Source organism: Myotis yumanensis, unplaced genomic scaffold (assembly GCF_028538775.1).
Source record: "Myotis yumanensis isolate MYYU_CA2020_CCGP unplaced genomic scaffold, mMyoYum1.0.hap1 SCAF_1, whole genome shotgun sequence".
In the NCBI taxonomy this organism is placed as follows: domain Eukaryota; kingdom Metazoa; phylum Chordata; class Mammalia; order Chiroptera; family Vespertilionidae; genus Myotis; species Myotis yumanensis.
Window position 1 is genome coordinate 159,491,323 of NW_027223752.1, and position 1,153,433 is coordinate 160,644,755.

Genomic DNA, 1,153,433 nt, shown 5'->3' on the forward strand with positions numbered 1-1,153,433 from the left:
GGTCAATTTCTGGGGTCTCTGTTCTGTTCCACTGATCTATATGACTGTTCTTGTGTCAATACCAGGCTGTTTTGATTACAATGGCTTTGTAGTGTAGTTTGATACCCAGTTTTGTGATCCTCCAGCTTTGTTCTTCTTTCTCAAGATTGCTGGAGCTATTCGATCAAGGTCCTTTTTGGTTTCATATAAATTTTGGAAATTATTTTTTATATCTCAGATAAATGATCTAACCCTACAACTAAAAGGACTGGAAAGGTCTGTAATGTTGTGAACTTCCCTCTAAGGCAGTGGTTCTCAACTTCTGGCCCTTTAAATACAGTTCCTCATGTTGTGACCCAACCATAAAATTATTTTCATTGCTACTTCATAACTGTAATGTTGCTACTGCTATGAATCGTAAATATCTGATATGCAGGATGGTCTTAGGCGACCCCTGTGAAAGGGTCGTTCGACCGCCAAAGGGGTCGCAACCCACAGGTTGAGAACCGCTGCTCTAAGGACTGCTTCCCATAGATTTTGGGTTGTTGTGTGTTCATTTTCATTTGTTTCTAGGAAGTTTTTTATTTCATCCTTTTTTTTTAAAATATATTTTATTGATTTTTTACAGAGAGGAAGGTAGAGAGATAGAGAGTTAGAAACATCGATGAGAGAGAAACATCGATCAGCTGCCTCTTGCACATCTCCCACTGGGGACGTGCCCTCAACCCAGGTACATGCCCTTGACCGGAATCGAACCTGGGACCTTTCAGTCCGCAGGCCGACGCTCTATCCACTGAGCCAAACCGGTTTCGGCTTTTATTTCATCCTTGATCCCATTGGTAACCCATTCATTGTGTAATGGGAGCAAATATGGATTAGTCCATGTGCCAGGGATGAATGTGAACTTGGGTCTATAGTCATGGACTGTTTAGGTGTAGTAGGTACCCAGGCAGGTAAACCACTGTGAAGGTGATGAGTCTTGCTGACCCTCCTTTTATGGGACTTTCCTTCCACCTGATATTATCCTTCCTTTTTGCAAAGACTAAGTTAGGGCTGCCTGCCCACCTGGCATCTTTCTCGGGTCCGTTTTCCCAGCACACTGCTCAGTCCTCAAGAGATCATTGCACCAGCCTCCAAACCTTCCAACAGTCGCAGACCCAACAGCTAGAGGGACCTGACTCAGAGTCCACAGAGGGTTAGAGCCACTGGCTTTGAAAATTACGGATAATCTTAGACTGTCAGTATGTGTGTGTACCTTAAAAATCATTTAAAGAACTGAAACCTAAATAAACAGAAAATCTGAACAGACTAATTAGTAGTAAGGAGATTGAAGCAGTAACCAAAAACCTCCCAACAGTCCTGGCAGGTTGCTCAGTTGGTTGGAGCATTGTCCCATACACCAAAAGGTTGTGAGTTCGATTCCTAGTCAGGTCACATACTTAGGTTGTGGGTTCGATCCCCAGTCAGGGCATGTACGAGAGGCAGCCAATTGATGTTTCTCTCTCACATTGATCTCTTTCTCCCCCACCCCCTCTCTTTCCCCTCCCTTACTTGCTCTCTAAAAATCAATAAACATATCTTTGGGTGAGGATTTTTTTAAAAATACCTCCCAACAAACAAAAATCCAGGATCAGATGGCTTTACTGATAAATTCTACCAAACATTTAAAGAACTTCATATGACAACTATGCTTTCATAAAAAATAAGATTAAAAACATTTAAAGAAGAAACTCCCCAAATAATTGAAGAGAAAGGAGCACTTAAAAATTCATTTGACAAGGTCAGCATTACCCTGATACCTAAACCAGGAATACAAGAGAATCAGAAGCCAATATCCCTAATGATTTCATATGCAAAGTTCCTCAACAAAATATTAGCAAACTGAATTCAGCAATATACTAAAAAGATCATACACCATGATCAAATGGGATTTGCTTCTGGGATGCAAGAATGTTTCAACATACGCAAATCAATAAATGTGATTCACCACATTAACAGAATGAAGGATAAAAATCATATGGCCATCTCAATAGATGCAGAAGCAGCATTTGACAAAATACAGCATCCATTCATGATAAAAACTCTCAGCAAAGTGGGCATACAGGAAATGTACCTCAACATAATAAAGGCCATATGTGATAAGCCCACAGCCAACATTATACTCAACAATGAAAAGCTGAGAGCTTTTCCTCTAAAATCAGGAAAAAGACAAGAATGTCCACTTTTACACAAACATAGTACATACTGGAAGTCCTGGTCACAGCAATCAGAGAAAAAAAAGAATGAAAAGGCATCCAATTGGAAAAGAAGTATAACTGTTTTTATTTACACATAACATGATACTATATATAGAAAACCTTAAAGACTACACCAAAAATAAAAATAAAAAACCCTGTTAGAGTTAATAAATGAATTCAGTAAAGTTGCAGGACACAAAATCAATATACAAATATCAGTTTTGTTTCTATACTCTAACAAAAACTATCATAAAGAGAAACTAAGAAGAAAATCTCATTTATAAATGCATCGAATAAAATACCTAGGAACAAATTTAACAAAAGAGGAATAACACCTGTACACTGAAAATTATATGACATAGATGAGAGGAAATGAAACTGGAAATAAGTGAAAAGACATTTCATATTCATTGATGGGAATAATTATTATTATTTAAATGTCCATATTATCCAAAGCAATCTACAGATTCATTACAATCCCTATCAAAATTCCAAGGGAGTTTTTCACAGAAGTAGAACAAACAGTCCTAAAATTTGTATGATACTACAAATACCCCAAATTGCCAAAGCAATGTTGTGAAAGAAGAACAAAGCTGTAAGCATCACACTCCCTGATTTAAAACTTTATTACAAAGTTAGAGTAATTAGAACAGTATGGTATTGACATAAAACAAATACACAGATCAATGGAACAGAATAGAGAGCCCAGAGCCAAGAATATACAATGGGGAAAGAAGGGCGATTTTAATAAAAGGTGTTGGGAAACTGGAGAGCCAAATGTACAAGAATGAAACTGGATCACTCTCTGATAAAGCACACAAAAATTAACTCAGAATGGATCAAGAACTTGAAAGTAAGACCTGAAACCATAAAATTTCTAGAAGAAAACATAAACAGTAAGCTCATTGACATTGCTTTTGGCAATGATTTTTTAGATTTAATGCCAACGGTAAAGGCAACAAAACCAAAAATAAACAAATGGGACTACAGAAAACTAAAAAGCTTCTACACAGCAAATGAAACCATCGAGGAAATGAAAAGGTGACCTATGGAATAGGAGAAAATATTTGCAAATTATATATCTGATAAGGGCTTAATGTACAAAATATAGGAAGAACTCAGACAACTCAATGGCAAGAAAAAAAATATTTTAAAATGAGCAGAGAAACTAAATAGATATTTTTTTTCAAAGAAGAAAAATGACCAACAGGTACATGACAAGATGCGCAACATCACTAATCTAGTCATCAGGGAAATGAAAGTTCACACCACATTGAGGTATCACCTCATACCTGTCAGAATGCCTATTATAAAAAAAAACAAGAAATAACAAATGTTGGTGAGGATGTGGAGAAAATGGAACTGTTGTGCACTGTTGGTGGAATTGCAAATCGGTGCAGCCATTATGGAAACAGTATGGGTGTTAAACTGAATTATCATGTGATCTAGCAATTCCACTTCTGGGTATTTATCTGAAGAAATCCAAAACATTAATTCAAAAAGATATATGCATCTCTATGTTCATTGCAGCATTATTTACAATAGCCAAAATATGGAAATAACCTAGATATCTATTAATGGATGAATGGATAAAGAATTTATGATATATAATCATAACGGAAAATTACTCAACTATAAAAAGAAGGAAATCTTGCCATTTGTAACAACATGAATGAAATAAGTCAGGCATAGGAAGACAGATGCTGGGTGGTCTCACTTATATGTGGACTATAAATAAAAACTAAACTCATAGATACAGAGAACAGATTGGTGGTTGCCAGAGGTAGGGGAGAGGGTGGGCAAAATGGGTGAAGGCAATAAAAATAAAATAAGTCTGGAGAAGTGATGTCCAACACGGTGACTATAGTTAACAATTCTATACAGTAGTCCCCCATTATCCACATTCTAGACCCCCAGTGAATGCCTGAAACCACGACAGTACTGAACTCCATAGATACTGCTTTTTCCTATACATGCATACACTTCATTGGCCTCTCTGTGGCATATCCAAGTTGCCAGCATCACTAGTCTTGTGCTTCGGGGCCATTACTAAGTGAAATCAGGGTTACCTGGACTCAAGCACTGTGACAACGTGACAATCGATGTCATGACTGAGGTGGCTACTAAATGACTAAGGGGCAGGGAACGTAAGCAGCATGGATATACCAGACACAGGAATGACTTACGTCCCATGGGGGCTGGAGTAGGAATGTGCATTAAGCTACTCAGAACAATGCACAATTTAAAATTTATGAATTGGTTATTTCTAAAATTTTCCATTTAACATTTTTGGACTACAGTTGACCATGGTAACTGAAGCCACAGAGGTTGAAATCTCCCATAAGGGGCACTATGGTATTGAATACAATAAGTCTTTACTTAACGTCATTGAAGTAGGTTCTTGGAAACTAAGTGAAACGACTTGTCAGGAAACCAGTTTTGCCCTACGAAAGTGATTTTCAACCTTTTTCATTTCATGGCACATATAAACTAATTACTACAATCTTGTGGCACACCAAAATATCTATAATAATAAAAGTGTAATATGCTAATTAGACTGGACGTCCTTCCGGACAACCTTCCAGATGAAGCCGGGGCTGCGAGGGAAGCCCGGATCCTGTGTGCCTGTCCGCAGCCGGAGGGAAGCCCAGGTCCCCTGTGCCAGAGGGAAACTGGTACTGGCAGCTGGGGGAAGGCCTACTCTTGCATGAATTTTGTGCATCAGGCCTCTAGTATATTCTATTTTTGGCCAATCTGACAAAGAAAATAGGTATATTTTGATTCATTCACACTGGACGACTATTGTTTGCTATTGTCATTTCTTTATTTGACAATCTAAGGGAAAAGTGGTCAGTGCCCCTGACTAATAGTAGGTATTGCATGTTTTAAAAATTCTCACGACACACTGGTTGAAAATTGCTGCCCTGGGAGAATTGCTATAAACAAGAGTTAAGCTCCTACCTATGACATATTTCTGATCACAAAAACATCATCAAATTTCTGAATAAAGACTCTCAAAACTTCAATATTAAACATTGAAAGAAATGTAGCTGCACATACATTTAAGAAAAATGAATTAAAACAAATTGGATTATTATTTTCCACCCCACTGATCCCAGTGCAGGGTCAGGGAGGCAGGAGCCTCTCCTGGCAGCTCGGGGCACAAGGAGGGACCCACCCTCACAGGACACCCTGCAAGGCAGGGCCACTCACACCCACACTCAGATGGGGACACTGTGTTCACGACGTTCGCCTCACATGCGCATCTTTGGGATGTGAGAGGAAATCGGGGTCCCCAGAGAAACCCCTGCAGACATGGGGAGAATCTGCAAACTCTGCACAGACAGCAGCCCCACTGGGAAGCGATATTTTTTCCTCATCAGTGTTACAACAGAACAGCATTGAACAAAACAATGTTGTTTAAGGTTCTGCTGTATTTGAAAGTTGCCAAGAGAGTAAATCTTAATTATCACACACAAAATTTGTTAACTATGTGATATGATGGAAGTTACCTAGACTTATTATGGTGACTGTTTCACAATATACACAACTATCAATGTTGATGTCAATTATATCTCAACTTGAAGAAAGGAACCCTTTAGTTCCCCCTCTTAGGAAATGTGGTCTCAGGGGTCACCCTCACACGGACAGTCACACAGCCACCTCAAGTATGGTGCCACCTCCCGTTATTTTCCTCATGAATTCTCCCTTTCCAGGCTGGCTCACCAAGCCTTGCACCCACGTCTGAGGATCTGGGCTGGACCTCCCCCAGCTGCCCTCAACCCTAGAGTTCCCGAGGTCATGCCACCCTGCGCCCCTCATCTGAGGCCCGGCCACTACTGGGGGTGCTCCAGAGCTGCTGTGGCCGGCCAGGGTGTGAATCACCAAGTCCCCAGAAATACTGTTGGCTCAGAGATGGGCCCTTACCTGCTGGCAATGGTGTCTGTGTCGCTGGGAGCCAGGACTCCAGGTCTCACAAGACACACTCTGGCCAGGCTCAGGGACAGACAGGGAGGCTGATAGCCTCGGGTCCACCAGTCCGTGGGGAGCTGTTTTTCTCGTTGATGGTTCAACCCAGCTGGTCTGGGACCTCCAGGATCCTAGGGAGCTAGCCTGGGGAGCTGCTGTGAGAGGCCTGCACGTGATGTGTGAGCCTTCATGCAGGGAAAGGAAGGGTGAGGACACTGAACTGTCAGCGGAGCTGCAGGCACAGAGGGAGCAGCCTGCCAAGGAGCCTGCAGGACCCCCTGCACCGGGCTGAGTGCGCCAGGCTCCTGGGCAACTCAGTGCCTGGTGATCCTGGTACTTCCAGCATGGAGCTCCTCCATATTAGGCAATGCTGCGGAGGGCACAGGAAGCCTATGTGCGTGCCTGTGCGTGTGTAAAGGTGTGTGTGTGTGTGTGTGTGTGCATGTGTGCACGTGTGCATGTGTGCATGCATGTGCAGGCACCATAGCTGTCTCAACAGACTTGGTTGGGTCACATCCACCATGAATGACACAGTGCTAGACAATAAACCTGAATGCCTGTCTCAGGCCGGAGCCACTATCTCAGCGTCAGAACCAGGTGAGGTTCAGGATCCTGAGCTCCCACAAAAGCTCTGGGTGATCCCATGAGGCTGAAGGTGAAGAATGCAGGGTGGAAACCTCAAACGATGACACCCAGCACTACACACAACCCTATTGAGAAAGTGGGAACACCTGTGGTCCTCGGGCTGGACAGAGCCAGGCCCAGGCTGCACAGGGCAGGATGGCTCCTTGGAAGGCGGCTGTGGCTTCATGGTCCCACCCACTGGCATAAGTATGAAAAATAGAAGTATGTTTTAAATATTTAAACATTAAATTTTGAAAAGTGGATCTTTCTTTTCATTTAAGGGCTTTTTAAACATTTCCAGGCTCTGGAAAAACAGCACTAAACAAAATAGACACCTCCTCTCCCCCCACTGCCCCCAAATTCACTCTGTGACCTAAAGAAGTGTGTATTCTCAGGGAGGCCAGCAGACAGCAAACAAGACCCAGAAACCTTCTGTTTGGCAGTGATGGGCACTTCTCCCTCCCTGAGTGGGCAGGGAGAAGTTAATCAGTGGTCAGGAGGCTGGATGCACACAGATCCCTGGCTGGATGCACGCAGGGCCCACTGAATCTGAGGACTCTTCATGTCATCCAGGTCATGCCAGGAGGTGGGCTGTGGTGCGTGAGGAAGGACAGGAGGGCCAAGCGTGAAAGCGGCACTTACTGCATCGATCCACAGGAGGCAGCTCATGTCCTGATTTCCTGATGTGGGAGAGAGAGCAGTGAAGGGGGAGTCCTAGGTTTGGGTCCAAGGAGTGGACTGATAGGGCCGTCACCGCCTGAAGGGAGATTGTTGAGGAAGTGTCAGAAATTCAGCTGTGTTGCCTTTTAGACGCCTGCATAGTGACAGTAAGCTGACAGTTTAAGGTCTGGGGCACATGAAACTTTGGTGGCCTTAAGCATGCAGGTGTCAGTGTGTGGGACAACACAGGTTTTGTCACCGGACTGCTGGCTTAATACATGAATGGATTTATGAGACACCCATAGTGGGCAGAACCACTCTCCAGACATTGGGGAGACAGGGAATTTGGGCCAAAAGTAAGTAAACAAATTAGATGAGATGCAAGTAAGATAGAGGTGCCTTTGGGCTGGGCTCAGGGACAGGCTCTGTGAAGAGCCAACATGTGAACAGAACTTATGTGATAGAAGAGCAGTCAGCCAGAGGCAGGAGAAGGGTTCCAAGCCAGGGAAACACTGAAGTGGAGCAGCTGGGTGTGACGAGCAGCTGGAGACCAAGTGCAGGGATTAAGGGCCAACCAGCGGCAGACCTGAAATTGGGCAGCTCACTGGAGAGTGACCTGGACTATGCTGTTTGGACTTCACTTTGCACCATGGGATCAGTCACAGGGTTTATGCCAGGGAACACTTGAGGAGGATCCCTGTGGCTGAGGGGGGCTAGGGGTGTCAGTGGACTGGAGGCCAGTTAAGAGGCTTTTAAGAGATGACAATGGCCCTGACCAGTTTGGCTCAGTGGATAGAGCGTTGGCCTGCAGACTGAAACGTCCCAGGTTCGATTCCGGTCAAGGGCATGTACCTTGGTTGCGGGCACATTCCCAGTAGGAAGTGTGCAGGAGGCAGCTGATCGATGTTTCTCTCTCCTTGATATTTCTAGCTCTCTATCCCTCTCTCCTCTCTGTAAAAAATCAATAAAATATATATTTTTTCAAAGAAGAGGTGACAATGACTAAGCAGAACGATGGGAGGCTCAGGGTGTCTTATGAATGTAGAGGTGGTGACAGGAGTGTTGGATTAGATATAGGAAGAAATGGTTACTCCAGCTGTTGAGTGGAGTAACTGGTACCAGCTGAGATAGTGCATTGTTCAGGAAACAAGAGATCTACCTTGAATGTGGCAAGTCTGAAATATTGACTAAATGCACATGGCCATACAACACGAATGTGATACAGAAACCTGGAGCCTGAGGGGCTGCATTCAGTGGGCAGGTTGGTGGCTGCCTCCCCTTTCCTAACAGAGTGAGTCCCAACCTGTCTGGGGCCCCGCCCTCCCTGACCTACCTGACCTAAATGGTCTGAAAGCAATCAGTTTCAAGAATAGACACAGGTCCCCAGTCTGGCCAATGAAATGTGAAATTTACGGTTGGTTTGGCGTAATTCCTAAATGCCACAGAATAGCCTTTTCCTCCCTAGGTATTAACATGGCTCCTGCAGCATCCTGTTCCGAGGACGAAGCTGGCCCTGAGACGGCAGGAGAGCGAGGACAGGGCACAGGTCCCTGGGGACATCCTGAGCTTCCTCTTCAGTGACATGATTGTTGCTGGTCCCCAGGTAGGCTTGGATTTCAGGTGCTGTGGAATCACCCACATTTGATGAAGTGGAGTTATGGACCTGCAGGAGTCTGCCCTATAAGGGCAGATATAGACAAGAGAACAAGAGGACATGCCTCCCTGCTGGCCCAAAGACAAAATGCAGAGGTGAATAGCAGTGTGTGATCCTCACCCCCACAAAAAGGCCCAGAGCAGCCCATGCACACACCTGTGAGCAAGTGCAGCCTTACCGAGGCCACATCAGCCAAATCCCCATGTATGACTGTCATTTTAAGCCACCGAGTTTTGGTGTGGCTATACTGAAATAGCAATTAATACATCACCCTATTTTTTTTTTTTTAATTTCGTAGGCCGGTGCTGCGCATGGAGAATACATACTCAATAAATATTTCATAAATTTGACAAATATTTATTGAGCATCTACTATGTCACAGTGTACAAAGGACAGGGGACACAATGGTGATCCAGATGGGCCTAATTCCTGCCTTCACAGAGCACATTTTGTTGTCATTATGATGGGTTCTACAAAGGAAATACTTAGGAACACAGAATAATGGGTGAATGGTATTCTATGGTGTCAGCAAGGAAACAGAACATAGAATGAGAGCCAAGTAAAGATGCATGCATATGTGGGAACTCTGTAACAAGAGTGGCTTTACACATCAGTGGAGAAATAAGGAACTAATTAATGATACAGGAAAAAGAAACTTTCCATGTGATGGAAAAGTGAAGTTGGGTTCTTACCTCAGACCATACACACACATACACACAGATCAATGAACTCCAGATGGACCAAAGACATAAATATATATAAAAAGAGATTGACTCTGAAGTGAGGAAAGATTTCATAAACAAGACCAAGATGCTTGAACCTAAAGGAGAAGATTGATACATTTACATAATTAAAAAACTGTAAAATAAGAAATACTCTAAAATAAAGTTAAGACAACTAGTATAGACTGAGAACATATTTATAACATATAAACAGACAAAGAATAGCCAGAACAGATAAAAAAAAACACCCAAGTCAATAAGAAAAAGATAACCTAGTAGAAAAATGAAAAAGGATATGAACAGGCAATTCGTGAAAGAAAATTGGTCAATTAACATCTAATCGACTGTCTGTCCACTAAAGTAATAATATACTTAGAATTTTCATCTACCTTCAGCCTTTTACTAGTGTTGGTATCACCACTGTTTAAGCACATACCAACTACTTTGTTTTTGAGGCTCACTTATGGTTTGAAAACCACACAACTACAACATCGACTCTGAGTGACTTTATGAACACAACTCATGAGACATGGCCCTTTAACACAAGAAACAAAAGATCCTGACACAGGGATATTTACTTTTATGGTAAATCTTGGGCTTAATGAACAGTTTCCTCATGAATAGTTGATTTCAACGTTCGCTCTGAGTACCTTCAAACATTGAGCCGACCCTCATGCTGCAGATCACTCACATGTGTGCTAAGAAGCCTTTATAATTCAAACACAAGTTGGAACAAACTTGTATTTCATTCTCATGTACACAGATGGGAATTCAGAAAAAGTTATTTTTAAAAAGATACACTCAAAGAATATTTTAATTTTTTAAAAAAATCAAAAGAAAAACTGAACAGAGCCTAAATCTTTATTTTTCATAACCTACATTTTTTCAAATTAGACAGTTTTACACTGAATGACACAAAAGGAAACTTAAATTACCAATAGTTACACATAAGCTTGATTCCAGTCTTAATGAAAATAGAACAAACAAAAATCCTAAGAAAGCTCCTGTTTTGTGAACTGGCATCTGTTGGCTCTCCTTCAGTCTTCGATTGTCTGCTGCTTTCTGTGTAACCTCTACTGACAGCTCACACCCTCCTCACCTGCTTACCTTGTGAGAAACATAACCTGCAGCGCTCCTGACTACAGCTAGTGACAGCTGGTGATGAGCCTACAGGGGAGGGCCTGATCAGAAACATCATGACACTAACTCTTTAAGAAGCAACTACAATACTTGAAATTCATATCTGTAGAAACGGGGCCAGATTCCTGTATTTCCAAAGTATCATCATCACACGATTGTACAAGTTAAAATGTCATTTGTGATCGTTGTATCTCTGATTCTATACCTCAAAATACTGCTGGGGAAAAAGAGTTACATTTTTTTAAATGTACAAAGCCATATACTACTAGCCATTTGCATCACAGCTTCCTGTTGTGCCAACTCTCATTCTTTTCTGTGTAGAAAATCTAAAGGATAGTATCAGGAAGGTTTTTAGGACATTATACAGTTATTTGGCATATCACTTTGCTTAATTAAAATGGATGTTATAAAAATCCATCAGAGCAACGTTTCAATTCTGGACGCCATAGACTGGCTGTGGGAGCGGTCGCTGCAGCGCACGCCTCACCACGCTGTGACTCGTCAGTGACCACCTTCATCCTGCATGCAGCTGCTGGGCTCTCCACTCACCAGCAGGCACTGCCTCACAGAAAGGCTTTGTCATTATATCATTTGGGGATGACTGTGGTTCCCTCCTCCAGCAAAGATCACAACACTCAGAATTCCTAGGCTTGGAGCTTGCCTTTCCAACTCTCTTTATGGGACTCATTAGTTCGGGCAGAAGAGGTCAGTTATTTCTGATTTTTTCATCAGCTATCTGGCAACCACAAAGAAATAATTTCCACGTTCCTTTTACAGGCATTTGCACAATATTAGCACTGCGGTGTACTTCTAGGTGTATAAAGGATGCTGGCTGCTCTGAGGAGGGCGTTTTCCTCTGGCAAAGTAAATCAGGCTGGGCTATCTGTGATTTTCAGTAGTAGATTATTTTTCACTTCCCTGGAAGATACTGCCAGTTTCTGCTTTCTACATTACACTTCAAAAACCCTTTCACACCAGCTATGATTAACACATATTTACATACTTTTAGGAAGAGCATGGACACATCCAAAGGCTTTCATGAGACTGTCCACTTCCCTCTGCAGTAGCAAAGCGGCAGAATCAGCTCAACACACCAGTTTAAATGGGAAGAAAAACCTCAACAAATTAAAATAATATTCAAACCACAACATTTAGTTTATCTACATCCAGCTCAATAGCAACATTTATAATATATCAATAATTTTTATCAGATTTTTCTCTTTAGGGTACCTTTTTAATATGTTCTGATTATTTACAACTGTACAAGCAAAGCACACACTCCCAAGTGCACATATTTAATACAGTATCGACTATTTGCATTTACAGGATTTTCAACAATCTGAAAAAAGATCAACTGTGTAAGATCTTCAAGGTATATTACAAACATGACGGCTAGTTCTCATACTCCAGTACGTTTACTCAGTAAAACTAGTGCCAGTAGATCCCACATCACTGAGTAACTGCAATCCACTCACGCCAACCCAGGGGCCGGTCTCCAGGAACTCTACGCTGTCTTATACAAAAGTTAAGGCAAAGTCATTTTCAAGTTTAAATAAAATTCAAGTCTTTAAATATTGGATGGAAATAACTTTTTTTAAAAAAAACCCTCAGTCTTGTTAAATAACATTTTGTGGAATAAACTTGTATGGTTACATTTAGCAGGAAAGACTCTTAGTTTATTGTCTGCTGCTCAGAATACTTAAAGAAAAAATTTAGGCATTTTAAAAGAAAATAATTTATATTTAACTTTATTATAAACTGCTAGCTTTAGTGCATGCGGGTTCAGAGTGCAGCACTTCCAGAAGGGAATCAGTGAGACCCTCATCTTGGAGGTAAAGAGCGCGGGAATTCTTATCCTCCACCACCACAGGGCACCACAAACACATTCTCTCACGATTTAGTAATGTTCAGTTCGTGTGCCGATGCGGAGGTACAGGGAGACGCCCATGGAAGCCGGCTAATGTGTGGGAGACTTGGGAGCCCTGTGGGCTTCCAGCCCTCCCGCCAGCTCATGGGAACAAACCACCACCAGGGTACAATGTCATGGTAACATGTCAGTGGGCAACAAAGTTTATGTTTTCATTTAAGTTCTATTCACAATGTGCTTTGAATTTATCTTACATTAATAGCCACTGAGACTGGAGTGAGGAGCTGGTTACTTGCTTGCAGTGCATCGAAACTCAAGGTTTTAGGCTCTCAGGGGCTCTCTGCAGATTTATTCTGCCCAGTAGATAAAAAAATGGACTGTACTTTTTACAAAAAGTTAGGATCACTTGTTAGGATTCTGAATAAGTACACGGCCCAGGCCAGTGTGTGGTATCCTCTGACCCATCCCTTCTCCAGGCTACACCCACAGCCCTCAGCTTCGCCCGTTTGCCTGTTGGTTTGACATCCTTAGAGATATGTACTTGCTAACCAGTTATTTTAAAAAATAAAGTAGCACAGTTCCGCTTAATTTAGAAAAACTCACTATTTATAGCTTGCATTCATAGCCACATGGAGGCTTAATAAAAAATATCAATTTGTTAGGATAAATGCATTTTCTATCCTGAAAAAAAATCAGACTTATGCATCACCTCCAGTTAAGCACCAACCTAAAATAAGGTTTATATTAATTATATCCTGAAAAATAGATTTTTTCAAGAGGGGGGAACATCCGACTGAGAAGAAAATAACTTGCAGGCATCTCATGGGCCTTGTCTACACTGCAAGCTCCTAACCAGCGGCTCATTCTCGGTACCGAGTGGGACAGTGCTTAGTTGTGGCGACCTCAGCTCCTCACAGCCCTCCCTGACCTCGGCGCTCACTGAGGGGACCTGGGAGGGGAGCTCTGTTCTCTGTGTGAATGCTTCCCTGCAGGCGGGGGTGAGGGCCGGCGGCCTGGTGGCCTTCTCTGGTCACTGGGTAGTCCTTGGTTGGACTTGGGGACAGGGAGCTCTCTCTCCACCAGCTTCTTTTCTTCCTTCCCACAACCAACAGTGTTTGGCTTTTGTTCTTTTGGGGGTGGCAATGGGGAGGATGAAGGCTCTCTACTTGTCCTCTGGCAAATCTCGGCGTAGCTGGGTTTTCGCAGTTCCTGGGAAAAGACACAGCTCTGGGATTAATTACACGCAGAACAAGACATTTCATCTCTAGGGGCAACAGGTGAAAATACTGTTCTTCTAAGGTAAAAAAACATTGTTTTTGCCCTGGTCAGTGTTGCTCAGTGATTAGAGCGTCGGCCTGTGGACCAAAGGGTCAGAGGCTCAATTCCCTGTCAAAGGCACATGCCTGGGTTTCGGGTTTGATCTCCGGCCCCAGGTCGGGTGGCAACCAATCAATGTGTCTCTCTTATATCAATGTTTCTCTCTCCCCCACCCTCCCTCTGAAAGTCAATGGAAAAAATATCCTTAGGTGAGGATTAAAAAAAAAAGAACAAAAATGTTTTCAACTGTAACCAATTCCCACATTCAAAAATATTTTTATTTTTAAAGATGTCATAAATTTTAAAAAATGTAGTTTCCCCTGCAGCACAACTTTTCCACTAAGAAATTCTAGAAATATCTTATAAAAATAGGCAAAACTAGGAAAGGCATTGATGTGTAAAGTTCTGACTGAACTCCTTCCAACTTGAAGCATTCTTGAGCCACATGAGGCCCCAAAGGAGGCCTAGAAAACCAGGTGCCCCAAGAAGACATGAACAGCACCAGCTTTCTCTGCCCTTGCTTCCTACAAATAGTCCAAATTACAAATGAACGTCAGAATTGTCTTTAAAATTTTTGCATTCATTTCTAACTATAGACTGGTCATGTGGGTTTAGGACAGGGAGAGTTAAAAAGTTGGAAAAAAACTTAGTAGGTTTTCAGGTAAGTGAAAGCATTAAGGCTAAATAACCAAAGAACAGTTAAAATTATTTGTTAAATAAATCATTTGTTAACTTGAAAATAATTTTAACCTAAAAAAAGGTCTTTTCTTTAGAGTCAAAATAGTGGACAGTAAGGGTTTAACTCCTTAATCTAAATGACAAAGCTCACCAAGATCTAACTGAGGAAACACAAAACAGAATAGGCTGGGTCCACCAGGAGGGGAGAAGAGGGGAGGAGAGGGGAGGGGAGGGGAGGGGAGGGGAGGGGAGGGGAGGGGAAGGGAAGGGAAGGGAAGGGAAGGAGGGGGTGGACTGGGCATGATGGGTAGGGCGAGGTGCCTCTGTGTTCTCAGTGCCCGTGAGCAACGGCCACACTCAGATGGAGCATGTATCCTATGGGGAACAGGAGCTGGAGTTCTGGGATTACTCAAAAGGCCAAGCCCCCTCAACTGACACTAGAGAGCCCATGGCAGTGGTGACAAGAAATAAGCAATTAGCACATATCCAAGGTATCCTGCACAGGAAGCACACTGCACACAGCAGTAAAAGCCCACCAAATCAGACTGCTGACAATGAGCTGATTTGAGAAGGAGCTGCTTTCCTCCGGCCCCGTGCCCCTGGCACCTACCGTGGTGGTGCCGTTCACCTGCACCGATTTGCTGGCGGTGGTGGAAGTAAGTCTGTCTGTACTCAGGGCTTCCCTTGGCTTCTCCACCACCTTGGGGTCCCTGTGAAAAGGCCACGGAACACATGAGTCACACATAACAGCAATCACAGCGGATCAGGAGGAGGCAGCAGGATTATACTTACTCGGGCAGGTGGGCGGGGGAAGGGGTTCGTTCATGGGCCACAGACAAGGTGCAGGAGACTGGCCCTGAGGGCTCTCTGGAGGTTGCTGTGGGAAGAGTGCTCGTGCCTGCGTCTGCGCTGAGGCTCTGAAAATCATTGGAGTCAGAGTTTACAGTCAGGTAGAGAAGCATGGGTCACATCTCTCATCTACAACACACCAACAGGGGTACCAGCCCAACTGACTCAGACAGCTGCCTACCCTCATTCCTGTGGCACCAGGTAGGTGCTGTTGTGCAGGGTGGGCAGTCAGGAAAGGAAACAGAGACCAAATCTGCCCTCCCAGCAACTCATTCGTAGTCTTTGGCCCTCTTCTGTGCTTCCATCGTATTATCTGCCAGCTTGTTTTTCCAAAACACCTATTCATCTCCAACACCCCCGTGCCTAGCACAGCCTAGTACATAATACAGATACCTGTTAAATGTAGACTTCCTAGCACAATTCAATAAAAACAACAAAAACCCAAAACACCAACACCTCCATATCAACGTAATTTGGAGTGTCTTGAGGTGAGTGCAGGTGCTGACAGTTGACTCCACCTGAATTAAAAAAAAAAAAAATTCCAGGGAAGATGGGATTACAACCAACACCCAGCTGACATGGCTCAACAGTTGAGCAGTTACCTATCAATCAGTCATGGTTTGATTCCCCGTCAGGGCACATGTCCAGGGTTCCAGGTTCAATCCCCAGTGTGGGCAGAAGGCAGCCCATCAATGATTGTTTCTCATCATTGATGTTTTTCTCTCTCCCTCTCCCTTCCTCTCTGAAATCAATAAAAAAAATGCTTTAAAAAAATTCTAACTAAAATACAGAACCACCATCATTCATTCAGAACCACCTGAAAGCTGGATGAATCGAAATCCTACAAGTAGAGAAGTAAAGAAGAAAGCACACTGAGACTGGTAGGAGGGGAGGAGGTGTGGACCAAGCAGGTAACACCTAAATGTGCAGTTTATGTAATCGGGAGGGCCTGTGGAGGCAGCCCATAAGGAGCAAGGGGTCCCAGCCCAGGGTTCCCCTAACTTTGGCTGTAAAAACCAATGGGGATAGTGGCTGAGGGACATGGAGGCTGCTGGACACCCAGATGTTCTTAAAGGACCAGTGCATGAACTTACTCAGATTCTGAACTCCAGCACCAGGCAGCTTTGGGGAATCCAGACACATTCGGGGAGGAACTGGATTATCTGGCATCAGGATGGCACCAGGAACTGGGGGCAGTTTTCTCCCAGACAACAGTGCTCGCAGGGGTCACTGTTCCTGTGCTGGGACCTCAGAGCTGACTGGCAGCCATATCTGAGTCTCCATCAGCCTGGCTCACAATGTTCACTCCACCCCGGTGACTCCCTGAGACCCTGCCCCATCCAATTTGTAGCCCCACCCAAGCTTGTTTGCAGCCACTTTTCCATATGAATGGCCTGTCCTGGCTCAGGCTTCAGACTTCCACAAAATCCCTCAAAAAAGCTACAGCTGGTGTCAGCATACCTTAAAGTATCAATAGAAGACCCAGCACTAGCATCAGCCTGACTTACTTCACAGCTGAGCCTCGCCTTGGCACTTCTAAACCCAATACAATTGCAGATCTCCCTGTAGCTCCTGTCAGATGGCTCCAGAGCCAGTGCACCTGGTGGAAAGCTTCAGACCACACCAGATTACAACTCTACACATCCACAAGCAAAACACTCAAGGGGCAGACTGAGTGGTTTCTCCTGCACAGCAGCTCTCCCACTGTAGTTGCAGCTGGTCCTCACAGCCAATTGGCCTGGAGGTCAATTCCTCCCAGTGATGCCAACAGCAATTAAGACTCAACTACAAGACTGTGCACACAGCCCACACAGGGGCACACCTAGAGTGCTCGGCTCAGGTGACTGAGGAGGCTAAGCCACTGGGCCCTACAGGACACCCACTATATAAGGCCACTCCACCAATTCCAAAAGATATAGCAGCTCTACCTAATACACAGAAACAAATACAGGGAAGCAGCCAAAATGCAGAGACAAAGAAACAGGTCACAAATGAAAGAAATGGAAGAAAGCAAATGACTAGATTCAGAGTTCAAAATCACAGTTATAAGGTTGCTCAAAGATCTTCATTAGAGCTTCAAAGGACTTAGTGAGACTTTCAAGGATCTTATGAGAATGTCAAAGACATGAAAAAGGACCAGTCAGAAATTAAGTATACACTAACTGAAATAAAAAATAATTTACAGGGATTAAATAGTAAAGGATTCTGAGAATCAAATCAACAATCTGAAATATGAGAAACCAAAAACATCCAATAAGAAAAGAAAAAAGAATAAAAAAAAATGAAGATAGTCTCTGGGACAACTTTAAGCATACCAACATTCAATTATGGGGGTGCCAGAAGAAGAGAGAGAACAAGATATTGAAAACCTATTTGAAGAAATAATGACAGAAATTTTCCTCTACTTGGTGAAAGAAACAAATTTATAAGCCTAGGAAGTGCAGAGAATCCCAAACAAGAGGAACCCAAAGAGGACCATACCAAGACAAATCATAATTAAAATGCCAAGGGTTAAAGACAAAGACAGAATCTTAAAAGTAGCAAGAGAAAAGCAGTTAGTTATCTACAAGGGAGCACCCATAGGACTGTCAGCTGATTTCTCAACAGAAACTATGCAGGCCAGAAGGGGGTGGCAAGAAATATTCAAAGTGATGAATAGCAAGAACCTATAACCAAGATTACTCTATCCAGCAAAGCTATCATTTAGAATCGAAGGTCAGATAAAGAGCTACACAGACGAGAAAGCTAAAGGAGTTCATCACCACCAAACCAGTATTACATGAAATGTTGCAGAGTATTCTTTAAGAAGAAGGAAAACAAGGTAAAAAATATGAACAATAAAATGGCAGTAAATACATATCTATCAACAACTGAACCTAGAAAACAAAATAAATGAACAAGAAACCTAATGAATAAAATTAACTTGTGAGAGAAATAGAATCAGAGGCATGGAAACATGGAACAGACTGATGAATCTCAGAGGAAAGGGGGGAGGGAAGGCAGGAAGAGATTAACCAAAGATCTTATATGCATATATACATTACCTATGGACACAGACAATAGGGTGGTGAAGGCCTGGGACGGGGCAGGAACTAGGTGGGGGGCGGGGGGGGGGGAAGCAATGGTGGGAAAGAAGAGGGACATCTGTAATACTCTCAACAATAAAGATTTAAAAAGTAAGAAAATAAAAAATTTAAAAAAAAAAAAAATAACAACACAAAAACAATCCCAGGGAGTGATGTGTTAACTTTCTCAATTAACAGGGGAATAAACTGAACTCAGAACTTTTAAATTAATCATCCCTGGTCATAAAGCAAAGCCTGATACCAGATCTCCAGCCACTGACACCCACCCGACCCCTGTACACAGTGACAGCTCATACACGCTGTCTTCTTCATGATGTGCAATTAATAAGAAAGGCAAGAGAGTAAATAAATAATTGGAAGGGAGATCAAGTGTAAAAAGACATTTCCTAAAATTGTACTTTTCAAAGTAGACAAAAGGTTCAGAACTAAACTAAACAGAAAAGTGCTGAGGGAGATGAATAGAACAGTAACATCTATACTCCTCTGCCTCCAGCAGGGGTGAGCAGGCACGTGCAGCCTCCCTGAGAACCATCATCTTTTATTACTTTGTATTCAAGGTTGGTGGAAATGTGGGAAAGGGAAATACCTCCTTTTTTGGAAAATCTGTTATCAAGGATCTGTCTGATCCTGACACACTGGAATGTAAGGAGTCAGAATGTGACCAGCACATCAAATGTGAGGCCTTCCCCAAGCTCCTGCACAGTTGCTAAGTCCCCTCCCCACCAGCTCTGAATCTCAAGGGTCACAGAGATAGAAAAAACTATTGTAGGTGCTCCCAAAATAAGCAGGGATGCCGGCTCTCACCTGGCCTTGGAATCAGGCTCTGACTTTTTTAAAGTAGCAATTCTTTCTTCCAAAGAAATCTTACACAGAAACTTAAATATAAGAATAATTGATAGGCCAGCTTGCTCTGTCCACCACTGGGGGCAATAAAGTCAGTCTGAAAACTAGACCACAATCTTTAAAATGCACTTCATTCTATGAGGCACTTAGAACGCAGAAATTACTATTTAAAAGTTTAGAACAATGCACCTGGCTGGTGTGGCTCAGAGGACTTAGCATTGTCCCATGGACCAAGAGGTCCTGGGCTCAATTCCTGGTCAGGGTACATGCCCAGGTTGTGGGCTCAATCCCCAGTAGGGGGCATGCAGGAGGCAGCTGTTTAATGTGCCTCTCTCATCAATGTTTCTATCTCTCTCTCCCTCTCTCTTCCTCTCTACCCAAAAATCAATACGAACATATTTTTTTAAAAAGTTTAGAATAATGCACAAAACATTATTCTAAAAGTTTAGAATAATGCACAAGTTTAATATGTGATTGATATTATAACCTTAAAGGTTAAAAACAGGAGCAGTAATCACATACCAGCATAAAGAGGACTGAAAAAACTGGCTATAAATCCCATGTAAGCCTCAGCTTGGTGACTGATGGGTTTCAAGGTTGCCCTGAGTGTAGATAGTCTAGATGCAGCCTTCTCCAATCCAAGGGGCAGGGTGTTCTGATGCCTGACATCTGGGAATGATATGGAATGGGTTTCCATTGGAAAATACATAAGGGGATTACTCCTGGCAGCAGCACAAAGCTCTCTGTACCTCATTAACTATAGCAGATCCCAGGAGGAGTGCTGGAAAAGAATTCTGTGTGACTTCAGTAGCACAAGCTGATTCCTGGGATCCTAATCACATAGGACTGAAAGCAGCTTGTCTGGAGCCTACAGAGCTCACCAAAAGCCACCAGTATTAAAGTCGTTCCAGGCTTCTTGTTATTCATGTAGTTTACTAAAAATTATATTACTTCTGGTATAATCCAGGTTTTTCTGTTTTATTCTTCTGAAAAAATGCAAGTCCTGAATAGCAATAATAAAAATGCAATCTGAGTTTCTGGGTGAGAGAAAGCATCTAAACTGCACACCATGGCACAGGTTTCTCCCTTGAACCTTGGCAGACTGGGAACTAAGAGGCAGGCTCCAGTCCTGGGTTCAGCTTTGACCCTACCATTCAAAATTTGTGTGGCCTCTGAAAATCCTTTACCCTCTCTGAACCTCCTCTGCCTGTGAAAAAAATTGTGTGTGTAAAGAGCTCAGCCCAGTGCCTGTTAGGAAATTAATGCTTAGTAAATGCTAGCAACAATTAAGCTTGTGACATGTATCTTACCCTTTCCTTTGATCCTAGCAGCAAGCTAGACAGCCTGTTTTCAAACAAGTCCTCAGTCTTCAAGTGGCCTGCTGCCCCAGGCAGCGGGGGAAAGTTAGACAGCCCCAATTCAAAACTTGGGGATGGAGGTTTTGGTGGCGTTGGAGATTGGGTCTGACTCCTCTGAAAAAGAACAACACCACAAAGTCGCACAAGTGTAGACAGTACAGAGCTAAGAAACACACCAGAATAGTAAGGCAATAATCTGTTCTCTAATCTTCTGATTTCCACAACTATCTGAAAAGACAAACATAATCTGACCACAACAACTTTGTCACCTAATCAAAGGTCACTTAGTAGGTCAAGTCACTTAGAAGGCAACTTCCACCACTGAGAGCATAGCTGTAAAGCTGAACCCTTAAGGCTTAAAGGTTACTGCTGTGCGAAGCTGCTTCTCTATGACCAATACCCTCTGGTCCCTGGTACAGTGGGCCGACACAGACTGTGCAGGACACAGGTAAGCCGCAAAGTGATAGCTATGGACAAGGAAGACGCTGTGGAACAAGTGGACCCCACTGTCAAAAATCAGAGTAGCCTGAGTCTAGACCAGCCGTGGGCAGTAGTTTGAAATGAATAAAACTAAAAAAAAAAAAAAAAAAGACCGTACCCTTTTATGTAATGATGTTTACTTTGAATTTATATTAGTTCACACAAACACTCCATCCATGCTTTTGTTCCGGCCCTTCGGTCCAGTTTAAGAACCCATTGTGGCCCTCGAATCAAAAAGTTTGCCCACCCCTGGTCTAGACATTAACCTATTCATCTCCATACAAATTTTGTATTATGAAACAGTGTGTAATTTAGGTCATAAAAGACAGTAAAAAACAAAAAACAAAAACAAAAAATAAGGCCACTCTTCCAACTTTCTACAACTTATGTATGAAAGATTTCCATTAGGGAAAAAAAAAATGGTTTAACAAAAAAAAAAGGGGGGGGTGGGGGAGGAGGTCAGTTATCTATATAATAAAAGGCTAATATGCAAATTGACCAAACAGTGGAGCAACCAGGTGCTATGATGTGCACTGACCACCAGGGGGCAGATGCTCAATGGAGGAGGGCGAGCGCCACTCAGCTAGAAGCCAGGCTCACGGCTGGCGAGCACAGTGGCAGGAGCCTTTCCCGTCTCCGCGGCAGTGCTAAGGATGTTCAACTGACAGCTCCCGGAATGAGGGAGGACGCAGGCCAGGCTGAGCGAACGCCCCCCCCCCCCCCCCCCAGTGCACGAATTTCATGCACCGGGCCTCTAGTCTGAAAATAAACTTATGGAAACACTGTATTTTTAAATCCCTAAGTAAAAATATGGTATTATTACATTCCTGACTTCAAGAAAGTAAATTCAGCAGAATAATATCCAAGTGTAAATCATAAGCCCAAGCTCTCAGGAAAAAGGCAATGATATAATTTTATTGAAAAACAACAATCAACCTGTTTTAATAAGCTAGAAGTAATTTTGTAGGTATTCAGGTCCTTGGCTGAAGGCATAAAGGAACAGAAAGGAAATGAAGTTTCTATTTAGGTGGTATTTTTGTTGAATGTTAGCCACTTTGGATACAATGCTCTCATGGGGCTCACTTAACTTCAAAGGGCTGATACTCCCCAGAAACTTATACTAATACTAATAGGAAGATCATTTCCTCCAGAAGCAGAATCTGGAGAAAATCTGTTAAAACTCATGTAAGAGCAGATTAAGGATGACATGGATACGAGGTGGCAGCAATCCCATGACTCCTCTGGGCAGCCTGCCAGCCACTCTCCTTCATTACAGTGCAGGCACTGAGTCGAGCCTCACTCTGCTCAGTCATGAGTCCTTGGAGTAGAGCTTGCACTAACTAACAGGAGCCATGATGGTCTCTGTAATTCAGCAAACCTAGAAGGCTATGCATAGACACCATGATCTCAAAGCAATTTTCAGGTTTTTATAGATCTTCATGTTTTCAGAAGATAAGCACTTCTAAGGAGAAAGACTTCACAAAAATTTACATCACTATTTTTAGGGACAAAAGAGACAGGCAACTGCCCAGACACAAGAGGTATACAATGACAGGACCTAAGGATGGGATTTCCTCTGGAAGGTAGGTGTCTAACATTTTTTAGCATTTGATGGGCTTTACGTGAAGTATGAATGCTGGCCCAGTCCTATGGGTTTGGTCAGGCCAACACTCACCTGTATGTTATGTTTCTAGATTTCTGAAATCATCAGAATGTGCAACAACAGGTGCAATCTCTTTAACAAGTATAACTGTGTTACGTGCCTGGGCTTCTAAGAGGTTCCCAGGTATGAACAAGTGAATCAGGAACATGGAACAAAATGAAACAGAAATGGCAACGAGAGAAAATTTCACCTTTTTAGGTGATATAGTGAGTGAGCAATGGGAGTAACTCATGTAAGATAACTAGACTCTGAAGAGATACAGATGAGTCTTATTAAACATAACAGCAAGGGTGGGGAACCTTTTTCTGCCAAGTGTCATTTGGATACTTATAACATCACTTGAGGCCCAGTGCATGAAATTTGTGCATGGGTATGGTCCCTAGGCCTGGCCTGCCATCAGGGCCATCTTCCCTGGCTGCTGGCAGCCAGCCCCATCCCCCACCCCCAGGTCCCTGTTCACATCGGGCGATCAGAGCCTGCTGGTCAGGGGGAGGGACCAAGACGTTGGCCATTCCCGCCCACTTGCCAGCCCTGTCCCTGCCGTGAATTGCCCTCTATGTGTGAGGCAACGGGGGAGGGGGGGGTTTGGCGTGGTGCCACCAGCGTCCACTGCCACCCATCCCCGGTTCCCTGTTCGCCATTAGGCGATCGGAGCCTGATGGCCAGAGGAAGGAACCTGAGAGGTTGGCCGGCAGGCCCCAACTGGGCAATTGGGGCCTGCAGACAGCTCCTATGTTGAGTATCTGCCCAGTGGTGGTCAGTGCGCATCATAGCGACCAGTCATTCCACTGTTCGGTTGATTTGCATATTACCCTTTTATTATATAGGATTCGAAGGCCATACAACATGGTTAGCTTAAAAATTAGTCTGCTATATTTGGTCAAACATTTAATTAACTCACCCCTAATGCCTTGGCAGGGACAGACCAAATGATTTCGAGGGCCTTATACATTCCCTATCCCTGCATTACAGGAATCATTAATTCCAACTGAAATCAGCTGATATAAATTGCCTCACCAAAGGGTTCACTAAAAACTAGACTAAATCAGCTATAACACAGAATTATGGAAATTATGACAAATTTGCACTTTCTAAGTTCCAAAGAAAACACATCTTCTGTAATGGGAAAGTACATACTTGATGACTCAGGGGACTGGACCAATAATTTTCCTGTCTTTGCCAAGTGTGGAGTTTATTCTACACCTGCAAGTCTAGGAAACACCATTCCTTCCCTCATGTCTTCCTGCGTACTGCCAAGATGTTCTCCACCACTTGTGTGGAAACGCACCATATTAGCACTCCACAAAGCTCAGTAGAGAACTATGCATAGGCTGAACTGTCATCACCCAAGAAGACAGGACCCGCCTCACATGCCCACCACCATAAGTTACAGCAGAGGCAATGATGCCTTCTGCATAGTGTTTTGAAGGAAAAAGATGGGTGAAGTATTTTCCACATGGGAAAAGTTTATTTTGTTTGCCAAACTGAACAAGCCCAGTTACTTTAAATTATCTATACTAAAAGGGTAATATGCTAATTAGATAGCCACGGTGGTGGGGGCTGAGGCAGAGATGGTTAGGGGCGACCAGGCCAGCGGGGGTGGGGGGGTGGCAGCAGTTAGGGGCAACCAGGCCGGCGGGGGTGGGGGGGTGGCAGCAGTTAGGGGGCGACCAGGCCAGCAGGGGGGCCAGTTAGAGGGCAACCAGGCCGACAGGGGACCAGTTAGGGGGTGACCAGGCCAGCAGGGGGGCAGTTAGGGGCAATCAGGCCAGCAGGCAGAGGCGGTTAGGGGCGATCAGGCAGGCAGGCAGGCAGGCAGGCGAGCGGTTAGGAACCAGTGGTCTCAGATTGCAAGAGGGATGTCTGACTGCCAGTTGTCTAAACTGGCAGTCAGACATCCACCGAGGGGTCCAGGATTGGAGAGGGTGCAGGCCAGGCTGAGGGACAACCCCCCTTCCCGTGCACGAATTTCGTGCACTGGGCCACTAGTACTATATAGTTAACCACACGCAAGGACTCATGTGGACGCCTGCTGACAGACTACATCATGTGCATAGTATGTTCTGGCTGTACCTACTGCACAATACATGCACATACATGCACCATGTACTACCTCAGAAAACTAGCTACCATCTTCTCCCCATTAGAACATCAAAAATATCAGCTATCACTTCATGGATATGACATAAAAAGAAAACTTCTTTTAAAATGCTCCTTATTACATCTTAACATTTATTCTTAATGTAACTGCAATTACATTTCATGCTTGCTTAATATAAATTATATTTAAATGTCTTGCAAAAATACCACAAGCTTGATGTACTCACTGTAAACTTCTCCTCTCTTTTCTTCCGGTAACCAAAGGAATTTTTCCTAGAGGAGAGAAAAGCAAAACAAGTTAATTTTTTCCCACTTGGAGCTTTTTTTGTTGTTGACACTATTACACATGTCCCTCATTCCCCACCCCATGTTGCCCACCTGCATCCCCCTCTCCCTTGGCCTTCACCACTGTTGTCTGTGTCTATGGGCTATGAATGTATGTTCTTTGGCTAATCTCTTCACCTTCTTTTATCCAGTAACTCCCACCTCCCTCCCCTCTGACATTTGTCAGTCTGATCCATGTATCCATGCCTTTGTTTCTATTTTGTTCATCAGATTGTTTTGTTCATTAGATGCCACATACTAGTGAGATTATATGGCATTTGTCTTTCTGAATGGCTTATTTTGCTTAGCTCAATAATCTCCAGGTCCATCTATGCTGTTACAAGAAGTTAAGAGTCCTTTTTTTTCAATAGCCACATAGTATTCCATTGTCTAAATGTACCACAGTCTTTTCATCCACTTATCTACTAATGGGCACTTGTGCTGTTTCCAGATCTTGGCTATTATAAATAACACTACTATAAACACAGGCGTGAATATATTCTTTTTGACTGGTGTTTTGGGATTCTTAGGATATATTCTCAAAAATGCAATGGTTGAGCCAAATGGCAGTTCCATTTTTAATTTTTTGAGGAAACTCCATACTATTTTCCACAGTGGCTGCCATCAGTCTGCATTCCCACCAAAAGTGCACTAGGGTTCCCTTCTCTTCACATCCTCACTAGCACTTGTTTGTTGATTTATTGATGGTAGCCATTCTGGTAAGGTGTGAAGTGATACCTTATTGTAAGTTTGTTTTTTAATTTAAAAACCATTTTTTAAATTTGATTTTAGAGAGAAAGGGAGAGAGAAAAAGAGAGTGTGAGAGAGAGAAAAATTGATGCAAGAGCAGAACATTAATCAGCTGCCTCCTGCACGCCCCCTTGTCAGGGAGTGAGCCCTCAACCCTGGCATGTGCCCCAACCAGAAATTGAACCAGTGACCTTTTGGTGCACAGGACAACATTAAACCATTTGAGCCACAACAGCCAGGGCTCACTATAGTTTTAATTTGCATCTCTCTGATGATTCCCACTTGGAACATTTTTCATTGGGCACATGTAAGAGCACACATATTTAATCTTAATGATTTTGTATTCTTTTATAATGACTTTTGATTCAAAATCCCAACCTTAAGAAGTATAAGCAAAAGAAACAAAAACTATATAGTAAAGGACTAAAAATGATGTCTAGATTGGAAAATAAAAATATTAAAAGAATATTCCTAGTGGCTATTTCAAATTTTTGTTATGATTATCAATCTTGAACATCCATTCAGTTGGAATGATAGGATGTGTAAAATCTGACACTGAACTACACAGGTGAATTGTTAGAGAATGATGATAAAATGTATTAGATTTATCATCAAAATGGAACTGGCTCCTAGTAGAGCCTAAATGCCTGACTGTAGCCTGGCTGGTGTGGCTCAGTGGTTGAGCATTGACCTATAAACTAGGAGGCCACAGTTCAATTCCCAGTCAGAGCACATGCCCAGATTTCAGGCTTCATCACCAGTAGGGGGCATGCAGGAAGCAGCTGATCACTGATTGTCTCTCATCATTGATATTCCTCTTTCTCTTTCTTTCTCTCTCTCTCTCTCTCTCTCTCTCTCTCTCTCTCTCTTTCTCTCTCTCTCTCTCTCTCTCCCCCTCTCCCTCCCTCTCTGAAATGAATAAAAATGTATTTAAAATAAAATAGAAGCCTGACTGTAGACATCAGTGACCATGGACTTGAGCCACCCATCATGATGGGGCACTGAGCCATGGAGATAGGCACAAGCACTAGCACCCACTAGCAGCAGAAGTAGCACATCAGAACCAGGGCTCCAGTTCTGTGCATCAGTCCCTTGTGGGGAGTCCTTCAGCACAGGGACAAGTGGGGAGGAGTTTCACACCTGGCCATACAGTGTCAAATCGCCTCAGGAGTGTCTCCAAAACCTAGGGTACAGGGGGATCAACTACGGAGGGCAGAACTTCAAGCAACATATTTGTTATCCACTGTGTCTGGTTACAGAAATGAAAATACAGATGTTTATTGGTTCTTGAGCAGAGGAGCTAAGGATCTGGCTGTATGATAGACCCACAAAGTCCAAGACTCAAAGTCTGGTGACAGAAGACCTTGGCAGTCTTATGGAAGGAACACTGTGAAGGCATCTGTGTTGAAATCATCCACTTTAGCAGAGACCTCTGACAGCTGGGAGAAAAAAGGTGGTGACCAGCCAGCCTCTTCCTGGTCACCCCAGGTACACAATAGTCACACTTGGGATCCTGGTGCCAAGGCTAGCCTGTTTATCATCCTCTTAGTGGTGCTGGCCCTGCCCCATCCTGGAGGAGGCAGCATTTCTGCCTGCCATCGCCCCATCAGCACCACTCAGTGGACCTAAGGAGATGCCACCTTAGTGCCCATGCAGTGCTAGTCAGACCCAGAGGCCCATTCCATAGCAACAGAAGTGGTGCGTGCCCCAATATGGGGAGCAGGCTAGTTGAGTGAACACTCAGCTGCAAGGCTAGGGGCCAGCAGCACCCTCAGAGGATGGCCCTAATTCAGGAGAGCAGCATATGCTTTGCATATGACCAAGCTTAGGCCATGGCAGCACATAGGTCCAGCCACCAGAGAGCACAGCCAATATTCTACCAGCACAATTTCTACTTCCTGTGCCCACAACTTTGAATTCTGGTGGTTTGGCTGTGTTGGTCAACAGAGCAGAATGCTCTCACCAGTGACATAACAGTCAGCGTCTGCTCAGCTGGGATTCCTCCTGCCACTGCACCTGACTGGGTGACTGCTCTGCAGGCTGTTGCTACAAAGGGGGTTGAAGAACCATGCGTGGTCCTTGGGATGCCTTGCACTGCTCCTTAAGCCCAACACATAAAGTTAATGGGAAACAAAACAAAAACCAGAAAAAGGAGAGCACTAATGGGGGACACAGCCACCATGGCTCAGGAACTACAGGATCACCCTCCAGTTGAAGCACTGAGTGCCGGAAGGCTTGTCTAGAGACAAAGGAAATGTTGAGGAAGAGGAAGGAGCCACCTATCAGTATAACCAGGGCTTCCTGACTGGCTTTTCCTTGTGTGCCATGTGTACTGCTGCACACTAGCTCAACTCCTTTCTCCTGATGTCTTGCTAGTGGTAGTCGCAGTCCTTGGGGTACAGAGGATTTGTATGGGAGTCTCTAATTGTTGGGCAAAGACATTAACTCATCACTGCTGTGGTTTGGAAGTTGAGTGCTGTGGGAGGATTATACGTATTCGTGTGGCCACAGTTGGATAGCACTGGTCAACCAGATCATCTCAGCTCCAGGTCCCTTTAACCTGTGTATGACCCCGGGCAGGTGTTCCTCAGGCCCTGCCTTTCCATTGCCAGGAGCTTTTCTTAACAGTAAGCATTACAGGTAGACAGAAAAGGAGAGGAGCTGGAAACCTGTCTATCTGGTGGCATTTTTTTGCATTGTCCCTCTAGCAGCATGATAGGCCCCTCATTAGGGTCTGGCTTCAGCTCCACAAGTCCTGCTCCAAGCTTCTCAGTCTGATAAGCCCAAACACTCCCAATGTCCCCCTGCCCTATGGGTAGCAGCTGCTTCCTGAAGTCTGTATTTCCTCAGTGTCCCTCTTTGCCTTTCGGCCCTCCAATACCTGCTGAACTAACTTTATATCAAATTTCTTGAAGATATGCAGTCCCACGACAGTTCTGCAGCATGCTGTCATCAGCCATTCTAACTCTTATCCTATAACCCCTCCAAGGCCTAGCCATACGGATTAACCACCATAAATACAATGGACTGCCTCTGGTCCCTCACACCCTGAACCTGCACTGGAGGCAACTGTTGAGTCAAGAAGAAAGAGGAACCAATGTCACTGGAGTCTTTGCATGTCAGACACTATTGTACATGCTGTATGAAACACTTAGAAATATGTTCATCTAAAGTATTCAAAGTAGTTTAAAAAAAAAACACCTTAGGCAAGTAGAGCTAGTTATCTGTAAGAGGGGGTTTCCTTCCTGACATCCTGTATCAAATAAACCACTGAGAGAACAAACTGGATAAAGCCAGCTTCAATCTGCCAGTCTCGGGCAAGAGAGTAGTGACTGAACACACACCCTGGACTCACTTCCATCTTTTTAATCTCACCCCTCTAATAGAGTGCAAGTGGCAGAAGGTAAGACAGCAAGCAGCAACAAGCTGCATGCATCAAAGGAAAGGAGAAAAGAGAGTGGACACAGCCCACTGTTAGGATGCGGTAACGATCCAGATAATAATCACAGACATTGTGGGACCAACATTACCTGACTGAACACCCAGGGATGGAAATCACCCCTAAATATGACCAACAGGCAAATAAACTTAGTACTAATGGAATCTAAACTCTTGTCTGCCTGGCTACACAACTCATTATCTGTCTATTGTGTGATCCTGTTGGCTGAAAAAGGAGCAAGACTAGAACAGAAAATGTGGACCCTTTGAATGGGCAGGAATGGAAGGAGACTAGAGGCTCACATATTGTGGGGTCTGGTATCTACTCTGCTTGAACATCTCCACAAATAATGACTGTAACCTAACATGGTTCCATTCCATCCATAGTTTACATTACAACAAAGATGTGACCAGTTAGGTCTCTGCTCTAAAAGTAACCCCTCTGGCCGTAGCTGGTTTGGCTCAGTGGATACAGCCTTGGCCTTGACCAGAATCAAACTTGGGAGCCTTCGGTTTAAAAAAAAACACCAAAACACCTTAAGCAAGTTCAGCTAGTTATCTGTATAAGGGAGTTTCCTTCCTGACATCTTGTATCGAATAAACCACTGAGAGAACAAACTAATTCCCCAGGGGAGGCCTGCAGGAGGCAGCAAATTAATGATTCTCTCATCATTGATGTTTCTATCTCTCCTGTCCTCCATGAAGTCAATAAAAAAATATATATCTTTTAAAAAACTAACCTCTCCGAGTAACTATATGAAACCTTTGATGGTTAGAGCCTTCAATTTAATTTTCTGTGATGTATTTGAAAGTAATGATTATAAAAAACATCTCAATTAATGGAATTTAAAAATATTAACAGTTTATCATTACATAGTACCCATCCAACAACAGTTCTGAGTAACTCACCTGCCTCGACCTAAACCAGGAGAGGATTCAAGACTGCTCTGCTCCACCCGCCCGGTTCCTGTATCTCTCTTGGCATAAGCTGGAGGGTTCTGTATGCGGGTTCTAGGTTGGCCTGTCTGCCTTGCTTGTGGGCTCCGCACACCGTTAATTAACCGATCCGCGGTGAAGTTAAATATTGATGGACTTTCTAACAGCCCAGGTCCTCTCTCTGCACTAGGAATGGCGTGGCGCAGATGGGATTTACTAGGATTCCTGCGAATGAAATGTTTATAAAGGTTCAATTATGAATGATCACAGCATGATGAAATGAGCATGCTCACACAGGAATGTCTAAGGTAAAATGTGCTCTCTATTTAGAAAAAATATTAAAGTGGTAAGAATAGTTGACGCATGGTATGTTGGATGGTGCTGACAGTGCAAACCTATAACTACAGTATCAATTTTCAAATGAAAAGCAGGCTCACATGGTTGCACGCTGCCCCCAGAAGACTTTGTCTAAAGAGAACCCCCTGTATGTAGGCACTACAGCATCATTTTGAGTAATCATGTTTCAAGTAGTTTTATCTTGGATGAACATTACTACAGTGGTCAAGTATATCATTAGCAATCATCAGGAACAGCCTCTTAGTTAAACAGGAGTCATGCACATGGTTAGAACGACCAAGGTTTAATACATTTTGTTTTGCTTTGCTTTTAAAATATACAGTGTGGCAGTGACCTGTTATTACAAATGGTAGAAAAACAGCATTTTAGTGACTCACGCAACTTGCCTGCTTCTCGGAGGGTATTGTCTGAGTGAAGCCAGAGGAGTTGCTGCGGGTTTGAAGGTTGGAGACGTAAATCCATTTATAAATCCAGTATTTGGAAATGGAGTTACCTAGATTCATTAAAAACAAAAACAAGTCAACAAACCATAACCAGACTTCGAGTTGGTTAACACTGCCTAAGATGGTAACACATGTCATTCCTTGATGTGTCAAGGAGTCTATGTTCCATTTTATACTTAAGATTCCTTTAGGAAAAGCACTGTGTAAGATTATTGCTAATGGCCAAAGTCAGGCTGGGGCTAAGACCTTTTCCAAGGCTGTTTCAAATGATCCTCCCAGCAAGCCTCCAGGAAGAGGATCCCCACACATAGAAACTGACAAGAGAGGGAAGCACCTGCCAAGACCCCACATGCTTGTCTGTAAACACTAAGTGCTCAACCTAATGACTGCAACACTATCTCCAGACTGATAAGAAGTCAGAAAATTTCTCCTTAACCCCAACGACTTTAATGGAATTCCTCAAAACGCTGGTGGAGAGAGACAGACTTGAAACTTTGACAGAATCCCCAATGCAATAACGAGAAATTCCGCAATTTGAAAGAATCATACTATTTAGAAATATGTCAATCACCCCAAAACTAGATTCTGATGATTGTTTTTCATCGGAAGACTCATCAAGAGGAATACTTTCACGTATGAACTTTTACATGTAGAACTCTGGTATTTAAACAATTTTGCTCAAGAGTTTAAAAATAAATTGCTTGCTAACACAGTAATTTAACATAACTTTCTGAGAACTAATAAGCATCATCTCTTCATTTCTGCTCAAAAATGCAGTGTTTTAGAGTAAGCAAAGAGCCTCACATATCAGACCAGGAGCCATCCCAAATGGCCAGACAACTGATCTAGAATCCCAAAGCACCCCACTCTGGATGGGGATACGTATTACTATATAAAGTAGAAACACAATCTAACTCAAGAACTAAACAGCATAAGCATGGCGGTGGCATCTTTTGGAGAAATTATTCAACACAAGAGGTTACGGACTTTCTTTCCTTTTACAGGTCTCCCATGACATATTAACTATATGGCTAGCAGTACACTTGTATAGAATATAGTAAATACTTCAAAAAAGTAGTACATTTTCTTAACATTAGGATTCATTCAGAGGCAGACACAATTTTGCACGTTAGCACTTATCTGCCACTGTCTTTCACTGAGTGGTTCTAGACTTTAGGAGCTCAGCGCCCATAAGGACCTCTCCTGACTCGTCTCTCTCCCCATCTGTCTTGCTCATGTCCCACACACCACAGATGCAGTCCACACACCTCAAGACACATTTAAGAACCTGTACACGTAGAGCTTACAAAGCTCATCTACCCAGTCCCCATCTCAGCTCAGAAACACTCACCACGCCACAACCACCCCAGGAACCTCTGCACATGCCATTCTCATGCAGCTTCCTTCCCCTTCCAGCCCTTCTGATATGCTCCACTTAGAGGATGACATTATATCTGATAAACCCCTACTTATAAGTTTCACAGAATTCTGCCTCTGTTCCATTTTTGCAATAATCACCTGCTTTACACATTTGTTTTTTCCACACTATTCCTTCATGAACACACATCTTTACATTCTAGGAGGTAATAGGCACCCACCATCCAGCTGAGTCTACCCTCCTTCTCTCAGGCTCACCCTTTTCAGTTACCACCCTCCTTGCATCCATCAATCAGTGTTAACAAGCCTCAGGTAATATCCCATATGATTGGGCATGGCTCACATCCTTCATTTCCCACACAGCTGATGGATCATCCCAATTTTCCTTGATGTGGTCCACAGCCATATCCCTGAAATTTTAAACTCAATTCTTGCTTCTGACCACAACCTTCCACACACACTACTCTTCCATCGCTATGGTTCCAACAAAACCTGCTGGCAACCCAATGCAAACCTCCCTCCAACCAACCTACTCTACCTCCCAGGCAGGGGGGCAATGGCCACTTCTTTTCCTGCTGTAGATTAGCCCTGACACATCCACTACATCAAACTCATGCCCAGAGCCTACCCAATCTTTCTAACATCTGCACCAGAACAGCTTAAGAAAAAAGACTGGATCCATTGCAAATCTATGAATTCTAACCACAGGCTTTAACAGCGCTCAAAATATGTAAAAATTAATTATACCAAGTGACTATAGGGAGGATGTGAGAAGTAACACTTACAAGATGGCTTGTCTTCTACGCATCCTTGACTGTTAGAAATCTATGAGAACACTGTTCTCCTTAAAGCCATCCCCCCAGGCCACCCCGTGCTCACAGCTCCCCTGCTACCCAACCCAGAGCTTGCATCATACTTTGTTTTACTAGGTATACATTTCCTTACATTTAGGAAAAGAAATGCTAGACAGGAGGGCAAGCAAACTGGGCAAAGGACTGAGTACAATGTTTGAAAGTTTTTAAATACACATGGCTCCTTATTTATCTCCCAATTAAATTTAAAACCCACCACAGAACGAGAAGGTGTTTTTCTATAGCAAGCTGTAGACGTTATCTGGTTCACTATCCTTCAAAGCATCTAGTGCAGTGTCCACAACACAACTGTCACATAAGGGACAAGAAAAGACAGGACTCACCAAGGGTGGATCGAGATAGCTGTGTGCTGCTGACCACGTCTGGGGAGCAATCAGGCTATAGAGAGGGAATTGCTGCTGGGGGCTATAGATGGGAGGTAAGTAAAAGGACGCTGTGTAACGGTGCTGCGTATAAAGGCTCATGTCCAGGGGCCTAAATCCATTCTTTGGCAAAAATGTGTTTATAGCTATTGCCTTTGCTTTTATCCGTGCCTGTGTGAAAATATAATAAGTGTCTATTAGAATACTTTAAAATATGGATTTACAAATAAAGTATAACCAGTGGTCTTGCTTACCTTAATTGGTTTTCCTTGAAAAGTTTTGACTTCTTCTCGCAGATATTTGTAAGCCTAAGGATAAAGTCATCCAAAATACCATTGTTAATCTTACAAATAAGATGAATTGACAGTTAATACCTCAGACAAGGAATTATATCGTTAAAATGCAATGGACAAAACCTAGAACTGTGATTCTTAACCTTCTTTGGGCCACAGATTCCTTTTAAAAAAAACAACCTGATAAGATCTATGGAATCTCTACCCAAAATTCTCACAAACAACATCTGTATACATTTTGTAAGTATTAATAGATAACATGAAAGGCTCCCAGAGACCACAGGCTAGAATCCTAACCCAGAGGAAATAACGAATGGGTGCTAAATTCCTAATAACTACAATTTGAAACTGGGATTACAGTTTGGAAAAGGAAAAATCTAGGATTGCAATATTCAAAAATCCTTATTCTTGTCCGGCTGGTATGGCTTAGTGGTTGAGGGTCATTGACCTATGAACCAGGAGGTCATGGTTCCATTCCCAGCCAGGGCACATGCCCAGGTTGCAGGCTTGATCCCCAGTATGGGAGCGTGCAGGAGGCAGCTGATCAATAATTCTCTCTCATCATTGATGTTTCTATCTCTCTCTCCCTCTTCCTTCCTCTCTGAAATAAAGAAAATATTTTTTTAAAGTCTTTATTCTTTTCCAAATCCTACTCCATAACACTGAAAGCTCTGACCCACTTGCTACCTGCTCCTCCTAGTAACCCCACCCCCGAATCCAATTATAAGTCCACCTTTCAGATGCTTGTTTCTGTCCTCTGAACCCCCTGCATTGAAATCATTTAACACTGAGAGCTTCCTTTATACATGCTACTGTTTCCCCAGAGAAAAGTCTTCCTTTCAGGGCAGGGAGACCATCCTAACTCCTGTGTCTCCTCCCAGAGCCTTGGTGCTCTTTCAAGTATCTTTTAACACATGTGATGCCAAGTGAAAGATAAGGTCAGGTTCAAATTTCCCAAAACACTTGCCAACTAGTAAGACCTGTCTCTGCCCAGATACAAGAACAGAACTAATGTTCTAGGCTGCTTGTCTTACATATCCTGAGACTATAATGTCACTTGCTTTTCATATTTCTATAAAACTATCTACAAACACACACCTATTTAAGTTGCTACAACTTGATTTCCTCTGCACTTTATATTCAAAGTTAACCCTGAAATGTGATAGCAGTATCACTGCCCAAATTTAGTCCCTATGTACCTAATTGTTAAGTATTGGTAAACTTTGTACTTCTTGAGGGAGAGAAGCTTACCTGTTGGGCATCAGCTTCTGTTTCAAATGTAATAAACCAATTATCATTATAGGCAAATTCACAGTTTATAAATTTTGGTAAATTATCTCCTTTAAATAGTGCTTCTACTTCCTATGGGAAATAGAAAGGTTAGAAATTAATTTTCAACCATGCCACCTTTTGTCCACATGAAATACAAATGATGCAATGCTCTCAAGACAGATCCTTAGACAGAGTCTAACACACTGATATCCAGTGAATTGCTCCTTCAAAATGGCTCAGGAGGTTCAGTGTGGCTTCCAGAATTGAGGTCTCACTGCTATAGGAACATAAGTCCACAACTTATTGACAGCTTTCTCTACTCCCAAGATACCATTAAGCTAAATTAATGTGAAAATATAATTTAATTTTACCAGTAGGCTGGGGATTTAAGAAATTTGAAAATTAGCTGGATTTTTGCTTCTGGCCAAGATAAGCCAGATTTAGCCTCCCACATGAAACAAAAATAAAAGACAAAATACGTGGAATAAAAGTTTTCAGACAATGGACCTCAGGCCATGCAACACAGGTGAGCATGGGAGAACCTAGCTCACACCTGGAGTTAACAGGCCGCAGTGCTAGGAGGGTGAGCTGAGCTGAGCACAGCCTAACTCAGTCCAGCCCCTCCAGGGCCCTCTTCAGGGTATGCAGAGGGTGCTGCCTCAGTCAGCATTGAGAAATCAGCTCTAGAAGAAAGGCAGCTTTGCTCCCACCTAACCATTGCCCCTAAGGACGAAACTGCTTCCAAGTCAGACAACTGAATCTCAAAACAAAGCTTAAGAATATTCAAGAGGAAGGACTATAAAACAATACAGTCCAAAATGCCTGGCATCCATTCAAAGTTTACCAGGTATGGAAAAAAAAAATGATGTAACCTATAATGAGAAAACTCCAATCAAATAAAAAATATTCTTAATGCTCTATAGGAAGACTTTTCTTCATTCTCTCAAGGCACGACCATCAGTATGTTTTACTACACACATGCAACTCAAATTAAACATTCGGATATGTCACAGATATTATAGCAATTCTCTAACATTACTTTTCACAACTCAATCAAATGCTGTGGTTTTCTAAAATTATTACCTAAGTTAGAACTTCTCAAATTATGATCTCTACTCCATTTACATAAAAAAGATGCCTTTATGCCCTAGCCAGTTTGGCTCAGTGGATAGAGCACTGCCTGAGGACTGAAGGGTCCCAGGTTAGATTCCAGGCAAGGGCATGTATGCTGGTTGCAGGCTTGATCCCTGGTCCTAATCGGGGTGCATGCGGGAGGCAACCAATTGATGTGTCTCTTTCATATTGTTGTTTTTCCCTCTCTCCCCACCCCACCCCCTTCTTCCACTCTCTCTAAAAATCAATGGGAAAATACCCTCAGGTGAGGATTAAAAACATTTATTACTTTTTTAAAAGATGCCTTTGCCTTTTTACTAAGACAACATCTGCACTGATGTGGGCCCAACAGCTGGAATGAAGCACAAGCTAATCTTGCTCACTGCACTCTTTGCAGTGTATCCTTGTTATGAAAATATTTGTTTTGAAAAGTGAAGTTCTTTATCTTGTGGGTTTATTATTATTAAAGTAAATAAATATTTAAAACTTTTATTTTAATTTCTCAATACTGAAATCACCATTAATTATTTTTTAAAATGTAAAGTTTGTAGTGAAGTCCTGAGACCAAACACTTTGAGAACCACTCGCACATATGAATCATATTGAAATCATCAGCGTGTAAATCCTGGGAAAAGTGTTACTGTACATATGCATTCTTTAAAATACACTCCTCAAAAAACACAGAAGTAAACAAAAAACCACACAAAAAAACTTCAAAGTAGCCTTGTGAGGAGAAATTACTTACTTCTATAGGGGTGGATTCAGAAATTTCACGTAATATTACTATGCAACGATTTTGATTTGGCCTTACTTTTTCTCCCTTCTCATCCACTTGGACTAAAGGTAAAGCTATAAAGAGAAGAAAAATGCATGGTAAAACAAAATATTAAAACACACCAGTCATTTACATTCCATTATGATATAATATAGATACTCCAATAAATGTTACACTATGGAACTAAACACATTGAAAAGAAACCTGTATACACTGTAAATTAGTGAAAGGTTTTAAACTACTCTTGCATATTACATTTCTCAGAACTATAGAACATGATTTAAAAGTCCTATAAGAGCTATAATCAATGTTAACACTATGAAACAAAGGTTCTAAACAGCTCAAATAACTAACAATTCAGGGTTAATGGCTTTTCCTTTCTACAAGTCCCCCCAAATAAAATAATTTTCTGTCTTATTATGACTTTTCATTTTGAATTCATAAGAAGTAAAGATTAAGAAAGTTGCTGATGCCTGGCTGGCTTGGCTCAGTGGTTGAGCATTGACCTATGAACCATGACATCATGTTGCGATTCCCGGTCAGGGCACATGCCTGGGTTGCGAGCTCGATCCAGTGTGGGGCGTGCAGGAGGCAGCCAATCAATGATTCTCTCTCATCATTGATGTTTCTCTCTCTTTCCCTCTCCCTTCCTCTCTGAAATCAATACAAAAATGTATTTTAAAAAAGAAAAAAAGAAAGCTGCTGGCCTTTACAAGTGGGTCAGGTGGAACCAATCTCAACTAATATGTAAAATAGGTTCCTGTTCTAAGTGAACATTCCAAAACAAAAGCAATACTGGAAAACACAACACTAGTTTTCAGAATTCAAACTTCATGAATTATGTTTTTGCCAGTTTCTTCATTATTTGTTTCAATAATTTAATGACCTTATGACATTTGCCTAGGAACAGAAAATAGAAGAAAACCTTCATTTGTGAATAGAAAATCCAACTATGTTTGTAAGATAAAATGTTCTTCTTTGTCTACTACTAAATGGACACAAGAAAAAAAAAATCTTCACTGGCTGTCCACAGTACAACTAAACCAGGGAGAGAATATGTAAACACTTTTGTGTAAGAGTCAGATGGATAGTCATGGCAGTAACTCAGAGAAATGGGGCTTTAATTCGGGCACAGTGATGACCCATCATCATTTAGAAATATTTGGGTGGGGTGGGGGAGCACATCGTACTGTGTTCTTTGTGGACACCCATCAGAGCTACTCAGTAGAGCAGTCCTGAGGAGGGAAATTATAGAAATTATTCACCCAGTACTTGTAAACAATATTATAAACTGAATTTTTATAATTAAAAATAATCCCATTTTAAAAAAATCAGACATATCATACACTTAATATAAAACTAATTCCCACTGAAGCCATTCTGGGTAGGAGGGGATAGATAGAAATATTACAAAGGGCACCAGGAAACTTTGGGCAGTGGTGGACATGTTTGTAATCTTGATCACGGTGAAGATTTCACTGATGCATATGTATGTCCAAACTGATTCAACTGCACATTTTAAATATGCACAGTTCACTATATGTCAATTATACCTCAAAAAAGTGGTTTCAAAAAAATAAATACAATGGTTAGGTTGCAGAAAACTCAATCTGCAAAACAAACCAGGGCACCAGCAAACTATACTTTTTTATTTTATCCTCACCCGAGATTATTTTTTTCATTGATTTCTAGAGAGGATGGAAGGGAGGGAGCAGGGTGGGGAGAGGGGCGTGAGGAAAAAGAGAGAGAAAGAAACATCAACACAAGACACACACATCGATTGGTTGCCTCCCGCACTGGCCGGTGCCATGGAACCTCTAACAGAGGTGTGATCTTGACCAGGAATCAAACCCACGACCCTTCAGACGCACATGGCAGGTAACTATTTTTATTCACATTTCCTGAATCACTGTGGGCCTCTGATGTACCCATTTACACCTTCCTTTGATGTTGCCAAATGTCTAAAAAACAACCTCATTCACAAAATCCTATAAGGAAAAACACAATTCCACCAAACTTCAGTAGGAAGGTGAAATTTGAAAGGAACTACTTTAGTGACTAGAATGCTAATTAAAATGTATTTTACTTTACACTAAAATAGCACCATTTATTTTACTTTTCCTTCATGTCACAGCTTCTTTTCATTTCTCCACGGGCCTTTTCCACTCCCTAGATCTATGATCAATTATGAAGCCCATCAACGCCCAGTGCTGTGAGCACTTCACCACAATGGGGACTGGTCAGAAACGTCCATATTTCAGGGAAGACTCCAATTGCCATGAAGGACCTTAGCACTGAATGGCTATGGATCTAGCAGTCACACTGGTAAAAAAAAATGTCAACACCAGGTACAATGCATCCTAGACTGTCATTCACTTACATCTCAGCACTTCGACAATCAAGTCCAGGTCAGTGCTGAGCTTCTTGATGTGGTCCAGATTAGCCACTGTAGTGATTGGCACATACTGATCACTATCCATCTGCGATATAAGGTACATGTCACTAGCAAGATTCTCCCTGCAGAAAGAAGACAATCTCTCTTAATTAACACTTCTTTAAGAGGAAGCCTTGCAAGGATATGAGTGTGGCGTGACGTCACTTCAGAGTTAGTTTAGACCCAACCCCACCTGTTACTTGCCGTAGGTTAATTTTTTTCAAAGACATTTGGGGAGCAGAGAGAGTAAAAGTAAAAGTATACTGCATTTTATACAACCAAAACTAATGAGCGAGTAAATCTTTACAAAATATATTTTATAGCTATCTGTTCTAAAGAGTATTTAAGTAGCTTATTAAAAACACAAACACAATTTTTTAAAGGAAATACAATTGAAAGAACAAGAAAATAAGAAAAATAAGAAAAGACCAGGAAAGGTTGGTGACCAAAGTGCTTGCTGTTCAGTCTGAAACACTTCCCAGCACTTTCTAGCAACCAGGATTAAAAAGAAGAAAACCTGATCATAACATGACTTACAGGATCACAAGCTAAGTCAACAGATAACCAGTCTGGGTGAATATGAGCTACTTCCTGGTATTTTGGCCTATGATGAACATTCTCAAGTATTAAGGCAGGCCCAGAGAAAAAACTGAAAAATCACTAATACTGATAAAATTTTACACGTGCCAAACGGTTATCTTCTCACTCAAAAGATTACATTTAACTCAATTACATCTTCTTATTTGGCCCGTTCTTCCATTTGAACTTTAAATGTTCTACTCTACTTTTCTTTTTCTGTCAGAAACAGAAGAAATTTTATTATTAAAGAGTGCCTCTACTTTTCAATAGAAAAAATATTTGGGGGGCGGGGGGAGGACACACCTAAAAATATGAATGCTGCATGAGTAAAACAATCTCCTATTGCGACGTTTGGCATATTTTAAAAACTAGTACAGGAAATGTGTTCTCAAACTTTAGTGTGCTGAAAAATATCTTTGTAAGACAGACAACCTAAGGCCCCGTAACTCAGAGTCTGGGTATGGAGGGGGCCCAGGAATCAAAATTTCAAAAAGCAAACCAGATAATGATTCAAGATAAATTTGTGGATAACTGTGGAGGGCTCTGGCCTAGAGTTCTTCAACATGTCGGAGGTTGTTATTTACTCACTATTCCAGATTTCCTGTTAATAGACATATACAGACATAGATAGTGCTGACCACCAGGGGGTGGCACAGAATGAAGGAGGGCCCTGGCCGGCACCTCTAGGGACGCTACCCGTGCATGAATTTTGTGCACTGGGCCTCTAGTCTGTATATAATAGCCAGTACACAATACCACAAGTATTAGGTACTAGAAACACTACTACCGTCCTTACCTGGATAAGCAGAATTCCAATGTTTTTTTAAGTACTTCTCGGGGGTCTTCCTGGCTTTCTGATTGAGACTCATTTCCTCCTATACAAAATAATCAACTCAGGAAAAATGGCTTAAAATTTACCAAGCAGATGATACAGTACAGCAATTCTAATGTTTTCAATATACATATTAAGTCATCTATTGTATAGAGAATATAAGAAAAATGCTGTTCTACCCATTAAAAAAGGAAAGCAGAAGCAAAAAAGAAAAAGAACACAAACCCTCACCCCAAAGAAAAACACAGTTTCAAAAAATAATCTGAGTATCAGACTTATACCAAAGTTTAGCAGATGGTTTTTATCACATAACTAGTGGCCCGGTGCATGAAATTCGTGCACATTAAAAGGGAATTAATTAGAGGAAATATTTTAATACTGCTATTTGCCCGTTCTCTATAATAGAAGTGTCTGGCCAGCCACACCTCCACTGGGCGACACCAATACCTGGCTGGGCCCACCCACATCAAGCTCCGCTGAGCACAGCCTCACGTCCCGGCATCAACCTCAGGGGGGACGCAGCCTCAGGTTCCCCGGCGCTGGAGCAGGGGGCACAGCCTCAGGTCCCCTGGCCCTGGCCTGGCACCACGCAGCCTCAGGTCCCTGCTGATCAGTCCTTAACATGATAAGCACCCAGCCTGTTTTGTCTTCCAGGCGGAAAGTATAGTGTCAGTCACAGGTGACTGACAGGGCGCTTAATGTGTTAATGCATCATGGCATTACGGCATAATGACTATTTGCATATTAGCCTCTTATTATGATGATATGTACAAGTTTATGCTTTGTCTCAATTCTAAAAAAAATTGTCAGACAGCCTACAAGCACACAGACAATAAAGCAATAATAAAATATAAAGAAAGAATCAAAATAAGGAAAAAATAAATACAGGCCAAAAAAATCAAGGATGAGGATAATAAACATACAGGCTGTAAAGACCACATGATTCCTACACGAGAGCCTTATAAATGCACCTTTAAAGTTTGAGACAGTCGAAGTCACAAGTGAGAAATTGTGGAGTCACAGGGATGCTACCGAAAACACTAAGTAAACAGATGCTTAAGAGAAAACTTTAAGATTGAGAAAACTAATAAGCCTACTTCAGGCAGGTGGTCATGGTCAATATCACAGTGATAAATCATGCTGATACTAAGTATTCTGAACATGATGGGATAAAAATGGCACTTAATCTCTGTGGTCTTTTTATCTTCCAAACCCATAACTCTGGTAAGATCACGAAAAAAAAAATCAAACAAATTCCACCAGCAATAGAAGAGCATCATACAAAATAATTCAGCTCTAGCTGGTATGGATCAGTGGATAAAGCGTTCCAGGTTCAATGCCAGTAAAGGGCAAATGCCTGGGTTGTGGGCTCGATCCCCAGTAGGGGACGTGCAGGAGGCACCTAATCAGTGACTCTTTTTTTTTTTAAATGTATATATTTTGATTTCAGAGAGGAAGGGGGAGGGAGGAAGGGAGAGAGAGAGAAACATCAATGATGAGAGAGTATCATTGATCGGCTGCCTCTTGCACGCCCCCTAGTGGGGATCGAGCCCACAACCCAGGCATGTGCCCTTGACCAGAATCAAACCCGGGACCCTTCAGTCCACAGGCCGACGCTCTATCCACTGAGCCAAACCAGCTAGGGCTAATCAGTGATTCTCATCATTGATCTTTCTCTCCCTCTCCCTTCCTCTCTGAAATCAATAAAAAAAAAAAGTATATATATTAAAAAAAACACACACAAAATAATTTACCAGTTCTTCTTAAGACTATCAAGGTCATCAAAGGCAAGCAAAGTCTAAGAAATTGTTACAGCCTAGAGGAGCCTAAGAAGACATGACAACTAAATGTAATTTGGTATCCTGGAATAGGTAAAATGTACCAATACTGGATTAGAATTTGTGGCAGATATATCATACTAATAATGTAAGATTGTTAAGAATAGAAGGTACTGTCCCACAGGTGTGGCTTAGTTGGCTGGAGTGTTGTCCAGTAAACCAAAAGGTCTCCAGGGTTTGATTCCCAATCAGGGCATATACCTGGGTTGCAAGTTCGATTCCCAGAGAGGCAACCAATCCATGTCTGTCTGTCTGTTTGTCTGTCTCTCTCTCTCTCTCTCAAAAGAAAAAATAAATCAATAAACACATGTACTCAGGTGAGGATTTAAAAAAATAGAAGGAACTGAGAGCTCTCCGTACTCAATCTTCTCAATTTTTCTGTAAGTCTAAAACTATTCTTAAACAAATGGCAAGGTGAGAGACCCAAAGCTAACCATAACAAATACCACAGAAAACGTTAATGTTCTAAACATTTGAATTTAAAGCAGAAATCATTAAGACTTGACTTTTTGTAAAAACAAACAAAACTCAACTGTTATGTTATCTATAAGAAATGTACTTTAGTAAATATAAATACCTAAATAGGTTAAAAGTAAAAGGATGGAAAAAGATATACCATGCTAGCACCAGTCAAAATAAAGCTGAAGGACTATATTATTAAATTCAGAGCAAAGACAATTAATTACCAGGGATAAAGAAAGTCATTTCACAATGACAAAGGAGTCAATTCATCAAGAGTAGTCATAGCAATCCTAATACAGAGCTACAAAATACATGAAGCAAAAACTGGTAGAGCTAAAAGGAAAAACAGACAAATCCAATACTGACAGAATAACTCTCTTAATAACTGACAGAACAAGTAGGCAGAAACCAGAAATATAGTACACTTGAACAAAACCTGACTGATATTTATAGAACACCCCCATACCAACAGCGAAATACACATTCTTCTTTAGTGCAAAGGGAACATTTACTAAGACTACCCATATTTTGGGCCAAAGAGATTCATGTCATACAAAGTATGTCCTTTGACCACAGAGATTAAATTAGAAGTCAATAAAAGAAAGTTCCCTGGAAAATCCCCAAATATTTAGAAACTAAGTTAAATACTTCTAAATTACGTTTGGATTTTTAAAAAAAAATGTAGGAAGGAAATTAGAAAAAATTGGAAACTGAAATTTAAAAGAAAGACACCACAATTTGTGAGATTGTGCTAAAGCAGTACTTAGGAGGAAATTTATAGAAGTAAATGACTACATTAAAAAAAGAAGACATGGCCCCATATCAATGAGTTCAGCTTCTGTCTTAAAAAGAACAAATTAAGGCCAAGTAACCAGAAGAAAGTATATTATGAAGATTAGATTTAAAGCAATGAAAAAAGAAAAGAAAATATTGAGGAAAATCAATGAAACCAAATACTATTTTTTTGAGATCAATAAAATGGACAAACCTCTACCAAATTTGATTGGGGGTTGGGGGGAAGGCACAAATTACCAACAGAAATGAGTGATGTGACAGATTCTATAGATTAAAAGGATATAAATAGAATAATATAAGAAACTCTATCCAATAACTTTGACAATTAATGAACTGGTCCAGATCTTTGGAAGACATAAGTAACAAAAGCTCCCTCAAGAAGAAACAGATAACCTGAGAAGCCCTATATATTAAAAAATAAAAGATAAAAACATGTAAGTAAAAACTTTCCCACAACAAAATTGTAGGTCTGGATGGCTTCATTTCTTAATTTAAGGAAGAAATCATCCAAAATTGAACAGGAAGGAATACATCAAAAAGAAAAATACAGATCAATATTACTCATGGACACAGATGTACAAATTCTAAGCAAAATTTTGACCAATCTAATCCAACAATATATCAAGTATATTACATCATGACCTAGGTGAGGCTTATCCCAGGAATGTAAGTGTGGTTAAATGTTTGAAAAATCAATAATATAATTCACCTTTAAAACACTAAAACAGAAAAAAAATATATGACCATTGCCACAGATGGAGGAAAAGCAAGACATAGTTCAAGAACCATTCTTCATAAAAACTCCCAGGAAAACATAACCCAATAAAGGTCATATAGGTAAAAATAACTAACATTATACTCAATACATAGACTGTTTTCCCCTCTAAGTTCAATCAGATGTCTGCACTAGCTACATATGTTCACCTTTGCAATGGAAGCTCTATCTAGTACAATCAGGCAAGATAAAGAAATAAAGGGTACCAGACTGGCTAGGAAATAAAACTGAATTTATTCACAGATAAGTTCACATCTATGTAGAAAATCCAATGGAATCTACAGAAAAGTTCCTAAAACTAGTAACTGATCTTAATAGCAAGTTTACAGGGTATAATGTCAATTTATAAAAATTAATTATATTTCTATCTACTGATAAACAATTGCTTAACAACTGCTTAATTTGTTTAATAAACAAATTAAAGTTTTCAAAAAATCACTTACAATAGACTAGCACCAAAAAATATAAAAAACTTAAGGATAAGTTGAACAAAAGATGTGAAATATCAGTACACTGAAAAAAACACACACACACAAAAAAAACCTCCACAAAAGCCAAGAAAAATCAAAGACCTAAACACGTGGAAACACATATCTTGTTCATGAATACTGGCTTAAGATATCAATTTTCTCCAATTGATCTATAGATTCAATGCAATTTCAATTAAAAAACCTCAGCGTTTTATAGCTAATAACCATCTTATTCTAATTTGAATGAAAATGGAAATTAGAAAATCCAAAATAAGTGAAAAAGAACAAAATGAGAAGGCTAACATTACCTGTTTTTAAGAATTACTTATAGTAATCAAAATAGTGTGGCAATGCTGTCAAAACGGACTAACAGATCCCCACTGAATGGGAGAACATCTATACATATGAAAGCCTAAGCGACCGTTGGACCGGTAACTATGGCGCGCACTGACCACCAAGGGGCAGATGCTCAACACATAGGCATGGAAACATGGAACAGACTGATGAATCTCAGAGGGAAGCAGGGAGGGGGGAGGCCGGGAAGAGATTAAAGATCTTATATGCATCATAGAGGCCCCATGCACAGATTTGTGCACCGGTGGGGTCTCTCAGCCTGGCCTGCAGGGATTGGGCCAAAACCAGCTTTCCGATATTCCCCGAGGGGTCCCAGATTGTGAGAGGGCACAGGCCAGGCCGAGGGACCCCACTGGTGCACAATTCCGTGCACTGGGCCTCTAGTATTTGATAATGAGACATGTAGTAAGGGGTTAATTTCCAAAATATATAAGGAACTTATACAACAACACAAGAAAGACAAACGACCCAATTAAAAAATGGGCAAAGAACCTGAATAAATACTTCTCCAAAGAGTACATACAGATGGCCAACAGACATATGAAAAAAATGCTCAACATCACTAATCAGCAGAGAGATACAAATTAAAAGCACAATGAGATATCACCTCACACCTGTCAGAATGGCTATCATCAATAAATCAACAAACAACAAGTGCTGGTGAGAAAAGGGAACCTTCTGCACATTTGGTGGGAATGTAGACTGGTGCAGCCACTGTGGAAAAGTATGGATTTTCCTCAAAAAATTCAAAATGGAAACTGCCTTTTGACCCAGCGATCCTACTTTTGGGAATATATCCTAACAAACCTGAAACATTAATTTGAAAGAATAGATGCATTACTATATTCATAGCAGCATTATTTACAATAGCCAAGATCTGGAAACAGCCCAAGTGCCCATCAGTAGCTGAGTGAATAAAAAAAGCTATGGTACATTTACACAATGGAATATGACTTGGCAGTAAAAAAAAAAAAAAAAAGGAAATCTTACCTTTTGCAACAGCATGGATGGACCTGGAGATTATTATGCTAAGTAAAATAAGCCAGTCAGAGAAGAACAAATATCATATGATCTCACTTACATGTGGAATCTAATGAAATAAACTGATGAACAAAATAGAAACAGAGGCATGGATACAAAGAATAGACTGACAGCTGTCAGAGGAAAGGGAGGTTGGGGAACTAGATGAAAGAAGGTGAAGAAATTAACCAAAAAACATATATGCATAATGCACAGAAACAGAAAACAGTATGATGGTAGCAAAGAAAGGGGAAAATGAGGACTGAAAGAGACTTTGCTTGGGGTGATGCGTGCACAATACGGTGTGCAGATGATGTTTTATTGAGTTGTACACTTTAAACCTCCATGGTTTTGCAAACCCATGTCACCCCAATAAATTCAATAAAAAGAAAATATGGCAATGGTTTCCACAGCTCTAGACTGATATCAAACCTTATAAAATTGTACACTTTTAGTATTTTCTACTTTAATAAAATCAAGAGACAGAGATAAACAAAGAAGAGTCTTTCCAGCAAATTTCTACATGTGGGGGAAAAAAGAACTTTGCTCCACACTTCTCAACATATTCAAAAATTAACTTGAAATTGTACACAGGCCTAAAAAATGAAAAAAAATTAAAACCATACAAATAAGATTTCTTAGGTGCAACACCAAAAGCAAGATCCATAAAAGAAAAAACAAATTATACACTGGACTATATTTTTTAAAAATGATAAATTGGACTATATAAAAAATTGCAAATTTCTATTGAAACTATCAAGAGAACAAAAAGACACAGATTGGGAGAACATATTTGCAAATCACGTATCTGATAAGGACTTGTGTCCAAAACATATAAGGAACTCTCAAAACATATTACTAACAAAGCCACTAAGAATGGGCTGCCCTAACCGGTTTGGCTCAGTGGATAGAGCGTCGGCCTGCGGACTCAAGGGTCCCAGGTTCGATTCTGGTCAAGGGCATGTACCTTGGTTGCAGGCACATTCCCGGTGGGGAGTGTGCAGGAGGCAGCTGATCCGTGTTTCTCTCTCATCGATGTTTCTAACTCTCTATCTGTCTCCCTTCCTCTCTGTAAAAACTCAATAAAATATATTTAAAAAAAAAAAAGAATGGGCAAAAGACTTGAACAGACCCCCTTCACTAAAAAATACATGCATATGAAAAGATGCTTGACACCATTGGTCATTAGGGAAAAACAAATTAAAAACACAGTAAGACTCCATTACCTACTTTTTAGAATGGCTAAAATTAAAAAGACTGACCATTATCGGTGTTGGTGAGGGTATGGGGCAGCTAGATCTCTGATCCACTGCTGATGGGGACACAAAGGGAGCCACTATGTGACACAACTTCACCATTTCTTAAGCAGATTAACATATGCCAACAAGATGATTGTCTATTCCGTATCTATGAATTTATCCAAGAGAAACAGACAGGTGTCCATACAAAGTCTTGCTTATAAATGTGCATGGCAGTTTTATTTGGAAACAAACCAAATATTCATCAATAGATGAATGGAAAAACATACTGGAATACTATTCAGCAACAAAAAGGAACAACCTGTGAATGTTACAACATGAATAAACCTCAAAATTTGTAAGCCAACTAAAAGAAGTAGTGATCTTGATTGTGGTGATGGTTTTATAGGTACACCATCGTATCACATTTGGGAGAGGTATCAATGAGGAATGAAGTCAGAAAATCAATTTTATAATGCAATGAATACTGTGCTATAAACTAGGAAAAATAAAACATAGAAAAGCTGGGATATACTTAAAATAGGTGATATTTATTGTATATCAATCATGCTTCAAGAGGCTCTACATCCAAAAATAATGAAGAAGAGGAGAGTGCTGGGTCTGAAGACAGAACAGAAGCTGTGAAACAGCTGTCCAGAAGAATGACTTCCCTGGGCCACTGTGGGCCATGCTAAGGGTCCACCGTAAGTTTGTGATCATGAACTTAAAGCAAAACTATACTTCTATGTAGTTTTGTTCAGCCACATGTATCTATCCGCTCAGGAATAGGCACATAATAGGTAAATTATATTTAAACAAGTTTGAAGCATTTGCTAAGTAAGCAACTATGAAGGAAGTAATGAAATGAAGGCGAAAGGCGGGTCATGGGAGATTACAGAGGTCAGTGGAGACATTCAACAAGTGCTAGCCAAATTAGCAACAGTGCAGACAAGGTCTTCAAAGGTGTGGCCCTTTAAGGCAGCGGTTCTCAACCTGTGGGTCGCGACCCCTTTGACGGTCGAATGACCCTTTCACATGGGTCGCCTAAGACCATCCTGCATATCAGATATTTACATTACGATTCATAACAGTAGCAACGAAAGTAATTTTATGGTTGGGTCACAACATGAGGAACTGTATTTAAAGGGCCAGAAGGTTAAGAACCACTGCTTTAAGGGAAAAAATAACCAAATATATGATGCCAAACACTTACCGTACATGGTGCTGTGTGTGTACCTCTTGTATGTAACATTTGGTAGTGAGAACATAACACAGAAAGGGAGGGTGTGCTTTCTCATTCATGTAACTCACGTGTATCTCTAGACAGAGAGACTGAGCACACTTCACCTCCATCAGCTCTGCTAGCTAACTTAGGATAGTCATTCCTTCTTCTTGAGGTGCCCCTTTCAACTGTCAATGAAAGTACAGCCTACCTCTTAGGTGTCTGGGGGGTTATAGATTATGTCAGAAACAAACTTGGAGGTGAGTTTTGATGTCCCATAACCTGTAGGCACTTCTATATCTACCCATATCCAGGCCCCCCAAGAAGAACTGCTCTCTTTTCCTTGTTCTTTTCTTCTTTTGAAAATAGCTTTAAGTACCTCTTTAAAAAGACCCAACTTCTTTTGGGCTTGACTCTCAATTTCGCACTAATGTTCCCTATTTGTGTTCTCACACTCTGCCCCATGGTAGATCTTCTGCTTCTCTCAGTCCAATGGGACTTGCTTTGCAGGAAGTGCTCAGGTCTCACACTCTTTCTATGATGCCTTCCCAGACCAGAAAGCCTCATCTCTGTCCACCAGAAGTGAATTTAAAATAGATTCAAAAGAAGCACTATCAGGCACACTGTGCAGGGAAAGATTTAAAAAGCTAAATTTCAAAAAGCAACATAAAAAGCCTGTACTCTATATGAAAATGAATTCAGAAAGCAGCTTTACCTGTTTCGCTGTTTTCAGGCAGAGACTCATATTCAGAGTGATCCAGAGCCAAAGTATTCATGGCTGTTTGGTCCAACTCCTGTAACTCTGACAGTGCTGCATTTTCATGACTTTTGTCACCATCACCATTGGCATCCAATTCTGTATTTAGGAATTTTATCCCAAAAGATAGGGTTAGAAGAGTAACTTTCTCTTAAAACAAAACAAAAGCTTATGTATATAGTTAGTTCGATTTTTTTAAGTTGATGGTGAAAGATGGCATAGCTCTTAAATAGTATCACAAACCAGGACACAAATTTTAATTAACAATTTCTTAAAGACAATTTAAAAGGAAACAAAGACCACGCCTAGAGAGCAAAGATGCTCCTCATGGCATTGAGCTCACCACTCACCCTCCTGGCTGTAGTTGGGAAGCTGGCAGGAGGTGTCCTCCCAGGCTGCACTCACACCACTGTCTGCTGCACTACCTGCCTCCAAATGTAACACAGGTGTCCCCCATACTTTTGCATTGGGGTTTAGCTCCGAAACCTTGGCTGTTGGTACCTACGAAAAATTTTGATATATGCATTTGTATCCAAGTTCTAATCAAATGCAATTATACTTAATCAGAGTTAAAATGCAGAAAATTTATGCTAAAAGGGCTGAGCCTATGTACACATACTTTAGGGGTGAAATCAAGGGCAACAGTAACAAAAGTGGATGCATTCAGAACTCAATTTCTCATTAGAATCTAAATTCCTACTGAGTATAAGGCTCTCTAGAGATAGTAACTGATAAATAACTATGGATCCAATTATCATCAATGCTCTAGACTACCCAACAAAATTTGCAGAATTGCAAATCTGAATAGAACATAGATAAAATTTGAAAATAAACCTCAAACACTCATATAAGCAAAGGATGTAGAAAATGAAAGTTCTTCCAGAAAAAAAGGTCTCTAACAGCTCTGTCAGAGGGGTGCTTGATGGGGCACTTCTGGGACCATGCTCACTTCAGGATCACTGGCCTCTTGCTGTCCAGACATACCAGACGCTTCTGCTCCGTTTGTCCCAGGTACTCACACTATCCCAAGTACTCACATGCTACCACCTTCACCTTCTTTAGGGATTGGGGAGGTCTTTTCCGATGAACCTTATTAAACTAACAACCACCCCAATTTTTCTTCTGCTCACCTGAGCGGCTCCACAAGTCTAAAGAAAAGTTAATGTCAAAAATGCTGCTCAAAAAATAAAATGCTGCTCCTCAAATTAACTCCAGTTCTGCTGCCATAATCTTTCAGTAAACCCAGCCAAATTATTCACCTTTTTCCAGGTACTAGAGCCTTGACCCCACTGTACAGGGGTCAGAGCATCTGAAGGAAGGGACCAGAGTCCTGGTCCCAGGAGCCCTTGAGCAATGCCAAGTAGAAGGCCTGAGTTTGGTGTCGTCTCATTGCATTAACCCAGAAAGGTGCACATATTACCCGATGCTCTCCTAATGTAAACAGGGATAGGATAAGTCATCAAAGAAACCACAAGTAAATTAACAACCTTAAAAAAGACAAAATACACCAACTTACACCATACACAAAAATAAACTCAAAATGGATAAAGGACTTAAACTAAGACGGGAAACCATAAAAATATTAGAGGAATCCACAGGCAGCAAAATCTCAGACATATGCCGAAGCAGTATTTTCACCAATACAGCTCCTAGGGCAATGGAAACTAAAGAGAAAATAAACAAATGGGACTACATCAAAATGAAAAGCTTCTGCACAGCAAAAGAAACCATCAACAAAACAACAAGAACGCCCACTGCATGGGAGAACATATTTGCCAATGTCATCACCGATAAGAGTTTAATCTCCATTGTATGTTGATAGTTTCTTTTGCCGTGCAGAAGCTTCCCATTTGTTTATTTTCTCCTTTGTTTCCCTTTTAGGAGATGTATTGGCAAACATACTGCTATGAGAGGTTTCCAAGCTTTGACAAAAGTTATAGGGAACTCATACAACTTAACAAAAGTTAGATAAACAACCCAATCAAAAAATGGTACTTTTCGAAAGAGGACATAGGAAGGCCAAGAGACATATGAAAATATGCTCAAAGTCACTAATCACCTGAGAGATGCAAATCAAAACGACAATGCAGTACCATCTCACACCTGTTAGAATGGCTATCATCAACAAATGACAAGTGCAGGCGAGGATGTGGAGAAAAAGGAACCTTTGTGCACTGCTGGTGGGAAGGCAGACTGGTGCAGCCACTGTGGAGAATAGTAAACTAAAAATGGAATTCCCATTTGACCCAGTGATTCCACTTCTAGGAATATATCCCAAGAAACTAGAAACACCAATCAGAAAGGATATATGCACCTCTATGTTTGAAGCAGCACAATTTACCATAGCTAAGATTGGGAAACAGCTTAAGTGCCCATCAGCAGATGAGTGGATTAAAAACTGTGGTACATATACACAATGGAATACTACGCTACAGTAAAAAAAAAGAAGGAATTCTTACCATTTGCAACAGTATGGATGGAACTGGAGATTATTATGCTAAGTGAAATAAGCCAGTCAGAGAAAGATAAATATCACATGATCTTATTCATTTGTGAAATATAATGAACATCAACTGATGAATAAAAACAGATCAAGAGACAGAGAAATTTGATCAGACCGTCAAACTGAGGGGAGGGTGGGAGTAAGGGGGAGAAATCAACCAAAGGACTTGTATGCATGCATATAAGCCTAACCAATGGACACAGACACCAGGGAGCTGAGGGCATGAGTGGGGGGTGGGGGGGGGGGGGGTGGGGAGAGCAATGGGAGGATAAGGATACATATGTAATACCTTAATCAATAAAGGAAAAAAAAGACAAAATAAATTCACTCTAGTTGGGGTGATTAAAGTTTCAAGTAAAAAACAACTACTTCTAAAATCGACAGTAGAAGCTGATGTGGTTAAAACTATCGTATCTACTTTATTCATATTCAAGAGGCAAGGCAATAAATATGTCCACAAAATAAGATGTCTCAGTGAATGCCTACCTGGAAGTTTCCTCATTGTTTAGGTATTGGTGAATAGGCAAAAAACAGGGTTCCCCTTTACCTTCAAGAAAACTAGACTCAAGCCCTGGCTGTTACACTCAGTGGTTAGAGCACCAGCCTGCGCACAGTGGAGTCACAGGTTCCATTTCCTATCAAGAGCACAAACCTGGGCCCAGCTGGCATGGCTCAGTGGCTGACCATGAACCTATGAACCAAGGGCATGAACCTAGGTTGCAGGTTCGATCCCCAGCCCTGGTCAGGGCATGTGTGGGAGGCAACCAATCAATGTATCTCTCTCACATTGATGTTTCTCACTCTCCCTCACCCCCCTTTCTTCCACTCTCTCTAAAAAGCAATGAAAAAAATAACCTCGGGTGAGGATTAGCAAATAATAATAATAATAATAATAAATAAAAGAATACTATACTCAAGAAGTACTGAGTCTTGAATCCCTCTTTGTATATGGTGCCTACAGTTACAGTTCATCTTGGCCTTTGCTTCTGCACAAAGTGTTTCTCTATTTGTCTCCCATCCCCTGCCCCCATGTCCCCAAAAAATACTCCCCAAATGCTCAGTAAGTGCCAGGCGCAGCACTAAGCCATCAGGATAGAACAATGCAGATACAACCCTCATTGCAAAGAGCAATGCAAAAGGTACTCTGCATCTAATACACCACTACTACCTTCCTCGGCATTCACACCTGTACCATCTGCTTCCCCCCCCCCCCCCCCCTCTTAAATCATGTCTCTATTCTCTTTTTCCTAACACTTGTATAAACCACTATTTCTAATTATAGTGGAACCTTGGTTCTCGAACCAAATTCATTATGGAAGGCTGTTCAAGAAGTGATTCATTCGAAAACCGAATCATTTCTTTCCCATTAGAAATCATGTACGTTGAATTATTCCATTCCAGACCCCCTCCCCCCAAAATGATTCCATTTTTCTTATATACAGTACATTCCTAATGTACTGTTTAATCTATAAATAAACACTTCTGAAATTTTTAGAACCACCCCCTATTAGCCTTATATGAATTTTTCATATAGCACTGCCTCCGAAATGCTCTCACCAGCTAACTGCTTTTTGCTGATCCAATCAACAACTGTTTTCTACCTATTCAATTGCCTTGGGTTGTTGTTTTGTGAGCACTTTCACACACTTAGCAACATTAGTACTCTTGATGGCTTCACTATGTGTTTTTTATTTTTTTTTTAAATCTTAGCAACTCTTTAAAAAAAATCTTTATTGTTGAAAGTATTACATATGTCTCCCATTTTCCCCCATTGACTCCTTCTAGCCCGCCCCCACTCTCCAGGCCTTCACCACCTTATTGTCTGTGTCCATGGGTTATACGCATACAAGTTCTTTGGTTGATCTCTTCCCATCCACCCAACCTTGGCTTTCCCTGAGATTTCACAGTATGTTCCATGCTTCTATGTCACCAGATCTATTTTGTTCATCAGTTTATTCTGTTCACTAGATTCCAGATATGAGTGAGATCATGTGATACTTGTTTTTTCTCTGATTGGCTTATTTCGCTTAAGCATAATACTCTCCAGGTTCCTCCATGCTATCTCAAAGGATAAGAGATCCTTCTTTTTTTTTACTGCTGCATAGTATTCCACAGTGTAAATGTACCACAGCTTTTTTATCCACTCATCTACTGATGGGCACTTGGGCTGTTTCCAGATCTTAACTATTGTAAATTGTGCTGCTATGAACATAGGAGTGCATATATCCTTTCTGATTTCCTAGGATATATTCTTAGAGGTGGGATGACTGGGTCAAATGGGAGTTCCATTTTTAATTTTTTGAGGAAACTCGATACTGTTTTCCTTAATGGCTGCACAAGTCTGCATTCCCACCAGCAGTGTACTAGGGTTCCCTTTTCTCTACAGCCTTGTCAGCAAAATTAACACCCAGAAATCGATGGCATTTTTATATACCAATAATGAACTCTCATAAAGAGAAACTAAAAGAACAATCCCACTTACCATTGCAACAAAAAAATTAAGATACTTAGGAATAAACTTAACCAAGATGTAAAAGACTTTAACTTGGAAAACTATAAGACGTTGAAAAAAAGAGGTAGAGGAAAATATAAAGTGGAAGAATATGCCATATTCATGGATTGCTAGAATCAACATCATCAAAATGTCCATACTACCCAAAATGTCAACACAATCCCTATTAAAATACCCATGGCATAGTTCACCGGTCTAGAACACTCCAAAAATTTATATGGAACCAAAAAAAGACCACAAATACCCGAGCTGGTTTGGTTCAGTGAATAGAGTATCGGCCTGCAGATTGAAGGGTCCCTGGTTTGATTCTGGTCAAGGGCATATGCCCGGGTTGTGGGCCCAATCCCAAGTAAGGGGCATTTAGGAGGCAGCAGATCAATTACTCTCATCATTGATGCTTCTATCTCTCCCTTTCTCCCCTTCATCTCTGAAATCAATAAAAATATATTTTTTTAAAAAACAAAACAAAAATGAATAGCCACAGCAATCTTGAGAAAGAAGAACAAAGTTGGAGAGATCACAATACTAGATATCATGTTATACTACAAAGCCACTGTACTCAAAACAACTTGATACTAGCACAAGAACAGGCATATAGATCAATGAAATAGAACAGAGAATCCAGAAATCAACTCAAGCCATTATGCTCAATTAATATTTGACAAATATTTGGCAAAGGAGGCAAGAGCATACAATGGAGTAAAGACAGTGTCCTCAATAAATGGTGTTGGGAAAATTGGACAGATGCATGCAAAAATATAAAACTAGACCACCAACTTATACCATATACAAGAATAAACTCAAAATGCATAAAAGACTTAAATGTAAGCTGTGAAACTATAAAAATCCTAGAAGAAAACATAGGCAGTCAAAGCTTGGAAACCTCTCATAGCAGTATGTTTGCCAATACATCTCCTAAAAGGGAAACAAAGGAGAAAATAAACAAATGGGAAGCTTCTGCACGGCAAAAGAAACTATCAACAAAATGAAAAGGGAGCCCACTGTATGAGAACATATTTGGCAATGATATATCTGATAAAGGAAATGATATATCTAATATATCCAAAATATATAAGGAACTCATACAACTTAACAAAAGAAAGACAAACAATCCAATAACAAAATGAGTAAATGACCTAAATAGACACTTCTCCAAAGTGAAAATACAGATGGCCAAGAGACATGAAAAAACGCTCAAAGTTACTGATCATCAGAGAGATATAAATTAAAGCGATAATGAGGTATCACCTCACACCTGTCAGAAATGTCTACCATCAACAAATAGCTTCTCTATGTTTTTAACTTTATGTAATTTACTACTTCGTAAGCAGTAGATACTCAAATCCAAATCAACTATTAGGGACTTTATGATTTAGAGCAATTAGCCAGTATTAAAAAGATGTGACAAGGATGAAAAACAGGAGACATAAGTCCTAATGGCATGATAACTAACACTAGAGAGTTGGCTAGGTGCCAGAATATTCTATGTACTTACCTGTATATAATCATGACAAGCCTGTCAGGTAGTAGTAATCACTGCCTCCATTTCAGAAATAAGAAAACCAAGAAAGAGACAGGCTACGCAACTTGCTCCCCGCCCCCCACCCCCGAAAATGATGGTAATAAGAAAAAGTGCTCTAATGTCAGCAAAAACATTTATCAAGAGTTCATTAACTTCTTGCAACTCACATGAAAAATAACTTATTAAAATTATTTCCTTGAAATGTGGTTATTCTTACAATTATACTAGATGCCCAGTGCACGAATTCATGCACAGGTGGGGTCGGGGCAGCCCGGATCCAATTGGGGCAGATCGGGGCCGGGCCTGTTGGGAGGAGGAGATGGCCGGAGGTTGGCCAGCTGGCCGGGACCCAATCAGGGCCAGGATGGCTGGGGGGAGGGGCCATGGGCGATTGGCTGGCAGGCCCTGTATCTGATTGGGGTGGGGGGTCCAATTGGGGGCAGGGCCAGCCATGGGGAGGGGCTGTGGGCAGTGGGCCAGCTGGCCCCACCCCTAATTGGTATGGGGGGAGCCAATCAGGGGTGGAGCTGGTTGGGGGGAGGGGCCGCAGGCTGATCAGGGTGGTGGGGGTCCATCGGGGGCAGGGCCAGTGGGGGGGTGGGGGGGAGGGGCGGTTGGCTGGCCGGCCCCACCTCTGATCGCAGTGGGGGGACTGATCTGGGATGGGGCAGGTGGGGGAAGGGGCTGCAGGAGATTAGTCGGCTGGCCCTGCCCCCTATTGGGGTGAGAGAGGCCTATCAAGGGTAATGCTGGCTAGGGGGAGGGGCCACGGGAGGCTGGCCGGTTGGCTCCACCCCTTGATCAGGTCAGTTCACTGGTTCACTGGCCGCAGTGGACGTCATAGCAACCAGTAGTTCCGCGTTGTGGTCACCAGCTTTTAATATAGATGGATAGAACTTCCAACTGATTATCAACAACTTGACCTGCTTGGCTACCCAAGTCTTATTTTTCCACTGAAAATCATGACTAAGCAATGATCATTAGAACCAGAAATCAAATGACCTTAAAAAACACATTTTGCCCTGGCTGGGTGGCTTAGTTGTTTGGAGCACCATCCAGTACACCAAAAGGTTGCAAGTTCGATTCCTAGTCTGAGCACGTATCTAGGCTGTGGTTCAATCCCTGTTCAAAGCACATATGGGAGGCAATCATTCACTGTTTCTCTCTCACATTGATGTTTCTCTCTCTCTCTCTCTCTCTCTCTCTCTCTCTCTCTCTCTCTCTTCTCTCTCTCTCTCTCTCTCTCCTCCACCCCCTTCCTCTCTCCCTAAAAATCAACATATCCTCAGGTGACAATAAAAAAAAGTTCTAAATCAACATTGCATAAATCACCAATATTACTCTTTGAGGAATACAGCGGCCCCAAATTCTGATGCTCTAAAGAAATTCTTCTGCTCAGCTGGTGTGGCTCAGTGGTTGATTGTCGACCTATGAACCAGGAGGTCAATGTTCCATTCCTGGTCAGGGCACATGCCCAGGTTGTGGTTGCTGGCTCAGTCCCCAGTCAGGGGCACGCAGGAGGCAGCTGATCAATGATTCTCTCTCATCATTAATATTTCTCTCCCTCCCTCTCCCTTCCTCTCTGAAATCAATAAAAATACATATTTTTTTAAAAAAGAAACTCTTGCCCAAGCCGGTTTGGCTCAGTGGATAGAGCATCGGCCTGCAGACTGAAGGGTCCCAGGTTTGATTCTGGTTCAGGGGCACATACCTGGGTTGCATGTTGGGGGCATGCAGGAAGCAGCCAATCAAATATTCTCATCATTTATGTTTCTATCTTTCTCTCCCTCTCCATTCCTCTCTGAAATCAATAAAAATATATTTAAAAAATAAACTCTCTACCCGCCCCAAACACAATATGCCATTTAAAAAATTTACCCCAGCCCTGACTGGATAGAGCGTTGGCCTGCAGACTAAAGGGTCCCAGGTTCGATTCTGGTCAAGGGCATATACCTTGGTTGCGGGCACATCCCCAGTATGGAGTGTGCAGGAGGCAGCTGAATCGATGTTTCTCTCTCATCGATGTTTCTAACTCTCTATCCCTCTCCCTTCCTCCCTCTAAAAAATCAATAAAATGTATTTTTTTAAAATAAAATAAATTAAAAAATTTACCCCTAGCAATTCATAAATTTGTGTTTTTTACAACATGAGATAGAATGGTCCCACTGAAAAGTTACTGAGTAGAAACTAGAGTAACTAATATCAGAGAAAGGGAAAGGCAGGTGGAGAAAATACAACAGTTAAGATAAGGGGGCAAGAGATACACTTATACATTTCTTATTTCAAGTTAGCACAAACTTTCTGGATTTGTCCCTAAGTATGTTTAATAACTCAGAACAATTCACTGGCTTTAGAGTCATGAAGTCTCATACTTCTGGTTCTTGATCTGCAACATGGACTAACAGCTGCTATTTTAAGATTACTGTAAAAAAAGATATCTGGAAGAAACCAAGATGGTGGCATAGGTAAACACCGGAAATTGCTGCCTCCCACAGCAACTTCAAAAATACAACGAAAAGACAAAACGGACATCATCCAGAACTACAGGAAGGCTGGCTGAGTGGAAATTCTACAACTAGAAGGAAAGAGAAAAGGACACTGAGACTCAGAGGAGCTGCGGAAGTAAAGTACAGAGGTACAGAGGCTCGAGCGCGCGCGAAAAAAGTGGCTGGCACTTGAGAACGCGCCTGTCTTTTTGAATCGGGAGGGAGTCACAAGCTCCCGACTGCTCTGAACTCCAGTTCCGGGAAGTCTCTGGGGACCCAGGACTCATATGGGGAGAAACTGGACTGTCTGGCAGCAGGTGGAACTAGGAACTTGAGGGCAGCTTCCCCTCAGAGGTGCTTGCAGCAATTACTGGGACACTGAGACATGGCCCCTTAGAGCAGGGCTGAGGATCAGCCATAGCTGCTTGCTCCGCCCTGTTGATTCCCTGAGACCTCGCCCCACCCAGGCTGTGGCAGAGGCTTTTGCATATGAATGCCCTGGCCCTTTGCAATCTGAAAATTAACTAACAAATTGCAGCTGGGCCAGACAGACCCAGAACTTCCAAGAGAAGGCCCAAGTCCCCACAGCAGCTTGCATTGCTTCACAGCTGGGCCTCATCTGGGCACCTCCAAACTCCAAAAAAGGAAGGGGAATCTGCAGATCTCTTCATAGCTCCTGCTGGGTAGCCTCAGGCAGAGGCTAAATTAGCACCTCCTTAGATCCAAGAGCCAGTGTACCCAGTGGTCAGAGTGGGACCATCCAGATTACAACTCCTCAGATCCATAAGGGACACACTCAGGGGGCAGACTCAGTGAGCACCAAAGCCCCACTGAAGCAAGTCTTGCCTCATAAGGGTGTGTCCAGCACAAAAGTTCTCCCACTATAGACACAGCTGATTCTCACAGCCAACTGGCCTGGAGGTCAATTCCTCCCAGTGATACCTACAACAATCAAGGCTTAACTACAACAAGACTACAACAAGACTGTGCACAAAGCTCACAAAGGGGTGCACCAAGAGTGTCCACCTCAGGTAATTGGGGAGGCTGAGCCACTGGGCCCTATAGGACACCTAGCACACAAAGCCACTCTACCAACACAGGGAAGCATAAAAAATGCAGAGACAAAGAAACAGGTCACAAATGACAGAAATGGAGGAAAGCAAACAACTGGATATAGAGTTCAAAACCACGGTTATAAGGTTTTTCAAGAATTTTCTGGAAACCGCCGATAAATTTAGTGAGACCCTGGAGGATATGAAAAAAGACCAACTAGAAATTAAGCATACACTGACTGAAATAAAGAATAATATACAGAGATCCAACAGCAGACAAGAGGATCGCAAGAATCAAGTCAAAGATTTGAAATAAGAAGAAACAAAAAATACCCAACCGGAAAAGCAAAATGAAGAAAGAATCCAAAAATACGGAGATAATGTAAGGAGCCTCTGGGACAACAACTTCAAGCGTCCCAACATCCGAATTATAGGGGTGCCAGAAGAAGAGAGAGGGCAAGATATTGAAAACCTATTTGAAGAAATAATGACAGAAAACTTCCCCTACCTGGTGAAAGAAATAGACTTACAAGTCCAGGAAGCGCAGAGAACCCTAAACAAAAGGAATCCAAAGAGGACCACACCAAAACACATCATAATTAAAATGCCAAGAGCAAAAGACAAAGAGAAAATCTTAAAAGCAGCAAGAGGAAAAAAAAGTCAGTTACCTACAAGGGAGTACCCATACGACTGTCAGCTGATTTCTCAACAGAAACTATGCAGGCCAGAAGGGAGTGGCAAGAAATATTCAAAGTGATCAATAGCAAGAACCTACAACCAAGATTACTTTATCCAGCAAAGCTATCATTCAGAATTGAAGGTCAGATAAAGAGCTTCACAGATCAGAAAAAGCTAAAGGAGTTCATCACCACCAAACCAGCATTATATGAAATGCTGAAAGGTATTCTTTAAGAAGAGGAAGGAGAAAAAGGTAAAGATAAAAATTATGAACAGCAAATACATATCTATCAACAAGTGAATCTAAAAATCAAGTGAATAAAAAATCTGATGAACAGAGTAAACTGGTGAATAAAATAGAACCAGGGGCATGGAAAGGGAGTGGACTGACAATTCTTGGGGGGAAAGGGGTGTGGGGGTGCAGGAAGAGACTGGACAAAAATTGTACACCTATGGATGAGGACAGTGGGAGGGGTAAGGGAAGAGGGTGGGGTGGGAACTGGGTGGAGGAGAGCTATGGGGGGGAAAAAAGAGGAACAACTGTAATAATCTGAACAATAAAGATTTAATTTAAAAAATAAAAAAAAATATATTTTTTTTTAAAAAAGATATCTGTACAAACACTGTGAAAACTATAGTTATGAAAAGCAAAGCACTATCCTAAATATAGTATGTCAAATTAGGATGCTGTTTGGACGTATCTCATAATTGAAAAGCTAATTCAAAACAGTACACATGTATCTCACTTAGAGGCAGAGAAGAGCAGGACAGCAAAAGAACCCGTGCGCACTCTACACTGTACATTGTACCAAGCACTGAAATTAGCAGCCAATTGTTAATCGTGTTTGCTCATGTAAATGATCATATGCATAGGATTAAAAGGCCTAATTTTATAGTGTTTGCCTTTACAATAACTTAAGAAACAAAACTGATTAACTTCAACTAAACTCTGGTAAAACTCCCAAATGTGGACATGGAAAGGAAAGAAGTTAATGGATGATTCCCTAAATTATAGAATTTCTACTTATTTATTTCCATATAATAGGCATTAATTAACATTTACTCTACATCTATCTCCTTACTATTACCAACCATTTTTCTTGCCTAATGCAACAAAAATGACTAATAAACTACTGTTCAAATAAAATTTCACTATTAAAAGTATGTCCTTTCGATCATACATGTCCAAAAGGACTGCTTTAAGAGAACACTAACTTTCCTGTTTGTGAAATATTTGCATTTATTACAGAATTTCTAGAAAGATGCCCAAATTAGCTGCCCATTGGAAAATCATCTGCGAAGGTTCTTCCAAATGAGCAGGACTTGAGCACTGTGGTCTGAAAAGCTCTGCAGATGTTTCTCACAGAAAGGAGACAGCAAGATTTCAGAGTGAGTTAAAAGCAGCAAATTTTACCTTCCTTAGTCGGTTACCATACAAAAAAGTGGAAAGCACAGATTTAATTCATGTACAAACTGCAAGTAAATTTTTACAAAGGATTTTAAACATCCAATGGGTCAAATGCTTGTTCTGCTCCAGCAAGCTGGTGAGAAGGTCGGGACTGGCATGTCAGCCTGCACGAGCACATGCATAAGAAGTCCACAAACATAAGATGGTCTGCACAAAGCTGCATCTGACCACCTGAGCAGTACAGGTTTAGTGCTAACCAGAGTTGACAAACACTCTGGCTAAATAAAATACACCAAACAATAAAGTGAATTCATGGTCACCAATTTGGAAATGGTTAAATCGATGCTACATTAACTCATAGCTTTACATAAAGATTCAAACTGCCCATTGTTTAGAATAAATCTTTGTTAATTTCAAGTTAAGAGCAATCTAAATGAAAGATTAGTATATCACAGCACAATAAAAACTGATAAAAACACTTACTAACTGTGCACTACTATTCTGCCATCCCCAAATAACACCATCTTCTGCAACTGGTAGCTGATAATGGAGCTTTTCCATCCAAATGGGAGTGATCTTGAAGTCCTGTGGCTGACTGTACAGGTCCCCCATAAGTATTTGTTCATCCTCTAGTTCACCTTTCACAACTGTGTTAGTCCACAGACAGCCCACCGGATATTGACAACCACCACCTGCCAGGCTTTCAGAAAACATCTGACCTGACAACCCTCCCACTGGATAATAGGAAAGTTCATTCAAACACTGGGAATACAATTCCTCTGGGAAGCTCTGCAAATCCTTTTTTGAGGGGTTTTCAGATGTATTTACAGTGTCTTCTGAGATTAATAAAACATGGTCCCCACTACTTGGAACTACCATTTCTTTGCTGCCACCTGGTATGACAGGAACTGCCTGCAGTACATCGTGAGGAACAGTTGTGTGTGTGTCCACTCGGGCCGGATCCACACCGGCCAAACAGGAATTCTCAGCAAGAGTGTCACATAACTCTATTTCTTCAAAATTCACCCTTGAACTTCCCACAAAACCCACTTCATCATTTAAAGCAGGCCCTGTAACTGTGGCTCTGGCATTTCTTTGTGTGAAGTGGTGTGCAAGTCTGCTTGTCCCACATGGACCTCTGCAATAGCTGCTGTTGGAGTCACTGTCTTTCTCACAGGAAAGTCCCTCTTCCACCTCTTCCCCTATCAGTTCCATTTTGTGTCCTGCCACCATACCAGTATCTAAGGTATCAGAGACTTCAGTGGATGTGCAGGAAACCTGCTCCTGTCTTGGATCTCCACCACAGTTAAAAGAGCAGGTCTCCTGTGCTTCTGCCATCTGCACACCTGAACTCAGAGGCGGTACAAGATGAAGATCTTTGTGTTGGCTGTCATTCACTCTGCAGGTTTCATCACATTTTTCTATTTGAAGTATTTCAAAATCAGGGGTTCTTGTTATACTAGAACTAGCACAAACCAATACATCCTGACCGGGCACTGTCTTGCATTTTACTGTATTTGTTTCCCAGTGAAAGATTGTTTTAGAGTCTAACTTGACATTTTCTATGTCATTTTTACTTGTCTCTCTGTGATTAGCCTTTAGGGATTGTTTTTCGGTATTTTCTAGTCTATGAGGGCCACTAACTGAACTCTTCACACATAGTTCATCTTCTGCTTTATGATTCTGGCCTGTTTCACTCTTTTTTTCTTCAGTGCAGGTGAAAATAAATGCAGAGGACAAGAAGTTACTCTGAACACACCTGGGTCCACCAGGAGACTCATCGTTCTGGGGCACTTTCTGTGAACTCCTGAGATCCTGTGTATCTGTTCTTTGACATAAGCCCTCCTCGGTTTTTGCCCACACTGCATGAGTTAAATCACAGATTTGGGCCTGGGCTATGATGGCCCCGGTATCTGCACAGAGATCTTCCTGACTCAAAGATCTTTCAAAAGCCCTCTTATCATGACCGTCATCTTCAAAAATGCTCATTTCATCCTCATCTTGATAAGATGAACTATTTTCAGGTTGCAAAGCCAATTCTCCTTTGCTTGCAAGCTGGATGCTCCCAGTTCCCAGGCTGCGATCACCATTGTACTGCCCCTCTGTCACTGCTGGCCCCAGGTATTCAGGTCTGGGGTCATCACTTCTGTTAGGGGCTGCTTCTCGGAAATCAGCTTGAACAAGAAGACACTCATTTCCAAAGCTCGCTGAAGTGATACATCTTTTTGATCTGTCCGATTTGTTAACATCTAAATTTGAACAATCACTGTCTTTTAGAAATTTTATAAAGTTCTTTCCTCCTTCCTTTTCAGAGTTTAAACTCTGATCTACATTAGCTTTTACAGCCTGGGTTTCACCACTTTGTTCAATACTGGAAGTGTCAATTAGATCAATACCTGAGTCACCCATCGGACTTAATAGTACTGAACTATGGCTCTCTCCTTCTTCACGGATGGCACACATGTATTCTAGTGAGTCAGTGTCTATGTTAGTATTTGATTCAGGTATTATGCCAACATTATGTAATGGATTACTTTCTGTGTAATCTGTAGGGAACCCAGTGTAAGTGTTTGCCCTTAAAGACTGAGCCTGCATGTCACCAGTGTTTCCTTTACAAGATGGGTCACTGTCAGTCAAAACTTCAAGACTAGGCTCAGTTTTTTCATTAGAGACTTCCTTCACTTCACTTGGACCTAGCAGGCCATCTGGGGATAGTTCTTCCTCTAAGTCCCTTGGACCTCCAGCAGTGTTATTTGGTGGCCAGGCCCCTCTGCAAACCCCCTCAAAAGTGACAGCTGAGGGGCTCTCTTCTGTGGCAGCTGCTCCACACCTGTGCACACATAGCTCATCGTCATTGTCCAGGCTTCCAGGATCTATAACACAGATACTGTAAAACTTGCTCTCTCTTGAATTCCAGCATCGTTTGTGATCCACACAAATGGGGTTTGCACCCTCGGTCTCACTACTAGACACATCTAAAGCATTATTCTCATTACCACAACTGATGTGAACATTTACCGTGATTTCTTTTTCTACTACAGCATTTTTACACGTGACAGAGTGATGGTACAGATGGTTATTTACAAGGGCTCCTTCCTGCACACCCTGGTCAGAAGGCCCTGGGACATGTGAAAGACACTCGTCCTCTTCAGAGCCAATACCTGCAGAGAAACTCCGTGTGCTGTCAGTGTCTACACACAGAGTCTTACAGACACTCTCACAGGCCTGCTCAACAGCAGCAGTACCTGAATTCTTGTCAGTCTCATCCAAATTTTTATACCTAGCTAGGAACTTATACATTAAAGAGGTAATAGAGTTAACCGGTGGCCTCGATCTGTGCGCCCATTTGTGCCCAGACCTCACAAACATCCTTGGCCATATATCAGTCCCAGCAGCTGCCCTGCTGGCTCCATATTCAAGATTGTGCAGCTCCTCACCTTCCAGTGTATCAAATAATACAGATAAAGTTTTACTTATCTTGTTCTCCGGGTCCTTCTCCTCCACAGATTTTTGTAACAGGCCAGTTTTTTCATTGTCATTGTCACCACTTAATTCTTTGCTGAAGCAACAACCCATGTTCAAAAGTTCAAACACATCACAATGCCTGTCGGCACTGTCTAAGCTCCAAGTGCACCTCACACTAATTCTCTATGGTTTCTGACGAGAAGCCAACACCCAGACACCAAAAATAGCCCTTTGCACAACAGTCACATGTCCCTGCCACTCAAATCCAAAATCCTAATTACAACAGCCCCTGTTCCACGCACTAAAACCCAAACAACACATGGAACCCAATGACTCAGAACAGCAACAAAATTTTTCATAGTATTCTTCTTATTCTCACAAACTCAATTAAAAAGTAACTAAAATTATTATATCTGCCAGAGAAAGAATTTCCAACCTCTTCTTTTTCTATAGTGTTTCAACATTCTCTGAACTATATTTCATGGAATGATGACAACCAAAGAAGTTAGCTTGTATAGTCTCCAAAGGAAAATAACAAAAATTTGCTCTTTAAAATTTATAAGTACTTATAATTATATCTAATTTTCTGAAAGAAATAACATCTGAGGGAGTTCAGAAATAACAATGCTAAGCACAAAATTAGAATGGTGTCTGTTAGAGAAACATGTTGAAGCTTTATTTAAAGAAGTAAATACATAACGTATTTCTGAAGTGTGCTTGTAGAGGGAATGAAAAGATGAAACAAAGTAACAAGACATACAGAATAATAGTTTTAATAGTCTTCTCTATATAAAAAATATAGTAAAACGTCTTTTTATTTTTAAATGTATTTTATTGATTTTTTACAGAGAGGAAGGGTGAGGGATAGAGAATTAGAAACATCGATGAGAGAGAAACATCGATCAGTTGCCTCTTGCACACTCCCTACTGGGTATGTGCCCGCAACCAAGGTACATGCCCTTGACCAGAATCGAACCTGGGACCCTTGAGTCCGCAGGCCAATGCTCTATCCACTGAGCCAAACCGGTCAGGGCAAACATCTTTTATTTCAAATTTATATTTCAGGCTGTAATTTCTCTACTGAGGTCCAACCAGCCCCACCTGCCCACTTCACTGCTCACTTGAATTTCTGCCAAGTGGATTTTCCCTCAACAAACCTTTACTTCTGCAGTTTCTTCCACCCTAAAATAAATGAAACCAATTGCTCAACTATCCTTGATTTATCTTTCCCTCACCCCAATATCTACAACAGAGTTGTGTGATTGAATCTACCTCCAAAATAAATTTGCAATCCATTTACTCCAAGTCTGAGCCACCATCATTTCTTACCTTCATTGCTTAACAGTTTTTTTATTTGGTTTCTTTGCTTCCATTCTTGACTCACTAAAACTCATTCTGTTAATGAGATCAAAATAATATTCATATATGTTACACTATTCCCCACCTAAAATCCTCCAGCTTTATTCCAAATTAATTTCATCTGCTCAGAGATGATGCAAAGAGTGGCCAGATGACTGACAAGAGCTGGGTTTTGTTTTTGGTATTATTTTCTACTTGTTGTTTCTGCTTTTAAATGCAATAACAGATGCCAATGAGGAAGTATCTCATCTTGAGAGTTTGGATTCTGAAGCCAGGATGCCTGGTTTCAAACCCTGATTCTGCCATATTTTAGTTGAGTAATCTTGGGGAAATTACTTAATCCTCTCCAGGTCTCAGTTCCTCTAGATAGGAACACTTTTTGGTGCTCACTGGTTGGCTAGGCTTGTAGTTACTACTCAAAAATTTTGGGGGACAGGGAGCAGAGGGATGTATGATAAATATGATTGATATTTTGACTGGATAAATGCAAATCTGCTCTTGAATTAGTCAGACATTTATTTGGTCATCATTATGGCAATTCTCCTTTAACTCACACTGTGTCCAACTGGGGGAAAGACTAAACCTTAAAGAGACTGGTTCCTAAATCAAACTGCTAAGCATACTCACTGTCAATCATAACTGCAGACTACTGAGCATCAACACTCAGAGCCACAACACCAAGTAAGATGTCTACACATTTAGTGTGCCATAAGCAGTGCCAGTTAAAAAAAAAATGATCAGAGCAACGCCACTGATAATGGTAGGAAAAAGTGAACAATGCAAATATTCGCCCCTCCCCAAAAACCAAATGCTAAAGAATGCTTATCGACATAAAGAAAACACTGGGGGGTGTGTGGGGGGGAGATAATAAAAATCAATGGGAAAAATATCCTCGAGTGAGGCTTAACCACAAAAAAAGTTCCTTCCTTTAAATAAAGTATAGTAATTTTAAAAGAAGACACTGCATGACAAGTACAAGGGGATATATAGATGATCTCATACTACATGGGAAAAAATGAGGTGAAATATGTATCTACTCATTGTACCGTTCTTTAAAAATGGGTGTAGTCCAGTGATGGCGAACCTTTTGAGCTCGGCGTGTCAGCATTTTGAAAAACCCTAACTTAACTCTGGTGCCGTGTCACATATAGAAATTTTTTTATATTTGCAACCATGGTAAAACAAAGATTTATATTTTTGATATTTATTTTATATATTTAAATGCCATTTAACAAAGAAAAATCAACCACAAAAATGAGTTCACGTGTCACCTCTGACACGCGTGTCATAGGTTCGCCATCACTGGTGTAGTCTCTAATAAGATTTATTTTTTCTGTGAAGATGCTTAAGTTTTATAAATTAAGTTTTAAAGGACACACATACGAGTCAAGATGGTCTCTTATGGTAACTTCCAGCTCAAGTATTTAACGATCCTATGAAAACCTGAAGTGTGCACCACCCTACAAAAGTGTTAAATAGTATATCCCCAATTTACAAAACCCAGCGTCAGAGATGCGATCTGCACAAGGGAAGCCAGGGGTACTGAGTAGCAGGGCTAGAAAAAGAACTAGCCACATGATATTCTATTATAGGCCATTAACTCTTTTTTTTAAAATACATTTTTTATTGATTTCAGAGAGGAAGGGAGAGGGGAAAGAGAGATACGATGAAAATCATTGATCAGCTGCCTCTTGCACACCCGCTACTGGGGATCGAGCCTGCAACCTGGGCACATGCCCTTGACTGTAATCGAACCCAGGACCCTTTAGTCTGCAGGCTGACAAATTGAGCCAAACCAGCTAGGGCAGCCATTAACACTTAAAAATAACAAAAAAGTATGTGCAGGTAGTACTAATTGCAAGTTATTTCTCCACAGAAATGAAATATTGAATTCTTTTTTCGATAGCTCTTAACTCAATTCTCACCCACAAAGTAATTTACAGAAACAAAACAGACCAAAAACCCCCACAGAATCCAAAAGCTAGTTTCATGCCCAGCAACAGGTTTTAAAGACATTTGAATATTATATTAGACTGCAAATCAACCAGAGGAAGATTTGTTGTTTTAAAAAAAATTTTTTGTTTGTTTGTTTTAAAACTCTCAATGATTTCTGTATCATTTCCCTCTTAGACTACCAGAGGTCTTATATTTGGATTTTAAGTTACTAAAGATATTATAAATTTCATTTTTATTAAATCATAACCCCAGGACATGTTTTATTGATTTTTAGAGAGAAAGGAAGGGGGGGGGGGGGACAGGAGAGAGACAGAGAGAGGGAGACAGAGAGAGACAGAGAGAAAGAGAGCAACACATCAATGAGAGAAACACAGATCAGTTGCTTCCTATACATACCCTGACCAGGTATCAAACACACAACCCAGGTATGTGCCCTGAAAGGGAATCAGACCCACCACCTTTTGGTGTATGGGACAACACTCCAATCAACTGACCCACTGGGCCAGGGCTATAAAATTTATTTTTAAAACAATCGATGTAAAATACAATATGCAAAAAAATACAATGAAATATAATTGTTTGGAAGGATCTTTTTTTAAAAAAGCCTTCCTTATTAAAAGAAGATAAACAATTCAATCCCCTCTAATTTCTACAGGAACTGCTTATAATTGGGGGGAATATAGGAGGTTTACCATAAATTTTGTGAGATTACTTTTAAATTTTTACTTTTAAAAAGATTCACTTTTTCAATTTTGTGTAAGATTTATAAGATCACATACAAAATTACAAAGCTAAATCTGGAATAGCTCCAAATGCGCCTGACATATGCAGACCCAAATGGTGTAAAGCAAGATTTAAAAACCAATAGCTGTCCATTTCCATGCTCTTTCATTACTCACAGCTAAAATGTGAACCAATTTTCTTTTTTTCCCATCACCATTTATCCCCTCTATGCCCTTTTCCACCTCCACCTACCCTCTCCACACCCCTCCATCCCCCACTATCACAACAATATTGACTATGTCCATGAGTTCTCTCTCTTTTTTCTTTTTTTGCTCAATCCCTCCACCACCCCACCACCCCAACAGAACTGTCTGCCTGCTCTCTATTAGTCTGTCTCTACTTTGCTTGGTAGTTCAGTTTGTTCATTTAATTCCACATATGAGTGAAATCATATGGTATTTTCTTTCTCTAACTGGTTTATTTCACTTAGTCACAGGACTAGAACAAATGTTTAAAAAATTTCTATGGAACCACAAAAGACACTGAATAGCAACAGTGATCTTGAGAAAGAACAAAGTTGGAGAAATCATGCTACCTTATATCAAACTAAACTACAAGGCCATAGTAATCTAAACAGCATGGTACTAGCATAAAAAGAGACATATAGGGCCTTAGCCAATTTGGCTCAGTGGATAGAGCATCAGTCTGTGGACTGAAAGGTCCTGTGTTTGATTCCAGTCAAGGGTATATATCTCCGGACCCTGGGCACATGCAAGAGGCAACCAATTGATGCATCTCTCTCATCAATGTTTCTCTCTCTCTGTCTCTCCCCCTCCCTTTCACTCTATCTAAAAATCAATGGGAAAATATCCTTGGGTGAAGATTAACCGAGAGAGAGATAGAGAGAGAGATCCCAGAAATAAGCCCATGCCATTACAGTTAACTAAAGGCCCGGTGCACAAAATTCATTCACAGGTAGGGACCCTAGGCCTGGCCGGCTATCAGGGCCGATCAGGGCCTTTTGGCTGCTGGCGGGGGCCTTCCTTCACTCCACACCACCCCCCTGCTGATAAGTGCATGTCATAGCGAGTGATAGAACTCCCAGTCTCCGGTTGAACTCCCAAGGGGACATTTTGTATATTAGCTATATATATAAATATATATATATATATATATATATATATATATATGTATATATATACATATATATGATTAATATTTGACAAAGGAGGCAAAAACACACAATGGACTAAAGATAGTCTATTCAATAAATGGTGTTGAAAAAATTGGACAGATATGTGCAAGAAAAATGAAATTAGACCACCTTTTTACACCATACGCAAGAATAAACTCAAAATGGATTAAAGACTTGAATGCTGGACTCAAAACAATAAAAATCCTAGAAAAAAAAACAGGCAGTAAAATTTTGGACATTTCTCATAGGAATATTTTTCTGAACCAATTTTCTTATACTAAAAGCTTACTCGTGTGCTTTAAAAAGTACAGGATATCAATACGTAAAGTTAATTATAAATACACTAGAGACCCGGTGCACAAAAGTCGTGCACGGGTGGGGGGGGGGGGGGAGTCCCCTTAGCCCAGCCTGCACCCTCTCCAATCTCGGACCCCTCGGGGGATGTCTGACTGCCAGTTTACGCAGGGATCGGGCCTAAACTGGCAGTCGGACATCCCTCTCACAATCCGGGACTGTTGGCTCCTAACTGCTCTCTTGCCTTCCTGCCTGATCACCCCCTGCCAGCCTGATCAACCCCCAAATGCCCCCCTGCCGGCCTGATCTCCTCCAACTGCCCTCCCCCCCCCCCCGCCCCCCCGCCATCCTGGTTGCCCCTAACTGCCCCGCCACCAGCCTGGTTGCCCCTTACTGCCCCCCGCCGGCCTGATCGCCTCTAACTGCACCCCTCTACTGGCCTGGTCGACCCTCACTGCCCCCACTCCCAAGCTGGCCTGGTCGCCCCCAACTGTTCCCCCCCCCCCCCCCCCGCGCTGGCCTGGTCGCCCCACACAGCCTGCTATTCAGTCATTTGGTCGTCTCTCACTAACCCCCCTACCGGCCTGGTCGCCCCACACAGCCTGCTGTTCGGTTGTCCATCTGGTTGTTTCGGTCGTGACAGCCACTGGCTTTTTATATATTAGGAAAATAGATTATCAGTGATCCTTTAAAAACACCTTAATGAATATATGACATCAAATAAATGCACAAGGCACTGTAGAACTATACATTTAACACACACAGAAGCCAGTAGACGACATACAGCACTGACATGTACTATACCCAGATGGGTACCCCCCTGCGCCATTGGAAAACATCAATATTTTCTAATTAGTTTACAATAAATATTTGTTATAAGGCAGTATCTGTGAGCCGACAACGTGATATATCTCAGGACTAAATTACCTGACTCAAAGCTGGGATGGAGCTTGTCTGAGAAGTGGTTTGAGATATGGGACCATTCATCTACAAAATTGAAAACATCAAACATACCATCACTGCAATGTAAAGAAACATATTTTCAAACCACAGTAATTGAGCACAACAAAACCCACTGAGAAAAGCACATTTTTGTATGACAAAGGAAACTCAGGGAGATATTCAGAGCAATATAAGAGCCTTAAAATTTTAAATGTTGAAATTCTGACTGTACACAATAAAGTAAAAATCCTTTACTTTACTAAAGTAGTTTCAATAGGGAAAATTAAGAAAAGCTACTTTTCCCAAAGCCATTTAGAAACTTTAAATATTACTGCTTGACATGATCAAATCTTACAATTAACGAAAGCAGTCAAAATAAAAAATTTAGCCCTAACCGGTTTGGCTCAGTGGATAGAGCATCAGTCTGCGGACTGAAAGGTCCTAGGTTCGATTCCAGTCAAGGGCATGTGCCTTGGTTGCGGGCACATCCCCAGTGGGGGATGTGCAGGAAGCAGCTGATCCATGTTTCTAACTCTTTATCCCTCTCCCTTCCTCTATGTAAAAAGTCAGTAAAATATATTTTAAAAAAATAATAAAATAAAATAATAAAAAATTTATGTTATAATTCTAATTAATTCTTTAACTACATACCACTGCAATGGCTATAATGTTATAAAAGTATTTATAAATCACTGTGTTTTCTTGGTGATTTAATATCCAAGGCTTTGGCCTGGCCAGGTAGCTCAGTCGGTTAGAGCGTCCTCCTGATAATGTCAAGGTTGTGGGTTCCATCCTTAGGACACACAAGAATCAACCAATAAATGCATAAATAAGTGAAACAACAAAGTGATATTTCTCTCTCTCTAAAAGTCAATAATTTTTTTAAAAAAGTTAAAACCCAAGGCTTTAATATCTAGGGCAGTGATTCCCAAAGTGGGCGCTACCGCCCCCTGGTAGGCGCTGCAGCGATCCAGGGGGGTGGTGATGGCCACAGGTGCATTTGGGGGCGATGAGTAACTGCTATTAAAATTTTAAAAAAATTAATTTCCACGGGCTGAGTAATATTTTTTTCTAGAAAGGGGGCGGTAGGCCAAATAAGTTTGGGAACCACTGATCTAGGGGTATTAATTGCCATTTGTTTTCTCTACCTCCTAGTACTTAAGTTTTCTCTACTAAGCTACCCATAAATTTATTGCATGTAAAAATCTGTTACCAAAAGAAAGGGAGATGCACAGACCCATCCTGGCCTCAGGTATGCACTCACCAGATGATCGCTGTCTTTCCCTTCCTGGACTCGCTGGCCCTGCGGTTCAGCCACAACCTTAGCGTCCTGATCAGAAGTCATGAGCTGTTTACTTTGTGGCTCCACCGGGAGAAGTTTAATGTTAACTGTAGGATGCTGTAAAATGACAAAGATAGCAAACTGGTAACTTGAAGTACAGAGTATAACTTATTCTGAAGTCTTAAAATCCTCAAGTTTTCCAGGATATGTTTATCCCTCTGGAGTTTAAGTAGTTTAGAGAAACCTGCCCATAATTTACACCATATGTATTCAAGAAACACCTTGGTTTTTTTAAATAAGTTTCTTCTTCACAATAATTTGATGACCATAATAATGTTTTAAGACTTAGAAACTATGTGTCAAAACATATAAACCCACTCATGCCCAGAACTCATATTTTTAAAACAGAAAATTACAAAATTAATAGAACTCCACCTTGGAATTTGATGACTCCCCAATTTATATATATCGTTTTTGACCAGCCCCATTAATTTCCTTTTGTCCAGGACCGGTTGTCAGAAGAAATAAACAATAATTGGTTAAAAAGAACCCCTTCACAACTCTGAACCATAGTGTAAAGGGGTCTCTGCCATAAAGCACTGGCTCAACTTCACACGTAACACCTCCTGATTTTCCCACGTCTTAAAAAGTAACTCCGGTTTTGAAGAGATGGTGGTTTTTAGGCCTTCGTATTATATAAGTGTCAGACCCAAGATTCCTGGACACCTAGGTCTGACTCCAGGCTTCTCTGCTTCACAACAAGATAAAGACCTTGATTTAACCCACTTATCTTTAGACTCTTCTGAGTGCTTGATAAAGAAATCTAAAAGCTGCCCTAACCAGTTTAGCTCAGTAGATAGAGCATCAGCCTGTGGACTGAAAGGTCCCAGGTTCGATTTTGGTCAAGAGCATGTACCTTGGTTGGGGGCACATCCCCAGTAGGAGGTGTGCAGGAGGCAGCTGATTGATGTTTCTCTCTCATCGATGTTTCTAACTATCTCTCTCCCTTCCTCTCTGTAAAAAAATCAGTAAAATATATTTTTTTAAAAATCTAAAAGCTAACTGTTTTGTTTCCCTGGGTAACCATGTAGCTTATTAGTTTCTATAATGATGCTCCTTACTCTCAATAACCTGTTTATTGTTAATGCTCAAAACCCTTGTTAATGAAATAATCTGATGATCAAAGGTAGTCTCATCCAATTGTCATTGTGTATCATCAATCACAAAGGTACAAAATCCCTTAAATGCTGTAAGATAGATATATAAGTGTAAACTACTCATAAAGAAGAAATGCTTGAAATAAGTTAAATCCGTTTAAAGAGGTCAGTGTTTTCCAAAATGTAGGATAAAGGACAAATACGTTAAATTGTAATAGAGACCGACATCAATTCCCACAAAACTGTTGCATCCAGAAAATATAGACATAAATTGGTATGCAGACTGATAAGTCACAGAAGGTAGTACTATAGATGCTTTTTATCATTATTAACTTCTACACTTTCAAGACTCTCAAAAAAAAATGTTTGGTTGAACATGATACAGTATATGATAACCAAAGGGGAGGAGAGGACAACTAGAAGATATATATATTTATATATACATATACATATACATATACACACACATATATACACACATACACACTAATGGCACGGTGCACGAAATTCAGCCCAGCGTGCACCCTCTACCAGCTGGCCCTCAGCGTCCTGGCAGTTTAGCACCTCTTTCTAGAAGCGCGCCTGCAGGTTGCTCCCAGCCCCTCCTGAGCCCCGGTGCCTCCTAACGGGATCCCAAGGCTGCACCCCCAATCCCGCTGCCCTCTCCTCACCGGGGACAGGGGCACGGTGGGGCAGGGCGCAGGCGTCCCATTTTCATTAAAATGTTCAATCTGCGCCCACTCCACCAGTGACTGCAGGCAGCCCAATGGCAGACAGTGATCCCAAAGGTGCTCGACGCCCCCACCAGGGCTCAGCCACAATGGTCCAGGGTGAGACAGCCCTGCCAGGCCTGGTGGCTGCGACTTGGACCCACTTCCTTAACCAGGGACCTAGCGCTGAGCGGCAGCAGCAGCGCTTCCTCCCCAGCCTGCGCTGGAGCGGGTCCCTGTGGTTTCAGAACTGAACTCCGAGGGCCTCCCTGGGTGGCAGTGGCCCTGAGCCTGCCTATCTACCTACTCCAGGACTTCTGTGAGGAACGAATGAGATGAGGCGCGGGAAAACGCTTCATAGACATTTGGTTAAAGTGTGAAATGTTTGCACCTGGCTATAAAGCAAGTCGTGTTCCTAGGCCAGGGGTCCTCAAACTTTTTAAACAGGGGGCCAGTTCACTGTCCCTCAGACTGTTGGAGGGCCGGACTATAGTTTAAAAAAAAACTATGAACAAATTCCTATGTACACTGCACATATCTTATTTTGAAGTAAATAAACAAAACGGGAACAAATACAATATTTGTATTTGCATGTGGCCCGCGGACCGTAGTTTGAGGACCCCTGTCCTAGGCTGTAGAAACTGAAAGGAGGCTAGTCGTCGCTAGGGAGAGGAAGCCAGATAATGCTATGTGACATCATGACCCAGACAGACACTTAGCATATTAGCCTTTTATATATATAATTTAAAATAGTCAAACAAGTCCTAGTCGGTGATGCTCAGTGATTAGAGTGTTGGTCCTCAAACACCTAATGTTTCTCTCTCCCCATCTCTAAAAAAAATCAATGGGAGCCCGGCCATGTAGCTCAGTGGTTGAACATGGACCTATGAACCAGGAGGTTATGGTTCAATTCCCAGTTAGGGAACATGCCTGGGTTGCAGGTTCGGTCCCAGTGGGGGGGCATGCAGGAGACAGCTGATCAATGATTCCCTCTCATCATTGATGTTTCTACCTCTCTTCTTCCTCTCCCTTTCTCTCTGCGGAAAAAAAAAAAAAAAATCAATGGGAACCAGGCCAGTGTGACTCAATGGTTGAGTTTTTGACCCAGGAACCAAGGGAATTGTGGTTTGAGTCCTACATGGATTAACCAAAAATAAATAAGTAAATTTTAAATAAGTAGAAATAAAAGCAAAGCAAATGAAACTAGAAGAAAATATACCAGATGACTAACAATGTGTATGAACCCTCAAAAATAGTTTTATGCCCTAACCGGTTTGGCTCAGTGGATAGAGCGTCGGCCTGCAGACTGAAGGGTCCCAGGTTCGATTCCAGTCAAGGGCATGTACCTTGGTTGCAGGCACATCCCCAGTAGGGAGTGTGCAGGAGGCAGCTGATCGATGTTTCTCTCTCATCAATGTTTCTCTCTATCCCTCTCCCTTCCTCTCTGTAAAAAATCAATAAAATATATATTTTTAAAAAAATAGTTTTACTTAGTTTCATACGTGCAGTATCAATTTTTTAAATAACTTATTTTTATAATCATATATATATATATATATATATATATATATATATATGAAGAGCCAGGGTCCATAACGTCCACAACGACCGAAGGGACGACCGAATGCCAGGCTGCGCACGCAGCAGGCTCGGGTGGGCGGGGACTGGCAAGCAGGCTGAACTGCTGACCTCTTGGAGGGAGGGAGGGAGAGAGAGAGAGAGAGAGAGAGAGAGGTGGGGCTGATCAGCAGCTGCTGCGGCTGCTGGCAAGGCCCGGGGAGAGAAGCAGGGTCTCATCCACAGCCTCCGTGGCAGCTGTGGATCAGCCCTTGCCTCTCTCTCTTTCCGGGCCTCGCCAGCAGCTGCGCCTCTCTCTCTGAGAGGTCAGCAGTTCAGCCCGCTCGCCTGCAGCCTGAGGCAGCTGCTGATCAGCTCCGCCTCTCTGATCAGGCCCGGAGATGCTGACTGGCATAGAAACTGACCAATCAGAACCTAATCTGGGTGAACTGTGAAGGCAGAACCTAAGGTGGGGATGAGAAGGGGTTTTAAGGGCAATAGCTGTTTGGTGTAAGGTGTAAGACAGCAGTTCAATTTTTTAATGACCAGTTTGGCAGTATAGTGCATATGGCTGGCTATCAGTCCAGACACAGGGATTATGTATTTTTATCTGCCAAGAGCATCTCCTCCTGCTGAAAAAGGCTCCCCTCCCCCCCCATTTAAGCAATCCTATCCTATATAATCTACCTATACTAATAAAAGGGTAATATACTAATTAGACCGGGTCGACCGGCCATCTTCTGGATGTCCGACTTCCTTCCAGACAAAGCCATGGTGGTGGGGGCTGAGGCAAAGGCAGTTAGGGGCAATCAGGCCAGCAGGGGAGGGCAGTTGGGGGCGAGATCAGGCCGGCAGGGAAGGGCAGTGGGGGCAAGATCAGGCAGGCAGAGGCAGTTAGGGGTGATCAGGCCGCCAGGGGAGGACTGTTGGGGGCTAGATCAGGCCGGCAGGGGAGGGCAGTTGGGAGCGACCAGGCCAGCAGGGGAGAGCAGCTGGGGAGCAAGATCAGGCCTGCAGGGGAGGGCAGGGGAGGGCAGTTGGGGGCGAGATCAGGCTGGCAGGGGAGGGCAGTTTGGGGTGAGATCATGCTTGCAGGGGAAAGCAGTTAGGGGCGAGATCAGGCTGGCAGGGGAGGGCAGTTAGGGGCAATCAGGCAGGCAGGCAGAGAGGTTAGGGGCAATCAGGCCGTCAGGCAGAGGGGTTGGAGGCGAGATCAGGCCGACAGGCAGGGGAGGGCAGTTAGGGGCGATCAGGCAGGCAGGCAGGCAGGTGAGCGGTTAGGAACCAGTGGTCCCAGATTGCAAGAGGATGTCCGACTGCCGGTTTATAGCAGTCGGACATCTCCCAAGGCCTCCCCGATTGGAGAGGGTGTAGGCTGGGCTGAGGGACCCCCTCTTCCCCCATGCACGAATTTTGTGCACTGGGCCACTAGTACTTAATAAAACTCACTCAGATTGCTGATTCCATGTTTACCAAGCAGCCCTCTAACCCTTTAGGTCTAGCAGTGTCTTTACTAGAGAAGAGCAAGTACTGACCCAGCAGAAAAGCATTCAAGTCCCTTCCCAGCTGTTCATCAATACAGATAACTGCCATTTAGTCATCACGCCATTTTCTTGTGAAACTGCACTATTCAGCCTTGTTCTCTATGACAAGGGGTCTCAAAGTGTGGCCTGGGCTCTGTCAGAGTTCCCAGAGACCCTTTCTGTGGGCCCACGAAGTCTAAATGATTTTCATTTACCTCATAACAGATCAAGTGCAGAAGCAGATGAGAATCGAGCTGAGATTCTATTAAATCAGACATTAAGGAGATAGACAAAAATATACAACAATGACGCTCTCCCCGTTAAATTACTTTTTGTTTTGGAAAAGACTGCTATCTTTTCATAAGCAATGTTATTTATATGTAATGGGTTTATTATTATTAAAGAAAAAGATATTTTAAAAATGTCTTAACCTTGATTTTTAGAGCTAGGTATATTCAATGTTTAAAAGTGTAAAGAGGTCCTGAGATTAAAATGTTTGAGAACCACTGACATAAAATAGTGGTTTTGGTGAACAGAAAGCTGGTGTTCATGGATGGGAGAGATACCATGTTCACAGATGAGAAAACATGCTATTCTTATGATGGCAACACTCCCCAGAGTGATCTACAGAGTCAAGGCAATCCCTAGCAAAATCCCACATGCCCTTTTTGCAAAATTGATGGAAATTGATCCACAAAAACCTAGGGAAATGCAAGGTACCCAGAACAGCCAAAACAATCTTGGAAAAAACAAAATTGGGAGAGTCATATTTCCTGATTTCAAAACTACAACAATCAATATTGTGTGGTAATGGCAGAGGCATACAGATCGATGGAATAGAACTGAGAATCCAAAAATACTTTACCTTTATGTAAATACTTTACAATTAATTTTCAAAAGGGTGCCAAGACCATTTGATAGGGAAAGAATACTCTTTTCAACAATTGGTGCCAGGACAACTGGACATCCACATGCAAAAAAATGAAGCTGGATACCTATCTCACTCTATATAAAAATTAACTCAAGCCTTAGCTGGTATGACCCAGTGGATAAAGCGTAGGCCTACAGACTGAGGGTCCTGAGTTCAATTCCGGTCAAGGGCACATGCTCAGGTTGGGCTCGATCCCCAGTGTGGGGCGTACAGGAGGCAGCCAATCAATGATTCTCTCATCATTAATGTTTCTCTCTCTCTCTCCCTTCCTCTATGAAATCAATAAAAAATATATTTAAAAAATAAAATAAATAAAAACATATTTTTTTTAAAAAATACCTCAAAGTGGACCAAGCACCTAAATGTAAGAGCCAAAACTACAAAACTCAGAAGAAAACATTGCAGTAAATCTTTGTGAGCTTGCATTAGGCAATGACTTCTTAGGACACCAAAAGCACAAGCAACAAAAGAAAAATGATTTTGTCTTTATCAAGATCAGTAATTTTTGTGCTTCAAAGCACACCATCAAGAAAGTGAAAAAATAATGAACAAAATGGTAGAAAAAATCTACAAATCATATATCTGATAAGGAACATATATCTAGAATAAATAATTCCTGAAACTCAATATAAGAACAGATTCTGAATTGGCATTTCCCCGAAGATACAGAAATGGCGGATAAGCACATGAAAAGATACGCATCATCATCAGGGAAATGCTAATCAAAACAGAAGATACCACTTCTCACTCAATGGGATGGCCATAATAAACAAGACAATAACAAGTGTTGGCAGGGATGTGGAGAAATTGGAACCTTCCTACATTGCTGGTGGAAATGTAAAATGGCACAGCCACTCTGGTAAACAGTTTTAAAATGTTAAACAAAAAATTACCATATGACCCAGCAATTCCACCCCTAGGCATATACCACATTCCTAGATATATCCCCAAGAGAACTGAAAACATATATCTCAACCAAATCTTATATATGGATAGTCATAGTAACATTATTCAGCCAGAAAGTGGAAACAACCCAAATAGTACAGTCATGCACCACCCAACCTAAAGATACTTCAGTCAACCATAGAGGTCCTAAAAGATTATAATCAATTTTAAGCAAAAAGTTTGTGACGTTTAAAGAAAAGGCTGGACATCAGGATGATGAATTCGCTGTTAGCTCTGGTTGATTTATATAGTCAAGGAGGCTCAGCAGGCTGTCCTCACCCTGTGCCCACCCACTGGGCTGGGGCCCACAGTTGTCAAGGGAGCCAGGGGAGAGGGCTGGCTGGAGAGAAGGGGAACCCAGGAGCCCACCCACACCCGCTCCTGAACACACTTCTCTTGAGCACAAACTTGCTTCTCTTCCCTCAGTTACTCTTTATCTCTTTCCTCACAGTCCAACTCTCCTTTCTCTCTCCTTATCCCTCTCTTCTTTCCCTCCTCTCCCCCTCCTCTCCAGCTTTATCTCTCTGGGTCTCTTTATCTCAGGGATCCTTTTTCATCCCCTTCTCTTCCTTCCCTCACTCCTCCTGACATCTACTCTCCCTCCAAGATGCCTACTTCTACAGCCCTGTCCCTCTAACTCAAACACACACACTTTTATCTTTTATGGTTTTCACTGTATTTTTTCTGTTTACATACACAAATACTTATCATTGTGTTACAATTGCCTACAGTATTCAGTATAACCACAGACTATGCCATACAATCTAGGTATGTAGTAGACTATACCTTCTACTCTATGTTTGCACAATGCCACACTTCTCAGAATAACGTATCCCTGTCTTACAGGACTGTAAACTAGTAGAGGTTAAAAGCCTCATTTTCATACATGTGCCTGGTATACTTCAGTGGATTTTTAAATAACAGTGATAGAATCATAGTTTGAGAATTTGATGATTTCTACAACCAAAAGGTATCATTCTCCTAAAGAGCATGAAATCATTTTTCTTGGTACAAAAGGGTGATGTGGAAACATGATTTGTCTCTGGATCAGAAGAGATCAGAATTAGATCTCTGTGTTATAGAACAGAGCATGAGCAAAGGAGAGATATCGTATAAGACACTGCTATACAGACATGTGTTCTAAGAACACCAGCATAACTATTAGGATCATTTTCAAAAAAAACAGTAAATGAACAGTCAACTAGATAAATAAACACAATTTAACTAAAAATGGAAAATGGACTTAGGAACTTTAGAGACTGCCCTGATTAAGTACTGCAGGATCCCCTTTGAAAATCAATTAGAAAAGTCAAAATTTGTTACTTTCAATGTCTAAACATAACTTTGTAGAAAGGTAGCTTATCTTTTAGACCTTTGAAACTAAATAAACCCATTAAAAAAACCAAAATTATCAAAGAAGCTGTATCTAATCATTAAAGCACAATCATAGTATTTGGAGGTTGAAAGGACACTTGTTAATATCTAATAGTAACTTTCTTTAATGAACTCAATATGCCCATTGCTAAAGAGGTGTAAGAAAATAAAATACCATAATAGGAATTATAGCTCCTTATTCATTTGCCTTGTGCTGCTGGTTTGATTACACTGTTTATCTCACAGCTGCTGACATCCTCTTAATAAAAGCTTACGGTGGGGCTTCGTGTGAGTGTGGGTGAGCGGGGGCTTGATGCTGTGTGCGCAGCGCAGAGGTGGGTCCCGAGGCTCCGTGTGGCATGGCTGGGGTCCCGGGGCTCCGCATGGCGCCGGGGCAATCCATCGAGGAGCCCCGGGTGGGTGGGCAGGGTGTACCTCTTGGGGGCGATCGATCACGGGGCTCCCACACTGTGAGAGGGCACAGGCCAGGCTGGGGGACTCCCACGCCCCCCAGTGCACGAATGTCGTGCACCGGGTCTCTAGTCAGTATATAATCTCTAAACTGCATATTCCTGTTTTACAACAGAATAATTTGTATCTAAGGTGCTGTACCTTCCACAGTACTTTACACATTATACAGTTGACCCTTGAACAATGCCAGGGTTAAGGGCACCAACCCCTGCTCTTAAATCCAAGTATAACTCTTGACTCTATAGTCAGCCCTTCACACCTGCAAATTCAACCATGAATCAAAAACAGTATTTTTCATTTGAGATTGGGAATCACAGTTGGGAATGTGAAAACACTATTTTCATTCTGAGGATGTATGACCTGCAGATACAAAGGGCCAACTGTATTTATTGAAAAATTCTGTGCATAAGTGGACCTGTGCAGTTCAAACCTGGTTATTCAAGAGTCACCTTTGTTCAAATGTCACCTGTAGACTCAACTGAATTTGTAGGCTTGAATAGGGGGGATATTTACACAGCAACAGATGGTTGTTTCCAAGAGAAATGTTATTATAGTTCTTTGTGTGTTTTTTTTAGTTCAATATCTCTATGATAGTCAATTCTTTCCACTGAGTATTCTCACAGTAAATATGTCACTCAAAGACACTGACAAATGAAAGAAATCCAATCTCAGTAGTCATTTACATATTTAACTGGCATCCAGTATGGAAATGTTCCTAAGTAGATGCTGCCAATAAACTTCAAGATTAAAATTTTAAATTGCCTTTTATACATACTCATCTGTGCTTCTATTGGAAAAGATAGTAGTGGTAAAAGGGGATTTATTTTTATACCTTTATCTGCTTCTGCTCCTAGGGAGGGCATAAATCAGACACTAGATGCAAAAACTTACTTTTTAGCCTAATATGATTGGAAAAGTATCTATATGCGAAGCAGACCAAAAAAATTCCATTTAAAGAATTTTCCACTAATTGCTTTTAATTCAGAACTTATCTAGTGATTTCACACACAAAAATGAAAAAGGTCCCTTCCAGCTTTAAGCCTTATAATTGGTTTATAACCTATCTTGCCTTCAAGAGGACAATTATTTGGAAAGATCACTTTAGCTACGATTCTTACTAAGATTCCAAACCAAACAAAGAGTTTAGATCATCTCATTAACCTTCTGCTAGAAGTATTTCATCCATTAAATGTCTGACAAACTCTGACAACCACTCCAATACTTGATAATAAAGAAGCGTAAAAAGCCCTGGCCGCGTAGCTCAGTTGGTTAGTGTCATCTCAATATGCCAAAGTTGTAGGTTTGACCCCCAGTTAGGGAACATACAAGAGTCAACCAATGAATGTATGAATAGGTGAAAAACAAACTGATGTTTCTCTCTCTTTCCTTTCCTCTCTTTCTTTAAAAAATATTTGTTTTAAGCCTAAATAAAATGTTATGTGAAACAATACGAAAACTAAAACTCCAACCTCTTAACTCTGCGTGTGGTCATACTGGTTATTTTGTAAAACTAAGTGCAAAGTTGATGTAGGTAATCATATCCTTAGAGAAACAGCCTTTCTGCTCTCAAAGTATAATTTCTTGCTCTTATTGGGAGTCATTCATTTTCCAGGAGAAGAGCACCTCCTGAAGCACCTACACTTTTCCACCAAAGGGAGAAAGAAGCAAATGGAAAGGATAACGACTAATGACCTCCTTAGGTAGATTTTCACAGGGTGCACACCATCCTAAACACTCCCAGGAAGTGCTAGGCCCAAACTTGGAAACTGTATGGGATACAGTGCAGCATGTCTACTTCATTTAACCTAAAATGGAAGAAGTCAAGTATAATAAATATTTTTTACATATGTTTTTATTTATTTTAGAGAGGGAGGGAGAGGGAGAGAGAGAGAAACACTGATATGAGAAACATTGATTGGCTGCCTCTTGCACCCCCACACCCACTGGGGATTGAGCCCACATCCTGGGCATGTGCCCTGACTGGGAATTGAACTGGTGACTCTTAGGTACACAGGAGGATGCCCAAACAACTGAGCCACACTGGCCAAGGTATATAAGAAATATTTTTAACAAAAATGTTCAATTCCATAGCTGAAAAGCTAACTGCTCTCTTCCAGTCTATTTAGGATATATTCTGACCTCTACCTGTCTATCAACATTCGGCTCATTAATAACTACTACTTCCTATGTTGAAAATGACAACCCCTGCCATTCCAGATTTGCAGCATCTCACTCATCAGCATGTCACCCTGAGAGGTCCATCTTTCTTGCCTTATTCAGATCCCCTCACTCCTACCCCCAAGTCTTCTCATTTGTTGCAAAGGCACTTTCCACTGAACAACTGTTCTCTTATTTTTGTCATCTCTTTCTTAGCCACAAACTAACCTCCCTCAGTGGCAGACAAAATGTATCTAGAGTCTAGTGTAGGGGAAAAAACAACTTACTGCTGATATTTCAGATGTAATATCATCTTGTGGACAAAGAGCAGAAGTGCCTGGTTCAGTATCTTCACTTTATCTCATTTATATTTGAAAACAAAAATGCTAATGGCCAAATGTAGCATTAGTATATACCTGTACCAAAGAAAAGTCAGAATACCACAAAAGTCTTAAGAGCCCCAAAAGTCCTCTTCAAAAATGAACTATGGATAGTGCATTAACTCTTCAATGGAAAAATCTCATTCATCTCACCCTTCTAATAATCCTGCTTTTCTTCAAGGATTGCTGATCAAATTCTACTACACGTTCCAATTTATTATCATATAACTATCAGTTTTTCATTTGAAAGCACATAATACTTAAAGAGTAAGATGTGGGTGGTGGTAAGCCAACTTAGAACACAACATTTTAAAGAATGATAGACAGTCTGAGCTGGAAAGCAGCTTAAAGCTGCTTTAACCCTGTGCTGCTGAGATTGGGAGATGCTTATCCCTAGGAAGGCGCTGAAGAACCAGAAGTGGAGGTGGTAAAATGGTCCTGGAGCTATACATAACTAATTTAGTGGGGAAAAAAAAAAAGACAAAAAAACTGAGCCCACCTGACACTGATAGAATATTTTCACTTCAACTTGTAACAAACCAATTTCTTAAAGTACATCCAAGTTTTCACATATATTAAAAACTTTCTTGTTTTTAAATTGGGCCTGGCCAGTTTGCTCAGTGGTTAGAGTCAACCTGCAGACCAAAGGATCATGGGTTCGATTCCTGGTCAAGGGCATGTACCTCAGTTGCAGGTTTCCCAGCCCTGGTTGAGGCACGTGTGGGTAACTTGGGAGGCAACCAATCGATGTGTCTCTGTCACATCGATGTTTCTCTCTCTCTTTCTACTCTTCCCTCCCTTCCATTCTCTCTAGAAATCAATGGAAAAAATACACTCAAGTGAGGATTAAAAAGAAAACATTAAAAAAAAACAAAACTTTGCTGTGGGGAAAAGGTACTTCTGATCTGTATTAACCAAACAGCAAGAACATCTCAAATGTGTAATGTTTCTCCAAATGAAGGACAATGAAATTCAGCAAGTCATGAAGAAATTGTGAAGGGTCTGCAGAGTAAATGGCTGTTTGATGCAACAGATGGTTGTGAGATGTGCAACCTGTCTTCCTCATGTACTGACCAAAGCTCTACTGGGCTCGTAAGGTCTTGTTAATCAATAAGCAAACCACCTTCCTTAAAAATTCAAAGCCACTGATGCCCTGGCCAGGTGACTCAGTTAACTGGAGTGTCACCCCATACACCAAAAGTTTGCAGGTCCTATTCCTGTTCAGGGTACATACCTCCATTGTCGGTTTGACCCCCAGTCAGGGCATTTATGGGAGGCAACCAATCAATGTTTCTCTCTCACATTAATGTCTCTCTTTCTCTCTCTCTCTCAAAAATCAATCAATAGCACTATCTGGTTAGGCTCAGTGGATAGAGTGTCAGCCTGCAAACTGAAGAGTCCCGGTTCGATTCCAGTCAAGGGCACATGCCCGGGTTGCTGGCTCGATCCCCGGTTGGGGGCATGCAGGAGGCAGCCGATCAATGATTCTCTCTCATCACTGATGTTTCTATCTCCCTCTCCCTTCTTCTCTGAAATCAATAAAAAAAATATGTTTTTAAAATCAATAAGCATATCCTCGGGTGACAGCTTTATAAGTGATAATTAAAATATGCCTCATTTCAAGATCTATATGAATGTGCATCATTCCTTTCTTTAATTTAGTATTCCAACAGATACATATTTCTTAACACTTTGGAGAAAGAAAGAGAAGCATTCCATAACAATTATAATCCCATACAGCTCTGGAAAATCAGACCTCAGAAGTCAAGGCAAGAGACCTAAATACAGCCTAGACACATAAGACAACTTGAAAAGATTTTATGAAAAATTATTCCTCAGGAGTTTCTATGTCAAAGAAGGTTTGGAGAGGGAAAAAAAACCACCAGCTGTTAACTGAAGGAGTATTGGTCCTTCATCTGAGGTATGGATCCCATTCCCTCCTCTTGTCCGGTATCATCAACCTCTTCCTCCCTGTCACTGTTTAAACATGCCCCAGCCTCTGCTGTCTCCAAAGACAGAGCCACAGGATAGGGAGAATGGAGGTGTGGGAAGCAGGAACACAAAAGGACAATGCAGTTCCTTTGAAGGGGGCCAATGGCCTCCTTGCTGCTAGATCTATGGGGTAGGTGGGCTTCTACAAGTACCATCTTCTTCCTCCAACTTGGGGTCTGGGCCTTGGGTGATGCTTACTCTTCCCTGCCTGCTTTTGTTCTCCTCCTTTCTCACCTCTTCCTACCTTCATGCTCCTCCTTTGCCCTGCCTGATTGGAAGTTACTGCAAACAATAGGCAATTCTACAAACTGACACACAAATCCTTACCCACTTTAACTGTATGTGCTCCTTCTCTTGTGTCTTTTTCTTAAATTGAGTCAGTCTATTATTATGAGTTCTTATCTCTTTTTCACAAAGATTTTCACTTTGTTCTTTGATACTCAACAAATAATATGAATGGCACAATGCTTCTAGAATGATTATTCCCATTTTTTATTATTCTAACAAACGTACAAAATATAGAAAATAAGTGTATTTGAATCATTTCAGAGAGTAAAGTTTCACACCAGCAGATTTGAGTTTTTAACACCTTTGAAAAGAAATATTCAGAGTTAAGACAAGTGGCAACACAGGCTCTGACCAACTAATTTTTCTGAGTGTATGCAATTCCTAGAACAGTGTAATCATTTGTATTTTTTCCTATATGTTTGAGACACAAATGATGAGAAAGGTGTTCACTGTATTCATGACTGGTGGCTAGAAGGTGGAAGAGAAACGCTGAGACAAAAGGAGAAAGATGACAAGCTGGACAAGGAGATCACACAGACCACAGGCACTGCTGATGAAGTACGTGGTCTTATTCCCCATTAGCAGAGTTGTCCCAGAAGCAAGAACTTGACAGGTATAATCCCACTTTATTCTTTTGCATAATAAAGGTCACAGTGAATTTAAATATTTTTCCCATCTTGGAGAGGTGGCCTAAAGTTTGTTCTACTGCAATCTGTGACCACTGATTCACTCTGCTGTGTGGATAGGCTTTGCCACCGATTGCACTTTCTGTGGCCTCTTTTACAATGTTTCAATGCAACCCGATTATCTCCCATCTTTCCTCCTGCACGTTGCCTCTGCCTTCCCCATCCCCCGATTTTTCATAGTCGTCTTATCCATATACCCCATTTAATAGCAGTTTTCTTAGTAACTTTCTTGTTATCGAGACACTCCAAAAGTTGTCAGATAACTTTTCCTGAGTAACTGCTTTTGTATTACTTTTACCAGTTTATATTAGTTAAATCGTGTAATTGCGCTAATGAGTACAACAGCCCTGATCAAGTTTAGGGAAAAGAAAATTGGCTTTTCTAAACACAACTCAATTTGGTGGAAAGAGAAAAAAAGACAAAGTAGAGAGAGGCTACCAGTCCCAGCACTTCACTGCCATTAGGTAAATACACTCATCAGAAGAGTGAGTCTACCTGCCTCACTGTGCCCCAGTTCTGCTCTTCTACTCTTGGCTTTTTATGGCTGCAGTTAATACCATATGCTGAATTTCAGTGTAAATAAGCAAATTTCTGGTGGATATCTTTTTGACCTACAGAGTCCTCAAAGTCATCCTTCCTTCCCATTTAAAACAAATAAACACGCAAAAACTGACAATCGATCCCTCAATCTCAAGGAAAGACAGCATATCGTCTACCCAGTTGACCAAACCAAAAACCTGCCAATATATTTCTAACCTCTTCCTCTCAACTAAACTCATATCTTTCCTCCCACCTCTCAGCTTACATTTTCAACAAGCAAGGCCAGCTGAGATGTCACTCCCAGTCTTTCCCACAGAGCCTGAGTCCAAAACCCTTTATATATGCCTAGTGACACAGTATGTCAAATGAGTCCTGTTGCTCCAGTATGTCTATCTTCTTTACCACTATATTCCTGACACATACTACTTAACAGAACAGAATCTCAGGAAATACATGTTTAGTAACTTGGTCTTTTGTGCAATAAACATGTCGGAAAAGACTCCTAGTATTTAAATTATAAAGCTCAGAAAATGAGATGAATACAATAGAAAGCCTCTCCTGCTACATATTCCAAATGACCTAACAATGGGGAGGGCAGTATTTTTAGGTTAGGGTAAAATTAAAATTACTTTGAGGTCATTTTCATCTTATTTTAGATATTCTCTAGATTTTGTATATGTATACATGTGTGCATATATTTAAGTGTGCACTTGGGATCTAAATATACAGAACAGTTAAATACAAAGTAGGGGAATAGTAAAGAACTACATTTAATTATCAAAATAACAAATCACTGAAGTTCCTATGTGGCAAACACACGAAAACTGTTATTTGTATTGAAGGGAGAGGTCAAAGATCCTTTTGAAATCTGCTGCAAGCTATAAAACCCTTTCACTAGAAAAAAAGACCCATACTAGAAATGTTAAACACAGACTCACAAGCCCAAGGACACTCTCCCCCTCCCCTATCCTATATAATAAAAGCCTAATACGCAAATCAACCGAACTGCTGAACGACCAGTCGCTATAACGCCCACTGACCACCAGGGGGCAGATGCTCAAAGCAGGAGCTGCCCCCAGCCCACAGGCCTGCCAAGGTGGGTTCCAGCAGGGGCCCCCCTGATCACCCCACTGATCACCCCACAGATCAGCCCTGATCATCAGTCAGGCCTAGGGACCCTACCCGTGCACTCATTTCATGAAACAGACCTCTAGTCTATGAATAACAGGCAGAGTCTGAGGAGAAAGTTAACCCAAACTCCCCACTCTCCAAGTGGTGACCCTGGGCACTCCCATTTTGCCTACTGTGAGCATTTTTAGGGGAAGCACAGCACAGAACATGTACTCTTAAAAAAAAAAATTCAGTCATTACTATTACTAAAGAGCCAGAGGCCAGACCAGGGCAGCTATGAAATACCACACTGTGCTCAGGAAATCATTGCATCTAAGCACAGAATCCAATCCCAATTTTCAAATATTAGAAGGAACAATTGAACATGCCCTTCATTTTTCTAAGATGACAGTGCAAAAGAGTTAATATTAAAATACACGAACACCCTCTAACACAGTGGTTCTCAACCTGTGGGTCATGACCCCTTTGGCGGTCAAACGACCCTTTCACAGGAGTCGCCTAAGACCATCCTGCATATCAGATATTTACATTACGATTCATAACAGTAGCAACATTACAGTTATGAAGTAGCAAGGAAAATAATTTTATGGTTGGGTCACAACATGAGGAACTGTATTTAAAGGGCCAGAAGGTTGAGAACCACTAACAGAAGATGTTGCTTTCAAAAGTGATACTATTTTTAAAAAAGAATTTAAGTTCTGAAGTAATAAATTCAAAAACATATACAAATTTAGAAAATCTTTTTGATATTCCAAAGGCATAATACATCTCCACTTTATAAATAACTGGATCACAATTCCTATACCAATTAGGATTATAGTTCAATAGACAATGGACCTAATAACATCACCATAGAAGTTCAAAGCAAACTATCAGAATCAGCACCAATAATGTTAAACTACTGTTTGGCCTTATGGTGTGGGATACCCCGACCTCAACAATCATCATTATAAAAACTATTAAAACTTTCTAGTCAAAGCCAACATATCTGACCTTTAGCTACGCTGTGTGGCTAGTCCTCACCTCTATCATGTTACTTGGACCCAAGGTGGGTGCTACACAGGACACCTACGCTTTTCCAATGATGCAATCTGCAGTAGTCTTGGAAGCAAGAAGCTAGACAGATCCCATATTCTGCTCTTCCCTCATTCTGCGAACTGTTTCCAGGTCTCAGTTTCCCATACAGCAAAACAGGTGTTCTGAAGAAAAACAAAAAAGGGAAGCAAGGGCTTTGAGTTCTCTGAATTATATGCCAAATATACTGTTTGGGTGGGAACTATAGCAATCTGCATTCATTCCTCAATTCTGTAGTAGAGCTGCAGGCTGTTAAATCTGAAATTAGCAGTTACTGAGTAACAACAGTTGTTGAAGATGGTAAACTAAAGACAAAAGAGGTGTCACGGTGCTCAAAAGTCACTTCTCTCTTTACAGAAAGGCAAAGAGTATGGATGGAGGTGCTAACACTGTCAAGGCCTAAACACAGAGTTCTGCACCAACAGTGTGGACATGAAGGTTTACAACTGTCTGAATGCTTCAGGAAGGAAACCACTGAATTTAATTTCTCTAAGACTATTTCTCAAAGAAAACATGTAAACTGCAGTCTGAATATAAGACAAACTGGAAGACCTGTTAGCACCTTTATAAATAGGTGCTAAAAATTAAATTATCTTAAATGACATAGAAACTCTTAATTTTCCTGGAATATATACTTTATTTCAGTGTTTTAAAAAGCACAGTTTAATAGGTGCTTTAAGAATTTGCTTTAAAAAAATGCCAACCTAAAATCAATAGCATATATAGAATTAACACTTTAACCAATTTCAATTTTTCTTTTGAAATACCACTGTTAAACTATACCTAGAGAACCAAGATGGAGACATAAACACTGGTATTTGCCACCACCCACATTAAAATTATAACTAAAATACATAACAATCATCATTCAGAATGGCCTGAAAGCTGGCTGAATGGAAGTCCTACAACTAGAGAAGTAAAGAAGAAAGTACATCGAGACTGGTAGGAAGGGTGGAGGCCCAGAAGGGGCTAGTCTGACACCCACATGAGGCGTTTTTTTCCAATTGGGAGGGCTATTTTGGCTGCAGAGACCTCCCATGAGAAGTAAGGGGTCCCAGAGCTGGGAAGAGAAGTCCTGGTAACTTCAGGCTGTAAAAACCAGTGGAGATTGTGGCTGATGGTCATGGAGGCTGCTGTAGGCCCAGACAGTTCCTTTTAAAGGGCTGGTGCATGAACTTACATGGTTCCACTACCTCTGAGCTCCAAGCGCCGGGCAGCAGCTTTGGGGAATCCAGGGACTATATTGTATGGCACTGGGCAGGAACTCCAGGGCTTCTTCCTCCCAGATGGGGATGCTCCCAGGTGTCATTGTTCCTGCGCTGGGACCTCCCCTTCCCCTGTTACAGAGCTGATTGGCAGCCATATCTGAGTCTCCATCAGTGTGGCCCACACTGTTCTCTCTGCCCTAGTGATTCCCTGAGACCCTGCCACATCCAATTTTCAGCCCCACCCAAGCTGTTTGCAGCAGCTTTTCCATATGAATGGCCTCTCCTGGCTCAGGCTTCAGAGTTTTCTAAAATCTCTCAAACAAGCAGCAGCTGGTGTCAGCGTGCCCCATACCTATCAAAAAAAGGCCCAAGACCCAGCACTAGCATCATCCTGACTTACTTCAGAGCTGGACGTTGCCTTGGCACTTCTAAACCCAATACAAGTAACAGCCATCTGCAGATCTCTCTGTAGCTCCTGCCAGGTGGCCCCAGGCAGTGGCTGATTTTGCAACTCCTGGCAGGCCCCAGAGCCAGTGCACCCAGTGAACAGCTTCAGACCACACCAGATTACAACTCTACACATCCACAAGCAAAACACTCAAGGGGCAGAGTGAGCACCAAAGCCCCACTGAAGCAAGTCCTGCTCCATAGGGATGTTTCCTACACAGCAGTTCTCCCACTGTAATCCCAGCTTGTCCTCAGAGCCAATTGGCCTGGAGTTCAATTTCTCCCAGTGATACCAAAAGAAATCAAGGCTCAACTACAAGACTGTGCACACAGCCCACAGGGGTGCACCTAGAGTGCCCAGCTCAGGTGACAAGGGAGGCTGAGCCACTGGGCCTTACAGGACACCTACTACACAAGGCCACTCTTACCAATTCCAGGAGACATAGCAGCTCTACCTAATACATAAAAACAAACACAGGGAAGCAGCCAAAATACAGAGACAAAGAAATAGGGCACAAATGAAAGAAATGGAAGCAAGCAAACTACTGGATACAGAGTTCAAAACAATGGTTATAAGACTGCTCAAGGATCTTAATGAGAGCTTCAAGGGACTTAGTGAGACTTTCAAGAATCTTATGAGAATTTCAAAGACATGAGAAAGGATCAGTCAGAAATTAAGCATACACTAAATGAAGTAAAGAATAATTTACAGGGATTCAACAAAGTAAGGATTCCGAGAATCAAATCAATGATTTGGAAAATGAGGAAGCAAAAAACATCCAATCAGAAGAACAAAAAGAAAAAGAATCCAAAAATATAAAGACAGTGTAAGGAGCCTCTGGGACAATTTCAAGCATACCAACATTCAATTATGGGGGTGCCAGAAGAAGAAGAAAGCAAGATATTGAAAACCTATTTGAAGAAAATAATGACAGAAAACTCCCCTTACCTGGTGAAAGAAATAGATTTACAAGTCCAGGAAGGGCAAAGAGTCCCAAACAAGAGGAACCCAAAGAGGCCCATACCAAGACACATCATAATTAAAATGTCAAGGGTTAAAGACAAAGAGAGAATCTTGAAAGCAGCAAGAGAAAAGCAGTTAATTACCTACAAGGAAGTGCCCATAGGACTGTCAGCTGATTTCTCAACAGAAACTATGCAGGCCAGAAGTGAGTGGCAAGAAATGTTCAAAGTAATGAATAGCAAGGACCTATAACCAAGATTACTCTACCCAGCAAAGCTATCATTCAGAATTGAAGGTCAGATAAAGAGATTCACAGACAAGAAAAAGCTAAAGGAGTTCATCACCACCAAACCAGTATTACATGAAATGTTGCAGAGTATTCTTTAAGAGGAAGAAGATCAAAAATATGAATAAAATGGCAATAAATACTATCTATCAACAACTGAATCTAAAAATCAAAATAAACAAGAAATCTAATGAACAAAATAAAATGATGAATAAAATAGAATCAGAGGCATGGAAACATGGAACAAACTGGTGAATCTCAGAAGGAAGGGCGGGCAGGAAGAGATTAACTGAAGATCTTTTATGTATAGTAGTACTAGAGGCCTGGTGCACAGATTCATGCACCAGTGGGGTCCCTCAGCCTGGCCTGTGAGGATTTGGCCGAAACCAGCTTTCCAACTCCCCTGAGGGGTCCCAGATTGCAAGAGGGTGCAGGCCAGCGCAAGGGACCCCACCGGTGCACAATGGGGGCCAGGGAGGGCTCCAGGGCATGTCTAGCTAGTCTCCACCAGTCCCAACTGGCCAGACCCCAGCAGCAAGCTAACCTACTGGTCGGAGCCTCTGCCCCCTAGTGGTCAGTGTGCACCATAGCAACTGGTCAAACAGTCAGATACTTAGCATATTAGGCTTTTATTATATAGGACAGGGGTGGGCAACCCCTGGCACATGTGCCAAACATGGCACGCCAGTAACTTTTGCTGGCATGTGAAACCCTCTTATAATCTTCCATTTACAATTTTTTTTCTTAATATCGACTTTTTTATTTTTCAGATAAATTCAGTGTAGGTGCATCTTAGATAAATAAATAATTTTACATAACAAGTTATCTTAAAAACCATAGACATGGATTGACGAGAGAGGAGAAGAGCAATTTCTATGCCTCTGCCTTAACTCTCCCTGCCTTCCTAGATCCGACCAGTGTTTTGGTTTCATCCACATACTCTTGTGAATCTTTGTTCTCAGTGATGAATTTTTTTAAGTCTCGTAATAGGAGTAGCCTGACGGATGAAAGTAGTAGCTCGTGCATATCTCTGAAGGTCACAAAATATAAACCTGATGTAAAAATCTCTGTCATCAGTGATGCAGCAGCAAAAGTCCCACTGATAATATCAAACGGAGTCATAAAATTTTCTGTCGGACTATCAGTGTACATGTATACATTAAAAAATAAATGCATTTTTCATCATCATATAATGTGTTATTGTCGCTCGAATGAATTTTATTATTTCTTCAAGGTTCTTCACATACGTACACCTTAAGAGATATCAAGTAGGTGTAACATGTTCTCAAAAGATTAGGGTTGGCACGCAGAAGAATTTTGAGTCAGAGATTTTGCTGGTTTTGGCACGCATTCACAAAAAGGTTGCCCACCCCTGATATAGGATATGCATTACCTATGGAAACAGACAGTAGGGTGGTGAAGGCCTAAAATGGGGTAGGAACCGGGTGGAGGAGGGCAATGTAGGGAAGGGAGGAAGAGGAACATTTGTAATACTCTCAACAATAAAAATTTTAAAAAAAAATATTACCTAGCCTTGCCTGGTGTGGCTCAGTTGGTTGGAATGTCGTCCCCATTCCTGGTAGGACACATACCTAGGTTGCAGGTTCAATCCCTGGTGGAGGTGTGTACAGGAGGCAGCCGATTGAGGTTTCTCTCATACATCGAGTTTCTTTCTCCCTTTCTCCGCACCCCTCTAAAATCAGTAAAAACATGTCCTCAGGTGGGAATTAAAAAATAAAAATTTTAAGACTATACCTGGATAAGTACCTAATGTGAATTCCATAACTATAGTGCGATGGAAAACTGAACTCAGAGAAGACACCAATGTTATAGTCTTCACTCTGCCACCAAGTAACTAAGATATTTTTCTAATTAATTTTACCTCTATTAGCTTGTTTCTGAGTCTTTAGAGCTCTAAAATCCTAAGACTGCACTAAGTATTACACTATTTTCTGGCCATTATTTTCAGAAACTAGTTATCAAATCTGTTATAATGTAGACCAAAACTCAAAGTCTCAGAAAATGACTGTCCTACTTCAAAGTGTTATTTCATTCACACCAAACACTACTTGAATAGTCAAAAAGAATGAAAAGTTTCCCTCTCAATTCTATTATTCTAGAGCAGGGGTGGGCAAACTTTCTGACTCGAGGGCCACAATGGGTTTTTAAACTGGACCGGAGGGCCAGAACAAAAGCATGGATGGAGTGTTTGTGTGAACTAATATAAATTCAAAGTAAACATCATTACATAAAAGGGTACGGTCTTTTTTTTTTTTTTTTAGTTTTATTCATTTCAAACGGGCCGAATCCGGCCCGGGGGCTGTAGTTTGCCCACGGCTATTCTAGAGTCTAGACCAGTGATGGCGAACCTATGACACACGTGTCAGAGGTGACACGCAAACTCATTTTTTTGTTTGATTTTTCTTTGTTAAATGGCATTTAAATATATAAAATAAATATCAAAAATATACATCTTTGTTTTAGTATGGTTGCAAATATCAAAAAATTTCTATATGTGACACGGCACCAGAGTTAAGTTAGGGTTTTTCAAAATGCTGACATGCCGAGCTCAAAAGGTTCACCATCACTGGTCTAGACAGATGACAATGGCACTGATAAAAACAAAATACTCCATGCTACTGGATTAAGGCTGATTAAATGTATTGCTAGCTATTATTTTTTTTTTCTCTTCTCTCTTTTTCTTTTTTTTTTTTTTTGCTAGCTATTATTAAACATTTAGTAAGCATATTCTTTACAAATTATCAATAACCTCCACACAGCAAACTGTACACTGGAAGTTAATAATCTACCTTTTATTTGCCCACTCATAAAATGATCTAGTAATACAACTTGTGGCAAAATAATGACTTTGGGAAAGCATCTGATCTATGATTTTTATCTTGAATTGTAATTATCGTGATTTCATAAAAACTTACAATGAGTTACAGATTAAAAACCTCTAACATGACAAACATACTAGTACTCTCAATATTCTGAACTTGAAAGGCATAGTATGCTCAGTGTTGTGGGCTTGACTTCAATACTAAAACTCATGGTCATTTAGGACTTCAAAACACTCTGCCAGAAAGCATTTCACTCCGTGACTGGAGTTCCACCAATCACAGAGACTTAAATGATATGTGCCTGAATGCTCTGCAGTTTTACTTGGGGACTCTATTTTCTCCTTCCAAAGCATAAAATAAGCGGGAGGAGCCATAAAAAAACACAGGTACAGAGACAACTTCTGTCAACTGCCTTACACATTTCGTCCTTTCATCTTCACTGATGGCCAATCCCCTCCCTAGCTATGTAAGGTGTGAAGAAGCAAACATTGCTGATTCATTAGTTACTCATTTGCACAATGGCCTACACTCCAAGTGACCCACTGAAGGGAAACCGGAAACAGATCCTAGTCTGATAGCAAGTACCACTAAAGATTCAGATATTAATCAAAAAGGAACACTGACCTTCCAGAGAAAGTGTCAGCCATAAAGGTTTTCAAATTACGCTTCTGCACTACGTGACAATCAATATATAGTACCAATTGTTTGAATGTTTTTATTTACCTGCTAAAAACACAAAATGCTTTGACTTTCAAATGTCTACATTTTTAAAAGGTAACTTTCCACAGGGATTTCAATTCTACTTTTAAAGATTCCTGGTATTCTCTATGATAAATTGTAATAAACCAGGCAGCAATGGATTACAGTACTATATACAGTTTGTGTGGAAATCATGTGTACATGGCAAGGCAGAAATTATACAGATAATAAAATCTCAACAATGAAACAGATACTATAATGTAAGCAACAAAAAAAATCATGTTCAGAAAGTAGTCTTTTTTTTAATGTTTTTATTGATTTTTAGAACAAGAGATAGAAACATCAATGAGAGAGAAACATCAACATTGATCAGCTGCCTCCTGCACGCCCACTTGCCAGGGAATTGAGTCCGCAACCTGGGCATGTGCCCTGACTGGGAATCAAACCACTGACCTCTTGTTCATGGATCAATGCTCAACCACTGAGCCACACCAGTGGACAAATATAAAGTCTTCAAAGAACAGACTTTAAAGGGCTTGACATTTTCAGAAAAAAACATTTGAAGAAGGAATGTTTAACATGTTCAGAGAAAGATTCAACTTGTAAATCTTAATCAAATTGGTCACTATGTTTTTATCCCAGTATCTTGAGCTTTGACAAAACAAAGGTTTTTGAATCCTGAAAACAGAATGTTCTCGTTTTTCAAAGATGTTTCTAAAAAAGTAATCTTGTTAATTAGTCTGCCTTAATAAAAGCTGAAACAACAAATATACTTTAAGAAACTGACAAATGCTAGCAAATTTAAGGCATAATTTTTTTTAAGGCATAATTTTAAAGCATTTTTTTAAACATACATTATGTGTAATACAAATGAAAAGGGTTCTGAGCAAGCTATTCTTCAATTAAAGTCTTTTCCAACGTGATAAACACAGTTGAAACAAGAGGGCTCTCCACGTTGGGGCCAAGTAATACCCATCTGTGTGTGCCTACTCCTCCCCCTCCATGCTACTCTCCATAAAGCAGAATGATCACTTTAAAAAGGCAATTCTGGTTTTGAAACCCTCCAACTGTTTTTGGAATATAGAACCAATTCTCATCTATGCTGGGACCTTCCAGACCCAGTAGGATGTAGCTGCTACCTCTCCCAGTCTCAGTCTCATTCAAATTAGTTCCTTCAAATCGCTCTGCCTCTCCTCAATTAGAGTTTTTGCACAGTTATCCTTTTTGCCTAGAAAGCCCTCTTCCCCCACCCAACCCTTCCGTAGGGAAGGAGGCCTACAGATCCCTTAAGATCTACTGGATGATCTCAGCACTGCCTACTCTCATATCTGATTACTTAACTGCCTGCCTCAGTGGACAGCAAGTTGCCAAAAGGGGGGCAATATATTCCTTTTGTTCATCATTATAACCCTGAGATTTATTCATAAATTATTTCGTTTATACTGTGTACCACTCTAAGATCTGGGATCATATCAATAAAAAAAAAACAGGCAGAAACCCTCGATCTCATAAAGTTTACATATTCAAGTATGAGAAGGCAGATCATACATAAAAATATGGAAATTATACAAGATATTATAATGTAGCAAGTGCTACAACAGAAAAATAAAGCAAGGAAGGGAGATGAGGGGTGCCTGCCACCAGGTATGCTATAATAAATGCACCTGTCATAACAGAGATGTTCAAGGAAGTGTGGAGTTCAAAGTGATCAAGAAGTTTCATGTAGCCAAAACCGGTTTGGCTCAGTGGGTAGAGCGTCGGCCTGCGGACTGAAAGGTCCCAGGTTTGATTCCGGTCAAGGGCATAACCTGGGTTGCGGGCACATCCCCGGTGGGAGATGTGCAGGAGGCAGCTGATCAATGTTTCTCTCTCATCGATGTTTCTAACTCTCTATCTCTCTCCCTTCCTCTCTGTAAAAAATCAATAAAATATATTTTAAAAAAAAAAAAGAAGTTTCATGTAAGGAAGCTTTGAGAATGCAAATACCAGTCTTTTAAATAAAACAATTCACTCTCCTAATTTCTTCTTGACCACAGCCTTAGAACAAAGTTCTGGTACCATTCATCACTGTATTGCTAGTGTGATTGATCAAAAACATCTGCTCAAGCCCTGCCAGCTAAGCTCAGTGACCTATGAACCATAAGGTCACAGTTCGATTCCTCAGGGAACATGCCCACACTGCGTGCTTGATCCCCAGTGGGGGGCATGCAGGAGGCCGCCTATCAATGATTCTCTCTCATCACTGATGTTTCTCGCTCTCTCTCCCTCTCCCTTCCTCTCTAAAAATCAATAAAAATACATTTTCACTATTGTAACTGCTTTGTTTTGGATTAATAAAATGTCTTTTAACCTTAAAGCAAAATAAAGGTAAAAATATTTGTTATTAAAATGGCAGTTAACATTTTATAAATATAATTTTTAAAATTTCTTGTTAATTATCATTTGAGGATACTTTTTCCATCAATTTTTAGAGTGTGGAAGGGAGAAGGGGGAGAGAAACAGCCATGTGAGAGAGACATACATTGATTCCTCCCCACACCATGCCCCACCAGGCCGGGGATGGAACCTGCAACCCAGATACACCAGGAATCAAACTAGAGACCCTTCATGAGAAGGCTGTCATTCTAACCGCTGAGCAACACCAGCCAGGACTATAAATATAATTTATATGCACTTTCTATTGTACCCTTTTCTAGTGAAAAACTTCATGCTTGTTTATTTCTCTAAAACTGAGGAGGAAGGTCTTTTAGGTATGCCTTTATCCCTCTAGTTGAACAAAGTTTACTAAACATCTATACTGTACCTGGCCCTGGGCTGAGCAAAGAGATTACAAACATAATCTGTCCCATAAGGAACTTCCATTAATTAATTAGGTGCCATGCCTAGGGTACTATGAAAATGGGAAAGCACTCAGCACCACTTTAGAAATGAAGGCAGGGATTCCTGAAGGCCTCCTAAAATAACTTTATAAGGATAGGTTAAAGGAAGGCATTCAACTTCAGGCAAAGAAGCTACTAAGAGCAAAGACAACAGCATGATTTAGGGGTTTGGTGGGAGGGGGAGGCAATGGTCAGTGCAGGCTGACCACAGGTGGCCCTGTCAGCAAGGAGAAGGCAGAGAAGAAAGGCCCCATGGGGCCAGTTCTGCTATGCTCAGGGGCCTGGGCACTTTTTGTTGTTGTTGTTAATATATTGTATTGATTTCAGAGAGGAAGGGAGAGGGGGAAGAGAGATAGAAATATCAATGATGATAGAGAATCATGATCAGCTGCCTCCTACACACTCCCTACTGGGGATAGAGGCAGTATCCCCAGCATGTGCCCTGACTGGGAATTGAGCTCTGACCTCCTGATTCATGGGTCAATGCTCAAACACTGAGCAGCACTGGCCGGGCTGAATTTTGTTTTTGTTTTTAAAAAATATATTTTTTATTGATTTCAGAGAGGAAGGGAGAGAGAGAGAAACATCAATGATGAGAGAGAATCATTGACTGGCTGCCTCCTGGACGCCCCCTACCGGGGATGGAGCCCACATGTGCCCTTGATCAGAATCAAACCTGGGACCCTTCAGTCCTGAGGCTGACGCTTTATCCACTGAGCCAAACCAGTTAGGGCAGTACTTCTTATTTAGGCAGGAGACAGTCACTAAGGAGTTTTTTTTTAAAGGTCCTAATAATCAGGATACACCTCTTTTATTTGATTGATTGATTGGTTTTAGAGAGAGGGGGGGAGAAAGAAAAAGAGAAAGATTGATTTGTTGTTCCACTTAATTATGCATTCATTGGTTGCTTCTTGTATGTGCCCTGACCAGTGATCGAACCCGCAACCCTGGCATGTCAGGATGACACTCCAACCCAGCGGTCGCCAACCTTTTGGACCTCACGGACCCTGACAGAGGCACAAAAGTGGTGGCATCATTCACCTGTAGCCCTTCATGATTAAACAGAAGCCATGACAACTTCACCATAAAAATTGTGAAAAGACAGTGTTTATAAAGACACTGAAGGGATAAAAAGTATGGAGCTTGAGTGAGGGGGAAAGGAAACATAAACTAAGTAAATGGCTTCCTGTTTCTAAGGAAGACATTCATACTCAAAAGAATAAATTGTTAGAACACTAGGAATTATCTTCCTTCTTCTAATAAGAGAACCTAATGGCTTCTACCTTACAATTCCATATGCCAATAAAGAAATTCACTTTCTAATCATGATAATTCCAGAAGTATAGTTCCAAAATCATCAGCCAATACAACAATTAAGAGCAAAAAGTTTAAAATGAACTAAACTAAACTAACATCTTATCTGTTGAGTTTAACCCTTTTAGAAGGCAGTGCCTCATTCACTGTGTACTCTAAAATTAGCTTTCACAGAAAAAGGAGAACTCTTTACAGGAATAAAGTTTTACAAAAGAGCATAAACAAAAAAATTCCTGCAGCAGTGTCTGTTTTTTAACAATGTATTTCGATAAACACAACATCACTGTTTTCTTTTCTCCATTAGTAAAAGGTTGAGTAAATAGTCTTACAGAAAGAATTACAAGAATATACTCTGAGATTTTCTTGATTTATCAATCTGAAAAAGAAAGTCCTTAAGCATGAGAACTCTGCAAGAGTACAAGCATGTGTTAATGAAAGCATATTTAAAACTTGTGCCTTTAACATTAGAACAACAGCAAATGGATTTAAACTAACATATCTATACAGCTTTTTGCAATCTCACGGAAGCATCATAAAGACAACACATGTTAATAAATTAGACCTAGATTATAATCCTAGTTATCATACAAAAAGCATGAACTCCAGCATGACACAGAAATAAGGAGGTTCTCAGCCACTTCTTGGTTAGCAACACCAACCACACAGGTCTATCACTACAAAAACTTGTAAATATTGTTGCAAATCCATTTAGAGTAGTGGGGCTATTTACAGTCACTGTTTATTGTTATTAACACTAACAACATGATGTTCCAACTTGCACTTAAATATTTTAGAATTGTTTTATGACATATGAAGATTGCTTCAAAAAATACAAATGACTGAGTAAAATATTTGTTTCCACAGTTTAACTATATATTTGTCAAAATGTGCTTATTTGTGGAAATCATATTAAGTTCAATAAAATCTCCAAATCTCAGTATTTTTTAAAAACTCAATCCCTAGGAACATTACAAAAAATCAAAGTTCTCCCTGAATGTGCTGTCATTTAATTTCAGCTACTCTTCTACAAAACATGTTAAAATGAGTGTTAAAAACTTTTGCACCCACATTATCACCTATTTTCTCTCTGGCTCCTACTCAAATACTAGTATAGTATGACTATGACTCCTTTCTCCAAATATGCATTCTGTCCTCAGAACCTGATTTCTCTGCCCAGATACATGTGATTAATTTTTTTTAAAAAATCTGTTAATAAAAATTGTCAATCACAGAAAGGATATTGAAAATAGTAATAAGGTAAGCACCATTTTCAAATTTCTTGATAACAATCTCAATAATTAAAAAGAAAAAAAGCCCTAGCTGGTTTGGCTCAGTGGATAGAGCATTGGCCTGTGGACTGAAGGGTCCCAGGTTCGAGTCCTGTCAAGGGCTCATCCCCAGGAGGGGCGAGCAGGGGACAGCTGATCAATGATTCTCTCTCATCATTGATGTTTTTATCTCTCCCTCTCCCTTCCTCTCTGAAATCAATAAAAAATTTATTTTTAAAAAACTGGTACATGCTTTAAAAAAATATATAGTAAAATCAGCCAACACCAATGTGTTACAACAGCCATATGAGGCTGATGTTGTCATCCATTCCCTCTAGAGATGAAAAAAGTGAAGTAATTTCTAATCAATAAGAAACCATGCCATTATTTCATGTAAATAAGGCATCTCACATTAACTTTTCAAAATACAGGATGAAACTTATTTCTAACCAAACTGAAGTTTCAAAGGTAAGTACACAAGTCAAATTTATGGTTAAATAATAATAAACTTGCTAATCTGATGCCTTTCATAAATTATTTCACTTTTTAAGCAACTCAAGCAAACTTCGGTTAAGCCATTTCTTTATAGCTTGATTACAAAACTGCTTTTCAGTATATTAAACACAGAGGAAAGTCGAAAAGCCATAACCATTTCAACTTCTGTAAATTACTGGGACTGTAAATTAGAGGGAGCCGGGCAGGTGGGGAAGCATGGAAATTGCACATTGCACATACTACCTGACCACCCTAGAGAAGTGAACATCACTCTTTCCCAACCCCTCCCCTTGGTCTTTGCAAACTATAACTCAGCACCTATTTCAAGTGTCTTTTAAATACTTAATACAACTTAAGAGACCAAATAAATATCAAAAGAGAAAAAACTTTCAAAAAGGAAAATAACCTGTAGGCTTAACAATATTCGTCTTCAAGTTGGCATTATCTTTTTAAAACACCCTCACACTTAAAATCTAATTTCCCAGTCCAGAAAAATACTTCCATTCTTTCAGTTATCCAAAACTTCAAACTTTCACTTAAGATTAGGACAAGTTACAGTACAGCCGGGAGGGGCTCTCGAAATCCTAAGAGCTACCCTACAGATAATTTCCTCAAGTTTCATGTCACCCATATTAAAGACCATTTCACAAAAGAATAAAACAAAGAGGGGGAAAGTAATATTAGCTGCACAAAGAATTGCAAAACAAAGTTACACTGAAGTCTTAACTCTTCAAAGTTTACATTCTGATTGGACAAGACGGAGAAGCAGGTGAGTAAGAGATTCCTGACCTGTCCCTTTCTCCACCGTGTCTCCTGGCCCTATTTCGAACACCGGATATATGAAGATCTGATTTTTTCCCCCCTCTAATTCCTTCACAATCTGCCTCTGCTCAAACCTATCGAGAGAACCGGAGTTTCCCAAACACACACCGAGCAACAGGATCCCCACTTCCTGGTCCGAATGACCCTGCCCCCTCCCGGCCCGGCCGGCCGCGGCCGCGGCCCCGGCCTCCGGGGCGAGGCCGTCGCAGTGCGGGCCGGACCCGCGGTGGGGCCCAGACCCTGCCCTGTCCTGCCCGGACTCCAGACCACGCTCCTGCCGGAATCCCAGCCCTGCCCGGACCCCGGACTGCTACCCCGGCCCTGCCCGGACCCTGACCTGCGACACAGGCCCTGCCCCTGCCCGACCCCAGACCCTGCCCGACCCCGACTGTCTTAACCAGGCACCCGGCCCAACTCAGACCACCGCCCTGCCTGGACCCTGCCCAGACCCCGACCCCAGCCTGTACTCTGGCCCTGCAAGGCGCCGCCACCCTGCCCGCCTCCCGAACCTCTCCGGCCCGGTCCTGCCCGCCGCCCAGCCGGCCGCGTCCTCCGGGAAGATGGCGGCCTATGACAGGCGGGCACGGCGCGGGTCCGAGGCGGCGGCCGGGCGCCGGGAAGAGAGCGGAGGAAGAAAGAGGGGGCCCTGACCTGCCCGCCCGCCGCGCTCACCTGTCAGCGCCTCCGCCGCCCGGCCGCCGACCGCCGCAGCCCCGGTGCCCGGCGACCGCGCCACACGCGGACGGGCCGTGAGGGAGGGGCGGGAGCAGGGGCGCGGCCGGCCCGGGCGAGCGGCGGGGGACAGCGCGGGGCGGGCTGACGGCGGGCGGCAGCAGCTCCTTCCCGTTTCGGGCCAGAAAAATGTCTCAACCTCGCGACTCCGGGCCCCAACGCTCCTTCCCGTTCGCATGAGAACACACAGCTCCCGCTTCCGGGACTCGGCGGAAGTCCCGCCCCGTTCGCCCGCGCGCCCGCGCACCCGCGCACTCAGCCGCCAGGCCCGCCGCCAGGCCCGCCGACTGGCGCTCACAGCCCGGGAGAGCCTTACGTCATGAAGATGCGGCGGCTCGATTGGCCGCACGAGGCGTCCAGCCCGCCCTCTCCTCCGGGCCTATCCGCGCGCGCGCGCGCACCCCTTCCTTTTGCCCCGGCGCCCGCGATTGGCGCGGGCGCGCACGCAGCCAGCCCCCGCCCCGCGCACACCGCCCCGCCCCGTCCACGCTTCCCGGCCCCACCCCGCCCTCCCCAGCGCCCCCTCCGCGACCTGGCGAAGCGCTGAGATCCGGCTGAGTCCAACCCCCGGCCCCCTCATCCCGGGACCCCCGTTCCCCGGACCTCTCCTCTGGCGGTCTGCATCCCAGATGGAGGTCCGGCACCCCCCTGAGCGGGCTGAGGAGAAGGCGGCCAGGTCGCAGGTGCCTCAGTCTCTCCTCGCTCTTGGGCCTGTCAGCTATTTTCTCTAAGGTTTTAGGGGGAGCGCTGAAAATTCGGGTGTCTTCCCAGACACGACCTTGTCACCCACCTCTGACCATTTTGTGGGAAGAAAAAAACAAAAGAAAAGCATGCACACCTTTTTTTAACTGGCTGCCTGATTTTCTGTACACCTGCTCTAATTGATTATTGATGGTATATAGACATTTATGAATTAGGCCAAATTATAGGATTTGACCCCTGTTACAATGGCTTTCTGGGTCACCCTGCCCAGGCTTTTGGTGCACCCATGCTTCTTATAGGTTCTTCCCGACGTATTCTGCATTCTGCACTTACAGGAATCTATTGGTAGGGTCACAGTATTGCCACCAGTGTGGGGTGCTTCCTGCTCTGTGATGTGTTTTCACATCCTAGCTCTAAGACAACTTGAAAGTTAAATAACGATGTTCATAAGACTGTCTTTAGGGAGAATAATCACATAAGGCTGATATTTCTTCTAACACTGAAATCATGTGTTAGAAGATTTTAGAGGGAAAAAAAACAAAAACGTTGAAAGCTCACTTTCCAAGAGAACCTGCCTGTTGGATATGTTGCAGAGCCCTTCTCAGGTGCCTCCTCTAAGCTTATGTCCACTTGTAACCTTTGAGACGAAGGCCTCTGCTCTTCCCGGTGACATCATCCCTGGGCCCAGTGATGGGGTCCACCTGTGAGAGACCAGGAATAATTCTCTAAAGTTGGTAAGTTAGATTTTCATCTTGCTATACAGTCAAGTTCCTCAATTACAAAAAAGACTACAAACCTAAATGATAGGAGAAAACACTATATTTAAATGGCATCTCTTACTTTCTGTTCATGTCATGTGATCCTTCCTGAACAATCAACACTGGGTGTTTTGTTCCCCTGTGATTGTTGGTGGTGGTTGTTTTTGACACACGATTCAAATGAAACATCCATTTTCACCTTGGGATGTGAGGTTGTAACATAAAACACATGTTTGCAGCATTTCTACTTTAAAAAGTAAGATCAACCTTTTTTTAAAGCAAGCAAGAAGTTATTAAACACAGCAAAAATATACTTAGGACAGTGAAACAAGGAAGGGCAAAGAAGAAGTAGCAGGAGACCCTAGGCAGGGCTGCCGTGGCTCACTGGGAAGTCAGAGAAAGGGAGGAAAAGGTGGCCTTGGAGACAGGTTCAGGGACAAGCTGCCCCTGCCCATTGCTCCCCTGGTTGCGAGTCTCATGGGGTCCCTTAAAGGTTAGAGGGGGGTCCCTTAAAGGTGCGTAGGGGAAGAGTGAGGGGAGGGAGAGTGCCAAGATCAACTTTTAAAAACCATTTTAACAAAAGTTTCTCAAATCATGTCAAGCAGTTACAAGTCCTACCTATCCTACCTAAAACTCTTTCCTTCTCCCTCTGAAGGATGGTTTTACTCCTCTCCCAATTGTTTTCATAGCAAGGAGGCTGGTCTCTGTTCCAGGTCTCCTTACCCCATCACTCATTATGCCAACAGACATTTCCTTAAAAAGACTCCTCCCCTCAAGACTTGTTGTCCGCCCCGAGGGTGAAGTCCACATCATGTTCCATGGACTAGAACAGCCGTGGGCAAACTACAGCCCGCGGGCCAGATCCGCCCGTTTGAAATGAATAAAACTAAAAAAAAAAAAAAGACCGTACCCTTTTATGTAATGATGTTTACTTTGAATTCACACAAACACTCCATCCATGCTTTTGTTCCGGTCCAGTTTAAGAACCCATTGTGGCCCTCGAGTCAAAGAGTTTGCCCACCCCTGGACTAGAAGGACCTAGCCTGCTTCAGTCTGTCCCATCCATCTCCTTTCCAGCCCTAGGTCAGACACCCTCACTTTTCAATCACACTCAAGTAGCAAGTATTTCAAAATCACTGCAGTACTTCCCGGGTGTAGGTAGGAATAATGCACAGGCTTTACGCTATAGGACCTTATTGGTTACTGAAAGGCAAATCAACTGACAGTCGCCATAGTGTGTATTAAAGACCAGAACAAAACAGAATCATGGGTTCCCAGATGTTTGCTGTTCCTGAAGTTGAGTGTGGGGTGTATTTTCGTTCCTGAGCACTGTGGTACTTTAGTGTCCTTTTATCTGTGCTCTTTCCTCTGCTGGAAGTGTCCTTCCCCTACTTCCACTTCTGTTAAAAATCTGGCTAATTTCTCAAACTACAGCTCAAATGTCAACCATAAACCTTTACCAATTCACTCTGGGTCCTCTTAGCAGTCTGTTCATAGCTCTGTTAAAGCTGCTATAACGATATTTACATGACTGTCCGCCAAACAAGGGAGGAGGCTCATAAGAGTGATACCTAGCACCATGTGGGGGGTGGAGGGTGGGGACATAGGACCTCCTTAAAAATGTCTGTTGATTTAACCAATGAGAAAGGCAAGACATTATTATCTTAGGAAAAGCCTAAATTTCAGCTAATATATGGGAACATCCTTTTCTTTTTTTAAAGGAAATTTTAATAATGCCTCTTTTTTAAAAAAATATTTTTATTGATTTTAGAGAGGATGGGAGAGGGAAAGAGAAATAGAAACATCAATGATGAGAGGGAATCATTGATCAGCTGCCTCCTGTATGCCCCACACTGAGGATCATGCCTGCAACCCAGGCATGTGCTCTGACCAGGAGTCAAATCTTCACCTCCTGGTTCATAGGTGGACACTCAACCACTGAGCCACGCTTTTCTTTTCTTTGTTGTGAAAAAAAAAAAAATCTTTATCCATGGTTTATTTCCCATTATTGAAAATTACCTTATTTGTATGTTAGCAAACTCATTTGCTATGCTCACATTTTATTTCTAATGCTGTAGAACTATTCATTTACCCATGAATTAAATACTCAGCAAGTCCCTACTCTACCTCGGAGGGCTGTACTAAGTTCTGGGGAGATGCACAGCACAGACAGGTGAGTGTTGGGATCCAGCCCCAGCAGGTCCAGGGGTCCCCAAGGTGTGGATGGAGTCGGCAAAGAAGGAATGACACAGAGGCAGCGTTCAGTTGACCAGCAGCCTAGCCAGGATCTCCAGCCAAGTTCTGTGTTTTATTGACTTGTTATATCTGTATTTATACCAGTTGATTTTAATCCTGTCAATTTCTATTCCAAAGGTTAGGGCGTTTCTTATCTCCATTCCAGGGAGTAAAGATTATGTAGCTTAAGGGTGATTGTTCATAGTTAAAGTGATTAACTACCCACCTGGCATTTAGTTGAGGGGTTTTATTCCCTCCCTAACTTCAGGGAAAAATCCCTACCTGGGGAAACAACCTTCTCAGAGGTGACCGTGGTTAAAACACATAGTGCCAAGAAGGTGAGCAAACATATTAAGAACAGTATGCCATATACTCCAGGTCCCTTGAAACAATATGCTGTGCAGATGTTTCTTCCCTGCAGCAGCTGTGTCAAGCAGCAAGGATGGACCAGCTTCTGGCAAATTGGCCCCCCCCCTTTTTTTTAAAAAAAAAAAGATGGAAAAATCAGCTCAGAAAGGCCAATTACTTCTTTAATAGATCAGTTTTTGACATAATAACTCACATCAATTTTAAATACTATCACATAAAGCATGGTGGAGAAAAGAAATTTTGCTTCATAATTAGAAACTCACACTAAAACTTGCCAAGAACAAAAACAAACCAAAGAAAAAAGCCATTTTGAAAATAAATACAGTCCATGCCAAAGTAGTATAAAATGAAGCCAGAAGTCTTCAAAAAGAAAACAGTTTTCTTGCCAATATTTTTTTATTTTTTAATGTTTTCTGAAATTGGAGACTTTCAAATTCAAGGGTTACTGAGCTGTTCTGATTTGGCTCCTTTGGTATCTGTTTTTTCACAACTATTATCCTTGGATTTATCTTCTTCCTTAACATCAGCTTTTTTGTCTTCTGTTTCCTTCTTGTCTTCCTCAATTCTAGCTTTCTTTGCTCCTTTCTTATGATCAGCCACATTTCTACGACCTCCTTCTCCTTCATCCTCTGAATCTGAGAATTCTTCATCACAAGCTATCCGTTTGTCTGATGCTCGAATAGAAATTCTCTTGTCTGGGTCTTCTCCATCTTCATCTCCACTGTCTTCATGAACAGTATCTTCTGGAATAGCTTGCATTTGGACACCAGGTGCATGAGGCAACATGCGTAAATTTTCAAATAAACGCTGTTTTATCTTTCCCACATATTCTGGAGTGTTCTGGTTTGTTATATTTGAAGGACTAATATGCAGTTTGAAGTCTGGTCCAAACTTCTCAAAGTAATCATTAGATGGCAATTCATTAGGAATCTCACAATCAAGGGCAACTGCAGTCTCATATGTCCAATAGCGAGCAACGTTACGAATTGTGTATCCACCTCCCCCAAGCATCAGTAATGGTAAATTGAAAGTCTTTACAACTTCTACACATTTAGCATGACCTTTGACTGTCAGGTTGAAGCAACCAAGTCTATCATCAGATAGCGAGTCTGCATCACACTGTAGCACCACAGCACTAGGTTGATACATCTCCATCACTTTTGAGATGATAGGCTTAAATATTTGCCCATAAGATTCATCATCTATACCATCTCTCATTGGAAAATTGACAGCATAGTATTTGCCTTTTCCTGCACCAATATCCCTCAAGTCTCCTGTTCCAGGAAAGTATTCCCCGTATTTATGGAATGATACAGTCATTATACGATCTGTTGTATAAAAAAGCTTCTTCAACACCATCACCATGATGGATATCAATATCAATATATAAGACTCTCTGGTGATACTTTAGTAATTCAAGGATGGCAAGCACAATATCATTAACATAACAGAATCCTGATGCTTCTGATTTCTTAGCATGATGTAATCCTCCAGCCCAATTGACAGCCATATCAGTTTGTTGTCGGTTTAACTTCACAGCTCCAGCCACTGAGCCACCAGTTGAGAGCTGACAAAACTCAAAGAGTCCATCAAACACTGGACAGTCTTCTCCAACATTAAATCTCTTATACTCAGACATGTTATCTGGTCTTATTGAACGTAGAAATTTAATGTATTCATCACTGTGGTATTTTGTCATTTCTTCAGCAGTGGCTTTATGGGGCCTATATATTTCCATTTTTCTATATAAGCCATAATTTAGCAGCAAGTTATGGGTCATGCGGATTCTATGAGGTTTCATAGGATGGCCTTGTCCATAGTAATAGTTTCCAATATCACCATCGTAGTAGTAGCAGACTTTCTTTTTTCTTCCTCCCTGACTGTACACCATGGGCTCCCCGGCCACCGCTGCCTCCGGGCTCCTCCACCTGCTGCTGCCTTCACCACCGCCCCGGCTCCGAGGGGAGAGTAAAGTGCTGTGGTTTAAGTGGGAACGGCTGTCTCTCCGGGGAGGACTGGCCCGAGGGAGGAGAGTAGAATAAGGAACTGGCTCAGTCAGATAGAAACATCAAAATGGATAATGACAGTAATACATTAGAACACATTGGAAAAAAAGAGTGCATGCATTTATACTAAAAATATAAATAAAGGTACCAGAAGGGCTCTTATGGCACAGGCGGAGGGGCCGAGAGCACGGAGCGGGGGAGGCTGCGGCGCCAACTCGCGACACTGGGAAGGGGGGCTTACCTAAGGGTCCCTATTTCCAGCACCAGATGTTGGGGTCCAACCCCAGCAGGTCCAGGGGTCCCCAAGGTGTGGATGGAGTCGGCAAAGAAGGAATGACACAGAGGCAGCGTTCAGTTGACCAGCAGCCTAGCCAGGATCTCCAGCCAGGATCTCCAGCCAAGTTCTGTGTTTTATTGTCTTGTTATATCTGTATTTATACCAGTTGATTTTAATCCTGTCAATTTCTATTCCAAAGGTTAGGGCGTTTCTTATCTCCATTCCAGGGAGTAAAGATTATGTAGCTTAAGGGTGATTGTTCATAGTTAAAGTGATTAACTACCCGCCTGGCATTTAGTTAAGGGGTTTTATTCCCTCCCTAACTTCAGGGAAAAATCCCTACCTGGGGAAACAACCTTCTCAGAGGTGACCGTGGTTAAAACACATAGTGCCAAGAAGGTGAGCAAACATATTAAGAACAGTATGCCATATACTCCAGGTCCCTTGAAACAATATGCTGTGCAGATGTTTCTTCCCTGCAGCGACTGTGTCAAGCAGCAAGGATGGACCGGCTTCCGGCAGGTGAGCAGTGAGGAATAAAGAGAAATAAGGATGACTATGGAGTATGCACAGAGTGCCCGAGTAGCAAGCACATGGCAGGGGCTGCAACCAGCTTGGGAAGGAATCAGAGAAAGTGATAACTAAGCCAAGGTCAGAGAGACAGGAGTGGAGGGGCAGGGCAGGGGCGGGGCGGGGGGGAGTGGGGGGCCCTGCCAGCAAACCTCCCAGCAGGGAGGGAGAGACCAATCCTGGTCAGAGAATAAATGTTTGAACACGGCAAAGCATAAAGCCAAGTTAATGAGGAGGAAGTGGGCACAGGAGGCCAGAGGGGTAAGCAAGGCAAGAACCCCAAGGTCTTGTGAGCCACTTAAAATGTTTGAATTTGATAGTCAAGATTTTATATAATTTTAAAAAAAAGATTTTATGATGAGGCAAGATGGAGTTTGTAAAAGGTTTTAAGCTCTGGAGGCTCTCTGGCCCCCAAAAGCCATGCAAATAAAAATAGAATAAGGAACTGGCTCAGTCAGATAGAAACATCAAAATGGATAATGACAGTAATACATTAGAACACATTGGAAAAAAAGAGTGCATGCATTTATACTAAAAATATAAATAAAAGGGTAAATGACACGAGTATAAGTTATCAACATTTCTATTTTCTATTCTATGTTTTTATTGACTTTAGAGAAAGAGAGAGGGAGGGAGAGATAGAAGCATCAATGATGAGGGAAAATCATTGATTGGTTGCCTCCTGCATGCCCCCCAACTGGAGATGGAGCCCGCAATCCAGGTATGTATCCTGACCGAGAATCGAACCTCCTGGTTCATAGATCTACATTCAACCACTGAGCCACCCCGGTTGGGCACCATTTCCTTTTTATACATAAGGAAAGTGAACATCAGAGACATAAAACAATCTGCCCAAAATTCCCTTGCTAGTGAGTAGAAAGCCAGACTAGAACTCCAGATTGAGTGTGTTTCCCACCACACCATAATGTGCTCCATGTTCTGTCAGTGGAATGGAAGTCTGTTTGGGGAAACTTCACATTTCATTCAGTGGAAATGTTTTCTGCTATACCTTGCTTAACATAGCAAAGTGGAAGACAAATAGCTTTCTATATAAAGACTTATCCAGACTTAATCTATTGCTCCCTTATAAAATACAGTCAGACTGTGACATCTATGTCCAGAAAAGAACAGCTTTAATTCCTCCTGAAGACATTAGAGTGTTGTATGGGTCCAGCTCTGGTTATATAACATTTGTGAATGAAGATATGAGTTATTTTAAGTCTACTTGAAATTAGAATTCTTTTAGTCTTGAAGTCTTGATCCTATCACCATATCCTAGTATGTTTGCTGAAATGCAGGTGGATGTGGCTCTTCTTGATATGCTTCCATACCACCCCTCCCCCCCAAACAGGACTATTCCGTGAATACCTATAAAGAACCTGTTCTGATCTTAAGCATGATGTTATTTGTTAAGGGGTATACAACAAAGTGCTTATTTTTGTAAGTATACAAAAGAAATGCTACGTATGATATAGGCTGTGTTCGCAAGGATATTACAAAGTTTGGGGGGAGATGAGACATTTATGAACAAGACAATGTATAGCAAGATACTAAATCAGAAGACAAAATGTGTTATTCTAAAAATAAGTGCTATAGACACCAAGGGTAGGGAGAAGACTTAGCTTGCAGTGTTGGGACTTCAAGGACTGATGTGTTTCTGGGCCAGGAAGACAGCATAACTTTGATGTGTATGGAGTACAGTCTGAAAACTGGAGTATAGATCAAAGAATGCATAATGGGGAAGCAGTGAGAGGCAATGTGAGAAATGAGAAATTCAGGATAGTCCCAGGTTGTAACTGTCAGCACTAGACCGAGGAGTTTTGACTGCATCCTGAAGGCAATTGGAAGACTTTGAAAAGATAAACTTTCAAAGTTTCACTTACAAGTTGTTGAGTTTAGGTGACAACTAGAGGTCAATCTAAATACTACAGAGAAAGTATTGAATGTTGTATGGAAAGTTGGGCCTTAATATCTTGACTGGACAAAATCATTGGCTCAAGCCTAGCTGGTGTGCGCTCAGCCACTGGAACCAAAAGATCACCAGTTCGATTTCCAGTCAGGCACATGCCCGGTTGTGGGCTTGAACTCCGTGCAGGCAGGACGCGACCAATCAATGATTTTCCTCTCTCATCAATGTTTCTGTCTCTCTATCCCTCTCCCTTCCTCTCTCTCTAAAAATCAGTAAAAAATACATTTTAAAAAAATCGTTGGGTTGGATGGTGAGGTTATTGGTGGCAGAGAATTAGAACCCTGATTCTCTATGGTGAAAGGAGCTCAGGCCCCGGACTTTCGGGTCAGTTCATTTGCTGAAAATGAGGTTAACTAGCAGGTTGGAGAAGTGATGGGGTCTGTAAAAAGTTGTGAGGAATGTGCTTGGGAGAAAATGAATGTTGAAAATGTCCTCTTTACTACTAAGTCACTTTTACAGATTTTAGGAACTTACCCTGTTTTTCTCTCCTGTCCAAGGTTGTTACATATCTTATTGATGGAACTCCTTCTCCTGCCCCCACCTGAGAATAGAGGAACAGAGAGAGCCCCATTTCCCCATGACCTTGCTATTACTTTTAAGTGATTGCAGTTCCAGTTGGTGTTATAGTAATCCAGTATTGCATGATACCTATTTTTGCCTTACTTTATACTCCTTATGTTAACTACTGTGTTTGAGCACCTTCACATATGTTTCTTAGCCATATCTATTTTCCCTTGGCTAGTTTAGATCCAGATTTATTACGAGAAGTATCTGTTGGAGACAGCTTAGGAATGGAATGGAGTGTAATTATGTTAAAGAAAATAGGAGGGTATAGAAGAGGAAACTGGGAGACAAAGGTAGAGAAGAGGAGAAGACTTCTCAGATCAAACTTCTAGACCCTCCTAGGAGCCTGACCCCCTCATTTTTCCAGGATCAGATTCCATAGGCATCATCCCAGCACCTTTTATTCTCTCTGAACCAGATCCATTTCCCTAGGTCCCAATTCCTTCCAAATAATTTATTTAACAAGGTCTTGTTTCTCAAACATCATATTTGTACACACTTAAACCAGAGGTCAAAAAGAGACTTTGGCCCTAACCGGTTTGGCTCAGTGGATAGAGCATCAGCCTGTGGACTGAAGGGTCCCAGGTTCGATTCTGGTCAAGGGCATGTACCTTGGTTGCAGGCACATCCCCAGTAGGGAGTGTGCAGGAAGCAGCTGATCAATGTTTCTCTCTCATCGATGTTTTTCTGACTCTCTGTTCCTCTCCCTTCCTCTCTGTAAAAAATCAATAAAATATATTTTTTTAAAAAGAGAGAGACTTTGTCCTGGTAGTTAATTTTCTTTCAGATGGGACCATCTCTACAAAGTGTAGAAGGTAGTGTGTTAGCAAATCTATAGTGGGAGTATTACTAATATTCAGCTTTGAGTGAGTCATCATAAATGATCATCACAAATATGGGAAGTTCTTTTAATTTCATGATCTAATGACATTTTTGAAACCATGGTCCCCTGTCTTTGGTTGTCACATTGAGGGAAGCCAGCTGACATGGCATAAGGACATCCCAGCAGCTCTAGAGGTACCTGTGGGAGAACTGAGACTCCTGCCAAAGGCCATAGAGGCTCCCTGGGAAGTGGGTTTTCCAGCTCCAGTGCAGCCTTCAGATGAGATCACACACAGCCCAAGCTGCTTCTTGACTCAGCCATGCATGAGAGCTAACCAGGAGTTGCCTCCTGAGCGCCCCCCAACTGGGGATAGAGCCCACAATCCAAGTATGTGTCCTGACTGCTTTTTGAAATGGTAAGCTGGACCTTTGGTTGTGGTGTATTATTCTGAGGCTTGGGCTCAGCCAGCCTCCCTCCTGTAACTCAACTGTGAGATGCATGTTGGTACCTTTTCCCAGGAGAGCATTTTGAACATACTAATACATGAGAATGTGAATCAGAAGCTAGTTTTCAGCCTTAATTCTAAATGAGAGTGATTTCTGTCAAGTGTTCTTCTTAATGAGAGTTGATTGGTTGAGCTAAAGTTGACATTATCTAATAAAAGAGTAATATGTAAATTAACCATCACTCCACAACAAAGATGGAGGCGCCCATAGTGACTGGGGCAGGACGCTGGCTACGTCGCCCCAGTGACTCGAGCCCAGAGTCCGCGCCCAGCCGCGAGGAGGGAGGAGAGGGGAGGGCTCCCAGCCATGCGGAGGGAGGGGAGAGGAGGAGCCTTGGGCTGGAAGCTGGGGCGACACAAGCCCAGCATCCCTGCCCCAGCCGCGTGGGGGGAGGGGAGGGATCTCAGGCCGGAGGCCAGGGCCAGAGATGCTGGCATTGTTGCAGGCCAGGCTGAGGAACACCCCCGCCCCCTGTGCACAAATTTCGTGCATCGGGCCTCTAGAAGAATATAATATTTCTTTTTTTCCTTCACAAAGTTGTTGCAGAAGAAGTGGAAGTGAGGGTGATAGATATTGAGAATTGGTACATAAGATGCTGCAGGAAATCAGGAAAGCAATGGGAGAGCAACACCATTTGTGTAGTAATTGTAGTTGTTTCTGATCTTCTTGCCAACCTGTAAGCCCCATGATTCCAGGGACTCTGTTATCTCTAGCACCTGCAAATGCTTAGCATCTCAACTTCCATGCCCTGAGGAATGTGTGTGGCTGGGTCCTAGGAAAACTTGACTCTTCAACATTCCTGCTGAAGGAGGAAAGCATCCTGAGTAGGAGAGTAGGGTGCAGAGAGGAAAGAGGAAGTATGGGGTGAGAAGACATGCACAAGCTGACTCCAATGCCTCAGAAAACAAGGAAGAATGTTAATAGCATGACCAAAAATCAGTCTTACTGGCATATAATGGGTGTAAATTAGAAAAATATGAACCAAAAGGACAGGAATTCTGAAGTTTGACTTCTCCACCAACACGATTGCCTTTCTTTAGGATTATCAATAACCTTCTGCACATTGGGAACTCTAATTATTCACACACTTAACACCATGTCGCTAAAGACTAAAACTTCCAAATTCGCCTGAAGATGGGCATATGTATTGATCAATGGTTGTCTTACTGCAAGTAGGAAAATCTAGCCCAGCTGGCATGGCTCTCTCTCATCATTGATGTTTCTATCTATCTCTCCCTCTCCTTTCCTTTCTGAAATCAATAAAAATATATAGTTTTTTTAAAGTAGGGAAATCTAAATAGTCTAATTAATACAATTGCATCAGTTTGTCCATCACACTTCCTTTGGTAGGTGGTTGTTTAGTTTTCACAACAAAGGGAATGTGGAAATCTTGTTCAGCATCATCGGCCTAAGGTTACAATCCTTAGAAAACATTGGGAGGGGACATGGGCCTTGGAGTGAGCAGATTTGGATTCGAACCTCAACTTCCACACTAACCCCCTCCCAGTCTGATGGACCCATGCCTGTCATTTATGTTGAGGGGTGGAGGAGAAACAAGTTTCCCTTCCTGCCAACACTATTGCTTTGGATTTTTATTCCTGGCCTCTAGCGTGGTGCTGACCCTGCCCTGCCCCGTCCCTGGAGTTGGCCTACTGGGCATGGCTGACCCTGCACCTGTCCCTGTGTCTCATCTTGAAGTGCTTCTGGTGCTCTTTAATTTCTTATTAAAATCAGTCCATAAACAGTTTGTTAAAAGCTAGTGTCTAAATTTATCTTCTCTTCTGCAATCTCTAATCTGCCCTTAGTCCCATCCAATGTATGTTTTATCTCAGACATTGTAGTTTTTAATGTTAATGTAAAAAAACATTGAAACCTGTGAAGAACTTTTGTGAGTTTATTTGAGCCAAACTGTCGACATATGCCAGGAAGCAGAACCTCAACAAATTGAGATAATGCTCAGGAGATTGGCGGGTTACATCTGTATTTATACATTGCAATCAAAGGAAAGGGATGTGGTGGGTTACGTGAAATCTATTGGTGATAGACTAGAGAGGTGAGAGAAAGCAAAGTGGGGAAACCCCTGGAATTGGATAAAAAGCAAAATGATGGACACATACTTAGGTGGGTGCAGGAACAATTAACATGATAATGAAGGAATTTGTGCTATCTGTCCTGGTGCCCAGCACATTAGGTTGTACCCCAAGGGGTCCAGAAAAAGGGAAGTTACAAGTTACCTAGACATTTCAAAGGGTATGTTATTATAGATGCAAAAAGACAGATAGACTCAGTTAAGGTAAAGGTTGACCTTGTCATTGAAGATGTAACTACCCACCATAACTGCTTTTAGTTAAAGTTTAATTTCAGTAACCATTCTTTGTGGTTACTTTAGGTCTCTGAGTTTGCAAGACTGCTATGCAGGCCTCCCCTGAGCTTTTCAGGTTAGCATGTGGCCCCTTTTGTCCACAACTCTATATAGTTGGGCATTTTTAATTGTATTCAGTTCATTTGTATTTAATATGAGAATTAATGTGATTAGGTTAAATTAATAACATGTGTTCTGTGCTCCCCTTTTCCTCTTTTTCTACCTTCTTTTGTAGTAACTATGTCTTATGATTATCTCCTTTGTTAGCTTATTAGCTATAACTTTGTTATTTAAGGGGTTTCTTGAGTTTATAGCATGCATCATTAGCTTATCAGCATAAGTTCAAGTGTTATTATACCTTTTTATGTATACCAACAGAATGTTATAATAGTGTACTTCTATTTTCTGTAGCAAGATCTGCATATTATTAAATTTGCCTGATCCAAAATTATATTCCTTCTACCATGATCCAGAAAATGTTTCTCAACTTTCTATTGAACACCTAAGCAACATATAAAAAAGATAAATACTTCATGACTACATTGGATTTATCCAAAGAATGCAAAATAGGTTAAAATGTGTCTAATTTTCTATGTGATATAATTTACCAGTATATCTGGGTGCCATAACAAATACCAGAGAGTGGATAGTTTAAATAAAAGAATTATTTAAACTAGAGGCTAGAAGTCTAAGATCAAGGTTCCAAGCAGATTCCGTTTCTGGTGAGATCCTCTTTGTGGCTTGCAGTCAGTTGCCTTCTGTCTATGTCATCACTTGGCCTTTCCTTGGTTTGTTTGCATCTTAATTGACCATTCCCACTGAGCTTCTCTCTAGCCTTAGGCTCAAAGGCCTTAAGGTCTGAACCATCTCTGCCCTTCCTGAGGGGAGATATGGCCTGCATGAGCTTCTCAGGAGCGAAACAGTGTGTGTAGAACCCCTGGAGAATGTTGCACAGTCAGAGCTCAGTGGTTTAAATGGCTTGGAAATGGGGTGACACAGGTGTTTTCAGTAGCTATTGAGCCTTCCTGGGAAAAGTGGGAAAAGGTCTATTACTCCTGCGGTAAAGCAGTAGGTTGGAAAATGGCTGCTCGGGGTAAAAATTCCCTCAATTTGTTGAATCAAAAGATTGAAGTAGAAACTATACTAAGACCAAAGAGAGCAGATGTATAGACAAAAATAAATTTTAAAAACACCCTCAAAAATATTATCTTTTTTTTTTTAATAAAAGCATTCTGGGATGAAGACTTGGGTCAAAGCTACTGGAAATAAGAACTGCCATAACTTTGACTAAATAGTTTTGTCTATTGATCTGCAGAAGTAAACCTTCTCCAGGGTGAAAAGGAAGCAACAGCCCGCATTTCATCACAAAACTGGTAGACCTTCCCAAAAAACAAACAAACAAATGAAAAAAAAAATACACATTCTGTTCTGCTTCTTTCAGGTATGGAAAAAATATGACTCAGTTCGATCCAGTAGTACAATCCACTGAGCAACCCCACCAGAGGTGCTGTGGATTTCCTGGGCAGTGAGTGACATACACATTCCATCAGAGGATATCAGAAGATATCAGCCCTGTCACAGTGTAACAGTGGAACTGTTAGGGTCGCCGAAGGAGGTATGTATGAGGCCAAAAGGAGTAAAGAATTATTAAATTATTAGGTCATCTGGAAAACCAGATGGGCTGAGCCCCAAAATGGCGCCAGCACCCAGAGACGGGGAGTCCAGAGATATTAAAGGACTCTAGGCGGCTTTTTCGGCGGGGAATTCTATGGGCAGGTCTGGATCCTGGGCGAGCCCAGAGGGGAAAGTTACTGGTCTTTGCAAATGGAATGTATCTAAGCAACAGGGAATGTCGGTTGTGAAATGATCAGTTTCCCAGGGGAGGGGATATCCATTTGATTATTTGATCAGACCTACCAGGAATGAGGGAAGCAAGTTTTTAACTTGTTAGAACCCAGAAGGAGATACTCTGTGGCCCTGGAAGAGGAGGTTAAGAAGTCTCAGATTTTCTTGGTTGACTAATGAATATTTGTTTCTTCTTTAAATTGTAAAAGCTCCCCAGATCATTAAATTAATTATACAGTTTCTGAAAATTAATAAACCAGCCCTGGCCTGTGTGACTCAGTTGGTTAGAGCCTCATCCCTGCACCTACGAAGGGTCATGGGTTCGATTCCTGGTAGGAGCGGGATACATACAGGGGGCAATGTTTCTCTCTCTCACATCTATGTATCTATCTCTCTCTCTCTTCCCCTCTCCCTTTCTCTCTCATAATCTGAAAAACATATCCTCTGCTAAAGATTAAAAAAACAAATAAACCAAACCAAGTGGTTTAAAACTTGATATGGTTAAACTCCTGGCAGTGTGAGAGTGGACTTGAGTAGGACCAGACACATCACCAGGGCAAGGACCATCCAGCACATGGTTTCAACAGGCAGTTCTCTCCTCTGCACATGCGGTGCACAATAATACAGTGTGGAAAACATGCCTCCAAATACAGAAGGCAAACTACCTTTTTGAAAATTGATTTTTAGAGAGAGAGGGAAACATGGATGTGAGAAAGAAACATCGATCCGTTGCTTCCCATACACACCCCAACCAGGGATCAAATCCACAACCTAGGTACGTGCCCTGATTGAGAATCAAACCCAAAACCTTTTGGTATATGGAACAGTGCTCCAACCCAAAGAGCCACCCCACCAGGGCTGCCTTGTTTTTTAATTAAACTTTTAATTTTGAGGTAATTATACCTTCATATGCATTGATGAAAAATAATACATAGGGCCACAGGTACCCTCTCCCCTTTTTCCCAGTAATGGCATTGTGCACAATAGTAGTGCAACATCACAACCAGAACACTGCTCTCCCTTCTCCCCCAGCACACAATGGGTTCCTGACGTTCTTATGGCAGGGGAGCACATCCCTACGCCCACGTAGTTTATGGCCATGTTGGACTCTACACATGGACTGGTTGACTTTAATTCACATGGATGCTCTCAATAAACTTTGGTTCCACTAAAAAGCAAACAAACAAAAACAACCAGGACACTGACACTAATACATTCATGATATGGAACACCCACTTCTGCCTTATTCCTGGCAACCACTAATCTGTTTACCATTTCTGATTGTCATTTCAGGAATGTTCTATAAATGAAATCATAGAGTATGTAACCTTTTGGCTTTGGCTTCTTTCCCTCAGCATAATTCTCTGAAGAGTCACCCAGGTTGTGCTTGCGTATTGACATTTTGTTCCTTTTTATTGCAGAGTGCTGTTCTGTGGTGTGGATGGACCACAGCTTAGCCATTCCCTGGTGGAAGACATCTGGTTTGTTTCCACTGTTTACAAATAAAGCTGCTATGAGCATTTGTGTACAGGTTTTTGTGTGAACATAAGTCTTCAAGGAAGTACAATTACTGCCCAGGCAGCATGGCTCAGTGGTTGAGCATCGACCTATGAACCGGGAGATCACAGTTCAATTCCCAGTCAAAACACATGCCCAGGTTGTGGGTTCAGTCCCCAGTGGACGGCGTGCAGGAAGCAGCCCATCAATGATTCTCTGTCATCATTAATGTTTCTATCTCTCCCTCTCCCTTCCTCTCTGAAATAAAAAAAATCCTATATAATAAAGAGGTAATATGCAAATTGACCCTCATGCCATCATGCTATCACAAGATGGCTGCCCTGCCCAGCCCCTCCCCCGACCCTACCCCTGATCAGCCTCTCCCACCCCAATTGAGGGTGGGGGGTTGGCTAGCACAGCCCCTCACCCAGGCCGGCCACAGCCTCACACTTTCCTGAGGCTGGGGGTACCCCAGACAGGCTGTAGGCATGGTGTTGGTCAGAGGTAAAGGTCCTGGCTGTCCCTGGCCTAGAGAGTCCAGAAAACCTCAGCAGTGACCAAAGACCAAGACCGAGTGGAAAGGTCCCTGCTGACGTTTATAACTCAAAATACCAGGAGGAGGTGGAGCATCTTAAACCTGCAACCCTGGTGTCTGCACACCAAGCCTGGGGGCACAACATGCTGGTGGTGCCTGTAGGTGAAAGGGGGGGGAGCAGGGAGCTGGGTGCGGAGCTGGGAGGGGCCTAGAGTCTTCGGGAGCAGCCTGCCTGCCGAGGTTGCTGTGACCTGCATGCTCAGGCTTGGTCAAAGCCCCTGGTCAGCTCTGCTGCTTGCCTTCCAGGGTGGCTAGCCCTGAGCTGGCTGGCGTCGCACTCAGAGAAGCAGCTGTCACTGGGCTCAGTTAAATAAGAGAAATCAAAGAGCCGAGAGTAAATATCCTCCCAGCCCCTTCCTACCCCCTGGGTGAGGAGGGCTGGGGATGGGGGTAATGGAAAATGGCTGCTGCCTTGCATTTTATAATGAAAAGACTCCTGCTATGTAGAGGGGAGAGCTGATTCATTTCCAGCAACACGCTCCTGGGCGTGTTCCCTGCCCCAGCCCTGAAGCCTGACAGCACCTAGAAAAGGTGTGTCCGCACAGCCACATTGGCCTGGCTCCTGGAACATTGGGAGCAAGTTTGAGCTGCATTGATTTAAAAAAAAAAAAAAAAAAAGGTAAAGATTGAAAAACACCTCTTTGTACTCAAATGGCACTATAAAATGCAGATTACAGCATCTGATTTTGTCTTCTGTGTTGATTTTGAGGCAGAGCGCAAATAGGTTCATGGGAAAAGCAGAAAAAAACAAAGGGAAAGGGAGAGGATTCTGCTGTCCACAGCACTGAACGTTGTTTTTTGTTTTTGTTTTTGTTATTTTTCCTTCTGTTCTTCAAATCAGTACATACCATTTAAACCACTTTAGGCATTAGGTAATGAGCTAATGCTTCCTCTATTAAGAGCAAGCAGCAGTGCTTTTCATATGAGTCACATACATTTAATCCATTCAAATGGAGCACACTGAGTGGAGAGAATGGTATGTGCCATTATATAGAGTGTCCCAAAATTCACGCAAGAAGTAATTTTGATAGAAAACACAGGTTTATAATTAAAAATTGTACATTTTTTATTGATTCATAATGTATACAGTATAGGGTTATGTATGGAATAGGACATTGGGTAAATGGCCTCTACGGCTTTGCTGGCACATACGCAAAGCCATGGTCATCATTGGTCTTCATTGTCCCTGCTCCTGGGCCATAATTGGTACTTGGCAATGCTTATCAAATTGAAGGGATTGAAATCAAAGGGCAACAGATATTAGAATCTGATTCAATAAACCAAGTAAAATTAGGCTTTTATTTTTTGTTGTTGTTGTTAATGCTCACGCAAAATTCAAATCTTGCATGAATTTTGGGACACCCTATATAAAGAACTTGGCATTATGATGCTACCGGGCTGAAGATCTTATTTATTTTTTAATTTAGAGAATGTTGACAAATCAGGCATTGGAAATGAATGCGCATGCTTAAATGCATGACTTTATTTTCATCTGTAATGACCAAACGACCGGTCACCAGGAGGTGCATTGGTAGGTCCCTCGACGCGGCGGGTCTGGGGTCTCATGGCACAGCGGGTCTGGGTGAGGCTGCATGGTGCGGGCCAGGGCCAGGGGACCTGAGGCCGCACCCCTCGCCCTGATGCCAGGATGTGAGGCTGCGTTCCCCCACCCAGCGGGGCTTGACAGGGATGGGGCTGACTGGGTCTTGGTGTCGCTCTATGGGGGTGGGGCCGGCCGGACACTTCTATTATAGAGAAAGGGCAAATAGCAATATTAAAATATTTCCTCTAATTAATTCCCTTTTAATGTACATGAATTTCGTGCACCAGGCTACTAGTATATATATTTTAAAAAGTGTAATTACTGAGTTATATGGCAATTGCATGTTTAGTTTGTTAAAAACAAAAACAAAAACAAAAAAAACCTGCCAAACTGCTTTTCATAATGACTGCACCATTTTTCCCCACCCTCCCCAGCATTGGATGTTGTCCTGATTTTATTGTTACTGTTGTTTTTTAAAGCCATACTGATAGGTGTATAGTAATATCTCACAGTGGTTTTAATTTGCATTTTCCTGATGGCTGAATGTTGAATATCATTATGTTGGAGATCTTTTCATATACTTATTTGGCATCTGAATATCCTCTTTGGTGAAATGTCTTTACATATCTTTTTTCCGGGTTTTACTTGGAGTGTTTGTTTTTTATTATTGAGTTGAGTTTTGAAAGTTCTTTATATAGTTGGGATACTAGTTCTTTGTTGGAAATGGGCTTTGTGAACATTTTCTTTCAGTTTATAGTTTGTCTTTCCATCTTCCTAACATGGTCTTTTGCAAAACCATGCAAAAGGTTTTATTTTTGATGAAAACTAATTTATCTGTTTTTTCTTTTAGATATCATGTTAATAATAGTATGGAGTCTAAGAAATCTTTATTTAGCCATAGATCTTGAATATTTTCGGTGTGTTTTTTTTCCTAAAAGTTTTATAGTTTTGTACGCTGAAACCGGTTTGGCTCAGTGGATAGAGCGTCGGCCTGCGGACTGAAAGGTCCCAGGTTCGATTCCGGTCAAGGGCATGTACCTGAGTTGTGGGCACATCCCCAGTAGGAGATGTGCAGGAGGCGGCTGATCGATGTTTCTCTCTCATCGATGTTTCTAACTCTCTATCTCTCTCCCTTCCTCTCTGTGGAAAATCAATAAAATATATTTTTTTAAAAAAGTTTTATAGTTTTGTATTTACATTTAAGTCTGTGATCCATCTTGAAATGGGGTAGACTGATTCCATCACTTTATTCTTCTTTTTCAAAATTGGTTTAGCTAGTCTAGTTCCTTTGTCTTTCTATATATATATTCTAAAATTTTCTATATCTACAAAATATCTTGCTGGCATTTTGACAAGAATTACATTAAATCTGTATTATATCTATGTGGGGAGAATTGGGATTTTTATTATGTTTATTCTTCCAATCTATGAACTCCCTATTTTTCCATTTATTTAGATCCTTTCGATTTCTTTCATTACATTTTGTAATTTTCAGCATACATTCAAATTCTACACATGCTTTGTTAGATTCACACCTAAGTATTTTTTTTCAGTGATTGTAAATTACATTGTATTTTTAATTTTGGTGTTTTTTCATTATTAATATATGCAAATACAGCTAATTTGTATGTTTACTTGTGGATCCTGTGATCCTGCTAAACGCATTCTAGGGCTTCTTTGGTTGATTCCTTTGGATTTTCTATGTAGAGAAGCCTGTCATCTGCAAATGACAGTTTTCTTTCTCCCCTTCTTATAAATATGGCTTTTATTTCCTTTTCTTTGCTTATTATATTGGCCAGGACTTCCAGCACCATGTTGAAAAGAAGGGTGAGAACAGACCTCTTCACCTTGTTCCTAGTCTAAGGGGAAAAGCACTGTCTTTTCCAATAAGTATATTGTTTCTGTAGGTTCATGTGTTTTAGTTGAGGAAGAGCCACTATATTCCTATTTGAGAGTTCACTTTTTTTTTATCACGAGTGCGTGTTAATTTTATTGATATGCTTTTTCTTTTTTAAGTTGTTAATGTGGTAGATTACACAGATTGACAGTTGAAAATTGGGCCAGCCTTCTATCCCTAGAATAAACGTGGTCATGATATAGAATTCTGTTTATATATGCTGAATTCTATTTGCTATTTTGTTATAAAGTTTTGTATCTGTATTTATGAAGATATTGGTCTGTAGGTTTCCTTTTTGGTACTGTCTTTGTCTGGTTTTGTTATCAGAGTCATACTAGCTTCATGAAATAAATTAAGAAGTGTTCTCTCCCCTTCTGCTTCCTGGAAGATTATGGAGAATTAGAGTTAATTCTTTAAAATGTTTGGTAGCATGCTGCAGTGAAATTATCTGGGCCTAGAAGTTTTAATATTTTGGGCAAAGTACTTGCTTTCTACATATGGTTTGATGGTGTGTCAGTGAAAGTCACTCAAAGAAAATGTAAGTTGGTACATATAAACTTGCTAAAACTTTAATGATTTTTCATATTTCATACAGTGATTAGGTATTTATGCATATGTATTTCCTTTGATCATCATACCAATGATGTGAAATCAATGGGGCAGGATTAGTCTCATCTTTCAATTTTATTTCAGTTAAAGATACAGGCTCAAAGGTTGAATGACTCAGCCAAGTTCACTTAGTAAGCTAGGGAGGAGCAAAAACAAGCTTGGCATTCAGATTTTCTGATTCACTTTTTTTTTTCCATGATGGGAAATGTGAGATTTATTTGCTTAGTGTTTTTAAAAAATTAAGCTATCCTAGAAAAGGCAGGAGAACATAAAGTGTGTGAAAACTGATTGTCCCTAGTTATTCATAGAAGCATGAGTTCTCAAAGCACTTAATGGTCCCACAAGCATTTTTTAAAATATATATTGTGAAAGGAGTTTGGGAGAGTTTTTAAGCCCATCAGCAGGGAGACTCTTAAAGACACGGGTCTATATTATGGTCTTATAGTTTTGTTTGCATGTCATCTTTTTGAGACTAAAGGTCCAGACCAGTCTACTACCCATGAAGTATGTCATTAGGTTAACTCCACCTGTAACCATGGCATTCTACCATGTCTAATAAACAGATAGGGCTGTTGGAGTTGGCCAGGAAGTAGGAGGACAAAGCAGCAGGCTTTCCATTAGTTCCCCCACAGACAACCTCTCTTCACCCTGGTATCTGAGTCCCTTGCCAATGCTCAGAGGTAATGAGATAATTAAGAAGAAAAGCAAATAGTCAGTAGTTATATTTATGCCTCACAAAATGAACACACACACACACACACACACACACGCACACACACACGCACGCACGCACGCACACACACGCACACACACACACGCGCACACACACACACACACGCGCGCGCTCAGAAAGTTCTCCTTTCTCCTTTCAGATTATCCAAATCTTACACATCCTTCACAGTATTACTCACATATCATCTCTTCTCAAAGCCTTGTACAAATGGGGTTTCTCCTGCCATCATTAGCATTTTTACACACTTCTTTTTATTTTTTTACAAATTTCTTTGCAGTGTTGCATGCATGTTCACTCTCTGAATAAACAGTAAGCTCTTAATTTCTGGGATCAGATTCTATATGAGCTTATTCACTGCCCAACTCAAGATATTGGATACAGGTGTGCAGGCCACCATTTGGTCAACTGGTCTACTTGCTACACCCTAGGTGGGCCTCGTGCTTTCCCCATTCGTTCCTAACTGGGCTCTTCCCTCTACTTAGTATGTCCTCAGTTGTACTAACTTTGTTCCTGGGCTATTCTACTAAGGGCAAATCTGTTAAGGAGCAGCAGCGGTTGTGGTTTAAAAAGGCGGGAGGGGGATTTATTGTCTCCCCACCCCTTCATATGCACATTTCATACAAGCTGAAGTGCTAAAGGAATCATATCAATGACATCCATATAGCCACCACTCTTGTTCAACTATTTTTATTGTATATTGTTTTGAATGGTTTTACTTACTTTACCTTATAATTCTTTTTTAATTAACAAAAGTAGCAAAATGAAAGTACTTATAGAAAAAGCCATTAGGGCCAGGGTCTGGGCCCAGGCTTGGCAGCTCTGAGTGGCTGGGTGAGAGCTCCCTCCCACCCCCTGTTCTGGCTCTCCTTTGGATCGGCTTCTCTCTTAGCTTCCTGCTGAAATCAGTCTTGCCCAGAAACCTGGCCTATTTGGCTAAACTCTTGACACTCTTTGCCAGTCTTCCTTCCTCTTCCCCTTGTCCTTCCTCTCCTTTCTTTCTGTTCCTGGAACTATGCAGGTGCCTCCCTGCAACTCTGAGTATCATCCACTGTTTATTTTTGCTGCCATGATCCATCTTCTTATTGCATTCTTCCAGGAAGTGGGTTTCTGTCCAGGTCAAGTCTGAATACTGCATATGGGATTGTAGGGCCAGCCCGATCCTCTGGGTTAGAACCCTCCTCCTCAACCCTGGTTTCCTCCCCCTCCTCCCTTTCCCAAGGTCCATGACCCTGTGGTCTTTTTTTTTTTTAAACAGGATTATAGTTCAATGCGAGAAGTTGGAGTTCTTTTTATGTGTATGTATATATAATTTAAATATATTTTATTGATTTTTTACAGAGAGGAAGGGAGAGGGATAGAGAGTTAGAAACATCGATGAGAGAGAAACATCGATCAGCTGCCTCCTGCACACTCCCCACTGGGATGTTCCCGCAACCAAGGTACATGCCCTTGACTGGAATGGAACCTGGGTCCCTTGAGTTCTCAGGCCAACGCTCTATCCGCTGAGCCAAACCGGTTAGGGCGACCCTGTGGTCTTAATACGGGATGTGGTGGGTGAAAGTCACCTCATTCCTCTAAGTGGCTGTAAGCATGTGTCCCATGCTCTGTCTTCTTAAATTATAGTTATCTAAAATCATCTGATTTTCCTTACCAAATTTTAATCTCTAAGTGGCATAAACAATTTCTCACATGCTTTTCCTCAGCCAGTGTCTCTATAAGAAAAGGTGTTCATGTATTTCCTAAATTTATTGAATGAATTTACTGACATAAGAAAGGAATAATTGTGGTAGAGTGGACTTAGAAAGGTTTGGAAGCATCACGGTGATCTGGATTTAAAATAAGGGATGGTCCTAATGAGGAGGAGGGGGGTGGGAGGCTCTGAGCAAAAGCACCAGGAGAGAGGCACCTCCTGCAGACAGAGGAATGCACATGTCAACACACTGGTAAATACAGGTGTGCATGGTGGGGACCAGGGCAGAGCCTGGTGGAGCAGAGGGTCAGCTGGGGAAAGGTGAAGTGTTAGGATAGCTAATGGAGTGTGTGAGGAGGAGGGCAAGGGGTCATTTCAGGAAGGGCTTTGAGCTGCAGGCGAGCATAGCATGATGACTGCTTCTCTGGATAGCAACATGCAGGATATAGGAAGGTAAGGAGGCCGAGATAAGGTCGGAAAATGATTTATGACAAATAGTATTTCACCTTGGACCCTTGTTGTGTTGTGTTGTTTTTGTTTTTTCCATCTTGGACTCTTTGTTCCTTTGGGCAAAGGGGACACACTCTCTCCTCACATTGGCTTGGAAGATGCCAAACTTCAACTTTTAGTTTCGCAAAGAGAAGCCAGTTTTTTTAAGTCAGAAGTTTGGTATGTGCTAAATGTGTTCACAAACTCTTCTAAAGGTAATCAGGAAAGAAATAAAAACAGAACATCTGATTAGGAAGATGTTGAGTAAGACCACACGTATTTGTTATGAGATTCCTTCCTAGAAGTAAAATTGTTCCAGCAAGGTAGATGAATGGGCCAATGCCACCATTCTTTCCTCATTCCGGAAAGTTTAAGAATGTTCTTACTTAGAAAATCACTGGAAAATATGACAGCAAGTACATGGCCTGAATAATTTCCAGGGATTTTATTAGTGGGCGCTTTTTGCAGGAGTCCAGAGTAAGGCCTTTCCTCTGGTTCCACTCGATTGCATCAGTGTTCTTGCTATACTGGATACTGAGGGCGGTAAACAAACTTAATTTCTGTCACTCCCTTCTTACAACTGCTTATGCTTCTTGACTTGAAAACATCTCTCTTCTTATATACTACTAGAGGCCCGATGCATGAAATTCGTGCAAGGGTAGGCCTTTGCAGCCCTGGCTGCCTCGTGGCCCTGGCTGCCTCACAGCCCCGGCTGCCTCATGGCCCTAACCCCTACCTGCACCCACCTTGGCCTGCATCCTCCACCACACACCCCTGGTTCCCCGGTTCTGCGGAGCCCCCCATCAATCACCCTGCAGAGGGTGGCCTGAGCCTCCCTCTTTGGGGCAATCACAGAGCCACCCAATTGATCACCCCACTGGCTGGGGGCCTGGGCCTCCCTCTGCAGGGTGATCATGGGGTGATGGCAGGCCCTCTGACCAATTGTATCGCACCTGCCTTGGCTGGCCTGGCACCAGTGCATGTCCTAGTATCCACCACTTCCCTCAGATTCTGAAAGAGGTCTGAGCCCCCTCAGACATGCTGAGACCCACCAATGCAGGCACATCCCTGAGCATGAAGCACATTACCTACTATCTAAATGTTGCTCACATGACAGGAGGTTGCAGTTCCTCTGTGTCCTAGCATGGTCATCCAGAAGGTCGTCTGGACAGTCGTTCTGCTGTTTGGTCATTTGGTCGATTTGCATATTATGCTTTTATTATTATAGATTGCCCGAAGTCCGGAATAATCTTCAGTTACATATTCTCAAACTTCTTTCCTAACCTTCAAAGAAAACACTCATATTCAGTTCTTCTGGCGAGTCCACAGACAAGGTACAGGGTGTGAACTCCGCAGATATTCCAGAGCCTGACACAGAGGCCCAGCTCTGTGACTGTGACCTCCACAGTCTGCTGCTCTGAGGGCACGTGGATGCCGCTGACAGTTCCTTTGGTCTGTTGGGTCGTGATTACAGTGAGTGTGAGCCTGAAGAACACACTTTAACACAGAGGAACTGCAACCTCCTGTCACATGAGCAACATTTAGATAGTAGGTAATGTGCTTCATGCTCAGGGATGTGCCTGCATTGGTGGGTCTCAGCATGTCTGAGGGGGCTCAGACCTCTTTCAGAATCTGAGGGAAGGGGTGGACACTTTCCCTAGAAAGATGCCCATCAATGTTTGTCATTTAGGGCTGCATAGACAGACCAAAGGCCCTTCCAATGAACCACAGTGTGAATCCCGCCTTAGGGCTTGGACTGTGGCCTCTCTAGATCCACACCCCAAAAGAGCCTGTGACACAGTGAACATTCGACACCCACTCAGCAATAGCAGAGCAAACTAGGAGCTTAGTCATTGTCTTGTCCAAATAAGATTGAAAATCCCAGGAATATTTTTTTCTCCCACTTATTTGTCATATTTTGATTTTAGTTCAGGGGGACAGGTTTATGTTCCACACTGGAGCAGGGAAACATGGGGCCCCAGGGTTCAGTCGGGGGAGGTGATTAGTTCTGGCATTGTATTCAGTGTCTGCACACAGCAGTCTACACCACCCCTGCCTCCCTCTGTGTCCTCACTGACTCCTTGCTACCACAGACCTCCTCTGCCTCTCAGACCAATGGGCTTTCTCCTGTGTTGGGGCTTCTGTGTATGCTGTCATCTCTTCTGAAATACCCTTTCCTGTCATTTTGTATCCAGCAAAAACCAGAGAGCCAGGACTTGCCCTGATATAGGAAACAGAAAGGGGCTGAGGGAGAATAAAATGGGGCAGTTTGGGTGGCCAGGAATGGACTTCCCTGAGGTGGTAACATTTATGTGGAAACTTGAAGGGTTCCAGGCAGATGGCGTAGCATGCTCAAAGGCCCTGCGTGAGAAAGGGCTGGGCAGGGTCCCAAGAGTGAAAGAAGGCTGTACTACTGGTCTCAGTCAACCTGGGCTGCCCAACAGACTAGGGGCTTAGACAGACATTCATTCCTCAGTCTGGAGGCTGGAAGTCCAAGGTCAAGGCAATAGCAGATCTGGTGTCTGCTTGGTTCACAGATGGCGTCTTCTTGCTGTGTCCTCACATGGTGGGAGAGGCAGTGGAACTCTCTGGAGTCTCTTTTATAAGGACACTTATCTCATCATGAGGGCTCCACCCTCATGACCTAGGTCACTCCTGAAAGCCCAGCTCCTACTAGTACTACTGTTACCGTGGGGGTTAGGATTCAGCACATGAATTTGGGGAACTCAGACATTCATCCCATGGCACTAGCTGAAGGTGTGAGTGAAGGGAAAGGTTGGGCCTGTAGGAGATGTGCAGCCATATAAGGAGTTGAGCATCTCATGGTAAAGATTTTGGAGTTTATTCCAATAGGGGATCATTGAGCATTTAAAATCAAGAGATTATCTGAGTAGGATTTAGGAACATCATTGCTCATATTTCTTCTGGGCACAAAATGGGTTGGAAGAGAGTGTTGGTTTTCAACTTGTGAAGATTTTGACCCAGGACATATTTGGCAATGCCTGGATATGTTTTGGACATCAGGGTTGGTAGGGGGCGGCGGGAGCGGCAGCGGCAGCTGTAGGCATTGAATGAGCGGAGGCCAGGAATGCTGCTCAACACCCTACAATGCATAGGTCGGCACTTACCCACACCCCACCCCCACGACAGAGTGTCATCCAGCCCCAAATGTCAACAGTGCTGCTGCTGAGAACCCAAGTGAGGGTGGCAGCTGGCCAGGTGGACTTGAACCAAGCCGGCAGCCACAGAGCTAGGGTGGTGGACAGCTTCCAATAGATCACAAAGATGGAAAGCAGGATTTGCTGACTGATTGCAAGTATGGGGACAGGAGGCAGAAATCGGCAGGAGCCTCATGTCTCTGAGCAACCACGTTAAGAGTGGTTTTACTCCCATGGGAGATACTAGGAGACTATGGGGGTGAGAAAAGCCAAGATTTCTGCTCGGATGTGTTTGGTTGGAAGTAGGCACCAGACATCCAAGTGCAGGTGTCAAGTCAGTTGTCTGAAGGTCAAAGGAAACATGAGGACTAATGGAAAACTGTTGGCATTTTCAATATATGAGTCCAGGAACCTTTGAAACGGATGTGATTGCTTAGGGTCGTGAGAAAAGAGAACTGGAAATGCTGGGTACAGCCCTGGGGTTCCCTAATGTCCACATTATGTTCCACATTAGATGTGCCTTTATGAATTGGTCCTAATCAGAAGAACTCTCCACACTTTGAAATCCTCAAAGTTGACGAAAACTGATATTTGCTACACTACATTCTAACCTTCATTTTCATTTTAAAACAGTATCCTCCTTTTTAAAAGTTGTACTATGATCTTCACCAAATTTCTAATCTTGGAAATGTCGACGTTGTTTATTATCAGAATAACCAGGGACGCCCACTCCAGGAGCCTGTAGGATATGTGGCTCCGGTGGAATGCGGACGAGGCTGAGGTGAGGTTGGCAGAGTTGATGGAAAATTTCTGAGTCAACACATGGGCTCTGATGCTGCAGGGACTCAGCAGAGCAACTGCGGTCCCAAAAGGGCTCTGCTGCTGCTGCGGCCATTGACGCCATCTGCATGCATACCGCTCTCCGCATTATGTGGAGCACACTGGGTTTAACACTGGTCTTGTCGAGACACACAGACATTCGTTCTGAATTATCATGTATACCAGCATCCCATGTGAACGTGTAGTTTTACGACGTTGGTCTGAATATCCTAGCTCTGAACCTCAAACTCTAACTTTAGGCCTAAAAACACAAACAAACAGGTTTGCATGGTAATGGAAGCGAGCACAGTGCAGCCACTAAGAGATAACTGGCATCTAAAAAGATGAGGGTAGATGATAAAGGACAACCAGCACCAAGTGGAGCCAAGACCCCCTAAGTAGGAAGTGGAGCCATTTGCCTTGAATTGGGGTGCTCACAACATTACACAGCTCGGTTTAGAAATGCTGGGGTCCTTATTCACAACAACATCTCACTAGACTCTGAATCCACGTCCTCCAAGGGGCCCTGTTTGTCCAGCTCCTAGACAGAGCAGAATCCAGTATTTTCCATGACCATTGATAGGCAGCCCCTGACTTGTGAACCAGCTTAAAGAGTGGTGCCTGCACTGCCTCAGATCCAGCCACCATCGTGGGCCAATGTGGAACATTAAAAGGATCTGTAGTTTCCAAGAAAACACCAACAAAGTACCTCTTCCTCCGCTGGTTCCTGTCCCACCTCTCCTGGGTGCACTGCCAGCGATTGTAGAGGTTCAGCCTGGTTCACTTGTGGCCACACTTCTAGGAAGGTTCACTCCACTCCTGCTGGGGAAAGGAGATGGTTATTGAGAGGGAAACGGAGCATGTGGGGGTGGGGATGAGCACATGGGGGTGGGGATGAGCACGGCCAGTGTGGAAGGCATTTGGCACAGTGGCCGTGATGCGTCCTGTGAAAGACGTGCACAGAAGGAGGGTCTGGGTGAGACACTGTGACCAAATCCAGCTCTGCCCAAAGCAGGGCAGGAACTTCTCTCCCACGGCCCCTCCTCTTTCTGCAGCTGCATAGCCTGTCCGAAGGACCCCGGAACCAGGCTGGGCCTATCCACAGAATATCGCATACAGCTGAGTAGCAAGGATGACATGGAGGCCTGTCTTGGCAGCCTGACTCCACTGTGAACTCGATTGAGTTGCTTACCCTTTCCAAACCTCAGTTTACTTATCTGTAACATGGGGTCATGCCATCAGAGTTAGGTCACTCAGGAAATAGGGGCTCTTATTTATTCACCCAAAAAGCCACTATTACTATCAAATTCACCAGTGCTAATTCATTATCACTAGGTGTTTGGTGTGATTGAATGCATATAGAGATACTTTGAAAAGACATAGGATTCACCCTCAGTTGTATTTGGTGAGTCAGCTGGGAATTGAAATACCCTGGGTGACATTATTCCAAATGTCAGACATGGATTAGCTTTGGGACTATGATTTATTTATAGCCTGGGGGTCCCCTGAGCCACCTTCAGAGATACTAGTAGAAAGCCTCAAAGAATAATGTAGGTCCCTCATGTTTATCAGAAACTGCATTCAGCACCACTGAAAACTCCTCTGTGTGAAATGACCAAGCAGTCTTCTGCCCTGGGCTGTGTTTGTGTTTATTTCTGGAGAATAGTGACTCACCAAATGCTGAAAATATTGCTACTGGGATTTTTGTGACTGCTACTCTAGGTTTCCCTTCCCACAGTGCCCCTTCACTTAATTACAGCATAATAGTAAACTGCAGTGCTTCGGCATATTCACACTGAGAGGTGCATTTATATTTCTGTTGTCCGTGGGCACATCTTGAAGAAAATCCGTGGTATTCGCTCCTTGGGTTCTTGCAGCTATAGACAAACAACACTGCTATTTAAAGGCCCAAAGTGAGCTCCTTCGGGACAGCCTTCTGTCTTTCCTCTGCCAAGCACTCCAGTTAGCACATTCCCTCTACCCAGGACACAAGTGTGCCCAGTCTGCAGTCCAGCCAGAACAGGCAACATAAATTGTGATTAAGAGTCTCTTCCTGCCCTGGCCAGTGTGGCTCAGTGGTAGAGCATCAGCTGAGCACCGAAGGGTCCCAGGTTTGATTCCAGGTCAAGGGCACATACCTGGATTGCAGGCTCATTCCCCACCCTGGCCAGGGTGCGTGGGGGAGGCAACCCATCAATGTGTCTCTCTTCTTTCTCTCTCCCTCCCCCTCCCTTTCACTCTCTCTAAAAATCAATGGAAAAAATATAGGGTGAGGATTAACAACAACACAAAAAAGAGTCTATTCCTTCTTCATACTTACACTTGCAAGCTACGGCTGTTTTTTGTGGATTTCCTAAGGAGAAGATGAAGTTAGCTCAGGCAGAGAGAATACAGAATGAAAATGTAAACACTGACTCATTCATGATCCAGAAACACTTACCTCATCAGTACACTGAACTCTTATTTTATCTTTGTTTTTTCTGGGGGGGGGGGGTGTTTGTTTTTTGGTCTATTTATGTTTTTATCTCTGCCTTTTGTTGATCTGAGGGATCAATGGAAAGTGACCCTCCAGATGAAGATGAGATATCCTTTGAGACTGGAATGAGGGAAAATGGAGATAGCGGATGAGACAGAGTCATACAACTGTGGAGGACTCCTACGCCAGCTCCAAATACTCATAAACTTGGTTCTTCGTTTACAAACCTGCATAGCCCTCCAGGTACCTCGGGGTCCTCAGACAGGTCAGAATAGAAGGACCACAGGTAGGACTAGAACAGTCAGCCCAGATGTGATGGTACTAATTCAGAAACAGGCAAGAACTTTAAGAAGTATGAAACTAACAGAGCCTTTGGAGACATTCAGGACAATATTATATGCCCAAAATAATACTAGACTGCTCATGGGAGCACCAGTACAAGACAAGTCTGCAGGGAACTTAAAATGTAATTTTTTTACTGAAATGAGTTACAGAATTCAAAGGCCCAGCTGAGTAACAGGATGGACCAAGCATATAACCCACAGGATGTGTTTGAGGAAATCTGGACACACACTAAGAACACAGGGTCAGGATGAGGGGTTTCTGCCTCCGTAGTGCTGGGCAGGGTAATTCTGACTAGAAACATCAAAAGGCGCAGCATATTAAAATCTCCTGGAAAATGAGCAAGGACTGAACAAGATCCCAGGGAAAGATGGGAATCTACTTTAGCTCAGAAGGTATTTGCCTTTGGGGAAGAAGGACTGACCCAGGAGCCTGCAAGGAGGAGTCACTCAGTGACCATGTCCTGGTGAGCCCAGAGTAATCAGCCCTACAGAGACTGTATCCTGGCTGTGCGGCCTTGGGGGCCCAGAGGCTGGAGGACTGGTTTCAGGTGCTGCTGCCCTCCAGAACGTAGCTCCTTTGCTTTGTCATTTGTGGTCACTTTGCATATAGAGAAATAATTGGGAGGCTGAAGCATAAGTATCTCCTTTGCAATATTTCTTATTTTTGTTTTGTCCTGCATTTGGCAACTATACATGAATGACTGATTACACCTGTTCAAAGTGAAAATAGAATGTACTAGTAGATGAATTTGGCTGCTAAAGAAACTGCTCCCAGAATAGTGTGGTTCACTACTGATTGTCATGGTGGTTTTAGCCCTATCACTGTGAATTAAATATTGACTAGTAGAGGCCCGGTGCACAAAATCCGTGCATGGGAGAGGGGTCACTCAGCCTGCCTGCACCCTCTCCAATCCGGGACCCCTCGGGGGATGTCCAACCTGCAATCCAGGACTGCTGGCTCCTAACCACTCACCTGCCTGCCGGCCTGATCTCCCTAACTGCTCTCCACTGCCGGCCTGATCCCTAACTGCTCTCCCCTGTCAGCCTGATCCTCCTAACTGCTCTCCCCTGCTGGCCTGATCCCCCTAACTGCTCTCTCCTGCCACCCTGACCACCCCTAACCACCTCTGCCTCGGTTCCGCCACCATGGCTTTGTTCAGAAGGACGTCCGGAAGGTCGTCCAGAAGATGTCCGGTCTAATTAGAATATTACCCTTTTATTAGTATAGATGTGCCAACATTTAAAGGGTGGCAGATAACTGGTAACCCAGCAGCCAGTTATCACCTGCACATCAGAAGCTGAAGAAGGACATCCCACCTCAGTCTATCAGAGCCCTGCTGAGCATGCCTGCCCCATCCTAAATCACTCCTTTTTTTCTGCAAATAAAAATTACATGTGTTTAAGGTGAACAGTGCAATGCTTTGATATATGTACACACTGTGAAATGATCATCATATCAACCTAATTAATACCTCCATTGCTTTAAATAATTACGTGTGTTTTGTGTGAGTGAACGAGTGTGTGTGTGTGTGTGTGTGTGTGTTGAGCACACTTAAGATTCACCAAATTTCAAGTACACAATATAGTATTGTTAACAATAGTTGCATTGTAGTATATTGGCTCTCCAGGACTTATTCATCCTGCATAACTGAAACTTTGTACCCTTTGACCAATATCTCCCCATTTCCCCTCCCCTCTACCCCCTAGCAACCACCATTCTATTTTTGATACTGTAAGTTCGACTTTTTTAGATTCTATATGTAAGTAAGATCATGCTGTATATGTCTGACTTATCACTTAGCATAATTTCCTCCAGGTCCATTCATGTTGTTTCAAATGGCCAGATTCCTTCATTTTGTTTCTTTTTATTGTTGAAAGTATTACATATGTTCCTATTTTCCCCCATTAATCCCATCCAGCCCGGCCCCATCCCCTACCCCAGGCTTTCACCACCTAATTTTCCGTGTCCATGGGTTATGCATATCTAATCTAATAATAGACAAACATGGTAATTGACCATACCTTCGATACGCCTCCCATAGGCTAATCAGCATGATATGCAAATTAACCGCCAACAAAGGTGGCGGCTAATTTGCATACTGCAGGCAGGGCAGGACAGCGCCAACTGCCAGCGTGCTGCCATCCAGGGCAGGCCAGCTGCCCGGGAAGGCACGCCTGCCCCAGAAGCCCCCAGGAACCGGCCGTGCCTTGCCGTCCCAGAAGCCTCCAGCAGCTGGCAGGGTGAATCAAAAACAAAACCCACTTTAAATATAAAGACACATATAGATTAAAAGTAAATGAATTAAGCTTCAGCCTGTTTTGCTCAGTGGATAGAGCATTAGCCCGTGGACTGAAGGGTCCCAGGTTCAATTCCAGTCAAAGGCATGTACCTCAGTTGCTGGCTTGATCCCCAGTCTCTATCAAAGCATGTGCAGGAGGCAACCAATCAATGTGTCTCTCCCTTTCCCTTCACTCTCTCTAAAATTCAATGGAAAAATATCCTTGGGTGAAGATTAACAAAAACAAAGTAAATGGATTAAGTAACATTAAAGAGATTATAAGAAAAATATATTCCAAATTTTGTTAGTTGTATAATGGTTATGTTTAAATTATTAACACCTAAGAAATTGGGTGAAGGGTACATATAATATGCTGTAGTATTTTATAGTTTTTTTTACATGTTGCAGGCACATCCCCAGTAGGAGATGTGCAGGAGGCAGCTGATGGATGTTTCTAACTCTCCATCTCTCTCCCTTCCTCTCTGTAAAAAATCAATAAAATATATATTTTTTAAAAATAAATAAATAAATGATATAATAGAAAATATATAATAGTGCAGTTATAAGCACTTATCTAAAAATAAAAATTTAAAGAAGTGAATTTAAAGAAGGGATTAGCCAAAGAAAATATATGCACAACTCATGGACACAGACAACAGTATGGTGATGGCCAGAGAGAAGTGGGGGGCAAGAGCTGGGTAGAGGGGGCAAAAGGGGGGAAATAGGGACATCCTATATAATAATAATAAAAGGCTAATATGCACATTGACTGAACGGCAGAATGACTGGTTGCTATGATGCTCACTGGCCACCAGGGGGCAGACTCTCAATGCAGGAGCTGCCCCCTGGTGGTCAGTGCACTTCCATATGGGGAGTGCCACTCAGCCAGAAGCTGGCTCATGGCTGGCCAGCACAGTGGTGGTGGCAGGAACCTTTCCCACCTTCATGGCAGCACTAAGAATGTCCAACTAACAGTTTAGACCCGATCCCTTGGGGGCCTAAGCCTTTAGTCGGACATCCCCCGAGGTCTCCCTGGCTGCCAGAAGGATGTCTGACTGCAAGCTTAGGCCTGATCCCTCACCATCACTTGTTATTTTTTTTTAATATATTTTATTGATTTTTTACAGAGAGGAAGGGAGAGAGATAGAGAGTTAGAAACATCGATGAGAGAGAAGCATCGATCAGCTGCCTCCTGCACACCCCCTACTGGGGATGTGCCCACAACCAAGGTACGTGCCCTTGACCGGAATCGAACCTGGGACCTTTCAGTCCGCAGGCTGACGCTCTATCCACTGAGCCAAACCAGTTCGGCCACTTGTTATCTTTTGTCTTTTTGATAAAAGCCTTCCTAACAGGTGTAATGTGATGACTCATTGTGGTGTGGATTTTCAATTCCTTCACAACTATTAATGTTGAACATTTTTTCATGTGCCTGTTGGCATTTGTTTATCAACTTTTGTGAAATGTCTCTTCAGATCCTTTGCCCATTAAATTTTTTTTCTAGATTTTAAGAAATTATTTTTAGAGGGAGAAGAAGGGAAGAGAGAGGGGAAGAGAGAGGGAAACATCCATTAGCTGCCTCCTGCACACCCCCTACCAGGAATTGAGCTGCCAGGGAATCAAACCAGCTTTCTTTGCTTTCCTTTGCTTTGCTTTCCTTTGCTTTGCCTTGCCTTGCCTTGCCTTTCTCTTCCTTCCTTTCTTCCTTCCTTCCTTCCTTCCTCACCTGAGGATATTTTCCCATTGATTTTTAGAGAGAGTGAAAGAGAGAGGGAAAGACAAAGAGAATATCAATGTGAGAGAAACACCCTGATTGGTTGCCTCCTGCACGCACCCTGACAGGGTAGGGTTGGGAAAGAGCCTGCAACTGAGATGTGTGCCCTTGAACAGCCTGAATTGAACCCGGGCCCCTTCAGTCCGCAAGCTGACGTTCTATCCACTGAACCAAACCTGCTAGAATCAAACCTGCTAGGGTTCTTTCTTCCTTTCTTTCTTTCTTTCTTACTTTCTTTCTTAAATATGTTTTATTCATTTTTTAGAGAGAGAGGAAGGGAGAGGGATAGAGAGATAGAAACATGGATGAGAGAGGAACATCATCTATAGTCTGTCTCCTACAAGCCCCCCAATGGGGGTCAAGCTTACAACCTGGGCATGTGCCCCAACCAGGAATTGAACTGTGACCTCTTGGTTCCTGGGTCAACGCTCAACCATTGAGCCACACCAGTTAGCCATACGGGCTAACCAGTAACCTTTTAGTGCATGGACAATGCCCAACCAACTGACCTACACTGGCCAGGGTGATCTTTTGCCATTTTAATATTAGATTATTTTGTGTCCTGCAACTTTACTAAATTTGTTTGTCAGTTCTAACAATTTTTTGTGAAGCCAGGTTTTTCTACCTATATGATCATGTCGTCTACAAAGAGATCATTTTACTTCTTCCTTTCCAATCTGGATGCCTTTTATTTCTTTTTCTTGTCTGATTGCTCTGGCCAGAACTTCTAGTGCTATATTAAATAGAAGTAGTGAGAGTGGGCATCCTTGTCTGGTATCGAATCTTCGAGGAAAAGCTTTTCCTTCACTGATGATGTTAGCTGTGGTGAGGGCTCCGGTTGTGTCTGGCAGCTGGAGTTTGTGTCAGTCCAGACAGTGGGGTCCTTGGCAGTGCAAGGGCTGCAGGATCCTCAGTGATAAGACTGCTACAGTCCTCCTCCTCTCCTTTTCCCTGTGGGGGACTCACAGTGCAGGGGATTTCTTTTGGCACTGAGGTGTTCCGTCTGGGGGTCAGTGACAGGTGAAATGATTCTGTGATTTTTCTATGTGGTTATCCTCAGTTTTTGCTGAAGTGTTTTAATTGTACCCCAGAGCTTTCCCAGAACTATTATCATCTATGGGTAGTTGTTAAATTGTTTTTTGGGGGAGAGTGGGTGGGGGCAACAAAGGCACTAAGGAGCATAGTCTAAAGTAGAAAATCTTTAACTTATCATTTCCTTCAACCTAAAAGTCCACCATCCTGCTGATATCACCTGCATCTCCACTCCCAGATCAACCTGCCAGTGGTGTAGCCAGCTGGGGAGTCCCACACCACAGGCTGCAGGTGTGCTCCGTGATGGAAGATTAGGCAGGTGCTGAGCATACCGCTCTTATGACTAAATAAGAGCTTTGGCTGAGGTCATGGCCTTTTCAATCAAATATTTTACTGCCTAGGCAGCATGTGTCTTTGCCTGTCTCCTAGGACGTGCGGCTTATGTTTTCTACTCCATGGATTTAAACGAGCTTTTCTAGCCCGCCTGACGTACTGCAAAACCCGAGGAGCTTAATACTCTTTCTGCTTTAAGTTCTAGCAGGAAATAAGCAAAGTAAACACTATTCTGTAAACTTGAATAACTTGAAACTATTTTTTTTTTAAATATAATCCTTTGAAAACCCTGGCAAGGAGGAAACCATGTGAGGGTGTTTGGGTCTTAATTTCTCCCTCTTAATCCGCCCTGACTCAGCGTGTTTCTGGCTGGCTGGGAAATCTCGCTCTGCACTCTGGTCAGCACAATATGCCTTTCATGCTTCACATACACATGGTGCCTGCCAGCCGCCCTACAGAGAGGGGGCTCTCACATACACCGCTCTGCAGGAGAAGAGGCCCAAGTCATGTTTCTGGTTTACCCACCACGCCGGAGCCTGCTTGGTACAGCTGTCCTAGGAGCTGGCTCAGACCAATTGTCTACTCCCAAACTTCTGACCCCATGAGCCCTGACAGGTGAATGAAATTGTGTTTGCACCAGTCCCCACAACAAAGTGTAATGGCAGCTAGGAACTTGATTTGCATCACAAACTACGAACTATGTAGTCACATTACCAGAGTACTGATAGGGCTCCCGTCCACATGCCCAAGGCTATACCTACTTCCAAAAGGCACTGAGGGGCATAGTCTAACGTAGAAAATCTTTAACATATCATTTTGTTCAACCTAAAAAGACAAGAACCAGTCAGGTTCCAACTGGACTGCTTCCCTATTGACGGTGGGCTGAGGGCTGCCTCCCAGAGCTGCTGGTAGAACTGTGACCCCTAGTAGCCAACATGAAAGTCCCTCCTGGGCCTGGGGAGTGTGGCTTGGAGCTAGACATTGAGGGTAAATAGAAAACTTTAAGATGCTCTTTATCTGGGGGAGGGATCACGGAAGGTGATGGAATGGGACTACCATGTAGACAAATATTGAAAGGAGAGCTTGACATTTTCAAGATCTTGGTATTTACTTCTGCCTCATTTGCAGCCTGAGCTGTTGTCTGTTGTCCACGTTTTGCTCCTTAGATTCTCATTTTGTGAAGAGAATAAACTCCAAAACAAATACAACTAAGCCTAAAATCCCAAGCCTAACAACACTTCATTCTGTTTGTAAACATTTTGACAATGGAAGAGAAGTTGGTCCCTTCTGTCGAATCTAAAAATGTTTCTTCTCCCAACTGTTATCTAGTCCTGTCCTCATTCCTCTCTCAGCCACAAATCAACCCTCTGGATCTCTAGCATAAATCAATACATTTCCTATCTTTTTCTGGAAATGATTTTTATTGGGTTTTTCTGGTTACAAAAGCTGTACACATTTATTGCCATGCATATGAAAAATCTAGAAAAGCCCAGAAAATAAGCACTCTTTAATGATGGAGATAAGCCCTTTAACAATGTGTGTGTTTATAAAAGTGGCACTTACTGTGCATATAATGCTCAGAAAGTGGCTTTCCCACTGTTATAACCAAAGGTGAAGTTGTGTGGCGGTTTCTGGAGTTTTTTATTTTATTTTATTTTTAAATATATTTCTTTATTGATTTCAGAGAGGAAGGGAGAGGGAGAGAGAGAGAGAGAGAGAGAGAAACATCAATGATGAGAGAGAATCATTGATCGGCAGCCTCCTGCACACCCCCTACTGGGGATCAAGCCTGCAACCTGGGCATGTGCCCTTGGCAGGAATAGAACTTGAGACCCTTCAGTCCACAGGCTAACCCTCTATCCACTGAGCCAAACCAGCTAGGGCTGTAGTTTTTTAGAAGTCCAGCTTGGACCAGGAGGCCGAGATCACTAAATAAGGATGGAGGGCCATCGAGAGAACCTGGTCCCATCAGCCTAAACTGCCCGCCTCCCTGCTCTAGACCTCCCTGCTCTAGGGTCTGCATTTCTTTCATCACACCTAATCCTAACTCTGTTATACTTACACTCAGGAACACCCACCTGTCCCCAACCCCTCAATTTCTGTGAGCCTCTTCTTTTTATTTATTCAGGTCTTCCTTTGCACATAGGTGACTTTGCCCTCCTCCTGTATAATCCCCTTCCATTGCACGTGGGTGGAACCTGCAATGTAACGCCTATGATCATGCTAGCTACATTATATGGTAAAAGGAATTTTATAGATGTGAACAAGGCTCTGAATCACTTGCCTTTGAGCTAATCAAAAGAAAGATTGCCTTGGGGGGCGGAGGGCGGGGTGAGGGGGCCTGACCTAATTGGATGAGCTCTTTAAGAGCAGAGGGCCTGGGAGGAAGAAAGCAAAGACCTGCGGAGAGAGGTGTCTGCCCGTGGAGGGGGGTCTCTTCTAGGAGCTGAGAGTGATCTAACAGCCAGCAAAACTCAGGGACCTCAGAGAGACCATCACAAGCAATCTGAATGAGCTCAGAAGAGGGTCCCGAGCTCCAGCTGAAACCACAGGCTCTGCCCACAGCTTGAGTGCAGCTTTGTGAGACTGAGGACCGGGCCCAGCTAAGCCAGACCCAGACTTCTGCCTTATCACAGCTGAATGGGTTTTGTTTTCAACACTGGTTAGAGGTAAATTGTTCTGCAGGGATAGAATACTAACGCACACCCTCTCTACCAAAGTCATATTACAAGCGACGTCATTTCAGCTCTTCTTACGGCATCTTCTACTGCCCCGCCCTTGCATCCCTGCATCATCCCTGCCTGGAGAGAAGCCAGTCCAGGACTAACCCCACTACTTCCTGCCCCTGTCCCACTCCGGGGCCCCTGAAGGTGTTGCTGGTGGAAGCCGGTGACCTCAGAGACTCGAGGGTCCACTCAGCCATGCTCTGCAGCCTGTCACTTCCCCCTCCTTCTCCAGGACGCTAGTTCAGACCTCCCCCATTCCTCCTCAAACCACTAAGCTCCCCCCACTCCACCACTCTTCAGTTTCACAGAGAAAATAAAGGCCACTGCACAACAACTCCTTTTGTTCCCTGACACAGACATCTGTGCCTCCTGATTCCTAGGAATAGGCGCGATCTTCCTGGCTCAGGCTGATCACACTCTAGAAAGAATTTTCTATACTTGTCACCCCATCTCCCTCTCCTTAGTCACCCTCTTAGCCCACCAGCTGGCCCACGCCTCCCTCTGTCCATGCAGACCGCACCTGCTGAGTCGCAAACAGCCTCCCGAAGAACAGCCTTCGGTATTGAAACTCTGCCTCAGGGGTCTCAGCCTCCTTCCTGAGCAGTGTCTTCCCTTGGCTTCTGGCCTCTTCTCTCTCTCTGGCAGCCCTTCTCTGTTTCTTTCGTAGGTTCCTCTTCCTCTCTTTTCTAACTTCTGGCGCCTCTGGGGTTTCTGCTGTGTGTCCTCACTCTGCCCACTCTCACTGGGTGACTTTCCATCATCATCTCTGCTTCAATTACTCCCAAAGCAGCCTTCGTGTAGACCAAGCATGTCAAACTCAAAGGCTAACACGGGCCAATTAAACAAGGTTTAAGTTTATGTGGGCCGCAAAAAAACAAAAGCTTCAATTTTCATAGAAACATAGGTTTATTTCAATAGAGACATGCTGAATACAAAGGGCTGAAATAAGTGAGTAATCGTTAACGTAAAATAACAGAACATTTTATTTATTTTTTAAATATATTTTATTGATTTTTTACAGAGAAGAAGGGAGAGGGATAGAGAGTTAGAAACATCGATGAGAGAGAAACATCGATCAGCTGCCTCCTGCACACTCCCTACTGGGGATGTGCCCACAACCAAGGTACATGCCCTTGACCGGAATCGAACCTGGGACCCTTGAGTCCGCAGGCCGATGCTCTTTGCCCTGAGCCAAACTGGTTAGGGCAATAGAACATTTTAATAAAATTAATTTTTTTTTCTTGAACATTAACCTACCAGACACTGAATAACTGCACAAATTAATAAGCATAACGCAAATAAACCTATTTTTCTTGTTCTCTGAAAGATAAATATTTCCTGTTGCGCACACTAAACAAGTCAGTCCAAGACTAATGACGTGGCAATCAGCTGCTAAAATATCTGCTGCTAGTATTAGTGGAGAGAAATGGTGCGCCTGCGTGTAAAGCGCGTAAGGGAAATGAATGCAACATGATTATAGTAATCAGTCATCAGCGAACGTTGTAGTTCGTTATTAATAATTATGTATAACAGGATATTGTAAAAATTAAGTTACGAAGATTTTATTAAAATGTTTCTTTTTTTTTTTTTTTAATTATATTTTATTGACTTTTTACAGAGAGGAAGGGAGAGTTAGAAACATCGATGAGAGAGAAACATCGATCAGCTGCCTCCTACACACCCCTACTGGGGTTGTGCCTGCAACCAAGGTACATGCCCTTGACTGGAACCGAACCAGGGACCTTTCAGTCTGCAGGCTGATGCTCTATCCACTGAGCCAAACCAGTCAGGGCTAAAATGTTTCTTACATGCCGTTATATTGGCTGGGCCGCAAAAATATTCGTTGTGGGCCGTATGCGGCCTGCTGGCCGCGAGTTTGACATGCTTGGTGTACATATATCCTGAACTTAAATGATGTGTCTCTGACTATCTGCCTACTCAGCACTTCCCAGAGGGATGAAGAAAAGCTCACATCAAGTCCAGCGGCTCTCAACCTGTGGGTCGCGACCCCTTTGGCGGTCAAACAACCCTTTCACAGGGGTCACCTAAGACCATCCTGCATATCAGATATTTACATTATGATTCATAACAGTAGCAACATTACAGTTATGAAGTAGCAACGAAAGTAATTTTATGTTTGGGTCACAACATGAGGAACTGTATTTAAAGGGCCAGAAGGTTGAGAACCATTGAGTTAACCGAACTGAATTCTGCCTCTCCCCTCTGCCTTTCCCCTCCCCGCTTCAGCCCTGTGCCCTATCCAGGTGCCCTGTTTTGTAAGCAGTCTCCGTGAGAGGCACTAGTGACCAGTTCTGCTCCTGACGATCACTCATTCCCTCCATGTCCCTCCACAGGTTACTACTAGTTACTAGTCCACCTTCCTCCCCTATCTGATCACAACAATGATCTATTTGTTCTCCCAACATCCATTCTTGCCATACACAAATCTGCTTACAACGCCTGCTCCAAACCCTGCCCGGGTACCCTAACCCCTTTCTTATCTGGTCCTTTTCTTTCTGACCCTTACCCTTCTCACCCCCCTCCTCAAATGTTACACTCCATCCATACCGGGTACTAACCATTTCCTAAGTGGTCGTGCCATAGCTCAACTTCAGTCTTTCACCTGTGCTTTCCTTCACCAATGATGCATCTTTGCACCTGGAGCTTAAACAGGAGCCAACAAGGGCCAATCAGAGCCTCTCCGGCCTGACCGGCAATGGGTGGGGTGGAGAAGAAAGAACAGAGTCGGCAGAGCCGAGGGCTGCAGGGAAGGCAGAAGGCTGCTCAGGGGAGAACAAGAACAATGTCATGGCCAGATAGGATGGTGCCATCCATGCTAAGAGTCGGTACTGACAAGTGAACATTAGAAAGAAGGGCATTCATTCACCAGTAGTGATGTAAAGAGGAGGGGTTGCCACATGAGAAAGAGAGCAGAGACCACACTGGGAACCTGCTTGATCACTCTGGCAAGCAGGCGTCTTTCCTCTTGAACCCGCCTCCGTTGCATCTCTCTGTCTGTGGCATAAATGACACTGACTGCTTTTTCCCCCACATGAATCTTTCTCCTGTAGGAAACAGCACTTGTGCTCCAAAGCAGAAAATACAGCCTTAAATCGTATTTTTTTTGTTCTGTGATACTTCCATATTTCTTAGTCTAAAGCCTCAAACTTCAATCATTCAACAAGTACTTTTTGCGCATCTACAATGTGCCAAACTATGCCTGGGGAGGTTCAGTAAGGAGGGTATGGTCCGAGGTGTTGTGTGTGAGTTAGCGAGGAAGACAGAGACAGAAAACATGCTCTGGATTTAGCAACCACGGGTTCTTGGTGCTGCTGATTGATTGGTGGAGTGATGTCAGGTAAGCAATGAGAAAACACACACACACACACACACACACACACACACCGCTCCTACTGGTTTGGATCAGTGGATAGAGCATCAAACTGAAGGGTCCCGGGTTTGACCCTGGTCAGATCCCTAGTGGGGGGTGTGCAGGAGACAGCCGTTCAATAATTCTCTCTCATAGTTGGTGTTTCTATCTCTCTCTTCCTCTCCCTTCCTCTCTGAAAATCAATAAAAATATATTTTTTAAAAACCATGAGCTTGAAGTTCATGTTTCTAGGCTTGCCTCAGACATACAGACAGAATTGCCTGCAAAGGGTCCTGGGGGTTGCATGTTTTATACGATAAAACAGGGGTGGGGAATGTCCAGCTGCATGCAGTATAATTTGGTCTGGCCCTGCCAAGGCAATCGCAGGCAGCACTCGAAATTCAATAAATCCGGGAGCTTTTTTCATAGCAACATATTTTTTAAGTTGATAACTTTGTATGGCCCTCAAATGACGTTATAAATATACAAATGGCCCTTGGCAGAAAAAAAGGTTCCCCATCCCTGTTTTTATAGTTTCTCCAGGAATCTCTTGAATGTGTGAGAATTCAGTGGTTTCTCCTGTATCTGGACGGAAATGTAGGAGAATAAAGATGATGAGTCATGGTCCCGTGCTCCGGGAGTCCACAAGTCCACCCTGACAATGTCCAGAGTGGCAACGTGTGGAGAACAGAGTGCATCCTATAAAAGGAGCTCTAAGGAAACAAAAATGTAGGTACCCACATTTTTTAAAACAAAGTTGGGGGGCTATTTTGTTTCTCTTTTAAAATATATTTTTATTGATTTCCGAGAGGAAGGGAGAGGGAAAGAGAGAAACATCAACAATGAGAGAGAGTCATTGATCGGCTGCCTTCTGCATGCCTCACTGGGGATCAAGCCCACAACCCAGGCATGTGCCCTTGACTGGAATCAAACCCAGGACCTTTTAGACCATAGGCCAATGCTCTATCCACTGAGGAAAACTGGCCAGAGCTGTACCCACTTTTATAAACTTGTCCACAAGCTAAGAGGGACTTGATTAGTTTTTTTAAAATACAATCTCAGTAACATTCATGACATGCTATGTTTTTGTCATAGCCTAAGTCACAAGCCCCAGAAATCTATAGATTAGGCCAAGGACTGTGAAACAACCAGAAACCAGGATGTCAAATATTTCTGCAGCAAATCATCAATTTGGGCTAAATAAAAACTGACCATCGCTAAAGTGAACCAGAGGCCTGGCTCAGCAGACATGACAGAAGTCAAAAGCCAAGTCAGGGATAAAGGTCACAGGTCACAAAATGCAGGAAATCAAGGTCCAAGCACAGGTGACTCCATTTCCAGGCCCGGCTGAGGCAGTACTGGATAACGACGGCGTTTCCAAGCACAGGTGATGTTGGCCACCTGACCCGGGCTGGGCAGCTGGGGAGAGAGCAGCTTCTCTTGGCCTAAGGCTGAGCCAGAGTAAGAGCTCAGAAAGTTCAGATCCCGGAGAGGAACGGGAAGGAGGAATGACTATAGTAGGAGAGGGAGCGCTGGAAATGAGGGTTGTGGAAGATGGGCACGCACTTGGGGTGGACATCCTGACCAGGAAAAGACGCCAAGCAGACCTTCCATCCCTGGTCGCTGCCTTCCATGCGGAGCCTCTAAGACCGCTGATGCTGGAGAGTCCGAAGTGAAGAGGGCGCCAGACATGTGGAGTGGACGTTTGTGTGACTGTGTACCCCCAGTCCCCGACTCTGCACCCACTGGCTTCCGTGGGAGAATCACTTCCTCCTGGTCTGGTCTTGGTGAGTGCCAGGGCAGTGCAGACGCTGTGACCCAGGAGCACGGGAGACCCACGCTTGCTGCCTCTCGGAGCCAGTGGGAATCTCTCAGGGACAGAAGACAGTGGTGCCGAGGAATTTCTGTGGCGGATGAAAGGCCATGTCTTGTCTGGACTCTGAGCCCGATGGTCTGGGCTCGGTCTTTTCTCTGACCTTTTCTACAACCTCCATTTTCTTCACGTGGCTCATGCTACATGGGCCTCAAGGATGACCTCAGAGATGCTCTGAGTGCTCCTCCCACTTCAAATTATGTAATTCTGAGACAGTCCGTATCTTCAAACAGCTGATGATCCAGCCAGAGCCCCAAAATGCAACAGAAGATGTCGTAAGTGTTTCCCTCCACGTCCTGTGTGGTTCAGGGTTCGGGTCTGGAAGTGGAGCCGCACACAAATGAAATAGAAAAGACACAAGATAATTTGGGAATATGGGGGACCAGGCGAGCAAGTCCAACTCAAGAGGAAGGACTTCCACTGTGCTCAGGCCTCACCAAGCTTTTATAGTGAGAGGTAAACAAGGTAGTGGTTACCATAGTTACACAGTTCTTGTGAGTTTCACTTGTTTTGACCATGGTTACACTTCCTGCACTTCCTCATCCCATTAGCTTTCCCAAATAAGATCTAGGGAGTGTCATAAGGTCAAGCCTAATTATGCTAAGAGGACTGTGCCCTTTAAGCTAGGACTTGTTTGTGACTTTGCCAGCAGGTCAGTCCGAGGCTTAACCCTATATCAGTTTCCCACAAGAAGATATGAGGGAACTAGCAAAGTACAGATATTTGTATGTAAGTAAAACAAGCTAAACAAGAAAAAGGAATAAATATGTCCTTTTGAGTCTTTTCTACATGAATCAGTTATTGAATAGTCAAATAATTGATGAGGCCATTGTTTATTCACCAAGTTGTTCAGCAGACGTTTGTTAAGCACCCGCCAGAGGCTGAACCCTAAAGATAAAAAGGAAATATGTAAACGTTACTGTGTTGAGGCATGACTCTGCTTTGGAAGAGAGATTTATGTCCACTATTAATGTAATAAAGTGTTACAGGAGTGTGACGGATGAAATTTCAGCTCAGTCTTTCAGAACTGCCCATTACCTTATACCATATCACCAACAGAAGGAATTAATCAGACACTCCAGCCCCTCCAATCTGTTGAGGAAAAATGCTTCCTGGTGGGTCCATTTGTTATTTTCATTTGTCCCTAAGTTTGGGGTGTGATGTTGTTTAAGAAAAGGAAGAACTCTTACCATTTACAACAGCATGGAGGGTCCTGGAGAGTATCATGCTAAGTGAAATAAGCCAGTCAGAGAAAGACAAGTAGCACATGATCTCACTCATATGTGGAATCTAATGAACAAAATAAACCAGTGAACAAAATAGATCCAGAGACATATAAGCATGGAATACACTTTTGAACCTCAGAGGGTAGGCAGGTGGATGGTCCTCAAGGATGACCTCAGAGATGCTCTGAATGCTCCTCCCACTTCAAATTATGTAATTCTGAGACAGTCCCTATCTTCAAACAGCTGATGATCCAGCCAGAGTCCAAAAATGCAACAGAAGATACGAGGGAACTAGCAAAGTACAGATATTCGTATGTAAGTAAAACAAGCTAAACAAGAAAAAGGAATAAATATGTCCTTTTGAGTCTTTGGAAGAGATCAACCAAATAATTTGTATGCATATATGCATAACCCATGGACACAGACAATAGGGTGGTGAAGGCCTGGAGTGGGGGCGGGGCGGGCTAGAAGGGGTTAATGGGGAGGAAAGGGGAACATATGTAATACTTTCAACAATGACGATTATTTTTTAAAAAGTAATCACTAATCATCTGAGAGATGCAAATCAAAATGACAATGAGATATCACCTCATACCTGTCAGAATCGCTATCATCAACAAATCAACAAATGACAAGTGCTGGCGAGGATGCGGAGAAAAAGGAACCCTCGTGCACTTCTAGGGGGAATGAAGACTGGTGCAGCCACTGTGGAAAACAGTATGGTGTTTCCTCAAAAAATTAAAAATGGAACTCCCATTTGATCCAGTGATCCCACTTCTAGGACTATATCCCAAGAAACCTGAAACACTCATCAGAAAGGATATATATACCCCTATGTTCATAGCAGTGAACTGCTTAAGTGCCCACCAGCAGATGAGTGGATAAAAAAAACTATGGTACATTTACACAATGGAATACTATGCAGCAATAAAAAAGAATGCTTACCATTTGCAACAGCATAGATGGACCTGGAGAATATTATGCTGAGTGAAATGAGCCAGTCAGAGAAAGATAAATATCGCAGCATGATCTCACTCATATGTGGAATCTAATGAACCAAATAAACTGATGATAAAAAATAGACCCAGAGTCACAGAAGCATGAACAGACTGTTGAACCTCAGAGGGAAGACAGGGGAAAGTGGGTGGGAAGAGATCAACCAATGAACTTGTATGCATATAAGCATACCCTGTGAACAGAGACAGTGGAGTGGTGAGGGCCTAGAGGTGGGGAGGACGGGAGTGGGCTGGAAGAGGTTAAAGGGGATGGGGAGGGGGGGCGGGGGGGGAGGAGGACCTATGTCATACTATAAACAATAACGATTTAAAATAGTAATAATAATAATTTTAAAAGTAGAAAGGAGCTTAGGGGGCTTAGTGAATTGAATGTACAGTTTTTCCTTCATTCCCACCTGAAATCTCTCTGAAATGCCCATTACAGGTGGAGAAGGAAGAGAAGAAAAGGGGGGAGGACATGGGGCAGGAAGGGGAGGGAAGAGTGAGAAGACTGTGGGAGCTGGAAAGGGTGCATGTGGCATCATCATGCTGAGGACATGGAGCCCAGGGACAGCCCAGCCCAGAGGGAAGCCTACTGGCAGCCCTTTGCTTAAAGCACCTCAGGGGCACAGAGACAGGAAGTAGCAGGGACCCGTGAAGATGGGCCTGAAAATGAAAGGCTTGTTGGAAACTTGAAAAGAAGCCCCTCCCTCCACAGCTCACAATAAGGCAACTTGGAAAAGGGTTGGTCCCTGGACGGGGTCAGAGGGAAGATCTCTGTTGAGTGATTTAAGTGAGTAACCACACATTGAGGGGTTAGGCCACCCCACACTCCCTTTCTTTCCGCCGTCAGTCTTGTAGCACTGGAGGCTGGAGGGCAGCATCTTCCAGGCAAGGTGTGGACACCCTTTTTTTATAGAATCTCATTAGCCTTTGAGAGAAGCCCCTTAGATTTTCTCACATAGGAAGCCATAGGATGCACCCCATGACACCCTCCCGCCTCACCACTCTACCAGGCACATACACAGCCACCATCACCCTGTTAGAGACCCGCTTCTACGGGTGGATGGCCCCAACCCACCTGACTCTGGAGGAAAGCGGCCAGTGTTGAATTCACACCAGAACAAACAGAAGGCCATTCAGAGGAAATGGACACAATAATGCTAGGAATTTGCACCCTCAAAGAGAGGAGAGGAGATACTGCACCCAAGAAACAAGAACCAGGATATATCTTGGGTTTAGTGGGTTGATGAAACATTTGAGGGTACACTTGTGGAATGAGGGGTGACCCAGACCTGTCACAGTATTCCAGAACAGGGGGTAAGGGATGGCCCTGAGAGCCACAGGCACAGGGGAGAGCACTGTCATGCACAGAACTGGGAACAAATGCCACTGATGCCTGGAAGGCAACGTTGGGCTGCAGGAGGTGATGGCACAAGGACCCCCTCCCCCCACCACTCTAAGGGCAGATCGCCTCCCAGGAGAGTCCTTATCCAGCCCAATTATTGGACCTGGCCATGGGATAGCCAAGATTCTCAGGCATTCAGGAATCTCAGGAAGCGAGTGGAGATGTGTTCCTATCAAATGAGGGAGTAGACAGAAACACAAGAACACAGGGTCCAGAAAGAAACTCCAACACAGGAGAGAGGGGGAAAGTCCCCAGAGTCCCTTGGTGCACCCTGAACAAACCCGGCACAGACTGGAGAGGAAGACTGAGGCCTCAGGAGCTCAGCACCAGGAGATGGGACAGACTGGACCCGGATGTGATGTGCGTGTCGGGAAGAGGTGTATGTCCAGAGCCAAGAGGGTGGGAGGGGGGATTTATTATAAGTGCATAGAAAGGTAAACAGTAGAAAGACCAAGTTATTCACTTTAGGGGGGCAAAGTGTAGAAGAAAGGAAATGGAAATCAGAGTTTTTTATGAGAACAGTGTTTACATGAATACAAGTCAAACAACCCAGTGTTACGATAGAGCATGTTAAGAATATGAAGGCTGGGAGAGGTGTGCGTGTGTGCACGTATGTGTGCACGTGTGTGCTTGGTGGTGAGCAGCAGCCAGCAGTGAATAGCTAACACCTTGCCACACAAGGTGGGAGTGAATGGATGACCCTAGAGTAAAAAGAGTAGGAGACAGCATTAGGCACACTTTCAGAGATAAATCTGTGAGCTGGACTTATTGGTCCTGGTGTGGCCTGACATCGCATAATTTAGTGTGCAGCTAAGATTAAGGTCCTGTGAGCAGAGATTTCTGAGGGGCCCACGATGCCTATGAGGTTGGCTGCAGTCAGTCTGGGCCATTGTTTCTGGGATGCACCTGCTTCTTCATTAAACTCCTTCAGAGAGAAGCAGAACATCAGGATCTTGGGTGTTGGCTGGGAAAGGAAGGGGCAGAGAAAACCAATGATTTTTAATCTCCTTTATTGTGTCAAGCTTCGTGTTAGGTATTTTGGACACTTAAGAGACATACAGATAAGGGAAATAAGGGATGGGGCCGCCTAGAGACTGATTCAAGGCCAATGCTCAGTGGTACTCACCTTGCCACAGTGCTCTGTGAGCGTTGTGCGCCGTGTGCTTGAGGTGCCACTATATAGTGGGTTAGGGAGAGGGAGTGGGCAGGCAGACCTGTGGCCCTATCCCTGTTCAGGTTACTAGTGTTATTTAGCCTGCAACAAAATATCATCAAAAGAGATGGTTTGTTTTAGGAAGCAAATCTAAAACAGGGGAGGTGGAAATTAACCAGAGGATTTTGGTTCAATTAGAAAAAATTTTCTCTGCCCAGCCAGTGTGGCTCAGTGGTTGAGTGTCGACCTATGAACCAGGAGGTCATATTCAATTCCCAATCAGGGCACATGCCCAGGTTTCGGGCTCGATACCCAGTAGGGGGCGTGCAGGAGGAAGCTGATCAATGATTCTCATCATTGACGTTTCTCTCCCTCTCTCTTCCTCTCTGAAATCAATAAAAATACTTTTTAAAAAACAAGACTAAAGCAAATTCTCTCTCCAGATATTGTACAATATTACTATTATATTAATTATATAATTATATATTACATAACCCATGCTTAGGAGACATCCTCAAGTGGAGGTTTTCAGCAATGGATGGAAATTTAGAGTCAATATCCACTGAGGTTCTGTCTCCAAGACTCTATAATCGTTATGGCATGAAACCCTCATTAAGTTGAAACCTGGTAATTTGCAATAATCATCCAGGGCTCAAGCTATAGTATACCTTTGAGCTAATAAAAGTGTCTTTTAAAGCAAGTCATGCTACTTGAGAGAATTGTGCCACATAATTTATATGTTAATTAAAAGAATTTTTAGAGATAGGTCCCAAAGAATTTTCAAATGTACTTGACTTTTCATTAATTCCATTGGTCTTTCCTCCAATCAGCCTACATTGTTAGGGTTTTGCTCCAGGTGGGCATCTAAACTACACACGCCAAAGGAAGGTTTTAATGCTGTTCCTCTAATCTAGTGAACGTAACAGAGAGGACACTTGGGACGGACACTTCCACTTCCCAGCTGGCTGGTGTGAAGGGACTCCCCTGAAGGCTCGGCACCTGTTCCCTTTGCTTTGTTGGTGCTCTCTCCACAAGCTGAAGTTCCTTGAACCACAAAGAAGAGCTTGGCTATGAACCGAAAGCACTAGGAAGAAGAGACTTCTTCTCTCAGAAACCATGGCATCAGAGGTGAGGCCCTGTCCGCACAGCTGTTCCTGGGTCAGCAGCGTGCTCTGGAGAAGGTGCTCGAAAGAGACCGAGATTCTGTCTTGGCTGCAATTCAATGTCGGTCCACAATGTGGTGTTTGGGGAGAAAACGGACATTACCTTAAGATGTTTGTGCATTGTCTGGACCGAGGGCAGTTCTGGCACTATGATCCTCTGCTGAGGTCAGACCACACCTGGACACCGTGTTCAGGTCTCAGCTCTTTTAGAAAGACTTGGGCAAACAACAGCAGGTTGGGGATGAGGATTTTTTAAAACCCTGGAAACTATGTTTTACGGTGAATTATTCAATGAAATGGGGATAGTTTCTGAATTAAATAGGGTTTTGAGCAAACATAGATATTTTCAAATATTTGGAAGGAAATTAAGAAAATGATTCATTTTCACTAGGTGTGGCTGTAAAAACTTGCAGTTGGTCTTCCCATATTTACCTTCCCTGTTTGTCTTTCCTGCCACCCCACCCCATTGCAGGTGAGGGTTCAGACTAAATTGCATTGCCTGGGGTCTTTGCAGGGAAGTTTGGTGACAAGGGCTCCTCCTGACTTACAAAAACTTGTGAGAAATTAAAGATTTCAAGTGGTAGGCTAGAGACAGTAGTGGTACTTTTATTAGTAGAAAAAGATATATTCTGGGAGTTAGGGAATGGAAGTGGGGTGACTTGCTCCATGATTAGAGGTAACCTGATCCCCTTCCTATGAAGGTGCCCCTGGAAGGTGTGTCAGGGGGCTGCACACCCCACAACAGCCCCAACAGGACAGGAAGTAAAGTGGCTATGAGCGTTCCAGCATGATCAGCCCATGCTCGTTACCACTGCAATGCCCCTGATATTTGGCTCTGTGTGGGCCCCGGTTATTGATTAGTGACTGGGAACTTTATCAACACTTAGATGAAATACTGCCATCACTACTGCCAGAGGCCCAGTTGTGGATGGAAGTTGATTGAAAGAAATGGTAATTTTCTGTACATCTATATTTATGGATAGACTAATGGCCTAGTGCACGGGTTCATGCACATTGAAAGGAGATTAATTAGAAAGTGGCTGACGGGGTGGGACTGGGTGAGACAGGGCCAGACACACCCTGGAGCCAACCTCCCTTGGTCCCTCCCTGGCCAGCCACACCTGGGGTGGCGCTGCAGCTCAAAGGGCATCTGTGGAGTGATCAGGGGTCCCTGAGTGCAAGAAGGCACTCTGCAAAGTTGCTGTGGTACAGGGTGTGGAACGCAAGTGCCCCAGCAACAACATAACCCACAGGCGAAGGTGGAATCGCATGGCCCCACAAGGAATCAGGCTCCCTCCTCTCTGGTTCTGGGGTGCATCACCCGAGAACCACCACTGCCAAGTCACCGCAGCTCGGCAGCTCCTGCATTGAGCATCTTCCCTCTGGTGGTCAGTGAACATCATACTCACCGGCCGGTCAGGCAATCAGAGGGTCAGGCAATTGCTTAGCCTTTTATATATATAGATAACTATACATTTGCATAGCTCAATGACAGAGAAAGGATTAAGTGTAGAGGGTTCTGGAAGGATATTTTAGTTAACACAAGAAAGAACTTTATAAGCATTGGCACTGCCAAGCAATAGGATGGACTGACAGGAGAAACCATAAGCTCTGGTCACAGGTGAAAGCTAGTGTCTTATCCCTCAGGAGTGTTTTATAGGAAAATCTCATGATAGGTGGTACAAATGGGTTAACTGGTCCAGCCCTTCCAAATCTGGGATTTCCTGGCTTCTGAGTCATTGGAATCCTTGGCTCAAAAGTGGGAGTAGGACTGAGAGTCTAAGCAGTGTGTATCTGTTTACACAGGAGGCCTGTGAAAGCAGTGATCACAGCCTGTGTGTAGCATGGTCAGGGACTCTGCACTGCAAACAACTGGGGTGTTTATTTTACTCTGGCTCCTAGAATGAGTGATGGAACTCCTTTTCAAAGAGATAAAAGACAGCTGCGTCAGCTTTGACCGTTCTCAAAGTTGGGGGTGTATTTTTTCTTCTTTGATGGCTATTGTGATAACGATAAGACATGCAGAGAGAAGAGAGTGAAGTAAAGGCTGGAAGTACAACTGGAAGAATTAGGGGCAAAAAAATGACAGATTGAGAAGGAAGAATGGAGACATTGCAAATGCCTTTTCCAAGCCACATTAAAGGTTTATGACAGGATGTGCTGGCACTCCCAGTGTTGGGCTTGGCTCTACTGTCCTCCGGAGATCACTCTGCTGTGTGTCAGATGAAGTTGTTGGTGTTTGCAAAACCAATTAAAGTGGCATTAGTGCACGCATGTGCGCGTGCACACTCTCACACACACACACACACGCTAAGCTGCCCGCGCAGTGTTCATGCCCAGATCCTTGGCAGTTGTTCAGGCCAAGATATCACTTTAGAAAAGAGTTCTTTGGATAAACTTTTGGAACGGAAATTTCTTCTTTAATTTTAATTACTTTTCATTTTATTCAAGAATTCCATTAGTACAAATATTGGTTCAAGTAGCAAAGTATGGAAAAATACCTTTCCTTCCAATTTTTGACAAGGTTATGACAATTATTTTTGTCCCTCTCAAGTGAACTATCAGCACGTTCTATGTAAATGCCACGTACATTAAACAGGGGCAAAGGGAGGCTGTAAATGAGGAAGAAACTACTCTAATTTATTGCTCTTTAAATATAGCATGAGTCAACCAAATTTATAGCTGTTTGTATTACATGATTTAAGGATACTAAAAAGTTGAAGTGACCAAAGTTATTTTGTAATAACAGTGGGAAAATACTTTTGTCTCAATTTATCAGATTCCTGATTCAATTCCACATTATTTGACGAACTGAACACACCTGGCCATCAGGAAAATACTTGGGAAAGTCTGTGTTAGGCCACGGCAAGTTGCTTTTATTGTACCAACTCTCCTGATAATAAACTCTGTATTCAATATTAAGAGCAGTAGTTTGAAGGCATCACAGATGAACAAAAGCAGACGGAAACTGGGAACACAATTCTGGAAGTAGAGTAAGCAGACTAGTGAGTGTAGCTTAGCCATGTTCATCTGACTTTTCCCCTTCGAGAACATTTCCTGTTCTGTCAGGACACCTGAGAACAGAGTTCAAGCAAAAACCTCAGGAGGAGCAGGACTGCTAAGGGCTAGCCAGCTGCACCCCCTGGCCAGTCAGAGCTGGGGGTGGACTCAGGGGAAGGAGCTATAAACACCAGGCCAGGGATCACCCTTGGTCCTCATGGGCCAAGTGAAGCGATGTGTCTGGGTGGATATAAGCTTCTTTATTTGCAATATTTGCCAGGGGATGCCAATGGTGTGGACCTGGTTTAAGAGCCACTGTTCTCTCTAACCTCACACCCCAGCCTGTGGACAGTGAGTTAGTTCCCTGTTCCAGGAGGTGGCCAAAGTAAGAATGGCTAGAAACGCTCATTGGTTCCTCAAGGGTCATCACACATGGTCATCCTCCTCCTGCCTATAGACCTTGCCAGTGAGGAGACAACACAGTGATGCAGGTGAAACCGCTGCTGTCATTCAGAGCATTGTGGATGCTCAATCACACTGACAACATTTATGTAGAAGAGTCATGTGATACAGGCTATGAGTAGATGCTCCAGGCTTAGAAGACCAAGAACCCTGTATCACATTTCCGCTATTGAAGGAGTCCAAGTGTAAGTGACTGGCTAGCCAACTAGCTAATGGTTAGATGCCCATCAACCCTTTAAGGAGGGAATTTAATTCAAACCAGTGTCTCTAGCACCAATTGAACAAAGTCGCCAGGACTCTTGGTGACACTCAATTCCTGCCTTCGTTAGGGTGGGCCAGGTGGATAAAGGGGCTACAATCTCCTGGAAAGCAGTGAGGGAAGAGGAGGCCCAGGCAGCCCCCGCCTCCTCCTACCCGCCCCCCCCCCCCCCACACACACACACACACCAGGACGGGAGGAGTCCCACATCAAGCCCAGGCTGACATGGACTAAATCAAGACAGTGCCTCAGTCAGTACCACACTGCCCACTCAGACACCAATAAATAGCACAGGCTTGATTTAGGGTTATTTTATATAATTTTTTAGAGCCCCAACAGAGCCTCGACCCCCCACACAGTGGGAACTCTGTGGCCAGTCTTGTTTTATATAACTTTATATATATAATCATATATATGTGCTTGTTTTATATAATTTTACGGAAAAGTGCTAAATTCTCTCAGCTCGTTTTCTCTCTGTGACGTTGGCCATGGATTCAGTAACATCCCTGTTCCTTGCAGCTCACAGGATGAGGATGCTTATCCACCCTGGCATGGGGCGATGTTCTCCGTCCTGGAGCGTGAGTGTCGCTCAATGGGCTGGATGTTGACTTTGGATTATAAATTGAGATCTGGCACTAATATTCCAAATAAGGAAGAAGCAGCCTTTGACATAAAGAATAAGGAAGGAGAAGCATGTCCCAAAGCTTGGTGATCATAAGACCTGTTTGAGCATTTTTGCCAAAAATCAGGGGACTTAATTACACAATTGACTGATTAGAGAGAAGGAAGGAACAAACTTTAAGGTGCTTTAGGCTCAATGTTGTTGTCATAAAATAACAACACTTTAGAGTTTCTTGACAAGGGAATATGGAGATGAGTTAGACAAGTTAAATGTAAATAGAATTTACATTCTATTTAAGATATACATTCTTCTTGCAAAATAATGAACATTTACATTTGTCAATCTAACTCCTTAGGAGGGGGCACTTCTCCCAAGTAGATGTCCCTGCTGCCTGGTGCCACCCTTCAGGGAAGGGCATGGTCCAATCCTCCCTCGGCCTGAAGGCACAGGCCATGCTGGCTGGTGGTGACAGTGGTCAATTTACTTCACGGTGGAAGGCTGGCATTTTTTAGACTCCATTTGTCCTGGGCAGACTCCTGTGACTGTGCCCCAATGCATCCTCTCTAGGATGTCGAGCCCGATGGAAGGCTCTTGTGTGAACCCGACATACACTGAGAGGTTGTGAACATGTCACAGCCGGTAAATTCTCACTCACAGTCTTGTGCAGAAGAAAATAAACCACACCAATAAGCTGGTGGGCAGGGAAGGGTAAGACCGCTGACCACCGATCCTATTAACTCAATTGATTCCTCTGCTGAGAACCAGGGAAACTGCTGAGCAAAATGGTAACTGGTGAACAAGGGGAAAAAAATGACTAGAACTGGCAAGCGATGGAGAGTAAGATATAAGATTTTAGCAATGGTTGCCTGTAGGTGTTGACATTATGAATGATTTTAGTTTTCTTAATTGTTTTCTGTGTTTCTATAATAAGTGCATGTATTTCATTTTCAGAAAAAGGAAATGATGTTATTAAATTGTCTATCTTCAAACACACAGTGATTTTTTTACACTATTTGTATTCCTGATACCAAGGAGGCCCTGGAATATGGTGGGTGCACCGCAGGGTCTGCTTAGTGCCTGCAGTGTGGGCAGTTCCTGCAAGCATTCTGAACTCATGTTGGCCTCCCTGACCATGGACAGGTGGTGAGAGCTGAGCAGGTAGGACCAGCAGCCTGTGGACATTTGGCAGGCTGGCCACAGAGCTCCCCCTGGAGCCGAGTGGGGGTCGAGGTTCTGTCAGGGCTCTCTAAGGGGAGTCAGCACTGAAGGCCAGTTAGCTAGTGAGCAGAAGAGGATCCTGGGAGAGAAGTCCAGCCGGGGTTTTTAAGAAGTGCCGACAGCTCTTCACATTTTATGGTGCTGTGTCGTGCCAACAAGACAGTAGGGTACCTTTCTGATGGGACCTGTGAGCATGAGAAGCTTTGCCTTTGGGGGGTGGAAGGAGGCCTAGAGGACCCCGTCTCTAGGGAAAGAGGCATTGGCCTCCTTGCCCCTCCGTTCCCATCACCTAGCGCTGGCTCATCGTCTGTGACATGCATTTCACACTTGATTTCCTTGGACTGAAAAAGGCAAACTGTTCCGATTTCCCTGGAATACAAGAATTCTAGGGATTAAAGACTTGCCATGGGGTTGGAGACGCTGGCACACTCTCGGGGATGAGGCTCAGGACAAAATCATCCCACCTCCGTGGGCTTCGGTTCCTTATTTTCCCTTTCACTTTCAGAAGGGATTTTGAGCATTTTAAAATGGAATCAATACCAGTGGACTCGCCATCCACTCTGAGAAGTAAAACACGGCAGGGGCACAGAAACACCCTCCCTTCCTGCCACAGTGACCGGCTCATCATCCACCCTGCTCCCTTTGTGGCACATCTGCGGAGCCGTGGGTCTTAGGTGGGACAGACATGATACCCCACATGGGTCATGGTGTCTAGTTGAGCTCTGGGCTTCTAACCTACTTCTCCTCTCAATATGGCAACCAGAGGTCTCCCTGTGAAATAGGGGCCAGGTCGGGTCACTTTTCCTGACCCCTGCAGGGTTTCCCATCTCACTGTGGCTGCCCGTTGTTCCAGCTGCAGGGCTGCCCAGTTCACAGGCATGTGCCTCACTCCCACTATTGGTCGAAACCAGCCCCTGGTATCCATGTAGTTTCGCTCCCTCCTTCCCATCAGGTCTTTGCTCAAATATCACTTGTCGCCCTAACCGGTTTGGCTTAGTGGATAGAGCGTCAGCCTGCGGACTCAAGGGTCCCAAGTTCGATTCCGGTCAAGGGCATGTACCTTGGTGTGGGCACAACCCCAGTAGGGAGTGTGCAGGAGGCAGCTGATGGATGTTTCTAGCTCTCTATCCCTCTCCCTTCTTCTCTGTAAAAAAATCAATAAAATATATTTAAAATAGATATATATATCACTTGTCCATGGCGCCCTCCTTGACCTCGGCCCCTGTTCCCCTTCCTGCTCTGTATTTCCTCACCACAGCAGGGATGACTGTCTGACATGCCCTCCACTGGAACGCGGCTCTGTGAGGTGAGGGTTCTGTCTGTTTTGCTCACTTTTGTATCCCCAGAGCCTACACTGGTGCCTGGTATGTTGGGGTTGAATGAAGCTCAGTTGGGAGCTTTAGCTCTGAGCCACCTGCCCCCATCATTGGGCTCCGTTACAAGTCAGGAATGGAAATCCTGTTTCATGACCCCAGAGGAGCCAGTCCTGACACCAGAGCCTAGGCGAGAAATACGGCCACAGCAAGCTCATCCAGTGGCCAGACTATAAATGGAACAGGAAGCTTGAATCACTCCGATGATGCCAATGAACCAGAAGGAGACTCTTCAGATACCCAGGGACAGGAAGCCATGGGGCCCAGTGAGTCACCACTGCCCTCTGGCCTTGTTCCTCAGGCTCCCCTCCACCAGGAGAGGATAAGCACCCACTCTGGAGTATCTTAAGTTGAAAAAGAGCTAGCCTGGCTATGAAGAGACATAGGTTCCAGTTGCAGTTTGTCTCTAACTAGCTTATGTGGCACATTCCATGTCAACTCCATCATAAACATGGAAATGACCAAATACAATACCTGCTTTTAAATAATCCTATATAATAAAAGGGTAATATGCAAATTGACCCTAACAGCGGAACAACCAGTCGACATGACGTGCACTGACCACCAGGCGGCAGACGCTTGATGCAGGAGCTGCCCCCTAGTGGTCAGTGCGCTTCCACAGGGGGAGTGCTGCTCAGCCAGAAGCTGGATCATGGCTGGCCAGCACAGCGGTGGTGGCAGGAGCCTCTGCCACCTCCGCAGCAGCTCTAAGGATGTCTGACTAATGGGGTGGGAGCGGGCCTAAGCCATTAGTTGGATGTGACATCCCCTGAGGGCTCCCTGGATGCCAGAGGGATGTCTGACTGCCAGCTTAGGCCCAATCCCCCAGGGAGTGGGCCTAAGCTGGCAGGTGGACATCCACCGAGGGGTCCCAGACTGTGAGAGGGTGCAGGCCAGGCTGAGGGACCACTCCCCACAAGTGCATGAATTTTAGTGCACCAGGCCTCTGTTGTTTAAATAAAAGGCTAAAAGAGAACATCACTGTGCATTTATTTTTACTTGGTTTTGGTGCCTTTATTTAGTGACTCCATTTACTTTTCTTGCAAATGTCTACTGTATGACCTCACATGTAATACAGGGGTTCAAATGTCTACTCTGTGTCCTTGCATGTAATCCAAGTGTTCAATAGAAATGTTTGCTGATTCCTCACATTCAAACCTATATTGTTTCCTCCACTTCTAGAGTAGACGTAGCTGAATTACTATTCCCACAGTGAGAATACTAATTAATTTGTTCATTAACTTGGCAAATATTTATTGGGAGTAGCTACATCCACACAGATGATGCAAGCCTACAGCAGGCTACAGGTGGTCCCTGTCTATGGGGATGGTGATGGCCTTGTGGGAGGTCCATGGCCTAGACATAGAACTCTTTTTTAAAATTGTGCTTTCTGAGGAGGGCTCTATTTACAGTGATGCTCCAGGGGAATTATAGCAGTACATCTCTCAACCTGAGAGTTATTATAGATCCAATTTAGGGATAGGGAGGAGTGGGACCAGAGGACTGGTGACAACAACACAAACGTAACAGAAATTGGGAGAATCAGATTGTTTGGTTCTCTTCTACTTCTGTATTAACAATTCCATTTCCACTCTTTTGAGAATCCTCGCCACTTTGTATTTTAAGGACAATATTTCTATCATTGTTCCCTTCAGTATATTAAGGCTGTGAATTAGTCCTGAACCACCCGAAGTTTCTCAATCCCCCATCCTGTTGTCACCATCACTCAGTTCAACAGAAGAGAATAGGTGAATCTGTGCTGCACCAGGAATGCTGTGGAATTCCCACCACACTCCCCTCTGGGGGTCTGCATGGACCTGTGCAATCCCAGGCTGTGCTGATGAGTTACTTAATCAGCTCAAAGGATACACAATATCACGGAGTTTTATGTATTGACCCCTTAGATGTCCTGGCCTCATACTACATGGAGATCTCAAACATCAATGTTCGACTCAGGTGGGACCTCTGTTAAGTTTAGAATTACAGCAAACTTTTCTGTTATCTATGGCTTGTACACAAAGAGGAGGAGAAGAAAGAGAGACAGACAGGGAGAGAGACTGAACTCTGATAAAAGAACTGAAATTATAGCTTAAGAAATCACACAAATATTTCTAAACCTCATTTTGGCCTCTTAGATATCTTATTCACCCATTTATCCATTAGTCCGTTCATCCATCTTACCAACACACCCACCCATATATCCACCCATTCACCTGCCCATCCATTCATCAACCATCCACCTATCCACCCACCTGCCAATCTATCCATCCTTACATTCACCCACCTGCCCATTTATCATCCATCCATTCGTCTGTCCATCCACAAACCCACCCTTTCATCCAGTATCTGGTGATTGTTTATCAAAGTAGATCTTTCTATCATCAGAAAGATCCTTTCTAGCTCCAGCATTCTATTATTTTATGGACCCAGCACTGTTCTAGGTACTATGAGGTATACAGGAATACAAAGCATGGGTAGTGTCCCTGGGTTTATAATTGGACTTGGAAGTCACATTGTCTAGTTTGCAGCCAGACAATGGTTCACATTACTGAATTCAGTAAATGCACTAGTGCATTTATAATTGTGAACATGCTCTGACACTTTCTTATTTAAATCACGATAACTAGCAAAGGAAAATACATTACCAAGCATAGTGTCTGGCACGTTGTTGGTATTATAGACAACAACAATAGCTGACATATACATTAGTGGTTCTCAGCTGTGGGTGACTTTGCCTGCCAGGGGAAGTTTTGGTTGCCACACCTGAGTGGAGAGGCTAGTGCTCTCGGTATCTAGTGGGTAGGGCCATGGACGCTGCTGAGCACCCTGCAGTGCACAGGGCAGCCCCCAGCAAGGAGGTGTCAGCCCAGAATGTCACAGGGCCAAGACTGAGAAGCCCATGTGTGTCCACAAGTGCAAGTGGGTGTACTTACTTTTACTTGGCACATGTGACCTCATCCTATGAGGAAGGTGTACACATTTCCTGTGGCTGCTACAACACATTACCATGAACTTAGTAACTTAAAAGGACTCGAATTTCTTACTAGTATATTACAGTTCTGCAGGTTAGCAGCCTGAGATGAGTATCACTGGGCTAAAATCCAGCTGTTGCCAGGGCTGGTTCCTTCTACAGCAGTGATGGCGAACCTATGACACGCGTGTCAGAGGTGACACATGAACTCATTTTTTTGGTTGATTTTTCTTTGTTAAATGGCATTTAAATATATAAAATAAATATCAAAAATATAAGTCTTTGTTTTACTATGGTTGCAAATATCAAAAAATGTCTATATGTGACACGGCACCACAGTTAAGTGAGGGTTTTTCAAAATGCTGACACGCCGAGCTCAAAAGGTTCGCCATCACTGTTCTACAGGCTCTAGGGAAGATTTGTTCCTTTCCCTTTCCAGCTTCTAGAACCATCCCTATTACTTGGACGGTGGCCTCCTCCTCCATCCTCACCCTGGCAACATCTCCTCTCTCAGAACCTATTTTCATGGTCATATTTCTCTCTCTGAACAGCCAGGGATGATCCCCCGTTTTTATGGACTCAGGTAATTAGACAGGGCGCAGATAATCGGGAATAATCTACCTATCTCAAAATTCTGTATAGTCGTAATCACATCTGCAAAGCCCTTTTTGCCATGGAAGAGAACATTCCCAGGTTCTGAGATTTAGGATGTGGACATCTTTGGGCACCATTATGCTTCCTTCCATCATAGATGCTACTATTATGCCCAATTTTATGAAGAGAAAAATTGAGGGACAGAGAAGCAAACAACTCATCTAGGGCTTTATGGAGCGGGGACCTGGGTCCAAATCCAGCCCTTTGGCTCCAGGGGGGCTCCTGTCCCTAAGTCACAACGTCAGATGAACAGATGGACTGACAAAACAAAGGGAACGCTAGAGTTGCACTTACCCTGAGTCTTCTCGAGCACTTCCTGGATAGAAACGCCGGTAAAAAGGTAACCAGTCACAGGTAGGCAGAAGGAGAGGAGAAGGAATGGGGGCTGAGTGATTCACAACCAGTTTCAAAGTTTGCCCTAATGTCTCCAGCCTGCCTTTCTGCCTTGGGGCTGCTCCCCTCCACCTCTCGCGTCCTGAAGGTTCCAGTGTCCTGAGATTCATGCTTACTCTTTAACAGAAGTGATCACGGCACATGTGTTAATTGCATAAGGAGAAACACCGTGGCCTGTGTATATGGGAATGGTGTGGTGGGAGGCGATGGCCTGATGGGCCTGAAGTTCGACCTCCTGTAGACAGGGTTAGAGCACGATTTCTAGGGCAGCTGCAGGGTTAGAAGAGAGCAGACTCTCCTCAGTACCCTCAGCCCTTCCCCTACTTGCTGACAGAGATACTAGGACCTCCGCCTCCTTTTCCTCCCACTGAGCAAACACACCGAGCTTCCTGCCCCACCCCAGCAAGTGTGTGGCCCCAGCCTGATTCCCAGTTTCTGCTCTGGGACCGAGTGGGGGCCCTGTGTGGTGAGGAACAGCACTTGCGTCTCTGGGTGAGGGGCACCTGCGTGATAAATGAAGCTGGGAAAGACAGCTGATGAGACCGGTACCATCTACGCATAATCGTCATCCAGCACAACAGCTGATTAATGCTGGCATGAGTATCAGAATACGTCAACTCTTGACACACTGCCTTCTTAGTTGTGTCATCATTCATTCCCTTGCTCCTCCTGTTAATGAACAGTTTTGATTGATACGAACCACAAAGCTGGATGTTGTGAGTCAGGCACTATCCCTGCCTCCAAGGAGCAAATGTGCGTGGGGGAAGGCGACACACTGTCCCAATCCTGCGTGTGATCAGAGCAGGCCAGGCAGACGGACGCCTGGCTCCTGGGGCGAGGGGAGGGCGTGGCCAGGACGGGGGAGGGGCAGTAAAAAATCAATTGGAGCCCCAACCAACACACAGGGGCAGGCACTCCCTCTGCAAACCAGCGGGTTGCTCACTGCTGGGCCGGTGAGGTGGAAGGCACGCAGGCGCAGTCACCAACACAACTGCCCCTGCCCAGAGGAGCAGCCTAGGCGAGGTGACGGGGAGGCGGAGACCCGCGGAGAACGTCATGCCAGCCCATCTGGGTCTCACGGTCGCATAGGAATGCGACACGAGCGACGGCTGCAATTTTAGTGAGCTGGTAACCACTTTTTCAAACAGTAGAGAGAGACAGGCGCAAATTAAGTTTAATAACCCCACATAACTAAAATGTTCAGTGTGTGAGCAATATAAAAACTGTGAATAAGCCCAGCCGGCGTGGCTCAGTGCTTGAGCCATTGATCTACAAACCAGGAGGTCGTGGTTCGATTCCCGGTCAGGGCACATGCCCGGGTTTGGGGCTTGATCCCCAGTGTGGGACGTGCAGGAGGCAGCCAATGAATGATTCTCTCTCATCACTGATGTTTCTATCTCTCTCTCCCTCTCCTTTCCTCTCTGAAATCAATAAAAACTATATGTTTTTTTAAAAAAGGACTTGTATACCCTATACACTAACTCTTCTGTGTGAGGTGGGTTTGTACCCTGGCACCAGGCCTCGAGTCCCAGGGCAGACAGTCCAGACAAGGTGGGAGCCCAGGTCTGCAGAGGAAGGAAAGGCACCTTCCCCTACTGAGGACTGATTGGGTGGAGGCAGGGGTGATGGAAGGGGAGGAAAGGTGTGATCCCACTTTGAGAGACAGTGATGGTCCTTTAGTGCAGGCGGCAGGCCCTGACCTCCCACCCTGCCCTGGGTGTGCACTCCTGGACCTCGGCAGTTCCCACCCTGGGCTGCATGGGGCCCCAGTTGATGAAAGAAATTCCAAGCCTGAAGAAAGGTTTTAAAGAGTTTTTTAAAAAATATTTTTATTGATTTCAGAGAGGAAGGGAGAGGGATAGAGAGATAGAAACATCAATGATGAGAGAGAATCACTGGTTGGCTGCCTCCTGCACGCCCCCTACTGGGGGGGATCGGGCCCTCAACCCAGGCATGTGTTCTTGGCTGGAATCGAACCTGGGACCCTTTAGTCCACAGGCCAACGCTCTATCCACTGAGCCAAACCAGCTAGGGCTTAAAGAGATTTTTTAAAAAATAAATGAATAGGTGAATAATAATGAGACAGGAAAGGAAAAAACAATTTTAAGTTAAAAACAATCCTAAAGATGTATAATAATGCTAAATGTTATTTGTAGCAAAATAAATAAAAATTTAAAATAATATCATTAAAAATACTTAAATTATTAATAAAGATCTAAAAGTGACAATACAGTGTTGCTGAGGGTCTGATGAGGCAGGGACTGTCATTTTCTGCTGATGGGAGTGTCTATTATTCCATTCTTTAAAAAGTAATAAAAGCCTTAAAAATGTGCTTACCTTTTCTGAAACAATACCAGGTAATTACACGTCTGGTGATATTTTTAAAGGAAATAACTTGAAATACCAAATGTAGTATTTATAGTAGTAAAAAAATGAAAAAAAAAAACTAAATGTTCGAAAATGCTTGAATGGTTACTACATCAATTATAATATATCCCTTTAATGAAATATTTTGCAGCCATTGAAAATAACACTTGTAACTCATGTTTAATAGCATGGAAAAGGAGTATATTTACAATTTAAATTAAAAAGCATGATTAAAATGTAAAAAAAAAAATAGAGTTTTTTTTGAGCTAAGGTTTAGGGGTCAGTCTGAGAAGCAAAATACTAAATGTTCGAAAATGCTCCAGAGAATGGCAGTTATGTGGTTCCTTTCATGCATTTAGAATCAAAGGAGAAGGTGTAAGGAAGGCTACATGAAATCGTTGGTGGCAGGTTAAGGAGGAAGGAGAGAGTGAAGCGGGTCAGTCTATAGAATTGGGCAGAAAGCAAAGTGGAGAGACACACTTCTTTTACACCGGTGGGCACAGGGCGGTTAGCATTTCCCAGCACAGTTGATAGGGATGTGCGGGGAGAGTGACGGGGGCTGCTGCGGCTGTCCGCCCTTACCCTTGCAGTCCTGGAGTAGAGATTGTTCTGACATTTTAAGTATGTTATTCCAGATGCACAAAAACAATGGACAGGCCTGCTCAAGGCAGAGATTAATTTATCACACAGTCCTCAGGGACTTCCCACTGCAACCTGCTCAGTTAGGAATTTTATGACGGAAGCATCCTGTGTGGTTACTTTCAGTTTGTCAGGCCTGCCCGGTAGCCACTGTTCTGTTCACAGCCCAAGAAGCTTCACAAAACTGCCTAGATCCACCCCCAGACCACCTGATCCGATTTGCAGGGGGAGGAGAGGAGGGCAGGGGGTGCATCTGGGTGTAAAATGCTCAGGTGCTGATCACCAGCAGTCCTGGGAGTGTCTCTCATCTCCCAGCCGCACCTCCTCCTCCGGAAACCACCTTTTGCGCTTCGCCTGTAACTTCCCTGTTTAATTTATCATATTTTCTATCGATTTTTGGACTTAGGTATGTATCTTCCCTCATGATACACTTTAATTTTTTTAAAAAAACTACTATCTCTTATCTTTTTAAAATATATTTTTATTGATTTCAGAGAGGAAGGAGAGAGAGAGAAACATCAATGATGAGAATCATTGATCCTTACTGGGGATTGAGCCCACAACACAGGCATGTGCCCTTGACCAGAATCGAACCTGGGACCTTTCAGTTCGCAGGATCAATCCACTGAGCCAAACCAGCTAGGGCCTATCTCTTATTTTTAAAATATAAAATTACTAACAGGTATCAGGTGTGCGAAATGACAAGTCCCATTGCTGAGGGCTTTCGCTCTATGTCAGCGGTTCTCAACCTGCAGGTCGCAACCCCTTTGGGGGTTGAACTACCCTTTCACAGGGGTAGCCTAAGACCATCGGAAAACACATATATAATTACATATTGTTTGTGTGCTTAATCACTATGCTTTAATTATGTTCAATTTGTAACAATGAAAATACATCCTGCATATCAGATATTTACATTACGATCCATAACAGTAGCAAAATTACAGTTATGAAGTAGCAACGAAAATAATTTTATGGTCGGGGGTCACCACAACATGAGGAACTGTATTAAAGGGTCGCAGCACTGGGAAGGTTGAGAACCACTGCTCTATGTGATCTAGTTGGGGACATTTAAATCTGCGGCATGTTAGAGAAGTGAGTGCATAGTAGATGCTTCACCACCACTGGGTTGGGTGGGCTGGGCACCCCACCCCCACACCCACCCCCCCAATCCTCTGGGCTATGTATTGAGGGCTTTGCCTCTAAGCCAACAAGCAGAAAAGGTGAGACACACTCTAGCAGACTGTGAGTTTCCCCATCCTCTGCTCTGGCCTCTGCTCCTTCCTAGTGTCACAGAAAAATTTCTTTCACCTTCCTGGGAGGAGCATCCTAAACACTGGCACTACCTTCCTTCTTTCCAATCAGTGAGCATTCCACACCCACAAGAGGTGTGTCCCTCTAACCACACCTCTCACTGCAGGAAGGAGCGGAAGGGGGAGCCCTGGAGTGTGGAGAAGGTTGCGCTGGGTGGGAGAGCTGCCGCTCTCTGAGGTCCCCTCCCCTGACCACAGGGTGCATGAGGGGGGCGGAGGAGGGCTGCAGAATAGGAAACCCTGCTCTGAGCACCTCTGAAAAGCCAGTGGGAGGGTCAGAGTCTTGGGCCCCAAGTGGACTCAGGGAGCTGGTGGACCAGGTGCTAGCAGCTTTCCGACAATGGGCCCTGTGATGACTAGTCCTCAGGTCCCCGAGAGGCTAGCATGCTGAAGAGTCCCCATCTTTCTCAGGGCCAGGATGTGTGCCAGCATCCCCAGGGAGCAGGTCCTGGGCCAGTCCAAGGATCTCCGGAAACCCTGCCAGCCAGAGTCTAGGTGGCCAGGGGAGGTCCTGACAAGAGTGCAGAGGAAAGGGCACCAGTGGGATTTGTTTTTTGTTTTTTGTTTTTTTAAAATATATTTTATTGATTTTTTACAGAGAGGAAGGGAGAGAGAGAGACAGTTAGAAACATCGATGAGAGAGAAACATCGATCAGCTGCCTCCTGCAAATCCCCCACTGGGGATGTGCCCGCAACCCAGGTACATGCCCTTGACCGGAACCGAACCCAGAACCCCTCAGTCCGCAGGCCGACGCTCTATCCACTGAGCCAAACCGGCTTTGGCACCAGTGGGATTTGGACGGCTGCTAACCACGCCTACAACTGGCTAGCCCAGTGGTCGGCAAACTCATTAGTCAGCAGAGCCAAATATCAACAGTACAACAATTGAAATTTCTTTTGAGAGCCAAATTTTTTAAACTTAAACTATATAGGTAGGTACATGGTTATTAACTTAATTACGGCACTCCTAAACTGGCCTTTGCTAAAAACGTCCTCAATCTGATTGAGGTATGTTTGCTGAGGTCAACCCCTTCCAACTCTCCCATCCACACTCGTCTTGTATACTTGTTTCGTCTATCTCCTTTCGTTCATCCTCTCTCTATATGTCCAAACCATCTCAACATACCTTTCTCAATCCTCGACACTACATCTTCTTTCACTCCACAACGTTCCCTAAAATTAACTTAATAAACTTTACTTAAAGTTTTAAGTCAACTTTGCACCTGCACGTGGTATTTTGTGGAAGAGCCACACTCAAAGGGCCAAAGAGCCGCATGTGGCTTGTGAGCCGCGGTTTGCCGACCACTGGGCTAGATCAACACAGATCTGTCTGCTGCAAGTCCTGAAGAAGAGTCCTCCCACATTCATTCATACTTCAAATTAGATTTGAAAATGGGGTTGTTTAAAAATGAAATTGTATGGGGCGGGCGGAGGAGGGGGGAGAAGAGGGACATATGTAATACTTTCAACAATAAAGATTAAAAAAAATAAATCCCACAAAACATAACGGGCACATTTTCATGGTGACAACTTTGGTGTTTTCCTGGCATTGCCTAGTCTAGCAAAGACGTGGAAGCAGTTAAAAATGCGGTGGCCCTAGCTGGTTTGGCTCAGTGGACAGAGGGTTGGCCTGCGGACTCAAGGGTCCCGGGTTCGATTTCGGTCAAGGGCATGTACCTTGGTTGTGAGCACATACCCAGGGAGGGGTGTGCAGGAGGCAGCTGATCAATGTTTCTCTCCCATCGATGTTTCTGACTCTCTATCCCTCTCCCTTCCCCTCTGTAAAAAGATCAATAAAATATATAGTTTTTAAAATGTGGTGAAGAATGGAATTCCACTACAGCCCCAGGAAAACTAAGGCTGAGGAGACTTTCTGTTCCCTGAGCAGTTCAGCCGGTGGACCTGGACTCCCAGGAAGTGTCTGTCTCTGTTCATGCCACCTCCCCAGACAAGCGAGCAAGACACACACCCGGACACCACGCCGTGGCTTCTGCAACGAGAACTCTGTCCCCTCGTCGTCGAAATCATCAGCGAGAATGTACTAGTAAATACTCTTCTTCTGGGCAGAGGAGAGCAGGGCAGCCCTCTCACCACAGGGGGAATGATGGGGAGCTGCAGAGGAAACCGGGCCCAGCCCTGGCTGAGAGCAGCTCCCACCTACTCTGTCTCTACAGCAACTATCTTGGGTCCCAACAGGATTCACAACGAAGAAAAAGAAAACCCGCGTGCAGACGGTGCCTTTCACTGCCTTTATGTTTAATGTTTCTCTTCTGCTCAGACAACACATCTAAAACTACCCACATGTAAACATGTACAGACTTCTACTGGACAACTGCAATTGGTTGTGAACATGTTTGTCCCTGCAGGTCAGAGTCATGTCTTATCTATTTTTTCTTTAGCAAGAGAACAGTCGGGCCCTGGCTGGTTTGGCTCCGTGGATAGAGCATGAGCCTGCGGACCAAAGGGTCCCGGGTTCGATTCTGGTCAAGGGCATGTACCTTGGTTGCAGGCTCTGCCCCGGCCTGGGCCCTAGTCAGGGCTCCTGCAGGAGGCAACCAATCAATGTGTTTCTCTCACATCGATGTTTCTCTCTGTCTTTCCCTTTCTTTTTCATTCTCTCTAAAAATCAATGGAAAAATATCCTTGGGTGAGGATTAACAAAAACAAACAAACAAAAAATAAATAAATAAAGGTGATTAAATGTTTGAAAAAACAACAACAGTTGGACGAATTGATAGATTAGTGGGTGCCTTTGCTTTCTCTTGCTGCTGCAACAAATGAGCACAAATGTGGTTTAAAACAACACACATTAATTACCTTACAGTTCTTCAGGCTGGAAATCTGCAAAAGGGTTTCCCTGACTGACGTGAACACGTTGGTAGAGCCGCGTTCTTTCTGAGGGTCAAGGGAAGGAGCTCTTTCCTGGACTTTTCCAGCTTCTAGAAGCACCCTCATCCCTGGGCTCGAGGCACCTCCCGCCATCTTAAAGCCAGCAGTGGTGGTGAAGTCCTTGTCACACCGAATGGCACTGTTGCTGATATTCCTCCACCTAAAAGGACCCTGGTGATTACTTGGGCCCACCCCGCAGATGCAGGGTCATCTCCCCACCTTCAGGTCAGCTGGGAGTAAACGTCATCTGTCTCTTGATCCCCTCGCCATGGTGAGTGACACAAAGGTTCCAGGGACTAGGACATGGACATCTTTGGGAAGAGATTAACCAAAGAGCTTATATGCACATATGCATAGCTCATGGACAGACCACAGTGCAGTGAAGGCCCCTGGGAGTGGGCGGGAGCAGGGTGGAGGGGGTTAATGGGGGCAGAAAAAGGGGACATCTGTAATACTTTCAACAATAAAGATAAATTTTTTTAAAAAAGAATTTTCCATGAAAGTTTACTAAATATTTTACCATATCTTTAAAAAATAAATTTATTTATTTATTTTGTTCATTTCACCAGAGGATATTTTTCTTTGATTTTTTTTTTTTTAGAGAGAGTAGAAGGGAGAGGGAGAGAGAGAGAGGAAGAGAGAGAGAGAGAGAGAGAGAGAGAGAAACATCGATGTGAGAGAGACACATCGATTGGTTGCCTCCCGTATGAGCCCAGACCAAGGCCAGGGATAGAGCTTGCAACCAAGGTAAGTGCCCTTGACTGGAATTGAACCCAGGACCCTTCAGTCCACGGGCCGATGCTCTAACCACTGCTCAAACTGGCTAGGGCTACCATATCTTTTAAATCAGCTCCATAGGCTTGTCAATGTTTGCTGAAACAATTTTTTCTATGGCTTTTCCAAGTGTGAGTCCAAATGACTTCATATCTCAGCATGATGATCATTTGTCAATCACTGAATGCTTTCCAAATAGAGTATTTACGAAGGCTGTGAGTCTCTATTTGACCAAAGAAGTGCTCACAGTTCAACGCACTATCAATAGCCTTCAGCTGGCAGAAGCTGCAGGAGCCAAGAAAGTGTCATTGATTAAAGATCAGCATAAAAATTGTGTTTTCCATCATTCCCCAGGTGATTTAATGCCCTCCTTCTTAGGCACCTATATGCCTTTCGTGCGTATGTGCGACGCAGCCACCCAGAGCTGGTGAGGTCCTTTCTGCCTCCACTGGGAGTGACACGAGGAGGCAGGGTCCCATCCCAGAAGGTCCTCAGTGCAGTGGGGAGTGAAGAAGGAAGCCCTGCCCTCAGACAGGCTGGGTTCAGCTCTGCCTCCACTGTCAGGCTTGGGGTGTGAGACAAGGTTTTTATGCTTCATTTCTTTAAGAGCAAAACAGACATAACAATAATTCCCACCCCCAGGTCGTGGCCTCTCCCCCCAGATTGTACCCCTCTCCCCAGGACATGGACCTACCTGCAGGCCTTTGGGAGGATTCTATGAGAGGACACAGCTGGTGCTCAGGGAGAGTGAATATTGTTGAGGCCACAGCAATGACCTTACTTTCAATGCATTTTGTATACAGTGCTTGAAAAACCATTTAACCATCATTTAGTCACCTGCCCGGCATGAGTCAAACGCCTTATCCATTAACCCACACACGGAAGAAAACAGAACCAAGCCAACCTCAGTGAACCATGGTGCCATCTCTTCACCCTTTAGAAGAAGCCACTCCCCTCACCTGGCTTGTCCTCTCTCCTGTTTGAAATAATACCCACCAAGTCTGAATTCATCTTCGTAGAGACACCTTCCTGGTTCCAATAGCCACCACCCCCCCGCCCCCCTTCTTTCTTTCCTGTAACTTTGATAGGTTGTCTACACAGTACTTGTCAACACTCTTTTGCTGTCCTGCACTTCTGCTCAAAATTGTGAGCCTGCGGAAATTCCATTTTTCAGACAAATTAAGTAGTCTGTGGCTTATAATAATTCTTGGAGCACAACCTTTTCTCTCCTGCTTGAGAAGAAATCTCAATAAATGGCATCACAAGGAGAGTTTTCAGTTTGCATATTTCATTAATAAAAAGGAAATCACTGCAAACTTGAGAACTTTATAAGTAGTAACAAGTTGCTTGTAACAAAAGTCTCAAAATGACAGTGATGTCATGACACTGAATTTGAGAACCGCTGGTCTCTATTTCCAATTTGATCTTCAGTGTACAGGCAGTTCTCACCGAATTGTGTTATAATAGGTTTAAAAGTTAGTTTGTCAATTGGCATTTTGTACTTTAAAGCTTGTTTTCCCATATGCAGTGCAATGAAAAACAGAGGTTCTCAGGATATCCCACCACAGACAGGCCATCTGTGTGGAGTGTCTGGACTTAACTCAGGCTACTGAAGTCCACAGTGTCACTGCCTGGTTCACATGGGAGTGTGGAGAAGAAAGAAGGTCACTGTGTATGAAGGTATTAAGTAAATGAGGAGACAGAGAGACATCAGGGAGGGGAAAGCCATCGAATAGGAGAAAGGTGGGTGCAGGGGGAGCTGTGATGTTTGAGGGACAGGAAGAGGGTGAGAATGACCAAGTTATGACTAAATTGTAAACTAGAGGCCCAGTGCATGAGAGTTGTGCACTGGGGGAGGGAGTCCCTCAGGCCGGCTTGCACCCTCTTGTAATCTGGAACCCCTCAGGGGATGTCCGCCTGCCGGCTTATGCCTGATTCCCCCCCGGGTATCTGGCCTAAGTCGGCAGTCAGACATCCCTCTCGCAGGCTGGGGCTCTCGCAGTCCAGGACCCCTTGCTCCTTACTGCCCACCTGCAGCGGAGGCGGGAGAGGCTCCCACAACCACTGCTGCTCTCGCCAGCTGTGAGCCCGGCTTCTGGCTGAGCGGCACTCCCCACATGGGAGCGCACTGACCACCAGGGGGCAGCTCCTACATTGAGCATCTGCGCCCTAGTGGTCAGTGTGTGCCATAGCGAGCAATTGTTCTGCCACTTGGTGGATTTGCATATTAGGGTTTTATTGTATAGCATGGTGCTGGCTTAGACTGTTTTATGTTCAATTTTGTCTTTCTGGCTAAAACGAAACATTTATTGAGCACATAGAAGGTGTCTTTTATGCTACATTATGTTCCACTCAACAACTTACATGTAATAAAACCTTGAACATAGTAGTTTCCCAGGCATGTAAACTGATTGGTGGCATTTCATTATATAGGTGTCCCCAAAACATGTATACACACAATGTCTGTAGATTGTATTACATTTTTAAAATGAAATGTATTTTAATAAACACTGCCTTTATAATTGGTCGTAGTGTGTATACATTCTTTTGGATACCCTGTATTCTTTATCAATCCCTGGAAAATTACGCTGATGAATTCTCAGCATATGTAGACATAATGTCATCTTCATATGTGTAGCTAATGTTTTTGTTGTTACTTTTAAAAGAACTAACTTGGGGTACTACTGTTTAGACCCATGCCTTTCATTTGCTAAGATAAACACTGGTTTTGCTATATAAATTTTTGTTAATTTCCTCATATATGTTTTCTTCCTCTCTCCTTATTGGTTTGATTGTGGATTCATTCTTTGGACCAGGGCTTCAAGAACTGGAACATGTAGTTAACACTTTTAAAATTTATTTATTGAAAAAAATTTATTATGGAATATTTCAGACATATATTAAAGAAAACAGTGTAATAGACCCTCATTTATTGACTGTCATCCCTCCCCCTTTTTTAAACCGGTGTCCCTGCGCTTGAGGATAGAACCAGCGGACTGGAAACCATCCAGGATGAAGACGGGGCACGGAGGGAATCCCCCATTTTTAACAATGATCATCATGGATAAGCCTGTTCTCAGTTTCAAACAGGACATGTTCCATGTTTCCCTCCTGAGTAAGGTGTTTGCTGAGCTTTGTTTCTGTTTGTTTTGTTTCCTTTGGTAGATTCCCTGAAGGACATTCTTATCACTATTCTGCCAAGAGTGTGGTTGGTTTTGTTATGTATGGATGTTGAAGTTTATCAAATACTCTTCTCACATAATCATTTATATAACATTTTATTTAAAATTTTTGTGCTGTACTTTCCTGGTTTGGGTGGAGTTATGACCCTGTGAGGGGCGAGGGGGAGATCGGGAAGCCGGACTTAAGCGCCTCACTGCTTCATAGGGGACAGCCCAGGGCCTGTGCGCCCACCTTCTTGGGAGCACAAGGCCCTCGCCCACGACCCCTATTTATTTACATAAATCCAAAAAAGATTCTATTCCCCTTATGATTCTCCAATGGTGGTTTTATCAACCAAGACTTTGACTGTAATGTCATGTGCCTGAACTCTGGGGGTCACCAACAGCCTTCTCAAAACTGATGGAAGCCAATCAAAGGCAAGAATGGCCTGGTAGGTGCCTTGCCTGTTTGCTTGGTTCACAGCGATCTTTCCAGGTAAGGAATGAAGGTTGCTCTGCTAGGAGATGGCATAGAGAACATCAAGGCATTCTGGGGACCTCAAAAACTTGAGTCTTGGGGTCTCGGGGTTCCTGGTGTCTCCCAGGTCTCGGCGATGCGGGGTTCGTGTGGACTCAAGAGTCCCCAGATCTCAGGGGTTGCGGCGGTCCGGGGTTCTCTGGCGATATCGGGGGTCTTGGGGACCCGGGGTTTGGGGATCTCAGGGGGTTCCGGAGACTCAGGGGTCCAAGGATTCTGGGGACCTTCAGGGTCTGGGTATATGTCTCCAGGGACTCTTTGCCTTCAAGGGTTTAGTTGTAATCCTCGGCCCACGACCCTATTTATTTGCATAAATCCAATAAGATTCTATTCCTCTTATGATTCTCCAATTGTGGTTTTATCAACCAAGACTTTGACTGTAATGTCATGTGCCTGAACTCTGGGGGTCACCGACAGCCTTCTCAAAACTGAGGAGTAAAGGAAGGGTCCTGACGGGCTGAGTCTCCGGAACCCCCTGAGATCCCCAAACCCCGGGTCCCCAAGACCCCCGATATCGCCAGAGAACCCCGGGCCGCCACAACCCCTGAGATCTGGGGACTCTTGAGTCCCCACGAACCCCGCATCGCTGAGACCTGGGAGACACCAGGAACCCCGAGACCCCAAGACTCCCTGTGACTCCCGGATCCCAAGGCCCACCCGAGAATCCCCGGGACCCTGAGTTTCCGGAGACCCCTGGATGGCGGAGACACCAGATCCCAAGGGCAGCCTGTCAGGACCCTTCCTTTGCTCCGCAGGATCTGAACCTCCGGGCCGCTCCACTCCCGGGACCCTCCGTCCCCCGGGCGCCCCTAGCCCACCCGGGCCTGCGACTCCCCTGCCAGGGACCTCCGGCCGGGCGGGGGCGCTGTGTGACCCGAGGGCTGTGCGAGGAAGATCCAGGAACGCCCGGAAGTGACGCGCTGTCGGCGGAAGTCCCGCCTCTGTCACCCACGGAAGTCCCGCCCCCTTCCTCCGCCTGAGTCCCGTGTGTCTGCCGGCTTCCCTCGTGGCCGACCCGCAGACATGGCGCACTACAACTTCAAGAAGATCACGGTGGTGCCGTCCGCCAAGGTGAGCGTCCGGGGACCTTCCGCTCTCGCCTTTTTCCTGCAACGCCCCCCTGCCGGGCCCGCTACCCAGGCCACATCCTCGAAATTAGGGGTCCCCCGGGCTAGGCACCCCCCGCAAAAAGGGTGGGTTTCTTTCTCAGGCCTTCGAGTCCTCTAAGAGACAAGGGATTCCTTCCTCAGTGATTGGAGTCTTTTCTCAGAGAGCAGGGTTTCTCTTCAGACGTTTGAGCCCTCTACAGAGGCCCTTCCCCAGGAGTTGGGGTTTTTCTTCAGACATTAGGGTCCCCCCACCCCCAGAGGTGAGGGGGTCCTTCCTCAGACGTTAGGGGCCTCTCCAGAGGTTGGGGTCCCTCCTCACGACGAATAGTGGTCCTTCCAGCTGTTTGAACTACTCTGTTATTCTTAGTCTCTTATCCAGTAGGTCAACTCTGTTATTTTTAGGCTGTAAAATAACTGTTTTTTGCTTGAATAGAAGAGATAAACTCAATTGTCTGACCTTGGGAGCTAGCCATCTCACTGACAGGTTAGATGCCAGGTGCCTGTGTAGATCGATATGTGCTCAAGGTTACACGCTGTCTACAAACATAACTTAAAGAACTAGAAGGAGATAAAAAGGAAATACTCCCTCCTGTGTTTGTTCAGAATTTGACAGAGGTGATCAGCTCTGAACCTGCTCGCAATGAAGATGTCTCCTAACTAATTGGCTCATGAGGCGTCTTGTCCAGCTCGCTGATTTGCATAAAACTCTCAGACATTAGGGTCCTCCACCGCGAGGAGGGGCGAGGCGGAAAGCTTTCTGAAGCAGTAGCTTTGGAACCGGCCCCTGGAGGGGTCACAAAGGCGGCAGGCGCAGGAGGGAGGAGGGAGTAGCGACCTGGAATCCATCCGACATCTGTATCCCAGCCGGTGCTGTAGGCACCTGCCAGCTGGGGAACTCACACAGAAACCTTTCATGTCCTTGTCTCCGTAACAAGTCCTAGGAAATTATCAACAGTGGATTTTCGTTTTACTCATCCTTTTATGTGCTTTTAATGTTGTAGGATTCTTTTTATTTTATTTTTTTTTAATACTGTGGAGTGTTTTGTTTTTTTTTCCTGGTTTACGCTTGAGTTGTCTACTTACGTTTTCAAAGGTTTTTAGGTGTTTGGGAATTAAAAGAAAGATTTATTTCAGCAGCCATATTTGCTAAGTGTTTTTTAAAGGCCAGAAACTATGAAGATGAACAAGATTGTATATAAAAGATTTAGTTAGAAAAGGTGTCGTTTAAAAAAAAAAGTACTATTGTTAGATACTAGTCTTCCAAGAAAGTTTCAATAAAGTGGATGAAAAGTAGGCGCATTTGGTGTAACTCTTTCTTATTTATTTAATTGCAGGACTTTATTGACCTGACATTATCGAAGACGCAACGGAAGACTCCAACGGTCATTCATAAACATTACCAAATTCATCGCATTAGACATTTTTACATGAGAAAAGTCAAATTTACTCAGCAGAATTACCATGACAGACTCTCACAGATTTTAACGGACTTCCCCAAATTGGATGTAAGTGACTCTAGAGGCCACAGATGCTTATGTAAATGTTAGCTTTTGGGTAATGGGTTTTAACCAGTTTGGTCTACTCGCCTCACAGATTACGAATGGAGTTGTCTAAGTTTACTCAGTGAGTTAGTGGCAAAGTTGGGAACAGAACATGGTTTGTTATTTTTTTGTTGTTGTTTTTAAATTTCTTAATAATTTTACTTTCTGCCAACCAAACCCCGTCTAAGAGGGCCCAACGCTATTTCCAGGTTTTGTAACTTTGAGGCTTGCAGGGTCCAACCCAGGGTCTCTGAAAGCTGTGACTGGATCTGGAAATTCTCGCAGCTCGCCCGCTGGTCTGGTTTCCTCTCCTGCCTGTTTCCAAGGCTCTTTTTCCTGGCCTCAAGTTGGGTCTGTGCCCTGAGGTCTACCACTGTTTGTGATCCTGTTGGTTCATCAGCCAGGGATGGTCAGTTCAGCTCGGACTGCTTTTTTTCACTAGTGGTAAGAAATTGCTCGGGGGGGACTGTGATTTTCCATTCAGTCACTCTTCTGCATAGTGCAGTTTGCCTGTTTGTTTAGTTGTAGAGAGGTAGAGCGACACTGCTTATGAAGTCCTCGTGTAGGATCACATGGTAGCGAGGTTATGTGAGATGATGAAGGATGTGAGAGTGTAAATTTGCCACTGTCCTAAAATAGTCTTTACATTTAAAAAGATAATGATATAAAAAATGAAATAAAAAGATATTGATGGTCCTAGTCAGTTTGGCTCAGTGATAAGAGCATCGGCCTGCAGACTGAAGAGTCACGGGTTCGATTCCTGTCAAGGGAATGTACCTTGGTTGCAGGCCCCAGTCAGGGCGCATGCGGGAGGCAACCAATTTCTGTGTCTTTCTCACATCAGTGTTTCTCTCTGTCTCTACTCCTCCCTTCTACTCTAAAAATCACCCTATCCTTTGTTGAGGATTAACAAAAACAGAAGATGATGGTTTGTTTTTAAAAATAAAGAAATGTTTAAAATAAAATTTAAAGGTTTCTGCTAGAGGAGTGACACTTATATGTCTTTCAATAGATGCTTTTGAATAAGTAATTATTTCTTGAGAAAGAGAGGCTTCCCCTTCTACCCTCTCAGGTGTGCAGCCTAACCTCTAAGGAACCCCACAAGACTTGCAGCCAGCGGAGCAGTGGGCAGTGGCAGCTTGTCCTGAGCTCATCCCCTGAACCTGTCTCCAAGGCCCTCTTTTCTCTGATTTCTCAGTGAGCCGAAGAAGCCTCTCCTAGGCTCTCTCCTAAGTCTTTCCTGTTTTACTGTCCCCAGCTTTAAAAAAGTGCTCTCAAAATTGAAAAACAAACAGGATGAGATTATTCTAAACTAATTTTTTTTTTTAAACATCGATCAGCTGCTTCCTGCACAGTCCCTTCTGGGGATGTGCCCGCAACCAAGGTACATGCCCTTGACAGGAATCGAACCTGGGACCCTTGAGTCTGCAGGCTGACACTCTATCCACTGAGCCAAACCGGTTAGGGCTCTAAACTAATTTGATATTAGGAAATACCTGGTTTGAATGAACAAAATACTTTGGTCTAATTAGTACCAGATTTCTGTGGTTCTTTGTAAGAAGTTTTATCTTCTATGGCATCATTTTTTATACATTAGAGGTTCAGATTTATGAACATTGTATTTGTGTGTGTGTTTAAAGCTAGAGTTAGTTACCTGAGAACAGTTTCAGGGTAGAGGGTCAGAGTAAATTACCATTCATCGAATGATTGCTGGGTCTTGGGTATTGTTCTAGACCAGTGATGGCGAACCTATTACACGCGTGTCAGAGGTGACACACGAACTCATTTTTTTGGTTGATTTTTCTTTGTTAAATGGCATTTAAATATATAAAATAAATATAAAAAACATAAATCTTTGTTTTACTATGGTTGCAAATATCAAAAAATTTCTACATGTGACACGGCACCAGAGTTAAGTGAGGGTTTTTCAAAATGCTGACACGCCGAGCTCAAAAGGTTCGCCATCACTGTTCTAGACCAGGGGTGGGCAAACTTTTTGACTCGAGGGCCACAATGGGTTCTTAAACTGGACCGGAGGACCGTAATAAAAGCATGGATGGAGTGTTTGTGTGAACTAATATAAATTCAAAGTAAACATCATTACATCAAAGGGTTAGTTTTATTCATTTCAAATGGGCCGGATCTGGCCCGCGGGCTGTAGTTTGCCCACGGCTGTTCTAGACACTAGGAATACAGTTGTAATAAAAGAGGTCCCTAACTTCGTCCAGTGTGGGGAAAGACAGTAAATGTGAAAATATGTGGTGTGTCAGATAAATACGGAGAGTAGGGAGGTTGTAAGAGACCTGAAGGAAGTGAGGTGGTAAGCTGGCTCCCTGGGAAAGCAAGTGCCAAGGCTCTGAGGTTCAGAGTGTGGTGTCTTCCCAGAACAGGTGGACCCAGGAGATGGAGGAGAGTACTGGGATGTGGGTCAGAGAGGTAATGGGTGGGGCGAGGTGACTTGTGTAGGGCTTGAATTCTGTTGTTAAGGCGGGAAGCCTTTGGAGCTGAGCCTGTGACGGGCCATGTTCTGGCTTAGCTCTTAGAGGATGGCTGGCCTTTACAGGTAGGAGGCCACTCAGGTCAGCACAGTGACTTAAAGGACATGTGAAGGAGTTGAGAAGTGTTTGGCTTCAGGGTATCCTTTGAAGGAAGAGCTAATGGATTTGCTCATGGAGTAGGTGTGGGCCATAGCCCACAATGGAGTTGCCCTTCACCGAGACGGGGAGGGACACTGGTTTGAGGAGGTGGGGAACAGTCTGTACATGTTAGTTGTGAGATGTCGGTGAGATGTTCAAGCAGAAATGCCGAGCAGTCTGAAGCTCGTGAGTAGTCTGGCCTGGAGTTGGGAAGATATGACTTGTAAAAATGTAGATGTGTGAGAACCTATGGAAGGTCACCTAGGAAATGAGTGTGAGAAGAGTGCTTTGGGGAGTGTGAGTGGTTAGCATTGGAGCTCGAGCCAGCAAGGGGGTTGGAGAAGTAGCCAGTGAAAGAGAAGATCCTAGAGACCAGGTGAATAAACGCATCAGGAAGTGTGGGAAAGGATCTGGTGAGAAAAAGGGAGGACCGGATGTCACTGGTGGTGATGAGCTGTTTAGACGGCCTGGTAGAGACAGTCCTGACTAGTTTGGGTTGTGGGAATGGGGAGAAAGAAAAGACTTGGTACCTTTCTTCTTGACATTTGCCAAGAAGGGGAGCAGAGGAAAGGAAGGATTGGGGGGAGACAAGGGAGTTTTAAAACTTAAAATTTGGGGGAGAAATAATAGGTTTACAGGCTGATGGGAATGGCCAGGTGGAGAGGGAATACTGTCTGGAGCTCAGTTCTTGAATTGTGAGGGGCAGGGTCCAGTGCATGGATGGACCAGGCCTTGGTTGGATCGGAGAACAGTTCTACAGGAGTGGGGATGAAGGTCTGTGGATGGGCAGAGGTGACTGCCAGGCTTACTTCCCTGTAACTCCTGCTCTCTCAGAGAACCAGACAGACGTTAGCCAGGAGAGAGATCTGGGGAGAGATGCTACGGGTGTGGGAAGAGAGGAAAGGTGTGAGGTATTTCCCTAGGAAATTATTCTTCAAGTATTATGTACAATAGGGATGAGAAGCTTGTGCCAAACTGCTTTGCTTTTTTTGTTACAGGATATCCATCCATTTTATGCTGATTTGATGAACATTCTCTATGATAAAGATCATTACAAGTTGGCTCTGGGACAAATAAATATTGCCAAGAATTTAGTGGACAAGTAAGGTATTTTCCTAATATATTATCTTTTAAATTATCAAAAGTGAAAATAACTTATGTGCTTCTTTTTATTTCTTTAAGTGTTGCTAAAGATTATGTGCGGCTTATGAAATATGGAGACTCCCTCTACCGTTGCAAGCAGCTGAAGCGTGCTGCCCTGGGGCGAATGTGCACCATTATCAAAAGACAGAAACAGAGTTTGGAGTATTTGGAACAAGGTATTTGTCATACATAAGCAAAAATGGCCTTGAGTGCATTAAGGTACTTGATCCTTGTCAAAACTTATTTTTGAAATGTTTTATTTTAGAGAGGACAGGGCCAAATTACTTTTCCTAGTCTATCCTATAAGAAATTCTGACAGGCCAGTTATTGAAAAAGCAACTAGCACTTACAATACTTACAAGCTAATAGCAGTCTTAAGAAAACTTATGTTTCTCATATTTAGTAGATAAGACATATAAGACATATACATTATAAAACACGGGAAATACCAAAAATATGTAGGAAAATAAAATGATTCCTAGTTTGTTTTTGTTTGTTTGTTTGTTTGTTTGTTGGTATAGCAAAGGTGGAGATTTGTTGAAGAACAAGTACAGACTCCCACAAGGGGAAGGGGAAAGAATCTTACAGCACAGACTTCCAGGTGGGGAGGGGAAAAGCGTCCCCTGATTCCTAGTTTTACGTATTTTTTTTTAAATGCTTTTCTTTGTAACATGATAGCATCAAATTGCTACTTGTTTTATTACCTGATAGTTTCATGTACTAGGACAACATCTGAATTAACATGGTATGGTTTTTATTAAAACAGTTCTTTCCTTTGTTACGTTCATATAATTTTCATTACAAATGTTTTTAACTCGGGTGGTTTTGTTCCCCCTCTTCCAGCATCTAGCAAATAATTTGCGATAAGATTGCAGTACTTGGCTGCTTTAACCTTCAAGGTAGCCTAGTGGTGTCACTGGTGCTATGAGCACTGCAGACCAGGCCCCTGTGTAGTCATTACATGGAAGCAGCCCTCTGTATAGTCAGACATGATGGATCGCACACTCACTTCAAAAGCGCTTTTCCAAATATTTTTCAGTTAAGAGTCACCTGGACACTTAGACGTGTTTTTGGCCTCACCTTGAACCTGTTAGATAGGAATACCAAGCTGGTACAGCCTAGGAATGGGATTCTTGGAGCAGATGGTCCTTTTTTCATTTGTTTGTATTTTCTTTTTTGTTACTCTCCACCCGAGGATAATTTTCCGTTGGTTTTTAGAGAAAGTGGAAAGGAGGAGGAGAGACAGAGAGAGAGAGAAACATTGATATGAGAGAGACACACTAATTGGTTGCCTAGTATACGAGCTCCGACTAGGGCCGGAGATCAAGCCTGCAACCTAGGCACATACCCTTGACCGGAATCAAATCCAGGCCCCTCAGTCCGCCAGCTGACACTCCACTTAGCCAAACTGGATAGGGGTCATTTGTTTTTTCTTCATCACATTATAAATGTTGGAATGATGTTAATATATCACAATATTGGAGTGTAAGTGAAACAGATCTTAAACAGTTTCTTAATTTTTCTTGTGAAATTAAGCACATTTAATTTGAACTTCTCACAGTGCGTCAGCACCTGTCCCGTCTGCCAACTATTGATCCGAACACGAGGACCCTGCTTCTATGTGGGTACCCGAATGTCGGCAAGTCCAGCTTCATCAATAAGGTTGGTTTGTCTCTGATAATTACTCAGGATACTGAGGACCTGAGGCCAAAGGTCTGCCATGTTCTGACTGCATGGGATGGAGGACGGCTAATTAGTCCTTGAGTTGGTACTGCCCTGGGTTCAAAACATTGTGTCCTCGAAGGGAGGATTGAGTTTGTCTGATCCTAGATATATATATTGCTGTTACAGAAACAATTTTTTGATTCTTGTGTGCTTCTTACAAATTTTAAGAGATTTGAGATATTACAGTACATTTTTGTTAACATACAAGAGCCACTCACAGGACATGTTGTCTTGGCATGTTCTGGGAATAGTGGTGCCAGTGGGCCTGCTGTTCACTGTGACAGGCTGCACTTGCTGAGTGGAACTTCAGTCTCTGAAAGTATTTCTCGGGTACTGTCCCCTTAGTTGCCATGTCAGCTTTCACATAAACTATTTGGTCCATGTAATGGGGAGTACTGAGACATTCTTATTTGAATGAGTTTATTATTTGAGGCTCAAGGGCACTATTTATGTAAGTAACTTGGTGCTTAAGGGTAATTTACCTGACTTTGAGGGACCTGAGCAGAGCAGAAACAGCTATTAAAATGTCATTTCATAAACAGCAACAGCTCATACCAATAAACAGTTGTTAGATTCATACACATCCATGTGGCTGTTTGTTTCCAAGAATACCTTTGCCTTTAAGATTTATGGATTTTGGCCCTAACCGGTTTGGCTCAATGGATAGAGCGTCGGCCTGCGGACTGAAGGGTCCTGGGTTCGATTCCGGACAAGGGCATGTACCTTGGTTGCGGGCACATCCCCGGTGGGGAGTGTGCAGGAGGCAGCTGATCGATGTTTCTCTCAACTCTCTATCCCTCTCCCTTCCTCTCTGTAAAAAATCAATAAAATATATTAAAAAAAAAAAAAAGATTTATGGATTTTGTCCACAAGTTGTGCTGACATAGTGACAAGCCGTTTCTCTTCAGTGTCCTAGCTATGTCTCCAACACTCGAAGGCCAGTTCTGTGGGGCAAAGACGGGACCACTTAAATAATTAAAATTAAACAATAGCCTTGACCACTTTGGCTCGGTTGGAACATTGTCTTGTACAATAAAAGATGGCAGGTTTGATTCCCAATTATGGCGCATACCAGGTTGAGGGTTCTCTCCCCAGTTGGGGTGAGTGCTGGAGGCAGCCGATCGATGTTTCTCTTCTCTCCCCCTCCCTCTCTCTGAGATCAATTAAAATATATATATTTTTAATTAAATAATTTAAAAAATTTAGTTTCTTAGTTGCACTTGACTACATTTCAAGAGTTCATGGACAGTGTGTGGCTAGCAGGCCCCATATGGACTTCGCAGGTGTAGAATGTTTTCTTCGTTAAAGAAAGTTGTTCTGGGCATGGCAGGGGCCGGGGCAGGCAAGGAAAAGCTGGTGGGTGTCCTCCTCCGACTGGGCTTGCCTCACCTCCCTTATCCTTGATTCAGGCTCTTCTCTCTGCTTTGGGCGGTGATGAGGAAGTGGAGACCGTCACCTGTTGAAGCACAGTAGCTCTTGTCCTCAGCAGTTAACCATGGGGGTCTCACTTGAGCTTTTTTCCTTCTACTGTAACAGTCTTGATAACATATCTGGGGTACTTTTACACTGTGTGAGAGGAAATAAAGTGTAGAACACTATGATTGGTTTCAGGTGACAAGAGCAGATGTGGATGTCCAGCCTTATGCATTTACCACCAAATCTCTGTTTGTTGGACACATGGATTATAAGTATCTGCGCTGGCAGGTAAGAGCTCTTATCTTTAAACGGAACAGATGTCCTGGTGGTTTTGTTAATGGAATAAGTTTGATCCCTACAGCACAGGGGATCCAAGTGTCTTATTTAGTGCACTTTTTAGAGTGGGGAGAATGAGGAGGTGGAAGTAGACTCTTAGGGTTGCCAGGAGTGCCCTCATGAAGAAAACTCTGAGCTTTGGGATTGCTTAAAAGCAGTTCTCATTTCTCTACCAGGAGGCTTCTGCATTATGTTAACAGTGGTGCTGCTGAGGAAGTTCTTGTCACTGTTTCTGACCCTAGAAACGGCATTTACTAATTTAAAAGCATGAAGCCGTGTATTTCCACAGTTGAATTTGACTTTATCAATGATGAAGTAGTTCCTCGCACGTGGGCATGTTAGCCAGTTATTCCAGTTCTGTTTCATGATGTCACTAATAGCAGAGAGGCATTTTCTCAAGGTCATTGCTAGTTCCTGAATGAGCTGTGCAGGTGCCTCCATCCCCCGTTTCCCCTTTACTGCTTTATTTTATCATGTTCAGCTGGCAGACCTACGTTTTATTAACTAGTCTTGTCAGTGACCTCTAGGATGTGCTGGACAGCAAGTTTGTGAGCAGTGTGCTTTGGAGTGACAAGTTTGTTAGGTTGTAGATACCCCGGGGATTTTGGACCACCCTTTGGAGGATCGGAACACAATTGAAATGCAGGCCATCACGGCCCTGGCCCATCTTCGTGCTGCGGTGCTGTATGTGATGGACTTGTCAGAGCAGTGTGGGCACGGGCTGCAGGCGCAGCTGGAGCTCTTCCAGAACATCAGACCTCTCTTTGTCAACAAGGTGAGTGGGTATTTGGATATTTTTTAGTTTGCATGATTAATAAGAGAACACAACAGAAAATACAATCTCCAAAGTGATGTTTATCTTGGAATTACCCAATTTAGGTTGGAGAGGTTGTTCACATTTAACTAGATCACTCTAATGTGTACTCTGTAGGTACACTTATGAGCTTAAGACAATAACCTAGTTCCCATTCATCTTGGGTATTCTTGAGTAATGAAAAGTATTTCAGTCTGTAAAGCTAATGCATTCATTAAGTGCTACAAACTTGATCAATAAAAAAACCTCTAAATTTGATTTATGTTCATCATAAACAGTTAAAAGGTAAGGACATCCTCCATCTAAACCTATTTTTCAAAAGGTTTGGAAGCAAAAGGTCCAATGTGATTTAAAAAATTAGAATGTATCATTTCTAGCATCTTAGGTAGATAGTTATATCAGGCTCACTGAAGTCTGACATATTCATTATTTTGATGTCCGTTGTCCACATTCATACAGCTAAATGTAAATTTCTTGAAGACTTCAACCTGAACCTTGTGTTTTCCACAGTGCCCTGCTAAGGATTCTTTGGGGTCCATAGCAGATTCACTATGACACCTGATACTCTGTCCTCAGTAGCCTGATTCAGTAACAGTAAATGCACACCTAACTTGATTTTTGTTCTTTCCTGCCAATCCAGGGTTGCCAGATTTAGTAAATAAAATACGTAATACCAATCAAATTTGAATTTCAGATAAATAACAAATTTTTCAGTATAATTATGTCCCAAATATTGCATGTGACATATGTATAGTAAAAAAATAAAACTAAAAAACTCAGTCCTGGCCAGTGTGGGTCGGTGGTTAGAGCACTGGCCCATGTACTGAAAGGTGACGGGTTCAATTTCTGGTCATGGGCACGTATCTGGGTTGCAGGCTTGATCTCTGGCCCCAGTCGGGGTGTGTACTGGAGGCAACCCATTGATGTGTCTCTCACATCCATGTTTCTCTCCCCAATCCCTCCCTCCCTCTCTCTCTAAAAATCAGTGGGAAAAATATCCTCTGGTGAGGACCAACAACAAATTTCATTGTTTACCTGAAATTCAAATTTAACTAGGCATTCTTTATTTTTATTTGGTGACCTTATCAGTCATTCTCCTACAAAGTTTCCAGGTATTTCTTGTAGCCCCGTTTGTCAGACACATCTACTTAACAGTGGACACTATTATAGCTTTGTCAAGGATACCCATCACTAATATTCTAAGTATCATGGAGGAAGGGACACTCTCATTAGGTGTGTGTGACTGGAGGTGCAGGATTAGCTGAGATGCTGTAACCTCCACTGCAGTTCCAGAAATCAGGAGAGCAGTTCTTCATGGATAGGAACCCAGGGGTTTCACATCTTCACTACTTTTAAACCTGAGAGGAAGCAGCTACATAGCTGATATCCTTAAAATAACCCCTGATTAACTTAGGCTTAAAATTTACTTTAGCATTTTTCCAGAAATGCCTGTATTTCCACAAATAAATAGTGTTTGAGGTGCCAAATAGTGTTGTGAAAGTCACCAGACTGGAAAGCAGACCTGGGGGTACTGTTTTGTTTTCATGAGATCGACATTTATGCTTACAGCACATTTATGGATAAAAATTCAACATATAGTTAAGAAACATGTGCTTCCAGTAAAAGTTTTTTTTTAACCTGTTAGCTACAATTATGTGTGAAAAAGGAAATGATTACTAAAAATAAAGTAGTTGAGCATTTGTACAAAATATTTTATGAGGCACTCATTATGTTGCTGCTATTAAACCATTTTGTACTATATAAGTTTTAAATGATTTAATCATTCTTGTGGAATGAAGGTTTATTTAAAATGTTACAGAAATCCTACAGATAAATATTTGTAAAGCTGCTATTGCCATTGTACCAGTATTAAAAATTTATTCTACCTTGCATCATTTATAATTTTTATGACAGATTGTATATTGTACCCATTTGAGAATCCTGTAAATGTTATGGATTCAATAAACTGTTGCTAAGCATATGTTTATTTTGAGACTAAGTGACAACCAGAAAATATAAACTACCAAGGTGCATCTGGTTATGTTTTTAAATAAAGAGCAAATAAACAAGGTGGTATGACCAGTACCACATTGATGACCTGCAGTATGAAGGTGGTGATCATCTTGTTATTTCTCTTCTTGTTGTAGCCTCTTATAGTTGTAGCAAACAAATGTGATGTGAAGAGAATAGCTGAGCTTCCAGAAGAGGACCAGGTAAGTCAACTTTATGTTTTCAATATTTCTTACCAATTCTAAATCTCATCTCAGATTGCCAGAATTTAGAAAGAATTACAGCAATGCTGGTCTGGCTTTTGGTTTTACAGTTGAGATAGTATCCTTGGTAGTTCAGTCAACATGACATTATAAAAACCTCTTAGTGGTAACTAAACCTGAAATTTCCTGATGGCTGCTCTGTTAGAGGCTGTGGAAGCAAGCATCCATGTGTGCCACCGGTCGGTACATTTAACCTCTGGAAGATTTGCTTACATAGGAAGGGACTGTTCTACACCAGGGCCTTAAAGGGAATGTAGCTCAGGCCTCGGCAGCAGGTGCACAGGAGCAGCCCTTTGCAGAGTAAGTTTCTAGGTAGCGGGGGTTTCATAGTGTTGCCTATGTGTCTGCTGCATGGAGTCTGTGATGAAGTGAGTTTGGAAACTGAGTGACTGAAGGAAAATGAGCATCTGACACTGTAGGACCGGAATCTGTAGTGTCTGCTATAGTTTTCCGAGAGACAGCACGTGAGCCTTGGTTTATCAAACTGATTGAACCCTGCAACCCTCTTCAGTAGCATCTTTCAGGACAGGCGCTGTGAGAAGCTTTGCACTAATACAGTGGTTCTCAGGTTGTGCCCGTGACCATTAGCCAACGTCACTTTCCTGTGGTAATATGTTCTGAATATGTTCTCTGAAGTCAGAAATGGGTGGGGGGCACCCAGCAGACGTGGGCTTGAACAGCCCCCTGGTGATGGGTGCACACTTGAGGTTTGGGAGCTACTGCAGTAGAATGATGACTGCACCTGGCCACATGCCCTGGAGCATGCTCCATTGAGTGGGTCTCGAGGAAGGGGCATGCTGCTCTCTTCCCGGTGCCCCTGGTGTCATGTGGACATATCATGCTTGGTGAGAATTAGAGTTTTTCAAACAGCCATGCTGGTTTCCTTGGGGAACTGTGATATATTCTTTAAATTGCTGATTATATAAACACGCCACCAGATAATTCACTTATTTTTTTTAAAGGCCCATATACCTATTGAATAATCTCAGTTTTTCTGTCTAAAAGCACTGGAGGGTGGAGAAGGTTGGGATGCTCAGGCTCTGATATTACACATGCTTGAGTTCAGCCTCACCACCTAGCAACCCTGGCGGGTGAGGTCACCAACAGTGCCACCATTGGTTTTATACCAGGATATGGTTGGGAAGATTTAGTGAAATCGAGAAGTAGGTGACAGTGGGCACTATTGCGATGGTAACTATCTGGATAACACTCTCTTGTAGCCTGTATTCATCAGTGCTCTGACTCAGCAGCAGCAGCAGGGTAGGTTACTGTGTGATGGACGCTGTCTCCACATACTTAGGTGGATGCAGAGTGTCTTCCTCGGGTCACACGCTAGTCAGTAGTGAGGCTGGCTCTCTGACCCTGGTATTCCTCGGGACACTGCTCTTTGCAGTAGGGAAGCAGGTCTTATTCACACGAAGCTAACTATTGCTGGATTGGTCGACTGTGTCTGAATGAAGTTGTGTATGGGGGAAGGGCACACAAATGAGGTCCTTTCACTTAGAGTCTTAGTGGTTTATAAGGAGCTAGATGCATAAACATTTTTGTGTTGATTTCTAAGGAATTCTCTTAGGCTGTGGAGGTTAAATATTTTTACTAAAAATAGCTTTGAGCCCCAGCTGGGTGGCTCGTTTGGTTGGAGCATCGTACACCAAAAAAGGTTGCAGGTTAGATTCCCAGTCAGGGCACATATCTAGGTGTGTAGGGGAGACAACTAGTCGATGTTTATCTCTATCATACACACACACACACACACACACACACACGCAGTGGCGCCTTGACTTTCGAGTGTCCCGACTAAGGAGTTTTTTGAGATATGGGCCGTCTCTCTGCCAATTTTTTGCTTTGAGTCGCAAGCTAAAATTCAGGTTACAAGCCAGCTTCAGATACCCCACTGCTAGTTGGCGCAGCGAACGTCACAGTGAACACCACAACATCAGCCCAGCATCACCTGTCATTGTAATGGTAAAAATTTATTTGACATACAAGTAATTTGAGTTATGAGCTCCGTCACAGAACGAATTAAACTCCTAAGTCAAGGCCCCACTGTATATATTTCAGAGTGGAAGGGAGAAGAAGAGAGAGAGAGAAACATCAATGATAAGAGGGAATCGCCCTAACCGGTTTGGCTCAGTGGATAGAGCGTCGGCCTGCGGACTCAAGGGTCCCGGGTTCGATTCCGGTCAGGGGCATGTACCTGGGTTGCGGGCACATCCCCCATGGGAGATGTGCAGGAGGCAGCTGGTCGATGTTTCTCTCTCATCGATGTTTCTAACTCTCTTTCCCTCTCCCTTCCTCTCTGTAAAAAATCAATAAAATATATATATTTTTTTTTAATATATTTTATTGATTTTTTACAGAGAGGAAGGGAGAGAGAGAGTTAGAAACATCGATGAGAGAGAAACATCGACCAGCTGCCTCCTGCACATCTCCCATGGGGGATGTGCCCGCAACCCAGGTACATGCCCCTGACCGGAATCGAACCCGGGACCCTTGAGTCCGCAGGCCGACGCTGTATCCACTGAGCCAAACCGGTCCTGGCAATAAAATATATTTTTTTAAAAAAGAGGGAATCATTGATTGGCTGCCTTCTGCACACCGGGGACCGAGCCCATAACCCAAGCATGTGCCCTTGACCGGAATCGAACCTGGGACCCTTCAGTCCATAGACCAATGCTCTATCCACTGAGCAACACCGGCTAGGGCTGTTTATATCTTATCTCTCTCTCCCTTGCTCTCTAGAATAATCAACATATTCTCTGGTGAGGATTTCTTTTTAAAAGCTTTGAAAACATTCTAAAAAAATCTGTATCTTGATCTTGCCAAGTTTGTTTTTGGAAGGTAAGATCTCACAGAAAATTCTAGAAAGCCTCTGGTTTGCTTGCTGTAGTCTGGTTTGATCCTCCTAGTAATTTGTATTTTCTTAATTACAGAATAACAGAGGGAAAAATAAATAACTGTTTTGGGGGAGATGTCCTTCAAAAGAGTTAGAACAAACCACAGATGTTGTGCTAAGCAGCATTTATAACACTCAGTTGAGGAACAGTAAGATTTGTTCATAGGGACTTGGAAATAACATGTCTCTCATTTTTCCTTTATATTCCCAGAAAATATTTACAGATTTGCAGGCTGAAGGATTTCCTGTGATAGAGACCAGCACCCTGACGGAGGAAGGGGTTATCAAAGTGAAAACAGAGGTCAGTGCTTCCTCGTAGGCAGGGGCCGAGCACTTTACTGTCTTTCTCTTGTTTGAGAAAAGTCAGTCGTGAGGAAGGAGTTTTCTTTCCAGGTGAGCGCTTGTGGCTTAGGCAGGAGGCATGAGTGCAGGCACCCTGGCTGAAGCCCTGGTCCCACCCACCCCAATGAAAGGGACGCTTTGGGCGATGCTTTCACTCCCAGCTCGGGTAGTTTTAACTTTGTCCACTGCTGCTGTTTCTCTCAACCTACCAATATTTCCATGGGAGCTGGATGGAAAAGTACTTCCATGGAACCGTTCAGAAGTAGAAGGAAAAAATAGTAAAAGTGGGACCAGCTTAAGGAAGCACTTCTTGTTAGATTTCACATGATTCTAACATTCTTATTTTGTTATTTTTACCTGAAATAAAAAGGGCATCTCTAATACTGTTGATTTTATTCAGGCTCAGTTGCTCTAGTTAGAGTCCTGAGGTGGGATGTGGATCAAGTTAGGGAGCTGTCTGGTTAGCACGGAGTCGCTGGTAGTGGAAGAAGGAAGGACCCAGAACGGGCTGTGGGGTTATTCGGGCCAGCTGTGTGGTGGTGCTGCCTCCGGGTTCTGCCTCAGATTGGGCCTGGGCTGGAAAGGGAGAAAGAGGCAGCCTCCATCCTGGAGAGTAGGGTCTACCCCAGGGGAGGTACTGGACCTTGATGTGGTTTTGGGGACTTAGCCACTAGATGTCACTACTGAGCAGAACACCTTGGAACATACATAGTCTATGGTTGCTGGTTCCTCCCTGGAGGCTGCTGCAGGATGCTTTGTGACTTTCTTGCCTTGTTTTCACACTTTCTTAGGCTTGTGACAGGCTCTTGGCTCATCGAGTTGAAACGAAAATGAAAGGAAATAAAGTCAATGAGGTGCTGAACAGATTGCATTTGGCTATGCCAAACAAAAGAGATGATAAGGTAAGGTTGCTCTTCCAGAGACACTCTGAGATGGAATTATGGTGTTACTGACACAACGGACATGCCACGTGCTTCATCCAGGGGCCATAGATGCAGTTGTACATACGTGCATAAATGGATGTCATGAGCGGGCGTGAGTTCTCACTCAGACTAAATCCTGCCACATATTTTTAAAAAGGCAAAAAATGAGTGTGAGGTGCCAAATTAAAACCTGCTTCTCATTCCACCAGGCCTATTAATGTTAACTCTGTCTTGTTTATCTTTTCAGAAATATATTTGGTATAAAAGCATATTTAAAAAAAAATTTTAAGCACAAATTTTGTGTTCTTTAAGTTTTCATTTAATTGCTAGTAGGCAGTGCTCAAGTGCACATCTTTACATACAGTGTTGTTGTTTTTTAATTTTCAAATCTATCTGTAGAGATTTTAAGGTATGGCATTGAAAATATTGTCCTCCAAAATGCCTTACGTGTATATATTGTGCTGATGGTTCCTTGCACCTTTGGTGTTGACATCTGTTAGTCTAGTGCAGTGGTCGGCAAACTCATTAGTCAGCAGAGCCAAATATCAACAGTACAACGATTGAAATTTCTTTTGAGAGCCAAATTTTTAAAACTTAAACTATATAGGTAGGTACATTGTTATTAACTTAATTACGGTACTCCTAAACTGGCCTTTGCTAAAAACGTCCTCAATCTGATTGAGGTACGTTCGCTGAGGTCAACCCCTTCCAACTCTCCCATCCACACTCGTCTTGCATACTTGTTTCCTCTATCTTTTGTCACCCGCGCGTGATTTGCGGACGCAACCAGCACTAACCACTGCACAGTGAGACTGCTGACTGACTGGCTCACTCAACTCGTGCATGAATCGCGTGTGCCTCCTCCACGCTGCGTATCCCGCGGCCCACCTGCGCCGCCTCTCCCGTCGCCTGACCAACTGACCGACACCCCCCACTTCTAACGCCACTTCTTTATTTTTTTTTTTTTAATATATTTTATTGATTTTTTACAGAGAGGAAGGGAGAAAGACAGAGAGTTAGAAACATCGATGAGAGAGAAACATCGATCAGCCGCCTCCCGCACATCTCCTACTGGGGATGTGCCCGCAACCCAGGCACATGCCCCTGCCGGAATCGAACCCGGGACTCTTCAGTCCGCAGGCCAATGCTCTATCCACTGAGCCAAACAGGTCTTGGCTAACGCCACTTCTTCAAAATAGACTTGCCCAGGCCGAAAACCGACTTCTGTGCATAGGCCACGAAGTTTCAATCGCACTGTACATACGCTCCCGCACGTGGTATTTTGTGGAAGAGCCACACTCAAGGGGCCAAAGAGCGCGTGTGGCTTGCGAGCCGCGGTTTGCCAACCACTGGTCTAGTGGATTACAACTGGTTAAAGATATGGCTGCTAACTGGGTGAACAGTGATCTGACTATGTCATGTATACAAGTATCAAATTATGATGGTGTGCACCTGAAACACATATAATCTTATATACAATTTTTTGAGAGATGGTTCCCTTGTGATGTATTTCTTTAATGATTAGTGCAGGCGAGCAGCATTTTTGATGGGCTGCTTGGCCTTTTCAGTTCTTCAGGTCATTTATATTTTCCTCATTGATTTGTAATTTTTATATTAAGGTAATTAGACTGGTATATATTTTTTTAATTTTTTAAATTACAGTTAATATTTAGTATTATGTGGTATTAGTTTCGGGTGTACAGCTTCGTGGTTAGACAGTTATATACTTTAACACTCCGGTGTGGGGTGAATTTCCCGCCAAAATATAAGCTGGCGCGGGCAATTATTTAGGTTTCCCGCGCAAAATCAGGGATTTTTATGATACCTATTACCCCAATGGGTATGAAACGGTTCGCATACGCAGGTAGGTATCTTTGTGAACGGCAAACAAACAAATATTTGGTAATACGCAGTTACAATCGGCCCGAGTTTACACGTTTCCCGCACTCCACCGCAAATCTATGAACCGAGTTAAGACGGCTCCCGCGGAGTACGCGCAATTCACGCGAGCCGACTTAACTCGTTTCCCCCACTCCAAGTGTTAAAAGGGTTTTGTACTATAAAACTTTTTTTGTTGTTTTTTTTCATCTTATCATTGGAGGATTTTTTTAAATATATTTTTATTGATTTCAGAGAGAGGAAGGGAGAGGGAGAGAAAGAAACATCAATTATGAAAAAATAATTGATTGACTGCCTCTTGCATGCCCCCTACTGGGGATCGAGCCCACAACCCCGAGCATATGCCCTGACCAGGAATCGAACCCTGACCTGGTTCATGGTTTAATGCTCAATGACTGAGCCACTCATGTAGGCTGGAAGATTTCCTTTTTAATCTCAGAGAAAGTACACATATATATGCTATTAGCTTATATTAATATTTTCTCTGTGGTTGCTTGGTTTGGTATCATGCATATCAATGCCCACCACCCATTCCAAAAATAGTTCTTATTCTATACTTTGATGGTTTAATTTATTTTTAATTTTACCTGTTTTGAATAAAAGTCTTCACTTAGTTTTGAATTTATTTTGTTAGGAAGCAGGTGGAGGTAGTTATCCAGCTCTACTTTTCAGCTAGCTAGTCATTTATCTCATGTTTATATCTAAATTCCTTTTGTTCATGATGTGCTTTCTTTCTCATGTTGCTTCCTTTGTTTATAATTGTTCTTGGTAACCTTAATGTTTATTTTTTCTAAATAAACTTTAGAATCGGCTCTTAGTCCTCCTGGCTAACATGCCCAAACTGGCCCTGCACCCTCCCCTCTCCCCATGATTCATCTGTTGGTTTTTCATTGGCCTGGATGTGGTTTTATATATTTTTGCAGATGGAGAATTTACTCTTAGATTTTCATTTGTGTGTTTCTTTCCCATTCAGCACGGTGTTTACATAAATATTTCCCATAATATCTTTTTAGGAGAGGCCCCCTTTCATCCCAGAAGGAGTGGTGGCACGCAGGAAGAGAATGGAGATTGAGGAGGCTCGAAGGAAGAGGGTAGGTCACTGTCGACCTTACTGGGTTTACTTGTGAGGGTGGGCAGAAAGGCTTTGCAATGAGGGATGGAGACTTAGAATATGAACAGGCCAATAGCACCATGACACTCTGTGAGAACATGGCTGTGAAATCCTGCACAGGTTCCCACCCTCGTGTATGTGGCACAACAGCTGTCCTACTGGATGTAGGAGCTGAGTGCCAGGTGTGGAAAGGATTAGTCCTTAGGCTGGAGAGGAGGTTATTTCACAGGAACAAGGAGGAGGGGGCTCAGCTATTCTGGGCCTGAAGGGTCAAATAGAATTGATCATAATTGTGTGTTTTTTTTTATTGCAGGAACGAGATATTGAACTGGAACTGGGAGATGATTATATTTTGGATCTTCAAAGTAAGGGCCTGCATGTATTAGTTATTTTAAAATGCCAGTTTCACGTAAAGTGTTTCAGGAAAGTGTGAAAGGGCTTTAATGAGCACAAATCTTCCAACATTTCGTTAATTTCTTAAAAATGAAAGGTTGCATGCTGGCAGGGCTCTGAGATTTCTTCCTTTCTAGTAGTTTTCTGTCATTTAAGGATGAGAGGTTATTTTTGTAACTTTCATAGCAAGTAAATGTGGAGCCAGGTTGATATTGTCAGTTATCTGTTATTCATGCCTTTTTCCTTTGAGTATATCATACTTGTTTTATTTTTGTTTTCCGTTATGGTCATTTCATCCTGAGGTACTGATAGACTTTGGGAAGTGTTTGGGGGTGAATCTTTAATAAGCAGGTGGCTTTGCTTACATAGTGTCGAATACAAACACTGTTATCTTTAGATAGGGGAATGGCTTGCATAAGGGCACATGGTACTTGAAGATATTAAAAATTACTGTAAATGTAATTTATTTATTTATTTTTTACTTTAGAGTATTGGGACATAATGAATTCATCTGAAAAGTATGATAAGATACCTGAGATCTGGGAAGGCCATAATGTAGCTGATTACATTGATCCTGACATCATGCAGGTTTGTGTCACTTGTTAAATTACAAGGTTTTTATTCCTTTTTAATACAGCTACAAGAAGATACAAACACAGCTTTTAACTGGTCTCATGGTGTAATGGTCTGTGACTCAAGCACAACTTTGGGCTCACCTGCCTCTGTTGCCATCATCCCTTCTACACCCACGAGCCTCCCTATCCCCAGTCACCCACAGCTTGCTCCTACTGAGTCCTGGAGACTCCAGTGCTCTGCCCATTTGCAGGGCCATTCATCCTCTTCCCGCTGAGGCCTTTTCCCTTCTCGGCTCCTTCTCTACTTCCCTTGGCCCATCATAGCAGGTAGCCTGCCTTTGTGAAGAATGTAGAGCCGCCATGGGTGTGAGTGCCCAGGTGCTTCTCGTTGGCAGGTACTTTCGAGTGCAGCACCCCTGGTTCTCAGACCTGGTTCCTTGTCTTCTCCAGAGTTTTGCTCCATCACCAGTATCTGCCTCCTGTTTCATTCCCCTCCCTGTTTGCTTTTTCTTAGCACATAAGTGCCTGCAAATTTCTGTCATCTTTAAAAAGCAAAAGTCCTGTGTCCTCCTTTAGTTGCTATTCTTCTTTTGTCAGGCTTTTTGAAAAAGAAAGCTTTATCAGTATTTGCCATCTACATTTCCCCACTTTCTTCTCCTCAGTTCCCTTAATTAATGGTGCCCTTAATTTATACTTTCAGTCTTCAGATATCAAGGGATTGAACCCTAACATAAGCCCCCTTCACACTTTCTTTTTTTTCCACTTCTAAATAGTCCTATTCTCTGTTGTCTGATGTTCATCCTTGCTGCCTTGGCTTTACCTAGTCTGTTTTCCCACCACTCCCTTCACATTCTGTTGTCCACACTTACACACACGAGAAGTCATGTTGCTCTCCTCTAAACTCTTCCATTGTGCCTCTTGCCTTCATCTCTCATTGCACAGCACCCAGTGTCCTCAGTGTGGATTCTGGGTGGCCTGTGATTAGTCTGGCCATGCCATTCTAGTCTCTGCCCCCACACTGTCCATAAATAGTGATGTAGGCACATCTGACTGCTGGATTCCTGTGAGTTTACTTTTTTGGTTATGATATACCTACATGCATAAGTTCTTCAAGAACGGAGGTTCTTCCATGTGCCTGCTGAGAGAGAGGGGATTGAGGGAGGTGCTGTGTACACTCATTGTTTTTAAAGGAGAAAAAGATCTGGCACCGAGCAATTAATATGTTGTCAGCTCAGCATTTGTGTAGTCTTCATTTTTCCCCCGTAATCTTTGCTAGTAGGTCAGCTCTGACATGTGTATGAGGCCCACATGAGACAACCCTGGCATCCATTGCACACTGAAAGGCTTAGAGGAAACCTAATTCCCATAGAAAGGTTCCTACACTTAATTGAGTTTTTCAATGTTGATTGTGTTTATGACCCTTTTTAAAGAAATTGGAAGAATTAGAAAAAGAAGAAGAGCTAAGAACAGCTGCTGGAGAGTATGACAGTGAATCAGAAAGTGAAGATGAAGAAATGGTGGAAATCCGACAGCTGGCAAAAGAAATCAGAGAAAAAAGGAAGTTGAAAATTCTGCAATCCAAAGAAAAGGACACACAGGGACCCAGAATGCCACGAACTGCTAAGAAGGCAAGTTTTGTGTCCCCTCAAGGTGTGACCCATTTCTTTCCATACTGGATTCTCGTGTATTCATTGCTAGATAAAACATTCTCACCTGTGTGTAGTAATAACATGCTTTTTTTTGTTGGTATGTATTGACTTTCAAGGTTAGTTGAGTCTTGATTTTTTATTTCTGATTATTATGCCTTTCTTGGTGATTTTCAAAGTTCATAAGATCATAATTTAGTCAGACTCTTTTGCAATTTACAGAAACCTAACCCAATCTAACATAAATCTGAGGGCGATTTATTGGTTCCTGTGACCTGTTCAAGCTCGAGTGGGTCAGTAAGGTTGGGGTTCTTTCCAGCTCTCAGCTCTATCTCTGTAGGCATCGTTCTCTACTGTTCTCGTCAGGGTGGCAGGTGAGGTTAGATCCTCTGGTCGCCCCCAAACTGCAGGGCATGATAGAAAAGGTGGAGGCAGCTCCCCAAAGAAAGAAGATGTGCAGGGCAGTTAAAGTTTAGTGGGACAGGAAGGAAATGACAACAGTGCACACACCTCATGGGTATTCCTGTGCTTGACACTTTTCATCTTATAGCAAGTGAGTGGTTCTTGGCAGACGCAGACATCACTGTATCCACCAGTGGTGCTGCAGGGACACTGGCTGGGGGTGTGTCACATGACCTGCCTTAATGACCTCATATGCACACAGGAATCCCCTGCAGAATTGTGCAGAATCCAGGGAAAAAGTGTACACATGGCAAGTGCCCAGGAAATAATAGTTTTCGTGGGATTTAATGAGCTGTCCACAAACATCAGCATGAGCCCAAGTAAAAGATACATAATTTGTAAAAGAGGTGTATCACAGATCGTTATAGAAGTCACATTTTCTCCTGAATTTTTTTTTTTTTTTTTTGACATTTCATCAAACTGGTTTTGCTTAAAAGAAATATACTTTCCCCTCTTTTCAGATTCAGCGGAAAGTCTTGGAGAATGAGATGCGCAGTCTTGGTGTTGACATGGATGATAATGACAATGTGAGTGTGCCGAGATGTTCTCAGATACTTCATAGTTGATTACAGCTTTGTACTCGAAAACCAGGGACTCATAAACCTGTAGGGTCACACAGTTCACTAGAAAAGAAATCAGATCTCCTCACCATGGACGTGTCTGATCCTTGTCCTGAATACTGTCTCACATCTCTGCTGTTCTTGCTTTGGAGGAGTCGTGTCTACATAGGGAGCTGGGCTGAGCCTTTCACAGAGAGGCCCTGGAGTCTCAAAGAATGAGAACAATTAACTTATTTGTGTCTTCTGTTAAGCTTGTATCTCTTGTTTTGACAATGCAGTTTCTTACTAGTTTGAAAAGAAAAGAAATTAGAACCTGCAGATTTTCTGTTGAGGAGCTTCACTAGCCTGGCAGTTTGGTTGGAAGTGGTTGGTTGAGAACAGATAGCGTTAGTCACACTATATTGTCTATTCCCTTCTGGGGAACAGGTTGGGCATTTGGCTCATCCTGTTGGTACAGGATGGTGTTGCCAGAGTCAGTTCTTGCTGTTCCCATTTGAGAAGAATTTAGGAAGGAGACTTGCCCATGCCATCCTCCTCAATGAGAACTCATCCTTGTGGGTGGAAGGTTCCCCTGGATGTCATTCTGGTGTCCAGTTTCGTTAATGTCAGGTGTGCACAGCCACCCTAGAGGCTTTTTATTTACCTTTTTTTCTTTTATTAATGTTTTATTATATTTGTGTATTCATTTAAAAAATTTAAAAAGTTCCTAAAGCTAGAAAGAAAACAATTACTTGTGGTTACAGTGCACAAAAATGAACTAGGCTACCATGTGGTGCATGTCTTTTTATTCAGTGTTTATGCAGAGAGCTTTAATCTTTCTGTTTCTTTCTTTGAAATCTGTTTATACCCACATGCTGCTTGCTGCATCTATGTTTCATTGTGCAACAGGCACTTTCTTTTAGAGTAATAGTCCTTTCATTTTTAAGCCTTTTTGATTGCTTGCAGTTTAAAAAATGCATTTGCGCCGAAACCAGTTTGGCTCAGTGGATGGAGCGTCGGCCTGCGGACTGAGGGGTCCCGGGTTCGATTCCGGTCGGGGGCATGTACCTGGGTTGTGGGCACATCCCCAGTGGGGAGTGTGCGGGAGGCAGCTGATCGATGTTTCTCTCTCATCGATGTTTCTGACTCTCTGTCTCTCTCCCTTCCTCTCTGTAAAAAAGGATCAATAAAATATATTTAAAAAATAAATAAATGAAAATGCATTTGCTGTTGCCTTAAAGAATGTAAGCTGGTGTGTAAAAAATGCACAATTAAAACAAGATTTGTGTCAGTGAAAAATATAAATATAAATTGGAAATGTTAGAACAAAACAATATTGTCCACCCTACACAGTTTTTTTACTGGAACTTTAATTTTGTTCACTAAAGTCTTTACCTGGTGCTTTGATTAGCTTCAGTTATCAAATAACCATGAGGTACTATTGAGTCTCTCAATGGGAGGGAAACTTAGGCTGCAAATCATCCAAAGCTGTGTTCTGAAATCTTAACGACTAGAGGGCATTTCAGGTACCTGTTAGAATTCCAATGTTTTTTCCTTAGTGAGTTATCCCGGCATATATACATCTTTGAATAAAAGAACTTTTCCATATTCTGGATTATTTTCTCAAAACACATTCCCAGAAGTGGAATAATGAAATCAAAGGGTAGTGTTTGTTGAAGTTCCTTTCCAAAAGGGTTCAACTGATTTAGATTTTCATCAGCAATGAGTGAGAACACCCTGCTCACATGGAGTTGTAGTTTAATGTGCATATGTAGCTTCTGACTTTTGGGGGCTTATTAAGTGTTGGGCTTACTGCTTGCCTGCCTTTAGAGGGAGCTGAGTTATCCTTCAGTCCAGATAAGTGGGGAGAACAACCCGTCGGTGGCCATCTGCATGGCTTTGCTGAACCCCAAGGCTGAGCTTTCTGATGTTCATCACAGTGTTGACAGGCTTAACCCAAAATGGAGGAATAAAGAAGTTAAAACTCTGTGTCTAAGATTCAAATTGTGATGCTGAGTTAATGATGTAGGTCAGTGGTTGGCAAACTGCGGCTTGGCAAACCGTAGCTCGAGAGCCACATGCGGCTCTTTGGCCCCTTCTGCCTGGCTCTTCCACAAAATACCGGCTCTTCCACAAAATACTGACTTCTGCGCATGGGCCACGAAGTTTCGATCGCACTGTACATACACGCCCGCACGTGGTATTTTGTGGAAGAGCCACACTGAAGGGGCCAAAGAGCCACATGTGGCTCGCGAGCCGCGGTTTACCGACCACGGATCTAGGTTAAGGGAAAACATTGCTGGATGGGCAACTCTAATTTTTTTTTAATGGAGTAAAATTAGCTTTGTAACCATCAAGTGTTAAATGGAAAAGAATATTTGACAAATAATTAATGTGAAATTAACTTTGTGTATTTTAAAGATCTCTTTTTAGCTTATTTGGTAATGGCTTTGGTAAAAGCTCCTGAGTGCCCTCTCCCCTTGGAGTGATTTCATGTTTGTCACTAAGCCTGAAAGCCAGGCTAGGATCCTGAAGTGTGTTCTTTGTGCTTTTCAGGCCCATTATGCAGCCCAAGCCAGAAGGTCTCGGAGTGTCACTAGGAAAAGGAAGCGGGAAGACTCTGTCCCGCCCACATCTCTTGCCCGGAGTCGCAGTTGCTCTCGAACTCCACGTGATGTGTCTGGTCTTCGGGATGTCAAGGTTAGTCTCTGTCATGTGCAGTTAATAACACGATGGCCTCTGCTTTTGGCTACCTGAACGTTCGGGGTAAACCCTCCCCATTCCTCAGCTGTCCTTTGGAGCAAGAAGGGGCACATGCCCAGGTTGCAGGCTTGATCCCCAGTGGGGGGCATGCAGGAGGCAGCCTATCAATGATTCTCTCTCATCATTGATGTTTCTCTCTCTCCTTCTCCCTTCCTCTCTGAAATCAATAAAAATATATATATTTTTTAAAAAATGGGTTGCCCACAGAACACCATTCTCTCGTGGTGAACAGAAGTATGATGTCATGGGGCACCAGGTGGTCTGAGCCTAGGCCCCAGCCATTTAAGGGTATTCTAGGAAATGGCCCCTGCTGAGCCCCTGGAGGCCTGGGGCCTCACCCACAGTGAGTCATGCTGGGAACCAACCGAGCTTTTTGGTCAGTCTTTTGGGAAATACACTTTGGATGTACATTGTCTCTTGCTGAAACTTGATTTTATTAAATACACCCCAGAATTGTTAGTTTCAGCATTTTGAAAACTCAGGTAAAGTAGAAAGTCTGTACAAATGGGCAAGCAGTCGACTTCATGGAAACCTGAGGTTTCTATTTCACCATGCCATCTCCATCTAGAAATCTGATTTTAATATCAGTCTTGCCACTTGTTTGTCAAGTGTGAATAGTACAATTTCATGGGTCCTAATCTGAGTTTCTTTGTCCAAGAGGGAGTTAGAATAGATACACTCTAATCTTCCACGCTAAATATATTTGCTCCTTGTAGGTACAAAACTTGTCTGGCTGTAATTTTCCTCCTGCCTTCACATGCAGATGTTGGTTGAGTTCCTGCAGGTACTGCAGTGGGTTCAAAATAGCATTGAGTGAGGCTTACCTGGGTTTTCTAGTACTGAGCACACCTACATTGTAAAGACAGACTATTAACGGGTCATGAAAATGCACATGGATATTTGGTCTTCAGTAAGCACCTAATGTGTTTTATGTTTTCTCCTCTTTAGATGGTGAAGAAAGCCAAGACTATGATGAAGAATTCTCAGAAGAAAATGAATCGCTTGGGGAAGAAAGGGGAGGCAGACAGGCATGTGTTTGATATGAAGCCCAAGCACTTACTCTCTGGGAAGAGGAAAGCTGGTAAAAAGGACAGGAGATAGTGTCCTTCTCAGCTGAAGCAGTTTGGCGGGACTGTTGTTTGTTTCTGGTTTGATACGATATGGTTTCACAGAATTGGAGTCATGATCTGTAAACTGGAAATAACAATGAAATAACTAAAGCACCTGTTTTCCTCAAAATTATGGTTAACCCTTAACAATGCAGGTGTGAGAAATTTTTATCACTGCCTAATATTGCGAATACTTTGAGTAGACTGGTTTCTGCTTTTAATGGACTTTCGATTGCATCAGATTTGCAGAACTGGGAAGATTTGTTGGTGTGACTGTTGTTTTTGATGAAGAAAGTCTTATTCTCTTCAGCAAGATGGAACTTTGGTTTGGTTCCCTGCATATAAATAGTCCTTCCTTGCTAAGAAAACCTCTCCACTTGTGGCCATGGGCAGAAGGCTGCCAGTCCTGCTTTGCAGATACAGGTTGAGGGTTTGTCAGGTGCCAGCACTAAATTATTTTCTAGTCTTTTTGTACAATGTACCATTGTAATCTGTCTTCATTATTTTATCCAAAATAAACTTCCTTTAGTTTTGATTATTTTGTTCATGTTTTTCTTTTTTTTTTTTAAGCAAAATACTTTTTTTATGGAGTAAAGAGCAATTAAATGTAGGCATGTCCTGTTTCAGTAGTTCATGACTGAAAATCACAACATAAACACCCCAATACTACCACAAAAGCACCTCCTGGGGAGGGATCTGTTTTCAGTTTTTTTGCTCAGTATAGAGTGTCTGCCTATGGACTGAAGGGTCCCAGGTTCGATTCTGGTCAAGGGCACATGCCAGGGTTGTAGGCTCGATCCCCAGTAGTGGGTGTGCAGGAAGTGGCCAGTCAATGGTTCTCATTATTGTTTCTATCTCTCCCTCTCCCTTCCTCTCTGAAATCAATAAAAATATATTTTTTAAAAAAGAGAGAGAGAGACTCATCCTTCAGTGATAGGGAAGATGGTCGAGAAGGAAGCACCAGGAATTCCTTTGTTCTAGATTATAGTGGCACCAGCAGAACTTGTCCAATGTAACTAACTTAGAACTCTGGAGTCTCTCTGATGCCTAACCTCTTTTAGGGCAAGTCTTGGCCAGTAGATCAGTTAATTTTGATCAATTTTAGCCTCTACGGGTTAGTATTTTCATACCATCCAGTCCCAGCCCTGTTTTTGTGTGTAGGGTGGGTTGTTCAGGACTTTATCCTCCACACATTGGGATTCTATCTTTTGATTGCTGATTGCTGCTCTGATGGCAGAGGTTGACACTCATTCTTCCAGTTCCTATAAACTGAATTGGATTCGGGAAATTTAAAGACTCAGTGCCTTTTATCCCCCCCGCCACCCCCGCTTTTTTTTTTTTTTAAGGGACCAGAGATTTAAGAATTAAGATTTTAAAGACCAACTTCATGTTTAGGGGCATTTAGAAAGCACCCATGCCCAAGGAAAAACACATACTTAGAACTGAGAAGATGTTAAGTTTTTTTTATTTATTTTTTATCCTCACCCGAGGACATGTTTATTGATTTTATTTTTTGTTTGTTTTGTGTTTATTGACTTTAGAGGGGGAGAAAAACATTGATGTGAGGGAGAAAAATTCATAGGTTGCCTCCCACATGCTCCCGGACAGATCAACCCTGCCACTCAGGCATGTGCCCTAACCAGGAATCAAATCCACAACCTTTTAATGTATGGGTGATGCTCCAATCAACTGAGCCACCCAGCTAGGGCACAATCTTAACTTTTTACCTCATGCTGGCACAGATATCCTACAACAAAAAACAAAAACAAAAAATTCAGCCACCCAGGTAAAGGGAGATAATGATTTATAGAATGAGCACATTATATGAGTCAAATACCCAGGTTTGGTTTTGTTTTAAATTATTATTTATTGATTTTAGAGAGAGGAAGGGAGAGAGACATCAATTTGCTGTTCCACTATTTATCATTCATTGGTTGCTTGTATGTGCCCTGACTGGGGATCAAACCCACAATCTTGGTGTGCCAGGACAAAGCTCTAACTTACTGAGCTACCTGGCCAGCGTCCCCAGTTTTCAACAACAAAAACAAGAAGGCATACAAATAAAGAGGAAAGTATGGCCAAAACAGAAACGATCCCTTACTAGACAAAGAATTTAAAAGCTACCTTCTTATTTAAACTTACTGGGTGACAATAGTTAATAAAATTATGTAAGTTTCAAGTATACAATTCTATAATACATCACTTGTATATTTCATTGTGTGTTTTACCACCGAAAGTCAAACATTCCATTAAGCATTTGACTCCCTTTACTATCTTCCACTCCCCTTTTCCTCAGATAATCACCATACTGTTGTCTGTATGAATTTTTGGGGGTTTGTTTGTTTGTTCATTTGTTGCTTTCAGTTTTATATTCCACATGGGTGAAATAAGGTTCTTGACTGACTTAATTTAGCATGATATTCTCAAGATCCATCCATGTTGTTCCAATGGCAGTGCCCTCAGGATTTTGACCAGGAGAATGGGAGTTCAATCACTTGCTATGACGTGCACTGACCACCAGGAGGGTGGCACAGAACATGGCGGGTGACCAGCAGTGGTGGCGGGTCGCTGAGGGAGTGAGGGAAGGAGGAGGCACGGAGGCGGGGAACCTGATCGGCCCTGATTGCCAGCCAGGTCTAGGGACCCTAGCCATGCACTGAGCCTCTAGTTGTATATATGTACCACTTCTTTATCCAATCATGTATTGAAGGACACTTCATTGTTTCCATGTTTAGCCACCATGAATAATGCTGCAGTGAACAGAGGGGTACATATATCTTTATGAATCAATGTTTTCAAGTTTTTTGGCCAGATATCCAGAAGAAGGGATGCTGCATAATACGGTAACTCTATTCTTAATTTTTTGAAGAACCTCCATACTGTTTTACAGAGTGGCTGTACCAGTCTACATTCCCACCAGCAGTGAATGAGAGTTCCTCTCTCCACAATCTCTCCAACACTTACTACTTTGTCTTGCTTATAATAGCCATTCTGACAGGTGTGAGGTGTTACCTCATTTTAGTTTTTTGTTTTATTTTTAAGTGAAGTGTCATTCGCTTCAGCTGAGTTTTTTTTAATATATTTTTATTGATTTCAGAGAGGAAGAGGGAAAGAGAAATAGAAACATCCATGATGAGAGAGAATCATGCATCAGTTGTCTCCTGCAAGTCCTCCAGTGGGGATGGAGCCCACAACCCGGGCATGTGCCCTTGACCAGAATCGAACCTGGGACCTTTCAGTTCGCAGGCTGATGCTCTATCCACTGAGCAAAACTGGCTGGGGCCATTTTAGTTTTGATTTGCATTTCATAATAGCTAGTGAAGTTGAGCATCTTTTTATACACCTGTTGGCCATTTGTATGTCTTTTTGGTATACTAAGTGTTCAAGTTTTTTGCTCCTTTTCTATTTGGATTTTTGTTGTTGTTTAGTTGTACTAATTCTTTATATATTTTGAATAATAACCCCTTATCAGCAGTGTTGTTTGCAAATTTGACCTTCCATTGGGTTGATTGCCTTTTTGTTTTGTTGGTGGTTTCTTTTGCTGTGCATAAGCTTTGATGTAGTCACGTTTATTTATTTTTGCCTTTACTTCCCGTGCCTTTGAGATCAAACTCATAAAATCTTCTCTAAGGACAAGATCCAGTGTTTTCTTCTATGTGATTTTATTGTCTCAATTCTTATATTTAGGTCTTTGATCTGTTTTGAGTTAATTTTTGTACAAGGGAACAAACTAAAACCTAGTTTCATGCTTTTGCATGTGGCTTTCCAATTTTCCCGGCACCATTACTTGAAGAGGCTTTCTTATCTCTATTGTATGTTTTGGGCTCCTTTGTCAAAAATTATTTGCCCATATACATGTGTTTACTTCTGGGCTCTCAGTTCTTTTCCATTGGCCTGTGTGTCTGTTTTTCTGCAAATACCATGCAAAATAATTATCTTAAAGATGCTGAAAGAGCTAAAGGAAGACATGGATGTGGGAAAAACAGTGTGAACATAATAGAAATGTCGATAAAGAGAAAACAAAGGTACCAAGAAAATACTGGAGGTAGAAAGTACAGACAGCAAAAAAAAAAAAAAAAAAAAAGGAAATAAATGAGACTAGGTCAAACAAATTTCTTTACATCAAAGGAAATAGACTGAAAAGACAACTTACAGAATGGAGAAAACATTTGCAAATATCTGTAAGAGATTAATATCCAGAATATAAAAGGAATAACTACAACAACAACACTTATTTAAAAAATGGCCCTGGCCAGTGTTTCTCAGCTACAGAGAAGAGACTAGTGGTTGCCAGAGGTGGGGGCTGGAGTGTGGGCGAGATGAGTGACAGAAGTCAAAAGGTATAAATAAACTCCCCATGTAAGATAACTAAGTCATGGGAATGTAATATATAGCACTAGAAGCCCGGTACACAAAAATTTGTGCACTCGGGGGGAGGGGTCCCTCAGCCCGGCCTTTGCCCTCTCAATCTGGGACCCTCGGGGGATGACCACCTGCTGGCTTAGGCCTACTCCCCGGGGGATTGGGCCTACACTGGCAATCAGACATCCCTCTGGCAGCCCAGCAGCCCTCAGGGGATGTCCACTTGCCAGCGGGGAGCAGACCTAAGCTGCAGTCGGACATCCTTAGCGCTGCTGAGGAGGCGGGAAAGGCTCCCACCACCACCGCTGTACTGGCAGCCATCAGCCTGGCTTGTGGCTGAGCAGAGCTCCCCCATGTGGGAGCACACTGACCACCAGAGGGCAGCTCCTGCATTGAGTGTCTGGCCCCTGGTGGTCAGTGTGTGTCATAGTGACCAGTCATTCCCAGTCTTTTTGCTGTTAGGGTCAGTTTGCATATTACCCTTTTACTGTATAGGATAGAGCCCTGGTGCACGGGTGGGGGCTAGCTGGTTTGCCCTGAAGGGTGTCCCAGATCAGGGTGGGGGTCCCGCTGGGGTGCCTGGCCAGCCTGGGTGAGGGGCTGATGGCTGTTTGCAGCTGGTCACACCCCCTTCAGGGTGGGGGTCCCCACTAGGGTGCCTGGCCAGCCTGGATGAGGGGCTGATGGCTGTTTTCAGGCTGGCCACACCCCCTTTAGGGTGGGGATCCCCACTGGGGTGCCTGGCCAGTCTGGGTGAGGGACTGAGGGCCGTTTTCAGGCTGGCCGGCGACTGAAGCTCCCAGCCTCTCCTTTTCTTCTTTTTTTTCTTTTTTATTCTGGGATTTATTTACCTTCTATAATTGAAATTTTGTTGCCGTCACTGGAGCTGAGAGCCGTGCCACGGCAGGCAGGGAACCTTGGATTCCTCCATCACTGGAGCAAGCAAGCCTCCTGCTCGCTTCAGCTGCGTGGCTGCTGCTGCCATCTTGGTTGGGTTAATTTGCATATCTCGCTGATTAGCCAATGGGAGGCGTAGTGAAGGTATGGTCAATTACCATGTTTGTCTATTATTAGGATAGTGACTATAGTTAAAAATATTATATTTCCCTGGCCAAGGTGACTCACTTGGCTCGAGCATTGTCCCAGTACATCAAAAGTTTAATTCCTGGTCAGGGCACATACCCAGGTTGTGGGTTCGATCCCTGGTTGGGGCATGTACAGAAGGCAACCGATCAATGTTTCTCTCACACATTGATGTTTCTCTTCCTTCCTCTCTCTGAAAACCAATTTTAAAAACACTGTATTACAGCCCTAGCTAGTTTGGCTCAGGTGATAGAGTGTCGGCCTGTGGACCTAAGGGTCTCAGGTTTGATTCCCGTCAAAGGCACGTACCTCAGTTGCAAGCTGCTCCCCAACCGTGGCATGTGTAGCAGACAACCAATCGATGTGTTTCTCTCACATTGCTATTTCTTTCTCTTTCCCTCTCTCTTCTACCCTATCTGAAAATCAATGGGAAACTATATCGGGTGAGAATTAAAAAAGAATCCTGCTGAAACCGGTTTGGCTCAGTGGATAGAGCATCAGCCTGTGGACTCGAAGGTCCCAGGTTCAGTTCCAATCAAGGGCATGTGCCTGGGTTGCGGGCACATCCCCAGTGGGAGATGTGCAGGAGGCGGCTGATCGATGTTTCTAACTCTCTATCTCTCTCCCTTCCTCTCTGTAAAAAAATCAATAAAATATATTTTTTAAAAAAAATAAATAAATAAAAATAAATAAATAAATAAAAAAGAATCCTATCTAATAATAGAGAAACATAGTAATTAGCCATACCTCCGATACCCTTCCCATTGGCTAATCAGGGCGATATGCAAATTAACTGCCAACCAAGATGGTGGCCGGCAGCCAGGCAGCTTGAAGCGAACAGGAGGCTTGCTTGCTTCAGTGATGGAGGAAGCCAACGTTCCCTGCCTGCCTTGCCGGCCTCTGAGCTTGCAGTTTAAGAAACATTGTTACAAATATAGAAGCTAAACAAAACCCCAGAAACCTGCTTTCAGCCAGCCAGGCCTCAGAGCTGGAGTTGAAACAGTGTTTCGATTATAGAACCCAAACAAACCAGATACCTGCTTTCAGCAGCCGAGGTCTCAGAGCTAGAGCCGAGCCTCAGAGAGAAAGCCGGCTCTCAGTTCCAGTGACAGCCATAGAAGGTAAATAAATCCAAGAATAAAAAAAAAGAAAAAAGAAAAAAAGGAGAGGTTTGGAGCTTCAGTCGCCTGCCAGCCTGAAAACGGCCCTCAGCCCCTCACCCAGACTGGCCAGGCATCCCAGTGGGGACCCCCACCCTGAAGGGGGTGTGACCAGCTACAAACAGCCATCAGCCCCTCACCCAGGCTGGCCAGGCACCCCAGTGGGGACCCCAACCCTGAAGGGGGTGTGATCAGTTGGAAACAGCCATCATCCCCTCATCCAGGCTGGCCAGTCACCCCAGTGGGGACCCCCACCCTGAAGGGGGTGTGATCAGCTGGAAACAGCCATCATCCCCTCACCCAGGCTGGCCAGTCACCCCAGTGGGGACCCCCACCCTGAAGGGGGTGTGACCAGCTGGAAACAGCCATCATCCCCTCATCCAGGCTGGCCAGGCACCCAAGTGGGACCCCCACCCTGATCCAGGACACCCTTCAGGGCAAACCAGCCGGCCCCCACCCGTGCACCAGGCCTCTATCCTATATAGTAAAAGGGTAATATGCCTCTCAGCACCGGAATCAGCGGAGCCATGAGGCCTCACGCCCCAGGATCAGCGGAGCAGTGAGGTCTCACTGCCCCTGTGTCAAGCAGAGCTGCGAGGCCTCCCAGCACTGGGATCAGCGGAGTCCCGAGGCCTCCTGGCTTCTGGAGCAGCGTGACAGGGGGCAGAGCCCAAACCCCCTGATCACCCTGCGGCTCTGTGTGTGACAGGGGGCGGGGCCACAACCTCCCTATCCGCCCTGCTCTGTTCATGACAGGGGAAGGCGCCCCAACCCCCTGATCGGCCCTGCTCTGTGCCTGATAGGGGGGAGCTCCCCAACCCCCTGATCAGCCCTGCTCTGTGTGTGACGGGGTGGAGCTGCAACCTCCCCATCGGCCCTGCCCTGAGTGTGACGGGGGGAGCTCCCCAACCCCCTGATCCGCCCTGCTCTGTGTGTGACAGGGGGCGGTGCCCCAACTCCCCTATCGGTCCTACTCTATGTGTGACAGGGGGAGCTCCCCAACCCCCTGATCTGCCCTGCTCTATGGGTGACAAGGGGCGGCGCCCCAACCCCTGATGGGTCCTGCTCTGTGCGTGACAGGGGGTAGTGCGGCAACCTCCCCATCTACCCTGCCTTGAGTGTGACAGGGGGCGGCGCCCCAACTCCTGAATCAGCCCTGCTCTGAGCCCAACCAGGGGCTGCACCTAGGGATTGGGCCTGCCCTCTGCCACCCGGGAGCAGGCCTAAGCCAGCACATTGTTATCTCTCGAGGGGTTCCCAGACTGTGAGAGGGCACAAGTGAGGCTGAGGGACACCCCCCGCTGCCAGTGCACAAATTTTTGTGCACCGGGCCTCTAGTCCTATACAATAAAAGCCTAATATGCAAATCGACCGAATGGCTGAAGGACCGGCAGAATGACTGGTCACTATAATACGCACTGACCACCAGGGGGCAGACACTCAATGCAGGAGCTTTCCCCAGCTCACAGGCCCAGGCTAGCCAAGGCAGGTGCCAGTGGGGGGGCCCCCTGATCAACCTGCTGGTTGCCCCGCAGAGGTGGGGGATGGGACCAGCGAGCAAATGGCGCCAGGCCAGCCAAGGTGGGTGCCAGTAGGCACCCCCTATCTCCACGCCGGTTGCCCCACAGATCAGCCCTGGTCGCCGGCCAGGCCTAGGGACCCTACCTGTGCACGAATTTTGTGCACCGGGCCTCTAGTAAATAAATTAATAAATAAAAGACTAAATCTCGTTTAAAAAATACTGTATGCCAGAACTGGTTTGGCTCAGTGGATAGAGCGTCGGCCTGCGGACTCAAGGGTCCCGGGTTCGATTCCGGTCAAGGGCATGTACCTTGGTTGCGGGCACATCCCCAGTGGGGGGGGGGGGTGCAGGAGGCAGCTGATCAATGTTTCTCTCTCATTGATGTTTCTGGCTCTCTATCCCTCTCCCTTCCTCTCTGTAAAAAATCAATAATATATATTTTTAAAAAAATACTGTATTACGTATTTGAAAATTGCTAAGAGAGTAAAGTTCTCATTATTTATATACTGAATTAAAAAGCACTATCTTATTTTGTACTTGTAATTTGTCTTTGTATATACTCTGTCTTGCCTGCTTTTGGAATGTAATTTTTATCCTTAGTTCCTCTACTGATTGAAATTAATACAATCTGTTTCTATACTTGTTACTCTAGAAATTATGTATATCTATATGAAACTCTATTAATTAAGATGAGCCTCTTTCCAGACTTCACATTTCTCCATTAGTATTGGGAGGCAATTCATTTACCAGATTAAATGAAATTACTCTAGATAGAACTATTTTTTTATATATATAACATTTTTTTAAAAAGCGGCCCAGCCCTAGCCAGTTCAGCTCAGTGGATATAGAGCAGCAGCCTGCAGACTGTAAGGTCAAGGGCATGTACCTTGGTTGCAGACTCCTCCCCAGCCCAGGCTCTTCAGGGCATGTGCAAGAGACAACTAATCGATGTGTTTCTCTCACATCGATATTTCTCTCTCTTTCCCACTCTCTTCCACTCTTTCTAAAATCAATGAAAAAATATCTTCAGGTGAGGATTTAAAAAAAAGCAGCCCATGCACATTAACACTGTCCTTCAGTTTAAAAACAGATTACAGCCCTGCCAGTTGGTGTTGCTTATGGTTGATCATTGACCCACAAAAGAAGAGGGTACTGGTTTGATTCCATTTGGTCGGGGAACTTGCCAGGGTGTGGCATGTGGGAGGCAGCCAACGATGTTTCTCTCTCTAAAATAAACATTTAAAAACAGATTACAGCCCTAACCGGTTTGGTTCAGTGGTAGAATCTTGGCCCTCCTATTGATGTTTTTCTCTCTCCCTCCCTTCCACTCTAGAAAAAAAAAAAAAAAGCAAAGGAAAAATATCCTCGGGTGCAGATTAACAAAACAAACAAAACCTACAAAAAAGATTACAGTTGAATCTAAGCCAATGTTCTGGGTGTGGAACCTGCCCTAACCACTAAGGTTGGCCTTGCTGAAGTAGTAGGAAAAGTCCTTACAACAATCTTGAATGTTGTATGCCACTGATTTTTTTTTAATCACTACGATCTTTCATGTTTATAATTACAAAATTAATCTCAAAATTTAAGAAAGGAAGCTTGGGAAAGAGGGTCTTTGGGTAAAAATCCTCAACTTCAGAGGCTCTGATGAGTAAATTTTGCAATGAATCTACCTCAAATTAGTGTATGTGTATACAAATTCCTATTCTTCGTCTTGAAAAAGTAGCTGATTTCAGGACTTGACCATGGGAAATATACATGGCCCTGAACATCTGATTGTGTCTGGAATGAGAGGTGTAACCTAAAACTGATGGAGAAAGACAAATACAGGAGTGGCTTAAATAGGCTCCCTCAGGCCCTTTCAGGAATTTTTAAATCTCACTTGGATGCATGAGTTGTAAATTCATCAGGTCAAAGAAGGGGCATTCTACCTAACTGGATTGCTGTGATTGGAGCATTAGCCCTTGGACTAAAGGGTCCAGGGTTTGGTTCTGGTCAAGGGCACATACCTCAGTTGAAGGCTTGATCCCCAACCCTGATTGGGGTGTGTGGGGGAGGCAACCAATAGGTGTCTCTCTCACATCGATGTTTGTCTCTCAGTCTCTCCCCATCCTTTCCACTCTTGTATAAAAAAACAATGGGGGGTGGGAGGGGGGCGCAAAGAAGGGGCATTCTATTAACAGTGGAATATGTGACACTTGCTGAGCACTTACAAAGTGCCAAGTGCTGGCCCTGACCGGTTTGGCTCAGTGGATAGAGCATCAGCCTGCGGACTGAAGGGTCCCAGGTTCGAGTCTGGTCAAAGGCATGTACCTTGGCTGTGGGCACATCCCCAGTGGGGGGGTGTGTAGGAGGCAGCTGATCAATGTTTCTCTCTCATCGATGTTTCTCTCTATCCCTCTCACTTCCTCTCTGTAAAAAAATCAGTAAAATATATTACAAATGCTCTAACCTGTTTGGCTCAGTGGACAGAGCATCGGCCTGCAGACTGAAGGGTCCCAGGTTTGATTCCGGTCAAGAGCATGTACTTTGGTTGTGGGCACATCCCCAGTAGAGGGTGTGCAGGAGGCAGCTGATCCATGTTTCTCTCTCATCGATGTTTCTAACTCTCTATCCCTCTCCCTTCCTCTCCATAAAAAATCAATAAAATATATTTTAAAAATATATATATTACAAAGTGCCAAGTGCTGGTCTAAAGACCCATTGTCCAGTATGGCAGCCATTAGCCACTGTAGCTGAGTAACTAGTTACGTGTGGCTTTCAGCTTGAAACCTCCTGGGAAAGAAAACTTAAGAACTAGAAATGTTTGAATATACTTTGAAGCTATATGGCATTTATGTTTATGCTACCATAGGCAGGTTAACCTATTATTGTATTAAAATTTTAACAAAAAAGACAACCGTATTAAAATGTAATTTTTTAATTGTTTTTACTTTTCAGTAAAATTAATACTTGTGACAAATCTTCCCTGAAATTATGAATTAACTGCTCAGAGTTAACAAGAAATGGATTCTTCCATTAAATTTATAAAATATTTAGCTTGTAAGAAACAATTTTTTTATTATTACACAGCATTCAAAGATTATAAAGCTGTCTTGAGATTTCAAACTGAGAAATCTATGCAAGAGTTTTAAAAAGTGCATCAATCAAAGTACAGTTTAAATATTAATATACACATACTCCAGACCCCAACTCCATTTAACACGAATATTAACCTTTCTGTTTAATTCCCTCTGCTCCCCGCAATATGGCATGACTTTGTAGAGCAGTGGTTCTCAACAGGAACACCTTTGCCATCCAGCACACATTTGGCATCAGTAATAACTGTGACTGTGATGGGGGGGTGGGTACCAATGGCAAATAGTGGATAGAACCCAAGGATACTGCTAAATGTCCTTCAATGCACAGGATGAACCCCCACAACCAAGAATTACCCAGCCCAAATGTTAACAGAACCAGCGGTAAGAACCCCTGTGGTAGAGTATGACCCAATTTCCTTTTTACAAATAGTCTGTCCCCTGTAATTCTGAGAACACAGACTGATAGAAATCAGGACATACACCATTTAGTTACCTTCGACCTGCTCCCCTAATTTAATATCTTAATATGGAAAGTTAATTTGAGCTGTTCTGAAGCAGCTAAGCAGACAGTTTCTGTTGCACATTTTTCTGGACTATGATAAAACTTTAATGATATGTAAAGCACCTGGCAAATAAAGTGCTCTACGGGTTCTGAAAATGTCTCAACACATCACAAATAAAGAGCTTCACTTATTTGTTCAAATTTGTCAGGACTGTTTAGTTGATTTGCTTTTTAAAAATAATCTTTCATAAATGTCCTTTACAAATAGGAGTGCATATATGTGGGGTGTGTGATACAAGTAAGAATTGTCAGCATCTTTTCCACACAAATTCGGGTTGTAAAGTACCAGTGTATCCAATGAGAATTCTACTGGGGATCCCAATTTTTAAAAAATCATTTTAAGTTTACTAAGTAGAGACATTTTTCATGTTTTACTAATCATTCATCTCCACATTCACATTCTGTGTATTTTCTCATGGTCAGCAAACTGATTCAAATTATTTAAGTTATCCCACCATGTAAAGAGAAAAGTTTCTGCAATACATTGAAACCATGGAGTTATCTTAATTTCACCGCTGGCTGCCTTTTTCAGCATTTCTTCCACTTCTTCCTTTGACACATAGCAATAGCTTTTAATCTCATTGGGGTCTGGATCCAAAGTCACGTTCTTTCTCACAAACAAGATGTAATCAATTTCATGTTCTCCCCAGATACCATCAGACTGAGCCTTGTAGTGAATTCTAGTCAGATAATTAATTTCTTCTGGAGGAACCTAGGATGAAAATGAAGCAGTAATAAGAATATCAAAAACAAACAAATAATCTAAATTAACTGACCACATTTCAGTACTATCCTGAACAAAAGAAGTAGAGTTTTAATTATGACTTTAAAAATTTAATTTTCTATTGATGATATATGGAAATATTACTATATAGTTTCAAGTACCGAAATTTTTTCCATAGTACCAAAAATAATTTTATTTATTGAAAGAATTGTATTTTTTAATTTTTATTTTATTATTATTGTTTTTAAAATATATTTTTATTGATTTTGGAGAGGAAGGGAGAGAGAGATATCAATGACAGAGAATCATTGATCGGCTGCCTCCTGCACACCACACACCAGGGATTGAGCCTGCAATCTGGGCATGTGCCCTGACGGGGAATCGAACTCTGACCTTCTGCTTCATAGATCCACGCTCAACCACTGAGCCATGCCAGCTGGGCAGAATTATATAATTTTTTAAAAGCAGTCACGGGGGCGGGGGGGCCGCGGCGGAGGGGGAGGGGATGGGGGGATAAGGACACATGTAATACCTTAATCAATAAAGAAAGAAAGAAAGAAAAAAGCAGTCACTCAAATTGGAATTGTATCAGTCTCCCTTTACATCTTAATATTACTTTTTGGGAGAAAAAAATACTTGCTATTTAACTAGATGAGAGATACTTTGTTTATTCAGATATTTTGTCTTACTTAAAGGGGACAATTTGGGAAAAGGGGGGTGATTTTAATTCACCCAGACTTGTGGTTCATAATCTTAAGGACTTCCACAAGAAAATAATTCATCTTTGATATGACCAATTATAAAAATAGTCAACTTTGTACTGGGTTAACAGATCAATCTGTTTCAATACTGAGGTAAATTCTGATAAGTAATATTAAGAAATGAAAATTTCGGAGACAACCAAGATGGCGGCATAGGTAAACACCTGAACTTGCTGCCGCATACAACCACATTAAAACTACAACTAAAAGACAAAACGAATATCATCCAGAACCACAGGAAGGCTGGCTGAGTGGAAATTCTACAACTGGAAGGAAAGAGAAAAGCGCATTGAGTCTGGTAGGAGGTGCAGAGGTGTGGAAGTGTGGAGGTATGGAGGAGCTCGAGAAAGGGGCTGGCAGCTGGGTACGCTGTTGTCTTTTTCAATCAGGAGGGAGATACAAGCTCCTGACTGCTCTGAACTCCAGTTCCAGGCGAGAATCTGGGGACCCAGACTCATACAGAGAGAAACTAGATTGTCTGGCATCGGGCGGGAATGTGAGGGCTGCTTTCTCGCAGAGGTGCTTGCAGCATTCATTGTCCCTGCACGGGCCACAGAGACCCAGGGACCTATCGGGGGAGGGCCTACGGCAACCACTGCTGTTTGCTCCACCCTGGTGATTCCCTGAGACCCCGCCCCACCCAATTTACAACCCCACCCAAGCTGTGAGCAGAGGCTTTTGCATACTAATGGCCTGGACTTTCTCCGCCTAAAAACCTGTCAAACTGCAGCTGGGTCAGAGAAACCCAGAGCTTCCAAAAGGCCTAAAGCTAGTCAGCAGCCTGCATTACTTCACAGCTGCGCCTCACCTCTAAACCCCAAAGAGGAGGAATCTGTAGATCTCTCTGTAGCCCTAGCTGGTTTGGCTCAGTGGATAGAGCATCAGCCTGCAGACTGAAGGGTCCCAGGTTTGATTCTGGTCAAGGGCACATGCCTAGGTTTTGGGCTTAATCCCCAGTAGGGGACGTGCAGGAGGCAGCCAATCAATGATTCTCTCTCATCATTGATGTTTCTATCTCTCTTTCCCTCTCCCTTCCTCTCTGAAATCAATAAAGATATATTAAAAAAAAAAAAAAAAGAATAATATACAGAGACCCAACAGCAGACTAGAGGATCCCAAGAATCAAGTCAAAGATAGGGAATACGAAGAAGCAAAAAACACCCAACCGGAAAAGCAAAAGGAAAAAAGAATACAAAAATATGAAGATAGTGCAAGAAGCCTCTAGGACAACTTCAAGCATACCAACATCCGAATTATAGGGGTGCCAGAAGAGATAAAGATATTGAAAAACTATTTGAAGAAATAATAGCAGAAAATTTCCCCTACCTGGTGAAAGAAATAGACTTACAAGTCCAGGAAGCACAGAGAACCCCCCCAAAAAGGAATCCAAAGAGGACCACATCAAGACACATCATAATTAAAATGCCAAGGGCAAAAGAAAAATTGAGAATATTAAAAGCAGCAAGAGAAAAATAGTTAGTTACCTACAAGGGAGTACCCATACGACTGTCAGCTGATTTCTCAACAGAAACTATGTAGGCCAGAAGGGAGTGGCAAGAAATATTCAAAGTGATGAATAGCAAGAACCTACAACCAAGATTACTCTACCCAGCAAAGCTATCATTCAGAATTGAAGGTCAGATAAAGAGCTTCACAGATAAAAAAAAAAGCTAAAGGAGTTCATCACCGCCAAACCAAGATTATATGAAATGCTGAAGGGTATTCTTTAAGAAGAGGAAGAAGAAGAAAAAGGTAAAGATAAAAATTATGAACAACAAAGTGACAACAAATACATATCTATCAACAAGTGAATCTAAAAATCAAGTGAATAAAAAATCTGACGAACAGAATAAACTGGTGAATAGAATCGAATCAGAGGCATACAAAGGGAGTTGACTGACAATTCTCGGGGGGGAAGGGAGTGTGGGGGGTGCGGGAAAAGTCTGGTCAAAAATCATACACCTATGGACGAGGACAGTGGGGGTGGGAGGGGGTAAGGGCAGGGGGTGGGGTGGGAACCGGGTGGAGGGGAGCTATGGGGGGAAAAAAAGGGAACTAATAATCGGAACTATAAAGATTTATTTTTTGCCAAAACCGGTTTGGCTCAGTGGATAGAGCGTCGGCCTGCGGACTGAAAGGTCCCGGGTTCGATTCCAGTCAAGGGCATGTGCCTTGGTTGCTGGCACATCCCCAGTGGGGGGTGTGCAGGAGGCAGCTGATCGATGTTTCTCTCTCATCAATGTTTCTGACTCTCTGTCTCTCTCCCTTCCTCTCTGTAAAGGAGTCAATGGGATATATTTAAAAAAAAAAAAAAAGATTTATTTTTAAAAAAATTTTTTAAAAATGAAAATTTCAATATTCTTTATTCCAGGTTTTTTTGGGGGGCCAATAACTATAAAGAGGTTACAAAACAGAAACCTACACTTGGGTTTCAAATTTTAATGAAAAATGTTTTAATGTATGTTTAGATTTCACCTTGTAGGGGTTGGTTATACAATCAATTTAGTTACCTGTTCCATGGGAATTCCCAATTCAGCCTTTAAACGCCTCTGTGCTGCTCGCCTAACTCCAATTGCATCATTCTCTTCAAGCTCTCCTGGGTTACTTAAGGGATGACTGCAACAAGTATTGGTAAAACAACCTGGAACATGTTAATATAGCTGTAGATTAACTTTTGCTCAAAGTAGGTCTAAAAGTTCAAAACAACCCAACGTTTTAAAACTAATAGAAAAATTAATCAAATGATTCTTGAAAATTGATTTCTAAATCAGTTATAATGGACTATCAGTCATCATTTTGTGAAACAGACATGTACAGATAAGTTCTTTATTAATGCCTTTTTAACAAAAAAGATCAAAATATAAGATACAGATTTAAAAATACACACACATACAGCTAGCAGTTTTTATCCTTTACTGCTATTTTATTAGGTTGCACTCATTGTATAAGCTTCTTTTATGTAGAATATGAAATTATGTCATTCACAGGATTTCCCTTTTTGACAATGGCTAACCAGAAAGTTCCAAATGACAAAGTCAAATTATATTCCCAACAAAATACTGTACATCGACTGGGCACACTAACCTGGAAAGGTAATTTTAGCATCTGATCTCTGCTGTAGCAGGAGCTTATTGTCAGTGTTGAATAAGAAGACACTAAAAGCTCGATGCAATAATCCTGAAAGCAAAAACAATACTGTTAATATAGTTTTAAAATACCAGTTACGTTTCTGATTCTCTACTTGGAATTCAGGATATTAGTAACTTGCTGGCAGTTCTGCTTTTTTTCCACTGTCTTCTATTTAGTGAGTCTCCAGATGGCTACAATGGAGAAGACCTCTGGCGTACCAGCAAGAAGTTGGCCTCCAAGTGACAGAAATGGAGATATGTCAGCCAGTCTGCTACCAGCCAATCTCCCGTCCAGGGACATTAGGCTTAGTGAGGCTTCTCCTGAGAAAGCTGGGAAGGTATGTGCTTTCATTTACGATACTTGTCTCTTTCTCCATTCACTAGGAAAAAAGCATTATAGGCTTGACAGGTGCTATTTTGCTAGGATTACTATATTTCTTCTTTTTTACAAACCAAATCAATCTTGAAGAAGCTGAGTGAAAGACATAAAGTTGCCTGGCCAGTGTGGACCAGTGGTTGAGCATCAACCTATGAACTAAAACGTCAAGGTTTGATTCCTGGCCAGGGCATATACCCAGGGTTATGGGCTCAATCCCCAGTAGGGGGCGTGCAGGAGGCAATTGATCAATGATGTTTCTATCTCTCTCCCCCTCCTTTCCTTCCTGAATTAAAAAAAATATATATATGTATACATATAAAAACTGAAGCGACCATTATGACTGAACGACTGAAATGACTGGTCGACCAGTCACTATGATGTGCACTGACCACCAGGGGGCAGACCCTCAATGCAGGAGTTGCCCCCTGGTGGCAAGTGCGTTCCCACAGCCAACCAATCTCCCCCGGTCTCTCCACCTCCCCTGGCTGGCAAACCTCCTGTAGTCCCTCCACCCATCTGGTAGGCCCCAACTGGGACTGGGTGAGATGCCCCCATAGGCCCTGATCACCGGCCAGGCCTAGGGACCCCACCCATGCACCAATTTTGTGCACCGGGTCTATAGTCCTCCTATAGAATAGAGGTAATATGCAGATTAACCTCACGCCCTCACAAGATGGCTGACTACAACCAGGCCGGCAGGGGAGTTAGTGAGGAATGACCAAATGACTGACCAGCAAGCTGCATGGGACGACCAGGCCGGCGGGGGTGGGGAGGAGGCAGTAAGGGGCGACCAGGCTGGCAGGGGGGTGGTGGTGTGCAGTTGGGGGCAACCAGGCCAGCAGGGGGGCAGTTGGGGGTGACCAGGCCAGCAGGGGAAGCAGTAAGGGGTGACCAGGCTGGTGGGGGAGGGGAGGGGGGGGGGGAGAGGGGGGCAGTTAGGGGCAATCAGGGAGGTGAGTGATTAGGAGCCAGCGGTCCAGGATTGTGAGAGGGATGTCCAACTGCCAGTTATCCCCCGAGGGGTCCCAGATGGGAGAGGGTGCAGGCTGGGCTGAGGGACCCATCCCGCACCCTCTCCCCCAGTGCACGAATTTCGTGCACCAGGCCTCTAGTATATGAATAAAAGACATGAAATGGAATAGCTGTTAAGCAGGGAAAGCAGCAAGACAGGTTGTATAATTACACCACTCGCCTATCTGGAAGCAGAGATAAACTACGATGTGATTGAAGGTCACACCTTTACCCACATACTTTCCTCGGCTGCCCTGCAATGCCCAGGCGTGTCACTTTCTCACACAGTATTTCAACACAGTACCTTTCTCAATGTTTTCATTCAGGTGACAATTCTTTTTGGTCTCAGCCCCAATTTTGTTGTCATTCTCATCAATAAGAATGCACATCTCTGCCAGGAGCTGAACCTGCTGCTCATCGAGATGGTCGGTGTTGATTTCAGGCATGGTGACAGCGTGTCCGACCTGTCCTAGAATCCTACGAGGGAGGAGAAAGGAAGGCCACGGCATCACAGGTCTGGAACTGTCCTATGAACGCAGTGACACGTCAATTCTGAATCCAGAGCCCAGTGGGCACGTAAGCCATTTCCGAGGGCGGGAACTGGGCCTGCTGCTCCTGGCGTCCCCCCTTCTTGCCCCCAACATGCAGCCCCCTCCTGGCCATCAGCTGGAGAGGTGTGTGCAGACTTCATGTCTGTCTGCACTGATGTCTGTCCAGCCACCCTCTGCACTCCAGAGGCCTGCGGTGCCCCCTCTGCCTCTGCACCCCTTCCTCCCTAGGAGCCTGTCCGCCCCTGACCTAGTCCCCACCGCACGCTCACCCCGCCGCTCACCCCGTCCGTGCTGTCTACGATAACCCACAGAATCCATCACATACACAGAAGTGGCTCAGGTGGCAACCATGTGCCCTCCTAGGCCAATACCCACCTGTTAAAATCCGCTTTTCAACGTCCACTCTACGTGCCCAACACTCAGGGGCCCTTTAACCAACATCCCAGGAAGACTTAACCATTTCTCCGCCGGGACCCGAATGAGACAGTGGCCGCTGCGTCCACTCTCCCAGGTGGAGAGCAAGCAACGCCCCGCGGTGAGGGGCACCCCGCCCGCCCTGGCAGCGCGCGAACTGCGCCTGGGAAACTTCACCCCATCTTCACAAATGCAAAATACCTCCACCCCCGCCCCCGCCCCCGCCAACTACTAACGCGGAAAAAGCATTCCTGGCTCCCAGGACCGACCAGGCAAGGGGCCGGTTAGGTCCTCAGGCTGAAGGCGGTCCCTCCCTACCAAAGCTCACTGAGGGCGGCGCCGAGCCTCCGGGTCTCTCGGGGACCGGCCCCCGGTGTCCCCCTCGCGGACCCCCGTGTCTCTCCCTCAGGACCCCCGGGAGCCCTCAGTGTCTCCCCTCGGGGACCTGTCCCCCGTCCACCCTGGTGAACTCCCCATCTCTCCCTTCGGGGGCCAGTCCCCCTCCTCTGCCTCGGGATACCTGGGAGCCCCTCGTCACCAGCCCTCAGGGACCCCCGACCCCACATCGCTCCCCCTGGAGCCCCTTTTCTCCCCTCGGGGGCGCACTGAACCTGAGGTGCCGACGGTCGGTGGGCTGCCACTCCGCCGCGCGCGCCTCCCCACGGTCCAGGCTCCGCCGGCCGCCGCTCCACCGCGCGCGCCTCCCCGCGGTCCAGGCCCCCGACGCCGTGAGGCCAATCGCCGGCGGCCGCGCCCGCGCCAGAGCGCTCCACATGTCTGCAGGCCAATCGCGCGCGGCCAAGGCCTGACGTCACGTCGCGCGATGGCGCCACGCCCACCTCGCGCGGGGTCTCTCGCGGGACCGGAGGTGGCAGAACCGCTTGGAGCCCAGGTGCAGTGTTTCTCCGTCTCTCGGATCCCGCGGCCGAGGAGCCGCCTGCCGGAGGGCTGCTTCTTATCGAGAAGCCCCGGAGGCCGGCCCTGGGCGGGACTGAGCCTGGAGTCGCGCCTGCGCACTGGGGGCCTGCGCGCTGCAGGGAATGCATTGCGGAGCCGCTCCGCCGGTTTGGCTCGGGCGGGGTCCCTGGCGTGAAGGTGAAGGTACAAGTCCCTGTTGATGTACCAGCTTGGGGGCCACTCACCCCGGGTACATTGTTTGGAATCGTTAAAGAGGGCGCCTCCAGTGGGAAATTTCTGCGAGTTCTGAAGCGGTGACGTCCCAGGGACAGTTGCTGAGCGAGGGAGAGGTAGTTTAAGGAGCAGGTGGCAAGCATTTATTTTACCCATATAGTCATTGAAGGTTTCATGTCAGTAATGCAGACTACATGTGAAATTATCTTTCAGTGTTTAGATAGTGTTAACGTAAAAGACATTCAAGCCTATAAAGAATTTTTGTGAGTTTATTTCAGCCATACAGTTGCCGGGAAGCGGAATCTCAATGTGTTGGGAGAATGCTCTGGAGTCTGGCAGTTTTTCACCTTGTTTCAGACATTACAACCAAAAGAGGAGACGTAAGAGGGTTACATGAAATCCATTGGTGATAGATTAGGGAGACCTGTAGCCTGATAATGGAGTCGGGGAAGCCTCTGGGATTGGATGAAAAGTAAAATGATAGACACATACTTCTTAGGTGGGTACAGGATAGTTAATAGACAACAACTAATATGATAACAATAACAATGAAGGAATTTATGGCACCCATCCTGGCGCCCAGGACATCCGGTTGTGCCCTGAGGGGTCTGGAAAAAGGGAAGTTACAAGTTACCCAGACATTTCAGTATATTATCGTCATGCAAAAAGACAGTAGGCTCAGTTAAGGTAAAGATTGACTATCCACCATAACTACTTTTAAAGTTTTAGAGGGAAGGTAGGGGAGGGTGGGGACAAGAGGGAGAGATCAGGCAAAGGGCTTGTATGCATGCATATAAGCATGACCAAAGGACACAGACACCAGGGGGGTGAGGGCGTGGGGGGGGGGGGAGGTAAGGGGGGAATAAGTACACATATGTAATACCTTAATCAATAAAGAAAAAATATGCCACTAAAAAGGCTTTGATGACAAATACAAAATAAAGGTCTTCAAATGTTAAAAAAAAGATCCATGAAGAAATCCCAAAACAATCTTAAAGAATGAAAACATAACCTTCAGAAATGTCTTCACTGCATATTTGCTTCTATACTTACTGTTCATGAACTGTTGCTATGAATAAGGGTGGAATTCATGTAATATAACTGCTCAATGTGACAACAGGCTGCACTATTGTTTGCTAGGTGATAATTCTTTTACCACTTGTCTGTATTTGCACTATTTGTGAAAACATCATTCACTTAGATATTGAAAGGGCCGGCGTGGCCCCGCAGGCATCCGGCAGGGAGGATGACGGGCAGCCATGGCCGAGGCAGCGCCTGACCAGATAGGCGCAGGCCCGCGGACGCCCAAAAGGACCCGGGCCGCCCTCCTCGGCCTCCGAGTCACTTTCGGGCCGAGCAGCGGGCGACCCAAGGGCCAGGCAGGGTGGTGGGCGGCCCGCCTCCCGGTGACGCCCACGGCGGCAGGCCTTGCATGGGAGCCGAGTGGCCGGCTTCCCATCCATTAAGGGACCTCCATTTTGTATGGAACCATGTGCTCAGCGAAGGCTCCCTCCCCCTCGGAAGGAGCCTCTGCTAGCCACACCCACCATTTCTCTGGACTAACCAATGGTAATCAAGGGAAGTGCACGCCATCGCTATGACCACATCCTGTGTAATGGGTCACCAGCTCGCACCTGGCCAATCGGCGGGGGGCACAGCCCCCTCTCCCGCCCCTACTCCAACCCTCTATGAAACCCCTGGTTCGAGCAGACTGCTTGCTCTTTGCCACCTGCTGCTGCGTCAGTAAGGAAGGTAGAGGAGCTAAGCCCGGGCTTAAAATAAAAGACTCTTTGCTTTTGCATCGGACTGGCTGGCTCCCTGGTGGCTTCTTGGGAATCTTGAAATCTGGGCATAACAGATATTAGACCTTTATTTGTATGGAACCCTTCATTTGTATGTTAGAACTTATTGCTAGGATTCTTTTATCATTGACCTGTAACAAAGTAGTACATGTCTCAAAAAAAAATATATAGAAAAGACAAAAAAATAAATAAAATAAAGTTTTAATTTCAGATCATCCTTTGTGGTTACTTTAGGTCTTTGAGTTTGCAAGACTACCATGCAGGCCTTCCCTGAACTTGTCAGGTTAGCACGTGGCCCATTTTTTGTCCACAATATAAAGTAATTGAAATGATGTTTAGCCTAATAATGGAGAAAATAAAATGGAGTAAGCATTGCTAAGAGAGTCACTTAAAATGTAGTTGGGAGGCTTTTAGGGAAGTGGGGCCTATGCAGATCTTGCCCTCAGTTCCCTTAGCTGCTATTAACTTGGTAAACTCAGCTCAAGGCTGAGCCATAACATAACATCCTGGAACAACCGTTGTATAGACACATGAACTTAAAAAACAAAATTCAGCCCTAGCTGGTTTGGCTCAGTGGCTAGCACATTAGTCTTCGGACTGAAGGGTCCCAGGTTCAATTCCAGCCAAGAGCACATGCCCGGATTGCGGGCTTGATCTCCAGCAGGGTTCATGCAGGAGGCAGCCAGTCAATGATTCTCTCATCATTGATGTCTCTATTTTTCCCTCTCCCTTCCTCTTTGAAATCAATAAAAAATATATTTTTAAAAAACAAAAACAAAATTCAGCCCGGCCAGTGTGGCTCAGTGCTCAACCATAAACCATGACCCATGAACCAGGAGGTCAGAGCTCAATTCTCAGGGAACATGCTGGGGATACTGCCTCTATCCCCAGTACAGGGTGTGCAGGAGGCAGCTGGTCGTGACTCTCTCTGGTCATTGATGTTTCTATCTGTTTCTCCCTTTCTCTCCCTCTCTTTGAAATCAATAAAATATTTTTAAAAATTCAATGTAGTAAATGTGAAGATCTGATACTGTTGCAATTAACCTAGTTACTAATAATAGGAAAGGAACAGCCCTAACCAGTTTGGCTCAGTGGATAGAGCATCGGCCTGCGGACTCAAGGGTCCCAGGTTCGATTCCGGTCAAGGGCATGTACCTTGGTTGCGGGCACATCCCCAGTGGGGAGTGTGCAGGAGGCAGCTGATTGATGTTTCTCTCTCATTGATGTTTCTAACTCTCTATCCCTCTCCCTTCCTCTCTGTAAAAAATCAATAAAATATATTTTAAAAAAATAGGAAAGGAACAGAGGGAAGATAGAGGCATACCAAGTAAAGCTGGGGTGACCTTGGAAAAGTACTTGGCTGTCAGTCACACCTGGGAACAGGTCATTGGCCAGAATGGGCGTGGCCACTGCAAGGGCAAGAAATTTGGGATATTTAATCCTGGGACTCTTATTGCAGGGGGCGGCGCACTCTCTTGGTTTCTCTGCATTTGGCACATGGCCCACCACCATGTGGACCCCACACAGTGGATTAATGGACTGCAACTAGCCTGATGCTGAACTGGACCCAGCTGCAATATGGACTGGAAACTCTGGACACTGGCTTTGTTTCTAGCTCTACTGAAACCCCAGCTACACTTCTAAAGCTGGACTAAGGGAAATGGGTCTTTGGAAACCCAGGGATGTAATTCCATGCAAATATAAATCACTCATCCTCTCATGAAAATCTCAGAAAATTTGTTTTGTCCATATATCATAAAGACTCCAGCCCAGCACTCAACAGGAAAAAGGACACCAATTTCCCTGAGAACAGATCTACTTGATTTTATTAAAACAGTTTATGAGTCTGGCAGCATCCCATGTAGCACCTAGAAGGGAGGGCCCAAGAGTTGTACAAAATGGAAGGATTTTATAGGAAGAAGGGTAGGGCAAGGGAGCTATTAGGGAAAGAAAATAAAGAATTGCTTAGGGGAGCCACTGATGTAGACAGTTCACTGTCTGCAGTGAGAGTCACCCCTCCCTGGCAGCGCAAACGCAGTTGTGGGCCGCATGTGAACTGTTCCAAGGAAACTTCACCGAGGGACAGTGAAACTGGAATTTTGCTCCATTTTCACAAATACAAAATATCTCTCCCTGCTTCACCCCACAAGCAACGAAATTGAAAAACCATTCTTAGCTCACAGGACATAATAGTGGGGCTGGATTTGGTCCACAGGTCCAAATAAACTTTTAAATTGTTTTATAACCTCAGATGTGTATTGGTGGACAGTATTATTATGGCATTAATTTTGACCTCATGGAGTCCCTGGCAGGGTCTGGGAAATGCCAGTGGTCCCTGGACTACTCTTGAGAACTGCTGGGGTAGTGGGAAGTCTACTGAATGTAGAAGACCTTAATTAGTTTTTATCAGGGCTTTGCTACCTGTTATTGAATAATATGGTGCTAAATATTATTCACCTCATCACCCTCATCTGTAATAGGAGAAAGTTTAGATGGTCTTGAAGTTCCCTTCTAGTTTAAACCTGCCTACGGTATTTACTATGCTAGGAGCATTTTATGTATATTTTTTTTCACTTTATCCTTACATGTAAATGGTATCCTTATTGATATGAAGGAACTGAAGTTCAGAGATGACTTATTTTTTTTTATGTTCCCCTTTATAACATTTGTTCATGAGACCAAAGTTCTAGGCTTAACTAACATGGCACAGCATTCACATTTCAATACTTTACTTTGAAACTTCCAAGTTATGAAAATTACTGACATCAGATTGGGGACAGTGATATTCCTATCAAGAAATCTTTGTATATAATTCTGATACATATGGAGAAATTCAGAATGCCCAGCAATGGGAGTTCGTTGTGTATGTGTAAGCCTATTTACAAGATTCAGATTCATAGACTAGTAGTTGTTTGGTTTTAACTTTTTATTTTATTTTTATTTTTTATATATTTTATTGATTTCTTAGAGAGAGGAAGGGAGAGGGATAGAGAGTTAGAAACATTGATGAGAGAGAAACATCGATCAGCTGCCTCCTGCACATCTCCCACTGGGGATGTGTCCGCAACCCAGGTACATGCTCTTGACCGGAATCAAACTTGGGACCTTTCAGTCCGCAGGCCGACGCTCTATCCACTGAGCCAAACTGGTTTTGGCATGGTTTTAACTTTTAAGTACACTCCAGAGCTGTTTGAGTATTTGGTTTTCATCCTATATAATAAAGAGGGAATATGCAAATTGACTGTCACTCCACCACAAAGATGGCTGCACCCACAGCTGAGGCCGAGTTCCCATAACGAGCCTTAAGGAGCAATCAGCAGGGACCTGAGGCTGCGCACCCCCCCCACCCCCCGCCCCGTGGGGCTTGACAGGGGACCTCAGGCTGCGACCCCACCCTGGCGCCAGGCTGGGGGACCTCAGGCCATGCCCCCCACCTGGCAGTGATTGACGGGGGACCTCAGGCCATGCCCCCTGCCCTGGTGCCAGGTTGGGGGACCGCAGGCCACTCCCCCCGCCTGGCCCGGGCTGGGGGACCTCAGGCTGCGCCTTCCCACCCTGGTGCCAGGCCAGGGGACCTCAGGCCACGCCTACCACCCAGCAGGGCTTGACAAGGGTGGGACCAGCCGGTTCTGTATCTAGCCCAATGAGGGGGGGCTGGCTGGGTCTGGGTCTCGCGCGATTTTGAGGCGCACATGGGTGGGTGGGGACTTGACTCTGGGTCCCCTGGTGCACCCCAGACTCTGACAGGAGGAAGATTTTCATATACATTTTACTAATTTTCTTTCATCTCTGACACTTCTATTATAGAGAAAGGGCAAATAGCAATATTAAAATATTTCCTCTAATTAATCCCCTTTTAATGTGCACGAATTTCATGCACTGGGTCACTAGTATTGTTAATATTAACAAAAAGAGAAGAGAGAAGTTAGTTCTAGTTCAGTCTCTTATTTTGTGACCTTGGGCTAGTTACTACATATATTGGAGCACCTCTTCTAAAATATGCGTAACATTAACTAGGCACTGTTATTGTTATGAATGTAAATAGTTGTTGGGTTACAAGTCATACAGTATTGATAAAGAAATAAAAGGATATCAACTGTGTGGCTTAGAGAACAATACAAAGCTCCTTACAGTATTTTAGTTTTCACTCATTTGTATTTGCGATCAATAGAGATACAGTCTTCTACTGTCATCTGGAACAGATTTGCAGTAAATGTTTGGTTGTTCTTTAGAGTTTCCCAACACTTACCACCCTCCCACCCCCAAATAATTACCTTACTTTGTAAGAATCTAGGTGTCATAATGAGAACAACACAGATTTGTTTCTTTATTCAAAATCATCAAAACTGCTGTTCTGGAACTGAAACATATTCCTAAAGACAGCTTGAAGACTAAACATACACCCATTGTGAGATTAGTTGTTCCTTTTCATTCGGCACGTGGACAGCACAACAAGGTAACAAATATGTACTGGGTGAAACAATACAGACTGAAATTTTTTTTTGAGGCAAGAAAGTCAGTACCTGTTCCAGTGTCATGAATGAGGCACAGGTGACATGGGTTAGCAACTCAGTTCTGGTGAAGTTTCATTGTATGGACTGGACTCTTTGGTCCACAAAATTATGAATTAACTTTCCTAGTGAGAGCACTTTTGAATAGGAGAAACTGAGTAGTTGTTCAGGTGTTGTATTCACATGCCATGATTGTGTTTTTCTTAGTTCTCCTGTAGTGCACTAGGCTTAAAGCAAACAAAGTAGCAGTGGGAAAATTTTAGACTTAGCAAAGGTTGAGGTGACCTGTTCCGAGTTCTGAGAATTGACAAGACCAAGGATATGGCTAAGGACGGGTGGCCATGCATGGCCCTGGAAGTTCCCGGTCAACACACCTGTGCATGAGAACCCTGAATAGAGTATTGTAAAAGGATGTTTGTGGCTTGTAGAGCATTGTAACAGTTACGATGGATATCTGTGGTTTGTGCAAATGAAAGCTTGCTTGACCCCAAGGCTGCTGCTGCTGTTTGGGCTTGCTCCCTGCGTGGAGAAGTCCGAGGCAGTCACTGACCAGTTTCAATAAATCCTCGCTTGCTGTTTTAGACCTAATTGGAGTCGGTGGTCTTACTCTCGTGAATGTTGGTCCACAACACTCCTATTGCATAGAGCTAGATAAATTTTGTACATAAAAAGAACTAGAAAACTTGACCTATGCCATTCAGGAGTCTATATACTCTTGAGAAGTACAAATATTTACCCTTTAGTAAACATTTTTAGGTGTATACTGTGCCAGGCACTTTTCTAGGTCTTGGGAATAAAGCAGTGAACAAATTAGAAAAAGTTTTTATAGAGTTTACAATACATGCTAATGGGGGAAACAGTAACAAATACTCAAATAATGTCATAAGAGGTTATAAATACTATGAAGAAAAATACAGGTAAGGGATAATGAGGGATTATGCCATTTAAAGATAAGTGATAAGGTCCTAGTGGGTTTGGCTAAGTGGACAGAGCTTCTGCCTGGGGACTGAAGGGTGCCGGGTTTGATTCCAGTCAAGAGCACGTGCCTGGATTGCAGGCTCCTCCCCAGTAGGGGGTGTGCAGGAACAAACAATCAATGATTCTCTCTCATCATTGATGTTTCTATCTCTCCCTTTCTCTCTGAAATCAATAAAAATATATTAAAATAAATAAGTAAAGATAAGTGATAAGGAGAACATTTCTGAAGTGGTGATATTTGAGCAGAGATCTGAATGAAGTGCTATACATAAAGTTCAAGAAAAAAATGTTTAATTATATATATATATAATATAATGCACATACAGGGTATCCCAAAAAAATGTATACACACTTTAATAGCAGGTAGCTCAATTTTGAAAATGAAATGTATTTTAATAAACACTGCCTTTATAATTATTTAAAGTGTGTGTACACATTTTTTTGGGACACCCTACATACAAAATGACTTGAGACTGATCATGAAGTAACACATTAACCAGCTCAACCCTATAGTATACCTAGGTATTTGAGGCACAGATCAAATAATCAGTGATGAAGCCCATGATTGAATACCCAGCAAACCTCATCTATCTATCAACCATGCTCATAACTGAATGATACTAAATTCAGCTTTATTTCCTTCTTGGTGGGGATAAATTATATGCCTTTGCATTGATGGGCATGTGACAAAATAGGAATTTATTTTATGGGAAGGGTACTCCATACAGTTTCTGCAAGAGCAAATAAATACCAGGATGACAATCACAATTTTTTTTAAAAAAATGGAGGCCAGCTTTTTTTTTTTTCAACTATATAGTTATTTCAGGATACAGCATGTTATGGGTTGAATTGTACCCTCCTCCCAATTCATATGTTGAAATTATAACCCCCAGAACCTCAGAATGTAACCTTATTTGGAAATAGGGTTGTTGTAGATTAGTTAGAATGAAGTCACAGTGGAGTAGGATGGACCCCTAATCCAGTATGATCTTCCAATATGATCTTATAAAAAGAACTAGAGCCCTAACCAGTTTGGTTCAGTGAATAGGGCGTCGGCCTGCGGACTGAAAGGTCCCAGGTTCGATTCCGGTCAAGGGCATGTACCTTGGTTGTGGGCACATCCCCAGTGGGGGGTGTTCAGGAGGCAGCTGATCAATGCTTCTAATTCTATCCCTCTCCCTTCCTCTCTGTAAAAAAAAAAAAAAAAAAAAAAATCAAAAAATATATATATTTAAAACAAAAAAAAAAGAACTAGAGGCCGGTGCCCGAAATTTGTGCATGGGAGTGTGTGTAGGTGTCCCTCAGCCCTGCCTGCACCCTCTGGCAATCCGGGACCCCTCGGGTAGGGTCCCTAGGCCTGGCTGGTAATCAGGGCCTATTGGGCCTGGCCCCACCCCCGCTGCTGCCACTGCTTGCCATCTGTGCCACACTAACCCCTCCCCACCTCCCTCCCCCATTGGTTGCCTCCCTCTGCGGGGGACAGGCGTGACTGCTTGGCTAGCCTGGGCTTCCCTCTGTGGGGCAATGGCAGGGGGTGGAGAGGGTAAGGGTGGGATGGGGGTGGGCACCCCCGACCAATTGCATCACACCCGCCTTGGCTGGCCTGGTGCCAGTGCATGTCATAGTGTGGTCATCTGGATGGCCATTCTGCTGTTCAGTTGATTTGCATATTATGCTTTTATTATTATAGATGCCAAGAGAAGGGACCTGCACACAGAGATGCCTCCTGAAGACTGGAGTTATTGCTGCCACAAGCCAAGTAATGCCAGATCTCTAAGTAGCAGCTATGGGAGGCATGGAATAGTCTCCTTCATAGCTGCCAGAGGAACCAACTCTCTGACATCTTGATCCTGGACTTCTAATATATATGCTTTTATTGATTTTAGAGAGAGGAAGGGAGAAGGGGAGAGAGATAGAAACATTGATGAAAGGGATCTGATGCCTCCTGCACGCCTCCTAATGAGGATCAAACCCACAACCAGACATGTGCCCTGACTGGGACTCAAACCCATGACCTCTCAGTGCATGGGATGAAGCTCCACTGAATGACACAGGCCAGGGCTCTAATATATTTCTATTGCTTAAGCCACCTCGTTTGTGGTATTTTGTTTCTGCAGCTCTCAAAGGAACACATGGTGGAAAGAACATGGACCTGGATTTTGATCTAATCTTTGCGCCATTGCATAGTACCATTATGAATTTTAATTAGAATCCTTTCTATTTTTTGTTTTGAGGATTAAACAAGTTACCAAATGAGTGCCTGACACACAGTAGACCCTCAAAGTGATTACTTTCCCTTCTTAGTTTTGTGATACCTCATTATTTACAGTGACTTTTAGGGAACCTTAATTATATCAGAGAAGAGTTACTTCAATGAACAATATCCTGTTTCACCCAAACTGTGGTTGCTGTGTTGCAAAATAAACCCACACATTAGCATGTGAATTAGCTGAAGATACTGTGGTTCATAAAGCTTTTCATCAGTGACCATACCCAGCAGAAGTCCTTGTGCACATTAGGTGACAAAACTGTTACTTGAATGTTTTCTACAATTTCCAAGAGTGTGAAGGCCTTGCTTCATCTCCCATAACTGTTTCCAGCGATAAGCTTTTATTATACTTAATGCAGACATCACTTAAGGGTTTAATTCTACATACTTTTTGGTTATTTGGATCACCAAATATGTTAAATTTGTTTCTTGTCTAGCAACCATATTAGTGCTTCTTGAATTCGAATGCTGAGCTTTAGTTTTTAAAGGAAGGAGCAAGAAAGGTGACCCAGATAGGAGAGCAATGCTTTCATGCTTTTGATTCACTGCGGCGAGCTTTTCACGCCCAGTGGGAGCTGAACTCATCTGCTATGCAGATTTCCCAGCCTGGCTCAAAGCCAGAAAGCCTTTCGCAGTGAGCAGCTGATTTCGTTTCTCCAGCGAGCCAATGGTGAACGGATACTTCAGAAAGGACGCTGGCTGAGTCACCTTCTGCAGATAAGCTGAAATATTAATAGCATCTCCGCCGGGCTCCGAGCAGCAACCAGCCTCACTCGCAACGTCTGCCCGCAGCCGGGCCGCAAGAGCGGCCCCGGCCCCAACTCCAGGGGCCTGCGGGACAATGCACAAGAGCAAGCAATGCCGGGGCGCCGAGGACCCCGGCCGCGGTGAGTATCTGCGGCCCCACACCCAGGGCCTCCCCAGACCAGCGCCGACGTGGGAGCGAGGACCGGGTGATCATCGGGGATAAGGAACGCCATCACGCCTCCGCCCACGTCGCAAACGACCCCCGGCTCCCCCAACTATCGACCCCGTGGGCGCGGGCTGTGGAACGGGATTTCCGGCGAGGCGGAGGCGGGAGTTCCGATGAGGGGCGGAGTCCGAGCGCGATTTCCGGCGGTGGGAGCGCGGGGCGACGCCAAGCGAGACTTCCGGCGGCACGGGCACGGGAGACCCGGCGGAATTTATTGGGGCTGGGCGGGACTTCCTGTGGCCCAGAAGTGGGCGTGGTTTCCGGCGTTATGGGCCGGATTGCTGGCGTGCTTTGCGCGGGGCGAGGCCGGGACTTCCGACGGCGCCGGAAGTGCGGATCATCAGGTTGCCGGGTGGTGGAGGACGCGTCAGGGCAGAGTCCGTATCCTGTGTCTCCGCGTCGGTCCCTGGCTCCGTGTGGCTGGGAAGCGACGGTGGCAGTGCACGGCCCGGCAGGCAGGGCGGCGGGCTCGGCGGCGGCGTGATTGGTGAGTGCCGGGCCGCCATTTTTCTTCCGGGACGGGCTGCCCCGCTGAAGCAGTCTGCCGCTTCGCCCTGGGGTAGAGGCATGCTTCTGGGGGCCCGGTCACTCGGCGCTCTCGAAGTCCTCCCTCGGACTTCATTGCCCCCATCCGTTTCCGCGCGTCCCCCACTTCGTGCGCCAGCCCTGCCGCTGGTGAGGGTCGGGGAGGATGCGTTGAGCCCCGCAGCGGTGCCTGGCGTCGCCGTGGGCGTCGGTTACGGTTGCCTTTCCCGGAGAGACCGCTTCCCGCTGCACGTGTGGCACGGGCAGGTGCGTTGAGGCCTGGAGAGCCGGCTCCCCCATAGCGCCCCTCGGCCCTGCCCTGGGAAGCTGTGCCGACGTGAGAGAGCGCTGCTGGTTTGGAAGTTTCCGTAATTGAGTTTTAAACGGCTGTCAAAATTTTAAGTCCAGTGTGCTGGTCTGCACGTTTGACCTTACAGGTGCCCCCGAAATAACCCACTTGCGAATAAGCAAATTCCCCAGGTAGTCGCGCACCCCAGATCTCCTCTGGGCACCTTCTGCACGCTCCCTTCGCTGTCGAGGCGAGGGCACCCCCGGGTCAACGGCTGGTGAGCCCATCCCTTGGCAATTCCGACGGAGGTGGAGTAACGCAGTGACCGGCACCCCTCATTTCTGTTAGCACTGCCCAGGGAAACAGGAGGGCCGTGGACCCTGGCCACATTTAACAATAGCAATGCGACCTTAGGCAAGGAACTTCCTCAGCCTCCATTCCTAGCCTCGTTTTGTTATTGAGAAGGTTATGTTATAATAGGACCCTGCAAAGACCTCGACACAGGACGTCTTTGTTAAGTATGCTTCCTTCCTCGCTCTAAACTCGTTATCAGATGTTAAACAGAATTTAAACTAACCCTGACCCATTGTCTGAGGTGAAGACAATAGATACTTTAGCTCCTGAGCCAATAGCCTATTTTCCATGCCGGGTCTGCTGTGAAAGGAAGGAAGTGCTGCTGGGACCAGTGATGCCTGCTGGGAAAAGGTGGGATGTGAATGAAGAGATGAGTAAAAAAAATAAAAAAGTTTCAGGGAAAAAAATGTCACAGATTAACAACAGAAAAAAAAAGAAATTTAAAAGAGGTTAAAACGAGAGGAACCTACAGTCTTAGTTTTGGAAGGATGGTTAACTATAGCTGAAGAAATTCGAGGAAGAGGCAGAACCTGAATTTTCTGGAGAATTTAGTGTTAATATTCAATGTACAGCATAGGCACCTGAACTCACATCTGAGATATGACTGCACAGACTTCAGAAAGTTACAGAAAAATAAAATCACTTAGTATGGATAAGCTCCATTTGATGCCAGATTTCAGAGAACCGAACTTCTTCCAGATTTATGATTTACAATAGTTTGAATGTATGGTTGGAAGTTGAACAGTGGGGAAAGATTGCCAGTGTATGGACTGTTTAGTGAAGTGACAAATAAAAGTAGGCAAAGCACAGAACACCATGTGGCTCATGGAGATGAGTGAGGGGTTAAAAGCTCTCAGTGAAAGACAGAAGTTGAGGGTTTTAAAATTAATTGTGAAGAAGAAGAATGCTAATTTCCTACTGAATGTACAGTGGCTGAGGTGTGCTATTAGGAGAAAAGCACTGTGAGGTGAAAAGAAGGTTATTACTGAAATTTTTGCACATTGTATAACCAGTGATAGACACTTGGTAGTGCATTAACCTCACAGTTTATACTTAACAGAATGCTTCAGTTATTGTTCTTGAGAGAGGAAGGAGAAACCCTTTACAGTTTTATTTTTTTGATTTAAATGTCCAAAGATAAAGTCTCCTTTTTTTCTTTGAGGTCTAAGCCAGGATAGCTTCCACAGGGTTTTGATTTTTTTATTTCTTTACAAAACACCTTATAAACTGCAAGGTAACTGGTAAGTTGCTGTTAATGATTTTGGAAACTGATATGCTTTATGAAGTTATTAATATGTGTAACACTGGTAAAGAGAATTATATTCACCTTCCTATATTTTCATGAAGAACATAATTTCTGGAGAAGATTCCATTAAATTAGTTTGGTTTCTTGGCCACTTCTTGTATATGGCACAGTTAAATAGTTTCTAAATGTTTCCATTAAAAAACACTAAGCTATAGTTCAATGGGGGGATCATGTGAATTATTTCATAACATAGATTTAGAAGTGATCCGGTGCACAGATTAGTGCATATTGAAAGGAAATTAATAAGAAGGTGGCTGTCGGAGCAGGACTGGGCAAAACGGGCTAGACATCCCCTGGAGCCAACCTCCTGTGGTCTCTCTCCAGCGTCTGCGGAATGAGTGGGGTCCCTCCAGCAGGTGGGGTCCCTCAGCCTGGCCTGCGGGGGTCGGGCGAAACCGGAGGGGCGAAACCGCCTCTCCAATATTCCCCCAGGGGTCCCAGAGTGCAAGAGGGCACTCTGCAAAGTTGCTGTTGTACAGTGTGTAGAACACAAACACAAGTGGGCAGTAAACCAGATTCAGAGCCAACAGTGTCCCAGCAGCAAATAACTGAAGGCTGAAGGTGGAATCGCACTGCCCTGTGAGGAATCGGGCTCCCTCCTCTCTGGTTTTGGGGCGTGTCATCCGAGAACCGCCACTGCCAAGTCACTTGCAGCTCAGCAGCTCCTTCTTTGAGTGTCTGCCCCCTGGTGGTTAATACGCATCATAGCGACTGTTTGGATGATCGGACACTTAGCATATTAGCCTTTTATATATATAGATTATATTCAAATTTGTTGAATTTAATATCAATAGAACCTTTGTTTTCTAAATAAAATCCCACCAATTAAAGATTCTGCCATTGTGAATTTTTCTTTTTTTAAAGTATATTTTTATTGGTTTCAGAGGGAGAGGGGGAGAGAGAGAAACATCAATGATGAGAGAGAATCATCGATTGGGTGCCTCCTGCACACCCCTTACTGGGAATTGAGCCTGCAACCAGGGCATATGCTGTGATCGTGAATTGAATCGTGACCTCCTGGTTCATAGGTCAATGCTCAACCACTGAGTGACACCAGCCAGGCATGAGTTTTTGTTTATCCCTTTATTTCAACCATCTCTAATTTCTATAGCTCAAAATTTTCATATCTAAATTACATCAAAAGATTTGTCCTGTCATATTTCAGTAAAAAATAATGTTTCCATATGTCATTTAAGGGATCATCAGTTTTATTTTGTGATGCTTATTTCACCAGTAATCTGAATTATAAACTTTCCTTCTTGCAAAGAAAGTAATATGGCAAAGCATTGGATCTAGAGTCATGATGGGGTCAAAATGCCCAGACCTCTGCCAGATTTTATAAATACAGTCTAGTTACATATGCCTCCTTGTATTTTAGATATTCAACGGCATTGCAAATATAATATGTTCAATAATTAGTTCTTTATTACTTCTCCAAATCTGCTGTCTCATATCAGCGTTCTGGCCTCCATTTCACCTACCTCTTTCCTCTGAAACTAGGAAACTCTTTGATAACCTCTTTCCTTCCTCACTTGCTCCTCCACTCCCCAAATCTGTTTATCTACTCTCTAATCTTAACTGTCATTATTTTATCTCCTAGACTACTTCAGTAACTTCCTGACTAGCTTCCCCATTCCTAGTCATCTCTTATTTTCGTGTATTTTTCACACAGCAGCCAGACTGATTTAAAAAAAAATATATTTTATTGATTTTTTACAGAGAGGAAGGGAGAGGAATAGAGAGCTAGAAACATCGATGAGAGAGAAACATTGATCAGCTGCCTCCTGCACACCCCTCACTGGGGACGCAGCCAAGGTACACGCCCTTGATCAGACTCGAACCTGGGATCCTTCAGTCCGCAGGCTGACGCTATATCCACTGAGCCAAACTGGTCAGGGCCAGACTGATTTTTAATGCAAATCTAATGTCAACGGCTTAAAACCTCTAAGTGCCGTCCTTTTTATTTTAGGATAAAATTTTGATGTAAGGGACAATCTAAGCCTGTATCTCCAGCCTATCTTGCACCACCATTCTCTCCTTTTTTCACTATGTTGTAGCTACATTACCTATTTTTAGTGTCTCTGATAAACCAGTCTTATTCCCAGCTCAGGGCATTTGCATGCACTGTTCCTGTCCCTCTCTATTTTCCACATGGTTAATTTTTACTAATTCTTCAGTCTCAATTTAAATGAGTTTCTTAGAATGATCTTCCTAACTTTAGCTAATATCTGGTCTCATAATATCTATATATTTCTTTCATAGTATGCATCATGATTTATAATTGCTGTAATAAATTATGAGATCTTATGTTTAATATCTGGCTTAAAATCCAACTCTATGCATCCTGAAGGTAGGAACCAAGTTTGTTTTGTTCACTACTGTATTCTAGTACCTAGATGATATACAACAAATATTTGATGAATGACTTTAATGAAATAAGTGCTGTTATTATCCCTGCTTTAAAGATGACAAAACTAAGCCTTAGGAAGGTGGTCAAGTTACTTGACAAAAGTTACTACACAGCTAATCAGTGGTAGATGCATTCATTCATTCATTCACTTGTACATTCGTCAATTGTTTGAGGATGTTTTTGTCAGGCAACATGGTAGGCTCTACAAATACAGTAGTGAACCCAAATAGCCACGCTCCAGACCTCATGGTGTTGAAGGTGTAGGGGGGAAGCATTCATTGACTAAGAAAACCACAAATAAGATTTTAGTACAAATATGGGTAAGGGTCATGAAGCACTAAGAGTAGTGGTGGTTAAAGGAAACCTTTTCGAGGAGTTAATATTTAAGCTGGGGCTTTATGGATTTCATTCTGAGTGAAGTGTTTAACTTAACTGAATTATTTACATGCATTCCATTAAATATTTGAAGTGACAAAATGTATACTTCAATTTGTTATTGGTATAATTAGTTAATAATATTAATAAAATAAGTGAGCAAAGGGAGAGTCAGACATTGTTGAGCATATTTAGCTGGGAAGCAGAGGCCTGTTTGTGCTACCAGGAAGCTAACAGCTTTACACCCCAAGGAATCAGAGCATTGTCCCTCCAAGGGAATTAACATCTCTCCCTTCCCCCATCCACTACTAGATTGTTGGTGGGAAAAGCAAGATGGGTGCATGCGCAGTGAAGTCCAGGTGACAAGGTGCTGGCCTGTCAGTCTGGCTTGGGGAACAGTGGATTAACTAGTGGGTGGACCCCATCAGAAGTGCGTGAAATCTTGGAAAGTTAAAATCCCCAAAGAGTTCCCTCTTGTTTGTTCTTGTTCCCTGGCTCTTATTCTCTTGTTCCTACTTGCTTTGTGACCCACACTTACCTATGCGCTGGCCTGTTCTCTCTCCATGTGACCTTAAGCAACCGCATGGCCATGGGCCATGCAGATACCACACGTGATGGACTGCAGCTGGGAACACAGACTAAGCTAGCCAGATGCTGAACTGGACTGGACTTGAATATGGAGCAGAAATGCTGGGCAGTGGCCTATTCTGGCCCTGCTGAAGACAAGATTGGACTTTTCCATGGCAGGGCAGACAGAGATGGGACCTTGAAGAGGAACTCCTGTAATTTTACATCATCAATAAAGTTTTCGCCGTAACGGTTTGGCTCAGTGGATAGAGCGTCGGCCTGTGGACTGAAGGGTCCTGGGTTCGATTCCGGTCAAGGGCATGTACCTTGGTTGAGGGCACATTCCCAGTAGGGGGCGTGCAGGAGGCAGCTGATCAATGTTTCTCTCTCATCGATGTTTCTAACTCTCTATCCCTCTTCCTTCCTCTCTGTAAAAAATCAATAAAATATATATTTAAGCCGAAACCGGTTTGGCTCAGTGGATAGAGCGTCGGCCTGCGGACTGAAAGGTCCCAGGTTCGATTCCGGTCAAGGGCATGTACCTGGGTTGCGGGCACACCCCCATTGGATGTGCAGGAGGCAGCTGATTGATGTTTCTCTCTCATTCATGTTTCTAACTCTCTAACTCTCTATCTCTCTCCCTTCCTCTCTGTAAAAAAATCAGTAAAATTTATTTTTAAAAAAAATCACATGTCAGCCCTAACTAGGTTGGCCCAGTGGATAGAGCATCGGCCTGCGGTCTTAGGGGTCGCAGGTTCGATTCCGGCCAAGGGCATGTACCTTGGTTGCGGGCACATACCCAGTAGGGAGTGTGCAGGAGGCAGTTGATCGATGTTTCTCTCTCATTGATGTTTCTAACTATCACTCTCCCTTCCTCTCTGTAAAAATTCAATAAAATATATTTTTAAAAAAATCACATGTCACACGAAGAATCAGGAAAATCCTCACTTGAGAATGAGAGGTCACCTGACAGCACGACAGTGATGACAGATGTTAGAATTATTTGACAAGGATATTAAAGCAGTCATAAAAATATATATATTTTTTTTTAAAAGGAAGAGAAATTTACTAGTGTGATAGAGCTTACATTTAGTGCCAAGTCAGGTAAATGGCATCAGCAAATATGAGAACGTATAGCTATGCATGGATATTCAGGAAACAAGGATCAGATGCATTGGGTGCAAACACTTGGGTGCTGGTGTCCAATCCCAGCGGGTCCAGGGGTCCCCAAAGGTGTGGACGGAGTCGGTGAAGAAGGAATGACACGAAGACAGCCTTCAGTTGATCAGCAGCCTAGTCAGGACCTATAGCCAGGATCTCCAGCCAAAGTTCTGGTCGGAGTTCTGGTTAGGAACTGATGAGGATCTGATCAGTCATAAAAATATTTTAATGATTAATTACAAGCACTTGAAGCAAAAATAGAAAATCTCAGGAAGAAAATACAGGATATAAAGAAAAAACATGGAAATTTCAGAACTGAGAAATAGATAAATGAAACCAGCGGATGGCTCAATAACAGAATGGAAAAGGCAGAGGAAAGATTCAGTGAACTTGAAGACAATAGAAATTACCCAAACTGAATAACAGAGAGAAAATAGGCTGGAAAAAATAACTTCAGGGACCTGTAGGGCTTTAACAAAGGACCTATCTATCATTCTTGTTATCAGAATCCCAGAAAGAGGAGACAGTGGGGCACAAAATATAGTTGAAGAAATACCGGCTGAATGTTGCCTACTTTGTCCAGCCATAAACACAGTTTCAAGAAGCTTAGTGGTATCCAGGCAGAATCACCTAAAAGAAATCCATGCTAAGACAATCATAGTCAAACTTCTGAAAACTAAAGACAAAAAAAGCAGTGAGAGGGAAATATGTCACTTTACCTGTAGTAGAAAAACAATTTGAATTACAGTGGTTTCTCATTAGAAACTATGGATGACAGAAGGAAGTGCTTAAGGAAAATAACTGTCAACTCAGAATAATATATTAAGGGAAAACATCCTTCACATGATTTGTGCCCAGCAGGCCTACCCTAAAATAAAAGATAGCGGAAGTTCTTTAAACGGAAAAGTGACATAAGGGATGTGGGAACACCAGGAAGGAAGAATTAACAATAGAAAGAACAAACATTGGTAAATTCAATAGACACCCTTTTGCAGTTGAAGCATAACTGTCCGACGTGGTTCTCTTTGTTTGTAGAGGAAATCTTTAAGATGATGATGTTAGAAAGAGGGGTGGGCAGAGACATAGAGGAGGAAGGTAAGGTTTCTACACTTAACTATGAACTGGTAAAATGTTGATAAGCAATAGCCTGGGATATGTTATGAAAATATAATGTAATGCCTACAACAGTCACTAGAAAAAGTTATAACAATGAGATATATTGAAACTATACTATAGATAAATCAAAATTAAATTTAAAAAATATTTAGGTAAGCCCTAGCCGGTTTGGCTCAGTGGATAGAGTGTTGGCCTGTGGACTAAAGGGTCCCAGGTTCAATTCTGGCTAAGGGCACATGCCAGGGTTGTGGGCTCGATACCCCAAGTGGGGGGCGTGCAGGAGGCAGCCAATCAATGATTCTCATCATTGATATTTCTATCTCTCTCCCTTCCTCTCTGAAATTAAAAAAAAACAACAAACCCAAACAGAAGAAAATATTCAGGTAACCCAAGAAGGTAGGAAAAAAACAAAACAAAATGAGAGAACAATGACTTGTGCATCGTGATCAAGTGGGGTTTATTCATTGAATAAACTGATGTTACATTCATGTTATATTACATGATATCAGTGTAATTGACTTGTTAGCAGGCTAAAATGACAAAAACCCCCACAATCATATTAAGCGATGCAGAAAGATACATGACAGAATTCAATACTCATTCCTGAAATAATCAGAAAACAAACAATAGAGAACTTTCTCAACATGGTAACAATATTTACAAAATAACCTACAGCTAGCATCATATCTAATGGTGAAATACTGAATATTTAAAAAAAATATATTTTATTGTTTTTTTACAGAGAGGAAGGGAGAGGGATAGAGAGAAACATCGATAAGAGAGAGACATTGATCAGCTGCCTCCTGCACACCTCCTACTGGGGATGTGCCCGCAACCAAGGTACATGCCCTTGACCGGAATCAAACCTGGGACCTTTCAGTCCACAGGCCAATGCTCTATCCACTGAACCAAACCAGTTAGGGCCTGAATATTTTTACCTTGAGATCAGAAAAAAACAAGGATGTTTGTTGTCACTATTTAAAAAAAAATACGTTCTTATTGATTTCAGAGAGGAAGGGAAAGGGAGAGATGGAAACATCAATGATGAGAGAATCATTGATTGTCTACCTCCTGCATGCTTCCCATTGGAGATCAAGCCCACAAGCTGGGCACGTACTCTGACCATGGAATTGAGCCGTGACCTCATAATCTGACCATAGAATTGAACTGTGACCTCCTGGTTCATAGATCAGTGCTCAACTACTGAGCCATGCCGGTTGGGCTGTTGTCACTATTTTAAGTACTGGAATTTCTAGCCAGATCAATAAGATAAAAGGAAATACTAAAGGCATACAGATCAGAAAGGAAGATATAAAGCTGTTTTTATTTTTAAAAAAATATATTTTTATTGATTTCAGAGAGGAAGGGAGGAGAGAGAGAGAGAGAGAGAGAGAAAACATCAACAAAGAGAGAGAATCATTTGCTGCCTTCTGCAAGCTCCTACTGGAGATCGAGCCTGCAACCTGGGCATGTGCCCTTGACTGTAATTGAACCCGGGACCCTTTAGTTGGCACGCTCAATGCACTGAGCCAAACCAGCCAGGGCAATAAAGCTGTTTTTAGATGACAGAATAGTCTACATAGAAAACGCCAAATAACCTACACACAAAAATAATTTAGAACTAATGAGTTCAACAGGATTATAGGATATAAGTTCAATATATTAAAAAAATTAAATACCAGCAATTAACGTGGAAGTGGAAATAAAAATATATTTAAAATTTCTCAAAAATATAAACTTAAGTGTAAATCTGAGACGACATGGAGAACTTTTATGCAGAAAACTACAAAACAGGAAAAAAATATCTAAATAAACTGTGTTCATAGTTTAGAAGGCTCAACGTAAGATGCCAATTATCTCTAAGTCGAACAGATTAAACACAATTCCTGTAGAAACTTCATCAGGTTTTTGTAGCTATGGAAAAGTTTGTTCTAAATTTATATGGGAAGGCAAAGGAACTAGAATAGCTAAGACAACTTAGGAATAACTAATTTTGAGATAGCACAGTAATCAAGAATGGTATTGGCAGAGGGATGGATACATAGATCACTAGAACAAAATAGAGAACCAAAAAGTAATCCCACATAAGTATATCTAATTGATTTTTGACTAGTATGCCAAACTTTCTCAGTTCAGTGTAGAATGGGTAGATCAAAACTTATAGTGCTGCAATAATTGGGTAATATCAGCAGAAACAAAAAACTCAAATGAGAAAAAACCAAAAACCGTGATCTAAACTTTACATATTATGATACACATAAATTAAAATAAATTTTTAAGAAGAAAATGAGCCCTAGCTGGTTTGGCTTAGTGGATAGAGCGTTGGCCTGCAGAATAAAGGGTCCTGGCTTCAATTCCGGTCAAGGGCATATACCCAGGTTTTGGGCTCGATCCCCAGTAGTGGGCATGCAGGAGGCAGCTGATCAGTGATTCTCATCACTGATGTTTCTCTCCTCCCTTCCTCTCTGAAATCAAATATATATATATATATATATATATATATATATATATATATATATATACACACACACACACACACACACACACACACAGGCCAGATTATTATGACCACCTGACATTTGTAGGCAAATTAGCTATAATTTCATGCTGAAGTTGCTAGAGGGCCAGACCGTTATAAATAGGGAAGCAGGTTGTTTACCACGACAGTAGAAGTGATTTTTTTTCTGAAGATATGGGTAAACAACGCGATTTAACAGCCTTTGAATGTGGGATATATATTATTATGAGTGGCCAGATTATTATGACCATCCCATCAGTGCTCCGTTGGGCCACCTTTTGCCTTCAATACTACGGCGGTTCTTCTTGGCATTGACTCCACGAGATGTTGAAAGGTGATGCGAGGAATCTGACACCATGCCTGATGAATAGCACTGTCCAGTTCTGTGAGATTTGATGCTTGTGGAATCAGTTTGCCTGATGGCTCTTTTAACTTCGTCCCACAAATGCTCAATTGGATTGAGATCTGGTGATTGTGGGGGCCACCTAAGCAAGGTAAAGTCTCCCTCATGTTCTTGAAACCACTCCTGCACAATGCGAGCACCGTGGCATGGCGCATTGTCTTGTTGGAAGAAGCCATCTCCATTGGGATACGCCATCAACATGATAGGATGAACCTGATCAGCAACGATACTTAGGTATGTTGTGCTATTCAGACATTATTCCACACGAATTAAAGGGCAAAAATCATGCCAGGAAAACATGCCCCAAACCATAACACTGCCCCCACCAGCTTGAAGGGTTGTATTCATGCATGTGGGGTGCATGCTTTCATGCTGTTTCCACCAAATTCTCACTCTGCCAACTGCATGATGCAACTGGAAACGTGATTCATCGGACCACATGACTTTTTTCCAATGCTCGACTGTCCAATCCTTGTGTTCCTGTGCGAATTGGAGACATTTTATCTTGGTAACTGCAGACAGCAAAGGTGTTTGAACAGGCCTTCGGCTTCCATATCCCATATGATGCAGTGTACAGCTAATTTGCCTACAAACGTCAGGTGGTCATAATAATCTGTCCACTCGTAATAATATATATCCCACATTCAAAGGCTGTTAAATCTCGTTGTTTACCCATATCTTCAGAAAAAAAATCACTTCTGTCGTGGTAAACAACCTGCTTCCTATTTATAATGGTCTGGCCCTCTAGCAACTTCAGCGCGAAATTATAGCTAATTTGCCTACAAATGTCAGGTGGTCATAATAATCTGGCCACTCAGTGTGTGTGTGTGTGTGTGTGTGTGTGTGTGTGTATATAATTTTATTTTTAAGTGAGAAAATTTTTGGGATTTAGGGTTGGTGAAAAGTTCTTAGCTCTGACTTTCAAAGTATGATTTATAGAAGAATAATTGGTCAGTTGGATTTCATCAAATTAAAATGTTTTGCTTTGTGAAAAATCATATTAGAATGAAAAGACAGGTTACAGACGGGGAGAAACTATTTGCAGTCCACGTATTTGACACATAACTTATATGGAGAAAATATAAACAGTTCTGAAATCTTAACAGTAAAGATTCAAACAATCATATTAGGAAAATGGGCAAAAGACATGAAGAGGCATTTTATTGAAGAGGATATACGGACGTCAAAAATAAGCACACAGCCTGTCTGGCGTGTCTTAGTGGTTGAGTGTAGACCTATGAACCAGGAGGTCATGATTCAATTCCCGGTCAGGGCATATGTCTGAGTTGCAGGCTCCATCCCCAGTGTGGGGTGTGCAGGAGGCAGCCGATCAATGATTCTCTCTCTTCATTGATGTTTCTACCTCTCTCTCCCTTTCCCTTCCTCTCTGAAATCATTAAAAATATGTTTTTAAAAAAATAAGCACACAAAAAGATGTTCAGTAACACCAACCACCAGGGAAATGCAAATTAAGACCATGACAAGATATTGCACACCTATCAGAACAGCTAAAATTAAAAATAGTGAGATAACCAAATGCTAGTGAGGATGTGGAAGACAGAATCTTTCATACATTGCTGATGGGAATATTTTCCACCTTGGAAAATAACTTGATGGTTTGTAAAAACAACAACATGGTTAAACATAGAGTTACCTTATGACCCAGCAATTCCATTCCTAGGTATGTATGTTGGAAAAAAGAAAACATAAATGCATATAAAAACTTGCATGCTAATGTTCACAGTGGCATTATTCATAATCTAAAAATGGAAATAACCAACTTTCCATCAGCTGATGAATTGGTAAGTAAAATGTGGTATATTTTTCAATAAAAAGGAAGAAATTGCTAATGCAGTGCCGTGATGTGGATGAGCCTTGAAAACATGCTAAGTGCAAAAAGCCAGTCACAATAGATCAAACTTTAAATTGTATAGATCTATTTATATTAAATGGCCAGTTTTAGAAAATTTAAATGTAGAGAAAGTATTTTAGTGGTTGTGGGAGTGACTTATTATATGGAATCTGAATTTTATCTCAATATTTTTTATTTTTATTGATGTTTTAGAGAGAGGGGAAGATAGAGAAACATCCATGTGAGAGAATTGATAGTAGCATGAAATGAGTAGGTAGTATTTAGCTGCCTCCTGCACACCCCCTACCAGGGATTGAACCCACAACTTGGGCATGTGACCTGACTGGGAATTGAACTAGTAATCTTTCTGTGCACAGGATGATGCCCAACCAACTGAGCCACACTATCCTGGCCAGGGTTCAGTAATGCTTTTTTAAAACTAAATATGCGTTTTCTCTATACCCCAGCAATCTCACATTTGGGCATTCATTCAAAACAAATGGAAACTGGAGTTCACACAAAAACTGGTGTATTATTGTTCATAGTGCTTTGCTTGTAATAGTGAAAATCTGGAAAGAACCACATTTTTTTGCAATAGGTGAAAGGTTAAATTGTAGTACATCCATACCATGGAATACTACCCAGCCATCAAAAATGGCAGTAATTATTGGTGTGTGCAGCAACTTCGGTGGATCTCAAGGGCATTAAGCTCAAAATCTCAAAAGGGCACATACTCTGTTCTCACATTTATATAATCTCAAATGATAGAACAAAAGTTGGGAGATGGGTGGCTATGGGGGAGAGCTCAAGAAAAGGTGGGATACTACAGTCTTAAAGTGAAGTGGGACTCTCTCATTTGCATGTAGTTTGTGTATTGATGTTTCATGTCTCCAAGGCTTACATTTTAACTAAAGGTGATTGATGGTGTCAAACATAATGTGTTTACTTAAAAAAAATAAAAAAATAAAGTGAAGTGGGGAATGGAGAGGATCAAAATATACTGTCAGTAGTTGAAGAAGGAAGATATATACATGTATTACTTAAAATTACATGAACTAACAGATACATTGGGAGAAGGAAGGATCAATAAGAGTAAAAAATGCCCAAGATGTGAAACTGCAATCGAGGAAGGAAATGTCATATGTATGTTAATTAAACTTATATTAACATAATATGTTTATGGTTATATTAGAAGGAAGAATTGATAGTAGCATGAAATGAGTAGGTAGTATTCAAAACGGTAAATGAAAATCTGCTGTCTCATGGCAGCCCTGACCACGTGCGAGAACTTGTAACATGGCTGGTTCCATTTGAGGCATGCTGTGAATATGAAATATACATTGAAGTTGAAGCTTACAAACTAGAAATATCCCATTGGTATTTTTTGCAATTATGAAAATGATACTATTTTAGACATATTGGGTTAAATAAATAATTAAAAGTAATTTCACCTGTTTTTACTTTTTTTTTAATGTGGCCACTAGAAAATTTGCAGTTACATGGGTGGCTTGCATTGTATTACTCTAGACCAGCGATTTTCAACCTTTTTCATCTCATGGCACACACAAACTAATTACTACAATCCTGCGGCACACGAAAAAAAAAATGTTTCTTGCCGATCTGACAAAATGTAGGTATAATTTTGATTCATTTACACCGGATGGCTATTGTGTTGGCTATTGTCATTTTTTAAATTTGACAATCTAAGGAAAAAGAGGCCAGTGCTCCTGACTAAATAGTCTAGTACTGCATCTTTTAAAACTTCTTGCGGCACATGTATTGAAAATCGCTGCTCTAGAATCTATAGTCTAGGATGGATGGGGATCATCTGACCCTCGGGCCATGTGAGGCCAGAGAAATCATTTGGTCTGGCCCTGCCAAGGTATTAGGGGTTGGTTAATTAAATGCTTGACCAAATATAGAAGGCTAATTTTAAGTTGATAATTTTGTATGGCCCTTGAATGATGTTATAAATATCCAAGTGGCCGTCGGCAGAAAAAAGGTTCCCCACCCCTTGTCTAGGACATGGAGTTAGAATTGGTTCCCCTAGGGAGTAGGCTGAGTCTGGGGAAAGCTGGTTAAGGGAGAGTTGTTCTGTATTTTAAAGTCTTTGTTGCTATTGGATTTTTAAAACATGTTAATGAAATTTTATAAAAAATTACCTTTTTAACAAAGGCTGTGTGTGGTCTCTACCTTAAAATGTTAATTTGTCATATTCTGAATTACATAGTCAATGTTAATCATAGTAAGGAAGTTTGGAATGAAAAGTAGTCATTGTCTTGTCCACTGTTTTTCCTTCATTTCAATTTGCTGTGATCAGAAATAAAGTACTTGTTTTTCCTGCTTTTGTCTAGCTTATTGCAGGAGTGACCAAGATACCACCTTATAGAAGTAATGCCCACAGAAAGCGGGAGCTGTTCAACTGCTCGCCAAGCAAAACAGAAACGCAAATCTCATAGCCTTTCTATACGAAGAACTAACAGCTCTGAACAGGAGAGGACGGGTTTGCCAAGAGAAATGTTAGAAGGACAAGTAAGTTAGTGCTGAGCATGTTTGTAATTTTCCAGAAATAGCCAAATATACACAGGTCTCTAAAGTAGAGAAAAAGTGTGGGTTACCAAAAAACAAAACAAACCTAACTTCCCCTCCCTTAAATAAAACTACTGTCAAATACAATAGCCTACACAGTGACAGGATTCAATTCCAAGGTTAATGTTTTTTGTTTTTTTTAAAAATAGATTTTTATTGATTTCAGAGAGGAAGGGAGAGGGAGAGAGAGAGAAACATCAATGATATGGGAGAATCATTGATCGACTGCCTTCTGCACACTCCCTACTGGGGATCGTGCCTGCAACCTGGGCATGTGCCCTGACTGGAATTGAACCCAGGACCCTTCAGTCCGCAGGCTGATGGTCTCTATCCACTGACCCAAACGAGCAAGGGCCCCAGGTTAATGTTTTTACAATATATAGTATTAAAAAAAAGTGGTGTGACAGTTTGGATCAGTTTTTCTTCTTTGTACTATTCTACGGTACAGTTTTTATTCTACAGTGCAGTTTTAATTGTCTGTCTAATAGTCTCAAGAAAAGGAGAATCAGGTATTATTTCAGTGATCTTTCTGTTCTCTGGAGAGTTTCTGGAATCAGGTCTTTCAGTATGTTTTCTTGGCTTTATCCTGAGTTTTCTGTAGTGAGTATATCTATTTGATGTCCCTTTTGATCAGACGAACTAATATTTTATTGATAAGGCTAAGTTTTCTTACACTTTTTCTAGTTTCTTTATTATGAAAATTTGTTAGTTTTTAAAGGACATTGTGAAACCTAAAAGTATATTTGATAATAAAATAAATTCTAACTATATATACTACATATTCATAATAGTATATATAAACATGTATAGAAGCATACATACATATAGTTTTATGACTGTCCCTTCACAATTATAACTAATTCAACGGCCATAATATAACAGGAAAATAAGGCTGAAATCTGAGAAATTGGCTCATTGGAATGTTGGATCTTATTAGAACCATGCCTGGGACTCTGATTTCTGAGCCTCCAGAATGCAGCTTCTAGGAGGGCAGCAGTACACACTCAGAACCTAGTGCAATTGCTTGGCATGTAGTAAATATTCAGTTAGAACCCTGTTAATACGTATTGAATGGATGAATAAATGAACAAATGCCTGGTTCTGCTTTCTAAAAGAAACTATATTTTAACAGTATTGGAAATAAAAACCATAGACTTTAAGGAGCCTCCAAAATAGGTTTGATATTCTTAGTGTGTTAGTGAGTTTGGGTGGCCGTAACAAAGTACCACACAGATTGAGGGGACTTATTAGAACTTTATTCTCCCTCGGTCTTGGAGGCTAAAAGTTGGAGATCAAGGTGTGGGCCGTTTCTCCTGAAGCCTCTCTCCTTGGCTTATAGATGGTTGTTTCCTACTTATGTCTTCACATGGTTGTCCATCTGTGTGTGTCTGTGTTTTCATCTCCCCTTCTGATAAGGGCACCAGTCAGATTGGATTAGGGTCACCCCAGTGACCTCAATCACTGTAGCTCTGAATAAAGTCATATTCTGAGATGTGGGAGGGTCAGTACTTCCACATATGAGTTTAGGGGGAAACACAGCCCATAACTCTTAGGAAAGAATTTGAACCAGAGGTGTGCAGTGGACCTTCTATGATGGAATGTTCTAGATCTTTGCTATCAGATATGGGAGCCACAAGCCTCAGGTGTCTCCTGTGACTGAGGAATTAAAAAATTTTTTATTAACTTACATTTAAATAGTCAAATGGAGCTACTGGGGATCAAACCCGTAAACTTAAATATGTGCCCTGACCGGGAATCAAACCTTTGACCTTTCGGTATATGGGACAATACTCCAACTAACTGAGCCACATTGGCCATGACTAAGATATATCTTTTTAATTGTTAGATTTATTTACATTTCTAGCAGTGAAAAATTCTATAACCTTTGCTAGCATTCCTAGCATGAACTGCCATATGAGGTACGTGTGTTCTCTTGGCCTTCTGAGGGCCTGCCCTCCATTGTGATGTAGCACCATGGGTAATTGCATCTCAGGGTAACCTTTTGTGAAGGCCATTCAGAGCCCTCCAAGCTGCACAGCCTATCACTGCTCCTCGGCCCTCATCGTGGTGTCTCCAGTGTTCCTTGGATGGTGCCTACTTGTCAATGAGTCCAGTGTCCTGAAAGGCTGGTGTGAGGTGCTTTGCCTGGTTCAGCAGCGGGAGGATGGTAGCAGTGGTATGGGGGCAAGCAATTGTCGTAGTGGGTGTAAGCAGAGGGGTCTGAGAGCACAGGTGGTTGATTTTACCAGTGGGTTTGAGTTGAACAGTAGGTCATTCTCTAGAGGAGGTTACAGTCATGCTCTTTGAGTTTGTTGGGGAGCACTATCAATAGTGAAGATTAGTGTGAAGAAGCTATAGTCAATTACCTCTTAGATTCATGAGTCGGAAGTAGTTTAGGAAGCAGTGCTTAGCTCAGGGGTGGGAAGTCTGTAGTTGCACAGGGCTGCTGAATCTCTGTGGGCATGGAGCATTGAGGGTCATCTTTTATCTAGGAACATGCTGCTGTGGTAAAATGTAATTCCCTTTACAAGCTTTACAGCTTTACTGAATCCATAGTAGTTTTTCTGTTAGAGTTTTCTCAAGTGATACCATAAGTTACATTCCTCAGTTCAGGGTCTGTGAAGTCAAGTGGCACTAGGAGAGCTGTTAGGAAAGGTCAGGAGGAGCTCTGTCAGGCCACTTGCCCTCCAGTGGAAAAGTTCTCATTTCACTGCACGTTGCTTCTTGATTGTCTTTATTTTATCAAGTGACATTAACACTGACATCTTAGTTTTATCTCCATTACAATTACATTTTAAGAGGCGTTTACTATTTAAGTAAATGTAACATTTCATTGGCTGAATCAGGATCTTAAACATTATGGGTGTAGGTGAGTTGGAATTGATAGACATGAGAGGAGATTGGGCCTTGGGAGTCAGAAAAGCTTCCAAGTGAATGAGGGGTTCTGTGGGATCATGGCACGGAGAGGGAAGAGACTAGGCAAGGGCCATGAGGCGGGGCAGACAGTGTGTTAAACATTAATTGTGCTGGTTTAGTTTAGTTTATTTTTCATTGTTACTTTAAGTTTTATTTCTTTTTTTTTCATGTTTTTTAAATTGGTATTTTATTTTATTATTTTTAAAAATATATATTTTATTGATTTTTTACAGAGAGGAAGGGAGAGGGTTAGAGAGTTAGAAACATCAATGAGAGAGAAACATTGATCAGCTGCCTCCTGCACACTCCCTACTGGGTAGGTGCTTGCAACCAAGGTACATGCCCTTGACCGGAATCGAACCTGGGACCCTTGAGTCTGCAGGCCAATGCTCTATCCACTGAGCCAAACCGGTTAGGGCTTTAATTGGAATTTTAGAGGGGTATTGAGAGAGGTTGCATGAACCAGTTCTATCAGATTCAGTTTGTAAATAAGGCTTCACATATATTTTCAGGTAGCTTGTAAAATTTACTTGAGCATTCTGTGTTTACTTAAAAACATACTGCTAAAATGCTTATGTCATTAGAGATCATTTTGCCCAAAATTCTTGTCTTCCTAAGAAGTTAATCTGAAGGAATTTAATAAATGTTATATATATTTGCAACTCACTAAACATCAAAAAGTTTGTTCTGCATATAAATTTGAAAAGCCACTTAGAAAATGACTGTGTCAGCAGTTAAAGTATTAAAACATTTTTTAAGAAATACTTATTAAGAATTTTGTTTAAGAATACTTTTAAGTGCTGGGAGAGGGGGTCACTCAGAAGATACTCTACAATATAGGCCATGTCCTTAGGAAATTAGAAGAGAATGTAGACTGTGTCATTCTCCCTGTTATTAACAGTGTCTGGAAGGTAAACGCTTGTGAACACAGTTGGTGCCTAAGGTACTGCTTACTCATTTGACCATACCTAAAAATTTAGCTGAGCTGTTGCTTCTTCCCACTGACTTCCCATGAGGTTTAGACAGAACTGAAGGTGTGCAGAGCACGTGCTGAGGCAAGCAGGCACCAGGAGCTAACTGGGAACTTACATGGTAATGTTTTCATTTAACTGATACAAGTTTTGCTTTTACAGGTGAAATTTTTCTTTTTTCTCTCCTCATGATAATCTTTTAGGTATTACATAGAGTTACAGTGGACATAAGGATTCTATAAGGCACAATTTCTATTAATATGTAACTTATTAAAATTAATTTATAATACCACATGATAGAATTTAAAGGCTATTTATAATGTAATTTAAAAAATCCTCACCCAAAGATATAGTCATTGATTTTATAGAGAAAGGAAGAGAGAGAGAGAAACATGGGTCAGTTACCTTCCATATGCTCCCTGTAACCTAGGAATGTGCCCTGACCGGGAAGCAAACCCATGACCTTTTGGTGTACTGGACAGTGCTCCAACCAACTGAGCCAAACCGGCCAGGACATAATATAATTTTATTTGTGAGAACTGCATGCCTTCTCTACAAATTTGGAATTTTTAAAATAAGGTAGGCTTATTTCCTCCCTTGTAAAAAAACAATTGTGTTGTTTCGAAGAAGTGCTTATTCTTGAATCCCATATTGATTTTAGTTTTAGCTATAGAAATTTGAGACTTTAAGTTCTGTAAACATTTTATGTATAAGAAATAAAACATCTAAAGATATAAAAGCTTAAGATATAAGATAATTCACTTTGGAAAAAATATATTGGTACTTGGTATCAGAGTTTCTCATTCATTATGCATTTTAAACAAAATCTTCTTTTTCTACAGGATTCTAAACTGCCTTCCTCAGTTCGCAGTACACTTTTGGAACTGTTTGGTCAAATAGAAAGAGAATTTGAAAACCTTTATATTGAAAATTTAGAATGTGAGTATTTCCTGTCTTAATATACTTTTATAACTTTTCACTTAAAAATCTTTGAGAGTCAAATTTGTGGGTGGACATTCACCACTGCATTTGTTTTCTTTTCTGCTGCCATAGTAAGATTAGTGGCTTTGAATAACACAATTTATTATCTTAAAGCTCTGCAGATGAAAATCAGGTGTGGGCAGAGCTGTGTTCCTTCTGGAGGCATGAGAAGGAATCTTCTCCTCCTGTTTGTTTGGCTTGTGGCAGATTTCATTTACTTGGAGTGAGGACAGTGTCCCCACCTTCTTGCTGGTGTTCCCAGCGTGTAGAGCCTGCCACACTCTGTGGCTCATCCCTCCTCTGTCATCTGTGACCCACTCCTAAGGGCATGTGGGAAGGATGGGTCGCCTGAGTTATGCAAGTTCATCTCCCCATCAGTGGTTCTTCACCTTAGTCACACCTGCAGGGCCCTTTTGCCATGAGGTCACATGTTCACAGGTTATCTTTGGGATGGGTAGTGTTATGCTGATCACACCTGCTGATCCAAATTATGATTTTATAAAAAATAAATGCATCTTACATAAAGTATACTGTAAATTATGAAAATGTTGATTCATGGTTTTCTTTTTAAATTTAAAATATACTTTATTTTGAGGATTTCCTAAAATGTATTATCTGTTTGACTTATTAAAGATAAATCAAAATAATTTTTAATTAGTTTGTCTTTAGTGTTTTTTTTTTTTTTTAACAATACAAATATATTTCATTTGAAATAAAAATGCTGTCCAGCTGTCATGGTTCAGTGGTTGAGCATCGACCTATGAACCAGGAGGTTACAGTTTGATTCACGGTCATGGCACATATTCTGTGGAGCTCGATCCCCAGTAGGGGATATGTAGGAGGCAGCCAATCTCTCTCATCATTGCTGTTTCTCTCTTCCTCTTCCTTCCTCTCTGAAATCAATAAAAATATATTTAAAAAAATGCTTACACAGTTCAATGGATCAGTTGGAAACAGACTCTTGCTTGACTCTATTACTGAGCATAAATAAAGCTGAAGCACAGACACCCTTTTTTAAAAAAGGATAGTTTATTGATTTTTTTTTAGAGAGAGAGAAGGGAGAGAGAAACATTGAAGTGAGAGTAGACATCGATAGGCTGCCTCCTACAAGCCCCTTACTGGGGATCAAGCCCACAACCCTAGGCATGTGCCCTTGACCAGGAATCCAATCAGCAGCCTCTTGGTGTAGGGGAAGATGCCCAACCAACTGAGCCATCCCTGCCAGGACACAAACACCCTTCTTTTTTACATGTATATGGTGATAGGTGGGAAGACAATATTTGGTTTTTAAAAACCTGACTTTCGCTTAAGGCTTGGTCATAGAAGTATAAACAATGTAAATGAATCTACCATTTCAGTTGTCATATCTGTGTCACTTGTGTATTCTGAGATCTCACATATACCTGTCAATATACATGGAAGGGTTGCTATAACACAGTTACATTTAAGTTCTTGGCAGGCAGGACTGCGGAAAAGTAATTTGGAACAAGTATCCTACTTAGAAGAAATCACTAGTATTTCCTTAAATAATAGGTTACAATAGAAAGATACTTCCTGGAAGTTATCTTTTTCACTTTGGTTCATTTTTAGGTTTTATTTGTGATTTATATATTTTTAAAAATATATATGTTTATTGATTTCAGAGAGGAAGGAAGAGAGAGAGAAAGATAGAAATATCAATGATGAGAGAGAACCATTGACTAGCTGCCTCCTGCACGCCGCCTACTGGGGATCGAGCCCACAACCTGGACATGTGCCCTTGACCAGAATTGAACCTGGGACCCTTCAGTTTGCAGGCCGATGCTCTATCCATTGAGCAAAACCGGCTAGGGCTCTTTGCCAGTCTTATAGCTGAGTATCTTGTTCCAGTCAGTTTTGGTGTGGGTAACTGGAAGCTGCCGGCACAAGGCCTTGAATGTGGTGTCTGGCATTGTTTGATGGTTTTCACTAATTGCTGTCTGATACTCATTTTTTGCATGCTCTGTGATTTTAATAAACTCCTTGGTAGTTTGGACTTCATTCGAAGCAGTTAGTGAATCCTGTACATCTTTATGACTAATCAATTGAACACTGCCATCTTCATAATAATGAATCTAAATCTTAAGTACTCCAACCTCCTGGGCTTTAGGTAGTGATATTGTGATATTCATTGTGATATTCAATGACCATTCCAGAAGTTTTTAGGATGAAGCTGGTGGCTTTCAATATATGCAGTAATCGTCTGTTGCCCATCTATAGTTTTAACATAAACAGCACAGAAGCCATTGAAATAGTGATCTTTCACATAGGCCCTTAAAGTGCTGTCATAGGATTCTCTCTAAGACTTCAGACCTCCATCTACCTCCTCTGGCTGGGAGTAACTTGCTTCTTTCTGTAATTGATTAAACTTAAAGGAAATTTTGTTTCTTGGATCAAAAAATCTGCTATTATCCAGGTCACTGTGTTTTGTAATTGAGACTTGATCTTCATATCCTTCTATCTTTATAGGTGTGAACTGATCCATATTATACTGAGCAAATGCTTGTGCTGCCCCTTCCTCAAGGAAATTGTCATTCATTATTAAGGAGTAGCTGGACATTATTGAATGCTTCATTAATTCCTCTGGGGGGTATATGAGTGATGAATTTAGCAGCTATATGTACCTTCTCATTTGACACCTGATCCTCGAAGTCGGCCATCTTGTCTTTAGGTGTGTTTTTTTAAAAATATATTTTATTGATTTTTTACAGAGAGGAAGGGAGAGGGATAGAGAGCTAGAAACATCGATGAGAGAGAAACATCGATTAGCTGCCTCCTGCACACCTCCTACTGGGGATGCCAAGGTACATGCCCTTGACCGGAATCGAACCTGGGACCCTTCAGTCCGCAGGCCAACACTCTATCCACTGAGACAAACTGGTCAGGGCTAGATGTTTTTTAAAAAAATCCTCACCCAAGGGCAGTCTTTGATTTTATTTATTTATTTAGAGAGAGAGGAAGGGGAGGGAGGAAGGGAGGGAAGTGGAGGGGGGAGAGAAAGAGAGAAACATTGATGTGAGAGAGATACATTGATTGATTTGGTTGCTTCCTGCACATGCCCTGACTGGGGTTGGGAACGAACCTGCAACCCAGGTATGTGCCTTTGACCAGAATCGAACCCAAGATCCTCATGGTTAGAGCAGGCTGACGTTCTAACCCAGGGGTGGGCAAACTTTTTGACTCGAGGGCCACAATGAGTTCTTAAACTGGACCGGAGGGCCGGAACAAAAGCATGGATGGAGTGTTTGTGTGAACTAATATAAATTCAAAGTAAACATCATTACATAAAAGGGTACGGTCTTTTTTTTTTTTAGTTTTATTCATTTCAAACGGGCCGGATCCGGCCCGCGGGCCTTAGTTTGCCCATGGCTGTAACCACTGAATCAAGTCAGCCAGGGCTTGTCTTTAGTTTTTTCTTCTTAAACTCTTCCTTGTTGAAAGTTTTACGTGATTCTCTTTCCCCCCATTGATCTCTTCTCACCCACTCGCCCCCCATCACAGACCCTCACCACCCTACTGTCTGTGTCCATTGGTTATGCTTATATGCATGCATACAAGTCCTTTGGTTGATCTCTCCCCCTCCACCCCCATTCCCTACCCTCCCTCTGAGGTTTGATGATCTGTTCGATGCTTCTGTGTCTCTGGATCTATTTTTGTTCATCAGTTTATTTATTATATTCCACAAATGAGTGAGATAATGTGATATTTAGCTTTCTTGGACTGGCTTATTTCACTTAGCATGATGCTCTCCAGGTCCATCCATGCTGTTGCAAATTGTAAGAGTTCTTTCTTTTTTACAGCAGCGTAGTATTCCATTGTGTGTATGTACCACAGGTTTTTAATACACTCATCTGCTAATGGGCATTTAGGCTGTTTCCAAATCTTAGCTATTGTAAATTGTGCTGCTATGAACATAGGGATGCATATATTCTTTCTCTTGTCTTTAGTTTTTTTAAACAATTTTTATTTATCTGAAACTAATATAAAATATTGTATGTAAACTAATTGAAAAAAATTTTTATTTTAGAAGCAATTTCTTTATTTCCTTAAAGTAGTGATTTTCAATCATTTTCATCTCATGGCACACATAAACTAATTACTAAATGCTGTGGCACACCAAAAAATATATTTTTTGCCAATCTGATCAAATAAATAGGTACAATTTTGATTCATTCACACCAGTTGGCTATTGTTGTGCTGGCTGTTATTTTTTTTATGTGATAATTTAAGGGAAAAGAGGTCAGTGCCCCTGACTAAATAGTCAGGTATTGCATATTTTAAAAATTCTTGTGGCACACCAGTGTGCCTGATGTGACATACCAGTTGAAAATCGCTGCCTTGAAGAATCAATTAGTGTAAAAAGGAAACATATCTGTAATTATTCCTCCTGTTGACCCATCCCACTGTGCAAAGGAAAACATTTGCTGCATTTTTTGCTTTTAGTTCTAGTAATTATTTTATAAACTTTATCTGTTTTTGCTCTGTCAACTTTAGTTCACATGAAGTCATACTTTGTAACATGTTAGGAAATGATGTGTCTTTTACCTCTCACTGCTCTATTACTTTCCAGTTTTGTTATTTTCCAGGGTTTGTGTTTATAAAATTTTTAACCATAATCAGGTCTTTCGTCCCTTATAAATTGATTCTAGAAATTGAATACTAATAAACAGCTTTTGTATTATTAGAGTATGTTTACTCTAGAACTAAGTGGTGTGGTTGGGTCAATAGTGAAGAGAGTATAATCCTATGTCATTTAAACTTTGCTATTAGAAAATTTAATGTTTTGATATTGGATTTTCCTTGTAAGGCTATCTTGAAAATTTACAGAGGAAGAAATTATTCCAACATTTTATAAAATAAAATTAGGTACTGTGGACTGCATCTGATTTTAAGTATTTTTTTAAGTATCTCAGTTGTATGGACCCAGGTATTGTTGAATTTCCATTGTGATTTAAGGCCTTGTGTTTTATGAATTTGTACAGTCTTTCAAGAAAAACTGTGGGATTTACAGATGACTAATTTTGGAGTGTCAGTGGCTTCCTCTTGCCTGTGAGATAGAGTTGAAATTGCTCAAACTGGATTTGTTCAGAGCCTTTTGTGCTTGGCCTTGTTTCTAGTTGATCTCATTTGCACTTTCACCCAGACACTTGGCCTCACGCTAGTCTGAACTGATCTTGTCCAGGCCTGGGAGGCAGCATGGCAGGCTCATAGCCTTAGTGCTGGGTGGATTTGTGGCGAGACAGGGACCAGCTGCAAGGCTATAGTAGGTTGTGTCCTTGGATAAGTCCCTTCTCCCACTGGTCTCTTTTCTCATCTGCATAGTGTGGAAACCGGGATAATAGCATCTGTCCATAGCACAGCCTGTCTGCTTCCTCCCTGCAGTGTCTCTGGTCATTCTCTTCTTCAGAGCGGATATCCTTCCTCTTTACTCTCCTCTTCTGTTCCCATACACCTCTATTTCTATTTATTTTTCATAACTTAAGTTTTTAATCTTCCTTATATATAATCCTCACTTGGTACTCTATAGTGCCATGCAACAATGATTATGTTTTTTTATTTTATGTTTTTTCCCCTTGATTTCAGTGCTCAGCTAGACTGTAATATTACATTTAGTTTTGGACAATATCAGGATAATGTTTTTAAATATATAGAATAAAATACAAAGGAAAAGATTATATTGATATCCAAGAGCTCTGCTTGATGAGAACCCTGATAGCATCATGTCTTACCCGAGTAGGAAGAGCATAGGAGTTTCTATTTTTGGAATCATGTCTTAAATTTTTTAAGAACTATTGTGATTTTGTTTACAGGATATTATTCTGGTCTTTGTTTAGACAATACCAATATATAACATTTTTATATGCTCAAGGTTTGGAAGTAGTCAATATATTTCAACAAAAAGTACACATTTTTAACTTTTTTTCAACAACATTTTAAAAAAATTGATTTCAGAGAGGAAAGGAGAGAGAGTGAGTGAATCATTGATCATCAGCTGCCTCCTGCATGCAACCCCCCCCCCCCCCCCCCCCCAATAGAGCCCACAACCTGGGCATGTGCCCTTGGCCAGAATTGAACCCGGGACCCTTCAGTCTGCAGGCTGATGGCTCTATCCAGTGAGCCAAACCAGCTAGGGATACATTTTAATTTCAAAAAAATTTTTTTTATTTCCAGTGCGTAGAGAAATTGAGACTCTTAATGAGCGTTTAGCTGCTGAAGGACAAGTAATCGATGGGGCAGAACTGAGTAAGGGCCAACTGAAAACTAAAGGTAAGGGGAGTATTTGTGAATGGTGCCCTGCAGATTATATGGGGGGGAATTTGGAATTTAATGTCGACATGATTCATTGATTTTTGTGATCAGCAGTACTTGAGTCTATAATATAGGTGTAGGCACAGAGTGAAGAAGGAATTGCCCGTTGCCCCCATGTCCACATGGACAGACAAACCCTCCCAATTGCACTGTCTTCCCATGTGAAATGGACGATCCCATTAATGACTGCAGTAATATCCCGGCCCTGAAAGTTGGTGGCTCCTTAGTTGTATGGCTGTATTGATTGTCAATTCTCTGTCTCTGCAGCCAGTCACAGTACCAGCCAGCTTTCTCAGAAGCTGAAGACCACTTACAAGGCCTCCACCAGTAAGGTATGCAAGGCGCTGGCTCGTGGGCCAGCCATGTGGTACTTAAGGTGGGCATATGTATACTCTAAGTTGCATATTTTTAATTAGATATATCTGATATATCTGATAGGAAAAGATAAACTTCTGGTGTTAAATCAGTTTTTAGAAGGATAGATTTGTTAAATGGCCACAGTATATTGACACCTAGATACTAATACTTGTTGAGGTGAATATATTATGCATCAGTAAATTTGTGTTTTTTTGAGGAAAAGCATATTTTGTATTATTATTTGGCTTGATACAGAGACTTTGAATTTGGAGAAAACTAATATATGGGTATAAAGCAATGAAAATTACATTCTGAACTATAGTTAAGTTTTAGTTCAATTTCTCTAATTTTCCAAGTATGATCAGGAAGTGAAGGTCTGTCTCCAAGGCAATTTTTTTTTTGGTGTGGTGTTTTGCTTTTTCTTAAATTATCTTGTTCTAATCTTCTTAAAGTGGCAGGATTTAATTGCTTGGAAATGTCTATGAGGAATTACTATTATGAAGTAATATTTTGAGGTAATTTTGTATGCATCTCTATTTCGGAGTATTTTGAGTATACAAAATATAAAATAATTACCTAATCTTAACAAATGTACACTCCTTTTCTAAACCTGAGGGAAAGTTTAAATTTGTGGTGAGTCTGCTATCCTATATAATAAAAGAGAAATGTGTAAATTGACTGTCCCTCTGCTATGCTCACCAGCCAATCAGGAGTGAGTATGCAAATCAACCCGACAAAGATGGTGGGTTAATTTGCATACACAGGTGCCGGGCGGAGAGCAGAGTGGGAGACCTGGCAGCTTGGGGGGACGTGGCTTCCTCGGTCGCTCCCCCAAGCCACCGGGCGGAGAGCAGAGCAGGAGAGCCTGCAGAGAGTGGAGCAGCTTGGGGAACTTGGCTCCCCAAGCCACTAGATGGAGAGCAGAGAGGGAGAGCTGGTGGCTTGGAGGACTTGGGCAGAGTGGGAGGCCATGGGACGGAGACAGAGCAGGAAGGGAAAACCAAGAGCATGGGGAGCACCAGGAGTTCTGAGAATAGTAGTTCTTGTGGCAGCCCCAGGACTGGAAGTGGAAGCCCAGAGTGTGGGGAGCACCAAGAATGCTGGGAATCGTAGTTCTGGTGGCAGACGGATCTCCTAGACCAGCCATGGGCAAACTACTGCCCGCGGGCCAAATCCGGCCCGCGGGCCGTAGTTTGCCCACGGCTGCACTAGAGCAAAGTGAGCCTGGAGCAAGTTACTGTTGTGGTGGGGGATGGAGGGAAAGCAAAGGTGAGAGACATAAGTAAAATCAGAGTGTCTAGGAAAAATTAAAGTGAAGATATCCTAAAACTTCCAGGAAATCTCCACCAATGAAGCAAAGAAAAATAAAAGCCTCTATTATTCTGTGAGCAACAAACCAAACTGGGTTGGGGGGGGTCTCAGACAATTCGCTCATATGATTGCAAAGACAGAAACTCCTAGATTGGAGAGGGCTCTCCTGAGGGCTCCCGGATTGGAGAGGGTACAGGTCGGGCTGAGGGACCCACCCCCCAGTGCATGAATCTTCGTGCACCGGGCCCCTAGTAAGACATAAATAGTTATTGTTAGCTATTGTTTTTCCAGTTTGTTCCCTGAGCTTAAAGTTACTTCCCTTAACATCCAAAGTGAGATTAACTGCAATTAATGTTGCAGACTTGGTCTTTCTGCTCACTTGGAAGTCTTTGGAAATTCTTAGTTAAAAATCTGAGTATAGCTGACATTTTCTTGTGTGTGTGTGTGTGTGTTTTTGTTGTTGTTGTTAATCCTCACTCAAGGATATTTTTCCATTGATTTGCAGGGAGAGTAGAAGAGAGAGGGAAAGACAGAGAGAAACATTGATCTGAGAGAAACACATTGATTGGTTGCCTCCTGCACAAGCCTTGACCACGGCCCAGGCTGGGGAGGAGCCTGCAACCAAGTACATGCCCTTGACTAGAATTGAACCCGCGACCTTTTGGTTTGTAGACCTACACTCTGTCCACTGAGCCAAACTGGCTAGGGCTGTTTTTTTGTTTTTTTTTTAAATAACTTTGGAATGTAAATGGTTAAATTTTTTTGATGTATTTAGCTTAAACTTAACCAGACTTTAAGTTTTTAATAAATCAATGTTAAACTTTTTTCAAATGCAGTGAGGTTATGTTCTTCCTCATTTAACTTCTTTTTTTTTTAACAATAACCCACAACCGTCGGACCAACTTCATTTAACTTCTTATTATAGTACTAGAGGCTCAGTGCACGAATTCATGCACAGGTGGGGTCCCTCAACTTGGCCAGCGATCGGGGCTGGCTGGCCAGGGGTGGGGCTGTGGTAGGTTGGCTGGCCGGCCCCGTCCTCGATTGGGGCACATCGGCAGTGGGCCTGGGCCATCGGGGGAGAGGTTGGGAGGGAGGGGGCTGCGGGAGGTTGATCGGCCGGCTGCAGGGAGGGACTGGGGGAGGTTGGCTGTGGGATCACACTGACCACCAGGGAACAGCTCCTGCATTGAGCATCTGCCTCCTGGTGGTCAGTGTGCATCATAGTCTTGGAAGTGTGCATCATTTTGGATACTAGAAATTGTGCATCATTTTGGATACTAGAAATTGATCTGAATTTATGAGAAGCATGTGGGTAATGGTCGTTCTGGTCATTCAGTCTTAACCTTCGCTTAGGCTTTTATATATAGAGAGATTATATTGTTTATTTAGTGATTTTAGCTTATGTATATAATATAAGGTCTTAGAATGCCAAAACTTTCTGTTAATTTTGTTTTTTGTTGATTTCAGAGAGGAAGAGAGAGAGAGATAGAAACATCAGTGATGAGAAGGAATCATTGATTGGCTGCCTCCTGCATGTACCCTACTGGGATCAACCTGGGCATGTGCCCTTGACCGGAATCAAACCTAGGACCCTTCATCCTGCAGGCCGTCGTTCTATCCACTGAGCCAAATGGCCTAGGGCTCTGATAATTTTTGAAGTAGAGGAATAAAGGGTTATATAAAATTATTCCTTACTATGAGTAGTGAAAAATAAGATTGGGGCAAAGGTAAGGGTGTGTACAATAACACTTTGCTTTAAAAAAAATGTATTTAAAGCCCAGTCATTTTGGATACTAGAAATTGATCTGAATTTATGAGAAGCATGTGGGTAATGATCTTTCTAGCATTGTGCACAGTGTGAGTGTACCCATTTTAAAGAATAACAGTGAACATATATGATATTATTTAAAAATGGGAGAAATGATCTGATATCAGAATGTATTCTGATTGGTGCCATGCATATTCTGGGTAGTAGAGGTTGTACAGTGCAGCAGGTAGGCACTGTGTTCTGGGTTTATTACTTTTCTCCTGACTCAGCAGTTAGGTAGGTCACGTGGTTGGTGACATAGTAGAAAACTGAAGTTCACTGAGCAAACTAGGAAGGAGGTAGGCAGGCATGACAGTTTAATCCGCAAACCCCTTGAAAGAAACTTGCGAAAACATTCACACATCGGATTTTGTTAAAGTAGTATAGATTATATCTCAGTTAAAATGATAGTTAGGATGTGTGAGTGTCCATTTGTTGCTTCATCATGTTGCTTTTCTGTCATGAATGTTTTCTCTGAGTAGTTCAGTCTTTGGTGGGGCCTCCTTGCAACTGTGGCTAAGCAGTTAACACTTTTAAGAACAGAGCTAAGAGTTGGTCACCATGTAATGGCATTAGGAAGCAGCACATGGAGCGATGTGTTAATGTTCATGGACTGCCTATTACCTCTTCCAGAAATCCACCAGAAATGTTTTTGTGAGTCAGTGCCCCTTGGTCTTTACTGTTCCCGTGGGGCCAGTGATGGATGTGGCTTCAGTTTTTCATTTCTCATATTTATACAGTCTGTGTGAGAAATGGCACATTTGGAAAATTAAACTTGCTACCACTTATAGTGTGGGTAGGCTCTGCATGTTTTTCAGCTCACCCCTTTCTAAATGTTACATTATTTAACACATGAATGCCACCTACACAGCAGCATTTCCACGTGGAGGGACAATCTTAACTGGGTTGAGTAGCATACGAGCTTTCAAAAAGAAGAAGGTTTGAGGTTGACCTGGTCCTTTTGTAATTCCATGTGTATTTAATTTTTTTTTTTTAAAATATATTTTATTGATTTTTTACAGAGAGGAAGGGAGAGAGATAGAGAGTTAGAAACATCGATGAGAGAGAAACATCGATCAGCTGCCTCCTGCACATCTCCCACTGGGGATGTGCCCGCAACCCAGGTACATGCCCTTGACCGGAATCAAACCTGGGACCTTTCAGTCCGCAGGCCGACGCTCTATCCACTGAGCCAAACCGGTTTCGGCATTCCATGTGTATTTAAGTCAAGTCAGACAGAACCTGTTTATGGTGCTGGTGAGAATGGGTCTCCTAACACATTTGTTCTGTTACCCTCTGTGTTAGAAATAACTTGGTACTCACACCCGAGTTGTTGCAACAGTGGGTTGTGTTTTCACTGAGAATGGACTGAGACATCTTTTTAGGGCTTTGCTAACTCAGAGTTTCAAGCAGCTGTATAATACCACCAATTTTTCTTTTTCACTTGATTTTACAGTTTTACAAGTGAAATTCTGAAGAGTTCTTTGTGTTGAATTAGTGTCTTCCTCACATGCTTTCCACTTTTCCTAAAAGGAAAGGGAGAATTGTTTGTGTCATGTTAGATGATGCCGCACCATCTTGTGGCCTGTGTGGTGCTCGGGTCTGTCCCCATTAGACTGTGAGCTGCTTGCACTCTGGCTGCTATCACTGTCCTGTGCCTCCTCCTAGTGTGGTGTGGTCACCAAACAATGCTGGAAAAACGCTGTTTAGAAGGGCCATCTTTTGGTGTTTCCCAAAAATAACATGGTTCGTATCAGTCACCCAAAACAAAAATAAACGCAACGAAAGTCCCCAATAATAAAAGTAATTAGTGTTAAGGGTTTGGGGTATATCTTTCAGAATTTGGAAATTTTTTGATGATTTGGATTTTGGAAGAGTGACTTGCAACACATTAATAGGCTTTTCATAGTAGGACATGCTTATGGGAAGTGGGGGACTTGGGGCTCTTTGGGGCCTTTGTAAGGACTTCATTCCTGCTTTGTGATACCCAGCTGGATGAGTTCCACTGCTTGCATTTATGTTGTGTTCCTTTAGTGTTTTTAATATTCTGTTCAATGATTTATGCATTTTCAAAATATCCTTTTTTAACTTGAAAAACATTTGCTCAGTAAATCATCTACAATATTCTTTCCTGTCACAATTTTAGATTGTCTCCAGCTTCAAGGCCACCACATCAAGGGCTGTGTGCCAGCTTGTGAAGGAGTACATCGGCCACAGGGATGGCATCTGGGATGTCAGTGTGGCGAGAACACAGCCTGTGGTCCTGGGGACCGCATCTGCTGGTGAGTCCAGAGCTAGTCCCGCTGCTTGTCACGCATGATTGCACAACAGCTGGTGTGATTGAATGACCTTTGGGTGTTGGTGGCAGAGTGACACTGGGAGCAGACATGTGGCTGAGTAGTCATTCGTACAAAGCCTTGACTTAGTGCTTAGTTCTGATGCCCCTGTCGGGCCTGTCTTAGTCTGTGGGTATGATGCCATGTTTCTCCAGGGTATATAGCCAACTCTGTTAAGGAATCACTATTCGAGGCAGCAGAAGGTGGGATGTCTTTTAAACATATTAGGTATTTTTTTTTTGATTAGCTTTCTTGTTATTTATGCTAACTGTATATCTGCTTTTGAAAGTACATTTCCCATTTTTCCCATTTGTAAGGTGTGGCTGAGGGAAGTGCTATGTGGTCTCTGAAGGGGACTGCTGTCCCAGGATTTAGGGAAGTGGGGCTACCCCTGCCCTGAGTTTGCCTGTGGGACTCACAGGGTAAGCCTTATTGAGACTCCTATCTTTTCACCAAAGAAAAGGCATTTTTTGAAAGCTGTCTAATTAATGCTCCTTCAGTTAAAAATTGCTAAAATCAAAATGGTGCCCACTTGTTGGAAATGAATTTTCCAGCTGTGACAAGTTACTCACTAGAATCTGCCTTTTCAAGTGGAAATAGAAAATGTAAAACTAGTTAGAATGATGAAAAAATTTTTTTCTCTTGTTTAAAACTGTTTGCACACGAGCATCTCAGATTATTTATGGAATTTACAACTAATAAAGAAGAATAAAAAGGTCCTTTTCTGATGTCTCTGAAATCTCACTTGGGTAATTGGCATTTATTTTTCAGATTTTCCTATTAAGTCTACTTTTTATCTTTTTCTTATGCCCATAAATGGAAAGGTCTAAAGAAATATTTATTAAATATCAAATAATTTAGAACTGTATTTAGATGCTATTTACATTTGAATATCACATGGTGTTCTGAAAAGTTTTAATATTTCACTAAAAAAATGAACCTGAGATGTAAATGACCTCTGTATTTAAGTCTCCAGTGGGGTGCTGTCTGTAACAGTGAACCAGGTACTCAGAACGCTGGTTTTCCCCCTTGCCTGTAAATGACCCCAGACAAGTCACCAGCTTCTCCCATCTTTTTGGAAGTGTTTGTAAGTTTTACAGTTTTAAAACTGATCAGTTGAATTACAAACTAGTTATAATCAGAGTTGCAAGAGATAGTAGTGGTAATGTAACTTCTCATTTTTAGAATATTTGTCTTACTCTTTTATTAAAAAGACCATGTAGCTCAGTTCCTCTTATTTGATTCAATTTGCAGATCACACAGCATTGCTGTGGAGCATCGAGACGGGGAGGTGCCTCATCAAGTACACTGGCCATGTGGGGTCAGGTGAGTGCTATTACATAAACAGGTCTCCAGATGGGAGGCTTGCTGAGTTGGTGTCGGGACAGTGGGGCATTCTCATAGACAGACAGATGCCATTCCTCTAAGTGTGGGCTTCACAAAGGGAAAGCTCAGCTCCCTAAACAACGTCATATAGGAGTTGTCTGTGTTTTATTTAATGTTGCACAGACAGGCACAGGTAGATAGTTTTGAAACTGAAATATGTGTGTTATTTTTCAAAAACTATGTAGTCGCTCTAGATTCACTTTCCCATAATCGGACCCAATGCAGGCTGCTGTCTGCCCCAGACCCTTGCCTGCCATCGATGCTGTAGTTAACACAGCAGCTCTTCCCTGCCCTTTCTGTGTATACCCTGTGTGTCCAAGTGTTCTGACCAAATTTCACCCACTCTTGTCCCACTTCCTTTGTGGGTCCTTCCATATGGAATGCATCATCTTCAATGTTCTGTCAGGTGGCCCCATGGCTCACTGCCCCTCACCAGCCACCACCACCCTCTGAACTCTTGTAGATAAATTTCTAGGTGGCATCTGCCTTTCGCTTGTAGAGTTAAAGGTGTTCCCACCTACCAACCCATCGAGAAGTGAGTCTGTCTGTCTTCTGCTGGAGTGAGGAGGTGAAGGTGAGAGCGGTAGGGGGCTGACATGCAATGAGCTCCTGTTCAGTCCTGCCCAGGATGCTCCCATGTGTGGTCATTCTGGGTGGTGAGTGTCTCCAGGTGGGCCAGTTCGTGGTGGTCAGCATGAGCAGGTACTCCCAAACAGTCTCAGAGCGTGTGCTTCCACCCTTTGCTTCTGCTCCATCAGCAGTGCAGGCAAATTCCGGCTGCTCCTTCTCCTCTCTAGCAGTGAGTCTTACTGAAATTGGGAGTATTTATATTGTTCATCTGTTAGGAGTGTGGTGATGGCCTAAGCATCACAGTTCTTTGTTTGACCAGCTCCTCCTGCAGCTACCTGTTTGATGTTAACAGTAGAACAGTATCTTCTGCATTTTTCAGTCCTTAGAAAAATATAAATTTAATGGTGTAGCTAACTGAATCTCACTGAAGGAGAGAATTTGTTGAAGGCTGGCAAAACTACCTTATATTCCATATAGGGGACCCGCATCTCCTTTCAGGTGTGGGTGTGAAGGCTGGCTTCTGTGGGTGACCGGTCTATCGGGTGCTGAGAGCTGGGAGGAGGGCATGGCCTAGGGCCAGCTGGGTGGGCAGTACAGTGTCCCCCACTGGACTCTGCAGATTATCTTTAACTCTAGATGCCTTTTCTATGGATAAAAATAAATGGATTATTAATATTTTTTTTCTCTGTGTGTTGCACTTTGGCAGTTTGACAGCTGATATTGGGTATTTTTATTGTATATCAGTTCTCTGTAACTTACACATTTAATCACAGGTTAACTGAATGGGAGGATCTAACTTTGAACTACCATAGTTCTTTTGCTTTTTAAATTTAACTTTGTAATACATTCTGTAGCTGTAATAGATACTGATGATGTTTTATTTTAAACCTGTTTATGTAACATTTTTGTTTTGCAGTAAATTCTATAAAATTCCACCCATCAGAGCAGTTGGCTCTCACTGGTATGTTGATTTAATTTCTTTATTGAACAAAGTTGTTGATAATCTTAAAACAGCTATAATCATTCTCTTATCAGTAGCATCAGGATTATCATCCATGTCTTGTACAAAAGTTAGATGTGTGTTAGTAGACGTTTATGAATTATGTGAGAAATAAGAAAAATACATTAAGTAGTACTTTCTTTTAATCAGTAGTGGATTGCTAATTACATGAGATTGACTTTATTGTGAGATTAATATGGATCCATGTTCTTGGTGTCTTTTTATGAAGGACATCATAGTTGCCCACTTTCCCTGCTTGTGCCATGATGATTCTCAGCAGACTGTAACTCAGTTCTCTAAGGCCCATTATTCCTGCCGAGTTCCTAATTCAGCACTTCAGATACAAAAATGAGAAAAATAGTAGTTCCAAGTCACAGCAATCTGCATTCTTATTCTTTTCTAGGTAGTTCTCCTAAGCTCTGGTAGCTTGGGTTTATCGTATTTTACATAGTGATTTTAAAAACGCCTTCATTATTATACTGAGAAGTTTTCCTATAAAATGTCCAACCCCTATGGTGTTTTGGGGACACTGACAGTAATCTTGAAGTATAAGTGTTTGGATGGACCAGAGGTCAGAATGCTTTGTCTATAAAGGACCAGAAGTAAATGTTTTCATCTTTGAGGGCCACAGGGTTGGTGTCATAACTACTCAGCTCTGTGTTAGTGGGAAAGTAGTGGACGTGGCTGAGTGCAGTAAATGTTATTTGCAAAAGGGGTGGCTGCCTGGATTTGGCCCATGGGCATGATTTTGCTGATCCCTGGGATAAAGGACAAAAGTAGTTCTAATTGGGTGCTGTTACATGTGAGTAGAATACAGTGGGAAGGTCAGTTTGAGAGTCACAGGCCTGACCACGGTAGGTAGTTGATACCTGAAAAAACATTTGGGGAATAAGGTAGATGAGGACTTTAAACTTTATTAAATCAATTGTTTGTTATGTAATTGGGAAGAGGAAAGATGGAGGGAGACCAGCAACAACAAGAGGTTGGAAAGGAGGGGGTGAAATCAAGAGACAAATCAGAAGGGCACTGATGGAAACTGAAACAGATAAAGTAGTGGGTTGGTGCTCTTTCGAAGAGAGATTGGCAAGTCAGGCAGTAAATGCATTTGACACCTGAGAAAGGTACCACCCTCTGCGTGTGGCCAATTCTTTGGGTAAGCTCTGCAGCCAGAAGACAAGATGGGATTCAGCAGGTGCTCTTGTGAAGGTCAGTGGAGATGACTGTTTGGCACATCTGCTGCCTTTCTGGGCCTTCAGCTGCCCTCTCTTTCCGGTCCCAAGTCCAAGCATCACTTTGCAGAGTTGGCTGGTGAAAGTGAGATGTTAGTACTTATGTAGTGCCTGGCAGATCGTGAGGTCCATGAGTGTTGAGTGGATGGGACTGTGCATTTGTGTGTTACTCCTTTTCTGAAATACCTCAGAACCTATTATAGGCACCAGTTAGAGTATAATTCGGTTTCAGTTTATTTAGGTTAGGACGGTAGTTGGAGAATAAAATCTATTTGTAAATTTACTCTGAACTCTCATAGCTTTCCACCTTAAAATTAAAAGGGGAACATTTTTATAAGTAATTACCTTAATTTTGTGCATTTGCTCTATTCTCAATAGCATTATGCGGTCTCAGAAATAGCTACTTGAGTGAAGTACATTCATCTCAGTAACGATCACTAAGTTACACACTTCTGAGGATGCTCTGAGCCTTACAGAGGCACTTCTTACATCTGGTGTGCACTTGGATGATTTCCCCATTTCTCTCCTCAGCTTCTGGAGACCAGACTGCTCACATTTGGAGATACGCGGTTCAGCTGCCGACACCCCAGCCTGTGGCCGACACTAGTGTAAGCAGCACATTTACTTGAAAACGTGACCTGGGGTATGTTGGTGGGGTTCTGGATGTCTGCAAATATTAGGATAACTTGTAATATCTTATGGACTGAATATTTGTGTCTCCCCAACATTCAGAGGTTGGAGTTGTAACCCCACTATGGCTGCATTTGGAGATAGGGCCTCTGAGGAAGAAATGAAGGTTACATGGTGTCATAGAGCAAGGTCCTGATCCTAAAGGATTAGTGCCCTTACAAGAAGAGACACCAAAGATCTCTCCCTGTATACACCTGGGAGAGGCCATGTGAGGACATAATGAGAAGGTGGCCATCTGCACGCCAGGAAGAAAGTTCTTTCCAGAACACATATTGGCCATCCTTTGATCTTGGCCACCCAGTCTTGGTGCTTCGTTCTGGCAACCTGTGCAGACCAAGGCTCTGTCTAAGAAGTACCTTTATTTATATACTAGAGGTCTGGTGCATGAAATTTGTGCATGGGGTGGGGGGTGGTCCCTCAGCCCAGCCTGCACCCTCTTGCAATCAGGGACCCCTTAGGGGATGTCTGACTTACCGGTAGTCGGACATCCCTCTCACAATCCGGCACTGCTGGCTCTTAACCACTCGCCTCCCTGTCTCCCTGATTGCCCCTAACCACTCTGCCTGCCTGCCTCATCGCCCCTAACCACTCGCCTGCCTGCCTGATTGCTCCTAACCACTCTGCCTGCCTGCCTGGTCGCCCCTAACCCCTCTGCCTGCCTGCCTGATGCCCCTAACTACTCTGCCTGCCTGCTTGATCGCCCCTCCATTGGGGATTGAACCTGCAACCCAAGCATGTGCTCTGACCAGGAATCGAACTTTGACCTCTGGTTCACAGGTCGATGCTCAACCACTGAGCCATGCTGGCTGGGCACATATTTGATTTTAGACAACTTTCTAAAATCAGTGGCATGTATAACATCATTTTTATGTGGATAAAGTTTTAATGTAGGTAATAAAAGAGTTTGCATATTGAGAAGAAGAGTGAATCAATAGATTTAAACCATAAATCCTTTAGTTACTCTTGTAATATTGGATACTATTTATAATCATGCAGAGATCTTAATTGTTCTTTTGAGTGAAATGATCTAGTTTTTTGCTGTCTTGTCCTTACATTTGGTGAACCCTTTCCCTGCCCTGCTGACACAGGTGGAAGTGCTACCAGGCAGAAGGAATTCAGTGATGTCATGCAGTTAATGTAAACATGAAGTTTCAGTTTACTTTTGGTCATAATTGTTGGTGGATGATGGTAATCTTCTAGTTTTGATGTTTCTGCCTCTGAATGCTCCTTTATTTTTTCTTTCTAAAACATTTTAAACATTGTTCTATTTAGAGGTGGGTTAAATAATTAATAACTACAGTGATGAGTTTTCTTTAGTTAAGAACTTTTATTAACAGCTCATTTTTTTTTTAAATATATTTTATTGATTTTTTACAGAGAGGAAGGGAGAGGGATAGAGAGCTAGAAACATCGATGAGAGAGAAACATCGACCAGCTGTCTCCTGCACATCTCCTACTGGGCATGTGTCCGCAACCCAGGTACATGCCCCTGACCGGAATCGAACCTGGGACCTTTCAGTCCGCAGGCCGATGCTCTATCCACTGAGCCAAACCGGTTTCGGCAACAGCTCATTTTTGATTGAGCATATTTTGTATTTTATTTACTTATTTATTTTTTAAATTTTGTTTTATTGTTTAAAGTATCACAAAGAGTAGTACATATGTCTCCTTTTTTTTTTTCCCCTTGACCTTCCCCTGGCCTCCCTTACCCCCATTGTATTTTATTTTAACACAGGTTTTTCCCATGTGGAATTACCAAACTATTGATTATATGTCATACTTAACAGATTCATTCATTCAAGAGACAAGTATTGGGTTATGATGGAGGACAGGGCAGAGAAAAGGGTGGGATGAATGCTCAGAAAGTTGAGAAAGTGAGTTAGCATTGTGTGAAGTTGTTCCCCCTCCCCCCAAAATAAATAAGAAAGCACCAGTCTTGTTAAAGGGGAAAATTATATATAGTAATTACTTTCTATTTTATTTTTTATTTATTGTTTTTCAAACCCTTGTGTTGAGGAGTAATTACATTTAAAAAACTTAATAGTTTACGTAGAATATTAAAGTGACTTTTCTCCTTTATGATTTTGCTTGTATTAGACACAGGGACTTCTCATGCTTGGAGTTGCTGCCTCAGGAGTTGGGGCACCTGGGGAAAGCCTAGGCTGAATTAGAGAGGAGCCTTCATCATAGTGCATGACTGGAACCGCTCCAGCGGCTGCCAAGGTTCTGTGTGGCCTTCCCTAGTGAGGACTTGATTACTCCCCTCTGCAGTTGCCACCCAGTGCATACAAGTCTCTTTAAGTTCTTAAGCTTCTGCTGGATTTTTTAGCAGTTCTAGATTCTGAAATAAACTGTAGTCTGTTTAAGATCTTGATCATTTTGAATCCGTACAGTTTTTGGACAGACATTTTCTCCTTTTAATTTGGCATCCACCATGTTGATAGAGAAATACTTGGATGATATCCTGTGAACAGTTTTAAAATGTTTTTCTTTTTTAAGTTATTCCTTTCCATTTTTCTTTTTCTTTTTTAAAAATATAATTTTGATTTCAGAGAGGAAGGGAGAGAGAGAAACATCAATGATGAGAAAGAATCATTGATTGGTTGCCTCCTGTGTGCCCCCTAATGGGGATTGAGCCTGTGCCCTTGACTAGAATTGAACCCAGGACCCTTCAAATCGCAGATCGATGCTGTATCCACTGAGCCAAACCAGCTTAGGGCTCATGTAAACAGTTTTAGATTGCCTGTTTGATCACTGTATCATGCTAGTTGTATAATGTTAAGTAATTAATTTAACTTAGTGAGGTGAATTTTCTCCATTTAAAAGTGAAAATTGATATGAGTTACATATGGGCTCCCATTGAGAACATGTGATTTAGGGACTTGTAGTTCGGTGGACAGCTGGTTCTCAGTAGGTTCTTAGTATGAAATTGGCAGTTCTCGGACATTTCTGTTCATACGTCGTTGGCAGTAAAAATGACTAAAGTTAAATAGATTGTCTCCAAGACAGTGGCAAAAAGCAAACAATTCTCACCCTTTCACCTCTTGCCCTTTGCCAGTTTAGGGTTAAAGGTTTTACAATTATTTTTTAATATGACTTATTACATTTGTGTTTTAAATATATTTTAATTCCTTGTGTAGTTTGCTATAATGACTTGTGTAAATGTTGTGACTCTGTTTGAGCTCTCAAATGTGGATCCTGATAACTAGGGCTTTTTACATGGGAGCTCTAGGCTGTTCTTCTGCACTCCTGCACCCTTCCCACATCAGGGTCTCCACTGCACTGTTCCAAGGCCATATTGCACACAGGGCCTGCCATAGACCTCCCCACTCCCCTGGCAGAAGTTACTCCTTTGTGTGCCCACTTGTCACTCCTTCCATTAGAATAGTTAGTGAAGAGCCTGTTAGGCTAACTGATGAAGGTGTAGGTGACAGAACTGTCACTTGTCTTTGACTCTTCCCTGCTCTCACCTCCCCACCTCCATTTCTACCTAATACTTGATGTCTTTCTGGTTCTGGTTCCTAAATAATTCTTGGATCTACTTCTGTCTCCCTGTAACACGCCTTTTGTGACATCCACCCTGAGGTCTCTGTTGAGTTTCCTCTACCTGGCACCCCTGTTCTGCATTTCCCACAGATCCATCCAGACACCACCCCCCTTCCACACACCCACACCTGTCAGCCCAGGAGATAGCAAAGCTCCTTAGGAGTGGCTGTGAGGGCTGAAAGCCCCATTGCCCAGGAACCAGTGTCCCCTGAAGGAGAGTTTGGGCCAGTGTCTCCATCAGGACGTATAGTGACTGTTGTTTTTCCCGTCTAGATACTGTTTACCAGGCAGGGAATGGTTTACCTGGAGCAGGCTACACTCCACAGGAACACACCTTTCTTATTTGCTGTCACCGTGCCTAGTCCAGATCACTAACTAGTCTTCTAACTAGTCTCCCTGTCTCAGATCTGACTGCTCATGTCCAGCCTATTCTCTATGAAATCAGACATGGTCTTTGTAGCATCGAATCTCAGTGAGTCACCTCAGTGAGCCCTTGTAGACCCTTAGTTTCTGTTTGCGTCCCCTTCCTGCTCCAACCCCTTGATGGGCTTACTGCCCTGATTCCCCACCTTCTCTCTCCCTCCTGGTTCTTTTCCTAGAACTCTCCCCTCACCCCACTCCTCATCCTGCAGGTACCTCTCAGTGTTGCAGACTGCCTGCCTTACTCTCGGAGCATCCTTTGTAGCATTTAACATTCATATGGAATAGATAATTTTGTGTAATCATTTATGTTTAACTTTGCCGCTAGATTGTGCGTTCTCTCCTGGACAAATCCACCCGTGTTAAATCTGGCATTTCCTCTGTCCCTCCTGCATTGATCAATGAGCACCCTGTGACCAGCCCCACCACCAGGCAACTCTGGGCTGTGACACTCCTCCAGGCCACGTTTCTGCCACATTCCTGGGTGACTTCCTCACTTTCCCTTCTGCGGATTTTCACCTGCCTCCTTATTTTCTTGTGTCGTTCCCAGCAGCACACAGACAGGGCGTAGTAGCTGTCTCGTAACCCACCTGAGCCTTCTATCCCACCAGGAGCCGTGGGGTGTTGGTTTTCCTGTGCAGACCTCAGACTTGTCCTTGCACTCCTTTTCCTCTCCCTCACTCTTCTCTAGGATACGCTGTGTCCCTGCTGGGCTTCTCTCCTCAGCATCCCATCCATGTTGCCCACCCAGCACACACTTGCAGTCACTCCTCGGGCTCCTCCTAAATCACTATCACAGTGTGACCCTCTCTCCATCTCACATCTTGTGTGTTTCATTTTTTTTCTTCCTCTTGAGTCTCATTGGCTGGGTCACCTGCTCTTACCAATGACTCCTGGGTCTCTGACACTTTTCCCTCTCACCTGCCTGTGGATCACCTCCCAGCCCTCTCACCTGTGTGTAGATACCCTCCTTGCCCTCTCACTTGCTTGTAGGTTATTGCTACCCTCTCTCCTGTTTTCCTCCCACACTACTCTCTAGTTTAGTGATGGCGAACCTTTTGAGCTCGGCGTGTCAGCATTTTGAAAAACCCTAACTTAACTCTGGTGCCGTGTCACATATAGAAATTTTTTGATATTTGCAACCATAGTAAAACAAAGACTTATATTTTTGATATTTATTTTATATATTTAAATGCCATTTAACAAAGAAAAATCAACCAAAAAAATGAGTTCGCGTGTCATAGGTTCGCCATCACTGCTCTAGTTGATCTTAGGCCTGTGATTTTAAGGAGCATGCCTTGTTGCTGACCCCCAGGTTTGCATACTGTCCTCGACTCTTTAACTCTAGACTTCTATGACATCTAACTACTTACTCAATTTCTACTTGGTGTCTTACAGACATTGCAAAACTAATGTGTATGAAATTGAGCTCTGCATGTTCCCACAACTGCTCCTTCTGTTTTGTTCCCTGTTTCAGCCATTATCTTTCATCTTATTGTTTAGACTAAACACTGGTAAATCATCCATAATTTTTCTTACTGGCATCCTGAGGCCTAGGACTTTGGGCGTGTAGGCAGCCATCTTCCAATGTCCTCATGTGGCCATTTCTGTGTGTCTGTCCTCCTCTCCTCTTTTAGGGACACCAGTCATGCTAGATTAGGGCCTACCCAGATGACCCCATTTTAACCCTAATTACCTTTATTTTTTTTTAAATCCTCACTACTTAGAGAGAGGAAGGGGGCGGGGGAGAGAGAGAGAGAGAGAGAGAGAGAGAGAGAGAGAGAGAGAAACATCGATGCGAGAGAGAAACATTGATTGGTTGCCTTCCTTCCGTACATGTCCTGACCAGGATAGAACCCACAACCCAGATATATGCCCTGACCAGGAATCGAACCGGCAACCTTTGGGTGCGTAGGATGATGTGTAACCAACTGAGCCACTCGGCCAGGCCCTAATTACCTCTCTAAAGACCCCATTTTGCCCAGCTGGTGTGGCTCAGTGGTTGAGCGGCGACCCAGGAACCAGGATGTCCAGGGTTTAATTCCTGATTAAGGCACATACCTGGGTTGCAGGTTTGATCCCCAGTAGGGGTTGTGCAGGACGTAGCCATCGGTGATTCTCTGTCATCGGTGTTTCTATCTCTCTATCCCTCTCACTTCCTCTCGCTTTAAAAATCAATAAAAACTTTTTTTTTTAAAGTAAAGACCCCATTTTCACGTACTGTCTCATTCTGAAGTACTGGGGGTTGAGGATTCAACATGAATTTTGGGAGACACAGTTCAACCATCCGGAATGTTCACACAGAACATTGCTTCTTTAAAGCATGAGTCAGACTATCTCTCTTCCTTACTCAAAACCATCTAGTGATTTTCCAGCACACACACAATAAAATTCAAAGTCCTTTCTGTTTCTCCACGTTTTACCTGATTTACACTGGTAACATCTCTGTAATCTCTTACCCTGCAGCTCATCTGCTCCCTTCTTGTCTTTTGCATCTTCTGTTCCCTTGGCGGGGAACACTGTTCGCCTAAATACGCTCTTGTTTCGTCACATCCCAAGTCAAATATTACTTTAGCAGAGATTCTTTCCCTGATCATTTTGAATAAAAGAGTAGCCCTTATGACTGTCCATCCCCTCATCTTGCTTTATTTTCCTTCTTAGCACTTATTATTGCCTGAATCTGTGTATGTGCATGTGACACATATCCCTTTACTAGGACTGTGTGTGTATTACAAATATCACTATACTATGTGTGTGTACATGTCACACTTATCCCTGTGTGTACACATGGTGTGTATTCCCACACTAGTGTGTGTATGTATACAACACATATGTTTATACTAGTGTGTGTGTGCATGTGTGCATGCACCCTCACATGTGTGGCTTGTTCTTTTGGTAGCATGTTAGCTCCCTGAGGCGGGGACTTTGCCATTCTCTGGCTTCATTGCAGTAGCGGGTGTGCACCTTGCTGTTCATTGTTCCTTATACATGTTAGCAGAGTTTGTCTCCTTCTCTGCTCTGTGCCCAGTCTTTTGTATAGCACTGTGTAAGCACCTGATAAATATTTGTTAAATGAATAGATAAACATATTTTCTTCAAGAGCTGAAGCCTATGGTGATTATCATGTTTTTATTTTATCTTTAGCTTTTGACAAAAGACTTGGTTGGTTTGTATAACAATAAAGTGAACTTTCATATCTATTGTTATAGCAATAGAATTCTAAGTATATCTTAGGCAGACACTTGAGAATTGTAATATTTCTTTTTATTATGAATTATTGACTTTCAGTTGTATTTGTTTAGTTTTATTACATATCTAATACATGACAAAAACTTATGTTGAGAATCATTTTATTTGCCATTTTGTTGATTAGTGGAAATGGACATGATGTTATAGTACCCCTGACTTTTTTCTTTCCTTATATTTGGCCCTGGTTTTAGCCAAGCACATAATCATAAAGGTGATTAACATTTATTGAGCACCAATTATGTACCATGTACTGTGCCAGTATTGTGATAATGATGATCAAGTCCTAGAAAGACAAGTGACACAGTCTGATTGTGTAGCCGTTCCAGGAAAGACCCACAATTCTCAGGAGTTCTCTGCTCTCACCTTTATCTGCAGATATGTGGCGAGGACGAAGTTGAGTGCTCTGATAAGGATGAGCCTGATGTGGACGGAGACGTGTCTAGCGACTGTCCTACCATCCGGGTACCATTGACTTCCCTTAAGAGTCACCAGGGAGTAGTCATAGCTGCTGACTGGCTGGTTGGGGGGAAGCAGGTGGTGACGGCCTCCTGGGACCGAACAGCAAACCTGTATGACGTGGAGACGGCGGAGCTCGTTCACTCTCTGACAGGTACTTCAGCCCTGGCCTGCCAGCAGTGTGTTTGTGATTTATGTGCATGTGTTTATTTATATCTTACCTTGCAAATTCCTCTCTGTCCAGAATTAGTTTTAGTTCTCTGGATGCTCAGGTTGTGATTTTTCAGAAATCCTTTCTAGTAGAACTGTTGGTAGCTAATTGTATCTTTAGGGGATTTTATTGTAGCGTGTAGTATCTAGAAATTTGAAATATGTTGGTGTATTCATTTTCCGTAGCTTTATAACAGATTTCCACAAAGGTGGTGTCTTAAAATAACATGAATTTATAACCTTATAGTTCCCCTGGTCAGGAATTTTGGGCTGGGGACTGCTTTTAGCATCTAGCATGGTCCTCATTGAGAGTTACTACTAGTATATTAACCATGGCCGTTTGATTTCTTCCAGACCAACACCAGCAAGAGAGCATCTCTGTTGGACACTTTTATTCTTATTATTTTTAATCCTCACCTGAGGATATGTTTTTTTTTTTGATTTTTTTAATTGGTTTTAGAGAGAGGAAGGGAAAGAGAGAAACACAGATGTGAGAAACATCAATTGGTTGCCTCCCATACATTCCCAGACCGGGTATCAAATCTGCAACCCTGATCAGGAATTGAACCTACAACTTTTTGGTCTATGGGACGATGGTCCAGCCAACTGAGCCACACCAGCCAGGGCTGCCTTGGACCCTTTAAAGGGCACATTTGATCAGGTCAGGCCCACCAGGACATCTTTTGAATTCGATGAATTCAAAACTACATCGTTTGGAGGCCTTAGTTATGGCTGCAAAGTCTATTTTGCCTTATAATGTACTGAGATTACCAGAATGGTAGCTCATCACATTTGCAGGTTTTGCCCAAACTCAAGGGAAGGTATCAGACAGGGTGTGTATACCAGGCCATCTTAGAATTCTGCCCATCACAAGTATTTTTCAAATTTGTCAGTAGGTGCATTTTCTGATTGATTGTGAAAGACTGTATTTCACAGAAGGCTCCACAAATATTATTAGAGGTCATTTGGGAAGTGAAGAACTAACAATTAATTAGTTTGCACGCTGAGCCTTTAACAGAGATTTGCCAGACCTCTTAACTGTTTGGATCAGGAACTGGGTTACACTCACTCAGTGTCAGGATCCTTTTAAATGTACAAGTGAAAGGAGTTCCAGCTCCTGAGGGAAAACTGGTCCCACTGTGACCACACATGCTGTCATTAAGTGATTCCTTGTGTTTACGGTGAATGAATACTAGCAATAGAGACCATAAAGACTGTTTTTTGATTCCAGTATTTTTTAAGAAAGCTTTACTCTAACTGTATCTGCAGATGGGTGACCTTGCACTTTTGTCGTCTTTGGTTGTATTGTAGGGCATGACCAAGAACTCACGCACTGTTGTACACACCCCACCCAGCGGCTCGTGGTAACCTCCTCCCGTGACACGACCTTCCGTCTGTGGGATTTTAGGGACCCGTCCATCCACTCTGTGAATGTTTTCCAGGGCCATACAGAGTGAGTCACAGTCATTCAAAATGTCTCTTTTTAATTGTTCATGAAAAAGGTTTTATGGGTGGATATGAAAACTTCATACTTGTCTTAATTTTCAGTATCAATTTCGAACTCCACTGTCTTTCAAAATGGCTACTGTTTTCCTAAATGTTTAACTCCATTTTGGAGATTTCAAAGAAGTTAGGAGAATAAGAGAAGTCACCAAAGTTCTCTCAAGAAATTGGATGGAGACAGAATGGGACATTGGGAGAGGGGATCAGAGAGGAAGCAGGAAGTACTTCAGCATTGGCGGTGTGAGGTGATCACACTGGAACTGTTAACAGCCACTCCCAAATCCCTGCCCTGGGGTCGTTTGCATCTAGTTTTGATATTCCATATATTTGCAGGGTCTGTTTTGTTCCAGGAGAAGACACACTGACTCTCACCTTTCTCGGTCTGGTTGTCTATTGGGCAGCTCAGGCGTACCCATATCTTAACAGAACTTTGTTCTTTCCACAAACTTGTTCTTCTCCTAGTCTGACTTTTCCCAATACAGGAAGTGACTATCTTTCTAGTTACTCATCCCACAAACCTCTCCACTTCCCCAGCTATGCCCTATCCAGACCAGGAGTAGGACTCCTGTCCAGTTATACCTCCTGATGTGTCCTTCACCTGCTCCTCAGGCCACCACTGTCCCCACCAAACCATCCCTATCTCTCTCCTAGATGGCAGTGTTGTTCTGCTTGAGCCCTTGCACATCCAGAAAAGGTCCTACACACATTAGTGCTCAGTAAACATTTTTTCATGTATGAATTTTTGCTCATTTGGTTTCTCCAAAATATGGATTTTATTAATTTTATCATGTGATGTAGCAAACGAGTCTATTTTATGTGTTGAATGTTAGATACCAAATTTTAGATTTAATGTTCAAAAGTCATAAAGTGTACAAAAGGGAACGCTAGGACAGAATTTTTTAAGGAGTTTGAGATTGGAAAACAATTTGGCATCTTGTTAGGAGTAAGCAACAGCGAGCACATACTGAAATCTTAGTGTGCCATCGGCTCTGTTCTGAGAGCTTCCATTTGAGAAATTATTTCATTCTGACAAGGGAGGCATTTCTTTACCAGCCACGGTAGCCATAGCCCCGAAATAGAAAATGCCGGATTCTCAGGGGTTCATACAGTGCTGGGGACTGAGCAGGGCCCACGTGCTTTCCCTGTGTCCCGATGGTCCAGTCCTGGTTGCTCTGGAGATCATGGAGGGGACAACTTGTAACTGGCCCAGCACAGCCCAGATGAGAACACTGAACTGAAAAGAGTGGGGCTAAGGGTGGACCAGCAGCTCTTCTTCATCTGCTTTTAGGGTGGGGTCACTGTGGGCCCAGAGAGCAGAAGGAACTGTCTGTGGTTTCCTTATAGACCATATGCAAGGCAAATGGGGCCCCCCCCCATACATCCTTACCCTGCAGCTTGCACATCTCTTCTCCCAAGTTTTTTTAAATATATTTTATTTATTTTTTACAGCGAGGAAGGATAGACAGAAACATTGATAAAAGAGAAACATCGATTCAGCTGCCTCCTGCACACTCCCTACTGGGGATGTGCCTGCAACCAAGGTACATGCCCTTGACCGGAATCGAACTTGGGACCCTTCAGTCCGCAGGCCGATGCTCTATCCACTGAGCCAAACCGGTTAGGGTTTCTCCCAAGTTTTTTTTTAAAAAAAAATATTTTTATTAATTTCAGAGAGGAAGGGAGAAGAAGGGACAGATAGAAACATCAATGATGAGAGGGAATCATTGATTGGCTGCCTCCTGCACGCCCCTTACTGGGGACGGAACCCGCAACCCGGGCATGTGCCCTTGACTGGAATTGAACCCAGGACCCTTGAGTCTGCAGGCTGATGCTCTATACACTGAGCTAAACTGGCTAGGGCTCTCCCAAGTTTTTATTGTGAAAAGTTTCAAGCTTAAGTAAAAGTTGAAAAAAACGAAGCAGGGGCGAAGAGACCAAGATGGCGGCGTAGGTAAACACCGGAGACCGCTGCCGCAAACAACCATTTCAAAAATACAACTAAAAGACGGAACGGACATCACCCAGAACCCAGAACATGACTGAAGAGAGACTCTACAACAAGAAGGAAAGAGAACAGCAAACCGAGGCTCAGAGGAGGCGCAGTGTGGAAAATACAAAGGTACCGAGGTGCGCGCGAAAGCGGGCTGGTGGCTGAGGGCGCGGTTGTCGTTTTCGGTCGGGAGTGAGTCTCAGACTCTGGGCTCCAGATCCGGGCGAGTCTCTAGGGACCCAGACTCAAACGGGAGAAGCGGGATTATCCGGCATCAGTTGGAACCTGAGGGCAGCTTTCTCTCCGAGGTTTGCAGCGGCTGCCGGGGTTCTGAGAAGCAGAGCCTCTGGGAACGGGACTGAGAGCGGCCATAACTGCTCCCTCCGCCCGCCCTGTTGATCCCGCCCCGCCCAAACCCTGCGCACATTTGCCGATCGCCTCAGGCAAAGGCTGGATTAGCGCCTCCCCAGAAGACAGACGTTTTCTACACAGCTGATTCCTACAGCCAGTCGGCCTGGTGGTCAAATCCCTCTAGTGTTAACTACAACAATTAAGGCTTGGCTAGAACAAGACTGCGCACAAAGACCACAAGGGGGTGCACCAAGAAAGCATAAAAGATGCGGAGACAAAAAAACATGACAGAAATGGAGGATATGGAGCTAAGAATCGCAATTTTGAGGGCTTGCTATAAACTTGAGCAGAGCCTCACGACAACTAATGAGACCCTCGATGCTACGATAAAGAAATTAGAAAGTAAGCATACACGGACTGAAATAAAGACTATTATACCCAATAGCAGACCAGAGGAGCTCAAGAATCAAACCAAAGATTCGACAAAAAACACCCAACTGGAAAAGCAAAATGAAAAAAGAATCCTAAAGTGTGAAGATAGTGTAAGGAGCCTCTGGGACAGCTTCAAGTGCACTAATATCAGAATAATAGGGGTGCCAGAAGATGAGAGAGAGCAAGATATTGAAAACCTATTTGAAGAAATAATGGCAGAAAACTTCCCCCACCTGGTGAAAGAAATGGACTTACAAGTCCAAGAAGCGAAGAGAACCCCAAACAAAAGGAATCCAAAGAGGACCACACCAAGACACATCATCATTAAAATGCCAAGAGCAAAAGACAGCAAGAGAAAGCAGCAAGAGAAAGAGACTCAATTACCTACAAGGGAATACCCATACGACTGTCAGCTGATTTCTCAACAGAAACTTTGCAGGCCAGAAGGGAATGGCAAGAAATATTCAAAGTACTGAATACCAAGAACCTACAACCAAGAATACTTTATCCAGCAAAGCTATCATTCAGAATTGAAGGTCAGATAAAGAGCTTCACAGATAAGGAAAAGCTAAAGGACTTCATCACCACTAAACCAGTATTATACGAAATGCTGAAAGGTTTCCTTTAAGAAGAGGAAGAAGAAAAAGGTAAAGATACAAATTGTGAACAACAAACATGCATCTATCAACAAGTGAATCTAAGAATCAAGTGAATAAATAATCTGATGTACAGAATGAACTGGTGATTACAATGAATCAGGGACATAGAAGGGGAATGGACTGACTATTCTTGGGGGGGGGAAAGGGGAATGGGAGATGCGGGAAGAGAATGGACAAAAATCGTGCACCTATGGATGAGGACAGTGGGTGGGGAGTGACGGCGGAGGGTGGGGCGGGAACTGGGAGAAGGGGAGTTATGGGAAAAAAAGAGGAACAAATGTAATCAGAACAATAAAGATTTAATTTAAAAAAAAAAAACACAAAAAAAACGAAGCAAACCCACTAATCCTTTTAGAAGCACAATTGTTTTTACCTCACCACATTTTTCTGTCTCTTTTTAAAAAAAATATGTTTTTATTGATTTCAGGGAGGGAGGGAGAGGGAGAGAGAGATAGAAACATAAATGAGGACTGCACGCCTCCTACTGGGGATCAAGCCCACAATCCGGGCATGTGCCCTTGGCTGGAATTGAATATTGGACCCTTCAGTCCACAGGCTGTTGCTCTGTCCACAGAGCCATTTCAGCCAGGGCTGTCTGCCTCGTTATAGATATGTATACACATATGTATTAAAGGATATACAGCACACACCCACACTTCTGTCTCTAGATTCATGAACACATATCGAATGAATATATAGCACACACACACATATGCACTTCTCTCTATAGATACCTGTACAAATGTATCCTATGAATACATAGCACATGTGCACTTCTGTCTCTTTAGATTGTGTATACGTATATGAATATATAGCACATACATCCACTTCTGTCTCTATAGATGTACACATGCTATTATATGAAAATACGTACTTTCTCTGGCTGAGCCTTTGGAAAGGAAATGTCCATGTTATCACACTTTGCCCTGATACCTCAGATGCATCTTTTCAGTATAAGGACATTCTGCTAAATAACCATGTGTTATCCACTTAAGAAAAGTAAAAAAATTCTCTAATATCACCTGATGTCCAGCCCATATTCAGATTTATTCTTGTGGTCCCAAATATCTTTGAAACTTTTTAAAGGATTTAATCAGGATTCATTAATTACATTTAGGTACTGTGTTCTTTGGCCTCTCTCTCTCTTTCTCTCTCTCCCCACCCCCCTTATCTCTCTCTCTTTTATATTTTTAAATTTAACTACTGATTTTTTTAGTAGTTTAAATTATAAAACTAATATTAAGACATACACATTACAGACTTGTTGAAAAGTTCTTTGGTCTTTTTTAATTTAAGACAATTCTCCACCATTTCATTGATATTTATGACATTGAATTTTTTTTTTTTTTAAATCTTTATTGTTCAGATTATTACATTTGTTCCTCTTTTTCCCCCCATAACTCCCCTCCTTCCAGCTCCCACCCCACCCTCCACCCTCACTCCCCACCCACTGTGTTCATCCATAGGTGCATGATTTTTGTCCAGTCACTTCCCGCATCTCCCACACCCCTTTTCCCCCCAAGAATAGTCAGTCCATTCCCTTTCTATGTCCCTGATTCTATTATAATCACCAGTTCATTCTGTACATCAGGTTATTTATTCACTTGATTCTTAGATTCATTTGTTGATAGATGCATATTTGTTGTTCATAATTTGTATCTTTACCTTTTTCTTCTTCTTCCTCTTCTTAAAGGATACCTTTCAGCATTTCATATAATACTGGTTTGGCGGTGGTGAACTCCTTTAGCTTTTCCTTGTCTGTGAAGCTCTTTATCTGACCTTCAATTCCGAATGATAGCTTTGCTGGATAAAGTAATCTTGGTTGTAGGTTCTTGGTATTCAGCACTTTGAATATTTCTTGCCATTCCCTTCTGGCCTGCAAAGTTTCTGTTGAGAAATCAGCTGACAGTCGTATGGGTATTCCCTTGTAGGTAATTGAGCCTCTTTCTCTTGCTGCTTTTAAGATTTTCTCTTTGTCTTTTGCTCTTGGCATTTTAATGATGATGTGTCTTGGTGTGGTCCTCTTTGGATTCCTTTTGTTTGGAGTTCTCTGCGCTTCTTGAACCTGTAAGTCCATTTCTTTCTCCAGGTGGGGGAAGTTTTCTGCCATTATTTCTTGAAATAGGTTTTCAATATCTTGCTGTCTCTCATCTTCTGGCACTCCAATAATTCTGATATTAGTCCGCTTAAAGCTGTCCCAGAGGCTCCTTACACTATCTTCACACTTTAGGATTCTTTTTTCATTTTGCTTTTCCAATTGGGTGTTTTTTGTCGAATCTTTGGTTTGATTCTTGAGCTCCTCTGGTCTGCTATTGGGTATAATAGTCTTTATTTCAGTCCGTGTATGCTTACTTTCTAATTTCTTTATCGTAGCATCGAGGGTCTCATTAGTTTTCGTGAGGCTCTGCACAAATTTATGGCAAGCCCTCAAAATTGCGATTCTTAGCTCCATATCCTCCATTTCTGTCATGTTTTTTTGTCTCCGCATCTTTTATGCTTTCTTGGTGCACCCCCTTGTGGTCTCTGTGCGCAGTCTTGTTCTAGCCAAGCCTTAATTGTTGTAGTTAACACTAGAGGGATTTGACCACCAGGCCGACTGGCTGTAGGAATCAGCTGTGTGGAAAACGTCTGTCTTCTGGGGAGGCGCTAATCCAGCCTTTGCCTGAGGCAATTGGCAAATGGCTGTGCGCAGGGCCTGGGCGGGGCGGGCTCAACAGGGCGGGGGGAGGGAGCCGCTATGGCCGCTCTCAGTCCGTCCCCAGGGGCTCTGCGTCTCTGTCCCCACAACCGCTGCAAACCTCGGAGGGGCCGTAGCCAGACAGTCCCGCTTCTCCCGTTTGAGTCTGGGTCCCTAGAGACTCGCCCGGATCTGTAGCCCAGAGTCTGAGACTCACTCCTGTTGAAAACGACAACCGCGCCCTCAGCCGCCAGCCCGCTTTGCGCGCGCACCACCTCACCACCGCACCACCGTACCTTTAAATTTTCCACACTACGCCTCCTCTGAGCGTCGGAATGCTGTTGTTTTTGCTTCTAGTTGAAGAGTCTCTCCTCAGCCAGCCTTCCTGTGGTTCTGGTTGATGTCCGTTCCGACTTTTAGTTGTATTTTTGAAGTGGTTGTTTACGGCGGCAATCTCCGGTGTTTACCTATGCCGCCATCTTCGATTCTCCGACATTGAATTTTTGTATGATGAAACCAAGCCCGTCTTGTGGAAGGTCTGACATCATCAGTGATCCTTGCCTGAATCAGTTATTACACTGAGTGTTGCAAAGGGTGATTGTGCTAATTTTGTCATTCTTCTACACTCATTAGCTGGCACTCTTCATTAGTGTAGCTGAGGATTAGTATAGACTCAAGGACTTTTTTCTTTTTGATGGTTATAAAGTCTTTATTGTTATAATTTTGATGCTCAAGTTGTTCCAGGTTCAGTGCACTCTCTTGTGGCTTCTCTGTCTCTTTCGACAGCACCCTCTCGTCTTTGAGTACATACTGCCTTTGGCACAGTAGGAGTCTGTCCTAGCCTCACCCTGCACTTCCCTACCCAACAGTGGAAAGTGCCAGTAGTTTTCCCACTAAATTGACTCTGCTCACCGCTACTGCACCGAGTTACATGTGGTCCGGGATTTGAGGACTGTGTGAAGAAGGGAGTTTTGGTGTAGAGAAAGGGCAGTCAGTACTTGTGCTGTGTCTCTAGGAGACAGGATATAAGTGGACCTTTGCTATACTGACTAACTGTCCTGTGCAGCATGGATGCACACACAAAGACCTGTGGGTGGAGAACCAGGGAGGACTGGGGTCATGTCTGGGAAGGGGGGCAGAAATGAAGAGAGAATGGTGGCAGTTGCTTTTATTGAGTCCTTGTTGTCACCAGGCACAGTGAAAATTTGGTCCTATTTGTTTAATCTTCACAGTGAGTCTATCTCTGTTCTGTGGAGGTAAACTGAGGCACAGGGAGATGAGGTAATTTCTTGAAGATTGCCTGGGTCCTAGATGGGCCTTGACTCCTGTGATTCCAGAGAGTCTAACACTTTAAAAAAAATATTTTTATTGATTTCAGAGAGGAAGGGAGAGGAAGAGAGAGATAGAAACATCAATGATGAGAGAGAATCACCGATTGGCTGCCTCCTGCACGCCCCCCACTGGGGATCGAGCCCACAACCTGGGCATATGCCCCTGACCGGAATCGAACCTGGGACTCTTGAGTCCGCAGACCATCGCTCTATACACTGATCCAAACCGGCTAGGGCCTTTTCTAACACTTTTTAATAACATTATATTTTCACTTGCTTTATTTGTCTGAAAGATTTTATGTAACTTTTGTGCTAAAAGAGCCAGGACTGTATGTACTAGTATATTACAGGTAGTTGATGAAAGAGCCAGTTTTAGCTTTAGGAGGTTTAACAAAGTCTGTTCTCATCTGTCTCCCTCTGATTATGGAGTATAGGAGATATTGATGTCAGGTTTAAAATATCTCTTTAATTTGTGACACGTTTTTGAAGCTAGTGGATATAGGAAATAATGGCTGTTTTTGGAGTGATAAGACTATGAGGAATGTAAGTAGTTACAAAGGAATTCTTATTCCTAGTGTGGACCTTTGACACAGTTTCTTAGATTTGTTTCTCTGATGGGATCAGGAGTTGCTTATAGATAAGTTGTGTCTGTCCCGGGGGCCTCTTCTATCCATATCTCCCAAGACATAAGTTGATGCTGCAGTAACCGTAACTCTGAGGGCATATAAGCTTTTGAATAAAAATAAGATATATGTACAAGTAGCACTGTCATTCAGATTATTTACATTTTCTCTTTTACTCGTGTTAGGGTGAACTAGCGTACTTTGTTGATATGTAGATAAATAAGTTTAAAAAATTTCTCTCATTGGCACTAGTTTACTGTAGAAAGTGTCAGGGGGATGTTTTATCTTTTGTTAAGTTTTTGAGAATCTGCAGGGGCTGGTTTGCTGTGTCCCCTCTGCTCACCCAGTCACAGCTGCACCAGGAAGACATGCCAGGGCCTCTGCCATCTCTGCCCAGAGAGGCCCCTGCCTCGTGAGACCCCATAGTGTGTGGTCAGCAGGTAAAGGCTGCAGGCTCTTTATCCTACACTATAGTACTTTCCTGTGTTGTTAGCAGGAAGCCTCTAGAAATAATTGCAGTTTGGAAAAGCAGGAATTGAGACATTTTATTTTTTTTAAAAAATATTTTTTTTGATTTTTAGAGAGAAAAGGAAGGGAGAGGTAGAGAGAGCGAGAGCAAAACATTGATCAGCTACCTACTGCATGCCCTCTACCAGGGATGGAACCCACAACCTGGATACACCCTGACTGGGAATCGTACTTACAACCTTTTGGTGCCAGGGCAGGAAGTGAGACATTTTACAGTCTTCTGCTGAGGACTCTTTTCCATAACTGTTGCTTTTTTTTAAATCTCTGGCATGGGTTCTGTAGGTTTGCACCCATATGACCAATAAAACCTTTAGAATTCATTACCTTTGCAAGTAGACCTGTGTCCCCACGCAAAGGCATGCTTCTCTTACAACCAAACATGAGACCCTCATTCTCACAGAAGAGCATAGGAGTGGCTGATCTTGAGTGTGTATTTAGCTTCATCGCTCATCTCTGATGGTCTGAGTGTGGCTTCTCCAGCCAGCCCTTCCGGGATCTCTTGCTTCCCCTCAGACCAATAGATTTCTGTCCTAGAGGATGCCCACCACCCGGGCCACTGCACTACCAGCCCCCCTTTGCACCCTCTCCCCCCCAGGGTTGGGGTGAGCTGTGCTGTTGGCATTTCCAGCATCAAGCACAGTGTCTGCCACCGCAGGGAGCAAGTCAGGTTCATCCTCCTAGGCTAGGTGGACCTCTGCATTCCTAGCTGATTTTTTGTTTCCTTCTACCCGATCCTTTGCTAAATATTAAACACTAGAGGTCCGGTGTACGAATTCGTGCATGGATGGGGTCCGATGGGCCCATCCTGATGGGGGCCCATTGGGCGGGGTCGGCTGTGGGGTGTAATGCTGGATTTCCCCCAGCTGGATCTAATTATACTTTAAGGATGGCCAAAAGAAAACCCACAACAGAACTGTTTTGCATTTCTCGTGCCATGAGATGAAGTTGTTTATGTGTTGTTTGCAAAGGTATATCAAGATGGACGATGGCCCTTTAATGATTTTTGTGTTCTTCTTGGGGCTCTGCCCTCAGTTTCCCAATATGATCTTCTTTGTTTAAAAGTTTTTCTGTTTTTGAATGTGCCTACCCTTTGCTGTTGCTCCTGGCAGCCTGTGGGTCCTCTTCGCCTTTTAAAGAGAGATTGAAAACTCACCTAATCTGCAAGGCACCGCAATTTCACAAAATCCCCACCCAGCCTCTACATTCCTCAGCAAAGGCTGCCATCCTGTTAATGCTTAGGTTGCCTTTTTGGCTAACTTGGAAGGTCTCCTGGGGCTGCCTTCTCTGGAGGGAGAATTCCACACCTTGGCTGCAGTATTAGCAGAGCCCCCTGGAGACTCTGGTTGGGGACAGAAGGGACTGTTAATTATTTTCTTGCGCTTTCACTAAATGTACTTGCACTAGGGAGCCAGGCTATGATTTAGGGGTGTTGGGGGCTGCTTGGGGGCGAGACTGGATGGGGTGAGGGGCTGCTTGCCAGCTGGCCCCGCCCCCGATCAGGGGAGAGGTCGCAGTCATTCTGGTTGTTCCACCATTCAGTCGCTGGGCTTTTATATATAGGATAAACTCAGGTGTGCAGTTCTTCTGGCTTTGCTATTCTTTACTTGTTGGTGTTGCCCTGAAAAGTCTCATGTGGAGTATTGTTTTAGTGGATCAGTATTTCTTAAAACTACATGAGCATATATATATATATATATATATATAGAGAGAGAGAGAGAGAGAGAGAGAGAGAGAGAGAGAGAGAGTGAGTGTGTGTGTGTGTGGTGTGTGTGTGTGTGTGTGTAGTGGCCCGGTGCATGAAACTCATGCACATTAAAAGGGGATTAATTAGAGGAAATATTTTTTAAAAAAAATATATTTTATTGATTTTTTACAGAGAGGAAGGGAGAGAGATAGAGAGTTAGAAACATCGATGAGAGAGAAACATTGATCAGCTGCCTCCTGCACATCTCCCACTGGGGATGTGCCCGCAACCCAGGTACATGCCCTTGACCAGAATTGAACCTGGGACCTTTCATTCCGCAGGTCGACGCTCTATCCACTGAGCCAAACCGGTTTCGGCGAGGAAATATTTTAATACTGCTATTTGCCCTTTCTCTATAATAGAAGTGTCAGAGATGAAAGAAAATTAGTAAAATGTATATGAAAATCTTCCTCCTGTCAGAGTCTGGGGTGCACCATGGGACCCAGAGTCATGTCTCTGGGGCGGGGGGATGCACCTTGAGGTCCCCTGTCAAGCCCTGCCAGGCGGGGGCGTGGCCTCAGGTCCCCTGGCCTGGTGCTGGGCCGGGGGCGCGGGTCCTCGGTCCTGGCGCCGGGGTGGGGGGCGTGGCCTGAGGTCCCCTGTCAAGCCCCATGGGGGCGAGATGGGGGTTGCAGCCTCAGGTCCCTGCTGATTGCTTGTTAAGGCTTGTTACAGGAACTTGGACTCTGCTGTGGGTGCAGCCATCTTGTGTTATGGAAACCCTGCCTGCGCTGTGGGCGCAGCCACCTTTGTGGTGGAGTGATGGTTAGTTTGCATATTCCTTCTTTATTGTATAGGACTAGAGGCCCGTTTGCAGGAAGATTCCTGCAAGAATAGGGCTTCGCTCTCGTCTCTGCCATTCCTACCCCGCCCTTCTCTTGTGCTCCTACCCAGCCCTTCTCTGTCGCTCCTACCCCACCCGTCTCTGCCGCTTCTCTCCCGTCCATCTCTGCTACCTCAGCTCCGTTGCTTGGCTTCCTTCTACGGTGTCTTCAGTCTTCGCTCCCAGCTGGTATATGCAAATTAGCCGCCATCTTTTTTGGTGGTTAATTTGCATATCGCTCTGATTAGCCAATGGTGGGCATAGTGAAGGTACAGTCAATTTGCATCTTTGCCTATTATTAGATAGGATAAGGCTAATATGCTAAGTGTTCGACTGTTCGACTGGCCGCTATGAAGTGCACTGACCTCCAGGGGGCAGATGCTCAATGCAGGAACTTCCGAGCTCCATTGCCTTGGCAGTGGCGGTTCTCAGGTGATACACCCCGAAAACAGAGGAGGGAGCCTGATTCCTTGTGGGGCTGTGCGATTCCACCTTTGGCCGTGGGTTATGTTGTTGCTGGGACACTGTCGTCCCTGAATCTGGTTTACGGCACACTTGGGTTTGCATTCCACACCCTGTACGACAGCAACTTTGCAGAGTGCCCTCTTGCACTCTGGGACCCCTGGAGGGATATTGGAGAGCTGGTTTCAGCCCAATCCCCGCAGGTCAGGCCGAGGGACCCCACCTGCCGGAGGGACCCTGCTCACTCCGAAGACACTGGGGAGGGACCATGGGAGGTTGGCTCCAGAGCATGTTCTGTCTGTCTTGCCCAGTCCTGCCCTGCCAGCCACCTTCTTACTAATTTCCTTTCAATGTGCACAAATCTGTGCACCGGGTCACTAGTATATTTCATGTTAACTTGTTATAGAATACACTTTGGAAAACTATATCTCAGCATATTCTCATTTCCAGGAACTCAACACAAGTTTCTTAGTGACATATATTAGCATCTCATGTCTTTCATGATGTAATTCACTTAACCATCCAGTTAATTTGAATTTCTTTGTGTTGTCTTAAGGAAAGATGTAGCCAGACAGGCTTCAACATTACTGGCCTAGTTTTATAACTAGTTTCTCTAGGAGCTGGGAGGGAGATGATTTTTGTCTTTTCATTTTCTCTGTTCTCTCTGTACTTTTACAAAGATTCGAGATTTTTTCTGAATAAATAGAGTTTGAGACTTAACACTTCGCTAATAAGATGAAAATCTGTTACCAAGTGGGTCCCCTTGAACTCTGTGCTGCATCGTTTTTGCTGGACAGGGTCGGAGCTCCTTGATGTAAGCTCTGTTTAGGCTTTCATTGAGGATTGTTAGAAAGGACAAACATGCACATGTCTTTTTCGTTTTTGATGTGTTACATTTACTTTTACTCTGTATTATGAAATCTCTTTATTATAAAGGGAATTTTACCATAACAGGATTTACTTGTGTAACTGTGGCTGTTATTATTTGACTGGCTTAGCTGTTAGTGACCCAAGGTGTACCAATTTATATGAAAAGTAACTATAGATACTTTATATAACTGTTTCCCTAATAGCAGGAATGAGAAACTGTAGTGTGTACTGTCTTGGAAATAATAGAAATGTTTAATGGGGAAATTTGGGACTGTCCTAGATTCCTGGAATTCTCCAGCTGTTGGCAGTTTATTTCTCATATATTTCTGTCCTCATCCTCAAAAACTAGGGATAAAATTCTGTGGTTTCATCTGAAATAAGCCAAACCCTTATATAGTCATTATTTTCACCTGATGCCATTCTTTAGTAAGTGAGCTGACTATTTGAAGGAGTCTAGTTGGGTAGCCTGCCTGCCCCTTGCTGTGTGTTGGTACACGCTCTTCCGGGGTGGGACTCCACACAAAGGTCATTCCAGGACTATCGCCCTGAGGGCTGTGGATGCACAGACATTTTTGCAAGAACCTCTTGCTATGATAAAACTGATATTTAGGTTAAATCCAGTTAACTGCCCTTTGAAAGGAGTGTGAGACATTCCCATTTAAATTGTTTTCTAATAGGAGGACCCAGGTAGATTCTTGTCTTCCAGCACCAGTGCCTTCCTTGTGGAGCTTGGTAGAAGGCCTCCTCACCCCCTTTTTTTAGTTTAGTTTTGTTTTGTTTCAATTACTATCAAAAGGAACTGACAGTTGAGGCTGTCACAGGGCCATTAAGCTTCCCCCATGGGTGGCCGATGACTCTAGTCTATACCCAACTGATGGTATTTACAAGTGAGAATATACTCTGGCATTGAAAAAAATCTGAAATTAGCTCAACATGGATAAAATATTTGAAACACCAAGTTTTTTCTTTTTTGCTTTCTTTCCATATGCTTGCAACTTTACTTCCCCATGTGAACTTCAGCACTTCTAAAGAAAGAAAAACACCACATCTAATAAGACGTTAAAAATATTAGTTAAAAAAATTATAATGTTTGCTCTAAAGTTATGACATTTTCATATGCTTTTATTCTCAAATACCCAGAGGAGATATGTAGTACTAAATACTAAGGTCTAGATTATGTGCTTTGAATTTTGTGTTGTGCTATTAAGAGAAAATGCTTTTAAAGAGAAAATGTGTTTTGATAGCATGACATTTATAACCAGGTGGTGGTTGATTTTTCACTGTGTTGAGTTCTGTGCTTGGTCAGTGAGTCTGGTGTGTGCAGGCCTGTGGTGGGGACGGGCAGCCGTCTGTTGGCACACTGCCTTGGAGGTTTTGTATTTGTACTAAATATCTCCCCTGGGTATTTGGCATAAAACATACGAAAATGTCATAACTTTAAAGCAGTCATAATTTCTAAGTGCTTTTTAAAAATTTTGGTAGACTGCACTTGATTTGTAAGCTCATTACTCTTGGAGATAGTTTTTAAGCCCTTGCCTGTGGGAACAGGAGGTACTGTACTTCAAGGTTTCTTATAGGGGCTGTAGGACGGCCTCAGAAGTGCCCCAGGACTGGAATTACTGCCCAAGAAAGAAAAGGACCTGCAGGATTGCAGAGGCCTCAAAACTAAACAGAACCTAAAGCCCCTCTCAGCTTCGTGTCCCCTTAACCCATATATCTGGAAGTCTGGTTTTATCTTCTTAATTAGATTGGAATAATTTTATTTGAGAAAGGTTAGAGACATGTAATTTCTGGCAATAATTTGTTGGTATCTAAGGTTATCATAAAAGCAAAAACTCAGATGGATAGTGCAATTCCAATGTGCGGCCCCATTTAAGGTTTTCCCAGCTTCATTAGCGTATACCTACCACCCAGTTCATAGAGGAAAGGAGTGGCAGCAATGTTGGCGGAAATGTGACTTAACTGCAGTGGTGTGGTAAAGGCTGTATTGGGAAGTTTACTTTGCATTAACTGCTTTGTCTTATCATCATGGAGATGAGTAAGGAGACATTGGTCAGTAGAGTGTGCAGCCACAGCTGCCGGAGTGTGCATTTGCACCTCCATACGTGGACATAGTGGTGACTTTCTGTAAGTGAGATCATTTTGCAAGTCTCATTGTATTTCATGAGAGAGGCTTAAGGTTCTTCCGTGTCGGCACCTTGGAGTTGCCTTCTTCCCTCCACCTCTGCTTCTAAGAGGCCTATAGTTTGGATGCAGTAATTTACTTAATCCTCTGGTTGATACTTTTAAAGATTGTTTCCAACTCAAAGTATAGCTTATAGTTTAAGAGGAGGTTTAATACTTCTCCATTTACCCTTTTAAAAATTCTCATTTAAAAAAGGGCTGATCAGTACATAATAAAATAAGGACTTTAAGGAAATTAGTGCGATTAAATCACCCTACTTCTCGGCTTTGTTAGGAGCTATTCAGGTTGCTTCTCTTTTATTGAGATGACCTAGAAAAGAATTGTCAAGTTATTAACAAACTAAAAACATGCCAACTGCATTGCTACAGACTCATGAAGACAGACATGAACTGTGTCTGGACCAGGTTCCATGTGTTGGCAGAAACCACTGAGCAGTGATGCACAGTTAGCAGAGTAGGGAAGGGAGCTGCTGCAAGAGGTGGGGCTTATCTTTGGAAAGATGATGGTGGTTCTGGTCTGTGCGCTCAGGCCCTGCACTCGGAGTCTAGGTGGGCTTACATCATCACCCAGTTGACATCTATGCTTTCTCCCATTCAGCTATGTGTGGGAGCTGCAGGGTTCTGACTCTAATACCACACTGGGCCCTTCAAAGTCATTCCTCAGACAACCAACATGTAAAATGTGTGAGTTACACATGACCTAGAAAAGAACCAGGCAGCAACAACTTGGGTGGCTCCTCTAAATGAATAAGGAAACACAAGGTGTTGAAGAGCTGTGATAATAACTAATTCTGAAGTTTTTAAAGTAAAATTTTACTTTCAGTCATCTTCCCTGCCACATGTGGAACCCAAGGATGCTTCCTGGGGCCACATGATTCTGCTCCTTTCAGTCTTTCAGAGATCAACTCAAATACTTGATTTGAAAAACATTAGTTATGGCTTATTTTATATGTATATGTATATACCTATCTGCACACATGTCATGTTCCATGTAGCTGGTGTCACTTCTGATGAACATGTTCACACATATGTGCACATCTGCACATACATCACAATTTGTGTAACCCATGTCACTTCTGGTTGGTACCCTGCACACGGTTATACCTCTCTGCACACGTCACATTCTTTGTAGCCTGTGCCACTTCTTGTGGGCATACATGCATCTATTTGCACACAATCTCAGGCTGTGTTTGGTGGTCACCCCATTTTCTAGTCTGAGCAACACTTCAGGTCAAGCTTCCTCTGTTACCAGTGAAGTAAAGAGTCTCCTGGGGTGGGGGTGGGGTGTCACTAAACACCCAGGACTGGGAATCCGGTTCCATGTGATGTCTTAACGATTAAAGCAACAGTGACTTTCCTTCAACTTGGCAATTTTTTGCTAATCTAGTATATTTCAGAGTAAAACACTTGCAGTTCTTGATATATTTCTGACTTTTATTTTTCTAACTTTTCTGATGAATAGGGTTTGTCTGTATCATATTACCTTCAAAGTTGATGTAAAGTTTTTTCCTTTTGAAGATTTAAGAAAAAACGTTGAAATTTCTTTCTTCCCAATTTTTATCATAGTGATGTCAAAATATTGGCTGTTGTTAGTTGGTGAGTATACAATAGGCAAAGTCTTGGATTCAGAAAATAAGGGAATGGAAAGTCAGGTGATTAAAACCAGAGAGAATCATTCCTCACCTAATTTAAATGGAATGCATTTCTCTCAGATTTCTGTAAAATTACTGAAGCCATTGCAGCTATTCAGAACTATGGTTCTCTGTTATATTATTCAGTAAAAATGAAACAAGGGTCAGTTTTCCCAGAAAGGAAGTGAATCTTGACCTTTGTATCACAAGCAGGAAATCAGCATATAAACCTTATTCATTTTATCTTCTCTGTAGTCATTTTAAATCAGGTTCTGTGGAACTATCATCTTTGAATAAATCTGTGGAAAAAGGTTCTTTTTTAAAAAATATATTTTATTGATTTTTTACAGAGAGGAAGGGAGAGGGATAGAGAGTTAGAAACATTGATGAGAGAGAAACATCCATCAGCTGCCTCCTGCACATCTCCCACTGGGGATGTGCCCGCAACCAAGGTACATGCCCTTGACCGGAATCGAACCCGGAACCCCTCAGTCTACAGACTGACACTCTATCCACTGAGCCAAACCGGTTAGGGCAAAAGGTTCTTAATTAATAGGATACTAAGGAAGATAATTTAGCCAAGTTAACTGAATGTACTGTTTTGACACACACTTTTTTTAAGAAAATATATTTTTACTAGAGGCCTGGTGCACGAATTCATGCACGGATGGGGTCCCTTGGCCTGGCCGGCGATCTGGGCTGATTGGGGCTAGATGGCCAGAGAGAGGGACCGTGGGAGGTTGACCAGCCCGCCCCAATTGCTGGGAGGAGGGAGCATAGGAGGTTGACCGACTGCAGGAGGTTGGCTGTGGGAGTGCACTGACCACCATGGGGCAGCTCCTGTGTTGAATGTCTGCCCCCTGGTGGTCAGTGCGTTGTCATAGCAACCGGTTGAGTGGTCGTAACTATCACTTAGGCATACACACACACACACACACACACACACATATGTATACACACACATGTATATGTATATACATACACACACACACACACACACACACACACACACTAGTGACCTGGTGCACAAAATTTGTGCACATTAAAAGATTTAATTAGAGGAAATATTTTAATATTGCTATTTGCCCTTTCTCTATAATAGAAGTGTCAGAGATGAAAGAAAATTAGTAAAATGTGTATGAAAATATCCCTCCTGTCAGAGTCTGGGGCATGCTGCGGGACCTAGAGTCAAATTGCTGCCCACTCCCCGTACACGCTTCGAAAACGCAGGAGACACAGGCCTGAGGCTGTGCCCCCCGCACAGCGGGGCTTGACTGGGGTGGGGCCTGCCAGGTCTGGATCTTGCCCAATGGGGTTGGGGCCGGCTGTTCTGGGTCTCGCGCGATTTCAAGATGCATGCGGGTGGGAGGGGACTTGACTCTGGGTCCCATGGTGTATTCCAGACGCTGACAGGAGGAAGATTTTTATATACATTTTACTAATTTTCTTTCCTCTAACTAATTTCCTTTTAATGTGCACGAATTTCGTGCAGCAGGCCACTAGTATGTGTGTGTGTATGTGTGTATGTGTGTGTGTGCACTCGAGGGGGGGGCGGGGTTCCCTCAGCCTGGCCTGCGCCCTTTCGCAGCCCAGGAGTCATTGGGGGATGTCTGACTGACGGCTTAGGCCCTGTGCCGGCAGTGGACATCCTTAGTGCTGCTGACAAGGCGGGAGAGGCTCCTGCCACTGCCACTGCGCTCGCCAGCCTCGAGCCAGCTTCTGGCTGAGTGCCACTCCCCCTGTGGGAGTGTGCTGACCACTAGGAGGCAGCTCCTGCATTGAGCATCTGCCCCCTGGTGGTCAGTGCGCATCATAGCGACCAGTGAATCCACCATTTGGTCAATTTGCATATTACCGTTTTATTATATAGGATTGATTTCAGAGACGAAGGGAGAGAGAGAGATAGAAACATCGATAAGAGAGAATCATTGATCAGCTGTCTTCTGCATGCCCCCTACTGGGGGTCGAGCCCGCAACCCGGGCATGTGCCTTTGATTGGAATTGAACCTGGGGCCTTTCAGTTCTCAGGTTGATGCTCTATCCACTGAGCCAAACCAGCTAGGGCTTGACACACTTTTTTTTTTTAAGTGTATTTTTGATTTCACACAGAGAGGAATGGAGAGAGAGAGAGAGAAAGGGAGAGAGAGAGAGAGAGAGAGAGAGAGAGAGAGAGAGAGATATATCAGTGATTAGAGAGAATCATGGATTGGCTGCCTCCTGCACGCCCCCTATTGGGGTTTGAGCCTGCAACCCAGGCATGTGCCCTTGACCGGCATCGAACCCAGGACCCTTCAGTCCACAGGCCGACGCTTTATTCACTGAGCCAAACCAGCTAGGGCTTGACACACTCTTAAAGCTACTTTTAGAGTCCTTCTCTCTGGTCAGTAGTAAAGCTGGTCATTGCAGGGTTTTTGTTTTTTTTTTTAATCAGCAGCACATTTCAGCAACTAGAATTAGACTGCAGGCCCTAAAACTGCAGCGTGTTTCTTTAAAGCCAGGACCACTGCCATCTTCTCCACTAGAGTATCAGCATCACCAGGAGTGGTTTCACCCCTCTCTGTTGGGGTTTCTCTCACAGAAAGCAGGCCTGGCACACCGTAGTGCTCTGAATCCTCCTCGGATGGACAGTTCTTTCAGTAATTAGAAAGGAAATCTCCCGGTTGAAGAGGGAGGTGTAGAGAGGAGAGCAACCAAGTGAGAATATTTACTGGCTGGTGTGGTAGGTACCTGAACATCATTTTTCAAAAGTGGAATTTTCAGTCCTGGAAAAGAATCACGTGTGATACAATTTGACTCTTCCTTTGAATGTTTTTTTTTATCTTCGGGTCTGTTTTTTGGGGACTTAGCCATCAAGGAATATTCAGAAGTGTGTTTATTTGAAGAAGTTTCCTGTTTCTCTTTGAGGTATCTGGGGTTGTACAGGACAGGCTGACATGAGCTCCTTAAACTCTGCCAAGCCACAGTAGGAAAGGCCCTGGTCAGGGCATACTCTCCAGGATCCTGCCATGTCTCCTGAATGGTGTCATCTGTTAGATGCTTAATTTCTAAAACGGCTTGTGAAGTGGTGATGACCTGGAAAGGAATGTGGTGATCTGCTGGCTTTGTACACAGAGGCCACGACAGGGTCAAGTGGCATGTGCAGGTTTCCAGTGTAGGCATGTGAGCTCTACCTTGGCTGGTGGAAAAGTGCTGGGGTCCATTTGTCACATCAGCCTCTGCTGGACACACAAGTGTTGGACCTGCACGTTCACGTGAACACTGCAGCGCACCTGAACAGGTGGATGGCCATTGAGAAGGCCACACTGGTTGCTGCTTGATATGCTTTTCACAGATGGCTCTGTGGACTGGGGAGATGCAGCCTGTGTTCCAGGGGAGGGTCCCTGCCCTTTCTGTTCCCGGATGGAGTGCCTGCTGTCTAGTCCAGCAGTCGCCAACCTTTTGGACCTCACGGACCACTAGTGGTCCGCCGCTGCTCTAGTCTGTTCCTCAGATGCAGAAGGATGACTGTTTTGTAGGGAATACACCTTACAGTAAGAAATGGGTGCTCTGCAGTCAGGCCCTGACTCAGAGCCAGGAAAGCACCCTGCTTCAGCATTTCACGGGCCAGCATTTTCCACATCATATATTTTTTTCCTTAGCCATGAAATTCCAGCAGATTGTTATGCAAAAACAGTTTTGTGTCTCTGTGTGACTGGGAAGACAGCTGTTAGTCCTAATGAGGAGTGCTAGCATTACAGTCTTTCCGTTGATTGAGACCCTCAGAGGGAGCGGAATGTTCCAGATCGGGCAGTGGTGTGCGGTGAGGAGGTACTGCACTGTCAGCTGGAAGCACATGGTCGGCTGCTCGCGGCGACAAGATAAATGAGTCTACTTGAATCTGGCAGGGTCTGAGCTTTTCCAGTGTGCGGCCGTGGTGGCCCACTCCCCATGGGACCTGAGTTGAGGGTGCTGTCTCTGTGCCAGCTTTTCCCTTTGATGGCCCACAATACCTGTCAGAGCTGTGATTTATTAAAAACCTAATGTCTTTCAGCGTTTCATTAACATAGGGTTCGATGGTCTTTTGTGGAGACTTTTCCCATTAATTTAGCAGAATGTTAACTGAAATTTAACTTGGCCCAAACCTCCTAAAGACTAGAATCTTCAGAACAGCCCCTAGTCGTGAGCTGTTCCCAGAGCTCTGCCAGCAGTTTCTTTACACCTTGCTGTGACCTCTGCATGGAAGAGGAGCAGCACCTTTTTCTAGTCAAGCTCTGGCATTGTTTTTTAAATAGGGAGTTCCAACGGGTCACTGGGCCGGTGCTCCAGGTTCCCCTTTCCCCCTTTCTGCCAGTGTCACACACAGTGTCCTTAGGTGTAGCACAGCGGCTGATGTTGGGCGATTTAGCACCTAGGGAGGGGATGTGACTGGTGTTGGGTGGGCAGAGGTAGAGGCTGCTCAGCCCAGGTGCACAGGGCACCCCATAAGCAGTGGTCACCTGAATGTTGACAGTACCGGGTTGAAACCCACCTGACGGACTCAGTATGGATTTGACGCTGGTGGTGCAGTTTTAGGTCTAAGGTCTGGGTAGCACCTGAGTTTTCTGAATTCGAGTTTATCTCTTGTTTTAAGCTCTAAGAGAAATAAAAGTAGTTTGAAATTATTGTGAGAAATGATAAGGTTGTATATGTAAGATATTATTTATTCGTAGTTAATTTTTTTGCCTCTGAAAAAATATGGCTCTTCAATATTCTGAGAGGCTGTTATTTAGGGCCAGAGTTGTCTGGAATGGTGAGATTGTTTTCTTGACCCTTCCTTGTTATCTTTAAAGTTTTTTCCTTCTTATTGAGGTATAATTGTCAAGTAAAAATTGAGTATATTTAAGATATACAATGTGATGTTCTATATATGTTTCCACTGAAATGATCACAGTCAAGTTAATTAGCACATCTATCATCTCCCATGTGTGGTGAGGTCATTTCAGATCCATTCCCCCAGCAAATTTCAAGTACATGTTATGGTACCAACTATTGTCACCATGCCGAACACTAGATGAGTTCTGACCCTGTGCCCTTTACTTGTAGCACCGTGACCTCTGCCGTGTTCACCGTGGGAGATAACGTCGTTTCAGGCAGTGATGACCGCACTGTGAAGGTCTGGGATTTAAAGAACATGAGATCCCCCATTGCAACCATTCGTACGGATTCTGCCATCAACAGGTGAGGGAAGCTGCTCATTGCTTAGATGTTTATTTGACTTGATAGGGTTGATTGTAGTACAATGTCTTGTACATGTGACAATTAAATGAACCTTGGGAAAGTGGTTTAGACTCCTGGGAAAATATTTGTCATTGATCCTCTAATGCAAGTTCAGTATCTGGAAACACTGAAGCTTAAGTATAGAATCAGGTTGGTGTAATGGGCTTTGAGAATAAGAATGAGCCCCTCTGTTTTAGTGACATGCTGTACATTTGAGTTGCATATAAGCAGCTTGGTCTCTGTATCCTAAAGCTGCAGACACGTAATACTCACTGTTGTGTTTGCCATGAAGTGTGCATAGTATGGAATACCCTACCCTGGTGCTGTCACTGTTTTATATGGAACCTTCTTGTCTCTTTGCAGGATCAATGTATGCGTTGGCCAAAAAATCATCGCCCTCCCCCATGACAACCGACAAGTCAGATTGTTCGATATGTCCGGCGTGCGGCTGGCGCGCCTCCCCCGCAGCAGCCGGCAGGTAACTGTGCTGCTGTTGCATGTTCACAGAATCTCAGGTCTTCTCCGTCATCAGTGACTCCTGGACGCACACTGGGAGCCACACGTGTGATTTTAGTTTCCTAATAGCCACTTAAAAAAAGCGAGAAGTTATTTTAACAGTATACTTAACTAGATAAACCCAAAACAATAACATTTGAACATGCCATCAATATAAAAATGTTAGCAAATTGATACTCTTACTTTCTTACTATATATTGGATATATTTGATCTGTATTTAGAGTTCCTAAAATTTATCATTGAAAATGTTAAAATGTTTCCCAGTACCTGAACTGAATATTAGTTTTTAAGGTTAATCTGAATGAAATCCAATGTTTAGTTCCTCAGTGTCAGTAGCCACGTCTCAGGAGCTCAGTTTTGCATGGGTTAGTGGCCGCCGTACTGGAAAGCACAGTTTTAGATATTTTCAGTTGAACTTGTGCAAATTGGAAATATATTAAAGGACAATGCATGGCCACGCAGGAGCGGTGTCGTGGATTGTGGGAGCTTCTTAAGAAAGGACCCTCCACTCCTAACCAGGAACCCCTTTCCATGGTGGGTTGCCAAGACAAATTCCATTGTAGAAGAGACTTTCCTAGGACTTGCATTTGGCCCAGATGATGCCGTGCAGGGGTGTTGGGTCGGTGTATGCTGAGGTGTTTGCCCCACCTGTCACAGCTACCTGGGCTGCGGTACCAGCTCAGACCTGCTGACTCAGTCTCTGAGGGAAGCCTGGGAACCTGTGTTTAGATTCGTTCCCTGGGTGGTTCCACATTTGAGGGTGAGTCCCAGAGTGAGTGACATATTGGCTCCTTTTGTGGGGAAATGTCCTCCCCTCTCCTTCCCACTTATGAAGGCAGCCTCTCTGCAGCCTTTGTGCCTAGCCAAGCCCCACCACAGTCACACTCTCCTTTGCTTCTTTCGGCCTTTTCTGTGTGTCACTGTGATACCTTGCTCTCCCACCATGGCTGCAACTTGGTGGCTGCTCCTGTCCCCTTCAGGGCAGAGCCTGCAAGTGCAGGCATGAGCTGCAGGCTTTCCCCGTGGGAGGTAGGGCTCAGGAACCGCAGACCCAGGCGATTCCGGAGGTAGGTGGTCAAGTGGCATTTGCTACCAACAGAGCAGCAAATGCAATGGCGCCAAGTTTCCAAAAGCCCTGTGTATTCAAGACACGGTTGGTTCTTCTCTGTGTAGCTCCTTACATGTGCTGTTTGAAGTTAGTGACTGAGCTGCTTAATTATGAGTGCAGGTCACAGAAAAACTACTCATGAAATTAGAGTAACTACACAAAGCCAGAGTTGCTTGTCTGGGATTTTTGTGTTTTGGTAACTGCTGAGCATCACTGATGTATCCTAAACGTCTCTCTCACATAGAAGGGCTCTCTCTCTTTACTGTTTTATTTTATTTTTTTTTATAGCTGTGCCTGTGTAGTACATAAAATTGCTGTGCAACATGGAAAGCCAGCATTTTCAAACAAATGTATGAGTGTGTATGACTTCATTACTTTGAGAATGTTTCCTCTCAAAAAATAGGGAGATTTCAGCAGTTGTTGGTGGGGCTAATTCTGTGGGCACAACTTTATATTTAATTATCTGTTAACATGCAACCCTGTTGGAATTGTAGAATTCCGCTGTGCTTGGCTTTATTTCCTCCTAAAGTAGTTTGTGAAAATACTTATCTTTAAGGTTTAATGAATAACATTTCATTTCATTCCGAACCTGTAACATTTCAGATGAATCAGTATACTTTTCACTTCAGTCTCACAGAACCAGAGCTAGAAATCCCCGGTTCATGTTGTCCCAGCTTCTTTCAGCTGACAGCTTTATAAGGAGACAACGAAACTCAGTTCAACTTGGTCACTAGAGGGTCAGGGGCTTAGGATATGGAATTGTTTTACTTTGGGGAAAGTGTAAGTGCCATTTCCCAGAGAGTGGACTGTGATCAGGAGCTCAGGGAGGGGGCGGTGCAGTGTGCAGTGAAAGGTGATCTACAGACGGCGCACAGGATCTGTGCTGCAGGAGTGGAGAAGTTTTAGGGTGGCTCTATGACTAGGAGGGCACAGAGTGGTTTCAAAGTCTGCATGTGCCCTGAGCCATTTTTGGGTCATGTCTGTGTGCACTCTGGCAGGGGATGTACATGAGATGAAAGGATGACTCACCTAGTGCGGGCTCCCAGCTCAGGCAGGACTGAGATCCTGGATTGGACCCACATTTGCAGGTGCCTCCTGGTCCTTTCCCTCACTAGGTAGTAGGATGCGATCTCAGTGTTGGTCCAGTGAGTGTCTTGAGTTTATCATCTTGAACTAGTTCTTTCTAGAGGCTTGATTTTTACTGCCAGCTAGTGGATGCTTATGCATTCTCTCTTCTCAAGTCCCTAACAAAGAGATGTAGGAGAGCGCCCTTAACCCTTCATTCTGGGGCTCCTTTCTTGCAGTGCTTTCCCTTTGTGGCCCGATTCTCTCTAAAACCAGCAGCATTCAATTGCGAATGTTTTCCAGAGGGAGCTGTTGTGCCATTCTTTTGAGGGTTTCTTTTACTAAATTTCTGTTAGCTGTTTCTAATCCTTCTTGTACTTTATTGTATGATATAGCACCAGCCAAGTATTACTGTAACAATGACTGTGTCCTAAGGCATTGCTTGCATCTCTGCCTGTATATACCAAACATCACACTGTAAACTTTGTACGTTTTGCAATAATTTTTCCCAACATTGTGGTATTGAACCGGAATTTCTTTTTTTTTAAATTAAATCTTTATTGTTCAGATTATTACATTTGTTCCTCTTTTTTCCCCCCATAACTCCCCTCCTCTCAGTTCCCACCCCACCCTCTGCCCTCACTCCCCACCCACTGTCCTCATCCATAGGTACACGATTTTTGTCCAGTCTCTTCCCGCATCTCCCACTCCCCTTTCCCCCCCAAGAATAGTCAGTCCATTCCCTTTCTATGTCCCTGGTTCTATTATAATCACCAGTTCATTCTGTACATCAGATTATTTATTCACTTGGTTCTTAGATTCACTTGTTGATAGATGCATGTTGAACCGGAATTTCTAAAGATATTAGGAATCTACTTGAAAGGCTATTCATTTTTCCTTTTTTTCATTTGACACTGAATGTGTTTTTTAACTGCTTGAACATCTGAACCAATTATTTGTTAAAATGATATTTGAGGCCTTTGGGTGAATTTTATTGAGTTTATTCCCAAATTTACCTAGATTCATTCATTAAAATTTTAAAAATTGATTATTTTTTCTTTCAGACTGTAATCTTACTTATTTTCTTAAAGAATCATGAGTGCTTTTGGTGTGTCTCACTAGATTCATGTTGTGTCTGACCTCATTCATTCATCACGGCCTTTCCACCAGCTCATCCCTGAGAACCTGCTGCCAACTCAGTATTTTTGTCTCACTCTGATTAATCCTGAGCGTTAATTTTTTCTCTCTCAATTTGGTTGCTTTGAGTGGTGTAGTTGTTAATTTGGTTGAGGTTTTATAGCCCTTATGTTTGAGGAATAATACACTAATTCTGGTTTGTGTGCTTGGTAATAGGGCCACAGAAGAATGGTGTGCTGCTCGGCGTGGAGCGAGGACCACCCCACCTGCAATCTGTTCACCTGCGGGTTTGACAGGCAAGCCATAGGCTGGAACATCAACATCCCTGCATTGTTACAGGAAAAATAAGGTGCCGGCATTCCTTAGTTTCATAATTTGCCATGGACCTGTGACTGGAGCAGGCTTTTCTCATACCGATCAGCCATTTTTGTGAGAGCTGGACCCTGAGAAGGGTGATTTGTATATGTCCTTTTCCCATTGTACCCAGCTTGCATGATGTACAGAACTGTGGTTATGTTTTTATTCCGTCTTGTCTGTGCTGGCATCCTCTGGTCAGTGGGAACAAAGCCGCTCCCTTAGCACGTGGCATTTGACATATGACAGGAGGGCATCACACTTGTGTGAGTTCAATGTGAACCTGTGTACTTACTGTGAGTGTAAGTCTGTGGCATTTCTGGAATAATCCTACATATCTACCTTGTCCTGGGAGACTGCAGAGCTGTGTTTGCGTTGGCTAATGAATGGCGGGATTGGCAAAAAATTTTATGTTTACTTCCATGTGAAGTTGTAGCACGTGCTGTTGTTGTAATTCAGCTTCAGCTCTTCATCCTCTTACAGTTCTGTGAAATTAACCTGGATCTTAGAAGTTAAAAAAATAGCATCAAATGTTGAGTTTGCAGGATTCATTCTTTTTTTTTTTTTTTAAGAAAAAGTTTGTTCTTTTTATAGAAAATCATTTCAATACCCTGAGGTCTCATATTAGCAAATTCTAAAATATGATGATTCTAATCACCAATTTCAGATCGTAAGCAAAATTTAAAGCACTTTAGTTTATAGCTGTGGTTATAAACAATTTTTAGAAGTTTCAAATAACTTATCCATTGAATGTGACTTGACCTTTTTAAGAAGGCTGTGCTACCTGAAGACAAAACCTTATTTATTTTCTACACCTTTGGTTTGCATATTTCTACATGGGTTCACTTCTTTGGTGGTGTTTGAGAGCCAACAATGCAAATAAATGAGTACTACCTCAAAAATAAATGTTTGGAAAACTTGGGAGTCTTACTGTGCCTAGCTAACTAAGCACTTTGGCTTTTAGCTGGAATACTGAGTTCAGTTCAGAAGGCAAGAAAGACAATCAGCAAATGTAATGGAAAGGCACTTGCATTAGCTAGCTACCAGGGTGGCAGCCGCAGCCATAGTTCACAGGTGACAAGATGCTCCTGTCTCAGCCGCCAGGACACCTCTCAGTGCCAACCCTCCCACTGCTGGAGTGGGCCTGTCACCCTTGCCTTCTTAGCAGTTACTGTGTTTGATGTTTGTGAGTTCGTGTTATTGTTGAGTTACAGTTTTGATAAAGAAGACATCTCAGTGTACTGCTCCTCATATTTTTAATCCTTTGAATATGTCGGAAACTGGCCCCTTGGAGAGATACAAGAGGGTAACGTTGAAAACGACCCATTCCTGTGTCTCCTATTTTGTAGTGACACAGCTGGGCACTGTTTGCTGCAGGCTGCCCGGGGGTGGAGCGCCTGGGCTCGGTCCTACAGTAGCTAATTTTTGAAACTTCAGTCCTGAGTCATTGGTAATTTGATTTACAGAGCCTGGAAGGGAGAGAGACCAGGAAAAACCAGTAATAATAGTAGAGTTGAGGTCTAACAAAGGACAGACAAGCAATGCTTTAGAGCGACTTTATTTTTAAAGCTAAAGAATTGGTTGTATTTTTAAAGTGTGACATTTGCCCTAAGCACACTGTTTGAGAACCAAGTCAGCTGGTCACTATGGGTCTGAGCACCAGGTTAGGCACTGCTCTCCTGAGTGGTCTCATGCTGAGATGGCTGATGGTCACACCTTCTCTACCGCACCTCACCTCCAAAGACATGAGCACAGTGAGTTCTTAATGATAAGTTGTGTAACCACACTCTTGGGTTCCTCTTGTGTTTTAATTTGAATGTCTGGCTGTCTTAGAATCACCATTAGGGACATTGAAAAATGTATACAAATAGGTAAATCAAACTTAAGAACCAGATCTCTTCCAGATTAAAAAATTTGAAACTTTTAGCATGCCTGGTGTCAACCCATGGAACAAGAAGTCCCTGGTTCAATTCCTGGTCAGGGCATATGCCCTTGGTTGCTGGCTCGATTCCCAGTAAGGGGGTGGGTGCAGGAGGTAGCCGAGCAATGTTTCTCATTGATGTTTCCATCTCTCTATCCCTCTCCCTTCCTCGCTCTCTGAAAAAATCAATAAAAAGATTAAAAAATTTTTGAAGTTTTAAAATATATGTTGTGATGGCCATTTAATTCTGTGCAGACCAATGCCCTTCATGGCCGACAGCTGCTCACGTTGCTAAGTGGAGGGGCCAGCCTCCCTTGTCTCCTTGAGTGCAAAAGGCCTCAGGGAGCTGGGGCTGTTCCCAGGAGCAGGACACGCTTCTGCTAGCTGCTGTGTGTCCTCTGAGGGCATCCCTCCAGCTGCTCTGGTCATAGTGCTGGTGATTTCAGGAGTCATGAAGGAGATTAGTGATAGTGTGTGCATGTGTATCCTTGAATATGTGTGAGTGTATGAATGTTTGTGTGGCTGAAATTGTCATGTCATCAGCCACAAGTAATCTCATCTGAAATAGTGTTTTGAAATGGGAATTGTTTTCTCCTATATGATGTCCAGAATTTCATTTAATAATGCAAAGAGAATGTGGTTACTGAAAAATATGCATTGATAGAGAATTTTTACAAGATGCATTGGACAAAGCAACACTCCTTTTCAACCACTGCACATTGGTTTCTGTAGAGTCAAAGATTCTGTACATATTTTGCCATCTGAAGAATCCTTTGTAAAATTATTTGTTGCTTAAATCTGTGAAAAACAAGTTTCTTTGGAGAAAGTACACATTTGTAAGTGTTGTGTAGAAGCAAGTGTTTTTATTGTATTGATGTAATTGTTTTTAAGTGTTCAGTGTCTTCATTGCAAAATGAAATTCATTAAAAATCCATGTTCCATAATTACTATTGTAAAAGTTTTGTTATTAGGAGTCTCTTTTTATTATTTTACCTTTTTTATGTTTTATTTTGGTGCAATTTTGTTAATAGCTACTGGATATCACAACGATGTAGAAATTGAACAAATTTCTAATTATAGGATTGCACATTTGAAAATATAAATTCTAGACTTAAAAGAGCAATTGTGTTATATTTTCTATCTGTTTGTTAGAGGCTAATATTAAGCGATACATAATTATGCTTTTCCATTCCTTTATTTCCATCTCAAATTTTTCTGAAGGGCATTAACAATTGGACCTAATACAGGTATTTCTCAAAGTTCCTCAGCGTCTCATAAGATGCTTGTCTGGTTCTTGTCACAGACAGGTAAGCTTGTTCGAAAGTTTTAAAAATTGCAGCTTTAGAAAGTCGACCGAATTTTCTGCAGGAGAGTGCAAGTCAGGATCTGTGGCGGCTGCCGGTCCTCCCTTCTATTCTGACCCACGTGAGTGAAGCCTTGTGCTGGCCACAGGAACCTCAGGAGGTGTTAACACACTCCCTGGTGTGTCCTGCCTGCCAGCGGCCCCTTTTTCAGGTGTGAAGGCTCGTTGCACAGGCATTGAGTGTACATTCAGAAACTCTCCACTGCTTGCTTAACCCTCTACGTTACTCTTCAAAAACGTGATTATTGGTGAAATTACATCTTCAGTTACATTTAAAACTTCACATATTAGTATAAAGAATCAAGAAGGCAAGACTTGTATTACTGTGATGTCATCAAAATGCCACCAAGATGTGTGTCTCCTCTACTATTCATAAGTTTTGTTTTCTCTTAATAAATTAGAAATTTAATTATTCCAAAAATTGAGAACACCTCAGTTATTATGTACAACATATATAGTCCATATTATGGAGGGAAGACGTTACAAATGAAATCAGAAGTCAGATAAAAGTGTAATTTAAAATTAATTCTAATGAAATACCTTTAAGTGGCTTTTGGTAAAAAATAAAAGACTAAGCATATCTTTGGATCTTAAAAGTCTGTGTGATTGACAAGTGATGTCCATTTGTGATTTGTGGGCTTGGGTAGAGAGCAACAAAGGGAGCTGCTTTAGATAGTTTGGTCCAGATATCTCCAAAGAGCTGAGGTTTAATCTTGAGCCTGAAGGTTGGTGAGGGGGTCAGGAACTGAAGGGTGACCAAGGAGCAAGGGAAGTCGCACACAGAACCAAGGGAGGACACCAGGTGAGGTGGGGGGAGGGACGGACCCTGAGTCCTGCAAGCAGCTTTGGGGAGAGTGGTTTGCTCCACGTCGTGCGCTCACTGACTTGGGACAGACTGAGGGGTCACCAGGAGCCGTGCAGGTAGAAGACATGGTCACAGTGCGGTGGAGGAAGAGCATGGCCTTGAGGTCTGACTTGGAAGGAGACCAGGCAATTCTTGCCCGAAGGCAGGGCTGTTTATTCCACAATTTAGGTGTGTGACAGAAAATGCTGTTACCGGGAGCGTACAGCTTTGACCTCAGGCGTTCCCTGAAATTTTTGGAACTAGAACTGAGAAACTCAGTCTTCAATAGCTTCACCTGAGTGAAAATAATACAAATGTGCTAAGAGAGAATAACTAGAATTGTGTGCTCAGCAAACTGCCTCTGAAGAATGTGTGAAATGCAGACAATGTGGGGATAAACAGTTTTCACTAGATCGCCTTTTCTGACGGAGTTTTTTGAGATAATGTAGGGAGAACAAGTCACTAAGGAATGGTTTCAAAATAGACAAACATCCCCAGCAGACAGCCATATAAAATAGTGACTGATTGGAGTTAGTGGTTTATTTTATTTTATTTTTGGGGGTAAGGAAAAGTTTCTTGCCTGAGAAGGCACCAAACAAGATGGGAGACTAATTGTGCCTCTCAAATCCATCTTGCTTGTTGAATTGGTTGAGGGTTTCTTTTCTTTATATTTTTATTGATTTCAGAGAGGAAGGGAGAAGGAGAGAGAGAGAAACATCAATGATGAGAATCATTGATTGACTTCCTCCTGCATGCCCCCTACTGGGGATTAAGCCTGCAACCCTAGGCATGTGCCCTGACTGGGAATTGAACCGTGACATGGTTCATAGGACTGCACTCAACCCCTGAGCCATACTGGGTTAGGATGAAGGTTTTTAAGGGTTGAGTGGGAACACATATGCAGAAGTGCTGGTGGGGAAGTTTTAATTGGAGGACCCTGGAACTTGGCCATTTATGTTAAGGGGCATCAACACCAGATTTTCCTGGACAACAGGGCTTCTGAAGAAAGGGTTCTGGTGTTCAAGTTTTGGTTATGTCCTGGTCCTTTGGGTGTATGTATTGGCGTGTGTGTGTGTGTGTGTGTGTGTGTGTATGTGTATGATACTTTGGTTCTGGATAGGTCAAAGTTCTCTTTACTTGTACGTGCTTGGAGTTACTGGCTTAAATTTCTGTTTTTGTTTGGCTGGAAGAGTGAAATAATGATTAATTTTAGTTACATATATATATATATATATATCGCAAAATTTCAAAGGTCACTACAAAGAAGAAAAAGACATTGGAAAGAAAAAATGATAAAAGTGGTATTGTAAGGGCGGTTGTGAAATGTAAGTAAGAACTGGGGTGGAAGTGACTTTTTGGTGTATCACAGTTTTTAAATTTTAGAACCATTGAAATGTATCACTCAGTATCTGAAAAGGTCACGTTTTATGCTAACAACAAAAACATGGGTACCTGTGGGGGAACAACTGACAAAGAGAAAAGAGGCTTGAAATGATCCATAGGAATATTAGTAACATAAAGTGTTGCAAAGACATTGAAAAAGACAAAATGAGAGACTATCGTGTGCATTAATAGGAAGAGTCAATATTGTAAAAATGTTAGTTCTCCCATGTTGGCAAATAGATTCAGTGCAATTCCAATCCAGCTCACCCTAGTGGTTTGACAATCTGATTCTTAAATTTATTAGAAAGAGAAAAGGCCATGGTTAATGAGATGCCCAAGGAGAGAAAGGAGGAGGAAGAAAGGAGAACAGTAGATTTACCTTAGACCTGGCAGGGCTGTGGCCCATAAAGTGTGATATTGGCACAGGAAATGGAAGAACTGAACAGTGGAATAGAATGCCAAGTTGATTCTTGCAAATGTGTAAACTTGAAATATTTCTGCTTATGTAATCACAGATCACTGGAAGAAAGTGGCCTATTTTAATAATGGTTCTAATGGTACTGGTTATCCATATTGAGGGGCTGGGGGAAAACAAGGAACTTGGATCCCTACCTCACACCAAAAGAAAATTTCACATTTATATGTTAAAGGAAAAAACAATATTAAAAAAAAATAATATTCTTGTGACTTTGACTTTATTAAGTAACTATCTAAAAATGCATTAGCCATATTAGAAAAGATTGACACATTTAAGCATATTAAAAGTAAAAGATTATAGGACACCTTAGAGTAGAATGTTAAATCACAAATTATAGTTGTAGCATATATAATCTACAAAAGATGAATATTCAGGATAATAAACAAAAGTCTACATGTTTCCAGGAGAATGGGACAGACATAAGTATGTCACAAAAGAGAAAGCTAAATAGCCAATAAATACATATAGAAATTTAAAAAATGAAAATTAAGACCAAAACAAAGTACCATCTCAGAAATGTTAGCTTGATAAAAGCTCTGTCAAGCACATAAATTGTTGGAATATTTTATATGCACTTACTGGTTTGTATATAAACTACAGGAAATTGGAAAGTACTGTATATAAATCTGGATGTGTGCATGCTTCCCGTTCCAGCAAAAACTAGGGATACAGTTAAGAACATGGTTTATTAAAGTGTGGTATCCACGTCTTAAAAATGAAGGTTCCTGGGTCCGTCTCCATAGCTGCCAACCCAGAACATTTCAGTAGGACGCAAAATCTGCGCTGCAGACAAGTTCCTGCGTGTGATCTGCTGTCCAGCCTGAGCGCGGCTGTCCTGAGGAACCTTGGCACACGTGCACTGGGAGACACAGGCAAGGTTGTGCTGCCAACCTGGACACAACCTGAGCACGTCGACGGGGACTGGCAAATAAACAGTGGTCCGTCTGCACAGTGGAACATTACGTACCAGTGAACATGGATGAGACACACAGCTTGCCAGTGTTGACCTTAGGAGCACAGTGGTGAATGAAGACATGAGCCTGGAGTATGCAGTGTGAAACCGTTTTTACAAAGTACACACAAGCCCAGCCACATATGTCTGATTATGTTCACGTACATGGGGACATGGGGATGAAAACCCAAAATTCAGCATGGCATTCTCTGGGCCAGGAGAGGAGTGTGGGTGGGAGGCAGAGGGCAGGATCCGTATGAGCCCAGAATTGGCAATATCTGATTTGATTCTTAATTTAAATGATGAGTACACAGATCTCTGCTCCAGTGTTCATACTTTTATCTTTACAAATAATCCTTTAATGCATCTAATATCATTAAAAGAGTAATAAAACAATTCTAAAGAGAAAAATGTGTATTATTCCAAAGTTGGATAAAGTGAATGCTGATAACAAAATGGGAGATTTACAGCAATATTTTTAACCACATTAGTTTCAAGCTTAGTACATAACCATACTTTATTCACTTCAAATATTAGTGCTTTTCCCACTTAAAAACAGGTAGTATTATTATTCTAAAATGTCTGATTTTCAGTTGGTGTGTACAGTCCATAGGAGGAAATGAAAGCCAATTTTGTTCCAGGATAATGTTCTTGAAAAACATAGTCACTGAGGAAATTACAAACCAGCAGTGTTGCACTGTGTCTAAATTGGGTTGTTTTCAAATATGTTTGGGAAATTCCAGCTTGAAAGTGGGAAATGTAATAAGGATTCGTTTACCAGGTGCGATCATAAAACAGTAAAAGTAGTTTTCTTATGTTGCTCATAAACTGGGACTGAAGATAATTTCAAATCCAGGAGACAGTCCAAAAATTGTGCTGAGCAGCGGCCACATATCAGAATAAGAATTTTTATTCTCACAGTCTGTGTTTGGGGGGAAACAGCATTTTAAACTGTAAGTTAAATTTATACTTGAGTAAGCCTTGTTGGTTTATGTGTCTCAGGAATGTGTTCTTCTCATCTGAACTGTTGAACTTATTGGCATAAAGTTGTTCATATTATTCCCCCTTGTTGCCATTTAATATCTGAGGAATCTGTGGTAATAATACTGATACACCCTCCAAACCACTATCATAATATTGGTAACATTGTACTGTTGTAACATTGGCTAGATTTTTTACCGTCATACAGATGGTAAGATTTATCAGGAACCATAACATGAGGCCTAACTCACGGCAGCCCTCGGGAGATGCTGGGTGAATGTGTGAACATGGACTTGACGAAGTGTCCCCCAGCTCCTGCATCCCCCATGCTCATGCCAAGGATTGCTTGCATTCACCCCACCCCCTCCTTTCTTGCCTCCCACTCCCCACCCTAAGACCTCACGTCCACACCCCTTAGAGCATGCACTCCCTGGCAACTTCCCCCTGAGGCTCCTACCCCTCCATCCTAACCTGAAGGACCCAACTGCGGTGGTCCTCTGCTTACTGCATCAGCAGCTATTTCATATCGCAGTAAACTCCTCTAAATCTTGGAAAACTATTGTTAATACACGAAAACAACAACCCACAGCTTTTAGCTCCTAACCAGTCAGTACCATCTCCTAAGTCAATTTAAATGTGGAAGCACTGAATTCATTTCTGCCTGGACTCAGAGAGTGGCTGTCATCGTCCCCTCTTGACCACACGAGAAGCCCCGGTGCAGACCGCCGCGAGGCAGCCGAAGCGCAGCGGGAGGGTGGCTATAGCAGTTATCAGTGTTTTTGGACATCTCGGGTGGAAGGCGCCTCACTCAGCAGTGTCCGGTTTTAATCTGCACATTAGTCCCTCTGCAAGCTGCTGCCTGGCCCTGAAGCTCAGCTATTGTTCGAGTGAGTGGCTCTGCAGTCTCTTGGTGGAAGGGGGAGAGATAAGGGAAGAGGAATATCTCTCACAATCTCTGCCACTTGGAAACCATCATCCTGACTGACAGGAGGGACATTTAGCTGGTCTGCACAGTGGACAGGCTGGGCGTCGAGCTTCCGGCATAGTCTGCCAGGGCCACCTCAGGGTTGTCATCTTTGTCCTCAAGCTCCTTCCGGTGCTTCTCCCTTTCTGATCTACCACAGGTACCTGTGCCCCTCCTCCATCACATGCACACACATGCATGGACACACATGCAATGCATGATGGAGGCATGTATACACACATGCAGGCCTATACACAATGCAATGGAGGCATACATGCATAGGCATGTGTATGCACATGTAAGGCACACACTTGCACATCTGCACACATGAAGGAGGCATGCACACTTGTGATGGAAGCACACGCACATGAATGGGTATGCACATGTGATATAAGCAATGCACACACACAAGTATGAACCTGTACACATGATGGAGGCACACACACGAGTGGGCATGCACATGTGATATAAGCAATGCACATGCATGCAAATCATGAACCTGTACACGTGATGGGGTGTGCATAGTTGTACATATGATGGGGACACACATGCACACATATAGGCACACATGATGGAGGCAGGCACATATGATGGAACTAGAGATGCACATGCACAAGTGATAGAGGCACACACGTGCACATGTGTAGGGACACATGCACATGCCTGGAAGCACACATGCACACAGCTCAGGCACACATCACAATGGAGACATGCACATATATACATGCATACATACATGATAGAAGCACACACGAGCACATGTATAGGCACACAATGGAAGAATATGCACACACATGATGGAGACACAGGCATGAACACATGTGATAGAGACACATGTGCAGGCATGCACACACAAATGAGGTTCATGCACACATGACAGAAGCATACACATGTACATAGACACGTGTGATGGAAGCATGCACGCACATGATGGATACACATACATACACATATAATGCATGCACATGTGAGCCTCTGTGGCTCCATCTGCTGCAACTGCAAATGACTCTACCCCACACCCTTCCTTTTTTTAAAAAAATATATTTTATTGATTTTTTACAGAGAGGAAGGGAGAGGGATAGAGAGTCAGAAACATCGATGAGAGAGAAACATCGATCAGCCGCCTCCTGCACATCTCCCATTGGGGATGTGCCCGCAACCCAGGTACATGCCCTTGACCGGAATCGAACCCGGGACCCTTCAGTCCACAGGCCGACGCTCTATCCACTGAGCCAAACCGGTTTCGGCTCCTTTTGTTTTTTTAAAAATTTATTTACCCTAGTTTATTTGGGTGCACCTGATAACTAAAAATGGTACATATTTAAGGCATACAAACTTGGTGATCTGATGTTCGTACACACCGGAAGTGATCACCACCCTAAGGTTCCATCCCCTCCTGCAGTTACCCTTCTTTTTGTGGTGAGAACAACTCAGATTAAGCTCCCTGCTTGAAGTCAGATGGTCAGCGCCCACAACTTCATCTTCAGCATGAATTCTGCTTTGAGTGGAATGTCACATATTCACAGGACCTGGGATTAAGATGTGGACGTTTTTGGGAGGGGTATATGTAATATATGGAAAGGTACTCCGTGTTTTTGGCAAGGAAGACTCAACATCACAAAGACATCAATCCTAAAGTTATTCCATAAATTTAAAGGTAATCCCAATAAAAACAGCCATAGGATTATAGACAGGTTAATCCAAAAATAAGCAATGCATAAAACATGCCAGATGAATTCAGAGGATTACTAGAAATTAAAAACCATTTAAATCTTTAATAATTAGGACTTCATATTACTAGGGTATGACCCTAGAATGAAGAAGTGGGGGCCGGGAAAGTCCACTAAGAGACTAAAGAACATGTAGGAATTGGATTTTTTATAAGGTTGATATTAAAAGAAAGACTATTGAATTGTAGGCATCCTCACATCTCGCAAGGTGAAGGTCTTGGGTATTCTGTGAAGTCTTAGGTCTCGCATAGGTGTTTTATAGCAGGAGCAAACCCTGCACCAGTTCTTTGGGATGCCTGCCCCAGCTCATCTGATTTTTCCTCTGGGTGACAGCCCTCAGCTGCCTTTGCTTCTTTCTGTATGAAGAACTGCTCATGACAGAGCCTGTTCTGCAGGCCTGGAGTGGAGGACTGGCCACTGGTGTCCACTGGAACGGGAGCTGGCCTGGCACAGACTACCTCGTCTCTATCCCCACAGCACCCGGTACAGGGTCTCCCAGGAAGCAGGTGCCTCAGAAACGTTCAATGAAACTTCTCCCAAGTTCCACCAGGTGCCCATGTTTTGCTTTAGGTCCTAAAGTTTAGGACATTGCATGAGGAATTGTATTTTAATTTTTTAAATTGCTTTCAGAGAGGAAGGGAAAGGGAGAGATAGAAACATCAACGATGAGAGAGAACCACTGATCTGCTGCCTCCTGCATGCCCCCCACTGGAGATCGAGCCTGCAACCCGGGCATGTGCCCCTGACTGGAATCGAACCTGGGACCCTTCAGTTCACAGGCCAACACTCTATCCACTGAGCAAAACCAGCTAGGGCTGCATGAGGAATTTTAAAAGAACACATGACCTGCGAAAAATCCTGCTTATGTTGGTCGAGTGTGAAAAATGAGCTTCCTGGGAGGGGCCTCTCGTGGTGAATTTTCACCCTCCGGAAGAGTTGGCTCTGCTTGTCCACACCTTGTACTTGTATGTGATCACTCAAAGCTGCATCGCTCCTGATGTCACAAAGTGAGAACAACATGAATGTCCGTCAGCTGACGAATGGAGAGCGAAGTGTGCTCATATCTGCACAGCGGGATATGACTCAGAAACCACCTTGAAAACATCCTGCTACGGGAACATAACCAGACGCAAAGGCCACCAGCTGGAGGTTTCCATATGCAATGGCCAGAACAGGCAAATCTGTAGAGATGGAAACCAGATTTGTGGTTCCAGGATCTGGGAGAGCTGGCAGTAGGGAGTGATTGCTGGAGGGACAGCGTTTCTATCCAGGGGTGGTGGGGGCAGGGGAGGGTAGATGTCCTGGATTAGACATTGGTGATGGCTGCACAACCTTGTGCCTCGCCCTTCCTGTGCCAGGATTTGAAGCATGGTGCTGGCCAATTTCTTGAGTTTGGGGGATTTAATTTAGGAAAAGTTGGACAAGTTGTAGACCTAGAATTGGGAAGAGGAGGGAATAGAGTGGCTATTTCGTTTCCCTAGTTTGAACTTCCTCAAAGGGAGATGGGGGGTTTTCTATAAAACATGTATTGAGTTTCTTTCCTGTGCTGTTATCTGTTTTGTCTCTTAAATCTCCAGCGATGCCCAGAAAGTGTTCATTGAGCATTCTTGGTGCTTATGTTGGATTTAACTGCCTTGAGTCACGAGAAAGTCTGTATTTTTTTTGAAGCTACAGGCCAGGCAGCCTTGATGGTCTAATGTCAGTGTCCAGGCTGACAGGAACTGCACTTGTTCTTTAGCACAGCACTCCTCCAGTGCGCAATGAAAGCTCTTTGATGACAATGGGGAGGGAAGTCCTGCGCATCTTACCAAGAGGAAGAAGAGCACTGAGCACTGAGCTGCTGGAACTGGCTCTGCTCACTCGCTCACTCAACAAATGCAGGACGACTGCTGGGGAAGGGATTTGTTCCTGCAGCACCACCATAATTTTATGGCAGCCAGAGCCTTCATTAGCTCCTGCTCTACCTTCTCATGCAGGACTCCGACTTACTAAGGTTTCTGGTGTCCTCAGTCCTCTAGTGATGCTCCTAGATTTGGGTCCCAGGATAATGTCTCTACAACGAGGTGAGTCATATAAACCTGGACACATGCAGGGTTTTCCTCCCACTGCCTGATAATGGAGGTCGATCAGCAGGCCGCCCAGTGATGCGGTTTCTGTTTCACTAGCCCCTCCCACCATCAGCAGAGACCAATGCACGTCCAGTATTTATGTTTCAGGCTTTGTGTCCAGTGATGTGCTGCACAACAGCATTTTGCTCAACGATGGGCAGCAAATGTGACGGTGACCCCATAGGTTTTAATGGAGCTATGATGTCACTTACTGATGTCAGAGCTGTCAACATGTCATAGCACCATTCCTTGCACACGTTTGTGGTGATGCTGGTGGAAACAAACCTACGATGCTGCCAGTCGTATAAAAGTATAGCACATACCATTACAGCTGCGGGCCGTGCCATCTAGTTTTGTGTGAGTACACTCTGTGATGTTTGCACAACGGAATCACCCCACGGCTGCATTTCTCAGAAGGTCTCCTCATGAAGGGGCCCTTGACCAGATGATGTCATTTAGTCCTCACAACCGCCCAGTGCCATGGGTAGGATTATTATCCACAGGATACCGAGGAGGAAACCAAGACACAAAGAGCCAGTGCTTTTCCATGGTCTCGTCCTGGAGTGTAAGAGGTGGAGGGATGCTAGGCCACCCAGCCCAGCTTGGGAGCTGGTGTACTGACCACCGTCACAGTCCCTAACTCTGGGAACTGTGAGTCTCTGTCCACCTGTGTAGCTTTCTGGTCTCCCTGGGGTGTGGGATCCAGGTGAGAGTTCTGTGCTTGTGGCAGGGACATCCATGGCCAGGGTGTCTAACAGCCCTTTGTTCATAACCCCCCTCTCAGAGGCAGAAGGTCAGCAGTCATGCCCCTCACTCTTTGATGAGTTCCTCTCTGAGTACACATCCTGTTACCCACATGTGTGTCAGCTGGGGGGTTCCCCACCTCCAATGTCTCAGTGTCACCTTCCTTCAGCCTGTTTGGCTCTTTCTCTTTCTCTTCACAGAGTCCTTCCTTGAAGCTGTCAGACACGGAGACGCGCTCTCTCTCTCTACTTCTCAGTTCTTTCCTACTTGCCAACAATTTTCCAATGTTAAAAAATTCTCATCTGAGGATATGTTTTACTGATTTTTTTTAGAGAGAGAGGAAAACATCAACTATATGAGAAACATCTATCAGTTGTCTCTTGTATGCATCCTGACTGGGGATTGAACCCACAACCCAGTATGTGCCCTGATCAAGAATTGAATAAGGACCTTTCGGTGCACGTGCTGACTCTCCCACCATCTGAGCCATGGGCCAGAGCTTCGCACTACCATTAAGCACCTTTCCCTGGTCTTAGAACCACATACCCAGTTGGGTCCTGCTGATACTGCTGTGGGATGCAGCGAAGGTCGACTAGATAGCTTCCCTGCAGCTCGTGTAGTTGACAGGCTGGATGTTCTTCAACTCCACAACCCAACCACAAGCTCCACCTCAGATTTACCAACCGCAGTGAAGTCCATGGGTGATAGGGTCCATCTGCTGGAATCTTCCCCAAAGTGTAACCACATCCAGACCTTTTGCTTCATCCAGTTGTAGGTTCTCCAACCCAATCAAGGAAGTTGAGTGACTATATCAGATGTGAATTCTTTAAGGAGGTCCTAGGATTTAAAAATTTTTTTTCTCATTAATTTCAGAGAGGAAGGGAGAGGGAGAGAGAGATAGAAACATCAATGATGAGAGAGAATCATTGATCGGCTGCCTCCTGCACGCCCCACATTGGGGATGGAGCCTGCAACCTGGGCATGTGCCCTGACGGGGAATTGAAGCGTGATCTCCTGGTTCATAGGTCAATGCTCAACCACTGAGCCACACTAGCCGGGCTGGAGTTCCTATGATTTTTTCTCCAAATCTCTGGACAGTTCATGCAGTGACTGCCTTTAAAGAGTTCCCCTAAGATGACATTTATTAGCTAAGATTACAAATATTTATAAATCCAGAATTTCAGGTAGCTTTCTTTGAGGCGAGACAACTTACATTTCCCTTTTTCTTTCGATAAAAAGGCCTGTGGTCTTACCTTCTATCCTTCTTATTTATGGACCCTGCTCACTATGATCCTGGCCTCTGACCTTGCACCTGCCCCCACCAGGTGCCCTTACCTTCCTCCCAGCTGACTCAAATACCATCAGCCATTCATTGCTGGCAGTCCCTCAGACATGGAGTTTGCCTGGTCATTATCTACTGTCCCTTGCTTTAAGTTGAAAACTCTATCATCTAGCTACTAATTATGTTCTATCTTATGACAACTCTTCCTGTTGTCTTCACTATTTAATTTGTTTATGTTCTTATGTCCTGTTTCATCAATGAATCTGTCAACTCCTTGGGACCAGAGATCATGGCACATTTTTATGATCTCTAAGGCCTGAGCATGGTGACTGCTCATAGCAAGGCTCAGTAAATACTGTTTATTAAGGAACTTGGGAAGAGCAGTCACTTTGAATCTCCCTCTCAGTGACCAGCTGAATCCCAGGAATGGTGGGAAAAGTGTGATCTCCTAGTTGGGTAGTAAAATGAGACAAATCTTGACGCTAATAACAACCATTATCATTATTACCTTTTATCGAGCCCCTACTTTTCTTTTTTAATTGCAATTGACATTCAACATAATTTTGCATTAGTTTCAGGCATACAGCACATAGTGATTAGATATCTATACACCTTATGAAGTGACCTCCCCAATAAGTCTAGTACCCATCTGCCACCATTCGTAGTTATTACAATATTAATGACTATATTCCCTATGCTGTACCTTACATTCCCATGACTGTTTTTATAACTGCCAATTTGTATATATTTATCCCTCCCTCTTTTTTACCAGCCCCGCCCCCCCACCAACCCCATTGCCATCAGGTGACCAACAGTTGGTTTCCTGTATCCATGAGTTTGTTTCTGTTTTGTTTGTTCCTTTATTTTGTTTTTTAGATACCACAAATATGTGAAATCATACAATATTTGTCTTCTCTGTCTGAATTATTTCACTTAGCATAACATCCCCTAGGTCCATCCAGGCTGTAGAAAATGGCAAGATTTCATTCTTTTTTATGGCTGAGTAATATTCCATTGTACCACCTCTTCTTTATCTATCTACTGATGGACACTTAGGCTGCTTCTGGATCTTGGCTATCTTCTATCTATACTAATAAAAGAGAAACATGGTAATTAGTGTACGACCGCTACTCTTCCCATTGGCTAATCAGCATATCCTTATGCAAATTAACTGTCAGCCAAGATGGCGGCCGGCAGCCAGGCAGCTGGAAGTGAACATGAGGCTTGCTTGCTCCAGGGACTGCAGACTCCAATGTTCCCCGCCTGACTTGGCGGCCCCTGAGTTGCAACTCTAAGCAACTATGTACTATGTTGCAAATAAGAAGCTGAAACCAGCTTTCAGCCAGCTGGGATCTCAGAGCTGAAGTTATACATTGTTTCGATTATAGAACGGCAAACAAACCAGATATGAAGCCTCAGAGCTAGAGCCAGAGCTAAAGCTGGCCCAGAATAAAATAAAAAAAGAGAAAAAAAAGGAGCGGTTGGGAGCTTCAGTCAGCCTGAAAGCAGCCCTCAGCCCCTCACCCAGACTGGCCAGGCACCCCAGTGGGGATCCCCACCCTGAAGGGTGTGTGACCAGCTGCAAACAGCCATCATCCCCTCATCCAGGCTGGCCAGGCACCCCAGTGGGGACCCCCACCCTGATCCAGGACACCCTTCAGGGCAAACCAGCTGGCCCCCAGGCCTCTATCCTATATAGTAAAAGGATAATATGCCTCCCAGCACCGGGATCAGCGTGACAGGGGGCAGCGCCCAAACCCCCTAATCGCCCTGCAGCTCTGTGTGTGACAGGGGGCGGGGCCACAACCTCCCTATCCGCCCTGCTCTGTTCATGACAGGGGAAGGCGCCCCAACCCTCTGATGGGCCCTGCTCTGTGTGTGACAGGGTGCGGCGCCCTGCCCCCCCCACCCCCCCCACGGGCCCTGCTCTGTGTGTGACGGGGTAGAGCCATAACCTTCCCATGGGCCCTGCCCTGAGTGTGACAGTGGTGGCGCCCCAACCCCCTGATCGGCCCTGCTCTGTGGGTGATAGAGGGCGGTTCCCCAACCCCCTGATCCGCTCTGCTCTGTGTGTGACAGGGGGCGGTGCCCTAACTCCCCTATCAGCCCTAATCTGTGCGTGACAGGGGGGAGCCCCCCAACCCCCTGATGGGCCCTGCTCTGTGCGTGACAGGGGGCAGCGCCCCAACCCCCTGATTGGCCCTGCTCTGTGCGTGACAGGGGGTGGCGCCGCAACCTCCCCATTGACCCTGCCTTGAGTGTGACAGGGGATGGTGCCCCAACCCCCTAATCGGCCCCATCCTGAGCGTGACTGAGGGTGTCATTACAACCTCCTGATCCGCCTTGCTCTGTGCATAATGGGGCGGCGCCCCAACACCCCAATCAGCCCTGCTCTGAGCCCGACCAGGGGCTGCACCTAGGGATTGGGCCTGCCCTCTGCCGCCCAGGAGCAGGCCTAAGCCAGCAGGTTGTTATCTCCTGAGGGGTCCCAAACTGCGAGAGGGCACAGGCCGGGCTGAGGGACCCCCCCCCCCCCACCCGAGTGCCCAAATTTTTGTGCACCCGGCCTCTAGTCTATAATAATAAAAGCGTAATATGCTAATTAGATCAGACAGCCAAACGACCTTCTGAATGTCATTTCGGATGTCCTTCTGGATGAAGCCAGGGCAGCAGGAGCTGAGGCAGAGGCTGTCAGGGGCGATCATGCAGGCAGGCATAATAGTTAGGGTTGATCAGGCAGGAGGTAAGCAGTTAGGAGCGATCAGGCAGGCAGGCGAGTGGTTAGAAGTGATCAGGTAGGCAGGAGAGCAGTTAGAGGCACCAGGCAGGCAGGTGAGTGGTTAGGAGCCAGTGGTCCTGGATTGTGAGAGGGATGTCCCACTGCCACTTTAGGCCCAATCCCTCAGTCAGACATCCCCCAAGGGGTTCTGGATTGCGAGAGGGTGCAGGCTGGGCTGAGGGACCCCTTATCCCCATGCATGAACTTTGTGCACTGGGCCTCTAGTTGTAAATAATGCTGCAATGAACAAAGGGATGCATATATCTATTTGAGTGTCTTGGATTTCTTCGGATAAATACCCCAAAGTGGAATCACTGGGTTATATGATCGTTCTATTTTTATTTTTTTGAGGAACTTCCATACTGTTTCTAATTTTAAATTGGCTGCACCAATTTTGAACACCCATTTTTTTACACATGTTATCTCGTTGACTCCTCATAATAATTCTTCAATTTAGGTATTATTCTGTTACTAAAAGATGAAGAGTTGGGGTTCAGTGGCATAAGGTGACTCAGAGCTAGTGAACGTAGATCTCTGTGGGAAAATTGCCTTGACTCACTGAAAACTAGCTCTACAAACACTGGGGAGGTCACTCTGTGTGAGTCTACACAGCCTGAGAGCACACACAGGAGTGTTCACTGCACATCGAGTGTGTGAAGCCGTCAGCAGGATTCCAGAATCAGGCATGAAGCCTGTGACACTCGGGTTCTGTTCTCCTTGGGGTCTATACTTGGCAATCTAAGAAATGACACGTGTCTCTGTGTTTAACACGCTTGGGGAGGTGAGGAGGGGCCTATCCTGTGAGCAGGATTATCCTCCCCACCTCCAGGACGGCCCCACAGCCCTCTGCCTCCAGACCCTCCTGGGCTGTCTGGCTGACCTCCTTTGATATTGGAGAGTACATTACCATTTATTCTTAAATGAGCCATTTCAGTTAACCAAAATGGAGAGTAATGAAGCCTCTTTTGTCAAAGACTATGTGCAGAGCAGGGAAGTGCTGCGTCCGGACTGCAGCCAGAGCTGCTGGGAAAGGAGCCAGTTATCCCACGCTGACGGTGGCCCAAGCCCCAGTGTGACACCCCCACCCTCAAGGTTTGACCTGTGGGTCCTCGTTCTACCACCTCATTGCCCCACCCCAGTGTGTGAGGCCCACAGCCTGTGCCTGCGCCTGTGTTTGTGTGGCTCTCCCCAGGGCTCACCATTAGCCGTGTGTCCCGGAGCCTGGGTGAGCCTCCCAGTGAGGCCGTAAAGGTGTTTCACACAAATGGGAACTGATGGTCGCTATCTCAGGCCTGAGAGACCCGGTGACTCCTGCGGAGGTGTCACTCGCATCCAGGGCAGTGCCGGCAGATGGCAGGGCTCTGGGCGCAGGGACAGTTACTCACTTAGCCTAACTGAAGGGGAAGCAAAGTGGAAGTGACATTTTCTGAGCAGGATGATGGTTCCTCAAGTAGAACAGGGGCGAGCGGGCGGTTTTCTAAGGAGGAGGCTCCAGAGCACTGCCTTTGTATTTTGTGCACCTGTGAAATGTGTGTGTGTGAGAGAGAAGGGAGATGGTGTGCAGGTGTGAGGAGTCCTGCAGGCGAGGGCACGCTGTGTGCACGCTGTGTGCTCCGACTCTCTCCTCGCCATGTAACTGGATGTAAAGTGCTCAGTGCTTTCTCTTGCTCAGTCCTGGTCCCTCTTCCTTCCCTCCTTACCCAGAGAAATGCTGACTCATTCGTTTGTTAGCAAATCTTTATGGAACACCTACCATACACTAGCCACTGGGGACACACTCGTTTTTTTGAAAAGCAGCCTCGAATTGCTGTCCCGGTGGGGCCCATGTACTGGTGGCCTCTTCTGAAGGCTGGGGAACACAGCGGCCTCTGCCCATCCTTGTGTGCCAGGCCAGTTCCAGGAGGCCCTTTGGTGGCCCTGGTCCTTGTAGGATCTTCCCTCCGACTTCCCCTGTGCTGAGCACCCTGCTGGACTCTCCTACGAACACCTCCATTTCCCTCCCTTTCTCCCACACCCCCACCTGCATTTGCCTTCCTCCTGCCCTATCCCTGCCCCACTCACTTCACTGTGCCACGTCCACTCTGGACTGGTCATGAAATTTCTTCCTCAAAGCCCACAGATTTCTGGTCGTCAGGTCTTTTCTGAGTCCTACTTCCCCTTGTTTTCTGTCTCAGTCTGTTTGGGCTGCATAATAAACATCACAGATGGAGGCGTAAACAGCAGACATTCATTTCTCACAGTCTGCAGGCTGGAAGTTCAAGATCAAGGCACTGGCAGATTCAGTGTTTGCTGAGAGCCTCTTTCTGGTTCACAGAAGGTGTCTTCTCACTGGGTCCTTACATGGTGGAGGGCGAGGGAGCTCCCTGGCGCTCTTTACAAGGGCACTAATCCCATCAGGGGGCGCCACCCTCCTGACCTCATCAGCTCCCAAAGGCCCACCTCCTAACACCATACCTTGGGGGTTAAGTTTCACCACGAATTTTGGGGACAGAAGCATTCAGACTGTTTTATGTATTGTGTATACATATAATATATTTATATGCTTGATCATCTTCCTGATGTTTTCATTTCTCTCGGGCTCTATAAAAGTGGCATCACCTCATTCTTGTCTCTGTGACAAGTTACCCACCTCCACCCCCATGGATCCAATTCCTTCTTCCATTCTCCAGTAGTTTGCAACCCTGGAGAGCTGTGTTGCTCTTGCTACTGAAATCTCCAAGTGGACCTGGTTTGCCAGAAGCTCACTGGGGCCACCTGCTCTGTGCACGCAACGTCTATGAAGAAAGCCACTGATGTTTGCACAGCACCCTTTGATTTGAGAGAGTTCACTGTGTCTGCGTTGCTCTTTGCTCTTTGCTCTGGGGTAAGTATTAGCCATTTTATGCTCAGGGCTGCGGTTTGCTTGGGCCTCAGCACTCTCCGACACAGAGCGGACGAGATGTCGGGTTCCCTGACTCCAGAAGCATCCCCTCCCCAGGCTCTGAACTGCTCAGGGACGTTGTTTCCCAGGGGTGGGAGGGACACTGTTCAGAACACCCTGTAGGGAGCTCGAGCTCTGAGCGGCTGGGGGACCTACGTTAAATACTGACCTTAGTGAGCTCCGTCCCAGGCTTAGCCCAGTAACTTGTCATTCTGAAAGGCGAGGGCACGGTTGTGACCACTTTGGAGCAAGTCATCATTGAGTCCATCGCTGTTACCCTGGGGCCTGTCCACTCTCCGTCTTTGTTGATAGACTTTTCCAGAAGGCTGGCTCTGTAAGGGCACTGGTTTGTGAAACTCACTTGGCAGACAGAGTGCATTTCTGCCATCCAGGCAACCCGACTGAACAGCTGCGGAGTGGGCCCGGCGCAGTGCATCACTGCGCTGGCCTGGCCGGGTGTCCTTCATGCTTCACACTTGCCTTCCCAGCTTCAAGAGTCGGAGTAGACTCTTGTTACTCTCCTTGGGAAATGTGCACTTCACCGAAACCTTTTACTGAGCCAATATATCATAAACTTCATGTTTCACCCAAAAAATTCCCAACAAGCAAGAAAAATGCCACAAGAAATGAGGCCACCGTGCTCCCAGCAAGGGCAGGCGGGGACTCGACAGGCATGAAGAATGATCTGGGTGAATATGCAGGCGCATTAGCTCAAGGAGGTGACCAGGAACCAGACTGCTCATTTTCAGGAATGAGGGGTCTTCTCTCGTAGGAGCGGGGGCCTCTGAGTGAGAGCCGGTCTGGGTGCTGGCCAGAGTCCCTTCTGAGGACCGTGAAGAGATGTCTGGGAGCTTTCACTCTCCTGGCTATAAGCAATGCTACCACCCAACGACCCGATTCTTGGGCTCGGTGATCCCACCCCTGACTCTTGAGGCGCAGCACTCAGATGCCTCGGTTTTGTCTTGAGCCTTATTTATGCTCTCAGATCCCCTCTGTTCCCTACCAGTGACTGTGGCCTTAAGTGTCCTCTCCATTAGGGGCGACTTACTGTATGGCTTGAAGCAGGAGATGCTGCCCAGTGCTCCCCACCAGACCTGAGGGTGACAGGACGTGTCAGAATGTCCCCAGGGCATCGATTTTAAGATCTCCCTACACTCCAGCGTGTGCCCACCCCGAGATTCATGTTCACACCTGAGCTGAGTATCACTGTGGTTAATGGCAAACCAGTGCAGACTGAACAAAATGTAAGAAACCTCCACCCAGGCCTGAGAGGCCCGTGAGGGGAATTGCAGGAGCCGTGACGGACCAGAGGAGTGCTCGCAACAAGAAACCTGACTGGGAGCATCAGCCTTGTGCCCAGGGTGTCTGTGACTTCGCTCTGCTCCTGGGAACGGTGAAATTTCAAAGTCCCTCAGCCGACCCAGGAAAGGGACCAAACGTGTTGGTGGGAAGTTCCCTGCATCATGCTGTAGAGTGGAGCTGAGGACTCTGAGTGAGGTTTTAGGTGTTTCTAATGGCCCGATGCCCATCTGGCCTTGTCTCCTACAGGAAACCATCAAGCCACACCTGTGCTTTCTGTGTGAGGGCACATTTGGGCAGAAGACTCAGAACATCTCAATGTTCTCTTCAACACCTCGAAGCCCGGAAATATCCCAACACCGCCCATTCCCCTATACACCCGTGATGCAGCAGGCTGGCTGTTCCCCACACTTAACAGTGAGGAAATTGGGGGCCAAGTCACCTGCTGAGAGATTTGTTGCATTTTACACAATTAATAGAAGTTGAGTCAGGGCTTGGGGGGTCTTTTATTCCCAGCCCTGTGATATTTTCGGTAGTTCATTTACATAAAATCTATAAGGGTAACATCAGGCAGGATCCACTAACAGACACAATATTATGAAAGAAAAGGGTCTTAGGGTGGAGTGTGCCATTTCTTTGGAATGGGTAGACCCTTCATGGATTCTAAACCTACACAGTGTATTCTACAGAGTTTCCCCGAATGCTGATGGATGAAAAAGGCTCAACAACCTACGGAAGCACACAATTTTACTTGATATTTTTATTCACTTAACAGAAACATTCACTTATCAGATATCACTGAAGTGCAATGTACAGAACTTAGAGGAAAATTAACATATCTAAATTCATATTTTAAGATTTTGGATTTTTTTTACAAATATTACAAATGTACATCCATGGTACAATATTGCCATTCAGTCATGCTTTTTATGTACAAACCTTCTCTTAAGAATACTATTCATTAAGTTCATTTTGCTTAAAAAATGCTGAAAATTAGCAGAAAGGTCACTGGGCACTGCTGGGTTAGTGTTTTTCTTCTGTTTTTACTGATGCACACACTGCAGAGTGATAGAAATCTAGTGCCTGTGTGAAAAAAAAGCCCTAGAACCCAGGTCTTTTATCTGTATCTTAGAGGATATTGGGTCCCTCCAACTTGACTTTGAAATGCTGAGTTGGGAAGTAAGGTATTTCTTTCTCCAGCGTTCGATACTGTCTGCAGTTCCCTGCAGGAGTGGTGTCCTCTGGTCTAAAATTCTAGGGATGTGGCCATCAGTGTCCCCTTTGGTGGAAGGTCAGACCGAGTGGACATGGTCCAGGAGCCCAGAAAAGAACTCTCATAAATCCCTCTGGACAAGAAGTCACATGGGGCTCCTGCCTCGTCCTGGGCACCCAGCTGATTCATATATTAGCTGAGTGGAGCTCAAGGCAGACATCTGCCTGAGACTTGAATCTCAGGAGTCAGAGGTGTTTGGATAGGGAAGGACAGGCAATAAGAAAGGGAACAGGAAGGGGAGGGAGAGGAAATATGAGAAAGGAAATCAGAGAAGCAGCATTGGTGAGAGGAAAAGTGCACAGGGGGGATGATGGTCACCTATCTGTCTGGATTCCCAGAATCGTGGGTGCTGCATTTGTTTTCCAGAGCCATCACTCTGCAGCCGGCATCCTTGCTGTCCTTCGGTCTGCTCTCCTTCACCCAATTTGGAATTTGTGGGAGCATCTGACAGGAGCCAACAGTATCCCAGTGGCCCCAGACACGCAATGCTCCAGGCAGCAACCAGGTCAGGACCACGGACAGCGGCAAGTGGTCCCTTGCTCTGCAGGCTGTCAGTCCCCCCCTGCCCTGTCCCTAGGGCACCCCACATGTTTCATCACTGTGCCTGAGCATAAACTGCCAGCAAGAACGCAGAGGGGTCTTGTCCCAGCTAAATGCTGCCTGATGGTGTTACAGCCCTTCCTGAAACACAGCTTCTAATTTCCCACTCTACCCCGAACTCCACAAGAACTCAGAGCTGGGAACGTGAGCGGTGTGGACTGTCCTGATCCTGGGTAGAGTGACAGGCTCTGTGAACTCTGCTCAGGAGGGCAGTGGAGAAACTAGCACAGGTCCACCTGGTTTGCTGAGTTAGCAGTCAGTGCTGGGGCACAGAGAGATGGCCCCGAACTCCCATTGGTCTCTACTAGAAAGTGAAATTTATTGTATTTTGGGCCAATTGCACAGACGATGTCATTAGAATGGCTTTAAAAAAATGGGTGTCGAAGTTTCCCCAAATTAAAAATGTCTACGTTTTAAATGTCTTTTTAAATTCTTTAAACAAGATATATAGACACATTTTAAAATTTATAATCTAAAAATAGGATTTCATCAAAATACTCTATCTCTTCTATTCTGGGCATTGCTATACCATGTATTTACTGTTTATGGCTCTCCAGGTGTGGTAAACAGTAAACTAAAGGAAAAAACACACATTTAACTTTATTGATAAAAACAGCTTCTTCTGAAAAGGAAATTATGTGGGAAAGCCATGAGCTGTGTTTGCTTGACAAGTAACACAACTGGATGTGTCTGAGGAGCAAGACAAAACCAGTGGTGGCAAGAAAACTATATACAGACTCAAAGAGGACCACAGGGAATAAAAACAAATCATAGCTACAGACCCACAAATCCTTTCCTTGGCAAAAACCAAAACCAAAGAAATCCTAAACCCCATAACGTGCTGTCACAGGTTGCTGTGACACTGCGCTGGAGCGGGGCAGGCCGAGCCCACGCGACCCGTGGCCTTCTCCCCGGCGAGCCCTTTGGCTGAGAGCCAGGCAGGGGAGCTCCCAGGGTTTATCTCCCCAGCAGGAGAGCAACACGTGCTCTGGAGGCAGTTAAGGGTGGTGTGGCTTGCACTTGGAATTTAGTATCAGCGCTAAAGAGCGATACATACAGAACGTGGGAAGGTTGTGAGCAAGGGACGGAGCCACCGGTGATGCAGGATGGTGATGCTGAGGCAAATTCAGATGGGTGGTTGGGGCGGTCGGGGTAACCTGGGGAGACCCTGACTTTGTGTCTGTCCATCTTCCCTCTGTTTTTCTTGTCACAATTCAGGGTGACTAAACGTTACACGCCACCTGCTCCTGTTTCGTCCTCCTTACGGAAACCTCAGGTGGTCAGGTGGATGTGGGCTCCTCTCAGGACTCGAATTCCTCAGATTTTCTATTTAGCAAATGCAGGGAGACCTGGCCTAACGCAGTGCTGGGATGTCCTTTGAAACTTTGAAGAGAGAGAGTGAAATCCTCAGCTCCCCTGCAAGACCTTCTGTCTCTGGGCTGACGACCGCCCCTCCAGCTGCACCAGGTGCCTCCCGGGCAGCACCCTGAGCCCGGGTTCTCGGCAGGTGCTTCCGGGCGGCTCAGTGCGCCTCCCTTGGCTGTCCCTTCTGTGCCCACAGCCTGCTAGTGTCTCCTCCTCCCTGGGCTCCTTCACTTCCCACTCACCGACAGGCGCCTCTGCGGCAGCGTGTCAGGCTATTGGACAGACTTCCCGCTACACGGGAACCTTCTTTCTGTAAACCTCTGCAGAGCCTCATCTCTGCCTCTGAAGCATCCCTGCAGACCCAGCAGACTACTCTGCATGTTGGTGCTAATGGGTGTAGCGGCGTTCGTGGGTGGCTTTCTCTGGAAGAAGACGTTTCTAGTTTAGTCAAGTTTGGGCTGTTTCCAGAGAGCCGGAGCCTTAGGCAAAATGACTTTGTGACCAAACTGGTGCATTTCAGGAGCTGTGGGCGTGGTCTTTGTGGGGCAGGAGAATGCCATCTAAGGGCCTGGGATGGACCGTGCGGGTGGCCCACTGTGCTGTTTGCAGGTCGGTCCTGCCGGCATTAGGACTGCTGCTGCCCATGCTCGCTCCTCACGGGAGAGGGAGTGCTGTTTGGAGCAGTTGGTGTAAAGCGGATGCACACTTCTCCAGGCAGCAGGTGAGGATGCTGGCAGCTCAGGTTCAGGCCACAGATGCCAGCCGGGATCGCCCACGCCTGCTGCTGTCGGAGAGGGGCTCCAGATATTGCGGCTGAGAGTCTAAGTCATCAATCAGCTCTCAAGGCTTTTGGTTCTTTAACCCCCACCCTAATGACACATCAGATTATCAGAAACTAATAATATAAACTGGCCGTTTTATCACGGCTTTTGTACTAACTTAAGATTTAAATTTTTATGAATGACTAATGTGAGCCATATTTGCAAAACATTTTCATATCTTTTGAAACTTTATCTTGAAGAAGTCGTCTACTGCAGTGCCCCTTTCCTTTCCAAAAAACACGAGGGGTAAATTTGACGCTATATGAAATCCCAGGAAAAGCTTCTATTTCCAGACTAATGTCACTACTTATTATCGTTTAACAACTACCTACAATTCGATTTGTTTCATTTTTGACTCACTGGTATGATATCTGTAATTTGTACCAGAATATATAGAGTCTGATGTTATGCTCGTGTTTCCTGGGTTAAATGGGAGCCTGTGTTCTCAAGGTGTTCCCCTAGGGGTGCAGCTGGGATCCTGATGGGCAGCCCAGATACCAGAGCTGTGGCTACTACTAAGCTCTGCTACTTAGCACAATGAGTTCAGATATGGGGCTTGTAACTGGGGAAACTAGAGACCTGCCAATTAGCATGAAGGGTGTTAGAAATGAGCTCTCAAGTGATCACAGTAACAGGTCAAGGTGTACGGACTGACTACAGTACACTAGGGGGGCACCTCGCTTTGCACGACCAGGGGTACGGTCCTGCCTCTCACTATCAGGACGGTGCCCTGGCCTCGTCCAGCGTGTGCAGGAGGACTCTGCCGTCTGACGCCCGCTCTGGAGGAGACAGGATCCTGCCTCCTGCATTTGTACAGCTGCTTTCAATGAGTTCTTTCTGCCATGCAAGATGTTGAGGGGGAACCTAAAGGAACCGAGAGCTGATGCGTGCTCAAGCTCAGAGTCAAGGTTGTTTGGAAGCTTCTGGTGCTTGCTTTCTAAGAACAATTTAGTTCCCAAGTCAGAATTTGGTCTAGGATGGGGTTTCCTCATTACCTGGCGGGTGGCTGTGGGGTGGTAGCTGCCCTTAAACAGCTCAAGCCTCATTATCTGCCAGCGACACCGAGCAGTGAAGGGCACAACGGGCCGGGACCGCCTGGGACAGTTGGGGCCTGGGACGTTCAGGGACAATTTTGTCACATCTAGTGCCTCTGCTCTGCAGCAGGGGTCTCACTTCTCTGGCCCTGTTTTAGGAGCTAAGATCATGCATCCCAAATGCTTTTCGAAAGGAGACAGAGTAAAACACTAAATGAATGATGACAACGAGAGGACGTTCTTACTGGCTTCTTTGGGGAGGAGCCCATGGCTTTTCTCTTCACTTGTGGCTTATCTCGAAGTGTCTCTAACCTTGTGCTAGTGAGAACCAAGTGCAACTCTCGAGCGGCACGTCGGGGAGGGGAACAGGGAATGAACGGTGCCTGAGGTTCATTTCTAACTGGCAATGCCCCGGTGCCACCTTTCGAGGCTGCAACTCAGACCCTGCAGCCTGAATAGTCATGTCCCCTCTGGCACACCGAGAAGAGGGAGCCACCACACTCGTGCCTGTAGGTGTGGCGGGCGGGCGTGGTTCCAGCAGCCTGGGAGCAGCCATCGGAGAAGCAGCACTTCAAGTCTAGTTGCTCATCCGAACATGGCACGCTCGCGTGTTTCTGGCACACCCAAGGACAAGGGACGCGCAGACCCGGTCAGCACAGTCTCGTCGCTCCTCACGCCCGCCCGGCCTCCTCAGGCATCTCACTCTGTCCGAGAGCCCGGGGCAGCCGCTCAGAGGGTGAGTAGGAACTGGTCCTGCTCAGGCGGCTTCCGCACCCAGGCGCCCAGGCCTGCCTTCTGAAACGCTTTGAACAGCTGCTGCTTAACTGACTGGTAGGTGCGCGCCCCCAGCTTGGCCTCACAGTACATGGACGGCGTGTCTCCGTGGCTCGGTATCCGCCTGCTCAGCTGTGGGACAGGAGTGAGAAAGGACAAGTGAGTCTCGAGCGGAGGCGGAGCCCCAAGGCCAACGGCACAGCCGCACGAGCGTGACAAGCAAACGTTAGCTCCTGGTTCCACCTTCTGTTTTTATTTTTAAATTTTTTTGGTTACAATCAGTTTCAATATACTTGAAATTTGTGAGAGGGTTGATCTGAGATGAAGTGTTCTCACTGCCTGTGCACACACGCATACACTCACAGATAGTAAGGGTGTGGAGCTGATACATGTGCTAGCTCCATTGTGGTGGTCATTTCACATATACTAGCATCTACATCACAATATCAAATTGTACACCTGAAATATACAGGATGGGGCAAAAGTAGGTTTACAGTTGTTTGTATGGAACGAATACAATAATAAATAATAATGCAAGAACAAACTGTGTTTCACGTACTCACAACCATAAACCTACTTTTGCCCCACTCTGTATGCAATGTTTCTGTCAGATATACCTCAAGAAAGCTGTTAAAAACAGAATACCCATTCTCCCTAAATTGACCCACTGATAAAGTAAAATATCACATAAAATTCCAAAAAAACATTCCCTGTATTAGTTACAGTTAATTATTAATTCTAAAAATAACTATTAGAATTATCAGGCAAGTCTAGAATTCCATGGAAAACCCCACAATTAGGGAAACTGCTTCCCCAGAGTGTGAATGATCAAGGAATAAAATGAACAGGTAACTTGCCTGCTATCAGCCACACCCGCTGTGTGTAGTTTTTCTCCTTGGGGGAGGATCAGGGCTCAGACTGGGGTGGGGATGGTGGTGCGGGGATGACTGTGGGAACTAAAGCAGCAGGGTGGAGGCAGGGCCAGGAGGTTTTGAGTTATAGTCTAACCGGCAGGAGGACGATGAGACCGGGATGTTCCCTGTCCTGAGCCATGACAGGCACAGCCGTGCAGCCCGCACAGGGTGGGACCAAGCAGAGCCCGACTACCCACCCAGCGGGGAGGTCAGGGTGCGCAGGGAGGGCAAGAGATCAAAGTCTCCCAATCCCCCTTTGTTCAGCAAGACAGCACCGATGGCCTGCACCGACCTTCCAGTCCCCACCAGGGGGTAGAAGGGACACGTGCAAAGTGCCTAGAGCAGGCGGGAAAGGAGGCAGGCTTCCCGGGCTGCAGGGTCAGAGCAGGCCATGTTCCCAGGGCCCACGTGCCGCCGGGGTCACTGCCAGGCTAGGAGCTGAGATGTGCAGTTTCAGGGTCCTGAGTGGACACCGTGTTTATTTGAAGCCTCAGCAGGTCTGTCCTGTTCTTCTACTGGCTAAGTCAGCCACAGCTCTCATTTTCCCCGGATAAGAAAGTGGGACGACCAGCACAGCAGTTTTAATGTGTTTCTTTTCTTTTCTTTTTTTTTTTTTGTTACAATCTGCTATGCTTTGGAAGCACATGGAAATGTATATCACAATTTAGAACCGAGAAATGTCGTCATTACCCGATTCACAGAGGAGAAAGCAAGCCCAGATTTGGTGCCGTAGCAATGCACAGCCTCCAGGGTTGGCGAGGAGAGGCAACCCCTCTCTGGCCCTCACTACCGGCATCATTTGGGCAAATCGCCCCCCTTTCCTGAGCGCCAGTTTCCTTATATCGAAACTGAAAAGCCTTCTATGGACTTTTCTATGTTGCCCTGTGCTGGCCACCCCAGGTGTCCCGAACAAGCCCCTCTTCCACCTGACTTCTCTAGCCGCTAGCCTGGCCCGGCCTGGCGGAAGTCTGTGGCGAGTCGGGGAAAAGGAGGCAGACCTGGGGCCAGTTCTTGTGCCACGCGTCCCACTGGCTGCAGGCCCCATGGCATTCTTCGGGCCCCTGGCCTGTGTTCAGGTGGGAGCCCTGGGCTGGCTGTGTTACCCACCTTTCCGTACAGACGCGCCCACCGGGCAGAGAGCACGTGCTTGCAGAGCCGGGAGGAGCCCCCGCAGCTCCGCCTCCCCGTGGTGGCGTCCAGGACCTCCACGTCGGCGCTGCCCACGACCCAGTTCACACTGAAGTGGGAAGACTTCCCGGGCTGGCGAGCCTCGGCGCTGCTCACGCCTGTCGGGAGAGAGTGGAAGGAGCGGCATGAATGCTCCAACCTTACGCTGCCAGGGCCAGACCGGCTGGGGGAGACGTCTGCCCAGGATGGCGCAGCTGTGTGCACTGTTCTCACCTTTAACCCCTGGCCAGGTTATGGCTTCCCTTCAGCTTGACCCTAGTGGAGGTCTCACAGAGACAGTTATTGCTGGAACTAATTTTTCACTTTTTACTTAAAAATATTTTTATTGAGCCCTAACCGGTTTGGCTTAGTGGATAGAGCGTCGGCCTGCGGACTGAAGGGTCCCAGGTTCCATTCTGGTCAAGGGCATGTACCTTGGTTGCGGGCACATCCCCAGTAGGGAGTGTGCAGGAGGCAGCTGAATCGATGTTTCTCTCTCATCGATGTTTCTATCCCTCTCCCTTCCTCTCAGTAAAAAAAAAAAAAAAAAAAAAATCAATAAAATATATTTAAAAATATTTTTATTGATTTCAGAGAGGAAGGGAGAGGGAGAGAAAAATAGAAACATCTATGATGAGAGAGAATTATTGATTGGCTGCCTTCTGCATGCCCCTTACTGGGGATTGAGCCAGCAACCACTGAGCCAAACCAGCTAGGGCTCACTTTTTACTTTTAAGAGATTATTATTGCAAGGCAGTCTAGTAATAAAGCAGCTCTGCCCTTTTCCTCCTGCCTATGAAGACTTGTTGATGGATTAATGAACCATGGAGCCAAGCGGACGTTGCCTGAGCATGTGGGTTCATTGGGACCTGGTACAGGCCCTATACTGCTCAGTACCAAGTGGGCCCAGCGGGTCCCAGTTGGGTCAGGAGAGAGAGAAGCTAATGAAGACCAGATGCCCTAAGAGTGCAGCCTTGTCCATCAGTGTATCACCCAGAGACAGTGCCAGCGCCAGCATCTGGGAGACCCAGTGCGCAGGAAAACATGGGGCCATGTTCCACGCTAGTGAAAATTTCAGGGCGACGAGAGCATAAAAGCAACCGCGGTCCTTCTGATCGTGGTACCCGTGTGACTGCGCGAGTCCCACACGCTGAGGCTGGTCCTGTCCAGAAAGCCTCTGGAATTGGCAGGAAGTCCTTCTTACAACCCCCCTGGTCAGATTGCACACTGATTTCTAATTGGGTTGACACATTCCTTTTACCACACTTGGTTGCCACACTTGGTAGCATCTAACCTCAGCTCAGCCTCCATCCCATCCGCTCCACAGGCTCCTCACGCCCATTCAGAGATGCTGGCAGTGACATGCCTGGACCCACATGAGCCCTAACGGCACCTCGTCAGCCTCGCCTGCAATGCCCTGAGGATTCTGAAACATGCTCAATTCTGGTGCTGCTGGCCCTCCTCTCCCCACCCAGCGTCCTCTCCCCAATGGGGCATGTGTCCTTGGAGAGTGGGTGCCTGTGGGGCAGAGCCTGCTGCTTTAGCGCATTGCACTTAAGCCACCAGGCGACAGCTCAGGGTCACGGCAGAGTTGCCACAGTGGTGAAGCCATGGTGTTGTGGAGCAAGGTCTGGTGGCCCTTAGGGGGCCTACAGTAGGCACCCCGTGGGGAAGCGACCCTTGCATTCAGTGCATGTGCAGGGCCGTCTGTGCAGCTGCCAAAGGCAAAGCTATGGACTCCAGGGCCTTCCCACTGCCCCCACCGTCCAGGGGCTTCTTGGGTAAATCAATGCCCACCCTCTGCCCAGGCGCTATTGGAGTTTGCCATCTGCTGCCTGCACAGACCAAAATCACCCAGTGACATTCTCCTGGTCACAGGTGGGCTGTGCTGGGCATCCAGGCTAATTCCATCCATGTCAGCTTCTTTCTTTCCCTTGAAGTGGTTCTCTGTGGCAGCTACCCATGCAGGGAGCTGGGAAGGGGGACAATCTGGCATGTTGGCTGCAGAGGCCATTCTACAGGGCAGCAGAAGGCAGCGGCTGAGGTCAGGGGTGACCAGCTACAAGGTGGTCAGCACTGTTCCAGAGCTGCATGCATGCCCCCAGGCACGGCCCCTCCAGGACCCGCACTGCCTTCCCAGCCTCCTCCTCTACTTCCTCCTCCTTCTCCTCCTTCTCCTCCTCCTCCACCTCCTCAATCTCCTCCTCTTCCTTCTCTACAGAAGTCTCCATGACCAGAGGGGGGAAATGTGGGGTTGTAGGAATCCAGAAACTTAGTTCTAGTCCCGACTTTGCTCCTAATTTTCTCTGGGTCTTCACCAACAGAGATAACTTCTTGTTGAAGGGCAAATGGGCCACATAGGAGAACTTATAACAGTGTCCAGTGCTGTGGTTATTGTTGTTTTCATTTGAAAGGATGAAGGTCAGCTTTGGTTTGTTGAACTATCTCCACATTGTACATCAAAAGTGTTCCCGTGAGATCACAGGGATGTTCCCAGTGTCGCTGTAGCGGGAGACCTGCTCACCTGGACGGGCTCAGGGAGTGGAGTGACTACCGGAAAACCAGGGCCAGAGGGCCTTCACAGGAAGCGTTTTGTTTCATTTGTCTGTTCTTCAGCGGATTCCTCTGTTGGAGATGTTATTGTCTGTCTTACACTTTGAGCTTCTGGTTTAAGGATGATCTCTCCTTTCTTGTCTTTTGCTTGCAAGGAGAAATTCCCAAAGCAACTTGGAAGAATGGCAGTGCTTCCTCCCTCCCTCCCTACTCTCTCCCCACTCAACCCTGTATAGACAGCACCTTGAATGCTTGCTAAATATTCCTGCCAGGGGCACTTTTCTGATGTCCCTGTCATGAGTGACTATCGCTGACTAGTGTGCCAGACTCAGCTGACTCTAACGTGCAAATGTGCCAATACACAGGAAACATAATGATCTCAGAAGGTCCGTGTCAATCTAAATGATGCATTCTCTTTCGTAGGGAAGCCCGAGTGGCTAGACCATGTGCAGCCAGAGGTGGTCTCGCCATCAATGTGACAACAGGAGAGTTCTTTATCATCCAAAACCTCACCAGCACCACTCTCTCTTTCTTGGTCTCTCTTTGACTTTATCTCTCTCTCTCTCTCTCTCTCTCTCTCCATCTCCCTTAGCCTTTCTCTTATAAAGACACTTGTGATGGCATGTAGGACCCACTGACATAACCCAGGATAATCTCACCTCAAAATCTTTAACTTTGTCCCATTTGCAAAGACCCTCTTTCCAGATAGGTTGGGTGGCCATTATTCAGCCTATCACCAGCGCTACTTCTGACTTTGGAACTGGTCTCTGAACCGAGTGAGAACCTTTCTGGGGAAGGAGCAATCGGCCCTTTGGTACCACTTCTGCAGGAGGGCTGGGTGTGGTGGTGAGAGGGTTCTGCTGCTCTCAGTTGGGACTGTGGTGGGGAGCTCAGTGAGGCTCCTCTCGGGGACGAATGGCTGGTGAGAATGGAGGGACGCAGAGCTCCAGCCGGGCACATGGGGTTGGCCTCAGTCAGCTAGGACTTCGGTTTGGAAACCTGGTGAGAAGCCCACAAAAGAGTGAGAGAATAGAGGTGTCCCTAAAGGTGGTGTAACCTGGTGAAGGACAGACAACCAGTCTTTCCTTTAGCCATTTCTTAGGGTCCTGGAAATGAAGACTACCCCTGACACAGTGTCTCTATCAGAGCAACCGCTCATGGAGACGATGCTGATAAGAATCTGTGAAACCTGATGCAGACTCAGAGACATGCAGACCGCTGCTCATTTGTACATACACGCGTGGGCTACCCACATGCGTGAACATTACAGAGAAGCATTTCATGCTAAAGCATATCTGTAGGAGGATGGTCAGGTCTCCATCAGCCTTCGACACAAATACCCTGTGAGGTGGACTAATTCATGAAGATGGTCTGACGCTTCACTTCAGTGCACATGACTGTGTCAATAGGGTGGACTCTGGAAATGGTTCAGAGATCTCTTCTGTGACTTACTAGCAGTGTGGCCTCTGGTTAGTCAATTAACCACTAACTACTGTGACTACCACCACCACGACCTCACTTACCACCACTGCCACCAAGCCTGCTCCTGCTCCCACCGGTGTGTTAGAGCGATGAGCGTAAATCCACGCTCAGCCGTGCAAATGAGTCCTATCACTGCTCATGTAGCTATTAGATGCCTTATCTTGAGAAAATCCTATATACCTTTTTAAAAGCAGTGTGTAAGAGAGACATTATGGAATTCTTTAAATAGCTAGTGGACCTACTATATTTAAAATGTAATTCACTTTCCCCAAATTAAATTTGCACAAGACACTCAGGGCTATAATTTTTACATGAAGTGAGGCAAGTCTGTATTACAGGGCAGCACTATGTTTAATTTGTGAAATGAATGAAGCCACTTTCAAGCGTGCACAGAATCACAAAGGTGCCGGATAGAAGGGGCCACTTGAGCTTTATATATGACCAGACACCTGTGGGATCTCATGGACACACATGCACACATACACATACATGCACACGCACATATCACATACAATGCACACACCTCTCACACCACACGCACATACACACACATCACGCATACACACATTCACACACACCACACATACACACCACATGCAACACACCACACACACCGCACATACACACCACACATCTCACATGCACATACCACACACAAACACACACACACAAGTACATGCACACACAAACACACCATGCATACACATGCATACGCATACACACATGCACACACCATGCACACACATACACACACAGCACACACAGCACACATATATCTGAGAAGGTTCTGGAGAGAGTGGCAGCTAAGTCGCCCACGCGGGAGGCTGGGGCATCCGCTCTAATGAGAGCAGCCACACGGACTGTCAGGGACTTCCCAGAGTCAATAGGAACATGACCTTATCTGTGGGCATACATGACTGTGGTTTGTATTCCTCATAGTGTAAGGAACACGGGCTCACGGGCGCTCTGAAAAATGGGACCTTTCCTCCATGGTGGGGGGAAAATTTGAATATACCATTTATAACTTCATAATGACATGGTTCTTGGTTTCTGTAATGATTATCATTATTTCAAAAGATATGGATAAAGGGACTTTGGCAGAATATGATTGATTTTGCCTCAAATTATATATTTTTCATGACTAGAGTATCCAAAATGTAGTAATAAGCCAAGTTTTATGAAATTTCATAAAAATGTGGGTGATTTTCATCTCTGTCTATGCTGCATTATCCACGTGGGATCATTTCTCTTATGCCCAAATAACGCATTTAGTGTCTCCTTTGGTGAGAGCTTTGCTAGAGCTGAATCAGTGCTGTGTCTGTCTGCCTGGAATGTTCTCACCTTGTCTTTAAGGGAGTCTTTTACTGGGTCTAGATTTTTAGGTTGAGATTAGTTTTCTATCAGTTTTTACAGGTATCATTTTCTCTCTCCCTTTCTTTCTTTCTTTCTTTCTTTCTTTCTTTCTTTCTTTCTTTCTTTCTTTCTTTCTTTCTTTCTTCCTTCCTTCCTTCCTTCCTTCCTTCCTTCCTTCCTTCCTTTTTTTTTGTCTTCCAAGAATCAACTCTCAGTCTTATTTAGCTTCTTTGAAGTTGGTCTTTCATTTTCTGACTGCTTTTTAGATTTTCTTTTTTAAAAGTAATTTTATTGCTGAGGGAGGATTTAAAAAAAAATTCTTCTTGGGATATAATGTGCTTCTTAGATCTGTAGCTGGATGCTTTCCATCTGTCCTGCAAAGTCCTTAGTTGTTATTTTGTCTTTAAATATCACTCCCACTCCATTTTTCTCTCTCTCTCCTAGAACTCTTGTTACATGTAGATTATATGTTCTCACTCCATCTCTTACTCTTGTTTCTTTTTGTATTTTCCCTCTGGGATGGTTAATTCTACTGTCAACTTGGCTGGGCTAAGTTGCCCAGATCCTTGGCCAAACACCAGCTGGCCTTGCTGTGAGAGTGTGTTAGCTGGGGCTGGCATTGAGAGCAGTGGGCTGAGACAAGCAGAACACCGCCCCCACCCCCCCTGCATTATGCAGGTGGGCCTCAGCTAAGCAGGCAGTGGCCCTAGAAGCCAAGCCTGAGGTCCCCTGAAGAGGAAGGAATCCTGCCTACAGACTACCTCTGCATTGACTGAAACGTCAACTCCAGCTGGAATTTCTAGACGTACAGCTTGCCCTGCAGATTTCAGACTTGCCAGCCCCCACGATCATTGGAGCCAATCCCTTAGAATACATCTCTTTTCTAGTAGGAAAATGAGCACCTCCCATTGGTTTTGTTCTCTGGAGAGTCCTGACAGCCACATCCTCTCTCGGTCTCTGTGCTGCATTCTCAGTATCTTCTTCAGAAAGATGTTCCAGTTTACTAATTTCCTCCTCAGCTGTGCTTAATTTGCAATTAAACCCCCCCTCTGTTACACACATTGTTTTATTTTCTTTATTTCTGCAATTCCCATTTGGTTCTTTTTTTCCTGGCTTCCATCTCTCCCCCTACATTTTCCATCTTGTTTATTAAACCCCTTTTACCCTGCTGGGTATGGTTCTACGAAAGTCTGTGTCCAGGAGCCCGGCTCTCTGGAGGTGTGAGTCTGTGTCCATCATCCTCTGCTGTCTGCTGGGTTTTGTTAAGGTGGTCTTAGCCCCTCCCAGGCCTGCTTGTTTTTGTTGTGTTTGAAAATTTTCTGTGGGGTTATTTTGCTCTAACTCTTAGTAGAACCATCTTAATCTAAATTCAAGAATAGAGATGATTTGCCCTAACTGGTTTGGCTCAGTGGATAGAGCGTCAGCCTGCATGTGGACTGAAGGGTCCCGGGTTCAATTCTGGTCAAGGGCACATGCCTGGATTGTGGGTTCGATCCCCAGTGTGGGGCATGCAGGAGGCATTAGATCAGTGATTTTCTCTCATCGTTGATGTTTCTATCTCTCTCTCCCCTCTCCCTTCCTCTCTGAGATCAATAGAAATGTATTGATATTCTATATCAGTGATTCTATATCAGATATTCTATATCGGTGGGCGCTGCAGCGATCCAGGGGGGCGGTGATGGCCACAGGTGCATTTGGGGGCGATGAGTAACTGCTATTAAAATTAAAAAAAAATAATTTCCAGGGGCTGAGTAATATTTTTTCTGGAAAGGGGGCGGTAGGCCAAATAAGTTTGGGAACCACTGTTCTATATATATATAGACTAGAGATGATTTTAAGCTGCCCTGTGAGCCCCGCAGCGGCCTGCTCCTGTAGGGTGCAGACTGGCTGACGACTCCTCTAAGTGCAGCTGCAGCCCACCTGCTTCCTGAGCCCCGGGAACCGCCTTCAGTTCTGTGCTCCACCCTCTTCCTTTGTGTCCCTCCCACACGCTCCTTCTCTCATCCTCCAGGACTTGGCTCAGATGTCATCTCTTAGATCTTTCCTGACCCTCTGATAGGAATGACTGTCACTTTTTTTCCATGATAAATACCTTTTTTAAAACATTGTTTAAAGTATTACATATGTCTCCTTTTCCCCCTTCGACCCCTCCCTGGCCACGATGGTCACTTTTTAATCTCCTCTTTGCATTATTTTTATTATTTATTTGTTTAATTTTATTTTTTGTTAATCTTCACCCGAGGATATTTTTCTATTGATTTTTAGAGAGTGGAAGGAAGCGGGGGGGGGGGGGGGGGGGGGAGAAACATTGATGTGAGAGAGACACATTGATTGGTTGCCTCCCGCATGCCCCTGACCAGGGCTGGGGATGGAGCCGGCAGCCGAGATATGCCTTGGAATTGAACCTGTGACCCCTTCAGTCCATGGGCAGCTGCTCCATCCACTGAGCCAAACTGGCTGGGGCTTGCATTACTTTTCTATAAGGCATTTATACTTTGTTTGTTTTCCCCACTGGAATGTAATCACCTAAGGCCGTGGTCGGCAAACTTGCAAGCCACATTCAGCTCTTTGGCCCCTTGAGTGTGGCTCTTCCTAAGTCTTAGGAGTACCGTAATTAAGTTAATAACAATGTACCTACCTATATAGTTTAAGTTTAAAAAATTTGGCTCTCAAAAGAAATTTCAATCGTTGTACTGTTGATATTTGGCTCTGTTGACTAATGAGTTTGCCGACCACTGACCTAAGGTATATTGGTTTTTGACCATCTTATTCACTGCTCTATTCCCAGTGCAAAATTGTTGCTGGCACATCATAAAGATCAATACATATTTGTTGAATGATTAAATGAGTGCCTGGCTTATGCTGACCAACTTCTTAGGTTTGGATAAATGAAATGTATTGATAATGGACATATTTTCCTTAAATGGTGAAATTCTCAGAAGCAATGCAATTAAGTTTAATGTTCAGTTCTTTTGTGAAACAATTCTTTGAAATCATGATGGAAATTAAATGAAACTTAACTAATATACAAATATTTTATAAAGAACTCCCCAGACAACTGAAACAAGTGTTTTCTATAGTTTTAATTTTTTATAAGCTATGAGCTAATTTGCTTCGGGAGATTAGTGCTAATGTATGTAAATATCTTATTAAATATTTCTTTGTTGAATCTAATTTTTTGATCTTCATGCAAAGATATTAGCATTGTTTTTAGATTTTTCTAACAAGATATATAATCTCCAATTCCTTCAAGGGAACAGGAGGATAAATTCCTATCTCTGGTGACTGGAGGACAAAGGAGTCTGTCGGATGCTTTTTTGAAGCTCTTAAACACTTTTGAAAAAGTTGTAGGCCATTCCATAATATTTCTGTGTTTGTTTTAATATGACAATATTGCAAATTACTTACTATCTGCATGAGAGAAAATGTTTGCTTCTACCCACTGGGTTATTTTGCAAGATACTATTAATGATCATTACTATCAGAAATTTCTCCTGAATTAAAGAGGCCGGAGATTCCCTATCAGATTCTACAGCTTAGTGTGACAATATTTTGGAAATTCAAACTCATGAAAAAATGTGGATATAAACGGCAACAGGTCTCCTCCACACCCACTGCTGTTCCCTAAAGGGAGGCGTCTGGAACGCGATCGGGAGGTGGTGTTGGGCAGGAGTTACAGCCGATTGTCAGCAGGCGTTACAATAAGTAGCAAACTTCTCTCTGATAAATTCAGTTGCTTATAAAACATGAAATCTGAAGAGTCTTCTGATACACCGACTACTACTGATATTCCTACTACTTCAGGAAAATATGTGCTGTGAAGGAAGATGACCGAGGCTCTTTTTGATCTGTCACTGCTCCTGATATTTTTGTCATGTGAACATAAGCCACGAGTCTGAACTCATAGTTCTAACATTCAATTCCGTTGGTCTATCTCTCAATTTCATTCTCATCGCCAAGGCCGTGTCATGGGCTATAGAGCAAATCATAAGTTTAATCTTCAGTGTGGACTAAGAATGCTCACTACTAAAAATCACATCTGCTGAATGTGTCATTAGTACGAACAAAGACATGACCTGTCCTCTCCAGATTTCCACCCTTGGTTATAACATTATTTTTCTTGATGCAGAAAAATGAAAGCTGAGCCTTGAGGTTGGAGGCTCAGACCCGCCCCCTGCCCCCCCAGCCTGGTAGGTGAGGATCCACAGTCAGTTTCCATTGCACTTTATGTTTTTCAAAAGATGAGTGTGCAAAGCACAGATGTTTGTTGTCATTCTCCCCGTCTCTTTGAGAAGGACCAAAGGCAAACCTTCAGGGCCGCTCTTCCAAACACGCAGCTCTGGCTGAAGGATTCGGGCTCAGGGCAGCCAAGAAGTGGGCTTGTGTTCCTCAGGCTTTGCCCGTAGGTGTTGGCTGGTCTATGCAGAACTGGTCAAGTACAGATGGGGCAAAAGTAGGTCTATAGTTGTAAGTAGGCAAAACCCAGAGTTTATGCTTGTATTAATGATTATTTCCGTACGAACAGCTGTAAACCTCCTTTTGCCCCACCCTGTATATGGTGGAGTGAGCAGAGAGGCCTCTCTCCTGAATACTTGCTCAGCAAAGTTAAGTAAGTGCTCTTCATGAATTACTTCTTTTGGTTCTCCTACCACCCCCAAGGGGCACTCTTACTGCCCTGATTTTATAGTTTAGAACGATTTTATAACATTGGGAATACATCTTAGGCCCAACTCTTAGCCACACAGTGGAAACAGGTCTCCTAGCTTCCAATTTTCTGTTTCAGAGAATCTGTCAGAGCCGTAAACCAGTCAGTGGCTGCAGTCTGCACGACCCGCCAGCTCTACTCCCTGCCTGGCCCACCCTCCTGGTTTTGCAGCAGGTGCCAGCGGCTCCTTCAGAGCGCCCTGCTTGGGCCGGGAGCTGCCTCAGGGGTGGTGTTTTCCTGCAGGCCCTGGACGAGGCTTCCACACGCTCCAGGCAGTGCCAGGAACCCCCATGGGCCTGTGTGTGGAAGGCCAGCGTCACAGTGGAGGCGTGTCCTTTGCAAACCGATCCTCCCTGTGATCATAGAACCTGACACTTCCAAGGCCACGGGGCCTCCTGATCCTCACCACGGTGCTGGGCGGCCTGGGCTGGCCATCCCCGTGTCGTGGTGGGGACGCTGGGCTCCAATGACATGGGCGGTGTGCGAAGCTGGGAGTAGGATGCTCAGAGCTTGCTGGCTTTCTCCGTTGCCTCCAGAATGTGCTTCCCCAGTGTGTGCTAACCTCTGGCTGGTGCGGAGAACACAGGGACCCTGAGTCCAGCCCCCCACCCAGGGCAGCCAGGCCCTGTACCATCCCCCGCCCCCCAGTCTCGAACCTGCAGGCCCTCTATCGGAAAGGCTTCTGCTGACAGGTACGTTGCTGTCCTGCTGGACATGCACACCATTAGTTTTACTTCCCCTGGGCACTGTGCGCTCCGCGGCTGCAGTCACACGAGGGCGCACGGATGTGCCGCACGCATCCTGTTGTACATTCTCTGAAATGTGGCCCGGCCTACATTCAGGCCTTCCTTCTTTGTTAAGTTTTGGGTAGCTGTAATTTTGTTCGCTACGTCTTAAATATCTATTGGCCAAAATGAATAGCATCTGCCCGATTTGGGGCCTGCCTGTGCCAGCCCGCTGGGGGGTGTGTTTTTGAGGAGGAGTTCTCTTACCACTGAGGAGGGGCCGGTTGTGCCGGTATAAGGGGGGCAGCTGGCCGATGTCCTCGGCCCTGCGGCTCAGCACCCGGCAGAGGTGGCCGGTGTGGTGCAGGCTGCCCACGACGATGCTGTGCAGGTACACGGGCTCGATGAAGTGGCAGAGGAGGGCGCCCTGCAGCCCCAGCACGTTCCACCTGGAGGGAGAGAGAGGGAGGAGTCAGTGCGTTTGCCCACCTGGTGAGGACTGAAGGGGCAGCCTCGCAGGTCTCCCCCCCATCCCCCAGGCGGGCTCCAGCTGGGCCTGTTGTGTAAGGTACCTGTGCCTCTCTTCCCTCCGCTCTGCCCCTGCGTGTCCCTGTCCCCACCACCAAGACTGATGGGAGCCATCAGCTCTGGCCTCCTGCTGCGAATGAGCCGAGCTTCCTAACTGCTGGGGACAGGGTCTGACGGGGCTCTGTGCTTTAATAGACATGGCCTCCGTTTCTGTAAGTGGATTGCTAGATGGACCGGAAGCTACATATTTTCTCAGGGACTTAAAATTAGATTAAAAGGGATGGAAGACACTCAGTCCCCGACATGAATCCGCGTTTTTCTTTATATTAGCTGGGAAGTTTCAGAAATTTAGTTTCTTTCAGTTTAGGGGACATCCCTCCCCACCTACCCCCCAACCCCCGTCCTCCGCAGTCAGCGTGACCCATAGTGTTGGAATTAAGTGACATTAATAAGCGGCCTTGTTTTGCGCTGGGTGGCTTTAGATGCCGGATCAGAGATGGAGGGGAGCCCATTTTCTCTGAAATAGATAAGCACTGGCTGAGTGTGTCTGCTTCTTCAAGCAAAGATGACAGGGGCACTTTAAGATTGTTTTTTTTTCTCCCTGCATTTCGGCGGTGCAAGGCTACGTGTGTCCGATACTTAAGGCACGGAGCTGTGGTTTCCACTCTAACTAACGCGTTTAAAGCCCCACCGCCATCGGCAGCGAGCGTTATGCAGCTAATTTCTTACATCATTGTTCTTTTCATTAATTAACATTTCTCCGCGTGAGAGCGGTTATTGTGGGGCCGCCGAGCCGCACGTTTCTTTTCATGATTAATAAGGAGTCATTACATTTCCCCTCTCCCGAAGCAGTCAATTACCACAGAGCCCTGCCCGTTAATTACCGCGCATTCGCACCAGCCTGCCCTACCTGGAGAGCAATCTGCCCCAGAACCTGCGACGCCGATTGCTTTAAAAAGTTCTCCTTAAATTTTATTCCAGAAACACAAGCAATTTAGCCGGCGACATTAATCTGCCTCGGAAGCACCGTGGTGAATGAAGAGCATCTTTCAATCTCATGCAAGAAGAGGCAGCCATCTGGCCGGCGAGGGCGGCGCCGCCCCGCTCCCTGCGCAGGCGCGGGTCATTAACGTAATGTGTTCATCTACATAAAGCTCCAGTGGAATATAAAGGGTAATATTTATATACAAACAATTTAGTGCTACGATTTAAACAGCCGTTGGTTTTATGAAACGTTTACTTTATCAGATTTGCACAGCTTCCCTTCCACAAAAGGAGGGTGGCCGTTTCTGCAGGCCCCGGCCGTCATTTCTCTCTGGAGGGAACCACAGGGCTTGTCCTCTGCGTGTTTGTGACTTCGCCGAAGAGCGAATGTCAGAGAGTTTTGGAGGGGCACGCGTTTCTGAAAGCAGCGCAAGAGCTTATCCCAGATTTCAGGGACCCCTTCGTTTGGCGATGCCGTTTCTGCACGGACCTTTGTTTTCACGTGGACAGCGCAGTCTGATGTGGCGACCTGGGGTCTTGAGGGGGGGGGGGGGGTGCGGGGGTGGGGGGGTGGGGGTGGGCGAATTCAGCGAAATCCCCACAAGGAGTGTGTGGTGTCGGGGCTGTTCTGGAAGGAGCGACCCCCAAGTGTCTGAGTGGTGATTATGGGGTTTGGCTCCTTCCCTTAAGTTGGAAACCGGAATTTCTAAGGACAGACCAAAAAGCGAGGAAAAACTCAACAAAGTCACCTTTTGGCATTTTGCAGTAAGATTGGCTGCAAAATGCCAAATGTCCTTTAGATTTGAAGAGGCTGGGAAGGTATGCCAACAACAACAGCAGCAACAACAAAACTCACTTAACATAAGTCTGCTTCACTATAAAAGTTCTTGGTGTTCGTTTTTCATTTTTGATCCAAATATAGGCTTTCTTGCATTCGTACGTATTGATGAGAAACGATTTTCCTGCAGTGAGGGGCCGAGATGTGTAGATTTTCAGGTACGATGGTAAGTTACCATTTAAGGCAGTGGCTCTCAACCTTCCTAATGCCGCGACCCTTTCATACAGTTCCTCATGTTGTGGTGACCCCCAGCCATAAAATTATTTTCGTTGCTACTTCATAACTGTAATTTTGCTACTGTTATGAATCGTAATGTAAATATCTGATATGCAGGATGTATTTTCATTGTTCGCGACCCACAGATTGAGAACCGCTGATTTATGGTGATGGATTCTGGGGTGCAGACCTAAGTGGGTGTCTCATAATTTCTCAGATAGGTAGGGAAGTTTTAACACTTCTTATCAATTAACACTCCGGTGTGGGGTGAATTTCCCGCCAAAATATAAGATGGCGCGGGCAATTATTTAGGTTTCCCGCGCAAAATCAGGGATTTTTATGATACCTATTACCCCAATGGGTATGAAACGGTTCGCATACGCAGGTAGGTATCTTTGTGAACGGCAAACAAACAAATATTTGGTAATACGCAGTTACAATCGGCCCGAGTTTACACGTTTCCCGAACTCCACCGCAAATCTATATGAACCGAGTTAAGACGGCTCCCGCGGAGTACGCGCAATTCACGCGAGCCGACTTAACTCGTTTCCCCCACTCCAAGTGTTAAAATCAGGGAAGTGGATGTTTTTTGCTTGTTAAGAAAGCACTTTCTTGAAATAAGCTATGTCTTGAACAATAAAATTAGTATTCCTAGAAGAGATACGTTAGGCCAGTGGTTGGCAAACTCATTAGTCAACAGAGCCAAATATCAACAGTATAATGATTGAAATTTCTTTTGAAAGCCAAATTTTTTAAACTTAAACTGTATAGGTAGGCACATTGTTATTAACTTAATTAGGGTACTGCTAAGCTGGCCTTTGCTAAAAACGTCCTCAATCTGATTGAGTTACGTTCGCTGAGGTCGACCCCTTCCAACTCTCCCATCCACACTTGTATACTTGTTTCATCTATCTCCTTTCTGAAAACCGACTTCTGCGCATGGGCCACGAAGTTTCAATCGCACTGTATGTGTGCGCCCGCACGTGGTATTTTGTGGAAGAGCCACACTCAAGGGGCCAAAGAGCCACATGTGGCTCATGAGCCGCGGTTTGCCAACCACTGCGTTAGACCACTCGTGTACTGGTTTTGAACAGAACTGAAACATGTTTGGTTGGTTCTGACTCTACGGGATTGTCTAAAGACAAATAACTTCTGTATCTGGTTTTCTGCTAAAAACTTTTACCACAAAGAGAAAACCAACCTTCTCCTTGCCTGGCTATAGGAGTTTAAAGCTCTTCAGCGACCACGATCAATAAAACCAAATGTCTTCCTGATGTAGACGGGAGGATTTTCAGCATTCAGGGTTGAATGGAAAAATACCTCTCCTTTTGATCAAACAGCCGATATTACTGCCATGTTGACAGAGAAAAAAAACCCCCATGTCTAGTTTTCAATATAGATAGTCCCTAAATAAGCATATTTTTGTCTGTTTGTCAATCACTGAAATACCAAAGATAAGCGGGGAGAGATCTTGGGAGAAGGCTGCCTTCCTTTAACCAAGAGAAGCAATCTCCTCACAGTTCAAACCCTGGCTCCAAGAGTCCATGGAGACAATCTCAGGGAGGGATCTTTCTTCCGACGGTCACTGCCCATTTGCGCCTGGGACGCCGACAGAGAGCAGTGGGTGCCGGGGCACGTTTGAGTGGTTGTTCTTCCTGCCTATTGCTTTTGCCACTTGACACAGCCCAGAAAGGACGTGTAACTCTCCACAGTGACAGTGAAGTCTGGGGTGCATCGTTCAAGTACCATCAAAAACATATACCTAACCTAACCTAGCATAAGACCAGCCACACGGATCAATAGAGCAGAATGGAAACACCAGAAATAAGCTCTAATAGACGTGCAAGGACTCAGGCATGGCCCCATAGCAGTGGTTTCCAACTTCAGGGCACACTGGACCCATCAGAACCTTTGGGACTCTCCTGGTGCTGGGTCCCCTCAGACTCTGATAAGGTTGGTGCAGGGGGTGGGGGCAGCATGGGCCAGTATTTTCAGTGCCCCCAGGCGACGCTAACGGAAGCCAGCGCTCAGAACTGCAGCAAAACACCCAGCACAGATTTCAGAGTAAAAAAATTAGGGGGAACACGGGTCCCGACAGAAGTCAGCTGTGCTACCCTTGACCACTTCCTGCTCCGCTAGTCACTGCAGGTGCTCCGACGCGGGGGCGGGGCTGCAGGTGCTTCTGATGGTCCCTGTGCTGGTCATATGGTCATAGCAGTAATGTAACTTCTCCAGTAAGCAATGGTCTCCATCATTGTGAAGGCTGTTGTTTAGGGGTTGACACTCTCTCCTTCACGCCCTCTCCCACCCCCAACCTCACAAGTTCTATCCTCCTTCTTTGACCAAGACAGGCAATGATGCCAAGTCAGAGGCATTTCTGCACAATGGTCCATCCCATTGCCAGTCTCCTGATAGCACTCCTTGGGCCTTTCTAAGCAAAAGAGAAACCAGTGACACTTCCACTCTGTAATATCACTGCTAGGAATTCATCCCAGGCATATAAAAGGCCAGGATATATATATGGAAGCAGAGTCACAAGAGGATTGTTTGCAATTGCAAACAGAACAAAGTAAAACTGGAAATAATAGAATTGCCTCTTAGCAGGGAATGGCTAAGTAAAGTATGGTACACTCAGAAAGACTACAGATACGACTGCCTACAGCCTGCCTGACGCCTGGGCATGAGTCACCATGTGCCCTGTCCGCACACCTGACCTCCTGGCTGCACCTCCGGGCTGGACTGCTCTTCTCTCCCAACGGCCATCCTGCTGGTGCCCCTCTCCTCACGCCCTTTGTAGGCCACAAGCTGGCCAGTCACAGTGTTGCCACAGAACCCACATGTGTATTGCCCTCCCTCACTCATGCTGTCACCTCCACCAGCCTCCTCTTGGACCCCAGCCGCTGGGCTGTGCAGGGTCCCCATAGCCCATGAAGGGAACCCCGGCTGCCGGCCAACGTCCACATGCTGCCCTGAGAGCGTGCCATGAAGGTTTGCAGCCGAACAAACGACCTCTGTCAGGCCCCTAAGCTTTGGGGTGGTTTGTTAACACAGCAGATGCCTGGCGGAGTCGGTTACATTTTCTGAGTGGACCCGTGGCCTCCAGGAGCTCCCCAGGAAGTCCATATATGTCACGGCACTAAAAGCCGCCAAGCAGTAGTCCTTGGGTGGCTGTTCCTATTGGCAGTGGAGTAGGGGGAAGTGGAGCTCTCCACAGCGACAGGGAGGGAAACAGGGTCATTCTGCCAGGGATCAGTTGGGGTCAGGACGATGTTGTGCCACTTCAGGTCATGTTGGCTGAAAGGGAATACTTCCTCTTCACACACGGTCCCATTTCTCTTTTCTAATCCTGCCTAAAAAAGTGTCTTCTCTCTTGCCATGACCTCTCTGGCTTAGTCTACTCCCCCCACACTGCTAAAATGTGAACATCTTGGAGCACAGCAACGCCACTCGGGCCTAGATTGTCCTCAGTTGTGTCTCTTGGTCCCAGGTGCTGTCAGTCCTCATCCCAGCCTCCTGCACCGGGTGAGGCTCTGGGATAGAGAGCCTTTCCCGTGGCTGAGTCTGGAGAGGGGCCCCTGAGGCCTGGCCACGGGCTCTGGCTGCATCGGTTTCTTGATTCCTGGGCAGCAAACTGTACTCACCCTGCGTGGCAACTTTTTCTTTCTTTTGTGACGGTGGAAGCCGTGAAAGGGAGCTCTGACCTGTGTGTGCATCACACTGGCTCACGTTTCTCTCCTGCCCTGTGACCTCGGCCTCGCAGTCCCCACTGTGTCCAGCTGACTTCATGGCCTTTGTGAACTGTCTGTGTGTTCTCTTACCTTGTCATTTAGGCCACACCTGTTCCCATTACCACGCCTGCTGTCTCTCATTGGACTAACGAGGTTTCTAGCTTCCCTTCTGCAGATATGGAGCTTTGCTGGGTCCGGCGGGTGGTGGGTGGCAGGCAGTGGGCTGCTGCCTCAGACCTGGGCGCTTTGCCATGGGGCGGCAGGGTGACAGGGGGCAGACACAGAGCATTGTTAGTGGTTGCTGCTACTTTTATGTTGGATCAATATCATTGAATTTATCACTCCCTGCTTTCACCACTAGGAATCTATATATATAAAAGCCTAAGCGACCTTTACGACCAGTTGCCATGATGCACACTGGCCACCAGGGGGCAGACACTCAATGCAGGAGCTGCCCCCTGGTGGTTAGTGTGCTCCCACAGCCAACCTCCCCCAGCGGGCCCCGATCGCCGGCCAGGCCGAGGAACCCCACCTGTGCATGAATTTGTGCACTGGGCCTCTAGTAGAGTAAGATTTAACTTAGAAGCTATAAGATTCCCACACAGTCTTTGGGAAAGAAAGAGGAAAAGGTGATTAAACAAACTATGAAAATTTGGGGCTAGGTGTTTGGGAAGAACAGTTGTTTTTTTAAGAACCTGCGTTTTGAGATTGGAAAAATGAACAGCACTCTCATCTGATTTCAGGAGAACCGGTGACGCTTCCAAGGCAAGGTGACTGCCAGTAAATCAAGTGCCCAGGCCCCTGCGGCTGGGGGCTGAGAGGAGAGGCTCACCTTGAGGACTGTGAGCGGCAGTCGTGCCGTCAGGAGAAGCCCGCCCTCCATAGCCTGAAATCCACGTTCAGACGCCAGGCAGTGCCGGCCTCCCCAGGGAGCAGCTGGAATTTTTACAGCTCATTTTTATGGAGAAAGTTTTAATCTGCTCATTTAAAGACCCATTGCGATCAATAATCAAGCTCAGGTACTTAAAATTAGAAACCATGTCTAAAGGAGCATTAGTTCCAGAAGGTTTAGATTTTTATATGCTGCTCAACTTTTGATTCCTAGAGACAAAAGCCAGAAACACCTCCCTGTGTCCCCCTTCCCTAGGTGCCAGCGTTGGCCTGCTGTGAGGTGCAGGTTGGCCTCTCACAGCCACAAAAGCAGGTGGCGTCCACGGGACGTGGTGGCGACAGTGACGTTTGCTGTTGTCTGTGTCCTTGTCACATGGAGGCGTGGAACTTTGTTGACTGGGCTCCTTTGAGCGGAAGGATGGGGGGCTACCGTGACTTTGGTGTGCCACCCAGCCCAGCTTGTGCTTTTGAAGGTTAATTCTCATTGATGTGGGGACACGATCCTTTTCTGTAGTTTCCTTCCATCTCCACCAGGTGATGTTAACAGTGGCATTTTAGGAATAAATTTTACTGTAACTTTTTTGTTTGTTTTGTTAATCCTTACATGAGGACATCCTTTCCTTTGCTCTTCAGAGAGAGTAGAGGGAGGAAGGGAGAGAGAGAGAGAGAGAGAGAGAGAGAGAAACTTCACTGTGAGAGACACATCAACTGGCTGCCTCCTGCACCTACCCCAGCTGGGGGCGGGGTATGAACCTGCAACCTAAATATGTGCCCTTGATCGGTAATCAAACCCATGACCCTTCGGTGCATGGGCTGATGCTCTAACCTGTGAACGACATGGGCCAGGGCACTATGACTTTTTCTTGTTCTGTGATTTTCCAGAGATTGAATGAGTTGGGCTGAGTAATATCTCTCACCCAGGGCTGTCACAGCAAACCACTACAAACAGGGTGACGTAATAAACAAAGGACACTTATTCTCTCACAGCTCTGGAGATCCAGGTGTCAGCAGGGCTGTGCTTCCTCTGAGGATCTACGGAGAGTCAGTGCCAGGCCCCTCTCTAATCTCCCAAGGGCTGTGCCATCCTTCCTGTCCCTCAGCTCGGAGACACAGTGCTCCACTGTCTGCCTCCATCTGCACGCGGCTTTCTCCCTGTGTGCCTGTCCCCAGTGCCCTCTGCCTCTCTTACAAGATACATGTAGTTGTGCTGTAAGCCCATCCAAATAACCTAACATAAGCACCTCCTCTCACCATTCTTAACTTAGTATCACCTTGTATATAAGGTCACAGTCATAGGGCCTGAGGACATGGACGTATCTTTTGGGGCCACCATTCAGCCTAGCTTACCTACTGGGGTCCATCAAGTGATCTGCCCCATCTCTTGTTTATGACGACCTATGGTTTACCCTCCACCATGGGCTTCATGCTCCACTGTGGGGAGTATGTCCCAAGTATGGGTGTGGAGAGTTGGGAGCCTCAGGAAACTGTGCCGACCGGCATATGTGGTACATGTAATACACAATGTTGTAGTTACAACATGAGACTCAATGTTATAGACATAACATGAGACAATGTTACACACAAGGTATAGACACAATATGAGACAGTGTATGTACAATGTTATAGACACACTAGAGGCCCAGTGCACGAAATTCATACACAGGTAAGGTCCCTAGCGGCTGCTGGCTGCTGGCTGCTGGCTGCTGGCTGCTGGCTGCTGGCTGGGGCCTTCCTTCGTTCTGCACCACCCCCTGGTGATCAGTGCATGTTATAGCAAGTGATCGAGCTCCCAGTCAGTCAAACTCTCAAGGGGACACTTTGCATATTAGGCTTTTATATATAGACTAGAGGCCCGGTGTATGAAAATTCATGCACTGGAGGGGGGGGGTCCTTCAGTCTGGCCTGCCCCCTCTCACAGTCCAGGAGTCCTCAGGGGCAGGAGGCGACCCGGAGGTCAAGGGAAGGCGGTGCCCCATCACACCTCTGCTGCTGCCACTGCCAACAGCGCAAGCCTCGGCTGGCCCTGGTTACCTGCGCCTCAGGCTGGCTCTGGGCGGCTGGGCAGCTGCCATCCAAGGCTTGCCTGTGCCTCAGGCTGGCCCTGGGTGGCTGGGGGTTGATGGGACTGGGGGACTCCGGAGGCAGGCACACAGAGCGGCACGCCTGCTGCCCTGGCAGGGCTGAGGGGACTGGGTGCCACCATCTTGTGGCTGTGAGTGCCATCATCTTTGAGGGTGTGGTAGTCAATTAGCAAATTCCCTCCTTATTGGCTGTGGGTGCCACCATCTTTGTGATGACATGAGGGTCAATTAGCATATTCTCTCTTTATTCGATAGGATGATGAGACACAGTGTTATATTGATTAAGGTTATATTTTAAAAGGAGCCATGATTGTAACATTAAGCAATGGTTTTTAAGCAAACTGCTCTAAGCAGCAAAATCCTGACAACAGAAAAAAATGTGCATTTAAGAAAAATATTAACACAAATGTAAAAGCTGACTGCTATTTTCTGCTACTGGGAGATTGGCTAATTGACTACTTTCTGATTTTCATCTTCTTTAATTTTTTTCTTATTGTGTTTCACTTTGTAATGGGGGACCACCTGCATCTAGCTGGTTGTCCAGAGGTGACAAGTGGATCTCCTCATACTGTTTCCATTGTTCCCCTTTCACCAGGACCAGCTCTCAGGCATGCAGGGCTGTCTGTGGCCATGGGGACTTCGTGGTCTTGTTTTGCTGTTGGCACAAAGCCAGTTAACCCATAAGAATCATATGAAATGGCTTTTAAAAGATGGTCTTTAGCTCCAGGCTTATAACTAAAATTTCTTTTTAGCCAAAAATCCAGACAGGAGAAGTTATTTCACTATCAAAAGACTCATGGCCTAAGAATTTTCCTGTTAATTCCAATGACTCTGTTCATAAGGAAAAGAAATCAGATTTTGTTTTCTGCTATTCTCAAAATAAACATTATTTTTAAAGGAAGAAAAACTTACCTGGTGTAGCCACTTCAAGATTCTGGGGTGTTTTCCCATCAAAGGGGGAGAAAGAGCTCTGGCTGCAACTCAGGATGTTATGTTCGCATCTGGTTAGCCGAGTTGGGCATTTGGGCTGTGGGTGGCACCTCCCACCTCCCACCTCCCACCTCCCACCTCCCACTGCATAGTGATGTCCCAGGCATTGCTGCCAAAGGAGCTGAGTGTGACCTTGCTCAGGAAGCCTGGGGACTCGCCTGCTTTCTGACCGAAGCATTCAAGAAAGCAGACATCGTTGGCTGTGCCAACCAGTGGACACACCTGGCACATCACACATTTCCCCTGGGCCTCGGGGCCCAGGTCTTTGAAATGTGTTGAACAACAATATCATCAACAGCAGCAGCCCTGTTCACCTTGGAGAGCCAGTCACCTTGCATACTGGACTTAGAGAAATAGAAAACATTGTGGAACATTTGTGTCTGCAGGCGCAGCCTCTGCATACACTCAGGGTGTCCTGGGTCAGGCGCCTAGGCAATGCTCAGCCTGTGTGACCTCATCTCACTCTCCAATGTGACCGGGCACCACCCCTCTACCATCCCAGACCACAAAGACTCTACCCTCCCATTCTGGGAGCACTCGCCACTCTGGAGATACAAGCATCTCCACAAAAGGGAGCCCACAGTCCTCTCACCAGGTGCAGGCCACGTGTCTCCCACTGTGGCTCAGGGTCAGCCTTTCACATGCCTCCTCTGCAGAGCAGGGCATTCCATCCCTGTCCTCCATCCGCCTGTTCCGATTGGCATAGGCAATGGACAGGTGCAGTGCCACCTCCCAGAGATGGTGCTCTGACCTTCACATTCAGTGGTGGGAGGCCTCTTGTGTTCACACAACACTCATCAGGTTACAGGGCTGGACTTGCCCATTGCTTCCAGGCTGGCCTCCTTGAACTGCCCCCGCTGTCCTGAAGTGGCCGTTGTGTCTCAGGATGGCTATGTAAGTGTCACGTCGTGGGCATCTGCCCAGGCCTGCCGAGTATTCTAGAACCACGGGGAGGGCACAGAGGTGCATAGGACTCAGGCTGCCTTTCTCACAGTGTCATCTATGCAGCGGTTCTCAACCTGTGGGTCGCGACCCCTTTGGCGGTCGAATGACCCTTTCACAGGGGTCGCCTAAGACCATCCTGCATATCAGATATTTACATTAAGATTCATAACAGTAGCAACATTACAGTTATGAAGTAGCAACGCAAATAATTTTATGGTTGGGTCACAACATGAGGAACTGTATTTAAAGGGCCAGAAGGTTGAGAACCACTGTATTAGGGGTTGAGTTGTAAACCAGGTGAACAGCTTCAGAAGACCGGGTTCTTATCAGGTGAAAGCAGTATTTTGGGGCCCAGGATGAGAAATCGGTGAGGTTCTTGGTGCAGAGGCAGGTGGAACCTCGAGAAGCTACGCAGGATGGGGTCCCGTTCTTTTGAGCGGGTGCCCCCACCTGTCGCTGAATCGGGATCCCTGAGGGTGGTGGTGGCCAAGGTGGCATTTCAAGTGGATTAGGGGGAGCAGGTCTAGTGACAGTTCAGGATTTTCCTGAATGGGGAGGAATGTTGTCTATGGACAGAGGGGATGTGCAAGAGTCTCCCACTTGCTCATACGGGCTGACCTTTTTACTTATGATGGAGAGAAGTTAGTTCATTAAGTGTTTCCCAGAGAAACTAAAGGTCGTGTGAAAAAGTGCGCGAAATCAATGCTTAGGGAATTGGCCTTCTTTTTAGTAGGGTTCTAACCTTGATAAAGAATGGGGACAGAGGTGAGCCCCATCTGTTAAGCCATCATCCTTTTCTGTCACACCTACTTCCTGAAGACTCATGACTGTAGCCGGGGATTATAGAAAGTGTCCCAAAGCCAGTGCAGAGAGGACCAAGGGGAGGGTAATTGGAAACGTTAGTTGACATGTAAGGGAATGGGGAAAAATGCTCCCATTGATGGAATGCTAGGAAGTCTCTCCACAATGTTTTATGGCTCATTTAGGCCACTGTGAAAGTTTCAGGGCTTCTGTAACATGTTTTACTGTAAACCTGCCTCACTACTGACATTGCAAAATGATATCAATTGTTATTCATGGGATTCCGTACTCAGAATGCCTGTTGTGGTCTAATTTATATTATTACTTAGGAATTATTGATCCAGACAGCGAGACCTGTGCATTACTTGTGATCTGTAGGTGGGGAATAACCGAGCTGTGCGGGCTCTTACTAGTAGATCTTCTGAGATAACTGCTCCAGTTCATTTTTCACCGACGTCAAAGGGAAGGTTTGCAAAGAGAATTGCAAATCTGCATAGTGGATGCATCTCGCCTACCTTAATTAAAGACAGGGTTTTATTCACTGACTGGCATTTTAATACATCAGCGTCACATGGAATAGGTGATGAAGGCAGTCCGCCTGGCACTCCTGGTTCCTGGCTGCGAAATGAAACGGCCTGTGTTCAGGGAGACCTTCCTAAATCACTAAGTATGTATGGCTGTGGGCTCCTGGCAGCAGGTGGGGTAAGGTCCCCGGAGATTTCCTGGGAAAGAAGATCAATCGTTTTCATTGCTGATAGACACATCCCTAATGTTTATGGGCAGCGCACTTAACTTCTTAGCTGTGGCCACTGAGAAGGGCAGGCATAGGGAGTTGGCAAAAGACGCGGTTTTCACCTACCCAAGGCCGTCTGCAGGGGGCGCTGGGAGGGCCGCGGGGTCAGTTCCCGGTGGGCTCTGTGCTGCCACACCACGCACAGTTCCCATGGTAGTCATCCGGATGAGGAGGTTTCGTTCACCCAGTATTTCCCGAGTGCTGGGCCCTCGGTACAGCGTCTGTGTCCCGTGAGGGGTGCAGAGAAGCATAGCGTTTCAATCACACAGACGGTATGATTGAAAGTCAGAGCAGGCCTCTGTCTTCCCTAGTATCCATGCTCCGTGATCGATACAGGTCTCGGTTCCTCACACTCACTACTGGTTGAGTTGTGTTCTCGACTCTAGCGTCATGTCAGCAACAAGCACAGCTGTGAGCGGCTCTATAGCACCCAGCTCTATCTCTGCAGCTTGACAGTGTCCCTGACGCCGCTTTGGGGGATTAAACGCAGTCGTGGCCGCGTGTTAGGACACCTTTTCACCCTGTCCCTGAGTCCACCTGTCCCTGAGTCCACTGCCCACTGTTCACCGTCTCCTCAGTCCGCACTCACCGTGCCTGCGTGCAAGGTGCTGATGGGACGTGAGCCACGAGGTCACTGGGAGGGAGGTGTTCTCGGGAGGGAGGCGGCCCGGACTGGGCGCTGAGTAGAAGCCAGAGCCTCTGCTCTCAGGGATCAGGCCCTGGGCCCGCCCCAGGTGGAAGGAGCCACCTGCCCCAGGGACTGGGAGGAGGGCAGTGACTCCCTTCCTGAGCTCAGCGACCGTGACTGCCCAGCGGTGCACAGGAGGCCAGAGGCTCATGGAGAGCCAGGTGAGCATGGACAGCGCTCTCAGGAGGGCGGCTCAGAGAGAAAGTCTCCGGCTGCGACTCCAGGAGCGCGTGGGGCTTCGGGATTGACTTCTGAGGGTGAGAAAGGTGAGCTGATGTGATGATGACATGGTCCGCTGCCGGCAGAGAGTGCAGGCATGACAGGGAGGTGTGGCGGAGGAGGCGCGTGCGGAGGAGACCCGGGAGAAGCGAGAGGCTGGATAGAGCAAGGATGAGGAATGGGATGACGACATTCTTGCAAAGTGAGGGAGAGCTGGAGGTGGGTTTTCACTCGTGGCTTCTGTTTCCCCACTGGCGTGGGACAAGGGCCATCCCTGAGCGGCTGCGGCTGGTTCCGCAAGTTTGTGAGTTAAAGGGGTCTGTCCAGTCCCGCTGTCCTCCTGTGTTCTGCCCTCACACACGCCGAGCCTGGGCTCCTGATCCGTGAATTCACACGGTCTCCCGACAGAGAGGACAGACAGCAGAGCCAGCCTCACACACGCTATTTCCAGCCTCTGTGCACACAAGTTTAAGACCTCTCATGACCTGACATTCAGTGGTAGGCTGGTAACAGTCAGCTCAAAAAAGAAAAAAAAAAGGCACTGATTTGTAGGTCTTGCCAGTTTCCATGGTGTAAATACCATCCCTGTGGACGACTTCAGGTCAATACCAGCGTGCTGGCACTGAGCGCAGGTTTGGGTCGAGATGAGCAGTGGCGCACACGTCGCCCTGCAGACACAGTGGGTGCTAATAACGCCAAGAGCAAAAATAATAAGAAAATGTAGTAAAGTAATTAGGAAAGTAGTGAAATTTGGGTATTTATTGCCTTTGTTTTAATATAACACATTTAGTTGTAAGTTTACATAGTTTAATTTTTAATAATGGCCGTGTTTAACAATTAGCCTTTGAAATTGCCTTTTAAAATTGCCTTAATTTAATTTCAATTAAATTTTGAAATTGCCTTTCAAAATTGCCTTAAAATGGCCGGCTCTGTGGGCCAAGCTGGCTCCAACATGGCCCGTGCCAGGTACAGTGCATCCTGGTTCTAGGTTTTATAGCCACGCGTGTCCTGCCACCATCATGTAGATTCTGGAAGAAGGGACTGTGACCTCCACATCTCTGTGTTCTCTGGCCTCCACTTGCCGAGCTGGAATAGTTTGTCTGCATTTGTGGACGAAGGGTCTTTTGTTTGGAACGTTACCGAAACCCCAGGTTTAATTTTTGATTTTGCACAGGATAGATGAACACACAGTATCAGATGGTCTCTTTTTGAAGCCCGTGCACAAATAATGCACGCCACAGATGCTTCTGGTCTGAATCATTAGCATAACATATGCTCCCGCTCAAAAGTGGCGACGTGGCCCCGCTCTCAGATAGCTGGTGCCTCAGTGCTATGTCCTCACTTAGTGCCGGGTTTGACTCTGGTGGATGCACAGACACCACATGCCAAGGTGAGGAGGTGCCAGCTGCCCGGGCCTGGCGCAGGCAGGCCCTTTCGCCACTGGTAGCATTTTCCTTCTTTACCCTCTTCCTCATCATCACCCCTCCTCCTCCTCCTCACCAGCAAGTGTCATTGAGGAGCCACACGTGCACCTCACTGTGATGCACAGAACCCCTTCAGACACAGGAGCTGCCAGACGCAGGAGCCAGCAGTACAAGGAATTCCTGGCAAGTCAGCAGTGGGGATGGAGCCTGCAGGGCAAGGTCCTGGGTGCGGGGTGGGCTGGTGGGAGGCCAGGAGTGTGAGTGTGAAGTGTGAGAAGAGGCAGAGGTGGCGGCGTGTCCAAGGCAGAGATGGATGGGAGAGAGACAGAGATAGAAAGAGAGACAGACAGAAATAGGCAGCAGAGACAGAGAGATAGAGAGAGATCAACACAGACAGACAGTTGCAGAAACAGAGTCAGAGAGACAGATAGAGAATAGAGAGACAGAGACACACAGAGAGACAGATAGACAGAGAGAAGGAACGACAGAGAAAGGGGAAAGGAAAGGGTGAGGGAGAAAACAAATGACAAGGAAGCAGTAGGAAGGGGTGGGCTCTCAGGGACCAAGTGAGGGGGAGAGGGGACTTGGGGCCAGCCCTTCCTCTAGGGCTCCGCCCCACCTCACGGTGGCTCTCGGTGTGACACCACCAGATTTGGGGGCCAGAACTAGGTGTGTGAGAGACTCCCCACTGAGCTTGAATCCACCTGGCACTGTGGGTGGATTCCCGGATCCATTCAGGGAGGGCTGGCCCCCAGCGGCCCAGAGCCCGAGGCCACCAGGCCTGCACACCTAAACACTTCCTCAACAGCATGCTAGTCTTTCTCATCTGGGGCACTGTCTGAGCACTCCGGGAGGGGTGCACTGTGGACTTGGTGTTCCCAGCAGGTTTTTTTTAAAAAAATATATTTTATTGATTTTTTTACAGAGAAGAAGGGAGAGAGATAGAGAGTCAGAAACATCGATGAGAGAGAAACATCGACCAGCTGTAGGGGATGTGCCCGCAACCCAGGTACGTGCCCTTGACCAGAATCGAACCTGGGACCTTTCAGTCCGCAGGCCGACGCTCTATCCACTGAGCTAAACCGGTTTTGGCCCCAGCAGGTTTTATTAGAAAGAGCAGAACCTGACTCTGAGCAGCTACATCACCGTCGGCAGACCTGTGACAACAAATGTAACGTGGGTTCTGTAGCCGCATTTCATTTGCTGTCTGTTGACGTTTAAGGTCCCAGAGACAATGAACTTTCAGTTTTACAGCATTCATTCACTTCGTTTTTCTAGGGAGTCAGAGAGTTAGTTTAGATAGATCTCATGTGACCAAGAGGATTTCAGTTCAGGTGAAAAGGGCTCCCTTTTCCTGCTTCGTGAGCAGGTGAAACTACCACACAGTAGGAACACATCTTGCTCTGAAAGACGAGCTGGCTGAGGACAGCGGCTGTTCCCGAAGATGCAGAGTCCGTGCTTTGGTTTATTGTCATTAGGCCCTCCTGTCCCCTCTGCTGCGCTAGATGCTCTCAACCTGGGCAGCAAACGGCCTAGTCTCTCCTGCAGCGGTTTGGCAAGTCCTGTGAGATTTCGGATCCCCTGTCCTCGGGGCTGAGCTTTTATCTGAGAGCAGGGAGGGAGGCCCTGAGAAGGCGGGGCCTCGGCAGGGTCTGCAGCACCTGCGGCTCTTGCCCCCCCCTCCCCCCCCCCCCCCCCCCCCCCCCGCCGAGCTTCCCTGCCCCTGAGTCCACGGTGGGACTCTTTTCCTTGTGGCCGCCTCTGACTGCTCTGCTCTCTGGTGTCTAGGAGAAAGGCGGCCATTGGATGAATAAGTTGAGTTATGACAGGTAAAGAAGTCATTCAACCCTCAGCACACGTTTCCGGAGCAGAGGGACGTGCCAGGCCTGCGTAAAATACTCTGAGTGACAACAGGACAGACAGACAATCCCAGCTCGTGGGCATCCACTTGCTGGGAACACGCTTGGGACAGTGCCCGTGGCCTGGGTGCTGTGGGCACCCGGCCTCCTCACTCTACCCCCAGTCCTCCCGAGGGTGGGGAGTTTGAGACGCTGCCCTGGCATCCCTCCCCCACCTCACTCTCCCTAAACGTGAGAGCAGCCTTCTCATATGCTGAGCTTTGACCCCAGGACTTCCCACGTGGAGCATCTCGGGGGCAACGTGGCTGGAAGTGGGACTACGTTTGATGAGACTGCACTGATTTTACTTGGTTGATATTACTGAATAGCGAGTTCCTCCAGGTTTCCAAAAGAAGTTCTGATTCACTCTTAACACAGGTTTTTCAGCGTCACCTCGCTGTTATCACCACAGGTGGAGGGGGCAGCAGTCGGGGTGGCTGACTCCCTCCAGGGGCCCCTTCCCTCCCCCCAAGGGGCGGGGCCTGTTTTCCACACACAGTCACAGAAGTGCTCCTGGGAAGTGTCCACTCCTGGAGTCTATTCACGGTGACCATGGAGTGTCTCCTGAGGACCACGCCCTGGAAGTCCCTCTCCCCCTGCTGGCTGGGCTGATTCCCAAGAGCCTCCAGGGGGGCCTTTGGAGGACGCCTTCTAAAAGACCACCCCATGGGGTGGGGGCCTCCCAGCCGGCAGCACAGGTGCGCCAGTTTCTCACACATCTGTCAGGTTTCAGGGAAGTTCAGAAGCTCATAGGGCACTCCCCACACTGTGGGGACAGGGTGTCCCGGGAGGGCTGTGTGTGTGTGTGTGTGTGTGTGTGTGTGTGAGGCAAGCTGGGGCCGTGTGTGCTGAGCACAGGCGGGCTGAGTGGAGGATCCGCCTTGCCTCCTGATTATGCCATGAGCCTGGCAGTGCCCAACCTGTCAGACGGGGACCTGCACCTGCCCTGTGTGTTTTTGTGCATGTTTGCAGCAGCAGTTTGGACCTGCTCAGGGCACCCTCTCCGGGAACCCGGGAAACTCAGAGAGTGGTCTGTGAGGGAGGGACAGGCCCTCCCTGTGCCCGCTGTCGCTCGGGCCCCCGGAGGGGGAGGGGCATTACCTGGCGATCTTGTCTGTGCAGGACATGGTGATGAGCTGCTCACCCAGCAGGATGCCGTCCCAGGTCTGCACGGAGCTGGGGCCCCGGACCGGCACGGTCCCCTCCCCGGACTCAATCTTCGTGCGCAGGTGCCCCCGGAACTTCCTGACGATGTGTTTGCTGCTGGTCACTAGGAGATAAGAGGTGGTGTGAGAGATGGCTGGCACCCTGTTTGCCCAGAGACACACAGGCTCCCAGCTTGGAGGGAGGGGGAGCTCTGCCCTCAGAAACAGCTCAAGTGCCACTGCTGATGTGTTAGGACAGGGAAGCACAAGTCAGCGCCAGGGCAGGAGGAATTTCTTGTGGTGAAGAGCTGGGCTCCAGGGCACCACCTGGAGCAGCTCGGCCACCTGCTGGGAAAGGGCCAACTGCCTGTGTCTGAGATGCTGCTGCCATTTGGTCACAGCCCCTCAGCTCTGCCCCAGGCACAGAGCAGCAGCCAGGCCAGCACAGCCAGGGCCTGCGTTCCCACTCGAGATTCACACTGAGGTTTGAGTTCCGTCATTTTTGCATTTCATGAAGTACTATTCTTGTCACCCTTTCAAACACCTAAACCTGTGAAACCATGCTTAGTTGATGGGCCACCCAGAAAAGACGGTGGGCAGGACTGGTCTGAGGGCTGTGGTCTGCCCTCCCTGGTCTGGATTTTAATCTTGGCCCTATCATAGCTCAAAACCATGGTGACACAGTGATTTCATACTAAAGTTGGGGTAATAGTGGTGCCTGTCTCCTAGGCTGTGGGATGACATGAGGGGACACAGTACCGGCTGGTTCTGAAGGGCAGGGCTGTGTGAGGCAGGGGTCTGCTATGCCAAGGAATGAGGTGGCAGAGCCTAGGGATGGGTCCCTGTGGGTCCCTAGTGCCTGTGCTCTGTGTTCTTTCTCCTTTCCTTTCCAGAACTCTCTCTCCACACATGCAGACGCACACACACAATGTACCCCCACCCATAGTTATCTGGAGAACTAGCATGAACAAGGGGATGATTATATTTACTTTTTCTTTCTTTAAAAAAGTTCTGTATATTAAGTCTAGATTATACTGTGATTTGGAAATGGTTAACTTCTTTACATACACATTATTTACAAAATAGTACAGTGATTTCTACATTTACTTTACATATGATGACATGGATGGATTATAGACGCTTTCTTTAAAAAACTTCACTTTTTGTTTTAGAAGTTGTGGAGATGGGATTTCGCTCTTATGTATACTTACCGAACACATCAAATAATAGATAACATACATGTTTATGCAAGCACATTCTCTTAAAGATCTCAAAGTAACTTCCAGTATGTTTTCACATTTTTTTTTTTTGAGAAAGTTCAACCGTTTCTGCCTCTGGTGCCAAGGTGTCACGAATTAAATTCCAGAGGGAAAGGGTATCTGCCAAGACCTTCTCAGATCCATGGACTCTGTAATAAGTCTTTCCTCCCCCCCACCCCCCCAGCAAGAACTCAGAGGATGCTCATTTTCATTTCTCTGTTTAGGAATATACAAAAGTCTGACATGGTACAATGGTCTCATCAAGAGAAAACAGAACACACAGAAGAAAGGCCGGGTTTCCTCCCTGGCCCCATCCTCCCAAAAAGGCACACACATCTGACGCGTGGGTTCGGGGGGCTCCTATCTGGAAACCAATCTGATGCTCAGAAGGCCAGGCTCCTCTGTGAACAGGAAGAGGGGCCCCCTTCCTCACACGTCCCCTTGGGGGTGTGGGGTAAGCCAAACGAGGCCACTGGAAAGTATGGGCTTCCGGCCAAGGCCTGGTCAGTGCTGGGTCCACTTCACCGGCCCCCTGAGGAAAACCAGTCACTCCAAGGAGAACGTGGCAGCTGGATAATCCCAGAGACGGTATGCCTGGGCTAGCCCTGCTCGCGGCACAGGCCCATCCCCACTCCCATCGTCTCTGTGGAGGCCAGTCCAGGCTCAGGGTGAAAGACTGGGGCTTGTTATGGCCTTCGCTTTGACGTCTATTTTGTCTGATATAAGTATTGCTACCCCAGCTTTTTTTTTCATTTCCATTTGCCTGAAAGAAAGTTTTTTATCCCTTCACTTTCCCTTCTTCTGAGGTGGGTCTCTTGTAGACAGCAAATGTATGGGTCATGTTTCTTTATCCATTCAGTCACTCGATGTCTTTTGGTTGGAACATTTAGTCTGTTTACGTTTTAAGTTATTATTGAAAGGTCCTTGTTTGTAGCCATTTCTTTTTTTGTGTGGCTGTTTTCTTTCTGAGCTTTTTATTTCTTCTTTTTACACCAGTCCATTTAGCATTTCTTGCATTGCTGGCTTGGTGGTGATAAAGTCCCTTAGCCTTTTTTTGTCTGTGAAGCTTCTTATTTCCCCTTCAATTTTGAACGATTGCCTTGCTGGATAGAGTATTCTTGAATTCACTCCTTTGCTTTGCATCACTTTGTAAATTTCTGTCCATTCTTTTCTGGCCTGATGTGTTTCTGTTGAGAAATCATTTGATAATCTAATGGGAGATCCCTTGAACGTAACTTTCCGTCTCTCTCTTGCAGCCTTTAAGATTCTCTCTTTGTCCTGAATATTGGCCATGGTAATTATGATGTGTCTTGGTGTGGGTCTTTTTGGGTTCACCTTGTTTGGGACTGTCTGTGCTTATGTGTTTTTTTTCTTCCCCACCTCTGGGAAGTTTTCTGATATTATTTCTTCAAATAGGTTTTCTAACCCTTGTTCCTCTTTCTGTTGTTCTGGCACCCCTATTATTTGTATATTGTTTTGTTTCATGTTGTCCCATAGCTCTCTTAGGCTCTCCTCCTGTCTTCAATTTTTTTCTCCAATTGCTGTTCAGTTTGGGTGTGTTTTGTTTCCCTGTCTTCTAATTCGCTAATTTTGTCCTCCGCTTCTCCTAGTCTACTGTTGAAACCTTCAATGGTGTTTTTTATTGCAGCTATATCACTTTTCATTTCTTCTTGGTTCTTACATAATTTATTGATTTTTAAAATCTGTTTCTTCTTGCTTCTTGCATAAGTTGTTGATTTTTTTCTTCCATTTGGTTTATGCACTCTAGGACTCTTTTTTAAAAAAAATATATTTTATTGATTTTCCACAGAGAGGAAGGGAGAGAGATAGAGAGTTAGAAACATCGATGAGAGAGAAACATCGATCAGCTGCCTCCTGCACATCCCCCACTGGGGAAGTGCCTGCAACCCAGGCACATGCCCTTGACCGGAATCGAACCTGGGACCTTTCAGTCCGCAGGCCAATGCTCTATCCACTGAGCCAAACTGGTTTTGGCTCACTCTAGGACTCTTAAGCTGAATTCTTTTTCTGTCATGTTGCATGCCTCTGTATCACTTAGCTGCTTTTCTGGCGAGTCCTCTTTTTCGTTCCTTTGGGGGTTTCTTTGTCTACCCATGTTTGATTGTTCTGCCATATCTAGATGTTGAGTTGTTCAGTGGCTGCTCCTTGGGTGGCAGTGGCTTCTTGGGCTGCAGTTGCTCCTCGGGTGGTCGTGGTAGCAGCTGCTCCTCAGTTGGTAGCAGCTCCTCTGGTGGGTGCTGTTCACAGTTGTGGTGGCTCCTCTGGCTGGTGGGGGGAGGCTTCACACACAGCTGCTGTTCCTCAGACAGAGGGTGTGGTGATCATGAGGCTGCTGTTCCTTGGATGGGGATGAAATACACAAGCCTGTTTCTCATTTTTAAGAGCTAAAGTTCTTTTACTACATACCCATAGTACCCTAAGGCCATCTCTTGGGAAGAAAGATAGCCATACTTTTCAGAGAAAGTAAATGCTCAAGAGGTTTCAGATTGCTTTGTGATCCTGCTACCAAGTGAGTACTTAATGAGATCCAGTTTGAACTGGTCTGTGAGTCATCCACAGAAGGAAGAACGAAGATCAGAGGCTGAGTCTGAGTAGGCACAGACAAGGAACACTCAGCCCTTGCTCTTTGTTGCAGCTTTAAGTGGCACCATGAATCATGACAGTGACGATGATGGTGATGATGGTGACAATGCTGATGACAGTAATGATGGTGATGGTGGTAATGGTGATGACAATGGTGACGGTGAAGCTGATGATGGTGATGATGACGATGACGATGATGATAGCAATGATGGTGATGATGGTGATGGTGATCATGATGGTGATGTTGATCATGACAAAGATGATGAGAGTGAGGAAGATAAATTGAACATAGAATAGTTCATATCAATCAGAAACGCGTGAGGCTCTCTTTGGTTTGACCTAGCTTTTTACACTGTCCAAGAGGGATCTTTTTCATATCACTTCCTACAGCTGGCAGCCTTGGGAGAGCAGAGGACGAGCATACCTAACAGTTTCCACAGTTTACCACATGTTAGTACCTTGCCTCTCCCATGTGGGGAATAGTTTTTCAGGGAATATGGTACTTGCTGTCCCTCTCTTTCTGGTGATTATAGTATTCATAACATTCTCTCAGTGCTTCTACTAGTGTTCCATTTTCCAGAACTTAAAAGTGCTTATTATATTGTAGGGTTTTCTCAAATTTTATTCTTTTTTCTGCACAACTAACTTCCCATGAAATAGACCCTACAGTTAGTAATGCCATGACAACAGGGAGGCCTGGCTTGACTTAACAGCTGGTTTCAGGAGCTAACCCAAAGTTTTTGGCACATTAATGTTTCCTGAAGAGTCAGGTGCAGGAGAGGCTCCTGAGAAGTGTTTATTTTGGAGGTGTTAACTCTCAGGCTGTCTTCTCTACCAGCTTCCCAATGAGCATGATCAGTCCCTAGGCTCTGAGTGTTGATGATCTTACAGAGCCCTTTTCCTCTGGCTCTCTGGTGCCTCATTGTGAGAGGCAGGAGAGAGTCAAAGATGCTACTTTAAGCAGAACAAAATGGCAAGTGAACCAGAAACTGCAGGGAATGGAACTTCAATAACCTGTAGGGAGTTTACAGTGTGCCCTACAGCAGAGATGTGAAACTTGAAAATCCTTCCGGCTGTGCCCACATATACACTCCCAAATCCATGAGTACATTCTAGTCTAATTCTAATTGTCCAAGTCACCAGACTCTTCATTATGGTATTTATTAATCGAAACCCTTACCTTTGGAGACTGATGTCATGATAGGGTGAGGGTGGTAATATGCTTTAGGAAACCATTAGGTGAATATTTTAGTTTTAGGAGAGAATCAATGAAAGGGGGAGATAAATCGAAGTTGAAGAAGTCCACCTAAGAGCCAAGGTCTAGTTAAAAAGTAACACCTGGTTGCTGCGAGACAATAGGGGAGGGAAAGAGAGCCAGACATGGAAAAACAGGTATAGGAAAGAAAGAAAATGCTTTTAAACACCAAATAAACTTAAGTTTCAAGTCATCTTCAAAAGGCATATCCTAGAAAGTATACCTGTGAAGCAATCTAGAATTTATTTTAATAATGTCTATAGTATTTGTCATGCGATCACGTGGATGTCCTTTGTCTTACTTGATGAAGAAAGTGAGGATAGTGAATAATGAGGCCGTTTACATTCATTAATTCTACAATGCACAGACACATAAGGCATGCTTCTGTAACTCAGCAGGCAAATCTGAAGACAGGGACTTCAGGAATTCCCTGATTTCCTATGGGATTGTGGGCTTGTCTCTTGAACTGCCCTAATGTATAATACATGGAATAGGACATACGAGGCATTTAGCACACATGTGTAAGATATGACACAACTGTGCTCTTTCTTGTGGTGTTTTGGGCGAAGCAGGTTGGAGAATTGCACTAAGCTATTAAATTCTTGGGAAAATGCAGTAAGAATGGACTTTATCATGCTATTTAAGAACATGCCAAGAGAGAGAACTTTGAATTAAGAATATTGGTGAGCTAGAGGGAGGACAGTAGTTATCCTACAATAGCTCAGCCACAGGGAAGTGCCCAGCATCACCCTGGTCAGCTCAGGGTCTCGTCAGCACTGCCTTGGGTCTAGCTCAGGCCTCCCAGAGCCGCACAGGAAGCGGAATTATCCGCGTGGTTGTCTGGCCTCCTTCCGGTATTCACTCTGAGAGGGTCAGATCAGGACCTCTTCAGGCAGAGCCTGTGGCTGGAGCTGCTCTGGCCCCACCGGTAAAAGCCTTGCTGCCACCCCATTTGCCTGGCCTTTATAGAGACCCCAGCACATGCGCTGAGCATGTAGACCTTCCCACGACACTGGCAGGAGATACACACCCAATTGGGGCAGGGGGCAGGTTAGGGGTTTCCAATCTGGTGGCTCAAAACATGAGTGATCCTTATCCTCAGAAGCACAGGGGGAATGTTGAAAGCACGGACCCTGGGGCCCCACCACACCAAACGTACCAGAGTCTTGGGGAGAGCATAGGTGACAGGAACCTGCATTTTAAGAACTTTCCCAGGAGGTCCTGCCCTTTCAAGCAGGAATTTGGGTTTCCTGCCCTTACTGAACGGGTAAGGGAAGGTGATGGTGGTTGATGATGATGGTGAAGCTGAGGATGGTGATGATGATGGTGAAGCTGAGGATGGTGATGATGATGATGGTGAAGCTGAGGATGGTGATGATGATGATGATGATGATGGTGAAGCTGAGGATGGTGATGATGATGATGATGATGATGATGGTGAAGCTGAGGATGGTGATGATGATGGTGAAGCTGAGGATGGTGATGATGATGGTGAAGCTGAGGATGGTGATGATGATGATGGTGAAGCTGAGGATGGTGATGATGATGGTGATGATGATGGTGAAGCTGAGGATGGTGATGATGATGGTGAAGCTGAGGATGGTGATGATGATGATGGTGAAGCTGAGGATGGTGATGATGATGATGATGATGGTGAAGCTGAGGATGGTGATGATGATGATGATGATGGTGAAGCTGAGGATGGTGATGATGATGATGGTGAATCTGAGGATGGTGATGATGATGGTGATGATGATGGTGAAGCTGAGGATGGTGATGATGATGATGGTAGGACTCTTGGCAGCTGGTCTGCAGGACAAGCCGGCCAGGGACCCCTCCTCAGTGTCCCCAGTAGAATGCATTGGGAGAAATGCCAGCCTCAATAACTCGGGTGCAGTACCTCATATTTGCCTGGCATATCTGTGGACAAAATGTGAGGAAATGCTTTATTTCCCCCCCCTCAGCAGCACCTGACACTTCTAAAAAGCACCATGAAATAAAAGACGCCTGCGTCTGGAAGCAAACCCCAGGGTGCATCCGAGACATATCTGTTTTGTTTTTCTAAACCCCCGGCTTTGCAAGTTGGAGTCAAGGACTGGGGGAGGCCACAGCAGGTGCCTGAAGTGCAGAGGAGGGAGCCCAATGAGCTAGAACTTCCCCTCTGTGGGGAAGGCCCACCCCAACCTCTCACGCCGGGGCAGCACCTGTGAAGGTCCTGGGTACTTAGTGGATTCCACTCTCTTGCTTCTCATTAGACCTGGCTCTTCCACTTACTTTCCATGGGGGTGTTGTATGGACCAAATGTTTGTGTCCCTCCAGTTCTCATGTTGAAGCCCTAACCCCCCGGGGAGATGGTATTAGGAGGTGGGGTCTTGGGAAAGCAATCTGGTTCAGATGAGGTCATGAAGGTCGGTTCACCTACAGGTGGAACAGAGTGTTGTCCCTCAGCCTCCACCATTCATTAGGAGCGGATCCCTCATCGCGCACATACACTTAATGGATGGCCCACGTCAGGATTGTTGCCTCATGCAGTTTCTGGAAGGGTGTGCATGCATGTGTGTGGTGTGTATGCACAATATACACACACATACTATCAGTAGTAGACTTTCTTAGCTGCACATTCTTTATTATACATGGAGACACTGACCCACACGAAGACCCTGCTGTGTCCTCACTCTGGAACACGGTGCCCTCCGTGGCGGTGGAGGTGAGTGGGCCCGTGGGCACCTTCTTTGAGAAGCCCCAGAGGGCAGGTCTCGCGAGGGGGTCAGTGCGAACTCTGTGGGTGATGCCAGCTACCCTGGGGAGGTGTCTTTGCTGCCTGGCATCAAGCTTTGTTAAAAAACTGAGTTTTAGCTATAACCGGTTTGGCTCAGTGGATAGAGCGTTGGCCTGCGGACTGAAAGGTCCCAGGTTCGATTCTGGTCAAGGGCATGTACCTTGGTTGCTGGCACATCCCCAATAGGGGGTGTGCAGGAGGCAGCTGATCGATGTTTCTCTCTCATCAATGTTTCTAACTCATCGATGTTTCTAACTCTCTATCCCTCTCCCCTCCTTTCTGTAAAAAACAAAAACAAAACAAAAACCTGAGTTTTATTCTCCCAAAGATGCAAAGAAGGCAAAGAAAGCAGCTTGAGTGTGCTGCCACTCCGTGAAATCCGGTCCCCGCCGTCTGTCATCCTGTCCTCCAGTTGGGCCGGGGAGTTTTTGACCGATTGAGATGGAGTGGGGACCCAAGCAATGAAAGAGCTAACTTCAGATTTCACATCACTCTTCTCCCGTGACCTGGCTCTCAGACTGACCTTTGAGAGGGATGACTACACAGGACGGCAGACACCTGTGTCCAGTGTCTCAGGGCCCAGCCACACCCCACACGCGGGGTCTGGGCACAGATAGCCTGGGACCGAGGCCCGGACCCAGGAAAGCATGGGCTGGTGAAAAAGGTAAAAACACTGTTGCTTACGGTCCTTGGTGATTTCGTAGGGCGAGTGGAGGCGTGCGTCTCCGCAGGGGGACGTGCTCACGTACAGGTGGAACAGGGTGTTGTCCCTCAGCCGGTAGCCGCCGTCCTTCAGCCGCACGAATATGGAGCGCTCCCAGTCCTCTCGCCGCTTGCTGGGGGCAGAAAGAGGCTGAGTCACGACTGTGGACCAGATGGACACGTCCTGATTGGGAGTGCTTTTGTCCCATTTTGTTGTTATTCCCCCGTTTCTTCCTCTTCACCCTTGCATGGAAACTTTTACAGTAGGGGAAACCATGTGAAGGCATACACAGCGGAAACCCGTCCTGTCTGCCTCCCCCAACATTCACATCTGGGCTGATCTTCCCCCAAGCCCAGCTCTCGTGGGTATGCGTGTAAGCCTGCGGATTCACGGTCTTTCGGGCACTGTGGGTTTTGCACGGCCTGCATGGGCACCCCATTTCTGTATCACAGGAGAAGGGAACTTTGAAGGAGACAGAGCTCGGCTGCCAGCCAGTGAGGAACCCAGTTCACCGACCCGCTTGCTCTGCATCCAGCCACGGCCAGGGGGTGCTCCAGCACTGAGGGCCTGCAGCCTTTGAGGGCATGCCCTCTGCCCTGGACGCCTCCCACAGTCATCACACCCTTGGCTCCCCGAGGTGCTGAGGCCCCACTGGGTGCTGAGCCTGCCTGCCTGCTCCCCACGCCCCCCACCCCCCACACCCCACTGTCACTGGCACAGGCTCCCTGTTCCTGCCGCTCTGGCTGCTTTCACACGTCCTGCCCCATTGGTGATGGATTCTGTTCTGTGGGATCTGAGCTCACACAAGCAGCAGAATAGACATTCTCTCCCCAGGAAGCCCTGGAGGCACCCCACCAGCCTTCTGCTTCCTTGCCTCTGCTCCTTCCATAGCCAGACGCCCCTCACTCTCTCAAAACTCCACCCCCCAACCTTGGAGCAAACGCAGAGCCTGGCCTGCTGGGTGGCTGTTCCTGACTCGCTGCCTTTTGTTGGCTTTCTTTAACCTTTGCTTAATCCTCCCCCGCCCCCCGGGGGTGGGGTGGGGTGGGGTGGGGTGGGGCTGAACCCCTGCCAGCCAGCGGCTTGGTGCCAGTACGCAGCCAGCCCAAGGTCCGTGTGGGCCCTGTGCCTTCGGTGACACAGAAAAGTTAGGGATATCTGGAAATATTCCTGCTGGAGCTCTTGGAGATTTAGGAGAAACCCTTCTCACGTCTGGAGAGATTTGCAGCTCTGTCCCCCACGTTCAACTCTGGCCACTTCCACGGTAGGGCTGCAGCTCAATGCCAGAGTCAGGCATCGCTTCCCTGGGCCAGCCCGGCATGCCTTTGGCCCTTCCTGCCCCTGCGCGGCCACTGCACATGCCAGCGACATGCAGGAGTCACTCCCTGTGCCCCTGGCGCCCCGAAACCTTGGCTTGGAGAAACGCCATCTCACAGGATGCAGAAGAGCTGGAGAGGCAGGAAGACGCGTTTCTGACAAAGACATAGGCGTGAAGTCCCGGTGACCAAACAGCTGGGCACAAGGCTCATGTGACCTGCAGTTCTCCTCTGTATTGTGGAGATGCCAGTGCAGGGCATCCTGGCGGCCCCAGCAGGCTGCCCAGAACACGGGACATCCCAACTTGGGAGACCCTCCTCAGGTCTGGACAGCCCCTGCTTTTAGAAGAGCCCCCTGAAGCGGCAGGCAGGAGACAGCATCTAAAGCCCACCACCAGCCACTTCCGTTGTGGTGCAGGGTACAAGGTCTGGGAGTGGGCACACCGGGGCTGTGGGGTGCAGGAGGGGGCTGGAGTTGAACCTGGCTGAGGTTTCAGGTGTACTCAGAGCTGCTGGCTGGGACATGGGAAGTTGGCCTGGGCTTGTCTGGTGGCATTTGAGCCCCGTGGCCGGGGATGGGATGAGACCTGGGGAAGGGAAACTGAAGGGCAGGTTGTCTCACAGCCCAGCGTCGGAGAGGAAGCAGCTAGTCTTGCAGAATAAATCCTAGCTCTGTAAGAAGTGTCCTTGGCTGAGAAATTGTCAGAATAGGAGACAGACACGGGCAGAGGGAGGTGCAAACCCTAGTGGTTCTGCAGGTTGCAGGTGAAAGTCCTGGACGTACTGGAAGTGGGCCCCCTCTGAAGTGGGCACGACTTTGTCAAAATGGAGCTGGGGTGTTGATGTCACGGGCACATCTGGAACGCAGTGGGCCAGGGAGCGGGGCGTTGCTCTGGGTAACAAGCACAGTCCCCTCCCTCAGCTCCCTCGCCACCACTCTGTTTCCAGGAGGGACAGCGCCATCTCCCAGAGATGGGCTTTTCTGTGAGGTTTTCTTTCTTTGTAAAATGCAAGGCTAGTTCTTAGATGAGCAACTGGGAGCTGGTGGTGGGAAGAGTATTGCCTTCCCTTAAGCCCACAGGAAAGGGGCACCTTACGTCAGAGCTGGGGGCTGCCCCCTTGGAGACGCCTCTGCACCCTCCAGACAGCCCGCAGTTCCTGCCATCTCCTTGTGTGTGGGGTTCGGAGGGTGAGTCACCCTGAATGACAGTCGGCAGCATGGGGAGCCATGGGGTAGCTGTAGCCCTCTTTCTGAACGGTGCCCTTGACCCTGCACGCACTCTGGCCCCATGAAGAGAGCATCGCACCAGCTGCCTGTGCCTTTACAGCAGTGTGCTGTGCTGTCACCTAGAGACCCCCTGCCATGCACTGAACGTTTGTGTCCCCCAAACTCATTTGCTGACACTAGGAGGTGGGCCTCTGGGGGGTGATGAGGTCATGAAAGTGGGGCCTTAGCCATAATGGGATCAGTGCCCTTATAAAGAGACCCAGCGAGCTTCCTCACCCCTCCATGCTCGGACTCAGCGAGAAGACACTTTATAACCCAGGAAGAGGGTTAATAGACAGCAGACACGGAGGCTGCTGGCACCTTGACCCTGGACGATCAGCCTCCTTCTGAGCATCAGTGATTAAGGCCCCAAGCTGTGGTGCAGCCTGAGCTAAGACACCCTGAAGGTTTTAATAGAAAATGTCATTGGATGGAATGGGTGTGTGACAAGGCATGTTCCTATGTGTGGGTATATGTGTGGGGGGATGAGCACCTTGCAGATTGTCTGCTGCAGTCACAGTCACTCACGGGCAAGCAGGGGTTTCCTGGAAGGAGGCCCTAGAATCCCGGGGGAGGTGTCTACAATTTCAACGTTTGACCATCCTGTACAGCAACATTGCTGGCGCTTGAAGGACGCCACCCATCTGGGTAAAACGTGTGGAGTAGGGGCAGCCGTCCACCGTGCCTGGATACAGGGATTAACACCGGAGCTGGTCACAGGCCACCAGCCTGAGCTCACACCTAGCACACATGCCCCTGGGACCGGCGCTCACCTGAGGTGCAGCTCCAGCTGCGCATACAGGAAGTGGAGCAGCGCCCTCCGGGCCACGGTCTCTGCGTGGCAGTCGTTGACCACCAGGCCCTGGTCACTGATGTACTCGCCGCTGATGCACTTGGTCCCTGAGGACAGGACGACAACCTGAGCTTGCCGGACATCCAGGCCTGGGGGCAGAGAAGGCGTCAGTCAGAACACGGAGCGCTGCCTGCTCCACAGGGTGACTCCACTTTTCTCCCGTCCCCCCTCCCGCTCCCCCTCCCCCCCGGCCTCAGCCCACCCAGAGGCCCGCCACCCTCAGCTTTGAGATCTGTAAGCGGCGAGCCTCCATGTTCACTGTACTAAACGGGGGACAGCACAGGCCAGGAGCATCGCCCAGCTGCTGGGAAGCGGGGCTTCGCGGGGCTACAGCAGGTGCTGGGTGACCTGTGCCCGCCTAGTTTCAGGACAGCACCGCCAGCTGAAATGCTCATTCCCAGAACTCAATTGACTTCTCAAACCAGGATCAGCAGGGGGACCCGAGGGGTCTCTATCTGATGGACAGGGTCCTGGGAAGAGAAGGAAGAGGAGTCAGTGCAGTGACCAGCCACCAAACAAGTGATACAGGGCACTGCCACCCTCTACCTGAAGGGAGAGGAAGCTGGCGGGCTGCTGGGTTTTGGGTTGCAATTCTGAAGAGCTCAGAGCCCCCAGCCTGGCCACAATCGTTGTGATTATCCAGTGACTCCAGAAATCTTGCCACTACCTCCCCCTGGTCCTGTGGGCTGAGAATCGCATCCTAATGGAAAGATATGCTGATGGAAACATGTTGTGCACAGGATGGGGGTGGAGGCCAAGAAAGGAGCAGATTCTGAGAGAACAAGCCCTGCCTGGCCTCCCTGCATCCTGCCCACCCATCCCAGTTAGTGTTTGCCTCTGAGGCTGCCCAGGGCTCCAGGCAACTTTCCTGTGCAAACTCGAGACCCCATGGAGAGAGATTGGGGGGTGGGGAGGGAGAGAAGGAGAGAGAGAGAGACATTGATGTGAGAGAGACACATGGATTGATTGCCTCCTGCATGTGCCCTGTCAGGGCTGGAAAGCGAATGTGCAACCAAGATACCTGCCCTTGACCAGGAATTGAACCCGAGACCCTTTGGCGTGCAGGCCGACACTCTACCCACTGAGCCAAACCAGCCTGGGCAAGTCCATGTGATTAGATGGATTGCCTGGGGCAACTGGAGTGAGTAGCAGATTCTATTTTCTGGTGCTGCCACCTGATGTCAAGAGAATGTGGTCAGGCCACCCTTAGCCAGTTGCACCTTTTAACAGACGTCTGCGGCCTGCTGGGCCCCCCTCCATGAGTCCTGCAGACCAAGCACATGCTGGAGTGAACCTTCCGTGTCTAATGACATTTACTTCTCCAAACGCCAGACAGAGCTGGGCAGGTAATAAGTTCCTCATACATGCATGTTGCTCAGCTGAAAGTTCTACCCTGAGAGCTTAGTTTGAAAGCCTACAAGCTCCCGGCCATTCCCACTCCACACAGCATGGCTCTTTCTGTAGAGACGGAGCGGAGAGGAGAGAGGAGAGAGGGCCCACTGAGCACTGCAGGTGGGAGGAGGCAGGAATGGGGAGAGGAGGGTGGATTGAGCCGAAGTCCGCTCCCAGGTTGTGTCAGGGGCTGGCCCATCACGTGTGTGGTGAGACCGCCGGGCAGATGGACGAGAGCTGCACAGTATCGCTTCCTGTCTGTCCAGGTTCCTCCTTCCTCGGTCTCCGTTTCTGTGGTCCTGAAAACTGCCCGGGTGTGGGCTGGGTTGGTCGCTGCTGACCCCTCTCTGCTGAGTCTGGCCACATGGAGACCTCAGGAAGCAACTGGACATTTACCTCCCTACGTCTCGGTCACAAAACAGCAGCCACGAGCTACACTGCTGTAAGACAAGTGGAAAGAGAATACAACGACCCCCTTGTAGAATCTTCCCCAGGACTAGCCAACATACGTAGAAGGAGCTCAAAACGCAGCTGCTCCCCTTTCCACAGGGCCTGGCCCTATGGCAGTGGCTCCCTCCTAGGTGGACTAGAAAGACATTTGTCCATGGTACCTCACTCCAGAGGGAGCCACATTCTAACTGAAATGCCTACCCAGTGGCACTGTGGAGAACTAGCCAGTGAGCAGCTGTCTTGACAGAGAAATCCTTTTACAGATTCCAGCTTCATTTAAGCAGGTATTCAGAGTAATGGAAGTTCACATTTATAACTACTTCCTGAAGTTTTCCAGCATGCAGATGTCTGGTGCACCTGCGGTATAACTTCTCAACAGACAAGGGTTTGAGACCTGGCCCCGCCTCTCCTGGGGCTGGTCCGCTTCTCCTCTTTGGGTTCTGGGGAAATTAGAGGTGCTGAAAACAGAAACGGCTTCCCCTTCACCCCTCATTAGTCTGTGCTCCGTTTCACTCCAGGCACTGCCACAGTCGTGACAAGTTTGTGGCCCAAGAAATGTGCTATTTGCTCATCCGCTCTCTGTTAACCTGCCTCCTGGGTGCCAGCCCATCCTAAGGAGCAGGAGACACTGAGGGGTCTAAGACACTGTCCTGTCCTTCAGAGGATTTGTCATGAACTTAGGAAATGACAGAGACAGACATGTCTACAGGTAAGTTACTGTGTGATACATATCACTAAGTGCTGCACCCAATGTCACTAAAACCGGAGAAGGAGCAGCGGGTAGAGGATTGGTGTGTGTGTGTGTGTGGTGGGGGGGGGGGGGTGGAGCTGCCGACATGGGCTCCCTGGAAGCAGAGACTGAGTCAGCGATTCCTGGGCAGTGATTTATTGAGAGGGTTTCCTCAGGAGGAACCTGGAAGACAATCATGGAGACAAGCTAGGATGGGGGTGAAGCCAGGCAAAGAGAAGGTGTCACTTGGGTTTCGTTTCAGCTGATCTGATAGAAAACTCTGGAATGTGCAGGGCACCACGGAGGCACCCTGCTGTGGGGGAAGGTGCTGCCTGCTCCCACCCACTGGGTAGAGGGGCGGGGTCAGTAAGAAGCTGGGAGTGACACCTACTAGTACACAGCCTGTTGCTACAACTCAGCTACCACCAATGAAACTCAAGTTGGTGTAGAAGCAGGACTCAGCACACAGAGGTTAGTGGTTATTTCTCTTCCCATAAAATGGCTATTGAGAGTAAAACTCTTATGCTGACAACATGAGGAATGGTCACAGAAAATATAAACACATTGATTTGTATAGAATAAGTATAAAAAGTGATCAGAGGTCCCCTCCACCCCCAAAGCACTAAGCCATTAGTTTTGTGGGAGATTTCTACCAAGTAGCAGATGATTCCAAGGCCATCTGATGTGTTTCAGAGCCTATGAAGATGAGGAAAACTTTCCAATTGTTTTATCATAAAACTAGAGGCCTGGTACATGAAATTTATGCACGGAGAGAGGGGGTGTGTGTCCCTCAGCCCAGCCTGCACCCTCTCCAATCTGGGACCCCTCGGGGATTGGGCCTAAACCGGCAGTCCGACATTCCTCTCACAATCCAGGACTGCTGGCTCCCAACTGCTCGCCTGCCTGCCTGCCTGATTGCCCTAACTGCTTCTGCCTGCCATCCTGATCACCCGCTAAGCACTCCCCTACCAGCCTGATTGACGCCTAATTGCTCCCCTGCCGGCCCAATTGCCCCTAACTGTCCTCCCTGCCAGCCTGGTTGCCCCTAACTTCCCTCCCCTACAAGCCTTGTCACCCCTAACTGCCCTCCCCTGCTGGCCCAGTCACCTCTAACTTTCCTCCCTTGCCAGCCTGATTACACCTAACTGACCTCTCCTGCCAGCCTGGTCCCCCCATCTTCCCTCCCCTGCTGGCCTGGTTGCCCCTAACTGCCCTCCCCTGCAGGCCTGGACCCCCTAACTGCCCTCCCCTGCAGTCCTGGTCCCCCCCAACTGCCCTCCCCTGTAGGCCTGGTTCCCCCCAACTGTCCTCCCCTGCAGGCCTGATTGCCCACAACTTCCCTCCCCTGACGGCCATCTTGTGACCACATGGGGGCAGCCATCTTGAGTTTTGGAGTGATGGTCAATTTGCATATTATCTCTTTGTTATATAGGATGCCCATATTATCTTGTTTAGGGTGAGACTAAACAAGGAAGAAAATTACAGATGGCCTCAGTTATGAATATTAAAATTTTAAACAAAATATCGACCACCAAGCATCAGGGAAAAAAAGCAATGCTGAACCACTGTCAGGTAGGTTTATTCTGAAATGCAAAAACAGATTACCTTAAAAAATTCAAGTGTAATGCAAAAATATGATTATGACCACAGACAGTGAGAAAGCACCTTACAAAATCCAACAACTACTTTGGATAAAAACTCAATAAATAAAATAGATGATTGTTTTCCAATGTGATTTTTTATATATACACACCCACATCTACACATACAGGGTGGGGCAAATGTAATTTTACACCTGTTCATATGGGAAATAATACAATAATCAGTAAATAACAATACAAGAATAAACTCTATGTTTCACATACTCATAACTGTAAACCTACTTTTGCTACACAAGAGGTATATAAATAAACACACATATATAGAGATACATACATAGAGGTAACACACATATGTAAATTATATATATATATATATACACATATATACATATATACACATATATAGGCACATATATTTTATGTAGGATGGTGCACACGCACACGCACACACACACACCCTGCATCATGCTTAATGGGAAACACTAGAGAGCTTTCTACTGCACTCAGGAGCATGACCAGAATGCCCACTCTCACTCCATTACTTAACATCTCCTGAAGCTATTAGCCAACACAACAAGAGAAATTCGAGGTACAATAATTGCAAAGGAGCTGGTAACACGATCACTGAACACACTGTGATTGTACATGTGGAAACCTCCAGAGAATGCAGTTGAAATACTGCTGGAAACAGTCAGGGAGTCGATGAGGTGGCAGGGCAAGTTAATATACAGAAATCAATAGCTTTCATATCACACCAACAACTAGTGAGACACCATAAAGGAGAAACGACTCCATTTATAGCAGCAGCAAAGAAGGGAATAGGAAGAAGTTTAACAATAAGCAAGCAAGAACCACAATGAATAAAACATTAAAACCTGATGGAAAGATACCAACAAAACTCACACAGACAGAAGACAGGCCACATTCCTGGACTGGAAGACTTGAACCCTGGGTCCTCTCTGAAGTGACTACGAGGTTAGGGTGACTCCAATAGGAGCAGCATCATGGGCTTTGTTTCAGGCAAAGACAGCCTGCTTCAGAGTATGGTTTTTTTTTTTTTGTTTTTTTTTGTTTCTGAACCACACAAGCTTATTCTAATAGGTCACCCAGGGAATTCTGAAGAAGAGGACTGATGCTAGGAGACAAGCCCCTAGTAGACATCAAGCAGGTGATAAAAGCTCAGCGACAAGTCAAGTGGAAGGAAGCAGCGAGTCCAGAAATTCATGTGAACTCATGCAGGAATCTAGTATGGGGTAAAGTTAGCTACTTCTCAACCGGAGGGGCAGAGATGCTCTTCCATGAACGCTGTCTAATAACCGAAGAACCACCTGACAAAGCATTGTCACCTTACACCATGTCCCAGGGTAAATCCCAGTGGATCAAAGGTTTAGATGCAAAAAATGAAAAACTATGCACAGAGGGTAACAGCAGTTTGTTCATCATTGCCAAAACTTGGAAGCAACCAAGATGTCCGTCAGTGGGTGAATGGATAAACGGTGGTATATTCAGTCAATAAAATATTGTTCAACATGAAAAAGAAATGAGCTATCAAGCCACGCAAAGACATGGAGGAACCTTAAACACATGTTGCTAAGTGAAAGAAGCCAATCTGAAAAGGCTGCATACTGTATGATTCTAACTCTGTAACATTCTGGAGAAGGCAAAACTCCGGAGAGTGAAAAGATCAGTGGTTGTCAGGGGTGAGGTAGGAGATGAACAGGGGAGCACAGAGGACTTTAGTGCAGGGGAGCCACTCTGTGTGTTACTCCAATGGTAGATACTCACCATTATTCATCTGTCTAAACCCCCAGAATGTACAACACCAAGAGTGGCCTTAATGTAATGGACTTTGGGTGATTTAAAAAAAAGTAAAACTATAGCAGAAGAAAACATGGGATAATTTCTTTATAAATTTGGTGGGTGAAAGACCTTTCTAATTATAATTCAAAGTCCCAAAGCAGTAAAAATTGTTATATTCAAATGCATAAAAAGAAAAACTCTGCACAAATATCTTAAAAGAGTAAAAAGACAATTAAAAACTGGGAAACCTTGCACTTTATATCACAAAAAAAGCACTCTTTCTCAAATATCTAAAAAACATTTAGAAAAAAATACCCCAATAGAATAATAGGAAAAAGCTATGTAAAAATAGTTCACAAAAGAATATATAAAATGGTTCTTAAATATATGTAAAAATATTCAACTTCTGATAAAACAAAAAAATATATACATAATCAAGTTAAAAATGCAATGAGATATAATTCTTCATCTCTCAGGTTGGTAAGCATCTGAAAGTTTATCAATGTGCAGTTGAAATGGCTGTGGGGAATCATCTCCCTGTAACTAGCTGGCAGGAATCTAAATGGGTAAAGGACATTTGAAGGACAATGGAACAATATCAGATTACAAATGAATACACCCTTTGACCCAGCAATTCTCTTTCTGGGAGTTTATCTTACCCATATACCTGCACACGTGAAAATGATGTGTGTACAAAGCTATTTGCCTCAGCAACATTTGTAATCCTATATAATAAAGAGCTAATATGCAAATGGTCGTCATGCCCTCATGCTGTCACGCCATAATGGCTCAGACACTCAACACTGGGGAGAGAGGAATGGGGACCAGCCAGGCACAAATAAGCTTGCGAGAGAGGAATGGGGACCAGCCAGGCTGTGACCTGGGAGAGGGACAAGATGCCCACCCTGCGGTCCCAGGCACCAGTGCCTATGCTGTGGCCCAGGTGAAGCCGCCCACCCACAGTCCCCTGAGGCTGCAGCCAGCTCAGGCAAAGCCGGCCTGAGTCCTGGGTGCCTGAGGCCGGCCAGAGGGAGGGAAGCCTGGGTCCTGGGTGGAGGGCCAGGCAGAGGCAGTTAGGCACTATCAGGCCAGCAGGGGAGCAGTTAGGGGTGATCAGGCAGGCAGGCAGTGGTGGTTAGGGGCGATCAGGCAGGTAGGTAGGCAAGTGGTTAGGAGCCAGCAGGCCCGGATTGCGAGAAGCAGTCGGACATCTCCCGAGGGGTTCTGGATTGGAGAAAGTGCAGGCCGGGCTGAGGGACCCCTCGTCCCATGCATGAATTTTGTGCACCAGGCCTCTAGTAGCAGTTAATACAAATGACCTGAATGCCCATTCATAGGGACTGGTTAATATATAGACATCTGTCCCCTGGGCTTGTGGGGCTGTAAGATAGGGCCGAGACCTTCTCTATAGAAGTAAGAAGATTTCTAAGATAGATTATTATTATTATGTGGAAAAAGCAAGTTTCAGAGCAACATGTGTAATAGCCTACCTTTTGTGTTGTAAAGGGGAAGAGAAGAACACGTGTATTTCTTGCACAAGTGTCAAGACTCTGGGAGGGTATCTGTCAGGGTCTGGGACTCTATCCTACCCATCAGCTGGCAAGTCGGCCTGTTACCGTCTCATGGGTGCAGGAGGAAGACACAAGTTCCTAGGTCAGAGGTAGGGGCCATCATTACTCACAGCACAGCAGGTGGCATGGGGACCTTCGTTTTGCCCTGATGCCTAAGCCCAGGTCTCCTAAAACTGAAAGCAAGACGTAGCAACTGCAAAAAAGTGAGATCATGTGATATTTGTCTTTCTCAGATTGGTTTATTTCACTTGGCACATAGTCTTTAGGTCCCTCTATGCTGTCCCAAAGGGTAAGAGGTCCTTCTTTTTTTACAGCTGCACACTATTCCGTTGTGTAAATGTACCACAGCTTTTTTTTATCCACTCATCTACTGATGGTCATTTAGGCTGTTTCTAAATCTTAGATATTGTAAATAACGCTGCTATGAGCATAGGGGTGTATGTATTCTTTCTGATTAGTGTTTTGGGGTTTTTAGGATCTACTAAAATAAGACCCAAAGCATAAATCTCATTTTGAAAGAGAAGAGAAGGAGCAGTACTAAAACCATCTATTTTTTTCGTGTGGCCCAGTGCAAGCTCTCCATCCAAACTTGGCCCCTTGGAAGCTTGGAAGCAGTGGGCCACTCTCTGGCCTCGCCAGGCAGCTGCCAAACTGCTTTCTCTTTCAAAAGTACAATATGAGCCCTAGCCAGTTTGGCTCAGTGGATAGAGCATCAACCTGCAGACCGAAGGGTCCCAGGTTTAATTCTGATCAAGGGCATGTACCTGGTTGCAGGCCTTCCCTGGCCCGAGCCCTGTTCGGGGCTCATGCAGGAGGCAGCCAATTGATGTGTTTCTCTCACATCGATGTTTCTCTCTGTCTTTCCCTCTCTCTCCTACTCTTTCTGAAAATCAATGGAAAAAATATCCTAGGGTGAGGATTTAAAAAAAAAGTATAATATGAGGCATGGAACAGCCTGACATATCTCAATGTGGGGTTAGGGAGGGACAAGAAGAGATAAACCAAAGAACTTATATACTTATATGCATAGCCCATGGACATGGGCAATAGGGTAGTGAAGACCTGGGAAGGGGTAAAGGGAGTGGGGGAATGGGAGGCATCTGTAATACTATCAACAATAAAAATTTATTAATAAAAAATGATATAGCAACCAGTGTCAGAGAAACAAATATCACAACAATAGAAATTAGAGACAGAAAACAATGGTCTTTATCCCCCGAGTAGATGGTCTGAGAGTGTGGTGTAGAATGAATTCCAGCTCCCTGTTATCCAGAGCTGTGCCCGTTGAGTTTAATGACTCACAACTTCCCTTCCACAACCTATCAGCTCAGCGTTAGGAAGCCTTCCTCAGTAGTCAGCCTAAGTGACCTCCAGTTCCACTCCCTTACTCAGGTCCCCAGCCCTTGGTGGTTTGCAGCCTGCGAATATTTGCAGAGTACTACCTGCAGTTTCACTTCTAGGCATTATTTGTTGAAAGTCTATGATTCTCAGTCTTCTCCTGCGAATCCATTCCTTCCTCATCTAAGTTGCTGTTTATGTTCTCTAAATTTCCCCTAATTAATTGCAAATAAAGTGGCCTAAAAAGTGCCTCACAGGCAGGTCTGGTCTGTGGGGACTGCCTGGACCAGGACTGAGGACGGTGTTTTTACTCTGGACAGGGGAGGTTTTTTCCTGCTCAGGTCCTCATTTGTGGCTGTCTCCACAGCCCGAAGACACCAGTGGCCCCCTGGCCTTCTGCTCTCTAAATGTTGCAAACGGATGGGTTTTAGGAGGAAAGTAAGTCATGTGTGCATTGCTCTGTGAATGAAGGACGATATGTCTGTAAAGGGCATTGGACCACGAGATGGGCTGGGTCTGACTGTCCCCAGGCACAAGGTTGGGGTTGGATAACCATGTCTCTACTTGCTTGAGACTTTGGTCATGTGACCTTATCCATCGTCTCATCTGGAAAATGGGGACAAAACTGGTGCTATCAAGGTTTTGAAGATTAAAGAAAATCGTGTCACATGTTTAACATGTGGCTTTCCGAATATCATAACAATGCCATCATTTTAGCTGTTAGTACTGCATGCCCTGCAGTTCCCCTGTGATCACATTTGTCTTCCTTATCTGCAGCCAGACCTTTTTTTGTGACTCCTATTGCTGGAATGACAGTAAAGGCCACATGTGCTTTTATTACTTAGATGGACTATAAAGCTCACATTCTTCATCTGAGAACAAGAGCGATTGTTTGGAGCAGCTGGTAAACAGAGCGCGCTCAAGAGTTTCTTAAAAATAAATCTGACCGTGGCGCTGGGCTACAGGCGCAACCAAAATCGGTCACGAGTCTCCCTGACAGCTCCCACCTTATCATCTCAAGGGCATATATTTATCTATGTCACTCACTCACTGTGCATTGAACACCCAACTTATTGGAGGGAGCGGGGATGCAAAACTACAATCCCAAGGCCCCTTTTGGCAGCTTGGCTGACAGCTGGGGAAGCGGGCAGGCACACTAGAGAGAGGGCCCTCAGTGCGACGCAGGCTGTGACGCGTCAGCGGATGCTCCTGAGGGGATGGGTGATGGGACAAGTCAAGGCGAGTCTTATAAGCAATTGGGAACCAAAGACGGTGTTGAAAGATCCTTGAATGGCCAGTTGTCCGAGGGATGTGGTCTCAGTAAGTGAGCTGTGTTTGGCTAAGTGCAGGGTGTCCCCCTGGCTTGGGCTTCTGAATAATCTCAGGTGCCTATTTAGGTAGGTGTCTGTGTGTTTGTGGAGTACGGCCAGCGCCCGGCACCTGATGCCAGGACCATGGAGGGCGGTACCTGGACCAACCACCTTCCTCTTCAGTGCCTCATCCTGGGAGGAGGGGACAGAGCCTCCTGGCCTGCCTTTGCCGGCAGTAAGATCTGCTCCAGGCATGACAGACAGGAAGCTCGTGTTGGGTGTTTTTCTAAATTCGCCTGGTAGAAGAATCTCTTGCACGTTTAGGAACCAGTGAGTTGACACTGATCCCCATGAACGTGAAACCCCAAGACTGGAATGAAAATCTCTTTGGAGGATCCTGAAAACCAGTCTCTGAGCAATGTTTCCAGGTGATTCAGGGCCAGGTGACTCAGGGGTGTGGTATGTGAAAAGGCAGATGCAGAATTTTCACTCTTTCGACTGGCTGTTCGATGCCGTAGGGACAGTGTGGGGACAGGTGGTTTTGCCTGCAGGGGAAGCTTTGGCTAAGCATCGGAAGCAGTTTCTTTGACATTGCGCATTTGCACATGTAACTGCCCGGTTTGGAGTTCACCAGATTCAGGGGCGCCTGCAGAGAAACGTGGCTGTGTGGGGGCCCGTGGAGACATGCTGTTTGCTGTCTCCATGTTTTAAACGACAGTGAGTCCTAAGTGCTGACACTGGTGGGTTTTGTGAGTGAGCCGTGAGCCTGGGTTTCTAAGTGGCCCTCGGTGGTTAGAGCAAGTACAGAATTGCTTGCTCATTACTTTCCTTCAGAAGGAGTGGCCCCCTCCTCTGGGTTTGCCAGCTTGGTGAGCCCTAGAGTGGCCTGCGGTTCTGAGGCCCACACGGGGCCAAGGTGGGATGGAGCGCTTGCACTGGGCCACACGAAAAAATGGATGGTTTTAGGGCTGCTCCTTCTCTTCTCTTCCAAGATGACTCGGCTTATTTTGTAAATGGAGCTCCCCACATAGGCTGAGGAGGAGTGAGGGACAGTGGGCATGGTTGAGTCGGCCGTGTCAGGTATAGACAGGACAAGCTGCTCACCCCCCGGGACCGGGACTGGGACCAGGACCGACAGCTCAGAGCCACTGAGGAGATGCAGAGACAGTGGAGGGATGGATAATAACAATCACTCATGCATCCTGACCTGTGTGAGGGGCTGACTGGTGGATGTGTTCCCCCCATGGAACTGAGCTCCCTAACTCAGTGGGGTGTAGGTAAGATGAGAGGTGAGCATGGGGGAAAGCTTAGCAGAGGCTGTGGGGGGCTGATGGCTGTCCCAGAGGTTTCTGGGCGGTGCACCCCACGACACAGTGACTGCATGTGCCTGAGGGAGGCAGGAGAGGTGGGGGCTGAACATGGGGTCTAGTGCCAGCACAGGTAAGTTAACAATCACATTTCAGCCATTGGGTTGACTTTGTCTACGTGATAATAACGCGTCTGATGCACTTTCCCTAACAAATTAACTCAACCTTTCAAATTTTCACTTTTGGGGTCAGGGATGGGGCAGACCCACTACAGTCCTACTTCCTGCCCCATGGACCAGTCTCCCCTCTTCTCATCAGAGCCGAGGACTCAGGTGGTGCTCACTATTGAGTCAGTGACAGGGGAGTGGAGGCTGCCTTGAGATAGGCACCTCTCACTATCAGCCCCCTCCCTTCCAGGTTTGGCCAAGCTCTGACCAGGACGTGGGGCAGCAGCACTTTGGGACAGGAGGAGAGAAAGCCAGGTGAATTACAGACGTTAAGCTGTGAAGCCAGGAGGGGGCCGAGGGGAGCCAGCAGCCCCAACCCGTGGCCAGCCCGCCAGCTGTGAGACTAATAAGGTGGGACTTTGTTTAAGATGCTGCTGATCTGGCCGAGGCCGGTTTGGCTCAGTGGATAGAGCGTCGGCCTGCAGACTGAAAGGTCCCAGGTTCGATTCCGGTCAAGGGCATATACCTGGGTTGTGGGCACATCCCCAGTGGGAGATGTGCAGGAGGCAGCTGGTCGATGTTCCTCTCTCATCGATGTTTCTAACTCTCTATCTCTCTCCCTTCCTCTCTGTAAAAGGTCAATAAAATATATGTATTTTTTAAAAAAAGATGCTGCTGATCTGCCATCGTATGTCCCATTACTGATAAACTTCCTAATGCGAGAACTTCAGGCAGAACAAGGTAATCACCAGAAGATGGAGGTGGCCAGGGTCGCTTCCAAGGAGGTTCGTTATCAGTTGTATCCCCAAACGCAAACATGGTGATTTAGCATCTTGCCCCCCAAAATAGGATGACAGGAACTCTGCAATCAACTCTTTATCTTCCCAGGTGGACTGGCCGAGCAGACTCGCCCCATTAGGAACTCATTCTTTTAGATCAAAGGGGCAGGGATGCAGCAGCTGATGTGAGTGATAAGCAGCATGACTGACAGGACGCCTGGCTGGAGCTGAACCCAGAAATAATGAGAGTGTGAAGCAGAACTCATGCATAATTCATGAGCTAAATATTTTAAGTGAGGAGCCCTCCTCTTGGCAAGTGGTCACTTGAGGATCTCCGTGTGTAGGAAGGAGGCTGTAGGACATGTCTGAAAGGGTGCAAAGGGGGAATCTCATCAGCCCCTGGATCCCGTCTCTCCGACGGGCACTTCTCTGATGACCTCCTGGTTCGGTCTCCTGTTTTCTCTGTGAGACTGAGGTTGGGCACAAGTGTCTGGTGCCCATCGGGTTGGTGACTTAAAACACTCTTTGGTTAATGGCAGGTAGTACAGGCAGGTGTATGTGTGCTCACCCCCCTCACCCCTCATCCCTGATCCTCTCCCTCTCCTGACTCAGCTGACGGCTGGCTCATCCTTTTACTGGACCATCTTTAGGAATGACCCCAGAGCTGACTCCTCATCTTCAGTGGGAGCTAATGCTTCCTTTCTTCCTCACCTTCACCCTGAGGGATCCTGACCTGGGCAGCACAGGTGGCAGCCCCCTGCCCCAGGCCCTTTCTGGTGTGTGTCCAGAGCCCTCCTTCCTGGAGAACTTCCAAAGCCCAACACAGAGGAAAGAAACAAGGTGTAGACACAGGGGTGTGTAGGGAAGGTTACAGGGTGTAGACAGGGGAGGGTAGGGAAGGTGACAGGGTGTAGACAGGGGAGTGTAGGGAAGGTGACAGGGAGTAGGCACAGGGGGTGTAAGGAAGGTGTCAGGGTGTAGACACAGGGGTGTGAGGAGGGCATGCCCTGAGTGGACACAGGTGAGAGAGGAAGCTAAGCTGCTGATGTAAAGGCCCTGGGTGAGACCCTGGATTTCCTTGGTGTGATTCCCTGTGGTCTGATTTGGGGGGTCAGAGAGCAGCACCACTTGCTCCTCCAGTGTTTGCTGCACAGCAGGGCCACCTACTGCAGGTAGATTCAGTGACAATTTAAATATAGGTCTAGTAGTGGGTAAGAAAGGAGTAGAAACCATGACCCCCAGTGCACGTGTCTGGAAATCCAGAGGACTTCAAAGGGCTACGGCTGTACCCAGCTTCACATTTGTTTGCTAGTTAGTCCAAGTCCTACAGAATGTCCTTGTTACACCTCCAGCCATACATGGGGGCAAAGATAATTGACTCCTCATAAAACAGGTAACAGGCAAGAATTGTCTTGAGCTTTTCTTTCTTTCTTTCTTTCTTTCTTTCTTTCTTTCTTTCTTTCTTTCTCTCTTTCTCTCTCTCTGTCTCTCTCTCTCTTTCTTCCTTTCTTTCTTTCTTTCTTTCTTTCTTTCTTTCTTTCTTTCTTTCTTTCTTTCTTTCTTTCTTTCTTTCTCCTTTCCCCTTCCTTCCTTCCTTCCTTCCTTCCTTCCTTCCTTCCTTCCTTCCTTCCTTCCTTCCTTCCTCCTCCCTTCTCTCTCTCTCTCTCTCTCTCTCTCTCTCTCTCTCACTCTCTCTCTTGCTCTCCCCTCCCCTTCCTTCTTTCCTTTTCTTAAAAAATAATATACAGTGTTGAGGTTATTCCCCCTTCCCCCAGTAAAACCTTTGGGCAGTTAAATGCTGGGTTATGACTTAATGATCAGAAAAATGTTGAAGTATTTGAACAGCTTTGGTGGGGGTACCTGATCTTGAAAGAACCCAGGAAAATATTGTCTTCCCTATTTTATGCATTTTCTTAGATACACCTCCTTATTGAGGAGGAATAAATTAAGGCATTTTGTGAGGATTTAGCCCTCTCTTTTTTTTGTTTTTTGTTTGTTATTTTTTTCTTGCAAAAAGCTTTTTGTCTCATTTGGTCCAGTGCAAGGGAAAGGGCTCCAGGGTGGTTAAAGGAATGGCTAGTAGTTTCGGGAAGAGGCTCAGGTAAAAGTCAGAGACGCCAGGGTGTTGTAAGGGGGTGGCCTCGGAAAGGCCTCTGGGCTCCAAAGGCTCCTAGTCGTGCTTGAGGGTGAGCCTCTCGAAGAGATACTCGCCCAGCCCAGCCTGGGGGCCGGCCAGCCTGCGGATGTTAGTCAGGCTGGATGTTGATGAGTTTCACCTCCTCATCCAGGAAATGGTTTTCCAGGAAGTCACAGAGATGAGGGTCTACACGGGTCGAACCCAGGGCATGCAGATCCAAAAGGGCCTGGTTCAGGTTCTTCTCCAAGGCCAGGGCGGCTTCCATGGCGTCCTGAGTTTTGCCCCACTCATCCTGGGAAGGTTTCTGCACGTCCTGGAAGAGAATGCGGCCCCCACGCTTGTTCTGCAACTTTAGGAGATGCTCAGCGCCCTCGCACTTCTTCTCCGTCAGCTCGCGGAAGAAGTGGCCCACGCCCTCCAGAGCCACATCGTCGCCGTCGAAATAGTAGCCCAGAGAGAGGTAGGTGTAGGAGGCCCACAGGTGCAGGTTGGCCAGGCGGTTGACCGCAGCCTCCACCTCGGTGGAATAATTCTGACGAATTTGGGAGCTCATAGTTGTTCGGCAATAAGGAGTTTAAGGTAGAAAAAAACCCGGTGTTGGCTGGTCCCGGGGCTGGTCCTGAAGGTGGTGAGTGGATGAGACGCAGGAGAGTGGCCGGAGGCTGGAAGAAGGGGCGTCCCTGGGTCTGTTCCGTCCAAACACTGCTGAAGCAAGAGACAGATCCGGGACCTCCGAGTGTGCTGCGAGATGCTGTGGCCAGGCGCCTTCTTTTATAGCGCCTGGGGCTTAGCCCTCTCTTGAGCAGGTTTATTTTCAGTGACATTGATCATCCCCTTGTGAATTATTCTGGACTAAACTCCTGTTTATCTCTCAATGAGCAGGAGGTGTGTGTGTGTGTGTGTGTGTGTGTGTGTGTGTGTGCGTGTTGGCCAAATGTCCAGTCAGGGACTGATTTTAAGGAGGGATGTTTAGTATACACCAGTCAGCATCCATGTGACACAGGGTAATATCTATTTTGCGTTTTGTGGTTTTAACAGATTTACAATCAATTGTGCATCTTGCTCCTTGTTCGAGGAGCGGCCCTCATGAATCTGACACACCCACTTCATGTGTCTTCGTCCCCACTTAGTAGTTATTAAGATCAGTTACTTGAAATCCACATGGTCATTCACGGTCTCTGGGTCCAGCATGAGTTTTGGTTCAGGGCTTCCTGTTCAGTTCACTTTCCCACTCATTTGCCCCATCCATCCCCACTGGGTGTAAATAAAAGGTCACTGCTTCTGATTTTATGGCTAAAGTAATTAATTACCATTCGTTCGAGAAGGGGGAAAGTGGAAAGATAGAGGTTCTGGAATATAGGGGGGTACAATCCCCGCACCCCCCTCCGCTAGGCTCCTGTGAAGATGGACTTTCACAGGCGTCCTCCTGGGCTGAAAAGAGACATGCAACTGCATTGTCAGGTGCAAGTGTCCGTGGAGAAGAAACCCGACTGGAAGCAGCCTCTTAGGGTGAACAACGGAGAGTCTTAGGCTGAAGGAACTGGAGGAACTGCCTGAGACAGTCAGGGGTCTGATGGGAGGGTTACCTCACAGGCAAAACTCCTTCGTTGTGGCTCTAAGTGGTCCCTCGCCAGCGGCCAGCTCCTGTGCACCAGCCCAAGGACCTGGCTGCTATTGACAGGGAGACCAGCCAGGCAGCCTTCCCCTGTGGGTGACAGCTTGTTGGAGAAAGTGACTATTTCACACACCTGGAAATCCATACCTGGTCCCGTGATAATCAGTCTAATATTTTATTCCCAGTAAGACTATCCAGACAAGAATCCTATGCAAGATGGAAGAGAAGGAATGAACATGAAGAGGGGGCACCTGGCTGCAGAGGAAGCACAGCTCCCAGGGCAGGGGGGTGTCAGGGATTTGCCAGCGAGTCACTTGGAGAAATTGGAGGAGGCATGGCATCTATAAGACAAGAAGAGTGTCCCTTGGAAAAGGGGAAAACTGAGGACAAGAGAGATGTCTTGAGCAATAAAAATAGATTGCAAAAATCTGGGGAAAAAGGGCAGTTGAGTTGTCAGATAAATTTAAGAAATTTCTAAGAACACAGAGTAAATATAAGGAAGAAAAGGTAAAAAAATGGAAGATTTATTCAGAATATTGAGAATTCCACAAAAATGTGTGTAAAGGAAGAAATTTATCAAAGGAACCATAGAAGGGAAAAATGCACAAATAAGCAGCTAAACAAATCAGGGCAGGTAAATGGCTCATCCCTAATTTATGAACAGGAAGTGAGGATGGGCCATCTGAACTTGATAGTGTAAGAAATAAAGTTTAAGAATTTATCTAAAAGTACAAATATCACACATAAACAATGAGAAGCACAAAATTTTAACAGTGTGAGTCAGCAGATAGCATTTAGAATTGAAAATCCAGAAATGCAGAACCAATATAGTATTTACGGTCATGAGAACAAAAGCTGAACATTACTAGAGGTGCCTGCCTCTGAGGAGCGAAGGGAAATGAGGAATAGGGGGATAATACTGTTTTTCATTCATAGTCTCTTCTGCTTGAATTTTTACCACATTTTAATAAAAATAATTGTTCATAAGTGTACTTTTTTGCTATCATATTTCAAATAATGGCTATAAATTGGTCGGAGGCTCATAAACAAAATGGATGTTACATGAACTAATTAATAAAGGTGAATTAGTATCTCACCAAAATATGTAGGGGCAATTGTATTATTTTATTTAAAAATAAATGTAATTTTGTAGCATTGTTTTTTATATATATATATATATATATATATATACACATTACTCCATCTCAGTTTCTTAGGAATTTGCTTGAATAACTGAACTAGAGTTAAGATTAAATGGCAAATCAACTTTAAGTAAATAAATGTTTCCATTAGTAATTTTGCCCATTTCTCTCTAATCTCTTTTTTAAAAATATTTTTAAAAATATATTTTATTGTTTTTTTTTTTGTTTTTTTTTTGTTTTTTTTTTTTTTAACAGAGAGGAAGGGAGAGGGATAGAGAGTTAGAAACATTGATGAGAGAGAAACATCGATTAGCTGCCTGCTGCACACCCCCTACTGGGGATGTGCCCGCAACCAAGGTACATGCCCTTGACCAGAATCAAATCTGGGACCCTTGAGTCTGCAGGCCGATGCTCTATCCACTGAGCCAAACCGGCTAGGGCTAATGTCTTTTTAATCAACATGTTTATTAAATCTTCTCTTTATAATAAGAAAGTAAATTTCAGCAATTTATTCTTCAATATTCATAAATTACTAATTAGTGAAGCTTTACCTTGTAAAATCTTACTTTCATGTAATAAATTTAGTTCATATATGTAGATAAATTGCTTGCACACAAAGCAGTGCACTTATTGGCACTTTTAAGTACCATTTTCCCACAAGTCTTTGTAAAACATCACTGTTTTCCAAGGGAAGTCTTTGAGTTTCCTCAAAAAGTGGAAAAATGCTGAATAATCACAGCTCCAGAGCTGAGAAATATTAAAAACTACTCACCGAATCATACTGACATATGCTTTTGGGGTTGGGAATATATTGCACAATAAAGAGGAAACGTCGCTTGGTATCTTTCCTTGCCTTCCTCCCCCCTTTCTTTCTTTGCATTCATGGGTCAGACCAAGCTCATTTAAGATATGTTATCCTGGAATCTGTGGCAGAAATATCCATGACACTCCAAAATTAAAAATTTGCCAAGATTTTGTTTCTGATTCTACAACTGTGTGCATATAACTCTTTCACACTTTTTACTTTGGATTTAAATTTTTCTTTATGGCCCCTTACCAACTGGGATGGAAAAGTTGCATAGGCAGGCGCTTCATCTATTTTGTTCTCTGTGGTTTTCCCAGAACCTAGGATGAGCTCTGGTGCTGGTGAGCACTCTGTGAGTAATTTACGAATAAAAGAGTATGATTACTATTAATAGCACTTGCGTGACACATATTAAGGGGTGGAATCTTTCTAAGTGCTTGTACACATGAACACATTTGACCTTGAAATGACTTTCCTAGTAGGTGCTATTGTGCTCCCTTGTCCGAGAGGCTGACTGGCCTGAGGTCACATCACTAGTTACTGTGGAGCTGGGATTGAAACCTAGGCAGTTGCTTTTTTGCCTATACCACCTCTCATTGTTTCCCAGGAGGTTATGTCTTGAGGTGGGGCTGTGCCTTTTCTTGCACCCCTGATGCATGCACAATGGTGTCCACTATGTAGATGCATCTGATTAATGTCTGCTGGTCTGGACAGAAGGGCCACATCTGTGGTCCTGACAGAGGGGACTATGTCATGTGCAGATGTCCTCAAACGTGTGGAAGGAGGGCGAGTGTTGCGGCTCAGAAGATGTGTGCCACCAAATACAAAGGTGTTCTCAATGAAATAAATCACCTTTGACTTAGAACATGATCCTGATAAGGTGATTTTACCTTTCAAGCATTTAATATACTTTATCCCACTCACCAAATTGCCCTGGAGGAGGCGTTTTTATTTCCCCTTTAAAAGATGCCAAACATGTTTTGAGTTTATTTTTGTCTATGGTGTAAGTTGGTGGTCTAGTTTAATTTTTTTGCATATATCTGTCCAATTTTCCCAACACCATTCATTGAATAGATTGTCTTGACTCCATTGTATGCTCTTGCCTCCTTTGTCAAATATTAATTGAGCATAATGGCTTGGGTCAATTTCTGGATTCCCTGTTCTGTTCCTTTGATCTATATGTTTGCTCTTGTGCCAGTACCAGGCAGTCTTGAGAACCGTGGCTTTGTAATATACCTTGATATCTGGTATTGTGATCCCTCTAACTTTGTTCTTCTTTCTCAAGATTGCTGTGGCTATTCGGGGTCTTTTCTTATTTCATATAAACTCAAAATGAATAAAAGATTTAAACATAAGACTTCGGAAAGCTATAAAAATCTTAGAAGAATCCATAGGCAGCAAAATATCAGACATATCTTGTAGCAATGTCTTTACTGACACATCTCCTAGGACCGTGGTCAGCAAACTGCAGCTCACGAGCCACATGTGGCTCTTTGGCCCCTTGAGTGTGGCTCTTCCTAAGCCTTAGGAGTACCCTAATTAAGTTAATAACAATGTACCTACCTATATAGTTTAAGTTTAAAAAATTTGGCTTTCAAAAGAAATTTCAATTGTACTGTTGATATTTGGCTCTGTTGACTAATGAGTTTGCCAACCACTCTCCTAGGACAACAGAAACGAAGGAAAAAATAAACAAATGGGACTACCAAAATAAAAAGCGTCTACATCACAAAAGAAACCATCAACAAAACAACAAGAGACCCCACTGCAAGGGAGAGCATATTTGCCAATGTTACATCTGATAAGGGTTTAATCTCCAAAATTTACAGGGAACTCATGCAACTTAACAAAAGGAAGAAATAACAATCCAATCAAAAAATGGGCAATAGACCTAAATAGATACTTTTAGAAAGTGGACATACAGAAGGCCAAGAGATATATGAAAACATGTTCAAAGTCACTAATCATCCGAGAGATGCAAATCAAAACAACAATGAGGTACCATCTCACACCTGTCAGAATGGCTATCATCAACAAATCAACAAACGACAAGTGCTGGAGAGGATGCAGAGAAAAAGGAAACCTCATGCACTACTGGTGGGAATGCAGACTGGTGCAGCCACTGTGGAGAACAGTATAGCGTTTCCTCAAAAAATTAAAAATGGAACTCCCATTTGCCCCAGTAATCCCACTTCTAGGAATATATCCCAAGAAATCAGAAACACCAATTAGAAAGAATATATGCATCCCTATGTTTATAGCAGCACAATTTACAATTGCTAAGATTTGGAAACAGCCTAAGTGCCCATCAGCATATGAGTGGATTAAAAAACGATGGTACATCTACACAATCAAATACTACGCTACTGGAAAAAAGAAGAAACTCTTACCATTTGCAACAGCATGGATGGACCTGGAGAGCATTATGCTAAGTGAAATAAGCCAGTTGGAGAAAGATAAATATCACATGGTCTCACTCGTTTGTGGAGTATAATGAACAACATAAACTGATGAACAAAAATAGATACAGAGACAGAGAAGCATCAAACAGACCATCAAACCTCAGAGGGAAGGCAGGGGAGGATGTGTGTGGGGGTAAGAGATCAGCCAAAGGACTTGTATGCATGCATATAAGCATAACCAATGGACACAGACAGTAGGGGTGTGAGGGCATGTGTTGTGGGGTGGGAGTGGGTGGAGAGAGGTCAATGGAGAAAAAGGAGACATATGTAATACTTCAACAACAAAGAATTTAAATAAAAAATAAAATATGCCCCAAACAGAAAGGATAAGTGACATATCCTCTGGCTGAAATGAAGACAGTGTCCTGAGTTCCATGTGCCTGCTCCTGTGTCCTTGCACAGGATAGCACTGGGGCAAGAACGACGGAAATGTGCCAATAGCCTGGTTTTAAATAGATTTTAATGCAAATATATTTGAACATCAGGTAGATGGTCCTTCTTGGTCTTAGACTTCTCCTACACATGCAGTGTATATGTGTGAAACTCAACTCAGCCAATTTTTTTTACAATAACCATTCTGTAGCATATTGTTACCAAACGTTGGGAACAAAAACATTTGAATTCAAATAACTAGCTGGTTAGTTATCATGAATAGGTCCGTAATGTTCTCACTAGTACTGACTGCTTAAATTCAACCACCATTTTCTCCCACCTTGGCTTATAAAAGCAGCCATGACCGTGATTTGTTTCTGTCATTTGTGCCTGAGGATGGACATCCATCTGTGAGCATTGTGGGTGGAGGGTGTCCTGGCAGGAAGGGGTGCATTCAATTCTTCTGTGGTAGGGTTCCCGGGTGGTCTGCACCCCAGAGGGAGGGGCTCATAATTCTCAGGTGAAGTGGCTTCTCTGGACTGGGCTGAGCACAGAGAAAATGCACTGGGGGAGGGAAAGGCAGAGCGGGAAGAAATGGAAGCCTCACCCACCAGCCTGCAGTGACCTATCGGGTGGCCCAGCCTGGCCTTGCATTCCAGCTTTCACTGGTTCCTCCAGCACCGCACATTCTTCCTGCCAACGAGATGTGGGGAAATGCCCAATAGCAAAGGGACCGGCCAGTTCTTAGTTTACTTCTTAAGGAAATTGAGAGAAGCCTGTGCAGAGATGGCTGTAAGGAGGTGTTGTTACACAACCACTGGCACTAAAGGTTTGCTGGTCACACACTTTGTCACTGATCCCTCTGTGTCTAGTTTTGTTTTCCTTTTCATGTCTTCAGATGGAAGGGAGAATCATTTGTTTCCTAAGACCAGGAAAGTGCTAATTTCCTCTCCTTGAGATGAAAATCTCACAGCAAAAACATGAGGCATTACCTTTGGTCATGACAATCCCTGCTAGTGCTCTGTGGCGGGCGTGCACGGACGTCAGGCCCACGGTCAGCTCACGAAACTTTTGTGTGACCATCTGGGACACAGAGTCGGCGAATTCCTGCAAGACAGAAGCACCAGGCTGCTTTGACACTGAATGGTTCATGCTCATGTCATCCCCTCCTTCTCAAAGCCACGTCTCCATGTGTGGAGTCTGGAGGTCACCCTGTCACACGGCGCTCCGCCACCACACGCACTGAACCGTGACCCCCTGGCCTTGGGAAAGGTTCAAATACTCTACTGGATCAACGTGGGCCCTGGTTCTGAGGAATTAACCCCCAGCTTGGTCCCTGGGTAGGAGCCTGCCTGTGCCTGAGCAGAACCCTTGCAGGGAAACGTGTCTGTGTCTGCATCCTCCCTTGCCCTGCCTCTCAGAGGAGCAAGCTCAGCTGTGTCCTGAGGGGAGCCTGAGGGACCTGCATACATGGGACAATTGGTTCCCACTTTCTGCTTAGTTTGGCAGAGCCAGTTTCTAAATACTCACTCATCTCAGGGACTTTCCTGGCTGAACTGCTCTCTACAGCTCACTCATGACCTTCTCTCTTCATGTTTCTACACATGTAAACACACACCCACCCACATACATGTGCACACACACCCATGCACACACTGACGCACGTACACAGAGATACACACATACACACATACATACATATGCACACACAAGCACAATATATACCTGCACATAAGCACGCACATACTATTCAGACAGTACATACACACAGCACACACATGCCTGTACACATGCACACACACATAAAGACAAATACACACACACACACAAAGCAACTTGATATAATCCCTAAAGTGATCTCACATGTCTGCTAAAGCAGCACGTGTGAAATAACATGGCTGGTGTTGCTCAGAGCCATCTCCCTTCCCCTGGTCCCCCTATCCATGGCTGACAAGTTGTTCTCCTGCACATGGCCCATGGCTACTTTTTGTGGGAGGCAGCTGGGTGGCAGTGACCTTCATAGGCCTTGGACTCAGAGAAACCTGGTGTGAGTCAGTTTGCGCCTGGTCTTCTAATTTGTAAGGTAATCCCCTTAATTTCCATCTGGAGGTGCTTTTGTTAGGATTAAGTGGGTGGATGGCTCTTAAACGCTTAGCACGGGGCCTCTGGCGGTGAGTGCTCAGAAACAAAGCCGGCTATTCTTCTTCTTCCTTCATTATTATTACTGTCCCATCATCACTATTATTTCCCCCCCGTCACTGCCGCCAAATCACACGCAGCCAAATCACAATATCCGCTTCTCTAGAAGGTGGGCAAACAGGTCATTTTTTGTTGGAGTGGGTTTTTACCGTCTCACCAGGTATGTTTGGCTATTTTGTTCCAGATAAGAACAGGTCTCAGGTAAGTACACTACGAAGGAAAAATAGTTTAAAAAACCCCATGTTCGTGTGAAAATAGCCCTGCCTCCTGGAAACCAGAAACCTGCCATGGAAACAGCTAGAGGCTTCTTAGCTCTTGCTTCTCAGATAGAGAGCAGGGGGGTTGGGCCAGCGCCCCTCTTCCCAGTACCTGTGGGGCTTGGGGCCTTGCCCTGTGCTGCTGTGGCTGCTCCGGAAACCCATAGGTGACACATGCCATGCAAATTTGGCTTCCCTTTGGGCTGTGAGCTCCTGGCATGGCTGGCTGGAGATGTGGGCCGACTGTGGGCCTGCTGTGCATGGGATGTGTGTCCTGGGGGTTCCCCCTGGCTCAGCTCTGAGGGAACCCAGGCTGCTTGGAGAGATGCCTCACCTCGGGGTGGGAGTCACAGAGTCATAAAGTTTTAGAGATAAACCCTGGAGGCTGTCCTGTCCCTTGTGACCTGGAAACTGGAGTCCATAGAGGGCGTGCACATGTCCCTGGCACCTGTGTGTGAGTGTCCTGGGGCTGCTGGGGCAAATGACCATAAACTGTGGAGCTGGAGCTCTAGGGGAGGGTCCTTCCTGCTTCTTCCAGCCTCTGGGGGCTCCAGCAATCCCTTGACTTGTGGCTGCATCCTCTCATCTCTGCCTCCGTTTTCACGTGGCTTCTGTCTCTGTCTCTACTGTGCTGTCTCTTCTCAGGACACTGTCACTGGGCATGAAATCAGTGGTCATAGTCGCTGCCACTGCTTGAATGTGCACCAGGTGTGGACATGGGTGGGAGGGGTCACGGTGCCCTTCGAGCCCTCAGCACGAGGGGTTGGTCTTATCCTCCCTGTTGTAACGATGGGCCCTGACCAAACAGTAAGTCGTCCTTCAGGTTGGGAGGCCAGTGTGGAGGGGAGGAGGACCTCTGACCGAGGTGGGGCTGGAGTAGCCAGGAAGCCCAAAATCTGAGAGTCAGGTGGCCTGCATTCGGAGCAGGGCCTCTGAGCTCTGTTCTCAAAGGACTGGTAGCAAGACCCAGCACCCGCACACCTGCAGCCGCACCGTGGGGAAGAGGGTCCCTGCAGGGGTGGGGGTCGGGGGCACCATCCAGGTCGGGGGCACCATCCAGCCCGGGGCCCAGAAAGGCCTCGTGGATGCTGACATCTGAGATGACCTTGAAAAGAAAGGGGGGCTCACAGGCTTCCTTCCACAGCCGAGTGTTTCTCAGGCCACAGGCTGAGCGGTGTCTCCTCCCTGGCGGGCTCCGTGGCACACCCCTGACTGGGGTCATCCGCCACTGTCCTGCTGGCATGAACACAGGGACCCAAATGACAGGGTTCCCTCCCCGGCGGGGCAGCCGCCACATCCAGAGTCAGTTCTAGCGGCTTCCTGTGGGTTCACCTCGCCTCCCTGAGATTTAGGCGCCTCAGGGGCAGAGCTGGTGTCCTTTGTGTCTTCCATCTGCCTCAAAGTGCTGGACTTCTCCCCACCCCCCACCCCATGTGCTGTGGGAGCAAGAAACTGCTCTCAAGGTGCCTTCAAGTGTCCTTTTCCTTCTGTGTAAAAGGAGACTTTTGAATGTTCCAGAAGTGATGAGACTGCCAATAGGAGACAGCTTATCACATTGTGTCTGCCTCCAGGGCCCGTAGGCCCCTCAAAACAGGATGCTCCAAACCACTAAGTAATAATAGAAAGCACACGAAGGCCCCCTTTCATTTGGAAACCCAGAGAGCACCCTCCTCACTTAGATGCAAAATAGCCTCAGGGGCCAGCAGTCCCCGCTTCCTCCGGACAAGGAAGCCGCTGCTGCTGCTGCTGCTGCTGTTGCCTCTGCTGCAGTTTCTCAAGGATGGCCCCGGGACACAAAGGTTGGTGAAAGGGGAAACATTCCAGGGGAAAACAGGTTATTTTTCTGATACTAACACTGTTGATCTGCTCAGATGCCATGACAAAGCACCAAAGACTGGCTGGTTTACAGACATTTATTTCTCACAGCTTTGGGGCCTGGAGGTCCAGGCCTTGGCCTCACCCGGGGGCCTCTTCATCTGACTGTGAGCTCCATGGCCCCTGGTCAGGGTGAGTGGAGAGAGCCGGCTAGCTCTGGAGCCTCCTCCTATGGGCTGCACCCTCATGACTGATCTAACTTAGTCACTTCCTTAGAGGCTCATCTCCACATACAGCCACTCTTGGGCTTCAACATGGATTTGGGGGACACAAGCATTCAGCCCATAAGGCACAGGAAACACAACGTCACACTGACAAACATCCTTTCCGATGATGGTGCTATACACTAAAGGCTAAGTGCACCCCTTCCTCCCTCGGTTTCCTCTCTCCCCCACCCCTCAAGCCCTCACTTCTCTCTTCCCTCGCCCAGGCTGGATGCAGGGAAATAGGCTTAACATAAATGTTCAGGACCCCTGAGAAAAGAATAGAGGCCCATGTAGAAGCCACCACCTGAGACCTCGGGAATGGACCTCCACACGGAGGGGCTGGGGCTGTGAGTTCCCCACCCACTGATGACCGCGTGGGATTATAAGTCACTGATTTTTCAGGTTGTAGGTTACAGCAATGGCATTATTTACTCTGAGTAATAGAGAAGGAGAGGAATCTATTATAAGAAGGCAAATAAAACCTGACAATCAATTAAGGAAAAGCAAATAGTGCACAAAGCCTTGTACTTTATTATTATGAATAGCAATGCTCTGCACCATACCCCACAGTTGAAGTGACAGGCATGGTAAATCCAGATGACCAGCTGATCTAGAGCTGATCCAACAGGTGTGGTGGATCCAGATGACCAGCTGATCTAGAGCTGATCCAATAAACATGAGGGATCCAGATGGATCCAGATGACCAGCTGATCTAGAACTGATCCAATAGGCATGATGGATCCAGATGACCAGCTGATCTAGAGCTGATCCAATAAACATGATGGATCCAGATGGATCCAGATGACCAGCTGATTTAGAGCTGATCCAATAAGCATGATGGATCCAGATGACCAGCTGTTCTGACAGGTATGGTGGATCCTGATCTAGAGCAGATCTAGGGCTGATTCAACAGGCATGTGGATCCAGGTGACCAGCTGACCTGTGTGCTCCCTAGGGACTCCTCAGCCTTGGGGAAGGTCTCTGTGTGAGGGCCAGTGGTAAGGGCCCCTGGAGACCATGGGTCAGCTTCTCTGCACAGTTCTATTGCCAGTTAAGCCATAATAGGGGCTTCATGTAAGGAAGGTTTATTTTTGTTTGTTTGTGGTTGGCAGATTGAAATATGCAATAAAAAGTGTAGATAAGGTAGCTCATGCTCACCTGCCTTTGTGCCAGTTGATGTCGCACAGGTGGAGAGATGAGGGACTCACCACTCCTGGACTTGTTCTGAGGATCTGTCTAAACCCCTGCAAGGCTGTGCTCCATGAAAGCCACCTGAGCGGTGGATGGTGGTGAGGACAGGTGGCTCGGCTGGGCTGAGAGGCAGCTCTGAACGGTGTGCAGAGATGTCAACCCAGAGCCCCACGGGCTCCCCAGGCACCTGTCTTAGGCCCAGGTCTGCGGGGTGGGCTGCGTGCTGAGCCGCCCTCTCTCCTCCCTGAACCAGGCATGCTCCACAGGGGCCTTTTGTTAAACATCTCCTCCCCACTATCCTTGTTAAAAAATTCCTTTTTTAGGGGTCCTTGACATTTATGTTAAGCACATTTCTCAATTAACATTTAATGAGGCAGCAAATGTAAAAAGAAAAGCAAAACAATCTCTTAAACTTCCTAAGACTGCTTTGGAAAGTCTTGCTGTGGCTTTTCGAGGGAGAATTTGTAGCAGGTTTATGTCTTGAACCATCACCCTTAGTTTTTCTGGTTTTAAAGGTCAAGGAAGAGAAATCATGACTAATCATCTCCTTCAGAAGACAGCACCAGTTATAGGGACTCAGGGCGTCTCTGATGAAGGAGAGTTATTTTGGGTTTGGGAACATCCAGAGAAACCCAAACTTCCAGGTTTCTGCTCTGTGTCCTGTGTTTCTTCAATGGAGCCGAGGGCGCCTGCCCCTCACTCCCCGCATCTCTGGTGGCACCACCAGGCTAAGTGCTTGATCAGTTTTTAATTAAATCACATGCAGGACTGCCGCTGCAGGTAGCTTCTGTAGCTGGGCCTGTGTATGTAAATGACATTGTCGTTGATGACTTGGGGAGTTAAAAGCTAGACTTGGAATCCACGTTGGGAGACATATACTTACTGATTTAACACTGGAAAGTATTGATGTTTTAATCACTTGGGATTTAATATATACACTCCACTTGGGTTACTGCAAACCCAACTCATCAGACTCTGAAATAATCTGATTTTCATTTTCTTTGCCACTCGACACTCTCTTCATGGGAGAAGCAGCTACAGTGTTCAAAACAAGCTCGTGCCTCTGGTTATTTTTATCAACTCAGATTTTAGGGTCCGTCCCGGGGCTGTGAGGAGGTCATTCCAGTCTTGAGGATGAGTAAGTGCAAACTACTTAATTTGAAGAGTATATTTTTTGAGCACGTGGGCCAAGCTATATTGTATCACCACTTTTAAAATTAATGTGAGATGTTTCTCCTGACATTGAGCACACAGAAATCCCTCACTGTATCTTATGAGCAACGCGCATCTTTACTTAACAGCTGGGGGCTGGGTCCAGGCCTGGTGGCAGGGACCATGGTGCCTACAGACAGACGTTCCTGTCCAGGGTTGTCATAGAGGGTAGACAAGTACCCTCCAGGTCCTGTAATGGCTTCCATGGTGATGGCGTGTTTCTGATAGGCCCCAGTAGCACTTACATGCTGTGTCCTCTTTGGTACAACCTGAACAAGTTGTTTTTCTTTCTCCTACGCATGCCATAACTATGCGATGTACTGTAGCTCCCCCCATTGTGGACAGGGGTCATGGTTTTTATTGACTCTGTTGGCGATAGTAATTACAGCCAATGTTATTGCAAGGTCACTCCTGGTCAAACACATGCTAAAGGCTTTGTGTGTTACTGCAGTTAACCCTCACATACGGCAGGGACTATCATAGCTCTGTTCTGTTAACAATCATGTGAATTAATTAATTACAGAGTAGACGGCCTATGATGCATGTTCTCCATGTGGCCAGTGGTGGAGGTTTATAGATCTACAGAGAGAGGAGAGGTCACATATGGGCAGTGGTTAGGGTGAGGCAGTCAGGGAGGGCTCCCCGGAGGAGGAGACAGACAGGATAGACCTGGGCCCGAAGGCCTTTCACAATCTATATTGGCAGGGATTAGAAGAGTAGGCAAGTCTTGGGGAACCATGGCCTGAAGTTCAGAGGTTGAACAATCTATTTCTGGGTTGGCAGTGAGCAGTTCTGTATGTCCTGAGTAAAGGATTCATGCAGAGCAGTCATGAGAACTTAAACTGAAAAGTCACTGGGTGAGAGCCGAGGACCTCGGTTTCAGGCCAAGTTCATCTGCCTCCTTGGGCTCAGTGCTGTCAAGCATCAGGGACACATCATCACAGGAAGCAAGCGGAGGGCCCTGCATGCAACTCAGGGTGGGGTGGTCTGGCGCATCGGATGCCCCTGCTTTCCTGCAGTGAACAGGAGAGGCCGGGCCCAGGGACAAGTGAGAGGCCAGCTTTGTGGTACAGAAAGCCCAACACAGAGAGGCTCTGAAGACCCATTCCCAAATCCTGAATAATGGCCTGCTGTCATTTGCAACATAAATTCTTTGTTAAATATGAAAAAGAGAGACATTCAGTTGTCCTCGTTATTGTTGGTGATTTAGTAACTTAGAAGGGGCCTCTAAAGGGTCGCTGGGTATGAGGAAAGGGCTGTGTCTTTCACACCTCACTCCTGGCCGCCTGGAGCATTTGCACCGGGGCAGGCTCACCGGGGCAGGCTGGGTGGAGGTGTGATCCCACTAAGGCTCCTCCTCACGGAAGCCTCACAGGCTTCTCTCAGGGCAGGTACAGGGGTGGGCAGTTGGGACTGGGCCTGGGGGCTTGCAGAGTCTGTATGGATGCCCCAAATGCTTGCACGGAGCCCCGATGAGCTCCATCTGACAGCTGCAGAGCTGACGCTGTTCATGCACAACTTGGCACCGATGGACATTTGGAACGAGACTGATCAGAGGAGAGAGGATTTGGCTTCTGTGAAACGATGGTGATTATCAGGTGCTCCTGGTTCCACAGGTTAAGTGGAGACAGTGGCCCCGTCGTCAATGAGCTGTGTATTATTGTACTTAACGGAGAAACTAAGCCAAAATACTACTTTAGCTTCTGCTTGGGGCCCACATGCTGCCTGCTGGCCTCAATTACCATGGCGAATTACCAGCATTATTCAAATAGGAAAAATGAACTTCACGCAGCCGCACCAAAAGGCTCAAGCTTTACTCATTTCCAACACTAATACTTTGAATGCCATAAATAAACAGAATGTGTTCAAATTTGCAATGGCAGTCCTCAGGGTAAAACTGACATTCAGCCAAAGTGGTAAGGATATTAAAATCGATAGATTATGAAGGAGAAATCCTTCAGTAAATATTTTCCTGTTGAAATCCTGTCTCCGGGTTTGTAGTGCTGGAATACCAGAAAGGTTAGATTTGCATGTGGGTGGGGCAGGGCGGGCTGAGGACCAGTGCTGGCAGTTTCTGTCGTCCCTTCTTCAAACCTTGTTCTGTAGGGCATGGTGGTGCATGGGGACGCTCTGAGGAGATGAATGGTGAGGGCCTGTGGATGGCGGGCAGCATTGGGGCGAAGGTCTTGTGCCAGGCTTGTTGGAGCTCATCCTCTATAAAGCACATGCCACCTTTCTCCCCCCCAATTTCCACTCTGAACTGGGAAGGCTGGAGAAATGCTGCTGGAAGCATTATCCAGCCTCCAGCAATTCGAAGCCTCAGAAATAATCCCAGTGGACGGGAGATGCTCTTCCCCAACTTACATCTCAATATTCCTCTGTGTTTCCATGGAGAAGGCCATTTCTAGGTCTTGGTCATGACTCCTGTTTGCTGGCAACGGCAAGAAAGCCTCATTAATTTCAGAGTCAGGCACTGGTGCAAACCAGTGTCCGACCACATAATTTAAATGATTCGATGTTTTAATTAGTCTATATCTCAAATTACCCAGAGGCCAGTAATAGATTTGGAGGAAGGTGTGAAAGATGAAAACTCTTAATTGCAGCCATGGCATCGTGGACAAAGCCCCGCATTTGGAATCAGAAGAATGGGGCTTGAGTTCTGTCAACATCTTCTCCCAGTTGTGCAACTGCCAACAGGCACTTGGCATCTCTGAGCTGTTGGTTTCCTTGTGTGTAGAAGAGGCATCATAATCACTACCTCTGAAGTCCACAATCCCGATTCTTGGCAGAGAGACCTACGGCGTTCTACTGCACATTTCTGGACCAACATCACCCACCTACTGCCCATCTCACCAGCAACCTCCATACATCCCCATCCAGCGATTGGCCCTGTGCCTCTCCTTGGAGACTGTCCCAACCATAGAGCAAGGAAGAAATGTTGGCAGTGGTGACTAACCTTGAGTTAAGACTGTGAGGGGCTACTCAGCTGAGAACTTAAAACCAGACTGAACTCATGCTCTTTCAGATTAAAATTCTGGTGTTGCTACTTGACAGTGGTGTAATGTGAGCATTATTTAGGCCTCGGTTTCCTCATATCTAAAATAGGAGTGATGCCTGCGTCATGGAATTATTACAAATGAAATGAGATTGTGGATTTAAGATGCTTAATACAGTACCCAGGACTGTATACTCAGTATCTGGTACTCAAGTGTTAACTGTTGTCATTATTATTGTCCAAACTTGTGCAAAGACAGTTTCATAGAAACACTTCCTATTTATTGACATCATTAGTGAAATGAAAGTTTCCTCATGAGGGAGCTGCTTAAAGGGTACCTTTTGATACAATTAGGCAGGTGTGTGCTTTGTTCGGGGTGTGTGGGGAGTGCTGTCTGTGGTCCTCCCACCATCCTGTCCACCGACTCTGACTCAGCCCCACGTCCACGCTCCCAGTGCAGCGCATGTTAAAAGAACCCAAACAGCGAGGAACTCTGAAAGCTGCATAAACGAGTTTTAATCCACACCCCCAGGCACAGACACTGGGTATATCTGGGATCTTAAAGAGAAATCACCTACATGTCAACTGTCTCATGCAGTCATTTTAGTGAAATCATCAATTTGGGGTGAGGAAATGCTTGCTGGTTACACTATTTACTTGATCTTTTAGCAACTTTAAATTTGTTATCATGTTTTTAACTTGGAAGACAGTATTGTTGGCAACAATACATTCCAGCGTTAAATAAATGTTTGCGATCATGCTGACCCACATCGTTGGCTACTTGGTTGTCTATACGTGGTTTCCTGACTTTGGGTTCTGTTCCCTCTGACTTCACCCTCCAGCCACATTACTTCTGACTGCTGACATGAACACCACCCTCCTCGCGCCTGAGAACGAGCATCCCGTCTTCTTCACCTTGGCCGCAAGGTCAGCTCCCACACACGGTGTGTTGCAAGGTGTGTATTGCCTCTGGGGTTGGAGCGGCCAGGCAGGTGCTGGCCGAGCCTTGGCCGTGGAACGTGCTGTGCCCACAATGGCCGGGGAGAAGCCAGTGTGGAGACTGTTCCTCAAACATTTCCACTTTTATTCCACCACCATCCCTGTCCGCTGGGGGAAAGAATCAATCAAAATTGATAGAGCAAGACACGAATGAAATACAGAGATGAAAAGACAAGGTCCTCTCTATAAAAAAGCCCATAACGGAAACCGGGAAGTATGAAACTGCGTGACAGATGGTGGCCGATGTTTCTCAAGGGCCAACTGCTCGCGGGTGCTGGATGTCCCATTCCTTAACCTGCGTTATCACCCGGGGAGGCAGGCACTCTTACGACCGATTTTACAGAGGAACCAGCAGAAGCTGAGAGAAGTAAACTTCCTCGCCCGGGACCCTCAGGTCTGGTCAGACCCCAGGGAATGTGCTAAACCCCCGGAGGTCTCAAGAGAGACCCTGTAGGGAGAAGGATGGTGGGTGCCCTGGGAGCGACCCCTCCTCAGACCACAGTGAACACGGTCAGCCTAAGGCACACGACTGCATCACAGAGATGACAGGTGGTAATGTGAACTTCTGCCTTTCACACAGATGTGGGTTTTATGGCTGCCTTCACTGAGTAGTCTAGGGGGCAAATGACGCCTGGCGATTGGAGAAGGACTTCCTGGGGGAGGCAGGCGACCACTCCTGGCAGAAGAGCCACCAGGGAATGGTCTTTGGGTCCACAGGCCCTTCCTGGACCCCGGAGTCGGAGTTTCAGGCAGCGCAGCCGGCGTTGGCATGTCCTGAAAGCTGCTCAGGTGATCACAGTCACACTGGAGTTTGAAACCTATTGTGACAAAGATTCTCTAATTGGCCGAACTCTACTCAGGCTCCCATGTCTTTTGGGCTTTTTGTGTTTCTCTCTGCATCCCCCAATTTTAGTGCAAGTCCAGGGCCCGCCCTCCATCTCTGATCAAACTCCTCACCTCTCACCGCCCCCAGCTGATGTCTGATCACAGGGCCCATCTTCTGCAGGAGTCTGGGAGGTCTGTTTTGCCAGAGACTGCCCCCTGTCCCATCCCCTGATGTTTCCTCTTAGTGAGCTTTTACCCACCGAGCCCACCTGCTCCTCGCTGTAGATCACCACTTTCCATGCTGCACTCAGAGCTGAGCCCAGTCACTCCCTTGCAGATTCCATGGCAGGGGGTCCCTTCACCTACCGCCCCACCCCAATAAAGTCTCCCTTACTGTGCTAAACAAGTGCCAGTGAATATTTTTTCTTTAACATTGCCTGAAACCTGGAGAGGATCTGAAGGTCAGAGCACTGGGGGTGGGGCTCTCTTTGCAAAAACACCGAGGGAGGAAGCCAGTCGTGCTCAGGGCTGGCTGAGCTGGGATGACCAGGGAGATTGTGACAGGCAGGCCAGGTGCCCACCTACGCCTCCTGGGGTCAGAAAACTGGAAGGACTGACTTCTCCGTGCAAGAGCCATGAGCTGCGCATAAAGTGAAATATTAGCCCATCTTGTCATCTTCTCCCAGTCAGCCCGTCCTCCACGTGGCTGTTGTCCTGCTTCCCCTTGCCAGCTCTCTCTCTCTTTGGTCTATGCAGACCTCCCCCATGCAGATCTACAGTGTGGCCCCACCAAAGGCAGCCTCTCTGAGAAGAGCAGTGTCCTCGCTCCTACCTCTGAATATGCTGAAACCAGCTGAGCAGACCCAGGAGCGGGTCAGCAAGGGCCCACCTTTGCTCCCCTAGGGCTGGGCTCTAAACTGTGGGTCGTTTGCTGAACAAGAGAATTACCTGCCTGTGGACCAAAAGGCCCCTCAATATGTACAATGGGATGGATTTCAATAGACAGGGCTGGGGGCTGGCCACATTAGTACATTCCAAATTCAGAGACGTGAAAGCATTTCAAATCTTGCATTGTTGACATTTTAAAATTCTACATGATTAGTTATATTAAAAAACAGGAAAATAAAGAAATTATTTTTAAATAAAATAAAAAGGTGGGGCACATTTATATGAATAGGTTGTGTGCTCTGTTGGTGACAAAGGTTTAGCAATATCAGGAGCTGAACTTCTCTTTCTTTTTCCCCAGGTCTGAGAAATGGATCACATCCTCTGCTTTTTGCTGTTTTGTGATTTAGCCCAGCCATTGTCCAGCCCACGGGCACCTCCAGCGGAGAGTGACTAGAGGGCAAAGGGGCGCCAATGGTTGGGTTATTATGAGCAGTGCAGGTGGGGGCCCCTTTCTGCTAGCAGGAGGGAAGGGAATGATTGACAACCTACAGCTGCTCCCAGGCTGCTCCCTAGGGACGAGGCACCAGGGGGGTGGGCGCTTTGTGATGAGGCAACCAAGGCTGAGAAAGCTAAGCTGACTTGTCACAGCCGACTCAGCCAGTTGGTATTAGGGTTAGAATTCAAATCCAGGTGTGTGAATTCTAGTTTAACATCTGGGCTCTTGTCCACAATGTCAGAAGTGCCTTCCAAAGTCTTTTTACTCATTGAGGATTTCAGCAAAGCCTAAGTAAGAGATCCATGTTCATTACCTCGATTAGCAGGGAGTTGAGGATTATGTGCAGAGATATCTGTATATCTACCCTCTGATTAAGTAAATTTATAGTTATTCACAATTACCTAAATTGTTAGACATCCACAAATCTGTTAAAGCAGTAGTTACTGCTTTAACAATCAACTTCAAATTGGAGTACAATAAAAATGTAGAAAATAAACTAAAACCACATTAGAAGAATGCAATATTTCTGTTTTTGTTAAACTGGTGCTTTCGGATGTACTCAGGAAGATATTTTGCATCTGGGTTTAATTAGAATCTTTAAATTCTCATTAGTGTGCTAATATGGGGATGCTAACAGATGAGTCCCTTTGTTTGGCTTTGATTCATGGTTGTTTGAGTTCATCTGGATTTAAAAAGACATAAACAAGAAAAACCATTTCAGTGTATAAAAAACGAAAAGGATTCCCAGTGGAAAAAGCAGTTGTTCTATTGAAACGATGTAATATTTACTTTCCCAGTTTTTGTTAACTTTACGAGAAGTTTTAAAGTTATTGCCTAAATAAAGAATGCTAATGCCTGTTTTGCAACATTATCAATTGAAGTCCATGTCACACTGACTTATGAATGCCATAAAGGACAAACTCGCAGACCCTTTTATCTTATGACTTTGACCCTCAATCTGCTTTCACCCTGAAAATAGGCTCTGGAGAGGAGAAATTAGGTAGATAAAAATGGCTAAATAATTCCAAACAATGCATGTGAGGCACTGACTAAGGCCAGGGTGAGACCATCATGGAGTATTTCTGCAAGCTCACAAAGAGAACTGAGGCCAGAGGGACCCATTCCAGCTCTGTTTACATGCACTCAGCAAACAGGAGAGAGATGGCCCGGAAAATGCTGTGCTTTCAGCTGAACTTTCACAAACAAGATAGTCATTGCCTCCCATGTCCTGAACTCACACTGCTACACTCACATGACACCCCAAATGTGGCACCTCCCACATACCCCCAGCTGGCACCCTTTGTACCACCTTTCCCCACCACAGACAGTCCTTAAAGTCTGGGAGAGGTGACTATTCCTTCAAGGCTACAGGGAACAGAAATAGTCAAGGAAGCATGACACCACCAAAGGAACACAATGAATTTCCAGTAACAAACCCCAAAGAAATGGAGATCCATGAATTTCCTGACAATTCAAAATTGTTGTTTTAAGGAAGCTCAGTGAGCTACAAGAGAACACAGATAGACAATGAAATCAGGAAAACAAGACAGGAACAAAATGAGGAGTTCAACAAAGAGATTGAAATCATAAAGTAGAATCAAACAGACATTCTGGAGCTGAAGAAAACAATGAATGTAATGAAAAAAATAAAAAGAAATAACTTCAACAACAGATCTTGTCAAGCAGAAAAAAGAATCTGTGAACTCAAAGAAGAGTCATTAGAAATTATCCAGTCAGAGGAAGAAAAAATGAATGAGAAAGAGTGAAGAAAGCCTATGAGATTTATGGAACACTGTCAATGGAACAATATATGCAGTATGGGAGTCCAGAAGAAGGAGAGAGAGAGAGAGAGAGAGAGAGAGAGAGAGAGAAAAGGGGCAAAAAGTGTATTTAAAAATATAATGGCAAAAACTCCCTAAATCTGAGGAACAAAATATACATATAGATTCAAGAAGCCAAAGGGATCCCAAATAAGTTAGACATAAAGTGGTGTATGTAGAGACACAATATACAGATGCTCCTCAACTTACTATGGGTTATGCACCGATAAATCACGGTAAGTGGAAAATAATGTTAAGTAAAACATGCACTTAATACACCTAACCTACCAAACATCATAGCTTAGCCTTACCTACCTTAAATGTGCTCAGAAAACAATACCTAGAAAATGCTGGTGGCATGATATACACTAGGGCATATTCACCAATAATTGGGAAGTTTATGGCAATAAATGCCTATAGTGACAAAGAAGATGTCAAATATTTAACCTAACTGTACACCTCAAGCAACTAGAAAAAGAAGAGCAAACTAAGCCCAAAGTCAGCAGAAGGAAGGAAATAATAAAGATTAGAGCAGAAATAAATCAAATAGAGAACAGAAAAATAACAAATTAACGAGTTGTTTTTTTTGAAAGATAAAATCAACAAATTGTTAGCTAGACTAACTAAGAAAAAAAAAAAAGAGAGGACTAAAATAGAATTAGAAATGAAAGAGGAGACATTACAATGGAGACTTCAAAAGTGAAAAGGATCATAGGGACTACTATGAACAATTACATACCAACAAATTGGATAATCTGGTGAAAAGGAATAAAATCCTAGAAATTTACAACTTACCAAAATATAATTAAGAAGTTGAATGCCTGAATAGGACAATAACAAATAAAGAGATTGAGTTAGTAATAAAAAAATCTCTCAACAATATCTCAATTTAAAAAAAATGTCAAACAATTTCTCAACCAAGAAGCTCAGTAAATATGGCTTCATTGGTGAATTGCACCAAATATTCAAAGATTTCATCCTAATTCTTTTAAAACTATTTCAAAAGATAAAATGAGAGAACACTTCCAAACTCATTTTATGAGGCCAGGATCACCCTAATACCAAAACCAGAGATACCATAAGAAAAAAAATTACAGGTCAATATTCCTGAACATAGATGCAAAATCCTCAATAAAATACTAGCAAACTAAATTTAATAGCACACTGAAAGTGACAATGACCAAATGGGATTTATTCCCTGGGATGCAAAGATGACTCAACATACGTAAATCTATCAATGTGATACAACACACCCTGTATAATAAAAGCCTAATATGCAAATTGTCCCCTCAGCTGGCTGTTCCACCCGGAGACCGGGCGTTCAACTACTCATTATGATGTGTGTTGACCACCAGGGGGCAGTGCGGAACATGGCAGATGTCCGCGACAATGTGCCGGCAGCCAAGGCAGTGGAGGTGCTGCCAGCCCTGATAGACCTCGATGAGAGTGGGACCACGGTGGGATGGTATAGCAGGTGAGCGGGCGGCGTCAGGCCAGGCCAAGGTGGGGTGCCAGGCGGGGCTGTGGGCTGCGAGGCTGGGGCCAGATCTCCGCAGGCCACCCCGAGGGACCCCACCCATGCACATATTCATGCATCGGGCCTCTAATAACAGAATAAAGATAAAAGCCACATGATTGTCTGAACAGATGCAGTCAAACATTTCATAAAGCTCAAAATCTATTCATGATAAAACTCTCAACAAAATAAGTATAGAGGGGAGTTGTGTCAACATAATTAAGGCCATACAGGAAAAGCCCACAGCTGACATCACAATCAGAAAAACCAAAAGCTTTTCCTCTTCAACTTACTAGTAGTACAAGGCGAGGAGGGCCACCCCTCCTTCTTTCTTTTCTTTCACTGACTGAGATATAATTGACACACGAGGATGTCCACTGCAGCCACTCCTATTCTACACAGTACTGGAAGTCCCAGCCGAGCAATCGTACTGAAAAGAAATGAAGCCGTTCAAAGTGAAGAGGAAAAAGGAAAAATACCTGTTTGTAGTTGACACGACTACATCAGTAGAAGACCCTGAAGGCTTTCCTGCCATCTATTTTGATAGTTTGTTTACATATCCGATGGCCCCATTAGCGTGGAAGCTCCTGGAAGGCTCCAAATTCATCTCTGGATCCCTGCGCTTGGCCAGGGGTTGTCCAGATCATGGAACTCAACCAACATGTGAAGAAATAAGCATCCCAATGAAGCAGCAGGCATAGTCTCTTTCAGCTGGGTAATATATCACATTGGTTTAGAACAAATACAAAATCCAAGTAACTCCGTTGGTTGCATTCTTGTGGAAGCATGAGATAATATGGTATTTTAGGTTTTTATTAAATAGGTTTTTATTAGATTTCAGTCTAAAGGTGAAAGGGGTCTGGGGGTGGCAGGGACAGCCTCGGTGGTCAAGGAGTGGGGGTGTTTGTTTTGAGGAAGAGAAGGCTGAGGGGTGATTGTGGTGGGTCCTTGTGTGCCCTGAGAAGGGAGACGGGACAGTGTCACACAGTTTGTGTCAGAGTCTGCCAGGCTCCACGAAAAGCACTTCCTAGCAGCCCCTCTAGAATTTGACATTTCTGTCCAGCACTCTTCTGCTATAAATGCAGAAGGCATTTTCTTCGTGTCTCCACGAACCTCTCTAAGACTTGGATCTGGTCAGCACCACGCAGGAGCATTTTGCAGCCATAGGTGCCGGCGTTTGGTGGACTTGAGGAAGTCTGCATGAGGCATGTGCCCATCTGGTCTGGAAGTGGGAGAAGAGGAGGTGACCTCTCCTGTGACAACTATTTTGCCTCCAGTCAGCCTCTGGGGCAAGTCCCTGCTCTGCTGGGTGTGTGGCCCCAGAGAACTGATGAGCTTCCTCTCCTCTAGCAACGCTTGGTGAAACAGTAGCTGTTAGGCCTGGCAACTCTGGCCAGAGACACCTGGATTCAGAAACAGGATTGTACTTAAAATTCCCACAGAGGCCTTTTATCTGGGATAAAAGGGGAGTTGTTTTCCTGTCTAGTTCACTCTCTCTGGCTTCCTCACAGGCATTGATGAGTGTCTCTCCGAGTTGGCGAGAGAATAAAGCACCCTTGTGGCAGATGATGTCACCAGGTCTCCCAGGCTGTCTGAGCAGCACAGATGGACTTGTTAGCGGCTCTGGGAGTGTGGAGCGGCGGGCACCTTGCAAGGCCCCTGCGTCATCTTCTGCCACTGGGTGACACTGGACAATGGTCAGTGTCTGTCCCCCTCCCTAGCCCTCTGCCACTCGGCCCCCAGGGTGCAGGGTGTGGGTCCTGCAGGGTGTCCTGTTGGCACATGGCCACTGGGCCTGCCTCACATTTCACACAGTCACTTAGCACACCAACCCACTCACCTCCTGTGCTCCTCGCCCACAGCCTGTGCCTCATCCCACAGATCTCGATGGGCACCGGGGGATCAGGGCTGCTCATGAGTTGGGAGCTTTCCCCCTCTTCCAGGCCTGCCCTCCTCCCAGGACCTTCTCTCCCCCTCTCCCCTTTTACCCCCGCCTCCTGCCTCAAACCTGGACTCTCACTTAGGGACAGTTATGAGGTAAGGTCATTCCATTTCTAAGGCACAGAGCCAGTGGCCGGGAGGGAGGGTCCAGGTAGAGAAAGTTCACAAGTGAGTGGGAGCCAATACAGGTTTCCATGGCAACTGGGTGAGTGCCCGAGCACAGATGTGTAACAGGAAGCAAACCCACGTTGTCCCTGGTTGGGTGTGACATGTCCTCCTCAACCCAACAAGGCTTTCATGAAAGATCTTTTCTGTCCCCTGCCCTTCATGTCATTGGCTGTGACATCAGCAAGACAGCCCCTGTGCCGATGGCCCAGGTCCCCAGGTCGGGTCTGTCCTCACTCAGGGCAACTGCCCTGGGCACCAGGTCGCGGTCAGGGCTCGGCTCTGGCCGTCTTACTCCTGTGGTGTCCTTGTCCTCTCCCAGGCCTGCCTCCTCCCAGGACAGCATCCTCCTGGGAACTTCCCCAGGACTGTGCCCTTCCTTCCAGAACCCAGAGCACTGCTCATCTGTGCTTCACCGCATGAAATGTGGCCACGTTCGGCTTTCCGTGGATGTCTGGGGTCTGTCCTGAGGTTTCTAATCTGTCCAAAAGAATTTCAACTAAGTAAGGAGAAGCTGGAGGACCCCTTTGGTTTCAGCCACAGAGCGTAGGAGCCTAGTAGACACAACATAAATGGTTGTCCAAGTAAAATATTTAGCGAGAAATGGAAAACATTACATAAATGACTTTTTCAGGATCAATAACCATCACTCTACTGTAAAGCCTATTTAAGCCCTTAATTAGACAGAGTGTTCTTGGTCTGAGGCCAAGCTCGGGTCCTTCTCTATGAAGACATTTTCTTCCCAAATCATTACACACTTAGAAACTCAGTAGTTTTCCCCCCACAGTCAGTAGGTGTTTTGTTCACCGATTCATATTGCACTGGGAATCGAAGGTGGCTTATGGGTCTCCAGGCCTGGGCTGAGGAAGCCTTGTGGCTGCTTCTCAGGATAAGATGCACCGTTTCATCATGGGTTTCGTGCTTTCTAGGATGAAGCCAGCACTCAGCCCGCGGTCTGGGGTTCAGGGCAATCACGTGCCATCAGCCACCTACAGAGCACCTGCCACCCGAGGGCCCAGATGCAGAGCTGAGCGCAGAGGCCCGGCCACCCATGTAGCCTGTTCTCCCAATAAAGGTCCTTGTTAAGGGGATGCTTCTGACACAAGAACTCATTCTGACTTTTCTTCAATAACTGGTGGAGAAAAAGCACCCAAAGCCTTGTGGTAGCAAGTATGTTGCTAAGATACCAACATTCTTGGACTGAAAACTTGAACCTTTTTAGAAAAGTCTATATCGCATTCAGACAGGGAGAGAGAGAGAGAGAGAGAGAGAGAGAGAGATTTCAAAGCAGTTTTACTTTTCACAAGGCCTGTTGTGTTCCCGTCCCCTCTGCCTTTTTTCTTGTGTGCATTTTAAACACCGTTAATAGGCTTTCGAAAGCAAATCTTGCCTTTGTCCTGACACTGGGGATTTCCTTCCGCGTTTTCAGGGCACTCCCTCAAAGGCTTGGAAATGCCGGGCGAATTGTTATACCAACGGAAGTCTGTCCAGTTTCTGATAAAACCGAAACTCATTTATTTCTTGTTTATTTCTTTGTCATTTCCGTTGACAAAGCTCCCTCTGGAGATGTATATCTTTATCCCAGCTCCTTTGGCTTTGGGTTGTCATCTTTTTTTGCTTTGTTTTGCAACTGACAAGGGGAGAAAATATCTGACATCAACCTTGGAAGACGGTAATGCATTCAAGACTTTTCTCCCCCTCTTCGATCTGATAAAAATCTTGCCTGAAACCATGTCCAACCTTTTCAGCAGGAAGTCCAGATGGCTCTGCAGCCTGGATAACAGACTCGACTCACTGATGCTGCGCCGAAGTGTCAGCAGGGTAATGCCTTTCTCCGCAACTTAAATGCAAAACAAAAGATGGCATCTGTGGTTGGGGTGGGGCTGAGGGCGTCAGGGGCTGGCGGTTGCTGGGAAGGGAAGTGCAAACAAAGAAAAAAATCTTGGAGTGCATTTGAAAGACCATCTTGCAGGAATGAGAATTCCATCAGGTGGGAGGGTGAGGTGAGGGAAGATGTTGAAAATCAGCCCTAGATGGTGCAAAAATGGATTATTCGAGATGAGGGAAAATGTACCTTTTCTACCCTTGAAGATGCACTGTTGCTGGTGTGATCAGTAATGTGTGTTGCCGTGTCTCTCAATCCAAGTGTTCTCTTGGCATCTCTTTTGGGAGGTTCCACTTCTGATGTCCCGGGAGGCGGGCATGCTGGAATTTGTCATCAGCAGGGTGTGCAAGAATAGGGACCCAGGAAAAACTGAGACAGTAACAGGAGCTGGCTGGCTGGAGTGATGTCTTTAGCCACTTCTTCTTACACGTTACCAGAGTGAGTAATAATGGCTTGCTGTTCCTTTGCCACAGCAGAATCTGGGAGGATCAAGTCATTTGCAAACATGGCTGATGAGGCCCTTGGCTTTCTGGAGAAATGACACTCGGTGTTACAGCTGGAGAAACTGAGGCTTCTACCTACGAGTTCTTCCTCTACATCAGTGCCTCGTGTTGATAACCGTTAGATGAAGCTTTCTTGCTTTTCTTTTGCTCGCTTCTAATTTCAAAGTTGCTGAACTCATTATCATACCTTTAATGGGATTCCAGTTAAATCATATCCTTCAGTTGGTCAAGTTTCACCTTGACCGTGCAAGCCATCCCTCATTAGCCGGACCCAATTCTGACCAATGTCTGCATCGCAGCATAAGCCGGTGGGTCTCAGACCTGTCTGCATATTATATTCTCCTGGAGAGATTTAAAAACACCCCTGTGCAGGGGCCCTAACCTAGACCAATTATAATGGAATGCCTGGCAGAGAGGCCGGGACACCTTCATTATAAAATTACGGCAGATTTCAGTGTGCCGTCAGAGTGAAGAGCCACTGATGGAGCTCAGAAGCTGCTCTTGCTGGAAAGCTTACATTCTCTCCTGGTGAAAACAATGTGAATGTCTTCATTATGGTGCTTGTTTTAGCTTTTTAAACTCCAGTGTCCCTGGACGGCCAGCACACTGCCTTTCTGTTTGGGATCATGCCATCACGTTTAGCACAGAGCTTGAAACGATGACATTTGTCAGTGTTGGCCGGCTGCTTGATGTGGGTTGGGAGCACGAAGGTGACATGGGAGTGAGGAAAGTCAGAAGAGTGAACCAAGGAGTGAACTTCACGTGTGCTACAAAACCTGTGGGGATCACATGTCACTTGGACACCAGTCAGAAATGTATTGAAATGCATCGATGTGTACTTTTTGGTCTTTTAAAGCCACTTAGGTAACACAAAGGCAGAGCACCACAATTTCATTAGAAAAAATTGGGGGCAATATCAGATATCTCTGATGTGACTTGGACAGCAGAGCGCAGTCATTGGGCTGAACAAGAGGCGTCACAGGCAGCAGGGCTGGGAGGTAGACCAGCTCCACGGGCCTCTGTTTCTCTAGCTGCTAAGTGGACTGATGGGATTGGTTCTGTCTTTAAAATCCTGGTTTATTTAGAGATAGGAGATAGCACAGTAAGTGAAGGGACTCATTAAGAATTTTTGTTTTTTTTATAGCTATCTAACTCTAAAATATGGAATAACAATAAGTGGTTTTCTTTTATCTGTTATTTCAAAGTATTTTTCAGAGAAATATTCTCTAATATCATTTAGTATGGGAGAACTACAGCTTCATTAAAAATCTTAACTCATAGACTTTAGTAGCAAAAATAGTTTTAAATACGATGTGTCAGTCAGTGCTTTTTGGGTAGCAAGCCATCCTAAACACAATGGCTTAATCCAGTGGTTCTCAATTTTTAAAAAGATTCCCAGGTGATTCTAATGTGCAGCCAAGGTTGAGAACCACTGGCTTAATCAGTAAGCATGCATTAGTTACTCAGGTGTCTGTAGTTTGGCTGGTGCAGACTGATCTGGGCTGGGCTCTGTGGGGGAGGCTTCCATGTGGTTTGGGATCAGCTCTGCTCACAAGTGTCTTATTCTCCTGTGTGAGCAGATACCCACCACCTGTTCTCATCGTGGTGATGACAGGGTGTGAGAGTCCAGTCCAACTGGTCAGATGAATTTTAGATCTCTGCTCATCAGTTCCCCTAAATCCCACTGGTCTTAGCAAGATACATGCATAAGACTAACATCAGTGGGATGGGGCAGGATGTTCCTTCCATGAAGGAGGCAGGAGGAAACAACTATTTGCTGCCTATAATCTGATCTATCACAACAGGTTTAGTTAGTACAGGGTGTGGAATAATGTAAAGGCTCCATACCCTGTACTGAGCATTTCCTGCACCTCTGGATGGCTCTGTTCTGTAGTAGATGTTCAACGATTTTAGGCTTTCTTTCTTTCTTTCTTTCTTTCTTCCTTCCTTCCTTCCTTCCTTCCTTCCTTCCTTCCTTCCTTCCTTCCTTCCTTCCTTCCTTCCTTTCTGTCTCTCTCTCTCTCTCTCTTTCTCTCTCTCTCTCTCTCTCTTTCTTTCCATTGATTTCAGAGAGGAAGGGAGAGGAAGAGAGAGATAGAAACATTCATGATGAGAGAGAATCATTGATTGGCTGCCTCCTGCACATCCTACACTGGGATTGAGCCCACAACCTGGGCATGTGCCCTGACTGGGAATGGAACCGTGACCTCCTGGTTCATAGGTTGACGCTCAACCACTGAGCCACGACCGCCAGGCAGTTTTAGCCTTCTTGCCACACCATCACCAGAGGAAATGATTGATAAGAGCATTGGCTATGGACATTTCCATAAGGCTTGGGATATCTGATGCCTCTCCAACAGCCCGGGTTGAGACCCCAATGGCCGGGATGATGGACACAGTGATAGATCTGGGAGTGGAGGGCTTCTTATGATGTCCTGGGAAACAGAGGGTCAGAGCTGGGGTCGTGAGTGTCGGGTAGGCAGAGGGGAAGTAGGCAGAGGGAAAAGAGCAAGTAGGAGGGTGGCAAGACAGCTGTCACACATGTGCCTGGGTTTCTGTCTTTATCGACTTCCTGTCTCAACAATTGTGAAATTGCTTGCACACAATCCTGTGCTGGAGGGGGGGCAGCCCAGCTACCTCTACTTCAGCTGAAAAGCAGAATCAGAGAAGTCATGGCACCAGGATGGGCGACCCCCTTCCAATCCAGGACCTTTCCCCTCCAGGGGGCCTCCTGGAGAGACTCAGTTTACCATCCTTTGGGTCTGACTTTGCAAGTCAATCAGGGTCTTTGGGTCTCAGCTTTATTATCTCTAAAGTGAAATGATTGCATTAGACAAGCTTTTCTGATTCTGACTCAATTCTGACCTGATGACTCTGTTCGATTTTCCAGGACACCTGCCCCAGACTGTTTCCTTCCCTCCCAATTTCCTTGACCCCATGGCCCTTCTCATTCTCAGCGGATGGCCTTGCTTCCTCCTTCACTGAGGAGCACTTTTCTGATGCATGTTCCAATTCCCCTCATCTTTATCTGCCCCCATCTTTACATCACAGCTGCCTCTTCCCTTATCCCTTCTCCTTCCTTCTCATCAGAAAAGTGCACGCCTTCTGTCCAGTAACTGCCTGTCTTCTCTAAGTTCAGTCTCTTCACTACTTTTGTTTGTTTGTGTATCTCTTATGATTGTCTCCCGCCCCCCCCCCCCCGAAACTACCCATCTAACTAAACAAACTGTGCTGGGATGAATTGTGTCCCCCCAAATTTATGTCCACTTGGCACCACAGAATGTAGCTTGATTTGAGAACTGTGGCCACACCTTCTTCCTGTATCTGCCCCAGCACCTCTTACTGACACAGACACGCAAGGGAGATGTCACAGGTGTGAGGACCAAGGCAGAGGTCAGAGCCAGGTGTCTACAATCCGAGACCAGCGTGGCTGCAGCAGCAGAGGCTGGAGGGAGCCTGGAACAGTCCCTCCTCAGGCCCAGAGGGACCAATCCACAGCACCTACACCCCAGTTCTGCCTCCAGAGCAGAGAGAACAAATTTCTGCTGTTTTAAGGCCACTCTGTTTGTGGCAATTCATTACAGCAGCCCTGTGAAGCTAATACCCAAACAAACATGACCTTTCTCTCCAGTGTTCGGGGTCTCTGCTGTGTCCAGAGTTGTGGGGGGCATGTTTTCATTACAGTTAGAAAGATCCCTGGTGGTGGGTGGCCGGGACACCCTTCCTGGGCCAGCTTCCTCAGGGGTACTGGCTTCTCCCCCTCACATCTGAGATTGCGGAAAACGAGTTGTTCCTTCCTTTATGTACTCAACTAATATGTATTGAATGCCTACTGTGTGCCCTGCACCGTGCTAGGCAGTGACCTTTCTTCTGAGAGATTAAGACGCAGGGGGCAGACGGCCATTACATAAGAAATAACACAGATTTATTTCTAAAGATAAAATGAAGTTCCTTGTGATAACTTTGTGAATACAGCATGTGGGAAACCACCAGCTATTTGTTTGTTTGTTTGCTTGTTTGTTTATTTATTTATTTTTGCCAGGAGAAGTACCTGCAATGGTTTGACTTTAGGGCCATGGGGATCCTGAATAACAGGGGTGGGAGGTCCTGAGAAACATGTCTGGAGTTTGGCATTTATTTTCAGCTGACAGTAGGGTTTACCATCCACCATGTTATCAGCACCTCTGTGAGATGGTGTGGTGACGTCAGAGAAGGTACTGTGGTCTGTGCAAAGTTCACATGTGGGAGCCTGGAGAGAGGGCCCCAACCTGTCCCAGAGCAGCCAGCTGCTTGGAAGAAGCAGGACCATGGACAGAGAACACAACACAGGTCTCAGACCCCATCCCAGGTGCACGCACCCCTCCCTGCTGACCTCTTGGGCCTCTCCTGTCAATACTGTTGCATACTGAAGGATGGGCACTGACCCTCCTCAGGGCACAGCCAAGCCAGCTGGAGGGAGGTGCTTGCAAATGAGCTCAGTGTTAAGAAGGAAAGGCACATGCTACTGGGAGGCCATCTAGAAGGGGACCTGACTGTGTGGGGAAAAAGAAGGCTCCCCTAGACCAGGTGACTTGAAGAAAACACCTGATAGATGGGTGAGAGTTGGTCTGTAAAAGGGGGAGGAAACCACCCCCACATGCCAAAAGCATGGAGGGTGTGATCACTGAGAGATGCTAAGTGTGGCTACCTCGATGTGAGGACTTTATTCTTGCTTCCTGCCACCCTTTCCATCTCCACCGGGTGGTCCTTCCCCTGCCTGTCCCTGCAGGGTAGGCTCCTCTAGCTCCTCACAGGCAGATCCTTCAGGCAAATTTCGCCCCTGCCTCTCCCTGACCTGCCTTTGCCACTCAGGCCCGCCTCTCCCCAGGCCCCTCCCTCCTCTCCTCCCAGGACTCAGTGGTTTCCTTGAAGACCTGGCTCAGACAGATGCCACGTTTTCCATGATTTAATTCCCCTCAGCCCTGCTCCTATGATATTTAAAAATTAGCTTTTGACATGTCCCAGTGTAGTTTGTTCATTCATTCATTAAACATTTACCAAATACTTATTCAAAATACTATTTTAGGTGCCTCCCTGAGGGCAGTAATTTTGTCATCTTTACTTTCACCTACCTCTTGCCTTCATAAATATATGCTGGGAAGGCAATTGGGTTTGAAATGAAAACAACCAAATTGAGTCAACTCTGCCACGCACGATCTTGGTGGCTCTGGACAACTTTCTACCCATTATTTCTCATTCACAAAAGCTGTGGAATAGCCCTGCTTCTCCACCTTGATGTAGGCAGTGTGTCACAGGAGATACAGTGTAAGGCAAAGCAACATGCACATGTGCGTGAGGTCTTCTCCTCATTGTCAGGTGTCTCTGCTCATGAAGTCAGGGTTCATGCAGACGACTTCCTCCTGAGACCCTGTCCATTCCATTCCCAGCCCAGCGTGTCATCCCCCTTGACAATCAAGCCCCAGTCCCAGGACATGGCAGGACTTGGTGGAAGGCCCTAGGGTAAGTGTGTGGGATCACAGACACTTCCTCCTGTCTTCCTTTCTGTCCAATTACAGCGTCACCAGGGTGATGGACCTACAAACTGTGCACTGAGCTTTAAGGTACAAGATACAGCATGGAGCTATTTATTTAATGCATTAAGAATTGATGTTCATAGGAATGAACAAAATTTAGTGACCAAGCACAAATTGTTGGCCTGGCTCCCACCAACAGAGGGCGATGAAGCTTTCTAAATGGGCTTAGAGTTGAACAGATGGGCTTCGGAACCTACTGATGGTAAAGAGAAGTACTCATATATTCTATTAAAACCAAGACCAACCACTAGAATATAGAATACCAGTGCCTAATATAAAATCATCAAGAATATCGGCCTCACACAGACACAGGCAATCTTTTCTTTTCTTGATGTCTCTCTCCCTCTTTCCCTCCCTCCCTAGGGTTCATTACTTTGGCTGATTAAATACCAGGGTGACTAATTAGAATCGAGAATGACTCTGATAATTCATTATAGAATTCCCTGTGGTTTATTTCCTGTCACTGAATTCTGTGTGGACGGCTCTAGTATAACCCTCTCAGGTAACTAATGTTTTAAAATGGACTTTAATTTTCAAAGAAGTTTTAGGTTTTGAGCAAAACTGAGGGGAAGTTACAGAGATTTCTTATGTCTTTCCAGGTCCCCTGCATGCTCAGCCTCCCTCACTATCAACATCCTATCAGGTGGTATTTTTGTTGCAGTCAATGAACCTGCACAGATACATCATTACCCAAAGTCCATAGTTGACATTAGGTTTGGAAAAATGTATAGTGACATGTACCCACCATTATAGTATCAACCAGAGTATTTTCACTGCCCTAAAAATCCTGTGTTCCACTGTTTATGCCTCTCCCTCAACCCCTGGCAACAACTGATCTCTTACTGTCTCCATAGTTTTGCCTTTTCCAGAATGTCATATTGTTGGAATCATACAGTAGGTAGCCTTTTCCGATTGGCTTCTTTCACTTAGTAACATGCATTTATGGTCCCTGTATATATTTTCATGACTTGATAGTTCATTTCTTTTTAGTTGAATAATGTCCCATTGCCTTGATGGACCACCGTTTATTTATCCATTTACCTACTGAAGGATATCTTGGTTGCTTCCAAGTTCTAAAAATTATGAATAAAGCTGCTATAAACATCCATGTGCAGTTTTTTGGTGTAAACATAGTTTTCAACTCCCTTTGGGTAAATACCAAGGGATGAAATTGCTGGATTGCATGATAAGAGGATGTTTAGTTTTGTAAGAAGCTGCCAACAGCCTTCCAAAGTGGCTGCACCATTTTGTATCCCCACCAGCAATGAGTGAGAGTTCCTGTGGCTCCGCATTCTCCTCAGCATTTGGTGCTGTCAGTGCTCTGGATTATGCCCATTCCAACAGGTACGTAGTGGTATTCATTGTTTTAATGTGCATTTCAAGATCACTCGGTTTTGACCACACAATTTACTTTTGTGGCGATTAGCAGTTTGGGGAACTCTCTTACCATAGATCACCTCTTTTTACTTTGCTCTTTTGAAAGAGCAGTTAGATGAAGAACATGGAATGAACATACTCCTCCAGCATTTTATTTTCTCAGCTGCAAAGGGGTTATAAAAGTGGTTTTCTAGGACAAATAGATGTAGTTTCTTATAAATTGATTTTAGCAAGGATTGAATTCTATCAGACCTATGACTGAGCTTTCCTATGGGAAAAGCAAAATAGGCAATAATTCTTCTATACCATTGGTTTTTCTCACTAACAGATCTTTAGACTAAACCACACCCCCCTGGTAAACTCTGTAACACTGTAGTGGGTTGTAGGAATTTGCACTTGGGATGATGTTTTGGGATGTTTCTGAAGTCGCCTCTAGGGAGTCCAGAACTCTGTACCCAGAGGTGATTGATTAATGTTGACTGTCACTTTGAGGGCACTGAGCAATGGACTTGACTAAGAAAAAATGGTGCTGTTGCCAATACGCTGTGAGGTGAATTCCAAATGGATCCTTCATGATTCAGTCCTATTTTTTCTACAGACCACCTACCTCTGTGCAGGTTATGGCTTGGTCATCACAAAAACAGTTTTCCGCTTGGACCAGGCCTTAGGACCCCTGCCAAGCACAGGCCACGTTTAGTGGCCCAGGGGCTGCTCCCAGGATGGAGACTCTGCAGGGCTCGTCTGTAAGGCCCTCGTGGGTGTCATAGTGGGTTCAGTGGACAAGTAACTGCAATTAGTAGTGATGCTTTTTTTCCCTTTTGCTTATTTCTGGCTTAGATTGAATATTTGAGAAGTGAAATGTACTAGTACTGCCATTCCAACAACAGGGATTCCAGTAAAATTACACTTTCTCACTTTCCCCGTAAGCACGTGCACTCACATTGTAGGATTTGGCACAGCCTCCGGGCAGGCCACATTCTGGACGTACCCTGATTGTCACTGGGCGGTGAAGGGGGTTCTGTGGGAGGTGGAATCTGCTCCCTTCAGACCACTGTCCTCTAGGGTTCTTGCTCCCCCTCTAGGGATGCAGGCTACTCATCAGTCTTCCTTCGGTTGCTACCTTCTGCAGACATATGGTGTCTTCCTGCTGGCCTGATTTTAGAGGCACTTTCCACCTGGGATTTCCAGTTTCAGCATCTTCGGTCCTTTGGGTCCCTGTGTCATTTCCATCCTTCTGTTTTTGCTCTCTTCTGAATTCAGTGTTTTCCCTTGATTACCTCCCACCCTCAATCTGCCATTTTAACCTGGTTCTCAGTCCCTGATTCAGCAAATTCTCTATAATTCCCTGCTGTGTTCCTTTGTTCATTCATTCAGAAATGTTTCCTGTTGTTTTTTTTTTTGGGGGGGGGGTGCTATTTTGGACCAAGTGCTATACCATGTACTGGGAAAAAATAAAGATAAGACATGGTTTGTTTGTCCTACTGGGTGAGAGATGTGAAGATGTTTACATTCCCACTGTGCCATGAGTTCTGATACCCATGACCTCATGGTGCAAAACTGGCGCTGGTGTTACTACTTACTAATTCTAGGTGAGCAGCCCCTATGGGGTGTTGTCTGAATTACAGGTGAGACACATCTGATGAACCAGGGAGTATAAGGACCAGTGGGAGGAAAACTTTCTTATTCTCTGTGTGTGCATATGGGTGACGCCTAATGAAAGATAAAAAGAGGGAGAAGAGAGAAGAATCAACCCAACTTCCTTTCCAAACCCTCAGGGCTGTAGAAGCAAAAGGATCCATTGCTGAACTGGTTTATTAACTGAATCAATAGGTGTTTATTGGGGGTTAGGCACTGTTCCAGGCAGGAGATGGATAGGATTTCTCCACTTCCTTGAGGACTAGGATTCTGGGAAGCCCTGGGTATGTGAACCTGTGGTTGGGATGGACATAAGCTGGTACGAAGGGGTCCCCATCGCTGCGGACTCTCACCCAGCCCCTGTTCCATGTCCCCTTCACCCCAACTTCCACTTTCTCTGGAGGAGACAGTATTTTAAAGACAACAAATAGTTTTAGTCACTTGGATTTTTAAAAATTGAAGTTAAAGTTGAGTTGATTTAGCATTAAGTTGAGCCATATATAATTGGCCATATTTTGACTTATAAAATTGGCAACTGCATATATTTCAACCTAAAAGCTAAAATGAGTGCTTTGGAATAAATGTGGGTTTCAGTTCCTCAGTGATGTCTGCAGTGGCCCATCAACATCCAGGTTTGCAAACGAAAAGTAAGACAGCCATACAGTCCGCCCCGTGGAGTCGTGGAGCTGTACAGAGACTGTAACTGTGGGTTCATCAGGAGAGCAGAGTGCGAGCCTGAGCTCGGCCTTTGTAGTTGTGTGATCTGGGCAGATGCTGCCACCATCTACATCTCACTCTGTGAAGAGAGGACACATTGGCCCATGTGAATGTGGAGAGCATGTGGGTTGGTGGACATGGCCCCAGAGCTGGTGTCAGCCCAGTTCACCCAGTTGCAAATGCCTGAGTGCCCCTGCCGGCATCTGTGCTGTTGCAGGTGGCATCACTTTTGCTTCTGGTGCCCACTTTTACTTGGCTTTCGGGATAGATACACGGCAAGATCCGAGGCTGGAACAGGGAGGGTCCTAAGGCGTCTTATCTAGGTCACTGCCGGGTTGTGGGGGTGGTTGTGTCAAGGACCGCACCCTTGCTGCTCCCTGAAAACAGGTCAGCAAACCCGGAGGGAGATCTTTTAGAAAAGGGAGAAAAATCACGCCTGCGTTTCCATCTTGTAAAGAGGATGTCGCATCTGTGAGCACCTGCCCCTGCCGTGGTGACCCTGAGCTGAGGGCAGATGGGAACCGCAGGGATGTGCTTGTGGCACCACAGGAGGCGGGTTTGCTGCCCGGGTCTGTCACGCGGTCTGGTTGGGCGACAAGACTCTGATGAAACAGGCAGAGGAGCCACGGAGCTTTGCTCTGGCTGCTGGCCTGTGACCCGATGGGCCACTGGGGCTCAGGCCTGAGCAAGAAGCGGAGTGGCCTCGATGGCCCCCAGGCCCCTGGAGTCAGACTGACCATTGCATCTCCTGAACGGCAGTGGGACTGGCTGACTCATTCCAGACGGATTGCTGGTGGCGGTGGGTCAGTAGGCAGATGTCCTATGAAAACGAGTGACTCAAAGCTACCAATGTCTTTTCAGCTCTTCTGCAGGGACCATCTGGAGCCTCTCCCTGAACGTGAGGAAGTAGAAGGGGACCCCTCAGGAAGGCCTGTCCTCCCCACCTATCGACGGCCCACCACAGCCAGATCAGTAGCTCCAGTGAGAAAGGGAGGCAGGACCGGTTCCCTCCTCCCACCAGCCCGGTCTCTCATCCCGAGTCCTGGGCCTCGAGGGTACTGGCTTTCTCGAGCGCCGGAGCCCCCACCCCCTCGCTGAAATGATGGAGGCGTAGTTAAATGAACTTCTTTCTGGAACCAATGGGCCGAGTCCTAAGCCTTCCTGAGAACTGAAGTGTAATTTAAGAAACGGGAAGAAGTGATTGAGTCCGCGTCCTAATCCCCCGAGAGTCTCTGTGCTCACTCCAGTGAGCAGCTTAATCCCCGCGGCCCCGGACCCCGGGTGGAATCCTTAATTACCAGAATCTCATTCCTCCTTCTGAGGCATGACCTGAGGAGCATCTGTCGCTCAAACACACACATGAGAAAATAAAGTATTAAAATCAATAATTCAACTTGGAGGTGAAATGGAACAGAAAAATAACTTGCCCATTTGCCTGCGCCTGGGTCCCGGGCGGCCACTTTTCACTGACACCGCTGCCCCCAGAGAGCCGTGCAGGCGGCCCAGGCCGAACCCCAGCGCTTCCACCGTGCTTTGGTGTGGGGTCTGCGTTTCTGACCCTGCACTTACTGGAAACCCAGGCAGCAACTTCCTCAGGAGCCATGGGCCCCGCCCCCGGGCGGGCTCTGACTACTCTCATCTGGTCCAGGTCACCCCATGGAGGCCACCGCAGGTCTGGGTCACACTGTGCAGTTTCTCTTAAGGTCTTCACATTTCTGTTTCACTCCTGATCAGATTTCAAAGCTCAGCTGAAACCCTACCCTCTCTGAGGTGTCTCCTTGATTACCCATTTCTGTTGTATCAGGAAAAGCACTAAGGTTAATTTTATGCGGCCAGTTTATACAATCCTCTCATTTAATTGTGGCAACAACCCGTCCAGGCTGGCACTGCTACTCTCCCACCAGCAGAGGGGAAGGCAGAGAGGGGGGGTGGGCAGCTGACCAGAGCCTCGTGGCAATAGCATTTGGACCCAGGACTCAAAGCCAGGCCTACCCGCTTCAGGCTCCACCCCAACACTCCTGTTTCTGTATTGAGGTAGAACTGATGGACAATACACGGCTCCCAGGTAAAGCGTGCCATCTGACACGTGCACAGCTTTTCTCCGAGTTTTTCACTGGAGCGGAGTCTACTTCTGCTGGCTTGGATTTGTGTGTGAGGAGCAGGACATTTGCTGGGCCCGTCTGGGCTCTGGTCGCCAAGCGCTGAAGCAGAATATAAGTGCTCGTCATACAAAGTGTTGCTGGACTCTAAGACATGACCTTTCAGGTGTGTGTCAACGCTGGTGACAAGGGTCTCTGCTAAATGGAGTCACAAACATTTCCAGCAGTAGGACTGCCTCAGTTTTAGTCAACAGGAAAGCAGAAGAAAGAACAGGAGACAAGCAGTGAGCTGCACAGACAGCAGGGCTCCCCCGGTCCAGGGAAGGTGGTGGGCGCAGGAGCCTCATGGCACAGAGGCCGCAGGCAGCTCCCACCAGGGCCGTGAGCTGTGCCCCACTTCTGTTCTGCAAAGCTTTCAGAAAAATGTGCTGGTCCTCAGACTTTCTTATGGAGTTTGTAGATACTCTAAATGCTCGTGGCCGTGCATGCTGCTTCTCACATGGTCCCTGCCACTGGCAACACGCGAGCCTGGCTAAGGGGTGATATTTCTGAAAGCTGCTGTGTCTGGGCCACAATCATTTAGCATGCCCGTGGGGCCATTTCTAGCACCAGTTTGTGATGAAGGAAGAAGGCTCATCCGGGAAGCCCCATGAGGGTGGTGAGGGGCCCTTGTTCTGGTGACTCAGGCCCTTGCTAGTCCTTATAAACCGGATGCCTTGCCCTTCCCCCACCATCACAATCCCCCTCCCAAGCACCTCCCCACATGGAAACACCGGAGTCCCTCTCCCTTCCCTTCTGCTCCTCACCCCTGGCCTGGGAGCTTAGGGAGCATGGAGTAGTGGGGTCTGTGCACCAGCTGAGCTGGCCAGCAGCAGAAGGGAGGGAAGCGGGAACTGTGCGGGGCCCACAGTGCCATCAGGTCCGGCCCACGAGCAGGTTTCCCTGGTTTCCAAGTTCATTGACTGTTGCTCAGGGCGCAAGGCACGGCTGAGTGAGCGCAAAGCACCCCGAGAACCACTGTCGGCGGGGCTGGCGTGTCCAGGCTCCCAGCCAGCCATACATCATGAAATATTGACATGGTTCCACTAGACTTCCGCCCCTGACATTTGATTTATAGCTTTAGGTGTTCTTTTTTAATTCTAAACAGTCGATGAAGGATCAAAGGAAATGTCATATTTGCAGCCTGCAAGCCCAGAGTGACACCTGGGAAGCAAGAGAGGGGGTTGGCTTCCCGGCGACCGCTCCTCCCCACCCACCATCGGTGGGGCTCAGAGCAGCCTGAGCTCAGGCCTCCCCTGCACCCCCACATCTCAAATATTTATCACATTAAATATCAACCTCAGAATATTGCCTTCCTTTAAGCTTTTCACGTCCCAATGATTTTTTTATTATTTCCATCGACCAAAATAAATGAAGAAAATGTTTTAGACTGCACTTGGAAGCATGTAAAAATCAATAACTTGATTTTAAAAGATTTAAAATGTCTTGAATACATTCATTTTCAAACATATTCCTCTGATCTTTAAATAGCTTTTCTTGGAGCATAACATTTTTTTAAAAAAGTCAAATATGGAGCATTAAGGGTATAATTACCATTTTAATTATAACTCAATCATCCTATCTGCTTTGCATAGAAATTAAAGCTTTTATGTCAGAATTTCTGGGCAGTCACAAATGTTCAGGAGCAATTAATGTTAAAAGTTTAATTTTTGAAACACTGGTCTGAACTTTACAGTTCTTAATTTCATTCTCGCTCAGATTGAAAAATGGAGATGCTCCCACTCGTCACTGTATTTCCAAAGTAAATCTACTTCCACTTGTGAGCTAGTTCCTGCGTCCCTTCTAGGTGGGGTGCCCGGTGGGGCCGGAGTCCGCCCCTGCCCGGGGGCCGTGGGACCCGTTACAGCCTGTGACAATCAGTTTCCTCCTCCCTAAAATCTGTGGGACTGCGGTGCAGCGAGTGAGGGAGCCGGTCGGACACTTGGAACAGCATCTGGCCCTGGCTCACACATCCTGGGCTGTGCTCTTGTTTTCTTCAGGTCTGACATGATCCCACCACTCTGAGTTATCGACTGTCCTCCTGCCCTGAACAGGACAGTTTAAAAAATGGCAGTACCTCTAAACCCTTTGTATCCAGGAAGCAGAGGGTTGTTTTTCATTCCATAACAATCTGTAAAAGCCGGGTGAACCTTGGATGAACGGTGCAGCGGGGTTTCCTGGTTCCCCTCCCCATGGCTCGACGGCTGGGGCCTAAAGAACGTGGTGGGCCCAGAAGTCTGCATTTTGCATGAGTGAAAACCCCATCTGGCTAAAACTTAACTAGGTTGCCATTGCATTGAGCCCTGAAAACAAATACTAAAATGATCGATTTCCCGTCTTTCTGCTGCAAGTGCCGCTCCCTGTCCTGAAGCACAGGCTGCAGGTGTTGGCAGGTCTGTGCATGCCTGTGCACGCGTGTGCGTGCGTGTGTGCAAAATTCAGCCTCGCCATTTTTCTCCCAGTTAAACCTCCAGCCTAAGATCTGGTCCATTTCCTCCTGCGCTGCAGTGCTCAGGCTGCAAGGAAAATCATTTTTGTGTGCATCGCCGTGGCAAAATAAAGTAATTCCATTTTTAGAAAGTCTGTGGAACGGGCCCTTCCTCCCAGCATGTCTGCTGACTACCTGTCTCTGCTGTACTTTTTATCTCAGCCTATTTTGTGGTTTGTATTTTTCTCAGTTGCACTTACATCTTACTTTGCTGCTTTATTAGAAAAAAATGACAATGGAGGCGGGCAGATATAATTTAAAAACAGTGATCATACACATCTTCCACACCGGGAACGGGACAACACGCCCTGAGACTCAGTCACTGCATGGCATCTGGTGCTCACACAACATGAGTGTGATTTGGGGGTGTCACGCCATCCCCAGCAGCAGAGTCTGCGGCTCTGTGAGTGATCACATGGCCTAGAGTTTCCCAGGACAGTGGGGATTTCACATAATTTTATTCCCAGGGTAGGCTAATTGTTAAAGACCTGAGTAAATGTGACTTGGGTTTAATGGATCTGGAGGACTTCTTGCACAACTAAGTTTACCCTTCAGAAGACACCCCTTTCTTGGGCACCATCTTCAGGCTTGGGTTTGGTGCAGGAACTTGAGGTACCCTCGAGGTGCCTGTGAGCCCAAAGCACTGCTAGCTGCTCCTATCTGCCCCTCCATGCCTGCTGGGGGCCTGAGAGCATGCCAAGCCTCCCAGGCCTGTATCTTGGGAGCCCGAAGTGGGGGCATAGGTGGAGCTGGGGGCCTGGGCAGGTGTCAGTTTGCCTCTGGGGTGAGGAGCATCCTCAGCACCTGCAGCTGCCCTCCCTCATCCCCAGCCTCCCTACCACATGCCCTTTCTGTCATTTCCCAGCCCAGGCCACACCTTGGAAAGGGGTCCCCTCACTCCACCCAGTGTGAGTGTGTGTGTGGGGGTGGTTCCTGCTGACCCCAGTTAATTAACAGCGGGAGAGGGCCCCACTATGGCCAAATGGGGGTTGAAATGTTTGTTACCCATATATCTATATTCTTCCTGGCTGCGACATTGAAGACGGTGAAGAATATGCTATAATTTTGCCCAAGTAAACGCACATTACCTCTCAGGGCTTATCATGATACGAGTTCCACAGGAACACAAAGAACAGAAACAAAACCCACCCGCAGGGAAGGTGCATGGTCGCAGGTCGCAGAGCCTGCTGGAGAAGGACATGCAGCTGAGGTGGACAAGAGCCACCCCAGGCTCATCTGTGCACCTCCATGCGGCCTATACAGCAGGAAGTTCCCTTTAAATTCCAGCCCTGAGTGCGCCCTGCAGGACTTGACAGCTACCCCCAAGTGGAAGAGAGAGGCCATGTTCAGGCAGCAGGTGATGTCAGAAAGGCAAACCCTTTGCTGGAGACAAGAAACACCAGATGGCCCCCTGGTTTGGAGCAGAAGAGTGGCTTTGACGCCTTCGATTGTTATTCAGCTATTTGTTTATTCATCCTCAGCTCAGCAGGGCATTACTGTGCTGGTGTCTGCACCTTTCGGGGAGGTAGGGAGCGAAGGAGAAGGCGCCACCTGCCTTGGTGGAAGTGACAGTCCAGGGGACCCCTTTGTGCCTCAGTTACTCATTTGTCAGACAGGATATCAGTGCTTGCTCCACTCAGGGTTGACACAAAGTCCAGGTGAGACCACATTTGGGGGGAAGTTTGTGAATTCTAAAGTTCCGTCACATGTAATCCATTCTTGTCAGAAAATAGCAGCGAGTGTGGGCTCCTTCGTTACTGTGTCAGTATCCACAAAAGAGAGCAACCTATCCTCGCCCTGACCACTGGAAAGGACTCTCTTCAGGCATGCCCTGTGAGTCCCAGTCTCCAACACACACTTATATTAGTAGAAGATTATTTAGAATGGACAGGGCCAGCTCCAACAACTTATAAATGCAGCTACTGGCCTTGTTTACTGATGTCCGTCCTATGGTTCCTTCCAAAATACTGGCTGAAGAATATTTTTTAAAATCCCAGAATCTAAGAATGAAAAGGGACATCTATCCTTCCCCGTTACACACCCGATAAAGTAACAGCCACTAAAACAATGTGGAACTAGGACAAGCATAAGCCCAGGCCTGTGAGACGGGACCATTATGCTAAACAGACTTTATTACATATAGACATGCAGCATATGTCACAGGAGGGGAAGGCCATGATGGAACAGGAAGGAAATTACTATTCAGTGAAGGTTTCCAGGCTGACTGGAGAGCAAGCGTAATCTGGCCTTTGGATCATGCCTCAAAATATATATAGGTGGGTGGAATAAAACATAAAAATAGCAGAAGAAAACAAAAGAGAATGTTTACTAAACTTCCTGGGGGTGGAGAAGATCTTCCAAAGTGTCAGAACAGTGGAATGAATCATAGCTTCAACAGATTGATTACTTAGAAATTAAAAATTTCTCTGCACCAAAACCCTCCATCGTAATCAAGATAAAAAGCAAAACAAAAGATATATACACTCAATGACAATGGATTAGCAAGATCTCAAAAGAAAACAATTATGATCATGATGTTTTTGGTAAGAACTCACTGCATAAATTCCTTTCATATCAGAATTTGAAAAAAAAGAGTCAAATTTCATTGGGTACAGGTAATCTACACTAATAAAAGAGAAACATGGTAATTAGTGTACGACCGCTACCCTTCCCATTGGCTAATCAGCATATCCTTATGCAAATTAACTGTCAGCCAAGATGGTGGCTGGCAGCCATGCACTGAAGCGAAAGGGAGGCTTGCTTGCTCCAGTGACTGCGGACTCCAACGTTCCCCGCCTGACTTGCCGGCCTCTGAGCTGCAACTCTAAGAAACATTGTAACAAATATAGAAGCTAAACAAAACCCCAGAAACCAGCTTTCAGCCAGCTGGGATCTCAGAGCTGGAGTTATACATTGTTTCGATTATAGACCGCAAACAAACCAAATACCTGCTTTCAGCAGCGGAAGCCTCAGAGCTAGAGCCAGAGCTAAAGCTGGCCCAGAATAAAAAAAAAAAAGAAAAAGAAAAAAAGGAGCGGTTGGGAGCTTCAGTCAACTGCAGCCTGAAAGCAGCCCTCAGCTCCTCACCCAGACTGGCCAGGCACCCCAGTGGGGACCCCCACCCTGAAGGGTGTGTGACCAGCTGCAAACAGCCATCATCACCTCATCCAGGCTGGCCAGGCACCCCAGTGGGGACCCCCACCCTGATCCAGGACACCCTTCAGGGCAAACCAGCTGGCCCCCAGGCCTCTATCCTATATAGTAAAAGGGTAATATGCCTCCCAGCACCGGGATCAGTGGAGCCGCGAGGCCTCCTGGCACCGGATCAGCATGACAGGGGGCAGCGCCCAAACCCCCTGATCGCCCTGGGGCTCTGTGTGTGACAGGGTGCGGGGCCCCAACCTTCCCCCCCCCCCCCCCACAGGCCCTGCTCTGTGTGTGACAGGGTAGAGCCATAACCTCCCCATCAGCCCTGCCCTGAGTGTGACAGTGGCAGCGCCTCAACCCCCTGATCCGCACTGCTGTGTGTGTGACAGGGGGCGGTGCCCTAACTCCCCTATCGGCCCTACTCTGTGAGTGACGGGGGGAGCTCCTCAACCCCCTGATCGGCCCTGCTCTGTGCATGACAGGGGAGGAGCTCCCCAACCCCCTGATGGGCCCTGCTCTGTGTGTGACAGGGGGGAGCTCCCCAACCCCCTGATGGGCCCTGCTTTGTGCGTCACAGGGGGTGGCGCCGCAACCTCCCCATCGACCCTGCCTTGAGTGTGATAGGGGGCGGTGCCCCAACCCCCCAATCAGCCCTACCCTGAGCGTGACTGAGGGTGGCGTTGCAACCTCCCAATCTGCCCTGCTCTGTGCATGACAGGGGGTGGCGCCCCAACTCCCCAATCAGCCCTGCTCTGAGCCGGACCAGGGGCTGCACCTAGGGATTGGGCCTGCCCTCTGCCACCCAGGAGCAGGCCTAAGCCAGCAGGTTGTTATCTCCTGAGGGGTCCCAGACTGCGAGAGGGCACAGGCCAGGCTGAGGGACCCCCTCTTCCCCCCGAGTGCACAAATTTTTGTGCACCGGGCCTCTAGTAATAATAATAATAATAATAATAATAATTATTATTATTATACAGCACTGGGAAACTTGAAACTCACATTTCCTGCTTTGCCTTGAATGTAAGATGCCCTGTGCTCCCTTGTAGCTCCTATTTCTAGTTCCTGGGATGTCACCATCCCTCTGGGAATTGGAGTAAAATACACTCCAATGATGTGGTTGAATTTCTGGTTGGTTAGACAGCAATTGTCTTTTCTTTTTCTTTGCCAGCATAAATTACTTCATTTGGATGGACTCCCAGAGTGGAATCACTGTGTGTGTGTGTGTGTGTGTGTGGGCATTTCTAAACCGCGTGGCACCCCCACCCTTGGTGGGCCTGGGGCTCATGCTGGCTCTGCCTCCGATCCCCCATCCCAGCCCTTTCAACATCTGCACCGTTCCTGTACCACTGGTCTCATTGGCTCAGACTCAGTGGTCCCCAGCTGCCCCTCCCTCCTGGCAGAATGGGGACGGCATCTGGAAGTTGAATCACCCATCCCTGGCATGAGGTGCTACCAATGTTTCCCGTGGTTCCAACCTCGGCTTCGAGCAACATGCTATGGAGAACATAGCAGGTCTCAATAAATGCTGACACAAAGTGGGCTCCCAGGAGTATTTAAATTTTAAAAGAGAGAGGCAGTGACTTGTCTAAATAAATAAATCAGGCAGACTGAGGGTCTGGTGACCAGCATCTCTGCAGTGACACATTACAGGTGCCATATTGATTTTGGGTGAATTGTCCTACAACGAGCTCAGGCAAGGGTTGACCTTCCCGTCTTAGAGATCTCCTTAGTGAAGACAGAGGTCATTGCATACACAGTGTAACCACTTCCTGTGGAGAGGGCATTTGCACAACGAGTTATTTAGTCACTTTGCTATTGACATGACAATTGTCATTTTTCCAGATAAGATAGGATTTGTGGACAAGCTGCTGGGCCTTATAAATTCATTCATTTTCCTTAATGGGAGAAGAGGATATGGTGAACTACAAAATAAGTGACAGCTGATACAACAGTTCCCTAAGGAACTGCCAGGCAAGCGATGAAATGTCTGTGTCCTGGTTTTTAGGCACCTGGAAGGTAGGTGGTGTGGACATGCAGTGTGATATTGTAACTATAAACAGAACGGAACTGGCCCAAGACTGAAACCCCTTGACGGCATAGGATTATTGGGATAGTTCTTCAGTAGGAATGTATTTTATTGTCAATTATTCTGGTTACAACCCAAAAGGTAAAATTCCTATTCCTTAGACAACAGGTTTCATTTCGACTTCCACCTGTCAGACTGATGTATCATATGGTTCTGTAGTTAAACACCAGTATAAGTGGTTTGGAGCTGAGGTCCATGGGTTGGCTCGCTACAGGTGCCCCATGTGACTGCGATCACCTGGGTCTCTCCTCCCCGTCCCCTTACACACTGCAGGGGCAGGCCCACATCCTTCCCCTTGTAGTTGGGGTCCACCCAGAACCAGCCAAGAGGGATTGTCCTTATTTCAAAGACTATACCCCACACTGCTTGAAAAAAACCCCATTGTGATCAAAGACTATGGCACGACCTGCCATTCTCAGATACAGGATGGTGCTGCAGTGAACACCCTCCTTGCAAATAAAAACACCGTGCTCTGTTCTCGGGAGACTTTCCTAGGTGCTAGGACCCTCCTCCAGGGCTGAAAACAGCACAGGTCCAGGGACCCCTGTGCTCCAACACGAGGGGAAGCTGCTCAGGGATGATTCAGGGACCCAACATCTACCTGTGGAGTGGACATGGGGCGGGGGAGAGAGTGGGAATGAGAGGGGTTCCTCATCTTCTTGGTGAGATGACAGCTGGGAGCAGAGCTGTGCCCTCCTCCTGCTTTGTTTCCCTGCCGTCCTCTCTCCTCCTTGGAGCAACCCAAGCATCAGGCTCGGGAGACGGAAATGGGTCCCTGGTGATGCTTCTAAACAACTCAGTACCAGAGAAAAGTGCAGGTCTCATCATCTCTCGCTATCTGTTTAATGCAAGTCTCTGAAGCTTGGTGAGAGGCCTTGGGAGATGGAGATCATTAAGGATGGCCCATAAACTTGATTTCCCGAGTTTGGTGCTAAATCTCACTATCTTCGGGTAGGAAGAACTTCAACCCATTTGATAAAAACTTTGGTGGACATTCTCTGTCTTGGAAACTATTTTGTCCCTTCCAACAAGCTCAGTATAAGTATACCTGGGCTTCAGAGCCAGGTATACTTCAGTGTAAATTCAAATTCTGCTCTTATTTGCTCTCCATGTCTTTCTCTTGGTCTCTATATCCTTATATTTTTTCTAATTCTTCAAACTATTAAGTATTTGATTCCCCTGCCCCCCCCCCCCCCCCGCCTTTGCTTACTACATGAGTTTTTGGTTCAGGCCACCCAATGATTATTCTAGTTAGCTTAGAGAGCTTCACCGAAATGAGGAATGATGAGAAAATGACAAAGTGATGTCTACTAGGCTAATACTGAGGATGGAGAAAGAAGCATTAAAAAATATCAGGCAAGAAAAATTTAAAACATCTTGTCATCTGGGACTCTTCAATGAAGGAAAAATAGGAAAGAGTCAAATAGATCTTAATAGCTATGGAGAGCTCATTCCATTGTAATAGAATATGATCTTCTAAGTTCAAAATGATGGATGATCTGCAGAAAATAGTCTTGATACACTCTTTTTAAGAAAATAAGGTATTGCTGCAGTAATCAAGCTTATATTGGCGAGGAGACAGATGGGTACATCAGTAGAACAGAAAGAGAACCCAGCAATAGGCCCACAGGAGTATTCCCAACTGAATTTTGACAAAGGTACAGGAGCAATTCAATGGAGGAAGAATCACCTTTTCAACAAATGGGCTGGAGTAACTGGACTTCTATAGGCACCCCCTCCCCCCAAAACCCCAAGCTCCATCACACCTTATGTTAAAATTACCTAAAAATAGATCTTAGAATTATTTTTTTTAGGAAAAAAATAGGAGAAAATTTGAGGATCTATAGCAAGGCAAAGAATCCTTAGACTCAACACCAAAAGCACAATCCATAAAAGGAAAAGTTGAAGAATTAGATTTCATCACCATTGAAAGCCTTTGCCATATGGACAACAACCCTCTGAAGAGGATGAAAGAGAAGGTATAAACTGAGAGAAAATATCAACAAATCACAGGTCTGGCAAAGAACTGGTATGTAGAGGATGCAAAGGACTCGCAAAACTCTTCAGTGAAAACAAACAGTCGAATGAGAAAATGGGCAGAAGACAGGGGAGACCTTCTAATGAAGAGGATCTATGTGCCCTTTGGTAGTTAGAATGTGACAGAGAAAACGGTGGCCTGTGCTACTAATACCAGTTGGAAATAAACCAAGCAAGGCTCAATTCTTCAACTTAATGCTTCTTTTTGTGGAGCAATTCAAATATTATTCCATTGGTTGGTGATTACTGTTACCATTATATTTTGCAGGTGTTCCAGAGTAGGGAGTGGCTCCCCCAGATTTTTTATGAAGTGGAGGAGAAGGCCCTGTTACCTTCCCCACAGAGTTATGTCTGTGTCCCAATCACCATGTAGAACAGTGGCCCATATAACCCTTATTTCACTTTGCTTATCAAGAACCGGCATGAGAGAAAGGGGGTTCCAGAAGTTTGTCGCTGGGCTAACCTATGACATGTCGAGTTCAGACACATTGCTCTGAGCCAATACAAAGTGCACACTCTGAGGCGGGCAGCCTGTGGCAGAGATGCCAATAAAGGGTTTAACAGCATGCGGCAACACTACATTCCAGCATGACAGAGAGCTTTTTGGCAGCTGCCTTGCATTCTGTGTCTGCTGCCAGTTGAGATGTAAAAATTGTCAGGCTATTTATTTCTAAATGGAAATCCAGGCACTGACAATAATGAAAATGTGGATAAAATAATGAGAAAAACCTCTGCTGTTCAATTTGTTCCAGAGATTCTTAAGAATCTGAGTAATTAAATCTATTAAAATGTATCACTTATTCACAATTTTTTAGACTGGAAACAGAACATCCTGGCATTTTTAACTGTGAAAGCAATTGTTTACCTGCGGACGGCGGGCCAGGCCTGGCTGGCATCCTCACCAGCTCCTTTGGCCCTAGGATTTCCGAGAAAGGTCCTGATGCTGACCAGCTGACCATTTCTAGCCTCCCCATTGCTTGCTCTCCTGTTCACACCTCTACTCTCCCTCTGGCCATGGTTTCTGCCCCATTAGCTCCCACCTGAACTTTCCTGCTTGGACTTGTTACTTTGGAAGCTGAGGGGTCTTGAGAACACCTGTCTAGATATCTTGTTTTTTAAAAAATATATTTTTATTGATTTCAGAGAGGAAGGGAGAGGGAGAGAGAAATAGAAACATCAATGATGAGAGAGAATCATTGATCAGCTGCCTCCTGGATGCCCCCTACTGGAGATCGAGCCCGAAACCCAGGCATGTGCCCTTGACCAGAATCAAACCTGGGACCCTCCAGTCACAGGCCAGCACTCTATCCATTGAGCCAAACCAGCTAGGGCATAAATATCTTGTGAATTGCTCTCCAAAACACTGACTCTTTGCCCCTTTTAAGGTCCATATGTGGCAGTTTGGGGCAAATAGCATCTCAGCCAAGCATCGGCTCCAGATTCTGGGTGTCACAAACCAGCCTGTGTACGTGATTAGTCTCCTGGAAACCGGGCTGGACAGAGTGCTCTCGGGGTGGCGGAGCAGGGCGCCATGCAGGGCTGCCTATTTTGATTTCTTGCTGCTTGTTGAGAAGGTTCGAGTAAGGGCTGTGATTCAGGGTTAGAAGTAGTCAAGCACTGTGGAGGAGAGAAAACATTTTTTTCTTCTGTTTTTCCTAATTATATATAGAGAAGTGACTGGAGTGTTTTCCTGGACTGAAGTGACATGTTCAGTGTTCAATGGTCTCTTCCCTTGAATGACACTTTATTATTTGGGTGTTTCCTTAAAAGTGGGAAATAGATAATTGCTGAATTTTATCCATGTTCTTTTTTGTCCAAAGGTGGGAAAAAAGACTCCTTTAGCAAGGAGGGATGAGCTAGGGCTGATTCAGCCACACGCTCACTTGGTTTCCTCCCAGGCACTTGCACAGAAGTCGGTGGTGTTTGGAGCGTGACGTGGAACGGTGAGACGGCTGTCCTGCTGTGGGCCAGTCATGGCCATGGCCTTGAAGATGCCATGCTTGACCCCAGCGATCTTCAAACTTTTTGATTGTATGTGATTATGCCTAACGTAGCTTTGAACATTTACTCCACATATGCATACGAATTTATTTATAGATAATAATGACCCCTCTATTCATATAATTTGTTAAACTTAGACAAACATAGACATTAAAAATTATGAGACACACTTCACAAACGAATGACAGAAGGGAACCTCCTCAACCAGATAAAGAGCCTCTGCAAACATCCACAACTCACATCATGCTCAGACCGATCAATTTCACCCTAAGATTAGAAATAAGACAAGGACGTCTGCTCTTCCCCTTCTACTCAACAGTATACAGTCATCCTCCCTATCCAACGGGAGATACCTTCCAAGATCTCCAACGGATACTTGAAACCACAGATAGTACACTATCCTATATATACTGTGCTTTTTCCTATACCTACACACATTTCACAGCTTCTCTGGAATATCAAATTGCCAGCATCACTACTCTTGCCCTTTGGAGCCATTATTAAATAAAATAAGGGTTACTTGACACAAGTACTGTGATAGTGTGACAGTTGATCTGATAACTGAGATGGTTACTAAGTGACTAATGGTATGGGGGCAGGGAGCATATACAGCCCATGTACACAGGACAAGGGGTGATCCATGTCCTGGGCAGGGTGGAGCAGGACAGCGAGAGATTTCATCACACTACTCAGAATAGTGCACAATTTAAAAGTTATGAATTGTTTATGGCCCTGATTGCAGGCCAGGCCTAGGGACCATACCCACACATGAATTTCATGCACTGGGCCTCTAGTCCTATATAATAAAGAGCAAATATGCTAGTTAAAAGTTATGAACTATTTGTTTCTGGAATTTTCCATGTGATATTTTTGGATCTCAGTTTGACCATGATAACTGAAAGCAGAGAAAGCAAAACCTAGAATCAGGGGGGACTACTTTCCTGGAGGTTCTAGAAGAAAACCTAGGAGTGAATCTTCATGACCTGAGGTTAGGTAAAGTTTTCTTAGCTATGAATCCAAGAGAACAAATTACAAGAGGAAAAATAGATAAATGAAACTTCATCAAAATGGAAAACTTTTGTACTTAAAAAAATATCATTAAAAAAGTGAGAATACAACATACAGAATGGGAGTCATTTATCTGATAAGGGATTAGCATCCAGAATACATAAAGAAATCTTATCAGTAAGAAAAAGATAAAAATCAAAACAGTCCAAGAATTTGAATGGATATTTCTCCAAAGAATATATACTAGGACACATGGCAAAGGCACATTTAAAGATATTCAGTATCTTGGGTGGTGAACAGACAATCCTATATAATAAAAGGGTAATATGCAAATTGACCCTAAGGGCAGAATGACCAGAATGACTGCTGGACCAGTCACCATGAGGTGCACTGACCACCTCTTGGTCCCTATCCCTGGATGGCAGGCTCTGATTGCCTGATGGCCACCAGTGGCGGGGGTGGGGCCAGCAATTGGGCAGGAACAGCTGACTGCTCAGTCCCTTCTCCCGGTCGTCAGGCACTGATCACCCAATGGTGAACGGGGAACCGGGGGTGGGTGGTGGCAAGGGGCGGGGCTGGCTGCGGGCAGCTGGGGAAGATGGCCCTGATCGCAGGCCAGGCCTAGGGACCATACCTATGCACAAATTTCGTGCATTGGGCCTCTAGTCCTATATAACAAAGAGCTAACACCCTAATTAGACCAAACAGCAGAACAACCATCCAGATGACTTTCTGGACGAAGCCAGGGTTGTGAGGGCCAGCCGAGGCAGGTGGGGCTGCGAGGGCCGAGCCCCTTGCATGAATTTTGCGCATCGAACCTCTAGTATAATATATAGATGATGTAGTATAGAATTGTACATCTGGAACTTATATAATTTTATTAACCAATGTCACTCCAATAAATAAAAAAATATTTTTATTGATTTTTAGAGAGAGGAAGAGAGAGGGAAAAAGAGAAACATTGATGGGAGAGAAACATTGATTGGCTGCCTCTTGCACGCCCCATACTGGGGATTGAGCTTGCAACTGGACATGTGCCCTGACTGGGAATCGAACCATGACCTCCTGGGTTATAAGCCGACACTCAACCATTGAGCCACACAGGCCAGGTCATTTCAATAAATTTAGTAAAAAAATAAAAAAAGCTTTTATACATTTCTGGTGGGATTGTAACATGATGCAGCCAGTTTGTAATAACAGTTTGGAAATTTTTCATAATGTTAAATACATTTGATACAGCAATTCCACTGTTAGGCATATACCCAAGAGAAATAAAAACATATGCCTAAATAAAAATGTGTATTTAAATTTAACATTATTTATAACAGCCAAAAAGTGGAAACACCCAAATGGAATGGATCAACTGATGAATGGATGCATAAACTGTGGTATATCCATAAAATGGAATATTATTAGGTCATAAAAAGTAAATGAAATAGTGATACATTCTACAACATGGATAGACTGAAAAAAATTCTGCTAAGTGAGAGAAGGGAAGCCAGACATAAAACATCACAAAGTGTTTGATTTCATTTACATGAAATATTCAGAATAGGCAAATCCTTAGAGATAGAAAGTAGATTAGGGGTTCTTGGGTTTGGGGAAAGGGGAAAATGCTAATAGGTTGTTTTTTTTTGGGTGATGAAAATGTTCTGAAATTGGGTAGTAGTGATGGCTGCACAATTCTGTGACTATACTAAAAAACATTGAGTTGTATACTTTAAAATGAAGAATTTTATGGTACAATGGAACTCTGGTTCTTGAATTTAATTCATTCTGGAAGGCTGTTTGAGAAGTAATTTGTTTGAAAACTGAATCAATTATCCCCATTTGAAATAATGTAAATTTAATTAATTCATTCCAGACCCCCAAATGATTCCCTGTTTTAGCTTTTCTTACATATAGAACAGTCTAATGTACTGTTTAAGTTATAAACAAGCACTTATTTTCTTAAAGTTATCAAAGCATTCCCTTCTAGCCTTAAAGGAATCACTTTCAGCACTCATTCCAGGGGTGTCTCTCAGGTCAGTATGCAGCATCTTTGCTTTTTCACATATCATTGCCTCCAAAATCTGTTGTCAATGGCTAACTGCTATTTCTTTACCAAATCAACAATGGTTTTTCTACCTCTTCAACTGCCTGTGATCATTGTTCTTTCACACCCTTAGCAACATTAGCACTCTTGATGGCCTCTTTATGTTTTAAAACTGTGCTAATTGTCCATTTGCCAGCAGCAAAAGCAAAAAACCTACAAAAGTATTCACAACACAATTTCCCGAGATGCCAACAAGCTGAGGTTTAGTGGTAAACTGACTGGCATTCTCTCCTTTGTTTGTGGTCTGAGAGATCCTTTTTGCCATGCTGATGATGTATCAGCGTGAAAGGGTAGTTCAACAACTGAGACATTTTTTCCATGAACAAGCAGGTCCAGATTGTTCAAGATGGGAGACGTTTGTGAACCAAGGTTTGACTGTATCTGATTCATATCTCAATGAAGTTATGAAACTAACTAGAGGCCCAAAATTCATGCACAAAATTCATGCACGGTAGGGTCCCTAAGTCTGGCCAGTGATCAGGGCTGATCAGGGCCTTCCTTCCCCTGGCTGCCTGCTGCCGATCAGGGCCTTCCTTCATTCCACACTACCCCCTGGGGGTCAGTGCACGTCATAGCGAGTGGTTGAACTCACAGTCGGTCGAACTCCTGAGGGGACAATTTGCATATTAGCCTTATATTATATAGAAAGATATTAAATACAAAGTTTTAAAAGTTCTAGATTTTCTTTCTTTCTTTTTTTTTTTTTTTTTTTTATCCCAGTGAATCAGCTATCCACTCCATACTCTGGAGACTTTACCACACTAAGCTAATCGATTATGGACCCATCCATTGGAATTATTTAGCAAGCTTTTAGGGGTGTGTCAGATATCTCTTTTACCTGCGATGTGGTGGTTGTTAGCTTTCAGAAAAGATTCCTTTGCGATTGTCAGCTAGGCTACAAGACTTGGATCTGATCTGACTCAGAATGGCCCCTCCTTTTCCTCTGGTTATACATGTGAATCTTAGGATTAGTGCACCTGTGAGTTAAAATCCTGAATCTGCAAACAGGAAAGGATGGAAATGCTTATTTTTTGACATCTGACAGATGTGAAATACCTTTGGCAGATTAATGAAAATCCTTCCAACAAAGAGTGCTGTATTTTTGATATTTTGACATAGAATTTAAGGGACTTCAAGATAGCACAGATGCTTGCCCACTGAGGGTGGAGGAGAGAAATATAAGAGAGAAATCACTAAATTAAACAACAAAGCCTTCTACCTGTCCCTCCCCCTCTTTTGTAAATTTTTGTAATTTTGGTTCTGTGATACTACCTAGTCAATACAGAAAACTGACTGGTTAAGTTACTTCAGATAGGACTATCAATTCATTTGAGAAAAAAATTCCCCAAACTTTCAAATGCTTTGTTTGACTAAGTTGATTTATTTTTTAAATTTCTTTGTTTTTTAAAAAAATATATTTTTATTGATTTTAGAGAAGAAAGAAGAGGGAGAGAGAGATAGAAACATTAATGATGAGAGAGAATCATTGATTGGCTGCCTCCTGCACATCCTCTACTGGGGATCGAGCCTGCAACCCAAGCATGTGCCCTTGACTGGAATCAAACCTGGGACCCTTCAGTCCATAGGCTGACACTCTATCCACTGAGCCAAACCTGCTAGGGTGATTTATTAAGTCAAAATAATTGATCTGACCACAACTGTGAACAGCACCCACCAGAGGAGCTGCTACCAAATGAGGAGCAGCTGCTACCACAACCGCTAGAGGAGCAACTGCAGCCTGAGGAGCCACTGCCACCCAAGGAGCAGCCACTGAACGACTCAACATCTAGATATGGCGGTACGATCAAACATGGGTAGACAAAGAAACCCCCAAAGGAAAAAAAAGGAGGACTCGCCAGAAAAGCAGCTAAGTGATACAGAGGCATGCAACATGACAGAAAAAGAATTCAGATTAAGGGTCTTAGAGTGCATAAACCGGATGGAGGAAAATAATTGATCTGATTACATAGGGAAGCACACTTGATATTTTCCCTTCTCTCTAGATTTTGGGTTATTGATCTTTCCTCCCACCTAACCCCCACCATCTCCTTCCCTGTCCTCAAAAATAGATCAGAAAAACCCAGGAAACTATTAGCAGTTGCGTTTGTTGACAGCGCAGAACTGCTTGCAGGGAACCCGTGCCTAACTCCAATGGCAAGTGACCAGCCCAGAACCCAAGTCCCTAAGCTCATTAGCACAAAGTGCTTTATCCGTTTCTCATTCAGTTGCCAAGCTCATTAGAAGCGCCCCAGGCTTAGCTGAGTATACTCAATTTTTACTAACTTTTCCCTTGGCTGTGATTAACTTGGTGCCATAATGGCTTACGTTGGAGTTATCCAATATTACACAATAGCTAAGCAACTGGCATTGCATCCTGGGCAGGATGTTGCATCCCCCTGTGCACCAGGCACTTTCATTTGCCCTCCCTCAGCCCTAAAAAGTGGGTCCTCCTACATCCCCAACCTTACAGAACACAGTGAATAGCAATGTGCCCAATGTCACGCTGCATGTCACGGGGCAGAGCCAGGATTGAGATGGGGACTGAGGGGTCCTAAGTCCATGGTCCTCACCCCTGTGCAGACTGCCTGCTCGTGTAACTCAGAGGGGGTTGGCCTCAGAAAGTAATTGTCCTTCTATCTCAGCGCGTTCTTCTCATCATGCTAAGACATAGTTCTCATAAATAGGGAAAGTGTGTGATTAGCAGAGAGGAGGTCACACAGAAACACAGAAGGTGACAGCTGGGGAAGAGAGGGAGGCAAGTCACCAATTGTAGACTAGAGTCTAGCAGGTGAAAGGGAGACGTTGCATCAGGAGGAGCAGCTGCTTTTCGAAAATTGGATTGGGGAAGACCCGCTGCTGGAGGTCAGCTCCTCCCTGTCGCTCCTGCACACTCAGGCTTCCTGGCGATGCTGGTGATGCTACCGCCATCACGGATGCAAAGGGCACCAGGGCAGCCCAACTCCAATACAAGGCCTGTTCCCTCTGCCACCAACCAGATGAAATAAACAGACACCTGTCCTGCCAGTGTGGCTCAGTGGTTGAGCGTCGACCTATAAACCAGGAGTTCACAGTTCAATGCCTGGTCAGGACACATGCCTGGGTTGTGGGCTCGGTCCACAGTGCGGGGCATAGAGGAGGCAGCCTATAGATGATTCTCTCTCATCATTGATGTTTCTATCTCTAGCTCCCTTTTCCTTCCTCTCTGAAATCAATACAAATATATTTAAAACAAACAAACAAACAAACAAACAAAAAAATGGACACCAGTGCTCTTTTCACAAATGCAGATAACCTCATAATGGAAATACTTATGCATCAGGTTATTGGGACAAGTGGGAACAATGAGACCAGAAGCACAATGATAGTGTTTTCTATGAGAATGTGCCTTTCACCTTTGGATGGGTAAGACCAGGACAAGAGAGAGACTGTTGGCTGCATCACCTCCTTGCATCAGCCATGGATGGAGAATATAGAGGAAGAGGACAATGTGTGCTGTTGAGGGAGTGCTCATCAGATATCCAGATGATCAGTTTCTTATTGATTAATTAGTTGACAACATGTAGAAAGAAAGAGATCAGGTCCTCTTTGGGGTGACGTACATTTGAAAATATTTTGTCAAGTGCCTTGATTGCTGTGACTGGTGCTGGGCGCCCGCTGTCAGCAGTAATCTCTGAAGCTGTCATAAGTGAGCTCACAGATCAATCCTCTGTGATTCTTAATGAGAAGTGTGCTTCAGGAGAGTTAAGAATATGTCCTTGCATCTGCACACACACAATTTATACCTTCATAGCTTGGGCTGCATACAGCATATGTTTATATACAGTTATAGTTGTGATTCACATCTGCCAATTTGGGTACTTCCATAACGATGTTTTTTATTAAGATTTACCACCTTAATAAATGAATCGTTAAGATCTCAAGGTGGGTTATTTCTTGGGTATTGGAGTTTTCCTTTGATAAGAAAAGTTGTTCCACAAAGCCAAACACATTTGTATAGAGTTAAAATTAACTTCCTATTTTATCATTTGAGTTTTTACAGGGTGTGTGGAATTTCTTTGTGCAGCTCCTGTGTGTAGGAGCCAAGCTGTGTTATCTATCGCTAACAAAGGGTCTTTATTTCGTGGGGTCTGAGTTAGCCCTCTTTCCTCGCTTTTACCAAACTCTTAACACATCTCTACAGCAACACAATGAAATGTAATTATTTGTTTTCATTTCAAACCTTTCCCAGAGTTTAATTCTGAAATTTTAGCACGACTAAGAATCATTTAAGGTGTTTGTTAAAAATGCAGCCCAAGGTATTCTGATTTGGCAAGTCCAGGGCTGGTGCCCAGTGTCTGTGTTTTTGAATAAGATACCCAGGCAGAGAGTCTGCAGGGAGTTTTTTGGCCACAATTTGGGAAGCTGTTGACCAAGTTATGAGCAATTCTCCAGGGCAAGGACTTTATCTTATTCACCTCTGTGTATTCCTAGGACCTGACTCATGACCTCTATCAGAGTCCTGCTCATTAAGTATTTGTAAAATGGATAGATGCATGTTTGGTTGGATGGACAGACAGACAGATGGGTGGATGGATAGATGGATGGATGAGTGGATAGGTAGATGGATGGATGGATCCATGGAACCAGTCTCTTTGCAAGTAGGCCTGACTGTTTGCAACCCATTAGTTGGCTATGAACAAACTTTGGAAGTCATTCATGTCTTTTCTAAACCTTAAGGAACATTTTTATTTCATTTTTTAAATATAAATTTTGTGTTTCTTTTGAAAAATGTTTTATTGATTTTTTTTTTTTTTTTAGAGAGAGGAAGGGAGAGGGATAGAGAGATAGAAAGATGAGAGAGAAATATCATTAATCAGCTGCCTCCTGCATGTTCCCCACCGGGGATTGAGCCTGTAACCTGGGCCTGTGCTCTGATTGGGGAATCGAACTGGTGGCCTCTTGGTTCCGGAGTTGATGCTCAACTGCTGAGCTACACTGGCCAGGCAAGGAACATTTTTATATGTTTTAAATAAGAATAAATAAGTTCCTGTCTAAATAGGAAACACTGTCACTTTTCTCAGATTTCAAAAGTCATCAAAGCAAAATTTGCACATCTTGATTATCTCATTGTTTTTGCAACTAGCTCACTGCTTGGTTTATCCTATTTCATGCAAACAAGTCAGAGATATGTTTACATCACAAATAAACTGCCTTCCAAGTGCCTTCACACGAAATTTGGATTTGAATGGTGCTAAATGTGTTTTCACATTTGGCTATTGTGGTTAATATGACCATTCACAGCATGTTTCCATATATCTTCATAACAAATGAAAACATAATTAGCCCTTATTCAAAAATAATTTGTTTTTAAAGTCCACTGATTTCTAAATGTGTCCCCCATTTTAAGAAACTCCAACAGGAAAACATTCAAATTTATGGAATGCATAAATTCAGCACAAACTCATTTCAAAATTTCTTCGCTGTACCCTAGGCTGTTCACTTCAGGGGGCATTCACACAACTGGATTCTGTAACACATTTAAAATGTTACTCACTTTGCAATAATCAGACACTTATGGGATGTAGTAGCACCTCCATGAAGGTGATTATCTCATTGTCAGGTGATTATTTTCAGGTCTGCGTCTCATGCTCACCGTGAGTTTCTTTTTTTTTTTAAATATATTTTTTATTGATTAAGATATTACATATGTGTCCTTATCCCCACATTATCCCCTACCCCCCGCTCATGCCCTCACCCCCTGTTGTCCCTGTCCATTGGTTAGGCCTATATGCTTGCATATAAGTCCTTTGGTTGATCTTTCCCCCTTACCCCCACCCTCCCCTACCTTCCCTCCAAGGCCCGACAGTCCAATCAATGCCTCTCTGTCTCTGGATCAGTCCTTGTTCATCAGTGTTTGTTGATCATTATATTCCACAAATGAGTGAGATCATGTGGTATTTATCCTTCATTGACTGGCTTATTTCACTTAGCATAATGCTCTCCAGTTCCATCCACCGTGAGTTTCTTAACGAGCTTTATCAGGTTTACCTTTGTTTCCTTAGTGTCTTAAACACTGGTGTGTAATGCTGTAATTAGTGAATTCTTGCACATCTTTGCATCCCTTGAGTTTCTTATTACATTGTTGGAACCCCCCAAATATTTATTAAATGAATATCCTTGCTGTAGAAAGGCAGATAATTCCATATTATGATGTATGAGTACGGCATGGCTGTGTGGAAGGGGAATGAAGGGTTTGAAGGTTCCTTGGATATTTCTTCTTGTTATAAAATAAGAGTGACCTTTGCAACTCCATTTAGGTTCAGCTGCTTCTGAATTACAAGGTGTTCCTCCAGGAAAGGCCATTTCCCGTGGTCTGCTCACCCCCAGGAGACCACAGAAGTTCTCTGTAGAACATATTACACTTCTTGTCCACTGATGGCTGCCAGGCTGAGTTTTATGACGGTCCTCAGTGCTGGGAAGAATTACCGTCAGGAAGGTTCAGCTCATTACTTCTGGTCTTCACCAGCGATTCTCAGTGGCAGTGGCCTTTCCGCGGCTGTGTCCCCCGCTCCTCTCCTCTTCCCAGGGAAGCAGAGTTGAGCCTGGGAGCAGAGGGTGCCCGAGGCATCAGCCAGCAGGAACCTGTGGAACTGGGTGACTGTAGCATGAATTCAAAGAAAATGGTCTCTCTTTTGTATGTAAGATTTGCTGTGTGAGTTTTATGTATAACCAAATATTGACTTTTACAAAGTTTTTAATTACTGGGAGAGAAGTATAAAGTACAGCCATATAGTCCATGTTAATGAGTGTGTGTGTGTGTGTGTGTGTGTACTTGTCTACAAATTAGATTCCAACACTTGTCCAAAAAAAAAAAAAAAAAAAAAAACAACACAAAAAAAACCAACACAGATTGGGAAAGACACAATGCCCAGAGCGATTTCCACTCAGGACTCCAATTCTCCCTACAAACTAGTGGCACTGCTGTGTCACTGAAGGGAATGGACAGGTAAACAGGGCTCCTGTGACAGGTGAATAAAGGGCTGTTGTGAATTGCCAGGTGCTAGGCCAGTGGTCGGGTTTTTTTGAGTTCACTGCCCTTCCCTTCCCCTGACCCCTCTCCTCATCATTGTCATGGAGGTGGGTGGAAGGTTTAGAATGGAATCTATGTCACTGATTCTTTTCTTAGGTCATTCCAATTATCCATACCATCTTACTATATCGACTTCATTGTATTTAATTCCAATTTTCAACTTCCAGGAGACCTTAAGGGAGTGAATCATAAAATCTTCCAAGATGACCAGTCAGACTATAAAAAGGACCCCTTATTCATGAAGATGTGTAATCGTGGAGTTCATGTCTGAGTCACAGTCCAATCCCGGAGTCTCTGGGTCCTGTCAGTTCCATGTACTGTGACACTGCACACGGGTGTTTTCCTCTGGGACTGCTTTTGCTCTGCCTTGTCCCTTAGTGTGGCCACGGTGCTTTGCACAGCGAACTGGAATCATTGCGCACATTATATCGTGTCCTGAACACAACCATCTATTTTAAACAAGAAACAGTCAGTGAGGCAGGCCCATGTGGAGAAACATGGAGGGAGAACCATGTTCCCAACTCTGGGGCGTTGTGATGGGAACAGGAAGCAGATTGACAACGTGACAGTCATTTCTCCTTTCAGTCCTGCCGGCTGGTGAGCACTTCATCACAGGCCACTGCCCAAGCCCAGCCCTGCATACTTACTAGTAAACTCACCCGGCCCAAAGTTAGCTGCCTGGAGCTGCACCGTTTCAATGGACTGTCAGCCAGTTCACTGCTTCTACTCCCTAAAGAACTGCATTTCAGAAAAACTTTATTTGTATCATTCTTTCCCCATTTCCAATTTATCTTCTTCTAATTGCTGTCAAATAAAATGTTTTGCTTTAGCCATTCCCTCTTTCTTCTAGCCCCCTGCCCCCAATAACCCTACTGTATAGGGGAAGTACCAAAACAAGAAAAATCAGAATGATTTTGTCTAGAATGATGCAGACTTTAAAAACTGTGTGAGTTTTCCATGTGGGATGGCTCCCATGAGACGGGGTGGGTTCCTTTAATGAGAGTCCCAGTCTCTGGATGGCTCCCGAAATTCCGGCGTGGGGGAAGGGAGGGGTGCGGTGAGGAATTTCTCAGCTGGAAGAGGACAAATTGGTCGCCTCCTTTGCTCCTGCGGCCAGTGGTGCCCAGTGGTGGACTGGCTGTCTGCTCCTTTACAGGCTCAGAGGCTGCGTGCCAGCTCGCTCACACTGACGTCCACTTCAGTCCTAACTGACGTCCACATCCCGGTCGCCAGCAGTCTCTGTAGGGCCCTGTGCTCTGGATTTGAAGCATCACTCCTCTCCTGTGATCCTTTCTGATTCTTGCTTGGATGGCTTGTAGCTTTCCTTGCCTGCCAGCATCTCTCCTGTGCAGCCCTGACGCCAGCCTGGCCCCCTGCCCAGCCCACAGCAGCCTTTCTGCAGAGCTAACAGGCTCCTCTACTGAAAACGTGGACAAGGTTTGAGTCTGAAACGGCCATGACACAGTCACAGCTGCAAATCGTCTCCTTTCCTTTCTACTGACCCAGCTCTTAGAGGAGAAGACAGAGGCCACCCTTTTGGATCCCGGTCCTGCCAGCTGCTACTTTTGTGTGGGGTCGTCAGAACCTCTGTCGCTTAGAGGTTATGAAGGGGCTCTTTCAGACCAGGGCCTGCGCTTTCGTTGGTCTCACTTTCCTGTCTGCCTCCCTCCTCCCACCTGCTTTGATTACAAAAGGGATTAATGCAAACAAATGAAGAAAAAATATCAGCCGGCCCCATTCAGAGTAGATTGGTGCCAAAGTTTGAATAATTTCCAAGTCAGTCCTTTCAGTAAGAAAGAGAGCTTTCCTCACCTTGCAAAGCTGAGCAGGTACTGTCCCCACAGGTTGTCCTCGTCCTGCTAAGATGGAGGGAGCGCTCATCTACGACAGGCACCCACCTCTCAGAGGTCGCGTGCAGAGTGCAAGAAGTATTCCCAACAACAAAACACAAAGGTTTGGGATGATCTGCTTTTGACATAAACCGTGGCGTTTCGAGGCTATTCTGTGGCATCACGTTTGCTCTCTTGCATTCTAACGCGGTTTCCCGAGAGAGCTGGGACACTGACAGCTAATTGGAAAGGTAGCACGTCACACATGGGTTTGTCAGCCTTCGCGTGTTCTGTGGCCCCAAGCACATTGGTCTAGAACTCAATTAGCATCATCCAGAAAACCACCTGTCCTACGGCACTCCTTCCCGCAGCTAAATGTGCCAGGATGTCTCATTTACTCATTAAAACAGCCCTGTGGTTTGGGCTTCGGGGTGAAGGAGAGTGATTCATTCAACTGGGGTCTTTGGGGCCTAGTGTTCCCTCATCCTCTCTGGGGTCGCAGACCTGCAGAGGCCGTGCTCGCGATGCCCAGGCGGGTCTGGGCTGGGTGGAGAAGTATCTGCAGCGTCCAGCTACACTTGTGACTGGTAGGAACCTGGCGCAGTTGGGGTTAGGAAGCCCGTCCTCAAGGCACCTGAGCCGGTCCAGCATCTCCATCAGCAGCTGACATTCTGATCCCTGTCTACCTGGCGCCTCCATCTCAACTGGGTGAGAAGTCAACTGGGAAAAGAGGTCGGATTTTAAAAACATGTTTCTGCCAACACACGGCTTCAGTTCGCTGTGTTCTCCGCATGGGTCAGAATTTTGGTTTTCTTTGATTGTGGGTCTTGGTTCAGACCCAGAAGGGTGCTGTCTGCATGGTAACCAGGCACAGGCTGTTGGAGTTATCACCTCCTTGGAATCTGAAGTGCAAAGTAAAATTCTGGATAAAGATGCCTCTAGGTTTACTAGACATGGTGTCTATACAAAGTGAATTCCGGGCTTTTCTTACTGCAAAGTCACTGAAGCCTCCTCATAAAATCCAAGTTTTGCAGAAGGAAACTTCAAGCCATGAAACCAGCAAGGTACCACCCTGCTTCTCCCACTCACTCGCCCCCGTCCGTGGGCAACTGTCTCCCTTCCACAGGACCTGGGGCCTTTTCTAGCCAATTAGGGGCTGGATCCGAGGTTCTAAGGTGTTACCATTGTCTGACCTCCTGGCTGAACCAAAGACCAAGTCACAGGACAGTAGACACGGACGTCGGTCGCTTAGCCTTCCCCCGCCACTGCCCTCGGCCTCAGAGGCGCTCAGCCCCTCCTTCTGCGGAGAAGCTGTCCATTTCACAGACCAGGTCACGCAGAGGTTTTGAGTGAGGTGCCCAAGGGCACCCAGCTGTATGGGGTGGAGCTGGATTTAACCCCGTTGTCCCTCAGGTTTCTAAAACTCGATGGCCTAAAACCACACTGCAGTCTCTGTCCCACTCTTGTCTATCCCTGCACACCCCCCCGATTCCTCAGGGGCTCCCGCAGCTGCAAACAACTCCTCTGGGAAGACCCAGGCCCTCCGCAGCCGCTGATGCCTCTCCTTCCAGCGGGCACTGCCAACTCGGCCCTGTGCTGTGACACACATCCTCCCCGGGCCTTTCCTCACGCTGTTGCAGTCGTCTGGGGGTGCTTCCAGACCTGCACGTCAAACTTGCCCTCCTCTGGTAAGGCATTTCTTCTTCCCTGGTTTCATCAGGTTCCCTCACCCTTCACTTTCCCACGCTTTGCCTGTGACACCATTCTCACAGCAAAGGCCCCTGTAGCTGATGCCTTGTCCTTCTGGGGGGCACCTGTTTCCTGGCCCTCTGGAGGTTCCAGGCATGGGGACCCCAATCCAAAGGCCTGAAGTGCCTGAGCCTTCCTGCCCTCCTATGGTTGAGGCTCAGATATGTCCCTTCTAGTGGGGATGAGCTTCTATGGGAGGAAGGCCAGTCGCTGCATAGCTGCCTCCATGTTCTGGGCATTCCTGCTTCCTATCTCCTGGCGTTGGGGCCCTGAGTGACACTCCATGGGTGCTGCCGGCCAACATGGGCATTTAACGGAAGCGTCCTATTCACTCCAGCTTCTCAGTCTAGATAAACGAATCAAAACTCTCCCCAAACCAGGCAAACTGAGTCACTTTACCAAATAGTCTTCCTTATGCTGATGTTGACACCATCGCGCATGGCTAAGCCGTGGAGAGACGCACCCTGCGGGCAGAAGACGGCGTCTTCACTGCCTCCTTGGAATCACCACCGCAGGGAAAGTGCCCCCCCCCACCCCCCTTACAACAGCCTCTCCTGCGTGGGGTTTGTAGGGTGGTTTTTATTCTGAAGGCTTACGTTTTCAAGTGCTCGCACAGTTCCACTGGGCGCATGAATTTAGAAAAATGCATTTCAAAAATGTTTAATTGTGGTGCTATTGTCACAAACTGTAGTTCCACCCTCCATCGTTGAGCCCTAGCAAGTGCAGATGGAGGTGACAAGATGGGGAGGGGGCAGGAGGGCATGTGAGCTCAGAGAGGTCCAAGTGACAGGAAGGACAGTGACACTGTGAACCCAGGTTTCACTCCGGCCCTGGGAGAACAGGGGTAGTCACTGCATTTTACTTTAAAAAAATACGGCCGTATGAGGAGGGAGAAACTGGATCTGAACATCGCTGAGTCCTTGCATTCCAGACTGCTCCAGAGAGCTGAGGGTGGCACAGGCGTGAATGACCTCAGGATGCACTAGATTTAAACAGCCTGGGACGCGCAGCCAGTCTGCAAGCCTTCTCAAGGACCCTGGTGCCAGGAGCAAAAGGTAAGAGAATCGGAGGGGGTTTCTCCCTCACGTCCCTCTCTGGACACCACCATGAGGAGGGGAGGCCCTCGGGGACAGCCACGATGAGCACAGATCGCTGTGTCACCTCAGCTTCCTCCACCTGCTGCTGTCCCCAGTTTTGTCCCTTTCGGTCTGGGAAACCAGACTGTAATGGAAAACACTGCTGGAGTGAGAAAATACAAGCTCTGGTTTTGGACAGAATGCTACAGACTGCGTGTCAACATGGTGGCGTGTTTGTGTGTGTTACTCTTAAACGTTATACAGCAAGTGGCTGCTAGCAGATTGGGCCCATGTTGTACACAGTGTGCTGGCATACGGGCCTCTCGCACTGGCCTCTATTTGCTTGGAGCATGACGGCAGAAAGCGAACATCTACTCACAGTCCTGTCTTTTCAAGACGAGGAAACTGAGGCCCAAAGAAGCCCGAGGGCCTCTTAGTGCAGCTAAGGGCAGTCGAGGCCCCGGCTCCCACCTCCCCACCCAGCCTGAGCCCCAGGTTGGTTATATTAGAAGATGCACTCCCTCCCACTCTCTCCCCTTGCTCCCCACAATGGCATTAGAGGAGCAAATCTAAATTTTTCTTGGAGCATTTGCCCTGCCTCCTCCCGATGACCTGTGTGTCCACCTGTGCCACATGCCACAGCCAGCGTCCCTGTGAGAATGACAAACACGGAAATTCCCTGTGCCAAGTGCTATTATAAGCACTTTGCATACATTAACCATTTCATTCTCCCACCATTATGCAAGGTAAACACTTTCACGCTCATCTCACTTTACAGGCCAGGAAACGAGGTACCAAAAGGAATAGGGGAGGCCCCACAGTGAGTGAGGGCGCAGGTGGTCTGACACGGGAGGCCATGCCAACTCCCATCTCCCAGGACCATGTTCACCCCCTAACCCAGGATGGGCGTCTTGTGACTTGTCAGCTGCCCAAGATGGAAATGCAAACACACAGGTCACAAAGCCTAGGACACCATGTTGATGCTCAGATCATCTGCTCATTCTCTACCAGAACGTGGGTAATCCTGGAGGCACTTCCATCAGGCCCAGCCCATAGTACATGCTGCATACATGCCCTCTGACACAGCCCTTACATAGAATCACATGTATGTAGAGCACCCAATGCAAGGATGGGCAAAAGTAGGTTTACAGTTGTTCATATGGAAAAATATGTAATACAAAACAAACTGTTTTACATACTATAGCTGTGAACCTACTTTTGCCCACCCCTATGTACTGCTACTGTATGTGCACCAGGATGGCTGAAAGGGGACTGAATAAATTCAGGGTAATTGGAAAGTGAGGGTGGAAAAGTGAAGGGAGGGACAGAGACAGACAGAAAGAGACAGAGATACAGAGAGAGACAGAGATACAGAGATACAGAGAGATATATAGAGAGACAGAGATATAGAGAGAGACAGAAAATCAGAGACAGAGAAACAGAGAGACAGAGAAATACAGAGAGACAGAGATATATAGAGAGACAGAGAGACAGAGAGACAGAGAGATACAGAGAGACAGAGAGAGACAGAGACAGAGAGAGACAGAGAAATACAGAGAGAGAGAGAGAGAGAGAGAGAGAGAGAGAGAGATTGCATATGGCCCCAGGGCGCTCATGGTGGTTGGTGGGTTAGCTAAGCACCACATAGTGGGAGTGACTACCAGATAGTTTGATGGGAAGAACGTTCCTTGCAGCTTCCTGAGAGTCTAAAAGCTCCCAGGAGGGAAGCCGGCCTAAATGCTTCTCAAGGCATCACCACTGCCTGCTTTGCTCACATTTCCTTAGGATGGGGCCGGGGCCTGAGGTGTGGGTCCCCCATGTGGGCCAGTGGGAGAAGAGCTCTAACTCCTGAGAGGGCCCTGCCCCTTGCAGGGCGAGCACTGGGCAGCACCCAGTAAAGTGCCTCTGAGGCCCGCAGGCGTCCCAGTGGCAGCTGTCCAGCCATGCCGCATCTGCAATCGGCCTCCCTGCCTCTGTGGCTGGACTTGTGCCTCCTCGTGGCCTAGCCCAGACATGGCCTCTGCATCCTGGCTGGTGGCCCTCCCACACAATCCTGCTCCGGCCTGCATGCACCACAGACCTCACTCCCTCTCACCCAGGACACCCCCTGCACCCCACCGTTCTCTTGCCTCCTGCTTCCCAAGGAACCAGAACTCACATGGGAAGCACAAGAGTTTGGAATGTGAGGCCTAGGAGAAGCAGAGACAAGGAGGAGCCAGGTTCCAGTGCCCCCTCTTGGACCCAGTGTGCACAGCCCACCATGCACCACCCATGTAGGTCAAACATGTCAAACTTGCTGCCTGTGGGATGCATGCCTTGTTTATTTGGTCCGTGTTAGCCTTTGAGTTTGACATGCTTGATGGAGATGGAGCAGCTGTAGGGCTGCTCAGCCAGTCAGCATCATGGGGAGCTCTCTGCTCCATCCTGAGAATAGGGGGTCTCTCTACAGGCAGCTGGCCTCACCGTGGGACTTCTGGGGCCTTGGGGGAGCAGAGGCCAGAGGCCAGATGCAAGTAGCAACATGCCCCCACAGCCCAGGACAGCACAGAGGGGGAGGTCACTGCTGGGCCAAGGAGCTGAAGTTTGCAAGGGACAAAACCCTTCCAAGATGTTGCAAATGGCAAGCTTGGACCCCTCCCTTCCCTGCATTTCTTTCCCATCTCTCACGGGCACCCTGCAGCTGCCAGGAGCCCTTCCCCCTCTTGGCCAGTCTTCTTCGCTGTCTCTGGCTCATTTACATGCTGGCATTCTCGCATTGGCCGTCCCTCTCCTTTCAGTGTAAGAATGTGTCCCCGAGGAAGAGGGGACCTGGTCGCCCAACAAAGCCTCCCAGAGAAGGGCAGGTTCCGTGCTGACGGTGATCTCCCAGTGTGGGGGCTATTGGCGAGCTCCCAGTCACCCCGGGCTCCGAGGGGGGTCAGCCCAGTGAGGGACCCCCTGACAGAGAGTTGTGAACGCACCCCCAAGTCCGCCCCATCCTGAGCTCGGGTGTTCCATCTGTGGGACTCAGCTGTGGGAGTGGGGCCCTGGCCCTGGGGGCCCACTTTCCGATCATGTGGCCAAGCTCTGGGACCTCTCAGTCAGTCAGTGCCTCTTGCTCCCTGTCTTGAACGAGCAACATGCACCCTCGAGTCACTGTCACGGTGCCCAGTCACACGGTGCTGCGTCTCCTGAACAGGCCTGTGCAGGTGCTGGAGTCGGGGCAGAGGCAGGTTGGCGTCTGAGGGCTCCCTTATTGTCCTCCCGACCCCACCCTCACCAGCTGGACTCTGGGCAGAGGACTTAGCCTTCCCGCACCTCAGTGTCCTCATCTGGGTGATTGGAACATGAACGTGCCCCTTCCAGATGTTTATCAGTCTTGAAAGTGTTATTGTATGTAAAGCACCTAGAACAATATGGGGCCCAGTGAGCCTGAGAATATCAGCTCCTAATAAAATCTCCCCATAGTCACCACCGTCACCAGCATGAATCGTGGCTGCAGAATAACAAGGCAAGTGGGAAGGCCTGCTTTATAGACTCTGCTTAAGAAATATTAACTATATTTGAAAATGCCAAACAGTATTGAGAACACACAGACTTAAATACATATTTAGCTCTTACCAAAAAGGCACCAAACTTGTTTCAGTAGGAAGTCAGATGGTAGAGGCTACTCTATCAATGTATATTGTGCATTGTATATCGTGGTATAAGTATTTATTTATATGTGCATTCTGTATATACATTGTGTAAATGTGTATTGTATAAATATTTATTATATCACACTTCATATCTATAATAATAAAAGTGTAATATGAGGGGCAATGAGGCAGGCAGGTGAGCAGTTGGGGTGATCAGGAAGGCAGAGTGGTTAGGGGGAATCAGGCAGGCAGCAGAGGCGGTTAAGGGCAATAAGGCAGGCAAGCAGAGTGGTTAGGGGCAATTAAGCAGGCCAGCAGGCAAGCGGTTAGGAGCCAGTGGTCCCGGATTGTTAGAGGGCAGGGCTGAAGGACCGCCCCCCCCCCACTACCTCCACCCCCTGTGCATGAATTTCATGCACCGGGTCTCTAGTATATTGTATAAATGTACTGTTAAGCATCTACAAAGCCTGCAAAACCCTCATGAGGGAGGGATTTTAGAAGAAATTTCCATGTGCAATGACGGTGAAGTAACTGTCACTGTCGTTCCTGCCATCAGTGCTTCTGAGAGAACAGGGACCTGGTGAAGGTCTGGCCGAGCAGGGGATGTTGCTGTGGCATCGGCCACTGTTCCAGGGTGTCCTCGGCACAGAGCGGGCGGTGTGAGGCCCAGTGTGTGTGGCTTCCACATCAAATCACTTTTAATTGAAGCTTATTGAAAATTTGAGGACCCTCTACTGCTAGTCTGTTACAGCAATATAATGACCAGTCCTGATACAGCGGTTAGGGTGCTGCATCTACTGAGCGAGTAGATTAGTGGGAGTACGAGATTGGAAAGGCAGTCTGTCAAGTGACCAGAGGCATGGGCACCCTGGTGTTTGGAAAAAGGAAACCGAATTTTTGCAACCATCCTGTGAGCGCCTGCAGCCCAGCTGTCATGCATGGAGCAAGAGCCAGTCCTCCATCTAACTCGGCAGCTAATTCTGGGGGCAGACTCCATGGAATGGGGCCCATGCAGGAGTTCTGATCCAATTTAATGTTGAACATTAAAAATAAATGGTTTCCTTTACATTAGTTATATAATCCCGCGGTTTCTGCCCCTCCTAGAAGAAACGGGTGATGCTTCATGATGTCTTCCCCTTTGTAGCGTTAGCTTGCCTTTTCCTCACTTTCTGTTTACTCCCATCACATGTATGTTATTCTCCCCAAGGACCCGTTTCTGTGGGAAGGGAACATAGAGATATGCCTTTCTGGGTGAATTTAATGCTGTTATGAATTAAACTCTTCTCATGCCGGGGGCTGGGAAATGAAGAAGGAGAGAGAGATGTAAATTGTGTGGTTTTCTTCTTCTTTTATTTTAAGATGGTGCTTCCAGGAAATGGGCATTTGTAATCTGACTTGGTCTTTATTATTACTCCCAAGTATCTCGTTAACCGAGAGGAATTCTGTGCCAGAGGAGACAGCACCGCAGATGAAGAAAGTGTCTGAGGGGCTGGGCCCAGCTGCCTCCTGGAGCACTGGGCGAGCGGTGTAGACCCTGCCCACTTAGGTCTGTGCTGCGGTTTAGAAAAACCAATAAAGCCTTGGTCTCAGCATTCTGCCTATGAGACCTGAAGTCATACCTCGTGAAATTGTAGGATCAGAACTAGCCTCATTCTGAGAGAGTACATGGTGAGAACCAGATCCTGGAGAAACCAAGCCCTGTGATCTTCATCTTTATGGAGAACATCATTCTTTAGAAATCGCTCTCCCAAAATCGAGGCGGAAACAAGCTGCTTGGAGAAGGATGCGGTGTTACCCGGGAGGAGGCCTGCTTCTCTCTTTCGATGACTGGACCATGACAGTCGGTGATCGGACGACGAGTGCGGTGGCACCAACCTCTTTACCTGAGGGGCGTTGGGAGTGATGCTCAGTCAGGATTGTCTTGATGACGAGCAAGCGTCCAGCCCGCTCTGCTGGTCCTGCTCCCCAGGCCGAGGCCGGGAGCCCTGAGGTTCCAAAGGGCAGGTTACCTGGCAGTGCAGTCGTCTGAGCCACCCGCTTGAGAATCGCGGGGCAGGTCCCTGGCCCTCCTTCTAGCACCTCCTGCATTTTGTGCATGCCCCTAGGCACTGTCACGTCTGAAATGTTTTTTTCGTTGATACTACTTAAAGCGGTAGCATTACTTAATTTCATTACTTCCCTACAGAGGTAACATGAGGGCTGCTTCTGAAGCTTCATTCACACAAGACCGAGCCTTTGGGTAAAGCAGAGACATGTTTGCTTCTGTACACGTGTGACCAACACGGGTGTCAGAACCAGATGCTTGGCTTGTTGTCCCCTGTGTAGGGAGAACCCGGGACTTGGGGCAAAGGACATTAAATATTGGTGCCAGTACCCAAGTTCCATTGTCGACTGTCTGCCTCCCCCTGGGTGGCCTTGGAGAGTGTCCTCCATGGTCAGTGGTGGGGGGACCTGCCTTCAGGGAGTGTGGGTGGTGGTTCTGGGAGCCCAGCCAGGACAGGGTGCCCGGGCATGATGTCCCCGAGCAGGTGCGAACAGTGCAGCTACGCAGGATGGTGAAGGGAACGGGAGCTCAGGACCACAGTGCCTGCAGGACCAGCTGGACCAGCCGAACGAGGCGCCTGCTGCATAGACAGTGTTGGGCCAAGCAGGAGAGCAGAGCAGCCTTTACAGGGACTCTTGGAATTGCTTTGTAAAGATCAGTCCCTGCATCCAGACTGTGTGCCAGACAGGATTTGAATTTAATGAAGCCGCCAGTGGCACCTGGTCCTGGGTCCCCTGACCCACTGGGCCCCACCCAGCCAGGGGACGGGTCGAGGGCCTGGTAACGAGCCTCAGGACTGCAGTGCCCGGGCGTGATGGATGGCTCTCAGCCCTCTCGCTGCTCTGAGCCCTCCATCATCCCGTCGGGGTGGTTAGCAGACTGTCAGAGAAAAATAATTTAGCAGCCGTGGCTTTAACTGATGTGCTGCTTTCTGGGGTCAAATGACTGTTACCAAGTAGTGGTGCTGCCTGGCTCCTCCACCGTGTGAGCTCGGGGGTGACGACACGAGAGGAACACGTCTCGGCTGCAGCTCCCTGACATCCCTCAATGCTCGTTTGGGGTGGGTGGGCGGAGAGTGGGTGCAAGGGGGAACGAACGTTTCTTACTGAACAGGAAATGCGGGGCCGTGAGGGCCCTTGGCGGGGTGGCCACGCCAGGAATGACAGGCCGGAAGATGAGGGGACACACCACTGCACGCTCTGCAGGTGGGCCTTCTGGGGAAGGAGGTGAGAGGACAGGTGATGTGGAGGCCTTGGGCCACCTGGGCTCAGCCAGCTTGCGGGGCGCATAGTGGCTTCCTTGGGCGTGGTGGCAAGCTTAAGTTACAGTTAACGGAGAAACAGGATCAGAAGGAAAAAGAGAGAAAACAATATAAAATGGAGGTGCCAGGAGGGAGAAATGAGGCTGAATTCTTCTGGCAGGAGGTGCTCAGGGACCTTCGATCCCCAGCTTCTTTCAAGCACCCCGTTTCTATGTGGATTGTGTGTTATTTGGGGGTGGGCTGAAAGGCAAGACCGATGGAAATGATGGTCTAAATCCCTGCAACCTGCTCTTGAGAAGGTTCAACAAATATGTGGAAATGACTGATGGTATTGGGAGCAGAGATAGCAGGAGAAACAGCCTTCCCTCGATTGGGCTCTTGTTGGACAGTCTCTCTCCCTCACTCAATGAGCTGCGAGCGGAGGACCCCCCTCCCATCAGTGCTTTCTGAGCACTGTGACTCAGCTCGAGGCATCTGTCCTGTGCGTTAGGTTTGGTCGCTGTGGCTCCTTCCTGCTCCCTGAGGTCTGGGCAGCACCCTGCCTCCTTCCACTGATACGAGGCTTCCCAAGGTGACAGCAGGTTCTGTCGCAGGGCTGCGAGGTAGGTGATCGGGACAGCCATGGTAGCAACACCTCACAGTTACCGGGGACTTACCTGCACTGCATTAAGTGCATTTGAACTATGTTCCTCCCCGCGATTGACACCAAAGTGAATAAAGATACTTTCCTGCCTCTAATACATTAGTGATGCCTACCAGCAATTTTGAAAATGCTAAGACAGAAGGTAATTTGCATATAGAAGCAGTTACAAGACTTGGAAGGACAAGGGATAAGACTCGTTCCTGACACATGGACGGCGCTATGAAAGTGTTCTTCGCATGAGCAAAGGTGAACCAGCGTGAGAAAGCAGACCTGTTGCTGGTGTGAAAGGGCCGGAGGTAGGTTGCTGACACCAGGTCCCAGCCTGCCCTTGTTCGGAGCCCTCTGCTCCCAGGTGAGGGTTGGACCCTCTGACCCTCCCCTCTGTGTGGCTGCTGCTCAGGCCCCTGCCTCTGGGTGGAATGACTGAGGCAATGATTCACATTCGCTTCCCTTTCTCCAGACTCCCCAGTGAGACACTCCACCCAAACTGCTACTTAACATGCATTTCACCTCCTCTAGTGCTCCTGCTGCAGAACACTCAGCAACCAAGTCACTGAAGGGCAGAGCCGCCGATACCGATACTAGCTGTCCTTCCCTGTCAGCCCATCTGGGGACGGGCCCTGCCGTCGCCCTGCCCTGTTTCCTAACATTGGTGTCACCACAGACAACACCTGACTTCATTCTTCCCCCGCCCCTCTGCTAAGTCCGAATGTTGACGTTCTTTCTTTATAGGCACACGATTCTCTCCCCTTAAGCCTGACAAATGCTCTAATGGTGAGGCTGAGCCGGAGCTGAGCTGGCTGTTCTGGGAGAGGTGCGTGTGGGCGCTCTCTACTTACAGCGACTGGAGCGGGGGCTGCCTGCTGCCCGTCCCAGCTCACGGTCTCCTAGCATCCGGGAGAGGCCACCTGCAGGGAGCTACCTGAGAATTCTCACCTGGGGCAGGAGGTGACTTTTACTCCTGCTGGGCATGTGGCCGGGCAGCCGGATGTCGAAGAGGGCCTGGAGGGCCGCCTGCGCCGCCTGGCCCTTGGCCAGCTTCTTGCTGCGTCCCGAGCCTTCAAACATCCTGCCGTCCACGCTCACGGCCATGACGAAGCTGCGCGGCCGCTGCCTGTCGGCAGGCTCCGAGAGGCACACGTAGCGCAGGCCGGCGCGCAGCTGGTTCAGCACCACCACCGGGTTCCCCTCGCCCGGGGCCACCAGGTCCAGCGTGCTGCGCAGCAGCCGTCCCCGCCGGCAGACGGGGGACAGCAGCTCGGGCTCGGCGGGGCGGTGGCCCGGGAAGGCTGCACTGGGTGCCGAGGGCTCGAACTGTTTGAAGAGCGTGTCGGGGAAGTCGGCCTGGTCGGAGGTGAAGTCCGTGCAGGGGCTGGGACTGCTGCCCATGGCCAGGTGGGCCTGGCAGGCGTTGGGGAACTGCACGAAGGAGCGCAGGGCCAGCTCGGCTGCCCGCATCTTGGCCTTCTTCTTGGTGGGCCCCGTGCCCTCGAACGTGAGCCCATTCACTTCCACCGCCACAGCGAAGACGGGCGCATGCACCGGGCCGGTCTGGGACACCATCCGGTACTGCAGGCCTGGCCGCAGCTCGTGCAGCTGCACCAGCGCGTTCTTGGGCGTCATCGACCACGAGAGCGTCTTCCAGATCAGCTGCAGTTTGCAGAAGTGGCCGCTGTTGCCCTCCTCCAGGGGCCTTTTCCTCTTCACGCCAGGCGCACCACCTCGGGCTCTGTCGCCCGCGGGCAGTGGCCGTGCCTCCAGGTTGCTCACATTTCGGTTCTCCTTCACGTCTGCGCTGCTGGTACCTGGAGGTGAGAACAGACAGCGGTGACCAGGGGTCTCAGCGCGCCTGGAGACAGACACCTCTGCAGACTGCGCTGTGCACAGGAGCCCAGCCACTTCCTTTCTAGGCTGACAGGAGTTACAAAGCTTCCCTGAACATGGGGCCGACTGCTCAGGAGGAGGGAGGACACCCAGCCCTGAGCAGTTCCTGCATTTCTGAGAATGTGGCGTGTGGATGTGGTGAGCCTGACCTGCTCACAGGGGCGCCCACCTGCTGCTCTGAGTGTGGCTGAGATGTCGTAGGCCCTCTGCCCCCCTCTCCTGAGGCCTCCCCCAAACCGAGTCACAGGTGGCCCTTTCTAGCCACTGCCGGCAGCGCTGAGAGCCACACGGGCCTGGTAACTGAGTTGTGGCGCGATCATAGGATGGAACGCTCGATAGCACTCACGGTTGATGAGCCAGGTTTACCTACTTCATCATAGAGGAAGCTCAGAAGCATAATTTGCATGATAAAAGCAACTTGAAAAGTAATACACACAGTGCGATGCCGTTAATATAAATTATAATCACACAGGCACTGCATGCGGTTTGTGGGATCAGTCACAATGGTGAAGCTTAGATGCTAACCTTCCTGGGAGACAAGGAGGGAACTAATGGGGGCCCAGGTGGAGGCTGCATTTGCATTTGTGATGTTTTAATCTTTTGCAAAAAAAACAAGAGGAAGGCATTAAATTTAGCAAAGTCATCCCTTGCAAACTATACGTGGTGGATGTGTGCAGTGATTCAGCTTTTCTGGACAGGCTCTCGGCTCCCTTGGATCACGCTTGGCAAGGGAAACTGTTCTGTTTAGAAAACCTCAGCTTGGATCGTCACAGAACCGCAGGACCAGAGTCCCTGGGGAAGAGGCTTTTGGAATGCTGACCCAGTGTCCTATGAAATGCTCCGGGATGATGGTCCCACCGTGCAGTTCCCTGTCACCGAGCCCAGAGCACCTCCGCTCCGGCATCTTTCTTATTCCTCACATCTCTGTGGTGGTGGGTGTCACAGCAGCATTTTCCAGGAGGGGAAGCTGAGGCTCAGAGAGGCGGACCAGGTGGATACCTGGCCGAGAAGCATTTCACCCTGTCCTGAAGGTGGATGTATGGGCACCGACGGTGCCACATTCCTCCGCCATTTCACAGGGACGCCCGCCTCTGGGAGAGAATGAGGTGCTGAGAGTGCATAGCCTGCCATTGGAGAGGGCGGATGTGTGAGGCAAGGAGGCAGGGCTGGGACTCGGGACCCCAGGCAGACACACCTCTGAGCCCTTCGATTTCTCCGTGGGAACCAGGATCTCGGGGGCTCCGGGTGGCTGGGCAGCAGGTTGGCCATGAGTTTTCTCTTGTGAAGCAAGTGGGACCTTGGGGTGATTTTTACAGCCAGCCTGCAGCTTGTAAATGGATGCTGAGCACTCTCCCCTCAGCCTGGCCCGAACTGGGGAGACCCTCATCCTCATGGCTCCGCAGTGGAGAATAATGGGAAAGTACCAACGGGTGCCTCCGGGCAGTGTCTCACACTGGGCAAGGCTCCTCTCTGGGTCCAGGGTTGTGCGTCCTCCCAGTTCGGGGGCTCTTGGTGACGCCTTGGCCACCAGCCCCGGCAGTCCCCAGGCGGTGGTGAGAGTCAGGGCTGTGGCGAGAGTCAGGGCTGTTTGCAGATCCGTCGGCTGCGTCTGGGCTCTGTTCTCTAAGTTGCGAGGCAGCTCTGTTATATGTCCCCTGGTGGTTTGTGTCTATAGGATGTTAGGTCTGTAGAGCTAATTCTGTCCAAAGGAGTAAACCCGAGCCTTTTATAAGTTAGAGGTGGATGGCATCGCTCACAGACTATTTTGTAGGAATAATTACCTACAGGTATCGAGCGCCCACTCAGTCCCTCTCTGCGTCATTACGCACCTGGGTCCCGCCGCTAGGAGCTCCACCCTGTGGGTATCTCAGGCCCAGGACAGTGGGTCGGATTAACCACACAGCTTCCCAGATTGGACATAATGATGGAAAAAAAATAATCCAGCCAAAAAGCTGCACAACAGATTGCCTGAAACTTGCTGGGTGCTCTGATTTCTTATTGATTTCTCACGATGTAGGGATGGAAGGAGCCGCGCCTGTGATTAAGGTGGCCAGCATATCAGATGACCTCGGCTGCCTTTTCAAGTAGAAAGGTTTATCTTGGAGCAACAGCCCTCCCGATGGGGAACTTCCCCTCCCCTCACCGAGATTGCTTCTGGGCTCTTCTCTCCCATGCACTCAGTATCCAATGACGATGGTCATTATTAGTTTTCAACGGCCTAGACATGATGATCAGATGGTGGCAGGAAGCATCCTTTCAAATTGATCAATATCTAATAACTGATAACAATGCAGAGCTCTGGCCTTCTCCTGGAAGGAGAATCTAGCTACAATCTCTGGAGCGATGTTACCCACTGGGTTTTGCAAGTGAGCAGATTGGGAGCCCAGCTTCCTCCAGCACAGCCCACATGCTGGTTTCTGCTGGGGGGTTGAGCCCGAACCAGGCGGGGTGGGGGTGGGGGGGGGTGGGGCCACTCCACTGGCTCTAGGGAAAGCCCTCTCCATCCTTCCTGTAGGTGTGACCTTGGACAAGTCTCTCAAACTACTCACACTCCATTTTCTTAAGATGGAACATGTGGGTTTTAATAACGCTTGACTTACAGGATTATTATGAAGTTGAACTGAAGGAACACGTATAATAGGCTCAGGAAAAACCCTGACACATCAGAAAATAGTGTCGTTTCCCCTTATTGGTGGGAGGTACATTCCAAGACCCTCAGTGGCTACCTCAAAGCTCAGATAGTACAAACCTTATATATACCATGTTCTTTCCTATACATACCTACCTATGACAAAGTTTAATTTACAAATGAGGCACAGTAAGAGATTAACAATAACAAATAATAACAGAACAATTATAACAATTATACTGTAATGAACATTAGGAGGATGTGTCTCTCTTTCTCTCTGATAACCTATCTGATAAGTGACTAATGGGCATTTTGGGGAGAAAGGGTGGAATTTTATATATCATGGCTGTGGTTAAACATTTATTTTCCAGGTGAAATAAATCTTTCAGAACGAAGTTCAATGACTGGGCTGCATTTGCTGGGGCGAGGTCCCGGCTGCCGTCTCACTGTGTTATCACCCGCTTGGAATGCAGGCGCCCATGTGAGGTGCCAGCATCTGCCTCCTCCGCGTCCCTGTCCCTAGGCCAGCGTCTGGTCAATATGCAGCTGGTGTTTGCAGTAGGTGAGTTGCTGGGAACTTTTCCTCATGCTGCCTCACTAATAATGACACTACTGTGTCTGCAGGTCAGAGGGCAACATCCGATCCACCCATCCTACCCAGACCAGGCAGTGACAGGAGCAATGGGGGCCTTCTCTCCATTTGTGCAGGAAGAAGGTCTTTGTGCTTCTGGGTAAGAAAGCAGGGAGGCTGTGGTGGGCCTGGTGACTCGCAATATGGATTGCAAGGTCCTAGCTGTGTGGTCATACACTGGCCAGTCACCGATGCTCTCTGATCAGGCTCTGCAGCAGGACAGCACAGCCTCCTTCCGAGACTTGTCCTGCTGCCTGGGAGCTAAGCTGCCAGCATCTCGGGGTGGTGGGGCTGCCCTCCCTCAGACCCATGCAAAGGGCATGGACTGTGTAGGCTTGTGGCCCTGCCCGGATCCGCATCTCAACCCTCCTCAGGTGACACCTCTGGTCGGTGTCAGGGGCAGAGGCGATGGGGCAGGGCCAGCAACCACTCTCCTCAGTGTTCGAAGAAGAAAGCTTTCAGGGTTCCCAGTGTAGGCGTGGGCTGAAACATGGCATTATCTGGCTGACTGTGAGCCAGAACCCAGCCTGCTGATGGCTGGCTGCCAGGTGGGCTCACCAGCACTGGCCCCTCTCAGGCCGAGTCTCTGTCTGGCTATGGATCCCTGACCCCCGCTCAGCCCTGGACATTGGAGCTCAGCCCAAGGGAAGGAGCAGAGGTGAGCGCCGGAGCCACGGGAGGGAGATGGTCCTCAATCGTGGAACTTCATCCTAAACCAACCCAGACACACCCGTTACCTAGTTTGTAGATACAAACAAGAGACTTCAAAGCAAGGACACACTTGCCTCTACCACCTACCTTCCCTCCCTGCATATGTGTGTGTACACACATGCACACACAGTGAACACCCATTATACACACCACACTACACATACATCACACACACCACATACACTTTATACATACACCACACACAACATACATGTAGACACACATTACACACACCATGCACACTACATGCACACACACTTTGCACCCACATTACATACAACACACACAGACACACATAATATATATACCACACACACCATACAAACTTTTCACATACATCACACATATGAACACACACACCATACACATCACATTTATTATATACCACGCACAAATTACACACACAAAACACAGAACACACACCACACACAGATCACACATACACCATGCACACCGCACATACTTTAAACACACACACACACACACACACACACACACACACATACACACACCCTTTAGGGGAGGTGCACTCTTTCTCTTTCACCACCCAGTGGCATTTGGGCAGTAAGTTGAGGGGCTGCATGGGTAATAGTAGCTAGAGATGTTGAGTAAGACAAACACATTCACTTGGAGGTGTATCTTTGAACAGTGTATGAAAATAGGGTTTTCTAAGTATATTAACAGCACATATTACAAAGGGGATGACTAACCCACTGACAGAAAATAAGACTTTCCAAGCATTTCAAAGGCATTTTAACATGTAATAAATAAAATTCACTCTTATCTGTAAGTTTTTACCTACTAGTCAGTGAGCTGAATTAGGAAAAAACCGCCTTAGTTACTGGTACTAACCAACCTGGATAGAGCATTTATATGTCCCAGGTCCTTGTCTAAAACATCTTCATGTGCTATCTTATTTGATTCTGACCTCAATTCCATGTCACTGTCCCTGTCTTAGGAACCAGTCTCTGAGAGTCTGAGCAGTGATATTCATAGCAGGGCTAGTGACCATAGAGCACAGGGCTAGTGACATGGAGATGGCACCAGAGGTGTGCCCACTGGGCTTCTGCTTTCAGAACTATTCTGGCATCACAAGTCATTAGCCTGGGAGCCGTTGGAAGGGGGAGCTACTTCCACGTGGAAAGGCTAACAGCCAGGGCTTCCGCAGCTCGGTGGGAAAGACATGGAAACAGTAAGATTTTATTCCTCATGCTAGCAATACGTTGACTACATTCTAGGAGTTTTCCAATCATGAGAGACAGAAACAATCGTTTGTTCACGTTCCACTGTGACCTAGGTGTTCGCTGAGGAAGGAACCCTGAACGAATAGCCAGGAGACCTGTGTTCTGTTTCCTACGTGACTTTCTCCGCATCCTCCACACCTTTCCTTCCTTATCTAGAAAACAAAGGACTAAAACTAGAGCATCTCTAGGGTTTGCTCTGGTTTGACACCCACTGATTCTTCGACTTTGCTTCAGTGGGATAACCCAGGGCAATCACCTCAGTTTTCAGTCTTGTTGATAGTTATGTTTGTGGGAAGGGGCTATTCATGCAGATGTGTCGTGCTTCTTAAGAGCTGATGGCAAATGGACAACATTCCCATGCAACTCCCACCCCCACTGCTGCTGCTTGGTCAGGTCAATGATCCTAGTGACCGCCAGTAATTCCCATCCCAGGACAGCAAGCACGCTCCCACCTCTTTCTGGCTGAGAAGGTGACCCCTCTGTTAGGTAATGTTGAAATGTAAGAGGTGTTCATATGGCTTTGAATGTTCACCCCCTCGTTTAAATGCCTGGCAATATGCTACACACCAGAGGCGAGTACAATGCATGCCAGTCACACCCAGACCCTCCCACCCCAATCCCTGGGCTCTGCCTCCTCAGTAGTCTGCGCAGGGACACTGCTGAGGTCCCCTCCCCCAAGCCAGCGTTTCGGTCCCCGCACCACACTGCAGGTGTCTCTCCAGTTTCACATGCTAGAGATGTTTCAACAAGCAGGCACCCAGCCAGCTCTTCCCATGTTAAATAATTGTGCGAACTGTGTTCAAAGAGACTATGTTTTTTTTCTTTCTTCTTCTTTTTTTGAAGGAAAAACACAGGAAAGAGAGGAAGAATAACTAAAAAAAAAAAAAGTATATACACACACACAAAACCCCTGGAGTTCTTAATCACACAACTAGTATTTCCCTACCCCCCAGGTGAGGGTAGGACTCCAGGTGGGCACAGGAAGAAAACTTCCTGTTCTGGGAAACTCAGATAGTACCCCTCTGCCCCCCACCCCACATCACCCCAAGGATCCCAGTCTTTGGGGACATCAGGCTGGAGCCCCCACTCTTCAGGGACGGGGTTGCTTACTTAGATTGTCGTCATCCTCCGTGTTAGTGGCCCCGGGGCTCAAGTGCTTGAAGGGAGCGATGAAGGCTGACAACATGCTCACTTTGTCTGGGAAGAAAAGAACAGAAATGCTCTTTTGACATCGAGTTTCAGAAAAACTCAGTGCTTTCATATGCTCTTATTACGGAGGGTTTGGACAAGGGAGGTTGAAAGGTCGATTTGGTTTCAGCTACTTCATTCGGGTTCAGTCTTTTATTGGATTTCTGACAGCATTTTATCAAATTCCCCTCTCCATTCAATTTTAACCGTTATGATTTCTATCTTTTTTCTTTTCTTATTTTTGGCATCTCCCCTCCTTTTGTTCCACGTCCCTCAAAACTCGAAGTAATCGTCTCCAGGGCAACAGCCTTGCAGGAGCTTAGAGGATGCTGGGTGGGGCAGGGTCTGCTAGACTGAGGTCATTTCACAGAGAGCGGCTAAAGCAAGTAAAGACATTCCACAATGAAAAGAGCATCTGTGCAAAAAAAGCCAACCCTATTTCCCACCATTAGTAAACTCGCTCTGCGGGCTTGACAGGCATGAAAATAATGGTCTCAAAGCTGTAAAATATACTTAGTGTGCATTTGGGAAGTAGAATTACGGGAGGAAGAGGAAGGGAGAGGTGAGATGGCAGGTGGAGGAGGAAGCAGTGCGGGCTCCCCGCCCGGAGGTCTTCCTGGGAGGGGCACCGTGTCACTGCAGCAGTGGAAGGAATCCCAGGGGATGCCCTCTGCCTGCAGCCCCTGTCGTGGGTGAGCCGAGCAAGACTGGTTAGGCAACCTGGGCACTGGACATCCCTGAGTACGGCCGGCGGGAAGATGGACCCAAGTGGGAAGTACCACCCGTGATCAATGAGAGATGTTCCTTCCATGGTCTCAGCAATTTCTCTCTTCAGCTGAGAGATGGAGGAATTGCAGGTTGCATGTACAATTGGGAGACACAAAGAAATGACTAATAAAGGGAGCCCAAAGGAAAGCTCCTGATTTTAGGGGTTCCACCGACTAGATTTAACCACAGGAGGTGGGAGCACTTGTCCATAAGCAGAACTGACGGCCTTGCAGAGGAGTCCTCCGCTGTTCTCAGATTCCTGCCTTTTGCGTCCTCTTACCCCCCAAGTCTGTATGATTCATTATATCCCATAGGCATCTTGACCGCATTATTAAAAATATGAGAGCTGGAAACGCCACCACTGCTCAGCCGTGGTGTTACATTGTTGTGAGAGTCATTCCTGCTCCCCCTGTGGTTGGGTTATCCAGGGCCCTGGTGCCAGGGGTGTGGTTACTTTGCCCTGTGGGACACCTTCTGTCTCCTCTGGTATATGAGGGCAGGGTCTTGAGCAAGGTCACTATTTGCCTCAGGCTGCCTTTGTCTGCCTCTGTGGTCAGAAAGGACTGTTGACAGCACTCCCATTTCAGCACACGTCTGAATGGGATGTCCCAGGACCCCGTGACTGGCGGTTTTATATGCAGCTGGCCTGAGGCGTCCAGACCCAGGCCTGGATCCCGCTCTTTTTCTTTCCATTATGAGCCTGTTTTCTCTTTAGCCAAGCTTCCCAGAGGCCAGGGGAGTTCACATTGAAATTCATTCTGAAGCCTGTTAACAGCTGTTGTTTCCAGTAGGGACGGGTAACAATATAACGTTCACTCAAAGAGAACAATAAATAACTCAAATACAAAACGCCTGCTCCTTCTTCATTCCCTGAACAAGAAGAATAAGCCAGGGAGGACTGGCTCTCCCCGAGCCTGCACGGCCCAAGCTAATTTACTACCAGGGAATGAAATCTCTTGCTTGAGTTATAATTTCATTAAGGCAGCCCAATAATATTACACAAAGAGTGTGAAGCTCAAATGATTTAGTCTGGAGCATCTCAAAATGAAATTACAATTTTCTAATAAAGCAGGCTACCAGCCCAACACCCACAAAAACACACTAAGCTATTTTGGAGCTCACCTGAGCAAAATGTGAGATGTTTAAAGACTGTTTTAGATCCATCAAAGTTCTCGCTTTTTAGGGTTGCCAGATTTCTCAAATAAAAATGCAAGACAACTAGTTAAAAATGAGTTTTAGATAAGCAATATGCTTTTTTTAAAGCATATACATCTCTCATATTGGGACATATTATCAAAAATGTATTATTTATCTGAAATTTAGATTTAAAGTAAAGGACTTGAGCAGACATTTCTCTAAAGAAGATATACAAACGGCCAATAAGCACATGAAAAGATGCTTAGCATCAATAGTCATTGGGAAAATGCAAATCAAAACTACTATGAGATGCCACCTCATACCCATTAGGATGGCTATTAACAATAAGATAATGCATAACAAGGGTTGGAGAGGATGTGAAGTTGAAATCCTTGTGCACTTCTGATGGGAATGTAAAATGGTTCAGCCACTATGTAACCAGCAGTCCCACTTCTGACTATATACCCCAAAGAACTGAAAGCAGAGATTACAAGAGACATCTGTACCCTAATGTTTGAAAGGGCGAGGGCTATGCCCTCCATCTTGCCTGTATCCTCCATGTTGGGGCCACGTGCGGCCTTCTTCCCGGAAGCCCAGGCCTCTGCTGGCCACGCCAGGGATTTTAAACTAACCAATGACAATCAAGGGAAGTGCGCACCATAGATATGACCACATCCTGTGTAACAGGACCCGGCTTGCGCCTGGCCAATCGGCAGAGCACAGTCCTTTCTCCTCCCCTTACTCCGACCCCCCCCTATATAACCGGTCTCTGGGCGGGGTTCGCTCTCTTGGCCACTTGGCTAGCCGATGTGTCGGTGAGTCTGGTGGATGGAGAGCTCAAGCTAGCTTGAAATACAGATTCTTATGCTTTTGCATCGGATTGGATGGCTCCCTGATGTGGTTTCTTGGGAATCTTGAAATCTGGGCATAACAATGTTCATAGCAGCAATATTCACCAAAAGGTGGAAGCAGCCCAAGTGTCCATCAGTGGAAAAATGGATAACAAGATGTGGTGTAAATACACACAATGGAATATTATTCAGCCTTGAAGAGAAAGGAAATTCAGTAATATGTTACAACATGGACAGACCTTGAGGACATTATGCTATATGAAATAAGCCAGACACAAAAAAGCAAATACTGTATGATCTCACTCATATAAGGTCCCTACCGTAATCAAACTCATAGAGACAGAAAATAGAATGGTGGGTCCCAGGGGCTGGAATGATAACTTGAGAAATTGTGAAAAGGTCAAATTTTTGGAGCCTATGTTGTGAAAGCAATTGCTTTCACAAACTGTTTTGTTTATAAACAATTGATCAAATAATTATTACCAAGGAAGATGAAAATTTGAACAATCTGGTGTGTGAACACACCAGACGTCAGTTATCCAGAAAATCCATTCATGTGAAATAGCATGTTTGTTAGAAATTTTAACAAAAACTGTAATTTAAGAGCATATCTGTGATTACCCAAAGGAGTTGAAAACTTATGTCCACACACAAAACCCTGCACACTGATGTTTACAGCAGCTTCATTCATAATTGCCAGAACTCAGAAGCAGCCAAGATGAGTTTCAGTAGGTGAATGGATATATGAACTAAAACAAAACCAAAACTAAAACACACTAATTGCTAAAATGCCCAAGGATTTGGTCTTATACTCTGCCTCCTGAAAGGCACTAAATATTTCTGGAATAGTTTATTTGAGAAAATTATATACATTGAGCATTTTGGTTCTGTCCTCATTTCAACAACCAAAAGTAAGGTTTTGTCCCATGTCTGGCGTTTGTAGGCCACACACATCCCACACCTAGCGCAGTTCAGCTGTCTCGAACAGTTACATAACTCGAAAAGAAGGAGCCAGTTGGAAGCCACAGAACTCCGTTGGTACCTTTGGGCTACAAACCTCAGCCTCTTTTATAAGTCCCCCTCATCTGTTTTCTTTTTGCCAAATGCACTCTGACAGATGGCCTCCCTCAAGCTGACCCACTTTCTTTTAAAACTGTACAGTCTAATCAAACTCAGGTATGTGTGTTACCAAATGCAGCTTCTACCCAAATAGAAATGCAAGTCAGTTTGAATATGAAAATAGTTAATGTCCACGCAGGCAGAAGAAGGAACGAATGTTTCTGAGTAAAGGTAAAGAATGTTTCTCACAGATTTTCAGGGACACATTTCAAAACACTGTTCTCAAGCTGCCATTCTATGAGCAACACAAGGGTTGTTCAGTGGAAAAAAGATTCTGGCTCTGCCCTGAGCTTCATAACATGAGAGGGTTCGATTTTCACAGGAAGGCAAAGGATCTCTCCTGGCAGTTTCCAGATAGATAAAAATCATGAATTTGGTCTTGAAAGGATCTAAGCAAACAGGCAGCCATCCCATAGTATGTTTCTCACTCATTGTTAAAGGTTGAAGTATGTTCTCCTACAACATTCATGTTGAAGCTCTGAGCTCCAGGACCTCAGAATGAAAACTGAATTTGAAGATGGGTCTTTAAAAAGGTGGTTAAGTTGAAATGAGGTCCTTAAGGTGGACCCTAAGATCTTGGGATTACTATCCTTATAAGAATCAGAGATCAAAATGCAGACATGCACAGAGAGATGAACATGTGAGGACACAGGGAGAAGAAGGGCCACACGCCAAGAAGAGAGGCCTTAGAAGGAACCAGCGGTGCCCACACCTTGGTCTCAGACTTACAGCCTGTGAGATAATAAATGTCTGTCTTTAAGCCGCCCAGCCTGTGGTACTTTTCATGGTAAGCCAGAGCAGACTAATATATTTAATCAACAAATATTTACTGAATGCAAATAACTCAAAGTCTGAGGCTAAGAACCAATGCAGAGAGTCAGAATCTGGCCATGGGGACCTCATGTCAGGGAGGCATCTTTCAGGAGGAGACTGGTTAGCTGAGACCTAATAGCTAATAATATTGTCTACCATTGATTAAGCACAGAGACAATCTTTGAACCACATGGTATGGCTCCAGAGGCAAGTATACTTCCACCGATAGGACAAGTACGGGTCCACCAAGTTAAGGGAGGGGAGTTCACTCCAGGCAGAAGGCTCTGAGTAGTTCCCCAGGACCTAGTTAAGCTTCTGAAACTTGACAACACTGTCTGAGTGGCTCCCCAATTACCCTGGACATAAAACCTTGAGACAGTAATATAGGACTTGATTCTAAATTGAGGACCCCAGGGGACAAGCACATAAAACCCTGGGTTGTGAGAAATGAGCTGGAGGGAGGGTGGGGGTCAGAGTGGGGAAGAGATTGAGATAGAGAAAAGAGAGCGAGAAAGAGAGAGAATATCATTCAAGATCAGTCTGAAACCCAGACATGAGTCCTCAGAATCACCCCACACTTGTCCTATGGGATAACCAACACTTGGACATATGCTACTGTTACTGAGGGGACATAATGGCCAGTTAGAACCTGCAGGTGGTCATACTGCAACCTTGGCCAACTAAACAGAGATTCTTCCATCTTATTTTCCTCTCCCCTGATGGGCTTTGAATTGGTTGTGACATGGTACATTCCAACCTGGACTGGACTGAATTTCACAGATTGAAAATAATTAGAAAGTCATGGGCTCTGCCTGAGATTCATTGAGGGAGAGTAAAAGGAGGAAGGAACAGAGTGTGGTTAAAAGGAGCAAAATGGAAAAGACACACTAATTGTTCCAGATTTCTACTCCAATATGGATCTTCAGGAAGAACCAGCGAGTCTGCTCCGTGAGGACCCACATGCTGCCTTGCTGCCTGGAGAGAGGTCTTCTTTATTCTGTAAAGATCCAAAGGAAGTCAGGGAACATAGAACTTGTAAATTTCTCTGTAAAGTTCCTCAATTCTGTAGAAAGCAGTCCCCACATGAAGGTTGCTTAAGCTCCTGGCAGTTCTGAGATCTACTAACCACATGAGAAAATATGACTTCTAATTCACAGGAATTAGAAGCATGGCTCTCAATGAGTTGTTTGGCAAAATTAGGGGTCTCTTATGGAATCCCTACTTTTGTCACAGTTTAATTTCGAAGGCATGTTGTTCTCCTAGATTGCTTCCCCACAAAGTCACAGCATTAAGACATTCCCATACCATCGTGGGGCACATCGCAGGGCAGGTTTTTGACCAAGCTCTCGTGGACCACATTGGCTTGACTGTGTATGCCACAGCCCAGCGAAACTTGATTTATTTTTGGAAGGTGAGGGGAAAAAACAAGCTCACACCAGATTGTACTGTGTGCTCTCCTGACGTGAATGGCTGGCATACACACAGATGGTCTGTCAAATGATTGACAGAGCAAGGTGACTCTTCGCAAGAAAGTGTATTTAAATACAAATATATCTAAAGGTATGTGTTCAGACTTCACTTAGAGAGACTCATAGCCTTCCACATTATCTGCCAAGGCATTCAGTGGCTTTGCAAAGTCTAAGTGTTTTTCATTTAATGTTCCATTGGGGAGTGGATGCATGGTGAAGTGGATGACAGTTGCTGAGTTGGTTCAGCATCCTCCATGAACTTTGAGGTTTGAGGGTTACTTTAAGTTCTGTCGCTTTACTGCCAGGATAATAAGTCAAGCTGGACAGCTAGTGGTTTCAGACCTATTGGCCATATAGCCTGGGCATGGTTGTACACTGCCTTCTCTGCTTGGGGCAGCAGAAGGTCCACCCCAGTAACAGATAATGTGGTGAGGTGAGAAGGTCAGGGTTCAGCAGTGACACTATTTGAGGCCACCAGACTCTGAGACCAGACAAAAAAGAAAAAAAAGCCTACAGCTTCTTTAAAAAGAATTTCCTTCTGCTGTGATCAGTGGAGTTGAGGTTCACTGGAGTCACTCCTTCAGCAGACCCCTCATGCTCCACATGCAAATGTGTGGCTGGATGGCAATTTGTTTTTGATAGTAACTGAATTCTAGAATTTTCTGGGCAGTTAAGAAAGTGGCAAAAATTAGAAGTGCATTTCTCAAATTGGGAAAATAGATGTGTTCTTGCTTTATTTAACTCATTTTCCACTCGCCAGCCCTCATACACTGAAATGCGAACACAATCGCCTTCATGTTACTCACTTCCTAGATGCGGCCCCTGCCCTAATTTGGGAGGAGCACTGCATCTGTTGTCAGAATTCCCCAGAGCTCTGGGAGCTTCTCCTTTTCAGTTGGTAGTTGTTGTTTCTCACTGGGGACAAGGTTGAGGTCAGCTCTGAATGGTCTGAGACTAAAAGAACAACTTGACTGTGTCTGTCTCTGACCCTGTGAGTAGTTGTTCCTACTGTGAGACCGTTTGTGGGAGTTGAGAGAGTCTTTGGTCAGAGAGAGCAGGTGGCCAAGGGCTCCAGTGATGGATTAAATCACAGGAAATTTGTGCCAAGTTGAAGAGCCTCCATTGCTCACCTGGCTCTGAGGACCAACAAGTCTATTAGAAAGTCTTCAAGACGTGCTCAGGCTGTGATTCTGGTCAGGAGTTCTATTTCAGTGGTTCTCAACCTTCCTAATGCCGCAACCCTTTAATACAGTTCCTCATGTTGTGGTGACCCCCAGTTTCATTGTTACAAATTGAACATAATTAAAGCATAGTGATTAATCACAAAAACAATATGTAATTATATATGTGTTTTCCGATGGTCTTAGGCGACCCCTGTGAAAGGGTTGTTCGACCCCCAGGTTGAGAACCGCTGTATTAGATAATCAGCTCAAAGCTGGAAAATCCCATAAAATAAACACTTAACCCCACACACCTACATAGGTCCTCTGAGGACTATAATTATTGAACCATAGAGATAATGAGAAATGTAATTCTCCACATAATAAGTGCTAATCCTATACTGGTTTTGAATTTCTTGTCCCTATAGACATGTTTTCTCCCAAAGCCCTTCTTCAATATTGTTGGTTCTTTATAAGTTCTGCAGCCTCCTTGCTTAGCATCCTTTTGCTTCCCTGTTCCCTTTTCTTTGGAGATGTACTAAATCTAAATACTCTTATTTTGCAATTTTACATCCTATTTCTATTTTATAAAGATTGCCCTAATTCATTTCTTCTGGCCATGGCCAGTTCTTTTGGACACTTCCTATCTTTCCTGTGCTAGAAGCTTCAACCCTAAATCATTAATCCTGTATGAGTGTCTGATCACTCACTCCAGCTCACCAGGTTCTTAGAGCACTGTCATGTATTTGTGATGGTCAATTTTATGTGTCAGCTTGATGGGACTATGGGATGCCCAGGTATTTGATTTAACATTATTTCTGGGTGTGTCTGTGTGAGCGTTTCTGGAAGAGAGCAGCATTTAAATTGGTAAACTGACTAAAGCAGATGGCCCTTGCCAATGTGGGTGGGCCTCATCCAATTGTTGAGAGCCCGAATAGAATATAAGATGGAGGAAAGAAGGATTCTTACTCAGCCTGGCTGTTGGACTGGGATGTCCATCTTCCTTTGCCCTCCTGGTTCTCGGGTCTTCAGACCCAAACTAGAGTCTTAGAATCCACACTATTGTCTCCCCTTGGTTTCCAGATCTTCCAATTATTGCACCTGGGTCTCTACTATGCTTTCCTGGGTCTCAGCTTGCAGATGGCAGATGGCAGATTGTGGGTCTCCTCAATTTCCACAATCAAGTGAGTCAATTCCTTATAATCTCTCTCTCTCTTATTCTATTGGTTCTGTTTTTCTGAACCAATATTCCTCAGATAGGGTTTTTTATACACAAGCTATCACAACATTCTAGTAGAAGAACCCAGCTGTCAACCATAGATGTTGCCTCCTCTTCATAACCCATCCCCCTCTCCCCCGCCCACTCCTCACGCCATAGTAGTTCAGTCCTGGAACTGGGTGTGCACTCTAGAGAGTGCTATTCACTGTCCTAGATGGTGGCCAGGGTGGGTGGTATGTTTAAGTTTTCTTTAATGTGTACAATGTCTTTTTCGACTGTACGAGTGCGTGTCCTCATTTGAGTGAGGAGTTTGGGCATAGTAAGGGCGAGGCTGTTGTGAGCAGCATCTCCATAGCTTTGCTGCCGCTCTTCTTTATTCAGATACTCTGTGCCAGGCTGCCCAGTGTGCCCTGGCCAGCCCAGTTTGTCCCTGTAAATCTGGTGTAATGATGAGTAGGAGTGCCCCAGTTTGGACGGTGAAGCATAAGGCCATCCTACTTACTAACAAAGGTCTCATTTGGAAGAGGGTATCCTGAAGGCAACTGCATGCCTGAATCTCTAACTCCCTTGCAATTTGAAATCCAAATTCCTCACTTCCTCCAAGACATTGTACTGGATTGCTTTAGAAGCAGTGGTTCTCAACCTTCCTAATGCCACAACCCTTTAATACAGTTCCTCATGTTGTGGTGACCCCCAATTTCATTGTTACAAATTGAACATAATTAAAGCATAGTGATTAATCACAAAAACAATACGTAGTTATATATGTGTTTTCCGATGGTCTTAGGCGACCCCTGTGAAAGGGTCATTTGATCCCCAAAGGGGTCGAGACCCACAGGTTGAGAACCGCTGCTTTAGTGGCATTTCTGAGTCCATTCGCTCAAAACTGAATGGGTATCTCCTGTCAAGAACTAATCTGCCCAGTGTTTCTCTGACCCATTTAATGCCATCCACACAGGGGGCTGAATTGAAACCCTTGAGTCATTCTGTTTCCCTCTTGACTCACCTGTTTCCCTCTTGCCATAAGTGAAGTGGGTCTCCAGAGTGTTCCTCCTGCCATTTCCTACTTCCTCACCTTGCTCTTGCCACATCTGCTCTCATGTGGGTTCTGTAATGATCTCTTATCTATTATATATCATCATCATCATCATCATCATCATCGTCATTGTCATCGTCATCATCACAGGGTTGTGTGAGAATTAAATGTGATGGGGAAGTGATACAGTATGTGCCTGACATGTGACACATACTCGGTTCAGTGAGCAGTGATTGGTGATCATGATGACTAACCTCCCACATCTCATAGGATATAATCATTCTCTTCAACTTGTGAGGATTGCAGTGATGTTTATGTCCTCTAGCATTTCTGAGGGCCATTGGATCTACTAGTAGTGTTGCCTTTATTTTATTTTCTAACATTTCTTTTATTGGTTAAGGTATTGAATTGAGCTCATTTGACAACTAGAAGTAATATATTATAGAGCCTTCGGCAGGTTACCCTGTCCCCCGCTGACTTTGTCTAGGCCCATTGTCAGCACTAATGTGTTCTTCAATAGCGTATAAAATTTGCTAATTTCTCATCTCTTATGTGAATTAGATGCCCTATCACAAAAATAGAACACTCGGCACATAAGTCATTGTTTAGAGAGCAGGTCAAAGTATTAGCATCTGAACTGGCAAGTCTGAATTATTTCCCTTTAGAATGGAACTCCTGGCTAAAGTGTGAAAATAATATTTATTATTGTTAAGCTCCCTAACAGACTGGTTTATTCATGCAGCCCATCTCAGGCCAAGCTAATGCTGCTAGATTATCTTCCCAGAGGCTGACCTGAGGCTGACCATAAGATTAACAGCCCTCTGTTGTTTCCATGCGTGTGATGGTCTATGATATTCATATGTGGTGGCTTCACACGTGTTGGCAAACACAAGGTCCTCCAGAATGTTGAGAAGCCCCCCTCACTCCTGGCCCCCGATCCAGGTTGGCCTCTGTACCACACTGGTGTATATTCATCATATCAAGTACGCTCCCTGGTCAGTTTTGGCTACTGGGACCCAGAGTGGAAACAGCCTGTCATTCATTCATTCCATCATTTGTTTATTCAACAAAGATGCATGAGCACTTATTGTGCCCCAGGACCCAGCACAGTCTAGAAGAACCTAGAACTCCCTGTTTGTGCCCTCTTTTCTGCACAGCCTGTATCATCATTTTCAATGAAATGTGTCAGACTTGCCTGACTGTCCACCTCTCCTGACAGACTTTACATGTGCAGGGTATTCTGTCTACTTTCACTGTTGCTGCCGTGTCCCCAGTGTCTGCAACACTGCCTGGCACATGGTAGGTGCTCAAAAATATTTTCTGAATGACTGAATGAATGTTGTTGGAGACATTTGACCTTGAGTCAAGCAAATTGGTTTCTGGGCTCTTCCATCTCCTATGTTAAACACTCTACTGCTTTGTGCTGACCGTGTGTCCCAGTAGGATGAGCAGTCTCCTCCCTCCCCTGCAGAGTGGACTAGAGTCCCCTCCATGAGTCTCCCAGCCTCCTGTGCCAGGCTAACCTTCCTTGCTTTCCCTAGAACCTTCAGAACCCAGTTCTGGAATGCAGGTAAAACAACCACAAAACATATTAACTTGCCATTTCTTTCCTTGGAGCATTTGAAACAGAATATGGAACAATCAATTAATACGAGTAAATGAAGTTTTCATGGTGGAGTTTCAGGCGCTGGGATAGTGGGGGAGAGGTTTCGCACCTCGCTGTGATCCTCAAGCCTTGCCCGCGCATGGCCTGGGAGCTGGTCTGTGTCCTAGTTTATACGAAAGCCTAGGTCTACACCAGGGGAAGAACGTGTTCTCCCCTGTGTCAGCAGCAGAGCCTGCATGAGTCTTGCTCCCAGAAAAGCAGGCTGCTAGCTACGGGGACTCAATGGGGAGCAAGTTACTGCAGAACGAGGGACAGCCTTCTAGCTAATGCCGGGAATGCCCACCAAGCACAATGTCCCCGGAAAATCTTCTGTCAGACCCCAGTGCAAATTTAGCACTCAGCACGGGCCCGAGAATGTTCCCCAAATAAATAAATGAAACATGCGAGACACAGGAAATGATTCAAATGAATTCAGAAGGTCCCCAGTCATTGGTTTCAGGTGACTCTGTTTTGCTGGAGGTGGCCGCCAGTCAGCAAACACGACAAAAAGTCCCGACCTCCTGAACGCAGTCTCAGAGTCCCGTTGCCATGTGTGAGTGTCTGCGTCTTCTAAGGGTTCAGAGGATGCTGGTTGCCGTTCAGGAGCGGAAGGGGGCTACCTGGGAGAGCTCCGTCTGTGCTCAGACCGCTCCTTCACCGTTAGAATCCGAAGAAAGGGGACACTGGCCTCCCTTTTGCTAAGACGCCACCACCCGAGGGCACAGAAGACCTGCCATTTGCAGATGGGACCATGTCACAGGGTGGAGGGCATCAGTGAATAGGATTTGGACAGAACGTGGGTCAGCCACGTCCTTTCCCTTCACTCCTGGTGTTCACCGCGAGGCAGCGCGTCCCTTCTCTCTGATGAACTCTGGCCAAGGAGCGGTCACCTCACCCTGCTGTTTGGGTCCCCGCCTCACGGAAGGGGGTTGCCACCGCTCTGCTGTGTGGATGATAAGCTGTGCCCCAGGATTGACTGTAAATCAGCTTTCACGTGTTCGAAGGTTTTGTGACGTTGTTTGGAGGTGCACCAGCCTGAACACTGTCACTGAGAAAACTGGGGAAATGACTCACCAGGTAAGACCCATCCCTGTCATATAATCAGGACCAAATGTGATGATAAAATAAAAAACAAAGAGAGAAACAGGTGGGTGTCTGCCCTTAGGGAGCACCATACGAAGAGGGGGTGCACCCTCGAAGGCAGCTGCGTTTGTGCCCGGGAACTGACGACGTTCGGGTAGAGTGGCCATGGTCAGGGCACACGTAAAGGCCAGCACCACAGCGCCTTCCGCCTCTGGTTCTGTTGGCTCTGAAGGATGGGGAAGAGTAAGAGCAGCGAACCTAGCCGGTTTGGAAAGAGGGAAAAACGAGTGGAAAAGAGTGCCTGTGGCATGTGCCAGGCAGAGGTGACCGCCGCCAGAGATGCGGGACGTGGGCGCAGATCAGCCCGGCAGGGACTCGGGCTGGTGAGACAGGGTTGACGGCGAGACTGGGATGGAGAGACGGGAGGCCCCTAGGCAGACCCCGTAGACTTCTCCATCGGAGGGGACGACAGCGAGGCTGGCCTCAGTTCACAGCATCAGCGGGCGTTTGAGCAGACCCGCCTCGGCGGCCGGTCAGGCGCCTTCAGAATGAAAGGCGGTTTACAGGGCGAAACACACCGCCTTGTAAAATGTGAGTCTCTTATTACTTCTCCTGAACAGCAGAGTGAGTAGAAAGCAGTGTTGGATGGATTTTTCTGTACGACCGGCAAACGCGTGTGCTGTTCTCTATTAGATTCCCTGAAAATCAATCTGCAGCCTAGTTCAGCCTGGTAAAATTAGATCTAAAACTATTTAATTTTGTTTCAAGAGTGTTTTCCCCATCTGATGCCCAGCCTGAGGACACACAGTGATAAAACACCCTGAGTTATTACCGGCCCGCGCACCTCACCTCTGTCTGGGAGAGACGCACACAGAGCTGTGAGTTTTCTCTGTGGCCTGGCGCCCGGGATTAAATGGAAGCCTTCCTCAGCACCGAGAGGCCCATTTTTTATGCTCCTTTGCATTCCACATGGATTGGTAATAAGATGTGGCAAATGGATGGTTTTAATTTGCCGGAGGATGCGTTTTGTTTTTGGAGTCAGACCCTCTAAAATGAACACTCTAGAGACTAACTTGTTGGGGGATGGGTGGTTGGGGTAGTGGAGGAGGGGGAGTGTGGGAGGGAGGGCCCAGTCTGGTCTGGCCTGGGGATGATGCTTAAAAACAGGAGTGTCAGCCAGCATGGCAACCAGGAGGTTGTGAGTTCGATTCCTGGTCTGGGCACATGCCCGGGTTGTGGGCTCGATCTCCAGTAGGAGCTGTGCTGGAGGCAGCTGATCAGTGATTCTCTCTCATCATTGATGTTTCTCTCTCTCCCTCTCCCTTCCTCTCTGAATCAATAAAAATATATTAAAAAAAAACAGGAGTAAGGGTGATTTCAGATCATCACTTCTGCAATGGGAAGCTTCTACATTTGGGGCTCTGAAAAGAATTGAATGATTGGAGAGCTCCAGGAACACCTGGCAGGCACTAGCCATAACCACAGCACCTTTCTCTCTTGATGGTAATGTTAGAATTAACCTTGTACTCTGCTAGGATCCTAGGCCTTGCTGGACCGCCTGTGTCTCCCAGACAGAGTGTCCACCAGCCCTGACTGTGGCCAGGCCAGCAGCATTCTCCCTCTTTATGGGCAGGGAGAGGCCCTGGGAGGGAGGTGACTGCCATGTGGTTGGAGTGGGGCAGCCAGGGGAGGGTCCTTGGTTCTCCAGTTTACAACTTTTCAGCAAGGTAATCATTCGGAAAGAGTATAAGCTGTAATGAGAAAGGGCACCAAGCCCCATGGGTGCCAGGAGGGTTTGGGGCCTCGCTCTAACTGGTGGGACTGTGGGAGGCCAAACCTCACCAGTGAGGGCTTGTAATGTGTGACATGCTCATATAACTTGAAATTCTCCAGGATTCAGTGAGCAAACAGCCTCTCTCATGGCCTTGGCTCATGCTTTTCACAGAGTGTTGCCAGATGGGTGGTGGCAGGCCTCGCCCTGTGCCCTGGGCACCGCCCTGCGGGAATGTCCCAAGTCCGGCAGTGGAGACACTCCCGTGCATCTGAGCTTAGCATGAGGGGCAGTGGATGGAGCCTAAATAACTTTGTATTTGGTACTAAAGGAGGAGTACATGTGCAGATGGTATGGTCAGGGGGTCTCAAGTCTTAATTGTGAGTGGTTCATTCACCAACAGCCACTCCATGTGTCTTTGTGGAGAGCCTACTATGTGCCAGGCGCTGCTCTGTATTCTTGGCGGAGGGTTTGGGGGGCAGCAGAAAACAGAACAGAGGATGTTCTTTCTCTCCAGAACAGATACTTTAGTCTGTTTAAGGTCGGGACATGCTTCCCCTAGCAGCCATGCAATGCAGATTTGGGCACAAGGGTTAGCACCCACACAAACCTGAAAATGATTCTACTATTGTTGTGTGTTTTGCATTAACCATTAGGTATAAACTGTATTCATCATATATAGAAATCTGCTGAAACGGGCTAACACAGAGGAAAGAGCTCACATCCAAGAGTCAGATATGGGCTCCCCCACTTCAGGGGGTTATGCTGTCTTTTCATTCAGCACCCATTTCCTTTCAGCCAGCAGAACCCCCATGTCTGACATACATCTCTGACTCTTGGTTTACTGGTTGGGTGAAGCCGACCCCCTCTCAGCTCCAAGGGGGCCCTGATGGCCTGATCAGCACAACCTCGCCCTCCCGGCCAGAACAGACCACTGGATTTGTTGAGCCCAGTGCAAAATGAAAAGGTGGGGTTCCTTGTTCAAAAATCATTAAGAGTTTCAAGAGGGGGGGGAAACCAAGATGGCGGCATAGGTAAACACCGGAGTTTGCTGCCTCGCACAACCACTTCAAAAATACAACTAAAAGACGGAACGGACATCACCCAGAACCACAGGAAGGCTGGCTGAGTGGAAATTATACAACTAGAAGGAAAGAGAAAAGCATACCGAGACTCAGAGGAGGTGTGGTGCGGAAGTAAAATACTAAGGTACAGAGGCACACTCGGAGTGGGCTGGCGGCTGAGGGCACGGTTGTCTTTTTCAATTGGGAGGGAGTCTCAGGCTCTGAGCTCCAGTTCCGGGCGAGTCTCTGGGGACCCAGACTCTTACGGGAGAAGCGGGACTGTCTGGCATCGGTCGGAACTCAAGGGCAGCTTTCTCTCGGAGGTACTTGAAGCAATTGCTGGGACACTGAGAAGCGGGGCCTCTGAAGGCAGGACTGAGAGCAGCCATAACTGCTCACTCTGCCTGCCCTGTTGATCCCCTGGGACTCGCCCAGTCCAAGCTTTGCACGGAGGCGTTTGCTGGATAGCATCAGGCAGAGGCTAGATTAGCACCTCCCTAGAGATCCAGGACAGAAGTTCTCCCACTGCAGACATAGCTGATTCTCACAGCCAATTGGCCTGGAGGTCAATCCCTCCTAGTGTTACCAGCAATTGCTTCAAGTACCTTCCAGCTTGGCCCAAGTGGCCTCATAGGTCTATTCATTCCAGCAAGAATAATCCACAAATAAAGGCGGCATAGGTAAACACCGGAGTTTGCTGCCTCGCACAACCACTTCAAAAATACAACTAAAAGACAGAACGGACATCACCCAGAACCACAGGAAGGCTGGCTGAGTGGAAATTCTACAACTAGAAGGAAAGAGAAAAGCATACCGAGACTCAGAGGAGGTGTGGTGCTGGGACACTGAGAAGCGGGGCCTCTGAAGGCAGGACTGAGAGCAGCCATAACTGCTCACTCTGCCCGCCCTGTTGATCACGGCCCCTACTAGTTGCAGGAATAAAAGTTCTTTTAAAAATCACATGGCAATTTCCAGGATAGTAGCCAGACTAAGCAATGATTCCTACATCTTCATTTGAGGTTCCAGCCTTCATCCAGCACAGGTCGGGCGATGAACCAAACAGACGTTCTCAGGTGGGGCAGTAGTCAGGACACGGTCCTTTCTCACCAACTGACCTGTTAGCAAATTCATCCTTTTGCATCTACTTGTCTTAGGACATTAAGTGACTCAAAGAGACAGGTAATTCCCATTTTACAAATGAGGGAAATGAAGCCCATAGAAAAAGTGGGGGTTCTGTGAGAGGATATTCTGGTTGCTGGTGTCAGGACACAAGTGGTGGCTCATGGGACTGGTGAGTGTGTGCAGGCTGAAGGCAGAGCGCCCCCCGCCCCGCCCCAACAGCCTTTCTCTGGCCTAAGCCCCTTCGTTCCATGTGAGCCAGGCACAGTGGCCTGAAGGTCCCAGGCTCTCCCACAGCTATGGGGCATCAGCTCCAGACTTACAACCTCACTCCCACATTCAGTGAGGAAGGGGCTGCTTTTTCCCATCAGCAAAATAAATCTGGGGTCCCATGCTCATCGGCCTGAATGGAGCCAGGTGTCCACACGTAAAACAGCCCCAAGGCGAGGAGCTGGCCTCACGGGCATGGGCCCCTTGTCACACTGCACCCCCACTTAGAAAGGCCTGCTCTTGGCTTAATGCTCTGCTGTTGCCCTCTTGAAACTCTTTTTATTATTATTATTATTATTATTAAATCTTTATTGTTCAGATTATTACATTTGTTCCTCTTTTCTCTCCCCATAACTCCCCTCCACCCAGTTCCCACCCCAGCAGTTTGCTTTCCTCCATTTCTGTCATTTGTGTCTTGTTTCTTTGTCTCTGCATTTTTTATGCTTCCCTGTGTTGATAAAGTGGTTTTCTGTGCTAAGTGTTCTCTAGGGCCCAGTGGTTCAGCCTCCCCAATTACCTGAGGTAGACACTCTTGGTGCACCCCCTTGTGGGTTTTGTGCACAGTCTTGTTGTAGCCTTGATTGTTTTAGCACTACGGTGTCGGGTGAATTTCCCGCCAAAATATAAGATGGCGCGGGCAATTATTTAGGTTTCCCGCGCAAAAGCAGAGTTAGTTTAAAATGCCTATATCTTTTGAAGTACGGGTTCGATTGAAATGAAATTTTCGGTTTCTTGTGTAAAAAATGAAAATTTATTCAATCACAGACATTTTTTTATCTATTCAGTACATAAATAATTCGATATATATAAACTAAATACGAAAAACCCAAAAAATACTTATTACCTAAAAATATACACATATTTTTAAAGTTTAAAATAAAATTTTCATAATAAATCAAAACAAATAGAAATTAATAGTTTTTTAGCGTATGATATTTTTCAAAACACTTGTACTCGCATTTTCAAGATCGCTATCACAAGAATAATTGGACAACTTGTCTGCACAAAACTCATCATCACTATAGTCTGAATGCTGCGACATTCTAGGTTAAAGCAAATAAAAATAATACTAACTGAAAATAGCGGTACTCCGATAGATATCTGATATAAAAAAATAATTATTATGCGAACACTTTGCGGAACGATTTTATTTTATTTGGTTAAAAAATTCTATATGAATGTCTTTATCACAATATATTTAAATATTTAAACACGTAATAATATTCACAAAACTCAAAACTAAAGACGTCCGGACACAAGAAGTATTTCTCAATAACTATTCTCTTTGCATGGTGAGATATCCAGGGATATCGGTTATAAAATGAGAAAACAATACATTGGTACCCTAACGGTATTGTACTCGACCAGCGCCATAAAGTGTTCTCTACTTACAAGGGATTTTTATGATACCTATTACCCCAATGGGTATGAAACGGTTCGCATACGCAGGTAGGTATCTTTGTGAACGGCAAACAAACAAATATTTGGTAATACGCAGTTACAATCGGCCCGAGTTTACACGTTTCCCGCACTCCACCGCAAATCTATATGAACCGAGTTAAGACGGCTCCCGCGGAGTACACGGGTGCCTTGGATGTGTTTGTAGAGCTGCTGTCCCAGTGATGTCAGTCAAAGATGGTGATCGACTCAGGTGTTGGGGTGCTGGGCACCCCTGGGGCTCACAGAAATCTGGAGGCCTCATCCTCTTTTCCAAGCTTGGAAGCTGGAGGCCTATCAGGATGAAAACTACCTTCCAGCCAACGGGCTCATGCTCCATCAGTGTCTTCTTCTTAAAAAAGGTAAGTTTTAATTTTGATTTTAGAAAGGGAGGTAGAGAGGGAGAGAGGGAGAGAGAGAGAGAGAGAGAGAGATGTGAGGGAGAAACATCCACTGGTTGCCTCCTGTACATGCCCCAACCAGAAGGAACCCACAACCTAGGTATGTGCCCTGACCAGGAATTGAACCCATGACCTCCTGGTGCATAGGATGGTGCTCCAACCGACTGAGCCACACAACACAGGGCACCATCAGTGTCTTCTTGACGGCAGGTCTAGAGGGCCCTATGTTTTATTTAATTGAAACGTAAGTGTTTTGGTCCAAAGAGAGGAGGAACAAGAGGAAGGTCCTTTCCTTGAAAGGAACAGAATGTTGCCCGGAGCTGCCCTGGAGCGTGGCTGTGCAGAAAGCCACTGCCGGGGAGGGTTTTATTAAAACTTGAAAGATTTGCACGGAGAGAGCAGCTAAAGAGCCTTCCCCAGGGCCTGTCAAGGTTCTTGGGACACGTTTCTGAGTGTGTCTGGTGGGCCCTGCCTCGCTGTGATGCGCATCAGGGGTGATAATGGGGGCTGTGTGTCTGGGTCCCAGGGCAGGGAGCTGACTGTCTGCCCTGGAGTGTCACGATGGTGAGTAACTCTGCAAAGACCAAGCTGCTCGTTTGCTGGGTGTCACTGTCTTGCCGACCTTTCTCAGCGTCCCCGGTGCATAGTGTGCCAGGGTGGGAGCGGCCACGGAGAGCGCCAAGTGGTGGGGTGGTGGGGACCCATGTGTTTCAGAGAGCTGACTCCCCTCCTGCTACCTGTGCTGATGGTGAAAGCACATCACTGTACTCCCTTCCCATGGCCACAGTGCTCAGGGGGCACACCCTCTTGGCCTCATTGTGAGTTACTAACGCTGCACAGAGCTCAGCGCCTGGCTCCGGTCACTGAGAGAGCCTCTTATCATTTCAGGGGAATCCATGCTCCCCAAGGGGTGCTGAGCAGACCCCCAAAGCCAATGTGGTGACAGCTGTGAGATGTGAGATGGAACAAAATGTAGTTAGGACCATGGTCCCCATCACCAAGGAAGAAGTGGATTAATCCCCCAGAGCAGATATTTCTTAGTGGTTCTTTTTGTTTAAATCGTTTAAGAATATGTGACTTGTTTAAGCAGCAGAGCCCTACCTCCCTTTTAGCCCAAATTAAATTAAATCTCAAGCAGAAGCATCATACACTGCATTTCTGGTGTTGGAGCCCAGCAGGGGACGCTGAGCTCCACCCACCTCTCCTGCATCTCTTGAAGAATGCCTCCCCCCTGCCCCCAGCTGTGGCTCAGAGCCCTTGAGGTGACATAGTGCAGTTAGTAGCTGATGAGAGAGAGCACATTTCATGGTGCTTCATGTCTGTGACAGGCACAGTGCTCATCAGCGCCAATATTTATTGCATATTGACTACGTCTCACAAAAAAGTTATAAAGCATCGATTTTCATGTATACCTCAACCAATAATCCTGACAACCTTATGAGTTAGCTGCTATTATTAATTATTATTAATCCTTACCCAAGGCATGCCTTTTTATTGGTTTTAGAGAGAGGAAGAGAGAGAGAGAGAGACATTGATCAGTTGCCTCCTCCACATGCCCTGACCTGGGATCAAACCCATAACCTAGGTATGTGCCCTGACTGGGAATCAAACCCATCACCTTTTACTGTATGGGACAATGTTCCAACCAACTAAGACACTGGCCAGGGCAGCCACTATTATAATCTTCCTTTTCATTAATAAGAAAGCTGAGGGGTGGAGGGATTAGCAATTTGCTGACTCCCAGCCTCCACAGAGATCTCCACTAACGAGACTCCATGAGCCGAAGTATTTCGGGAAAATGTACCATCACACCCACATGTTCACAATGCATATTAGAGCCTCTGAGAAGCCATGTGCCACAATGCACAGTTTATTAAACCCTCTGCCTATAGACTTTGATTACAAATAGTTCCTTCCAAAATTGCCTGCTTGGGAGGGTTTATCTTCATGAGCAGACTGAGTGTCTCGTCCAGACCCTGGTGCCTCTGTATTTCACAGCCTGGCTGCTCCCACCGAGGGCTGATTGGCCAAGGTGTGTTGCTAATAGGAGTGCTCGCTGAACAAATGAACGTTAAAATTCTATACATGCAAATCTAAATTCCATTTGAGCTTTAACTTTATGCGTTTGGGACTTGACTTTTGTTTTAAGAGAGCTCTCTATTTTTCTTTAAAGCTACTACATCTATACATTCAAAAGCAGAAAATATTCTTTGCACAAAATCCCCAGTAGCCCCCTGTCTGAGAGAATAGATCAGGCAGTGTTGTAGGTAAGCAGCTCTGGAGCAGTGGAAGGATTCGAAGAGAAATGGGATGTGAAACCGGGCAAATCAACAGGGGCTGAGGGCACTGGGCTCTGTGCTCTGGGCGGGGTCCCTGGGTCTCCACTGAAATATAGGTGTGGCTGTCGGCTTCACTCCTCTGGTCTGTAAGCCCGGTTCCCTCGTTAAATCTCAGTTTTCTCCCCTTTCTATAAAAAGAGCAGCTGCCTCATAAGTTGTCATGAGCATCTAATAAGGCAATCCATGCCTAGTGTGTGGTGGTATCCTCTGGAGCAGCGGTTCTCAACCTGTGGGTCGCCAACCCGTGGGTCGCGACCCCTTTGGGGGTGGAACGACCCTTTCACAGGGGTCGCCTAAGACCATCAGAAAACACATATATAATTATGTATTGTTTTTGTGATTAATCACTATGCTTTAATTATGTTCAATTTGTAACCATGAAAATACATCCTGCATATCAGATATTTACATTATGATTCATAACAGTAGCAAAATTACAGTTATGAAGTAGCAACGAAAATAATTTTATGGTTGAGCGTCACCACAACATGAGGAACTGTATTAAAGGGTCGCAGCATTAGGAAGGTTGAGAACCACTGCTCTGGAGGCATGGTCTCCTGTTCCTCCATGCATGTCCTTGTCCTCCCACCTGAGTCCCACCCCTTAGAGATGGGCCTGCTCCTTATTTGGGGCGACAGGAGGCACTGGACCCTGGGGCTGTGGACTTGAGGTGATTCTCATGACACGGCTGCTTCTCAGCAGGTGAGGCTGTGGGCAGCTTGGCCGAGACCTGGTGCCGAATAGTCTGGAATAGTCTGGAAACATCAGAGAACACCCGCTCCCCCTGAGGAGCCACAGGCAGGAGAGGGGGTCAGAGTGAACGCAGGACTGATGATGTGGCTCTGAGCAGGATCCAGGATGACGTGGAGGGTTGCCGAGGGTAAGCCTTGTGTTTGGGAAGAGCAGCTGTGGACGGTACACTGATCCTAACACCTCTGGTGCGGTGCCAGCTAGTTTTGGGTTGAACAACATTGATTAAAATAGTGATTTTTAAGCTCACAAAGCATTCAAATTTCTGTAAATATATGAAGTTTTCCAAATATATATAAATTTAATAAGTTTCTGAAGACACCCTGAAACACACAACAGGATGCTGGCATTGTCAAATGATGCCTGGTTTTAGTCATTTTATTTTTTAGTATAATTCAGTCTACGGGGAAGAATGTACACTTCCATTTTTGTGACTTTCCTCTGTGGCATGTACGTTATGCTGTGAACCAATTGGGATGTCCCATGCTCCTTTCCTACGTGTAGCTGCATAGCTTAGGGGAGGAAGAGGTTCTCCTTGAACACTGATCTCAGGCAAATAATGGAACTCAGAAAAAGGGTCTGAAGCAAATTTGGTTTTAAGGAAGATAGACAGAGCAGGGTCTATAGAGACACCGAATGTCAGGGGACATGTTATTTGGCTTCAGGGTCTAGGAATCAACTCTCCATTCAATATATAATTTTAATTTAGAATTTAGCATGTGGAGAGATCAATAATATACTTTAAAAAATCAGATGGGAATCAGTCTCAGAGAGGTTTACCTTGGCCCTCACCAAGTGGGCTGCTTTCTAGGAAAACCAAGAGCCACTCTTTGGAGGGCACAGCCTCACCAGACACCATGTCTAGAAGGTCAGGGTGCAGCCACCTTGGTGAATGAAGGTTGACACAGAGATGCTATTGGCACCGTGGTTTTATTAACTCCTCATCGTGCCTCTACCAATGGTTCTCAACCTGTGGGTCGCAACCCCTGAAAATACATCCTGCATATCAGATATTTACATTACGATTCATAACAGTAGCAAAATTACAGTTATGAAGTAGCAACGAAAATAATTTGATGGTTGGGGGTCACCACAACATGAGGAACTGTATTAAAGGGTTGCGGCATTAGGAAGGTTGAGAACCACTGAGTCTTGTTATGTAAGCAAGCGAATTATATTGTCCAAGGTTATTGCTCAGATAATCTACAGAAAATGGTAGTTTTCCTCTCTTATCGCAGGGATCTAAATGTTAACTAAGTACTTGTTAGCTTTTCACATTATGTCGGAGGCATTCATTAGCTCTGACATGGTTGGGATTGTGCTTTAAGACTCTTTAAAGATGAATCAAAGGGATTTAGCGCTTGGGTTTTGGACTAGAAATCAGTGTCTCCCTGGACACCATCCAAGTGTAAAATGTAGCACAAATTGACTTTAAAAATTAATAATTCACAAAATCTATGGGTTAAGCCCAGCCTGGCTTGGGAAGATAAGTAAAATAAATATTGTAAAGTCAATTTTTAATAACATGTGGCATGGAATTTAAGCACAAGAGAAAACACTGAACAATTAGGCAGGAGCATTCGGTGCACGGTTACATGAGAATAATAATATTTAAAAGCCCTGTCCCTGCCTTGCGCGCAGGAAATATCACTTAAAGTTCTAATCTGGTACCTTGCACAGCTCATGCCGTTTCTTTGTTTAATGAGCTTCTGCCATGTGTGTGCAGTTACTTTTATAAGTACTTTTACATCAACAGCTCTGTGTAGGACTGACAAAAAGTGGCAGAGACAGATGTCCGATGTGGGATGGTCAGGCCAGCGCAGACATGGACAATAATATGATTAGATCCATCACTAGGCTGGTAACCAGAGGACGGGCATTTATCTAATTATGGAGACAGCACATTTACATCGAGGGGATTTCATTAGAAGAGGTTTCTAAGATCGGGAGATGGGGCTGATCTCCTGACTCTATCTACCAAATAGAAGCTGGCCTCGGGGCTGTGGTTTCTCACGATGAAGAATAAAATCCCTGATGGATGGTGGCAGGTCCTCATCTTCCAGAAAGAGGTATCAACATAAAAGGCAAGGAAATGAAATAGCCTGGCTGAGAAATCGAGGGAGAGAGACACTGTTCCCGCTGCGAGGGGCAGTCCACTCAGGGAGCTGCTCTGCTTGCAGGATGGGATTCTGGGAAGAGAAAGATGTGGGCAGGATGATGGAATTCTAAAGGGTCATGTCAATTAATAGCTGCGAGGGCCAAACACAAATGAGAACACAGTCCTCCAGGAATCAGCATTCACGTTTCCTCGGTACCTTATGCTTCCTAGGACTTTGCACTGTGCATCTGTTCTGAGTGAGTCTGTATAGAGATGGGGATGAAAATGACTCATCAGCTCCAAATCACTCTGTCTTCCACTTTGATCTCATAGCACCGTGGTGGCCTCTATTGAGCTCCATCCAAGGTGCTTATGAGAGCCAGGCCTCTAGGAGGTGCTCCAAGCTCACACCCTCCACCTCTGAGCAAAGCGCTGATGCTGACAGGAGTCATGATGGTGGCCCTGTCACCCACACGGGTGGGATACTGGGTGGTGAAGGAAGGGAGTTAGACACTTCCTTGGATCTGCCCTGATTTAATTTAGACAAAAGGAATCTCCCACACTGGAGATGAGTCAAAGCTTTTGTTATGGACTGAAAATTTGTGTCCCCCTCTCCCCCAATTCATATGTTGAAATCCAATCCCCAATGTGATGCTGCTAGGAGTGGGGCCTCTGAGAGGCCATGAGGTCACAAAAGTGGAGCCCTCATGATGGGATGGGTGTCTTTATAAAAGAGGCCCAGGGAGCTCCCTCGCCCCTCCACCATGCGAGGACCCAGCGAGAAGGCACCATCTATAAACCTAGTTCAATTCCAGGGTCCGCTCTGAGGAATTCTATGAGCCTTGCAGAAACTTCCCCATCCTCCTCTCTCCTGAAACATTCATGGTCTCAAGCCTCCAGCCGGGCTCATGCAATGCTTTACATGGCAGGCATCTTTCATGTGTGTTCATTGTACTGAAGGGGGCACTGAGCTTCTAGAGAGGAGGGAGGGATTCATCTTCACATCTTCCCAGCACCTAGTGGGGCTTTAAGTACACAGTAGGTCCTCAAAGGCTTTGTTGATTGATCTCAACTGAGAAACAGGAGAATATCAAAATTTTTGTGTGGCTTTGGGAGTAAGAGGAGTCCAGGGCCAATTTGACTTCCTCACTACCTCCTAATCGAGTGGACCCTCTATTTGCCTGTCTGGGGGCAAGAAGAAATGCTGTGATCCCACATGGGAGTGTGTGCTGGAGCCATGGTTCTCACTCTCACGAGAGGCAGTAAACTCCCTTGTTTACTGACTTGTGATAAAGCTTCATGTCCTCCTGGGGTATTTACAAATGATTTTCTTATGCCTCGGGAGAGTCCTATCAAAGGTTGGCCGAATTTTCCTGGATCCCATCCTAGGAAAGTTTCAGACCTGGCAGTAAGGCCAGCTTTCCAACATGATCATTTAGTGCATGTGTAAACACAGCGCCTTTACCAGGAGGTTGAAAAATGAGAGAGGGAGGGAGGAAGGGAGAGGGAGAGAGAGAAAGGGAGGGAGAGAATAAAGGCACAGATGGGGTTTGGACAGTTTCTCATTGCTGGTTCCATATGATAGAACTCAACACATCTGGTCTGCTACGAAAAGCATCTTTGCACTAATTTGTTTGTCAGTATCCATTGAGAGGACGATCTGTCATCCTGTCGCATTTTGGTTGCCCCGAGATGTTTGAAGACAAGGCTAGCCACAAATTGGAACTCTGGCCACCCGGGAGTGAGTGGCGGAAACTGCCAGCTGTTCTTAGGAACATCAACTGTGATATTTTTAAAGCTGAAATTTCAACGTAACCTTTACAAAGGCATTTAGCAGCTGCACAAAAAAAGCTAATCACTGGAACAGGAGGATGAAATTCCTCCTCATGTCCTGGTGTGAGAGAGAGTGTGTGAGTGTGTGTGTGTGTGTGTGTGTGTGTGTGAGTCCAACCCTTAGTACTGGTTGGAGAAACAATAGAATGATGGGTGGCCAGACGTCAAAGAGAAGGGGAGCTCTGTCCTGCTCCTGGGTATTTTAAGGCTTTCTGGTCAAAGGAAACGTTGCATTATTCCATAATTTGTCTTGGTTTGTAGACACAAGAATTGAGATTTCATTATACTGCTTCATTTGGTTCCACGATGGTATAATCTGGTCATGGTTGTCCCCTCCTCATCTCACTGTACCTCATTCACCACCTGCTTCTCAGGACATATTATGCTAAATGACATGCATTTGTTTAAATTTCTTTCTCCCTGAATAAGTTTTAATCTTCCCAGAGCACAGAGACTATACTTTGCCCTGGAACACAATAGATACACTTGACCAATGTCATTTGGAGTTAATTTAAACTGATATCTTTTGAGTAACATGTGAAGTGTGCTGATTTCTTATACCTAACGAGCTGCTTGCTGTTCAGAGTTCCAAAGATCCCTTTGCATCTTCCTGTCTCTCTACGCATTCGGCAGGTCTCTGTTGTGAAAAACACTGGGCTCATTTTCCTTTGTGACTCATAGGGAATGATCAGGGGCCCTAGGAAGTTTCGCTTTCCTTTGCTAAGTCTTTTGAGGTCTCTAAGTTGTCGACCAATGCTCTGGATTTGGTGACCTTCCACTCTTGCCTTCCGCTTACTTCTTCACTTGTCAGTAGGTTGGTTTGTAATCTGAGTTACATCACTGAGTTGGATGCATTGTAATCTCTATGAAGACATCTTGGGCACGTAGTGTACACGCTGGAAAAGACTAGCAAATGCCAATGCCTGCCCAAATCCACTGTAGCCTCCAACTGTAACTCAGCTGTCAGGGAAATGTGTGCAAGGGAGGAGGAACGAGGAGGACTTGGTGTGGAACAGAATGAGTGGGGTGAATTTCCTGGAGCATCCTTAATCAGAAATGTTCAAACATTTTCTTAAAGCCCTTATGTCGTTTACCTCTACTGTTAGGCAGGCCATTTGAAGGTGGGCTGCCTTTGTGGGAAGGTTGCGTTTATGTTTTATATTTGACCTGAAGTGGCAAAACAAAGCCAGTATAGTGTCGTGGAAAAGAGCCCGTGGTTTAAAAAAATGGTGGTATTTTGGGCGCCCAGGTCAGGGGAACAAGGCTTAGTAAGGCAGCAGACAGGTTATGCTCACGGGACAACACACCTGCGGGTGCTGGCACCATTAGGCAGGACTGCAGGATTCTTTGAAATGTGTAGTTCCGTCATCTTTGAGTGAACCGGGCATTTCACAGTAGAGAAATAAACAGGGAGAGACCTACCATCCGTCTAGGCACCAACCTTTTAAATCCTTTCCTTTCCCTTTTTCAATTTACTTGTCATTGCTGGTGTGAAACAAAAGACCTCTCCTACGCAATGGTCTGGAGAACTAATACAATTGGTGCACACACGTATTTCTCTTTACAGGTTGGGATGAAGACGGGAGGAAAGTCCCCCAAGCCCTGCGAATTCTCTGATTTTGTCTTGTTTTACCCACTCTGCCCCTAAAGTCCATTGTAGGGGTGGAGGGAAAGAAGCTCGGCCCTGAGCCCACAGCCCGAAGAGAAGGGGAAGACTTTGTTACATTTACCGCAGGAGGCACTGAAGCTCAAGAAGCCGGGGTTCTGGGACTGGGGGAGCTTTTCTCCGAAACCGTGAGCCAGAGCAGGGAAGCGAGGCCTGGCCAGAAGAAGCAATGAGCCTGGGTGTGAGGACAGGTTGTTCTGGGTCAACGCCTGTCTGCCCATACTTAGGTCATTTGTTTCTTTTATACCCTTATTCTTCTATCAAAATCTTAAATAGGCAGTTTTGTGTTGGACAAAATATAGAGGTGGCCAGCAACCTAAGGCAGCAAAGAAAGAGCCGGAACATGGTCTGACCTCCAGCAACTCCATCCTCAAGCCCTGCCCAAGAGGCCCTTCATGGTGGCTCCCACCCCTCTTCCCCTGGCCCCTGAAATTAGTCCTTCACTCAGGCTCCAGGAGCCCCGATCATGCCTTCTCCAGCTGCCTAATTGTTCTGGGATATACAGGTGTGTAACAGCCAGAGTGAGCAGTACCTGGGTGAATTCTCCCAACAACCCATGAGGAAGGTAAGTGAGACGCAGAGAATCATCTGTTGAGTGTCACCCAGCAAATAAGGAGAAAACCCAGGTCCCATGAATCTATGCCTGTTGATTTCCTGTTGGCTCACTTGTTCTAAACAAAGGGGGTTCTGTATCCTAATTCAGATTTCCTTCTAGAAAGAAAACTCTCTCTTATTGGAGAGTTCACGATTTCTGCATTGTTCTTCAGCAGGCATAGGATGCTTGACACTTGCCAAGGAAGCCAGAGCTCTGTCTCATGATTCTGGCTATGTCTGTGTGTCGTCAAAGGAGTCTGATTATGCTGCTGTTGATGATGATGATCACACTAAAAAACAGCTGTTTGCTTACCCTGCTGTGTTCCCTTTTCTAAAGATTTACAGCTCAGATAAATTATAATGAAATTATAATGAAATGGCACAATGTATCAATAGTTACCTAAAGTGTAAAGACTCTAAAACACCAATTAAAAGAGAGAAATTTACAGAGTGGATAAAAATAAAATGAAACCATGATCCAACAATGTGCTGTTTACATGAAACTCCCTTCAATTACAATGACATAGATAGGTTGAAAGGATAAGTAAAAGGATAGAAAAAGATATACCATAGCTCTAGCCGGTTTGGCTCAGTGGATAGAGCATCAGCCCATGACTAAAGGGTCATGCATTTGATTCCTGTCAAGGACATGTACCTCGGTTGCAGGCTCCATCCCAGCCCTGGTCAGGGTGTGTACAGGAGGCAACCAATTGATGTGTCTCTCTCACATCAATGTTTCTCCTCTCTGTCTCTCCCTCTCTTCCACTGTCTCTAAAAATCAATGGAAAAATATCCTTGAGTGAGGATTAACAAAACAAAAACAAAAGAAGAAAAAGAAGAAGAAGAAGAAGAAGAAGAAGAAGAAGAAGAAGAAGAAGAAGAAGAAGAAGGAGAAATATCATTGACTATTAATTAAAAAATCAGAGTGGCCATATTAAAATTAGATAAAGTAGACTCTATAGCAAAGAAAATTACCAGAGACAAAGATGTAAATTACATAATAATAATAGGCTGATTCTACTGGGAAGACATAACCATCCGAAATGTGCATGCACCAAACAAAAGCATGAACTTATATGAAGCAAAAACTGATAAACCTGAAATGAGAAATAGACAAATCCAGAGTTATGTTAGGGACTTCAACTCCCAGCTCTTGGTGATTAATAGACCTACTGGACTGAAGGTCAGCAACAACTTGGAAGAGCTGAACCACCCCATCCACCAACAGGAACTAATTGATATTTATAGAACATTCACCCGTCAGCGCAGAACATGCATATTTTTCAAGTGCCCATGGAACAGTCACCAAGATAGACCATACACCATACAAGTGAATTTTATGACTATAGGCCATAAAACTATCTGAACAAATTTCAAAGAGTTGAAATCATAGAGTGTGTTCTCTGACCACAAAGGACTTGAATAGGAAATCAATAACAGAAAGACAAGAAAGTCTCCAAACACTTGGAAATTAAACAATGCACTTCTAAATAACCTACACATCAGAGCAGAAGTCTCAGAGAAAACAAAAATACATGAAACTATAAAAATGAAGACACAACATTACAAAATATGTAGAATGCAGCTAAAGCTGTGCTAAGGGGAAAATTTAACCCTAAATGCTTACAGCAGCAATGAAGTCTCAAAGAAATACACTTCTATTTTAATACATTATAACAAGAAGAAAAAAACCTCAAAGAAAGTAGAAGGAATGCAATAATAAAGATAAGAAGTCAATGCAGCTAAAAACATGAAAACAGAGACAATTAATGAAACAAAACTGGCTCATTAAAAAAAGTCTGTAAGACTGATAAACATCTTGCAAGACTGAGAAAGATAAAAAGAGAGAGACACAAATCACCAGTCTCAGGAATAAAACTGGGGACGTCACTACAGATCCTGTAGTCATTAAAAGTATAAGGGAGTATATGAACAATTTTATGTTCATAAACTCAACAGTTTAGAAGAAATGTTTTTTAGAAAACAACAAACTACAAAAACACAACCAAGATGGATTCACTAAACCCAAGGTCCTATAACCACTAATGTCCTATGATTATTAAAGGAAATGAACTTGTAATTAAGCCCCCAAAAGAAATATTTACCCCTGTGATATATGAGATTTGCTCAGGTACTGTACCTTACATCCTCATAACTCTTACTCTTTCCCTTTATAGCACTTACCACAATTCATAATACCATATTTATTTTTATGGTTAGTTTACTGAAGTCTCCTTCTCTTAATCCCGTAAATTCCATGACTATGTTAATTCATTCACTGTGTGTCCACAGCATAATGCCTGATGCCTCGTGGGAAATGCACAGCTATGAATGAACAAATGATCTCCTTGGATGGGAGAAACATAGCTGTTAGGTTGACATTTATATAATGACATACTCAGAAGTCGGTTGAGAATTTTTAAATTTATTTTGTTTAACTTAGCAATGTCGTCATTGGCAAATGTTAGCAAATGGGAATAATCTGTCACTCCAGCTAGTTCGAGAAAAAGTAGCTGGAGGTAAGAATGAAGCACATGTCCCCAATTCTCTAAAGTTTTACGAAATACTGCATTTGTCTTCTTTTTCATGAAGTCTTAGTTATTTACTAAGACTTTCCATTCATACTTTTCCATTCATACTTTTGCTAAGAGTACCTTTCATTAGTGTATTTTGATCTAGGGTGCTCACTTACTTTTCCACATGAAAAGTCTTTAAGTCATGGAGTTCCAATTCTCTTAATGAAGGTGGCAGATGCTATGCATTTCCTTTGTCTGGCAGGCTAACATTGCTGTCTGGCTCCTGGTAGAGGTTTAAGAAAATTTATTAAAAAATGATGAGTCCTAACCGGTTTGGCACAGTGGATAGAGTGTCGGTCTACAGACTGAAGGGTCCCAGGTTCAATTCCGGTAAAGTCATGTACCTTGGTTGAGGGCACATCCCCAGTAGGGGGTGTGCAAGAGGCAGCTGATCGATGTTTCTCTCTCATTGATGTTTCTAACTCTCTATCCCTCTCCCTTCCTCTCTGTAAAAAAATCAATAAAATATATTTAAAAAAAAGAAAAAAAAAGAAAGGACAGGAATAAGGTGACCATGGTCATGACACTCTTTGAATGAGGAAGTTTGAGTTAAGATTGACATATCGCATGTGCCCCCCGTATGTTTTGCATGGAGGGTAGTGCAGGTCTTTAAAATGTTATGTTCTTATTGCTTAAACAGCCCAATTGGAGATCATACGGTTTGTGATTGATGTTGAAGTGCTTTGAGGGGCAGAAGAGGAAAAGCCAACTGGATTAAAATACATGGATAACCAACTGCATGCAGATCTCATTAATTCTTACACCCTGTGAAATAAATTATTATTTCTGTTTTACAGATGTGGAAACTGAGGCCAGGTTTGCAGGGACGATAACTGGAGGGTCCTAAGCCAGCTCTGTCCAAAGTCTCTTCCCCCAGGACCAAGTCCTATCAGCCACGACTTGGCTTCAGTATAGTTGCCCCATCACACCGATGGGGGAAATTTCCGGAAGAAGAACACAGAAGATTTGAAATATGACACACAGATAATTTAAAGGACAGGTAGTGGGTAGTTCTATTTATTTGTGTATAATGTCAGGAAAATGTAAATGCTTCCTTGAGAACTTTAATAATCCTATAAATATAGGTGTAAAGTAAACTTGGACAGTGGATAAAATTTCACTCAGACGAGCCTCAGTCAACCTCACATTGCAGCATGACAGTTATACTGCTACCTGTGATCTTAATTGAACGTGCAGTTATGTAATCCCTTGATAAGTTGGTGCACACTGGACAGATACTAAAGAAGAACATGGCTATTTAACATTTAGGTACTGTTTTTTTAATAATCAGAAAGGAAACATTAATATTATCAAGAAGATGTTAAGCTAACAGTGTGAGTTTTGGGTTAGGTTATTAGATTGAGAGAAGGATAATAAGAGAAGATTTAAGATGACCTAAGCAGGTGATGCTGACAGAGACCAGTATCAGAAATTCCCATTTAAATGTAATTTGGAAATGTTTTACTTGCTGCTGTTTTATCTCTTTAGGTGAATATATTTGGCAGATGGTCCCAGAGGGCCTTCTCTATGCTAGGGCTCAGCTCCTGGTGGGGAACCAGTGGTGAGCCTCAGGGCTCTGCCTGCCTGGGAGAGTCACACATCCGGGAAATTAAACACAACATTGCCTGCTCCTGCAGCTCACCTGGGAGACCCTGAGGGCATAAAGCATGGGCACATAACCAATCCTGGAGGACTGAGGTGCCTCCAGCAAGAGGTGTCCCTGGGTCACAGGATGTCTGGCATCGGTGGACCAGCAGGATGGGCAGCCCTGGCTGGGGGATGGTGGCGCCAAGGTAAGTGGCTGCTGGGCATCTAATTGTTGCCTTTGTGTGAAACTAATTCAAGGAGCTTCTTTTAAATTGAGATGTAATTGACACATAACATTGCATTAGTTTCAGGTATATGATTTGATATTTGTGTACCCTGTGAAATGATCGCCACAATCAGTCTAGTTACCATCGGTTACCACACAAAGTTACAGAAGCCTTCATCCTCTCAGGTTATTTCTGGTGGAAAAAGCTTGTGAAATATTCTATAATCCAGCTGCTGTGAGAATCGGGGCCCTTTAGCTTGTGGAGATGTTTTTCCGTCGGCATCCCTGCACCAGGCCTTCTGGGTCGTCTATATTGAGCCCCCACTCTGATGGGACTTGATGCACTGTTTTTGTTGTTGTTTGTTTATGATCTGAGCTGTGGCATGGCTACCACTGCTCGACACCCCTCATGGGCGAGACATAGTGACTGACACCGCTTGTCTACAGCCCATGTCTCCAGCACAGGCACTTGTCACTGGGAGACACCCCCCCCCCCTCACAAATAGGAGCTGGGGGTCCGTGCCATGAGGACGGGCTTTAGAGAAGGTTCTAGTCTGCACATCATTCACAATAGGAAAGGTGGCAAAATGTGTGTAATCATGCTTTAAGAGAAAAACCATTGCATAGGGAGAGAAAGGATTGCTTTTGTAATAAAGCCACTCCAGTTAGGGCTTATGGCCACCTTTCTCCCTAGGTAATGTTTGTTTCCTTACCCAAACACATGAGCTGAGGTGAATGAAATTAACTACAAGCTAGAGAAGTCAGGAGGGTAGTTTAGGTTCAAACCCCAGCCATCACCTTTTGTAATACGACTTCATTCTGTAATAGAAACAACTCTGTCAGGTTCTCATGGTGTGCGTGTACAGAATGAATAACTTTATTCACACATAGCAACTCCTCAGAAACCACTTATGTTTATCAACTGTCTATTAGTTTACTAGAATTTTATGAAACAGAGAACCATCATGACGGAAGCCTATAATTTCCCAACAGCTATTATTTCTGTATTCCTTTTATAATTAGCCCAGATCACTTTTTGTTTTAAAGAAACTCTTTGCTGGTGATGTTCAGCAATCACATTTATTTATTGTGCTTAACAGCTGGTGATGTTGGTAGCTTAAAAGGCCATTATGCCTGGCTTTTTGTTCAAAAGCTACTTTGATATTACAAAAAATCATGTGTGACAATGTTAGGATTGGAATTAGGTTATTCTTCATATAACACTCTGCAGTATCACAAATATCTTTACAATAATAATTTAAAGAAGCATTTATATAGTGAACAGAAATTTTATTTTTCTAAAAATTTGCACCTTCCACAGCTTGTAGAGAACAGAACATTAGAGGATGTTAATGTACACAGATGTGTCTAAATTTCCCTCTGGGAGAAGCTGACTTAACTGGCATTTCAAGTTTTATATTCTTTCTCTAAATGAGTGATTTCATTTAAATAATAAGGTCTTATATTTTGTGATGAAAATTCATCTGCTTCATGTAACTCTGATGCAACCTGATTTATCATTGACTATATTCTCTTTCAAGGAGAATATTTTTCTCATGACATTATGCAAGAATCCTTATATTTCTTAGTTTTTGGCATTTTCTATTAATCTCACTATATCCGTGTTCATGCTAGTTGAGTAAAAAATTAGAAATATATAGTAGTTACATATTTGAATAAATACAACTGCAGAAATTAATGTATTTTGTCCACCTGAGTGAGCCTGTCTATGGTGTGCCGTTAGCTGCGTGAAGGGACTCTCAGGGAGTTAACAAGCATTTTCACTGGAGAGTGGGAGGATATTGGAATAGTTCCTTTTTTCATCCTCTAGGAAAAAATGCATAAAGTCTGTTAAAATAAATTTCAGAAATTGTTTTTGCAAAAGATGTAAATAAGAACACTTTTTTTTTTTGGTATAAATTAACACACCCATATACCAGCATGTATTGTGGACTCTGAGAAAGAAGATACCTACTAAGAAAGGCTCCCAATGGCTAACTGGGTTCAAATTAAATGAACAAAAAACCCCAAACAGAATCTAGCGGCTATTTTTACACAGGGGTCTCTCATGCAACTGCACTCAGGGGAGAAGCTGGCACAAAGCCACCTGCCTGTGCACCGAGCTGCCTGCCTGCACTGTGGCTCTGCCGCCTGAGCCAGCCCTTAGAAGGGACTTCCTGGAATCCTATTTAAGCCAGTAGGACTGAGGCTTCCCCATCCAATTAAAACTACGCAGCTACATCCCCATTAACTTCTTCACTGACCAATTACAACAGCTCAATTCTGACCAATCAGGACAGTGCCTGTTAGACAAATCAAACTGCAAAGATTTGCAGTCTTCATTTGCATGGAACAGACCAATCAGGAGCCAGGAGTGGGGCCTTTTGTCCATATAAGCCACCTTCCCTCTGGATCTGGAAGCACATTTTCCCTTTCCACTGAAGACTGTCTCCTCCGCTGAGCTGATGTAGAAGATATGTTGAAATAAGTTTCTAGGTCCAAGATGGAGCCTACCCTGCGCAGTGGTGCCACATTAGCAAACAGAAACTTAGAGCACTTTTGTGTCTCTGTACATGCTGGGCTTGACCAGAAGGCAAGGTCTCTAGGTGGCTGGTCCCCAGTGCCAAGCCAGCTGTGGGCTCTACACTTCTTTCCTAGTTTCTTCTCACCCCACCAAGGCTGACTATGTGGCTCTAGCTGATCAGGGATTTTCTGTTTGTCTCTTTTTTGGTTTTTATTATTTATCCTATAAAACCTTCTTGCCTTCCATCCATTTAGCTGTTCTCAGATTGGAGACTGTTCATTTCATGAAGTGTTTGTTTCCATCACCTAAATGGTCTAATTTAATTACTAGAGGCTCGGTGCACTAATGCACTGGTGGGGTTCCTTGGCCTGGCCTATCCCCTCTCACAATCCGGGACCCCTTGGGGGATGTTGGAGGCCTGGTGCAAGGATTTGGCCCGATCCCTGCAGGCCGGGCGGAGGGACCCCACCGGTGCACAAATCTGTGCACCGGGCCTCTAGTATGCATATAAGGTCTTAGGTTAATCTCTTCCTGCCCCCCCACCTCCCCCCTTCCCTCTGAGATTCATCAGTCTGTTCCATATCTCCATGCCTGTGTGTTGAGCATCTGCCCCCTGGTGGTCAGCGCACATCATAGCTACTGGTCAAACAGTAGAACAGTCTGTGGTTGCTTAGGCTCTTATATATATAGATTTTTAGCAGATGTATGCAAAAAAGCTCCTGACATTAAGAAATTTGAACTTTGAGAGAAGATGACTCACCTGAGCAGGTTGGAAAATTATTAATGGCAAGAACTACGCAAAGGAGGAACCAGAGTGTATCTGAATGCTGTGGACATAGGGTTTTGATGGGGTCTGGGGGCAGCAGGAGGTTTCAGACAATGATCGTGTGTCGTGTGGGCGAGTGAGCATTTCAGGATGGAGCTACAACAGGACCAAAGGCCTGGAGGTAAAAATGACATGGAATGTGCAGGAAAATGTAAAAGGATTAAAATGGACCAAAACTAAGATGCCTGTTATAGTTTGAGTAAAAAAGTACTGAAGTAGTCCTATTTAGTTATTCTGAACATACATTTCTCATTTTTGAGGAATATATATATATATATAATGCAAATTAGGCCTGGATGCCGTAATGGGTCACCACTGGACAGGAGGAGGTTGCACGAGATCTAGAGCAGTGATGGAGACAGAAACTGGGGGTGGGGGGGCTGCTCGAGCCGGCAAGGCGGCTTGGGTGGCCCTGGAGCGGACACAGGCAGGGGGGCCGGGGGATGCTGCAAGTCAGGCACGGGTCCCGGCTAACTGTGGGGTGCCTCCTCACATGGCGGGAGGCAGGGTACCTCCTCATGTGATTTCAGTCTCATGCTGGCCTCTAGTTTTAGTAATAATGATAATAGCTAACATTTTTCTAAGCCCTTTACACATATTATCTCAGTGAACTCTCTCACATTAGATCCTTTCTATTAGGTAGGTATTACTCTTCATGTATACCAACTCACACAGGAAGTAAAGTCAATCATTTTTATTTATTCCCATGGAATTTTAGGTTACTTCTGCCAGCCCCCCCACGCCCCCGTGACAATTTAGTAATGTTATAATAAGCAAAAGGGATTTTAACTTCAGTTGGAATGACACTTCTAATGCTAAGTAACTTGGGCATATGGTCTTTAATTTCTTGAACTGATATAGAAACAGTGTATTATTCTCTGTATTTTGCACAGATGAAGGAACTGAGCTTAGAGAAATTAAGTAATTTCTGCTCATTCTGTTATTCTGAATTCTCTTTTCATACTGTAAAAATAGCAAAAAATTGTCTTTGGATTTTATGTTGTAAGTCAGGTCATAAGTAAATGGTGTGGGTACCCAGCATACTGGCCCCAATGAAAACTTCATAAACAAATCAAAATTCAAATAAATGGCTAGCTGAGTTTTAAGCAATGCATACAAGAAATTTGTTGAAATAGGATCTTTCTATGACTTTCTCATCATTTGGAAGTGAAATATTCCATAAGGATATCATAGTAAGCTAATGAAATGTACATCATGTAATTGTAGAATTTCTGGATTGGTCACAATTTCCTGGATAAACAGAGACTCATAATTTTTTCTTTATCCCCCTGGCCCAATAGGTACTTCCTTTCTTCCACGAAGCCTCCTTGGTGCGATAGAAGAGAGTCTCTCTTGGCTTGGCCAGGTTTTCTAATATCCTCTTGTCAAATTTCATCCACTTATGTTTTGCCTGTGTCACCACAATTAACATGCCCCCATGGGACTTATGTGCTGTCTTTGTGTTTTAATCTCAATTTCAAATTATTCCATGCTTGTGATACTAGCCACAGCACAGGCCTGTAGAGAGGGCTGAAGAATGCTTGAGGGTGACAGAAAAACAAAACCAGAAAACAGGAAGCCAAACATTTTCATGAAACAGCTACTCTGCCAGTTCACATAATGGGAGTGTTATTCTAGGCCAGTGGTTCTCAACCTTCCTAATTCCGCAACCCTTTAATACAGTTCCTCATGTTGTAGTGACCTCAACCATAAAATTATTTTCATTGCTACTTCATAACTGTAATTTTGCTACTGTTATGAATCATAATGTAAATATCTGATATGCAGGATGTATTTTCATTGTTACAAATTGAACATAATTAAAGCATAGTGATTAATCACAAAAACAATATGTAATTATATAAGTGTTTTCCGATGGTCTTAGACGACCCCTGTGAAAGGGTCATTCCACGCCCAAAGGGGTTGCGACCCACAGGTTGAGAACCGCTGTTCTAGGCTCACCCTTCGCTAGCCCACTGACAACAGACATTTCCAAACTGAAGGAGTCAGAGGCTACCTTTGTGAGAGTAAAGCACTCCCTGCTTGTGAAATTACATGAAAAAATCAATAAGAACTCAGTCAAACATTTTATTGTGTATGATATAAACACAGAGCACAGAAAAGTTCAGTTTAAACTTTGTGCCTTTTAATTTTTTCCCCCTTACAGAACTCAGACAGGCAACAAAGAGAACTCTGACCTTGTACACACAGAAATGGACCAAAGGAGCTTGAGGGGAGTGGCCCAGTGGAGGGAGGGGGCAGCAACAACAAAAACAAGAAAAACGGGCAAACACAATCAGCCAGCCTGGAAAGGAAGCTCATCAGGCTCCCACCAAGATGACAGCTGCAGTGGAAATGAGCTAAAACCTCAGCAGAGCGGGACCAAACAGCTCCACTTGGAAGGCTGACTTGGAGAACCTGTGATGGGGAGGCCTGGAGAGAGGTGCCTGGAAGATGAAATGAAACCAACTTTCCAAGATGAGACCAAGTGCAAACTATTTAAAAATTTTCCTCTAAGTAGGCCCAGACCAACGGGGAAATCACCCCAGACCGCAGCTGCTCTCTGTCCTCTTCTTGGCACTTATTCTTCCTATGAGAGCCCTTCCTCTGTCCCATGGGAGACACACAGGACTCCAGAGGCTGTGGCCATTCATGAGGTAAGGCTTTCTCAGCCATTTATTCTTCCTCAAAACCCATCTGTCCTTTGTTTTCTCCCTATTATACAAGCTAACTCTTACATGTTTGTAATATAGTCCATTTGTTCAATGCTGTACAATTTTTTGGAGATATATATATATATATATATATATATTTATTTATTTGATTCCCCTAATAAACTAAACTTGCATATAACCATGCCCTTCAGCTTTTAACTTCTTCAGCTGGCTATTCGAGGAGTTGTCTCTGTGTGTCAATGAGTGAGCAATAACGTTGACTAGATAGGACAGTTCAGAAACATAATTGACAAAACTCTGGAGTGGATCACTCAATATTTGAGGAAAAATAGAAAACAGGTGAAAATCCCAGTAGCCCTTTTTTGGGTATTACAGTTCCCAAATTGGACTATATGGATTCTCTGTCATGACAAACAGCCCTTGCTCCCTATGGTAAAAATTCTATCTTTTTTAAAATGTTTTATTTGATTTTAGAGAGGAAGGGAGAGGGAGAGAGAGACAGAAGCATCAATGATGAGAGAGAATCAGTGATCAGCTGCCTCCTGCACGCCCCACACTGGGGATCCAGCTAGCAACCCGGCCATGTGCCCTGACTTGGAATCAAACCATGATCTCCTGGTTCATAGGTCAATGCTCAATCACTGAGCCAGGCCTGCTGGGCAAGATCCTATCTTTGGATGGACATTTCCCACTGTGCTTGTGGAGAGTGGGATAAGGGTGACACTAGGCTGCTGATTGAGATTTTGTACTGTAGGATGAGAGGTAGAGTTAAGAAAAATGTGAAATTATTATTTTCAACATTTATTAACTTTATTAAAAATAACTTTTTATTATGGAAAACTTAAACAGGTAGAGGAAGACAGAAGAGTTTAGTGAATTCTCACCTGATTATCCCCTGGCTTCTAAACTGTTGTCACGTACAGTCTTATTTCACCCGGACCCACACCCCTCTCCGCAGTGTTTTTTTGAAGCAAATCCTAGCCCCCTTAAAGATGAACATATTGCCATTATCATACCTAGTAAACTCTTTATTAAGAATTTATTACTTTTGAAGAGTGAGATGCAGAAGGAAACATTTAAATATGTCTACTTTTATTTAAAAGTAGAAACACTAAAAAATTGATTTCCAACCTCAGGAATTAGATTTTATATAATCATGTGAGTTAGTGTCCATGTGTTTTGAAAAAATGTGAAATTATTAAATTAATGCTTTGTGGTGTCATGGAGCAGGATATGAAGCCTAAAATTATAAAGCTGTGTTTCTGCTCTTTTACTTTCTGGGCAAAATTCCTTGGGCAAGTCATTTAATCTCTCTGAGCCTTTGTTTCTTCATTTCTGGGATGAAAATATTGTATTATTACTACTATTACTTTTGCTATTCTTATTATTATTGTTGCTTCAGATAGTTGTTGTGAGAATAGAAAAGGACTTTGCAAACTACCCAAATAGTATACAAATATTACAGTAATAGTAGTAATAAGATTAAAAACAGCCAGTCTTGATTACAATGTATAAGCTACTGTTCTAGGGCCATCGCTTGTGTTGATTCATTTAACCTTTACAATAACTTTATTATTTTTATTTATTATTATTATTGTTATTAACTAGAGGCCCTCAGCCTGGCCTGAAGGGATCAGTAGACCTCTGTGCCTCTGCAGCCCAGCCTTACCTCTCAGCTCATCGGGCTCCAGCCCACTGTCCATGTTGATCCCGCACAGCACAAAGTAGTGCTTGAAGCCGCAAGTGGCCAGGGAAGAGCCTGAGCCGGCTGGGCACCAGGCACCAGGCTGCTCCCGCTCACCCTGGCCCCGCTGCACCTGCCTCAGCTGCTGCTTGGGCGCCCAGGGGGAGTGTCCACTGGAGAGGCTCACGCTGCCTCAGCTGTGCTCGCCAGCAGTTAGCCCAGCTTCTGGCGCCCCTCTGTCAGCTGAGCGACACTCCCGCTGTGGGAGTGCACTGACCACCAGAGGGCAGCTCCTGCACTGAGTGTCTGTCCCTTGGTGGTCAGTACGCATCATAGCAACCAGCTGGTTGTTTGGTCATCCAGTCACTTAGACTTTTATATATATAGACTAGAGGCCCGGTGCACAAAAATTTGTGCACTGCGGGGGGGGGGGGGGGGAGGTCCCTCAGCCCGGCCTGTGCCCTCTCGCAGTCTGGGACCCCTCAGGAGATAACGACCTGCTGGCTTAGGCCTGCTCCTGGGTGGCAGAGGGCAGGCACAATCCCTAGGTGCAGCCCCCGGTCGGGCTCAGAGCAGGGCTGACTGGGGAATTGGGGCACCGCCCCCTGTCATGCACAGAGCAGGGCCCATCAGGGGGTTGGGGAGCTCCCCACTGTCACGCACAGAGTGAAAGGGCCGGCGGGGCACGTGGCCCCGCAGGCGTCCGGCAGGGAGGACGACTGGCCGAGGGTCCCCCTCTCAGGCCCGTGAGATGCCCTGGCGCTGGGGGACCGCATCGTGGCGCCTCCTGGCGCGAAGGGCACCCCAGAGCCGCGGGTCACCGCGGAGACCGCACGCTGACCGCCGATGCCTCGGGTGACTCGGGGTCAGGCGTGCGTCTTCCCGCCCCGCGGCGCCGGGCAGAGCAGGAGCATGGGCGGAAGGCGGCTCCGGACACGCCACGCTGCGGGTGAAGTGCGGCCTCCTGGAGGGGCATGGAGGCCGGCGAGGACGCCCACCAGTGGGGCGCATGGCTCGGATGCAGCTCGTGGCCCCTGGGCTGGGGCTCCGAGGCTGGGCGGCTCCGCTCCGCCTCCACCGCCTCCAGCGCTCCGCACCGGGCCTGACAGGCCGCTGAGAGGAGCTGCGAGGGAGGGACGGGCAGCCATGGTTGGGGCAGCGCCTGACCAGATAGGCGCAGGCCCGCGGATGCCCAGACGGACCGGGCCGCCCTCGTCAGCCTCCAAGTCACTTTCGGGCCAAGCAACCGGGCGACCCAAAGGCCAGGCGGGGTGGTGGGCGGCCCGTTTCCCGGTGACGCCCATGGCGGCAGGCCAAGCATTGGAACCGAGTGGCCGGCTCCCCATCCATTAAGGGACCTCCATTTTGTACAGGACCATGTGCTCAGCAAAGACTCCTTCCCGGAAGGAGCCTCTGCTAGCCACACCCACCATTTCTCTGGACTAACCAATGGTAATCAAGGCAAGTGCACGCCATCGCTATGACCACATCCTGTGTAATGGGACACCAGCTCGCACTTGGCCAATCGGCGGGGGGGCACAGTCCCCTCTCCCGCCCCTACTCCAACCCTCTATAAAACCCCTGGTTCGATCAGACTGCTTTCTCTTTGCCACCTACTGCTGCGTCAGTAAGGAAGGTAGGAGAGCCAAGCCCGGGCTTGAAATAAAAGACTCATTGCTGTTGCATCGGACTGGCTGGCTCCCTGATGGACTCTTGGGAATCTTGAAATCTGGGCATAACACAGAGTAGGGCGGATCAGGGGGTTGGGGCGCCACCACTGTCACACTCAGGGCAGGGCCGATGGGGAGGTTATGGCTCTACCCCGTCACACACAGAGCAGGGCCCATCAGGGGGTTCGGGTGCCTTCCCCTGTCAGGAACAGAGCAGGGTGGATAGGGAGGTTGTGGCCCCGCCCCCTGTCACACACAGAGTAGCAGAGCTATCAGGGGGTTTGGGCGCTGCCCCCTGTCACACTGATCCGGTGCCAGGAGGCCTAGTGGCTCCGCTGATCCCGGTGCTGGAAGGCATATTACCCTTTTACTATTTAGAATAGAGGCCTGGGGGCCGGCTGGTTTGCTCTGAACGGTGTCCTGGATCAGGGTGGGGGTCCCCACTGGGGTGCCTGGCCAGCCTGGATGAGGGGATGATGGCTGTTTGCAGCTGGTCACACACCCTTCAGGGTGGGGGTCTCCACTGGGGTGCCTGGCCAGTCTGGGTGAGGGGCTGAGGGCTGCTTTCAGGCTGGCGATTGTTGACTGAAGCTCCCAACCGCTCCTTTTTTTTCTCTTTTTATTATTTTATTCTGGGCCAGCTTTAGCTCTGGCTCTAGCTCTGAGGCTTCGTATCTGGTTTGTTTGCCGTTCTATAATCGAAACAATGTATAACTTCAGCTCTGAGATCCTGGCAGGCTGAAAGCTGGTTTCTACATTTGCAACATAGTACATAGTTTCTTAGAATTGTAGCTCAGAGGCCGGCAAGTCAGGTGGGGAACGTTGGAGTCTGCAGTCCCTGGAGCAAGCAAGCCTCATGTTCGCTTCCAGCTGCCTGGCTGCCGGCCGCCATCTTGGCTGACAGTTAATTTGCATAAGGATATGCTGATTAGCCAATGGGAAGGGTAGCGGTCGTACGCTAATTACCATGTTTCGCTTTTATTAGTGTAGATTACCACTCTACATAAAAGCAAACTGAGGCAGAGCTATGCATAACACATGCCAGGTGTCATGGCAGTGAGTGGGCACTGGGGTGAGCACTCAGGCCGCCTGGTCTGGGGCCTGTCAGGGTCTGTGCTGCAGGGGACAGTGCTGGGCATGGACTCAGAGACATGGGTTCATGGTCCTGCTGCCAGTTAGCAGCTGTGCCATTCAGGGGCAGTCACTGGAACTCTGTGAGATAGAGTTAGTACATTTGTTAGATAAAGAAAGTAGTAATTTCCATCTATCCTCTCGTGTTCTTATGAGGGTTAAATGTTCATGTATGTGAGCTCACTTATTATAGTTTTGGTTCATGGTAGATTTGGTAAGTGTTGCTTCCTCGTGTATTTAGGCAATCTTTTTTCCCCATTCCCTAGTACTCCTTTCAAAGTACTTGACTTATACCCAGGGAAGGTTGGTTATCAAAGAAGGTTTCCACCTATGTAATTGTCAAATCTCTTATTTCATTCTTCTCTTTAATTTAATTACAGTACTTGGTTTCTTGAAACTTATGATTTCATTAAGGAAATATTTGAAAATTGATTGTTTAATCACTTAAATGTAAAACATGAATGGGACTTCTTAATTAAAGGTAGTGGTAATTTAATTGTAATTTAAATGGCAGGTTTACCCAGAGCATCTTAATGATGAGATCACATTAGGCATCTTTGGGTGAACAGGTCAGTAGGATGGAATCAGAGCACTGCATGGACCACATTAGAACCAGTGAGGGAAAACCATAGTGTTAGAATTGGGAGAGCAGGATACTTGCTCTGCCCCTACAAATATTTGCAATTACTTTGAAAAACTCTTGGGCTTCGGTTTTCTATAAAATGAGATTTTTATGCCTCTTTGCAGAAGGTGTTTTGAGGATCAAATGATTTCCTCCAGTGGCCCATGGCAGTCAACAACCACCCGGCCCTCAGGCTGGAGAAGGAGCCATCCTGCAATGATGTGCTATGGATCGAATGTGAGTCCCCCAAATTCATATGCTGACACCTAACCCTCAGTGTGATGGTGTGAAGAGGTGGGGCCTCTGGGAGGTGATGAGGTCATGAGGGTGGAGTTCCCATGATGGGATTAGTGTCCTTATTAAAATACACGTTTCTCTCTCTTTGCTCTCCACCATGTGAGGACACAGCAAGACCACACCATCTGTGAACCAGGAAGTGGGGTCCTCACCAGACACTGAACTTGACTGTGTCTTCGTCTTGGACTTCCTGCCTCCAGACTGTGGGAAGTAAATGGTGTTCTGTTAGAGCAGCCCATGGACTCATTGTGGCTCTGACAGTGAGAATAAAATAGGGTGAGAGTGCAGAGGTCCAGTATATAGCTTTTGCATTTTCGAATAAAGAAAAATCACATGTAATTTTGGTTTAAAGAAAGGAAGAGTTAAAAACATGCAGGCTAAAATTGATGTTCAGGTGTCAAAAGTGAGAGGTAATCATATGCTCTGTGGGGTTCAATACACAAACAATAGATGTTTAAAACAATTAAGAAAAATAATACAAATGGAGCCACGTTAGAATGGAGCTGGAGCTGCCCTGCATGTCTTACACCTCAACCCTTCAGAACGTTAAACCAGGGCAAAATAACCTCTGAACTGGGCCCAAGCACATTGTTAACCAAAGAACTATTTGCAAAGATAACAAGAAAGCAGATATTAGGACTACTGGACTGATGACCACTGGACTGAAAAGTAAAAACATTGTTTAGAATGAGTGTCACTATGTTATGGTATCTGCACCAATGGCAATGTCTTCTTTCTAATATATTTTATTGATTTTTTACAGAGAGGAAGGGAGAGAGATAGAGAGTTAGAAACATTGATGAGAGAGAAACATTGACCAGCTGCCTCCTGCACACTTCCTACTGGGTATGTGCCCGCAACCAAGGTACACGCCCTTGACCAGAATCGAACCTGGGACCCCTCAGTCCGCAGGTCGACGCTCTATCCACTGAGCCAAACCAGTTAGGGCAATGTCTCCTTTCTATGGATGCAATTGCTCCCCTTCCCTTTCTAATAAATACCCATTGCCTTTGTCTCCTAATCGGAACACTATCTGGGCTCCTGACTTAGTGCTTCCTAAATAGCTATTCATGTTGCTCTCAAATAAATGCTGTTGTCTCTCTTTTAAAGACCTTTTGTTTTTAGGTAAACGTGGGAGCCCTGTTGGGGAACATGTGTGACAATGGCCCTGATGAGGTGCGGGGAAGAAGACCAGCTTTGGGTTGGCATGCTCTCTCTGCCTCCGTAAAACAAACTTCCCATTGGCAGCAGGCTGGGTTGGCCCCGCCCCAGACCAGGAGAGTGTTGAGCTCATTTTGTCTGATTCTCAGAGTCTTTCGCTAGAAGATCCCAGTGGACAGTGGCCCCCAGATGTGCTCAAGCCATGGTGACCGGCTGTGTCTTAACTCTGAGAGCACCTGTCCGACACAGTGGGACCTCGCCTCAAACTAGCCCAACCTCAAAGATTACTGAAAACTAGGAGGCTTATGGTTTTAACTCTCATTTCATATTTGAAAGATACACTAGGGTTTGTGGGAATCTAGAGACCCCATTATAAAGCCCAGTTGATGACAAAAGAAATAATTTTCTTGTAGGAAAATGGCCCAATAATAGCAATGAAGAACCAAACTATTCAGTTTACCATATGGATTTTCATTTCATTTTCCTATTTTGAGAATCCAGAGTCTAGCCTCAGAGCTCTGAAAACTAAGATGAACACAATAGAATATTATTTGTCAAATGACGCAGAATGTCATGAGACACAAGGTGGGCTGTGTGTATTCTTGTTAGACTTCCTGTCCGGGTGAATTTCATGTGCCACCGGGCCCAGCATGAGCAGTTATTAGCCTCATGGGGAAGCTTCATGCTTCACTTAAGAACAAAAGAACAGCATAAAGAAAAACAGTAAAAACAACCAGGAAATGAATGGTGGTACCTCCCCCCCCACCCTCCAAACATATGAATAAATTGCCTTTCACAAAAGCTGGAAACTTGCTTAGTTCCCATTGCAAGGCCAAAGGAGGAATGGGGAAATACTCATAAAAATAACACTTACAGGATTTTATTAAGAGGAAGATGAGGTAATAATCCACAGACACATTCTGGGGGACCATGCAGTGTTCTGTCAGCTCCCCAGTTTCTGACCACCAGGACCTCCTGCTCAGCTTCCCAGCAGCCCAGCGTGGCCTGGCTGTCCCCTCCTTACTCATGCCCTACCTTCCCCAAGCCTGTCCATGACATGATACTCACATCACATAACATGCAGTCACTCAGCCTAATCTTCTTACCACACTCATGGGAGATGAGCGCCTGAGGGAAGGCTTTGCGTCTGCGTTGGGCATGTGTGTCCCTTATGTGGGAGTCAAGAATGGGGCGTTTCGGCTCTTGACAGCTGCCTCTGTCTTTGCTCTCAACATCAATCTGGATAAGACAAATCCTCTCTCACCTGAAGTGACCCCCTCTTCTTTATTTCCGATAATGGTCATGTTCCCACACCTGCCTACCACTCTGCCCTCACTTGTCACTTCCTTTTGGCGGGTATCCCTTCATTCTTATTTCTCATACTTGGATCCTGGGCCCCACTCTTTATCAACAATATTACCCAACTCCCCTCCTTCACTGTGTTTAAGCATGCTCAGTTTATCCCAAAGTAAAATATTTTAAAATTTCCATTCCATTGATCCTCTCCCAAACTTCTCCTGTGACCTCTATGTCTTCTCATTTATCACCCTCCATGACCCTCTACAGGAGCAGCTCGAACTGCTCTATGAAGGAATCTTAGGGTAGAAATCAGATTCTTAGCCAAAGAGAATTCTCAGTGGAGAAGCCTAACAGGGTACATGTAAAATGAGGTCTTTGTTAGCAGAAATTGAAGGTATTGTATAGGAAGAGGGGACTTAGTGACCTAGCCCTGGGTGCTTTGTGCAAAATAGTCCCCACAAGATTGAAATGTAGCCGGTATCTCCAGGTCTAATTTCATTTCTATTAGGCACTCAGAGGCTAAATTAAGAACTTTACGGATACCTAATTTAGATAAACTCTTAACTATTAACCTCCAATAATGTCATCATTTCACTGAGCAGTAGAGAAACCATGTGGGTGAGTTCAATTAGCCAAGGGCGTGGATATGGAGGCCTCTGCATTCTAATTGCATCTCATTGACCTTGATGGACGACTTTAGCCGGGAGGAAGGCTCACGACTGTGATGACCATTCTGGAAGTGGATGGGGCTTGCCTTTCTCTAAAGAGCTTTCAGGAGAACGTCTGTGCTGAGGACATAGGTGAGGAGGCCAAGGCAAATAAAAAAGCCTGTCTCTTCATTGTGAGGAAGGAATTCTTTATGCAAAGCCTGGACTCTCAGTTATAAGCCCATTCCTTTTTCTGCCCTTGAATATTGCTGATGAGCCAATACCTTTGATGTGGCCCCAAGGGCTCAGCCCACTGGGGACCCTGGGAGACAGCACGGAACTTGCCTCAGTTGTCCCGCCTGAAAGAACAGGCTGTGGGTGGTCCTTGGCCAGCCCATTACTGGTCAGTGGCTGCTTCGGGGTCGGGTAGGGGGTGTTACCCCCTGGAGCCTCTAGCTGCTCCATCTGAAATGGCCAGATGAAGTTCACACAGAGTTAGACAATCTTACAGAAGAGGCTACTGATCATGCCTGCTGTGTGTTCTCATGGACTATTCTAGAAAATATAAAAAACAAATAAACAAAAGGGCTTGTGTTCAAATAAAATTTGGAAAATGACCATGTTATCACCTCTTGGATAATCTCAACATTTTTTTTTAATTTTATTAAAAGCTCTGAGAAGTCCTGTAGTGAAGAGAAAGAAACCTAACCTGGTTTACTTTACTTAACTAGTATTTTCTGAAAAGAGTTCACGATAGAACATTCTTATTTTTTTTCAGGGGTCCATCTAGCAATTACATACAATGCTTCATGAAATGGTAGCCTGTGATCTAGGTAAAAGCGAGCCTACCCTTTTTGTGTGAAAGATGTAGGGTTCATGTCAACCGGACATATTAAGAACGTCTGTCCTCCAGGAAAGGAGAAAGCACAGCGTGGCCTTTACTCAGCGGGGAGCACTGCCTGTCACACTGTGTCCTGACCGTTAGCGCTCACAGGCCACATGGGGTTTGCCGTCTGAGTGGAAATGGGGTGGACACCTGGGTCCTCACACAGGCTGGAGCCACGTTTGTGCCAGGAGGGGGCATGCTGAGGAGGAGGGGGCATGTTTGCATGAGGAGGGGACCCCTCCACAGGCGGCGGGGACATGCTAAGGAGGAGGGGAGCTGCAGACACGGAAGAGCCCAGTGGGACCTGTGATCATTATAGGGAGACAGGGTGCACAATCAGAGCTGTTTTCTCTTTCCAAGGGGAGAAGGGTGGGAAATTTGGGCATTTTGCTCAGATGTTTATGGAGAGAAAGGACTCTGGGTTTTTTATTTTTCAGCAAGGGGTCACAGACGATCTCAGCTGTTTGTCATGGAACAGATGCATGAAAAACAGGATGAAATAATAAACCTGGACCCACAGACAGCGGGAGAGTGAGGTCTAGGCTCCCCTGCAGAGGGCTGTCCCCCGACTGTTAGAGGCAGGTGCATGGCCTGCTGGCAGACAAGCCTTCTTCAAAGTCAGAGTCTTTGCCTCCGTCAGACAACAGTTTGCTTTAATCTGTGACAATAACTTTCCATCGGCAGAAACCTGGTGGCTCGATGACTTAGCAAATCTGGCCAGATAATAGATGTGAAAGCACTGGTCCATTGCCACACATCCAATAAATCCAAGTCCATGTCTACAGAGATTACATCTGTGTCCCAGGTTTGAACAGGTGAGGGGACATAGTCTGTCTTTCTCTCTCTCCAGGACTTCCTAGTTCTGTTTCCAGCCTAAAGAATTTCTAGGAAATGCAAGTTGATGACAGCGATTCTCAGAAGTAAACTGGCTTCTGGATCACCTGGAGGGCTTGTGTGCTGCCTCCAGTGTCTGATGCAATAGGTCTGGGGTGACCCCAGAATCTGCATTGCTGCCAGTCAGGTGATGCTGGCATCGAGGTCAGGACCACACTCTGAGAACCACTGGTCCTGTACTATGGTGGCTGCTACCTCAAAGGAGCAACATCAGCAGGATGGGGAACCAGGAAGCTCCAGCCCCTGTTTCCCCCAGAAACACCAAGTAAACAACTGTGCACTAACCAAACCAAGCCAACCCCCAACCCAGAAAAGCCACATTTGGAGGCATAGGTGTAAGATGATCAACAAAATGGGCAAAGGACTTGAATAGACATTTCTCCCAAGAAGATATATAAATGGTCATTAACCACATGGAAAGATACTCAATATCACAAATCACTAGAAAAATGGGGATCAAAACGACAAATGAGACACCATCTCCCACCCATTAGGATAGAGACCATTACAAAAAGAAAGGAAGAAGTGTTGGCAAGGATGTGGAGAAGTTGGAACTCTTGTGCACTGTTGGTGGGGATGTAAATTGGTCCAGCTGCTGTGGAAAACAGTGTGCAGATTCCTCAAAAAATGAAACAGAATTACCATCCAGTTTGGCAATTTCATTTCTAGTTATACACTCAATAGAACTGAAAGCAAGGATTCTAATAAGAGATATTTGCACACCCACGTTCACAGCAGCATTAATTGCAATAGTCTAAAGTTGGAAGCAACCCTAATGTCCATCAATGGATGAATGGATAAACAAAATGTGGTCTATATACAATGAAATCAGCCTTAAAGAGAAGGGATTTCTAACACATGCCATAATATGGATGATCTTTGAGGACATTATGCTAAATGAAGTCAGCAGACACAAAAGGGAAAAATACTGCAGGATTCCACTTCTGGGAGGTACTTAGACTAGTCAAAACCACAGAGGCAGAAAGAATGATGGGTGCCATGTGCTGAGGGGCGGGAGTTGGGCTGAGGGGTAATGTTTAATGGGGACAGAGTTTCAGTTTGGGAAGATGAAAGGAGTCCTGTGGATGGATGTGGTGATGGTTGTACAACAATGAATGTACTTAATGACACTGAACTCTACCCTTAAGAATGGTTAAGGTGGTAAATTCTCTGCTATGTGTATTTTACCACAATTAAAAAATATAAAAACAAGAGAGAAGATCCTAGTAAAGCCAAGCTTTAAGAGGGATTCCTTCTTGTCTCCTAATATTTGCAGGAATTCAGACTGTGCCATGTGGCTGTTTGAATAATGACCAGCTACAGAGGAAATTCTAAATGAGGTTAATCACATGGTAGAATTTGCTTACAAAACCCAGTGCTGGAGTAAGATTCCTCAAAGGCTTCTTTTTCCTCCATGGAAGGAGCGAATACATTGCTACTGAGCGGCATGATATTCACCGCTACGATTTATTTATAAGCAAACTGTAAGTCCTGCTCACATGCACGAGGAGTCCACAGATGTTTGCAGCCGGGACTGCAGGTGAGAAGAAGACAAGTTGTTAGGGAGCAGATGCTCCCTGTTCTTGCACCAGATGCAAATCAAGCACCAGCTGGAAGAAGTTTAATCATTTGATATGTATTTAAAAATACTCTCTCTGAATTTAAAATGTTAATTTATAATGACTATGATGAGCAAAATAATTAGGAAACATAGATTTTTCTAACATAGGGTGCCAGGTAATTCAGACTTTGATACTATCGAATTACTTGTGGATCTGTGGATGAAGCAGCTAGATGTAAATAAACAAAAATGAAAAAATAACCTTAACAAAAAGGAAACAGAAGCAATGATTGAATAATAAAACATACATAAAAGTAATTTGACAATTTTTTAAAGGACAGGTAAGCTCTGGTCAGAACTAACACTATATTTGGGTATTGCCTTCTTATTCTTTTTAAAAAAATATGTTTTTATAGATTTTTTTTTTTAGAGAAAGAGGAAGGTAAAGGGATAGAAACATTGAAAAGGAAAACATTATCCATTGGCTGCTTCCTGCACACCCCCTACTAGGGATCGAGGCTGCCTGATCCCTGACCGGAATCAAATCAGTGACTTCTTGGTTCATGGGTCGATGCTGGACCACTGAGCCACACAAGCCAGGCTGTCTTCTTATTCTTGAAAAAAAGTTTAATGTATTGAAGTCATTTTCTACAGTATCAGAAAAGCTTTCTTAGTCAGATTAACATTTTAAAAAATTAATATTCTTACTGTTATTTTTTAGGCCATTGAGTCACTTATGATCATCAATTTTTGATTTTCTTACTTGAAACAAACCTAACTCATCTGATTATAAATGTATCCTCCTGGTAGTGAATTTACTAATAGAAAGCAATAGTCACATATAACCCATTTCTCAACCATCACCACACGGACATGTACATAAATGAAAATGAAATCACACATCCCCTTAAGATAAAACAATTTTTTCTTTGATATGTGTCACTTAAAGGATTGTGCCAGGTCATAAGCTGATCAACTCATTCATAAATGAATGGTGGCAGTTTCATTCATAATAAGACCTGCAGGAAAAATAGTTTGGTTATAATTATTTGTATACCAAATTCACAACTGAGTTGAATATGGGGGTGGCAAAAGTAGGTTTACAATTGTAATGCAAATAAATAGTACAACAACCCTATCTAATAATAGACAAACATGGTAATTGACTGTACCTTCGCTCCGCCTCCCATTGGCTAATCAGTGAGATATGCAAATTAACCCAACCAAGATGGCGGCCGGCAGCCACGCAGCTGAAGTGAGCAGGAGGCTTGCTTGCTCCAGTGATGGAGGAAGCCAAGGTTCCCCGCCTGCTGCGGCCCTGCTCTGAGCTCCGAAAGCAACAAAGTTTTAATTATATAAACTAAACAAACCCCAGATACCTGCTTTCAGCAGGCTGTGGCCACAGAGCTGGAGAGAGCAGGAGCCTGGCTCTTAGCTCCAGTGATGGCAACAAAGTTTCAATTATAGAAGGTAAATAAATCCCAGAATAAAAAAAGAAAGAAAAAAATGAGAGGCTGGGAGCTTCAGTCGCAGGCCAGCCTGAAAATGGCCCTCAATCTCTCACCCAGACTGGCCAGGCACCCCAGTGGGGACCCCCACCCTGAAGGGGGTTTGGCTAGCCTGAAAACAACCATCAGCTCCCCCATCCAGGCTGGCCAGGCACCCCAGTGGGACCCCCACCCTGATCTGGGACACCCTCCAGGGCAAACCAGCCGGCCCACACCCGTGCACCAGGACTCTATCCTATATAGTAAAAGGGTAATATGCAAACTGACCCTAACAGCAGAAAGACTGGGAATGACTGGTCACTATGACACACACTGACCACCAGGGGGCAGGCGCTCAATGCAGAGCTGCCCTCTGGTGGTCAGTGCACTTCCACATGGGGGAGCTCTGCTCAGCCACAAGCCAGGCTGATGGCTGCCAGTACAGCGGTGGTGGTGGGAGCCTCTCCTGCCTCCTCAGCAGTGCTAAGGATGTCCGACTGCAACTTAAGTCTGCTCCCCGCTGGCAAGAGGACATCCCCCGAGGGCTGCCGGGCTGCCAGAGGGATGTCTGATTGCCAGCTTAGGCCCAATCCCCCAGGGAGCAGGCCTAAGCCAGCAGATGGTCATCCCCCGAGGGGTCCCAGACTGGGAGAGGGCACAGGTCGGGCTGAGGGATCCCCCTCCTGAGTGCACAAATTTTTGTGCACCGGGCCTCTAGTTAATAAATAACAATACAAGATTAAACTCTGTGTTTCCAGTACTCACTACTGTAAACCTACTTTATCACACCCCTGTATATAATTCCATGCACAAATAAATATTTCAAATCAAGAAAACATGCCCTTTACCTAATTTCCCTAGGGACCAGATAGAGAGAATCTTTATACCTTATTTACTGGTGAGAATAGAAGCCGACCCAGTTCCTGGTCCCTGTAAACAGCACTGGAACCAAGCAAAACTAACCTTGTTGCTTTCTCTTGGAAACATCTGATCCTGGGAACCAACTACATAGCTGACTTTTCCACACCAGAAGCTTGCTCACCGAGTCTCAATCCCAGACCATCGCCTGTGGTGCCCCCAATCTAAGGTTATATCCTAAATGCTGCCTCATCCCAACAGTTCTCTGCTTGTAAGTCTCCCCTCCCAGGTCGAAATTCTATCAACAGCCTGCCCCAGCTTCCTGCTGGGAGACTCTATCATGGCGGTATTGTTCCTACTACTGATAAAGTTAGCTTCCTTGGTCAACAGATTATCCCAGAGGGCTTTCTGGGGAGTTGTTACTTGGGGAGTTGATATTTGGCACTTTTAATTAGCAAGGTGAACTCAAGACATTTGGGGGGTGGTGGTAAAAAGGTCACTAGTTGCCCTTTTTTGCCCCCACCCCCCCCCCGCCCCCCCCCCCCCCTCCGCTTGTACCTATTTAACCTTTTATTTTGTTTGCCTGAAATGAATGATTGAGACTTCTTTAGAAAAAAATAAGATCTTTTGACTGCTTGAGAAGGATCAATTTCTTTCTTGAAAAGAGATTTCATCTCACGCTCTCCTAAGACGGATGTTAACCCTAAACATTTTGCCCGAATAAAATAAAACCAATCAAAAACTACAAAAAGATCTTACAAGAATAATTTTCTGACCACTGGAAGAAAAAATACATTTACAAAGATATAAGATCCAGCTTTGCTGTAGAAGATTAATAACCATGGGGGGTGATTAGAGCTGTGGAAATAAATGGTTATTAGGAATGCTGCACCCATAAGCCCAATTTTAGAGAGATTTGGAGTTAGTTAGGATGAGCAATCATGGCTGACTTCTCATGGCAGGCTCTCTTTTCTGATGCTGAGGCCTCTTCCAGCTGGGGATGGAAGACACACTTCATTAACCCACACATATAAAAGCATCTTGCTGCCTCTGGAGGTCTCTGCTGTGCCTCTAATATATATGTGTATATATATATATATATATCTGAATCTCACCAGTCTCCAAAGGAAGAGTAACATGTATACATTGAAATTTCTTGCAAATACTTCCCATCTGCAAAGCATGCACTTTGTCTCCAACCCACAGTTGCCATAAATCTTCTCGCAACAGTAAAGTTGCTAAGCAAATGAGAAAAAGTCCCCCTAGACAGTAAGCCTTTGGAGTCCACACAGACCCATCCCTTCCCTGATATAATGATGAATCTACCTTTTGGTATTAATTAAGTGCATATTTTATTGACTAATGAATGCAATGAAGAAAAGAAAGCCAAGAAGTCAATCCCCCACTCAAGGAGTGATAGTGGCCCTTAGTTACCCAGTGTCCCTAAAAGAAGCTGTCCATTTTAGGGTTGGAGGCCCTCCATGCCGGAGCCCCTTCTTTCTCTGCCCTGATGCCCATCATTTGTAACCACGGTGCCCTCAGTCCTAGGAAACCGCCTTTTTCCCCCGTGCTCCATGTCACTGTGTATGCTGCCTTTCTTCTCTGTGGGCTCAGTCATTCCATAGCTCAGGCTTCGTCTATGGCCTGATTTTATTCCATATTATGGGATGCATTGTGTCTGCCCAGATTCCTATGTTGAATCCCTACCCTGGAGATCTCAGAAAGTATTTGTAGATGGGGTCTTTAAAGAGGTAATTAAGAAGGACAACCAAGATGGCGGCATAGGTAAACACCTGTACTTGCTGCCTCTCACAACCACATCAAAACTACAACAAAGAGACAAAACAAATATCATCCAGAACCATGGGAAAGCTGGCTGAGTGGAAGTTCTACAACTAGAAGGAAAGAAAAAAGTGCATTGATACTGGTAGGAGGTGCAGAGGTGTGGAGGCTCAAGCAAAATGGGCTGGCAACTGGGTGTGCTGTTGTTTTTTTCTACCAGGAGGAAGATACAAGCTCCCAATTGCTCTGAAGTCCAGTTCCGGGCGAGACTCTGGGGACTCAGACTCATACGGGGAGAAACTGGACTGTCTGGCATTGGGCCGAAACATGAGGGTGGCTTTCTCTCAGAGGTGCTTGCAGCGATCATTGTTCCTGCACAGGGCCACAGGTCACAGAGACCCGGGGATCTCTCCAGCCATTGCTGTTTTCTTTGCCCTGGTGATTCTCTGAGACCCCACACAAGCTGTGCACAGAGGCTTTTGCATATGAATGACCTGTCCTTTTGCAACCTAAAACCTAACAAACTGCAGCTGGGTCAGAGAGCTCCAAAGCTTCTAAAAGAAGGCCCAAGGCCCAGCAGCAGCAGTCTGCATTGCTTCACAGCTGGGCCTCATCTGGGCACTTCCAAACCCCAAACAAAGAGGAAGAATCTGCAGATCTCTCTGTAGCTCCTGCTGGGTGGCCTCAGGCAGTGGCTGACTTTGCACCTCCTTGGAGATCCAAGAGCCAGTGTACCCAGTGGTCAGAGTGAGACCATACCAGATTACAACTCTTCACATCCATAAGTGACACACTCAAGGGGCAGACTCAGTGATCACCAAAGCCCCACTGAAGCAAGTCCTGCCCCATAAGGGTGTCTTCAGCACAGCAGTTCTCCTATTGTAGACACAGCTGGTCCTCACAGGCAATTGGCTTGGAGGTCAATTCCTCCCAGTGATACCAACAGCAATCAAAGTTTAACTACAACAAGACTGTGCACACAGCCTACAAAAGGGTGCACCAAGAGTGTCCACCTCAGGTAATGGGGGAGACTGAGCCACTGGGCCCTATAAGACAACAAGCACACAAGGCCACTCTATCAACACAGGGAAGCAGCCAAAATGCAGAGACAAAGAAACATGTCACAAATGAAAAAAATGGAGGAAAGCAAACTACTGGTTATAGAGTTCAAAACCACGGTTATAAGGTTACTCAAGAATATTCTAGAAACCTCCCAGAAATATAGTGAGACCCTCAAGGATATAAAAAAGGACCAATCAGAAATTAAGCATACTCTGACTGAAATAAAGAATAATATACAGAGATCCAACAGCAGACTAGAGCAGTGGTCAGCAAACTGCGGCTCGGCAAACCACGGCTCGAGAGCCACATGCGGCTCTTTGGCCCCTTAAGTGTGGCTTTTCCACAAAATACCGACTTCTGTGCATGGGCCACGAAGTTTCAATTGCACTGTACGTGCGCACCCGCACGTGGTATTTTGTGGAAGAGCCACACTCAAGGAGCCAAAGAGCCGCATGTGGCTTGTGAGCCGCGGTTTGCTGACCATGGGACTAGAGGATCCCAAGAATCAAGTCAAAGATTTGAAATATAAAGAAGGAAAAAACATCCAACCAGAAAAGCAAAAAGAAAAAAGAATCTGAAAATATGAAGATAGTGTAAGGAGCCTCTGGGACAACTTCAAGCGTACCAACATCCGAATTATGGGGGTGCCAGAAGAAGAGAGAGAGCAAGATATTGAAAACCTATTTGAAGAAATAATGACAGAAAACTTCCCCTACCTGGTGAAAGAAATAGACTTACAAGTCCAGGAAGCATAGAGAACCCCAAACAAGAGGAATCCAAAGAGGACCACACCAAGACAAATCATAATTAAAATGCCAAGGGCAAAAGACAAAGAGAGAATCTTAAAAGCAGCAAGAGATAAACAGTTAGTTACCTACAAGGGAGTACCCATACGACTGTCAACTGATTTCTCAACAGAAACTATGCAGGCCAGAAGGGAGTGGCAAGAAATATTCAATGTGATGAATAGCAAGAATCTACAACCAAGATTACTCTACCCAGCAAAGCTATCATGTAGAATTGAAGGTCAGATAAAGAGCTTCACAGATAAGAAAAAGCTAAAGGAGTTCATCACCACCAAACCAGTATTATATGAAATGCTGAAGGGTATTCTTTAAGAAGAGGAAGAAGAAAAAAAAGGTAAAGATAAAAATTATGAACAACAAAGTGACAACAAATACATATCTTTCAACAAGTGAATCTAAAAATCAAGTGAAATAAAAAATCTGATGAACAGAATAAACTGGTGAATATAATAGAATCAGGGGCATAGAAAGGGAGTGGACTGACAATTCTCGGGGCGGGGGAAGGGGTTTGGGGGTTGTGGGAAGAGATTGGACAAAACTCTTACACCTATGGAAGAGGACAGTGTTGGGGGGGGGGTTAAGGGCATGGGGTGGGGTGGGAACCAGGTGGATGGGAGCTATGGGGGGAAAAAAGAGGAACAACTGTAATAATTTGAACAATAAAGATTTATTAAAAAAATAAAGAGGTAATTAAGGTAAAATGAGGTCATTGGTGTAGGCCTTATTCCAATTTGATCAGTGTCCTTATAAGAAGAGTAAATGAGGACATAGACACACATAGACGGACAATCACTGAGAGGACACAGGGAGAAGAAGGCCATCTACACACCAAAGAGAGAGGCCTCTGGAGAAACTAGCCCTGCCCACACTTTGATCTCAGACTTCCAGCCTCTAGATTGTGAGACAACAAATTTCTGTTGTTTAGGTCACCCTGTCTGTGGTACATGTTACAGCAACCCGAGCTGACTCATACACTGCAAGAAGACTTTCTGAATGCATGGTCATGAACACTGACCACTGTCTTTTGCAAACAGTCTTCCACAAATAATTTTTTGAATGATTTTTCACCATTCTTCACCCACATAGGAACTTTCTCTGTGTTCAGTGTATTTGACTTACCAAAATGCAGCAGCATCTCATTTTGTGCATTCCTGAGAAATCCACCATCTTCTCACCAGCTCACAGCATCAGGGACACTCTATATCTGTGCTCAGAGCTTCGACTGGCAAATGCCCTTGCCTCCACATTGTCTGCCTTCCCCTCACTCTGGCAGCTCATAATCGATAAATATTTAAGTGATGGGGAGCTCCCTCCCAAAATAATCTCATGGTGAAAGCTTTTGTATCTAGCAACACACAGAATCACTCCACAATGTATAGTTTTAAAAATTTAATATTAGATGTGCTTTAAGTGGCATAGATCCAATACTCAGTGGGCCAGACATGAAGAAGAAATTTTGTGTACAAAGTACTGACAGATTTTATGGCCAAATTTAAATGCTAATTTAAACATAATACATTCTGTTGTTTTGAGTTATCCTTACCAAGACAGAGAAAAGTGGTTATTTTTGACTCAACTGAATTATCTTCTTTGAAACTAGAAACTGCTGTATGTCATGAGTGGGTTATGAGGAAACCATTTTAGCAACAGTTTTACACTTCACATCTCGACAAGGAAATATTATATCAATGAAATCATGGAAAATGCCTCAAAACCCAATGACTTCTGGGTCAGAGCTGCTCACGAGAGCTCTAGCTCTTGTGGGCTATCTTCCATTTCAAATATCTCATTCCATTGTCTTTATAAGTACTCGTGTTCTTGTCAGGCCGACTGTCACGATGTTTGGTTCAGAAAATATGGTCACTGCAATTACAGTTCTTCCCATGGTGAGGAAATGAAAACCAACTCTAATCCTTTTATCATGCTGTTGGGGGATTTATTTCTCACCAAATGAGAATGGAGAAATTTCAAGGGCAATTTATCTAATTCTTTCCCTGCATATTATTTTTAAAAATAAATTTGCCCTGATGAGGAAAAGTATGCTTTTAAAAAGGATCTTTAAGGATATTTATCGCTTATGCATTCCCTGGCCTCAGATAGACTTTCAATAATTGTCCCAGTTAAACAAGGTGTCCCAGTTAACTTTCCTTGAAGCAACACAGACGATTTAAAGATTATTTGAATAATTATTTTGCCATCAGGTTTCTATTTTCCTAAGCAAAACTATTAAGCTTTTCTTTCGGCTTTTCTGCCTCACGTTTCATAGCCAAACCTCCTTTTTCCTTCTGCCTGCACCTGCCGCGCCCTCCAGGCCCCGTGGCGGCAGCCTCAGCCCTGAGCGCACCTGTGCCTGTCTACAGGCTCTGCTGGCTCAGCTGTCCAAGTACTTACGTTATGGTGAATATTTCACATTGGCTGAATGTCCCCCCAAAACTTTTAGGTAAAGGGAACTGGAAGAGGGAAGTAAAATAGTGGATTTTTGTGGACCAAATGCTGGTGTCCCCAAAAAGTCATATGCTGAAACCTAACCCCAGTGTGATGGTGTTAGGAGGTGGGGGTCTTTAGGAGGTGATGGGGTCATGAGCCCCCATAATGGGATTAAACCCCTTATAAAGAAACCCCAGAGAGCTCCCTCACCCCTTCCTCAATGTGAGGACACAGAGAAGACGCCGTCTGTAGACCAGGAAGCTGGATCTCACCAGACTTTGAATCTGCAGGTCCCTTGATCTTGGACTTCCAGCCTCCAGACTGTGACAAGTGAATGTCTGCTGTTTATGAGCTCCCACGCAGTCCATAGTATTTTGTGTAGCAGCCCGAGAGGACCAAGGCAGAGGCACAATACGGATGATTATAGCTTCCACCAGGAGCCCGGACCAGCGTGTACACTCACAACCTCTGCCCACTCTGCGGGTGGCGTCCAAACTGAAGAGACTCATAGTGATTACGATGACTTACGGACTGGGTGCGGGTGCAGGTTTGCCCAGTTTGTGCGCACGTGTATATATGCATTTATATACAAGTATGAATAAAGTAACTTACAAATATGAACATTGCCTAAAATGAGAAACAGAATCACAAGGCACGCCTGAAGAACGCTGAGCTTTCCAGACCATGCAATTTGCAGAAATGCTCATCAGACATGCTCCCCGATGGCACCCAGCTTCCCCCTCGGGTATCCCACGGTTAGTGTTGAGGTTGTTTTGGAGACGTTACCTTGGAGCAGTGTGTGTGGGAAGCAGGGTGTGGGGCTGGGTGGGAGGTGGGGACACAGGGACGGGTGGGAGGCACTGAGTGGGGGCCTGAGTGAGTTCATGAACTCAAGGTGGGAGACAGGGGGTGTTGTGAGCCATCGAGAGGGTCTCGATGTCCCCCGATTGGTGTGGCGTGGAGTTGGGCTGCTGGAGATGACATCTGCCCTTGAGTTGAAGGAATGGGTGGTGGTGGAGCCACTCTGGGCAGATCAGGATGATCATAGAGTTCTGTGGATGCTTCTGTCCAAGCTCTCATCACATGCTCCTCATATGTGCTCCTCGTATGTGCTCCTCATTGGAGGCGGGCCTGCCTCTGGCTCCAGACCGGCACAGAGGCTGTGCCATAAATGTTCCGTGTGTGGATCAGCTAATGGGAAACGCTCTGAGACCCTCATCCTGGGAGGATGTGGGATGACAGTCCCAGCAGGTTTAGTGTCATTGGCTCTCCCACGGAAGGCAGATAACCTGGACTTAACAAATGTGCGCATTCAGATCAGCAATGAGTCATTTTCGTCTGACCAGGAAAATGTCTTCATTTTTTTCTTTTGTAGACAACCAACAAACGTTGTGTATTTTATAATAGACCAAAATGATTCTGTCTGAACTTGGCTGGCTGAAAGAATTTTTGGCACAGACCCACTTTAAATGCAACTTAGTTGAATTTGATTTCATTAAGATTAACAACTCAGGCTCATTGAAATGTACTTTTGAAGATGAAAAGACAAGCCACAGTCAGGAAGAAAATATTTTCAAATCACATATTCAACATAAGACCAGTGTCCAGAATATACAAAGTGCTCTCAAACTCAATAATAAGAAAAGGAATAACTCCATAAGAATACAGAAAGGATTGAAACAGACACTTTGCTAAAGAAGAGTTCAGAGGGCAAATATATATAGGAGAAGATCATCAATGCCATCAGTCATCAGGGAAGTGCAAATTGAATTAAAATTAAAATGAAACCTCTCACACAGGGAAACAATGTCAAAATGATAATAGTGAGTGCTGATGAGGATGCTGGAACTTTCCAAAGCAACACAGCCCTTGGTCAAAGAGCTAGGTAGCGTTTTTATGAGGTTAAACCTGGCCCTCTCTCTGGGACCCAGCAGTGCCAAGCCTTGGTCATCACCCAAAGGATGTGAACGTCCCTTCAGATGGAACCTGTGCATGACTGTTTGTGGCAGCTTTGCTCATAATTGCCCCCAAATGGTCACAGTTCTAATGTGTTTCAATTAGTGAGAATGGATAAATAAACACCTCATGTCAGGTGATGAAATATAACTCAGCAATGGAAAGGAGCGAGCTGATATGGAGTCTCCAATGCCGTGTACTCAGGGGAAGAATTCAGGCTCGCAGGGCATCTGTGGTGTGATTTAATTGTAACAGTCTCGAAAAGGCTCCATTACAGGGACGGGACACAGACCAATGGTTGGGACTTGGGGCAGGAGTTGCTTGCAAAGGGCTATGAGGGGATGTTTCTGGGGAGATCAAACTATTGTACATTTTGATGTGCTTTAAGGCTGTTTGTGCTCATAGACTGCCTACTAATAAGAGTGAACTTCACTGTATATTGGTTATATCTCAATTGATCTGATTAAAAACAAAATTCAGGGAGGGCGAAAGAAGCAGCCATGGTGATTTTCAGTTTGAAAATATCAAAAAGGACCGGCAGCATCCCATCCCCACCCACTCATGCTGAGTCCTATGTGACAAGAAGCAGGTCAAAGCAAGAGGTTTCCCGTCTTTCCTATTAATCATTTGGCTTAATGCTGGCTTGATGCTCTTTGTCTCTACCCTGTAAACAATAATGTAAGTGGGGCCACTTTAAAATGGAGCCGGAGGTGCCATTCCAGTGGAATCTCTCACATGTCATACCTAAGACCTTGGTTTTTTTTTTTTTTTTTTTTTTTTATTGATTTTTTACAGAGAGGAAGGGAGAGAGATAGAGAGTTAGAAACATCGATGAGAGAGAAACATCGATTCAGCTGCCTCCTGCACACTCCCTACTGGGGATGTGCCCGCAACCCAGGTACATGCCCTTGACTGGAATCGAACCTGGGACCTTTCAGTCCGCAGGCCGACGCTCTATCCACTGAGCCAAACCGGTTTTGGCGACCTTGGGTTGTTAAAACAGGGCAGAATAACTTTTGGACAGGGCCTAAGGCAAACTTGTAGCCAAAAGATCTGTTTGGCAAGATAATAAGAAAGCAGATATTATGTCTACTGGGCTGATGACCCCTGGACTGAAAACTGAAAGGACTGGTTAGAATTAGCGTCACCACGTAGTATTATCTGCACCAATCCCAATGCTGTGGGTGTGGGTGTTCCTTTCCCCCTTGCCTTTGTCTCTTAATCGGAACATTGTTTGGGCTCCTGCCTGAATCAGTGCTTCACAAATAGCGATTCTTGTTGCTCTCAAATACTCTCAAATAAATGCTTGTTGCCTCTCACTTTGAAAGGTCTTTTGTTTCAAGTTAACAGCTTTCACAACTCCGCAGGAGAACAGTGCCCAGTGGCTTCACAGGGAGGCCCAGGGGGAACAGCCACAGAAATGATGGGTTATAGACACAGATGGAGAACAGACCGTAGGAAGCACATTCTTATTTTTTTCTGTTAATTTTTAAAGATAAGAAAGGAATAACGAAGATGAACCTTGAGGACATTATACTGAGTTCGATAAGCCAGTCATAAAGACAAATACTGTGCAACTCCACTTACATGAGGTCCTTAGAGGAGTCAAGTCCACAGAGACAGAAAGTAGGATGCTGGGGGCCGGGCGCCGGGGGGCGGGGGGAGTTGGTGTTTATGGGGACAGAGTTTCATTTTGGGAAGATTAAAAGAGTTCTGGACAAGAGGGTGGTGATGACTGTTCAACAATGTGAATGTACTTAATGCCACTGAGCTGTGCACTTAAAAAATGGTTAAAATAGTACAACTTAGGTACATATGTTTAAAATAAAAAGAAAGAAAGAGAGGTATAAACCATCGCCTCTGAGGTAGTAGTTCCAGGGGCCCGACTCTCTCATACGTGTTTACTTTCTGGAATGGCCTTTTCAGAGCTGTCTGTGGACCAAGTAGAAGCTCGCTAATAAACAAGTGTTTTCTGCCTTCGTGAATGTTCTGCGCCTTTATCCACTGCTCGCTCTCTTTTGAGCCCATGACTGCTTTTGGAGCCTTGGTGCCTACAGAGGCCCTGTGTTAGGAGGCAGCCTGTGCAGTGTTAGGAAGCTGGGCTCAGGCCACCACGTGGGGCCAGGTGGTGTGACAACATAGTGAGCAGGGCACCTGCTGGTCAGTGTCCTGTCTGTGAAGTGTGAGTGTCACCTGTTAGGAACAAGGCAGGAGGAAGTGGCGTCATCCCTGTAATTCACTTTGCAGAGCTCCTGGCCCACAGTGAGCAGTCAGCAAAGGTGAGTTCATCAGTGCGTCAGCTAGATGCTAGGTGCACCCAGGTATGAGTAAGTGATCCAGATCAGGGGCCAACCTCTGTGGCCCTCAGCCAGCTGGCTGGATGCCCTCCAGGATCCCCGGCCAGGGAGACTCAGCCATGGCCTGGCTGGGCCAGGTGCCTAGCTGCATCGGGGAACCTGCTCTCATGAGAGCTTTGGTTTGACCTTTGCTTGAAGGTCACCAGCCTGCATACGACTCAAGTTCTGGTTGAAGCATGACTGACTTTGTCTTTTACAAGTTTTTGGCATCTTTTGTGCTGATGAAGGTGTTAGAATCATAGGCCTGGGACTCAAAGCTTGTTTTCTTTAGGGCTGGGTCAGGCTGAGAAAGCATGTAATTATCTCAGAACTCAACCCCTGCCTCCCTTCCTCCATCCCGCACCCCCACCCCCACCCCCAGGGTTCTGTGGGCCCAGGAGCAACAGAAGAATAGGCAGCATAGGGGAGGGGCTAATGACCAGACCCAAAACTCTCACTCAGGTCAGCAGGGGAGCCACCTGCAGCCTCCTGGCCGTGGCTCTTCCTGCACCTGGGGGCGGGGTCCTTGCAATCCGTCTGCTCACCAGGCTCCTGACCTTCTTGTTGGGATCCATCACCCCAGTTGTCTCATGGACTGCAGGGAAAACTCAGTTTTAGACTCTTTACTGACCACTTGTTGCTGATGGCTTCAGGTGAAGCAGAAAATACACTTGAGACAGTCTCCTCCTCTCTTCTCTCCCTCCGAGGTGTATGTAGGTCAGGAAATTCTGGGTGGCCCAAAGAGACCATGATCCCAAGCAATTTCATGCTGTTTCATCCAAGTGTTTACCAGTCCGTAAGCACTTTCTAAATATGCTTTGAAAATGCTACATATCCAGGTGAATAAGACAACACTCATTTACTTCTCTCGGGATCCCTGGGGCAGCGGCTCCATCTCAGTGGTTAAGGTGATTTATCCAAAGTCATGCACAGCGACAGCCAGGCCACCCCACTCTCAGCGGATTAGCTGCTGTCAGAGAGCACCAGCGGCAGGAGAGTAATCTGCACAAAGACACTTTCCTCATGGCTGAGCCACAGCGAGCGAGGACCCTTTCCATTCTGTGAATTAATTAGATGGCTGGGTGTCCTGTCCCTGGAGAGCTCAACATAAAATTCAAATCTGTCCCTGAGGGCCTGGCCTCTGGCTGGGTTGGGCCCATCAGCCCAGTTGTCTGAGGCCTGGGTCTTGGGGCACAGGTTAGATTTTCATGTAAATTGGAGCCCAGGGAAAACAAATTTAGGGGCAGTCCTTGAGTGTTGACTGAGTGTGGATTCTCAGGAGAGGAAGAACAATGGGAAATCCTGAAGGCAGCTGTCAGTTTACAGCTTTTGAAGGCCTGGCCTAGACTCTCCATTTTGGTGTCAGGCCTGTTTGACGTATCTCTCTCTGTCTCTTCCTCTCCCTTTCCTGCCAAGCCCTGGTCCTCTCATAAACCGGGAGAGCTGCTTCGTGGTTATGCCTGCCGCTTAAAAGTTACAATACTTTCTGTCTGCACACAGCAGCCACTTGGTCTACTAGTATATCTGTCTTTAACACTTTAAGAGCATATCAATTTAGCTCTTGGCTACCGGTTGGAGAGATGCACTGTCCAGGAAGAACATTTGTGTAAATAGGCATTACTGGTTTTCAGGCTCTTGTTGGTTCTTCCAAGCAAACATCTTCCTGATGGAACAAAAAGAAAAAAAAAAAAAGGAGCCCAGTTCGTTTTTCAAGAACGAATTACTGACTGTACGGCTCCTGGGAAGTAACTTCTTCTTCCTTGTCTCCTGCTCAGGGATTTGGAAGCTAGACTGAGGCTGGCGAGCGCATCAGAAGCTGCTCCAACCGTTTGTGTTTGGGCTGTGTTAGCATATTCGAGCCACATGGCTGCCGCTGCTGGCACCGAGCAGGACCGAAACTCTGAGAGAGGGCGAGGTGACAACATGAGAGACCCTGCGCCCCCTTCCTGGGAGCATTAAACCCACCGCTGAAACAGTGCCAGCAGGACCCACACACCCTGCCTGTGAACGGGTCAGCTCTGTGCCCGGGGCATGGGAACCAAACATCAAAATGAGTAACATAACAATTCTGATCCAGCCCTGGCATTCTGTGCTTTGGGAAAATAAAACCAAATGTTTATGCTGGCGAGTTGTAAAACCCCCTGCTACCGCCTTTATTCCATCTTGTGCTTTTAAATAGAACACATTAAGCTCGCCAGGGTAGCTGGCTCCGACACGGCGCTGTGTCCCTCTCCATGAAATGAACACAATCTGTCTGACGAGGACATTGAGGCCCAATAATTTACCACGTCAGCTGGAATGCGAAGTGCTCCCCACTGCACGGGTTGAAGCTTTCTTTCCATAATTATAGTGGGATCAAAAGATGAGCACGCTCAAGTGCTGTGCTGCGAGGCCCGCTAGTTATAAGGGTCGCTTCCCAGCCCATATGTTTTTAATATGTCAGCTAAGAAGGTTGTCAGGATCAATCCTGTCCTTTTCGTCTGTTTTTTTTTTTTTTTTTCCCTCTAAAAGAATATTATCACTTGAAAATTCAAATATGAAACTGAAAAGTAAAAGAAAAACAACACTAAGCAAAATTTAAAATTGAGCTACACCCGCTGCCTCTTTGGTCTGTCCTGAATAACGCTCTCAGACGGTGACCCCAGACGGTCATCAGCGGCCACCTGAAGTTGAAGGGAAAGTCGGCTCAACTCGGGCCTCTCGTTCCCATCTGTGATGAGAACTGGATTCTTCTTTGGGCAAAACTGCTTCCTGGTGGTGGAGAGGCAACCAGGGCTCGCTGCCTGTGGTCCCCACACAGTGCAGCGCTGTCTACCTCCCCTGCACTACCAGGCTGTAGGATTATCTCACACAATACCTTTCTAGTATCCGAATACGCTCTCCAAATACTCTCGAGTGGAAAAGGCAGAAGCGACGACTGGTGGGAAATAGCAGAAACACCTGAAGGTGCCCTAATGGCAGTTTGGATGACCGAGGCCAGGAGACTTTCACTGCCACTAGCATAGCAGCCCCGTCTGCTCTCCTGCAAGGACAGAGGGAACTTCCTTTTCCTGGCCCAGAGCTTTGCTGACTTTCTCTTACAAGTAGAAGTGGCCTCCATGTCCAATAAATCTGATGCCAAAGATGAGCCAAGATGATTGGAGATAGATGTTCATGCTCAATAGAAACACGTCTTATACTTTCTTTCTTGGATTATTGAATATGAAATCTGGAGGATGCCTGCAGGATTGACACCAGCAATTTTGTGATTTTACAGATGAGATGCGAAAGCTCAGGAAGTTGAAGCAACTTGCGTGAGCTGCACAGCTGGGCTGCTGCACAGCTGGAGACCCACCCCTGAGCAATGCTTCTTGTCACCCAATCTGGAATGAGGCTCTCTAGGAATTGGTGGTGGCCTCCAGCGGCATCCGTCTCCTCTCTTTCCCACAGAGCATGCTGAGCACAGACAGTGAAAGAGTCGTTTAGAGATGGGACTGCAGGCTGGTTTTAATTTGGGTGCTTCCCTCGCAGAACACACACAGACAACTGCCTTTTTGCTGCTTCTCTTGTGTAAAACATCTTGTTAACTGCTTAAGGCTACTGAAGGCTGTGACCTTCCTTTCCTTGGCAAAATGCAGTTCTCAGATAACATTTAGTCCTCACATCTTTTTTTTTTTAATTTAAATTTTTTATTGTTTAAAGTATTACATATGTCTCCTTTTTTCCCCATTGACCTCTCCCCGGCTGCTCCCACCCCGCAGCACATACCCTCACACCCCTACTGTCTGTGTCCATTGGTTATGCTTATATGCATGCATACAAGTCCTTTGGTTGTTGTTTTATGCCATCTTTATTCCCTTACCTGATTTTGGAATTATTATTATTGTTACTATTTTTTATATTCTGGTTTTACAATTTGTCTTTAAAAAGTGCAAAAAGTTCTGATAACTATCGGCAACTTCAGATTTTGCTTAAGATATCTGGTGATGATTGCCAGTTTTCAACATCACACTTTTACCTACTTATACAATCTTTATAGATTGGTGGAACAAGGGAGGAAGGATCAGGTAGGATAATAATTAGTTTAAGAATTCTGATTGAATTCTTGAATTGATTGGTTTGATAGTAATTTTCTTAATTGACCATTTGTTCCTTCCTACATGGATCTATATTTTTTAAAAACAGCTTTATTAAGTTATTAATATATAAAAACTGGACGTTTATGACATTATCTATTTATTTTTATTTTATTTTAATCTTTATTGTTGAGAGTATTACATATGTCCCCCCATATTTTCCCCTCATTGCCCCCCTCCATCTGGCTCCCATCCCACCCCAGACCTTCACTACATTATTGTCTGTGTCCATGGGCAATGCATATATGTATATATGTATATAATTTCTTTGATTAATCTCTTCCTGCACCCTCTTCCCTTCCCTCTTAGATTTGTCAGTCTGTTTCATGCTCCCATGCCTCTGGATCTATTTTGTTCCTCAAAATATGGGCATATTTAATGTGTACAATTTCATGTGCTTGCAGATACGCATACAACCATGAGACCATCACCACAATCAAGATAATAAATATAGCCAAAAGTTTCCTCCTGCCCCTCCTTTACTTGGTGGTAAGAGCACTTAGCATGAGATCCAATCTCTAACAAAATTTTAAGTACACAATACAGTATTGTTAACAATAGGTATCATGCTGAACAGCAGATCCCTAGAACTTACTTATCTTGCATAACTGAAACTTCATACCCATTAAACAACTCGCCATTTCCTACCTCCCCATCCCCTGGTCACCACCATTTTATTCTCCGTTTTTATGAGTTTGACTATTTTAGATATCTCATGTAAGTGGAATCATGCAGTATTTGTCTTTCTGTGACTGGCTTATTTCACTAAGTATCATGTCCTCTGGGTTCATCCATGTTGTCACAAATGAGAGGATTTCTTTATTTCCTAAGGCTAAATAATATTCCACTATATGTATATAGATATTTTATTTATCTCTCTATCCATCAGGGACATTCAGGTGTCCATATCTTCTTGTCTATTTGGAATAAAGCTGCAATAAATATTTTAAGCTCTTCCAAAAAATTGATGAAGAAGGAACACTTTCTAATAATTTTTATAAGGCTAATACTACCCTGATAACAAAGAAGCTACAAGAAAAGAAAACTAGAGTCCAATATCCCTGGTAAAGATAGATGCAAAAATCCTCAATAAAATATTAGCAAACTGAACTCAACAGTACATTAAAAGGATGGCACACCACGATCAAGTGGGATTTATTCACTTTTGAACCAAGGATGGTTCAAAATCCACAAATCAATTAATATGAAGTACAAATGGTTAAAACATACATGAAAAGATGCTCCACATCACTAACCATCAGAGAAATGCAAATCCACATCACAATGAGATATCCTCTCACACCTGTTAGAATGGCTATTATAAAAAAGACAGGACATAACAAGTGTTGGGGAGAATGTAGAGAAAAGGGAAACCTTGTGCACTGTTAGTAGGAATGTAAATTGGTAAAACCACTATGGAAAACAGTATGAAGGTTACTAAAAAAATTAATACTAGAACTACCATATGATCCAGCAATTCCACTTTTGGGTATTTATCTAAAGAAAATGAAATCAGTACCTTGAAGCAATATATGCACTCCTATGTTCATTGCAGCATTATTTACAGATAATTTTAATTTGTTTTTAAAAATATATTTTTATTGATTTCAGAGAGAGGAAGGGAGAGGGGGAGAAAGATCAATGATGAGAGAGAATCATCAATTGACTGCTTCCCACATACCCCACAGTGGAGATCGAGCCCACAACCCGAGCATGTACCTTGACCAGGAATCAAACCCCGACCTCCTGGTTCATGGGTTGAGGCTCAACCACTGAGCAACACTGGCTGGGCTACAGATATTTTTAAAGAGCTTGCTGTCTATAAGTCCCTGTCAGGTACTTCCAAAGAGAGAAAGAAAAAGAAACTTACTGCTGCTATCTTCGAGGGACTCGTAGTCTTGTGGAAGAGACAGTAACCCTTCCAGGTGCAGTAATAAACAGGAAGAGATCATGCAGAAAAGAACACACAAATGCTGAGGAAACTCTAGGACAGGTTATATTTACTAGACATATTTTAAAAAGGACTCATTGAAGAGGTGAATAGGCATGAATGGGGAAGTTATTTTTGAAGTTGAGGAATATATCCAACCAAATGAAAGAAAACAATCAAGTCTTGGAGACAAGAATGAACAGAACTTGTGTGAGAATAAGGAGCAATTTAGTTTGGATGGAGCAAGTGTTCTTTAAGTGGACCGAAAGTGTTCTTGAAAGTGAACCCAAGTAGTTGGGACTTGGTCAAGGCACCAGCAGAGAGCTGCAGACACCGAGTGTGGGAAGACCCTACAGGCTTGTCCAGCCTGAACTTCTCTTGGTTCTCATAGTCCCTTTAGAGCAGGGGTCCTCAAACTTTTTAAACAGGGGGCCAGTTCACTGTCCCTCAGTCCGTTGGAGGGCCGGACTATAGTTTTAAAAAAAAAACCTAATTCCTATGCACACTGCACATATCTTATTTTGAAGTAAAAAAACAAAACGGGAACAAATACAATATTTATATTTGTATGTGGCCCGCAGGCCGTAGTTTGAGGACCCCTGCTTTAGCGGGTAGGTACTCTGACACACCAAACAGGCCCAGGTCTGCTTGTCAGCAGCAAAATAACAGCTACAACTGCTCCAAATACAAGCATATTTGAAGGGCACTATGTGTTTACCTAATTTATCAAGAGGTGTATAGGTTACTCATAGTTGAACTGCAATACATACAGTTTCCCAAATCCAGCTATTGAAAATTATAAGCCAAAATATGGTTGATGAAAATATACATTGCTAGACACGGTAGGCCCTGTAGGGTTAACAAATGGCATATAACAAAGATAATTAAAAATGTTAAAATAAATTAGTAGCACTTTATACTTCACAGAATGAGAAGTGGTAACTTAAAACCATGCTTAACTCAAAATAACACTAAAGACACATTTTCTAGCAAGTGTTCCTCTCACACACTGTGGGATCCCACTTATCTGTGTGTGCACATGTCTACAGGAGCTTTGTACTAGTCAGGATTTATCAGCCTTTATGAACTGAATAACAGCAATTTTTAGTAAATTTTATGACTTATATGGTGATTTATGTGTAAAGAATCTATAGATGTAAATTTAGAAAAAAAATCTATGGAGTCAATTGCTTATAAGAACCAAAGAAAAGAACCACAATTCTTAATAGCTGAACACCCTCCTGAGAAATTATCCCAAAGGAGCGGTTTTTCTGTCTCCAAAGGACATGCGCTTGCTGTTCCGTAGAAGATTTCACTCCACAGCCAGGACTCTGCAGAAGGTTTTCTTATATTATCATAATCGACCTCTTTGTAAAATCTACCCACTCTCTTCCTTCTGACACCCACAGGGCTAGGAGAACTCTTATTTTTTATGTCCTCAACTATCAGATGAAAACTAATTGTAATTATTCTATTTTTCATTTTTCTGGGGGGTAGGATGAAACTAAGCTTTCATATTTTCTTGATAAACTTTATGTTGCTTAATTGTCATTATTGCGGCCTGGTGATGTGTTCAATTCTAACACTCACTACATTCCCCATGCTTTCCAGATTTGTGTGCCTTCATTAGCTTATGATCTATATCTACATCTAAAAACATTGAAAAAAGAGATTCCAGGACACCACCATTATAGATCACTTTCCTAAATTAGCAGAACTTTATACTTCACAGAATGAAAAGTGGTAACTTAAAACCACTTTTAACCACTTTTAACTTAAAACCAAGAGTGGTCTCTGGGAAGGGTCTTTGAGCAAAGCAATAGTATTTGGTATGGTCATTTAGATGATTACAAATCAAGTTTATTTATACCACAACTCAGTACACACTTAATCATCTTGCCCTCAAATAAACAATTCAGTCTAAGAGTTCAGCAAAAGTATTGGGCATCTACTGTGCACCAACAATGAGACTCCTGAAATGAATAAGATATAGCATGTACACTTGATATGCTTCTTTTGAAGTGGATCAAACAGATTAATTCAAAACATGGTGAAGGCAATGGTAGAATAATGGGGGGACTTTATAGGATGGAGAAGTATAATAATTAGATTGTGTTTTAAATAATCATTTTGCTACCAGAGTTGGCAATGATTTGGTAGGAAATGAAGATGTGAATTAAGGTAGTGCTACGGGATAGAAAAGAAATATATTCAGGAAATGCAAATGTATAGGACCTGTTGACTTGAAACTTGGGCTCAGGGGAGAGAGAGGTTTCAGACTGGACAATTTTGATGGATCATGATGGTATTCACCAGGATGAAAACTGCAAAAACAGACACCAATTTTTGGAGTAGGGAAGATGTAAGTTCAATTTTGGAGCTGTGATGTGCCTGTGGGGCATCAGGTAGAGCTATCCAGTGAGTAGGTGGATAACTCATGGGAGTTGGGAGACCTGGCTGACATGAGGGTGTCGAATCCTGATGTTGAGTTCTACTAGTACCTGCTATTCTGTCAACATTGTGTTTACACTTATGAGTTACAGTCTCAAGCTCACTCTCTCTCAGTCTGAGTACCTCTCATTGCGTCAGTCTTTTCTCCAAATACCATCTTCACTGACGTTTTGCTCTTACATCTTGAATACTGAGCATCACTGTGTAAATTCCAGGGGAACATGGGGTAAACCTGGCTCCTGTTCTCTAGGAGGTGACAGTCTGGGGTGGGCAGAAATAGATGCTAGCTGATCAGAAGTTGCAACCAAGGGTGTGTTCTGTGGAGGGGGTGTAGGAGGGGTGGCCATTGGTGGTCAGGGAGGCCTGTGGAGACTAAGTGACAAATGGCCTCTTCTGGGAATGGGAGGAGGAGAGGTGGCAGGCACATGAACCTGAGTGATGCATTGAGAAAGAAGAGGAGGCAAGCCAGAAGGTGTGGCTGGAGAAATACGACAAAACTTGGTGGGCTGTGTCCATCAGGACAAAACATGCCACTAAGACACAGCTCACTCACACGTCCCAGGCACCTGGGAGAATGTCTAGTACACGGCAGGCATCAGGAACCTTTCATGGACGTTTTTTTTGCCATAAAAATCTGGTGTGGAGATGTTTCCCTCAGGCCCAGGTGGGTGGGTGGAGGTAACACCTTCAAGGAGATAAAGGGTGTCAATTCACAAATGTGGATTCGATGTGTGTGTCTCAGACTGATGAGCTGGGAAGCAGGGAGGGACAGCTTCAGAAAGTCAACGATGATCGGTTGTATCGAATGTCACAGAGGGTCTAACACAGCGAGGATGGGACATGCCCACAGGCCTGGGCCACACGGAGGGCACTGGTTGCCCTGGAGGGAGCGGCACTGCACATGACTGCACAGTTTATGGCACGTTTGTTACTGTCCGTGCCCCTCCATGACAGCAAGCAGGGCCCCATTTGCTCACTGTAACATCACAATTAGGTGCTGTTCCTATTAGACGCTCAGTCAGTATTTATGGGGTAAGTGAATGGATATGTGTATTTTAAAGAACAGTAAGAAGGAATCACTCCTCCCACAGGAGACTGGGGTGGATGTGACCAAGATCTCGGATGGACCTGGAGCAGGGGTCCCTCTCCTAGGTGGCCGAGGCCGTCCCTGCTTTCGCTCTCTAGCGGCTTGTGGTTTTAGAATAACCAGCGTGGAGACAAAGAAAACGTTGTCCGAAGGCTGGTGCTACAAGTTTTTGTGAGCAATTTTCTTCCTTGAGGTTTATTGACTCATTTTATTACATATTTAAGGTGACAGAAGGCAGGACACTTTTGTTCCAATCTTCTGCTTTTTGTCTCTAAACTACAAACTGGTGATCACTAAGCCTCAGTTGCCTTACCTGTGAAAGGGGAGAATAATATTTACCTGCCTCACTGACAGGATCAGGCTGTGAATCTGGGCTACACTCAACAGATGGGCAGTCTTTCAAAGTCCTTGAGATCTGCCCGCCGCCTGAGCAATTGTGAAAAGGAGGAGGAGACAGGTTTAAATGGACATGAAAGGGTGTGGCACCTTATGTTTTTCATCTGGTATATTCCTGTTTTTTAAGTTCTGGTTGTATGAGAGAGACTTTCCTATGGGAATGTGAGATTGTTTTTGCTTGGTGGATATGTTGCATACATTTGGAACTGAAGTTGGAAGAGACAGAGCTGACGAATGAAGAAAAAATATGTGTAAGTCTATTAACCTTTTGTGTTTGGGCTTTATCTCCAGATGTAAAGGCCACTGGAATGAGTCTCAGAAATGCCTCAGCAGGTGGCCAAGGAGATAATTGCAGGGGTTTTCTGGGCAAAAGAAAATGGTGTCTATGCACTCTGAAACACAGATTTTTGTTTCTCTCCATATCTGGGTGGAAAATCATTTGTCTTAGAGGCAGTTAAACAGGACAGTGAAAATACTTAGCATTTCAACAAAAGAAATGCATTTTGAAAGTGAGAAATTGGAACCACGGGATTAAAGAGAAAACTCTGCAAGAGTTAAGCACCCTTTGGAAGAGAGACAGGTAAAGAGAGAAGAGAGAGGAGGGAAAGAGAGAGAGAGAGGGAGGGAGAGAGAGAGAAAGAGAGAGACTTGGCTGAACCCAAAAGCTCTGATGAGGCAGGTGTGGATGGAGTGGGGCGAAGGTCAATCAATGGTCAGCAGAAGAGAGACCAGGGCGGTGAGGGCCAAGGGAGAGAATGGCAGCAGGTGGGAGCCCCAGGAGGGCTTTTGAGAGAAAGCCCCAGGCTGTCACCTTGCTGGGCTGTACTCACTCAGAGGAGGATGGAGCCTCAGGCCCTGTCCAGCCACCAGGTGGGAGGTCTGCATGCCTGGGCCCTGGGCATTTCTCAGGATCGCCCCCTTGTGAAGGTCTCATACAACTTCCAGCTCTCATCTTTGGTGTGAGGTCCTGAGAGGAGACCTGGAGCTATCTCACTGCAGCTCCGAGACCCAGGACCCCAGAACAAGCCTAGAGAGTGGTTATTGCTCCTGCTTCCATGGAAACGCACAAGATTGGGGGAGACTAGGTAAGGGCTTTAAAGAGAGCCTTCTTTTTATAACTTCCTGTACCTAATCCTCTTCCATCTGCTGGCCGTTCCCATGGCAACCAGATCAGAAAGGCCATCAGCAGCCAGAACTCTTATTTGCACAGTGGATTCTGCCAAGTGTGAGAGTACCTGGCTCATCCAGGGAGCCGGCAGGCAGGGGCCTGATGCTGGGACGATGGAAAATGCTGGAAGGTTCCTGGGCACCATGGCCCTTTCTTGTGTAAATGAAACTTTAAATACTGCCTCCATTTGGGGATCCATGGGTGTGCTGACCATCTCAAATTCACCAGCTGCGGACAACTTGTAGCCCACAGTAATTTTCTTTCCTAACAATCAGAGGTAAAAGTACTGGGCTGCCTATGGGTTGAAGGGTAGTAGTCTTGGGACAAATCATAGTAATTGTCCCCAGAAGGCGTCCCCAACACGGGGGTCAATAGCCTACGGCACTTTTGTTGCCACCAGAGAAGTCACTGCTTGTCAAGACGGTCCTGCCTCTTTCACCAATTGCATAAACTTGAGGAGCCAGAATTCTCTAAATCCTGGTTTTCTCCTCTGACCAACGGGGCTTACAATACTTCTTTCCTGGGCAGGGCTACTGTGCTGATGGTGTGACAATGTCCCTAAAAACAAAAGGCAGCATGTGACGATGTGGGTTATCATCTTTCCAATAAACATGTGGGCCAGAACAACACGTCACCCTGAGAATCTCTTCTTGGATGAGAAGTATGATGTTTAATTTTTAAGGAACTTCCACTTTACTACAATTGTCCTTGGACCTAAATATAAACTAGACCCTGAGGTTAATTTTATGCTAGATCTAATCTAATTTGGGATTTATATGGGCCAAGATGTCTTTGAAAATCTAGAGGCAGGTATGAGCCTTCTCCCCAGAAGGTCCCCCCAGGTGCATATGCACTTTCATCCCTGGGAGGGCTCACTTCTCCGAAGCCCACCTGAGGGAAGGTCCATCCATTCGAGGATTTTCCAGTGGCCCATGGGAAACATCATTTTGCAGGTAACCTATGCCATATGTGGCTGTGTTCCGTTTCCTGTCTGTTAAGTGAAGAATCTCAGTTCAACAAACTTTCAGGAAATCTTTCCTGAGCTAGGAGGAAAGTTCTGGGGTTGCAAAGATCAGTAGGATACCAACGCCACCCAAACAGGACTACACTCCAGTCATGTATCAACTCTTCTGACCTTTCCTAACCCCAAAATACTATGCAAAACTCTGTCACATGGGTAACATTTAATTTTAACATTATTATTTCCACATTCTCAGTAAAACTCTGAGCTACACAGACAATGCAGTTGATGCCCAGGAAGCACCACCATACACTTCAGATTGAGATGCTACTGCAGTCCTCATGCTGACTCCCCTTCCCCCAGGTCATAGGGGCTTCTGTGACCCAATGGAAGTGAAGGCGTGAGAATCTCTCCTTTGCCTGTCTCTTGCTTTCTTAGTGTCCCTGTTGAAGTGGCTTAGTACCCTGGGCCCACCTGTTAAATGTGCCAGGTGGGAATGTCATATCACTGTACATCGACACAGTGTGAAAGATTCCAACTTCACGATATGACGATTGGAGTCCTGACTCCCACAGTGTTGGCTGAGTCATGTGGACACAGGGGAGCAGCAGGACTACAAGTAGATGGGTCCCATGCTAAGGGATCCAAAAACCAGTGGACTGTCTCCAAGGGACAGGCAGGGGGTCTAGGTTAGTAAGAATCTCGCTGCCTGGGTGTCCACATCTTAGCATCTCAGTATCTCAGGTACAGGGTAATCTCTCTTTCTCAGAGTAGACCAGAACTCCAGTTAGTAGCTGGGGGTATAGAGCCCAGTTCTTACTGCAGGAGGTAGACCAGAGGCTGGGACCCCAATTCAGAGGGATTGGGTTCAGGGCAAGGATCTAGAATGCAGACCAGAATCCAAGCAAGCTACCTGCCCTGTGAATAGAGGTGGAATTGAGAAGCAATCCAGATGTGTGAGATGTGTGCTGAAATCTCCGCCATGGCAGACTGCCCATGATACATGGGGTAAAATAATTAGGGGCAACCGAGCCTAGCAGAGAAGCCCTCCCTGGGGGACACGGAGCTCCTCACACACAGCCAGGCTTGGAGTGTGCTGGTCTAGGGCCCCAGCAATCCAAAGACTCAGAGACAAAGAGCTGGGAGCAGGCAGGGTAGGTGGGGTCTCAGCCTATACTTGGACAAAAGCTCTGTTCCTGAGGCGGAATGCAGCACAGAGTGCTAGAGTGCCCGCAGAATCCGGGATCCACTTCTGCCTCCATCTCTCATCACTTGAGATTGGATGAATGACCACCACCTTTGCCTGGTCTGTAGGTGAGGAAGACACCCCCCGCTCCCTGAAAGGATGGTGTAGGGATTCAAATGGAAGATTAATGTGCAAGTATTTTGCATCTCGTGTATTTGACTATTTTTAGGGAGTATAGAGTTAACTCTAGGAAAACTTTGGTTAGTAGACAAAGTGTATATTCACCATTCCCCTACCTGTCTCTTACATCAGTATTCTCACACCCAGGTTTTCTCTGCTATCACTCAGAGGCAATAGCCTACACACCTGCCATGGCCTGTCCTTTAAGGACACAGCACTGTGACCCAAAATTCGGAAATTGTCTGCACGCTCACCTGCTGGGCTATGGCTTTCTCAAGTGGTCAGAGATAGGTGTATGGTATGGGGAAATTGATTCTATTTCCTGGGCCCTTGTGTAGACAGCTGGGAATGGAGTTGAAACAAGTACCTTTCTAATATTAGAATCCTAGCTATGACCCCATAGCTCATATCCCCCTCTGCAAGTATTTACAGAAAAAAAAAAAACCTCCACCCTCTTAGTTCTCTAGTGAGCAAATAATTTTCACCAGAATTTTGCTTGAGAAGAAACAAAGATCTATCTGGAAAACTTAGCTATCTCTTTGTCCTTTCCATCCTAAGATGCTGTTTTTCTGATCTCTCAATGGCGTTCTTTACATGATAACACCTGCAGAGTCAGTATGACTGTCACATGATGCCAACAACAACAACAACGACAAACCTGCCTTCTGCCATCTCCAAAGTGGAGACACTAGTGAAAAAAGCAGAATAAACCACAAGAACAAGAAAAACACACCTGGAATTGGCTGAGTCTAACTGTGTTATTTCTGACTTGGTGACGCTTGGTAACATTTTGGCTGTTGTTTGTGTCCCGGACTTGGGTGCAGCCTCTGTTGTCACCTTCCCTTGAGAGACTTCAGCAGCCACATGTGTAAGGAGGTAACAGATACACAGCTACCGTACCATGATGTCCTTTAATCAAGTTAGAGCTGAGCTTGTTACAACCGCCTTGACTCTCCCGCATTTACAGATCGGCGGTGTTGGAATTACCCCAGTCTCAGCTACGGCATGGAAGTAACTCAGATGAAAACATCCCTCCTTATTCCCCGGGTGCCAGGGGATTTCTTTTCCTGAATGAAAGAGGCAGCTTTCATTTATTAACGACACAGATACACATCAGAGCCACGCTTGGATCTGTCTCTCCCCATTTATTCTGCCTTCCCAGTCCTACTCCCTACATTTCTTGTTTAACAAATTGTTCTCGAGGTGACGTATTCACAATGAGCCCATAAGTGTGGCTGAAACACCATTTCCTGCTAGCTCCAGTCAAAATGCATTAATCCTCTGGATATTTCCCCAGGACAACATTATCTCTCATGTGCAGACTTTATTGCTCTCATTCGGCTGCAAAGGAAACAAATCCCTGAAAATTGGTTTGAAAAGTGACACACAAAAAATCAGGGCTAAAATTCCTGGTGTGCACAATTTTCCTTAACATTCCTGTTGTCATGCTGCACCTTTCCTTAAACACTCACATGGGGAGGGAAATTAAGAATAAGGGGAGTCACCCCACAGCCTCCAACCTAGCAGCCAGAATGAGGGCTGGCAGCAGAGGTGCCATGTCTGCACCATCCACCATCCCGCACTGGGTTCTGCTCTTACAGTTCCAGGAAGACCCAGCACTGGGCTCCAGGGGTAGGAAGCACTCAGTGCAATTTTTAAGTATCCTTGGGTGTCTAAACAATTTGTTCTCCTGACTGTTCATTTGTGGGGACTTAGGTGAGCACGTTTTATATAGTTCAAAACATAAAAACCTGCCTTTATATGTAAGGTATGCATACATGCATGTATGCTTTATGTATGTATATATGTATGCATGTGTACTAGTATATAGGCACACATGGAGGTCCATAGGTATGAATATAAGTATGTAGGAAAGTAGATATGCATGCATGCCTGCATACATGTAAACATATGCATGCATGCACACACATATGCAGCTACACATGCACATATGTACATAAGTATGCAGAGACATGTAAGTAAGGTGTAGGTAGGTATATAAGTATGTGCATATGTATGCATGTGTGTAGGTAAGTATGTAAGCATGTAGGTATGTATGTAGATGTGTAGTAGATATGCACCCACATGTGTAGGTACAGATGTAGGTGCTGCCTGCCTTGCAGGGAGAACAGGAGGACACCTGGCCCTCTGGCCTGCTGGGTGCAACCCTAACTTTTGTTGCAGAGCTGTCACCTCATCACGACAGGAAAGTAACAGGCTCCATGCTTCTGCACAGCTGTTCAATGTGAGAATGAGGTGGCAACGGATCTCCTTTGTTCATGCAACCACCTTGTCCTCCTGAGTGCACTGCAACCATAAACACCTCGGTCTGGAGCCTTTCAAACCCGTACTTCCAATGTGATGCGAACGGCTGGAACGGTGGCCTTGGCATGGAGCCCGCAAGTTTTACCTGATGAGAAATACGACTTTCCCTCCCTCTCCTGGCTGCATCATCAGGTTTCGGCAGTTGGATGTTTGAGAAGGGCTGGCAGGGAATTAAAATCTATTTCAGCTGATGAAAACTCAGAGGTGCTGTATTTCTCTGGCACCTCCAAGGCCTTATTTAAGAGAGAGAATGCACAATTCCTGGAGGTGCCACATCTGCTCATCAATCACCTTGAACTTTGTCACTGGGCCACTGATCTCACACTGGAATAAGAGAAACACCAATGCGTGTGTGTGCATATGTGTGAATGTGTATTAAGCACCAACATGCATCTAACTGAAGCTTTCTAGCCAACAACTGTGACAGATCTTATCTCTTCTCTGGGAGATGATAAGGAGAATTCCTGAATATTGCAATGTTTTCCCTAAATTGCAAAGCATCGATATTCCAAATAGGTAACTCTAGATGGACAACTGAGTAAATCACCTGCTAAATTGTACAATGTAGACAGAGAGTCAGAAAACTTTAGGCTAAGGCATTGAACACACACACACACGCACACACACACACACACACACATTCACACACACATATGTAGGGACTGGCTAGTGCCCACAAGGAGTACTGAGCTGGGTCTATAAGATATATTTGCTTTGATTGCATATTAAGCAATTTGGACTGTTTTTCTATAATGATATCCAACTGTATTTTTCATGGTCTATGTTTTGTTTTCTTATTTTCAGAGAGATGAAAGTATACAAAGAAAAAGCAACAGCCCTAACCTGTTTGGCTCAGCGGATAGAGCGTCAGCCTGCGGACTCAAGTGTCCCAGGTTCGATTCCGGTCAAGGGCATGTACCTTGGTTGTGGGCACATCCCCAGTAGGGGGTGTGCAGCAGGCAGCTGATCGATGTTTCTCTCTAATCGATGTTTCTAACTCTCTATCCCTCTCCCTACCTCTCTGTAAAAAATCAATAAAATATATTTTTTTAAAAAGAAAAAGCAACAGTGCCAATGTAACGATGGACAGCACTTAACATTGGGCCTCAGCGTTGGGGTCACAGGGATAGGTGAGGACGAGCAGAGAACTCCTATTACCACATGGGAATGTGGGGCTGGAACTGCTGGATATTTCAAGAGGAACCAGAAATCTAGATGAATGTGTGAGATTCTCAATTTTAAAATTCCAACAAAAAAATAGTTAATGCTGTTGTAATAGATATATGTGTGTGTATGTATTGGTTTTGGCTGGAAGAGGAAAAAGGAGAGAACACATAGAACTTTTTTCTCAGACCTTGCTAACCGGAGTTTCTGTGGCTCCCTAACCTCGCTGTGCAGCAGAATGACCTGGGGGATCTGGAGACACAGAGCATGGGCCTGGCAGCCAGAGATTCCAGCTGAGGAATGGTGGCCCCCGGCAGTGAGGGTGCTCTGGATTTTAGCCCCATTTTCTGGGCCGGGGCCTGGGTAGCAAATGAGGGCAAAGGGTTGATTCTGATGCAAAGGAAGAGTTGAGGAAGACTGTAACATTTAAATAGCTTCAGCTCTGATTGCGAGTGATTTGGCCAAGCAAAAACCCAAATCCCCCCTAAAATAAACACACTCACACATATATCACTTAAAAACTGTGACATTATTTAGTGAGCTACACGTTCGCTGGTGGAAGCACCCAGGGGAGAGCCCAGCCCAGGCGCGTAATGAGGGGACACCAGAGGCAGCGGCTTAGCTGTGACCTGCTCTGACCTCCTCTAGGCTCTGATGAAGACTGTAAATTCACAAGGGCTGGCCACAGAACTCCAGTTAGGACATTAACTTTCTAAGACACCCAGACTCAAAAAAAAAAAAAAAAAAGAAAGAAAGGATGCATCTATGCTATAATAGGCAGGGTTTACAGAAACCATTTTAAGAATGTAAAAGGTACAAAAAGATGTTTGTTTTTCAATTGATGTTTTCAGACTTGCGTTAACTAAGTACAGATTTGCATCTCTGCAAAATCAAGAATGACCAGAGAAATAAAAGTGGTGGCAGTGATGCTCCATGAGTTAAGAGGAACTGTCCTTGGTATCAGTGAGGACTTGGCTATGATTCCAGAGAAAACCCCAGATGGAAGGCAATGAGTTGAATTTAGAGCAGACTGGAGTCTTTCCATTGTACCAAGTTAAATAGCAATATAGGGACTTCTCACTTTTCAAAAATTGCAGAAATTTTAAAAGGAGGTCATTTTTAAAATTTATATTTTTAAAAAATTTATTGAATTTAATGGGGTGACATTGGTTAATACAATTATATAGGTTTCAGGTGTACAATTCTATAATATATCATCTGTATATTGTATTATGTGTTCACCACTCCAAGTCATGTCTCTTTCCATCACTATTTATCATCCTTTATCCTCTTCTACCTCCCTTCAGCCCCCTTTCCCTTCTGGTAGTCACCCTACTGTTGTCCTGTTGTCTGTGTCCATGAGGTTTTTTTTTTTTTGCTTAATCCCTTCACCTTTTTCACCCAGCCCCCAAACTCTCCTGTCCTCTGACAGCTGTTAGTCTGTTCTCTGTACCTATGAGTCTGTTTCTGTTTTGTTGGTTTATTTTGTTCATTGTTTTCTACATGAAAGTGAAACCATATGGTATTTGTCTTTCTCTAACTGACTAATTTCACTTAGCATAATACTCTCCAGGTCCATCCATGCCTATGTTCCTTGCAGCATTATATACCATAGCCAAGATTTGGAAGCTGCCCATCAATAGATGAGTAGTAAAAATGCTGTGGTACATTTACACAATGGAATACTGCTTAGCCATAAAAAAAGGAAATCTTACCTTTTGCAACAGCATGAAGGAGGTCATATTTTTGTTTCTTCACTTGCTTCATGAAATCATTCAATATATTCATTCTATTATGTTTATATATTAAAATCTCTCTTAAATGTATGACTGTTCCGTAATTTATAACATGCTTTATTTAGACTTTAGGGGCAAATACTTTATTTTAAAAGACACATGTTATCTCAGATTTGGTGAAAAACGGGTGTGCAAAAATCCTACAGTTGATGTTGCCTTTTTAATCATATTCAAAAATGATCCACAGCAAAATGAAAATGCTAATATTTGTTCACAGTGCATGAGTAGGTCTGAGTAGCCAGAGAGCTGTTTCTGGGTGGTGCGGTTTGATGTATGGTGGTTCCTACAGTTTGCTGCTGGTGGAAATCTTAATTAAGGCCTCTCCTTAAGAGTACACTTCAGGGAGTGCATCAGCAAATTGGTGTGAAAATAGACAAATGGCCAAATGCCACCAGGGACACTCTGGGGTCCCATTGATATATATATATATATATATATATATATATATATATATATATATATACCCTCCTCCAAGATTGTGTTGTCATTGATATGGTCCGACTCCAGGACCCGTCAGTTATCAGTTAGCCTTCCCCCCAGGGCGGATGCCCTCAGTGCTGTCTCACTGCACACCTGTTCTCTCTGTGGTTCGCAGCCCCAACAGGGCTTTGGTTGTGAAAACAAACCTCCTATTCCTTCTCCTAACAGGGATCTGGGGATCTGTTTCTGTCAGGTGGGTAAGCCTGTAATATTTCTGGGGTTCATAAGACATTGTCTGGCAGGTCTGCATTTTAGGAGATGATTTCTTGGCCAGCAAACTGGGTTAAGGGGGGCATATTCAGGTCTGGTCATACGATGCTTGCCCTCCCCTTTGAGGAAAACGGGAGTGTGTCTTCTACCAGGTTACACAGGGTTGCTCTGCTATGGGGCACATGGACCCCTGCCAGGGGCCTGCCGTCTACTATTCAGCTCACATTGGTCAGCTTCCTTCCTTCCAGATTCCTCGAGGCAGCGTGAGGTATCGTGGCCAAATGTTTCCCAATCTGCTTATTTCTCGGCCAGACTTATTCTCTGATATTTTAGCTCTAAGGCATTTGATCAACTTCTCTTTCACTCACGGACACTCACAGATTCATCTGACCTTGTGTCTGGGCTGAAAATAAATGGCTATCATTTCTGGAAGCTTCCATACGTTAGACTCTAGGAGTAGCTGCATCATCTGGTGACATTTGTATGTCAACCCACCTTTCACATCTCTTAGCATCATCTGAGGTAGCATTTTTTTTTCTGATTCCAGAGGAACCCATATGTCCACAGCCCTGACTTACTAGTCATAGTGAATCCACGAACTTAGACTTTTGTATTTGCATTGGCAGAAGGAGGACAGCAACCTCAATCTCAGAGGTTTCAAACCACGAGGAAAATGTTTCTGAATAATAATTTTTTTGGGTAAAAACCTGGTTAGTCTTTAAAGAAGATGAACTCTAAATTTCCTAAACTAGTACTTTTTAAAGCCCAGAATGAGAATATTTGGGAAGGAGAGATGACAACACAATGCTAGGATGGGAAAAAAATAGTAAGATGGAAAGAAATACTGGGTGATTCTAGCATATTAGGACAGAAGGCATAGAGCGAGTGACTAACATTCTTTCTCTCACTAATGTTCTTCTCTCTCTTGAATGAGATACCTTGTGATACTAAATGAGACAGAATATACTATAGGCATATACTATAGTGAGGGCATATTAACACAAGCTGCTACTATTAACGCGAAGGTAGCTAACACCTCGCCCTTCCTCAGCTGACCAACAACCTAACGATGGGAACAGCAGCACACAAGATGGAAGCCTGTCTGTGAAGCTCACCATTGCTAAAGAGCTGGCGAGCGAAGAGCAGGCTCTGTGGGTCTGCGGAAGGTAGGAATTTGTCAACAAGAAAGGCAAAGACAGGACACTAAGAGCAGGCAATAGGATGCTACAGATTACACAGAAATAATAATAAAGGACAGCAAGTTAAATGCTGAAATAATCTTGTATCTGTAAGCACTTGGTTGTTTACAAGACATGTTCAAATGCATTCATTCAAATGATCTATATAAAAATCTTGTCAAGTAGCTATTACTCCTTTTTTATAGCTGGTTAAATGGCTCACCAAAGGTTTCATACAAATTGAAATTAGATAACTAAAGGCTGACGTTGATTCTTTTGTTTCCAAAGCCAATACACACCTCCCATTACAGGAAGTGGGTGCCCAGTAGGCCAGGAGATGGGAGGCCAAGTTTAAAACCTAAGGCTTTGCAATGACTAAGAAATGGGAGCTTGAAGTCTAAATTACCACAGAATGCTAATATCTGTTAAAAACAGTGAAAACAAACGTGGCTAAATTAATTGTCTTTAATCACAATTTTGCAACTTCTAAGAACTATTTTGCAACCTTTTTTAAAATTGAGATATAATTGAAAAGTAAGTTTAAGGAGTACAACATGCTGATTTCATACATTTATATATTGCAATTAGATAATACTTGTATCATGTCACAATCCAATTAAAAGGCATTTATTAAAAACTAGACATTTTCCCAAAGAAGACAGCCAAATGGCCAATAAGTACATGTAAATGTGCTCAATATCACTAATCATCAGGGAAATGCAAATCAAAATCACTGTAACATATCACCTCACACCTATTAGGATGGCCTTTTCCCCCAACTCCCCCCCCCCCCCAAATAAAATAACAACAAACACACACACACACACACACACACCCCAAAGGAAACTACAGAATATTACAAGAGTTGGCGAGGATGTGGAGAAAGGGAACCCTGGTGGGAATGTGTATGGGTGTAGCCACTGTGAAAAACAATATGGAGGGTCCTCAAAAACTTTAAAAAATAGAACTACCGTAGGATGCAGCGATCCCACTTCCAGGGATGTATCTAATGCAAATGAATTCTTTAGGTTTAACAGTTGACACCAAGCATTCTTGCACTGCCCCTCGAGTTAAGAAACTACTGACCAAGGACAAAGAAAAGTCTCCAGTGGTGTGCCCTCACAGGAAGCCCACCCGTCGGTTCAGATATTGTCTCCTCAGTTGTCATTTTGCCTGACAATGAACAGGGCCAAGTAGTAAACAGTCCCACTCTGAGATGCGCTGCTCTTAGAGGGAATGAAGACAGAGTGGACAGAACCAGATGGACAAGCAGCACCGCCCTGGGAACACCCTGCACAGACCTCACTCTGCACGGAGCCGGGGTCTGCATTCATTTATCTTTTCACATGTGTACACGGCCCCTCCAGAAAACAAGGAGCTGGTTTGTGATAAGATTTGAAGGGAAAGGAAAGGAAGAGGATACCACGGGATGGTCCTAACACTCCACCTCTGCTCTTCACGGCTGAGCCATTCCCCTGCCCAAGTCTCAGCTTTCCCTGTTAAAAAGTGAAGAACACACCCCTTTCTGTCTAATGGATGGTTGAAAAAATCACAAAAGATAAGACATGAGAAAGCTATTTTTAATTTGTAAAATGCTACAAAATGAGTTATTGTTACATCTCTGTATAATGCCAATATTATATACCACTGGCCCTTCATGTTGTTTTATTTTGTGATGTAAACCTCAGGCATTCATTCTCTATTTATTGAGTCTCTGCTTTTGGATTTTGGGAACTGAGCAGATAACAGAAGAGGAAAGGTTTTCATTCTCACTAAGTGTACAGTTTAGTGGCACCAGACAGTCAATCCTATATAATAAAAGCCTAGGTGGCATCATGCCCTAGCATTATGCCCTTGCACAATGATGTCACAAGATGGGCTCCACAAGATGGCCGTGCACACAGTGGAGGCAGGGCCCAGTGGCCATTCCACGAGGTGAGGCCTGGGGGTCCCTTTGCTCTGCATGACTCGGAGGAGGTAGGTCGCGGAAGGGGAGGGCACTTGTGGGCAATCAGGCAGGCATGGGAAGGGCAGTTGGAGGTTATCAGGCCAGCAGGGGAGAATTAGGTGTCAATGAGGCTGGCAGGGGAGCTGTTAAGGTGCCATCAGGCTGGCAGGCAAAAGTGGTAAGGGGCAACCAGGCAGGCAGGCAGGCAAGCGGTTAGGAGTCAGCGGTCCCGGATTGTGAGAGGGATGTCCAACTGCCTGCAGTCGGACATCCCCTGAGGGGTCCCAGATTGGAGAGTGTGCAGGCCGGGTTGAGGGACACCGCCCCCCCTCCACCCAGGCACAAATTTTGTGCATCAGGTCTCTAGTAGATAAATAAAAAAGTGATAAGATATGCCAGGTGGTAGAAAGTGCTTCACCAAGAACTAACAGAGAGACATGCGATGAGAATGATTGGAGGATGCATATACAGAATGGGTGCTCTGAACTGAATTGTGTGCCTCCCCCAAAATATATGTCCTAGCCCCCAGTGCTTCAGAATGTGACCTTAGTTCAAAACAGGGTCCTTGCGGATGTGGTTAATCAGGTGAATGAGGTCATAGTGGAGTAACATGGACCTAGATCTGATATGACTGGTGTCCTTATGAGCAGACAGAGACACAGGGAGGACACCACATGAGGATGAAGGCAGAGACTGGCTTGGTGCCTGCAGCCCCCAGGAGCTGGGAGAGCTTGGAAGGATCCTCCCTAGGGTCTTTGCAGGGAGCATGGACCTGCCAACTCCTTGATTTGGATTTCTGGCCTCGAGCTGTGAGAGGAGAAATGTCTGTAGTACATGCCCTGATTCTGGCACTTGCTTTTGGCATCTCTAGGAGATGAGTGGCAGGGAAGGCTCCTCTGCAGTGATGGAGGTTCCTCTGAGATGAGACTGGGGAAGGAGGCAAGTTTGTGAACCAGGGAAAATTGTCCCCACCCCTGGTGGCACAGCCTGGCATGGCACAAGCTGCAGCACAGGGAGCCGCGGACCCGGACGTGGGACTGGAGCTCAGAAAGGGAACAGGACTTCTGTAGGAGGAGGGAGGTGTTTGGGCTTCATGGGAGACCTGTAAAAATGAAGGAACTACCATTTGCAACAGCATGGATGGACCTGGAGAGCATTATGCTAAGTGAAATAAGCCAGTCAGAGAAAGATAAATATCACATGATCTCACTCATTTGTGGAATATAATGAACAACATAAACTAATGAACAAAAATAGATTCAGAGACAGAGAAACACCGAACAGACTGTTAAACCTCAGAGGGAAGGCGGGGGTTGGGGGGTCGTGGTGGTGGTGGTGGTAAGAGATCAACCAAAGGACTTGTTTGCATGAATATTAGCATAAGCAATAGACATGGACACTAGGGTGGTGGGGCTTGTCCTGGAGGTGGGAGTGGCTGGGGAGGGGTTGATGGGGGAAAAAGAAGATATATGTCTTAAACAATTTAAAAAAATCATTAAAAAACCCAGCTTCTTCAGAAATTCTAAACCACCCAACAGTGACTGCCTAATGCACACTTTGGCTAAGTGATAAAATTTGTTCTACATTAAAAAAATCAGGATTCAAATTTCTGCCAACACAGTATCTATCATTGCATTTATTAAAATTTGCTAATGGAAGTGTTTATGTAATACTTTATGAAGTATTAAGTGGTGCGGATAAGAGGAAAAACTATTAAATTCCTTATTATTATTTTTTTTTGGCGAATTCATTATGTACAGTGGGTGTATTCAATTGCTCATTGATTTCTTTGGGTTTGTTTTTGCATTAAGTCTACATATTCTAGGCTTAGATCATGATAGATTCAGGTTAGAATAACGAACACAGGAGGATGAGAGGAGAAAAGATGCCGGAATGTTCTGCATCTCTGTGAACCACTGAGAAAGAACTAGATGAGGACTAAAAGGCCTGAGCTCACACCTGTCAGCAGAACTCACTGACTATAAATCATCATTTTGGTGATCTGATCATGCTCCCCTCAGTAGCCTGTTGGGCCCTATCTCCTCGTTAATTAATTAATTTGTTCATTCATTTACTGAGTGTCTGTTAAGCACTCGGCGCTGGGCATACAATGCCGCGGTCCTGTCCTTGATCTGCATTTACTCCACTCATTCATTCTCCTGTAAACTGGAATTCTTAGCTTCATACCATCACCAGCCAGGTCTCCTTTTGAAAAGCAGCTTTGATGAAATAGTGTTCTGTCTGGATTTCTGCTTCTTGTTTACTTTTAAATCTTGACGCATCTGCATGTGTGGTAAACTGAAATGCACTTAGCAGTGAACCTCTGCTGGATGACTAAAGCCACAATAATAACACCACCAGCTATGAATGCTAAGTGAAAGCAACCTTTGTTATAATGTTTTAAATATGTGGACTAAAACAGCACTCATGAGGACAATAACCCCCGCAGTAGATTAAAAGCCTGTTAAGTGTTATTTTCAGCTCGGCGGAACACCAACGGCTCAGTTACCCGTTAGCTCTGCTTCTTTCGAATATGGCAAACTTGCTGTAGCCAGGCGACGGCACTAATGTATCATTTCAGAGTGATTAAATAGCTACATACAAACTTAGGTTTACTCTGCAATTCCTAATTGTAAAATGCAGGCTGAGCTAAGGGATGAGTTGGGCCACTTCAACCCCTCAAATGCCCACCATGTGCTCCAAACCACCCTAAATAAAGGTATAATTGATAAGATGTATGCCTGGTGAGTTAGTCCAAAGTTAAGGCAAACCCCACTGCCCTTGCCAAACTATCAGCCTTCCCTGTGCTAAAACGATTGAGTTATCTCTGGCTAAAAACCTAAAAGTTTTTATTGGTTTAGTGATTTTTCTAGAATTCCCTTTTTTTTTCTTCTTTTAAATTCTCAACCAAACCATAGTTATAAGTTGCATTATTTTTTTCTGTGTAGGAAGGCTTGGATCATCTACTAATTGTAAATAGTTTGATCGGATGAAGAAAATAAGACATTTGGGGGACCGGGCGATGCTAGCAGCCTGACTCTGTATCCCTAATGCACATTCTTGTTAGCCTACAGCTAGGCACTGCCCCTTCCTTAATCATCTGGTCTGGCAAGACCTGTTTACCCAAATACTCACATTTTACAGAGGCCATAAACCATGGACAACACACAACCCCCGGAGGGGGTTATCAGCTCTGGCGCCAGACCAGGCCTTTAAGTGTGGTCTCACAGCCCCCATCCCAACACACGGGGCTTTTTGCAAAGCCCGCGAAAGGTCCGGAAGTCTGATCCTTATTTGGGGGACAAAGAAACCAAAGGGTATAAAGAGAAAGCTTCCTCTATATTGGCTTGCTCAGGATTTGGAGAACTGACCCCCTGAGTCACTGTACTAGTACATGTGAAACATCTGGAAATAAATGGGTTTTTCCTATATCTCCGAGTACTCCTGTGTATATATTTTCTGGCTTCCTGGTAAATTCTGTAGCAATTCTAGTTAAAATAGTTTTTAGATCACAATTCACATGATTTGAAAATTGCTTTTCAGAATAAGTAGTAGAAATTGGCACTTTGAATTGCATTACATTTTGCTACAAAATCAATCTTTCAAGAATATTTCCTCAGTCCTACATATGGCTTTAGGAGAATTACCACTAAGAGCAAGAGGTTGGAAGATCCATGCTGAAGGAAACATGGAAGTTGTGTGTTACGTATGTAAAGTTCATATCAAGAATTTCACCTTTACCTTTATTTATAAAACCCAGCAGAGAATTTCTACCTTGCTAAGGATGAAAGGAGAGTTCATAATTTCTGAATTCAATGGGAGGTGTCTCAGAGATAATGCTGCCAAGTAAAAATATATCCAATCCAGTGCCACTATGCAAGGGGACTTAACCATGTACACTTAGATGATGAACAGAATTCTAGCCCCACTGCCACATTCAGGCTGAACACAGTCATAAAAAAGGTTTGGAGAAGACTTCAGTCATTAATATGTATGAGTGTTAGAAATGTTCCATGCCATTGAGTTAGAAATGGAGACTAGAACCCCATCATCTTGTTTGGGTCTCCATGGTGTCACCATCATCATCATCACTGCCATCATTATCATCACCACTGTCATTATCATCACCATCATCACCACTGTCATCATCACCATCATTATTGCCATCATTACTACCATTATCATCATTATCAGTATCGTCATTGTCATCATAATCAATATCATTATCAACACCATGTAGCTAAACTTCCATATTATGGAGGGCAATGGTACATTATTTGGGTACTTTGACTTGTTGGGCTGATATATGAAGTAGAAACAATAAAATATTAAGGAGTTTTAAAATAGCTTGTTATAACATCATGACCCAGAGACAAAGAGTTAGAGTACAGACTCAGAGAATCTTAGATCCAGTTCTATCTCTAGCAGTCACTAGCTTTTGATATAAATCATGTTCTTTAAGTTCTGTAAGCCTAGGTGGTCTGATGGATGAAATGGGATAATAATGCCTCAGAAGTTGTGAATTTCACACAATATCCTTATCAAAATGCCCATTTTTTCAGGCAGAAAGTCAAGCTCATATAAGGAAGCATATCTATCAACTGATAGACTGACTATAAATCAGGTCTTTCTGATTAGAGATTCATGCTCCATCATATGGGATATTGCACATTTATTGCTGTTCTACACTTTATTTTTTAATATATTTTTATTTATTACAGAGAGGGAGGGAGAGAGAGAGAGAGAGAGAGAGAGAGAGAGAGAGAGAGAAACATCAATGATGACAGAGAATCATTGATTGGCTGCCTCCTGCACTGCCCACACCAGAAATCGAGTGTACAACCCAGGCATGTGCCCTGACCAGAAGTTGAACCATGACCTTCTGGTTCATAGGTAGATTATCAACCACTGAGTCACAAAGGCCAGCTAGCAGTTCTTCACTTTAAAGACTCACAATCAATTTCTAAGTAAGTTTGTTATAATATGCAGAAAATTTACTCCTTTGAGATGGATTTTATAATAAGCTCATTTAAAATAAAAGTCCATTTACAAACTGTTTTCTAATTCATGAGTTCCTCTCATTTCTATTAAATAGTAATTCTTTTTTCTCTCATAAATAGTTGATACTCAACCACTCATAAATTATATAATGTATTATTATATAACATCTACACTAATAAAAGACAAACATGCAAATTGACCATACCTTCGCTACGCCTTAAGCCACACCCACCAGCCAATCAGAGCAACTATATGCAAATTAACCCAACCAAGATGGTGGCCAGCAGCCATGGAGCTGGAGCAAGCAGGAGGCTTCGTTGCTCCAATGATGGAGGAAGCCAAGCTTCCCATCGGCTCTGAGCTCCACTCAAAGCAACAAAGTTTCAACTATAGAAGGTAAATAAACCCCAGATACCTGCTTTCAGCCAGCCGTGGCCATGGAGCTGGAGCGAGCAGGAGGCTTCCCTCCAGCCCACCCTGGCCGGCTCTGAGCTCCTCTCAAGGCTACAAAGTTTCAATTATAAAGAAGGTAAATAAATCCCAGAATAAAAAGAAAAAAAAGAAAAAAAGAAGAGGCTGGGAGCTTCTCTTGCAGGGGGCTTGGCCAGCCTGAAAACAGCCCTCAGCCCCTCACCCAGACTGGCCAGGCACCCCAGTGGGGACCTCCCACCCTAAAAGGGGTGTGGCCAGCCTGAAAACAGCCCTCAGCCCCTCACCCAGGCTGGCCAGTCACCCCAGAGGGAACCCCCACCCTGAAGGGGGTGTGACCAGCCTGCAAACAGCCATCAGCCCCTCACCCAGGCTGGCCAGGCACCCCAGTGGGGACCCCCACCCTGAAGGGGGTGTGTCCAGCTGCAAATACCCATCAGCCCCTCACCCAGGCTGGCCAGGCACCCCAGCGGGACCCCCACCCTGATCCGGGACACCCTTCAGGGCAAACCAGCCAGCCCCCACCCATGCACCAGGCCTCTATCCTATATAGTAAAAGGGTAATATGCCTCCCAGCACCGGGATCAGCGGAGCCACGAGGCCTCCCGAACTCGGGATCAGCGGAGCCGTGAGGCCTCACACCCTGGGATCAGTGGAGCTGCGAGGCCTCACTCCCCGGGATCAGCGGAGCCTCCTGGCACTGGGATCAGCAGAGCCCTGAGGCCTCCTGGCCTGGGATCAGCGGAGCCTCCCAGCACCGGGATCAGCGAAGCGGCGAGGCCTCACTGCCCCGACATCAAGTGGAGCCTCGACGCATCCCAGTACCGGGATCAGTGGAACAGTGAGGCCTCCCAGCACCGGGATCAGCAGAGCAGCGAGGCCTCACTGCCCCTGTGTCAAGCGGAGCTGCGAGGCCTCCCAGCACTGGGATCAGCAGAGCCTCAAGGCCTCCTGGCCCCTGGAAGCAGCATGACAGGGGGCAGCGCCCCAACCCCCTGATCCGCCCTGCTCTGTGTGTGACAGGGGGCGGTGCCCCAACTCCCCTATCGGCCCTACTCTGTGTGTGACGGGGTGGAGCTGCAACCTTCCCATTGGCCCTGCCCTGAGTGTGACGGGGGGGAGTGCCCCAACTCCCTGATGGGCCCTGCTCTTTGGGTGACAGGGGGTAGCTCCCCAACCCCCTGATCAGCCCTGCTCTGTGGGTGACAGGGGGCGGAGCCCCAACCCCCCTGATGGGCCCTGCTCTGTGAGTGACAGGGGGCGGCGCCCCAACCCCCCTGATGGGCCCTGCTCTGTGTGTGACGGGGTGGAGATGCAACCTCCCCATTGGCCCTGCCCTGAGTGTGACAGGGGGGAGTGCCCCAACCCCCTGATCGGCCCTGCTCTGTGGGTGACAAGGGGCGGCACCCCAACCCCCTGATCTGCCCTGCTCTGTGTGTGACAGGGGGCGGTGCCCCAACTCCCTTATCAGTCCTACTCTGTGCATGACAGGGGGGAGCTCCCCAACCCCCTGATCGGCCCTGCTCTGTGTGTGACAGGGTACGAAGCCCCAACCCCCCTGATGGGCCCTGCTCTGTGCGTAACAGGGGGTGGTGCTGCAACCTCCCCATCGACCCTGCCTTGAGTGTGACGGGGGCGGCGCCCCAACCCCCCAATTGGCCCTACCCTGAGCGTGATTGGGGTGGCATTGCAACCTCCCGATCCACCCTGCTTTGTGCATGACAGGGGGCAGCGCACCAACTCCCCAATTGGCCCTGCTCTGAGCCTGACCAGGGGCTGCGGGGCAGGCACCTAGGGATTGGGCCTGCCCTCTGCCACCTGGGAGCGGGCCTAAGCCAGCAGGTCATTATCTCCCGAGGGGTCCCAGACTGTGAGAGGGCACAAGTGGGGCTGAGGGACACCCCCCCCCCCCCGCTCCAGCCAGTGCACAAATTTTTGTGCACTGGGTCGCTAGTATATTATATAATATATCATACATATTATATATTAAACATAATTGCATATGTAATATATAATATGCCTAAATTATACATGTTATATAATATATGTACATAATTATATGTAATAAAATATATAACATTTTATCTATATTAAAATATATAATTATTTATGTGTACACACATGTAATCAACATTTATGCTCTTTTACACACTACTAGAGGCCCGGTGCATAAAATTTGTGCAAGGGGCTTGGCCCTCACAGCTGTGGCAGCTTGCCTCAGCCCTTACAGCTCCGGCTTCATTCAGAAGGTTGTCTGGAAGGTTGTTCGGCTGTCGGGTCTAATTAGCATATTATGCTTTTATTATTATAGATTCATTAATTTCTTTTCAACCTGGAATCATCTTTTAAAAGTAACTTGTTCTGTTTGAAATAAAAAATTATATGTAAATATTACTTTTGCCTTTCAATAGTTTATAGGTTAAATAAGGAAATTTCAAATACATACTTGAAGTATGTGGGTAGAAAATTCAAATCTGTACAATTTGAGTAACTGAAAAAGTAATTGTTTTAGAGTGCGAGGTGGAGAAGGCTTCCAGGAGGGCATGGAGGCTGTGGCTGGGAGAGACCGTGTCTGGAGGTTGGGAGAGAAGAGCTCATTTCTAGAGGTACAGAAACACTAACACGACCCGATAGGCAAAGATTGCAAAGGTCTCGTGAGATCAAATGGTTCTGTGTATGTGGAACAACAGAACTCTCATTAAGTGCTGTGCTTATATAAATTAATAGATACTTTGGAAAACATTGTCATTGTCTAATAAATATGAAATTACATATATCCCATGACTAAACAATTTCATTTGTTAGTGTATGAGCAAGAGGTACTCCAAGACACATAAACATTTTTGCTCATGCAAACTAAAAGTGAAAGCCCTAGCTGGTTTGGCTCAGTGGATAGAGTGTCTGCCTGCAGACTGATGGGTCCCAGGTTTGATTCTGGTCAAGGGCACATGCCTGTGTTGTGGGCTTCATCCCCAGTAGGAGGGTGTGCAGGAGGCAGCCAATTAATGATTCTCTCTCATCATTGATGCTTCTATCTCTCTCTCCTCTTTCTTTCTCTCTGAAATCAATCTATGTATATAAAAGCCTAAGCAACCTAATGACCAATGACCGAACGACCGGTCAACTGGTCGCTATGATGTGCACTGACCACCAGAAGGCAGACACTCAATGCAGGAGCTTCCCCCTAGTGGTCAGTGCACTCCCACAGCCAACCTCTCACCGCAGCCAACCTTCCGCAGCCCCTCCCCCCAACCAGCTGCCCCCATTGCAGGACAGGCCAAGGGACCCCACCCATGTACGAATTCGTGCTTGAATTTGTGCACTGGGCCTCTAGTAAAAATATAAAAAAACAAACAAAAAACCCCTCTAAAAGTAAAAAAATCCAAATGCCCGTCTATGTTAAAACGGATAAACAGATTATGGTGGTGTGTGTTCAGTACACATTCAAAATTATAATTTAATGGAACATGTCATAACAATGACAATAAACCAGAGCTACATGCAACAACATGTGTGGATTTCACATGTATAATGTTGAATGAAAGAAGTAAAGCACAATAGAATTTATATATAACTTTGAAACAAGGAAAACCAACTTTATAGTTTAGAAATATCTGAGTGGTAAAACCATAATTTAAGAAGATAATAATCATCAGAAAAGCCAAGATAGGAGGCACATCTAGGGTGGCGGGGGAGGTTATACTCAGAAAGGGATGCAGGAGGTTCTGGGAGGCTGCTGAGCCTTCATTTCTAGGCTTGGTGCTGGTTATAGAAGTCTTCTCCTTATCCACATTTTGATGACACATTATACACATCTGGATAAGTGAGTTGTATTTCATAACTTAAAAATCCAAATGGCAAAACCTTAAACAGGAGAAAATTCATTAGCATGTGTTTGACTAGGAGAATGTATATGACATATTTAGTGGATGTGACTTAAGTGGCGATTTCATAATGAGGAGTATGAGGGCATATGTTTAGAAAGTTCTAATGGGGCCCCACGGAAGCAGAAACACCTTGTGTAAGAATAATAAAAACTCAATTTCTAGACCAATTAGGGAAGCTTCTAAATATTGTTTTTATTTTCCCTGAATATATGTCAGTTAATGTATGTTGAGGAATTCAGTCGAATATATATGCATATATATATATAATCATATATAATCACTTTATATGTGTAATTGCACACTTACATGTGGAGATAGTGGAAGCAAGGAAATTGTTTTGAAAATGTTGATAGACCTTGAGAATATATTTTTCTCTCTTTCTCTTACTCAATACACCCTCCTTCCCACCCAAACACACAATTACATGTCAGAAATGCCTTTAGATAAGTTCTTACAACCTGGTTTTATGTCTATGCAAATGGTTTACATCGTTAATTAAATTTTCTGGAAACCACTTTCTCATTAGCCCTTCATAGCAATCTTCTCAGCCACTCCCACTTATTCAGTAATGACTGAGGGAGTGGAGATGCTGAATGTTGCCAAAGTGGCCACACAGGAGCTTCAGATTTGGATTCCAACTCCCTGATTATCATCTCCTCCAAGAAAATTCCTTAATCAAGCATTGGTTTTTAGATAAATTGCTACTAAAATTAAAAAATGGCTTCTCTGGGAAAGAGAACTTAAATACAGCCTATCACTGCCTCACAACATGGCGGGCTGTTCTATCTTCCTGTCAGGTCCCCCAGTAGCATGCTGAGAAGAGCAAACATCTATCAACTGAAACCAACCAGCTTCTAAGCAGGTGCAACACTACCTCCCAATATCAGCTTTTAGTGCTCTCGGCTACCAATACACAAAACTTTTATATAATTAAAGGGTAAGATTTATAGAACAGAGCAGAAAAAAGTCCGACTTGAACTTTTTAACAAGTGTCTCAATGTTGTTAGAATAAATATGGAAAATCCTACTCCTAATTTCAAGAGGACACTGCAAATAGAAGAATGAGTTCCTGCCCTGTGAGTCTTCCAGAATTTACCTAATGAATGAATTTGATTATTTAGATTTGGGCTCTTTATAAAATCACAGGGTCATTACTCCATCCAAACCAAAATATACACTTTAGTGTACATTACTTAGGAAATCACATAGAACTTGTATTTGAATATCACCCAAAATAAACTACTATTAATCTGTTGGGGGGAAAAACTATGCTCACCAACCCTGGCCGAGTAGCTCAGTTGGTTGGTACATCAAAAGGTTTTAGGTTTGATTCCCAGTGAGGGCACATACCTAGGTTGTGGGTTCGATCCCCAGTCAGGGCTCATACAGGAGGGAACTGATTGATGTTTCTCTCTCACATTGATGTCTTTCTCTCTCTCTCTCTCTCTCTCTCTCTCTCTCTCTCTCTCTTCCTTTCTCTGTAAGACCAATAAACATATCCTTGGGTGAGGATAAAAGAATAACTATGCTCACTCATCTCTCATCACTAATTCCTCATAACTCAATACCCATCTCTCCCTACTCATCTCATAACTCTGATCACTCATTAGTCATTACCCATCACTGAACAGTTATCACCTGTCACTCATCTCTCATCTCTTATCTCTTATCTCTCAGTTCTCATCACTCATCAATTGTCACTCAGCACCTCTCCTCACTCACTCATCACTTATCAGCCATCACCCATCATGTATCACCCATTATTAGCATCATATCTTTCACTTATTTCTAATCACTTCTTTCTTGTCACTCATATCTCATTACTATCACTCTTATCCCTCATTACTCACCTCACATCACCCATCACTCATCTGCCAACACCATCACTCATCACCCAACACTTATATCCTATCACCCAATACAATCACTCATCACCCAACACCATCACTCATCACCCAACACCATCACTCATCACCCAACATCATCACTCATCACCCAACACCCATATCTCATCACACAGCACCATCACTCATCACCCAATGACATTGCTCATCATCTAACACCATCTCTCATCACCCAATGCCCAATACTCATCTCTTATCTTCACCTCTCTTTACTCATCTCTCACCTCTCATGTCTTGTCTCTCAACCCTCATCACTCAGTCACTCACCAATGCCTCTATGACTACATGAAGAAGTGAACTTCTATATACCTTTAACCCTTACTCAGCAGATATTTAAAATGACAATGCACAGGGTACATGAGGCCCACACCACACATATTATTTTGCATCATCATACACTCTATTTGGATCTTTACTTAAAAATGCTAAATTTTTGTCTCTCTTGAAAGCTGGAGTTATTTCAAGCCTCTGTCTCTACTTTTTAATTGGCTCTTCCTGAGTCACCTCTGAGAGTCCATTTCCCACAGTCCCTCCTACCCTGTGTATTCACATCCCCCAGCAGCCTCTCTCACGTCTGTCTGTCTGGTGCTTCCTGTTATTTTGGTTTTCTGCCTGTGTTGTAATGAGTTTTTAACTTAATTATGTGTTAAATAAATCAAAGTCCTGTATGTATGTCTCTATTCAGAAAGTTAGAGAGACTAGAACCAGCATTACTGTGCAGTAATGATTTCAGTTAAAATTCTATTTCTGTAGCTATCACAGAGGGCTACATGACACAAACAACCTAAACACAAACCAAATCCAGTCTTGATTTTTCTAGATGGGTTTAAATGTTAAAACAGTTTGGGGGTGAATTATAGCAAAAAAATGTTGATTAGGCCAATAAAATGGGAGCAAAATAGTCACACTGAAATAATACTGTAATCCTGTCCAGCTGTTAGAGGTGGGCTGCACATTTAGATAAGAGCTTCCTTGGTGATGACCAATGCAGAGAAATGATGATCTCTGAAAAGATTCACAATGCCCCTAAAATAAAATACTTGTTTTGGAAAAGCTGTTTTTTTCTGACCCTGATACCTAGAAGCAGATGCTCTAGTGTGGCTTTTTAAAGAGGTGATGTGTGATGCATTCGAAAAGCTTAAGCGTTCCTGTAATTTGATTACAGAAACACAGGGCTCTGTAATTTAATGTTGGTGGCAATCCTTTTGATTTTGTTGGAATTGTGCACAGAATTTGCTGTGCATGTGTACATCATTTCTTTTTCTTGAGTTAAGTATCCAGAGTTTCCTCCAGGTTCTCAAAGGCAATAGTCTGAAAATTGTGTTCCACAGACCATTTGTATCAGAGTCACTCAGGTAGCTTGTTAAAACACAGGGTTCTGGGCCCCACCGAAGAGAGAATCACTGAAATCACTGAAGGTGGGGCCCAGGAATCTGCATTTTAATAAATGGCCCATGTCTCCCAGACTTTCTACACACACACACACACACACACACACACACACACACACAAAATCTTTAGTTCATTAAAGACAACAAAAATGGTGAACAGCAACTTACAAAGAAGCAATTCCACAGAGGGCCCAAAGAAGACAGCTCAGATATATGGCTCTTCAGCAGTCGGTTTTGATCCAAAGGTAAAATGCCAAGTAACCAGGGAATTTATGGACGTCCTGTCCTTCAGACAGTCCTTCCTAAATATCATTTTTCCCCACAGGGCATTTCAGGAGGATTAGGAAACAGAATTCAAGGTTTTCTCTCCAGACAAGCACCTGTAGTCTGAAAAGTGTCTCAACTGTAGACAAAGCCATTTGACTTGCTCACCTGCCTGGGCAGAGGGCAGTATTAAGATTCTATTCTGTTCTTTCTAGGAACTTTGCGGGACTGAATAGTTACCACTGTCCCCAATCTCAGAGCAGGCCGGTGCTAAATGCTACACTTTGGGAATAGCCTGGAGAGATAGGAAATGAGAACTGTGACAATGAGGCCGTCCTGGAGCTCAGAAGCCGAGGACCGGGACCTGGTCCATTGGCAGGAGAGGAGGCCAGTAGAACCTGCTTGTGAATGGTTGAGAACCAACCCGGTGCCCATCGTGCTCACAAAGGCAGAGTTACTCATTGGCCAACTGCAGTTGGTAGTGGTGGGATGGCCAGTAGTCCTTGTGGCAATGCCTGCTCCCAGGTTGGGCCCTTCGATGCCGTGCGGCCTTATCCACAGCTGCTGGCCAGTCATGCTAACGATGGGTGACTTCCTGGAACATTTCACACTCTGTCTTTTATTTTCTATTTCATGCATCTACACCAGGAGAGAATATTTAATTCTGTGTTATGGAGAAACATATAGATGTTCACACATATGCATATATACCCCCTTAGTCTCTCTCTCTCTCTCTCTCTCTCTCTCTCTCTCTCTCTCTCTCTCTCCAAAGAGAAAATGTGGTTTTGCCAACCACATGCCTCCTTCAAAATGCTGAAGTTCTTTCTCCCTGGGTTTCCTGTTTCCCCTCCCGACTCTGAGGATCAGACCTAGCATGGAAGAAGTGAATGTACTAAATTTATTTGACTCTGAAAGGGAGTTAAGTTACCCCAAGCTGTGAGCCCTGCTTCCCGCAGGCAGTGCCACGCCCGCCATGCAGAGTCTGAGCTGGCTTCACTTCAGCCAGCACTACCTAGGGGGGCAACCGCAGGTTGGCTGCTCTAAATCATCCATTTCCCAACCTGGGTAAACTTAATGCTTATTTTTGTTCTCAAAACTCCTGTCAAGTAGAAAAGAGAAATGGGATCATGGGGTCTGATTATTGCATAAAAGTAATCTTTATGCATGCAAGAAGGAATTATTTCTCAATAAATTTTGTTAAGATGTCTGTATTTCTGATAGAGCTCAGTCATAGCATAACCATCTGGTGTCATTTCTTTTCTCCTATCATTTTACTCATAATCCTATTATTATTTTTTTCTGCATTCTAGTGTATCATCTTAATTCTGTTTTAAATACCTTTTGGAAAAACATTAAGAAGTGGCTGTGAGAGAAAGTGTAAATGCATATATAATGTGCACATTCTGCAACCAAACTTAGAAGAAGAAAACTAAAAGTTTTTACTTCCACTACCTAGAATTTCATTAATTAAAGGATATCTCCTCCCCAGTAATACATAATTGTCAGGAAAAACTTGTTTATTCTGCAACATCAGGCTTTCACATGGGATTTATTTGAGAATAAAATAAAATGGTTCCTGCCACCTCAATGAGTAACTACATATCTCTCACATTTCTCCCAGGTAATCCCAGGACTATACCATAAGAATTTGTAGTTTTATATGGTGATGCTTTGTATTTGGACTCAAAATTATCAGGCAGCAATAGCTCTCCATGTCAAAAACAATGTAAGTCTGTTCTTTATATTTATATGTTAACTGTCTTCAGGGGCCCAGGTGATGTGTCTCCAGCAGGACCTGGCATGTGGACGGCTCAGAGAGCTGACTCTGAAGGAGAAGGTAACCAGAATCCCTAATGCAGGAATTGGGGCTTTTTCTTGATACAGACAATACCTACTTGTGTTATGCCCAGATTTCAAGATCCCCAATAGACCACCAGGGAGCCAGCCGAGTCCAATGCAAAAGCAGAGAGTCTTTATTCAAACTAGTTTGGGCCCCCTGTCAGCCACACTCGCCGACGCAGCGGCAAGTGGCCGAGAGAGCCCAAGAGCCCCTTAGGAAGAGGGGTTTAATAGGGGGGTTGGAGTAAGGGGAGGAGAGAGGACTGTGGGCCCTGCCAATTGGCCAGGCGCAAGTCGGTGTCTCGTTACACAGGATGTGGTCATATCTATGGCGCGCACGTCCCTTGATTGTCATTGGTTAGTTTAAAGAAATCCTGGGTGTGGCTAGCAGAAGCTTGGGCTTCCAGGAAGAAGCTGCTTGCTGAGCACATGGCTGCTGCCCAAAAATGGAGGATTCAGGGAAAGATGGAGGGCATAGCCCTCGCCCTTTCACTTGAACTATGACTGTGCCCCACCAGACCACATTTTGGTAACCCTCCTAAACTCGGGCTGGCCACTCTGCCCATCTGATCCCAATGTGTGTTTGATAAGCCAACCTGGTCCTCCAGCTCCTTCCTCTTCCCTGCAGGCAGGGCTCCTCCCCATTGGCCATGGCACAGCTACTCAGAAAGGTTCACCTCTCTCCCCTCCTCCACCTGCCACGGCAGCCCCTCCTTTGGCCAAGCTTTGGTTGGAAGGACCCACTGGGACTCCCCCCTTTCCAATGACCTCCCTGCGTCATAGTGGGGGATTCCACCCTAGATGTACTTTCAACAATGACTACATGTTTTGTGTAATTATGACATGTCATTTATCTAGCATGTTTTAGATCTGTAGGCAAACATTTGCTGTCAAGGGCCAGAGAGTCGGTATTTTGGGCTATACAGTCTTTGCTGCAACCACTCAGCTCTGTCGTCTGTGGCACAGGGGCTGTGAGGGGCGAGGCCTTGTGTAGTGAAACTTGGATTCAGTTCCTCAGTCACTTCTTTCCCTTCAAGCTCAGAGTCCTAGATCTGCTCCACGCTGTCCACATCCAAAGTCTCCAAGTCCTCTAAAGTCGGTCAGTTAGCTGCGTGGTCTTCCTATCTCCTTCCTGATTCTTCAAGAAGCATCCGGCCCTCAGAGCTCCCTTTCCTCACTTTCCAGGAGGCGGTGATTGCTATTTACTTCAAGAATGACAATAGTACTGAAACCTGGCATCCAACAGCTGCCCCCCCACTGTATGTGGATAGCACCTCTCCACCTTGCACCCCTCCTTGGCACCCCACACACTGACCCTACTGCTTTTTCCTCTCAATTCAAGCCCTTTGTTTCTCTAAGCTCAGCTCAGGCCGTACTTTTCCTCTGCTCGGAGAGGAGTAGCCCATCTAGCCCCGATGCTCCCGACACCATCCTCAGCCGGGGAGAGCCTGTTCTGAGCCTCTACCACACGGTACGGGCTGGGCAGCTGCCCGGTGTGTGTGTGTGTGTGTGTGTGTGTGTGTGTGTGTGTGTGATGATCACAGTCTGGTGCTGCTCTAACCTCAGATCATCAAGAAGTGCTGCTGCAGACCTCAGCCTGCCGGCTGGGGCAGTCAGCCACACACAGCCCATCGGTCCGTGACCAAAGGAGAAAAACAAGGACACTGAAGTTTTTATAAAGCAACATGTTTCAATATTTAAAAAATTCTTTAAAATATTTCCACTATTTCTTTTTGCTACTCAGTCAGAAGATATTAGTATTCACCGTCTCATGATTTGGCCAACTTTTTTTAAAAAAATTAAATCCTCAACTAAGGATGTTTTTTTCACTGATTATTTAGAGAGAGAGGAAGGGAGTGGGAGAGAGAGAGAAACATTGATGTGAGAGAGAAGCATCTGTTGGTTACATCCTATATGTGCCCCAACCAGGGATAGAACCTGAGACCTGGGTATGTGCCCTGACTGCAAATTGAACCCATGACCTTTTGGTGCATGGGAGGATGCTTCTATCAGCTGAGCCACACCTGTCAGGGCTGCCCAACATTTTTATTTTTGTTGGTTTGGAAATTGTACTGGACTGTGCAGTCTCCCCCAAATCTGGGAGCTCTGTTCTACAGATGCATACATGGCACAGACAAAGGACAGACTCACCGTGCGCATTGCATTAGCCATCTGTCCTACTTGAACCTACGTTCTGTATAACCAGAAAGTCTGTAAATGTTGCTGAAGCTACAAGGGACCACAGTCACGAGTGGAAGGCAGATACAAGTGATATTAAAGTCGGGCCTCCTTTCTTTTGGGGTCCTAACAAATAGCTCAGTTGCCACTTCCCTTTCCAGGGAACTTTCTGGTTGGGTAGCTGAGTCGCAGGGAGTTAAGTGATCTCCCTATGGCGTCTTCTGATACACACACCTTCCCACAGAAAAGCTCGTTCTGCTTGAGTTAGAACCCAAGCACCTTCCCGTCCTGAGTCATTTGCTCTAACTACTAACGCAGGGCGCCCCGCTGGAGGGGACAGCCGGCTCCATGCTCCCTGCTGCTCTGCGCTCTCCTTCTGTGCCATCTGTTTTTCAAAAGACATCTTCTTTTATTAAGTGGACCTCAAACCCCCATCCTTTCTCTCTCTCTTTTATTTTTGGTGTGTGCCATGTAAAAAAGGGTAACAAATAATTTTTCAATTTACTTTTTTATGACTTTCCTCATCCTTGATAACAAAATCAGGACACAGTGGGATAATTATCTAATTGTCACCAGGTATTTCTTTTACCACCTGAAAAATGTACATGAACTCTCAATCTGACCATCTATATTACCACGTCTTTGGGTAAAACAATGTGCGCCCAAACTATTAGGTATGCTCGTTGCTTGCTGTGAGGATTCTTCACATTATTTTTCACATAAAGATGAATAATTTGGTGCTATCGGTCAGGAAGAAATTTAATGACACGTGAATTTGTTTATGGAAGTTTGAATTTGGTCATGCGGCTCATTTCAGGTTCACCTCCTGCAATTCCCCTGAAATAGAGAAGTTCTGTCTACAAATATTTACGATTTTCAGGGGAAATGCCTCACGGAAGCTCCCCAAGTGGTCAAGTCTGGGGTCTGGAAGGAGATGAGGGGTCCTTGGTGCTGATCCTCTGCCCTGTGTGAGCCTCAGCTGAGACCTCTCTGCACCTAAGAGACCAGCTGCCTGCAGTCTGGGTTCTTCCTGGGCCCTCTGTTCACGTCAACAGCAGTCTGTGTAGACTGCTCTTCCAGAAAAACAGAAAACAGCGCTAACAATGGTAGCGATGCTGATCCTGGCACCTCACTGAGCACCTCTGAGTCCCATTGCATCCTCCTGTGGTTCCCAGCGCCCTGGGCTGGAGCTCACCCTTGTGTCCATTTTACAGGAGAGGGGAGTCAAATGGAGCAAACGTGCTACCAAGTAAATGGGAAGGAAACGCTTCTGATCTCCTAGGGCTGAAGCACCATTTCCTCATTTTTTTAAATTGTCACTGAGTGCCCACCTGATATTTGGGGGCAGGAGATTCATGACAGAAAGTAAAGGGGAAGCCTGCTGGCGAGCGGATGGGTGGGGAGGAAATTCCCATTTTAGGGGAGAAGATGTGCCAAGCGCTGGAGTTCGGAGGAAGAGAGACTGGACCAACTGGGAGAGAAAAAGGTAAACACCTGTCTCTGGGCTTCACAGGCAGGCATTGTTCTCTCTCTCTCTTTCTCTCGTGGTTTCCCCGCCCCCTTCCCTCTGGCTGTCTGAATGCAGATCAAAGTCTGTATGCTCAGCTCCCTTAGTCACAATGCTAATCTGACAACTGCTTTACCTGGAGTGTGGATTTCTCCCAGTAACGTTTATACCTGACCAGGGTGACAGTTTTCAACAACAGGGATTAAAATCTACTGACGCAGGTTACATTGCAGGCATTCAGCTCGGGCAGGGAAAGGAAACCAAGATGCTTGACTGTTCTGAATCTGGAGCACAGGCCAGAAACAGAGTCCTCTCTGCAGGGGTGTCTGACTGGATGTGAGTTACTGGGCCCGGCGTGGGCATTCCGGGGAAGGTGCAGGTGGTGTGGTCACTGTTATACACACGGCTCTCCTGGCACCAACGTGTGGGAACCAGTGAGAAGAAAAGCTAGAAGCACCACTCCTCCAGTGCCCATCTCCAGCACTTCCTGCCATCGTCTCTATGGATGGGCAGGTGGCAACGACATGGTTTTTCATTAGCTCCTTGATGGCTCAGACACTAGTAACGTGCTCAGAGCTCCTCTCTAACTTCGGGGGTGTTTACTAATTGTGTGACCTCAGGCAAGTCATGGAATGTCTCTAAAGTCATGGTTCTGAACTACACAACGGAGATAAAGACAAATACCCACGTCACATCTTCATCAAAGTCCAGTGAGGTTGCTTGTACATATAGACATGACCTATTACAGCACAAACCAGTGAGCCCTTGAGAAATTGTTACTGACTTTTGATCAATAGATATGTTGGAGGGGAACGGAAGCGGATGGTGAGCCATCACTGGTGATCTGACCTCCGTCCTTCTCTGGGACCAGCATGCTGGCAGCCCCTCAATCAACATCTCCTTTGAGGATGGGACTGGTGAAGAGCCCTCCGTCAGGCTCCCAGGCTGAATAAATCTTGGCTTGAATGAGTCCCTGGTGAGCACCAAGCCTCAGTTGCCTGGTGTACAAGATGAGAAGAATCCAGCAAGCTGCCCTCACATGCTTGTTTGGAACTCCCACGAAGCCGCCTTGCACGGTCATCTGCAGGCCATACAGGCTGACTGTCCTGTTCACACTGGTCTCCGGAGAGGCCAACCTCCTGCTGTCAGCCTTAAGGAAGCAATCTGGGTTTTAGTGGACAGCAGAAGTCTTCAGAGTTCCTGTGAGTCCTCCCCGGAACCGAAGCTCAGCTGTGTCTTATGATGAGAAAGCCTCTGACCCACCACTGCAGACACGGGAGGAGCAGTCCATAAACACACCACAGTGCAGAGCATCCCGTGGGGACCCGGGGCCGTAAAGACCCGGATAATTGAGCTGGTTTCCTGCTTTGGTTGTGTGCTGTGCATGAGATGATTGGTGTGTTTTTTGGCCTAAGAGCAGCCGTAGGTTGAACTAAAATGCCATTCCTGGATAAGATGATCTATCTCTTTGGCTCCACCGGTAAACACATCCCATTGGGCATCGCTCATATACTTTTATGGCCTCCCTGTCAGAGAGGGCCCCATCACCACACCTGATCAAACATTCTTTGGGGGCCTCCTTTTAAGTTTATTTTTTATGCCATCTGGGGAGAGCATAACCCATAAATTCAGCCCGATGCGTCCTCACGATTAACTAATCCTGCAGCAGCTCTCAGGGGCCTGCCAGGCACAAACCCTTTGAAGAATTTGTGCAGGATATTGCAAGTGATATTCGCCGTGGGACGGAGGGTTAAGGACTGAGCTGAGACTGTTTTCTTTGCCATTAGAGTTACCACTTGGCTAAATGTCATTTAGTCAAAATGCTGGATTCTGCAGGATTTGCAGATGGGACTGACTATTTGTCTTTAATAAATTCATTGACTCACAGAAGAGGTATTAGACTATTTGTTTGAGGAAAGGATGTGTAAGAGGTACCAGACTGCCGATGTGCAGTTTCATTAGGTCCGTGCAGCTCAGAAGTGCTCAAATCCAAATTAAGCTCCAGAGTCTTCTTGGAAAACATTGTAACAGCTGTGGAATGGGGAAGGGAATTGAAATGACTGCGACCAGAGGCATTTAAAGGGGTATCAGCTCAAGCCTTTTCCACGATATGCAGCCATAGGCACGGCTATTTTATTTTTTTCCTTAAGTCAAGGCCAGGCCTTTTAAACAATGTTGTGTGAATGCTTGACTTGCTTCTGAAGTTCCGCTGTCTTAAAACCCCATCTGCAGAAACTGCTTCTAAGTAGTGTTTCCAGCCACTGAGGACACGAATTGGCAAATTTTCAACCTAAAACTCAAATTTAAGAGGCATCAGGCTAATTTCCGGAACTCATTTCTCTTATGAATTTCATATTAATGAACCTATTTGGAGATCTTGGGAGATAAAGAATAGAATTGATGGCATCTTAATGCCCCTTATGATTCTATAAATAGTTGTTGATAATCTTGGACCAATACTCCCCCTATTGGATTCACTTCTTCACAAGAATTAACCTCAACTTGAACACTAGAACTTTTGCCATAAAATCAGTAATCATTAAATATCAGTTAGAAGGAACTTTTGATTCAAGATAATTTTTTTCCCTTTGCTTCTAGTGTTCTGTTTTCTTGTGTGTATTGCTTGAGGTGTATGATGGCGACTTTTAGGTACATTAAAAATATTGGTGTATACGGAGCTGAGCACCTAATTTCAGCACATAGGTTGTTTATAAGAACAGCTTTTATTAATTCAACAAAATTTACTTAGCACCTGCTCTGTTAGGCTTTGTTCTCATGCTCAGGAAAAGCAGTGATCAAAACAGTGGGGATTTTTTTTTCCATGTGCTTGCATTCTAGTTAGAGGAGGCAGACCATCTGTGTGCATGCGGGTATGTGTGCATGCAGTTATGTGCAATAACTTTTTTGGAGCACAAAGAAGCAAAGCCAACTAAACAGGGAGTGCTGGGAGTGGGGTGGGGCGCAGCACTGTTTGGTAGACCTTTAAGTAAAGGCCTAAGAGAAGTGAGACACAAACCTGACGATGAGCTGACAGCCACATAGAAGAGAAGGGAACATGCTCTATGCAGGTGCAGACCGATTGCCTGACGCCAGCCGTCTCATCCTCAGATCAGCTGAGTGAGGTTGTGGCGTCACATCCATTTCATAGATGAGATCTGAAGCCCCAGTAGTGGATGCAGTTTCTGGAGAAATTTAGGTTCTGCGATGTTAAGTCGAAGGGCTGGATTTAAATTCACAAGTGCATGGTTCCAAAGCACATTGCTGGTCCTCCAAATGTCTGCCCTCGCTGGCCGATGACACTTACAGGGCAAACCTCCGCCACAAACTACGGGCAGGCAAAAGTTAGAGTAGCCTGTCGTCTGGGAGATGTGGAGCAGGAGGCCTCCCGTATTTTTTTGTGTATTTTCAACAAAATGCAGTAGGATGGGCACTGATTTCACCATCCTGGGAAAATATTGCTCGCCTGTTCACCTTTGTCACTACCACAGAGCCTTTACTCAAGGGCATTCAACAAAGATCCACCAAACAGAAGAGAATCCACCAAACTCACTCCTATAAAATTCACCTGACAGTTTATCTGAATGCTTACTGGTTCTGGGAAACCAGTTTTAATCTGGAACTTCAAGAAACCCATGGATTAATGACTCATAGAACTAAAACTGTTCTTAAATGTGCTCAATGGTAGGGCTGTCATGGAATTTTGCATGGATCCCAGGTGAAAATTAAGTGTGTTCCCTGGTTCAGCACCACGTGTAGATCATGTGGTATCAAAATGCTTATCAGGCGGCCTAGCTTCTCCACCTTAGTTCAGGGCCCCTTTTCCCTGGGGGAGTCTGGGACTTTGGTTGACTCTGCTGTTCTAGGCATGAATTCTAAGTAAGTGGAGTGCTTGCTTCAGTAGCACAAATGCAAACCCACACATATATGGGCAATTAATTTTTTATCCTCACCCGAGGATGTGTTTATTGAATTTAGAGAGAAAGGAAGGGAGAGAGAGAGAGAGAAAGAGAGAGAGAGAGAGATGTGAGAAACATCAATAGGTTGCCTCCTATACTCTACCCAACTGGGGATCGAACCCCAAACAAACCTAGGTAGGTGCCCTGACCAAGAATTGAACCTGAAACCTTTTAGAGTATGGGAGGATGCTCTAACCAACTGAGCCACCTGCCAGGGTTGTTTTTTTTTTTTGACAATTAATTTTTGACAAATATGCCAAGAATATATAATGGAGAAAGGAAAGCATCTTCAATAATTGGTGTTGGGAATACTGGACAGCCACGTGCAAATGAATAAAAGTAGACTGCTACCTAGCACCGTACACAAAAATGAGTCAAATAGATTAAAGATTTAAATGTAAGATATGAAACAATAAAATATATAGAAGAAAACATAGGCAGTAAACGTATGAGCCTTGATCTCTGAGGGTGTTTGTGAAATTGACTCCAAAGACAAGGGAGGTAAAAGAAAAAAATGAGTGGGACGACATCAAATTAAAAAGCTTCTGCACAGCAAAATGAACCTTCAATAAACAAAAAGGCAACCTATTGAATGGGAGAAGATATTTGCAAATGATACCTCAAACCAGGGGCTAATATCCAAAATATATAAAGAAGTGACACAAGTCTAAGAAAGTGAGAGTCTCTCATTATGAAGTACCCACTTCGGGGGTGGTGACGAGGGTCAGTGACTTCCATGCGGCTGCTGTGACTTTAGGGCAGCCTGGCCTGAGGAGTGCGATGGTTTATAGCATCTTCAATGTCCATGTTCAAGAGCTCAGTGACTATGTGGAGAGACTCAGTGGCAAGAGCGGTGAATGGATTTGCTGGATGGGAAAGAGCCATGGAATGGTATAGTTTTATCAAATTAACACAGAAACCATAGCTCATCAAACTTCCTCTCTGTGCGGATGGCCGAGAAGCTTTTGATTTATATTTAAAGCCCTTGAACTCCTGAGTGTATTTTGGTGTTTGCCAACTCTCTGTAGCTTCCTCTTATCATCCTGCCTTCAATTACACCTTCTTTTCATCCTATCGTGACTAGTTGAGTTAGCCATTCAAAGAGTTTTTGAATCAGAGGCTGCATGAACAAACTAGCAAAAATACATATGTGTATACAAATACACTTGATACTGCCGATACAGAGCACTCCTGAGCATTCACAAGAATGGACCTAACATTTTGGGACAATAGTCTGGGAATTAGTCTAAGGTACACCTGTATTTAGTAACAGCCATTAATTCTAAATTGCTTTTCAATCATTTAAATAAGAAATGAATTTGGAATTTTCATGTCTCCCGATGGCCATGTGATACTGAATATGGTTTTAAAAAAATGCCCATTATCTGGAAAATATCTTCCACCTAATGTCTGTGCTTTAGCAGAATATTGTCTCAATCTGGACCGGACTCAGTAACAGAGCTTTCTGTAGGAATGGAACTTTCCGTGTCTGGGGCTGTCCCAGGTGGTGGCCACCAACCACATGTGGCTGCCAAACACTTGTAATGTGGCTGGTGAGACTGAGAAACTAAATTTACAATTTTATTACTTAAATATAGCATAGGGAACACAGTTAATAATATTGTAATAGCTACGCATAGTGTTAGATGGTACTAGACTTAACAGGGTGATCACTTATATGAGTTACATAAATGTTTCATCACTATGTTATACACCTGAAACTACTAGAATATTGTATGTTGACTGTGATTGAAAAATAAAATAATTGTGTTTAAAAATCGTTATTTAATTTTTTTTAGATGTGAGTGGCCACATGTGGCTAATAGCAACTGCCTTCACACAGGTCTTCAGAGTAAGTCCAGCGTGCTCACAGGACTGATGGGTGTTATGATGGGAGAGTAAGAAGTCCCTCGTGCAGAGGTGTTTATACCTTGCCAAGCACATGGAAGATTAGGAACTGTGCCGTGCTGCAGGCAACGGTGGAGTAAAGATTGGGTTTTAGTGCTCATCCCTGAGAGACGGTGACTCTCACATCTCGGGGCAGAGATGCTGGTCAGGCCACCGCACCGGAAGGAAACAGTGAAAGAGGCAAAAGAGGACAAGTGGAAAGGTCAGAATGTGACCCAGTGCTGACAGCTAACAGGAATTGAAGGCCTTTGTTTTGGACCTGAAAACAAATCTGCAGAACATGTTCAAATTGCATTTTAGCTGCAGGCTTTTCAGAAGAACAGTGGTGCTAGTCCAGCACCATAAAAAAGAGAACAGGAGGGAACTGTGCGAGGGCAGGCAGCATCCAGAGTAGTGGTCTCGGGAAGTGTGAGGGGATCTGGATGCACCACTCTCTCTCCCCGGGAGCCTGGAGGCATAGGTGCCAATCGCCTGCCATGGCTCAGCCCAGTTGGCAGGTGTCCTGGCCCCCAATCCACTGAATCAGCAGCCAGGTGAGTGCAAGCTCAGGTGAGCACAGTGCTGGGAGGATTCAAGAGGAAATCCCATCTGTCCGGCTGCCACCTCATCTTCACCTGTTCCTGCGTTCTGGCTGGTTCTCCGGGGAGAAGTCATGTCACGGAAGAGTAAGGACATCCTCCCAAGGTCACCATGCAGCCAGGGCACAGGTATACCAACCCTGCTGCCTAGAGAGCTGGAGGAAGTGAGACAACTGTCCAGCTCCTGCCCTTTCCTCGGTGGAGGGACAGACCGTCCTGCCTGCCCTGGCTGCTCCTGAGAGCACACCCGCCCCGGAAGCCGGGGTCACTCAGGGGCTCAGGAAAAAGTGACCTGAGATCCAAGCCCCAGGAAAATTAGGAGCTGCCACGCCCTCACTGTCCGGTTCGCACTTGTAGAAATGATGCAGTTCCTATCCGGTGCTTTTGGGAGCAGACTTCTCCCTTACGAGATTTAAGGAAAACCTCCGTTTAGTGCACTAGCATTTCGTCCTTGCTTTTACTCTCTACGCAACCCTGAACATGCAACCCTGTGACTGTCTCCATGCCCTGGTTCTGTATTTGTGGGCAGGGAATCTGAGCCAAAACCCAAATCAAACCCCACCCGGGCATGCCTGGTGTGGCGGTTGCTGCCAGTGCTCTGACCCCAGCTCTCCCCTCCCACAGCCACAGGAAAGGTGAACTCTACGTGCACCTATGTTTCTGTGCCTGAGGTTTTCTCTTGGACGGGGTCCACGTGCCACATTGGGGCTCCCAGGAGCGTGGAGTGGCCCTGGACTGGTGCTGAGGGCAGTTGGTGTGTGAACATCTGGCTCCCTGGGCCTGGTTCTGAGGCTGAGTCTACAGGAGCCTGAAGTCTTCCCAGAAGGATTGACTCCCTCCAGTGCCCCCTGATTTCTGGAGGGAGCATGCACCTCCTACTGGCTGCCCTTCCTTCCTTGTCATTCCCCCCTCACCCCAGATGAGCCACCTCTCTCTGTCCTTGCCCTAGAGCAGTGATGGCGAACCTATGACACGCGTGTCAGAGGTGACACTCGAACTCATTTTTTTGGTTGATTTTCCTTTGTTAAATGACATTTAAATATATAAAATAAATATCAAAAATATAAGTCTATGGTTGCAAATATAAAAAAATTTCTATATGTGGCACGGCACCAGAGTTAAGTTAGGGTTTTTCAAAATGCTGACACGCTGAGCTCAAAAGGTTCGCCATCACTGCCCTAGAGTTTGCCCCCACCTCCCAGAGACAACAGCAGCCGGGAGAGCTCTTTAATTGACAACTTGAGTTAATGACCCACTCAACAGAGGCAACGTCTTTCTTTTCCTTCTCCCTGTACATGAGGAGAGTCCTGCTACGGAGGCATCCAGCCAGCTCACTACTCAAGCTCACATCCTTGACACAGTCCCTTCCTACCGAACGTCTGCTGCTTTAACTATGAACGTCTGCTGCTTTAACTATGTCGGCTGCTCTAAGCTTTGGAAAAGGAAGGTTGGCCTCATTTCCTGCGACAAGGCCACCCTGTTTCACGCCACAATGAGGACCAGGCGAGACGCACTTGTTTGAATGGGGCCGTGCAAGAGCACCGTCTGAAGTGCAGCCCTTCCAATGACCCTCTGCACCTGAGAGCCACCAGAAAGAAGGAAAATGAGGGAATGTTCCAGAATGATAATAATAATTCGTGGAATGATAAACAGAGGGTTGCCAATGGCCCCACGGAGGCATCTGGATTTTAAAGGTCTCAGTGATGATAGCAAGTGGGGGACGTGCCAGGTAGTTTATTTTAAACCCGTCTGTCTATTTGTGATTCACACATGCTCCGTTTCAGGAGCAGGAAAGAGCAGGGATGTCCCACCCTGGTCGCTGCTCGTCCGGGCTCTGGTCCCCGCGCTCGCTGTGAGGAGCGAAGCTTGAAGCTGGTGATGTTGGCTCCCTGCCCACTGGAGGGACGGTTTCCATGAGTAAATTTCAAATTCAAAGTTGGAGGCAGCTGCATTGAGTGAGAGAGAGATAACGTCACTCAGATGCTGGCCCTGGAAGTCACCTGTGCTTTCTGCCATCCTTTATTGGAAAATGGCAGGATTTGCTAAATGGCAAATTGGACAGGAAACGATTCTCATTTATTTTTCTCCTTCAGATCATTTAAGCAAATTCATATCAAAAAGCAAATTTTACTTGCCCTTCTTTATAATTCTTACTACAAGCCAAGTGAGGCAGAGAAATTCCGGAATGCTGCAATTTTCTCTGGGGAAAAGCAATTATGGGAGCTGGTATTATCAGCAAAAAGCTCCCCTAAGTATTAAGTGCATGAGTCCAGTTGGCTTGGTAAATCTACTCTGGATATGACTAGGAAAGGACAGGGACCCACTTGCTTTTTTCATATGCTGGGATTTAAGATTTTTGTCTTTATTATTTCCTTTCCTAATTTTTTTCTGGCCAGCTTACCTTTTGAATTTGCTAACAGCATACACTCTTTGGATTTCTAATTTGCAGTTTTGTCAGGATGCCTTCAACCTTGTGAAACCCTTTTCCCAGGATAATGTGGGTCCTGGGAGCCCTGCCCATTGTAACCCAGAACAGCATAAAAAGCGCTGAGAATTATGAGCCATCCGGGCAACTATTAAATTTCATTAGATCTCTGTTTCCACATCTGAATAACCAGATATAAGCTCAAGGGGGACATAGTTTTCCCTACAATTATATATATAGCTCCAGTATGGAGGACAGAACTCATTACATAATAGGTGCTCATTAAATTCTTCTTGAGTGAATGGAGGATGGTGTGATTCACATCTCTTTCAGTACTAAGTCACCAAGAAATAGATCTTCTTAGTGGGAATCTAACATCAATTCAAGGCTAAGACATAGATGAAGCATAGCGGGCACTACTTAGTTTGTACTTAGAGGACCAACCCATAAAAATATTCTAGCAATGAAAGTTATAGATACAAGATTCTTCCAATCCAGTCAGAAAATATCCTGTTGACTAATTTTGGAAACTCTGTTCTTTTAAGGAGAAGCAATGGTTCAAAAAGATGAACTTAAAAAGCTGGACACTTATCCACTACTTAGATTTAGAACCATTCTTTTTTTTCTAAATGTATATATTTATTGATTTCAGAGAGGAAGGCAGAGGGAGAGATAGAAACATCAATAATGAGAGAGAATCTTTGATCAGCTGCCTCCTGTACACCCCCTACTGGGAATTGAGCCAGCAATCCAGGCATGTGCCCTGACTGGGAATTGAACCATGATCTCCTAGGTTGATAGGTTAACACTCAACCACTGAGCCACACCTGCCGGGCACCACCATTCTTAGTCAACAACAATAACAGCAACAACAAACCCTAACCCTAGGTGATTTGTTCAATTCTAAAACAAGTGATGACTTTTAAAGTTATTTAATGATTGTTCTAAATTTTATTTTTAAATTCATGTCTGCTGATATGTCCTATGCCCTGGAACACCTACAGCATCTCTGAAAACATAAAATTGTTTAATGTTTCAGCATGTATCCTATTAAAACCATGTCCTGCACATCAAGTCTTCTGGAGAGAAATACATATTCCTGAATCTCTCCTAAGATGTGCTGAATGAAAGCAGACCTTCACATCTATGTTTCCAAAAGCCCCAGGGAGGAGCCACCTAAAGCTGAGCCAGAGACCGTTACCAAGTCTCCAGTGTGCTACTGAGATCTAGGACGACATCAGATGGTACACATGGACCCTCTGCCAGGAGATGCCTGCTCCTCTGGGCTCTACTGCCTTCCCAGTTGATCTGACATGTTACTTATATTATTAGACCATGAAGAAGCCATAGACTCCAGGATTTGGGGCTTTCCATAGCATATTACCAAAAGCATAGACTCAACTATGTTTCCATCTTACATATTTTTATAACTATTTTTTCCCTTTGCTCTCTTGACAAAGTAATTATAGAACATTCACATAATTGCCCCCACAGGCTACATTCTGCCAACTGGAGATGTCTTTGCTGAAGGTTAAATGCCCTGGACAGAGTGTGTTACGTAGTGTCAGCGTCCATGCTGTCCTTGACCCCAGGAATTGCACTTGGAATTTATCCTAAGAAAGTAATTGGATACGTTGACATTGGCATATGTGTGAGAGTTTTCATGCCAGTATTTCCCATGAGACCAAAAAGTGCAAGTATAAATACTCAATGGAAACTAAATGAGATTGTATCCATATAAAAGAGCATGTGCACGTGGTAATTCTTCCCCTCACTGTTAGTGTGGAGATAGCTGTTCGAGATAGTTCCAGCCTTGGGAGCCTTTTGTTGAACCCGAATCCGGGAGAACAGGGGCTGGAGGAGAGAACATGCTGCTCTCCCAGTATCAAGACAATCAGCTCCCACAAATTTTCAAGCTCAGGGCTCCTTCTCTTCTTTAAGATCCACGCAACTGTCCCATGTTGTGTTCTCTGTGGCTCCCCTCTCTTCCTGTCACTCAGTGTGTGGGTCCTTGTATAATGTAAATTCTTACTCTTAAAGACCCTACAGCAATTTCCTCTTTTCAGCAATCATATTTTTCTTCTTCCTTCAAACCGTTTCACTCTGACTATTAAACTAGTGTATTTTAACGCTGGTTTTCTGCAGCCCTGATAGAGTGTTTCAGTTCTATCTTTTAGAACATTTACATGGCCTGTTTGGTGGGGAGTGTGCACCTGAAATGCATGATGAGGTTCCTTTCCCACGGCTGTCATCTCATCGCCTGCTCCTAAGTATATGCCTCATTTGTGCCTCTGTTTTCCTCACGGTGTTTATGACTCCTCACTCCTACTTGAGCGAGGATTACAATGTTATTGGCTATAAAGCCTTTAAGCTCTCTTTTCAGGTATGTTTCAAGCCTTGATCTTCTATACTAACTGGCACCGCCTGCTCCACCAGCTGACACGGACTGAGTGGAAAGAATGATGTGCTCAAGGGCCCCGCCTCCCCCTCTCTGCTGGCTGCATTAACCCCCCCCCCCCCCCCCCCCCCCGTTAATAAGAGCCCCAATGCGCATTTCTATTGGCAAATCAATAAGGCTAAAGGAAGAAATCTGATATGAGCCGTGGTTATTACTCACCATTTTGTATTTGTGTTCTTCACAGGGGAAAGTATGACAGTTCAGTGTGAACCTCTGTTTAATCAGATGACAAATTAACAATAATAACAAATAATTATCCACTTAGATACCTGATGTAGAAGCTGAAAATAATATTTTAATGGGGATTGCATTGACTCTATAAATTGCTTTGGGTAGTATGGACATTTTAGTGATGTTGATTCTACCAATCCATGAACACGATATGTTCTACCATTTGTTTATGGTTTCCTCTATCTCTTTTTTCAATGTCCTGTAGTAGTTTTCCAAATATAGATCTTTTATCTCCTTAGTTCAGTTTATTCCTAGGTATCTTAATTTTTTTTGGTACAATGGTAAATAGGATTTTTTTTTTTAGTTTCTATTTCTGTGAGTTTATTATTGGTGTATAAAAAAGCCATAGATTTCTGGGTGTTAATTTTGTATCCTGCCACATTGCCAAATTCATTTATTAACTCTAGTAGTTTTTTGATGGAATCTTTGGGGTTTTCTATGTACAGTATCATGTCATCTTCGAATAAGGACAGTTTTACTTCTTCTTTTCCAATTTGGATGCTTTTCATTTCTTCTTATTGTCTGACCGCTATGGCTAGCACTTCCAGTACCATATGGAACAGGAGTGGCATATTTCACAGACCTAGAACAAACTATCTAAAATTCATCTCGAATAAAAAAAGACCCCAAATATCCACAGCAATCCTGAGAAAGAAGAACAAAGTTGGAGGGATCACAATACCAGATATCAAGCTATATTACAAAGCCACGGTTCTCAAAACTGCCTGGTACTGGCACAAGAACAGACATAGAGACCATGTAACAGAACAGAGAACCCAGAAATAGACCCAAGCCATATGCTCAATTAATATTTGACAAAGGAGGAAAGAGCACACAATGGAGTCAAAACAGTCTCTTCAAATGGTGCTGGGAAATTTGGTCAGATACACGCAAAAAAAAAAAAAAAAAAAAAAAGTAAAAGAAGATCACCAACTTACACCATACACAAAAACAAACTCAAAATGTTTAAAGGATTTAAATATAAGATGGGAAACCATAAAAATCTTAGAAGACTCCATAGGCAGCAAAATATCAGACATATGTCGTAGCAATATCTTTACCGATACAACTCCTAGGGCAATGGAAACTAAAGAGAAAATAAATAAATGGGACTACATCAAAATAAAAAGTATCTGCACAGCAAAAGAAACCATCAAAAAAACAAGAAAGCCCACTGCATGAGAGAACATACTAGTTTTTGCCAATGCTATTTCAGATAAGGGTTTAATCTCCAAAATTTACAGGGAACTCATACAACTTAACAAAAGGGAGATAAACAATCCAATAAAAAATGGGCAAAGGACCTAAATAGACACTTTTTGAAAAAGGACATACAGAAGACCGAGAGACATATGAAAACATGCTCAAAGTCACTAATCACCCGAGAGATGCAAATCAAAACGACAATGAGGTATCATCTCACACCTGTCAGAATGGCTATCATCAACAAATCAACAAACGACAAGTGCTGCAAGGATGTGGAGAAAAAGGAACTCTTGTGCACTGCTGTTGGGAATGCAGACTGGTGCAGCCACTATGGAAGACAGTATGGAGTTTCCTCAAAAAGTTAAAAATGGAATTCCCATTTGACCCAGTAATCCTACTTATAAGACTATATCCCAAGAAACCAGAAACACCAGTCAGAAAGGACATATGCACCCCTATGTTCATAGCAGCACAATTTACAATAGCCAAGATTTGGAAACAGCCTAAGTGCCCATCAGCAGATGAGTGGATTAAAAAACTGTGTTACATCTACCCCATGGAATACTATGCTGCTATAAAAAAGAAGGAACTTTTACTATTTGCAACAGCATGGATGGAACTGAAGAACATTATGCTAAGTGAGATATGCCAGTCGGAGAAAGATAAATATCACATGAGCTTACTCATATGTGGGATATAATGATCAACATAAACTGATGAACAAAAATAGATCCAGAGACAAGGTAGCACTGAACAGACTGTCCAACCTCAGAGAGAAGGCAGAGGAGGGCAGGGGGTTAGAGATCAACTAAAGGACTTGTATGCATGCGTATTAGTATAACCAATGGACACAGACACTGGGTGGGGGCTTGCCCTTGGGGGTGGGAGTGGTGATGGAGGAGTCAATTGGGGAAAAGGATACATATGTAATACTTTAAACAATAAAAATATAAGTAAATAAACTAGTAAAAAACTTTGAAAAAAAGAAAATAATATTGTATCATAAGAACTTTTAAATAGAACCGTACATTTCAGGCGTGTCAACTGAAAGAGAATGCAGTCGTGACATTCTATGTTACAGATCTGAATGTTAAATGCCAGCATGGTTCACTGAAGTAGGTCACACAGCTGGGTGTGGGTGAGTGAAGGGAGAGAGTCTTGGAACTTCCTGAGCTGGATCACCTCCTGCTGTTCGGTGTGTTTCAGGTCTTGCTTTAGGCTTTGTCAGGTACATCAGTCTATTTATTATAAGGTCCAGCATTTTGACCACAATCCAGTTCTAATACACAGATAAGTTTTAGACCCTCTATTCTTCATGAACATAGTAACTTTACTCCAATCTTGTACTTCTCAAATTGCCAGGGGATCCTTCCTTCTCAAACACAGCCAGTGATGTAATTACCACAGGAATAAGGTCAGAAGTCTCCACTCTAGGATTCAATCTCCTCTGAAACCTAAGTTAGACCCTCCACATCCTGGTCTCACCACCATGTCAGCCTAAATCCTGGATATTTCCACTTCCAGTCTGTATTTTTAAAATCTGCTATTCTGTGTTGTTCCAGTCAATCTAGTTTATTTTATTTTATTCATCACCCATTCACTCATTCATTCATTTTTATTAAGCATTTAATTCACTTATTCATTTTTATTAAGCATTTAGTTCATTTAATTCACTATGTTTCAGGCCATCTCTGAGGAATATGTAGATGGGTAGATAGATAGCTAATAAACAAAGAGATAGATGAAAGATAGATGATAGATGATAGATTATAGGTAGACAACAATAAGATAGGAAATCTTAATTATTTCCACCACACAAAAGAAATGATAATTATGTAATGTGGTAGAGGTGCTAACTGTTGCTATAATGGCAATCATATTACAATATACAAATGTATCAAGTCAACATGTTGTATAAATTAAATTTACACAATGTCACATATATATCAATAATAAAAAAAGTGTATAAGAACACTTGCAGAAAGTGGTTTCTAAGAACATGAAAAAAGATGATAAAAGACAGATAAATGTTGGATAATAGATGGATAGGTAGATAGATAAAGGGTAGATGATAGATAACTAATAGTCACTATTTTATGGTACACAAAATTTTATAGGAAAATCTAGAAGTAACATATTATTGAAATCAATTGGTGTATTTGGTCTAATAGAGCAAACACAAGACCTGAGCTTTACGATTACTATGCACTCAAGTCTGGCAGATGTTTTCATGCTGACAATCACTGAATGCAAGTCCACCAAGGTAATATCCACTCACTCCTAAAATTCAGGAGCAAGGATATAAAATAGTAAACATTTATTAGGACTTTGTAATCATTGCTTTTCCCATCACATACATGCATCCATTTTCTTGGTCCTTTGGGTAGTTTTTCAAACCCATAGGCATCACAATTTTGAATTTTTGCCAACTTCCTCAGATGAGACAATTATGGATCAGCAAGAAAGCTTTACCCTTAAACCCAAAGCCTGAAAGCTTTGGAGCAATGGCTCTAATGAAAAATGTAATATCTCCCACTTTCCCTTTATATTGCCTTTTTGTTTGGTTTTCATGGGAATCTATTTCTGTGAGTGTTTGCTGTAGGCAGACACTTCTGTTCTCTTAGCCTGGAATTAAGAGAACAGTGTAGCAGGGTGGCCGTCCAGAGGGAAGTGGTGGGAATGGGCCAGTGTGTGTGTGTGTGTGTGCATGTGCTTGTGTGTGTGGACACACATGTGTGTTCACATGTGATGTGCACATGAACTATGGAGCTCTAGGAACCACCAGCTATGGATGTGAGAGGCAACGTTAAAGTCCATGCTTCTAGGCTTAAATAAGATTTCCAGATTCAGAACTTACAGCCTGGCTGAGATGAAATACACAAAAAATAGAATAGTCAGTCTACATTTGAACCTGAAGATTTAAAGGTAATTTATCACCACAAATACATAAGGCTTTCTTTTCACCCTTTCATTTTCACAGCTAACTGACTATTTGAGTAAGCGCCCTGCGTTGGTGATGAGCTTTAGCAATAAAATAATACCAGCTTCACAATAAGGACTAGATCTCATAAATCCCGACTTTCACATCACAGGAAACACTTAATGTGTTAATAGCTGTGAGAAAGGCAGTGACATGACTGAAAGAATTTCTTTTTCATGGGTATTTTTGGGGGAGGAAGAATTTCAGGTCCTACTTGTCATATGCACATGTCAAGTTACAAACATTCATTTTTTACATAACCCATTACTCTGAAAATTTGAGATAATCATAATAAAAGCTAAAGTATAAAATTACCAAATACTGTCATAATCTTTTTTTTTTTTTTTTTCAGAGATCATCTGGGGGAGAAGACCTAAAGTCTAAAAACATTTATTTCACTTACTACCATTATTTTTACTCTGAAAGCCTCTCTAAATTTTTCCTTGACTCTTCTGAAACATTCTTATCTGTTTGGCACAGTTTATCTGAATGGAGCAATTCCACGGAGGGAGGGACTTTCAAGTTGAAACGTGTCAACAACCTGACATAGCTGACCCAGCTCTGCCATTAGCACTGCTGTGATTTTGGGTGAACTTGGAGGAGCGTGTTGGTGAGTACTGGTGAGGGAAGGTGGCCTCATGAAGACCTGCTATTAACATATCGCTGCCTTCAGGCAGCTGGCCTTCCCTTCCGTGGGTGGTGGGTGCTGAGGTGCATGTTCTAGGTGCTGGCCTTACGGGGAAATATTAGGCTGCAAGGGAGGAGGACAAAGTCTGTGCCTGGAAAGGGTGCTTCTTCGTTCTGAAAGGACATTGATGAGAAGAAGTTAGATGTGTGGCCTGTGGCAAATAGAATGGGCAGGAGCATGAATTGGCCTCGCTCCCTCTGCCTCATTTAAGGATGAGGGTAAGAGCTGCTCACAGTCCTCCTGGTTGGCTGCAGCCAGGAATAAGCAGCTCCTTTGTGGTTTCCTTGTGTCACATGACGTCTCCCCAACACGCATGTTTAGCCACATGGAACAGAGGTGCCATGAGCAAGCGCAGATGGCTGCTTTGCTGTCTGCACCATCTGAGCTCCTACCCGCAGCAGCACGAGTCCTGGAATGGGAGCTTCCAGAGCATTCCATCTGCTTTTGTTAATAATCATGTGAAATACAGAAACGGCTCCTTTGCAGAGTTATCACTTCCAAATCAAACCCTACTCAGGTTTTCAGAACCTTCATCATTTGGGGATAATGTCAACCTAGTGCCCATAGAAAGAGATGGTCACCAGGCAACTATTTAATCCAGGAGGCAAGTCAGGTGGGTTTGGTGTTTATTGATTATGTTGTTAGTGAGACTGATTTAAATTGAAAACCCATGGAGACGTTTCAAATATCTCCAAACTGTTACTTAAGTTGCTACTTTTAGCAAATCCCCTCAGCGCATTAAAATAAGTGTCAGACAGTACCTTGGAAAGAAAAGTACCTAAAAGACACCCATCTCCCCTGTAGGGGCAAAAGTGCTTTTATAAAGACAGTTGGTCATGCATTTGACATGCCCACAGCATCTGCAATAAGCAAGGATGCCAAAAGTACAAGAAGTAGCAACTTAACACTTTTGGGGGGTATCTGAAAACTTCATCATTGATTTCCATTTAAAATCAACCAAAGAAAAAAAATCAACCAAAACAAAGCCCAGCTCAGTGCTGTTCTCAGGCCAGGCCAGCAGGGCGCTCTTTCCACTGTGGGAGAGTCCAAATTCAAAATACAATGTTGGGCGATGCAACTTGGTTTGGTCCAATGGGAGGGAGATATTTTATTGGAATAATTTTCCTTCCGTTTGATCACACATTTTATTAAAAGAGCGGGAAGATCTCCCAGCATGAGATATTTAAAGTCTTATTGGCGGGTGCAGCAGACGGATGACGGAGCATACGGCGCGATGGTGCAGCAGCGGGAAGTGAATGAGTGATGGCTCTTTGCTGCCGCGAACACCCCAAAATCTATCATTCCAGATGCACAAATTAAAATTACTCACTAAGCAAGAATGCCATTGAGCTGCGCCTTATAAAAATCCTGGAGTCAGTGGGAAGTGCCAGGCTGACAGATCTGTGCTGTGAGAGCCACATAATCATGCCGCCATCCATTACAGCCCCTCACTTTATGGACTCGGCTCTCTCCGCAGCCGCCATGAATAACCAATTCGGCCTCTGCCCAACCCACAGCGATAGGCTGCCTAGGACACGCAGCACCACTAAGCTGTCTGAGGCTGTTGGAAGGTGCACTGCCCAGATCTGAGTCCTATCACCCGAGTCAGACATCGGTGAGTGGACAGGTGTGCTGGCCTGTCTTCTTCAGAGAACGTGGGTCATTTCACACACCTGTCCTACAGGAGGACCCTGACAGGAGGCTGCTGTCTACCACCCACGCTTCCTGCCAGGGCCCCTTCGGTGACAGGTGTGACCCACCGTCCCAGAGACACCTGAGTGCTCCTGGGACCTGGCCGCTTACAGTTCCCAGCCTGAAACTCCTATGTCCAGCTCCAAAATGGAGCACAGGTTTATACTGTCCCACACCGATCGCAACTCAATTTAGAATTTTATTCATGGAAATGATAACTTTGCTGGCTGACTGTTAGTACGGTCAAGGGGTAACAGCACTTTTCAAATTCTAAGTGTTTTTTTTTTTCCCTAAAAGAAAAAATACTGTACAAATTCACATTGGATTTCCAATATCACTTCAAATTCTTTCCAGCTCTGTCTGTGTTTTCTGCGTATGGTTTTCCAAACACATTACATAGCATCTAGTGCTGCAAACTGACATCAAATGCTTTTATGCCTGCCATCAGAATCAGAGCAAAACATCCCTGGACACTGTCCCCAAAGAGTTAATTATGAAGGTTCCCGCCGTGCGCTGTCTGCAGGCAGTTTCTCATCTCACCCTAAAGACTAGGCATCCTTTGAATGTGTGTGGACCGTGGACGTGGACGTGGTTGCCTCCCTCCATGGTGCTATGCCGATCTCTAATCCTTGTTCTGCTTTCCTTCTAAAAACACCAACAAACCCAGCATCAAGAACAGCTCTTGGCCCTTATCACCCTAACGCACAGGATAGGGCTCCCACACCATTTGCTGTCCTGGTCTTGGAGGGTCAACGGCTCCCTATGCCCCATCAAAGGAGTGGCCGCAGGCTCCATACGGCGATGGTGATGTGTCGCTCTCCTGTGGAGCCTCAAGGCCTGTCCCATGCAGCATCCCCTTCACAATGGCCTTAGGGGTGAACGGGCCCAGAAAGCGCCCTGCACTGCTGCTCTCTCCTTCCTAACGTGCAGCTCGGGCTTTGCTCTGTGGATGCAGCTGCTCTAAGGAGTCGGCTCACGCGATTGTGGAGGCGGAGACATCCAAGGTCTGCCGTGAGTCCACCGGAAGCCCCGGAGGCCAGCTGTCTAGTGCCCGTCAGGGTTTGAGTCCCTCTGCCTTTCATGGATACTCATGCCCACCTGCCAGGCTTGGAGGTGGCCTACCTTTCTCAACCACAAGCAGCAGGAGCAGCAATCAAACCCTGAGCCCTTTACGCCAGCCGGGGCCGGGGTCTGGGGCTCTGCAGTTGTTTAGAAAGAGAAGTTTGGGTGCTGAGGTTGTTTGGGGCGGGGGGGGGGGGGGGGGGGCCTGGGCTCACAGTGGTCTGTGCCTCCCAGCCAGGGTGGGGAGGAGATGCTTTTGGGGGACACAGCACACCATCAGCAGCGGCCCATCCCTCAGTGGCACCTCCCTGCCTGGGGACCCCAGTGGCTTTGCTGTCTCAGCAGTGATTGCCGCTTCTCAGGAGGAGCTGGGAGAGCAGTAACGGCAGGGACATGCCTGCAGGTCAGGGGAGCGAGAGCAACCACACCTGTGTTTCTTTGAAACACTGCATCTATCTTCTTCCTCAAATTACAGCCCTCTCACTGGAAACGGACCGGGTCTGAATTCCAAATCTGCTCCGAGCCCTAAGGGCTGAGTGGCATCTTCCTGGCTCTGCGGTCACTTTGGTATTTTGTGTAGATTCCCTAAGGAACACAGGGACACAGATCCTCCAGGGCCTCCCAGACTCCAGGTTACTCCTCGTGCCAGAGAACAGAGGGTGCCCATTTCCACAGCTGCTCCCTCCTCAAGCTGCAGCCCCCAGTCACCCGCCAGGACACCCCTGGTCCTGAGAGAGGATGCAGGGGTTCATCTAAGTGAAGGGGGCACACCCACAGGGAGTGGGGTCACATCGTGGGAATAGGCTGGTGAGGAGTGGGCTATGGCTGTCCTGGGAGGCTGAGCTCCCGATGGCCAGCTGATGGGAACCCCCACTGAGACTAGCCTGGTGGGCGGGCCAGACAGCGACCTTCCTCTACAAGAACGGGCTTGTGTGGAGTATTCTGCTGAAACCCTTTAATACGGGGCAATAAAGCTGAAGGGTGATGCCTCCTCCCTCGCGGTGTACTTACTAGTAATGGCAGTTCTCATGGGCATGGAGGGCAGAGTGGGTGGGGGTCATGGGTGGGGTCATGAATCTGGGCCTGTGCCCTACTGGGCGAGCCTGGGGGCAAGGACCTCCCGGCACCTCTATTCTACAAGTTCCTGGACAAGCGGGCAACACGATCACCAGGTTTTTAACTCAATCATTTATGAGTACTGTTTTGTATCTCTCTGAATATTAAAACCACAATGACAGGATTTTAAGTATTCTATGAATATCCAGGGTTAAAATGTTGGGTTTTGATGGTATTCAGGAGGGGAGAGAGAGAGAGAGAGGGAGAGAGAGAAACATAGAGAGAGAAACAGATGGAGAGAGTTTCTTAAGGAACAAATACTAAGTGTGGAAGAGCAGAGAACACATTCCTTTGCTGGAATTTAAGGGCAGAGATGACTGGGAAGGCCTTGGACTGTCTTTATGCTCTGATGCCCACTCCTGCTGAGAGACGAGGACAGGTGATCTGACTGCTGTGAATGTGAGGCACACGGTTACAGCCTGGTGTGGAATGTGGGGCCTGGCTGGCAGCTCAGCATCCACAGCCCAGCCCCCTCGAGGTCACACTCACAGACAGACGTGGTAGGTTAAGTGCATCTACATCCACATCCATATTCAAATCTAATCTCTGTCTACGTCTATATCTGATCCACGTCTACCGCCTCTATATCTAATCTGTGTATGAGATATGCAACATATACATATCTATCTCCTCAGGTCTGTTTCTCTGGAGAGCCCTGACTATACACAAACATCACTTACAGATGTCTTTCCCTTAAATACTGAAATTCTCTCCGCTTTTCTGTGGCATCAAATGTCCCCTCGTAAACATCCCTGCCCTTTCTGTGTCCACTGGTCAGCAGAAGGGGCCTCGCTTAGTGGTTTTTTTAAGGGTTGACTGATTAGGTATCTGTGTAGAGAAACGGAGGTGCAGAGACATGAGAAAGGGTCCCAGGCACTGGCAAGCCTGTGGCAGTGAGGAGATGAGCAGATCCTCACTGTGGTGTGTGCTTTCATACAGGGTCTGCGAGACCCAGGGACCCCATGTCCTAGAAGCACAAGGCAAAGCTTCCTGATGGTGATGGCAGCTCGGCTGAGCCTTTCAACCTGGCAGGTAGGAGTCACCCTGGTTGGTAGAGAGGACAGGGTTTCTCGGCCCATGAAACAGCAAGGGCACTGGGGCTCCGTGCCCAGGCCTCAAGGGCAGGTGGGCGCCATGAGAACTGCAGAATATGAGCTGGGTCTCAGCGGAGAGAGATGGCACATGGGAAGGTGGCAGGGAGTCTGAAGGGCTAAATGTGGGTCAGGTGATGGTGGCACAGGGTTCATGGAGAGGAATTTAAACAGGACAGTGGCATGGTGCAATAAATGTTTGGTTAGATTTCTCTGGATTGATGGATTTCAGGGGTAAGAAAGCCACCCAAGGTCATTTGAAAGGTCACAGGAGATACCACCTTTATTAACTTGGGCGCCAGAAGTCAAACACACAGTGCTCACAATTTGACATTTAGTAAGTGATGGGATCAGAACCCAGCACAGTCCTCCCTTGCGGGGTCCATTCTACTAATTAATCTGTTATTTTGTCATATTTACCAGAAAACTAGTCCCAAGTTCAAGGAAGCAGCCAGCCTGGAGATGTCACTAGACCCACCAGGGTGGATGTGGGTCAACATGCTCGTTGGAGCGAATGTCTAAAAGCGGGGATGCTTGAAAGATGACATGCTCCTCAGCAGGAAGAGAGGCCACGGGGAGAGGGAGGGGGTTGCAGCGGGGCGGGAGGAGGGAGCGGTTGGGAGCTTGACCATGGCTCCTGGCGGCAAGGGTGATGGGGTTCTCAGTACCAGGGGGACGACCTCAGGAGGTCGACTCACCTAACCCTCTGAATGGAACCCTGGGAAAAGAGCACCCACTGTCCCAGCCTCTGTGTGCAGCAGGCAGAGGGAGTCTTGGAAGACAGGCCTCCAGGGGATGTGTTGGGGACCTTTGGGCAAAGGACCACGTGGCCACAGTGAGGCATGTCCCCATGGTTCAGAGTAGCCCCCAACACACATGGGTTAGGAATTCCCTGCTTAGAGTTGGCAATTAAAGATACAGTACCTGAGGAAGCAGCAAGAAGCCCCCAACTCCAAAGGAGAAAACTCTTTAATGAGCAGGGAGAGGGGCCCAGGATAGAGAGACCTGGGTGGAGCAGGACAGATGAATGGATGGATGGAATCTTCAGGAGAATCTTCTAGTTGCAGGTCCCTGAGCCTGTAATAGCATACCCACTTCCTACCCTCGGCAGCTCATGCCATAGCCCCTTCCTGGTATTGTCTTCGCAGTCAAGATTGTGGGCAGTGAGAGGGGTGGGTGTGGGGGCGTGGGCCTGACCTCACTGGAGGGCATGTGCATGCTTCCCTTTTTCATCTCCCTGATGATCGGACCTCCTGCCATCCAGGCTGGTGCAGATCTCTGCCCCTTTCTCCCTGGAGACTTTCATACTCACGCTTGGTCCCACCTTGTGGCTTAGGCCTCACCACGACCACCTCACCCACTTGTTTTTGAACTGCTGTAAAGGACCCAGCAATGTATTAGACACAAGGGGAACATCAAACATATATGACAGATATACAGCTTGCCCTTGTAGGGTCACAGTCTAATTGGGGAATGGAGATAAACAGTGGGAGTTGGCACTTAAAACCGGCACTTGGTGGTGACCCTGAGTGGGGACCCCCAAGTGCCGCACCAGCTCTGCTGATGGTCTGTGTGCGCAGTGAGCCGGGCGTACTACACTTACTAACACTTTTTTTTTTATGATCTCATACAGGAAAGAGCCTCTAAAAATTTGGCGATGGCTACTTTACAGGTCACCAGAGAGCACTTCCCAATTACCAAAGGAAGGATGAAGTTTGATCTCTTCTGGTAACTTTGATTTACTCTTGAACTGAGCACCCCAGGGTTCTTGGAGGTGCCAAGGGCACCACAGGCTTCCACTAAACTCCCGAGCTCTCCCACGAGTTACTTGAAGACTGAAGGGTGCATTCCGTGCCTACTGAAGCGTCTGGTGTCAGAGTTGGCTTGGGAGCACGGAGAAGGCAAGGCCCGTATGTTTCAGGAGGTGACTAAGCTGCTTCTCCCACGACCCCCAGGAGACACGGGGTGCCGTGGACACCCTACATTTTGAAGCTCCTTGATATCCTGATGTTCTGCAAAGCATTCCAGCTCAGCTGTGTTTCTTCTCTATTTCCACAACTCCTTTGACTTTGCAGACTCCTGCTGTTTGGGGGAAGTGTGGCGTGCAACCGTTTTCTCCATTTTAAAAATAACTTCCCCTGCCCTGAGAGAGAAAGAGCAGGCGCGCAGCCTTGTGGGTCTGTTCTCTCCGTGCCTGTCTGACAGCACAGCCAGAGACAGATGGGGCAGGGAGGATTCGCATGGGCAGGGTCAGCCAGGGGTTCGAGCCACCAGGAACCGGACACGGGCCCTTCAAAACACCAGGCTCTTAGAATTTCTAGGAGGAGCCAGTCCCTACCACTTGGTTTCATTATTGCTTCATTCCTCGATGCCCCTGAAATCCTCTCTGAGGGCAGCAATTTTCAATCGGCGTGCCGCAAGAATTTTTAAAACATGCAATACCTGACTCAGGGGCACTGACCAATATTTACGCAGGGGCACTGACCTCTCTTCCCTTAGATTGCCAAATGAAAAAAATGACAGCAGCCAACACAAAAAGAGTAGTCCAGTGTGAATGAATCAAAATTATGCCTTTTTTGGGAGCGGGGGGGTCAGGTCGGCAAAAAAATGTGTATTTTTGGTGCGCTGCAGAATTTTAGTAATCGGTTTTTGTGAGCTGATAAAGGTTGACATTGCTGCTCTAGGGTAGAAGCACCCACATTCGTGTACAGAAGTGGTCATGCCCAGTGCAGGACCTGCTTCAGCCAGTGCCTCTCCTGTCTTCAGGAATTATTATTCTCACTGACTGGGCAGCCATGTGACAGCAGCTGGAGGGAGGGGCAGCAGCGCTGGGGGGGCCGAGTGGACAGGTGAACACCTGACTCTGTGTCCCATTGCAGGGCTGCCTAGCCCTCTGGCTGGGGTCCCATGCTGTCCCCCACGTGACAGATCCGGGTGTGACTGCTCCTGGCTGGTAGGGGCGTGGACAGGTGAACTGGGTCACTTCTCATCAATCAGTGAGGATGTGCGACCTAGGATTCTGATGAGACAGGACACTCATACTTCCTGCTCCCGCCATTCATGGCCATGAGGCCTCCGTGGAATCATGTGTCCCGGGAAGCCGTGGGTGTCAGATGGTGGGGTGTCTCCCTTTCCGACACGAGCAAATGTGCAGCAGCGAGGAGAACGCCTCCCAGCAGTGAGTAGAATTTCCCCCAAGAATCGCAGGATTTGCGGGATGAGAAGAAACGAACGTTTGGCAATTCCTCGGGACCAGCGCGTCTAAGTTCTAGGCAAACACACCAGACCGAGCGGAGACGGAGCTCTGTTTCCTCCGATTACATCTATCTCGTCCCCAGATTCATCCTGGCACTTTATGCTTCTGCAAATGACTGCCTCAGCACCGCAAAGTAATTCCAGCCTGTCATATTTGTCTTTGGAAATCGTAACAAATTATGGTGATTTATAACATCAAACTCAACTCGTGCGTCTCTCCCCAGACAGCCATGTCGCTGATGGCAAGATGCTCGGCCATCCATTTGTCCCGAGCGGAAGGTGACAGTGACGCATGTCTCCTCTCCTGGGCATGACACCTGCCTACCCTTTGAGGGGGGCCTGGCCGCATAATTCAAGCTGTCAGTGCACCTTCTCACAGGGCTCCCTTGCCCAGGCCTGCTTACCTGCGTCCCCTAATGAGGTGTGACTTCCCCTCCAGGCAGGATGAAGGGATGGATCTGCTGGTCTCAGAACCCAGCTCCTACCAGTCAGGAGCAGTCACACCCGGATCTCTCACGTGGGGGACAGCACGGGACTCCAGCCAGAGGGCCAGGCTGGCCTGCGGTGGGACACAGCCTTTCCTCCCCCATCTTTAGTCACTCAGTCCGAACGGAAGCAACTGTCCACTCTGCATGGTTTTCTGGGCAGCTCAGAATCCTGGCCTTTCGGAGAAAGAAAATGGAGAGACCTGGGCACATCGGCCCAGGCCCCGAGGGGATGGCTTGTGAGTGCACAGACGGTGGGCGGGGCCGGCTCAGAGCTGGGTCAGAACTGTGTCCTCCAAACACCCATGCTGGAGCTCTACCCCCAACGAGATGAGACCTTTGGGAGGTGATTGGGGCCAGGTGAGTTCCAGGCACGGGGCCTCCACGGTGGAGTTAGCACTGAACTCGCTCCACCTGTTGAGGACTCAGGGGGACGGCAGCTGCCCACACGCCGGGAAGAGGGTTCTCTCTCTGACTTTCTACCCGTGCTGTCACCTGGGTCTCAGATTCTCAACCTCCGGAACCTGAGTGAGAGGTGCTGCGTAAGCCCAAGTCTGGGCTGTCCTGGGGCAGCCGCTGGGCTGCCTCCCCGCTCAGCATCATCCTGCAGCCCTCAGGTCAGGCCACACCGCAGTGGGCAGAACCCACTGGAAACCAGTCTGCTAAGGACACCTCCCCCCACCCCACAAACACCCCACAAACACCCCACCCCGGGGCGCGGGCTCCACGCAGCTTCTGGGTCAGTCTCAACTATAAAATCCATCCTATGTATCTATTTCATAAACAACTAAAATCATGGGGATCAGGTCTCTGACTTTAAAGACCAGGTAATAAAACTCTTTTTCCTTCAATTAACCTGAGCAAAATGAGATCAAAACTGTTCTTTCTTTCTTTCTTTTTTGAAAATCGGAAACAGGTTCAGAACTGCGGACACCTCAGTGTCAGATCTGAGCACTTCTCCCACCCATGAGGTGATGCACAGAAGCACTGAACATGCCACAGGGGAGAGCCACCCACCCCCGCAAGGCAACAGTGGGGCTGAAATAATGCAATAATATTGCCGACGATGCCAAGAGCATTTGCCCTGGACAGTGCTGCTTGGGGATCCTTCCCGCCTCTGTTTCGTGGCTGTCAGCTGTGGGAGTGACGGGCGTCTCAGACAGAGGGGCTGAGGCTGGCTTGGTCTGAAATGGGATCTGACACCAAACCCCATTTCAGACACAAACTGGACAAGTCCCGTTCACTCATCTACACACTTGAGAATTGTGCCAGACTTAGAAGATGAAGAAACAAAAGACAAACACCCGAGGGTCTTGCGGGGAGACAGACAGGTAAACAGCATTGAGGACAGCAGTGCGAGTTTACCCCAGAAACGCCTTCAACCCCCAGGACCCCTGGGATGTACTCCTGACTCAACCATGGAGGTAAGAATGGGAGTGAGTCAAGGCGGGGGGGGGGGGGGGGGGGGGGGGGAAGGAGACATATGTACTACTCTTTGTAATACTTTAAGCAATAAAACAAAATTTTTAAAAAAGAAATATGACTCAAACTTTGTAAATGAGAATTTCAAGAAGTTCTGTACTGAAGAAAGTAGTTATTTTACAGTTGCTGAACTATACAAATTAAAAAAAAAAAAGAATGGGGGTGAGGCCTAATGGAGAAACGGAAGAAGTAAATCAGGGTGGGCAGCCTCGATGGCCACTGTGATTCTGACTGTTGGTCGGCCGCAAGCACTGGGCCACGTGGTCTGGAGGGACCCGCTCTGACCACAGCACTGAAGGCGGGAGACACAGGCCTTCGCATTCCGAGGCCAGTGCTTCACGCAGTCACAGCAAAGAGATGACAACGTTAGGGAACGGAACCCCAGGGGTGAGACTGGGCTTCAGTCTGGCTTCACCAGATGGCTGCTCTGTGCCCGGGCACGTGATTTAAAGTTCCCTGAACTGTCTTTTCCTTTTTGTGTGTTTTGGCCCAGCAGTGCAGCAGTTACCTTACTCACTTCACACGTGTGCTTTGAGGAAAAACGATGCTGAGAGTGATGCCCTTCCGGGTTGTTCTCCTCACGGTGAGAGCCCACGAATGGGCTCGCCTGGGTCAACCTGCCCACGTCTGCGCGCCAGGGGACCCGAGAAGGCGGACAGTCGGCCTGGCCCCCGAGAGCCCTGCGTGCGATGTCTCCGGGAGGATGCTAACTATCCTGGCTCTGTTTTTCTAAAACTGAGGGAACGCACCCGGCTGAAGGGCGAAGAGGGAGCTGGGCCTGGGGAAGCACACGGCTGTACGGGATCCTCACAGAGAGTGGACAGCCACCCACTCCTGTTTGGCAATTTTGCTTTTATTTACAGGGGCTGCATCAAATGTATATTTCACGTGATCAGTAGGAAGTGTCACAATGAGCTGCATAAAGGATGACAAAAGAAATCATTTCTGTAAAATTACATAATGTAAAACAGGCCATTTAAAGCAGCCACACCGAATCCGACCTGCAGGCAGCACACGTTAGGTGATGTCTGACACTCGCCAGAGAGGTATTAGGTCTGAAGTGACTACGCTGAGAAAGCAATTTGCAGAATTTCTGTTCTTTTAGCTGGTTTGAAAGCAGTGATAATTTTTTTCGGTAGCTGACAAGTGAACAAAAACCAATAATTGAATCGTACCATTTCACCCAGAGGCAGACTGATAATTAGAGGTGTCGCAGACAGTTTGGATTGTATCTGAACGGTGGCAGCTCTGACTTTTTTTTTTTAAGCTGAGAATGAAATCAAGGCCTCTATTCCCAACAACAATAAAAGAAGGAGGCAGAATTGTATTTCTGGTTTCTCGTTCCTGGCCAGCACGTGTTTTCTTGTCCCTAAAGGAAGATCTGTGGGCTCTAATTTGTGCGCTCTAGTTACATGGGAGACAAAGGGAAGTCCTCAGGAGCCAGAGTGGTCAGAAATATCACGTAAATAAAGTTGATTTCTGCCACGAGGGAGCTTGGGGAAACAGCCTGGGAGCCTCCCGCTTGGCAGCCTTATTGAAGTTCCTGGCAGGATGGGGAACTCCCTGTGGATCTTACAGGAAATGCCCCCGACTCCCTGCCTAGAACACGGTTTACATCTGCTATCACTGCCCCGTGTACCGGCAGGCAATCACCCAGGCCCTGTTTTTAAACTTGGGATTTGGTGGCTGCGCTGTTGTAGCCACAGTGATGTTGAGAGCGGTGAGGCCCGCCATCCTGCCAGGAGCTGGAGCAGACGGGATCCGTGTATAAACATCCATGGATACAGGTTCCTGCCTCTGGACTCCCATCTTGTCAAATGATGGCCTTCGTAGCCAGGAAAATGTGAGTGGGATGTGGATCCTGACATCTGACACCTGTCCCCTCTCTCTTCCTTCCCGCCCCCATTTTGGAGGGCAGCTCCTCAGGTCCTTCAGACTCTAAAGCAGCAGTTCTCAGCCTGTGGGTAGCGAACCCTTTGGGGGTCGAACGACCCTTTCACAGGGGTCGCCTAATACTATCAGAAAACACATATATAATTACATATTGTTTTTGTGATTAATCACTATGCTTTAATTATGTTCAATTTGTAACAATGAAATTGGGGGTCACCACAACATGAGGAACTGTATTAAAGGGTCGCGGCATTAGGAAGATTGAGAACCACTGCTCTAAAGGAACGACGCCCTCGAAGAATCTGCAGAGTGAACACAAGGCTCCGCTTTCACAATCAATGTTCTGGAAACACATTTTAAGAGAGCTCCCCACTCCTTTTAGTAGCGCACGCAGACAAAAGAGCCTGTTATTTAGGATTCCGTTTTTGATAGCTAATTGTATGTAAAAAGAGATCAATCAGAGCGCTCCCAAACTTCTCGAACTTAATTGAAGGACAATTTAGACATCCCCGCGGCACTCGGGTGATGCTGGCCGCTGTGCCGTCATTCCAGCACAGAACGTGCGTGGCCCCTGTGAACCCTCTGCACATGGACAGCTTCTGCACCGGAAAAGTAACGCTAGCATCAGAGGCAAGATAAATTGCCACCAACTTTATTCTGCAACGGATGAAGGGAGATTTCGAAACAAAAGTACCTTTGACAAATGATGTGATGGGAATATTTGTGCCTGTGGTTTCCTGAACAACCAGGAACTTGCATTCATTATCTGTCCTTTGTAAAGAGGGGTGCTGGGTGCCATGTTAGTGCTCACAGGAGAAGTGCTACATTTTCAGCGAAAAGCTTAGGTTGTCAGAATCAAGTAAATTCTGTCTTTATTTCAGAAACAACTCTTGTAAAATGGGGCTTTGCAGTGTTTCTGAGGAGCATGCCCACAGCTCCTAGTGAGGGTGAGATTTGCGGCTGAGGAAAGAGCACAGTGTTGATGACCCCGGGACTCAAGGTGGGGACCATGGTGGTTCCATGCAGAGCAGAGCTGCCTGGGTTGGAAGAGGGTACATCATGCTGTCTGTGGCGCATACTCAGGACTTCCCACCCAGGACTTGGCTTTACATGAATACAGGGGTGGAACAAATAGGTTTACAAGAATAAATAATAATCCAAGGATAAGTAACAGTACAAGAATAAACTCTGTGCTTTGCGTACTTACACCTGTAAACCTACGCTTGCCCGTGCTTTATTAGAGCTGGCTTGCACGCATAAGAAGGGTGAGCTCAGCCCGGGGAACTGGGGGCCTGGGCCTGCCCTTCAGCACAGGATGCCTGCCACCCTGGCCTCCCAGCACATGCCAGCAGCACGCAGCCCTCCAAGTGCAGCGTGGAGAGTTTGGCCATCTCAGTCGGCTGGTCCCCACCGCACACCCAGTGCAGGTCCAGGTATCTCATGAACAACATCTGGGGAAACTACCCCACAGCGATGGAGCCTTTCAATGCCAACAATGGCCACAGGGAGCATGAGCAGTGCAGACCAGACACTCGGCCGCAGGGTCTGCTCATTCTGGCTCTAGGACCCACTCGGGCAGGGAAGGGCGAGGTCGGCAGGTGGAGTGGACAGGACTGTGCTGGTGCCACTGCTGCCTGCCATGGGAGGTGGTAATACCAGGCCTGGATAAGTATATACACACTAGAGGCCCAGTGCACAAAATTCTTCTCCGGGGCAGGGGTCCTTCAGCCTGGCCTGCACCCTCTCCAATCCAGGACATCCCTCTCGCAATCCAGGACCACTGGCTCCTAACTGCTCACCTGCCTGCCTGCCTGATTTCCCCTAACTGCCTCTGCCTGCCGGTCTGATCGCCCCCTAACTGCCCTCCCCTGCTGGCCTGATCACCCCTAACTGCCCTCCCCTGCTGGCCTGATTGCCCCTAATTGCCCTCCCCTGCCAGCCTGATCGCACCTAACTGCCCTCCCCTGCTGGCCTGATCGCCCCTAACTGCCCTCTCCTGCAGGCCTGATCGCACCTAACCGCCTCTGCCTCAGCCTCAGCCCCTGTCACCGTGGCTTTGTCTGGAAGATGTCTGGTCTAATTAGCATATTACCCTTTTATTACTATAGATGTAAATGCCCATCTAACATATGCACATGTAAAGGGTGTATAACACACAGAATATGGGTAACATGCAGGGGCTGTATAACGTAGAGCTGATGTAAACATATCAAGTCTATATAACATAGGTATTTATGTTATATAAATGCATATCACACACACACACATACACACACATGCACACACACACACAGTTTAGAGCAGGAATCTGACTGGTCCCTAGGAAGTTCAGGAGGCTCAGTGAGTTCACCTCTATAAAACCCTCAATTACAGGGGCTGAAAAAAAATCAGCCCTTTTATGTCAAGTCATCTCAGTATTAGCCTCAAATCTGTGTGTCGGTATATTGAGGTGTCCAATCTGAAGACTGTGTAGGAGTGGGAGACGGGTACATCATGGGGTGGGGTGATGTGACCACCACTCCTTGCCTCATAAGGAGCATCAGTGACAGACACTATAGGGACACTTTCTGAACCAAATGTGCTTGCTCTGCTCAACATCGATCACTTCCTCTCCAAATCTATAAATGTATTGTACCCCACTTCCATGCTCTAGCTCTCATAGATTTAAAAATATTTCCAAGTGATTGAAATCAATTAAATTTGGACATTTGAGCGAACATTTTCAACTCGCTTGAGATAAACAACCTATTCTTCGGGATGCAATATAAAGAAAAGCAAATTAAAATCAATAGAACAGAGATGGAGGGTGGATTTCTTTGTAGGCCAGTTTCAATGAATGAAGAAAGTTGGAGGCAAACATGATGTTCTGGGTAAATTTAGTTCCCTTGGGCTGACGTTTTCTCCGGCTTCCCCTCTTTCCCCTTTAGGAGGAAGGCTGCTCTTGGCCAGGGAGGGTTTGCTTCCATACATGGACCTTCTGTTGCCATAGCAGCCAGAAGATGTTACCTCCTTGTGGGTGTTGGGGAGGTGATGAGGGGGGCAATGAAAGGGCCTGCCCAGCCAACCATGCTGCACTTTATAAAAACAACAACAAAAGCTCAGATGTCGCCCGAAGTGCAGCCTCCTACCCCCGAACTGAGCTTCAAAGGCGTCCCAAAATGTCCTGAGTTAATGGCATGTCCGGGCAGCTCCCTGAAGCACTCATGGGCTTGGATCATTAAGCCACAAACAGTTGTTTAGCTGGGCAGGGCATGGATTCACAAATTTATAACTCAGACTCCACTTAGGGAAAACAACCGTACCCCTGACCTGCACTCAGACCCTAGGACGATTCTGACCTTGCTCCTTCCTCTCCTTCTTTCCCCCTCCCACCCCCAGTCCAGTCCCAGAGGGAGGGAGGGGTGCTGATTCCCACAAGGGGGAGGAGGAACCAGCTCCCTTCCCAGCTCTAACACTGCCACCTGCAACTCAGGGTTGAAAAGCCTGTGTCTGCCTCCTGTTCTTCAGCAGAGCAGAGGTGAGGGACAGAGTTGGTGTTTGAGAACATGGCCCTGTGCACCCCAACTCACTGTTCAATTCATCAGAGAAAGTGCAGCCCTGGTTCCATGTGTCTCACCTCTAAGACAAGAAGGTAATCCCTAATAGAGGTCTCTCTACCCATTAAGGGGGACAATGAAATCTCCATAGAAAGGCCCCTTTCAGCCAGAGAAAGTAATGGCTTTCAGGAGGCTGCAGCCCGTGCAGGGCGCACACAATGCTGGGAGGTCGGAGAGGTGAGGAGCCCATTACGGATCTGCTAATAACCATCCCAGTGGAGGGGTGCTGACAGATTACTCCTGGAAATCCAGATAAGCCCTCCATGTCCATCACCCCGATGCTCTGCAGGAGGCCCTGTGTGGCCATTGCAGGAGGGAGGGTTTTGTTATGTGCAAACAATCGGTGTTTGGGAAAAATACAGCCACCTGGGAAGCATCACGTGTTAGGATGGGACGGAGCTCTAGAGGGTGTCTCCTGGAGAAGGGGGTGGATGAGGCACATAGCCGGCGGGCTGGCAGAGGGAGCAGGAGCCTTGGGTCAAGGGCAGAGTCTGGCTCAAAGGCCGGGCTCCATGAAAGCAGGAGGTGAAGATGAGATGTGGGCAATGATGCTGGCATGGCCCAAGCTGTGACCCTGGGGAGAGCAGGGGCTGCTCATGGGATAGCGGGAGAGGCACCAGCATTAGCGATTCCATGTGGGGGACTAGGGGAAAAGGCAAGTGAAGAATGATTCTGGGTTTCTGTTTGTGTAAGTGAGTTGGCCACTGAGCAGGAAAGGGTTCACTCAGCTGCTGTGTTGCTCCCACCCAGAGACAGTCTGTCCCCAGCAGGGCCCTGGGACAGCTTCTGGGAAGTGTGCTTTGGCCTCTGGGAGTTCTGGGCCTTTGCTTCTTTTAAAAAGACAATAGTGTGGTGGGCCTGGGGCCGGGGAGGGCAGGGATGGGTGGAGGGGGTCTATGGGGGAAAAAGGGACATCTGTACTACTTTCAACAATCCTATATAATAAAAGGGTAATATGCAAATCAATGGAACCACAGGATGACCAGTCACTATGATGTGCACTGACTACCAGGGGGCAGACTCTCAACACAGGAGCTGCCCCCTGGTGGTCAGTGAGCTCCCATAGGGGGAGCACCACTCAGCCACAAGCCAGACTCATAGCTGGCAAGAACAGTGGCCCACCTCCGCAGCAGTGCTAAGGACATCCGACTGTGAAAGGGTGCAGGCCGGGGTGAGACCCCCCCCCCCCCCCCCCCCCCCCGCAGTGCATGAATGTCGTGTACTGGGCCTCTAGTAAAGATATATTTTTAAAAAAGTAAAATAATATTTTGAATAAAAAGTATTCTTTTTTAATGATAAAAGAAGTATCATATTTTTAAAAAACATGTTTTTATTGATTTCAGAGAGGAAGGGAGAGGGAGAAAAAGAAACATCAATGATGAGAGAGAAACATTGATTGGCTGTCTCCTGCATGCCCCCTACTGGGGGTTGAGCTGGCAATCCAGGCATATTCCCTGACTGGAATCTAACTGTGACCTCCTAATTCATAGGTTGGCACTCATCCACTGAGCCACACCCGCAGAACTGAACAAAAAACAATTCTAACCCTTCTTAAATATAAACCTGAACCGAAGTAAATGTGGGTGACTCGAGGTGCGGAGATGCCTAAGTACTCAGTATTTCTTTTCCTTCTATCTGGTGGGTTTATTCCCAATCGAAAACACATGGATGACGTGATGGAGACAAAGTTGGAGAAAGGATCGCCTTCCCCCTGCCTCTCATGCAGGCAGAGCAGTTGGAGGCACTTAGAACAGCAGGCGTGTCTTTGATTTTGTCCTTTGCTCTGTCTGTGTATCGACTGAGCTCAAACTTTGCCCGATAATATGAGCTTCAATAGAGAGAATCTATGCCCCTAAAACCCAACATTTTTTGTAAGAGGCTGGAAGGGACTTTTAGGCGCGCACACACATAAACAAACAAAACCCCACACACCCAGCAGGACTTAAGAGGTTTTTCTCTGTCTCTCCAAGTGGCTCTGAGAACAGGTCTGTGTTCTTGTAGGCCGCCCCCGCCCCCCCGCCCCCCTCACAGCCTTTCCTCCTGGGAGCGCAGCTGACCAAGGAGCTCTTTTTCTCTGGGCCCGGCAAACATACACAAGACATTCATTTTCCTCTTGGGACCGAGGTTCAAGCACCTCTCTTTGTTGCTTTGTTCTCCCTGAATTTCCTGGAAGTGCTCATCTCCAAGCACCCTCAGTGCCTTTCTCACTCTCCCTCTGGCCTGACAATGGGGAGAAGTGCTATTTTCCAAGAAATCTCATCCTTTTGAGAGTTTAAAGGTGATGATACCGACGCTGCTGGCTCTGGAAACTGCTGCCTGCCCTGTAGGTCTTTGAAAACCAAGAAAAACACGACCAAATGTTTTTGTGGCTATTTAGCTGATGAAAACCAAAAGGTCTCAAATGGGCAAATACACCTCTATTTACTGAGACATAACAGGCACATGTCTCAGCCTCCCCCCCTCCCCCCCCCACCCCCCCGCCCCAGGGCTGTCATCGTCACACAGGCTCCCACTGGGTGATTTTCATGGAACACACCGGCGGTCATTGTGTGGCTTCATCTCAGTGATTTGATTGTGGCGCTCCCTTACCAAGTCCAGGGACTGTGGAGACTGTGGAGGGCATCTTGTAGGGACCCGAATTTTATAGATGAGAAAGCTGGGGTACCCAGGGGTTAATCATTTGCCTGATAGATGGCAGATCTGGGACTCCAATCTTCGTCTCAACTTGCTTGTGGGTCACAGCCAGATGAAATGACACAGAATTCAGAGACCCCAATGTGCTTCCAAATATAAAGAACACTAGGAAAGGGGCTATTATGGGCTAAGTTGTGTCCCCCAAATTTACATGGCGACTTCAGGACCTCAGAATGTGGCTGTATTTGGGGTCTTTAAAGACATAATTAAGTTAATGAGGTCATTGAGGTGGGCCCTCATCTAATCTGACTGGTGTCCTTATAAGAAGAGGAGATCAGGACACAGGCTCACACAGAGGGACGGCCATGTGAGGACGCAGGGGAAGACAGTCTACACGCCAAGGAGAGAGGCCTCAGGAGACACCAGCCCTGCCCACACCTTGGTCTTGGTCTGCCAGCCTCCTTAATGTCTGTTGTTTAAGGGGAACCAGCCTGGGGTATGTGTCATGGTGCCTGAGCAGACTAATCCAGGGCCCACCACATGTCCTCTGTTCGCTTTGAGAAAGGACAGAATGTTACCCAAGTTACCTAGGGGGGGGTGGGAGCCTCCCAACCAGACTATTTCCCAGCAACCCAGGAGATGGGAAGGCAGGCGGATTCAGCCAGGAAACTGCACATCCGTGAGTCACACTTTTCCTGTCTCGGTGGCCCCTTTCTCTGTCCCCCACTAATTGGCCTCCTTTCACGAGCTGAATTTTGAAAAACAAAACCAGGGGAAGGGTAGGTATCTGGATGGTATACTCTTCTCATTGACTTGAGTCAGCAGAACGAATGCTCCTCTTGATTCTGAAAGGGTGGCTCATTTCAGGACATACAACTAATCTGTCCGACAAGGACTTCAGGGCAAGTTACCTGTCAACCATCAGTTGTGCTAAGTAATGGGTATCTCTCTTCCACAGCAGAGGATCACAGGACCTGGAGCTAAAAGGAAGCTTGTTTACAGAGAATGAAACTGGGCCCTCAGGCCTCCGCCTCCTCACAGCCTATTTGCAAGTCGCAGGATTCTCAGAACTTTCCAGATGCAAGGTGAGAAGTGCCAGGATTCCCACACCATCCCCTTCCCTGAGCATCAGCCTCAGAACCTGGCAGCTGCAGGAAGCGAGATGCCTGGGTTTTAACACTGATCCCCTTTGCCCAGGAGAAAGAACAGGAATAAATGCATTTCACTCTCCGTGCATTGTTAAAGAAAGGACAGCTTGCTTAAGCAAACAGCCTCCTTCCTTCTTAATTAGAGGTGTTAGCAGAAGTAGTCCTTGACCAGGCTTTTTCAATGAAATTCAGCCACGTGTGTATCACATATTTTCTCTTTAGTAATGAACTAAGGCCAAGTATCTTATTAAACTAAAAAAACGAAAATAATTCCTCATTACCCGTCATTAAAAAAATGACTATGCTGATGGTCAGGGTCACTCCGGAAATTAAAGAACACACGTCCATCCTCCACCCTCCCACCTCGGCTCTCTCCTCTCTCTCTGTTCTCGACCCTGTGTTGTGCCCACTGGGCTGGAGTTCTCATGGAGCTCCTGGCCGCTGGGCAGTCTCAATACATCGGGGCAGCATTGGGTCTGCGACTTCCACCAGCCACAGGCTCTGGAATTTGTTAAACTTTCATTACTATTACTTTTAAAGCAAGAAGTCTTTCAATGAACAGAAGAAAAAACTAAGGAGTGGTTGCCCCGAGAAGCACCCCAGTGGGGGTCCCCAAAGCCCAGGGAATCTGATCTTCCAAATCTTCTTTCGGCCCCTGGGTCAGGGCTGGACCACAGTCCAGGGAATGGGCCCAGTCAGACCAGGATGCCACCGCTGTTGCAGGAAAACACGTGTGACCAGATGGGCTACGGGAAACTAGCGCTGAGCTGAGCTGGGTTGTTGGGTAGGGAGGGTGTGAAAAGCCACATTGCAAAGCAGAAAAGAAGTTCCTGAATGGCTAGTGGGAGCAGACAACACCTCACAGCAGGAGGCCTGAGCTGACAGGATGCCCCTGTGCAAGGGAGGCCGAGTTGGGTGAGGGCGGTGGACAGGGTCTGGGGGGCGGTTTCCTCCTGGGCCTGGAGGTCCTTGATCACCAGGGCGCTGGTGACCAGAACACCTCCCGTGTGACCCCTTAGGAAACAAGCCAGTGGTGCGGAAAGTCAGAGCTGATGGTAACTCTATACCAGGCGCTGCGCGGGGCCCTCCTCCAGCACTCTCCCTCTCATCTCAGCGGGGCGGGGCCCTTCACAGGAGGGAATCCACGCTGGGTTCCCTGCTGAGAGGGGTGAGGATGGCAGGTACCTGCACCCACAGGGGACTCTGGGGCCGAGTGCGCGCAGTCTGTTCAGCGCCTGGTTGGGGGTCCCCAAGGTAAGGAGCAGAGAACATCTTTCTTACATCAGTCACTCAATCTACGAAGAAAGCAACGAGGGAGAAGCACAGAAAGATTTCAGGCTCTTTAGTTGGACCTGGTCCAGGGGAAATAGAAGGAATCCGTGTGGTCTCGGTAGGCACTTTCATTGGTCTGCATTGTGTTTGTTTGGGGTTTTGCTTCCCAAGGAAGGGAATTATTCATTCATTCATTCATTCAGCAAATATTTGTAAGGATTTTTGAGGCAGAAACTGCACGAAAACCTCATGGTCTGGGCCCATTTTCTCTGGGACAGTCTTGGCCGAGATGGGGGACAAGGAGCCCAGAGCCCCGAGTCCCCATTCTGCGGTCCCTGCACATTGAAAGGGAGGGAGCACGGTCCCTCCGGCCCTGAGGAGCACGCCTTCTCTCACCACCACCAGACACCAGGTGGCTGGTAACACGGAAATTACTGTTTTAATCATTAATTACCAAATAAATGTCACTTTGCTGGTACAATATATGCAGTGATTTCTGTCATAAATTGACATCTGTAAGTCATAAATTGCTTAGTTTTAGCTGCTTTTAATTGCTGCATTTCCCCAAGCTGCACGGGGCTGGCTCGAGTCTTGGCCGCAGTTCAGACCTCTCTGGCACATGGAGGCTTCTGAGAACTGGCAGGCAGTCACGCAAACACTAGATTCTGATGTTCAGCCGAAAGGAACCTGCTCCCTCACAAAAGCATTGGCTGGATCGCGAGAGAAAGGATTCGGGAAGGAGGAAGAGTACCTTTAATCAGCATGGTGATTCCAGCCTGTCTTACAGGAGCTGTGGTCTCCCCTCTTCCACCCCACGACAATGGAAATCAAAGGGAAAGCCTTTCTAATGGGCTCGAGACCCTTGCGAGGTGTCTGCATTGTTCAAAAACACCCTGGCTTCCTCTGTTTGATTTCAAACAGGCTGTTCCTAGAGGAACCCACGGTCCTTTCTACCCAGAGGCCTAAAAATACCGCACTTGAGAGCCCAGTGCTGGTAGGTTAAGAATAAAGAAGACATTTGGAGCGCGGCTGAAAATCTCACACTTTCCTTCTAAGCACAGAGAGGATCACAGGAATAATGAGCTCCCAGGTCCATGCGTGTGCAGGGGAAGTACGTGCCCCGCCTCCCCGACACAGTCCCACCAGCTCACGTGCAAATGACATCCATGCTCACGTAGGTGAGTAGAACTTTGGACAGCACACAGGTGATGGGCAGAGGAGGCCGGCGTCCTGCCTACCTGCAACCCCGTGGCCTGCGAGGTCAGTGAGAGGGTTGTGTGGGCTCAGCCCTCCTCACAGGCCTGTGTGCTGGGTCAGGAGCCCAAGTCTGCGGCCTCACCCAGGCTCCAGAAGGAGGGACACTGGCAGAGAATGGGGAGGTTGGGGTCCCTCCCTGGGCCTCCTCTCCTTTCCCCTTTCCCTTTTGTCTTGCAGGAAGGATCCCTGTCCTGTCCCTGCAGAGTGGCCTGGGCTCTGGGGTTCTATTCCCCTCCCCCACAGTGGGCTTTCTGCCTCATTGTTTCTCTTTTGGATTCTCAGATCTTCCCTTGTCTGTGGCACCAACCCCCTTCTTTCAAATTCCTTCTTTAAATTCATTAAAATATTGGGGGTGGCTTTTGTTCTCTTGTTGGGACCCTGAAAAAAGCCATCTACGCTCTCTCTTCCCAGGTCTGCACTGGAGACTGAACTGTTGTTACTGACCTCTGGCTCCTGAGGCTCACAGCCTCAGCCCCTCGCCCACTCACTCACCCCCATGTCCATCGGGAATTGTCAGCCCCACTGACCCAAGTATGCAACCCCCCCCCCCCTCCCCCAGCTCCCTTTTGCTCGCTCATTAGGTCCTTTCAAATTTCAGCAACACATTGCACGGTTTGTCTTCACTTTCATTTCTGGGAGCACTTTTGGGTTACACTGCTAAAAAGGCATACCTCATAAATATAGTCTGTGGCGCAGTTGTCCTTTTTTATATTTTTTAAATTAATTTCAGAGAGGAAGGGAGAGGGAGAGAGAGATAGAAACATTAATGATAAGAGTCATCGATAGGCTGCCTCCTGCACGCCCCCCACTGGGGACCGAGCACCGCAGCCGGGACATATGCCCTTGGACGGAACCGAACCTGGGACCCTTCAGTCCCCAGGCGGATGCTCTACCCACTGAGCCAAACCAGCTAGGGTGAAATTATCCTTCTTAAGAAGAGTAGGGGCTAATAATGTGTTGGGAGCACAGCCTCTGTGATTTCTGGGGCGGGGGCGGTGGGGCGGGGGGAGTGAGATGTCTGACTGGAGAAACCACGTGCACTCTTGGCAGAAGGAGAGAATGGGCCCGAGGAAGCCAGGTCTCCGTGTCACGAGCATCAGGACTGTAAGGCAGACCTATGGCGTTATGGAAGCTCGTATGTCATGCATGTTGATGACAAAATGATAACATTTAAAAGCAGTAACACAAAGCTTTTCCTTATCTGTGTATTATGTACTCCACATATTATCAGCTCTTAGGAATTAGGGTCCGGAATCCCTCAGTTCCTCACACAGCATTTAATATGCTGTCCAGTGACAAAATTCCCAGGATAAGAGACACATGATCCATGGTCCCCTTTCAACATGCGACACAAACAGGAGGATTTCTGGGGCAAAGGACTGGTTCTCCTTTCATCATCCAAGACCAACCACAAACAAAGAAACAAAGAGCCCTCTCCTCCATCTGTTTTCCTTAATATTTCTATAGTGAAAAACATATCCTTTCCTTGAGAGGGTTTTAAAAGGGGGAGGGGACACATGCATCATTCAGATCTTGGATTTGTGTTTCCGCTTTCACTAATGATATCCTGCCCCCTACCCTCCTCACCCCTCCGCTGACTCCTGCCCTCCTGTCGGGGAATTCCCTGAACCCCACGCTATCAGCAAAGCACTCTGTATTGTCCACATTTCCTCAAAATATTCTCTTCACCTGCATTCTCTATGGTGCTCCCCAAACTTCAATGTGCATTTGAGTCACCTGGAACCTTTCTCTTACAATTAAATTTAGTAGGGGGCAACATTGGTTAATAACATAATATAAATAAGACCTGGAACAGTAAAATGCACAGAAGAAAACAGGCACTGAATTTATGGACCTTGGCCTCAGAGGAGTTGCTGTGAACTTGACCCCAAAGACAAGGGAAGTAAAAGCAAAAATAAATGAAGGGGACTACCCCAAACCAAAAAGCTTCTGCATAGCAATAGAAACCAGCAACAAAACAAAAGGGGAACAAACCTAAATGGAGAAGATATTTGCGAATGATGCTTCCTATAATAGGCTAATATCCAAAATATATAAAGAACTTATACAACTCAATACACAAAACAAACAATCCTATTAAAAAACGGTGAAAAGACCCAAACAGACACTTTTTCCAAGGAAGACCTATGGATGGCCAACAGACACATGAAAAGATGCTCAATGTCATTAGAATAAGGTACCTTGTTAAAGATTTCCATCTAGCAGTCGGCGGTGGGCCTGGGATCTGCATTTCTACCAGGTTCCCAGGTGATGAGTGGACTGTGCGTTTGGAGCACATCTCTGCTCCCCTGAAGCAAGGGCTCCCAGACCCCTTCTTTATTGTGGGTTTCCTGCACCCTTTCTTTCCCTCACACTGATGAATGATTTTAGCACCCGGAACATTGCCTCTTTTCACCTCTATGCCCGTCATTATTTTTGGTGACCTCACTGTCCATGAAGATAATATCTGGTCTTTAATTTCATGAGATTTCCAGCTCCATAAATCTTGTCCTTCGTTTCACTTTTCTAATCAATTCCCACAGTCATTGCCCAAACCTGCACCTCCATTGAAACCTCAGTTTTAAGCATCCTATTCTCCAAATGCCAACTCTTTCCTTCCCATGCCCTCGGTGCCAGCGATTCCTTGCAGCCACATTGTCAATCTACTGTCCCCACCATCTTTTCTCTGCCAACACCTCTCTCCTGGCCTCCAGGTCAGAATCCAGATCCACTCTGGACCCCTGGCTCCCTGGTTGCTCTGTTCCTCTGTCATGCTCAACTGGAAAACCCAGCCCTGGAGTCAGCATCGTTCAGGTCTGGACTGGAGAATGTGAAGTGTGGCTGGAGAGAGATGGCAACCGTGCCAACCTGTGCCAACTGGTGCCACCTAAAATTTTTAGCCACAGCCCCAAGCAGCTCATGCATCCCAACAAACCTGATCCCACTTCCTGGTTAGTTTGTAATCCCATTTTCTGAGGGAACTCTTTCACAACTCCTGTCTCCAACTCTCCTTTTACCTTCCTCACTCTCAGCTGTTGCCCATGATCTTTTATTTTCTCAGAAGAACACAGTGTTCCCCCAGCCCACATAGCCTCCCCTCCACTGCGTGCCACCCTTCACATTCCACCTTCCATCTGACACAGCAGGTGAGCCAGCTGGGCTCCCGTCCAGGCCTCTCCCTTTTCCCTGCACTGGTGCACCGGCTCCCTTCCTCTCACCATCGCCAGGGCTTTCTCCCTCCGGTGGTTATACGTTCTTGCACTTGCTTTATCAGTTTCAGCTTCTTACTGCATAATATCCATTAGTGTCAAGTCTCCCGACGAAAGCACTCAAAGCACCCCTCCGGCCCTGGCCCCTCCTGCTGAACCGATTTGGTCTGAATTTCCCCAAACACATCGCTAAGAGCAGGTGATGACCTTCTCAAGCTCACCTGTGATCTCCATGCCACCTGAGGCCTCCCTCCTCTTTCTGGACGTTTTACCAGTATTTGATGTTCCCTTTCAAAACCATCTGCTTCTGTCTGCATCCAGGACACCCCACTCTCTTGGCTTCCTCCTCTCTCCTGGCCATTTCTTCTTGTCTCCTTTTTGGGACTCATCTCTTCTTTCCTCACTCCCAGCTATGGACGGCCCAGCCTCACAGCCCAAGACCTCCCTCTCTTTTCGTTACTACCTCTCTCTCTAGTGAGCTCTCGTAGTTGCCTGGTCTTATATTCCACATCCACCCATACATGGCCAACTCCCAAATCTTTACCTCCACCCCAATCCTCCTTGATCCAGGCTCCTGACACCAGTGGCCACTTGACACCTCCATGGGGACATTGAAGAACCATGTTGAGTCTCATGCTCCCAAAGCTTGTTCCTCGATGGCCTCTCTGGATGGGAAATAGCAACTGCATCTGCCTCATAACTTAGGAAACAGCAGCTCCATCCATCTTCTTTTCTCTTCTCTTAACCCTCATCTCATGTCCAATCCTATCATGTGCGAAGTGTATTCTACAAATGACCACCTCTCATCACCTCTAGTCCTACTACTGAGCCTGAGACGCCATCATAATCTTTCTGGGTGACTGCAGTGGTTATTGTGGCAGCGTGGTATTTCTAGCCCCACTGTCTCCTCCAGATCCCTGCTGTGTCCCATCAAGAAGCAGACCCATCTCCCCTCTTGGTGAACCCAGTAGGATTTTGCCCCTCCTTCTCCACCCAATGCATCAGAAGTGGGCTGCAGGCACAGGCTGTGTCACCAGAGGCACTGTGATCTCTGTCTGCCTCGCCATCTCTCTCAGATGAACCCTGAAAACCACCTGTCATCGTATGAGAAAGCCCAGGCCTCATGGACTTGTCTGGCTGAGTGAGCTCAGGTCTCAGCCTCAGCCAGGATCAGCCTGAGAGACAGCTCTGAGACAGCCTTCCGCTGACTCCAGCCCTCCACTCACCCACGAGAAGAGAGAAGCTGCCAGGAAGCTCTTTCTCCAGAAACCCTCATGGCTCCATCTTTTTCTCTATCCAGGTTTGTGCTCAAACACCATCTCCTCAAAGAGGTTTCCCCAGAGCCCTTTTGAAACTGACACCAGAACCTTGCCCTGGCCACTGGGCATCCTACATCTTGCCTTATTTTTCTTCACAGCCTTCATCATCTCATAATGTATTATACACTTATTACCTGTCATATACCACTAACAGTTAAGTCCAATGAGAACCAATACTTTGCAATTTTGTTCCAGATTGACCTCCATGCCTAGCACATATGTACTTGATCAGTGCGAGACATACAGTTGGAAAAAGCAAGGTGACTCTTGACAGCATGCCCACCTCTGAGATCTCCATGGGCCCATGTTGATGTGAGGCTTTAAAATGCTGACACGAGATAAATGAGCTCTGCAGATCCACTGTGCAGCACAGTGCCCAGAGCTAATGATACTGCATTGCACATGGAACGTTTGCTAAAAGGAAAGATCTTATGTGAAGTGTTCTCGCCTCAAAGTAATCCTATATAATAAAAGGCTAATATGCAAATTGTCACCTCAACTGGGAGTTCCACCAGGGGCTGGGGCCCGCTGGCCAACCGCCTGCAGTCCCTCCCCCTGCCCAGCCCAATCCACCCGATCTGGGTGGGCTGGCCGGAGCCCACCAGTGCACAAATTCATGCATTGGGCATCTAGTAATAACAATAATAAGGCTGCAGGGACTTTGGGAGGTGATGGGTATGTCTGTGACCTGAAGGTGCCATGACTTTGGGAGTAATGTATCCCAAAGTCACTGAGATGTATACATTATATATGCATGCCCTTTTAGATATCAATAATGCCTCAATAAAGTGGTTGAAGAAATAAAAAAAAACCATGTAGTAATAACACATCAAAGCCTATTAGAGAAAGATAAGGGGTTCAAATGTAAGCACAAAGTATCTGCTCTTCCCAACAAGGGCTCCACTGCTCTTTATAGAAATGCAGATTGTGCTGCAGAGGGACAAGGCTGAGTAAATAATGTCATGGTACTGACACGAGTTTTAGCTACTGCATTTTGGGAAGTTGTTCCTGGTCATGCACCAGGTTGCCTTCTCCTGAGATGAGCATCATGAGCTCACACACTTCCTAAGATTCTGCAAGTGGCTGAGGTCCTGTGACTGCGTGGGGCCCACGGAGGTGGAGGCCACTGGGCAGGGGAGCATGAGCCCCCGAGACCAGAGGATGCTCACTCCGAGGCTGGCCTGTCTCAGGACACACGTTCCCTTTGGGACAGCGCAAGTGCATTTGGTGACACTGACAGTAGGTGGGAGCATACACGCTGAGCAAGAGAATCTAGTGGAGATTTTGACCGAAGACGGGCAGGGGAGCCCGAGGTCAGCGGTGGTGGAGGAAAGGCACAGAAAAGAGGCCAGGAGAACAAAAGGCACACAGTGCTGCCATGGGCCGACTGCAGTGGATGCTTTAAGAAAGTTTTAGAAAGCTCATGGGATTCTCTATGGATGTGACAAATCTTTTCACTTTCAGGCAGGAAATGAAATTAGGAGGTAAAAAAGGAAGAAACAATTAATAAAAAGTAACAAACTCGTCTGCGGTTATAGCGTGCTATTGTGGTCGGCGATCTAGTGTCTCTGCCTCAGTTTCCTCATTAGGACAATGGGGACAGTGACACCTCCTCTCACAAGGGCATTGAGGACTGGAGGAAGCTCCTCAGACCTTCTGTGGGTGTGGTGAGGTGCCCACATCTCACCTCCCACATTAGATGACCAGCTTTTGATGATAGTAGCCCAACTTAATCATCTTGTTAACTCATTTGGCTGCTTAAATGGTAACAGGTAGTTAATGAATGTTTGTTGAATGAATGAAAGATCACTAGTTCAGTTGGGTGACTTTATAGAGTAAACAGATCCGTGTCCTTGTGAGTGCACAAATAGGAACAGAGATAGAGAGAAAGAGAGAGACAGAGAGATACAGAGACATAGAGATACATAGAGAGACAGATAGGCAGAGAGAGGCAGAGATACAGAGATAGAGATAGAGAAGGAGACAGAGATACAGAGACAGTCAGAGAGTCAGAGACAGCGAGACAGAGGGATACAGAGAGACAAACTTGTTCTGGGTTCATTTTCTGCCTTGTCTGAGGTTCAGCAGTGCCGGTCTCTCCATTGTGCCTCCTCTGGAGAAGCAAGCATTGCCTAGTGTGGAGGGGGCATGGGAGTGGGCAGCTGTACCCACTGGGAACAGTCATCTTTCCAGTTCCCGTGGGAGCAGACTGGCAGCCCAGCCTCTGTCACACAAGGGTTGCCTCTGGGTTCCTGTGCAGCCTGCTTTTCGGTTTCTAATTTTGTTCTTTAACTCCATTCTGATGAGCTGCAGCGGAGGGTGCTTTAGGAAATGAGTATTTTTACCTTAGCTCCTGTCTCCTTCCTAGAAATGAATGGACTTTGAGACTATCATGCCAAGAGAAGTAAATCAGCCAGAAAAAGCTAAGAACCATATGATTTCACTCAAATGTGGGATATAACAGTATAGTGGTTACCAGAGGGAAGGGGTAAAGGGTAAAGGGGGCCAAATATGAACCCCTGAGAAGAAGAAGATTTGACTGGGTGGTGGGAACACAATGCAATATGCAGATCATGCATCACAGAAATGTACACTTGAAACCTATATGATCTTATTAACCAATGTCACCCCAATACATTCAATAAAAATAAAAAACCCAGAAATCAGATGTATCCATTTGCCATATCTTTAAATCAGTTAAGGATTTAATTGCCCTTAAATCTGATTATCTTAGTACTTTAGATGAACAGACATCTTTTTCTAAAAATATCGCTTTTCCCCATGAAAATGCCACACCACTGCTGGTTTTATAAGATACGACGCTCAAGACTTTCTTGTAAATGACTTCCTAAAAGAGTGACAGGGTAGGGAGCTGCTTGTTTTTTTATTCTTCCATATGCATACTGCCTTGGGATATTGGCAATTATTATTTAAATCAAAAAAGAAACAACGAATAATGTACATCATTCGTCATTGTATCCTTCTTTGAATAAATTACAAAGTCACCAGTGAGAACCCCATTTTGGAAGTAACATAACAGTTCATTCTGTGCTTGAACAGGTACTGATTTTCAGCAGCAAGAACAACTCCCTTGTCTCCTGTATATCTCTATATCTCTATATTTATATCTATATCTATATCTATATCATCTATCTATATCTATATGTAATTAGTATATACCTTAAAACGACCATGAAACTCTAGTATAACTTATAGGCTTTTAGACACAACCTGTTATGCTATATTCATTCGTGTGGTTTTGTTTTTGGTGGTATTTTTCAACACTGCATGCACCACTGTTGGAAGAGGTTGCAGGTGTAGTGGTCTTGGATTGGGATGTAGATGAAGACTGACCTTTCAGGAGATGTACTAAAGCACTTGGTTGCAAATTCTCTCCTCCCTAGACCAGTGGTTGGCAAACTGTGGCTCACCAGCCACATGCAGCTCTTTGGCCCCTTGAGTGTGGCTCTTCCTAAGCCTTAGGAGTACCCTAATTAAGTTAATAACAATGTACCTACCTATATAGTTTAAGTTTAAAAAAAAATTTGGCTCTCAAAAGAAATTTCAATCATTGTATTGTTGATATTTGGCTCTGTTGACTAATGAGTTTGCCGACCACTGCCCGGGACTATTACATTTGGGCCTGATTAGCCATGGCTCTCCCACCTGTGAGTCTCCCCCACCAGAATGATAACTGGCACATCCTAGGTTCTCAGTGTCATTTCAGTGACAAAGGTTCTGACTGGCCTCCTCCCAGGTGTGCCTCCTCTGGCGGATGTATGTGGTGTCAGCTTGCCTCTTCCTAAAGACCTCTGTTGAGCACACACTTACCACCTTGGATAATGGTGACATTGGTATCATTTCTTAGCACCCAGTGGTTTAGCACACGAATCGGTTGCCCTCAGAAGAGAATGGCCACAGAGAAGGCAGATCCGGAGACAAAGCGGGGGACAAAGGTGAGGGTGTTGACTTGGGGGGTGGGGACAATGTGGATGACATCACCCTCTTGGCGTTTCCGGTAGGATCTGGTGCTTCTGTCCTGAAAATGATAGCTACCTGATGTGACTGACAAATGGAGAACAAATTGATTGAATAATTTAAAAAAAAATCAAGAGGACTCTGTGCCCATAACTCGGAGCAAATATCCACTGAGGTTGGGTGGCAATCTATTTCCCAGTTGAAACGGATTATTAGCTCTTCTTGGTTTAACGGAATTAAATTCCATTTATTTATTCCAGTAAGTAAATACTGAATGATGTGAAAGAATTGGTGCTTTCAAGAAGAACTTCAAATATGCCCCCAAGTAAGGTACATTGAAGAGAAAGAGCGGGTTCTGAAATTTCTTCTTCAAGGCTCCTGCCTTGGACATCAGTCCTCGCCCTGCGGGAGGACCATGCCTGCCTGGCACAGCATGGCGTCTGTAACGAACCTTTACTTAAATAAAATAGGGAACTTTGAGAAGTGCAACTCTGGTCTGTTTTTAATTTTTTAAAAAGCCTGTATGACAGGTTTTATTTGCAGCTTCATGAAAACATTTGCAGAGTGTGGCTTGCTTACAATTTATTTCAACTGTGGTGCTTTCTCAGGTATTTTCTCTTTATAAATTTAGGAAGTGAAACAGAAACACGTGCTGCATCCAGAGCCGCATGGCCACTGGGGTTTGGAGGTTCCTGCCAAAGATCAGTAGGGATAGTGGGTATTTTGGCATGAGCACATCTACTGAGAAGCCACAGAGCCAGGGATGTCAGAACTTGCTTGTCAATGCCCTCCATTGCCTGCCCTTCGGTTGGTGACAGGGGCCAAGGGCCCAATTTTGGGGTAACCAACTCTAACCCCAAAGCCTCTGACTGTTGCATGGAAAAGCCGCCCGCGTGGCTCCTGTGGCGGCACCCTCACCTGGTGAGCCGGGGTGTGCCTGAGCTCAGCCCGTGGCCTCTCACCAGTCCTGCAGAGGCACTGAGCCTTTGATGCACAGTGTACAGTACATTTAAGGTGTTCTATTCTGTTTCATTCTCTTTCTTACGTAGGAAGAGAGTGCCATCAGCAGAGACAGGACTTTCCACGGTCTCTGGCTCCTGATGTGATGGCACTTCTAGGGTCCTGGGAAACCCAGGGCGGGGGGTCTCACGATGGGTCAGGCCTGTGCCCGCCGTGCCCCAACTGCCCTGAGTAGTGGTGAGGTAGGGAAACATTGCCTTAGTCTGAGCAACCCTGAGGCCCCCCCACCCAAGCAAAAGCAGAGCCTGACACTGAACTGTGTGCAAGGTGTTTTTTAGGGAAACTATCCAGGGACCTAATGAGAGCCTGGCCATCTCCAGGCAGCCAGGATGTTCCCCCTGAGGATGTCCCGCAGTGAGGACTCAGCCCTGCTGCCACACAGGCATCACCCCCATTCCATCCAAGTCCATCTCCTAAGGGAGATGACAGCTACCACGTGCAGCCAGCCCCTCTGGGTAATACAAGGTGTGTTGGTGGTGGTGAGCTGCCCACGCCCATGCCCACACCACGAGGTGCCATCCTCCTGCTGCTCTCACTGTGGGTCTCCTTCTTTCTCCCCCTGTTCCTTCCAGGTGCGGAGCACCTGGGACCGCCTTGTAGAGAAAGGAAAAGATCCAGGGCTTTTTATACATCATCTTGGGTACAGCCGAGCCAACCAGGCTGTAACACCAGGCATCACACTGATGCCAGAGGGACTGTGAGCCTGCGTTGTGGTCTGCGCAGTGTTTGTTGGGAAGGGAGCCACTGCTGGCCTTGCTACCTGCGGAGTCCCACGGAGACAGGCTCCTGCTAATGGGGCAAAAGTCAGAGAAATATAAGGGAAGGGCCCTGGGACAAGGAAGGCAGATGGCTTGATGCCAGTCCCCCGGGTTGCAAACGCTCTTGCCTAACCTTTCGGGGCCTCTGTTCCTTCCTCTCAAACAATGCTAATGATATAAGACTGCCTCCTGCCCAATGGACTCCCTGGCTTTTCTTTCTTTTTTCTTTTTTAGACTCAGAATGTCTGATGTTTGAAAGAGCTCTTGAAAGGGAACGAGATGTAATGTTCAGCCATTGTCATTATCGGGGCTGCTTCAGGCTTTCAAAGGAGATGGAACCTCTTTCTTCAGAGGGAGCTCATCTCGCTGCCACAGGGACTGTGTTGACAATCGGCCAGGTTGTGTTCTCTTGTGGGCAAACCTCTGCCTGAGGTGTCCCCTGAGGCAGCCGCTCCTGGACAGGAAGCTCCTTTGAGCCATTGAGAGGCTTTGGGCTTCCTGGCCTGGGAAGCCGGACCTGTCCGTGCCAGGACACTGGTCACTCAGCAGGACCTGGCAGATGACATGCAGACTCCACACTGGTCAGAAATCCAGACACATTCCAGAGGGGTAAGTAAACAGGGACCAGGGAGTTCAGGAAGAGTGGGTCGTGGGTCTGGGGAGACAGGGGACTTCCCCACCTGGAACCACAGGAGGCCTGCCACAAAGGGGCGGGTGCTGAGGTTGGGTGGGAGATGAGGGGGTGGGCAGGCTGGTTCCTTCTGAGGCCTCTCTCCTTGGTGTGTAGACAGACAGATGCCCTTTTCCCTGCATCCTCACATGGTGGTCCTTCTGCATGTGTCTGTGTCCTAATCTCTCTTCATAAGGACACAGTCATATGGAACTAGGGCCCACTCTGACGACTTCATTTTACCTTCATTACCTCTATTAAGACCATGTCTCCAAAGACAGTCCCATTCTGAGGTCCTGAGGATTAGGACTCTACCTATGAATTCAGGCCCCAGAACAGCCCACGACAGGCTGTGCTATTCCTGAGCTGAGGCAGGTGGGCCTGGCAGGCAGCGTGGACAGGACAGTGGACTGGAGAGACGTTTCTGGGGTGTGCAGCAATGCTAAGTCGGAGATCAGAGACTGCACAGACAGGAGAACAAGACTCACGTAGGAGAACTCTGGGAAGTCATATTTTAACAGGCAACAAGGGTTTCTAACTTTTCTTTACAAGTGATTAAGCTGAATTGGTTTTGTGGATGAATTAAGATTATTGATAGAGCAGAATGAGTCAATAGCAGTAACACCCTAACAAGTAGTGTTAATTAATTCCCCCCTCATGGTGCAGCTTGCCTGGGATTAGATTTTATGAGCAGAGCAATTCTGCTGTTTTTGTTTCTTAGAAAGAAAGAAAGAAAGAAAGAAAGAAAGAAAGAAATGAATATATTTCCCTGGTTACTTGAGAAGGTGCTATAAATGAACTAGAGGCCCCGTGCATGAAAATTCATGCACTGGAAGGGGGAGTCCCTCAGCCCAGACTGCACTGTCTCCAATCTGGGACCCTTCAGGGGATGTCTGACTGTCGGTTTAGGCCCGATCCCTGTGGGCCTAAACCAGCAGTCAGACATCCCTCTCACAATCTGGGACTGCTGGCTCCCAACTGCTCGCCTTTCTCCTGCCTAATCACTTCCTAACCACTCCCCTGACAGCCTGATTACCCCCTAACTGCTCCCCTGCCAGCCTGACTACTCCCTAACCACTCTCCTGCAGGCCTGATTGACACGTAACTGCTTCCCTGCCAGCCTGGTCGCCCCCAACTGCCCTCCCCTGCCGACCATCTTGAGACCACATGGGGGGTGGCCATCTTGTGCAAGGGTGTGATGGTCAATTTGCATATTACCATTTATTACAGGGTTCCTCAAACTACAGCCCGCTGTCCACATGCAAATACAAATATTGTATTTGTTCCCGTTTTGTTTTTTTACTTCAAAATAAGATATGTGCAGTGTGCATAGGAATTTGTTCATAGTTTTTTTTTAAACTATAGTCTGGCCCTCCAACGGTCTGAGGGACAGTGAACTGGCCCCCTGTTTAAAAAGTTTGAGGACCCCTGGTTTATTATATAGGATGGCCAGGCTGCATGGCTCATTAAAAAGGCAGCAGCTTGATTCTGTGTGCTCCCTGCTGCTTATGTCTGTGGGAGGGAGAGTGTGTGACTCGGTGCCAGCTCACAGGTGGGAATCACAGGGAATAATGGGTCCTAAAGACACCAGGACCATGAGCTCCACAGCAGAAAAATACGCAGAGCGAGGCAAGTAGGGTTTCAGGTGAGTACCTGCAGGACCAGAGAGGCCCAGTGTTTTAGAAAATATCTTGTTTTTAAACCTTCCTAACCACTCACCCTTGAAACAGTCACACTGTAAACACACGAGTCTGGGCAACATCTCTTGGGTTCTGCATCCCACCTTGGCCTGTCTGTGCCTCATTGTCCCAGACTCTCCCCCACCTGCCCCTGGGTCTCCATGGAGCCTCTCACCTGGTAGTGTCACTGGGCCAGGTGATGGCCTGGAGCTGGGAAGGTCAGCTATGGTTACTGGGGGTATCAGAAGGGCTGGGTTTGCAGACCAGGACCCTGGGGACCCGAGGGGCTGAAGGTGGGACAATAACACTGGGAGCAGGCAGGATAGCTCCCGCCTTCCTTCCACCCTCTTTTGTTCAAGGCTCCATTTCTAACAGCAAGAAGAAGACCCAGTCCCTCAGTGCTACTGGGGATGAGCAGTGCAAACAGGGAAGCTGGGAGCCCTCCCTACACCCTGTCCATTAGATGTGTCTCGAGGGAGCAGGGTTGGGTCACTGTGTGCAGAGGGTGCTTTTTCCCCCTTCCCTGGAGCTGATCAAACCCAGGTCCAGACACACTGGGAGCTGCATCGCACTGTGCAATGCCGGAAGGTGCTGGAAGCTTCTGGAAACGACTTGTGGGATTTTATCAAGACCAGGCCTTTCTCAGGTGTGGCCCCTGGAATGTTAGTAGGTGCTGGGGGACAGTTTCTGCCTCTGGGACATGGAGACAGTGGGAGGGTTTCCATCTGAATCTGAGAGTTAAATAAGGGCATAAATGGGGGCCTTGCCCAGTGCCCAGCACAGGCAGGTCTTACAGATTTAGAAATCATAGTGCCTGTGAGGGGCATGCTGCCCCAGGAGCCCCAGAGTTCTCCACCTTGGAGTTGACAAAGTTCATCCCAAAACAGCAATTAGAATAACAGTGAGTTAACACAGAGGCCCCACAACATGGCCAAGCGCCCCAGCGCCGGGTTCCAGACTTAAATGAAAATGCAGGACGCATGTTTGAAATGAATGAATTTCATGTAAATGACAGATAAATTTTAGTATATTGATGTCTCAGGTTGTCCTTCTCACCACTACTCTGTGGGGTGGAAAACATGACACCCATCGTAAGTGTGAAGATGAAGCTTAGGAAGGTTGTCCAATATTCCCCCAAAGAGACAGAGAGTAAGGGGCAGGTGGGGACTCAGTCCCAGGATGTGAGTTAAAAAGCAAAAGCCAGTTACAAGGCTTTATGTAGCGTTTTATCCCAGTTTAAAATAAGTATTTTTAAAATATCTATTATTAAAACGTAAACATTTTTCTTCAGTCAATATGTACTAATCATGATATATATTTTTAAAACTATGTTTTTATTGATTTCAGAGAGAGGAAACAAGTGGGAGGGAGAGATAGAAACATCAATGAGGAGAATCATTGATCGGCTGCCTCCTGCACGCCCCCTACTGAGGAATCCAGCCAGCAACCTAGGCATGTGCCCTGACAGGGAATCGAACCAGGAGTCCCACTGGCCAGGCAATGGTGATAATTTTAAATTAAAAAATATGAACATAGTTTCAGTTCGTTATCAGTGGCTACTTTGAAACCTACATGGAGTATGTTATCTTTATGGCAACTTTGAAGTTGAAAAGTTACTAGGGTGGTGAAGGCCTGGGGTGGGGAGGTGGGGGTAGGCTGTGGGGGTCAATGGGGGAAAAAGGGGGACAATATGTAATACTTTCAACAATAAAGAATTATCTTTAAAAATAGTTTGCATTGGGTCACATGCATAACTACGTGGTTTTTCTCATGGGACCTCAGGGAAAGCATCCCTGGGGGTGCTGGGTGTGCACTGGGGCAGCTGACTTCCCAGGTCCTGTGCTAAATTTCTCAGGTGCCCGGATATTGTGACCACACAGCCCTCATGCATGCACACTCCATGGGCAGTCGCTGAGGAAAGGCAGCGCAGGCCCAAGGTCAGGGACTTTGTGGAAAAGGATACTTGTGAGTGAGTCTGGCTGAGGCCGATGAACTGGGCCAGTGGAATCTGGAATCAGGGAACAGGAAGACAGAGCCATCCTGAACCCTCTGCTACACCAAATCTGACCTCCAGGTTCCCCAAATAGCCCTGCACAGTGTGCCCTGTCTGTCTCATGTGACATTTCTTTCTGAAACCTCTAATCCTGTTCTGGCATCTGTGGCAGCCTCCTCCCCTTTGCAACTCTCTCTGATGACCCAACGGACCTTCATTATCCCTGTTTATAAAACACTGTCTCCATCTCAAAGGATTTACAATCAGGAAGATGAGACCTACAAGCAAATCCTCTGCTATGGAGCAATACGCTCTAATTGTCTAAGCTGTATGTCATATTTCCAAAATAGCAGATATATCTTGGTCTGGTATTATCTCTTCATGGGTCATCATTTTTGAGATGAGGAAATTTGTCTTAAAACTTAAAAAAATATTTTTTATTTTCTGTAGAGGAATTTTAAGTTCACAGCCAAATGGAGAGGAAGGTACAGACATAGCCCGTAAAGCAGCAGTTCTCAACCTGTGGGTCGCCAACCTATGGGTTGCAACCCCTAAGGGGGTCGAATGACCCTTTCACAGGGGTCGCCTGAGACCATCGGAAAACACATATATAATTGCATATTGTTTTTGTGATTAATCATTATGCTTTAATTATGTTCAGTTTGTAACAATGAAAATACATCCTGCATATCAGATATTTACATTACGATTCATAACAGTAGCAAAATTACAGTTATGAAGTAGCAACGAAAATAATTTTATGGTTGGGGGTCACCACAACATGAGGAACTGTATTAAAGGGTCGTGGCATTAGGAAGGTTGAGAACAACTGCCTTAAAGCCAGATTTCCAGGCTTCTACCTTCACTCCTAGAGGGATAGCTACCATCTCCCGAGGATAGGGAGTGTGGGCGCCCATGTTGCCTTCGCCCCGAGTACACCTGGTGGGTTTCTAGCCTGGCTCCACTTACCCGCTGTGACTGCACATGGGTTACGGCCTAGCGCAACTCTGTAACAACGGAGCAACAGCGCCTGCCACACATGGGGTTGTTTCTCGGAGTTTAATAGTGCTGCAGAGTTATCTTTTAGAGCATTAAGTGAGTGTGTGTGTATCTATAGGTACATATACACATGTATGTATTTCTACATCTGTGTAGATATGGATATACATAGAGACATAAATACACACATATAATCTGAGTGTATATGTATGTATAGAAGAAGAGACATACAGGGGTGGGCAAAAGTAGCTTTACAGTTGTTCATATGGAAAAAGACATGCAAGTTATAATTATTACAATAGCTTTATTGACTCAAAAGAATGTTACAATGGCATGGAAAACCTACTTTTGCGCACCCCTGTACACATGTAGTGCATATAGGTGTCTTTATATTTGTTTGGCTAGATGATTTACATCTATCTGTCTCTGTTATATGGAGGTGCACAGTGTTGGTCCCACCACGTATTGTGCAGCAGGACGCAAACCGGCCTCCCTGCCCTGGTTGTCCTGACCCTCTTGCTCCCAGATACGGTGGCTCTTTGAGGGGAACCAGCAACCTCAGAACATGTAACCACATCCAGTCCCCAGGAACCACAAAAGGTCATTGAGTTTAGAACATGCATTTTTTTCTCCCTGATGCAGTTTTCATCTTCACCTGAGAACACGGACGGTAGCAATTACTAAATGGACTGTCACGCCTGCATTGAAGCTCAGCTGGACCCCACGGCCCAGCCCCTGACCCCTCGGCACGTGGGACAGTATCCTCATCATTCCCATGGCTCTGGTCAGATGTGCAAACTGTAATACTTTCCCAGCTCTGCTGAACTTGTTAGGGTTGTGAACGATCGGCTGTGGCCCCTTTGAAAGCACGCCCCAGTGTACGGACCGGACCTGTTACACTCTGTTGCCCGTAGACACCACTCTGTGCCTCTCCGAATCATATCACTCTTTCTCTTGGCTGCTGCCGGATCCCGTCTGTCATCATGAAGTAATTGCTGGTTACATTTTAATAAAAAGATAGGCGATTCGTTAGAATTACACAATGGTGGCTTCATGCCTTAGGTCACCACTGACCAAGCCTACTTCCAGAGAGGTCACATTTCAGCATTAAATGCTCCAAAAAGTTAGCCTCCCAGGAGGGGAGTGAAAAACGCTGCACTGTGAGATGGTGCCAGGGGTCACCGTGTTACAAGGCTGATAGATTCAGTACCTGACAGGGCTTCTAACAATGCGGACATGATCTGAAGCATGTACAGAGCTTTGCGTGTCACAGAGGGCTTTCCAATGCCATCTATTATTCGTCTTTATGATGGTCCAGGGCAGCGTGTTTTAGATGAGAATATGCTGGCATAAGGAAATAAATGATCAAGAATGGAGTCTTAAAGGGCCAACTCTTCTGCCCCCCAGGCTGTGAGTCTCCATTTCTGCACCGACCACAAGAAAGAGGAGACAGCCAAGACCCCCAGGGTGAGGGGACTCAGGTGTTGTTGGGACACAGGAAATGAGCTCGGCCGTGTGGCTGGACAGCCATGGAGTCTGGGGCTTCAGGAACTCAGACAAGTTGGCGGGACAGTCAGGAAGGGCCCAACGCCTGTTCTCTGATGCACTTGAACTCACTTTGCTTCCAAAAGGACTGAGGCCTTTTACATGTGAGGATCAATACAAGTCCGTGTTTAAAAGTATGTTTCAAATGGGGCATTGTCCTGATGCCCTGCTCCCTGGGAATTAAGTCATTCACCTCCTCTGTCAGGTGGTGACTGGGAACTTCCTGGGACCTTAGTCTTTCAAGTAAAATCTGGAATCGACTTTGCCTGGACAAACCAGGAAAACAGACTCCCTCCTAAACAAATAACGGATTCCAGACTTCTCGATTATTTAATGTCCATTAAACAACATCATTATTATTAGAGTGGAAGGAAAAAACGGATTGCCTCGATGTGATTTCTATTAAAAAAGTAGTTTGGCTTTGTGAGTTGTATAAAGGAATTCATAAAACGGCTCCTTTATTAACTCGTTAAAATGGGAAACAATAAACAGAAATGAAATACAATGTAATGAAATCAATACATAAGCTGGCGTATTTTTAATTATAACTTAAATTAACCAGCGTATCTCCTTTGTGGAAGAATTAATTTCTAAAACAAAATGAACTCTATAAAGTACACTCAATTACACTTGGGGATTGCAAATTTTCTGTCCGTGGCACTCAAAAGATTTTGTTTTAAATTCTGGTTGAAATTATTGGAACTATTTGTATACTCATTTCCCCTAACAAGAAAGGGTTCTCACCTGCTTTCTTGCTTACACATAATTTGTAAAGTTGGTATTCCCCTAAGCAATGTTTTTTTTAAAAATATATTTTTATTGATTTCGGAGGAAGAGTGGAGAGATAGAAACATCGATGATGAGAGAGAATCATTGATTGGCTGCCTCCTCCACGCCCCCTACTGGGGATCGAGCCCGCAAGCCAAACTAGCTAGGGACTACCAGGCGTCCTCAAACTACGGCCAGCAGGCCACATGCAAATACAAATATTGTATTTGTTCCCGTTTTGTTTTTTTACTTCAAAATAAGATATGTGCAGTGTGCATAGGAATTTGTTCATAGTTTTTTTTAAACTATAGTCCTGCCCTCCAACGGTCTGAGGGACAGTGAACTGGCCCCCTGTTTAAAAAGTTTGAGGACCCCTGGTAAGCAATGGTTTTGACCTAAAAAAAAAAAAATTAATGGTTTCTGACATGAAGGTGGGTGAGGATTAGCTGAGTTCCTTGGACCCTCAGGGAGCCTTGTGGCAGGAGAATGAAGTGCTGGAGCTTCACCCCTCACCCAGAGAACAGAAGAGCTCAGTTTTATTTGTTTTAAATATATGACTTTCTTGCTGACCCTGAAAAAAAAAATTGGAAATCACTGGGTCCACAGGGCTGATGATCTTTACATAGTTAGGTTTCAGCCAGAAGAAAAAGTGAAGGTGGCTCTATGTGAACGTGATTACAGGTTTGGTGCACCTGCTGGTTGCTTTTGCTTTACCTGATCCTGGGTCCTCACAGAGCAATGCAGAGGAGCATGGGCTCAGGGCAAATACATGAAAACTGGTACCAATATCTTTCTTGTCCCTCAGCTGAAGAATTTGAAATCAAGCATGTCTTTTTTTTTGGTGCTACACACTATTAGGACAAGGAAAAATTAACCTAGCTCCAGGAAATCTTTGCTTCTGAATGAAAGACTGAGCCAAGGACAGTAGCTACTTTTGAAGGCAGCACTGGCTCATCAAGACTCCTGACTGGTGTGCCTACCATGTCTAATCTTTTCGGTAATACACTCTGCCCAATCCTGTCTGCTTGGCGGCTTTGTAGGACCTAACTTACAGTCGGGCAGTCCAGGTCCTAAAGTCCTAAAACACTCGAATTTTCCCATTTCAAGACCCTCCAGACACCATGTCTTCTATTTGGCAGTAGGTCAGATAAACTCAACTTCCTTTGATCACCAAGTCTTTTTTGTGGTCTTTTTGGGGAGTCAGAAATCCATACCAGAAACCTGATAGGTCAATCAATGTGTCCACAGGTGTGGGCTGTCCTAAAAAGTCCAACTCGGTGAGATGGAGGGACATAAGGTGAATCGTAGTGTTTCAGGATTGACCAAACGCAGGCTGTTGGTCAAGGGCTTGGCATTTCCCAAAAGGGCTTTGCAGTAAAAATCTCACTGGATGAAGGTAAAAAAAGATCTTCCACACCTGAGACCATGATAGAGGCAAACAGTGCAAGGGATGCCCGAAGTAACAAGAATGCAAGTGTGACAGTTGGGGAATAAAAGGACAAAAGCAAAAAGACAGAAGTAACTGAGTGAACATAACTGTCTGTATTTGGGCTCAAATTCAATTGCAGATATTGCATGTGGGTGATCTGGTTTGATGAAAGTTTGAGGATAAAGGGTTTGGAGCGTTCAGCAGGTGACAAGATCAACGTGGACCACTGGGCAGTGAGCCAACCTCAGGCTGCTTGATGGAGCTCATATGGGAACCATGTGAGACCTATTTGCTTTGTCCCAATTAGCTTCAGATGGCTTGTGACAAAGCACAGACTCCTGTCTGACCCCCGCCTCCAGTTCTGACTCAGTGTATCTGCGGTGGGGTCTGAGAACTGCGGATAGACTAATGATGCCCAGACTTCTCCAGGCCTAGGGTGGTCCAGGTGTTTGTTCTATGTGCCATTGTCCAGGACCCCTGAGATGATGGGACCCTTTGTAGGACTGGGCTGGTGAGTACTCTGCCCTGAGCTTTGTGGAGGACACATCGGAGGCTGAGGTTATGGGTGGCTTTTCCCATCATGGTCAGCCCTCTGGTCAGTGTGGGTGGGCTCTTTCCCAGGGACCAGGGAGCCCTGAAGGTTTAGTGGGAGAGATAATATCACTTTGGGAGGAAAGAGCTTATTAGTACAGTAAGCACCTGAAAAAGTTATCAGCCCGAACTAAACTCTTTTGGCAGGTAACGTCACACTCATCTGTGTCTTATGTAACTCTTCTGGTTGTCAAACTGGAGCTGCAATGATGGCTATTTCTCTTTATCATTTGTTCCATGTAGTCTGAATATTTGTAGGTTCTAACCCACAAATTATTAATATGGTTCTATAAGTTCTACACTGTTTTCCTTTCTTTCAAATTTGAAATTCTGCTGAGTTCTGAAACACTTCAGAGCAGGGATGGTAGATGACTGGTGTTGCCTCACCAGAACCTAGTGACCATCAGTCCAGCCATCCACATCAAATAAGGGGAACAGGGCCAATGAAACGTGTCATTCAAGATCCAAATCGCACCAGCAGCCAGGGTATTTGGTTCTCTCTAGACTCTTCCTTCCTTGGCTTCAAATCCCAGTGGCCCCCAGCTCTTCTATCCACATTGGTTGACCAGCTGCCCTTGAGTTGAAAGCTTTCCCACCTGAATCCTCATCTTCTTGCTTGTCCCCCAACCTTGTTTTAGACGATTCCTCAACCTCCTGCCTGGGCTGGAGGAACCTTGTCTGTAAGGCCCCATGGATGCAGTGAGCCCAGGAGGGGTGAGTGTGGTGGGATAGAGGCATTTTCCTGACTCCCAGAGACAAACTGTGTGCATATGTGACCGCAAACGTCTACCTTTGTGATCCTGTGTCCAAAGCTGCTATTAGACGCACAGGGAACTGGCAACAATGGCATTCTTCTTTCTTCCCTCCTAAAAGTGCCTCTTCATCCCCCATCAGTGTTATGTTCTTGCTAAGCAGCTAAAGTGCATTTATTGGTGAATACATGGTACACAGGTACTCAGGGCTCCCAGGCAGTGGGGTTGTGTTTGGTGCAGGGTTCTTTCCTGGAGCCTTCTGGGATCATTCCAGGCCCTGGCAGGTTGGCACTGCTCCCTTCTTACCTTTAATGTCTGACCAATCAACAGAGCACGCTCTCTGTTTGCCGTTTTCTCATCAACATTAAATGAACCTCCAATCTCTCTCCATCTCTCTCTGCCATACACACACTCTCACCGGGAACCCCACTCACCTTGTTTGATGAGACAGCGCTATGCTTGTCCAACATGATCCCATGTCCGCCTCTACATGGAAAACTCCTTAGGCAGAAACTTGGTTCAGCATAATTTCATCTATTATTCAGCTATCTCTGTGTGGCTCTGGTGTCTTATAAGTGATAAATTGTAATGAAAGAAAACCTGCTCTCCAGTTAGTCTTGGAAAATGCAAGATCAAATTCTTCCAGCCAATATATTGCCCCCCTTGCTCATGAGCACTCATGAGAGAGAGGGGCGCTCCGAGCCCCCTGGGAAGGGTCTTCTGTCTCTGTCTAACCCTGTATGTGAGGACTTCACACCCTCTTGGCATCCCCAGATTCTCCTATTGTAGTGGGATCACTTGCAGTGAATTTGAGATCCTGTTTAGGAAGGTTCAGGAGAAGATACTGAGAGCTTCAGACAGTGAGGTGAGGGTGGCGGGGGGGGGGGGGGGGGGGGGGGCGGGGAAGGGAGTGGGTAATAAAGTCCTCCTGACAGTAGCCACACACTCAGAGTCTCCTTGGTTCTAATACAGGTGAATCACCCTTCCAAGCCAGTTTTCAATTTCTTCCTGTCTCACCATATAGCTCCTGCTCCCTTCTCTGCTCTGCCATTTCCCTCTCTGTTTCAACGCAGGGTTGGGCACACTGTGTGTATTTAAGTCTCAAATGTATTTAATTTACCTTAAGCATCCTTTAGGTAATTTGCAATTAGATATAAAAATAGTGACAAAATAAAGAATTTAATACTTTCTCATGTATGTTCTTTTTCGGTTAAATATCAATAACTGAGAACTTAAAAGGAAGAGGGTTCTGTATTTTTAAGAGTTTGAAAAAGTCCTCTTTCAACTGATTGATTATCCATTTACTTATTACTGCTGGGTTTCTCAGAAATGTCAACATGTAAATGTGAATGAGTTTTTTTCCATACTTGTTTGACCTCCACCTCTCTCCCTCTTTTTCCCCTAGTATAGTGCTTGGTGGAATAGTTTTGGAAAAATTCATAATTACCCTTGCCTGAGGGTATAGTTTCACAACATTCAAAGTGCTTCCCTGAACACATCCTAAAAAAAACTCCAACTTGATGAGGTGGAGAAAGTGTAGGACATAGAATCGTATGCAGTGGGCTTGGGCATAGACATTCACCTATTCACTGCACAGTTAGTATCACTTATCTGCTGCCTCATATGCACATATTTTTTAAAAATATATTTTATTGATTTTTTTACAGAGAGGAAGGGAGAGGGATAGAGAGTTAGAAACATTGATGAGAGAGAAACATCGATCAGCTGCCTCCTGCACACCCCCGACTGGGGATGTGCCTGCAACCAAGGTACATGCCCTTGACCGGAATCGAACCTGGGACCCTTCAGTCCACAGGCCGATGCTCTATCCACTGAGCCAAACCGGCCAGGGCTCATATGCACATATTTTATTAGTATGCTCACTAGGCCTATGTGTCATGCTTCTGTCTACACAGCCAGGACGTTCTTCTTTTTGCTTTTCCGCCAGAGCCCTCAGCCTCCAAGAGCTGGAGCTTTCCACCACGTTTAGTTGGAAGGGATTTTGGCATGAATGCCTGCCAGTAGCTGATGCTGCTAATTACTTGTTGAATGGCCCAAACTCTCTGAGTAGGCTGAACACTACACAGTGGAGGCTCCAAACACTTGTCAACACCCCAGCGTGCCAGCACTGGAGCACTGACAAAAACTTAATAGTACCTTTAATGCTACTGGAAACCTTCACTCATCTTCTTGGTAGACCAGAAGACTCTTTTTCTTTTTAAATTATTTTATTTTATTTTTTAAAATTAAATTTATTAGAGTGACATTGGTTAATAAGATAAAATGACTTCAAGTGTACATTTCTATGATATATGACTGGTATATGGCATTGTGTGCCCACTACCCACAGTCAAATTATCTTCTGTCATCATATATTTGGCTACCTTTTCCCTTTACTATGCCCTGCCCCCTTTCTCTCTGGTGATAATGTTGGCTGTGTCTATGAGTTTCAGTTTTATATCTCACATGAGTGAAATCCTATGGCTCTTAGCTTTTTCTGACTGATTTATTTTGTTTAGCACAGTATTCTCAAGGTCCATTCCTATTGTTGCAAATGGCAGTATTTCATATTTTCTTATGGCTGAGTAATATATATATATGTATTACATCTTCATTATCCCATCACCTATCAAAGGACACTTTGTTTTTTCCATGTCTTGGCCCCCGTGAATAATGCCACACTGAACATAGGGGTGCATATATCTTTGTAAATAACTCTGTTTCAAAATTAGCATTTTAAGCAAACGTAAGCCACTGGAGCAAGATCAAATGAGAGTGTTGGAAAACATTTAAAAAGCCTCAGATATTTTGTAGCCAGTTGTATGAGTTTAGGTCCTGAAAACCATGTAAGAGAAAACTCACAGAATATTAAAATTAGTGTTCACATCACTGAACCCCTTCATTGTATGGGGTGAAATCAAGGTCCCAAAGTGTGAGTTGCCTGTGATCAGGCTGGTTTGTTCATTTTATTCATTCATTCACTCACTCAATAAGTATTAATGGAACATCTACCATCTGCTCAGTGTCTGCTAGGATCAGGTTGTGGGGCAGAATTTGAAGATGTATAAGAAACAGTCTTTTCTCAGGGAGTTGGTAGTTGTGGTAAGTTGTTCACACTCACACACACTCAGCAAAAGAAGCACAGGGTTCCAATTGGGGTCTGGATACCGCAGAAGAGCTAAGGCCTGGGAATAGTGATACATTTATCAAGTAGGGGAGGTTTCCGAGGGAAGATAATCTTTGAGCTGCCTTTTGGAAAATGAGTAGAAGTGTGCAAGGTGGAGGAGAGTGGCTTTGAACTTACAGGAGGATTGTATTTAAAGTCAAGAAATGTGTTTGAGAAGGGCCTGTCCACAACTGACCCACGATGGTGGGAGGGGAGAGTCCTGGAGTAGGAAGAGAGTAAGGGGGAGTCCAGCAAGGCTGCAGGCTTTCATGAGGCAAGGCTTGGGGCAAAATGACAGGCTCTGGACTGGGCTCAAACTTCAAATTGTCTAAGAATGTTTGGGAGAAATTTATTCCTTCAGATTTTAATAGACAGCACTGTGGGCTTAGCAGGGAGAGATGGGGTGAGGTGGCCCGGCTGGAAGCCGTTACTATAATGAGGGTGGGAGACAGAGGTCAGCTGTTCCTATGGGAAGAGGGGCTGGATGTCAGGCATTTGTCCTCAGGCCAGCACTCTTTCCCCCCACAATTCACATTATCTGATGGTTCTGTGAAGACTCCCGAGGGAAGGTAGCAGACGTACACAGGTTGGCACCTGTTCTCCCCAGGGTCACAGTCCCGCCAAGAAGACAGCATTACGCCAAGTGCAGCACGTTCACATTTAGGCACTAAGAGTAATGGGCTTCAAAGTTGGTTACTGAGGATCTCCTTAGAGATCAGAGCACCTCTATATTCTGCAGGCTTTAGGGCAGTGACGGCGAACCTATGACACGCGTGTCAGAGGTGACACGCGAACTCATTTTTTTGGGTTGATTTTTCTTTGTTAAATGGCATTTAAATATATAAAATAAATATCAAAAATATAAGTCTTTGTTTTACTATGGTTGCAAATACAAACAAATTTCTATATGTGACACGGCACCAGAGTTAAGTTAGGGTTTTTCAAAATGCTGACACGCCGAGCTCAAAAGGTTCGGCATCACTGCTTTAGGATGTACTTCTGGGGGACTCTCAGCCTAGAAGGAGAATCCTCCATGAATGTTTCACTCTATTCCATAAACTGTTGCCTCGTTAACATTCTTTAAAGTCTCTAACACTCAGTGGTGTCATATAGCCTTTCCTGCTTATGCTTTGTAGTCTATCTGTGTAGGCAGTTGTATCTTCCCTGGTATTCCTTTAAGATTTGTTTGAGAAACAGGAAAGAGTGCTTAACTCAGTGATTCTGCCAGGCATATGGCAGTTTAGATTATTCACTTTTGTGGGCTGCTGAGTTGTACATATTTTTAGAATTTGTCTCCTAAGAATTCATAAATCACAATAACATTCTGAGGTGGTACTCAATGACAATGATATTCTCAGATAAGAAAGAAAAGTAACTGCCAACGATTCCAGTATCACAATTGTTTTTCTTATATCACATGTCCTTAAAAAAAATTAAAAACGTAACAAATCTATATTGTTTGGGGACAAAATAACTCAGGTATAAAGAGAAATTAACTACATATAAAGAGGGATCCTTTTTGCCTCCCTGCAAGTATTATTACTCTATAAATGGCTTAGTATCGATAATTATAACATCAGCACAGTCCTTAGCACATACAGAAGCCTCAGAAGAGAGGTGATGTTTTTTGGCAGGATGAGTGCCTGCCCCACAGAGACCCATCCAGGACCAGCCCTCTGGGCCTGCAGTGGCCCAGGAGATGGCCAATGATGACACCAGGTGACCGGTGATGGGAAATGCCTGTGCTGAGGAGACAAGAAGAGGGTTGGCCAGCTCCCAAGGATAGCACAACTGGCCAGAGGCCTCACTGGGAAGGCTTGTCAGCTCCTGTAATAGGGCTGAGATGCTCCATTGTTCAGAGAACAGAGAGAATGGCTAAAGGGCAGGAGGAAGCCTGGGAAGGAGGATTGATTTCCTGAGGGTTGGAGACCTCAGCCTTTCTTTATTGACCTTGCAGTCTTAGGCACCAACAGAATCCTACTAGGCTATGTGAATGGACATGATCCTCTTCATGGCAGGGCCTCCTGCTAAAGGTAAAAAGCCTCTGCCCAAGACCTATGAGACCCAAGCAAATTCACTGGGACCACTGACCACTGTGTTAAGGACGTGTGGTTATATGAGCACAGAGCGCATATAATTATACCTTATGCTGACCATGTCTTTCTTCTGAAGAATCGTAAGCCTTCATTTGCGGGAAGCCACTGCTTGCCAATACTGTCAGTGCACCAAGGAACTAGGAAGACCAATGGACCTTGGGCGTTAGCAAGGCTCATTGTTGAGATAGTGGTGGCTCAAGGCAATTCCCTAACCTGATAATCCTTTTACTGTTTACCAAACTTTACCTTTGATATGCCTGTATGCATTGCTAGAGGGCAAGATGTGTATCTAAAACTGAATAAAAAAGCAGATGGGACACAGTCTCAGGGGTGCCTCTTCAAGAAAGAGGTCTCCACCTGGCCCCACATGCCTTCTAAATTCATATTTCTTGTATAGCATTTTCATTTGTGCATTGGCCCCTCCTTCAGATCCTGCACCCCACCACAAAGGTTGCGGCATTCATTAAAATCCTGCAAATGACAGTAATGAAATGAAAATAAAGCCTTTCAAATCAAGCCCTCTGGGTTTTTTCTTTTTTTGATATGTGCATGTAGCAAAAATAAAGCAGATGTTTAGGTGACTGTGATAAAAAGGTTTTTAAAAATCATCTTTGAAACAGTTCTTCACCACCCAGTCTTGCTCATAGCCCACCAGTAGACAAGGTGCCTATCAAGATGTGAGTGGCAAATTGTATAAGTTATCTGAATTGCAAAGCTGAGCTACACTTAAGTCCATGAGGTCTCACTTCTGTGTGAGCCTGTAGCAAACTCCCAGAGGAGTAGAAGCTGCCCCAGGCAGTGAGGATTCTACAGGGCATGGACCCCATTGTAGGGCCACCAGAATCTGACTCCGTGAGGAGCCCTGGAGCTCACTGGTCACTTTGAGGTCACTGTGCTTACAAGGATCAAAACCAGTAAGTGCTCACTAGGGAGGGAGCTGCTCCCAGAGGGCAGGTCTAGACCAGAGACTGCACTTGGGTTAGGAGGTTGTGAACCTGAAAGGGAAAGCAGAAGGGGTCACCCAGGTGTACAGACAGCCTGGAGCCTGGAGGGAATGGGGAGCCCTGTCCGGGAGTCAGACGCCAGGAGGCTGGTCACACAAAGGCCAGTGCTCTCAGGCTGGCTGTGGTGAATGAAGAGAGGATGTGCAGGCATGCCTGGGTGGTGGTGGTAGTGGGTGGCTTTGAGAGAGTGAAGGGCCAGTGACCAGTGGGACCCATGACCCACTGGTTGAACACACCCTTTCTTTCTTTGCTATGCAGTTGAAGAATATGTGGGGTAACTGAGGGACTGAAAAGAAATTTTATTGGGTGATTTGGAAAATTTGTTTTGTGAGCTAATAGTACATCTTAAACATGAAATTCTAACTTCTCGGTTTTTGACTTGGTCCTGATAAACTTCCACCAACCTTGACTTGCTTGAGTAAGTGTCTCAGAATTTAGGTATACATGGGAAACTGACATCAAAGAGCCATTGATAAGCTCACTATGCCATCACTAGGGTTTTACTTCTGTGCCTCAGTTTCCTGATCTGTGAAATGGAGATGATAATAAGTCCAAATTCACATGGCTATTGTGAAGATTAAGTGAGAAAAAAATATAAAATTATTAGTGCAATGGATGACCAAAGAGGACACAATAACTAGTGCTAGTTATTAATATGGTTATTGTTGTCATTATTACTATTGCTAACACTATGGCCTCACTCACAATCCTATATATAATGCATGCGTGTGCCCCAGACATAGTCGTTGATGTAGAAGATATTGGATGATGTAGGTTTGGGAAGGGTGTGCTTCTGAGGTGACTTTAATTAATATTTTAACACACGATCATGGTCCCATAACAAACATCTGTTCTTGAAAGACGTGGCCCTCCCTAAAAATCACAGCAATTTACTCTAAAATCCAAGCAGAAAGATGGCTGACTCAGGAGCTGTCTTGTCAAGTTATACATACTTGATAATAATAACAGTAGCAATGAGTTAATATAATGCCACACTTTCTCCCACCAGGTGGATAACACCACTGGTGGCAGGAACAGCAGCTCTTATCAGCTCATCACCGAGGAGGCTGCTAGATTTGTAACAGCTCATGCCCCAATTTCTGGTTAATATTTTAAGTATCTGGACAGATGCTGTCCTATGCAATTTACATGGTAGAATTTATTTATTCTATCACTAATTGTGTCCACATATGTGTATATCAGTAGATGCACACAAGCATACATAGGGGGTTGTATGGACTCTGACCCTTGGGGGCTGATAACCTAGTGAAGTCAGGTGAGGAAAGAGCAGGGCACTGTGATGCAGACTAGACAGGGAAGTCCAGTTCACCTGCTGGTATGTTACATGTGACAAAGCAGCTGCGATCAGGAATCACAGGAAATGCATCTGTCCACGGACAGGAGCTACACTTTGAGGACATGCCTATTAGTTGGTTTTGTGTTGGTTACTCACTCATTAGCAACGCTTATAGGAACTGGCACAGGCAACATCTCAGGACTGATGGAGTCCTGTTCTACGATCCAGTGTTATTGCAGACACCTAACATATGATAGACATTACGATTCAAGCAGGGAGCAAATACCTAACTGCAAGCTGACAGGTGTCCTGGCTTAAATTAGGTTTATTTCCCAGTTCTACCTAATGACCGCATGTCTTGGGGGGAAAATTCATGATTTTTCTGCACCTTGGGCTCCTTAGCTACAACACCAAGATATTAACGGTGCTTCTATCACAGGTAGTTGTGAGGACTCCACAACAATCAATTTGAAGCACACAGCTTCCAACCAGGCTGGTTCGAAGTCCTGGTGACAACACAGTAAGAGCAGCAATAACAAAGTAATCTGAACAGCGATGCCAGGATCCTATTCAGTCACAGAGGGTTGATACTAAATATGATTTATTGGAGAAGTAATATCTGGGTGTGAGGCACCTGAAATACTTAGAAGCAAACCAGACAGCTTTCCATGTCCTACAGACTAACTGGGAGAGCAGGAACACATTTGCCTGTTTCATTCCTCCTTGAAACTCCTTGTGTGGTTTCCAGCTTCAGAGAGTTCTAGACGTGGTTCTGAACGTGAGGCAGGACACCTGAGCCCAAGGCATCAGTGACCAAATGGAGAATGTTGTGATATCATCATATAACAGGTGGGTATCATCAGCTGGGTGCCAGGTAGGTATTAGGTAGGTAACATGGGGATATCTTGTGGGTAAGAAGTGAGTATCAGGTGAGTATCAGGTGGGTATCAGATGGGTATTAGATGAGCATCAAGTAAATATCAGGTAGGTATTATTAGGAGGGTGCCAGGTAGGTATTAGGTGGGTACCAAGTAGGTAATAGTTGGGTATCAGGTGGGTAACAGTAGGTATTATGTGGTAACAGGTGAGGATCAGATGACCATCAGGTGGGTATCAGAGGCATGTAAGGTGGGTGTCAGATGGATAACAGGTGAGTATCAGATGGCTATGAATGTATGACCATCTGAACAAAGCCAAAGTCAGCAGCTTGCTCCTTTATGATCTGATTCTAAGCCTCCTTTTTGTCTACTTCTCTCGCCACCATACACATCTTCTGCAGTATGGTCTCATTCAATGTCCCCTAAGCCCTGAATGACTTTCCCCATCTCAGCCTTACCTAGTGCTATCCACTTCTGAAACATGATTTAAAGACTACTTCCTTCATAAATACTTCTCTCAGTCTGCCCTCTCAGAAATATGGAAGTGATAGTCCCTGCTTCTGAAAACCTCACAGTATCTAACTTCTCTCTTGCTATTTTATATGTTTTGTATTTTGTTTATATTATATATATTTATGCTATATTTATAATATAGTTTATATTTAATGTTATTGCATACACCTAAGTACTTATAACATTTATATTTATGTTATGCCTAATGACATTTTACATTATATAACACTAGAGGCAGGCCTGGTGCACAAAATTTGTGCACTTCCGGGGGGGGGGGGGGGTCCCTCAGGCTGGCCTGTGTCCTCTCACAGTCTGGGAGCCTGCAGGGGATGTCTGACTGACAGCTTAGGTGGGGAGTGGGCTTAAGCAGGCAGTCAGATATCCTTAGCACTGTCACAAAGGCAGGAGACGCTCCTGCCACCACAGCTGTGCTCGCCACCTGTGAGCCTGGTGCTCCCCCCAGTCATTCCACTGTTCAGTCGATTTGCATATTAGCCTTTTATTATATAGAATTATATAATATATAATATTATATAATATATAACACTAGAGTCATGGTGCACAGATTTGTGCACTGGTGGTGTCCCTCGGGGAGGGACTGCGGGAGGGCTCCAGGGTGTGTCCAGCCCATCTCACCCAGTCCCAATTGGCCAGACCCCAAAAGCAAGCTAATCTATATAACCAGTTGAAGCGTCTGACCCCTGGTGGTCAATTTGCATCATAGCCATTGGTTGAGCAGTCAAACGAACAGTAGGACACTTAGCATGTTAGGCGTTTATTATATAGGATTATATAGTATAATTACTTTGCATCATAGTAATTATATTATACTAGAGGCCCAGTGCATGGGATTCGTTCACTGGTGGGGGGCATGGCCTGTGGGGATTGGCCTGCTGTAGGAGCACTGCTCATCTGGTAAGCCGAGTGGCTGTGGACCCGCCCCCTGAGTGGCTGCTCCTGCTGTGAGAGCAGCTGCTCATCCCAGTCAGCCAAACGGTGCTCCCACTGTGGGAGCACACTGACCACCAGGGGGCTCCTCCTGCATTGAGTGTCTGCCCCCTGGTGGTCAGTGCACATCATAGCGACTGGTCGACCGGTCATTCTGGTCATTCCACTGTTCGGTCGCTGGGCTTTTATTAGATAGGATAATTTTACTTTGCATCATAGTTTAAAGCCATGGACTTGGAATTAAATTCCATGGGCATGTACCCTGGCTCCCCCATGGCTCCCCCATGCTCATTGAGTGACTTTGGATTTCCCTGTTATTTTAGCTCTCAGTTTTCTTATAATTTAGGGACTGCTGTGTCCTCCATCACATGGGACTGTCAAGAGGTGTTTTCCTGAAGTCCCTCGCTCAGCCCTTTCAGTGTTAGTTCTGGTCTCCCACAGACCTTCAGCCTCCTGAGCTCAGGAACAAGGCCTGTGACTTCACAAAGCTGGGCCTGGGTCAGCCCTGTACACGGGTGCTGAATTAGTGAGTGACTCACAGGGCCAGAGCCTGGCTGGTACCAGGGACTCTGGCAGTTCATGAGGACCCCACCCCAAATGCCAGCATCTGTAGGTGCTGCCTGTGTTTGGGGGAGCATCCAGATATCTTCCAAAGACATCTTTAGAAATGGTTGTTAATGCAATCCTCATAAATCACAGTGAACAAGAAAATGGAGCTAAGGACAAGAAAAGAACAATTACCAGGGAGGTCTCATTCCTTCCTAGAAACCCAGGCCTTAGAGGAAACATGGGTGTCCTTCATTGAGTGCACAGGCCCAGACAAGCCCTGCCTTTGAGGGGGCTCAGGAGCTGCGGGAGGGACTGCTCAGGGGTACCAGTGTTCATTGGTCTCACGTACAAACTGAGGACTGGAAAGATCTCAGGGAAGACGCAGCACAGGGCTGTGAGAGCCTGGGTGGTCCACCACCTCATTCTGCTGTTTGGAGGGGAGTGGGGCTGATCTTAGGGTAGAGCCAACCCCCCCACGCACAGTGGGCTCACACTCCTGGGACCCGGAGGTACTTTACCACAGGCAAACAATTCACTCCACGAGAGGTTCATTCCCAGGGTTCATTGTGCCTCGTGTCACTCAAAATCAGGTCCATTCTGCCCTCCATCTTATCTCTGCCTCACTTTCATTTCTCAATGCTTCTTCCCCAAATTAGCTATTCCTCTCAAAACCCTTCTGCGGGAGAGCCACTCCCAGGGAAGACCCTGGGGAGATGGGGGAGGAGAAGCTGTGGTTTTCCTTCTCCTCTTGGCCTCATCTCTTGACATGCCGATTCTCTCTCCAGTGATGAATGAGGAGGTGCAGCCTCTTTTGTCACTGAATGTTAAAATCCATCACCCTTGGGCTGGCTGAGGGCACTGATGGCACCACAGTGCATGAAGCTGCCCTGCTATTGCTTTAAGAATGTGCCTGAGTGTCGCTGTCTGCACAATAAAACAACCCAGGTTGAGGCCAGGGTGAGGAAGTCAGATTCTAAGAGAATAGGGCAGCATCAGGGACAAAAGGAACGTCATTCTTCTGGCTCAGTGGGCCAGACATTTGGTGCCAAACTCAGTCAGGGACTGAGGAAGAGCACTGAGTCAGACACAGCTTCTCCTGACTGTGTCCTGGTCTGTTTGGGCTGCTATAACACAACCACCACAGACTGGGTGGTTTATAAACAACAGGCATTCATTTCTCACAGTCTGGAGCCTGCAAGTCCATGGTCAAGATTCAATGTCTGGTGAGAGCTTCCCTCCTGGTTCAGAGACAGTCTTCTCACTGGGCCCTCACATGGTGGAAGGGGTCAAGGGCTCTGGGGTCTCTTTTGTAAGGACACTAATCCCACCCTGAGGGCTCCTCCCTCATGACCTAATCGCCTCTCAAAGGCCCCCCACCTCCTAATGTCATCACACTGGGGGTTCGGTGTTAACCTATGAATTTGGGGATACAACATGCAGTCCCTGGCTCAACTTTACTTGCTTCTAAATCCTACACTCAAGCCAGGATAGACCCCATTAAATGTGGGTTACAGGACTGAGCATTTCTGTTTGTGTAAAGAAAGTCCCCTAATGTCCTCTGATATTATTCTAATTAGGATGGTTTCCTTAGCTTCTAAGGCAAACCTGAGACTCACTAAGTAGGACACCATCAGCTTCCAAGTGCCATGCAGGTGTGTTACTTATACTGCCACTAAAATTTCTGCAGTTTATAGTGTAATTCACACATATATTCATTATAGGGGATATATAGTGATAAATATTATAATTGCATAAAATTTTAGAGTTATGATCAGTTATTCTAGCATTTTCAAATTACATAGTAACAAACTGAGCCCCCAAATTTCAGTAATTAGCTTAATGACAAACTGTGGTATGAAACAACCAGCCACCTGTCAACATTTATTCTGAACTTTCCAGATAAATACCATTGTGTGGGCTACTGTAGGACCCAGATAAATTCCATCCCCACTCCCAAGGAACTTGCTTTATAACGCAGTAGCAAAATTAGTAGTTTCTCTAGTTAGTATACACCCGCAGGCGTTGTTTGCATTATCTCATTTTAATCCTTGCAAGAATTCTTCAAAGTTGACCTGATGCTAAAGATTTAAGTTACTTCCCTGTGGGCTCCAGGCCAATAGCTAGTGTCGAGATTTGACCTTAAAGCCCATGGTGTCAGCACTTTATCAACAAGGGAAACGGAGTTGATGGAGAATTAGGCTGAGCTGCGTGCTATTGTGTTGTCTCTGCCACAACTTCTACAGATGTTTCTCCACCTGTGATGGGTTTCTGATAGTGTTTACCAGGACATAATCCTACTGTAAATTGAAAAGATTGTTAAATCGAAAATGCATTTAATACACATAACATATTGAACTAAGCTTAGCTTCGCCTACCTTAAACATGCTCAGCACTCACATTAGCCTATAGGTGGGCAAAACCATCTTGCTGTCACTGCCCAGCTCAGGAGAGAGTGTCATACTGCATATCGCTAGCCCAGGAAAAGACTATAATTCAAAATTTTGGCTAAATGCATATCACTCTTGCACCATCATAAAGTCGAAAAATTGTAAGTCGAACCATCGTAATTATTTACAGACTAGAATTAGAAACAGCACAATTTAGGAGGCAAAACACAGACAGGCAGGTTTCATAGTGTTCTGAATCCTGTATATTAGTGCTGCAATTTTGGGGAAGTCACAGTCTTCTGTAAGACTCAGTTTCTTCTCTGTCAGGTAGGAGTGACCGTCCAGCTTACCAGCCTCACAGTCTGGTGAGAATGAAATCAAACCTTATATTTTAATGTACTCATAAGTAGTGGTCTTCAGCCATTACTACTACGTTTTTTTAAATAAGTCACAATCATTTATTTATTTATTTTTAATCCTCACCTGAGGATATGTTTTTTGTTTATTTTAGAGAGAGGAAGACAGAGAGAGAGAGAGAGAGAGAGAGAGAGAGAGAGAGAGAGAGAGAGAGAAACATTGATGTGAGAGAGAGCCACTGATTTCTTGCTTCTGGTATGCACCCTTGACTGGGGATGGCCCCATAACCTTTTGGTATATGGGACAACACTCCAACCAACTGAGCAACCCGGCCAGGGCAGAAATCAGAATAATTTAAAGGCAAAATCACATTTAGAAATTTTTCCTTTAATCGATACTTACACGTCTCATCAGATAGTCTTGGAAGTGGAAATACTGAGATGTCATGATAGTCCGATGGCTATGGCTAATCTGGATTGGATTGAATGTTCTTGGGCCTCTGAAAACCTTCCCTGTAAGTCAGTTCCTCAAGGAAGTGGCATATCAGTGGAAGTCTGGGGGATATTTTGATAACAAAAGGGAAGGAAGAGTTATTTGAAATATGGACAGCCATGTGACAAACCCTTTTAAAGTTGTTTTGCAGCTTTCGAAAATCTGATCAGATTAATGATGTTTTAGATGCTCGATTTGCGCAGGGCACCTCACGACCTCGTACAACTGAATTCAGGACAGTTTCTCTACAGTGGGCAACGTGTTCTGTGCCTGTCTTGGTCTGTCCATGACAGATAAGAGGTGAGGGGCACAGCACCTGCTTGTAGATGGTGCTCGGCACCCCTCCTCTCTTACAGAAGTTTAACATTGCCAGCGAGGTGAGAAAAACATTTGAAACACAAAAATGGGACTTCAGATAATGCTGAACTGTTTCTCACCAGCATTACACTGTGAAGTTTCCTGGTGGCCTCCGCAGAAGGATTTCACATGCAAATGTGCAGGTTGGATGATTCTGGAGTGTGTGTGTGTGTGTGACAGTTTTTCCCAGTGACCTCTCTAACTTCTGGGCATCCTGTTCACAGGGGAAGCAGGGGGCTAAAAACTGAGGGGAAAGGCCCTATGCTAAATGCTCTCTCTGGCTTTTACAGCAAGGAAGAACTGCAATGCTTCACTTTAAAACAATGTCAGACAGTATTATTGCTGGAATCAAATAGACACACACATATACATATGTTTGTTTATACGTACACATATGTGCATAGACAGGCATACATTTGTGTATGTATGAACATACTTACTGTAGGACACCAGGATATGCTGCCTCAAGAAGTGCCTTCTTGGGATGGGGATTATTTTGAGAAAGAGCAGACACACAGGAGCTCTAGAAACAGAATAGCAGTCACCCTTTTGTAAGGAAATTTGCATTTATAAAGGAAATCTCCATTTGTACGTCTGTCTACCTTTCTGTACCAGGAGAAGGATGGCTTTAGATAAGGAGACTCTCATTGGTTGAGAAGGCACCACTTACAACAAACCTTAGTCCTGTTTACTGGGCTTTTCCTGGTCCCCTCCCATGACTAGCCTCCCCTGCACCCTCCCCCACCCCCTGCCCTGCCTTCTTCTTCCTCTGTTTTAGCTGAAGGCGGCATAGAAGTCCCAGTTCTAGACACCTCTTTCAATTATTCTTCCCTGAGTTTCTCCCATGTATATATGAGATAAGCAAGTTAATGTCTGTAACTTTTTAATCTGTTTTTTTTTTTTTTCCTTACAGGACCCTAGCTGAGAACCTGGATAGAAGGAAAATATTTTTCCTCTTCCCTACAAAACACACACACACACACACACACACACACACACACACACTTATATTTCTTTAACGTCACAGGTCAAAAGTTAATTTTATAGTGGCAACTAAAATCATATTAAGAATCACCCAGGGGAGGTATGTGAAAAGGGAAAAAGCAAGGATAGCCCATGGGTAAGTCTGCATCTTTATGAGCAGCTTATAGCTAATATCCTTTCTGAAACAGCTTTGGGATGACATGTGAAAAACTGTGGCAAGAAATATTAATTATATGCCTGGCTGGTGTAGCTCAGTGGTTGAGTGTCGACCTATGAACCAGGAGGTCATGGTTCAATTCCCAGTCAAGACACATGCCTGGGTTGTGGGCTCAATCTCCAATAGGAGGCATGCAGGAAGCAGCCGATCAATGATTCTCTGATCATTGATGTTTCTATCTCTCTCTCCCTCTCTCTTCCTCTCTGAAATCAGGAAAAATACACTTAAAAAATATTAATTGTAAGCATTTGTTTGCTGAAACTATTTTTTTCACATGGAAATCATAGTATAGTCTCTTTTTGTTAACATCAAGTAGAAAAAACTCACATAAATCTATTATCTATAATTTTTTCTTACATTCTTATCAGTTTTTTTGAGCCTACTCTTCCTTAATAAAAAGACAACAATATATATTAAGGCACCAACTATATTATAGAATATGGTATATTTTACTTGGTTCTAAATTCAAAGGTTTTCCGACTACTTATAGTAATAAATTTGGTGAGAAAGTTTGTGTGCATTAAGCTCTAAATGCAACTACAATTTCCTTCAAATTTTATCATTTGTGCTGAAGAAGTATGGCATTTTTTATCTGTTCACTCTGCCATGCCTCCAATATTGTAGCTAAAACTCAGAGGACTGAGATAAGAAAAAGGGCAAAATAGTATGGTCAGAGAATTCAGAAGGCATTTTTCCATGCAATTATTATTGTAATAGCAGAGTAAGCTCATTTATATAATGGAGTTATATTAATAAATAGTATGTTAAATTTTCCTACTGGGAAAATAACTTAGAGATGGTGGAAATCTCATCTATATAAAACCAGGCTGAATAAGCAGTTTTCAAACAGATTTCAAAGGGAAAAACATGAGTTCTTGAGATTCTTTTCTCCTGTCTGGCGAATCCAGCTTTGTCTCCATGACCTGGAGGTCCCTGTGGGCCTCATCCTATCAGACAGTGATTTAGAGGGAATCTTCAGAGGTTTGCTGGCCACTAATTTAATCAAGTTTTTCTGATTAAATGCAGCTCCTATTTTAATTATGTCATTGTCCCTTGTATTAGAGACACTGATGGGTGTGGGGGTGAAGGTGGTCCAGATGTCACTTGGGTGCCCTTTCTGTCCTGTAACTCTCTGATTCTGGTTTGACAAAGTAAGCAGTCTTCCCTGAGGAAGCAGGTTCAATAAAATCTCCAGGGTGTTAGTGCTATTTGGTGCAGAGGTCTTCACCCTCTGGCAGTGGTGAGGGGTCTCCTGGGAGTGAGTTTGAAATGCAAAGCTCAGCCCCTACCCTTGACCTGCAACCCTGGGCTGGCCAAGACTGCCGATGTTGAGGGCACCAGGTGAGGCCCTCAAGGGGAATTATAGGCTCAGGAAGGGAGGGGGAGAAGGTGTGTGGCCTGTGAGAAAGTGGGACTTTTAGCCAGGAGGCTAACTGGCTGAACTGGCCCCCTGCCTGAGCCAACACCAAGTCAGAGAGATCGTGGATGAGCCAGTGAGTCCTGCCATTGCCAAGAGAGAGAGCAGAGTGGCCCAGGAGGCACACTTCCTTTCTGGCTGGAAATTTTTTCACTCCAAATCTATGGCTGAGAGGTGGTAGGAGAGACACCACAGAGGGTGCGTCGGGCTGCTTGGAGCTGCCTCGTGGTATTGAGAAGAAGAAGATACATGCAGAAACCGCCTTCCACTTGGAAACTGGGGCTGAAATAAGTGGGCATGTTCAGCCCAAACAAATGCTTGTTGGGTAAAGTAGACCTGAGGTTAAAATAATCTCAGTCAAAGGAAATGTACTTTTTAAAAAATCATTTTTGTCTACCTGAGAAAATATAGGGCAAATGGACCAGTGATTGTTGACAAAGAATGAAGTATTATACAGTCTACTTAGGTACCTTTTAAAAAGAAGTGAGGATTGTTAAGTTAAAAACTCAACAGAACACACAACAACAAGCAATCTTCTATATGAGACATGTAATGGCCAGCATGCACTAATTTTAAATTATATACTCCAATTAAGTAATTCATTGTGTAAGTCAGGTTCCAGCCTCCTAAGTTTTGGAAGCATTTTGACTCCTCTGAGCCTCTACTAGCTGACCTCTGACCTCGTTCAGGGCTAATGACGTGTATCTTTAGAGGTTGGTACGATTTAAGTGGATAATATTTAAGATTAATAGGTAAGTGATGGTAGTTTTTAACATCAAAAGCTCACTTGATAATTCTAAAGACTGTGTTCTATCATTATTTACCAGTCACACCCAGTGCAGCCTAATAACAGTGTAATATAATCCAATTAGCTCCTGAGGCACTAATGCTATCACTACTGGGGTTCAGTCCACATGTATTTACTGAAAACTGATCTTGGTGTTGTGGTATTCTAAGAGAAGAATAAAATAGCCCAGCTTCTGTGGCTCAGTTGGTTGCACATCACCCTATGCACCAGGGCACATGCCTGGGTTGCAGGCTTGATCCCCAGTAGGGGATGTACAGGAGGCAGCCAACTGAAGTTTCTCTGTCATCAGATGTTTCTATCTTTCTCCCTTCCTCTCTCTAACATCAATAAAAACATATTTAAAAATAAAAGAAGAATAAAACAGAACCTCTGCCATCAAATCATTTATCATCTCATTCATGAGACAAGACCTGTGCCAATGAAAAAGATACAGTTTAAAAGCAAGAGCATAGCCCTGGAAGTCTGGGACATGAGAGGAGAAAGAATATTTTGGGAAAAACTTTTCTATTTGCTCCACAGTTTATTTCACAGATTTATGCTAATTGGGTCCCAGTCCCAGAACTAATGAAGAGTCAGCTTGTCTGTGCTCAGGCCTCACCTCTCATCCAAGAGAATCTACATTGTAATCACCAGCAGGACACATTGAATGTGCAAGGCTCCTCTGCAGTTATCCTGGGCAGAGGGAAGGAAGAGAGGAAGAAGGAAGGGTGAGGCAAAGGAGGAGGGAGGGAAAAAGGCAGGAGAGAGGGAGGGAGGAAGGAGGAAGGAGAAAGGGAGAGAATACAGAAAGCCCTTTATTGTGCCACCTTTCAACCGCTTTGTCTTAAGCCTGTTCAGCACCACGGACAGAGCCTGACAAATCTGTCATATATAACTTTCAAATCGCAGTTGAGTGATAGCACCTTCTTTTTGCTGCCCCTGTAGATTATTAAGGTGCACATGGGTAACACAGGAGTAGAGAAAGAAAGACAAAAAGCAGCCCACCAAACTGTAAATTAACCTGGGGAACCTTGGAAACCTTGAGGAGGTATGCAGGCTGGGGGAAGATATCAGAGATCTCACTGTCTCCTTGCTGGGGACCCTGACCCTGGCCCCACAGAACCGCATGTCTCAGATTTGTTCAGGTCACAAGCAGGATGGAAATGAGCTTCTGTGCTGCTACTGCACACATCCGGATTTAATAGACTTTTTTCCACTGATAAAAGACCACTAATGAGTTCATTTTCAAGCTATTAAATTGACTATAATAGCTAGTTCTACTGATGATTGCAAGAGACCCGCTGGTCACAAGGGGTTTTGTCTTGGGGTTAACCATTTGCTGCCTGGTGCTGGCATCACCACAGTGTAGAGCATCTTACCTCCCTATGTCTGGGCAGCTTGCATGTCGGGCTCCGCACTGCCTCACCTCTCTTGCACTCGTGAAATTGCTAAATTATTTCTCTCCTTACTAGAAATCTTGACTCTTGAGCCAGAGTATTAGCTTACAAAGGATAGCTCAATATTCACATTTAATATGCCGGGTTTGCATGCCCTCTGAACATTGTGAGAAAAAAGACACACCTATGGGATTTGCCTGTAATCATAAAAAAAAGACATAAAAAGGAAACTTTATTTGGATATATTCATTTTTATTCACATGCTAAATTGAGCACATGGGTGTGGTTGAAATCAATGTATTAGGTTTCCCTGGATGATGGGCTGTTGTGAAGCTGAAACTAGTGTGTTCCTCATGTGTCTGTAGTCATTATAATGCATGCAATTAGCGAGCAGCCTCTCCAGGTGTCTGGCTTAAATACACTTCTCCAGCATTTAAAGGCAAGTAATTAATAGGAGGGCTGCTGGCAGCCTCAGTCTGCCCTTTTCATTATGAGGTTAGCAGGGTGCCTTCAGATTGGCGCCTAATGCATCCGTTTATTATAATTTTTTTTTTTTTTTTTTAGCTATTTAAGCAAAGGTGCCCGGAGACCTTCAAGCTTGGGCAGCCACCAGCTGAATTGGATTGCTGATTTTATTATTATTATTATTACCGCCTGTTTTACTTTTAAAGATTGTTTTATGAGTAGGGGCCCAACAGGTCAGAGACACTAAACTGCATAGTGATAAACTGTAATATGCAGCGATTAAAGACCAAGGCTTATCCTCAGCTGCCTGTGGCTGTGGGTCACTCAGGTAGCCAGGTGGCTGGTGTGGGGGTGGGAGGCACTTTCAGGATGAGCACCTCAAGTTATACTGATTTCACACATGTCCCTCTGAGCCAGAGCGGAATGAAGGTCTTCCTGGCGCCAGATGCTACTTCATGTAGGTTTCACAAAGGAAAACCTAAAGCAGTGGTTCTCAACCTTCCTAATGCCGTGACCCTTTAATACAGTTCCTCATGTTGTGGTGACCCCCAATTTCATTGTTACAAATTGAACATAATTAAAGCATAGTGATTAATCACAAAAACAATATGTAATGATATATGTGTTTTCTGATGGTCTTAGGTGACCCCTGTGAAAGGGTCGTTCGACCCCCAAAGGGGTTGCGACCCACAGGTTGAGAACCGTTGCCCTAAAGTAAGGTCCACCTTAGACGTAGCGCAATTCTTTCTGCCACCCAAACTGGAATAGACATATTCATGAATGAATTCACCAGTATTTCCTGCCTTTTCAAACCTCTTACTTGGTTTTGGTTAGAAGGGTCACATTTCTGCATGTATTAAAAGGCATCTTCTGGGGCAGGTCTGAGAGTGTGGGGCTGGGGATGGTTTGAATAGAGAGAGAAGTGGGGGAATGAGATGCACTGTCCCTTCATCCCTCCTCAGGTTGGCCAGTTCTTCTTGGTCCTTCAAGAATCCTCTCCAGTTTTCACTCATTGTCTCCCTGAGGCCCCTCTGGACCTCACACCCTGTTGCCACTCAATGTACACACAATGCTCATAGAGAACCAGGTGTCTGTCTTCCTCAATAATATTCATTCATTTCTCCCCCCCCCCCTACAATGAGTGGCTCTGAGGGGGAGGGGGAGCAATGAGGTGATTCAGGCATCTCTATTCCTCACATTCAGTGTGGTGCTAGGTTTCTCATGGGCATTCAGTACATGTTTGCAAAGAAGGGAAGGAAGATTGTTTTCAGTAATCTGCTACTTTACTGGTAAAATAAGCTGACAAGAAGAAGCCTGTCAGGAACCCAAGGGGCCTGCAAGCTTGAAAAAGTTCCCCTGGGGACAAGTTTCCTTGGGGTGGAGACAGAGCTGCTCTTGGTTCTCCACAGCCATGCGTGCCACCGCTACTCAAGGTATGCCCAGTACAGGGGCCAGTGCTTCACCGTCACCGTCATCTACCATTTTCTGTCATCTGTCTGACCCCTCTGGTCTACCAGCACCTCAGGCTCAAGAGCTCTTTCTATTGTGTCCTAGGATTCACAAGGGGATTGGGCATACTGCATGCTCATGAATTTGTGGATATTCCCTCCAACATTATAATAAAGATCCAAAGATAAAAACAATGAAACACAAACTATAATAAAAGCCATGCAAAACCCTTCCAGCATGAGATCATCACCAGCCCCTTTTATTACTATCATCATCATTATTCTTTTTGTTGGAAGAACGTAAGATCTACTCTCTTAGCAAATTTCAACTACACAGTACAGTGCTATTAACTATCATCACCATGCTGTACATTAGAGCCTCAGAATTTATTCATCCTGCATAACAGAAACTTTGTACCCCTGACCATCATCTCCCCATTTCCCCTGCCCTCAGACCCTGCTTTGACTATTCTCTCTGCTTCCAAGTTTGACTATTTTAGATTCCACATATAAGTAAGATCATACAGTATTTTTCTTTCTCTGTCTGACTTATTTCACTTAGCATAATGCCCTCAAGGTTCATCCGTGCTGTCACAAATGTCAGGATTTCTGTCTCCTTTATGGCTGAATAATATTCCTATGTATACACCATCCACTCATGCACCCATGGACACTTACACTGTTTCTATGTCTTAGCTCTTGTGAATAATGCTGCAATGAACATGGGGTGTAGGTATCTCTTGGAGGTACTGATTTAAATTCCTCTGATACACATCCAGAAGTAGAATTATACCATTTCACGGGCATATACATATCCTCAAACTCATAGAGTTATAGATATTAAACATGAACATCTTTTAATATGTCAAAAAAATAATTTGTACCTTTTGTTTATCTGTTAAGTTGTAAAGTTCTAAAGCTCCCAGGAAAACAGCTGAAGCAGGAAGAATAGGAAGGCTCTTTCTCCATGGACCAGCTTTTCTCTTAAACGGCTGAGAAAAATCACACATGGGTGACTCTCAGAGTCCATTTTGCAGGCCCAGATAAAGCGACTGCATGGTAAAAGCAGCCGATCTTTCCTTTTCTCTTCGGACCTTCAGTGTGCCGGATGTCCATAAGTCAGCATGTGCTCCCTGTCGCTGCTAAAATCTGCATCTCTCAGTTCCTCAGTCAACTCACTCTTAGAACAAATCATTTAGGACACTCGACAGTAGCCATATATTTGATCCAAGGGGGAAATTCACTCCTATTCCTTTGGAAATCGCCTGTCGAGATGGTTTTTTCTCTCTAATAATTGATTTTCTTCCCTTTGCAGCTTCACTAACCAAGACCCACATTCCTCGAACTTCTCATTCACCTGTATGTCAATTAAACAGAGGGTCTTTAATGGTGAGGACTTTGTATCCTTCCCTATCTTCTCCACCCTTGTCTTAAACACACTCCCCGTCCTTTCTCTCTCTCCTTGCAAACAAGACTGTCCTCCTGTGACATTCTTAAGACAGGAATATGACATGTACATTAGGCTGAATGAAAGGAAGAAAAAAATAATTTTGCCTTTGGTGTAATTTCAGCCCAGAAGTGTAGAATTCATTCCAGATGACCTTAGCTCAAGGTGACTTGATATATTTTCCCAGCAATGAGACTTTTGTGTGTGTCTTTCATCCACCCATTCCCTTCTGGGAGAAGCCTTGGCAGTGGTGAGTAAATACATAAATTAGACAGAGCTCTGGCAACACGTGGCCTCCCACCGCCCCAGGAGTGGGTTCTTTCAGGCTCACAGGCCAGGAGGACCTCCTCCCCATCTTTTTCTGTTTTCATTCTGTGCCGAGCAATGCCTGTCTCCAATAGCACAAGAAATGAAGAAGAACCACGTATCAAAGGGCTGCAGGGCGTGTTGAGATTCCTCAACCCAACCAGTGGAAACTGCAGTGGATGTTTTCAGTATTTGATCACTTTGTCCCTCTTTAGGGACTAGTGGGGGACTTTCTCTTACGGGATTTCCATCTGTTCATTAGTCTCTGTGCCGTATCATTTGTAGCACCTCCTGCAGGCTAGCTCTGGGATTGAGATTTGCATGCTGGTGGGTCTTAGGAAGGCTCTGAGGTTCATTTGCTGGGAGGACAAAGGGAGCAGGAGTGGGATGTGGTGGTAGTGCATCCAACAGGGAGTGAGGGGGCTGGGGCAGCCTTCAGTGTTGTCCTGGATTGAGGTGAGTGGCCAGGTCTTCCTACTTCTGCACTAATTCCTCCTCTACCTTTGGGCAAAGCATCAAGTGGGAACTGTCAGATGCCCACCCTTTTAGCAGCTGGGGCACCCTTAGCATCCTCCAAAATAACCATTGGCCAAACAAAGTAGAAGGTGCTTATTAAATTTTTTTGAAATAAAGACTTCAAAACAGTGCTAGCAATTGTTCAGTTGATAACACCTACTATTAATATTGTTCATCTTCACAATGCCAAGGTATCCACTATCATTGTTTTCATTTATAAGAAACTAGAGGCCACGTGCATGGATTCATGCACATTGAAAGGAAATTAATTAGAAGAATTATTTTAGAGTCTGGGGAGGGACTGTGGGAGGGCTCAAGGGCGTGTCCAGCCTGTCTCACCCAGTCCAGATGAGCCAGACCCCAGCAGCAAGCTAACCTACCAGTTGGAGCATCTGCCTCCTGGTGGTCAGTGCATGTGATAGTGACCGGTCGAATGGTCGAATGGTTGGGCACTTAGCATATTAGGCAATCTGCTGTTCAGTCGTTTGGTTGTCCCTCATGAAACCCCCTGCTGGCCTGTTCACCCCATGCAGCCTGCTGTTTGGTAGTCTCTCCAGTTGTTTTGGTCTTGATGGCCCCTGGCTTTTTATATATTAGAATATAGACTAGAGGCCCAGTGCACAGAATTTGTGCACTCAGGGGGGTCGGGTGGAGTCTCTGAGCCCAGCCTGCGCCTCTTGCAGTCCAGGACCCCTTGGGGGATGTCTGACCTAGTGCTGCCACGGAGGTGGGAGAGGCTCCTGCCACCATCACTGCACTTACCAGCCATGAGCCTGGTTTCTGGCTGAGTGGTACTCCCCCTGTGGGAGCGCACTGACCACCAGGGACAGCTCCTGCATTGAGTATCTGCCCCCTGGTGGTCAGTACACATCATAGAGACTGGTCATTCTGCCGTAGGGCTGAAACCAGCTCTCTGACATCCCCCGAGGGGTCCCAAATTGCAAGAGGGCGCAGGCCAGGCTGACAGACCCCACTGGTGCACAGTCGAGGCCAGGAAGAGACGTGGGAGTTTGGCCAGTGAGGGAGGGACTGCAGGAGGGCTCCAGGGGGTGTCCAGCCCATCTTGTTCAGTCCTGATCAGCTGGACCCCAGCAGCAAGCTAACCTACCAGTTGGAGCATCTGCCCCCTGGTGGTCAGTACACGTCATAGTGACTGGTCAACCAGTCAACTTTCTGCTCCCTGGTGGTCAGTGCATGGCACAGTGACTGGTTGACCAGTCAACTGTCTGTCCCCTAGTGGTCAGTGCACATCATAGCGAACAGTTGACTGGCCTTAGCATATCATTAGCATATTACACATTGATTGGTTGAACGGCTGACTGAATGACTGGACACTTGGCATATTAGGCTTTTATTATATAGGATTGGAGCTGAAGACATTAAATCACTTATCCAAATCATGAGCCAGTATCTCGGCTCTGGTTGGTGTGAATTTAGAGACTTTAGGATTAACAGCTAGATAAAATGCTGCTGGAGGCTCTGAACTCAAACTAGATGGTGGCACACTGGGACCCTTGGGCTGAATCCAGCCAGCCACCTCATTTTTGTTTGTTTGTTTGTTTTGTGTGTGTGTATTTTATTTATGTATGTTTTTATTTTATTTTTATAACCAGCTAACAATGGGTCTTTACATTTTTTGAACTGGTTGCATTTTAAATGATTATCTACAAAATATCCTGATTTTGCCTCTTGTCCTATTAAGGCCTAAATTATTTCCTATATGACCTTGAGGAAGACTTTGCCAAACTATCTTTTAAACTATTGGTTTGCATTAGTAGTTGGTATTAAAATTTTGTCTAAATTAAAGAGTGCCTGAAATTTGGGTGAAAGCCACTGATAATGAGGTGTGAGCACCCTACCATGCATTTCACTTCAGAATACTGGAGTTCATCAATCACGTCCCATACTGACTAAATGACTCAGCAAATGTATAGATCTTTAGAATTAAAAGGGTCTAAAGTCAGCTCAGCAGGATGTGTATGGCAGAGATAAGAATAACTTTGCTATAATTCTAATATCTCAAGTATAGAAATGTGAGGAAGGAGAAATGTGCAAGGAAAGACAATTACATTTACAATAAGGCAACAACCTAGTTCTTGGAAATCTTTCTGCAAAATAAGCCTTGACGATAACTTAATATGTGTCTTGTGTGTTGGGCAGTTGATTAAAAACACTCCATAAAGTGTTTTAAGCAAAAATATAAATTGTATGATCCTTCAAGAGGATTCATTACATTTTTTTTGTTCTAGTTTATCATTACTATTTTGATGGTGATATCTATTAAGACATTCTTTAAACCCACGAATCACCTGTAATTTAAAAGTGAATCTTGAAAGTCACTGCTGCAACAGTCTGAAATAATTTGTTTGGAATTTCAAGGAACACAGTGCAGCCACCTCAAACAAAAAAGACTTTTAAAGCAGGTGTTGTTTTTAATTAACGTTGATTTACACGTAAGTGTATCCAGGTTCCCACACTGTAATCTTGCTCATCCATGAGCTGAAATTCAATGGGTATTTGTCTTTTGGTACAGTCTTCAAATATGGAGTTGAGTAGACATGTTTCTTATTAGCTGGCTGCTGTCATTTTATGATTAGAACATGATGCTTTTGTGTACGAAGCTAATAGCGAGATAAGCCACAGCAGTGAGTGGTGTTATGTCGGAGAACAGCCAGCTAGGGGTTAACCACGCTCAGCAGCGCGGATAGACTCAAGGAGTTTATTTCTCCAGGCTTACAAATTTGATTACTATAGAGTACAAAGCTATTAAAAATATGACCTTTCTATTTTTCATTCCTTGGCAAAAAGCCAGATAATAACTTTGTTTGACTTGGTTAGTATGATAGAGTGCTTATTCAGATGGAAATAAAATGGCTTTTCTTTACTGGAAATTATACCTGGAAGTCTGAATGTCCATCATCGATATAACACCCAGACAGACACGTTAATTCAGGCCTGAAAACAGCCAGAGCTGCTCAGGAGGGAAGTAAGGCTTTTCCATCTTCTGGAGGGGAATGTATATTTCTGTACAGATGCCATCAACTTACAATGGTGAATGTTAAACTTACACTATATTATCAGAATATTAAAATGAGGTCTTATTGCAGCCTCAAAAGCAATATAAAGAAAAAATTTTCCTTAAGACATTGTTTTCTCCTTGGGACTTTTAAACCAGGCAAAGCAAATACATATGGGTACACCACCCCAGGTTTAAATTTGAACATTATAAAATACAAAAAAGCAATGATTTAGTTTTCTTAAAGGGTGGATTAATTTTTGAAAGCTAGTAAACCCTGAAGTGTTGCTGTTTGGGTTACAAGGAATGAGAGAAAATGTTGGGATTTGTTGTCCAGTTCCCATCAGTAGGATAGGAAATAGGTTCCCTCAGTGTGTGTTCACAGGGAGAAAATGTGTCTAGTTCAGCATTTCATGGGAGGATTTTTCAGAAAAGCCCCTTTTCTTTTGGGCGCAGACAAATAAGACAAACAACCAGACCTCTAAGGTGGATGAGTTCTTTCCTCTCACAGCAGCCTTGCAACTTAGCCACGATGTGGGCCCATTTATGTCTCTGTCTACTGAGATGAGCGTGTGGCAGAATGGTTTAAAACAACAGCAAGAGTACTCTCTCCCCTGTGCTGCCCGCTCTCCTCTGCTCTTCTCCGCTGTCCAGTGCTGCTCTGTGCTCGCCCCCCCGCCCCCAACCCCCTGTCTCCTGCAGCTCTAGCTGGCGCCTAAGGATTTGCCTTCCTTTCCAGGGATGCTCTGCCAGCAACAGCATGCGTGGACTTTAAGATCCCCGTCCATCGCCCGAGCATCCCGTGCCTCCCCTCTAACTGTGGAAATCACTTTCCTGGGGAGGAAATGCCATCTCCAGCTCAGACCCTGGGACTCACTGCCCATTGCCCAGCAGCACTTGACCTGGAAGCAGGATGAAGTGGACACCTCAGGGCCAGAGTTCTGAGTCGGAATGCAGAGGCCTAGGAGCTGGGGGAGGGTGGGAAGGTGAGCATGGACCCTCTCACTGTGACACCTCACATAAAAGTTGTTTCTTTCCTCTTCTTACAACCTTGAGTGAGGTGCAGTGAAGGTGATGCTGACCATAGGAAGTGTACTTCTACCAGAGAAAACGGCCAAGCTTTCTTTAAACAGGTAGCTAAGGCAGCACCGTGGGCATTTCCACCTCCTCGGTCCCTAAGCCATTTGGCAGAGGAGAAGTCATTCTCCTGAATGCTCCCGCCAGGGGGTGGGACACTGATGCTGGGAACACAAATTCACCACCACTCTGAAGTCCACCGAGTTTGTCACTGGGAAACGGTGACCACCCCATAGGGACATGCCACCGAGGGTGGACGTCTGCTGGAATGAAGGTGTGGGCGAATCCCACCTGTTAAAATAAAAGTCTAACCAGCAAGGAGTTGGCAAAGCATAAGATACATTTTACAGTCATATAATTACTCATAATTGGAAGAAATAAAAGGGGCTTATGTGTGAGCTTTTCCTCATTTAAAACTCTAGGATTCTAGCTTTATTTAAAAAATACCCTCCACTGTTACTATCATCTCTTTAATTCCATTCAACAACTAAAAATTATAATTATTTGCTGGATATTATGACATTTAAGTTTACCAATTTTTTAAAGAAGCCCTCTAGTAGTTACAAATTAAAGAGGAAATGAGAAGATTCTAGCAACCTTGAAAACCCATATATCTATAGGAAATGATGATATATTCAATCAGTAAATTTTGCCATCATTTCTCAAAGTAATTTTTACTTCTAACAAGTTATTTTTTCCATTTATCAATGTCACTGATTTTAAAATTAGATCGTATGTAAGGTCACCTACCAAGATTGAGGTAGTTAAAATCTGTAACTTGGTAATTATCAGTTGTTCCATGAATTAAATAAATAGGATAAGAGCTTTGTTTTGGTAGAGAGAACATTGCAGCAGGCTCAACAACAGTAACTTAAAGCCATTAAAAATCAGTCGTAGGCAGGACTTCTGGCAATGGCCAGTTGAAGAAATAATCAAATCCTCTCCTCAAAAAGCAACTGCCCCCTGCAGCCGGTGGAGGTTCTGCCAGGTTAGAACAAGCTGTGAGGACTACAGCCTCTTGGCTATACTTAGTGCCTCATTTGATTTGGAGCAATGAATGATGTGAAATAGTTAACAAAGTGATTAAGTATCACACTCAGCCATTCAAAGAAAGACCTGAGAAACAAAAAATGGCAAGAGACCAATGGAAGACAAATAGCTAAATGACAAAGGTAAATCTAGCCATGTTAATAATTGCATTAAAAAGAAATGGTCTAAACACCCAAATTTAAAAAGGCAGAGATATAAGATAGATAAATAAAAAAGATTTAACTATAAGCTGTCTACAATATATACATACCATAGAGTCAAATAAGTAAAGTAAAAAGAATACAAAAATACATACCACACAAAGAGTAACCCTAAGAAAGCTATGTTTGTTATATTATTAATTGAACAATTTAATGAAAAATTAGCAAGTATATAGAAGAATTAACAATAGCATAAACCAATTCAACCTAATCGACAAATATAGACATTCTATGTAATAACTGCAGAGTACATAGTGTTTTCAAGTACAAATAAAACGTTTTACAAGCTAGACAATATGCTTGGCTATAAAACAAATTTAAATACATTTAATAGAATTAAAATAATAAAATTTATATTTTCTGACCACAGTAGAATTAAATGGAAAATTAACAAGAAAAGAAATCTGGAAAATACCCAAATATTTAGAAGTTAAATAATGCACTTATAAGTAATGCATAAATCAATAAGGAAAGAACAAGGGGCATTAGAAAATATTTTGAATTGAAGGAAAGTAAATTTATCATATGTCACAATTTGTGGAGTGAAACTAAGACAGTATCTAGTGGGCAATTCATAGCTTTAAACACCATTATCAGAAAAGAAAAAGGTCCTAAATCAGTAACCTAAACTTCCAGCTGAAGAAAGTAGAAAAAGCAGAGCAAAATAAATTAAGGAAAGACATAATAAACATTAGAGCAGAAATAAATAGAATACAAAATAAACAACCCCCCCCCCCCCAAAAAAAAAAACGTGACAAATCTTTAGGTAGACTGACAAAAAAAAAAAAAGCCACAAATTACCAAAATCAAGAATGAAAGAAGGAACATTATTACCAACCTACAGACATTAGAAAGATCATAAGGGAATGTTATGAACATTTTTATGTGTCAAATTGAGAAAACTTAGAGGAAATGGAAAAGATCTTAGAAATGTGTATATTTCCAAAAGTGAGTAAATAAGAAAGAAAATCTGAATAGACCTGTAATAAGTAACAATAATTAATGACTTTTCACTAAGAAAAGATTATGCCCAAGTGGTGTTACTGGTGGATTTATTAAATATTGAAAGAAGAAATAATAGTAATATTTCACAAACTCAGAAAATAAAGGAGGGGGAAGCAACTACCACCTCACTCAATAGTTCCAATGTTATACTGATACCAAACACAAAGATATGACCAAAAAGAAAAATATAGACCAATATCTCTTGTTTGTTTGTGCAAAAACTACAAACAAAACATTAGCAAACCAATTCCAGCATCATATTAAAAGGGTGTATGTCAAGACCTGAAATGCAAAGTTGGCCTAAATTATAAAAATTAATTAATCTACTGCATCATATTTTTCAAATAAAGGTCAACAACTGATCATCATAATAAATGCAGAAAAACCATATATTCGACAAAAATTCAATTTCCATTCATGACAAAATTGTTCAGCAATTATGAGCAGAAGGCAACTTTCTAAATTTAAAAAAGGTCATATATGAAGCACCCACAGCTAATGTCAGACTTAATCATTAACAAAGGAATACTTTCACCTAAGCTCAGGAACAAGGAAAGAATATCTTCTTTCACATCAGTTTAACATATATTGCTGGTTCTAACTAGTGTGATGATGCAATAAAAATCACAATCAAACAAATGAATAAAGGCATGCAGCATAGAAGAAAGAAAGAAAACTGTGTTATTTTTGGTAACATTATTGTGTATGTGGAAAACCTGATGGAATGTATAGAAATATACTAGAACTAATAAGTGATTTTAGCAAGACTGCAGGATGCAAGATAATATAAACATATCAACTATGTACTATTAGGAACAAATAATCTGGAAATGAAAATACTTTTATTCATAAGAGCATCCAAAAATTATTAGGAAGAAAGTTAAAAGAAGTAAAGACATTTTATGGAATCTACAAAACAGGCTGAGCTATTTTAAAGAAGATTTAAATAAATGAAGAGACATTCCATGTTTGCAAATTAAGACTCAATAATGTCAATATAGCTATTCTTCCCAAACTAATCTATGGATTCAATGCAGTCCCTGCAAAACCACTTTTATTTATTTATTTATTTTTAGAAAATAACAAGTTGATCCTGAAATGCATATGGAAATACAAAGGACCTAGATAGTGGGCAAAACATTTTGCAAAATAAGAACAAATTTGGAAAACTTTCACTATCTGATTTTAAAACTTACTCTAAAGGCACAGTGACCCAGACTATTTGAACTGAATCAAGAGTTCAAAACTAAATTCTTACATTTATGAGAAATAGATTTCTACAAAGGTGCCAAGACAATTCACTGGGTAATGGATGTCTTTTCAACAGATGGTTCTGGGACAATTGTATAATCACATTCAAAGAAATGTACTGAGACTTTTACCTCACATCAAACACAAATATCAACTAACATGAATTATAGACCTTAAAACTTAAAATTTCTAAAGTAAAACATAAGAGGAAACCTTCGTTATTTTGAATTTGGCAGAGAATTCTTAGATATAACAAGAAGCACTATCTATCAAAGGGAAATAAATTAGATTCTTTCAAATTTTGAAATGTTTGAGTTTCAAAAAACATCAATAAGGAAATGAAAAGATAAGTCTTACACTGGGAGGAAATATATTCAAATTATATATCTGATAAAAGACTTTCATCCAGAATATATAAAGAATATTACAACTTAATAATAAGACAAAAAGCCAATTAAAAGTTAGTAAAACTTTAGTGATTCCACCAAAGTTGATATAATAACTGCAAATAAGAATATGAAAAAAGATGCTTAACATCATTAGTCATCAGATGAGAAGATGGCTTTTGTAAGTGCTTGAAATTTTTCTTGACCAGGAATAAAAAAATCAAGAGATTAAACTACAGGTGATGTCATCCTATATTTATTTAAAGACAAGGAAAAGACACTAAGATATCACTGTACTCCCACTAGAATAACTCTTTAAAAACAGAAAATACCAAGTGCCTGGTAGGATCTGAAGAAACTGGAATCCTCAGACATTGCTGTTGGGAATCGAAAATGGCACAGCTACTTTGGAAAATAGTTTGGTAGCATCTGAAATAGCTAAACAGGTATTTGCCATATGACACAGTATTTCCACACCTAGGAATTTCCCCCAAAAGGAATGGAAACACTTGGCTACAGGCAGAGTTGGAGCCAGCACAAATCCCCATCAACACTGAAGGATAAACCTCTACCCTCATGAGTACCAGCATGAAAGTGAAGCCTTGTCCTAACACTGGCTATTAGGTGTGGAGCAGGCACGAGGAACTATGGCACCCACTCCTCACCCAATCCAGGAGGTTTACATTGTTATTCTCCTCATCTTATGCATGCTGCAAAGGAGGGACTGCGGGGTAAAATGATTTGCCCCAGGTACCTCAGCGAGGACAAAATGGATGCAGGATGAGAACCCAGACAAGCCTGCCTTTGAAACCATTGAAGACTATTTCAGAGACTCACCATTACTTCCAGGGCAACCACTACTTTTCTGCAGTGCAGCTTTCCAACAGGTGATTTGAATCATACCAATCATATGAATTACCATGTTGTCCTGTCCTACTGTCTCCAAATACAGGCTGAGGACAGCCCGGGAGTGATGTTTCCAGACACTGCAACAGGCCTCCAGGCAGCAGAGCACCCCCGGTGAAGTCTGTAATCACAGACTAGGAGCATCCTCGCCAGGTTATGACAGTCCTCCACCTCGGAAAATAACCTTGATTGATATGTTTTCAAGAGACTGACATATGTAACTCTTTATTAAAAAATTATTAAATAACCCCTTGAAATAAAAAGGCAGTCGTGTAATGAATAGTTAGGCACTGCATGACAGCATAATTATTCATTACCAACAGGCAGGAACAAAATGGCTTCTAATTTCATCTCAGAGTCTGCAGAGGTAAAATGCACTTTAAAAGCAAGTGAACCAGATGAGAAGATGGCTTTTGTAAGTGCTTGAAATGTTTCTTGACTAGGAATAAAAAAATCAAAAGATTAAACTACAGGTGATGTCATCCTATATTTGTTTAAGGACAGTTAAAGCACATGCATACCTCAATAAAAAGAAATTTCAAAAAATATACATGTGGAGGCATTTCTAGCACTTTTCCCATCACTGTTGTTTTAGCTGAAGATTATTTTTTTAGTTCTCAGGAAAAATGGGAATTTTTTTGTGTCTGTTCAGACTTGGCAAAATGCCTCCATAAATTATTCAGAATTAATGATGGATGGGTCCAGAAATACAAATCTCAAGGAGACATTTTTTAGCTTGTTTTCTGTGACACAAAAATGAATGTGGCACAGGACGTAGGGTTTACTGACCTAACTCAGGCATTGGGTCTCAGCTCTGGGTTGAGTGGACACAGAAGCCTAAGTTCACCTCTTCGCCCTCATTTGAGGGAAATTATCTTTTCTATGAGTCACTAGGAGATAAGCCATCAGTGTGAAATCCAGACCAAATGACTCATTACAGGGGTGTGAGGCAAGTTAGGGTCCGGGCCAAAAGGGCCAGCTCACCAGGACTTTGGTCTGGACTGCAGGCCATGGTTGGGTTGACAGGGCCATGGGCAGCAATAGGCCGTGTTCGGGGAGGAAATAGGACTCAAGAGTGCTAGGCTTGTGTCTGAGACTATGCTACCATTGTAGAGTCATGAAATTGCATATTGGGGGTCTGCACTTACTTCTTTAAGAATTGGGGAGCCATGAAAAATTTTGGGACATAATCAAATTGGAATTTAGCAAGGCTAAGCTGGTGGCAAGACACAGGACCGAAGAATGTCCATTGACAAGCAGACAACAGACATGATCTAGGATGATGGCTTTCAGTGGTTTGGGTCCATGTGACCAGTTCTAATTTCTTAAACGTCTTAAAGGCCTCCTGTCTCAACCTCCTGTCTGTCCATCTTACTTCCTCTTTGTCCACTCGCTGCCAACTCCTCTCCCGGCAAAGCTGACTGGCTGTTCCCTGCCACCCCTGTGTGTTCTCACTTCTCTCCTTGTTCATACTGACCCCTCTCTGTCTTAACTGCCCATTTCCCACTCTATGTGGATACGGGTCTCAACTGGATTTCCAACACAATTCTGCACCTGGCTTGTTGTCTTTGGTTTGCCTTGACCTTCAGATGTGACCTCCACTGAACATCCATGGCCTTCTCCTGACTGACCCGTTCCTTCCACCTGTCACTTCTTTGCCCTACCTGGGGCTGGCTCCAGAGAGAGTTTTTGGCCATCACATATGAAGAACAAACTTCAACTCAAAATGTACAGTGACTGTGGGTCTTTCCTGGTATTTTGAGGCCACACCTTGGCTCTACAGGGAAGATTGACCTAAATCCGTGTTTGGCAAACTGTGGCTCATGAGCCACATGCGGCTTTTTGGCCCCTTGAGTGTGGCTCTTCCTAAGCCTTAGGAGTACCCTAATTAAGTTAATAACAATGTACCTACCTATATAGGTTAAGTTTAAAAAATTTGGCTCTCAAAAGAAATTTCAATCGTTGTACTGTTGATATTTGGCTCTGTTGACTAATGAGTTTGCCTACCACTGACTAAATGATTTGCCAGGGCAATAGGGAAGGTGGTGTGGAGTGGCCAGAGACTTCTTAGATGTCTGTCATTCCTAAGACCCATTACAAGTTATACACAAAGTAACCTACATATTCTGAACTTGCCCAATTTTATATTTTGTATAACCAGATTCAAATATCTGCCCTGGTTTTTTATCTCCATTCTCATTCATCAAAATACACCTTGTGCTTCCTCCTAATGAATTCTCTTTCTGCCCTGCCCTACTTCTCAATTTCTCCCTTCTTTCCTAACAAACTCCGGGCCTCCCTTCACACCCAGGCTCAGTGCATCTGGTCTCCTGGCCCACATGAGCAGCTCGCCGTGCTGCGTCTGCATCCTTGTGCCACTGGGCACACCACTTGTCCTGCAATCAACTCCTCAAGTAAATTGCTAGCTTTTCAAGGACTTGGGCTGAGCTTATACATTTTAATAACTCAACGTGCCCAAGAAGGAGTTGACAAGCTTCAGATTGATTTATTGATTCAGAGGTGGCTTTTAGAGTCAAAGTTACTAAGGATTAGAACCCTGGAAGATTGTGTCACAGAATTGGAGACATGAAAAGGACTTTGGTGATCATGAGGCACTCCATTCCATTTTGAGTGTGGGGCCAATCTGCGCATTCAAGATTGGTTTGCGTAGTGGAGAGAAATTCCTGGCCCTTCTTTCTTTTGATTGCCTTTTTTAGTTATTTTCTATTTCTCTATTTTCTCATGTTTGCTGGAGGTTGAAGGGAATAGGCCAGTGTATAACACACCAACTTGGACTTTAAACTTAAATTTCAGTCTTCACATGGGCCCCTTAATGAAAGTATAAAAACATAAGCTATGCAGACATGAAATAGAAGTCAATTCACACATAGGATGCCGTGGCTGTACAATCTACAATTCCCAGATTTCTCATGGAATTAACGTGTTTGATTCATTTGCGATAGGAAATAAAGTGGCAAAGATACTGATGAGTTTAGGAGATGCACACCAGGTATAGGAGTGGGGATCATTCCTGACTTCCTCACTCTTTTGCCGTCTTCCTTGTCCTCTGGTTTCTACTTGTGTGTACTATCGTTTTCATCAATCGCCTGTCCTCTACAACAATAAATAAAATAAAGCCATCTGCAATGCAACTTTCTAGGAATCTGTCATCTCTTTGGTCATGTTTCTCCTCAACATGACAGATTAGAGGACTTGGAAACATGCTGAGGGGAATTCTGTCTGAGCCCAAGTACCCAGTCTGTCCAGGTTTCCCTGCCGCTCTTTCTCCACCACCACATGGCATCTCTCCCTACTCCCTAGCCACCGTCTCCTACTCTTGGTATTCACTTCTACTTGGCCCTTATCATAGTGTATTTTTAATATTACATTATCATATTCTATATAACATGTGTTAACATGTAATTACCATATAAATCCATCTCCTTCAATAAACTGTGGTCATTTTTCTAGCTCCCACACATGCTTGCAGCATGGGCCCCTGGGTGAGGATTAATTAGTCAATGTTTGAGGTTACCCCCATCCTCTCTATGAGGTACATGTCTGGAATTGACAAGTCCAGACTAATATGACACTCATTTAAAATTGTATTTTTAAAGTAAGTTGTCAGTAGTCAGCCTGTTGGAAGAAAATAAAGTGAATTGTGCAGGGCCGTGCATCATGAAATACCAACCGTTTCTGTTTCCAAACGCTCTTGGCTACAGATTGGGATTCCAATCAGTTGTGTGTGGCAAGTACATGTACCTACCTATATAGCACATGCTATATACCAATCAGTGTGAAAGGACAGCCCGAGTTCTCTGACCAGCGCTCTGCAGAGTGGCCACTGTAGTTGTTAAGAATGCACCGGGCGCTAAATTCGACATCTCTGTAAGGTGTCACGGAGCTTAGAGTAGATAGAGCAGATGGGAATTGGCCATAATGAGGAGAGAACCGGCTGCCCTCCCAGCACTCATGAACAATGCCAACAGATTGATCACCTTCCTAAATCATCATGACCCTTTGTTCCTGTTGGCCTCCAGGTCTGGGAAGGCCAGCAGTCAAGTGTGGGCCCTTGTTTGTCCCTCTATGACTGAGTGGCCTGCTGTCACCTTCTGGAGGATGTTTGGAGGTGCTACTGACCCTCCCACAGGGCTGTCCTTGGAGAGCACCCGGGAGTAGAGGGCGGAAAGGGTGAGAGTAAACATATCAGGAAATCCCATTCTCAGAGCCTTCCTTCTGCTTTTCCTCAGGTGCTTGGGGGAAAGACGAGCTTTATACCTACATCGTGAAGGACCAGCAGGGCCACACAGTGCACTGTGATAACTGAGTTTAAATCCTCACGCGCTGTGTAGCCCTGTGATTAATTGTGTTCTGTCGACGCTAGGCTGCGTTATGATCAGCGGCTTGCTGCTCAGCACTTGCGAGGCTGTTAATTACTGTTGTGTGGCTCTCAGGAGTGTTTTCAAAACATTTAAAACTTCTGCCACCATGTTGGCTTCTAAACCACCATTCTACATAAGAAAGACACACTGATATTTTCACACATGGAGGAGATAATTTAATAACAGCTTCTTCTTCCCAAGCTGTTGCCGACAGAAACGTATTTCTAACACTGCACCAGGTGTCAAGGGTGACTGCCAGCCGCCCTGGACGCTAGGTTCATTCCACACACAGTGGAACAGGGGCCATGGGAGTGAGTCAGATGGAAAGGAGTGGATTTAAATCCTGGGCTGCCTTAGCGTGGGTCTCCTCATGTTTAATCAAACACTGATCACTAGCCTTCGGTGGATTCAGAAAGACTTCCCTGGTGAGTCTGCTCTCTCCTGTGCATGATAGAGGATGTGGAGCCCCAATACTCCCTTGGTTCTCATTCCCACCTGACACTGGTGCCCACTCCTAAGTCACTGCTGCCTGGTCATTGTTTACCTTTCAGGTGCCACATTGTATTTCTGGAGACTGGGCTTTAATTCTAGGTCAGTCTGTGCTTCTTTGTTTCACGCAAGCTGTGGGCACGTAGCTGGAATTTTATTTTGTTTCCTGGGGAACTCGGGGACTCAGATTACTACAAAGTACAGGAGAAAAAGGCAGAGCCCATATGTTCTCAAGGCTTCGCTATGAACCAAGTGGAAGCTGATCATTGCAATGGGACCTTCCCTCCTAAGGAAACATCATCAGAACTGACTTGAGCAATTTACAAGTGCTTTCTCTCAAATATTCTTAAACTAGTGGCCCAGTGCACAAAATTTGTGCACGTGTGTGTGTGTGTGTGTGTGTGTGTGTGTGTGTGAGTTCCTCAGCCCAGCCTGCACACTCTCCAATCTGGGATTGCTGGCTCCTAACCGCTCACCTGCTTGCCTGACTGATTGCCCCTAACCACTCTGCCTGCTGACCTGCTCGCCCCCAACTGTCCTCCCTGCTGGCCTGATCACCCCCAACTTCCTCCCCCTCACCAGCCTGATTGCCCCTAACCACTCTGCCTGCCGGCCTGCTCATCCCCAAATGCCCCCACCCTGCCAGCTTGCTTGCCCCCAATGACTCCCCCGCCGACCTGCTTGCCCCCAACTTCCCTGCCCCCTGATGGCCTGATCGCCCCCAACTGCCCCCCACTGCTGGCCTGCTTGCCCCCAACTGCCCCCCCTCCACTGGCCTGCTCATCCCCAACTGGACCCCCCTGCCAACCTGCTTGCCCCCAACTGCTCCCCCTGTCAGCCTGGTCACCCCCAACTGCCCTCCCCTCCTGGCCTGATCGCCCCTAACCACCTCTGCCTCGGCCCCACCACCATGGCTTTGTCTGGAGGGATGTCCGGAAGGTCTCCCAGTCTAATTAGCATATTACCCTTTTATTAGTATAGATGATGTGAAGAGTTCACAAGGAACATGGTTTTTAATAGTCCACAGGTTTTGTTTTTTATTTTTTTGATCTTTGCAGTTATTTGATTCCCCTTTTACTTTTTATTTACATAAGAAAACTAAGTTTCTGTCCTCAAATCCCCAGCCTCCCTGTCAGCAACGGCCTAGAACACAAGGTTTCTATCCCCATTTTGGAACTCTTCCCATGCAGTTTTACATTTTCTAAAACAACAACAACAAAATAAACAAACAAACACAAAAACCCCCACATTATTTTTAAAATAATTGTGGGTCTAGTCCTTTAGGATTGATAGTAACCTCTTTATTATGATGTTCAGATGTCCACACACATAGACTAATTTATTTTCTCCAACAGGGTCTCCTCTGCCCACTCAGTCCCATCCCATCAGGTCCCATTTCTCCAATGAGCAGCCACACATGTCTGGGTATTTCTATTTCTGTTCCCTCCTGCCAGTCCACCTGTTCCGGGACCCTTCAGGAGACTCCATTCAACCCCACTTCCTTTAAAAGCTTCCCCAAACTCTTCTGTCCTAAATTTCTGTCTCTTTTCTGAACCCTTCTGGGCTTGTGATCTGAGAAACATAATTAGCACAAAACAACAGCACACAGTTTTGTTCTTCTCAGTGACTTCATTGGGGGAGACTGGAAACATGCCAGGTTGTGTCCCTTCACTTGCTGGAAATCTCAAGAAAACACACAGAGGAGCTGCTGTCCATGGGACATGACCTGGTGCTGTTCCAGCCACTACTCTGAGGATTCCCCGGGGTGAGCACGGCAGCCTCGCTCATGGCCCTCAGTGACTATCTACCAAACAAAAATGCCCTCAAATAAAGTAAATTTTATGAAGAGGAGAGGGTGGGGTATGAGAGAGACATTGAGGTGAGACAGAGAAAAAGAGAAAAAGGAACCAAGAAGAGGGGCTGACTTCATTCATTCATTCAACATCCATCCCTTGTGTCAAAGCTCTGTAGCTCTCCATGTTTATTGGTTTGGCACTTTGCCACTCAGTGTTACCCAGCCACGGACTGGCTGGGGTTCCAGGCCATTTATAAGAGATGACCAATGACTGGATAGTTTGGCTTTAAGTGTTTCAAGCCAGAAATAGGAGAAACTTATTTCTTCCTACATTTAGCAAATATTCATGAAGGGCCACTCTAGGTCTGTGAATAAGATAGACAAGGGCACTGCCTTCATAAGAGTCACATTCTGGTGATGGCAGGATAACGCACAAATTCTATATTTTATGTAATAAGTGCTCTAAAGATGTAACAGAACATATAGGTGGGGGGGCAGATGGACACATGACTTTGTTAGAATATTATTCACTGTTGTATCCATGTGTCTTTGGAAAGAGAGAGTAGAAAAGCATTTTACACTGAACATTCATTAAAACTCAACTTTCAATCTGAATAATTGGATATTGTACATTTAAAAAATATATATTTTTATTCATGTCAGAGAGGAAGGGAGAGGGAGAGAGAGCTAGAAACATCAATGATGAGAGAGAATCATTGATCGGCTGCCTCCTACACGCTCCCCACTGGGGACTGAGCCTGCAACAAGGGTATGTGCCCCGACCAGGAATTGAACCATGACCTCCCCATTCATAGGTTGATGCTCAACCACTGAGCCACCCTGGTTGGGCGGATCTTGTACATTTTTAATCATAAGAAGTGGCCTCAGTCTTTATCCCAAATAGGTTCAACTATCTGCATCTTATTTGCTGACAGCCACTTTGAGCTGGGTGGTGAAGGAGGAGTTTGCTCCCTCCTGTGTCCTGAAGCTGTGGTTTTAGGCAGCAAAATGGTGCTGCCATGAGGCGCCTGTCAGTCCATATTTCCAGGCTGTTATGGTAAAATTCATGTGCATTATAGATTTCTGTTTTACAGAAACGTAAGAGAAATGCGTATATCTCTGCAGAGGCAGCTGCCCATTGTAAAACATGGCAAGATAATGACCTGTGAACCAATTCACCACCCAGGAATTCCAAAGAACAAGAAGAAACTAAGATTTGTGAGGCGCTTAACAATTGACCAAAGGGTTTCACTGTGAGCTTCACACCAGGCTGTGAAATGTCCTCCATTTCTTCCCCCACTTCATTCTTTTCTTTTTCTGTCCCATGATGCCTATTGAGAACCCACGATCACCAGGCACTGAGATAGAATCTAGGAGTAGAGAAGGGCATGTTCCTGCCTCCGATGCACCTACCAATAAGCTGCTCTTATTACTACACTCAGGTCACATTCTAGTGGCCAAGCAGGCCTGGACCCAGAGCCAGCTGGTCTTATTCCAAAGTCACATAATCTTTCCAGTGCACCATGTTGGAATGCAGTGAAATATGCTTCCCACAGAATTATGGTGAGGAATGGGGCAAAGCTGGGCTGGGAGGATGGATGAATGGATAGATAGATAGATAGATAAGATTATAAAGGTAATTTGGTTATTTGATGTCTTTTCAATGTAAATTTTGAATAAGGCATGACACTGCATGAAGATATAGGTAAGCAAATAGTTTTCATTCTACTCTGGTTACAACATCTAAGAAAATGTGATTCTACTTGTATGCCTTTATTAAGGGGAATGCTTTATTTTTAATGGTGATTTTGCAAAAGCAATTATAAGAAGTTAATCAGATTATTATAGTTATTTTGGAAGTATATTGGGCCAGGGAAATTCTAAATAACAATTATTCTCTCCTTTAAAATGATCACCTTCTTCTTCTGAAACTGCTACCAAAAGGTGTCTATGATCTTGGAGAGGAGCTCTTGCATGTGATATCTCAGAGAAAAGTGTCTATTCTTGGCAGGGGTAGGACTGAAATAAATTTTAATAAAAGGCTATTGATTTTCAAAGTTGTACATCTTAGAAACTTAATTGTACTTAGCTAACATCTAAGCTGCTCCTGGGGTCATAAAGGAATCTACACTGGATGATAGCTTATCATTATATTAAACATGAAGAAAGGCAGCATAGAGCTTTCCAGTCGCTTAAACATGTACACAGCCACACAAGCATATACATGTATGTGTCTGTGCACTCACAGATACATACATGTATACACACACACACACACACACACACACACGGGCTGGCTCAGAGCCCTAGACTTGTGATCACGCATATGCCCATATGATTGGTCCTAAGAAGGGGCTGTAGGGCTGAATTTTAGCTCTTGCCCCTGGAGACAAGTGTCACTGCCACCAAGTCTGATGTGAGTCAGTGGCAAATAGCTGACCTAGAAACCAGAATTCAAGGATGGACAGTAAATCCTCTGTAATCTCTCGAACGCACCCACACTACAGACAGACCCTCTCCTATTTACCTGCAGGACCCTTCCAGTGGCATTTTAATGAACAGAACATCTCACAGACTAGTAGTCACCAAAATCAGGTTCCCCTGGATGCTCACTCTGGGTTAGCCTGATGTACCCCCTGGCACTGCACAGTGTGGGGTGCTTTCCAAAATATTTTCATAGAAGGTTTTCTCACTTGACCCTCCTACTTGGCACCTAGGATGGACTGACCATCAGGAAGGCTGGGCAGGCTGTGTGGCTCTCCTGGGTTGTGCTGTGTCAGCCCTGGGACTGGATGTGAGGCTTGTAATTCTGGCCAGCACCTCTGTGTGCCCATTGCTCCTCTAGCACAATTGAGACCTGAAGCCCGAGGGTGTCCTTTTTCAGGTCACACCATCTGTTAAGAGCCTCGTGGGCATTGTCCTGGAGCAGCTCTGAGGGAGCTCTTTGCTAGCCCAAAGTCAGCAAGACCTCTGTATGCTTCCTCAATTCTCCGCACATCTGCACATTCCCTACCACCTGAGGCTACACTGGGCTCTGAGAGTGTTTGCATGCGGACGTTGCTGCTTCCTGTGCCACTGTGATGGGTATCATGACTGGCTTCCCTCCTGCTCCCTCTTCACTCCCTGTCCCACCATCACCACCAAGCATGTTCTCTTAAGGGTGTGTCCCCTCCCTCAACACCAGTCTTGACGGACACACATGTGGCCATGCCTGTCCTGGAATCAGATTCCAAATGACCAATTACTTGAGTAGGAACTGCTCTCAACACATGGCTTTACATTTTAACCCAACTGGGACAAAATTCAGCTTTAGCACATTTTATTTTGAAATCAGCACATCGATATAACCACATTGGAAAAGCGGGTTGGTAAATAAAAAGCAACAAAACAGGGTCACTCTTCTGAAACTCTCTGTGTCCCCAATCTAATGTAGGCAGGTCACGAAAGCAGTCTCGTACACCTGCTTATTCTCAACCCTGATCCTTTAGAAAAATGGACTGTCCAGTTATCAAGATCAGACACAGACGATGGACAGCCCACTGAGCCTGACCAGAAAGGGTCTTCCTTCTGGTCAATGCCCTCCTACTCTGGAAGGACTTCCTTTCTTCTCAAGGTTGCAGGTTGGAATCCCACCAGGGGTAAAAGGTGATTGGAGCTACATTTCTGCACTTGTTTTATGTATTTATAATTTAATACAATACCCAAAAGAGCTTTCAAAGCAACCCTATATTTGTACAATTTTTCCAGTTGATACACTGTAAAGAAGTATATGTGTGTGTAATAAAAATACTTTAATTGAATTCATTTCATGACCAGAAACAACCAATACTGGTAAATTGAAAGCAATAGAAATGTGCAAATATTCATTAATAACCCGGCTTTAACTAGCTCTAATAAGCTTTGCATGAAAACCAGTAGTTACTTTCCAAACAAACACTTCTTAATTTTTCTGGTCTATTTTCATTCTAGTCAATTCACCGTCACAGCTGGATGCAGCTAAGCAAACCCATCTGTATTTATAGAAGCCGATTTTCATTGAAACCCTTTAAGGCTGGTGTAAACTTAAACATTTCTCTGGGACCCAATGCATAGGAACAAAAATAAGTGTATTTGTGAAACTGAAAAGATCATAATGTGCACTGCAAGAGTTTATGGAGTTTTACATTTATCTTATTCTAATGCCTTAGGGCATGTATCATCCCTGGCTGTTAAGGTTTAAAAATATACATAATCTTAATAGGTTATCTCAAGAAGGTTCATTTCCATTCATTATTTAAACCACTTCTCAGGGAGAAATGCTCACATGTGAATTCATTCACTAAGAGATTTTGGAAGCCATCTGTGTGGAAAATGCCAGGGAGGGTAAACTCAGCATTGCCCGTGCCTGTGACCTATTTAGGACATGGCACATGTATATCATAGATTACTCACAAAAACACCTGAAGGATTCTCATCGGAGACAGTGGTGAGCCTTTAGGTCACGTCACCTCAAGTGAACCAAAAGCCCTTATGTCAAATTTGCTGTTGGAGAGGACCGAACGTAAAAGGCCCAACTCAGATGTTGCTACTTACAGTTTGGTAAAAATCTCCCAGTAAAAATTTTCCATATGTGTCCACTCTAATGCACTCCTACACCAGGCAATGCTCTCTCTCAGAATACCCTCACACGGAGTTCAAAGCTCTCCCACTGCCTGCAAGCCTGGTGATTCTGGCCCCTTTTATCTCCCCTAACATTTCCTTCAAAATCAGCTCTGGCTTTTCCTGAATCCCTGATCGTTCTCATCGCTGGATCATCAATTCTTTGTGTTGGTGTCCAGACAACACCATGTACCCAGAGGCCTCTCCTCCAGCAAATAAAACCACCAAGAACCTTGTGAAGAAATCTGAAGTGGGTAAAACCTGCGAGCAAAGGCTGTGTAATGATGCAGAAATAGCTGTGAGAGAGCCCAGGCATGGGGCGTCAGGTGCCTTCCTCTGAGGACTTCCTGATATGTATCTGGATCACTGTAGTTCCTGCCTCAAATGTAACATTATATTAGTTATATTAGGTAATGGATTTCCACATAAATAAGGGGAGAAGTAGATCATTAGAAGCATGGGAGGAGGTGGACTCAGGGGGAAGAGTAGCAGCGAGGCTGAGGGAAACACTGAAAAAGGAATGGGTGCCAGCTGACGCAGTTGCTTAGGAAGCACAAAGGAAAACGGTGCCTGTTTCACACCAACAGTTGCCAGAGGTGTCACAGTCAGCACAAGGGTAAATGTAAATATAAGGCTGGTAAGAAAACTTCGAAGAAACAATACTTGAACCGTTCAACTTGAGTATATATTATTTGAAAATAATTTCCAACTGCCCGGCTGGTGTAGCTCAGTGGTTGAGTGTTGACATATGAACCAGGAGGTCACAGATCAATTCCCATTCAGGGCATATGCCTGGGTTGCGGTCTCAGTCCCTGGAGGGGGGTGTGCAGGGAACAGCTGATCAATGATTGTCTCTCATCATTGATGTTTCTATCTTTCTCTTCCTCTCCCTTCCTCTCTGAAATCAATAAAAATAAAAAGTGAAAAATAATTTCCAACCAACAATTTTGTCACTTTTGTCTAACTTTTAGCACTTAAAAGAATAAGCTTTTTTTTTTTTTCTAAAAAGAAGAATGTCGTTTTGACTCCATGCCCTTTCATCACTGAAAAGATGTTTTGTTTTTTTCTTAATCCTCACACAAGGATATGTTGATTGATTTTTTTTTTTTTTTTTGAGAGAGAGAGGGGAAGGGGGAGAGAGCGTTTCACCAGTGTGAGAGAGGAACAACCAAACCCACAACCTCGGTATGTGGCCTGACTGGGAATTGAACCCACAACCTTTCAGTGTATAGGATGGCACTCCAACCAACTAAGCCACACTGGCCAGGGCTGAAAAGCTGCTGCTTTAAATATCCCGGAAGTTGCTCCCAACATGACAGCAGAAGAGGGGTGCTGCTGAGAAAGCTGTTTCATGGGAAAATGTTGAGCTCCTTTACAAACGGCTTTCCACAGAAACCATCAGACACTACCAGTGATGACGGCAACGATGTCTCCACGAAACCCTTCAAATTCTGTGTCTCGCCCGTTTGGGGGCAGAGATGAATGAGTAGAACTTACACCAACTGTACTTCTACTTGCATTGATCATCTCAAGTGTTGTTTTTAAAGAGAGCTCTCCCTTGATAAGCGCTATAATTGCACCGTGCCTCCTAAATCTTGATTACTGGTGAAAAATTCCCATCTAATGAAACCTAATACACTCTCAAAAAGCAAATATGCTTTTCTCCAGTAGATGGAGAAGAGTTTTTCTTAAATAATTACTCTCAATGTAGAGCTTTCAATACTTTTACATAATGAACTTATTTGTTCCTTGATTCTAAAGAGTAAAGCAGAATCCATGGTAGAGTGTTTCCTGTCCTGATAAGGTTGCTATCCAATCCCTGGAACATGGATATCATTGAAAATTGGGGTCATTCTTGAATTACGGTTTCATATGATGATGTGTTAACAGTCACTCTCAGTAATTCGCCTCCTTTCTGCGTTGGCGCCACATCAGTGGAAGTTGATTGCACTAGGAGAAGGTCTAGTGCTCCAGGATGCTTCCTGATGCGCTGCTGCTGTTTCTCCAAAGATATTTGTATTCGAGGTGCCAGATGGAAACAGAGAAATTAAAGCAGCAATTTCTTTCCTTTGAAAGAAAACCAGCAAATGTTTTCTGTGAGTAGGGAGGGTTGGCGCTTCCTCCCCCAGCAATGGAGCCTTGGCAGTTCATGGAGAGATGGGTGTTGGACGACCCTGGAGGAAACTTTACAAAATGAGAGGTTCCCTTCAGCTCCCACCAGCTGCCATTACCTTTCTTTAATTACCCTGTCAAATTCAGCACCCAGTATAAATGAAGCAACTTTTAATCATTCCAGGAGAGACCGGGGGACAGATATGGATATTACACCTCAATATATGGAAATGGCCAGGAAACATCATTAACTTTTGAATTAACAATGAGCCTTGATTGTTTGAGAACAGGTGACATATTTCTCCATTTAGGGTTTGGGACAAGAAGTTAATTTAAATGCCAAAAGTACATATATTTGAGTAACATGATGTCAAATAAATCTTTGAGCATTAATATAAAAATGGCATTTACAGAAGCTGTCATAAATGTAGCTTAAGGCATGCTTTCTTAAACAGTTTTACTCAACTGAGACCTGCTATGGCTTCAGTCCACTGTACCAGTTTCACTGGTATTTTTTTTGGCAATTATAATAAAGGATATATATATATATTTCAAGTTAACATTTACTGAGCATGGGCTATGGGAAGAACATTGCTCTTTGCGCCTTAGGTGTACTGTATAGTTTCTTACAACCACTCCATGAGGTAGATCATTCCATTACCATCATGTTCCAGGTGAGGAATGAGACTTTGGATTAAAACCTTTTCTGAGAGCGCACACCTAATAAAAAGTGGCTTGTGGTCCAGCCCATTCTCCTGAAAGGTGTTGGAGCCAGGAGGGCTGCTCCTCTGTGGACTCAGAGTCAGACCTATGCTCAGCCTCGAAAAGGAAAAGCTGCCATTTGCTCAGCATCTTCTCTTTGCTTAACACTGTCCCCAGGTGCTCAAATATTTCTCATTCCTGGGTCCACTTTGCAGGTAATGTTGGCTCATTTTTTTCCTTTTCCTTCCTTTTTTTTTTTAACTAAGGCAGAGAGAACTTAACTGATTTGTCCACGGCCAGTTACCAGTGGAAAGGAAGGGGCTCAGTGAGTTTCTCCGTTTTGGAATATCAGGGCCATTATCATCCTTCATTATGTTCAAGGTGTTTTTGCAGCTGGGATGGGGATGATATAAATGCATCCAATAGTGTTAGAAAGTTCTAGAAGAATGGGAGGCATGGGAGGCACCAAGGTCCCATGAACAATTTGCAGCCCTTCTCCCCACCCAGCATTTACTTTTAAGTTTTCTCCTTCTAAATGCTCAGTTGTGTGTGTGTGTGTGTGTGTGTGTGTGTGTGTGTGTGTTTAAAATAAGACAAGCTGGAAGGGAAATGGTGGAATACTACTTTCCCCTTTCAGTGTGATAATCATTCATGATGTGTAAAAGAAAGTGGGTGAAAAGTGACAAGCAAAAAACCATTCTACTTTTTTAGTAAAGGTTAAAAGCAAGTGTCAGACCTTGTAGCTTATCACAGCTAAAAGGGCTAAAGTGAGCTATTAACATTTTGACTTAAATTGAGAGTAACAGCAACAACAACAACAACAAATGGTGGATACGCTAAACTACATGTATAAATGAGCCAAACATTTTAGAGATAAAGGGCCAACCTGAAGTGAGTCCTGTTGTGGCCTGAGAGATATATTCAGACAGCTGTGTGATGTATTGTGTGTATATTACATATACACACACCTTAATATGTCAGCAATCAATATTTTATGGGAGGTCCTCTGCTATAAAAATTACAATAAGAAGAAATACTTTCTGCTTTTGAATGTCAGTTGAGAACTATATTGGTGAAAAAATTACTTTCAAAAAGGAGACAAATGAGAGATAATGAATTTTAGTAATAGAAAGTAAAGAGTGTGGGAGGGTATTGCCAAAGGAGACAGCAGGTAAATACAGCTCATGCTGACAGGGCACAGCTGCCTTTTCTTTTTACCTGCAAAAGCAGCAAGATCCTAACGTTCACTCCTAGCTCAAGTTAATGGGTACTATGAACCCAGAAAAAGTTTAGCTTCTAGGGGAAAAGTAATTGTTTCTATCCTCATGCCTACTTGCTCTTCTGAAAGGTAAATTTAGCCAAATTCTAGAAAAAATTTAGTGAATCACAAATACATATTTAAAGAAAAAATATCTGTATTAAAAAGAAAGCCACAAGTTACCAATATTATTTAACACCTGATATAAAGTATTATTTAACACCTGACATAAAAAATCTTAAGGCACTTAAATCTAAATCAGCCCTGACAGGGAATGAAATGTCTCCAAATGAGTTATAAAAGCCAATAAATACAGTCAGGCTAACACTATGAAAAGGGTTTGTTCACATTTTGACTTGCTGTTTGTGGACCTAGAGTAACTGAGTTCAGTTGCTCATTGTAATTTTATAGAAACGAATGACAGGAAGAACCCAACACCAGTTCCTAAACTACATCTATAAACCATCCAAACATCCTATATTATAAAAGCGTAATATGCAAATCAACCAGAGGGCAGAACAACTGGTTGCTATAATGTGCACTGACCACCAGGGGACAGGCACTCAATGCAGGAGCTGCCCCCTGGTGGTCAGTGTGGTCCCACAGGGGGAGTGCCACTCAGACAGAAACCGGGCTCAAGGCTGGTGAGAGCAGCAGCAGTGGCAGGAGTGGGACTAAGCCATCAGTCAGACATCCCCCAAGGGCTCCCAGACTGTGAGAGGGCGCAGACCGGGCTGAGGAACACCCCCCGCTCTAAGTGCATGAATTTTGTGCACTGGGCCTCTAGTTTTACAGATAAACCTGAATGAGGTTTAAGCCATAGTGTGTTTTTTAAAGGAAATAAAAGGCCTGTGTTTCTTTCTGGAACATAGGAGCTTTGGGTTTGACACAGAATCACCTACAGTTAACAGAGCTGCATTCATCACTTCTCAGGAAGTGTGTGTCTCAGAACAGTTTCCTGATATTTCCACATCTTTGTTTTCAAAGTGCTGCCCAGGAGAACCCTGACCCCAAATGCATCTGAGCCTCCTGCTAATTAATCAGCCTAGGACCCTGCCACATTCTGCTCCTATCCAGCCTGCTAGGGTGATTTCTCCACAAATCTTCTAAAATATCTGTTTTGGATGGTTGTAAATCATTATACACTTCATCTCCTTACAGATGCATTTGACATGTGTTATGGTTTGTTTTTGATTTTTTTAGACTGAAAAGTCTTATTCTCCATTTGTGTGTCATTAGTGACATCTTTTTGAAAATTTGGCCTTCAAGCTCAGATGTCAAAATCACAACTTGCATGAGATCACAAACTCCCAGAGGCCATGGATTTTGTTTATATTATTTCAAAAACACTGAAAGCAATGCGTAGTACATGGCAGGTGCTGAATAATTATTTTTTGAATGAACAATCAATTGCTTTCTTTTAACTATATATCTTGAAACCAGTGAACTTGGCCTCTTTAGTCTCCATGTCCATGTGGGTGAGTTAAATATTGGTAAAAATTGTTAACAGCGAAAGGTGACCATATGCACATTCTGGCAAATTTACTTAAGTATTTATTTACTAGAGGCCCAGTGCAAGAAATTTGTGCAGCGGTGGGGTACCTCAGCCCAGCCTGCGCCCTCTCACAGTCCAGGAGCCCTCAGGGGATGTCCGACTGCCATGGAGGCAGGATAGGCTCCTGCCACCACTGCTGTGCTCACCAGCTGTGAGCCCAGCTTCTGACTGAGTGGTGCTCCTCCTGTGGGAGCGCACTGACTACCAGGGGGCAGCTCGTACATCGAGTGATTGCTCCCTGGTGATCAGTGAGCATTATAGCGACCAGTCATTCCACCCTCAGGCCAAAACCAGCTCTCTGCCATCCCCCAAGGGGTCCTGGATTGGGAGAGAGCGCAGGCCAGGCCAAGAGACCCCACCGGTGCTGGATCAGGGCCCAGGAGGGACATGGGAGGTTGGCCAGCTGGGGAGGGACCACGGGAGGGCTCCAGGGTGTGTCTGGCCCATCTCACTCAGTCCTGATTGACCAGCAGCAAGCTAACCTACCGGTCGGAGCACCTGTCCCCTGGTGGTCTGTGCACATAATAGCAACTGGTCAACCAGTTGACTGTCTGCTCCTTGGTGGTCAGTGCACATCATAGTGAGTGGTTGAGCGTCCTTAGCATATCATTAGTATATTATGCTTTGATTGGTTGAATGGCCGACCAGCCTACCAGACACTTAGCATATTAGGCTTTTATTATATAGGATTATAATTAAGCATGTCCCAGTTCTCATTTCTCAAATCATTTATTATTGCCAATCAGATCATTTGATCAGATTAAAAATTACATTGATATAACATATTACATTAACTTATCTATTAGAGCTGGCCTACTACCAATAAGTACATTTTACCTTGGAGTTTTCAAAATATCAGATTACCTCAAGTGTGTTCCCATAAACACACACCCTCCCACACATTCACAGTTAAATGCACTCACACTCACACACAGTTACACACATACTCACATATACAGACATGCTCACACACTCACACACATACATGCACACAATCACACACACACACCTGCTCAGTCCCTTGATGGACACCACAGGTATACTCTGTGAGAAATGTAAGGCATACTGGCCACAGCATCAACTCCTCTAAATCTGGGAAAATGCCATCCTTCAAGGTCTCTTACTGATTTAATTACTAATAACATCAGTGTTAACTTATCACCATTAGGTGTAAGTCCAGTGCTAAGAGGTTTGTAGGCATTTTCTTACACAACCCTCTGAGTTAATGAGGATAAAAGTACTTTCTCCTTTTCACAGATGGGGAAACTGAGGTGTCCATATACTAAAGCCACAGAGTTGGAGAGTAAAATTCAGCTTCGACATACTCTGACATGTCACTTTATTAAATGTGCAGCATCTTAAGTAAACCATGCCCTGAAATACAGCAAAAAATACAGAAAAACAAAATCCTGTATGCAGATCATTAATGATTTTTAAGTGGAAGTTCTGAAATCTCTCCGTGCAACAATTTTAATATAAGTCTTTGCACCCTATAGACTTAACCATCTGGAGATCAAAGACTAATGACCCTATTCTCCCCATCCCACACACACTCACTCGTCTTATACTCCAGATGTTAAATTCCCCAGGGCTGGATGACTGGGAAGGACGCTCACAGTGGGGCCTTGGATTATATCGTGGTTTTATTTCCAAAAGAAAAGAAACACTAGTGATTTTTAAAAGGTGAGGAAGTGCATGCATGGAGTAGAAGAGGGAGGCCCTGTGACAGAGAGAACAGGAAAGACAGGCCGCCTGCAAGAGCCAATTCCGCCGGGGTCAGGACCACGGATAGCTCACCGGCCTCTCTCCCTCCTATCCTTGTCTTAACGGAATGAATTTCTCTGGGAAAAGGCACTCTGGCTAACCTGCTGTGTCTGCAGAAACCCAACCTCCTGTCTCCAAGCCCAACTCTGAGAATGATTAGGAACTTAGGAAGTGACAGTGACAAGGAACCTCGGGGACTTGACTGGTCGCCTGAAAACTTTCCCTTCGAGAACCGGATGCTCCATTAGGCCAGTCATATGAAACCAGAGGTGGCGTGGTGGGCTCTCCTGCCTCCCTGTGAGGGGCTTCATGGTGAAACCACACAGGCCACACGACCGCCTCCTGCATTAGGTTACCTCAGAGGCACCCAGCTAGTGCAGGAGACCCAGCATTCACTGTGCCATTGGTGCAGGCTGGGAATAAATGGCCAAATTCCCTGTGTCAACCACAACGAGCTCAAGTATAATTTTTAAATGCAAGAAGTATTTCTCCAGGGCCCTGATGTTTCCTCCCTCCGGCTGCAGCAGCATGGGCGGGTGTGCCAAGCTATGCCACTGCTGATTTACTGCGCTAGGAGCAGCACTCCATCTACGTCCCTTCGCTGCCGCTGCCACTGAGCTCTCCCTGTCCCCGGGCATCTCGCTTACAGAAGAAAATTATTCACTTGCTTGTATGTTACATGCAAAACAAACTATTTTTAGCTGCCTTCATCTATCACCTCACTGGGCTATCAAGGCTTGGTTGGGGTAGCAGACAGAAGGACAAAGGGATGCCTGAGCTTTTCTTTGCAAAAGCAGAAGGAGTGCACGCTGGCGGTGACACAGGTTATCATAGGCAGTGACAGAGAAATGTGCAGGCTGCTCCAATTGCTGTCACTAGAGCTTTGTCTTGTCCTGCTTGGAGCAGCCCGGAGTGGACAGGCAATGATAACGCTGGTGTGCATGCAATTGCTCTTGTCTGCACAGAGGAGCCCCGCCGGGCTCCCCGCCGCTGATAGGTCTCGCACGGTTAAAAAGGGCAGGGAGCCTTTTAAACGACTTTCTGAGTAAAGTGATAGATTGAATGGGCGTCAAACCCCTCTTTTTGAGGTTTTGGATTTTTATTTTGTTCTGTGAATGTGTATATTTATGACACGAGGTTTTTCTCTCAAAAAGAAGATGCCTAGGCATCCTTCAAGTGACTTTGTCATGCTAATTTTCACAGGCACTTTCAACAATGCGTGTAATGTGTCTGCAAACACACATACAAAAGACGGAGGCAGAAGGTAGGATTCCAGTTTCTGGGCAAGCAGGATCTGCATGTGGTTACTGGATGTGAAAGAAACAGATATTTGGCAAAAACCTCACCACATGGAACGTTTGCCTTAGCAAAGAGAGCCAGCAGGATGTTGCAGGGGCTAAAGAGTGTGACGGTAGGACAGGCTGAGAGGCCTCAGGAGGATGTCATAGGGGCACATAGCTGAGGTTCCTAGCCTTAGGCAGAGAGGTCCGAAAAAGTCCTAGAGGAAGGGATAATTTTGCTGACTTGATAAAGATGAGTAAGGCTTTGCTAGGGTGAGCTTAAAACTCATAAGGAATTTCCATGAAAATAGATCCAAATGTATAGACATGGTCTACCTCCTCTGCAAATTATGGGTCCCACATACCAGCCCAACTTGACTCAGTTTCCACCACTGCTGCCATGAAGCCTATTGGGCTTCCTCACATAAGGCCATGAGGACCCAGCCTCCTGCCCTCCACATGCACTGAGACCATGTGTATCCTGGGTGACTTCATTTAGCTCTGGTGTCCCCCACATGTTTTGCATAAGTTGTGTCCTAAAACAATGAATGTTAGTCTTATTGTATAAGAAAAGAGAAAATACACATTTAAAGAAAACCCTTAAAGGCTCTGGATGTTCATGAGTATTGGGGGAGGGGGTTGCCTTTGAGGCCGGTGGTGGGGGTGCCTGGTTTGAGGGCCTGGTGAGCTCCCATGTCACCGAGAGCTGCGTGAACCACCTCTTTTGGACCCATTGGCCGAGAAACACGAGTCTCCCAGTCCCAGTGAGAGGAGCACTCTGGAACGGAAGGCACTGGATGTCCTTCCTTCCTGCAGTCGGATTGATTCCTCCCAACTCTAACTTGCACAGTCCTTTCCATTTAAAATTCTCTACACTATACTGGCTTGGTATCTCCCAGGCAACCCAATCTTCCTTTTAATTTGTAATGCTTGGGAGAGGGACATGCTGTCAGCTCAGCTGACTCTAGAGACCTGCGGAGGTGTGACTCCCTACACTCTGCCACTGAGCGCACCTGTGACCAGCTCCCCTGGACTCTCAAGCACAGCAACCTCGCAGCCAGCGGCGATGGGGCTGAGGAGGAAATGGGAAGGGCCTGGAAATTTGGGGAGAAGAGAATCCAGGGGAGCGAACTGCCCACCATGTGACCACAGGCGCTCCTGTGGAGATCATGGTCACTGCGGAGGCCATTTATTGTAGCTCCATGTTCCTTTTGAGGCATAACTAAAACTGGTAAGTACCTGTAGAGACCCACACCAAAATAAAGACATCATTTGAGGCGTTTCATTTTTAACACCTTTTGAAGAAACACCCGTGTCTCTAAACGCCCGGGCTGTTCCACCTAATACGTTTCCCCTCGTCCTTTACCTCATTCACATCTTTCCTGACCTTCTGATCTACAGTAATTTCTTCCTTCTATTGTTCACATTTCTTTTTTGAAAGCTAACATGTGCCCACATGTATGATTATGTGTATCTTCACAGCTGGCAGGTTCTTTACACAGACACGGGTGTTTCGAGTGTTTCCGAGTTCTTTGAAGAAACTTTATAGACGGAGATGCAAGACGACACGAGCTGCTGCTTCCCTTCAACTGCCATTCCTTCTCCCATGGCCTCACGCAGAAACAAAACGCCATCTCATGCTACCTGTTCCGGGGGTAGCAGAACCTGAAGTTCTAATTTATGAGCCTGAAATGCCATCAAGCTGATGCAGGAAATTCTAAATGTACACGTCTTTTTCTGAGAGGAATAACTTAGGGAAATCCAATAAGACTGGAATTTGAAGACATATAGACATGTTAGCAGAGAGCCTAGAAAACTGAAAAATAGACATTTTTTATAGTTTTAAAAAGCTTCTGCTTCTTTTTCTTTTTTCTTTTTTAAACAAAGTGTAACATTCTCTTCTGAAGATTATTATAAGAGGTTCATAGCATTTCTGCACTGGATTCTCCTTTGCTTCGTAAAATAATTCCTCTTCTTCAGTAGCACTCTCTTCAAAGGAGGGTTTACCTCTAACCCTTTCCCACAAAAACCAGGCACAGAGCTACTTTCTTCAACCTAAAGTTCCCAGATGCAGGGGTTAGGGATGGGAGCACAGCACACTTGATTTTCAGCCTGTTTCTCAAGCAACTCCAGGACCTTGCATAAACTGAATTAATTCAGACTGGCCTAGAGACATGCCAGGAATTGGTGAACAGTATATTTTACATGAATTTTTTTTCTAGAAAATACTTGTTTGTCTCTTCTTCATGCTACTTTCCTAGTTTTACAAAATAAAGTATACATTGAATCACTGCTGTATTCCCTCAAGACCTATGAACTTAGAAAATAAACATATGGCCCTAGCTGGTTTGGCTCAGTGGATAGAGTGTTGGCCTGTGGACTGAACAGTCACAGGTTTGATTCCAATCAAGGGCATGTACCTCAGTTGCAGGCTCCAGCCCCGGCCCTTGTCGGGGTGTGGGAGGCAACCAATCAATGTGTCTCTCTCATATCAATGTTTCTCTCTTTCTGTCTTTGCCCCTCCCTTCCACTCTCTCTAAAAATCAATATCCTCAGGTGAGGATTAACAAAATAAATTAAATTAAAATAATAAAATAAACATTATTTCCAAGAATGCATCTATGTTGGTCTTCACTGTAGAGATTTTGGCCCCCACGAGAACATGATCAACCTCTGATGCTATGTGATTGCCTTTCTCTATTACACACATATTCAGAAGATAAATCTGTAATTATAATGACTAACAGAATCTAACAATAATGCTATCAATGTCTTGGTAGCAAACATGACTGCCATTTATTGAGCACTTTCTATATGCCATCTATGGTAAAAGCATCTTGCATGCGTTGGGCTGGAGTCAGCATCACTGCTGTGTGGAGGGCACTGTCTGGGCACCATCAGGATCCCATTTGCCGAGAAACAGAGGCTCAGGGGGCTCACACACCACGTCCTGTCATTCAGCCAGGAAGTGCTACCATCTGACCTACTTACTATTCACTCACCACAGGCGGGTTACCTCCTAACAGCCTGCATTTCTCCCGCACTTTGCAAAGATATTATTGTATTTGATACTTAGTGAAATCTCGAGGACGTTAATGCTCAGACAAAGCTCAGAGTCTAAAAAGGTACCCAGCACATGGCTACAAAATTGTAGACCCACGTCTCAGAGGTAAACGAAACAACCCTGACTTGAACCTTCGCTTATGTGCTGTTGGATCAACCTAATTTTCTGATGTAGAACAACTGTCAGAGAAAGGGGAATTTTTCTTATGGCCTTTCACATGTCCCCAGTAATGTATTTGGTTTGAGATCATATCATAAATTGGTGCCACTTACATTAGAGGTTGACTTTTTTAGAGTCCAGTATGACTCTGCATATACTATCTCCACTACGGGATGTTCAGTTTTCCATGGGGAATGGCCTTTGCTATTCCACCTATCATGCTTCCCCTCATCCTTTACCTCATTTACATCTTCCCTGGCCATTCGGATCCACAGTAATTTTTCCCTTCTATTGTCCCCATTGCTTATTTGAAAGCTAACATGTGCCCACATATACAATGTATGTGTATCTCACAGCTGGCAGACTCTTCACACAGACACGGGTGGCTCACACGTTTAGGCCCATGGAAGGAATTTGTTGATTACTTTGCAAGAAAGACTCCTATGACCTGGGTCAGCCTGCCAGATGGAGTGGGAAGCTTGTTGTGGTTTGACCGATGGGGCTGCCGAGCGTGACAAGGCTGGTGGCTACTAAGACGGTGGCTGACACTGATTCTAGTTTCCCTTTCGCCTTCCAGCTCACTGAGCCACGGATTTGCTGGGTTTCAGTTGTATCAGTGTAAAAATGTATATTTTGAGACAGATAAGATAGTCTCCTTAGTTCTCCTAAAATTCTTGCATCTGTAACCTGCACATGTTATTGCCCAAATCACCTAAGACCATTTCTGAGCCTGTGTGGCTGCTGACACCCTGGGGGTTGGTAATCACACAGACATCAATGGTGTAGTGGAGAGGGGTTTCCTATCCACGCTGGGGGTGGGAAGGGCCGGTCGGCAACGTCCTTGCAGGCAGCCCTCACTGGGACTGGGCACCAACACAATTGCCGACTCTCTCTGAGGGCCTTTAAAGTATTAAACGTGGGTGGACAGTGAGAGTGGGTTTTATTTGCTGGTGCTGCTGTTTCAGCACAGAGGGGCACCCAGATATTGTGATGGTTACTGGGGGGCTCTGCACAGTCACCACTTTTCTCCTGCTGTCATTTAAGGCAGAGGCTTCAATGATAGCTCCACACCGCTGGAAATGAATCGCAGGCTGGCTTCTGTATTTGTATTAGTATTATTATTTTTTCTGGGGGAGGAGAAGCCCTCACAGTCTCCAGAAGCTATGAACCCTCAGTCTTTGCCACTTAAAGAGGAAGGAAATGTTGGGTGTGCAATGGGAGCTGCTGTTACGATGTCAGCATCCGCGTTATGAGAAGGTAAAGACACTTTGATGAGATGCTTGACAAGCTGAGTATGTTAGGGGTTGTGATAAATGGGAAGAATACAAAAGGGAGGAGGATAGGAGATGCAGCCTCATAAATAAAGCTGGAGTAGCAGACTCAAAACACAGATTTTTGGGAAAATGACAACATAAACATAGGAAGTTTTCCCCAAGTCTATCCTTTGTGACATCACAGACTGGACATGAAAGTGTCAGGTGCTGCTCTCACTGCATCGGACGTCCTGGCCGTCTGCCCGGAAAGGCTCTGATTTGCTCTGTCCTTTAGTCTCTTAAAGTAAACTGGGTGCCTTCCTCACCCCAAGCACCAGCAAAGATTCTGTTTCCTGCTGCAGGATTACCTAGATGGTCCAAGAAAGCCTGACATTGGTTCCATAGAAGGAAAAAAAAAATGATGTTCATGACAAAGACACACACACTTCCAGGTTTAATGGCTGGAGGGTGAGGTGGGGGTGGGGAGGGCGTCTGCCTTTAAGTGAAGGCCGCCAGCAAATGCTGACAATCCACAGCCACTTAGATTCTGTGTTTTGTGTGTGTGGCAGGGGCAGCTTGTCACTATATCGGGGATGGCTGACAGGACAATGTCAGCCTGACCTTCAGAAGCCCTCTCCCCCTGGTTGCGGTCATCTCAAGGATGTGGGAGAGCCGAGAGTCTCTGCTTGGTGCCAAGGTGAACCACACACAGGCTCCAGCTGCCCGCTATTCCCTCGTGGAACAGGCTGCTTGGCGTCGCTCGCGTTGGGGGTGCCAGAGTGCGGTCACCGGCCACAGGATGACAAATTACCTCTCTGCCAGTATCAGAGCTGCGACAGTCCTCTCCACAGCCCCTCCAGATGGGCCTAATTACACTATTAGCCAATGAGGGAGTCTGACGGCTCCATTAGGAGCCTCCTGTGCACAAACAAACAGCTCAGGATGAATATCTTTGCAGCAGCAGCGCCTGGCATGCCCTGGTGTGCGTTGACCATGGGTCCGCTCTTGGAGGCCTGCTGAGACCCTGAACTCCTGCAGGAAGGTCCCCCCGCCCTGCGCCACAGTCCCAGATCCCCCCTGACAACCGTGGGCCACAGAGGAGAGGGAGGCCACTTTCCTGCCTGGCTAAGCTCCATGGCGGCTGCAGCTAAGGTCTTTGTCACTGTTAGCCCTGCCCACGCGTGGACGATCATCCGTAAAGCAGTGCCGCCTGGCTTGCGGGCACTGCCTTCCAGATCATCTCATGATGAACTGAATGCATTCAACTTACAGAAACTGTAGACAGACATGGTTTGCCATTTATAGATATGGCCACGATAGACATCCTTGTTCTGCATAATGAATGAAAATGCTGATAAGGAAAGTAGGGCATCTCCTCTGGAGCTCCCTGGGCCCAGGCTCACATTAATCTAAGGAGGAAAGGGTGTTTGATCTCAGTCATATGTGGAATCTAACTCAGCCTCGCAGAGACGAGGCTGGTGGCTGCTAGGGCTGGGAGTGGGAAAGGGCAGGTGTTGGTCAGAGAGCACAAACTTCCAGATATAAGATGAGCAAGTTCTAGGATCAGAATCATGTCTCCCGACCCCTAGCCTCTCCCAGGACCTCCCATGTTCTCTCAGACATTTCCCCTCACAAATTCATTGCCTGGTAAAGCCCAGCCTGCTGTCTGCTTCTTAGAGAACTGACTAACTCAACCCAATCTGCTCCTTGGACTGTGGGACAGAAGGACATTCAGATGGGAAAGGGGCAGCATCAGCCTCCCCTCTAAAGAGTTCCCCTCCCTCCCTTTAGGTTCTCTCTGATGCCATCTGCCCTTTGTACCCATAGAATCCAGCAGGAAAGTGAGTGGGCCCAGCTCCACCCTCCACCTGGATCCTCTCCTCCACATAACCACCCTCAGCCCCATCCCTCACTCCCTTGCGGCTGCCTAGCCCCGGCCAACATTTAATCCTTTGAGCTTTCAGTCAGACCATGCTCAGAAGAGAATGCCCCTGCCCCATCACCTCCCAGACCCATTTCCCCGGCTCGCTGCCCTGTGGTGGCCTCCACTCCCTACCTTCTTCCCATGTGGCTCCCCTGCATGAAGGCTCTCAGCCAACTGTCACCTCCTTCCTGGCCCTGCTGAGGCCTCACCATTCCCCACAGCCAACTGGCCCTCCCTGGCCACTCCAGATGCTATCCCCTTCCCATCCAAATGCCCTTCCCTCCCACAGTCCACGGGGCCCATCACTTACTCATTGTTGTGGTTGCTTGTCCTCTGCCTGCTCCCTCTGGGGCTTGAGTGCCTTGCGGGCAGAGGCTCTCTTTTGTCCACCACACATCCCACACAGAGCAACCCAGGTGCAGGAAGTCTGCTCTTAGTGGGCGGTTTGCCATGACAATGGCCCAAGGAAACATATTTGCACTGATGAGGATGAGCTCCGAATGCAGAAAGCTCTCCATTAGGGTCCTTACATTTCACCTCTCTCTCCCCAGCTCCACAAATCCTGCCTCTCCAGGCCCTGACCAGTTCCTAAACCCAGGACTCTTGGGTGACTCTCACTGGTCACTGTGGTCGCTCACAGCATAGCTCTGGGTTGTGTCATGGTTTGGGCACATCCCTTAGAGCTGGTGTGGCAGTGATGTCCTTACTCATAGTTCATGACTCAATTCCAGTGTGAATCCCAAAGCAGGGCGGGGAGTGGCAGGGAGGACGACAGTCCCAGGAGATCTGTCCTGGTGCCTGGGGCAGAGATGCAGGGACAAAGAGCAGGAGGGGACATGGGGGACAGCAGGTGTGTCTGGATTACAGCGTTCTTCTTGAGTTTTCTCTGTGGGCGTTGGGCAGCTGTCACCTTGTATGCTTAATCTGACTATGGGTTGTCCTCAGAGACAAACCATTAGAACAACTAAAGCAAAGCACATGCTATGGAAAACGGGTGCTTGTTAGAAATCTCGGGGCCGACAGGGGCCTCGCATGCTTCATTCACTGGCTGGACTGAACAGTGGAAAAGCGGCTGTGGAGCTGTTCAGACACCCTTCCGGGCTGGGCTTCTGTCAGGCTCGCTGGGCCCATTAGAAGTGAACGTTTAATCAGTAAATTGCAAATACCTCTGCAACATGCACTTAATTATAACTAATTTGCTATTGATTAACCATTTATTCTAACAGAACCATTGCAAAGATGGGCTGGCGCTCAGCCATCAAAATAAAAGGGCACAGAAATCTTTGGTATTTTAAAACACTCTATTTTCTAGGTCACAGACCAGTGTTTTGATTGATTCTAGAGAGGATGTGTAGTTTTTTTAACTACACTAAAAAAAGTGGAATTAAAAATTGGAGTACCAGAGAATGTCTTTGTATTCGAGAGCTCCCTCTCGGGCTCTGCCGACTTTCACAGGAACCTCGGGACTGGTCAGCGATGGGAGGTGCACATTTTTAAATATTTTAGGTGGCATTTCTGCTTCTGACTGCTCCTGTGAGTGTGAAATGACCTCTTGAGGGAGAAAGACTGCTACTTCATACGTTTGTATTACACACGAGCTTGTAAATGAGTGGGTTACACATGTTCAGAAGTCAGCTGAGTCCTGCATGCCAGGCCTGAACCACACAGACACATGACTGGGTCTCATTATCCAGTTCTTCCCAGTGAAATGATGCACAGGTTGAATTTCCCAGATAACTGAGGTGAACCCATGTAAGAGTAAAGCCTGTATAAAATGTTTAGAATTTTTAGTAATATATTTCTAGGACACTTTGATTACCTCCCTGTCTTTTCAAAGAGAATACACATCATGATTTTACTTTTTGTGAGGCATGTGATCATCCATATGGGTATCAATTAATGTCCTGGAAAGTAATTGTAAAATAATTTCCTTTGGGCTAATAGAGTGTTCAGAACACTTTATGCTTCTCTGAAGGTCCCAGACTTCCTCACACCTGGGGATTTTGCAGACCCACTCTCTCCTCATCACCTGCCACCCCTCTGTGGATCCAGGGAGGGACAGAGGGAAAGAGATGAGAGAGAGAGAGAGAGAGAGAGAGAGAGAGAGAGAGAGAGAGACAAAGAGGAACAGAGAGCTCAATTGCACAAAACTCTGGGCTTTCCTATATTATAAAGTATACAGCATAGGGAATGATGTATTTCTGATTTAATAAGAGGCATTTGCACTTAATATTGGGTTCTTAAGGTTTGGAAATTTCGGGGCACTACATGTGAGATCAGTATAGAATTCAACTCTATGTACTAGAACCTAATTTCTTTAGGCAAATGTGTTCACTGGTATAGAACTAATTGTAATAAATATAACTAACAATTATAAAGTAATGTCCTTGTCCTATGGGGGTATTTTAAAATTTATTCTCAAGGTAGAGTTCACCTGTAGCCCAGAGAATGCTGAAGTGCCTCCCATACCAAGAAGCGAATATACCAGGACAAGCCAGGGAGAAACAAAGCAAACTTGTTAAAAAGCAAGATGCTTGAAGATAAAACACTTAGACACTCTCTTTCTAAAGCAATGCCTTTCTTCACATTTTTTTTTTGAGCAAAGGTGCTCATGAAGCTTAGGACTTCTGACCAACCCGGTGATGCCACTTTCCACATGTTATAGTCTTTAGAGATGGCACCAGAGAAAATGTCAGTGAGTGAACAATTAAAAAGGTTCAGTTCAGAGCCAGCATCGCCAACTGGCAAATTTCTTCAGATCTGGATTTTCAAAAAAGAAATCTGAAAGCATTAAAATGTTATTAATCAAAGCTCAACAGCATATCTCAGCTTCAAAAAGTTGTTTCTGGTAGCATTGCAGACTTTAATTAATGGCTAGTTCTTGCAATTAGGCAGTGTGGTTTAGCCCTGGGAAAAGAAAGCAAGGAATAACTCATGGAATGAAAAAAATCCATACTCTTTCATGCTTAATCTTTCTTTCCTCTTTTAAAAATGGAAGTAACACTTTCTGTTTGCCTTACTGAAAATTCTCAAGCAATTTCCCCTCTGTTCTTCTGGCCTTTGGCAGATTGTGGAAACCCTACCTCACACTTCTCATCTCACCGCCCACCCTGTAACTTCCAGGACATCTGCTTCTCATGCCCTCGATGTGTCCCACAACAGGTGACATCTTTGTTGGAAGCAGTTACCAAGGAACAGGTCTTGGAAGATTTGTGAGGCTTTAAGTGCAATATGTAAGGGCACCCTATGCACTGAGGGGTATGTTTTAGAATCCCGGAGTCAGAGCGCAGAACGAAAGCTTCCTTTGACTGGAAGGCATTGAAGAAAGGCAGGAAAAGCTGGGGTATCCTGGGAACCCAGAGATGCAGTCTCTCTCTCTTTCTCTCTCTTTTAAAAAATATGTTTTTAATGATTTTAGAGAGAGAGGAAGGGTGATGGATAGAGAGATAGAAACATCAATGATGAGAGACATTGATTGGCTGCTTCCTGCACACCCCCTACTGAGGATTGAGCCCACAGCTGGGCATGTGCCCTGACCGGTAATTGAACCAGGGTCCTCTTGGTCATGGGTCGAGGCTCAACCACTAAGCCACACCGGTAGGGCATCTCTCCCGTTTCTTTGTTTGATTCTCTCTCCCTCCTTCTCTATCTCTCTACCTCTTTCTTTGATTCTCTTTTCCTCTATCTCTGTCTCTCCCTCTATGCCTCTCTGTCTCTCTTATTCTCTCTCTTTTGTCAGATTCTGCCTCTCTCTCTCCCTCTCTCTTTATCTAATTCTCTCTTGGATTCTCTCTCTCTCACTCTCATCTCCTCATCAGTTCAATGCAGCACAGAATGGCACTGAGGAACCTGATGTAGAAGACAAGCAGTCACACATGAACTTGCTGCGTATGTGCACCAGGATGTCTGCCTTGACCGTGAGGACCTGTGTTCCCAGGCAGCATGTAAGGAACCCAGCCACAAACATGAGGAGGTTTGCATGACTCTGAAGTTCTACCTCAGTGCAATTAATTCAACCTGCAATTTTGTATTGGTACTTTGGGCTTCATCTCTTCTCAAAAGTATCTATTGTTCCGGGTTCAGTGAGTATTGTCAGCATTGTTATCTTGCGACACCGCACTGAATCCCCACTTCTCTGTCTGAAGTGCCACCGATGCTAGCCAAGTGGGGAGAAAAGGTCCCTCTGAGATTGATTTTTTTCTAGACACCATGGTTCTGTTCAATTGAATGCGCTCAAGTTGTGGTTAACATAAACACTATGGAGAGTAGGACATGTCAAATTAGCAGCTTTGCAAATCTCCTGTTAATTGTCAGCCTAATTAAAAAATTGCTAATTATAATGTTTATAACCTCAAATAACTGCTCAGCTATAAAGTACGGCCTGTCAGGTGTAAACAAGGAACTGGAGGGAAAAAATCAATTGGCATCTGTTAATTTATCAGTGGTGGTCCACCAAATTGAGAAATGGATCAGCTCTTGCACTGTAAATCTGCATTGTGATAAAAAGACCAATCCATCCAACACCTGCTTAGTAATGATAATGGCCATCTTCACTGGCTTACTCCAGGTGTCTGTGCTTTTCAATTCTGGTCCTTTCTAGGAGCTGAAGAAAGGCTTGGTCTGTAAGTGATAGGAGCCATTGATAAAATGTTGGACCCGTGCATCAGAGAGCACCGCTCAACTACTGGTAAAGAAAACCATTCAATATTTTGTGATGAGCAAAAGTAAAAATGAAGGAAAACTAAAACATAGACACACACATTCTGATGGTTAAATGTAGGGAGATCCTCTTCCCTGAAAGAAGTCTGGAGTCCTGAGCCCATCACTTGCTCATGTTCATCTGAATTAGTCATCCAGAGCATCACTACCTCCTGGCTAAGTGGACCAAGGAGGTTTGAATACAACAATATCATTCTCAGAGATCTATAGAATTCTAGTCCCACTTTCCTGTCCTCTGTAAACTGCCTACTTACACCGGGTCTGTGATTGCTCACAGTGTCTGTGGCACTGCCCTGTGATGGGTTACATGACTATGCTCTGGTTCCTAATTTATCCAGGTGCATGCCCTTTGTTCCTCCTGGTCTTGAGAACTTCCCAGCTGGGTAACTCCTGCTCTAACCATGCACTTCCCTGAAACCAGGACCTGCAGAGGAAGGGCAGAGAGATGCTCCCTGTCACCACACCTGGCTCCTGTCCTTTCCACAGTGCACACCTAGTGTTCACTAAGTTTACCAGAGAAAAAGTTGTAGGTACACTATCACAGATGCCTTAAGCAGCCCTGGAGCATTGTCTGTCTTGATTCAACAGACATTTGTGGAGCATTCATGCTAGGAATTATCTAAGTCAAAGGAACCAAGATGATTAGGAATGTCTTGTCCTCAGGCAGTTTATAGGCTGGTAAGACCACCCCCTGGATGGAATTTGACAGGAATGGTGACTGCAAATCATAAAGACCCAATGGAACACTTAGCAGGGGGCCAGCTTACGGACCCAAAACAGGGCTGGTTTGGTTCACTTTTTCCCAATGCCTCTTGGATCTGTCATTTGGAGCCGGTTGAGAAGATGAGTGAGTGGGTGCAGGGAATGGCAGAGCCTGGAATGGGGCACAGGCAGGCCTTTTCTCCCCAGCCAGGCTCCCTTGTTCCTGACATCTGCACTTGTGACTGGAACTTGAGGTCTCACTACTCAGGTCCCTCATTTCTCTGAGGGCATATTTAACCGGTTTCACAGGCCCCCCCGCTGAAGTAATGCCCTTGGCTCGTAGTCTGGCACCTCCCCTCTGGTTCTAGCTCAAGGGAGAATGGATTTCCATGCCCCATAGGCTGCCCCTTTCCCGTCCTAAAATCCTCTCATTTCATCTGCCCACCAGTGGAGAGAGGGAATGAGGAGGACTGATGAGCTTGAGCCAAGTTTCTAGTCATTTTCTTCTTTATTTTATCAGATGCCTCTGTGTCTTTCTCACTAGTCTGAAGATGTGCCTATGGTTTGGGCTGCCCCAGGAAGGGTGGTGTAGGGGAGGGGAGGAGAGAGCTGGGAAAGACAGTGCATGCCAGGAGCACCACGCAGAGGGGGGCCTGTGCGAAGAGCCCACAGTGCCAGTGGTCCTCAAACTACGGCCCGCGGGCCACATGCAAATACAAATATTGTATTTGTTCCCGTTTTGTTTTTTTACTTCAAAATAAGATATGTGCAGTGTGCATAGGAATTTGTTCTTAGTTTTTTTTTAAACTATAGTCCGGCCCTCCAACGGTCTGAGGGACAGTGAACTGGCCCCCTGTTTAAAAAGTTTGAGGACCCCTGGCCCACACTGTTGAGTGCACACCGGCCAGTAAGAGTGTGTGCATGATCACTTTTCAAGACATCTGTTAGAATTGCTCCTGCTTACAGATGAGACAGGGAAGGTATAATATTCACAAACTTGTCCTAAACCTCCTTTAGAAAGGGACTGAGCAAAGGTAGGCACTCAAACCCCTTGGACTTGGGGTCTTCCCTCCGCTTCCATTAGATTGTGTTGCTCCCAAGGGAGGGGAAGGCTCTGAGGAAAAGTGTTTGTACTGGGGTAACAATAGGTGTCTTAACACATCATGATTTACATGTGATAAGTGAAAAGTCCCCTCCTCCCACCCCCCATCCAACCTGTGTCCTTGAAACCTGAATATGGCACCTTATGTGGCCAGAGGGGCTGTGCAGATGTGATCAAGCTTACTGACCCTGACACAGGAAGGCATCTGGATAATCATGGTGCGGCCCATTTATCACCCTTAAAAGAAAAGCAGAGAATACTTCTCCCATTAACATCAGAGAGACGCAGCAGGAGGGGATCCAAAGAGGTGCCAGGCAGAGGTGCTCCCCACACTGCTGGGCAGGGGTACCTGGGATTATGAGAAGAAACTCATTCCGAAGCCTTGTTCTGAGCAAAGACAGTTCCCCAGCTGACAGCTAGTCAGGGACTGGGGCTCAGTCCTTCAGCCTCAAGGCACGGAGTCAGCCAACCTGAGTGAGCTGGGATGGGATGGAGCACCAGGAGCCCAGCTGGCTGAGCCATGCCATGCACAGTTCTGACTGATGGGTCTGTGTGGGGATACATGAGTTGTTTAAAGCCAATAAGTGGGTGGTAATTTTAAGAAAGCTATAGAAAACCTGTCAAATCTGGGTGGCAGCTCCTCAGAGTGATTTGAGCTCTGTGGTCAACCATGGCCCTTGAAATCCATTGCCTTCAACTGGTCCAAGAAGAAAGGAAGACTTCTGAAAGGTCTGTCTGGAGGGAGTCATATCCTCCTGCTCATTTCTACCGTGAGCAGCCACATGCTGAGCCTGGATCCCAGGTCTGGGGACACAGCCTGGCAGAACGCCACCTCCCAACAGTTACTCCGCTCAGGGAAATGTGCATTTCTCAATGGGCAGCGGTCTCTGCTCCTCCCCTCTGCCAGAGATGTCCTGCTCTATTGGGGACATTTTGTACACAACCACTGTTGGCATCAGCAGGACCCGGTGACCTGGGAGAACTGCTGATCCCGTCAGATGGAGTTGACTATGGTGTAGACAGAGACTAGTCAGCATTTCTGTGTCAGGAGGTATTTGGGGCAAAATCCAAGTAGCACGTATGTGATTAGTTGTAATGTTCAACTGGATAAATTCAATTAACAAGTTATTACAGTGTCTAACTAAAGTATTTTTAAGTCAATAGACCATTTTTGGAGCAGTTTTGGTTTACAGAACAATTGAGTAGGAAGTACAGACAGTCCCCATAAACTCCAGCTATCACACGTGGTTTCTCAGTTTATTTACATCTCTTCTGTGTGACAATTGGTGAAGCGATAAGGATGCATTAGTATGCACTAAATTCATCTTTGGGTTCAATTTTTGTGTTGTTCAGGTTTGATGGGCTTTGGTAAAAGCATATCTGCCATGAGAATATCATCCAGAGTAGTTGCACTGCCCCCAATCCTCTGTGCTCCACCTGCTCATCCCGCCCTCCCCCAACCCCTGACAGCCACTTATCTGTTCACTGTTTCCATAGTTTTTCCTTTTCCAGAATGTCTTATAGTTGGAATCATAAGCAGGTTTTTTCTCCCCAGTGAGGCTCCTTATAGCCTTTTCTGATTGATTTCTTTCACCTCGTAACATGCACTTAAGTTTCTACCAGGGCTTGTCATGGCTTGACAGCTCATTTCTTTTTAGTGCTGAATAATATTCCATGGTCTGGATGGACTGCAGTTTGTTTATCCATTCACCTACTGGAGCACATGCTGGATGCTCTCAAGTTCTGGTAATTATGAATGAAACTTCTATAAACATCCCTGTGCAGGTTTTTGTGTGACATAAATTTTCAACATTTGGGGGTAAACACCAAGGAATGTGGTTACTAAAACGTACGGTCAGTGTATGTTTAGTTTTGTAAGAAACCCAGCAAACTGTCTTCCAGAGTGGCCGTGACATCTTGCATTCCCACTAGCAACGAATGAGAGTCCCTGTTGCTCCATATCCTTCAAAGGACTGGATGAGGCCTGCACAGAGCTGATAGCAGGTTTCCCATTAAGAAGGTGTTGTGGCTCGGAGGACTGCATTCACTAATGACATTTCCCTGTCTCGTCAGTGATGTGCTAGCCATTTCATAGTCATCATCTCATTTAGTCATCTCGGCGGCCTGCTGGGGACCAGCTATTATCTCCCATTGACTGACAAGAAACTGAAGACTGGGGAGTTTACGTAACTTTAAAAAGATCGTAGCCAGCCAAGATCAGAAGTGAGACTTGGGTTTGGCTGAGTCTGGAGCCCAGGCTCTTCCCACCTAGGATGCTCTCTCTGTGTCAACACTCCTCACTTCAGAGATGCCTCCGGACCACTGTCAAGGCCTCTCTGAGCCTGCTGGGTTGTGTAGGCTTAATTGCTCAGAAGAAGAAGGAGAAGAATAGAGAGGAGGGAAATAAAGAAAATAGATCATACTTGGGAAGTCCCAGTGCCAAAATAACAACAGCAAAAAATTAACAACCAGCCATCATGAAATTCACAGTAAACCACATGTATACCTACAGCAGGGCAAGGTGACAAGCCCCTATATTTTGTCATTAAAGGCACTACACATACCAGAAGTTCCTGTACTGAGAGCTCCTTATTTCCCACAGGAAGCAGTGGAATCATAATTAAAGAGAAAAAAAAAGCTTAGGTCATTGCTAACTTCTGACTTGAGCATCTTTAATTTTGGTTATTTCCCCTGGCTCCTTCGCTCATTGCCCTAGATCTTTCCTTAATATTTAAAAATCTGCATGGCAGTTTATATAAAACCTTTACAACCACTTCCAGCTAAATTCGCAAAGCGTGTGGAGTGGGGGTGTGTTCAGACTCTGCATTTGGTCTCTGGGGAGGAGCTAGGATGAACCTTGGGGATGGGAGCTCCTATGGGGTCTGAGAACCAGCACATGTGTGTGGATTCCTGCCTGACTAGAATCGAACTGACTTTAGGGAAAAGGAAGGGTGGGGACAGAAGTTACAGGCATTGACTCCAAACACACAGGGAGAGGGGATATCAAGGCCCAGGAGATGAATGAGACTCAGGATGAGGTGTTTCCTGAGTAGCATGTGACCGTAGGCTGTGACATGCCTTGAGGCCCAGGGTCACACAGATCGGCCATGTCCTGGGTGAGCCCTGCTCCTGATGGACAGGAGGGGAACCAGCTAAGACCTCCGAACAGAGCATCAATTACTTAGATGTCCAGACTCATGTTCAGAGGAGACAACACACCCTTAAACACCAGGAAAGAATGACATGAGGAGTTGGGACATGGCAGAATGGAGAGGGATGGAGTGCTGCCGTGGGGGCAGGAGGGAGCGAGAGAAGTGGGGGCAAGTGCAGCCCTCAGGCCCAGTCTATCTCTAGCATCAGGTCTGTCCTGAGTCACCTGTCAATCTAGGGCTCTTTGGGTCCCAGCTCAGCCCCAAAGCAGAATCTTCAGGGGCAGAGCCTGCAGGCTGTGTTGTAGCTCCGGGTACCGGTGTTCCCAGGACAAGGCAGGACTTTGCTGTGACACTAATGGAAGACTGGATTCCTGGAACCCCATTTCCCTTGTGGAACTTTCAGAGGTTTCCCAATTCCAGGGGAATCAACACCTGCCTGTTCTGTCTTCTGAGGCTTCCGATGGTCTGCCCTGTCCCAAGTGGCCACGTCCTCTTGCAGGCGAACACACACCTTTTACTCCCAGGATACCTTCCAATGCTGTGCCAGCAACAGGCTCTTCACCACCAGGGGTGCTGGCATTTATTCCAAATCTGGTCTTTCACATCTTATTTTGTTCTGTAAAGGCCCCTGAGCATGGGCAATGGTTGAATTCACAAAATAGATGTTGTATATTACTCAGCTTCCATCATTCTGAATTAATATTTTCAAGAATCTGAGACTTCAAGACAACCAGCCTTTAATGACCCCCAGTTGAACAAACACTATCGTAACTATTTGACACCTGTTCAACCAATGAGATTCCATCACCAGTTTGGTCAACTCATTCCTTCAGGAGTCACGTTGGCCCATTTGTCTGCATTTATAACTTCCAGGTTCTGTGTAACCTTTGTTGTAATGTATGAGAAACATAGAGGGCTTTTTTATTATTATTATAGAAATAACATCTGTATTAGCAGTGAAATTCAGGAAATGGTTTTGCATTTATAGTACCTACAGTTGGGTGAGAAATTATTTGCATAAATTGTCCCAAATAGAATTTAATTGGAAACCATAGATTTCATGATCTTGTCTCACTGGAAAGTTCAGGACGATGAATCAAACATTAAATTAAATGTCACATGATAATTAGTCAGGTACTGTGAGCTTACAGCTAAGATCTGCCTGACTCTTTTCTTTAGGTAATCAGGACTGAAGCACATGTTTTATGGGGGCTATAAAACACGTGAACATTTCATTTACCTGGTTTGTTAGGGACTACACAGACATTCAAATTTGGTATGTTTAAGCTGAACTCAGGCACCACACAGTGTAAGCAAAACTGCACACCAAATTACAAATGGGGTTCTTTGTAAACATTTCTGATAATAAAAACATTTTCATTTGGTAGATAATACCAGAGATAGTCTCAGGAAAATAGATCATGGATCTATAAACCATAATTGCCTAAAAGAAGCAAACTAAGCAATTTTTCCATCTCCACTGGAACTGGGCGATCCCTGTTTTCACAGCTGAATATTCAAAGGGTTGTTTACCATAATTGGAAGGTACTTGACAGTTTAAGTAGCCCACACTTAGCAGGCTTCAAAATTGGGCCTGAATTATTTTTTTGCAAGCCCTTTAGATAAATAAGCGCCAAGTGCCACTCAGTTATCCTTAAAAGCCACAAATTTGAGGCTTTTCTGGATTGTCCCCAGTGATTTCTGAATGTGATAAAATTCTGATTTTCATTTGTATAAATCCTCTTCTTGAACTTCACAAGAATCATCTTTCCAGATTAATATGCTTTTACAAAAACAATCCTAAAATGTTAGCTAGAAAAGCACAGTCCCCACTCCCCCCCCCCCCCCCCAAATGGACTGGGACCTCACCTTGTGGCCCTGCTGACAACATGTTGCACCGAAACATACCATTGGCTCCCAGGGGACAAGGGCTCTATCCTTGCCCACACTCTCTTTGGTCAGGCCCCTTTCTGAATCAGGCCTGTCCTGCCAAGCCCAGGTTTACCAAGAGTCCTGCTAGGCCAGTTTATAGGGAATCCCTAACTCTACTGTGGACATGATACTTAACCAAGGTCCTCTTCCCTGACCCTTGACACCTAACTAAGCTCCTCTTAGTAATTTTAAAAAAAATTGATTTTATTAATTATTTTTTAATTAAATCTTTATTGTTGAAAATATTACATATGTCCCCCTTCCCCCCCATTGACCTCTTCTAGCCCACGGTCCCCATCCCAGGTCTTCACCACTCTATTGTCTGTGTCCATGGGTCATGCATATATGCATACGAGTTCTTTGGTTGATCGCTTCCCACCCACCCACCCACCCACCCACCTCTGCCTTCCCTTTGGGATTCCACAGTCCATTCCATGCTTCTTTATCTCTGAATCTATTTTGTTCATCATTTTATTATTGATTTTAGAGAGAGAGGAAGGGAAAAAGAGAGAGAAATAGAGAAAGAGAGATGAGAGAGAAACATGCCTCCCATGTTGGGGATTGAACCCACAACCTGAGTATGTGCCCTGACTAGGAATTGAACTGTTGACCTCTCAGTGCATGGGAGAATGAGCTGAGCCACACTGGCCAGGGCTCCCCTTAGTACTTTTAGTGAATATGTATCAGATGAAAAACAAATAATTTCATAATTTTTTGGTTTAAAAAAGTATATATTTTTAATATATATAGTATATGAATTTTATGTATGTATATATAGATGATATATATATATATTTATATATACATACACACACACTTACTAAATTAGTAACAATAAATTAACTGCAATTATTTTGTAAGTAGCAACTCACTATCAAAATCTGAGTCTTAGACTATCCTAAGGGAGGGCCTATAATTTTTTTCTTAAGGGAAGTAGTTGTGGAACTAACTCATTGAAACAAGAAACAGCATGCAATGATGAATATTTCAAAGTAATCTCGGCACCATTTATTAGAAGGGAAAGGAATGAAAAAGCAACTAGCTTAATGCATAGGCCGAGTCTGAGACGTGTGGTTATACTAGTAATACCATACGCAGCACGAGGAGAGCACCACAAGCTGTGGTTAAACAGCGCAGGTTGTGGGGTTGACACTGCAAGATGGCAACTCGAACAAGAATTTGAAGGCCTCCCTTCCATTGACTATGTGGCACTGATCTTTGCTACCACTTATTGAGCACTACCTGTATGCAGGGCTGGACCAGTAGCTGATTCACAGGGTAGCACGTGAGCACCAATGTCCACCAGGTTGTGTCCTGCCTCAGCCAATGAGGATGTGATTTTAGGAAGTGTCCTAGCTTGCCTGAGCTTCCATTCCCCCATTTGTAAAATAAAAACAAGAGTATTACATTGTAGGGTTATTGTGTGGATTATGACTTAAAATAGTAAACATAAATAAGTGTTAAATGTGAAAAATATTAAAAATGCATTAATAGTCTGTGGGAGAATTTTTAGCCTCTGCAGTAGAGTGGAGTTGAATGTGAGGTGAGGGGGAAGACAGAAAGCATTTAGGAGCCGCCCCGTTGGCGTGTTGCCCAGAAATCTGTGTGTGTGTGTGTGTGTGTGTGTGTGTGCGTGCCTGCTTTTCACAGTGGTTTTTCTTTCTCTACTTCAAACAAAAGATTCTTTGAAAGACTCATTTTTTAAATCCCCCATGTGAGAAAACTGGCAGGTGTGGTGGCCCCACAGCTTCAGATGGATGAGCCCCAAGTTTCTCCCTCGAGAGTGACTGTGAAGCTGGATCTCAGTGGGTTGCTGCATGGAGTTGGCACTGGTTGTGTTGGCCAGGGGGAGCTCAGTTGGCATTTTGAACGGTTTTAGAGGCACTCACTCTGCTGTTCAGTAGGTGGCACTTGTCATAACATGGGTATCACCAGTATTGAGCTGGCTTGTAGTGAAAAGTCAGAGCCAAAAGTTTATAACCCAATGTGCAATGGTGACATTTGCGGTTGATAAACTGCACAAAAATGGTTAGCCCAAGGCCTCGGGTTCTTTGTGCCAAGCCCTCGGCCCATGTGTCAGTTGGAAAGGTTGAAGAGTGTGTGTTGGTTCTGATTTCTACTCTGTGGTAATTTCGTGATACATCTCCTTGATGTGACCAGTCCCTAAGTTCATTTCCACTCGCTGATTAACTGTAAACGTATAAAAAAGACTGGATTTGGGGACCAGCGATGACTCACCCAGAACCTCAGTACCTGTGAGATCTCCTGCTGGTTGCTAACACTCTCTGGGCCAATGACCTCATCTCTAACAGCTGGGATAGTAAAAACACCATTTTCAAAGGATGGCGGGAACAGTGTCTAATACAACAGCTTGCACTTAGTAGGTGCTTGTGAATGGGGAAAAGATCATCAGCTCCGGCAACCTGAGTGGTTTCTGAGTTGAGAGCCCTGCTCCCTGCCCCTCCCTCCACTCCCAGAAGAGGCAGCAGTCACAGAGCATGTGTCCTGGCTCCATCCGCTGCGAATGTCAGCTGAGGGGGTGGGAGGGCAAGTGGCTGCCAACATCCATGTGGATCAGGCCATGCTGAATCCTCTTAGACTTGGAACAAACTGCACATTCTTGAGAGCCTGACGACTGACCCATTAGGTGAAGACAACCGCTCACTTTGGCAAAGCACTGTGTGTTTGGGTGGGTTTCTAACTCCGGCATCACCGTCCTGCATACAGTGCTTCTGGGTTATAGGATCCCGCCTGCACAATGGGGCACACATGCCACTCAGAGGTCAAGGAAAAGTGACCTCATGTGCTCAGTGAGCTGAGAGCCCACTGCTATCCCAGAAGGCAGGAAGACAGAGCCCTGCAGGGCCCTGCCTCTGTGTGCTGGTCAAAGAGAGAGGGTTTCATTCCCAGCGCTGCTGCGTCCACCCTGGGCTTCCCTGGGAAGGCCCAGCGCTCGGCCATATAACTTTTATAGACTTGGTGATTTATTTGAAAGGTCAGAGAAACTTTATGATGAGATGTGTGAAGAACCCTCCAACACCCCCTTTAAAGAAAAAATAGCTCGTTTGTTTTACTAACTAATGCATCTCAGAATTACAGGTGACAATACTATCTGTTAAATGGCCTGTGGGGTTTCCCCCTCTTTTTTTACTTCAATTGTTGAGAAGTTTAATGGGGACAAAACAGAAGGTTTTAGAAGCATCCAGGTGACTATTTTTAAAATTCCCCACTAGAGTTGCAGACAGGACCATCCCACATGTTGGCAGCACGATTTTTTTAGTGTGAAAATACTAGAAAGAGTGAAACAAATTTGTTCCCATGAGGCTGGCAGTTTTCTTAAATTGCTGGAGCCAGTGAAGCCTGGCTGGCCTTGCTGCGGTGATGAGGATATTGAACTGTGTGAGGGTGGGATTGAGGAGGTCGGGAGCCTCCTGGGGGAAGGTACCCACAGGACTGAGCCCAAGGCCACGTTCTCCCCAGGGCAGGTCTTGCCCTCACCTACTCAACACATCTCCATGCCAAGCCTTATGAAGGTTGCTGTCTACTGACTGTTGGATTCATGTATCACCTTAAAATGCTCACACCTAGAATCACAAACTCATGTAGTTCAGTGACCATCAAATAGATCTCGGGGGTGGCCTTTTCCACCGGCACCTCTTCCACGGGTTCCAGCACAGTTAGAAAGTTCCAGACTTTATGGTGTGGAGCTCACTTCTTTTTAAGCAGTGTCTTCACCAGCAGGAAAATCCACTGTAAAGCTGTCAGGGGGCAGCATAGGTCTCGTGGTGAGTGGGCTTCTGTCCCTCCTGTGTCCTGGCCACTCCAGCACTAGAAGGCTGCCTTCTTGTCTCTCCCTGAGCCCCTGCCCTCACGCTTGCCCCCACCTTGTCTTCCATCCCTGGAGCTCCGGAGTTCCTGTTTTCCTGCTGTTCTTGGCCAAGCCCCCCACCCAGGACAGGCCCCTAGACCCGGCCCTCCTGGACTGAGTGTCCTCTCAGTGGCACCAATGAGCAGGGGGTTTTCTGTGTTTCTGGCTCCTACACACCCACGGAACTTGGACTCAAATTCTCTCGTCATGTTCCTCTCAGCTTCCCTCAGTCACGATGTGGGGCAGTTCTAACAATGAAAAGCACACGTCTTGTGCTCCATTTCCTGAGAGGCCACTTTCAACAACAAAATGGGACACTTGCTGTTTCTTCTTTCCAAAGAGGCCTCAGGCCGGGGAAAGATGAAGGGTGGAGTGGGGCGGTCCTTGCCATTTATCCTCACAGGCAGGGCGACCCTTTGTCCCAGGTCGCCTGGGACGGTCCCAGTGTATGCCGGTTGTCCCAGCCTCATTATTAATAGCGCCCTCATTCACTTTTAGGAGCGCCCTGGTTTGGATGATAAATGATAGCAGCGCCCTATTTTGAGGAGATCTGTGCCGTGTACACCACGGCCAAGGCGTCTGCATTTCCGTCTTCCCAGCCTGTTGTCAGACACCTATCTCTCCAAGCAGAGCTAATTAGGCTTTTGCATAAATGAGAGGTTTAGCCTTGCACTGTTACTTGGGCTTGAAATCTGCCCTGCCCTCATGGCTGATCACTGTCAGGTGACGGGGTATTGCTCAGGGCAGTTTGTGGACTCTTATAATCTCACCGTGTGTGACCCGGTTATTTAAGTTGGTTTTATATTAATGCCTCCTTATGACCACCGAGGAGATACTTTCAGTACAATGGTGGGATTTTTCTCCACCTCTGCCACTCTAAATTCCTGATTTTAGAGCCACAGATTGTTCTAGCATGGAAGTCATGGTCCAGATATCTACAAGTTAAGGAGAAAATGTTGAAATGGGTCTATTAGTTGAAATCAAATTCAAGAGATACTTGCTATGTGGACAATTAGATGATTCCATTTCTCTTTAGTCAAGTGTTATTACTCTTATGTTGTACTTGATATTTCTTTTGTGAGCCTCAATTCTCTCCTACTTGAAAATGTTCGAAGGAAGAATCCCCTGTTGCGTCTATATAACCGAAGCCAGGTGCCCTGGAAAGTCTGTGTGGTATCTAGTAAACATGCCAAAGCCAGTGCTGAGCCGAGCACTCCAGGCTCCTCTCTGCTTTCTTCAAACTCACTTATCTACACCATCTTTCCTGTGCAAAACCCACAATTCTAATGGTTGTTGTTGTGGTCACTTCCAGGATTTCACCTCTGTACTCTCTGCTTGACTTTGCTTTCTCCTGCTCACATACTCTTCACCTCCCTCTTCCATCTCTGCCCATTGAGATCCTGTGCACATGGAAAGACCAGCTCCCCTCTCTTCATAATGACTCTACTGATCATCTTAACCAGGGCTGCTGCGTTCACCTGGCAGGACTTGTGAAATCACCCACGTGCCATTTATTTCCCGCAGGCTGTGCTGTTGGTGTATATGGGAGCTTGCAAAAGGAAACAAAGAGCTGACTGTGTTTTCCCACCTGCTTTATGTACCAAAGATGCCCCATGAAGATGCATTAAACGAGGGGAAGAGAGAACGAAAGAAGCAATTTATCACTGTGTTAGACAAATGTCTCCTTCCAGCTACTTCCTCCCGCAGAGCTCCAGGACCATGCTGCTTTCCCAGTTTCTGTAGGCACGCGGGAGGAAATGACTCCCATGGTCTCTTGCCAGAGGTAACTCAATACAGCGAGTGCCTCTGAGTTGTGCCTGGCACTGGGGTGAGTTTTCAGGACACATACATATTTTTAAAAAATAAAAACTTTTCCATCCTATGAATTTCCTAAGTGTGGAATACACTGGCATGATTGTATGATAATCTTAATTTTCTTTTTGCCAGAATAACACACTATTCCCAGGTAAATGGTGATGTCTAAGTGTCATTTACTAGGTCAGGGACCCCTCTGGAAGCATTCTTTCTGTTATAAGAAAGTCCAGAATGTAAAGAGTCAGAGCAATATCGTTAAAAAACCAACCCACAAAGGCCTAACCGAGGAATTAGGACACACAGATTCTAGTCCAGGGTCTGCAATAAATTATCTGTGTCTTTGGGAAAATTGTTTGGCCTCAGGGTCATTTTATACACAGCTGTAAAATGAGGTGATTGAATTGGAACATCCAGGGTTCCAGGAGCCCTACTATCCTGCAATTCCCCAGCGAGGGGAGGCTCCCAGCGACCCCATGGCTCCATGCGGAGCTTCTGTGTCCTCACACAGCCAGCACCACCTTTGTAATGATGCCCGGTCGCATGTATTACAAGTGCCATGCAGATGCTTCCATCCTGTGGGGATACATGTCTGGTTTAATTCCCTGCAAACAACCCTCCAGGCCACTGAATCCCAAGTGAAAGGGCAGCACACGGGAGCCATGATTCGAGGCCGTGTGGATACATCACAGGAGCAAAGCAGCCTCACTGTTAATGAGCAGAAGGACATCCCCAGGATGGATGGCGCTGGGGACAGGAGGTGATGGCAAGATGAGGCTGCCTAAGCCTCTGTGCTCTCAGCCAGAACACGACGTTCTTCCTCCTAACAAATAGCCATGCGGCACGCAGCACCCCAGTGCGAGCATCCAGAGAAATTTAAAATAGATTTCAAAGCACTTCTCCCATACTGTCCTTCCTCCTGACTATGAAGGAAGAGCCGGGGTCAGTCGGGTGTGAAATAAGTAGACAGGAACTTTAGGAAGATGGAGAAACACGAAGGAGGAAAAGCACAGGTGTCTAATCCACAGGCAGACAGTCCCCGTCCATCAAGAGAACAAGCTCAGAGATCTGCTGTGCAAGATTGTCACCATCGTCCACAGCACTGTGTGGGGCACTTAAGAATTTGTTAAGTGGGTAGATCTCATCATTAGTGTTCTTACCTCAGTAAAATTAAATTAACTTTTAGAAAAGAGCATGAAGCCTCAAAGGTGGACAGAGCTTTTGGGACGAAGCTGGTGGCATGCCGATGCTGCAGAGACCGAACCATGGACGAGGACCAGTCCAGTTATGCGAGGGGTCTGGTTTCCCTTCAGTGTTGCCCAGGGAGCCACTAAGCCACACGTTATTTGCCAAATGAGCTATAAATAAAGGAAGCAGCAGCCTGGCAAGCAATTAATATTTAAGGACACAGAAAGCATCACCTGAAGGTCTGTCTTAAAAATCAACCAATCACACACACAAACAAAAATGACCTAAAACCAAAAAATGCCACTCAGTGTTGAGGAGTTGTTTTGCTGTCATCCTGGGTTCATCAGTCCCTCCTGATTCATTCCGAGTTCTGTGAGGTCAGGCATAGCTGCTGAGTGCTGGCAGGGTCTTCAGCTCCGGGTCATCCAGTCAACTGCTTCCTAGGGTTCAAAATCTGCCCACCTTCTCCACAGCCTCTATGCAAGGAGGAGAAGCCGCAGGTCTGCAACCTCCTAATCCTGTCCACCCAGTCGTCTCCCCAGCAGTTGAGAGCACTAGATGTGCTCTAAGAAATTTAAATTGCACGCATGTAACTGAAGTGGAGGAATATTCAGATCGATGCATAATGGTGGTTCTCTGTGCATTCAGAATCACTGTGACAAGGGCCTCGGCAGGAAGAGGCAGCTAAAAAGTGTGCTGGCCAAGAATGGATACAGCTATTTAAAGTGCAGTCCAACTGTTTAGGACCAAAGGAGGACTGTGGAACTGGGTTTAAGGACCACATTGCTATTCACTGTTGCAATTATTAATAGGCTTATTTGAGTGGAAACAGATGATGAACACTATATAGATAATTTTGTATGTTTTCATTTTCTTGTGGCCTCTCTACACATCATTCTTAGTTCACAGAGGGGGACTGTAGGGGATTATTCCTGGGTACATAACTAGCAAAAGATTGCATTAAAATTCCTTTCCAGGCACGCCTAACCCCAACTACAACATACTTTTCATTTTGACTCATGCACCTCTTGGTTCTAAATTAAACCTGTTTCTGAGAATATTAAAGTTGTTTTTCATATGGAATCTGAACCGTCCAGGCTGATGGACTTCTGGATCATGATCCTAGAAAGAGAAACCAGGCTATGAAAAGAAGGAAACCATACTTTAATCCCTATTAACAATTTCAAATTTGGTTCCAAAAAAGGGAAAAAGGAGTGGAGCACCATCTAGATTCAGAGTTTGCCTCCTCCAATTGCGTGGCTAGAAATAACTTTCAGGTATGGGATGCTAAGAAGCTATGGGGACACGTTCCTTGGTGTGGGCTCCACACACAGAGCCAGCAGATCAGAAGCAAGAAATGGAGTCAGTTGATTCTCAGACACACTTCTCACTTTCGGCCCAGGACAGAAATTGGTGGTGGGGGCGGGGGGGAGGGGCGCGCAGGGGGAAGCACTCGATGCTTAAATATCAGCAGCACCAATTTGCTCACATGGAGCCAAGACGGATCACAACAGTTTTACTGGGCTAACTTTCTACAACTATCCTATTTTGAAATAGAAGAGAAGAGAAAAAGACATCATGATCATTGCAGTGATAGCTCTGAGAAGTGCAGGTAAGACCAGTAGTAGTATCAGACATGGCAGCCATGTCACCTGGTCGGGCAGATCATGAACGCATCCTGCAGGCAGCGGTTCTGCGATGTAAGAGGCACTGCTTTGAACTTGGCTGTTTGAAAATATTCTGTAAAGAGTGAGTCAGGTGACTGTGCAAACCTCTGTCCCTGTGTAAAAACCTTAGAACTTCCTGTGGGAGTTTGTGTGCTGTTTTCTAAGAGTCCCAAACAATGTTCTTCTGAAATCTTTATAAATATGAAAAAATAAGCTTCTTTCTGAGACAATGTTTTTGAGAAGGCGGTGAAAAACATCTTTCTCAGCTACTAAAAGGTTTTCATGAAAAAACTTCCAGAACCTCTAAGAAACCCTAAAAGAACTTTTCAGAACTCAGAGAAGCAGTAAATGTGAAGTGTTTGTCATAAGATTCAAAGTAGAATTTTGTGCTGAAATTGTATATGTATGTCCACATGTGTACGGTATCATGCTGCTTAGGGATGTGGGAACATTCTGAGAAATGTGCCCTTAGGTGATTTTGTGGTATAAACATCATAAAGTGTACTTACACACACCTAGGTGGAATAACCCACTACATAGCTGGGCTGCATGGCATACGACATCACATACGTAGTTTGTCACTGTGCCACGTGACTGAAACATCAGTAGTTGGTGCATGATTATATATGTGTGTACAGATATACCTATATACATATATATGTGTATGCATCTCTCTCTCAGTGAAGAGAGTGAGGGGAATATAATAGTGACTACTGGACACTTTCCTTTATGTTTTTGTTTTAGACATCACCAGACATTAGCATCAGAACTTTGGAAGTGGATTGCAGGAAGTTCTAGATTTCCCTTAACTGAAGGTTTATACACTTGTCCAAATGGGAATAGCTTTTTACCACTTTTTAATGACTCCTATACCAAACACCCTTGATTATTTTATAAACCCTAACCCATTGTTTTGTTTTTAACTATTAAACTGTGTTGGGACAAGTTAGGTTTTGACAACCCCTAAAGGCTAATTTCTCCAAAAGGTTTTCGAATCTGAGAAGCTAGGATGGAGATTCTTTATGACTCAGCAACCATGTGGACCCAGAAGCCCAGGAAAACAGCCAGTTTCAGGTCAGCTTCCTTTTCTGAGCTGACAGGCTGGGTGTGGGGGTGTGTTGTGAGGAGCGGGGAGAGGAGAGTGAAGGCAGGATGACATCCAGCCTTGGCCTCGTGGATAAGAAGAGGCTTAGTTTCAGGAACCCAACTAGGTTGATTCTAAACCATGTGCATGTGCTGAAGAGATGCTAGAATAAAATGATATGTTTACCTTCAAGTGCCTGATCCTTGAGAAAATTTAGAATTTCCTCTGGAACAAACTTTAATAAATTCTCCTTTCCTCATCAAACCAAATCCCATAAATAACTCAGAGCACCTGCTGTGTGTTTGCTTTCTGTTTTAAAATGTGGACTAACCTTTTCCCCTCTGTGTGTGGTAGAAATTCAAGAGAGGAAGGAGAGGCGAATTGGAGCAAGATTTTACAATGTGTTCACCTATAAATACCAGCACCTCTTTAGAAAACATCCAAAGAGCCCTTCACAGACCTCTGCTAGTGAGATGGGAATCATTACATAAAATAAGGTGTGTGTTTGGAGCGGTGCGAAGGGGCCTGGGCCCTGCAGTGATGGCTGAAGGGGCCCTGCTCAGGTCAGGGCAGGACCAGGGCTGCCCATAAATGCTGCTCGGCCTGCACAGAATCATCTCCCTTAAGCCTCTTTCTTTTTAATCAAACACTTCTAAGTGAAATCCGCCTCAATATTTGAGGGCTGTTGGACATCTCACTGCCTCTGAAAATAGTCTCGACAAAAACAAAAACAGAAACCAGGGGAAGCTAGTTAGTCAGGACGAGTGCTTTCATTTGTGGGCACAAGCTGATGGCGGGGTCATTGATCCACAAGTGTGGGAGGCCCGGCGCCCAGGCTTTCCTGTGGGCTCGGCAGATAGTTAAGTGAAATAAATGGCTTGGTTATAAACTGGATGGAATGAATCAATTGAGTCGAACAAAGGGAGGCTCATGTGCTGGGAAGTCAGAACCAAATAGGTTTAAAGTCATCCTAGTCTGAGAGGTACAGCTGCTGCGAGCTTTGGCAATCATGGAATTGATGAGCAGTTAATTTGCGTGGAACTAGAAAAAGGCCTAATGGCGTTGAGGTGATAAGAAACAAAAGCCGCAGGATGGTGATGGCCTCCATCCATCTTCCTGGAATAGCTGAGCATCCTTCGTCACTGGCTGAATAGGAGAACAAGACTAGGAATGGGGTGGGGGGTGGGGGATGGGAGAGACTCGAGTACAGGATCAGCCACATGTGCTTGGTACTATAGCTTGTCTTTAAATGCACAGACTACTTTGGGAAAGCCAAAGGTTCTTAGACCATTCTATGTAGTGGGTACAGTGACAGTGTTATACTACTAATTATGATGATTTAGGATGCTCTCATTATGATAGTACTAGAGACTTGGTGCATGAAATTCATGCACTGGGGGAGGGTCCTCTTGCAGTCTGGGAGCCCTCGGGGGATGTCTGACTGCCGGCTTAGGCCTGCTCCCCTTAGCATTGCCACAGAGGCGGGAACACCACTGCTGCACTTGCCAGCCATGAGCCCAGCTCAGGGCTTCTGGCTGAGCAGTGCTCCTCCTGTGGGAGCACACTGACCACCAGGGTCAGCTCCTGTGTTGAGTGTCTGCCCCCTGGTGGTCAGTGAGCATCATAGTGACCGTTCCGCCTCTTGGTCAATTTGTGTATTAGCCTTTTATTATGTAGGATTGTATTAACTATGTATGGTGTCAGATGGGTACTAGACTTGTTGGGGAGAATCACTTTGAAAAGTATATAAATGTCTAACACTATGTTGTATACCTGAAACTAATGAGATATTGTATGTCAACTGTAATTGAAAAAAAATTGAAAACAAAAAAGAATACTATTATTAATATAATGTTAACATGAATACATGTTTATTGTTTCTCATTCTCACACATAATGATAATTCAAAACAATAGGTATATTGAACTTTGGCATTTGAAAGTTTCAGCTAATGAATCGGTCAAAGTATAAAATGAAAAAAATTTATTACTTTTTACATGTATTTATATCCTATTGTCTGTTTCTCATCTGCATTCAACATGCCTAAACCCCAGCCTGACTCCCCATCTCTCGCTGCTGAGCTCATGTTGGTGCCACACTGACTCCTCCTGCATGGGCTTCAGGGGAAGCTCCTCCCACATCCGTGTAAGGAAAAAGTTTCCTGAAATGCTGAGTTATCTGTGAACCCGTGATCACTGTTTGCATGTTCTTATGGCCGCTGTCTATGGGACTTGACATCCTTCCCATGGTGGAGCTAAAACCAGTGACCCAAATAGATTGGACCCCAGCCTCGCATAATAATAAAGCTGCTAGAAAAATAATAAAATAATAGTAATTATAAGAAATAAGTAATAAAATGAAGTTGGTAAAATTCTAATTTAAAATTTGGTGCTAGGGAAACACCCACCTCCTTTTCTTTGATCGATCTTATGAGACAGCAATGTCATATATGTACTCCATGAAATGAAATTATAATACTAAATATAACATGCATTCAATTATTTAAATATCAGCATCATTCTCTGGACTCTGGATGGTGGTGAGCAACTGCTGGCAGTTGGGGGCTGTGACGGGGAACCTAGGGTGTGGGTGCCAGGGCATTTAGACTCTTGGTGATGTGAAAACCACCCCTCATCCCTCACCCCACTCACCCCACCCATTTGCCTCCACTATTTTCCAGATTAATGACATTTGAATAAGAAAAGATTAAAGTTACTCATGCGTATAAAGTGACAGTTCTAAATAGAATGGTTTAAATGTTTGCATGTCATACGTGTCATTTAGATTCACAGCCTACTTTTAGAAAGGCTCTGAGCAGATGGCACTTTGCTTATAATATCATGATTCTCTTCAAATTCATGGTAGAAGAATGTCTCAAAACCCAAATCGTTTTTAATAGACAATCTAATTCACCCCCTCCGCCACAAAAACCCCTAGGACGCCTGACTTGTGTGGCAGGAGGATGTGAGGCAGTGGCAGCTCTGACTCAAGCAGATGTGGCAGGTGGGGAAATGGAAGGGGGGTGAGGTTCCGGGCGGGGGCCACAGGAGCCCTATCCTGCTCACACCTGGCCAGCCCCCCAGCCTGGCTGGACCTTCCCCAACAGGGGTGTTCTGGGATCTCCCTTGACAAACTCAGGAGAGGTCCCAGCATTAGCAGCTCCTCAGGGCCTTCCTAGTTGCCTCCTCCTCCCCCTCTGCCCTTCCCACTGCTCTGTCCAGGGGAATCTGCTTCTGAGCTCCCAGACTGGGATGGGCGGTGGAGGGCTGTGGAGCCACACACTGTCCTAAGGCCTGAGCCTTCTTCTACACGATGCTTGGTTGCTGTGGGTCAGGGCTGGGTCTTTCCTAGGGGTACGTGCCTCTCAAGACTGGGGGCTTGGAAAAAATCAGATGGAGAGAAAGCAACGGATCCAGCTGCGGAGCTTCCACGCACCCTCCCTTCAGTCTAATACCCTGTCTACATCAGCCCCACTCCCCCCGTCTACTCCTCCTGCAAAAAGTAAAAGGGAAAAACTAAGGATGATTACTCACTAGACTAACAGACTTGGAAATAAAAGGTAACTTCCAATTTACTGGTTCAATTTGAGAGGGAAATTGTGACATGAATTAGCATTGATTCTACCATTGTAGCGCTGGCTCCCAAGCCCTTCCTGACATGACGAAATGGTTTTATGAGCCTTTGCATTATTTCACACTTCCTATTGCAGTTAAGACATGGATAACTTTTAAACAATATTTTAAAGTCAATAAATGTAATAATTGAAAAATGAAAACATTTAAGAAGAATATATATATATATATATAAAGTTGGCTTACATCCTCAGTACTCCTCACCCCAGAAACAATGTTGACAGTCTCTTGTGTCCCCCTCCCTGAAGTCCTTTACGACATAGACTCATCTAGATTCACATGACACATGATGTGAAGAGAGATGTCACAGTGCGCTCAGTAAGGCATCTGGGAGAAGGTTCCCAACAGCACAGGGAGACCTGCCTCATTATTTCCAATGACACAGGTGGTCATTCCATGGTCTGGGTGCACTATCATTCCTCTAACAGTCTCCTCTTTGTGGGCATTCAGGCTCTCTTCAGCAGGTTTTTGCTCTCACAAGACATGCCATGATCAACATCCTCACTCAAAGCATGTGTGTTGCATACACACGTATGTGCGTAATAAATGCTTATATATGTTAATGTGGATGAGCAAGTCACAGGTTGAGTGAATTTCAGATTCCGGGGGAGTTCAATTGACCAGAGAGTGACATTCGCAACAATTACGTAGATGTGTTTCTTGCATATCTGAAGTGTTTTTTTTCTTAATGCAATTGGAAACTCCACTATTAAAGAAACAAATTTCCTTTGCAAAGCTTATTTACTTAAAACTGATATCAAAGAATTGGTGGGTGTAAGAGGAAAGCGAAACATTTTGCATACTAACAGAGTAGTTATTTCTGGACAAAAGCACCATAAAAAAGCCAAATGAAATGAGAGCTTAATTTCCATTGAGAATTCACAGCCAATGCCATGGGCTCTGCTGCAGCTCCTGGTTCCCAGCTTGCAGAACATGTGCAATGATGAAGTTTAACTAATGATAGTTTCCTGCAAAAGACACAGCAACAGAAAGCCTTGTTTTGATACCTAATTAAATGCCAACAAGCTGTTTTGAATGTTAGCAATTTACAACATTTTTGCTTCAGGATATGAAACACCATTATCATGTGATGAGGGTTACAGCTGATTCAGAGCATCCTGGGTGTTACGAAAGACTAGTGTTGGCTGTGGCTGCAGAAGGGTGGTGAGTGTGGGGTCCTGAGGCAGAAGTTTCAGAGCTCCGCTGCCTGTGGTCAGTCAGTGACTTAAGTCAGAATGTCAGAGTTGGTTATGAGTTTGCTAGTCTTGCCATGCAAGGGGTTCCTGAGGGCTAGTAAAAAAGGTGAGAGGAAAGAAGAGGGGAGACTGAGGGACAAGAATATCTGCTCTTGTCTCATTCTGCATCCTCATGTAGACCAGTGATGGCGAACCTATGACACGCCTGTCAGAGGTGACATGCGAACTCATTTTTTTGGTTGATTTTTCTTTGTTAAATGGCATTTAAATATGTAAAATAAATATCAAAAATACAAGTCTTTGTTTTACTATGGTTGCAAATATAAAAAAATTTCTATATGTGACACAGCACCAGAGTTAAGTTAGGGTTTTTCAAAATGCTGACACGCCAAGCTCAAAAGGTTCGCCATCACTGATGTAGACCATCACCCCCTTCCTCACGCTCCTGTCCAAGGTCCCACCTATCGACTGTCTTTCCTGAATGTCCTCCACAGCCATAGACCTTCCATCAGTCTTGTCCTCACAGACACATGCACAGGCGCACAGGTGTTGTCTTCCATATCCTGCTCTCCCTGTAGCTCCTTTATAATCCTACTAGAAGCCCATGCACAAATTTGTGCATGGGTGGGGTCTGGCCAGCCTGGCCCCAATTGGGGTGGATTGGAGCAGGGCCTGTTGGGAGGAGGAGACAGCAAGAGGTTGGCCAGACGCCCACCCCCTGCCTCCTCCCCTTCCCCATCAGGGCCTGAGCAGGGTCGGGCTGGCTGGAGGAAGGGGCCATGGGTGATTGGCCCTGCCCCCAAATGGGGTAGGGGGGCTGATCAGGGGTCAGCAGCCGGGGGAGGGGCTATGAGAGTTTGGCCAGCCAGCCCTACCCCCGATTGGTGTGGGGGGGCTGATTGGGGTTGGAGCTGGTTGTGGGGAGGGGCCACAGGATGATTGGGGTGGTGGGGGCCCATCAGGCCCCGCCCCCCATTGGGGTAAGAGGGGCGATCAGGGGTGGGGTGGCTGGGGGGAAGGGCTGCTGGGGGTTGGCCGGCCGACCCCACCCCTGATAGGGCCGGTTCGCTGGCCTCAGTGGGCATCATAGTGACTGTTCTGGTCATTACGGCGTTCTGGTCACTGGTTTTTTATATACATAGATCCCCGCATGGCAGCCAAAGGACCTTTTCTAAATGCAGATCTGACCCTGGCCGCTCAGCACCCTTGGATGAAACCTGGCATGTTGGCCCTGCCTACCTCCCGATGCCCACTCTGTGCCCCTTTCTTCTGGGACCATGTCTTGCTAAAAACACTGACAGTCCCTGAGCAGGTCTGCCTTGGTTTTTAAAATTGATTTTAGAGAGCGAGAGAGGAAGGGGGGAGAAATATCAATTTTTTTTGTTTTCTTAATCCTTACCTGAGGATATTTGTTTCAATTGCTTTTTAGAGAGTGGAAGGGCAGGAGGGTGAGAGAGAGAGAGAGAGAGAGACATATGTGAGAGAGACACATCAACTGGTTACCTCCCGCATGTGCCCTGACAGTGAGTGGGGAGTGAACAGGCAACCGAGGCATGTGCCCTTAACTGGTAATCAGACCTGAGACCCTTCAGTATATCGGCTGATGCTCTAACCACTGAGAAACACTAGCCAGGGCAGAAACATCAATTTTTTGTTCTACTTATTTATGTATTCATCGGTTTATTCTTGTATGTGCCCCGACCAGGGACTGAACCATAACCTTGGTATACAAGGACGGCACTCTAACCAACTGAGCTACCCAGCCATAGCTAAGCAGGTCTGCCTTATTATTCAACATGGTGAGAATAATTGAAAGATGAGGGTAGGCTTGGGCAACATGGACCTCTCAGATGGTATATACATCTATAATTAACTGACTTTCTGCCGAGGGTTATCTAAAAGATGTGCTTCCTCTGCTCGACTGCTGGAGGACTGCATACATCTTCTCCCTAACACTATAAAGAAACAAATGAAACAGATAACAACGAAATGGACCATCAGGAAAGGGAATGGCTAAAATACGTTCTCAGGCACAGCAATAACAGTATTGAAGGCTTTTGAGCTCCAGATTCTATATGGCCCATCCCAACTAGTTAGTATGAAACCCCTCTCATATTTTAGTTAGTATGTTAGTTAAGACTCAGTCATGCATCCACAACGTTCTCCAGCTGACAAAGTTAGTTTTCAGTACATTTTCCTAGTCTTCCTATGTGTTTCTCTTCCTCTTTTGTCCCTGCCTTCCCTGATTCCCTCAGCCTTCTGTCTCAGGAAGGTTCCCCAATCAGCAGAGAGAGGGGGGTTGGACGTCACCACAGATACAGGGCTGAACCCCACCAGCTCCAGGGGGTGGGCTCTCTGAGGGGTTTGTTAAGCCTTTTATCTCTAATTAGGAAGCAAATGGATTGTCTGCTGTTGAAAGCTGTGGGGAGCATAAACACCTTGGATTTCTGACCTACAAGGAGCCTTGGAAACCATCCATGCTCAGATCCTCATTTTCCAGATGAAGAACCTGAGGTCTGAGGAGATAAGTGGCTTGTCAGGGCTGCTGGGCCTCGTCTCTAGGGCAAACCTGCTTGGGTATGGTGCTGCTGCAAAGGGGGTCAGGAGACCCAGAAGAAGCCAAACCATCCCATAAATTCCTCCTATTTCTCTTCCCTCATTTTTGTTATCTTTCCTATATAGTAATAGGATAAAAATATAACTCAACACAAATAAATTAAGGGATTTCTCTCATTGGATACCATTTGGATTTACCTCACCTTAAACAACCTGAAGTATTGTTTCCAAATGAAAATAAAGGCAGAATCACTGGTGATAAAATTCTTATACTTTGTACTGAACTTGGTTCATTTTCTAAGATATTCGACTCTTGTACCACGGAATAATTATGTTAGAGTCAACATGCTCAGATGATAGCCCCCTCCAGCAATACTGACCTGAGACCATCATAGGAAAAAATATATAAAAGCTATGACAGAAAAGTAATCTCAAAGTTTTAGTAAAATATTAGTTATAACAGATGTTTTGAAATCCCCTGTAGAGAATGAATTCGGGCATTGTGTAGTTTTTGTTTACTTCCCAAATATTTTTAAAGGGTTGCTCTTCAGCTGTTGCTCTCCTGTAAAGAAGCTGGGAGTGTTTGAAGTAACTGACTCTAGGGTCCCCAAAGTGTGTGCCCGAGGACGCTGGCCCCAAATGGCAGCCTGTGCTGCACAGAGAAATGTGTCTCTAGCTAAAGAGCCTTGGGAGGACTGAAGCCTTCCTTGCCACAGGACTTCTCAGAGCCTTTACTATTATAATTGCATGTATATCTTGTGAGGGTGTGCAGCATGCACATTGCCCCATATTCATTTGATTATTTTTATAACAGTCATATTCATCTTTCATTCAAAAGAGTAAGCATTTCTCTAAAGTGTTTTGTACACTTTCATTCCATGTTATTATCCACAAGGAAATACTCCATTATGCTTCACTTTTTGGTGTGAAATGAAAAGCTTTTGAAGTCCATACTTGCTGCAAATAGCAAACTGTTCCCTATAGTAATTAGAGGAATATGATACTTGGCTAATTCATTGTCTTGAAAACTGTCAGGTGGAATATGCAATTAATCTTTTGCAGGGTCAATGAAGTATAAATAATGTATATGCTTATTTTATCTCATGGATGCTGATTTTTTACTCTTATGTGGTCTTTAACTGAACACAACTTAGTTGAACTCTGCACACAGACTACCCACAATAGCTTAGTGCACTTTCCTGTCCCTGAGAGTTTATCTCTGTGTTGAGCACAATGGACAAATGTAGGTTTGCTGGCGGCTGCAGAGTCTGTGCTGTTCTGCAGTTTGGTAAACTAGGGTCATCTTATGCCTGGTGAGTGTATATACCCTCAATCAGTGTTCAAAGTGGCCAAGTCTAGTGAAGATATTTTAAACTAGAGAAGCGGTTCTCAACCTGTGGGTCGTGACCCCTTTGGCGGTCGAACGACCCTTTCACAGGGGTTGCCTAAGACCATCTGCATATCAGATATTTACATTACGATTCATAACAGTAGCAACATTACAGTTATGAAATAGCAACAAAAATAATTTTATGGTTGGGTCACAACTTGAGGAACTGTATTTAAAGGGCCAGAAGGTTGAGAACCACTGAACTAGAGGGACCTGAAAGTAAAGTGCGTGCTGGGCAACTATAGAAACAGGCCAAGGGCATCCACAGCTGTAGCCTAGCCTTGGAAAGCAGACATGGGGCCGTGGGTGGGAGGGAGCTGCATAGAGACAGGGGCAGAGTGAAGGGGAGGACCAGTGATTCTGGTGAACATCCTGGGGTGAAGTCCTCATGTGTGTGTTCTTGTGGGCAGAAAGCAGAGGACTGGTTCCAGGAGGCTCCTCTCCATTCACGAGGGCCTCACTCTTGCACCTGGAGGCCAGTTAACCACTCTGCTCTCAGAAACAGGGCTTCTTAGCGAGGGCTAAGGGCACATGTGACTCCTGGGCCTCGAGTTAATGCACCTCTGGGATTTGGTGCAGCAGAGTGAGCACCACAAGATGTGGACAGGAGGCCAGCTCCAACACAAGTGGGGACCTGGGAAACATTAGCTAACTTCTCTGAGCCTCAGTCTCAGCATCAGGAAGCAGAGATGCTGGCTGGCCTGCACAGTGTCTCCTGACAGAGCAGCGTCTGCAGGAAGGCTGACCTGGGCCAGGTTGATTCTCCCCTGAACCTCAGCTTCCTCATCAGTGAGGAGGACTGACCTAGAAGGGCAAAAGTGCCCAGAAACCCCTCTCATGAAGCTTCCTTCTGGCTCCCTAATTGGCCAGGCCAGGGGGTTCTCCCCATCACTGCTCCATCCATTCACCTGTTCACCAGGTGTTGAGAGAGCTGAGCGCTGTCTAACTATATGTGTTAGATGGTGCTGGTGCTGTGGTGATAAACGAGGCAGAAGAGGGAGCAGGAGCAAGCGTGTGTGTGTGTGCGTGTATGTGTTTGTGTTTGTGTGTGTGTGTGTGTACCTGTGTATGTTAGAGTTTAGAATCCTTTTATTTTTAAAATTGTATCTTTTCTTTTTTTTCTCTCCAATGAACAGCCTGAATCACTCATTTTTTCTTTGCCAAAGACACATACACAAGCCATAGGGCTGTGGCCAGCTTCCTGGGACAGGGAGGGGACTCAGAGGGTCTCAGAGCTGCCCACTGTCATCCTCACCAGCTCCCTCCACAAAACATTCTGGAGGTGCCTCTTCACCCTCAGGTGTAGTGTAGCTTGGAAAACAGAGCGAAGAGAGCTTCCTTCTCTTACCTCCCAGGGATGCACGGATCCCATTTCTTGTCAGAGTAACAACCTGTAGCTCATGGACAGAAGCAAAGTCAAGCATTTCCTCCCAACACCCAGAGCCACCGTGGGCTAGGGATCCAGTTGGGGATGGGGCGTGTGTACAAGTAGAAACTGGATTTAAAAAGCAGCTTCTGATGTTGGAAAAGGCATAACTATGTGTCCTATGAAAGGGCAGTTGATGCAGGGCAGGTGCTTGGAAATTAGCCTTAATTTATAATTAGACAGCCAGGTTAAAATTGTTTAAGGCAAATGACCTCCCTCTGTCTCTCACACACATTTGGTCAAGGATGATACAGAGTCATTTTAAATGAGAAATGTCATCAAATCAAACACACGCTCATTCAGTGGAAAGCCCCGTTACTCTCTGATACATTCTCTTGTGTAAGGGGTATATGTACAGCTTGGGAGGTTGCAGGGGCAGTGGAATGAGGGAGGGGGCCCTGGGACACAACTCTCTCCTCTCTCGAGGCAGCTCTGCTCGATCCTGCTGGGGCACTGAGGTTGGCGGGACCCGAGGGACTGAGGATTTTCCTCCGCAGCTGCACCTTCTCTCTCTCCACCCTCTTGACTAAAGTCCAGATTGGCCACAGGACAGTTCCTCAATTCCTAAACTCTCTGAACAGCATGACCCTCTCCTGCTGACGCCCTGTAAGACCTTCCTCCCTGCTGCCCTCCAGCCTCCTTATGCCTGTACATGCTCACGCCAGCCCAGCATGGTTCCTCCATAGAGATCTCACTCTGACCATCCCTCCTCTAGAAAAATATTGAATTATATGTGAATGTGGACATACAGTTAATTTTGAAAAGCAGATTAAGTGCAGGATGGTAAGGTTTGAGCCACCTGTTACCAAGTTATAAACTTGGAACAAAAAAAAAAAGACTAGAGGAATCTACTGTAAAATATGAACTAACTTCCATAGCAGGAAGATAGCAGAGTTCAATTTAATTTTCTTTTTACCACTTTTCTGTATTTTCATAATTTTCTGCAATGAGGCTTCAGCAATTTTACTGTCAGGAGGAAGGAAAACAACACAAGAAGAGTGATATTGAAGGTGGGAGGGTGTGTCACAGGGGGAAGCAGATATAGTCATGGATTTCTTACACCATACACATATTTATTAAGCACCTTACACCTTACACATATTTATTACACATATTTATTAAGCACTTGCTGTAGGCCAGGAAATGTTCTAGGCACTTGAGATGCAGTAATTAATGGAAGAGAGACAAACACACCCATCCTGAAGGGACTTGAGATTTTGAGGGGTGGAGAGCCGGGACTGGGCAGGTGAAGGTATTACGGCTGCAGGCTCAGGTGGGACATCTGGGGAATGCCTCCCTGAGAAATTGACATTCAATTCAAGACCCAAAGGAAGTAGAGAGAACCACGTGGATGTCTAGGAAAGACGGTCCAGGTATAGGGAACAGCCAGTGCAAAGGTCTAGAGGCTGGGAATATCTTCGAGTCAGTGAGGAGGCTTGAGTTGAAGGGAGATGGAAACATAGGAGGATTTATTTTAAGATGGGAGAAATCACAGCATCTGTGTAGGTAGAATAGAATAATCAATAGGAAGGGGAAGATTGATGACATAAGAAAATATGGGAAAATTGTGAAGTGTGTGGTATGTTAGGTAGCATCTCACCTAAAAAGAGAATGAAGAGAATTTTGTATCGGATTGATAGAATGAAAAAAAAAAAAATGAGCTGTTTAGCATAATAATTTTTTCAATGATTAATAGATCATTTTGCCTGAATCCTTAGATAAATATTTATTGTATAACTAGAGGCCCAGTGCACAATATTCATGCACTGGAGGGGGTCCTTCACCCTAGCCTGCACCCTCTCGCAGTCTGGGACTCCTTGGGGGATGTCCAACTGCCAGCTTAAACCCACTCTCTGCAGTCAGACATCCCCCAAGGGGTCCTTAGAGCTGCCACAGAGGCGGGAGAGGCTCCTGCCACCGCTGCTGCGCTCTCCAGCTGTGAGACCAGCTTCTGGCTGAGAGGCGCTCCCCCTGTGGGAGCACACTGACCACAAGGGGGCAGCTCCTGTGTTGAGTGTTTGCCCCCTGGTGGTCAGTGCATGTCATAGTGACGGTCGTTCCACTGTTTGGTTGATTTACATATTAGGTTTTTATTATATAGGATATCACCTTATTAGTGTGTGATAAAGTAAACATCTGATTACTTCTCTATCAGATAGTTATTATCACGTGGGAGCATTTCATTTAAAAGAAGATTTGCCTACATTAAAATAGAAAGCTCTGCACAGCAAAATAAACCATCAGCAAAATGCAAAGGGAGCTCACTGTATGGGAGAACATATTTCCCATGATACATCTGATAAAGGATTAATTTTAAAAACATATAAAAAACTCATACAACTTAACAAAAGGAAGACAAAGAATCCAATTAAAAAATGAGCAAATGACCTAAATACATACTTCTCTGAAGTGGACATACAAATGTTCAAGAGACATATGAAAAAATGTTCAAAGTCACCAATCATCAGAGAGATGCAAATTGAAATAACAATGAGGTACTACTTCACACCTGTCAGAATGGTTACCATCAACAAATCAACAAATGACAAATACTGGTGAGGATGTGGAGAAAAGGGAACCCTAGTACAGTGCTGGTGTAGACTAGTATAGCCACTATGGAAAACAGTATGAAGTTTCCTCAAAAAATTAAACATGGAACTCCAATTTGACCCAGTGATCCCATTTCTAGGAATATATCCTAAGAAGCCTGAAATACCAATCAGAAAGAATATATGCACCCCTATGTTCATAGCAGCATTATTTACAATAACCAAGATCTGGAAACAGCCCAAGTATTCATCAGTAGATGAGTGGATAAAAAAAGTGTGTTATATTTACACCATAAAAGAAGGATGTCTTTGAGACAGCATGGAGGAACCTGGAGAGTATTATGCTAAGCGAAATAAGCCAATCAGAGAAAGACAAGTATGACATGATCTCATTTTTCATATGTGGAATCTAATGAATAAAGTAGACTGTTGAACAAAAAAGATCCAGAAACACAGAAGCATAAAACAGACTGATGAATCTCAGAGGGAAGATAGGGGTGGAGGGGGTAGGTGGGGAGAGATTAACCAAAGAAGTTATATGCATATATGCATAACCCATGGACACAGACAATACTGTGGTGAAGGCATGATGGGAATTGGGGGAGGGATGGAGGGGGTCAATGGGGGAAAAAAGGGGGACATCTGTAATACTTTCAACAATAATGATAAATTTAAAAAAATAAAAGAGGATTTGGGCAGTTTATGTCTAACAAAATTATTGAAGCACTATTATTACTTACCAGTTTACAATCAGAACCAAGGTTTATTAACTGTGGCCAAACATGAGTTGTTAGTGATCATGACAATCTTACATGACATTCAATTGTGGAAGCAGTGTTTAGCCAGGGGGTGACAGCAAACCATCACGGATTTTTGGGTTTGTTACTGTCTGCTGCTGTGTGACAGATAACCTCAAAATTTAACTTCCTAAAAACAAACACTATTACAAAACTATAGTAGTCAAAACGGTGTGGTACTGGTACAAAGACAGGCATGAACCAGTGGAACAGCATACAGAGCCATAGTGAAATACATGTAATACTCATCATTCAACTTTCAGTGTAGCATATGACATTGTTTCCCTGTATTATTGGCCATGGATAAAGGAAGCAGATTAAAGTATAGATAATCACGTAATCACTATAATTCTGACTTTTATTCTGGGAGCATACTATTTGGTATATTAAGCACAATATACATCTTCCTGTGGGACAATTCCATGGAAAATTATTGTTTTATAGTAAGGCAATGGTAATGATTTCAGATGAATGCTGTAGTGAGCACCTGTCTTATGTCTGCGCTCAGCACCCTCTTTTTGGATGAAGCACCCCATCTATCCTTTGTCAAGCTCCTACTCCTTCATGCAGCTAAACCAATTTGGTTCTTTCTCCACAAGATCAGAATCATCTGGAGCCCTTGATGGAAACACCCAAAACCAGCTGCCCACCATAGGCCCCAAGAGCTGTCTTAGGCCCTGTTATTATCACTGGCTCTTCTGGTCTATTTCTGGCTTCAGTCTCATGCTTAGTTTTGACTTGTGTTGCTTGCAAACAAAGAAACACAATTGACACAGATGCCTTCTCCATGCCAGGTGCCCTGCTGCATGTTGGGGACCCCACTCTGAAATGACACAGCTTTAGAAGGAGCTTCCAGCCTAGTAGGGAGACCACGCTCAGAGGGCTAATTGGAACACAGGTGGTAAATTCCATAAAGCAAATGTCCTAGTTGAATGTGTGGCCTTGGAGAGTCAACAGCATATTTTAACCAAGAACCAGTAATTAGGTTAAACCCCCCAAAGATGTGAGAGAAGTGGTAGAACAGAGAATGTTCCAAGAGAAAGAACAGAATGAAAATTACCTGGGCGTCGGGACTGGGTTTCCTTTCTGTTTTATTCGCTGGTGCATCCACTAAGCCTGCCACCCCATTGAGCACTTGATGACTATTTATTTGATAAATATACCAGGACACAAGGGCACCGATAGCCTAAGTATGATGGCTGAGGGGTAAGGGCTGTGCAGGTGGGTGACATGGTGAGGGTGACAGGTAATGAGTCTGGAACTGGGTCAGATTGTGCAGCCCTTGAGCTCAACACCAAGGGTTTTGAGTTAGTTCAGTTGACAAAAGGAAGCGCTGAGGATTGTACATCAAGGGCAACATGATCAGCTGTGTTTCTCAGTAGGTTAAGTTATGCACAGTGAGAGGATGAGCTGTGGTGGGGAAAGTCTTGAGTGGTAATTCCATTTAGGAAGTGATCCCAATGATCCACAGGGAATAATAGCAATGATTGTTCTTCATTTTGCATAATTTGAAATGAAGCGCATACGTACTTTATATGCATTGCATTGTTTCAATCTCAACCGCAAGCTCCTTCACCAGCTGAACACTGAGGCTCCCAAGGTCAAGAAGCCCACACTTGTGTGGTTCTGGGGTCCACAGTCCTTTCTACTACTCCTTCCTGGTAGAAAACTAAAGAAACCTTTGATCAATTCAGCAGCAGCTAGAATGGAGAAAAGGATAGGTTTAGAGACAATTTGGGGTTGGAAGGATATGTCCTAGCAGCAAGTTGAATATGAAACTTTTGACAAAGGAGGGATTCAGTGTAAGCTCTGATTTCCTGCATAGACAACTGAGTGGTTGATGGTGACAGTCCCACATGCCAGGTCAGTGGGATCCAGTTCTTCTCCCCCTCATGGGATCTGGTACCACAGGCTTCAGCCTTCACATGTCTAGTTCTGGCTCACCTTCTTCTATTTCTCTGCTATGTAACTCACCAGTTCATTGTCTGAGTGGGAAGAGAACAGATGAAGACAGTGAGAGTGTGGAACCACCATGCCCTGGTTGCAGAGGTGCTGAATTCATGAGCACAGATCTACTGGCAAAGGGCTGATGGAAATCCCTTTGAATAGTTGGAATTGGTGTGAAAAAATTTATACTTGAAATCCCATAATTTCATTGAAAGTGGAGTCAAAATTAGAGTGGCTTCTCCATTATTTAATTAAATTGCATTTTCCAAACTTCCATATAGCCTTAGAATGGCTTTGATGTGACGGTCATCTCCATGTAATAAAACAGCTTTTCTCTCTGAAGGGTGACTGTGCTTTGAAGGGTGGGGCCTATGTTCTGTGTATACCTATGGCTGTCCTGTGCTGATTCTGTGTCATGTTTGTCTGAGTGGGAAGAGAACAGCTAGTGCCGTGGTCGGCAAACTGCAGCTCTCGAGCCACATGCGGCTCTTTGGCCCCTTTAGTGTGGCTCTTCCACAAACTACCACGTGTGGGCGCGCACGTACAGTGGGATTGAAACTTCGTGGCCCATGCGCAGAAGTCAGTATTTTGTGGAGGAGCCGGTATTTTGTGGAAGAGCCACACTCAAGGAGCCAAAGAGCCGCATATGGCTTGCGAGTTGCGGTTTGCCGAGCAGCAGTTTGCCGACCACTGATGGGATGGACTAGGTGGAAGGTAGTGGCAGGACTGGAGGCCCAGTTGTGGGTTGGGCTGGGAGGATGGACAGGATCTCTTGGCTTTAGCACTTTGTGAAACCTGGAGAGTAGGAGCACCGGCCATCGGGACAAAGAGAGGGACAGATGCGGTGGGAGCACTGCATGTGACATTGAGTGGCTGCCAGGGAAGGGGACAAAGGGAGGGTGAAGTCTTCAGAGGTATGCAGGGGGCTGAGTTATGGGTCAACAAAGGGAGAGAAATTGTTTAAAGGGACATTTGTAGAGAACAACTTTATTAAACTGAAATCTTCAGAAAGATAACTGTGTGAGCCCCCAAATGCAGAGTGTGGCAGTGGAAGAGGTTTTCTTGAAGTGGCTTCTTTTTGCCCCCAACATTCTCCATCAGATGGTTTTACCTATTTCATAACCTAGAACCAGAAAGAATCATGTCCTGCCTTTCCCAGAATTTCCCGGTCAGAGGTTCTGGTCTGTAACTTGCCCTGATGTTTGCATCTGCAGGTACTGACCCAGAGGCAACTAGAGTTTATTTGGAAGTTGTTTGAATTGTGAGAACAAATTTTGGTTTGATTTTTTTCTTTTAAACATTTCTTCTCTAGATATTATTAGATTGGAAAGTTACAAAACACTTTGCAGGAGTGTTTTAATGGCTTAATGCCTGACTTTAAGTGCATATTTAGCACTTTATCTCACTTTTTAATTCATTATCTGAGGTTTGGTATACTATAATGCATAACCAGCCATTAGTTTGTATTAGTGGAGCTAAAATGGATGACACCAATATGAGCAGCATGAAACATTGACCTACTTTTATTAGATAAAAGAAGAGGATGCATAGAAACAGCAAGATTGTGTCTACTCTGTCTTTTTTAGCTGGGTTATTTGCTTTGCTAAAGTGCTGGTGTTTTGTCAACCTGCCCCTTTCTCTCCTAAACTAATGACTACTAATGTTCAAGGTATGCCTATGGCATTGCTGACGTCCCCTTGCTTCCATTTTAGAAGCCGTCCAATTCTGTGTTTTATAAAAGGGGGTGAGAAACAGATGCAGGCAGAACTGGGTGGGGAGGTGTAGGGAGAGATGACATGGGAACACAACAGGTAAGTGTCCCCACTCTGCAATGTTACCTTCCTTTCCGGCATCTCTCATGGGCTCATCTTCATTCTGGGAGCCAAGAAGAGGCAACCCGCAGGTATTTATATAGATAATAAACTTTGTGCTGCAGTCTTTCTCCCTCCCAGACCATGTTCCAGCAGCAGTTTTTTCAGTTCCTTTTGGGGCCTCCAAATAGTTTTATTTCAAATTAAAATGGTCCCACTTTTCAACCAACTTGGGGGCCATGTCTTTACACTTTCAATGGCAGGACTGTATGACGTTATGCAATGATTTGCAGAATCCAGTCTTCCTGTGTCTGGAGTTCCAGATCTGGCCACATTAAACACACGTTTATGTGTGAACCAGAAAGGCAACCCTATTCAAATGGCAGATAACAGAGCTCCCCCCTCTCTCCACACACCCAGTTCCAAATGAACTACACTCACTTGTTACAAGTTTAGGATGGTTCTTATTTCATTCAATCGATATCAAAATTATTTCTATTTTAAAATATTTTTATTGATTTCAGAGAGGAAGAGAGAGAATCATTGACTGGCTGCCTCCTGCACCCCTCCCCCACTGGGGGTCGAGCTTGCAACCTGGGCATATGCCCTGACTGGGAATTGAACCCTGACCTCCTGGTTCATAGGTCAATGCTCAACAACTGAGCCACGACAGTCAGGGCAAAATCATTTCTTATAAAACCAATATTGTTTCCAAAGATACATGCTTCCTCACAGGAGTCCTTTCTTGCAGCTTCCTCCTCAGGATCCCCAGACTCCTATACAGTTTCACAGTTCAACACTTGTGACCCTGTTTGCTGTGACTTCCCCACATGACGCCTTTATTGCTTTCGTATCTACCTCTGCTGAGGTGTTGAGGGGACACTGAAGAGGAGGAAGAAACAGATGTGCACTACGATGCTCAAATTCTCATCAATCCAATTTTCTAGAATTTTCTTTCTGTAAACATTTGCATTACCCAGTGATGCCTCATTTTAATCTCCGATTGGAAATTGGTTCAACCCTGTAGTGCTCTTCTCAGATCCATGTTTTTACATCATTGTTTAGACTCAGTCTCATAATACTCTTTTCTTCAGCCTTCAAAACTCTCTGATTTGGGACACAAAGTTTATTAAAACAGTGTTTGAACACTGTTCCAGGGACATGGTCTGTTGAGTGCTGACTCCTGGAGGCTCAGGGCCGCGTCCCACCCTCCAATGGCAGAACAGGCTCAGCAAGAACTGATGAAGCACAGTGGGCTTGCTTTGGCCCATCTACAGTTTTCCGACAGAAACATTTCATCTTCTCCTTTGGTTATAAACTAAACAGATATTTGGCTCAGAAGACTGTGATGTTAAAACTTAGGACAAGAGCCCTGGTTTCTGCAATAGCACAGACTAAAAGAAAAATGCTGTTTAGCCCATGAAAAATGCTAAATATGTCTTCCCTATGTCCTGTCAAACATATCTTCATAAAAAATAGAAAAAGTTCATCTGTTTCCTTGCCGTAGACACCAACTTTCAGGGTTATTAGCCCCTGGCTGTTTGTGTCTTATTTGGACCTGAATTCTAATAAGAAAACAGGAAGGTGTGTGCAAGATTTGTTAGCTGCAGATGATGACATTGCTGCTGGTTCATTTTTTCTTTCTTCTCTCTTATTGTTTTCTTTTTCATACGATATTTTGGACACACTTTTGATCTAAGGGAAGACATATTATGTTTCATTAGATGGAATGGCTCTTAATACCTAGCTGGTGACCTGGGCTCCCCAGAGAGGAAAATACTGAAAGGATCTTCAAAGACAGAAAGAAACTAGGGAGCATTCAATGAGGCTACATCCTCTTTGGTGTTTTCTGTCAAAATATGTACAATCACATACCTGGTTCTTAGGGGGAAAAAAGCGAGGTGTCCATATGTTCATCTCCTTCCCTTTACCTCAGTCAGACGATTACCTCGGCATCTCAGCTGTGTTATTGAGACATTTCAGCGTGAAATTTGTTTTTCCTCACTGAACTTTAAGCAGAATTTCAAGTGCCAAGTCTCAGAAGCCAAGTGGGGCTATTAAGAGATAATTACTAATTATGCTAATTTGGGAAGGAGCTGCCTTTTCCTTCCCCGGTCATTTTACGCGTAGCTCTCCTGCGAGAGCTGTCCCCTCCAAGTGTTAATCGCCTGCCCTCCGAGGGGTTTGGTGGAGGACAGCTCGTCCTGAACCTCCACACCCAGAGTCTGAGAACGTGAAGCAGGGCTGCAGATTTTCTAGGGCAGTCAGCGCCCTCATCACCGGTGATTTATACTAGTTATTAATTTGTGCCATGCCAACAATATTTATCATCCCTTGTACTCAGATCAGGAGAGTATCTTTAATTTCTAATATATCTGTATTTCTCTTCATCATCTCTGAATCTTAATAAATCCTAAGTATCTGAATCCTTCATAGTATCCCTTGGTATTAAAGTAGACACCATAGACTTTATGAGTCTTGAATAATGATCAACTTTCTCCTAAAAAGTTACTACTTAGAAGAAAAACAAATTACGAATCTCTGGGTTTGACGTTGATCACATAAATCGTATCTGTAATTGGCACACACACGCACACACATTCACACATACACACACAGAAGTTGGATCAATAAGAATGAAGTAGTTAACATTGGGAAACTTAACCTTTACGTGGATGTTGAAGAGGCCCCTTTACCCCCCTAACTGGTGGTGGAGAGACTTGCCTAAATGGTACTTTCAAGAGGACTGATGTGACCTCTGGACTCAACCTGCATCCTTCCATGATAGGAGCCAGAGGAGGACGCGGGTTGCCTGTCCTTGGGTAGCCCACCTATCACCTACTCAGTGGCCCCATTGGTGGGCTACTCAGATGTTCACATCATGCTCCAACCTTCACCCTTGTCTTTATTTGGCCATAAAGACTACACTGGGACTTTAGCTTTGCCATATATATACTAGAGACCTGGTGCATGAAATTCATGCACCCTCTTGCAGTCCGGGAGCCCTTGGGGTATGTTCAACTGATGGCTTAGGCCCACTCCCTGCGGAGAGCAGGCTTAAACCAGCAGTTGGACATCCTTAGTGATGCCATGGAGGTGGGAGAGGCTCCCGCCACCACCACTGTGTTTGCTGGCCGTGAGCCTGGCTCAGGGCTTCTGGCTGAGCAGTGCTCCCTCTGTGGGAGTGCACTGACCACCAGGGGGCAGCTCCTGCATTGAGCGTCTGCCCCCTGATGGTTAGTGCACATCATAGTGACCAGTCATCCTACTGTTAGGTTGATTTGCATATTAGCCTTTTATTATATAGGCCATATATATATATATATATATATATATATATATATATATATTCTCTCCCCCCCCCCCCCCCCAGTTCAGACCATTCAGACCAGCATGGAGAAGAGTAGAATTTCAACATGCCCCCAAAATGTTTCCTGGGGATTGCCTGGCGAGGCTGCAGCATCAAGTTCAGCCAAACTAAGGCCTTGAGTCCAAAATGCCATTTGTGGTTCCTATGGTTTCTGTTGTTGTTTGGAAGTCTGTCTTTGCAAACTCTTAGGGAGTGTTCCGCTTGTGGCAATTGGAAAGTGCGGTCAGTCCAGTGCTCACCAGGCCCCCAAAACAGACTGGGGTACCTTAATCCAATCCCAAGTATCTCCTAGAAGCCAACAGGCTCCTGTCCTCTTGCTGTGGACTAGATCTGTTTATCCTGGCTTTCTGTGAAGGAAGTTGGCTTTGCCACTTTTAACTTGTGAAGCCAAGGATGAACTCAACATATTGTATCAGAACAGAGACCAGCTCAACACCGGCTGGACCCACCTCTGTGAGACACTTAGGGAGCAGGTGGGAGGTCCCAGCTGGGAGGACCTATGTTCCTGGGATGGAAATGTTGATGGGAGCATCATGAAAGCTGGTGAGCACACCGATGAACACTAATGAAGAGTGTAGACTTTGTTAATTTTCTCTTTGATAAATAATCATAGTCATAGGGGATTCTTTACTAAGGTGCTCGCCTACACTTGACAAAGAAGAATTGGTGGCAATGGTAGAAATTTGGAGACATTTAGAGCTTATTTACCAACTGTGCTATCTTGGGAAAGTTACTAAATTTCTCAGTAACTCAGATTTGTCTTGTAATATAGCTTCCAGTAAATGGGGGCTATGACCATTATTAGGGCTCCGATGAATGACATCCTGTTCTCAAGAGAATAACTGAGGAAGGTGTCCTGTCTATCCATTTGACTGGGAATTTACATGTGTAGCTTCCTTCTTTGTAAGGAATAGAAGGAGCAGAGCTCAGACATTTCTGGGTCCTTCAGATGGTGGTAGCTCTCTCACAGCTGCCCAGTAAGCCCTACAACTCTGGGCTGCTCTCATGTCCACAAAGCATCCTGATAAGAGATGAAAACTTAGATACATTATCTTTTTTTGTCCATTTAATGTTAGACTGTTGTTTAGGTTTGGGTTCCCAGGATTCTCAAACTGCCCATTATTTTTGTTGCTCAAAATACACCCATTAAAAATATAAATAAATTTCCAAATTACGTATGCCTAAGGTCCATTAAGAAAATTCATAAACTGATATTATAAACTGCCTATTAGACAGATGTTTACAATTTGAGCCCCTAAATTTCTCCAGAGCCTTTACGTGACAACTATTTTCTTATTCATAACATAATCTTTGCACAGCTCCTGACACATAATAGATGCTTAAAACTGTCGCTTTACACAAACTGGCCATTTTCCATGCAGGAATATAATAGTTTTTATCTTGTAAAAATGAATGTTTTTGGAAAGTGGTCACACAGCTCTCATGCAGGCAAAAATTACATATGATTGATGGGCTCTCTTTTGTACAAAGGTGAGAGGTTACCATGTGTGTTAAATTATTCGTCCCTTCCTTTTCTTGTTTCCATATGTGCTGCATGAGGAAATAGGATGGGAAAGCACCTGATGTGAACACATGTGACTCCTGCACGGAGGGGTAGCTGCCTATGAGATGTGAGGACACTGGAAGGCTCCCTGTCACCCTTTTCAGAAAGACCTCTCTCAGTGCTGCTGTTGGTGACTGAATCTGCCATCAGTATCATCGCAGTGGCCAAGCACTGTTTTCCCATTACCAAGCAAGCTCTTGAGTTGTGACAATGTGTTTTTCATCAGTCATTTATATTTCCCTGTGGGTCTATGAAATAGTTTCCAATGTCAACTAGGTGATATCAGATTTTAAAAGTGACCAGTTGGAGAAAAAAAGCATAGCTGGAAAAAGACAGGCTTGGGCCATGAGAACTTGGACTGAAGACACTGGGCACATGGGAGGAGAACACACCTGGAGAGGTTGGCAGGTGATTCAGGGTGAGAATGGGAGGTGCAGAGTCAAAGTTGGCTGAGCTGTTTCAGAAAAGCTTTAAGCTGAATAGCACGAGTCCCACAGGGTATAGTCAGTGCACCTGACTAGCACTCACCTTACCTACACAACTGTCCTGGCTGGGAGGAGAAGTAGGACAGAGCACTACTCAGGCCACACGCCGCTCTCAGGATTTCAGTTTGTCAAGAAGATAGCAGGGCACAGCGCCTGGTGCAGGGACAGGATAAATACAGACACAGAAATGCAGATTCACAGCGAGACTGTGCTACAAGGTTTATCTCAGGTTTCCAGTCGGTCTTAAATATATTTTTAAGGCCAAAAATACTCCTTGGTTTGGAAAAAAGAAAGGAAATTAAGCATTTTAGGTGAGTGCCATGTAAAGAGATTGTAGGTCAAAGTAAGCATCTTATGTGCAGGACTGTGTTTGACGAGGAAGTGGGCCAGGATTCCATCTACTTGTTAACGGAATACCTACTCTAGATTAGCCATGCTCCAGATCTCATAGGGAGTTGGAAGAAATAAAAGTCGTGCTCTTTGTCACTTTACAGCTAGTTATCAATATTCTATATTTACTTGCTTTCTTAAGGAAATAGAGAAAGCTAAGTTAGGGGACGCAGGATAGGCAGGCACTATAAAAAGAGAACTATAGTTTAAAAGAGAAAACTTAAGCAGTTTCTATATAAAATTGGAGGCCAGGATTTGAAAGTGTTAGCAGTCAGTGTCCTGAATCAATTTTGTTCTAAGAGGCGGGGAGGGTATGGGATTGAGGTTGAGTTTATGATTGACACTGCAAAGCACTTCAATAAACTAAGGTGTGAGCATTCAGTCTAGAAGCCGGCAGAGTGAGGAGCAGCATAATTGAGGCATAATTTTTTAAAGGTTAATTGCTAAACTTAGTTTCATTTACAAAAAGCCAAAGCTAAAATAATTCACTTAATAAGCATTTCTAATCTGTGTGGAACCTTTAATTCATTGGTCAATGACAGCTTACTGGATACCCATTTAGTCTCCATCAACACCCATTTAATGCCTTTCACAATCTGTGTGTGCATTCAAGACCCAATATGGTATTCTCAAATTCAGCCTTAACTGGTAAAATCTAGGTCTGGGTCATAATGTACCTCTTACACTTTGTGTTTGAATAACTTGAACTGGCTTTTTGTTGTTGTTGTTGTTGGATACATACCCTCCTGCCATAGGAAGACTCAGACCTGCCTTTATGGTCCTGATGTAACCCTGGCAGCCTGACCTGTAGGAAGTGACCCCAGGGAGACTGTGAGCGCCTTCAGCCACCTGGGTGCACATTTTCAAGCTGCCTTTGCCTGGACAGTCCATCAGAACCAGCTACTTACGAACCAGATGCTTCATTGAAACCTAATGAGGTTCTTTTATAACCATAATATCCAATTAGTTACATCTGCTCTTCTATTTTCCTGAGTCAAATTACCCAATTTTTTTCCTTCCTGTGGTTTGACATCCTGGTTTGATTGCTCTTATTGGAAAACAAGAAGCTTCCAACTCATTATGTTTCCCTTTTTGCCTTGGCTACCAGGAAATGCAGTGCTTTAATGCTTCGTAGTCATACCATCTCCAAAATTTTAAAATTCAATTTGGAAGTGTATTTTCATAGACTTTTAGAATCTTTTTTCTGTATGAATAATAGATTTTGATTAACTGAGAAATGTTCAAGGTCATTTCATAATACATGTAATAATGTAATTCTTTTTTTAATTTATGAGTGAAAATGGGCCCCAATGATCTAAAAAAGCTAGCAACGTGCAAGTATCATGATATAAAAATTGCTGGGCATGCCTTAGCTGGTTTGGCTCAGTGGATAGGGCATTGGCTTGTGGACTGAAGGGTCCAGGGTTTGATTCCTGTCAAGGCCACATACCCAGGTTGCACGCTCCATCCTTGGCCCTGGGCGGGGCACATGTGGGAGGCAACCAATTGATGTGTTTCTTTCACATCCATGTTTCTCTCTCTCTGTCTCTCCCTCTCCCTTCCACTCTCTCTAAAAAAATCAATAGAAAAATATACTCGGGTGAGGATTAACAACAATAACAACAAAATAACAGCTGGTGGGTGACCTAGTTGATGACTCAACACCTACAAGTTGGGTCCCATTTTGCCTTGCCCCATTATTTTTAAAAGGTTCTGAAAAAAATAGGCTTTTCTAACTTATAAGCAGTTGGAATTAAACACATTAGCTTTATGCAAAATGAGCACCTGGCAGAAGTATCGAGAAGACTCAGAGTGCACAGGGGAAAAGCACAGGTGCTCCGGAAGTTCCCAGAACTGTTGGGACACTGAGGCTGGGGCCTCCATCAGCGCTGCCCTGCCCTCTCCTCCAGCTGCAGGACCGAGCCCTGGTCACCTTCCTGGTCAGTGATGTGGCCACTAAGGAACATGAGCGATGGGTTCTGCTTTGCAGAAGGCCCTCCACCCTGGCGCTCTGGAGCTGGTCCTTCTCCAGTGCACACACAAGCTCCCTTTCCCAGGCTTTAGAAACAAGCCAGCAGCCACTCCAGCTTCCCCAGTCAAGTGACTTAGATTCTGAACAGAAGCTTGAAAATAACCCTAAACCTGATCAACCCGTGTCCAATATGGCAGGTGACAGTAATAAAGGTGTTAAAGGATTTAAAAATATTATGGTTCTCAGGAAGAAAATAGAAGTTTTATATAAATTCAAAACTGTAGTAGATTACTTAGTAGCAGATCTCATTGTGCAGGAGCCAGTGACAATGTGCAGCGATACTCAATTATTTGGGCACTTCCTAAACCTTATCCCGTTGAATGCTCACGTTAAGTGAGGTATTAATGTATTGTCCCCCAAAAGGTGTTGAGAGTTGAAATAAGTTTGGAAAACACCTTGTGCTTCTCCTTGCCTTATACATTATTGATATGCAATGGGTTCTGAGAAATCTTATAAAATTTAAATATACCAAATAATTTGTTAAATTTAAATATGTCAAGACATCCCAACTTAAAAACAAAAACAAATGGATCTTGCATGTTGCATAGAACTGCATTTGGTCATTTCGCTTTACTCCATTCCATTCCATGGGAGAAATGACCAGATTTAGGATTCACAAATCTCTGAGTACATATTGCTTATGGATATCAAGGATCTACTGTACAGACTATTTCAATAAAATGCTAATTACTTTTAGAATGTCTAGGAAATAACCCTAAAGTTCACACATACCTTGGGTAACAATAAGATATACTACGTCTTCTTCATTCCACACCACGAGGGCACATGGGACTGAACACTCCTAAAATACTCAAGTAAGTGAGTTTTGGCTTTTTATTCTGCTCAGGTCCTTTCTCTTTTCTTACAGGATGGGAGGCAGGGCCTCACTGCACAGGTTTAGGAAGCAACATTTCCTGTGACCCTGCCTGGGTTTTGGTTGTGCCATTGTGTTCCTTTGGTCTTGTTGCATTTGGAAAATCCAAGCTCTTCTCATTTGCAGGCACACATTGGCTTCATTTCTCAGCGATTTGGGGGCAGAAACAATATCAGCATGGACATGTAGTGGGGTTGATGTCTAGTCATTAGAGCCTTTTGTGTGTCAGGTTGTGTGATGGGGGTCACAAGGCTCCTCTGGGACCCAGGGGGTGGCTGAGTGTCCTGCGTTGTCTGCATCTCCAGCTGTGCGCACCTCTGGCTCACTGGACTGGCTCACTGACCTGGCTCTCCTCTGTCTTCCCCCGGTGAGATCCTGCCTTCGAATGTTTGCAGCCTCTCCCAATCCCAATATGCAGACCAAGAAGGCTTCAATGATTTCAGGTGGTATGTGAAAAACATTGAAAAAATTAAATGCCTTATTATATTTTAATGAGAATTAGAAAAATATAAAGCGGGAACATTAAACTCACAAATATAACATAGCCTAGGAAAATATAACAAAGGAGGGAAGAATGTCTTCAGGGTCCTTTGAGTATTTAGTGGAATAGTAATAGTTTTGTTTCATGTGTTCCCGGGCATGTGACTTATGATTAACTGTCTAAATCAGGATGTTTATGGAGTGGAATGGGGCATTATTTCTAATTAATCTCACACTACAGGTGTACGTTGGCACTCTCTGGGCATGTGATTATAAGAAACAATTGGTGAAGGCTTGACATTTCACATAAAGCAAAATTTGGGACAGCAACTAATATAACAAGGAGAAAGAAGAGGAACTATAACAGACGAGTAAATAAACAGTGCATTTACTGTTCTTTTTAAAATTTGCAATGTGCCTGGTTATCTTGGCAGCACTTGATCAGTATGGATGGTTCTATCTGTAAAGTTATCAAAAAGTTTAAGGCACCCATTACTTCTCCTTAAATGCATTTACATTGGACATTATTCATTTGATCTTCCCATGGCTTTGGTGAAAATGATTGCAAAAAAAATACAATACCATTGTAAAACTTTATAAGGAATACAATGATCACAACTGAAAGCCAAATCAGTCCTTGCTCAAGTAAAAGGAAGTTGGAGATTAATAAACAAACCTAAATTTCAAACCCGCAATTTTTGCCTTCTTCAGTTTGGAGGGACCTCAGCCGAAAGACTGATCTTAATTGATTCTTTATTATTAAACGTGTGTAAAGAATTAAAATCACTTAAAGAAATAAGGCAACAAAGGAAATGAAGCCAAATATTGCAAGAGGTGAAAGTTTACTGTGTGTTTTAAGACCAAACAAATGTTAATGATGGTATAAAATAATTCAGAAGGAATACCTATTAACAATAAGCTTTAAAAACATAAGCTTATTATCTGAGAATTTCCTAAATTTTCCCATGCATTTGTTTTTCATCTGGAAAGATTATATTTATACTAAATACCCTGGTTCTCCTGTTTCTATACTTGTAACAGAGCGCTCACGAGCGCGCGCGTGCACGCGCGCACACACACACACACACACACACACACACTTTAGGTCACTCAGATTAGGGACAATTTCTGCTATAAATCAATAAGGAGTTAGAGGACATTCACACAAATAAAGAATTTCATGCATTGCTATTCCATCAGCAGGGAAAGTCTGTGTGACCCAGGCACCATGACTGCTATGTGTAACCTGAGACCCACGGGTAAGGTTGAAATGTTGTGCCCATGTTAGTTCGGGCTCTGAGTCCAGGGTGTCCTTCCTCAGGGATGTAATGGATGGACCCTGTGCTTTGATCCACCCTCAGCTCTTGCCTCACTCCAGCTCTAGATCTGGAGTTGCCTTCAGTTTAGGAAACTGAGCTGGGAGGCGTCTAAAGAAACGTGTTCTGTCCACGCTCTTCTTTGAGCTCTGTGGCATGAGGGACTCTCCCACTCTAATTTTTGGGCATAAAGGGTGGAGATACACTGGCCCATTATAAATAAAATGTCATCGAGGATCAGTGATTTGTTTACAAAAGAACGTTAAAAACTCAGAAATCCTATGTGTGTGTGTGTTTATGTAAAATGATTTTATAAAGAAGATTTTGAGCAGATGGGAAGAGTAATTTTAGGTAATTTGTGTGCAATGAGTTGCATATATTCTCCTTAATGCTAATAACCTTTGTTCTCTTTGGGAGTACAGAGTGTTTTCTCAAGAGGGTCTCATTATTTAACTGTTTTGTTTTAAAGTTGACACTTCCAGAATCATCATCGTATGGTGAGTTCAGATGTCCTATTTGACTTTTCTCTACCCAAATTTGTTTCTGTAATCCACTTTTCATCCATTTACTCAGTGAATTTAAGGCAGAAACTACATGTTTACCTGTGGCTTTAACTTGATTTTGACTTTGTATTGCCAGCATAGAATCTGAGCTGGTTTAATCTGGGAAATTGGAACATTAAATTTATCGTTTATGCATGAAAGTAGATGAGAAATATCCTGTACACAAACACACAGAGACACTCACACAAGGTCATACAAATGTTTCCATTTTAAATCCAGATGCACAGCAACCAAAAAAAATGTATTTAAATCTGAAGAGAACATTCTACAACATTCAAATTTAGTTCCAGGATTTTACTGAACGAGTAATAAGTTTCATTTTCATTGCAAGATATTAACTAATTTGAATATCACAGTAAACTGTGTGCTTATCTAGCTTATCTTTCTGTGGACGGTGTTGTGCATGTAGGTGCTGTATATGTATAGCACTGGCTTTCTTATTTTAATATTTGTTTATTGAAAAATGGAATTCAAAATGTCCTTACCATTAGTCTTAATTCATAGTAGTTCTTAAAAATTTTTACCTTGTATAGCAATTAATTTTTTACTTTGGAATTCAGTATACATTATTATGTAGATATCTGAAAAATGAACATGTTGAATAGTTAGTTGGTTCCACAATTTAAGGTTTTTTTAAACCTTTGAATCAGAAAATTGTGTTACTGATGCTACCCAAGCAAATGAAAGCACAGTGGAAGATATGTGTGTATATTTACATTTATACAAACACATCTATACCTACAACACACACACACCAACACACATATACTCATTAAGATATTATGAGCTTGCCGTAACCGGTTTGGCTCAGTGGATAGAGCGTCGGCCTGTGGACTGAAGGGTCCCAGTTTGATTCCGGTCAAGGGCATGTACCTCGGTTGCGGGCACATACCCAGTAGTGGGTGTGCAGGAGGCAGCTGATCGATGTTTCTCTCTCATCAATGTTTCTAACTGTCTCCCTTCCTCTCTGTAAAAAAATCAATAAAAAATATTGGAAAAAAAAAAGATATTATGAGATGGTTTTACCCTAATTTCCATCTTCTGGAGAATGGGAAGCATAGAACTCTCTTACAAGCCCTGCTGTACCCTGGCTCCATAACCCAGTTTTATGGGCATTGATAACATTGTTCTTGAGATATTTTATAGGCATCTGCTCAGTGGCAGTGACCTCTGCATTGCCCAGAGAACACCTGCTCTGGCCTTGGTGCACCCTCACCCTGAAAGCTCCATCCTTCCAGGGGCCCATACTCTCATGATGACCTTTCTGTACCCACGTGTTCCATTCCATACCAGGACAATGGAACTATTCTTTTTAAAAAATATGTTTTTATTGATTTCTGAGAGAGGAAGAGAAGGGAGAGAGAGATATAAACATTGATGAGAGGTAATTATTGACTGGCTGCCTCCTACATGGTCCCTACTGGGGATATAGCCCGAAAACCTGGCATTTGCCCTGGCTGGCAATCAACCGCTGACCTCCTGGTTCATGGGCTGATGCTCAACCACTGAGCCACACCAGCTGGGCAATGGTATTATTCTTGATTGCCTCTTTTTATTTTTTCCAGTGTACTACACCTCAGTCCTATTTGAAAAGACAGAAATCTGATTGAAAGAGTCATAGAAACATCTGCTTCAAGACCAGAGGACCTTAATTTTACAATATCTCTAAGGGAGGTATATTCTCTGTAACATGAGCCCTAACAAAAATAAACTAAATAATCAAATATCTCACTATCCTTGTCCATAAAATGAAGATGATATTGAGTTAATACTTTCCTAGGATTCGTTTACCTTCTACTAAAGAAAGGTATGTGACTGATTTTATTTCAGCTGGAAGAGTGTCAGTGGGAGGTGGAAATGGTCCTCACACCATTCACAACGTGGAAGGAACCCTTCTTAGAGTCATGGTAATTTATGCTGCTTTAACTGGAAATGGGGATCTTCTGAAGGTCAGGAGAGGAGGGAACCAAAAGCAGGATACAATAAGTCAGGGAGTGTCACACCATTAGATGACATCTGAAGAGAAACTTCCTGGACATTATTCAGTCAAATCTGATGTTAGTCTAATTCTATAAGTATTTCTTGTCCACTGGAGATATTATGGTTTATATACTAGAGATATTATGGTGATGAGGCTTCTGGCTCTTTTTAAGATAGAGATATTTCTGGAAAGAGGGCATAACCTAACAGCATGCTTTGCTTTCATTTTAAGAAAATGTCTCTAAAGGTGAACAGAACCATGCTTTTCTGTCTATTGTAGGCTGAGTTGTGTCCACTCAAATCCATTTGCTGAAGCCCAACCCCCAAGACCTCATAATGTAACTATATGTATTTAAAAAGAGGAGGTTAAGTTAAAATGGGATCATTGGGTTAGCCTCAAATCCAATCTGACTGGTGTCCTCATAAGAGGAGATCAGGACACAGATACACACAGGGGGACACAGGCAGGAGAGACCTCAGGAGAAACCAACCCTGCCACACCTTGATCTCAGCTTCCAGCTTCCAGATCTGTGAGACAATATATTTCTGTTGCTATATTGCCCAGCCTGGGCTACTTTGTTACTGCCACCTGAACAGACTAATACACTATCTGTCTAGACTTTTGTTGTTGTTGTTAATCCTCACCAAGGGATATTTTTCCATTGATTTTTGAGAGAGTTGTAGGGAGGGGGAGAGACAGAGAGAGAGAGAAACATCGATATGAGAGAGACATATCAATTGGTTGCCTTTTGCAAGTGCCCCAACTGGGTTGGGATTGAGCCTGCAACCGAGGTATGTGCCCTTGATGGGAATTGAACCCAAGACCCCTCAGTCTCTGGGCCGACACTTTATCCACTGAGCCAAAGTGGCTAGTGCTAGACCTTTTTGTATAGTTAACTTAGACTAAAAAGAACAAAACCTCTCCTATGCTAAATTTTATCTTACACGTTAATTTGTAAGTCACCTAAATATGACAGACATGAATATACAGTGTATGTATGTGTATATATATATATATATGTATATATATATATGCACACGTATATGCACATGAAATGTATGTGAAAAGATATGTCACAATATTACAACTCAAATACTGTTCCTATTTTATAGATAAGCAACTAGTGGACCAGAGACAAATTTCAGGAGTAGAACAGCATAAGTACTTGATAAATATTAGTCACTAATATTTAGTTCTTGTTGCCTGTGGCCAAATGGGTAGTCAGTTGAGTGGCCTCATCATTGCTGGTTTGCACTTGACTAATCAAGAGAAACTTGTTGAAAATATGGACACAGAGTCTCAACTACATGACTCTTTCAGAGTTTGTCCTCCCTGTTTTGTTAACCTTTTGGGTGAGGCGAACATTCTGCAATATAGACACTTCCAGTCCCATAATTGTCCATTAACACACTTTGCCTGTGATGTAAAGTAAATTCATGCCCCCTGTTCCTGAACCAGAATGTCCACTGATGCTACACATGGGGAGTGTGCCACATTATGTCTGATTTATTTTTTCTCCATCACCTGTGGGGGCTTATTTTTTTACCTCAACCCATCCTAGAAAGTCATCCCTTCCTGCAAAACTACAGCAAGGTAAACTACATAGCATTGCTTCCAAGTCACCCAGACACACCATGGACAGATGGTGTTCCCAGGGCAATGCCCAGAGAGAACTCTGGAGGAGGGAACTTGCTTCAAACGCAGGAGAGAATGTCTCTGCACCCATGTGGGGAATGCGACTATTGTCAGACACAGAGGTATTTTTTGATATTAGTAGTAAGAACCCCGATAGAAAGAAATAACATTTCAAAGTAGAAAGACATTGTCAAGGCCATCTTGGGGAACACTTTAAAGGGTTGGCTCAGCCTGACGGTGAAGGAAGGGGAGTCCAGATGAACCAAGAGTGAAGACAGTTTCCTCCTCCACATGGATTAAGGACAAGACAGTCCTAGTGATGGAGTAACAATGCTGACATCAGGCTTCTGTGTACAGAATTTATGTTAGTATGCATAAATATATACAAATAATATGGAGCATTTAATTGATTGCATGGTTTCAATGTTATCAACTCTCACTTTTACTGTTTCCCTTATGGTCAAGTTTGGAAACATTCTTAAGCATCACTACAGATAATCACTGAGGCCTTCCAGCTGCAGCCAGTGTCACTGCTGCCAAAGTGAGTGGACCAAGCAAGTCGTGTGCACCAAAGGATTTTATCTTCTAGTGCTGCTCATTGGGTGCGGGTTCTACATGTGTTCTGTTTAATTAATGTACATGAGATAGAGACAGATGGATAGAGATAGAAAGGGAAAGGGAGAGGCAGAGAGAGATGGGGAGTGGGGAGAGAGGGAGAGACAGAGGGAAGGAGAGAGTGAGGAAAGAGAGGTGAGAGAGAGAGAAAGAGAAAGAGAGAGAGAGAGAGAGAGAGAGAGAGAAACAGTATTCTAAAGTTATCTAATAGGTAAGGGATAAGAAAGTCCAAGGAACATTCTATCTACATAGAAACAAGGGACATGTCCAGTGAGGCATCCTGTGTCCACATGTTGAATAGATGGCCCTCTGAAAGCCTTCTATGTCTGTTCGGATGAGCTCTACCTCCTAGTTTCCATGATGTCTAGGCACAGAGTTGCCATCCTGGGTCATAAAGAATGTCGAGCTACATCACAGGTTGGATGCCATGGTTCCTTACTCTGCTGGGCCTGGTGCGAGAGCGGTGCAGCACGCAGACACACACAGTGCCTCTCCACGGCAGTGAGGACAGAGTTGAATTTGTGTGAACCAGGACGCAGAATGGTGGCTGAGCTTCTGGGCCGTGCCTGGACCTTTCTAGAAGAAGGGCAGCACCAGTTACAGCTGTGGGAGGTCCCAGACAGATATGAAGCCAGCAGACAATAGGTGTGCCCGTGTGCTCAAGCTGGAGGCTCAGGGGACACAGGCGGAGGAGAATGCCTCAGGGTCGAGGTGAGGGGCGCCAGGTTCCGAAGGGCTGCTCACTGAGCCGCGTCTGTGGGATTTGTCTGGCTCTGAGGGTGTCATCTCATCCATCCCCCCACACACTCAAGCGTGTGCTAGTTATCTGTGTGGCCAGTTTGGAAAACAGAAGTGAGCCCTCAGAACTTTCTGGAGGGATTTTTGCAAATGGTCTTTTCCACGTGGACCACAGAGAAGCCGGAGCCACGTGGAGATGTGCTCTCTGGCTCTTTCAAAGGACATTTTCAGAGCTTTTGTCACTGCCCCATCCCTGCCAGTTAGCATGGTGGCTGCCACATAAAATTGTCCATCAATGTTTGTGGAAAGAATACATTTGAATTCACCTGGCGATGACTTAGCGATACACCAGATAGTGCCCTTTGTAAATCTGCCGTGTACATCTGATAATTAGTTCTACAGCCGCCATTGAAGGATGGGTTACAATGCGGTAGACACTGTGCTCATGTCTGGGAGCACACAGCTCCTTAGGAACCGCGTCCGTGCACAATCACTGCACACACAGAGCAACGCCTGCCATTCAGACCTGCAGATAATTCTGCAAAACAGGAACTGGAGAAGCCACGTTCATCCCTAGTTGTCATCATCCCAAAGATGGCTTATGAACAACATCCCCACACATGTCCGCACACGGTATGTTCCCCGTGTCAACTACTATGGCTCATAGGGAATATACTCTTTTAAGAAAACGTTCCTTTCTACTACATTGTTCTGGCTATTTCTTGAAACAATTTTTATTTAAAAAATCCATTTCCTCAATGTGTTTTAATTGAGCAGCTTTTATGTTCTGACTCTGGGGAGGTAAAGTATTCAAACCTTGAGCAGTTTAATGATTTAGATTTTACACAGGAGTGTCACCTGGAATAATTATAAAAAAGCACAATAGAGATCCAATTTTGTAAAAAAACAATGTGATAATATTTTGTATTTAAAACCTTTTTCCAAGAATCTAATACTGTGCCGGATTCATGGAGTTTTTTTCTTTCCCTGTTTTGAGGTGCATGTCTATGTCTATATCCACATATGCAATCTAATCTCAGAGAGAAGGATCCTGCCAACTTTTTTTTCTTGCCTGGTTTTTTGTTCTAAGCTGCTTGCTTAGCTCATAGTAGGTGCACAGGGATGTATTTGCAAATGAGTAAGTGGTACTTACATCAAATCAGCCCTTGTCTGAATACATGGACAATGTTTAAAGCAAAAATTACAAGCAGAGCAGAATTGGATAGCATGCCTATACTTTTAAACCCAGAGTCCTTTCTGTTTTGGAAGACACACAGCACACAGTGCAGGGAGGTGGACTCGGCACAGGGCACAGGAAAGGGAGACCTTGGAGTTAAACTCTCTTCCCTCCCCGCTCTGATGCTCTCTGTCTCTGACTCTGTTTCTCTCTCCTTCCCCTTCCCTCCCATTAAAATCCCTTCATACACCATGGTTTTTGTTTCTCTCTTGTTTTATGATGTAGGAAGACAGAGTATTTTTATTAGTGTCAAGGACAAAAAAAGATTTATTTTACTTCTGAGTGTGAATTATGAACACATTGTTTAAAATAAATGTTTTAAAACTTTTACAATTAATGTTTTCCTCAATACCATAAAGCATGATCATAAACCAAAGCCATTTTTTCACTATTTATCAAGGAGTTTGTGATCTCAGAAGTTTAGTCAAAAGTTTTTTTTATACATGACTTTTTCAGTGTTCATCTAAAAATAAGTATATATTAGACTTCTGTCCCAGAGTTAGAGAATCTTTCAATATTCATTATTTTAATAAATGCTTGAGTCTGTTGTCTCTATATACTATACTTATATTTTAAGAATCTACAAAAACACACACATAATTTTTAATGGCTTGAATTCCATTCATTATCTAAAAAAAAGGCCCACATTATAATTTAACTTTCCTTAAAATAATTGAACTAAAACACTCAAGTGATAAGATAAAATTATATGAACTCTCAAATGTGTTAGATCTAAAATGAATGGCCTTGTCATCCTAAATGTTGAATGAGTAGCTATTTCCCGGAGTTTCACTCGGTGCTGAATAGCTTTCCATCTGTGTAGCTCCTGAGGGCGACTGGCGTGAAGACTAGAGCAACATTTATTACACACCAGAGCCACACCAGAGGGGCCAGTACCTCTTAGTTCAATATCTTTCCAGGGCTGTCAGAGTTAGTGTATTCCCTATTCCTCTATCTTCAAGGCATATATATATTTATATTTATATTTATATTTATATTTATATTTATATTTATATATATTTACATTATTATTTCTTCTTCTTCTTCTTCTTCTTCTTCTTCTTCTTCTTCTTCTTCTTCTTCTTCTCCTTTTTCTTCTTCTTCATTGTGGGTAGTATTACAGATAAGCTACTGTTTATCCTGGTATTTTTTCCTAGGGATATAGCAATGATTTCTATTTGAAAATTGTTTCTTCTTCAGAAAGAAAATCAGAAGCATGGACTCCTCTGAATTAAAAAAAAAATTCTCCTTGAACCACATGTTTTGAATGAAAAAGTCACTTTCTGTTAGAATGCTGTTAGAACCAGGGTAGTCCTTTACACACTCTCATCTATACTGTTAATATTTAGAGTTGAAGCACAAATAAGATATCTTTCTGTCTGTTGGTTAAATGAGGCCCTGCATGTTCTTAGTTACCTTAAAGAATAGGAAATGGTATTATTTTAACATTCTTTTGCACATCACCCAAATTAATAAAACAGCCTTTTAAAAAAAACTGTGCATGTCAGATAGCATAGGTGCTCGTGTATGTTTTGTTTCAGCTCTCGGGTCCAAACACCCTCTGATAAAAAGAGCGTGTGTTTCCTTTAAGGGCACATCCATTTCCACAGCTATGAGCCAAACGGGAGCGGAGCATCTGTCACAGACAGGGATGAGTGAACCCAGCCAGACTCGGGTGCAGGGGAGGTCAGCATCTATTTTGTTGACGTTTCTGTCATGTTTATTAAATTGCACTTTTCCGAAAGCAATTAAACTTTTAGGAAATATTGCATTCATTTTCAGGAGAGAAAATCTGTGTCCTTCTGACGGACCTAGCCTGGTAAAACCAATTTGAAATCAGTTATTTGCATTCAGGGCGTAGGCTTTGAGCCAGTCTATGATGTTTCCCAAGTTCTACATCTTAGAAGCAGCACAGCTGCACTTTTTTGTTTCTGTTTTTAACCACAGAAGGGGTTTGGCTGGGTGAGTGTTTTCTGGCAGTGACTGGCTCCCCAGGTTCATGGGACCGAGTCCTCCTATGTTCTGTTTTAATATCACATTGAGGAGACATGTTTGAGAAATCACAGAAGACATTACAAAATGATGAGGCAGATCTTCCGTCTATTGGCCATAGGAAACAAGAATCAGAGGTGTCATCTGAACCAAATGGAGCAGCAACAATTAATTAAATCTATAAAATCCCTCAACGCACGGCCTGGTTGAGACGTGTAGAGGAACACTTTCTATTATGTGCAAGTCCCCTGGAAGTGCTGAGCTATCCTTCAGGTGGGAGATTCACTTTGTGGAGCAGGAACTCCAGGAAAGAGGGTTGACTAATATGTTCCGAGTAGTATGAATTTTATCTATTATCCGAATGGTGAGCCATAGCAACAGAAAGAGACCTTGATCCCTTTGGTCAATGAGTTCTCTGTGAGCACCGCTATAAAAGTGCTGGGAGGGATGGAGGCCACCAGATTTTAGCTACAGTGAACAAGTAGTTCACTTTCGGAACAATAACTGTCCTGCTCCCCCTCTGTCTCCACTGGCGACTTCTCCCCCGAATGCACAGGAGGTTTTGATCAGACAGGTGTGTAGACAGAGCCGGACCTTTTCAGTTTCAGACCAGCTACTGTGAGTATTCACGGGGGAAGGGCATTAGCAGCTACACAAACACGCGGCTCTAATGGGCCTCTCTGCATCCAGGCAATTCCTTCAGCCACCACCTTCAGCCCTGTCATTTAAAGTGTATACACCTTTAAAAACGCTTTAAAATGCCATCACTTAGGGATTCAAAAGTAATCTAAAATCTACAAGTCACCTGAGCCTTGATGTTATTATATGTCTCTTCCATCTTAAACAGAAAAATGCTCCTTTGCATTGTTTATATAAAAGCTCCGTTTATGGGCACCTTTAAAAGCAAGCATAAAATCCCTCTTTAATATAAATATAACATTTACATTATCATGTAGCTAGTTTTTGAGATTTTAAAAAATGTTAACATAAACTACTGTAATTTTGATCATTTAAGACAGATCATAGTGAATTCTATGTGTGTATGTATATGTATTTTATGACACAAAGATGACATTTACGAGCCACTTTGTTACCAAAAGCCAGATACTAATTGTACTCCTTCCCCATCAATAAGATATCAAAATGAAGCTAATTTGCAGCCCTTCATTCTCAATATGTGTAACCAGAAGAAGAGATGACTAAATAGCCACAGTGTATGCAGAGGATCCAGAAACTCTGATTAACTCTTTATTTTCAGATATTTATTGCTCTTCAGAAAAAAAATCTTCTGTCTTTGCAAGTGACCAAGTTTATTTTGGGGAAAGTTATAAACCTCTTAAAAAACAAACATATCCTTCTTGTAGCTGCTAATTCTTTGATGCATTTCCTGGGAACTTAAATTCACTCATACGTTTGTAGAAGACTTAGGGCACTAAGAGGCACATTGGCTGTGATGCTGACTAAACAAAGTCAGGAAACCAAATACAATAGCTCCCACTCCTTCCAAACAAAATAAATAAGTAGAAGTTTAATCCCCCAAAAAGGATGCCTGAGAAGTAAGAGTGTCACATATGCAAGTACAAGAACATATGTTTTTATATTTCCAGATGCATCTCCCTTTCCTGTTCTCTAAGGTTTCACGGGAGCATGTCAGGCTTACACGTGGATCCAGATTTAAACAGACATTTTCCCCTTCTTTTTGAAAGTAATGTCCCTTCGTTTGATAGGGGTACATTTGTAAATCAATTATAATATATTAACAGCTAGGGATAAACAATTCTCTTCGCATAATCAATTATTTAACAGCACACATTTCTGTATATCAGTGGAGGAAAAACATTTAATTCAAATGATAGAGGTTAATTTAGGTTCACTCTAGTTATAGACACTTAACAGGAATTGGGTTCTTTGCTGCACCTCAGGCTATGCGTTGCTATGTAGCTTTTTCTTGCAATATGTAGCCGCATGGATGGTGCTGACACTCAATAGTTTGAATATTTTGTGAAGGACAGCTGTGTTTTTCATATTTCACCTGGCAATTGCTTTATTATTATTATTATTATTATTATATTGTTATTATTTAGTTTTGAAATGGCTGTAATAAGTGCTTTTAAAATCTTCCCTACCATGTGGAAATTTATCCTTTTAGAAATCTCGTTGGCTAGTAATTAAGAGCCCAATTTACCAATTCAGAGTTTATTTAAGTGATGAAGAACAAAGTAGTGTAATCATTTTTGGTTTTATGAGTTGCTCAAAACTGTTCATATTCCATATTTCTAGCATTTTAGAAAAAGAAGCAGCAGATAAAAAATTGCTCAAATGTTTTCATCATCTTTACTGTGTATACACACACACACACATACACACAAAAAACAACAAACATTATATATGTATATTTTTAAAAATTGAACACTGGATGCTTTCAGAGTATAAGTTGTCTTCCCATCCCTCACAAAGAAAAAGTACAATTTTCTAATTCTGCATGTCCTTACATGATGCTTTTTGGGATAGCACTTTTGCAATAACCGAATCACCACTATTTAGATATGGATACATGAACCTCATATTTTTATTCCAAATTCACATTCACTCATCAGATCGAATGCCCTTGAAGCAATCTCAAATCACAGTTATTACACGGGTCGACAGAAACCAGAGGGAGGTATAATGCAAATTATAAAGAGAGAGAGAGAGAGAGAGAGAGAGAGAGAGAGAGAAAGCCCTACGCTATTAGATGATGGCGGGCTGTTTAATCAATTTGATTTTATCACTAAATCCAGTCCTTTCTCCGAGCTGTCAGAGAGCGAGGTGAGCGGAGTGAGCGGGCTGCGAGGCTGCGGTGTAGCCTCGTGTGTCCCCACCAGCCACGCGGATGCTGTCGGTTTGGCATTGCATGGGATACAGAGCACAATCTTTCTATTTCATTAACTTTTCAAGGGACTTCTTTTCACCACGAGCCTGCGTCTGTCATCCACCTGCTTTATTCTGTGCCTTTTGCTAACTTTTTGTGTACACTTCACACCGTTCTCCCGCCCCCCTGACTCATCAGCTCGCTTTCACAGAGCTACAGCTTGGACGGCTTTTCCGAGATTCGGCTTCACTTTTCTAAAACTCTGTGTAGCCAATCACCCTGGAACAATATCTAAATTTTAAGTTACCATATTTTGCTGTCTAATGCCTCAAAAAGAGAAAAGTCATGCACTGATGCTCAAGTTCAATTAGACTGACTTACAAAGGATTGTTTATACAGCATTTCAATAGTTATCCCCAGTTTTCTCCCCTTGGTTTTAATGATGGATGCACCTTACTTAAAATCCTATTCTCCTGTTTATAGCATGGAACTAGTTAAATCGGTGTTAGTTCCCAACCCATTTCCAAATATGTTTATATTAAAAGGGTGATTTTAAATATTTTTCCAGAACCTTCAGTCATTTTACATGTTATATATATGAATGAATCCAGTTTTAAATACATTGATTATTTACAGAATGTATTTCATGCTAATGCATAGCTTCTTTTAGGAAAAGTACACTCATAAAAGAAAGAACAAAAATATATGAAACAAAATATATGTACTATATAATAATTTAAAATACAACCACAAAAGGCCTCGGACTATTATTCTAAAGGCACCCAAAGGTTCAGAGATTAATTGGTAAAATTTTAAATGTTTTCTCTATATACGATACTGTTCTGATGAACGTAGCCTTTCATTCTGCCCAGTGGAGATGATATTAATTACAAAAACCTTAAATCTTTATTTTTTTTATCTTGGGTTAAAATATACACTTTTGTAATACCCATAGGTTCAGTTCTTTCAGATATCAGCAGACTACTCTAACAGGACCACACAATATAGATTTGGTTGCGCGTCATTCTACCCAGGACTCTGAAATAAAGAGCAATCTCTAGGTTTCTTCCTGAGAAACACGAAAACGCGAGCTCTGTGGCATTTAGTGAGATCAGGGAACAGTCGAGTCTCTATAAACTGCCAGTGCCTCAGCATTTTGCCAACATCCCTGAATGAAACAGAAGAGAATAAACCAACGTGTCTCTCACATGTTACATGGGATTCAATCGGACATTCCTAAACCACACGTGTAAAAATTAGATGGTTTCCTTGTATTTTTCAAGATGTTTTTTTTTTAGTTGCCTGTTTTTCTTCCACACAGAAATCAAATTTTGACATTTCTCATTTGTACAGAAAATATAAATCATTCAAAATAATTTCTAAAAAAAGAAAGTTTCAACTAAAAAATAGCACACAGAGAAGATGCAAAAACTATAAGGCACTCGGTCTTGATAAAAAAGCAGAAGGGAATTAACCGGTGGGTGGGTGAGGTCCACTCTGAGTGTCTCCCTTAAAGTTTATCTGAGAGAGAAATGCAGGTTCTGGTAGTAAGTTCATTTTCCTCTCCATATATTTTTTGATCTTTAAAGATTATACAACTTCCTGTGTGGTATAGTGACTAAAAAAACACCCAGGGCAGGAAAATACTTCATTTCTGAGGCTATGGATCATATTTATTAATAATACAAGTATTGTATCAATTCCACACTTCAGCTGTAGATACAGAGTTTTTATTTCAGAGCCCATAGATTCTTTGGGCAATAAAAGGGGTAATTAAAAAACCATCCCAAAGCCACTTTTGGAGGGTGCATATAAAGAGCTGCCAGCATTTCACAGCACTGGGAAACGAAAAGTTATAACGCCCCTTGCAAAATGACTCCTGGTCATTAGACTAGGCGGTAAAATAAGTACCATTGGCAAAAAAAAGGTTAACATTTATCTCAACTTATTTACTCACATGTAAAAAGAGCCCTGACTTGGTGCTCATAGTCAGCAGCTTCTGTTGGTACAAATAGAGCCTATCCTAAGATTCCTTCCTTGACCACCATCAACACATGCCCGGACTGTAAATTGTGACAGAGTTATAATATTAGATCAGTTTAAGGGCTGAGATTAGTCCTTTCATTTACTGTTGTTAAGATTCATGAATATTAGAACATAATTTAAATTCACCATTGTCCTGGTGGAAGAGGGGGAAAACACCAAGCAGCTGTAATCACTTGGGATTATACATACACTGATCCATTCCCAGGAAAATGCAAATAACACTTAACACGTCCCATAATTGCTATGTTTTCTTCTAAGTTGATCATTTACATCGTTAGCTTTCCCCTAAAAAGTGAATGTCTGGTAGTTTGATTTGACAGTCCTCCTTGACAAGCCAGCTCTCAGCAGATGCCACAGGAAATCCGTCTCCCCACCCCAAACACATATCTATGAGTAAGAGCAATCAGTATATCATCCTAACTACCTTCCCCCTCCAGGTTTTGGCTATGAGAATTAAAAGACTTGGTACATTCAATATAACCAAGGCATAGCAATTTTGCCTATCAGAATTTTATTGGGAATTGTTATAGTTAAGTTTCTAACAAATGAAATCTTCCTTCAGGTTTCTTGTTTTTCTTTCCCCAAATGAATGCTTTCTCGGCCAGCATGACTACTATTCAAAAGTAAGAAAAATGAATGTGGAGAAAGGCACCGATGTCTATCGGTACATGCTTTATAGAATTGCTTTATTGTGAACTATTACTTCCTACTCTTCAATTGTATATATTTAAAGAGACTAAACAAAAACATTGGGAAACACAAACACTCAAAGTCCATAAGATAATGTCATCTTTTCCCTCTTAAAAGTTTTATACTCAATATTAAAATTCTGTGATTTTTCTCAATATTGATGCCACTTTGTGTTCGTGTTGTTTTTGGAATACATTAACAGATCTGTTTCTAAATAAAATTTCAGGTGACAAAGTGAGTGGCCGGCATTCATTTGACCAGCTCCCTTAAACTAGAATTACGGAATCAAGCTCGTTCGGAAACCAAAGCTCTGAGGTCCCGCAGGGAAGTTGTCACTTGGCTCCTGCGGTCCTGACATGCCATCACAATGAATGACTGTTTGACCTGGGCATTATGTCTTCAAACTGCCTGGCTAATTTCTGTTGTTGGAAGAAGGACTTGACTATTGGAAAGCCGTTAGGAAAAGAGGGGGCACAAACTTCTCTTAGGCCACTGAGACGGTGAACATTCTCCGGGGAGCATTTACAGCCTCAGCCCTACCAATCTGGGAAACCTGATACATGTTAGTTGTGTCTTTCCAACGGCTCCTAGGGCTCTACAGTCACTTTCTTAAAAAAAAATAATCAACACAATTTCAAATCACGCTAAGAAGGGAACTTTCTCCTGCAGACTCAGGGCAAGGAGCTGTCTGGGAAGGGCGGGCAGCAGCGGGAGACTTTTCATCCTTACAAGGCGTGCAAGCAGGTTGTGCTGGCATTTTAGAACATTCCTCTCCACTTGGAGCAATTGCTGGTTTAACACCGGCCCCTCTGCGGACGCCCTGGGCTGGAGATGGAATTGCTAACTTCAGGGCAGCCGATCTTCAGGAATATGGGTAAGAAGGCACCCACACCACAGTGTCAGCGGTAGCCTGTCCTCAGCTGCTCTTTCTCCTCTTCTGCTTTGCGATTCCCCCCACTAACAAGCTGGAATGCTTATTTCTCCTTCGTGGATCAATTTCCGCTTATGTTCCCGGGATGAGCCTGTGTCTCCCCAGGTCCCAGTGTCTACAAACACCGGGAATCACTCTCAGTACAAACTGTCAGCCAATTTGGGGAGGCGACTGCCAGCGCTTTGCCCACTCCTTCCTCCAAGACCACATACCTCGTTTTCAGGGGAGCTGCCTTAGGTGCACATCTCCTTGGGCACTGAGTGCTAAGGTGCCTCCGGAGGGTCAGAGGCAGTGCTGACTGCCCAGGTGACCAGGGACTGAACGACCCTCCAGGAGAACAAGCGGCCCCTTCCTCCGCCCCCTTCTCCTCCTCACCTGCTCTTAGCCAAGGCTCTGCTGAGCCCACTGCTCTGTCACGGCCCCTCTGGGCTTGCAAACGCCCCCAGCCATTTACAAAGGTGTCTGAACTCCCAAGGCCGTCCCTGCTTGGCACTGACCTCCCACCAGCATCCCGAGGGAAGCCTCCGAAACAGGCAAAGCCCCCAGCCCCGAGGACGCGGAGAGCGGCGAGTTAGCGGGAGGCGCTCCGATTGCCCACCAGGTCCTTACCTTTCCTCTTGGACCTCCGCCGCCGCCGCCTCTTGGACTTGCATCGGAGTTGACTGCTCAGCCCCCCGGACCCTCTGCTGGTCCCCAGCACCGATGCCATGGCTGAAACTCGGCAAGTAGATCAGGACAGAAATCCTTTCTCAACCAATTTCACCTTCGCTGCTCTTGCCTGCCGCCGCCTCTGCTAACTGCTTCCGCTTCTGCAAATCAGGCAGCCGGCTCACTTTTTAGGGCAGAGCGCTCGCGTGGTCCCCCTCTCTCCTCCGGTCGCCAATTGTCCTGGCACTTGTTTCCAGCTGGGCTGCAAACCTGCGGTCTGAGCCAGGAGTGCCCACGCTCCAGGGACCAGAGGAGCGCGAAGGCGAGGCGGGCTGGCAGTCTGGGCGCTCCGGTCCGCTCTGTTCCGGGCAGTCGCGCCTGGTCTGGGCACTGCACGCAGGGTTTCTACTTTGGCGTCTCTGCTAGTTGTGGGGCACCAGCCACTTTGAAGCCAATCACGCAGGGAGCCTGTCTATTTGCTGCTGCAAAGTCTAATTAGATCCAATCACAACTGTCTGCTGGCTCTGACATCAGCACCACCAGCCCTTTGCATCCCCTGTCAGCTTGCAAACTCAGCTCCCCTTTGGATGGAGGGAGCTGCCCAGGACCCAGCGGAGAAGGAGGCTGCACCGAGGGAGGGACAGCGCGAGGCGGCACCAGCCTCTCCGGGAGAACAGCCTGCGGGGCAGCTGGCAGGAGGGGTCTGCCTTGGGATCCAGGCTCCAGCGGACAGCACACTGTGCTCCTGCCCTCTCAGAAACAGGCAGCGAGTGTTTCTCCAGCCAAACAGTTTTAACGAGTTAATTCATTGCAACGCTTGGGGTGTCCAAGGGGAGATGCCTCTCTGAGAAATTCCGAGACCTTGCTTCCTCGGAAGGGGACTAAGATTTGCAATTCCCCCGGGACAGCTGTTAGGGGTATTCATTTTTAGAGTCTGCCTGTTCCTCTGCTCCCTTCCCCACCCCCTTTATGTCCCTAGGCTGTTCCTTTCGCAAAAGAGAAATATTGCATAGAGACGACCTAGGTATTCAGGTCCAAGTCTGATTTTTAAGGAGAGGGATTTCAGAGGGTTGCTCTGTTTAGGGAACAATGAAATGAAAGATAGCCAGTGCTGCCAACGGATAGTTTTCATGCCAAATGTAACATTTGGATGAAGGAAAGTAATATTTACTAGGAGAGGAGGTGACTTGCAAATTGAAATCATTTTGCATATTTTATTCAGGGTTATCCTATTTTTTTTAGGACTATAGTTATGGAACCCTAAACATTCGAAGGGAGTATAAGAAGGAAAAGAACCCAGTCGTAATTGCATTTTGCATTTAAATCACATAAGCTATTAATTATAATAGTAATGGTTTGGAAAAAATCCACTGTAAAAGTCATTAGCAAGCATTAACACATTGATATGAAAATGGCACACAAACACTTTTGTTATTTACTACTTTACAGGCACCCTTTTCAAGCTCCTTATGGACCTGGAAATTTCCAGATTGTTTTCTTCATATAAGAAAAAAATAAGTTCTCTAAGGGAAATTGAAAGCAATGAGGATGTTCTGATTGTTGTGTGGTGAGCTGATGGGTCATGGCCCATGGTTGAAAGAGAGAGAGAGAGAGAAGGACATTCGACTTCACATCCTAGCTCCACTGCCCTGACTTTAGGCAAGTGATGTAAATGAGACCTCAGTTTCCTCATCTCTGAAATGGAGATACTAATGGTGCTGCCTCATGGATTTATCCATACTCGAGAATCATATCACTCTTACCCATCATCCCTCTTGTCAGAACTGCAATTGCACAGTTAAAATGTGTGGTGGTTTTATTTGTTGCTTTAGCATTCATCTCTGCATAGGCCCTAAGAATCACGAGGGGAAGCCATGTGTCTGTGGTTCAAACACTGAGCTGAACCACTCTCAGTTTGTTTAGTCAATCCACCCGATAATTTGGAAAGAGTGGACATGTGTTATGGGATAGGCCTCAGACCAAAGGGAAAGTTTCAGCACAGAGGAATAAATGCAAACGAACTCAGTCTCTTGTCTGTGCCACGTTTAGTAGTTTCATTCCACCTACAGCACAGCTTAAAGCTGCTGATAGCTCCCAGCGAATGTTGGAAAGTGCTCTGTATAACATAAAGAATATGTGAAAGCATAAGCTGGATCCAGAAATGCAGCACAGGACTCTTCCTGGGAAACTTCTGGGCTGCCTCTGAGACACCTGCACTGACCCAGATTCGCCCTGCTTAGCTTTTGCTGAAAAGGCGTCCCCGAGTTGAGAAACCAGGGAAAGATGTTTTAGGCAACATCACCAACAGATGCAGTCGCCTCTGAGCTATTGGGTTTATTCAGAGCCCCGCCGACATCCCTGTCATCACAATGGCAAAGACACTGCCTAGGAGAGTGGCATGGTGGGCAGAGAGTACAGCTTCTGGCTTTGATGTTGCTTATGATTTTGGTGGGGCTGGGGCAACAGAGGTGAAATCTAGATTTTAACACTTAGTTTAGATCCTGACTTGAAAGTTGGTTCAGATCAAATCTTGGCCAATCTTTACCTTCCCTCCATTCGTTTGTCTTTTGGTATAATTTATACAAACAATGTTAGCAGGGATATGTGCTGTTTTCTGTATTTTGCATAAAGTACTACATAACTGACCAGGTGAAAATGCGGGTATGGCAATGTTTGTGTGGCACAGGAGGAAAGGCCTTCAAACAAGAGGCTCACTCATGAGTACAAACATTTTACCTCAATGATGGCTTAAAGGGAGCAATGCTGACAATCTGCCATCCTCCCCGCGAGCCTTTTTGCCTTTTGCCTTTTGCCTGTTTCTTCAGCACAGCTTGGCAGCCTCACACGACAACGAGCAGAAGTTGGAAGAAGATCAGGAGCCAGCGTAACCCTGTTGTCTATCAGGAGATGTCACTGATGTGTGTCTTAAGTCATGTTGAGCCAGTCCCTGCTCTTCCCACAGAACAAAGAGTTAACTTGGCAAAGTCCTAACTCTTTGACCCTGACCCTGAGTTAACTTGGCAGCTGGGGGGCTGGATGAGGAGCAGATATTGGGGTTCCAGACTGGAGGGAAGGAGTTTGTTCTCAAGTCCAGATTTCACCCGTGCACCAAGAAAGGTGCGGCTTCAGTACAGACTGGATGGGGCTTCCCCATGGGCTCACCACAGCACCCCAAGGTTCCCCTCATTGCTCTTATCAGAACTGCAATTGCACAGTAATAATGTGTGGTGATTTTGTTCATTGCTTTAATTTCCATCTCTGCATAGACCCTAAGAACCATGAAGGGAAGCCACATGTCTGTGGTTCAAGCACTGAGCTGGGCACCAAAGTGATATTATGGTAATATTTGCCATTTGCTCAAAGTGCAACACTAAGTTTATGTTTTATACAGAATCTTGTTTCATTTTTACAAAAAACTCTCTGAGAGAAGAACTGAGACTAAATTCCTTTCACAGATGAAGAAGCTGAGGTTGAGAACTTAGGAAACTTGCCCAAAGTCACCAAGATCAGGTGAAAGTCCACACTCAGACCCTTCTAACTGTCCAGCCTGTGATGCTTTGCACTTTGCTATAGTTTGTGTGCTAAAACCTGAGGCTCAGTGATGCTGGTAATTTCTACAAGCCTTGTTTGAGATGTGAAAATATATTAAGTAGGGACCCCGAGCTTCAGTGAGTTTATATGTGTGTGTACGACTTATAAGTATACTAGAGGCCCAGTGTATGAAATTCGTGCATAGAGGGGTCCCCTCAGCCTAGCCTGCACCTTCTCCAATCTGGGACCCCTTGGGGGACGTCCTAACTGCTCACCTGCCTGCCTGCCTGATTGCCCCTAACTGGCCCCCCTGCCAGCATGATCACCCCTAACCACCTCTGCCTACTGACCTGATCACCCCTAATTGCCCCCCCCCCCCCCGGCCAGCCTGGTCGACCTTAACTACTGCATCCCCCCCCCCCCCCCCCGGCCAGAATGGTAGCCCCTTACTGCCTCCCCTGCTGGCCTGGTCGCCCCACGCAGCCTGCTGCTCAGTCGCTTGGTCATCCCTCACTAACCCCCCCCTGCTGGCCTGGTCGCCCCATGCAGCCTGTTCGGTCGTCTGTTTGGTTGTTTCGGATGTGACGGCCCCTGGCTCACTCTCTCTCTCTCTCTCCATATATAAAACACATGAATAAGTCATATCTAGTTATCTATGCCTTTACATCTAATCTAGATATCTATAATGAAATGCATATCTACATACCTATAGATACTTATGGGTATCTATATATACATATGTATATACTAGAGGCCCAGTGCACAAAATTGTGCACTGAGGGGAGGGGGCTCCCTCAGCCCAGCCTGTACCCTCTTGCAGTTCGGGACCCCTCACTCCTTACTGCCCACCTGCTTGCTGCTCTTTAGCACTGCTGCAGAGGTGGGAGAGGCTTCCGCCACCGCTGCTGCGCTTGCCAGCTGTGAGCCCCGCTCAGGGCTTCTAGCTGAGCAGCACTCCACCTGTGGGAGTGCACTAACCACCAGGGGGTAGATTCTGCATTGAGTGACTGCTCCCTGGAGGTCGGTGCATGTCATTGTGACCGATTGTTCCACTGTTTGGTCACTTTGCATATTAGCCTTTTATTATATAGGATAGGAACAAGCAACTGGCTAGCAACACTAACTGTGGCTTCCACTATTACTAAATGCAGCCACAGAGCATGGCACATGTATTTATTACCTTCACGCACTTCTCGTTTATCTTCCTTCCTTAGAACAAACCAATGCCTTGGACAGGAAAAACCTTATCACCCTTGTTTCCCCCTGAAGGCTCTACGTGTTGGGGTGTCTGGACGAATGCTTCATTGCTAGGTAGAGGCAGAGCCAAAGTCCTGGCTAGAATATCCCCCAAAATTCCAGAAAGACCATGTATCAGAAATCTCATAGATTCACCTAGCCAACCTCACCTTTTGTTTTTTGCAAAGGAGGAACCTGAGGTCTGCACATAGACACGTGGTCACAGTGATTGCATCTTCTAACCAAATCGCATGTCTCTCTTCCTGTTCTTGCGAGTTCTTGTCTGGACTCCTGACTCAGTGCCAGTGGTTAATAACAGCTTGCAATGACTCCACTTCATTAATCAGAATATCTGTATTTCCAGTCAGTTAAAAATCTAGTTCACTTGGTTTCTTATAGGTTTCCAAAAACAAACAAGCACGCCCACAGAAACTAATATGACTTATTTACAATGTGAATTTTAGTTACCATCCACTCCCTTACCTGACAATTTCCACTCGGGGGGATGGGGCAGAACAGAACAGAGGGGCCCGAAGATATTCCTGTTTGCCAACTCATGACATCATCACGTATGGCACCAAATTGTTACTCTTTACAAACAGAGACATAGATAAAGAGGATATTTCATGCTTTCATCTTCAGCCACTGTTCTTATATAAACAACTCACATCAAAGGACTTGGGCACAAGCCCTGGAAGTACTAGAAAATCATACATCAAGATGACACACTGTGCCACATGCATTCTTATTCGCACCCTCATCCTGGGGGATGGAAGTAGCTGGTGAGGATGGAGGGGCTGCACAGAGGTCTGCAGGCCAGGGAAGTGTTTTGAATGTGAAAATGCTCTTTAGACAAAGCTTTCACTAGAACTATTTTTCCCTTTGTTCTTTTGCTTTCTCCTAGGCATGCCTATGATTTGAGAGAATACTGAAGGCATACTTATCAATTTCCTGAATGAACACAGCAAAAGTTTTTTTTTTTTTTTTTCAGAGTTCATGCAATTCTGATTGCTGATTACATATACCAATTATGATTTTGGTAAAAATAATTGTGGTCAAATAATTTTGGCATAAAGAGTTTTCTTTATTGGTCATTATCACTGTTTTTAATTTTTCCAAAGTTGACCCTTGAATAACGTGGGGGTTGGGGGGCTGACACCCACATAGTGAAAAATCCATGTATAACTTTTAACTCCCTCAAATCTTAAGTTGTCCCTCAGTATCTGTGGAGAGTTGGTTTGGGGACTTCCTCATGGATCACAAAATCCACGGATGCTTAGTCCCCTATATAAAATGGTTTAGAACAATGCATGCAGTTGGCCTTCTGTATCTGTGTACTCCCAACTGTGGATGAAAATCTGTGCAGGCATTTATTGAAAAATATCCAAGGAGAAGCAGTTCAAACACATGTTGTTCAAGGGTCAACTGTACACTTTCAAGTTAAATCGAAATATCTGTATTCCTGTTTAAATGAACACTACAGGTAAATGAAAATAAGGTAAGTAGAAAAGAAAAGTCTCCAAAATGTTACCATAAGACCAAACTTCAAATTCTATTTATATATTTCACTATGTCTAGTCTTGGAAAAGGCACTTAACCCTCCTGAACCTCTTCAGTAAATTGAGGGGAGATAACCACAGAGTTGCTGTGAACATCAGATAAGAACACATATGCCAGGTTTTTTGTACATGGACCTGAAATGCTTAGGTTACTTAAGATGTTTATTATCACCTTTCCCCATGACCAGGGAAAAACATTCAAATCGGGATGGTTTTGAGATAAAAGAGCCCATGAGCCAATGGTCTTGCAGCCATCATGGCCCATCTCTTATGTAACTCAGGTGACCTTGAGTCTTCAATCTTGTCTCCAGGCTAATTGTAACAGCAGGTTCCATTTCTTCCTACAGACACAAGGTGTTTTCTAGGTAGGCCTGCCAGCACAGGACTATGTCTAGAATCAGTGTTTTATGATTTCTGTGACCTTTGCATAAGAGTCAGCTGTGGTATTTTACTACCAAATATTTGTGGAGGATATGAGAAATGACGGTCTGAAATAATCCTTTTCAATATCCTAGATAGATTCAATTATTTGCATTTACATTTAAAATGCCTTCGGTTGCTAGTTTCTGAAATGTAAAGCCTCGATGTTTTACTGAATCATAAAGACTTACCGCTATTTAAAGCTTAATGCACACTCTACCTTACATTGTTCCTTGTGTCTTAAACAAATACGTTTCAAAGAGTTACTTTTTTTCCCTGTACCAAATCTTCTCTTGGAACCAGTGATTTTCAAAATGAACAACATCATATCCCCAGAGTGTAGTGTGACCGGATGAAGAAAGGAAGAAAATAAAACACAGATGGGATTAATGGTTTGCTGTGTGAATCAATGTAATACCGGGAAGGAAGGGGTGGAAGCTTGTCAGGAATATATTTCTGTAGTTTGAACTGGCCTAGGCTGATGTAATGGGTTATTTTTAATTCTCTACCTGGATGTTTAGAGTCTAAGCACTTCATTTCCTCCTCTGGGTTCCTGGTTCTCCCGTTATCTGGGACATAATCTGTGCATACGTTATAAAACCTTAAGTCATTATTAAGCTGGTCTTTTTCTTACCTCTGCCTGCAATAGTCACAAGCAGAGAGGAAGAAGGACGGCTTCTTGTCCATTTGTTCAAATGGTTTGAGCCAGGACCTTCTGAGCGTTTATGGGAGAAATCTTTAAAAGTTTGCATTGGAATTCCCTACTTTTGGTCCAGGAAGAGAAAGAGCTAGGAAAATACTACCAGAAAGATAGTGGTGGGCTCCTTATCAGGTTCAGAACATGGATGAAAACTGGGGTCTAGACAGCTCTGGGTCACTGTTTCCCAGAACCTCTGCAGCTGTGCCCGGATCGCCCTTCCCTGCTCCGGGTGAGGTCCATGAAGACCCTCAGCACAGGTCCTTCCTCCAGGCTGTCCTTCTGAGTCTACATATGAGTGACACCAGCAGTCACAGGAGCCAGCTCCCAGGGAAGGGGTGTCACTGAGAGCAAAACCCACTTTATATGATCCCATCACTGGGTAGATGTGGTTCTCATGGATGGTAAGCAGACATATTGGGAAGAAATATAAATTGTTGACAAGACATTTGTGCACCAGCATGTGACAAAGTTGCTTCTTCAATAGCTAGCTTTGCTGTCATCTGTCAATGTAATATGAACATTTGTTGGTCATATGTCTAAATTCCATGAAATGAAGTATTTTTCTCTTAGTGATCAAAATCCTAGACCCACACAGAGCAGTCCTTGCTGTTAGGACTATTACTTATTGGGACAATAACTCATCCCTCACTCATTTCCATGGAAAATGGCAGCACCCCCACCACTCCACCATCCCCACCACAAAAGAGATACAGGAGCCAAGAGAAGAAATTACAGCAGGATAAAACTGAGCAGACTCGCCCACCAGGTAGATGATAGACACTTTCACCAGGCTCTTCCTCTGCTTTCAAAGTGAAAGAAAGGCAGCTTATAAAATCTCTATCTGGTGAAGCTGCTCTTCTCACCTAATTCTGGACCTCAGTCCTCATTGTGGCTCTCCCACTTTTAAACCATCCTGGAGATTTTGGGGGTACCTCTGACATTTTCTGAGCATGAAGCTGTCCTTTCAGAGTTTAGCGCATCTTTCCAGGACCTTGCTCACATGCTTTCTTCTTCATATGTTTAGTGCTCAGCCCAATTACTTATAGAGCAATCCAGGACTTCTACACCCACCCTGGGAGTAGTTCATGACGGGGTCATTCTGCACTGGTCATTCTGCACTGGGAGAGCTGACCCCTGTACCTGGGCCTCCTTCCATGCCAAGGGAGGCATGTTTTCCTCAAAGCATCATGGTGAGGATTAAATGAAGTGAGATTTATAAAAGTCTTTGGAACAATGGAAAGCTGTATGCAAATACAAGGAAACATTGTTATTGACTTTAGCCCACCCTTGTCTACAAAACACCTTACAGGTCCATAGACATGGAGGGGCTTTGGCAACTCAGGAGCAGGACAGTGCCGAGTGTGGTGTCTAGGGCACACTGGGCAGAGCTGGCAGACTCATCATCAGCAGAAGGCAAAACATCTAAATGCCAACCTCATAAGGCTGCCGTGAAGTGGAAATGAATCAATGTTACAGCACTTAGACTAGTGCTGGGCACATGCTAATGACAAGCTTGCATTTGTTAAATAATGGTGAGTTCCAGTGAGCTCCTGGCATTGCACTGAGGGCAGTGTTGGAGGTTCACTTTTCATGTCAGCATTGTGACCATGGGAGTATATCCGTGGCATTCAGTGGGTCAGACTTTTTTCTTGTCACTGTGTAACACTGTGTATGTGATTGAACTCCTTTCCCTCTTCCCAGGGTAAGTTGTGAACTGGCATACACTGGGGTCCAAGGGAATATGATTACTTCACTAACTCATGTCTCTCCTTTTATAAGACCCTTCCCTTCACCACCAAGTGTCACTTAAACGTATTTTAAAAGGAATGGGAGAGGCAATTGCAGTCTTTGGAGAAGAAAGGATGCAGAAAGAAAAAGGAGATCATTCAGGAACTTTCCAAGAAAAAGGGCTGAATACAAGGGAAACTTAAAGCTGGGGAAACAAACAGAAACAAGCAAGTTCCTCAGAGACATGTTCATGGGGGAGACCCAGAATATGGAGGTGGCATGGTGGGTTTTAGAGCCCAGCCGAACTGAATTCAAATTTCATTTAAGTCACTGATTAGCTGTGTGAAGTTGACAAATTACATGAGGTTCATGAGCCTCAGTTTCCTTATTTGTGAAATGAGGACTCAGATGTTTTCATCTCATACATTGAGGCAACTAGATTTATACAGTGTCTGCACTCAGAAGCGTTAATTAGGAGCGTGTACTCTGTTGCCACAGTACAGTTCAACACTGCATACTTCATAACTTTGTTTATACTTTGTCCTAGGTGGCACCCAGTTCCAAAGGCACACTGCCATTTATGATGCTTAGGAGTGGCCTGGCTATCCCCAGATAGTGACCACAAGGTTGTTTAAAGCTACACTGGTTTCCATTGGGCCCTTCGTGATGGCCTGTGGTCCTCAAGAGCCAACCACCAGTTCTTCAGGGGGAGACTGGATTTCCTCAGGACCATGGACAGCGATCCATGTAAATTGCAGTTTGAGTGAAATCAATAGACCTGACAAACTGCCAGTGCTGGCGGCTGGGGACTTGGTAAAGGTGTGACTGTGTAAATGCTCGCATATAACAATGCAGGGGAGGGGTGGTGGTGGTGGTGAGAATCACAGGGCAGGGTCTTACAAAGGAAGTGAGCTGCGAAATGAGCTGCCACGCTGGGCCAGGCCTCCTGCCCATGCGAGGGTCTGTGCTCTTGTCCCTGGTAATTGTTAGTGGCAGCAGAGCCCGCCAGGAGCCAGGGCAGGTTTCAGCTGCATTGGTTCTGCATTTCAATGCAGCTCCGGCTGCTGATCTATCCTGTCAGTGACCATCTCCCAGCGGACAAGACACCAGACCCCTGAAAAACCAGGAGTCAAGAGGCCCCTCATTACAGCAATAATGAATTCTGGGGCTCTCTTGCAAAAAGATTGCGACAAAAAAATCACTTTGGGCTATTATTAAAATGTTTTCAATTTCTTTGGTTTCCAGGAAACAATTTGAGAAAAATGAAAGGAAATATGCTAATACGGTATTTACTTTAAAGAGTGAAAATTAGAGTGATGCAATTTGAAAAATTTAATCTTTCATTTGCAACATACATGTACAATGGTATTTCAATAACTTTAATATTTTTGTGATTCCTATCATTTGTAAGTATATTTATATTTTACTAACACTGTTTTAAAAACTATAGTAGAATATAACAAGGCACTGCCATAATTGCACTTTTACACAGGGACTCAAAATTTTATGACTAAATTAACCATTTATTTTTCTGAAAATTGCTGCATTTTATTATTAAATATATTGCCATTTAGAGTCTTTAAATCTTTAGGTACAGTAGAAAAATAAAATCATTTTAAAGTTTTTTTTTTTACTGATTTTTAGAGAGAGGGGTAAGGGGAGAGAGAAACATGGATGTGAGAGTGGAATATTGATTGGCTACACACCAGGGATCGAGCGAGCCTATAACCCGGCATGTGCCCTGACCAGGAATTGAACCAGCAACCTTTTGGGTGCAGGAGACAATAACCAAACAACTGAGACACACTGGACCAAACAACTGAGACACACCGGCTAGAACCATGGTCTGCAAACTGCAGCTCACTAGCCACACACGGCTCTTTGGCCCCTTGAGTGTGGCTCTTCCTAAGCCTTAGGAGTATCCTAATTAAGTTAATAACAATGTACCTACCTATATAGTTTAAGTTTAAAAAATTTGGCTCTCAAAAGAAATTTCAATCATTGTACTGTTGATATTTGGCTTTGTTGACTAATGAGTTTGCTGACCACTGGGTTAGAACAAAAAAGTAAAATCATTTGATAATGGAGTCATTACAGTAATACGTGTTTGATTATTTTAAACATTGAAATAAGTTGGTGAGGTCTCATTCTCATGATCTTTACAAACTGAACAAATGGGGAAATCAGCAACTCTTCTTGATCCATCAGAGAGCTGAGGCCCAGGGAAAATCACTGTCACCCAAATTGGAAAGACAGCCAGGCAGGTACAGAGAACCACAGCTCACGGGAGCAGGGACCAAGAGCAGACACCCAGGAAACCAGGTGTGGCGGGAGAACCTGAGCTATTACCGACAAACTGCTGGGGGTTCTGTGTGGACAAGTCTGATGGATAAAAACTGCAGAGAGATCACGTCATAGGGAAACTCCACAACATTGTGAGAATTACCTCCAGGAACCCTGCCACGTCCTCAGACAAACGCCTGCTTGGGCTTCCAGGAGAGGAGGGGAAAGGAACCATCTTGAGACAGTACAGGGCCTTGGTCCTGCTTAACCAGGCCTGCCTCAAGGGAATTGTTAGCCTGAGCTTCACCTGCTGGGGTTTGTCCAGAGCCTAACCAACCTGGGGGACAGGAAATAGCCAACTGCAGCCACTCCCACCATCCTGTCCTACCTCAGCGGGGAGAATAACTGAGAGGCAAAGGTGAAGTCCCAATGTGGGGCCACAGGGTCACTGAAAGACTGAGATCCAATCTAGGACATACTGGTACAGTTGCACAGCAAGCCCCTCCCTCCCATTCCTATCACCATCATCATGTAGAGTTTATGTATATCAACAGGTGGCACGGCTGAAAGAACAGTGCACACCTCAGCCCTTATCTAAAGAGAAGTCTCTAGGGAGACCAAACAAGGCCACTGGAGACCATTTCAGCCTTTGACACCACAGCTGCAGAAGGCAGTGAACCCAGCCTAACTCTTGGCCATATAAACATAAGTCTGTCCCCTCAGTTTCTTTTACTCAGTACATCATGTCCAGCTTTAAACAACAACAACAAAATACAAGGCACATTAAGAGACAAAAACAAACAATTTAAAGAGACAGAGACAGCACCAGACCAGACTTGGTAGAGACAATGAAATTATCCAATCAGGACTTTAAAACACTATAATTAATATGCTAACAGCTCTAATAAGAAAGAGTGGACGACATGAGAGAACAAATGGATAATGTAAGCTGAATGATGGGAAGGCTAAGAAAGAGCCCAAAGGGAAGACTAGAAATTTATATGCATAAACAAACTGTGATCCATCCAGACAATGGAATATTACTCAGCACTATGACATAATGAAGAATTGCCTTTGATGCAATAATCAGTAGATTGGGTATGGCTGAGGAAAGAATCAATGAGCTTAAAGAAATGTGAAGAGAAACTTCACAAACTGAAAAACAAACAGAAAACAAGAAAAAAGACAATAGGATATTCAATAATTGTGGGACAATTATAGAAAGCATAATAGGAATATCAGGAAGAAAAAGAGTAGAAACTACCAGATGGAAATGGGAAATGCCAGAAGGAAAATAAATAAACAGAAGAAATACTTGCTGTAATAATGACTGAGAATTTTCCATAGTTAATGACAGACATCAAACCATAGATCCAGGAAACTCAGAACACCAAGCAGGATAAATATTTAAAAAAATCACACCTATGTTTACATTTAAACTGCAGAAAACCAAAGACAAAGAGAGCGTTTTCAAAGAAACTGAGGCATAAACCACCATACCTAGAGAGGCACAAAGATATGGATCACATCAGACTTCTCTTCAGAAACAATGAGGGCAAGAAGATGAGAGTGAGATACTATTTAAAGTGTGGAAAGAAAATACCCATCAGATCTAGAATTCTGTGTCCAGCGAAATTATCCTTCAAATGTGAAGACAAACCACAGACAGAGAGAAAACATTTGTAAAACATATATCTGATAAAAGATTGTTTTCTAAAATATACAATGGACTCTTAAAACTCTACAACAAGAAAAAAATCTAATTAAAAAGTAGGCAAAATATCTGAATGGACACCTCCCCAAAGAAGATATACAGAGGGCAAGTAAGCATATGAAAAGATGCTCAATATCATAAGTCATCAGGGCAATGAAAATTCAAGCCATGAGATTCCACTGCCATGATGACAAAAGCCCAGAACACTGACAACACCAAGTGCTGGTGAACATGTGGAGCAGCAGGGACTCTCACTCATTGCAGGTGGGAATGCAAAATGGGGCAGCCACTTTGGTGGTTTCTTACAGAACTAAACATACTTTTAGCATATAGTCCTCTAGATGCTCCTTGGTATTCACTCAAATGAGTTGAAAACTATGTCATACATACACCTCACACAGATGTTATAGCAGTTTATCCATAGTTGCCAAACTTGGAAGCAACCCAAAAGCCCTTCAGGAGGTTAATGCATAAACAAACTGTGATCCATCCAGACAATGGAATATTACTCAGTGATGAAAAGCTACAAAAAGCTATCAAGCTACATAAAGACACAGAGAAACCTTGAAGGTAGATGATGAGTAAAAGAAGGCAATCTGAAAATGTTACCTCCTGTGTGATCCCAAGTGCATCCTACATTCGTCCAAACCCATAGCATGTATGACATCAAGAGTGGATGCTAAAGCAAACTATGGACTTTAGTTAATGATAATTCATTAATAATTATTAATGTTGGCTCATCAATTGCAACAAATGTAACACATCACTGCAAGGTGTTAATCACAGGAAACTGGGGTGATGGAGGTATTATATGGGAACTCTCAGTAAAATTTTTCTGTAAACTTAAACTGCTTTAAAATATGCCTATTAATTACAATTACTAAAAAAAGAGAAAAAATAACTTCTCACTCTAGATCCATGAAATTTATATCTTAGTGACCACTCCTTTTTTTAGAGATACTGGGAAGATGATAAACTACGTTAATAAATCACATAGGATTAAAAATAAGGACACCTTTATAGAAAGGTACATTTTTCAATACATGCAATGTTGTGTAAGAAGGGACATAACTCTCTAAACTCTTTATTAAGGTAGTCACTCTGCTTAAGATGAGGCCTATTATTTCATGATACTGGATGCTGACTCCTCTTGAAAATGTAAGCATTGCAAATTAGGCTCATATTTAAAATGTTACAAAACATTAATTATTTTTACTGCTGGTAGATGACACCAGCCATCCAGGAATAGCATTTTCCATAGATTCCTGAACTGGTAAAGTTTAATACAATTTGCTGATTTATCACAGTTCAATTCAATTTAAAAGGGGATCTAACCACAGGAGCCTTCAGTTAGCTGTAATATTTTTAGTATTTAGCACCTGGAAACTAGAGAAAATAGCAAGAGAACAAATTGGTATCAGAAATTTATTAAAATTCCAAACATCTTTTATGGAAGTTCTTGAGATCACTACATAGGCAGATCCAAGTTCATAGCAGTGATTTTCAACCTTGGTTACTTACCATGGTGTTAATGCATCCACATAAGACAGCAGTCCAAATCTCTGAGGGTGGGGCCCAAGCATCTGTTTTAAAGGCTCCATAAGTGAGTGAACATCGAACCACTGTTCCTCACCACACATGCAGGAAAAGTTACGTCTGAACAACAACCATAAGCCGTGTTTATCAAACTGGAAAGGCAAGTGTACTGGAAGTTTTAGCATACTGAGCCAGTTGACTAGTCATTCTAGAATCTTCTCAGTTTCAACTAGCTGGAAACTCAAATAAAGATAATCTCTTACCTCAATTAAATAGAATTAGAATGAACCAGAGTGACTATTACCAAAGCATTGTGACCAATTAATCTTTTTAGGATTCATCATGCTCCTCAATTGGTGTCTCATTCAAGAGTGAACACAAGAGCTAGCAGAAATGACCCACTCAGACATCCGTGGAAACAGCAGCTGTATCACAAAGTATGGATATGGGGGGGGGGTTCTCTTCCCATGGGAGTCATTCATTTATTCAACAGTTGTGCATTCAGAAACCTTAAGTGCTGGAGACCCTCTTCATCATTGCATGCTCTCTTAAACTTGACTTAATGGTGGTATGATATAAAACTGACTTAACTATGGTATTTGCCTCTAACGCAGTGGTCCTCAACCTTCCTAATGCCATGACCCTTTAATACAGTTCCTCATGTTGTGGTGACCCCCAATTTCATTGTTACAAATTAAACATAATTAAAGCACAGTGATTAATCACAAAAACAATGTGTAATTATATATGTGTTTTCTGATGGTCTTAGGCGACCCCTGTGAAAGGGTCGTTCGACCCCCAAAGGGGTCTCGACCCACAGGTTAAGAACCACTGCTCTAACGCATGTTTAGTAGAATGTGTTAAGTGAAAGAGGTGTTCAGGAAGGTATCAGATGCCCAGAGAAGAAAGTAGAGCAAGACATGTGCTGGGAAGTCCTTCAGGGCACACTTATCTTTAGCACTGGATTGTAAAGTGTGTGTGTGTGTATGTGTGTGTGTGTGTGTGTGTGTGTGTGTGTATAAAGGGGGAAGACATATGCTTATTATTGACATAACAGAGAAAAACACTGTAGTTATTTTAATTATCTATTAAGAGAAACCCCAAGGACAGATGGTGTCATCAAGCTTACCCTTGAGACATAAATAGTTAAGAGAATTGCTTTGGCTACTGAGCAGGTCATTTGAATCCCCCCTTTCCCTGGCTTTCAAATGCATCTGAGCCTCTTCCTTATGAAAGGTTCATGATGTGACAGCCAGAGCACCTCTCCACATGATGTCCCAGGGGACTAGGCAGCTTTCTAAAAATGGCAGTGAAGAAAAACAAAAAATCCACATCTCTATAAAAGCCAAATGCTTCCAACCAATACTGTTATATATTACAATTTCTATGGTTTGTGAAAGAAATCCCTCTGGGATTTGATGTCAACTATGTTTAAATACTTTCCCCAAACTCAAAATAGAAGTTTTCATTACTGGCACATCTGATAGGGTTGTTTCACATTTCTGTTATGTTTTTACTTTTACATACTCTATATTTAAAAGTTTGGGTTTTTTTTTTGGTAAAAACAGGAAAAAAATAAGAAAGAGAACTTTCAAATCTATCCATATTTAAAATTAATTCTTAAAACTTAGTTTCTGTAATTTTTTGCTGTGGGCTTTATACATATTTAGGTATATTAAAGTTTAGGTTTTTCTAATCTTTCTGTTGTTTTCCTGACAAGTCATTAATTCAAATGTTCTCTAGAAAAAAATAAAGATTCAAAATGAAATTCAGATGTCTGACTAGAGATATGTCATTACAAGAGATTTTTGCATGTATCAATACGCTTTCCAACAATCTTTCCCCCTCATCTGTAGTTACATAAGAATGACGACTAAAGTTTTCTTTGGATTCTTGCATCATCTGTGTCTCATGAAATGCATCATAAGCTAAGTTGCCAGGAATCATGCTCTTAGAAAAAAATAGCTTTTGATATTGTACATGTATCTCTTCCTTAGCCAAGGGAGTGCAACGAATACTATCCATCTCAGCTCTGTTATACTGCTAAAAACAAAGACAGCATAAAGATAGTTTTCTTTTCCAGGTCACAGATGCATGGCCATCATTGACGCTATTTAACATTTCATCAACCGAGCCAGAGAAGCGATATTCCCTCTCTGAGTACCAGGCAAAGGCCACCCAGCTAATGCTGACCTCTGCCAAGTGTAATTCATGGGTTAGGAAGCATGGACAATTACAGCTCTACTGTATTTTGCAGAACACAGGGGTCATACAATGGAATCATTATGCTGCAGGAGACCAATAATTCAAGCCATGTTTGCTTGTGCTGAGTGCAGCGAGCTGCCAGGGTCAGCATGGTTATCCTGTCAGAGGACGGCCTGAAACGGGAAGACCCGGCTGGAAAAGAGCCAGCAGGGCAGACTTCTGGGTCGGGATGGGGGTTGAACCGAGATTGCAATGACACTCAGAGTTCTCATTATCTCCTTATTCATGGGGGGGGGGGGGGGGGGGGGAGATAAATCCACCTTTTATCTCTGAAACACAGATTTTATTGAAGCCCTGAGTAGGCAATGAAGAGGCAAGAGTTCTTCTGATCTTGCTTCTCTAGCTGCCCTTCTTCTCCTGGGACACCATACTCTTCACCTCCAGCCAGTGTGCAGGGAGTTAAACACCTCAGCTCCTTGCAGAAGGACCCTCCTGCACGGAGAGGGCTCTGGTGGATTAAAGGAGGCTGCCGCCTTTGGGTCTGAGCTCAGATGCCAGCGTTTTCAGAAAGAGGAACACAAGACAATGAAACGAACACAGCCAGAAAACAAAAGGACAAAAGAAAGGAAGAACCAGAAACAAAAAGGGCCGGTTTTTCACTTGTCAGAAGTGAACTCCATTGCTCTGGACCTTAAGGTTAATCGTAGCATGCATGCAACATGTTAACTGTTTTACCTGCTCTTAGGAATGAATGTGTTCTAATGGTTACAACACACTTTATCTTCTCCTTGGAGTAGTGCAAGGGAGTTTTTCTCAAACGGACATCCAGTGTTTCCCCAACATCCCTCACTTCCCAATTTACTGCTGGACCAAGCAGTTTGGTTCATGATCATCTCTGATTATAAGTCTCAAAGATGCCCGTTTTCTTTTATTGGGTTTTGGGATGGAGAGGAGGTATCAGATTTTAAAGAATCATGCTTTTCATGTTTATGTAACGAATCCTAAAATCTATTTTTTACCTAACCCCTCTGAGTACACACACATACCAGCAACTTAAGCACCCAGGATGATCAGGATGGAGTCCAGTGCACCGAGCAGCCACCAGGGGGCACTGCAGAGCAGCCCAATCCCTGGCTGATAAAGGAGATGGGTCTTCTGCCTTTCTGTGTCCACAAAACCTCTCCTGTATGGTAGGAAATACTTTTGCTTTGCCTTGGAATGATCTTATAAAAAATATATTGTTAAAAAAATGAAGCGAGTATATTTGAGATGAAATCTATTCCCAAGGGTGTCATAAAGGGGAACAAGATTCATAGACAAATCGCCTTGTGAAGATGACTTCTCTACAGGCGGCTGTAAATCCGAAGTTTTAGGGGTTAGGTGCCCAGATACGGAGATCCTCAGAAACAGCTGAAACAGTGTGCCACAGAATTTGGCTTTAGAATAAAAAAGTAGTTTTATTATGTGCTAAGGAAATCATTTTAAAAAGTCCTCACAAATGAATGGAAGTAGCATCATACTGTTTAGAAAATATATCTGGAAAGCATAATAATAACTATTATGACTGGTTGAGTAAAAAGAAATGGAAGATTAACAAGCTGAATCTAAGACTTAGTCATAGTAATAAAGTTTTAAAATAAGAAAATGAGAGGCAATTCCCTTCAGGGTAGAAAGGTGGAATAGGTTTCTGAGAGTTTCCGGTTACCAAGGATGAGTTATCAGTGATGTAAATCTGGATTAGGGAAGGAAAGAAGGATAGTCCATCAAGAAACACCCAAGGGCCTGCTACAGGTAAGGTGCACACAAGGTGCTTTGTGGGGGGAATGTGAGCATCATGATGACTCAACAAAAGCTGTTTAACCTTGTGTAGAAGATGATGAGAGCCTATATATGAAAAGTTAACTAAATAATAACTCACAATAACCTTAGAGTAAGTTCTGGTAGTTTCAATATAAATAAGAAGTGATGATAAATGAACAGACATGACTGGAGCAGTCTGAGAATTCTTCACGTAGTAGGTGTATTTTCATTCATCTAGTAAATGTTTATTGAGCATATGTTAACCTCTCTACAGAAAAATGGCTTTACTTGATGCTGCAGATTTATGTGTTTGGAGACTAAAGAGAGATTTCAGGCAGAAAGGTAGAGGGCCAGGAATGATTTTTGTTTTCCAGGATTCTGGGGAAGTCATTCTGGCTTGCACAGAATATAAGAAATAGGAGGAGATATGGCTAGAGAGGCTGAGAGGAGTTATCAAAGGTTTTCAATAGAAGGATGAATATTTTTAAAACATTTTTATTAATTTTTTTTGAGAGAGAGGAAAGGAAAGGGAGAGAGATAGAAACATTGATGAGACAGAACATCTATCAGTTGCCTCCTGCATGCCCTTCACCAGGGATCAAGCCCACAACCCAGGCATGTGCCCTGACCTCTTGATGCATGGGTGGACATTCAAACACTGAGCCACACCGGCAGGGCAAGGATAAAGATTTTGCATTTTATTTTGTACAGAAGCAATAGATAAAATTTCAGGAGAAGAATTGTTGGCAGTTTTGAACACAAAGATGATCATTCACTTCAAAATTCTCTCTTAGATACTCCTTTTATTTTAAGGAATTTATTTCTATCTGCTTCCCATTTTCCTGGGATCTCCATATCTTGGGTACCTAACTCCTAGAACTGATGATTTCCTGTGCTCTGAACAGGAGATCCCTAGGGTTGATGATGAGCTGGAGTAGACATTTGGCCCAAGCTAGGAAACCTAGGTTAGTCGTCTTTGACTAGGTTATGCACAGTAACAGCCCTAGAGATTCCCAATCACATCGCATGTCAGCTGTGGGACTCTTCTCCACAAGGTCTTCCTTGCTCTCAGATCCAGGGTACTTTCCCCGCTGAGCTCCAATAGGGTAGAGCTCTGCCTTCTTGTTTCAAACTGTAAAGAGAGGCCCCTTTTGCATTTTTATGCTTTTTGTTGGTTTATTTATTTATTTATTCATTTATCTTAATCATTACCCAAGGATATTTTTTCCATTTTTTTTTTTTTTTTTTTTTTTTTTTTTTTTTTTTTTTAGAGAGAGTGAAAGAGAGAGGGGCCCTGACCGGTTTGGCTCAGTGGATGAAGCGTCGGCCTGTGGACTGAAGGGTCCCGGGTTTGATTCCAGTCAAGGGCATGTACCTTGGTTGCGAGCACATCCCCAGTGGGAGGTGTGCAGGAGGCAGCTGGTTGATGTTTCTCTCATCGATGTTTCTAACTCTCTGTCCCTCTCCCTTCTTCTCTGTGAAAAATCAATAAGATATATTTAATAAAATTTTTTTTTTAAAAAAAAAGAGAGAAGGAAAGACAGAGAGAAATATTGATGTGAGAGAAATACATCGATTGGTTGCCTTCTGCATGTGCCCCCACCAGGGCCTGGGCCGGGGAGGAGCCTGCAACTAAGGTACATGCCCTTGACTGGAATTGAACCCGGGACCCTTCAGTCCGCAAGCCAAAGCTCTATCCACTGAGCCAAACCAGCTAGGGCTCATTTCACTGTTTAAAGGCCCTCACAACTCTTGCTGAAATGCTGTCTGCTGTACTGAGCATGAGAAGGCTGTGATGTGCCTTGTGGAGAAAATAACTGTGTTTGGTAGGTTTTGTTTAAGCATGAGTTACAGTGCTGTTGGCAGTAGGTACAATGTGAATGGCTCAGTGATACATATTGAAAAAAGTACCTTTAAACAGAAACACACATAGAGCAAAGTGAGAAATGTATTGGTTGATGAGAATGTGATCAGAATCTCACAGAAACCTGATGCTGTATTTCCCCTGGGAGCAATGGCTCAGTACTGGCAAATTCAGTGTTTGCGATCAACTTTTAGAACACAGCTACCTTGAGTCAACTTTATTCAATCTGCACAACTCCCTAAATTAGCTCCCCTTCTTTGCGTACTGCTTGGTGGTGAGGTTGTAGTGGGCACCATAGACAGACACAGACCTGTCCTCTCTGATTGGCCAGTGAAGCCAGCATCACACACTTGGTGAGATGATTCATCACCTGCCAGTGTCATTATAGACTGTTAGTGGTACAGCAAGCTAAACATGCACAAAACAAGGTGCTGTATTCTGTTTGTTTGTTTTGTTAATCCTTACTTGAGGATATTTTCCCACTGATTTTTAGAGAGAATGGAAGGAAGGGGAGAAACACACCAAGAGAAACATCAATGTGAGAGAGACACATTGATTGGGTGCCTTCTGCATGTGCTCTGATCAAGGTTGGGGATTGAGCCTGCAACCGAGGTACATGCCCTTGATCGGAATCTCACCTGAGACCCCTCAGTCCTTGGGTTGCTGCTCTATCCACTGAGCAAAACCAGCTAGGCTAGGGTGACATCTTCTTTCGAGAGACATTTCTAAAGCAAGTGACAACTCTGTGCAATACTGCAATGAGTGGATGGGGAGGCAAATGGAACCCACATACAAGAGGTGTTTTATTGAAAAGCCCCAAGACGAGAGAAACAGAGCCTTTGTAGTGTTGCTAATAGAACACACACTTACTGGAGGGAGGCTTGGGCCTTTGTTGTCCTTGTTTAAAGATGATCCAGCAGAGACAGAACAACTTGCGAAAACATCCTTCAACCAATAATGAACTCACAGAAAGAGAAACTAAAAAAACACACACATTTACCATGGCAAGGGAGGGCAGTTAGGGTTGACCAGGCCAGCAGGAGAGGGCAGTTGGAGGCAACCAGTGATCCCACTTCTAGGAATATATCCCAAGAAACTAGAAACACTAAACAGAAAGGATATATGCACCTCTATGTTCATAGCCGCACAATCTACCATAGCTAAGATTTGGAAACAGCGTAAGTGCCATCAGCAGATGAGTGGATTAAAAAACTTTGGTACATCTACACAATGGAATACTATGCCGCAGTAAAAAAGAAGGAATTCTTACCATTTGCAACAGCATGGATGGAACTGGAGAACATTATGCTATGTGAACTAAGCCATTCAGAGAAAGATAAATATCACATGATCACACTCCTTTGTGGAATATTAAGAACATCATAAACCGATGAACAGATACAGAAAAATAGATACAGAGACAAAGAAGCATCACACAGACTGTCAAACTTCAGCGGGAAGGCAAGGGAGGGTTGGGGGAGGGTTTAAGAGATCAACCAAAGGACTTGTATGCAGGCATATGAGCATAACCAATGGACAGACACTAGGGGGTAAGGGCATATGTGGGGAGGGGTGAGGGTAGGGAGGCCAAGGGAAGTAAATGGGGACAAAAGGAGACATATGTATTACTACTTGTAATACTTTAGTTTAAACAATCCTATATAATAAAGGGTAATATGCAAATTGACCATCACTCCAACACACAAGATGGCTGCCCCCATGTGGACACAAGATGGCTGCCACAAGATGGCCAGCAGGGGAGGGCAGTTGTGGGCGATCAGGTCAGCTGGAGAGGGCAGTTGGGAGGGACCAGGCCTGAAAGGGAGGGCAGTTAGGGGTGACTGGGCCAGCAAATGAGGGCAGTTGGGGGTGACCAGGCCTGCAGGGGAGGGCAGTTGTGGGGGACCAGGCTGGAAGGGGAGGGAAGTCAGGGGTGACCAGGCCAGCAGGGGAGGGCAATTAGGGGCAATTGGGCCAGCAGGGGAGGGCAGTTGGGGGTGACCAGGCTGGCAAGGGAGGGCAGTTAGGGTTGACCGGGCCAGCAGGAGAGGGCAGTTGGGGGCAACCAGGCCTGCAGGGGAGGACAGTTAGGGGTGGCCAGGCCAGCAGAAGAGGACAGTTGGGGGGGACTCAGCCCTGCAGGGGAGATCAGTTGCGGGGGACCAGGCTGGCAGGGGAGGGCAGTTAGGGGTGACCAGGCCGGCAGAGGAGGGCAGTTAGGGGCAATCGGGCTGGCAGGGGAGCAGTTAGGCATCAATCAGGCTGGCAGGAGAGTGGTTAGGGGGTGATCAGGCAGGCAGGCAGGAAAGTGGTTGGGAGGCAGCAGTGCTGAATTGTGAGAGGGATGTCCCAGATTGGAGAGGGTGAAGGCTGGGCTGAGGGACACACACACACACACACACACACACACACACACACACACCATGCACGAATTTCATGCACTGGGCCTCTAGTAATTATAATAAAAAAAATCCTTCATTCAGGGCTTTGCTGCCAGGGATTAAGATGCATGTAACTTTTCATCTGAAACCTAATATATTTGCCTCACTTCCCTGCTCTCCTCCAGCCTCGCCCCTCCTCCACCCCGACTTTTCACCTTGCATGTTTTCATTGAACATTGTTTCCTGTATTTCACAGAAGACAGTAAATGGCTTCTCCTTGTCAGGCCTGCTTGGGGGTCTTAGTTCCTCTGGCCTAGAGTACTAGGACCCAAGTGTCATTTTAAACAGACCAACAAAGGCAGCTTTGTGCCCATCAGAAAACTTTATGAATTAATTGCATTCTGTTTCATTAACCTCAAGGTCAGAGCAGGTGAGCTTGACTAGAAGTTGATGTCCAAAAGATTGAAATATGTAAAAAGTGGCCCAGAATACGATGGGAAAACAGACATTGCAGCAATGTTACCTCTCAAAACCTGAGGACTTTAAAACCATCCACAGACCTGACTTATTTAGAAATTGCTTCATATCTATATGTTTATATATATATATATGTATAAATATCTGAATACACACACACACACACACACACACACACACGTTTGCACCCTTTACTTATGGAGTTACTTTCAGAAGTTCAATTTTCTGCCTTGCCAAGATTCTTTGGTTGCTCTTGCATTGGTTTGCTTTTGTTAGACAACAGAATAAGCTGCAAATGTTTGTACACGTCCAGTAAATCAACACATGTGTGCTGTCACAAAACTCTAAAACTGCCAATTCTTTATGTAAAGTTTGAGTCTCACTGGCTGACCTCAGAGTTCCCTGCAATTGGCCCTGGTTTTCCTGTGTCACACTCTATGCTCAGAGACTGCCTTTCTGTGCACATGACCTCTTCCGGGTCTGTGACGAGCTAACTTAACTTCACTTGGAAGTATAAAAACCTGACTGGCTCCTGTTCACACTCTGACATGGAGCCCCTTGGACAGGCAGACAGGACGCTGGCTTCAGAGCAGCACATGGCTCTGTGTGTGCTGCTGGTGGAAGCTTCATGAACTGTTCTGAGTCTGGACAAGTGAAGGGAGTTTCAAAGTTACACTGTGCTTTCTAAGTGCAGGCTCCATAGCCTGAGCTGGTGCTAAGGATGCATTTTCTCTTCGATCCTTTTCTCCTCAAACTCTCCTTATAAATGAGCCCAGCCTCCTCTATTTTCTGTCCAACCACAACCCTGTACCTCACGGACAACCGCAGAGATATCTCAGTGTAGGGTGTCTCCAGTATAATTGCCTACACAGGCCTTCCGTAATACAGAGGTGTTTACTTATATGTTGTGGCTGGACAGACACCCAAAAATTCCTTGTCCAAACTCCCTCAAAACTGTTCTGCCGACGTATGAAATCTGTGGCATTGTCACATAGTTTTTTAGTCAGCACCAGACATTTTTAAATGCTTTCTGGGGCACACGGGTCCACAGCCACCCCTGCCCCTTGAAGGAGTTCCTATGAGAACAGGAGAGCCTCCTTGGAAATAAGCTGAGGTTCCCTATCCCAATTTTGTCCAAATTCTGTTGGGGGATGGAGAGAGGGGTTCCGGGAAGAGAATTTTGCTTCCTAAGAAAAGGGACAAAAGGATAGATTGCCACACTGCCGGTACCCCAGCTTCCTTGCTTCAGCCTGAGAAGTCTGACAGCCCTAAGATGATATTAGCAGGACGGAGAGCCAGCAATAAGCACAGTAGGACAGAAAGATGTAAAAAGGCAGGTTCCCATTACTCAGTGAGGTGCCAGCACCCTGAGCAGTGCGGATCTCCTATAACAATGGAGTTTTCATTTCTCTTCTATATAAAATTTCAATATATTTTACCCATGTAAGTATTGTTTCTCGCAGCTGAGTGCATCTCTAATTGACTCATCGTAGGGAAGACTGTTGTGCCTTTTGGAGGCGACATAAATGAACTGAAAGACTCAGTGCCTTCTTGAGAGACAGTCTGATGAGGTGGAGAGAACAGAGACAGTGCCAAGAGAGCCTGTCCTCTGACCTCAGTGCTACCCTCCGAGGAGACAGTCCATAACTCCTGCCGTCTGCCACCCATGCTCTTGGCTGCAGCTGGTACAGGAAATAGAATTTTTGAGGACCTGCCATGCTCCCCAGAAGGTCTTAGCTGCAACTAAGATGAAATCACTTGAAGCAATGACACATGACCCAAATGAATACAATGATGATAGGGAAACTCAAAATTGCCATGGCCTGGACCAGTGCCACTTAATAGGAAACTAACAAGTTACATATATGAGCCACATAGAGACTTTCAAACTTTCAAGCAGCCACATAAAAAGCCCTGGCCTGGGACAACTTTGTTAAGTTCTCTGATCCTCAGTGACTTCGCCTGTAATATGGCCCCTGTGTGAAAACAATATGGAGTCAGGGAAAGGGACCAGCTCCAGGGAGTCCCCCAAATGTTAGGTACAAAGAGCACTGAAGCTGCTCTGCTTGGCTTCCCCAGAAATTTGGTCCTTATAGTCACTGTGAGAGAAGCAAAGCCACTGGCCTGTGGACAAGTAAATTTGATGGTGTACCGAGCTATTGAACTAATGAGGCTCTGGGAAAAGTTAAATGATATGATAATCACCATAGCTTTTGCAACAGTTCTGTCATGAACTGCAATTTTATTGACTAAACAACATTTGAAAAACCATCTTGTTTTCTGAAACCATGTCTTCCCGCCTCTGATTACATAAATTACCCAATGCATAAGGTTTCTGAAATGAGATAGGCAAAATCACGATTGTTATTGTTGCATTTGTTATTCAAGAGATTGTAATTACACAAAATACTGGTCTCCTGAATGCCAATATAACCACTGCGAGCATATAAATTTAAGAGTATTATCAATATCTTGTGGTGTTAAAAATGCAGTTGATAAATTTTATTGGTTAATTGTGTGTGTATGTGGGAGAGAGAACGAATTTTAATAGAGGGCAGTAACATTATTTAATCTTCTTTTTCATCGAGCAAGTTTTCAGAATATATTTAAAATTCTCACCTCTCCACTTTCTTTATGGCATGCTTGGTTTTATGCTAAACGGAATTCAGAAGATTCTATTAATGAAGACGGTTTAATGCCTGTGCATTATTATAATGGACTCCTTTGTTCTACAGTTTCTCCCTGTGTCACAGACTAAGTCATTAATCAATTGGTGCTGAAAATAATTGTCTAGCTCTTAACAATCGTCTATTGTTGAAACATTTGGAATTTTAAGATAAAGATGTACAGGCTGTTCTGAAAAATGGTTTAAGATTACCCTTCATGGAATTGTGGACATATTGTTGGAAATGCCGAGCAGCTGACCTGGTTTTAATGCATTTTTGAGTCCCGTTGTTCAATTGCCTATTCAAATTGTGCTTGAAAAGTTGACTTCATTAATGTCAGGAGATAATGATTTTGTATTTTTTTTATTGAGCTGGCACAATTACTAAATGCACAACTATCATTGGATTTTTTAGCATTTTAAGCCAGAAGTGCAGCATGTTAATAATCAGGATGGCAAATTTTTGTCTATTTAACATCATTTTTTTTTGGTACATGGCCCTCCCATCTTAGATGCTGCTATAAATAAGAATCCTGTTTCTCTGAATGATTATTATTCAGCAAGAAATATATGACTATATCATGCTGTTTTAGCTCAAAATTAGATACCTTTCTCATTGAAAATGGTGTAATTTGAAATGTTAATAAATACATTTCATGTCATCTCATACCATAGCAGATTACCACTTAAATCTGTCATGATTGAAGTCTAACTCAGAGCCTAAAAGAAATGTGAATTCTAAATGGGGGAGAGTGTGTGCCTGACTTTGTAATATAACTTACCTTTATGTAAATAGCTCCATCACTGACTATGTATTTGATTGTATGTCTAGCTCTGCCCAGACAGAGCTTTCTCATGGACAGTCTCCGGGCCTATTTATTTTTGGTATGTCACCAACCTTTTTAATACACTTTAATGAATAATTATTGAGTGGATTTTATTTGATGGATGCCTGGAACAAATACTCTTTCTTTAAAAAAAATGTTTTTATTGATTTTAGAGAGAGAAGGGAGATGGAGAGAGAGCTCCCAACCCAGGCATGTGCCCTGATCTGGAATGGAACTGGTGACCTCTTGGTGCATGGGATGACACTTGACCAATTCCAACCAGGGCAACAAATACTATTTCTTATCAGAGAAGAAATACCTGCATTTCTCTCAGTCCCTCCACTGCAATGGGACCTAAGGTAATTAATCTTTTTCCTCTTGTCCCTAACAATACATTAAAGAGCAGCCCTCTTCACTCTCTTATGCGCATTCAATGCATCTTCATCCCTTGTTATGTGGGAGGGGCCAGCTGGCATGAGGGTCCTTCTGTTACTTCAAAGAGCAGAGGGTAAAGCCTATTGAGAGATTCTGATTATTTCAATATTAAGACCTGTCTCTTAGGCAGCATCCTTGGGCAAATCAGCACCCAAATGTTATCCCATTATTCCTTAATGTTGAAGGACAGACTTCTTTAGAATATGAGAACTTGTAGTTAGCACAGTACAGGAGATTCTAGCCAATCCTATCAGTGCATTTGCAGGAACAGGCTACATGATATGCAGTCGGCTGAGCAAGACTGAAATCTGTAGGTCAGGTCAGCAATGGAAACTCTAGGGAAGGATTTAATGCTGTCATTTTTTGTTTGTTGGCATTTATTTATTTTTAATTTTTAATTAAATTTATTGGGGAGACATTGATTAATGAAAAATATATATTTAAGTGTGCAATTCTATAATATATCATTTGTATATTGTATTGTGTGTTTAGCACCCAGAGTCAAATCTCCTTCCATCACCATATATTTGACCCCCTTTACCCTTTACTACTCCCCCCTCATCCCCTTTTTCCTATGGTAACCACTGTACTGTGGTCTGTGTCTGAGATGTTGTTTGTTTTATTTTCCAGGAAATCTCAGTGCTGTTCTTATAACTTTCAACTGATTAGATAAAGGCTACCCATATTATTGAGTTCAATCTCCTTAAAGTCATCTTAAGTGCTAACTACACCTATAAAATACCTTCATAACAATATCTAGGTGAATGTTTAACTGAATAGCTGGGCACTGTTACCAGGGAAAGTTGACATAGAAACTCATACCAGTATAATAAAGCAAGAAAATAAAATAAAGGGCTAACATGTTTGAAATAATAAATAAAACTATACTTACATTTACACATCACATGATATACTGTGTAGGCAACTATAAGAAAACTACTATAACTATTAAGTGAGTCAGTAAGATTGCAGAGAGAGGTCAATGTTCAAAAATCAATGCTAGCCATGAGCACTTGTAAACAGAAAAAGAAATACCATTTGCTAAAGTTGTGAAGTAATGTTTAATAGAGCAACTTTTGTATACTGAAAAATACAAAACTTTGATGAGACAAATTAAAGATGGCCTGAACAAATGGAGAGACATACTTCACTCATACATTGAAAGACTTGACATTGTTACATCAATTCCCCCCCACCCCCAATTGATCTATAGAATAACACAATCAGTCAAAATCCTAGAAGGATCTTTTGTTCTGGAAATTTATAAATGACCAAGAATAGCCAAAACAATTTGGAAAAGAAGAAAAATGTTGGATGTTCCAGATGATCAGATTTCAAGTTTTCTAATACAACTAATATAGTAATTAAGACAGAGTGGTTCTGAATCTAGGATAGAGGTATGGATCAGGGAAATAGCATGAAGAGTCCAGAAATTGACCCAAACATGCATGTGCAGTTGATTCTCAACAGTGATGCCAAAATGATTGCATGCAGAAAGGGTAATCTTTTAGACAAATGGTCCCGAAACAGTTGAAAATCCAGGTGCACAAAAGTGAACATTGGCCCAAACCTTGCATGCATAAAAAATCAACATAGATGAAGTTTATAGAAAACAATAACCTTCTGAGAGAAAGATTTATAAATATGAGTTAACAAAAACTGATTAGGTAGGACAGAAAAAGCTAAAGAAAACCAAAACCAAAACCAAAAAGGCCAAACTATAGAGACAAAAACATTAATGAATTAGGCGTTATCAGTATTAAAAACATCTGTTCTTTAGGACACAGGAAGTAATCCAGGACACAGGGAATGAGGGGTGGGTTGGGAGAATCTACAGGGACACATTTTAGAGCCAGGGGTGAGGAACCTCTTTTCTGCCAAAGGCCATTTGGCAGAAATAACATCATTCACTTAATATAAATTTATGTTGCTATGAAAAAAGCTCCTAGATTTATTGAATTTGGAGTCCTACCTGTGGTTACCTTGGCAGGGCCAGACCAAATGATTTCACTGGCATAATATAGCCTGCAGGCTGGATGTTCCCCACCCCTGGTTTAGACAAATACCTAGAGGATCAGTTGCTATCTGCAGTTGGATTTTTACCTCAATGTTATAAATACTTAAGGTATCAAAGACTATAATAATATTGAGAAGCAATAAGGGTAGATATTATAATGTCTGTTATAAAACCGAGGAAAGGACCAATGTGATTTTTTTAGCATCTCATGTCTTACAATTGGGACAGGAGCTCATTCTTGCTCCTAGCCCACTCCAGTGCTGAGGGTGAAACTCCCTCTGGGGCAGTCACTGAAGGCTGTGCTCACATATACCTACCCAAGCTACATTTTGGTTAATTTGGATAGATCTTATGGGTGGAAATGAAATGTTTCAAAATATATTTTTTGTATTAATAAAATAAACTAGAGGCCCAGTGGACAAAATTTGTGCAGGGGGGGATGTCCCTCAGCCCTGTCTGCACCCTCTCCAATCTGGGACCCCTCGAGGGATGTCTGACTGCCAGTTTAGGCCTGATCCCATGGGACATCCCTCTTACAATCCGGGACTGCTGGCTCCCAACTCCTCGCCTGCCTGCCTGCCTGATTGCCCCTAACCACTTCCCTGCCAGCCTGATCGACACCTAACTGCTCCCCTGCTGGCCCAGTTGTCCCCAACTGCCCTCCCCTGCCGGCTATCCTGTGGCGGCTGTCTTGTGACCACATGGGGGCAGCCCTCTTTTGACCACATGGGGGTGGCCATCTTGTGCCCACATAGAGGTGGCCATCTTGTGTGAGGGTGTGGCAGTCAATTTGCATATTAACTATTTATTATATAGGATAAGTTAGGTTTTTATGCCACCAATGCATTCATTCCTTATAGATATAATTCATCTTCCTGTTTCTTCATTAAGATGGCTTAAATCATATATTCTATGCTAATATGCTCATGTCATCAAGTTAGACTGTATTTTGCTGGGTTTAATTTCCTTCTGACTGTGTATACTACTATATTCTGTGTATTGAGTGGTTGCCTATAAGTTCCATTATCTAATTTGCTACTTAATTACCTGTCTTCATTCAGCAAGAACATGGGCAAAATAGATATGTATATATATAAAAGGCTAATATGCTAAGTGTCTGTCCAACTGGTTGCTATGATGTGCACTGACCACCAGGGGGAAGATGCTCAACACAGGAGCTGCCAAGCTGCAGTGACTTGGCAGTGGTGGTTCTCAGGTGATGCACCCGGAAAGCAGAGAGTAGGGAGCCCAATTCCTTTCAGGGATGCACAATTCCACCTTTGGCCATGGGTTATGTTGTTGCTGGGGCACTGTCGGCCCGAATCTGGTTTACTGCACACTTGCATTTGCAGCCCACATCCTGTACCACAGCAGCTTTGCAGAGTGCTCTCTCGCACTCCAGGACCCCTTGGGGGATGTCAGAGAACCGGTTTTGGCAAGAGGGACCCTGCTCACTCCACAGATGCCCTTCAAGCCACAGCACCACCCCAGGTGTGGCAGGCCAGAGAGGTACCCCGGGAAGTTGGCTCCAGAGCGTGTCTACCCATCTCGCCCAGTCCCACCCTGCTGGCCACCTTCTAATTAATTTCCTTTTAATGTGCATGAATCCGTGCACCGAGTCACTAGTTTTTAATAAAAAGATATGGATGGATTTAGATGAACTAGATTTTTGCAGTTATTCCATTTATTGCCCACATCATAGCTCTCCATTATCTTTCCTAAGCCTTATTAATAGTTTGGCTTCACCCATATGCCATATTGTTACAGGATTGCCTCATATCCTAGGTGAGAAGTGGTGCCAGGCTGTGTCTGTCTCCAATCTGCTCCTTCTTGGGGCAAATCCACGGCTGTGTTGAAGCTAAGAGTGAAGTCACTTCTCAGGTTAAGTGTGTAGAGTGTTAGGACTGTCAGGGACATTTAAGGGAACATGTCCCAAGCCTTCATTTTATAGATAAAGACCCTTAGTCTCTGAGAGATGTTAACTTAAGCTTAAGGGTTAGACCTGGAAACAGGATGCTAAATAGGACCACTGCTCTTGAATTCTGCTGTCTCATTTGAGAGTTCTTGGTGTCCCCCTCAAGGCAACATGCCTTCTCGTAAACCCTGGACCCAGAGTGATTCTTTACTTTTTAGGAAGCTAATCTCACTAACAAAGCTCACAGCTCTGGGAGGGATGCCCAAGGGATGACAATCAAAATTGTATGACAGATATTTGTTGTAGTTAAAACACCCTCCTAACCAAAGATAGCAACTATCAAATGTGCAAGGAAAATAAAGTTCTAATTGCCAAAAGTAAAAGCACGGAGTTTCTAGGCCTTGTATCAAGGGAATGAGCAGGAAGTTACTTCAGATAAGTTTTGTGTCAAACACAAAAGTGCTTTGAAAAGTAGCACATGAGGATACTCATTTCTTCTAGATAAAATCCTTCTGATCTCTAGATCTTAGTGTTTTCATGTGCAAATTGAACTGGAGCCAGTTCTGATAATTCTAAATAGAGAAACCTGTGCCAGGTAGATGAACTTTAAGACATTTCTGTTTAATGATTCAGAAGAAGGAAACTAGGGAGTATTTAATGTGATTTCTACTAAAAATTCTTGTTTTATTCAAGTGTATTAATGCCAAAACAATATTGATCCTTGCAATGTATTTAATAACTCGACAGGTTTTAGAAAGTAGTCATTGGTGTGCGTCCAATCACTGGGATGCAGATTTGTAGAACTTAGAGCTAAGCACTCAATAAACATGCACTTTCTGCCCATAAATCAGGACATTTTGGACACAGTGTTTAGAAGCTGGCTGCACTAATTGCATTGACATCTGACTTATCATCAGGGATGGAATTATTGTGTATACTTACCTGCCAGGACTTTTGTGTGATAGTCTTCCATCCCAGTATTTCACAGGAGGGCTCTGTTCCTATTACAGATGGAAATACAACAAGAGAATACCAGAATTCACCTGCTTCTTAACTTTCCCCTTTTGGAGGATGATTTAGAACCATAAATTAAAGCTGTACTTAAAAATATGAACTGAGTAAACCAATAAGAAAAGAAAATGACAGTGCAGGAAAGTAAACCCAAGACCCGTTTTCAGATTATAGTTCCTGAGTGTCGGGCTGTTTCTGCAGATACAAAAGGGTGGCCTGTGTACATGCATTTAGTGCAGTGATGGCTTCAAGCTTATCCAAATTGTGCCTGGAAAAAAAACTCTGTTCACGCATTGGAGTGATTTTTTTGTTTGTTTGTTTTTTGCTGTTACATTATTGGACAGGAACAATCATTAAATAAAAAATCCCCTTGCCCTAGCTGGTTTGGCTCAGTGGATAGAGCGTCGGCCTGCAGACTGAAGGGTTCCGGGTTTGATTCTGGTCAAGGGCATAATTCTCTCTCATCATTGATGTTTCTATCTCTCCCTCTCCCTTCCTCTCTAAAATCAATACAAATATATTTTAAAATATCCCCTCAACTTCTGTAAAAGTTTAAAATAGAAACATGAAAACTTATAGTAATAATGATGATGCAAATCTAATAATTTTTAGTCTATTTACTTCTGCTTAAGACTTTTATGTATTTTTTACTCTTTTCCTAGATGCATCTCATAAATAAAAGGCTTGAAAGTGATTATCGGCCAGCTGGGAATATGTGGACATATAACTCAGTTTTAGTGTCTAATAGGGGACAGAGAACACAGTTAAGATCAGTTTATTTTTATGTTCCCTTCTACTTGACTGGCATATATAAAGCGACTGAAAAATCCATATTGGAGGCATGAAAGAGACAAATGGCTTTGCCAAGAGAGATTCTGCTTTGTACAATGAATGGTTCTGGTGAGTGATATTTCTCTTTTGACAATGAGTATTTCAATGGCATGTTGCCATCTTACAACTGGACAAACCCAAGGGGAATGTATCTCCCTCCCCCCACTTACCCCAGCAATTGTTTAGTTTTATGTGACTTTTACTCTTGACCTTGTCCCTGAAAATAATGCTTCCTCCACATTTATTTTGGGACCTCTTCATTTTGCAGTATTTCATCTGGATTTCTTTATAGCCCTCACCTTATTTTTTTGTGCTGTAATCTTTCTTTCTTCCCAACCTCAGGAATTCTGACAGGCTATAATGCTGGACCAAGACCAAGGAAAGGAAATGTAACAGGGCTTTTTTCTCAGGACTCACATTGAGAAAACAGCAAAAAGTCAATTGCTGAAGTCCAGGTTTGGAGAGCCTTCCTGGAACCAAACATCCACACACAAGAGTGGGAGTTTTAGTTGACAATAAGTTTAATATGAGCCACTACTGTGAGGTTTGAATGTTTTAAGAAAGTGACATTGATAACTTATAGTCTATCCAGAGAAGAAAGATCAAGACAATCCAGATCATCAATCTATCAATAACTACCACCGTCAGTCCTATTGTGCTCAATCCACTGAGAGGGGCAGAGGTAGCTCTGTCTGGTTTTGCATGAAGAGGCCATGAAGGAGAGTCCTAAAATCTGCTTTCAAGTATTGGCATCTACATTCCAAGAGAGCTGTGGCACTTCACTCCATGTAGCTCAAAAATAGACGGAGATTAATGTTTACACATTCACAGAAACCAATTTTGGTATACAGTGTAAGTCTTTCTTAATTAAGGTCACCAGCTCTCAAGGAAGATTTCTGGAAAGGAGGTGGAGACATGCACTGTGTGGTAAGCGTTTGCTGAACCTTAGAGATGATATACATTTTCTGATGGTGTACGAGGCAGGCAGGAATCCCAAGAGGATTTCAGCATCTGACTAATCCCAAAATGAGTGCAGACACTGTATGGGGCCCTATCCTTTTTCCTTATGTTTGACTTTAAAAGGAATATTAGTGTCAAATAAAAACCAAACCAGGACCCAGGCAAAAAGCAACTTTATTTGAAAAGACTATTGCAATGAAGGTAGGGTAGGGGTATTACAATCAAGAGCAGGGTCTGACCTTAGCATCTATGAGGATTTCAAAGACCAGGCAGAGCAGAATTTTCTATTACAAGGAGGAGGGTGTATGGCCAGCAAGTATGTGGTGTTGGCACCAACAAGGGTGTCGTCACATGCGAAGCAGCCAAGGCTTTCCTCTGAGGTCAGGTGATTCTCAGATGGGCTGTTTGGAGCATTCTTCTGCGTTCTGATGTCGCTCAAGCTCAAAGGTCAGGGTCAAAACCAAGGTCCAGGGGAGAGAAGCCTGGCTGAGGTTTGGTCAAGTCAAGTTGTTGGGCATTTTGTCCAGATTGATCCATGGGCTGAGCAGCTCTGCTGATCATTCATTGATGGGGCAAAGAGTGAGGTCTGGGGAGGATATTCTCTCAGTCCCAGGTACAGATGAAGTTATCCACAAATCTTATAGGGTGGGGGTTTTTAACTGTGGCTGTTGTCTAGAACCCCATGGCTTAGGTCAAGTTAATAATGACAGTAGAGATTTACTAGTAGTGAGAACCCTTGATCTACTTCTATGAAGCCCAAGCTTTGTCCTGGTGCCAGGACAACTCTGAGCATGTGAGCTTCTCTCTGGGGTTTGGGGTCCTAGCACTCAAGACAGGGGTGTGGTGCACAGTGTTAGGGGGGCTGCCCATGGGGAAAACCTCCATGGAATCTAGGTACCATGGCAGCGGGGAAGAGTGTCTGAGGAGGGGTTCAGCTCTGACCTTAGCCACAAGGAGGGGCCCTGGAATGTTAGGAACTGCAGAGCTATCTTGGGAAGAGGGAGGCTGTTACTTTCTCTTCTAATGAGACCTCCCTGTCTGTGGCCACCCCTGAAGAGGTGGCTTTGTTAGTCAAAGGCATTTCTAGAAGTGGGCAGGAGTGCCATTACTATCTCACACTCAGAGCATCAGGGAAATTATCTCACCTGTCCAGGTAAAGGTATCTGGATAGGGCTCCTTCTAGCAAGATGATTGGGATCAATCTTCCCCAGGGTCTTTCATTGGCAAACATGTTAGCAGCAGTATTTTGGTTGAATCAACATTATACTACTTGGATTTCTCTAATTAGGCAGTTAATACCAACTAGATGAAGAAATAAACATTACAACAGACCGTAGTGACAGAACACTAAGTGTTTCTGAATGGATATTGTATTGGGTCATTTGGACACCAGGAGAAGACACATTTAAAAATCAGTAAATGTTCAGTTTATGTCTCAAATCATTTCCCATAGCTACTCCCCGCCCCCCCCCCCCCTGCTTTTTTTTTTGGTGTGTGTATAAGCCACACCCATTTTAGGATGGGTATTAGAGTCAGACTGATAATGGTTCAAACCCCTACTCTGGCATCACTGCTAGACAACCAGCAAGTTAGCTAATACCCCACCTGAAAGGGAGACTAGAAATGACTGTGAGAATTAAATCAGTTGACATGTGTAAGCACAGCATCTACCACATAACAGGTACCTGATACACAGTGGCTATCGTTGCTATTATTCCTATCATTTCCTTAACCACAATGCCTATTTCATGTCTGTCCAGAGTGCACCTGTTCTTCAGACCAGGTGTTCAGGTGTCCACTCAGATCCCACTCTTGTGAACTCACATGACTTATCACAACATGGTCACAAAACTTAGCACTGGATCATAGGTGGTGGTTGGTTTTTCCAAGTGTGATGACCCCTGCCTCCTACTTTAATTATAAATATTGGAAGTGTAATCCTTGCAAATCACACTGGCCCTTTGTTATATTTTCTTGACAGTCTGAGAGGAAGTAATTTCTTCAGAAGGGATGGCTGTCTACAGGCGCTATGCCTATAATGTGAACTACTGATACATGTGACTCTTTCCTTTGCCTGGTGCCCTGCTAAGAAACAATAGACCACTAAGATCCTCTGAGGATTTTAATTCTAAGCCTCTTTAAAAAAATAGCTCAGCCAGCATTGTTCAGTGGTTGAACGTCAACCTATGAACCAGGAGGTCCCAGTTTGATTCCTGGTCAGGCACATGCCTAGGTTGTGGGCTCCATCCCCACTATGGGGCATGTAGAAGGCAGCCGATCAGTGATTCCTGTCATCATTGATGTTTCTATTTCTCTCTCCCTCTTTCTTCCTCTCTGAAATCAATTAAAGTCTATTAAAAAAATAAAAAGATATGTAATGGATTGCATCTGTGAATTGTAGACATTAAGCAAAAAAACCAAAACAAAACAAAACAAAAAAACAACAACAAAAAACCCACAAAAAGTGATTTTATTTTAAGAATAATAACCATTTTTAAACAACACAAGTTAGTTTGTAAGTTATGTTGTGGCTGCCTATGTATAAATGCCTTAATTAGGGACTTTCCTCCTCTTTGTAAATTGGATGTACATTTTTACAGTCAAAATCAAGTACAAAAAGAAAAATCAAACAGGGAAAGCTCATGCTGACCCTACAATAATTTTCATCATGAGTTGAATTAAAAAGTTTTTTCTTAAATATCTCAAATAAAAAAGGAGCCTTTTTTTTTTTCTTTTCTCTAAAAAGTAGTAATGGCCATCCTTGGGTAGATTTTTTTTTCTAAACTATGGCTATCAGAATAAAAGTTTAAAATATGGTCAAATATCAGATAAGAATTTCAACTACACTGTGTCTAACCATATTTAAATGTAATTATATTTTTTCAATATTTTATTAACAACAAAGTCATATTATGCTAGCAAGACATATTAGCATATTTATAATTTTACCCTCTGTGACCAGCCCGCAACTTGCAGGCTTCCTCATTTGAACAATCTTTTGTTTAATTGTAAATACCTTCCCATTGCTAACAACACCACTGACCCCAATGTCAGGCAACATTATCTACTCAGTAATTTGCACCAATAGCCTCATTGTATTTCATTTAGCAGAATGCTTATCAGGGAGAGACAGGAACAGAGAAACCCACAGCACTCTGGGAGATAAATGGAAGTCATAATAACAAAAAGATAGGGCGTCAGGAAGCAGATTGGCAGGGCCTGTGGACAGGTGACAGAGAGACCTAGTATTTAGCCTTTTGATGGCAGTGATAAACCAGAATTGTCCCTGGACTGCCCCTGTGATGAGTGGCTTTGGGTTGGGAGTGTGAGGGTCACAATTGCTTGTTCCAAATTCTAGGTGTAGGAAACCTGATTGCTGGCTTTTGGAGGTAGAGGAAAAAGTGGGAGCTGGTTACAACAAAGCTGATTTAAAGGTCTTTGAAGGCTTGAAGGGAACTCCTGAAATGTGTTGATTTGATGAATCTCTATCGGATATCTTTTTTGTGCCCCATCTCCCATGGTCTCAAGATTATGTTTAGTGGAATCAGCTGGAAGAACTGGCGCTGGAGTAAGGCTGCTTGTGTTCAAATCCTGATTCTGCCCTTGGCTGGCCGAGTGGCCTCAGAGCAGTTACTGGATCTCTTGCTGCTTCTGTTTTCCCACATGGGAACAGAAATAGGACCTTTATCCCCAGGAGAGACTGAACACACAAATGGACGATGACCGACCACAGAGACAATGACACTCTGACCCGCAGTCTTCAGCCACCAGCCAGAGAGGCCAACCACAACCTATTCAGCAATGGGCCCCCAAAGGCCAGGATGCAACCAATAACGGGCAAGCTCCTAAATTTTACTCTGGATTCCAACTTAGAAACAACCAGAGAAAGCCAAATGTGCTTCCCTTAGCAGTCACACAGGACGCCTTTTTCTAGTTGGCTGCCTCCAGCAGGGCACACCTGAGTCCCGCTCCTGCCCCAAGAAAGCGCTCCCCTTCTTTGCCTGCCTTCGAGCCTCAGTATGGTGGCTGGTATCTGCTGCCGCAGCTCTTGGTGAGTAGCCTTTGCTTGCTCTCATTTGGGCGGCCTTTATGTGTTCATGTAAGCCCGGATAGTGCTGGAACATAGTACTGAGTAAAAGTTAGTTTTAGAGAATCTTACTCAGATGTCTATGAACACTCCCAAGATATTAGAATGCTATTCATAACTTCCTGCATATGAGTCCATTCAGAAGATGGCAGACTGCCACCAGTGAAATATAAATAGATGTGCTTGGTCAAGAAAGCTCAGAGCAAGGAGAGAGAAAGAGAGAGAGAGAGAGAGAGAGAGCGAGCTATTGGACACTACAAATGATTCTAGATGATCCTGTAACTAAAGCATTCTTGGCCTACATTGTATTATTTTTTTTAAAGCAACATAATGGTAACCACACTTTGGATGAGAACTTATAAAGACAGAGAGTGGAATAAACCACAACAAAGCTCATTTAAAAATTGCTAAGCAGCTCCTCATGGCAAAATAACAGAAATTGGTTCTTGGGTAATGTCCAGAGCCCTGGGGAGCTGAGAGGGCCCCCAGGCCATGAAGGACATGCAAGAACCCGAGGAACGAGGGATGGGGTCAGCCAATAAGAAATTCCCAGCGTCTTTAACCTTTTGCATTTTAATGATGATGTATCTTGATATGGGCCCCTTTGGGTTCATCTTGTTTACCAGGGTCGTCATTATTTTCTGTGGACTTTACATTGATGGCCATATGATGCCACCTGCCTTCCCTCTTCCAGAACATTATTGAAGTTTGCAATGCCCCCATGTGCTTGGCATTTGCACCAAATTATGTAAAAGTGGCTCATGTCCCTTATCACAGCATCATTGCCAACAACAGGGGAAGATCAGGTGTGAGCGAGGTGGAATAAAAAGTCAGCAGGGATGAGTTAGGGAGGGGTGTCAGGACTCCTGGATGAGACGCCAGACCTCCCAGTCACCTTGTATGGAAGGCGTGGTCCAATTTTACTCAAATCTCAAAGGACAAGATCCCAACTGATGCTCAGCTAAAATTTTAACTCAAAAAAGTATAGTAAAAAAGAAAACCAGGTCATATGTGATTACCTTTCAAACTAAAACCAAAGCCTACGGATTTCTTCTGGGCTATATGTGTGGATATTTAAAGCCATTGTGGTTTCCCATCAGTGGCTATTATTTCTCTGTTGCATTCAAACTACAGAATTCATTGTTAATGGAATTGCCTTTGAGTATCATATTAATCAACACAAAATTATAAACAATCCAAAATATTATAATGAAAAATTTCCCAGGACCATTAGATTATGGAAGAGAAATAAGATTAAAAACTAAACCTATAAATATATAGAAATATAAAAAGATTCACATACATAGGAGTATGTATACTAACACACATACTTACATAGAAATTTATTTTACTCTTAGCATTTTTGACACCTTTGATATTTTGTTATAGTGCCATATTGCCCAGATAAAACTTGGCATTTTGTAGAGCATTTTTCAAGGGAGATATCTTATTTTGGATTTTTTTCTATGAGTAATAACTGAGAAAAAGTTGGAAATGTAAGCTTTCAATATCATTTTTAATTTATTGGTTGGAAATTAAATGGCTGTATTTAGTTATGATTATCTGAAAATTGTGGGGAAATAATTTTGGCAAATGTCAGCTGAACGAAAACATGACTACTTTGTGGCAAATACATACCATAGTCAGTAACAGGGTGAAGTTTTTAGAGACATGAATTTAGACCTGGCTCTGCCATTTGTGGACACAGGATGGTGGGCTGGCTATTTAATTTTTTGAACTTCACTTTCCTTGTGAGAATGGATAGTAATAATTACCTTTTATGGGTTATTTTCTCAGTGCCTGGCTAACATGAATATTAATAAGTGGTAGCAATGTTTATTATTATCATTATTACTGTTGTCATTATTATTATTATCATTACTAGAGGCCTGGTGCACAAAATTCATGCACTGGGGGGGGGGTTGTCCCTCAGCCCAGTCTGCACCCTCTCCATCTGGGACCCCTTGGGGGATGTCCGACTGCCAGTTTAGGCCCAATCAGGGAGCAACAGTCAGACATCCCTCTCATAATCAGGGACTGCTGGCTCCTAACCACTCACCTGCCTGCCTGCCTGATTGCCTCTAACTGCTTCTACCTGCCAGCCTGATTGCTCCCTAACCACTCCACTGCCAGCCTGATTGAAGCCTAACTGCTCCTCTGCTGGCCTGATCACCCCCAACTGCCCTCCCCTGCCGGCCCAATGGCCCCCAACTGCCTTCCCCTGCTGGCCTGGTCACCCCCAAATGCCCTCCACTGCTGGCTATCTTGTGGCAGCCATCTTGTGATGATGTGGGGGTGGCCATCTTGTGAGGACATGCGGGCAGCCATCTTGTGATGACGTGAGGGCATTGTGCAAGGGCGCGAGGGCCACCTAGGCTTTTATTAGTATAGATACTTGGTAATAGGTTGAATGTTGTTGACTTCAGGTTGTCTGTTTGGTCTAACCCAAGCTACTTTAGAACCTCCTTTAATCTTCCCTGATTAGAATATCATGTTAACCTAATGGACAAGACTATTTAAGTTTATGTGGCGAGATCCCTTTCCTCAAAGTGCTCAGATGTTAATATTGCCTTTTCTCATAATCTGAAAGGGAAGCAATTATAGAATCCTAGCAATTTTCTGCTGGGAAGGACTTCAAATAATTCTTGAACCCCCACACCCCAACTTCCACCCCCCAGCCACTATGTGTCTGAAGATAGTTAGGCTGAGAAAAAGTATGTTTTATAAAGTCACACAGCTAATAACTCCCTGCACTAGAGGGAGGACAGGAACGCTGGGCGACCCTGGCAGGGCTCACAGCTTGGACAACAGAGCACGCAGGTGGGCTCGTGAGTATTCCGGCAGGGATCACAGCAGCCTTCTCCATAGCATCCAAACATATGATACAACAAAAGTTAATTACCCACAACCAGCCAAGTGAAAAAAAAAAATCTTAAACTGTAACTCATGGTAGAATTTTTATGGTTTCCATGCTAATGGAAGGGTGTGAGTTTTTGAATAGAACAAACTTGCACAAGACATGTATTTGGTGATTTTCTCCTAAGTGGTTAATCAGGGCAGATTCTTGGTGAAGTTACTGAGAGTTGAATGCCAGAGCAAATCAAACTGTGTTTCTGTTGTACCCAGTGAGCACAACACTCTACGTGTGTTATGAGCTCCCTCTGCTCTGGGCAGTAAGGCAATAACACAAAGAGGTAGGCAAGGCTTCATCTTCTGGGTGCTTCTGATGTACCAGAAGAGAATCACTCTCCAAAACCCTCTAACTGGTGCAAAACTTTGAACAGAAGCTTCACAGGTAGGGTCTGTGGCTGCATACAGTAACCAGTGGTCCTGCTATTGACCAAAGTGCAAACAAAAAACTAACCAAGAAACAAACAATGGACAGGACCATAACAATAGCAAAATGCACCCATGTTTTGTCTGGTGAAGTTGACAATTACTTTGTGCTTGGACACAGTAAAACTTTTGCTCACTGTTGAAGCCGGTTAGGTCTATAAGTTTTACTATGCTATTTTCTTCACTTTTATGTTTAACATAATAAAAGTGAGAAAAGATAATAAAACTACATCATTGAGCTTCAAATAGTGAAATGTCCTGTACTGTGAACTGGCAAAGGACATATGCTGGATGGATGCTGGGTGGATCTCAGAATGAAAGGAAGGGCAGAACATCATTCTTGAGGAATGATTTCAACCAGGACAGCTGGTGGGAAAACTTAGTAGCCCAGAATGACCCTTTCCCAAGAACACTGTAGGGAAAGGCACTGGCCTACCCACCTTCTCTCTGCTCAAGACCTCTTCTTGATTAGACCAGCTTGGATAATATTCCACTTTGGGGAACAGGGGTGATTTTTTAAATACTAGGCACGAGTAATGAAGATGTGAAAAAGTCACAGGATTTATCTGAATAACTCATGAAATGAAAAGGCAGATGTTGGGAAATGACTAAAACTGAAATATATGCAACGGGAAAGATAAAAGGTAGATGGAGGGAAGAAGAGGGGAGAGAGTGTGGAATTCCTCACAGAGGGATCTGGGTTTTAAGGAGAACTGGGTGTTCGTAGTCTGTGGCAGGTAATCTTGGAGAGAGGCATTCATGTAACACATGTGCCAAGGATTCAGGCTTGACACCCCCTGGCACTCTTCTGGGACAGAGAATGTTCCACATGCACATAAATGTCCTTTTAAAAAAATGTATATTTTAATTGATTTCGGAGAGGAAGGGAGAGGGAGAGAGAGAGTTAAACATTAATGATGAGAGAGAATCATCGATTGGCCGCCTCCTGCATGCCCCCTATTGGGAATTGAGCCCAAAACTTGGGACTGGGCCCTGACAAGGAATTGAACCATGAGCTCCTGGTTCAGAGGTCAATGCTCAACCACTGAGTCATTTTGGCCGGGCCACGTAGATGGTCTTAAAATACAATTCACTATTTGGTTAGGTTTAGAGTATCATTTATTGTTGATGTCTTTTCCATTCCTTTTGTCTACTTGCTGTATTCTAGGTTAAGAGAAACATATGAAAATCTATTATTGATACAATGTCTCTGTCTCTAACTTTATATTGCCTGTAGTTTCTGCGTTACAAACATTGTTACTGTTTTATCATTATACTAGAGGCCCGGTGCACAAACTTTGTGCACAGGGGTGTGTGTCCCTCAGCCCAGCCTGCACCCTCTCCAATCTGGGGACCCCTGGAGGGATGTCTGACTGCCCATTTAGGCTTGATCCCGGTGGGAAATCCCTCTCACAATCCAGGACTGCTGGCTCCCAACTGCTCACCTGCCCACCTGCCTGATTGCCCCTAACTGCTTCTGCCTGCCAGCCTAATCACTCCCTAACCACTCCCATGCCAGCCTGATAGACACCTAACTGCTCTCCTGCCGGCCCGATTGCCCCCAACTGCCCACTCTTGCTGTCCTGGTCACCCCTAACTGCCCTCCCCTGCAGGCCTGGTCACCCCTAACTGTCCTCCCCTGCAGGCCTGACCACCCACAAATACCCTCCCCTGCTGGCCATCTTGTAGTGGCCATCTTGTGTCCACATGGGAGTGGCCATCTTTGACCACATTGGGGTGGCCATCTTGTGTGTTGGAGTGATAGTCAATTTGAATATTACCTTTTTATTATATAAGATGTGTATTAATGGCTCCTAGATCTCCATTGTTAATCATAGCCTTCAGAGTTGTGAAGTTTCCTTTGTTTTCTCATTAAATGCTTTACCTTCTGAGTTTCTCTGCATTCTTGCCAGTGTTTGAAAAATACAAAGTTGTGACACCTGCTTAGGTTTCATTTGCATTTACCTGGCACCGCTATATTCATTTTCCCCCTTTAATCTATCTAGAATACTGTTGTTCATTGGTGTTTCCTGTGTAAACATGATATATCACAAATACCAGAAATAAAAGAGAGAATTTTATTACAAATTTAGTAAACATGAAGGGGGAAAATATTCTGAATAAGTTAATGGCAACAGACTAAGAAACTTAGATAAAAATGGCACATTCATCAAAAAAAATAAAGTTAACCAAAACTGAATCAAGATGAAACAGCAAGTATTAATAGCCCTATAGCCAGTAAAGAAATTTAATTAATTATCAAAAACCTTCTCACAGGGAAAGCTCCAAGCCCACGTGGTTTCACTGTAAATTCTTCCAAATATGTAAGAGAGGAGCAGCACAAATCTTATACCACATATTTCAAAAATTTAGAGCAAAAGGAAATACTTCCCAATCAGAAAAAAAGAAGGAAAAAAGTTTAAGAAGTATATTTTCTCATGAATATCAACCTAAAAACATAGATGCAAATATCATTAGTAATTTATTACCAAGCCCAATTAAAAGACTAAGAAAGAAAAGCCATATAATCATTTGAATAGATGCAGAAAAACACCCTTTAATGTTAAAAAAAGGCTCAGCAAAATTCTCAGGAAATTTACTAACCTGCTAAAGGTTATCTATGAAAAATCTATAGCTAATCTCACATTTAATGCTGAAATATTGAATCTATATATACTAATAATTGTACCAGAGGTCCTAGATAATATTGCCATAAATAATAAAAAATACAGCTTAGCTGGAGTGGCTCAGTTGGTTTGAGTGTCTTCCCACACACCAAAAGGTTGCCGGTTCTGTTCCCGGTTAGGGCACATACCTGGGTTGTGGGTTTGATCCCTGGTCAAGGCCTGTGCAGAAAAGGCAACTTACATCTCTCTCTCTCTCACTGTTATCTCTCTCTCTCTCTCTCTCTCTCTCTTTCTCTCTCTCTCTCTCCCTCCTTCCTTCCCTCCCTCCCTCTTTCCCTCTTTTTCCCTTCCTTTTTCTAAGCATCTCTTTGGATGAGAATTAAAAAACAAAACCCAGCCCTAGCTGGTTTGGCTCAGTGGATAGAGTGTTGGCCTGTGGACTGAAGGGGCCCGTGTTCAATTCTGGTCAAGGGCACATGCCCTGCTTGTGGGTTCAATCCCCAGTGGGGGGCGTGCAGGAAGCAGTTGATCAATGATTCTCTCTCATCATTGATGTTTCTATTTCTCCCTCTCCCTTTCTCTCTGAAATCAATTTAAAAATATTAAAAAAACACCATAAGTGGTATATCTATTTAAAAAGAAGTAATAATACAATTTTCAAAGTATTTTTAATGAAGACAGAAAGTTCTAAATTATCTACAAAAAAAAGACCATACATAATTGAATTCAGAAGATTTCAGGATGCAAGTTCAGTTTTCAAAAGCCAATTGTATTTTTATATGAGCAGCAAAATATTGACAAATAAGATTTTTAAAATCCTGTTTAAAATACTTTCTATAAAGGTAAAATACTTGGCAATAATTTTAACAAAAAGTACTCAAGATCTTTATACAAAAATTATAAAATATTAATGAGATAAATTAAGAAGACCTAAATAAATGGTGGATTCCTCCATTTCATGAATTAATAGGAGTAAATATTTAGATGGGAGCTCTTCATATATTGATAGATGGTTTCTATGCATTTCAAATCAAAATCACACAAGATATTTTTGAAGAATAAATAAATAGATAATAAAATTTATATGAAAAAGCGAAGGGTAAAGACTATTGAATGCAATCATGAAAAATAACAACAAACTTGGAGTATTTATGCTATCGAGTGTCAAGACTCACCTCAAGGTACTGTAATCAAGACAGTGTGAAGGGATTAACTAAAAAACACCTCATAGACATAGACAACAGTATGGTGACTGCCAGAGAAAAAGGTGGGTGGGGAGGTAGAAGAGGGTACAGGGGCACTACACAGTGATGGAAGGAGACTTGGTTTGTGATGGTGAATACACAATACAATAAAAAGATGATGTATTATAGAATTGCATGCCTGAAACCTATATCACTTATATACTTTTATTAACCAATGATACCCCAATATATTCAATAGAAAAGTTAAAGAGAGAGAGAAAGAGAGAGAGAAAAGTACCAGCATCAATATTAGCTAATGGATAAAGTAACAGGACCAAGACCTCAGAAACAAACCTGTACTTGAACAGACATTTATTTGATCATCAACAAAGGCACTCAACCATGCAGTAGACAGTCTTCTCAATCAATGGTGCTGAAACAATGCTATCCTCATTGACTCCAAAATAGATTACACCTTCTAGACTTCCCACTCTACACAGAAACCAACTGGGATGCATTATGCATGCAAACATAAAAGGCAAAAGTATAAGTCTTCAGAAAGGGAATAACTGTATGGTTGGGGTAAGCATATATTCCCTGGACAGATTATCTAACACAATAGTCATAAAAGAGATAATTGATGAATTAGTTTTCACCAAAATTGTAAAATCTCTTCAAAAACATCATTAAGAAACTGAAAAGTAAGGTACATGCTGGGAATAAATGTTCATAAAGCATATATTTGAAAAAGAACTGGTAGTCAGCATCTAAAAAGTCTCTTACAACTCGATAACAAAATTACAAGCAATCCAATAAACTTGGGTAAAAGGTGTGATGAGACACCACAGAAAGGAAGATACACAGAGAGTGAGCACATGAAAACGAGCTACTTCTTACACTAACTAAACAGCTACACTTGAAAAGCCTGAAAATACCCAATATTGGTGTGCATGAGAAGCACCTAGAAATCTCATATATTTTGGTGGGAGTGTAAAATGTTCCAACCATTTTTGAACAACATACAGTAGTTTTTTATAAAAATAAACATGCAGGGAGATCCAAGATGGTGGCCGACAGGAGAGAGTGTGAGTGAGTGAGAGAGTGAAAGGGGAGTGTGTGGACGTGTGGTGTGTGTGTGTGTGTATGATAGTTATACTCCGCAGGACTGTTGGGGGCTGGCGGACCAGGCTCCCTTAGCCGGACAGCCTCTACTACTACTGCAATCTCTCCCGGGGAGGCTGGCTCTGCTGCAGAGACCACACCATCTTGAAGGGGAAAGTGACTGTGACTGGGAGCCCAGCATCACCTCCACCTGGGGAGACATCAGACATCACTTGGGACTCTACAGCCACACCAGCCAGGGATCAGCTGCCTCAGCTGCCAACCCAGGAACACCAAGACGCCAGCCTCCTGGCTGTGGGCTCCTAAAAAGTTTGTCCAGGGGGAGACAAAATGGAGGCCGAATAGGTAGACAGGCCTGGCACCTTCTCAAGAAACAGATAGAAGAAACAGCTGAATTGAATGATATCTACCCAGAATTGGTTAATTAAACACAGCTGGAGAGACAATCCGTGGACAGAAAGGTCAGAGGTAGCTGGGAAACCAGTGGGATCAAGGATCTGGGCTGGAGCGAGAAAGGCCCACAGCTGGGACTAGAGTATCAGAGGGAGACTGTGCTGCACCAAGGCCACATACATTGGGGACACGTGTAGCCCTCAACTGTGGAAGGGTGTCCACAGGGCTGCTGGCAGCATGGGACTCTAGATCTAAGCCCACAGCCATAGGAGGCTGCACCCAGTCCTTTGTGTATCAGTGGGGTCAGTTGTTACTTCACCTCTTTCATGTCTGATTTTGTTTATTTGGGTACCCTCTCTTTGTTTCTTGTGAGCCTGGCTAGAGATTCATCAATCTTGTTTATCCTTTCAAAGAAACAACTCTTGGTTTCATTGATTTTTTTTTTTTTTTGGTCTTTATGTCATTTATTTCTGCTCTGATCTTTATTGTCTCCTTCCTTTGGGATACTGTGGAATTTTCTTGTGGCTCTCTTTCTAATTCTTTAACTTGTAGAGTTAGATGACTTACTACAATTTTTTCTTGCTTTTTTTGAGGTAGGGCTGTAGAAATAGGAACTTCCCTCTCAAGATTGCTTTCACTGTCCCATAGATTTTGGATTGTTGTTTTGTCATTGTCGTTTGTTACCAGGATGCTTTTAAAAAATATATTTTATTGATTTTTTATAGAGAGAAAGGGAGAAGGAAAGGGGTAAAGAGTTAGAACAGTGGTCGGCAAACTCATTAGTCAACAGAGCCAAATATCAACAGTACAACGACTGAAATTTCTTTTGAGAGCCAAATTTTTTAAACTTAAACTATATAGGTAGGTACATTGTTATTAACTTAATTAGGGTACTCCTAAGCTGGCCTTTGCTAAAAACATCCTCAGTCTGATTGAGGTATGTTTGCTGAGGTTGATCCCTTCCAACTCTCCCATCCACACTCGTCTTGTATACTTGTTTCATCTAACTCCTTTCCTTCATCCTCTCTATATGTCCACCCCCCACTTCTTCTAATGACACTTCTTCAAAATAGACTCTCCCAGGCTGAAAACCGACTTCTGCACATGGGCCATAAAGTTTCAATCCCACTGTACATATGCGCCCGCACGTGGTATTTTGTGGAAGAGCCACACTCAAGGGGCCAAAGAGCCGCATGTGGCTCGTGAGCCGTGGTTTGCTGACCACTGAGTTAGGAACATCGATGAGAGAGAAACATCTATGCAGCTGCTTCCTGCACACTTCCTACTGGGGATGTGCCCACAATCAAGGTACATGCCTTTGACCGGAATCAAATCCGGGACCCTTCATCCTGCAGGCCGATGTTCTATCCACTGAGCCAAACCAGTCAGGGCACCAGGATGCCTTTATTTCTTCTTTGATCTCTTTGGTAACCCAATCATTGTTTAATAGCATGCTATTTAGCCTCCAAATGTTTGATTTTTTTCATTGATTTTATTGTAGTTGATTTCCAGTTTTATGCCATTGTGATCTGAGAAGATGCTTGTTATGATTGCTATCCTCTTGAATTTGAAGAGACTTCGTCTGTGTCCTAATAAGTGGTCTATATTTGGAAATGTCCCTTGTGCACTTAGAAAGAATGTATATTCTGTAGCTTTGGGGTGAAATATTCTGAAGATGTCAATTAAGTCCATCTGATCTAGTGAGTCATTTAGGATTGCTGTTTCTTTGCTGATTATTTGTTTAGAGGATTTATCCAGGTGTCAGTGGGGTATTAAAGTCCCCTACTATCACAGTATTGCTATTGATCTCTCCCTTGATATCTCCCAGAAGTTGTTTTATGTATTTGGGTGCTCCTGTATTGGATGCATATACATTTATCAGAGTACTATCCTCTTGTTGAATTGCTCCCTTTAGTATTATGTAGTGGCTTTCCTTATCTCTTGTTATGGCCTTTACTTTGTGGTCTATTTTGTCAGATATAAGTATTGCAACACCAGCTCTTTTCTCATTTCCATTTGCCTTAATTTTTTTGTCATCCCTTCACTCTCAATCTGTGTGAATCCTTTGTTTTGAGGTGGGTCTCTTGCAGACAGAAAATATATGCTTCATGTTTTCTTATCCACTCAGCTACCCTATGTCTTTTGATTGGAGCATTTAATCCATTTACATTTAATGTTATTATTGATAGGTACTTGTTTGTCATCATTTTTATCCTTAATGTTTGTATTTCTTCTTGCCTTTCTGTTTCTTCTTTTTACAGCAGTCACTTTAGCATTTCTTGCATTGCTGGCTTGATGGTAATAAACTCTCTTAGCCCTTTTTAGTCAGTTCAATGGACCACAACTTTTTACCCACTCATTTACTGATGGGCACTTGGGCTGTTTCCAGATCTTAGCTATTATAAATTACTCTGCTGTGAACATAGGGGTGCGTATATTCTTTCTGATTGGTGTTTAGGGATTGTCAGGATATATTCCCAGATATGGGATTGCTGGGTCAAACAGCAGTTCTGTTTTTAATTTTTTGAGGAAACTCCATATTGTTTCCCATAGTGGCTGCACCAGTCTGCATTCCCACCAATAGTGCACAGGGTCCCCTTTTCTCCACATCCTTGCCAGACTTGTTTTTTGTTGATTAATTGATGATAGCCTTTCTTGCAGGTGTGCGGTTATATCTCATTGTGAGATTTTCCTCTCTCTGATGATTAGTGACGTTGAGCACTTTTTCATGTGTCTATTGGCCATCATATGTCAGGACATTGATTCTTAGGACATACCATAATTCAGTTAAGTACTTCTCTACTGCTGCATATTTAGACTTTCCAATTTACGTGCTTATAAATGGTGACATCATAAAGATACTTGCGCATATTTATCTTTGTATGAATCTCTGGTTAAGAAGGTAAAGTTAATTCCTAATACAGAAAAATTGAGTAAATATATTTGAGTTTTAAAAGACATTGATAAACAATTCCAAGCAACTTATCCTATATAATAAAACCCTAATATGCAAATTGACCAAACGATGGAACGACTGGTAGCTATGATGCACACTGATCACCACAGGGCTGATGATCAACGCAGGAGCTGCCTCATGGTGGTCAGTGCACTCCCACAGCGGGAGTACTGCTCAGCCAGAAGCCGGGCTCACGGCTGGCGAGCACTAAGGACCCCTCAGGGGATATCTGACTGCCAACTTCCATGGATATCCTCAGTGGGGTCCCAGACTGCGAGGGGTTGCAGGCTGGGTTGAGGGATCTCCCTCAGTTCACAAATGTCATGCACCCGGCCTCTAGCCTATATTATAAAAACCCAGTGGCCCTAACATTGTAACGGCCAAATGGCTGGTCACCAGGAGGTGTGGTGGGGTCTGCATTGGGGCCAGGGGTCCTGGGGCTGCACACGGGAGAGTGGGCTGTGTGCACGGCGAAGTGTGTGTGGGTGGGCAGGGCCTCACGATTTCACGCAGTGGGCCTCTAGTAATATTATAACACCTATATTCCCATAAGCAGCTTTTGCCTAAATTTAGAATTTTTACTTAGATATATTTTATGTCTCTTGCTATGTAAATTATGGCATTGTTGCATTTTGTTGCTTATTAGTGACATTAACCCCATTTTATATATTTACTAGAGGCCTGGTGCACAAAAATTTGTGCACTTGGGTGGAAGAGGGGGTCCCTCAGCCCGGCCTGTGCCCTCTCGCAGTCTGGGACCCCTCGGGAGATAACGACCTGCTGGCTTAGGCCTGCTCCCAGGTGGCAGAGGGCAGGCCCAATCCCTAGGTGCAGCCCCTGTCATGCACAGAGCAGGGCTGATCAGGGGGTTGGGGCGCTGCCCCCTGTCATGCACAGAGCAGGGCCCATCAGGGGGGTTGGGGCTCCATACCCTGTCACACACAGAGCATGGCCGATCAGGGGGTTGAGGAGCTCCCCCCTGTCACTCACAGAGTAGGGCCAATAGGGGAGTTGGGGCACTGCCCCCTGTCACACACAGAGCAGGGCGGATCAGGGGGTTGGGGCACCACCACTGTCACACTCAGGGCAGGGCCGATGGGGAGGTTATGGCTCTACCCCATCACACACAGAGCAGGGCCGATCAGGGGGTTGGGGCACTGCACCCTGTCACACACAGAGCAGGGCTGATCACGGGGTTGGGGAGCTTCCCCCCTATCAGGTACAGAGCAGGGCTGATCAGGGGGTTGGGGCGCCTTCCCCTGTGATGAACAGAGCAGGGCGGATAGGGAGGTTGTGGCCCCGCCTCCTGTCACACACAGAGCAGCAGGGTGATCAGGGGGTTTGGGCACTGCCTCCTGTCATGCTGATCCCAGTGCCGGGAGGCCTCGCTGCTCCGCTCATCCAGGTGCTGGGAGGCATATTACCCTTTTACTATATAGGATAGAGGCCTGGTGCACAGGTGGGGGCCGGCTGATTTGCCCTGAAGGGTGTCCTGGATCAGAGTGGGGGTCCCCACTGGGGTGCCTGGCCAGCCTGGGTGTGGGGCTGAGGGCCGTTTTCAGGCTGGCGGGTGACTGAAGCTCCCAACCTGTCCTTTATTTCTCTCTCTCTTTTTTTTTTATTCTTGGCCAGCTTTAGCTCTGAGGCTGGCTCCAGCTCTGAGGCCTGGGCTGCTGAAAGCAGGTTTCTGGCCTTTGTTTACCTTCTGTATTCGAAACAATGTTGCGGTCCTGCTGGCTAAAGCCTGGCTGACTAAAGCAGGTTTCTGGGGTTTGGTTTAGCTTCTATATTTGTTACAATGTTGATTAGAGTCCAGCTCAGAGGCCAGCAAGGCAGGCAGGGAAGCTTGGCTTCCTCCGTCACTGAAGCAAGCAAGCCTCCCTTTTTGCGTCAGCTGCCTGGCTGCCGGCTGCCATCTTGGTTGGCAGTTAATTTGCATATCTCCCTGATTAGCCAATGGGAAGGGTAGTGGAGGTCCGGCTAATTACCATGCTTCTCTTTTATTAGATAGGATTGAGCTTTTTTCAATATTTGCATTGATTTCTATTTTATGTTCATATTTTATTATTTATTTGTAAGAGTTTTAATATATTAAGGTAATCAACTTTAATTCTTGATGCAAATATGTTTCTGAGAGATAAAATGAGAGATACACACACACACACACATACACACAGACATAGAGATTGAGAGAGAGAGGTTTGATAGAATTTGCTCATCTTTGCTTATTTTCTTAATCGAATTATACAGAGGCCAATGTTCAATTAGCCGTACTTATTCAGAGTGAATAATTTTATCATATTTATCCAGTATTTCCGTTTGGACTTTAGATATTGGCTATTTAATTAAGGGCCATCAATGGTTACAGCTAAAAGAAATGTTTTATAGAGGTTTACCTATCTCTAAAATTGTATTCAAGCTTGGCCAGCATGGCTCAGTGGTGGAGTGTTCACCTATGCACCAGTAGGCCACAGTTCAATTCATGGTCAGGGCATATGCCTGGGTTTTTGGTCTCAATTTCCCATGTGGGGCATGCAAGAGTAGACATTTGATGTTTCTCTCTCATGATTGATGTTTCTATCTCTTTTTCCTTCTCCTTTCCTCTCTGAATTCAATAAAAACATATTAAACATGAAAATAAAAATAGATTGAAAGAGTCAGTGAGGTATTTCCTATCATGCTACAAAAGACGATTGCATTAATCCTTTTTTTTTTAATTGTGTAGAATGATTCACTGACAAAACCAATTTATAAAATGCAACTATCAAAGACATGTTTAGGAAGGTAACATTATGGCATGAAATTTTATTTTAACAGAACTTTGTAAATCTGTCAGCTCCATGTTGTCACTTGTTTGTTTTGCTTCTTCTTCCAAAGGAATCTGCATTCTCTCTGGGAAATTCAGGAGCACTGAGCAGCCCTGAGGCAATGTAAGGACCACACAGCATACTGCCAAGGAAGCTGAGGACTCAGGGAACTGGAGTTTGTGAGTGTACATGTTGATGTGCACAGCTGTTTCTGCATGTGCATGCACGCCCGTGTGAATGTTCAAGTGTGAGTGTGTATCCGTGTGTGTATGTGTGCGCACGTGTGTGTGTGTGTGTGTGTGTGTGTGTGTGTGTGGTCATGAGGAGAGCTGTAAAGAAGAAGACTCCAGGGAAGGGATGGTCACCACACAGACTCAGGGAGTTTTTTTCCAAAAGTTTCCCTGGTCACATGAGCAGGTGTGTAGATTAGATTTTTAAAGAAGACAGAACTACCATTTGTGCAGATACATTTAGAGGGAAATGAATACAGAGAGGTTTTTCCCAACATGAATAATTGAATGGGATAGACTTGAAAATGTTGTTGCCATTTGGAAATTAAAGAGAAATATACTCACTGCAATTTTCACACTTAAGTCTTAGAGGAATTCCTCAGTAGGTAAAATATAAATTAATGTTTTGTGAAAACCTAGAGACACTCTACTATGATTCTTTCATATGATAAGCTTTAGTCATCTGCTTAAAGTTTTCATTTTCTTAATATTTAATCTGTGCTCAAAAATTAATTTGTTTCATAAAAAATGACAAAGCTTCTCACTAAGTCATAACTGGGTTCAACAAGATAACAGCTGAATAGATGAACTTCTAGCCCCTTTTCTTCATAGTGATTGGACTTAAACAGACATTTTTTTTTTCAATTTAATAATAACGAAAATTAAAATGACCCTTTAGTGTTAACTTTTACCAGTGTCTAAAGTTCTGTTATTTCACTATCTGTCTAGAATGAATAAGTTAGAAAAAATCTTACATTAAAAATTTATAGGCAATGTGATAGATATGTTAACAGCAAGGAACATTCTAATTAACAAGAATACAAAAGTAACTATATCTTTCTATGCTTATAATATTATGCTTCCTGATAATTACATAATAGAGACTAGATATATTTAGTATAGAACTTTTCAAACATTGTTACTATCTGTAAATCATGCTTAAAACTACAACTTCATGTTTATATTATATAATTTTACCTTTTATGAATTCTGAAACAATCTTTATGATTCACTTAAGACTTCAATGTCAGATATCAGACATGTCATAGAAAGGTCCTCAATCAAAAGCCAGGTGTTCAGTGTTCAGTCTTTGCTTCGGGTGCCCTGGAATAAATGGTTAAACTTTCTGAGTATCTGTGATGTGATCTGCATGATGAGGGCATCTGGGAAGCGCAATCCCTTAGATCTCTTCCAACTGTGCAATGATCAGATTTCTCTGTGTGTCTAGGATTCAGAAATTGGTGAGGTGTACTATAGTTTTCATACAATATAGTCACTTGGTTCATATGCTAGAGTTAGAAAGAAGACAATGAATAAGAAAGCATTACTGTTAGTAAACAACTTTCTTTGTAATGCAATTTTTATGGATGTCAGTGATTTTGATGAGCAGCCAGATGGGGCCATTTTGAGAATAGCAGTTATTGTACCAAGGAGAAAAGGGATTTGGGAAAGGTATGCATCAGATGATCAGTAGAGCATTGGTTTAAAACAATATGATAATTTCTACTGACATAATACAAATAACTGAGCAAATATATTCTTTTGGCCCAGGGCCTGTTTTTGGCACTGGGGACATCTGTTTAAAGTTTATAACCTAAACATTTACCTCCCCTGTGACAATTAGGAATATACCTATAGTCACATTTCCTGATTCGAAGCAATGGTGGTACATCTCAACAAGAAGGGGTGGTGGTGGTGCCATTTTTAAATTAGGGGATCTGACAGTATCTAGAGGAGGCAGAATCCATTCTGAATCAGTGTCTTTTCCTAAAGAGAGATTAGTGAGGGAGGATTCACTAGGGATTAGGAGCTCTCATGAGGTAAGTGCAGTTTAGGAGTTGAGTGCCTGGTTTCTAGGGGGAAATAACCAAGTGGCTCTTTCATTTGTTACTGGAAGCCACATGTGAACAACTCATTGAATAAAGTTATTTTTTCCACTTTATTATTGGTAATGGGACATGAAATTTAATGCACTCTTCCATTATACATCCTCCACTCACTGAGGATCACATCTTACCCCTTTTGGGTAAGTTACTTTAAAGGTTATTCATCAAAATATACTGGGGAGGGGTGGGGTTGTCAATGGGGAAAAATGGGACATCTGTAATACTTTCAACAATAAAGACAAATTACAAAAAGAATTATAAAATCACATTTGAGTATCATTGAGAATGGGAGCAACTGTTTGATAACCTGCACAAAAGGTTAAAGAAAGATTGCTCAGTGAAGATCAGTTACATCACTTTTTTGGCCACGGATAGAAGAGCAATAATAAAAACCTATGAGACATAGATTGAACATACAGGTTTCATTTAGCTCTGGAACATTTCTGTATGTCCTGTTTTAGCATTTAGGTGGATCCAAAGTTTACATAATAATGTATCATTGATTTCATTCACTGTAGAATGAAAAAAATCAAGTGCTTGCAAAGAGGCAAACTCAACAATGTAATAATTTAAATAATTTTGTCATCTGAGGAAAATTTATATCTTATTTAAACTTGTGGGATTTGGGTCTTAAATAGTTAGATTCTATTCACTAGAGTAACACAACATAAAATAAAAGATACTGTCTTTATTGGCAAAGATATATATATATATATATATACACACACTCATTAGTCAGGAATTGTGAAAATATAATATCTGTCATTTTTTAAAGCTTTATTGAGGTATGACTCACATTCAATTATCTAAACATTTTAAATGGAGGAATTTGATAAGTTTTGATATATCTATATACCCAAGATACTATCACCATAGTCAACGTGATGAAAACATACATCACCTTCCTAACTTTCCTCTTTTTATACCCTCTTATCCCTAGGTAACAATTTCTGTTATGTTTTTCTAATTTGATCATTTAGAATTTTCTTAAATATTGTTCTTTCTTCCTATCAGAACAGGCTTAACGGTTTATAACAATTTGGACTAATAATCCGATTTTAATTATAAATAGGTTGACTTTTTATCAAAATCTCCTCATGTTCACATCTTAGGTGCATATAGTTAGGATCAAATATCAAAGAGTGGATTCTGGGTTAGTTACCTAGTTTCTTGGCAACTAATTATTCTGCTGGGTTGAATTTTTCCAGATACTTTCTCAAGCCATGGTACTTTATAACCAACTGACTCTAGTTGGTTATAAAACATTAAAATCAATGTTATTTCCCCCCAAGGTGTATCTGATAGCCCTGAATCATTCTTTACTATATCCACTTATTTTTAAATGAAAATGTTATAATTCCAAGTACTCCATTTAAGTATCAGCAGAGTCAAAGGTTGGTGTGAAAACCATTCTAGACAGTTATAGAAATGTGAACTCAGACATGAAGAACAATGTGGAAGCAGAGAAGATAAAAAGCAGAAGTCCATGTGAGAGCAAAGGGTGTGAAAGAAGCAATGTATTGAGGGAAACACACACAGTCAATGAGAAGAGACAAGTCAGAAAGCTTCTTACTTGATTAAATAGAAGCAAGACCTCCTTTTAATGACCTCCTCTTGTAACAATCAGTCTTCTCATTCGGGATCTATTAAATTCCCATTATAAATACAAGAAACATTCTGAAAACTATTCCTAATCTTGGCTTTTTCTAATTATCCAGCGACTGGAAATTCTACAGCAGCATTGAATATATGTGGAGTTCACATCTATTCTAAATAAAATGAGAAGACTTAGATTTATATAATATTTGAAGTCAGAGATGCAATGCTTACTATGTACGAGTAAGCATTCATATTCTCCCATATTGTGAGAGTTTTCAAGCGAAGATAGGTTACTTGAGTTCTATTTTGTTGATAGTGAATATAATTATTATAATGTTACTTGCTATGAAGTAAAGTTTTCTGTTTTGAGAGAAAAATTGGCAATGTTTATTGAAGTGAAAAATATAGAAATGTAAGAAGAAACATATGTTTGGTTCCATTCTTGATTATTGGATACACTCAAACATCACTATTGAATTCTAACTTTGATTATAGACAGTCTTTGTTTCCTAGTTAGTTTTACTGATAAATTGCTTCTTTTCTCTCCCTTTTTCCTTTGTCCATTGGTGCTTGTCCTTGACGTAAGTCAGTCCCTCCACTATGTATTCATATATCTTTGTAACTTAATTATCTATATTTTCATTTATTTAAAAAAATTTCTTTGTAACCTAGGAAAGCATAGCTATTTTGTTATTTTAAAATTTTGGTGTCTTAAAAATAAGTATGTCTTTGAAGGAGTACATAATCAACATATGCTTTTTAAATTATTCTGAGATTACTTCAATAGACTTTAACCCATTACATTTATTGTCAAGATGCAAATTCATTCTCTTTTTTTTCAAATCATGATCTTAATCTTTATTTTCTTTCCAATATTGATTTTTCTTATTGACCAGTTCATTCAGTACTATTCTTAACACATTGTGATAGCAGGCATTCACAACTTATTTCTTATATTATTAATGGTTGTGCTTTTAAGTTTCATTGTTTTTTTTATTTTTATTATTTTTTTATTTTTCGCTTAAAGTATTACAAAGGGTATTACATAAGTGTCCTTTTTTTCCCCCCCGCCCTTGACAAACCCCTACCCTCCCTTACCCCCCAGTGTCTTATGTCCATTAGTTATGCTTATATGCATGCATACAAGTCCTTCGGTTGATCTCTTACTCCCCTCCCTCCTGCCCCCCAACTCTCTCTGGCCTTCCCACTGCAGTTTGACAATCAGTTTGAGGCAGCTCTGCCTCTGTATCTATTATTGTTCAAAAGTTTGTAATGGTCTTTATTATCCATGAATGAGTGAGATCATGTGGTATTTTTCCTTCATTGACTGGCTTGTTTCACTTAGCATAATGCTCTCCAGTTCCATCCATGATGTTGCAAATGGTAGGAGTTCCTTCTTTTTAACAGCAGCATAGTATTCCATCGTGTAGATGTACCAAAGTTTTCTAATCCATTCATCTACTGATGGGCACTTAGGCTGTTTCCAGATCTTAGCTATGGTGAATTGTGCTGCTATGAACATCTGGGTGCATATATCCTTTCTGATTGGTGTTTCTGGTTTCTTGGGATATATTCCTAGAAGTGGGATCACAGGGTCAAATGGGAGTTCCATTTCCAATTTTTTGAGGAACCTCCATACTGCCTTCCATAGTGGCTGCACCAGTCTGCATTCCCACCAGCAGTGCACAAGTGTTCCTTTTTCTCCACATCCTCTCCAGCACTTGTCGTTTGTTGATTTGTTGATGATGGCCATTCTGACAGGTGTGAGATGGTACCTCATTGTTGTTTTGATTTGCATCTCTCGGATGATTAGTGACTTTGAGCATGTTTTCATATGTCTCTTGGCTTTCTGAATGTCCCCTTTTGAAAGGTGTCTATTTAGATCCTTTGCCTATTTTTTGATTGGATTGTTTATCTTCTTTTTGTTAAGTTGTATGAGTTCCCTATAAATTTTGGAGATTAAGCCCTTATCAGATATGACGTTGGCAAATATGTTTTCCCATGAGGTGGGTTTTCTTGTTGTTTTGTTGATGGTTTCTTTTGCTGTGCAGAAGCTTTTTATTTTGATGTAGTCCCATTTGTTCATTTTCTCTTTAGTATCAACTGCCCTAGGAGCTGTATCAGTGAAGAAATTGTTTTGGCATATGTCTGAGATTTTGTTGCCTTTGTATTCTTCTAGAATTTTTATGGGTTCCTGTCGTACATTTAAGTCCTTTATCCATTTTGAGTTTATTCTTGTGTATGGTGTAAGTTGGTGCTCTAGTTTCATTTTCTTGCATATGTCTGTCCAATTTTCCCAACACCATTTATTGAAGAGACTATCTTGGCTCCATTGTATGTTCATGCCTCCTTTGTCAAAAATTAATTGAGCATATTGGTTCAGGCTAATTTCTGGACTCTCTATTCTATTCCACTGATCTATATGTCTGTTCTTGTGCCAGTACCAGGCAGTTTTGAGAACAGTGGCTTTGTAATACAGCTTGATATCTGGCATTGAGATCCCACCTACTTTGTTCTTTCTCAGGATCGTTGCAGCTATTCGGGGTCTTTTTTTATTCCAGATGAATTTTTGGAGAGTCCATTCTAGATCTTTGAAGAAGGCCATTGGTATTTTAATGGGAAGTGCGTTGAATGTATAGATTGCTTTGGGTAGTATGGACATTTTAATGATGTTGATTCTACCAATCCAAGAACATGGTATGTTCTTCCATCTGTTTATGTCTTCCTCTATCTCTTTTTTCAACGTCCTGTAGTTTTCTGAGTAGAGGTCTTTAACCTCTTTGGTTAAGTTTATTCCTAGGTATCTTAATTTTTTTGGTGCGATGGTAAATGGGATTGTTTTTCTGATCTCCCTTTCTGAAAGTTCACTATTGGTGTATAGAAATGCCTCAGATTTCTTGGGGTTAATTTTGTATCCTGCTACATTGCCAAATTCATGTATTAAGTCTAGTAGCTTTTTGATGGAGTCTCTAGGGTTTTGTATGTATAATATCATGTCATCTGCAAATAAGGACAGTTTTACTTCCTCTTTTCCAATTTGGATGCCTTTTATTTCTTCTTCTTGCCTAATTGCAATGGCTAATACTTCCAGTACTATGTTGAACAGGAGTGGTGAGAGTGGGCATCCCTGTCTTGTTCCTGTTCTTAGGGGAAATGGTGTTAGTTTTTGTCCATTGAGTATGATGTTGGCTGTGGGCCTGTCATATATGGCTTTTATTATGTTGAGGTATGATCCTTCTATTCCTACCTTTCTGAGAGTTTTTATCAAAAATGGGTGTTGGATTTTGTCGAATGCTTTTTCTGCATCAATTGATATGACCATGTGGTTTTTTTCTTTCAATTTGTTTATGTGATGTATCACATTTATTGATTTACGGATGTTGTACCATCCTTGCATCTCTGGGATAAATCCTACTTGGTCATGGTGTATGATCCTTCTGATGTACTGCTGGATCCGATTTGCTAAGATTTTGTTGAGGATTTTGGCATCTATGTTCATGAGAGATATTGGCCTGTAATTCTCTTTCATTGTGATGTCTTTACCTGGTTTTGGTATTAGGGTGATGCTGGCTTCATAGAATGAGCTTGGAAGCGTTCCTTCCTCTTGAATTTTTTGTAGTAGTCTGAGGAGGGTAGGTTTTAGTTCTTCCTTGAATGTTTGGTAGAACTCCCCTGTGAAGCCGTCTGGCCCTGGGCTTTTGTTTGCTGGAAGCTTTCTGATGACTGCTTCAATTTCTTCCATAGTTATTGGCCTATTGAGGTTTTTAGATTCTTCCTGATTGAGTTTTGGAATGTTGTATTTTTCTAGGAATTTGTCCATTTCCTCCAGGTTGTCTAGTTTGTTGGAGTAGAGTTGCCCGTAGTATTTGTTTAACAATCATTTGTATTTCTGTGGGGTCTGTTGTTATTTCGCCTCTATCATTTCTGATTTGGTTTATTTGGGACCTCTCTCTTTGCTTCTTGGTGAGCCTGGCTAGGGGTTTGTCAATCTTGTTTATCCTTTCAAAGAACCAGCTCTTGGTTTCATTGATTTTCTGTATTGTTTTTTTGGTTTCTATTTCATTGATTTCTGCTCTAATCTTTATTATCTCCTTCCTTCTGCTCACTCTGGGGTTTTCTTGTTGCTCTCTTTCTAATTCTTTGAGTTGTAGAGTTAGATGATTGACTACCATTTTTTCTTGTTTTTTGAGATAGACCTGTAGAGCTATAAACTTTCCTCTCAGGACTGCTTTCATTGTGTCCCAGAGGTTTTGGATTGTTGTGTTTTCATTGTCATTAGTGTCCAGGATGTTTTTAATTTCTTCTTTGATGTCATCGGTAACCCAATCAATATTTAATAACATGCTATTCAGCTTCCAAGTGTTTGAGTATTTTGGGTTGTTTTTATTGTAGTTTATTTCTAACATTATGCCATCGTGGTCTGCGAAGAAGCTTTTTATGATTTCAATCTTCTTGAATTTGTGGAGACTTTGCTTGTGACCCAATATGTGGTCTATTTTTGAATATGTCCCATGAGCACCTGAGAGGAATGTATATTCCGCAGCTGTGGGGTGAAGTGTTCTGAAGATGTCAATTAAGTCCATCTGATCTAGTGAGTCATTTAGGATTGCTGTTTCTTTGCTGAGTTTTTGTCTAGCGGATTTATCCAGTAATGTCAGTGGTGTATTAAAGTCCCCTACTATGATTGTATTATTGTCGATCTCTCCCCTGATATCTTCCAGAAGTTTTCTTATGTATGTGGGTGCTCCTGCATTGGGTGCATATATGTTTACCAGGGTTATATCTTCTTGTTGTATTGATCCCTTTAGTATTATGAAGTGGCCTTCCTTATCTCTGGTTATGGCCTTCACTTTGAGATGTATTTTGTCAGATATAAGTATTGCTACCCCAGCTTTCTTTTCCTTTCCATTTGCGTGAAAGATATTTTTCCATCCCTTCACTTTCAGTCTGTGTGAGTCCCTTCTAATGAGGTGGGTCTCTTGTAGACAGCAGATGTATGGGTCATGTTTTTTTATCCATTCAGCCACTCGATGTCTTTTGGTTGGAGCATTTAGTCCATTTACATTTAAAGTTATTATTGAAAGGTACTTGTTTGTAGCCATTTCTTTTTTTTTTGTGTGTGTGTGTGGCTGTTTTCTTTCTGAGCTTGATATTTCTTCTTTTTACACCAGTCCCTTTAGCATTTCTTGCAAGGCTGGCTTGGTGGTGATAAACTCCCTTAGCCCTTTTTTGTCTGTGAAGCTTCTTATTTCCCCTTCAATTTTGAATGATAGCCTTGCTGGATAGAGTATTCTTGGATTCAGTCCTTTGCTTTGCATCACTTTGTAGATTTCCGTCCATTCTTTTCTGGCCTGATGTGTTTCTGTTGAGAAATCATTTGATAATCTAATGGGAGATCCCTTGTATGTTACTTTCCGTCTCTCTCTTGCAGCCTGTAAGATTCTCTCTTTATCCTGAACATTTGCCATGGTAATTATGATGTGTCTTGGTGTGGGTCTTTTCGGGTTCACCTTGTTTGGGACTCTCTGGGCTTGTGTGACTTTTTTCGTCCCCACCTCAGGGAAGTTTTCTGATATTATTTCTTCGAATAGGTTTTCTAATCCATGTTCATCTTTCTGTTGTTCTGGCACCCCTATTATTCGTATGTTGTTTCGTTTCATGTTGTCCCAAAGCTCCCTTAGGCTCTCCTCCTGTCTTTTAATTTTTTTCTCCATTTGCCGTACAGTTTGAGTGTGTTTTGCTTCCTTGTCTTCTAATTCACTAATTCGGTCCTCCGCTTCTCCCAGTCTACTGTTGATACTTTCAATGGAGTTTTTTATTGAAGCTATGTCACTCTTCATTTCTTCTTGGGACTTACTTAAGTTGTTGATTTTTTCATCTGTTTCTTCTAGCTTCTTGCATAAGTAGTTGAGTTTTTCATCTGTTTCTTCTTGCTTCTTGAACATCTGGTGCATGTACTCTAGGAACCTTATTCTGAATTCTTTTTCCGTCATGTTGCATATCTCTGTCTCACTTAGCTGCTTTTCTGGCGAGTCCTCCTTTTCTTTCCTTTGGGGGTTTCTTTGCCTACCCATGTTTGATCTCGCTGACATATGTAGATGTTGAGATGTTCAGTGGCTGCTCCCTGGGTGGCAGGGGCTCCTTGGGTTGTGGTTGCTGCTCAGACGGTTGCGGTAGCAGCTGCTTTCCAGTTGGCAGCAGCTCCTCTGGTGGGTGTTGTTCACAGCTGTGTTGGCTCTTCTGGCTGGTGGGGGGAGGCTTCACGTACAGCTGCTGTTCCACAGACAGAGGGTGTGGTGATCAGGAGGCTGTGGTGATCAGGAGGCTGCGGTGATCAGGGGGCTGCTGTTGCTTGGATCTGCTGCGTTGATTTAAAGGCACAAAATACAACAGAGCAAGGCACAACGTACCAGGCACTGAACACAAGTATATTCACAATATTAATAACCCCAAATAAAGGTGACCACCCGAATTAAGAGAATTAGGGGATAAGGGAGAAAGAAGAGAAGAAGATAAAAGAGAGAACAGAAAAGAAAAATAAGAAAAAAAAAACAAAAAAGGAGTGCAAAAATAGAATTGGGAAAAAAGAGGGGGGAAAAAAAAGAGAGCGAAAAAAGAGAATGAAGTAGAAGCGGGGAAGAGACTATTGGTATGAGGAGCAAACTCCAATAGAACTGCCACTAATCTCAACAAATTCCAGCAACAGATCCCTGGAGATGAATGCAGACTACAAACCACCAATAATATCCAGAGGGGTAAGGGAAAACAGAAGCACAAAAATAACCGGGGTGGGGTGGGGGAGGGAAGGAAAAAACCAGCAGAAAAAAAAAAAAAAAGCCCAATATATTCAACAATCAAGAAAACAATAGAAAGATAAGAGAGAAAAAAAATGTTTGGAAAGTGAAGAAGGATAAAGAATAGGTGTATAAGGATTTAGAGCAGTAGATTGGAAATAGGATATATAAGTAGGGTGGAATTAGACAGGGGGTAAAAAGAGGGAATTGGGAAAGTCTGGAGCAGGAATAGGGTAAGAGAAACAGGACACCAAAAGGGGAAAAGTAAGGAAGAGGGTTTTAGCAAAGAGGTGAAATTGAGATAGGGAAAATTAATGCTAAAGGAACGATGAAAATAGAATGGAGAACACTAATCCCCCCCAAAAATAAAGAGAAAATAAAATGGCACTTTAAAAAATGGTAAAATGGTAGCAGTAATAATACTGGTTAAAAATAAAAATGTGGTAATTGAAAGGGTAAAATCAGGTGATGGAAAAAGAAGAAAAAGAGAAAAAAAAATTGGTTTCTTAGTAAAAAGGTGAAAAAATTAAAAAGAAAAAGAAAAATAAAAAATTTGCAGTAGTGATGGTCTTTTGGTTCTTCTACTCTTCAGCCTGGTTCGCCTTAGTCCTGCCAGGTATTTAGGAGAGTGTTGAATTTGCCTGCATTACACTGTTCCTCCGTGTTGTAAATCACAGTCCTGATTTTAAAGCAGGCCGTATTTGTGATCCAGTCTGCCTTAATTTGTATTCCCCTAAGAGTCAGTTTGTGGCTCAGCCTCTGGGTGGCAGTGTTTTTGGGTTGGCCTCTGAGGCTATACAGCTTCTCTATCCTTTTTTAATCCTTACCCTGCTCTGTGTTGTTGGTGGGACTGAAAATCCCTCTATAGGCCAGACCCTGGTAACTCCCAGGGACTAATCAGCTTGTTTTAATCCTTTATCTCATACAGGGTGGAATCTGGGTGTGGCTGTGCTCCTTGCCTGGGGGGCTGGGGGGAGGAATTCCACCCTCTGGAGGAATGGCTGCCCCAGTCCTGGGCCCAGGGGGGTCTCAGCACTCAATTCGCTGCCACCTCCTCCAGCTCCCCCTCTTTCCTCAGCCTCTCCCCAGATTCCCCTCGTCTGCACCTTCACCCTCTCTTCAGCACAGGTGAGTGTCTGTATCCGAACTGTCCTATGAGCAGGGTTCAGTGAAAACAAAGAAACAGACAAACGCCGGCCGCGGAAACGCTCCTCTCTTATCAGCACTGCATGGTCTGGGAAACGCTCCTCTCTTATGGGCACTGCATGGTCTGATCAGTTCCTCAGGATGCCCCCTTTAGTCTCAGTTCTCCGCAATCACAAAATCCAAATCTCAAATCTCCTGGCGCCAGCAAACCCGCGGAACTCCTTACCCTGGTCAGGGTCTGTGTCTGTCCCAAGAGACGTGGCTGTCTGCCATGCGGTCTCCCTCCGACCCTCTGGGCTCAGGTCTGGCAAACTTTCCTGCCCAGATCCCTGGTTTTTAACCTTTCCAGGGGAGGTCTGCCCTTCCCGGCTGCAAACCGTCTCACCAGCTGAGTAAATTTGCCAATTCGGGGTGGGTGTTATTAGTTTCAGCTGCTTACTCCGTTTGCTCCGGGACAAGACCTGGGACGCGTCTGCCTATATCGCCGCCATCTTGCTTCTAATGGGCAAGTTTCATTGTTAAGTACAATGTTTGCTGCAGTTCTTCTGCATTCAGGCTTTTCACTACACCAATGGTCTTTCCCCTCATTGTGAGTTTATTTGTGTTTCATAAATTTCAAATTCCTTTTAAAGTCTTTGTCATTTTCATAGTGTTTTGCTGTAGAATAAATTTTTAGATAAACTATGAGATATGTTTTTCTATTAGATTTTCTGACTCAAAGCATTCGAAGGCTTTTCCACAAACATAAAGTTCATAAGGTTTTTCTACAGTATGAATTCACAGATGTCTGATGAGATACAACTCCTGAATGAAGTCTTTTTCCACTTTAAGCACACTTAAAGGTAGCTACTGCAGTAGAGAATGACCTATGGCAAGATTTTCTAGGCTTATTGTATTCATGATATTTTGTCATTATACGGTTTCTCCCATGATTAAGTCTCAGTCTCTTTCCCGAAGAGTCATTTCATTTATAGAGGTATTTCATTGTAAAATTAATTTCTGAATTCACAAGAGACACTTTTTCCAATCTTAGCAAAATGTCTATCTCCTCAGTCAAGGCTTTCTTAAGTATGGTTGCATCTCCTTTCACAAATCATTGCTGTTCTCTTTTCATCTGCTTACCAACTTCCCAGTCTTTTATTTTATTAAAAGACTAGAGGCCCGGTGCACAAAAATTTGTGCACTGGGGGGGGTCCCCCAGCCCGGCCTGTGCCCTCTCGCAGTCTGGGACCCCTCGGGAGATAACGACCTGCTGGCTTAGGCCTGCTCCCGAGTGGCAGAGGGCAGGCCCAATCCCTAAGTGCAGCCCCTGGTCAGGCTCAGAGCAGGGCCGATTGGGGGGTTGGGGCACTGCCCCCTGTCACACTCAAGGCAGGGTCGATGGGGAGGTTGCGGCACCACCCCCTGTCACGCACAGAGCAGGGCCAATCAGGGGGTTGGGGCACTGCCCCCTGTCACTCACAGAGCAGGGCCCATCAGGGGGGTTGGGGCTCCGTACCCTGTCATGCACAGAGTAGGGCCGATCAGGGGGTTGAGGAGCTCCCCCTGTCACTCACAGAGTAGGGCCGATAGGGGAGTTGGGGCACCACCCCCTGTCACACACAGAGCAGGGCGGATCAAGGGGTTGGGGCGCTGCACCGTCACACTCAGGGCAGGGCCAATGGGGAGGTTATGGCTCTACCCTGTCACACACAGAGCAAGGTCCGTGGAGGGGGGTTGGGGCGCCACCCTCTATTACCCACAGAGCAGGGCCGATCAGGGGGTTGGGGCACCGCCACTGTCACACTCAGGGCAGGGCCAATGGAGAGGTTATGGCTCTACCCTGTCACACACAGAGCAGGGCCCGTGGGGGGGGCGGGGGTTGGGGCGCCGCACCCTGTCACACACACAGAGCAGTGCCGATTAGGGGGTTGGTGCGCTGCACCCTGTCACACACAGAGCCTCAGGGCGATCAGGGGGTTGGGGAGCTCCCCCATGTCAGGCACAGAGCAGGGCTGATCAGGTTGTTGGGGCGCCTTCCCCTGTCACGAACAGAGCAGGGCGGATAGGGAGGTTGTGGCCCCGCCCCCTGTCACACACAGAGCCACAGGGCGATCAGGGGGTTTGGGCGCTGCCCCCTGTCACGCTGATCCTGGTGCTGGGACCCTCGCTGCTCCACTGATCCCGGTGCCCGGAGGCATATTACCTTTTTACTATATAGGATAGAGGCCTGGTGCATGGGTGGGGGCCAGCTGGTTTGCCCTGAAGGGTGTCCTGGATCAGGGTGGGGGTCCGCACTGGGGTGCCTGGCCAGTCTGGGTGAGGGGCTGAGGGCTGTTTTCCAGCTGGCGAGTGACTGAAGCTTCCAACCGCTCCTTGTTTTCTTTTTTTAAATTTTTTATTCTGGGCCAGCTTTAGCTCTGAGGCCTCGCTGCTGAAAACATCGATACAATGTTGCGGTCCGGGGCTGACTGAAAGCTGGTTTCTGGGGTTTTGTTTAGCTTCTTATTTGCAACATAGTAATTGTTGCTTAGAGTTGCAGCTGAGAGGCCGGCAAGTTAGGCAGGGAACGTTGGAGTCTGTAGTCACTGGAGGAAGCAAGCCTCCCTGCTAGCTTCAGTGCATGGCTGCCGGCCGCCATCTTGGCTGACAGTTAATTTGCATAAGGATACGCTGATTAGCCAATGGGAAGGGTAGCGGTCGTACGCTAATTACCATGTTTCTCTTTTATTAGTGTAGATAGAGGCCCGGTGCATGAATTCGTGCATGGGTGGGGGTCCCTCTGGTTGCTCTGAAGAAATCGGGCCCCAGCTCGCACCCCCAGCCCTGCAGCCCCACAGCCCCACCTGGCACCCTGCTTTGGCCTGGTGATGCCCCTCACCTGCTCCACCATCCCGCCTGTGGGGTGATCAGTCGGGGCCAGGCCCCCACCCAGCTCCCTCAGCGCCTGGAGCCAGGCAGCGGCCTGCCCCACTCCTCTTGTCGCTGCTGGTCGCCGTCTGCGGGGCAATCGGTTGGGGCCTGGCCTCCTGCTGCTGCCTCTGGTCACCATCTGCAGGGGCAACCCCACTCCCCCGACCCGGTGCCACCAGCCCCACCCCCTGCTGCTGCCACTGGGTGCTGTCTGCATGGTGATTGGTGGGGTGATTAGGCCCCCGCTAGCATCCGCTTTGGCCTGGTGCCACCTGCTCACCTGCTCACCTGCTCCTACATCCTGCTGTCCTGCTGCAGTCCCGCTCTCGTCAGGGCCCATTGGGGCTGGCAGCACCTCCACTGCTACCTGCTGCCAGTGCCATGTTGCTGATGCCCACCATGGTCTGCACCGTCCCCTGGTGGTCAGCTCATATTGTAGCGAGTGGTCGGACTCCCAGTCTCTCAGTTGAACTCCTGGTTGAATGACTGCCTGGGGGGACAATTTGCATATTAGGCTTTTATTATATAGGATGTTTAATGTTGTCACCGTTGTCGATGTTCCCAGTCTACTATTAACAGGTTGTTGCGGGTCTCCACCATCACATCCCGGTACAAGTCCCTCTGAGCAGGTTTCAATTGTTGCCATTCCTTTGGGACTCACTCTCTCTGAGCTCCAGCACTGAGACAGCAGCTCAAAAGGCACCAGGGACAAAGGGGAAGGAACTGCATTTCCTGGCTTCAGAGTGAGGGCTGGAGAAGCAGCTTCCTCTGAGACAGAAGTGCTGGCAGGGGCCATTGTTCCTTTGCTGAGCCCTTTCCTCACAGAGCTGGCAGGCGGGTGCCCCCCATGGAAATATATCATTTCCTCCTTATTATTTATTTTTAGTGTTTTCTTATTTTTCATTGCTTAATGTGTCAATGATGAAATTTTATTGCTTCTCACATCACATTCCTAATAGTACAACTGATTTGTTCTGAATTTGTATAAATACATTTTAACTTTTTATGCCTTTATCAATATGTATAGAATAGAAAAAAAATTTTGTGGCATCCACTGATATAAACATCCTTTTATTTCTCTCCTGTGTTTACTCTAACTACCCATAAATATCTGTTTATTCTTTTAATAGTCTTTAATTTTAGTTTTGTTTGAATTTTAGTTTCGTTTTTGACATTAAGCATCCTTAACTTTCCATTAAACATATTTATCTTTAAATTTGCATTAAACATCTTAAACTTTAAGAAAAATTTAAACAATTTTATAATTGTTTATAAAACACATCATCAACAATTATTTTGACCTAACTCTGAATTTTACTAAAATTAATGGTTACCACTATTTCTTCTACTTTATGTTTTCTTCTTTTGAATTTTTCTTACTCTAATGTATTGCTTATTTGACTGACTGATATATACCTTGAGTGTGTAGAGAAGATACATTTTCAGAGTCATATTAATATATACATATCTCTAGTTTCATAACATTTTAGCAAACTTGATATTCTCTCTGAGGCTCCTGTTACACAGTTTTATTCATGGGTAAAAATTCAGGGAAGTCAGTCAGTATGATGTATGTGGGCTCTCAAAACAACTGGGGTCACAGTGTAGTTTTCCTAGTGGTCTCCTTCTGTGTGGCAGGTGCCTGTTAGGACTCCATTCCATGTGCTTTCCTGGGAGGGGTGGCTTTTTGTCCCATGTGTTGGCGGGGAGTCAGCCACAGTGGAAGCCCCTTGAGAAGGTGAAAGTCTGAAGCTCAGCTCTGATGTAACCATTCTGTGATCAGCATTACAGCATGCCATCAACTTAACGTGTACTCGACACTAGGAATTCAGACCACAGAAGATTGCCCTTCCAAAGAAGAATGAAAGGAAGGATGATGTTTTCAATCGTGGGGCCTGCAAGTGAAGACTATAGGAAAAAGCACTGCTCTGATGATTAAGTCATCAAAGCAAGATTCAACGCCCCGTCTTCATTTTGCTTCATTCACTCCACTGATGCAAAGTCCAGATTAGTCACAAACTTATGTGTGTGAGACTGTAGTCCTTGCCAGAAGCCTCAACACCTGTGACAGCAAGTTGATCTCACATCACTCTTGTAGCTCACTCATCCATTAGGAATCAACGTAAAATTCCCATAAACTCATTGCCCTTTATCATGGCCATTTCATGAGCTTCCTGGAGTGGATGATGTGCACATATTGCATTCCTTCTTCCTCGAAGACTTTTGGTCCTCACGTGTGCACAGAACACACGCACGCATACATGCACACACATATACCTGCACTGTACTTTCTCGATGAACACACACTGTCATGATTCCATCTCTTCCTGAGCTTCTGCAATGCAGTCTGCTGAAAACCACTTAAAATCTCACAGCTCACCATGAAGCTAACATCAATTTTAGGACTGCGACAACCGTAGGTAATTTTGTGTGAGGCCTTATCTTATTTTGCATTATTTGTCTCATGGCATCAAGTACAGGGCTCTGTTCAAAACAGTCTCAATAATTGTTTGTCAATTGATTGATTGTGACTGATATTTTAAGAACTCTTTGAGAGCCTGAGAACAACCATGGCACTTGGGGAAGAAAGGGTCAGGCATGCCCTCTGGGTGGCTTGCCTGCACCATGTATGGGTTATACTTTTTCTCAGCAATCTTATATAATGAAGTAAGATGCTGGCTAAAAATATAAATTTCAGAGATTTTTCCCCCCACTTGGATTGGAGCTGAATTGCTTTGACCATTCTTAGCAGAAAAGACTGAAATCCTGTTAGTTAGCACTCTGAGTCAGCTGTCTATATTTATGACAGATTTTATGGTGTGCATATATTTGTGAGGGAATGGTACCTGAGGAAATAAGAAAATCAAGATGAATGCCCTAGGTTGCCTCTATATGATACCTGAGTAACTTATACATTTTATCAAATCAGTAAAAAAATATCATGCAAGTAGGCAAGTTAATTGTTTGGAATTCTGAGTGCAGAAAATCTGAGAGAATGAGTTTTACATTTTCCACTATTTTTTCTTAGTGTAGGCACCATTCAAATGCCAAGGATTACATCACACCTTTAAACTAAAAATATGAAAACTGATGGCAACGATTTGGCATTCTCCATCTTGCACACTTATTTGTGAATTGGATGACACATTATTGGTTCCACATCAGGCAGCAGAATTCATGTTAGGGCAAAAATTATTGTTTAGAAAATTACTTTCGCCGAAACCGGTTTGGCTCAGTGGACAGAGCGTCGGCCTACGGACTGAAAGGTCCCAGGTTCGATTCCGGTCAAGGGCATGTACCTGGGTTGCAGGCACATCCCCAGTGGGAGATGTGCAGGAGGCAGCTGGTCGATGTTTCTCTCTCATCGATGTTTCTAACTCTCTATCTCTCTCCCTTCCTCTCTGTAAAAAATCAATAAAATATATTAAAAAAAAAAAAGAAAATTACTTTCTACCCTAAGTGCACATCAAGGTAAGACCTTGGGTATTGGTGTCTCTCAGGGTATCAGAGAAAAGGGATGTTTCTCCTCTTGAGTGTGCTCATTGCTCTGCAGAAAGGAAGAATAAATGAGCAAGAGAGATGGTGGTAGGTCATGAAACCAGCAAGAACTGTGATGAGATACTGCCTGAGGGCAGGCAAGGAGAAAGGGAGTGGTCAGTATGATCACATTAATTGTAGAAATTGTGATCACGTTCTCCATGGCTGTCCTCCAAGGCAAACACGTTCTGCAGCTCAACTCCGTGATCTGTGAACCACATGAGGCCGATCTGGACTCACTGTGAAGTCACGGAGAGCATGTGTGAAACTAGGGCCTGGGGCAACGGGGCTTGGGTTTCCAGGGCTGAGAAGTGAGGAATCTAGGCAATCATTATAAATTGCAGGGGTCAACCTAGGTTCAAGTTATATTTTCATGGTAACTGAATAATCAGGATATTATTCTGTTTAAACACATGACAGGTTTTAGTATCAAGATTTAATCAATTCAATGAATTCTGTCCATAAAAAAGGCCCCATGGCATCTTCATGGAGGATACTGATGAGCTCAGAAGAGACACAATGTACCCATATATGGGAACTAGAAAAGGGTAGAATAGGTTTCAAGTTAACATATAAAGAGAACTGTAAAACCACAGGGAAGAAGAGGAGAAGATTTATTTGGCAAAACTGAAAATAAAAGAAGGAAGTGGGTTTGATTTCTAGTGGGAAGGGATATAGATAGACTAAAAGGTCTGCTGTGGATATACACATAGATGTAATAAACAACAGTAATAATCAATGATCAGTGACTGTGTTGTCATTTAGGATCCTGAAAACTAAGTAACCAGGACCCAAGGCCAGGCCTCTTCCCACACTCTTATCAACCTCTTTCCTGAACCCAATTCACACTTCTCCTCAATTACTAAAATCCTGCCACACTGGCCTCCAGGACTGAGTCAAACTTCAGCAAATCCTCTCTTCCCTGGTCCTATTTTTCACCTTCTCTCCCAGGCTGATGGAAAAATGCATCTGCAGGGCTCCCTCAGGGTCTTATTCCTCCCTCTGTCGCTCCCAGCTCTGTGTGTCTATACTGCTCCATCTCTGCTGCTCCTAAAATCTCGAAATCTCCTAATATGGGTTCATTCATGCACGACTTCTCCTTGTAGTAACCTCTATGCACGCCCCCCCCCCCCCCCCCCCCCACCAAACACACACGTTTCAGCCTCTGGATCCCTGTCACATCCACCTGGAACATCCCCAAGTCCAGGCACAACTTCCTCACCTCCGAGGTCTTCCCAAGGGCCACCTCTTGCCAAGGCCATCTGAGACCAACCTGTTTGTGAGTCTGCCACCCTTTCCTGAGGCATTTCTCTCCATCATACCTGTCACCTGTGTACACTGATGGCGGTTTGTTTCTGTTGAGGATTTTATCTAAAGAGGTGCTCCCTGAAGGAGGATTTCTCCTGCTTCCTTTACTGCTCTGGCTTCAGATCCTAGTACAGCTCCTCCCTCAGTCGCTCAGTCAATACCTGTTTTGTGAATGAATGAAGGAGTCTGCTTCTGTCTTTTCTGTGCGAGCTCTCTAAACACAGAGCAATGCAAATGGCCCCTTACAAGTCTGTTTAGGTGGAGAGGTAGCTTTATCCTGGGTTAATTCAGGCATTTCTGAGTGTAACATGGTGAATGCACTCCAGTGTTATGCTCAAATCCAATGACATCTCATTATAGACAGAACCAATTAAATGGTTAACGTTTTCTTCCATAGTTAAGTACAAGATGCGATATAAACCCAAATGATTATTTGGCATGATCCAGCTTTTCTTTTTGTGTTTGAAGCTTAAATATGAATGTATAAATTTACACATACCCTCTCCTTATTCTAAACAAACACACTGAAGAGTTGAGGTTGTACAGGAAATAAAAGCCACAAAGAAAACTAGTATAGACATCATCTGTATTGACAAATTCACTTCTTTGGGCAGAATTGGGAAAATAGAATTTTCTCCCTACCCAACACTGCACCTTTCCCAGCTATCTTTAGGGTGCTGTTTTGGAGCAAATGTGCAGCCCTAATGCCTCTTGAAGCTGTCTGCCAGGACTGACACTCTGGTTGGGTGCAAAGGGAGGACACTGCTGGAAATGGAAATGTGTGGGTTAGGAAAGGAGCAGGGGGTGGAGGGATGAGGCAGATGTCTTGTAGAAGGACTGTAGCTGAGCTGGAGTCAGGAGTAAATGCTTCTCCTCAGTAGAGAGCATGTAAAACCGATATCTGTGGGAGAGGACAGGTTGAACTTCTGGAAGAACCTGGCAGAGTTTGCATTATATGGGAACTTCTTAACAGCAGTCCTATCTAATTCTTAGGGAAATGTTTCATTGGTATCTACTGATGCCTGCCTGAGAGTGCTGGGTTTTCTGCATGCTTGCTTTGATCATTATTTTATTCTCTAAAGGAGCAGAACTTTGGTGTTGTCCATAGGCATATACTGTTAACTTTGGAGAATAAATCCATGATTGACTCTGCAGATGAACTCCCTATGTCCAGCACACTGAACAGACCGTGGCCATTCTTTATCTTGTTTATTTTTAAAGAGCTTGACGATGAGCAGAATTTGATGAACACCTGGCTGAGCCGCAGCAGCAGAACTGAACATGGATGTGGATGCAATGAGCTAATCAGTTGAGTGAGTTAGATATGAACTTTTGAATCAAAGTTAAATCCCAAAACAAATGTTCTAAACCACACTTATCATTTAAGAAAACACACATAGGAAATGGAAACATTTAAAATTCTGCTCTTGTGTCATATTATGATGAGCAAATAGAGCTCCTCTATTTTCTACACTTGATGTGTGACTGACCTTGTATAGGGTTCATTTTAAATAGGGGTTCTCAAAAAATAGTCTGTTTTCAGTACATAACACAATTATCGATCTTCATATTTTATTAATCACATGTTAATTTTATGTGTCGTAAGCTCTTTTATGTCTATTTGTTAAATCAAGGCTGATGTGGTTCTAAATAATCCACTTAGATTTTGGTCATTTTTTTCTATGTTGTAACAACTGTTTCATGAATTTTGGTGATATTGTTTCAAATGCTTTTAAAATCCAATATGAGAGCCATTGTCTTTTAGGAATTTCTGTTTTCTTCCACCATGTTTTAATTTTATTTTTGCCTTTTTCCTGACCTTTTTGTTGCTTGTTTTTCTGTGTATGTATGCCAGTAATTTGAAAGGAATTAATACAAAACTATTCCTCTTAATTATTTGTTTTACTTATCTAATTATCACACTGATAATTAAACCTTATTTTGGATTCTGTAAGGTAAGGGGTTTAGAATACATATATTACTCAAGCCACTCTTTAAGTCCATACTGACAAATACCTCGTCTTGTAAAAAAATTTATTGACTGTCATTTAATTTAACATTTATTGATCCCTATGTACCACATTTGACCCAGGTTTATGCTTTTCATTGTCCATCATTAGTCATGGTGTTCCATATTTTTAGTCCTAGTTTAGCTCTAAATTACTTGAGTTCACTTTTAAGTTGCTTACTGTCCAATGAAATCATAGTTAAAGTTGTGTTTAAATTGTTTCCCCAAGAAGGACAAGAGAATAATTTATAATATATATGTCATTATTTCTGATTCTTTTAATGTTGGTGCCATCACATGTCAATGAACACTTGGCTAGTTATAAAATTCTCAGGTTCTCATTTTTACTAGAATTACTCTGTCCTTTGGAAATCAGGGGCAGAGAGAATTATAACGTTAATCTGACCTTTATTTGTTCTTTGAAATACATATTTTTGTTATTAATAAGCCCACAAAATGTTTTCTTTAATTTTTATAGTTGAAATTTGCCCTGTTTTTCTATAATTTATTTAAATAAAAAATAATCAGTGCACTGTGGTCTTTTTTCACGTTTGGATTTCATTTTTACTTTGTGTCCTTAGTTTTGGCTTCTGGTGTACTTTTTCCATGTTCTCCTCAGGTACGCCTAATAAATATTCAACTTAGATCTTTTCCCTACCATTCATTTTTATGATCTCATCATGATACTTTCTTTTCTTTGCACTTTTTCTCCTCTAAGATGGTTTTTCTTCCCACATATTTAATTTTGTGGCCTTTCAATTCTGCATCTTAATGAATTTCAAAGTGATTTTAGTTGTTCTTGCATTTTTAAGGTTTTTGTTTCCTGGTCCTCTTCTCCCTGAGTTCTGCTTCCTCTCCTTCCTCTCACCTGAATCATCAGCATTTCCCTCACGGAGGTTCCTGACCTTTAGTTTATAGAGACCACGACTTGCTATGTCCAGTTAAGAACTGCTCCCCTTTTTTCTAAAGGTCCCCTCGATTCCTCTCCAGTTCTATGATATGTTTTCACTGGTCTTCATAACTGCCTTTCCCTTGTTGTGATGACACCATGGTGTCGCCGGAGGAGTCACCCCCTCCTGGAGTCCCTTCCCCTTGAGTGCAGGTGGGAATGTGCTGAAGGGAGGCATATCCCCATCGTGGTGAACTGAAGAGGGAGGTTCTGCTGCTGGCCTTGAAGAGGTTAGCAACAAGGTGGTGAGGGGCCATGTGGTGGCAACTGTGGGTGCCTCTATCTCTGAGAGCTGCCCCAATGACAACCAACCAAAACAAGGGACCTCAGTCTCTACAACGGTAAGGAACTGAATTCTGCCAACAGCCTCGTGAGCCTCGAGGAAAATCCTGAGCTCAGGTGACTGCTCAGTTGCTGCTTGCAAAACCCAGAGAAGACCTGTCCAAATGCCTGTTCATGGACATTTTGAGATAGTAAATAAGTGTTTTTTAGCTCTCAGGATTTTGCTAATTAGTTACTCACCTATATAAAATAATATACTCGTTTTGAAGTATTTTGAAAACTCTATGTTATTGCTTTACTTTCTAATTTGTATAAAAAATTCCATGGCTGAATATCCTCATTTACTGTTTAAACCAATACTTCACTATCATCATCACTAAAAATAATTTAAAAAAATCAGAACCAAAAATTCATATTTTGTAATCATATATTTGAAGGTAAATACCTATCTTTTGTCTGTCATCTACAGGAGCTCATAAGGTTGCTATCTAGAATTGTAGAGATTAATTTTTATACCTAGAGAATATTTGTGTCATGAGTCAGGAATGTCTCACTGGAGCAATTTTTATTCATATCTGAGAATAAAATCTTGTCTTCTTGTTGACATCCCAAAAGGCCTTTTTACAACTTGTGATGGAATAAATTAGTCTGCTGAATGTCAACATAGGAAAATATACATAAAATTTGTCCCCTCACCCCATCAAGGTATCTCAGTTGTTCGGAGAGTCTCCCCACACACGAAAAAGTTGTGTGTTTGATTCCCAGTCAGAGTATATACTTGGATATACTTGGTTCGACCACAGGTCAGGGCTTGTATGGGAAGCAACTGGTTGATGTTCTCTCTCTCTCTCTCTCTCTCTCTCTCTCTCTCTCTCTCTTTCATCAGTAAACATATTGGGTGAGGATTAAAACTAATTTTTTAAAAATTTATCCCCATAGTATCCTAATTTGTTTATTTATTTATATTTTCTGGCTCATAACCACAACAAATCCCATGAGCCACATGAAAAGATATAGTTTTAAGTTCTGGTGTCAGTGGGATTGTGCCAAGACTTTCTGGGAAGACAAGTTATGTAGTTATGTCCACTCAGGATGTCTGTCTCCTGTTCTTGTGGATGCTTAACAAACAACCTCCATGGCTTAGTGGTAGTGAAGCTCCATCTAAGTCGCAAAATTAGGTGGGACTTCCCACTTTAGGCTCCATGCACTTTTGCCAACCTTTCTCTGAAGTCAGCAGGGAAAGTTGCTGCTCCACTCTGGAAGCCGGGTGTGGATTGCCCACCAGGAAGCTGCTCTGAGTCAACACCCTCCAAAAGGGACTGTGTTCCCAGGAGAATCTGTCTGAACCCACCGCATCTTCTCGCTGCTGATTATTATCAGCTCGGGAGGCCATAACAAATACCACGGACCAGGCGGCTAAAACAACAGGGGTGTATTTTCTCTGGAAGTCTCAGATCAAGGTGTCAGCAGGGCTGGTTTCTCCTGAGGCCTCTCTCCTTGGTGTGCAGATGGCTGTGTCCTCACATGGTTGTCCCTCTGTGTGTGTCTGTGTCCTAATTGCCTCTTCTAATAAGTACACTAGTTATATTGGCTCAGGGCCCAACCCAATGACCTTAATTTTTTACCTCAATAGACTTGACCCTATCTGAGTCACAGCCTGAGGTCCTAGTGATTAGAATTCAGAGGGATATAATTAAGCCTGTGACAATGCCTGTTTCTGCATCCCAAGAAACACTTTTACTGCCATGCAAGTTTTGAATTGCTGAGTCTCTCTGACATCAGCTCCAACCTGCTCCTGATTTGAAACTGCCCAACACTCCCACAGGCTCACAGATGAATGGATTTGAACAGATGGGGGCTCCTGTGGTCTTTCTGCCAGGCTGCCAACTCTAGAACATAAGAATTTATGAAAAAGTACACTTCATCTTGGGAAGACGATGGGGTCCTGGGTATCTTACTATGTTTCTAAGAGCAGGTACATATTTGGTGTGCAATGGGCACACGGATGTCAACTTATTTATCTTGTAGTGAAATCATGTAGCTGCATAAAAAGCAGGCAATTATTTTTTAAAAAATCATAACATTTCTTATGTCAATGTAACTAATGATAAACATGGGGTAAAAATAATCCAAGACTTTTCTTGCCACAAACATTGGACAGGAAAGAATAACCAAATGTACTATTCCATCTAACTCCTATTGTAAAAGATGAACTATCTTGCTATTTTAATATAAAACCAAAGCCCAGGCGAGTAAGGAGAATTAATTTGTGGAGGAGAAATTACTTATGGAGAGCACCTACATCTTGAAAAAATGTATCTGTTAGCAGTGACATATGGGTTTCTCTTTAAAAGCATAAGTTTGTTTCAGATCCCATTAGGCATTCATTTTTCTAAATAGTTACCCTAAAACTTCCTAAACCAGCCAAACAACATATGGGATGACTATGATTTACATAAAATATGATGTGGGAAATGTTTCATAAGTTACAAATAAGTTTGTTGCACACTTTTGTTTTGGAAACAACAAACCAAAAGAAGAAAAAAATGGCTTCAATTTATGATTAAAATATTTTCAATTCACCTTCATTCTAATAACTACCCATTTTTCTAAGACCCTCCTTTGCTCCAATGAAGGGCTGCACATACTTTTTTGGATTTGAGTGAACGCTTTCTGGTCATAAGCAATATTTTGTTTCTATGATGTTCCAACTTCACTGTGATTACTAAGATTATGGTGCCGGACACACTCAGGAGCATCGAGAACAGATGAGTCCCTTCAGCCACCAAGAAGGGAATTTTCCTCTGTGCTGTGTGACATCCTCTCACCCCCATCCAAGGATAGTAGAAGGGAGTAGTTTGTAATATGTGGGATCTGTGGCATCACAGACATAACCAGGGCACAGCACACCTCTACCATCTTTAAGTTTATTTCATCCACTCATGAAAATGCACAGATGCCAGTGTTTCTATGTCCCTGTGCATATTTTACATTTATGGAGAGATTGGAGGACATGGGTCACCGAGGTGGGAAGGAGGGTGGGTGGGACTGAATCTATTACATGTCTTGAAGTTTATCATATCATATCTGTTCGTTTGATTTGTCCCTCCATCATCAAACATATCTTGAGGCCAGCACTTGTGGAGCACCGTGTCCTGTGACAGCACCACAGAGGGGAGCAAGACCAGAAGTAGGCCTTGCCACCTGAGCAGCAGGAAGGTGCTGACCTCCACTCCTTGTCCTCCTGTATCCTTCCTTGTATCTTCAAAAGTGGGTAATAACACTCAGTGTTCCAATTCCAGAGGGCTGCTGTGTTTCAACAAGATAATGTACAGAGAAACACTTTCAAATATGAGCTTTTATTTGACATTATTCATCATTACATTAATTTGACTTTAGACAATGTTCTACAATTGGAACTGGGGGACACCTGTAAAAGCAATCACATGAGCCCCGATCCCAGGGAGAACTACAATGTGTCCTGAGAGACACATTTGTCACCTCCTTGAACTTTATATCCTCCACCCTTTCCATGTTTGCCCTCAACTTTGCTTTGGAAAACAGTGGAGATTTTCATGCACTTCACATTTCTGAGGGTTCTACATCATCTGAGTGATATCAACCATTTATGAAGAACACAACCCAGGTTGGTTATGGCACCAAGATATTATGTGGGCCCCATCGTTTTCATAAACAGCCTTTTTGTCCCTCATTGTTTCCCTCAGTTGACATGAATGAACTTGTAACCAGCAATATTTCCATATTTATGGAATACACTTTGCCAAATATAATAGCTGCCACTAAAGCCATTCCCAGGACAATAATGGGGTAAAGAGTTTGTATTTCATGCAGAGTTCTAGCACTATAACTATCCACAGCAAACTTCAAGCATAAGATTTTTAGGGGTTTAGGTGACCACTGACACACTAACCTCTTCTATGAATGTGGCTTGTGGCCTAAGGGCAAAAGGAGAAGAAAAAATTCACTAATGTAGATACAGATTCAGGCCACATTTTAACAAAATCAAGAAGTGATAGCGTGTTTATTTTTCTTTTGTTTTCCTTGCCTGAGGAGATATATCAGAAAAAAATATTGCTAAGAGAAATGTCAGAGATTTTAGAACCTGTGTTTTATTTTGGGAGTTTTATGGTTTTGAGTCTTACATTTAAGTCTTTAATCCACTTTGAGTTTATTCTTGCGTATGGTGTTAGCTGGTGGTCTAGTAAATATTTTTTTGAATAATCAATTCAAAGATCCAACTAGATTAAGTATTATTCACTATTAGAAATTTTATACCCATGAAATATGAGTAAAATAAATGAATACCCATGAAAGGTAATAGACATCAGTTTTATAGCAAAAGTAAATGTAAAGAAAATTTAACAGATTCAGCATTATAATTTGGGGAGGATATGATCTACTTGCTGAATTCTAATTTTTAAAAAGAAATAGGTATTTTCACATTTTACATGTTTAAATCTTATCACCATTTCTACATATAATTCTTTAAAGTAACTTCTCCCAATATGCCAGAGTAACTGGTATGGAATATAGGAAGGGTCTCACTGCTCCAAGTTGCATGAGGAGTCGGAGATGAGTGGCTGGCTGCTAGCTTTTCTGGAGGAATGTGGTTACAAGCGCATGGCCAGTGTTTATTTTAATCCAGCAATGCCATGAGTTGCCTAGCAACACAGCTAGAGACAGGATTTAGGAAGAGTGGCAGAATTTATGACAGCAGTGAAGAGAAAACACTGCTTAAATGAGTGTTATAACTGCTGAATTTTTTTTTAAGAAAAAAAATAGAAGATTTTTTTTTCTCAAAGGCCCACACCAGCAAGCAGTACATGTGTCACATTCTGGGGTTGGTTCGTACAATTTCACCATCACATTTCATCATCCTGGTCTCTATTGAAAACTGTCAACAGTCATCCTTCTCAAACCAGCAAGGATTGGTGAGAGATGTGTCCTAAACCACTTCCAGGGTCTCTATTGGGTGTGTGCAATGTGAATGTTTATATACGTATATGCACACTTATACATACCTACTATGCATATGTAAAGTGTATATATAAATAGAGATATTATAAGGAATTAGCTTGCATGGTCTTGGAGACTGAGAAGTCCCACCATGATCTGCAGTCTGCAAGCTGGAGACCCAGAAGAGCTGATGGTTTAGTTTCAGTCTATGTCTGAGTCCAAAAGCAGAAGAAGACCCAGTCCAAAGACAAACAGAGAGATAATTCTTTCTCATTTAACCCTTTTATTCTTTCAGGCCTCCAATAGGTTGGATGAGGCGACTCCACTGATCCATCAGCCCCCTGATTCACATATTAATCTCATCTAAAAGCATCCTCATAGACATACCCGGAATTATGTGTGACCAAATGCCTGGGTACCCCAAGGCTCAGTCAAGTAGATACATACAATTATCTACTTATTTGCATGTGTATATATAGATAGATATAGATATGGATAGATATAGATATAAATATATCTGGATAAATATGAATATGGATAGAAAATTGTGCACAGCCACTTAAAATTCTAGGTACAATTCTATTATTGATCAGCTCTGTAAAAGTTGGAGATTCATTAACCTTTCACAGTCATACTTCTTAAATTACACACAAAAATGTGTTTTTAGACTCATTCAAAGAAACTTGAGTAGAAAAAAATTTAACCAATATATATCCATAATACAGAGGCAACATACTTTTTAAAATATGAGACAACCTTGAGATAAGCAAAAGATAGTAGTATTTCTCTAGTTTTGAGTAACTTAAAACCTGGTTTTCTTTCCCCTTAATACTAGGTAATCAGAATGTTTTTGTGAGTTAGAATGATATTAGCAGTTTCAGTACCTAGAAATTCAAAAGCCAGCCAAGTGATTTGTCTAGCTTGTCATTTCAGAAAGAGTTTATGTTAGAACATCATTAAAACACATTTTCATGTCAGTATCCCATTTTGATAACATATTAATTTAAAAGTAGCTATGCACACATTCAAATGTACAGATAAAAATTTTCTTACAATACACAAAAGGAGGAAACATAAGAAGTAGTAGGAACTATTTTGTATATGTAAAATCTTATGTATAGTATTTTATAAGATATACATTATTATGCATATAACAAATATAAAAATATAAATTAATTATATGTTATATACAACAGCACAAAAGGATCCTATACATCTAGAATGGATTGGGTTCACAAAACAAATGTAATTAACAGCTTACAAACAGCTTTTCTTCTTTATGTCAAGTGTAAGTAAATTCAAAATCAAAGGAAAAATAAAATCTTAATGTGTATTCAAAGACATTCAATCTGTCTATAATGGGGAAGGCCTATATTTACCCATAGGACTGTGCCCATCTAAAGTTGTAGACAAATGTGTGGAATGATCTTTCAACAAGGAACCAATTTGTCCTTTACAAATGGATCACCACAGGTTCTGTTAATTTGTTCATTAGGCCTCCATATGGGGCATGCTGTGTGGAGAGACAAATAGAAACAATTTGGAATGAATCTTTTATGTAAATCAGGGCATGTGGATGAAAAGGAGAACCCGAGATTTGGTGGCCTTTATTTCCTTTAACTAATAAAATTATACAGTTCATATGGGCACGGTCTCAGCAGCCCCCACCTAATGAGTAAAGTAACGCAGGGAAGGGCTCAGACTTCAAAAAATATAAATATTTTAGGGCTTTCTGCTATGGAATTATCAAAGAAAGGGACATAGTTCCTTCACGTGAAAGTAACAGGTTTGCATGTCAAAAATGAACAATTTTTGCTGGTTTCCTTTATGTTCCACGTAAACAGCTGTTCAACAGAATCAGTGTCAAAGGATTTACGCAGCGGTTCTCAACCTGTGGGTCACGACCCCTTTGGCGGTCGAACTACCCTTTCACAGGGGTCGCCTAAGACCATCCTGCATATCAGATATTTACATTACGATTCATAACAGTAGCAACATTACAGTTATGAAGTAGCAACGAAAATAATTTTATGATTGGGTCACAACATGAGGAACTGTATTTAAAGGGCCAGAAGGTTGAGAACCACTGAAAGGGAATATGAGAAAGTATGCAGACTGCTCAGACCAGAGGTGGGGACTTGAGCTTCTAATAACATCATTTAAAAGCAGATAACTTTTTTTTTAGGACCGGAAAGTAATATTTGTGCTCAGATATTTTAAGCAATAAATTGAACATTATTCAAATAGATGTAAATGAGGACATGAGGGAGAAGATATAACCAAAATGTGCCACCACAAAGCAAAAAGTGATTAGTAGATTCATTAAATTATTGAATTAGTAGTCACTTTTACACAATTTTTTGTCTCTTTCCAAATTATCTGCTCACCCTTCCTCTATCACTTTTATCTTTTATTTTGATTATCATTGCAATAGTGAACTCTTTTAGTCTATAATTCTTGTTTGATTTGTAATAACCATACAGTTTCTAAGCCCTGTTATTGTTAGCATCTGTTATCCAATCCCTTCTTTGATTATATGTCAGGCAAATCCTATTTATCTTTCATGCCCCCAAATCAAGCCCCCCTTCTTAAAATCTTCCCTGGTGGTTGTCAGATGGGAGCCTGGGTGAAAGGATTAATAAGTACAAATTGGTAGTTACAAAATAGTCACAGGGATGTCAAGTATAGCATAGGAAATATAATCAACAATATTGTAATAACTGTGTATGGTGCCAGTTGGATACTAGACTCACCAGGGGATCACTTTGTAAGTTATAGAATTGCCTAACCACTATGACAGTGATAGTGAACCTATGACATACGTGTCAGAGGTGACACACTAACTCATTTTTTTGGTTGATTTTTCTTTGTTAAATGGCATTTAAATATATAAAATAAATATCAAAAATATAATTCTTTGTTTTACTATGGTTGCACATATCAAAAAATTTCTATATGTGACACGGCACCAGAGTTAAGTTAGAGTTTTTCAAAATGCTGACACGCCAAGCTCAAAAGGTTCACCATCACTGCACTATGATGTATACCTGAAATTAATATGATATGAAATACCAACTGTAATTAAAAAATTAAAAATTAAAAAAAAATTTTTCTGGTAAAAGTGTCACATTTCTCAATTCATCAGACATTTTGAACAATTATTTTCTCTATTCATAACCAATAACAAACACTATCAGTTTCTTATGTGTCTGACTTCTTCAGTTAAATTATAAATTGTTTGAATAAGTGCAGCCTTCACAATCGTTATCCCCCAGAGCAGTGCTTCTCAACCTTCCTAATGCCGCAACCCTTTAATACAGTTCCTCATGTTGTGGTGACTCCCAACCATAAAATTATTTTCGTTGCTACTCCATAACTGTAATTTTGCTACTGTTATGAATTGTAATGTAAATATCTGATATGCAGGATATATTTTCATTGTTTGCGACCCACAGGTTGAGAACCGCTGCCCCAGAGAAACATAAGACCTTAATGAATAATTAATAACTCGTTATCAATTCTACCTAATAGACACCTATAGAAAACTCCACTCAACAGCAGCAGAATCTGCATTATCCTCAAGGCTAGGCCACAGGAAGACATAAAATCAGCCTCAATCGGTTTAAGAAATTAAAGTTTTAAAATTGACAAAATAGAGAATAGAGAAAAATCAACAAAAACAAAAATTAATCTTTTCAAAAGAGCAACAAAATTGACAGATTTTAGCTAGACTGAATAAGCAAAATAAATAAATAAATAAATAAATAAATAAATAAAATCGATAGCTCATTACTAAAATCAGGAGTGAAAGAGGAGACCTTAATGCTGATCTTGCAGAAATACGTGTATTATAGGGGAACACTTTGAACAACTGTATACCAACAAATTAGATAACTTAGATAAAATTAAAAAGTTTCTAGAAAGGCACAAACTACTGAAACTGACTTAAAAAAATAGGAAACCTACATAGACATAAAAAATTGATTTGGTAATAAAAAGTTACCCCTCCTAAAAACCCAGACCAAGTTGACTTTACTGATAAACTGCACGAAATATTTAATAAAACACACAATTTTTTCTCAAACTATTCCAAAAATAAAAGAAAATAAATACTTCACAATTCATTATGAATCCAGTATTACTATAATCACAAATACAAAAGACATAAGAAAATAAAACCACAGACCAATACACTTTATGAGCATAGACACAAAAATCCTTAACAAGATATTTAGCAAACAAAACAACTAGAGGCATATAAATGGATTATATAACATTCCCAAGAAGGATTTATCCCAGCATGCAAGATTAGATTAGCATCCTGGAATCAATTAATGTAGTATACATATCAACAGAATAAAAGATAAAAGAACTTCATATCATCTCAATAGACACAGAAAAAAAATTCATCAAAATTCAACATGCATCATGATAATAAAACACTTAAAACAGAAATAGAAGAGGATTATCTGGAACTGATAAATGTCATTTATAAAATACTCTAAAAAGGATTTGCCTATTGTGAATATCTCATATATAAGTGAAATCATACAATATTTGCCTTTTGTGTCTGTATTCTTGTACTTATTATAATGTTTTCAAGGTTCATCCATGTTGTAGCATGTGATAGTATTTCAATCATTTTTATAGCCAAATATTATTTAATTAGAGGGCCAGTGCACAAATTCATGCACCAGTGGGGTCCCTAGGCCTGGCCTGCAGGATTGAGCCAAAACTGGCTCTCTGACACCCCCCTGAGGGGTCCAGATTATGAGAGGATGCAGGCCAGGCTGAGGGACCCCACTGGTGCATGATCGGGGCCATGGAGGAACTGCAGGAGGGCTCCAGGGTATGTCTGGCCTGTCTCAGTCAGTCCTGATCAGCTGGACCCCAGCAGCAAGCTAAACTACAGGTCAGAGCGTCTGTCCACTGGTGGTCAATGCACATCATAGTGACTGGTCAACTGGGTGACTGCCTGCCCCCTGGTGGTCAGTGAATGTCTTAGTGAGCAGTTGAGCGGCCTTAGCATATCCTTAGCATATTATGTTTTGATTGGTTGAATGACCTACCGGTGGACGAGATACTTAGCATATTAGGCTTTTATTATATAGGATTGTATGGATATACAGTTGATTATCATTACTTGTGTATTTCATAGTTGTGAATTTCCCAACTCACTAAATTTTATTTGTAAACCCCAAATCAATACAAGGAGAGCTTTTGTGGTAACTTGTGGATATAAAGAAAGGGGCAAAAATTTGATTCACCCAAACTCACATCCTCATTCAAGCTGAACAAAGCAGCATTCTGTGTCTTATTTCAGCTCTCATGTTTGCAAACGTCCTTTTCACAGTCTACTTAGTGCCACATCTTTTGTATTTTTGAACTTTTTCTTGGTAATTTGCTGTTTCAAGTGGCCCCCAAACATACTGCTGAAGTCCTATTTAGTGTTACTAAGTGTAAGAAATAAGATTGACTATTCTGGTGTATGAAATATGTAACACATTTTTACCAATTGATCTTGTTTCCTATAACATTTTGGACTCACTTGTTAACTCTAGTTATTTTTATATGTAGGGTTTTCTGTATAACAAATCATGAGAGTTGTAAATAAGAATATTTTTATTCTTCCTTTTCAATCTGGACTCCTTTTATTTATTTTTAAAAAATTTTGTTTATCTATTTATTTACTTATTTATTTTGAAAGAAACATAGATCTGCTGTTCCACTTGCTTATGCACTTATTGGTTGATTCTTATATGTGCCCTGACCATGAATCAAACCTGCAACCTTTGTGTATCAGGATGACACCCTAGCCAACTGAGCTACCCGACCAGAGCCTGGATTCCTTTCATCAAGTTTTCTCCCCTAGTTGCTGGCATTTCCATTGTAACGTTGGATATAGGAGATGAAAGCACACTTTCTGTTACTCTTGCTTCTCTCCTGAGGGAGAAAACTTTCAGTCCTATATCATGAAGTCTGTGCCACACCAGCACAGCCAGGTTCGGTGACCCTGAGAGGGGTGGTGAAGGATTAAGAAAAGACAGACAAGAGAAGAAAGCTGGGGCTGGGTGGGCCACTGGACTCTCTGACAGAGAGACAGCGCCACGGCCTGCAAGCAGAGTCTTTATTTTATAGCCAGAATCCACTAGGCAAATTAAGGGCGTGGTCAAGATGTTTACAACATTCTCATAGGTTTCGAATCTACTCAATTATATGCACCTGATCACGCTTTGTTTACTTGCTGCACCTCAGGCAGCCTGTATCACTTAGCCACCTGGGAGCTGCTCTCAATAAAGTCTGACATTAGCTGTAAGATTTTTATAGAAGTAATTTTAACAGACAGAGAAAACAACCTTTATTTCTACTTTGTTGAGTGTTTTATCATCAAGGAGTGTTAATTTTATCAAATGCTTGTTCTTCATCCATTGAAATGATGGTGTTGACTTTTTTACTTTATTGTATTATGTGGTATAATTAGTGATTGATTTTCTGATGTGGGCCCAACTTTGCAATACTGACTTTGGAACTAGAATATTAATGGCATTAAAGGAGGAGTTGTGACATCATCTCTCCTCTTTCTTTTGGAAGAGGTTGAGAAAAATTAGTATTAATTCTTCATTAAGTGTTGGTAGAATTCACCAGAGAAGCCCACTGGGAGTGGGTTTTCCTTTATGGGTAGCTTATTTTATTATTATTTTAATCTTGGATATTAGAGGTCAAATGTGATTTTAAAATTTCTTCTGTTAGGTTCAGTAGTTCTTTCATTTCATCTAAGTTACCTAATTAGTTGGCTTCCAATTGTTAATAATGCTCCTATATAATGCTTTGTGTTTCTGTAAATTGATAGTAATGTACTCTCTTTTGTTACTGGTTTTAGAAATTTGAGTTTTTAATCTTACAGTTTCGTCAATTTTATTGATATTTTCAAGGAGCTAACATTAAGTTTCATTGATTCTCTATTGTTTTTCTATTTTCTAGTTCCTTATTTCCCTCTAATATTTATTATTCCTCCTTATTTATTTGGGTTTACTTTGCCTTTCTTTTTCTTGTTGGTTAAGTTGGAATTTTAGGTTACTTGTTTGCGATTTTGGGGAATTGTATAAATTTATCTGCATTGGTTAAATGAGATGACAAAATGAAAAATATTTAATATAAATTAAACATAATGAGAATGAAATAATAGGTTTCAATATACTTCAAATATACACTAATAAAAGAGAAACATGCAAATTGGTGTCATTCTGCTACACCCACCAGCCAATCAGGATGAGTATGCAAATTAACCCAACAAAGATGGTGGTTAATTTGCATATGCAGGCAGGGAGTGAAGACTGAAGATGACTGAAGACTAAAGATGACTGAAGATTGAAGAGGCTTGGCTTCTCCACTGTAGCCAAAGCAGAGAAGCCAAGCCTCGCTGCGGCCGGAGTGGAGAAGCAGAGAAGCTAAGCCTCAAGGCTTGGCTTCCCCTCTGTGGCTGGACCAAAGGCCTGGATCCTGGGTGTTGGAGGAAAACTGGTGCCGGCAGCCAGGGGAAGGAAGGCCTATTGCTCGAATCTTCGTGCAACGGGCCTTTAGTAATAGTATAAGAAGGGGAAAATTAATAAGATGGAGGATGAGAGGTGATTATTTTTCAAGAAAGAATGAGTGAAAAAGTCCTCAAATATAAGGTTCATAAGGAGACCAAAATAGGATAAAGAAAAGAAACTACACCTAACCAGTGTGTTGAAGCTTCAGAATGTCAAAGAATGGGGTTCTAAGACTGACAACAGACAACATTATATGGCAAAAGACCTTGTCAACCTGGAATTCTATTTGTAGTGATAAATGATTCAATGGGGTGGGAAAGTCATGAGGTTTAAATCTAAGAGAAGTGACCACTTACATTAAAAAAGTGAATAGAGAATATTCTCTAGGAAAAAAAAAATTACTTCTAGAAGGTAGGCCTAGGATTCCAAAAGTGAAGATGAGAAAGATACTTGTAAATATGGGAGAAATTTAAATCAACATAGATTGTGTGGTAGGTTGAATGAAAGATATGTCCCAGCACCTCTTACCTCCCAAAAAGATATGTCTAAGTCCTAATTCCTGGAACATAAAATGTTGCCTTATTTGGAAAGAGTCTTTGAAGATGTAATTAAGTAAAGGCTCCAGTCATCCTGGATTATCTAAATGCTTATGAGAGAGAGGGGTGTGGGGGGTAGGCATACAGAGGAGAAGCCATGTGAAGATGGAGGCAAATGCTGGAGTGATGTGACCTGGGGCCACTGAAAGTAGAAAGAGGCAAAAAGGCCTGTCCCCGGGACCCTTTGGAATGATTATATCCCAGCTGATACCTTGATGTCAGGCTTTTATGCTGCCCAGTTTGTGATTTAGGAATTTGAGCTGCCACAGGAAGCTCGCACTCTATGGGACCAACTGGAGTACAGACCATCATTCATGAATTAGCACAGGAAAGGAATTAATGTGGATATGAGCAGAAATTAATAAGGGAGAAAAAATCAGGTCAAATTGATAACTCAAAATCTTGTTTTTCAGTAAAATAGCACCAACAAAACAAACCACCAAATAGTGTAATTAAGTAAAAACGGGAGATTGCACTCTGAGGTCGCTGACCACCCCACCTCACTCAGAAAGAGGGTTTTATCTGTGCAATGGGGCTGTAGGTATTTATCTTTTCCTTTACCACATCGTCTAATCATGTCTCACACACAGATGTCTTATAGACTTTTCTGGATAATAAAATACAGGGTCCTTGTTGGCCTCTTATTAATAGACTTTGCACTTGGAAAAAATCACAATAAAAGGCAAATGTGTGTTTATTCACAGGTAGCAAGTTAGTTCTGAGATTTTGGGTCCTGAGAGAAGCTGTGAAGAGAATTCCAGGCAGCTCAAGTGAAATATCCTGTAGGACTTCTTGTACCTGCACCATTTAGAGGGCTGTGGGAATGCCAGAAATTAACAGCTCCATTGTGCCACAGCAATCAGATGACAGAAGCTGCCAACCCAATGAGTGGTGGTGTCACATGCCCCCTCTGCAGTCCCCACAAAGATCTCTCCATCCAGCCAGGAGCTCCGAGAGCCTCTGAGCAGTTATGGATTGCACTTGTCCTGAATTTATTAACCCCTGAGCAGTTTGTGTATAACTGGACCCACTGGGGAGCAGGTGTAGGACAAGGTGACTTCAAGGTGATTCTTAAGTCACAGTAAAGAGAAGTGTAGAGCAATTGGCTTTGAGGCAGAGCAGGAAGATCTGCATGTCTACACAGAAGGTTGTGTATGAGGTGACCCAAGTCTGAAAAACGAAAGGAGCATCTTCACAAATAAAGACAGTTTTGTATTGAGATCTAGTGTGTGAAAACCTGCGTGCTCAGAGCGCAATGTGGGCTGAGAAAGTTGGGTCCCAGTAGGTGCCTGGCAGGGCAGTGGGGAGATGACAAGGGGCAATGTGGGAGGAGGAGGGCAGCCCCACCTGCACTTATACTCAGTAATTAAAAGCCCAGAAACTTTGGGAAATGTCAAGACTTCAAATGAAATTGGTAATCTCTGGTCTTTTTACCCTGGTTTCTCAGTAAAAAAAAAAAAAAAAAAAAAAAAAAAAAAGGTCTGTTTTGACCCAGAACCCTGAACCTGTGTGACAGTTCTCCTTCCTAGAAAAGCTAAATCAAACAACCACATGCCTCCTATTCAGATGTTGCACATCCGGTCTTTGCTCAAGAGTGCAGATCCCAAAAGGCAACCCTAAAGAGACATTGGAATATATGAATATCCCTTTTAAAGTTTAAACCAAGTTCATTCTGTCTTAATAGCGCACTATTTTTGCCTTGCCTACCTACAAAAGGTGCCTCTTAAACTATTCCAGATAAAATTTTTATACAGCTCCTCACCGCCTCATTCACTTTCTCTTTACAAATCCTATTATCCCCTCAAGCACTGCACATCGTTTTTCCTGGCTTGTTAGCGAACCGCCGTGTTAACTCCAATTCTTTATTTCATGCTGGGTATTTGTTCACGCTCACAAGCTGGAGCTCACCTACCATCAATTGAGTTGAAAGTCTCCACAATGGCTCTTCTGGCAATGAATCTCTCACTTTGTTCTCATCAGCCTCATCTTCCATATCATTTCATCTTCACTTTTGTCTACTTCTTCGAATCAATTTATCTATTCCAGCTGAAATTGTTCCTTTGTCATATCATCAGCTAAACATTAGGCACCAACTATTTCTCTCTTATAAACAACCTGGAGCTTCACCTTCAGATGAGATTCAGGGAATTAGTAATATCCATACTGTTTCTGACAGGGGCGTTCACATAACCTTACCCAGTGTCTATGAAGATGCTGCACTTGGAGCTGGGAACTATACGGCTACAAGTCAGACATTTCTGCTCTCAAGCAGTTAACTGTCCACCTCAGAAGTTAAGACATGCATTGCATACATGAATACAAATGCTCTTATTACCCAGCGGAATGTAATAAGCACCATGTGGTTGGCACTGTTGCCGTAAGACTCCACAGCGAAGTCAGAATCACAGTTTGCTAAGATTCTATTATGGAAATGGGGCATTTGAGTTGGAATTTGAACAGCAATCAAGGCGTTGATAGGCTTGGATTGCCGTGCAGTCGAGGACAGACTTCAATCAGGAAGTCCACCCGGGACATGTTTTAACAATCCCTGTTGATAAGCATCACATCTGAAGAGATTAAAATTTAAACAAAAATGTGGGCTAACATTTCCTGCTACCCTCGGAGTCTTAGAGACCCTCATCTTTTGTGTATTGACAGTCCAAGCACCTGTTTATGAAAGCAGTCTTCCCTGACCTTGGACATCAGTGCCATATCCAGGTATCAGTTCCAGAAAGTCTTGCCTAGAGGACTTTGCCCCATCAATGTGGAAGAGAAAATGTGGCTGTGGACTTCTGATGGAAAGCAGATTTTCTGTTCCTTCCACATGTTGAGGAGAAGACATTTCTCAGAGGTCCATTCCCAGTTCATAACGAGTCTCTTCCTCATTTTCTTTAAATGTCCTTTTGCTTTTCCTGTGGTATATAATTATTTCATTAGCATATGATAGTGTCTATAGTGACTCAGGATTGGCTTGATCTATGTCAGCGGTTCTCAACTTGTGGGTCGCAACCCCTTTGGCGGTCGAACGACCCTTTCACAGGGGTCGCCTAAGACCATCCTCCATATCAGATATTTACATTACAATTCATAACAGTAGCAACATTACAGTTATGAAGTAGCAACGAAAATAATTTTATGGTTGGGTCACAACATGAGGAACTGTATTTAAAGGGCCAGAAGGTTGAGAACCACTTATCTATGTCTTTTCTAGGTCATGCCAGAAGCCCCAAGAGTCCGGAACTGCTCTGCAGGGCCCCAGGATAAGTGGCCAGTAGATAATTCAGATGCAGAAGTGAGGGAGGGAATGAGAAGGCCACCATGGAGCCAAAATCGTTCCTCTTGGGTTGATTACTTGTTAAATTTCACGGCCCCTCTGTGAATATGCTAGGCTTCCAAATACAATTAATTCAAAGAAAATAATCTAAACACTCTCAGGAATTACACATTCCATGTTAGGTCTTCAGATACTAAAAAAATTATAAATGCTTTGTCATGCTCTCACCTCCTGTGTAATTGTAGATATATTCTATATGTTTCTTTTTGGGATGATAACAATGATTAGCAATATTTTTGGCTGAGTTAACCACTAATAATAATAGCTAATTCTTACGTAGTACTTAATACATGCTGGGGACTATGCTAAGCCCTTTAAGTATCATCTCTATATAATTTTCATAAGAACTCTATGATATAAAACATAATTATTATGCCTGTTGATATACATGAGGAAACTGAAGAACAGAGGCATTGGGTAACTGCCTGTGATCACACAGCGGGTAAGTGGTGGGGTCTGGAGTAGAAACTAGGACTTCTCACAGTATGTGTGTGCTCTTAGCCACTAGATCATGCTGACATTAATTCATCACCTACTTATAGTCAGTCCTAGCATCAACACCAGCAATCCACAACTTGAATGAGCACATGTGTGTGCACTTAATGGCTAGCTATTGGTTTATTCACATAATATACTTTTAAAAAATATATTTTTTATTGATTTCAGAGAGGAAGGAAAAGGGAGAGAGATAGAAACATCAATGAGAGAATCATTGATTGGCTGCCTCCTACACATCCCCCACTGGGGATCAAGCCTGCAACTGAGGCATGTGCCCTGGCTGGGAATTGAACCATGACATTTTAGTTCATAGGTTGGTGTTCAACCACTGAGCCACACCAGCTGGGCATAACGTAATATACTTTAATAGATCCCTAGGAAATGTGTCACTCAATTCATAACTGATTTAATGTTAGCACATATGTAAAACTTTAGACAATAAAAAAAATAAAGTTAGCATACCGAACCCCTTTAGACAGATGCATGTAATAGCAAAAGAAATGTACTTTTCCTATGAGGCATCACTTATCTCCAAGTTTGAACTTCCTGAATTGTTGGCCTTGGCTGATATAAAAAAAAAAACTTGAATACTCTAGTGTACACTGCCAATTCTAAATAAGGATTTGGGAAGAGATTACTGAAAATCTTCTCTTTCAGTACAAATTAGTACTGGACTATGCCACACCGTGCCTACACTGATTGTGTAATCCCTTGGGTGTTAACGTTTTGTGAAGAGCTTTGAAAGAAATAAATTGTTCCATCTCAAATTGAATTCTGATGATTCAATTTATACTAAGACTCTCATAAGAAAACAAGCAGACATTTCTTAGGTAATAAATGCACTGCTAATTCAACAGAGAATAGAAAGTTATGTCTTTGGCTTGCCATAAAACAATAAAACTATTTTTATTTGCATACATACATGCATGAACACATAGGTGCAGGGTGATCATGTCTTTTCACAGCACCTGAACAGAGGAGAAGTTCTTGGGGGTGCAGAGAAGGTGATACTCATACCATGTTTGGGCCTTGTTTCCTCAAAGCCTTTTAAGCATTATAATTAGTACATAAGTGGGAGCCAGACAGTAAGTTATATCATTTTTTATTTAAAAAAGTTACATTTTGTTATAAACGAAGGTGCAGTGAATGAACATGAAAGTAAGTGTGAGTAATATGGAAAAAAAATAACTTTGCCTCTTTGCACTAAGAATTTGAAATGTAGAAAATGAAAAATGTGCCCAAAGGTGATGTACATACACATCAGCACTTGTCTGAAAATGCTCTTGATTTTTTTCAAAAAGGATATTTTGAACACTTGAAGGAATGAAGTACTTCTTTCACGATTGACATTGTGTTCACCACCACAATGCTTTCTGTTAGGGTGGCAATGATAGCTTGCACAGCTATGACACAGATGATCACTGCCTACACATGTTTACAAATGAAAAGATATGCTGACAGAAATGTAGCTGTATTGTTTTAGATGTGACTATTAGCCTTCTCTCAAAATTATCTTATAGTCTTTGGAATATGTGATATTTCATTTTCATATAATTTTTTATGTCTGATCCCTGTATTAGGATATAGAGAAGGTCATAGAGAACTAAATTCCTTAATGATCACTTATTACTCAGTATTCTGGTTGATTTTTTTTTTTTTACATTTTCTGTGTTTCACTTGTTATAGGTGGCATTTTTACCCATTGAATATTTCCTACCTCTAAATTATTCATCAAAAGCCCATATGACATCTGTTTAATTCAAGGTTTCCTCTATAAAGCTTCTTGCATATTTCTCCCCAATTTCCATTCCCAGATGAGATTTCCATAATTTTAAGCATGGACTACTTCAATAATAGCAGATGCATTCACCAGTCAGCATGCACTGCATATGTACATAGAGCTAGGCACTTTTCTGGATATATAGATAAGTAGATGTCATTCCCAGGCTTCAGAGAGCTTACAGCTTAGTAGATAAGATAAGCAAATAAATACACCCATAATACATGCCTCACACACATGCATACATAGATACACACATGTGCAAATACGCACATGCATAAAAACACAGCGACATACACAAACATGCACATATACACACCACACACAAAAACACTTGCAATTCACAAATACAAAACACAATTCACACATACATGAATACATCCATTAACATACATACACACATAAGCACACATACACATGAGCATATACACACGATACACACAAAGACACATACATGCATGAACACATAGGTGCAGGGTGATCATGTCTTTTCACAGCACCTGAACAGAGGAGAAGTTCTTGGGGGTGCAGAGAAGGTGATACTCATACCATGTTTGGGCCTTGTTTCCTCAAAGCCTTTTCCACCTGCATATGCTCCCACTCTATTCATCTTGTGCATTTTTTCAAGAAGCACTGTGGCCACTCCATGACTTGCTGTTTTATGTTTAAGCTTAATGTTAGTTACTAACAGTTTCAGCTGCTATTATTATTTATGGACCTGGCCCTAGATCCCTTCCCAGATTTAGCCTTCACCATTCCTCACACAAACACCATATCCAGAAGAACAATGTACCCACATGGAGCTCACATAAGCTGTGCATTCTGGCCTTTGTATCTGAGCAATGCCTGTCCCCTGCTCTGACTTCCTAATTTTATCTGCATTCAAGTCCCACATGTAGCTTCATCCTCTCAATGAAATCAGTTTGAATGGGGGTATGGTGGGTTATGTAGTTTGGGAACATAGCTCTTCTTGTCTATTATCCTTTAGGACTCCCATACACCTCTTGTAAGCTGGTTAGTTTCTAAACATGTTACTTATTTTACATGTGAAATTGGACTTTAGGATTATAAAAGAGAAGAGCAACCAGAAGCATATACTTAAAATGTGGTCTGAAAATATAGACAAACAGCCTAGACAGTGTGGCTCAGTGGTTGACATTTGACCAGTTCGATTCCTGGTCAGGGCACATGCCCAGGTTGGGGGGTCTCAATCTTCAGTAGGGGTCTTGCAGAAGGCAGCTGATCAATGATTCTCTCTCATCATTGATGTTTCTATCTCTCTATCCCTCTCACTTTCTCTCTCTAAAAAAATCAATGAAAATATATGGACAAATAGCATATTTTGTCTGTTTACAAATGGAGAGAACATTTTTAAGAGTTTTCCTTCAGATTCTCCAGGAGTGCTGCCTCGTAGAACTCTATGTGACTATATAAATATTCCCAGCACCTCCCAATGTGGTAGCTGATAGTTACAAACATCTTTGGTGCCATTGAAATGTGGTAAGTGTGACTGAGAAGCTCAATTTTAAATTTTGTTTCATTTTAATAAATTTAATTATACATGGCTACATGCAGTTCATATAGCTCAGGGGCGATGACTTGCCACGCACTCGCTATATAGGGAAGAATAAACCCAACCACTTGTAATGAAAAGCTGAGATGTCAACCACTCATTCAATGAAAAGAAGCACATTTTCATTGTTACTCTATTCTGGGAAGGATGAGTAACATTAAAGGTATCACATAAATGCAAATGCACATGTTGCTCTCAAAGAATTTAAAGTCTAGCTGAAGATAGAAGGTACATCTACAGGCAGCCATAACAGGGAAGTGCTTATAAGTATAGAATTTGGAATGGAATAATGAGGGAAGAATTCACAGAGTACTTGGTGTCAAGTTCATTCATTCATTTATAATCCCAGGGTTTCTGTGTCTTTGCTAGTTACTGGGCACATAGCTAGTGACTGGACTAAGTTATACAGATGCAAGATTACATATGTTGTGCATAGATAACATGATAACAGGAGCACAGCTTAATTAATTACTAACACAATTTCAAAGTATACATGGGATCTCATGACCTTAGAAAAGGGATGAGTGCATATCACAGGCCATTTCACTAGCACCATGTTTTACCCATCATCTATTTAACAGGTCAGCTCTTCTATACTCCTCTTAAAGCTTTGTAATGGCCTAGACTGGGAGACAGGAATCTGAAAATTACTCAGCTTTTTTTTTTTTGGAAGGGACAGAGGCTCTTGGAAAGGCCATAAATGAACTACAGGTCTGGTGGAGAATGACAACTTTAATGGGTGGAGACCAGATTATGAATGTGGGCAAGGAGATTCCAAATCTGATGCTCTAGCACACAAGTACACAATAGGAGAAACATGTGGGCATCCACACTGGTAGATGGGCCACTAGATAGTCCCACATCCATGTTCCCTTTCTGTCCTGGAGTTTCAAAGAAGTTTTTACATTTCTGCAGAAGATTGATTGGTCCTTGAACAGCAGGCTTCATGTTGAAGGCATCTGAATGCCTGAATGAAGCAAAGGCTTAAGCAAGAATAGATATGGCAGGAATAGAGTTATGGGGTTTGTAAAGGCTTATGGTAGTTAATGGCCTAGGAGAGACCTCTCAGCCTCCAGGTCTGCTTCATGATCATGTGCACACGAGCTCCTGCAGACCACTCCTTGCAGTGCTCCCCTCCCCAACAAACTCTGCATTATTTCACTTCATTGGTTTTGTGATTATTCTTTTTATTTTCACCCCCATGGACTGCACTTTCCATGAGGAGATATTACTTCTGCCATGCCCACTGCTATATCTTCAACCTTATGTACAAAGCTGAATAAATATTTGTCAAACTGTGTTTACAAAGAAAAAATGTTGTTGAGCTATTTAACAAAACCCCTGGGACTCTTTTCTCTTTGCATGTGTCCATAAAATCCCAAGTGATTGGGTTAGTGAGAAGACGTCGTGAAAGTTCTGGACTCTACTGGGAATCAGAGGCCTTCTACAGCTCCTTCTCCCAAAACAAACAGAAAAACACCACAAAAAATTTGAAAAATTTTTATTTAATATCCTTGTGTCCTAGAGAAAGTAACTATATCCTATATAAGAATCAAATTTTCACCTCTGAATGTGAGAGTTAGAAGGAAAACTTATTAGCTTGCTTATCCAAGTCATGCAATAACTTTTTCCTAAAAAGTTGTGTTCAGAATGCCTGAAACTATTACTTATATGTAATACTAGAGGCCCGATGCATGAAATTCATGCAAGAGTAGGCCTTCCATCTCCTGGCTGCGGGTCACTGGCTTCCCTCTGGCACCTGGGACCTGGGTTTCCCTCGCAGCCCTGGCTTCATCTGGAAGGATGCCCAGAAGGACATCCGGTCTAATTAGCATATTACTCTTTTATTATTATAAATTTGCAAGAAATTCAAGGGAAACACATACCAACACACACACACACACACACACACACACACACACATACACAGTACATAGAAATTACTCAGTTTTTTATTAAACTCCTATCATGATACAAGCCATAAAAATCCTCATACTCATGTAATTTATATTTACTGTGGGAGAAAGTAAATAAAAATAAAATGGATAGTATTTGAAGCAATGATAAACGTTATAGAGAAAAATAAAAATTTTAAAATGTGTTTTTAATTTAATTTATTATTCATATTTATTAAATTTATTGGGGTGATATTGGTTACTAGGATCATACAGGTTTCAAGTGTCCATTTTTATAGTACAAGTTCTGTATATTGCACTGTGTGTCCACCATCCAAAGTCAAATCATCTTCCTTCACCATATGTTGGTCCCTGTATGATCAAGGGGAGTCTTCACTGAGAAAGCTGGATTTTTGTGGAGTCCTGAGGTAGTGAGGAAGGAAGTGATACAAATATATAGTAAAAAGGTTTTCCAGCAGAGGAAATGGCAGTGCAACATCCCCATGGCAGAGAGAGGGGCGTCTGGATTATTGTAGGAACAGGAACAAATCCCCCAGGAGGAACAAAGCAGTCAATGACTTGAGGCCAGAGAGTCATCTGAGGGCTCTGGGGCCACCTTTAGAGCAAATCCTACTCACTTACTGGAAACTTTGGAGAGCCAGGTGTTTCACAATGAAAATTCCCCAGATGTTTAGAAAGTTAATTTGTTTTTGCAAAGGTAGTTTTCTAATTTGAGACTTATTTAACAACAAATTAGAAAAACAACACGCATCTTTTGGTTATTATATACCCCATGGTGTAATAAAATTACAGTGTGACAGCACCCTGACATCATGACAACAACAGAATCACAGTGGTGGCCAAAAGACTAGAAAGAGCTTTTTTTTTTCCATTTAGGTCACATTTTACTACAATAGGAGTTTTAAGTGTGCATTCAACTTTGAGTATTTGAGTTTTGAGGAATTCAGAACTATGGAAAGGCGATGGGGTCCTGCGCTGCAGCTGTGGCCACAGTGAGGTGGGCGTAAGGACAGTGTTGAATAGACGGAGCCAAGAGCTGATGAGTTTGAACACGTCTTGGTACCTGTGTAGAAAAGATGGATAAAACCATCTTGGATGGGTTTACTCTGCACACCCAGTTCCTAACCCTAACCCTAACCCTAACCCTAACCCTAATCCTAACCCTAACCCTAACCCTAACCCTAACCCTAGCCCTAACCCTAACCCTAACCCTAACCCTAATCCTAACCCTAACCCTAACCCTAACCCTAACCCTAACCCAACCTATGCCATGCAGCAAGTTAAGTGTTCTATATTCTTGTGTAACTGAGAGAGAAACCACAGGATGAGTTTTTATGTTTAATTTACTGTGTCCCCTCCTTAAATGTTTTCAGTTCATACATTTATTAAGCTCTTTTCCTAAGGTCTTTCTTATGTAGGGTCCTTGCAGAGTAAACCTACATACTCTATGGGTAAAATTCTACTTTTCTTTAATTTTCATGTTTCCCTGATATTTTCTGAAAATTCCTTTTATTGTTTATATTACACCCTAGCATGTTGGTATTATGTTGTCTGTGGACTGTTAAATAAATATCCATTTTGAGCACTGATAACAGTTGTTTCAATGAATATCTGATTGCAACAGCTAATTAAAGAGTGATTTCCAAACCTGTCAGACTGACTGTCAACTCCACAAACTTCTCCATGCTGGTTTCATTTAACACTTTTTTTTCTTTTTTGTTTGAGATAAAGCTGCTTCATGTCTTCTGAGTCCTCACTAGAAATTAAATGGCCATAGCATGTTTTGTTTCCCTTTCAGTTGTAGAGTTGATCATTTTAACATTTTTTCTAAAATGCAACATGAGAGACCAAGTCCCACTTCTTCCCTAGTGAAGTAAATGCATGAATTGGTTGTGTTAAGGGCCATGTGGGGTCACAGTGCATGTGAGAAGGAGGGAGTTTTCCACCTCACCTGATATCTGGGCTGCAGCCTGTCGTCAAGGCTCTCTGGTGGGGCTACGTATGAGTTTATTTGTAATTTGAAATGATGCAGCTGCAACTGTCTCTTTTTATTTTTAATGATTAAATAAGTTTCTGTGTAAATTCACTTTGTTACACAGGAGGAGGCATTTCAGAAGAAAGGCGGAGGCCACCTTTGTCTAGTCTTGACTGGCAAGCTGACAGTACACTGTTGTCTCTCAGTGGTCTGGCCCCTAGTGGGAGCATCTGTTTGTCCTAAGCATGGCTCTGCTTCCCCTGAAGACATGTGAGTGACATGGAGCAAACTCCTGCATCTCCATGTCTCCGCGCTCCCTCCCAGCTTCATGTATCACAGACCAAAGACGCATGGCATAGGTCACTGGTTGGCAAACTAATTAGTCAACAGAGCCAAATACCAACAGTACAACAATTGAAATTTCTTTTGAGAGCCAAATTTTTTAAACTTAAACTATATAGGTAAGTACATTGTTACTAACTTAATTAGGGTACTCCTAAGCTGGCCTTTGCTAAAAACGTCCTCAATCTGATTGAGGTACGTTCGCTGAGGTCGACCCCTTTCAACTCTCCTATCCACACTCGTCTTGTATACTTGTTTCGTCAATCTCCTTTCGTTCATCCTCTCTATATGTCCAAACCATCTCAACATACCTTTCTCAATCCTCGACACTACATCTTCTTTCACTCCACAATGTTCCCTAAAATTAACTTAATAAACTTCACTTGAAGTTTTAAGTCAACTTCGCACTGTACGTGGTATTTTGTGGAAGAGCCACACTCAAGGGGCCAAAGAGCTGCATGTGGCTCACAAGCTGTGGTTTGAAAATTCCATAGTTGGTGCAGTTCTCCTCTCTCTCCTTGAGGATCTGAGATCCAAGAGAGAAACATCTTGTTTGTGTTGATTTTCTGAGTCCAGGACAGTGTACAGTGTCTGCTACACTTTAAGTGTGTAAGTACCTACTTGTCAAATTCATCAATACTCAACAATATTTCTGAGATCGCTGTAACTTCTCTAAAATGCCAGTACCTAACTTTAGTCTGGGATCATTATAACTTGGAAATTAATACTAGGCCTATTCAACTCCATCCATCTCCCAGAGCCCTAACAATGGTGCTGAACAGTGGAATTAGAGAATTCCTCCTGCTCTGAGGAATCCTGCTCATAGCCAGGATTTCAACAAGTCATAATTATTTTGTTTTTATCTGTTCCCACTTCTAATCATGAAATTTTGCCTGGAAAAATCACTATTTCAATGATAGTGGCAGCTTATTATTTATATGATACATAGCAACATTACTTCTTGGAAATATAAATATTAAAAAATAGAACAGAGGGGCCCAAATCATCATACATCTCAAAATGTCTGAATCACTTTTTAGAAACTATAATATTTAGCTATTTTGAAATTATGTTTAACTAAGAAAATTTTAATGCCCTATCAGCTTGTTTTTTCTGTAATTAACAAATAAACAATGGTCTTCACTAGTAGAATGAAAACAAATGACTAAATACCATTTATTTTGCATGTCCAGTGTTGTCATAAATCCCAGACAAGCACCGTTAATTAGAATGTGTGTTGGATTAGGACATATGAATTCTCCTCTTAGACTTTGTGTCAGCTAAACAAGCTTATCTGGGATAAGCTTACACTTTCTTGATCTCCATTTTTCCATATACATGTTTTAGAACTTAAATAATAATGTCTACAGCCTCTTTCAGCTAGAATATTTTATGTTTGTCCTACCTATCTTTTTAAGGCCCAACATCTGAGCAATTAAAATACAAGCCACTGAGACCTTTTCCTCAATGCTAAGCATTGACATTGTATTAAGGTATGGGAGGGAGTTTTGAGGGAGAAAAAAAAACCATAAAACATGGTTCATGTCCTGTAGCGATTGTTTTTTAGAAAAAAGACTAAAATAAAGTAAATGACAGAGCCTGGACAGTCTAGCATTGAATGTCACATGAGTGGTGGAGATAAGAAGTGCTCCAGGAGGCAAGGCCAGGGCAAGATGCCATTATGTCCAGAAAGATCAGGGACCATCTGGGGTCAGGGGTGCTTGAACTGGGCCACCCAATGTATCCAGGAAGCTAGTGGCCCATCTGCAAATGTTAATTATATGTTGCAATAATAAACAGAACGTGATGGGCCAAGCAAACAGAAACAACTCTGAGTCTTTATCCTGGAGAGAATTTAGCAGGAAATGAGTTAAGCAGTTGATGGAACAGGGAGACAGGCAGACATGAATGTGAAGGTAACTGTACCTCAAGGACACAGTGAGTGGCTTCCACACTGAGGTTGAGGACAGAGGGAGGTGGGGCAGCACAGAGCCCAAAACCAGCTTCCCTGCAGAAGCGGGGGCCTCCCCCTCATGTCCCCCATCTGTCCCCTGGACCTCCCTTTTCTGGAAGTCTACTGTCATTGTCACAAAACCTGAAGAAGGGCCCTAATAGATATGACATGAAGCAGGTACAGGGCAACCAGCTGATGTCTATGGAACACCTAGATGGGACGGGTGTCCACTTTTAGACAAACTACTAGAATCTTTCTTGTCCCTTGTCCTGTGTCATAAATTTTAATTATTTGTTTTATTGATTTCAGAGAGGAAGGAAGAGGGAGAGAGAGACAGAAACATCAATGATGACAGAGAATCATTGATTGGCTGCCTCCTGCAGGCCCCGCACCGGGTATCAAGCCTGCCACCCAGGCATGTGCTCTGATCGGGAATCAAACCGTGACCTCCTGGTTCATAGGTTCATGCTCAACCACTGAGCTACACCAGCTGGGCATTAAAGTTCAGAAAATGGAGACACAGAAAGACTGAGTAAGTTTAATATGGTTGCAAACTACCTAATGGAAGAAGGGAACTGTGACCTTTGTCTGATTCTGAGTCCTTGCTTTCCCACTGTAGGTATGAGAGGCACGCAAGAGAAGGCTGCAGTCCACGTCAGTGATTATTGGCAAACTTTCCTCGATGGATCACAATATTTGGTAGTATGTGGTAAGCCTAGAATAGAGGGGAATTTCTAAAGAACTTTGGCCTTAAATATGACCCAAACTGGCTGTTCTAGTGGCTCCTAAAAACATTGTAGATGTTTCAGTCACACTTCTTTCTGGAGCCAGATGTCTGCAGCTATATGCAGAAACCTTGGAGAGAATTCCAGAGGGCTGCGTACATTTACAAGTTCCGATGGAATATTCCCCAGAGGAAAAAAATCAATGATGAAATCAGGGTTTGTGAAAATGATTTCTCATGTGGTTGACATGCAGCCATCTTATAGTGACTTCTATAAATTGTTCAAAATGGTATTGCCAAATTTGATTGCAATTAAAAGGATCAACACTTTTTAAAATATATTTTATTGATTTTTTTACAGAGAGAAAGGGAGAGGGATAGAGAGTTAGAAACATCGATGAGAGAGAGAGAGAAACATTGATCAGCTGCCTCCTGCACACTCCCTACTGGGGATGTTGCCTGCAACCAAGGTACAGGCCCTTGACTGGAATTGAACCTGGGACCTTTCAGTCCTCAGGCCGGCGCTCTATCCACTGAGCCAAACCGGTTAGGGCAAGGATCAACACTTTTTATAGAATAGTCCCTTTTTTCAGATGCTGCAGTTCAGTGTTCTCTATTTTTGAAGCAATGCTTAGCTTATCACTTGATTGGTATTGCAAGTTACACAGGTGTCCTCATTCTACATTCTACCCTTGAGGTAAGGGTGGTTTCCACAGTACATATTGAAAGACACGCTATTACTAAGAGGACTCTTGAAACATACTAGAAATTTCCATAAGTTCTATGTTGCTTTTATGCATCGAGTATAAGAGATATTTTAAGGTAGTGTGATGAGTTTTTGTTCCAGCCAGGCCTCATGATGTCAGTTCCCAGCCTGGATTCAGAGCTCCAGGGTCCAGCCTGTGAGGGGAGATGGGAGAAGGGAGACTTCAGTTATCTCCCCAAGGTGCAGTGAGTGCTGCTGACATGAACAGATCACTGTTAATATCTAAAGTTGCTATAGACATATAGATCATAGTTTATCCTTAAAGCTGGTTTCAACTCAGAGCTGTAATTAAGGAGCATGAGACAAGAACACTTAATTGATATGGACAAAAAAGACTAAGAATAAAAGACACAGAATGAAATGCCCAGGTATAAGATAATGGCTTCCATCCAGGGTCCCTGGAGCAGCTGAGCACAAACATGCCTTTGCACACATACTTCAAGTTAGATCCCATATGTTAGGATGTTTTTTGTACATTTCTCTTCCACTGCTTTTTAGAACCAATAATTAGCATTTCAAAGACTGAGTTTAGATATTCACCAGATGGAAGTGATTTGTGTATATTATGTTTAGTATTGCATTTATAAACATTTTTTAGCTTCTTAAAAATGTCACTTTAAAAAGGAGATCATGACACAAATCAACTCATTCAAAAACAGATTTTTCACTAGGAATTTATTTATCCCTGTTCCTCATCAATATATAAGGGGAAAATTATCAGAGACTGAGTAGCCAAAAAATGATGATGTTTATTGATTGAATAACATGATACTTTCTGGTTTAAAAAGAGCTTCCAAGAGCAAATAAGGTATACATATCTTCAAAAAAATTTAAAAAATGTCTAACTGGAATCCCCAGTTAAACTGATGTTTTTTTCCCCCCTACTGATTTTTTTGCAGAAAAGATGAAATGATAGAAAAACAACCCCATTAAATATGGGTATTTAAGATTAGTAAATGTCAAGGATTGTGTCACACTCAATTAGTGGAGAACTTGATACTTTAATATATTCGCCAATGTAAAGTGATTATACAATGACTCTCCAGGTGACATATGATCATCCAGTCCTCAAACGTGTATTAAATCTTTTTTCATGGGAATCAGAATGTTTAGCAATATTTTCCTCAAGGGCACATGCATTTTCCTTGGAGCATGGAGACCTCTAGATTCTAATCTTAGCTTTGCAACAAGGCCACCATAAACTCAGGAGATAGCCCTGAAATATCTGTGGCACAGTATTTTCAACTACAAATGAAAAGTTTAGTGACATTTAAGTTTCCTTTTTATTTTAACCCTTACCATTTCCTTTTTTTTTTTTTTTTTTTTTTTTTTTTTTTTTTTTTTTTTTGAAAATCAGCACCTCCCTCCTTCAGGGAAATGTTCATTTCTTTGCTTTGGCTGCATAATTTGCATGGGAGATTTTAGCATTTAGGAAACCCATTCCACCTAGTTTTCTTTGAAGTTGATTTCTTTTAAACTGGAGGTGGGAAAATACTCTTTTATGCTCCTGAGGTCTCAAGATTAGGAGCCCAGGGTTTTCAGTGCCAGCTCCCTTCTCATCTAAAGATTGGGCTCAGAGGAAGAAGCTCATCATGGGAAGAAGCAGGGACAAAGCAAAGAGTCCTAGGTTCTGGATTCCAGGCCCACCTAAGGGAAACACCTCCTGGTCTTTCCACAGCTCATTATGGAAAACTCACTGCAGTCTAGTCAAGTTTAATAAAAGTCATATAGAGATTTCTAGGTAAATCTCAGTTGATCTGAAAATTATATTAACCAAAGGACTTGGTTTCACAAACATTTAAAAAAATAAAAACACTAGATTAGCACAGTGCCTGATATATCAGGACCTACATAAATATTTAACTAGAGGCCCAGCGCACAAAATTCATGCGGTGGCGGGGGGGGGGGGGGGGGTGTTCCTCAGCCCGGTCTACACCCTCTTCAATCTGGGATCCTTTTCACAATCCAGGACCACGGGCTCCTAACCGCTCGCCTGCCTGCCTGCTGGATTGCCCCTAACCACTTCTGCCTTCCAGCCTGATTGCTCCCTAACCGCACCCCTGCTGGCTTGATTGACTCCTAACTGCTCCCCTGCTGGCCTGATCGCCCCCCAACAGCCCTCCCTTGCCAGCCTGATTGTCCACAACTGCCCTCCCCTGCTGGCATGATTGCCCACAACTGCCCTCCTCTGCTGCAACCCTCCTCCTCTGCTGGGACCCACCTCCTCCATGCGAGAGGGGGGGGAGATTCTGGGACCAGTCTCCTCCTTACCGCATGGAGCCACAGGATTCCCAGGCCTCACTGTGTGGAGCGGTTGCTAGGCTCTGCCTTTGCTGTGCACGCAGCTATCTTGTGACAGTCTTCTTGTGATGTCCATCTTGTGACAACATAAGGGCGTGACACCACCTAGACTATTATTACTATAGATTGGCCTAATGATCTATAATGATACAAGCATAATATGCTAATTAGACCAGACAGCCAAATGATCTTCCGGATGTCATTTCAGACGTCTTTCCCAATGAAGCTGCAGCAGCGGGGGCCAAGGCAGTGGTGGTTAGGGGTGATCAGGCAGGCAGGCAGAGTGGTTAGGGGCATCAGGCAGGTAGGCTAGTGGTTAGGGGTGATCAGGAAGGCAGGTAGGCGAGTGGTTAGGAGCCAGCAGTCCCAGATTGTGAGAGGGATGTCCGACTGCCAGTTTAGGCCCAATCCTGCAGGCAGTCGGACATCCCCTGAGGGGTCCTGGATTGTGAGAGAGTGCAGGCTGGGCAGAGGGACGCCCCTCCCCCCTGTGCATGAATTTTGTGCACTGGGCCTCTAGTTCTAAATAATGTATACGTTGCTGGATATGATGTATTTATTGGTAGAATTACACCTAAAATTAAGTATCCTTGGCTGTCAACCACAATGACTAACTAGGACAGGTTTGTGGTGGACACAAAGCCATGCTTACACACTGAGACATTTTCAGGGTTAGGAGTATTGGGGAATGGTGTCCTTAGTTTATATTGTAACATTACCATGGTGGCAAGCAGACAGAATGCCAACTTGGAGGTGCCATTCTCAGAGGTGATCATCAGAATGGCAGGTAGTGAGGGGGCAGACACTTTGCCAATACCGGTGAAAGATTTCCCTAGGAATGAGGGGCCTGGGAAATTCAATTAAACTTCTATATGTATAAATGCATATGTAAACTATGGTATAAATAATAAATAAATAGTTACAGATACAGTACATATAAATAAAATACAACATATACATGTATTTGTATAGTTGATCTGAGATACATTTTTCAAATTTAAGGCATAATACCTGGAATGAAATGATGATAGTAATGATGGTAATAGCAACAATAATAATAGCTAGTATTTATGGATGGTTTTGGTGTAATTTAGCATAATGTATTTCTATATCTATCTATTTATCTATTTTCATCATCATTATCTATCTGTCTATCTCTCTATCATCTATCATTTTCAAAGTAAGCAGGCAGGTGCTATTGATATCCTGGTTCATGCATGGAATTTGAGGCCCAGAGAGGTACATGCATTCTCCAGGTTTCTAGAATAGTAGGGCTGGAGTCTCATTTGAATCCAGTCAATTTAACTGTGCAGCCTGATGTTTTATGTGAATGGAAAAGAAAGCAAAATTCTCAAGTTAGTGAATTCTTTATATGGACTATCCAAGCATATGTACTCATATTGTTAATAATAACTACAATTATAAAATGACAAAGTATTCTAAATCTTGATGGATTAAAGCACTTAAACAAATGATGAAATACACCTAGTCATCAGTCTCCTTGGGTCCCTAGGACCTTCAATAACTGGCAGTCACAGTGAGCAGAAAGTGAAAGACAGCATCTCCACGGGCCAGAAACTATTTGGGAACAAACCCTAGGAGTGCACTCACTGACAAAACTGGAGTTTTGCTGAAAAAAAGGGGAAGAGCATTAAGCTTATCATTTCAAAATATAAATATGAATTTCATACCAGGACAGCTAAAATGGGGTTTCTTTCTCTGTGTGCCCATGCACACACAAATATACACACACAGCATGTATGTATATTTCTGAGATTATTTAAATCTTTCTTTCACAGGTCTAATTTGAATAAACACGCAGACCACATCCCATTAAAATAATCTGTCACAGCTTTCACTCCTTTAAACTGCTTTTGAAAACACAAACTTGACAATTTATACAAAGCTTCTTAAAATGACTTTTAAGACTTTTTATAAGTGAATGAACTAAATATGCTGGAGATTTCGAAATCGCACTTCAAAAGGAAGCACAGAAGTCTGTAGACAGTAAAAAAATAAAACCCTATATCACATTTCATGCATTGACTAACAGTTTGTGGGGGTCTGAATATTTTAATCCATAGAAGAACTCATAAACCTTTGTAGAAATGAAAAGTATCTTAACCCTATCGTGAATGACCTTTATGATTCATTTTGGGGGTCATTTCTTTTCTGGTAAGTGCATTGTGGATTATAAGTATAAAAAATGAGTGGGAAATTTTGTGTTATTCATTTTGAAGGCTCTTTTTATTAAGAGAAGAAATGAAATTCAATGAAAATCATTTTGCGATAATTATAATGAAATATGAGGTGCTCGAGTATATTCTATTGCAGACGATATAGAGGAAATGACTCTATCTGCTCAAAGCCTGAGTTAATGGATTGGATCCACAAAGCTTGGTCTGGCTCATTTTTGCACACACTCATCACAGTGACAGTGGGTGAAGTTGCTTCCAAGGGGGCTTTTGTTTGAAAGATCAGGAAGATCATGGACAATCTTGTTTGATTCCCAGAGACTTAACCATTTATGAGTCATTATTGGGCAGTGTCAGCAGGGACAGTGTGATCTGTGGGGTGATCTGAGCAAACCACCTTGGTGGCCACAGGGAGCAGGGAGAAGTCATGACTTTGAGTCAGACATCAGGCTGAGTTAGGGCCGGAGCTACCCATAGTTTCCAGGGAAGAAACAAGTAAGATGGAATCAAAAGTGGCGATATTCAAACAATCCTCACATTGCTTAGTTCCAAATTATGGCCTATCATTTTATTTTTTCTGACCTTCCTAGTGCAATTGGTGAATAGATGAGAACAGCTGTGCCTTAACAAAGATTTTTAAAAACACACTTTGTGATGTTCTTGTGACCACATTGTGCCTAAGATCAGGAGCTGCCTCATGTGGGATTTGCAGGCCACAGCCTCCTGTATCCATCCCGGCTGCTGACTGGTGCTTGGTGCCTGGGGGCCTTGGGATGCAACTTTCATTACATAGAGGTACTGTGAGGACAAGCTGGGGACTTTAAAATACATATTTGGAATCCAGGTACTATTACTGCAGTTGAGAATCCAACTGATGGTTTTAATTGTGAATAATGGAATTGAGGCTCTTTTGTTAAGACACATTAAAATCTAGAATGTTTTTAAAGCCAAAATAACTTTCAGAGAATTTGGAGGGCTCCAGGTCCCATACAAGCCAATCTCTTAAATATTTTAATCTATTTAGTTTAAAGTGAGATTTAAAGTTCAAAATGATAACCTCAAGGCTCAAAATAACTGTTTTTTTAAAAAGTGCATTTTAAAATTAGATTACAATTACAATTTTTCATTTGTAACACACCTCATTAGTTAAAAATCCAAATTGAATATTAATATATAAGAAAATGTAAATACCAGAACTCAAGACCAGAAACCTTACTAATGATAATAGTTGGACCTGACACCCAGCAATTCTGAGTGCAATCCTGGATGTTTTTAGGTCTACCATTGAAATTCATTCACTAGATTGTCAGTTGACCATTGATTAGATGTGGGGTCTTTCTCCTGGCCTCAACATTTTCTCATCTGTAGTATGGGAATAATAATAATTCATTTTTTAAAATAATAATTCATTGGTTTTATATAGAGAGAGGAAGGGAGAAGAGAGAAACATCAATGTGAGAGCATAACATCAATCGGCTGCCTTCTGCACCAGGGATTGAACCCAGAACCCAGGCATGTGACCTGACTAAGAATCAAAGCAGCAACTCCTCAGTATACAGGACGATGTTCAACCAACTGAGCTACACTAACCAGGGCAGAATAATAATAATTTCTATATCATAAGGTAGTGTTGCAGATTATATGAGTACACACAAACCAGTTTGCAGAGTACCAGACACACCCTGAGGGCTCATCAACCATTAGCTATTATTATAAAAAAATAATGGCAGTGAGAATTCTGAATAATGTAACTGAAATACTAATACATACACACACTATATGAGCGTCTGATTCTATAATTAAATCAGTTTAGCCTTACATATGTTATGGTATTTATAGTGATACTATCTGGAGATATCAAATCAGCCTGTGTATATAGGTTATCACTGAATTCCACTAAACATAGAATGCGAAACTTGGAACTCGTGGAGTCCTAAGGGCAAGGTAATAGAACTCCATGGTAAAAAATTTTTAGGGCAGTTTATAAATCAGGAGAAACACTAAACTAGAAGCTCCATGTAAGCTTGCAGGAACAAATCACCAATATAAATTCTCAGAAGGGTAGTTTGGGTTCTGTGGGAATGCCTCAAACAATGTCCCATTGTTTTACGGGTTGAAAAGTCTTTGAGTGTCACCTCACCTCTCTGATACACTTTAATGAAGATGAAAAGGTTGGAAATATCTGGGATGGAAAGACTGTTAGATTTATAACCAGGGAGGTGCAAGTCCTTCAGTTTGACGAGGACTAAGATGATTTAAAGTGCATACATGTTAGACTTCTGTTTGATTTTGAAAACCTAAAATTAAAACCCAAATTACCACTTTTGTCTGTGTACAAATAATTTTTGAAATTATTAACTAGATCCTTTTTGAATTTGTTTACTATTTAACACATGAAGAAAACTCCCAAGCACATGGTTTTACTAATAAACTTCTAATATAATCAATATCTGGTCAAGATTTTAGAGGTAATTAAACAAATGTGTCATGAAATTATCTTTGCTTTAAAGCAATCAGTACTCAAAAACGTCTTTTTCTTATTTACACATGAAGTCAGTTTTGCACGGTTCAAAATGCAGGTACCAGAAATAGAATTAAGAAAAACCAGGGAGATACAGTCAAAAAGTCTCAGTATGAATCTAAGTCAAATTTTGATGGGATTATCTACCACAATATTAAAATGACTTATCCATTCTTTAAATTCCATGTGAAAAGAAGAAAATAATATTTTGACAAAAATGGCATCGACGTTGCATAACTTGAAATGTGTTTTAATATCATCATTGTGAACACATTCCACTACACTGCTAGATGAACTCCTCCAGCCTGTTTTTCTATATAACTAATTAAAACAGTTGAAGCATCAGGAATTGATCAAGGTAGGAAGTGATTAAGATTTGTCTCATCTTGCACTTTAACTGTAAAACAGGATTTCATGCATCTCAAATCCTATTAGTTTATTTGGTAAAATTGACCTTCCCAATGCCCTTTCAAATACAGGATGTTGGACTGTGTTTATCATTAGCATAGAGCGCTATGCCAAACATGACTTTTAAACCTATTTTCTGATTCAAATTTAGTAGATCTAATAAAAATAAATACCTTAGGCTTTGCAGCTGCATCCATTTGTACATGCAAATTCAGTAATTGCTTATATAAATTGAGTAAACTGTACATGAAAACAAGCTGTTAAATGTTCAATTAATCAGTTTGCAAAAGTCTTCGTGTTCTTTCTACCAGCAAACTTCCACAGATCACTCATAGGAGCTGAAAGCAATCTCATATATCACCTGACGTAAAACAAAGTTTCTTTGTTTCCTGTTACTAGGCTTTGGTCCATCCATCCACCCATCCATCCATCCATCCAACATTATTTTTAAGACACTGTGAGGCTTAGAGATTCTAACTCATTTATGTTCAGTTTGTAGCACAAAGTAAACAATGGTGATTTAAAAACAAGTTACTGATCCTCTAATTTTGTTTCTATGATCTCTATTTCTTGTGGCCCTCACAGGTAGGCAGAATGATGCTACAGAAATAAAGCAGCATTGGGATCCCGTTTTCATTCTCAAGGATTAGAATTTGTGAAAGATAACTTTTTTATTTTTTGAAAATTTCCTCATGAAGGGGTTTAACCAGTCTTACTATGCTGCTGTCACTTCCAACACTCCGAGAGTCCTCATTACATGCTTGTTCTATCATCCTCTTCTTCATTCACTCTGTGATGGTCTGAGGAGTGGTGTTGCCCTGACTGGTATGTACCTGGCTCACATGGGAATAAACATATTAAAATGCTGATTCTAACTGGGTACATCTGATATTGGGGATGGAGAGTTTGTACTCCTGATGAGTACCAGGCAAAGCTGATGTTTTCTGAGCCTGAGCTGCACTTGGAGTGGCCAGGGTATGGCTTAGGCTGCACTTGGAGGGGCCGCATTTGCCATCTTGGCTTCTACTCCTAGATTGGCCTTGGAAAAAGAAATATAGTCTAGTTAGAGAGAGGAAGGCATTTTTAACAAAGGTAAACACATGGGATGGACAGTATCCCAGAGTCTGGTGCATATGAAATGGGGATGCAGGAATGACAAAAAGTTGAATGTGTCAGTGTTTCTTAATTTACTTTATGGGTGGGTCACATGGACATAGGTTCAGAGGATCAGAATTTAGCTCATTGTCTTCATTATAGAAAATTACAGTAGCTATCATGAAATAATCTCTTACTGGCCCTTATCTACATCATTACAGCAATCCTTTCCATTGCCCATGTCTGACATAAGAAAACTGAGTCCTAGAGGTATTAAGTAATTTTCCCAATTTTGTACAGCTTCTAAATGGCAGAGCTGCAATTCTGAGGCAATTCTGTGTAACTCCAGAACTTGGAGAAACTTTATGCTATTCAAAATTCTTCCCATTATCACTCAGCACTACCTCCTTCCATACCTTGATATAATTATTAGTTTGGTGGCAGAAGGCACATTATGCAGAGAAATGAAAGAACATTGATTGTATCAGCTGATATTATTTAAAATATCAACATTTGTCAGAATTCATGTTTCTTGAAATAATGACCTATTCAAGGATTTGGATTTTTACACTTCTCAGATTTAATGAAGATAGAGTTCAATGGATACAGTATTCTATGAACGTTCCTGTTAATATATGAACGTGTAACAGGAAAAAAAAAATCCTGTCAAGTGCTCACAATATGCATTTGGATAGGTGGTTTTAATAATCTTTTCTAAAGCAAAGAATTAATTCATTTATAAATTTGGGCCAACAAGTTCTGATAAATTTTTTTTTAATCTATTTCCTTTGAGAGTTGAAGAAACCTTATTTTCTTAAAAGTCAAATGTAAGATTTTCAAAATAAAATGGTATTCCCCTTTTAGGCCATTTTCTTCCTCCCCTGTGTATATAATCTTTTTGAAGCACATGAAAGGTTTGGTCTCAGGAATTATTTTGGAAATACAGGGAGTCTTAATCATGTTGATTGTCTGGTCTGATGTGACGATGTTCCAGGACCCGTGAACAAACACTAATGCTGTATTTCTGGAAGCATAATTTGGGAAAAGACCCATTTCCTTTCTCCTGTCTTTTTCAGACAATATCAGAAGTTGGTTTAGTTCTCAGATTAATACATTAATAGACAGAGTAGGATTTTTAAAAAATTAGTGGGCAGAATGTTGAGTTGTCTTTTGATAAATTATTGAAAGAACTGGGAATGCTAGTGGGAAGCTGGAAAGCTGGTGGAGACCCAGTAAGTTCTAAGTACCTGAAAAAGCTAACCTATGGAAGAGGTGGGCGATTCATTCCACTGGACCTCTGTTGTCAACCAAAACCAATATGTGAAGTTCAAAGCAGGCAGTTTGGGCTCAGTGCTCATCTTCAGAACTGTCTGAGAGTAAGAACACTGCCGTAGGCAGTGGTAAGTTCCAGGAATCGAGCAGAGACAGAGCTTGGGCCCCATAGATGCAGTGGTTGAATTTAAACATCAGAGGGGGAATTAGCCCAGGTCATCCTTAAGGCCTTTCCAATTTTCAGATGGGCACAGTGGTTTGAAGCTGTTTCCTGGCAGGCAGGCTCTGATAAGAATCAGATTGGTTTACACAGGAAAGCCCTTAGGCAAATCCCTGCACTGTCAGAGGTTTATCTTCCTTTTTCTTTTGTGCCTTATGCTTGCTAGTTTCTTTCTGTCCCAGCAGCTGAGTTCCTAGATTCTTAAGGTCTGCTCTCTCCTGGAGTTCACGTTATTCCAATGAGTTCCAAGTATGTCATCAAACCTGCATCAAAACACCAGCGTAGCTCTCCTTAGGGCCCTGATAGACTAGGCAAAGGGCCCATATGAGAGATTGGAAAGGAGCCCCTATAATATGTCTTCCCAGGTAAAACCTACCAAAGAATTTATGCAAGAAATAATAGCAATTCAACTCCAAGTCTTCCAGAAGAAATGGGAGAGGACACATTTGAATGCATTAGATGGGATGAGAGCCACTCTGAAGTAAGACCATATGAAAATATCACAAGAAAAAAATACTACAGAATAGTAGTACACATGAACATGAACATAACAATCATTTACAACATTTTGGAAAACCAAATTCAGCAGTATGAGACAAATGTATGATGACCCACTGAAATTCACTCCAGGAATGTAAAGTCATGTCAACATTTGAAAATCAATCACTATAATTTACTTCAACAATAGATTAAACAGGAAAAAATAGGAAGAGAAGGAGACTTCTTCTAACCTGATAACAGAACTTCCTCAAATAATAAAAAACATACTTAATAGTTAAAGAATCCACTCTAAGATTAGGAACAAGACCAGGAAGGCCTCTCACTTCTGTTATTCATATTTGTACATACAACCAAACTAATAAGGAAAGATAAGTATTTTTAAAGGCTAGACATTGAAAAGGCAACCTAAGCTCTCTGTATTTGAGGATAAAATAATTTTCAAAGAGAATCCCAGAGACTAAAAGACACAACTAGAATAGATGAGTTTAATAAATTATCAAGAATAGTCTTGAAATTCAGAAACCAACTTTAAAAAAATAATTGCCAATAAAAATGGATATGAAAATAAAAATACATTAGCAATAGTCTCAAAACTATGATGCAGACAAGGAGAAAAACAAAACATATGTGTAAAATTCTTCTGCTGAAAACTATAGCATGTTGCTGAGAAAAATTAAACTCTAAATAAAATTTATAAAGAAGAAATATATGCCATGTTTGTAGATATAAAAAACTCATAAAGTGGTCCATTCTCCCAAAACTTATTAATGTGTTCAATACAATCAAAATGGCAACAGCTTATGTATTTGTGTTAAAATTCATATTTTTTTCAAATGTACATGGGAAACAAATGACCTGTAAAAGCCAAAACAATTTTGAAAAAGACCACTACCTACAGTGCAACTGCTGGGCCTTATGATAAGGATATGGTTAATTCTATAAGAAATTGCCAAATGGTTTTCAAAATGGGTTGATTTCAAGACTTTCTGTAAAGATAGAGTAATGGAGACAATGTATATTGGCATAATCACTGATGAATCAGTGGAACATAATAGAAAGACACTATTGTCTTTGATCTTTGATAATAGTGCCAAGGCAGCTCAATGAAAAAGGGGAATTTTTTCAATGATCAATGCTGGAACAATAGGGCATCCATATGTACAAAAATAAACTCTGATTCATAAGTTACACATAAAACCATAAAAGAAACACTGAAAAATTAAACTTCCTTAAATGTAAAACTATTGCTTTTTGAAAGATATTATGAAGTAAATGAAAAAACATGACATAGGTTGAGGGAAAATATTTGAACAACACATATCTAATAAAGGACTATTAACAAAAATATTTTGACCGTAAAAGCCAAATATTATGACCTGTAAAAGCCAAAACAATTTTGAAAAGACCACTACCTATAGTGCAACTGCTGGACCTTATGATAAGGATATGGTTTATTCTATAAGAAATTGCCAAATGGTTTTCAAAATAGGTTGATTTTAAGACTTTCTGTAAAGATAGAGTAATGGAGACAATGTATATTGGCATAATGACTGATGAATCAGTGGAACATAATAGAAAGACACTATTGTCTTTGATCTTTGACAATAGTGCCAAGGCAGCCCAATGAAAAAGGGGAATGAGGTCTGCAGCTATATGATACTATTTACAGGTCATTCTGAAAAGGCCAAACCAGCATAACTCAGAGTCCTTTTGGGAAATATAAAAATTTCCCAAACTCCATGGTAAAAAGACAAATAACCCAATATATAATGGGAAAAATATTTGAACACTTTATTAAGAATATAGATATTCAATAAGCACATTGGACAGATACTAGTAATTAATGAAATGCAAAAACCACAGTGAGATGTCACTTCTCTTCTACTAGAATGACATAGACAGAAAACTGACAGCACCAATGTGTCAGGATGAAGAGCAATGGGTACTATTATACGTTGTTGGTGTCAATGCAAAATGGAACAACCCATTTTGAAAAGTTTGGCAATTTCTTATAGAATTAACCATGTACATATCATATGGTCCAGCAGTTGCACTGTAGGTGTTTTTACTCAAGTGAAATGAAAACATAAGGACACATGCCTGGGCATGAATGTTTACAACTGCTCTGGTCACAATCACCAAAATATACCTTTTGAATAGGTAAACAGATTATGGCCCATCCATGCAGTGGGATAAGACTCAGCATGAAACTTGTGTATTCATACAACAGCACCAATGAATCCGAAAAACATGACATGAGTTAAGGAGACCAGGCTCTGAGGGCTGCAGGTATATGAAACTAGTTACAGGTCATTCTGAAAAGGCCAAACCAGCATAACCCAGAGTCCTTTTGCATAACGTAGTTTTCATGAGCCGGTATCTTTCATTAGATTGTTTTATTCACTTGTATAATCCCTGAGTACCTTAAAATTTTAAATTTCCACCTTCTTCTTCAACAGCAATTTAACACCCCACACTGATCACTTTTGCCCAACCTAACACTGAGCTGCATCCAATACACAGGAGAATCTTTGACAGTCGGTCATACTTAAAGTCTAATGGATATTTAATAGTCTCACAATGGCTTTCACCCTCCCAGTAGCCCTGAATTATTTATGAATAACCTCCTATCTCTCTAAGTAAAACACAGCTCTTCTAATGAATCAGAGTATGAGCAGTAGGCCCAGACCAGCCCAGGCGATAACTGCTGTGTACACAAACCCACATGGGTATGGTTTCTCAAACTTGGGCAAAGTGAGAGAATGCTGCCCCCACCTCTGCCTTGCTCTATTAGAATTTACACATGCAGACACACATTCCACATTTGCAGAGTATCATTCTGTTCAACCATTTGAAAGACAATGCTCAGAAGGCCAGTGGTCCCTTACCAGTGCAAGGCCAAGGGAGCAGCCTAGCAGTTGGACTTCCATGGTTCTGGTGAGGCTCTCTGGGTGCACGTATGGCTTTTTCATCTTTGGGAGCTTATATTTCTTCCCTTAACTCTTCTCCTTGAAATATGTCAATAAATTTATCTTAGGTGTGATGTGGTCCTGAGAATTTTTCTTTAAACCCTGAAGAAGCAGGTTTGAATTTTTAGCACTTCACTTAAGAGATGACCCTTGGACTGCTTTTCAATAAAATCAAGCACAATAATGATTATAATAAAGGGCTAGTGTGAGATTTGAGAGAATATCTTTCAAGTTCCCAGCACAGTGGTTCACAAGTAGAAGATATTAAATAGTAGTAGCTACTGCTGTTTGTCATATTTGTGAATTCTTTAAAATAATATTTGCTTAAGTGACAGTTATCATAGCTTAACAAATGTATCAGTAAGAAAAAAGGCAATGTGATTTTTTTTTGATGGGAGAATCATACTAGACGATTCATTACTATTCTTAGTTTGAGGGAGGACAGAAAGACAGTATAGAGTTTATTCAGGTATTGTTTCTTTATCACTTCAATAATCTGAGAAATATTAATGAAGTGGTAGGGTCTTAAGTGTGGACACTTATCTGTGTCCGCAGCATGTCTCTTGGCCACATCCAAGGTTTCCTCATCTGCCGGGAGAGACTAGAAAGGGACTGGGTATCAGAAATGGGTGACAACTGCTTTGCTCAGACTAATGTGGTTTCCATTTCTTTTCTAGCTGCCAGTGCTTTCTTCTAATGAAGATCATGTTATAACCGCTTGAAATATTAGAAAACAAGAGTCTCTATCATTAAAAGCTAGTATTTCTTTAGATAACACTGAGTTGAAAGAATGAAGTGTGACCTATGTCTTTGTCCTCCAGGCCTATAACAAATTATCACAGACGGGGTGGCTTATCAATAATAATATTAACTTGTTTCTCAGAGTTCTGGAAACTGGAAGTGCAAGGTCAAGGCACCAGCAGATTCAGAGTCTGGTTTGTAGACAGTCTCTTCTCACGTGGAAAAAAGGTTGAGGGAGCTCTCTGGGGTCTCTTATGTAAGGGCACTAATCCCATCATGTGGGACACACCCTCATTACATCATCACCTCCCAAAGGTCCTGCCTCCTAACAGGATCACACTGGGGGTTAGGTTTCAGCATATGAGTTGGGAGAAGACAGAGCATACAGACTATAGCAAACTTAATCCTTAGAATTTTCAAAAATTGAGAATAAAAAGGATGTGCAAAAAATCATTCTACATATTTTTAAAAATATATTTTTGTGCTACTAATAAATGTCACAAAATCATTGGGGAAAAAAAATCAGTCCTACTTTTTTTTTTCATCAGCAGGAGACACAAATACCTCCTGCTTTCTTATTGCTTCTTGTGTGGCCAGGATGAAGAAAGCAAAGAGCACAATCACATTCCAGGTGAGTCTCATGACTTCTAAAGTTGGTAAAAATCTGGTGGAAAATTTGGTCCTTTAAATCCCCTGTCAAAATGATTGGCCCTGACCTGTATAGCTCAGTTTGTTGAATATCTTCCCATGCACGAAGAGGTCACAGGTTCCAGTCCCAGTCAGGGCACATGCCAGAGTTCCTGGCTCAGTCCCAAGTAGGTGGTGTACAGGAGGCAGCTGATCCATGTTTTCTCTCTCTCTCTCTCTCTCTCTCTCTCTCTCTCTCTTTCTCTCTCAAATCAATAAAAACATATTCTTAAAAAATGACACAGATTGTCAATAAGAAATTAGGAAAATGCCCAGGGCTTCTCTCTTTCACTTGGTGGATTTTTATGTAAGCAATAGTATCTGTATAGACATCTGAACATACCTACAACTAGCACATGGAAGATTTTCAATCCTCAGTCAAGCAAGAAAGAGTTCAATAACTGGAGTGAAGCTTTCCCTGTTATAGTTTTGTCTGTCTGTTTGTTTTGCAAAGGGAGAAGATATTCAGTAATTTCTCAAAAGTTGTACAGAGTTAATTTCATGCTAATATATATCTTCATGAATGAGATATCAAGACCAAGATTTTTGGAGAAGAAATAATAGGCACATTGATGAAATCCCAAGCATAAAGCAACTTAAAGTATGTTGATTCATCCATTCATTTATTATAAACTCATGTGTGAGTTGAATAGTGACTGCTATGTGAGGTTTTAGGTTAATAGGCACCTCCTTGTAAGACATTGCTTTTGTGCCTGAGAAATTACCCAGTTAAGTGGGATCATCAGAAATATAAATCAGCATGTAGAGTGAGTGATGTTTTATGGGGAGGCATTTGCTACATGTAATGGAAATATGTGATCAGAAGCCTCGTTGGGGGAATTTGGGTAACTTTGTAACTTAGGTAATATCGGGATTGCATCTTGAAGAGTCAGCAGGAATTTGACAAGTAGAAGAGGGTTGATCTATGAAGAGGAAGCCGCTTGTGCCAGAATGAAACCGCTGACTTCTGCTGGGCCAAGGCCCTAATAAGACACACCAGGGTGCTGGCCATATTCTCTTCTCAGGACCAAGGACAAGGCCAATGGCACTGGGCCAGGGAACCACTCTGCATACCCTGGCCCCCCAGGAATAAATAAGAAGGCAGATCCAAGCTGAAAGCTGAAAAGCATTTTCATGTGACCTCCTTCTGAGATACAGGCTTGGCTTTGGTGTGGTATTTCCTCTGAGCATGTCTTAATTGCTTTGCACATCTAAACATCCCACGCGGTATTGTCAGGGACTGCTATGGACAGCCAACTCCGTTGTGCTAAACAAAACCAGTGATTTGGAAAAAATTATAGTTCTGGATGCCATCATTGGCACAGCAAGAACATCCTCCCTCCAATGATTAAAAAGGAAAAAAAATTGGCCAGTGCACCACTCCAAGGAAGACCTCTTTGTCAGTGTAGAATGGGGTAATCTTTTGGAAAGGAAGTGGAATACAACACTGAGTAATTTTGGATGATTTAGCCTGGATGGTGGCATCTTAGAAGGTTGTGGCTCTTCCTTTTTGAAAGTTATTTTGAAGTAGAAGTGACATGTTCTTTACAGTGCTAACCATGTGTTAGTATTGTCTTCAATGGCAGCACCCTCTGAAAAGCTGGTTAGTCAAGAGGCAGATATAATGGGCACTGAGCTCCTCTCTCTAGGGACTCACATAAACAGGTGCCTGCAGATCTGAATTATCGAATCTTAAGTAGAATACTGTGTGCCACTTTGTTATTTTATTTAAATGGTTGAAATTTTGCAAAGTTTTGAAAAGGAGGCATCTTAACTCAAAGGTGTTTCTAAATGACTCTTTCTTAATATTTTATATTAAGGGGAAAGAAGCAGGTATAGTTCAAGCCTTTCCTCCCCCAGACATACTTAGTGTCATGAATTTACCTGATTATCAGATCTGTGAATGCTTCCTCATCAATACAAATCACATGGTTTTCTTTTCTCTGACTTTGTTATAATGACTGCCTTGAGTTTTCACAAAGGCCCATTTTTGGGGGAGTTGGGCTAATGACATGTTTTACAGGCAGACTGAGGAGTATTCCCATGATGGTGGCTTATTCCCCTGAGAACTTCCACGTGACCATTTCAATACCCCTTCACAATATAACGTTCTCTTCACTCACACACAGTAAGTAGCGCCACTGCTTGCACAACCTTTTTGTGTTTTTTGTTTTTTTTGCTACTGCCATCATACCCAAATATTAACATATATCAGGGTTTGGTGACTCTGTACCAGACAACAATGACCACATTTAGGTAGGGAAGATTACCCTGCTCATTTTATGGATAGTTTACATTGGGGGCCACACCTGATTCTGGAACTCCTAATCTCTTTGTGAACCTGCCTTACTGATGGAAGTAGCCCTGGACTTCTTAGCAGTAGCTAAATAGCAACACGAAATAGAACATACAAAGGATGCCACCTTGCACAGATTCCACAATGGCTGGCACATCGGCAATGAGTGCACCCGTTCACAGCAGTGCTCACTGTTGGGTTAAACCACTTGGCTAGGTTTCCACAGGACCTGATTCTCTAATGTGCCATGTTTACAGAAATGCTGGCAGCCACAGTGTCTTTGAGAGAAAATGTATGCAACTGCAGCTAACATGTAAAATTTATCGGATTCATAAAATTGGCACCTGCAGACTCAGAACTCCGGGCCAGTCTGACATAAATGTTTTCAAAACAATAAAACTCATGAAGCACCGAAAACATTCTAGTGAGTTAAAGCCCTGGTTCCTGCAAGGAACCTCCAGGCCCTTGCCTGCTTATCACTTTGTCCTCCAGGGCACAGACCCAAGCAGGGGCCCAAACAGGTGGTCACAGCAAAAGAAGGGCCACTGTCTGGGGTCTGGGCGACTAAAGAACCAGTGAGCCAGGAAGTTGCCAGCAGCAGAGAGCTGGGCTTTGGGTGTCTTCTTTCTTGAAGGTGAGTGAAGGGATTGAGATGGTGCTCTCCACGTTCATGCAGACTTCAGAATTACATGCTAGACATGGAGGCTTGTCTCTTTCTCAGATTAACTTTTACCTCAAAATATTTGGTAGAAACAGAGTCTTCCCATTGCCTCTTCATCATATGTATCAATTCCATTAAGTTATCACATTAAAATTTGACCCGGTCTCCATTCCCAAGATTCTTTTCTGGAGATGACCACACCCACTGACCCTCATGGGGAAGGAGTTCTATCCCATCATTTTCTAGGTACCACACCCTATTCCCACTCCTGTCTCAGCCTGGCCCTTTGGAATAATCTCATTATAACTCTCTGTTTCCAATGTGTTTATATAGGTATATGATGTTTATATGTTATACAAAGGCCCGATGCACGAAATTCATGCAACAGTAGGCCTTCCTTCCCCCGGCTGCAGGCACCGGCTTCCCTCTGGCACCCAGGACCTGGGCTTCCCTCGAAGCCCTGGCTTTGTCCAGAAGGTTGTCCAGAAGGATGTCTGGAAGGACATCCAGTCTAATTAGCATATTATGCTTTTATTATTTTAGATATGTATATGAACATACAATGTTCATATGTTGACCCCCTAGAAGTTATGCAAGTCCTGTTCAGGTAACTGTTTCTCTTAACTGAGTCTCGTTGGAATCCTTATCCATATTGTTCTTTGTGATTGAGTGTTTTCTTTTCAAAATGTGTGATGCAAAGAGCTTTCTGGTGGAACAGATATGACAGGGCAGTAAGACTCTTTAGAATCATTCTCCCTAGAAAAGCTTGTCCTTAAATGTGGCACATTCAAACTGCACGTAACTATGAAAAAGCTAAATTGTTTTGGAAAAATCATTAGATTTGTTTATAAATTGGGAAATGTTTATAACTGCAAAATAAAAAAGTGAAGCGGATAATACCATAAACAGCTGAATATCTGCCCCCAGAAATGACACTGTTAATGTTATCTCATATTTACCTTATAGTTTCAATACAAGATATAAAATGTCATAGACTAAGTTAGAATTTTCAGTATAATCGTAGGACACCAGCAAAAACAAAGGAAATTTCCTTTAATTCATATATAAACTATGGATTCTTCCTGTGTCTCACATCTATCTATCTATCTGTCATTGATCTATCATCTATCTGTATTAATGGACTTTACACATATTTATTGGCTGTATAGAGATGACTTGGATCAGAAAATGAAACTGATTTGGTCATTGAGATGTTCCACATTAAAACATTTCAGAAGTTTTACATTTCCACCACCTCCCAGAGAAAAGTCTGGAATTATATACATCCAGGGGAAATGTAATGAAAAGGTTGTCAAGAACTGTATTTCATTTGCTTAGATCGGTAGTTAAGTCCCTTGGGAAGGAGGGTCCAGTCCCTAAAATCCCAAATCCTTTTAGTCATTGGTAAAAACTGAATGAATGACGTACTCTTAACCTCCTCACACAGTTCTTTTCAGACAGTAGTGTGTGTGGAGAAAACGTTCTTAAAAGCCAACAGCACTGTGTGAAGTAGGTGGCACCTCAGTCAAACCCACCTGTGACAGTTGGATTTCCTACCTTATCTTTAGCAGCTCATCTCTGCCTCTGGGACCCTGTGGGGCACAGGCATGGTCATCTCCATCTCTCTGCCCTGTACAGCATCTCACTGTCCCCTGAAGATGAGGGCTATTCAATAAATACTTGGTTGAATGTAGAGGGGGAATGCCAGATAACTAGAATTAATATGGGGCAAATGACATGTGACTCCAAGTCATTCGTTTAGACTCCTGAATTGAAAGGTCTCAGGAATGATAGTTTGGCCGCAGGAGAATACATTTCCATGGAATTTTACCCTGAAGGAGAGAGGCCGTGATTCCTTTCCCACTCATCTCTTTCTTATCTCAAGTGCTATGACTTTTGCTCAAATAGCTTTGCAGCCTCAACTGCAGCCCTCTGTTTCTGGTAGAGAATTCTTCTCGAAGCACCATTTCCTTAATCTCCTCCATTTCAAAGAACAGTTACCAGGTTCACTCACCTTTTTGAGGATCTTGCTGTAACAGTATGGTTCTTGCTTCTCTTTTCAAGGCAAATTCCATTTCTATGACATCAAATTAAAAATAACATGAGCCTTATATCTGGCAGTTTTGCACATATCTTTACAGCACTGCTAAGTCACTTTGCATTGAAACATTGGTGCGTGTATTTCAGAATGCATGTGCTCTTGGGTTTAGAACAGACTTCATTGCTTATATTAAAAAATGTTTCTATTGTTTCATGTTTGGTATTGCTGAACAAATGGATGTTTTTCTTTGCTTTTTCTACTTTCCTGCTATGTCATTACTTCCACATGCTCCATACAGAAGTAGTAGTGGAAAAGCACAGAAATTCATTATGCAAAAGAAAACAAAAAATAGATGATGCTTTAAAAATTCAAAAATTCAGTTATTTTTGTTAACATACAATATTATATTAGTTTCAGGTGTACAACGTAGTGATTAGATATTTATATACCTTACAAAGTGATCACCATAGGTCTAGTAACCATCTGACATCACACATAGTTATCACAATATTATTGTCTATATTGCCTGTGCTGTACTTTACAAATCTGTGACCATTTTTATAATTGGAAATTTGTACATCTTAATGAATGAATAAAAAATTTTGCATATAGCTACTCATTTTATATGTAATAATTTTCTTCTGCCCTGACACCTTTAATAATTACATATAGTGTCTCCATCCTCTAATTATTGAATTCTTTTTAGGATTATTTTATGATATTTTGGATTACCAATTAGTTTATCCTGTAATATTCTAATACCTTTACCAGATAGATTTCACTGTCATGATTCAGTTAAGTTAAAACTGCCATTAACTGGAACTGAATTATCCAGACTCAATTTTACTTCCAACTTTGGATTTTTGGAAAGTAAAGACTCAAAAACAAATACATCCCTAATATCTATACTAATAATAGAGGAATATGCAAATTGTCCAGGACACCATCACAGTAACAGTAATGACCAAAGAGCAGGCTGTGTGGGGTGACCAGGCTGGCAGGAGGGGCAGTTGGGGGTGACCAGGCCAGCAGGGGGGCAGTAAAGGGTGACCAGGCCAGTGGAAGGGGAAGTTTGGGGCAACCAGGCTGACACCCCAGTAAGGGGTGACCAGGCTGGCAGGGGTGCAGTTAGGGGCAATCAGGCAGGCAGGTGAGCAATTAGGAGCAAGCGGTCCAGGGATCTGGCCTAAACCAGCAGTTGGACATCCCTCAACGGGTCCAGGATTGGAAAGGGTGAAGGCTGGGCTGAGGGGACCCCCCCCCCCGCCCCATGCACAAATTTCATGCACAGGGCCTCTAGTATAATCATAAAAACAAAATTCTCCAGTTTCTGATGCTAATTCGAAGGTAATCTGGCCTGAGAAATCATGTCTTATTCAAATAATGAAATGCACCTTTAGTTTTATTCACTCTTCATTTTCTAAGGAAGAAAACTTACTCAAATTTTAGCAATATAACAAACAATTAAATTATATAGAAACTTCACTTCCTCCTAATCACTAGTTACAAAATGTAGAATGCTTTGTAAAATAAATAAGCTGAGGGTTATTGGTAACTGGACATGACAGACTAATCGTTTCTTGTACTAAATACTGAAGACATCAGGATGTTAGTCTGATTCCATCTGAGGGGAGATTGCTTTGGAAGAAGGAGCAGATACTTTGGGTCTGGATCAGAGGTGCTGGGACAGAAAATAGCCCCAACTTCTTGATCAGTTTCAGCAACATCTGTCCAAATCTTCCTGCCCTCACTCTGGGCCCCATGTTGACATGGGAAAGCCTGCACAGGTGTGAAAGGTTCCTGCTGCTTCCACTCACATTTCCATAAGTGGAAGCAATGCAACATGTACATGCTGCAGTTTAACAGGGTGGGGACTTTGACATATCATCTCACAGGTGAGGGAGTGGGATATCTCACAGATAGCACCAAGGGTGATGCAGGTTTGGGCCAAAGGTGATTTTCTAGGCATGCAAATTGGGATTTTCTTTCTTCCTTTTTTTTTTTTACTTTGCTTTAATTTTCCTGAATCTCATTATTTTTTTTACCATAGGAAAAATAACTCCAATTTCAAGGGATGGTTGGGACTCACTGGGGTAGCAGAGTGCCTGAAACATGGTTGGGCTTGTAGGAAGCCATCAGCAAATAGCCTTGCTCAAAATTGTGGCACTTTATTGAGTGTTGTGAGTGTGTATGCAGTTTTATGTGGATTCCCTTATTTACTCCTTACCCTAACAGGTACTATTACGATCTTCTTTTTTTCATGTGAAGGAAGCAAAGCTTGAAGCTGTATAATAACTTGACTGAGGTTGAATTTAATTAAAAGGTGGTGCTGGGATTGGGCACCAGACTTCCCCACCAAACAACGGAGGTTTAATCACATTATGCCCAGAAAAAATTGCTATCAAGGCTCTAAAGGCTTCACCCAGCATTGCCTCGCTTGGTTGGGGAGTTTTCCAGTTCCTCCTCCTTGGTTTCCAGTGGACCTCTACTAATGGCGGTCATCTGGCTAAAGGCAATAACCTTTCCTAATAGAGAGACCTCATTTTTGTCTTTGTTTATAAAGGAGAACTCACTTTGAAGAGCTAAATTACTCTGAATTAAGGAGATCAGTACAATGTTTGGATTTCCACATCTTTTTTAAAAAAGATATATTTTTAAAATATATTTTATTTATTTCAGACAGGAAGGAAGAGAAGAGAGAGATAGAAACACCAATGATGAGAGTGAATCATTGATTGCTTGCCTCCTGCATGACCCACACCAGGGATGAAGACCATAACACAGGCATATGGCCCAAACTGGAATCGAACTGTGACCTCCTGGTTCATAGGTCCACACTCAACCACTGAGCCATGCTGGCTGGGCCAATTTCCACATCTTTCTAAGTGGAAACTTTTTGTGGTGTCTCACACGGCATGCTGGTATTGACAGCACCATCTTCCTGGGGCAGCTGAGGCATCCCTGCCTTGCCTGGCTCCTCCTCCATGTCCATGCTTGTCTCCCACTTCATGTCATGTTGTGGGTATCTAAGTGTCCTTCCCAACCAAGCCCAACTAGGTTTTGATATTTTAAGGGAAAGCACAATATTTTGGAACAATTGCACAGTTGGAGATAATTTGTATATGTGTATTTCTGGGCACAGAGCCTAGGATTCTGCAACAATGACACATCTCCAGGTGATTCTGAGCTATTGGTCTAAAAGTTGAGAACCATGTTTTAGGTATTTCTTTGTTGCTTTTGAGCTTTTCCACCATCTCCCCAAGTCTGCTGTAAGGTATGTGTTAATCTGAGAAACCCAGTTCATGCTCAAGTACAAGTGGCTAATGACTTATTAAAACTTGCTACTACTCTTGTAACACCAGGGAGTGAATAAACTGACATTTTAAGCAGTACAGAAGGTAAAAGGGCTTTTATGGCTCTTGATGATGTCTGGTACAGACTTCTTCCACCAGTCTCAGTCCCAGCGACTTTTGCCAAAATAGCTAAACCCAGGGGTTCCATAAGACATAGAAATACATCACTGAGGCTGAACAGGAGGTATTTATGTTCTGAAGAGTAGGCCTAGGGGGAACAATCCTTTAAAAATTGGATTTTCTCTCTTTTTATTGACGAAGAATAAAATGGACAGTTAAAAGTCAATCAGATGTTTGACCTGCACGTAAATGAAATGGACCTGGATCCCTTCCCATGAGGACTGTGCCCTAGGGTTAGAGTGGAAATTGTTTTGTCATAACATTGGGGACATTCTCCTGTGATAAAAATCTCATTTATGATTTTCTACTGAGACAGTGGTGTTATTGGTTTGCTCTCTCCTGTAGGATTGATCTCAATTTGTTGTTTCCCTTCAGCCTTGATATTATTCTTGCTCCTGATTTACAGCTCAGAAACCAAATACTCATTAGCATCTGCAGTTGATAACCAGGATAAGAGATGAGGGAGCCAGAGTGCTAACATCCATGGCGCACCTTTACTCTGCACAGCATCATGGATTCTACCAGGCAGAGGTCCTGAAATGCAGCTTATGTTGCCTAATTTACAATAAGTCTGAACATAAGGGTTTGGAGGAAAGGAAAGAAGAAAGTAAGGGAAGAAGGGGTGGCTGGAAGGAGAAAAGAAAGAAAGCAGAGAGAATATTCACCTCAAGGTTTCAAGTACTCCAACTATGGGTCACTCAACTCATTCTCATTAGCTAATTATGATTTGTATTGTTTGATTCACTGTTAAAAAATTGATTCCTACATTATTTTAAATGCACAGGTACTGAGGAATTTCCATTGAGATTCTATCCCAGAAAAAAGCTAAGAGCTGTAACAAGTTTGGTGGGGTGTGGGGTGTGGATGGAGAGAACATTGTCCATCCATTAGGGACATGGCCACAATCAGCCTACATTTGGTGGGCAACCATCTTAGCTCAGCAGTGGGCAGGGTATTGTGGGGAGTCAGGATAAGGAGAGGACTTTAGCCCCAATGGAACTCTGGGGGTAAGTGTGAAAACCGAAATATGTGACAGGACAGGTAGGAAACTAGTATAATAGGACAAGTGAGGAGTTAACTATATGAGGCAGTGCAGCAGGAATGGAAGGTGACTGATATGACTTGGAGATGAAGCAGTCAGAGAATTTCCATGAGAGTCAGAGATGTGAGAAACCCACTCTTAAGCTTATTCTGAAAGAAATGGGTTACAGAAAACCTGGCTCTCCCAGGTCCCTGTAGTCTCAAGAGATAGCAGAACCAGAATGTTTACAGGCTAGCAAGATACTGCCAGCCTCGCCCAGGGCTGTTTCCAAGGCAGTCATCCTTGTTGGAACAGCATTTGATGAAAGGAACACCTTCAAAAACAGTATTGAACTTAGTCCATGAGGCACAGAAACCTTCTCTCAGCCGTGCCCCAAAATAATGGTGAACACAAATAGCAAACCTGAGTGTGTAGAATTGTAAAAAGAAAAAAAATGCTACATGAATCAATTTACACTCTTTAAGTTATTATAGCTAAGAGAGTTATTTTTCTCCAAAATATATTTCCTTAAAAAATGTGGGCAGTATAACATTACAATTTAGAGAAAAATTAAATGCTTTTTACTTGTGTTTGTGGAAGATGCTGAGCTGTAAACAGAGGTCTGTATTTGGAATTCTTAGGAAAACAATTCAGTCATTAACATGTATATATATGTGGACATGCTAATTATGTATAAATATATAAAATACAAATATGTAAAATATAAATATGTAAAATATATAAACATTATATATGAAAAAGGTCAGTTGCCCAGCTGGTGTGGTTCAGTGGTTGAGTGTCAACCTATGAACCAGGAGATCACTGGTTTAATTCCTGGTCAGGGCACATGCCCGGGTTGTGGGCTCAATCCCCATTGTGGGGCATGCAGGAGGCAGCTAATCAATGTTTCTCTCTCATCATTGATATTTCTATCTCTCTCTCTTTCTCTCCCTTCCTCTCTGAAATCAATAAAAATATATTCATAATTTTTTTAAAAGAAATAAAAAGGTACAGCTAATTGTGAGTAAAACACATTACTGGAGAGAAAAGAGCCATCCTGAAAAGATCAGGTTTTCCCTTGCTCTTCTCTCGCGCTGTGTCCAGTGGCGTTGGCACACTGTAATGGAGCAGCGCTTTCTCCTCCAGAAGCGCTGACGTTTCAGTGATGGATAAGGTACATTATTTTCAGTACATAATAAGCGTGGGACCATTCCCGCTGAGTGGAGCTATCTAAGTGGAAGGTCATCATCCTGGCCATTAGGGAGCTATTGTTTCTAATGATAGTCCCTTTAACTTTGGCGATCACTGCACTCAAGTCAGTTACAGAGGTGATAGGACTCCACCCGCAGAGCATTTCATGTTGCAGCCTTCATGGGATGTGGGCAGAGGAGGAGGTCTGACTGATGGAGTGATTTGTCAGGTGCTTAAGTGGCCATGTCTGACCAACATGATATCTCCCAGCGGGACACTCCTGGTGAACTTTTTCTCAGGCAACAATGAGCAGTTGGGTTTGTTTTCTTTCCCTCATTTCTGTTCAGGCCATATTTACGGAATTGAAGTAATGCACAGATAAAGAAGGAGATTGACCACAGGGCCAGGGGTGAGGGGACGCTAGCCCCACCTATCACACAGCTGTGGTCAGAGCTTTCTCCTGACCACAGGGTCCAGTGGAGGGAGGGGAGGATAGGAAGAAGCACTGGCAGTTTGTAAACCTTAGGAATGGAGGGCAGCATTGCTTAACGTAAGAATTAATATTGCCTATTTTTTTCTCTTTTTTCAAATTAGCTCACTTTATATTTTTAGGCAGTTTTAGGTTTTCAGAAAAATTGAGGGGAAAATACAAAGTTACCATACAATCCTTCAAGGCCCTCTGCGTTTCCTCTACTATTAACTCTTCATTGCCGTGTACATTTCATCAGCCACTATTAACAGTATTATTAACTAAAGTTCATAGTCCACATTAGGCTTCACTCTTGGTGTTGCACACTCTATGAGTTTGGACAAATGTATAATAACATGTGTCCATCATTATAGTCCATCCTACAAAGTAGTTTCACTGCCCCATCCCTCACTCCTGACCCCTGGCAACCACTGGTCTTTTCATTGTTTCCATAATTGTGCCTTTTCCAGAAGGTCATAGAGTTGGAATCCTACAGTTTGTAGCTTTTTCAAATTGGCTTTTTATCCCCACTTATTAATGTGCATTTAAGTTTACACCAAGTATTTTCATGGCTTGATAGCTTATTTTTTTTAGTACTGATTAATATTCCACTGTCTGGATGTATCACAGTTTATTTATCCATTCATCTACTGAAGGACATCTTGGTTGCTTTCAAGTTTTGGCAATTATGAAGAAAGCTAAAAAGCTACTATAAACATTCGTGTGCAGTTTTTTGTGTGGCTATGTTTTTAGTTCATTGGGTAAACATGAAGGAGCATGACGGCTGGTTCATATATTAATAATTTTGTAAGAAAACTGACAAACTGTCTTCCAAAGTGGCTGTGCCATTTTGCATTCCCACCAGCAATGAGAGTCCCTGTAGCTCCACATCCTCTGCAGCATTTGATATGTTCAGTGTTTTGGATTTTAGCTCTTTTAAAAAGTGTACAGTAGTATTGTGTTATTAACTTAACTCTAATGACATAAAATGTTGAGCACCTTTTCACAATTTGTGATTTTTTCCTTCTCATAACAGTGGTTTTACAGAACATGAGATTTGAATTTGAATAATTTCCATATAATAAATTATTTCTTTACAAATTGTACTTTCAGTGTTGTATGTAAAAAATCATTGCTATACCCAAGGTCATCTAGGTTTTCTCTGGTGTTGTTTTTCTAGCCATTTTATTATAGTGTTTTATGGCTAGATCTATGATCTATTTTGAATCAATTTTTGAAGAAGATGTAAGCTCAGGGACTAGATTACTATTATTATTTTGCATGTGAATATCAACTTGCTCCAGCAGCATTTATTAGAGAGATTATCTTTGGTTCATTGAATTGCCTTTGCTTTTTTAGCAAAGATCAGTTGCTTATATTTTTCTGTGCCTGTTTCTAGGCTATCCATTCTGTTTCAATGAACTATTCGTCTATTTAAAATTTTTTTTTCCCAATAGCACACTGTCTTAACTACGGAAGCTTCATATTCAGTCTTGAAGTGAGGGTGTATCAGTCCTATGACTTAGTTCTGCTCTTTCAATATTGTGTTGGTTATTCTTCCACTTTATATAAACTTTAGAATCCATTTGGAATATCCATACAATACCTGGCTAATGTTTTTATTGGGATTACATTCAACCTATAGATCAAGTTGGGAAGAACTGATGACTTGACAATATTGAATTGACTATTTTTTTTCTATTTAACTTGTGTTATAGATTGAGTTTACCCCATCTGTTGGGGTCCAACCCCAGCAGGTCCAGTGGTTCCCCATAGGTGTGGACGGAGTAGGCGAAGAAGGAATGACACGGAGGCAGCATTCAGTTGATCAGAAGCCTAGCCAGGATCTCTAGCCATGATCTCTGGCCAAGTTCTGGTTAGGATCTCCAGCCAGGTTCTGTGTCCATGTTCTCCAGCGAAGTTCTAGTCAGGTTCTTTTGCCAGGTTCTATCCAGGATCTCCAGCCATGTTCTGTCTAGGTTCTCCATCGAAGTTCTGTAGCCAGGTTCTGTCCAGGATCTTTTGCCATGTTCTCTTGCTAGGTTCTGTCTCTAGGTTCTGTCTAGGATCTCCAGCCAAGTCCTGTCTCTAGGTTCTGTGTCTAGGTTCTTCAGCCAGGTTCTCCCGCTAGGTTCTGTGTCTAGGTTCTATCTCCTGTTGTCTTGTTACATCTGTATTTATACCAGTTGATTTTAATCCTATCAATTTCTATTCCAAAGGTTAGGGCATTTCTTATCTCCATTCCAGGGAGTAAAGATTATGTAGCTTAAGCGTGATTGTTCGTAGTTAAAGTGATTAACTACCCTCCTGGCACTTAGTTAAGGGGTTTTATCCCCTCCCTAACTTCAGGGGAAAATCCCTACCTGGGGAAACAACCTTTCTCAGAGAGGCGACCTTGGTTAAAACACATAGCGCCAAGAAGGGGAGCAAACATATTAAGAACAATATGCCATATATGCCAGGTCCCTTGAAACATATGCTGTGCAGATGTTTCTTCCCTGCAGCAACTGTGTCAAGCAGCAAGGATGGACCGGCTCCCAGCACCCATCCCAATGAATATTTTGAAGCTCTACCTTCCAAGATGCTGGTATTTGGAGATAGGGTCATTTGGAGATAATTAGGTTTACATGAGGTCATGAGGGGGCAGCTCCCATAATGAGATTAATGTCCTTAAAAAAAGAGCTACCAGAGAGCTCACTCTCTCTCTCTGCCATGTGAGGACAGTGAAGATGTGGTCATCTGCAAACCTGGGAGAGGGCTCACCAGAACCCAGCCATGCTGGCACCTGGCCTCTGACTTCCACCTAGGACGCCAGTCTACAGTAGTCTATTGGACTATTCAAATGGACTGAGACAGCTAGCAAAGACACAAATGGAAGTTCCATAAACAAAAATTATTATTTAAAACTTCACACCCCCTCAATGAATTCTATATAATGATTTTAAATTTGATCACTTCAAACTTATTTGGGCTTCTGTAATATAATTATTTGTGAGTGCATGCTTATGAAGGATAGTGATAGTGATCAATTATCATTCTCTGTTGCACACTTTTTTCCCTGAAGAGAATTCTTGATATACATACGAGAGTCTCTTTTAACAAAAGAGAATGACCAAGTGAAATTGTGATTGTCTAAGGAACACACCTGTTTTCATTCCTGGAAGGATGTAGCATTATGTTATATTGATTGAGGTTCTGAATGTTCTCAGCAGCAGTAAAATATGGGTATTTAAATGTCATTGTCAGTACTGAAACTATAGTGTCTTTGACAACAGGAATAAATAATCTGTTTTGAAAAGGGGCTACTGATAACAATAATACATTTTGAGAACATATATTTGTTAATAGATTTGCAAGAAGATTACAGCAATGTTTACCTAGTAATGGAAGCAATTTATGTACAATGTTACTCCAAGCCCCAATGTGTGGATTGCTGTGTTACTTTGCAGGAATGCCACCAAGATTGTGACTTAAGACCTATGAAGACCAGTGAGAAGCACCCAGATCTGCCCCATAATCTGTCTCTTAAAGCAATACAAACTTTATTGATGGTTTATGATCAAAGGCAGGTCGTAGAGGTATATGGAGTAACCCAGGCAAATGTTCTGAGGGCTATGGGGACAGGATGGCGATCAGAACACTGGCTTTCCTGAAATGATTCAGAAACTCTACATGTAGATAGAAAAAAATAACATTGACTGCCCAGGCTACCTCTCTTAAATTAAAATAGGATTCAGCCTTCTTTCTTATCTTAGTCCTATGTTATTCTGTTAAATTTGATTATTTTTGGTATGACTTTTAGAATAATTTTGTTTCTTTTTCTTCATTCTATTATCATCAGCTTGGTCCATCTGATCTTAGTAGTTCAGTAAGACACAAGTCAGCATTAGCTTGATATTTAAACATTGAGTTGTTTACTATGTAAAACCAAATGAGTTAATAACCTAAAGACTTGGTAGAAATTATGCATGAAAATTTACTTACAGAAGTTTTTCTTTTTATTTTTTGTCACATTTAATGTATTCATAGTACATTTTTTTATGTCACTAAACTGGTGCCCTTTTAGTGCTCTAAAAGCAAAAAGTAAGCATATTGCTGCATAGTACTTTTATAGTTTTAGCTGTCTAGTTATAAAGTGTTGCATATTTAAAAGCTATTCCTCTTTGCTACCTGATCAGTCACAAAAATTATATTAGCAAGATTGCAAATAAGAGAATAGTATGAAGGAGAAAAAATCTGTTTTAGGACATGTCCCTCCTCATAGTCAACACCGATGGAGTTTAATTGGAGTTAATGCCAGCAGGCCAGATATATACTCATCACCTAACACTATTTTTGCCCATTGAGCCTGAATTGGAGCAAAAGTTGGTATAGAAACAGGAAAAAGGTATATAAAAAAAGAATGCTTGAAAGATGGGCAAGAGGAAATTAAGCATGCGGCTGATTCAACTCTATCAAACTGTCCCATTTATCCACTCAAATATGCTGAAAACATGCCTGAAAGCTTTGTGCCCCAAAGGCAATTCTCAGCTTTGAGTTAAATTGTATCATGTTATTATATTTTGACAGCCATTAAAATAAAACTATTTTAATATCAAGTTAATATTTTCACCCGATGCAGAGTGAAAATACATGGAGATGTGAACTTCCCTGAAAAAAAACATTAAACATACTGACTCTGTTACCAGGCAACCAATTCTCAATCACTTCATTCAGAGGTTAGCATATCACCTTTTATTATCTTACATAAGTTGACTTTGGGGAAAAACACATGCATCTTACAGAAATTTGTTCAAGCCAGGAATTTATGTTTTGAGTTTCAACTGAAGTATAAATATTACTGTGAGTTTGGTGACATTTCAAAGTATCTATTGTTTGGAGAGGTGTCATTTTAAAATAGATGCATCATTGCCCTAAGTTATGATAATCTTCTATAGATGATAAAGTTGAGATTTTCTTGTGGCTTAAGGTGGGAGAAACAAGTTGCTTAAAGTTTCTGTTCTCCTCCTACACCTTGACCGTGTCAATTTTTCAAGTTTTTACCACCTGTGTTGATGATATTAAAAGAGAAGTAGAAATAAAGAAGAAAAAAAGCTACCAGTAAATGTCAAGAAAGATGCAGAAATATGTGATGGCAACCGTTCAAAAGTGTTTCAGAAACATGACAACAAAGCAATTCTCTCATTTCTGTCAGCATTTTTTCTTACTCATGTCTATATAGCCAACCAAAATCAGCCCTGAATTCAATTGTAGTTTACAAAAGTGGACACATGCTTTGTAACTTCTGCCGTTAAGAAGTGGGGTCTTTTCTTCACCCCATGAATCTGGGATGGCCTTTGTCTTGACCCTTCAAATGTGGTGGAGGTGTTGCCCTGAGTTCTCAGTGTAGCTCTCAAGAACTCTGACAATTTTCTCTCTTGTACCTAGAACTATGCTATCATCTGAAAAAGACTGTCCACTCTGCTAATGAATAAGAATTAGCCGACTTTCAAGTTGTCCACAGACACATTATTGATTGGCAATGAGATATAGTGTCCATAGTAGCTCAAATTAAATTGAATGCATAGCTGTTCTAAGCCACTCAGCTTTGATGTGGTTTCTTATACAGCAAAAGTGAACTGATTGAGAAGTAGGATGATGAAAACAACAAACACTAAAACATCTGGCACTGAATTTGGAGAAAGTTGTTGAGTGGAGGTTGGGGCCAAAGGTTGGAAAATTATGAGCAATTTATTAGTTGAGGCTGGTTGAATAAGTCATATACAAAGCTGGAGAAATAGTGGTCCATGTTATGTAGAAGCAAAACAACTGGGAAAATGTGTTCTCTGATAACCAGCATGAAAGGAAATGTACCTCAGGAACTTGAGGACCTTGCCAAGTGATGTCCTGGCAAAATGCCCAGTGTACGTTGGCTTCTTTAAGCTCTCTATAATAAAATACAGGAGAGAGATGGACTAAAGACAACCTTTCTCAGCTTGCACATGGGCTTCTGAGGGAATATAGAGTAAGTGGAGCTTGCTGGTTTGGAAAATAAAAAAAAAATTCTCATTCTCAGAATCCACAGTTGGTAATAGATTCTTAAAGTAAACTAAGACCTGGAGGTGAAGCTGAAGTCAAGTGTAAGTTGTGGGACCCTTTGTTCAGACTTCTGAATTGTTGAAGGTGGTTGGTGCTCTCAGTGATACATAAGGGCTTCCAAGGTTCTTCAGAGTTCAGTCTCCCAGAGGCTCAATCACAAAATGGTTGTAAGAATATTCTGAGAAAGACATGTCTCCAAGTCTTTGAGGGTGCCACTCCAGTTGACTGAAGAGGATTAACTTGTAAGATGTAAAAAGCAGCCACGATTTTAAGAGAGTTGCACATGAAAATGTGACACTAGCTTGAATTAGAAGAGACTGAGGTTTATGAAACTGCAGTGTGGCCTCTGACCCTCAGTTTCCTATGGGCAGGAAGCAAGGCGAGGAAGGTGCTTATCTACCAACGCAGCCGTTTCTAAGGGAACTGTCCTGGAGGGTGCCTTTAGGAGCCCAGTGGGTGGAACCAAGAGTCAGAAGAGTGACAGACAAGGGGGAGCATCCCAGGAGTGGAAAGGGACACTGAGATGGGGCTTCCTGAAGAATGATAACTTCCAGGTCTCTTCCAGGGAGCAGAACCAATGTGGGCACTATCCATTGGCAAAATTTCACAGTTATAGTGTGCCAGGAACTATACTGTGTCTTCATTTCTCTTTTACTTAAGTGAGAGTGTCTTTTGCAAGTGTCCCCATACCTCACTGTTTTCTGGGTGTGCAAAGAACAGATAAATAATCTTTTAAATCCTAGGTCTCTGGTCCTGGCCCGGGAGCTCAGTTGGTGAGAGTGCCGTTCTGAGATGCCAAGGTTGCAGATTTGATCCCTGGTCAGGGCACATACAAGAATCAACCAATGAATGCATGAATAGATGGAACACCAAATCCATCTCTCTCTCTCTCTCTCTCTCTCTCTCTCTCTCTCTCTCTTTCTCTCTCAAATCAATACATAAAAACTTAAAAAATGCTTAGTCTCTGAATAAGAAGGGAAGAAGGGTTGCATTCAAGGAACTGCATGTAGACTTGATGTGGATGACAAGATCCTGAACCTTGAGCTTGAAGCCATGGTTGGACAAAGCTTGGACAAAGCATTGGGACCTTCCTTTGGTGGGGTGAGTGAGTTTTACAATAGGGACTGATCCAAATCACTGGGGCAAGAGAGTGTGAATCACAATTGGTTGTTGCAGTAATGGTCTCCACTTGTTCAATCCTCTCCTGATGTGACCCATTGTGAGTCAGGGTTTGGCCATTGACTTGCTTTGGTTCATGGAACAAGAGCACATTTAATCCAAGCACAGTTTTGAAAAATGCTTGGACAGTGGGACTTGCCCTTCCCTGCTGATCATGGAATGATTGATGATGAAAAACCAATAAGTTGGTACCTCCCGTCATTTCAGCTGACAGCAAACATGAGGAAGAGGTCTCAAAGGAAAATAAATGCTACCACAATGCCATGAGAAACATATATTCTGTGTCAAGGACAGAACTTTAGAGTAAAATGTTCTGGATTATTTTGAGATTTCCATGCCTTAGATGATTTCTTTAAAGCTTGTTGCTCAAAAATAAATGTATGGCCTTGGTTGGTTTTGCTCAGTGGTTAGAGCATCAGCTTACAGACCTGAGGGTCTTAGGTTTGATTCCCTGTCAAGAGCACAGGCCTCAGTTTCAGCTCAATCCTCACCCTCATTGGGGTGAGTGCAGGAGGCAACCAATTGATGTGTCCCTCTCATGTGGATGGTTCTCTCTCTCTCTCTCTCCCTCCCTTCCTCCTTCCCTCTCTTTTTCTCTCCTCACTTCCACTCTTCTCTAAAAAAAAAAAAAAAAAAAAAAAAACAATGGAAAAATATCTTCGGGTGTGGATTAAAAAAATGTTTTTAATTTGTAATTGGGTGAGACATACTGTTTCTTCTCTTTGTATCCAGAACTTGTTTTGGTAAAGATGTCATTGACATGTATGATAACCAAGATAGAGAATTGAAAAATGTGCCTATTTGTACTCCTTAAGCCAGAATTCTCATATGACAGTCTCTTCATTGTGGCCTGTGTTAAAAATAGGATTTACTTTAATTCTGTTCCAATTTTTGTTGAATACTGCAATATTTCTTTATCCTTATTTATATGGAGACAAAGTCTATTTGTTTGAGTAAATGCTGTTTATTGTATTTGCTGATATATAGTACTAGAGGCCCGGTGCACAAAAATTTGTGCACTGGGGGGGGGGTCCCCCAGCCCGGCCTGTGCCCTCTCACAGTCTGGGACCCCTCGGGAGATAACGACCTGCTGGCTTAGGCCTGCTCCCGGGTGCCAGAGGGCAGGCCCAATCCCTAGGTGCAGCCCCTGGTCATGCACAGAGCAGGGTGGATCGGGAGGTTGCAATGCCACCCTCAGTCACGCTCAGGGTAGACTTATTGGGGGGTTGGGGCACCGCCCCCTGTTACACTCAAGGCAGGGTCGATGGGGAGGTTGCGGTGCCACCCCCGTCATGCACAGAGCAGGGCCGATCAGGGGGTTGGGGCGCTGTCCCCTGTCACTCACAGAGCAGGGCCAATCAGGGGGTTGGGGCGCTGCACCCTGTCACTCACAGAGCAGGGTCGATCAGGGGGTTGGGGCGCTGCCCCCTGTCACTAACAGAGCAGGGTCCATCAGGGGGGTTGGGGCACTGCCCCCTGTCACTCACAGAGCAGGGCCCATCAGGGGGTTAAGGAGCTCCCCCCTGCCACTCACAGAGTAGGGTCGATAGGGGAGTTGGGGCACTGCCCCCTGTCACACACAGAGCAGGGAGGATCAGGGGGTTGGGGCGCTGCACCCTGTCACACTCAGGGAAGGGCCAATGGGAAGGTTATGGCTCTACCCTGTCACACACAGAGCAAGGCCCGTGGAGGGGGGAGTTGGGGCGCCGCACCCTGTCACACACAGAGCAGGGCCGATCAGGGGGTTGGGGCACCGCCACTGTCACACTCAGGGCAGGGCCGATGGAGAGGTTATAGTTCTACCCTGTCACACACAGAGCAGGGCCGATCAGGGGGTTGGTGTGCTGCACCCTGTCACACACAGAGCTGCAGGGCAATCGGAGGATTGGGGAGCTCCCCGCCATCAGCCACAGAGCAGGGCTGATCAGGGGGTTTGGGCGCTGCCCCCTGGCATGCTGATCCCGGTGCCAGGAGGCATATTACCCTTTTACTATATAGGATAGAGGCCTGGTGAACGGGTCGGGGCTGGCTGGTTTGCCCTGAAGGGTGTCCTGGATCAGGGTGGGGGTCCCCACTGGGGTACCTGGCCAGGCTGGCTGAGGGGCTGAGGGCTGTTTTCCCGCTGACAGTTGACTAAAAGCTTCCAACAGCTCCTTGTTTTCTTTTTTTTTTTTTTATTCTGGGCCAGCTTTAGCTCTGAGGCCTCGCTGCTGAAAACATGGATACAATGTTGCAGTCCGGGGATGACTGAAAGCCGGTTTTGTTTAGCTTCTTATTTGCAACATAGTAATAGTTGCTTAGAGTTGCAGTTGAGAGTCCGGCAAGTGAGGCGGGGAACGTTGGAGTCTGCAGTTCCTGGAGGAAGCAAACCTCCCTGCTCGCTTCAATGCATGGCTGCCGGCCGCCATCTTGGCTGACAGTTAATTTGCATAAGGATACGCTGATTAGCCAATGGGAAGGGTAGCGGTCGTACGCCAATTACCATGTTCTCTTTTATTAGTGTAGATAAGTGTTGTCAATGTAAGAATGTCCAAACCTGTAGAGAATTTTTATGAGATTATTTGAGCCAAAAACTAATGACAATTGCTGGGAAGCAAGATCTCAAATGCTCCAGAGAATAGCAGTTTGCAGTATATTTTATGAATTTAAAATTAAAGAGGGAAGGTAAGGAAGATTTCATGAAGGTGGGAGAAAGCAAGGTGGGGAATGGGTTAACAGGATAGTTAAGCTTATGTGCTCTCTGGAGGGCGGTCCACTTTAGAAGCAGGGGTCTAAAAAGAGGTATTTCAAAGTTGTGTTAACCTAGATGCCCAGAAACAATGGACAGGACATGCTTAAGGTGAAGATAAGTTTTTTACTAAATAAGTTATAGGCCTGGGGTGTGACTACCCACCGTAACCTGCCCAGTTAGGAATTTATGATCAGATCACCACCCTGTATGGTTACATTTGTAGAACCCCTTTTTCTTCCACAGTGTGACCAGATATTTATGGCCCAGTGTTATTAAAGCTCTGACTCCCAGATTCTGGAAAGACTTAGATGGTGAAATCTCAGTGCTCTGATAATGAGAATCAGACCCATTTAGCTATGTTCCCTTCCAGGTGGACTCACCTTACATCACCTGGCATCATGCCTTTTCATTGCTGATCCTCTGAATCAGTGGTTCTCAACCTTCTGGCCCTTTAAATACAGTTCCTCATGTTATGACCCAACCATAAAATTATTTTCGTTGCTACTTCATAACTGTAATGTTACTACTGTTATGAATCATAATGTAAATATCTGATATGCAAGATGGTCTTAGGCGACCCCTGTGAAAGGGTCGTTCAACCACCAAAGAGGTTGCAACGCACAGATTGAGAACCGCTGCATTTGTTACTGCTATCATTCGGGAAACAGGGCAGGCGGATGGTCCTAGCTGGAGAATGCCCTGCGGTGTGTAACTTGAAGTGTTCACAGGCTTCCTGACTGGCCCTGGCTCGGGCTCTGGAGCTGTCAGTGTCTGGCAGGGAGCTCACAGCAGCAGATGTTCCTGGGCCTCTTCCCCACATGAACTGTGAAAGCTACACTGCAGAAGACAGATGTGCTAGTTGCATTTTTTTTTTAAATCACAGTACAGAGACATTACACTTTGCTGGAAGAAAATAGCATCCCTTTTATAAAGTATCCCTTTATTGTAAAAGTATGCAAGGGAGATTTTGACTTTGGTCTCAGCTATGACGAAGTAACTGGCACATGGCTAGCTCCGCCCCCACTTGACAACCATGAAACTGCACACAGTATATGGGGCCATTGTTTGCAGGCTTTGGACAAAGACAGTCCAAGACTGCCATTCGTTTGATGGCCTTTGTTTTAAAAAAGAGAAGCTCCTGGGATGAGAGTGACAATTATCCTGGTTTTTGGTCTGAGGACAATTCTCTACCACAGGACAAAATTTGGAGTCCAAGCAGAATACTCTGATCCCACTGAGCTGAGATCTTGCTGAGCTGAGAGGCAGAGCTCAGAGTTTGGGGCAGGCGAGAGGTTTGAATCTGTGGACTTGGCCCTGGAGGACAAGGAGCTGCATAGAGCAGGGCACAGAGTCCTGAGCTGTGGACTGGCTTCTCATACTCAGGGCAAGTGACAGCAAATCATATCCACAAAAACGGTTGCTCTGAGATGGAGATACTGATGGTGAAGTTGGGTGAAACCTGTTGGAGTTTTAGTGCAGCCAGAGCACAGAAAACTCAACATCTCATTAAATATCTGTTCAACAAGATGGAACAAGAAATGCCATAGTAAAGATAATACATGACAATACTGCCCATTATACAGCCCCTGTCCCATGCCAAGCAGCTGCTTGGGGGAGATGACAAAATAGAGCTGACGTATAACTGAATAAAAGTAAAAACAGAGCACACTAAAATTTGCTAAAGTAGATTTTAGAGGGAAACTAATAGCAACAAATGCTTATATTAGAAAAAAGGAAAGTTCCGATGTCAATGAGAAAGAAGAGCAGAATAAGTGTGAGGTAAATATGAGGCAGGAAATAATCAAGATAAAGGAAGAAATTAACTCAATTAAAAATAAGAAAAACAACAAGTAAATAACAGAATCCAAAAGCTGGCTCTTTAAAATGATGAGAGAAACTGATAAATCTGCATCTGAAATAATGAATAAACTAAGAAAAGAAAAAAAAATATTAATACTGGGAATGAGAGTATGGGTATCAGATACCATGGCTAATCTCTCTCTATATTTAGAAGGCTAATATGCTAAGTGTCCCTCCATCAGTCCGACTGGTTGGTGTGGTGCACACTGATCACCAGGGGCAGATGCTCAATGCAGGAGCTACCATGACATGCACTGGCCATTTACAGAGAAACGTACCGTGGACCTGGCAGCCACAAAGCAACACTCAGCTTCCCCCAAGAGGGACACAGGCCCCACCACCACCTTAGAGCGACAGCCCACCAAATTGCAGCCAACTCTGATGGCCAGCCCAGAAACGGTTGCTGTGGGCGCAGGGGCGGGGGGGGGGGGGGGGATGTGGGGGGGAGTAAATGACTCACATAGCAATGTCTAGCTTCCTCTCCCTAGCTATGACTAGCCTCCTTGCAGTTTCTTCAGCCCAAGAACATGACTGCTTTATAGCCAGGTGCAAACATTTACACTTTAACCAAATGTCTGTGAAGCGTTTCCCCATGCCTCATCTCATTTGATCCTCACAGAAGTCCTGGAGTAAGTAGATAGCAGACTCAGTGGAATCCTATTTTCTTTTCATTAGCTGGAAAATGGAGATTTAGAAAGCTTAGAAGCTTGACCCGACTGAAAAGAAGTAAGAAACAGTGGACCTTGAATATGACTTCAGGTTTTCTCACTGCGCAGAATACAGTCAAACACTGTTGCAGTTAAATATTTAACCTTTTGTTCTCCCTGAGTGATCTACAATAATACTCTTCTGTGTGTTGATATTTACTGTTGTGTTGCTGACAATTACCTGAAAGAGAAGTTGGGGTGCTTCACTGGGCTGGAAAAAGTTTAGCTAAATCACAAAGCAGGTCTAATTAAGCAGGTTGATTCTATATCTATAAAAGGCTACATTGACTCGCACATGCACAATACATATAAAGCTCTCGCTGGTGCCAATCGCATGTGTGTGTATTGATCTGTTATTGTCAATCATGAATTTGGTTGACACTTCTATTATAGAGAAAGGGTGGATAGCAATATTAAAATATTTCTTCTAATTAATTTTCTTTCAATGTGCATGAACTCATGCACTGGGCCACTAGTAAAATAATAATAAGGGGGAAATAATTCTATACCAATAGAGGAAACACAAATTCCTTAGAAGATTAAAATTACCAAAGCCCATTTAAGAAAAGAAAGGCATGCATAACCATATAGCTATTAAAGAAATTAAACTTTTAGTTAATATATTCCCCACAAACCTTGACCTATAGTTTCAGTAGTGAATTATATCAATCATATAAGGAAAAATAATATCAATTCTACCCATACCCTTTATTTTATAATGCTAGACTTTGCCAGACATTAAACCATTAAAACACACTTAAGAAGGTGAAAATGGTAGAGAATTACCCTTCATCAATGCAGACTACAACTTTTAATATATATATATTTTTAGAGCAGTTTTAGGTTCAAAGAAATTTGAGGGGGAGGTACAGATAGATCCCTTGCCCCCACATATACCCCTTGCTCCCACACATCCACACCTTGTCTCAATAACAACATCCCCACCAGATTGTACATTTGTTATAATTGATGAAACTACATTGATCCATCACCATCCAAAATCCATAGTTTATATTAGAGTCCCTCTTGGTTTTGAACATTCCTTGGGTTTGGACAAATGTATCCATCTTTATAGTATCATACAGAGTAGTTCCACTGCCCGATCCCCCACAACCCCCCGCAGTTCCTCAGTGCTTTGCTAATTGCCAATTCATCCCTCCTTTTCCAGTAACCCTGGGGACCATTGATCTACTGTCTCTATAGCCTGTTCTAGAATGACATATCTTTTGAATCATACCGTTTGTAGTCTTTTCAGATTGGAGTCTTTTACTTAATAATATGGATTCAAGTTTCCTCCTTTTCATGAATTGATAGCTCATTTATTTTTAGTGCTAAATAGTATCCCACTGTTTGGATGTATCACAGTTTATTTATCTTAGATGTGACAATTTTTTGAGGGAACACTAGCATCTAGAATCCAACAGTATATAAAATACATTCTGACCAATTGGAGGTTATGATTGTTCCTAATAGATAAATCTATATAATAAGAGCCTAAGCAACTGTTACAGCAGAACAACCACAACGACTGGTCTCTGTGATGCACACTGACCTCCAGGGGGCAGATGCTCAATGCAAGAGCTGCCCCCTGGTGGTCAGTGTGCTCCCACAGGGGGAGTGCCACTCAGCCAGAAGCCTCTCCTGCCTCTGCGGCAGCACTAAGGAGCAGCGAGCAGGTGGGCAGTAAGGAGCAAAGGCTCCTGGACTGTGAGAGGGCACAGGCCGGGCTGAGGGACCCCCATCCCTGTGCATGAATTTCGTGCACCGGGCCTCTAGTAATAATATAAGCATAAACTCATAACTGTAAACCTACTTTTGCCAACCCATGTAGAGAAATAATATGAACACAATTCAATCTTCATTGATTAAAAATTCTCTTATAAAATTTGAAATATAAGGAAACCATGTTAACCTCAAAAATATTCAGCTACATCATAGTAAGTGGTGAAAGACTGAACTATAGCCCTCTTTGATCAGGAACAAGACAAAGATATCTGTTCTCATCAGTTCTATTCATTGTACTAGATGCTTTAGAAAGTACAGGAAAACAGGAAAAGTGTAGAAAGGAATAAACCCGATTTAATTTGCAGATGACATGATAATGAAAAATCCACAAGATTCTACTAATACTACTACTACTACTACAAACATCCAGAGCCAGTAATCAAGCTTGGCAATGTTATAGGGGAAAAGACGAATATCATAAATGAATTGTATTCCAATATACTTGTTCTGAAGTAATGAAAATTGAAATTCAGCAAGCAAAAGCATTTTCAAAAACATCGAACAGTTGAAATAGGGATAATTTTATCAAAACTTGTGCAACATGTGCATACTGAGAAACATCAAACACCATGGAGAGAAATTAAAGAAGATCCAAATATAGCCAGAGTATATCATTAGAAGACTCAACACATTAATATGTTAATTCTCCACAAATTAATATATTCAATGTAACTCCAATTAAAATTCTAGTGGGCTATTAAATTTGAGTGTTCATGGCAACTTTATTCTTAGTAGCCAAAATTTGTAAAGAAATCTATCAAACTGGTGAATGGATGAATAAATTGTGGTTTTATCCATAGAACCACAAGAAAAAGAACTACTCAAACATGGTGCAACTAGAAGAGTTTCAAAAGTATTATGCTAAATAAAAGGGTCAGACATAAAAGACTATTGTATGATTTCTTGCAAGTAAAATTTTGTGCTGAACTAAATTAGGGTGACGAAAAGCAGATAAATGGTTGCTTAGGACTGGGTGGGATGGAAAAGATTAGAAATAAGATGGAAATTTGTGGGGCAATTAAAATGTTCTATACTATGATTGTGTTGGTGGTTACATGGCTGGATGTGTTGTCAAAACTCATCAAATTCTAAACTTAAAATTGATGGTTTTATTTTAAGTATACCCCACTAAAGCTGATATAAAAATGAATAGAAATAAAAACTTTGTCAGAAAAACAGAAGGTGAGAGAAAACATTGCCAGAAGTCCTGCACTGCAAGAAATGCTAAAATAAGTTATTCATGCAGAAGAAAAATTACACCAGATGGAAACTTGTATCAATAGAAAGAAATAAAAAGCACCAGAAATTGTAAATATGGAAACACATATGAAAGGCACTTTTACTGACTTTTTCACCACTTTAAGCGATCATAGATGCTTTAATGAAAATATGACAGCAATGCATTGTTGAGCCCATAATGTATCTATATTTAAAATGTCTGACAGCAATAGCAGAACAGGCATGGGGAAATGGCAGTATGCTGTTGAAATGTTCCTGCACTATATGTGAAGGGCACCTGAGATGAGTTAAAGTTATATGCTGTAAACTGAAGAGCTACCACTAAAATATAGAGAGGGATAGCTGTTTAAGCCATTCGAAGAGGCAGATTAAATCCTAAAAACACTCACCTTCATCAAAAACAGGCCGGGAAGAATAAACAATGATCAATAAGATAAATAGAAAACACAGAGCAATATACTATATTTAAATGCAAATCTTCTGAAAATTACATTAGATATAAATTATCTAAGCATTTAATAGGAGGAGATTGTCTGCTTGGACAAAAAATGCAAACTATGAAAGATTACTCAAAAAATGGTTTGAATTGTTCTGCTATTACTTAAATCAAGTTCATCATTAAAAAATTTTCCACAAATAATGTTTCAGTCCCAATTGCTTTACTGATAAATCTTACCAAATAGATAAAGAAAATGTTATCATTTTACACAATCTTTTCCAGAAATACAGTTTGAAATATGAGTAAAATTCATTTCAGGAGGCCAGCACTACCCTGATAACAAAATCACACTTGTACATATTACAAGAAACCTACTTGCCAATGTTTTCATGAATACAGACATAAAAATCCTGAAGAGTTAGATGATCAAATCCAACAATATACAAATATGATTATACATTATGAGCAAGTTAACTGGAGAAATGCAATTTTGATTTAACATTTGAAAAATCACTGAATGTAATTTACATATTAATAAACACTTAAAGAAGATCTACATGATTTTCTCAATAGTTGCATAAAAGTCATTTGAGAAAATCAAACTCATTCATGATAAAACTTTGCAACAAACTAGAAATAGAAGATTATTGCCTCAACCTGATAAATGATATCTATGAGTAACCTACAGTTATCATCATGCAGAGATACACTTCTCATAAACTGTGGTACAGGGTATGGAAGTCAGTTCCCATTACTTCAGTTCAGTATTGGAAAGAAGTTCCTAGGCAATGCAATATATCAAGAATGATTAATAATATTTATAAAGGTTGGAGAGGAAGAAGTAACTTTATTTGCACATTACTGAACTGTATACACAAGAAAAATTAAAAAACTACTAGATGTAATAAGTGAATTTAGCAAAGATTCAGATACAAGGTCACTATGCAAAGATTAATTGTATTTCTCACTGTTAGCTATGAATAATATGAAAATCCCAATACAAAAAGCATTTAAAATAGTAGTAAAGCCACCAAATACTTAAGGAAAACTCCTTAAGGAAAGCATATTACATTGAAAAATACTATAACATTTATTAAAGAGAAATTTAAAAGAATTTAAGCCTTGGCCGGTATGGCTCAGTTGGTTGGAGCATCGTCTTATACACCAAAAGGTGGCAGGTTTGATTCCCAGTCAGGTACATACCCAGGTTGTGGGTACCATCTTTGGCTGGTGTACATGTAGGAGGCAGCCAATCAATATTTCTCTTTCCCTCTCTCTCACTTCCTCTCTCTAAAGTCCATTTAAAAAATTAAATGTACAAAATTAAATAAAATAACTTAAATATTGGAGAATTATACTATGTTAGTGAATTGGAAGACTCAGCATTGTTAAGATGTTATTCCCCACCAATTAATTAGTACATTTGATGAGCTATAAATCAAAATTATACTATGCTTGATTTTTCAGAAATTTACAAGCTAATTCTAAAATTTATATGGAAATTCAAAGCACCTAGAATAGCCAAGATTAGCTTAAATAAAAATAAAATGAGAGCACATACACTGTAGAGAGAGAAGGTTAAATGAATAAAATGAATACGGTGTCCCAAAACATACTCAGGCTAATTTTGGCCTTCTGGTTTATAACAAAGACTTCAAAAACACTTCAATAGCTAATAGTTAGTCCTTACAAGATATGATTGCTGACATAACAGAATATTAATCTGGGGAAAAATTAACTTTGACCCATATCACATAGAGAACCAAAAATGTAAACACCTCAAGCTATAAATCTAGAAGAAAATACTGGAAAATACTTTCACAAAAGTTCATTTGGCACAAACTTTTTTAGTAAACAGAACATATAACAAAAGCATGGGGCATGTACAGGCAGAAAAAGTAAATTTAACTGGATCTGCTTAAACATTTATGCTCATCAAAAGAACTGTGTGAAGTGGAATTGCAAACCATAAATATTATAGTAGATATATCTGTCAAAGGGCCTCATCCATGACATATTATGAAATACTACTAATCAGAAATAAAAATGTAGCTAATCTATAAAAACTGGAAGAAAGACTTAAATAAATGCATCACTATTATATGTATATATATATGTATATATATATGTATTAAGCAAATAAAAATTGTCCAGTTTTATTAATCATCATAAAATTGCAAATTAAAACCACAAGGTACCATTATGTATACCCTATAGACCTAAAGTTAAAAATATATTGAAAATACATTTTTATGTGTTCAAGGACCTTCTGAAACATTAATGAATATTTTATAATTTTTGGAGAAAACATGAGAAATGTTTGTCTTACCTTATATACAATATTGTCATAAAATATTTCAAGATTGTAGGTTATAATGCTATCTGCCCTATATTATTTCCTAGGAATTTTCTATTTAATTCTCATACTTCAGTGCTTAGCAAGTATTTTTCTTTATGAGTATCTTGCTCACTATATTCAGAGATTGTAGACAGAAATGCAACCTAAGTCAGAATTTCACTGCAATTTGCAGTATCTAATGCCTCCATGTGCAGTTGCTGGAAAGAAGTTGTACCCCAGCTTAGATTTACGTTCCTTCTTCTGTAAGAGATTGCAGGGGCACCACTGTGCCCACCTAACCTCAGACTAATTGTACAATTAGTACAGCGATACAAGGTCTCTGAGCCAACACGAGTTCCCTCCGGACATGATTAACTCTAGGGATCTGGGCAACAGGAACAAATCACAAAGTGCAAAGTAATTAATGTTAGAGAACAAGAAGGACAAGGAGGTCAAGCAGCTGGCCAAGTGCGATGGAAAGAAAAGTTTAGCTAAAACTGTAGAAACGTTTAGCTAAAGCCAAGCTGAATTTTATGATTTTCTTTCCACTTCTTCTCATTTTTTTCTCTTGACTTTGTGTATATAAAGTAGTAGGGTGTACAGGAACAAAAAGAAATTGATATAATTATGAAAACACAAAGAAAACACTGAGTGAGAATAACAGTATTTTGAAATTTATAGTAGACTAGAGGCCCAGTGCATGACATCTGTGGGGAGTGGGCCTAAGCCGGCAGGCAGATATTTCCTGAGGGGTCCTTAGCTCTGCCACGGAGGCGGGAGAGGCTCCCGCCACCACCACTGTGCTCGTCAGCCATGAGCCTGGCTTCTTGCTGAGTGGCCCTCACCCTGTGGGAGCGCACTGACCACCAGGAGGCAGCTCTTGCATTGAGCATCTGCTCCCTGGTGGTCGGTGTACATCATAGTGACTGGTCATTCCGCTGTTTGGTCTATTTGCATACTAGGGTTTTATTATATAGGATGATGTTGTTCAGTGGGCAGCTGTTTGAATACTCAGAGGGGGTGTGCAGCAGGAGGTATGTCTGTGTTCTCAGTAAATTTTATTTTATTTTTATTTTTTCAGTTATAAGAAGCACAGCAGATATGGACCTGAGTATAAAGAAATTACTTTTTTTGAGGCAATATTGCCATCAACCCCCTAACACATGGGAAAATTGAAAAGATAAACACAAACACCAAAAGGGCAATAAAAATAGCTGATAAAAAGAATGGTGCCATTCCTATTGTTTATGAAACTGAGTGAAGAAAAATATTTTTCTAGAATTCAAAGATGGTACCTCAGAATTCTCCTAGTTAACCCTTCCATAGGCACACCTGAAAAAAAATATTCCTTGCACTAGCTGGTTTGGCTCAGTGGATAGAATGTTGGCCTGTGGACTGAAAGGTCCCTTGTTCAATTCAGGGCAAAGACATATGCCCGGGTTGCAGTCTCGATCCCCAGTTGTGGGTGTGCAGGAGGCAACTGATCTATGATTTTCTCTCATCATTGATGTTTCTATCTCTCTCTCTCCCTTTCTCTCTAAAATCAATAAAAGTATATTTTTAAAACAAGAAAAGTTCCTTGATTCTTTGTGTCTTCTTATTGATGTAAAATATTGCCTACATACCAAAAACACAGTATAGTCTTTAGCTCAATGTGTTCTAAAAATATATTCTGACATTTAGGTAGAAATCTGTAAGATGCTGCTGATTTTGACAGGTTAGTTAGAAAAGTCAGCAGGATACATGGACTATAAGGTTTTACCCCATTGTGAGTACAACTAGAGAGAAAAGGAGGAAAATAAATGATTCCTCCTCCTTACTATGTGGCTTAGGACTCACTGGTCCAAACAAAGTTAGGTGGCATTTTGTGCAAAGGGCTCAGGAGTCCCTCAGGGCCTTTGAGCCATGTTGTAAAATATACAGTATATGGTAACAAAACATAATAGTTAAAGCTCTGTTGAACAACTGACATCCCCAAACAAACCCACCTCGAGCATTTAATAATCACGTGATAAAGACTGTGGGGGCTCTGTCTGGAGTGCACAGGATGTTCAAGGCCAAAGCCAGTTTCCCAGATGCAGGTGCAAAAGCAAGGACACAGCAATCTTACTGTACCACACAGGCGTGCCCTTCTATAACCCAAAATTGATGTCACTATTTGGCAAGAATCCTCTTTTGTCAAAATTAGTATAAAGTATATTATTGGCCAGCCAGTGCACAGCTGCTTGGTATGGCTCCTGTGTTTGCTGCTGTATTTTGCAATGGCTGCCATCTCAGCAGCGGCTACTGTGTGAGGCTCCTTTGAAGAACTGCTTTGTCTGATGGCTACTTAGCAGCAATAGTTTACTTGGACTGCAATAAAGACACTCTTATATACCCACCACTTCTCGTGTCTTCTCTGTCCTATACCCAGTGTCTAAGGAGGTCCAGTTCCTGGCAGAGGGTCTCAGGCCCAAAAGTTGGTATTAGTTGGGCAGGATAAAGGAGGAAGTCTTCCCACAATTGGCATAGTGAGCAGGATGAAGGAGTGAGTACTCTCCAACATAGACGAAGGTAGCAATCTGAAGCTTAGAGCACACACATGTAGACTGCAATCCTTTTGCAGATTCACAATAAACACTAACATATTATAGAATGTGAAACCTCTTTAGCTTTATCTGTAATCTTTAGCTCACTGTCAGTGCATTAGAGGGCTGCCTGTGAGTCCCAGTTTCAGACTCCCACACACTTTACCAATCTGGGCCTGGAAATAAAAGCAGAGCTTTGTTGAATTAAATTGTTATGTTCGCTGATCCAAAGAGATTATTATGACAGTCAACTGAAATTTCCTGTTTGGGGAATGAGAAGTTACACTGAAGTACTTTTTGATATGGCAGGGAAAACATCCTGTTGCCACAAGCTGCAAAGTAATGCATGGGAAAGTGTTTTCAAATGTCAATGTTATTATTTCATTGCACTGATATTTGGTTTCTCTTTCATTTGGCTTTCTCTACTCTAGCAGTCCCGTTTTCCTACCTCAGTATGTCCACCGAGCCCACAAAAACACATTTATCTCGAATTTAAGTTGATCTATTGTATACACACACACACACACACACACACACACTGAGTGGCCAGATTATTATGACCACCTGATGTTTGTAGGCAAAATTAGCTATAATTTCGCGCTGAAGTTGCTAGAGGGCCAGACCATTATAAATGGGGAAGCAGGTTGTTTACCATGACAGTAGAAGTGAATTTTTCTGAAGATATGGGTAAACAATGCAATTTAACACCTTTGAACGTGGGATATATTTGAACATGAGTGGCCAGATTATTATGACCACCTGACGTTTGTAGGCAAATTAGCCGTACACTGCATCATATGGGATATGGAAGCCGAAGGCCTGTTTGAACACCTTTGCTGTCTGCAGTTACCAAGATAAAACATCTCCAAGTCGCACAGGAACACAAGGATTGGACAGTTGAGCATTGGAAAAAAGTCATGGGGTCCGCTGAATCACATTTCCAGTTGCAGCATGCAGATAGCAGAGTGAGAATTTGGCGGAAACAGCATGAAAGCATGCACCCCACATGCATGAGTACAACTCTTCAAGCTTCTGGGGGCAGTGTTATGGTTTGGGGCATGTTTTCCTGGCATGATTTGGGCCCTTTAATTCGTGTGGAACAACATCTGAATAGCACATCATACCTAAGTATCGTTGCTGATCAGGTTCATCCTATCATGTTGATGGTGTATCCCAATGGAGATGGCTTCTTCCAACAAGACAATGCGCCATGCTACGGTGCTCATATTGTGCAGGAGTGGTTTCAAGAACATGAGGGAGATTTACCTTGCTTAGGTGGCCCTCACAATCACCAGATCTCAAACCAATTGAGCATTTGTGGGACTAAATTAAAAGAGCCATCAGGCAGCTGGTTCCACAACCATCAAATCTCACAGAACTGGACAGTGCTATTCATCAGGCATGGTGTCAGATTCCTTGCATCACCTTTCAACATCTTGTGGAGTCAATGCCAAGAAGAATCGCCACAGTATTGAAGGCAAAAGGTGGCCCAATGAAGTACTGATGGGGTGGTCATATTAACCTGGACACCCATAATGATATATATCCCACATTCAAAGGCTGTTGAATTGCATTGTTTACCCATATCTTCAGAAAAAAATCACTTCTACTGTCGTGGTAAACAACCTGCTTCCCTACTTATAATGGTCTGGCCCTCTAGCAACTTCAGTGTGAAATTATAGCTAATTTGCCTACAAACGTCAGGTGGTCATAATAATCTGAACACTCAGTGTATATATCCTTATCTCTTAAGGCTGCTATTTCTTCATATTTATATTAAAATATTAAAGAAAATCCTGATTTTATGATTGCATCTGTTTAATTTTTTATTTTTTCCCTTTTCATGTCAGTTGCTGAGTGTCATTTTGAGCAGCCTATGCCTGGTTTCATCAATGTAGCTGCAAGAAGACTCACTCCTAGGGTCAGATCATTAGAGGGACTTTAATCCTTTAGAACAATTTTTCAATACTGTTTTACACCAGAGACTGCCTTGTACGAATCCTCTTTACACTGACAAGAATAACACAGGAAGAAACTATTTGTCTCTGATCTCTGCAAAGAAGGAGAGCAAACAGGGACCCTTAGGGGGTTTTCCATCTTTTCAAACTACCAGGAGGAGATTAATCAAAGATCTCTATGCTGCCTGATGTACAATCAGTTCCATAGCTGCGTGCCATTGATCAAGTTATGGTGGAATAGCAGGATCACAGCACCCAGCACGGTGTATTGCTGGAGCAGAAACAGAGCAGGTATGTGCTCACAAAGCAACATCTGGCAGTTCACTACTCTCCCAAACAGTCTCAAAAACAGTGCTTATGTGCTGTTTGCCCTCACGTAAGCTTCACTTTAGAATAATGAAAACCCCTAATGTTTCCCATCCGTAGATAGCCTTCTCTTTGTGGAGATTCTCAATCTTATCAGCATCAATTTGCTTATGATTTATCCAGTATTTCTTTTGTGCATTGTACATATACAGGACAGTTTCACAGATGCAATCTCATTCCATGCCCACAATGAACATGTGAAATAAGCCTAATATATGTTAAAATACTTCAATCAATGCACAGCAAACATCTCAGTGGGTAGAAGACTTAGAAAATTATGGAGACCAATGGTCAGGCTATGGCCACCAACTGTTTGCAAAAGTTGCTTTTAACTTTCTGGTCTCTGTCCCCTCAATTAAAATATAATTCTCTGTAGTGTTTTACACTCTAGTTTTTTCTGCATCTATTGTTCTCGAAGATATAATCAAATACTCTATTTGAGATAACTGTGGATCATATGAACTCTACTTTTATTATATATATATATTTTTTATTTAGAGAACTTTAATGCAAGATTAAATTTGAGTAATGCTTTTTAAATCAGGTATCTGGGCCTGGCTGTAAAGGGAATGTTATATATCTTAGCAGAACTTTTTGACATGAAGAGAGTTATGGAGGAAGAACCTAAGACTTCTAGACTTTCTGAGAGAAGACAAAAACACACACAAAAAGATGTGTCTCAAGTGTTGTCTTGGAGGAACTTGAACAAGAGAAAGTAAAACCTGACTTCAGTAAAGTCAGAAAAGCAAACAAAAGGCACAGCTTATAGACAGAGATCATCAGTGATACCTTGATGGACAGATCGGGGCTCAAGAACAAAGATGGTGGGCTCAGGGCAAGACAAGGGACACAGAAGAATGTCTTTTAGCTGAAGAAGTGGAAGCCACCCAAGAAGCCTCCCATAACATTTAATTCACTTTTCTGGCATCACTGAAGCATACACTCCAATAGAAAAATTTTGGGAAGCAGAGATGCACACTGATTTTTGCCAAATCGTAGTAAGAAATGTGAAGGTTCTAAGAAAGAAATAGGTGATCAAGCCAGGCAAAACATTTCAGGTAAAGAGGTGAGCTTTGTTGTCAGCTGAACTGCTGGGGGTTCAGGAACAGGAGAAATAAGAGAAGGAGCTGGATGAATACATTCCTTTTGTAAACTTACCCTCTGGGTACATGCAAGAGAGGAAGAAAGTAGGCATTTAGTCCAGGGCTGGATGAAGCCAAAATCAAAGAGAAAAGGAGAAAGCCCAGAGACCAGGATAGAAGAATCAGAGAGAGCAAAACCAAAATTTTGGAAACATCAGATTAACAGCAGTCATAACCATTGTTCATTATAATCTATTTAAGTTTAAAATTACACATATTATTCATTAAATGTATTAAATAGAAATGAAATATGTATGCTTATTGATAGTTTTGTGTTATACCCAATATTTCATAGTATTTCCCCTTCACACTATGTTGTGACAATATTTTATAATGCATGACTTATTTCTGAAGTGTATTGCTATATACATTGTATGGAAGTATCAGAATTAATTAATTGATGTAAATTATGAAACATTTGGGATTTATTTCTTTATTTTTAATTTATTGTTATTTATTTATTTTTAATTCTTTATTGTTGAAAATATTACATAAATCTACTTTTTCCCCCATTGACCTTTCCCCACCTCACAGGTATGAGATGGTACCTCATTGTCGTTTTGATTTGCATCTCTCGGATGATTAGTGACTTCGAGAATTTTTTCATGTCTCTTGGCCTTCTGTATTCCCACCCCCCAGCACATGTCTCCATCCTCCTACCGTCTGTGTCCATTGGTTATGCTTATATGCATGCATACAAGTCCTTTGGTTTATCACTTACCCCCTCCCTCCACCCTCCCTGCCTTCCCTCTGATGTTTGATGGCCTGTTCCATGCTTCTATGTCTCTGTATCTATTTTTGTTCATTAGTTTATGTTGTTCATTAGATTCCACAAATGAGTGAGATCATGTGATATTTATCTTTCACTGACTGGCTTATTTTGCTTAGCATAATAATCTCCAGGTCCATCCATGCTGTTGCAAAAGGTAAGAGATCCCTTTTTATAGCCACACTAGAAGTTTGGTGCATGAATCCGTTCATATTGAAAAGAAATTAATTAGAAGAAATATTTTAGAGGCTGGGGAGGGACCGAGGAAGGTTGACTGGCCTGTCTTGCCCATTCCCCATTGGCCGGACCCCAGCAGCAAGCTAACCTACTGGTTGGAACGTCTGCCCCCTGGTGGTCAGTACACATCATAGTTACTGGTCCAGTGGTCTTAGGCTTTCATATATATATATATATATATATAGATAGTATTCCGTTGTGTAAATGTACCACAGCTTTTTTATTCACTCATCTACTAATGGGCACTTGAGCTGTTTCCTGATCTTAGCTATTGTAAATAGCACACAAAGTGTTACATTATATTCTTTCTGATTGGTGTTTTTAGATTCTTAGGATATATTCTGAGAAGTGGAATCACTGGGTCAAAAGGCAGTTATATTTTTGATTTTTTGAAGAAACTCCATGATGTTTTCCACAGTGGCTGCACCAGTCTGCATTGCCACCAGCAGAGTACTAAAGGTTCCTTTTTCTCCACATCCTCGTCAGCACTTGTAGTTTGTTGATGATAGCCATTCTAACAGGTATGAGATGGTACCTCATTGTCGTTTTGATTTGCATCTCTCGGATGATTAGTGACTTTGAGCATTTTTTCATGTCTCTTGGCCTTCTGTATGTCCACTTTTGAGAAGTGTCTATTTAGTTCCTTTGCCCATTTTTTGATTGGATTGTTTATCTTCCTTTTGTTAAGTTGAATGTGTTCCCTATAAATTTTGGAGATTAAACCTTATTGGATGTAACATTGGCAAATATGTTCTCCCATGTAGTGGGCTTTCTGTTGTTTTGTTGATGGTTTCTTTTGCTGTGCAGAAGCTTTTTATTTTGATGTAGTCCCATTTGTTTATTTTCTCCTTAGTTTATATTGTCCTAGGAGATGTGTCAGTAAAGATACTGCTATGTGATAGGTCTGATATTTTGCTGCCTATAGATTCTTCTAAGATTTTTAATGGTTTGCCATCTTATGTTTAATTTTTTTTATCCATTTTGAGTTTATTTTTGTGTATGGTGTAAGTTGGTGGTCTAGTTTCATTTTTTTTGCATGTATCTGTCCAATTTTTCCAACACCATTTATTGAAGAGAGTGTCTTGACTTCATGGTATACTCTTGCCTCCTTTGTCAAATATTAATGGAGCGTAATGGCTTGGGTCTATTTCTGGGTTCTCTGTTCTGTTCCATTGGTCTACATATCTGTTCTTGTGTCGGCACCAGGCAGCTTTGGGAACAGTGGCTTTGTATTGTGATCCCTCCAACTTTTTTCTTCTTTCTCAGGATTTCTGTGGTGATTTGGGGTCTTTTTTATTCCATATGAATTTTTGGAGAGTTTGTTCTATATGCCATTGGTATTTTAATGGGAAACATTGGAGAATTAAATATATTTAACTAAGATATATTTAATTAATTAATAAACGATGACATTCATGATTATTTTCTTTGAAAGACATCCTTAATAGGAAATTACAGGTCTGAAAGAAATGACATTTAAAAATTTTTTTAAAAAAAATATGTTTTTATTGATTTCAGAGAGAGGAAGGAAGAGAAAGAGAGAGATAGAAACATTGATGAGAGAGAAACATCTATCATCTGCCTCCTGCATGCCCACTCCTGGGGATCAAGCCCACAACCTGGGTATGTGCCTTGACCAGGAATGGAACTAGTGATCTCCTGGTGCCTGGGATGACACTCAACCCACTGTGCTACAGAGGCCAGGTGACATTTAAAATTTTGATCCAGATTATACATGATTTCCAGAAATGTTCTAGCAATTTACAATTATATTAGTAATATTTTCTCACACCATACTTTGTTTTTTCCTTGTTTGTTTTAACATAGATGTGTTTCTTAGAGTAGCTACAATATTGCATATAAATCACAGAATGTTCCCAGACACCCCCTTCCCACAGCCTCCCTCAGTGTTAACAACCCCACCAGATGGTACATTAAAGCAATCAATGAACCAACATTGACATGTCATCATCATCCATGGTTTACATTAGACTCACACTTTTTGTACATTCTGTGGGTTTGGACAAATGCATAATGACATGTATTCAGCATTATAGTGTCATAAAAGTAGTTTCACTGCCCTAAACATCCTCTGAACTCTACCTATTCATTCCTCTACCCCAACTCCTGGCATTCACTGATCTTTTTACTGTTTCCATAATTTTGCCTTCTCCAGAATGTCATATAGTTGAAATCAGCTATATGTAGTCTTTTCAGATTGAATTCTTTCACTGAGAAATATGCATTTAAGTTTCTCCATGTCTTTTCATGGCTTGACAGCTTATTTCTTTTTAGTACTGAATAAGATTTTATTGTATGAATTAACCACAGTTTATTTATCTGTTCACTCACTGAAGGATATATTGGTTGCTTCCAAGGTTTAGTTGGCATTAATAAAACTGCTATAAAAGTAGAGGGCAGGTTTTTATGTGGACTCAAATTTTCAGTTCCTTTGGGTAAATACCAACAAGCTAAATTGCTTGATCATTTGATAAGAGTATAGTTTTATAAGAACCCAGCAAAGTAGCTGCACTATTTTGCATTTCCACAGTCAATCAATGAGAGTTCCTATTGTTCCACATCCTTGCCAGCATTTGGTGTTCTCAGTATTTTGAATTTTAGTTATTTTAATACATGTGTACTGTATCTCAATTGTTTTAATTTGCATTTTTCTCATAAGATTTGATAGATAGCATCTTTTCATGTGCTTATTTGGAGCTGTACATATTTTTTGGTGAGGAGTCTTCTTAGGTCTTTTGCTTATTTTCTAATTGATTATTGGTGTTCTTACTATTGAATTTCAAGTTATTTATATATTTCGAATACCAGTCATTTATCAGACATGTCTTTTGAAAATATTTTCTCTCAGTTCATGGCTTGTGTTTTCATTCTCTTAGTAGTATCTTTTGCAGAATAGAGTGTTTACATTTAATTAAGTCCGATTTACCATTTTTTTTCACTAATGTGCTTTCAGTATCTTATCTAAAAGTCATCACCAAACCCAAGCTTGGCTAGAATATCTCTTATGTTATCTCTAGGAGTTTTATAGTTTTTGTCTTTTATATTTAGGTCTATGATCTATTTTGAGTTAAATTTTGTGTAATTATGCAAGATCAAAATATAGACCATTTTTTTTGCATGTGGATGTCCAGTTGTTCCAGCACCATTTGTTGAAGAGATTATCCATACTCCATTGTATTATTTTTACTCCTTTGTCAAAGATAAGTTAGATATATTTTTGTGCTTCTATGTTAGACTCTATTTATTTCCATTGATCTATGTGTTTCACCAATACCATACTATCTTTTGAGAAATTGCTTTATGAATGTATGATGAATATACAAATAACTGCATATATATAGCATATATCAATTTGATTAGTTTTAACATAAGTATAGGTCTGTGAAACAATCACCACAATCAAGGTAATAAAAATATTACCTCTGAAACTTTCTAAGAACACTTACTCTAAAGTCTGCCCTGTTAACAAATGTTTTCAGTGTACAATATCGTATGCTAACTATAGGCTCTCTATTGCACAGCAGATCTCTACAACTTATTCATCTTGCTTAGCTGAAACTTTATACCCATTGAACAATAACTCCCCATTTTCTCCTGTCTCAGCCCAGGCAACCACCTTTCTACTCTCTGCTTCTGTGAGTTTGACTATCTTAGATTTCACATCTATGTGAGACCACGCAGGACAAAGTCCTTCTGAGATGGCTCACTTCACTTACCTTAATGTCTCCAGGTTCATCCACACTGCATACCTCAGGAAGGAAGTAGCTTGCTGTTTTGATTATGTAGCATTATAGCAAATCTTGAGGTTGGATTTTGACAGTCTTTTGACTTTGTTATTTTTCAGAATCATGCTAGGTATTATGGGACTTTTGACCCTCCATATAACTTTTAGAATTGGTTTGTCCATATCCTCAAAATAACTTCCTGGGATTTTGATTGAGGTTGCTTTGAATCTATGGATTACATTGGCAAGAACTGACATCTTGAACCATATTAAAGCTTCCTATAAATGAGCATGGGAAATCCTTCATTCATTTATCTTTTTAAAGTTTTGCGTCAGAGTTTTGTAGTTTTTCATATATAAATCACACACACACACACACACACACACACACACATATATATATAGTTAGTTAGTTAGTTAGTTTTATACCCCTTTTTTTCTGGTGCTAAAGTAATTGTTACTACATTTTTTTATTTTAAATCCCATTAGTTTATGGCTGGTATGTAGAAAAGTGGTTTATTTTTGCTTATTAACCTTGTATCCTGTAACCTTGCAATAATTGCTTATTAATTCTAGGAGTTCTTTGTCATTTTTTTCCAGATTTTCTAGATAGACAAATATCATCTGCAAAGATAGCTTTTTATTCCTTACTTCTTAATTTGCATTATTTCTCTTGTCTTCTTGCATTAGCATGATGTTGAAAAGAAATGGTGAGAGGGGACATCCCTGCCTTATTTCTGATTTTTATGGGAAAGTTTCAAGTTTCTCAGCAGTAAGTATGATATTAGCTATAGGCTTTTTTTGTAGATATTCTTTATAAAATCGAGGAAGTGCACCTCTTTTACTATTTTGCCAAGAATTTTTACCTTGAATGAGTGTTGAATTTTGCCAAATATTTTTTTCCCATATATATTGACACAGTCCTGTGATATTTTTCTTTGATGTGATAGATTATATTAATTGATTTTTGAATGTTGAACCAGTCTTGCACACCTAGAATATAAAAATTCATTGCCACTTTGAAATATTAAAAATAACAGTAACTTCATTATTAGTGAGGATAAAACTCTTTTGATATACTTATTTCTCATTTTGAAAATTTACTGTCTATATAACTTAACCATTTTTATATTGGTATAATATTCCTTATTGCAAGTACAATTTATGAGTTAACAACACTAAACTTTTTTCTTTTGTATGTTCAACAAAATGTGTTCATTGTTTTTATAAATTAGTTAAACTTATGTGGTATCCTCACTATGTAGTTTTAATTCCTTTTCAATTTAGTTAAATGTACTGATATTTCTATTGTAATTCTATACCTAAATGGGAAATGCCTTAATGAATATAGACAGATGTCAGTTACTTCATCTGTGAAATAAAGCAACTGATACAAACTTTGAAATTTCTTTTATCTCTAAAATGGCTAGAATTGTCTGCCTCATTTCTGTTCTAACTGAAATTCAGGTAAAAGAGGGATGCTTGCTTTGTCAAAGATCCTGGCATAAGAGAAGACTGACAAAAGGCAATTTGTAGTGGAAGTGGCTTTGCATCATCTTTCTAGGCTGTGTGCTCGTGAAATGCTGCTTACTCATCCTAATGATCTGGAGATGGCAGGAGAGCTTGTCATAAAGAGTCAAAGAGAATGACAGGACTCTTAAATAATCCATATTTTTCATTAATTGTCAATGAATGAAAATATTCAATCTTTATAGAATATTTGAAATAATCCACACAAATAATGGTTGAGTCACATGTAAAAATGGATATGTGTTGAGATGGATCAAATTAAATTTTTAATTTTCTTGCATTTTTCTGGACTCATGATTGACACTTTCTCCTGTTATTGGGATCTGTGGTGTATAGGCAATAGGGTGAAAATCCTATGCTTTTAAAAATAAATCAAACATTATTATGTCTGACAACATTTTGGAAGTGATTCAGACACCTGAGTCACGTAAGCAGCTCTTGAATCAGAAAGCATCCTTTTTGGGATAAAAGAAGTATTTTGTGTTCTGGAAGCAAATATACAACTGTAGGTGACCTCAGAATGCCTACTTCCCAAGCCTCCCCAGCTCTTCATGCTGCACCGCAATCAAGCAATCTCTGAAGTTCTCTGCTTCCTGTCTGCTGTCAGCACTCATCAATTTCTCATTCAAAACTCATTTTCCATGCACCTAAGTGGTTAAACCATGGCCATTCCCACTCATATGCCCTACTCCACACTTTATAATTTAAATTTAATACACAAGATAGTCTGTTTTCAACAGAAGATTTCTGAGTGGGACCAATAGACTCTCATCCACATCATAACTCATACATTTCTCAACAGCTGTTAGGAGGCCAGGAGGTGAACTTACCACTAAATACACACAAAGAGAGGAGAGAAAGGTAAAAGCTTTAAAGAATGAACACACACACACACACACACACACACACACACACACACACTGAGATGAGGACTAATTGGAAAATGATGAGCAGTAGTTCACTCAAATCTGTGCATCTGCAATTTCCTTTAAATGGTTCTTTTCCTAGGCAACACTTTGTGGAAAATGAATTCATTTTTAAAATCACAGAACTTTATTTAGGGGGTATACACACTTTGAGAAGCTACCAAAACCTGTGAGTGTTTTTTTCTGAAGGTGTCAATTTGAATGCAATTATAGCACATGTGCATGAAGCAGCAAACAGATCAAGCCAGAAGCTAAATGCCTGTCATGCTTTTGATAGACAAATTACATAATGGGAGGGATAACCTGATTGAACCATTGTTTTTCTATTAGGAGACAGAAGAAACGGAAGGCAGTGTCTACACGGCAACTTATTTATATAATGAAAAAAATAACGGAGGTTGTTGTGCAAAGCATCTCTTTTCTGTTTCAGCCTAAAAAAGCAAACTCCCAAACAAGCAAACAAACAAAACAACACACACAAAAAAAAACACCAAAAAACAAAACTCCAAACAACTCACTGGCCCTTGTTGCATTTACTCTATGTGAATAGCTGATAGGTGAAAGGAGACCAAACAGACCTGCACATGCTCTTTATAAATTCCTTCTTCATTTAACTGTTAAGAACAGAGATGCCCCGGTGCTGAGGAACTGATCTAAAGGCACAGCTGACAATTAGAGGAATGTTGGAGATTAGATTGACCTCACAGCTACAGAGTTTCTGCACAGAGTTTTGTTGTCATTCATTTGGGTGTTTGTTTATTTGGTATTTATTTTGTGAAATAGATAATACATGAATATATACAAAGTTACAAAGGTGAAAAGTGAGTATCCCTTGACCCTATCTTTCCAATGTTCTTCCTCAGAAGTACAAATTTTACTAATTTCATTTTGAAATGAACATATACATAGACAGAGTTTCACTTATTTCTACTCATATTTTTTGGCTCTCTTTCTGTTTAAGTACTAGAGGCCCAATGCACAAAATTTGTGCAAGAGTAGGCCTTCCTTCCCCTGGCTGCCAGCACTGACTTCCCTCTGGCACCTGGGACCCCAGCTTCCCTTGCAGCCCAAGCTTTGTCTGGAAGGACATCCAGTCTAATTAGCATATTATGCGTTTATTATTATAGATATACTAGAGGCCCGGTGCACAAAAATTTGTGCACTCGTGGGGGAGGGGAGGCCCCTCAGCCCGGTCTGTGCCCTCTCGCAGTCTGGGACCCCTTGGGAGATAATGACCTGCTGGCTTAGGCCTGCTCCCGGGTGGCAGAGGGCAGGCCCAATCCCTAGGTGCAGCCCCTGGTTGGGCTCAGAGCAGGGCCGATTGGGGAGTTGGGGCACTGCCCCCTGTCATGCACAGAGCAGGGCAGATTGGGAGGTTGAGATGCCACCCTCAGTCATGCTCAGGGTAGGGCTGATTGGGGGTTGCGGTGCCACCCCCTGTCACTCACAGAGCAGGGCCCATCAGGGGGGTTGGGGCTCTGTACCCTGTCACACACAGAGCAAGGGTCGATCAGGGGGTTGAGGAGCTCCCCCCTGTCACACACAGAGCAGGGCGGATCAGGGGGTTGGGGTGCTGCACCCTGTCACACTCAGGGCAGGGCCGATGGGGAGGTTATGGCTCTACCCCGTCACACACAGAGCCACAGGGCGATCAGGGGGTTTGGTCGTTGCCCCCTGTCACTCTGGTCCCAGTGCCGGGAGGCATATTACCCTTTTACTATATAGGATAGAGGCCTGGTGCACGGGTGGGGGGCGGCTGGTTTGCCCTGAAGGGTGTCCTGGATCAGTGTGGGTGTCCCCACTGGGGTGCCTGGCCAGCCTGGGTGAGGGGATGATGGCTGTTTGCAGCTGGTCACACCCCCTTCAGGGTGGAGGTCCCCACTGGGGTGCCTGGTCAGTCTGGGTGAGAGGATGATGGCTGTTTTCAGGCTGGCGGGTGACTGAAGCTCCCAACTGCTCCTGTTTTTCTTTTTTTTATTCTGGGTCAGCTTTAGCTCTGAGGCTTGGCTCCAGCTATGAGACCTCCGCTGCTGAAAGCAGGTATCTGGTTTGTTTGGGTTCTATAATCGAAACACTGTTTCAACTTCAGCTCTGAGATCCTGGCTAGCTGAAAGCAGGTTTCTGGGGTTTTGTTTAGCTTCTATATTTGTAACAATCTTTCAAACTGCAAGCTCAGAGGCTGGCAGCAGCAGGTGGGGAACGTTGGAGTCCTCCTTCACTGAAGCAAGCAAGCCTCATGTTCGCTTCTAGCTTCCTGGCTGCCGGCAGCCATCTTGGCTGGCAGTTAATTTGCATATCGCCCTGATTAGCCAATGGGAAGGGTATCGGAGGTACGGCTAATTACCATGTTTCTCTTTTATTAGATAGGCTACAGCTGCCTCTTTCTCTTATGTGCTCCCTACTGGGTACTCTATTTTATTGATGTACATACTTTATTTAACAAGTCTCATTAATGGGCATTATTTTCTTATCCAGTTTTTGTTTGTATAAACCATGCTACAACATTTTGAACATACCTGCTTCTACAAAATAAATGCTAAGAAGAGATATTTGCAAGATCAGATTTGTTTACATATATATATATATATGATAAAATTACCTTTTATTAAGCTCCACTATGTATCATTTATAAACAATATGAAACAGTTTGTTTTCCTGTGCTCTGGTGGGATGTCTGTCTGTCTATTTATCTAGCTATCTATTCATCCATCCATCTATCCACTCATCATTTATTATCTTTACCGCTTAACTAGGCAAAAGTTGTTTCTCAACTAACTTACTAACTTTTAAATTTTATTTCCATTATTAAAAGGGAATTTGAGCATCTTTTTATGTTAAAGAAATGATAATTTTTTCTATTAAATATGTATTTTAACACATGGTAAATATAGGTATACACACATACAATTATATATAAAAATGATTTGTTTAGCACAGAGTGCTAGTAAATATGTGTACTAGTATATATATATATATATATATATATATATATATATTCAATTATATATGTAAATTATATATGTTTAACTCTGACAGTAATATATGCAAATACAATTATATATGTTTAACATAGTAAATATATATGCACATACAATTATATATATATATATAAATTATATATATCTATATGTCTTACACACAGTAAATATACACACAGTTATTCCTATGGAAAACAATTACTAATAGAAGAATAAACTCAATTTTGGGTGCTCACAACTGTAAACCTACTTTTGCCTATATCTATCTATCTATCTATCTACACAAACACATACAATTATATTATACTAGAGGTCCAGTGCACAAAAATTTGTGCACTCGGGGGGGTCCCTTAGCCCAGCCTGTGCCCTCTCGCAGTCTGGGACCCCTTGGGGGATGATCACCTGCTAGCTTAGGACCACTCCCTGGGGGATTGGGCCTAAGATGGCAATCAGACATCCCTCTGGCAGCCCGGCAGCCCTCAGGGGATGTCCACTTGCCAGCGGGAAGCAGGACTACGCTGCAGTTGGGCATCCTTAGCGCTGCTGAGGAGGCGGGAGAGGCTCCCACCACCACCGCTGTACTGGCAGCCATCAGCCTGGCTTGTGGCTGAGCAGAGCTCCCCCTGTGGGAGTGCACTGACCACCAGGGGGCAGCTCCTGCATTGAGCGTCTGCCCCCTGGTGGTCAGTGTGTGTCATAGTGACCAGTCATTCCCAGTCGTTGTGCTGTTAGGGTCAATTTGCATATTACCATTTTATTATATAGGATAGAGGCCTGATGCATGGGTGGGGGCCGGCTGGTTTGCCCTGAAGGGTGTCCTGGATCAGGGTAGGTGTCCCACTGGGGTGCCTGGCCATCCTGGGTGAGGGGCTGAGGGCCATTTGCAGGCTGGCCACAGTCCCTTCAGGATAGGGGTCCCTGCTGGGGTGCCGGGCCTGCCTAGTTAAGTGGCTGATGGCTTTTTGCAGGCTGGCAAGCCCCTAGCGGGGCCCCTCACCCCATGAGGGTGTGGCCAGCCTGGGTGAGGGGCTGGTGGCTGTTTGCAGGCTGGCCACAGCCCCCAGCCACCCAAGCTCCCAGTGGAGGCTGGCTGGAAGCAGGTATCTGGGATTTATTTATCTTCTATAATTTAAACTTTGTTGCCTTGAGCGAAGGCCACAGCCGGCCAGGGCAGGCGGGAAGCTTGGCTTCTTCCATCGCCGGGGCAACCAAGCCTCCTGCTTGCTCCAGCTCTGTGGCTTCCGGTCGCCCTCTTGGTTGGGTTAATTTGCATATCGTCATTCTGATTGGCGGGTGGGTGTGGCTTGGGCATAGCAAAGGTGCGGTCAATTTGCATGTTTCTCTTTTATTAGATTAGATTTCTGTTTAATCGGGACAGTGAGTATACACACGCACACAACTGCATGGAAGCAGGCCAGGCAATAAGCGGGAGAGGGCACTGCCTGTCCCTGGAAAGACTCACGTGGCCCCAGCTGAGTGTGGGTCAGAAGCTGCCCTCTGGCTGCAGACAAGACCCTGAGCTAAGAGGCCTCTTTCCCAGGAAGCCTGGCTCCGGGGCTGGTGGCCCTGGCTGTGCCTGGAGGAGGTGGCCCTTTGAGAACTCTTTCTGCCTTGGTTACAGTCCTGGGGACCACACAGCAGTCCTGCTGGCCACCAGGTGGCCATGAGAGGTGGCCCTGGTGGCAGCCGCAAAATTCGGGCCCAGAAGTGGGGAGAGTTCCTGCCCAGACTCCAGCTCTGGATGGTGCCTGGGAAGCTGGAGGACAGTGATGTCAGTGTCCCTATCCTACAGGGAGCACAGGGCCTCCTAGTGTGCACCAACCCAGACGCCACCTCTGGGGTGACGCTCTGACCTGCAGACACTGGACACCAAGGCTGCGCCCATGAGATGAGTCCTCCCCTGTCCCAGGCCAAGTGGTTCAGGTTCCCAGTGGTTCAAAGCTACTAGATGTTCTATTCCTCAGATGCAGGTCTTAAAAGGAGGGTGCCCTGTGGGTTCCAGCCCTCCTCAAGTTGGGCTCCCTCCCACCTGCGAAGCGCACTGAGGTTCCTGACAAGGTGGTGGCCCCCTCTCCTACCTGCTTCCACGTGGCCTCCCTGTCCCAGGCCTGGCTCCAGGAGCTGCAGCGCCAGGTGACAGGTTTTGTGAGGAGGTTGTTCTTTGTGTAGTTGGGGATTCAGTGTGTCCTGGGAGAGGCGAGCTCAGGGTCCCTGGGTGTCCCCATCTTGAACAGGAATTGCAGCACCTTAATTTAGGCAGGTGTGAGGATTCTGGGAGCCTGTTTACCCAGCTTTCCGCTGTCTTCTTGGTTATGCAGTATGGTATGCTTCAGAAGGCCGTCTCCACTTTGAGGTCCAGTCGCCTTTACTACCAGTTGTTTTATGATGTTGTTCATTTACATTACACTTTCTCTTCAACTCAAAATTATTTTCATTTAAGATATGAAGTATTATTCAAATGTATTATTTTTTTAGTTGGCTACACAACCACATTTATTGAATTGTTGATTATTTTCCACTGACTTAACCTGTTTGAGTTTCTACTTCCAATTATTTTTGGTCTATACCCAAATAGTGGGATTTCTTGGCCATATGGTAATTCTAAGTTTAACTTTTTGAGGAGCTGCTAAACTGTTTTCCACAATGAGGGCACCATTTTACCTTCCCACCTGCAATATGTGAGGGTTCTGATATCTCCACATCCTCACCAACACTTTTATTTTACAATTATTTCTCTTTTTGTTGTGGTTGTAACTGTCTTCATGAGTGTGAAGTAATACATCATTGTGGCTTTGAATTGCATTTCTCTAATGGCTAATTATAGTGAGCATCTTTTCATGTATTTATTAGCCACTTGCATATCTTTGGATAACTATTTATTAAAGTCATTTCCCATACTTAATTGGGTTATGTTTTTGTTATTGAGTTGTAAGAGTTTTTATGTTTTTTGAATACAAGTAGTTCAAAAATATGTTATTTGCAAAAAATTCTCTCATTCTATAATTGTCTTTTAATTTTTCTGATCATGTCCTTTAAACCATAAATGTTTTTAATTTTGAAATCCAATTTATCTTTTTTTTTATTTTGTTACTCATGGTTTGGATTTTGGATGTCATAATCTAAGAATCTATTGCCAAATACAAGATTATGAAGATTTGCTCCTAAGATGTCTTCTAAAAGTTTAATAGTTATAACTAATATTTAGGTTATTAATCCATTTTGAGTTAATTTTTGTGTATGGTTGAAGTGGGGACATGCCTTCATTCTTTTGCATGTGTATATCCACTTATCCTAGCACCATTTATTAAACAGACTATTTAGTTTGTCCCCCTGGCCCCATCCCAGCCTTCCCTCTGAAATTCATCAGTCTGTTCCATGCTTCTATGTCTCTGGATTTATTTTGTTCATCAGTTTATTTTGTTCATTAGATCCCACATATGAGTGAGATCATGTGATACTTATCTTTCTCTGACTGGCTTATTTTGCTTAGCATAAGGGTTTACTTTTAATTTCTCAATTATACTCCATTAAAATAAAATGTCTATTGTTATGCCAATATCATGCCATTTTTATTACTATAGCCAGACTTCTATTAATTTTCAGAATTCTGAAAACATTGATCATAAAAAATTTTGCCATTTATTGTTGCTTTTATGCAGGTACAAACTTCCAGAAGTCAGTATACTCTCATTTCTATAGATCATCAGCTTTATTTCATTTTTCCATATATATGAAAATTGTTAGATATTCACTGTGTATTTTAAGCTTCTTCATTATAAAAGTATTCACCTTTCTCCCTCCCTCACTCATTTTCTCTTTCTGTCCCTAAATAAAAGTTTGCTTGATATTCAGGTTGTAACTCCCTGGTTTTTTGTTACTACAATAGCTTGTAATATGTTTAATCATTATTTCATTTCATTTTAATTTTGAGCTTGGAAATGAACTGAAATTGGAGATATCCTTTCTATTTGAAAAAAAAAATATTTCGCAGTATAATATACACAGAAGTGCAAATATCATAGATGTGTGCATTTTAAAGAACTTTTACAATTTTGATATATTTTGTAAATAGCACCCAGCTCAAAAGTGGTATTTTGAGGTTTGGAACACTGCCCAAACTCCAAAAACCTGCTCCCATTTTCCTTCAATTGTCTCCCCCATTAAAGGCGACCTTTATCTTGACATCTAATAGAATAGACTAGTTTTGTCTGTTATTTTGGACTAATTATAACTAATATAATCACTCCGTGTTTTGTTTTGTGACTTATTTTGCTCAACTTTATATTTGGGCTGTTTATCTCATGTGTTGTTGTAGATAATTTATTTTCATTATGAGTATTGTTCTGTTATGTAAATATACCACAATTCATCCAGGCTTGTATTGAAAGGTGCTTGAGTAAGTTACATTTTATGGATATTAAGTGCAGTGCTGTTAGGAACATGCTGGTCTGTCTTATGGTGCATATATTTCCAGCAGTGTGTGTTTCCAGTTCATCCGTATGCTATATAATACGTAGCATTTTTTATTTTTCTGAATGTTAGCCACTCTGGTGAGTACTATTATATATTATTGTGTTTGTCATTTGCATTCCTCTGATTGCTAATCAACTTGAACACCTTTCATGTGCCTATTTGCCATTTGCATATATCTTTCCGTTACTTTTTAAAGTATTTTGTCTAGTGTACTACTCTGTTTCCCATTGTGATTTGCAGTAATTCTTTATATATTGTCGAGTCTTTGTTGGTTGTAAAATGTCCTGTCACACTTTGTGTTTGCCTTTATATTTTCTATCTTTTAATAAACAAAAGTTCTTAATTTTGAAAAAGTCCACTTTATCATTTTGCTTTGTTGGTATATTTCCACTTTAAGAGATATTTGCCTAAATCAAGATCATAAGATATTGTCCTGCATTTTTGTTAAAGCATTATATTTTTCTTTGACATTTATACCTGAAATCCATTGATTTTTGTTTATAGAGTGAGGTGAGAATCAGTTGAGTTTTGTGTATAGGGTAAGGTAGGGACTTAGCTTTTTTTTTTCTATAGATACCCCACTATGGTGAGAGAATTCTGAGATATCCTATCTGCCACTGGTATTCTATATAATAAAGAAGTAATATAGAAATTGACCCTCACACCCTTGCATCACAAGATGGCCACCCCATGTCATAACAATATGGCTGCCCCATGTCATCACAAGATGGCTGCCACAAGATGGATGCCCCCACATTGTCACAAGATGGCCGGCAGGGGAGGGCAGTGGCAGGGAGACCAAGCCTGCAGAGGAGGGCAGTTTGAGGGGACCAGGCCTGCAGGAGAGGGCAGTTGGGGGCAATTAGGCCAGCAGGGGAGTGGTTAGGGGGTGATCAGGCTGGCAGGCAAGCGAGTGGTTAGGAGCCAGCAGTCCCGTATTGTGAGAGGGATGTCTGACTGTCGGTTTAGGGCAGCCAGGTCTGCAGGGGATAGGGCCTAAACTGGCAGTCAGACATCCCCTGAGGGGTCCCAGATTGGAGAGGGTGCAGGCTGGGTTGAGGGACACCCCCACCCCAAGTGCATGAATTTCATGCACTGGGCCTCTAGTCTAGTATAATCTCCTCCCCCAGAGTATATGAAGAATTATAAGTATGATGGATTTTACTATTGATTAGGTCATGCAATAGAACAAAGGTAATGTGATTTTTTAGATGTCATTAAGGCCCCAATTGAATTCATTTTGATTTAATTAAATGGGAGGTTATGCTAAGTGGGTCTAATGTAATCAGGTAAGCCCTTCAGAGGGACTTGGCTTTTGTTGAAGGGAGAAGTTCAAAGCATGAGAGAAATTATTCCATTGGCTTTGAAAGAGTAAAGGGCCATTTTGGAGAGGGACCCACATGTTAAGGAACAGCAGCTGGTCTCTTATCAGTTGAGGTCTGAGTCCAACAAGCACAATAAGTGAGTTCCAACAACAACCATGTGCCTAGAAGAGGACCCAGAGCCTCCCCCCTTGACCAGCATCTCCAATGTGAGGCCCTGAGTAGAGGGCAGCTCACCTGTACCTGTACCCACAAATATGGTGACTGATACATTTAAATTGTTTTAAGATACTAATATGTGATATGTTCTTAGGGCCAGCCAATGGACCAGTGATACAAAAACACTGAAAAATTCAGTAATTCTCTGACTGGCTTATTTTGCTTAGCATAATGCTCACCAGTTCCACCCATGCTGTTGAAAATGGTAAGAATTCCTACTCTTTTACCGCAGCATAGTATTCCATTGTATAGATGTACACTGTTCTTTAATCCACTCATCTGCTGATGGGCATTTAGGCTGTTTCCAAATCTTAGCTATGGTAAATTGTGCTGCTATGAACATAGGGGTGCATATATACTTTCTGATTGGTGTTTCTATTTTCTTAATTTCACTTGATTTCACTCATTTGTGGAATATAATGAACAACATAAACTGATGAACAAAAACAGATCCAGAGACAGAGAAGCATTAATCAGACCATCAAACCTAAGAGGGAAGGTAGGGGAGGGGAGGGGTAAGGGGGAGAGATCAACCAAAGGATTTATATGCATGCATATAAGCCTAACCAATAGACACAGACCCCAGGAGTGTGAGGGCATGAGTGGGGGGCAATGGGGCAATGAGGACACATATGTAATACCTTAATCAATAAAGAAAAAAGATACATGAATTTCCAAAGGCATTGTAGCTCCATCTTGTCCATCAGCCACACAAAAATGTGTCTGTTTTAGGATTCACCATTGAGTGCCATTTACTAGTGAGTCAGTGCTGGTGCTGATACCACATTATCTTCATACTAGTGGCCCGGTGCATGGCTCCGTGCACTTTGAAAGGCAATTAATTACCGCAGCGTGGCAGTCAACCAGATTCAGGGCCAACAGTGCCCCAGCAACAACATAACCCATGGCCAAAGGTGGAATCGTGTGGCCCTACGAGGAATTGGGCTCCTCCTCTCTGGTTCTGGTATGCGTCACCTGAGAATCGCTGCTGCCTGTTCTCAGCACAGCTCAGCAGCTCCTGCGTTGAGCATCTGGCCCCTGGTGTTAAGTGTGCGTCATATGTACCGGCTGGTCGGCTGGTTGGACGGTCACCTAGCCTTTTATTGATATATATATATATATATATATATATATATATATATATATATATATAAAACAAGTCTTGGTATGTGATAGTTTTAAGTCTTTTAGGTATGTTATTCTACTTTAAAATGTCCTGGACAGTTTTTGTTCCTTTGCATTTCTGTACAGATTTTAGAAGAAGGCTGGATTTTAAAACATGCAGAAATTTTGACTTGGATTGCATTGACTCTACAGAAACACCTATAATTTTATACTTTATCCACAATTCCATACTTTAAGTACAGTAATATAAATTGATTTCATGCTATGAGCAAGAATACATTGAATATATTTCTACTCCTTCTATATTCCTCTCTTAATCTCATTGCCTGATTTCTGTTTATCTAAAACACTTTCTCTATATCTGTATGCTCATATTTAGAGTTTCCTAATTTATCATCTTTAATTCTTATCATCTGTCTTCTTCCAGTAAAAAAAAAATTATAAAATCAGTGTGTTTACACTGTTTTTCATTTTTCTTATTTTTTTCCTCAAAACTTTTGTATGATTTCTGCATTGTTAAAGCTTCTGACATAAACATTCTGTTCTTTAGCCACAAATAACATATTTGTTTTAGTTTTCCTTGCAGTAAAATAAAATAAACTACATTGCCATTTTGTTGACAGTATTTTTTCAGTCATCTTTTTGTTAGTTGAATTTGTTCTTTAGTAGTTTTTTTTTTTTCTTTTTTAGAAGGACTAATAGGTCATTACTTTTTTTTCACTTTATGGCTTTTAACTTGAGTTACAGTTTGGCTGTTTATGAAATTCTTGGTTCACGCTTTCTTTTTTACATACTTTGCATTGTAGAATCTCCGTCTCCTAGAATTTAATTTTGCTCTGGCGAAATATGAGGCAAAACCAATTGTTACTCCTCTTGGTTGGACTCACTGGATGACTTTTCTCTCTTGTCTTTGCTGACCTTTGCAACTATACTCAGATATTGCAGATGGGGATGCAGCTGTCTTTAACTTTTATTAAATCAAGATTTTCCATTTCTGATTTTTCTTGTTACTGTCGGGTAATGTCCAAGTTGAAGAAGAGAAATTACAAATGTATTCTATTACTTTTAAGCCAAAAGCTACCTATGCTACACTGCTTCCTTGGTTTGTTCTCATGAGTTATACGTGTGTCTTTACAGATGTATAGCACATGTCTTCTGTGAGGTATATAACGTTACACATGAGTCAGCAAAATAGATAACATTTCAGTGTTGGTTAAGTCAGAGAAATGTTCTCTTTTACGATTTACTAAACCCCTTATTTAGAAAACCAGATGTGATGATTTCCTCTGGTTAATAATAATTAAAGCAAAAACATATTCGGCTGCAACTCCAGCAGTAGCAGCTAACAAGTATTATGTAGTTACTATGTATAACACAGTGTATTAATCCCTTCACATGGATTGTAACATTGAACTCTCATAACAGAGATGTACTTAGGTGACGACTTAGGTCTAGTCAATAAAGTAGCTTGAGAGAAGTGACTTAGTTGGCAAGTGATGGGAACCTATGTTTTCTGAATTCAAAGTTGTCACTACCTTTGCATAGAGACTGCTCAGCTGGCATGCACTTTCATTCCTATGTCAGTATTCAGCACTTTCTGCAACTCTAATGTTATGGAATGGTACTGTTTCCTTGAAGACCTGCTGTCATGTTTGTAGAGAGCCTAATACGTACCTGCTATACAGTTTCATGGCTCAGACTATCCTTCCCTTTATTTCCCAATCTGTCTGGCACCCCTCTCTTTCCCCCACAGAAGCAGAGAAATAATGAAATCTGGAAGAATCTCAAGCATCACTTTCGGGATTTGGGAACTCGGAGGTCTTGTTTAAAGTGGTATGGAATTTGAGAAAATAGCTCTGAGATTATGGGAAGTTATTTAATGCATCTGAAAATTAGTTTCTGCATATAGGGGATGGGGAATCCTTTGGGATTTTTTGGCTCCAATCTAGGTCTCCATCAGCTTCAATCTACTGACTTCACTAGAAGTGACATTATCAAAGTGATCCTTAGCTAGAAAACTGTATTTACTTCAAATGTTTATTGCAAGTGGCTAAGAAAACGGGTTTTACATTATGATAGAGTTGGGTTGCCTTTCCTTTTCTGACCTTGTAGCTCAGTGTAATTAGTACATAAGGTTAGTGTGAGAATTGCATAAAATAATCCCCGTGGAAGGGAATTGCTATTATTACTCTTTTAAAATATATTTTATTGATTTTTTACAGAAAGGAAGGGAGAGGGATAGAGAGTTAGAAACATCGATGAGAGAGAAACATTGATCAGCTGCCTCCTGCACACCCCCTACTGAGGATGTGCCCACAACCAAGGTGCATGCCCTTGACCGGAATCGAACCTGGGACCTTTCAGTCTGCAGGCCGATGCTCTATCCACTGAGCCAAACTGATTATGGCTATTACTCTTATTATTTCTCCTTAGTCATATAACTGGGAGATACAAAAATGCGTAAAATTAGATAAAGCCATATCAGGTCATGCGATAATTCTTATGTACAAAATTATTTAATTCTTATATAATTAAATAATGAACAACTGTGAAAAATTATGAGTGGTAAAGTAAAATATTATGTATAGTTAGGTTAAATATAAAAAATTTTGAGTGTGCATAAATAAATGCACAATATTTTATAAATGACTGAAATCTATTTTTTTTTTATTCTGTAAGGAAGGAAAAAAAAATACATTCAAGCAAGGCTGAATTGTTTGGCATTTGTTGTACAGACATAGGCTATGTATTTTAAAAAGATCCAGCATGTTATACTTTTAAAAAGTAGAAAATCGGCCCCACTGATGATTGGTTGGTGATTGGTAACTCAGTTGGCTGGGCATTGTCCCATGTACAGGAAGGTTGACAGTTTGATTCCCTGTCAGGGCACAGGCCCAGGTTTTGGGCTTGATCCCCCATAGGGTGGGTGGAGGAGGCAGCCTAGAGATGTTTCACTTTCATATCAATTTTCTCTCTTTCTCTCTCCCTTCCTCACTCTCTCTCAAATTAATAAAAAATATCATTTACAAAATGTAGAGAATCACTCATGGAGTTTGTAGAACATGTTCTTTTGTTTTGATTGGATTTTATTATGTTAAAGTAAACATGGATCCCTTTATTCCTGATAAATAACTTAGAGAAACTTGGTAGGCAATGGGTTATTCTTGACCCTTTCTAAGCAATGAGGAGGGCAGGATGAAAATGTGATAGCGAGAGGCAATTTAAGAGATATGATCATGAAATCTCACAGTTCAGGACTCTAAGCAAGGAGAGGGAAAGCAGGAAGGAACATGGACACAAAGTGATACCATTTATGTTTAGCTACCCCTTTATGTTCTATGTGGTGGACTAGTCAAAAATAAATCATGATACAATTAGTTTATTTTCCTTATTTCTATCTATTATGAGAAATGAGTCATTTCTTCTTTCTTTATGTAAATTTATTTTATACTTTATAAACAATCTTTTGTATAAATACAAAAACCCAATGATCTAGGTATTATATTTGTTTAATTTTTTTGGCATTTTTGTCTAAGGATTTTGCAAGGGACAGCAGGAACATGAATATTTGAGTAAAAGGTGGACACAGATTCCAGTTTTTTAGCTCAGAGTTACTCCACATATTGTGGGTCTCTGTAGGCTTCCTTGGGATCTTAGTCTGTGAAAATATGCTCACTACTTTGTCACAATTCCCCAAAAAGATGGAATTTTATCATGCATTTGTCAGAGATAAATCTTGTACTGAAAACTTCATGGGAAGACAGAAAAAAAAAAAAGATTGCATTGCACAAAACAGGGAGGGGTTAATTTTATTCTCTTAAAACACCTCTGATGGTCCCTAACGCTACTCTTCAGTTACCAATGGCCTTACTTCTTTCTCTTTATTTCACATGGCATTTACGTTTTCCAATGTTGTATAGGTACGTTAGCTCTGGCCATTCAGGTTTTAAAAAATCTAGTATTTAGCAGAATCAAAACATTTCTATATTAGGAAGCATTATAAGACTATATATTTTGCTGTGTCATGGCTTTGGGTCCTCATCTACGTTATCAAATATGTATTCAAGTAGTCAAGAGGACAAGTAGTTTCTACAGGAGAGGTGGGGGTGAGTTCTGCTTGCAATAAAATATTTTTCCGTAGCCTTTGGTCATTTATAACATTTACTTATTTTATCTTTTTTTTCTGATTTACCCAAGCTTGAACATTTGGACAAAATCAATTTTTTTTCCGTATAGGAGCAAATAGTGACAATCAGGAACAGAATATAAATCAGATTCTCTGAGAAAGTGTGGACCAGAGTAATACCTGCTTATAAGGTCAGAAAATCATTGCCACATTTCAAATTAATAACAAAGGAAAGAAAAACAAATAAAACATGATGTACTATATACAAGATAGACACCATTAGCATTTGAATTATTAGATATGTAGATAAATTATACATATATATGTGTATATACACTGAGTGGCCAGATTATTATGACTGGCCAGATTATTATGACCACCCCATCAGTATAATGAATTGAATTAGTTATGCAAATAATAATAATAATAAAACCTTCAGAGTATTTGCTTAGGAAGTTTTCAATATTCAGTATTTTTGGAAGTGTCAATGAAGTACTGATGGGCCGGTCATAATAATCTGGCCACTCAGTATATATCCTATATAATAAAAGGCTAATATGCAAATTGATCAAATGGTAGAACAACCAGTCGCTATGATGCTCATTGACAACCAGGGGGCAGACACTCAACACAGGGGCTGCCCCCTGGTGGTCAGTGAGCTCCCACAGGGGGAGCGCTGCTCAGCTTGAAGCCAGGCTCACAGCTGGCAAGCACAGTGGTGGTAGTGGGAGCCTCTCCCACCACCACAGTAGCACTAGGATATCTGACTGCTGGTCAGTCAGACATCCCCTGAGGGCTCCTGGACTTCAAGAGGACGCAGGCCAGTCTGAGGGACCCCTCCCACCCCCCAAGTGCACAAATTTTGTGCACTGGGCCTCTATTTGACATCCGTTTTCTTTTTGAAAAAAATTTCTTTATTGATTAAGGTATTACATATGTGTCCTCATCTCCCCATTACCCCCCAACGCCCCCCCCATCCACTCATGCCATCATCCCCCTGTTGTCTGTGTCCATTGGTTAGGCTTATATGCATGCATACAAGTCCTTTGGTTGATTTCTTGCCCTTACCCCCATCCTCCCCTACCTTCCCTCTGAGGTTTGACACTCTGATCGATGCTTCTCTGTCTCTGGATCTGTTTTTGTTCATCAGTTTATGTTGTTCATTATATTCCACAAATGAGTGAGATCATGTGATATTTATCTTTCTCTGACTGGCTTATTTCACTTAGCATAATGCTTTCCAGTTCCATCTATGCTGCTGCAAATGGTAAGAACTCCTTTTTTACCGCATCATAGCATTCCATTGTGTAGATGTACTACAGTTTTTTAATCCACTCATCTGCTGATGGGCACTTAGGCTGTTGGCAAATCTTAGCTATGGTGAATTGTGCTGCGATGAACATAGGGGTGCATATATCCTTTTTGATTGGTGTTTCTGATAAACTTGAGAAAGAATAGCATTAATCTAATAAAAGTGGATGGGATAAAAGAATGATGGGATATTTTTACTTCCCTGAAATATCACCTATGCCTTTTCATGAACACCTATACTGCTCCAAGTGAGGTCCATGCATTGTACATTACAGTCACCACATGTTGTAGGTGGTGATACATATTCCTGGGCTCTTACACACAGCTACTAGTATGTAGCTGGAGACTGCACAGCCCCTAGGTTGCTGTTCGCATGAACTGCAGTGAGACTACGGTTTCTGAAGGAGTTTGAAGACTGTCATTTGTTGCCTCTCTCTCTTTCTCCCCCACCTTGGTGAATATTTGATGATGTTAATCTTGTACACAAATAACATCAATAACTAAAAAGGGCCTATGATCCATACTTCCTAATGGACACTCCTCATCAGTTTACAAAATGTGTACAGTTCTATCACATTTAAAAAATTGGTAATCTATCCTACAAATTCCTCAGTATTAGGAGGCCACAGTAGGACCTGGGTGGGGTGGGGGGGGGGGGTCTGGACTCCCTCTGTCTGGTACTCATGCATGGATTATACGTCATAATAGAAAACAAAAGGTGCTATGCAAATCTATTCTGCAGATCCTTTTTTGTTATCTAGGAGAAAATGCTCTGGTAAGTGTTCTTACAAAATGTAAGAGGGAACACAAATACTGACACTCATAATATTAATAACAGAATCATAAAATAATTGAAAGCTATCCAGAGACACAACATTCCTTAAATAGTTTAGCCTTCAACATTGAGATAAGTTAAAGCTATTTCCAAATAGGATACTTAATAATGTTTAAATATAAAACCCCAAGAGTTCCACCCTGTTTTATAGGTTATTTAATTTTCATTCTTTTAAAAAATGTGGATGACTGTGAGCAGTATTTTTTCATATGTGAAATGCCCTGTAACTGCAGTACATCTGTTTGGAGAACTTCTATTCCCCGGACTTACCCAAATGGATTCAGAAGATGACATGGCTTCTCTGCATGATTTTCCTTAATTCTCATCCTCATTTTCTTCGATTTTCTCTGAGAAATATGCCTTGAATAATGGTGTCCCGGGACTTGTAAGTCTTAGACTTGAATTACCTCACATTCAAACACTTGGTTTGTTTATTAAATAATTAATCATACTCATCAATACCTTTGGGCCCTTTGGAATTCAGTGGTGGCACACAATGAAAAGGGCTGCAGCTTTACTGAAAGAACATGTCAGTTAGCCTCTACAAGTAAATTCATCATCAAAATCAGAATTTTTCTTTACATACTGGATAGCTGAAGCATGTGCAGCTTCTGTCTGTGCAATCTGATTTTTTAAAATTGCCTTTAAAAATTCTTTTTATTGATCTATAATTAACATATAACATTATGTAAGTTTAGAGCTTACAAGGTATTGATTTGATACATTTATATATTGCAATATGCTTACTATGGTAGCATTAGCTAGCACCTCTATCTCATCACATAATTATCACTTTTTGCTTCTTTTTGATGAGTTCGGTTGAATAAAGAAACTAGTTATTGATGGCATCACCCATTATGTTGATCAATCAAATTTTTCTAAAAATGAATACACGTTAAAAAATTCCCTTGCCAGGCTGGTGTGGCTCAGTGATTAAGTGTTGATCCATGAACTAAAAGGTCCTGGGTTCAGTTCCCCATCAGGATGCATGCCCAGGTTGCAGACTCGATCCCAGTAGGGGGCGTTCAGGAGGCAGTCGATCAATATGTCTCTCTCATCAATGTTTCTGTCTATTCCTCTCCCTTCCTCTCTCTCCAAATCAATACAAACATTTAAAAAATATAAAAATAATTCCATATTAGGCTTTGCATGGAATTTTTTTCCCCAAAGAGCTAATATGCTTATATGATTCTTATGTTAAATTGGACAAATTAGAGATACTTTTCTTTCTTTGCTTTGATTATTAGAAACGAAAGTATCACTTCCTCAAGGAAATTGTCCCAAACCGTCCAAGATCATATTAATTTATTACTTGATGTCACAGAATCATTTTGCTTCCTAGACTACATAGTTCTTAAATGTACATTCTTTGTATAATTAATTAAAGTTTCTGTGATGCACTTTACTGTTAATTTAGAGGCTCATATATATATTTTTAAATACCATTCATTTTCTAATGATAAAAACACAGTCCCAGAACACAAGTGGCATTTAAAGAAAAAATATGCATTACCAAATGAACCAGTAAAACAATTTTAGTATCAATAACTTCCATGGACTATTTTTTAAAATATGATTCTTATGCCCTGACTGGTGTAGCACAGTGGTTAGGTGCTGGTCTCTGAATGAAGGGCATATATTCTATACTATCAAGTACATATACCTGGACTGTAGGTTCAATCCCCAACCCCAGTTGGGACATGTGAAGGAACCAATAGATGTCTCTCTCTCACATCGGATTTCTTTTCTCTCTCTCCCTCCCTCTGTCCCTTCCACTCTTTCTAAAAAGATCAATGGGAAAAATATATTTTTTTCTATTTTCTCTATTTCTTCTTCCTTTTTCTCTATTTTTCTCATTGGCATTATATAAAAAGACATTTCAAAAAAAGATATTTTTTCTCTTTTTTCCAAATTATTTTTTTTCTCTTTCTATCATCACTCCCTCTCGATGTCATCAATAAAATAATTTACTAAATTTTAATGGTTGTAGTGTTAAAACTTATTTATAAAGTCATTATAATATTTTCCAATCATTTTCTATTTTTAAATAAATGTTGCTGGTGAGTTTCTGTTTGATGTCGTTATTTCTAGCTAAATTATTATTTTGTCCAGATCAATGTCTAAAATTAGTAATGACTCAGATTCTTCTATTTGCTTTCCACATGTTTTAATAGCCAAGAGATTATTTATGAAGTTGAATTTCCTTTTGGTTAATTGTGAACTAAGAGAAGTTGAATTAAATTTTGTTCACATTTCTACTAGTATTGATATTATAAAATGTCTAGTTTGAGATTGTACTGTGATTACATATGTTGTTTAAAATTTTTATGACAGTTGAACATATTCTGGTCTTTTTCCTTTAGGTGTTTTTTTGTATAACAGGTGAGAATCTCAGTTGATCTCTTTACATCCTTATAAAACCCACCAACAATTTTAGTACCTGATACTTGCTCAACAAGTATAATTGGAATCAAAAGGGAGGTCCCTCCTCAGGTCCCTAAAGTTATCCATCTCTTCTGCCCTCTCACAATATTAGGAAAGTGTATCACATATTACTCCCAATATTACAGGTTTCCCACTGTGGCCCTCCTTCTATAAGCATAGAAAACTTTTCATTTATCGTGACTGGGATCAGAGACATGTGCATATATTGCCACCTCAGGGCAAGGATTGACTGGATATGGTAAAAAAATGAAAGACACAGACAATTGGTCAGAAATCACTAGATTGTCTCCAAAACCCACTCCTTACAACTTCTTTCACTCAAATATATGATCAGTGAGGTGATGGTCAGAGGGAAAGGGGATTGGGGCCTGGCTGGAGGTGATGGTCAGAGGGAAAGGGCAAAGTTGGTGTGTGTGTGGGGGGAATGGAAACATCTATAATGAAAATGAAAGACACAGACAATCGGTCAGAGATCACTATATTGTCTCCAAAATCCACTCCTACAACTTCTTTCACTCAAATATATGATCAGTGAGGTGATGGTCAGAGGGAAAGGGCAAAGTGGGGGGGATGGGAACATCTATAATAGTGTCAACAATAAAAATAATGTTAAAAATAAAATATGAAGTCAATATGAAATGTCCAGAGTAATCACAATTTTATGAAATAAAAACAGTTATATTTGTAAATGTATAGAAGGAAATTCATCATAATATCAATAATGATGGTCTCTCTATAGTAGGATAATAGCTGCTTTTTATTTGTGTTATTTTCCTTTCCCTCCAACATTGTTTAGTAAACATGTTTTATTTTTTATAGAAAAAACCCAGACATTATCACAAGTCTCAATATAATTTTGTGTTTCATATTTCTTAAGTTTTGGAAAAAGTATAGATGGTTCCACCATATGTAAGGATGTCAGCCAGGGTAATTAGGTTATGAAAAGTGCAAAAGGCAGGGTGGTATTGTATATTTTGTGTATATACCTTTATTTTATTTAAATTACTGACCTTCCAATGTTTATGAAAACCACAAGGACAGCAAAGCAGTCAAGAGTTAAATTATATGGAAATTCACTTAAGGTGATTTCCTAGTTTTAAGCTCTTGCATCTCTTTCTAGATGGGCATGAGAAAGAGGGTGTGGAAATTAGCTTTTGGATGGCATGGGATTGAGAAAGATTAGCTTAGTGAGCAATGCTCTGAAAAGCAAATGTCTGTCTGCCGGAACGTTTGCGCTAAAGGATGTGACTTTTCCTAATCCTTTATCCTGGATGCACAATAATGCAATATCCACCAGGAAATTAAAGCTTTAAAATGACAGTTATAAATTATTTTGATGGATAGTAAAGAAGATGATAAAAATTGCATTTCTGAAAATTATTTTGCAAAGTCTCTTGATCAGGTTCTACAAAAGATGATTTATGAATGGTAATTACAGTTGGGTGAGTACACTGGTCCTGTGGTTTGGGACTGTTAGGGGACACAAGCCAAGCATTTAGCAAATTAAACATTGGGAGCTGCTGATACTAAAGAAAACTTTAAGGTTCAACATGTCGAGACTCAATGAATATGTTCAAATTCTTAGACTACATCATCAAGACTTTCAGGGTAGATGCAGTAGTCAAAATTAAAATTGCCATGTTTTGAGAGATAACAAATTTATCAGTCATTATAAATGCAACATAAAATATGAAAAGTAAGGTATTGACTGAAGCCAGCATACAGTTCGCATCTTCCCCAATTTGTTACTGCCTGAAGGAAAATAAATACTAAGGAGGATGAAATTTTAGTGATTCATCTTCAAACTGATGATTCATTTGTACAATAAATGCTTTCATCAAAATTCATAAACTTGGCAATATTAGAATCATTTTAATAAGGTAAGTAAAATGTGACCTTCCTTAACTATGTAGACATCCTACAAAATCAATTTTATTAACTGCTAATTGACTTTTTATAGAGAATAACCTTTTAGCCTGTCTTAATCCAGCAGCTTGACACTGTTGTTTAATAAAATTATACACGTAGTTAGTACTTTTAAAAATTGTGCTTTGGTTGTCAAAGTCCATTTTGCCTGTTCTTCTTACTACCAACTCCACAGGACATATGCATTGAATAAACTCTCAATTTGATAATCATGTCATTTGCTCCATTGCCAAAACAAAGTGTCTACTGGATAGAAACCATAGTCTTCCAATCCTATATAATAAAAGCCCAGCGACCAAAATGGCAGAACAAACAGAATGACCAGAGACCAGAACAACCATGGCCCTCACCCTGGCTGGCCGCCCCCGCCCTCCAGAGAGTGGTTAGCGAAGATCAGGGAGGCAGGCAGAGCGCTTAGGGGCAAGCAGGCAGGCAGGCAGAATGGTTAGGGGTTATCAGGCAGGCATGTAAGTGGTTAGGGGCAATCAGGCAGGCAGGCGAGTGGGTATGGGCTATCAGGCAGGCAGGCGAGTGTTTAGGGGCGATCAGGCAGGCAGATGAGCAGTTAGGGGCTAGCGGTCCTGGATTGTGAGAGGGACATCCCCAGAGGGATTCCAGATTTCGAGAGGGTGCAGGCCGGGCTGAGGGACCTTCCCATGCATGAATTTTGTGCACTGGGCCTCTAGTTTATCTATAAAAGAGCACAGGGATAAGAGAAACATTCATTTAGCACTTTAAGGTACTGAAAAGATCTATCTAGACTAAACAACAAAATTGATTATTTTGCTAAGACAGTAATTTAATTAAGTTACTCTTGTTTATTATATACATATATATGAAATTTATATGCATGAGTATAAAAATTTATGCATACACACAGAAATTCTCATCTATCTTACACATGAAATGGTGGCAAGATTTCAGAATAAACTACAACAATTGCTCAAATTAGTGAATATTTTACTGTTTCATATTTAGTCCTGGACCACCTGAACTTAAAATTATAAATTGCAGCAAGGTTATATAATTGACTGGTGTCTTTGGGATTTAAATTCTTTCGCTAATATATCAAATCAAATAACTACTTCCTTAGAAGATTTATGTCCATTGATAAAGAAACTACTCTGAGTTCATTGCCTGCAGTAGGGACCAGCTTCTTAAACTTCTGTTTTTCTGAGCCCTGCTCTTACTTTTAAAATGTTGTCAGTCATTGAAGTCAGGTAGACCATATTTTTCTCAGTCACTACATTGGGGCAACTACATATATACCTTTTTCCATCATATTTATTTTTAAATGGCCATTATACTTTAGTTAATTAAAGATAATTGGAGGGTTGAGGCTATGTCTCTTACCTGGCTTTATTTCTAGAATTTACCAAGTGGCCTGTCCTCCTTTGGGAGTTAATATATGACATCTCTTCAAAATATTCATAAGTGGGCTTGCAATGAAAAAATAAAAAGAAATATATGAGTAAAAAAAGTAAGAGTTTTCCATGTTTTCCAGGGTTTTGACTGATTGGAAATATGGAGATTAAAAAAATCACCTTTCAGATCTCAGTGGCTCTATAAAATCAATCGTGTGACATGATCTCTATTAAGAATTGTATGTTTTTGGATGATCTCTAAGGAGAGACCATGGTTTCTTAGTCATCGTGAAGCAGATTTTAAAAAGCATTATTCCTATTTTCGTATAAGCGTCATAGCCTATAAGAGCACAGGGAGTGGACCAGCTCTGTGGCCTTCACAGAGTGCAGCTATCGCCAAGACATGGTAATCCTCGAAGTGAGATGCCATGGCATCACTTTTTACTTCTCATACTATATGTCAAAGCTTTTTCCACCTGTTGGCTCAGAGTGAATGGTTTTGAAGGCAAAAGCTTTATGAGGTCACTCAGGACTTTTAAGTCCCAAACATTATATATTTTTTTCATAATGCTTTCTTGAAGAATTTCCTATTAAGAGTTATGACATCATACAATGTTTCATTTTAATTTTCACACTCATAAAATCATTATTTTTCTATCTTCGTAGGAATGATGGGTTATTTTGATTACTTCTTAACATTGAACCAGCCTTACATGTCTATAGTAAAACCCACTTGAACATAATGTATAATTCTTTTTTACATCTTGCTGATTTGATGTATTTTGTTGAGTAATTTTGCATCAAAGTTCATGAGAGATAATAGTTTGTATTTCTACTTCCTTTTTTCTTAATTACTGTCTAGTTTTGGTATTGCAGTAATTCTAACTACATAAAATTGGGAAGCATTTTTCCTGCTCTATTTTGTGGAATAAATTATGTAAACTTTTTAAAAAAAATGTTTTATAGAATTTTCAGTGAAATCATCTGGCTGTCAGGTGGGGTATCTTGTTTTTGTTTTCAGAACTTTTAATTTTCAAATTCAATATCTTTAATGGTTCTAGTACTAGTCTAGTTTGGTTGCTTCATTTATCTTTGTTGAGTAATAGTAGTTACTTCTTTCAAAAATTGATCCATTTCTTCAAAGTTGTCAAATTTATGAATGTGATTTTGTTTGTAGTATTCTCTTTGTTCCTTGTAATTTGCTGCAGAATTTGATAGAGTATTCTCGATTTGATTTCTATAGTTAGTGATGTATGACTTTACTGGTATTTTTATAAACAAATTTTGTTTTGTTGATTTTCTCTATTGTTTACCTATTTTAATTTTAGTTGATTTCTGAATTTTAGTTGCTTATAAATTTCTCTTTATGGCAGAAATTTTGCTATTTTTTTCTAATTTTTTGAGTTGGATTATTGATTTGAGGCCTCATATATTATTTACATTGTTATTGTTTTAAATTTCTATCAATAGTATTTTAAACGTCTTGCACTTATTTTAATTTTACATTTTCATTTAGTTCCATGTATTTTATTTATTTATTTTTAAAATATATTTTTATTGATTTTAGAGAGGGAGAGAGATATAGAAACATCAATGGTGAGAGAGAATTATTGATCAGCTCCCTCCTGCATACTCTATACTGAGGATTGAGCCTGCAATCCAGGCATGTGCCCTGACTGGGAATTGAATAGTGACCTCCTAGTTCATAGATCAATGCTCAACCACTGAGCCAGGCCAGCTGGGCATAGTTCTGTGTATTTTAAAACATGGAGGATTCCTTGATTTTATGGATTATATAGAAGTGTGCTGTTTAATATTTCAGTGATTGCATAATTTCCTATTTTCTTTCTGTCATTAATTTTTAATCGATTTCATTGGTATCAGAGAACATACTTTGTATGATTTTAGTGTTTTAAGCACCTGAGATATTTTATGAATCAAGCTATAATCTGTTGTGGTGTTTGTTATATGAATGCTTGAACAAATGTGTGTTTGCTCTAATAGCGTGAAGTGTTAAATAAAGTCAGATCCTGTTGGTTGTGCTGGTCCGTCGGTACTTTTAGGGTTCCTTTTCTGTGGCATGGGTCCTCAGTTCTCAGCACTGCTATTCTGGAAAGGGAGCCTCCTAATGAGATTTTAAGATAGTGTTTTGCAATTTTTTTTCTATTTACTAATGGAATTCTCTTAAAGTCCTCCTATTTTTTTTCTTATTCTGAAGTGGTTTGATGATCTGTTGTTTCATTTTCAAATCTGAAGATTCCCATTTGCATATTGTATTATTTCTGTCATTAGTCACTCTGAAAGAGTTCACACTAATATTCTATAACAATTTGAAACCACCTTTATCATTTTTCAGGATGTTGTAAAAATTCCTGGAAACAAAGTTTAATTGATAAGAAAGTTAAAGAGAATTTTTAAGGCAACAAATAGAAATTTAAATGAGCAAAAATTATGGTAATTATTTTTTTTAAAGACTAGTTTCTCTTTTTAAAAATTATTGAATTTATTGGGGTGACGTTAGTTAATAAAATTATATATGTTTCAGGTGTACCATTTTAAAAAATATATATATTTTATTGATTTTTTTACAGAGAGGAAGGGAGAGGGATAGAGAGTTAGAAACATCAATGAGAGAGAAACATAGATCAGCTGCCTCCTGCACACCACCCACTGGGGATATGCCCACAACCAAGGTACATGCCCTTGACTGGAATCGAACCTGGGGCCCTTTAGTCCCTAGGCTGACGCTCTATCCACTGAGCCAAACCGGTCAGGGCAGGTGTACCATTTTTAATACATCATCTGCATATTGTATTGTGTGCTCACTAGAAGACTAGTTGCTCTTAATCCATTTGATAATAAAATTAATTGAAAATGGGTATTTGTATGTAACAAATATTATCATATACACACACATTTTATATATATAAATATATATTTTTAAATGATTTCAGAGATAGTAAGGGAGAGGAAGAGAGATAGAAACATCAATGATGAGAGAGAATCATCCATTGGTTGCCTTTTGCACAACCCCTACTGGGGATGGAGCCCACAACCTGGGCATGTGCCCTGACTGGGAATCAAACCATGACCTTCTGGTTCATTGTTCAATATCCAACCACTGAGCCATAATGGCTAGGCACAAATATTATAATTTTCCATGTAATGCAATTTAATATAAGAACTAAAAGGTCAGGTTTCATAAATTCTTGATAAGTTCATATTTACTGAGTTAAGTATCAACTATCTTAGTTTTCATTCTATCTTATTTACATATATCAAATTCATATATATCTTTTTTCTTTTTAATCAAATTTATTGAGGTGACATTGGTTAATAACATTATATAAGTTTCAGGTGTACAATTCTATAGCACAACATCTACATATTCCATTGTTTGCTTACCACCAAAGTCTAGTCTCCTTCCATTGCCACCTATTTGACCCACTTCACCTCTTCATCTTCACTCTACCTTCTTCTCCTTTGATAACTTTCATATTATTGTCTATGTTTCTGAGTTTTTTTATATGTTTGTTTTCTGATTTATACCCCACATATGAGTGAAATCTGACTTCTTTTCACTTAGCATAATAGTCTTAAGGTCCATCCATATAGTGTCAAAGGGTGGTATTTCATCTTTTTTATGGCTGAGTAATATTCCCTTGTATGTCTTAATAGACACTAAATTTATTGGAATCTTCTCTTTTCTGGATTTTTGATTACCACTGTGCTTTGGAGAAAATTATATAGTAGTTTTGCAGAGATTGCTGTTTACATTAAAACTCTTTAGGAAAAAAATAACTTTTTTACCAACATTTATATTAAATCAAGTTTCACCCAAGAAAAATCAATTACAGTTTGACTACAAAATTATTTTCAAGCAACTATAATTTCCTCCATGGATAAAGAGATAAGCACTTTTAACATTTCAAAATATCCTCTTACAGTACTTTCCCTCTACCAAGGTATGTTCTTGATCCTCCTTTGTGGCTGCCCCAGAGTTCTTAGTGAAGTTTACTGACCTCTAGTGCACCTTGCTGCCCTTACTTGTACCCTTGTCAGATGGCATGGTCTATTTTAGATGTCTAGACGATCTGATAATTAATCTGGCCTGTTGTGTGACCAAATGATATATTTGATTTTCTTTTTCCTTTCTTCTGACAAGTGAGATATTTATATTTTAATTTGGTGTCTCAGTGTCAAAATAGAAGACTGATTTTATCTTGAAGTTATTTAGGATAATTTCACAAGCAAGACTATTCTGAAGGATTATCTGTGATATTATAAAGGGTTATGTAATTATATTATAAGGTCTATATACTTTTCTAAAGTTCCTTTCTCCAGCCAACACACATTAACATGGTTCATATTAAATTTAAGGCACAGTGCTAGACATAGCTATAAATGAATGAATGAACAATAAAATGTGGCCATGGACTTTTAGAGTCTAGTGAAGTCAACCCTGCATAAGTGCAGAAGAGAAGAAAATATGTTATATAATGAAAGCTCAATTTTTTAAAAATAAATTTTTATTGATCTTGAGAGAGGGATAGAGTGATAGAAACATTGATGAGAGAGTAACAACACTGATAGGGTGCCTCCTGAACACCCCCTACTGGGGATCAAGACCACAAGCTGGGCCTGTGCCCTGAATGGGAATCAAACCAGTGACCTCTCGGTTCATAGGTCAATGCTCAAACACTGAGCAACACTGGCCAGGTACAAATGCTTAATTTTTAAATTTAAACTAAGAGCCTTTTTGTAATTGATTTAAGCTAAAAATTTTATTTAAGATCATCTACTGAAAAGAAACACTGATCAAATTAAGTAGAATCTGAGCTTTTTGTTCACCTTTGAATTCTGTTCTCCTAGTACACTTTATAGAAAATAATTGATTAATTAATGTTTGAAATATGAATAAAAAACTAAACTAATTGTGATGTGAAGAAATATTTTATACTGATATCAAAACAGTTTACATATATATAAACAGTTTACACACACACACTCAGAACATATGATAAGATATATGCCATATATATATATATATATAACAAAAGCTAAATAAATCTCTCATTAGAAGACTTAAAAATAATTTAAAAAATTTAAAATTACAGTTGACATACAATATTATATTAGTTTCAGGTGCACATCATAGTGGTTATATAGTTGTATAATGTACAAAGTGATCCCCCGATAATTCAAGTACCCACCTGGAACCATACATAGTTATCTTAATATTATTGACTATATTCCCTATATTGTACCATACATCCCATAACTATTTTGTAACTTCCTATTTGTTCTTCTTAATACCTTCATCTTTTTCACCCATCCCTCCAACCCTCCTGCCATTTGGTGACCATCTCTATACATTTCTTCTCTATATTTGTGTTTGTTTCTGTTTCGTTTTAAGACTTTTACAAGTAGTATAACTCTACATTTCTTGCCTAAATGTTTATAAATGGATATGTTAAAATATATATCTCTGATGATTCAAAAGAGGATATCTAAGGAGAATCTTTTTTAGAAATAATAACACTTTCACTAGCCATAAAGCCTCTCGCTTGAGCATGTCACTTAAACACTTTTTTAAAATAGGAAGTGCATGTCTATTTCAAGATGGGCAGAGAGGACACATCTATATTCTTTTACTTATATGACTCTGCTTAAATCATACTAGGTGAATTACAAAACCATGACATAATAAACGCATCAGCTTGAAGAATATTTTAACATCTTTCTGAATTAAAGAAAGTCAATGTGTCAGCTTGACAGGCTAAAGAGAGTTGAGTAAGCTATGGATGAATATGTATTCAGAAGGAGTATAGCAGGGAGCTGACCCCCAGCACAACAACACAGAACCCTGACCTCTGAAATTGCAAGGTCAGAGTGAGATGTGCTGTGAAATTCAGGAGATGAAGTCACTTCAAAAAGTGTATATTTAGAACTGTCAACCTTTCCACTTCCCTATTCCAACTTCACAAATAATATGCTGCCAGCAAAGCACTCACACCTCACATTCCAACCCCAGGCAGCAACTGGAGGCTTATTAACAGAGATATTAATCACAGCATCTGTGACAAGCTCTGGGGAAGCTAGAGTGGGTGTTGGTGACTTAGATTCAAGCCACATCTGGCATATGAGGTGGCCCCCTCCACAAATAGTCTAGTCCAGAAATGGCTTAGTTCACACCCACAGAGTCATCAGTCAGCCTTCCTATTACTTCAACTTAAAATATTAATGAAAGACCCAGTAAAAAAGTATGCTTGATGACATCTTTAACATAAAATTGAAAATACAGACAATGGGGTATTGAGGGCCTGGGGGAGAGGGGAACAGGAGAGGTCTGTGGGAAAGAAGGACTATGTAATACTTTCAATAATAAAGATTTAAAAAGAAAGAAACAAAATTGTGCATGGATAAGACAAAGGGGTGGAACTTCTAATTTGTACACTCAGAAGGATTCAAGAAGATATTGTATCCATATTAGAAGAACTGGATTGTAAGAATGAGAAAACAATTAGAAAATGGTAAGGGCTTTTTAAAAAAGAAAAGAGTGTGGAAAATAGAATTTTCACAAAATATAACATTTGAATGCAATGCTCAGGAGAGAAAAAATTAAGAGAAAGAAACCAATTGAGGGAATCTAATATCTGGCTAATAGGATTTCAACAAAAATAACATAAAGAAAATTATCTAAAAAAAATCAGAAGAGATTCTTCAGAGATCTATGGTATTCTAAGAGAAAAGACAAAAAGAGTATTAGACAGCATTAAAAAAAGAACCCCACGTACCCAGCATTGTGGACTTTTAGAACTATAGGGATAAAGAAAACATAAAAATCTCTACAAAGAAAAATAAAATAATCTTAATTGAAATGAAGAGCAAAGAGCAAACTGGTTAGTGTTCCATTTCACACAGATATATTGGGTGAATGTATACAATGAAACAATTTCATCAACATATTTTCAGGAAATTATTCTGATACTTTTACACCCCATCCAAAATATGAAGAGCACACGTGTACACTCCCCTCCTGCCCCACAGCAGATATTCTGAAAACTCGACTTGAGGTTATTCTCCAATAAGACAGGTGCTACACCAGGCAAAAGGAAGACTGGGATTTAAGAGTTACTGGTTCCCACTCCTATGCATGATGCATAGCACATCTCAGATGTCAGTGCCACAAACAAAGAACAAGCATTTTCTATTGCCGCAAAGGAAGGAAGAGACCAGTAAAAAGATCTCTGTGCAAAGAGAGGATTCCAGAGATCAGACAGTGTGTCAGAAGAAATTAAGATTATGAAAAAAGTGAAGAATGAAAGGATGCCCTTACGAAGGAAAATCATGTAAATGTGAAAATCAAGGAACATTTTTGCAAATTTTTCAAGGGGAGAAATTTCATCCTAAGAGTCCATTTAATCATTATTCTAAACTGTGAGTAATACTTATACATAATGCATTTTCAGCAATTGGAATCAAAGGGCGGATAAAACAGGAGAGAGTGAGGTTTTAGATTGTGATGTAAATGTGACCAAACTCAGCATTGTAGAAGTACTGAAGGTAAAGTCAAAGGAGAAAGGAGAGGTGAACATAGGTTAGGGACTCTCACATCATTTTGTAAAATGCAGCATCAAGATGAAGTCTTCACTTTTGAGGATAGAAAAGGAAAGAGAAGTAGTTTACGTATATACCATTAAAATGAACAAAGTAATCCATCGATATACTGAGAGTTGACAGGTGGTGGTGGTGAGGAGTATGAATAAATGAGATTGTCATATACAAGGATAATTAGTAATCTTTGAAGCAGATACTCAAGAAATGGCAGTCTTTTGATTATTTACAAAGATACAGGCAACTTCCAGAACAACCTAAAAAAAGAAGGATTATAAATGTTATGTATTTGAAAGAGTTGTGCTGGGTTATACTATGGGTGAGTTTTGTGATTGTGCAGTAAACAAGTCTGTTTTATTAGTCATCCTTTAATAGGATTTTAGTTTTAAGCCATATATTATTTTCAAGATCTTTTCATTTACAAGTTTAAGAAAGATGGTAATGAAAGTATGATCTTTGCTTTGTAGATAAGAAAACGGAGTCTCACAATGCTTGCTTGGTTTTTCCCAAGACCTGGTCAGTGGTGAAGAGCAGATGATGGTGCCAGATTTCTCAGTCTGGTGCTCCTTGTGTGGGGTAGAAAGCTCCATGAAGCCCCATGGTTCTTTCAGATATCTATAAGGATATTCTAGGAGATGTCAATGAGTAGGAAAACAATGAAAACCCTCCCCTGTATTAACTTTTGTCAGAGGTTAAACCGGAGAATTTGAGAAGAAAACCAGCCAGCATAATTTGCTTAACACTTGGAGTGGCGATTGTTCCCATTTAAAAGTAAATGTTTTTTGTTCCTTACCGAGAATTGATATAGTTACTGTTTTCCCCTTTATGCTGGAATGGAGGAACAATTGGCTCTAGACAAGAGTCTACTATTCATTTTAAGTGCCCAATAAAAGTCTTGTATAGATACTTGAAGTGCCAGCCACAGGAAAGGAAATTAGAAACCTGGGCAATATCTGAACACAGGTTTGAGGTTATTTGAACTAATGACGACATTTATTACTAATGAGACTGAAGATATGACGAGATGTTCTTTGTGAGCAAGCACAGCATCTCTTGGCAACCACTGATTTTATTTCAGGAAAGGGTCCCTTTACGTTCTCACACATAGTTTATCTGACTATGGGACTCAATTGTTGGAATATTGAAGTGTTGTGACTTATTATAATGAAGTCCAAATGTAATATTTTTTTCTGTAAAATAATTGTAAGCTTCCACTGTATTGAAGGAAATACTTTCTAATAAAGAAAGGTTGAGTTAAAAGGGGAAAAATTTCCCTAGATTCTAAAATAATTTTAATTGATAATCTAACAGGTACAATATTTTAAAATACTTTAAATCTGGGGAAAGGTTGTAAAGTCAGTCACTATGCCTTATTCTAATAGCATAATACTCATAAAATCAGTACTAGTAGGAACAGACACTTCAGTAATATGTAATTTATGTGTGTGCTATTTTCTGAGTACCTTTGCAGTAAATACAACTTTTGCAATGAGAGGAATGACCAAAAATGTGTAAGTTGTTAGGCCTGTTCCCCTTTCCTTGGACAAGTGTTTGTGCATTCTATAATAATAAATATCTACATATAAAATCAAAGGTTGGGCTTAAGAGGATGATGTATAAATAAACTACTTCATTATTTTTTAAGTTAAAGTATAATAAACAATTCTTTAGTAAAAAATAAACCAGCCAAAAAAAATCAATGTTCAAATTAAAGAGGATAAACATTGGGATATATTTTCAGTGTTTATAGATAAATTAAATATATTTTGTCTATATTTTTATAATTATACAATTATATATTATTTTATTGAGGTGCAAATGGTAAAAAAAATTGAAATGCCCTGTGATCACTTCTCCCCTTACCAGAAATCATTTTTGAGGACAGAAAAGGAAAGAAATAGAAGTTGTTTACATATATGCAATTAAAATGAGCAAAGTAAACAATAGGCATTAGATATGCTGTCAGTTTGGTGCACAATTGTCCAGATATATTTCTCCATTACTGTACAATACATTATAATTATATTTATACTATATATGTTCTTTTATGACTTTAGCTTTTTCACATATGAGGATTATACAACATGAGCATTGTTATTTCAATATATGTCACCATTAAATAGTCTTCCACCACTTTCAAAATTATCAAAGTTTTACTTAAACTTAAGGTGTTTTCAATATTAATCTAAACAATATTAGTATATGGTTCAAAATAGAATAGAGATTATTTAAATGCAGTTCTATTCTTGGGGATCATAGGAAAACAGAACATGAATAAAATATTAAGGAAAGGCTATTAAGAGATATTAGAACTAATAATGAGAAGGAATATTTTGACACTTGTTTAAGTCAGTCTCTGTTCCTGCTATGCAATTTTGAGAAATGCTAGTCTATATGTATTTTTAAAAGTAACTATTTCTATTATTAAAATATCAGTCTGTTAACTACCATGTAGCTTATGCATAATGCTAATATCCACATATGGAGTTCTCATAGTGTACTAGTAATCACCTTCCCACCTTGCCCCTGATTCCAGAAAGTTTGGTGAATATGATGACTATTCTGGAGTCCCTGTAAGATTCTAAAAGTTCTGAAATATCCTTAGTAACAACTTTTTCCCAATTATCACCTTCATAGGTATGACAGATGGATTAGTTGTTTTATGTGAGTTAATAAGTGTGTTTCCATTTAATAAATAAAGAGTAGAGACTATTGCTGGTCATTGTTCTATTTTCCAGGGCACATAGTATATGATGACATTTTACCTGTTGAATCAATTTAATAATGAAAGGAAAGACAAGTTAAAAGTCATGAGGACCAGATGCTTAGTGGTTTTGCTACAAAGGAGACCACATAGTGCCATGTTGATAGAGATATAAAAATCAGAAAGGACATGGAGTACATAGGTGGGAACAGGGACATTTGTGAGGGAAGGGGTTGGAAAAAAAGATCAAAGGTAGGGAATATATTCTGGATAAGAAAGAAGACAAGTGCCATTAGAAATTACTTAATGCCAGCACATGGAGTCTAAGATGAGCCAAAATTGTCCACCACTCATTGTGTAGAAAGAAAAATTCATCTCCATGTTCATTCATTCATATGCCAAATAATTGTTCAATGCCTACTACTACTGTTACAAGGCAGGCTCTGTTCCACGCTTTTGGAATACATCATCGGACAAAGGTTCTAGGTCAATAGAACTATAACGTTTAAGGGGAAAGTCTTTGAACAATAAATATTAGTATGCAAGTAAATTATGTAGGATGTCAGAAGATGGAAGTTGCTATGAAAATAAAAGTAATCGGAAGCAGGACAAAGGGAATAATGGATAATTTATAGTATAAATAGTAGTCAAGTTGGACTTTATTAAAATTTAGTTACCTAAATGGGATTTGAAGAAGATAAGTGGAGTGGTTTGGTCAAGGGAACAATGAAGGAGAGCATTCCAGGTGGAGGAAACTGTTAGAGGAAGGAGCCAAAGGGAGAATGTACCTGGATGTTGAAGAACAGCCAGGAGGCTAGTGTTGCTGGAGTGGGGAGCAGCAGAAAACAAAGTTGGAAATTAAGAGTCAGATGACGTGAAGCATTTTATGCCATTGTACAAGTTTTTCTTTTACTGGGAAGGCATTACCAAAAGATTTATTACATGATTGGGCTATTCTCCTCTCTCTCTCTCTCTCTCTCTCTCCCTCCCTCCTTCCCTTTTTCCTTAAGCTCCTCTAGCTCTGGACTTATATCTTGGTCAGTATCTACATTTAGATGTACTCTATCCATATGTTGAGTTGTAGATGTCATCTAAAGCTATGATACTGAAAGAAAAAAGTAGGATGTAAACAGAAGAGAAATTCTGGAGTTGAGGCATACCAACATTATGACATCAGTGATAAGAGGAAGAACTAGAAAAAAGGACAATATGAATAACTAGTGGATAGAAGGATGTACCTGTCAGGATGTGATCAGAAAAGAAGAACCATATGATTGGTCTAGATGGGGATTTATTCTAGGGATTTGGCCTTATATAATGATGGGAGCTATTTAAACAGTTTACACATGGCTGTCGCTATTGCTGGACCTATCCTAGGAGTGAGAGAAGCTGATGAAGCAGCTCTGGAAAGAGACAGAGGTGTTGCAGACTTACTTTCCTTGAGCCCCTTACCAACAAGGTGCACTGGCAGGTCGGCAACAGCAGAGACGTTTACCCAAACACTAACCTTCTGAACATGAAAAGGATATGACTGCTGCTTTGTTGCTTCCTCTCCAGTCTGACATCAAATATCTCTTGTGTACCAACCTGGCAGTACTGTGAAAGGACAGGTATTTTGAGAAATATGGTTTTAACTTAGCTAAGTTTACAATACAAATCAACCAGCAAGAAAAATAAGAATTTTAGTGACCTGGAAACAAGTAAGCAAAGGTAAATTATGTGATTTAAGGAAGGGAAAATGGCCAATGATGCCATATGCTGCTGATAAATACTAGTAAGATGATTGAGTAGTTATCTTCAGTGTAAAGGACATTGGTAAAATGGATAACAACAGGGTCAATGGAATTGTGTGTGTGGTGGGGGTTGAAAAATACAGAGTGAAGTAATTTTTCACTTTGTAGGAGAGGAAGAGAGAGAGAGTAGTAGAGACAATACCATGAAGAAGTTCTATATAAAAAAGAGTAAGGAAACTGGGTAATAATTAACCTGGGGGGAAAAATCAAACTTTTTTTAAGAAGGGAAAAATGGCAAAATTTTAAAAGTTGATAGGAATCCTATATAATAAAAGCTTAATATGCTAAGTGTCTGGTTGTCTGGTCGTTCGTTCCACCAATCAAAGTGTAATATGCTAATGATATGCTAAGGCCGCTCAACTGCTCACTATGATGTGCACTGACCACCAGGGGGCAGATGCTCCAACTGATAGGTTAGCTTGCTGCTGGAGTCTGGATGATCAGGACTGAGCAAGATGGGCCGGGCATGCCCTGGAGCCTTCCTTCAGTCCCTCCACAGCTGGCCAACCTCCCACATCCCCCCCTGGCCCTAATATGCTAAGAGGGAAGATGGGGAGAGGATGTTGGAGGTTTGGAGGAAGTGTAAGAGGTGAAGTACTCATCTAGAGGTTGGGAGAATGAATGGACCCAGGATTTTAGCACAATTGGCTAGCAGCTAGAAGGACCCAGAGAGGGTTCATGGCTGTAAGTCTACAAAATAAGAATTTCTACATTAGCCCTGTTTTTAAATACAGAGAAAAGGAATATAACTTTGCAGCAAATTTTCATTTTTTCAGAAACTCTTTTACTAGGTTATGCCAGCAGCAAAGCACCAGGCTAGGTAGACAGAACCCAGCTCCCCTGGGAGTTATTTACATTAAGCTCTGTGTAGCAGTAGTTCCAATTTAATAATATGCCCATAATCAAACTTATAACCTAAATTTGAAAGCCTTTAAAAACACTTAGTAAGGTGGAAATGTAAGGGCATCCTAATTACAAACTATGTAGAGAGATTAATGTACCTCATCAAATAATTTTTTTAGAGTGAGTGCAAACCAGAGCCTTAGTCCCCTGAATGTCCTGTTCTGTGGCCTCTTTATTGCTGTTCCCAGGCTTGCATAGTTGGGGTTTTACATATTAATTAAGCAGCCTGCAAAGAGAAGCACTTCAACACATAATGAGTGCATATGGGGATGAATCAGTTATTGGCACCAACCACCACCACAGCCATATGCAGCTCATTTTATTTTACTTTAATTTTGGTATTTCTCTGGCCCACCCACTAAATTTTATTTTCTCTGCCAAGTTACACCCCTGTGCTTGGTTTAGAAACAAGACACAATATTATACTTCTGTGTTCACACTTAAAACACATTGTAATAACATTGGTTTCTGATCTCTCTTCAATGACAATTTTAGGAGGAAACGATTTAAAAATGGAGAAAGGCCTGAAAGAATGAGGTAACAGAATGACTCCAATGGATATGTTGCAGTGCCACACTATTTGAGAGGGACACAAAGATACAGTCAAGGTCTTGTTCTTGCTACTGGTCTGACCAGCCAGCTTCACTGCCTTGATTATAAAATGCTTTAAGACAATTCTTTGGGGGAGGGGCAAAGAAAGGGTGGGAAGAGCCCAGTCTACAGGTGTGTTGAAGCCAGCAGTGGGGTGTGGGGAAGTGGGGGGAAGCTATGTCAGTCCAGACATTAGAACATTTAACTTTGAGAATAGTTCTCCAGAAAGTACATTGGACAGAGAATTCAGATGATTTCCCTAAAAAGCTGAGTGCACTCAGAAATTTCCCATGGAATCTATTGAAAATTAGGTTTATAAGGGGTTGCTTTTAAAGTTGCATGACCAGAGCCTTTGGAATCCAAATTAAACGCCACTGTCAGTCTTTAAACCACAAGGTAACTCATAATCTTGGAAAATTGAAAGTAACACTCCTGTCTTCTAATCAATGCCTTCTACATCAGTATATTTTTATTTGTGTGTGACCAATATTCTAATATTTGACTCAAAGCTATAAACATTAGAATAGACCCAAAAGTATGACTTTAAAACTTAAGTAATCCCATAACCCCCACATTAATTTATTTTTCTTAATATGAGCTTCCTATCTCATTTCCTTTACAATATGGAATACACAGCATAAGATACATCATCATAGACATTTACTTTTCGGTTCTTCCATCTCCCAAGGAAGTGACTAGGGAACATACCTTCCAACTAATAATTTTATCAAAAATATTAGTGTCTGATGCTCGCTGACTGCTTGATAAGAGCCAACACAGCAGCAACTAACACCGGGGCAGAACATCCTCCTTCTCTGAAAGTCAAAACTTCTGTAGAGCTAACACATACTAAAAGGACTAAAAGCAAGTAAACATAAGTAAAGAACCTTCTATAAGAAGGAGTGGACCTTCTGAAACATACTTTTGAAGTGTATGAAGTGGTCACTTCCGAAAAGAGCCGAAAGTTAACTGATGCTTGATGAAGGAATCAAAGGACAAGAAGAGTTTGGTGAAAAGACTTTAATTTAACTTTTTGTTTTTGTTTCTCTAGCAGCTATTCTTTCACTGACTTCGTGCTCCTCCCCTAATCCGGAAATAATTGCATTTATGCAGAGAAATCAGGGATAATGCAGAGGCAAATCACAGATGAAAAGTGAAGTGGCAATTCTTATTATCATAGCTTTAACACTGAAAAGAATAATATAGAAAAACAAGCCTTTTCTCCTATCTACTCAGTATTTCTTGGCATTAAGTATCAATGTCTATGTTGCTTACATATAGATAGCATCTGGTTCCTTTGGTCAGAGTACACATTTTCTTTATAGAACTAATGATTAAGCAAGCGGAGGGTCATGCTCAGGGCCTCATTAGAAGACATAGCGACATATCCATTAACTGACAGAGATCAGGTGGCCACCTCTAATGAAGCAAGATGATTTCCCCAATAAAAGGACACCTATAATAGTTCATTAGTGTTAGGTATTATAATCATAAGGTTATAATCATCAAATTTAGGAGATCCACTTAGACCCAGGTCTTAAGTTCTGTGTATGCCTTCAGAATTTTCTGAGCTGCAAAGAATACACAAAACCAGAGGCCATTACAAATACCGCAGCAATGGAGATAGGGTACATTATCTCTCTGAATTAGTGTTTTGGATTTCTTTTGAATAAAAATCCAGAAGTGGTATTATTGGGTCATACTGTAGTATTTTTAATTTTTTAGGAACCTCCATTCGGGTTTCCATTGTGGCCACATGAAGTTAAATTCCCATCAGCAGTGCAACAATTGTTACTTTTTATCTTTTTGATACTAGCCATCCTAACAGAGGAGAGGGGATAGGTTCGTTGTGGTTTTCATTAAACCAGAGGCCAGGTGTCTGTAGGCATCTTAATCTATGCATATTTCACATCAACTTAGTTTTACCTTGTATCTATGCTTGTGGCACAACAGGATGCATGAACATGTTAATTTTTTCTAATCAGAGTGATAAGCAATCAACAAAGTTGTGCTTACAACAATTTCAGAGTCATCTGCTGAATCTCCCAACCCAGATCACTGTAGAGCCACCTTCATTCTCTGAGTTCTCACTAACACAGGGGACCCTCTGAATCAGGAAGGCATCAGAGAAACAGTTCAGTCTTAGCGGAGCTCTCAGAGAGGAGCAAATTCCAAGTTAAGAGGAAATTTATCTCCAAGCACTGTGTTTTTATTATGCAACTAAAGGGACATTGGTGATTAATTTCTCTTGTGACTAATGATTATGGCTTTTGCTGAACTTATTCAAGTTGATCTTTAGAGTTCAGTGTGACCTATTATTTTTAAATGCAGAAGGGTCTCTTATTAAACATTTATTTACTTGCTTTACAACACAGTGAGGAGCTAATAGTCTCCTGCCCACTGTGCAGTGGTATTTTGATACATGTAGTTAACGTGTCCTTTATATCACCAAGAATGACAAATGATGAAATCACTGCCTCAGGGGAAACCTGTACGTCTGGTGCCATTGAATTTTCCCAAGTTTAATGAATAGGGAGAGTAGTAGTATATGTTGAAAAATGGACAAAAAAGCTCAAAGTGTACATGCTCCAACCCAGTAAACGTTCTAGAATGTATATCTAGAATATTATAGGCCCCACAACATTCTAGTTTCAATCTGGTATCAGAGATTAGCTAAAGGATATTTGTGATATGAATGGGGTGTCACATCATCCAATGAATACAAATATGTTATTATATGTTTTAATTTTTATTCATACTCAAAACATCACTCTTTCTCCATTTCTTCTTTCTTGATTAAACTCCAGCCATTTCGCCGAAACCGGTTTGGCTCAGTGGATAGAGCGTCGGCCTGCGGACTGAAGGGTCCCTGGTTCGATTCCGGTAAAGGGCATGTACTTGGGTTGCGGGCACATCCTCAGTGGGAGGTGTGCAGGAGGCAGCTGATCGATGTTTCTCTCTCATTGATGTTTCTGGCTCTCTATCTCTCTCCCTTCCTCTCTGTAAAAAATCAATAAAATATATTTTAAAAAATAAATAAACTCCAGCCATTTCTATTCAGAACTAGCTTCCATACCTATCCTTGGGCGAATGTGTGGTTCACTCCTGGTTGTGTTTATCATCTCTTGGGAGAGCCTGAAATTTACTAGTATCAATTCAGTTCCTACAACGGGTCCTGAGACTGGTTACCACAGAAACTTCTTGCCCCACCATCGTCTCCTTAACTCCAAGGGTTACCTTTCTCACTCTTTACTGTGGTAATCTGGAAATCACTTTTCACATGAGGAGGAGAATGGTTCCTGACTATTTATACTCACTCGAAGAGAGACCCAAAGCTGGGCTTTCTAAACCCAATAAATAAATAAAACACATCTGTACATCCCCATTTCACTAGGCTCTCCCTTTGACAAGGAAAATAGGGTGGACTAATTTTTACTCTCAGTGATACACTGTACATGGGATCACCCTTTCACCTGAGATCTTGATGGTTTTGCATCAACTCCAGTGCAGAAGTCTGTTTGCCTATGGCAATGACTATAAGCCAGGCTTGTGAGGACGTCATGCCTGACCACTGGATATGCATTTATAGTTCTGATCATCAAGGATGGTTAGAACGCCGAGTCTACTTTTATTTCCTGGTGGGAATTCCTTGATCCTTAGTCAAGTTAGCTTATGTAATTAGGAATGTGGGAGGGACTTGGGCAAAGCCTTAGTCCTCATCACACCCCAAGTCAGAGGCAGAGGAGAGTGAACCCTAACTTTTTCATGCATCAAACCTACCTGATCAGAACCCATGAAAATTATATATTAATTCTATATTATGTATTATGTTGAGTTTTTATTCTCTTGCTGTTATAACTGTACAACACACATATTGCAATGCTATTCAAAGGTAACATTGCCTAGAAAGGGTCAATGGGGGACATATGTAATAATTTCAACAATAAATATTTTTTAAAAAAATAGAATGTTGTTTCTATATAATAAGAAAGTGCCTTAGTACAGAGGAGCAGTAACTTCATTGTCATGGGATGATGAAAGAGAACAGAAGGGAATTAACGTGGAAAAGACTCTCAGGTCCTGGAGAAAACCAAAGCATGTCAAAGCATGTTATGAAACAAAGGTTTCAAATTAATTCAAGCAGAGCTAAGGGGAGTAAGAACTGAGTCAGCAATAGCTCAGGACTCTCCTGCGGGACCCAAAGAACAAGCTGTACCCAGAGAGTGATGTTTTTACCACAAGTGACATTCTTCCTTTGATGGGCTCATCTTTGAACAGACCCAATGGCAACAGTTCATTAGCATTAAACCGAGTAGAACACATCCAAGGAGGCTCTCCTTGTCAATGTGTTTAGTGTATTATGTCAGATAGCAATATCAAATAATCGACCACTTTACATTGCATACCTCACCTTAAATTATTAGAGAATATTATGTAAAACTAAATAATGTAGGTCAGCTCTGGTGGTTGGAATTAGAGAATGTTGGTTTTCTTATTTTTTTTTTCTCTTCATTAGGTCATTACATCAGTTTGAGAGACCCTCTTCCAGTGTGAAGTCCATCTCTCATCTCCAACTCGCTGACCCAAATTACAGCTCCCAGTGTCTGCAGAGTCAGCCGTGCTTACATCCCATCTCCAGGGAGGACAGGAGGGCAGAACTGTTCATATTGTGTCCCAGTTAACAGCCTTTTAAAGCGAAGGAAACAAAACACCTCCCGAGAGGGATGAAAGGATGTTGGCTCCCTGGAATGCTTTTTCAGGACGCACTTTTTAAGCCACAGGTGAAAGACAGTACATAGATAACCAGGGCTATCTCTCTTCCAGGAAATCCTAATAGCAATAGGAAATATATCTTCAGCCCCCTCCTTTCAGGATAGCTTTCAGGTAATACTAGCACATTGTTTCCTTAAGGCATATTTCAGAAGAGAGCAATTATTGCAGTTTTATCCCATAACCTTATTGACACTATGCAAAACATCCCTTCTTTGATTGTTTGTTTTGCTCTGCTTTTGAGGGCTTCTGGATTTGGGTCACATGCATCTCCATTACATAAAAAAATTTCTTCCTAAAATTTTAAATATCCATTTTTTCCAGCTAGATTATCTTCATTTTGTCAAATTATTCTAAGTGTTGGCTGTACGTAGTAACTGTCGTTGAGTATTTGTACATGTCTGTATTTCACAGGGCCTGCTACTTATTGAGACTCCATAGTTCTTCTTTGTTCTCTCCCCATTCCTGGATTTATTACTTCTGCTTCACTTTAAGGAGTTAATTCACATTTTTTTTTGAGAAACAAGTGAGTGCTGAAGATACTATTTTTTGGGCTTACTGCAATTCCACATCTACTTGCAGTTCTATTTGTAAAGTTTAATTATTCCTTTAATCCGGCTGCAGCTTTTGTTTCACTTGCTTATATCCTGAACCGTTGTTAAAAGGGTATAAATGTACTCTGCTTGTTGACATGCTTAAGTGCCTCTTGTAAGCTGTTCTTACAAGCCCCTGGCAAACCGAAGACATTATTAGACTAGAAAAAGTAACTAATAATACTTTTCCCCCAATAAATCCAAATGCATTTTAACATAGCTATAAATGTTCACTCATTTTGCTGGAGTGTAAGGAAATGATACCCATAACTATGGTAAAATATATTTATGGTATCAGGTGGTAAGACATTTTTTTCCAAATTTGTCAAATGGAAGATCCCCTCCCCTTAGTTATTCCAGCTTTTCCTTTTTTCTTCTATTAGGTAAACCAAATATCATTTTTCCACTATCCTGGGTGATAATCACAAGGCCCTCTCTAATGATACAGCTGAGTGCTATGATATGTTAGTATGCACATGGAGAAAGAAAAATTCTAGTCAATCAATGAATTATATTCTCACAGGATGCATCTCCCTTAGTAAGCTGTTCTGTTGACATACCTTATTCCAGGTAGGAGGAATGAAAATGTTTGGGGCAGATAAGACCAGTAAATGGGGCACAATTTACATAGTGCATATTTTGTTCAGCCTTATTGTTTTTTAGAGAGATAATAACTAAGTTGAATGAATTATAAAGAGCAGAAATTTAATTTTTTTTAACAGTTGGAAATCTTAGGAAAGCCAGGATAGAAGACAGTAGCTCCAAGATTAATTAGTTGAGACCAACAGTGTTGAATTTGACCTATAATAACTTCTGTCACTCTTTTTCTTTGTTTTGGTGGTGGATTGGTTTCCTAGGACTGCTTTAACAAGGTATCATGGACTGGGTAGCTTAAAGCAATGGGGATATATTATCTCCCACTTTTGGAGGAGGCAAGCTTGAAGTCAAGGTGTCAGCAGGGCCAGACTTCTTCTGAAACCTGTAGGGGAATCCAGCCTTGCCTCTCCTGAGCTTTTGGTGGTTTTCTGGCAATATTTGCGGTTCCTCGCCTTGCAGCTGTGCCATCATCGTCCCATGGCATTCTCACCCTATATCTGTCCTTGTGTGGCCATCTTCTAAAGAGGACACCAACCATAATGTATTCTGTTCCAATATGGCCTCATTTTAATTCAAGACATTGGAAATATTTCCAATTTCCTAGCTCAAGTAGCAGCTGAGGTCTACATGGCCATGCTGCAATAAGGAGTAAAGACACCTTGTTTATAGGTTCTCAATATGCTGACTATTCATACCCGGACACTGATTGATACAGTAATTTTTCTGAAGGTAAGATAAGCTAAATATGCAACTTTACTGTTGAGAGTAAAATGGGGGCAGAAAAAAATCATAACAATCTCCCTCTTCATTTTTTTTAAACCTTTCATATTGTCTCAGCACAAAATAATTTTAGAAGAATGAAAGCATTTAGAGAAATATTCATTAATTTTTAAAACTGTTCTTGGGACCACAAGCATGATGCCCAAGTGAAAAGTTCTTTAAAAACACTTAGCAGCAACAAGTATCTCAAGGTTATGCCCTATCCTGTTTTCCCTGTTATGTCATTTGTAACAAGTATGGTCTTTGACATTTAGTTAATTAAATGTGCCCACAGAATCTCACTTGTTTGTGCAATTCCTCTGAGAATGTAATTTTTGAAGGTAGCAAGAAGAATGGTTAACCTTGATATGTTGGTTAACCATAGCAGCATGCTATTCAAGAAGGGAAAAAAATTAGAATGTGTGTTGCATGATGTATAAAAATCCTCTGGACATGGCCTGGATGTGGAATACTCATGACCTATGAGTGCCTCAAAATCCAGATAGAAAAAAAATAAAATGATCTCATAATCTCAAAAGCTTCCCTATGCCAACCAGGGATCTCTAAATGTATTAACGCAGTTTATTGAATTCTTATCAAGAATTTCAGTTTTGTTATTATGGCTGTTTTGAATAATTGACATCATATTTAATTTTTTTCAGTTTGAATTGTCAGTTTTGATTGATTCCCTAGAACACAGGCAATGTCTAGTAGTTTCTCTTCATTTTCAACATTCAAATCAAGATCTATGTGGCTGTTTGAAACAGGTAGGTGTTCCCCCTGCAGGCATGTTCTTGGTCTGGACTGAAGAGCACATGGCCCACACGTGGAACACAGCCATTCAGTAAATAACTAAACTAGGGAATCTTATGAAGGTAATACTTGAATGATGGTAATGTTTGACTACTAAAGAATTGCTCCTTAAGGGAAGAAACATCAACTTTGAAAGACTGAGCAGGATTTCCAGCTTCACTGAGAGAGGTTGTCTGTGAGTCTTGTTGGCCCATTTTGACCCACCACATGTACCTAGAGGCTAGAGCTGTTACTTAGTGATGTGGTTTTGTTGGTATTTAGAAGCTGTGGAATGTTCTTGTCTCTATGCTGTTTGGTAGAGACTAAGGAACATTATAAAGCTGGGTTCACATTATGTATTCACTGCTAATGTGGCATGAACATTTGCAGCATTGGTGTTGTTTAACACAGAATGCTTCTTACAGAAATTCTACAGAATGGCCTCAAATAATGTGGTCCTTGAACAACAGGATACAAAGAACAAAAAGAAAAACATACGAAATACATTCCTCAAGTAAAATTTCATACAGATATCTGATAGATGGAATTTTATTTAAAAAATAAGATCAGACCCATGTTATCTCAGCCATCTTTAAAAATTACAGATTTCATTTATATTTCTATGAAGGACTGTATAGAAATGATGTACTAAAATATTCCTTTTAAATCTATTAGTTCTTCAAGGGCAAACCTTGCCCTGAAATTATTTTCTAGCATTCAGAGAAATTAGCAGAGCATTGGATATCAAACAGTGCTTAATACATATTTATTGATTTTATCACTTACTCTCCTGAAAGAAACATTACCTGACAATCATAATTTTGGAAAATAAACATTGTACTCTGGAGAGTTATTAAGAATATGTTTTCAGCTAGCAATGATGAGTCCTGGAGTTGGAGGGGGAGCTGCTGAGTTGCTGGAATCTGAGAGCTGCTGAAGGAAAAAGTGTCACAAACAAAGAAATAATTCTCCAAAAAGCATGGAAGCAACTTGAACTTGATGTAATGAGGCAAGCAATACTAGCATCATGCACAATACTGATGGAAGATGATGCCTGGACTTTATAATCCTAGCTCTAGTCAAATATATTGGAAATTTTAACCACCAGCTTGGAATTAGAATTTTACTGAAGAATAAGAGGCATGTACTGCCTAATGCAGAATGTAGAGAGAGGATTATAACAGGTGAAGTGAAAATGAAGTTAATAACACTGCTATATTGGTTTTAAAACTTAATTAGGAGAGATTTCCATTCCTAGCAACAGGGCAGAGTACGCATTCCAAAAAGAAGACCTGTGACAATCACTCACTGCTATATATAAGATGACTAAATAAATATCAGCCCAAATCAGAGCAGTAAATGAAATCAGAAACAGGTTTAAACTACCTGCAGGTAACTTTTCATAACAGATGGACATTTGAAGACAACTGGTATGAAGAACAGAGTTCTAAGCTTTGGATTCCACTGAGAATGGGGAGAAGGAGGTATGAGTCTGAGAGTCTTACTTTAAGTGGAGATCCTTGAAACACCTGGAAATAATCATCCGACCAAAAGAAGGTGTCTGCAAAGAACAATGTCACTTTTGGAGCTGGGTTAAATTAACAACAACAACAATCCTATCTGATAAAAGACAAAAAGGGTAATTAACAGTACCTCTGCTACGCTTCCCATTGGCTAATCAGGGAGATATGCAAATTAACTGCCAACAAGGATGGTGGCCGGCAGCCACTCAGCAGAAGTGAGCAGGAGGCTTGCTTGCTCCAGTGATGGAGGAAGCCAAGGTTCCCCACCTGCCATGGCCTGCTCTAAGCTCCGAAAGCAACAGCTCCAACAACAATGTTTCAATTATAGAAGCTAAACAAATCCCAGATACCTGCTTTCAGCCAGCCGCAGCCTAAGAGCTGGGAATGCCAGTGAAGGCAACAGAGTTTCAATTATAGAAGGTAAATAAATCCCAGAATAAAAAAAAGAAAAAAAGAAGAGGCTGGGAGCTTCAGTCGCAGGCCAGCCTGAAAACAGCCTTCAGCCCCTCACCCAGACTGGCCAGGCACCCCAGTGGGGACCTCCACTCTGATCCAGGACACCCTTCAGGGCAAACCAGCCGGCCCCAACCCGTGCACCAGGCCTCTATCCTATATAGTAAAAGGGTAATATGCCTCCCAGCACCGGGATCAGTGGAGCAGTGAGGCCTCCCGGCACCTGGATCAGCATGACAGGGGGCAGTGACCAAACCCCCGATCGCCCTGCAGCTCTTTGTGTGACAGGGGGCAGGGCTACAACGTCCCTATCTGCTCTGCTCTGTTCATGACAGGGGAAGGCACCCCAACCCCCTGATCAGCCCTGCTCTGTGCCTGATAGGGGGGAGCGACCAAACCCCCTGATCGCCCTGCAGCTCTGTGTGTGACAGGGTGCAGCACCCTAACCCCCTGATCGGCCCTGCTCTGTGTGTGACAGGGTGCGGAACCTTAACCCCCCACCCCCCACGGGCCCTGCTCTGTGTGTGACGGGGTGTAGCCATAACCTCCCCATCTGCCCTGTCCTGAGTGTGACAGTGGCGGCGCCCCAACCCCCTGATTGGCCCTGCTCTTTGCGTGAGAGGGGGGAGCTTCCCAACCACCTGATCACCCTGCGGCTCTGTGTGTAACAGGGTGCAGCGCCCCAACCACCCCTCCCATCGGCCCTGCCCTGAGTGTGACAGTGGCGGTGCTCCAACCCCCTGATCCGCCCTGCTCTGTGTGTGACAGGGGGCAGTGCCCCAACCCCCCTGATGGGCCCTACTCTGTGAGTGACAGGGGGGAGCTCCTCAATCCCCTGATCGGCCCTGCTCTGTGCATGACAGGGGGGAGCTCCCCAACCCCCCCGATGGGCCCTGCTCTGTGCGTGACAGGGGGTGGCGCAGCAACCTCCCCATCGACCCTGCCTTGAGTGTGACAGAGGGCGGTGCCCCAACCCCCCAATCGACTCTACCCTGAGCGTGACTAGGGGTGGCATCGCAACCTCCCGATCTACCCTGCTCTGTGCATGACAGGGGGCAGCGCCCCAACTCCCCAATCGGCCCTGCTCTGAGCCCGACCAGGGGCTGCACCTAGAGATTGGGCCTGTCCTCTGCCACCCGGGAGCAGGCTTAAGCCAGCAGGTCATTATCTCCCTAGGGGTCCCAGACTGTGAGAGGGTACAGGCCGGGCTGAGAGACCCCCTCTCCCCCGAGTGCACAAATTTTTGTGCATCGGGGCTCTAGTACATATATATAAAAGGCTAATATGCTAAGTGTCCATCTGACTGATAGCTATGACATGCACTGACCATGAGGGGCCAGACAATGCAGGAGCTGCCAAGCTTCAGTGACTTGGAAGTTGCAGTTCTCAGGTGATACACCCTGAAACCAGAGAGAAGGGAGTCCGATTTCTTGTGGAGCCGCATGATTCCACATTTGGTCATGGGTTATGTTGTTGCTGAGGCACTATGGGCTCTGAATCTGGTTTACTGCACACTTGTGTTTGCGTTTCACACCCTGTATGACAGCAACTTTGCAGAGTGTCCTCTCACACTCTGGGACCCCTAGTGGATGTTGGAGAGCAGGTTTCAGCCTGATCCCTACAGGCCAGGCTAAGGGACTCCACCTGCCCAAGGTATCCCACTCACTCCACAGATGACCTTTGAGCTGCAGAGCTGCCCCAGGGGCAGCCAGCTGGCGAGGGACTGTGGGAGGTTGATTCCAGGGTGTGTCTCTCCTGTCTCACCCAGTTCTGCCCTGCCAGCCACCTTCTAATTAATTTCCTTTCAATGTGCATGAATCCATGCCCTGGGTCACTAGTAATAATAATAATGAAGCTATGTCTTTTGGAAATCAATTTCCTATTATTATAGCACCTGCATTTATTTCTTAAAACCAAACATTCTGCATGGAAATGCTGAGAGGCTTCTGCTATTGCTTTAAATGTTAAATTACAACACTTTCCATGTGTATCCAAACCCCTATCCATTTCATTGTCCTAAAATATCACTAAAATTCAGTAAACCATCTATACATAAGCAGAAATTACATTAGGAGATAAAATGCTTAAAGCATTTTCCCCAAAGAGTTAAAAATATTTTGTTAGCAGATATGTGAGATGGTTACTGAAAAATGATCAGAAACAGGTAATTGTCTGGTAATTATAAATTATATGGGGAAATATAAAATTATGTACAAGTTTCTAATTCATTTCATGAAAATAAGAATAATACATAAAAAGATAATATACATAGAACAAGAAAAATGATCTTTAAACGTGAAGATATATACAGCCTCGCTAACAATAAAAAATGGTAAATTGAAACAATAAAATTTCATTTTTACATAATAAACTGGCAGATATTTGAAAAAAATAATTATATGATATCTTCCTTTAAAAAACATTATACGAGACCATAATGCTACCTTTTATAGTAATACAAATAAAACCTCAGCGGAATAATCTTTTTTTCTCATCATTATGTGTTCTTTAATACTTTTTGGAATGTGTGTGAATTTGTCCTTTTCTCCTTCACTCATTTATTCATTTAGCAAAGTAATTGGCACAGTGAAAATTTGGGTGAGTTTCAAAAGTGCAAATAATTGGTGCAAACTGGAGACATAGGAAGAACCAGAAAAACAGGAGTGGAGGTCAAAGGAATCTGGACCTGCTTAGGAGATGAGGCTTACCTCTTCACATCATCGGAAAGCCACATTGGAGTTGAAATATGGGAGCAGCAGTGGCAATCACTATTCTGGTAGATCACTATGGAGACGATGTGTACATGATTGAAATAGAATATTAGAGAGGTTGAAACAAATTAAAGAAAAAAAAAACAACCCCTCAGAGGGTGTTGTCAAAACGGGGCTATTGAAACTTGATGTTTCTATCAGAGAAGAGCTGTGGGTAATGGCAGAACCTAGGGCTGCCCCTGGGTCCAGATGTCTAAAATGGAACAAAGTTGAAGTTCTTAAAGATTGTGCAGGGTACCTACTACAGGGACCAGATCTTCAATGAGCTCTAGAAGCTTGTTGGGGGGCCATGGGGTTGTTTGAGCTGGAAGGTGAATGTCTCAGTGCATGATTTGCAAAGGGGGTTGAAGGTCATGTTGGGGAGCTGAGGGTATGATCCTTCTGACATCAGGTCTGAGGTATACACGCTTGAGAGTATGAGCCTGTACCCTGAAAGTGGGCTTTGGGGAGTAAGTGCATTCTGGAGGGGGGGGGGCGGGACTTACTTTAAGAAGCAAAAATAGATAAAGTATGTTGTGAAAACAAAGTTGTAGGGATTTTTTTGTATTCTAAAGGCTGGAAAAAAAGAAGAAGGAAGGATCCAGGGAGAAGAAACCCAAAAAGCACAGAAAAATAATGTGTAGGAGATTACAGGGTGACAGTGAAATTTAAGTTGTAAGTTTGTGTGTGTACCTGTGTGTTTGCTCTATAAAAGAGAAAGGGGTCATTTTGCTGTGTCTTGGCAGAATCTTAATAAATTTCAGTGACAATTCTGGAGAAGTGTGAGTCTAGGATGCTAGTATTTAGAAAGAAACTCAACTCTCATTGTTTGAGGGTTTGTGATGGCTACATCGTAATAGGTGCACAGCAAACTAGGCTGGAGTGCCTGAATAGAGGTTGCAGAGCTCAGGTAGACTCCCTGTCTGCTCAGCATCAGGACCTGGTGCCAGGGTTGTTCCAGCGGATGGGTGAGGTGCTAGGAGAGCTTAGGAGAATCACTTCCAGAACAACAGAGACGAGTTGATGCTCTGTACTCAGAGAATGGACAAAGGCTCAAAGTGAAGGACAGAGTTAAAACTAAGTTGTCTTTGTCTGAATTTTACTTAGAAAATTAAAATATCTTTTCTATTTTGTTGTCATATAGTGATAATCAGGTACTGAGGAATTGAAATGTAAAGTAACTACTATTTTAGACACAGAAAAAGAGAATTCAAAAGAATTTTTTATTCTTCTAGGCTCAGATATATGAAGTGCAAAGAATAGCCAGTTTATCCTACATAATAAAAGCCTAATATGCAAATCGTCCCCTCAACCTAGGAGTTTGACCAGGAGTTTGACTGGGGGGCGAGGCCAGCTGGCCAACCACCCATGTCCCCTCCCCGCAGCCAGCCCCAACTTGGGCGAGCCGGCCGGACCCTACCCATGCACAAATTTGTGCACTGGGCTTCTAGTTGTTATATAATTTGTGCAGAACAGAAAAGAGTAGTAAGAACAGTTGGAGGTAAGAACAGTTGAAGGACCACTGGAATTAAACTTTGCTTCTCCAGTGAGGCTGCACCAAATTCTGTATAGGAATAAAGATGTAAGAAGACCTAGAGATCAATGAGGTACTACATATGCATATTAGAGACCATGGACCCTATGAAAGTCCAGCAATTGTAAAGTGCAAAAAGAAACTGTGAATAGTTTTAAAAAATGGAAAATATTCAAAGAAGTGAAGAAGAAAATGAGGCAGCCTAGAAATGAATGAAAGTATGTTTGTTATGAAAGTGTGTTTTGAAAGAAAAACGTTCATACCAGAAAGTTGTGAAAATTCTTCGGCTATAGGGGGAATTTATATATATCATAACTTACCAGAACAAGTTTTAGTTTTAAAGAGTTCGTTCCATTTTTAGATGAAAATATATCTGATTATCTTCAATCTGAGAGTGACCAAAGATTCTACTAAGTTAAAAAAAAAAGAGGGGCTGAGCACATGGTAATTCAACATTACTTCTAGCTGTACTAGTGTGAGTTTCAGAGCTAGTGATATACAGTAACTTATAAAGTAGATTACCCTTAATTCTGACTGTTACCCTGCATGACCTCATGTCTTTATTTTTAAAACTTTCTTATTATCCCAAGTAGTGTTCTGGCAGTAGTCTGTTACTTTTACTTTGGGGTTAAATCTATCCTAAGGCGATCATTGGGAAGCCAGTCTTTTCACTCTATAAGCTTATTTTATTGGAAATCTCATCATATCCTGATCTCTAAATGATTGTTTTCTGCTTCATCTTTGGGGCATGTAGAAAGTGCTTTTAACATGCCTAATGCACACAAATTCCCTGAAATGGAACCGTGGATCAACCCAATAACATTTGTCCTCCACTTAACACTTACACAAACCCCACCTGCTTTAAATATTTAGTCAGTCATTGGCTGCATTTTGCCATGTTAATTTTTATGAGTCCCAATTAAATATCTTTTTTTTTTTTTTTTTTTTTTAATATATTTTATTGATTTTCCACAGAGAGGAAGGGAGAGAGACAGAGAGTTAGAAACATCGATGAGAGAGGAACATCAATCAGCTGCCTCCTGCACATCCCCTAGTGGGGATGTGCCCACAACCCAGGTACATGCCCTTGACCGGAATCGAACCTGGGACCCCTCAGTCCGCAAGCCGACGCTCTATCCACTGAGCCAAACCGGTTTCGGCCCCAATTAAATATCTTATTAATATCTTTACAATTTCAGAAGAGGCTGGTGTTCTTGGGGGAGATGAAACGATATGACTGTGATCATGTGCAGCTCTGTTGAGGGTGCGATTTCAAACAGTGATTCTGTGGGGAATGAGTTTGATCAATGGAGGAGTTTTGGAAAATACCTTTGGCTTCTGCACTATTAATGATGACAAGTGGGGGCCCCAAGCGTCCTTTACATTGTTTACTAAAGATAAGCAGCTTATACCAAAATAGTAGTAGATTTACTTAGGCAAAAAACAAAAAAAAAATGCAAAAAGTTGTATATTCTGAACAATTAAACATCTACTTATTTCATCCATGGGAATATTTAGCTTATGGCAAATTTCCCAATGAGCCACTCTAGACTGAACTTTGCATTATGGCAGAGTCAAGAGATAGGCAAGGCACATACAATTGGTAAGATTATATAAGCCTATTGTTGAAAATTCCATGTTGGAGCAGAGTAAGTTTATCCAAAGGAGCATGAAGTTGGCATTTAGTGTGTAGTTATTTTGCCTTGAAAAACAGTGCACACCATTTTGCTCATAACTTGGCATTTCCAGATAATTCGCTATGTATCACCTATGCATCACTCAGTATTATACGATACAAGTCACAACTCAAACAATCTCCCCTTTTGTAGACAAATAATTGTGTAAAGAACAATTAATAATGATACTAGAAGGGCACTTTGTACTATTTACAGTACTATTAATTATTTTAATTCAATTTTTTAAAACAACCTATGAAGCAGGTATTATTATTTGGATTTTGTAGATGAGGAAAAGGAAGCACCAAGAGCTTAAGTAACTTGCTGAATTGACAGTTTTGGAGACACCCTGGGTCAGAGCACAAATACAGACAGTTGGGGTCCAAGGCAAGCTCACACCACAGCAATAAGCTGCATCGCACATTCCACCTGCACCCAGAATAGACAAGGACTCACCCAAGGTCAGATAGCTATTTGAAAACCCAGCAAAGACTTGTAAAGTTACTCTTTCTGCCCAGATATATATCTAAGGTCAGCTAATTAAGTTTTCATCCCAAATTCTGAAAGCCACCCATAATAAATAATTGAACATTTCTCAACCCAATTTCCAGTATTTATTTGCATATTTATTAGACTTGAGGTTTATAATTTTCCTGCTTATATTATTTCTTTTGACACTTCTATTTCCTCATGTGACTTTGGCTTATCCCCAAGGATACTGGGTCCATAAAGAGAGGAATTCTCTCTCAACTTCTCATGTGAATCCCCTGCACTGGCTCTTCCTCATTTTATCATCCCTTTTGTTGACTTTATAAATGGAACCTGGGGCAGTTTTTCTATGTCCTGTAGGTCAAATTATGATTTGGGAAAAGATTTTCTACGTATCTTTTAAGAAAAGACAGCTTTATAAGTCCCATATCTATTAAAAAAATCCACTTCCACTTTAATCACTCCCCGTAAAAATTTTAATGACCATACATCAGCAAAACTACAGGACAATTATTAAAACAGGACCATGAATAATTTCTAAAGTCCTTCTACTTCTTGGGTGCCAGTGATGGCGACAGATAATAATAATTTAGCACATCTCCCAGGATTAGTTGGCTCAGTAAGAAGCTGTCCATTTGGCATGTGACTGCTTCTTCAATCACACTGGAAGGAAAGCTACACAGAGCTGGCTCAGTGTCACCCCATCTCATTAGAGTGCGGACACGGCAGTGGGCCACATTTGTAAAGGAGATAATCGGTGAGTGGTTTTCATTGTGTTCTCAATCCTACTGAATAAATATCCATTTGACTTTCAGATGGTGATTAAGTGAAATAAAACTTAATAGTGCCATTCTACTTGTGTTGAATGATCTTCATTTCTGCAACTAAAAACAGTGGATTGTTCAGTTCAGTGGCAGGTTTGTTGTTCAGATTTTTTTTTTTTTTTTTTTTTTTTTTTTTTTTACATAAAAGCATGTTTTTTTTAAGCAAGGCAATCTGTAGATTTTCTTCAGGCTAATGAATTTCTGTTCCACAATACCTTCTCATTTACAAAGCTCATGCAGCTCATAGAAACTTGGTTAAAATGTATGCCTTTTGTTTGGAATCTTTTAACATTTATTCCTTTAGAATTTAGATTATTTTGAAGCAGTGACATAGAATTGGGTAGTGGGTTTAATGTAATTACAATAAAAAGGAGAAAATGGGAAAAAGCAAAAGACAGAGAAGACAATATTAATGGATAATGATGCCTTTGGTCTTGTCAACACTTGTCTGGGGGTCTTCACATGATATAGCCTATTAAAACATTTGTACACGAATTTTGGAACCTTTTTCTTAGTGGAGACATGATGTCCAAGTCCCATGAAAAAGTTGTGCTGGGCTAAGATCACCATGGAGTAGATGTGTCTCTCTCGCTCCTCTTCTAATGTTGAATCATTTGAGCAAATTACTTTGGGTAAAGAGCATGCAGGAGCTACTATGGTTGCTCAGCCCTGACCCCCTCGCCCCCCCGCCCCCCCCCCCAGAGCTGGTCTGTTTTCTTTCTTTTTTTTCTTTACTGTTTAAGGTATTACATATGTGTCCTTATCCCCCCCATTGCCTTACCCCCGCCACCCCATCCCACTCATGCCTTCACCCCCTGGTGTCTGTGTATTTCTGACTTCAACTTCTGCTTGGTCCTGGAGCTTTGTCTGCAGAGCCCAGGAATGCCTGCAGGTCTGGAGCCTGTGGCAGCCCTGAGCCAGTGGCTGGGGAGGCCTGTGATAGCCCAGATCTTTCCATTAGTGACCTGCAAGATCCAAGGAGAGCTATTCTTCATGGGACTTTGTCTCAGATTTCTTCCCTTTTATCTCCTGCTCCATCCCCTGCTGGGTTTCTCCTGAGTCACCCACCCTTGAGCTCCTCTCCAGAAAACCTGACCTAAGATTCAAATTAACTCTTTAGTATTGCAGTCTCCTCCATCAGGACCATGAATAAAACATGGCTTCCTCAGATTTACTTCTTCAGTCTAAACGTAAGAATTGCTATTTAAAATATGGTCCTCTGGAAAAGGCAGACGAACAAACTCAGGGAAACACACAATTTTGAGCTACAAACGCTGTTAGGAATCATCTGTTACAACTTTCCCACTTCATGAGCAAAGTGGCTGATGTCCACAGTGACTTGCCCAAGACATTGCTCAATGAAAGGCAGAGTCTAGAGACTTGGATCTCAGCCTTCTGCATCTCCAGCTCTTTCTCTCTCTACTTGAAGTTATTCTGTGAGCAAGCAGTGCATCAGGTTCTGATAGCCTTAAACTCACCATCACAATGGGGGTTTCAGAAGAGAATCTTCTACCCTGACATTTAATTACATGGTGGACCAGCAATGTTCAGAGCATTGCTGCACAAATTCAGACACTAGTGGAGTCTGGAGACCACTAAAGTAGACTGAAAAGTAACTTCCAGACTCTATTATGGCTGAGTTTCAAAATCTGTTTTATTAGAGCCACACAAATAGAATATATAATGGATATAAATATATAATATATATAAAATTTATATGCACTTTTATGATATATAATTACTAAATTATGAAAATCAGGGGTTATTTTTTGACACTAAGGTAAAATCAATTTTTCTATCATCTATCTAGCATATATACATAATACAAATATTTTTACCTTGGTGGCGTGAAATAACCTCTGATTTTCAGAATTTAGTAAATATCTTACATTACAGAAAATTATTTAAATATATTTTCAAGCAAGGATAAGCACTATTTATTTATTTATTTATTTACTCACATTAATTAATGCAGCAGTGGTTCAAGGCCAGGGGACATCATCCACAGGACAATGGTGTGTTTGTTTTTTTAAATATATTTTTACTAGAGGCCAGGTGCATGAAAATCTGTGCACTTGTGGAGGTTCCTCAGCCTAGCCTGCACCCTCTGGCAGTCCAGAACCCCTCGGGGGATGTCCACCTGCCAGCTTAGGCCTGCTCCCCAGGGGATAGGGCCTAAGCTGGCAGTCAGACATCCCTCTGGCAGCCCAGGAGCCCTTGAGGAATGTCCAACTGATGGCCTAAGCCATCAGTTGGACATCCCTAGCACTGAGGAGGAGGCAGGAGAGGCTCCCAAGACTGCCGCTGCGTTGACAGCCATCAGCCTGGCTTGTGGCTGAGCGGAGCTCCACCTGTCGGAGCACAGTGACCACCAGGGGCAGCTCCTGCTTTGAGCGTCTGCCTCCTGGTGGTCAGTGTGCATCATAGCAACTGGTTGTTCCTGTTCATTCCACCATTAGGGTAAATTTGCATATTACCCTTTTATTATATAAGATTGATTTCAGAGAAGAAGGGAGAAGAAGAGAGGGATAGAGACATCAATGATGAGAGGGAATCATTGATCAGCTGCCTCCTGCATGCATCACACTGGGGAATTAGCTTACAGCCTGGGCATGTGCCCTGACTGGGAATCAAACCATTACCTCCTGATTCATAGGTCGATGTTCAACCACTAAGCCATGCTGGACAGGCAGGACAATGGTTTCAAAGACTTGCTCACCCCTATTTGGCTTCCACTTCCACATAGTAATCTCTGTATGTAAGCCTCATTGTAAAAAGACTTGTGATTATCCTATATAATAAAAGTGTAATATGCAAATGAATGGCAGAACAGCGAATGACCATCCAGATGACCATCTGGACAACCATCCGGGACCACCCTATGACACCCACTGGCACCAGGCCAGCCACGGTGGGTGCCATGTGATGGGTCGGAGGCCCAGCAATTGCCCCATGATCACCCCACAGAGAGAGGCCCAGGCCACCAACTAACGGGCTGCAGTGGGTGGGCAGGGCCTCCCTCTGTGAGGGAAGCCCAGGTCCTGGGTGCCAGAGGGAAGCCAGTGCTGGCATCCAGGGGAAGGAAGGTCTACTCTTGCACCAATTTCATGCACTGGGCCTCTAGTAAAACCATAATTCTATACCTAAATGGTAATTTCTTTCAATGCAATCAATAAATTAATAACAGGATCCAGAAAAACTTTCCCATTTGGCATTCTCTCAGCCCATAGCCTCCAGGAAAACGCAGAGATTCAGGTATTGTAAAATAATATGCTGTCCTCATCACACTTAAGCCATGTCTTGTTTATTGCCTGCTGATTGATGAAATGACTCTAATAATGCTCTATCACTTTTATATTTCTGCCAATTTCCTGAAACTCACTTAAAATTGGTGAGAACCCTTCTACTGAAAGTGGTAATTGTTTGTTAGATATAGGCAATGCCTGTGGAAAGTCACATAAATCAGCCTATGGATGCACTCTTTTACTTTTACTGTTAAAGACATCTTGATGAGATAAGGGCATAAAGGGTGGAAGAGAATAATGGGCAGTATTTTAATTCTCATGGGGACATTACTCTCTGTATAATCTATATCTGACCACAGTCACCCAGCTTTTTAGAGACAGATTATGGACATGACTCCCAACAGAGGATCTTATCGGGCATCATATTTTTTCCCAAGAAGTTTACAGTCCTCTGGGGAAGATATTTCATGAATTTTATTTGGGAGGTAGCATGAACTGAGTTTTAGTATACTTTCTTCAACATGTTGTAGATAATATGTACTATAAGGGGTGACAAAATCACTATTCTTTCATTCTTTATTTGTATATGTTATACTTGTAAACATGTGTAAAACTGTATTTGTATTTGGTTCCCTATATAAGAGCGAAGACTGGAAAAATATATAACCAGATAACACAATGGTATTTATCACTAAACCAAAAAAAACCCAAACCTATCCAGTCACCAAAAGACATATCACTAAGAGAAAGGTGAAAGAAGCCAATCTGAAAAATTTATATACTGTATGATTCCAACTCTCTGACATTCTGGCAAAGACAAAACTGTGGACACAGGGGTTGAAGGAAGCAGGGATGAAAAGGCAGAGTATAGAGGATTTGGGGACAGTGAAACCACTCTGTCTGATATTGTAATGGTGGGTTCATGTCATTAGACATTTGTCCAAAACCATAGAATATACAATACCAAGAGTGATCTCAATATAAACTATGGACTTTGAGTGATAATGTCAGTGTAGGTTCACCAATGATAACAAATGCACTCATCTGATGGGGGATGTTGATAATGGGAGAAGAGGACTGTGTAGGTGTGTATGTGTGTGTGTCTGAACTTTCCCTATACCTCACTCTTAATTTTCCTGTGAACCTAAAACTGTTCTAAAAATTAAATCTTAATGATAAAAAGACATAACACTGAAGCTTATAATAAGTAAATAAACCAAGGTACCAGGAGAAAATTAACTTTGATGGCATTAGAATATGCATTCTCCTTGCTAGATGTTGACATTCTTATTGACAGCATGAGGAGACTTCTTGACCCATTCATCAGCCATCTGTTGTGTCACTCTACAGTATTTCTCAAGCTTTTTCACCACAGCAGGCTTAGAGAACAGAAACTGACACCCGTGGGTACAGGAATACTTAAAGGTAGATTTCTTTTAATATTTTTGGACCATGGTTGATTGCAGGTAACTAACTGAAACTGTAGAAGCAAACCCCCAGATAAGGGGTAATATGCCTACTTTGTTATTACATGTAGTTCATCCTCCCACAGTTATCTCCAATCTCTCAGCTTCCATTCTCAGAGAAAATGACATTTACCAGGTTTTAAATTGTAACCCTGGGTGCAGTTTATATACATCTATGAGTGTGTGTCCTTTTTTAACATTCAATAAGATATGTGATATGGTGACTATACATTGTGTACTTTGCTATATTGTATTGTTTTACTTAGTAATGAATTGTGGGTACCATTTCATATTATGGTATACTGACCTGCCTTATTCTCTTTTTCTTTATTGATTAAGGTATTACATATGTGTCCTTATCCCCTCATTGCCCTCCCAACCCCCCCCCCCCACACACACACACACTCATGCCCTCACCCCCCTGGTGTCTGTGTCCATTGGTTAGGCTTATATACATCAATACAAGTCCTTTGGTTGATCTCTCCTCCTTACCCCCCCCTCCCCTACTTTCCCTCTGAGGTTTAACTGTCTGATCAATGCTTCTCTGTCTCTGGATCTGTTTTTGTTTTAAGGTTGCACTGCATGAGATTCATACATGTACTGTAATTCATCCAGCCAACATCCTGGTAACAAGCATCAATGTTGTCTCCAATTTGTTTACCCCAAATAATACAGCAGCACATGCTGTTTATCCATGTTGCTCTGGGTGCTTGTGAGAGCATTTATGTCGGATAGGCTTTTTAAAAAAATATATTTTATTTATTTTTTACAGAGAGGAAGGGAGAGGGATAGAGAGTTAGAAACATCGATCAGCTGCCTCTTACACCCCCCCCACTGGGGGTGTGCCCACAACCAAGGTACATGCCCAAGACTGGAATCAAACCTGGGGCCCCTCAGTCCGCAGGCCGACGCTCTATCCACTGAGCCAAACCAGTCAGGGCTGGATAGGCTTTAAAATGGGTCAGATGATAGGACCATTGTAATAAAAAATATATTGTCAAATTTAACTCCAAACACTGTTCCAATTTGGATGCCCTTTTCCCCACTTCTCTGATAATACACATGGGTTCTGTGGGCTGTCCAGAAAGATGCAGCTTGCAGAAACCGGTTTGGCTCAGTGGATAGAGCGTCGGCCTGTGGACTGAAAGGTCCCAGGTTCGATTCCGGTCAAGGGCATGTACCTGGGTTGTGGGCATATCCCCAGTAGGAGATGTGCAAGAGGCAGCTGATCGATGTTTCTCTCTCATCAATGTTTCTAACTCTATCTCTCTCCCTTCCTATCTGTAAAAAATCAATAAAATATATTTTAAAAAATCAAACAGAAAGATGCAGCTTTCTCTTGTCTACCCCCTCATCTCCCAGAAAACCATTCTTGACCAACTCTCATTTCAAACTTCCAGCCTCTCCTTTGTTCTATGCATTCTCAGAGCTTATTTCATTGTCACTAGGGAAATAGAGGAAATTAGAAGATAAATTCTAAGTATTCCCCCACCATATGTGCCCATTGAACTACCTCTGTAAGGTCTGTGTTCCTTTCTGTGGCCTTGGAATTCTGCTCCTAACGAAGTCCAGACTCTCTCTTGGTGTCTCACTCTCTGTGTTGTCTCATGTGCTCAAGGACATCACTTCAGGAAGTCTCCCCCTCTCCCACCATCATCTGTCTTCCTCTCTGAATATGCAAGAAGAATGCATATTCTAAGCATTCTCAGCACACACAGGTATAATTTTGACCATTTTAAGAGAAAAATATATTGTCCTCACATGACTTTCCAACTTCGTCCCTGTTTACCTGTCCCCATTACAGCAAAACTCATTGGAAGGGTCCGTATAGTCTTTCAGCCTCCTGTTCCTCTCCTCCCATTGCCTCCTGAACACTTTCCCCTGAAGGTGTGGGATCTGGAGAGAGACTTGGTAGGAGGACACAACAATTAATAAAAACAACCAGGCCAGAAACAAAGATAGTTATTGCGTAATGGAAACCACAAAATATCCTTCAAGAGGGGACAAAAACAAAACCAAACCAAAACCCATTCATTCAGATGATGGAATGACCTGCAGTTACCAAAAAAAGACAGGGAAGATGTGCTGTTATGGATAAGTCAAAAGGCCATAATGGTGTATGTGGGATGAAAGAATCAAGCAAGCAACAAGAGGAAACACACATACACACACACACACACACACACACACACACACACACACACACTTCAATTCCTCTGCTCCCTAACTCAGAAAATAACTGCCATCCAGTGAGAAGTCATGTGGACTAAGATACGGGCTGTCAGCTGGGTGATAGTGGCCTCCTAGTCTGATCTCCCTTATTAGCTATTTTTCATTTACTTGTGGATTAATTTAAATCCAGTATGCAATCATTAGTGAGGTTATTTCCAGTGGTATTACTGCTGAATGATAGGCCGGTCTGTTCTAGCTAATCATAACTCTAGTTCCAGGTGAAGCAAAGGGAAACCTAGCATTGGAGAGATGAAATTTAAAATGCACCATGTTACAAAGCATGGAAAATCATAGTGAATGCTTTCTGTACCAAAATATATTTCATAATTAGATGGTTTAACTAAATATAGAACTGACGATGTGCAGAAGTGTTGAGCTGAAAATGTAAAGATAGGTCCAAAATAGTTAAAAGGTGAATTCACTTTTATATAATTGTGAAATCTCTATCCCTTTACTTTCTTATTGATTTTGCTTTCTTAGGTTCTTTACAAACTGTTACTTCTTTAATGGAAAAATAGGATTTCTTTCCTACCCTGTGTGTTTGTTGGAAATTCAAGATATCAACTAAGAGGTTTTCCCAGCTCTCTGGAAAAGGAATGCCACAATTGCAATAGAATGCTAGGTGGTGTTAGTTTTCTGTATGATAAGATTATGAGGTGGAAATGATGTTTGGTATACTTAATGACTAAATATTATAAAATGACTATACATAACTTGGAAAAAAGGAAATATTAGAAAGAGAAATTCCATATAATCAGAAAAACATAACTCAGGTATAAATACTTCCAATGTTAGTGTACCTCCATTATTACAATCCATTGGTTCATTCAGTTTTTAATTGATTTTTAATTAGTGATTTGTAATGAGCATTTCTAAACTCACAAAATTGGCCTCCACAATAATTTTTATGCAGGGCAAAGTGTTCCCTTTTCAGTTTGTGCCGCAATTCACTCAGCCATTCCCCTTCTGTGGGATTTATATCACTTATGCTCTAAATAATATTTGTGAAAGGGTAATATTTTCATGTTAATTAATGTGTTTCCACTAATTTGTGTAGTTTTGTTGGTTTCATTGCCTTGATCCTATTTCAGTCTGTGGATGTAGGGATGGAATCCACAGCAGAACAATAAAAGAGAAAAAAAGAGATGGCTCAGTGTTAATCTTCTGAGTTTCAGACTTGAATTCCAAAATTCGGAGAAGAGTTAATTGGTAGAAAGAACAGAAATTGAGCCTCAAGATTCAAATTTCTGATTTTAGTTTATTTTTGTGTATGGTGTGAGTTGGTGGTCTAGTTTCATCCTTTTGCATATATCTGTCCAATTTTCCCAACATCATTTATTGAGGAGACTGTCTTGACTCCATTGTATGCTCTTGCCTCCTTTGTCGAATATTAATTGGGCCTAGTGGTTTGGGTCGATTTCTGGGTTCTCTATTCTATTCCATTGATCTATATGTCTATTCTTGTGCCAGTACCAAGCTGTTTAAAGTACAGTGGCTTTGTAATACAGTTTGATATCTGGTATTGAGATCCCATATACTTTGTTCTTCTTTCTCAGGATTGCTGCAGTTATTCGAGGTCTTTTTTTATTCCAGATGAATTTTTGGAACATTCGCTCTAGATCTGTGAAATATGCCATTGGTAATTTACTGGGGATTGCATTGAATCTATAGATTGCTTTGGGTAGTATGGACATTTTGATGATGTTGAGTCTACCAATCCATGAACATGGTATGTTCTTCCATCTGTTTATGTCTTCCTCTATCTCTTTTTTCAGTGTCCTGTAGTTTTTTGCATATAAGTCTTTTACCTCCTTAGTTAAGTTTATTCCTAGGTATCTTAATTTTTTTGATCCTCTGATAATGCTCCTAGGGCAATGAAAACTAAAGAGAAAATAAACAAATGGGACTACATCAAAATAAAAAGCTTTTGCACAGCAAAGGAAACCATCAACAAAGCAACAAGAAGACCCACTGCATGGGAGAAAATATTTGCCAATGATATCATTGATAAGGGTTTAATCTCCAACATTTACAGGGAACTCATGAAACTTAACAATAGAAAGATAAACAATCCAATCAAAAAATGGGCAACGGACCTAGATAGACACTTTTCGAAAGAGGACATACAGAAGGCCTAAAGACATATGAAAACATGCTCAAAGTCACTAATTATACGAGAGATGCAAATCAAAACGACAATGCAGTATCATCTCACACCTGTCAGAATGGCTATCATCAACAAATCAACAAACAACAAGTGCTAGAGAGGATGTGGAGAAAAAGGAACCCTTCTGCACTGCTGGTGGGAATGCAGACTGGTGCAGCCACTGTAGAGAACAGTATGGAGCTTCCTCAAAAAACTAAAAATGGAACTCCCATTTGACCCTGTGATCCCACTTCTAGGAATATATCCCAAGAAACCAGAAACACCAATCAGAAAGGATATATGCACTCCTATGTTCATAGCAGCACAATTTACCATTGCTAAGATTTGAAAACAGCCTAAATGCCCATCAACAGATGAGTGGATTAAAAAACTGTGGTACATCTACACAATGGAATACTACTCTGCGGTAAAAAAGAAGGAACTCTTGCCTTTTGCAACAGCATGGGTGGAACTGGAGAGCATTATGCTAAGTGAAATAAGCCAGTCAGAGAAAGATAAATACCTCACGATTTCACTCATTTGTGGAATATAGAGAACAACATAGACTGATGAACAGGCACAGATCCAAAGACAGAGAAACAGCGATCAGACTATTAATCCCCAGAGGGAAAGTAAGGGATGGAGGGGGCAAGGGGAAGAGATCAACCAAAAGATTGTATGCATGCATATAAGCCAAACCAATGGGCACGGACAACAGGGGGATGAGAGCATGAGTGGGGGAGGGGAGAATGGGGATTTAATGGAGGGGATGAGGACACATTTGTAATACCTTAACTAATAAAGAATTTAAAAAAAGAAATAAAAAATTAGAAAAGTTCAAAAAATAAAATAAAATAAAAACACCCTTTGCTATCCAACCACATGAGATTCCAATAAGAGGAAACTGGTCATCTTTATTAAATAATAAAATATGGTGAACTTTAAAAAACAAAACAAAACAAATTTCTGATTTTAAATTCTCAATGTGAGAGTTTTACCATAAACAAACAAATGAACAAAAATGGATCATAAGTCTAATAAAGCTGACCATCAAATTTTCCACCAAGGGATTGACCAAAGAAATTAGCTGGTTAGAGAAATGGAACTATTTCAAGGACAAAAGTATTTGTAAACTCCAAGAGATAGGAGGTGGGATAATAATTTCAAAGTGGGATAATCACAAATTGGTGTGGGCATCTCTGAATTAATTAAGATTAAAATCCATAAGACAGGAGTGTTGGAGGTTAATATGCATGTTCCATTCAGTATAAAAAACACACACCGTGCTATGCCTACTTGACATTTTAGCTTATAAGATCCATACCCTTTAAAAATAATTGCACATATTTATGATATTGAGTTACAATAAGTTCTTAGAAGTAGAACTTAAGGTTTGAAGTGTCTGATGGAGCAGGTGGATCTTAAAACTGAATTGGTGGTGACATTGGGGATGAGGATGGACATGGGACAAAAAAAAAAGATTCCTGTGAACTCTAGGAAATAAGAAAGATACAGGGGTGTGTTAAGTGGGTCTGAAAGTGTCATTGAGGGGTGACTGTTCCTAAAACAGATGACTAAAATACACTGAGAGACAGAAGTATTTTAAGATTTTTAAGCTTGTTTTTATACATATGTAAGGTCTCTCCTCTCAATTTATATAAAAGTTTGTGTGTGCACACATGCAAACCACACATTCATTCCACTCTACAAACACAGACTCCTTGTCATAGAGCTTATATTCTTATTATTGCTTATTTTTTTATTGTCATCACAGACTAGATTTCCTTTACTGACTTTTAAGTCTATCACCAGACCAGTGATTAGCAAACGATAGGCATTCATTGAAAATTATAAATATACAGATGAATAATAAATAAATACATAAAGTGATTTATTAAGAGTTAATGTAATAAACTTGTATTTGTTTCTAAATGCCATGAGGTGGAGAAAGCAAATGTAATTATATTTTAAAATATTAAAATATTTTCCAAATCAATGGATTAATGGAGCTGTTTTTTGTTGTTGTTTGTTTTATTTACCTTCTCAAAACCTTTACCAAAGATACTAGAGGTCCAATGCACGAAATTCATCTGGAAGTTCATCCGGAAGGATGTCTAGAACTTTGTTTGGCTGGCCTAATTAGCATATTATGCTGTTATTATTATAGATTACCTATTACAATATATATTACATTTTTCAAAATATATTTTTATTGATTTCAGAGAGGAGGGGAGAGAAAGAAACATCAATAATGAGAGAGAATCATTGATCGGCTGCCTCCTGCAACCTGCCCTCACTGGGGATCAAGCCCACAACCTGGGCATATGCCCTGACTGGGAATCAAATCATGACCTCCTGGTTCATAGGTCGACACTCAATCACTGAGCTACATTGGCCTGGCAATATATACTACAGTTTGATACTCAAAAGTGGTTGTATTTCACTTATATTATTAATCTAATTAATATTCCTCATTATATGTATTAATGTAATGTATGTATTAATGCCATTCTTTTTGGTTCAAGAGACCCTTTGTCACTTGATTATCTTGTATATCAGTAAGTTAAATTTGGGGGGGGGGGGGAGATTGAATGATTTGATAATGCTGCAGTTCATATACCATTATTCTGAATGTTTCTAAGTATGTGCTCATGCTAAAATCAAACCATTTCAAGTTTCTTCTTATGTATGGAAACTGAACGCAATAATTAATTTATCTGTTTATTAAGCCATGCTGTGAGGCAGTATCAGGTTCCTTTTCCCAGTTATGCCCGAGTGCTCCCACCCCTTTGACTCTTGTAAATATGAATGTACAAACCATGGGAAAACCTAAGTGAATTCGCCCGTTAGAAAGCAATTCACTATCCCACCACTTACTCAATCCTGAGAGAAATACCTGGAACACATAGAATGCATTCAAAACGGCTCCTCTGCCTTTCTCCCCACTCTGCGCTTCTACAGATTCTCTTTCCCTTTAAACATTTCCGTCTTTATACCATATGCCGGTGGATGTTTATTGTAGATTGTGGTTAAAAACTATCAGCAGGGTGTCTCTGGCAGATCTATAACAGGTGGAGCTGTTCTTATAATCTGAAAATAAATTGGACCAAGCCTGTTGGGTCATATTTGTTTTCATCGGAGCCCCAGTGCATGAGCTTAAAAGAAGCAGATTTGTTTATCACGAGTGGAGGACAGTGGCTCTTGCTGCTCCTTTTAACTGGATTGGTTATTGGCTTTTATAAGCCAGAAGGGCACATTAATCCAAAAATACTCCCCTCCCTACAGCCTTCTTTTAAGCCTAGAAAGTCTATGTGATTTCTTTTCCTGTTTCAAATAACGAGGCCATTAATAAAAATGAGCCCGAGCCTTCAGTGCTGGAGGGTGACTGACATGTCAGATCGCGGGCAGACTGTCCTGATAGCTTTTTCTATCTTCCTGGTGAACGCACACACTCCTTCCCATGATTTGGAAGGCACATCTGTAATACATTGTTTGTAATTTTTAAGTTTTTAATGTTGAACTAAATCTATCTAATTTTTTTCTATAAATCTTTCTATGCATGCATTTGAAACAGCAATGATGGGCTAACGTATATCATGAGAAGCCAATGCACAGAGAATCCTCTTTTTTCTGAAGTCATGATTGTATTTTTTTTTTTTTTGGAGCTAAAAAGTGAGGCAGTGCTACTATAAGTATATTTAAACATGCTCATATTTAGTTGGAGTTCTACAAAAGTAAATGGTTTGGGTAAAGGACACATCATAAAGTGCACTTCAGAGTAACGGAAATGACTTCTTATGGCCAAGACAGAAACATGCTCTGAGGATCCCATTAGAAAACTGCCTGCAGTGGGAAAAACAGAACCACTGCATGAGGGCAGAATCAAATCTCTGTGTTGTCTAAATTTAACAGTGTGAGTACAACTATCACCTAGTCTTACAGTTTTTAATAAAAGTTTGATCTCCAACAAGGTTTTGATAGATTGCATGGAGTAACCCATTAAATTATTTGTCAAAAAAATCAACACTAAAATAAAGAGGCATGAGTTCTCAGTCTAACATTGGGATTAAGTAACTAGGTGTTTATAGCCTTCACATGTTAGTCCTCAGTGTCCTCATCTGAAGTGAGAAGCTTGGTCATTGCTGCAGACAGGCCTTACTAGGGACCCTGATGAGACAGAGCCTCCCCTGATATCCATGCCTTGGTTTGATGGCCTCCCTTGAGGAAGGATTATCAGGGGAGGGGGGTTGTCACCAAGGTCCATCATAAGGTCATGACCTCCCTATTTGATTGCTTCCAGCCCTAGAATATGGCAAAAGCAGTGAGGTGTCATTTCCATGATTGGATTACATCAGATTGCAACTTCTGAGTCACTAGCAAGGTCTCTCTATTGCCTCCTCAACTTACATCCTTTGGTAGGGCAAGCAGTCATATTGGAGAGGTCTAAGTGACCAGGAATTAGGGATGGACTCTGGTCACAAACCAGCTAGGGACTCAGGCCCTCAGTCTAACAGTCTTCATGGAACTGAATCCTGCCAACAACCATCCCTTGTTGAGCCACCATATGGGACCCAGCCAAGGTCAACACTTCATTGAAGTTTACAAAGACTTTAGAGCAGTGATGGCGAACCTTTTGAGCTCCGCATGTCAGCATTTTGAAAAGCCCTAACTTAACTCTGGTGCCGTGTCACATATAGAAATTTTTTGATATTTGCAACCATAGTAAAACAAAGATTTATATTTTTGATATTTATTTTATATATTTAAATGCCATTTAACAAAGAAAAATCAACCAAGAAAATGAGTTCACGTGTCACCTCTGACACGCGTGTCATAGGTTCGCCATCACTGCTAGAGCAAAGCATCCAGCTCCTCCATCCCTAGATTTCTGACCCACAGAAACATTGACATAGTAAATGTGTGTTGTTTTCAGCCACACATTTGTAGTAATTTGTTATTCAGTGATAGATAGCCAATATAATTGTTTTATAGACCATTTCAGACCTTTTCACTTTTAATGATGCTTCATTTCTGTGGCAGAAGATCAAGGAACACAGAGTGTGGAGACACCATTTGTGTTTGAGACTTACCTCCCAACTTAGTTAGTCTTGGGCTTGTTACTTAATCTGTATTTCATCTTACTTTCTTCAGCTTTATCATGGCATAATATGTGCCTTATAGTACTACTGTGGGAATAAATGAGTTAAGGCATGTGAAATGTTTGGGACCATGCCTAGCACAGCAAAATTTTAACATGAATGGAATGGTCTGTAATGAAGATTATACCTCCAGATGTAGGAACATTCTTCCTCAGCATATGAGACACAAATGAACAAGAGTAGACACTGGGAGGAGAAGGCCGGAGTGCAGCATTCCTCCTCGCTTACAATGGGGGTGACTTTCTGAGGTGCCTATACCTCCTGACAGGGGGCATTTGGGTGCAAAGGAAGCTTTATATGCTGCGGGGAAATGCCCACTCTTAATGTTTCAGATTTGATACTCAGGACAAGCCCGATGTGGTAGCTTCTAGATTCTACCTAGTGAAGAAGTATCTGTATGCCAACCAGGATTACTCCCTTACCAATGATGCTTCCAGAGGCTGTTTATGGAGCCCGGGAACATTGTTGGCACCATCAGCAAGGAGATTCCACATGAACAGCGAAGACCACAGCACAGCCTCAAACTTGTAACAAGTGCCTCTGACATCAGTGAGTGAATGAATGAGAACAGAAACCCTCAAACTTGCCTGGTATTTTTAAACCTCTTTATGTCACATGAAGGACAGATGGCTCAAGAATGGTGGCCAAATTCCTGCTGTTCTTTTCTGTGAGTGGCCAGTCTGCCCACAAATGCAGACAGAATAGCAACATTTTAGTTTTTGCATTAGATTAAAAATATATTCAATACTTTTTTCAATTCTTTTTCTTACCTAAAATTATATTTAATTTAAGGAATTGCTTTCCAGCAAATAGTCACAAAAGTATTAAGTCAGAAACTTGTAGTTTGTAAAATGTGAAGTCAGTTTTGTGTCTCATTTTACTTTTCATTTTGAAAAAAAAAAATTATTATCAGCCAATAATTCCAACCAATAAGCTCTTCTCAAATGAAGATTAGCATATTGAAGAAGCGCTGTTCAAAATCATATTTAGAATTTCTATTAATCAGATGTGAGTACCATATTTAAGACAATGTTTCTAATGTTTTTAATAATAATGTTCGATGTAGTTGAAAAGTAAGGTATCTTACCATGGTTTTTGGTAATAATAATATATTCATAGCACTGCTTCTTTTCAAAGATCTGTGAAATTTCCTTTGCATAGGTCATCTTATATTTTTTTTCTTCCTTTTTTTCTTAATTTTTTTATTGATTTCAGAGAGAGGAAGGGAGAGGGAAAGATGGATAGAAACATCAATGATGAGAGGGAATCATTGATCAGCTGCCTCCTATTGGGGATGGAGCCCATAACCAAGGCATGTGCCCTGACTGGGAATCAAACCATGACCTTCTGGTTCATGGGTTGATGCTCAACCACTGAGCCACACCAGCTGGGCAGTCATCTTATATTTTTTTAATAGAGATACATGGAAACAACCAAGGGAACTCACGATTGGGCTCAAGTTGCTGTTTTGTCACTCACCGGATTTGGAAGCTGGAGATACTGATCAAAATGTCTGTCTTGATTTCCCCAATTATAAAATGAAGGAGTACCTCATGAAATTGTTACAGAAATTAAACAACACGTATTTAAATTATAAATAATTAAATTAGTATAATTGTTATTGTACACAGTAATATTACAGTAGACTATAAGGATGAGAAAGTCTCCAGAGTCCTTGAGAGTCCATTCACGTCAGACATGCACTCTCCACAAATAATGTAGAAACACTGTGATGTAGAAGCAGTATTTAACAAGTTCAGGCTAAGGAAAAATATAAAATGATTATTCATATTTTCTTGGTGGCTTTGAAAACATAATCTGTTTCACATATGTTGCTGTAGACTCTTCATAAAATCCTTCATAAAATTATGGAAAGCTGATTTCTCATGTTTTCTTCCTAAATTTTACAGTCAGAAGATCTGAGGGTTGGATGTGTTGTAAAGTATATGGAAATTATATGTAGTGCAAAGCAAAGCACAACCCTCCATCAAACTTAGAGCAGGGCCAAGAGAAAAATGTGTGGGGTGCTCTTCCTTTGACTCCCGCTGTGTACAGATGCTTACTAAAATATTTGTGTCCTCACAACCTGAAAGGAATGTAGAAAACTTGATGTGATTTTGAGAGTTACTAGATGTTGAAAAAATAAGAATGTTATGGAAGGGAAAGACTGGGCAACGATATTCATAGTATCTGTGAGACATACATTCTTTACACCTTGTAAAGAAGGAAACTTGAGACACAACCAAGTGCCTATATGCAACACATTTAAGTAATATCTATACAGGGTTCATGCATATGAAAGTAAAAACAGAAATAAACTAAGGAATATAATGCCAAAACCGGTTTGGCTCAGTGGATAGAGTGTCGGCCTGCGGACTGAAAGGTCCCAGGTTCGATTCCGGTCAAGGGCATGTACCTGGGGTTGCGGGCACATCCCCAGTGGGAGATGTGCAGGAGGCAGCTGATCGATGTTTCTCTCTCATCGATGTTTCTAACTCTCTATCTCTCTCTCCCTTCCTCTCTGTAAAAAAAATCAATAAAATATATTAAAAAAAAAAAAGGAATATATTGAAGTTGAAAACCCAAAGTTTTCGGGAAAAACTGAACTGAGTAATTCTGCTCCATATGGTGTAGAAAGGGGTCACTTGATGATATTTAGCTGGTAGCTGAGCTGAGCTGGTCTGGAGAGTCTAAGACAGCTTCATTCACAAGTCTGGTGCCTTGACTGGGATGGCTGATAAGCTGGATACAGCTGGACCCCTCTTCCTCTCCATGAGTCTTAGGGCCGGTCCACATGATCTCTTCAGCAAGGTTATTGAGCATCTTACATGGGCTTATACAGTGGTCTCTCCTTATCTGCAGTTTCACTTTCCACAGTTTCAGTTACCCACCGTCAATGGTGATCCAAAAATATTAAATGGAAAATTCTAGGTATAAACAGTTCTTAAGTTTTAAATTGTGCACAGTTCTGGGTAGCTCAGACCTTCCCAGGACAGGGATCATCCCTTTGTCCAGGTCTCCACACTATACGTGCTCTCCACCCATTAATAATTTGGTAGCGGTCTCGGTTATCAGATTGATTGTTGCTGTATTGCTGTGCTTTCAAGTAGTCTTTATTTTACTTAATAATGTCCCCCAAACACAAGAGTAGTGATGCTGGTGATCCAGATATGACAAAGAGAGTTTGTAGAGTGATTCCTTTAAGTGTTAAGGGAGTACAGTACAATAAAATATTTTGAAAGGGAGACCATAGTCACATAATTTTTACAATATATGTATTATAGTTCTACTAGAGGCCCAGCACATGAAATCATGCATGAGTAATGTCTCTAGGCCTAGCCTGCGATCAGGGCCATCTTCTGCCTGTTCGCCAGTCCCCAGGCCAAACACCACCTCTGCCACCGGGTGGGTAAGTTGTGGGCCTGTTCCACAGCTTCTGTCAGTGGTGGTGGCAGCAGCGCCCACGTGAGAGGCCCTGAAAAGGCAGCATGTTCCATCAGTGGCCAGCCTGGTGCACAAGCATGGAGGTGAAGTCACTGGTGCCTGCTTTCCCACTGGTCTGAGCCCCCGAGCAGCTGGGGATGAGCTGGGGATCCCAACAGCCTGACAGCCAGCCCGGTCTTCCCGCCACCCACCCCGGTTCCTCCGTTCACCATCGCTGATCCAAGAGTTGGTCAATGCACCTCATGGTGACTGGTCGAGCAGTCATTCCGGTCGTTACATTTATGGCCCCTGGCTTTTTATTATATAGGATTTTTATTATTATTATTATTTTACTATGCCTAATTTATAAATTAAACTTTATCACAGGTATGCATGTTTTGGGAAAAAAAACCACATAGTATATATGAGGTTCGATACTCTGTGGTTTCAGGCATTCACTGGAGGTCTTAGAACATATCCCCAGTGGATAAGAGGGGACTGTTATACTGCCAATCTTTTTAAAGACTAGAGCCAGCACCTGCACAGCATTACCTCTCCCATACTTCATTGGTCAAAGAAGTCCCAGTCCAGTACACATTCAAAGAGAAGTGAAAATAGAACCCACCTTGATGGATTCTTTGGCTTAAGAATTTATGTCATGTTTAATACACCACAAATTTTGCCTTGTAAATTTTTATTTTATGTTATATTACTAATCCTTCTGTCTTAAGATTTGTTGCATCAAAGGTTCCCATAACTTTCTGGAATGTCTTTCATTACTTTGTTGACTACCCTCTGGGCAGCCCATCACTCTTTTTCTACTTCTATAACTTGTGGACAGTGTATTGAATCAGTGGTTCTCAAAGAATAGTCCCAGAACCAGTAGCATCAGCATCACCAGGGAACTTGCAATTCTCCGATCCTACTTCAGACCTACGAAATCAGAAACTGTGATCGGACCCAGGAGTCTATGTTTTTAGTAAGCCATCTTGGTCATGTTCAGGGCCACTGTTTTAGAGTTGTGCTTTACCTAATGAAAATTAATACGATCTTAAACTAGTCTCACATGAAACGAAAGTTTATGTTAGGTGTTGTTGTTTTTTTTTTTTTACCACAATTTCTTAAAAAAGGATGTATTGAATCTGTAAATATTACAGTGAATTATATGCAGCTTTCTGAGCAAAAACAAACAATGCCAAAGAAATCTTAGTGGCTTTCTCTAATTGGTGTCCTCTCTCAGCTGTCAAAATCCTCTTCTACCTACCTGGCATGCAGGAGAGACTTCCTTCCACCCACTCAAGGGACACTCTTCAGAGACATCATATCTTTTTTCTAATGAATCACTTGTGAAAGAACTTGTATTGTCTCCATCTTAATAATAGTTATTACCCAGCTAAAATAAATAGGTAATTTTGTTGGTCCTCTCTATGACACCTCATTTTCTGTGTTGTTGTTTTTTTTTAATTTCTGATCTTCATTATTTCTTTCCTTCTGTTTTTGAGTTTTACCTTATAGTTAATTTATATTCAGGCTTTCCTATTATCTTTTTAAAATTTAAGTCATTTTTTATTTTTCAATTACAGTTAATAATATTATATTAGTTTCAGGTATATACCCCCATGACTAGATATTATATAACTTACTAAGTAATCATTCCAATAAATCCAGTATTCATCTGACATAATACATAGTTATTAGAATATTATTGGCTATATCCCTATGCCATATTTTATATCCCCATGGTATTCTGTAACAACCAATTTGAACTTCTAAATCCCTTCACATTTTTCACCCATACCCCTCCACCCCTGATCTGGCAACCATCAAAATGTTCTCTTTACCTATGAGTATGCTTCTTCATTTACTTTGCTTTGCTTTTTTAGATTCATTTTTTGATAGATATGTATTTATTGCCATTTTATAGTTCATTTCTTCTCCTTCTTCTCCTTCTTCTCTTCTTCTTCTCCTTCTTATCCTTCTTCTTCTTCTCCTTCTTCTCCTTCTTCTCCTCCTCCTCCTCCTCCTCCTCCTCCTCCTCCTCCTCCTCCTCCTCCTCCTTCTTCTTCTTCTTCTTCTTCTTCTTCTTCTTCTTCTTCTTCTTCTTCTTCTTCTTTTTCTTCTTCTAGAAGATCTTCAATATTTCATGTAATACTGTTTTGATGTTGATTAACTCCTTTATTTTTTATTTGACTGGGAAGTTTTTTATCTGTCTTTCAATTCTAAATAATAGATTTGCTGTGTAGAGAATCTTGGTTGTAGGTCCTTTTTTTTTCATCACTTTGAATATTTTTTACCAGTCCCTTCTCACCTGCAAAGTTTCTGTTGAGAAATCAGCTGACAGTCTAATGGGAGCTCCCTTGATCCAACTCTTATGTCCTGGAGGACAAAAAAGAAACACACCAAAAAACGAAATAGATGCTTCCACCAAAACTGTATCACAAGGATTTAATGAATAACAAAGAATCGCTAAAAGAATGATCAAAACACAAGAAGTCATCTGCTATAATACTGGAATACAAACAAAATATTATAGCATGGAGGGACCTGGAGAGTATTACTTTAAGCAAAATAAGCAGTCAGAGAAAGACAAGCGTCACATGATCTCACTCATATGTGGAATCTAATAAACAAAATAAAATGATGAAAAAAATAGATCCAGAGAAACAGAAGCATATAAAAGACTGTGGAATCTCAGAGAGAAGGTGGGGGAGGGTGGATGGGTGGGAAGTGGTCAATCAAATAATTTGTATGCATATATACATAAACCATAGACACAGATAATAGGGTGGTGAAGGCCTGGGGTTGGGCATAGGGTGGGCTAAAAGGGGTTACTGAGGGGAAAAAGGGGGCATATATAATATTTTCAATAATAATATATAATTATTTTCAATAATAAAGGGGACATATATAATATTTTAACACACTATGCTATCATATAACATATATAATATTTTTATTAATACCTTTTTCATTGATTTTTAGAGAGTGGAAGGGAGGGGACAGAGGAAGAGAGAGAAAGGAAGGAGAGCATGCATGAGAGAGAAACATTGATTAGAGAGGGACGCATTGATTGGTTGCTTCCCATATGCACTCTAACTGGGGCTGGGGATCGAACCTGCAACCTAGATATGTGCTCTTGGCCAGAATCAAATCCCAAGACCCTTCCGTGCATGGGCTGATGTTCTAACCATTGAGCTGCTGGTCAGGGCTAACAATTATGTTTTAAATTCATAGATTAAAAATGGTTTATTGAAAGTGCTCCATAATCACCATAAATAAAGATGGAGGGTGTGGTGTCTCAGAAGAAAAGAGAAGAAAGTTACACAGGAAGAAAGGAGTAGATGTTTAAAATCCCCTGTTCACACATTTACCTCTGTTCCCTTCTGAAAACCTACTAAAATGAAACTAAAGGGTTTTGAAATATATAAAAGCCTACAGAGATAAATTAAACTGAAGAGGAAGTATCGACTCTAAGTAATCAGGCTGAGAGACCACACGTACCTGGCATGCCAGGAACATTATTTTGTAAAATATGCTCAACTCAGCCAATAAAAGAACGCTGATGCCAATTGAACTCCCTGCTCTGTGCAATCTGTTAAATTCTGTGCATGTGGGTATGTGTGAATAGAAAAAAGCTGTTACTGCCAATATCCCTGTGAAAACATTTAAATACCAAATAACTTGTTCTTTTAAATCTGAGGAATGAGTAATTTGGGAATAACATGTTGTTACAATTACTGCTCTGCAAAGAATAACAACACTGCTCGCTACTGAATTTTCACTTTTTATTTCCTCCTTAGTCACTTCGTAAGTGTATATCTATCTCTTGTTCCTACTAATGCTGATAACATCTTCAGTCTGTTAAGACGTCACTCTGGCTCTGCCTTGAACTTGTATGAATCTGAGCCTTCTTGCTGCCGCAGGTGAACACGGTCATCCACACCAACCTTCTCTCTCTCATGAGTTTCTGCAGGGCTGTGCTCAACACCACTTCCTACTGCCACTGCCCTCACCTACTTCAAACATGGGAGGATCTTTTAACATTTAAGTCATGGTGTGTGACTTCTTGATCAAAACCCTGCAGAAAAGTCTCCATTTCACCCAGAGTAAGTCCAAAATCTCTCTAATAGCCTTCATGATCTGCAACGCCCCACAAAGCACAAAGGCCCTGTTACTGTGGCCCTCTTCCTCCCACTCCCCTATCTCACTGCCCTGAAAGCCTGGGCTTCAGGCTAGCTCCACCTTAGGGGTTTATCCTGACACTCAGTCTCTGCTTGATATATATATTTTCTGCCAATTTTTCAGTTTCTTTACTGCTCAATTCCAGGTTTCTAGAACAGTGTCTGATACAGAAACATCACCTCATAAGTGTTTCTTGTGAATGAATGAAAAGGATGTTGCCATTAGGTATGTTGGGAGGGTGCAGAAGAAGGGAGCACTTTTGTACATTAAAAAAAAATTCCTGGTCTGTCAACTTCCCAATGCTATCCTGCTTGTTTGTCATATTCTGCACACTTTGCTACTCATTTTCTAAGTCTCCACGCTTCAGGTAGAGATGGAAACAAAATTGTATAAAGCATGCCTAAACTAAAATCCTTAGCTTAAGCCCATTTCCAAATATGGGCAGGAATCAAAGTGTTCACTGAAACAAGAGCTCCCACAGCTCTAACAAACACCACCAGACCGTAAGATCATACTTTCCCAATCCCAACATGCCTTAGAGAAGGCTGGGTGTGAGATGGACAGATCTCATTTCCCTGAGGAGGTGTAGAGTAGAAACATCCAAATAGAATGGAGTGGACCAAATAGGCTAACATACCTACTAAACAAGTAGAATTACAAAACTTCTATTTTACAGCTATTTGAGAGCTGTAAAGTGAGAACTAGATATATTGAAATCCCATAGACAGAAATAATATTTCTAAATAATCTGATAATTTCTAGCCATTTTCACCATAGTTGATTATAGGTGTAAGCTAATGATAAAGCTTAGCCTATACAGAGAAACTCCGGGGGACAGATTATCCCAAAGAGGACAATTTGAAAAATAAATCACACATAAGAATGAAAAGGAAAAGTGCTAAAAACCAAAGAGAAAGAGAAAAATCTTAAAATAAATCCAGGAAATAATATTACAACCCCCCCCCCACACACACACACACATCTACCTTAAAAAAAAAATCAGAATAAATCTGACTAACTACTTATTAAAAGTGTGTACTGATGTTTGCCATCTATGTTGGAATGTTCTTGGCCATTAATTCCTTAAATATTTTTCCTCTCCCATTTGATTGATTTTTGTTTCTGGGATCCTAATTATACATGTGTTAAAGCCTCTTCATTGTGTTCTAATACTATTTCTATTTTTTCCTGTATGTTTCTTTTTTTACTTCTGACCTTTACTTTGTATATTTTAATTTTTTCTCTTTCTCAGTTCAAAAATCTTGTCTTTTGAATGTCTAATCAGCTACCAACCCTATTAAATTAATTCAACTTATAATTTTAGATAATATTTTTAACTCTAGAATTTCAAGACATATTTTTTAACTTATAAATTTTCTTGATTTTAATTCTAGAATTCTATTTAAACACTCATTAATTTTATCAATTATTTCCATGGGAATTAAGCATAGAAAATATGGGTGTATAAGTAGTGATAAACATAATCCCTCTATGAAGTAAGTTATCCTCTTATTTGGTAGAGTTGTTAATTTTTGATATTTATTTTCTTTTGTTTTCAATAGATTCTCTTTTTCTGATGCTGGAAGGAATTTTTAGAGTTTACATATAAAGGCTGTTCTTTATATATATAAAAAGTATAAATCAATACCCTACAAATACAACAAATATCTATATTAAAAATCAATATTCTAGCCAAATGTTATGGGAGTGGTTTGAGGCTTTGAGAGAACTATATGGCCACTCATATTCTTCTTTGGAAAAGTATCTATTTAGGTCTTTTTCTATTTTTAATCATATTATTTGGATGTTTTGCTGTTGAGTTGAATGAATTCCTTATATATTTTGCACATTAATACCTTGTAAATATATAAATTTTAAATATTTTCTTTCATTCTATAGATTACTTTTATTTAATTCTGTTGGTATAGTCTTTTACTGTGCAGAATATTTTTTAGTAATTCCACATTTATTTTTATCTACATTTTTATTTTTTGCTTTTGCTACTGGTGCTTTTGGTATCATATTCCTCACCCACCCCCAAAGAAATAATTGTCAAAACCAATATCAAGGATATTTTCTCCTGTATTTTCTTCTTCTAGGAGTTTTATAGTTTCAGCTATTACATTTGAGTATAATTTAATTAGAGGTAATTTTGTAAGTGTTGTAAAATAAGGATCCAATACCGTTCATATATATATGTGAATATCCAGTTTTCCCAGCATCATTTATTGAAGATATTATTCATTTCCCACGAGTATTCTTGGCTCCATTGTCAAATACTAGTTGACCATATATACTGGCATTTATTTCTGGGCTCTTTATTCTGTTACATTTGTCTACATGTCTGTGTTTATGACAAGACTATACTGTTTAGATTACTATAGCTTGTGTTTTTCCAGCTTTACTCACATAAAGTTGACATAAAGCATTGCATAAGTTTAAGGTGTGCAACACAATCATTTTAGATATGAACATATTGCAAAATGATTTCTACAATAATTAGGGTACATATTCATCACATCTATATAGTTAAATTTTTTCTTGTGATGAGAACTTTTAAAATCTACTTACTTAGAAACTTTCAAATACACAACTTAATATAGTTTGAAATCAGTGTGGTGCCTCCTGCTTTATTTTTACTTATCAAGTTTCTTTAGTTATTTTGGTTCTTTTGTGGTTTTATATATCTTTGCAATTTTTTTTCTATTTCTGTGAAAAATTCCTTTGAAACTTTGATATGGATTGAATGGATCTACAGATGACTTTGAATAGTATAGACATTTTAATAATATTAATTCTTCTGATCCAGGAACATGGAATACCTTTTTTAAAAATTATTTATTGTTTCAAGTATTACATATGAATTTTTCCCCCATTGACCTCTCCCTGCTCATCCCCCTCCCCCTCAAGCACATGCTCTCACCCTCGCTACTGACTGTGTCCATGGGTTATGCTTATATGCATGCAAACAAGTCCTTTGGTTGATCTCTCCTTCCCTTACCCCCCCACCCCCGCTCCTGACTCCCCACCTTCTTCTTGAGGTTGGATGATCTGTTCAATGCTTATATGTCTTTGGATCTATTTTTGTTAATCAGTTTATGCTGTTCAATATATTCCACAAATAAGTGAGATCATGTGATATTTATCTTTCTCCGAATGGCTTATTTCACTTAGCATAATATTCTCCAGTTCCATCCATGCTGTTGCAAATGGTAAGCCTTTCTATTTGTGTCTTTTTCAATTTATTTCATCAATCTCTTATAGTTTTCAGTGTAGACATATTTTACCACCTTGGTTGAACTTATTCCATTGTATGTTATGGTTTTTCATGCTATTGCAAGTGGGATCTTTTTCTTTATTTTTTTTCAGCTAATTGTTAGTGCATAAGAAAACAACTATTGTGTGTTGGTTTTGTATGCTAGAACTTTACTGAATTTATTAGTTCTGTTTTTGAAGGAGACAATTTTGCTTCTTTCTTTACAAATCAGATGCCTTTTATTATATTTTTCTTGCCTAATTGCTCTGGCCAGGACTTCCAGTACTATGATAAATAGGAATGATAAGAGTGGGCAACCTTGTCTTATGCGTAAAGTTCCAACCTTTCATTGTTGAGTATGATGCTACCTGCGAACTTGTCTTCTATAACCTATATTACATTGAAGTACATTCCTGATACCCCATTTGTTGAGAATTTTTATCACAAAAGATGCTGAATTTTTTCAGATGCTTTTTATGCATTGATTAAATGATCATATGTTTTTTTATTTTTCATCCCATTAATATGATATAACAGATTTATTGATTTGCATATATTGACCCATCCCTGCATCCCAGGGATAAATTCCACTTGATCATTATTTGTGATGCTTTTAAAAAATAGTCCTCACATATAATCAATATAAAAAAATCAATGCATTCTTTTTTATTTCATTTTATTTTTTCCATCACCATTTATCTCCTCTACGCCTTCTCTCTTCCATCTCCACCCACCCTTTTCCCCCTCCTCTGTAATCACCACACTGGTGTCCATGGGTTTACGATTCTTTTAATTAATGTGCTGTTAAATTTGGTTTAATAGCAGTCTAGTTAGAATTTTTGCATGTATATGCATCAGGGATATTGGCCTATATTTTCTTTTCTTGTTAGGTGTTGTCGCTTTGGTATTAGGGTAATGCAGACCTCATAAAATGAGTTTGGGAGTGTCCCTTCCTCTTCAATTTTTTGGAAGAGTTTGAAAAGTTTAGAATTCTGGGAAATTTGTATTCATTCTTCTTTAAATGTTGGTAGAATTAACTAGAGAAGCCATCTGATGTGAACCTTTTCTTTGTTGGGAAGTTTTTAATTAAAGCTTCAATCTCCTTACTACTCATTATCAGTACATTAACATTTTCATTTCTTCATGATTCAGTCTTGGTTGGTTATATGCTTCTAGGAATGTATTTATATTTTCTAGATTGTCCAAATTTTGGTGTATAATTATAGTAAACTTTTATGATTATTTGTATTTCTGTGGTATTAATTTTAATGTTTCCTCTTTCATTTGTGATTCATTTGCCCAGCTGTAAGTTTTTCAGTTTTATCTTTATAAAAATAATTCTTAGTTTTGTTTATCTTTTCTATTGTATTTCTAGCCTCTATATCCCTTATTTCTTTTCTGACCTTTGTTATTTTTTTCTTTCTACTAACTTTAGGTTTATATATTTTTTTCTCTCTCTTATACCTTGAAGTATAATATTAGGTTGTTTATTTGAATCTTTTTCTTTACCATAGGCATTTATCACTGCAAACTTTCCTCTTAGAACTACTTTTACTATATCCAATAAGGTTTAATATATTGTGTTTCCATTTTTGCTATCTCAAGATATATTTTTTTCAAATTGATCTGAGGGAGAGAGAGAGACAAGGCAGGTAAGAGAGAGAGATATCAATGTGAGAGAGATACATCATTTGGTTGCCTCTCATAGTAGCCCCAACCAGGTATTGAACCTAAAACCTAGGTATGTGCCATGATCAGGAATCAAACCCACGACCTTATGGGGTACAGAACAATGCTCCAACCAAATAAGCCACCCAGCCAGGGCTCAAAATATGTTTTATTTTTCTTTTAACTCATTGATGTTCCTAAGTGTTTTGTTTAATTTCAATGTAATAGTAAACTTTTCAGATTTCCTTCTGTAATAGATTTCTAGTTTTATAATTTTGTGGTCAGAAACAATCTACACTAATAAAAGAGAAACATGGTAATTGGCGTACGACAGCTACCCTTCCCATTGGCTAATCAGCGTATCCTTATGCAAATTAACTGTCAGCCAAGATGGCGGCCGGCAGCCATGCACTGAAGTGAGCAGGGAGGCTTGCTTCCTCCAGGGACTGCAGACTCCAACGTTCCCCGCCTCACTTGGCGGCCTCTCAACTGCAACTCTAAGCAACTATTACTATGTTGCAAATAAGAAGCTAAACAAAACCGGCTTTCAGTCAGCCCCGGACCGCAACACTGTATCCATGTTTTCAGCAGCGAGGCCTCAGAGCTAAAGCTGGCCCAGAATAAAAAAAAAAGAAAACAAGGAGTGGTTGGGAGCTTTTAGTCAACTGCCAGTGGGAAAACAGCCCTCAGCCCCTCAGCCAGCCTGGCCAGGCACCCCAGTGGGGACCCCCACCCTGATCCAGGACACCCTTCAGGGCAAACCAGCCAGCCCCCACCCACGCACCAGGCCTCTATTCTATATAGTAAAAGGGTAATATGCCTCCCGGCACTGGGATCAGCAGAGCAGCGAGGCTCCCGGCACCGGGATCAGCGTGACAGGGGGCAGCGCCCAAACCCCCTGATCAGCCCTGCTCTGTGCCTGATAGGGGGGAGCTCCCCAAACCCCTGATCGCCCTGAGGCTCTGTGTGTGACAGGGTGAGGCGCCCCAACCCCCTCCCCCCACGGGCCCTGCTCTGGTTGTAACAGGGTAGAACCATAACCTCTCCATTGGCCCTGCCCTGAGTGTGACAGGGTGCAGTGCCCCAACCCCTGATCGGCCCTGCTCTGTGGGTAATAGAGGGTGGCGCCTCAACCCTCCTCCACGGGCCTTGCTCTGTGTATGACAGGGTAGAGCCATAACCTCTCCTTTGGCTCTACCCTGAGTGTGACAGGGTGCAGCGCCCCAACCCCCTGATCCACCCTGCTCTGTGTGTGACAGGGGGCGGTGCCCCAGCTCCCCTATCGGCCCTACTCTGTGAGTGACAGGGGGCAGCGCCCCAACCCCCTGATCAGCCCTGCTCTGTGAGTGACAGGGAGCAGCACCCCAACCCCCTGATTGGCCCTGCTCTGTGCGTGACAGGGGGTGGCGCCGCAACCTCCCCATTGACCCTGCCTTGAGTATAACAGGGGGCGGTGCCCCAACCCCCCAATGAGTCTACCCTGAGAGTGACTGAGGGTGGCATTGCAACCTCCCGATCCGTCCTGCTCTGTGCATGACGGGGCAGCGCCCCAACTCCCCAATCAGCCCTGTTCTGAGCCTGACCAGGGGCTGCACTTAGGGATTGGGCCTGCCCTCTGCCACCTGGGAGCAGGCCTAAGCCAGCAGGTCGTTATCTCCCGAGTGGTCCCAGACTGTGAGAGGGCACAGGCTGGGCTGGGGGACCCCCCCCCCCCCCCCCAGTGCACAAATTTTTGTGCACCGGGCCTCTAGTATTTGATAAAATGTGTATATTCTTTGTTCAGACTTGCACATGGCCTAATATATGATCTGTCCTGGAGAATGTTATATATGTGCTTGAGAAGAATGTGTATTCCTCTGCTATTGGATGGAATGTTCTAATATGTCTTTTATGTCCATTTGATATATAGTATTGTTTAAATTCGCTGTTTCCATAGTGATTCTGTCTGAATGATGTCTCATTTGTAGAGAGTGGTGAATTAAAGGCCCCTACTACTATTATATTGTTATAATATTATATTTATTTCTCCATTTAGTTCTATTAGTATTTGCTCTATATGTTTAGATGCTCCAATGTTGGGCGAATAAATTTATCTTTATAATGTATTGACCTCTTTATCATTATATACTGACCTTCTTTTTTGCCCATGAATATTTTCAGCTTAAAATCTATTTTCTCTGATATAAGTAAAGCCACCTTGTTCTCTCTCATTTAAATCCCTTCATTTTTAGCCTAATTTCTTAAAGCTAAAGTGAGTCTCTTGTTGGTAGTCTATTATTGGATCTTTTCTTAAAAAAAACACAACACCATTCAGTCATTCTATATCTACTTATTGTAAAATTTGATCTATTTCAATTTAAAATAATTATTGATAGAAAATCACTATTACCATTTTAAAAATTATTTTCTGTTTTGTACTTTCTTCCTCTTTTCCTGTCTTCCTTGTGAATTGGTGACATTTTTGAGATTATATACTTTGATTCTTTTATTATAATCTTTTGTGTGTCTTCTCATTTTTTTCTTTCTAGTTATGATTATCCTTACATATAATATCTTATAGTTGTAATAATTTAACCTAAGAACAACTTCACTTCAATAGCATATAGGAACTCAATACTTTTACTTCTCTCTTCAAATTTTAAATTACTAGTGTTACAGTTTATACCTTTTCATGTTATGTATTCAATAACATGTATGTGATTAGAGTTACTTTTTTAAAAATATATATTTTATTGATTTTTTACAGAGAGGAAGGGAGAGAGGTAGATAGTTAGAAACATCGATGGGAGAGAAACATCGATCAGCTGCCTCCTGCACATCTCCCACTGGGGATGTGCCTGCAAGCCAGGTACATGCCCTTGACCGGAATCGAACCTGGGACCTTTCAGTCCGTAGGCCGACGCTCTATCCACTGAGCCAAACCTGTTTCGGCAAGAGTTACTTTTAATGTGTTGTGGTGTTGTTTTTTTTTACTTTTAAACTGAAGTTTAAAGTGTTTAAACACCACCATTACAATATTAGAGAAACTGACTGACTATATATTTAGCGGTGAATCATGTTATTCCTGTGGATTTCATTGTCAGAGATAAAACATATGGGAGGCATTGAGTTTTATTTCAGGATGTTTAGAAGATTATGGTGCCTGGAATTATAGAATGCTAACTAATTTATAAAGCGAGTTGTCATAACTCTTCAAGTAGGGTGTCCGCATTTGGGCAGGGGAAACAGTGGAATGAAGATTACAAATGTAAATTTTTGAAAATAATTAAATTCTAACTATTCTTTATTCTTAAAAGTTCTTACAATATACTCTGTAAATTTTGTGAATAGATGAACTACTTCATTCCCAGAATAACTATTGCACTATCACTTATGTGCTGCTCCCTAAAGCTTAATGAGGATAAAAACCTCTATTGAGATTTGAAGGTCATGCTTCTTATGCAACAGACAGATGAAAAAGTGATTACTTAAGATATCTTAAATATACCCCTTTAGGTTTTTGTTCAGCTGTTCATGTGAACCATTAAAGATAATGAGTGCTAAACAAGCCATTCCGAAATGGAATAATGACGTGCTTCATTTGTTTCTAAAGACTCTAGCTGCTTTTCCACTTTTCACAAAGCTGTGGCTCATGATGTCCCAATGCTACATCATTTTTCAAGTTGGGTAGTGGGGGCTGCCTCACCAGCATCCTCTAGGCTATATTAATATTAATGTTTTATTTAAACCCATGAAGTAGTTTTCTGTCTTTCCTCACTTAAATTAGCCTTTCACACATTTCAAAGCCCAGTTTTGGTCATTGCTGTGGCCAAGGAAATCCTGAGTAAATGCTTTTCTTTCTGTAAATCCCTTAGCTTTCGTGAACTGTGGCATGTGTTATGCAGGTTTGTTTTTTTTCTGCAACTTATTTTTCTGAATGTGTACTGTTGTCATAGGTGGGGTTTTCTAGAAAGAAATCTTAAGAGAATGATTTTTGTGAGGTGACACAGTGTATGGGAATGAGGGAAAGAGGCTGGGATGAGGAGAATGAGGGCTTCACCGAGGTCATAGGAGGCCTTAGCGCAGGAAAGGTGCCCCCGAATCCTTTTCATTTTGGGCACAGGGGACACCTGGATGTGGGCACCCCATGCCAGTCTGTGGCCACCTGGAGGAGAGCACACCTCCAAGGTGTGCCAGGTTGGTTGTCCTGCAGGCCAGGCCACTTTTCAGAAGGACATGGTCCTGGCTGTGAACAGTGAGCTCTCAGGGGACCCTCAGGTCCCTGCCCTGCAGGTGTCTCTGGGAGGTTATATCCTCCACCCCTTCCTCACCTCGGAGTCCTGGTGCATGGCTGCCCGGTTGGTAATTTCAAAGGTTCTCATTTAATGTGCAAGTCAAATAACTTACAATTATGCAGTAAATAAGCACAAACATAGGCATTTGAAGGACATTTCATGTCAGGAAATCGTTTCTATATTTTTATTTATATTATATTATACCATATTGTCCATGATATATGGACTTATCTATGTTATATAGTTATATTATACTCATTATAATGATAGAACTATATATTATATATAACTAATATATATATAATTTATATAATTATTTAATATAATTGTACATTTATATTATGTTATGTAGACATTGATATCATATACCTGTATTATATTTCATATTATATTGACTTGTTAGATTTTATACACATTATATATTTTCTTGTCCCATAGATTTTTTACATAAGTACATACTAGTATTTAAACTATTTCCTCTACCTTTTAGTGATCCTCAGTTTTACCCATAAAATCTCATATATCTTACAAGGCCCAGTTTGAATTAGCCTGTCTGTCCCCCTCATTCCCGACCTTCTGTTCTCTGCTTTGGCTCTATTCGCCCTTACCCTTATGTATCATGTGCCTTTATATGGATTTAAATCCTGTGATCACCTTCCCCCAGATGAATGATCTTGGACAATTTATTCAATGTCTGTATGCACAAGTTCCTGTCTCTCAAATGGGATAATAGAGGCACCTGCTTCAAGTAGGAGGAAATGGGTCACATTGTGAATCACTGAATGCATGTCTTGCACTGCGTGATCAGCTAGGACATGACCGTCATACTTATTGCCCTTGATTTATCTTTGAATTTCCTTGGGGACTGAACAAGCACTTTCCGGAGAAGAGACTCTTTGTCATCTTGAGGGAGGAGTGAATTTCTCTTGTCTCTTTATACCTGGGGCTGGAGTCCCTGTCTTTGACAATATCCATCCAAACCCTACTTTCTAGCTATAGCTCAGTTCCTTCTATATACTGCCGTTCCTAACTCCTTCTGCTCCCACTAATTTGTCTCCTTCCCAATTTGACAGTACGTAGTCGCAATGCCCCACACAATTTAGCACTCAATTACAAGCTGTCTTATACTCACACTTGTGTCATGCTTTATAATCATCTTCTTAAATACATTGTTAACTCCTTGAGGGGATCATATTGGAAGCTATTAAAACTGTCAAAAAGCTGAGCTCAATTTTGAGTCAGAGTGAGCCTCCGGAGACATTTTGAGGATTTTTCTCTTCGTCCAATATTGACGGAGCACGTCCTGAAAGCGATAGACTTTTGAAGTAGTGACTTAGCACACGGGATGCTACATGGGGCTGCTTACATAGAAATGTCCCTAGAGAAAAGTTTACTGCAATAAACACGAAGGGTGTATTCTCAGAAAGCACAGCGGGAGATCTAAGGCTGGGGGATGAATAGAAACCCTCACAAATCTCACAGAACTATACGTGGATGAAAGGTGACGGTCCAGCTACTGTCCCAGATGAGGTCTGGCTAGGTTTTGGAAGCCTATGGCTCTTACATGCCACCTTTACAAGGTCACCATCCAAATCGTCCGGATCAATCCTGTGTCCTTTCTTGTTAGCGCCGTCTTGAGGAATTGCCGGTCACAGAGGGATGACAAGGGGCTCTACATGCACGTTTTCCTTCCTGTTGGGCAGGGCAGGCAGCGCTCAGCAGGTCGTGCAGCAGCCAGAGGGCAGGGAAGTGTGAGTCTCAGGTCTGCTTGAGTGGTGCTGACCCTCCTGAGTGCCAGAGGGTGAAGGAAGTTTAGAGATAATGTGCATGCTCAACGGTGCGGAACAAGACTGGGTGCCCTCAGTGAGCACCGGTACATGTTTTAAGTTTCCTCTACACGAAAAAGCTAAAAGAGTGAAAATGGAGGAGATATGTGATGATCCCAAGTCTCAAATATTGATAATCAGCATGCCAAGGATTTAGTAATATTTTATATGTACGATTTCTTCATACACTCCCAATGCAATATTTTTAATATAAAATTTTATTTCATCTTTGATGCTTAGTACTTACTTATATTATGGACACACTGGGTGGAGGGCACTATAAATCATTTTAGAAAAAAAAATCATTTGTAGTATTTACTTCTACCAAAATCATCTCTCAAATTACTGACCAAAATGAAACAAAATAATACAAAACCTGAGTTCACCATTCAAACTGTTATCAAAGCAATGTAACTGCCTTGCTCAGGGAAATGTATGTTAGAATGCTGTATCTTATTTTTTGTGCTAATTATACAACATTTCATTATGATAGGTTGACATGCATTTCATTAAATTACATTAAAAAGTCTGAGTAGTAAAGGGTTGGTTTGTTGATACATAAAATTCAGTATTGTATTTGATCATTAATTGAGTAATATATTCAAAGGAGAGATAGCTGAGTTAGACAAAGTTTAACAAACATAATATTTGCTGAATTTTATCTGTGTAATTTTAACTGGATTATCTGCTATTGAGTATAAATATATTAATTATTCAACACAAAAATATTTGAATCACCAAGTTTCTAAGTAAAACAGAAACATTTTACTTTAAAAGTGTAGCTTTATTTTTCAGATGGTATCAGTATACACACATTTTCCTTTAAACGTAACTCTTAAAATTAATGTATATTTAGCTTTAAAAATTCTAAACCAAAGTTGTTGAAATTGTTTTATAATTTGATTTTAAGAGTGTGGAGATTATTTGGAATGCACTGGATATATAATTTTTACCATAAATATGGCTTCTTGTTACTTAAGTGTATGGTATGAGTAATCATTGTTAACTACAACTTAATATAAATGATTTATAATGGTATTGGAGTTTTGATAATTGTGATAATTAATACAGAGTTTCAATAGTGTCAAACATCATCAGAATATGTACTAACTATCTTTATTATTGTCCTCTCTACAACACAATATCCCAGAGTTGCCCAGGTAAGAACCAGGTAGAAGGAAGAGCAACACTTGCAATTTATAGCACTTGCTCTTGTGCTTTACTGATTTTCATAGTGAAAAAAATGTTAAAATGCAACCTCAGATATTTGATACAAGGAAGCTATTTGAAGGAATAAGAGGGTTCCTGCATGTTAGTAATAAACTTCTCACTCTGGGTGGTGTAGCTCAATTGGTTGTGGCATAATTCCTCAGGCGAGAATTAAAAATATTACTACTACTACTACTACTACTACTACTAATTTCTCTATATTCCATATAATTCAAAATTCTGCATACCTGTTACTAGTCCCTGAAATACAATTTTAGCTGCTATGGGCACCCACTATTTGGTACCCAATAGTATTACCTTTGGCACAGCATTGACATTGATGCACACATTTCCATTTAGCATTCATCTTCGAAAACATTCACATTTTGATTCTTAGCATATTGGATCTTAGGTTCAAATTTCTTTCCTCTCTCACTAAATCTTTAGTATGACACCTTGCTTCTAAACTGCAGTGGGTATTTAGCTTAACTTCTCCCTTTGACCTAAATTAATTTTCTGGGTTGCTGCTCCAGTGATAAAATTCTGCCCCTTTGCCTTGTGCATAGTCTGTAGCATTGGGAAAGATCATATTTTGTCCCTTGTTATAATATCAGCACTTTCCAATTGGAGTCAGACTTTCAGTGAGTTTCCTAAATGGGTGGCAACATGGATTTTCCTGTTACTCTCTGTGCAACATCATCAAGCGTCCTCAGTGAAAGCCGCTGATCCATATTTCACTCATTTACCATTTCACAGCTTTTGTGCAATTTAGCAGTTAACAGCTCCGATGGGGTCAGCTGGTCCTGGAAGACAGGAGCATGGTTTTTTTGTGTGTTTGTTAGTTAGTTAGTTTGTTTTTTGTTAACTGATCTCCTTGGATCAAGAATGGTTTCTGGCTGGGCCAGTGTGGGCCAGAGATTGACCTATGAATCAGGAGAGCACAGCTCAATTCCAGGTCAGGGCACATGCTGGGTTGTGGACTCAGTCCCCAGGGCGGGGTGTGCAGGAGGCAGCTGATTAATGATTCTCTCTCACCATTGATGTGTCTCTCTCTCTCTCTCTCTCTCTCTCTCTCTCTCGTTTTCCTCTCTCTAAAATAAATAAAAATATATTTTTTAAAGAGTGGTTTCTGCTTATCAAATCCTGAAACACAGCAAATTATGTAAGAAACTAGTATGATCGCCATCTTCCCTTGCCATCATGTCTCAAAGTAGGTGCAGGAGCGCTGGAAAACAGCTCTGTCCTGGTATGAGCCCGGGACACACCAGGGTAATTTTAAACGTGTTTCCCTCAGCAGGACTTAACTGAAACTTCAGTGTGTTGCAAATTGCCATAGAGTGAACTTAGTATAAAAACTGTTGGTTGAACAAAGATTTATTTTCACAGATCTCTAACAAAAGAAGCAATAAAACAAAAAAAATGATATAAAGGGAAATACTAGAGGGCTTTTCAAAACAGTTAATGACTAATGATAAAAGCTGCAAAAGGTTGTCTATATTTATAACTGTTAAACATTTCAGAGACTATTCTGTGCAGGTTAAGGACTTAGCCTTCACACTTTGAAGATGAGCATCAAGATTACACACTCTCCGGCGAGAGCTATTCCTTCTAATTCATCGCCTCTTTTTGCTCAAAAATAGGATTTTGACGTCAGGATTCTAATTAGGTTTGTAAAACAGCATAAACAGGCATGGTTTTTCCAAAGAGGTTTATTTTCCAGGCCCTAACATACTATGAAGAATGCAAATAAAGATCTTGATGATAGAACAAAATATTATTACGTTGTTCTAGGTTTATTGAAAATTTGTTGAAATTTTGACTTTGAAAGATTTTTCTTTTTTCACCTTTTCACCCTGGTGGTAGTGGTGGTGGGGAATAGTAGGCATGCACATTGTAGGAAAATAAGTAGATAGCATAGGTTATCCGTTTAGGTGTCAGGTGCACACACACCAGAAATGATCAGATGCCTGTGCAATCCGAGGCTTAACATGCAGGTTCGATTTTATTTTACGTCTCAGTTCACAGAAACATGCAAACCAATAATGCTAGCTCGAGGTAACATATGGGTAAAATAAAAGCTTTTACTTTTTCAAGCTTTGAATGGAAATGGAAACAAAAGTTAATTTTGGAAACAAATATGAGTTTTTCCCGAGTTGTGATATGTACTGGTGGGAAGCACAGGCACTCCCAATTAACATAAAATGACTCATAGAGTCAAATCATGGGCATCCTTTCTGATGTTATGTTTTCAGACACCTTGCCAGGCTGTGTTTGCAGACGCTGGCTGGGGGCTTTATTTTTGTTTTCGGAGATGTGTGGGTGTGGCAGCATCCCAGGAGTTAACCAGGATAAAGCCTTAAGTGAGTGCGAGTACAGGTGGGCAGGTGGGTGTGTCCTTTTTTGCTGCGGGTGGTGTTCAAACAGTTTCAAACCGCCACTTTTTACAAATGGTTCTTCAAACTATTTAAACAACTAGTTTAACTTCTTCTGCCAAATCATGAAGTCATTTGGACAATATCTTATTCAGACACATCCTACCACTTATCAGTGAAGCCCATTTATTAATGTAGCTTCATAATCATCTCTTTATGTAGTAACATCCTGTTATTTTTCCAGGAGAGTTTAATATAGCCTTGAATATAATTAAAGTTGCTTTCACATGAAACTATTTTAATCTTTTACTTGAATTCAATTATTCTTCCACAAATGGTCAAAAAGCACCATTTTATTAAAATTTTGTGTTGGTCTCACTAATATTTATGAAGCCTAGGGGAAGAACACAAATCAAAATTCATATGGTATATATCTACATACAGTGGGGCCTTGACTTACGAGTTTAATTCGTTCCGTGACGGAGCTCATAACTCAAATTATTCGTATGTCAAATCTTAAAGTGAATGAGTGAGACATGTGATGCTGGGCTGATGTTGTGGCGTTCACTGTGACGTTCGCTGCGCCAACTAGCGGTGGGGTATCTGAAGCTGGCTCGTAACCCGAACTTTAGCTCGCAACTCAAAGCAAAAAATTGGCCAAGAGACCGGTCGTATCTCGAAAAACTCATTAGTCGGGACACTTGTAAGTCAAGGCCCCACTGTATTTCAATGTCAAAACCTGTGCTAACAGTGGTAGTTACTGTTTGATATGTCATTTAGAGAATACATAACCATCATTTTTTAATATGAACCAGCACCACATTCTGCTGGGGTCTTATTAGGGCCTGAGGAAGTAAGTAATGGTCCATTTAAATCCAGACAGTCATTTTATCTGCACATTGCTGTATGTTTCACCCTAACTTTTAAACACTGACTTTCAGAAATGGCTGATCTCTTCTGCCCGCCACAGCCCCATGGCTAATGTCTGGCAAGTCTGAAGTCTGGCAAGTTGGAAACCTAGTGCACCATCCCGACCTTGTCTGGATATCCCAGAGGTGTGGTCTATAACCCGGCTGCCGGGTCTCCCCATCATTGTGACCCAGGGTGACTTGTTTCTCAGGCACAGAAAGGGGGCTATCAGGCTTAGTGATGCAGCTCTTCAAGTTACGAGTACATCCCTTCCACATGAAGCCATTTTTCCCAAGGGTTCCCCACCATCTAGATGAGTTTTCTTCCAAAATACCTTCATTTACCATCCTGACATCTGATATTGGCTGGGGACATATTCGTTTCCCCAAACATGTTCTGATAAATTCAAGCCTCAAAACAGAGTCTGGGTGTAAGCCAGTCTCCACTTTCATTCCCCTCGGACAGCAGGTCCCACAGAGCCCCCTGTGATGATGGACATTTATTTACCTGTGTTACCTGCTACCGTCACTGGCCAGCCACATGTGGCTTTTGAGCATTTCACATGTGGCAACCAAGGCACTAAATTAATATTTGTTTTTAAGTTAACATAACTTTCATTATGTTTACTGAATTCAAATTCAAATAGACTCTTATATGGCTAATGGCTTGCACTATTGGGAATCATAGTTTGAAATGGTAACTCTGCCCCTATATAAACGATGGGTATACATACAGGGGTCAAGCTCCACCCATATTCCAGCCACAACGCACCAAACCAAAATGCTGGTGTACTTGTTGGAGGAGCATTAGTTAACCCTTCCTAGCAACAGCATGGAGTCCTCGGGATTGTGCAGAGCTAAATCTGTCCTGTTATGGATATATCAATCTTTACTGATAAATATGTATTATTTTAAAAATAGAGCTTTGCTGCTACATTGATGCTGCTAAACTCTTTACCATGGGTTTTTAATCATTTGCCTTTTGTTTTTCCTGTTCTTAATCAAAATCAATCAATCCTGAATGTGATCAAAGGCTGTGAAAGTTTTTGAGTAAGGAGCATTATTTGATGAACAACAGGGAACAACCATCCTGTTTCGGTGTTTGAACAAATAAACAAAACAAAACAAGCAGTAAAAACAGGAAAATCCAAATGAACTTTTGACAGCTCAGTGCCAATGAAAAAGCTCTAATGTCTGCAAAATGTTTAATGCATTTTGTTTGACAAGATGGAAACTGGAGTGTTTGTAATGTCACGACTGGGGAATATTGAATGATACCTGGCACTCAGAGTTTTTTATGTACAATAGAATTAACCAGGCATTTAGGAAGATGATGAGATAACATAACCCTCAGGTAAATGATATCAATCTTAATGTGATTACTTCCAACAGTGTGTCTTTTATTTTATGAAACCCATTTCTATGTCCTCCTTATACAACAGTTTCTCATCTGTGGGAATTTCAGCGAGAGCATTCTCAAACATAAAGAAATGCTAATAGGACTGAAATGTATTTCAAATAATATCTTCCTTTCCTTACCTATAAAATAAGCCATATGTGATTGCTAATTCAGCATTGTACCTACTCTCATCCCCAGCACTCCCAGAATCAGAAATATCCTCACAGACTAGTTTTTGAGAAGCAGATCCTGAGACAAGTATTTGCATGCAGGAGTTTATGGGGAGTGAAGGCATCTGTGATGTGGAGGGAGCAGAGCTGGCAGAGGGAGAAGCTGAAGGGAGATGCAGTGTCAAGAAAGGCCCCAGCCATTCCTCTAGGGCAGTGGTTCTCAACCTTGGCTGCACATTAGACTCACCTGGGAGTCTTTTTAAAATCCTGATTTCTGGGTCTCATCCTCCAGAAATTCTGTTTCTTTGTTATGGGGTGGGGCCACAACATTAGTAACAAAGAAACAGAATTTCTGGAGGACGAGGCCCAGAAATCAGGATTTTAAAAAGAGTCCCAGGTGATTCTAATGTGCAGCCAAGGTTGAGAACCACTGCTCTAGGGAGCTCTGAAGCTAGGAGGCAAGGGGGCCTGCCTTGATATCCCACTTGGACGAGTCATCAGAGTGGGCTTCCCTGAGAAGAGGGCATACCTTGGGGGAGCTGGCAAGATTAGAGAAGGGCTCCCCAAAAGCTGCCTCCTCATCATTTTCAGAAACTGGTATTTGTGTCTAGAGGGGAAATCTGTAGGTAGATCAGATACCCCATTACAGGTGGCAGAATTTAGAGAGAACTAAACTGGTTTTAACAGGCTTGGGCACAGGTAGAACTTGAAAATGATAAATCCATAATGCCTGGGCTCCAAGCTGAAACTAGCATGCTCTAATCAGCAGCTCAGTTTGAAAAACAAAATCTATTAAAATGATGCCTACTCAAATGAAGACCAGGGAAGCCAAAGGTTACTACAGGGTGGAAACAGCGCTTTCAGAAAAGTGCTGAAATATATGCCATAAATATGGTTTTTGATTGTATAATTTTGACATATTAATGTTTTGCTTCAAAGAGATAGTAGTAATTGCTTTGACTTCAGAATGGATGGGAAATTGCCGTGATGTGACTTTGGTCCAGATATGAATGTCTGGAAAAAGATGGTTATTGTATCGGAATGTATATCTCTAACCAACAAATGCATTGCCTTCCTTGAGAAAGCATCCCACCAGATTTTTGCAAGGAATAAGCTACTGAAAAGGAAAAAATATGACATGATATAGAATTATCACTTTTAGAGGTTCATGGTATTTTCACTACTTCTTATTATGGAGTTTGGTTAGGTTGTCACCCAATGTGACTTATTAAGTATTTAAGTAGTCTTCCAGGTGTGAAGGCATAAAAGTTCAGAGTGCTCAAAAAAATTGTAAAAAAAAAAAAGTCAAAACATTAAGTCTTTCAACCTAAATAGTTTATTAGAAAAGACATGTAGAAATTAATTTAGAAAAGGCCTATGGAAGACGTCCACACAGTTAAAGAACGAATACTTTTATTTGAGAATTGAAATGCATATTCTATTATGAATATTCACCTCTGGTTTTAAGTCAAGGATAGCAAGCAATATTCTCTCATTTTGTCTTGATTTATGTATTTTCACCAATTGAGGTTTTAGATTGCTGATCTGGGATTAAATGTGGGGTAGTGTTGGACAGCATGGCCTCTGTTATAGGTTGAATTGTGTTAAGGGCTGAACTGAGTCACCTAAAACTCATATGTAAAGTCCTAACCCCCAGGACCTCAGAGTGGGACTGTGTTTGGAGATGGGGCCTTTGCAGAGGTGATTAAGTTAAAATGGGTTATTGGGGAAGGTTCTTATCCAATAGGACTGGTGTCCTTAGAAGAAGAGGAGATTAGAACAGAAACACACACAGAGCAAAGGCCATGTGAACACACAGGGAGAAGCCATCTGCAAGCCAGGGAGAGAGACTTCAGGAGAAACCAGCCCTGCTGATACCATGATCTCAGACCAGTCTCCAGAACTGTGAGGAAATAAATGTCTGTGTTTGAACCACCCAACCTGTGGCACTTTGTTATAGCAGCCCCATAAAACTAATACAAAGTATGTCTCCCCCGTATGCTGAACTCCTAATGCCCCAAAACTCAGAATGTGACCTTACTGGAAATAGGCTTTTTGCAGAGGTAAATAAATTAGAATGAAGTCATTAGACTAGCACATGATCCAGTATCACCAATATCATTATAACAGGGGAAATTTGGACACAGAGAGAGACCTGGACAGGGAAGACTATGTGAAGATGCAGGGAGACACACAGGCCATGTGAAGACGGAGGCAGATATTACAGTGATGCAGCCAGGAGCCACCAGAAGCTGAAAGAAGCAAGCTGGACTTTCCCCCAGAGCCCCCAAAGGCTCCTGTCTCCTCTTTTATCAGCTTACTCCATGGTTTCTCTTTAAGCTTCCCTTGAGATTACCAGTGAATATCTCTCCCAGCAGCTACATGCTGTGTGCAGGGGCATGTAAAGTGAGATCACATAAAGAAAAAAGTAGCACTACCCTGACTGTCCATAGTTGGTTCTAAGGAACAAAGATCTCTCATGTGTCTCAAGCTGCTTTTATTTGTCTTTGGATCCTACCTCCTTTTTCTTAATCATTCAGAATAGTAAGTGTTGAGGCACAGGGCATATTTTATTGCTGGGTTGTATTCCCTATTTCTAATACAGGACATTATATAAACTTGGTTTTGCCTTATCGTTGATGTGTTGGCCCTGATCTGCAAGGGGTACACATGCAGAACTTTCTTCCTGAATGTTGTGTCTATAGCTAAACTTACATGTCTTATTTCAATTAAAAGTATCTATTCGACTTGATAAATTACTGATGCATGAATACTCAGCTATTAAATATACTGAAATACTCTGTAAACTTTAAAATGCCCTACAATAATAAGCTACTAATTCTGCTGTTGACTTTCTTTTAGCTGGAATATGTGGTCTTGATGAGAGCTACGCCATTCCATTATTACACTTGGGGCTATTCAAGTGATGATACATTGGTGAAAAAAAAGTTGGGTAATTATAATATTTAAATAAAATTAATTTTTCTCCCATCAGGCACATTCTCGTGGAGCACTCTTGTTTTCTTCCTACATCATAATCCCGTCATGCTTTTTCCTATAGGTGTATATAAAGCTGTTGACACAGAAAAAACTAACAAAATCAAAATACCAGTACTATGTGTCCCTCTGATATTGACCTGGTGAATCCCTGACCTGTCAGATCCCGGTCAGAACACCTATTCAGATGCCTGACTCTGGACACCTGAGTGGCAATTATCCAATTGCAGCTTTGCCCCAATAGAAGAACGTCAAATGGAAGACCAAACAATTGTGGAGGGGAGTTTTATTTTTTTTAATCGCATGACAACTTCCTTTGGGTCATTTTGTTGCTAATTGACTCAGATCTGCCCACATTAATAAGTCATGGGAGACATCTTAGGAAACACACTGGGCATATTAACAGCTAATGAACTTAAAAGCAACTAAAGTGTCTCTCTTTCCAATCCTGGCTTTGTATTTCTAACGGAAGCTTATTTGCAGGTTTATAATTGCAATGAGTTGCCTTTAATTAATAGAATAAATTTTAATGTAATTAATAAGTCAAATTTTTACTGACACTCTCAGGTGATTATGCTCTTTGATTGGTAACGATGCAATTTGCATGTTATTAAAATAATCAGAAGGACTTCAGCGTTAGAAGTAAGGTAACACTTAATTTTAGCTCGCTTAAATCATTTTGTTACCCAAAGCAAAATGAGTGCAGATAATCAGATGATTCATTAACAAGTTACAGCGTATGCAAGCTGTGAATTTTTCACTTGGACTTCAGAAGGGGAACCATAAACATGCCCTCTTTTTAATTTTTTCTCTTCTTTTTTTAACCCGAGGGGCCCCTCCCCTGAATGTGCAGAATTAGAATAGAGGGGGCTTAGTGTGCCGAGCAGAGTTGGTCTTCACCTGGGAGCTTTCTCTCTAGCTGCTGAGGTGACTCTGCCCCTCACCCAGTGGACAACAATGCCAGGAGATTGCTCCAGGTACCAACCACCTCCCTCCCTTGCTCATAGCCACCCTCAAGAGAGTAGGACTTGATTTATCACTGTCCTAGAGTACAGAGAAGCCCCTACAATTTTCCTAAGTTTCCTGTGTATGAGCTTCTTCACCCACAGAGGAGCTAAATTGCCATGGTGCCTTGCTTTACTGCTCCCCCTCCTCCCCACCTGTACTTGCCATTCCTCCCAAATAACTGCCTACAGCAGGATCCTTGTCTGGGGTCTGCTTCCCGGCAAACCCAAGGTCAGACGGGACCACATCAGGAGACACATGTGTTGCTGTGATTTGATGAAGTGGGATCTAAAACTAGGAGATTCTAGGTAGGAAGGATGGAAGTAAGGGCCTGGACCTCAGCTCAGGCCAGTTGTCAAACCAGGGGAGAGAAGACAGCCTGACCTGAGAGAGCTGCCGAGGGCGTTGATCTGAGTTTGGCATTAACAGAGTTCTGGGGCTGAGAGGGAAGGGTGGATGCCCATGTCCAGGAGCTCCGTGCCATGGTGATAGGAGGTAGACCAGTTCAGCCAACCAACAGAGGAGCAGGGTAGGGTAAGACTAGTGTCTAGACTAGGGCAGGAGGAGAGCCTATGAGTTTGGGTTTTGGGGGTGATAGAAACCAGGGCAAAGTTTGTCCTGATGGCCCCAATGCTGCTCAGGTGAGACCTGCAAAGGTTGGGGGATGGTCTTACCTGAACACTCAGTGCTAGGCTCCGGCCTGGAGTCCTGCAGTTTTACTCTAGGTGCGAGGATTCCTTTACTCTGAATCTGGTCACCTTGTCTTGAGCCCTTTGGAATGAGGTCTTACTCTGAGCCATGAGAACCTTCTCTACTTCGTATCACTTGCAAAGAAACATACTTTCTCCTTTTAAAATTTATAATACATACCAATTTATTTACTTCCTCATTGCATTATTTAGGAGCAGCGTGGTTTTTACAGACTCAGTTTAAGCATCTCATATGTGCCCTGCCCTTTGTTATTGGTGATGATCTGTCAGGAGCAAAGTGTTTCCTTCCTGATCCATTTACTCAGAGCCAGCAAGTCCTCTGCTAATGTCCTCACCTGCCTTTCCTCACAAGCTTCTGTTCAAATTAGGCATTTGGGATGGTCCTAATATGCTGGGAGTGGATTGTGTTTTTTAGCACTATCCAGTTAAATGATCATCTATCTCTTTATATGCTCTCTATATGTATTTCACAAAATACTGGTATAGTCAAACTAAAGAACATAAAACTTAATGTTTTTTTGAAATTCAAATTCCACTTTTAAATTGTTTTTACCAGAATGTAATATTTATTGCTTCATCATTTATGTTTAGCGAAGTGTCACAACTCATTTTTACAATGCATGCACAATAATTACTATGACAACTACTTTTCAAACAGATTTTTTACTCTTTTCATTAATTTGACATATAAAATATAACTTTTTAATTTTGCTAAAATATGACCTTCAAAATGGATAGAACTCTAACATTCTTGAGACTTTAAGTAGATTAAAATATTCCCTTGGTTTATGGTGTGTGATTATCAGAGGGAGACAATCTCTCATTTTTTTGTCTGATCAAAGTAGTTAAGCCAGAGAATTCTGCTAGGAAGATCTGTGAACAATAAAGATGATTTTAGCCAATTTATTCACAGAGTAATACCTCTTTAGAACATATATATCAGACATATTTTTAGAATCCTAAGATAATTTTCAAAAATCAATGCACAGCATGAAGTGGCAGCCTGCAGGTTTTTCAGAGCCATTTGTTTTATGAACAGAAACTTGCTTAAAGTGCAAGCATATTTTAATCCTTTAGGCTAATTTTGATTATTTAAAGCTGTGAAAAATAACAGAATTCAAGTTCATAGCTCACAAAATAGAGGATTTTGCGGAGGAGTCTGAGGCAAGTGCCCCCATTGGTAAGAGAAGCACTGGAAGGTGTGGAACCATTTTTTGTGTGTTTAACAATACAGCCTTTGCTTTACAGGGTCCGTCTGGTTTTTAATGTTAATAACACCCTCCATTTAAACTCAGGAGTGCAATTGGTTATGATTGTCCTGTGGACAGACCTCCCCTGTCCACCATCTACTGAGTGACTGCCTACTGTAGCTGCAGACGGCAAAGTGCCCATTGCACACTGTTAGTATTAAACAGTCTGGTGAAATGTTCCATTGTAAAGGGAAATAGAATTAACTACAAAATGAAATCAGATTGCCTGTGGATTTTATAATTCACTCAAATACTCTGAGTAAAGGGACTGTCCACATGAAGTAAGGCCTTCGTTATGAGCAGCCTCCCTCTAAACTCATGCCTTGATACCAGACCACACATTCTACTCAGAAGTCCTGGCTCAGCCAATCTGAACAAGAGCCTTTCCTGCAGGCTGTGTGCTAGCCTAGCTTCTCACCAAGGTCCCCAGAAAAATCCTACCTCCAGGCTCATACCCTCATTCTAACGTTCAGTCATGCCTAAGTGATGCTTATTCTAATGTACCAGGATTTTTTTTCTCATGTTCATGTGCTGTTCTAAGCATGTGAGAAGTGACATAACCCATTTTACTTTAAAGAGGAGTTCAGGAAATCTTTCTCAAGTTACCTCCACCCCTGAACCAGCCAGCTCTCCCTGGGTATCCGCTAGGAGCAGTTTCCACAGCAGCAGGCATCCTCTGTGCCTTTTATTCTCCAGCATCTAGAAGAGCACCTGGCACATTGTAGATGCTCAGGATATCAATGTGGAATAAACAAATGAGTGTGTTCCCCGAAGCGTGGTACATTCCATACTATTACATATGGCAGGAGTTTGTAATTACTTATATACTAGAGGCCCAGTGCATGAATTCATGCATGGGTAGAGTCCAGCCAGCCCGGTCCCTATCAGGGCAGGTCAGGGCTGAGCCTGTCAGGAGGAGGAGATGGTCGGCCCTGGCCCAGTCAGGGCCCAATCAGGGTTGCGGGTGATTGGCCAGTGGGCCGTGCCCCTGATTGGGGTGTGGGGGCCAATTGGGAGTGGGTGGGGCTGGCTATGGGGAGGGGCTATGGGCGGTGGGCTGGCTGGCCCCACCCCTGATTGATGTGGGGGGGGGGGCTCCTGGGGTGGGGCCAGCTGGAGGGAGGGGCCATGGGTGGTAGCCGCCAGCCTTGCCCCTTATTGGAGTGGGGGGAGGGCAGAGCTGGCTCAGTGGAGGGGCCGTAGGGTGATCAAGAATGTGGGGGCTGATCAGGGGTTGGGCTGGCCATGGTGAGGGGTTGTGGATGGTGGGCTGGCCAGCCCCACACCCAAATGGGGTGAGGGGGCTGATAGTGGGCCAGCAGCTGGGTGGAGGGGCTTCGGGCAGTTGGCTGGTCAGCCCTGCCCCAGATTGGAGTGGGGGGCCAATTGAGAGCAGAGCTGTCTGGGAGGAGGGGCCATGGGCAGATCAGGGTGGTAGGGGCCCTATGGAGGTGGGGCCAGCCAGGGGGTAAGGCTGCGAGCCAATGAGGTGGGGGGCTTATTGGGGGTGGGACTGGCCTGGGGGAGGGGCCACAGGTGGTTGGCTGGCTGGCCCTGCCTCTAATAGGGGTGAGGGGGCCTGGCAGGGCAAAGGGCTGCAGGAGTTTGGCCTGCTGGCCCTGCTCCCTGTTGGGGTAAGGGAGGTGATCGGGGGCAGGGCCAGCCTTGGGGAGGGGCTGCAGGAGGTTGGCCTGCCAGCCCTGCCCCCCATCAGGCTTGTTTGCTGGCCGCAGTGGGCGTAATAGCAACTGGTTGTTCTGGTAGTTACAGAGTTCCATTGCTGGCTTTTATATATATAGATATGGCTCTCCACCAGGATACAGAGTTCCCTGAGGAAAGACATTCATTTCATCCATCTTTATATCCTCAGCCCTTATCAATGAGCCTGACAGTCTTCTTAAAGGATGGATCAATTAATGAGAATTGCATTTAAGGCAATTATTGTACAAAGTTTATTTGTGGATTCAGCCAGTGCTCATGGTTGTACATACATCTGTTGCGTGGATGAAATTACTTTAGTAGAAAAAATAAAACATGTAAAGGCTATGTTTTTTGCTGTTAAGAACTAAGTTATTTCCTACACTGTTTGCTACACTTCTCTAACATCCTCTGCTGATAGGTGTTAGCCACTCTCTCAATCGCCATATAGTCCAGGATATGCTGATCACAGACAGTGGAAACTGGTTTCCTCAAGTTGATGGTAGAGTTTCCTCTCCAGCATAGTCAAACAAGTCACTTCTGGGAACTGTACCCAGTGGATCAGGAGATTAACAGTTTGATAGTTAACAAGGGGAAAAGCATATTTACTAGAAAGAAAGCCATCGCCACACCACAGCAAAAATGGCACCTGGCCAATACCTAAAGCATGATGTTGTTATTTTAACTGGTTAGTAATAGGAGTGTTGCTTATATCCCTCCTGACCTCAAAAGGGTTTGGGCCCTGATGGAAGCAGAGCTCACTACACATTGGGAAGAAGAGAGAGGCTGAGATGGAGAAAAAAGAATGAATCTTGAAATGCAAACCAAAGAGTTTACAACAAAATTGAGTTACTTTGCATTCCAAGGATTTTTTCACTCCTTATAGTAAACTCGTAAACTGAGCATATTTGCAGGAGACAAGTGCAGTGGATAAAAATCTAATTAAATAATTCAGTAATTCTTTCCCAAGCACCTACTATGGGTGATGCTCTGCAAACGGTCGATTATAGTATAATTCATGGTCAAATATACATCCATGAACCTCTGCCTGTGAATTTGGGAACTGTTTGATCCAGATGAGGTAGGAAGGGATGGCAGCAAGTCGTCTCCAAACTGTAGATCATGTAATTAGAGTGAAGCTTTTCTCTAGGCTGAAAAGTAATTGTTGGCAGGTGCACATATCACAACCAATGCCAAATGCATAATGTTGAAGGATTGTTATTCTCCTTATCACAACTTCCCGCAGTAATTCTAACTGCCAAGCTTTGCTGAGTGATTATACAAAAATAGATAATAATATGGACTTGTGTTGAATTGTGTCTCTGAATAATTGCAATGTCATATTAAACCATTAAACATACTGAGTTATTATTTGTACATATTCTTGGCCACAAACAAGATAAGCCCATTACAGAACCTGGACTGAGGCAGGGTGTTACCAATATGAGTTGAATCCCTGTCATGTACCAAGTGCTGTCGTAGGGGTGGCTGACATGGTGCATGTCCATGGACAGGGCACACATTATAGAAGGCCCAAGAGCCAGGACATAAATGTTCTAAAACTTCATCATAAAGATTACTCTAAATCAGTGGTTGGCAAACTGCTGCTCAGCAAACTGCAGCTCGCGAGCCACATGCGGCTCTTTGGCCCCTTGAGTGTGGCTCTTCCACAAAATACCACGTGCAGGCGTACACGTACAGTGCAATTGAAATTTTGTGGCCCATGCGCAGAAGTCGGTATTTTGTGGAAGAGCCGGTATTTTGTAGAAGAGCCACACTCAAAGGGCCAAAGAGCCATATGTGGCTTGCGAGCCGTGGTTTGCTGACCACGGTTCTAACCATGAAAAATATATTTGAACATATAATTTAAGGAAAACTGAGAGTCATGTTCATATTTAAAAAGTATTTTTATGCAAATTGCATTTTATAGGCCCACCAAAAATTGAATTTCATAGGGTCTGAACAGGCTCATATAAAAACTAGAGGCCCAATGCATGAAATTCATGCATGGGTAGATTCCCTAAGCCTGGCTGGTGAACAGGGCTGGGCAGGAGAGGAGGCAACAGTTGCCGGGCTGGGCTTGGAAGGATAGTCTGATTAATGAGACTTAGTCAAACAAGCATAGTCAAACAAGTCACTTCTGGGAACTGTACCCAGTAGATCAGGAGATTAACAGTTTGATAGTTAACAAGGGGAATAGCATATTTACTAAAAAGAAAGCCATCACCACACCACAGCAAAAATGGCACCTGGCCAATACCTAAAGCAACACTGCTATCATTGGTGCCCAGCCACCGCGTGGTTCCCTGCCTCTCCTTTTCCTCCTTCCCTCACTGCCATGCCACCACCACAGTGGGCGGGGCAGGTCGATTGGGGCCTGCTGGCTGAGGAGAGGAACAGAGCATGGGAGGTTGGCCGCTGGCTCCAAGTAGGGAGCTGGCCCTCAGTCAAGATTTGGACACAGCCCAAGTGTAAATCAGTAGATGAGTGGATAAAAAGCTGTGGTATGTTTGCACAATGGAATATAACTTGGCCATGTAAAAGATGAAAATTTTACCATTTGTGACAGCATGGATGGAACTAGAAAGCATGATCGTAAATGAATTAGCCAGTCACAGAAAGACAAGTACCATATGATTTCACTCATATGTGTAATTTAATGAGAAAAATGAATCAACGAGCAAAATGGAAACAGACTATCCTATATAATAAAAGGCTAATATGTAAATAGACCAAATGGCAGAACAAACAAAAAACCGAACAACTAGTCGCTATGATGTGCACTGACCACCAGGGGGTGTGCATGGAACATGGCAGGCATCGGCAACATATGGCAGAGCATGAAATATGGTGGGTGTCACTGCAACAGGATGGTGGAGCAGGTGAGAGGGGGTGCCAGACCAAGGCGGGCGCTGGTCACTGTCATCGGGGTGGATACTGAAAATTCTTTGCTCCACGTGCCCTGGTCCTGCCCAGAGCTCGCACCTGCTTGCACCTGCAACCAGTGCTGGAGCCACTGCTTGCACCTGCTGCCAACGCCTGATGCTGGTACTGATTGCTCATTGCTGTCAGTGGGTGCAAGTGGCAGCTACTGGCCCTGATCACCCCTGAGGGCTTCTCTGCTTCTCCCTGCTCCTGAGGGGTGATCAGGGCAGCAGCCACCACTCACACCTGTTGACAGCACTGGCCCCACTTGCACCCACTGCTGGCACTGGCCCCAATCACTCTGCGCCATCAGTGGGTGCGAGTGGGATTGGCTCCATCAGTGCATGGATGAGGTGGTGGCAGGAGCGGGGCTGCTGGAAGACAGGGGACTGGGGCCTGCGGTGGGAGGGACTGGGCGGGGATGTGGAGGATGGCCTGAGACTCACCCCTATGCACACCACAGACTCATGACCCTCAGTTCCTTTCAAGGTGCATGAATTCGTGTACTGGCCTCCCAGTCCTATATAATAAAAGGCTAATATGCAAATAGATCAAATGGTGGAACAACTAGAACAGCCAAATAACCGAACAACTGGTCGCTATGACGTGTGCTGACCACCAGGGGGCGTGTGCAGAACATGGCAGGCGTTGACTGCGGCGGGATGGTGGAGCAGGTGAGTACAGGTGCCAGACCAAGGCGGGGCACTGGTTGCTGTCACTGGGGCAAGCTTCTGGTGGTTACTGAAAATTCTTTGCTCCTGCGTGCTTGCACCTGCTGCCAGCGTTGGCCCAGCACTTGCACCCGCTGCCGGCGTTGGCCCCGCTCACACCCAATGTCGGTGCTGGAGCTGCAGCTCGCACCTGCTGCTGTGCCCAGTGCCAGTCCCTATCACTTGGCACCATCAGCAGGTGCGAGCTGCGGCTGCCAGCCCTGATCACCCCTGAGGGCTTCTCCGCCTCTCCCTGCTCCTGAGGGGCAATTGAGGCAGAAGCCACTGCTTGCACCTGCTGATGGTGCCGGCCCCACTTGCACTGCTGCTGGAGCTGGCCCCAATTTCTCTGCGTCATCAGTGGATGCGAGCAAGGACAGTGCCATCAGTGCATGGGAGCAGCAGAGGCAGGAATGGGGCTCTCAGCAGACAGGGGACCAGGGGCTGCAGCAGGAGGGGCTGGGGAGGGGCACAGAGGATGGGCCGAGACCCGCCTCTATGTCTACCACAGCCCCGCAGCCCACAATTCCTTTCAAGGTGCACGAATTTGTGCACTGGGCCCCTAGTAGATAGAGAACAGATTGACAGCTGTCAGAGTGAAGGGGGATGTGGGGCTGGGTGAAAAAGCTGAAGGGATTAAGAAAAAAACTTGCTCATAGACACAGACAATAGTATGGTGATTAACAAAGGGAAAAGGAGGTGGGGGGAAGTAGATGAGGGTATAGAGGGGATGAATGGTGATGGAAGGAGATTTTACTTAGGGTGGTGAACACACAATACAATATACAGATGATGTATTATAGAATTGTACACCTTAAACCTACATAATTTTATTAATCTATGTCACCTCAATAAATTTATTAAAATCCCTGGCTCAGCTGATTGGAGCATTGTCCCATACACCAAAAGGTTTAGGGTTCCATTCCCAATCAGGGCACAGACTTAGGTTGTGGGTTAGTTCCCTGGTCTGGGGGCATACAGTATTCAACTGATCAATATTTCTCTCTCACATCAGTGTCTCTCTCTCTTCTTTTCTTTTCCTTTAAAATCAATAAAAACTTATCCTCAGGTGAGGAATAAATAAATAAATAATAAATTCAATTAAAAAAAGTAAAATAGAATACATCTACTGAATGATATGGCCTCATAAAATAAAATATATGGATTTATATAGTTTTAAAATTATAAATAAAAAATTATTTCTTTGTATGCTCACCCTAAGATGACTAAAATTCATTTTAATTACCATTAATTTTTTAAATTCATTAATTAATATTAACTTTTATAAAATAACACATTGCATTCTGCAATAATGGTTTACTTGCACATAGACTTCTACCCCCTGGCTGCCAAAGAATCCTTTAAAGTATCAAAAATATTATTTTTAAAGACATAAAATAATTACATTGTTAAAAAAAGAAGTATGATATAAACAGCCTTAAAATCCATTTATGTGCAAAAACTACACAATTTTATGTCTTTATACATAAGTGGGAATGCATCACAAAGTTAGGTAAGGAAACACAGCAACCAGTTAACAATGCTTGCTTCTAGAAGATGGAGGGTGGGATTGTGAGTGAATAATATTTTTCACATTATATTCTCTCTATTTTGATTTGTTTGATTTTGCTCCAGTGAGAATATGTGAATACATCGTTTGGATAATTTAGAAAAACAAGTACAGGTTATTTAAAAGCCTGCACCAATATAGACATTCACATAGATTTAGGACTGCTTCCACCACACGGAGAATGTATGATGGGTAAAGTAACTGAGTGTCTCTGCATCTCTCTGGGTCGCATCAAGCTCATTTACCCCATGACTGCTAGAACTCATCCCTGTCCTCCTGCATAAATAAGTGTGATTTTGTCAGATGTTTCTAACTTTGAGAGTCTGTGTATTAAGCTATTTAATAGTATTATAAAAGTCAAAGGTTAGACTAATTATCACAAATTATGGGAAAGTATTTGAAATTATTTAAAATAGAGTAATACAGGCTGTAGGATGGCTTATCATAGAGGCTTTGCAGTGAGCTGAGCTGAGCAGATACCCAGCCCATGGAGGCTGATGTCCACTTGGGTCCAGCCACAGCATATGATGGTACAGAGCCACCATTCTTGGGTTCTTGGTCCCCTCCTCTTTATCATGTTTTAAAATATTTGGTTAAGGAATAGAAGTCATTCTTACTTAATCTGTGCATAATGTTATATTAAAGGGACTAGAGAAAGCGCTGGGTGGCAGACTAAGTGTTTAAAGGTTTCACTAATCCTATATAATAAAAGCCCAGTGACCGAATGGCGGAATGACCAGAACGACCCAGTCAACCAGTTGCTATGATGCACACGGACCACCAGGGTGCAGAAGCTCAATGCAGGAGCTGCACCCTGGTGGTAAGTGCACTCCACAGTGGGAAAGCCACTCGGTTGGATGACCACGATGAGCGGCACTCCCACAGAGGGTCGATCCCCACAGGCCACAACCCCCACCAGTGCATGAATCCTATGCACCAGGCCTCTAGTTTAATATAATGAGCAATCAGTGATTAGAGAGAGAGAGAGGGAAAGAGAGAGAGAAATGTGAGAGAGAAACATTGTTCAGCTGCTCCCCATCCCTGCATGTGCTCTGAAGGGATCGAACCCACAACCTGAGTATGTATTTGCTACCTTTTGATGTACAGGACAATGCTCCAACCAACTGAGCCACACCAGCCAGGGCACAATTGATATGTAATGGTTTATAAAAGTATATATAACATTGGGCATTTTTTATTATTAAAATGTGAGGGCATGAAGAAAATGTTCAGAGAATATCTTTAATGATGGGAGTAGACCCAAACATATTCCATGCAAACATACACCATACTAAGGACTGAAAAATGTGTGCCTTATTTTGCCCTGATAAGAGTATACATTAGCATATACAGATGTCATGTTATAAAGTTGTACACCTTAAATTTATATTATGTTCTTAACCAATATTTTCCCAATAAATTTAATATAAAAAAGGAAAGAACAACAAAGAGAAGGTGTGGATTCTAAGAGAGCTATCTCACATAGATTGTATCATAAAAAATTAATAGATTTTATTTTTCATGGTTTCATAGGGGCATAATCTATAGTCAACATGTATAAGCTCAGATGAGAAAAAAGCTTTTAATACATACATTCAGCACATTCTGAAGATGAGGCGTAATCCCTTGGCCACCTTGGCAGAGGTGAAAGCTCTTCATAAGTAAGATCTAAACACTGATCTAGTTGTTATCAGACACAAAGTTAGACATTACTCCTAAAATCCCTTTACTCATGGAAAACCCTAACTTCATGGACCAATAATCTAACTACGCAGAGAGGGAGCTTCATCATATGGCTAATAGTTTCAAAGTGGCTGACCAACCAGCACACATGGCCACTTATTCTAGGACTAGATCAATGTCAAATACTCTATTTTAAGCACATGGTAACTTTTAACACATGCAAAAACGTCCCTTGTCCACTGTCGGAGTTTGTTCACATATCTTTGGAAAAATAGACAACCATTATTCACGAAGTCCCACCTTCTGAGAGCTCACTGCTCCAAATCTAAATTATAAAGTGAAGCTGTATGCTTCACTGTTACTTTCTCCATCCTTAATTTTAAGTTATTTCCAAATGGAAATAAAAAGTAGCCCTTAGGGCCATGTATTTAAATGGCATTTATCTCACATGGCAACGAAATCATCAATCAGATCTCAGAGTTCTCTCTATTCTAAAACTAAGACAAAATCTCCTTTGAGTTTCATTGTGCCTCTGATGTGAAACAAAGAATTAAAATTCGAAGGCTTTGGGATAAAACTACAAACAGTGTCAAAACACAACAAAACATTGTCAAAGCAAACCTATGGAGACAGTATTAACATGTCAAAATTAAAATGATGTCATTGTAAATTATAGTAGTAGTTTTTAAAAAATGAAGCATGAGGGCCTCTATTTATATGAGTGTACACTGCCACTCATTTCAGACTAATTGTCTGTGCCAGGTGTGTAGGAGGTGTGATAAGTGTTCCTAAGTTTTCATAATATACATTCCAAAAATAGTTAGTGTATTGTTAAAAGTGAGTGACAAATTTTCTGCCAGTTCTGATAATTACTTTAAATTCACTTTATTCTTCACTATTGTGTCCCTATTTTCTTTTAGTATAGATACATATCTTGCATAGACAAGTAAATAAAAATTATAAATATATTTGCCTTTCCATTCTTATTTCCTTGTAGACAGTCTATAACAGTATGATATCAATAATGGTTGTTTATGAGATGAATAAATAAATAAACAAGTACAATGGAATTATCTTATGACTTTAGAGCTCTTAAGAATGTGAGAATTAAATTATTATTACAGGGAAAGCTTACTAATGGGAAATTTAGTAAATCTTGTCCAATTTTCAAACTTATTATTTTGTCATTATGTACATTTAAACTGTCTTTAAGCTCATCCTCATTAAACACTATCTATTCAATGTTGAAATGTATCTTTCATAGAAAAATTACCTATCTCATATTCTTTCAGAAATTGAATTTGATGATGTTTGTATGATAACTTATAACATAATTTTGTGAATTGATGATGTGCAAGTTCTAATGATCCCTCTTGTTAGATGAATAATTCTTATTTCTTTTAATAATGTACTTTAAAGAAAATTATTTTCTGGTGTTGAAGATTTTTTTAAAATATTCACAGCTCTTGAAACTAAGTTGTGGAAACATCTTATACTTTAACATACCTAAGGATTGCCTCAGTTGTTATTTCTATATGATATACATAGTAATGTCTTTGATGATTATTCAGCACTGAATACATATCATAATTATTAACATCTATGCACTATAACATTATTATATACAATATAATTATGTATAAACATATTATATATTATATTGGTACATATTAGCATCTTATATTAGTATGATACACTTATTACAATTGATGAAGCATTATCAATACATTATTCACTAGAGTTCATGGTTTATACTAAGTGTACTGGTTAATAATGGCAGATTTTGTAGTCAAAGAAAACATGATAATTTCAAAAGAAACATCAAAGGTGCTTTATTCAAAGTAATGTCCATCGTTAGCTACACATTTTTCCCATCTTTCAGGTAACTTGTGGATACTGTCCCAATAGAACTTTTCTTGTTTTGAGGCAAACCATTCAGAGACCTAATTTTCCACTTCTTCGTATGTTTTCGAGTGCTGCTCAGAAAGCGTGTGTGCCATCAATTGGAACAAGTGGTAATCTGAAGGAGCAAGGTCTTGGGAATATGGCCTTGGGAATATGGTGGATTAATACTTCCCGGGCAAGATCTTTTAATGTGTCTTTAACTGGTTTTGAAGTGTGTGATGGTGTGTCATCATGAAGCAAAATTACTTTGCCGTGTCTTCTGGAACATTCTGGTCATTTAATGATCAAAGCATGGTTCAAATTGATTATTTGTTGTTGGTAGCGATCAGTATTAATGGTTTCACCTGGTTTTAGAAGCTCATAATACACCACAGCTTCCTGATCCCACCAAACGCAGAGCATTGTCTTCTTTCCAAAGTGATTTGACCTTGCAGTCGATATTGATGGTTGACCTGGATCAACCCATAATTTTGTGCATATTTGGGATTCTCAAAATAAATCCACTTTCATCACCAGTCACAATTCAATGCAAAAAAAGAATACCACTTCTAGGAATATATCCCAAGAAAACAGATACACCAATCAGAAAGGATATATGCACCCCTTTGTTCATAGCAGCACAATTTACAATAGCTAAGATTTGGAAACAGCCTAAATGCTCATCAGCGGATGAGTGGATTAAAAAACTGTGGTACATCTACACAATGGAATACTATGCTGCTATAAAAACGAAGGAATTCTTACCGTTTGCAACAGCATGGATGGAACTGGAGAGCATTATGCTAAGTGAAATAAACCAGTCAGTGAAATAAAAATACCACATGATCTCACTCATTTATGGATAATAAAGACCATTATAAACTGATGAACAAAAATAGATACAGAGGCAAAGAAGCATTGAACAGACTGTCAAACTACAGTGGAATGGCTGGGGAGGGTTGGTGGGGGAGAGGTAAGAGATCAAACGAAGGACTTGTATGCATGCATATAAGCATAACCAATAGATGCAAGACACTGGGAGGGGGGTGAGGACATGTGCTGGGGGGTAGGTCAATTGGAACAAAAAAAAGAGACATATGTAATACTATTTATAATACTTTAAACAATAAAAAAAAACTGGTGAAAAAAAGACTTTGTTTCCTGCAGTTGAAACAACATTTTACTGATGACTTTTGGTTTTCCATTTGTCTTTTGTTCAGTTGATGTGGCACCCATTTTCCTTCCTTTAAAATCTTTCCCATTGCTTGTAAACAATTGGAAATAGTTTTCTGAGCAACTTTTAATCTTTCTGCAAGTTGTTTTTGAGTTTGACAAGCATCTTCATCCAATAATGCTTGTAATTGTTGGTCTTCAAACTTTTCGGTTGACCTGGATGTTGTCTTTCACATCGAAATCATCACTTTTAAAGTGTTTAAACCAGCGTTCACAAGTGTCTTGAGGTGGAGCATGCTCACTATAAGCTTCCTGAAGTACATGATAACTTTTTCTTCAAAATAAAGTAATGAATTAAAACTTTCCGCAAATGCTCTTTTTTTGGCACAAAATTCGACATTTTTAAGCGTAAAAATATCTATGATGTAAGGTATGATGTTAACACCTTCAGCAAGTTTGACATAGGAAGTTTTGAAGCTTGCTGTCAATACAACAAAATAGCATGCATATAAAATTGCATATTTATCAACATATGTGTAACTCCATCTATTGAAAAAAATCCACATTATTAACCAGTACACCTAGTATTAGGGTTCATTCTTGGTGTCGTGCATTCTCTGGGTCTGAACAAATGTGCAATGTCAGGTGTGTGTCCACCATTATAGTATCACACAGAGTAATTTCACTGCCCTAACTATCCTGTGCTCACTCATTCATCCCTACTTGCTGATCTTAGAGACCCAGCATTGAAATTACACAGTGCAATTTTCACCAAGGTCATTAGCCAGATCAGATTCTAGGTAAGGGATGTAGCTTCCAACCCTAGATGGGTAGAGTGAAAAGTAATTTGGGACCATTTCAGTGCATACAGTTTATCTTCTTTCCATAAGACCCCTCCCTTTGTATTTGCAAGCTGAGCATCATGGTTTGCGACCTCAAGATTGATGGGATCTGAGTGTGGGCAAGGCCTTTTCAGAGGCTCCTCCGGGACAGGTCTCAGGATGCAGACAGACCTGTGATCAAAGTGCCCAGTTGTCTGCCTACCACACCCAGCCCCCATCTGGAAGAATGGGGACGGTTGACTAAGAATAAGATGAACAGGGAAGTGACAGTCCTAGGAGTCACTGCTCCTCAGTGGTTTCAGCTGAGCCCGGGCTACAGTCACCTGCTCCTCCTCTATAAGAATCTCCTAAGAATCCCAGAGAGCGAATTTTCTTCAAGTTCGATTCTGTTATCTGAGGTTCTGGCTTTGTAGTTGGATTCATTCTTCCTTTTTCAGAGGAAATGGCCTTTTAAAAACATTGAGTAGCTTTTTCTACCTGTAGAAGTTTCGGAACCCAGACTCTCTCAGAAGACACCCACTCATCTCTTCAGGATGGTACTTTACTGAGGTGTGTGGGATTCCTACAGGACACAGGTCCAAAAGAAAAGACTGGGGGTCCCAACTCTAATCCTTCTGAGATCTTAACAGGGGTCTTATAACGGCTTTGGGGGCCTAGCTCTTGATTCTGAGGCCATATTTTACTGGTGGAATTTTGGATTTGATCTCTGCCTTCAGGCTATTTCTAACTTTGAGATTCTTACACCAGCTAAGGAGGCTGAAAATGGAAAACAAATTTATTTCTCAAACCAGGAAGTCCTTGGTTAAAGTTTTTTCCCCTCTCTAATTCTGCTGGCTTCTTTGTTTCAACTGATTCCCTACAGTAGATTAGACATTCATCCTGAGGAAATAATCAGAGGTCTAGGGACATATTTAAGGCCAATCAGCTTGTAATTATTAACTATAGAGCAAAACTGAACCAATCTCTGTCCAAGAACTGCAGATTGACTCATTATAGTTTGGTAGTTGAAAATTATAAGATGGAAAAAAATATAGCTTATTTTTTATAAAATGTAAATTTTACCATACATTTAAATGAATAGAGAATAATATGCATCAAACCATCCATCATCTGAACAGAGGAATAATACATTTATATTATTTTCTTCTCTGATATTTCAATTTCCTTTTTTCTTATGCCTTATGTATTACCTTCACTATTTTTGTTGTTACTTTTCCTATTTATGCAGTTTCTGGATTCTATGAAGCACACCCCAACTCAGAATGTGAGCAGCCTGTATATGTTATAGGGTTGATGGTTGTTAGAAGACCCATATTAACCTTATGTGGAATCACACCATTTATCAAGGACAAATACATGACCACAGTCAGTGTGTCAGTCTGAAGCAAGCCCCAATGGCACATATGTTTAAGCTGGATCAAGCAGATATAGTTGAAGTAAATTTGCACATGAGTAGTTTTGCAAGAATCAAACAGAGCATCAATTGCAATGGGAACTTTTCTGATAAAGTGAAAATTTGGTTTATTTTTTTTAAATATATTTTTTATTGATTTCAGAGAGGAAGGGAGAGGGAGAGAGAGATAGAAACATAAATGATGAGAGAGAATCATTGATCGGCTGCCTCCTGCATGCCCAACGTTGGGGATCGAACCAGCAGCCCAGACATTTGCCCTGACCAGGAATCGAATTGTGACCTTCTGATTCAGAGGTTAATGCTCAACCACTGAGCCACACCGGTTGGGCAAAAGTTGGTTTGTTTATTGAGTGTTTCAAAGAGCCACATGGAGAAATTTAGGCAGTAATGTGTTTCTTTGTTGAAGGATATGAACATTTAAAATGCACACTTGTAATTAATTACTCATTGATAAACCTGATCAGGGAAGAATGCTGGCAGCTTGATATTAAAAATACAAAACAGAAAGCTGAGGAAATCAGCGTCTGTGGCAGTAATTCCATTTTAGTCCATTTGCTTAATGCATTTTTGTTGTTATTAAGACAACAGATTGTAGATAGATTTAGGCTCAGTATCATTGCATAAGATAGCATCACACGCTGTGCAGATGATGGAAACCATAGTCTCATAAGCTGAATCTTGTAAGACACACAAATGTTAGAAAAATAAGAAAGAAAATCAAAGTTGGATAGTTATCAAAAGGGCATTTTAGTTTCTGAAAAACACAGCTGTTATTAAAATGTATTGCTTCCCTAACAAATCAATATAGTCTTATTTTTAGTAAATAAAAATGTTTTGTGTATTACATAAAAATATATAGATTTGCCAAAGATTTTTACTTTAGATTTCTATGTGTTAAATGAATACCTAGTAGACTGTTTTTTGGAGAAGTTTTAGGTTCACAGCAGAAAGCACACTACCCCTCCCACAGGCAGTGTAGCCATCGCATTATCAAAATGCCAAATCAGGATGATAGTTTGTTACAATTGATAAATCTACATTGACACATTCTCCTCATCCCCAGTCCATAGTTTACATTTGGGTCATTTTGGTATTGTACACTCTATGTGTTTGGGCAATTTACAATGACACATACCCACCATTATAGCATCATACAGAGTAGTTTCATTGCCCTAAAAGCCCTCTGTGCTCCACCTGTTCATCCTTCCTTTCCCACACCCCTGGAAACCACTGACCTTTTTACTCTCTCCATAATTTTGTCTTTTCTGGAATGTCACAGAGTTGGAGTCATGCAATATGTAGCCTTTTCAGATTGGTTTCTTTCACTTAGTAATATGCATTTTATGTTCCTCCATGACTTTTCCTGGCTTGACAGCTCGTTTCTTTTTAGCTGAATACTATTCCGTTGTCTGGGTGGACCACAGTTTATTTATCCATTCACCTATTGGAGGACATCTTGGTTGCTTCCAAGTTTTGGCAATTATAAGTAAAGCTCCTATAAACATCCTGGTGCGGGTTTTTGTGTGGGTGTAAGTTTTCAACTCTTTGGGTAAATATCAAGGATCACATTGCTGGATCATCCTATATAATAATCCTATATAATAAAGGCTAATATGCAAATTTCCCCCTTGGGCAATAGTTCGACCGCTCACTATAACATGCACTGACCACCAAGGGGCAGTGTAGAACATGGCGGGTGTAAGCAATGCGATGCTGGCAGCAGGCGGCAGTGGAGGCGCTGCCAGCCCCGATGGGCCCTGACAAGGGCAGGTCCACGGCAGGATGGTGGAGCAGGTGAGCAGGCGGCACCAGGCCAAGGAGGGTGTGAGTGGAGGCCCAATCGCCCTGCCGATTGCCCCACAGACAGTGACTAGCAGCAGCAGTGGGGGGCAGGGCCACCGCCTGGCTCCCAGGCCCTGAAAGAGGTGGGCGGGGGCCTGGCCCCAATTGATCGCCCCATAGGCAGGATGGTAGAACAGGTGAGGGCGTGGCATCAGGCCAAGGCAGGGCTGTGAGGCTGGGTGCGCAAGCTGGAGCCTGATCTCCACAGGCCACCCAAAGGGACCCTACCTGTGCACGAATTCGTGCACCAGGCCTCTAGTATGGTAATAATATGTTTCATTCTGCTAGAAATGACTGAGTTCTAAAGCAGCTGAACCATTTTTCATTCCCACTGGCAATGAATGAGAGTTCCTATTTCTCCACATGCTCTTCAGCATTTGGTGTTGTCAGTGTTCCAGATTTTGGCCATTCTAATACATAAGTAGTTGTATCTCATTTTAATGGACATTTCCCTGATTACTTATGATGTGAAGCATCTTTTCATGAACTTATTTGCAATCTGCATGTCTTCTTTGTCTAAGTGTTTGTTAAGGTCTTTGACTCATTTTTTTTTTTTTAATCAGGGTGCTTATGTTCTTTTATTAAAAAAATATATTTTATTGATTTTTTACAGAGAGGAAGGGAGAGGGATAGAGAGTTAAAAACATCGATGAGAGAGAAACATCGATCAGCTGCCCCCTGCATACCCGCTACTGGGGATGCGCCCACAACCAAGGTACATGCCCTTGGCAGGAATCGAACCTGGGACCCTTCAGTCCAGAGGCCGACATTCAATCCACTGAGCCAAACCGGTCAGGGCAGGGTGTTTATGTTCTTATTGTTAAATTTTAAGATCAGTTTGTACATTTTGGATGACAGTCCTTTATTAGATGTTTCCTTTGCAAATAATTTCTTGCAATCTGTGGCAGCTTGTCCTCCCATTCTCTTGACAGTGTATAATTTCTCAGAGCAAAATTTTTAATTTGAATGAAGTTCAGCTTATCAATTTTAAATATTTATTCTATGGGTTATGATTTTGGTGGAGTATTTTAAAATTAATTGCCATATTCATAAAGTCATATAAATTTTCTTTTAGTTATCTTCTAAAACTTTTATAGGACCCATTTTGATTTAATGTTGTGTTAATGTAAGATCTATGTCTAGATCCATTTTTTTTGCATGTGATATTTAGTTGTTCTAGTACTACTTATTGAAAAGACTGTCTTTGCTCCATTAAACTGTCTTTGTCAAAGATTGGTTGGTTATATTTATGTGGGTCTATTTTTTGGTTTATATTCTGATCCACTCACCTATTTTGCCAGTACCATGCTGTCTTACTGTAGCTTATTGTAAGTCTTGAAGTTGGGCAGTGTCAGTCCCCCAACTTAATTCTGTTCTTTCAGTATTTTGTTGGCTAGTCTGGGTCTTTTGCCTCTCCATATAAACTTTAAAACAATTTGTCAACAACCACAAGCTAACTTTCTGGTATTTTAAGTGAAATTGCATTGAATCTATAGATCAAATTGGTAGAAACTGGATCTTCCTATCTATGAATGACAAATAACTATTTATTTAGTTCTCTTATTTTTTTTTGTCATCAGTGTTTAAGTTACTTTCATATAGATCTTATATATGTTATTAGATTTATACCTTGGTATTTCATTCTTTTGGTGCTAATGTAAATGGAATTATGTTTTAAATTTTAAATTCCAAATGTTTATTGATCATATACAGGAAACTAATTGACTTTGCTACATTAACCTTGTATTCTGAAACATTGCTAAAATTGCTTTTTAGTTCCAGAATTTTTAAATTGATTCTCTGGGGTTTTCTATGTAGATAATCATATCATCTGCTAACAAAAGTTTTTGTTTTTTTCTCAATCTGTATTTTTTATTTTATTTTTTTTTCTCATTGACTTAGGTGTTCCATTACAATGTTGAAAATTAGTTGTAAGAAGGGGACATACTTTCCTTGCTCCTGACCTCAGTGGTAAAGCATAACTCCCCACTATTAAAAAAACAACAAATGAACAAACATACAAACAAACCAAAAAACAAACATAGGTACAGAGAGCAGAATGGTGGTTACCAGAGGCAAAGGTGGGTGGGGGGAGGTCGAGAGAGTAAAGGGGGATCAAATACATGCTGATAGAACAAAAACTAGATTTTGGGTGGTAAACACACAATAGAGTATACAGATTTTGTATTATACATCTGAAATTTATATAATGTTGTCAAGCAATGTTACCACCCAAAAAATTTAATACAAATTAAAAAAGAAAGTTTGACGTTAGTTGTAGGTTTTCTGTAGAAGTTCTTTACCAAGTTGAGGAAGTTTCCTTCTATCCCTAACTTACTGAGAGATTTTATGATAAACTAGAGGCCCAGTGCATGAAATTTGTGCATGGGTTTGGGTCCCTAGGCCTGGTCAACAATCAGGGCCAACCTGTGGGGCAACCAGTGGAGCTATCGGGGCCCCTGCTCACACTCGCCATGGCCTGCTCTGCCATCCCACCACGGTTGTGCTCTCATCAGGTCCCATCGGGGCCAGCTCCACTGCTGCCCACAGCCAGTGCCGAGTCACCGACACCCGCCATGTTCCACACTGGCCCCTGGTGGTCAGTGCATGTCTAACTCCAGGTCGATTGTACTCCTGCCCGTGGGGACAATTTGCATATTAGCCTTTTATTATATAGGATGGGTGTTGAATTTGTGAAATGGCAATGATGTGACAGATTACATTAATTACAATTTGAGTACTGAATGAGTCTTGTGTACCTGGATAAATCTTACTTGGTCATGGTGGGGTTAAATGTTACTAATTTGATTTGATTTGCTAATATTTGTTAAGGTTGTTTGCATCTATGTTCATGAGAGATATTAGTACATAGCTTTTCTTTTTTTAAATGTCTTTCTGGTTTTGATATTAGGTAATTCTAGCTTTATATATTCCCTCTGCTTCTGTCATCTGGAACACAATGTTGAGTATTTGTATAATTTCTTATTTAAATACTTGTAAGAATCCATCAGTAAACTCATCTGGTCATAAAGGGCTCTGCTAGGGGGTAATATTAATTATGCTTTCAATTTCTTTAATACATATAGACCTAATATGATTGTATTTCTTCTTGTTTGAGTTTGGGAAGATCATGTATTTCAAAGAATTGATTCATTCTATTTAGGTTATAAAATTTGTGGGCATATAGTTATTTATATTTCTTTATGATTCATTTAATGCCCATGAGGTCAATGGAATTGTTTTCTCTTTTATTTTTGATACTAGTAATTGGTGTCTTTTCTCTTTTGATATTAGTTACCTGGCTAAAGTGTTATCAATTATATTGGTCATCTCAAAGACATTTTCTCAATTCATTTCCTGTATTCAATTTCATGATTTATGTTTTGATTTATTTTTCTGTTTATTTTAGATTTAATTTTATCTTTCTTTTCTTTCATTTTTTAAAATTGACTTTAGATAGAGGAAGGGAGAGGGAGAGAGAGAAACGTTTGATGAGAGAGAAACATGGATTGGTTGCCTCCTACATGGCCCCTACCGGGGACCAAGCCTGCAACCTGGGCATGTGCCCTGACCAGGAATCCAAGGAGCAACCTCTCAGTGCATGGGATAATAAACAAACAACTGAGCCACACTGGTCAGGACTTTCTTGTCTTTTCTTTTATAGTTAAAACAGTATTTTATATTATTTATTTTTTTGAAACAAATTTATATGTATTGTTTTAAAATAGAAAATTAGAAGCAACTCAAAATATCATATAAAACCTCCTGAAATCATAAAACATTCATAGAAGTTTGTGTTATTGATTTAAACCATTATTATTTCACCTATATATTTTCTGTTAAAACTTTTTTTTTCATTTCCCAGCTTATTTTTGTATTCTATTCATTATATTCTCTTATCTTCTATGTTATTATTTATATAGGCTATCTCTCCTCTTCTCTTGAGTAATCCTACTAGAAATTTTTAAATTATTTTCAGTGACTCAGTTTAAGCATTATTGCTCTTTTATCTCAGTTTTTATTTTTTTACTTCAATTCCCTGTCCCCCTTCCCTTTAGCAATCATCAGCTTGTTCTCTATATCTGTGAGTCTGCTTCTGTTTTATTTTGTTTATTCATTTGTTTTGGGGCTTTGTTTGTTTGTTTGTATTTTAGATTTCATGTAAAAGTGGAATCACACAGTATTTGTCTTTCTCTGTCTGACTTATTTTACTTAGCATAATATCCACTATGTCTTCTTTTTCTTGTTTCCGAAGGTAGAAGTTTAGATTGTTGATTTTAGATTTTTCTGTTTTCTAAGATGCATTAATATCCCTCTAAGCACAGCTTTTGCTACATCCCACATATTTTGCTAAGTTATATTTTAATTTTATTTTAGTTCAAAATCAATTAGTTCAAGTTTATCTTGGGATTTTCTTTTTGATCCATGTGGTATTTAGAAGTGTGTTATTTAATTTCCAAGCATTTGGGGTTTTTCAGCTACTTTCTGTAGCTTATTTTCTGTTTTATCCACTGGAGTTTGAAAGCACACATTGTATGATTTCTATTATTTTTAATTTATTAACATATGTTTTATGGACCAGAATGTGATCTGTCTTAGTCAATGTTAAATGTGAGCTTGAGAAAAATGTGTGTTGTGCTATTGTTGGATGAAATAATGTATAGATGTCAATTATAGCCAGTTGATTGATCATGCTACTCAGTTTGACTAATCTTCTGACCTCTCAACTGATTTTTCCATTACAGATATAGGGGTGTTGAAATCTCCAACTATGGGAGTAGATATATCAATTTCTCCTTGCTGTTCTGTCAGTTTTTGCCTTATGTAATTGATGTTTTGTTGTTAGGCACATACATGTTAAGGATTCTTATGTCTTCTTGGAGAATTGACCTCTTTATCATTATGTAACATTTGCCTTTCTGCCTGATAATTTTACTTGATTTGATGTCTGCTCTGTTTGTTAATTTAGCAATGCCTGCTTTCTTTACAGTAATGTTATCATGGTATATTTTTCTTTGTGTCTTTATATTTAAAGTAGGATTCTTATAAATAGCATATAGTTGGGTCACATTTTGGATCCACTCTGACAGTCTCTGTATTTTAATTGGTGTATTTAGACCATTGATGTTTAAAATTATCTATCTATCTATCTATCTATCTATCTATCTATCTATCTAAAAGCCTAATATGCAAATTGTCCCCTCAGGAGTTTGACTGGGAGTTTGATAGCTTGCTATGATGTGTGCTGACCACCAGGAGGCAGCACGGAATGAAGGAAGGCACTGGCCGAAAGCCAGCAGCCTGGGAAGAAAGGCCCTGGCTGGCAGTTGGAAAGCCCCGATCGGCTCTGATTGCTGGCCAGGCTTAGGGACCCTACTCGTGCATGAATTTCATGCACCAGGCCTCAAGTTACTTATATAGTTGGAGTCATATCTACCATATTTATTAGTTTTTATTTGTTGCCACTGTTGTTTTCTTTTTTTATCTTCTAATTTTCTGCTTTCTGTGATTTTAATTATTTTATATTATTCCACTTTCTCTCCATTTATAGCAATTAATTATATTTCTATTTTTACTTTATTGATGTTTGCACCACAGTTTGTGTATACAACTAATCCAAGTAAACTTTCAAATAACATTTTATTGTTTCATGAGTAGTACAAGTACTTTGTAACAAAGTATTCCTAATTTCTCTCTCCCATTCCTTCTACCACTTCTGTTCTTCATTTCACTTATCTATAAGATATAATCATCAAATACCTAATCATTGCTATTTTGAACATAATTTTATCATAGAGCAAATTAAGTATTAGAAAAATAAAATAATTCATTTTTACCTTTATTCTTTATTTAATCCTCTTCTCTCTCTCTCTCTCCCTCTCTCTCTCTCTCTCTCTCTATATATATATATATATATATACACACATATATACATATGTATACACATATATATATGATTTTCTTATGATGGTGATAACAATGGTAGTGATTATGATATGGTGATGATGATGATGATGGTGATGATGATGATGATAATGTTGATGGTGATAATTATAGTGGTTTGAGTAGGTGTATACATTATTCTGTTAATTCAAATTAGACCCAAAATGTATAGAACTGAAGACAATGGTAGAGAAAATAAGGAAGAATGATGTGTACCATAAACTACCCAGGAGATAAAGAAGAATAATTTTGGCAACTTTTGTTTTGTTTTATGTTATAGTTTGATATCTAAAAGGATTGACCACTGTAGTAGATTTAGGATAAAATTACCTTCTGTGCTATACAATTACCTTGTTCATTATTTTTAGGATGCTGTCCCATATTGTAATATTCACAAGATAACTCCAAGTAAAATCAACTATTTTATGAAAGTCAAAACGATATCATGAATCTTAATATTTTCTAAGAAAAAGTATTTATATCTTAAACTGGGGAGATGTGGTGGAGGGAGAAGGAAGTGAAACTTTAGCCATATCACAGGAAAATGTCTGGCTTTAGGTACGTCAGCTTTCTTTGGGTTGCTTCTTCAAAGACTGAAACCCCTTTAGCATTAACATGCTGCAGGTGCCCTGTGCTTGACTTTTACATTATTGCTCTTGCTATTACCATGCATGCATTATTTATGTGGTTGGCTATCATGGAAAAAAGGCAAGCAATTTACTTGTCAAAACACATTAGAATGCATGACTTTAAATCAGAGTCACCTAGGTTGGTAAGAAGCTATAATAAATGCACTTTTTCTAATATGTTAGCATCATGCAGTTTGAGAAGGCCACTCTATTGTCTGAGAAAGCAGTGACCATTTCTAGGACTCTTTGAGTAGAATGGCACTTCAAATTATTTTCACTATGTTTTTAGTTGCATAATGGTAAACCCTATTCTTTTATTTTTTTTTTCTTTCCGTTAATGAGTTTCAACATTAGAATAGGAAGTAAGCACAAATTAAATACTTAATGATAACAGTTCTAGAATTAATTACATTATTTATGCTCTGAAGAGTATTTTAAATGCTTACATAATAGAATTATGTTTTAGCCAATGTGTTTCTCTTCTCTTAATTTTTCTAGTCAGTTAAGCATTTCCATTGTTACTTGACCTTCTCATTACTACACAGAAGTCCCATTTTCTACCAGAACAAATGTTTAAGCAAATGCCAGCCCCCTTGCTAGGCTAACCTGAAACAGTTATAACATCTTCTAGGTGTACCAGTTAATAATGCGCATTTTTTTCAATAGATGGAGTTACACATATGTTGATAATATACGATTGGATATGTATGCTATTTTGTTGTATTGACATCAAGTTTCAAAACTTCCTATGTCAAATTTGCTGAAGGTGTTAACATCATAGATATTTTTATGCTTAAAAATGTCGAATTTCGTGCCAAAAAAAGAGCATTTGCAGAAAGTTTTAATTCATTACTTTATTTTGAAGAAAAAGTTATCATATACTTCGGGAAGCTTATAGTGAACATGCTCCATCTCAAGATACATGTGATCGCTGGTTTAAATGCTTTAAAAGTGATGATTTTGATGTGAAAGACAATGAACGGCCAGGTCAACCGAAAAAGTTTGAAGACCAACAACTACAAGCATTATTGGATGAAGATGTGTGTCAAACTCAAACACAACTTGCAGAAAGATTAAGCGTTGCTTAGCAAACGATTTCCGATCATTTACAACAGGGGTCCTCAAACTTTTTAAACAGGAAGCCAGTTCACTGTCCCTCGACCATTGGAGGGCCGGACTATAGTTTAAAAAAAAACTATAAACAAATTCCTATGCACACTGCACATATCTTATTTTGAAGTAAAAAAACAAAATGGGAACAAATACAATATTTGTATTTGCATGTGACCCGCTGGCCATAGTTTGAGGACCCCTGGTTTACAAGCAATGGGAAAGATTTTAAAGGAAGGAAAATGGGTGCCACATCAACTGAACGAAAGACAAATGAACAACCGAAAAGTCATCAGTAAAATGTTGCTTCAACTGCATGAAAGACTTTTTTGCATCAAATTTTGACTGGCGATGAAAAGTGGATTTATTTTGAGAATCCCAAATATGCACAAAATCATGGGTTGATCCAGGTCAACCATCAACATTGACTGCAAGGCCAAATCGCTTCGGAAAGAAGACAATGCTCTGCGTTTGGTGGGATCAGGAAGCTGTGGTGTATTATGAGCTTCTAAAACCAGGTGAAACTGTTAATACTGATCACTACCAACAACAAATAATCAATTTGAACCACGCTTTGATCGTGAAATGACCAGAATGTTCCAGAAGACACAGCAAAGTAATTTTGCTTCATGATGACACACCATCACACACTTCAAAACCAGTTAAAGACACATTAAAAGATCTTGCCTGGGAAGTATTAATCCACCCGCCATATTAACCAGACCTTGCTCCTTCAGATTACCGCTTGTTCTGATCGCTCGATGGCACACACACTTTCTCAGCAACACTTCAAAACGTACGAAGAAGTGGAAAATTAGGTCTCTGAATGGTTTGCCTCAAAACAAGAAAAGTTCTATTGGGATGGGATCCACGAATTACCTGAAAGATGGGGGAAATGTGTAGCTAGCGATGGACATTACTTTGAATAAAGCACTTTTGATGTTTCTCTTGAAATTATTGTGTTTCTTTGATTACAAAATCTGCCATTATTAACCAGTACACCTAGTATAAGAGGACCACTGTATCCAAGACAGCTGACAGAGGTTCCATCGGAGCAATAGTTCAAGAAATTAATTTTAAAAAATCATTCAATTACAAATTTGCTGTAGGAGTGGACAGAGATTCTGAAGCGGTCAGCATTATTGGGGAATTTTATCTTGTGCAGGGGTAGTAATCAAGTCCATGCCTTGCAGAACTTTCTCCTGTCTGTTCTTTACCCAACATTGTCCAATATCTTGAGAATCTAATAGGAGGAGAGTGAATTTGAATTATGACTGTTTGCAGTTGAAGAAGACTGAGGGTGACACAGAAGAGATACGCTGAGTCCTCTTTACCTAAATTCACCTCCGCTAATATCTTACCCACCTGGTTTAAATGTATGGTTACCTCATCACAGTGCTCCATATTAGAAAAGTCTGAAGATGTTACCTCAACACAATGCTTCATATTAGAAAAAGTAAGTAACATATAAAGTCCAGAGTAATTACATCACCCAGCCCACCTCAAGATATTTGAACCCAGGAAAGATACATTTGCCATCTGTCTAGTGCTCTAATTTAAAAAAAAAAAATCTTGTAACCCTTATAAAGCAAAGGGTTCAGAACATATCTTTAAGACATCACAGCGGGGGTATTCTGACATTTTCTTACAGGTTTCTATGGTCTACCAAATGGTCTAGGGGTGGTGGGAAAATATTAGCCAAGAGGATTGGGCCTCTTCAGAAACTGGGAGAGAGCCAGAATCAGGTCTGAACCTCCAGTCACAGTGTCTGGCATTGATCTTAGAAGCCAGAGTGCCTGGCCACCAGACTTCCCAGAAACCTGTGAAATTTAACCAAGGATCTGTGCACTGAAAACTAGAAGTCATTGATGAAAGAAACTGAGGACACAAATAAACAGAAATATATACTATATTCCTGGATTAGAATAAATGATAGTGTTAAAATGTCCATACCACCCAAAGCAATCCATAAACTAAATGCCATCCCTATCAAAATTCTAAGGACATTTTTTACAGAAATAGAAAAAAAATTCTAATATTTATATAGAAACACAAAAGACCATAAGTACCTGAAACAATCTTAAGAAAGAAGAACAAAGCTGGAGGCCTCACCCCACCACCACCCCCATATCAAATTTTCTTTTTTTTTAAGTTTCTTTTTTTATTGTTGATAGTAATACATATGTCCCCCACTCTTACCCTCCCTTGCCCTCTCCACCAAACCCCTGACATACCCTATTATGCCAATACCATACTGTTTTTATTACTATAGCTTGGTGTGTAGTTTGACATCAAGAAGTGTGGTGCGTCTAGGTTTGTTCTTCTTATCACGATTGTTTTGGCTATTATTGGCCCTTTGTGCTTCCATATAAATTTTAGAAATGGGGACATCTGTAATAGTGTTAACAATAAAAATAAAGTTAAAAAAATAAGAAAGACCCATGTATGAATAGAACATAACCAACCTAGAGTTAAAAAATACACCTGGGTATGTGTGGTTGATCAATCTATGACAAAGGAAATAAAAATATACAATGCGGAAAGGACAATTTCTTCAATAAATGGTGTTGGGAAAACTGGACAGCCACATGCAAAAGAATGAAACTGAACCTCTACCTTATACAAAAATAAACTCTAAATGAATTAAAGACTTAAATGTAATACCTGAAACCAAAAAACTCCTAGAAGAAAATATAAGAGGCAAGTTACTTGACATTAATCTTGATAAATTTTGAAAATCTGAAACCAAATGAGAGGCAACAAAAGCAAATATAAACAAGTGGGGTCCTAATTGGTTTGGCTCAGTGGATAGAGCGTCAGCCTGCTGAGTGAAGGGTCACAGGTTCGTTTCCGGTCAAGATGTTTCTCTCTCATTGATGTTTCTAACTCTCTATCCTTCTCTCTTCCTCTCTGTAAAAAATCAATAAAATATATTTTTTAAAAAATTAAAAAAACAATCCCCTGGCAATCTGTTTGAGGCAGCTCTGCCTCTGTATCTATTATTGTTCATAAGTTTATAATGGTCTTTATTATCCATGAATGAGTGAGATCATGTGGTATTTTTCCTTCATTGACTGGCTTATTTCACTTAGCATAATGCTCTCCAGTTCCATCCATGCCATTGCAAATGGTAAGAGTTCCTTCTTTTTTACAGCAGCACAAACAAGTGGGACTACACCCAACTAAAAAGCTTCTGCAAAGCACAGAAAACTATCAACAAATGAAAAGGCAACCTACTGAAAGGGAGAAAATATTGGCAAAGCACATATTTGCTAAGGGGCTAACAATCCAAAATAAACAAATAACTTATGAAACTTAACAACAAAAATAAATAAATAAATCAAAATGGGCCCAAAATACTAGTGCATACAGCATATCAATAGGTACATGAGAAGATGCTCAATATCACTAATCATCAGGAAAATGCAAATCAAAACCACAATGTGATGTCACCTCACACCTGTTAGAATGTCTATTATAAAAAAGACAAGAGATAACAAATGCTTGCAAGGATGTAATGATAAGAAAACCCTTTTTGCACTGTTTATGGGAATGTAACCATTACAGCTATCATGGAAAACAGTATATAGAGATTCTTAAAAAAAATAAAAATAAATCCACCATATGATCCAGCAACTCCACTTATGCAAGTATGTACAAAGGAGAAAAAAACCAAAAACACATTATCTTGAAGAGATATCTGCACTTCCATGTTCATTGCAGTGTTATTCATAATAGCCAAGACATGGAAGCAATCTAAGTGTCCATCAACAGATGAATGAAGAAAATATACTAGATATGTACAATGGAATATTACTCAGCCATTAAGAAAGAAGGATATCCTGTCATCTACACAATATAGATGGACCTTGAGGGTATTATGCTAAGTGAAATAAGTCAGACAGAGAAGGATAACTACTTCATGGTATCACTTATATGTGGAATCTAAAAATAGTAAAATTAAACTAATAGGAAGAGAGAGTAGAAAAAAGGTTAATGGCATTAGGGAGTGGATTAAATAGGAAGAGTTTGGTAAAAGGACACAAGTTTTCAGTTACAAGACTAATAAGGTCTGAGAATTTAATGTAAAACATGATGACTACAGTGATAACACTGCATTATACAATTAAAATGTTCTGGGAGAGTAGGACTTAATATTCTCACCAAAATAAAAAGGTAAATATGTGAGGTGATGGATGTGTTAATTATCTCTATGGGGGGAATTTTTATTTCTTAAATATATTTTTATTGATTTCACAGAGGAAGGGAGAGAGAGAGAGAGAGAGAGAGATTAATGATGAGAGAGATCATTGATTGGCTGCCTCCTGCATGCCGTACATTGGGGATGAGCTGCAACCCTGGCATGTGCCCTGTCTGGGAATTGAATCATGACCTCCTGGTTCATATGTCGATACTCAACCACTGAGCCATGCTGGCTGGGGATGGGGGAAATCTTTTCACCATGTATATATATGTCAAATCACCACAAGGTACATAGGTACATTTTAAATATCTTAAAATTTTAATTCTCAATTATACCTAAATAGAGCTTACAAGAGCACATAGACCATTAAATAATGCTTATTATATCCTGGAACACAAGATATTATAGGAACAACCCACATAGTTGGCCTCTTGGTTCTCTGAAGTTACATTACAGCTATTTTAACATTTTATTCCTCTTAAAATGTTTTGAAAATTAAGCTTTTTAAATTACAGAAATAAATTTGTATGTTGTAAGATATTTAAAAAATACCAAAGAAAAAGGGAAACTAAAAATAATACGCCTTTATAAGGGCAAGTAGATATCTTATAAAATATGTGTTGATACCTGGATTTTAAACATTGGTTTGCTATTTGGGGAAAAATAGTATGGCTTGGAATGAGCAAATTCAATGAAGACCCCACTGGATTTGTGCACCGGTGGGGTTCTTTGGCCTGGCCTGGGAGAATTGGGTTGAAACCAGCTCTCTAACATCCCCCAAGGGGTCCCGAATTGCAAGAGGGCAGTTCTCAGATGACACACCCTGGAATCAGGCTCCCTCCTCTCTGGTTCTGGGTGCATAATCAGAGAACCAACGCTGCTAAGTCACGGCAGCTCAGCAGCTTCTGCATTGAGCACCTGCCCCCGGATGGTAATTGCGCATCATAGCTATAGGTTAGAACATCTGCCCTCTGGTGGTCATTGCGTATCATAGCTACCAGTCATATGGTTGAACAGTCAGCTAATCAGCCAGTCACTTAGGCATTTATATATATTGACTAGTGGCCCAGTACACGAAATTCGTGCACATTAAAAGGAATTAATTAGAGGAAATATTTTAATTCTAGAGGCCCGGTGCACAAAAATTTGTGCACTCAGTGGGGGGCGGGGGGGGGGGGCGTTCCTCAGCCCAGCCTGTGCCCTCTCACAGTCTGGGACCCCTCGGGGGATGACCACCTGCTGGCTTAGGCCTGCTCCCCGGGGGATTGGGCCTAAGATGGCAGTCAGACATCCCCCTGGCAGCCCGGCAGCCCTTGGGGGATGTCCACTTGCCAGCTGGGAGCAGACCTAAGCTGCAGTCAGACATCCTTAGTGCTGCTGAGGAGGCGGGAGAGGCTCCCACCACCACCACTGTACTGGCAGCCATCAGCCTGGCTTGTGGCTGAGCAGAGCTCCCCCTGTGGGAGCACACTGACCACCAGAGGGGAGCTCCTGCATTGAGCATCTGCCCCCTAGTGGTCAGTGTGTGTCATAGTAACCAGTCATTTCCAGTCTTTCTGCTGTTAGGGCCAGCTTATATATTACCCTTTTACTATATAAGATAGAGGCCTGGTGTACAGATGGGGGCCGGCTGGTTTGCCCTGAAGGGTGTCCCAGATCAGGGTGGGGGTCCCGCTTGGGTGCCTAACCAGCCTGGATGAGGGGCTGATGGCTGTTTTCAGGCTGGCCACACCCCCTTTAGGGTACGGGGTCCCCACTGGGGTGCCTGGCCAGTCTGGGTGAGGGGCTGAGGGCCATTTTCAGGCTGGCCAGCGATTGAAGCTCTCAGCCTCTCTTTTTTTCTTTTCTATTTTTTTTCTGGGACTTATTTACCTTCTATAATTGAAACATTGTTGCCATCACTGGCGCTCCCAGCTCTGAGGCCGAGGCCTGTTGAAAGCAGGTATCTGGGGTTTGATTAGCTTCTATAATTGCAACATTGTTGCTTTCAGGCTCAGAGCCAGGCTGAGGCAGGCGGGGAACCTTGGCTTCCTCCTTCACTGGAGCAAGCAAGCCTCATGTTAGCTTCAGCTGCGCGGCTGCCAGCTGCCATCTTTGTTGGCAGTTAATTTGCATATCACCTTGATTAGCCAATGGGAAGCGTAGTGGAGGTACGGTTAATTACCCTTTTTGTCTTTTATTAGATAGGATTGCTATTTGCCCTTTCACTGAAATAGAAATTTCAGAGATAAAAGAAAATTAGTAAAATGTATATGAAAATCTCCCTTCTGTCAAAGTCTGGGGCATACAGCAGGACCTAGAGTCAAGTTTCCGCCCACCACCCGCACATGCTTTGAAAACACAGGAGACCCAGACCCGGCTGGCCCCACCTCCGTCAAGCCCCTCCTGGTGGGGGATGAAGCTTCAGGTCCCTCACCCCGGCACTGGGTGGGGGACATGGCCTGAGGTCCCCTGTCAATGCCCACCAGGTGGGGGATGTGACCTGAGGTCCCCAGGCTCAGTGCTGGGACAGGGGCCATGGCCTAAGGTCCCCAATTAAGCCCCACTGGGTGGGGGGCGCGGCCTGAGGTCCTCCATCAAGCCCCTCCGGGTGCGGGGGTGCAGCCTCAGGTCCCCTGGCCTGGTGCTGGGTGGGGGGTGCAGTCTAAGGTCTCCCGTAAAGCCCCACCAGGTGGGGGGTGCAGCCTCAGATTCCCCATGAAGCCCCGTCGGGTGGGTATGTGCAGCCTTAAGTCCCTCAGTGCAACCTCAGGTCCCCCAGCCCAGTGCTGGGGTAGAGGGCATAGCCTGAGGTTCCCCGTCAAGCCCCACCAGGCAGGGGGTGCAACCTCATGTCCTCTGGCCTGTTGCTGGGGTGGGGAGAGTGGCCTGAGGTCCCCCATCAAGCCCTGCCTGGTTGGGGTCGTGACCTGAGGTCCCCTGTCAAGCCCTGCTGGGTGAGGGGCGCAGCCTGAGGTCCCCCACCCTGGCCAGGTGCCATGCAGCCTCAGGTCCCTGCTGTTCGGTCGTTACCTTATGGCATCATGGCAAATTTTCATATTCCTCTATTATTAGTATAGATAGCCTTTGCCACTTTCCCTTTTAATATTTTGCATTTAATAAAAAATATGGGGTGTGCTTCAAGTTGTAATAATTATTATTAATATAAAGAGATATAGGTAACTTCAAATTCACTAATGCATAAATACTGTAATAACTATTACCTCACATAAAACTCTAAATTGGGTAAATCTTATAGCATTTATTTTTATTGTACAGTTATGTTACTCTAAAAAACGATATTGTCTATGGTGAGTCTTAGCTCTCACATTTCAGAGTTTGGACTTTACATACTATTCAATTTTATTTGAAAGTCAAAATAAAATAAAACATTCTAAGCATTTCATTTATAGATTTAAGGGTACACTACTCCATAAAGGAGGAAATTTAGAGCTTGAAATTCATATATGACATAAAGCTTGATTTAGCTCACTTGAAATTGGTTATAACATTAATCTATTTCTTTGAAAAAAAATCACAAATAAATGTTTCCAACCAATGTATGTTTAGCATATGCATAATTTCTTTACTTAAATGTTCTGCATTTAAATATTTTATTATTTAGGCAAATATGTTGGTTAAATACTTGCATATATTTTCAGGATGCATGCAAAGTTATTATAATTATTATCATTGAATGAAAGAGGAGAGGTATTTGTTGTGGTAACAATATGCTAAGTTATTTGAAATCCCCTCTTTTTATTTTCTTCTTTAATCTTACTCAAACCCCATCAGCATCCTTCACTATGCTGCCTGTTTCATTGTTATTAAATTCATACCACTAACATTTTATAGCACTTTAGAGTAGGAATGGATTGCTTTTGGAACCTAAATGGAAACACCACTGTACTTATTCAACTCGATTTCAGGAATGGGTTGAGCCTTCACAAACTTCAGGGAGGCAAGAGTCACCTTTATGGGAACACATTACCTGATTCACAATGTGAGTCTTTTCCTTTTCACAAACATAAGAGCTTCCAAATAATGAAGACACATAAAACTCTCTCTAGTTGAGAATAGTTGAGATGTAACAGGGGAAGGAAGGTATATGACCTATGGAAGGAGTGAAATTAGATTATTTACAGGAAGGTTTGGTGGGAATTGGGAAGAAGGAAGTTTGGTTCAGAAGCTGCCCAGGGAGCAGAGACCATTATTAGACTCTCAGAAATGAGCTCCATGAATGCAGGTGGGGTGGGGAGAGAGCTCAGAGGGTGCTAGATGTCTGGGGTGGGAGAGAGCTTCTGAGGGTGGAGGAAGGGGGAGAATCCTAAATCATGAAAGATAAATGATGCCCATTCTGAATGCATGCCCAATGAGCCTTTGGTTTATATTCTGTTAGATAGAGAAAATAATTCTGAATATACATGTAATAAAGCCTCCTTTCCCAAGGCAAGACAAACCAAAGATACCTGGAAAAATTCAGGAATGGTATAAGACCATTCAATGAGTTACACAATATGTAAAGGCAGTCTGAGCTAGCACAGGGGTGGAGACGGCTTTATGGAGACAGAGCAATTACATGCAGAGAGGTAGAAGCCATGGGCGGGGGTGGGGGGACGGGTTGGTCAACTTAAGGAGCATTGAAAAGATGCAGGCTGATGTGTTGTGAACTGGGTGCAGGCTTGGCTGAGCAAAGGCCAGTGATGGGAATGCAGGTGTGTCAGTATTGCAGAATTGACTGGGTGCTACTGATTTCCACCCAGTAAGCCTAGAAAATGAGGGCACTGGAGCATGTGACATGGGTGAAAGGCAGGCTTGGCATAGGAGACCTGGGCTGGGGACTTACACAGGCTTGTAGTCACCTGGGAACTTTGGGTCCAGGGACAGCTGTACCCCAGGAAGAGGTTACCACCCATCCTTCTGAATCTGAAACACAGGTGGTTACTATCCCAGGTGTTTGCTGATAGAGTAGATCTTAAGAGTCCTCACTGTGCTGCGCCAGCATGGCCAAGGGTGAACCTTAGGAGGGGTGGTGAAGGATTGAAGAAAAGACAGACAAGAGAATACAGCTGGGGCTCGGTGGATCGTCCATGCCTGGATGAGGACACAAAAATCCAGCCTGCAAGCCGATGCTTTCTTTTATAGTCTGATTAAAACAAGGGTAGATTAACATGTATACAAATGTTCTTGTTTTGGCAACACTTGCTGCACCTCCCACAGCCCATTAGCTACTTAGGAAGGGGTTAGGGAGGGCTACAAGGTCAGGTTTAACTATGCTAGGAGAGCTCTGCCCTCCAGGCTGGGACTTGTTTGTGGCCCTGCCACAGGTCATTCCGAGGCTTGACCCTCGAGCTGCTCCCTACACCTCACCACACACAAACACACACACAATGGTAACTATGGGGGATGAATGAGTTGTTACTTTGATTGTGGTGATTATGTCAGAACATCTATCAAATCACCAAATAGTACCTAAGTATGTACAATTTTTAACTATCGATTATACCTCAATTAAAAAATTATTAGGAATAAGTGGGATGGGCACCTCCTGGTTCTTGCTCCACTTCCATGAATTTGAAGTATCTTTTATAATTACTATTGAATGACTAGTTTCCATCATCTGAAAGTGACTTCTATCCCACATTTTCTAATTAGAAACCTGAACTGACTCAGAAAGAAAAGATTCTAGGTGTACTGAGGGTTGAATTAAGCATCTGCCCACACTGTCCAGATCTCACTCTTGGTTGGCATGGAACAAGGATAGTCTCTGGCCTCTTCCACCACAAACCAAGCTGCAGGGGGGAGAGTATGGCATTTTCCAGGTCTATGCCTGAAGTTCTGCTGGTTTCTTTTTAATTCTGAATTTCTATACACATATCCATCATTTTGTCAAAATCAAAAAAAGAGATACTCTTCTTTATGTTACCTTCCTTCCTAAAAAAGGATAAAACTGTCATTTTGCTATTTATTTCTTATGGACAGTAATAAGTAAAATAAAATAATTTTTTTCCTACTCTCCCACGGTAGAAAGTAACCTTGGCAACACTGATGCAAAAACAGCTGCTGCAGCTCAGTCAGAGTGGCTCAGTTCATTGAGCATCGCCCTGTGCACCAAAAGGTTGCTGGTAAGATTCCTGGTCAGGGCACATATCTAGAGTATAGGTTTCATCCCCAGTTTGGGCACATATCGAAGGCAACCGATCAATTCTCTCTCTCTCTCTCTCTCTCTCTCTCTCTCTCTCTTTCTCTCTCTATCTTCCTCCCTCCCTCTTTCCACCCACCCCCCCCCGCCGTCATGTCCTCTGGTGAAGATTAAAACACACACACACACACACACACACACACACACAAATGAGCTGCTGCATATCTGGCCTCTATTCATTAGCTTTTGTATATAATGAAAGATTCTATGTAAAGCCTCAACAGACTCATACAAAGAGAACAGTCTGCCCCAGGATAGTTATATTTTAGTTCACATACTTTGTTGGGTCTAAGAGGACCTTCTAATTTCTACATAGAGACAACGTTTTTTTTTTAATCTGTTTATTTCCAGGATTAAGTGTTTCAAAATTCCTTTATTTAAAAATTATACTAAATTCTTCTTAACATCACTGAATTGTACCTTTTTAAAACCAATCTTTGCTAAATTGCCACTTAAAAGTGATGATACCTAATGAAGTTTTATTGTGCATTTCCTTGCTCAATAAATGTAACTTGGGAGGGATCTGTATGTCCTTCTGAAAGTTCTGGGTTGAGCGCCTGCCTGAATGCATCTGCCATCCACCTATCTCAGGTCCTGCCTTTTCTAAGCAGCCCACAGTCACTGGAAATAATCTATGACCAAATCCTGCTCTAAATCAGGTTTCATTTCTTTATGCTCAGCAGTCTCTCCCCACCTAGAAATCAGATAAATATTAATCAACATTTCCTCCTCTTTCTATGCTTTGATTTTCTCTTTATCTCTTGAACCCATCTAGAATTTGATTAGGAATTGTGTGAGTACATATTTTCTCATAAAACCAATATTCTAGCCACATTTATTAAATAAGTCAAACCCTGCACTCTTTTGGGCTGCCACATTTTACATACAAAATGGATTTTACATTTTTAAAGTAAGTTTGTACATAAAATGAGGCATTGAAGAACAATAATAAAAAGATTGTATTTTTATATATTTTCTACTCAACTTATTTCTCTGCTATGCCTGCTTTAGAATTATAATAGTTAGGATTTTGAAATTTTCTAATTTTGTTCTTACTTTCTTATTTTGTTTTCATATTTGTCAGGAAAGGTCTTTTTCAAATATGTATAATTTCAGAGGAATTGTTCTTTTCAAAATAGTTTATCTTTCCAAATTGAAAGATATTTTATGATGCTTAATTTGAGTATTATTTTATACCTTTTTGGTAAGCTAAATTTTATAGTATTTTTACATTGTTCCTTGGTGTAGCCTACTGAGGTTATTCTTAGTTAATATGTTGTTTCTTTTATAAATGGGTTGCCCTACATGTTTTATTTTAGTTAATTCTTTTCTGTGTGTGAAAAGCTATTGATTTTTTATATTTGTAAAATGTTAGATAATGTTTTAAAACAACCCTAAACACAGGAATCTATAATAATAAAAGCATAATATGCTAATTAGACCGGATGCCCTTCCAGATGACCTTCTGGACGAAGCCACGGTGGCGGGGCCAAGGTGGCCGCAGCAGCAGCAGGGGCCGAGCCCCTTGCATGAATTTCATGCATCGGACCTTTAGTCAATTTATAAAATCATTGTGAACAGAGCAAGTACATGTTGAGTAGCTGATTGAAGAAGAAAAGAAAGAAGGAAATAATACTAATGGCCTTAAAAATTTATTTAATCTGGCCAGTACATTTTCTGACACTGAAATCTTTCATGAAGAGAATGAAAAAGGAAATTAATATCACTCATACACTGAGATACAAAAAAGGTAAACAAAATATTAACAAAATTAATAAAATCATATTAAGAGATCATACTTAATTATGACCAAGTTGCATCAATTAGAAAAAATTAAAGCCCTAAGTGGTTTGGCTCAGTGGATAGAGTGTCAACCTGCGCACTGAAGGGTCCAGGGTTCGATTCTGGTCAAGGGCACATACCATGTTGCAGCTTGATCCTCAGTGAGGGGTGAGCAGGAGGCAGCCGATCAATAATTCTTTCTAATCATTGAGGTTTCCTTCTCTCTCTCTCCCTCTCTCTCTCTCCCTTCCTCTCTTAAATCGATAAAAAATATTTAATTTTAAAAAATCAATAAAAATATTTAATTTTAAAAAATATGTTTTATTTATTTTGGAGAGAGAGAAGAAGGAAGAGGGAAAATGTGAGAGAGAATCATCTACTGGCTGCCTCCCACACACACACACCACAATTAGGGACCTAACGTCCATCTGGGCATGTTCCCTGACTGGGAATCCAACTGACAAACTTTCAGTGCACAGGAAGACACTCTACCAACTGAGGAACATGGGCCAGGACTCAAGTGATATAACTTAATGCAAGATTTTTGAAAATCATATGATTAATTGGAAATAGTACAATTGAAAATCATAATTCACCACATTGACTGAGTAAAGAAGTAAAATCATATATTTATTCAAGTGTATCATATTTACAATAACTCTCAGAACATTAGCAATGAATAAGAAACTCCTTTATCTGAAAGAGAATACCTCCAAATATTGAGCATTATATTTATGGGTAATATGTTTTTGGTTTTCTGTTTGATAAAAGGAGCAAAACAATGGTATTCACTAGATGTTGAAATAAAAGGCAAGAAGGGTGGAAGGCAAAATAAACCTGTAATTATTTGCAGATGGTATGATATGGACACGAAATTTTTGAAAATAGTGGCATTCAAATTTATAATGAAGTTTATCAAGTCTGCTCAATACAAGATCAGTCACTCTAGACAACTGTAATTTTATGTGTCAGCACCAGCAGGTACTAATAAAAAATTGAGGAGATAGCAGATAGCATTTAGAATAACATGAAAACATACCCAATAACTAGGGAAACAGCCAAACAAGATCTGAGTAATACAGGAAGGGACTATCAAAACTTTCTGAAAGAAAACAATGGCAAGTTAAATAAATAAATGAAGAGATACTCCATGTGTATAGGTTGGAAGACTCAACATTGTAAATATATTCAATTTTACCAGCATTAATCTATTGATTCAATTAAATCTCAATCAAAATCACAACACAGTGGTGAGATATATGAGCACATGTGTGTAACTGGATAAGCTAAAAGGCAAATAACCAAAAAGAAACATGAAAATTGTGAAGAAGACAAAGTAAAAGGACTTATATCACTTGATATAAATATTTATTTCTACAATAATTATGACACAGTGGCATTGGTATAGCTAGAGACATATATAAAAAGAATTTAGGCCATAGAAATAAATGCACATATGTATGGACACTAAGGTAGCATTGTAAAGCCATGAGAAGAAGATCTATTCAATGTAGAGTGTTGAGGTAATAGATTTAAAAAATTAAAACTTGACCTCTACCTATACCATATATGAAAAATAATTCTGGATGAATTTTAAATCTAAATATAAATGGTGAACCAATAAAACCACTACATATCCTATATAATAAAAGTGTAATATGCAAATAGACCAAACGGCAGAACAACCGGTCGCCATGATGTGCACTGACCACCAGGGGGCAGATGCTCAATGCAGGAGCTGCCTCCTGGTGGTCAGTGCACTCCCACAGGGGGAGTTCCACTCAGCCAGAAGCCAGGCTCAGGGTTGGTGAGCGCAGTGGCTATAGTGGGAGCCTCTCCCGCCTCCACTGCAGGCGGGCGGAAAGGAGCAATGGGTTCCAGACTGTGAGAGCCCCAGACTGGGAGAGCAATGTCTGACTGTTGGCTTAGGCCAGATTCTCCGGCAGGCAGACATCCCCAAGGGGTCCCAGACTGCTAGAGGGTGCAGGCCTGTCTGAGCCCACCCCTCCCCCACAGTGCACAAATCTAGTGCACCAGGCCTCTAGTATAGATATATATGAGAAAAATCTTCATGATTTTCTGGTAGAGAAATATTTATTATATAAGACTTGAGACACACTTATTTCATAAGAAATAATGTACTTTTCCTTAGAATGAAAACTTTTGTTTATTAAAATATTAAAAGATACCATTTGAAGAATGAATAGGTAGGCCAAAGTGGGGAGAGGATATTTGATCAACAAATAGTTCATAATGAGAACTAAAATCACTAAGACAAATGATCCTATAGAAATAAAATGGGCAAAATAAGGGAATTTTGGGTGGTTACTTCATAAAAGGACATCCAAATATACACAGACAGAAAACAAGATATTTAATTACTAAGTAGGACAATACAAGTCAGTGCACTATATTTTCACCAGGAAAGGTAAAGTGACATTTAAAAAAAGGCAGAGGAAGAACTAAGATAGCAGTGTAGGTAAATGTAATACTCACCACCTCCCACCATGACATCAGAATTACAACTAAAATACAGAACAACCATCATTCAGAACCATTTGAAAGCTGGTTGAATGGAAGTCCTACAACTAGAGAAGTAAAGAAGAAAACGCATCTAAATTGGTGGTGGTAGGGGCGGGGGGGGGGGGGGGCAGAGGCTGTAGACAGGCTGATCCAATACCCATGTAGGGTGTGTTTTTAATCAGGGGGGTATCTTGGCTGTGGAGGCCTCCCATGAGGATCAAGAGTTCCCAGCCCCACACCAGACCCCTTTGTCCAGGCTTCCAGTGCCAGGAAGAGAAGTCTCCATAACTTGGGCTGTAAAAATCAGTGGGGATTGTGGCTGAGGCTACTGGAGACCCAGCACTTCCTCTTAAAGGTTTGGTACACAGACTTACTCAGCCTCCCTACTTGTGTTGGACTTGGAAGTACCCAGGAGAGGCCAAGTTGTGAAGCAAGTGCTGAGCTCTAGCACTGGGGCAGAAGCTTGGGGATATTCAGCAACAGAGGGGGAGGAACTAGATTGTCTGGCTTCAGAGCAAGCACTCAGGGGTGGCTTTCTCCCTGAGACAGGAGTGTTCACAATGTTCATTGTTCCTATGCTGACACCAACACTGTCGCAGAGCTGATTGGCAGATGCCATATCTGAGTCTCCACGAACCTGGCTCGCACTGTTTGCTCCACCCTGGAGATTCCCTGAGACCCCACCCCCAACTCAATTTGCAGCCCCATCCAATCCATTTTCAGCAGCATATGAATGGCCTGTCCTGACTCTGGCTTTAAACTTTCATAAAATCTCTCAAACAAGCATCAACTGGCATCAGCATGCCCCATACCTCTCAATAAGAGGGCCAAGGCCTGGCAGTAGCAGCAACCTACCTTGCTTCACAACTTGGCCTCTCCTGGGCACTTCCAAGCCCAATACAAGTAGCAGCCATCTGCAGATCACTCTGTAACTCCTGCTGGGTGGCTCCCGACAGTGGCTATCTTTTCACCTCTCTGGAGGCCTCAGAGCCAGTGCAACCAGTGGATAGCTTCAGACCACACCAGATTACAACACTACACATCCACAAGCAACACACTCAAGGGGCAGACTCAGTGAGCACCAAAGCCCCACTGAAGCAAGTCCTGTTCCTGGGGTGTCTCCTACACAGCAGATCTTCCTCTGTAGTCAAAACTGGTCCTCACAGCCAATTGGCCTGTAGGTCCATTCCTCCCAGTGACACCTACAGCAATCAAGGAGTAACTACAAGAAGACTGTGCACACAGCCCACACAGGCTGAGCCACTGGGCCCTACAGGACACTTACTACACAAGATTTCTCTACTAATTTGAGACATAGCAGCTTTACCTAATACATAGAAACAAACACAGGGAAGCAGTCAAAATGAGGAGACAAAGAAACATGTCGAAAATGAAAGAACAGAGGAAGTCTACAGAAACATAACTAAATGAAATGGAGGCAAGCAAACTACTAAATACAGAGTTCAAAACAATAATTATAAGGATGCTCAAGGATCTTAATGAGAGCTTGAAGGGACTTAGTGAGAATTTCAAGGAGATTAGTGAGAATATCAAAGACATGAAAAAAGATCAGTCAGAAATTAAGCATACACTAACTGAAATAAACAATAATTTACAGGCCGAGGGGACCCCACTGGTGCATGAATCCCCTCCCCACCACCCTCTGAGATTCATCAGCCTGTTCCTGTTTCCATGCCTATGTGGTTTCCACTCATGCATTGAGCATCTTCCCTGGTGGTCAGTGCATGTCATAGCTACCAGGAAAATGGTCAAAGGGTCAGACGATCACTTAGGCTTTTATATATATAGATATGCATTACCTATGGACACAGACAATAGGGTGTTGAAGTGCTAGAGAAGAGCAGGAACTGAGTTAGGAGGGTAATGGGGACAAACAGGGGACATCTGTAATACTCTCAACAATAAATATTTTTCAAAAAAGGCTTATTGTTGGTCAGGCTCTGAAACAAAGGGAAGTCATGTACACTGCTGGTGGAAGTATAACTAATTGGATATATGTACATAACAGAACCCAGAATATCCACTCTAGAAATGCTCCAAATAGAAATACTCATAAATATAAACCAAATGGAATTTATAAAAGTGTCCATCCTCACAGCCCCGGCTTCATCTGGAAGGTCATCTGGAAGGTCGTCTGAAAGGCCGTCTGGATGGTCGTTTTGCTGTTCAGCCGTTGAGCCGATTTGCATATTACGCTTTTATTATTATAGATATACATTTTCCTAGATGTTTAGAGCTAAAATAAAAATTATAAGTATTTTATTCATAATCCTATCTAATAATAGACAAACATGGTAATTGACTGTACCTTCACTACGCCTCCCATTGGCTAATCAGTACAATATGCAAATTAGCCACCAACAAAGATGCCTGGGCCAGAGGCGTCAGGCCTGGGCAGGGGGTGGAGCCAGTGATCAGAGGGTGATGTGGGTCCCCTGCCCAGGCCTGACATTTCTGGTGGAGGCATCAGGCCTGGGCAAGGGGCCAATCCGGCGATCGGAGGGTGATGGGGGTCGACGCCTCTGCCCGAGGCATCAGGCCTGGGCGAGGGAGGAGCCGGTGATTGGGGGGAGATGGGGGTCCCCTGCCCAGGCCTGAAGCCTGGGCCAGAGGCATCAGGCCTGGGCCAGGGGGGTGAAGCCAGTGATTGGTGTGAACTACAGAGGAAACACCTTTTCTGACCCCTCATTGGCTAAGCTTCCTGTATGCCACTGGTAATATTCTTAGTAACTTGGGTAATAAGAATCCAAAAAGGTGATCTAGGGTTTTTCACTACACTCCTGGCGAAAAAACGAAGGTCTGCTGCTGGAGGGCTAAGAAATGTCAAATCCTGCCCTAGCTGGATTGGCTCAGTGGATAATGCCTTGGCCTGCCGATGGCAGGGTCTGTGTTCAATTCTGACCAAGGGCTTGTACCTAGGTTGCAGGCTCCTCCCTGGCCGGGGCCCAGGTCAGGGCTCATGCAGGAGGCAACCAATCAAAGTGTTCCTCTCACTTTGATGTTTCTCTCTGTCTTTCCCTTTCTCTTCCACATTCTCTAAAAATCAATGGAAACATATCCTCAGGTGAGGATAAAAAAAATAAAGAAATTATTATTATATGAAAGACACATCTTGAAAATGCCTAAAGAAAGTTGTCATTTTTTCATGGTGAAGAGACTGGAGTCTTGTTGATGAAAAAATCTTGCTGGCTGTGGTGACTGGCAGTGGCTGCAGCAGCAGGGTGATGGGGCTGGTGCCTTCCCCTGATCATCCCGGTCACCTCCCACAAAGGGAGGCTAGACTGCGGCTTAGGCCCGCTCCCCAGGGGAAGCAGGGAGCGGGCCTAAGCCATCACTAGGACATCCCCTGAGAGCTCCCAGTATGTGAGAGGGGACAGGCTGGGCTGAGGGACACCCCCCCCCCCCCAGTGCACGAATTTCATGCACTGGGCCCCTAGTCTATAATAATAAAAGCATAATATGCTAATTAGACCGGACAGCCAATGATCCTTCTGGACTTCCTCCCAGACGACCTTCCAGATGAAGCTGGGGCTTCAAGGGCCTGGGCAAACCACACACAAATTTCATGCATCGGGCCTGTAGTCATTAATAATTTTGTAAATCCATCTCTGAGGAGCTTAGAATGGTGGCTGAAACATAAGTGCTATATCAAGGTGTTGCTATCATTATGCTTATTACCCTCATGAGCTATTGGTTTTATTGTTATTTCTATTGTTCAGCACATTCATTATGCAAAGAAAAGTGCATCTCAGCATTTTTAAACAAATAGTAGCTTCCCTCGTCTCTCTCTTTTTAAAAAATATATTTGATTTCAGAGAGGTAGGGAAAGAGATAGAAATATCAATCATGAGAGAGAATCATTGATTTGTTGTCTCCTGCACACCCCCTACTGGAGTTTAAGTCTGCAACCCTGGCACATGTCCTTGATCAGAGTCAAACCTGGGACCCTTCAGTCCACAAGCTGACGCTCTATCCACTGAGCCAAACCGGCTAGGGCCCCTGACTCTTTCTAAAACTTTATTTCCAGGAAGTCCTGCAAGTGCCTCTGGTTGACCCTAAGCAAGTTTCTATCTGTCTCTTATGCATTCTCACTCTACACTGAACTGTCTTTTCAACTTTCTAGTGTGACTTGTTTTATAATAACAAAGTAATCGTTTTTGCTACTAATTTTTTTTAAATCATACTAAATACAGAGTGAATTGATACCTCTTCCCCAGTGAGTTATTTGAAATTCTGTCCCTAAATTTATTAAAAGTTTCTATATTTTGGCAAAGGACCATTGCTTAAATCTTTGATATTTTCTTTGCCTCCATCACAATCATTAAAAGTTGAGTTTTTGTGTGGCATTCCTCCCTCCATCCTCCCCCCTCCACACACACAGGAAGGTATTGTGTCTCCAGGAGACATACATGTGAATGGTCAACAAGAGGGGTCCCATTGGAATGTGGACGCTGGATAGTCAGAGAAGTTAACTAATCACAAAAAGTTATATCCATTCAGACTCACAAATAGCTATTTATCTTATACTGTGAGACACCTGAAAATAGTCTAAATTGGAGGTAGTAATTTTTTAATCCCAAGCATTTGTATACTGTTAAAGTATAGGAGTATTTATGTTAAAGATTTCACAAAACATGCCTTTTTTTCTTGAGCTCTTGGTTTTAAATCTCAGGACACTCACCCAGTTGACTATTTCACTATCATCTAGAAAATGCCACAAAAAATAAATAATTCAGATAATGATAAAGTATAGTAATTACTGAACATAATGTAACATGGATAGAACAATGTTACTTCTGAAATCAGAACAAGACATTGAGTAAAATTTTTCCAAATTTTACTTAAGGTGGGAAATACTAATTTATGTTTTATTTGTCATTGTGTTTAATTAACTAAATAAAAATACTTTAGATAAATTACTATTTAAGAATTTATTTATTCTCAACACTGGAACATATAATTCTTAAGGAATCTCATCACCTAGAAAAGGGTTTGGCACATACTAGGTGTGATATAGTTTTAGTAGACAAGTGAACAAATGGCTAATTATAATTCATGGATATATCTATCTTTATAAGAAAGCTGGGCTCTAAAAAACAGATAGGATTGGTAAAAAAGATGGTGGAACCATTCCAGGTGGCAGAACAAATATATTGTTTGGCAGGGATAATATAAAATGAGAGAGAGAAAGAGAGAGAATAGAAAGTGAGACCTGGATACTTAGAGTGAGGTAGTTGGCATTTTTTTTTTTGTTTTTCTTCACTGTGTACAACATTTCAGATGGTATGTATTTATGACTTAAGTCCCACGAATATGAATAAAATCAAAATACAGCAAGGGCTGCAAATTTAGCAATGCTAAAGGCATATTTCCTGTAGAAATTAAATTACACAAAAATAAAATATGCTTTTCTTTGTAGGCAATGATGTTCCTACCCACCCATTGACTTTAGCATCTGCTCTCTGCATTATTGCATTTAATTTATACACTAGTAAGGCCCTTGAATATTTATTTTATACTTAATTCTGTTTTAATTTGAGAGAATATCAGTTCTTTTACTTATGACAGCATGAATAAGTAACATAGATGATTGCTTCATTTCAACTTCCCCAAAGAATGCATTTGAATAAAATCATCACATTTGTGACCCAAAATGCTCTCTTGTGCAACATGCATATTGGCAAAGAGTTCATATATGCCAGGTTGCAGGTTTAAACAAATTGACTGCTCAGTGATAAATTCCTGGAATTGGAGAAGGGGTCAGTGCCCATAAAAACCCTCACATAACCTTAACTACAGAGGTATGAATGGTTTTCCACAGCTACAATTATTTCATAATGTGCAGGAGGGTTTATCAGGCTAAACAGACCATATGGTGAAATGAATCCTTAAATTGAAAAACAGAAAGGCATTTTTAAAGTGTCAAAGAGGAGATAAAGTCATCTGCACATTTGTGTAGAGGAGGTGCAAGTATGAAAAATATGAAAAGTAAATACATGTCACAGTAAAAAAAAACAATAAAAAATTCTGAAATCTGTTGATGATGATAATATTCAACATATTTTAAAATGTACCTAACATTTGGCCACCATTGGGATTTATTACATAAGAAAATTACTCTTCCAAACATGTTTTAAAAATAAAAATGTCATTTCTATGATACATTAAAACATATAATTCTAATTATGCTCAGTGTTTTTCTCATTTAAGATTTATTCAAAGCAAAATAAAAGTCAGCTTGTTATGTTGACAGGGGGCACAAGTCATCTAGAAAAATCGGTTGTCACTATTAAACGGTATTAGTTACCAAAGCATGTGCCATTCTGGAATGATTTTAGAATAAAAAACAGACAAGTAAAACTGTCTGAGGACGTTACTGAAACTCAGTCTAAAAGGGGAAGAACCTCCCACCTTCTTGTATGTTCTCTTCACCTTCATCAGCAATGCACTTTGAATTGCAAGAGCTGAGCCAAGTTGTTGGTAGTGTTCTACTTCCTCTTCAAGTAAACAACCTCACCTGGCTGTGCAAGGGACAGGTGTTTGTCAATCTTTTGTTTATTGGGAAATAAAAGACCAGCGAAACCCAACTGCATGAAAAATAGGCGACTGAGTTGAATATGGCATCTGCTCTTTGCTAATGTAATTTCTTCTGCTTAATTGCTTTCCGACAGCAATCCCTGGATTTTTCAGAAGCCTTCTGTCCAATATTTAGCTACAGAAGATTCTCCCAGACTTCTTAATTGGTGCCAAAACCAGAACATTTAAATTACATAGCCACATTAGTAACATTTTTATTTAAGCATTTAAGATTATATGGGTGTGGATGTGGATATGGATATGGATATGGATATGGATATACATACGCCTGTGTATCCTTCCTCAGTATATAAATCACCATAGGCTAATAGTGGAACCAAGAAATATCTTTGAACATGTATCAAAATTAACTTCATGATTTAATCTGAAATCAATTCAATATACACATTCACCTACACATGCAATAATTCTGCTTTTCCATTTTGATTTTTGGAATTTGAAGGACTAGTTCCCATTAGAGAAATGAGCAACATGGTAAAGTCATAATGAAAATTACAGTCATTTAGAGTTAAAACACGTTCTCATATAGTTAATTTTGATGAAGAAATATATAGGGGCTTTATTTCTAATTCATTCTATGAAGAGAGTAAAAAAAATAGATTATGGAACAACATTCCTATGGGCACATCCCGCCTTTAGAAGTGTCTGTGATCTTTTCAGAATTTAAGTCTGTACAAATGATGGAATCACCAGTTTTCTCTTACTCCCCTCTTTCTGTTCTAGGTTTTATTTATGCTTCAACTGAGTTATATGCTGAATCATGCTCATCAATTTCAGAATGTCAGAAAACCAAAGATTCATGTTTCAGGTTTCCCTGACTTCAGAAACACTTGCATTTTTTTGGGAGGGGGGCCATTAATCTATTTTTATTTTTTAAATCATTATTGGAAATAACATATGTCCCCTCCCTCCCCCATTGTCCCCTTCGAACCCACCTCCAACCACTGCCCCAGGCCTTCACCACTCTATTGTCTTTTTTTTTTTAGTTAGCTGATATTCTGTCCTCCCATATTTTGGTTTTTAAATATCTCTTCTTTGTGGTGTAGAATAAATGATATGGCAATTTATTTAGTCTCTTGTAGTGCAGGCATACTTCCTTTTATTGCACCTTGATTTTTATTGTGCTTTGCCAATATCATGTTTCTTACAAATTGAAGGTTTGTGCCAGCCCTACATTGAGCAGCTCTATCGGCACTATTTTTCCAACATGCTCAGACAATGGTTAGCATTTTTTAGCAGTGAAGTATTTTTAAATTAAGGTTTGTACATTTTGAGGGTATAATGCACACAATAAACGAAAGTATAATGTAAACATAGCTTTTACATGCACTGGGAAGCAAAAAAAAATTATGTGGTCCTTTTTTTATTGGGATAGTTGCTTTATTGAGACTGGTCTGGATCCAAACCTATAAGATTTTTGAGGTATGCCTGTATTCTCACACAGGTGATGATTAAAACATCCACCTGTGGGGAAGCATGGGACTTGGTTGGAAAGTCTGTAAGGAGGATTCTCTGAAAGGTGGGAGGCCTCTAGGGGGACCTTGCAAAAGGTGGAAGACCCTGCCATGACTTTTCCAAACAAGTCTGAGCCCTGGGATGTTTTGCTGGAATATTTATGTTTATTCTTTAAACGTCCTTGTTTAAAAGACACTATAGATACATCTATTTTATCAAGGATACATACCCTGCTGATAATACCTAGAGGTTAATATTAGTTCAAGTTGTTGCTACAATAAAAGCCTAAGGAGGCAGGCGAATGGGGATGTCTGGTTCCTTTAGCCAGGCAGTCCCTTAGCCCTCTCTTTCACAGAAACCTGTGTCAGAGTAATCATTCACCCATTGTCAGGGTCTGCTGGTCAGTCCTGGCATCCACCCAGTCAGAATGCCATCAGTTGTTACAGATAAATGTACTTGCAAATTTAGGAAATACACACACTGATAATCATAAAATGTGGAGAAATTAAAATAGCTGAATCTGTGGCTTTGTTTTGGTAAAATATCCGAAGCAACTCATTTACTTATTTTGGTAGTCTACCTGGCTTTTCTCTCAAGCCATCTATCTTATCACCTTTGGCTTCAATCTATCTCTAAACAGATACATTGGTTGGAGCTTATGATCAGACATGATTATGAAATCATTTTACTGTTATTTTAATTTTGCAATTGCTTTTGGTTTATGACTCTGTAGTTTAAACATAAAGGTTAGGAACAAGAATGGTGGAAGCAAACACACCTGGGTTCAAGTCCCCACTCTCTTATTTACTAGACGTGTATTTTTAAAATATCTTATTTTCTGCTCTAACCCTCACTCTCCTATGTTAAAATGGGGGAATGCAAATAGATCTCCAGTGCAGAGCCTGGCACAGGGTAAGTGCCTATTACCTATCAGTCAGCGATGGTCATCATGTTGATGTTGATGATAGCTGTGTGATGGAAATAGATAGCTTGGCCTACTTTTTCATCAAGTTTTATTTGGTCATTAATTTCCTTTACTGTCCACAGTGGAAATAGAAAATGCTCTTGCTCGAAGAATATGTGAGCCTTCCTTTCACAGTGTTGTAGTTGAGAAGTCTTAGACAAATTTACTAATCCATATGACTCTCTGTGTTCTTGTCTAGAGAAGCCATTGCTAGTCTTCCTATCTAGTTGAGATTATTGGTAGCCCATTGCTCAATGGACTATATTGAAAACTGCATTAACCAGTGTGAGTGAAAGTGCTTTTTAAACTGCAAATTTTGGATTTTAATGATTTACTTAGTCTCAAATGTTTAATTAGATCCAGGAGTTCTCATTAAACATAATACATAATCATGATCCAAGGAGTTTTTAGTATGTAGCTCTCTCATCCCTGTGAGTTTGGGAAGGTCAATATAGCTGCTCTTTATAAAAACACCCAAAATGACTTAATGTAGGTGACCGGAGACCACATTTTGAGAATGCAAACTATAAAAAATCCTGAAACTATAGGAGAAAGTAACAACAAAGAAGTACTTAGGTGATGGGGTGAAGAAATGTCTAAGTTTGGTAATAGATCATAATAAATTATGATTAATAATTAATCTGAAGATGGCAATTATCTTCTACACAGCTGGTTTTCTCTATTATTGACTTATGAATATTATTGCTATGTGTAACCTAAAATAAATCACATGAAAACATTTATTCCAGAGAAGTAGAAATATCAGCAAAAAAAGAGAAAACAGAGATATGAGGCTCTTAACTATAAGTTGAGGACTGATAATGGAAGATCTCTGAAAGAATCCTCTCAACATTCTAAAATTCTATTCTGTAAATTAAAAAAACACACACAACAAAACAAAAATCAAGATAGCTTAATGATGAATTTCTGACTCATTCATTTTACTTTTTCTCTCCTATGGTATCAGAGCTTAATGGTCCTGGCAAATTAAGAGTAATTTGGGAAGGAAGAGTTGTTGGCTATTTGTCACTACTGGTGAAAAAATGTTAGTCAATTATATTTAACATCAAGTTATCTAAAAAAAGTTTAAGTGATCTAATTATGTTCAGCCTTATTGCTTATATTCAAGTTCAAGATGGAAACACTTTAGTCACACAACTGTGTGAATTTATTTAATGCCACAGAACTATACACTTAAAAATAGTTAAAATAATAAATTTTATGCTGTGTATTTTGAATAAAAATGGTTGGATATATTTTACTATAGATCTTGACCACTTGTACAGCTAAAAGCAGTTCTTTAATTCCCAATTAAAACATTCTAAAAGAATGGAAATACCCCAGCCAGTGTTGTCCAGTGGTTGAGCATTGACCCATGAATCAGGAGATCACAGTTTGATTTTTGGTCAGGGAACTTGCTCAGGTTATGGGCTTGATCCCCAGTGTGGGGATAAGGGGACATGCAGGAGGCAGCTGATTTATGATTTATGATTCTCTCTCATCATGGATGTTTCTATCTCTCCGTCCCTCTCACTTCCTCTCTGAAATAAATAAAAACATATTTTTAAAAAGAATGGGAATAAAATATTATAAACATATCTGAGATATTTTAGGTAAAATAATATAACTCATGGAAAATTACTCAAAATATTAATATTAAAAACTGATAAAATATATATCATGGTACTAGGATTCCTGTTCCTTCCATCTTATAGTCACTCATCCTTAATGTTGAATTCAAAAAACCAAAAGAAGGATCCACTAAAATTGATAAAGGAACAATTATAAGGAATGTTATCAGTTTGTTTCATTGCTGTAAATCTGTGAATGCACCAGTAACTGAGCAAATCCGAGAAGGCTCCAATATTCAGAAAACAGGAAAAGTGGGATTATAGGAGAGCTGCACCTGTCAGAAGCTAGGCTTGAAACCCAGGTTAAGTCATAGTCACAGAACAAAGGGAGTCAAGAGTCAAACAGAGGGGCAGAAAAGCAGAGAAAGAAAGCCAGTGCCTCCAGTTAGGTTACATTATCACTCATATGCTGCCCAGCTTCTGAACTGTTCTTACAAATTTACAACAGCCCACTCTAGCATGAGGTATGAATGGATGATGGAGAATTTCAGAAGTGAATTGAAACAGAAATGGGAAAGCCAATGTATTGGATAGGTCATCCATACAAATGATAAAGGAATCATGATTTGAGATATGAAATTTGAGATAAGAAAAATGGGATGCATATTTGCCTAATCCCTAAGGAAAATAATATATATCATGAAAGCAAAGGAAACAGTAATGAAAAAATAAGCAAGATGTTATGAAAACATCCAAACTAGGTTATCACTGAATAGTTACTTGAGAAACATCTCTGGTGACTTGAGGTTTAAGGAATACTGTTTGAACAATGCTGTGCTAAATGCATTGCCACTAAAATCATGGGAGGGAGAAGGAGAGTAAGAAAAATGTTTTCTATAGCACTGATTTTACTTTTGTTTTGAAAACATAGGACAATGAAAATGGAAGATGAAATACAATAAATTCTGGGATAGTTTAAATACAATTTTCACTATAGATAGAAAAATTGCTTTTTAATTTGTAAACTCAAGAGATTTTGTAGTATTTTCCCTATATTTCTTTTTTTTATATTGATGTTATACTTTTAAACACATAAAGGTTAATGACAATATCAAATTAGCATCAAAGATGTTAGAAGGTAATAAAATACAATTAAAAGTTTTTAAATGTGCTGTATATGAGGCTCCTAAGAAAATAGAAAATAATAATGAAAATAGAAAATAAACTTACTAGTTATTTTGATAGTAATTAAGGTAACCAAAGCTTAAGAACAAAACAGCGCAATGAATCCCAAAACACTATGAACTTTTATTTTAATAAAATTCCCTTTAGAAACTTTGAAGTGGTAGTAAAATACAGAAAATATAGCAATGGAAGATCAGAATATGCAATAAGAAAAATATTAGACATAAGATTTTTAGAAAACAATAATAGCAACAAAAATAAAATGAATGAATTTAAGAGAAAAAGCATACATTTGTGAATGAGATCATTAAAATTATCAAGAGATTGTTCTTGTAATAAAATACACAGTTCTCTGGCAATGAAGGAACATAGAAATAAACTTTAATAATAGCATATTGGAATATGTAGCCACAAACTTAAAAATTTTAAATGATAAGAGGCTACTGTGGACAAATTTTCACTAATATGTTGGGAAATCTAAGTAACATGAACAACATTTTTCAAAAATTAAATATCAAGATTACTTCTGGTATAATATACATGTTGAATAAATTAACAATCATTGAAAATTATGAAAGACAATAAAAATTTATGAAGAGATCTTTGACTGAGATTATTTTATGTTTAAATTGTATGAAATCTCAGGAAAACAATTCTTACATTATTTAGACATGTACAGTATACACAGAGACGGAAAGTTTGCAGATATAGTTTTAGGGGCTTATATAACATTGGTAACAACACTTCATGCGTAGATCACACACACGCAAATACTATATGTATTTGTGTATAGGTGCCAATTTTGCTTTTTAATGAAATATGGAGGATCCAAAGCACAGTAATAGCCAACTGAATAGCAGTATATATAAAGAACTAGAGGCCCGGTGCACAAAAATTTGTGCACTAGGGGTGGGGGGGGAGAGGGGGTCCCTCAGCCCTGCCTGTGCCCTCTCGCAGTCTGGGACCCCTCAGTAGATAATGGCCTGCTGGCTTAGGCCTGCTCCCGGGTGGGAGAGGGCAGGCCCAATCCCTAGGTGCAGCCCCTGGTCGGGCTCAGAGCAGGGCCGATTGGGGAGTTGGGGTGCCGCCCCCTGCCATGCACAGAGCAGGGACCATCAGGGGGGTTGAGGCTCCGTACTCTGTCACACACAGAGCAGGGCCCATCAGGAGTTTGGGGAGCTCCCCCCTGTCATGCACAGAGCAGGGCCGATCAGGGGTTTGGGGAGCTGCCCCCTGTCACACACAGAGCAGGGCCAATCAGGGGGTTGAGGAGCTCCCCCCTGTCACATACAGAGCAGGGCCCATGGGGGGGGGTAGTTGAGGCGCCACATCCTGTCACAATCAGGGCAGGGCCGATGGGGAGGTATCGCTCTACCCCGTCTCACATAGAGCAGGGCCCGTGGGGGGGTTGGGGAGCCGCCACTGTCACACACAGAGCCGCAGGACAATCAGGGGGTTGGGGCGCCGCCCTCTATCACCCACAGAGCCGCAGGGCAATCAGGGGGTTGAGGCGCTGCCCTCTATCACCCACAGAGCAGGGCCGATCAGGGGGTTGGGGCGCTGCCCCCTGTCACACACAGAGCCGCAGGGCAATCAGGGCGTTTGGGCACTGCCCCCTGTCACGCTGATCCCGGTGCCGGGAGGCCTCTCGGCTCCGCTGATCCCCCCCGGCAGGGTCACAGATCCGGGTCCCAGACCGCAGACAGCCTTGCCTGCTGCCGCCTGCCTTCAGTATGCAAATTAGCCGCCATCTTGTTGCTTCAGGGTGGGGGTCCCCACTGGGGTGCCTGGCCAGTCTGGGTGAGGGGCTGAGGGCTGTTTTCAGGCTGGCGGGCAACTGAAGCTCCAAACCTCTCCTTTTTTTCTTTTTTTTTTATTCTGGCATTTATTTACCTTCTATGGCTGTCACTGGAGCTGAGAGCCGGCTTTCTCTCTGAGGCTCTGCTGAAAGCAGGTTTCTGGCCTTTGTTTTCTGTATTTGAAACAATGTTGTGACTCCAGCTCTGAGATCCCGGCTGATTGACAGGAGGTTTCTGGAGTTTTGTTTATCTTCTGTAAATGTTACTATGTTTCCAACTGAAGCTCAGAGGCAGGCGGGGAACGTTGGAGTCCACAGCAAGCAAGCCTCCTGTTAGCTTCCAGCTGCCTGGCTGCCGGCCGCCATCTTGGCTGACAGTTAATTTGCATAAGGATATGCTGATTAGCCAATGGGAAGGGTAGCGGTCGTACGCCAATTACCATGTTTCTCTTTTATTAGTGTAGATGTGTGCCAGGAAGTGAAAAATGGTCTATGGTGGGAAATTTAATAATGAAATGAATTCCACTCTTTAGTAAGCTAAGAGAAGAAAAAAGCTACCTTAACTTGATTATACCTATTGGAAGCCAAGGGGATGTAATTTATCTATAATAATAAAAGCATAATATGCTAATTAAACTAGATGAAGCCACGGGGGCCGAGACAGAGGGTTAGGGTTAACCCTAACTTGAATTTCGTGTATGGGGCCTCTAGTTTTATATAAATCTGATAAAAATAAATCTGATATGAACTTAGGTGTACTGATTTTTATGTCAACATAAGTTTTCATTACTCTAGGTTAAATACATAGGAGTGTGATTGCTTAATCATATGGTAAATATATGTCTAATCTATAAGAAACTATTTTCCAGAGTGGCCATGGCATTTTACACTCTTATATGCAATGTATGAGAAATCCAATTTTGGTTTTTATCTGAATTTTTCTAATGGCTAATTAAGTTATACATCTTTTTGTCTTCTCATGTATAATCCACATATTCCTCTTGCTGAAGTGTCAGTTCATACCTTTTACCCATCTATACTAATAAGAAAGGAATATACAAATTGTCCAGGACGCCATCACAGTAACAGTAATGACCAAACAGCAGGCTGCATGGGGGTGGGGTGGCCAGGCCAGCAGGGAAGTTAGTGAGGGATGACCAAACAACTGAACAGCAGGCTGCATGGGGTGACTAGGCCAGCGGGGGTGAGGAAAGCAGTTGGGGGCAACCAGGCCAGTGGGAGTGGTAGTTAGGGGCAACCAGGCCAGCAGAGGGGGGCAGTTGGAGGCGACCATGCCAGCCGGGGTCGGGGGGAGTTGGGGGCAACCAAGTTGGAAGGTAGAGGCAGTTAGGGGTGATCAGGCTGGTGGGGGGTGGGGGACAGTTAGGGGCAATCAGGCAGACAGGCAGGTGAGCAGTTAAGACCCAGTGGTCCTGGATTGTGAAGATTGGGCCTAAACTGGCAGTTGGACATCTCCTGAGTGGTTCCTGATTGGAGAGGGTGCAGGCTGGGCTGAGGTCCCTCCCCTCCCCGTGCACAAATTTTATGCACTGGGCCTCTAGTATCCTATTATTTATCATTTGTTTATTAGTATTGAATTTTGAGAGTTCACATTTTCTGGAGATGAGTTCTTCCTCAGTTTTATGGCTTGCAAGTAGTTTATCCCATTCTTTTTATTGTCATTTAATCTTATCATGAACTTTTATAGACCTTTATTTTCATTTTGGTGAAGTCCAATTTATTGGCTTATTTTTTTCTTTTATGATTCATGTTTTTGGTGCTATGTTTAAGAATTCTATTTCTAAATCTTTGAGATTGTCTCCTATATTTTTTTCTCAGAATTTTATATTTTAAGTTTTAATATTAAATCTATGATCCATTGTTACTTAATATTTTTTAAGTTTTAGACTTAAGGTTGATGCTCATTTTCAATGTATGCACGTCCAATTGCTTCAGCATTGTTTGTTAAAATTATTATTTTATCTTCATGGAAATACTTTTGCACATTTGCTAAAGATCAGTTGAATGAAAAAAAAATTAGTTGACCATAAATGAATGTGCCAATTTTTGATTTCTTTGTTATGTTCTTATGATATGGGTGGCTGTTGCTCTGCTAATGCAAAAAATGTCTTGAGTGTGCAGATATGTAGTGAATTTTAAAATTGAGTGCTGTGAAACTTTCTGCTTTATTCCACTTTTGCAAAAGTGTTTTTTCTATATTTGTCCCTTTCTCTTTTCATATAATCTTTTGAATAAGCTTATCTATATCTATAAACATTTTGCTTGAAATTTAATAGAAATACATTAAACTATATGTCAATTGGGGAAGAACTGGCATCTTTATTATTTTGAGTCTTCTAACCCATGGTTGTCATAAGCCTATTTATTGAGATATTCCTTAATTTCTTACCTAAGCATTTATAGTTTTCTTCATATTATTTCTTAACTTGTTTTCTTAGATTTATAATTAATATTCATTTTTTTCTTGAGCAATTGTATTAGTATTATTTTTTAAATTGGTTTCCCCTTGTTCATTACTAGTACATATAAATGTAATACTCCATATTTTTGGATTTTTTTCTGGAAAAAAATCTTAAATTTTTTTCAAATGAGTGTAGTGTGTTCAATCCATTTGCATCTATTGTAATACCAGCAATATTTTGTTATAATTTGTAAGCTTATTTCATATTTTCTTTTTTTTTTTTTTTAAATATATTTTATTGATTTTTTACAGAGAGAAAGGGAGGAGATAGAGAGCTAGAAACATCGATGAGAGAGAAACATCGACCAGCTGCCTCCTGCACATCTCCCACTGGAGATGCGCCCGCAACCCAGGCACATGCCCCTGACCGGAATCGAACCCGGGACCCCTCAGTCCGCAGGCCGACGCTCTATCCACTGAGCCAAACCAGCTTCGGCAGATATTTTCTATTTTAATACCTTCTTGCTGTTTTCTTTTGTCTGAGATATTTTTTTGTTTTTTTCTCCAATGGATTTCAAGGGCTAATGTCTAGATATTCAAATAATACAAATATACATTAACATTTATATTACTCTAAGTTTTAATATGGAAAATAAAACTGTATCTAGTGAATTTGTATAAAATTTGAAGACACTTTCATGCTAATATCTATATCCTACCTACTGCCTGCTGATATGTAATGTGATTATCCTCAGTGATTTTAATTGTGAAATGTTGATAGTGGCATTATGCATTTAAATATTTTCTTTTCTTTTACAAATATTGTTATATAGAGTTGGTTTGAAGAACAAATGAGTTAACCTTCATCAAATGCTTTGGACAAGTTCTTTCTCAAAGCAGAAATTCAATAGATGTTCTCAAATATTATTATTCAACTTACCTGGAGTTTGTTTAAAGTGCTGGCCATCATAATTTAGTATCATAATGTCACTAAAATCAACCAACCAACTAACAAAACAACAGCAAAAAGAGCAACAAAACTGACTTATCCTTCAGCTAACTGTAGAATAACTTCAGAGAGTTTTACCAGAATGAGTCTGGACATAGCATACATATATAGCCTATTATCTATAATAATAAAAGCATAATATGCTAATTAGACTGGACAGCTGAATGACCTTCCAGATGTCATTCTGGACATCCTTCCGGATGAATCCGCCATGGTGGGGGCTGAGGCAGAGGCGGTTAGGAGTGATTAGGCAGGCAGGCAAGCAGTTAGGCGTGATCAGGCAGGTAGGTGAGTATTTAGTGTGATCAGGCAGGCAGACAGAGAGGTAAGAGGTGATCAGGAAGGCAGGCAGAGTGGTTAGGGGCAATCAGGCAGGCAGGCTGGTGAGCAGTTAGGAGCCAGTGGTCATGGATTGCAAGAGGGATGTTCGACTGCTGGTTTAGGCCTGATCCTGCAGGCAGTCGGACATTTCCTGAGGGTTCCCGGATTGCTAGAGGGTGTAGGCTGGGCTGAGGGAACCCCTCCGCCATACATGAGTTTAATGCACTGAGCCTCTAGTCTTTTATATTATTCTATATAGTTTAAACAGTTTTTACATAGTTTTAAGTGTACTTCATGCTATATTTTATAGTATAAAATATATTACGAATAAAATGAGCACATTTATAGTTTTATATGGTTTTTACTAATTTTATAAAGTGTAATATTATTTTAATTCATGTAATGAACTGAATTGCTTCCATAATTCAGGGTTCACAATTATTTCCCTCATAATTCTACCAATCCTATTTAATGGTATATATATATATATATATATATATATATATATATATATATATATATACTAGAGGCCCGGTGCACAAAAATTTGTGCACTCGGGGGGGAGAGGGGGTCCCTCAGCCCATCTTGTGCCCTCTCGCAGTCTGGGACCCCTCAGGAGATAATGACCTGCTGGCTTAGGCCTGCTCCTGGGTGGCAGAGGGCAGGCCCAATCCCTAGGTGCAGCCCCTGGTCGGGCTCAGAGCAGGGCCGATTGGGGAGTTGGGGCGCCGCCCCGTCATGCACAGAGCAGGGAGGATGGGGAGGTTGTGATGCCACCCCTAGTCACGCTCAGGGTAGGGCCGATTGGGGGGTTGGGGCACCGCCCTCTGTCACACTCAAGGCAGGGTCGATAGGGAAGTTGCGGCGCCACCCCCTGTGATGCACAGAGCAGGGCCGATCAGGGGGTTGGGGCTCTGCCCGCTGTCACACACAGAGCAGGGACCATCGGGGCTTGGGGCCCCGTACTCTGTCACACACAGAGCAGGGCCCATCAGGGGTTTGGGGAGCTCCCCCTTGTCATGCACAGAGCAGGGTCAATCAGGGGTTTTGGGAGCTCCCCCCTGTCATGCACAGAGCAGGGTCAATCAGGGGGTTGGGGAGCTGCCCCCTGTCACACACAGAGCAGGGCCAATCAGGGGGTTGAGGAGCTCCTCCCTGTCACGCACAGAGTAGGGCCAATAGGGGAGCTGGGGCACCGGCCCCTGTCACATACAGAGCAGGGCCGGTGGAGGGGGGGATAGTTGAGGAGCCACACCCTGTCACACTCAGGGCAGGGCCGATGGGGAGGTATGGCTCTACCCCATCTCACATAGAGCAGGGCCCGTGGGGGGTTGGGGTGCCGCCACTGTCACACACAGAGCCGCAGGGCAATCGGGGCTGGGGCGCCGCCCTCTATCACCCACAGAGCCGCAGGGCAATCAGGGCGTTTGGGCGTTGCCCCCTGTCACGCTGATCCCGGTGCCGGGAAGCCTCGCGGCTCCGCTGATCCCGCACGGCAGGGTCACAGATCCGGGTCCCAGACCGCAGACAGCCTTGCCTGCTGCCGCCTGCCTTCAGTATGCAAATTAGCCGCCATCTTGTTGCTTCAGGGTGGGGGCCGGCTGGTTTGCCCTGAAGGGTGTCCTGGATCAGGCTGGGGGTCCCCACTGGGGTGCCTGGCCAGTCTGGGTGAGGGGCTGAGGGCTGTTTTCAGGCTGGCGGGCAACTGAAGCTCCAAACCTCTCCTTTTTTTCTTTTTTTTTTTTATTCTGGCATTTATTTACCTTCCATGGCTGTCACTGGAGCTGAGAGCCGGCTCGGCTGAAAGCAGGTTTCTGGCCTTTGTTTTCTGTATTTGAAACAATGTTGCGACTCCAGCTCTGAGATCCCGGCTGACTGACAGGAGGTTTCTGGAGTTTTGTTTATCTTCTGTAAATGTTACTATGTTTCCAACTGAAGCTCAGAGGCAGGCGGGGAACGTTGGAGTCCACAGCAAGCAAGCCTCCTGTTAGCTTCCAGCTGCCTGGCTGCCAGCCGCCATCTTGGCTGACAGTTAATTTGCATATACTCACTGATTAGCCAATGAAAAGGGTAGCAGTCGTATGCCAATTACCATGTTTCTCTTTTATTAGTGTATATATATATAAATATATATATTTATATATATATATATTTATATATATATATATTTATATATATTTATATATATTTATATATATTTAAATATATAAATATATTTATATATATTTATATATATATATATAGTCAACTAGCAATTTGGGAAAAAAAAACTAAAAACAACTTTTATTTTTTAATTTAGTTTAAAATTTTTATAACTATCCCAAAGTGTTAAAGTAGTATAGAGAAAAGAAAGTTTCTCTCTTAGTTGGTAACATAGGCTGTAATTTAGAGAGTTCCATTTAATAACATGGACTGAATATATTTGTCTGTAGATTCATTAGAGAATGAGATTTGTATAAAGTGAACTGCTATTAGTCAAAATGCAATTGAAATCAGTAATTAATACGACCATCTGGAACCAGCCCCAATTACCAGGGAACAAAGCTGCTGCACACAGGACACAGCTGCTGCGTTTGAGTGGATTTGTACTTTATCCTCACAAAGGGTGCCCGACATTGAAAGAAAGCATAGAGCATGTGGTGCTGGTGACCTGGTAGTGAGATGAATGGAAAATTCATGGAACTTGAGCAAAACCTAGATGTCTATCAAGACAGGGTTTTAACAATAATGTATGGTTGTTAACTATCAATTGTTTTTAATTGAAATCCCTGCAGTACAAAAGGGATTTATAAGTCTAAAATTTATTAAGATTAACTCCAATTTTAATATTGAAGCAATTGTTTTTATAAAATACTAGAGGCCCGTTGTGTGGTTTCTCGGCCTGGCTGGCAATTGGGGCTGATTGGGGCCATCTCGCCCTATCCTGATTGGGGCCCCTTGGAGCCGGCCAGAAGGGGGGAGGGACCATGGGAGGTTGGCTGTGGGAGCTCACTGACCACCAGGGGGAAGCTCCTGCATTGAGCATCTGCCTCCTGCATTGACAGGTCGTAATGGTTGCTTAGGCTTTTATATATATAGATTTTTGTTACAACTTCTTTGTACATATATAACCTGCATCATTTTTTTTAAAATATGCATTTCTGTATTATGTAAGTACTTATTTCCTGCTTTATTTAGCATTGGAAAGGGGGCAATTTTCCTGTAAATTTAGGTCCCAAAGTTCAAGCTCTGTTTTTTGGGTCTTTTGCTTTTATAGTCAGGTTCTTTTCCAATCCAAAAATGTTTCCTTTATGTATTTTTTTATTTAATTTTTTTCATTATCTAGTCTAAAAATTCCTGAATGTAGCTATTCCTATCACTGATTTGAGACTCTGCAATACATAATAATCTCTTTTCAGCTTTAGTGCTATTTAGAGTAATGCCATATCTTTTTTCCCTTTATTCTTTTGAGCATCAAATCTCTTCATTGCAGCTTTTGCTCTTGTAGCTAACTTATCCTTTTTTTTTGTGCTTGCCTCGAGGATTTATTTTATTTTTATTTTTATTTTTATTTTATTTATTTATTTATTTTTATTGCTAAAAGTATTACAAAGGGTATTACATATGTGTCCTTCCCCCCCCCCCTTGACAATCCCCTGGCCTCCCTTACCCCCCAGTGTCTTATGTCCATTAGTTATGCTTATATGCATGCATACAAGTCCTTCCATTGATCTCTTACCCCCCTCCCTCCTGCCCCCAAACCCTCCCTGGCCTTCCTGCTGCAGTTTGACAATCAGTTTGAGGCAGCTCTGCCTCTGTATCTATTATTGTTCAAAAGTTTGTAATGGTCTTTATTATCCATGAATGAGTGAGATCATGTGGTATTTTTCCTTCATTGACTGGCTTATTTCACTTAGCATAATGCTCTCCAGTTCCATCCATGCTGTTGCAAATGGTAAGAGTTCCTTCTTTTTTACAGCAGCATAGTATTCCATCATGTAGATGTACCACAGTTTTCTAATCCATTCATCTACTGATGGGCACTTAGGCTGTTTCCAGATCTTAGCTATGGTGAATTGTGCTGCTATGAACATATGGGTGCACATATCCTTTCTGATTGGTGTTTCTGGTTTCTTGGGATATATTCCTAGAAGTGGGATCACAGGGTCAAATGGGAGTTCCATTTCCAGTTTTTTGAGGTAACTCCATACTGTCTTCCATAGTGGCTGCACCAGCCTGCATTCCCACCAGCAGTGCACAAGTGTTCCTTTTTCTCCACATCCTCTCCAGCACTTATTGTTTGTTGATTTGTTGATGATAGCCATTCTGACAGGTGTGAGATGGTACCTCATTGTTGTTTTGATTTGCATCTCTCGGATGATTAGTGACTTTGAGCATGTTTTCATATGTCTCTTGGCTTTCTGAATGTCCTCTTTTGAAAGGTGTCTATTTAGATCCTTTGCCCATTTTTTGATTGGATTATTTATCTTCTTTTTGTTAAGTTGTATGAGTTCCCTATAAATTTTGGAGATTAGGCCCTTATCAGATATGACTTTGGCAAATATGTTTTTCCACGCAGTGGATTTTCTTGTTGTTTTGTTGATGGTTTCTTTTTCTGTGCAGAAGCTTTTTATTTTGATGTAGTCCCATTTGTTCATTTCTCTTTAGTTTCAACTGCCCTAGGAGCTGTATCAGTGAAGAAATTGCTTCGGCATATGTCTGAGATTTTGTTGCCTTTGGATACTTGTAGAATTTTTATGGTTTCCTGTCGTACATTTAATTAAGTCCTTTATCCATTTTGAGTTTATTCTTGTGTATGGTGTAAGTTGGTGGTCTAGTTTCATTTTCTTGCATATATCTGTCCAATTTTCCCAACACCATTTATTGAAGAGACTATCTTGGCTCCATTGTATGTTCTTGCCTCCTTTGTCAAATATTAATTGAGCATATTGGTTCGGGCTGATTTCTGGACTCTATTCTATTCCATTGATCTATATGTCTGTTCTTGTGCCAGTACCAGGCAGTTTTCTGAACAGTGGCTTTGTAATACAGCTTGATATCTGGCATTGAGATCCCACCTACTTTGTTCTTTCTCAGGATCGCTGCAGCTATTCGGGGTCTTTTTTTATTCCAGATGAATTTTTGGAGAGTTCGTTCTAGATCTTTGAAGTAGGCCTTTGGTATTTTAAAACTTATCCTTTCCTGTTTCTTAGAGCCCACAGTACTTTCCTCCATTTCTAAGACAATTCAAAGAGATGCTGTTTACATTTTAAAATATAAATATTTTAAAACTAAGTGATATATTTCATCATGCTCTTTGTGATAGATTATCTTTTAATTCCTTACTCTTTGGGGAACTTCTCTTGTATTTCTCTTTTGTCATTTGAATAGAGAAAAGTTCAACAAATATTAATATTTATTTCAAAATGATGTTCATGGATTTTTACTTTTCACATTTCCCTAATGCTATTAAAATGTTCTTTTCATATTTTAAGTTCTATCCTGCTTTATCTACTTATATAAAATGATGGATGATGTTCGTCACATATGGAGGAACAGCAACCAGTGGAAGGAAGTCAGTCCTAGAGGGGTTGTCTTGGCAATGGCTGCGCCCTCCCCCGAGCTGTTTCCTGTAAGGAAGGGGTTTGAGGCAGGAACCTGCCCTGGGAGCCTGGAGGAAGATCTTTATAAAGTGTGCCGCGCCAGCATGGCCAAGGGTGAACCTGAGTGGGGGCGGCTGAAAGGTTTAGAAAAGACAGACAAGAGAATGAAAGCCGGGTCTCGGTGGGATGCTGCTTCTCTGAGAGACAGCGACCATGCCCACAGCCATGCCTTTATTTTATAGCAGATGCTATGAGGCAAAGTAAGGGCGTGACCAAGATGTTTACAACATTCTCCTGGGTTTCAATCCTACTCAACTACATGCACCTGAACTCTATCAAGCCCACATCACTCAGGCACGTGGGGCCATGTGTTCAGGCCATAGGTTCAAGCTTACAACTATAGCTGTTGGCTATAATTGTGCTGGGAGGGCCCTGCCCTCCAAGCTGGGACTTGCACATGGCAATGAGAGGACTGTGCCCTCTCATCAGTCCAAGGCTTGCACCTGTCCAAAACACTGTAGCGGCTTCCCACAATAAAGTTTTAATTCTGTTTCTTTGTTACTAATGTTGTGGCCCCACCACATAACAAAGAAACAATTTCTGGAGGATGAGGCCCAGGAGTCAGGATTTTAAAAAGATTCCCAGGTAATTCTAATGTGCAGCCAAGGTTGAGAATCACTGCTATAGGTAATATTAAAAATATATCTAAATGTGCAATTCTATGTCCAAAAAATGAGCATGTTCAAAAATTAAATGAAGAAAATTTGGATACACTCGATGGAGATTTTCACACATATTTGAGTGATGATTCCATTGATTCCACAGATGATGCTGAAAAGGAATTTCTTAATAGTATTACTCTTTCGGGAATGCTGTGTCATAAATTAAAATTGAAAGTGGGTGCAATTATGCTATTGAGAAATCTCAATAGTAAATGGTGTCTTTATAATGGCACCAGATTTATTATCAAAAGATTACGACCTAACAGTATCAAAGCTGAAGTATTACCAGGATCTGTAGAGGGAGAGGCTGTTCTGATTCCAAGAATTAATTTGTCCCCATCTGACACTGGCCTCCCATTTAAATTGATTCAACGACGGTTTCCCTCGATTCCAGCATTTGTGATGACGATTGATAAATCACAAGGACAAACTCTAGACAGAGTAGGCATGTTCCTACCTGAACCCATTTTTGCACATGGTCAGTTATATGTTGCTTTCTCTCGAGTTTGAAGAGCATGTGATGTTACAGTTAAAGTTCTAAATACTTCATCACAAGGGAAATTAGTCAAGCACTCTGAAAGTGTTTTCACTCTTAATGTGGTATTCAGGGAGATATTAGAATAAGTTGAATCACTTTATCAGTCATTGTTTGGATCACTGTTGTTTTTATATCATGTTTTTGTTGTTTTTATATCATGTTTTTGTTGTTTTCATATCATGTTTTTGTTGTTTTTATATCATGCCTCTGTTGTTGTTATATCCTTTTGTTCCTGTTTATTCATTAATAAATTTATATATTATTTTCTTATGCATTTTACTAATTTCCTTTCATCTCTCACACTCCTATTATAGAGAAAGGGCAAATAGCAATATTAAAATATCTCTGCTAATTAATTCCTTTTTTAAAAAATATATTTTATTGATTTTTTACAGAGAGGAAGGGAGAGGGATAGAGAGTTAGAAACATCGATGAGAGAGAAACATCGATCAGCTGCCTCCTGCATACTCCCCACTGGGGATGTGCCCGCAACCAAGGTACATGCCCTTGACCGGAATCAAACCCGGGACCCTTGAGTCCACAGGCCGATGCTCTATCCACTGAGCCAAACCGGTTAGGGCAATTAATTCCCTTTTAATGTGCATGAATTTCATGCATGGGGATACTAGTATAATAGTCAGCTTGGGCTGCTGTAACAAAATACCATAGACTGGGTGCCTTAAATACCAGACATTTATTTTTTATAGTCAGGAGGCTGGAAGTCTGAGATTAAGGTACTTCATACCTAGGTTCTGATGAGAGCTCTCTTCCAGGAAATCACACTGTGACCTTCTTGCTGTCTCCTCACATGGCAAAGAGAGACAGTAAGATCCCAAATGACTCTTCTTATAAGTGCTAATCCTCTCATGGGGGCCACCCTCATGACTTCAACAGGTCCTAATGATCTTTTAATACTGCCAGCAAAAGTGTTAGGGATTCAACATATGACTGTTGGGGACAAAGACATTCAGTCCATAGGAATTACTTTATCTACTTATCTACTTGGAAAGGGGTGAGGATAAATTATATATTTGGTTAGTTTTCTACTCTGTTCTGAATAAAGCCTTCCTTTATGGAGAGCTTTGGCGTTCTCTGTACTTACTATTTGCTTCTTCCTGGGCAAAATCTCCCAGCCACTGATGTAAGCTGGGGTGGGAACAGTGGCTCCTTGAGCACATTTCCAAAGACTTCATATTATTTTTTAAATAAAGTTTACTAGTTAATTTGCTTTACTGGGTCCTCAAACCTCCATTGCAAACATGGATCACCATTGGTTTCATAAAACAGTGCTTCTATATGACCATCTTTCAGAAAAGCCTCCAGAGATCTTTTAAATACCCCATTCTCTTTTCTCTCCCCACTAAGATCTTGACAACATGCTAGAGACAGACGATACCAGAGGATCTTAGGAATCAGAGAATCTAATGGTAAGGCCTCAGGGGGGCATCAGGGGTCTATTTTATTATTGTGATGATTGCTTCTTTGAAATACAAAATAAAACAAATGTGGGAATAAAACTTAATTCATAAAATAAAATTGGATTCTAAGTGAAAAATAGAATCCATAAGCTCTGTCTTTCCCTTTTACACCCATATTTTCCCTCCCACCCATATTCTGACACTGGCTTAGCTGCTCCTCAGGCATAAAAGGCTTAACTGATGGTTTTAATAAATCTGAGCAACATAAATACATGCATTGTTCTCTGTTCCATGCTCATGTATTAGATTTTAATAAAATTATCTTGCTATTTTGTTATTTTTAGTTTTATCTTTGTTACCTTTTTTACCCATAACTTTCATAATCACTTTTAATCAACATTGTTATACTTTATATTAAACTTAATCATGCCATCGCTTTTATAGATAAATGGCTGAATGCAGGCTAGTTCCAGTCATTCAATGTATATATATGATGATTTAAAAAATAGAAATCCAATAAGCAATATTTGGAATATTTAGTTACCTAAATGTTATGTTTTCATCTAGGGAATACAATTTTATATGTTACTAAGTTTGAAGAAATATTACTTGTCAAGTTTAAAAGTATTTGTATTCATTATACTCTTACTGAGGAAATTCACATTTAATCTTTTATTTTGTACTATGTTTTACAGATTTATTTATTTTATCCTGAATTTATACATTTTTTATTTTGTTAGTATACCTATCAGATGAATGGCTCAATCAGTAACTCTCAAATCTCATATGTTCTTCTGTATTAAATAAAAGTTTAATCCTTCCAAGCAATATTTTGAATGTTCTTTCCTGAAAGTTTTTGTAAGATTCATATATTATTTTAATTTTACTTTTTTTGTGGTAAGTACACTTTTCTGAGATATACACTAAAATTTTTTAAGTGAATGATACAGTTTTGTGAACTGTATGTACAATGTTGTATAGAGGATTCCTAGAACCTGTTCACCTTACGTAACTGAAACCTTATGCCCTTTGATTAGCAACTTCCCATTTCCCTCCTCACGGCCCCTAACAGCCACCATTTCACTCTTAGATTCTATGAACTTGGCTATTTGGATATCTCAGATAAGTGGAATCACATAGTATTTCTCATTCTGGGACTGGCTTATTTCACTTAGCATAATGTCCTCAAACTTCATCCATATTGTTGCAAAAGGCAGAATTTCCTCCTTTTTGTAATATTTCATTATATGTGTATGCCACATTTTCTTTATCCATCCATCCATTGATGGACATTTAAGTTGTGGCTAATAATGTTACAATGAACATGGGAGTAAGGTATCTCTTTGAGATCTTGATTTCAATTTTTTTTAAAATAAATATCCAGAAGTGGGATTGCTGGGCCATATAGTAGTTCTATTTCTAATAAAGAATCTCCATACTGTTTTCCATAGTAACTTTACCATTTTGCATTTTCACCAACAATGTATGATGGTTTCTTTTTCTCCACATCCTCACAATCTTGATGAATCTTTCTAACATGTGTTAGGTGATATCTTATAGTGTATTTTCCCAATGATTAGTGATGTTGAGTATTATATATATATTAGAGGCTCAGTGCACAAATTTTTGCACCAGTGGGGTCCTTTAGCCTGGCCTGCGGGATCAGGCTGAAACTGTCTCTCCAACATCCCCCAAGGGGTCCCTAATTGCGAGAGGGTGCAGACCAGGCCAAAGGATCCCACCAGTGCACGATTGGGGCAGGAAGGAATGCAGGAGGTTGGCCAGCTGGGGAGGGGTTACGGGAGGGCATGTCTGGCCTGTTTCACTCAATTCCATTCGGCCAGACCCCAGCAGCAAGCTAACCTACTGGTCGGAGCATCTGCCCCCTGGTGGTCAGTGCATGTCATCGTGAGCAGTTGAGTGGCCTGAGCATATGATTAGCATATTATGCTTTGATTGGTTGAATGGCCAACTGGCTGACCAGAAACTTAGCATATGAGGCTTTTATTATATAGGATTGACTATTTGTAAGCCTTCTTTGAATAAATGTCTATTCAAATCATTTGTCCATTTAGAAGTGTTTTTTTTAATTTTTAATGTTGAAAGTATTACATATGCCCTCTTTTTCCCCCATTGACCCCTTCTAGCCTAACCCATACTCCCACCCCCTGCCCCAGACCTTCTCCACACTATGGTCTGTGTCCATAGGTTATGTATATATGCTACAAGTTCTTTAGTTGATCTCTTCCCACCCACCCACCTCCACCTTCTCTCTGAGAGTTGATGACCTATTCCATGCTTCTATGTCTCTGAATCTATTTGTTTATCAGTTTATTTTTTTTTAGATTTCACATTTGAGTGAGATAATGTGATACTTGTCTTTCTCTGACTGGCTTATTTATTTTCCTTATCACAATACTCTCAGTATTTGAAATCAGTAAGTGTGATGCTTCTAGCCTTGTTCTTCTTTCTCAAAATGTATTTAACTGTTACGGTCTTTTGTGGTTCCATATGAATTTAGGGATTGCTTTAACTATATCTGTAAAAAAAAAATGCCAGTGGGATTTTTATAGGAACTTCATAGAATCTTTAGACTGATTGGGGTAGTATGAACATACTACATTATAACAATACTGGCTTATAGTTGTGGGTATGTGAAATGGAGTTTATTCTCATATTATTATTTATTAATTATTGTATTATTTTCCCTACAAACAACTGTAAACCTACTTTTGGCCATCCCTGTATTAATTCTAATTAATAAGCACAGGATGTCTTTCCATTATGGTTGCTACTTTTTAAATTTATTTCACCAACATTTTTGTATGGAATGTCTTTTACTTCCTTATGATGGGGAATATAAGACATTTTTGGGAGAACTAGCAATCTGAATCTGTGCCAGTAATCTAATGTACATTCTTGATAGCCTATCATTAAGTCACTGTCCCTTTCTTAACAATCTGGTCTTGCAAGACCAGTTACACCCAATTTACAAACAAAGAATGTAACTGCTTGGCTGGAGGGGAGGTCATGGCACCATCCAGACCAGGCATTTAGATACAGTCTAACTCCCCCATTCTAACTGACTCAGGAGGGGCTGTGGACGCCCACCACAAAAGCCTGGTAGTTAGGAAACAGATAGAAAACGAAGAAACCTAGGAATATATATATGGGGCAATCTCATTGCATCCTTTGTTCAGGCTTTGGATCTTTGAATTCCCTGAGCCAGCAGCGCTGCTTTGGTCTTTCATGGTGTCTCGGAGTGCTCAACTGTTGCTTCTTTTGTGCCACTTCTACAACACTTAGTTAAGTTTATTTCTAAGCATTTAATTATTTTTGATGTTATTGTAATTGGAATTTTATCCTAATTCCTTTCCTGGTAGTTTGTTATCGGCATTTAGAACTGTAAATGATTTTTGAATTTTAATTTGTATCTTTCAAATTTTCTGAATTTTTAAAATTAGTTCCAACTGTTTTTGATGGAGTGTTTGTAGTTTTCTACATGTAACATCATGTCCTTGGGACAGCATCACTTCTTCCTTTCTGATTTGGATGCCTTTTTTAAATTGCCTAATTGCACTGGCTAGAGCTTCCAACATTGTGTTGCATAGAAGTGGTGAGAGTGTGCTTCCTTGCCTTTCTCCTGATTCCAGATGAAAAGTTTGCAAATTTTTCACTGTTGAGTTTGATGTTCACTCTAGGCTTTTCATATGTGGTCTTTTCTATGTAGAGCTACTTTTCTTCTGTACCCAATTTGTCAAGTTTTCATCATGAAAAGATGTTAAATTTTGTCCAATGCTTTTTCTGCATTTATTAAGATAATCATGATTTTTACTCTTCATTCTATTAGAGGTGTATCAATCACATTTATTGATTTACATGTGTTGAACTATCCTTATATCATAGGATTAAATCCCACATTATCTTGGTGTGTGATTCTTTTAATGTGCTCTTGGATTCAATTTGCTAGTGTTTTGGTGAGGATTTTTTAAAGCATTTCTATTCAATAGGGATATTGGCCCTATAGTTTTCTTTCCTTGTAGTGTCCTAGTCTGGCTTTGGAATGAGAATAAACTAATCCTGATTTCTTATAATGAGTTTCTGAGTGTTTCCTTCTCATTTTTTGGGGAAGAGTTTGAGAAGGATTGCTTAATTCATCTTTAAAATCTTAGTAGAGGGCGCTAAAGGCCTGGGGTGGTGGCTGGAGGTGGGCTGATGGAGGTCAATGGCGGGGGGAAAGAGGACATATGTAATACTTTCAACAATAAAGAATTATTAAAAAAAAAGAAAAGAAAAGAAAAGTGAGGAAGTGAAAAAAATAATTTTGGTAGAAGTCACCAATAAATCCATGTAGTAATGGGACTTTTCTCCTTGGGATGTTTTTGGTAACTGATTAATTTTCCATACCAGTTGTAGATCTGTTCAGACTTTGTATTTTTTATTATTCAGTCTTGGTACATTGTATATTTCTAAAAATTTATCTATTTCTCCTTATTATCCAGTTTGCTGGCATATAGTTGTTCTTATTATCCTTTCTTTTTCTTTGACATTATTTATAATGGCTCCTCTTTCATTTATGATTTTATTTATTTAAGTCTTCTTTTCTTTCTTAGTTACTCCAGCTAAGTGGTTGCCAATTTTGTGCATTTTTTCAAAAACTCAACTCTAGTTTTATTGATTTTTTCCTATTCTTTATTTTCTTTATATGTACACTAGCCTGTTATTTCCTTCCTTCTGCTAATTTTGGGCTTAGTTTAGTCTTATTACTAAAGTTCCTTGTGGTGTGATTTTAGGTTTTATTTTATATTTTTCCTCTTTTTAAATGTAGACTCATTATGGTAAAAAAAAAAATCTTGTTAATTGCTTTTGCTGCATCCTGTCAGGTTTGGTATGTTTTGTCATCATTTTTAATTTATTGACTTTTTTTTCTGATTTTATTTTTTGTTTCCTCTCTGACCTTATGGCTGTTCAAGATTCTGTTGTTTAATTTCCACATATTTGTAATTTTTCAGTTTTCTTTATGTTAATTGATTTCAGTTTTTATTCAAATGTGGTAAAAAAGATGCTTGGTATGATTTATCCTTAAATTTGTGAAGACTTTTTTTTTTTACCTACCACATGATTTACAGTGGAAAATTTTATATGCACATGAGAAAAATCCATATTCTGCTGCTGATGAGTGGAATATTCTTTCATATTTGCTTTGTCCATTTGGTCTATAGTATTGTTCAAGTCCTCAGTTTCTTTATTGATCTTCTGTTTTGATGTTCTATCCTTTAAGAGATAAGGAAGGATATTATGTAATGATAAAAGCATCAATACAACAGAAAAATACAACAATTTTAAATATATATGTACCCAACATTAGAGCACCTAAATCTATTAAGCAAAATTGACAGACCTGAAGGGAGAAACAGGAAGCAATACAATAATAGTAGGAGACTTCAATATCCCACTTTCAATAATGAATACATTTTCTAAGCCTTTTATGTCAGAAATTGTGTTTCTTAAGAGTGATAATTTGGTTTGATGTGAAATTCCATCTTGAAAATGACCCTCCTTCTGAAATTGAGATAATGTTTCTTTGCCTTCAAGAATGAATATTGCCAATGTTTTCAGGCTCCTTTTTGCTCTTTTGAAGGTAAATTTTTCTTTCTTTCCTTCTGAGAAGCTTTTAGGAGCTTCACTTTGTCATTGGTCTTCTAAATGTAATTCATTAATTTATATTGCATGTTGCAGAGTATGGCTTTCAGCATACTGATGACTCATCTTTCTTCAGCACCTAAAAATGTAATTTTAATTTAAAATAATAGCCATGATGGTTTATCATCCCTCATATTTTCTTTATTCTGTTCCTGGAAAATTCTTTAAACTGTATGTTGCCATTCTTGAATAGTTTTGCCTTCTAACTTTTTCCACCTATTTATACATATAATTGGATCTAATTGTATGAGTATTCTTAAATTTATAATATAGACTATTTATTTTTAAATCTTAATTGTAATGTATGTAACTGTAAGTATTTTTACCTCATGATTTTTAAAAATCTCTGGTTAGTTTCCTTGTTAGAGTAAGCTATTTTTACTCATTGTATGTTTATGTTCCTCAAGTTTTCTAAGAGGTATTAAGTTAAAAATTTTAAAATTTAATTGGTTTTTGGTGACAGTTTTTCTGAATCCAGTAGTTTATTTTTCTTTTGTTTGTATTTAGACTTACCTTTTGTGATGTCTATTACCCTCAAAGTTTTGCTAATAGATGTGTATTCACACTACAACATGCAGAATTAAAATATATGCCTCTTGCATGCCCCCTCCCCGCCCCCACCACCCACTGGAGTCTGCAACTCCAGGCATGTACTCTGACCAGGAGTCAAACTGACAGTCCTTTGGTACACAGGATGATGCCCAACCAACTGAGCCACAATGGCCAGGACAGATTTTTTTAATTGATATACAATGCTAACACTTTCCCCCCCTTTCTACCCATGGTCTGGTAAATCAGATATTTGTAATAAATCGGGACACTTTGGCAAAGCACTTTGTAGATAGGTTTTATTTGCATTGCTAATTAAGCTTCAGTTTGAATTGGCTGCATTGGAGGATGGTAAATTGGCTGAGACCTTCTCTCAAGTGCCAGACTAAGGAGTGATCTACCCTGAAGTGCCAAGCCCTCCATCGGGAACAGAGCCCTCCATGGCAGATCAACCAATGCATTTTGAATACTGTTTGTTCCTGTGTATGCAAGCGGTGCTGTAATTGGGAAATGAAAGCAACAAGTGTAAAAGAGGACTTGTACAGCTCTTATACAAATAATCTATTAACTAACCATCCTGGTTACATCTCTACGCTCTCTATACATGTAACAATCAATCTGGAGCTATTCCAAGAATATCTCCCTTATACATTAAATTTGTATGTACTTATTGGGATTTGAGACTGGTTCTATCTTCTCTGGTTAATCCATTAATATGTTCCATTGATTTCCTATTTTATATAATTTTGCTGAAGTATCTAGTCCACCCATACCTATTTTACTTTTCTTAGAGCAATAATGGATACATTCCGTTTTGTACATTTTACTTCTATTCCAGTTAGATTTGGGGCGGGGGACAGGGTTGAACATATGTGGTAAATACTTGTTTACTGTGTTATGTTGGTGGGAATTGGTAAAAAAAAAAAAAAAAAGTTATCGTTTATCATGCAACAATGACCAAATTCTGTATGTTTTCTATTAGCTTACTTTGAATATTAATTACCTATTTCTACTAGGATTATAGCATCTCTTTCTAACCCTCATTTTATGGTAGAAAATTCAATAAATATTCAATGCTAAGCCAATTCCCTAATATTTGGCATCAAGCTCACATACACCCTACACAATTTCTCCAGAAGGTCCACACATCAACTGTAGTTAGATAACATTTTTGGATAACTGTTGTCATTGTTACTTGTTTGCATCAACCAAAAAATCATCACATACAATAAAGACAATAAAGTATGCAAAGGAAAATGGAAACCCTGGAGTCGATTCATGAGACAAATGACTGCTCAAATTAGAGACACAGGCATTGGAGCTCTTCTCTAGGAATGGGTATGCTTTCACTCCTTTTTAAAAAGGCTATACTGATGCAAAAGCTATGAAATATTCTTTGGCTTTAAAGGATTGTACTCTCTGGAAAATAGAATGCCAAAATATGTCAAAGAAAGGTCAGAATCTGCAACACTGGAAAGAGTAACATCTATATAATAAAAGCCTAAGCGATCATTATGGCAGAACAACCAGAATGACCAGTCGCTATTATGTGCACTGACCACCAGGGGGCAGATGCTTCCTCAGCCAGAAGCCGGGCTCACGGCTGGCGAGCACAGTGGCAGTGGCGGGAGCCTCTCCTGCCTCCATGGCAGCGCTAAGGAGCATCAAGTTGAGCGGTAAGGAGCAACAAGCAGGTGGGCAGTAAGGAGCAAGAGGTCCTGGACTGGGAGAGGGCTCAGGCCAGGCTGAGGAACACAGGCCCCCCATCCCTCTTCCCTGCCCCCAGTGCATGATTTCATGCACCGGGCCTCTAGTTGTTCTATAAAATCCAATCTAAAACTTAAATTTGTCAATAGGACTAACATAAACACTAGTGATTCAAAATTTCCCAGTGTTTCTAACCTATAAGGGTTTTCTGGAAATATCCTGAGATAAAAATAGGACCTTTTCTCTTGTGTAAAAAAAAGTTCACATCACCAGCCATGGGAGGTAAATTCTTAAAACTGAGCATTATCAATAGTCTACTCTATCCTGGTCACTTTGAGAGATTATAATGTAGGTTTGATATTTCAAGCTAAAAGCTATGTAGTTGGTCAGAGATGCTGGCACTTTTATTTAAATTCACAAGACATAAATATCATATCACAATTTAGAAAGAGCTTTTGGAGGGCCTATTCTTCTGTCTCATTTCATAAATTCCAAAAGACAATGAAAGATAATGCAGATGAGCTTAATTATTATCTTCTTCTGCTTGAGCATGCTGTGAGAAAAGATTAAGGGGCGAGAGAGGAGGAAGGGAAAAAATATCCATGACACAAATTAGTATTTAGCATATATTTTGAAATCGTGCTGTTTCTGCCAGCATCAGTGCTTCTCACTTTCGACATAGATCAGATACAAACTCTTCATTTTTTAGCTCAGTTATGTTAGTGTCTAAGTTTAAAGCATGTTTTCTCCTACGTTTCTGATATCTCTAAATGTACTGCACTATATAATTCTGCATAAAAGGAATTAAACTTGATTAGGTTAAATGTACAGAATTCTGCTGTAAGGGGTAAGACCTACCTTTAGTACCATTCTTACCATTGTGCTTTAAGCTTGAGAGAGTCTAGGTTTTGAGCTTAGCATTTAATGGGAACTATGATATCATCAAACTGACAAATTAAATAAGAAATATATTTGTACAGTATGTAAAATGAGTTGCCAGATTTAGATATCTATTTCAATTCTCAAAGAAATAACTTGAGGAAGAAACTTTGTTAAAAGCTAAAATCTAATAATGACTCAACGTAATGCAAGCCAAAAACTGTACATATTTACATCAACCAACAGCAAATAAATTTGAGATCAATGCACTCTTTCATTAGCAAAAGACTTCGAAGCAGTAGCCGAAGTTCAAAGAAGCCACATGAAGAGCTCACCCCTTTATATCAGAGTCCTCCTGTTTGCCCAAATTTTGCCACTGAACTTTCCCATGATCTGCTTTAGGGCTCTACAGTGCAGGAAGCTTTTCCTTCTATACTGTGCCCAAATGCCACCCCTATATTGCACAGCTCCTGAGCGTGTCAAAGACTCAGGCCTCTGAAGGACTGAGGAATGAAACTGGGCTCAGGTCCTGATATCAACAGTGGAGTTCAGATTTGGAATTTGGAAAGTCAGAATAGCTAAAGAAGGGTTACTTCAGAAGTTTGTGTGACCCAGCCTAAGGAACAAATATCACTTAAAAAAATAAAAAGTGATATCTTAACAATCCATGCTTATATCCTTTTCACGGATACTCACATTGAAAAGATGAATCATCTAGAAAATTATAAAGTGGATGGAATTAATATAACTCCTTCTATAACTTTTTTCTTTCTTTCACCTGACACCAAATACACTCTAAAAGCCTCACACAGTGATCTTTACTTAAGAACAGGTCATTGAGAAAACCCCAGTAGGAACACTCTACTGTCTAATTTAGGAGATTCTAAGATGGTGATGCATACATGTGCCTGTCACTCCATCTCACTGCCCCCTTGAAGCACCTCATATGTGCAGGAAGCTTTGAATATTCATGGACATGAAACTGTAAAGAACTCTTTGAAGGATGATGCAGTCTCGCCCTACCACCGTTATCCAGCAATAAGCAACAACTTCCTTAACGTTTCCAATGCTTAACTTGTTCTGCAGCCTGGACCTGGTTCTCTTAGCCATAGTCATTGAAAGATGACCAGGCAGATATCCAAGCAGATCCCCTCACTAAGTCTCCTGGAAGAGGCTGGCTTTCACCATTTGCTATATCTGGGAGAAGAAGTGGCCTTTTATTTCACCAAAAGAGCAGAGTTACAAACTCAGTTATTTCTGATCCAACTCAAGAATTATTCCCTCTTATTTTTTATCTAAGGTCAACCTGTGCCCAAGTGTCCCACCATCTGCTAACAACATGCATACACATCCTTTTATATCCTTGTTATTAATACTGAGAACATGGTAAAAAAATTAATGGACATTTAAGTGAATAAATGGCTATATTGAGCAAGAACAAACTATTCGATCTTTTATCATTACTATCAATCTGTAAAGGAAACCCTGTAATATGTATATTCCAGTTGCTAAAAAGATTTTATAATTAAAACTATAGGAAGCTGTTATGTAAAAATAGAGAACTGTTAAACATGAATAATTAGACATGAAAATAATTATTGCCTTAATATTCATCCAAGATGGTGATTAACATCAGGATAAGATTTTAAATACTAACTTAGGAGACCATACTGGGAAATTATTCTATGATATGAGCTAAAATTATTAACAAAAATGAATATTAAGAGAGAAAACCTGAGAACTATGAAAGAAAATAACCCCAACATGTGTAAAATCCCTATAAGATGCTCAGGTAAGAATGAAGTAATAAGAGATGTAGTAGTAATCAAAGATAGGATGGAAGAATTGCTTTTGAGGTAAAGACATACTCAGTTTCGGGGTGGTGGGGAAGATTAATAGGAGAATCTATATGCATATATGCATAGCCCATGGACACAGACAATAGTGTAGTAAAGGCCTGGGAAGGGTGGATGCAGAATGGAAGGGGTTAATGGGAGAAAGGGAGTGGGGACATCTTTAATACTTTCAACATTAAAGATAAATTTTAAACAAACATACTCAGTTTTTTTTAGATTGAAGGGCTCATTGAACATAGGGGAGGTTTGAAAAGGAAATGACATACACATATCCTAGTAAAATTCATAATTTTAAGGATCAAGAGAAAATCAACAAGCTTGCAAATAGATAAAATATATTACGTAGAAAGAGAAGATCAAATTAGCATCAGGCACATTAACTCTAATAACAGTAACACCTCATAGGGTGTCCTGATGGGTGAACTTGTATAAATAGCATAATTAATTGACTGGCAAAACCAAAAACCTATATGTTTTGTATTTGTTACTATTAATTAACAAATAATAATTGCTGCAGTAGAATAAAATATGTTTTGTATCCCCAGGAGATTACAGAATTGCGATCTGAGTGTATTAGAACAAGTTAAAATGTCCTTCATATCTTCTTGAGGGAAAAGACATTTTCAGGCAAACATGGAACAGACACACTTTCAGAACAGTAGACACTTGTAAAATAAGCATCTGGAATCTGTCAAGTTAGAATTGAATCAGGGGGAAAAAAGCCAAAGGCAATGGCTGATATGACATAATAAGAACATGGATGAAGATTGAAATGAGTGCACTCTGATTTAAATATAGAAAAGCTGGTAACAGTAGCTCAAGTATAATGAAATTATTAATAACATGCTGTTGCATTTTCATAATAAACATATTATTAAAATGAGCAGTCACCTGGCACTAACGTTCTGGATAAGTTTAGTAAATAGAGATATGGGCATAGGAGAATCAGTGTAACATTTTGCTGAAAGTCTCATGATGGGATAGGATGTTGGTCTGAGCTATTATGTATCTCCTGATTTTGATAATTACGTTCATGCTCAATTATGTTTCACTCATAAATTAAAATAGCCAATAGTGAAATAAAAACAGTGAAAACCATTTATGGAGTTATTTAACAACTCAGCCAAAGCAAGGGAAACAATAATGAAAACACAGAAGAAAAAATATAAAATAGGAATGAGTTAAGGCCTCTTAAAAAAGAATTACAAATGGAAAATTTTAAAAGTAAAGGAATATTGTGATTTATAATGTAATAGAGTATACCGTATAAGGAGGTAATTATAATTTATGTATCAAAGTCTAAAGCGCAAAATAGTATAGCTATTACATTTTACTTCATTAGTTTTTATGGAAAATGAAGTCTATTTTATTTTTATTCCATTTTATTGAGGTTTGATTAAAGTACACTTCACTGCATATATTTAAGGTGTAAAATTTGATTAGTTTGTATACACTTATAAAACCAGCACCAAAATCAAGGTAACACAGTTTGTTTTATTTTAATGTGTAAACCATAATGACTTCAACTTCCCACTTCTAGAGGCTAGAAGTCTAAGATCAAAGTGTGGGCAGGGCTGGTTCCTCCTGAGGGCTCTCTCCTTGGCCTGTAGACAGCTGTCTTCTCTCTATGTCCTCACATGGTCACCACTCTGTGCATATCTGTACCCTAACCTATTCTTATAAGTGAGGAGTTAGGGGTGGCTAGGCAGTTAGGGACAGGACTACATTGCATTAGAACCCACCCTTATGATCTCATTTAACTTAGTCACTGCTTTAAAGACCCCCATCTCCAAATACGTATTCTGAGGTCCTAGGGGTCACTTGTGGCTTTTAAGGGGCCACAATTCAGCCCACAGTAATGAGATTCCCAGAATTTCAAATTTATCTGGTGGTCATTTTTCCCCACCAGCCATCAGTCTGAGCTCACCTCATTCACCAAGTAACTAATGGTAATTATGAATCACTCATTCATTCCTAGCATGCATTTAGTGCTTCTGAAAATGTTTGGTTTAACCCAGCGGTCCTCAAACTACGGCCTGGGGGCCACATGCAAATACAAATATTGTATTTGTTCCCATTTTGTTTTTTTACTTCAAAATAAGATATGTTCAGTGTGCATAGGAATTTGTTCATAGTTTTCTTTTTAAACTATAGTCCGGCCCTTCAATGGTCTGAGGGACAGTGAACTGGCCCCCTGTTTAAAAAGTTTGAGGACCCCTGGTTTAACCAAAGGTTGCTGTATGCTTATGGGATTCTGGTAGGATGAGGGAAGGGAAGCTGAGTAGAGGGGGACTTGCACTTAGCATCCGGCAGACCCTGACCATAAAGCCAGATCTCCCTTTAGCAATGGTGGGAGTTGGAGGGGAGGTGGGCCTCACTATGTTATTGATATATTTCTTGGTGACCTTTCACCTGAATTCAGATACAAAAATCTCAAACTCGTATTCTTAATAGTTAAAGCTGACCTTTATGTAATTTGTACCCCAAACAGCAGAATTACACAGCCCATGCCTAGATTTGCAGAGTTTGTGGTTGGTTAGGTGGCATCATCAAGACCTTAGATAATGGATACAGAAATTGGTCCTAGGGAGTAAGGTGCTGACAAAACCTTTCTGGGCAAACTGATCAAATTGTTATGAATTATTGAGGGAAAATATTGAAAAAATTCTTATTGAAGACTACAAAACAGTGAACCATTTTAAGTGGTTGAGAAATAATTACAATCCTTTCATCTGCAGTAACATGGAAGATAGAAAATAAACCTGATGAGGTTTTAGGATTGACTAACAGGTCTCCAGCCGAAATATTGAAAGAGCTTGATCTCAACTGCAGATTAGAAGGTTTGAAAAGTAAAAGATGTGTGAAGTAAAGAAGTGACCAGTTTGTAATTAGGATTTAGAGGGATATGTAGAGGTCTGGTTTTTATAGGTTTGGAAAATAAAGCTGTTTCTCATCTTTCTTCTCTCTCCAGCCAGCAAAGGCCTCTCAAAATAACATGTAACTTTGGGCACAGATCAAATCTATAGTGTGTCAGGAAGAAATTTTGTTGGATCTCTGAAAGATTGAGGCAGTGCCTAGTAGACAATTTCAGCTAAACAAAGGATTGCAAAAGATTGTCCCCAGAAAGCCTGATGCGCCCAAACAAGCACAGATAAAGACTAGGGAGAGCCTGGCTGCTGTGGCTCAGTGGTTGAGTATCGACCTATTAACCAGGACGTCATGGTTTGATCCCCTACACTGGGGATCGAGGCCCCAGTCAGGGCACATGCCCAGGTTGGGACCTCGATCCCCAATGTGGGGCATACAGGAGGCAGCTGATCAATGATTCTCTGTCATCATTGATGTATCTCTCTCTCCCCCTCCCCATCTTTCTTTCTCTCTCTAATATATATATATATATATATCTACACTAATAAAAGAGAAACATGGTAATTGGCGTACGACTGCTACCCTTCCCATTGGCTAATCAGCGTATCCTTATGCAAATTAACTGTCAGCCAAGATGGCAGCCGGCAGCCATGCACTGAAGAGAGCAGGGAGGCTTGCTTCCTCCAGGGACTGCAGACTCCAACGTTCCCCGCCTCACTTGCCGGCCTCTCAACTGCAACTCTAAGCAACTATTACTATGTTGCAAATAAGAAGCTAAACAAAACCGGCTTTCAGTCAGCCCCGGACCGCAACATTGTATCCATGTTTTTAGCAGCGAGGCCTCAGAGCTAAAGCTGGCCCAGAATAAAAATAAAAAAAAAGAAAACAAGGAGTGGTTGGGAGCTTTTAGTCAACTGCCAGCGGGAAAACAGCCCTCAGCCCCTCAGCCAGCCTGACCAGGCACCCCAGTGGGGACCCCCACCCTGATCCAGGACACCCTTCAGGGCAAACCAGCCGGCCCCCACCCGTGCACCAGGACTCTATTCTATATAGTAAAAGGGTAATATGCCTCCCGGCACCGGGATCAGCGGAGCAGCAAGGCTCCCGGCACCGGGATCAGCATGACAGGGGGCAGCGCCCAAACCCCCTGATCGCCCTGCGGCTCTGTGTGTGGCAGGGGGCGGGGCCACAACCTCCCTATCTGCCCTGCTCTGTGCCTGATAGGGGGGAGCTCCCCAATCCTCCGATTGCCCTGTGGCTCTGTGTTTGACAGGGTGCAGCGCACCAACCCCCTGATCGGCCCTGCTCTGTGTGTGACAGGGTGCGGCCCTGCCCTGAGTGTGACAGTGGCGGTGCCCCAACCCCCTGATCGGCCTTGCTCTGTGGGTAATAGAGGGTGGCACCCCAACCCCCCTCCACGGACCTTGCTCTGTGTGTGACAGGGTAGAGGCATAACCTCCCCATTGGCCCTGCCCTGAGTGTGACAGGGTGCAGCACCCCAACCCCCTGATCTGCCCTGCTCTGTGTGTGACAGGAGGCGGTGCCCCAGCTCCCCTATCGGCCCTACTCTGTGAGTGACAGGGGGCAGCGCCCCAACCCCCTGATCGGCCCTGCTCTGTGAGTGACAGGGGGCAGCGCCCCAACCCCCTGATCGGCCCTGCTCTGTGCGTGACAGGGGGTGGCACCGCAACCTCCCCATCGACACTGCCTTGAGTATAACAGGGGGTGGTGCCCCAACCCCCCAATCAGTCTACCCTGAAAGTGACTGACGGAGGCATTGCAACCTCCCGATCCGCCCTGCTCTGTGCATGACGGGGCGGCTCCCCAACTCCCCAATCGGCCCTGCTCTGAGCCTGACCAGGGGCTGCACTTAGGGATTGGGCCTGCCCTGTGCCACCCGGGAGCAGGCCTAAGCCAACAGGTCATTTTCTCCCGAGGGGTCCCAGACTATGAGAGGGCACAGGCCGGGCTGGGGGACACCCCCCCCCCCGAGTGCACAAATTTTTGTGCACTGGACCTCTAGTATATATATATATATATATATATATATATATATATATATATATTATCTAATAAAGACATAATATGCAAATTGACCATCACTTTGTGACAAAAGATGGCAGCGCCCACAGTCAATAAGGAGGGAATATGCAAATTAACGCAACAAAGATGGCAGCTCCTGGCCCCAGAGCGAAGGTAGGAGGCGGCTCCTGGCCCAGAGCAATGGCGGGAGGCGGTGGCCAGAGTGAAGGCCCGGGTCCTGGGTGCTGGAGGGAAACTGGTGCTGGCAGTCAGGAGAAGGAAGGCCTATTCTTGCATGAATCTTCATGCATCGGGCCACTAGTATATATATTTTTAAGATTAGAGAGAGAAGTGCATTTGGAAAAGAATTGTGAGTGTGTCTTCTTCCAAATGAATTGAAATTGAACTAGGTACAAAGAACTCTGCAGGGTTTTCATGGGAGTTGCACAGGATCAAGGGCCATGAACATTGACTGAAATTGTCCAAATACAAAAAGAGCTTTGGGTTCCCTGCTTTTCTAGAGTAGAAAGCCTAGAAATCTACTCAGCTGAAAATGTGGACCATTTCTTCAAAAGTGGCCATTTAAGGTGATGGGAAGAAAGGACATCTCAAAATCTGTATCTACGAACCATGGGAATCATTCTCAGGGCAAACGAGGAACTAATCAAGGCACTTGCCTTCTTCCTCAAAAAGGAGTTTTGATTGGTGGGATTTCAGAACTTCTTAGACTGCCTGTGCTTCTGTTCCAATACCTTCCAAGAAATTGTTTCAGTGGGGCCTGTTTATGGTGGTTATTATATCTCATCAATATGTGTGTATGTGTGTGTGTGTGTGCGCGCGTGCACGCACATGTGCTTGTGTGTGTGTGTGATAACTTGTCTTTTCAGTTCCCATGTCTCCATCATGCTGGTGCCTTGAAATGGGCCGTGACAGGAGCTTTTACACTACAGACATAGGCAATGATACAAATCAGGGTTGTTTTCCTATTAGTTGTTGAGTATTAATGAGCATGTCACTCTCTTTGAATGACAGAGAACCATGTCTGAACCTGATGAAGATTATAAGATCTACAACTTTGAGCCTAATGTAGTGACTTGATGAGACTTTCGAAGGTCTTGGGAGTGGATTGTTACATGAGAGAAAGTGAATAAATGAGGGCAAAGAGCAGGTAATGGTAGATAGATTCCATCAATGGCCATAATTGATGGCCTCCTTATCTCCCATGCCCTTTTCAATGTGAGCAGTTCCTCCCATTCCCAAGGCAGATTCTATTTCTTCTCTATCTATATAATAGAGGAATATGCAAATTAGCCAGGAAGCCATAACATCATGACCGAACAGCAGGGACCCAAGGCTGCATGGCTCCTGACCAGGGCAAGGGACCTCAAGCTGCACCCCTTGCCCAGTGGGGCTTGACAGGGGGCCTCAGGTCATGCCCCCTGCCCCGGTGCTGGGCCAGGAAACTGAGGCTGTGCCCCCTGCCTGGGGGGCTTGATGGGGTTGGGGCTGGCCGGGTCTGGGTCTCACCCAGTGGGGTGGGGATTGCCGGGTCTGGGTCTCCTGCGTTTTTGAAGTGCATGTGGGTGGTGGGTGGGGACTTGACTCTAGGTCCCATGGCGCGCCCCAGACTCTGACAGGAGGGAGATTTTCATATACATTTTACTAATTTTCTTTCATCTGTGACACTTCTATTATAGAGAAAGGGCAAATAACAATATTAAAGTATTTCCTCTAATTAATTCCCTTTTAATGTGCACAAATTTCATGCAGTGGGCCACTAGTTAGTGAATAAGGTTAGGAGGACAGAATGGTGAATCAGTGCCCATGAGTCACTTCTGGGCCTGGCCTCTGGGGGCTTGTTCCCTGCTGATTGCTGTCTTCAAGGTTTCTCTCACTTTCATCTGGACTTTTACCTCCACTCTCACACCCTTCCAGATCCATCTGTTGTAGGAGAGGTGCACATAGAGCAACACGAGACCATCTCAGTTGGGGCTATCCAAGAGTATTCTCCTGAGGACCAACTGGCTGGGCAGAGATGGACAACTGGACCCAGACAGAATCAGCCAAGCCTGGCACAGAAGAACAGAACAAGCTGACCCATAGAATTATAAATATTTATGAATAATGAATATTCTTTGATTTAAAAGTTAGTCTATCTATAAGGGGAAAAATTGCAATGCATTATAATTTCTCTATTTTGAAACATAAGGTTACTTTTGTAGGGACTTACAAATATATATATATATATATATAATATGTAATATGCAAATTGACTGTCACACCCTCACACAAAGATGGCTGCCCCCATGTGGTCACAAGATGGCCACCACAAGATGGCCGGCATGGAAGGACAGCTCTTGGTGATCAGGCCAGCAGGGAAAGGCAGTTAGGAGTGATCAGGCCAGCAGGGGGGAGCAGTTGGGGGGCGATTGGGCCAGCAGGGGAGCAGTTAGGCATTGTTCGAGCTGGCAGTGGAGTCGTTAAGGGCAATCAGCCAGGCAGACAGGCGAGCAGTTGGGAGCCAGCAGTTCTGGATTGTGAGAGGGATGTCCAACTGCAGGTTTAGGCCTGATCCAGGGATGGGGCCTAAACCAGCAGTTGGACATCCCCTGAGGGGTCCCAAATTGGAGAGGGTGCAGGCTGGGCTGAGGGACGCCCCAACAGTGCATGAATTTTGTGCACCAGTCCTCTATTGTTTTATAATTATAGCTAATGGTTGATGAGCCCTCAGGATGTGTCTGGTACTCTGCAAACTGGTTTGTGTGTACTCATATAATCTGCAACATGACCCTATGACATAGAACTTATTATTATAATGCCCTGGTTGGTGTGGCTCAGTTGGTTGAGCATCATCCTGTATCCCGAGAAGTTGCTGCTTTGATTCCTAGTCAGGTGACATGCTTAAACTGGCAGTCAGACATCCCCCGAGGGGTCCCAGTTTGGAGAGGGTGCAGGCTGGGCTGAGGGACATCCCCCCCCCCCCCCCGAATTTTGTGCACTGGCCTCTAATATATATATGAATATAAGGAGACTAACGTATTAATCACTATACAATATGCTGTCCATCATTCTACATATTTTAAAAGCAGTAATGAGAAAGTTTCCCTTTAAAGGATTTTAAGATTTAACTGAGTGAAATGATGGGGCAGAACTGAGAAAGCTTCCTTCAGAGCTGTGTCTCACTTTGATCTCTCTGATACTATAGATCCAAATGTTCACCTGGCTGTATATCTTTTGTTCTAAATGAATAATGATATTTCCATGCAAATCACATAAACACTATTAGCTTAAATTTAAATAAATTGTCATATTGAACTTTAATTTAAGGGTGTCTTTACAAAAATTAAAATTAAAAAAGCTAAAACTGTCATCAACACAATTATACTAAACATTAATTCCCTGATCTGAAGGTTTTTTTTTTTTAATTGATTAAGGTATTACATATGTATCCTTATGCCCCCATTGCCCCACACCCCCCCCCCCCCACTAATGCCCTCAGCCTCCTGCTGTTTGTGTCCATTGATTAGGCTTCTATACATGCATACAAGTCCTTTGGTTGATCTCTCCCCCTTACTCCCACCCTCCCTTACCTTCCCTCTAAGGTTTGATGGTCTGATCGATGCTTCTCTGTCTCTGGATCTGTTTTTGTTCATCAGTTTATGTTGTTCATTATATTCCACAAATGAGTGAGATCCTGTGATATTTATCTTTTTCTGACTGGTTTATTTTGTTTAGCATAATGCTTTCCAGTTCCATCCATGCTGTTGCAAATGGTAAGAATTCCTTCTTTTTATTGCAGTGTAGTATTCCATTGTGTAGATGTACACAGTTTTTTAATACACTCACCTGTTTCCAAATCTTACCTATGGTAAATTGTGCTGCTGTGAACATAAGGGTACATATATCCTTTCTCATTGGTGTTTCTAATTTCTTGGGATATATTCCTAGAAGTGGGATCTCTGGGTCAAATGGGAGTTCCATTTTTAGTTTTTTGAGGAAATTCCATACTGTTCTCCACAGTGGCTGCACCAGTCTGTATTCCCACCAGCAGTTCACGAGAGTTCCTTTTTCTCCACATCCTCAGCAGCACTTGTCATTTGTTGATGATAGCCATTCTGACAGGTGTGAGATGGTACCACATTGTCATTTTGATTTGCATCTCTCAGATGATTAGTGACTTTGAACACGTTTTCATATGTCTCCTGGCCTTCCTTATCTCCTCTTTTGAAAAGTATCTATTTACTAGTAGGTCTGTTGCCCAGTTTTTGATTGCGTTGTTTATCTTCTTTTTGTTAAGGTGTATGATTTCCTTGTAAATGTTGGAGATTAAACCCTTATTGTTGATAACATTTGCAAATATGTTCTCCCATGCAGTGGGCTTTCTTGTTGTTTTGTTGATGGTTTCTTTTGCTGTACAGAAGCTTTTTATTTTGATGTAGTCCCATTTGTTTATTTTCTCTTTAGTTTCCATTGCCCTAGGAGCAGTATCGGTGAAGAACTTGCTTCGGCATATGTCTGAGATTTTGCTGCCTGTGGATTCCTCTAATATTTTTAAAGTCTTTTATCCATTTTGAGTTTATTTTTGTGTATGGTGCAAGTTGGTTGTCTAGTTTCACTTTTTTGCATGTATCTGTCCAATTTCCCCAACACCATTTATTGAAGAGACTGTCTTGACTCCATTGTATGTTCTTGCCTCCTTTGTCAAATATTAAGTGAGCATAGTGGTTAGGGTTGATTTCTGGGTGTTCTATTCTATTCCATTGGTCTATATATCTGTTCTTGTGCCAGTACCAGGCAGTTTTCAGAACAGTGGCTTTGTAATACAGCTTGATATCTGGTATTGTGATCCCTCCTACTTTCAGGATTGCTGCAGCTATTTGGGGATTGCTGCAGCTATTCAGGGTCTCTTTTTTAATCCAGATGAATTTTTGGAGAGTTTGTTCTAGGTCTGTGAAATATGCTCTTGGTATTTTAATGAGAAGTGCATTGAATCTATAAATTGCTTTGGGTAGTATGGACATTTTAATGGATGTTGATTCTACCAATCCATGAACATGGTATGTTCTTCCATCTGTTTATGTCTTCCTCTATCTCTTTTTTCAGTGTCCTGTAGTTTTCTGGGTACAGGTCTTTTTCCTCCTTAGTTAAGTTGATCTGAAGGTTTTTGTGTCTCATTAACATGCACTTTTCAGAATTAATTTACCAGTTAGTGTATTTTTATGTATTACTCATTTTGTGTTAAATTGTGATTTTTATGAATTTATAGTCTCTTTTAAATGATTTTCAGAAATAAAGAGAATATTATTAACCCCATTTGAATCTCTCAAATTTGTATAATTACTAGGTTTCAATATGATGAGAGACTTCATTATGGAACTTTTAAATTTCAAATTTAATCTATATCCCAATGTGAACTTTTATATTCTAAAATGGATATTCCATTGACTTCTTGATGACTATGATAAGAATTATTATTTTTATTTGTAAATTTTATTTATGGAAAAAACACTATTCACATTCAAAAGGTTAATTCAAGTTTTGCCACAAATAATCTGTTTTTTTTAAACTAAATGAGAAAGTATTATTAATGTTAATAATATTATACTACTAATATTATAGACGGTATTAGTATTTTGTTAACATTGCACATCATTGCCTGAGGACATAAAGGATGTTATCATACTCTTTAACAATTGTTTCGGTGTACAAATATAAGGCACCATATCATTAAATTAATTTTTTCAGAGGGAATATTCTTTGCATAGTGGTGAAAATCACAAGTTTTACGTCAAAATAGAACCCAACTTGGGAATTCTATACACCACTGGCTGTTGAAATGGATTCTGGAGCAGGAGAATCAGCCCAGAAGAGAAAGGTCTTTCATGTATGTCCAGTGTTCACATGCTTCAGCCCACAGTATGTCTTGAAGGCTGAGATGGTAAAATGAACTGCGAGTAGGAAATCCATTGAAAGTCATTAATTCACAACAAAACAAGAGGATGGTCTGACCCGTCTGATGGAGCTAAGCTTGGGAATGTAACCACTATGATAATTATATAAGGGTTCTATGGGAAAAGTATAAAATGTAACAAAAGGAAAAAAAACACACAAAAACATGAAAGCATGCAAAATAAAATGAATTACATACAATAGAAAAAAAATCCACAAGAATTTTAATGAAATCCTTCAAGGATAATCCCTGGTATATAAAAATATAATACTAATATGAAGTTAAGTAAAGAAGGACTTTAAAAAAAAAATGTGATGACCGAACAACATAAGGATTCAAATTCAGGACCAAAGGAACTATCATTATAGACCTACTATATAACTAGTGAGATGTCAAGAAACTCTTCTAGGCATACAGGTGGGAGGAGACACCTGTTTAGAAGACAAGGAAAGAAGCCTGAGGAGAAACCAATCCTGCTGACACCTTGACCTCAAATTTCAGCCTCCAGAACTGGGAGTTTATGAATTTCTTCTGTGCAAGCTCTCCAGCCTATGGTATTTTTTTACACAGCCCAAATTAACTAATATGATGTCCAAACTTACACAGTGCTCCAGGGTGCTGGAGTGTGGGAGAGTGGTCAGTGTTAGGTAGGACATTTCACTGTAAAGTTTCCTGCCAAAACTCAATGAATCAGTATCCTAATCTGAGGAATAAAATTTCAACAGAGCAGATAGATACTCCCAACCACACACAGTAGTAGGCCAAGGACAGTAAATGACAACCTCCTGAAGCATTGGCTCTGGCATAATCCAGCCAGTGAAGCAAGAAAATGAAACACTCAGAAAGGGAATGCGGAAATTGTGGCAGAGAGCAACAGTGAGCATGAGACTGGGAACATCTGCCCCATATCTTGTATGTGCAGCATGGTGACTGTAGTTAACAATATTGTATTGTATATTTGAACATTGCTAAAGGAGTAGATCTTAAAAGTTCTCATCACAAGAAAAATAATTGTAACTACGTGTGGTGACAAATGTTAACTAGACTTACTATAGTGATCATTTCACAATATAGACAAATATTGAATCATTATGTACACCTGAAACTAATGTAATATGTCAGGTATATCTCAGAAAGTAAAAGAACAAATCTTTTTTTAAAGGATTTTCTTATTTATTTTTAGAGAGAGGGGTAGGGAGAGGGAGAGAGAGGGAAACATCCATGTGAGAGTGAACCATTTGATGGACTGCCTCCTGAACAACCACAAGCCAGGCATGTGCACTGACAGGGAATCAAACTGACAACCTTTTGGTGCATGGAACATGGGACAGATAACACGCAACCAACTGAGCCACAACAGATAGGGCAAAAGAACAAATCTTAATAAAAACATTTTGGTAGTAGACATAGTAAAGATATCATAATTGCTTACAAAGTAAACAAAATAATAAAACCAGGGAAAATGTCAGGAATTGTGGAGAGCAGGACTGAGTCAGGAATTGCATTTCCCTTCTTTCACAGCAGCAATAACACATGTAGTAAAACTGTTGGTGGAGAAAATGGCACCAGCTATTAGATGGGTGGAGTCAGACTTAACTTTGGTTCAGCAACCTCAGTACTTGAGTTCTGGCCAGGAAAGAATTCAGAACCAAGACTCGAACTGTAAGAGAAAGCTTATTTAGAAAGTTGAAGAGGTCAAAGAAGTGAGTTGTAGAAGAAATGAGCTCAGGAAACAAGTTACAGAGGCAAAAGAAGGGCCCATGGAACTTAGGGGAAAAAGAGAGGCAAGGAAAACCGATGGGAGTAGAATAGGGGTGGGGGTGAGGGGAGAGGGTAGGGAATCCGGGGGAAAGATGTGGGTGTGCTCCATAGAGTGAGCCCTGCTGGGTCCTCCATTTTGAAGAAATTTATCTGGAGGTCTCAGAGGAGGATCCCAATAGAATATGCATTAGTATTTCAGGAGTATCCTTTCAGATCATTATTCAATGCAATGGATCATGATGTCAGCAATGGTATCCTTGTATGGTTTTGCTGCTTTTCTGGGCCTGAAATACAACTCAGGCCTACATGTATTTGATGCGAGTCAGAATCTCATTGTCTTGGGGGCTTAATGCTTAAGGGCTATTTTCCAGCCCCTTTGTTTGCTCCCCCTCTAAGGGTGTCTACACACATCACTAGCAACATGCCAGGGGAGGAAAGATCAGGGGAGGTTCCAAACCACATGATCAGCCATATGAAAGATCAGGGGGTCTGAAAAGCATGACCAGTGATATGGTAGGGGAGGAAAGGTTACTCTGGTGATGAGGGCCTGGTTTTCCCAGTTTTGCCCATTGCTGGGCACCCAGGGATTTCCATGCTGATGAATTTCTGTACCTGGCACATCATCCTTGCTCTGCTCATGACCATCTAACTGCCTATCACAAAACAAGGAACAAAAATAACATATGTCATCCACTCTGTTTGTTCTTATACTTATTTTTAGCCTTAACATGGTCACTTAAGATATATCCCGTTATGAAGAAGCACTTTTCTGAAATTCATTATGATTTCAGTTTAACGTAATTTTTATCCTAAGTGAAATTCAAGTAAATTAAATTAAGTTATTAAACACCATGTAGACTCCAATTTTATTTATTGGTGAAGGATGGATAACTCCCTTTGTCTTTCTCATTATCTAACCACCCTCAGGTTTGTTTTGTTTTTATATAAACTCAAACACAAACACGCACACAGGTTTGCTTGATTATTAATTATAAAACTGGTACTGGAACTGGGGATGACTTAGTGTTTCTTAATTATATTGTAAGCCTTGCTTGGACCTCTGCAATGAGCTTATGAGCTTTTTTTAAAAAAAATAATAAGATGAGGTCCGGCTCAGTTGGTTGGGCACCATACCTTCCACCAAAATGTTGCAGTCTCCATTCCCAGTCAGGGCACATGCCCCCATTGTGGGCTCAGTCACCAGCAACAGGTGTGCAGGAGGCAATGGATCAATGTCTTGCTCTCACATCAGTGTTTCTGTTTTTTTCTCCTTCTCCATTCCTCTCTCTCTCTCAAAAAGTCAATAAAATATATTTAAAATATAATAATAAGCTGACTATTCTATTAAAATTATGTAGCCATTATTAGTATAAAGTTAGTTATTTCAGAGAAAAATATTTGTCTCTCTTTGTCTTTACTAGTGTGTCACAGAGTCTGTCTACTTCTCATCCCCTTTTATTTTGTTGTCTATTCTTACTCCTGGTGAATGTGCAAGAGAGGAACTATGGTGGTATGAGGAGATGCGAGAAATCCTGTGTGTGAAATGAAGATGGCTGTGTTTAGTGACCTCCACACTTTCTGCCTAATCATCCTATGGTTTTCAAGATGAGTTACCAAGACTTTCTTTTCAAGTTCTGTCTCTATGGCAACATTTTCTCCCAGCTTGCTATCTATATGTCATTTATTATTCTATTACCTACATTTACTCATTACCTGTTAGTTATTTTTTTAACATCAACCCATTACTTCTTTTTATGATCTATCTTACCTAACTTCTGGTTTTAGTGTTTGAAGAATTTGACTCATCTACACATCAATAATTTCAAAGTCAGTATTTGTAACTATAGACACATGCTTCAGCTAGTTCAGATTCTTCTCCAAATACTTCATTAATAAAATATTTATTGTCACCTTTTACTCTGCTCCTATTTAATCTAACTTGTTTTAGCTCAGTTTATACATAGTTGGTTTTGAAAAAGAGCCCAGTGTTGACCCATAACACCTGCACAGTGTTCTAGTCACCGTTACTAAGAAACACAGCTCTTGATTTCACATGTTCAATTCTTGACTCTTAGAGAAATTATTTACTGCTGAACATTCTTCTCTTTTCAAGGACAAGGGTTTTTAGTTTTTTTCCCCTCTAATATTTTCAGGAAAAACACACACAAAAGAGCTCTTCATTTCTGACACTCTCCTAGCTTCTCTAGTGAAGGCATATGATGCTGTCAGTTTTTCTAATTAACCTCCCACAGTCTGTGTCTGAGTAAATGGTTTAGCGTGACTCATGGTCTTGAACTTTTATGGGGGTTAGATTGTTTTGACTGATAACTACATATGCTAAATAATTTAGCATGTCCGTTACAGATTCAAATATAAATACAATTTTTATACTCTTATCAGATGGTAAATGCTTTGAAGAGCCCAATTCTGAGAACACTTGGTTAGGGCACTAAGTGGTACTTATCAGCTTAGTGTCTTGGAGATCTTGACACATTGGGATCCTGCCGAGTAAACAGAGATGAGAGCCTCAGTGGGCAATAGGTGACCACTGTCCATTGCAAGAACAACAATGCTAGGACATCATTGGGGAAAATTGCCTGGGGGAGAATTACTAAAAGCGAAGGTGATGACAAAAATCAACCTAACAACAAATTAATTATGACGTCCAATAATACCGACAGACACTTTTAGATTAATTTGAAGATCTTTGATGAGTAAGTACTTCTATATTGCTCTTTCTTTTTAAATTCAGATTTGCCAATGATAGTTTATTAAAGTTAAATTAATGCTGCTGGTCAGCCACCATTTTCAAGATGCTCAAATAAGCAGAGGGATTTTGTCACAGAACAAATTGTGAATTTCATTACATATGATTTAATCTTTTCTATTTACTCTTCTCCTTCCACTGTTAAACTATCAACTTTTATAAGTGAAGGAGAGATAAGAAAATGAAGAGGAGGGGAAGAGAGGGGAGGAGAGGAGTTTCTTTGCACTAGGCTGAGAAGCAATATTGTCACTCCTACCGTGATACTTAGGCAGCTGTTGCTAATTTGACCATGTTACCGGCTGACTTTGAAGTTGGGTGCAGCCATGTGACTGGCTTTGGCCAGTTAAATGTGAACAGACTTTACAAGCCTGTTCTAAGCACACATAAACTTTGTTCAGTAAATCCATTGAGTTTTCGGGGTTTGTTACTTCATCTAACTATGCTCCTCTTGACTGATGCACCACGTTCTTTGCAGAACAGATGTTGCCTCTCATTCATGATTGTGTCCTAAATTTAGCATTTTTTTTATTGTTTTGCACCAAAAGGATGAATCAAACTAGGTATAATAAAAGGAGACTAGAAATTCAACTCATCAAATATGCCTGTTTCATGAACTCACTGTACACAGACAGAACACCTTCTTGACAGTCTTTCTAAATCTTTGCAAAGAATATTAATTGTGTCCCCCAAAATAATTTTTTCCATTATGAAAATTGTGAAATGTACAAATGTGTTAGGACAGGAGAATGTAAACATCTCACAAAGTGACTCTATTTTCTAGTGTTTGCTTTTGTTGAATTTTCTTAAAGTGCCCCACTGTGCTGCTGAAGCCACAGAATTTAAGGTGCTCTCATTCTATGTTTTCAAGAAAAATTTAGGACAGGGAATACTACTCCAAGATTGGACATCTTCTTAGCATCTCCACTCCCCGACCCAATATCATTATCATATACACTTTGCTCCCTGGGTATAGTATTTTCATGGTATTTTAATTCATATAGTCATTAAAATATTAATAGCAATTTGACTGAAATTATTCAATTATTAAAAAATTCAATTAGGATCCTTATGTAATTTATGCCCAATTTATCAAATCTCGTGTTTTACTACATGTCTGAGCAAACTACTAAGTTAAAAAGTTTGATCTTTCTCCCAGATACATTATCACATTACTTTTGACTGGATCCATGTAGCCTGTGGTTAAGTTTTAGAAGGTGCTCTTTATAAAATACACAGTTTCATGATATTTGAAAAAAACTTTATCAGGGGTTATTAACGTAATTTTCTCTGTAATAACACCTTCAGATATGGTGCAACACAGAATTTCTGTGGGTAGGAACAGTAATGAAGAGGAGGCATTATAGCAGCCTACAGTAGGGAAGATAAAATGCCCCGTTGGGCTTTGAAAAGGAGCCCAGTAAAAATATGACATTTACTTAACTATAGAGGCATGAATGGTAATGCTACAATTATGTTAAGAGCTGGCAAAGTATTATTAAAATCTTTTAACATAACCAATCTCTCCACCTTTGGATGCTTCCTTTGTCCTGTTAGAAATTGCCACTGCAGCGAGTCCAGGGCCAGGTGCTATGGAGGAAGTGATAAAATTTGGAAGCTGCTGTCTGAAATCTGAGGTGGTCTATTTTAGTAGAAAAACAAAGTTCCGTCAAATACTGGGTTCACTAGCCATACATCCCCTTGTCCACATTTCTAGTGGCATTATGATGCATTGTTGTTACCTCATGTGAACATCTCCTGTTTGTTTGTATGTGGTTTTATTTGTTACTAGTGGCCCGGTGTATGAAATTCTTGCACATTAAAAGGGAATTAATTAGAGAAAATATTTTAATATTGCTATTTGCCCTTTCTCTTTAATAGAAGTGTCAGAGATGAAAGAAAATTAGTAAAATGTATATGAAAATCTCCCTCCTGTCAGGGTCTGGGGCGTGCCACGGGACACAGAGTCAAGTCCCCGCCCACCCTTGAGTGCCTAGAAATTGAGTGAGACCCAGACCCTGCCGGTCCCACCCCCATCAAGCCCTGTAGGGTAGGGATACAGCCTCAGGTCCTCCATCAAGCTCCTCTGAGCGGGGGTCATGGCCCGTGGCCTCAGGTCCCCTGGCCCAGCCTCAGGTCCCCAAGCCCCAGCATGAGGGCATGATAACCATTTGCATATTAGCTCTTTATTATATAGGATTGGTCTATTTTGTTTCTACTTTAGAATTTCTTTTTTATTTGTCACACATATACATTTGTAATGCAGATAATAAACAATGGTCTGTCTTTATTTTGACTATAGCATCTAATAGCAACTGGATATACACTGAATAACTTCTATTGAAGAGTCATCCAAGTGACTAAAAAAAATTAAGTCCCCATCATAGACAGAAAAAAGGTGCTAATTTCTAGTCATAGACAGAAAAATCCCCATTTTTCTGTCTATGACTAGAAATTAGCACCTTTTTTTTCTATGAGTAACTATTGGAAGTAGAATAAATATTGCAGTATGTAGCCTCTATGTATATCCACGATTGCTCAAAATTCTTTCAACTAAAGTCCATAGTCATTGGTCAAGTCAAAATTTTTGGGTTAGCACACATATATTATTATTATTATTATTATTATTATTATTACTAGTAGCCTGGTGCACAAAACTTGTGCACATTAAAAGGGAATTAATTGCCCTAACCAGTTTGGCTCAGTGGATAGAGCATTGGCCTGTGGACTCAAGGGTCCCAGGTTTGATTCTGGTCAAGGGCATGTACCTTGGTTGTGGGTACATCCCCAGTGGGGAGTGTGCAGGAGGCAGCTGATCAATGTTTCTTTCTCATTGATGTTTCTAACTCTCTATCCCTCTCCCTTCCTCTCTGTAAAAAATCAATAAAATATATTTGTTTAAAAAGGGAATTAATTAGCAGAGATATTTTAATATTGCTATTTGCCCTTTCTCTATAATAGAAGTGTGAGAGATGAAAGGAAATTAGTAAAATGTATATGAAAATAATATATAAATTCATTAATAAATAAACAGTAACAAAAGGATATAACAACAACAGAAGCATGATATAAAAATGACAAAAACATGATATGAAAACAACAAAAACATGATATGAAAACAACAGAAACATGATGTAAAAACAACAGTGATGCAAACAATGACTGATAAAGTGATTCAACTTATTTTAATATCTCCCTGAATACCACATTAAGAGTGAAAACACTTTCAGAGTGCTTGACTAATTTCCCTTGTGATGAAGTACTTAGAACTTTAACTGTAACATCACATGCTCTTCAAACTCGAGAGAAAGCAACATATAACTGACCATGTGCAAAAACGGGTTCAGGTAGGAATATGCCTACTCTGTCTAGAGTTTGTTCTTGTGATTTATCAATCGTCATCACAAATGCTGGCATCGAGGGAAACCGTCGTCGAATCAATTTAAATGGGAGGCCAGTGTCAGATGGGGACAAATTAATTCTTGGAATCAGAACAACCTCTCCATCTGCAGATCCTGTTAATACTTCAGCTTTGATAATGTTAGGTCATAATCTTTTGATAATAAATCTGGTACCATTACAAAGACCCCATTTACTATTGAGATTTTTCAATAGCATGATGATGGCACCCACTTTCAATTTTAATTTATGACACCGCATTCCTGAAGGAGTAATACTATTAAGAAATTAGATGAGAAAATTTTCCTTTTCAGCATCATCTGTGGAATCAATGGAATCATCACTCAAATATGTGTGAAAATCTCCATCGAATATATCCAAATTTTCTTCATTTAATTTTTGAACATGCTCATTTTTTGGACATAGAATTGCATGTTTAGATATATTTTTAATATTATCTATAGCAGTGGTTCTCAACCTTGGCTGCACATTAGAATTACCTGGGAATCTTTTAAAATCCTGATTCCTGGCTGGGCCTCATCCTCTGGAAATTTTCTTTGTTATGGGGTGGGGCCACAACATTAGTAACAAAGAAACAGAATTAAAACTTTATTGTGGGGAGCCGCTACAGTGTTTTGGACAGGTTCATGCCTTGGACTGATGAGAGGGCACAGTCCTCTCATTGCCACGTGCAAGTCCCAGCTTGGAGGGCAGGGCCCTCCCAGCACAATTATAGCCAACAGCTATAGTTGTAAGCTTGAACCTATGGTCCGAACACATGGCCCCAGATGCCTGAGTGATGTGGGCTTGATAGAGTTCAGGTGCATGTAGTTGAGTAGGATTGAAACCCAGGAGAATGTTTGTAAATATCTTGGTCACACCCCTACTTTGCCTCATAGCATCTGCTATAAAATAAAGGCATGGCTGTGGGCATGGTCGCTGTCTCTCAGAGAAGCAGCATCCCACCGAGACCCGGCTTTCATTCTCTTGTCTGTCTTTTCTAAGCCTTTCAGCCGCCCCCACTCAGGTTTACCCTTGACTGTGCTGGCTTGGCACACTTTATAAAGATCTTCCTCTAGGCTCCCAGGGCAGGTTCCTGCCTCAAACCTCGCCTTTACAGGAAACAGCTCTGGGAAACAGCTTGGGGGAGGGCTCAGCTGTTGCCAAGACAACCCCTGCAGGACTGACTTCCTTCCACTTGGTTGCGGTTCTGGTCTGGTCGTGATGAACACCACCCAGGGTTTTTATGTAAGTAGATTGTTATTATTATTAATTTTTACTGTGGATTAGGTCCATTCTGAAATAAGATGCTTCTCATAATTATCTCTTGTTTTGTCCTTTTAGGAAATAATACCTTGAGATAGTGAGATTCTAGAATAATTTATTTTTTATTACACTGAGAAACAGGTCAAAATTGCCATACAATTGGTTGGTGTTCTACATTGATAAGAAGAACTTTACAAAAAAAAAAGAAGGACTTTACTGCTTAAATCAATATAATTAGGTTTAGATGAAAATAGTGTACAATTGAATATATATAATATTTATGTATTATATATTTTCATTTTAATTTACCCCAAAAATATATATTCTGCATTCATATTTTATTAACTTTGAAGTTTTCTTAAAGTAAATGAGCATTTCCAATCTTCATTATAAACCTTAGTAATGAAGAACATAAAACAACCTAGAAAAATCAATATTTCGTGTTGCCCTAAGCTATTTTTGGACATTACTAATTTTATATGTCTCATATTAATATCATTAATAAATGGTACCTACTACATTATAATAATAAAAAGTACCTACTACTTCAGTATTTTTGAAAAGATTTTTTTTTTCTCTTATCCATATATTATGTGTAGTATATGAGACCTTTGAAGATAATGAAATTTGGTCCTCAAAACAAGAAATAAGTTATAAATGTGCTGATGTCCCTTTATTTACAGTTCTTATTAACTGATGACAAAACTTCAGCATCCTAAAATATGCATTATTAAGATGATATAGTTCATAATCCTGTATTTGTTTTTGTTCCTCATAAGAAACAGATAACATTGAGTAAGAAATGGAATTTAGCAAAGCAACTACTTAAATGTGTCTTAGCTGCTTACTTTAAGGCTAACCCTTTATTCACATGTGGTGTTTTCTTTCTGGCATTTGACCAGCTAGCTCTCTGAGAAGAACAAGAACTATACATTGTCTTTCATCAGCCAGGACAAGAAGCACAATTCAGTTTGGACAAGTGTTTACGAATGGCCCATATGAATGAGCACTTCACTAGACAAGGCAGAAATAAAAGAGAAACTAAGTACTCTGTCTTTGTCCCTGAGGAGTAAGATGTATTTCTATAAAACAAAAAGTGGGTATTTTTTGGAGTAAGGCTCATTCTGCAAAATAGATGCCAAGAGGTCACAGTACAGCCAACCTAACACAAACACTGGGGTTCAATCTAGTAAGTCTGTCTTCAGAACTCCTTCCAGTGATATTGTCAACTCAATTAAATTTCATAATCTGGCACCCAGATAACTAGGTAACTTACCAAGTGATAGTCTAGTAAGATATCATTACTTAACCTAAATAGGTGTATCTATCTACCCCTCACTCTCTCTCTCTCTCTATCTCCATCTCTACATCTCTTACACATATATCCACATCATCTATGCCATCTATCTATCAAAAAATACATACTTTGTATATACAGAAACATTAAAATACTTAATGAGTCCAAGCACACATGATATTTCACCATTTCTACTTTAAAGAGGACTGTTATTTTTTTAAACAATTTCTTTTAGTCTTGGGTTACCTAAACAATATGTTTATACATAGGTTAGTCATACATCCTAGCTTCTGCCTATTGTCCTGACATATTTTCTGGTTTAGAATTTGCTTTATTTTATTTCTTTAAAACAATGTTCAGTTTTAAATTTTATTAAAACTAGGTAAGGTAGGTATGGTAAACTTCTATTTCCTAGTTCCAGCTACTCTTGTGAAGAGAGATCTTGCTCTTAATTTTTTATCTTTGTGGAAGCCTGTGATATGTATCCAGTGGGGCACAGGAAACCAGAAAATTATGAGTTAACTGCTCTTAAAATAGGTGGACAAGGAGAAGCTTAGCTAGTTTTGCCATAAAGTGTATATAAAATAATCTGACATTCTCAACATCATGTTGTAACAGCATCGCCATTTATTAAATGGTATTAATCTACAACACTTTATTTAATAAGCTTTTTGGACAGCAATAAGCTAAAGATAAAAGCATTTGTTTAGTGAAAAATTAAGCATTGAATATCTTCTCTTTAAAAACCACAAAAAATATGATAAATATGCACCTTCAAAAAACATTTCCTGGCAAGTACACCCACCACTGTGTACAAAGACCGCATGGATCGTAAAGGACATAAATCTGCTGAAGATATGCCAGGATGGATTCAAAAGTCATTTGTCATCTTAAGAAAGCTTTATCTAAAGATGATGGTTTAACATATGCAGCTAAAAAAGATCTTGTTATATCAAGTACATCTCTCTGTAAAGCTTAACTATTCCTATAGTTTTGAGTTACCAGTATTTTAGCCAACTAAGGGATCTCCTCATATGGTCCTATGCGACTCCCAGTATTTCTTGCAGATTTCTCCCTGATGCTTTCAGGGTGACCGGTAAGTAATCACCTCTGTTAAAGAGCTCTTGAAATATATTTTGAGCTGTGTGTTCCTCTTCCTTGCATCAGATTTCAAGCTGTCTGCCCACCTCCTTCTGCCTGGCAGAAGTTAATCCGTATTTCAGTTCTGTTTGCTACTATAAATGTGTCTGCTTATTTTCTATACATTTATTTCCATGGGATTTCTTGAAAGTTGGGAAAATAATCTCTGGGTTCATTCATTTATGAATTAGAACCCTCTCTATGTTTTAGGTTGCATCCATATCTTGGCTACTGTGAATAATGCTGCAATGAACATAGGGCTTCATGTAGTATTTTGTGACAACATTAGAGGACTTAGAGGGTATTATGCTAATTGAAATAAGTCAGACAAAGAAAGACAAATAGAGTATGGTTTCACTTATATGTGGAACCTGAACAAAACAAAACAAATGAATAAACAAAACAGAATAGAAACAGACCAAAAGGATGGTTGCCAGAGACGTTGCCAAAAAAGGTGAAGTGGAATATAGTCAATAATATCAGAATAAGTTTGCATGGTGACAAATGATTACTAGAATTAGTGGGTTATCACATTGTAAAGTATGTAAATGTCAAATCATTATATTGTACACCTGAAATAATATAATATTGTATACCAACTATATCTTAAAAACCAATATTAATGAAAAACATTGTTCTCTGAGTCACTCAAAAATTTTAAGTTAATTGGGTACAACATACATGCAGTGAAGTGCAAATATCTTAACTGTACAGCTGGATAGATTGGACCTACATATGAACCCAAATAGCCACCACCCAGATCATTTCCAGGACCCCTGACACCCTTCATGTCTCTTTGCATAGTTTACAAACCACAGAGGTCACCTCTCCTCTGACTTACCATAGGGACAAGGGAGAGGAAGTCATTTTCTATTAACTCCCATCTGTCATTTGCTAGGGCTGCTTCCTCCGGCTATAACTCTCTAGAACTTTTGGCAGGCCAAGGGTTTTCTGCCGCCAGAGGAATCCCTCAGGTTGGGCTGCAGGCACTTGTGGGATGATTGGAGCCAACAGCTTGCAGGGGAGCAATGAGGTCTGAAGGCACACAGGCAGAGCATCAACAGACGGCTGGATTCACCCATGCATGCCAGTTCCATGCTTGCCCCACATTAAAGTCACTTTGTCCTGTTACTGATTCTTTCAGCAGATGAAAGTCACATTTTTTTTTAAAAAAAAGCAGAAACACTAGTGTGGAAAAATACAAGCAATAATTCCCACCTTCACTAGAACTGATTCATATGCATGTTCACCTTCAGCCCGCTATACCATTCTAGATCCCTTGGGCAGTGGTTGTGCTGGTCTGGATCACTTGCCCAGTGGGATCGTCAGAAACCCATCCCATAACTCCACTCCATCTCTGGTTACAGGTCAGGTCGGATGATGGCTGCTGAAATTGCTGGTTGACAGTTATCTCAGAGAGTGGGAACCCCTGGAGTGGAGATCTTCAGGGATCCCTTGAGTCCCAGGCAAACAGCTTCCTGTTCCAGTTATGGAGCAAAAAAGACAAACTCCTCACACTTATCAGGGTCAATTGGTAAGTAACTCCTTTCTGCCAATGAGGGTGGTTATAGTTTTTATGAATTCTTTGGTTTCTGAAGTAAAATTAGAGTGCATGCACAGGCACGCACTCGCGCACACACACACGCACACACACACACACGTGAAAACAAGAGACCACAGACTTCAATCCCTGCTCTGTCACCCTGAGGACTAAGTGTAGATGTCTTTCATCTACTTGGTATGTTGTCAATACTTGAAAAAAAATTTTAGAACCTTTGGAGGTCGTTGTGAATGGAGAAACTTAAGGCACATTGCCATTCAGCAGTGACAAGAAGGGCGGAAAAATACATGCATCAACGTTCATGATAAACCAAACAAGAACTTATGGCTAATGTGTCTAGTGGTCAAAGACTAACTTTGCCAAATCATTTTAACAAATGGGATTTGAATACATACATACACACACCTCAGATGATTCCCTGGTGGTGAGAATGTCAGGTTCAGTGGAGTGCCTATTGTGTCTTGTGATTGAAGAGTCTGGTTCCACTTCTGGAAATGAGAGAAGATCTCACCACAGATGTTACTGTTGCAGTGACAGGAGGTTCAGGACCCCACTGGATCACTGGGAGACCATGAGAGGAGCCATTCCTATTTCTACTATGACTCTATGTTCTATCAAGGATGCAGCTTCATACAATGGCCATCAGTTCAAAATGATTAGGGCATGTTGAAGACCATGCCCAGGCTTATTGTCATGCCCAATTAGTGGCCTTTCTCAACATTGAAGTTGACATTCTGGCATTCCAAAAGGCTTACAGCCATAACACAAGAACCTCAGAAACAGAAGTGAATCCAAAGAATAGGAAACCAGAGCACTTCCCATCTGGGGTGAGATGCCTTCAGTGGTCCAGGAGAAGGCCCAGAGGCAGGAAGGCTGAGATACCAGGCAGGTACTATGGTGGGAGGCCATCAGCTACTCAGCCTCCATCCATGGCCATGGGGCCACAGTGAGGCAAGAATGGGGTGAGGGAGCCAGAGGCTCTACCATACTTACTCTTGTATTGTGTCGTGTGCGAAAGACTTTATGCTACAGACCCCTATAGATGGCCATCCGTCGTTATTAATCTTGGTAATTAATAGGGTATAGCATACTCATGCACATACATCATTTAGCGTTTATGCAAGAGATTTTGCAGGATAAGTTACCTTAAAAGGCAATCACTGCTTTTTCTCTCTCGCTTGCTTTTCTTTTTTGATTGAATAATAGTGATAATAGTAGAAATGTCTTTCTGTCCCTGGCTTTTCCAGAAGTGCTTCACATTTTAAGTCAAGAGGCTTGATAATATTATTTGGGGTAAAACAAATGTATTTAATTCTATTTATTATATCCACAAACTCCTATTTTGGGTGTTTTCTTTAACTAATATAGTCACTAAATTTTACCAATTGCATTTTCAGCATCATATATTTTCTCCTTAGTTCTATTAATATGAGGAATTTTATTAGTATCAAATTGTCTTTTCATTACTGAAATAAATCTCACTTGATTGTGATGTATTAAACCTGGATTGTGTTTGCTAATATTTCACATAAGACTTTAGCACTAATATTTACTATGGGAATTGTCATAATTTTACTATATTGTACAGTATTTTTTAATTTTATATTGAAAACTTCATGATAATATTTGCGAATTTTCCATCCTTGTACTGCTTTAGATTCTGCAATTAAAAGTTTAATAGACCCCAGCAGGCTTTGCTCAGTGGATAACGCTTTGGCCTTTGGACTGAAGGGTCCCGGGGTTTGATTCCAGTCAAGGGCATGTACCTCAGTTACAGGCTCAATCCCTGCCTGGGGCACATGTTTGAGGCAACTAAGCGATGTGTCTCTCCCATGTCAATGTTTCTCTCTCTCTCTGTGTCTCTTCCCCCACTTCCACTCTCTCTAAATATCAATGGAAGAATATCTTCAGGTGAGGATTAACAACAACAAAAATTTTGATAGAATTCCACCAGGACAGCAATTTTCAATCTTTTTCATCTTGGGGCAGACATAAACCAATTACTAAAATTCTGTGGCACACCAAAAAAAAAAAAAAAAATGTTTTTGCTGATCTGACAAAAAAAATAGGTATAATTTTTATTCATTCACACCAAATGGCTATTGTTGTGTTGGCTTTTTTTTGGTTTTATTTATTTTTTTTTATTTGACAATCTAATGAAAAAGAGGTCAGTGCCCTTGACTAAATAGTCAAGTACTCATTTAAAAAAAATTCTTGAGGCACACTGGTTGAAAATCACTGCTCTATGAGATAATAGATATGGTGCTTTTTTGGAGGGGATAGTGTTGCACTTTGGTAAACATTTAAGTTCCTTTTTTTTTTTTTTAAATTTTCAGCCATATGTTTTTATTGATGTTTTAGAGAAAGGAAAAGAGAGAGGAATATCAATCAGTTGCCTCCCATAGGCTCCTTGATTGGTAGTTGAACACACAAACTAGGTATGTGCTCTGACTGCAAGTCAAACACACATCTTTTGGTGTACCGAATGATGCTCCAGCCAACTGAAGAACCCGACCAGATCTTCAGTTCATTTTACAGCAACTTATTTGCTTATTTGTTATATCTCTTCATGGATGCATTTTGAAAATTATTTTTGCAAGAGAATAATCAATTTCATAAGGTATTAATATTTAATATATAGTTTTGCAAAATATCTTAACTTATTAAAGAATTCTTATTTCTGAAATTATATACCACTTATGATTTATTGAATTTTTTCTTTTGTTTTGTTTGTTTTCATCTTTTGATCATTTAAACTGGTGGTATATAATCATTAAAAGAGTTTTGAAAATCAGGTATTTTGATAAGTATATTAGATCTTTTTTTTCTGTGTTTTGCCCTTATTTTTATTATTTACTTATTTCTGTGGATCTTTAATTTAGCAAAAATTTAAAATTAGTTTTAGTGAGTACTTAATTTATTTCACTCATTTTTTTAAAAAAATTTCTTTGGCTATAGAGTGAAAAATAGCTTTTATTTGTTTAATATCTTATTGGGTGATCTTTTTGGTTTTCTGCTTTTTAATTTATTTATGTTTGTATTGTATTCTGATTAGAAAATATTTCCCTTAGCACTTCTGTTTTCTGTGGGGTGAGAATTATTGAGTTTTCTTAATCGTCTGCTTATATGGTCAACTTTCATAAATTTTACATGAGTTCTTAAGAAAAGTGTGTACTAGAAGATGAAGAATTTTACATACCTAAACCTCTCCATAAATATTATCTATCATCTATCTATCTATCTATCTATCTATCTATCATCTATTTTCTATCTATCATCATCTATCTACTTATTTATTCCCTATCTTCAATCATCTCCATAAGATATAGCTTATTGTGTTGTCTTCTATATTCTTACTTCCTTTTGTCTACTTCACACCTATACTAATAAAAGGGTAATATGCTAATTAGACCAGACATCTTCTGGACATCCTTCTGGACAAAGCCACAGTGGCAGGGGTCAAGGCAGAGGCAGTTAGGGGCAAATCAGGCTGGTAGGGGAGGGCAGTTAGGGGCGATCAGGACAGTAGGCAGAGGTGGTTAGGGGCTATCAGGCAGGCAGGCAGGCAGGTGAGCGATTAGGAGCCAGCAGTTCCAGACATCCCCCGAGGAGTCCCGGATTGGAGAGGGTGCAGGCCTGGCTGAGGGACCCTGTTCCCCATGCACAATTTTGTGCACTGGGCCTCTAGTCCTAATATAAGCGCCCTTTTGTCTGTTTTTTTCTAGTTCTTCCCATAATTTTTACTTTATGACAAGGATTTGCTATTGTATGCATGAATTTTCAAAACTGCTCTGTGCTCACAGTGCACACTGTACTGATTCACAGTGCCGTCCGTATTTTCTTTCAATGGTTTTGAATTCTTTTTTCAGACTGTCTGATATTAAAAACACACACCTAGCCCTAGCCTGTTTGGCTCAGTGGAAAGAGCATCATCCTGCGGACTGAAACTTGTGGACTGAAACCTGCAGACTGAAGGATCCAGGTTCGATTCTGGTCAAGGGCACATGCCCAGGTTACGGGCACAGAGGAGGACCCTCTCTCTCTGGCAGAGTACTTGCTCTCTCTTCATCATCTCTGCCTCTGCTGCCTCTTCCAGGCCTGTGGGTTCTCCCCAACTTGTCCATCTCTCTTTCCTGCATGGAATCTAGTGGCTTTAGTTGCTTTGAAAACAATAGAAAATTTTGAAACTTCTCCATCTCTTAATTTTGTTGAATGCAAAGGTTTACTTTTGTGTGTTCTTTTTGTTTGTTTCACCTTGTTTACATGTATGTGTACCAGGAGATGAATTAATCTGGAAGCAAACTACCATGGTTCTATCAGGGTATGTAATTATATGCCTATGATTTGGTAATAATTTCTTTGAAGGAACTCAGATAACTAATTTGCACTTTGAAATGATTTTTTTTGTAGTTGTTCTTTTCTCAAGCCATCAAACATATACATTCCACGTATTGTCCTATTATTTGTTCTTTCTAATTCAGACATCATGTTCTTAATTACAATAAAATTATTTACTAAATCTAAGAAAACATGAATGTCAAATAAGAAAATTTATTGCAAAGCAAATTAATTTTATTTGTATTTATCATTATCAATTACTAAAATGAGATGTAATAAAGGGCACAAATTTTAAGAGTGCAACTAAACTCTATGTAACCATCACATGAGTATAAAAATATATATTGGGAGATATATACAATTTCTGGTGCCCCAGAGAACTTCTGAATGCCACACACCACTCAGCACCACTCAACACACTGCACTCTCAGCTTATGCCACAGACTCGCTTTGCCTGTTTTTACACTGTATATTATGGAGATAACTGCATTCTTTTGCCTCTAACTTCTGTCACTCAGCATGAGATCTGTAAGCGTCATGTAGTTGTGCATTCCAAGAGTACTTTTTTTCATTGTTATGTCATGTTTGATTGCATGACTATGTCACAAATTATTTACTCCTCTGCAATATTTCTAATGTTCATATCTTAAGGATATAGCTACCCTGAAAGTTATCAAATGTGTCTCTTGGTGACATGTGTTCATCTCTCTGCGGCCTATGCACCAAAAAGGACATACTGGATGATTGACACTAGGGATACTTTTCCAGAATGGTTTTCCAGGAGCGGAGTCACAGCATCAGCTGCCCACATCTTCACCAACACTCAGGGAAGCTGCTAAATTAATTATGGTGGAAATATTTCTGAAGTTTTAATTTTCATTATGATGGTGATAAATTATGTTCAGGACCTTTAAAGACTTTTTCTTGGCTATTGGGTATTATTTTCTCTAGAATCTATATAAGAATTTGTGTGAAGCTTTATAATCTTTTTAAATATATATATTTTTATTGATTTCAGAGAGGGAGAGAGAGAGAGATAAACATCAATGATGAGAGATGATCATTGATCAGCTGCCTCCTGCACGCACCCTACTGAGGATCAAGCCTGCAACCTGGGCATGTGCCCTTGACCAGAATTAAACCTGGGACCCTTCAGTCCACAGGCTGATGCTCTATCCACTGAGCCAAACTGGCTAGGGCTATAATCTTCATTAATTTGTAAAATTTCTTTATATGTTCTGGATCTGAGTCATTTGGGTAATGTTTTGCAAGTATTTTCTTCCTGTTTTTGTTTTGTTTTGTTTTGTTTTCCTCACTCTTTTAATGGTATGTTTTGATGGGCCTGAGGCTTATAAGAAATTTTTATCAAACCCAAAGCCATGAATGTATTTTATTGTACAATCATATTTTCACCCTGACATTTAATTCTATGAATCATCTTAAATTATGTTTGGGTATGGTGTGAGAAAGAGGTCAAAGTACATTTTTTACAATGTGAATTTTCAGTTGGCTTGACTCCATTTATTGAAAAGACCATCTTATCTTCTCACTACATTGCACTGGAACATTTGGTATAACTCAGGTGGCTATAAACACATGAGCCTTATATATTATTTATCCAGTTCCATTAGTTGCATTAACCATCTTTGATAAAATAATGTTATCTTATTTATCGTATGTATGGAGTATGTCTTTTTTTTTATTCTTTTAAAAAATATAATAAGTATTACAAAGGGTATTACATATGTGTCCTTCCCCCTCCTCGCCCCCCCCCCCCCGCCCCCCAGCCAACAGTGTAAGTCCTCCAGTTTTGTTCTTTTCTCCCTTCAATATTGCCTACGTGAATTTCCACCACCACGAAGCAGCTGGCATCAGACTTGACCTCCATGGTGGAAAATTATGAAAGTGAACAAAACATATGGAAAATATCTGTTTTCAAATATTAGACATTATCTATCACTTTACAATATAATTGATATAAACACCTATAAGTCCTTGCTCTGTCAGCTGAAAGGGCCTAGAAGCAATGCCACCTCAGTTTCATTGAGCACAACTAGTACCCAGACTTCAGTTTCCAGTAGCAACCAGGGTTCTTTTGAGAAATGGCTGATTCTAGAATCAGGACAAGAAACATTCAAGATACACTTTGTGGCATAAAGTAAGAAAGTGAAAAACACACACACACAAACACCGTATACATCCATTGATGGGGAATGTAAGAAGGATAAGGAGCCAACTGAGAGTCCCATGGCCAAAAGTGGAGCAATTTGAGCAGCAAAGTGTTTAAAGGAGTATTGGTTTATAATCCAAAGTATAACATAATGTCAATGAGTCTTAATTTATATCAATGGCTGAATAAATAAATTAATGGAAGATAATTGATTAAATTCCCCATGCTCCAAACATCCAAATAATGTATGTATATACTCTACTCCCCAGGACAGAGAGTAAAACTCATTCTTTCTTCAGTGTGAGCACTGATCAGAGGCTTCCCCCTAAGAGCATATCATAGGTAGAGTAAATTCACATGGAGCAACTTGACAGTACTAGCTCAGCCAGGTGGTCAAGGTCAATATCAAACAGTGATAAAGCATGATAGTGTGTGCCCTGGACCTGCTGCGATGGAAGTGGCATTGACCTTGCTGGTTTTCTTCCTGCAAAAACAAGCAAAAAGTAACAAAACAAAACAATCTATTCATGAGAAGAAAATCAGACACATTTCAACAGATGGACATTCTACCAAATGCCTGAACAACACTTCTCAAAACTGTCAAGGTCATCAAAAACATAGGAGGTCTGAGAAATTGTCTCAACCAGGAGGATCCTAGGGAGACATGACACCACAATGTCCTGTGGGGTCTTGGATAGGATTCTGGAACAAGGAAAGGACTTTTGATAAAAATGAAGTTTATCTGAATAAATGATAGGCTTTAGTGAATAATAACACTGTTTCATTAATTGGGGCAAATGTGCCATTTTAATATAAACAATTAATAATAGGGGCCACTGGGTGTAGGGCATATGGGAATCTCTACTATTTTCTCAATTTTCCTGTAAATCTAAGACAGTTCTGAAAGTAAAGTCTATTTAAAAATAAAAATGAACAAAGTCTACACTTTGCTTTGGAAAAATTTTTTATACTTTTGAACTATTTTATTTTTCATCCAATGACACAAAATAGTCTAGGACACTGAGTATATAATAACTATACTCTTTAAGGAGTGTTTTCCTTAAATTAGTAAATCATTGGTATAGGAATTCATTTCTTGAGGTTACATTTTTAAATTCACCAAAATATATTTCAAAAAGTTCTATGTTGCAATAAATAATTAAATACTGTGTTTCTGAGAAGATATGTTTATCATATTCCACGTAGTGGTCACCTTTGTTTTTAGTAAATTAAAAAGGGACTTCATTTCAAAGGTAGGTTAAATACTATATTCCACCACTAATCATGTCTCTTTATTATTCCTCTTATGCTAACCAATGACTAAGTGAGTCAAATTGGAAATCTATAAAATGGAGTTAATATTGCATTTTTACTATTTTTTCCTGAGGACTTTTTTTTCCTACAAAAAGTAACTTGCTTTTACTTTCACATAATGAAAAGCTTCACTTTTCCTCCAGAAGAACATTGTCAGAACTCGTCAATAGTAAAAGTGTGTTTATTTTTTTTGCCGTTGGCAGGTCATGTAGGATGTCAGCTTGAGTGACTTAGAAAGTTGCACTCCTCAGAATTGAAAGGAAGTGCCTAGAGGTATGAACAGAAGAACAATATGGCAAGGGGAAGAGGAACACTTCTTGAAGAATAAATTAATTCCAGGCTCTTTGTCTGCAAATAGCTCCAGGCTTCCATTGTGTAGCCTTACAAGATATAAAACTGTGGATAATGTTAACTGTGGGCCAATGCTGTATTTTTATATTTATTTTTTGGAAGGGCACACTTTGCTTTAAATTATACGTAGGGGAGAAGAGACAAATCTACAATCAAATTAAGGTAAAAACAACATTGATTAGGATTCAAGTGGTCTTAAGTTTGATTCTTAATTCTGCCACTAGTTAAATGTGTCCCTTTGAACAGAGTTACTCATACGCCTGAAACACAGTTTTCTTATCTGTAGAATAGGAATCATACCATGTGTTGTTAGTCACCAAATGTCTGTGTCTTCATAAATTCACATATTGAAACCTAAGCCTGAAAGGGCGAGGGCTAGGCCCTCCATCTTGCCCCAGGGTAAGGGCTAGGCCCTCCATCTTGCCCCAGGGTAAGGGCTATGCCCTCCATCTTGCCCCAGGGTAAGTGCTCCATCTTACCTTGGCCACGTGCTTGGCAAGGAGCTTCTTCCAGGAAGTCTAAGCCTCTGCTAGCCACACCCAGGAACAAGACACCGACTTGCGCCTGGCCAATCGGCAAGGCCACAGCCCTTTCTCCTCCCCTTACTCCAACCCCCTATAAAACCCCTCTCCACACAGAGTTCTCTCTCTCTCTGCTTCCTGCTGCTGTGTCGGCAAGGTGGGGGAGCCGAGCTAGCTCGAATAAAGACTCTTATGCTTTTGCATTGGACATGGCTGGCTCCCTGATGTGGTTTCTTGGGGATCCTGAAATCTGGGCATAACAAAGCCCAAATGTGATGGTGTTAGAAGGAGCAGCCTCTGGGAAGTGATGGGGTCGTGAGGGTGGAGCTTCCATGATGGGATCAGGGTCCTTACAAAAGAGGCCCCGGGAGCTCCCTTGTGCCTGTCACCACATGAGGGCACAGGAGCAGATGCCCTTCAGGAAGCAGGTTCTCACCAGACACTGACTCAGCTGGTGACTTGATCTCAGACTGCCAGCCTCCAGAACTCTGAGGAATGAATGTTTGTTTTTGTAAGCCATCTAGCCTGTTGCATTTTGCTATGGCAGCCTGAATGGACAAAGACACGTGTCAGGGCAGGTTGTGATAGATAATACGTGCACTCAACATGCTTCAGAACTAACGCATAATTGATAGCTATTTTTAGTGGATACTTGTCGTTTTTATTCTTTGCTATCCATTGCCCATTCTACTAGTACCCAAGACTTGGGGAAAAGGGTGTGCACGTGGTGATTGTGTAATTTCTAGTGCAGTCTTCTAACTCAAAAAGGGAAAGGGAGTAGATGCTGTATCTCCTTCTCTCCTTCTCACAGGCAGATGTGTGAGCAAAGCCTGTCAACCACAGGCACTTGGGGAGGAATTTAAAGCATAAGCCAGGGACCTAACATCAGATCGTCCATCACCGCAGTGTGAACGATTGCTTCTGCCTTGGGTTTGCTCTGTTTTTCTTACCCAGAATGCTCTCAATTTCTGTCCTTCCCGCTACTGTTTCCAGATCTCCATCCAACCTGGGAGCCCTCTCACATCCTTGAAAGTATTTCCCCCGTTAGCTAAAGTGGGTTTGAAAGATTGTGTTATCTTGGGTATGCCATCTGCAACTTCAGAGTCTTTATATGTGAAATTGGGATGATAATATGATGGATGTATAGGGTTTGTGATCATTAAATTAATTTGTGTAATGAATTCAGCAAAGAATATAATTACTTGTCAGTACTACCATTTAACTGACTAAAAATATTATGATACTCTGAGGCCTGTGATTTTAATAAGCACTTTTTTTTTTTTTTTTAGCAATGTAGGGATATAAATCTTTAATTTAGAAAAACAAACTTTTAGAACAGGTGTAATATCTACAATAAGTGTTTTTCTAACACTTTTTTTTTTCAACCATTGCTCTCCAATCTTCTGTGGATTTGGTTGATGGGTTTTCTTTGTTATCAAATACGGAGAAAGCTTATAATATATTTAGAATTGCAGCTGAATCTTCAGAAAGACCAGGCATTCCGCTCTCTAAATATTTTTTTCTCAGTTTCTTTAGAACACTGATTTAGCCCATCATACTATATGAAACAACCCAGACTTCTCTCATTTTTATTAGCAGTAAAGTAGTTACAGTGCAGCAATTCTAAAATAACTAGCTTGCTCCTTTGGTCCAAAAAATCAATCTAGTTGTGTCCCACCTATTCATGGCAGTGATGGATTCCAGGGAATCAATAGAGCAAAGTTCTCCTCTATTATAAATAGGCCATGGGGGAAGCTGGGGGGAAGCTAAGTTTTCATAACTATGATGTGCTAGACAAGGCTCAGAGAGTTTTTATATATTACCCCACTTTATTTATGAATAAACTTCTTGCAACTGAGAACTGCAAAGTATGAAGCAACACATATACATTCAATAAATATAAAATAAAGAGTTGCAAGTTATCAATAAAGTGATGTCTGAGGCAGAATAACTTTTAAAAACTTTATAATACTTTTTAAACCAAAAATAGAATACATTACATCAATTAAATGCTTAGCATTTAATAATGACCATATTAAAAATATTTTGGTAAGTTATGGAAAGACACATGTAGAAATATTTGTCTTTTCAATATATGTTTCCATGTACTAGTATGTGCCGATCCTTTCATGAAGCCAATTAGGATAACTTTGCTACTTAAGTCTTAAAAAAAAAAACCAAAACCCACAAAACAATCTGAATTCAAACTACTGCCCAGGAAATAGTTCTTCAGTCTTTAGCTATATGACATGATGTACTTTTGTACAAAACTCACTATTTAGTACAAGGATAATTCAGCTGTGAAGGGGAATAAGGGATAAAGCCAGTGTTGGGCTTCATTGGGTCCAATTGGGTACCATGAAGAACTCAGAATGCTGTGAATGCTCAGGTGTGACTTGGAAAGGCAGGTAGTGTAAGAGGAATGTTTCCTCAAATGTTCTTTCTGAGGAAATAAGACTCTATTGCCATCTTTGACACACTGTCTTCATTGCCTGGTCCTAACCCCTTGTCCAAAGTGATTTTCAGCCTCCTCAATGGCAGGGCTTCTCAGAGCATCCTATTAAGATGCCTCAGGGACATAAACCCAACTTCGGAGTGGCCACACAAACATCAAAGCTGTTATTTCATAAGAGAGAGAGAACAATACATTGCCAAATGAAATGCATTAAACCTTTGCTATTACTTTGTAAAAGCATATGCAGGCTGCACTGGAAAACATGTAGGCTCAATGCCAAACATTGCAGTCCAGAAAAAATACTTAGTATTCATCCAACACACTTGCATATGTTGAAGACAAGAGACCATACATAATATAGTTCAATGGAATGAAAGTAGACAATCTCTTCATTTTGCTACTTTTGCACGTTATCTTCATGAAGGAGGAATTGGAGTGTTAACACTTTAAAGAGCTCAGACCTGCAGAAGAGGAGCAAAATTGTAAAGTAAGTGCAGAGGGTTTATAATTATAAAGCGTTAAGTACTTTATAGCAATGCCCGAACCATCCAGCCAAAGTACTGTCAGGGGAAGGGAAGGTGAGGTGTTTCCTATGGGAGTTTTTGTTTAAAGTGGTCCCATAGTCAAGGAAAATTGGACAAAAGCTGTTAGAAGCAGTTATAATAACTCACAGGAGTGTGAGAGAATTCTTTTAAATTATAGTTGTTTATGAAATGACATTTATTTTGCCCCCTTTCAATTCTCTTTACTGACTAAGCATGTTCATTGCTAGTCCTGAGGCAAAGTTCAAGGGCTTCTGGTTCAGTGACAGCCCCCAACTTACTACTTTTTCTCTGTGGTGATAAAGATATTCCTTTATCTCTATATTTTCAGCATCTCCAACCTATATAAAATTCCTCCCATTGTTCTTTTTAATTTAATATATCCAAAAATATTCGTTTTTGAATATTGTTAGGGATGTTAGTAGGACTTTTTACTATAGATTTATTATAGGTTTCCTAGGAAATATTCTTCCATTTGTGAAATAAACCTTGCAAATTTATTATATTTTATGAGGTTTCTTAGGAAATATCCTTCCATTTGTGGAATAAACCTTGCAAATTTTTGGTGGGATAGTCTATTTATAGTTGTGATATTTTATAATCTAAACTGAGATAGTGTTTTATTTAGTTTTCTTAGAGCCAGGACTATATTTGTTTTAAAAGCAGTTTCAGCCTATGCTCACTTTGGTGGTGGGCAAAGAACACGTTTTTGCCTAGCAACTTTGCAATTACTCATCATTCAGTTGGAACCTGAGGATTTGGATACTTATGTCTTTGATAGTACTTTCAATTTCCATCACCCAAATTGGTTAATTAAATAAAATGTTTCTTCTGGCCACAATGTTCAATCATTGCATTATTATTAATGAAGGTTTCATGACTGTGTAGAATTTAATAGACAAAGAAGAGAGAAAAGAGCTTTTTACCCAAGAGGAGGAGCATGTGGAAAAACCCACAGAGGAAGAACAATGACTAAGGTTTTGGAGCAGAAATCTGTGTGGCTGGAGTACAGATAGACTTCCCTTGAGGGGGAGGTGGGGATTAGGAAGGAGCTAGATGATGCAGAAAGTGTTACCATGTTAAGGAACATTCTTTTGACTTTTAAAATAACAAAACAATTGGGTTGTTTTGATCATTGATAACACAATCAGATCTGTGTTTTGAAACTATTGGTCTGGATGCAGTGTGAAGGTGGATTGGTGGCAGAGGATGGGAACTGACCATTTAGGAGAAAAGTCCCATTGGCCAGGATAAAATTTTTGTTGGCTGAAAGTGCCCAGTGTGGAGATGTGAAGAGCAGCGGTTACAGGACAGGACCTCAGGGTCTGACTCTGGTTGACGTGTCAGTTCTTGTGTGACCCTCTTGGTAAACTTGGGCAGATATGCCAACCTCTCATGTTTCAAATTCTTCATCTGTTAAATGAGGACCTTTATCTCACAGAGTCCTTGAAAGGAATAACTGGGATTATAAATATAAAGCACTTAGAATAGGACCTGACCTACAGGAAGCAACAACTAAGTGTTAGCTGTTATTATCTTAAAGACACTTATTTGGAATGTCATGAAATTTGAAAAACAAGAAAAGGTATAGGATTTAGTTGCCAAGGCAATGATATAAAATAATTCTCAACTTTTTTTTATCCCCTAGAAAATAAATGTGTTCATATAAAAGACCTGGAAGGTTAAGAAGTTTAGTATTAGGGGTAAATTAAGGACAAATATATTGATATTAAAATATCAAGAAAAAGACTAACAACACAAATTGTTGAGCTTTGTTCCATTGCATTTGCTGAGTGAACTTCTGTTTCTAATTAAAAATAAACTAATTTCCTTACACAATACTGTTTATTTTTTAAACCAAGACTTGAGAGAAATAAATGATTCAGGTTTGAGTTCATCTAATAAACAGATTTTATAAAGTAATTTCTAAGTGAAAGAAAATATTTTGTAAAATAAATGCCATTTGGAAGAGGAAATGTGGCAGCTTCTTCCAGATGTGGAAGTGTCTTCTAGATGCTTTAAAATGTTTTGTTGGATTTTGAGTTAAATCCAATAGTAAAACTCCTTTTCCCCAGATTAGGTGTTAGTTCATTTCAAAATTCAGAGCTACATGTCTTCTCAAAATAGTAAAGGTAGGACTTTGAGATAATGCCTGTCAGTCACTGATTTCCATGTTTTAGGTAAAAGACCCATGAAGTTCAGGTTTCAACTCTGAGGAAATCTGAGTGGGGAGGAGCATGTCACTCACACCCTCATGGTCCCTCGCTGTCACTAGTTCCTTTACAAACTCTCTCATCTGACTTCAAATGTCTGAGTCATGCAGCTTCAGTCTTTTGACCTCTGACCTCAAATTTATCTTGACATCTTAAGTTAGATACCAGTAGCTCCTGATTTGCCTCATTTGAGGGATTTACTATTTCCAAATCCTGACCTGAAAATTCCAACTCCAAGCAACCGACACTTTTTTCTAATTTCTTCTACCACTTGACAAGTCACTTAATGGGCAATGACATGAATACAATTAGAACAGGGATTGTATAGAGGTTTGAGTAATGTTTAAATTCCTCTGGTCACATGCATAATGGACATGATGTCCATAGTCATAGAAATAAAAGTGAATTTCTAGATCACTTCTTCACTATTTTGGACGTAGTAGTTGCTGTCTTTTATATTTTGCTCCGGATGCACTTGTATTTTATTTATGCACAAACTTTTAAATCTTAAATGGTAAAGGGTCTGACATTTCACCCTGTTGGAACACTAATACGTTAGCCAACCTCAGTGCTCTATATGTATAGTGACAGCGGATACAGACCCCAGAATCAGAGAAAGACACAGTTTACTCCTCACAGCACAAAGCAATGGCCAGAGTAACTACTCTATTGGTTCCCCAGTTCCCAATTCCCACAGGATGAAATGATAAGGGCCAGATGTTTACTTATGAGACCAGTGGTTTGCACCACATGGAAGGGGACTCTGAATTTTGCTCAATTTTTTTGTTTTTATGAACTGCTATCATATCTCCTGGGCTTTTCCTTTGGAGGTGATGATTACTCCCTATTCTGGAAAGTAAGCCAATCTTCTCCATGATTTGGTTGGCAGAAGGAGGGGAAATTCCAACCAGCAAGTCCAAAAGTTGGCCTCATCTATTTCCATTTTCACTTCTGCCATAAGCAGAAGAATGTGCCCAAGCTAACCCGCACTGCTGGTGAGAGGGTGAGAGCCATGCGGATCTGAGCTTCCCCAGCAAACCGCCCCTGCAACCCAACCCAGCCACCCAACTGAACCCAACCAAGGTTATCCTATCCACAAACCTGAGCAAAATGAATGCTTATTTTTTTTTAATATATTTTTTAAAAATATATTTTATTGATTTTTTACAGAGAGGAAGGGAGAGAGATAGAGAGTCAGAAACATCGATGAGAGAGAAACATCGATCAGCCGCCTCCTGCACATCTCCTACTGGGGATGTGCCCGCAACCCAGGTACATGCCCTTGACCGGAATCGAACCTGGGACCCTTCAGTCCACAGGCCGACGCTCTATCCACTGAGCCAAACCGGCTTCGGCTGAATGCTTATTTTTATACGTCACTGAGATTGTGTGATTGGTTGATATGCAGTAGATGGACATCAATGCAAACAACAATGTGAATTTTTAAATTAGATAACCCAATTTTGTATTTCTCAACACTCTCATTCCTTACCGGTGTAACACATTCTATATAGCATCTACTTTCTACATCTTGGTGTCTGTGAGGAGATGACCCTGAATGAGTGTGCACACTAACTGAGAACAAATATCACAGACAACTATTGCGCATCTAATCCTGAGGTCTCTCTCCTGGGGTGTAGTGGATGCTCAATGAAGGACTGATTGATGGATTCCCCTCATCTGTAATAACCCACCTAAGTAAACAAAACAGGGAGGGAGAGGGAAATTTGCATGTATTAGGAAACAATCCTTCACATTTACTACCCTTTGAGAAACTTTGGGATTGAACACTGTTCTGCCTTACAGACATTGCTGTGAAATGCCACTTCTTTAATTAAGGGATTAAGACACAGACATGTTTAATTCTGTAGAGAGGCTCTTAGATGTGCTGTGAAGGCGGCAATCATAGTCTTACTCTGCCCCTTCCCATGCTTTCTTTTTGGTGGTATGTGTACAGTTTCAATGCTCTATAAGTGATGATACAGAGTAATGCCTTTTTCCAAAGCATGACGTAAAGGTTTAGAAGATTGTAGAATAACAGTAGGATGATTTCTAATCATATTTTTAGAGGAATGAATGGTGGTAAGCTGCTACTCTTATGCTTTACTAGTACAACTTCGCTTTCATAATTTTCCCCTCATATTTGGAAATATTGGATGTCCAGGTAGAAATCCACTAATGGATTATACATTCCTCTACAGCAGGGGTGGGCAAACTTTTTGACTCGAGGGCCACAATGGGTTCTTAAACTGGACCGGAGGGCCGGAACAAAAGCATGGATGGAGTGTTTGTGTGAACTAATATAAATTCAAAGTAAACATGATTACATAAAAGGATACGGCCTTTTTTTTTTTTTTTTTTTTTTTTTTTAGTTTTATTCATTTCAAACGGGCCGGATCCGGCCCACGGGCCGTAGTTTGCCCACGGCTGCTACAGTCAGGCTCAAAATCCCCAGGACTTGTGTTGACAAAACCTCCTGTCAGCTTCCACATTTTAGAAAAGCAAGCAAAGGTAAGATTCTCCTGTCCTATGTGAAGTCCTCTCACTCCTCTGGGCCAGGCTGATCTGTAAAGTCTGTGGATTATTAATGATTCATCGAAGTCTCCTAGAACTTACATTGTTCTTAATATTATGTTCAATACCCATCTTCTCCTCTAAGCTTTCAAGCCTCTTGAGTAGATAACTTTTTACATCTGATATTTTGCCATCTTGTCTGACATAGGACTCAATAGATATTCTTTAACTATCCACAGGCGTAGGCCCTAGTTCCCTGTTTGAACTTTGTTTAGGTATTTTATAAATTAAATCCTCTTTCAAAAAATATTTCATGCTAAAGATTAACTTTGTGATAGTTACCAGGGAAATTCTTGGAAGAAACAATTTCTTGTTTTAACAAGAAAACATTTTTTGGAAAAAAAAAATAATGGCTTTTTTTTTTTTTTTTTTTACTATTCCATTTTAAAAGGTAAATTAAGAACCCAGGAAGATTCGTGATAGGTTAACAGCGGTTCTCCACCTGTGGGTCGCGACCCCTTTGGCGGTCGAACTACCCTTTCACAGGGGTTGCCTAAGACCGTTGAGAACCACTGGGTTAGAAATAAAACTAATAATTTTGACAAAATTGTATAGAAGGTCTTTTTTTTAATATAAGAGAAAGGAATGCAACTACTCTGACAGTTGTTATTTTTCATTTTAGGGTCCAGCCAGTGATACTTTCCAATGAACCCGCAGGCTGCTATTTCTTGTCTGGGAAAGCCTGGATTCTCACTTAATTTTTTTGAAGGGCAGACAAATTATTCCCCAGACCAGCTAACGCTGGCAGAACATATTTGACAAGTAGCCACCTGATGGGATCTGAAGCTCCAAGCATGTTTTCAAGTTAAATTTTAAAAAACTAGCTCAGCTGGAACTTTCTCTCCTGCTCAGAGCAGTCTGGCCAACACCACTGGCTGCAGGCGGCTCTCTTGACTCAAGTGAATGGAGCTTTTTAATTACTGAAGTAGCCCAGCCTTCCCTCCTAACGACCAAGACAAAGCATTTGTTTCAGAAGCCTCTGTGGTAATCACTGCACTTCCAGGGAAAGACAAGCTTCCCTGGAAAGATAACTCACCAAAGACATGACTGCCTTCTGCCACATAAAACATGATGCTCTCCTCCCGCAGATGGATGGCTGAGATGAAAAATTTGGGGGGAAAATAATCTGTCATGTTAAGATAACATTACTCAGGGCATGAAGAGGAATTCCTCTTCCTGTTCAAATCTGTTCAACCTACTACTGAAAATGTGTGTTTTTTAAATTTCAATTCCTTCCTCAAATAGAAAAATAAAATGGCAGAGCACAAGATTATCTTCGTTAAGAAAGAAAGGTAATTATAACCTGCTTGACCCTTCATGATTAGCTATACATATTTTTTTCTTTTCTTGCATAGAAAGGTGAAAAAATATATCTAAAAATGAAAATGTAGTTCCAATGCAAATTAGCCAGGGGGTTATTAACTATGTGATATTCATTTTTTCTGAGTTCTAAGTAAAAAATTACAAAGGAAATAAGATATAATTCCAAGTGTAAGCAAGTAACCACTAAACACCTACTAGAAAGGTATGGTATCTTTAATAAATACAAGTTTTCAAAGAATATACACTCTAGAAGGAAAAAAAAGCACCAACACCTTGAAAAGGCTTATAAAAAAGTTTACTTGATGCTTTAGGGTCCGCATTGGGCCTGTCCACCATTGCCAACAGCCTCTGTCCACTTAGTCTTTTAAATCAGCATTGCTATTTGTTTGTTTGCTTACTTATTTACAAATAATAAGTAAATTATTATGTATTTATTAATACATAATAATTTATTATTATGTATTAATAATAATAAATTGAGAGAGAGAGAGAGAGAGAGAGAGAGAGAGAGAGAGAGAGAGAGACCTCCTGCAGGTATTTAGCCCACAACCTGGGCATGTGCCCTGACCGGGAATTGAACCGGCAACCTTTTGGTGCACAGGATGACACCCAACCCACTGAGCCACACCACTGCCCTGGCTTTTGTGACAGACTTCATAAGATACAGTGTTGTCAAGCATGTGCACAGCTGGTCTAAGTCAGTTGCAGTTTCAATTACAGGACCCCAATCTGTCATGGTGGACATTAAAATATGTGGGGACAAAACAAACCCTTTCTTACATTAAGCCTGAGATCGAGGTACTTTGCTGTCATTTTTGTTTTGTTTTGTTGATCTTATACACTAATAAAATTTCTAGCATGAGGTAGACATTCAATTGAACTTTGCTGAATGTATATATAAATAAATGAATATGAGAGAATATGTGAAGCAGTACTTATATAAAGAAAAGCTTAATTGCATATTTGGTATTCCTTAGAAAATAATCTGCAAGATTTATATTCACCCTCTGCTTACCTGTTTTATCATCATATATTCCAAAAATTGTAATTCCTTTTTGCACATGTAAACGAGCATTTCCAAATGAAACAAAAAATATGGCCAACCAGCAGCATGCTTTGAGGCTGTGCTTGGCAAGCACTCGGCTTAAAAACAGTATATAATTACCCAGTGTTATTATCTCACTAAAAATATAGTTCATTGTAGAGAATCATGCCTTTCCCAATTTCTGAAATTAAAGGACTTAGAGTCTGGTTTCAAGGTGATAAGAAAAATCCATGTTCTTTGACATTCATCTTTGTATGTAATTACCTGCAAAGCTATAACATGATCACTTTATCATTTTTCTCTTCAGCGTCCTACTAAATCTATAGTGTGTGTGTGTGTGTGTGTGTGTGTTTTCTGTTGATGTCTTAGAATATGAAATTATATAAAAGCATATTCATTTGGAAACTTTGTGATGAAAATATATTCATACTGCTAGTAGATCCTAATTTTATGCTAGGATTTCTGCTGATTTCTCACCGTTGCATGAAAAGTTCATAAGTTTGTCAGAGTAGAGTGTTATTCTCAACCTCAGTGCATTTATGCTGCAACGTATGTGAATCTGACACTGACTTGGATCGCCAACCATTTCCAGCAACAGTATTAAAGCTGCATTCTTATTTAAAGATGTAAGCAATTTTATGTCTGATTGAAATGTTTAGAGTAGCTATTATTTCTTTCTCAAGAAACTGTACTATTCATTAGGCAGATAAGCATTTGGTTCTTTTTCAGCTGATAAAGTTTTAAAGCACATTAAAATGTAAGTCTGAAAAGACAGATATAGGAGGAAAATAAAACAAAAACTTAAAAGGTAGCCCATTATGAAATCTATAAATATACCATTGTTGTCAAGAATAGGGTGCACATAAGACTTAATTGTTAGCAAGTGCTTCCAACAATGTTTTTTTTCTCTTGCAGTAATAAAATCTGTGAACTCTCTTGTGAATTAAAATACCCATTTCCAAAAGATGCAGAAGTGTTTTTGAAAATTAATGTTATTGGGTATCACTTCATGACAACTAATCTAAGTGCTAACTCTCAGACTCATATACTTACATTTGTTAAAATATAATAATATCAGACTATATGAGTGAGAGAAAAGGCTCTCTGTTTGGCAAGGTTGTAGATTTAACTAGTATTCCCATTACTCCTCAGTGTTGCACCATTGGACTTCTCTTTTAGTGAGGGTCTCTTTCTCTCATTTTCTTGCTGCTAAACAGATCATATGAGCTCTTAACTGCTGTCTTTTCATAATCCTTCCCCAAGCGAAGGCATTTTAAAAGATCTTCACCCAATGACATGTTTATATATTTTTAGAGAGAGGTGAGAAATATATAGAGAGAGAGGAAGAGAGAGAGAGAGAAAAAAAACTATTGATGTGAGAAACATTGATCAGTTGCCTCTGGGATAGATTCTGACCAGTGACTGAACCCACAACCTATGTATGTACCCCAACTGCTGGGAATCAAACCCACAACCCTTCAGTGCCTGGGACAATTTTTCAACCAACTAAACCAACCGGCCAGGGTACAAAGTCATTTATTTATTAAATATTTCTAAGGAGTTCAATATTAAAAAAAACAAATAATAAAATTAATACAATGTTTTGTTACATAAAAACAGACTTAGCCCTAGCTGATTTTTTTGCTCAGTCATTAGAGCATAGACCAGAGGTCATTCCAGTCAAGGGTTCCATTCCAGTTAAGGCTTGATCCCCAGCCCCAATCAGGGCACTTGCGGGAGGCAACCAATCAATGTGTCTCTCTCATATTGATGTTTCTCTCGCTCTGTCTCTCCCCCTCTCTTCCATCCTCTCTAAAAATCAATGGGGGAAAAAAAATCCTTGGATCAGGCTTAACAAAAAACAACAACAACAAGCCAAATAAAACAAAAACTAGATTTGGACAGTGTTACAAAAATAAACTAGTTTTTGGTTTTAGAATAATGTTAAGAGCCATCATTTGATTAATCAAAACATTGGTACTTGCCATAGGCATTCTAAAGCACATCCCAACCCTGATATGCACATGGCACAGAGCTTGAGAAATGCTTCCGGGGCTCTGGCACCTCCTAATGTCCCTGTTCTTTGCCAAATGGGCTAAAGCTGTTACTGAAGGAATGAAAAACAGTGTCAGTTTGGCAGGGAAATGATATGCCTGTCAAACAGCCAATAATGCCCACCTGACGTCTAACGTCACAGCCTCATCTTAAAGACCCCAAGAACATGGCCTCACTATAGTGCCTTAGTCCCATCTGCCAACCTTCTCTGATATGTGACTTTTTCTCCAATCCGACTGAATTATGTTCTCTGACCAAACATGATCCAAAATTATTCCTTCTGCCTGAAACATTCAGAGGGCTGTTCTTCTGTCCCTGGGTCTGATAGAGATTCCATGATTCTTACTGTTCCTTTGGTCAAGACTTCCCCCCTCCCTCAATCCTATATGACCCACATTAACTCAAAACCCACAGTTCTTTGACTAGACATCACCTTCTAAATACCACAGTGAAGTTACTCCTTGCTTTGTATTCTTCGTTACGTGATCTGTTTGCCATGAAGATGTCTCTCTTATGCCCTCTGTCCTGGAAGAATCTTTGTGTTCCCTGTTGGTGTCTGGTGCTCACTGGACATCTGCTTGACCCTATTGCCCTAGAGACATATATGCCAAGCCAGGATTATGAATAATCTTGAAAATTATTCTTAAAGGCTAACCTCGTCATTACACATGCTACTAGGAATATACTACTGCTGACTAAGACTCTTAGTATTTGGTAAGTTCTAGGCAACACAATCTTAAAAGAGAGAGAAAAAAATTATGAATGTCAGAAAATGTAACATAAATTACAATCACTTTCATATACAAAAATCCTTCAACTAGGGTTCCCCCCCTCCCAAAAAATATACAAAAAACCCCCACACCAATTGCTGGGAGATCATTCTAAAAGCTTCACACACAGGAAAAGCTCTACCTCCTTTCAGAAGAAATGACAACTTTAACAAACAATATAAAACAATATGAGCTAAGGTAAATAGAACACACATTTTAGTATTGTTATGTACCCCACAGGTAATTAAAATGTGTAATAAAGTAAAAGATTTAATCACACCACCAATAAAAACACTGAAATTCTTAGCAGTAAATTTTCTTCCTACATAGGAAGGTATAGTATTTGAGGCATATCAAATCTCCCCAAATTAAATGAAAGTGTTTAGTATTACTAGAATCATTTTGACTGGACATGATCACAAAAGTTTGCGCAGGATGTGAACACCTAAGGCCAGCCTGGTATTCCTTTTCACAGAGGGCCTGGGCCCCACTCAGCTATGGAAGAGGGTGGTCCTAATGGAACAGCAAACCCATAGATATGGAAGAAGATAATGAACACTGTGTGGGCCTCCTCAAAACTCCAGAGCTGGTATGGGGAATATATTGAGTCAAAAACAGTTGAGATTCAGGTACAGAAAAGCGCCCTTAGAAGTTCTCTTATCTGACTAAAAGCAGCCACTTCCTGGAAATGAGGTTTCTTCAATCTCCTCTCCAGGATAGTTTTGGGCCCTGAAGAAGATGAAAAGACCACTCACGACTTTATCTTTTACTATTTAATGAGCCAGCTACTTCTTTTATTGGCTTCTGTATGCATATGAAAAAAATCTTTATCTCCTGTTAATATGGATTTTGTCAGTTGCATTTGCAGGACCTATTACTAAGCCTAAGAGGGTTACAAATCATTACAAATAGGGATGTGTTGATTGATAAACAATTTGGCTCAAATAAATGGCAACAAATAAAATTTTAAAATAAATATAATTGCAATAACTGGCTAGCAATTTGGAAAAAAATAAAGTGATTTCCTGGCTTATTTATTATACTTAAAAGATTACAGATGGAATCAATACTTCAATTTTGAAAAAAAGGTGTTTAAAATAACAGTAATTAAATATGGATGAAGACTTCCATAATTTTAGAAAAGGATAGCCTTTCTAAAAATGTTATACAATCAGAAATACAGAAATACAGAAAGAAAATGGATTTAACTACAAAAAAGGAAATAAAAAGCTCTAGAGGAACAAACACAGTTAGCAAACAACAAATCTAGCAATCATGATAAAAAATGTTTTAAAGATAGAAAAATAATATAGACAAGTATTAAATCATTCAATTGTATATGTAGAGCTAATATAATGGTGTATATTAATTCTACCTCAATAAAAAAATAGACAAATAAGTATCAATTTGGAAGAATGTTCATGACATATCACTGAATAAATAAGAAAGGCTGTAGAGATGTTAAATCTTATTTCACTTATGCAAGATTACATACATTTGTGCATATATGTAAGTCTAGGTGAGCTATTATTGGGGGCACCATTTATTAATCATACTGTTGATACTGTTATCCTCAGGTTGTATAAATTTTAATATAATTTTGACTCTCTTGTTTTTCACTATTTTATTATTTATGTTTTCCCCTCTCACATATATAAAAACACAATCATTTTATAAAATACTAGAGGCCTGGTGCACGAAAATTTGTGCACTCAAGGGGGTCTCTCATCCTGGCCTTCACTCTCTCGCAGTCCAGGACCCCTTGGAGGATGTCCGGCTGATGGCTTAGGCCCACTCCTCTGAGGATCGGGCCTAAGCCATTAGTTGGAGATCCTTAGCCCTGCCTCGGAGGTGGGAGAGGCTCCCGCCACTGCCTCTGTGCTGGCCAGCCATGAGCCAGCTTCTGGCTAAGTGGCGCTCCCCCTGTGGAAGTGCACTGACCACCAGGGGGCAGCTCCTGTGTTGAGTGTCTGGCCCTGGTGGTCAGTGTGCATCATAGTGACCGGTCATTCTGCTGTTAGGGTCAATTTGCGTATTACACTTCTAACATATAGGATATTTTTAAAAAATGAAATGTGATTTTATCTCAACCATCTTTAATTAGGCAGCCATTGGATCATTCATAATATATAATATGTTGAAGGAGTCTAGATTGTTATGTTATACTAATCTCACCTAAATTTGAGTTTATCCCCAAAAACATCACCTTGAAATGACATTCTCCTGCCTTAATTGAGATTTAGCTAAAAAGAGTTTCTCAAGTTGGTCTTGATATTATACCTCAGACTAGAAGAAAGAGAAACATTGATTTTACAACATTTGCCATGAAGGACGTCATAATTTTTAAATACATTTAATCCTGGTAATAGCTTGCTTCTCAATGAAACAAAGAAGAATAGACATTACAATGATCTATCAAATTGGACCAGGAAATTACATTTCAAGCTGAGATGTAACAATTCAAAATGCCAAATTGCTTTCTTCAGTTTGCAATTGTGGAAATTTCTGCACATTACTTGCTAAGTTCTCCTGAAATAAAAAAAATAGCGTCATCATTGAGAAGTTGTATAACTGCATCAGCGTTTTATAAAAACCAATTCCAGAACAGAGGTTTTGAACTTTTAAAAAACTGTATTAGTATTACCATTTGTCCTCTGCATCAGAATTAGCAAAATAATGCTTTCGAAACCTTTGCCATTTGTTTGATGATTCTTTCTGAAATAAGAATTTGCAAGTTTGTAGCTGGGTTTGGAGAGTTGGGAGAGTGTCTCATGCATGACAAATGCGGGTTTGTTGGAACAGATGCACAGGTATTGTGACAGGGAGGTAGGTCCACTAAGTTTAAAGTATTCAGCATTTCAGTAAGGATTAGAACGAGACATTTTCTGGCTCCTGTTCTATTTTGCATCATTGTTTTGTTTATATTGTTTTGTCTATATTGCATCTATCTATATTGATAGATATTATTTCTATCTATTGTTCTATCATCCAGAATGGTCCTGCTCAAATTAGAAACAGATCATGCCACTTCTCAGGAAAGGGGAATGCACAGATGTGCTTCTGGGAGGAGGAGTGCATGCTGGGGCCTTCTTTTTGAAGGATTTTAAAGGCTGGGAGTTTAGGAGAGGACTTAGGGGAGGATCTCAATAGAATATTCATTAGTTTTATGCTGATGTACCAAAATTAGACTTATTCCCTTAATTTCATGTGTCCTTGGGTGTGGTTGGCAAATGGCACTAATTGGATTTCTGCTTTCTCTCTCCTGAGTAGGATAATTTAAGCTATTTACCCGCTAGTTGGGGAGAAGTGTAAACCATTTACTCTTAGGTGTCCTTGGTTATAGAAGATGGGATTTTGTGACTTACACCATGAATGTAGATTTTGTTTGTTTTTCATCATTTACCCATGAGGTTGGAAAGTAGTAAGAAGAGGAAAGAGAAAGATAATAGTCTATGTTCTCTACTATTTCAATGAACTTTGAGTTCAACTGTCACCAGGAAAGCTTTTTAAAAAATTAGACCAACCTAGCTGGTTTGGTTCAGTAGTTAGAATGTCAGTCCACAAACTGAAGAGTTGTGGGTTACTAATAGGTTCCAGTCAAAGGCATGAATCTTGGTTGTAGGCTCTATCCTGGCCCAGGTCAGGTGCATGCAGGAGGCAACCAAGCTATGTGTCTCTCTCACATTAATTTTTCTCTCTGTGTTTTTCTCCCTCCTTTCTACTCTCTTTAAAAATCAAGGAAAAACATATCCTCAGATGAAATTAACAACAACAAAAATTAGATCATTCTTGACATGTTGCTTTGTGATCTTCTATTTTCTTTTTGTAATTATGTGTCAGAAAATAGTTCCATTTTAACTCATAAATCCTAAAGCAACATTCTTATGTGTTTATTTTTAAAGTACAGTTGACGTACAATATTATATTAGTTTCAAGTATACAAAATAATGATTAGACATTTAAATAGCTTACAAAGTGATCAAACTGATCAGTCTAATATTCATCGGATAACATACATAGTTAGAATATTCCCTATGCTGTACTTTACTTCCCTGTGACTGCTTTTATAATTGGCAGTTTGTACTTTTTAGTCCTTTCACCTTCATTACCCATCCTCCCAACTCCCCTCCCCTCTGGCATCCATCAGTGTGTTCTCTGTATATATGAGTTTGTTTCTGTTTTGTTTATTTATGTATTTTGTTGATTAGATTCCACATATAAGTGAAATATGGTGTTTGTCTTTCCCTTTCTGACTTATTTCACTTAGCATAAAAGCCATTAAGCCCACCCACATTGTTGTAAATGGCAAGATTTCAGGCTTTTCATGGCCAAGTAATATTCCATTGTATGTATGTACCATCTATTTTTTATCCACTTGTTTAAAAAGCTGGAATATATAGAAAAAAAGAGAAAAGATAAAAAAAACTTGAATATATAATACAAGGTCCATATATATGCTATCTACAAGAGATCCACCTCAGAACAAAAGACACAGACGGACTAAAAGTAAAGGTATAGAAAAAGGCATTTCATTCAAATGGAATGGAAAAACAAAGCTGTGGTAGCAATACTCATATCAGACAAAATAGACTTTAAAACAAAGGCTATAAAAAGAGACAAATAAAAACACTATATAATGATAAAGGGATCAATCCAACAAGAGGATATAACCCTTGTAAACATTTATGCATCCAACATAGTAGCACCTAAATATATAAAGCAAATCTTTGATGGACATAAAAGAGAGATAAAGTAATACAATCATAATAGGGGATTTAAAAACCCTATTAAAATCAATATATAAATTTTCCAGACAGAAAATCAACAAGGAAACAGCTGCCTTAAATGACACACTATGTCATATGGATTTAATTGATATCTTTAGAGCATTTCACCCCAAAGAAGCAGAATATACATTCTTTTCAAGTACACAGGTAACATTTTCTAGGATAGACCATATTAGGAGACAAAGCAAATCTCAATAGGTTTATTCTTAAATTTAAGAAGATTGAAATCATATCAAGCATTTTCTCTAACCACAATGGTATGAAACTGAAAATCAATGACAAGCAAAAACACCTGAAAAACACACAAACACATGGAGGCTAAATAACAAGTTACTAAACAATAAATGAGTTAACAATGAGATCAAAGAAGAAATAAAAAAAAACTAGAAGTGAATGAAACTAAGAACACAACCCCAAATCTATGGAAAATAACAAACACAGTCTTAAGAGGGAAATACATAGTATTACAAGGAACAATAAATTTCTCAAATAAGTAATCTAACCTTAGATTTAAAGGAACTAGAAAAAAACAACAACAAAGTCCAAAGTGAGTAACAGAAAGGAAATATTAAAAATCAGAGCAGAAATAAATAAAATAGTGTATAAAATATAAAAGACAATGAAAATGAGAGCAGGCTCTTTGAAAAGATAAACAGGATTGATAAATCTTTAACCAGACTGATCAAAAAAAAAAAGAGAGGACAAAAATAAATAAAATCAGAAATGAAAAAGAAGATGTAGCAATTGATACAACAGAAATACAAAGGATTATGATTAAATACTATGACCAATTTATATACCAACAAATTGGATAATCTGAAAGAAATGTGTAAATTCCTAGAAACATAAAATCTCCAAAAACTAAATCTAAGTGAAACAGGGAAACTGAGCAGACCATTTATAACTAATGAAATTGAAGCATTAATTACAAAAAAAAAAAAATTCTCCAACACACAAAAGTCCTTCATCTGGCTTCACAGATGAATTTTACCGAACATTCACAGAAGAACTAACACCCGAACTTTTTAAAATATTCCAAATAATTCAAGAGGAGGGAAGATTCCCAAACTCATTCTACAAAGCCAGCATTATCCTAATTCCAAAACCAGCTAAAAACACTACAAAGAAAGAAAATTATAAGCCAATATCCTGAAGAATATAGATCCTAAAATCCAAAACAAAATATTAGCAAACCAGATCCAGTATTACATTAAACGGATCATACACATTATCAGGTATGATTTATTCTGAGAGTGCAAGTTTGGTTCAATATCTGCAAATCATTAATGTAATACACCACATAAACAAAATGAAGGACAAAAATCGTATGATCATATTAATAGATTCAGATAAAGATTTTGACAAAAATCCAGCACTCATTTATGATAAAAATTCTAAGCAAAGTGGAATAGAAGAAGCATATATAAACACAATAAACATATATAACAAACACCCAGCTAACATTATACTCAGTGAGGAAAAACTAAAAGCTTTTTTATTAAAATCAGGAAAAATATAGGGATAGCCACTCTCACAACTCTTATTCAACATAGTACTGTAGGTCCTAGCCTCAGCAATAAGACATGAAGAAGAAATAAAAGGCATCCAAATTAGGAAAAAGAAATAAAACTTTCATTATTTGCAGATGATTGTTTAAAGAATCCACCAAAAAAACAAAAAATAAAACAAAACAAAACAAAAAAACCCCCAATAGAATGGATAAATAAATTCAGTAAAGTAGCAGGATACAAAAGTAAATATCCAAAGAAATGGTTACATTTTTACATACCAATAATGAACTATCCAAAAGGGAAGATAAAAAAATCCTATTTACAAGTACATTAAAAAAATACCTAGAAATAAGTTTAACTAAAGATGTAAAACATCTGTACTTAGAAAACTAAAAGACACTGAAAAAGGAAGTTAAAGAAGACACAAATAAATGGAAGCATATACTATGCTCAAAGATAGAAAGAATTAACATTGTTAAAATGCCCAAAGAAATATATAGACTCAATGAAATTCCTATTGAACTACCAACAAAGTATTTTACAGAACTAAAAAAAAAAATAAACCAAAAGTTTATATAGAACCACAAAGACCCACAAGTAGCCCAGCAATCTTGAGAAAGAAGAGAAAAGTTGGAGGAATCATGCTACCTGATATCAAACTATTCTACAAGGCCATAGTAATCAAAACAGCATGGTACTTGCATAAAAACAAACATATAGATCAATGGAACAGAACAGAGATTCCAGAAATAAACCCTCGCCTAGTTGGGCAATTAATATTTAACAAAGGAAGCAAGAACATACAATGAGGTAAAGACAATCTATTCAATAAATGGTGTTGGGAAAATTGCATAGATACATGAAAAATATGAAACTAGACCACCTTCATACACCATACACAAAAATAAACTCAAAAAATGGATTTAAAAGTTTAATGTAAGAGTCAAAACCATATAACTCCTAGAAGAAAACATAGGCAGTAACATCTCAGACATTTCTCATACAATATTTTTGCCAATATATCTCCTCAGGCAAAAGAAACAAAAGAAAAAAATAAACAAATGGAATTACATCAAACTAAAAACATTTTACATAGCAAAGGAAACCACTAACAAAATGAAAAGACAACCCATTAAATAGAAGATTATATTCACCAATGATAACTCTGGTAATGGGTTAGTATCCAAAATTTATACAGAACTCATACAACTGAATGGAAAAAAAACAAACAACCCAATTTAAAAAATGGGCAAAGGACCTGAATAGACACTTCACCAGAGAGAATATACAGATGGCAAATAAACATATGAAAAGATGTTCACTGTCAGTAATCATCAGAGAAATGCAAATTAAAACCACAATGAGATACCACCTCATACCTGTCAGAATGGCTATCCTATATAATAAAGACATAATATGCAAATTGAATGCCATGCCCTCGCACAAGATGGCCACCCCCACGTGGGCACAAGATGGCCGGCAGGGGAGGGCAGTTGGAGGTGACCAGGCCAGCAGAGGAGGGTAGTGGGGGTGACTGGGCCAGCAGGGGAGGGCAGTTGGGGGTGATTGGGCAGGCAGGGGAGCAGTTAGGCATTGATCAGGCTGGCAGGGGAGTGGTTAGGGGGTGATCAGGTTGGCAGGCAGAAGCGGTTAGAGGCAATCAGGCATGGAGGCAGGCAAACGATTGGGAGCCAGTTGTCCCAGATTGTGAGACAGATGTCCGACTGCCTGTTTAGGCCCGATCCCAGGGATTGGGCCTAAACCGGGGGTTCCAGATTGGAGAGGATGCAGGTAGGACTGAGGGGACCCCCCCCTCAGTGCACAAATTTTGTGCACCATGCCTCTAGTCATAGATAAAAAACAAAACAAAAACAAGGGTTGGCGAGAATGTAGAGAAAAGAGAATCCTCATGCACTGTTGATGAGAATGCAGATTGGTGCAGTCACTGTGGAAAACACTATGGAGTTTTCTCAAAAAATTATAAGTGGGACTGCCCTATGACAGTGATTCCACTTCTGAGTATATATCTGAAGAAACCCAAAACATTAATTTGAAAGTGTATATGCATTCATATTTCATTGCAATGTTATTTACAATAATCAAGCTATGAAAGCAACCCAAGTGTCCATCAATAGGCATCAATAGACCTAGAGGGTATTATGGTAAGCGAAATGTCAGTCAGAGAAAGACAGATACCATATAATACCACTTATATGTGGAATCTAATGAACAATATAAATAAACAAAACAGAAAGAGCCTCATAGATACAGAGAACAGATAAGAGGGGGTGAGGGTGGGGGCCTGGGTGAAAAAGGTGAAGAGATTGAGAAGTAAAGTATGAAATAGTTATGGGGATACAAACTATAGCATAGGAAATATAGTCAATAATATTATAATAACGATGTATGGTACCAGGTGGGTACTGGAAATTTCATGGGGAACACTTTGTAAAATATATGATTGTCTAACTACTATGCTGTACACCTGAGACTAATACAAAATAATGTTGAATGTAAACTATATTTGAAAAAAAATAAATAAAAGAGCTTGACTGCACCTTAATTTATTTATTATTCCCTCTTGTAAAATTTCCATCTTTTATTATAAGTAGTCCTGAACACATACACACAAAAATAAAATTACATTACATCTGGGACAACAGGAAATATTTTCATATTTTTACCTCATATTTGACTCAGAATCTTAGTTTCCCTTATTATTCTTGTGGGCATTTTGTTCTTTTGGATAAAATTATCAGAAGATGTTACTTAGAAATATAGATGAGAGAAATAAGCAGCATATCCATCTAGGGCTTGCTCCATAAATTTAAGCATGTTTTAATGTCAGAAAACTCAGTAATTATAGTTATTACTAGAGGCCCAGTGCATGAAATTTGTGCACTCAGGGGAGGGGGAGGTCTCTCAGCCCAGCCTATGCCCTCTTACAGTCTGAGAGCCCTCGGGGGATATCCACTGACAATCCTCATGGGGAGCAGGCCTAAGCCATCAGTCAGAATCCTTAGCGCTGCTGTGGAGGCAGGAGAGACTCCCACCACCACTATTGTGCCCACCAACTGTTAGCCCAGCTTCTGGCTGAGTGGCGCTCCCCCTGTGGGAGTGCACTGACCACCAGGGGGCAGCTCCTGTGTTGAGCATCTTTCCCCTGGTTGTCAGTGCGCACCATAGTGACCAGTCATTCCACTGTCAGGCCGAAACTGTCTCTTCAACATCCCTTGAAGGGTCCTGGTTTGTGAGAGAGCACAGGCCAGGCTGAGGGACCCTACAGGTGCACAATTGGGGCTGGGGAGGGGTGCAGGAGGTTGGCCAGCTGGGGATGGACTGCGGGAGGGCTCTCAGGCAAGTCCAGCCTGTCTCGCTCAGTACCAATCGGCCAGACCCCAGCAGCAAGCTAACTTACAGGTCAGAGCGCCTGCCCCCTGGTGGTCAGTGCACATCATAGAGACTGGTTAACCAATCAACTGAATGGCCCCTGGTGGTCAGTGCACATCATAGCAATCGGTTGAGCAGCCTTAGCATATCATTAGCATATTATGCTTTGATTGATTGAACAGCTGACCAGAAGACCGGTCACTTAGCATATTAGGCTTTTATTATATAGGATGTTAAGAGACTAATGAAAAAAAATAGAACTAGATTTTTCATTTATTTTTCCATGAATATATATTGCATTAATTTTACAAAAAATCCATTAACCGAGAATTGGTGGTATCACATTAGCAAAGAACCTTGCTGATGTTCTGGATTTCTCTCTTTTAAATTAGTTGCAAAATTCAACAAAACTCTTCAGTGAAATGATGGATTCTTAATATGGCTGGCTGTTGGATACAAAAGCTCTTGCTAAGGTCCCAACCACAGAGTTGCAGAATGTGTAGTAAATGCTAGGTAGTTAAACTTTGTGGCAGGGCCTAGGAAGGCTGCTCCTGCTCTCTATTTGGCCTAGAAAGGCATCATTGCTTTTAAGAAATGCTTGATCATTTTATCTCAAAAGTTATAGTTCTGCCAGGCCAGTGTTGCTCAGTAGTTGAGTGTCAACTCATGAACTAAGGGGTTACTGGTTCCATTCCTGGTCAGGGCACATGCCCTGGTTTTAGGCTCTATTCCCAGTAGGGATCATGCAAGAGGCAGACAATCAATGCTTTTCTCTCAGTGATGTTTCCATTTCTCCTTCTCCTTTCCTCTCTCACTCAAATCAATAAAAACATATTTAAAAATAAATAAAAACATATATTTTTTAAAATATATTTTATTGATTTTTTACAGAGAGGAAGGGAGAGAGATAGAGAGTTAGAAACATTGATGAGAGAGAAACATCGATCAGCCGCCTCCTGCACATCTCCCACTGGGGATGTGCCTGCAACCCAGGTACATGCCCTTGACCGGAATCGAACCTGGGACCCTTCAGTCCGCAGGCCGACGCTCTATCCACTGAGCCAAACCGGTTTTGGCAAAACATATTTTTTAAAAAAGTTATAGTTAGGTAACAAAGTACACATTTGAGGGCCAGGTCCTTGTCTAAACAAAACCTATACATGGGTAAGGGACATAGCTCTCTTGTTTAATGTTCAATGTTATACCCAACCATTAGAATTGTGCCTGAAACATGGAACCCTGTTATAACACACTAGAGGCCCAAAACACGAAATTCATGCAAGGGGCGTGGTCCTCGCAACCCCAGCTTCATCCGGAAGGTCGTCCGGAAGGACTTCCAGAAGGTCGTTCGGCTGTCCAGTCTAATTAGCATATTACACTTTTATTATTATAGATGTGAATCCAGGAATACAGGTGTGGGTAAGTTGCTGAACATCTGTGAGGTTTATGCTCAAGCATTATTTTCTACTAGAGTCCTGGTGCACAGATTTATGCACATTGAAAGGAAATTAATTAGAAGGTAGCTGCAGGGTGGGACTGGGTGAGATGGATGGACATGCCCTGGAGCCAACCTCCCAGGGTCCCTCTCTGGCCTGCCTCACCTGGGATGGTGCCAGGGCTCAAAAGGCATCTACAGAGTGAGCAGGGTCCCTTTGGCAGGGGGAGTCCCTCGGCCTGCCTTGTGGGGATCTGGTCGAAACTGGCAGTCTGACATCCCCCAAGGGGTCCTGGAGTGTGAGAGGGCACTCTGCAAAGTTGCTGTTGCTAGGCAGCTCCTGTGTTGAGTGTCTTCCCCCTGGAGGTCAGTGGGCATCATACCTACCAACTGGTTGGCCAGTTGCTTAGCCTTTTATATATATAGATGATTATGGTGGTCTCGGGAAAATTGCCAGGAATGCATATTTAAAGTTCACTGTGGCTTAGGACAGATTTTTCAATTGGAAAGATAAGGTTAGTTCTTTTAGAGCAGTGGTTCTCAACCTGTGGGTTGTGACCCCTTTGGGGGTCGAACTAACCTTTCACAGGGGTCACCTAAGACCATCAGAAAACACATATATAATTACATATTGTTTTTGTGATTAATCACTATGCTTTAATTATGTTCAATTTGTAACAATGAAATTGAGGGTCACCACAACATGAAGAACTGTAGAACTATATTAAAGGGTCGCGGCACTGGGAAGGTTGAGAACCACTGTTTTAGAGAGAAACAGGGCAGTTTATTTACAGACAGGCTTTACTGCTAATGTTCACTTTGGCCCAAGTCGTTTGTGTAAGGCTTGTGTCTCAAAGTAATAAACATACAGCTGCTGAACTATAGCTCCCCCCACTTTTAAGAATAATCTCATATGTGTCAAGCTTTCAGAGAAACCAGTGACATTGCAAGAAACATAAATGACAGTAGGCTTTTGAATAAGGTGTGACAAATCTCTCTATATTTTCTTTATATAAATATTATTAAATATGCGTAAGTCCTCTGCAATGCCTAAGCCCTTTCATCAACAGTGACCATAGCATTCTATTTGAAATATTTAATGAGAACTCCAAAATTAACACAACAACCTTATCAAACCAATTGCATTCCTCGTTTGGATGTGTTTGTTGTAGAATACGGTGTTACTCCTTCATTGTTACGTTTTTATTAGAAGGTAACATGTGAATACAGATGTAAACTATTAATTTCTTTTCATTGGATAAATAACAGCACTGACTACCATATGAAGCCATATTATGAGCTATCGCTTTAAATAAAGAACTACATACAACTCATTTAAGAATATTCTTAAGCATTCATTAACTGCTTACTCACAGACAGCTATAACCAGGAACATTTGAATTTTTTAGATTAAGGTATAATTCACATACTGTAAAATCTGCCGTTCTGTGAGTGTTGGTAAATACATTTTTATTGCGGTAGAGTATCTCATTGTATGGATGTACTAGATGACCATACTCACATGGAATATGTGAGAGTCTTTAGATTCTAAAACAAGATCTTAAAACTATATTAAGTTAAGGAAGACCTTGCAGAAAACATCTGTGCATCATAAGAAGCCTGAATAACAGATTAATATTGCCTGAGCCTCTTAGCATTCTTCCTCTGACTCCATCTAAAAATGGTGTCACCATTATAAATGTCCTAAAATATCAGAGCAGCATATTGTGCCTGTGAACCATTGAATGCTCTGGCATCATTTGCGCTTGGCAGGCTAACTTTGAGGATGACACTTAGGTAATGTTCACATTTTCATCTAGAATCTGTGGGTGTATTATTCTTCTGCAAGAAGTCCCAAAAATATTGTAACTAAAGTTGATGGGACTCAGATCAAATGATGATTTATGTCTTTTGAAGCATTTGAAGAATAGGAAATACCACAGTAGATCAGGGGAGAATAATGTGATAATACTCTACTCTTAGATAATGCAGCTTTCAAGTCTGGGTGTTGGACATGTGTGTTGACTTTCGCTTACAATGAATTCTTGTGATAAAATGACAATGGTTTCCCACTCCTGCAATTATGAGGAATCTTCCTACTAAGATCCTACTCTGCCCTGGTCTGGAATGTGCCCAGTTTGGGGTAGACTCAATGAAGACAGAACTTTATTTGGAGCTGAAATAACCTTGGAACTAATATACCTGTTCCTAAAAAAAATGCAAGTCCAAGGCTAGCTTTGGAATGCTGCAGAGTGGGAGATTAATTATGTAACAAATCTTCCTCCTCTTTGAGAACCTCGGGGCCCTCTCTTTATTTTCCTCTATAAAAACCTGCAGCAAATAAAGGCATTTTATCATTTGTCCCAACCATATGATAAATGTCCTATGTCACAATGGCACTATTCTAATTTCATGATTAATCAAATATTTAAGACAAACTTTCAAGCCTGATTTGAGAGGCAAGCATATGAATGTGCCTGTTGCACTTGTCCTGTCACTGTGAATATTCACAGTTTCATAGCCAGGAGCACACACAGCAAGACACTCATGAGTGATTAATAACCACACTCTTGTCAGAGGTTGAAAATGCCAAATCAAAAATTATAGTGACTTTATCAGGAAGCCATATTTTTGTCCTGTGATAAGTTTTTTTTTCTCTTGTGATAAGCTATGTTTCTGTACTTAGAAGAACCCATTTGTATATATAGCTCTACATTTAAAATCAATTATCCTTGTTGAGTATATGCATATTCATAATTATGATGTATTTGTTAAGACCAGCTTTTTATGAAAGAAATTAGTACAAAATAAAAATATAAAGAATAATATAATTCAGATATTTGCTATGCATTACAAATGCAGACATTAAAATAGGTCACATAAAGGACATTTAATTCTGTATGTTACAAGGATAATATAACATTTTGCATAGTCTTCATTTTTATTACCAATTCTATGCCCCATATGAAGACTAAGTTATTTTTCATAACGAAGCTATAAAACCCTCAAAGTTATTTCTCTCAACATCCTCTCAATAAATAATAAAGCTACTACACAATATCTTTACTTATCTTCATAAAGAGTGGCTATTATTGAAACCAAAGAGGAGAAAAAATAACATTTGGCTCTTAAAACAAAATTCTGCTTCTGAAGTGACTAGAAGTGGGTATTCTGCCACACTCTCTAGAGAAGATAAGAAGGTAAACTCCTGGGAAGAGTGAATGATTTTGCAAGGGCTGTTCTGCTTGTTTTTTTCTCCTCCTCCTCCTCCTCCTCCTCCTCCTCCTCCTCCTCCTCCTCCTTCTTCTTCCAAGCAAATTCATTTTCTGACAATAAATGTTGTCAGGACAATGTTATTTTCTCTCTATAAATGTGTCCGCTTTGTGAAATGGAGAGTGAGATGAAATAATGTAGTATTTATCTAGCTCAGTGATTCTCAATCTCTAGCCTGCATTGTAACCCCCACACTTGTGGGGGCTTTTTACCATGCTTGTTGTGGGTGCTGTCCCCCCAGGATTCCAAAGTCTGGGGCCAGGTCTTTGGACCTGCACTTTT

At 42.9% G+C, this 1,153,433-nt stretch overlaps 5 protein-coding genes, 2 long non-coding RNA genes and 3 pseudogenes across 13 annotated transcripts; 4 read left to right on the forward strand and 6 right to left on the reverse strand.

Moving 5' to 3' along the window:
• Positions 1 to 10,692: 10,692 nt before the first annotated feature.
• LARP4B (La ribonucleoprotein 4B) lies at positions 10,693 to 104,753 on the reverse strand. 6 transcript variants are annotated; one of them, XM_070391074.1, is made up of 19 exons: positions 104,505 to 104,753; positions 90,606 to 90,732; positions 73,674 to 73,808; positions 72,395 to 72,454; positions 50,665 to 50,815; positions 50,273 to 50,413; positions 41,348 to 41,426; positions 39,919 to 40,055; positions 37,509 to 37,612; positions 35,630 to 35,740; positions 34,340 to 34,393; positions 34,047 to 34,256; positions 31,418 to 31,524; positions 30,648 to 30,899; positions 25,454 to 25,499; positions 20,936 to 21,097; positions 15,640 to 15,764; positions 15,458 to 15,557; positions 10,693 to 14,061 (listed from the first exon to the last, which is right to left on the reverse strand). In XM_070391074.1, exons 3-19 carry the CDS (start codon positions 73,752 to 73,754, stop codon positions 13,789 to 13,791), a joined length of 2,193 nt encoding a protein of 730 aa, XP_070247175.1. In that variant the 5' UTR covers positions 73,755 to 73,808; positions 90,606 to 90,732; positions 104,505 to 104,753; the 3' UTR covers positions 10,693 to 13,788. The 6 variants fall into 6 exon arrangements, with proteins under 6 accessions (XP_070247175.1, XP_070247162.1, XP_070247168.1 ...); XM_070391061.1 differs by having other exon boundaries at positions 90,557 to 90,732; XM_070391067.1 differs by lacking the exon at positions 90,606 to 90,732.
• Positions 104,754 to 105,074: 321 nt separating this feature from the next.
• On the forward strand, positions 105,075 to 106,886 carry LOC138992357 (uncharacterized). Its single transcript, XR_011468095.1, has 3 exons — positions 105,075 to 105,247; positions 105,860 to 106,000; positions 106,771 to 106,886. It is a non-coding gene; the product is annotated as an uncharacterized lncRNA (long non-coding RNA).
• Positions 106,887 to 108,755: 1,869 nt separating this feature from the next.
• On the reverse strand, positions 108,756 to 110,519 carry LOC139006255 (histone deacetylase 2 pseudogene; annotated as a pseudogene).
• Positions 110,520 to 176,628: 66,109 nt separating this feature from the next.
• On the reverse strand, positions 176,629 to 176,763 carry LOC139001314 (small nucleolar RNA SNORA57; annotated as a pseudogene).
• Positions 176,764 to 178,346: 1,583 nt separating this feature from the next.
• GTPBP4 (GTP binding protein 4) lies at positions 178,347 to 205,551 on the forward strand. Its single transcript, XM_070391098.1, has 17 exons — positions 178,347 to 178,436; positions 179,809 to 179,979; positions 183,650 to 183,753; positions 183,834 to 183,970; positions 185,356 to 185,456; positions 187,131 to 187,223; positions 187,855 to 188,046; positions 190,233 to 190,298; positions 193,466 to 193,555; positions 194,388 to 194,498; positions 197,432 to 197,509; positions 197,843 to 197,894; positions 198,410 to 198,510; positions 199,928 to 200,125; positions 201,067 to 201,132; positions 203,701 to 203,844; positions 204,856 to 205,551. Exons 1-17 carry the CDS (start codon positions 178,389 to 178,391, stop codon positions 205,006 to 205,008), a joined length of 1,905 nt encoding a protein of 634 aa, XP_070247199.1. The 5' UTR covers positions 178,347 to 178,388; the 3' UTR covers positions 205,009 to 205,551.
• A 10,522-nt stretch (positions 205,552 to 216,073) lies between these two features.
• LOC138992371 (isopentenyl-diphosphate Delta-isomerase 1) lies at positions 216,074 to 224,672 on the reverse strand. Its single transcript, XM_070391105.1, has 5 exons — positions 224,362 to 224,672; positions 223,090 to 223,262; positions 221,352 to 221,444; positions 220,778 to 220,908; positions 216,074 to 217,494 (listed from the first exon to the last, which is right to left on the reverse strand). Exons 1-5 carry the CDS (start codon positions 224,523 to 224,525, stop codon positions 217,177 to 217,179), a joined length of 879 nt encoding a protein of 292 aa, XP_070247206.1. The 5' UTR covers positions 224,526 to 224,672; the 3' UTR covers positions 216,074 to 217,176.
• A 10,482-nt stretch (positions 224,673 to 235,154) lies between these two features.
• On the forward strand, positions 235,155 to 315,205 carry WDR37 (WD repeat domain 37). 2 transcript variants are annotated; one of them, XM_070391115.1, is made up of 14 exons: positions 235,155 to 235,328; positions 250,645 to 250,822; positions 255,609 to 255,705; positions 261,937 to 262,032; positions 262,342 to 262,406; positions 267,699 to 267,834; positions 269,143 to 269,214; positions 270,761 to 270,805; positions 272,605 to 272,681; positions 280,354 to 280,588; positions 281,956 to 282,097; positions 303,514 to 303,648; positions 304,051 to 304,165; positions 307,731 to 315,205. In XM_070391115.1, exons 2-14 carry the CDS (start codon positions 250,685 to 250,687, stop codon positions 307,860 to 307,862), a joined length of 1,485 nt encoding a protein of 494 aa, XP_070247216.1. In that variant the 5' UTR covers positions 235,155 to 235,328; positions 250,645 to 250,684; the 3' UTR covers positions 307,863 to 315,205. The 2 variants fall into 2 exon arrangements, with proteins under 2 accessions (XP_070247216.1, XP_070247224.1); XM_070391123.1 differs by lacking the exon at positions 235,155 to 235,328 and adding an exon at positions 235,689 to 235,901.
• On the reverse strand, positions 257,574 to 258,425 carry LOC138998954 (F-actin-capping protein subunit alpha-1-like; annotated as a pseudogene).
• A 15,184-nt stretch (positions 315,206 to 330,389) lies between the features above and the next one.
• On the reverse strand, positions 330,390 to 760,724 carry ADARB2 (adenosine deaminase RNA specific B2 (inactive)). Its single transcript, XM_070391134.1, has 10 exons — positions 760,356 to 760,724; positions 474,335 to 474,421; positions 467,062 to 467,930; positions 400,558 to 400,672; positions 378,508 to 378,676; positions 375,133 to 375,284; positions 366,508 to 366,676; positions 348,650 to 348,831; positions 337,505 to 337,683; positions 330,390 to 335,615 (listed from the first exon to the last, which is right to left on the reverse strand). The coding sequence occupies exons 1-10, from the start codon at positions 760,453 to 760,455 to the stop codon at positions 335,439 to 335,441; spliced, it is 2,199 nt and encodes a 732-aa protein (XP_070247235.1). The 5' UTR covers positions 760,456 to 760,724; the 3' UTR covers positions 330,390 to 335,438.
• Positions 512,112 to 519,015, forward strand: LOC139006267 (uncharacterized). Its single transcript, XR_011470747.1, has 3 exons — positions 512,112 to 512,450; positions 517,701 to 517,812; positions 517,977 to 519,015. It is a non-coding gene; the product is annotated as an uncharacterized lncRNA (long non-coding RNA).
• Positions 760,725 to 1,153,433: the final 392,709 nt, after the last annotated feature.

What these genes read in the sequence shown, in the direction of transcription:
- LARP4B (XM_070391047.1), bottom strand. Translation starts at nt 63,690, where the DNA reads ATGGAACTGATAGGGGAAGAGGTGGAAGAGGGACTTTCCTGTGAGAAA. An exon ending in GATTGTCGAAGTGCTGAGAT is followed by an intron (nt 37,613 to 39,918) that starts GTAAGTGAATGA and finishes TTCTCTTTATAG; the next exon opens with CTTTACCTTTAGTCCAAGTG. An exon ending in GCTATCTCGATCCACCCTTG is followed by an intron (nt 31,525 to 34,046) that starts GTGAGTCCTGTC and finishes TAATGAATCTAG; the next exon opens with GTAACTCCATTTCCAAATAC.
- GTPBP4 (XM_070391098.1), top strand. Translation starts at nt 178,389, where the DNA reads ATGGCGCACTACAACTTCAAGAAGATCACGGTGGTGCCGTCCGCCAAG. An exon ending in AGCTTCCAGAAGAGGACCAG is followed by an intron (nt 190,299 to 193,465) that starts GTAAGTCAACTT and finishes TTATATTCCCAG; the next exon opens with AAAATATTTACAGATTTGCA. An exon ending in CAAACAAAAGAGATGATAAG is followed by an intron (nt 194,499 to 197,431) that starts GTAAGGTTGCTC and finishes ATATCTTTTTAG; the next exon opens with GAGAGGCCCCCTTTCATCCC.
- LOC138992371 (XM_070391105.1), bottom strand. Translation starts at nt 224,525, where the DNA reads ATGTGGAGCGCTCTGGCGCGGGCGCGGCCGCCGGCGATTGGCCTCACG. An exon ending in TGCTAAAATTACCTTTCCAG is followed by an intron (nt 220,909 to 221,351) that starts GTTAGTGTGCCC and finishes AACATGTTCCAG; the next exon opens with GTTGTTTTACCAATACTTGT. An exon ending in TGGGAATTCCCATGGAACAG is followed by an intron (nt 217,495 to 220,777) that starts GTAACTAAATTG and finishes TTTTCATCCTAG; the next exon opens with GTTCCTCCAGAAGAAATTAA.
- WDR37 (XM_070391115.1), top strand. Translation starts at nt 250,685, where the DNA reads ATGCCCACAGAAAGCGGGAGCTGTTCAACTGCTCGCCAAGCAAAACAG. An exon ending in GGGCCAACTGAAAACTAAAG is followed by an intron (nt 262,033 to 262,341) that starts GTAAGGGGAGTA and finishes CTGTCTCTGCAG; the next exon opens with CCAGTCACAGTACCAGCCAG. An exon ending in CCTGGGGACCGCATCTGCTG is followed by an intron (nt 267,835 to 269,142) that starts GTGAGTCCAGAG and finishes TTCAATTTGCAG; the next exon opens with ATCACACAGCATTGCTGTGG.
- ADARB2 (XM_070391134.1), bottom strand. Translation starts at nt 760,455, where the DNA reads ATGGCATCGGTGCTGGGGACCAGCAGAGGGTCCGGGGGGCTGAGCAGT. An exon ending in GCGGAGGTCCAAGAGGAAAG is followed by an intron (nt 474,422 to 760,355) that starts GTAAGGACCTGG and finishes TTTTCTTCCCAG; the next exon opens with ACAAAGTGAGCATGTTGTCA. An exon ending in CTACGAAATCACCAAGGACC is followed by an intron (nt 366,677 to 375,132) that starts GTAAGCAACAGT and finishes CTTATCTCCTAG; the next exon opens with TGACCAGCAGCAAACACATC.